Source organism: Ambystoma mexicanum, chromosome 7p (assembly GCF_040938575.1).
Source record: "Ambystoma mexicanum isolate Mex_15411 chromosome 7p, UKY_AmexF1_1, whole genome shotgun sequence".
Lineage (NCBI taxonomy): Eukaryota > Metazoa > Chordata > Amphibia > Caudata > Ambystomatidae > Ambystoma > Ambystoma mexicanum.
The window spans coordinates 625512010-626633937 of NC_090939.1; the positions used below are offsets into that span (position 1 = coordinate 625512010).

The 1121928-nt window shown below is 45.3% G+C and overlaps 1 protein-coding gene across 7 annotated transcripts; it reads left to right on the forward strand.

Annotated features, from left to right (window-relative positions):
- Positions 1 to 415589: 415589 nt before the first annotated feature.
- Positions 415590 to 954667, forward strand: TSGA10 (testis specific 10). Of its 7 annotated transcripts, none has more exons than XM_069636638.1 (20): positions 415590 to 415724; positions 616865 to 617080; positions 625455 to 625520; positions 636854 to 637004; positions 655976 to 656142; positions 677104 to 677259; positions 689848 to 690021; positions 690117 to 690194; positions 693652 to 693803; positions 699689 to 699804; positions 748311 to 748432; positions 758126 to 758181; positions 787571 to 787739; positions 787899 to 788009; positions 805722 to 805907; positions 841623 to 841832; positions 861982 to 862184; positions 878126 to 878236; positions 914027 to 914188; positions 954498 to 954667. In XM_069636638.1, exons 1-20 carry the CDS (start codon positions 415662 to 415664, stop codon positions 954520 to 954522), a joined length of 2694 nt encoding a protein of 897 aa, XP_069492739.1. In that variant the 5' UTR covers positions 415590 to 415661; the 3' UTR covers positions 954523 to 954667. The 7 variants fall into 7 exon arrangements, with proteins under 7 accessions (XP_069492739.1, XP_069492741.1, XP_069492743.1 ...); XM_069636640.1 differs by having other exon boundaries at positions 878126 to 878230; XM_069636642.1 differs by lacking the exon at positions 415590 to 415724 and adding an exon at positions 473893 to 474104.
- The last annotated feature ends 167261 nt before the right edge of the window (positions 954668 to 1121928 follow it).

The following is a 1121928-nucleotide window of genomic DNA, read 5'->3' on the forward strand; positions in this document are numbered from 1 at the left end:
ACAAGGAGGAGTAGATCCAGGTATCAGGTCTATCTGGCAGTCATAAGACCTATGAGGAGGTAGAGAGTTAGCCTGATCCTTCCGGAAAACATCTTGGTATTCTAGGTATTCGGGAGGTAACTGGGGAGTCTCTGAAGAAATTGCGGCCAGTGCAACACCAGGTGGAGGGTGACAAGTAGAGACACATTCTGGAAACTGGACCGTTCTTGCTCGCCAATCGATCAGAGGATTGTGTTTCTCTAACCAAGGTATTCCTAGAATAATCTGAAACTGAGGGGCCTTGATCACATCGAACACGATCTTCTCATGGTGTCCATCTTGACTTACTAGCGTCACCTCTTGAGTGGTATGCGTTACTGGCCCGGAGGCTATCTCCGTACCATCCACCGTAGTAATGACGTCCTTTACAGCCTTGGGACAAAGAGTTAGATTCATCCTCAAAACCATTTCATGATCCACATAATTGCCGATGGCACCGCTGTCGACGTAAGCTTCAATTGCATGTAATCGATCCGGATTATCAGGGATAATGAGGACCATAGGTATCACGAAATGCGAGGTCACGGAACTGGTTTTCACGCTCGGCAAGAGGACCTCTATTCTTGTCGGGCGAGGTCGTTTCCCTGCTCAGAGTTTGTAACTTTGGTAACTGCAGCTCCTACTGCCTTCTTGGCAGGTTTCACCGGACAGTCTCGAAGAAAGTGCCCTGAGTTTCCGCAGTATAGGCATAATTGCAACTGTTTCCTCCTTTCCCGCTCCCTTTGTGTTAGAGGACCTTTCAGACCCCCTATTTGCATGGGCTCCCCGGAGTCTACTCCTTTGGAAGGAGTTGGCGGTTTGGAAAATACTCGAGCATCAAACTTGGAACGATCGGCCTTCCTGTTCTGCAGCCTGTGATCTATTTGAACGACCAAGTCTATATAATCCGAACAGTCTTGTGGGGGATTCACTACTTGGGCTAAAACGTCTTTGAGCTCTCCACGTAGACCTCTATAAAACAGCGTAATCCTTTTGTCCTCAGGCCATTGAGTTTCCACTATTAGTCTATTGAAAGATGCAATATAAGCCAAAAGGTCTTGATTACCCTGTCGCAACGAAAGAAGCTCATTGTCCAAGGCCTGCCCCTGTGAATGTCTTGCGAACAGTTTTTCCATACTAAGCTGAAAGGCTTGAAAATCATGGAGAACCGGATCATCTTGATTAACTAGAGGGATCGACCAGTCTGCCGCATTGCCACTAAGGTACGAAAGTACAAAAGCTACTTTTGCTTGATCAGTTGGAAAGGCTGCTGGCCGGCATAAGAAGTGCAACCGGCACTGATTGATAAATACTGCAAACCTCTTTGGGTCACCAGAAAATCGTTCGGGCGGAGCCAGAGGTACATTCCCAGGTAGGTTGATCTGCACTGGATTCATAGAGGATGTTGAAGGAAGATTTGCCCCTGATGCGGGTAACGGGGTCTGTCCGGCTTGTGACTGTAGCACTTGTCTAGCAAGATTGTCTGTTCTCTCCTTGGAAATAATTAGTTCACTTCTTAGAGCATTCGTTTCCTGACGAGCTGCATGCACTTCTGCCCTTAGTTCCCCAAGTAACCGGGCTAGGGGGTCAGTATCCGAGGTTTCCATAGCGCCTGGGCGAGAGTTTTGCGGTAGGCTTTGCGTTCTGTAACGCTCACCTGATTCTCGCAGAGGCGCCGGTCTTGACTGGGCGACTACCGTATCTTCAAAGGTGATGTGTAGCACCCGGTTGGCTCTTTGGGCTGGACCTCTGTGCACTGTATTCCTGACATGTAGAGTAAGATGTCTGCAGATAGAAAATATGGGGTTAATGAACTGGGGTTATTGGGGTGTCCCTATCTCTTTCCTCTTCTCCTCTCCTGTAGACCCCCAAAGGTTAACGCTCTCACCTTAGGTAAGTGAATGCCGAGCTCTCCATCTGCCTCGGGGCAGGGTGCTGTAACCAGTTTCTTCACTGGATAGGTAGCGCAGGCCTCTTGACTTCAGAGGACTGCTGTCCGTCGTTTACTGCACGAACGGTAAGTTTCGAGTCATTCAAATGTCTTTAAAGTCTTTAGTAATGATGTCTCTTGTTTTGCAGGGTTCCGGCGATGGCGGATGACGGGCTGAAGTGAGTTGAAGATGGAGCCCGTGTGATGAATAGAAGCGCCTGGAAGCACGTAAGTAAGCGCTTGTTGCCTGCTTCACTATGCGCTCTAACTGTCTTTTTATTTTGCAGGTACGAGTTCGGAGCGGCTGCAGGGTGCCGGAATACCCACTGGATTAGATGTGGAAAGGAGTAATGGCACGTGAGTATTAAAGTTCCCCAATGTCTTTAAACGCACCTTGTTTTGTCTTTCAGATGCGGGATGCAGCTTCGAAGGCCTCCGGAGCGTGCGAAGAGTTGGTAAACTTTTGTCTTTCAGATGCCGAAATGCAAACCTGTTCTTTCTTGTCTTTATAGGTGTTGCTGAAGACTGGATTCAGGATGGTAAGCCTTTTCCTTTCAGATGCCAGAATGCTAACCTGTTCTTTCTTGTCTTTATAGGTGTTGCTGAAGACTGGATTCAAGATGGTAAGCCTTTTTCCTTAGGCCCAGGACCGGATGCAGAAGACACGATGAGCGTTCTGCTGCAGAGGTTGCAGAATAACGCAAAGCAAGATTCATCCACCGGGTGTGGTTTGAATAGCCTCCTGTAGTGCTTAGGTGTCTCCTTCCACAGCCACGCCTAAGTAAGAAAAGAGTTCCTGGTAAGAAAAGAGTTCCTGCCTTCCAGAAGAGTTCCAGTGTTCTGAATCTAGGGAGTGGCTCCAGCCCCACCCAACAGGAAAAGTAGTTCCAAACAGAAGAGGATCAGAGGCTCAACTGGCAGGCAAGTAAGCAGCATGGTCTGCTGAAGGTAAGTCCACCCAAGCATTATGAGCCTGGCGCTTCCAGCGCTGGGACTGGGCATATTTATGAGCCTGGTGCCACTGGCGCCAGGACTGGGTCCAAAAGGTCCCAATTGGGACTGGTTGGCACTCGGAACCTGGGTTATGGATCTGCTTCCAAGGGAGTTGGGAAAACCCTGACCTTTTGGAAGCAGAGATCATGACAGTGCTAGATCTCCCAATCATTTATGTTCTTGGGATAAGTAAGGGAGGCTCTTCTGATTGTGAAATCTGTCGGTCAATGTACACCAATCGTATTGGTTTAGGGCTCTCTTTACTTTGTTTGGGGAAATCGCTAGGTCCGAGATTGTAAAACCAATTTCCACCAAAATCATTTCCATCCCAGAAAACAAAATTTGACGGAAGTCCATGTAAAGAGAGTTTAGGCATGGAGTCATTAATTTATGATAGAATGACAGATTTTTCCATTTGACTAATGTCAGTATGCTGCACAAACCCAGATCATACAAAATTGCCATCGTTGGGATGGAGGGTTCTACGCTATTTAATCGCGGGACTTTTCATCGCGGGGTTTTTTACAGCAAATTTTTTTTTGAAAAAACCCCATCAAAGTTTTTTTTTTTGGGGCGGGGGTAACCCCCAAACCCCCCGTTCACTTGATTTATTTTTTTATTCGCTTACACAAATTTTTACATTTTTTAACCCCCCCCCCAAAAAACGAAAATAAATTCGCGGTAAAAAAACCCGCGATGAAAAGTCCCGCGATCAAAGGACGGTATACCAGGATGGAGTTGGCTAATCGAAACACTCTTCTCCACAGCCTACTTTTCATTTTTACCAAGTAGTCGGGAACACAGCTTGGGTAAATCTCGATCCCATACGTCAGCTTGGGAAGTACAGTGCTAACATAGTACTTTATCAGTGGGATAATTGAGTACCTACAGTACCTATTTAACAAAAAGTGAGTAATCAGTAAATCTGTTTTTTGTCTAAAATAGCTCATTATTTTTTCTTTGTTTGGTGATCCAAGTATATAGAAACCCAAGTATATCATATCCAACTCCCACTGTCCCTTTGTTGTCTTAGCTCTTCTCGAGATAGTGAGTACCTTTGTTTTAAACACATTCATTTTTAGGAAGTTTTGTTTTGCGTAACCCTTAAAAGCAGTCAATAAATGCTGTAATTCAACAAAAGAGCCATCCAGCAACAAAAAATCATCATCATAAGCCCACCATGAAGTCCGTAAATTGCCTATTTTAGGTGGAATTTGCTAAATCTATTATAAAACTCACAACTCAAAGCTTCCACTACTCCATCGCTCTTCCACCTCCTTCGAAGGAACAACACTAATGAGCTAACCATACCTCCTCTAACACCTATCCACCTCACCCCTCTTGCTCTAAGCCTCAACTTTTCTACCCTTCCTTACCTCATCAACTGATCATTGCACTCTGGAATGCTCCGTCTGTATGCAATCAAACTTCCTTTGTCACTGACTATTTTCACTCCAATTCTACTCCACCGGACCTTCTTGCTATCACCGAAACCTGGTTTTCCCCATCTGACACTGCCACTCTGGCGGCCCTACACGACTCCAAACTATCCTTCATTCACTCTCCTTGACTGACTGGCAGAGGTAGAGATGTCAGACACCTGCTCTTTTCCTGCCTCAATGCCTCACAGATCTCCAATGCCACATCCTCTCCTACCTCTTTTAAATTCACAATCTCTACTATTGCTCTGCCTCACTCGGTTCACATCATCTCCAGCTATTGCCCTCCTGGTCCCACTGGACCATTTTTTGGTGTTCTTGGGCAACCCCTTGATTCTCTTTCCACTGCACATCACCTCACTCACTTAGGTGCCTTTAACCTTCCCTCTCCAACCACTTCTCAGTAATCTGAATTTCAGTCTTTTCTTAGTGACCACACTCTCCACTTTCTCCAATACTATCTACTTACAGGTTATATAGGTGTTAATATCATAATTGGCTGGCCCATATCTGGTAGGTACACATTGAACTACCTCTAAATACGTATAATACAGAATAAAGTAGCATACCAACAGCAGATTGGCCTCTGCCACAACGTTGGCTCAACATACCATAAGCACTCATGGGTTAGCATTCTCTCCCAAACATGGACGTTCGACTCATTAGCAGCACGTAAGCCAAACAAAACCCAGGTGCAGAGAACAACGTCAGACTACTGCCCACTTAGCCAATTAGTTTACCATCTCTCATCATCCAAACCATCAGCTAAGGCTTCTTCTTTGTACTTGACCTTGCTGAATGTTCTCTTCCCTAGAACCTTAAGAGGAGCTAATGTACATTGTAATCTTCATCTGGGGTTTATGAATAGGCCTTGTTTTCAACTTTTGAACTACGTGTGAGGAGACCACGATTTTGTCCATCTCGCCTTTCTATTTAGTGCTATTTGATTCAATGATGTCAGATGGCATTACCCTCTTCGACCTCTGGAGACTTGGTTGCTCCGTCTCACATATGCTTTTCGCATCCTTGACTGTTCAGTACTTGGCACTTGCAAATGTTTTTGTCTCTACTTAATCTAAGAGAAATGGATCCTTCATTCATAGCTTATCCTCATTGACTCCATTTGTGCCATGCAATTATTTCTTTATATGTCATCCTTAGTTTCAGGTCAATAGACATTTTTTGTTCCTCGCATAAAGCTATTTTCCAGTGCCTCTTAATTATGCAGCCCTGGTCTGTCTCTGAGGTAGCTTAATTGGTTTTAACATGAGTCCGACATCCATATTTTCATCATGGCCACTTCAATCGCGTTATAGTTTCTATTGCAGCAAGCTTCTATATGACTCATCTACCTTGCGTTTCTGCATATGTACATTCACTACTCAACTGTTACCTATCTTTTTTATATATATGGTTTTGTCTCACTTGTATATATGTTCACTTTGCTTCTTCAGTTACATCTTCATTCTTGAAGTATTCTTATATCGTTTCTGTGCGTCATCAGGTCTTCTCCTTATGACATCACTTGTCAGTTTTCCTCTACAGCTCTTCGATGTTCGGTGGTTGCTGAAAATCTCCTGCTACCACTTCAGTTCGAGGGTACATTTGGTACGGTTGTCTGAGTACATACCGTCTCTCATACACTCGATGCTGTATTGGAATGATACCTGGTGTCATGCACAGTGTCTCCTTGTCCTTCATCTAATATGTCGTAAGTGAGTGGGCGGGTTCTATCAATGATGTACATGTCTGCATCTCTACAGTCCCATCCGGAGCATAGCTGGCTGCACCACCTACCTGCACTTGAAAAATGTCCAATGTTCATTGCCCTTAATCTATTTATGTCCACTTATGCATGTCCCTGGTGACTAATCCATTTACTCCCCTCCAGAGCCTAGTCAGAATGTCCTTCAAACTCACCCCATTGGATGACGCTCACTGCTTCCAGTCAAATCAATTTCTTATCTATTGTAGATTCTTTTGTGATCAAAAGAGCATTGTTCCTCCTGTATATGAATAAATAAATAAATTAATTAAATAAAACAGAAACACCATAGTTTCAGAAGGTGGTGGCTGTATTTCAATAGGTGTTTAATTAGACACTATGGATATGTACTCAAAACCATCAATATTTGGCTGTCAGGCAGTCAAAGAACTTTATTCTGAAACAGAATCCAACAAAGTAAATTAACATAAATAGTACCAGAACAGGTGTATAAAACAGAGGTATAAAAGACAGAGATTTCAATAAAAAGGTTACCATAAATCAGTATTTTCTTTATTAAGTGCAATTGGATTAAATAAACCTTTGCACTATAAAACCACACTTAATAACAAAAACAAAAATGAATAACAATTAATTACATAACAGTTAATTACTACAATATTTAAAATATTTCTTATATCTCGTTATCATTTTGCACATAACCGATCAGCAAGACAGTGTACACTTCAGCTATTCAAGAATAAACTTAAGACACATCTATTTAAATAAGGGGTCCATCCGACTCCTACAATCTGACTGCCTGTTTTGTCTGCCTTCGGCGCCCGTATGCCTCCGTGCCACTTTGGTTGCACCTAATAAATAACCTAAAGTAAAATAAAAGTACAAAAGTGCACCAAATAAGAATTTCATTATGTTAGTGGTCCTAGTTTCAGCAGTGCCTCTTTCCATACATATGCTGCTGCACCACTAATTACCACTAAGCTCCAGAATTGATCCGAGGGGAGTTGACCCGAGTGCAAGACAAAGTTTTGATATGCTCTATTATATTGCTTCCTAAATGCAGAACACTCTAGCAGCAAATACCTGCTAGTTTCAACCTTTTGTCTGCACATGCACTGTGCTACTCGTTAGTGGGCATAATATTAAAATGCATTTAAGTCATAAAACACCTAATAAAGGATGTTCAGGCTTTAAAGGGTATTGGCGAGGATATCCAAAGGGGAAGCCAGTTTTGGCAAATTCGGCATACCTCAGTATTAATATCAAAATGAAAATGCAGATATTGAATCACACAAACATTAAAAGAAATTAAATTCAGTCATACCATAGAATTATTAAAATCATTCCTTAGTTTAAGAGCGTGTCGCAAATAGGTGTGTAATGTACATGCCTTCAATTGTGTGTGTACCATCAGTAGGCAAACTAAAGCAGGTCTGCATTGCCTTAGACCCATTTCTTGTATTAATGGTTTAAGTGTTCTGTTCCTAATAAAAGTGTAAATTGGGCAAAGAGTAAGAAATTAATAATGTCCTCGAGGCGGTTAATACTAAACGGACAGTTTCCTCAATTTGGCAGGACATTAAATCTGGTTATAGTTAACAAATCTGAGATTTATTTATTTGTTAGAATAAAATGAATTCGATTGGAAGGTTTGCACAATTCCATCTGCTCACAATTCATCAGCAACCACCTGCTCTTTATGTTCGCTATCAAGCTTAGATGCTCCAAGGCAGAATTGACAGATGAATTAATAAATCAATCAGTGTGATTCATTAAACTCAATTAATCTAATGATGTCTCGAAACTAATTACATCGTTAACGTTTTTTTTTATTACACTTATATGTGTTCTGTGATAGTGGAACTACTGGAGTTACCAAATAATACATTATTCAGAAATGTTCAGACCTTCTCGAACCCACTAAGGACTACAAACCAGTAACTAACACTATGGGCCTCATTACAAGCTTAGAGGCAGCCATGCCCTTAATAAGGGCATGGCTGCCTCCAAACTCGGGTCCGGGTCCATGGTCCCTGAATGGGGAAATACCGGGCCATTCTGACTTTGGAGGGCCCCATATTTCCCCATTCAGGGAACCCGGACCGGGACTATCCCCATTCCCATTCGAGCCCCCATAGGGCTCAATGGGAATGGGGAGGGAGCTAACAACGGGGCCGTCAATAACAGGGCCGTTGTTAGCTCCCTGGTCCCTTGCGGGACCCGCAAGGGGACCTCGTAATAGGGCAGTATGGGTTTAACAGCGACGGCAACTTTACCGGCGCCGTTAAACACATACCGCCCGGGTCGTAATGAGGCCCAATGAGTGCAAAAGAAACTTTTAATTAATGTCATCACTTCTCTTTTGAATACAGCAGTGGAAAAATCAATGTGTTTCACTTGCTTTTGTGACATAACCGATTATTACAAGCTCATCTGTTATTAATCCATCACAGGATGTCACAGAAATCTCCTTTAATATCAATTGTATATAATTAAATGTAATGTAATATTCCTAGGTGCAGGGGGCACCTTTGCACTGGAGTCCAAAATTAGTAGATACAAGACTGAGCACTGTTTATGTAGGTGCAACCAAGAGACTCTCTTTCCATAGGTATTGCCAAGAATATAGGAATTTTACTTAGAAAATTCTGATTCTATGCAGAGCTAGACCCAACAAGTGTCTTTTGTTAAGAAATGTAATTTATGTTTCACTCTTCCCATAACTTTTTCTGCCACCACTGGGTTATCATGTTTGATCTTTTTTAGGACTGTGCACCTACTCTCTTCTTCAGTGTGAGTGTTTTCTCTGAAATGTGCTACTATCATGGCCATATTGACGCCCATTCCTTATGCAAATGTGTACAGTAATTCAGACCGTGACTTTTCTTTTAGTCTTTCCATTGTAAAATCTGTTGCACAGCAGTGTAAGTGATTTCAATCCGGCACACATCCAAGTCAACGCCTAGCATGGAATGTACAACTGAAATCCTTATTTATTTTTGTCTAAATGTTCTTTGTTCTGAACGATATACCACTCATATCACACCCCTCTCCTGGAACCCACCCAGTCACACTGAACCAGGAATCAGGCTGGTTTGCAAAGTTAAAATATTTATTTATGCTTTACTATTTAACCACACTATGTTTTAATGGGTACACAATAATCACCAATGGGGTGATGTAACACAGAATAATTTCTTTAATAGACAAGGAGTAATAGTGAGCAAAACAATTCAGCAAAGAAATAATACTTTTGTGTGTGTGTTCAGATCAGATGGCACTGTGGTTACTAGTTCCCCCTTCACGCCCTTCAAACCCCCAATAGGCAATGTAAAGAGATAGGAGGAGAGAGCAGGTATTCACGAATCTCAGAATCAAACAGAATATCAATCCCACTTTCCCCCTTTCAAACACAAGAGAAAACAGAATGGACTGTCAAGCTGTCAAAATGGCTTTTAAATTTATCTTTAGAATGGACTGGGCAAAAACACCAAATATGGTTTAAATTGCTGAAATTGTTATAATTCTTACGGGAGCCGCTTTGGATAGTTGCACACAAACACTAGCAATGATTTAATAGAAAAAAACAATTTGAAATCTTAAAATTAAGGTCTGGAGCAATCATAAGCTGTTTTACACATGTAAGAATTTCCCAAAAACAAAATGTGTGGCGAACTTTTCATTGCGTGATAATCGCGATAATGGAAGAACCGTATTGGAATGCGGAATGTTAGCTACAAGCAGAAATTGAAATTGTGTTTCTAGCACAAAACTGAGGAAGTTATGGACGTTTTAGAGGAGGTCGTTTTTTCGAGATAGGCGCAAGAATGGAAACAGGAATGCACTTTAAAATGACAAAAGGATGTCTTACACTAGAGGATAACTATGAACAAAAGGAACACCACACAGGAACACAGCCACTTCATCAGAATGACTGCCTGCAGAGGTCCCGCCTTCTTCAGATGAGAAAAGATCAGCGCAAAGATAGTTTTAGCAATACTAGTACAAGAGCAAGATCAGAGGTTTTAGATAGAGGGTTCAGACAATTCAAAAATACTCCTAACAATATCAGGTTCTGAAGACAAGATAGGATGGGTTTTAGATAGGGATTAACTAAGCAAGGTACATAGGCTAGTGGCACAGTTCTATCTATAGATACTCACTAGATATGTTTTTAAACTGAACCATCAGGATTCTGATCCGTCAAGATTCTGGTCAGGGAATGGATCTGGTTCTAAGACAGACGGCTGGGCACATCGGATGGGGCAGCGTCAAGGTGCTCCGGTCACTGCACGGCACTGGACAGGATTGGATCTGCAAGGCACTCTGGTCACAGCACGGCACAGGACTGGTCTGGATCTGCCCTTCTTGGTTATGATGAAATTTATTTTCAGCAGGCAAGCAGTACAGTGCAGTCCGGCTGTCTTTTGATGCTTCCCTTGAGGTTGGTGGGTTTCTGGTTCTGGAATTTGAAGCCCAGCTGAAAATGGTTCAGCTATGCAATGGGTTTTTCTGCTTTGCCAAGTTTCTGGAGTCTGTAGCAAGGAAGATGGAGAATTCAGCCGTAGGGTGCTCTGCCAGCATCAGGATAGTGAGTGAATCTGTCTGTCTTTTTGAGTGGTGAGCTGTCTCTGTTTATGCTATGATAAGGGGGGGGGTGTGCTGGTTTAGCCTAAGCTCTCCCCTTTTGACAGGTAATTGGTCAGGGTCTCCTCTGTGCCTTTATAGGAGGAGAGAAACAGTGTGTCACCTTTATGGTGTGGGTTTATGAGGCTTAGAATACACCCCTAGCCTCTTGAACACAGAATCTAGTTTTGGCACAATCCATATTTATACAGATGCAACCTCTATAACAATCACATATACAGATTACATATTTTGTGTAGCAGCTACTCCTCAAAACCCCGTCGCTGTGGGATCTTGTGTCTGCTTTTCACCGAATTTTGCCCTTTTCATCAGGAACACATTGTCCAACTTATCAGCTAATTTCTACAAGTGTGTGCGTATAACATGGGGATGAGTGTATAAAGTTTCATACTTCTAGCCGAAATACATTTGGAGTAAAAGCACATTTTCTGCCGTTTCTTTCCAGAACATGTCACACGATTTTGCCGCCTCTTGAAATGTGCAGCCAAAATTTAGATTCACAAATCTGTTACTTTTGGATTTTTGACAATTGTAAGTGGCAAGTTATATGTATTTAAACAAAATGTTCTTTGTGAATGTTCAGCCACAGATGGCTGTTTGGGTCTGCCTCTTTTTGTCTCCCTTCAGTCCAGAAGCATCTCCTCCCTGTTTGCTCTTGGCAGAGGCCATTTACGAATGTCGTCACACCTAGCATTTCCTGCTTTGCAGCTGTTCATTGTTTCCTTCCCCACGGCAGACTAGGTTCTTCCCAAAGCCTATAATTATCGCTTTGGTGTGATTTCCTGGTGGAGAGAGAGGCCTTGCCTCTGTGAGGAAAGCTGTTATTCCAGTTTGGTAGCTTTAGCCAGCTTATTTCAACTATTAATTCTGTTGAAGTTTCCCTTAGCATACAACAAACTTGTGGAATCAAATCACATCTAAATACTTATTCAAGATGTTAAACCATGGAATCAAAACAATTACCAGATGGGTTACTCTCAATAACAGGCCTCTTAGATTGCAAACATTTGATTTCAGTTTATACATGTTTATGTTTTATCGGGCAGGCCCCTGATAGCTGTCATTCAGGCGGCCCAGGGTACTGCATCCAGATTTTGACAGATCCACAGACAGGCCACTTTTACTGTGGAAATCCCTTTCTGCTTTCAGCTTTTCAGGACCTTACAAGTTCACAATGGTTTCTTAAACTAAGAGAATTGTAGCACCCAGCAAGAATTTTGGATGTTTAAGGGTGTTTTGTACCGGCGTTCTGCAGTTTCAGCAACAACAAAAAAAGAAGATTTAAAGCAGGGTTTTGGGGTTTCATTTAGCAAAGAACTGCTTTTTCCTTCTGTACTCCATTTTCACTTGTTGTAGAGCCCAGTGAAATGTTTCAGGTGTGAGATCTCTGTTCCACCACTGACAAAATGCATGGCAGATTGGGCATCCATCTTTTTGTGCTTTGCCAAGCGCGATTTTCAGAGGTTTTGGTGCGCACAAGGGTTTTGCGGCCATTTTACTATTTTTGGCACCATCAGAACACAGTGATGCCGCATGGCAGAGCAAAAGTGGGTCAAAACATCCCACAGCAGCTGATCTCATATACCACCATCTGGCTCTTAGAGTTGGGGAATTCTGCCTGTGGCCAAGATCTAGTCATTCCAATATCTGTCTCATGAGTGGCTCTTGTGTATTACACACTTTGTATGAACCACAAGGGTAATGCCCAGTGATTTTAGTTAAACCCCACAAAGTACAGTGTCAGTTCCTGAACAAAGTGTGTTAGGTCTAATGTCCCTGCGCACTCCAGTGATCTGCTATTTATTTCGCTGTGACTCCTTTGCTTGGGCAATTGGGTGAAATCTTGGAGAACCTCTGTGCATTATGGGTTTTGATCTGGATTGATTTGCGGATATTATGATTTTTGGGTTGCTTTCTGATACAGTGCAGCTTTGCATAGATTGCAGACCTTCCTTTCTTCTGTGACAAGTGCATTTTCTGTGGGCTTCACTGACTTTCCTAGATGGGATGTATTAGGAGGATGTGCATTTAACCTTTTGAGTTTCACTTGGTCACCCACCTCAATGTACCTAGGCGTTAAACATGTGCTTTGTTAAATGCCTTCACTTGTTTGTGTGTTATTTCTTTTACTTGTTGCTGTATGTTAGACACGGTAACCAATGAAATCGTAGCTAGAAAACAAAGTGTAAACAAAACTTGCTGAATTAATATCGATTTTCCTTAGGTCATATGTGTTCAAGTCATTTCATACAGGGTTAAGCTTGATATTGGCTGTGCGGCCTCTTGTCAGGGCAAAGGAGGTGACGCCTGTGGTTGAGTTAGTAGTCACTGTGAGGGTGTCCAATACACATTGGATGGAAATAGTCATTTTCCTGCTATGCTCTGGTCCTATGGAAATCCATTCCTTGTAGTAATCTGGACCGTTCCTTACCTCCATCTGTTCTGGAAAGAGTTGAAAACCTGGCTATTTCAGTCACACCTTAATTTTACCTTCGCTCAGAGGCAACACACCAGTCACATTGTGACTATCTGCAACTCAACACAGTACGTATTAATTGTATGTGTACAAACACAGTTCTTTATTACTGGCTGCCCTTCAACACTCTTGCCAGTTATTCTAATCGGGCTGTACAGCGCTCCAGTGCTTTTGAGTTTGGTTCACATTATATAAGTATGCTATAATAATAATAAAAAAAACATTTTGAGTACAATTTGAATTGGAAATTAGTCAGTTGATTATTTATGGCAATGGGGACATTTTGATTTATGACAATACGTTCTGCCACCTGACTACTCAGTACACCATTTTTATAATTGGCCGAGTTTTCAGGCGGTAACATTATTACACCATACAATAATGCTTCATGACATTTTCAGTTATTTGGAAATTAAATCCACCCACATAAATTATCGCCATTCAGTATCCACTATTTCTTCATGCAACTTGTAGGAGAAGCTAGATATGCCTCCAGATTTGTAGTTGTTTTTAAGTCTTCATCTTCTAAACAGCTATCGTCCCTGCAGTCGTACAGGTCGATTAATCCTTGAGCCAAAAGACTTTTTTTAATTTTGCCCACATCTGATCTCTACAGGATAGCCTTGCATCGAAATAATCCAGACAGTGATCACTGAATTAGAGACATTCTGAGTCTGTGCCCAGTTGCTCTGCAAATATTGGAGAGGTTGTTGTGATGTCCCTACTATAATATGTTCGACATAGATCATTGGGTGGTAATTATTCAATGCCCACACTATTTCCAGGTTTGCTTTCTTACATTCACTAGATTGTACCTTGACAGGTGATAATGTCCTAATTGCAATTAAATTGCCAAACTGGTTATGCTTCTCATACAAGATCACTTTGAACAGGTGTTGCAAAAGGATGTCTCCAGGAAAAACAAATTGCTTTTAATCAGTAAGAAACAAGCAAGAAACCTATTTTAAAACATCTTTACAATTAAGTCACAGGTTTGGTTTGTAGATTCCCTCATTCCCACTTCTCCCCCTCTTTCAATAGATGGACTAAGGGCTCTCTGCGTAGTTCTCTATTAATTTGCAACTATAGTTGGGCAATCCTAAGAGACTTTGCAATTGACGTAGATGCATTTAAACTTTAACCTTCTTCTTTCCGAAAATTAAAGTCCTCTGCAGCAATCTCAAGTCCTAGAACGTTTACTTTGGTTCTGCACCATAGAGTGTCGTAGTCTTATAATTTTGCAGCTGCATTCCGTAGTTGTCCGTAATTGTCAGCACATTATGGTGAGTTACCAATGCAGTTGCACTTATTGTACACAGATATTTTTGTATATTTTGAATATAATTTTGAGTGTTTCATTGTTCACATATTACACGAGGCAACATTGTCACATATTTTGTTACATACATACTTTTCCTGGGAGCATTTTTTTGATGTGATATCAATCATTTAAAGAAGACAAGGTAGCTAGATACATTTATTTATATATAGTTTGTGATAATATGATAATGTGCTATTGAATAAGAATTTGTTTCACCATGCACATTGGGGGTCATTAGTGATGTGTTGTGTTCTGTAGGATTTTCCGATGGGGAGCGTTGGCAGTAGTCTTGGCAATGTTAGGCATTCTGCACTGATTTTCCCATGGTGACATGCAGCATTCCTGTGGTTGATCCGGGATATAGGGCACAACGATGTGTGATGATCTTGCTTGCGTCTCTTTCCATCTGCACCTGTTTGTAGTGGTATAGTTTGCAATTGCGGTAAACCAACTCCATAGCATGGAGGCCACCTTTTGTTTCAAGAATCTCCTGGGGAGTCCGTGATAGGGATATGTATTCCATTGTGTGCTTGAGGAGGGCATCCAGCACTTGCCTCAGGATGCAAGTGAATGAGGGTGGTGATATGCCATGCATGTACCACACTGTGTGCTGGTAGGTGGCTGTGGAAAGGAAGTGGAGCACCAACACCACCTTCAGTAAAGGGGGGATGGTGGTGCGTATTTCAATGAGGCTGACAATCGTATATCATGTCCACAATGGTGTTGATGGTGTCCCGGTCCAGACGGTACATAGGTGTGGTTGTGCTGCAGGGTTGGGTTGGAGGGACTGGCTCTGATGTTTGGGATTGGGGGCTGCATGCATGGTTATGCTGGCTGCACTGGTGGGGCATGCTGGGCCTGTCTCACCCTCATTCTCCTGCTGCGTCTCCTATGTGGTGCCTGCTGTTGGTGTTGTTGCTGGTGTTGCAATGCATGCATGTCCTCCAGCTGAAGTGTTGATGCTACTATTGGATTGATCTTGGTGTGGAAAGGTGTGTGGTGTGTGGGTGTGCTCCTTTTGGTCAGGCCCAGATTCCATTGCCTCTACCTGTGCTGATGGTGTGCACCTGTGGCAGTTGGGAACACTGTACATGGCATTTTACGGTTGGTCAGAGATGCTGGTATTTACGGCATGCTGGAAACCACTTTTTATGCCTTCATGATGCCGGTATTTGCATGTCATCTTCACTTGTGATCTCCAGTTTACGGCATGCCGCTATTGCCGGTATGATGGCCCACGTACCCGCGCCCATGCCTCTATTAGAGGCACTGTAATTTACGATGCCGCTAATAGTGGTTTGGTTGGTCGGAATAGCCCATAGCGGTAAGCGATGCCGGTAAGCCTTTACCGGCATCGTTTATCCCTTACCTCCAACCTCGGAATGACCCCCATTGTCTCTGATTGAACATGTGTCATCTTTTCTATATAGGTCTTATGGTTCAAATGTTTGCTTCAATATTATACCGTTATGTATTGCTATCATAAAATTGACTGAGAAGATAGTATTTCACAATCATTTAGTATACACATTTAAATACAATTCTGTGTTATTCCGCCCTGATGATGGACAAGTTGTCCGAAATGCATTGGCCACGTATTCTGCCTCTGAAATTACTAACTATGAAGCACTGTGAATAAAAGTCAAGACCTTTTACTGAAGAAGTCAAGCTGTATTGATGTTTGCTACATCACTACTATCATATAAAAATGCTGGAGTATTTACCACTAAGGTGTTGCCAAACGCTGGAGGGAATCCCCCAATGTTTGCTTGCATTCCGTAATTGTGTCAGCACATGGCGGATCTCCACCATATGTTCTTCCACAGTTTTACTTTTTTACAGTAAATCATCCAAATAGGCCACATTCTCACTTTATTCAAGGTCAGACATAGCTTTATGTAGGACTATATTGAATTAATTACCACTGTTAATGTACCCAAATGGCAAGGGAGTCCATGCATACATCTGCCCCCAAACAAGTTTATATTGGTGTTCACACAGTACTGAGATGGTGTAAAGCTTTTGATTAAAACATGGCTTCCGTATGCAGTGCATTTTGGGTGTGCCCAGAGCCATAATGGACATTTCCTCCCTCAAGGCCTCCATTAAAGCTGCACTTGATATGAACTATTCAGTGGATAAATATATTTTCAGCATTGCTCCTACTATTCCACGGGTAAACATGTCTTCAGCGCTGTCTATTGATTATGTTATTTTGCATTGCTCCAAGGACACGTTGGAGAGAAGATGCACACATAGGCTAGACTGAGCCGGTGCCAGCTTGTACCTGATAATGTTGTCATGGAATCTGCTAAAGCCGAAGAGAAGTTATGTAGTTGGTTGTGCTGCTTTCTTGAGAAAGGGAAGAGTTTTGCCTCTTGTGGTTACCACAGGTCACTACAGCCGGGAGCCCATGGGAACCGTCAACAGGTAGAGACTTGGAAAGCCTGAAGGTTCCAGAAAAAGGATTTGCTAATGGCTTAAAATGAGGGGCACCAGAGCAGTCAGACAGAGAAAGCTTCACTGGAGGATGGATGCATTGCTTCAGCCCCATTGATGCCAAGATCTCTTTGCCTGCCTGTTTGGGGACTTTTCAGTGAAGTTCTTGTGAGAAGAGGGTGTGATTTGCAGTTTTGTCATCGGTGATGTATTTGATTTAATTACTTTTTTTCTTTTATTTACTTATTACTCTTGTTGCATTTATTCATTTATGTTTGCTTTTGGTGCATAAAGGGTTCTTATAAGAGCCATTTTACAGCCTAGCTGAGTGTGTGTGGGTGTGAATAATTGTCTCCCAGTGTTCAAAGCTTTCATTCAGTGTACTGGGGGGAAAACGGAAATATATCCGTGCTTTTTCTGAAAAGCAAAACATTTTGGCACTGTGAGCAGGGTGTCTTGTGATGAAGAATTCAAGGCATCACGGGATCTGTGCTTGAATGCTGGTGGGCAAGATTTATAGTGAAAGTGAGTTTTTTTTCTCTTCCTTCTCTTTGCAGGGGGAGTCAGGCTGTGTTAATTAGTCTTATGTGTGTGCGGTTTGCGTGACTGCATTCCGGTTGCAGTGAATAAGTTATTGTAGGTAGGTCATGTAATTTATTGTGAATATGAATACTTTGTTTAAGAAAAAGTTAAAGGGCCTTCTGCTGGCAGAGCCTGCCTTGGTGTTATGATCTCAGGGTGGGCAAAGAGCCCATATGATAAACTGGCCCAGGAATGGGCATGTGGCACCAGGTTGTGTGAACAGTGGGATGAAAGTTTAGGGGAGGCAGGACCAGTGGAGGTTGTGTTTTGTTTACATCAGGTTTCAGTGCAAAAGGGAAAGGAATTTGCCACACTGGAGAGGAGGGATGGATTCTTTTGCATGCTTACAGAAAAATGCACCCGAGAAATGTTGAGTTGAATGAAGATATTTTGCATTTAGAGAAAGAGAAAAAGCACATCTCACTAATGCAGCAACTACAAATGAAACGTTGGCTTGACAAAGCACATAAATACCAGGCAGTGGCTGAGAGAGCAGCTTTCAAGGTTGCTCAACATAAATATAAAAAATGACGAGGTAATATAAACAAAAGGAAGGTGGCAGCTGTAATTGCCACAACAGGGATGGATTGGGATCCTGATCAGTGAAAGGGTGATATTTGGAATTCCACTGACTCAGAGTGTAGCCCAGAGGTGGAAGCAGAATCTAAATCAAAACTTGACAAAAAGACAGTAACAAGGCGTAGGGCTGGCCCCCATTCCCATAACCCTGGAGGAGGTGTTGCGGATTTGACTACGCTAGAAGATTACACACAACAAGAGGATGGGGAGATTAGTACGCGGTTGAGGCAAAGAACAGACAAGCTCTTGCTTACATGAAGCAACTGGAAAGTGACACGGTCTGCGGTACCTGCAGTTGTGCTACTTTGCTGCTCCTGCTGACCTGCTTTTGCCTGGCTCCTCCTCCATTTTTGGATTACCTCCTCAAATATCGTGGGACCCTGTGAAGTGGCTGTGAAGCAACCAGAAAGTGACACGGTATGTGGTCAGCGGGTCAGTGGTCAGTGGGCCGTTTGAGAATTCTGCCACAAGGACTGTGCTGCTGGTAACAAGTCCTACATATTATTTTCCTTGTTTCACTGCATTATTGAACTACTGCAATGGGTCATACTGGGCTAAGAAGCCAAGAAGGAGATAAGGCCACCAAGAGAATATCCAAATAAGCCATTTTGAACAAACATTTGCAAATTGAAAGAGGCCAGACTACCCTTGACGCCTATTCCAAAGTGGACTCAAATTGTGTCTCTTTTCAAGAAAACGTCATTGTGGCAAAACTCCTAACCAATATAGGCCATGATGCGTTGTCTTAACCTCTGCAAAGGATTTCTCAAAGAAAGCCTCTGCCCCACTGGTACCCATAATTCATTTCACAAAAGGCTTAAAATGCACCCTCGCAACACAAAACCCAATTACATACTTTTTAAACAAATCAGTGTCAAGCACCGAAATCAAATCCTCTGAAAGTCTGAGGATTGCTGAGGCCTCTGAACACTCATGTGAATGACCTCAGATTGATAAATCTTGCTGACTCCATGGCTTTTGATCTACCTGGAACCCAGCTGAATCTTGTCCCATTTCAACCAATGGCAAGCCTCTCTGTTCACCAGTCTTCAGATGCTTCCTCCCCTGATTCTCCTACTGCACTTGCAAACTTACTGGAGGAACATGAAGTTAACCAAGCAGCAGTAGAGACCGATTCTAGCACCTTACATAAAGATAGAGCCTGCTTACACCATACGCTACTGGAACTTGATGACAGGATTTGCATTACTTCTCCAACAATTTCGACGAAGAACATGGTGTTAAGCTCTTTTGTTGCATTATATGACAACATCTATGATGAGGTAAAAGACCACACAAAATTACCTCAACGCAAATGCACGGAAACTAGACCTAATGGGAGAAGTGACATGTCCTCTCCCCCTGCTCTCGCCTGTTTGTTGCACTGAAAAACAGGAGGAGTGTCTGGACTCAATAGTCCTTGATGATTCAGTCATATTGGTGAAACCAATGTCCCAAATGGCAAGCAATGTGCCTCAAAGTGCCTCCTCATTGTCGCAAAGCTCTGCCAAAAGAGCTCCTCCTGTGGAACCAGACACTCAATCAGCTCATACTCGGAAACCATCAGCAAAGGGTCTACGACCCTGACTTTTAAAAAAGACCTTTAAGTCTCCACAATTGTCACTGAAGAAAAGACTACTTCTTAGTAAGTCTACAAAATTCCTTTCATCTGTCAAATCTTTCTTTGAGAAAAAAACTTCAAAAGAACCGCAGACCGAACAAGTGTTGAGTCTGGAAAACACGCCAACTGTGTCGGTGGACATGTCTCCTCTGACTGTACATTTATGTAAGAACAACAGTGCCGACCTTCGAACGCCATCTATAATTTCCCATCCACTGATATAAGTGATGTTAAAGAATCAGACGTTGTGGCTATCGCTACCCCTGTTGTTGTTCAGTCAGAGATTCTCCCTGAACAGACCTGTGGGACCATTTTTTGTTCAATCTTCTCCTCAAACAGGAATAGTATCCTGGAACACAGAAAAGGATTTACCATCTTATTCGCTATCTTGCAAAAAGATCAAACTCTCGGCATCTGCTTCTGTGAGACCCATTTCTCCAACTTCGGTGACCAGGGCTCTTCATTCCTCCAATGTTGATGCCGTAGAAGTGCACAATCTTATTTCCAGCGATCCTTTCATACAGGTCGACAACGAGAGACCTAATTTACCTTCCGCTTTTAACTCTAATGTTGATATGCGGGCCCTTTTAGGCAAACTCTACTGCCTCGCTCAGATCGCCCTCTGCATTCATAGCTCCCCACGAAGGAGGAACCTTTACAGCAACTCAGTCTGATCTCTAAAAATCCTGTGGGTTAAACGATACGGGTAGCGAATCTTCAACATGAAAACGCACCACACAGGAGTGTAGCTGTGGTCAGATGTGTTCTTCGTGGAGTCAAAGGAGCTGCCGACAACAGCAATAATTACGCCGTCAAAGTATCCTCTGAAAAAGATTCCCGTTTGCAGTTCGTCCCGCCTACATGTCAAAATGACAACCTGTTGCCATGAACTAGTGATAAGCTTCCATTCCTGTGTTCTATTCTGCACTCATGTGAGCGAGACCAAAAAGATTCCAAAAAGCTGTTCATGTCCTGTCAGCTTTCTGGTGCAACAAAAGTTTGCCTGAACAGATCCAATGTTCTAACTATATTTGCGGAAATCCACTCACTACAAATTATTTCCTCTTTTGATATCGAAAGAATTCATTTTCCAAATCTCCGTCAAGCAAATATGTGTGTCATCCATTTTGCCTCACGAGTTGCCCTGAGCCAAACCTATTTCATAACGTCTCACGACAGTGTGTGAAGCAAGTAATACCAGGAAACCCAGAATCTTGTTCTGAGGGTGAAAAACCTCCGAGCAATGTGTCAACTGGTGCTGAAAACTATCTGTCTCCCGACTAGTGGGACTGAAACCGTAGTTGATGTAAGCCCAGAATTAGACAAAGTTGTCAGCCTCTGCTTTCAATTTGTTAGCTGGAACACCTGGTACATCTGATTGACAACGCCGAGGCAATACTGTATTGTTTTTTCAGGAAACCTGGCTAATAAAAAACCCATGCCTGGACGGTTATGATCTATTCAATTAACCAGCTATCTCAGGGGTTAATCACAGCAATACTAACTGGGCATTCCCTGACAGGCACGAAGATTGCAAATAACCCGTTTGGCATGCTGGCTGTCAGGATGCACTCTGCAAAATGACTTGCCCCTTTTCTCTTTGTCAACATATACTGCCATAAAGGGATAGCGAACCTTGAAGCCTTTCTATTGACCTTGTAAATCATTGTTGTATATTGGAGAACGTTAAATCGAACTGGCTCTATCCTATTTGCAAGAGATCTTAGTGCGGACTGCCCCTGTACTTTACCTGATGATGGGTTCAACAGAGTGTCTGCTCCTTGCCTTCCTCATGGCCCAAAGGCTACGACTGGACTGGACTGGGCACTTACCATGCGCAGCTTAGATGTTCATGGTAAACAATGTCAATCCACAGTCCAGATTGAGAGCTTCCATGGCACAGAGGGATCAGTCATTCGACCCTTGACTACAAATGTGTTGATCGTTTCCTACTAAACATGTGTTTTGACTTTGCTGTGCTTGAAAATAAATGGAGCGACAACAATATGATAAATATTAACACAAACATGATATATGCCACGGTTGATCAACATGGTCCTACTGACCTTTTGGTCAATAATGGAGGGAACATGTTGCAGTGGACTCATAACACTGCAAATAAACGTAATAGTGCACTTAATGTTTTGATACAAAAAACCTCCTATTATACATAAACTACCTGCTTTGGACTCGAGAACTATAGCAAGACCATATCTCAATCTCTGTCTAGCTGTTTATCACACAGGCCTAGAAAGGCTAATATTAATTCAGGCGCCCACTCACAACAGTGCAATGAATATCTCGCCTTAAAAAAACGTGAGTTCAGAAGAGCGATTAGGTTAGTTATGAACTCTCAGAGTAAACAATCCATCAAGACTGATAAAATAAAAACAATAAAGCTAAAGTACAGAAACCTCTGCAAACAAATCAAAACTAACCTATTACAGAATGACTCTGAATCAATGCTATCAATCCTAAAGGGGAAAGACTCTCACCTCTTTGGGGAGACAGTGAATGCAGCGACTAATCCGAATCTTGTTATCAAGCGAATGCTGTCTCTGAACCCATATGGGTGTCCCACTTTAAGTCTTTGTACGCACATAAGGTTTCTGCAAAAACAGACACCTACAAGATTCCGATCTCCCCGGTCACTGCTCCTTTGCTTTTAAAACCTGATCCCGAGGAGATCTCAATATTGATTAAGAAAGCCAAATCTTCCGGGGCTCCTGGCCCCAGTAGCCTTTCCATGAACTTATTGAAAAAAGACACATACGTTTGGTACGTTATTCTTAGTATACTTTTTGCAAGTATCATTGACATGGCAGCAATTCCTGCTTCTTGGGGCCTATCACATATCATTCCCATTTACAGGAGAGGCGAAAGATCAGACCCGCTTAATTACAGACCTATCGCTCTACTAGATGTCAAAAGTAAGACCTTTGCAGGAGTATTTCTAGGCCATTTGGAAAAATCTGCAAAATTGCCAATTGCTGAGGAGTGTCAGGAGCAGTTTTCATTGTGTTGGAATTGGCATCAGTACACCTTCACGAGGTTGCCAATGGGGCACTTGCGCAGCCCAACAATTTGTCACCGACTGGTGACAAAACATTTCGACAAAATGCCATGCAAACCTGATATACAGACTTCACATTACATTGATGACATTTTGATTCAGGGCAAAGATGAGCAAAGTGTGCAAAATCAGTTAAAAGTAATCATTGATGGGAAGTAGAAGGACGGGTGGGAGATTAACCCTAACCAAATTCAAGGGCCAGTTGAGACCATGGAATTACCAGGATTTCAGTGGCATAATGGGCATCGAGAGATGGTGCCGAACGACTGACAAAAGATACTTGAGCTTACAATGCCTGTGAACAAGAAACAAGCTCAGTAGTTCATAGGACTGTTTGGGTTTTGGTGACAGCATTCACCACAGTTAGGGCAAATATTGGCTCCACTCCACACAGTGACATGAAAGAAGTATGAGTTCGAGTGGGGAGAGGAACAACAGAGAGCGTTTGACTTGGCAAAAGACACTGTGCAGTGTGTACTTGATTTGTGGCCTTTGATGTCAGGAGAAGTGGTGTTGAATGTGTGGGTGCAAACAAATTATGCTAACTGGAGCTTGAGGCAAAAGCAAGCCAAGAAACAGGTTCTACTAGGATTTTGGAGTCACAAATTACCAGAAGCTGGTGATAGAAACACTCAGTTTCAGAAGAAATTGCTAGCATGATGTATTGATCAGGCCTGAAATCCCGATTATGCAATGGGTTTTGAGTTCTCTTAAAACACATAGGATAGAACATGCCCAAGACACAAGTATAATCAAGTGAAAATGGTATATCCAAGACAGAGCAAAATCAGGAAAAGGTGGGGTTTCCAAACTGCAGGAGCAAGTGCTGAGTGTACCACCCGTAGACTATATACTGTGGGACGTGACTGAAGTACATGAGTCTCCAGTTAAATGGGGAGTACTGTGAGAAACCAGAAGGTGTCTCACCCACTAGTCCCTGAGGATCTGTCATCCAGGTGGCTAGGACACAGCCATCACTTTTGGATCCAGTTGCTGGGGGTGGACCAGTGCGGGAGGATCACCTGGATGAGGGTTCTTCTGGGAGTGTGAGTGGGACACCGGATGGTGAGATGCAGTATCCCCTTCCTTTTAACACCTTTACCCCATCCTAACCGGTAGGATATTTAGGAACTCTACCCCCCTGCCGCCTTTACAACACAAACACTTTCTCACTTATAGCCTGCTTTAAGTGAAAACAGACTAATACCCGAGCCTTATACCTGACATGTCCCTATACGATGGTCAGGCGACATCAGGCAATTATCGACAATCACTCACACCTGAATTCGATTAACATTCCCACACGGATAAAAGGCAGAGCACGGGAGCACACTCTGAGCAAGGCAAAACACACAAGGAAACCACAGTTCCAAAATTGCAGTTTAATGAGAGATGAAAGACAGAAAAGCAGAAGGGGGTTGCAAGGAGGGAAGTTCCCTTGACCTTTTCATCAAGGAACTGTTGCCTTCATGAGCCCTCGAGATTGGAAAGTGTAAGACCAGGAAAACAGGCATCGATAATCAAGGTAGGGAGAATCACCAGCTGCCATGGTACTGTCCTTGGCTACTAGAAAAAAGCAGCATCTATGAAATCAACACAGCCGGTGAGTTTGGGAAATCGATACAAGACCAGTTTGTGTTTAGGCCAGGGTTGTAAGCAGCAACATTGTATGGTGAGTGCTGGAACGTACATTGTTTGAAATACATATGATAAAAGACACAAACAAAGTTGAACTGCTGTTGAGTGATTGAACTTTGAAAGCAAGATACAATACCTTTGACAGAGTGATCCGGCAGCAGGTGTGTGCTCAATCGAAAGTCTCTACAAGGCATCCAGCTGAAAATAAAAGAGTTGTAGAGAATTGGGAATGTAAGTGGTCCTGCGACAGGTCAAGCTAAATCCTCCACACAGTCAAAAGTCTTTGATGGTGATACAGTAAAGAATGTTTGTGGCACCGTAGATAAAGTTGGTCCGAGCATGGCCGAGAGAGATCATTTAAAAGCCATGTGTTAAAGTGGGTCTGAGCCCAGCGGAGGGGACCTGGGGTGAACAGGAAATCACTCTAAAATTGGTACACGTGAAATCCTAGGAAGAAAGGAACTTTGAGGTTTTTCGAGTTGCACCAGGCCCCCTGAAAAAGAGACTTTGAATGGCAAAGAGACTTTGGCACAGAAGGCCATGATGTTGAAGTTTTGAACTCCACCCTCGTGCTAGAGAAGCCAGAGACTGTGTTAAACTCAAGTGTGCCGCCTTGTCCCGTGCTGAAAACATGGGCAAGGGAAGCCAAAGGCTTGAATATCCTGACAAATAATTTCTTGAAGACTTTTCTTTTGTCTAACATTGTTTCCCACACTATTTGTATTTAGACGTAAGGTTTGTCATTAGGTTTATTAGTATATGCCCTTTTATTTTGACAAGACACCAGTAGGACTGTGTTGTTATTATTAGTTGATGGTCATAGCTTGTTCCCATCTTTAGATTTAGCATTAGATAGGCATTTTTCATACCCGATTGAAGTTCAATAAACACCCTTGAACTGTGATCACTTGCGTCTGTCTTACTGTTTGATACAAATTGGGAGACCCTAAAATTCCAGAACCTTAGTCATAGAGCCTCAGATCCCTCTATCACCATGAAAGAATCCATAGGCTTTAATATCTGTAGCAGCAGAGAAAGCTACTATCCCTCCAGGGAAAAGAGGAATGATTCCCAAAGTCTTAGTCTTGATACCCCCTCCTGGGTGTTATATAAGGTTGGATCCAAAATATGGCCTGGCCTTGAAGTTCAGTCTGGATGTCTTAGTGGGTGTCATAGATCCCAACTTCCAGGGAGACATAAAGGTTCTCCTGCAGAACCATGGCAAAATTCCATTTGAATTATATCATAGGGACAACATTGCACTGGGAATTCTTGAAAGGGCTCTATTTCCCTGTTTTACAGAGAGTGAACCAGAAGAAACTGAGAGAGGGAAGCTGATGAACCATCTATCACGGAGGCAAAAAACAGAAGAAGAACCTACCATCCATCCCAACCTAGCCTTCGCCCAGCGAAAGGATACGGCACTTGCAGAGGCTTTCTTACATGTGATTCCTTAAGGGCAAGGATTAGAGAAGGGAAGTCCTTTTTCCTTCCTAGGACAAGGATTACTGTACAGAAAAGAAACCTCCACAGAATGCCTAAGTAAAACTCAGATAGCAATCCTCAAAACCCAATGGAAGATTGCGCTAGAGATTGCACATTCTCATTTGACACAGGGAAACTTGGGACAATCTAAGATCCAGGTGCACAACAGTGGGAAGGTTTACTGACCAGGTATCCATGCTAATATAAAGAACTTCATTAAGACATGTGAAATATGTCAGAAAACCAACATGCATATTCCCTTGCCTGCCCCTCTGAACCCTTTACCAATAATAGAAGTCCCTTTCTTAGGGATTGGGATGGATCTCATTGGACCATTGGAAACTTCTAGACAGGGTAACAAATATGTCCTCGTAATTGTTGATTACACTACCCAATACCCAGAGGCATTCCCCATGCCGAATAACACAACCCAACAGATTTTAAAAACATCTATTGCCATATTTTTGCAGGGTTGGTTTCCCCAAGGAAATTCTAATGGATTAGGTGTCCAATTTTATGAGCAAACCCATGGCTGAAGTTAAAGAATTTCTCCATATTGTCATCTTAAGAACCTCAGTTTACCACCCCCAGATGGACGGATTGGTAGAAAGATATAACAAAACACTTACGATGATCCTAAGGAAGTTGGTAGACAACGACGGGAAGAACTGTGATTGCATGATTCCCTGGGCCCTATTTGCAGTAAAGAAAGACCCCTCAGGCATCCACTGGAATCTCTCCTTTTGAACTACTTTATAGTAGAGAACCAAGAGACGTCCTAGAAATGCTGTGGGAGGCCTGCAAAGATCGGGAAGAGGCACCTCTGCCCCACTTACAAACAGCTACCAGATTGAGACAGCATATGGCTCTTGTTCGCAATCTAATCTATACTCACAATAAAAAAGCCCAAGCACAAAAAAAGTCCACTTATGACAAAAGGGTCAACTTAAGATCTTTTTCAATAGGACAAAAGGTATTAGTCCTGTTACCTATCTCTGAGAACAATCTTGTCTCAAAGTGGCATGTGCCATATGAAATATTAGAGCAAACAGGGACCTGTGCCTATAAAATAGCCCAACATGATAGGAAACAAAAGACCCACCTCTTCCATGTAAATCTTTTAAAAGAGTGGTAAGAGAATCCATCTGCAGCCACTGCCACGATACTGTCTTGTTTGGTACCAGAGTAAATAGATCATTCTGAATTAATTCCACAAAAGCTGTCTAGTGAACAACTAGAAGACTTAAAAGATTTGTCACAACATTCCCTGATGCATTCTGTGAGAAACCAGGGAGAGTGCCCCTGAAGAAGAGTGGAAAACTCAAAACGCGTTGGGCATCACCATGTACTTTGTACAATAAAATACTTGTAATTTTGTTTTGTTTTTAAACTTTGATCTATGAAAATGTTTATTTACCACATTAACTATCTACTATAATCACCTTATGAAAATTGTTTCCTAAAACAATGTACAGAACGAGTATTTAAACTCCACTAAGTTATTGATCTGTATTTACAGATATTTGACAGTGTGCAGGGGACGGGAGTTCCCAAACCCTTTGGGAACAACCACTGTTTGTCCATATTTGTATCCAACCTAGATGCCAAGGTTGAGCCTACATCCCCCCACACCTCAAACTCATTTCTAAAACCCCTACTCTCATTTTTTACCTGATCACAAATGATCTTACACAGGTGTGCCTCTGGGTTCTACACACTTTTCTTTATATCAGAACTCCAAAGGGAAAGTGGTCCATTTGAAACCATACAGACTCGCGGAAGCCCGTAGACAGATAGTGGATGAGGAAGTGAACAAAATGCTGAGGACACATTTTATCGAACCTTCTTCAAGCCCATGGTCTTCCCCTATAGTCTTGGTCCCAAAACCTTATAATTGCATAGACTTCCGACATGTCAACGCCATCTCCGCCTTCGATGCCCATTCCATGTCATGCATTGACAAATTGATTGATAAACTCGGAAATGATATGATATTATATATATAGCGTGCCTATGCACAAGTGTTTCAAGGTGCGAAAAGGCAAGGGAGGGGTACAAGGGAGAACAAGACAACAGTCTTACTAGGATCAGTTACATTGAGATCGCACAAGTGCAGGGGAGAGGGAAAGGGGGAAGTGCAAGGGGAAGGGAAGGAGTGTTAAGTGCTGAAACAGGGGAGCAAAACAACAAGTAGTGGGGCAGGCTGGTGGCAAGTGCAGGAGTTAAGCGCAGACAACAGGTGTCAGTAAGTGCAGTTAAGGGGACTGTAGGGTTGCAGATACAGACCAAGTGCAGGGTTTCCAGGGGGAAGTGCATCTATGCAGCTGGGAGGGCAGGGGCCTGGGCCCAATTTTAAAGAGTAGCTAGGTGCCCAGTGCAGTAACAGGCAGAGATCAGCAGGGGCCTGGAAGAGAGAAGGCAGAAGCAAAGAGGAAGGTCTTGAGGTGTTTCAGGAACCGAGGATGGTTCTCCTCAAGTTTGAGAGAGGCATGGAGGCTATTCTAGAGGGAGGCCCCAGCCTAGGAAAGAGATCTACCACCAAACCGTTGCTTGGAGAAGCGACTGACCCGGAGGGAGTTGGAGGTGGAGGAGTGAAGAGCTTGAGTAGGAATGTTTTTTCCGAAGGGAGAGTTGAAGGTATTGCAGGCCCAGACCCCAGAAGGCCTTGTAGACAATGCAGAGGGTCTTGAACTTAATCCTTGCAGCCAGAGGGAGCCAATGAAGAGATTCAGGGCTGGAGAGATACGATCCCTGGACTTGAGGCCAAGGACAAGTCTTGCAGTTCTGTTCTAAATGAGTTGAAGAAGGCAGAGGCTAGAGGCAGGAAGATTTAGAAAGAGGTTGTTGCAGTAGTCCAGCCTAGAGAGAACCAGAACACTGAGACATTGAGCTTCTGGGGGAAGGAGAGGAAAGGAATAATATCTCTGAGGAGGTGCAGTTGGTAGTTTGACTTCTTAGAGATGTCAGAGGTGTGAGGAGAAAAGGAAAGTGTAGAGTAGAAGATGACCCTAAGATTTTTAGCCTCACAAGTTGGAACAGGAGGAGGGCCAAGGGAGGCTGGCCAGAGGGTGACAGGAAAGGAAGGTGCAGGTGTGCCGATGAGGAGGATCTCTGTCTTACTGGCATTAGGGCAGAGGTCATTGGCTGCACACCACTCCTGGATTGCTGACAAACAGTCAAAACTGAGAGAGGGAGAAGAGGTGGCAGAGGAGAGCCTGAAAACAAGCTGAGTTTCATCCGCATAGCACTGAAAGTTGAAGTGGAGAACAGCAATGCGGTGGGCGAGGGGTTCCAGGTATTGGTTGAAAAGCCAGGGTGAGAGGTTAGACCTCAAGGGAACACCACAGGTAGAGAGTGAGATAGAGGAAGGGAAGGACCCAAGTTGGACCTGAGAGGGTCGGTTGGAGAGGAAAGGGGTCAGAACACACCTAGAGCAATAACTTATTGACCTGTGGTCCAAAATTACATTCCTACCATTACAAAGTCAATGTAGTATCACTATAGAACAGTATAGGAGAACAGCATTATCACCATCATGGTTAAACAATGCTCTCATACACACAACAGACTGTCCCTATTAGTTGGAACAATCTTTCCCTGTTTCCAACTCTCTCTCCCTAGGAGGCGAATGATGCACCGCCTAACTAAAAATGGATAGCAGAACTCAACTCCCTATTCTCAAACACTCATACCAAGAACAAGAACTCTACAGTAGCAGGTCACTAATACTCCTGTATCCTCTTACAAGTTTACACACTGGCCCTCATTAGGACTCCGGTGGAAAACCATGGTGCTATTAGCACCATGGTCAATGCCGGAGCCGCCATGGCGGAATGGGGAATTACCACCCCATTCCAAGGTTGGCAGGGGAGTAATTCCCCATGCCACCATGGCCCTTCCCCATTCCCATTTTTGCCCAATAGGGCATAATGGGAATGGGGAAGACGGTAAGTACGGTACCGCAAATTGCCGTACCGTACTTACCTCGAGAGTCCCTTTGCGGGCCCCTACTTTAACGGCTGGTCTAGACCAGCAGTTAAGGTCGGGTCCCGCAAAGGAACCTCGTAGTAAGGCGTTAAGGGTTTAACGGCGCCGACACCTTTTACGGCGCCGTTAACCCCTTAACGCCAGGGTCCTAATGAGGGCCACTGAATTAGATGTGTCTTGTATCCTAGCGACATGGGTATATCCTCTTCCCTGGAATATTTAACTGTATTTTAATCACCAATAATCAGTGGTATAGCCTGTCTGCTGAAAACCTGTTACTGTGATTAAGATCAACTTGACTGGTCCTCAATTGAGGAACTCAACCTCTAGAAGTAAGTCCAACTTTCTAGGGGTCTAAAAACATTTTGTGATGACATGAGAAAAGTCAATTGTTATTGTCATCGTCTTCTGCATGAGACTAGCTCATGCTTGTTGTGGTCGACCGGTTTCGATAATCATCATAGCTGGGATCATCTTCTTCAGGACCTTAGTATTTGTTCTGACAAAGATATTCTTATGTTGGATCTTTATTAATGATACAATCTGCACCTCTGTATCCTAGAAAGGGGACATGGAAAGAGAAAAACTGATGGGCCCTTTACCCTCTGCAATAGCCTGCTATTAACTGAATATTTGCATGCGATTAATGATGTTTGCATTTATCTAGGTAAACACACCATGGTGCAATAAGTGTCCTGGGTTCACTAATTTATGTCCCAATCAAGCACCTCATCCATGCAGGAGGGGGTTGGGTGGGTAGGGTGGGGGAATTCCCAAATCTTCCCTCTATAGTGAAAGGCATGCTTCATGCTGGCAATCGAAATAGAAAACTCCATCTCTGTGTCCACATTAGTCAATTCACTGGGTTAACTGTTACATACCCAAATGGATACTTGGTCATAGGTTAGTATTCTGGCAAAAGTCGCTATTAGCTGAGTTTTCCTGTATAAATGGCAGAACATATATTACTATTCTATTTAAACCATTTCTAAGCGAGCTATCAAAGGGAATAAGCTAAAAAGCTTACCTCATGGATTCAATAACTGGAGACTAATAATTCTTGTTAAGAGACTGGTGTCTAGCAATTCTTATAGAGCTTTCATCAATCATCTGCAGGACCTATGTTATCGTCCTACAATATAATATAGAATAAACCACCTCTTAGCCAAAACGTGTCTCTCTTTAACTGTGTCAAAATATACCAATGTTCTCATTGTTGTCTCTTACCTATAATACTGATTTTAATGACTCCAATGAAGGCAGCGCTGTAATCTGCTGTTTAAATCACTGCGATGAGAGCTCGCCTCTGCAATTATATTCGAATCGTGTTGTCCACTATGTGTACATCGCGGCTAGCAAAATGAAGCAAAATTCACATTATCTATGCAAAAAAGCTGCTTCTAAGTGCACGTACTTGAGGCACCCCCTGTCAAACAATTCATTGTCTCACCTACTAGTATTCACGGCGTTGCTCCAAAACAATCTCCTGTGTTTCTTTTTCAGCTATGAGTGGACCACTGCTGGTCCTACTATTATTTCTACTATGAGCGCCATCTAGTAGCGGAAACGTCGAGTGTGCCTAGTCCTTCTATAGTGTCTATCATCCACATCCCATTCGTTGAGTGGGAGGCATGCACTTAGAATTTTTCTAATCTATCCGTAATTTAAGATGTTGACAATTAAAGAGGCATTCATGTAATAATGTCCTGATGTTATCCTACAAGATTTTTAAATCTATGTAAATAGTTGAAAGTATAGAAACACAGCAAATTCCGTAGTCAACAGTAAGCTAGATAGGTCCACATATTTAACTAAACTGCATGTGTAATTTTACTAGCAAAGAACGGTCATGGAGCACCAAAGGTGCATGTTTAACTCAAAATAAATAATGTAGCTATCACAAGGGGAATATCTTTACAGGGTTTGTTCTTTTCTCTAATTACTGCTAGCCTCCTTGATCTGCTCATTACTGCAAGGTCATTCCATTGGATCTGTACGTTGAGGCCTTTTTTATGGGGCCCCAATCTATAAATCCAATTTTGTTCACGTCTTAGTAACAAATTGTGAAAATTGCCACCCCGTCTTGGTTGGTGTATTTTTCCTATCACTGTCCATCTACCCTGTTCAGGTCCATGTCCTGTATTTACAAATGTGTGAACAAAGGTGCTGTTAATTTTTTTATACGTAAGCAGGATCTATGTTCTATCATCCTTTTTTAAATCTCTCTCGTGGTCATACCAACATAATTGAGGTTACATGGATAGGTAATAAGATAGATAAGACCTTTAGAATTACAATTAGTGAATTTTTTCTGTATCCATGGGGTCCTCAATCCTATGTCGATTTGGGTACCGCGCTGTGTATGTGAGCACATCACGCAATTTCCACATGAAGCATGACCTGTCACCGGGCCACTGTTCCATAGGGTGTGTTGTATACTTTCCTGAATATGTTCTCCTTCTTGCATGGTTTTAACCAATTAGTCTCTGATATTAGATCTGCGTTTAAATGCAAAAGTCGGATCAGAAAGCGAATGTTGACCAGTGTTTAAAATGGGCCACAGTGCCTTTACCTCTTTCTTAATGCTATTCACTAATGGTGAATAGCTCAAAACTGCTGTTATACTATCTCGCTGTGCTTTCTTGGGATGTTGTTGCAATTTTATTTCTCTAGGGATATGCCTAGCTCGCTTATAGGTGGTTTTAATGATTTTCTTTGGGTAACCACGCTGAGCGAGTTGAACTTGTAGTTGTTTATCCTGTGTCTCTTAGTCTCTTGTATTACTGCACAGCCTTCTATAATGCAGAAATTGCCCAAAGGGCAAATTGTCCCTAAGGGCCCTGGGATGCTAACTAGTATACGTCAGGAGTGAGTTCCTGTTGGTTTGTTTTTTGTACATCTTAGAGATAGGCTGCCCGTTATCTGCTGAAATTGCCAAGTCGAGAAAGTAGATTTTTTTTCTTTACTAGGATCCATGGTGAATTTTAGATGCTCATTGCATGTATTCAGCCAGGTATGAAAAGCCTGCAATTCTCTGTGTTCTTAATGATAAGGAACACGTCATCGAGGTATCTTCGCCAGATCGAAATATGAGATAGAAATGGGTTTGACTCATGATAGATAAATTCTCTTTCAAATATGTCCACGTATAAGTTGGCAAGAGTAGGGGCAAATGTTGCCCCCATCACCGTCCCTGATATTTGCTGATAAAATACCTCATTACACAAAAAATCATTCCTGGTAAGAGCTATTTCAGCCAATTCAGTTATGAATGTAGATGGAACATTATATAATTGTATCCCTGATTCAAGAATATGTCTCAACATGACTATAGTTGCCTGATGTGGGATTTTAGTGTACAGTGATTCTATATCCATTGTGACTAACCCTTCTTTATCCTGGTCAAAGCTAAGAGAATTAAGCAACACCAACATGGTGGTAGAATCTTTTATATATGCTTTCATCTTGGGAACCTTGTGTTTCAAAAAGAAATCTACGTATTGTGACAAAGGCTCTAAGACCGATTGTATACCTGAAACAATGGGTCATCCAGGCGGAGGCAGTATCCCCTTATTTATTTTAGGGGTGACGTAAAATGCCGGTATACGTGGGTGTATGGGTGTCAGAAAAGCAGCTTCTTTTGAACTAATAAATCTTTCCACTTCTGCTTCTTCCACTAAATTAACAATCATATTTCTCAAAAGGTTAGTTGGATCCCCTGGGAGTATACGATAACTATTAGTGTCTTGTAATAGTTTCTCAACCATGATGTTATAGTCACTCGTATTCATTATTACTGTCGCCCCACCTTTGTCTGCCGGTTTTATGACAACCTTCACATTGCTAGCTAGGGTTTTTAAGGACGCAAATTGTATTTTTGTGCAGTTAGCATGCATGAAGGCGATATTAGCCTCCATAGCTTCAATCTTCTTCAAAAGGCCTGTTCAAAGGTGATGGACTCCACAGTGTTTTTATGAATAGGTGGAAAGAATTGTGAGGACGGTCTAAAGCCAGTTGTATTTGAACTTGTACTGGATTATCCTGAAAAAAATGTTTCAACTGGATTTTCCTGAGGAGTTGTGATATTTATATTCCTGTCTGAAATGGGTCATACTGTGCTGTGGGCACAAATGATAACCCTTTCTGAAGAATCTCTTCTTCCGGTTCAGTAAGATGATGTGTTTACAAATTTACTATCAAGGACATGTCAGTTGTACCAACCCCGTCCCCTTGCTTCGGGTCACTTGGGATTGTGTCTGCCAGTGTTGTTTGCCTCTGCCTCTTCCTCGCTGGCCTAAAAAAGCCGAATTATTTTCCATTGGTGTGGCACCCTGGTTGAGATTAAACTGTACTCTCTGATTATCTGAACTGTTAGTGGACCCAGATGATGACCCTGAGTTGTTTCTATACCCACCTCTCTGCATGTTCTGGAATCTTAACTGTGCTGCATCTCTTCTGGCCTGTTTAGCTTCTTCCGTGAAATAACCAGTTCCTACATAGGGTATATTTTTTTCATGTGCAAAAGCAGACAGATCTTTCTTCACCTTCGTACGTTTTTTATTTAAGTAGAAATCCTTGAAATCCTTTAAAGTAGCTTCCAATGCTTCCAACTTAATCTTGTAGATGTCTTGTGTGATTTTTTATTTCAGAGCCCCGTAAAAAAGGCCTCAACAAACAGATCCAATGGAATGACCTGGCAATAATGAGCAGATAAAGGATGATAGCAGTAATTAGAGAAAAGAACAAACCCTGTAAAGATATGCCCTTGTGAGAGCTACATCATTTGTTTTGAGTTAAACATGCACCGTTGGTGCTCCATGACCTTTCTTTGCTAGTAAAATTAACATGCAGTTTAGTTAAACATGTTGACCTATATTGCTTACTAATGACTACGGAATTTGCTGTGTTTCTATACTTTCAACTATTTACATAGATTTAAAAATCTTGTAGGATAACATCAAGACATTATTACATGAATGCCTCTTTAGTTGTCAACATCTTAAATTATGGACAGGTTAGAAAACTTCTAAGTACATGCTTCCCACACTACATATGGAATGTGGATGATAGCCACTATAGGAGGACGAGGCACACTCAACGTATCCGCTACATGATGGCGCTCATAGTAGAAATAATAATAGGACCAGCGGAAGTCCACGCATAGCTGAAAAAGAAACACAGGAGATTGTTTTGGAGCAAAGCTGTGAATACTAGTAGGTGAGACAATGAATCATTTGACAAGGGGGTGCCTCAAGTACGTGCACTTAGAAGCTGATTTTTCGAATAGATGATGAGAATTTTGCTTCCTTTTGCTAGCCACGATGTACACGTAGTGGACAACACGATTCGAATATAATTGCAACTGCGAGCTCTCATCGCAGCAATTTAAACAGCAGATTACAGTGCTGCCTTCGTTGGAGTCATTAAAAGCAGTATTATAGGTAAGAGACAACAATGAGAACATTGGTATATTTTGACACAGTGAAAGAGAGAGACACGTTTTGGCTAAGAGGTGGTTTATTCTATATTATATTGCACGACGATGACAGATGTCCTGCAGATGAACGATGAAAGCTCTATAAGAATTGCTAGACACCAGTCTCTTAAAAATAATTGCTAGACTCCAGTTATTGAATCCATGAAGCAAGCTTTTTAGCGTATTCCCTTTGATAGCTCGCTTAGAAATTGTTTAAATAGAATAGTAACATATGTTCTGTCATTTATACAGGCAAATTCATTTTAAGGCATACGTTGTTTTAATCTAAGTGACCATTCCCAGTCTGTTGAAAATAACATTCGAAGTTTAAAATACTTAATGGAACAGGTAGCCCAATATCATACTGGGAATAAGTGGTATTGGTTGTTGTCTTGGATTGCAGATGCTGGAGGAACTCTGTATTTTGTCTTTGCTTATATTTATGTGATTGTTATTATAATTTTTTGTTGAATTAATTAAATGTATTTCTAACTTAGTTATGATGTTTCGTCGGTTTCAGAAGCTGACTTTAATTCCACTCAGTTATGGAATTCAAATGTCCCAGGGTGGATTGCAATGCTTTTGACTAAAACAGGGCTCCTGTGTCTACTGGATTTTGGGTGTGCCCAGAGCCATAATGGACATTTGCTCCAGCCCTCAGTGGAAGCTGCACTTGATATGAACTATTCAGTGGATAAATATATTTTCAGCGTTGCTCATACTATTCCACTGGTAAACATGTCCACCCCCTCTTTCAGTAGATGGATAAGGGTTCTCTGCGTAGTTTTCTATTAATTTGCAACTGTAGTTGGTCAATCTTAAGAGATTTTGTAATTCACATAGATACATTTATACTTTAACCTTCTACTTCCGAAAATGAATGTCCTCTGCAGCAATCTCAAGTCCTAGAAAGTTTACTTTGGTTCTGCACCATTGAGCATCCTAGTCTGATCATTTTGCAGCTGCATTCCATAATTGTCCACAGTTGTCAGCACATTATGGTGAGTTACCAATGCAGGGTAATGCCTTGCACTTATTGTACACATATATTTTTGTATATTTTGAATATCATTGTGAGTGTTTCATTGTTCACTTATTACACAAGGCAACATTGTCACATTTATTTTTTTACATAAATTCTTGACCTGTGAGCATATTTTTTGTGATATCGATCATTTAAAGAAGACAAGGTAGCTAGTTACATTTATTTATATATGGTTTGTGATAATATAATAATGTGTTATTAAATAAGAATTTGTTTCAACATGCACATTGTCTCTGACTGTACATGTATCATCTTTTCTATTTAGGTTTTATGGGTCAAATGTTTGCTTCAATAGTATACAGGTATGTATTGCTATCATAAAATTGGCTGAGAAGATATTTCACAATCATTTAGTATACATATTTACATACAATTCTGTATTATTCAACCCTGATGATGGACACGCTGTCCGAAATGCATTGGCCACATGTTCTGCCTCTGAATTACTAACTATGAAGCACTGTGAATAAAAGTCAAGACCTTTTGCTGAAGAAGTTAAGCTGTATACAAAGCTACATCATTACTATCATATAAACGTTTTGTCGTATTTACTGCTAAGGTGTTGCCAAAGACTAGACGGGATCCCCCAATTTGTTCATGCACTCCGTAATTGTGTCAGCACATGGTGGATCTCCAACATATGTTCTTCCACAGTTAAAGTTTTTTACAGTAAATCATCCAAATACGCCATGTTCTCTCTTGATCAAAGGTCAGACATAGCTTTATATACAGGACTCTATTGAATTAATTACCACTGTTAATGTACGAAAATGGCAAGGGAGTCCATGCACAGCTGCCCCAAACAAGTTTATATTGGTGTTCACAGAGTACTGAGATGGTGTAATGCTTTTGACTAAAACATGGCACCCATGTGCAGTGCATTTTGGGTGTGCTCAGAGCCATAATGGACATTTGCTCCAGGCGTCAGTGGAAGATGCATTTGATATGAACTACTCCGTGGATAAGTATATTTTGAGCATTGCTCCCACTATTCCATGGGTAAACATGTTTTCAGCACTGCCTATTGCTTATGTTATTTTGCATTGCTCCAAGGACACTTTGGTGAGAATATGCATGCATAGGCTAGACTGAGCCGGTGCCAGCTGGTACCTGATAATGTTATTATGGAATTTGCTAAAGCCTAAGAGAAGTTATGTAGTTGGTTGTGCTGCTTTCTTGAGAAAGGGAAGAGTTTTGCCTCTTTTGGTTACCATGGGTCACTGCGGCCAGGGACCCAGGGGAACTGTCAACAGGTAGAGACATGGAAAGCCGGCAAGTTCTAGAAAATGCCATCATGCATTTGCGAAGGGCTTAAAATGAGCGGCGTCAGAGCAGTCAGACATAGAAAGCTTCACCGGAGGATGGACGCATCGCTTCAGGCCTGTTGAAACCAAGATCTCTTTACCTTCCTGTTTGGGAGCTTTTCAGTGAGGTTCTGGCAAGATGAGGGCGTGCTTTGCAGCTGTGTCATCGGTGTTGTATTGTATTTAGATTAATTGTATTCATTTGTGATTAAAGAGGTCTTATAAGAGCCATTTTACAGCCTAGCTGAGTGTGTGGATATGAATAATTATCTCCCAGAGTTCAAAACTTTCATTCAGTGTACTGGGAAGAAAACATAACTATGTCTGTGCACTGAAAAGCAAAACAGGTGGTTCAATATAGATTTGTCAAATCAATAGCAGAGAATACCTTAGAACCTTGGATATGTGCAAGTCCACGATCAATGTAATGATGAGGCTACCTTGACAGTGGTACATTCTTGATCATTTTCCTTAGGCCTGCACTGAGTCTGCATTGCCCATTGGGTTTTAATATTCTCAGTACAGGATTATTAAACATACTATGGTTTGGTTGAATGTTCCCACAGGATTACATGTTTTTGATATCTGTGAGTGATTCCATGGATATCAAATGTAACATGTACTGTCGCAAAAAATAATGACACCATTTCAGGGTCCATAGGTATTGTTTTTTAGTGTAGAGATGCATGTCTAAGGAAATTCTCCCTTTGTCGAATGAACAAGTCTAATGCCATCCATATTTTTATCACAATCTTCAGGAATTTGACCAATGACCGAATTTTTTAGGTCCATTGAAAAAAATGTGGAATCAACTCTAACTCTAATAAGGTATTGTGAGACAGAATTATACTTTGGGAACCATTATTGTCAACCAATATACAGAAAATACCATCTTTGAAATCTACTAATGGAGTTGGATGTAGAGAAAGTCCTTGTTACTGAAGAGTCTTATTTAAATTAATATAAGCTTCTTCATTAAACAATGTTTGCCATTTTTGATCTTTATAGGCAATGCATATTATTGGGTATTTTCAGGATTAAAAGCTTTTTTTACTTGGTCTTCCTTAACATAAGGTAGCAATTGAAAAGACGAAAATACTTTCTCTAGATAATTGAAATCCATTGGGGTTCCCCCAATTCTGGACCAGACGTGTTTATTGATAAACATCCAACTTAATTGCTAATTGATGTAGTATGGCATTAACAATCTAATTACGACAGATAAATTATGATTTATTGTTTTGGTTACAGTGGTGATTTTCAACATTCACTGGCTAGAAATCAGGTATTTTAATAATAGCATCAATAATAGATTCCCATTTATCTAACAGAGTAACTGTGGGAAACCTCTCCCCTTTTGTAATTGTCCATGCAGTTTTGCACTGCTGGAAATTGTTACTTTTTTGAGGGAACCGGATCCTTACCTCCACTAATAATAAGGAAGATAGTAAGCTCTCCTTTCCTTTGTGTAGCAGCTAGACTGCTTATTTTATTTTCTGAGTTATCCAAATGTAGAGGAGCAGGTAGACACATTATCCCTAACTACCACCCTCTGACCGCTGTCAAAGAACAGCAGGAGAATGGCCCTATATGAGACTTCATGCATTATGCCTATACTGCATTGAGTGTATGAGAGACGATATGCAGTCAGACAACTGTATCAAATGTAGCCTCACACTGAAGGAGTGGAAGGATGACGTGTGGGGGGATGTCAGCATGCACCATTGGACATTATGTAATGCTGGGTGAAATCTGACGTGGGCAGAGTGATGTAATAAAGAATATATATGAGGACATACTGAAACAATTTGAACATTGTGAAGAGTAACGATGTAACAGAAGTGATAAGAGTACCATGTATGAAACAATAAAGCAATCATATATACAAAGAAGAAGGAACTACCTTGCTGACCAATAAGTGTAAATGTGCAGCAATGTAAGGTAGATAAGATACATAGAAGCTTGGTATAGAGGAAAATATAATGTGTCAAGGATGGCCATGATAGGAAAGTGGATGTTGGCTTGTGCAAAGATTTAATTCAGCTACCTCAGAAACAGACCAGGGATGCAGAGTCAGGAGATGTTGGAGAATTAGCTTTGTGTGCAAAATGAAGAGAGGTCTATGTTGGCCTGAGATCAAGGATGCTATGTCAAGGAATAGCTGAAAAGCACAGAGGGAGGCAGACAGATACGCCATGGATATGATACATATTTCTCTTAGATTAAAGATGAACGCATTTGCAAGAGCCAAAGTACTGGACAATTAACAATGAATAAGGCTCCTACAAGTTGGAGTGAGCATGTCTCTAGAGGCCAGGATGAGCTATGACACCCAGCATAATTAAACCAAATAGCAGTTAATAGGAGGCTGAAATGTAAATATTTGCAATCTCCTCACAGGTGACCCAGAAGTCAAAAACAAGGACTATTCATTAAGCTGTGGATGAAGATAGTGATGTGCTTACACTCCCTTGAATTTCCCAGAAAGGAGAGCAGGCTACAAGGTCAACTGCAAATTGAAAACTTTGGCTCGGGCCAGACTGATGACAGATGATGGACTAATTGGCAAAGTGGGGAGTAAGATGACGTGACTCAATCACCTGGGTTTCATTTTGCTTATGTGTTGCTAGCTGATCCGAAAGTCCAAGGTTGGGTGGGAATGCCAAACAATCAGTGGGTCTATGGGGCAACCTGCTATGTAATGATGCATAGACCAATCCGCTGCCATTTTGTCCCCTATAATCAGTATCATGCATATTTAGAGATAGTTTGAGGCATGCCTCACAAATAAGAGACAGCATATTTAGTACTAACCCATATGTATTCTATAAGTAGATATGTTCCCCTAACCAATCCCTCCTGTCGATAGGTCTTACAGTTTGCCAAGTAGGATGATGTCATCAATGACGATTATATTGGGGTATAAAATCCTTGTGTAATAAAGTTTGTGTGTGAGTGTGGAAGCATCAGTCTGATGTCTGCCAGTTGACCCTGCTTTATTAAATAGTGAATGAAATAGTACTTTGCCATATTCTTTGAGACTGTACAGTTATTTGGTCTGAGATCTTTATTGGTAATCCAATCTAGCAAAAGAGACGCTTCAAGGTGCTAGAGCACACACATGTTGACCTAGAACCTCACTGGATGTCCGATCTGGATAAACTTTAACAGATTTCCATCCAAAGTGGGGAACCACTCATTATTTGGTGAAGATTTGTTTTTAAAGGTTCTGCAAAATTAATTCTTTTCCTTCACAGATATGATAGTAATGTCAGGGACTAAAGTCTTTTCAACATTATTTTCCACTGGGCCGGGATGCTTTTCTATCAGGTGGCAAGTACAGTTGAACCTGATGTAATTGTAATTTGATCGGGCAGTGTTTTTGGGTCTAAAGGAGCTGATTCGGGCATCTATCAGCATCAGCCTTTGTAATGACTTCAATATATGGAATATATTGCACTTTCTGTTGTAGGCACATTTACAGAGAAATGTCCCTGGTCTAACAACTCCCCATGCCCCACAACAACCCCCACAACAACCCCCACTCAAACATAACATAAATATTCTATTTTATTTAAAAAAAATAAATCAAGAACTTAAAAGTGAAATGGTCCCTTAACTTACAATGCTGGAGAAGTCCCTCAGAATATCCCACATACATAAAGAGAGTTTGTCTACAGAAGAGAAGCTCAACCTGCCTGCTATTATCTTGCTAGTGTTTACATTCACAGTGCACAAAAACATCAATTTGAATAAAACCACATCTGAAGAACTATTCTAGACACAAATATACAATCTTCTCCACTATGAAGAATCAAATTATCACCACTTCGGCATAATAAAAAACAAAAACAAAATTAGTATAATTGTTTGTAACATTAAGTTGATGAGTGTTGGAAGCAGATAAAATAATGGTTTTACATATGACATTTTTATTCCAGGATTGATTCAACTCTAAAATGTTGGACATTTTTGGCGTTTCACTTGGCGATAGATGCAAGCATGGTGGGTAGGGTTAATTTGACTACTTGGAGATAAGTTGGAGATCAGGTTACAAGCTTTTATTTTGAAGAGAAAAATATCTTGATGTAGAAAAGGGTCACACATTTGTGAGATTATATAATTAAAGTAAAAAAGAAATCAGCAAATTAACTTTACTTGGCATTATGAAACCACATAAGACAGAATCATTTGTTTTATGTGTAGTGGTATTTTTTTTACAAATGTTGTTTATTTAAAATGACATTTTCTTGAGAATAAAGAGGATTAAATAAACTTCTTCCTATTCCACTTTGAGAGGTAGAACATTTTCTTCAGGATATTTCCTTTTTTGTAAACTCTGTTTTTTACTGGTCAGGAAGTATCTCAATCATTGAAACTCTGTGAGTCACCTTGTACATCATGCTTACAACCCCACATTTAAATTTCCACTGTGGAAACCCATGGAATTCATTCATATTTTGCCACTCTCAGTGAACAATATGCCATGCATAATTATATATTCTGTGACATTCTATATCAAGTATTCTTCCACAACGTTTAATTTACAGGCATGGTGTCCCTTTAGTGCCATAGCCTCTAAACAGGGATTCGACAAATGATTTAAATTGCCATATTGGATTTCATGAATTCTTGAGACATGTATCTCCATTTTGGTTTAACTTTTAAAAGCATTTGACAGATCCAGATCTCAGGAGCTCTCGGCCACTCTGCCAGGTGACCTCTACCTTTCAGTCTGTCCCCTGCTCCCACATTCCTTTCAGGCAATCTGGTTCTGCCTTGAAGAAAGTCTTCTGCATTTAGCTCCCTCTGAAAAAAAAGTATTCTTAAGGAAGGATATCCATTAGCCATATCCAGACAGAATCCCAATCAGTTATTCTCTTGTCATACAGGGTCTCTTCCTCTGTTACTTTGCAAAGAAATCTCACAACTTCCTAGCTGTTTAACATTATATACTCTGCAAACTCTACCCATTCAGCATCTTTTGATGCAGCAGTATCAGATTGCTCTAAGCCTCTGATAGGTTCCCTTTAACTGCTCACACCCACCAAAGTAATCCTTGCTTCTTTTGATTAGCCTAATGTATTTTGCCATGTCATAAGAGGTGGTATTTCACTGTGGGTTAGTCCTTCACCTCAGACTATTTGATAAGATTGGACTGAAATATGTAATCCGTTATCACTTCTTGAATGGACCTACAGAATCGCTGAGGCCTATACATTGATATTGATTTTGATAATGATATTGATATTTTATTTGTATCGTGTTCATACAAATGTGTTTCAGAGCGCGACGGGGCAAGGACAGGGAACAAGCGAGAACAAAACAATGATCTTACTAGGCCCAGTAACATTGAGAACGTGCCAGTGCGGGGGAGAGGGAAAGGGGAAGTGCAGGGGGGAAGGGGAAAGTGGAAAGTGCTAAGCATAGGAATAAAAAACAATAACAAATGACAAATGGTAGTACAGCCAGCAAGTGGCAAGTGCTAGGTTAAAAGTACAGACCATGGGTGCCTGATAAGTGCAGGGAAAAGGGAGGCTGTAGGGTAACAGATACAGATCCCAAAGTGCAAGGGTTGCCAGGAGGCAGTGCAGGTGCATGGCAGAGTGGGCAAGTAACTGGGCCCAAAATTAGAGGGTGACCAGGTACTCAATGCCTAAGCAGAACAGATCAACAGGGTAGAGCAGGAGAGAAGGCAGAAGCAAATAGGAAGGTCTTGAGGTGCTTCTGGATCCAGAGATGGTTCTCCTCATGTTTCAGAGTGGCAGGAAGGCTATCCTAGAGGGAGGCCCCTGCCAAAGACAGAGATCTACCCCCAGCGTGTTTCTTTGAGAAATGACTGACCCTGAGGGAGTTGGAGGTGGAGGAGCAAAGTGCTCGAGAGGGACGTTATTTGGAGAGGGAGAGTTGAAAGTATTTTGGACCCAGGCCCCAGAAAGCCTTGTGGGCAATGCAAAGGGTCTTGAAATTAATCCTTCCAGCAAGGGGGCGCCAATGGAGATATTTCAGGGCTGTAGAGATATGATCCCAGGGCTTGATGCCCAAGACAAGACTTGCAGTCTTCTTCTGGATGAGTTGCAAGGAGCAGAGAGTAGAAGCAGGTAGATTTAGAAAGAGGCTGTTGCAGTAATCCAGCCTAGAGGGAACCAGGGCTCGAGATACAGTGAACTTCTGGGGGAAGGCGAGGAAAGGAATAATACATCTGAGGAAGTGCAGTAGGAAGTTTGACTTTACAGAGACAACAGAGATGTGGGCAGAAAAGGAGTGTGGAGTCGAAGATGACTCTGGGGTTCTTAGAGTCGCAAGTGGGGGTAGGAGGAGGGCCAAGGGAGGCTGACCATAGAGCAACAGGAAAGGAGGGAGAAGGTGTTCCGATGAGGAGGTTCTCCGTCTTACTGGCATTTAGGCAGAGATCGTTGGCAGTGCACCACTCCCGAATGGCAGACAAGCAATTAGAGATGAGTAAAGGAGAGGAAGTGGCCGAGGGCAGCCTGCAAATGAGTTGAGTTTCATCCTCATAGCACTGAAAATTGAATCATAAAGAGGCAATGCGATGGGCGAGATTTGCCAGGTATTGGTTGAAAATCCAGGGACAGAGGTTAGACCCCTGGGGAACACTGCAGGTAGAGAGGGAGATAGAGGAAAGGAAGGACCCAAGTTGGACCTGGGAGGGTCGATCAGAGAGGATAGAGGTCAGCCAGGCCAGAGCCTGATCAGTCATACCCAGGTTGTCACGAAGACGGTTGAGCAGGATGGCATGGTTGACCGTGTCAAAGGCAGAAGAGAGATCAAGTAGGATGAGGACAGAAGGGATGTTAGAGTCAAGGTTGGAGAGTAGGTCCTCACGGGTGTTCAGGAGAGCAGTTTCTGTTCTTCTGGCAGTTCTAAAGCCAGATTGATGATCATGGAGACAACCAACATAATCGGAGTGGAGGTTAAACTGTGAGATATCCAGCTTTTCCAAAAGTTTGCCAAGAAAAGGTGTGATGGAGATCAGGTGATAGTGATAGTTTGCCGGGCAAGAAGCGTCAGCAGTGGGTTTCTTGAGAAGGTGGTGCGCAAGAGAGTGCTTCAGGGAGAGGGGGAGACTCCTGAGGTGAAGGAGAGGTTGCATAGATCTGCTAGGGCAGGAGCAATGGTGTCAAAGTGGTCTTTGATGGTTTTGGAGGACAGGGAAGAACCTGTTTTGATGAGACTTTCATAGATTGGACTTGTCTGGAAACCTTGTCAGGGAGAAAAGTGGAAAGGAGGAGAAAGAGGGACGGGGCAGCTGGAGGAGGGCCAGAGTTTGCAGAAGGAGAAGGGAGAAGAGGGGGATGGGACTTGAGGGTGGACAAGACGTCCTGGGTTTTAGAGATGAAGTGTGAGGCAAGGGCCGTGCAAAGGGTTGGGAGGCGACAGGAGAGGTAGAGACTGCAGCAGGGTTGGCCAGCTCCTTTCAGGAGAGAGTAGTCAGACGGATGGAGAGGGGGAGGTCAGAGGAGAGCAAAGCATCAAGCATGTGCCCTGCAGAGTGAGTCGGGCCAGAAGGGAGAATAGAAAGGGAGAGGAAATCACAGAGTGCATGTGGGGGTGCAATATCTCCAGTATTACAATTATACAGGCTGCAGGTAGTACCAGCGGCCATGTACAGAGGAGTGATCTGGGGTTTTACCAAAGCAACCACCCTGGGCATCTTTGAAAATAACTGCCTCAAATCCGTGCCAGCCCAACCAAAAAGGTCACCAAATCTAATTCTACATCTAGAGAGTGAACTCTGGCCAATCGAATATCTGATAGCCATCAAACCACTCTTGCTATGGATACCTCTCTGGACCTCCCCAGCACTAGTCAACTACAAAGCTATGATGATAGACTTCATGTCTCTGGAAGGAAGCAGTACCACCCTGTGGTTGAAACACATGGTTCTGGTTGCACAAATGTAATCTTCAGACCTGGTTACGAAGGAAATCCATGGAGGCAGCTTGCCTTATACTTTCATATGTTGTCATGAATGCTTAATTTGTGGTGAATCCAAAGAATCAATTTGCCATTTTTTGCTGCTGTGTTATGGGTATGTTGATCTAAGAGCTAGATATGTGTGACCTATGTTTAGATCAAATGAAATTCAGAGGACAGTAGAAGCACTATATTTTTGTACTACTAATGGCGATTTATCTGTGGACCACGTGGTGGTTACATATCTACACAGGGCATGAATAAGGAGAAAGGGTGTTCTTAATGTAAGTGACAAAGCAATTTTTAGTGATAATTAGATGTTTTTAATCTGTTTTTATCTGATATTTTATGCTCATTTTATTGTTGTCCAATTGTTATTATTATGTGATGAGGTCATTTCATACATGATGTTTGCTTTGATGGCTCAAATAACGAAATAAAGCGTATATGAAGTCATCCGAAAAAATAAGAAGGGCCAAGAGTTCCTTGCACGCACCAAAATGTATCCATAACAGAGGGACTGTAGAAAGAAAGGAAGGAATAACTCCTGCACAGTATCAAGAAAGAATAAAAAGGCCTGTGGGCTGCCATTAGCTCAAGTCAAGGTCAAAATGCCAGATGATATGGCGACCATCACCACTCGAGCATCTCACATACAGCTCCACCTGACTGATCACAAAAGGAATAGAAGGAGTTGTGGTCACTACTCAAGAAGGTACACAAGAAAACAAAAAAGCAGGAGGGAAAACTCTGCTTGCTACAAGGCAAAGTAGTTGAGCTTCAGGAACCTCAGAACTTGCTCAGACATGGGTTGGAATGGAGAGGCAGCATCATGGGCAGCTAGTTAGGAACAAGACATCACCAGAGTGAGAGTTTGTGGGCTTACATGAGGGCAAGGGGAATATGTAAATGATGCTTCAAAGATGAAGACAGACTCTCAGCTGGAATAACAGTGTATGGAAGATGAAACAAGCAAGATTATGCAATTCTGCCAGGAAGGCCTGGAAAAGTTGAAGATGGCTTTTAAATACCACCCAAATCTCAAGTGATTAGGTAACAGATTCCCAAATGTTGCTATTGCCAACTGAGGGAGAGACTTACAGGGAGCATACGTTGAATGCATGTCAGTATGTATATACACATACACAGGTCATCCACGTACATTCCCACATGGAGGCCTGGGAACAGAAGTGGTCCCTTCAACAGAGGATCACCAAATAGTATGGAAAGTTCTCAGATGCTCTGGAAGCCCCAGATGTCAAGAAACCAGTCACTTTGGGGGTTGCAGGAAAGATCTGGACAGCCGAACACACTTCACAAAAAGTATGCTGCTCTAGAAAAGTCCACCACTCCCCCAGCAGAAATCTTATGAAGAACGGATAGATATCAACAGAGACATCAGAATGTAAAAAATATTCTACATATTAGGGTGTTGCAATACCTATGAGCGGTTTTTGATATGAAGAGATCCTATAGTCAAAAAAACATTCCTGACCTTAACACTCACCGTCCCAAGATTGTGATGTTGCAATGGCTGGGTGTACAACCTCCCAGAGTACAACCGGAGATCTCCAGCTGTTTTACAGTAGGAGAAGATTATCAAGAATTACATGGAAGTGGTTGGAGTAGGGTCAGCCAGTCTTGAGTGGCACAGGCCCAATTGATATGTCCAGTGGAAGAAATCCAATGAAATATAGCTTCACCAACTCGACAGAAACTTTGAATGAGATTTGTAGCTGTCACAATCCAGCTTACCCAATGGAGGCCTAAAGGGCTGAGGTTTGCCATGTATTGAAGCTGCCTGCAGTGAGCACGAGAACCATGTCCATCACCAAAGCTGAGAAGTACCAAAAGTGGTCCAGAGGATGTCAAGCTGATCATTGAGCCAAGCCAGAAAAAATCTTTGTCCTGACTTACATATGGGAAGCCCGGAGAAGGCGCGGAATAAGATCAGAGGATCCTGCTAGAGTCCTAAGTGAGCCAGAGAGAGAAGCCCGTGGATATACAACTACATGCAGGAGTAAGGCGAGAGGGCAACACTGATAGGGTAAGTGGGAGAGACGAAGGCCAAGGCATAAAGCTGACAATTTTGATCCGAGGAACATTGGCCCGAAGCAGCTTGGCTATTAACACTTGAAATTACAAAATAGAAAAATGATGCATGTTGAGCAACTAAGACGGGGGGTTTATGTGAATGACAACTTAAACAAGCAGTGGCAATGCCAACAGTTTGGGGTTTTGTTTAAGCATGGGACAGGCAATTGCCAGGCACTGTCGTAGTGGTATTAACTTGCCGTTGATGATAGCAGGTAAAAAATGGTGCGAGTACCTGTGCATCTTATGCCAGAGCCTGGCAAATGTCTAATACTTATACACAAGCCAAAACTGTTGGCTTTGCCAATGTTTGTTTTTAACAAGACTTCAGTGAAGGACACATATTGAGTGACTGAAGACAGACCTGGTGAAGCCATTTTTATTACACCAGTAGTGTGTTTACAACCCCAATTAAGTAATTAACTCTCAGAAGACTGCTTTGAGAAAACACTGCCAGGAACCTCCCGTGCAAAGTTTGATGGTAAGGTTTAAAGAGTTTCAATGAGGAGGTGTTTTGGGTGGGGAGGGGCAGGTACTGGGTGGGAATGGCCATAGGGTTTAGCATGGCCATGGGCAGTCAACACCTAGAATCTTTGTGTCCCTCCTCATATGCCATTTCTCCCCATCTGTTCTCTAATGCAATAGTTTCAGCTTATAGTTGGCGCTAAGGCGCCACCTAATAGCCCAAACTAAAAAGTGCATGTAGGGAAACTGAATCATAAGTCCCTTAACAAACTGAGATTTAATTAGAAAGAAACACTCCATGTTGGGAAACTGAGTCATAAGTGCCATTTTTTTTTATTTGATTAGTTGGTAAAAACATCTTTTCAAATCTTTCACATTTCAACATAAAATAAAACATTATACAAGAATTACATGTGCATGATTAAAATCTCAGTATACAATATACATTCTCTGAGCAAGACATCACGTGAGCAAGCAAAAATTAGCACAAATGAACAGCACAACTAAACCGCAAAATAGATCATATATATTAAATATCAGTGATTGATCATTAAAATAATTCTAATAAGTGCAGTGTTGTATAAAAAAAAATAGCATTTAGGGTACCTCAATCTCTCCATTACAAGCAAATAGAGATCTCTTTCGCTGCATTTCACACTCTCAATTCCCTGATCACAGATTGTCTCCTTTGTGGTTTTGTGATATTATGTAGACTCAAAGTCTGGGACATTTGTTTCAAGAAAATGCACAATCGCAACCGTTACGGCCAATCCTGGGCTTGTAAAAATTAGTCTCCAAATTACACTCTCATCCAAGTCAGAGAACAATATGAAGACATTTTGAAATAGTTTCATACGAAGCGGACGTAAACCAGGGCATGCAAAAATCAGGTGTTGAAGAGATGCTTTTTGTTGTTTGTTTAAACAATATTGGCAGTAATTTTGGTTTGGCATGATTACATTTCTCCTCTTTAGAACTTCTAGACAGATTACAAAACATGATCATATATTGATCATGTCATATACATAAAAACCCTCTAGAAATAGACAGCTAGGGTAAAGTTTGTGAACAAATATATTAAGTCTATTGTAAAGCAATCTCTGTACACATAGCTGTTTTCATTTTTTGTTTTTGTAATGTCTTTGATATTTATTGTTGAATATGATGTGTTGTTTAATTTATTTCTCATTTGTTAGAGGAATGTATTTCTTTCTATGTGTGAACAATTTATCACTAAGCTGTATTTAACTTACTGTTTTGAATTCTTTTATTCTTTCATTAATAACTGGTCAATATTTTTCCAGACATATTTTTGGTGTTTTCCTACCTGTGACTCTATATATCAGCACAATAAAAAAAATTGGTAAAAGTAAGTAAAATAAGGACAGTAATCTTTATGTCTGACCACAGTGTGGATTGCCCTATCTTGTTCAGTCGAACTTCTCGGGTGTGCCATAAATTAAATTGAAACCTCATGTATTGTCGTCGTTTATGAGGCGAGGGACATTTAATTAAGTATTCAGCCATCACTCTGTGTCTTTTCAACCCAAACACTGAGGCATCAAAATCCTTATATGTTTGACAAGCTGCTAAATTCCTTATCCAATCACATTCAAAGATTTTTTTTTTGCTAGTTGTGGATTAGTCACCAACATCTCAATGCTTAAAGCAGCATCAGCCATCCATTATATAGTAGTACACACCACTTGCTGGGGAATCCAGCTGAGGTTGTAAGCAAATACTGTGCTACTGTACTTAATACATTAGGTGCATTAAGGCCCAACAAACACTTCCGCAGGAGCACACACATTTTCCACAAAACCTGCGAATGCAGGGATAATGAGCCCAACTCAACACGTATCATGGGAACCGGGGTACAATTGGGTAGTTGTAACACTTGCCTCCAGTATTTAGACTCTATTTTGTCCTAATATAGTCGATTTCGTGGACTTCCGGCCTCAACTCCATATAGGAGTATTGGCACTACCTTCATATGATAAAAAGAGAGCATGTGCTTAAATGAAAATTTGCCGAATCTAGAGGCAAGAATCTTAGTCTGAGAAGTCAGAGCTTGTAATTTGAATGTCAGTTCCCAATTCTCTACTTTCGGTGTGATGGAGTTTGTGAGGATGAAACCTAGATATTTATATTGTTCCACCACTCCAAGTGCCTTGCCCTGAATTGTGCAAGCGTAACTCTTTTTCCTGTGCTTGAGAGTGTTGTGGCACACTAGCACTTGTGATTTAGTTGGATTTATTATCAAGTGGTTGACTACAGTGTACTGATCCAGCTTGTCTAACATTTGTTGTATGGCGTTTGGGACAGCAGAACCAAATCGTCTGCATAAAGAAGATATCTTATTTTATTTTTTCCCAATTTTGGGGGGTCACAGCAGATATTACTGAAAATCTCTCCCATATCAAATATGAAGATGTTAAATAAACTTGAGGCCAACGGGCACCCCTGTTTCAATCCTCTCATGGTCACTATAGATGCAGAGAGGATGCCCTCAAAGGTTAGGCGAACCTGCATTGTTGTCTTCGAATGCAGTAGCATCAATAAAGTTAGTAGTTAGTTTGGACAATTATGCGTTCTGAGTTTCTTGTGGAGTAATGTGTGATCAATAGAATCGAACATTGCCCGAAAATCAATGAACGCTAAATAAAGTGGCTGTCCTCGGGCAACGTATTGCATTTTAATCAGATTTAAGTATAATATATTTGGTATGTCCCTAACCCAGATACAAAGCCGGATTGATAACTATCTCTTAATTGTTCTTGCATAGTCCATGAATTGAATTTCTTTAAAAGCAATCTGACAAAGATTTTCCCTGGAACGTCAAAAAGGGAGATCGGACGATAGCTACTAGGAGCTTGCTGATCACCCTTCTTGAATATTGGTACAGTAATGGAGTGCGTCCATGTTTTTGGCAGAGCTTGTGCTGCATTGATTGCCGAAAATATGGTGTATAATATAGATGCCCACAGCTCAGGATGCAATTTTAAGGTATAATTTGAAAGACCATCTGGTCCAACGGCTTTGGAATTGGATGCTGTTTTGATTAATGATATGTCTTCTTAGTCAAAATCAAGGTGAAAATGGCCATCCAAATCAGAAGTGTCAAAACTTTTAGAACCCTGGGGAACTGAGTATAAGTCAGAAAAGTGCTGTTTCCAAGATTGTTCAGTAACCGCATTAGATTGTAGCGCGATTAGCGAGGGGCCGGTAGCATAGTTGATAATGTTCCACATTTTGGCAGTATTCTTTGTTGCCAAGGTACTCAACATTACAGCGCCATCATTTTGATACAGCTTTGCGCGATTACTTTTTACCCAGTTTACATACTTCGTTTTGATTTTTCTTACAAGTAAGACCCTGATATCAGGAGGATGCCTAAAAACTTGCCTCAATTCAGCACGATGCTCAGCTTTCCTTAATTTCATCATCTGATCAAAACTGTGCCGATGTTTGGGTTTTATACACGTGTTTAATCTTGGATTCTGGAACAGTTGCATTGTATTACTTTACTGAATTCCCATATTACTCCCATCAGTGGGATTTTGGTGAATCGAATATACCAGATATTGATTAAACTGTTGTAAAGCATCCTCTGACCATCAGAGTCTGTTAAGCCCAGGATTCACAAGAAAACACCCTTCTCGCTGAACATTATCATCAACTTTTTTTAGATCTATGTGCCACCATTTCATTGCCAAGATATTGTGATCACTCTGATTAGCGTCAAGGATCATAACACTCTTAACCACAGGCAACATGGTATTACTCATATAAATATAATCAATAATTGATTCCATTTGACCATTATGCCAGGTTGCCCTTGGAGGTATATCTTCTTTAAACAGACCATTTAGCATACATAGGTTACGAGATTTAGTAAACATGTTCCATCTATATGCTCTTCCCCCAATTGGTAAGTTGTTTTTGCTCAGGACACTAATATTCAAGTCTCCAGATAGTATTAATTGAGAAACTGAATTATCTAGGGCAACCAAATCAAGTAATGTTGTTAGATTCTCAAAAAACACATTATCGACTATAGCGGCCGAATTCCAATATATATTAAGCACAGCATACCCAGTTCCTTCAGCCATTACCTTACCAAAAGCATGTGATTATTTGGACAGGCCCATAGTTCAGATGACATTCCCTTTCAGATTTTTATGGCTGTTAATAAATCGGAATATGGTCTGCCAGAAGATGGTCTATAAGAAGGATTGAGATGAATATCAAAACCATTCTAAACTGGAGGATCTATGAGCCAGGTCTCTTGCAATGAAATTACGTCAAATGCTTTGATCTGATTTGGATCATTGTTGAGAAGGTGAGTGAAACCTCTGGTATTCCAACTCAACAAGGAAATCAGATCCTGCATGTGCATGTGATCTAGTTAGAGTTGTTCCTGGGAGCATTTGCACTGGCATTTGTTGAACTTTGCCTTTGCCACGTTTCCTTCCCGTTTAGATATTCCCCCTATTTGTTTTGCTATTTGTTTGGGACCTATCAGAGGAGGGAGCTGCTGTATGCGACTCTGCTATTAGATCGAAACCCAGATCATATAGATGGGGTTTTGTTGACCAAATGAGATTTTTCACAACTCAAGAGTTCAGCCACAATCTCACTATATTGAGATTATCGCCCCTCATGAACTCCACATACTCAATGTCAGCAGAGTTAATGTCCTCCAGTTGCACAGCTTCAGAAAATATAGCCATAACAGATCTTCTGTTAAGGTCATATTGCGTACATGGTACTGGTCTACAAGCCAAAATTAGGGAATAAGGTGCCACTCTTTTTTTCCCTCTGGCTTTGGCATAGGAACTATAGGGATCTGTTTGTTATTGTCATTATCTCTCGGTAAACCCATTTTTGTTTTCGCCTGTATTTTTCTTAAAGCAGTCTCTACTAAACCCATCATTTCAGATGCTATATCGAAACCTTACAATTGCGAATCTCGAGATTCTGTTTTCTTATGCAAGCCTTCCTTACAGTCTCTATCAACCCCTTCTGGCAAGGAGGTAGGTATTGCAAGAGGTTGAACTTGAGGTGTATTAATTTGTGTACCACCCACTCTATATTGCGGAGATTCCATATTTTTTGCACAATTTTGATGTGACTCCAACCTTGCATCCTGTACCAGAAATCTACTGGCTGCGGATGGCCTTGTCGTGGACACATCACCTGGCCTTAGTGGTGATTGCAAGCGATGGCCAGACATGTATGCGTCAACTGCCATTCTTATTTCATGTCTATGTGCCTCAAGGGCTTCTTGATTTCTCCTAGCTATCAGACTGGATGTGGAAATGTTGGAGGACCCTGATGGAACTGTGAAGATACTGGTGGGGGGTGCCTGTACTTCCACTCTCTATATGGTAGAGGAGAGGCACAGAGGACCCCAGCCAAGCGGTAGCAATGGACGAGCAATCAAGGCAATCAAGGCTTAGCTTCTCAGGAGGTGATGCAGGCTGGTTCTTAAGTACAGTGTAGTCCCCGAACCCCCACAAAGGAATGTCCACACACTGTATTACTGAAAACACAGTCTTTATATAATTAATATTCAAAGGTATGTACACGATCACAATAACGCACTTTGTACTCGGAAATCAACAATGATAAATATATACAATTCGAAAGTGGTACCACCAATGTTATCAAATCTCATTAAAGTGCATCAACTGTACGGTTAAAATGTCACACAGATCAATAACGAGGAAACCAGCAATAGAGATAGGAAGGAATGTAAGATGGTTGAAACAATAGGCAGAATGCTGGCCTATACCGATAGACACAGTTCTGTGTGGAGATCCCCCCACCTGGGCAACCTGTAAAATAAAGGTATATAGCACAAGCCCAGTCCATATATTGTTCAATAGCCTTATTTCCTCCTATTAAGGTTTTACCCCCCCAATTTACCTGGTGGAGTAGAGTTCTTCGAAGACGCGTCGAAGGATCCTTCTTGAGTGACTCCCTTTAAAGCAGGAGCCACGGATCGTCGAGAGGCGTCGAAGATGGTGAACTTGTCGTCGACGGCGGCGATGAGAAGTTCAAGGGTGCCGAGACCCTGATGTCGATCCAGGCGGTGCTCGTCAGCGACGTCCTGCGAGGATGAGGTGTGCGGGGCACCTCGGCGATGGATTGTTCAGGACCGCAAAGAGTTTCAGAAGAACTCTGGCCCGACAAGGGTGTCGAGTCGTCGAAGTCTTTGTGGCCTTCAGGTGGCGGGAAACCCACCGGCGGATTCTCCTCGGCGCGTTGGTCGTCATCGACTTTCTCCGGTGGGACAAAGCGATCGACGTTGCGGACAAGGGAGTCCTTGGATTCAAATGTTCTTAGGCAAAGGGTGCGGGCGGCTCCGGTCATCGGCGGCACGGCATCAAGTGGTCCCCACAGCTGGGCAACACAACTTCGACGGGCCTCCAGTGGTTACACAAACCTGCGAACCCTGGTCGATGGCAATGGACTTCCACAGCGGCAAAGTACGGGTGCTTTTCTTCGTTCTCCTCAGCGGCCCCATCTCAGGTCGGCAGCCTTTCGAGGGTCTGACTTACAGGGAGCTTCGGCGAAGGTTAGCGGTGCTCGATGGTCCCTCGGAGCACAGGAAGAGGGCGCCTTACCAGGTCCTCTCTCGGATCAGTCCTTGACGAATTCGGCAGCTTTCAGATCAGGTCGAAGCAAATGCAAACGCAAGTCTTCGTCTTCCAGCTGGGAGTCGAGGATCAGCAGTTCCAGTTACTCTTAAAGTGTAGACACAGCTTCTGAACAATTTCCAGTGGTGAGAGGTCCCCAGATATACTATCTTGTCTCTCATCCACACTGCTGGGCCACTCTGAGCAGCCAATTATACAGAAGGGCATTCATGCAGTCAGTCAGCCAATCAGGCACACAGTGCATTCAGGCCATCCTCCTCCCTCTCAGACACTCACAACAAGGAATGTGGATTTGGACAAGTACCCAGCCATTCGGCACTACACACTGCATTCAGGCCAGTTTCGGGCAGGGCTGCCTCAGTCTTTGTCTCTCATACCAGAAACCAGACAGCCACAACAAGAAGTGCATATTGGTCACACACTCCATTCACCCAGGTCCCACCCACAGGAGGTACCCACAACATACCGTCACTGGGAAGGCTCCAGTCAGTCTGGACTGGACTTCACAACAACACCATATATGGAACTTCCACCCAACAGCCAGTCAGGGGGAAGGGACAGAGTCAGGGCTTCCCAGGACTTTGGGAAAACAAGGTAATAGGTAATAGAAAGCAAGAGTTCACAGGGGCCATCTTGTTTTCCATCAGGAATCAACTGATTCCAATGGCAGGGCCTGGGGATCCCCAAAATGGAGGATACTCAGCGCACCTGTCAAAGTCAGCATGGAGCTGCCACCAGCCCATACCCTGCTCTCTGGGCCACCCACAGGTGCCCAAAAACATACACTAGGGGCACAGGGTTGTAACCCCACCCATGGGTGCCGTAAGGGTATCCCACGGGTCTGTTCACCAAACCAAAAGAGAGAGAGCTGCACCGCCAGGAGTCCCACATGAACTCTGGCACGGAAAATATGACAGAACACACGATAAAAAGGCAGTAAAGGACAAGGATACGGAGGCCCTGTCCCTTCGATGCATTTCCAGCATCACAGGAACTCCCCCGCATGATTTCTGTTGGTTTAAAGCAGTATGTTGGTTCACTTCCTTTAACAATGCATCCAAGGGTGCATACTCTGTGGTCTGGGCAAGAGTGTTAGACTGAGTATTTTTAGCGTGCATCTGTTGTTTATATTTTTTCTTTATTGCTTGTGATGCTGCTATCATGCTTTTCTTAGGAAGCATAAGTAACTTAAAAAATTGCTTAGAACGCAAATTAGCCACTATTTTAGATGCACTCTGGTTTTTACGTAACTTACCACTGGGAGCATTTTTATTTATTTTCCCAATACCAAGAGTGAAAATGTTGTACACTTTTTTTTTGTAGATGTAGGTAGAGAAGCAGCCAGATGAGCTTCAGAAATGCTGGCAGGTTCAATGCCAGACAAAGCTCTCACATTTGGTAAAGTTTCAACAATAATACCATCAATGTGGGGAATAACAGAGTCTACTTTCTGCATTATTACAGACGTTTGCACAGCAACTGATAAGATGTTTTTTTTTTGTCTCGGTATGCATGACGTGTGTAAATTGGCACCAATTGCCATCCCAATAGTATCTTGCCAATTATGCATGTGATCTAACAAAACAGACTGTTTTGTTAGTTTATTGTGCAGTGTCTCAAACAATTTCCCTAGTGTTTGTATAGCAAAGTTCATGGCTTGCAATGTCGCATCCAGTAACCGCTCATTTTGCAAGCCTGATTGTACTAGACTTCTTTTACTTAACGGAGATGTAGGTCTCCTTGGAGTAGGGTGCATAAGAGAAACACTTATGGGTGAACTTGTGTAATTGACTTCAGGTGTTTCGAAGAGGACAGGTGAAGCTGACAAATTGTCAGGTAAGATGTGGCCAGAAAACCCAGACCCTTCATCCTCAAGATCAATTACCGGTACATCCTGTATAAACTTTTCTTCCAATTCCTTAGTTATATTTACTTTAGCAGTAGGAGGGAGAACTTTTAGCATAATATTATCACTTAATGAGGGGTTGTTAGATGTCATTTTTACATCAGTGGAAGAATGAGACTCACCCATATTACTCACAACAGATATAGAAGAAGAGGGCATCATACACATCTCCGCCCGTTTTGAGCGGTCACTTTTAGTGTCCATAGGAGCCTTTGTTTCCAATGTTGTTGCAATAGTGCTCTTGGAGGAGTCCACCGCCACTTTAGAGAGTTGCATAATTGTCGCTGGTTTGGGGTTTGCCAGGCGCCTCCCCGTGATATCTTTGTAGAACGCACGAATGTCTGCGTCCTTAAGGACTTTGCCATCTGATTGCAGCGATTTCCTGGCTACGCGTGCAGCCGGAGTAGAAGACAAAGGGCTGAGAGCACACATACGCCCACTAGACGCCGGCATGCCTCCCCCTCAAACCAAATAGGGACCGACGAGTGGCTGCAACAGACTATGCTTGGAGGATCGCAATTGTATAACACAGTCAAAACACGAGACGCAGGCACCCAAAGCACCTCAAAGCCGAACCCCTGCGACTCAGCGGCAAAGAGGCAAAGAGGTACTTCAGGTACTTCGCCCGGTGCGCGTGCGATGGTGTGCGTGGGCTGATGAATTTAACTGCTTGCTGGCCAAAGGGGCGGGGCCTTAGCAGATAAAGCCGTATAACGGCTGTTTACACACTACAACAAGAAAGAAACAATACTGTAAATAATTACAGATAAACAGGGGGCAAACAAAAGTCTCCAGCCGTGTAGTTGTCTTGATAAATACCATTCAGTGACTGAAAATATAACACAAATCCAAAGCGTCCAGTGCAGCGTGAGAGGCAAAGAGGTACTTCAGGTACTTCGCCCGGTGCGCGCGCTGGTGCGTGCGGGCTGATGAATTTAACTGCTTGCTGGCCAAAGGGGCAGGGCCTTAGCAGATAAAGCCGTATAATGGCTGTTTACACACGTTCAGTGACTGAACATGTAACACAAATCCAAAGCGTTCAGTGCCGCGTGAGAGGCAAAGAGTTACTAAGTGCCATGTGAAATTGAGATACAGACAGTTAAAAATACTGCAGCATTTTTGGAAAACAGAGTCAATGATAGTAATTGAAGACATGTTTTGTGTAAAGAAATGCTGCATGATGGGAAACTGAGGCACAAGTCCCATAGTACGTTGAAGCGGTTTCCTATGCTCAGAATACAAAGCACTAGCAAATGGGGAACAGGTGGGGCAGGTACGTTGAAAAAGATGTGTGACTGTGGTGTCTGCGTGTGTGTATGCTTTAGCAAAGGTGTGTCAGTTGGTAAACGTGCGTATATTCGTGCATGCATGTGCCTGGAACAAGGCGAACGTAGATTGTGCACTTTCAGCATGAAAACCTGTTTTACAGGGGAATGATGCTTCCATATGTTGTTGATAACTTTCTATATGAAAATGTATTGCTCGGCTCAATAGTTGCATATTGTGGGGCTCTTTCAGCATGATTATATATATTATGGGTAAACGGTCGCACCTATTGCTGTGAAGTACCAGCAGCAGGAAAATGTACTTTGCGGAACAATGCGCACTTTTTTTGGTCAATTTCATTTTGAAAATGCGTTCGACTAGGAAATGCTGCCATGTACATTTGGGCACGTCAGAAGGTTACAGGACAGTGTTGGCCTGTGTAGTAGGACGCCGGCCATGTGTTTCGCAGCGCAATGCTGGTCCATATTGATAAGACCTGCTGCCTCGTGATGTTTTCCTCAGGTGTAGTTAACATGAAGGTGTGTTGTGAAGTGTTCCTGGGATACAGTGGAGGTTTACATATCGTCCTCAATGGAACCTGCTGTCAATGATATGCATCTGAACCAATTTTTCAGAATTGTGTGGAATAAAAGGGTCAATTTCAACACCTTATTTGAAAACATTTCTCTGGGAAGGGTGCCATTTTGAAAAAATCCTACCCAATGTTTAATCGGTTTTCCAATCTATCTGATTTGGCGGTAATTAGCCCATACTTGCCAGCCCTACAGATTTAGGCAGTGGGCTACTGCTTTTGAAGCAGCCCTACCGACTACAGATTTCAGTGACAGATCCTACTGCTTTTTACAGTGGCAAGTAATTTGGGTGATTCTAAGGCAGGCTCCAGGACAGAGCATGCAACACATTAATTAGTTTGTCTATACGGTGGACTGGTAGGGGATTACTTTGATTGCACACAGACCAATCCACTGACCCGACAGCTGCGTGACTCTGTCCTGCACTCTTGCTGGTACAACACACAGGTGAACCAGTAGTGAAAGCAAGTGGCAGAGTGTAACACCATCACACAGCATCTGCTGACAATTTGGTTTTAGCATTCAGAATTATTTTTAACATTTCAACATCTTTCCACGTTGTGCTGTTTGTATGTTTTGTATTTGCCTGTAATGTCATTGTTATGGGAATTATTATTTTTCAAACTTGAAAAATCCTACATCTTTTTGGTCACATGATGTTGGCAAGTATGTTAGCCTGGGGGCAGCACTCCCACCAGGTGGATCCCTTGCAGTACCAGTTGGTCGCTGGTTAGGGGCGGAAATCTCCCTCGCAGGCACCTCTGGCAAAAGAGTAATCTTGGCTGCTCTACAAGACCCCTTTGCCATCAGAGACCCTGGGAGCATGGCGGGAAGGAGGAACCACCAGACTCGAGCTAGCAGGGGAGCACGTTGCTATCGCTACCCGCGAGTACGCAGTGCTTTCCCGTGCAAGGCAACCATGAGCCGAGATGGCGGTAGCTCCACCTTAAGACGGCGGCAATCCAGGCTTGTGATGCTCGTCTAAGGAAAGGAATCGCTGCCGCCAAGATACACGTTGCAGGATTCGTAACACGCGACTGAGAGTGGCCTTCTTAGCACCAGGGCAGTCCATGTGCTACGTCACATTAAAAACCTGAATAATGAATGCCCTTCAAGAATCCAAAAACAGCCTAAAGGCAGGAGTTAGCACACATTAATTACAGGAGTCGTAACATAGAGACAGTGCAGTGTCGGCTGCCTTTAACAGCTGGGTATACAGGAGCAGGGGACACTATATCGGAAATGCCAGTTTAATCACGTGTCCATCTCTGACCACGTTAATAAAAGAAAAGATGTGCAAGGATGCAAATGAGGGCGCCTGCTGATATGACGCTGGAAACAAGGCCCCACAGTACACCGGGCATCCCGTTTGGGGTGTACAGAAAGGGACACTGCGACGTGCGGCCTTTTAATTTGGGGTTGTCTACTACCGTGAGCACACGCAAGACACCGGAAATGGTTCTCGAGGGACACTTCAACGGTGAGGCGCTCAGGATAATTGAGTTCCTGGAGTAATTGAAATACAATATGAAGGGATGCCAGGGAGACGTGGAAGCCTCCTCGCCTCCCGAGGTAACGCGGGGCTTCATTATTATTTAAAGGCCGGCTAAGTAAATATTTTTTTTAAAAAATAGAGAAATGCCACGCAAAGAGGGGTCACGGGGCCGCAGGTCTATCCTCAGATAATGCTAAAGGTTTGTGTTACAGCCAATAAAGTGTGAGCGGAGGTGAGCTGCTCGGTTGCCCCTAGTGACAAAACGCGCCTTTCATCTGATTCCGATCCCGGAAGTGCCAGGCGCAATGCGCGCGCTCGGGTCCAATAGATGTCGCCCATTTGCTTTCCTCTATGTCGACCTAATGCATTTAAGTATCAAGTAGAGCACTGCTTCTTTATTGTAGGGAATGAAACAAAATGCGAGTTTCTATTTGACGATGCTGTTTCTAACAAAGTTCTTACGACGTGTTTTTGTTTACTTGTTGAAAGTGAGATATACGCGTGTGACGCATTTACGATCACTTTACGAACAGACGACTTAAGGGTAGATGCAACCCGAAGGAACAAAAAGAAACGTGTTTCTTGTAACAACAAGAAACATTCATTTACAGTTATGTTTTCCTCGCCGGTGGGGGGTGTTGGGAATATTTCGTTCAGAAATGGAAAAAAAACAATGCGCTGTCCTTTCACTTCACTTCCAACCTTCTTCTGTACTGGTACTATATCATCAAAATAAAACTTTTAGAGCAAGTTCAAGTTATAGTTTTACTTGCAGGAGTTTTTGTTGCAAATTACTCCAGTTCATAGCGAATACTGGTTAGTGAGTGGGCTTTTGCGCCTGATACCAAAGTGAACACATACTTGAACATTATTTTGCGCGTTTGTCGCATTTTGTTCGTGAATCGTGTTCTGTGGCTGCAAAGAACACACTTCGCCATATTTCCGCATTCACTCCAACCGGTCATCATTGATAGATGTGAGGTCTGAATAAGCGCTTCCAGGATTGAAACTTGGATGGAAGCGTGATACCGGTTGAGAGCGCTAAACCTAAAATACTACCTACCCGTCTACACTGCACACCTTTGGCACACAGCTTGGACTTCTACTACAAGTTTCGTATTTCTGAGCACAGATCACAAACTTAATTTTTCGGTCTGTGCCAACAACAAAAAAAACATTCAATAGTGATGCAATCGTTGCTCACAATGTGGGCGCAGCCAAATTATTTGACCAGTCAGATTGAACCCAACCTCCCGTTCACCGGCGGGATTGGCGATTATTGTATGTGTTTGTTTACCCTGGCCTGGTTACTTGTAATATCTGTTGCAATCTTCCCCAGGCTCACAATAACCACAACTACTTTCCCTACGAAATGCAGGGACGTGGAATCAGGCTCGGACTGGCGCATGGGGTAATTGGGTAACGGCCGACGGACTGCCCCAACATGCTAGCGTGGACCCGTTTTTTTGGGGCAATACTGGGCTAGTTTGGCGATACTGCAAATTAACAGTTTAGCAATGTTATGAACCAAATGTGTTTTAAGATGCACGATTTGCACAAAAATATAACCAACCCAACAAATTGCCATTGTGGGCCACTTCCTTATTTGTATCCCAAGCTTATTTTATGTCCCAGTTCGACCATTAGCGAAACTACCAGCAAATGTCTTTTTTTCCCCAAAACTGAAACTTCTCTATGTCACGCAACGCCTGGTCCCGAAAAGGCATGCATGTGGTTATTTAAAGCGGTCTAATGATAGGACACAGTGTCCGCTGTCTTTCTTGCCCCCGCAAACACCTCATTTCTCTTTGTGTGACTTCATTCATGCTGAAGAACACGCTGGTAACTCTTTGCAAGTGAAAGGCTGCCATCTAGCGTACAAAATCGGCAACACGCACTAGGCCTGAAATTAATTTTAAAGGATGCGTGGACAAATGCTAAATTCTGGTTGGTGAACGCGCTGGAAATGCCGACGGTCAGCGCCTTACATTTTAACTTTTACCATTTTGTGTGGACAGTTTCTCCCCGCTTGCCACGTACAAATAGAAGCGACCGTTTCACAAGCAGTATTGCCTTTCTTTAAGCCAGTGGAGGGAACGTATGGACCGAGTACCACCCCGCATCTCCAGTGCCACCGTTAGTGTTGGTATATGTTAATGATTTCTTAGTCAAGCCGCGCGCTGCAGGCATGCTTGTTTAAGACTATTTTGAAGCAAAGCAACACCATTTCAGTAGTATGCCCATGAGGAGCTAGGATTCTGCCACTTGGGTCTCTAGACTGTAGTAACAAGGGCACATAGAAGGGGCGATTTACCGGCGGGATTGACGATTATTGTATGTGTTTGTTTACCCTGGCCTGGTTACTTGTAATATCTTGCAATCTTCCCCAGGCTCCGTGGACTAGTTATATCAGTACTCCGTGACCAAAGACAGGTAGAGTATAAAAAACGTCTATGATTTCACTGGAACCAATGTCCTTTTTGTTGGATAAAAAATCGTCAAACATGTTACTTGATTACGCATAGAAAATCGCTGGAGGCAGACAGGATATGTGATGTAGTCCTGAATCTGGAGCTGAGAGCCGCACGTGTGAGTGTATATTCACATGAACATCTTTGGTCCCCTTTACCGGAATTGTAAAATTAATATTTAATCATAACTTACTTTTCTAGGTAGTTTATGTGTAATATCACTGGGATGTTACGATTTTCTTTCACAAATATTATTTCGTATGTCTCTGGCCTTGAAGTTTTGATTGTTTTCATAAAAACGTATTTGAGATTTGAGTGTATTAATTTGGGAAAATAATATGACTTTATAAAGTTACTGAGTTTGAACTACCCATGGGAACATGGATCTGAAAACTGCAAATACCGCTTTGTATTCACTGGAGCCGATCGATACTCAAAAGAATGCATTTGGCATAACAAATTCCAATATGCGCAAGCGACAGCATTGACAGCGATTCACACACGGTGATGCAAGTTCAGAGCGGAGGTGCTCAATGCGATTACTAAATTGAAATCTGCTGCTCCGTCAGACCCTTCTCCGGTTGCAGTCCTGAAGGAAATCCTCCCTGAGGTTATTACCTTGGTAACTACCACTGTTAATGGTTCTTTTCAGCAGGGTATTATTCCCTCAGAGCTTAGACAGGCCATTGTTATAGCAATCTTAAAAAAGCCTTCACTTGCCCCAGTGGTTCTGACCAACTATCGCCCTATTTCACTACTTCCCTTCTTTATGAAACTGTTAGAAGTGTTGGTATCTCCTCTTCTATCTTCTTTTCTTGAACACTCAAATGCTCTTGATCTGTTTCAATCTGGCTTTCGGCCAGGGCGGGGCACCAAGAGTGTCCTGGTGTCGGTGATGGATGCTCTCCCCATGCTGGCAGTTCAGGATGAAGTAGGTGCTTTGATATTGTTAGATCGTTCGTCAGCTTTCGACCCTGTTGACCACTCCCTCCTGCTGCCTCGTCTAGCGACAGCAGGCCTCTCGGAAACCGTCCTGGCCTGGTTCTCCTCTTTTCTATCAGGCCAGGGTCAATCACTCTCTTCCCTCTACGTTTCAGTGTCTCACGCCCTCTCCTGTGGTGTTCCCCAGGCTCAGTCTTGTCCCCCCTCCTATTTAATATCTATGCTCAGCCGCTGGTTGTCATCATCCGCTCTCACGGCTTCAGAGTCTACGCCTATGCGGATGACACCAAGATTTTGGTGCGGCTAGATCATGACCAATCTGGGGTGTCGTCGAGTCTGTGCGAGTATCTTTCAGCCGCAAAGGGTTGGATGGACGGCAACTTGCTCAAGCTGAACGGGGACAAGACGGAGGGGCTGGTAGTGGGTTCTCCATCTAGGGCTTCTCTCTGGACTTCCTCCTTTTGGCCTCCTGCTTTGGGGGACCCCTCTGCTCCGGTGGCATCAGTTAAGAACCTTGGTGTCTCCCTTTCATCCTCACCATCGATGGCCTTGGAAGTGAGCACCATCTGTGATGTTATTTCATATTTCTCTGTCCTTTCGCGCCTTGAAACACTTGTGTACGGGCGTGTTATAAATGCCATATCATATAATATAATATCTTGCATAAGCTTTTGGTAAGCTTGCATAAGGTTTTGTCTTGCATAAGCTTCTTCGTAAGATACTCCCATTTTTACCGGGGACCTTATGCCCTCAAGTGGTTGCCTCTCTGATCACTAGTCGCATTGACTATTGTAATGCCATCTATCTGACTCAACCGAAAGGCTCAATTCAGCGGCTCCATTGACTACGGAAGCTGGCAGCAATGGTTGCCACAGGGTCTCCGTATGGAGCCCTTATAAGCCCAGTGATCCGAGCTCTTGATTGGCTTCCTGTGGCTCAGAGAGTTAGGTTGAAGACCCTCTGCCTAGTCCATCGTGCATACTACCATCTTGGCGTCGAGTTCCTACAGGATAAAATTAGGCCGTAGATCCTGGCCCGGGCTCTCCACTCCGAAACGGTCAATCTTGTCTACATCCCCAAATTTTGGCGGGCTCAGTTGCGTGGCCGCACCTTTTCGGTTGCAGCAGGAAACCGTTGGAAGGAGCTCCCTACAGCAATGCAGAATTTGAAGACTCATCTTCAATTCCGACATTCTCTTAAAACTCTCCTATTCTAGATAGGCTAAAAATATCATTCACCGTTTAGTCTCCTAGCGCCAAGGTGCCCCTGTGGTGTATGTGCCATGTATACATTTTATTAACATAACAAAACACACATTTCGAACTTAAATGCACCATGATTATGTTAAAACAACTTTGAAAGTCTCAAATTACACAGAGATTCTGGGGCCAGTTCAAACCAGACTCAATAATGGAAATGGACAAAGTGCAAGGCAAAACCCAGCTTTATTATCATCAAAATTAAGCAGGGACGGCATATATGCATTGAAATCTGTGCACTCTCAACATGCTTATCAAAAACTATGGTTTTTATATTCAACATTTTTCATAGCTGGCATCATACTGTAATCTTAGCTGCCAAAACCTATGGGGTTTGGGGAATGGCTAAATAGTGGTGACTACATATACATTCTATAGGGTTTAGGTTTTTAATATGGTAGCGCTTGTGTGATGGCTCCTCCTGCGACCACCTCTAAAATGATAACGGTAAAAATACATCCTTTCTACAATATGTAATTGGCTGGCACCATACTTCATGGACAATGTAACATTGGATATTTCTATTGGTTGTCTTCTTACTAACCAACCTTGGACAACTGACAGGTCTTCAAGACATGAGCCAGGCAGGAGTAGGGGGAGAGAGGTCCACGGACTGCATGGAAGATACCATCCCTCATTTCTAGGCCATGAGGCAGGGGTATATCTTTGCATTTGGCCTTGTGCCTTGTGTCTGGGGATACATGCAAGGAGTAAGGCAGGTGTCCTATCTGTGTTAATTGCTAATGAATAGACAATGTTATTCTATTATGGGTCTCGTGTGATGAGACTGTGTTTGCAATTATTTCAGCCTTCATTTATTGGGCATTTAGCTAATACTAATGCAAGTGTTATGCTTTTTCTTGCCACTGGGGACACTCTTGAATGGAGTCTTCTGGCTTATAGTTGTCCTACACCTGGCTTACAAAGGCTGGTTGTACCCTTATACAAATTTAATTAATCTGAGAGCATCCTTCCTGTGTCCTGGGAATTGCTATATCGTGCTTTCACTGCAACATTCTGACACTCCCTTAATTCACAGTAACCATGGCTGTGGTTGTCAGCTCTGCATGGATCTGTATTTATTTTAAAATCTTTTTATTGATAGTTTCAGAAGCATCACATACTAGGATCTCCAAAGAAAAACAGCTTTACAAATTATCATATAACGAAGGGTTTAGATAGAGGCGCACACCTATAGTAAGTAAGATTAGTAAAGAGATTCGAGGATTATGTTGTATAAACTTTTAGGTGCGGGGGGGAAAACTGAGGTCATGGCACAAGACCCCGACAATAAACAGTAAACAGAAAGAGGATTCAACTTGGGAACCCTCCCGTCCCCTGCACACTTTCAAATGTTTGGATTAATCCAATACAGTTGTTTAAACTGCGTTATATGCATTGTACATACATTTGTTTCTAACACATATGGTCAGACACAGGAGTGTGAGATAAAAAAATATATATCTTTATAGTCAGGCTGTATTATTTTCAGCAAAAATTATAGTTCAGACAAAGATTATTTACAGTGCATAGAAACAATATCAATAGATAAAGCTCAAATTGAAGAAAAATGGAGTCCAAATTGATTAGCGACGCGTTTCGAGGAAGTTCTCCTCTTCTTCATAAGGCCACACTTGGACTCTTAATGTAAAAGGAAAGCATAAATTCAGTAAAGAAAATTTTGTAAGCACAATGCATAGACTGTTCATGTCATATTAAATGTATACAGTTAAAAAATAAACGGCATTAATTTTATTTAGAACATTAATCTGTCCCTAAAAAATACGGAATCGAAACAATGTAACATGTTCTAATATGCATTGTAATTCATGCAACATTATAAGATTAACTAGGTTGCCCCTGCTCGGGAGAGGGGCTGAAGGTCTACTGAAGCATCTTTTACTGCAAAATTAACTGTATAACGTCCATCATGCTGTAATTTAGTAGAGTATTACCTCTAATGGGATCTATCACGTGGATGGTGAAACATAAGCTAAAGAAAATTAAATATGTAGGTAAAACAACACACAGATAATTCTTAGGTTATATCAATCTAATATGGAAGAAATACAAAAGTCGTTACCTCTGTGAGTAGAAAATGCCGGAAACAGAGAACCGGACGGAGCGGTGAAAATAGATAGACAGTCTTCGTACATCAGTTAGTTCCTTAAAACATGGCTAATTCCCAAAAAGATACCAGAAATCTAAAGAAAACAAAGCCTGATCAATGCCAAGCTCAATGTTCAAACGTAACAGTCATAGGTGTGAGATAAAAAAAATTGAGTAACATACCTAACCAAAATATGGAGGGCGGAAAATAATCAATACAGCGGCCCACATAAGGATGTAGAACTTAAGTTTCCCGCCGTCACTACAGAGGTGCCTCAGTATGTGGGAATTCTGTCATACGAATAGCCAAACTGAACAGGAATGAAGTCCTGATTAGTATAATATACCTAGCAATCTAATATGAAGTAATGGAAACATAATATGATGTTTAATCAAGGCAAAAAATGTAAAGAATTACCGTGGTAAGAATGTGCAAATGGCACAATTCTCAAAGCTGATGTGCAACTGATGTCAAGATTGTGTGGCCGGTCAACAGCTGAAGAATCCGGCAGTAATAGGTCAGTTAGAGTATCAACTAAAGACAGTGTAAGGAAAACAGAAAAAAAAGAATCATGAGACTAAGGAACTATTTCCCTGGTCCCTAGATAGATAAATGCACATGCATTCACGCTTACCTGGAGCATAGGGGGGCAATCCTGAACAGAGTCTGTTCAGCCGAGTGGCTTGTTGTTCACAAACCATGGAGACTACATGTGACCATGGAGATAAATAGAGGACTGAAGTAATAGGTAAAGAAAAAGGACTAAGAAGTAAATGGGCCTCAAGGTCGGCCATCTTGGAACGAGGTTATATTGTAATGAAGGTGTAGATCTCTAGGCATTCAATGACAAGAAGTAACTTAAATCGGGAAGCGTAAAGGTGCGTAACTAAATAAATTAAAAGGAAAAGATTCATACAGTACAGAAACCTATTGTGCGATGTAAATCGGACATTACAAATACTAGTCCGCACATCGTAGAACGAGGAGAAGAAAGTTGAGAAAAATAGTGTACCATGTGAAATAGAGTCGAAATTAGCAATGACAAAGGGTCTTGAATCGAACGAAACGCTCGGATCTTAAAAGGGAAAAAAATAGCACGGAAAAAATGAATATAATGTTCAGATTATCTGGCTAAGGTCATTTAATGACCATGTGTAACCTATCAGTTCAAAATAGGTGGATCACATGGATTCACATTATGCAGGAAGAGGGAAAAAAACCTTAAATCTCTCTCTCATTGCATGGACAACCTAGTGCAATATAGCAATCTCAATGGGGTAAATGCATTTATTTTACAAAAGATCAAAATTAAATGTGATAAGTATAACAGAATGACAAAAAATGAAAATTAAGAATAAGAGCAATTTTTACACTGTGTTTACAGGCAATTATTTTTATGGCAACCATCTATTAGTCTCAACAAAGTAGTGCCTTAGATCACAGTCAGACACAGGAATAGCGATGTGACTCTCAATTTTATATTGAAGACCAATCATTCCTTATTGTCAAATTCAAATCACAGAAAACAGTTCAATGTGAAATCTTCATTTAGACCCCAGGGCTGTAAAGAGCTTAACTTATCAATCCAATAAGCTTCTCTTTGTAGTAAGAGTGACTGATAGTCACCTCCTCTTGTAGGTCGTTTAACAACTTCTAGCACCTGGTATTTTAGTTGGGCAATTGTATGTTTTTGCATGTTGAAGTGGCGAGCTACCGGTGAGTATTGATTATTACATCTTATGTTCGACTTGTGTTCAGACAGTCTTGATTTAACAGGTCTTTTGGTCTGTCCTACATACACTTTGCCACAAGGGCACTTCAACATATATATGACACCTGATGTCAGACACGTAGAATAGTCTCTTAATTTGATTTTTTGACCATTCCTGGGGTGAGTCACTACATTACCTTTGATTGTGTTATTACAGTGTATACATCCTAAGCAGGGGAAGGTGCCTAGTTTTTTGGTAGCTAGGAGAAGTTGTTTCTCCTTTGGTACTCTTTCAGCTTTCACCAGCTTGTCTCTTATATTTTTACCCCTTTTAAAACACATCATTGGTGGTGTGGGGAACAATTCCAATAGAGTTTGATCATTATGAAGAATATTCCAATGTTTCTTTATACTTTTTGTGATCTGAAAACTCTGTCTTGAGAATTTTGATATGTATAAAAGTGGGGTGTCTTTAACCTCCAATTTAGGTTTCAGTAAATCTGTACGGGGGATCTCTGAAGCTCTGTCTTTGGCAATTTCCAAAATTTCTGGTGGATAGCCTCTGTTCTGAAATTTACTAACAAGATTTGTGCATTCCTTATCTAGAACTTCTGGGTCCGAAATTATTCTTTTCAGGCGTAATATTTGACTATATGGTAGACTTTGGAGCATCGCCCTCGGGTGGAAGCTGGAATAGTGAAGCAGATTGTTTACATCAGTCGGTTTGTGGTATATAGACGTAGCTATCTTATTGTTAACAATACTTAAGTTAACGTCAAGAAAATGTAAATAAGGGTTACCAATCTCAATAGTAAATTTAATCCTAGGATGCACTAAATTGAGGTATTCAAAAAATTGGTCCAAGTCATCTCGTGTGCCACACCAAATGCAGAAAATGTCATCAATAAACCTCTTCCAGGTTAAAATGTATGCTGCCCATGTGGGATGTTCCAGTACATGCTGACTTTCGAATTGAAACATAAAAGTATTAGCGTACACGGGCGCCATCGATGATCCCATCGAGGTACCCGATGTTTGTAAAAAGTATTCGCCCTGATGTCTAAAATAGCTATTGTAGAGGATTAAGTTTAGTAGCTCCAGAATGAATTGAGGATTACCTTTCACACCTGAATTGTTAAGTAACAACCATTCAACAGAATCTATACCTTCACTATGGGGTATTGAGGTATATAAGCTACATACGTCCAGGCTGAATAGTATGCAGTCTTCACTGATAGCTGAAAAGTCTTTAAGTCCATTAAGGAAGTCTGTTGTATCCTTTAGGTATGTGGATGATGCCTGTATAAGCGGTTGTAGTAATCTGTCAATGTAGACTGCCAGTGGGTCGAAGATACTTTCTGTCCCAGCAACAATCGGTCTGAGGGGTGGATTTTGTTTATCTTTGTGAATCTTAGGGAGCCCATAAAAGACTGGTGTAATCGGATGGGAATTAATGAGATATTGATGTGTTTTATCATTAATCCATTCGTTTTCTTTGGCTTTTAACAGAGTATTGTTAATTAGTTTTCTGATTTCTGGTAGCGGGTCCCTATCTAGTATGGCATAGGTGTCTGTATCGCTAAGGAGTTCAATGCATCTTTTGACATAAAAGGATGTATCCATGATTACGATTGCTCCCCCTTTGTCAGCCGGTTTAATCGTAATATCTTCACTTTTCGCCAATTTATCTATTAGATCTAGTTGGCGGTTTTTGATATTAATGGGTGTTTTTCTTCTATAGTCAATTCTGCTTAAATCTTGTAGGACACTCTTCTCAAATAAATTCAAAATTGAATTTTGTACCTGTGGGTCAAATGTACTCTTGGGACGTATTACCAGTAAATCACTTTCTGGTAGTCTAGATTCCTTTTCAGGTTGCGAGTCAAAGAAAATTTTAAGTCTTAATTTTCGCATCAATCTGTGTAGACAGATTTTTTCTTGAAATAATGAAGTATTACACGTAGGAACAAACGATAATCCTTTGTTCAAAATGTTAAGTTGTTCTATTGAAAGAATCTTGCTGGAGATATTCACCACTAGATTATTGTCCTTTATTTGTTTCTCTTTTTTGTTTGTGGCTTTCTTCCCTCTCCGGGTCTTTCTCTTATGCCTAAAAAAGCCCCCGTTGATGTATAAGGTTCAGCGTCTTTATTAGTTGGAGATGTGGACACCCCTGGTCTATTGGTGTCTTCTGTTTGTTCACGTTCACTAGTGCGGTCTGTGGAAGGCCTCTGGATGGGTTCACCAACACTGCTGTCGCTACTGTTACCTGAGTTTGCGAAGTTAGAGTCTTGTTGGTTATTACGATTAAAATTTCGCTGTCGGTAATATTCTTGCCAATTGTATACTATATCATTGAGATAGTCAAAGGTGTCTCTTTTAAATTTTCTCAATTTCCTCTGTTCAATTTCAGTCTTATAGTTTGCCAATTTCAGGTTGATATCCTCTAGTATCTCAGAGAGATCTTTTGCCGATTTAAATTTAGATATTTGGTCTTGGAGAGTTTTAATTTCAGAATCAATAGTTACAAGGGATTTTGACAGCTCCTCAATAGTTAGTAGTATAAGGTCCAAAGAACACTTATTCAAGATCTGGTCCCATTTTTGTACAAATATCTTATTTTCACTACAAAGTGTTGGTCTTAGGTAAACCCTCAGACCTCTGGGAATTTTCTTAGCTTTATAATATTCCACTAGTGTGCTAGCATGTAATTTTTGGGAGATCTCACGTCTAATGAGTTTTTCTAGTTTCTGAATAGTTTTTTCGGGGTTGTCTTCACTTTGTAAAGTTTTTTCAGTATCTTTGATGAGACCTAAGATACGGGTTGCTTCTTCTGCACTGAAAGCTAGTGTTGTGGCGTGCTTGTCGGTTAGCTCATTTAACCTTGAGAAGGACATTCTAAAGTTAAGTAGTTAGTTGAGTTAAATGTGGGTGCACCCTATGATTTGTGCCACACTAGATGACTAGTGAACAAAATAGCGAAGGGTTTAGATAGAGGCGCACACCTATAGTAAGTAAGATTAGTAAAGAGATTCGAGGATTATGTTGTATAAACTTTTAGGTGCGGGGGGGAAAACTGAGGTCATGGCACAAGACCCCGACAATAAACAGTAAACAGAAAGAGGATTCAACTTGGGAACCCTCCCGTCCCCTGCACACTTTCAAATGTTTGGATTAATCCAATACAGTTGTTTAAACTGCGTTATATGCATTGTACATACATTTGTTTCTAACACATATGGTCAGACACAGGAGTGTGAGATAAAAAAATATATATCTTTATAGTCAGGCTGTATTATTTTCAGCAAAAATTATAGTTCAGACAAAGATTATTTACAGTGCATAGAAACAATATCAATAGATAAAGCTCAAATTGAAGAAAAATGGAGTCCAAATTGATTAGCGACGCGTTTCGAGGAAGTTCTCCTCTTCTTCATAAGGCCACACTTGGACTCTTAATGTAAAAGGAAAGCATAAATTCAGTAAAGAAAATTTTGTAAGCACAATGCATAGACTGTTCATGTCATATTAAATGTATACAGTTAAAAAATAAACGGCATTAATTTTATTTAGAACATTAATCTGTCCCTAAAAAATACGGAATCGAAACAATGTAACATGTTCTAATATGCATTGTAATTCATGCAACATTATAAGATTAACTAGGTTGCCCCTGCTCGGGAGAGGGGCTGAAGGTCTACTGAAGCATCTTTTACTGCAAAATTAACTGTATAACGTCCATCATGCTGTAATTTAGTAGAGTATTACCTCTAATGGGATCTATCACGTGGATGGTGAAACATAAGCTAAAGAAAATTAAATATGTAGGTAAAACAACACACAGATAATTCTTAGGTTATATCAATCTAATATGGAAGAAATACAAAAGTCGTTACCTCTGTGAGTAGAAAATGCCGGAAACAGAGAACCGGACGGAGCGGTGAAAATAGATAGACAGTCTTCGTACATCAGTTAGTTCCTTAAAACATGGCTAATTCCCAAAAAGATACCAGAAATCTAAAGAAAACAAAGCCTGATCAATGCCAAGCTCAATGTTCAAACGTAACAGTCATAGGTGTGAGATAAAAAAAATTGAGTAACATACCTAACCAAAATATGGAGGGCGGAAAATAATCAATACAGCGGCCCACATAAGGATGTAGAACTTAAGTTTCCCGCCGTCACTACAGAGGTGCCTCAGTATGTGGGAATTCTGTCATACGAATAGCCAAACTGAACAGGAATGAAGTCCTGATTAGTATAATATACCTAGCAATCTAATATGAAGTAATGGAAACATAATATGATGTTTAATCAAGGCAAAAAATGTAAAGAATTACCGTGGTAAGAATGTGCAAATGGCACAATTCTCAAAGCTGATGTGCAACTGATGTCAAGATTGTGTGGCCGGTCAACAGCTGAAGAATCCGGCAGTAATAGGTCAGTTAGAGTATCAACTAAAGACAGTGTAAGGAAAACAGAAAAAAAAGAATCATGAGACTAAGGAACTATTTCCCTGGTCCCTAGATAGATAAATGCACATGCATTCACGCTTACCTGGAGCATAGGGGGGCAATCCTGAACAGAGTCTGTTCAGCCGAGTGGCTTGTTGTTCACAAACCATGGAGACTACATGTGACCATGGAGATAAATAGAGGACTGAAGTAATAGGTAAAGAAAAAGGACTAAGAAGTAAATGGGCCTCAAGGTCGGCCATCTTGGAACGAGGTTATATTGTAATGAAGGTGTAGATCTCTAGGCATTCAATGACAAGAAGTAACTTAAATCGGGAAGCGTAAAGGTGCGTAACTAAATAAATTAAAAGGAAAAGATTCATACAGTACAGAAACCTATTGTGCGATGTAAATCGGACATTACAAATACTAGTCCGCACATCGTAGAACGAGGAGAAGAAAGTTGAGAAAAATAGTGTACCATGTGAAATAGAGTCGAAATTAGCAATGACAAAGGGTCTTGAATCGAACGAAACGCTCGGATCTTAAAAGGGAAAAAAATAGCACGGAAAAAATGAATATAATGTTCAGATTATCTGGCTAAGGTCATTTAATGACCATGTGTAACCTATCAGTTCAAAATAGGTGGATCACATGGATTCACATTATGCAGGAAGAGGGAAAAAAACCTTAAATCTCTCTCTCATTGCATGGACAACCTAGTGCAATATAGCAATCTCAATGGGGTAAATGCATTTATTTTACAAAAGATCAAAATTAAATGTGATAAGTATAACAGAATGACAAAAAATGAAAATTAAGAATAAGAGCAATTTTTACACTGTGTTTACAGGCAATTATTTTTATGGCAACCATCTACTAGTCTCAACAAAGTAGTGCCTTAGATCACAGTCAGACACAGGAATAGCGATGTGACTCTCAATTTTATATTGAAGACCAATCATTCCTTATTGTCAAATTCAAATCACAGAAAACAGTTCAATGTGAAATCTTCATTTAGACCCCAGGGCTGTAAAGAGCTTAACTTATCAATCCAATAAGCTTCTCTTTGTAGTAAGAGTGACTGATAGTCACCTCCTCTTGTAGGTCGTTTAACAACTTCTAGCACCTGGTATTTTAGTTGGGCAATTGTATGTTTTTGCATGTTGAAGTGGCGAGCTACCGGTGAGTATTGATTATTACATCTTATGTTCGACTTGTGTTCAGACAGTCTTGATTTAACAGGTCTTTTGGTCTGTCCTACATACACTTTGCCACAAGGGCAAAGTCATTTATCATATAACAACAAAACTTCAGGGCATAAATCACATTAGTAATTCACATTGGGCAATAGGCGTCAATCTTGTCGGATCTCAATATAGTAATGTGGAGTAGCACTTTTTGGGCGTGTCTATGCACAGAATTGAATTAACAAAACAAACAATCTTGGACCCAAATAACCAGACAGACTCAAAGAATAAGGCAAAGTACTTGTAACGCTCACCTTGTAGCCACGGGGGCGCCACCCAGTCCGCACTGCTTCACCCTTGGACCACTTCCTCGGACCCTTGTGCGGCTGATGACCAGGTCTGAAACACAGGGGTTTACACTTTAGCTTGATTGTCTCTTGTGGCCCGGGGCACACCTCCCTTACGACCTCACGAACCCCCCCTGGCGTCTTTCTCATCTTGCTTTTTTGATGAGGCGCGCTCTCTGTCCTGCCACTCAGAGCAGGGGCGCGTTAGGGTTAGGCTTGTCGCTGCCTAGTTACTTCACTGGAGCGACTCTCCGGGGTCCAGACCTGCTGTGACTCCGTTCTTTAGGTAAGTCTGTCTTGACTGTGTGTTCCTTGTTTGGTAATTGTCTCTTTCTCTCTTTCCTTTGGTTTTAGGTGTAGATGTTGTCCCCGTGATGTCGCGCAGTTTTGTGCACAACATGGTAAGAAAGCGCGAAGCGCGGCGCTATATGCTTTTCTTGTGCTAACCTGTTTATTTTGTCCTTCTTGCAGGTTGTGATGTTGTTCTGGAATGCGCATGCCGAAAAGATGAAGAGCGGTAAGTAGCGAGGAGCGAACAGCTTACTGACACTCTGGGTTGGGCCAGACCTTCAGCCCTATTCAGGTAAGAGAGAGTTTCTGAATGTGCAGAAATAACCCTTACTAAAGTTGTTTTCTCTGTTTTCTTTTCCAGGTATCGGTTTTCTCCATGGGACGAGATCCGCCGAGATGTTGACTGTTCGGAATCCTAGAGCGGAGTACAGGAGCTGCTCCCAGGAGGTAAGCGAAGACTAACGATGTCTTCTCTTTATTCTTGCAGGAGATCAGGTCCGGCATACAGATGGAGATGCTGCTGACCACGGTGAACGTCACACTGCCACTGGCAGAGCAACGTGAAGCGCGTATTGGAGTCCGGACGTGGCTTATATAGCCTGCAGGTATCCCAGGTGTCTCTGGGCCTGCCACACCCAAAATGCTAGACCGCATGGTTCAGTTCAGGAACTGAGCCATGTGGAAGCATCCATGTTGTTGCGCAGTGCCCTTATGGGCCCAGATTACTGCTTTAACACATGAGCCTGGCTCCAAAGGCGCCAGGACTGACTCCAAGTGAGTCTGGGGGCAAATGTCAAGGCCCTTGAGGCCCTGATGGGGGTACTAGATGTAGCCCACCTGGCCTGGCGATCCAGGCCAAGGGCAGGGGTTGTGACAGCACTCCCCCCAAGGCCTCTCTCAAGGTGATTCTTGCCTCTGGTCCGGGTTTAGTGGGGTAATCCCGATGAAAACGCCGAATCAGGCGTGGAGCGTGGATGTAATCATGGGGTTCCCATGTCCTGTCCTGTGGGCCATACCCCTTCTAATCTACTAAATAGTATAGTTTCCTTCTGACATACTTTGAGTCCAGGATGTTTTTGACTTCAAACTCTGGTTTCTCATTTACCATTACTGATTCAGGTGGAATGGTTATTCGTGTCTCTGGTTGGACTGGTTTTAAGAGAGACACGTGGAAAACCGGATGGATGTGCATGTTAGCTGGCAAGGCCAGTTTTACTGTGGCTGGATTTATGATAGCCTTGACGGTGAAAGGTCCCAAATACCGCGGGCGAAATGTCAGAGTTCCTTTAATAGGCACATATTTTGAGGCTAACCAAACTTCATCCCCCACCTGGTAGTTTGGGGCTCTTTTACGGTGTTGAACTGCGTATTTCTTCTGGCGATCCTTGGCTTGACGTAGGTGTTTGGCGGCGCTTGTGAAGGTCTGAGAAATTATGGTGTGCAAGGTTTCAACGGCCGGCATCTCCGGTGTTGTTGGAATGTCCAGTTCGGAAGTGCGTGGGTGTCTGTCATAAATTATGAAGAATGGGGTCTGACCCGTACTGCTGTGCAGGGAGTTGTTATACGCATACTCAGCTACCCATAACAAGTCTTTCCAGTTTACTTCGACTTGGTGTAACATGCAGCGTAGGTACTGTTCAAGCATTTGGTTTGTTCTCTTTGTTTGACCATCCGTTTGAGGGTGATGGCTAGTGGATAGTCTGATGTCTATATGAGCCATGGAACAGCATTTTTTCCAGAAGTTAGATACAAATTGGCTACCTCAGTTGGAGATTAGTACTGACGGAAACCTATGAAGGCATGTGATGTGTTCCAGAAAAAACCTTCGCCAGGCTGGATGCGTTTGGGAGACCTTTACATGGTAGAAAGTGGGCCATCTTTGAAAACAAGTCTCTGACCATGAGAATGGTATTGTATCCCTGACTCGGGGGTAATTCGGTGATGAAATCAAGAGACAAGGTATGCCAGGGTGCAGGTGGAATTTCTAATGGTTTGAGGAGCCCAGCGGGTATCTGCTTAGATGATTTGTTCTGTGCACAGACCCCACACAAGGTGACAAATTGAATAACATCCTTATGCCAAGTGGGCCACCAGTAACTTCATTTTACTTTGGCTAAGGTTTTCGCAATTCCAGGGTGACCTTACAGTAAGGAGTCATGATATCCTGAGATTACTTGGACCTGAAGTTCCTTTTTGGGAACAAGCAAACGGTTTCCCGAAGTAAGGTAGTTGGTCCTTGATTATGTAGGGTTCTCCTCGTGAATACCATTCCTGTATCAACTCGGGAGTCATCTCCCTTTGTATCTCACGCCGCAATTCGTCCTGAGTCATTGTGGTTGTAATGCCTAGGACCTTGTCACTCGGAATGATAGCCACAGGATCAGGGGTCGTGTATGCCTGTTCATCCGTACCCATGCGGGAAAGGGCGTCAGCTTTTCCATTCTTGACTCCCGGTCGAAAGGTGATGACATAGTCATATTCTGCAAAGAAAAGGGCCCAGCGTAACTGTCGTGAAGATTGGGCACTGGCAGTTTTTTGGTATTGCAGATTTCGGTGGTCTGTTATCACAGTAATAGTGTGCCTGGCACCGAGAAGATAGTGCCGCCAGGCCTTAAAGGCTGATTTGATAGCTAGGAGCTCCTTGTCAGTGATTGCGTAATTAAGTTCCCGTGGTGAAAACGTACGAGACCAGAAGGCTACTGGGTGCAGCTGGCCAGTTAGTGGATCACTTTGCAAAAGAACTGCATCCATTGCCATACTGGAGGTGTCTGTTTCCACCACGTATGGTAGATCGGGTCGTGGGTGTCGTAAAATTGGGGCGGAGGTAAATTTCACCTTAAGTTCCTGGAAGGCCTTTTCTGCCTCTTCCGTCCACTGGAATTTCTTGTTGCTTTTTCTCAATAAAGATGTGATCGGATGCACTATTTGAGAAAATCGTGGAATGAACCGGCGGTAAAAATTTGCAAAGCCCAACATGCTCTGGATCCCCTTTGATGAATTTGGAGCTGGCCAGTTTCGGATAGCGTCGACCTTATGTGCATCCATTTGGATTCCTCTTGGAGTGAGAATGAAGCCGAGAAATGCCACCTCGGTGACATGAAACAAACACTTCTCGAGTTTGGCATAGAGGTGATGTTGGCAGAGTTTCGTAAAGGACCGAGCAGACATGTTTTACGTGGTCTTGTTTCAAGGCCGAGTATACCAGAATATCGTCTATATAGACCAGGGCACAAATGTCAATCAGTTCCCTCAGGACATCGTTCATAAAATACTGGAATGCAGCAGGGGCATTACAAAGGCCGAAAGGCATTACCTGGTACTTGTACAGGCCATATTTAGTGCGAAACGCAGTCTTCCATTAATCACCTTTTTTAACCCGGATGAGATGGTATGCTCCTCTAAGTTCTAACTTGCTATAGATTTGGGCATCTTTGATTTGGTCCAGCAGTTCCGGAATAAGGGGCAGGGGGTAACGATTCTTTATGGTGATTTGGTTCAGTGCACGAAAGTCAATGTAAGTCCTCAAATCTCCTTCTTTCTTCGGTACAAAGAATCAGGGGGATGCTGCCGGTGACTTTGAAGGGCGAATAAAACCATTAGCCAGGTATTGTTCTAGATAGGTCTTCAAATGTTAGTTTTCAGGTTCCGTAAGTGCATAGGTCCTGCTACAAGGGATTTGAGCTCCTGGTACCAGATTGATTTGGCAATCATAAGGCCTATGTGGCGGTAGAGTGTTAGCTTGTTCTTTTTGAAACACATCCTGGAAGTCCGGATATTCACTTGGTAGGGAGCCAACCACCCCCGGGGTCATTGCTGCGGTTCCATGCGCCAAGGGACTGGTAACCGTTGCCCTAGCCTCCTTGGGGTAGCATGTGCAGAGGCACTCTTTTGAAAACACCAGTTCTCGAGTTCGCCAGTCGATAAGCGGGTTGTGTGCAACCAACCACGGCATCCCAAGGATCAACCGGAACTGAGGTGCCCTGATGAGGTCGAAGGCAATCGATTCCCGGTGGCCATCTTGACGTAGGAGGGATAGAACTCTTGTGCATTGGGATACTGGGCCTGAAACGATTTCTGTACCATCTACTGTGGTCACTGTTTCAGTGGTTGGTTTAGGACAAAGAGATAGCCCCATCTTTGCTGCAAGATCCTGATCCATATAATTCCCATCGGCCCCGCTGTCTATGTATGCCTCTACGGCATGCATCTTAGACGCTTGTTGGTGGTTGATTAGAATCACTGGCAAAGCAAAATGGGAGGTCTGTAATTGACTTTCTTTGCTCGACAAATGGACCCCTACATTTGCCGGGCTTGGTAGTATTCCGACTCATCACTCGCAGCCTCCTTATCCGTGGCACCCACTGTTCTCCTTGGAGGCTTTACTGGAAACTCTTTGAGAAAGTTACCTGCTTTTCCGCAGTATAAACATAACTGCAGTTCCATTCTCTTGTCTCTTTCAGCCTTCGTTAAAGGTGGTCTCACCCCTCCCAGTGGAATTGGTTCCACTGAATTGCCCGTAGTTGGTGGAATCTGGTCTTTAGGCCGCACGAACAGTGGGCGAACGTCAGGCCTGTACCAATCTGCCTTTCAGTCTTGCAACCTGTGATCAAGTTGAACCACAAGATTGATGAACTCTCCAGTCTTTCGTCAGATCCACCACTTGAGCAAGTACATCCTTTAACTCTCCCCGTAGACCCCGATGAAATAACGTGGTCCTTTTTTCTTCCAGCCACCCTGCTTCGACCACGAGTCTGTTGAAGGATGCTATATAGGTTAATAGGTCCTGGTTTCCTTGACGAAGAGACAAAAGTTCATTATCCACTGCCTGACCATGAGCACGGCGGGCGAATAGCTTTTCCATCTCTTGTTGGAAACCCCCAAAATCTCATAACAGAGGATCATCCTGGCTGACAAAAGATACTGACGAAGTCTGCAACACTACCGCTCAAATAAGACAACACGAAGGCAACCCGCGACTGATCATTTGGGAAGGTCCCAGGTCTGCAAAGAAAATGAAGCCGACACTGGTTCATGAAGGCGGCGTATTTTCTAGGGTCCCCCGAAAAACGTTCTGGTGGGGCTAATGGGACTGCTCCTGGAAGAGTGATTTGTACTGGATTGATCGAAGGCGTAGGCATTGATGAAACGCTCCCTGGCAATGGAGCTTGTACGGCCTGTGATTGGAGAAGCTGTCTACTCAGCTTGTCAGTTCGTTCTTTTGCCACTATTAACTCTCTCCGCAATGCATTGGTCTCCTGCCTGGTTGAATGCACTTCCGCGCGTAACTGCCCCAACAGCTGTGCCAGCTGGTCGGTCTCAGAGGTTTCCATGACGCCCATGTGGATTATATAGTGTAGGCTTTACGTTCTGTAACGCTCACCTGGTATCCACGGGGGCGCCACCCAGTCCGGACTACTTCACCCTTGGACCACTTCCTCAGACCCTTGTGCGACTGATGACCAGGTCTGAAACACAGGGGTTTACACTTTAGCTTGATTGTCTCTTGTGGCCCGGGGCCCACCTCCCTTATGGACCCACGAACCCCCCCCTGGCGTCTTTCTCACCTTGCTTTTTTGATGAGGCGCGCTCTCCGTCCTGCCACTCAGAGCAGGGGCGCGTTGGGGTTAGGCTTGTCGCTGCCTAGTTACTTCACTGGAGTGACTCTCCGGGGTCCAGACCTGCTGTGACTCCTTTCTTCGGGTAAGTCTGTCTTGACTGTGTTTTCCTTGTTTGGTAATTGTCTCTTTCTCTCTTTCCTTTTTTTTAGGTGCAGATGTTGTCCTCGTGATGTCCCGCAAGATGGTAAGAAAGCGCGAAGCGCGGCGCTATATGCTTTTCTTGTGCTAACCTGTTTATTTTGTCCTTCTTGCAGGTTGCGATGTTGTTCCAGAATGCGCATGCCGAAAAGATGAAGAGCGGTAAGTAGTGAGGAGCGAACAGCTTGCTGACACTCCGGGTTGGGCCAGACCTTCAGCCCTATTCAGGTAAGAGAGAGTTTTTGAATGTGCAGAAATAACACTTACTAAAGTTGTTTTCTCTGTTTTCTTTTCCAGGTAGAGGATTTCTCCATGGGACGAGATCCGCCGAGATGTTGAGTGTTCGGAATCCTGGAGCGGAGTACAGGAGCTGCTCCCAGAAGGTAAGCGAACACTAACGATGTCTTCTCTTTATTCTTGCAGGAGATCAGATCCGGCGTGCAGATGAAGATGCTGCTGACTGCGGTGAACGTCACGCTGCCACTGGCAGAGCAACGCAAAGCGTGTATTGGAGTCCGGGCATGGCTTATATAGCCTGCAGGTATCCCCAGTGTCTCTGGGCCCGCCACACCCAAAATGCTAGACCGCATGGTTCATTTCAGGAACTGAGCCATGTGGAAGCATCCATGTTGTTGCGCAATGCCCTTCTGGGCCCAGATTACTGCTTTAACACATGACCAAATATGAGGTCAGATTTTAGCCGGGCATAGGAGACCGATTACCAACGTCTCCCCCATCTGCACTTTCATCCTGTGTTTTCTAAATTCACTGGCATGGAACATTTTTTGCTTACAAACAAACTGCTAGTTAAAATGTACAAATGAATGTTTTATTTGCCATGCCGCTTGCATTGATGTCATAGTGAATGTATAACTATGCTTTTGTGTTCCACAATTATAGATTGTCATATATAAAAATCTACTAAAATGCTTTGTATAAATAAAATAAGCATCAGCTAATTAATAAAAAGCTGCAATTTTGTATAAAAGAATTGGAATTTTGTACATGAATATTGTATTGGAGATACCTGTTTAACAGCAGCAAGCATGCTGTTTCTTTCAACGGTTGCCCAAACTACACGGGCACTCGTAAGGGTCTAAAACCAGTGTGCACTGAATTCACCCTGCGCACCCCTAAGATCCATAGAGGGCAGGACAACCCCCCTTGTTATAGTTAACACATGAGCCTGGCACCAAAGGCGCCAGGACTGAATCCAAGTGAGTCTGGGGGCAAATGTCAAGGCTCTTGAGGCCCTAATGGGGGTACTAGATGTAGCCCACCTGGCCTGGCGATCCAGGCCAAGGGCAGGGGTCGTGACAGCACTACTTTATTATCAGTTTAATAAAGTAAGGAAATCTGGTGAACAACAAATTGTAGTTTACACACTCTCGATTACATTTCAGGTACACAAAGACTTTATACCTTGATGTGCATAAGCTATGATTTCACCCTACATGGCAAACAGTAAACCCTTATCATGTGGAGGGGTTGCTTAGGGGAACATATATACCTATAGCTTATTAATGTTTTAGCAATATTATTGGATGCCCCTTATCTGGTAGGCATGCCTTGAACCTCCCTCTAACTACGTATAATACAGATTATAGCAGCATAACAGCAGCGGATTGGCTTCTGCAACAATGTATGCTCACCATTGCATAGGCCCTTTGATTGGTTGGCATTCTCTCCCAAACTTTGACACTTGGCTCGTTAGCAGCACATAAGCAAATTGAAACCCAGGTGCAGAGAGCAATGTCAGACTACTGCCCACTTGCCCAATTAGTCTACCATCTCTACTGGCCAAGTCTCCAGCCAAGGCTTCTCCTTTGTACTTGACCTTGCTGGATGTTTTAATCTCTGGAACGTTAAGTTAGTTAATGTACATCGTTATCTTCACCTGACGCTCATAAATGGACCTTGTTGTCTGGTCTTAAACCGCGTGGGAAGAGAACACGATTCTGTCCATTTCACCTTCTATTTAGAGCTATTTGATTCAATTATCCTGGGTGTCATTACCCACTTCAGTCTCTGGAGACTTGATTGTTCCATCTCACATATGCTTTTCTGCATCTTTAATCATCAATGCTTGGTATTCACAATAGTTTGCTCATTTACTTAATCTAAGAGAAATATATCCTGCATACATTGCTCATCCTCGTTGACTCCCCTTGTACCCTTCAGTAGATTCTCACTGGGGCATACTTGATATCTGGCCAACAGCTATTCTTTGTTCATGCTCAAATTTGTTTTTCCAGCCTCTGTCAGCTCTGAAGCCCTGGTATCTCTCCTTCGAGCTGTTTGCTTACTTCTATTCTTTTCAATATGGTCGCTTCACCCATGTTATATTTTCTACTGCAGCAAACTTCTATGTGACTCATCTCCTTTGTGTTTCTGTGTATATACATTCACTACTCATCTGGTTACTTATATTCTTTGTATATATGTTTTCTTCTCACTTGTATGTGTGCTTACACTTATTTCTTTAGCTACATCTTCATTCTTTAAGTATTCTTATATCGTTTCGGTGCACCATTGTATCTTCTTCTTATGACATCAGTTTGCACCTGTCAGGTTCTCTTTGCAGCTCCTCGATATTCAATGGTGGTTGCAAATCTCCTTCTACCACTTGAGTTCAAGGATACATTTGGTACGGTTGTCTGAGTGCATAACGTCTCTCATACACTTGATGCAGTATTGGAATTATACCAGGTGTCATTTACAGTGTCTTCCTGTTATTCATCCAGTAGGTTGGAGGTGAGGGGGTGGGCTCTATCAGTGGTGTACACGTATGCTCCGCTACAGTAAACAGAGTAAACAGGAGAGTTGGATTTCACGGGGTTAGCATAGGTCAGCACCATATCCACCACATATTGTGCAGCAATCAGACCTACTAATACATCATGTAAAAGATCACAAACAGGTGTACAATCAATGGCATCTCCTCATGGGGGTCTATCATCCGAATGGCAGAACATCGCCCATAAGAGAGCCTTCCTTGCATCTAGATTCTTTGAGGGTTCCCTAATGCCTCTCTTCAAGGCCCTATACTATTCTGTTGTTTCATCAGTGGACCACTTCAACATGTCATCCCACCATATCTAATGCATTGGGCCTGTGTGCAATTTCCAAGACATGGCAATCCTTCTTTTAGCCAGTATACGTGCCAGGTCCATAAGCCTGACTACATGTCTACCCCTGTCTGGGCAAGGGTATATACCACGTAAGCATTCTGTAGGGGTCCATTTGTATTGATGTACATGACTACCTCCAAAGTCTGCTCAATTCAAAGCCAAAAAGGTACGTACTTTTCCAAAACATATGCATACAATTTGCTGGTTCTGAATTACACCATGAACAGCGAGGCAATGCCCGCTCGTTAAATTCCACAAGTTTGTATGGGGTCATATATGTTCAATATAATACATTCAGCTGCAGTAGTCAAAAACGTGCATTTTTAGAGATCCATTTAGCGAACATAAATGTGGTATCCCATTGTTTGTCATTCAATTCATGACCCAAATCCACCTCCCATGCAAATTTAATCTTCAACACTTGTGTGCTCGCTCCAGCTATTAAACATTGATAAATGTGATCTATGTGATCGCTGCAACCGTCATAATTACGATGGCTGAAAAAGCCGACTTTTTTTAGTACTTTTTTTAAAGCCCCTTTACACCACATATATATGCGGGGGAGACCCCCGCAGCGTCCCCCCATATTAATATTATATTTTATACCCCCCCACATATATATGTAGTGTAAGGGGGGTCTAAAAAAAGTCAGCATTTTTCGGGCCTTGTAATTGTGAGGGCGACATTTTGGGCCATTAGCGATAAATACATGACACAGGGTTCCACCCATTATCCAAGTCATACACTCTGAATAACACCTCATCACATTTGGGTTGCTCAGGCCACACAGACCACTTCTCCTTTGCAAATTTAGTACGCCTCATGTACCTCAGGAACCGGCCATAATCATCAACCACATCTGAAAAGTCCCTTAGCATCCCATCCTTAAAAGTATCCCCTATGTAGCCAGACCAAGTTCCTTCCATCTCCTGAACAAACATACGTTGCATATATCCAAACATGTACTACTCGCGGACAGGGGCAAGTGCAAAGAGTACACTTATCTTAAGCCAACTTTCTTCCATATTCTCCCACATGCCATCCTCTCCAACATCAAGAGAGATGGCTTGTCTTCAAAACAGCCCTCAGCGATTCACAGGGCCTCTTTCAGAACAACCGCTGCCATAGTGAGGTGTCTACTGTCGGGTCATCCGCCAGCCATCCAGCCAGGTACTGAGCCTGAGCTGCCAGATAGTACAGCTCAAACCCTGGCACTTGAACCCCCCGCCCATCTTCATATCATAGTCATAATGAGGTCAATGCAATTTTATGTCTCTTTCCACCCCAAAGGAATCCTTTGACGAGAGAGTCCAATGATCTGGAAAATGAACTTGGGATTTGGAACATGACGTTAGCAAAGAAATATAACAGCCAGGGTAGTACCACCATTTTAGTCAACACCACTCTACCCATCACTGAGAGCAGCAGCTGGCTCCAGATTTGTATTGACTTACAAATTCCCTCCAGAGCCCTAGCAGTGTTGTCTGCCTGCGTGTGTTGCTGTTGATGGCAAATATTAACACCCAAATATCTAAATGTCTGCTGTGGTGCGACATGGAAGCTGCCAGTCGCAGTTTGGCAGAAGCCGCTCTGCTTTCTATGTTCCTTTGAAGCTCTTCCAACACTGGCGTCATTGGCTACCCCCGGTTACAGCTGATCTCCATATAAGCTTCAAGCATTGTGCTCGACACACGCACAAGGTGTAAGCCGCAAGGAAGTCACACTTTGGCAGTTCGGCTGCCAAAGCTCTGAGCTCTGGGACCTAGGAGAAGGAACTGTTTTGAACTCATCCTCTCCTCTTACCTGCCCTGCTTCTTTGTACCTTGTAATTTCTTGCAAAGGAGGGTCCTTAAAGAAGACCGTTAATCATGCCTGGCAAAGCGGTGGCCAAAAATAAATATTACAATTTGAGGAAGAACAAACCTTATGTAAAAGCAGCTAAGTCTTTGAAGGTGACCGCCGCTTCCCAAACATCTCTAAATATGTCACATATCATCTTGGAAGAAAGGCCCCCAGAAGATCCAGCTAACAACACCGAGCAAGGAAACATGTCCTGCTTTTTATGCTGGACTAAGTTGCTGTAGAAGTACATGATGCTCCTTTGGCACAAACAGGAGTCGCCCCAAGGCTCAAGGTGGGGGGGGGGAGTTGTAGGGCATAAGGAACACTCACTGCCTACAGACAACAATTCTCTTTTAGAGCTCTGTTACTCTCTACGGAGCTCGACAGCCATCATGGTAAATCACGCTCAAAATATGAATGGTTCACAAGAACAGACAGTGGCTAATGAAATGGTAAAGCCGACGGCTCACTCTAAGGAGCGTCTATCAACCAAACCTGACTTGAATCCTAATTCAGCGCCTTCCAAATGTGCAAATTCGATGTGCAGCAACTCGGTTGACCTGGTCCTGAGCATAGCTACCCCCAAATTTGCAGTGAAGATTATATTTAGTCTGTAGCATTTTCCAATACAGGAACCAATCATGTTTACATTCATAGGTTTTATATCTTACTTTGTATATTCATTGTAGTATTCGTACAAAGTGACTTGTTTATATGTGTGTCCATCGGTTTGATGATTTGGAGTGAATTATTATTTTTGTGAAATAAAAACCTGCATTTGACAAGGTACAAAATATCAAGTTGTGGTTTTGATCATTAGAACATTGGAGTCAATTGATATGGGACTCAACAACATTGAGTGTTTCTGCCACCACCAAGTTCAAAGAATGTATTTCTTAGGATAAAAATTCTTTCTGGCCGGCCATTTCTTTTGTATCCTGCTACTAGGCCTACATGGCAGGACCTTAGGGCAGCAAGGGGTCAGAAGGACTCAGAGATGATTAACCCCCACAGCTCAGGATGCTGGTTGCAATATATTCGTTCTTCTTGTTCTGGTGATGAAGGTCCCATAGGCACGGTAGTCACATCTGATGTGGATTGGGAATTAGACTGGGATCAAGATGATATTGTGATGGCCATCGGAAAGTTCAAAAGTTTAAAGGCTCTGGGACAGAACAGTCTGGAAAATATCGTTTTAAAGAAGGACCCGGAAATATGGGCCTCTATTTTGGAGATCCATTACGATCAGGTTTGTCAGTTCTGAGTTATTCCTAAATCCTGGTGTAATGCAATCTTGATCCCAGTCTACAAGAAAGGCTTGTGGGCTCTACCTTCCAATTATTGCCCCTTTTCCATGTTGGATGTGACGGAAAAGATATTTGCCTCCTTTGTCCTCAGTGAACTCCAGCAAAGGCCCTATGCCTCCCATATCCTGGACGATTTCCAAACTGGTTTTCATCCAGGTTGTTGGACCTCATATTATTTGTGGCTAGTTGATTGTTTAATAAGAAGATCCAAGGATGGAGGCTCCGCGGGTCTCTATGCTACTTACATTGAATTACACGCTGCCTTAGATAAAGTTCATCAGGCCCGTCTCTGGCATAAATTAGAGGGGATGGGCTGCCCCGCCTATCTTTTACAAATCATTATGCTCCTCCATACAGGCACAAAGGTCCAAGTTAAACTAGATGGAATCAGCCATTTTACAGACTTAACCAATACCACTTGGGGGCAGGGGGTTAAACAAAAATGCCTTTTGGCCCCCCTATTGTTCAATCTGTACATGGCCGACCTTCCCCAGAAATTGAGAGCTGCAGCCCACTGTCCTCCCAAGTTGGGTAAGGTCTATGTATCATATATCTTCTTTAATGTATGCAGATGACTTGGTCATATTTGACCATACATTTACAGGTATAAAGTATGAATCTCGAAATTCTGTGCAACATGGGATCAAACGCTCTATCGGTACGAGAGGGATCTAACCCGTTTATTGTGGAGGATTAATTCCAAAAGTAATAGGGGCACTAGAGGAATCCAAGCCCTGATTTGAAAAAGGTCTCAGGGAGACCGAAACATGTGTCATCAATTAAAGGGCACTTTAAAAATAAAGAAACCTCTTTGATAATTGGACGCAGTCTCCTTCCGGTTTATTCATACTTTATACTTATGTTCAAGGGGGTTTTTCCTTGGCTAAACCCACAATCCGGTGAGACGTGACCATTTGCATTAAACTAGTCACGTTTGAAAAACACCTAATCTCAACAAAGCTGATGTCGCCATGTTAGACCAAACCGCTGCAGCCAAGAGTGTCTGAGAAAACATACATTTACAGGTATGCTAAGATCTCTAAAAGCGCTGGGTATGTATGCCAGTGAGAGCTATCTTGACATCAATTATACTAAAACTAAAGCAATGCTGTATTCATCCCGCCAAATATGCAAGCTCCATCTTGTGTTAGACCAGAAAGTTATTGAATTGAATAAGTCTCTAGTTACACCTACCTGTGCCTGGAATTAGGATCTTTAGGTCGCTATGATGAAGTGATTTCTATGAAGTCTAGGAGTGCTGGGCAGCTGACTGGTCTATTCTTCAGCTTTGCAGGGCAGGGCAGACGGCAGGCTATACTTTGGCAGACATTAGGAAACTCTATGGACAGTGCTTCTGTCCAGTCATATTATATGGTTTGGAGCCACTAGAATTGTCACAATATGAATGGCTTAATGTTCAGGAGGGCGGTTTCTGGAAACAACTGTTGAATCTTTCCCAAGCGGTCCCATGTAAATAATGAGGTTGGAACTTGGTTTAACATCATAGAATTCCTCACGCGCAGCCCGCCAGACCTCTTCGGACGAGAGTAGGAGGTCACAGGCCGCTGCACCCTTCCGTGCCCAGAACCGCTGACTACATGGAAAGGGGAGAGGACATGGAATAATGCAGACCACACTGCCATTGTAAATTAGGAGGCACCCAACTTGATGCCCCCTTAAGCCCTGAGGAATGTGGTCTAACTACTTTACACCACAGAAACCGGTCGGCTATCAGAAGACCTAACCTAGTGCCAAAGAAAAGAAGCATAGGCAGAGTCTTCCGTTTTAGGACCCTGGAGAAATTAAAATCAAGGGCCCTACAAGATTTTTCAACGTAAATTTGGAAAAGAGGAACACACTGGAGAATATAATGGACTCCCTCCAGTCTTTTAAGAAATACACTGGTACCTGCCTGACGTAGAAAACCTATTAAAATTTCCAGAATTTCATCCGAACAGTGGCAGACACATAGACAGCCCGGAGTGGCTCAACATGTGTTTTTAGCACGCTAGAGTGCACCCACTAGGAATAGATATGAACTCACCCTAACCCACCCCAATTAAAGAAACTGTGCATTCCTGAGTGTGATCTTAACATCATTGAAGACAATGGCTCTGAAACACAGAAGAGAGATATATTTGAAGTCGTTTACTTCCCTAGTTGTCCTGTTTTCGGTGTTATGGCATGGTGCTATGAGAAGTAACCGAAAATAAAAGGGGTTAATTTTGCACCAGTAAATAAAAGTCTTTTTGAAATGTTCAACTGGACCCGGCTGCTTGTAATAGCAAGGATAGGGAGGACTGTTACAAACTTAAACATTCTTTTAACAATAAAATGTAGTTGTCTCCTTAAAGAAATCTACAGGAATCCCCTGACTTGGAAGTTAGAAGGTTTATACTAAGACTTTGCACCAATCAGCTCCCGGTCCTTTCAATTACAGGACCTAGGCAGGGCTTACAGGCTGAAGATGGATTCTACAGGATCTGTAAATTGCTGCACATATTGGAGACCCGTAGACATCCCGTCCCCCTGCGCACTTTTCCTTTCCCCCCTTCCCATGCACTTGCGCGATCTGAATGACACCGGCCTAGTAGGATCGTTGTTTTGTCCTCCCTTTGTCTCCCCCCCTTGCCTCGTCGCACCTTGAAACACTTGTGTATAGGCACGTTATAAATACCATATCATATCATACCCAGAGGAGGGAGATCATCTGGATTACGATTGTGCATACTAGCCAATGGAAAGAGACAGGATTTCCCCTTACTAAAGGAGATACCAAAATGTTTCACAGAGTTATCTAGTACTTCAAACAACAGGGGGAGGTTATGGGCACAGTCATGGATGTACAGGAGGCAGTTATCAGTATACAGAGCAACCAAATGACGCGACCCGTCCACCAGTATTCCGGCGTCTGCAAATTCTGACCTTAGGTACACCCCCAGTGGCTCCAGTGACAGAATGAATAACAATTGTGACAGAGGGTATCCCTGTCATGTTCCCCGGCTTTTCCTCCATGGGGGTGAGATATGTCTGCCCAAATGCACTCTAGCGAAAGGCTCTGAATAGATCAAATCTGGAGAACCCATCCCCAATACCAAAGGTATCAAGTGCCACATACATCCATCCCCAATAGACAGAGTTAAAGCCTGGTCGTGGTTAATCAGGGAACCTATTATTAATTTCAAACATCCAGCCAGCAGCACAGTAAGGATCTTTACATCCTGGTTCAGCATTGATAATGCTCTATACGACGCACACAGATGGTGCGACTCCCCGGACTTGAGTACCGGGACTATCACGGATTTGCACATGCGAGCAGGCAGCCAACTAGTTTCATAAGCCTCTTTGAACACTTTGGGGAGTGTGGGCACTAACAGATCATTATAAGATTCATATGATTCAGATGGGAGCCCATTCCCCTAGGTGTCCTACCAGTTTATAGCAACATTATAACACCCTGCAGCTCTTCTTCAGTAATGGGAGTGAACACACAGGCCCCTTAAGATGAGGTAACAGTATCTGAGATGGATGGGGATGCAGATCTTACTCATACATCAATAATCAGACCGACTCAGTAAATTGGCAAAAACACAACTGTTTTAATTGCAATTGGTTAAAACAGGGAGTACAAGGGACATCAACGGGCACAGCACAGACATTCTCTCTCTCAAACACGTTGCATAAAAAACACAGCTTTATACAAAAAATGTGTCATCACTGACGTCATACTACATGGCAAAATAAGAAAATCTACTAGGGGGATGTGATAGGCTTAAAGAATACATCTACGTATACTTTCTATGGAGGACTGGACTGTGATTGGGTCTCTATGGTCAGGTGGACAGCTATTCCCACCCCTAGTGCAAGTCATCTTCCGTGACAAACTAATACACAATGTTTTATTGTCTTCTCAAACTATAGGGCTCTTTGCTGCGTGGCCCTCTATGATTGGTTGGCACGCTGTACCCTTCTGGAATATTCCACTCACTAGCAGCATGCAAGCTTGTAACGAAGGTGCTGGAGCAGTTGGCCTGACCAAGCCTCCCCACCCAATTGACCCAACATCCATCATCACTCTTGCGGTCTCCCATTCAATTAATTCTTTGAACTCGGCCTTTCAAAGGCTCACTGTGCCTGAGAATAAAAGGGAGTGAAGGCATGGCCTTAGCTTCTGGTCTCGGTGTAGCTCGCCCCAAAGTCTATTTTCATCTGACCACGTGACAGGAGACCACGTTTTGATCTCCTTCATTGTATTTAATACTATTAAATGAATAAAACCTGGCACTTCTAGTGTTTTTCCATTACGCCTCAAAAAGGAGCTCGACTCGCTTCTCACGTTCATTGTATCTTCTCGAGTAGATAACCAAAGTTCTTGGTGGCCTCAACTCTTGACACTGGGCCAGGCAAGCCTTCTCAAATCTTCCTTCACCGTCAGCTGTTTTATTTTACTGCGCCAAACTTTCAGCCTTTCTATTCATGGGGTCCAAGTTTGCTAAAATGCATTGTGGAACATCCAGATTCTATACACACACACATATATATATATATATATATATATATATATATATATATATATATATATATATATATATATATATATATATATATATATATATAGGCAGCACTGCATGCAGTCTATTCACTACATATAGCCAGCCTTATGGTTACTTGGTCTACTTGCGTTACAGCATCTGTACAATTGTGAAATGGCTTTGCATTTTCTTCAGTGCTTCTCTGCACGTGCAATCTTCATTTTGCTCCTAAAATGTTGCTTGAATCTTTACTTTGCCATCAGATTCTATAAGGTCTATGTACTCTGTTAATTGGCATCTCTTCTGGGTGCGTCACTTCCGCTTCATGTGACGTCACCAGTTTTCTCTTTCACTCATCTACACACTTCTACAAGAACTTCCTCCAGAAGACTGTCATTTCTTTGCGGATACATCATATAGGGTTTTCTCAATGGATACCTTGTTTCAAGGACTTTTCGCGGCTTTGGTATAATTACTGGCATTGCCCATGTCGCAATTTCTGGCTGCCAACATATAGGGATAATGGGGGCAGGACTACCGGTAGAGGGACTTGGTTCCTCCTCGACAGGAGCATCCAGCATAGCGGCTTGCTCCGCAGCCACTTTGGGTAGGTGTATATTAAGGAGCATATACGTAACCTCTTCATGTGCCTTGTATAGCGACTGATAATACCTATGGAAAATATTATTAATTTCAGACTGGGCTTGCCAAGTTTCCCCACACTCATCCTTAATTTCTGTAATAACATGTCGAGATCTTCCATTCTTACACAACCATGCCAATAATCGACTCGACTTGTACCCTTTTCCATGCATTCTGGACACATCAGTAGCATAATCACATTTTCGAAGGCGTTCCCACGCCTCAGTGCACAGAATGCGCAGTGGTAGCAGGACAGCCTCGTCCAGGCCTTCATGAAGGTTCAGCCCTTCAAACTCCTGTATTTATCAAGTCTACCTAATTCTGAGAACAAGGATTTTTCCGACTCCCCACATACCACAACCTTAAGGGCCTCCAAAACAGTACACCACCTTTCCACACTGCCAACATTTATTGTAAGCAACTCCTCAACCACCTCCTCCAGGTGACCCTGGAAGACATCATCAGATAGGGTGTTGACAGGCATGAGCCACGTCAGGATCAGTGTGGTCGTCCTCTTCAATAGCCAAGTCACTATTAACAGGGAATGGTCAGAAATAGCCCCCCCCCCCCCGCATATAGGCAGCATCTAAGAACTCAGCTGCAAATTCCCTTCCCGTGAATTGGTAGTCTATTCCAGTGTGAACTCCATGTGGTGCAGTGTAATAAGAGTAACACCCACTGTTCCCGCTAATAACCGACCAGATATCGACCAAGGAGAGATCCTGTGGGGTATTATGTAGAGCTCTGGCCACCGGAGAGGGCTGTTTAAATTTGTGATCTGACCTGTCCAATTCTGGGTTTAGGCTTCCATTTAAATCACCCCCCATATCCAAAAGGATCCCTTCAGGTTTGCCAATTTATCATATAGAGAGCGGAAAAAGGTAGAAGGTGCCTGGTTCGGGGCATATGTATTCACAATACAGATCTCTCTATGCTCTATGTAGATGTGTAGTATTAACACCCTGCCCTGATCACCCGTTTCAGCTTTGACCACCTTGAAAGGTACAGACCCTGATATCCATACTAGAACTCCCCTCACGTAGGCAGAATATTGGGAGCCTTAGCTTACACCCCCGACTTGGCGATGTATTTATTCCAGTCTTCCCTCAACAAGTGTGTCTTCTGCAACAAGGCCATCGTGATCTGTATTCTCTGCAAAAATTACCCAATTCTGAGTCTTTTCATATTGAATGACATACCCTGTACATTCCACGTGACAAAATTAAGGGTAACCATATTGCAGAAAATCAAAACACCCACCTCCTCCGCTCCTCAATTGTTCGCCCATAAGACAGCATTCTCAAAGAGATTACTCTCGCTCCGGTCTCTCATCTATCCATAAGCAGCAGACTGGCCCTCTATCTCCCACCCAACATCCATAGATGACTATCCCACCCACATTTATTATTATAGATTCCTGTATTGTCCTGCCTGAACCATAGGAAACAGAACAACATACCACAACAACCGTAATAAACAAGTGGCTCAACAGTATATCATCATTCAAGCCTTCCCACTCCCTGAGAGAAATGTTGCTCCAAAGGCCTGCGGGTGTGAGGCCTCCCCCAACAATGGCATCCCTTATTGGTACCATCACCACAGGATTGTGGACTGCACATACCATACTAGAGTCCTTACGTGGAATCCACACCAGGCCCTAAGACTTCATCAGCCATCAGTAATACATTGTCACATGTTTATCGTGTGGGGAAGCAAATGTCTATATCAAGGTAGGTCAATATCTCCAAATGCTGGGTGCACACCAAGTTCTATTCAGCCATTCAGTGACCATCCACCTCGCTCACGGTCCCGGGCACAAGGCCGCACACATCCATCCGTTAGTTAGCTTGACTGGGATGATCAAAGAGCAGGGCATTCCTTTGTATATCACTTTGAGTTTTGCCGGGTACATCAACATATATTGTATTCAATGCCCAAGTATGTTCCTTTTCTTCTAGAGGGGTATAGTCTTTTCATATTGAATGACATACCCTGTACATTCCACGTGACAAAATTAAGGGTAACCATATTGCAGAAAATCAAAACACCCACCTCCTCCGCTCCTCAATTGTTCGCCCATAAGACAGCATTCTCAAAGAGATTACTCTCGCTCCGGTCTCTCATCTATCCATAAGCAGCAGACTGGCCCTCTATCTCCCACCCAACATCCATAGATGACTATCCCACCCACATTTATTATTATAGATTCCTGTATTGTCCTGCCTGAACCATAGGAAACAGAACAACATACCACAACAACCGTAATAAACAAGTGGCTCAACAGTATATCATCATTCAAGCCTTCCCACTCCCTGAGAGAAATGTTGCTCCAAAGGCCTGCGGGTGTGAGGCCTCCCCCAACAATGGCATCCCTTATTGGTACCATCACCACAGGATTGTGGACTGCACATACCATACTAGAGTCCTTACGTGGAATCCACACCAGGCCCTAAGACTTCATCAGCCATCAGTAATACATTGTCACATGTTTATCGTGTGGGGAAGCAAATGTCTATATCAAGGTAGGTCAATATCTCCAAATGCTGGGTGCACACCAAGTTCTATTCAGCCATTCAGTGACCATCCACCTCGCTCACGGTCCCGGGCACAAGGCCGCACACATCCATCCGTTAGTTAGCTTGACTGGGATGATCAAAGAGCAGGGCATTCCTTTGTATATCACTTTGAGTTTTGCCGGGTACATCAACATATATTGTATTCAATGCCCAAGTATGTTCCTTTTCTTCTAGAGGGGTATAGTCTGGGTAAATTGCCAACAGTGACAATCCACGTCTAATGGCACTGAAATCCATGGAGAACTTAAGGATCATCTTGCGGTCCCTAAATTTGAGCACACGTGCTATGATGGGGCAAGTAGGGGCTCCGGGAGGCAGGAATAAAGGAGCGATGTGCCCTTTCAATAGTGAAACTTTGAGACAGCTACCCAGGTCCATTTTCTTGTAGCAATAGATTCTTGATATACAGCATGGGGTAATTTCCTTCCTTGCCTTCTGGTAGACCCAGCACACTGATGTTATTCCAGAGGGATCTACCCTCCGCCTCTTCCGCACGGTGTTCCAGGATCTTTTTCTTTTGCATCAATTCTGCCTCTGTTGATTTTAGGGTGTCTGTAAAAGTAATTGTGGCCAAAAGCTTTTCCTCTTTGTCAGACACACAAGCAAATAATGATTGCACATCTTGTCAAAGGAGGTTCACATTAATCTTTATTTCATCTATTTTAAATTCAATGGTGGTGTGCAAAACTGCAATCTCTGCCAGCCCTTTATCTTCCTGGTCTAGCGAGCATGGGCCACCTTCTGCAGCGTGTCTGCTGTTGGGCAGCAAAGGAGGATCCTTCTGGGTTCCCTTAAGTGTGCATTTCTTTCAATAATAGACCTATTCTGGCCTGCCTTTGTTTTGGAATCCGGCATAGTACGTATCTCCAAAGTAATGCAAGCGCTACAGTAAGCTATCAGTGTGTAGTACCACTTAAATCAAATACTCTTAGTTATGATATGATATGTGTTATTTATAACACACTTAATACCCAAAGGTTTCTAAGGGTGGACCCGGGGATCGAACCTTTGTTGCTCTGTGTCGTCTTGCTTCCAAGGTGAGCACGTTGCCCCCTAGCTATCCTCCCGAGACATTTTGAGTCATTCAAGCATGCAGGTGCACCAATCTACACATTATTCCCAGGTGTGGTGCCTGCAGGTGGCACCAGATCCCCTATCCAGGCCAGGGCACACTCAACAATGCAACCCAGTACACATACGCAATATAGCAGGCCTGCACTCAGTCTATTTTTTTTATTTTTTACTTAAATTATATAGTTTATTTACAAACATTTTAATTATTTGATAATCCTAAGAACACACATATCATAAAACTCAGACATGGGGCGCCTCTGTTAAATTCTGGTCGCTAATAATTTACGTGTGTCCTGTCACTCATTGTTCCATTTTGTGATTTATGGCCATTACACTCTTCCAGAATTGGATAATTCTACAGATGAGAACTTTGTTGCCTCCAAAGAGTATCTGTGCCCATCGTTTTTTTGCATAATACTTGATCCTTGTCTGTGGTAGCGTGGCTCGGAACAAATTTCTTTTTTCTTTGAGAGCTGTGCAGTCCATTATGATGTGCTGTATTGGATTCCCCCTCAGTGGTCCCAGGTTCAGCAACTACTTCACTCCAAATTCTTGTGTTTCCCACGTTCCTCACTGTGAATGGGCAATGTTGCATTCATGTAATTGAGTCTTTTGCTGCAGACCACTGCCAATCTGAGAGGCGGCATATTACAGGAACTGTCCACAGGATCCCGCACATCGTCCCATTCTCGGTGCACAGTGTGCCTCTCCAGTGCAATAATGTGGGAGCGGTGCTCGCCAGCAGGCTCCACTGGCACACACTCAGCCATCTGTATATCACGGCAGGCAGCCCAGGTGTAGCAGTTTCTTGCACGCTCCACACTGTCACCCAGGCGCTCATGTCTGTACACCTCATGGTCCGATACAGTTTGTGTTTGCGTGCAGCTAAACATACATGCCCTCTGCCCCAGAACTGCTCAGTGGTAAGAATATCTGGCTAGATGTGAGGGGTGCACCCCAGTCGGTATCGACGGCGATCCACCCGATTCGACCAGCCACCCTCCTTAGGCTGCCTCTGCAATGCCACTGGTCGCCATCTTGGGCGGTGCCTTAGGGGACCTATTCCCATGAACAACAAGGGAACGGCATCAAATCAGTCCAGGATAAAGGCAGCCTACAGCACGGACCCTCCAAAATACTCAGTGAAAAAAGTTGACCTTGCATGTATTTAGAAAGGATCAAGGACAGGATCAATCTCGAGAGCCAAGGAGAGTTGTTCCCTTACAGCATCGCAGCAAGCCACACCCTCAGGCACAGATCTGTATTTCTATGATTTCTGCATTTTATTTTCTCTTGAAGCCTTGAGACCTTGAGGCCTTTCGTTTACCCAGAAGCATGTTATGACTTCCATTTTGGAAAAGATGGCTGCACATTACGTTTGTGTTTCTATGTTAGTGAGCTATATTCGAGTATTGTTCATGTTGCATTGAGCTTATACCTTATACATTGCTTATGTTAGTGTTCTTCATGTCTTATGGACGCTATGTTAACATTCTACATGTATAAGTGTATGTGTCACCTAGTGTTCGCGTTCATGTTGAGTGCACATTTAGTTTGTGTCTAATGCAGGCACATGTATTGTCATAACGTTAGTTTGGTTACTCTTGCCATCTTCAGTTTAGATCGTGTTCATCTCCTGCTATGCCTGCCTGGGATAAGGGCAGTACGGTTGTCTTAGTGAGTAACGTTTCTCACCGTTATGACATTTGGCCGGGGGAGGAGCAGAATCTATGGATGACGTTTTCATCTGCTTCTCAGCAATTACTTGTGTCTTTGGATGCATAGGTGAATGATATTAATGTGCATTTCTGGTGTTACAAGACCCATGTTTGAGAAGGGTATGCACTGGAAAGTGTGCACATTTGCAGAGTTCGGCAATGTGTGAACTCTTTTCCTGAAAAACTTTTTTTTCTTCAACAAACTGTTCTGTTAAAATCTCACCATATTGCACGCATCATATGACAAAGGAACATTTTGGGACCTGTAGCAAGGTTCCTGCGCTGCTTAGACCACACCATTTAGGTGTTAGGTGGGCAGTGTAGGTGTGATGCATTGCACAATGTTTGTGACTTCCCACCAAATTAAGACTGTGTGCTTGTTCAGCTCATTTGCACTGCATGAGCCTTGGCACATCACTGATGTATCCCCTGGAACATCCACTTATGCATATTTGTTTGGTTTCTGTTTAGGCATCATTCATGAAATGATTGTGTGCATTAACCACACTTATTTTGAAATTATTTGCACAATTTTAACATGTGTTTACTTTTGTAACTTGAACGCATTTAACATGCATAAATTATAACTTGTTCTGGCTTGCGCCTGCAAGAGACCCTGTGAATCAGCTCCAGTGGTGAAACACCACTAGGCTAATTGGGCTCCAGCCCCCTGCCGCTGCCCGCCCCGAATTTATGGTCTGTCTTTAAAGGGACCTGCAGGATTTCAGAGCCCTCTTGAGATGGACAAAAAGCAAAAGATGAACAGTGTTCTGGTCTGCGCAATTACTTTCCACTTGCATCTGAGCAATTACTTTCCACTTGCATCTGTGCAATTACTTTCCACTTGTTATCAGCAGTGCTTTTCTTATGTGTGACTTTTTAGGCAATTGGCACTACAATGGGGCATTTCCAATTGAAATCCCCATAAACCCTCGCTTTACTAGCAAATCGGTGTGTACTTCAAAGACAATTAAAGTGAGATACACACACCAGATCCATGTTAGAGACTATTTTATATCCATGTCTATGGGGGTCATTACGACCTTGGCGGTAAGGGGTTAACCGCGCCTGTAATGGTGCCTGAGCCGTCAACCCCTTACCGCCCCATTACGAGTCTGCTCGCGGGACCCGCAAAGGGCGCCTGGTAAAACCAGGTGCCCTTAGCGTGTCCCGCTAGCAGACCAGGGAGCTAACAACGGGCCCGTTATTAACGGGCCTGTTAGCTCCCTCCTCATTCCCATTGAGCCCTATGGGGCTCGAATGGGAATGGGGATGTACTGGGTCCGGGTTCCTCGAATGAAGAATTACCGGGTCGTCCAAGGTTGGAATGGCCCGGTAATTCCTCATTCTAGGAACCCAGACCCGGTACCCGGTAAGGGGGTAACCATGCCGCAAATTGCGGCATGGTTACCTCCAAGGTCGTAATGACCCCCTATGTCAGATTGGGGGTGTTTGATCGTATGAAAAGTGATCGCGGCAAATTGATCGAAAAAAACACCCCGCATGTGATCACTTTTCATACGATCAAACACACATAAACCACGATATCATGCATGCAATTTATGCTTTAAAATAAATGGATCCCATGTGTTTCTTAAAGTGCTGGTAGCACAGTGTTGTAAAGCAGGAGACTTTTCAGGCTAGCAATGATTTCCATTCTAAGATGTATCGTTTTCAGTTCAGGATGTGGAAAAGTGAAGGTAAAATGATATTCTTTTGCCTTAACATGTTTCTATAAATATCAACAAGTTGTTTTACCATGGGATGTCAGTATTTTTCAAGTACACACTATCAGCAGTGTTATTGTAGTCCTTGAAAGCCAAAACTTAAAGATTTCAAGAAGGGCTCACAGTGTATGTGGTCAAGTGCCTACATTGGAGATTGGGTTAAAACCCCGGGTTCACTGTTTGACACCGTGTGTGATCACAGCCAATTGTTTAATCTCACTCTGATTTGATGCAAAAAGTGGAGTCCTTAGAAGTGATTGTTAACTGTATTTAAAAAAAAGTCTGCCTTACAATGGGTCTGAGGTAATGATTTTAGTGACAAAATGGTGTTTTCACGTGCTCTTCTATTAGCAGCCCCGAACGGCGTCATCTAGAACTGTGTAATTGTCCCTTAGTTCCCATATCACTTAATTTGACAGGGAGTTGCGCAATCTCATGAACCAGTCACTGCATGAGAGATCACTGCACAGCAGACTGACTTTCTGTTTCTGCTCTGTTGCTGCCAGTCACTGAAGTTGCATGGGCTCTTCAGGGTACGACCTGAAATGGGAATGTGTGAAACTCTTTGCTGTGCATGGTTATGTTATGGAGTCCTAAATAGTACACCTTCTTTTTTACGGTTTCCTGGTACTTCAGGATCTGTAAGTGGTGGGGCGGGGGACCAACACAGGGCAGGGCAAGGACGCTTTTTTGCAATGTTGGTGTTTGCATATCTGAAAAGATAAAGCTTGTCTGTAGTGTCTACGTTTTAGATTTACGACTTTTGCATAGAAGTGGTTAAAGTGTGCTCCAGGTTGCTACCGTATGTTGTTTGCATAGTTTTCTGTGTTATCTTTCAGAGTGGTGTTTATGGAGTGTGGAGATTTGTGTTGGTATATCTGTGGAGGGTTGGTGTGGTGTTTAGGAAAATGTATTGTAGACATTTGTCTTCGTGTGGTTTACATTCCATTTTGTAATCTGTATTGTTTTTGTGCTAGAGTTGTGTGTTGGTATATATTGCTATCCTAGGGCATGCTACGTCAAGTGATGTTACGCCATGGTACAAATTCAGTGCCCACAGTATCTAGTCAGTTTACAGGGACCTCCCTTCTAACTGCTCCCTGACACCTCAAGGACACTGCAACTCTGTAGATCCAGCCATTCTTGCATTGGATTAACTAATTCCTTCATATTTTATAACACGTTCAATACCAGAGACCAGTCTCTGAGTGCGGGACCAGGATTTGAACCTGTAATGCACTGTGTCATCTTGCTTCCATGGCAGTCGCGTAGCCCCTGGGCTATCCTCCCGGGCCGTTGTGGTGCAATGCTGCTGGATATGCATCATGAACTAGCAAGTGACAAATCCATCCATGCACCACATCACAGCCACAGCAATACCATGCTGGTGGATGCCAACTAAATGTGCATTTCTGATCTATCATATTTTTGGGCAATGTCCCTGGTCCAATGTATTTTAAATTGCACAATTGACTGCCAATTTGCCACTCGTTCACAAAAACATTTCTTCGGGACTAACAAGAATGGAGTAGTAAATTTGTCCTACCCACACAAAGTTTCGGAAAGGTGGACTCTCCCCTACTATTCAGCACAGTAGGCCTCTGCCCTGATGTTTCAGTCTAGTTGCGCCCCTGTTCAGCCCCGCTGTGGTTTGGTATTCAGCTCGTTTTGGGACACTTGCATCCTTAATGTGTGCCAATCGTCTCAGTTATGTCCCTTTCTCCAATATGGAATAGAAAGACATTTATAAGATCCCCCGCCGTATTTCTGTTCGGTTGTTACCTCTGAAAAGCGCTCCGTTATGCATCTGTACTGTTGTATAACTCTGTAAAGCACTCGGTTGTGTATCTGTATTGTTGTATTCCTCTGTAAAGTGCTCTGTTGCATCCCAAATCGAGGTCCGTGCTCAATAAATACCATAATAATGATAATAAGATGAGCTCCTATGGAGCAAACTGTCTCAAGGATCCTCTTTGAGACATAAAGGAGCCCATTTTGCAAACCCCTGTTTTGCACGAAGGGCAGTGCATCTGTGTGCACTCCCATGAAAGCAGTCCACCCTGTGTAATGAGTATTGCCACCACTAAGTGCCTACAGTGCAAGGACATTTGGGTGGAACACGGTTCCCCTGCCTATTTACACCACTTAGTGCATGCAATAAAAATTGCCTCCCATCAAGGAGTCATTTACATGTCTCCACCCCACATCACAACGTGATCTGGGTGGAGATGATATCAGATGTGTATTGTGGAGCGAATGGGGGTCACGAATTTGTGCGCAGCTTCACCACACAAGTCCAGAAAAATGCATGCATACACATTTTACACTTTCTTTTTATGCATGCTGTTAATGAACCCCTTCCTTTCAAAATGAGTCCCAAAATGTGGTCACAGGGTGTCACACTGGCTGTCGATGTTGTAAATGGAAGGGAGTAGATGCATATATCATGAAAAGCAGAGTGAATAGCTACCCCTCCCTCAGACCTACAGTTCTAGTCAAAGCTATATTTCCAGTGCATATATGTTATTAGAGATGCACTACACCTTCAAAGTCTTCTTGGTGCGTACAAGTTAATTTTATTTCTGCTTGTTAAACACTCTCCCTAATTGGTTACAATTATTCATTGCATACATATCATAAAAAACATAAAAACATGTAACAACATTTTCTCATACAATATGATAGGTGCTTGATCTCTTATAAGTCTCTCATGTGGGGTTGGTATTCAAAAGTGCTTTTTTTGCTAACAAACATCAATATTCAATGTGTTTTGTACAACTGGTTCATGGGTGCCTGCTTAACAACCAACAGAGGTCTTGTATCTAGTGGGAACCAGTTTCGTGTCACTTTTCCCTATCTAGAACACAGTCTGTTTTGTTCAGTTACGGTTGCCTATTCAAGCTTGAAGCACCCTGTGGTTACATGCTAGTGTACACAGTTGCAACTGTTTAGTTTATTTCTCGGATGTTGTTTTCAGTGAAATGCGTCAACACTGAGTGTTTCGGCCTTTTTGGTAATGGTGCGTACATCCAGGCAACCATATCATGTGGTTTTTTAGTAGGCCTTCATCAGGACGGGTATTGTTTGGAGGTGAGATATGAATCAATATTCTAACCCTTTGTTTTGTATGGCAATCTATAGAGAAATGACATAAAACAATTAAAAAGTCATTTAGAGACAGTGGTTTATAAGGGGTGTATATCCATCTGTTAGGTTAGGAGGGTAGCTGGAAATAAAATAACGTGGCTGACCTGGCGGTAATTCAGATCATGGGGACAAAAGAATTTCCGTCTAGTGGATGGGTCCTTCAGACCCTTTTTCTGTGCTATGGTTTCAACTCCAAGAGGTAGTTTCTTTTCCAGAATGCCTTTTTATTAATGGGATGTCTAAACATAGACATCCCTTTAATAAAAACCTACAATTCTGTTAAATATCTCTTAAAACACATTGTTTCACAATAAGTTTGCTCTGATTAAATTTCGGGCATTCTGATTAAATTTCAGGCATTCTGCATGCCTAATTGCTACACCCACACCCTAGTAGCGAGAGCAGAAGGGTTTGTTTTAAGGTCATTCGGGTGACCAAATGGCTCTGTGTTCTGGGGACTGCATGGATGTGATTACTGAAAACAGAAGAAGCGCAGATGCATTTTAGCACCTGTGCAAATGCATGTATGCTTGTGCAAATGAATTGTATATCCTGCAGTAGCACTAATGCATTGTGCTTGAGCAAGAGTTGTTGCATTTTTGCAACATTTTTGCACCAGGCCAAAGTTTGCCCTAGTGCTAATACAGAATGATATTAGCACTAGTGCAAACTTTGCCCTGATGCAAAAATGCATTAAAAATGCATCCTTTTAGCATTAGGGCAATTTTAGCCCTGGTGCTTTTAATATGCAAACTGCACTTGTTGAGGTGCAATGGTTTTTAATGTGTCCCAGATTTTTTTAAAATAGGTAACATTTTGCCCTAGTGCTAATACCGTGCAAACTTTGCACTTGCACCAGTGCACAGTTGCTGTAACCTGGACCCATATGTGTTCCATAAGGAGCATAGCAAGAGAAGGTGGCCAAGCGAATAATAAAGTATAATGACGATTTCCATGGGCATATGAGAAAAATTACTTATGATTTGTTTCTGTGGTTTTTATTGGCATACTCTTTTTGGATCATTATGTAAACCCAAGTGGATTTCATTTTTTATGTATTACCTTTGATTAATTTTAAAGTTTTTTTGACCAGATTTATAATTTCCATATCAATAGGACATTTTATTCAACACGTGGTGTTGTTTTGACATATGTATTTATAACACACAACATAACACCATTCTTCTAAAACAATGCAAACTCCTTCCTTCCAATCAAGCATTCATTTCTTTTACCATTTCGGGCGAGATTATCAAAGTTTTGCACTTGTGCAAAAAAAGTGGAACAAGCGTATTTGGCTCCAATTTTGCTGTTTAGATAAAAAGGAAGGAAGCAAACAGTTTTAGCTCCAATCGATATTATCAACAACAAAAAAATCACCAACGCAAAATTGAAGCAGGTTCTTTTATTAACTACATTTGCTGTATAAGATGAAGAGAAATGTCCCAAACACCTTTTTGTTATGCAACACACCTTGTACAAAAAACAGTCTGACTCATGTTTGGCCTCATGGAAATGTTTGTTAAATAATATGGATCGTGAGAAAATATGTTTGCTCCATTTTGTATTATCAAAGCATTTGCTCACTTTTTTTGCACTAGTGCAAATGTTAGATAATCTGGCCCTTGGTGCCTGTACTTCAGATGCTTGCTAATGCCACTTGAGGGGCCAGATTATCTAAAACGTGCACGAGTTGTAAAACGTGAGCAAATGCTTTGATAATATGAAATGGAGCAAACAGTGTTTGTCACAAACCGTATTATCTAAAAACATTTGCACTAGGGCAAAAATAAATCAGAATGCTGTTTGTACAGTTTTCTGCATTACACAAAAAGAAATCTGTTTACTACATTTCATGTCATGCTACTCCTCAAACATGATAAATGCAATAATCTGTTTTATTCTTGCGCTAGTGAAAATCTTTTTAGATAATACAAATTGGCGCCAAACCCATTGTCTCCATTCCCAATGATCAAAGCAGTAAAATTGGTGATAAAATAATTTGCTCCACTCTTTTTGCACAAGTGCAAAGCTTTGATAATCCTGCCCCGGGTGCAATTAGTGTGATCAAATTAGCTAGTAAAGAGGTTGGTACAATTGTGGTCGCAATCCCAAATTACAATCTAGAGCTTGTTTCACCCTGGGGTATTATTTTATAAGGCTGAGTTTTACTGGGGCCTGTTTCACCTGGAGCATTGTGATAGAGTCTGGGTTTTACTAGCACCATTTCACCTGCAACATTGTTCTGTAAGGCTGGGTTTTAACTAGGGTATTTTTTACCTGGGGCATTGTCCTATAAGTCTGGGGTTTACTGGTGCCATTTCATCTGGGGCATTGTCCTGTGAGGCTGGGGTTTACTGGTGCCATTTCATCTGGGGCATTGTCCTGTGAGGCTGGGTTTCAATAGAGCCCATTCCACCTGGGACATTGTTCTGTAAGGCTGGGTTTTTACTAGGGCATGTTTTACCTGCAGCATTGTTTTATAAGGCTGGGTTTTATTGGGGCCCATATAATCTGGGGCATTGTCCTGTGAGGCTGGGTTTTACTGGAGCCCATTTCATCTGGTGCATTTTCCTGTGAAGCTGGGTTTTACTAGGGCCCCTTTCACCTGGGGCATTGTCCTGTGAGGCTGGGTTTTACTGGGGCCCATTTCATATGGGGTATTGTCCTGTGCGGCTGGGTTTCACTAGGGCCCATTTCATATGGGGTATTGTCCTGTGCGGCTGGGTTTCACTAGGGCACATTTCACCTCGGGCATTGTCTTATAAGGCTGGGTTCTACTGGGGAGCATTTCATCCGGGGCATTGTCCTTTGAGGCTGGGTTTTACTAGGGCCCATTTCACCTGGGGCATTGTCCTGTGAGTCTGAATATTACTGGGGCCCATTTCATCTGGGGCATTGTCCTGTGAGGATGGATTTTACTAGGGCCTAATTCACCTGGGGCATTGTTTTATAAGGCTGGGTTCTACTGGGGCCCATTTCATCTAGGGCATTGTCCTGTGAGACTGGGTTTTACCAGGGCCCATTTCACCTGGGACATTGTCCTGTGAGGCTAGGTTTTACTAGGGCCCCTTTCACCTGGGGCATTGTCCTGTAAGGCTGGGTATTACTAGGGCCCCTTTCACCTGGGGCATTGTCCTGTAAGGCTGGGTTTTACTATGGCTTACTAGAGTTTGAGAGGGCACCGTAGGTGTGTAGTCTATCTATGTAATTTCTATTCTAAATTATTGTAAAATGATTTCGTCCCGTTGACAAAAAAAAAAACACGTGCACAGTGGTGTACAAAGTGTGTGGGAGTGAGAGGTCGTATAGGCCCCCCTCATACATTCAGCACAATGTAAACCACTTGCTCGTACAATAATGGGGGATGCCTCCATTGCTCGCATGCACTCTAACAGTCGCAGATGCGGGGTTGTTGTGCGGGACACTTGTCTTCCATTTTGTGTACCCTTGACTCCATCTTTGGACTAGGCCTCACTGCGACAATACGAAAAGGCTTCTCTCCCCTCTGCAGCGCTGTGCACACCACGCTCATGGCCTCCACCTTTTCTCACTCTGTCTGAAAGCTTCGCAGCTCCATTTCTGAACGGATGAGCCGGAGATAATTGAAACAAATACACCAATGCAACATTTCACTTTTCCTCCGAGATCACTGTCCTGTGTGTTAACCGGCCTGAAACATGACTTTTAGCCCTTCCATCTCCACAAACCTGCCTGTGCCCTCTTACCCCCGCTGTTGGAAAATTACTGCCACTATAACCTGTGCCCTCGTAAGGTATTCTCTTGATGTAACAGACGGGTGACCCTGCTGTGAAGCCCACCCCCAGTGTGCCCCCAACTAACATCAGACCTCTGTCACAGTATATTGCACCCTAGAACTAACAAATGTCAGAATGCCTTATAGCCTTTTTTGATGCGCCTGGACCCACCCCACAATCAATGTTTTCTCACTGACCAAGACCTTAAGCCCAGTACTTCATATAGGTCCCAATGAGTGATGCTGTAATTTTATGTATGCGATTTATAGGTTTATGATAATGTACTCAAAGGATTTGTAGTGACCATTATTTAGTGCATGTCTAATGGTAGTATCTCATGTTAGCTTAGTTAGGCCTCCCCTACCTCACTGCGACCTGAACCTCACCCCGCCTGGACACAGACAGATGGACCCCGTGACGCTCACCCTCCCGCCAACCAAGCAGCCAACCCGAGAGGAGCAGCACCTACAGGCACCTGTACATTGTAGTCTTGTGTCCAATCATAATGAACTTTTGTAACATTCGTATCTGACATCACTGATGATGCTTTTTGCCCATATAATCAATTGTAAGTGTAATGTCTGCAGAGCGCTCTCAGGCAGCAGAGTTCTCTGGATGGCAATTTTACATAAATGAAACTTAACTCTCGCAGCCTGTTCTCTTAGTCTCATTCCCCATTGGGGTGTGTCATAATCATTGGGATTTGCACGTATAAGTCGGGGAGTGAGCCTTTACAAAAGCAAATACCGAACGTTTTGTTTGGGTTGAATGACCCAAACGTCTGGACAGACCTGTGTGAAATATCACTTAGGATTTACAAGACAATGCCCCAGGTGAAATTGGCCCTAATGTAACCCAGCATGACAATGCGCCAGGTGAAATGGGCCCCAGTGAAGATCAGCTCTATAAGACAATGCTGCAGGTAAAACATGCCCCAGTAAAAACCCAGCCTTACAGGACAATGTCCCAGGAGAAATGGGCCCCAGTAAAACCCTGCCTTATAGGACAATTCCGCAGGTAAAGCTTGCCCTAGTAAAAGCTGTCCTATAAAGCTGGATTTTACATGGGATGGTCCACTTGAGCCATTTTCCTACAAGTTTGGGGTTTACCTGGGCTGTTTCACCGGGAGCATTGCCCTATAAGGCTGCGGCTAGTTGGACCTGCAAGAATGGATTTTACTATTTGATTTTTCGACGCCCGCAATCCTATTTGGGTCATACGATATCCACAGCTGTCGCATATTCCACCAGTTTATCCTCACAACCAATTCACGCAAAAGCTTGATAGGTAAAATACTGCACCGGCCCCCTATTAACTCCAATTTTGAAATGTTGTGAGATTTTGAGCATTTCTGGGAATCTGCAAACGTATTAGTGGGTGAGGGAAGTAAAATGTCCCTCCATTATTTACAGTGCCTGAAGACATATTATAATACAGAACTGATGATATAGCCCTTGCCATGTTAAAATAAAATATGAATACAGCAGTGGTGCAATTTATTTTTAGGAATGACAGGCAGTCTTAGCAACTCTCCCCAGTCTAATGTATTGTGGCTGCTGTGGATTTAGGCTGGCTAACCCTAGAACGCTTCCGAGTTTTCAGCTATCGGAACCTGCTGTGCAATCTCCTGCTGCAACCCAGTCTGTCGCTGCTTGCATGGGATTCCTTGTGGCCACAGATCAGGTGCAAAGCTTCTTCCCCATGTCTGTATAGAAAACGTGGAGATTACATATCAACAATCACATTTAACAAATCACATTTGTTAAAGGTTCCATGTGTTTGCATCTACGAAAGTCAGAGCAAGCATTTTCATCTGTGCATTTGCATCTTTTCCTGGAAAAAAACTGGGAGCCACCCCCTTTAACCTCCAAAAAAAATCTAATCCCATTACAATTTGGTGGTGTCTGGTTTGCTTGTTCCCTGAAAAGTTAGCTAAATCGATGTAGATGCAGTAGATGAAATACATGGAGATGTAGAGACATGTCGTTGTAATATACCATGTGAACAGCAAAGAACTGCTGACACACCAGAAAATCATTATTTTCTTGACTAGCATTTCACAAATATATAACCTTTCCCGCTAAACAATTTTAGGTTAACCATGTGTTCTAAGTACAATTTGATCTGCAACATGCTGTAACCTCACTGTGTGTCTTTCTTGATGGTAAAGTGGCTCATATCCTAGAATAACCCCATTGACTTTATTATTTCTGTTTTGACATCTTTTATTTTTAAGATCAATTTTTTTTTTACAAAACTATAGTTTGGAAAAATTACTTAAAACCTTTGACTGATGACACATTCCTACACTGTACACACCCTCCTCCCCTTATATCTGTTTCACAAAATTGATCAACATTTAACCGTCTGCTCCCCTCCCCTTGGCTCAACAAGACAACTGGCTACCCAGACCAGATCATGACCCTACCTCAGTTCTCAATTTCGTTGAACTTTAGCACTGGAACAAGTGCAAAATAGACATATGCCATTAATGAAACAAGTGCAATGGCGTACACTGCATAACGTTGCTAAGAACATAGTTTGTGTTACTACTGCATCATTGTAATGCAATTAAGCCCTGTTGCTGTTAGAACCAGACTATCCCAAACACCGAAGCACCCTGGACGCCTTTGCGCTTGAGCCGTTGGTTTTTCAGTATGTTCTATGTTTTATGTTGGGGCTTTTGTAGAGCGTGACTTACACCAAAAGGCAACTTGGCGCTGGATAGATCCCCAGCAGATACATCTACCAAAGAGTCCCCTAAAATAGATGCGTTTTTAGCAAGCAGTGGAACTGGTGGTGATCCTTCGTGGCCCGAATCACACATGGGAGCTGGCTACGCAGAGAAGCTAGGGCAACCGAAAAAGCACAACGTCCATCCTGACACAGTGAAATCGTGGAACCTGGAGAAGACAGGCATCAAGGGAACGAAGGGTACGAGAGGGAAGCTAGGGGCGGAATTTGAACTGAAGATACTCAGCCGCAGTGGCATTGAACACCCAGTGGACCGTACATAATGCTTTAAATTGAATCCGACTATGCACCAGGAGCCAATGTAACTGGCGTAGAATAGGGGAACGTGAACCCGATAAGGAGACTGCGCCGCAACTCTGGCCACCAGATTTTGAAGAACCTGCACACGCTGGATTAATTAGGCTCTCTGGGTGAGATAGAGAGAGTTGCAGTACTCTATGGCTCCACCAAAAAAAGGAATGTGACCACTGATGCTTGCGTAGCCTCTGGCAGAAACGGTAGGACCATGTGAAGAATTCTCAATTTGTAGTGGCCTGCCTGGCAGACAGTACTAATTTGAGGCTCTGCTGATAGTGACACTGAAATCTTGAAGCCTAGATATTTGACTATACATATGGGATAAGGAAAAGGGACAAGTGACGAGGGGCAGAAGGAAGATGCCCAGCAAGAGGCAGCCGACGGAGGGTCCAACACCTATATCTAATCCCCATTAAGCTTCTGCAGGTTGTTAGTCATCCAGCTGCCAACAGCTTCCAAACACAACCTAAGCCTTGGAGCAGTGTCCTGCCGGGTTAAATCCAGCCGGACAATGATCTGAATATCGTCGGCATAGGAATAGCATTGGAAGCCGTGGGACTGAATTATTTTAGCAAGGGGCTGGATGTAAAAATTAAACAAAATAGGGGACACGGCGGAGCATGGAGGAACCCCACAAGTCATTGCCACTGCGGTTGACTGATAGGGCATGAGGGAGATCAACTGAGCACGATTTGAGATAAAAGATTGAAACCAAGATAACATAGAGCCCGCAATAGCTGCCTGCGCCAACCGATCGAGCAAGACGGAAGGCTTGATAGTGTCAAAGGCCACAGTCAAATCTACTAGGGTCAATGCTCCACCCCCACCATGATCACAGATGTAGGTAAGACCGTCAACTACTGAGAGCGATACTGTTCTGTAACCTGACCCGGACAGAAACCGGCTGGAAGGGGTCAGAGAAAAGTGAGTTCTCAAGAAACCTACTCAATAAAGGAGTAGCCAAAGATTCCAACAGTTTCATCAGAAACCGCAACAATAAAATTGGGCGAAAATTCGCTAGAAGGGCAAGGTCCAAGTTGGATTTCTTTAAGAGCAGATTCACAAAAACGTGTTTCAGAGGGGAGGGAATATGCCCTGAGCAAAATGATTGATTAACCACTTGGGTGACCAGTGGTGCAATAGTGGGTACCACTTTTTTCAAGATCCCACATCGGATAGTATTCAGGGGGAGGCTACTTTCAGCTGGATCGTAGCAGCCATGACATCAATAGGTGAGAAAAGAGCAAAGCTGGAACAGGCGGCAGCATAATTAGCCGTCCCCAGATCCAACACAGTGTCACCTGTCCTAAGACCTGACAACACCATTTTCTTGCAAATGGCAGAGATTTTCTCTGTAATCAGATAAGCAATTGCAGAGAGCATGCGAAGGGGGCACTACCCCAGTATAAGCTGAGTTGTCAGAAAGTGAGTGCACTAGACTGAACAGCTCATATCTATGTTGCTGCATAGAAAGCCGCTTAATCTGTCTCCTTTTTGTTACAATGAACCATGCTTATTCCATGGCTCTCAATGTTTCACGTCCACTTGGAGGGTGGGAGCCAAGCCTGAATAGTGGAAATGACATTGCATGACATTTGATCCCACCATCTCAGGAAGTATTAATAGCCTGCATTGCAAATTGGCCCATGCATAGTGCCCCAGCCCCATACATTTCCTTTGGGGGCTAAGCAAACTTTCTTGGTAATCCTGAGCCTCCCATCTGCCATCCATTGATAACAGGCACTGAGGTTTCCATCAGAAAATGATACCCTATTCACCACCTCTCTATAGATAGGAGCTCCCTGCCTCACATCTATAAGTAATCTTTCTCAATCGGAGCCCAGAAGAGAGGCAAAAAACTGGGGGAAACTAACCAACAAGGGTGGGTGGCAACCAAAAGCAAATATGTGCTACTACTAAACAGTGTGATACATCATTCATTTCACTTTACAATCAGAAGTGGGCCATAGTATTCAAGTGGCATTGCTGTAAACCAAAAGACAAACAACTTTATGGTGTGGAATTTATGAATAGTGACTATATCATTATTATTATTATTATTATTATTATTATTATTATTATTATTATCATCATTATTATCATTCATAATGGTAAGGCACAGTGAAATTAAATAATGCGCAGAGGATCATACACTCTATGTAGGTGGTAAAGCTGTGATTTGAACTCAATCTACAATGTAGGCATTGTACAACATACCTTCTGACCTCTAGTTACTAAAAATATGCGTTAACTGTTGATTTTTGAGAGCTTTAAACATGCTACGCTTTGTAGAGTTTGCTGGCAATGTGTGAAAATCACATAATAAAGTAAACTGGATATATACCAGTCCTTCTAGAAACATGTTAAACAAAAACGTATGACTACAGCTTCATTTTGCACACCCTGAGCTGAAGCCAACAAATACCAAAATACAAAGTAATGTGAGCTTGAAATAGCTCTTCTTTGGTTTACTGCTGTACTTTCAGGAATGTAGGCCTTGCCCACTGTATCCCGTCGTTTTGCCAACAGGAATTCCTTTTAAGTAATTTACTTCAAAGGAATTCCTCTGAAAAAACATATAGAATTATATAGGGGCTTTGGGGCAAGGGGTTAAAAGGGTGGCGAGGGGCTTGGAGTAGGGTGCTAGCATGGTAAAAAGAAATGTTTGGCGGAATTCCTTCGAAGTAAATTACTTCCGAGGAATTCCTGTCAGTAAAACGATATGTTACCCTTGCCCACCTAACGGACTCCAGAGGATGTCCAAGGGGGGCACCAGTATTGTAAACAGTTCCTTATTCTTGTATTTGAGGTTCTCAACAGCATCGAGCCAGGCTTATAATAGCTTCCTAGGGAAGTGATTTGGCGTTGGGTTTGTGAGTTGGTCAACTGGGTCCAACATGTGGTGTGGTCCAAGCAGCAACACTCGTGTCACAAAGAAGCTTGGCACAGGCAGGCGATATTGAGAATGGTTTAGCACACAATCAGTTCAATGCGAGAATCAGGGCCCATAGCTGTTCCTTACTTCTGAGTTGCTATGAAGCCCAATTCAGGGTGTCCGGGGACAAGCTGAGTCCTTCTGTTTTTCAGTCCCACTCCAGGGATCTTAGCTGGAACCTTCGGGGGATCCCTTCAACTCCAGTCAACAGGAGTCCGGTTCCAGTGCATCCAGCAGAGAGAGGACTTGGTCCAGCACCATTGACCTCTACTGCTCCCAGGGGATGTTTAGGAAAAGAGTGCCGAAGAACAGTAGAAAAGATGAGAGAAGATTAGAGAAGATGTCAAGAGTTTAGTGGCCTCAAAAGTCAAGAAGGAACAAGCTTTCCAAATGTTATACAGGTGAAAACGACAGGCACTTAGCCCATAATGTTTCACTTAACAGCGTTTTGACTTCAGACTGTCAATTTGTCCCTGGTTCAGGGTTGCGTTCCTGACATATAAAAAATTGCTCATCTTATGCCAATGCATCAAAAAGCTGCACTGGACCCGTTTGTTTACGTATCTCCCTTTCACAGCCTTATCCTTGTTAGGCACATTTTATACACATTGTTGGAGACAGAGGTCACCTTATAGCGGACCCAATTTAAAACTGACAAAAAACGACTTGGCCTCGTGCCAATCTGTCTTCCACCCTGGATGCAGCACTGACACAGCCAGTTGTAGGTGTTATATGTTGTGTGCAGGGGGATGATAGGTGGTTTTGCTGGAAAGCACAGGGGTATTTAACATGGCCAACCATAGGATTCTCCTTTGTATCCTCTATCCTGGGCAAAAGAGATGTTATGCACAAAAAGATTCAGTCCTTCCTGGTCAGATGGTTTGACTTGGATCAGTACTCTCTGTTCCCCTCCCAATATCATACTGTGTATACTGGGGTTCAGTTTTAAATGGAGACTCTGGGTGATCTGGTTGCCAATTAGGGGTTTCCTCCCCCTCACTAAGAGGATGACATCAAGTTATACCTGCAGGTTTAGCTACAGCCAACATCTCGGGGATCAAGGTCAAATGCTTTCAATGCAAAGTTCCTCTTATTTGCTTACATGCTAATATGAATTTACTTGTGTCTGTATTCTTTTCCAGAGACTTCTAAACCTATTGTTCTTTCTTCTTGTCCTTCAATGTAATGTGTTTGAGGATTGTTAGTTTTAAGCAGGTTAACTCGCTGGCTAAGTCTTATGACTTAGTCAGATATTTAACAGGTGCGCTACTAAAGGCCCATAAAGTCTTGAACCGAGATAAAGTGAATGGGAATGAAGATTTTAAGAAATACATTAATCTTGGAGAGACAAGGCCATGTCCCAGAGTATAATTGCCAACAGCTATGTGACCAGCATCTACACCTGGCAAAGACCCTGAGAGAACGATCATACAGGATCCACAGTGCCCTGGCCAAGTGGATAGATGGAATGATGCTGTAAGAGGTGACCATTGTGGACAAGCAAATTTGTAACTCATTGCCACCCTTCATCGAAGGTGCAGTCCAATAGTTGCACTCACCAGGCTTGGAGGAGGCTGTTTAAATACCAATGGGGGTACCATTCCGGGACCATGACACATGAGGTCCTACCAAAAATCTGAGCCAGTTATGGAATGAAGAAATATAATGGACCACTGTCATGCCAACCACAAATCCTTCTCAACTCAGCAAGTAATATGACAAGAAACAGCTTCTGGTGTTCTTTCTCACATCTTTCTTGTGGCGTCAAAGACTGTGGACAATGACCTCAATCTAGGGTCATAGAAAGACCCATCATTAAGTGCTATGGATGTTCTAAGGCAGGTCGTATTGCCTAACCCAGTCCAGACAAGACCCAGAAGGAGCCCATTGATACAAGTTATTGTTATCCATCCCAGCTCCAGTCGGCCAAGGTGAATAAAGGCTGAAAGAGGAGGAACCTGACAAAGAGCCAGAACAACATCAGCTGATGCTCACACAGGGGCACGAGGCAATGGCTATTACACTGCAGTGTAAGTTGATGGCCAGAGAGTAATTGATATGCTGGATTCCGGGAAAGTCACAGACAGCTATTGAAGCTAACCTTGTCCTTCCAAACCAACTAGTGAAAAAAGAAGTATCCCCATAACCTGTGTATACAGCGACCAAGAGACCTATCCAGTGCTGCTAGAAGTCTACGCGGAGGGCAAGAAAATCCCAGTGGAAGTGGGCATAACCCCTAGCTTGCCAGAAGAGCTCATCTGAGGAACCAAACTTCTACTTTTCTGCAATGAATGGACTAGCCACGGAGGAAAGAACTGAATACTGTGCCTCTCAAAGCAACCCTCAACTTGAACAAGACAACAGCGAGGGCAGGCTGATTTAGCTGGTAGGTGATTGAGTGTCTGGGCATCTGCAAATGTCCCAGGGCTCTTTACACTAGTCCCTGAAAATCTCCCTGTACAGCACAAAAAGAACGGAACCCATTACGAATCTCCCGACCAAGCCAGCACAGAGGGAATGAATCTAATGAATTAATCCAAGATTGTGTATGTTGGGAAAATAACATTGACTAGCAAACCAACAGAGAGGTTTGCTCAGCAATGGCCAGCACATGGAAAAACTGTAATCCACACCGTCAGCAACCAACCGCAAGACACACACATACGTCATGCACACCTAAACGCACTCGAACACGTATACATCCTGGGCCCCATGTTAAACAGGATAAAGGTATAACAGTGCAGAAAGGGTTGTGGAAGTCAGTAGTATGGTTAGTGAGTCAGCGTTTAGAGTATAGTGATGAGGGAAGGAGGAAAGGATGAGAGCAAGTGAAGCATAGGTGACGGAGAAGGGAGGTGAAGCAGGAAGAAAGAGGGAGAAACAGAGAACAAGAGTGGGAGAGAGAGGAGAGAAGAGAAAAGAGGAGGAGCTAAAGCAGAGACACAGGAGAGCGTAGGGAGCAGGGATGAGACAGAAAAGCAGAGGTGGTGGAGAGGGAACAGAATCAAAGGAGGTAAGAGAGAGAGCAAGAAGATCAGAAGTGGGAACGGAAAGCATGAAGAGAGCAGAAGAGGAGGAATGGAAACACTGAGAGTCAGAGAAAGTAGAGAGAAAATAGACAGTTGTTGGAGGACAAAACGAGAGAGAACAGAGCAGATGAGAGGAGGAGGATAAAGAGAAAAAAGAGGAAGTGTTAAGACTAGAAAGAGAAGCAAAGGAGTAATAGAGAGGGAGATAAAAGGAGTATGTTTGAGTAGTGAAGGGGTAAGAAAAAAGAAGGAAGAGAAATGGCCAAGATGGGGACGAGGACAAAAGGGGGACATAGGAACAGAAAGTTGAGCAAAGAAGATGACCAAAAAAGGACAGCAGAAGAATAGAAAGATGAAAAGGGGAATGACCAGATCCTCATTCCTGAATAAAGTTAAAGAGAGGTGGGAATGCCTCATGACACTTAAGGATGCGGGAGACTCACCTGAAGAACAGCCTATTACTGACAAGTGGGAAAATCTGCCTGCTAATCCCAGGGTCCAACCATTGAGAAAGAGTCTTACACCCAACCTCTATATAGATGACCAAAGGCACAAGGAATGGTGGTGTGAGGTAATCAACACATCCAGGATGAACCTTCCACAACATTGTGACAAATCCAAGGCAACCCAAGACAGACCCAATCAACATCCAAAAATGAAGTTCAGACACTAAACCTCAGAGAACTGGAGTGATTGTTTTACACCAAGAAATCCAATATGATTGGGAAGAACTGAAAACTATGGAGCTAAGAGAAGAGTGACTGAGTTGAGTCTACTTCAGAACGCCAATCCGGAGGCCCAGTTAAACCCAGTGAGCCACTTACTTGTGTACTTAATAAATAAATAGTTGTCTTGTAATTTGTTTTCTAGTTGTCTGTCGAACCTTCAGCTCTGACATTCTGGCAACTTCTGTTTAATTGCATTAGTGGCCATTCAACCTTTTATGTCAGCTTTTAATTTTAGTTTTAGGTGGTGCTTTAGCACCTGCTAAAAGTTGAAACTATTACATTGGAAATTAGATAGGAGGGAGATGGGGTGTGAAAAGGGGCACACAACCTGTGTGCTGTGTTTGGTTCACCCATCTATTGACTACCCATGGCTATGATAATTTCTATGACCATTACCTCCCCACTACCTGCCTTCACTAGCTAAAAGCCACCCTCCTTACATCGCTTTAAGCTAGCACTTTCATGCAATAACATCTGGCTCTCTGCAGTATTGTGTGAGCTGTTGTTATTTCTAAGCAGTTTTCTTATGAGGTGTGGCGTAATTGACATTGTAAATAAATGTGCCCCTGGTTTAATAGAAATGTCGTAACCATGTTTGCCTTCAGCCATTGATTTGTAAGCAATATGCCTCCTCGCATCTGTTTTTTCCAATCATGTTAGAAACAAATGTTGGTAAAGCCATCAGTTTTGGGTTCTGTAAAGATATTAGATATGCATTTGCTAGGCCGTGACATCATATCACCAGGTTCTAACACCCTTTTCCACTTGTGGCCATCTTATAATTGAAGGATGGGCATCTTTGCCAATCCTTCAATTATCTCCTACTTGGATGAAGGGAACCCAATCATGTCTGGTCTTCTGAAGGGTGCAGTTGCATCCTTGCAGGTTGTCCTTCATGCTGCATTCCGGCTGGGGGCAAGGGCCATAAAGTTCAAACATATTAGGTTCATACTCAGGCAACTTCAATGGCCCCCACTTATTGGCAGTAGAACAGTATAAATGTGCTTGTCTGACCAATAAGGTGGTGCACGGCAGGGCTATAGTAATTTGGAGAAACAAATGACTATAAAGGGCTGAGTATTTGGGACGTCTTCCTCAATTTCGCCAGCCATGCCCATTTAAACTATCCTTTTCAGGTGCTAACGTTACCTTCTAGAAAGACCTTATAATTGTTCTGTGGCAGTAACAGGGTTTACTGAGTTTTTAGAAGTCTTTTAAGGCCTGCCTTTTTGGGCCAACATCTTGTAGGAACGGGCTTTGGGCATGAATTGCAACACAATTCAATGTTTTTCGTGAAATGAGTTAATTTATATGGGAACTTTTGTTAAAGGGATTTGTCACTTTGCTGATTTTACTGTTCTAAGTGTATATGCTATCATTGCACAGGCCTCCCATTTGCTTTGGTGACTTGTTCGCTCTATACAAAAAATTAGCAAATAAATAGGTTACAAGAGAGAACAGATACATTCTCAATAATTCCCTCTACTTTCATACATGATGGTCTATGTCGTTTTTCTTTTATGGGTTCTTTCAGATTTCCACACTGCTGGGCCAGCACATGCACAGGATGACCAGCATACAATATCACAGCGTGACAATCAAACACTGGAGCCACAGAGGTTCAACTTTCCTTTATTATTTGCGTCAGCAAACTGCCGAGCACAGGATTCCCCCAATGCGCGGATGCACTTTATGGTGGAGTTCCACAGCTCCATTAGGTGCGTCCTCTCCAGGACACGACATCTCCCCCTTTCGGTCAAACAATAATTCACTCACAGTTCTGTGTTCTCATATCTCTTCAATTAGACGCAGAGGCCTTCTAATGCATCTTGTTGACCTTGTCCGATGTTCTTCCTGCTCTTCCTCAGCTTCTTCGCTCGAAGGCTCATTGGGTGTTGCTGCTGTGTTGTCTTCCTCACAACTTCCCTGATCTTCTTCCTTGTACAGCTTGAAATGATAGACATTTCGAGTGACCACCCTCCTGGGAGAGCAAGCAGTTATGTCATGACCACTGTGAGGGGGCACAAGTTGTGCCACAAGCAGGATCCCACCAGAACCCCGAGGGCCTTAAAACCACTGCAAAAGGGCTCCTGGAGCCAGTCCTGGCGCCTTTGGCACCGGGCTCATATGTAGGAAGGAAGGGCTGTTCAAACTAGGTCCCATTTATGTACATGGGCCTTTAAATCCAACATGGAAGCACCCACACAGTCTAGTTCTAAAAACCAAGCCATGCGGTCTAGTGTTTTGGGTGTGGCAGGCCTGGAACTACTTTCCCTGGTACTACTTTACCTGGGCTATATAAACCACACCCTGACTGCAGAACACCATTCGAGTTATTCTGCAACCCGCAGCGTGATGCCCACCGTGTCCACCTCCTGGTCTTCAGCATCTTCCTGTAATCCTGCAGGAACAAGAACAAGATTATTCTGTTTTACCTGAGAAAACACCATCCAGCACTCAGCATCTCAACTGGGCTCCAATCTGTGGAAACCGAGAGAAGAAGAAACATCACTCACTTGTGAGCACTAGCTTAAGGACTTCCGACGCACCGCTACCACAGCTGCTGTTCGAACATTGCGACCTGCAATAACGAGAAAGGGAAAAACAATATTAGAACGCGCGCTTCCAAAACATTGAATTCCATCAGTCTTATCTCAATTCCATTGCGCTACGCCACGCTGCCATCCGGAGCACCACAACAACATCTGCAAAGGAAAAGAGACATATTCAGGTTCGCTTTCAATATTAAACAACCGCACAGCGCTGTACTTACCTTAACGGATTCCGGGGGCCTGTTTTTCATCGCGCTCTCATCCACTCGCAGCACCACGTCAGCCTGTGAGGAGAAGAAGAAGAAAACACAGGTTAGCTTTAAAGGACAATAAAGGCGCTACGCTTCGTGATTTCTATTACCTAGAAAATGTGCCTATCCATCCGGCATGCCAGCATCAGGACCTTCACACCTGAAAAGATGGGAGATAAAGACATTAACGAATTCCCACCATAAACAGAACAAAGACTTACAATTAACAAACCTACCTGCCTACCAGCAGATTCGGGGTCAAAGCAGGCCTGGGCCCAAGGAACGCAAACTGCACCAGTGAAGATCTCAGAGCCTTCCAGACACCACCGGGGATATCAGGTGAGCATAACAGAACTCGAAGCCTTTAAACCTTAACCACCTTGGCGTCATGGAGACATCTGAAACTGATCAGTTAGCCCAGCTTTTGGGACAATTACGCGCCGAGGTACACGCAGCCAGGCAGAAAACCAATGCCTTAAAACGAGTTAATAGTCACAAAAGACCGTACTGATGAACTAAGCAAACAGCTACTACAAACACAGGCAGGGCAGGCTCCATTGCCCGGATTCGCCCCATCTGTCTCTACACCATCATCAGTCAATCCAGTACAGATAACGTTGCCGAGAGCAGTACCCCTTTGGAAAGAAAGGGGTAGCGTCCTGCCACATATATTTTCATACAGTAATTTTTTACTTTTCTGATTACTGTGAGACTTTTCTCATTTCACATAATTGTGTATCCTAGAGACTGTGAAATTGTGCTATTTACAGTACAGAGGTACAAAGGAATAATGCACAAAAACACAGGTGACTCTTAGCTTATTTATTCAGCTAATATCACAAAATAGAAAAAATGGAAATCAATTGCCCGTGATGTTACGGTAGTTTTGTAGAACAACACTTTTCCAGCAGTTTAGTGTACATGTAAAAGTAGGAGTCTGAATACAGTAGAATAAAGCCCCAGTGCAGAACTCTCATGACATGAACTTGAAAATGCCCAAAAAAACCTTGTGCATAAAGTTAGTACAATAAACAAGTACAGTAGGGCACAGACAATATCGCATTTGTAGACATTACTTCTTTACAAACATCATCCTAATACTGGTTTCAAATGGTATATTGGATGTCTTTCAAAGAGGAGAAAACCAAGTCTTTGGTCCACCACCAGAACGGTTTAATGGAGACGCCAGAAGGTACGCAACATTCATGAACCAGTGCCACCTCCATTTTCTTTGTAGGCCTGGGGCTTTTCCAAACAACCAGGTGAGGGTAGCCTTCGTGTTATCATATTTGAGTGGAAGTGCCGCAGACTGGTCGGTACCTTTAGTGAGCTGGGATGACCCATTACTGCAGAACTTCAGGGGTTTTCAACAGGAGATGGAAAAGTTATTTTCTCGACACTTGCATGGACGAGCTCTTGATAATGAACTCCTGTCCCTCTCCCAAGGGAATCAAGATTTGCTGACTTATATTGCCACCTTTAATAGACTGGTTGTAGAAGCGGGGTGGCCAGAAGATAAAAGAACCACGTTGTTTCATCGGGGCCTACGAGGAGTCCTGAAGGATGTCCTTGCTCAAGTGGTAGACCCACCTAAAGACTGTGCAGAGTTTATCAACCTGTTAGTTCACTTGGACCACAGATTACAGGATCGAGGAACAGACTGAAGTAGACTCGAAAATCGTGCCATGTACGTACGTTCAAAAGATAATGTTCAACGTCCATCAGAAAATACCACAGAACCCATGCAGATTGGAGGAGTACGATCCCCTTTAACTAAGGGTGAAAGAGACAAGAGGAGACAGCTACAGTTATGCTTAAGCTGCGGTAGATCGGGTCAATACCCCAAAAAATGCCCAGTGAAACCTCCAAGGAAGGTGGTAGGCGTTCCCACCAGAACCCTGAGGGCCTTAAAACGACTGCAAAAGGGCTCCTGGAGCCAGTCCTGGCACCTTTGGCACCAGGCCCATATGTAGGAAGGAAGGGCTGTTCAAACTAGGTCCCATTTATGTACATGGGCTGTTAAATCCAACATGGAAGCACCCACACAGTCTAGTTCCAAGAACCAAGCCATGCGGTCTAGTGTTTTGGGTGTGGCAGGCCTGGAACTACTTTCCCTGGTACTACTTTGCCTGGGCTATATAAACCACACCCTGACTGAAGAACAAAGATTCGAGTTATTCTGCAACCCGCAGCGTGACGCTCACAGTGTCCAGCTCTTGGTCTTCAGCATCTTCCCGTAATCCTGCAGGAACAAGAACAAGATTATTCTGTCTTACCTGAGAAAACACCATCCAGCACTCAGCATCTCAACTGGGCTGCAATCTGTGGAAACCGAGAGAAGAAGAAACATCACTCACCTGTGAGTACTAGCTTAAGGACTTCTGGCGAACCGCTACCACAGCTGCTGTTCAAACATTGCGACCTGCAATAACAGGAAAGGGAAAAACAATATTAGAAAGCGCGCTTCCAAAACATCGAATTCCATCAGTCTTACCTGAATTCCATCGCGCTATGCCACGCTTCCATCCAGAGCATCACAGCAACATCTGCAAAGGAAAAGAGACATATTCAGGTTCGCTTTCAATATTAAACAACCGCACAGCACTGTACTTACCTTAACGGATTCCGGGGGCCTGTTTTTCATCGTGCTCTCATCCACTCGCAGCACCACAGCGGCCTGTGAGGAGGAGAAGAGGAAAACACATGTTAGCTTTAAAAGACAATAAAGACGCTGCACTGCGTGCTTTCTCTTACCTAGAAAACGTGTCTCTTCATCCGGCATGCCAGCATCAGGACTTTCACACCTGAAAAGAAGGGAGATAAAGACATTAACGAATTCCCACCATAAACAGAACAAATACTTACAATTAACAAACCTACCTGCCTACCAGCAGATTCAAGGTCACAGCAGGCCTGGGCCCAAGGAAGGCGAACTGCACCAGTGAAGCAACTCGGGCAGCTCGCCAACAAACGTCAAGCGCCCCTGCACTAGAAACGCAGGACGGATAGCTCACCCTACAAATAACTAAGATTCATTATTCAGCACTGGGCAACTACCCATCCAGGGTTCAAGATCTCAGAGGCTTCCAGATGCCCCCGGGGATATCAGGTCAGCGTAACAGTTATCATTGTTCCATTCACATGAGATACCGTCTGCTGATCCGGATCAAATTCTGAATCCGCCTTTTTATCTTGCTGTCTGCATACGAGTATCCTGTCACCTACTTGCAAGTCAGAGCTCTTGGCTCATCTTCTGATGTCAGCGCACTCCTTCATGTCTTGTTTCTTGCAGGCATCCACTTCTCAAATCTGTTTCCTGTCCTCGCTCAGGTCACTTGTCAGGTGAGGAAGCCTGGTTCTTATCCTTCTGATGAACAGCAATTCTGAAGGACACTTTCCAAACGTGTCATGTAGCAAGTTTCTGTAATCCCTGAGCATGTTGCGCACAGCTTTGTTGAGTGACATGGACCATAGTTCAGTTTGTTGGAGAAGAATCGCTCCACCATGCCGTTGGCCTGTGGCCATAGTGGGGTGATCTTTCTATGGTGGATGCCCATGTATTACATGAATTTTGTGAACTCCAGGCTGCTGAAGGGTGGCCTGTTGTCCGACCTCAGGACGACTGGAATGCCTCATGCAGAGAAGATGTGTTGTCTAGCACTGGTGTTACGTGCTAGCTGCAGTAGATGATATCATGTGCACCAGAACAAACCGAGAATATTCAGCCATGATGACTATCCAGTATTTATTTTCTCCAATCGTTCCAAAGAAGTCATTTGAGAGGTGACTCCATGGGAGCTCTGGTATGTCAGACATCTTTAAAGGTTCTGGATGATTGGATCTGCAGGTACTTTGACCCAGATGACATGCATAAATCGTGCGTTCCACCATCTGATCTATTCCTGGAAACCACATGGTGTCTCTCACTTGTCTCTTTGTTGCCACCATCCCGCGGTGACCTTGGTGGGCTAGATCTATGACATGTTGTGGCAGGTCCATGGGAATCATTATTCAATGTCCTTGCATGACGAGTCCTTACGCTGATGTCAACAACTCTTTTCGTACATTCATGAATGCATGTAGTTCAGCAGCGAGTGTTCTCCACTTTGTCTACTTATGACGTTTGTGTCTCTCCATCTTCTGGATCTGATCAGATGCTGCACCTTCTTTAGCGTGTCATCTTGCCGGTGTGATCCAGAATAATCTTTGTCGTGATTGCCCTTGGGGGGGCCGTGATTAGTGAGAAAGTTAAAGCTATTCTTCTGCTATTGTCTCATCAGTGGACATGTCCGGGAACGGGTGCGAGACATGAAATATGCTGGGTTGTGTTCCTTTCCCGGTTTGTGAACAGTGGTGAAATCAAAGTCCTGTGGTCGTAAGCCCCACCTTTCGATTTATGGCGGTATCTTGCATTGATAGCTTCCATAGATAGTCACCAGGGCCTGGTGATTTGTCACAATTGTGAATGGCTTTCCCAGGTGGAACATTTGTAAGTGCTTGCATGCCCATACGATGGCGAGACCTTCTTTTTCGTGTTGTGAGTATCTTGTCTCCACCTCTGAAAGGCTCTTACTGGCATAGGCAATCACTGCCCTGCGAGACTTTCGCCTTGGGCGATGCTGTGCCAGGAATTCCCCCAAGCCAACGGGACTGGTGTCAACAGTTATCTCCGTGGTGTCAACAGTTATCTCCGTGCACATGTTCGGATCGAAGTATGCCATGCGTTCTGCTGAGGCAATGTCGCTTTTTTATTTGTACGAATGCCTCTTCACATGGTTGTGACCATTGGAATGTTCTATCTAGCTTAATGAGTTCTCTGAGGGGGGTGTTGGTGGTAGCAAAGTCTCGAAGGTACCGGCCATTCCTAAGAAAGACCAATCTCACTGATATTTTTCGGGGCTGAAATCTCAGAGATGGCGGCAACTTTGCTCAGGTCAGGGCTCATGCCTTCATGTGAGAAAACATGTCCCTAGAACTTGAGATGAGACTTGTGGAAGACACACTTTTCATAGGTTTGGGTCAGACCGGCCTCCAACAGTGCTGTGCACACCTGTTGAAGGGCTTGATCATGCTGTGTGATAGTGGGTCCAACGATTGGGATATCATCACTGTAATTAAAGCAGTTGTTCACTTGACAAATCACTCTCTGTACGCTGTCCGGAAATATTTTGGTTGCTGAGCAGATGCCGAAACAGAGTCTCTAATATCTGAAGAGTCCAATTGGTGTGGCAAAAGTAGTGATGTACCGGGATTGGGTGTCTATTCTGATCTGATGATATCCCATTTTCAGGTCAAGCTTCGAGAATACTTTCGCCCCATTTAGTAGGCTGATCATGTCGTCTAGATGCGTTCCAGGATATCTCTCAAGCCCAGTGGCTTTGTTAGCCTGTCACATGTCCACACACATGCGTATTTTGTCTGGTGACCCTGTCTTGGGAACAGCCACTATTGGGGACGCCCATGGAGTTGGACATTCAGCCGGTTCTATTATACCTTCACTCAGTAAACATTGTATATTCTTTTCTACAAGTGGTTGTAGATGGATCAGTATTCTCCTCGGGTGTTGAGCTACAGGCGGTAGGGTGTCATCAATGCGGAGTGTTGTGGGGTCTCCTTTAAGATGCCTGATGCCCCTGAACAGTGTTGGGAACACCTGCATAACCGACAGTCTGTGTTGCATGGTATATGTCACTGCTGCAATCTCCTTCTTGAGAGCAGTGGGGCGGCCCAGTAGGTTTCTCCCAGGAACCTCTCCTTGTAGTACATTAAATTCAGCGTGTGCGCATTTCGCCCTGTATAGTAATGTTGTGAAGAACTTCCAGTGATTCCACAGTGGCCATTTTGCCGCCCAATGGAAGACCTTCAGGTCAGATGGTCTTAACTGTGGAGGAAACTGTCAGTACTCTCCAAGACTTGGTGTATGGGTTACATGGAACCAGAACTGCTCCATAACTCAGACCAAGGTGGTCCAAGTCTCCTCACAGAGAGTGACCTTCCTAATGATATGCCCCTCTATTCATTGAGGTAAGTACGAATAGAAGAGTAGATCAATTGAAAGAATGAATAGAAACAGACACCACCAGGTGTATGCCAAACTGTAAAGGAAGGGCAGAACTTAGAATTGGTTCACACACTGAATTACTAGGAAGTCGTAATGTAAAAGGGGACTAACCTTGCTAGGCTAAGCACTGGGTCTTCGGCTATCTTCTGTTAGGGCACTTGCCCAAGTTTGTTCCCTTTATTGAATGCAATGCATGGGAAACATGTAAGACTCCAAAAAGAAACTAAGGAAAAGAGGATATGATGTGAAGTCAGGTCTCTTACCTAAGTGGGCTATGTGGATGGCGATAGGTGAAGCAGGTTCCTGAAGAAAGGTCCAAGCATCCAAGGAAAAGACAATTTAAGGCAGAGACGGGGGGCTTAAAGTGGGTTAGTAAGGACCTACGAACCCGGGAGCACGAGGACGCACTAACAACAACATGGTGCACTATTTGACAACAGCAAGGCGTCCTAAGGTCTGTGCACTGTGTGAGTTCCAAAATGTAGGGAGAAGGATTAGCTTCTAAGTATCAAGGTAGTCACCAAATCAGGAAGTTCAGAGTCACTCCACAAGCATCAAAGGCAGTTTGTAGAACGGGGGAAAGGTAAGCAAACAAGAGGGCAGAACCAAAAACAATCTGAAGGACAAACAGTTTGGGTCAGTTACAGTACGGGCAGCATAGGAACCAAATCACAAGGCAAAGGAGTCCGCAGGGGACAGTTCACGTTGATTACCAGGCGGGCAGCGAAGGTACCAATTCAAAAGACAAAAGGCAATCTGAAAACAGTAGAACACAGATTCATAGAACAGGAAACGAGGCAGGTAACAAAACGGCAATAACTTCAATCAGAAGCATGTATGCCTGCATCTGGTTGAACTTTTTGGGGTCGGAGTAGGCGGGCTGTGCGTGTTGGAGTGAATGTGGCCAGTCATATGACCATTGGGAGCCACAGTCAGCACTGAGGTGGAACGCAGAGCTGCAGCGTGACGTCAGCCTATTTTGCAAGCATCCAGTCACCACGGCAAACTCCAACGCTGTGAGAAGGGGGAGGCGCTTAAATGGAAAACATGGGCTGAGCGCCCCCGGGACACTGGACACGATAGCAATCGCACCGTGGTGTGATCATGACAGAGATGTCATCTTGCGATATTCTGACTTGCCCATAATATTTAGGGTGGCACCTGTGCCGATAAGAAATGCTGCCTGTGATCTCCTGCCATCATTTTGATGTTACCCTCAGGTGAGGTCATCACACCATTCATCATATAAGCATAGTTGTGCTGAGTCGTCTCCCTGGAGTGTGAGGGTGATAGAGACCTTCCTGTAATTTGCCTGACATGTCTTACGAGGTCTCTCCTCGTGCCTGCGTCTCTTCTTGGACCTGTGCTGCTCATGCTAGCCCCTTGTTTGGAGGGTGTGGAGGGTGTGAGATTGTACCCTTGTGGCCGTCCAGGTGGAGAGCTGCAGACAACCGCCAAACTCTGCCATATTTAGTGCATGTATTTCCAAATGTGGGACACTTCACACCTTCCTGATGAGGGCATGGAAGTCGCACCGGTAACATCCCTCAGGCAGAGCAGGTCCCCTGGACGTATTGTTACTTGTGTGTCTACTTCGAGTTGCTGGTGGGACTTGATATATTTGTTCTCTTCCAGTGACCTTAGTGGTTTCAATTTCTGGGGCTTGTGTTTCCTCTTTGGATTAGTTCCTGGCCATTTGTGGTATGGTGGGTAGAGGGAGTGATTCTCGGAGCAGTTTCTTTCTAAATGATGACAACAGGCATCCTCCTATGATCCTTAATCTGATAGCCTCCTCATTCGTGAATTTGTAGAACTCACAGTGCACCATTAACTTGCGAAGAGGTGTTGCAAAAGCATCCATGGATTCGCCCGCTATCTGGCATGCCATATTGAAGGTGTGCCTCTCCTGATCAATACTGCGCTGTGCGTGAAAGTATGGGCTTAACGCTTCTTTGAGACCTGTATACATTTGAACCTTTTCTGGCGGGAAAGGGGTATGAGGTGCATTACCTTATCTCCAACCAGAGTCACGAGCAATCTCCTGGCAAATTTGTCAGGTGCATTTTCATTATAGCCATCCAGATAATTTTAAAACCTCCTTATCCATCTCTCCCAGCGTGGACCCAGGGCTGGCTGGTCGCCCATGTCAAATGGCCCAGGTCAGTGAAATGCTGCTGCGCTGCGCATATCTTGCTCGATTCGCTCCCCTCTGACATCTCAGTGATTTGGTGTCCTTTATAGTACCTCGAGATTCAGCTTGCAGTGTAGATTTGAAGTTGGGGCTGTCTTTAGTGAGAAGGAAATCCCATCCTTGCCGCCATTGTCGTGTTTCTTTTATGGGTTATTTCAGATTTACCCACTGCAGGGCAGGCACATGCAGAGAATGACCAGCATACAATATCACAGCTTGGCAATCAAACATGGGAGCCACAGAGAGGTTCAACTTCCCTTTATTATTTACGTCGGCAAACTGTCAAGCGCAGGATTCCCCCGATGCGCATGCACGAGCATCGCGCATTTTCATTGGTGGATGCACTTTATGATGGAGCTCTGCTGCTCCATTAACATTTTTAAAACATTTTTTTATTTATTTAAAAATGTTTGCACATTTTTTTTACAAATTTTTTGCACATTTATTCCTTAGTTCCCCTGTTCGGTTCCGCATTCCTTGATTGTTTTTGATGTTCTTCTTTCTGGTTCAAGGTTTTCCAAAGTCAATGTTGTAGATATTGCGTCACTGCAATTATTTCCTTTGAGCCTTCCCATCCATTAAGCGTTTCCACCAATCCTGTTCTTCGTAGAAACATGAGCCCTCAAACAGACGAAGCATGTGAGTGGTTCTTAATTCTGTCTCACCCTTACAGTTCAGGAGAAGATGTCTTAGTGTTTCTTTAAACACTTTTTCCTCACAAAAACGACAGTTGTTAGTAGATGTGATTCCTCTAATTGATCTTATTTCGTTAGTTGGTAAAATACTGAGCCGTACTCTCATGAATGTTTGTTGATGTTGTCTGCTTGGAAAGATCTTTAGGTAGGGTCTTGTATCGTTTAACTTTCTGCTTATCGGAGTTACGTGCGCAGCTATCCTGTGTCTTTATCCAGTCCAGGTTTTCCAATCTTGTTGTTGCTTTTGTTGGGTTATTCATTAACTCTTTTTCTGAAGATCCTATTTCCTCCAATAACGAAGTTATTTTCTGGTGCCAAGCCTTTAAGGTTTTGGAGTCTGTCTCAAAGACTTCTTTATGGAAGATATCAAAGATGTTGGAAAGCTCCGGAATAATCACTTTCCTATACAACATCAGTTTGTTCCTCGCAACGATGCCTTGTAGGGATAGAATACATAGTTCCCTTCTTATTAAAGGCATTGGTGTGGAGGATGGAAGATTCAGTATCTGTCTCCAGAAGTGCTTTCCAGCTTCATCCATAGTGCTTCCGGTATGTTGAAAAAGGCCACCGCCCCATATGTTACTGATGCAATCACTTTTGTTCGATAAAATTGTATAATCGGTTTAAGTGAGTAACTGCAAAATTTCCTTTAGATGATCTTTGCTTGAGATGTTAAATTCTTTGTTTTTTCCCAAAGGTAGAACTGCATATTTGTTTCTATTACGTTGTTGCCCATGATCACTCCCAGGTATTTGAATTCTGACACCGTTTGAATCTTTACACCTTCCAAGTGCCAGGTAAACAGAATGTTTGGGCTGATGGTTTTTTGGAGCGTCATGGTCTTGGTTTTGCTCTTATTGATTTCTAAGTTATTTTTTCCAATGTATCCGCTCAAGTTATCTAGTTGTCTTTGGAGTCCTATCGGCGTTTGATCTAATAGAATTAGATCGTCCGCATACAATAGGCGAAACACTGTCACCCCACCCACTTTTGGTGGGTATGATCTCACTTCGCTCTCAGAATCTTTGAAATCCCACAAGTAGGCGTTGAATAATGTTGGGGCCAAGGGGCATCCCTGCTTGACCACTCTTGCTGTTTGTATGAGGGTTGACAACGTGCCCTGTTGGTTCAAGCGGATTGATAGAGATGTCTCTGTGTAAAGAGCTTGAATTTGTTCCAATATAATGCCTGGGCACTCTCTGGTTTCTAGTTTCTTCCAGAGACGTTCCCTATTGACCTGGTCAAAAGCTTGAACCAGGTCAATGAAGGCCATATATACGCCAGATTCTCCTTCCTTGGTCCTGCTCTTCAAGATGTTCATCAAAAATATATTGGCCAAAGTTCCTGCGTTCTTTACAAAACCCGATTGGAACGGGGTCCGTTAGATCGTTTTCTGTTGCCCATTCCTGAAACGTCTCCAATAGAATTGAACCGTATACTTTACCAATAACGTCTAACAACGCTATTGGTCTGCAATTCTTTGGGTTTTGCCTTGGTCTGTTTTTGTAGACTGGGACTATTAAAGCTTTTTTCCAGGATCTAGGTATCGATTTTGTTTCTATGATGGTATTGAATACTTTGCTGATAAATAGTGCCCAGTTTTGTGGAGATTCTCTTAGATGGGCATTAGTCAGGCCGTCCGGACTAGGTGCCCTAGGGGTGTTCAACCGTTTAATTTTTGTTACAATTGATGTTATATCAGCAGGAAGGTCCCATTTTGTTTCCGTTCTGTGATTAAAGATCCTCGTCTCTTTGTTGGGGTTTCTGTAGAGGTTAGTGAAATGATCGATCCACTTGTCTTCTCCTACTTTGTTATGGATTACATTTTGAGGAGTGTTGGTTGTTGACTTAACCAGTGACCAAAAGTCCCTTGATTTGCGCCCGTTCATTAGACTCAACATGTGCTCTACATCTGCTTGAAACATAGCAGCTCTGCGTGATCTCAGCCAGTTCTTATAGGCTTTTTTTTGCCTCAAGTGCTGCTTCCGTATCCTTTTTATCCTTAGTCTTGTTTGCTAGTCTCTGTGCTTTTCTTAGCTTTTTCCGTTCATCGACCAAGATTTTATCGTAGATGTGAATATGTTTGCGACCCTTATTTGTAGGAGTGGTGACTCTATGTTTATAGATGTTTAAACATTGGTCGTAGTCAGCCTCTTTCTCTTTTTCGTGAGCGTTTCTTTCCGTATATTTTTTGGTTAGCGTGGTTATATCTTCTGGTTTTACTTTTAATCTTATTCTTCCACTTGATTCTTCAATCTCCATTTCCACTATTTCCCTTATTTCATATTGAGATTTCCATTCGAACTCAAGGAGGTTATGGTCGCTGTTCTTGGTACGGATAACCCGGAAGTTAGTGATGTAAATGAGCAATTCGGGACTAACAAAAATATGGTCTAGGGTGGCTGAGGAGAAGTCCTTTTCCCATGTTGGTATCGGGATTGCATCTTCCTCTGTCAGTTGATGAAGATTTTGTAAGGACCTTGCTTTCATTAATTTGGCCTATTTTGTTCCTCTTTTTATTGCTTGAATTTTTATGGATTTATTTCGGCTGAGCCGTTGTAGTTTTGTATATTCCAAATTCAGATCTCCGCATATAATCAGGTGACTAGGATGATATTCAGAGCCAATCTTATCCAAGATGCTATTCACTTGTTTTAGGAACTGATCATCACTTATTTCTAAGGGATTCCAGTAAGTGTTGATTATTAAGATATCTTCTGATTTCAGTGCTGATGTTTTCTGGTTCTTTCCTTCCCATTTTAATTGTAACACTTGAAAGTATAGTGATGATTCTATTACTTTTGTTACTCGCAGCTCTTTGTTTGAACGCATCATTTTCAAAAGGCCCGATGAGGGTCTACCTGAGGGTCTTTTGCTGCTGGGGAAAGGTATATTTCATAGCCGTCCATTGTTGGTTGATCTCCTAACCATGTTTCTTGGAGACAGAGAACGTCGAAGTCTCCTAAGTATACACCACTTTGTTTTAACAGATGTGTAAAGCCTCTCGTGTTCCAGGAGGCAAACTTCAGGGAGACAACCTTCTTCCTTGTCTCCTTTTTTGAAGTGTCTTCTGGTCCCTTGCTCTTGGTTTGCTAACTGCAGTCACTCTGATTGAGCATCTTGGATATCCACCTCCACTTCTGGCCTTCTTTCAGTTTGCTCCATTCTTTTTCCAGGTTTGCCGGTGATAGTTCTTCTTTTTCGCTTTCTTCCGGGTTGAATGTTATCTTTATTTTAGATAATGGGCCTTTGGAAAAACGACCCGCCCCCGTGGGATCTTTAAGAGTTTCTATTGATTGATTATGCGGTGGTGCAGGTTCCCCCCTGTTTCACTGTATTTTCCCGGTCTGTTCTTTTTCCCTCCTGCATGCGTAGTTTGTGTTGGTTGATTCTGAGATTATTTCCCGGCATAGGCCTCTCGTATTCTTTTTTCTTTTGCTGATGTTTCTGCCGCTCCCCTGTTATGTTTTAAGTACTCATATCCCCTAGGTTCGCCCCTTGTTCAGGTTTGTGATCTTGCTCGTGGTGTTTTCTCCCGATTTATTTTGGCTTTGTTGTAGTTTGTTAGCTCATAGCCCAGGATCAAGAAGTTTTTGATTGCTTGCGCAATCATTGCTCTCACTACGGGCGAAGGGATGTGTAAGTACACACTGTCCAGTTTGCCTCTTGTTGCAAATTCTACGATCTTGATATCCGCTGAGATGATTGTTCTTAAAGCCGGTATACATTGGAACAGTGCATTATGTTCTTTCTGTTCAGTATTGTGTCATCTGATTTTCCTATACTTTCGAGACAAACATTTCTGACACTTTTTATTTTGTCCTTATAAATTACTCTGACAGCCTTTGCAGCGGTGTGGCTCATGTTTCTATTTCTCAAGGGTGATCCCCATGTCCTCTTGGGCTTTGTCTCTGCTTTTCCCTTAATGATCTCCTGTCTATGCTTTCTCTTGAGGGCTTTTTTCTTTTTTTTATCGTCTTGTATTCTTTGGTGTCTGTACGACGTATGGTATTTCTTGACTTTCTTGGACTACATTTTTCCTGTGGTATCGTACTGTCCCGTTTTTTTCTTTTGTCGTTATTGATTTTTTTCCTTTTATCCTCTAATGACATAAACGGTGGCGATTGTCCATTTGTGTTGGAGTTTCTGGGATTGCTCGATGTCTTTTGTAGTTGCTGAGAGTGTTCTTTTATACGTTGTATGTCAGTGTCTGCCTCCTCTGCAGAATATTTAGATACATCCAAGAGGTTCATTGTTTCCTCTAGGTCAATAATCACACTCCACTTAGTCAGTAAATACGTGCTAGGTTCACCCTGTTCCGTTTCAGTTTCGTTGTTTTGGGGAAGGTTGGTTATCGGTGTCCATTGTGCTAGCACGGAAAGTGCCGCTTCTTCCTCCGTTTTTTCCTCGACTACTATAAATGTCTTAGCCTGAGGTACAGATGGTTCAAATATTACTCACCTTCTCTCTGTGGTTTTCTTTCCCTGTAAGAACACAGGGTATGTGTCACCCTTTGAGTTTTGTGATGTCTGCCGAGGTACATCCTGTGCTGTAGAGGATGACCCTATTTCAGGTGACACTTTTGCTTCCCGGACGACACATCCGTGGTGGTTTTCCTGGTTGTTGCTGTTTGATTTTGTTTTCGTTTGGGGTCTTCATTACTTTCTGAGGTTTCAGGTTGGGCCCCATCTTGGTGTGGCCTTTGTAGGGATACTTCTGTTGACCGACTCGCAGCCGGTCTCTTTCCAGCGTTCTGGTCTTCATGTTTTTTTGTGGCACTTGTCTCCCGTTGCGGGCCCTCCAATGTATGGAGTTTGTCGTTTTGTCCTTCTTACCATTGAGTTGTTTGCGTACTTTGGCTCCTTGTTTCTATTATAGTTGTTTCAGTTTTTTGATCTTTTAGATGTTTTTTCTTTTTCTTTCCTTTCCAGGCCTTCACCAGGTTTTTGAGGGACACTAGATTTGTATAGTTCCCTTAAGTTTGGTGCTGCTGTAACAAAGCCTTCTAGAAAGGTCATCTTGGTGTGCATCATAGCTAATAGTGATGTATGATCCTTGAGCGTATCATTGAGCGACTCATACAATTTTGAAAAAGGTGTTAACGCAATTGTGAAAGTAGACATTATTGCCATTAAGTCCGTTTTTTTGTAGGGGTTTCTTTTTGCGGGCATTCCATGAACATTGTAGAGGTTTGCCTTCTTGTCGGTGACTTAAAAGGGGGCTGTGTGAGTTTGCTTCTATTTACGCCCACTATAATAGAGTAATTTGAGTCATGATCTGCGGTTGTGTTCTTGTTCAGGGGCGCTGGTGTCGCTGTTTTTTCACCCATTGGGCTTGTAGATTTCGAGTCTTTCTTCTTTTTCAGAGGTGTTTTGCTCTTTAGGGGGGATTTCCGCTGGAACTATGGGTGCCACTGTTTTTTTCTGGGCCTCGAGTGGTGATAGTGCCAACTCGCCACCCTGGTTTCCTACTGTAGAGGTCGTTTCACCCATTATCGGTCCAGTTTCACCCGTTGTGGCAGTCTCCTTTGGTTGACTTATATGCTTTGATTTATTCGATTTTTCTTTGTCTCGGGCTTCAGGCAGTCTTGCTGGAGTCGGTAAACACTCCTCATGTGGTTTTGTTATGTCAATGGCGGTATCCTCTTGTTGTTGCGGAAAGAGGTCTTCGCCTGTTATCTCCACCACCAGTGGAGGGGGAGGTCCCATTCCTTCAGAGATCATGTGTTCTGTCTGGTTCGTGTGGCCATGTCCGGAGCTTTGTTTTATCAGTTCATTTGACAAACCGGACCATGAGAAAACTTGCAGCCCTGATAATTGTATCCTGGGATCTATATCTGCCCCTTGTAGAATTTCCGCATCTGAAAGTTCACCCAAGTTTTGGTTCTTTTTGTGTTGTTTTTTCAGAAAGAAATGTGAGACTGTAGGTTGACCTGTCATAACTGTTTTTCTCATCGGGTTGATCTTTATAGATGTCCGTTTATCTTTCGTTTCAGATTCCGTTTGGTTCTGTCGTTTCCCTTTTTTCGGATTTGTTATGCTGCTCTTTATCTTAGGTTTTGCCAGTTTCAGCTCCTTGGGGTTCAGCTTTTTCTGATGTTTCTTCAGGGTAGCTTTTTTTTTTACTTCCTTGTGGTCTCTTGCCTCTCCTCGTTGTTCGTAGAGCTTAGGGGGTTTTCTGTTAGTTGTGACAGATCCTGTTCCTCCTCCAAGCTCACAACATTGTCTGTTGTGATCAGTGAATCCGATAAAGCTTGGAGTTTCTCCCACGGCTCTGGTTCCTGGCAGTGGCTCATGTTAACTGCTGCAGGTGGGCTTTGGAGGTTTTCAACCTCGGGTGTTGGGTGAATGGTAATTTCAGTTATATGCTTTTCACCAATAACCCCTCGATCGAGTTCGCCTGATGGTTCAGTGGAGCCATTCCCTTGCATTTTGTCCGGCTGTGGCGTTGCTCCAATCTTTGCAAAGGGAATAGACGCTATGTGGACGTCTCCCTCCTTTTCCCGGTTCTCAGCCGTCTCCCTCTCTAAGTCGGGGACGGTCTCGTTTATCTGGCTCTCCTCTGTGTCCCCTGAGGTGGGGGGTCCGTAATACCCACCCTAGACCCGCTCCCCGAGTCTGGGTCTCCGGGTTGGGGAAACTTCTGACCTTTTTATCCCCCTATGGTTTCCTCCCCTCCCCACTCATCTCCTGGGACAGGCAGTCCACCCCTGCTAAGCACGCCTTACTAGCGCAGTCCGAGTTGGAGGAGCACAAGAAAATGTTTGCTTTAGAATGCGCAGAACATTTTTGAATCTTGCCCGGGGGGAGGATGGCTGCTGCCCTTGTTTACCTTGCTTCGTAGGATTATCCTCAGGTGGGGTCTTACCTCTTTTTGAGGGCCCTGATCTCAAAGGGCTGCGTTGATCCAATTCAGCTTCTTCAGTCCGCTGGTGATAGCTGTGGAGACGTCTTCCGGGTTCTTCTTCGGGATTCTGTCCCTACGCCATCTCCCGCCGCGGACTGCCGCAGACTGCCAAACTCTCCTGCCGAACTCAGCGGCCGCTCCGCGGACAGTGGCAGGTTTTGAAGGCTAACTCCTCCTCAGTTAGTAAACAGTGAAAACAGACCTCAGCAGGATACAAGGTGTTTTCTGCAGCAGACTGCCAAACTCTCCTGCCCAACTCCGCGGCCACTCTGCGGCCGGTGGCAGGTTTTGAAGGCTAACTCCTCCTCAGTTAGTAAACAGTGAAAACAGACCTCAGCAGGATACAAGGTGTTTTCTGCAGCATGGACTGCCGCAGACTCCAGGGCCCCATCAGTGGAGTATTCCATTAACTATGTCCTCTCCAGGACACAACAGTCTCTACACAGAGAGCAAGCTCACTGTGCACCACAAAAGTTTCACAATGTAACTTTTATCGAAAAAGAGGAAATTTGTATCAACTAAAGAAGCGCTGTTGCAGAATGTGTGCTAAGCGGAATGTGGCAGTTTTGTGAAGAAATCACCTACGGGGTCATTTATGTTTAATAGAGAGGACCACTGAACTGTGCTGTTAGGAGCACAGCAGACCCCTCCAGGCACCTTTCCTAATTTGAATTATGAGGTGAAAATAGTGCAAGGAAATCGGAGCAGATAAGGGTTTACATGTATTATGTGCACTTTGTTGTGCAAACAAGCACAAATAACGTCCAACGTGTATGTTATGTTATGTGGCATTTATATAGCACCTAATGCCATCAAAGCACTGGGGGGTGGGGAACACCCTTGGAGGACCGAAGTCCGAGGTATGAGAATTGAGAAGAGAATTTTAGAATGCGTTTATACATTTTAGCCATTATGACGGTAGGTAGGGGTGGCGAAGTCCCTGCTAGCGACCCATGGCGATCTGGCTAGTGGATGGGTGATGTGATAGGCTGTCAGAAGAGTATGCGAGTCAAGGATCCTGATTATCTGCCCAGCTGGACCGAATTCCTTTCCTGGGACTCAGCTGCATTCTGGATGATGGGAGACATTTAACATGGCTTCTTATGGCACCTACCAGCTTTTAGCAGCTACTAAAATCTGTCAGACTCCCTAGAAATCCATTGCATTGATGCCAGCATAAAAATCAGATGCTGGCAAAATGCATTTGTGCTTGGCAAGTAGAGAGAGCAAATGAGGAGGCCGAAACTTACAATTAGACCATGGCCATACTCCACTTGACAATAAATGCAAAGTTCTCCTGAGTGGTAAGCTGGGCCTTAAATCATGCACATCTTTTACGCATGGTTTTAATGTCTGCTTGACATAAAAAGATGAAAGAATCACATGTCAATGAGATCTCCCTTTCACAACCTGTCCCTCTCGAAGAACTATGCTTTACCTAGGGGTGAATGTATTTCCCTGGTAAATGTTGATGTGCCACCTATCTAAAAGTGGACAGAAAGAAAAACTATCTCTTGTGCTCATGATCCAGAAGTACAGTACCCAACTTTATTATTCCCCACTATTCACCCAGTGCTCTGTGTCTGGTTAAAAATAAAATTACAAGTGGAATCAATTATTGATTCCTCACTTTGATAATTCAACAACTGTTGTTAGGTATTAAAAAAAATTGAAATCGGCATTTCCGTCTCTCTTGAGAGGTCACAAGAATGGTCGACCGGTTTCAGCGATGTTTCAGAGTTAAATCGCCTTCCTCAGGACCAGTGCTACACCAGTAAGGGCACACTTTGAAATTCCAAAATATATTCTTATCTCATTATCTCTTTGAGTCAAGGCGCACGGCCGCTATTTTATTTGCAAACCCCAACCTTCTTTATACCGGTGTGTGTTTCATTGTCCCCCAAAGATATTTCGTTCTTCATAATTTGCAGATCCCTCATTGAGCTGCTAATCGCTGCGTGTTCGCTGAGCGGTAGGCTAGTCTAATATCGCTCTGCTTTCTGTCTGCTGCAACGGAGGAAAGGCACGCCACAGTTTCTCCCTCTTAATGCTTGCTTTCCAGGAGATTTAAAAAATGACCCTCTGAGAGCGTGCACGTTAGCTTCTGTATGGTACGATTTGTTTGATAAATAGTCATATTTTCAGTATACCTTTACTTACTTTTGGAATGAGTGCACAATGTAAGTTTCTTTTTTTTGGGATGTGGCCATGGTTGGACTGCCCCTTTTGGGGTGGGACCAAGCCTGATTTGCATATTGTCTTTCTCCTTTCTGTAATGGGTTGGCAGGCGATGAAGGAGGGTCTGGATGGTTGCCTGGAGCGATGACACAGGTGCAGATTCATTCTAAACCTTCCAGCGGCACCTCTTTTGTTTTCCTCAGAGTCACAAAATGCGCACAATGGGGGGTCATTTTCCAAATATCTTGATTGTATGCAGGGAACCACCAACATTAGCACTTACATGCTTTCGGGTCTCCTGCATGCAGTTTTAAATATTTGCATGGAGGAGTGTAAAAGAAAAGAACTAGACCAAATGCAATTGCCTTTACTCTTTTCTTTTAATCTCTGTCTTCTAAAAATGTCACTGCTACCTGCAAATGACACATGGCAGAGAGCATGTTCCAATGGGAACAGGTTCTAAATGGAGGCGGATTCCATGGGAATTCATTAATGTTCCTCCTGCATGAGCATGTCATGCAGGCAAGAAAGGAATAGCACTCTGGCGAGGGAGTAGGGCAGCGTGGAAGCAGAGATCTTAGCTCCACTTTGTAATTATTCACCTTTAAAGCACTGGCAAATGGGGCAGTGCAGGAGACGAAGGTGTAGTCCTCCATTTCCAGCACCGCCCCATCTGAAATGACCCCCAACATGTGTAGGTGACACGTGTAACCTAGCAGGTATTGAAGTCCAATCCCATGCATTTCTTTCAGTTCTCAACTCATTATTATACATCAAAGTGAGCATGTGCCTGAACCTGTAGAGGCAATGATGTTTCAGGTAGATTTTCCTTTTTGCATATTATTTTATACAGTTTTTGATTTTTCTGAAACTAATGACCTGTGTTCACCAGAAGATTAAGAGCTCTTGTTCAATGGGCGTTATAACTCTAACGGAAAGCCTAGGCTTTTACGCCTTCCATTAACGTTAAACACAGTGTTCATTCATTTGTATGGCAGAGAGGAGGGTGAGAACGCAACTTGCGTTTCTGCCACCTCCTTCCTCTCTGTCATACATATGCTCCAGCATTTGCGCCGGCATGCATTTTCATGCCATTTCAAATGCTGGAGATTCCCATGAGTCTGCCTGCTTTATGTAAAAGCATAAAGCAGGTCGGACCCCATAGGGATCCATTCGTTTACAATTACAGTTAAACCCTGCTCGACATGCTTGCATGTCGGGTAGGGTTTAATAGTAATTGTGAACGCTGCTTACCATGCATGCATGGAAAGCAGTAATCACAGTGGAAATTGAACCCTGCCCGACATGCAATCATATCGGTCAGGGTTTAATTGTAAATGTGTTTGCCGCCTGCCATGTTTGGCAAACGGGGCTCACAGTTAAGATAAACACTGTCTGGCATGCACGCATGCTAGGCAGCGTCTACTCAATTTGCCGTCGGAGAGCAAAAGTGCAGGGCAAAAGGCAGCATACACACCACCATGCAAATGATGAAAATTTGATGGCGGGGAGCCACCTACATATATGTCAGCGCATAACAGCTCTCTGTCAACAAATTACGTTAATAATGAACACGAGCTCCAAATAGTTCTGCCCAAGCAGACAGCAAAGCTAATGTGTTCTTCCCTAAATAAGCCAGCATTAGGATTATAATTATTGGTGTTGATATTAATAGCATGATTTATTTATAAAGCATTAAACATGTAGTTTGCATCGCACAATAAGCTAGCCAATGCATGTTCTAGCCCTCCGTGACTGCTCGGGGCGGAATCCTGCATTATTTATCACGGGGAATTATTTCTATTATTTTACATGTATTATGCGCTCTTTCTTGCCGCACATTATTCAGGTGGCCCTCAAGGCGCAGACCAATTTCCCACAGTACTGGAGCGCGAACAACATACCTTTAAGACATGTTACATTTTTCCTCGGAACACAGCGCTTAATTTCAATTTCGGAATTTCGTTTAAAAAAGGGAAGTCAAATAGCACTCGGATTTTCTTTGACTCTGCATTCCTGCAGCAGGTGAAGCACGTCTGGTGCATAATCTAAGACATGCTTATTCAGAGAACGATTTAATCAAGTTGCATTTTTGCAGAGTGAAGAATCATCATTTCACGCGGGTGGCGATTTCTGCATTCAGGCAACATTTAGTAGTAATTATTCTCTGAATAGGAATAACAATACAAATCTTACCAGGCCCAGACCTGGGGAATTTTTACCTTTTTTACTGTTTTTCCTTTCCACAGCAAATGCCTTGAAAAACACTTCTGATGGACATTTTCTCTCACATTCTGCTTCTTTCTGCCTTACCAGTTTGGCTTTCAATTAGATTATGGCACCAAGGTAGGCAACACTGGCAACTGGTGCATAGTAAAGGTGGAGGAGTGTAAATGGTAACTCTGACTTAACCCGAGCACATCGCGCAACCCTGAACTTGGTCATGGGAGTTTGGGGAGTTCTCCCCCAGATAAAGGCATTTAAATAATGGTTTAAAACAGTGTTCCTTTTCACAGCACACAATTGTGTAAAAAGCCATACAAATGGCAATCAGTTCTGAAAACTCGAAAAAAAAGAATAAAGTAGACATGTTGCAACACATTTTCATTCTGGCTAAGCCAAAAGAGAATTCACGAGGCCGCTCTCAGCATTATATGCCGGCGTTGCTGGGTGCGTCCACAGCAGATCATGCAGCTCAATTCACTTTGCCAGAGTTGCTCACTATTATTGTACCAGTGCACAAGTGTATAGCAGCATTGCCACTGCGAAACTGATTTTCTTGTTCTTGCTGCCAGCCTCCCCCACCCATATATTTTTATTCTCATTCTTTTTTTAATTCAGTTGACAACTTAATAACATTGCATTCCATAACCCCAAAGGCAGCCCGACCACCGCCCACCCCAACATTTCCAGGTGCACCAGAAGATGTGATCCAAAACACAACCCATGTCTACTTGCAAGCGTTGAAATAAGTTGACTGTTCGCATGTATCAAAGGCCAGTGGGGGAGGCAACATCACGTACGGTTCAGTTCCTGTACTGGGGAGGGTGGGGGGATGGGGGATACCACAGACCATTCAAGTCATTCTTCAGGCCACTTGTACCCAAAGAAAATATGAAATTGACTATTATTGACTATTAACAATATATGGACATCCTGAACCCCTCCCCCATCCCCTGCCACACGCACACTTTTTTCATATCACCTCTTTGCAACGAAACCACATGGACCGTGACGGGCATCATGCTTTTCTTTGTGGATATGCAAAAACATATATGTTCATGCTCCTACTGCCCAAAGAAAAGACTGTGGCCTGTCTCAACAAAATATAGCGCCATTGTGACGGTAAATCACAAATGCATGCCCTGGGTCCCCTTGCTTTTCTTTAGGCACTGCCCCCCCCCCCAAAAAAAAAACATGAAAGGCGCACAAAGCATGAACATGTATTTTATGTCCCTTCAGTTCTGATATACAGAGATGAGGTTTCCTGGTGAACTCTGGGTATGGTACAATGATTTCATGTATTTTATGTCCCTTCAGTTCTGATATACAGAGATGAGGTTTCCTGGTGAACTCTTGGTATGGTACAATGATTTCATGTATTTTATGTCCCTTCAGTTCTGATATACAGAGATGAGGTTTCCTGGTGAACTCTGGGTATGGTACAATGATTTCATGTATTTTATGTCCCTTCAGTTCTGATATACAGAGATGAGGTTTCCTGGTGAACTCTTGGTATGGTACAATGATTTCATGTATTTTATGTCCCTTCAGTTCTGATATACAGAGATGAGGTTTCCTGGTGAACTCTGGGTATGGTACAATGATTTCATGTATTTTATGTCCCTTCAGTTCTGATATACAGAGATGAGGTTTCCTGGTGAACTCTGGGTATGGTACAATGATTTCATGTATTTTATGTCCCTTCAGTTCTGATATACAGAGATGAGGTTTCCTGGTGAACTCTTGGTATGGTACAATGATTTCATGTATTTTATGTCCCTTCAGTTCTGATATACAGAGATGAGGTTTCCTGGTGAACTCTGGGTATGGTACAATGATTTCATGTATTTTATGTCCCTTCAGTTCTGATATACAGAGATGAGGTTTCCTGGTGAACTCTTGGTATGGTACAATGATTTCATGTATTTTATGTCCCTTCAGTTCTGATATACAGAGATGAGGTTTCCTGGTGAACTCTGGGTATGGTACAATGATTTCATGTATTTTATGTCCCTTCAGTTCTGATATACAGAGATGAGGTTTCCTGGTGAACTCTTGGTATGGTACAATGATTTCATGTATTTTATGTCCCTTCAGTTCTGATATACAGAGATGAGGTTTCCTGGTGAACTCTGGGTATGGTACAATGATTTCATGTATTTTATGTCCCTTCAGTTCTGATATACAGAGATGAGGTTTCCTGGTGAACTCTTGGTATGGTACAATGATTTCATGTATTTTATGTCCCTTCAGTTCTGATATACAGAGATGAGGTTTCCTGGTGAACTCTTGGTATGGTACAATGATTTCATGTATTTTATGTCCCTTCAGTTCTGATATACAGAGATGAGGTTTCCTGGTGAACTCTTGGTATGGTACAATGATTTCATGTATTTTATGTCCCTTCAGTTCTGATATACAGAGATGAGGTTTCCTGGTGAACTCTTGGTATGGTACAATGATTTCATGTATTTTATGTCCCTTCAGTTCTGATATACAGAGATGAGGTTTCCTGGTGAACTCTTGGTATGGTACAATGATTTCATGTATTTTATGTCCCTTCAGTTCTGATATACAGAGATGAGGTTTCCTGGTGAACTCTGGGTATGGTACAATGATTTCATGTATTTTATGTCCCTTCAGTTCTGATATACAGAGATGAGATTTCCTGGTGAACTCTTGGTATGGTACAATGATTTCATGTATTTTATGTCCCTTCAGTTCTGATATACAGAGATGAGGTTTCCTGGTGAACTCTGGGTATGGTACAATGATTTCTCTCAAGATGAATTTTCTCAGCAGATGTCTTTACCTGGTCTTAACTCGCACCCAAAACCGTTAACAGACCCACCAGCACATTTTAAAATATATTTCTTAAGAAAGGAGACCAGGAGAGTGTCCAATACTGTCCTGAGCCATTCAGTGCCAACCTTGGAAAAAATATACATTTGCAGCCTAGCTCAAACCAATTTTTGGATCGAATTCCCATATACACATGAAGTCCTGGTTGGGCGTGGCACATTTAGAATGTATATTATAAGATTCAGCTGTGTAAGTTCATTTGGTTATCAAGAAGGGTAGTAAGTCCCCATTCCTTAAACCTTCTGGTACAAACAAACCAACTATGGGGAACCCTACTTCTCCCACCCTTTGCTTTTAGACCCTGCTGTGAGGGTAGTTTAATTTTTGTTCAATCAAGTCTTTAAAGATTTCACCCCTTTTAATTTTCAAGCATGCAAGACCATGCTTGGGATAGGGGAAGGTGGCCGTGTGCTCAGTTTCAACATTGTTGTAAACAAACCATGATTCAGGATGTAGGGTTCCCGGCCCCTTATTAGGTTTCAAACCCTGTTCTCGTAGGGGATTTCCAAACACCACATTTCTGGAGTGACTAGAAGCCATACCTTCCTTTGTGACAGGGTCAATCCTAGACATCTAGGCCTAGACCTTGGTCTAGAAATATCAGGAGTGCTGTGGGAATATTTGAAGAGTAGCAAACACCTCCTCCACATACCTACAGCTTCTGTCTGGAGAATGCCTTTCAACTTCGTTATAGGTGGTACATGGCCTCTGAGAGGAACTGTGCGATTGTGAATGCAACATTTCATATTGGTTAGTAAGAATGGGGTCGACTCTGTGACTTGTTCCGTATTTGGTGGGTATGTTCTAAACCGAAGACCTTCATTATAAGAGTAATCAGGACTATAGTCAGGTGAGGCCCCCACACTGGAGCAGAGGGTCCTCCTCTTGGTGTGAGACACACAAGATGCTGAGATCAATCGCTTCAGTTCTGATAGGGGTACTTTGATTATGGATTGCTTCTTCAAAGCCCCAGAAAACGGTCAAGTGGATAACAAGGAGGACCTGCAGTCTGCCGAGCTCCCCCAATAGGTGTGCCCTATACATTCAAATATAATAAAAATATACAATGCAGTAGGCTGTATAGCAAAGTGACTTCCCCCTACCCCCCAAGGGCCATGCTGTGGCTGTTCTGAGCCCCCTCATCCTGATTTGATTGAATAACTCTGCAAAGAACATGAAACAATGCAAGTCTAACATCACACCTAATGCCCTGCCCCTCACTGATCTGATATGTTTAATTATTCCTACTTTGGTAGAGTCTGTGGACTCTTTTAATAGCCGAGCTGATCCTACGAGTTTGGGAGTGTCCCAAATATTGCTACAATGTGTTATAGGCCAGCAGAGTGCATCTGGAGTGCTGAATATTGTTTCTAATGTGTCTGTCCTGTGACATCTTGGAGTTTTTTGAGAGGATTATCTTGCTCACATAACAGAAATAGAATGCCTCCATGACATATTCCCTAATTGGTGCCCCTGAACATTTGGTTAGCATATTTTAACATACCAAAACTTCTTTATCTGCCCACTCAGTGCAAGTCATGTACAAGTAAGATGTTTTGTTGTGACTGATATAAGTTTCGGTGCCCCAAGATTCTGAGGCCCATATTCTCATCAAGGTGTTAAGTACCAAAAAGGACATTAAAAGGGTTAACGTCCTTTTCGGTACTTAAGACCTATTCTAAAGGTGGCGCATTGTTCCGAAGTCGGAAGGAATACGCCACTTTCGGAATACATGTGGCAGTTGCTAGGATGGGTTGGAAACCAACCTAGCAACCGCCACATTCGTAAAGTGGCTTTTTGGAATGCTATTCTTGTGGCACTCTGCCAGTTTAATATGTGCCCTAAACTAGCGCACATATACAGTACCATTTTGGTGGCTTTAAACTGGAGGAGTGCCACAAGAATCCTTGTTTAGTGTAAATGAAAGTGTTCATATACACCAGTGTGTTGTATATGAACACTTCCATGTGCACCAAAGCAAGCAGCTTCAACTTTGCATCCTGCAACGTTGAAGCTGCTCGCTTTGGTGTAAATGAAAGTGTTCATATACACTGCATGACGCCAAAAGGTACCAAAACTGCACAATGACCAGAGAAGTTGCTGAAAGCCGTGCCTGAGGTCCTATGTGAGACTGCTGCTGAGATATCCCATCCATTGTGCTGACTTTCATTATTAGACCAAGAAATCCAGAGGTCGGGTCCAGCGCCACCACATCGGGGAGAATCCAGCCACAATCTTTTCTTCTAACCTAAGGTACTGTGGGGAGAAAGGCATTGCTTACCTTGATCTGCAAAGTTGTTCCAGAGCATTGAAGTGCACATAGACTCAACCTCTGACTCACGTTGCTGCTTGTGTCCCTTAGCAAGTCCTTTAACAGGGTCTCCAACATTGATTGTGTCCTCTTGCATCTTCGAGACTAGAGACTGTAAAGTATCCCAGGAACCTTCGTATTCTGCTGCTTGTCAAGACTTTAAGCCCTCTCCGAACTGCCTTTAGCTAGGGTTGCATTTTGGACTCTAAAAGACCTGCTGTGCAAAGCAACTGCCTCTAAAACCTTAAGAGCTGCTAGTGTTGCACTAACCAACAATTTTCCTTCCCAAAAGTCACTATATTATATGTGTCTGCAGAGTAAATGTCTTTACCGAGTGCGGTTTATTAGCGATAATACAATAGAACTGTCATTACTGTCAAATTGTGTAACAAATGTAACCGCAAGCAAGTACAAACTAAGCAGTGGCCTTTAAAAAATATTGTAAAGTATTCCTAAGTGTTTTGGTTTATTGTGCTAAGTGATTTAAAGTGATCATTGTGTACATAGAATACATCTATATTTTAATAGACATGTATGTGTGTGTTTCTTTGATGTGCATTACTAACTAGGTTCAGTGTACTTACCTACAGCTCACATCTTCCTCTTATGATAAGCCTGGCTGCTCTGCCACTCTACCAAGGTTTCAGCAGTAGTGCAGACTGATTCTAAGAGTTGTCGATCTACTAACCACTAGGATATCTTACTAAAGTCTTCCAAGTGGAACTTTAGGAAAACTCCCCTAACTGTATACAGTAGGTATTTTACATGGATTTAATAAAGGAATGGCTGTTGGGCAGCATGGGCTGATGGAAATGGCAGAGGGATGTTTGACTTGTGGATTCTCAATCAGTGAACCCTAGATAAAGTTCAACTCTAAGCAAGCATATAAGAAATCTAAAAGACTGCATGCAGCCTACCACATTATTATGTTCTTTTTTACTGATATGTTGTTTTTATTTTTACTATTATTTATTAGCATTTTATGATGTGTTATGTTGTTGGTATTTTTATTAACACTTCTCACTCTGAAACCTTGCGATTCTCCTGCTTTATGGGTCCACGCTAGTTGCTGCCGGATGCAAATACAAAGGCCAGCCATTATTTTCACCCTCGTGTGGTCACACAAACTTTCTTCTTTGTGAGGTACTTGTCATCCAGTCTCATCCCAACTAATGGCATTCTCCAATAAAATCTTGAAGGCCCGGGAAAATATAAAGGCCTGTATGATAGTCAACCAGCCTCCCCAATTTTTTACTCTATCTGAGCCCGATCTTGCAGAGAAGACGAAATTTCACTTCACTCCAATCTTAATAGACAAAATGTTCAAAACTTTATCATCCACTAGATGTACTTCTTGTTCGGAAAACATTCTACCCCCCAAGCTGATCCTAGACAATGCTGAGTTGTTCGTCCCTTTTCTCTGCAGAATGGTAAACTCCTCATTTAGAGACCATAAGGTGCCCACATCTGTCAAGACCGTTACTGTAACACCCTTAGTTAAAAATCCTGTCTAGACCAACACGACCCTGTTAATCTTCGTTCCATCACAAACTACAACTTCCTGCTCAAAATGTTTGACAAGGTTGCTACAGGCCAACTGCAAAAATACATCGACCAAAATGACCTACTACATACCCAACAATCTGGCTTCAGAGGAGCACATGGAACTGAGTCGGCCCTGCTAGACCATCAGACCAAAATGCTAGGCATAATAGACAAGGGTAAAGCCAAACTGCTGATTTTATTGGACCTCTCGGCAGCATTCTAATTGCTAGATCGTCAGAAACTCTGAGAGGCCGTAGATAAGTCAGGAAATTGCTCCCTGGAAGCCATTGAATGGATCTCCTCATTTCTAGGAAATAGGAGTTCCAAGATCCAATGGGGCGACTATTCATAGGCCTCTCAGCTTGTTGACTGTGGTGTGCATCAAGGAGACAGTTTTTCACCCCTTCTATTTAACATCTACATGTGTTGTCTCTGCACCCTCCTCACCAACTTGGGAATATTTTAAAAAAATGTTGCTGATGACACACAGTTATGGAACTAACTGGCTGTCACACCACAGACAACGACAAGCTTGCTTGCAGTTACAACTCCATTGCGGCATGGATGAAGACCAACTGGATGTGTCTCAATGGAGGCAAGACCGAGCTTATGGTCTTTGGATCCACACAGACCAGAGCAAAACTTGATCCGGCTTACTCAACTTTTAAAATCAAAAGCTCCACAGTTAAGGTTTCAGACAAAGTGAAGATCCTTGGTGTCTGTCTACAAGCTTCTCTGGGAGCAGACGTCCATGTTACAGACCTTAAGCAAACTTGCCAATGCCATCAAAAACTCCTTAGATGAATCAGGCCCCACCTAAGTCTGCAAAACAGCTCCACCATTGCTAGAGCCATAATCCTATCTAGGTTAGATTATGGGAATTCACTGATGCTGGGGGCCATCAGCAAATGCATTAAACAGTGCCAAATCATCCAAAATAACACTGTAGGACAATCACTGGCAAATCAAAAAAGGAACATATCACAAAAGAAAAAAAAGCCCTTCACTGGCTGGTGATTGAAGATCGAATTACTTTCAAAATGTCCCTGGTCCACCACTGCTTACATAGAACTGCCCCTGAATATTTAAAAAAGCAAATCAGCCCATATGTACCTGATCGGGCCTTAAGGTCCAAAAACCAAGGGCTAGTTCAAACTTGGCACACAAAAAAAGCCAATGGACTTGGGTGGCCGTTCCCCACCAGAGCGACTGCCAAATAGAAAGAACTCCCAGCCCACCTAAAACTAGAACCAAACTACCTAAAGTTTTGAAAAAATCTGAAAACGGTGCTGTTCAAATAAGTTAGCAATGACAAGACCTCTCCCTCTTCTTGACTGTTGTATTACTTAGAATGTCCTGTCTCTACTCTGTTGTCATAGTCTTTTTGTGATGCGCCCTGATGCCTGCGGGCTGCGGCGCTAATTAATTAATCAAATAAATAAATAAATAAATAAATAAGGTAATTATCAAAAAGATGGTTCTACAGCTTTAAAACAACTGTTGTGATTCATTACAGAATACTGTTAATAAACAATTAACTTCATTGCTCCATACCAATCCAACAGCCCAGTCTCTAAACTGACCAGAAAAACAAATTTCCTAAATTGGTCTACAGGCCTACCCCAACTTGTTAGCAATATTATCTTGGGTAGCCTCTTGCCTCAGTTTCCTACAGCCTCAATATCATGCTACATGCAGCTCCCAAATGGCCCCTCAAGAAGAAACGTCTTGTATTTTCCCACTTTCCTCACCCTCATGTTGAGTTTATTTTTCGTGACTCTGTCCCAGACCTACTAGGAATGGTTCCAAGACACCATTTGGTCTAGAACTGTGTTGTATCAGATTGCAGATTTCTGTCTCCATTTGTTTTACATGAATTGTATCAATCATCCACTGGCACTGCTTAGGTGGAGGGCGGTGCATACTACACCTTGAGAGAGGCCCTCATTACGAGTTTGGCCGGTAGCCATGCCGCTATTGGCGGCATGGCTGCCGCCGAAATCGCATCCAAGTCCGGGTCCTCAGAATGAGGACTTAATGGGCCATTCCGAGTTCGGATGCCCGGTAATTCCTCCCTCAAGGACCCGGACACGGTCCTTCCCCATTCCCATTTCAGCCCCCATAGGGCTGAATGGGAATGGGAGAGGGAGAAAACAACGGGCCATAACGAGATGGCCCGATGTTTGCTCCCTCTTCCCCTCGCGGTACCCGGTAAGCACGCCTGGTTTTCCCAGGCGTGCTTAACGTGTCCCGTGAGGGGACCTCGTAATGTGGCGGTACGGGTTGAACGGCGCCGTCACCTTTTACGGCGCCGTTTAACCCGTTCCGCCAGTGTCGTAATGAGGCCCTCTGTGTCTAGAAAGCAGCAACGCCAACCTGATAAATCTTGTAATGAATGTATTCTCTTTTACAAAGCCCTGGTGGGCATTCAGATGTCAAAGGGGGAATTGTGTCTCAACTATTTCTGAATAACTTTCTTTTCTGAGTCTTTATCTGTGACTGGTGTGCACAATTAGACATTCAACAAAACGCTATTTAATGCATGAATGATCAGGCGATCGTAGACTTATGGTACTTGTATCTACTGAACATTGCTACTCAAAGAAGATTACACGAGGGACCCTCAGCCTGCCTGAAGGTGGCACTGGTACTGATTAGTTAGTTAACAAACTTCAGAATCTATATTATATAATTGGATAGCACTGGTTGCCTTTTTGGACCCTCAGAACCTTTAGCACAGTGGTAATTATTTGTTTATTACATTTATATAGCGCACCTAACCCTTAGGCATCTGGGCGCTTGACACTTACATTGCTGATTGCAGGTATAGTATCAATACATGTATGTTCAGTTGCATAGTCACACGTGATTAGTTACATATCATGCTTAATCCATTTCAATCTAACATATGCAGAATACGGTATCACAATTTCTAGTTATGCTGTTCTAGCTTACTAAATATTACTAGATATTACTAAAGCACTTTATGAATTTAAGAACTTTAATAATGGGATAGTTTGTCTTTTAATTTATTTCTTTTTTTGATTGTTAGAATTTCCTGCTTGCATATAGTATTGCATATTGATGTAGTGTATTCAAACAGATTATAAGGCATATGTTTTTTTTCCGACACACTAAAATGCCTGAGCGGAAGGTCTTGTCAAAACTATTGAAGGCAATTAAACGATCCTCAAGGAAGCCAGATAAATTAGAACAGTGTCTTCTGCCGATCTCTTAAATTAAAGTTCCTAAAGTCTCAATTGAGAATTATGTAAAGAAATCCCATAAAATATGCATTTTCATTTAGATAAGGCAGAAATGTGTCATAATCCTTGGCTCAACCACTTGAACACTCATATGTTATCATGAGAGATAGTGTGCCACAAAATATTTATTTCTAACAATACAAACCCTTCTTGCACACTTAATGCTGATAGTCCACCAAACCTAGGCAATGACATAAAAAGAAGCAATTCACAGATACAATGAATAGCATCTCTATATCAAATTGCTCATTTTAAAGTAATCAGACACCCAATCCCATGATAGGAAAGGTAACGTCTGAGACGTTATTCACAGCCAATGCCAAAGAATGTACTCAACTAATGTCACACTTTGGAAGAGGCAAGAATGGAAGTTGAGAAGCACAAACCTTGACATAACATATCAACATTTGGGGTAAATGTTAAACCCTGTTATAAAAGATACAAACTCTGGTATAATAAGAGTAAACAAGGTGTAGTAAAATGACTGATTACAGCTGAAAATGGAAACACCTGGAGGGAATTAGAAGAAGAATTGGATCCACCCTGCCTGCAACATGTTCACTTGCCTTAAGGGCAAAAAGGAAACACCTAATACTATCAACAGAAGCCCTCTTCACATAATTGGCTTACAGAGAGGACCTTCATTTTGAGTTTTTTAATAGATTATCAAGGATTCAATTACATTTGCTCAATGGAATTAAGAGTATGATAGCCATGGAAGAAAGGGAGACTAATAACATACAAGCGAAGACACCTGTGATTGAGGGAGTGCAAGACACACATGGTATCAATATTCATAACAGATTAACTGGAAGAAAACAACTCATTAATGAACAGCCTAGGACAATTAGCGTGAATAGCCCTTCTTCCTTAAATATAAGGGATATCATGCAAGTAAAACTACCTTACAATTGGCATCTGAAGCAGTTGAGTTGGTGTTAGTCTTAACATCACTTCCACCGATTGTGGCAATACACCGTGCAAATAAAATGTAATTGATTAATAAGGCCTCACAATGGATAAATACTAGAATCAAGGGCCCTCCAATTGATCCTGCAACAATTCCAATGGCCCACAGAAAACCTTGGGTCATCAGGATGCAAAGGAGCTTAGAAGTAGATTGTATAGTACTTACAAGGAGAAAACCAAGAATGGTAAAAAGAGTACTAGAATTGAATTTGACAAAGTACAAGAGTCTGGGATTAGTTCTGTTCTCCTAACCAGTAAACATGTGTTTGGTTGGAAATTAATGGAGAAATCATCCCTGTTCCATAAATACTTGCCATTATTTACCAAGCTCTAGCTTGGAGCTACCAAAAATGTAAACACTGAATTAGGATGGGAAATATGTCATTATCAAAGTAAGCATGTGCATTTGAAGAACTCAATCCACCAGTCCTTAAAATAAATTTGCAACCTTGCTCACATTAGAGGATAATGTTTAACGTAATGTTATCATACCTCCAAGCAAGGTTCCACAGGTAAAAAATAAGTTTTTGCATCAAACAAATTGTAATAAGTACCAGCAGACACCCACGTTTATCAGAAGGGTCAGTGAGATTAAATAATTCAACAACAGAAGCAAAAGGGACTCTAGAACGCAAACTCTCATAAAGAAAATTGGAATGAAAATAACGTAATGACAATTCAGAATTAAAAATTCTATGGAATGTGTCTGGTTCAAAATTCAAATATGAATCTGTTCATTGGATAGGCTTTGTAAAACTATTTGATGTTCTTATATTTTACGAGACCTGGATGCATAAGCCCCCAAATTACAAGGATTTACACCTATTAAAGTTAATGTGATTGCTAAAAATAAAGGTAGCCATGCAGGTTGCTTAGCAACCTATATCTCAACTACCTTGGGTTATAGATGAGGCGTATGTGCTATAGATTCATCAGAAATGTTAATAATAAGGATGTTGAGATGCAGACAGCCTCCCGTGTACATTGTTCATTTTAATTACTGAGCAGTAAGCTCCATGGGACCAAAACTCTTGACCAGTCTATGGAATATTTATGAGGTTAAATGAACTGCAAATGTGGTGCCAACACATTGCCAATATTAGGGGTTAGAGAAGGAGCCAAGTACCCTACTCCAACCGCCCTGCCCCCATTGCCTATAGAGTGGGAACACAAATATGTCACATATGCAGAACAGTTGAACCAGTTGAACCAACAAAGGGCAAAGCGTGGACTCCCGATAAGAATACCCATACCTAGAATCTGGGAGGCAAGGTACCCATTGAGAAAACCGTACCTGCATACAAGACAATATGATGGCCATTTGAATGAGATTCCTGAAGAAGCGGAGCAGACGAATGGCAACGGTGACTGGTGACGTCACACAGAGAGAGATGACGCACACAGAAGAGATGCCGAGACCAGAGAATGCAGGTATTTTATAAGGCATCAAGAAAGTACCAAGGATAAGTGACATCTGGGAACAAGGGGAAGAAACTTATGCCACCGGAACAGATGAAGATATTACACTAGTTTATAGATGTACAGATGCAAAAGAAACGCAAGCAGCAAAGTAATCTTAAAAGCTAGCCTCACGCTTTATTGTACATAGATTGCGGTAAGCGCCAATATATATATAGATGCATATGAACGAGTAAAGGATGGATGTTTCCACTACACATTATAAGCAGTGCTGAACAATAAGCAAGAAGGCCTCATTTCAGTGTGTCGCAGTTAAAAGCAAATTGAATTACAAATGAATCTCAGCAGAAGGAGTTGGATGAGCCAAGAAGCCAAGGTCTTATCAAACTGGAATTGGCTGGCATTTGATACAAATCGTGTGAAAGAACAGAGACTCCTGTTCAGAAGGATTGAGCAAAACAAAAAAGTCAGATGACAATTAGAAAATAATATTAAATACACTAAAAGGCTCGATTCCATGATCTCCAGTCCCGTGGAAGAATGAAGTTGGACGATCGAGGTGGTCACACCTACGCACGAGGGCAGGCTGTGCCCACACTCCTTACATTTCTCAGAGCACAGTACAAACTCAAAGCCAATCTTCAAAGCACTAATTGACACTGGATCATTGAGGTGTTGATGGATTGATATATTAATTAGTGGTAGGCTGGTGTTAAAACAAGCTCACCATCACCTGGATGTTCAGCCTGCATGCTGCTAGACATAGGTGGAAAAGTACTGACGGGGGTTAGAAGCCAACCAATTGTAGAGGACCGCGTAATTAAGAGTCCTATAGTTTTAGTAGCCAATGGAACATTGTGTATTTAGTGATGTTCATAGTGGCCATTTTGAGGGGAGGGCTTAGTTGCGCCACCTTATGTTAAGAACCCTATCACTTTCCTTCACTGTTATATACTGATATCGAACTTATAATTAGATATTCACCATCACTCCCTTTGTAGTTGCCACGCAGGATGACTTTGGTAAGTGATGCAGGTCAGCACGTCACTAATGACGGTTTTGCATGATATAACCTCAGTTTTTACTCAAAATAAGTGAGTAAGAGGATCGAGCAAGTGCTGATGTTCGTTGTACTCCCTGTTTTAGATATTTGACATTAAAACAGACTCCCTTTTGCCAAACTGCCTGAGTCGTTTTGGTTACTGATGTATGAATAAAATCTGCATCCCCATCCATCTCCAGGGTATTGCTACTCATTTTAAAGGGCTGGGCAACCCAGTTCAAGGGGAAGATATTAATATAAATGAAGGGAATGGTCTTGAGGCTAGATGTCTAGAAGAGGAGGAAGATCAAGCCTAAGCAATTCCTCATTCAAATATGTTCGACACATAAAAAAAAATATTTAAAAAAAATGTTCGACACATATTCTTATTTAATAGGAAATCTGTTTAATATATACTCATTAGAAAATGAAAGCTTAATGGATAAACAAATTCAGATATGGCAGGAAAGGAGAACCCAGAAGATGTTCAACAATTGTTTAAGGCTCAAGATTGCCATTGTGTTAAAGAAATGAGGGTGAACTCACGGGAAAATAGTGATCATTACCAATTTATTTTTACTATTACTTTGGGAAGTAATCAAGAGGGGATCAATCATCATTACCTATAAGGGGCATTAACCACAAATCATAAATAAAAGATTGTGAAACTGGTATTGAGAGCTAAACAAAATGAGGGTTTTAATTGTCTACTATGTACTATTGGTAAAAACATTATAATTAGTAATTACGTAAAATGAGTATGCAAATTAAGCCAACAATTTACTTTGGCTGGTATACAAAATACACTTAACCAAAAACAGAGATGTTCAAAAAACAACATAAAGCATCTATAAAAGCCCTCAGGGACGCTTCAAAAATGACCATTTAAGAGAAGAATTTTGAAGCAGTCAGATTGCTACAGATAACAGAAAACGTGGCCTATCTATAGGCAAATGAGATGAGATAAATGGGGCAGCTGAAAATTAATGATTCTAGAGTAAATTGGTGCTTAATTAGTAAACTAATGGTTCTTTAAATCAAGATATAGAAACCATTATGCCATTGGACATTTAAGTTATTCGTTTTCAAAAAATATTTTATTTAGAACTGAAAGTTACAGTGATGAGCTACACTGATTTGAAAGTTAGTGATTATGTTCTGAACGCTAGGCTTGATTTTACTGTAATTAAAGTAAATATACGGAATTAGTAATACAAAAAGCAAATAAGAGCCTGGTGCTAGACCTAATTCCCTTAGAAGACATTTTAAAATAGAAGTTGATTTATAGATTCCACTTCAGGACAACTTTTTTAAAGCCATTACAGGGGAATTCATCTTACCAAATACATGGAACCGAGCAATTACAATCTCCATTTCAAAGAAAGGAAATGAGTCCTTCTCAACATCATATCATCCTATCTCCCTCTTGGGTGGCTTCTCAAAGATTCATGGCCATTTTGTACAGATAGAAGTCAATGAATAGATAAAAGATAACAATATTCTTGTGGAAATGAAGTATGACTTTAGAGAGATAGTTGAAATGACAGATCAGGCCATTATCTCAACTTGTGACTTTAAGAAAATAATGTTTCATGCCTTTATGGACCTAACAAGATCCTTTCACCTCGATGAATGGAAGTTGTACAAGAGTATTTAAGACCAATCGTGACTTATGACAGGGCTGCATGCTCCCACCAATTGTATTACTTACACTCTAGATACACTTTCAATGATGTCCTCCTCAGAAGTCCCACTCATAGGAACACATAAGGTTCTACTTATATCTAATGCTCGCGATGCAGTGCTATTAGCAAAACCCAAAAGCACTGCAGGTTTTACTTGACACTTATGCAGCCTTCATGAGCAACAGGGACTTAAGATTGAATGCTGCAAAATCTTGTGTAAGATGTAAAAAGGAATTTTGTAATAAAAGAAGATATTTTGTAGAAGGTATCGAGATTTAATTATCTTAGGCTTTGTTTTGCAGACTAAGTCAGAGGGGTCTATCACATAAAAAACAAAGAATTTAAATGACTCAAGCAGTTGCAGTAATTACCAGACTCGCAATTCATCTTCATATTCAACCTGTGGTTATTTGTTAAAAATGCATAAGTCCAGGGCTGTTATCTGGGGCTTTCAAAACTCAAATAAAATCCAGATATTAGAGAATACATTCTATAGAAAATGACAATATTATCTGTCCTTGCTGAATTGGAAGCTGAATAGCTAAAGGATTATTATAAGATTGAACCTACTTTGCTTTGGTTAACAGTATGGGAAAACCCGCAGGCTATCTTCACAAGGAACATTATTGTGGAAATAATGAAATCAGAAAATCCATGTAAACATCTGTGGATCATTCATGTACACAAATAATTAAGCTCAATCATTGTCCTGGGAGGGTTTAATTTACCTGACTTTTGATTCACATGTAGAAACCCTAACTAGGAAATAGCTATGAACTGTCTTCTGGAAAAATACGCATTGGATAGGAAATCACATGAAAAGATGAAGCAAGTAAATATCTCAAATGCAATATTAACACATCCTTTAATTTCAGAGCAATATATACTTTTATGTCTGACTTTAAGAGAGCAAGATTACATTATTTTAACATCACATCACTACAGTTGTGGACATACGGGAAGGAAAAGACATTTCTGAATGTTACTGTCCCTATTGCACGCACGGGATTGAGACAATAATTCATTAAATGTTTTTCTGGCCGACCTCTATATACATTTGTATGTGTCAAAAATTGTATTCCATTGTTAAATAATGGGCAATATAGGCACCTTAAACCTTATGTATTGTGTCTACTAATAGCGGAGGGTAAGTGTGTGAGCTGGCTTATAAATAAATATTTAGCAACGGCTTCCAAAAAAAGATAGACATTTGCAACAGGAATATCTTGAAAATTATTCCTAACCCTATTAGCTCAGTTTTAAGCTTATATGCATGGTGTAATACTTTTAAGAACATGTTTTTATGTATTTGATGTGATGTTTTATGAATGTATTATCAAATGAAATACATTTAATTAGATGATACTAGGTACATTTGTATGGCCCTTTCAATGTCCTCAGCAATGAACATTGCATCAGGCAGTTCTGAAACAGGGGGCACACGTAAAGGCAAACAGATCTCTTCTAGGCAAGACAAAAAAATCTCCTGCCCAAAGACAACACTCCGAGAGCCAGCAACAATACTCTTGAGAGTTATAGAAACTTTGATAACAGGCTTTAAATGTATCTGGGCCTGATCCGTGACATCCATATCTTTTCTCTCTCCCATTGATAAATCTGGCATGCTAACAAAGCCAGTGTTCAAGAGATGTTACTAAACTGCTAAAAATGACTGTTAGACACAAACTGCAAGCTGTTTGTTGGTGTGTATTTTCCTACAGTACAAGTTCCACAGCTACTCTAGATATTTCCAATGGGAAGGAACCAAGGTTTAAAGATCTGATGAAGCAACCACGTGTTCTAATGAATAAAACACCCACTACCATAAGGAAAAAGGATCTTGAAAGTCACCTTGGAGCTCTGTGACCTTATGTCACACACTCCCTTGTACACACACCTGACAATATTGCCACTCCTGCCCGTGCTCACCATGCCCAAAACTCTAGAATCACTATAGCTCGCCCCGCTCCCTCTGTCCCATCTCATTTCGCCTTCACATCTTGGCACTCACGTGGGCCCCCTGATGACTCGCGTGCCTCAACCGCAACAGAACGCTCTCCAGGTTGCGTCCTTTCCTGCATTGGCAGCTTCCTTGGCGCCTAGGTTATCGGCGGAACGCTACTATGCTTCCGTGTCGCGTGACCAGCGCTGTATGCTCACGTGACCCGGAAAACCAGTCACGTGATGCGGCAGCACGTCATGTGATGGGAAGTAATGCCAGAACCGTGAATATTTAAACCCGGCTTTCCATGGACTCGTTGCTTCACAGCTGTTCATTGCAACCTGTTTGGCGTTACGTGTTCCTTTGGATTTCTTGACTTTTTTGGATTTTTGACCTCGGCCTGTTTACTTGGACTTCGCTTAGATTATCTTGCTGGCTTTGTTACTTTGGATTTTCCTTTGCATCGAACTTGGACTGTTCTTTGGACTGCAAAACGGATTTCCCTTTTTGCATCTGGCCTTTTTGGAATTTCTTGCTTCAAGCTTCACAGTTATCAAATCACGTTCTTGTCATCAGGTGGTGCTCACGCCATTTTTGGGACTACAGTCTATCAGCCCACGTGAGTCCCGGACCCCTACCTCATAGGTTCATTGCCTTTCTCCTGATCCCTCTGGTAAGACCTTTTCACATTATTTGGTACTGTCATTTACTGTCATTTGCTTGGTACTTAATCAGTATTTTCTTGCAGCGGATTGGGGTCCCAGAGGTTCGCGGTTCCGGAGTTGACCATCTCCACCTGTGGCCTCAACGGTCGCACAGGGAGTGACTTTGAGTTCTCTCTGTGTGGCATTTGGGGACAGAGGACTCTTCTGCCTACACGACATTGAAGTCTCAACAGACTGTGAAGCCATATTATCGTGTAGGCAATGGAGGGAAACGCTGAAGATCCCATGTCCGCTATAGTTGAAGCCATCACAGTACTACGGGCAAACATGGCTGCCGCTAATACCGTCATCCACCAGCGGCTTCACCACATGCAAAGTATTAGACACCCATTGCCCCCAGACACGGAATTTGGGGATACAACCTCTGTCTCCCAACCCACACCACCTCCGGCTCCAGCGCCCCAAAATCCTGTCCCTGTTGTATTGCCTTCCCCGTTCCCTTTAGCCACCCCTGAAAGATATCATGGAGATCCCAGGACATTTAGAACCTTTCTAAATCAGTGCAAGCTGCATTTTTTGTGTCGACCCCTTGCCTTTCCAGATTCCACTACCAAGGCGGCATTCGTCCTTTCTCATCTAGCAGGTACTGCTGCTGCATGGGCCAACCCTCTTTTGGAAAGTGGTAGCCCCATCCTCTATGATTTTGACCTTCTTGTTACAGAAATGTCCACAGTCTTCGACACCAGACATAAAGTTCAGTCGAGAGACTTGGAGCTCCTGGATTTGAATCAGGATAAGGGTTCCCTTATTGAGTATATAACTCGGTTTAACCAACTGTCCGCGGAAACATCTTGGCCCGAAAGCAAGAAGGCGGTGGTATTCTATAGAGGTCTCAGTAATCCCATGAAAGACGCCTTGTCAGTGGTCCCTTCGCTACCTACTGCATTCCATGATTTGGTTGACCTCGCCCTCCAGGTAGATGCACGAAGATCCGAAAGAAGAGCAGAGGCTGGGTTCTCTCACTCAGTCACCCTCCCTACATCACATTCTGCATCTGACACCTCATCAGAACCCATGCAAATAGGGGGAATTAGAAGCCCGATTTCCCCTCTGGAAAGAGAACGTAGGAGGGTGGACAATGCTTGTTACTATTGTGGTCTAGTTGGTCATTTTGTGAAGGAGTGCCCAGGTCGTCCAAAGACCAAGACTCAGGGTTTTTGGACAGCTCGATCTTAGAACCGAAGACGGGATCGAGCTATTCTCACCATACCCTGAACCCGATTCCTGCTTTTGGCCGCATTAGGCCTGTACAAGTACAGGCCACACTTCACCCCACATCTACTATTACACATCCTGTCACCATTATAATAGACTCAGGGGCAACGGGTAACTACATTGATATTTCCTTGGCTAAATCTTTAAATCTGCCTCTTTTGACCAAGACTAGACCCGAACCCGTACATGCAGTGGATGGTACCTCTCTGGTGTCTGGCCCGATTAAACAACAAACGGCACCCATGTTAATGACAATCCAATCCACACACAAAGAAACTATACGTTTTGACCTCATTGCCATGCCCCAGTTTGGTCTCATATTGGGAATTCCGTGGCGCCAAGAACATAACCCACTCATTGACTGGAAGTTAGTATTGGTTCATTTCCAATCAGAAAGTTGTCAAAATTTCTGCCTACCCACAGACACAAGCACTGACAACCCGGCTCATGCAATTGCTCAGTTAACCATGTCCGACTCGCAAGAGTCTTCCTCAGAACACATAGTGGGGTTAGTACCAATGAGCATTCCCCCCGAATACCAAGATTTTGCAAATGTGTTTGATCGTGGTTCTTCTGAGGTCCTATCACCACATCGCCCATTCGACTGCCCCATCGATCTACTTCCTGACACCACGATACCAACAGGACGGATCTATTCCCTCTCACCGTCAGAGGAGTTAGCTCTAAAAGACTATATCCAAAAGGCCCTGAAGTTGGGGCACATACGACCTTCCATCTCACCTGCAGCGAGTCCCATATTTTTTGTCCCTAAAAAAGAGGGTGACTTACGCCCATGTGTGGATTACCAGTGACTTAATGCTATTACAAGAAAGAACCGTTATCCCATTCCCCTCATTACACCTTTACTTGACCATCTTGCACATGCTACCATTTTCACCAAGTTGGATCTACGTGGGGCCTACAATTTGGTCCGCGTCCATTCCGGCGATGAGTGGAAGACCGCTTTCTGTACCCGATATGGCTTATTCGAATATACAGTCATGCCGTTCGGTCTGTGCAATGCCCCTGCCACGTTCCAAAGGTTCATGAATGACTCCTAAGCGATATCTTGGACGTGTTTGTGGTGGCATATCTTGATGACATTCTAATCTTTTCTCAGTCCCCAGATGAGCATGTACGCCATGTCCTTGAAGTACTTTCATGATTACAGAACACTCTTTGTACGCCAAACCAGAGAAATGCCAATTTCATGTCAGCAGTGTGGATTTTCCTGGGTTCTGCATCACCCCTGCTGGCTTGTCCATGGATCACTCTAAGGTGAAAGCTGTTTTAGACTGGCCCGTCCCTGCGAATTTAAAGGCACTACAATCATTCTTGGGATTCGCAAATTTCTATAGACGTTTCATCTTGGGCTTCTCGTCCATTGTGTCTCCTCTCACTGCCCTGACCAGCCCTCATACACCCTTTTTGTGGACAGATACACACCAAAACGCATTGGAAACTTTGAAGACTGCGTTCACTACGGCTCCTGTCCTTCAGCATCCTGATCCAGATCTCCCTTTTATTGTTGAGGCAGATGCCTCTTCTTTTGCTTTAGGTATAGTTCTTTCACAAACTTGTCGCTCCTCAGGCCGCTTGCACCCGGTGGCTTTCCACTCCTGCAAGTTCACCATCCCTGAAACACATTATACCGTGACCGAGAAGGAACTACTGGCGGTCATGGATGCTTTTCGTGTTTGGTGGCATCATCTCTTGGGTGCCAAGCATCAGGTCACGGTCTTCACAGATCACCAGAATCTGCAGGATCTAGCTTCCTTAAAATGTCTCAGTAGTAGACAAGTGAGGTGGCATCTATTTTTTGCGGCATTTGACTTCCAGATACGTCATCGCTCTGGTTAAGCTCATGGGAAGGCCGATGCCCTGTCACGTTCTCCTGAGGGAATTTCTTTGCCTGTGTACCCTGACACGCTATTAGACCACACCAAGGTAGTCTGTCTGTGCACACCATCAATGCCCTTGTTGGATGCAGTAAGGAATTGGCTATCGCTTCATCCTAACGAGTTGTCAGAATGGAATCCGGTAATTCATGATGGCCTTCCCTTTGTCTTGAATCGCTTGTTTCTGCCCACAGCAGACACTCGGAATATGGCTCTTGAGTGGTCGCATGATGCCCCTGTGAACGGTCACCCAGGTCAACAACGCACGTTAGCCCTCTTGCAGCGTTGGTGCTGGTGGCCGGGCATGAAAAGAGACGTGGACTTCTACGTCAACACGTGCTCCATATGTACTCAATGTAAGCCCCTTAGGGGACGTCCTCTGGGTCTGTTGCTTCCTCTACCGGTACCCCCTAAGCCTTGGCATACCTTGTCCATGGACTTTATTACAGATCTCCCACGAGTGCAAGGTTTTGATACCATATGGACTCCTTTTCCAAGATGGCACGATTCATCCCCTGTAAAGGTATTCCTTCTGCCCCTAACATGGCCAGAATGTTCTTTGACTCTGTGTTTTGCCTATTTGGTCTGCCTTCTGTCCTGGTGTCGGACAGGGGTTCTCAGTTTACCTCACGCTTCTGGCGAGCTTTGACCAAACTGTTGGGTATCGATGTCCGGTATTCCTCTGCCTATCATCCAGAGACTGACGGTCAGACCGAAAGGGTCAATCAGACTTTGGAACAGTACCTACGCTGCCTGATACTTCAACAACAATCCACCTGGTTGCATTCCCTCCGTCACTCTGAATTCGCTTACAACAATGCAGTTCATGCCTCCACTGGTTTTTCCCCCTTTTATGTCTTGTATGGCCAGCATCCCCGTGTTCTGCCTATACCTAACCTTGCGGCCTCATCTAATCCGGCTGCTACTGCTTGTGTCAGGGATATGTCTGATATTCATGCCCGTATCTCAGCACACCTCCGTGAAGCTCAAGCATCCATGAAATCCCAGGCAGACAAGAAGCATATGGTGGCTCCTGTTCTTTCGGTGGGTTCTCGTGTTTGGCTCTCTACTCGTCATTTGCGGTTGGTGGGTTGCAGGAAGCTCTTGCCCCGTTTGTGGGTCCTTATGTAGTGTCTTGGGTGATCAACCCTGTTACTTACCGTCTTGTACCCCTGAGCTCCTGGAGGATTCACACTGTGTTCCACGTCTCCCTCCTCAAGCCTTGTCCGGATCCTTCCCGTCTTCGCGTCCCTGCTGCCCTGGTGTCCCTGTCGGCCCCGGATGTCTACGAGATCTCTGGCATTTTGGACTCTCGTGTCTGTCGGGGACGCTTGCAGTACCTGGTGGATTGGGTTGGATATGGTCCGGAGGAGCGGTCTTGGGTCCCTGCTTGTGATGTCCATGCTCCTCGCTTGGTGGCTCGCTTTCACAGGGATCATCCTTCCTGCCCACAGGGACGTGGGCCTTTGGGGGGGGGGCTCTGTCACACACTCCCTTGTACACACACCTGACAATACTGCCACTCCTGCCCGTGCTCACCATGCCCAAAACTCTAGAATCACTATAGCTCGCCCCGCTCCCTCTGTCCCATCTCATTTCCCCTTCACATCTCGGCACTCACGTGGGCCCCCTGATGACTCGCGTGCACTTGCACGCCTCAACCGCAACAAAACGCTCTCCAGGTTGCGTCCTTTCTTGCATTGGCAGCTTCCTTGGCGCCTAGGTTATCGGCGGAACGCTACTTTGATTCTGCGTCGCGTGACCAGCGCTGTATGCTCACGTGACCCGGAAAACCAATCACGTGATGCGGCAGCACGTCAAGTGACGGGAAGTAATGCCAGAACCGCGAGTATTTAAACGCGGCTTTCCGTGGACTCGTTGCTTCACAGCTGTTCATTGCAACCTGTTTGGCGTTACATGTTCCTTTGGATTTCTTGACTTTTTTGGATTTTTGACCTCGGCCTGTTTACTTGGACTTCGCTTGGATTATATTGCTGGCTTTGTTACTTTGGATTTTCCTGTACATCGAACTTGGACTGTTCTTTGGACTGCAAAACGGATTTCCCTTTTTGCATCTGGCCTTTTTGGAATTTCTTGCTTCAAGCTTCACAGTTATCAAATCACGTTCTTGTCATCAGGTGGTGCTCACGCCATTTTTGGGACTACAGTCTATCATCCCACGTGAGTCCCGGACCCCTGCCTCATAGGTTCATTGCCTTTCTCCTGATCCCTCTGGTAAGACCTTTTCACATTATTTGGTACTGTCATTTACTGTTATTTGCTTGGTACTTAATCAGTGTTTTCTTGCAGCGTATTGGGGTCCCAGAGGTTCGCGGTTCCGGAGTTGACCATCTCCACTGTGACCTCAACGGTCGCACAGGGAGTGACTTTGAGTTCTCTCTGTGTGGCATTTGGGGACAGAGGACTCTTCTGCCTACATGACATTCAAGTCTCAACACCTTATAAAGGACCTTGGCCTCTTTCATTTTTATATAGGGTCATGAACTTCCTCGGTGATTTGTGACTTGTTTCTGGTGTACTTTATTCTATATGTACTGGCCTTTATTTTATCCAGGGCAGAATACAGTGATAAAGAAAAGAACATGTTTGTCATAGCATAGAAAAAAAAACATAACTTGTGCATCAGTCATTGCAAGGAGTCTTTCTTGATGATCTGAAGTTTTTGCATATCATATCCAAATGTTGGCCGAGTTCCAGGGTGAAAAGTGACTTTGATGAAATATCTGAAGGCTGCTCACCTTATAATGTAAAAGAAATTCTAAAGGACGGGCCAGGTGATGAATAGAACACATGTAAACCCAAAACAGTTGATATCAGTGCCAAACCATTGGCTCAACTGTGCAAAGATGTATGAAACACATTCTGTACCAACAGTATTCATGTTAACATGCCTCTTGTCATTCGGCAGGAACTGCATTTTGGAACTTGTAGTTTTGCTGTTACTGTTCTCCGTATAAATCCCGGACAACAAGTCCCAAAATTAAAAAAGAAAACAGGTACAGATAAGTATCTCCTGTATGAGATGGAGCATGTCGCCATTCACCTTGGAATATATACAGCTAAGCCCTCCCAAATTAAGTAAATTCAAAGCTTAAGGCAGCATTCTGGTATGACGTTTAGCCCAAGGCACAATTGGGAAAGGGTCACTAAACGAAGATCCTGTCACATCAATTACACTGATTTCACAGGCTCTTGTTAAGAGTGCAGTGTTTACATTTAAACTACCATTAACAGGCAACAGCAAGCTAAGTTCAGTGGCAGGGAACAGACGCCTACCCTGCGCATATCAATATATCCCCATGAGGAAGACAAAGGCCCCGATTCTTGGAATCGGGCACAGAAATGTTACAAGGGCCTTACGCTGAGAAGGATTTTTGCGCGAGCCGTGGCGCAGAATAAAATTTGCGCGGCACGAGTATTTCATAGATTTCAAGAGGCATTACTAGCCATTGTGCAAGTAACAACAATCTGCGTGACGAACACCCCAAACAAGCCCCCAACACACCCCCAGGCACACCAAAAAGCAAGTTAAAGGACTCACGTCGCAAGCCTCTGCAACATCCCTGGCCCAGCATCCAGCACCCCAATGAAATCACACGACAACACCTCGCAATCCCAGGTCACACACTAGATAAAACACGTGTCTTCCCTCGCGAGCCCAGCCCATACTCCAGCAAAATCACACGACAACCCCTCACATTCCCAGGCCGTACCCCAGAGAAAACACGTGCTCTCCCTCGCAAGCCCAGGCCGTACCCCAGCGAAATTGCGCAACAACACCTCGCAATCCCAGTCCACACCCCAGAGAAATCGCGTGCCCTCCCTCGCAAGCCCAGGCCGTATCCCAGCGAAATCTTGCAACAAGACCTCGTAATCCCAGTCCGTGCCCCAGATAAAATGCGTGCCCTCCCTTGCAAGCCCATTGGTAACCCCAGTGAAATTGCATGACTACACCTCGCAATACCAGGTCGCACCCCAGATAAAATACGTGCTCTCCCTCGCAAGCCCAGGCCGTACTCCAGCGAAATTGCGCAACAACACCTCGCAATCCCAGTCCACACCCCAGAGAAATCGCGTGCCCTCCCTCGCAAGCCCAGGCTGTACCCCAGCAAAATCGCATGACAACACCTCGCATTCCCAGCCCGTACCCCAGCGAAACTGCATGCCCCCTCGTAAGTGTAGGCTACACACCTTACAAAAACCTGAGTACCCCCCTACAACCTCTGCACCCACCCTGTACACATACCCCCTACTGCACATGAACCACTGTAGTCCATACACCACCCCCAAGCCCCCTCACCAGTGACACCCAGCGCAGGCAGCCCCCTCCAGATGGGACACCCCCACAGGCATCCCCCTCCAGAATGGACATCACCCCCCAAGCACCCCTCACCTGTGACACCCCCCGCAGGCACCCCCCTCCAGAAGGGACACCCCCCACTGGCAGCCCCCTCCAGACTGGACATCACCTCCGAAACCCCTTCACCTGTGACACCCCCCCACAAGCAGCCCCCTCCAGAAGGGAAACCCCCTGCAGGCAGCCACCTCCAGACTGGACAACACCCCTCAGCACCCCTAATCTGTGACAACCCCCCTGCAGGCACCCCCTCCAGGAGTGACCCCCCCATAGGCAGCCCCCTCCAGAAGGGACACCCCCACAAGCAGTACCCTGACAGTGTGACACATCAGCACTGCAATGATTGTCTGTTGCTCAACCTAACCTCTGTAGTGTGACCGCACAATGAATTGCAACATGAACATGTATCCTGCAAATTCAAACAACTGCAATTACCGGAGATCAATTCATGAGTGAAGCATCTGCTCATACACCCTTCCTGGCCTTAATCATCCCCCAACATACACATGTGACAAGTGAGTGCAAAAACAGGTTCATGCTGGCCATGCCACATTTCCATGGCATCCAAGCAAAGTGATAGAATGTGTGCCCATGACAGAAGAAAAAATACCAAATCTTGGTGCAAGATCCACAAACAATGACCAGGCATGTCACAGTCTGAGCATGAGCGAGCTGGGTGGCAAAAAACCTGTCAGGGAACTATCACATGACCGGTCCATGCATGGGTGATGGTAGGGAAGTCAGAGAGAGCAGGACTCACAGAGACTGGTGATTTGTGCAGCCAGTCAGGAGTATGAAATATGTGCCACTATTGCATCCCAGTGGTACAGGTTGACCAACACCTGAGAGAAGGCATTGTGTAATTGCACATGCTGCTGAAGGTGTATGCACGACATGTGTTTTACACAACAATAACAAAGTAATGTGCTATGACGGTGACCATGGAACACTCAGACAGTGAGACCACCTCTGTCCACCCCAACTACAGTGATGCCTAACACAGAGTGATGCAGCACAGGTCAATATAAATCCAAATAGACAGTGCACACCCATTCGTCTGATTGACATAACACCACATGACAGGCACATGTGCATCCTGCCATCCGCAACCATCCCAGCAACAACAATAATACACAAGCATGCATGCAACAAGACACATGACTTACAATGGAGAGATGCAGGGGCTCAAAATAGAACTAGCAAACAGGCTGACACACAAATGAAATGCACGAAGCGTGGAATGTTTGAAACACAAAGTCTGGTGAAAATAAAAATGAACTACAGGGAACCTACACCTAAATAACTATATACAAAGGCAGTGGGCTAGTCCATCTCCTCATCCCCAATCTCGCTCAGTCTCTCCACCAGGGGTTCGTCCAGCGGCACGTCCTCTTCCCCCAGGCAGGTCTCTGTTATTGCCTGGAGGGCTTGCAGGGCTTCCAGCATATGTGTCTTTATGTCTCTGTCACCTATGCTTCCCTGCAAATGGCTTCCAGGATCGCAGCCCACCTCCTTGCCTGACGCAGCGCAACCTCAGCCCTGCCCAACAAAACCCTTGCCTCCCAAGCCCGCTGCCTCTATGCTCCAATTTGCTGCCCATAGCACCAGAAGACATCCTTTCCCTGAGGTCCACGTGTTCCTCCCGCCTCACATCGTGCAACTGCCCCCTTTTGATGGACCCTGAGACATGTAGCCTCCTCCTTAATGCCTGTGGCTGCCACAGCACCAGGTGTCTGCTTTGTGTGTACGCCCTCTGGGCAGATGATGATACCCAGGGGCGTACGGTCCATGCGCTGCTTCTGGGTGCCTGCTGTGCCTCTATTGGCGGTGACCCTGTCGGTGCCTGGGTAAGCACAGTGACCACCTCAGCCAGTTGACCTTCGACTCCCAACTCCGGCAGGGATGGTGGCTCCACCAGACTGGGCAATGTGGATGGGACTGGTGCACAAGGGGCCCTGGTGGTATCTGGGATGGAATTTACCCCGGAGGATGACCGGTGCACAGAGGAGGAAGACGAAGAGGGTGTCGCATTACTGAACAGCCCATGCAGCACACCTCAAAACAGGCATGTTGCAAGCCAGCTGATGAGGTGGCATACCTCATTGTGATGACGTGCAAGCAGTCTAAGTGTAGCCTGCACCTCATCACGTATGACGGCTGTACGCCTCACCACACTGGCCTGCATGGGTAGCACAAGGTCCTGAATGGCAACAGAAGATGGTAAGGGGTTGTCGGTCTGTGTGGACACAGCCAACACCAGAGGCTGGGTCTGAGTGGAGGCATCACGGCAGGCGCATAAAGCTGCATCCACTGGCCCAGGGACAAGATTTTTCACATGCACCTCCAGGGTGGCCTGCACAGCCTCATGCCCCTGAGACAGGACTGCAGTAGTCAGGGCCACCTCAACACCCCCGCCTCACCCCATGGGCTGTGCTTCACCGGCCACATCCTCACCCCTGCCAACCTGGATGACTCTGGGGTGTCTTTCGCAGTGGATGGCCCCTGTGTGGTATCACCTGTCCCCTCCCCGCTGCTGAGGAGTCCACTCCCACCTTTGCCCTCTTGGACTTAACCCCAGCAGCATTGCTCGATGAGCCTTGCACCTCTGCCTGGTGGAAGCATCCCTGTGGCCATGCTCCACGGCACTGCTTCCACACTCTTCATCAGATGCAACTGTGAAAAAGGAGACACAGAACAGAAACATCAGTTTACTGCACCAATGTGTGCGTGGCAATACCAACATTCACATGAACTTGACCAGTCAAGGGAACAGCCATCATCCTCCACCCTCACACACATACATGCATGCCCATCACTCCAGACATTCAGATCAGGATATGTCCCACTCTCATGACCAAACAATTGCATATGCTTCACACACATGCATCATGTGTACATACACATGTCATGCACACACATCAACAGAGAGTCCACAAGCAGTCTGATGATCAATCACATCAGAGTCCCATCAACTGTAATCCTGCTACATGACTACGCCAGACATCGAAATGCACACATTGCACCCAGCCGTGAGTGATGGCCAGTCACACATTCCCATCTTTGCCACATACACAAGAACATTATGCATGCACATGACGCGGCAACACTACCTCAACTGTCACACTTGTCACACCGGCACGTCTCAGACACAAGTAACAAAACAATTGCACGGTCTCAAAGGCAGCAGTACAAAACACAATGCAACTGATATCTCATTCAAATTGCATATGGTCCAATTCACGCATGGAGAGCAATGTCTCAGGCATGCATGCATACATCTGTCTCAGAGGCATACTTGCTACAAGTCTAACAAGCTCACTGACAACATGAAGCAACATGACATGCATTGTGAAGCATCACAAGACATGGATACTCATCAGTCGACTCCAGACGTTGATGCAACACGCAGACCTGGGTGTGCAGCACCGGGTAAAATTTCTCCAGGACCTGCATGTTGTTAATCGACAGCCGGCACCTGTGCGCATGGTGCACCTCCATGGATGCACCAACCTCAATGAAGCGCAGGGCCTTGCCGTGAGTCCTGGACTTCAGGTCCTCCCATAGCTTATGCATGTTATTGAAGGTCCGGGATGCCACACGCTCTGTGTTGATGGCATACCTTATCCCGTCCCAGATCTGCTGATATCCTACCTTGCTGACTTGCATCGATTGGCTGAAGAGGGCATCATAATTTTGCAGGACCATCTCCACCAGGATGTCAACTTCCTTTGCAGTGAAGTTGACAGCCCTCTGCCTCGCTGCCATGGGGTTGCCATTCTAGTCAGATAATAATGGTGCTGACATGGCAACCCTGAGGCAGGTGTTGGTGGGCAAGGTGTTCCTGTAGATGGGCTGTGGAGCGGTGGTGGTGGTATGGCATAGTAGGAGTCCGGTGAATCAGCTGAGGTGGTCACAGGGCCAAGGACAGGAGCACTGCCAATGGTTGGACAGCAGGCACTCAAAACACAGGACAGGTGGGTAGCAGGCACTCACACTGGGCAGGCAGCAGCAGATGGCTCTGTAGGAGGTAGCTCAGGGCAGTAGGAAACAGGTTAAATGACTCGGAGGCCGGAGCGTGAGTTTTCTGTGTATAATGCGTGGGCAGCCAGAAACAGAGTGACGGGTACTTTGTGAGTTTAAAATTAGCATGGACACGTGAAATCCGAGGAAAGGCCCTCAGTGCGTAACTTACGTGACACGCGCTGCACGCTGGCATTGAGCATGCCAGATTCGGGGATACATAAGTATGCATAGAAGCAACTCCGATCATACATGCAAAGTGGAGTAGACGGACAAGTGTAATACTGCTATTTTTGTGGTGCCACACAATTCGTTCACTTCTGGGACCGTGCAAACATTTTATTTTGGTGGGGGATTTGCCTCCGCGCATATGTGTCTCTACTTTTGTTTTTTCAGAGCCTAATGGTGAGTCGCGTACGCAATTTTCCTACTCCGGGTGCCCCTGTGTATCGCGTACCTTAATTCTTACCTTAACTGTAGCTTTCTGGGGTTCATGTACGCATTTTCTGTGTTGCTGGGTGCCACTGCGTATCGCGTACCACTTTTTCTTTTTTCGGAAGCTATCCAGGAGGTCTCACGTATGCTATTTCCCTTTTTTTGGGGTGTATTTATGTCACCTGGTGTACATTTGAGCCTTGCTGGACCACAGAAGTACGTTTTCTATCATGTACACTGCCCCCTCACTCTAATTGCCCAGGACGATTGCTTGGTGTGCCTTCCATTGTTCACTTATGCCTAGAACATGAGTCGAAAGGACCCAAGAGGGAAAGATGGCAGAGGTGGCCTGGGTCAGACTCAGGAACATGCAGCGGAAGTGGTTGTACCAGTCCAAAGGATCCCAGGAAGTGCAGTGGAAGGTGCTGTCCCAGTCCCAAGGGTCCTGGGACGTGCAGTGGAAGCTGCTGTACCATCCCCAAGGGTCCCGAGATGTGCAGTGGAAGCTGCTGTCCCAGCCCCAAGGGTACCGGGACATGCAGTGGAAGCTGCTGTCCCAGCCCCAAAGGGTAAGGGTTGTGCAGCTAAAGCAGCTGTCCCAGCCCCAAAGGGTAAGGGATGTGCAGCTAAAGCAGCTGGCCCAGCCCCAGTGGGTGATGCCATGTCCCAGGCCACTAGTGGTCCAGCATGTGGGTCCCAGAGTGGTCCAAGCCACACAGGGCCAACCCCAACATCACGTGCAAACTAGGCAAAGCCTGCACAGCAGGAACAGGCTCAACCCTATGGCACGGCACAGGACATTGCAAAACAAAAGAGGTGATAGCTAGAAGGTTTAGAATGAATCTTAACCTCTGGCATTGCTCTGGGCAACCCTCCGGACCATCGCTTTTCACCTGCCAAGCCATTACATAAGTGGAAAGACCATTTTCATATCAGGCGTGGTACCACCCCACAGGACACTGCCACGTTGCGACAGAGGAACTTCGATGATGAATAACTCCAGATCCTCATGGACGACATGACAGTACACCACCATGACATGTGCCTGCAACCAGGGAGCACACAAACACCGACTCAGCAGATAGTGCATTGGCAAAATGTCACGGATGAGATCAATGCTTAGGGTATGAAAAGCGCACTGCTGCTCAGGTCATGAAACGCTGGAATCACCTCACCCATCGCACCAAGTCCAAGATGGGTGCCAACCTCGCCTCTGCTATGGCAACTGGAGGGGGGCCCCCAGAGGAGGAGGAGCTCTCCCTGCATGAACAGGCTATGAGCCAATTAATTCTACCGGACCAGGTGCAAGGTGTGGGAGGCCTGCCAAATTACGAGAGCACGTCCGATGAGTTACCAAGATTGTGCATCCTGAGTACGTGAAGTGAAAGATAACAAAGATGTTTGATTGTGTTGCGCTTCTGCCAGCATTTGAAAGACTGCCCTGGGTGAAGCATGATGTGGTGAACTGACTTCTGTCCAGTGTACTCAAGAGTGGATACAACCCATGTGTTGTATATCAGTTGCACATGGCCGTGTGACAGTACTCATCCCCCAATAGCATGGCCAGCCAACATCTGCAACATGCAACCACAAGGTGCCATCTTGTTAGTTGCATCAGTGATGTCAGTCACTCTGCCCGGCTAGACATGTGCTTGTGTCTGAAGCACGAGTTACACTTCATGCACTGTATGGTGTAGATTCTATATTCACACATGTATGTAGGTGCTTCCATGCTGCATAGGACTTCCAAGGAGATACCAACACACGTGACTGTACATATTTCTAGTCAAAACATATGCACATCCACGCTGCCGCTATGGCAATGAATGAGTAGATTTGCTGTGAGGCCTGATCCCTGTTACCCTCCCACACTCACCACACACTCCAAGGGTCCATGCCCCTGTCCCTCTTGTGGGTCATTGTACCTTCTTCCTATCTCAAACTGCATTTAATTACTCTCCACTTCACATACCTTAGCTAGGTGTTACTCTTACAGTCATACCTCATCTGGGACTTTTTCCTTTTTTCAGCACTTACGGCATGTTTCCATTGTGTGCAGTGCCTGTGGCAGTACAACACTGCTGTGGCATATGATGGATGCGTGCTTGGGTGTCAATATGTGTGTCTGCCTGTTGACATGTCATCTAATAGCATTTCACCGAGCCACATGACCATGCACTTTTCACAGGTATTCATCAATACTTTTCAGTGGGGTGTGCCATAATGTGCTTGCTAAGAACCATGTTTGTTTCCAAATTGTCCACTGGCTGCATGAGCCTGAGCATGTAATGTTGTTGCCAGTCTGCAAATGCCATGATCAGCAGGCTTCTTGTACATAGTGGGTATATGCTGCTTCTCTCATGCTGACATGCCCGGAATTTTGTTGCATGACATCAGTGCAATACACATTTTAATGTAGACACGTTTCACATGACCCCTCGTGTCTTTTTATGTCCTTGTGCAGGTGAGGAGGCACCAGATGCAGAGGGGAAGGAAGAGGAGGAAGAAGAGTCTGTGCCGGTTCAGACCACCAGTGGAGGACATGGCGTGGGAGGCCAGGAGAATCCACTGGTGCTACAGACCATCCTGGGAATGACGGCATACAACACTGACTCTTTGGACTCCAGTAGCTCTGGTGCTGAATCAGATGTGCAGACCTCAATGCTGGTGGAGGTAAGTGCATCAAGTGTTGGAACAGTTGGGGCCCGTGGGACTGCAGGGGGTCAGATGCCTTCACAAGGCCAGTCAGTGGTGGCAGGGCTGTCTGTGGTGGTTACGGATGGAAGGCCACGCTCCTATGTATTGGTTTCTGGTCCTGGGACAGCTGTCCAAGGGAGGGTTGCAGTCCTGCAGCCAGTGACAGTGGCATCACAGCAACGGCCATGTTCCCTTGGGTCAGGCAGGCATGGGCCCCGCACACGTGGGGGATGTGTGCAGCCTGGGCAGACTGAGTGGGATGAGCATATGTTGCAATCCCCACACTGACAGGGTGCTGCCTCAGAGAGTTTGGCTGAGGGCATGGATAGGATAGCCAGTTCCATGATCCTACCAGCAACACAGATGACGCAACAGCTTCAGGTTATGCGGACCATGCCGCTCCCACAGGCGGCACATGGTGGCCAACAGCAGGAGCTGATGGGCAGATCTGAGGTCCCTGCGGGCAGACCTGCTTGCAGAGGGTCAGGTACATAGGGAAGCCCTGAGGCAAGAGTTGTTGTCCCACAGAGCCGCAGTCTGTGATGAACAGGCAGCCACCAGGAGACTGTTCCAAACAGAGATGCAGACATTGAGACAGGATGTCTTGGAGGGGCTCCGTTCACACCGTGATGTTGTGCATGGTGACCTCCAAGCCTTTGGTGTGCTGGTGCATTCAGCAGTGTCACGCATGGCCGCTGCCACTGAGGACCAAGCTAGGGCACTGCGTGGTCAGCCTCCAGCATCACTTCCACCTTCGGAGTCAACCCAGGATGGTGGTGCCAGCAGAGATATGCCTCCCGGGCAACCATAGCTGGACGGTCTGTGAGCCCATGGAGTTTTTTTTAAATTCCTACATCCACCCATGTGGAAGTTGGTATACACCCTGCCCATCCCCCCTCCTGGGTCGACCACCTCCCCTCCCCCAGTCCATGATGAACAATTTTAATTTTTTTTTATTTAACTGCTTTTTTTGGGGGGGCGTTCTTTAAAGATTCTTTTGTTCACCCCATACCCTTTCCTGGTTTTATTTTTTATTTTTATATTTTGCTTGAGGTGTGCTGTCAACATCTCAAGGCCATGTGTTTTGCAGTGGTGGACATGCAGGCATGCATAGTGAGGTCAATTTGCATGTTTGCATGGTGGTGCACAGGATGGCATGTGCAGGTAAATATGGTTTCTGTGTTCCGTGGCACATGTGTGCTGTGTGAATGGTACTTCACTATGCCTGTTGTAATGTCTTCTCCCATGTTGTTTCAGTAATCCATGTTCTGGCGGTGACTGCTGTCCCGCGGGAGACACCCTGCAGCCTTTGACGTACATACTCTCCATGCCCTCCACCAGGAATTTTCCCTCCTGTACCTGATTAGGAGACACAGTTCCAGATGAAGGTGATGCAGGAATCACACCATGCCAACGCAATCAGCGGGTAAGCATGAGCACTGTCTTGCATGTTGAGCACGCATTATTGGTTTGCATTTTTGATGCATGTCTTACTTAACTTATATGTGATTTGCATGCTGACATGCCAGGGTGGTTATTTAAGTGGTGCTCATGTCACTACCTTGGTGAATTCCTCTCTGGTCGCACCTACTGTGCTGTAGAGCATGTCATTCTCCATCTCCAATATAGGGAGTGTACTCCTTGATGTGGAATTTCCTCGGCCTTCCCTCTCAGTGTCACTCTCTCTCCCTCTCTCTCTTGTGGTACACTGCACTCCTGGGCTGATCACAATCGATGTACTGTCACTCTCTGGCACCCTTTGTTGCTCCGGCAGTGGGTGGTCTCTGCATATTTTCTATAGCAAATCATGTGTTGTCATGGATGTACATGTTGTTTCTGTTGTTACTATGCATCTCCTGATGGTGTGCATCGTATGCAAGACATTTGGGTACCCTGTACAGGTAAGTGAAAGGCATTAGCAGACACATGTGTGGTGTTTGCATGGGAGTCTAGCACTGTGTGTGTTCATTTGGGATTGACTTGTCTTGTGGACCACCAGTACTTCTTAATGGGTGCATGTTTCACAGGGTGTGCCTCTGATGATGGGTGTGGGCATGGTGTTGTTTCGATGGATTGGTGGTGCAGCTGTTTTCACATTGTACATTCTGGGCTTTCTAACTGTGTGTGCCTTTCATGGGTGTTTGGTAGTTGGTAGCATGGCCGGGTGTTTATGGTCTGTGACAGGTGTTTCTGGTGGTGATGATGTATGTCTCATGGCTCATTTATCATGTGTAATGATTGACATTTCACTTCCCTTGCAATGTTTGTGGTTCTATGGATCAATGGCACATTTGGCCTGTCTTGATTGTGGATTGACAATTAAGGCGTGCAGCACAAGTTGAAAGACACAAACATGTGGGTAGTAATGCACATTTTTGGTATGCTATGTTGTGTAGCAGCACATAAGGGTTAGTGGTGTAGGTGTTTTTGCATGCATGTACCATGCATGCTGCACCATGGTATTTGCAGCTTCAAGTTTACCGCAGATGGGTACATGGTACTGCTGCATTCGACTGAATGCAGAATATGACCATTTGAATGCTGTGACAATGAAGTCTGCATTCACCATGCTGTTTTGTTTTGCATCCTACATTTAGCATGCATTTATCCTTGGTTGCTGTATCACATTGCTTCGAGTTGTCTGCTTATGTCTCCCATAGCAGCTCCATCAGTGGCCAGCATTCCATTTGGGCATCGGCCTGTGTGCATTCATGCATCAAGCATGGTCCTGCTGGGAGTGTAAGAGGTCAGTATTTCTGTACTTGCATTCTAGTGGTTTGCATCACGGCTCCACTGTACGAAATGTGCTGCCACCTTGCCAACCCATCCACTGTATCTTCTGCACATACTCCTTCACAGTCCCTTTGTAATGCACTCGCATCTCATTAATTTTCAAAAATTCAGGACATACTAAACCTCCTGTGACAGGCTCTTCCAACACAAACCTCCACCCTCTGACCCCCCTACCACTCACCCTACTCATTCCTCATTCTCCTCCTTCACTCCTGTCTCCCCAGAAGAAGTCACCAGAGTTGAAAGCTCCATGTAGGTCTCATCCAAACAGGTTGGCCTATTCTCATCCAGACTCATCAAGGGCAACATCTCCTCTCTGGCCCCTGCTGATCTCTGCAACCACTCCTTTTCTGCTGTTTCATTTCCATCCTCCCTCAACCACTCCCTTGTGTGCCCCATCCTTACAATACCATCTGCAGAGCCTTCCTGCCCAGCCAACTGCCACCCCATTTCAATCACCACCTTCCTGGGGAAACTGCTTGAGAAGTTTGACCTCACTCTAATGGACTCCCATGATGTACTTGTTGGCGGTGTACATGTTCACCAGTGTGGATTCCAATCTTCCGGAGCCACGGACACTGCTCTGCTCAACACCCATGAAGAACTGGTAGCATCCCTCAATTCATAAACCCCTGCTGTCCTCATCATCCTTGATATCTTGTCTGCATTTGACACAGTGAACCATTACATCCTCATTAAAATGCTCCTTGAGCAGACAGTGGACTGGCTCTGCTCATTCCTAACAAAACATTCATACAAAGCAATTCTGTGCACTTTCTCCTACCCTACTTCCTCCTCCACCTGTGGCATCCCGCAGGTCTCCATTCTTGTGGCATGCATCTTTAACATATGCATTTCCCTGCTGCAACGCTTCATTGCCTCATTCTCCAAGAAATTCAAGTGCTATGCGGACGATACACAACTGTTCAACAAAGTTCCTACTCACACACCTGCACCTTCATTCACCCTGACTGCCTCTCTGCCATCCTGGCCTGGTGCACTGCAAATGACCTCAGCTTGTCCGCCATCCGAAGTTAAAGTCTCCCTATTGGATCACCTGCAGCCTACTTCTTCCAATCACTGTGTCCTGCCTCCATGGGCTCACCCCATGCCCCCTCATGCGAAGCCGGAAATCTTAGAGTCATCTTCGACTCCCCCTTTCATTCATCCCTCATATTCTGCACATTGTCAAGAAGTCCCACTTTCAGCTAATTCTTCTCATAGTAACTGTACCCTTCCACACCTTAGCCAAGAGAATCCTTGTTACCCGAACTCTGGTTCTCGCCAGACTACACTGCTGCAACAGCCTCCTCCTTATTGTTCACTGGTCCACCCTGCAACCCCTCCAGCTTACTCAGATTCGGGCAGCAAGACTTATCATTGGCCTCAGGCACAAGTACCGCATCTCTCATACACTACAATGCCTTCAGTGGCTCACGGTCTCCACACGGATTACATGGTTATACATGTGTATCATCCTCAGGGCTATCTGTGGCTGGGTACCACTCTATCTTCAAAGCTTCCTGATCAAATACTGACCTTCTAGACTCCTGTGTTACTCTGGCTACACCTACCTGCTTGTGAAGCACTTTGGTATAGGAAGGGCTGCTGGTGTATCTGTTTCCTCTGTGTACTGCCTTCTGTGTTATAGCCTTGCTCTCCCTCTATGTCTTGAGCCGGACCTCCTTAAGTTCACAAAAAGCCTCAGGTATTTTCACTTCTCCTCTTCCTTCTCCCCTTTCTTACGTGCTAATCATACAGTAGTGTGCCTGATGTGCAGGGCCCTTATGTGTCCTCGGGTCTTTGACCACCCACATATATCATCAAAGCAACTGTGTGTATACTGCACTTGCTCACGCTCAGCATCACCACAGGAGGTTGCACTTACATTTCTCTTTTAATTTCTTAGCACTTCACTGCAAGCTGTTCTCCATGAACAAAGCTGAGCTTTTTCCCTTGGCAACCTCCCCTGTACACTTGCACGTTGTGAACACTCAGACGGCATAGTGGGTTTGTCTCCCCTCCCATTTATTGACATGATTTGTTTGTAATATTGATTCTATTATTTATCTCTGTTAGTAATTGCTTGCCTAACTTACCATTTGCCCGCCCTGTTGCCCTGTGTGCACTTATTAAGAATGTTGGTAATTGTATGAGTGACTAACCAATGGCATATATATTTGTTTATTAACAATGTGCTCCCATGACTGTGTTCAGTGCAGTGTCCCAATGCTACGCAGGTGATGGCATGCCTTATCATGTCATTGGTAGTGTTACAGGGGTGTATCAGCTTTTTTGTGTGATCAAGTATCAGCATATGTGATGTCTTAACATTTTGATTCAGCCTGTTTGCTGATGTGTGCATTGTGTATGTGACATTGTGTAGTGAATGTGCATTGTGACATGCACATTTTCTGCATGTCATTAGGGTGACAGGCAGTGTGGGGGATGTTGTTGTTTGTCAGTGTGTGTGTTTTGTGTGTTTGATTTGCATGCCGTATGCAGGTGTTTGTGCATGTGTGCTGAGGCACATGTTGCTGGTTTTCTTGTGAGTTGTTGTTTTAATGTGTTGTATTCACTGAGGAGTGCCCATGGGTGTTAAAGGCATGGTCTAGTAAATTTTTTTATTGTCCCTACGGGTCGGCCATGTTTTTTTAAGCCTAAGTGGCTTGATTTTAGAAAACTTTCCTATGGACCTTACCCGAGTTTTCGTCCATTAAACACACGCGAAAACAAGCACCAGGGAGCCGCCATTTTCTGATAATCCTATCTTTTCCCCGATCGCCCTGGCTGACCTGCTTTTGCGGCACTAAATCAATTCCCCCACCCCTGAGCCTGACATTATCAAAACATTCATATTCCCCGCCTCTCCCCGTGACGTTACTGTGCTGCGTAGGCAAACGCGCCCAGTCGTCTTCTGCGCGACTCCACCCAGAACCCGGAAAACAACACAGATCAACTCACAACACAGCGCGCCATAATTCGGAATATGAAACTGTACTTTAAAATGAAACAGCAACACGGTACGTTTGGTAAAGTACATTTATTTGACATTAAATGTTTAGAGAATATTCAGCAATTGACATATGAACTCCGGAAGCCATTTATTTTCTTTTATCTGTATCCGCAATAACTGTTCCGTTTCATCTTGAGTCACGCGCTGTTCCTTTATGGTACACAGGGTGTTCATTTTCGTAAAAAGAATCACTTTGGAAGCACGGTGAACCGCATGGCTGTTCCATCAACTAGGCACTAGTCCAGCCTAAAGGTTGATATGTTGCTTCTAGCCACTAGTACAGCGTAAGGGCATGTGCGCCCTTGGCGATCGTCCCATAATATGGTGATCGTGCTCCAGTTGTTGACACGAAGCTGCAGGTGTCTGCTGAAGAATCCATCCGCCGGTGTCTCAAACAGATGGCAGTGGCAGAAAGGGAACAAATACCTGTTATGAAAACAAAAAAATGATAATTAGTCTCGCTAGCCGAACTTCATTAATATTACTCATTTTATTTACTACGGCCGATCAGAAACTATTTGCTTGCAAGGATAGTTCAATGGAGTATGTTCGTCTCTAAAATCAATGCGAAAAGTAACGAGATAAATCAAGGCCAACACACAATGATAAACGACAGTCTACATGCGTGAGAAATGATATGATATTTGATATGGCATTTGTAACGCGCCTATAGTCAAGTGTTTCTAGGCGTGACGAGGCAGGTGGGGAACAAGGGCAGACAGACAACGATCCTACTAGGCCAGGTGTCTTTCTGATCGCGCATGGGGAAGGGCTGTACATGGTTAGTTGAATACAAATTAAATAATAGGGCCAGTTGGTGGCAAGTGCAAGGTAAATGCCGGGAGAAGGGGCTGAAGGATACAGAGACAGTCCCGTAGTGCAGAGAAAAGTGGCTGGGCCAAGGACCGAGATCGGTGAGACCAGTGGACCTGCATGCCCATGTGCCCACTACGAACAGTTTTACTTGCTTTTCCTAGCTCTTCATTCATTAATTTATTCATGCATCCATTCATTAAATCTTCATTCCGGTATAAAAGCGTGTAAAGATTTACTTACATTATATTTGAAATTTCCATTGTGTCTCTTTGTAATACAGTCTGTAAAACGGACCGTGCTCTTGACAATGATTTTTCGTATACTGACCTAAAACTGAAACTCGGTCTAGTTTCTGAATTTTCTGCCTTATCGTCTCTTACGTTATTGCGCACTCCCTTCAAATGTAGTTCTTTCGGCATGGTCCCTGTCTCAAGGTCAAAAAACAATAGAGCCTTATACTTCCAGTGCGACTTGTGGGCCTCATCTGGGTGCTGTCTTTCGCATTCTTTATTTGCAACATCCCGTAGTATAGGCATCTGTGAGAACTTGAAGTTTAGAATCCGTTTATGTAGTGCGCCTCAATGTGCAAATGCAAACTGGCTTCTCTCCCAAATGCCACGGCCCGCTTGGCTGGCGCGTTCTAAGTGCCCCAATTTTGTCCCCATTGTCTGCGAGCTTTGCAGCCCAAATTGAGACATTTAATTTTTGGCGGAAGGTCAGGGAAAGTATAAAGTACCACAGGAGTTGAGTTAAAAGTGAGATTTATTGTTTGTTTGTTTTATTATTTGCAATACGCAAGCCTCCCCTCCGTTAACAGTGCACAGCATTTACATTTACATGAGATGAGACATGAGAAAAATATATACATACACATAGGTGAGGTGAATAGAGAAAATTCAAAGATGACACCCAGCTTGTTCGCCACCCATGATGGCGAAGGTAGGGGTTAGGTTTACAGGTACATTGTACAATAACATTTATTTACAAAAAGACAATCGTATTGCAATTATTTAAACCGGGATTTGTACTTCACAATCAGCTGTGCTTCGGGTGGGCATGGCACAGTCGCAATGTTCGGTGGCAATGGATCAATGCTCTCCACAGAAACGTCCAAAATTCCATATCTGTGCTTCTCTAACACAGCAACAAAAAGGCCTTTCACAAAGTCGAACTGCATTTCATCATAGACTGGTTTGATCACCCATTGCTTACTTCGTTTTGAAAACACCTTAGTGTAGCGAGGCATCCTTACTTTACCCCTAGTCCTAGATTGTTCACGTCCGACATTGCTGTTATGGGCCAGGACCGCTAGTAGAGTGCGATGTTTCATGCCCCGAAAGCTAAAATGCAAGCGCTTTAGCCTGTACTTTAGGCACATATTGTGGAACACCTTCAAATCTCCTGTGCGACAGAATTCTGTCAGTCCTCTCAAATCTCTTGATAGAGTTTTGTCGAAAACAATCTTCTCAATGGCTTTGTGTGTCGGTGAAGATGGAATCAACCACTTCTTCTTCCGTGCCTCCTCTGGGGACAAAGGGCCATGTTCACATTGGTGGAAATGTTCATTTGCTGTCCAGCGGTGAACGTTGGTACAGTGGTGCATCAGTGACCGCCATTTTTCAAGTAGTATTTCCACTGACCCCTCACAAGTTTTTGAGCTCCACCAAAGATGGTTGGTGATAGAATGTGACCACTGCAAAATACTTTCAAAACCTTTTTTTTTCCCTGCAGCCGAGATTTTCTTATTGATTGATTTAGCAAGATGCCATACGTCAAATTGATGTTTAATATGTGGGAACTGCTCTCTCATTGTCTTGGCAATTGAAACGTGTCTATCCGTGGCTATGAGGTTGATGTGCATTCCCCTCGATTGTAGATATTCCACTGATTTCATAAAACCTAGTTTCTCCATGGTCACTGAGGATGTACATTGTGTTACCTGCACGACCACCGAACTCACAATTTTCTTACTATCCATGTCCTGAAAGTGGTAGGTGCAGTACTTGGCAGAAAATCCAGGGCTGTCGCACTGTCCATCGCCGGCTAGCCTGAATCGTTTGCCTTCAAATGTACTTGCTAGAGACAATTGTTCAATTTTCCAAGCATCACTAATGGCCGGAAACAGATAATCACGTTGGTATGTGTAGTACAGCGCTTTAGAAATGAGTCCCACAAACTGAAAGAAAGCCTCTAACTTTCTAAAACTGTAGCCACTAAAAAGTGATGCAGCTGCACACAGTAGATTGCCTGCTGGCAGTTTCCCCAGCATCGGTTGTGCAGACCATGAGAACCTATGATTTAATCTACAGGCGGCATTTATTTTGACGTTACTGCCTTTTATTTGACGAGTCACATTAATCAATGGCTTCCCACATACTTTCCCTCTAATGGAATGCACACATTTCAGCATACTTATAATTTCCATCAAACAACTGTCGAATACAATGTATTTGCTCTCTTTCATTAGACTGTCATCCTGCGTCAACGTTGTTTCGGCCTTTGACGTTGTGGAGATTTCAACACATTGGAAAGTAATATCGCTGATATCAAGTTCTGATGCGTCTATGGATGCTGCGGCTGGTTCATTCTCTGTCATTTCAACATCTATTACTTCAACATTGATGGGAGAACACAACAATGTTGACAGGTTTTTTGGTGGCAAATTTTTGGCGGGTGTAGATTGTGTAAATTGATCTGCAACTACTTCAGAGCTATCTTCAATACATTCAATAACATCTTCTTGTGGTGGTGCGGTCGCACTGTAGCTATGGTCCAATGCAACTTTGCTGTAGTCTCCAAACACAATCAATTCATGTTCTGGCTATTGGACATGAGCATCTCGAGCCTGAACACGCCTCGCCTCAATTAATAGTTCCTCCATAGTGTACACGGTCTGGCAAGCCACATCTCTCATTCGCTGCACTGTCTGTGTGTGTATAGTTCTGACACCCACGGGTAACTGGAGGAGAGATTGGAAAAGGGATGTTCAGTTTAAACACAAGATGGAGTATAGTAGAATTGACTGGAAAAAAACATAAAATAGTCCCCAGAACAAACATTTTTTTAAAGTTATGAACTGTTTGTAACTAACCTTTTTTTGGTTTTTTTTCTTTGCAACTTTTTTGACTCGACCTTCAACATCTGCACGCTGTAGCTCCGATTCGTTTCCGCATGTCCTCCCTTCCTCTTGCGCTGCAACGACTATATTTTCTGTATCCGCATAGACAGCACGGAATGAGGCTCCACCGTCTCCCTGAAACATAGTACTTTCATTACTATGTATCAAAATATTGTTAGCATAAAACACACGTGAGGACGAACACACAGGTACATCTCAATAGCCAAATATAATTTAAACATTGTGTGCAACAATCAAACGACAAGTATTCGACCAGTGATGATCTATTTCGATGGAACTGTCAGTATCCATACCTCTGGCTCTGCATGGACTGCCATGAATGGTTGTATTGGAGAGGAGGCATCCACATCTCCCTAAAACACAGTACTTGCATTAGTATGCTTTTCAATATTGGAAACACAACACACACTTGGGGTCGACGGCACAGGTACATATAAAGAGATAACCGCGAAAGATGCATTGTCCAAAAGAATCAAGGAAAATCCAAATATGATCACATTTCATCGACTTATTTCTCCGATTCCTTTACATCTTCATCATCTAAATAAGATGTTGTGATTGTGGTGGAAGCTCCGTCGTCTCCCTGAAACACGGTACTTGGATTAGTATGGTTTTCAATATTGGAAACATAACACACACTTGGGGTCGAACGCACAGGTACATATAAAGAGATAACCGTGAAAGATGCATTGTCCAAAAGAATCAAGGAAAATCCAAATATGATCACATTTCATCTACTTATTTCAACAATTCCTTTACATCTGCATCATCTAAATGAGATGTTGTGATTGTGGTGGAAGCTTCGTCGTCTCCCTGAAACACAGCACTTGCATTAATAGGGAAGAAAGTATAGCAAATGGAATCACGTTATATGATCACACATGATGGAGCTGTCATTATCCATACATTGTGCTGCTAGAAGAATATCTATGGATGTTCCAAATGTAGTGCGCACTTCCGAAAGCTGTTGCGCCGATTCGTATACTTGAATGTCAGGCTCTGCATCAAGTGCAGGGGTTGACGCTCCATCAACTGCCTGAAACATAGTACTTGCATTAGTGAGGATTACAATTGTGAAAACATAACACACACCTGGGGTCGACAGCACAGGTACATATCAACGGCTAACCACGAATGAAACATTGTGTAGAACAATCAAACAACAAGAATTCCAGCTCTGATGATGATGCTCGATGGAGCTGTCAGTATCCATACCCCCTGATGTTGAAAAACATCTAGAAATGTTGTAGATGTGGCGGACGCTTCAGCATCTCCCTGAAAGACAGTACTTGCATTAGTATGGATAACACTAATTATAACTGAAAACAAACACCAGTGGATGATAAGTAAGGTGTATGTCAATTGGAAAGCAGTAACCAACCATTCGGTAAAATAATTACACGATAGAATAAAACTATTACTTGACATGCATAAAACAAGTATGTAGCGGATTAGCCTAGTAAGATTACCTGATACGTGCTAGAAGTGGTTGATAACTGCGACCACGTCAAGGATGTAGAATGTTCTTGCTTCAGATTCAAGGGATAGTCAAGAAGTTGTAAAGGTCAATTAATGATTGATAATGAAATGCCAATATTAAAAATAGCCATGTAAGCCGACAGAATACTTGAAAAATGCTCAATACAGCACAGTTCCCTGTCCCCATATATATATACATTGCGTTTGTGGGTTATGAAATCGAAAAAGAATATATTGATAAATGTCATTATTCAAAAAACTATACACTCATATCAATATCGAAATTATTACAAGGGATAGAACACCTACAATATCAATTAATCCATTCGGCTACACACTACCGCAAGGCCGAAAGCTAAATCCGGACACTTCACTCACCGGTGGCTGAATGTGGACAAATAGAGTGGGAATAGCGTTTTCGCGCAATTTCCGTGTCGTTCGCTGTTTATTCTTCTTTGTTACCCAAGAAGTTGTGTACATGTCCAAGGAAAAGTGCCGGCTGCAGATGCGGTATCGATCACCCCTCTTGTCCTCTAAGACTTGTTGGGCTCTACTTTCCAGCTCATCCAGTGGATATCCGCAATGTCTGACCCATTCTCTTATTCGATCAACAGTTTTCGGGAATACATGCATTGTAGTTCCTTCAGATTTCGCATGGGTCTTCGAAGGGCAACCGCTAATCGAACAGGCAGGCATTGTTGATAAATCTGAAAAGTAAATATCGACATTATTATACAATCTTCAAGAGTAAAGATTTGATACAAAAGTACATGAATCATACAATGATCAATGCAAGGTTTGTTTTGGTTGTAGGAACTATACCAGTTCATTATGTGCTGCTTAGTATTTGCATAAGTTGCAGAAATGTATAATTGATGTGACTGAAATCTGAACATGTGACTCGTCCCTTGGATGTTCTGTCTTGCACGAGAAGGAAACATGCTTACATTATTGACTGGACCCCCGAAGGATGCAATTCAATGACAATAGACACAGATGAAAATAAATAGATCTATTGATAGCATAGCAATGGAAACTGAAGTCAATACCAATGAGACCAATGAACATAGCACTATTGTGTACTCTACTCGAAAATAGATAGAAATTTAAAAATCTGCGAAATATGACCAGGATACATGGCCTTACCTTGACCAACAAACAGTTGGATTCAGCAAGCAGAGCAGTATGTTGCGGGAGAATAGGTGTATGGCCACAGGTAGCGCACGGATGGGTATGCTTGAAGCGGTCACAGAAGTTCACGGATAGCACGACGACAAGCAGATTAGCATAGATCTCAGTGGTTCCCAGGTAGCACGTTCGGGAGTTGACTTGCAAAGCACAAAGATGTTCTCATGAGACATATCGAGTGGTTTTTAAAGTATTAGAAACTGGGTGTGTTTGTGAATGAATGACGTATGTATGTCGTGGTATTAGGGGGGCGGCCTGCTTGAAGGGGAGGCCTGCCTGGAGACACGGGGTCTGTGGAGGCCATGTGAACAATGGCCCCTTGGCGTGGGACACCTTTTGAAGTGTACATGTAGTTTGGCACCTTGGCCGTTTGCGCCCGTCACAGCCCCCCATGCCAGCGCACATCCACCGGCGCGAACCGCCTTTGATACAGGGGGGTGGGATGGATGGCCCTGGGGCGTGCAGATAAGGCACAGGAAGACTGCTGAATGGAGACACACTTATGTGGATAGCAGGGGGGCGGCCTGTTTCAAGGGGAGGCCTGGCTGGAGACACGGGGTCTGAGGAGGCCATGTGACCGATGGCCCCTTGGCGTGGGACACCTTTTGAAGTGTACATGTAGTTTGGCACCTTGGCCGTTTGCGCCCGTCACAGCCCCCCATTCCAGCGCGCATCCACCGGCGTGAACCACCTTTGATGCAGGGGGGTGGGATGGATGGCCCTGGGGTGTGCAGATAAGGCACAGGAAGACTGCTGAATGGAGACACACTTATGTGTATTGCAGGGGGGCGGCCTGCCTCAGCGGAGGCCTGCCTGGAGACACGGGGTCTGAGGAGACCATGTGCACAATGGCCCCTTGGCGTGGGACACCTTTTGAAGTGTACATGTAGTTTGGCACCTTGGCCGTTTGCGCCCGTCACAGCCCCCCATGCCAGCGCGCATCCACCGGCGCGAACCGCCTTTGATACAGGGGGGTGGGATGGATGGCCCTGGGGCATGCAGATAAGGCACAGGAAGACTTCTGAATGGAGACACACTTATGTGTATTGCAGGGGGGCGGCCTGCCTCAGCGGAGGCCTGCCTGGAGACACGGGGTCTGAGGAGACCATGTGAACAATGGCCCCTTGGCGTGGGACACCTTTTGAAGTGTACATGTAGTTTGGCACCTTGGCCTTTCGCGTCCCTGACAGCCCCCCATGCCAGCGCGCATCCACCGGCGCGAACCGCCTTTATATCAATATACAGTATATCGCCTTTATATCAATGATAGTATATCGTTGCTTATCAATAACAAATGCCACATACCGGAGATTCTTGTGAGCACAGACCTACACTTCAACCGGTGTATTATAGTGGTCAAGACTGTATAATTCAATGGTAAATGTTAGTATAGATATATGTGTGACTTTTATAGAGACATAACCTACTGAAAGACTTTGAACAAGTGTGTTTTAGTGTATGCATTATCGAGAATATGTTATGTTAGCTTAGATAGATAGTGACCACCCTCCTTCACAGCAATCAGACCTTCACCCATTCTGAGCAGAGATGTCTGACGTCCATCCTTGAATGGAGACACACTTGATTCATTTAAAAAATCGAGACAACAGTTGTTAAAATATATGTGGTGTTTTATTTTGTATCTTATTTTCATGACACAAAAATACAAGACTTTAAAGATTATACAGGTCAGGTTGCAGCACAGCGAGAGAAAATCCCCTGTACTGACCGCTGTCACTCGGGAACGTTTCTCTAATGGCACGAACGGGACAGGCGGGTATCACTCTTCGAACGCGGTGTCCAAGCCTCCCGTGAAGCCACCATGTAAAGGAACGATAGGCCACCAGCCTGTACCACCTGTGAAAAGGAATGAAACAAACTGTTTTTAAATTACCAAGATAAGTTTAATAAACGTTTGTTGTCAATGACAATTCTTGTAACTAATGGCATTTTACACGGACAAATGCTATCTAGACAATGCACACTATTCAACGACTTACATGCGTTACAATGATATGTAGATGTAATTTTGGATATAGTAGAAGACCATGAAATAGGAGTGGCATGACAAGCAGAGTATACTTATTCGTTACTCGGATTACGAGGACGAACAGTTGCTCGAAGTTCGTGCATAAGCACCATCATTATTCTCAACACGGCCCGTGTGAGGCAGGCTGCCCTGAAGTCTGGCAGCTCGGTGATGCATTGCGGTCGTGGCTCGCCTTCCGAAATGTAGGCCAGGCACCCCGAGTTTTCTCAGCAGCAGCAGTTCTCGTCCCCAGTTGGCATTAGCTCGCACCGATTGCATGTGCACCAGGTTGAGACGCCGTCCATTCGACTAGGCCCAGGCTCTTCATCTGTTGATTCGTCCTGCCAACTGCCGTCCGAATCCCCATCGTTTTTGCGTGCTTCCCTTTCCAGTAGTTCCTCCTCGGTATACTCAGGCTCGTACATGTAGGGTATTATTGTAGCCATTGTGTGTTAAACAAACTAAAATAATTTATAGCGGTGGTACTGGTATCTGTTCGCACGGGCTACAAGCGGCGAAGGTAGCTGACCAGAGCACTGAAACGAGTCACAGAATACTCAAAGTAACACAGAGAGAGGAATGGAATCGAAAATCGGCTGCTGTGTGTTGTGAAACGGTCTGTTTATACTTATTGAGGAGAGAGGCGTCCTGCCATTTCCATGGCGACACGTCATTAGCTGAAGCGCAGCGAATGTTGACACGAGACGTGCTTTGGCGTTGGGAAATGGGCGGTACGAGTCTGCTGATGACAGTCTCAGGGGCGAGGGAATTGATTTAGTGCCACAAAAGCAGGTCAGCCAGGGCGATCGGGGAAAAGATAGGATTATCAGAAAATGGCGGCTCCCTGGTGCTTGTTTTCGCGTGCGTTTAATGGACGAAAACTCAGGTAAGGTCCATAGGAAAGTTTTCTAAAATCGAGCCACTTAGGCTTAAAAAAACATGGCCGACCCGTAGGGACAATAAAAATTTTTACTAGACCATGCCTCTAATTTTTCTGAGGCATGTATGTGTTTGCGGCACTATGTTTCAGTTTCTTCTTTGTCTGCAGATCCTTCCATCAGGGAATGTTGGCTATTTTATGCGATGAGTTTTTGACTGTCGACTGCATGCCAGGGTGACAGATAAGATGTTCATTTATATTCATCGTTATGAAAGGTTACCAGACATTTGGTCGAAAAAATGTGGTCGACTGGACAAATGGTCGAACCAATTTGGTCGAAAGCCAAATGGTCGAATTTTTTTTTGTTTTTATTTTCACCCCTTTTTTTTGGGGAGGGGGGAGGTCCCCCCAATTCCCTTTTTTTCTAAAAAACCCTTTTTTTCCCTAAACGAAAACCAAAAAAATACATATATAAATAAAAAAAAGAATTCGACCATTTGGTTTTCGACCAAATTACGTCGACCATTTGTCTTTCGACCAATTTACAGTCGACCACTTGTCTGGACAGCGTGTGTATATATTAACAATTGTGCTTGTTGCAGTTTGAATACATGTGAATGGCTAAGGCCATTTATGGCTTGAACCTCAGACATGTTTCTGTATTTATCGATGCTTACACATTTGACCGGTATGTTACTTACTCAGATCCACCAGAGCAGAAGGAGACCACTACAGTGTGTATGGTGCACAGTATATTTCTCCTTTTACATTACATACGGGATGGTTTTGGTGACACAGAAGTGATTTAATTGAATGGTTGACATGGTGGTAGTGGGGTACTCCACCTTCAATGTGTTTCTTTTGGAAACACAAGATGAAATGTGTTTTAGTTCTAAGGGATGCACACAATGGCACACTTGAGCCATGTGTTGCCATGCTTCCCAGCTTCCAGGGACCGGTCTAAGGGGGACATCCTGAAGATGTAACTGTCATGGGTGCTGCCAGGATAGTTGGCATAGACTGAAGTAATGATGACCTTGGCATCACACACAACCTGAACATTGATGGAGTGCCAGGTTGCAGTAGATGTACTCTGTTGCTCGAGGTGGACATAGAGCAACATGGGTGCACATCAATGGCTCCTAGCACTTTTGGGAAGTGCGCCACACCTTAAAAATTCTGGACCACTGCTTACCTTTCGGCAGATGTTCTGGGAATATAGATATGCCGGCACACAGAAGGATGTGCTGTCATTATTGCCAACACCTGGTGTAGGCAGCGTGACTGCGTGGCCTGTGAAATGCCACTAACTATGGCGGTGGTCCGCTGGAATGAGCCAGTGGCCAGAAATTGCAGTACAGTGAGCACCTTTTGCAAGGGGCTCAGTGCTTGGGAGCACAGTGTGGGTGATGTGAGGTCATCTTTCCACTCTGTGGCCAGGTCTCGGATGATATGGGGGGTGGACCTGTACTTGCGATAGACCTGGTCATCAGGCATCCCAAACAGGATGGTCCTAGGGTGGAAGATATGTGCCCTGGCCATCCTCCTCCTCCTGTGGTGTCCCATGATGAATGTTGCAACAAATGGTGCATTAATCATGCTGTATACGTGCGGTTGTTGATCGTGCGTGCTTTTGATCCATTTGTTTGTGTGCGCCTTGACGTTTACACCTGCTATCGCGTGGTGTATGTGTTTCGGGATTTGTGCATACTTTTTCACGCGCCGGCGATCCCTGTTCAATTCCATGAATACAGTTGTTTTGCGCGCGTATGGGCGCTGCGATTGTTTGACTGTGAAACATCCCTCGTAACGCCCACATTTCCGCTTGTTCTTCCTCATTCCACGTGTTCCACCCCTTTTTAGGTGGTTGCGCAGGCCCGGCCAGCTCTTCGCTTGGAGTGCTCGTGCAAGGCCTTCGTGGTGTCGCAGTGACTTGTTGAACCGGCACGGATTCCTCCAAAGTCCCAGGTAAGCCCTGCGCATTGTGTTCCATGAATCGATGAACAGGAATTTGCGCGTGATTTCGCGCACATGTCCACAATTGTACATGCAAATAATTCCATAAATCGGGCCCTTAAATGCTCTGCTCAGCTTTTTGATAGCTCACACCTCCAGGGGATTAGCATTTCTTTGAGAAACTCAATAGCATCTGAATTTAGATGAAAGTCGAATGTAAAGGGCCAAAAGAAGGTTCCGCAGACATTCGGTCTCCTGCTCTCAGATGAAGCAGAGTGGTCTACAAGGCAATACGTCAATGCACGTACTGCAGCTATGTGTAACCTAAACGCTGCACATCGAGTTCCTGGTGAAATACTTATGAGGGTCTGCTTGCTGTGCTGCGACCTGTAGTCATCTCACATCACCTTAAGAAGGTCCCCGTTAGATTCCAAGCAGAAATGCCTGTATACTGACAACTAAGGGCCAGATTCTTGGAATTTCTTGCACGGTTCAAAGTGACTTTGCACTGCTGAAAAGTGACTTTGCACAGCCGACACAAACCGTGATTCATGGAACTGTGCAAAGTGTATTTTTGCAGTGCAAAGTCTGTGCAGTCAGTGCATAGTTATTTTTGCAGTACAAAAATATGACAAAATACACTTTGCACAGTTCCATGAATCAGGGTTTGTGTCGGCAGTGCAAAGTCATTTTTCAGTAATTCAAAGTAACTTTGAACTGTGCAGAAAATTCCATGAATCGGGCCCTATGTTTCACGTTTTTTCATCAAATGTTTTCGGGTGAGCTGATGAGACAGCTTATGCATGATGGTTAATAAGGCCTGAGAGCACAAATCAATTGCACAACTGAGAGTGGATATTGGGTCATCACTTGCAACTCCCTTTTTAAACTTGTTCTACCGCTCTCCCCACCCCAACATGTTGACTCTTCCTCCATCCCTGCAAGTATGTAAAAGCTGCATATCACTTATGGTGGTAAAAGCATTCCTTTCTGTTGCCTGACTGGCCTTGGTTTAGCGCTCCACTGTTTTCTAAGGGACTGTATTCTCTTCATTCGGCTCCTCTGTGCCTTCATCTCTTTAGCTGGCCATCAATGTAATGGTGCTCCTCTTGTAAAAATACAGAATGGCGAATGCGTTTGAATTCTCACGCCTGTGGGGTGCCAGAATACCACATTCAAAATTACACGTGTTCTATATAGGACTTAGTGGCGTGCCATCTGTGAAACCACTGTACATAGAGGTGAGCTGGCTGATTGTTAGCACAAGTAATGCACGCCAGAGCGCCTGGAGACCAATTCCGTTGGTGACGGTGCACTATATAAGTACCGTTAACATAACATGTCTGCATTATGCCTGCAGTCGGTGTCCTAAAATATGCTCATTAAGTATTTAGCCAACACAGTGTCGCAGCTCACGGTAGTTTCCCCTCACACCTCCTCAGCGCGCACCACGTTCATTTACCCTAATGTGGTCGTCTGCCGGTCAAGCGAGGCGAAAGAAAGCTTCTCTTTCAGAAATAGTCCGCCGTTATGAGGGAAAACAGCCGCAGTCTTATGGCTACCAAGCTTAGCCTTAAAAATGCGCAGAGCGCGTCTTTTTAACGTCCTGTTTTCAGCCACATTATTCGCTGTGAGCCTTTGGGTTACATTCTCGGCGGCTTCTTGTAATAGTACCATTCTGCACAGAGGGCCTCTGTTTTACCACTGAACAGACTATCACAGAAATACGTCTGTCTGCACTCAGTCTACCAAGTTGTCCAGCCACCTTGTGGCACACCCTGTCGGAAGTGAAACCTTGCAACCCCGGAAGAAGAAATAGTGGTAATAGGAGCAAGAGTAAAGTAGCAGTGATACATTTACTTCCCTAACACAAATCCAAAAATATTTCAACCTCAAGGTGCTCATATTCAACACATTCAATGAAAAGTCACACAACATTTAGACTTCAATAAAACACGTATCGCTATTGCCAACGATTCCAAATTGGCAATTGTATTTTCTTAGCATTTTCGATTAATTTTTCACAGCTATGTTCTCAATACTCTTAACACTACTTTTACTCTACACTACTTTTACTCTCCCTGTGACTGCTGTCCCCGTCAGTGGATATACAAAACATTACCAAAAAAACATAACTCGCAATGCTACCTATAAAACAAGTCAGTGAAAGCCGGTGCCCAGAAAACAGATCATGCCAAGACAGAAATTACCACAATACATGGTTAGCAAAGAAATGATGTGTCAGCCTGGCATAGCATTACATAAAATTCGGTCCCTCCCTCCCTTAATTCCCCTACTCATCCTGGAAACCTCTGCCATATCTGCACCATGCATGTAACACTCTGTGTGAGCGTCTTATGTAAAGTGAGCCACTGCTTCTTAGGTAAGTTTGTGTTTTATACATCCCATACATACATACAATACATAATATACAAGCAGAGGCAATTATGGAACCTGCAGGGCAGCGTATTCCAAATTCCACCTACTTTTATATTGAGTGGTTTGCTGCCAATAAGTTATCTACTATATTTCTATGATATTAGCTTCGTTTCACTGCTGGAGCGGAGAGAATGTACTGACACGTAAAAACCCAATAGATACAAGTCACCAAAAGTACACAGGACCATTTTCCAATGCATTTTCACGATGCCTTTGCCCACCACATATGCCAGTAAATCATACCACATAACGTATCAGCAGACTGACACTAGTAGTCCTAGTCTGCATACATTTGCTTAATGCAGCATGGCATTTTTTACTTGATATCAAGGGTAAAGCAAACAAGATAAGAGATGTTATTAGATGGCTAGACTGGACAACATTCAATGTAGGCCATTGAAAATACTGAAAACGACATGGTAAAGCATGCATGGTAAATTATACTTACGATGTTTGCTTTAACCTTGATGCACAGTCGCTGTGCATCAAGGGTAAAGCAAACATCATAAGTTTTATTATGTGGCTAGACTGGACTACATTCAATGTAGTCCAGTCTAGCCACATAATAACACTTCACTTATCATGTTTGCTTTACGCTTAATGCACAGTACTGTATGGCCTTCTTTTCCACAACATAAACACGCTGGCTAGCAGGAGAGGACTCTTCGCCTGTCAGTCAGTGTGTCTACACTGCTATCGCAATACTTAGAGGTGGCGAGCCAAGCTTCAGATGCCCACCGCCTCTCATTATTTTGAGCTATAAGAAGGGCTCCAAAAAACAACTGAAAAATGTAAATTGTGTAGCAGGGAAGCACCCCTGCTCAGAGGCAGACTGCACAGTCCCCCATGTAAATTAAGCATACGGCTGGACTTTGCTGACTACCACTAAGTCTCATAGTGGAAGGCCATCACTGCATATTTCCCAAATGAGAAAACAAAGTGAACAGACTCCTTCCTGCGCAGGCTCCTGGTATCACCAATATCTATAACCTTTCATTTTAGCCAGAGAGACAAAAAGCAGGAAAATTCTATATGCTGTTCACGATCAGGATGAACATTGTCTTGGTAACTGCATCAGAGCTGGATTGATAGCAGGGCCACTGCTACAAAAAGTAAACTCAGGGCAGCTGCCTAGGCCATCAGCAGCAGGTGAGCAGCTGGTTGCTTCATTTTGCCCTAAAAACATCATATTATTTTAAGGAAAGTATGTGGAGCGGGGTGCTCAAATAGTGGCACTTAGCCGCCTAGCCTAGCATTGCACAAATTGATCCAGTATTGGGCGCAAGTGGGATAAACTGTACATCTCAGTGGATCAAACCAACTCCCATAGCAGTATAATCTTTATTCTGAAAATTAACTTCAGCATAAAAATATGCTACAACTGATATAATAAACCATACTGACTCAAAACCATAATTCCACATTTATAATACACAATAAATACTTAAAAACAGTTAATACAGTACATCTAAAATACAGTCAATAACACGGAATGGAAAAAACTTACTGTGCAAATTTGGAAAATGTGAATGTGTCTAAGGAAACTTTGGTATCTAATCCAGCTTCTTTTAAGCATATATTATGGACTCAAGACTGGATAGAGACTCAAGAACAAAGACAGTCTTATAAACTGCATGCACAACTGTTTCCGGAGGTTCGGCGATATAACAATCTGCCTAAATGTTTGGCAACATTTCCAAACAGTTATAATCATGCACAGTATATGCGATTCCGATTGGAGAGGTATTGGCCACACGAAGTAGGAGCAAAAACACTGACGTAACATGCAGACTGTGCAAGCAGGAGGAATCCAAAGAATCGCTGCAACAACTTGTATTGTTCTGTACTGCATTCAGAGAATTAAGGTCGAGAATGTTGTGTACATTTAATATATTAACAATGTTCGTTGTCTGCTGATCAATGGTGGTTGGCGTATATGTACGGAGAACGAACATCGTTGATTTTAGCGTTGGTTCATTTTTTAAAAGAGGTATTTATGTTAATGAAATCATTTTTTTAGAGGCAAGGAATTCGTTTTTTAAAAACTTTTGTTATGGATGAATTTTGGAAAGTGATTTTAATGATGATTATGAATTTGGTGAAGGTAGAAGGGGTAACGTATTGATGGATGATGTGATGATTTCTTTTGTATGTGTTTATCTGTAAATATAAAATGATTGTAATGGTAAAAGGTTGCCAATACAATACAATGTGTTACCAATATAAAAAATAATAAAGATTAAATAACAATGGTGACTTGGCAGACCCCTCTAGTGGTTTTTAAGGTTTATGTCCGTTCCCACCCTTAGCAACCGTGACATAGACTTCAATGTTATTATGCAGCTAGATTATGATATCCAAAAGACCAGTATCTATTCCCAGACTATCAAGACTGACCAGAGTAAGAGACTTTTCATAAAATCAAAGGCCATTGATAGGGCCAAAAAAGGTCAGGTACAATGCGTCACTTTAAGCACAGTGCCGTAGTGCCTAAGAATGCACAACAGCCCATATTAAAGGAGTGACAATCATGGGTGATACCTTTTTTGGTAGGAGAGGGGTGATGTTATACTTCATTTGGTACACACAGAGCCAATTGGACCATGTCCTTGTTCCTTGCACAGTTGTCCTTTTCATTGCATCACAGTAACGTGTCTTTATGTACTGGGGAGTCCTACAACAAGAAGTACATCATCTCAACCAGAGGTCATTGGCCGTTCATCCATTGGGAGGGCCCCCTTACCGTCCTCAGACCGCTTATCACAACATACACTTGCATTTGAGAGAAAGTCTGCTCATGTCGACAACTTGACTGCTCGACTAATGAATTTGGAGAAATGATTGCCTTAAACAACCTGTGGCTCTGTCGATGTTTTGGACTTCCACTCCCATGATCCATTATCATTGATTAAGGCTGGCTAGAGCTCCTGTGAGTTTCAGCGCAAAACATCTAGAAAGTCAAAGGTTGCTGACACATGCCTTTGACAATGAAGGTACATTTGCCCGAAAATAATACAATCAAACTACTAAATCCCCACTGTGCTGTATATAGCGAGGAGAAGGTACCACCACAATCTTTTATTATTATTAGTAGTATTATTTTTAGGATTGCTGATATAGCACAACTCGCCCATAGGTGTCAGTCGCAGGTAGTCCAGAGAGAAGAAGTGGTCAGTCAGTCATAGTGCAGATGGAGAGAACTCAAAAGTCTAGTCGTTGGATTTAAACAGAAAGGTCTTGAGATCTTTCTTAAACGGTGGTAGAGCTGGAACATTACGAAGATAACAGGGCAAGGAATTCCAGCGAGAAGGAGCATAGAAATCAGAAGCAGTACCTCCAGAATTCTCAGAATTCTTCAATTTGCATTTAGGCTGGAAAAGTTTATTAAGCTTGGTGGATCGCAATGAGCGAAGGTTCAAGGGTTTAGACAGTCTATCAACTAAGTACCGAGGAGCTATTTTAGCCACACATTTGTATGTCATGGTAAGAACTTTATAAGAGATACGCTATTTAACCCGTTACCAGTGTAAAGACCGTCGGGCATCCGTTATATGGTCAGAGCTTCTAAGGCCACACACAGTTCCTATGGCATTATTCTGGGAGGTCTGCAATACCTTAAGGTTGGTTTATGATGTACCAGCAAGAAGACTGTTGCAGTAATCTATCCTAGAATTAATAAGGACAGTAGCCAGTGAGGAGACATTTTTCAGAGAGGTATGGTTTTATCTGCCTGTTAAGTTTAGTTGCATATGCACACGAGGTTTTTGTCTGCGTAACATGTTTTTTCATATTTAAGTTAGAGTCTAAGTAATCTTTACCCAAGAGCAGGTTTGAATGACAGAGTCTGCTATTTGAAATTGAGAGTACCTAGAATCCAACCTGGACCAGCTTTGACTAGAGCCAACTAACATCAGATCGGTTTTCCCGTTGTTTAACGCAAGTGAGTTGGCATTCATCCATGTTTTAATAATCTCATAGATGCGACCAATCTCAGCTGAGTCATCATAGTTGCCTGATATATGAAAGACAACCTATGCCTTGTGAGTATTCAGACCATTCAAATGCATAAGGAAGAGGGAATGGGATAGGTGCTGGGGTGCTTATGAGTGAAGAACAGGTGAAGTGCAATGTAAGGTAGGTGCGATCTCCCAGGAGGCAAGTGCTGAGGATAGACAGAAGCTGGGGTGATTTGGTGTAGGAGGACAGGGCCCGAAGATGCATAAGGGCCCTGGACACCAAACAAGCAACTGTGAGATTAGCAGAGGAGAGAGGGAGGGAAGTAGGAGGTAAAAGGGAAGGTCTTGAGGATCTTCCGGAGTTTAAGAAAGTCCTCCTCAAGGCTGTTCCAAAGAAGGGAGCCAGCTGAGGAAAGAGATCGACCTCCTGCCCTCTGTTTAGCGAAATGCTTTACACACAATGAGTTGGTGCCAAATGAGCGCAGAGGTCTAGAGGGGGTATATTTAGTAAGAGAGAGTTGCAGATAGTGTGGTACCCGGCCCCAGACAGCCTTGTGGATGATACAGAGGGATATGAATTTAATCTGTGAAACAACCAGGAGCCAGTGAATACATTTTAGGTAAGGAGAGATGCAGTCCCTGGGCTTGGGTTTAAGGCCAAGGATAAGTCTTGCTGCCCTATTCTGGATTAGGATGAGGGGTCACAGAGTGGACAAAGGTAGATTCAGGAGGAGGCTATTGCAATAGTCAAGCCTAGAGAGAACCAGGGGTCGGGTAACATTGAGCTGCTGGGAGAAGGTGAGAAAGGGTAGAATTCCTTTGAGAAAGGACAGCTGTAAGTGGGACTATTGGCAATGTCCAGAGTGTGAGGGAGGAAGGAGTGAGTGGAGTCAAAGATGACTCAGAGGTTTCTGGGTTCAGAAGAGGGAACAGCGGCAGAGCCCATGGAAGAAAGCCAGAGTGAAGGAAGAAGTCAGGTGCACCAGGCGTGGATGGCAGAAAGGCAGTCCGGGATGACGGAAGGTGTAAGAGGGTCAGCCGGGAGTTTAAAGAAGAGATGTGTGTCATCAGCATAACACTGGAAATTGGGAGAGAAGGAGGAGATGAGGAGTGCCAGCGGAGTAAGGTAGATGTTAAAGAGCCAAGGTGAAAGAATAGAGCCCTGGGGGACACCAAAGGTGTAGAAGGAAGTAGGAGAGGAGAAGGCGCCGAGGATGACTTGGGGGAGCGGTCAGTTAGAAAGGAGGTCAGCCAGACCAGTGCCCTCTCCGAGATACCAAGGGTGTCATGGCGCCTTTGTGTGAGGATGGAGTGGTTGACGATGTCAAATGCAGAGGAGAGATCAGGAAGGATGAGGATAGCAGGAGAGTTGGAATACAGGGATGCAAGCAGTTCTTCATGGGTGTTCAGAAGAGTTGTTTCCATGCCTCTGGATGCTCTGAATTCAGATTGATGGTCACAGAGACCGCTGACAAGTTCAGTGTTAGAGTTGAGTTGGGACAGGGCCAACTTCTCCAACTGTTTCCCCAGAAGGGGGTGATAGAGATTGGGCAGTAGTTGGCTGGACAGGAAGAGTCTGCTTATGTTTTTTTAAGGAGGGGCACACAAGGGAGTGCTTGAGGGAGGATGGGAAAGAACCCGTAGCAAAGGAGTGGTTACAGAGATCAGCGAGTGCAGGGGCGAGACCTAATGTTGTCCTTGATGGTTCTGGATGAGCAAGGGAAACCTCTTTGGAAGAGACCTTCATAGAGCGGACAACTCTGGTGACTTCTTCCGGTGAGACAAGGGAGAAGACGAAGGGAGGAGGGTGAGTGACCAAGGGAGGCAAGGGGGTGAGGGATCGGATTGGAGAGTGAGTGACAAGGCTGTTCAGAGTTTTGGGTGGTAAAGTGAGTGGCGAGTGTGTTTCAGAGGGCCTGAGAAGGTATAGGGGAGGAGGATACTGCAGAAGGGTTGGCAAGTTCCATGGAGATTTAGAAAAGTTCAGCTGTGTTATTGTCAGCGCCAGATACCCGTGCCTGGATGTGGGCCCTTTTCTTGGCATGGATAGAGAGCCTGTATCACTTTTGGAGCAGGCGGCAGGCCAGTTTGTCAGAGAATGAGCCTGAGGTTTGCCACTTCCGTTCTACAGCTCTGCACTTTTGTTTCAGGTCTGCAAGTTCGGAGTCGTACCAAGTGTTGTGCTTAGAGGCAGGTTTCAAGTGGATCCTCATGACTGGGGCAAGAATGTTGAGGGTGTTGGTGATGGACAGGTGGAAGTTGCTGAGAGCAGTGTCAGTGGTAGAGTCTGAGTTGGGAGGGCAAAGGTGGATAAAGGTGGAAGTGAAGGATTACTCGAGAAATAGAAGTAACCCAAGTGAAAATCCACTGAAACAGCAAAAGTGTGATTTAATTATTAAACACCACTCAGGTGTTCTACCTATATTTCCCAGAAAGGGATCATTATTCCTCTTGTAATTCTGTTTAATTTCCGTTTCAACTAAGATATTGTTGATATAGAACATGGGTAGAGGTTGTACTTATTCAAATCACCTCTCAAATTCATAGGAGGAACCTTGATAGGAGGAAGAATTTGAGAATTTGACACAAAACAGAATCATCCAGGTGAATATTAATATAGGACCCATGACAGACAAATTAAATGAGACACATAATAGTGAGATATGTGATGAAATGTGTTTACAACATTATTATTTATTATATGTTGTAGATATGAATGCAGAATACAAAGAATTGAATAGACAGCTCGTGATGAAGGGAATCTTTTGCCAAAACGCGTAGAACAAGCTACAAAGGATAGAATTACCATTGCAACATTGGTCTACTTGTTTAAAAACAATACGTTTCCCAAAAAGTTTTTCTTTGTTTAATTAATGTATATCTGGATGTTGAAGAGTGTAAATATTGAATTTGTTTTGTTGCTTAAAAGCAAGCAGTTCTATACATATTGATTATTGTTTACAACTGACCTATAGAGAAAAAGGAATAAGACCAAGTAAACTTAGCTTTTTAATGAATATTTGGTATTTTTGTGAATTATTGAAAATAACAAAAAGATGAAGAAATTGTTTGGTACACAATACAAATCAGGTGTACAGGGGGTGGGAGTGTTCCACAAGTTTGTGGACGCCTGCTGTTTTTTTAGTGAAGGCAGCACCTGACACTCATTTCATCCGACGGATGTTCTTGAAAGAGGTTGGCAGGGCTTTTGAAGGAGTGGTCACAGAGCCATAGGGATACAGGTGGGAGGAGAGAAGAGTGGTCAGACCAAGAGAGAGGGGTGACAGGGGAGATGAGAGAGGGAGGTTGGAGTGGATGATGGCATCTAGAGTGTGTCCAGCAGAGTGGGTTGAGCCAGAAGGCAGAATGGAATGGGATAGAGAGGTGCAAAGGTCAATGAAAAGAGTAGATGTTGTGCCGGGGAGTCCAATTGGATGTTAAAGTTCCCCAGGAGCAGCAGGTTGGAGAAGGAATAGAGTAAGGAGGAGCAGAAATCAACCAATTCAGAGAGAAACAGGGAGGTAGTGCCTGGAGGCTGGTAAATGGTAGCAATAGCCAGGTTGGAAGAGGGAGCGATAACCAATTTGCATACCAGGCTTTCAAAGAAGGAGTAGAGCTGAGTGGGTAAAATGGATGAAGGAACCCACTTAGGAAAGATTAAGGCAACTCACCTGCCAGCTTGAGGTTCAGGCTTGTAAATAATCTAAAAGCCATCAGGTAGGAGGGAGTCAAAAGCTGTCACTGAGCTGGCATTGAACCAGGTCTCAGTAATAGCGAGAGGTTGCCAGTGAATTCGTCGAAAAAAATTGGTCGACCAGACAAATGGTCGAATCAAATTGGTCGAAAACCATTTCGTCGAATTTTTTTTTTTTTCTATTTTAACCCTTTTTTTTTTTTTTTTGGGGGGGGGGGGGTCCCCCCAACCCCCTTTTTTTCTCTAAAAACCCATTTTTTTAACAAAACGAAAACCCAAAAATAAATATATAAATAAAAAAATTTTTTCGACGAAATGGTTTTCGACCAAATTGCGTCGACCAAATTGCAGTCGACCAGTTTTTTTTCGACGAGTTGACTGGACACCATAGCGAGAATGTCAAGGTCTGTGTCTTGAAGAAGGAAGCAGATGTCAGCAGAGTGTTTGTTGGCGGAGCAAGCGTTAAGAGTCGCCAGGTAGAGGCAATTTCTACCTTTGAAGGTTTTCTGAGGTGGAGTAAAGGGGCATGGTACTTCAGTCAGAGGTGGGGGTACAGAGACAGAAGTAGGGGGAGAGGCAAGAGAAGGAAGGAAGTTAATGAGGGATGGCAGGATCTGGTCAAAGAGAAGGAGGGTCGCCGGAGGAACCTGAACCAGGATAGTGCCAGCGTGGTAGACATTAATGATGCAGCGTGAGGAGAAGAAGCCCGCCAAGAGGACTTCCCACTTTGTGCCACCTTTAATGGGAGAGGGTGATAAAAGGGAGGGAGTAGAGATGAGATGAGCAGTCCATAGGTCTGGAGAAGGGACAGAGAATAGTATATAAGTGAAGCTTTGGCTGGAGGATGCACTGACATATGTGTCTGCAATGGAAAGGCCTGGATTTGTACCCAGGATGTCTATTTTGTGCTTTTTTGTCCAGATTATGTGAGAGCGGGAGGGTAGCTGATAGTGTAGCAGTTAGAAAAAGATTGGAGAGATGGGGAGTGCCATCTCAGTGGCAGAGGAGAGATGTGAAAAAGGGAAAGAAAAGGGGGGTCGCAATGCACAGTCCTGGCCATTACTCACAGACAGCCTGGATGATAAGAGGGGCACAATATAAATGCAGAGCAATAGGTGGGGTGAAGGAATCAACTTTTGTTGGAAAGGAATATAATGCAGTGTAAACAGAGATGCAAGATGTTAAAAACAAAACAGTGCAGCACAAAATGGATGCAAGATGTTAAAAAAGCACACCCACCTAGATTCAATTTTTTGTGAAACAGGAATACAAGTCAGTGCAGCACAAAATGGATGCAGGATGTTAAAAAGCACACCCACCTAGATTTGTTTTTTTGTGAAAAAAAAGGAATACAGCGCACTACAGCACAAAATGGATGCAGGATGTTAACAAGCACACCCACCTAGATTCAGTGTTTGTTAAACAGGACTACAAAGCAGTGAAGCACAAAATTGCTGCAGTATGTTAAAAAGCACACCCACCTAGATTTGGGTTTTGTTAAACAGGAATACAAAGCAGTGCAGCACAAAATGGATGCAGATGTTAAAAACCACACCCACCTAGATGCGAGTTTTAACAGGAGTACAAAGCAGCGTACTCAGGGATGCAAGAGGAAGGAGAAAACACAATTTGAGATGTATATCAATGTAGTACACAGGGAACAGAAACATACAGAAAAAGACCAAGGAGAGGCAGTGTTGGAACAGGACAGTTACTGATTTAGAGAGTTATTTGGAGGAGGCAAACAGACAGTATATCCATCACTCACGTTTTTGGAGATGAAGGTGGGCCATGGTCTGAGTTATGTGCAAGACGTGCCATGGAGGCTGGAGCAAATTAATGTTGGCTGGGAACAAGGAGGAGGCCCATACGAGCCGATTCAGGACCTGACAGGCTGGAACAGGGGCCTTACAAGCGAACCTTGGAGGAGGGCCGGCCCCTTAGATGAAAGAGGGGCCCAATCAGAGCTGAGCTACCCACAGCAGGGCAGGCACTTAGAAACTGCGAACCTGGCTGCAGCCATTATGGAAAGTATGACCCAGGTCCAAAACACAATGAAAGGTAGAGTGCACTCAAATCACACAGCAGCAATTGAATGCTGCAACAAGCATTATTGGCGAACAAAGTCTTTTAAAATAGTGATTTCATATTTCAGATGATCCAGCAATGAATGGATGTGCGCCCAGTGCGCAGGCTCTTCGTAGGGTGCTAAGGCTCCACAAAAGCCCAACAGGGCTTACCTGTCGTGGAGGTGATGGGGGGAGTCCTCCAGGCCTCGTGGTAAACTGACACTCATCAATACCTATTTATGAACGGGTGTATGCATTAAAATAATCTTTTTCTGATAATTGCAGTCCCACCGCCTCTGCCCTCCTTGCGGTCAGTCCTGAATATGGTATTCCCAGGTGGTGTGGCTAGTTGAGCTGAGTGATTTATGGCAGCAGTCAGCTATTTCTCAGTCAGGCAGTTAATCGTTGAACTCAAAGCCAAACCACCAACATTAATCCCTCTACTTGGGGGCTTTCACAATTACTTTGGTTATTCGAACCTTGTTTCTTCTTTTTCCTAGATACCATTGATCAGTTTTCTTGCCCTCCTCTATCATTCCCCAGAATGCATTTAGAAAACAATGCCATGTGTTTTTCTTGCAATTGTAAATCCCACCATAATTCTAATGGTGTTTAGTAGAAACCACAGGCCACCTCAGAAGACTCTTTCGTAATCAAGCATCCAAGGGAACCAGGTATGTTGATTCCAGTCTCACCAGCACACCACCGCATTCCACATTCCCCAAGTGCTTCATTTCATTCATCCCGCGTGTTATTTGCTACAGATTTTCTGCACTCCATTCTCATCATCTCAGTACCCATAAACTGATATAGAGTACACAGAAATAAAAACAATGCACAGAAGACTGTATTATCCACCAGACTCTCTATGGAAAATCCCTTAAAATAACAAATATTTTTGAATGCATGAACTAAAATACATTTCTCTTCGTTGGCGGACAATATTTAGTGTTTGGTTGAGTCCATGTGGGTGCAAATATATGTGTGTTTCCACAGGTTTTAATCTAATCCCCCTAGGATTTGAAACAGGGTTTTGAAGAATTTCCTTGCTTATCTATTGCTCAAATCCCCATATATTATGCTGCTGTCAAAAGGCCTCGCCTGCGAGGTAAGCTTTGCAGAAAACTCATTTATGTTGAGACCGGTTTTAATGCAAACATGCCTGTTGCTTTTAAAGGGGTTCCAAGTGAAAAAAACTCTCAGATTACCATTTCTCCTGACTCTGGGTTTGTTTTATGGAGCAAATTCAATTGTGTATCAAGCAGATTCTATTCTGGGACTGAATACTGTTTAGTACTCAAGAAAGAAAAGGTTTCTCAGTAAAAGAGTTGTTTCCCCATGGTAATTTGGGTTTCTACCTACTGCCACCTGTTAACCTAACTAGGAAACTATAGCTCAGGCAAAGAGTTGGAAAGCGGTGGGTTATATGCAGATTATTCCCTAAGGAGACCAGCAACTGCCTAAAAGGGGTCCTGTCTCTACAACAACCCAGGAAACCTTAAAGATTTGTTGGCATGTCACAATGACTGATTGAGCAGCAGACTCAGGGGTGAATTCCCAGTCAGGAAACTGCCGAATGAAAGCCACCTTAACCTGGAAGTGCCTTCCGGGTCACACACTTATACCTATTAGAGAACTGGCAATGTGTGGCCATTTGGGGCCATTCACTGCTGCTCTTTGGGCACAGTGGTACCCCACATTTCCATTTTGCCTGAACGATTATTTCCCTTCTGCCCTCTGCTGTGATGTGGCCTTACTTTGGAATTAAGTGCTATGAATAACAAAAACATTGTTTACTTTCCATCTAGGACCAGGCATTACATATTTACTTCATTAATTCCATCCATCCCCCTTCCTTGTCTTTTGTTACCAAAAACATTTACCTCTCACACATCATGCTATTAGATTAGGCCACCTCCTGGGTTTGCTGGTAGTACCAAAATTATGATTCAGGAATTTATCTGCAGTACTACAAATAGCCATGGCAGGTATTTTAAGCCTAAATATTTACCAGGATATCACAGGCATACTCAGTGTCTATCTTATTTATGTTCATCACAAGCGGAATGATACCTACTATTCTCTCATCTCTATTATTTCACCTGGGACCTGTCAAGGTGTTCGGGGTAGTTTAGGGTTGCATGAGTTTTGGAGATGGGTTATCTGTGACTGACCCTTAACCGCAACATAAGAGTATCCAAGGATTGATTCTCACCTCTCACCTTCAGGGCAGTGACTAATTTCAGACCATTCTGGGGGATTCTTTTCAGATGCCTGAGCAGCAACCTTCCTCCTCCTCTTATATACCAGAGGACATCAGAACAGATACAATTTAAGGTGACTAGCTGCCATCCATCACTCCCACTCTTCACTTCACCTCAGCCCTATCAAAATTACACTCCTATTTAAACTACTTGGGATGGCCTGGAAACCCTCTTGATTACAGGGTTTTTGTAACCCCTGCATCCCTTTAACTACTCCTTGCTAGCATTTGTTTTGAGCATCTTCACCCTCATTATCAGACAGTTGGTCTTCAGTCCACAATGATGGCCAGTACTTTTCCTGATCTCCTCGCACATGCCTATTAACATGGTCTAGCCCCAATACTGGGGCCTCTGTAATTATGGTTTAACCCATACATTGGTGGTTTTTCTGTCATTATGTGTAAGGATTCTCCTCTAACCCCTAAAGGAGAGGAGAAACTGATTGATTCCTAAGTGAGATCCCCCTCAGTCAGGGACTCTGTTTACAGCACCACTCACCTGAAAACAGTGTTCTCTCTTAAACTATCTCACACTTTCTCCTCACAGACAGTTCCTTCTGCCATATCCTGTTACAGGTCCTCATAACCCACTGTCAGTCATAGAGTCACTATGATACAGTATGGACAGCTGAACATAAAACTACTGCATGCCGAGTCTACAGATGGCATGGGGTTACATGAGCATAATCCTCAAAATCTCTGCTTCTTGAGGAATCACTTCAGTTCTATGAAAAGCAACAGATTGGATCACACATGGCCTCATTATAAGGGTGGCGCTCCCAGACTGAAGGGGGCCGGTACGGGCCCGGCCCCTTCATTCCGGGAGCACCGATTATGAGCTTCACATCGCGGGACCCGGATCGCACGCCTGGTAAAACCAGGTGTGCTTTCCGGATCCCGCGAGGGGAAGAGGGAGGCAATAATGGGCCAGATGTAATCTGCCCGTTATTACCTCCCTCCCCATTCCCATTGAGCCCTATGGGGGCTGAAATGGGAATGGGGATGGGTTCCTGCAAGTACGTATTACCGGGTCCTCCTATGAACCCAGTAAGGGAGCCCGGAACGGAGGCAGCCATGGAGCTAATAGCTCCATGGCTACCTCCATTCTCGTAATGAGGCCCACACTGTCTTTAACACAGGAGCAGGTATCCACAAATTCCAATTAAGAGTGGGTACTGCCATCCAAGCTTTGTTTTACATACTTGCATCTGAGTAGTCCTCGTTCTCTTCATTTTTCTCTTCAGATATTTAAAGCAACTGAAAGCGTGACATCTGCAATCCTCAGTGGTGAAGAGTCAGAACAGAAAGCAGAAAGGTGGCGTACTTCTTCATAAACATTGGAATATGAGTCCTTGCCGTACTCAAAAGGGCAAGCGACAGTGAGAACAGACTGAACATTTCTCATCTAAACCTCGGTTGAGCAAAAATATGCAATTGGTTACCTGGGAACCGAGACCCTAGTTGCATGAGGTCTCCTACACTGTTGCACCTACACCGGGTATTCAGTTCCTCCTGTGCATTTCCTGCAGATCACAACACCCGCAGCATCTATCACTGATCGCTGGCATGAGGCTGAACTACCACAAAGCAGACACCGGTGCACTGACTGAAGAGGAAACTATTAACATTGTCATCGCACCAGTCCTTCGCCATGCCCAGATGAAGGATTACTGAGTGATGAAACAAAACATCCATCTTTACCAGTTGATTTCTACCAAATGGGATTATGTCCACCTTTCTATCAAGCAGAATGTGTCTCGAACTATTCCTGGTGTTATGCCTGGAAATCCTACATTGTTGGACACAAGGGGCCTCCTTACGACCCTGCCGGTCCGGAAAGAACGGTGGTGGTAAATCCGCCACCACCGTTCTTTCCGGACAGGCTGATTAAGAGTCCTGCAGGCGGGAGGCGTCACTCCCGCCAGGTCTGACCTGGCGGGTTTAACACCACGCTCCTGCAGACGGAAATGGAAACACCGGCTCCATCATAGACAGAACCAGTGTTTCCATTGTCCCCCTTCCCATGGAGTCCTATGGGACTCCATGGGAATGGGGACTTACACAATTTCGCCTCCGGAATCCCCGGGTCACCGGGGTCGTAATGCCCCGGTAATTCCGGGAATCACAGAGGCGGAATGGTAATACGAGTCCGGTGGTAACCTGCCAGTTTTCCGGCTCGCTTACCGCCAGACTCATAATGAGGCCTTTTTGACTGCCCTAGAATCTCATGACCGGACAATCATCTAGATTATCTAGACAATAGACTGATGTCATGGTCACAACATGAGTTCTTCTCTTTATCAACTTAAAACGAGGTACTTTGTTAATCTTTCTGTGCAGCGATTCCAAACTAAAGACAGTCCTGCATGGATTCCAGACAAGAGAACCTTCAGCATATATTCTTAGGTAGCTGATGGAAGATCCCCATGCTCAATTACTAAATGGCAGCAGCTGTCTTTTTTCCTCCTTTTCTTTCTACTCTCAAATTTTAAAGACTGAGAACACTCATACCTTTCCTTAGTTGGTTTCCTTATTCATGAAAAGGGAGAGGTTGAATATTCTATGTTAGCCTGTTTTGAATGCCTTGCAAACTCAGGTGCTCAGATAGTCGGAATCTACTTGCTTTTGCATTGAACACATTTTGCAAAAAAACGCACACACAAGTATGTCTGTAGCCAATGAAAAGCCCTGTTTAATTCAAAAACTGTTTATTTGAGAGAGGCTCCACTGATAAAATAGACTGATTCACAAATGTTAATCCTATGAAGCAGGCAGCCAATTGACTAGGCCTTTTTCGGTAGTGTTCATGCGAGGAAACCATAGATTAGCCTGAAATCATCATGCTCGGCATTTGCACTGTTTCTGTTTGCAATCCATTGCAATTCTATGAGAATCAGACCTTTGTGTGGTTTTATATTTTTGATGGTGGGTTGTCTGAGCTTTGCTGTGGGCTGGCTCCATTTTGGGAGGAGATAAATCTGCAGTTCTGGGGAGGAGACTCAGATTACAGAACATGACTGACATTTTATTTTCTAGTTAATTTGTGGAATCAATCGAAAGTCAATGGCAAATGGAGCTGTCGGCCAGTTGCAAAGATCAGAACTAGAGATGAAGGTACTGACGCTGACATGTCAGGATAGGCTGGCAAAGAAATAGGTGGGGTTATGTGTATTTGACTCCAGTCAAGAAAGCAAGCTCCACAGCATAGTTAGCACGCAGGGGGTAATTGTATAAGGGGAAGAATGAAAACATCAGGCATAAAAGCAAGGGGTAAGCTGTATACACCTTACTTTTACACACCTGGGAATTTTCAATGTAGTTGAAGAAGTAGGGGCATAGAACATATTTAGCATTTCGCGTGTGCATTCTTCCCCTTCATTCAAATACCTCCTGTTTTTATCAAATGGATTTCCACTGAATCCAGCTGCAGTTAGCAACTCCTGAAAGAAACATATTCCAGAGGAAGTCATTGTAAGTGCCAATTGCAAAGTGAAATTTGCAGGCAGCATTTATATGTTTTACAAAATAAAGAGTCAAATGAAAGACTAAAGGCAATTTCACCTGCTTGACACTTTAGTTGGGCACTCCATTTTGTAAAAGTAGAAAATTGTCTACAGGGGACCCAACAGAATGTAAGTGCTAATGTTGGTGGTCCCCTGAATGCAATTTCCCCTTTTTTCAAAATGACCCCCACAGAGTTCCGTAAGTTTCCTGGTGAGCGCATTGTATGCGGGGCAGATGTAGCTGGCATGCAGATGCTGGACCAGAATGCTGAATGGGATTCCTGACTGGCTTAGGCAAGAAGAAGCAGGCATCAATTCTAATGCATTTATCTGAGTAGAGTAAATGTGCTTAGGACCTGACATTTTCTCTTTGCCCATTTTTTTAAAATTCAAATTTTTCTGCTTGCTTCTAGCTTTTACGGGCTGAATTAAGCCTTTGTGAGGCCCTCTAAAGACTTGAAAGGGCACATTGTGCACTCTATGCTTTTGGAAAGACACCGGAGATCATGTTGTATTTTTTAGGCTTAACTTCCAGCTCTTCTGTGGAGAATGGGAAAACATTATGTTTGGTGTGTGGCAAGGCTTGACATAGCACAAAATAAAAATGTTTATCTCTTTTGTATCTGCAGTTTACCGGGCAGGATAAGTGAATGAGTGAATAAGTGAAAAGGAGAAATCCATCAGGCGCAGTTCATAATTCAACCTGCAATGTTTAATCCAAGGCTTTCCATTGTTTTAGGTAACTTCCCATAGAACCCATGGGCTTTTGATAGAGTTTTTGATCATTTGCATTTAATGTGCAGTGGTTGGTACAACCTCGCCTGTCTGCTGATCACCAGTCTTGACAGCACGACTGCGAGTGTGCATTTAAGTGTTACAGTGCCATATGTTAGATGGCTATACACATTACTAATTAGTTGCAGGCTTTGGATTTTTAGATCTGAATATCTGAAGAGTAGGATGCTAGAACTATAGCCAGCTACATAGTTGTGATATTGGGAAGTTCCTACTGTTAGACTACGTGATTATTCCAGCTCATATGTTGTGAGTTTCTGTTTATGAGTACAAATAGGCACTATTTTACAAGTGTAAATGCTTGCTATTTCAATGAAAAAACGGTGCAGGAAAGTAATCGATGGCATTTTATGTTAATCATTCACAGAGAAGTCATACATAATTGGTTCAGGGATGTTCTAGGGGATAGACCCAAGACAAGATTGCTGTCACATAGTAAACCCATCAGGTGATACGGGGTAATGGTTTCTCCTGCACTAGGTGCTGATATCCAACTCTCTCCAAGTCATTCTGTCGGCTATAGCTGTATTCTCTGTCACAAAAACAGCCGCGGCCCAAGGTGGGCACTTTGGGTGGAGTTTAAGCTCTGGCAAGTGGGATTTGAGTAAAAATCAGAACATGCCTTTAGATAGAGGTAATTTTGAGGTAATTACAGAATCAGACTATAATTACCTTGCATGTGTTAATACGCCTTGCAATATTTTTCTCATAATCAATCAGTGAATATAATCATATGACAATCGGAATACCTTTTGTTTTTACTACCATCCCACCCACCACCAATCCCACCCAAGTAACAAGGCCCTAATTGTGCTAGACTTCCAATTCAAAATATGGAGGAAGAGGACAGGTCTACATTATGTTTCCTCGGGCAGAGAAGGGATTACACTTCTTTAACGGGGATATATGCAAATGGTTGTAGTGGAAGACAAAATGGAGCCTTGGTAAACCTGTTGGGGAAATTCACTAGGTGCATGTATGTCTATTGTACAATATACCTTGGGATCCTACTCTTCAAAGAACATCTCGCCAGTTGCTAATTACTCCATTCAACTCTACCTCTCAGCCTTCAGCGCTCCCCTGGCCATCTGAGCTCCTCTGCTACCCCCAGCCTACTTGCAACCCTCTCGGTGTGTGCCATCAGAACAGCACTCCCTCGCTCCCCAGTTAGACTCGCTCTTTATAAATCTCATACATAAATACATATATACATATACATACATAAGTTGAATTGTGTTTTCTTTTGGGCACTCAGAGATCATAGTTGTGACATAAATACATTTCAGGGGTTTTCTGTTTCGGGTCAAGGGTTCAGAGATATATCTCCGGCCCACATCTAGGACCTGAGCTACAGCCAGGACAGTATCTAGATGTGAGGGCTTCCCCCTGTAACTATGCTCAACAATAAGGCTAGTGTCTTTCAATCTTTCATCGAATCTGGACATTGGTGTATGTTTTGGATAGCGGCTATCCAATGCGGCATTCCCAGTGCTACCATGCCTTCCACAAGGTTATTACTGTTGCTTCGCATCTGCTGGCATTTAAAAGTTTAAGGTCAGTGCCCAAATATTTTCACTTGACACAATGGGAAAGTGAAGTGCCGTATATTTATAGGTGCTGCAATGCTCTGGAAGATGGGAAACCATTTTGCTCATGCTAACCTGCAGCAAATGAACCCAGTCTGTGGGGAATGTTCAAAGGCCTCTACTTCAGAAAAAAGCTGAACACAAATCAGTTGTCTGTATGCTTTCCGATTGTGTTAGGTAAATACCTCGACCAGTTTTCTATTCTGAGATGTTCGTGCTGTTGTATTTTGGCTAGTGTCTATGCACAATATAAACCTGTCACTTACAGAAGACAGTGAAGGAACGTTGCTGCCATCTAGTGGCAAGATTTAATTCCACAGATAAGCCCTCTTAAGTGTGCACACAATTCTTATTACAAGTAACTGACACGTTATTGTCAGGTATTTTACATTACATACCAAGGTCCTCGCACCATGCCTTAGCCATTGCCATCCTATGCCCAGGATGAACACCATTTGGAAGTTATTGCCAGGATAATCTCAGTTATTCACATCGCACGGCAGGTATAGCCATCATTCACCAGCTACCGACATAATGAAATATGCCTAATAATTCATAAAATGTTTCAGACAATACCAGCACAATGTGCAGGTACTACAACCATATGCCAGATAGTGATAACTAACTCCATGGATTTATTAAAAATAATAATAATGTGTGTTCTTATGGAGATCTTTTTTTTTTACATCTTTATTTACAATTTTCAAACAAATACAACAAGAAAGGATAAAAGTATTATAAAGATGATCACATGAAGTATTTTCCAAAATAATTAATTAAAAATGAGCATCAAATAGGAAATACAATGACAGAGTAAACAAATCAGTAAGAAATAATCATTAAACAAAGATACTCGCATAGTAAAATGACCCAAAATCCATAAAAAACCCACAGATAAAACAAACTAATAGACAACCAAAAAAAACAACAAACAATCCACATCAAACAAACAAACCATCAACCAAATACACTAATACCTCACTTCTATCACCATACAAATCAGTAAAAGGTTTCCACAAAAACCAATATTCTTTTTCTTTACCCTGCTTCTTGGATAGAATCAATTCATATCCGGACAATATAATCAGATCATTAATCCAGTGTTCTATATTTGGCTTTTTTCTAGACTTCCATACTTTCATCTTTCATCAATCTTATGGAGATCTTAATACCATGTTCCCTCCACTTCTATGTGCTGTACTAACAAATCATTTGCACCCAGCGCATGTGGGTGCCAGCCTAATAGACGGCCTGCAACTCCAGTCTTTTTGGGGTGCAGGCTTGTCCAGTAAAGGGCCTAAGCGCTTGCTGGCTCAGGCTAGCGGGCCCTTACCGGCCATCCCCCTCCCCCCACCCTCCGAGCCTCTAAAGCATGTATTGCTACTGCTACCCCATTAATCATTATTCAATGTATCAGCATTGGAAGACTAAAGGGCTGAGACAGCGCTGCAGCTGGATTCAAACTTGCATATACTCACACCATATGCCAGGTACTTGTATCATAGAACTAGATACTCACATCAAATGCCAAACTTTTGCCATTTTTGTGCCAGAATTGGCCTTGGCACTTTATATACAGCAATGCAGTGCTGTTGGTGGAGGGAGAGGAGGGTTTTTATTCGTCCGGCAGGTATTGTTGAAAGATGGCATCATATGCTCAGATGATCACACTGTTTGCAAGGCATTAGCATCTCTGACCATTTGCCAGGGGTCTCCATCTTATCTTATGCTGTTATTAGTATTCTTATAGTTTCACAGGTACCATCTCATACTTAAGATACTAACTCCAGAGGCCAGGTTTTGCCGTCAAATGAATATTAACACACACACAGTTTTGTAATCACTGTGAGTGCATGCCATTTACCAGGGTTTGACATCATTTTCATAGCAGTCACTGACTATGCCAGGTATTCCCATCATTTGCCCTGGGACTCCAATTACATGACAAGTGCTGCCATCACATGGCAGGTACTCATACTGTATGCAAGTTTTACCAAGCTAGGCCCATGCAGTACCCACTTAATATACCAGCTATTGCTGTACTATAAAAGGTGCTCAAACAATTTGCCCAGTGTTGCCATCACATGGACACTCATTAACACAATTTGCTGGCTAATGCCATAATTTGCAAAGTTACTCAATGGGCTAACAAACCAGATGCAATGCAAGACATGAAATGTTGATTTCCCGGTTGTCTTGAGTCCTTGGAGACATTGAAACACTTGATCTTGGAATGTCAACATTTTAAGTCTGCACGCTGAATGTTTTTAATGAAATTTGTAACTGTTGATTTTGATGACTCTTGTGGAAAAGGTTGATGAATTGCAATCACTATCCGATAATATTTGCCTTAGGTCATCTATTAAGGATCATTGAAAAGGACTTAGCCCTGTATGCTTGAAGTCTGTCTATGCTTAAAAGAGGGAATTGGATCTTCTCGAGAGTTTCGATATGAAAGTTAAGACAATGATTGTTTTATTTTTAATGTGATGAAAAAAGATATGAACTGTTTTTATATTGTAAATATATAATTGATTCATTAATGAAAGTACGATTTGTGTAAAGGTTTTATTAGCCAAATACAAATAAAAAAAAAATTAAAAACTAAAAGTGACTCATGTCATTTGCCAAGTATTTCCAGCAAATGCTCCTGCACTCATGCAATTCGCAGTGCAGTGGCATAGAATCGCCAGCAACTCACAGGACATGCAAGTTTGCTTTCAATTGCCCAGTTTCTAGCACAATTTGCCAGGTATTTACATCCTATGTCCAGGTAGTTATGGCATTTGCTAGGTATTGCCATCACATGACCAGGAGCCCACGCCATTTGCAAGGTATTGCCATCATATGCCATGGTACTCATGCTTTTCCCCTTCCTTTATTATCCATTTCGCTTGTACACGCCTCTCATGCCAAGAACATAAAGTATACATTAGAAAAACATAAAGAATAACATAATGAAAGATAGAGAACTATCAAAAGTTGATTGACCTTATCTGCAGAGTTATTAAAAGAAACGATGGATTTTTCAGCTAAACTAACAATATCTCTTCTCCTTGCGTTCTCCAAATTTATGCAGACTTGCCTCAAGTTGTTCTTTCTGAAAGTCCCATTTCCCTGCAAGTATTTTCCTGTTAATAACTGATTGATATGGACCACCTCCACGGGAATGTTCATCTTGGTCAATTTCCTTTTTGAACTCGTGTAACTCTTGATATGGATTTCTCACCTGTACTTCTCTCAAAAAAGGAAATGTCCTTACTGCCGCCTCACTGGCCATGTCACTGAAAAGGTAGACTACGCTCCTAAATTACTCTTTATTGTGGGCCTATAATTAAACAAGCATTGGCAATGCCAACAGTTTGGGCTTTTGTGTAGGCGTTGGAAAGGCATTTGCCAGGCACATGCGTGATGGTATCAACTACCCATGGTTGGTAGGAGGTGCAAAATAGTGAGAGTACCTGGGCATCTAATAGCAGTGACTGGCAAAAGCTTAAAACGTATGCACAAACCAAATATGTTAGCTTTGCCAATGCTAGCTTTCAATAGGACTTCAGTGGTCTTGCCAAGGCTTGTTTTTAACAGGACTTCAATGAATCAGAGGCAGAGTGCTTATAAATCGAGTCGCTGAAGGCAGGCCTGGTAAGACATTTTTATTACACCAATACCGTGTTTACAACTTCAATTAAGTCTTTAACTCTCAGGAAACTGCTTTGAACAAACACTGGCAGGCACTTTGAATGCAAAGCCTGATGGTAAGGCTTAAAGAGTTCCCTTGAGGAGGTGTTTTGGGCGGGCAGAGGCAGGAGTCGGTGGGAATTGCCATAGGTATTAGCATGGCCTTTGGCAGGCAATGGTGGGAAACATAACCAAACAACACCTACAGACTCTGTGTCCCTCCTCAAATGTCATTCCTCCCTATTTCTACTCCCATGCAATATTATCGGCTTATAGGTGTCGCAAGCGACACCTAATAGCCCAAACTAAAAATGTAGCAGTTTATGTTCAGGTTTATTTATTTGTAGGGCATCACCTGCACAATGTAACCACTTCTCAGTACTTTTGCCATATTCCAGTGGTAGTTCCTACAGGGTGGCTTATTGGAAAAGATTGGTCTTGAGTTTTGCCCTGAAAGACATCATGTTGGGGGGTGAGTATTATATCTTCTATAAAGTTATTCTAGGGTGGGGATATGTAGCAGCAAATAATCTGTCTCCTTGGGTCTTTCACAACATTCTGGAATTAGCAAACTGTAGTCCTCTGCAGAAGATGCCTGTATCTGTGTTGTGAGATCTTTTCTTGTCAGTGGTATGGTGCACGCCCCCACCTCACCCCAGGCATTTATCAGTAAGCACCGGATCCTGAAGGAGATCCTAGTGTGCACCAGAAGCCAATGTATACTTTTGAGTTGTTTGGTGATGGGTTGGACTTTCCTTAAACCAGAGATGACCCCACCCAGGGTATTCTGGAATGTTTCTAGCCTTTTTGTGGAGGGCAGGGATTCCTTCATGGTATGTTATGATAGATATAAAACCCAGAGGTTTCTAAGCGCGGACCCGAGGATCAAACCTGTGTCGATCCGTGTTGTCTTGCTTTCAAAGCGAGCATGTTGCCGCTGAGCTATCCTCCCGAGACGGTTCCTTGTGCATGTGAGCATGACCTCTTGGGTCTGCTTCCATCTCGTCAGGATCTCTGCTAGATGCAGCAGATTTTTGTGAGCCAGGCCAGTAATATGTGGCTTGTGCAGGTTGTGGAGAGAGCAGACATGTTTATTTTTATTTTTTCTAGTTGAAGAAATGTTCATTGAAGAAATGTATTGCAATTTGCCTAAGGCTTCTAGCTTTGTTTCAGTTTCTTTCCCTTATATTCGCTTTCATTTAGGAATGGCTTTGCTCTGACTTGCCTGCACTTCAAGGGAATTAACTGGTGGGGGCAGGCTTTCCCTGTTTAGAGGTTTATTTAATGTGTTCCGTTCAGCACATGTCAACCAGATTGATCGTCATGCTTTTATTGTCCTTTCTATTGCTTATAGCGCAAACCTAGCCGAAAGAAGGAAAGCACTTTACAACAGGAGGGTGGGTGCCCCAGCATTGGGCTTGGTAAATCTGCTTCTGTTGTACAGTGGCACTTACATTTTGCTGGTTTCGAAGGCATTTCCAGATTTTTCACTTAAATGATGGAGTGGTGGAGCCTACAACAACTTCTTATGGGAATTCATAGATGGCTTTTGTATATTAGGACAAGAAGGTGAAAGTAGTGAATAAGGAAATGCTGCTGAGAAAATAAATGATGAATTCGCGACGAGATGAAGATGGCGGTAGAGTGACCCCAGTCAAGACTGTGGCCTAAACGTCTAGCAGACAATATGCAGACCAAGATGGTGAATATCAGAGTGTGATATCGCAGCACCAAGCATAATGGAGCAGCAGCTTGTGGGGGCAAATATGTTGTAGAAGATGCTGTGGAAGAAGTCGCTGAGACAGATGTAAAGGACTGTAGAGTGCACGATATTGAACCATGAGAGGCCAGGACGGTGAGCTTTGGCGCACAGAGTTGAAAGGTGAGCTAGCAAAAGCACTGGTAATAAACGCAAGGTGCGTAGCATCTTCAACATCACCAATGGTGGCCATATTAAGGTAAAGCAAGCACAGTGTGTAGCCTCCACAATGTCACCAATGGTCAGCCATATTTTGGTCAGGCGAGCACCGACTAACATAGCGCGTTGGAAGTGTCCCCAAGCGACATATGTAATGTCATCAACAGGGGCCATATTAAAGTCAGGCAAATAAAGGCTAACAGAACACATTGTCATTAAGGAGAAGAGAAGAAGCCAGGCAAGGATTCACCATCTATCATACAAATTAAAGAAATGGGTTTGCCGTGAACGCAGATCTGCAAATGACGTGTATACGTCATGGAGTAAAAGTGGCAGCCATATCAAGGGCAGGAGACAAATAGATGACACAGGGTATCTGAATGAAGGGTAAACATAAGGAGCTCAGGGAAGAAAACATAAATAAATAAATAAATAAGATTGTAAGAGAACAGCAAGTGGCGGACAGCGGATTTAAGTGAGGTATCCTCGATTCAACTAGTACGGCACACCAAGATAAACGGTCACAGTTCGGCGATGTGGAAAAAGTGGAAAAGTAAACGGCGGTGGAATTACAGCATGATAGAGTGAATTTGGAGAACTAGAAAATGCAAAATCTCAAACCCCTGCCGAAAATTTTGGTGACCCAAAGAGAACCACCAGTGCTGTTGGAGGATTGGAAAGCATTGTTTACATTTTACTTCGTAGCCTCTGAGGGAGAAAGAGTTTCAGATGAAAGGACTTTCTGACTTTGATGTGTAGTTTGGGTGCCAAGGCAGTAAGAATTATAAAAAAGTTACCAGACATTGTTGAGGGCAATGAAGGCGGAGAGGATGGCAGGGGTGAAGGTGGAGGGTTGTACAACAAAGCGGTGAAAGACATTGATGCACAATTTGGAAAACAGACAAATGTGGTGTTTGAAAGGTACACATTTTTTATGATGAAGCAAAATATAAATGAATCGGTAGATGTATTGAAAGCTGATCTGAGAGGGCTATTTGCATCATATGAATTCACCGGGAGGAAGGACGAATATATAAGCAACCAGTTGTTTATTCACATGACTAACACTAAGAGACAGGAACCCTTATGGCAAGCTAAAAATCCATCCTTACAGGAAACGTTAATGATAGCAAAGGGGAGGGGATTGACTAGCAAATGTTTAAAGAAAGTAAATGCAAAAGCAGGGAAGGAAAATATTCAAGTGGTGAGTGAAACAAAGAATAGGTATGTAGTAGAATCTGAGGGGAAGATTAAGGTTATCGAAAGAGAGAGAGAACGGGAGAGCCCAGATGTTGCAACAGACAAAGAGAGGCCAATGTACGAGGAGAGGGGTTGAGAAGCATGCTATGAATGCAAAAGAGAAATGAGAGTAACATGTAGGAAGTGCAGTATGACTGGACATTTTGTGAGATTATGCCAGACGAAGAAAGTAAGATATGTGGGTGGAGAGAAGGCTGATGAGTGGTGCAAGAAGGTGCAATGAAGGTGCTGATTCAGCGCCAGGCAGAAGGGCGCACCTACCAACTGCAGGAATAGGGAGGGAAAGGGACCAAGTCTGGAAGGAAACAAGGGGGGACACATTGTATACATCACAATATGAACGCACCAAATCCTGAGTCATATGCGCAAGGAAAGCCAAAGCACAGGTAAGCGCACCCCAGATGGATACCATACATAGACCTTTCAAAGGAAGCCAGATTGAACACACAGCAAACACACCATGGCTGAGGGGTGGGGGAATCTGAACTCTGGTAGTTTTGTCTCCAGCAGACCACTGTTGATGGGAACAGCACCGGACGATACAATCAAGGTCGGCTAGCCAGTCCCACTGTAACTCATGGCAGCTGGGTTAATAGACCTTATGCAGGGAGGCACTTGCATAACACCAAAGGTGGTTTCAAAACGCTCTATGGTTGGTAGGGATGGGAACAAGGACGTGGAGTTAAGGGGCGCTCCAAGAAGAGCCAATCAGACGGTACATTTAGGTGTCCCTGAAAAGAAACAAAGACACAAGTATGTCCGCACCGATGTTTGCAAAGGTTCTCATCGAGCAGGTGTTGTGTGAATGTTCCTCTTCCCGCTATATTGCGGTGTCTCATGTTTCTTCCTTTTTTGGTGCTTGCCAATGGCAAATGAATAAAGATCCGGAGGTTAGCACAGTCATGTTAATACTAATTGCAAGTAGTTTGCGGGGTGGAGGGGGAGGCAATATGACGCCACATGAGTTGGGAACAGCCTGGGAGCGGGCAGATCTCTTTTGCTCCAATCATGGCCAACTAACATATGTTTAGCTTTAGTGGCATGACGTATTCTAACCAGTCAGCTTCGTGAGAGCTGCGATGACTTGGAGTTTGAAATGCAACTGTACACACATTGTATTAGCAGTATGAAAGTATTGTTCACTGTGAGTCAGTTGTCAGCTCTCATCAACCAATTCTGTTCCACTGTGCTGTTTGATTTGTGCTTGCCCAGCTGTAATAAATAGCATTACCTCTTGCATGGTGTACGCACCTTCTTGGACTACTACTGGTAACTCATTGTTCACATGCCATTAGAGGACCCCTAATACAAAGGTGGTGAATATTGTGGGCTTGGTAGATGATGATGGAGCAGGTAGGTAGACCACAAATGGAGGTAGTGATCAGGCTAGTAGGGGAAAAGGTGACAGTATTGGCAGACTCAGAATCACTGTATACCATAATTTGAAGTATAATGAGATGTGGTTTGGGAAGGTGCACACTCTATCAGAGTGATATAAGAATGGGGCCATACGGTGGGGGAAAGACTCAGATAATTGGATTTGTGAAGGATGATATTTCATATGGTAAGAAGAGTGTGAACGGGTAAAATATATATTGCATCTAAAGGAGATTGTCTTCTCGGGTGGTGACATCTACGGAGACTGGAGATGGAGTAGCATCCAGGTAAGAAAGAACAAGTGAGAGTGTTGAAAGAAAGTAAGTCGGACATGTTCACACAAGTGGTAGGATATGCAAGTTCAAGAAAGTTTTTGACAATGTAAGTGAGAAGCTTAAATGAAGCTGCCACCAGATAAAGTTCAGATTGACAGCAATACCATGTATACATAAGGTGAGGCCAGTGTCCTTAGATGTATGGGGAAAAGTGAGGGCAGAATTGAAAAGTCTATGGGAGGCAAGAATAATAGAACTAATAGAGAGTGGTGAGTGGCTTTCCCCAATTGTGGTTACCCAACATCCTGATGGACGTATAGGGTTATGGGCTTCATTACAACGTAAGCGGCCACAGAATGAACAGTGCCGGTAAGGGACCAGCACCATTCATTCCAGGCCGCCACATTACGAGGTCTGCTCCGGGGCCGGCTCTGCACGCCTGGCCAGACCAGACGTGCACAGCAGGACCCGCTAGCAGACCAGGATGCTAACAACGGGCCCTTCATTAACGGGCCCGTTGTTAGCATCCTCTCCATTCCCATTGAGCCCTATGAGGGCTTAAATGGGAATGGGGATGTACCGGGTCCGGGTCCCGTGAAAGGGAATTACCGGGCCCTCCAAGGTCGGAATGGCCCGGTAATTCCCTATTTCTGGGACCTGGTACCCGGTTTGGGGGTAGCCATGCCGCTAAGAACAGCATGGCTACCTCCAAACTCGTAATGAGGCCCTATGTCTCGATCTTAGACACCTCAATAAGGACTACGGGTTGACAGGTATGGCGGGTGGTACAACACATTGCATTTGTTGTCAGCATACCACCAGGTAGAACAACAACTGACATCAACAACTGACATCAGTTGTAATACCTGGCAAATGGTGCAAAAACACATACAATAACCGCATTTATTACCCAACGGAGGTGTACCAATTCAAGAGAATGCCTTTTGGATTTGCATCAGTGTCTGCGGTATTCCAGAGGGAGATGGAAGACTTGTTTAAGTAGATACATGGAGTAAAATGCTTGCAGGATGATATACTAGTGGGGGCAAGAAGCAAGGAGGAAAATGACAAGAGGGTGCATGAGGTGTTACATACATGGGAAGAGGCAGGCATGACAGTATGGAAAGAGAATTGCTGATTGAAAGTAGAGCAAGTGTGCTAGCACTTAAGGGGTTAAAAGTGCCCTCTGCATGTTTTCCCCAACCCCATAGTTCTGTGCCATAACAGTTGCTGCTGCCAACTTCTGTGTATATAGCTTTGTCCTGGTATGCAGAGATATTGTTCCCCAACCACTTTGCAAACATTTCCATGGCATTTGATGCCAATTCAACCCAGTGTATGCTTTGGTCAGAATGGTGCTTGTTTGCTGCTAGTAGCAAGCTCAAGTAAGGGAACTCTTTTACTCTTTCCAGTGCTATTCTCCCTATTCTGAATGTGTGTTGGTTCCTTGCTGTGTGGTGTAGACCTGAAATAATCATCTTTAATTTGCTACGTCTGAATTTCAGCTCATGTTCACTGTAATAAGATGAGACAGTAGCTTCTAGGAGGGATTGTGGTGGCATATGTGGTGTGTACAGATGGAATGAGATGCTCAAACAAAGATATATTGGTAGCTGTGTTCCTTTGGTATGTGTTGTGTTGTTGGGGCTGATAGCAAGGTATTGTAGAGGTAATTAGTAGTGTTGAGATTAAAAAGAAAAGGAGCCAGCAGGGTTCTCTACTTTTGGTGATCATCAGCAGGTCACACCCCAGGGATTCTAGGCTATGTCTAACCACTGTGAAGATCCTTGATTATTTTTAAGAGGTGGGTGTTCAGGCTCTTTCTGCAAGCTCTTACTAGACACATGGCCTCATCAGAGTTGGGCGCTAATCCCGCGGTATTACTGCCGGGGCTATTAGCCCTACCGCCAAACCCCCCCGGCGCTATTAGCACCGGATCACCGGTTTGGCGGAACAGTAAGTCCCCAAACCCCATTGGATCCAATCGGGAATTCGCCATTCCCCATTGGGCCCAATGGGGAATTTTCACACTATTACTGCCAGCGGTTTTCCCGCTGGCGGTAATAGCACCAAAAATCGGCAAAATTGCGGTGGATTTGCCCCTAGCTCAGAGCTGGGGGGAAATCCACCAAGGGCATAATTTGACGGACCCTTAAATGCGGCGCTATTAGCGTTACTGCCACATTTAAGGGTTAGCGCCAAACTCGTGATGAGGCCCACAATGTCAATTTATTGTGCCAAATACTTGACTGAAGACAATGAATGCAACATGCAGTGCAGCCTTCCTCTTCATGCTAAACTTCCCAATAATCAGCAGAGGAATTCATGCCTGATCAGTTGTCTTCAGTCCATTCGTTAATCCCAATTCGTTCCAATTCCTCCTAGCTTTTGTGTGTGGCCTATGCTTCTTTAGCACGCTCTTGAAGCTTCCTTAGAATAAGTTTAATGAATATTTTTGTGCCAATGTAGATGAGGCCGATAGATCTATTAGATGCTGGGCTGTTCCCTGGTACCTTTCTGTATATGAGGACAATGACACCAGTGTGTAATGACTCAAAGAATGTGTCCTCCCTTTCGAAGGAGTCCTTCAGGACCTGCAACCACCATTCTTTCAAGTGTCTAAAGGATTCATGTGGTAGCAGGATAAGACCTAGTGCTTTGACGCTTTTGAGGCTGTCTTTTTCTCTCTTATGTTCTTAATGGAGAAGTCCTTGGAGACTTATCTAACTCCTTCCATTTTATCATGTTCTGGCGGACAATCTTAGGTGTGGTCGCTGCTTTTGGGTTGGCAGCCGATATATCATAGAAGTCTAAATGACTCTGTACACTCTCACTTTAAGATTTTTGCAAACAATATCAGTCATGTCAGTAGAAAAGATAATTCAATGGTCAGGGATCTGGTGCTATAAGTGTATTAAAATTGTTGATCCACTGAAGACAAACAACCTATGATTCATTTATGAAATCACATTTATTGTTTATAAAGCAGTTGACAAAGTTTCTAGGCATTGGGTTAACATGTTTTGCACATCACACAGATTTCTAAGGCCCTGAATGAGGTTTATACTTACCCTGTGTGGTGAACCAGAAGAAGGAGTTGGACTAGGTGGTGACATTTTAAAGGGTCTTTATTTAAATAATAAGAAACCGATCTAGCCCTATCACTAGGTACGTTCCCTGCCAAACAAAACTAAAAGCAAGGGTGCTCATCAAAGTACAAAAGAAATAATAGTCCTTAGTCCAAACCCAATTAGCTAACTGCTCTACCACTTAGGAAATAATAACAAAAAGAAGGCTGGAGCAATAGCCTCTGACCTTGGGCTCTCCCAGGACCAGTCACTTTTATGCCAAGAAGGCTTGTTTTTAAAAGTTCATCAATTTCTCACAATACAGTCCTCAGTCTCGCTGCAGATTCTGTGTGACAAGTTTTAAGTGATTATATATATTCTATACAGTTCCTTTTCCCCAGGAAGTCAAGATTTTCTTAACACAATTCCATGATTTTTTACTTGGTACTTGATAGTGTCCGTGTTTGGCTTTTAAGTACTGGAACCCTCCAAGGTCACTCTCTTCCCAGTTCTGTTCACTATTTCTCATGTTTCCAGGGCTCACCAAAGTCCTCTGGCACTGTGATAGGCTTCCTTTAGAAGGGCCTTGTTGAGGCGTCTGCCCGTTTGGGTTTTCCAGGCTTCCATATCCCTTGTGACTCTCCCAGCCTCAAATATGAATGTCCTTTCAGTTTTTAAGTGCTCTCCAAAGTCCTTTGGCCCTCTGATAGTCTTGCTTTATTGCGGCTTTGGTAGGGCGCTTGCCCGTTTGCATTTTGTTAGCTCCCATAACCCTTGTAGATTTCCAAGCCTCTAATACCACTGTTTGCCCCTCTCAACAGCGTTACCTCTTCGGGAGCGTTTGCTTCCCTTTCACTGCTCAGCTCGGCAGCTAATGCACTTCCCATGCAGAGAACAAAGATCTGATCACTCCCCTGCTGTCTGGTTTGGAATCGGTTAACGAGCCCCCAGCCCACCACGGCTTCCGTGTGGTCGCAGCACCAGGCAAGACGGTCGCTTTACTCTCTCCGTCCCTCTCTCGACCTTGACTTCTTCGCCCGTCAGGACACCAGCCTTCCAACGCCTGATTAGTGACTGGCTAGCTCCCCATGCTCCCCCTTGCTCACTCTTTAGCGTCGCTCCACCCCTCCAGGATGGCCTCCCGTCAGAGGCTCACCTTTGATTGGGATTATCTCTCACTCTTTCAAAGTTCCTCATGGTTTTATGTGCGTCATCACAAACAAAAGGGGTTTATTGTTTCACTTTGACTGTGGCGTTCACGCGAGGACAAGCATTACATGAAGCCTAAGGGACTAGAGAAATGTCGCTATTGGGAGAGTCGAAACTAGAAGTAACAACAGTCTTTCGAATTCCCATGTAGGCAGACAAGGTGTTCTGGACAGGGGTACCTTGTAGGATTGGGAGTCCTTGTACCCAAGAGGGGAGTCACTCCCAGTCAGGTCCCAATTGCCCAGACCCCTGTGGTGGGTTTTGCTGAGCGGCTCACCTCCCTAGCCTCAAAGGGTGTGGCTCCCCTCTTGGGAGAAGGGACAAATAGTCCATATTCACCACACCTGATACTTAAACTGATATGGGTAAGTAACCTATATAAGAATTCCAGGCAACACACCTAAGAATAATACCAGCAAATAAAGTAAACACATTAAAGTTTCCAGATATTGAACATAAATAGACCTCCGAGGGCCTATACCCTTGTTCAGCTATTAGAGCCACTATGTGCCACAACCAAATAACCAGAGCCCAAAGAAGAAATACATAATTCTAGGAATAAAAAGGTTGATGACCACGAAAACATACTTATTAACCACATACTAACAACTCATACACTGTTACTTCCTGAGTGGGTCTCTCAAATAAGACAAATTATATAGACTGTCAAATAATCCTAAGAAAGAAAAGGTATGCCTTCATATAAAATGAAACTCAATGAAAAGATCACTTACCAATCTCACACCTACACACCTATCAAGTCGCTAATCCAAAATCATTAAACAGAATACTGATGGGGGTATTAACTAAACGTTCTTAAATGCTCATTTAAAATACTACCTAATGACTCATCAAACGAATGTCTTCTTGACGTCATTTCTATCTTGAAATCATTTTCTGATTCTACGTCGTTATCTTCAGTTCCATGTGATAATGTCCCTGCAAAAAGGCTGTGTGGCAAAAAAGTCGCTGCAAAAGGCTGTGCTTTGCGGAGACATTATCACTGTGAACCTACTCAACCCCCATTTTTTAAATTCTTTTATTTTGTCCCCAAGGTGAGCCAGGAACAGCTTTGTTTCCCTCACAAATGGTCACCATACATAATGTCGCCAATGCCTTTTCCCGGCGACTATATGTATGGAGACCATTTGTGCGGGGTAATATTACCGGATACCTTTGTCTTCTTGTGTTAAAACTCTTCTCCTTCTCATAGTTTGGTCGCTAATATCTGGCTGTGCAAAAGAATATTTTCTGACAGTGTTTATCTTTCCCCATCTGTATCTTTGCAAAAAAAACAAAATTGGTGTCAACACTCTCACCTTCTTGTTCATTCTCTTACTCTCAAAAACTGACCCCCTCAGTATCTGAAGTGGCGGATGAGGACAGTGGACTTTGGTTAAAAAGTGTTTCTTAATAGGGTCATAACCTTGTTGAAAGATGTACATTCTCCCTTCTTTTTAATCACACTCCTCTTTTAGTTTGCATTGTTTCAGTCGTTTATATCTACTGTAAAATCTTTCATTAGATTATCAAGTCTCTAGTAATTTCTAAAAGTAGATTCTGGGCAATCCCTATACACCACATCTTGTTTGACTTTTTCAAATTAAATTCTGTTTTTTGCTTGACCTTCCTTAGCATAAATACTGAGCCTTTTAAGCATATTCCTTGGTGCTGTGTTGATATTGTCTTTCCATTCTTCAAGTGTGGGCTTCATCTTAGGAACTTTTGCAACCCAAGTTTCCAGTGATGTCATCAGTTCTTGGTACTGCTGCTTGCACCATGTTTGATTGTTATTTCCTTGAATGTTTACATGAGTTGCCATAACTGGTGTTTTAAACCATTCTGCTAGATCATCACTTAAGGCCTGATTCATGGAAGTGATTTATAATGGCGCAATCTAATAGGAAAACGTTCTGTGAATCAGGCCCAAAGTATTCTTGCTCTGTTCAGCAGGATCAGAATTTTTGCATTGCATTGCTCTTGGATTACGAGTGGAGTTTCTGAGCTCATTGTGGTAATCTTACTCTAATGTCATATTTGTCTTGCAATTCCCACTCTTAGAAACTGACTGTAGTAACGTCTAATAAAGGCACAGCTGTTGCATTGTTGACTGCTGGAAAGACACATTTTGGCATTGAATGCCCTGGTATTGGTCCAGTTCATGGTGTTATTCCCCTACGTTGGCTAGATATTCAAAGCTGCTACCTTATCATGTGTACTGGTGCTCGCAGAATTTGTCATGCATTTCACAAACCTGCAGTGTTTGCAATAATTTCCCATCATATAGCTAGGTACTAGCATGATTGGCAGGTTCTGTCAGCAAATAATCAGCTGATCACCCTGTGTGCCAGGTTTTGCCATCATTTGCCCAGCTAGTCACATCATTTTCCAGCTAGTTCCAGAAGATACACAGGTGCAATTGCAAATCTCCAAGAACTGCAGTAAGCTGCCCAACCACTGTTATCATGTGTCTGGTACAGAGATGGGATGTCACAGTATTGCTCGGTGTGTTTCTTTCTTTTCTTAAACACATTTTATTAACAATGAAGGTAAAGGGTACAGCATGGAACCTTAAGAATGGACTTTAAACATTGATAACATACATAACAGTTTAAGTTAGCCCAACATTTGAACAAATATCCCATTTGGGATCTCTGTCACAGAAAAATATATCAGATAACACATTTACCTAAAAAGGAGAGGGTAAGTATTGATGTTTTAACAGGCTCATAACCTATTAGTGAATTGATTGTGCATTGTTCTTATCTCTGTGTGGCTGTTTGGCGCCAGGGACAACCCGATGACCTCCAGAGTGGGGGCCTTGGTAAAAGTATCCTGCTCATCTTGTTGACAGCTTTGCCCATAGCAGTGCAGGAGTGCTGGGGTTTGCAGTATCAAGGCTCATGCGGACTGGCATTTTAGATGCCATCTTTGGTCTAAATCGGGACATTTTGTATTTGTATTTGTGTTTTAGCTGTATTTCTAGAGCACTATACGCCAAAGTGCTTTACACAACAATACAAAAGTTGCAACAAGTGAACAATGAAAGGGGAAATTATTGTAGACATTTTTCTTTAAGAAGAAAGAAGATGGTCTTTGAGCCATGAGCGAAGCATAGGAAAGGAAGAAGGAGAACACATAAAAAGAGAAAGGGCGTTCCAGTGAAGGGGAGCCAGCAGAGAGAAAGACAGAAAACAGGAAGAGGCACAGGGAGGTCGAGGATCAGTGAGAAGAAACAGAGATTCATAACATAAGGAACAAGTAGGGGGATAGAATGATATGAGCGAAGAAAAATGAAGAGGAGCAAGATTGTGAAGAGATTTGAATACAAGACTAAGAAAATTGAAGCGCAAGCGAGAATAAAATGAAAGCCAGTGCAGAGAAGTCAAAGCTGGAGAAATAGTGTCATGAGGAGATAAGGAAAAGAGAAGGTGAATAGAGGAGTTGTAGACAGAACAAAGAGGGGCCAGATGAGTAGCAGGAAGAACAAGAAGAAGACTAGAGGAATAGAAGAGACGAAGAAACAAAAAGCTTAGTCACATGAAAGGAAAGAAGGGGTCTAGCTTTTCGAACATTGATAAGATGGAAGCAACAGGAAATGGAAAGTGCAGAAATCTGCGGAACAAGAATTAAGAGAAGAATCAATAAGTATGCAATGATTCCAGTCAGAAGAAGAGGTTGGTGAGGAATGGAGATAAATAAAGAAGGAGAAGGAGGAGGACTGATAGTGGAAGGGAAGAAAATAACCTCTGTCTTGGATGGGTTAAAATGGAGAAAATGAGCCAACATCCAAGACTGAATATCAAGAAGACAGGAAGTAATAGTGTTATGAATAGCAGGGATAAATGCATAGAAGGAAAGAAAATGGTGAGCGTTCTCAGCGTAGAAGTGATGGGGTAGCCCGAACAAAGTGATTATAGAAGCAAGAGGAATGTTGTAGAGTGAAAAGAGGAGAGGTCCCAGTACCGAACACTGAGGGATACCATCAAGGAGAGGTAGTGTGGGAGAAGATTGGCCAGCCCAAGTGACAGAAGAGGTTTGGTAAGAGAGATAGGAATGGAACCAGTGGAGTAGGGGGTTGTTAAGGCCAAGAGAAGCAAGTGAAACAAACAGAAGAGAGTGGTCGACAGTATCAAATGCTGATGACAGATTCAGAAGTACAATAAGTGAAGAGTGCTTGGCATAATGGGCAGATAAGACTGAATTAGTGAGAGAGAGAAGCCCAGTTTCTGTGAAGTGATAGGGACGGAAAGCAGACTCGAAGAGGGAAGGAGAGAATTACAATTGCAGTGAGAGGAGATTTGAAAATAAACAATACGCTCAAGGAGCTTAGAAAGATAGGGAAGAGGCGCTGTTGCGCACGACCAAGATGGCCGCCTGAAGCGAGAGCTCCGGCCCGACAGAAATCCAAACTATATTTGAATCCTATTTAGGAGCCACCAGCGGACAGCAAAGTCGAGCAGAGGGTGCACCTTCACACGGTCCACACCTGACTGAAATCCTGAGAGCGGCGGACCAAAACTCAAAGAGATATCGGCTTTGGCGGGTTGAGCGGGAGAAGGCCCGGGAGTGTGCCGCGTGGGAAGTCTGGCTGGTCTGCACCCCGTGCCGCTGACGCTCTGGCCAGAGAGGCATAGAGGGGTGGGGCTGCTGTGCTGCGGTCGCAGAGCTGGCCCGTGGGCGCTGATGATCGACTGAGGTGCCTCCCCCTGGGTCCCGTACACAAGGTTGTGCGGGCGAGTGTTGCTGGCTTGTGGGCCCTGCCTTTGCGGTTATTGAGGCAACCCTGTTTGGTGAGAGCTGGTGCTCCCTGCTGTGACGCGGCGGGTGCTGGGAAGTGGGCTGTCGTCAGACAGCGTGATATCCTTTCCCCCGGGCCTGGGCTGTGGCCGGGGGGGCGACTCCATTTCTGGCCTGCAGCCGGGGCACACCACACGTGCTATATTTCCTGCAAGTTGGCGGCGGGAACGGCGCGGGGCGTGGTGCCGCTGAGACGGTGAGTTGTGCGGCATCCAGTGGCCAGGGTGCAGCTCCTTTCTTCATGGGAGGACATAATCCTTTGTAAGTGGGTGAATTAACAAGTTACCACTGGTGCCTGAATATTGGTGGCTCCGTGAGTCACTAGTTTTTTAGTCCCCCGGCCTGAACAAGCCCACTCAACAAATAATATCCTACGCGGCCTGCCCCCGCAATATAGTCCCACAGGATCCGCTGCCCCTGTCGGGCCGAGTTGGCTGGAGTGGTGGACATGGGTAACACGAGGAAACAGGAAAAAGCGGCAGAGGGGGCGACCGGGAAAAAGAAAGGCAAGATGGACTCGTTCACCAGTAGCCAGGAAGTCGGCCACGAGCTAGACCTGTCGACAACATCAACGGCTGAACCTGGCGTGGACAGCGGCAACAGGGTTGATCACCTTACCACGATAGTGCAGAATGGCTTCCTATCCCTAAATGGGAAGCTAGATGACATTGTTAACACCATAGGAGCACTGAAAACCAGAGTCAACAAGGAGAGCCTCAGAATCACTGAGGCTGAAGACAGAATTGGTACAAACGAAGACACCATTGCGCGACACGATCGCGACATAGCACAGCTTAAGGCAGACATGAATGCGTTGCAAAGTAAATGCGAGGACCTAGAATCCAGATCCCGAAGGAACAATATTCAGATTGTGGGGGTTTCTGAAAAGTTCGGGAAAGGCGCAATGAAACAGCAAGTGGAAAACCTTCTTAAGACTCTTTTTGGGACAGAATCCTTTTCGAGCCAATTCCTGGTTGAGCGAGCACATCGCACTCTGGCCCCCGTGCCGAAACCCGGAGCCCCGCCGCGCACCGTCATTGCCAGGCTGTTGAATTACAGAGACAGAGATACAATTCTCAGAAAGGCTAGAGAAATTGGGACACTACAATATGAGGAGAACCGCATACATGTTTATCCGGACTTTGCTGCGGGAGTACAGGCTAGCAGGCGATCATACGAGCTGGTCAAGCGGCTACTGAGGGCACGACAGGTCCCATATGCGCTAATATACCCGGCCAAAATGCGAATCCAGTATGGAGGAAGAACACACTTTTTTGAGACCCCGGCCGCCGCTAAGGCGTATGTGGAAGCAACTATACCCCTACCACCTAGAGGCCGTGGGCCGGACCAGAACGGAAGAGTACCTCCGGGAGGTGGAGACCAGGGCCCTGCTCACTGAACCTGGTTGCGCACATATCCTCTGTTGCTGCTTTAGTGATGTGTAACGGATTTCTGCTCCCGATGGGGGGCTCTGAGTAACCTTCGAAGCGGGTTGTGAGCCCGCTCTGGTTGCCCCGTGATGACAACGCGGCACCCACAGGAAAGTTCCTAAAAGGTTCAAGGGTACATCGTCAAGTTGGGGTGGATGATGTGGGTTGAGGGTGGGGTTGGGGAAATCGGGAAGTTACAGAATGTTATTGCTGCCAGGGCATGTTAGGGACCTGGGACGTGGAGGAGTCTGGAGAGGGAGCATTCACTGTTGGAAGTTGTAGGTTAATTAAAACATGGTCTCGCAGGCACGGGTTCTTCTCTAATGTTAGTCACTTGAGCATTGATGGTCATTACTGTATGGTACAATGGAAAAATGCAAAAAATGCGTGACGGGCTGAAGATAAGATTAATTTCATGGAATGTCCGGGGCCTAAACAATCCAATGAAGGTCAGAAAGGTTGGCAATTATGTCACTAGACAGGGGCCTCACATTTTAATGTTACAGGAAACACATGCACAGGGCTCGGTTAATGAGAAAATAGGGGCAAAATGGGGCAAATGGCGCAACTACACGAACTATTCATCGCAGTCCAGAGGGGTCTGCACCCTCATACATAATTCTCTTAGCTTTGTTGCCAAAGGCCACTTGGCGGACCCGATGGGTAGATACGTTCTGGTCTGGGGGGAAATAGCAGGGAAACAAATAACCTTATTGAACACCTATGGTCCCAATCTGGACAATCCTGATTTTTACCTACACATGCTCGAGATCCTTGCCAAACATGATGTGACCATGGTACTATGGGGAGGGGACTTTAATGTGATATTAGACCAGACCCTGGACAGATCTACTAAGGTAACCATGGCACCCACCAAGGCGGCACAAGTTCTGACGCAAATTATCCCGCAACTGTCTCTGGTGGACGCCTGGAGAGTGCTCCACCCAACCAGCAGACGGTACACGTTCTATTCTTCTGTACATGATAGTGAGTTACGTATAGATTACTGGTTTATATCCACAAACATAGCGCATACCCTACAAAATTGCGAAATCCTTCCTCGTACACTATCGGACCACTCCCCGTGATGTTGGAGATAGTTTTGAAAGATTCCCCCAGACCAACTAGGAGGTGGAGAATGCCAAGAGACATACTAAAAGACCCGAATGTTGTAGAAACCTTACACATTGAAATTGCCAACTTTTTCACAGACAACATTGGTTCTGTAGAACACCTATCGTCAGTGTGGGAGGCTTTCAAAGTCTGGGCGAGGGGTGCCCTAATATCTAAGACCACTGGTCTTTTGAGGGAAGTGCGCCATGGGCTGGAAGGGGTGGAGAAAGAGTTGAACGCACTAGAAGAAAGCTACAGCCGCACGCATGGTGGAGACACCCTGGCTGCAATACATAAGTTACTTAGGGATTTTGACCGACTGGCAATAAGGGAAGTACAATATACAGCAGCCCCTACCAGGGCTCGCAGATACGGAGAAGGAAATAAAGCAGGGAGAACGTTGGCCAACTTGGTTAAGCACGAAAAACATATGACCCCGATTACAGCGATCCAAACGGCACAAAACAAGACAATAACAAGTGAACAGGGAATAAATGAAAAGTTTGTTCACTTTTACAAAAATGTGTATAAGAATAGAGATGGAAAATCCCCCGATGAGATTAAAAGATATCTTGCTATGCTAGATCTCCCTACAATCCCAGAAGAAAGCAAACTAGCACTCGAACAACCTATCACTGCCGAGGAGGTTACTGAGGCGATAAAGGGGATCACGTCTGGCAAGGCACCCGGCTCGGATGGGCTCGGTGCTGAATTCTATAAAGAATTCCGGGAAGAATTGATACCTGTGCTATTAGAGATGTGGGGAGAGGCTCTGGGGAAACAAATACTGCCCCCGACAATGCGTGAGGCCATCATTACAGTGTTGGCCAAACCCAGACGCCCACCACAAGATATGGCATCCTATAGGCCCCTGTCCCTGATAAATGTAGACGCCAAAATGTTCGCAAAGGTGCTAGTGAATCGCGTGTTACCCATAACACCTACGCTGGTTCATGCAGATCAAAGCGGGTTTATTCCCCATAGGTCTACTGCCCTAAATTTGCGTAGGCTATTCGGCATAATGTTGCAAATCAACCCGAGCAAGCAAGCAGTAGCTGTGTCCCTTGACGCCGAGAAGGCGTTTGACTCGGTCTCCTGGGAGTACCTCTTTTTGGTGCTGGAGGCGTTTAGGGTGGGCCCTAACTACATCAAGTAGTTCAGGCTGCTGTACACAGCCCCAGGTTCAATGGTGTGCACGAATAGAACTATATCCGAGCTGTTTGAGCTGGGACGTGGCACCAGACAGGGATGCCCCTTCTCCCCTATCCTCTTTGCTTTGACAATAGAGCCCATGGCGGCTGCGGTTCGTCTGAGACATATTAACAAGGGTGTACCACTGAAAGGTGCCACTCAAATAATATCCCTATACGCGGACGATACCTTGCTGTACGTCCGCGAACCAGACAAAAACATTGTTCCTATTATGGCAGACATCAACGAATTTGCGGAGTACTCTGGGTACACAGTGAACAATGCTAAATCAGAAATGTTCCCGCTCACTCCATCCACAAACCGCCCGGCTCGGATGTGCGGCCTTAAGTGGTCGGAACGACACATCAGATACCTGGGAGTCCTGGTTTCAAGTAATAGACAGACCCTGTATGCTGACAACCATGACCAGGCGCTACAAACACTCCATACCAAACTACAGACCTGGAGACACCTCCCAATCTCACTACACGGTAGAATTGCCATTCTTAAAATGATTGTACTCCCAAAATTGCTATACCTATTCATAAACATACCTATATGGCCGTGTAAGGAATTTTTCTCCAAACATCGATCCATGGCAGTGTCATTCCTTTGGAACGGAAAGGTGGCTAGGATTGGGTGGGAAAAGATGATAGAACCATATCAAAATGGGGGAATAGCAGCACCAGATTTTGAGCTCTATTACATGGCGGCACAGGCGCAGTTCGCAAAACATTGGTATGACGAGGCGGACAATTCACCCCACACGTGGATAGAAGTATAATACTACACCCACAGATGTTAGGTCAGTTATCTTTGATACAAGACACAAGGACTCATGTGAATTTGACCCTGTTAGCTGCACAGTGAGAGCCTGGGGGCCATATACAAGAAACTGGACATTGAGATCCCCTATAACACTGAGGCCCCGTTATGGAAATACCCAAATATTCCCCCCACATTCGACATCAGCATCCATGAAGCCTGGGACCCCGATACAGAGATGAAGGTGAGAGTTATGTACATAGACGGGAAGTTTGTGACCCTTGCAGTATTCTTGAGGGCTGTGGGAGGAGGATCCCTCCGGACATTACAGTACTATCGGATGAGGTCTGCATTTCAAGCACACTGGCCATCCTTCCCTGATGAACCCCCCTCCCACCCGTGCATACAACTGGTTACAACACAAGGTGGGCTGGGAATCTCCAAGTTGTATACGACGATACAGACCCACACTCCTACGACCAACCGAGTGAAAGAGAAATGGGAAGCTGATATGAAAATGCTAATTCCTGAAGAGAAATGGGTAAGATACTGTACGCTTACAAGAAGGGTGTCCCTCAATGCGGGACTGCGCCAAATACAGTTTAAAATCCTTAACCGTCTGCACTATACCCCAGCCAGAATTGCTAAATTCACGCCGGGTGATACAGGTGACTGCCCCAAATGTAAGTCTCCGCAAGCGAGATCCTCTCATATGTACTGGGAGTGCCCGGTTGTGTCTCGATTCTGGGAGAAGGTTGCAGTTACGCTGACAGAATTTACACAAATCTCTCCGTATTTGCCCCCCAAGAATACTTGTTCGGGGATATTGGGAAATGTTCTGAAAAAATCAGAAGGCTGTTTAATGTGTCATGTGCTATCGCCAAAAACTGTATACTGCAATCATGGAAAAGCCCGAACTCCCCTACCATGAATACCTTTTTACGCGAATTAACCTATGCAAATGAATGCGAGGAGCAATATGTGCTAACCCAACCGAGCATGAGCCGACCAAAGGACATCTGGAGCCCCTTCAGGGCGTATCTATGTGACCTGCCCTCGGATAACGAAACAGCTATGTAGACTGTAAATTATTGAACTTTTGGTGAAGACATTGTTGTATGTGAGACCATGTGATGTATTGATTGGGTGCCACTGTAACTGCTGAGACCTTAATAAAAAGTTGTTTAAAAAAAAAAAGATAGGGACGAACTGCAGTGCTTCATTTGTGGGGGTGTTTGCCATGGCTCAGTCTCAGCACTTATTTTTGAGCCCTGACACTTATTGTCTCAGACTCAGTTTGATTATGATGAGGTGGTTTGGCAATTTTATTATTTCAACTGTCAGTCAGTTGTAGTCAAACAGCAAGCAACTACAGTGTGCAATGGCTAGGGCCTCTGCATCCTGGGCCAGCTCATTGTAATTCATTAACTTGATCATTCAGATGGGCGTGGCAATACTAGTTATCTGTTTTCAGGGAGAACCATGAGTTGGAAGGTGGCAGTCAATCCTGCATGCTTGTGCTGGCAATGTTCACAAAGTGCTCCAGTCAACCTGCATGACATTAGTGCAGAACTCTGAACGCAGTTTGGGTTGACAACAACAGGACAGTGACCATGCCACCAGTACCAACATGGGGGACGGAGAGGGAATATATCAATGCTGAAGAACAGTCCCTGTCATGAGTGCAAACCTAAACAAAATGATTGAGCTGCAGGGACGTTCATTAGTTCCATTTGCTCATCAATTTTCTATAGGCAGAAAGCACAGTTGCTCTTTTACTGTGAGTCAATGGTCAACATGTTCTACTTGCCACTTACAGAATCAGAGCCAGATGTTAACAATGATGTGATTTAAAAAGCATTTAAATATTTCCCTTACTTCAATTTTGTGTTAGGTGGATTGATATCTGTAAAACACACATATGCCTTGGATTGTGTATCCATCAACCCTGATCAGCCTGTGGGAATTACAGCTTTACCCCCAGATATCCTGACAATGTGGGCAACAGCCCATGGATGGTGGCAACAGTGGACTGGGAGTTGCATGCCCCAATGTGTAACAGGCTTGCCCGAAAATATTTGGACCCTGGCACTTCTTTTTTTGCGTATTAAGCACTGGGAAAAAGTGATATAGGTCAGAAATTGGAGGAAATGGCAGGATCTAAAGAAGGTTTCTTAAGAATACGAAGAATAGTGGCATGTTTGCGGGATGATGGGAAAGTGGAAGATTGGAGCGATGCATTAGAACGAGAAGTTAGATAAGGAAGAAGAAAAGGATAGACCTCAGGAATTAGCAGTGATGGGAGAGGGTCTGTAGAAGCAGAAGTGGGGTGAGGTTTGACCTGATATGATGTGATATGATATGATATGATATGATATAAGTCATATATAGCACGCCTGTACACAAGTGTTTCTAGGTGTGACAAGACCAGGGAGGGAAGACAGAGGGAGGACAAGACAAACAATCTTACTAGACCAAAGAAAGGTAAATAGCAGTATCATCAATAGTAATAGGAAGAAATGAAGACAAGGAAGAAGAGGCGGTAGTGGAAAAGGGCAAGGTAAAGGACACTGAATAAGAGGTAATAGAAGTGTGCAGAAGAGATACTTTAGAAGAAAAGTAAGAGTACAGATCAGAACCAGAGATAGGAGATGAAGTAGCAGGAAAAGAAAGAATACGAGACAGGGTCTGACACAAGCGATAAGGGTGGGAAGAAAAGGAATCCAGAAGGCCAGTGTAATATTGTTATTTGGCAAAGACTAAGGCAGCATCAAAGTATGGAGGGAAGTGAGGAGACTGAGATTAGCAGGAGAGCACAAGTTCAGCCAGGCACAGCAGAGGGTGCGACATAATGAGTGAAGTGATGGGGTCAGCGAGGGTTAGGGAGACATTGCAGATAGATGGATCATCCTAAAATGACCATATTCAAAGGCTTCGGCAGGGTCCATAGATAACATGGGGCTTGATGACCTCCTTCCTGTCAGTTGGATACATGGAGAAATAAAAGAAACGTTGTCTGGAAGGACTTTGATTCACAACACCTCTCAGTGCCTAAGCTTCATAGTGATGGTGCTCTATTGTACCGAGACTGTGTTAGTGTGGTCCTGGGACCCACAACCAAAAGACTGCTGACAACTCAGGTAGTTTTTTGTTTCTGAGGTCTTGTCTTTGTGGGGTAAAATATAGCGCCTGAATGCCAGAATGCCAGAAATAAAGAGGCCAGAGTGATTTGTGGAGTCCTATTGAAGTCTAAAGCCAGCAAAGAAATGGTGATGTCAGACATGAGGCCCATTGAACCAAAAACAGGCCTAAATCTCAAAGGAAAGAAAGTGGGCCTAAATCTCAAAAGTGAAAAGACATGCGCAATGCATTTCAGCAAGGAAAAGAAAGACATGTGGCTGACAATTCTGTTTTACTAAATCCATGGAAAGCTACACTTTTTACTTAAAGAGACAGATAGCATTGTGCACATTATCTTCAATGTAATATCAGATTGTGATCCCGAAATCTCGGGTGAAACCAAACTTCTTGCATTTATAAGAAATAAAATAACTTCCTTTTTCCTCACCCTAAATGACAGTACGAAGACAGAAGTGCCTACTTGGTTTCAAGGTGAACATGGTTTTCTCATATAACTTCCCTATACATATGGAAAATCCAGATGTGATACTCATGTCTTTTGCAACTGTGAGATTAAAGAAGTACATTACACATGGATATAAGGCCCAGATGCCTTATAAAATGCTTCATGTAAAATGCATTGTGTGTGAGTTAAAAGCCATTTCTTGCAGATTGATAACTACAGCGCAGCAATTCTCCTGAAATTAAATTTTACCCTCAAAGACCTTTCCTCTGCTTGTACTGGAGAAGGAGGTCTGGTTGTCAACAATCAATCAGGTCGATTGCTTAAAAATACAAAGAAATACAGTGCCATTGATGGAAACCACATGGAAATAGATAAAGCCCTGCCTGTCTTTTCAGCAGAAGTGACCTTGAGGTCACAACTCCCATAAAATGTGCATTAAGGCCGCAGCCAGGACCATTACAAGGCCAAGAAGGGGTAGGCTAAGATAAACATGAGCCAGCATCTTGCTGGTCAAATGCTTAAGGGGAAATTAACCTTGAGAGAAAAAACGTGGGGGCCACTGTGAGTGAGGCATGTGAGGCTGGAGTTTAGTTAATAGCAAAATACATTGTATTGCATAAAAAGGGCCGTGTATATGCCATAACGCTCATTGCAGACTGTTATTAAAGGTGACTAAAACCCCCTTTGAACAATGGCAAAATTATTTTTGGGTGATAAACATAACAAGTTATTAAGGAAGGTTTTATTTGGGCCTTTCCATGATTCTGAGAGTTTTGAAAGTTGGTGTGAGTGTGAAGGACAACATTAACATGGGAACTATGGAATGTTATATTTCTCACTGATGTGGCTCCTGAGTAAATGAAAAAACCCTGTATCTCTGCATGGTAAGGGCGTGCCAACTTCAGATTAGCATCATATGATTTGCCTTCAAATGTAGTTCTTAAAAACATATCCATATATGTAAAGATTTGAACAGTTAGGGTACTTGCCATGTTGATATTTTTTCAGAGTTTAAACATGCCAAACCCACATGTCACTTTCAGATGACAAAGCATTCTCCTCCCCAAGCTTTCCTAACTCACACCCCTCATCTCCTTGTCTTATTAGCACACAGGTGGGAGGTGGGTAGAGAAAACCAACCAATTCCTTCCACGGGAATCATGACAAGTTCGTGTTGTCATTTGCCCGATAAGTAGACCAGTTTGCATTATAACTGGGCTTTTCCATTTTATCCCGGGAGGTAACCTGCTGCTGAACTCTTGCGAAAAACACCCAGGCAGAGAGGCCCCAAATCTTGCATTGGAGACAGGGACAAGGAAACATAGAAGCTGACTGGGACCCGTTGGAGGAGCCAGAGAGGACTATGCTTGACTGACACCCTTGCTATCCCAGAGGTGCCCCTCTGTTACCTGGTGCCCACTACAAGGCCTCTCCTGTAAGAAATACTATCCCAAAGCCATAGATTGTGAAGGCCCTGAATTTTTCTCAAGTATTGTTCCAGATATTTCCCCATAGAAAAATATCTTGTTTGTCTGTGTAGATCCTTAGCATATTTTATTAAAGTAAATCAATGAATTCCCCTATAGAAATCACGGAATGTGTTTTGTTAGCATTCAAAACTAACAAGCTCCTCCCAGTGTGTTTTGAGATGGTACAGACAAAGATTTGCTTGACTATTTGTAAGAAAACCCCTGACTTCGGTACAGAAGGGGGTGTCCTGAATCAAAAACAATTATTCCCAAAACCCTGTTTCCAAGTGTGCAAAACTAAATTCCCCATTGATCCCCTTCATTTTAAATCAGAAGTGGGAAGCCTTCTATTTCCTTTGCATGTGTGCTGGAAAAAACAAAATTGCCCCTTTGCTCCAATTGTGCTCTGACCCAAACCACAATGCCCTGCGTGTTCTTTTTAGGTGTGTCAAAATGAATTTTCCCATTGCTTTTCTTTGCAACTGTGGTAATAAGTGAACATTGATGTTTACCTTGAATTGCTTTTCAAAAGAGTGCATTTCTATCAGAACCCAAAACGATTTTCCCATTGTGTTCCCACTCTCTGCCACTGGCCTTCCATTCAGGCGGCTCGAATCTAATTGATGTTTGGAGGGTGGGGGTTGCTGGGAGAAAAAGTATTATAACCAAATCAGCAATCACTGTGTGTCTTGAATTGTTCTTTTTCTGTATTGGTGGGTGATTTTAAAAGAAGGCTGTGGGAAATTGGCACTGCATATCTCAGTATTATCCCTGTGTTGGTGCCAATACAGAAGTTATTTTTTTCTTACGTTGCCACAGCACTGGTGGCTGATGTTAGTCTGTTTGTCAAATTTGGTTTACATAAATTAATACATCTATATTCTTACTGCACACCAGCCTGGTTCCTAGTCCATTGTGGCACCCAGTATTTGTTGGGGTTGGGTGTGAGACAGGTTGGAGGCCTTACCAAATTGAACCTGAATCAAAATAATAGTGCTTTATTGTGTGCCACCTTGATTGGGGGAAAGGAACTCCCTGAGTTGAGTGTGACCGCGTAATAAAACGTGACACCTTGGGCCACCAGGCTTGCCTCTGAGTTTTGGTCAGAAGTTCACTGAGGGCTTCAACAAAGGGTTGTACATTTCTATCCACCATTTTTGGATGGGCCACCTAAGATCCTGAAACAGACCTAACCTTTAAAAATTCCACTTAAAATTCCATACTTCGGTATGAAAATCACTGTAATATTTAACAAATTTAGTAACAAACACAGGGCAACTAGTTGTATTTAACTCACATGCAAGTCAACTAAATTTAATTTGGTATGTTTTACCTATACTAACTCAGACAAAATAATAGGTTGTTTATTTATTTTGAGTGTACCAGATTTTGAAACATAAAATATGATAAATCTACTTATACACTGGAATTGATTCTCACGTTTGTACCTGGCCTTGCCCAAGCACCAGTTTTGTAATGCTATTAGTATTATCATTGGCAAGCATTTATCCATTTCAAAAGAAGGATAGGTTCCCACAAAGTACAGTATCACCTGTTAGAACCAACAAGGAACTATTACTCTCAAAATACCTTGGAGCATGTATGGCAGTGCTTAGACAATCAAGACGCTTGTGGTGCAGCCAGTACCCACCATTAATAGCTTTTTGCTTCAGCTGAGATGTGGTGCAAGGGGTTTGTTGACAATCAACAAAGAAAAAACCATGTTCCACTCCCATGCCTTGGCAATAAAACAAGAATCAATGAGAGCACAAGCATACAAAGGAAAAGATATCAATGCAAAATGTATTCAGCGCATGCAATATTTTCACATCACATAAAAGCGTACTAGCAAGTACCTACAAGACTTTTTATAAACAATTATTACCATGTTATGGGGTAAATACATTTGCCCCATACCAGACCACCCACCAAAACTATTATGTCAAACATCTATCCACATCCTCACTCGAATCACAGGACAAACACCCCGAACATAAGGCTTGTGTGTTCAATTCTGTTAAATGCCCATCAGCCCCATCCTAATACATGCTGTGCGCCACTTCCAACATCTTGTGGCAATGCTCATGTTAGAAACCTACATACACACTAATATAAAAAAAGACAATTTGTAACCAGTAGTTACGGCACATAGCCCAGTTATTGATGCCAGCTATTAATGCCAACTCAAGTTTCAGCCTAACACTAGGGTCATTTCCAAAGCGTCCAGCCTTCTTCAGGGCAAAGAAAATTGTTCGGTGTGGTGTACAAAAATCATTTTCATGGTTACGCCCTCACAGTCAAATAGATGCCACACTTTGTTAGAACTGATATAATATTGTTTCGTCCTCATTGTATATGTTGGCCTATGCCCAGTCGCTTTGCGAGGAAATCCGTATTACAAGGTCGTGACCTCAAGTGAATCAAGCCTCCATTTTAGGTTAGAGCCGCTATTTTAGCTTATTGTACAAAGTCACCCTGTAGTGCAAAATGGCTGTCTCGTGTGCTCTTGTTCTTGCCTTAACCTCTTCAACCTCTGTAGGAGGGTTAATGTCCAACCTGCCTTCAGGCTACATGTTAGGGTCATGTAGACCTTGTCCTTCGTTGACCTCGGGATCATGGGATTACTTGAATTAGCAATGTTAACCTACAAGTATACAAGAACAATAATGCTATCCAAATACGACATGCGAAACATTTGTTTGATCTGTATTAAAGCAATGTGTAAAGAGTGTAACGTTAAATTAGAGAATAATAATGTTTGTTAGTAAATTTAAAAATATACCGCATGCACGAGATATGTAAATTAGGAAATGAACCTGGCGCGACCCTAGCCCAGTGTATAATTAACTTGTAAGAGACTGGACATCATTATAACAAACTGTATAAATACGCTGATGTCCAGCTAGCAAATTCTGCTCACTGCTCACATTGAACCCTGCTGGTGGTCTCTGTGATGTATTGACAGCCAAATAGCTATTTGTGTACTTTTTTCGATACTGTTCAGTTTTTGTAATAAACATTCTGGGAATCTTTACAAGCCCTTGTTGGTGTATTTTCCTTTGCATGGTGTAAAAGCCTTAATAGTGTATTTTTCTGATTCCACAACTTGGCTTAAAAACTATATTTATTTCCGAGTTTCGTGAAGGCCACATAATACCATCCACAATTCTCATGAATGAAGATGAGGAGGGGCTTGCACACGATTTTGGCTCCCTGACAGATTCATACCTCTGCTGCAGAGTTTGCTGCATTGTGCAGATCCACGGGGTCTTGAAGAAGTGCCGCTTTACTACTTGAGTACTTTGTAGTAGCGATTGTCATACTGGTTGTTGCCCGGACTGGGCACCTCAAATGAAGGACAGGACACCAGAGCTGCAAACAAGTTTTAATTATTTAACGTCAAACTCAGAACTGAACTTGTTCCCTTCACACTCCTCCCTTCCTCCCATGTCATCAATCTCCTCCCACCAGAACCACGTCCCTCCCTTAAAGGGGCAGATATGTGCAACATCACCCCTGGACAAATGTTCATACGTCCGGGCTAACACTCTTCAACCCAACGCATGAGTCTCTGAATCACATGCTGGGGCCTGTCGCTTCTGTCACCTGGCCCTTCCAGGCCCGGAGGCCCAGCTTCCTCTGACATCTGAAGGTAGGCCTCGTTCAGAGGGACCCAGAGGTCATCTCGCGACTCCCTGGGCTCCAGGTCAGGCTCTGGAGGGAGCGGTTCACAGCTCTCTCTCTTGACGAGGCGCTTGAACAATGAACTGTTCCTTGTGACTGCAGTGCCCCACGTTCCGCGTGAGTAGGAATGTATCTGCCTCCTGCAGGTGTCAGCACTTCGGATTAGTAGAAAAGAAAAGGCATCGCCTTTTCTCTTTTTTCTAAACCCAAGTGCGGGCACCTGCAAGCAGTAGGTGTAACTGTGCAGTGCAGGCTGCCTGATGGGTCTGTACTCTGAAACAGGAGGAGGGCTGGAATTCCAGCCCTCCTTTTGTTTCTGAGTAAATAGCCATCCCCCAGCATGAAGCCCCTGGGCTCCTCACGCTGGCTGATTACTATTTCTTCGGAAAAAAGGAGAGCTGGGCAGTCTATCCCTCCTCCTGTTTCAGAGTACAGAGCCATCAGCAGCAGGCAGCACTTTCATTCAAGGAGCCTGCGGTTAAAGCGTTGCACTACACGGCTCCTTGAATTAAAAGGCTGTCTGCTGGGGCACACTGGTGTCACACCGTTGTTGCGCCCAGCTCCTTCTTTTGTTTAAAAGCAGGGGCTGGGTGCATCAAAGGTAATAATGACAGTGCGCCCCAGCTCGGATTCTTTTAGCAGCCCCTACCCCTTAGGCGAGGGGGGGCTCTCGATAGGGGGTGTGGCTTAAGAACACCCATACTTAGGCCACACACCCTAACAAGAGCCCCCCCCCCCTCAATTTCTAGTCCCACTTAAAGCACTGGAATGCATTGGCTATACTTGTGGAGGACATTTGTTTTGCTCACATTTTTATAAAAAAGAGAATACAAAAAATACTTGTTTCTTTATGATGCTTGCTGGCAGCCTTGCAATTCGTAGCACTGTAAATAATCAATGCTACTATTACCAAACTTAAGGAAACATATGACAAAATGCCATCTGTGAGGGCGTGCAATCCTAGCTTCTTTTCATTGCAAAATGTTGGTGTTTTTCTCTCTTTGAAAGGGGCCTCTGATAAACAAGCTTCACATTCAGAATTCTCATGCTGAAAAGAATAGCTCATACATGTATACCTTGCTGGACCCTGGCTACACACCCACCAGCAGCTTCAATGTGATTCATCAACATGGCATTTACAGCGTTTGATGTGCCTTTCTTAAATAGCCTGATGAAACAAAATTAATTGCCACAGTCATAGGCTGGCTTTAAAAGTACTCGCACCTTTAACTGTTTTACCTCATTTGTCTGGTGGCAGAACTTTGGTTAACATTAAATATATAGCTATATCTTGTTTGCTAAAGTGGCAGATGATATGATATGATTTGGTGTACATACAAATGACCTTGTGAGATTCAGATTGTGCAAGTGCAACGAGAAGTGTAGGGGAGGGGGTGTGGGGAGAAATGCAGGGAAGGAATACAAGGGGAAGAGCAGTCAGAGCAGCAGGGCTCTGAGTAAGTGTGAGGAATGGCAGAAGACAACACGGGTGCAGTTCCAGACCGGAAGTGCTGGGTAGGCCAAGAGGCAGTGCAGGGTGACTGGACAAGCGGGGTGGGAAGGGTGAGGTACCCAGTGTAACTCTGAGGGCAACCACACCACCAGTCAGGACGAGCAGACAATTGGGTTAGCAGGGGAGAGGGAGAGAGAATGAAGAAGAGATGAGGAAGGTCTTGAGCAGCTTCCAGAACTTCAAGTGATCCAGCTGAAGCCTGAGAGGGGCAGGGAGGCCATTGCAGAGGGAGGCACCTGCAGAGGAGAGAGATCGACCTCCCACTCTCTGTTTGGAGAAGCGTCTGACCTGCAGAGAGTTTGAGGTAGCTGAGGGGAGGGCTCTAGAAGGAAGGTATTTAGGAAGAGAGTGTTGGATATAGAGAGGACCACAGCCCCAGAAAACCTTCATGATGAGGAAATACAGTTAAAATTGCTAAAACCCCATCTCATTTATTATTTCCACTTGGTTTAGAATCATTTATGCATTGCATCTGGCCTGAAAGTTTCACCAGCAACCGTTGGTGGGACTTGCTGGGGATGCTCTTGTTCTCTGCTAGAAAGCTATGACATCTTTCCCAGGAGAACATGACATACCTCTTCTGGGGCTTGGGCAAGGGCTGGGAGCTTCAAAGAAGCCTCTGCAACACAATCACACAGGGAGATAATTACTGGAGTCCATTTGATCTGGGAAAGACGGGATGATAGAACAACAGTGTAGCTGGAAAGGACTGTTGTACTCTCAAAGGGACCAGCCCTCTTGTATTTTCCAGGCTCCCTCTTCCTTCCTTAGATACAGCTTAACTAAACATTTTGCCTATGTTTCTCCTGGGAAATATGAGCAGCTTTCACTACGGGTAGGTGTAACAGACCGGCTATATATACAAGAACCTAGGCCAGTGTACCATGTTATTGCATTTATGTTTGCTTTTACCCTTGATGCCAACTACAAAAATGCCATGGCACACAGAGAATATATGTCCAGACTGGAGCCACCAATGTAAGCCAGTCTGGCTACATTAAACACTTGTCATGCTTGCTTTACCCTTGATGCCAAGTAAAAGGTAACACATTCCATGTCACAGTAAGAAAGTAAATGCACAATGACACCACCAATGTAGGTAATGCTAGCCATATAATCAGGGGCAGCTCATCTATAATGTGCAAGGGAGTGCTGACTTATCCATACACTCGCCCATCATGGAGATACCGCACAAGCCCAGTGGAAAACCCTTCTTAGCCCAGTGTCCATGTGCAATGGGACATGGAAGGCTGGGATGTTTTGCTTCCCAAGCCTTGCATGGCCCATTGGGGTGGCAGGCTGGGGTACTGTATGTATGAATGTGCAAGTTGGTGCTCCTTCGCCTCGCCACACATCCAAAGGGATTAGGGCGCCGCGTCAGAAGTGCTCCAGCTCCTGCGCATATCTGCAGGAACCAGGAAGCACTCTTTGCTTCCTGGTACCTGTCCATACTACAAGGGAAGCCGGAGGCCTTTAGTCAGTGGTGCACCTGAGTCCAGACTGGAGCTCCATGCAGGTAATATTTTAGGTTTTTTTAATTATAAAATGTGTGTGTGAATGAGTGAGTGTATGATGTATTGGTGTGCATGTGAATGAGTTAGTGCATTCTGTGTGTGAATTAGTGAGTGAATGAGTGAGTGAATGTGTGGATGTGTTTGTGCAGGTCTGGGTAGTTGATTTTGGCTGGTGAGGCATGGAGGGTGGGGCCTGTGTTCATCAACAACAGCAATTTCTACTGGGCATCCACCAGAGATACCAGTAACAAATGTGGCTGAGAAAAGAAAGGATGATGTGCTGTTATGTGGCTAAACCAGCATTCTGAGGCAGCTAGCATAGGCCTTTTTTTGCTGTGGCATTACATTTTTTTTTTACTGAGCTTCAATGATAATGTGTGATAATTGTTATTATGTGGCTAGACTAGCTATTTGGTGCAGCCACTCTAGCTATTTCTCACTGTGGCGTCTTCATTTTCACTGGACATCAAGGATAGAGCAAATATGATAAGTGTTATTCCATGTCTGAACTGGCCTACATTGAGCAACCAGTTTGGACATGGTTTCTTATTGTGGTGTCGCATTTTTAAAGGCAAAGCCAACAAAAGTATGTTCTTGCGTAACGATACTGCCACATATGGCAATGCTAGCATGGACATGTTTTGTTATAGTATCACAGTTTCATGGTATGCAAAATTCCCCAGCCGCATCCCGTCTCCACGGCATGTGCTGGCCTGGGGTTCATTTACATGAACAGAATACACTGCAGTCCCAAATTCCAGTACCTTTAATAATCTGGAAGTGAATGCATTAGCGCCTGCCCCTGCTTTATTCATAAGCAACAAGACTTGTAGCACCCAGCCCCCTCTCATTTCCCACATTCCACTCTCGGGTGGCCCTAATGCACATGCACAGCTTCTTCCCTCTCCCAGCTGCAGTGTTTGGGAGCAATCAGGCCCAAGACATTTATCCTTTTTATTGGATTGTTTATTATTCAATTAAACGCGTGCAATTACGCTGTATAAAACGGTTCAATGTTTGAGCATGCCATCCCGTGCGCTTGCCGAACCCCTCGCGGGCCCCTGCTTAGGAAGCCCTGTTTTTCTTTAAAAGTGAGAATGCTATTAGGACCGTCAGGGGCGAGCTGGCACGTTGTATTTCTTCTTTCGCGTGCAGTTAAACATGAGGCGATTTCATTTCCCCTTTTCTTCAGAAGGGAAGTGGCTCATCTGGTAACATTCTGCGGATCAGCATTTCTGTGAAAGAGTTAGGATTAAATCACGATGGTGGAAGTTGTAGTTAAATTAGGCAATGAAAGAGGAACCTGTGTTATGCGCCTCGTCCAGCATCTCGCATAATGCTGCCCTGAGAGCCCGTTTCCGCATTCACTCTGAAGGAGTTAACGGCAGTTATTTTGTTCAAACGTGTTGCCTGTCTGCTAGTTCTTTAACAGGACGTGTACTTTTGTTCTACATTGATTGTTATTTTGAAATGCATCTGACTTATTTTGTGTCATTTTATGAACATTTGCTCACTCAAAAATGTTTTATGTTGATCTTCATGCCAGCTTTCTTCCACTTCTAACTGTTGTAAGAATTATGCACTATTATGATCCTGTTACACTGGACAACACAGGAAGTTATGTGCCAGGAAACCTGACTTGTAGTCCCAAGTGAATTGACAGCACACAAGGAGAATTTAGGGAACATAACTCATGTATTGCCTCTGGGAATAGCCAGTGATTTGATATGATATGGCATTTATAACACGCCTGTACACAAGTATTTCTAGGCACGACAAAACAACGAGGGGAACCAAAGGGAGGGCAAAACAACAATCTTTCTAAGCCTTGTGTCCAGGGGTGGACTGGCCTATAGGGAATTTCCTGGTAAGCCTCTGCACCCTGGGCCTCATTTGTGTGGTATTTCCAAATGTTCCCATAGGAAAAGGGTTGGGCTTACTCAAAATGTGTAATATGGGGCCACTTTGAAATGTATTTCCAGGGATTCTTTTGGTTCCCAGTCCACCCCTGCTTGTGTCATTCAGATCACGCAAGTGCGGGGAAGACGGAAGGGGAGAAGTGCCAGGGGTGAGGGGAACGGAGAAGTGCAGGTAAATCAATAAGTGCAGCCAGCAGGTGGCTCATAAATGCAGAGAGAAGGGACTGCACGGTTGCAGGACCAGACCCTTAAGAGCTGGGGGAGCCCGGAGGGAGTGCAAGGGCAACGAGACATGCCAGATCCTGCCCCGAGTTCAGAGGGTATCCAGGTAACCAGTTTGCAGAGCAGTCAGGTACATCAGCAGGGGAGAGGCAGAGAGAAAGCAGAAGCGAAAAGGAAGGTCTTGAGTTGCTTCCAGAAACTGAGGTGTTTCTGCTCAAGTTTGAGAGAGGCAGGGAGGCTGTTCCAGAGGGAGGCCCAAGCCGAGTAGAGAGATCTGCCCCCAACTCTCTGCTTGGAGAAGCTTCTGACCATCAGAGAGTTTGAGCTGGATGAGCCGAGAGCTTGAGAAAGAAGATATTTTGGGAAGAGAATGTTGGAGGTAGTGCGGTCCCAGGCCCCAGAAAGCCTTGTGGACGATGCAGAGGGTCTTGAACTTGATCCTTGCAGCCACAGGGAGCCAGTGAAGAGATGTCATTGCTGGAGAGATAGGATCCCTGGGCTTGAGGCCAAGGATAAGTCTCACAGTCCTGTTCTGGGTAAGTTGTAAAGGTTGAAGAGTAGAGGCAGGCAGATTTAGAAAGTGGCTGTTGCAGTAGTCCAGCCTAGAGAGGACCAGAGCTCTGGAGATAGTGAGCTTCTGGGGGAAAGTGAGAAAAGGAAAAATACCTCTGAGGTGGTGCAGCTGATAGTTTGACTTCTTGGAGACGTCAGAGATGTGAGGAGAAAAGGAGAGGGTGGAGTCGAAGATGGCACCAAGGTTGTTAGCCACACAGGAAGAAGCAGGAAGAGGGCCCAGAGTGGGCGGCCAGAGAAAGAGAGAGAGGAAAGGATGGAACAGGTGTCCCAATGAGGAGGATCTCAGTCTTACTGGCACTAAGGCAGAGATCTTTGGCAGCACACCATTCCTGAATTGCAGCCAGACTGTCTGGTATGAGAGAAGTAGCAGAGGTGGCTGAGGGAGAGCCTAAAAGAGAGCTGGGTGTCATAAGCATAACATTGAACATTGGATCAGAAAGTAGCAATGCAGTGGGCAAGAGGTGCCAAGTATTAGTTGAACAGCCAGGTAGCGAGGTCAGACCCCTGGGGAACACCAAAAGTAGAGAGAGAGAGATAGAGGAGAGACCCCAGTTGGACCTGAGAGGGTCGGTCAGTGGGAAAGGAGGGCAACCAGTCCAGGGCCTGATCAGTGATACCCAGGCTGTCACAGAGGCATTTGAGCAGGATGGCATGGTTGACTGTGTCAAAAGCAGGGGATAGACCGAGGAGAATGAAGACAGAAGGGAGATTAGAGTCAAGATTGGAACAGGTGTTCAGGAGAGCAGTCTCAGTGCTTCTGGAAGCTCTGAAGCCAGACCAATGGTCGTCGAGGCAACCAACAGATTCAGTATGCAGATTGTGCTGGGAGATGGCCAGCTTTTCCAAGTGTTTGGCCAGGAAAGGAGTGATGGAGATAGCGTGATAGTCGGAGAGGAAGGATCGGCTCAGGGCTTTGTTAAAAGGGGGTGCACAAGGGAGTGCTTAAGGGATGAGGGGAAAGTTCCAGTGGCAAAGGAGTGAGTGCAGAAATGGCCCAAGGCTGGAGCATAGGTGTCGATACAGTCTTTGATGCTTCTTAATGAGCAGGGGAGATCCTGCTTTGAGGAGAGTTTCATAGATCAGACGTGTCTAGAAACATGATTGTGGTGAACAGGGGAAAGGAGGAGAAAGGAGGAGGAGAGACAGCCTCAGACGGGCCAGGAGTGGTAGAGGAGGAGGAAGAAGAGGTAGAGAAAGAGAGGGTGGACAGGATGTCCTGGGTTTTAGTGGTGAAATGAGAAGCCAAGGCTGTGCAGAGGGCCTAGGAGGGAACAGGAGAGGTAGAGACTGCAGCAGGATTGGCCAGCTCTTTGCAGATTTTGAAAAGTTATGCCGAGTTGTTAGATGCCGCAGAGACGCGGGCTTGGATGTAGGTTTGGGTGGCGAGGTCGGAATTTTACCAAGAGTTCCACTTGGGTTTGGGCTTCCAGCGGAGCCTCATGATAGGGATGGAGAGATGAAAGTTAGAGAGGGCTATGACAGGGTGTGAGTCAGCCAAAGGTGCAGAAGGAGGAGAGAAAGTAGCGGCGAAAGCCTCAACTGACACACGCTTCATGAGTCCGATGACCGAGAAGGTAGGTGGCAGGGCTGGAGTTGGCTTGGCCTGAAGGGTAGAGAGATCAGTGGGAGGAAAGGCGAAAGTGATCACTCCAAGAGAGAGGAATGGTGAGAGGGCTAGAGAGGGGGAGGTCTGAGGAGATCACAACATGCAAGGTGTGCCCTGCAGAGTGAATCGGGTCAGAAGGAAGAATATATATAGAGAGAGAGAGTTGCAGAGGTCATGAAAGAGTCCTGAAGAAGGGCTGGTAGCATCCAGGTGGATGTTCAGGTCTCCCAGGGGGAGAAGTTGAGAGGAAGAGGCAAGGAGGGAGGAGGAGAGGTCTGCCCACTCAGGGAGGTAGAGGGTGACCTGGCCTGGCGGCCTGTAGATAGTGGCCACAATGAGAGAGGGGGCAGGAGAGGTAGAGAGCCTGCAGACCAGGCATTCAAAGGGGAAGTAATCTTGGATTGGAATGATAGAATCAGGAATCCACTCTGGGAAAATCAAGGCTACATCCCCACTGGGACGGTTGATTCTGGGTTTGGAAAGGATCTTGTAGCCATCGGGAAGGAGAGTGTCAAGCTTGTGTCAGAGCTGGCCGTGAACCAAGTCTTGGTGAGTCCGAGCAGGGTTGTTGCTAGGTCTGGATAAGACCCGGGGCTACGCTAATGTCGGAACTGTCAGGACTGGGGCTAGCTAGCCTTTTGTTTGTAGCTCCTGAGATTCTATCCGGCGCTACAACCAAAAGACCAGGGTCTATAGCCCCCATACACCTCCCCTAGTAACCCCTCTGAGTCTGAGTACATCAAAATCAAGCTCTTCCAGGAGACGGCAAATGTCAGAGGAATGTTTGACAGCTGAACGAGAGTTGCGACTAGCGATGTGGAGCAAGCTGCCACATTTGAAGGACTTTTGGGGAGGGTTACTGGCCAGACGTGGGCCATGCGAAAGTGTTGGAGGTGCCCAAGAATGGGTAGAGCAGGGTAATGAGAGAAGAAGAAGAATGTGCCAGAGGGGTGGTGGAGTAGGGAGGCAACAGAGTGGCCAGAGAAGCAGCAGGAGGTGCCAGAGAGGTAGCTGAGGAAGGAGGTGGCAGAGGAGCAGGAAAGAAAAGAAAGTGGATGAGGCACGGGAAGCATCTATCGAAAAAGAGGAGATTAGCCTGAGGGCCCTGAACCAAGACGTTGCCATTTAAGTAGACATTAATGATGGTTTTAGAGGAGTGGAAGGGGGCCAGGAGGGCCTCCCACTGGGTGCTACCATTAATGGGAGAAGAGGAAAAAGGAGAGAGAACAGAGACCATATGGAGGGTCCATAGGCCTGTAGAGGTAACAAGAAAGAGTATGTCGGTAAGAGTCTGTCTGGAGGAAGCACTGGTGTAGGTATCAGTGAGAGGGAGGCCTGGGCTGGAGGACAGGATGTCCCTTTTGAGCTTCTTCCTGCCAGACTTAGTGAGAGGGATAGGGTAGTCGATAGAAAAGGAGTTAGAAAAGATAGGTGAGACAGAGAGCGCCATACGGGGTGTGGGAGGAAAGGAGGAGAATGGAAGGCAAACAGGGAGGAGGGGTCACGCAGGAGGTAGGCACAAGGGGGGGACATGAGAGGGGGAGGAGCACAACAAAGAGCAAGAACAACAGGCCTAAACATCATTTGCAATACAGAGCCAAAACAAAAGCACTGATCGCAGCAGGGAACCTAGAAGTAGACAATACAAATGCATTACGGAACCAGAAACAAATCACAGAGCACACCAGGGAACCTAGAAGTAAGAAGCGGGTGTAATACAGACCCAAAAGCAAAACACAGAGGTCACCAGGAACCTAGAAGTGAAGAATACAGGCAAAGCAATCTTTGCCGCTTTTGTCGTATTACCATCGAATCCTTAAAACATTTAATAATTGATTGCGAAACAAACTCGCAATCAACGTTCTCTTCATCTTGGGAAATTTGCACCTCTTGATGACGACATGGCTGCATGGTGGTTGGTGATTATCTCTGGGAACAACATCAAACTCACGTGTGCAATAGTAGATTACATGGACATGCTTTTGAAAACTGATCCTTAAAGAAATCTAAGATACAGAGTTTATGTGGATCTGCGTTGTGTTGACTTGAGATCGCAATCGATTGACCCATTTAGCGATGTCGCAAATGATACATTTTATTTCTGAAAACGGAGCATCGAATGAATTTTTGAGTATGTGAAAATTATTGAAACAAAAGTTTGAACCTTGTGTTTTAAACTGTAGTTATTTTTTTTCAATAAAAAAAAAGAATACAGGCAAAGCAATGTATTGCTACAGACCATGGAGAACAGCACAATATGCACAATATCAAAACCGTAGAGAACAACACAAAGTCAATACCAACAACAAGGTACAGAGCACACCAGGAGCCTAGAAGAAGGAATGCAGTGAAGCAACACAATGTAGAAAACAGTACACAATAGATCGAAGAAGGGACGGGGTAAGATACGGAAGGAAGGGCGCATGGGGGGGATGACACAGGATGCAGGGACCAACGATGCAAGGGAGTGCATATATCTAGAGAAGCAATGGTGCCCAAATGGCCAATTGCGAGGGAGCGCAGGCACGCGAACAGGATGCAGGGACCTATGATGCGAGGGAGCGCATGTGGCTAGAGAAGCAAGGGAGCGCACTCCGCCAGTTGTGAGGGAGGGCACGCACTCAAGTAGGATGCAGGGACCTACAATGCGAGGGGGCACACGCGGATAGAGAAGCAACGGAGCGCACATGGCCTGAAGTTCCGAGGGAGCACCCGCGGCCTGAATTTGCGGGTGACATACTCAGCCTAAGTTGCGAGGGAGCGAACGTAGGGGAGACGAGATCGCGTGGGTGTGGTGCAAGGGTCAGTTGCAGGGGGAGAAGACATACAAGAGTGCAAAGGGGCACAAGGTCAGGGCGGTTGCGTGGAAAGTAACAAAGCTAACTCTCCACTCAGCTTCTTACCTTGTGGCTGCAGACAGGAGGGTAAGGTCCGTGCTCACAATCTGCGCTGCTACCCCATCATCGTAAAAACACCTGCATCACTCAACACCGCAGCCTTGTCCTGTGAGGCCTTAGCCGCAGAGGGTCCAAACCTTGCTTCATATAGGCATGGAAGCATGGACGTAGCAAAGCATGCTAGGTATAATCGGGAAGCATCTCCTACCAACACTGCAGCCTTGTCCTGTGAGGGCTTTGCCACAGAGGGTCTGAGCCTCAGTTTGTAAGGTACTGAAGCGTGGACGTAGCGAAGCGTGCTACGTATATTTGGGCTGCATCTCCTGTGCATCTGTGTCACTCAACACTGTGGCCTTGTCCTATGAGGGCTTTGCTGCAGAGGGTCCAAACCACGGTTCTTATATGCATAGAAGCGGGGACGTAGCAAAGCGTGCTATGTATAATTGGGCAGCGTCTTCTGCGCACCTGCGTCACTCAACACCGCTGCCTTATCCTGAAAGGGATTTTCTGACATGACATATGACATATTAGCACTGGCAATGGGGCCAGGTGCTAAGCTTTGACCCTCATTTTTCCCAAAATGATGACCAAAGCCACAGAAATGTCTTCAAGATGTCCCTTGTGATTATAGTACTTCAGCAATTTCCATGACAGCCAACAAGACTGGTGACACCGTGGAGGGCGGTGAGGTAGTGTGTCCAGTGATAAAGTCACTGAAAAATATCCCATGGCTGAAAATGCCGTTTTAAAAAATTCACTTTTGAACGCATATATATGGATGGTGGGTTAGGGGAAATAATTTATTGTAAGAGGAGTATGGGGGGCTGCATTGGGTCTCCCCCACATATAAATGCATTGAAAAGTGCTGTATTTTCAGCAGCAGGATTTTTCCAGCAACCATATCACATAGAACCGATGATAGGTAGTGGTGGCAAGGATGCAGATGGCTCCTTGTAAAAAACTGAGGAGGACTCAGGTCAGCGAAGTGCTGAAGAAGGGAGCAGGCAAAGCATGAGGTACCGGAGCGACAAGTAAACTCCTGACCATCATCAAGAGTCATGGCCAAACTAGTGATTATTTCCCCAAAGACTTGAACCCTTATTGTCTATCAGGATCCCAAAGTTCTACTCTGGGTGCTAATATTTGTTATATTACCACTCAGCTCAATGGCATCTATTCATTTACCGAAAAAGGATGGAAGGGTGAATCACCTTACTGGTATTCAAACCTGTGTCTGCAGGTTGCACAAAGATCTCCAAAGTGATGGGCTAGCATAGCGGGATACATGTGGGATTGTGAAAGCAGATATTGAAAATATTTTCCAAAATACATTTTTTATTAGTTTTTCTTTTCACTGCGGGGTAACAAAACTCGAGTACAAATATACACACCCAAATCATACAATCAACTTCTACACTAACTTTCTTCGTTGGAACTCCCCCAGTATGTTCCCCAACCTTTGCCCCATATCCCTTCCCCGCCCCCTACCGAGAGAACTCCTTAGTATAGGTCTGTTCAGCCTCTGAACATCTGTTTCAATGGCCGCAATGAAGCTGTGTTATTTAGATCACATAGATGTCCAGGTGCAGGAATCTCTGTGGTTCCTGTGAGATCTTATTTACTGCCGCTCTGTTACATGCTTTGGCCCTCAGTGAGTCACTGTCTATGTTACTATAGTATTTCTGCTTGAAAAGTGACCACTCGGATTCCACGTTGCTTCCTGTTACCTAGAATAGGGCAGTCAGCTGTGGCTACTTAAGTTCATGGCCTATTCCCATTCAGTGGGCATACTCTGTCTTTTCCAAGATGATGCTAAGCAAGCTCTTGCCACCAATAGCAGAAAATGTTCCATGTAAGGCACCCCTATCCATTTTTCATTGTCTTGCTGCAGTCCAAAAAGTTCCAACATAGGACACTCTGTGTATTTTCTCCTCTCCCTTAAGCCACCCTAGACCCTCTTTCCAGAACCTTTTTGGTTTCTCACATGTACACCAGATATGCAGAACGAACCCAATGAAGCACACTCTCTCCAGCACCTGGGACTAGCATGTGGGAACATTGTAGTCAACCTCTGTGGGTCATATTGCCATCTATGCAATGGATGGATTCTGTGCATCTTGTACTGGCACACTATTGAGGTCTTGTGCACTTTGATCCACATTGTTCTCCACAAGGCAGCAGTGATCTCAGGTCCCAGTCTTACTCCCACCTGCTGTGGGACCCACCTTCATTATTGGCCTTAGCCAAGAGAATAGTTGTGTACATCTGTGAGATGAGGCCTGCTGTGCCAACCCATGTGTTTCATAATTTTTCAAAAAGGAGTCTGTTCCTGCTGAAAGTTTGCTCTCCATGTGGGTGCCATCACAACTCCTTTTAGCTGCAGACATTGAATTATCTGGAGCCTTACGATACCTAGGTCATTTTCCAACTGCAGTATCGATTTGAAAGTATCCTCTTTCCATAGCTGCCCCCACTCGCTCCACCCCACTTCAAACCATCTCTAAAACCTCAAAGAGTCTATTATATTGTCTCATAATGATGGCACCCAAATATGACAATGGGGCCAAGGGCATGTAGTAAGTCCCCTTGTGCCTCTGCTTTTCCCAAATCCTCTCGTGCCTCTGCTTTTCCTCCAGAATTCCCATAAAGATCCTAGGATTTTATGATTTTTGATTCTCATGGGGATTTTTCAGTACTCATAGCCGTTCTCCTACTGTAACTGGGGACAGCAAGTGGTTCTCTAAAAAAAGACATTGGGCCTCATTCCGAGTTTGGAGGTAGCCATGGCGCTATTTGCGGCATGGCTGCCTCCAAACCCGGGTCCGTGTCCGGTCTGGGCGAATTGGGACTTACCGGGACATTCCGACCTGTGCGGACCCGGTAAGTCCCCATTCACCCAACCATTCCCCATTCCCATTTGAGCCCCCATAGGGCTCAATGGGAATGGGGAAGGCGCTAATTACGGGCCTGCTAATAGCAGGCCTGTAATTAGAGCCCTGGTCCCTTGGCGGGACCCGTAAAAAACGTGTGGTCCGACCACACATCCTTTGCGGTTCCCGCTAAGGGACCTCAGAATTGGGCGGTAAGGGTTTACCGGCACCGGTCTTCTTACCGGTGCCCGGTATCCCTTACCACCTGTTATGCTTGAGCGAAAACATGGCGCTGGTGCGCAGTGTATTCTGGGAGCACTCAGAGCCATGATGGATATTTACTTCATGCCGCAGTGAAAAGCTGTACTCATTTTGCTGAGAGCTAGATTCACGATGCTGAAGAAAACATGCTTTCCAAACCTGGTATGCAGTCAAGGACATTTCTGCTGGGAAAGCTAGCTTTGTTATGTCTTGTTATGAGTTACTGGACTGTTTTCCGTGGTGCTTGTTTTTAGAGGAGGGAAGCACTTTGCTCCTTGAGGTTACTGTCAGTTGACCCAGGTGGCAACCAACGGCTGCTCATCAATGCGCAAGTGCGTTGCGAGAAGGTTCAAGAAATTGCCACTCCTTTTTGAGGAGTGCATATATGCGGAACCCCTTAGCGGTCAGGTGAGACCTCAGCCGGAGGGAGGACGCTTTCATTCGGCATACCTATGGGCTGTTGTGCTCTCGGCCTGGCTGTCATTGGGGTCTTCCAGCCGCTTCTGGCGAGATGAGGGATCCAGTTACGCCCACGGTGATGTATTTTCTTTTGAACTCTCTGTTTCTTCTGTGATTTATTTCTATGTTATCACTTGTTGCTTCCAAGCTTTGATGAAATAGCCGTATAAGTTTCTAAGAGTGTGTGTGGTTGCAAGTTATTGCGTCTACCTGCGTTTAAAGTATTGGCTCCATAATTGCACTGGTGATTAATGACTATCCATTCACTCTGGGCGAGCAATACACTGCCCAAGTCGGAATGAGGCCCATTGTTTGCTTTTGTTTTATTTTAAATGAGGTATTAGTACTCTCAGTTGCAAAGCCCTATAATAACTTGCTCTGTCTGGGAGTGCCAATCCTCCTAGCTCTTGAGTTAATGTTAGGGTATGTGCACTATCCGTGGTTTCTTCCCATGCCACAGAAAAAGTAATATCTCGGATTTGATCTCCTCTAGGACCCCACCCAGTACCTGGATGGGTACCATTTGGAAGTCAAAGCGAATTCTTGGAAGAAATGTCATCTTGATCGCATTCAGTCATCCCATCCAGGAGGTGATACGTTTTGGCCATGCATCTAGGTCATTGGCCCTCATTACAACTCAGGCGGTAAGGGGTTTACGGCGCCGTAAACAGCGCCGACCCTTACCGCCTGAGTACGAGGTCCCTTAGCGCCATGGCGGACTTAACACCTGCTTTTAGCAGGTGTTAAAATCCATGGCGCTAAGGGACCATGGAGTTAATTACGCCACCGTAATTTACGGTGGCGTAATTAATGCCTTCCCCACTCCCATTATGCCCTATGGGGCAAAAATGGGAATGGGGAAGGGTAAATGGGGATTGGGGACTTACCGCCCCGCCAAGGTCGGAATGGGGCGGTAAGTCCGCCAACCACCATGGCGTAAACGTAGTTTACGCCATGGTGGTAAAGTCACGGCCCAGGCGGTAACTTACCGCCTGGGTCGTAATGAGGGCCATTGTATAGTTTACTGAGCCAAGGCAGGTAGTTCACTTCGTACAGCCCCTACAGTGTTGGAGTCAGGTATACACTTAAGTACTTTAGCTTTGCTGTCTGTAAAATGAAAGGTGATTTCCCTCTCTCTTCAAGGAGTTATCTAGGCCAATTATCAAGTGGGAAAAGGATAGACTTCTGTTTGTTTACTTTAAAACCCGAGAGGGACCCTTATTGTGTTATTTCTCTGATTGCTTCTGGTATTGAAAGCTCAAGTACAGTTAGGTGAAGCAAAATGGCAAGCACAAACATACCTAATTTGAATTCCCTATCACCAACATTGATGCCTTTAATGTTCAGATGTCTACAAATAGATCCCGCTAGTGGCTCAAGAGCTAATGCAAACAGCAATAGTGACAGAGGGCACTCCTGCCTCGTACCGCTTTCCAATATAAAAGATTCTGATTTCTTTCAGTTGACCCATACCTGTGCCTTGGAGCCGGTGCATAATGCTTCAATAGCTTTCAATATGCAAGGTCCAAATCTGAGGAAAGCCATGACCATCCTCAGGAAAAACCAACTGATTTGGTCAAAGCCTTTTTCCACATCGATCAACAGCAGAATAGGGTTCCTAGTCTCTCTATTCGGCATGTCTCTTAAATTACACGTGTTTACAAATCGTGCCTACCTCTCACAATACAAACTTGATATGAATCACATAAATCAGGCAGCACCCTTTGCAGTCTGTAGTTCAGTATCTGAGTGAAGATCTTAGCATGAACGTTTAGAAGAGATAATGGATGGCATGATTCACATTTCTGGGGGTCAGGCCCCTTCTTGGGTATAACTGTAATGAGGGCATACCAAAAGGATGGTCGCACATCTCCCTCCTCCAACATACCTTCAAATAGATTAGCTACATGTGGGGCCAAAACATCTGTGTATTGTGCAATAGTGAAGCCCTTCCAGCTGCCATTCAGCGAATTGCCTCCTTGACCTCATTAATCCCAATCTGTGTGTCTACCATGGCTGAGTCATATTCCGTTAATTTAGGAAGATCTAGGCACTCAACATAGTGGTCTGATTGTTCCCTTGTTACCGTTATGCCCTCTGTATAAAGTTCCCAAAAGAATATTGCAAAGCCCCTCACGATATCCATTGGGAAGTTTAACAACTCGCCCTCCAAACCATTAATTCCCTTACCCTTTCTCTCTGCTCTCCGATGATGGAGCTCTCTTGCCAGAAATGAGTCTGCACTGTCTCCCTTTCATAGTAAAGCTGTTTAAACAATTGTAGTTTCCAAAATGTTTCTTCCAGCACTAGAGATTCCAGTTCTTATCTCTCATTCAGCACAGGGGCTTGCTCTCTATTCTCCCCCCTAATGTCACTTTTTATCTTCAAAGTACTAATTTCCATCAACAGCTTCTGCCTCATCAGGTCGCTCCCTTTTTCCCTTCTGGATCCTTCTCTAATGAGCAGGCCCCTAACTGTTACTTTCACAACGTCCCATACTATGCTTCTCTTAGTGTCCTCCAGACATTGCAAAGAGTGTGCATATCTAAGATGCCTTTGATGGTTTTACCCTCTGAAGTATATCTTGATCGGTCTGACTCACTCAGAAGAAGTCTTTCCATGTCAGGTTCTGACCACATATTAAGGTCTCCCTCTAAAATTAACATTGTCTCAGTCTTCCCAAGAACTTCTTCTAGCACTGATGCACAGAACTTCAATTATTCCTGGTTTGGTCCATATACAGAGCATAATGTCGCCCGTAGGGTTCCAATGAAGCCTTTCACAATTAATAGTCTCCCCTCACAGAGTCTAAGGGCCTCCATCACCTTTAAGTCTAATGTTTCTAATCACCATAGCCACGCCTCCAATCTTGGATGTGCGTGAGACCCAAACAACCCTCCTATGTGGTGCACCGGTATCCTATTCTCTTGATCCCTTATTAGTCTCTTCTCCTGGAGAAAGCGTATCTCTAGGTGTAACCTCTTGAGCTCCTGTGACACAAGAGATCGTTTAGTGGGTGAGTTCAACCCCTTCACATTCAAGGTGTCTACCAAATCAAGGAATCTCCTACACATAGATCAGTCACACTCTTTCCCACCCATCCCCCCATCGAAATACCACCACCCTTGTTGATTTCCTACCAAACCCTTGAAACGCCCATGAGAAACAATGGGTCATATGAGAGTTAAACATCCATCCCACACGCTGCAACTCTATTTCAAGCCCTCTCTCGCTCTCTATATTCAAATCACATAATCTAACAACTAGGTCTAACATAAATAGTTAGTTCCATCTGATTCCCATCCTGTCTAAACCATAGCTGCAGGCCATAGACTTAGTGCAAACAATATGCAAGGTTGTTAATCATTTAGTTGTCCTAGATGGGGGCATATTCATCTTCCTGAATTTTCGAGCTCTGGATACTTTTTTCCGTTGATCAACTCTCCTATCCTCCATTTGTCCCTTGAGATGTGCCTGCCACAAGGTCGCTGCCGATCCTTCCTTTTCCCGTTCCGAGATGTAGGTCAGTGCTTTGGTTGCTTCTTCAGCAGAGGTTATGCGATAGGCTTCACCTCTATATATTAAAAAACTAGAGCAAAGGTTTAGACCCATCTGTATCTTATTTTATTGGTAGTCAGCCATGGTCTTAATGGATGCTACTCGCTTCTCTTCGTAGGTAGTAAGCCAGAGAGGCTTAACTTTGGAGTCGTCAAATTCAATCACATCTATTTGTTGTTTGGTCCAGGAATAAATACCTCCGCCCTCCCCACCTTTCACTGATACCTGATGCACGCAGAGGATGGAAGAAATCACACCACCAAAGCATTGGACCAGTATAATCTCTTATTTATTAGAAGCAAATGCAAGTACAATTATAGCCAGAATTCAACTGGGAGTTAACATAGGATGCCCGTCACAGATGACATCAGTTGTTCGTCTAACATGGTTAGCAAAATGCATAGATATGTGTGGGGTAACTAGAAATTCATAGAGAAAAATTGGATATACATCATAATATTTCTTATCATGTCAAAAGGCGCCATTCAGTACCCGAGGTAAATCGCCCTGTGCTGCACTGTAGCTTACCCTTCCCAGAAGTTGGTACGGTAAACATTTCTTGCCTGCTTTTTCATTAGACAGACGGAATAGCATTCTTTAGAGAAAATGTACTTTAAACACCACCTTCCACATTGCACAGAAAATTACAGTAAATCGTGTGTTCCTTCCCCTATGAGCATATTTTGCAAGGGCAGCAGAGTTCTTTTACATAAACAGAAAGACAGAAAACAGGAATTCTTCCTTGTGAATAAAACAAACGTTTCTTTTGCACAGAAGGCAGTTTAATTATTTAGCTACCTCAGTGTGTGTTTGACTAAAATGGCTGTGCTTTAGAATTGGAACGTAATACCTGGATCTCATCTCTTCCACCTTCTCCTTTTTCATTGTTCATTTCACTGTAACATTCCGACAGTAATGCCCCATCTACTTGAATTGGTGTCCATGCTACAGTTTTGTGCCACTGCCACACTCCAGCAGACTCTTGCCATCCTTCTCTTGCATCCAGACTGCACTTTAAGCTTATCACAGGGGGTGGGAGGCATTGATGCACGGCTACAAGATGGCCACCACCTGAGATAGCTCCGTACCAGCAAACTTAAAGATTCTAAGACATCCTTACAACTTCAGCTTCTGTGGAGCCCAGACACTCTATCCAGATCAGCGCTCCAATGCCACCACGACTGACTCTTCCAACAGCCCTTGGGAGGCTACCATCCCTTCTCTACACCTTTATCAAGGCCACCCTGCTTCTCCGCAGTGTATTCCCCTTCCCGGCTGCGGCGGCACCAGCGACAGAATCCTGCACCAACCCTCAGGGGCCCACCATCCCTCCCTTATACCATCATCTGGTGCTGCCTGGCTTCCCACGTAGTGGAGTGCCTTTCCCTGCTGCAGTGCCAAAGGCGCGGCCCCAGCGGCTGCTCCCGCCATGGCACTCATGACCCGGCCCCTGTTGGAGCATCATCACCACACAACCGGCCATCCTGGAGCTGTAAGTGCTCCCCCATTCGCCCGCACACCAGCCGATGCCCCCCTCCTTATCATCCCACCTGTCCGTGGCCCCGGCCCGCATGGGCCTCTCAGCCCAGGGGGCCCGATGGGGCAGTGCTATATCGTGGCCCACCCCTGCGCCTGGGCCACTTGCCTCTCCCCCCCTATCTTCTCTTCAGTGTGAATCTCCCGGCGTGGAGGCTCTGTGTCAGCCTGCCTGCGTGGTGCCCAGTGGTGACATTCCTTCACCCCTGGAGGGGGAGCGGTCCTCGTCCTGCACCGGGGGAGCGCTTGGGGGTGACATTGTGCCCCTGACGGTGGTGGCTGCTCTTGGAGCTCACATCCTCAGCCCTCCATACTCTATGATAGCTGGAAGCACATACTGGGTCCATCCCTCAGGACCTGGTCGCCAGCCTCTGGGGGGGTGCAGCGACTACAACGGGTACGGGGGCCCGAGGTCCCGATCCCTTACTCCTGGAGGGGGAGTGAACCCTGCTGAATGGCTAGGGAACACGGGGGGGTGAGCACCTCACATCAACCTGTAGCTGTGGCTCCCGCGGGCCCACATCCCTTGCCTGCCGCTCTTCATACTATCTGGGGTCTTTGCTGGGCCTGCACTGCTCTTTCCTCCTGCCCTAAATAGAGAGCCCACTCTTCGGGACATTACCTCAGCCTGCATTGACTCCCCTGTGGTCTTCCCTCTCTCCTTGATCGCTTCCTTGTGGGAAGGGCCCTACACCACATCTAGACAAGGTCGCACAACCTCTCTTGGCCATCTGCAGTGAGACCCCAATAGAGACTTCCTCTCCTCCGACGATCCCTCGCCCGAGGGAAGACCCAGTCGATACAATGGGGAATAACAAAAGGCAGGCTAAAATGGATCAATTTGCAAGTCAAGATTGGGCCTCTTCCCCCTCAGCCGCTGCCTCCTAATCCAATACCATAGACGTCTCCACCCTGAATTAGACTCCTCTAGCCTTGAAAAACAGCAGAGACAGTTTGGGCTCTAAAATAGACATACTCACATGCAAGGCGAAGACCTCTGCAATCCAAATTGACAAGCTGTGTTGCTGCATGACCGAAGCCGAACGCATCGGCGACAACAAGGACAGACTGTCATATCTGCAGAGGCAAGTGACTGCCCTACAGCAGTCAGTGTGACGGGTAGAGGCCACAAATTATGACCTAGAGGGGAGTTCACGTAGGAGCAATGTCCATATTGTAGGGATTCCTGAATCTACTCAGATCGACAACATGGAGAGATTTGTTGATCAACCCTTGCTGTCCAACATGTTCTTGGCCAAGAGGGCCCATCGCTCCTTCATCCCCACACCATCCCCTGGCGCTCCGGACTGGCCCCTCATTGCCAGGATCCTCAATTACAGGGACATAGATCTCCTCTTTCGGAAAGCCAGAGACAAGGGTGAACTAAGATTTGGCTCATCAATTATCAGGCTATTTCCAGACTTCTGCCCAGTGCAGGAACAGCGGAAATCATTTCAAGCTGTTAAAACAAACTCAGACAGAAGAACTGACAATATGCTATGATGTTCCCTGATAAGCTTAGCATCCTTCACAACGGCAAATCTTGGTTCTTCACAAACCCCTCAGCAGTGGATAGATTTGTCTCTCAACTGCCTGACTCACCTGAGGCCCAAACCACCCATAACGGCTGACCCAGGTCTCCTCTCCCCCAACTCACTAGTCAGTACACTGGTTCATTGCCTTCTCTGTTTCATCTCCTATCTGGTGGACCAATTCTTTCTCCTTTAAGTTACACACAGGGGCTGGATATGTAATGAGCTCCTCTCTATTTGAATATGAACCTGTTAGTCCTGCAGTAGTAAAACATAGTGTTATGATTGCTGGTCACCCGAGCTACGCAGCCACGCTCAGTACCCCGTCGATGCAGCCACTGCATCCACAGTTTTATGATGTTTGGGTTAATGCGGGTGGGATGTTTGCCGGCAGGTTGCAGTTTCTGGAGTGGGTGGGGGGTGGTGGGAGTTCTCGGATTTGTACAAGGTGTTCATTCAAACTTGGTTGGCATCAATTGGTCCAATTTTTCAATCTTATTTCTCAACTGGAAGCAGAGCTCTCATGGATATATACAAGAATGGCGCACTGCAATTTATGCCCCAATGCATATTTATGTGGTCCATACACATGTCAGACAATGAGGGGTGAATCCTTCAATATAATGGGCCTCATTACACGGTAGGCACTAAGGGATTACCGGCACCGGTAAGGTCACCGTTGCCGGTAATCCCTTAGCGCCCTACTATGAGGTCCCTCAGCGGGTCCTGTCCTTAATGCCTGGTCAGACCAGGCGTTAAGGATGGGACCCGCTGAGGGACTTCAGAGCTAATAACGGTACCGCAAATTGCAGTACCGTTATTAGCTCCTTCCCCATTCCCATTGAGCCCTATGGGGGCTCAAATGGGAATGGGGAATGATATTTGGAATGGGGACTTACTGGGTCCTCCAGGGTCGGAATGACCCGGTAAGTCCCCATACCGCCTACCCGGACCCGGCATGCGGTAAGGGAGTAGCCATGCCGATAATAGCAGCATGGTTACCTCCTACCGTGTAATGAGGCCCAATGTCTTGTAATATCAGGGCCATCACTAATGCTAGGAAATTCTGCTTGATGGCTAATCACACCAAACTACATGGGGTCAATGTTCTGTGCCTGCAAGAGATGCACCTGTCACCTGATGCCCCACTCCCCCTTGTTAGGGGTTGGGGAGTCCATCGATATGGCTCTTCCTTCTCATCCCCATCAAGAGGTGTTGCAATATACATAAACCATTCAGTTCAGTTCTGCTTACATGAGAAGATATGTGATGTGGAGGGAAAGTATATCATGCTTGCTGGTGACTGTTTTGGCCTTAAAGTAATGCTTATTAATGCCTATGCTCCAAATGTAGACTTCTCTGATTGTTTTCAGAATTGCGCTGCCATGGTCCATAGAATTCCAATATATGAAATTGTGTGAGTGGGTCACTTCAACATGGCGTTATCATTAGATCTTGACTGGCCAACAATGACACAGTCAACACTCCTTAAGGCAGCCACTACCTCGGGCGTCATTGCTGAAACTCATGGGCTAGTGGATACATGGAGAAACTTGTACCCCAACACTAAAGAGTTGTCCTTCTTTTCAGGGGCACATGGCACATCCTCTAGGATAGATTACATCATGCTGTCCGTCCCCCTAGTTGGTGCAACTCAGACCACTAGGCTCTTACTGAGTACACCATCTGATCATTCCCCAATATTGGCAGTGATCCTTTTGCCTGACTCGCTGCTCCACCCTCCTTGCTGGCGTTTCCGCCCAAGAGCCCTGGAAGATGCACTGTTCTGAGATGACATCCTGGAATATTTCCATAATAATGTAGACTCTGTCCCTGACTACAAAAATGTCTGGGAGGCCTTCAAGGTGTATATAAGGGGTAACTGCATCTCCAGGGAGGAGGCGTTCTAAAATCTTTAAGGACTGCGCTCCATCGGCTAGAAGGGGAGATTAAAGACCTGGAACATAGACAGACTCAAGGTAGTTACTCTGAGCTCGAGAAATTCCTCTCTGAGAAGTGGCTCAAATACTCTGAAACCGTGCTCAGGGAAGACAAATACATGGGGGACCCTGTCCATGCAACTAATTACATGGCGGGCGGCAGGCCTAGTCACACCCTGGCCTGGGGGATCCAGAAAGATAGGGGACATGGTAGAATTATGGAGGTAGTGGACCCCGATGGGAACCTGGTCCGGGAACCTGAACAGATCAATAAAGTGTTTCATGACTACTATACTAGACTATACTCATCCCAATCGAACGCCTCCTCTGAAGAAATCAGATCCTACTTAGACCGGGTCACCCTTTGTTGGCTGCATCCCTTGCTTGCGGATCGGATTAACGTCCCCCCTCAATCAAGGAGATCCATAGGGTGATACATGATCTTCCTAGTGGTAAGGCCCCAGGACAAGACGGAATCTAAGCAGAATTTTACAAAGAGTACGCAGAGATCCATAACCTGCATCTGTGCAACATGTACAAATTCTCTATTTTTGTGGGCCTCCTCACTGAGTCAACCAGGACGGCGGTGGTTACACTTCTGCTAAAATCTGGTAAAGATCCCCAAAACTGTGCATCGTAAAGACCCCTATTCCTCATCAATGCCAACAACAAAATCCTGGCTAAACTACTGGCAGATTGTTTCCTTCCACATATGAATGCCCTAGTCCACCCTGACCAGGCCGGATTTATCCCTGGTAGATCCACCCAAAATAATCTAAGACGACTCTTCACTGTGATGCATAACATGAAAGAAGAGCTGCCCATTCTAGTTGCTGCCCTTGATGCCTTTGACTATGTTGAATGGCCCTTCTATATTGAAATACTCCGCAGATCTGGGCTAGGTCTTCATTACATTCAATGGGTCTGACTCCTATACACTTCCCATCACCAACCAATTAACCTCTGACATGATATCCCCTGCCAGGGCAACTAGACAAAGATGCCCTTTCTCTCCTATCCTCTTCGCTCTTACAGTTGAACACCTGGAATGTGCAGTAACGGAGATCCACTCACATAGAGGGGTGTCGATCTATTCCCATATATCTATTAGCTCTCTTTACACGGATGACTTATTGCTGTACGTTAAAAATCCCAAACAAAATCTTCGGCCACTAGTACAGGAAATGTCTGTTTTTGGCAGATTTTCTGGTCTACGCATCAATTGGTCCAAATCTGAGATTCTACCACTTAACCCTGCAGCACTCCCAGCTGAGGTGGGCGATGAATTCCACTGGTGTCCCGGTGGGATGAGATATCTAGGCGTAATGGTCTCCAACTCCCTTCTCAAGCTCGTTGAGGACAATTACTTAACAGTCCTTGAACAAGTGGAGCAGAAAATTTGGATTCGGATCCGTCTCCCTCTGTCCCAGGCGGCACATGTCACGCTGGCCAAGATGGTAGTGGTTCCCAAGCCGCTCTACATCTTTAACAACGTTCCATCGGTACCACCCTCGTGGTTTTGGAAACTGGTCTGGTCACTGATGTCCAGACTTGTATGGGCCTGAGTTATGGCTCCGGTAGCTCTCAACACTTTATCACTACTGTGCACCTCTGGCGGCCTGGACTATCCTGATCTATACATATATTTCCTCGCCGCCCAGATCCAGTATACTATATAGTGGTGGAATCCCTCCCCCGAACACCCGCAGACCAAACTCGAAAGGGCCATCGCCCACCCCTATGACCTGAAAGGCTTCCTTTGGGGCTTGCCCAAAGGGAACCAAGTTGTAGTTGGTTTGTTGTTAAAAATATCTATAAGAAAAACAATTTAAAAACAAGTGTATCACTTTAGCTTGTCTGGAGTCCCGTGATAGGCTAACGGATTGATATCCGGTCCTTGTAAGGTCTCGTCTAACCCTCTTCTGCAAACAGCTCCTGTCAGTTGCCCACAGTAATGGTTTTATAACTACATTCTAGTCTGCCATTAGCTTTTAATCAGTGTTATGCATGCAGAACCTCATCATCCTCTTTGTACACTCAGAACTCTAGCTCATTGTCCATACCCTGATTTAATTCATCTCCTTCCCCTATGCTCTTCAACGTCTGATTGTCTCTACTGTGCCTGTACACTTTTGCGAAATAACTATACATTTAAGGTTTGCTGTCTTTCTGTTGCAAATCTGGGCACGTCTTTGCCTATAATAAATGTTCACTAGATCCACATTGAATACATGTGTTCTTTTCATTCTTGAGTTCCCTTTGTTTTTTCAGTGTTTGTGAATGTGCTGCCTTTGTCTGACTCTTTTGAGATTAGTGTGTTGTACCTTTTTCGCTACACTAATCATCTGTTCATAAGTAATGTTTCCATAAAACATCACTGTATACTTGGCATGCATACTCTGATCAATTCATCTTGGCCAACTCCTCTTAAACGATCGCCAGACAATGGGCCTCATTACGACTTTGGAGGTAGCCACGGTGCTATTGGCGCCATGGCTCCCTCCAAAACCGTGTCTGGGTTCCCTGAATGGAGAAATACTGGGCCATTCCGAGTACGGAGGGCCTGGTATTACCCCATTCAGGGAACCTGGACCCGGAATTTCCCCATTCCCATTCGAGCCCCCATAGGGCTCAATGGGAATGGGGAGGGAGCTAACAAAGGGCCCATTACAAGAGGGCCCGTTGTTAGCTCCCTGGTTCCCTGGCGGGACCCGCTATGAACGTCTGGATAAACCAGACGTCCACATCGGGTCCCGCGAGGGAACCTCATAATAGAGCGGAATGCGTTTAACTACTCGTAATGAGGCCCAATGTCAATGTTTTGGTGTTGAAACATATTCAATTTGTTTTCCTTTCCTTTGTTTCAATGAATACAACAAGAAAGTGTAATGCATTTAATGGGCAAGCCAAGTTTACGAAAATGGTTAAGTACAGGTCCATGTACTGTAAACTCAAGTTCTATGACAATGCCTTAAGCAGAGGGGCAGAATAAATTAGGGGAGAAAATAACACACATAAATAAAAATGGTTTATAGTCATTGCATCGAATGAAATAGCATTGAATGCCTTACCATAGAAAAAAATGCATCGAAAAAATGCATCAAATGCATTTTTTTCCTTTTTTTTTAATGGGGGGTCCGCCAGACCTCTTTTTTTACGGTGTCCAGTCATAATATCGAATACAAAATTTCGAATGTCAAAAATGTCGAATCAAAAATGTCGAAAAAAAAAATGTCGAATTATTTTTTTTTTCGATATTTTTTTTTTGGGCTCTAGTTTATATAAAAAAATAGGTAAAAACAAAAAAAAAAAGAAAAAACGGGGGTTGGGGGGGAACCCCCCCATTTCGAAAAAAAAACGTCATAAAAAATAAATTCGACATTATTTTTTTCGACATTTTTTTTTCGACTTTTTGACTTACGAAATTTTTGATTTCGAAATTATGTCTATAAACCTTTTTTTACATTTAAAACCCATTATAATTAAAATAAAGCCTTTACCTTTAAAGAAAATGCATTTGATGCTTTTCTTTTCGATGCATTTCTTTCTATGGTAAGGCATGCAATGCTATTTCATTCGATGCAATGACTAGACACCATAAAAGTTTTACTTTAGTGAGTGAAACTTAACCAGTGCTAGAGAAAAGAATGGGGAGAACATAAATGTACATTTCAAAGTGTGTGTCTTATGACTGAGACACATAAACAAAACCTACACAAACAAACTCTGCAGCAGTGTACAAGGTCTGTATGGTTCTGATGGATATAGAGGCAATTAGTTGACATTATATTGATTGATTTTTTGTTAGATTTTTTTTTTTAGTCTTTGGTTAAATACAAACCTTTAGCCAATTGTTCATATTTATACACATAATAGAAACCACATCAGAAAATATAAAATCAATCATATCAATGTTAATAATATCACAAAATACATTATACACTTAAAATTAGAATTAAAAGTAAAAAATAAGTTCTCTTCCTTCCCTTTTCTTTCTTTCTTCAAGGTTACATTTTGAATTTTCTGCAAGGCCACCTTGCAAATATAATAAGCAGCACACGTCATAACAACAGACTCAGCACTGAATATCACACTCCAAAATTGATTCCCCGCAAATTGACATAATGTCATGCACAAATTCACTATATCCCGCCCAATATTGTGGCCTCAGCATCTCACACTGAGTCAAAAGATGGTGTGCAGTTTCAATGTGCAAACTACATAGGCGACACAATCTATGTGAACGGGCTACTTTGATCCATTTCCTTGTATGTTCTTGCGTAGGGAGTATATTAAACCGCAAATACATTATGAATCTGCACATCTCAACAGGGCGCATTTTTGTCAAATAACTGCAGAGTCGTCCCTGAGTGAATCCCTGCCTGGCATACATCTAATACATTTTTCTGCTTAAGGACCCGATATTGGCTCTTATAATATGATGTTCTGTATTTTTAAAATAAGAGAGAAACTATGCAATTCCAGTATTTCGAGCGATTGATATCAAGATTACCCAAATGCTCAAGGGCGTCCCTTTCCGGCTGCTCCAAAAATCCATTAGAGAGCTTTCCCTTATATACTTGAGCCATAAAGCCGTAGAGACTCTCAGATTCATTCGATTTACCAATTATCTCTATATACATTTTACACTGCTGACTAAGCCATTGTGATCTAATCGATTAAGTCTCAAGCAAGGGAAAGGGCACATAAGGGGTTGGGGGTTAAGTATAGGTAAAAATAGGTGCAGGAGGGGGGTGTTGGGGGGGGAGGTGAGGGATGCCCTCCCAAAAAAAACATGTTTAAATTGCAGGCTTTGAAATGCCTGACGATGAAATGAAATAGAACCATTGATTTATAGCAACCTTAGTCTTTGCTTGGTAGTATTTGTCTAGTTTCATTGACACGTTGTCATATTCATGTAAACCTTCCCCAGTTCTTGCACATCCATTTGTGGCATTTCTTTTGTCTGGCTTGCTCAAAGAATGTATCAACATCTCCATTTTTGGGTCTGGATAGAGAATGTCAAGTGGGGCTCCTTTGATATGTAATCCAATTAAAGTATAAAAGTGGCCCAAGAGGAGTGTACACAGTGCAAGAAGAAACACTGCTTTTATTTCAAATCACAGCTAGAAGAAGAAATTCAGACAATCCCATAGGACTGAACTAGGTGAAGAAATTCTAGACATTGCCCACTGCTGAGACACTATTTATACAACAAAATATTATTTACGTTTTGGAGCAGGTTGAAATAAATGATTGGCCAGCATCACTGAGCTTCCTAATGGACTCTATACATTACTCAATGCTGATTGGTAGAAACACCTCCTGGATCAAAACCCCCCACCACCCATTCATAACGTCACAACAAAATATGCCGCCCCTTAATTACATCACTTAGGCTGACCAGCAGAAAAACTCTTAGTTGTAATTGGCTGGCACAGCTCGACACACAAATAGATAAACGCTGCAAGCTAATTAAATCCTGTGTTTGAAGATAGCACGAGCAACAGATATTGTTACAGCCCCTGGAACATCATATCTCAGTCTCCTGATTCGTTCTCCTCCCCCTTCCCTTTCCCCTTGCATTGTGCCAGCTTTAGTTAGAAAAAGCTCAACAGGACATCATTGATGGATTTCTATTCCTCCTATTAAATCTGCATTACTATTGCATTTGCGAGGCCCTCAGTACCCAACACCTTGCCCTTAGAACTTATCAAGTGGGAATACACCTGGGGTCGCGCTGAAGCTTTCTTCCTACGAGAAACTTTTCCCTTGGCAACAAATAATTAGCTACTATGTTTCTCATCCTTGGTGAGCTAATCCACTCTTTCTTTGTGTCACCAGATAGTTAGCTTGACTGTTCTGTGGCCTTTCAAACATTTAATAATAAGGGCTTCTGTCAAGTCTGCAATGGGCCTGCTAAAACATGGCCATAGTATAGTTCATTAATATACTCCAATTTTACCCCTAATTCTACCTCCAGCTATTTCAATATATGTATGTTCTTAATACAATCTAGGACCAACAGTTCTGCTCCACCTATGCTTATAAAAGAAAAGACAGACAAAAAAGACCTGTGTGCTCACATAACAAAGCATGCATAAGTGTGCTCTAACATATTTCCATGTGCAGCACCCTGCTCCCAGATGTGTGACATGCGTGCCTGTGTGCATGCCTTGTGATATCACCCTCCAAGTTACTTTTTGGCATTACTATGTTACTTCTTTAGCTTGCAGTGCCCTCCTCCCTCTCTGCACTGTTGAATTTACCCCTGCACATGCTCCCCTTTTGACAGGGTTCACAGCTCTGAGGTGCGGAAGTGGCACAAACCAACCACAACCACTTGTTGGCTGCTGGCTGCTGGGGTGTCTCTTGTTGACTTCTCGCCTGCGTGTTTTCTGGTCTGGACAGCAGGAGCAGTTCAAATGCTCCAAAGAGAGACAATATTAGTTCACACGAATAAGGCCGCACGTGGTTCACTGCGTGCGTGGGTTCAACTGTGGGAAGGCTATGGGCTCTGCGTTAGCAGTACAGGAATTCTAATGGCATGCAGGGTCTGCATGTTGCCTTTGCATGCAGTGTTAGTTAGGAGCCGCATGTGGCTGATTTGCATGCAGTGTGCAGGTCCGTGAACCTGTGGTCCTCAGCATATCAGGCTGAGGTTGTCCATAATCAGAACAGTCTGTACGCTGTCCTAGTAATGCTTGCACTGCCGATGAGGGCCGGTTTAGGTGCGCAGGTTAATGTGGGGTTTCTTGAAGCTTGCAGCAGCCAGCGCGTTACTTAGCTTATGGGGAGCAGGGGCTTCTTTTTGGGTGGGGACGGGCCCCCTTTGCATATCCCCCTGCTTCCCCACTGTCTCTGAGAGCACTGCATCACTTATCTTAGCTATGCGAGGGGCTGGGATCGTGATCCTGTGGGGCGTGGCCTCTTGCGTGTAACCCCGTGGCCAGAGCTGCTCAGCGTGCGTCGTATCTGGGTGGAATCTCGAGCACAAGCCCCGTGCTTTGCTCAGCGCGCATGCGTGCCAACGTGCCACTCCCAACATTGCTTGTTTCTTGAAGTCCATGGCCCTGGGGCTGCTGGAAAGTGTGGTTTTGTAGGCTTTTGTCCTGCAATGAGGGCAGAGAAGCCTTCGATAAGATGTGATCATTTTGTAGCTCTTTTGTCTTTGGTTTGTTTGTCTTTTTTGGCTTTGGTGATTGGCTTCTTGACCCTTCATTCCCACTGCACTCACACCACACACACTCTGCCCCCCAGCCCTGACACCTTTGATTAATATTATTGATCACCACTTCATTCAACGTACTCTGCTTTCACTCTATACACCCCATTCACGCTGCCCCCGCCAACCCAGTGTTCCTTCAAAGGCAGGAGGTGATATGCAGGGCACTCCTGGAGGATGTTAATGTTAATGTTAAAGGACATTTGTACTGCACACTATCACCACCGGAGTGGACCCCTGGCACTCTGGCGGCTCTGAAAGAGGAGGGAAGGGTGAGTTAGTGGAAGGAATCTGGAAAAGTGCAAGAAAGCAGTGATGTGCTGTTGGTGGCTTCAGCCCGGTGGGTCAGTTGGCTGGCCCTGGGGTGTTTACGGCCGGTAGTCATTGTGTACTGTTATGCTAGTCTATGTGTGCTTTTTGTTTTGTTGTTTCAGTGTAGTGAAGTTTGTGTGGTTTGTTGTGCTGTAGGTTTGTGGTTGTGTTTGGTTTGGAGTTTGAGAGGTGTATGCAGAGGGGGAAATTGTTAGTGGAATTGCTTAGTTGGCATCTCTATCCTGAATTGACGTGTTGGGCTGGCGTAATCTCTCCAGATGGGACAGGGGCACCCTGAGCCTCTGTCCTGATCTGGGACCGTCCGGCATTCAAGTTCCCTTTCACATCTCGCTCCCACCTCCACCAGCCTCCCTCACAACCCCGCCTGTCCTCCCTACCCACTTATATGGCCAGTGCACCTGCCAGTGTCCACAACTCAGTTAGTGTGGTGATTGCTAATATCCCGACAATTTCACAACACTGTGGTACCTATTAGAAACTAAGGGGCGAGTGAAGATGTTGGATGGGATTGGCTGGGGTTGGTAACTCCGTCTCTATGGGTGTCGCCTGTGTTCCATTCTACACTGCGTCACCCGTCCAGGTGCCGTGGGTGCTTCTCAGTCGGTTCTGGGAGCTTGTCAGTGTCCTTTCTGGTTTAGTCATTCTTTTTTCCTTTCTGTTGTTTCGGTTTTCAGTTTTAGTCTGTGGTGTTGAAGAGCCAGGTTTTAAGCACTTTTCTGAATTTTAGGTGATCTTTGGTGTTTATTATTTCTTTTGGTATGTTGTTCCAGGTTTTTGCGGCTAAGTGGTAGAAGGAGGTGCCTTCAAGTTCTTTCTTAAGGTATGGTTTTAGTTCCAGGCAGATTTCATTGCTTGACTTGAGGAGTCGCGTTGGCTTGTAGATTGTTATTTTCTTTTGTAGGAATTCTGCTCCTTGTCCAGAAATTGCCTTCTGTGTTATGCACATTGTTTTGAAGGTGATGCAATGTTTTACTGGGAGCCAGTGTAGTGTTTTTAGGGCAGGAGTGATGTGGTCTTTTCTGGACAGTTTGAGGAGATGTCTGGCTGCTGTATTTTGGATCCGTTGTAGTTTCTTCAGGAGGTATTCTGGTATTCCGAGGTAGAGGCTGTTTGCATAGTCGATTCTTGACATGATGAGGGCGACGATAGTGAGTGTTTTGTGCGTGAAGGAGAGGAAAGGTAGGCTTCTTCTTGCTGTGTGGAGGAGGAAGAAACATTTCTTGACTGTTGCATTTATTTGTGGTTCTAAGGTTAGGGTGTTATACTTCAGGACTCCCATATTTTTTACTACCTTAGATGGTGATTGTGTGGTTCCCATTTCCGTTGGACACGGGATGGCGGTTTTGTTCTCTTGGTCATTGGATACGATCATGTTTTCTGTTTTTCCTGGGTTAATTTTCAGGTTGTTGGCATTCATCCAGTTGAAGACTTCTTTTAGGCAGTCAATTAGGGTTGAATGATCAGGCTGGGTGTCTTTGATTTTGTAGATGATTTGAGTATCATCTGCGTAGTTGTAGCATGTAATGTTGTATTTTTTGAAGATTCTGATAACTGGGGTCTGGTAGATGTTGAAGTACAGTGGTGATAGTAAGGATCCTTCTGGCACTCCACAGTCGTTAACTCGTGGGGTGGATTTTAAGGGTTTAATCCATATGGTTTCTGTTCTGTCTGCTAGGAATGATTTAGTCCAGCCTTGTGCTGTGTCTGTTATGCCTATGTCTTCTAGGCTTTTGGTTATGGTGTCATGGCTGCGGAGAGGTCGAGCAGAATAAGGGCTGAGGTTGTGTTTGAGTCTGCGTTAGTTCTTAGGTCGTCCCAGATGGATAGTAGTGCTGTTTCCGTTCCTCCTGCGGGTCTGAAACCGACTTGAGCTTGGTCTAGCAGGTGGTGTTTTTCTAAGTGTTCTTGGGTTAGTTTGTATAAGTAGGTTTCCAGTAGTTTTGCCAGGTAGGGGATGTTTGAGATCGGTCTGTAGTTGGAGAGGTCTTCTACGTCGCCACTTGTGTTTTCAGAAGTGGTTTGATATATGCTGATTTGAAGGTCCTCGGTACAGTTCCTGTTGCTAGTGATAGATTTAGAAGGTTTCTCTAATATTCTGCTGGCGTTCCTTGTGCGAGGATTGATTTGTAGATGTCCGAGGGACAGGGATCCATGGGTGAACCAGCTTTCTTGCTGTGTTTGACCAGCATTGCGAATGCCTCTGCTGATATTTCAGGAAAGTTTTTGAGTTTGTGCTGTGGGTTTGAGTTAGGATCGTTTGGTTGTATGTTGTGGTTGGTTGGTCTCTGTTGAATGGTTTGTCAGATGTCATTGATTTTTTTCTTAAAGTGGTCTGCCAGGATGTTGCATAGTTTCTCTGAGGGGGTTGCTGTGTTATCACAGCCTGGTGGGTTTCTCATTTCTTTAATTATGTTAAACATTTCTTTTTGTGTGCTGATGGCATTGGTGATTCTGTCATCATAATGCCTTCTCTTCGCCTTTTGAATTTCCTGCTTGTATGCGCCGATTTGTTTCTGGAACCGTGTTTTTTTGTCTGGGTTGTATTCTTTCCTCCATTCCAGTTCCATCTTTTTGTTTTCCTTTTTCATAGTGCTTAATAGCGGGGTGAACCATTTTGCCATTGCTCTTTTTTGTGATGGAGTGAATGGTTTTTCTGGGACGATCTTGTCAATGGTATCTGCAATCAATTTGTGTAATAGCTCCGCTTTCCCGTCTAGGTCAGCTAGCTCTAGTTCTGTAGTTGAGGGTTTGGTTAACTCCAGTTGTTCGAATAGGTTGCTTTCTTTGACGTCCTTCCAGTTTCTTTTTGTAGTGGTTGTGAATTTGGGATGTTGGATGCATACTTGAGTAGGCAGAGTGATCACAAATGGGATGATGAGATGGTTTCTCCACAGTATTTGTATCAGCGGTGCCGTGGTGGTGAGTTTTCCTTGGCAAAAATTGCATCCAGGGTGTGTCCTGCCCTGCCGAGAGTGTTGCCCCTTTTACTAGTTGTCGTAGTTTCATGATAGTGAGTTGTTCAATCAGTGAGTTTTGGGAGTTGGCGTGGCTGTCTTCGAACCAGATGTTGAAGTCCCCCAGGATGATTAGGTGTTCGTGGTTAATGGCTATGTTGGTGATGGCTTCTATGAAGTTGTCGACAAAGGCTGCATCATATGTCGGTGGTCTGTACACCAAGATGAATGTGATGTTGCTTTTTGGGCTCGCTGTTAGGTGTAAAACCATGGTTTCGCAGTTGTGGATGTTGAGTGGTTTGTCTGTTTTTATTTTCAGGTGCTCTTTGAATGCTATTGCAATGCCTCCTTTTATTTTGTTTTTCCTGTTTATTTGAAGGCATTGGAAGTTGGTTGGAAGGCAGCTTTGGAGTGTGATCTTGTAATTGTCGTCCAGCCATGTTTCTGTGATGAATAGGATGTCAATGCCGTTGTGATCTAGTAGGTCGAAGATCTCTGTAGAGTGTTTTGACATGGATCTTGCATTTATTAGATTGCAGTGGAGTTTGGAGGTGTAGTTTGCTTTGGCTTTTCTTGTTAGGGTCATCTTCTGATTTTGTGGAGGTGTAGGTTTCGGGGTGTCGGCATCTTCGAATATTTCTTCTAGGTTTTGTCTTGGGTTTTTGTTTTCATCGGGTTTGTCTTCCAGGAGTTGTGGTTGTTGATTGTATGTCCGTCTTGCTTTGGTGATTTAAGGTGTTATCGCATTGTTTGTGTGTTTGTTGTTTCTGGTGTTGTTCATCCTTCTTCTGCGTGCTTTTGTTAGGTTGTTTAATGTTTCTGCTTCTAGAGTTGGGTTGGTTTGGTCTGGTGACCAGTAGTCTGCAAAGTATGGAGTTAAGTAGAGGGATTTGTCTCTTCTCTCAGTGTTGGTTTCATTTTTGTTCCTGTCTGTGGGGTGTGTTCTGTAGTTGTGGTTCTTTGTTGCAGTTCCAGAGTGTTTGTTCTTTCTTCTCTTTTTCTTTCCCTCGGGATGGGTCATTTGCGTGGCACTATAACATTCAGAGTTGTTTAGTCTTCGTTTGTTTGCTGATGTCCAGTTGGTTCTGCTTTGGTCTGGTTGTCTTGTGGTGTACTAGTGGGTGTGGAGGGCTGTCCGCTACCAGTTTTAGGCTCTGTCTGTAGGTGGTATTTCCAGCTGATGTTGCCTACTCGTTATTTCGCTGTCTTGGTAGGGGTATGGGAGGTGGTTAAGGGTTATATAGTTGGGTGTTATCTGTGGCTCTCTTTAGTGTCCATCTCCCTGAATGTGGTTCACTGGTTCACTTCATTTGTCCCCATTTAGGCAAGGAGGAAGACAAAGGGATGTGTAGTTTTGGACTCCTACCTCGCTTCCTGGCCTTACAGGCAGACTGGAGCGTGGGTAGGGAGTCCAGGGGATTCCCGCCGAAGATAAAAATCACACAAAGGAATTTCTCACCCTGGATGTCAGGTGAAGAAACAAGAAAGGACAAGAAACAATAAAATGGAGAAAAAAGAAGACAGGGCCATTTTGGTAAAATGAGCACCCTAAGCTGCCTTTACTGCAGCTGTGAACACAGCCCACGCTAAAGGTGCACTAAATTAATACAAGGTATCTCTGCCACCAGCCATTGAAGGTAAGCTTGTCCCTGTAACAGAATTACTGCCACCAGCCATTGAAGGTAAGCTTGTCCCTGTAACAAAAAGGTGGCATCATATACTTCCCCATTTTCCCAACCCCCTACACAATTGAAACCCCAGTTGACATGCGCAAAGAGTGATCAGTGCCACCACGAGAATCAGGACTGTTTTCAATTACGCCAGACAACCATATGGGGACCCAAGCAAAACAGTATGCAACCTTCTTGTATCGCATTCACATCAATTTTGAAGAGTGGTGAACCTGAAATGAAATACCTGTTGCTCCACCCCAAAACACTTAGCCCCCTCTTGGTCCCATTCACCAGCCGCCTAGTTGCTAGGTGCAAAAAGCTGAGACAAAACCGGAGGCCACCTTGCTGAATCTCTGTTGCAATCACTTCATTTCTGTCAGCCAACTGCGCATTGTTCTCGGCATCTTCATTGCAAGCTCAGGGATCTCTTAGTTCTTGTACGGGCCCCACTTAGAAAAGCTGGATCTCGAAGAGCAGGATGGTAAGCCAAGGGGACAAGGTCAGAGTGGGGGACATGAGGGCGGAGGAGTACAGGGGGCCCAATCTGCCCGATTTCAGTGAGGGTCGGGCAAATACTTGGGCCCCACAGGCCCACTAATACTTTTTTTAGGGCCCTCATCCCTGCTTGGAGGATCAGGTGTGTGATCACTCACTACGCATGCTCTGTTGCTGTCCAAGTTGACAGTCCCCTTCCATCTAAAGCATTAAAAAAACAGGTGAGTATCTTGATGTGTAAGGGTTTCCTTTTATCATCAATCCAGGTTGGGCCTGGACATCATTACTCCACATTGTGGTTGGTCATGAGCACTGCTACCTCCTCAGCAAACCCCACTAGCCCGTCTGCTTTTCACCTAATGGCCCCTTCCACCCACTCGTTAATATAAACCTGGAATGCCATATGGGCAAGCTGAACATTACTTATAAGCCTGCTAAAATATGCTAAAAAATGCTGTGAAGCTAAAACCATATTTCTACACCTCAATACTTTAGCTGTACTTACCTATACCGTCTTCTCTACAATGAAAGGTCAATAGGGGAACTCACACATCCCTTTCGTCTCCACAATTACCTTTTCTTTCTTGTCACTTCCCCTTCTTGTCCAACAACAGTTCTTTCCTTGTGAGGCTTATTTCTACTATGATAATAAGCTATACACTGGTGAGGCCCTATAGGAATCCTTTTGCATCTGAAATAATAATATTTTGGAATCTGCAATACACATCGCTGGTCCTGTTAGTGTCATCTCTATTTCTTATAACCCAGCCCCTTCCCATGCTTCTAAAACCCTAAATACACTATGGATGGGACAGGTGCTCATTCTGCATATGCTCGTATGTTGTGCCCACAAGACATCTGGTTGCTATTGCTGTATTTAGGGCTATGCTTGCATTATAGGGACATTGCCTAATATTGTGGGGGAATATGTAGGCGCAGGATAGGCTGGCCCTCCTCTGTTGCCATAAGGTGACAAAACATAAGATAATACCCCTCTACTTCTGCATGTTTGTGTACAATGCCCTATCTTTTCACATGTCCAAACTGTATCCACATAATCTAGTTCTCTCTTTGTGAAATCCTTCTCCACATTCATGTCCAAATCCAATTCCCTTACCTCCTTGCCAGTTCCCCCTCCCTCTGGGATAATACCCTTACTCCTCTGTGTTGGTATCCTTGTTCTAACTGTTCCTCGCCAGTGTTAATAATAACTGCAATATTTGCTCATTTAATTTGCCACAGTTTGCTTCCTGTCTCTATCTTTCTCTCTCTGTTTGTCTTATCCTCAGGAAGGTTTTGGCATACTATATAATAAAAAAAACAAGGACATTCCCGTTCCGTTCCTCTCTCCTTTCCCAGCATCATTTTTCCTGCATTTCCTTACTGTCTTACTCTCAATATAAAGGCATGTCCTTCCTTTTGGTCCTTACTGCTCTAATAACTATACACAAATGTGCTGGCACTTTCGAGAGCTCTTCTAATTGTTGCCATGTCATTGTGTGTGTTAAAAGACATGGTTCAAGGCAGCTTCCTGTTTTCAATTATTGTCCAACAAGGTACTTGAACTTCAAAAGGTGTTTCTTCTCCTTCATCAGCTATCTCTATGTATCTGCATAAACACCCTATGCACACTGTAGTATGCTCTTCAAAGTCTGTCACCTGTTGCTGACAAATATACATGTTCTGCCTTGGTGATCAATTCTTCAATGTGCACCATTGTAGCCAAACCTGGTACTCTCTCTACTAATAGTGCTATATTCTGCTTTTAACTACTGCGATGAATCTTGAGATGTCAACGATCCTTTACCGGGGAAAGTCTTTCCGCATGTGGCCAGGGAAAGGCAGAAGCTACCTGATCCTGGCCTTGGGGGTGGCTATCTGAGGGAGCATCACATAGGGGATGACGACCCTTATGGGGGTGGAAGGATGTCAACAGATGAGGCATGGTATCCACCTTTCACATTTAACACTGACTACCCCCTGCACAAGCTCTGCCTCCCCTTTTGAAACTCCTAATATGTTTCATTCTGGAGTTAGTGAACTCTATATAGTGAAAGGGAAGAAAAAACACTCATCCACCCCTGAAAATACTAAACTAATGAGATATGAAACTAGTAGAATATATTCATGTGATGTCCTCTCCTCTAAGTATACTAATCATAGTTCTGTTAGGAAGGCTAAACTTAAATTATCGGCTAACTATAGTTTTTTTCCAAACAGTACTGAGACGAGGGGGAGGGATAGGGTAAGGAAGATCGCCAAGACCCGTAAACCAACACAGCGGTCTAGTCTATGGACACTGTTCGGTAAGGCTGGGAAATTTGAATCTGCCACAGCTGACAGACCAGGGTAAGAGAGAGAGGCAGAAACTGAGTGAGCTTGTGACTGGTGCTGCCACTGATGAAAATGCTGAACACAAGCAAAATGAAAGGAGAACAATTGTGGCAGAGACGAGAGGCATGCCGAACAAAGCCCACTGCTCGATTGCAAACAGCAGCGGGAATCGTATGATGTACGCTACAGAAATAGGTAACATGAGTACAGCGTGGCTGACAGGACACACACTGAGTCAGCAAACGAGTCTATAGTACAAGTCTATAACCGATGCCAAACATGCCACTGTGTCCCAGTCTTACTTTTGATCGCTTACACTACTATACAAAAAATATAAAAATATAAAATCGATTATTAAACAAGTCTATCCTAACTAGGGGAGGAAGGATGGCTCAGGAGCGGTGAGTTTGTCTTGGAAGCAAGACAACGCAACGCAACACATGTTCAAATCCCTATCCTGTGCTTGGAAAACACTTGCTGGTAATAAGCGCATTATAAATGAATAATAAAATAAATAAATAATAAAATATATGCCAAACATAAACTAACTCATCTTTATCCTCTACTCCAAAGTCTCATGTTTCCCTAATCTATTTCTGTCATGCACACACTTTGTGCCCAAGATAACACCATTAATAAAAGGGATACATTCTCTTTAATCAACATTCTCCATAATCCTCTTCTCTTCTACATCCATGGGGTACACTTTATAAACAAACATGCCTATGCCAGCTGCTATCTACTTTGTTGAAAACCCACTATAACATGCAAATCTTCCCAAAACCCCACCTCTGTATCCCTGCCACTTCCAAACTGCGACTCCAAACCTGCCGACCCACTTTTAGAACCTATAGCCAATCCCTCATATAATTTAACCTTCCCTGTGTGCCTCCCAAATCAAACTCTCCCATGAATACGCCTTGTGCTCAGGACGACACCAATAAAAAAAACAATTCATCGTCTTCTAAGCGACTCTCCCCATCTTTCTCTTCCCCTGCATCCATATTTACAACTAAAACCTACCCACTAAAATGTAGTCCATCTCTTTCACATTATATTTCAGACTTAATCAATCTATACACTACATATAAACCTCCCTCTTAGTGTGTCAATATGAGTGTGAAGTGTTGTGCTGTTATGTTATGTGTGTCGTGTGCGCATCTTCTCAAATATCCCTGCTGTGCACTATAGGGCAATGGGTCAGTCTACATGTCAGATTTTCTTTGTGTGTTATCTCAGGTTACACTCATTATTTATAGTTATATTTAAAATGGCTAAAAATACTCATTAAGCCATAAACCCCGCCCCCTGTTTAATTTGATTCTACTTTAAATACATCTCACTCCAAACCATGGGAGATCTCAGCCATCATCACGCATTCCCACTAAACTGTATTACTCCATTGCTCGCCCCTCCGATTACCCTAGGAATGCGTCTCCACAAGCTCTCTCTGTCTGTCAGCCACCCACTCCCCCAGGACTGCAGTATCGCAATCAGACGGCTTTTCAATATACAGTTGAGCACTGTATCTTCCCTGTGTCTTTCCCCAAAAAATCTTTTATTTCGAACCACAAATGTAATGCATTCTTTTAATGTTACACCACATAAAACATATAACAGCAATTAAAAATGAGTTAGTCTTTGTAAAAGCAACATCACATATAACAAACAAACTCCTTCTTACCACAATATTCCACTATTATTAAAAAAATTGTCTCAAGTGTGTTTCTAAGACCTGTTCACTCCTAAAATGCTCCGTCTGCCCTTCAGATTTCTTTTTGTTGGAATAATTAGCCTATATATATATATATATATATATATATATATATATATATATATATATATATATATATATATATATATATACACATATATATATATATACATATATATATATATGTATGTATATATATACATATTTATATATATATATTCAGTAAAAAAACTTTGTTAACGGGACGTTATGGTTAAGTTGCGCAACTAAAAACCTATGAAATTCAGTGAAAAAACTTTGTTAAAGGGACGTCATGGTTCCAAGTATAACAGAAAAACCCCTGAAATTCGCCAGTTATGGTAAGCTAAGCAACCATAACTCGCGCCACCACCGTGCACTGCTAAGCCTAACACCCAGGACATCAAAGATGACATCACAAATGTAATTGATGACATCACTGATGACATCACATGTCTGACTCCCCCTTTTTTCCTTTCCTGACATGTCTAGGGCACATGATTTTCTTCAGTAACAGTCAGGAACTAAAAATTGTAAATTACTATATTCGTAGATTTATCCTTCATGTATGGTCTTAGAATAATTCCCTTATGGTCCAGTCATATCATATGAAACATATACATAGGGGAAAACACAACCTTGAAAGACAGCAATCCTTTTTGTGCATTAAAATTATCAGTAGAGTTATCAGCACTTTCTGATACTTTTGATGATTTTTTATTACTGTACTTTCCCTGCATATGCTCATATTTTTATATGTTGTACTCACACTATTTTCCTTAGGGTCCAGACACATCATGTGATATATATAGATAGGGTAAGTAACAGCTTTGAAACAGAGCAATCATTTCTCTGCATAAAGGTAATCAGTTAGGTTATGAACACTTTCTGCTACTATTGCTGTTTCTTTTTCTTACTTCAATTCCCTTGTATATATTCATATTTGTATGTGGTGTTGTCTCTTCGTGATTTGTCTATAATAATGCAATTATGTAGTAAGTGGGTTTTATTACCTACTTATCACAAGTTTCACTGTACACAAAACTTTAATATGAAAACAGTTATCATTTCACTATGCAACATGGCAAGCTTATGAATATTGCACCTCTATCATGTATGCTGCACACAATGCCTGTTTCTACATGAGTACCTTAGTATACTGGATTGAATTTAATAATAGAATGCTATTTATATCAATGCATAGCTTAATACACTGATTAGCATTACACTAAGAATCCCTTGTACAGACTTTTCATGAAAAGTAAATGCACATGTGATGTCATCAGTGATGTCATCAATGACATTTGTGATGTCATCTTTGATGTCCTGGGTGTTAGGCTTACCAGTGCACGGTGGTGGCGCGAGTTATGGTTGCTTAGCCTACCATAACTGGCGAATTTCAGGGTTTTTTTGGTTTTACTTGGAACCATAACGTCCCTTTAACAAAGTTTTTCACTGAATTTCATAGGTTTTTAGTAGCGCAACTTAACCATAACGTCCCGTTAACAAAGTTTTTTACTGAATTTCATAGGTTTTTAGTAGCGCAAGTTAACCATAAACTCCCTTTAACAATTTTTTTCATTAGCACGCAGACAATGTACAAAGATGGAGTGTAAAAAGCAATTTCTCAGGGATGGCTTTACACAGAATGTTGCAAAGTAAGAATTTATGCTCGTTCACAGCGAAGGTCAGCTGCTTCCATTTTTTGCTCGCGGGCCGGAGTGGCCCACGACTCGCACTATAAGGTTCTATTGTTTTTTGACCTTGACAGACAGGGATCGTGCCAAAAGACTTCTTTTGAAGGAGGGGTGCAAAAACGTAAGAGACGATAAGGATGAAATTTCTGAAACGAAACCGCTTTTATATATTATATCATTATGAGAAAGATCGTTGGCACAGACGGAGTCGTATTTAGGGACTGCATTACGCGTAGACAATGGAAAATGCCAATATAATGTAAGTAACCCTTTAGATTATTTTATACCGGAATATAATAACAATAGCGTGGTGTTAAAGCCTGGTTAAGTTGTACTTGTTCGTTCAATGTGGCATATTGTTTTGTACCGCGCACTATCACCGCCGAAGTGGTCCCCCGGCACTCAGACGGCTCTGAAAAAGGCAGAGGAGAGAGGGTGGGTTAGTGAGAATAAGTTAACATACTCTGTTGCACTATCCTCGCTAGCAAATAGTTTCACGCCCTAATAAATAAAATGAATATTTTTAATGAAGATCGGCTCATAAGACTAATTTATGTTTTTAAAACAGGTACATCCTGCCGTACTGTCAATGCCACGATTTTCAGACCCCGGCCGACAGATTTTTTAACTGCCAGGTGCAGCTACTTCTAAACAACTTCATGACCCTCACCATTTTATGGGACAATCGCCAAGGACCAATATGCCCTTACGTGGTACTAGTGGCTAGAAGCAACATACCAACCATTATGGTGGTCTAATGCCTCGTTGTTGGAACAGCCTTCCGATTATCAGTGCGACCATAGGGCTTCTTTTATCATAAACCAACACCCTGTGTAGCGCAAAGGAACAGCGCGTGATTCAAGATGAACTTTTGCGGATCGACAGCAAAGACAAATGCAAATCGCTGAATATTCTCTAAACATTTGATGTCAAATAAAAGTACTTTACGAAATGTACAATCTTGCTGTTTGCTTTTAAATCACAGTTTCATATTCCGAATTGTGGCGCGCTGTGTTGTGAGATGATCTGTGTTGTTTTCCGGGTTCTGTGTAAAGTCGCGTATGACTGGAGACGACTGGGCGCGTTTGGCTACGCACCCTGTAACGTCACAGAGAGAGACGGGGAATATGAATGCTTTGATGATGTCAGGCTTAGGGGCGGGAGATATGATTTAGTGTTGCAAAAGTAGGTCAGCCAGGTCGATGGGGCAAGTGATAGGATTATCACATAATGTCGGCGCACAGCAGCCTGATTTATCGTTTGTTTAGTGGACAAAAAGTCGGATAAGGCCCATAGGAAATGGTAATGTAAACGGACATAAGGAGGGTTCTTAGAACACTTTCAACCTGACAACGAACAATACGAACAGCGTTCTCAAAACACCCCAATTTTGTTTAATTGCAAACATTACCTCCACGTCCACTCTTCCTCGTCCCAGTACTTACTTCATGAGGCCCCTGCCTCCGACACAGGACCTCCTTCTATTTCTTTAAAGTCCCATAACTCCTCCCCCACATCCACATCACTCAGTTTCATATTACCAAGCCGGAGCATGGGACCTTGCCCGCAGGGAGGGTGAGGAGGGTCGTCAGCACTGTGACGAGGAAGAGTAGTACCAGGAGTAATGAAGATTACAGGTAAGTAATCAGAGCATTTCAGGACACCGCGAGTGTTCTTAGAACACATTCAACTTGCCAGAGTACAATACGGACAGCATCCTCAGGACACCCCCATTTTGTTTATATACAAACATTTAAGGACACCGCAGTGTTCTTAGTTCAATTTTAGCTTGCTTGCAAACAAAACGGACACATACTCCGTCCTCAGAACACCCCACCATTTAGTTTATATAGAACATTTCAGAACAGCCGTGTTGTCCGCAGACAAATCGAACACAACAAAAGTGTCTAGCATATAAAAAAAACAGAACATTGGACCTATCCCATACTCCCCCACCCTCCCCAAACACTCTTACACACCAACACACTCCACTAAATACAATTTTTAATCCAAGTTTCACCACGCTGTCCGCAGTCGTCGGCGAATGAAAACCAGATAATCATTAGAGTTATCAGCTCTTTCTCATAGTTTTATTTTTATTATTTGTATACATTGTACTCACACTCCTTTCCTTAGGGTTCACTGACATCATTTGATACACATACATACAGTAAGTAGCACCTTTGAAACAGAGCAATCATTTCTCTGCATAAAGATAATCAGTTAGGTTATGAACTCTTTCTGCTACTACTTCTGCTTTTTTGCTTACTTCTCTGTCCCTGTATATACTCATATTTGTATGTGTTGTTGTCTCTTTGTTTTTTGTCTGTATTAAGTGTAATTATGTATTAAGTGGGTTTTATTAGCTACTTATTACATGTTAGATTATGAATATTGCACCTTCATCATGTATACTGCACGCACTGCCTAAGTTTCTGCATGAGTTGCTTGGTATACTGGATAGAACTTCATAATAGAATGCTATTTATATCAATGCATTGCTTAATGCACTAATTAGCTCATGATATTTATTCAAATGATCCTTGACACTTTTTGGTCAACATTATAAGAATCCCTCCTACAGAGTTTTCATGAAAAGTAAATGACAGTGATGTCATCAATGACATTTGTGATGTCATCTTTGATGTCCTGGGTGTTAGTGTTAGCAGTGCACGGTTCCGCGAGTTATGGTTGCTTATCTTACCATAACTGCCGAATTTCAGGGGTTTTTCAGTTTTACTTTGAACCACAACGTCCCTTTAACAAAGTTTTTTTACTGAATTTGATAGGTTTTTAGTAGCGCAACTTAACCAAAACGTCCCTTTAACAAAGTTTTTTTTAGTGAATTTGGTAGGTTTTTAGTAGCGCAACTTAACCATAACGTCCCTTTAACAAAGTTTTTTTACTGAATTTCATGTTTTTAGTAGCACAACTTAACCATAATATCCCTGACTTTATATACATGTAGCATAGAACATACTGAACCCCTAGCTAGTGATTTCAATGTCCGCGGACTACCGCCATGTCCGCGGACATATCGAAAATCTGAGCATGGTGAATGTAAATTTAAATAGTGTGCCCCATTTCCCCTTTGAGGTTGGCTCTGAAAAGAACCGTTTTTTGGGGTTTTTTGCAGATGCTTGACAGACACATGTTATTTAGTATTTGTTTTTTCTTACTTTACTCCTAAAATCTTCACATAACCTTCTCCAAAGCAACCCTTACATTCCAAAACAGAATGGCATTTTCCATAAAAGATAAGGAAATGCCATCTTCTTTAAAATAAACAGCATTACTGGAATCAATATTCTCATTATTACAGAAGAGCATACCAGCTCTAAGCATGAAGGCACACATGCCTTGGTTGATTACACACCTAGCATTGTTTTGCTGAGGACAAAACACTGAACTATTGTCCCATATTGCCCTAGGTACTAATCCCGAATAAAATACTTTGGCATTTGGAAGGATGTTCATTACTGCTTGGACCAAGTGTTCCAAATCTGCCAACAAAGTAGGGGCACTGACATAGCCCAAATGGAAAGCACCATAGTGCAAAACTACCACATGGGGACTGTTGATCCTGCCCATATCTTCACAAACTTGTACAATTCCCTGTACATTGCAATCAGGCACAGTGCTCCACACCACCTACACTCCTTTAACATCAAAATACTTTGCAACATGCCTGCATTGAGCATACTGTTGTAAACCATGCACAAACATATCTCCGAGCACCAACACCCTGACTTTCTCCACTTCTGCCATCTTCACTACACACAGTCTCTTTGAACACAAATCCACAACCTCAACATCTGATTGGCTGATCCCTACAGTCTTCTTTGCATGCTGGATTTGCTGGAAAACCCCGGATGTAGCACGCCCTGTCCGCAGACCGCATAACTCTTAGACAGCCCTTCTACCATTTCCATTTCATTCTCTGTGCCATTCCCTCATTTGATACAGCTAAGCAGGCACACAATACAGAGAATGTCCTCAGAACACCCCCAGTTTGTTTATTTTCGACCATTTCAGGACACCGCGAGTGTTCTTAGAACACATTCAACTTGCCAGCGAACAATACGGACAACGTCCTCAGAACACCCCCATTTTCTTTATGTACGAACATTTCAGGACACCGCGAGTGTTCTCAGAACACTTTCAGCTTGACAACGAACAATACAGACAACGTCTTCAGGACATCCCCTGCGAACATTCCAGGACCCCACGCGTCTTCTTAGAACACTTTCACTGAATCCATTCTTTTTATTTACGAACATTTCAGAACAGCCGTGTTGTCCGCAGAAAAATCGAACACAACAAAAGTGTCTAGCATATAAAAAAACAGAACATTGAACCTATCTCATACTCCCCCACCCTCCCCAAACACTCTTACACACCAACACACTCCACTAAATACAATTTTTAATCCAAGTTTCACTGCGCTGTCCGCGGTCGTCCGCAAATGCAAGATGGCGGGCGCCACAGAAAATCTGACGCACTTCACGCACCACGCCGTCCAATCAGCGAACACGTCGCATGTCCGCGGACATCGCGCAAGCTGCTCAGCCAATCAGGGCACTGTCCGCGGTGCGAACCGGGAAGTCCGTCCGCGAAGCGAACAGAGATATCACTAATTTCTTTGCCTTACATTTTGGTCATTTTTAAAAAAAACTACTGGATGGATTTACACCAAATTTGCAAAAGCACGCTTTCGGGACCAAGCCCCCGCACCTGCCGCAAATTTGGTGTAAATCCATCCAGCGGTTTGGGATGTAGGCATGCGCAAAGTTTTTTCCCATTATGGCTATGGGAAAAAACAAAGGTTTTGGGACCCCCCATAACTTTGCCCCCCCTGGACCAAGCCTCTCCAAACTTTGCAAAACAATCCAGAGTGGGCCATATACTTTTTTTGCAAAGTTTGGTGAGAATTCGTCCAGAGGGAGCGAAGTTATAAGCCGCCCAAAAAAGGCTCTTCCTATGGAAACACCAACTTATGTAATACATATATATATAGTCAGTGAAAAAACTTTGTTAAAGGGACGTTATGGTTAAGTTGCGCTACTAAAAACCTATGAAATTCAGTGAAAAAAAATTTGTTAAAGGGACGTTATGGTTAAGTTGCGCTACTAAAAACCTATGAAATTCAGTGAAAAAAACTTTGTTAAAGGGACGTTATGGTTCCAAGTAAAACCGAAAAACCCTTGAAATTCGCCAGTTATGGTAAACTAAGCAACCATAACTCGCGCCACCACCGTGCACTGCTAAGACTAACACCCAGGACATCAAAGATGACATCACAAATGTCATTGATGACATCACTGATGACATCACATGTGTATGTACTTCTCATGGAATATGTGTAGAAGGGATTCTTATTATGTTGCAAAAAAAGTGTCAAGAATCATTGCAAGAAATATACCCTAATAAGTGCATTGAACGATGCATTGATATAAATAGCATCCTATTATGGGGTTCTATCTAGTATACTAAGCTACTCATACAGAAACATAACATTGTGTGCAGCGTACAAGTTGAAGGTATGATATTCGTAATGTTAATATGTTGAATAATGAAATGATAATTGTTTTCTTAATAGATTTTTGTGTACTGTGAAATATGTAATAAGTAGCTAATAAAACCCATGTATTACATAATTGCATTACTATAGACAAAACACAAAGACACAAGAACACATACCAATATGGGTATACACAGGGAAAGTGAAGTTAGCAAAAAAGCACAAATAGTAGTAGAAACAATTCATAACTTAACTGATTAGTTTCATGCAAATAAATGATTGCTCTGTTTGAAAGCTGCTATTTACTTATGTATATGTATCACTTAATGTGATTGGACCCTAAGGAAATTAGTGTGAGTACAATGTATACAAATATGACCATATACAGGGAAAGTACAGCCATAAAAAAACAACAGAACTGTCAGAAAGTGCTCATAAGTCTAGTGATTATCTTTATGCACAAAAAGGATTGCTGTCTTTCAAGCTTGTGTTTTCCCATATGTATATGTTTCATATGATGTGACTGTACTCTAAGAGAATTACTGTAAGAACCTATTAGAAGGATACGTCTACAAATAAAATATAATTCTTAGTTTCTGACTGTTACTGAAGAAAACCATGTGGCCTAGATATGTCAGCAAAAGAAAAAATAGTGAGGCAGACATGTGATGTCATCAGTGATGTCATCAATGACATTTGTGATGTCATCTTTGATGTCCTGGGTGTTAGTCTTAGCAGTGCACGGTGGTGGCGCGAGTTATGGTTGCTTAGCTTACCATAACTGCCGAATTTCAAGGGTTTTTCAGTTTTACTTGGAACCATAACGTCCTTTTAACAAAGTTTTTTCACTGAATTTCATAGGTTTTTAGTAGCGCAACTTAACCATAACGTCCCTTTAACAAAGTTTTTTTCACTGAATTTCATAGGATTTTAGTAGCGCAACTTAACCATAACGTCCCTTTAACAAAGTTTTTTCACTGAATTTCATAGTTTTTTAGTAGCACAACTTAACAATAATGACTTTGACTTTATATACATGTCATATGGAACTGACTAGATCTCTTCTTATGAACTTGATGTCCGCAAACTTATTTAATGTTCGCGGACATGTTTGGAGAACAGTACCACCACCTAAAAACTCTGGGGAGGTATTTGGAATAGTTATATCATAACATAGGAACATTTAACAAATTCACAAAGCAGCACACATACAAAGTATATGTAGTAATACTTAAAAAATGTTACCCATATATGTAACACACTAACCATTCATGTAAATACAATATGTTTTAAAATGGAATATACCAAAAGAAGATAAAGTGGCTTCCACCATAATTACCTCACAGACGCTCCACAACCAACAGCAAGACCAGACGTATACACTACTGATTACATATCTCACTAGACAGAGTAAGTGCACTTCTTTTTACTCATATATTTATAAACTTTCTATATTAGAAAAAAAAAAACATATTACTTCTTTGTTTTCTCACAGAAATGTGTAGTACTCTGGACTGGCTAGAGGAGCATTTCCCACGAGACAAAATGTTAGAAGATAGTCCACCTAATGGTACACAATTTACTGTATAAACCAATTGATAAATATTATTTTGTATACATTCAACATATACATTCTTTTTTTACAGACCCTACAAAGATTGCAACTACCAAAGAAAAAGAAGTGGTGGATAACACTCTTGAACACATTACCCACAAAATGGACCAACTTATGGCAAATTTTATGGATTTAAAGAACTTTGTGGAAGATCACCTAAAACCACCAACAACATACCATTGTCCCACCTGTACTTGTCCCCCCTCACCATATCCCATTCATTTATCCCCAAACTCTCTCCATGGACCACAACGTTTTGATGATATTTGCATCCCTTCTTCACCTGATCCCACTAATATTGAAAACCCTAATTCTCCTGTTTTTGTTTCCGTTTCTGCCCCACCTTCTCAGTCATAAATTGTTTATATATGTTAAATAAAGTTACTTTTCTTATATTGTGTTGTAATTACTTTCAGTTCCTTGTAATAAAACCAATTTAGGTGTCCACGGACACCGCAGTTGTTCGGAAATGTTCGTAAAGAAACGAAAATGTAACTGTCCTGAGGACACTACATCTGTCCGTAATGTTCTCATGCAAGTTCAAAATGTTCTAAGAACACTCGTAGTGTCCTGAAATGTTCCTAAAGAAACAAAAATTAAAGTGTTCTAAAGAACACTATATCTGTCCGTAATGTTTGCTATCAACTTAAAACTGTCCGTAGAACACAATTGCTATCCTGAAATGTTCGTAAATAAACGAAAATGATGTGTCCTGAACAACAGTACAAATGTTCGTAGTGTTCGCTACCCTATTGAAAGTGTTCTAAGAACACAATTGGTGTCCTGAAATGTTCGTACATAAACTAAAGTACACGTGTCCTGAAGAACACTATATCTGTCCTTACTGTTCGCTACCAAGTTTAAACTGTTCTAAGAACACACGCGGTGTCCTGAAATGTTTGTTTCACGTGTGACGCACTTTTAATTACTTCAGAACCCGAACAGTGTCCGTAGGACATCAATGCGCATGCGCTAACCAATCTCCGTGCACTTGGTGTCCTGCGGACAGGCGCTTCCTTCACAGACTAGTTCGCAAACAGATCATATGACCGCGCCCACGCTCATTGTGTGTCCTGAAATGCGGACACTGTTCGTGTCCCCGAACAATTTAAAAGTACATTTTCAGTTAATCCATAATATTTTTCAATAAAATCTCACCATGCCACACGTCCCACATAGCAATCTTGAGTTTCTATATACCTTTTGAAACTTTCCGATCCTTTTTTTGTGTTCGATCTGTCCGCGCACAGTGCGCATGTCCGCGGACCGCGCACAAGCACCCCTATAAAAGACCACACCCAAGAGCTTATTCCCATTGTGTTTCTTTATATTCTTCAGAACACAGTGATTTTTGCTGCCACCTGCAGACTACACCATCATCGACATGGCATCCTTGGCTGCTGAAATGCCACTTGGTGCTGCACCTGCTTCAGCACCACCACCACCCCCTCCACCACCACCACCACCCCATGGGCCTGAAGAGGGGAACAGGAATGAGGATGCGGACGAGGAAGAAGAGGATGATGAGAATGAGGTAGAGGAAATCCCTACTACCCGCACTAGGCGTGAGTCTTGGGTGTGGCGGTTATTTACCATTCATGGGAATGGTCCTAAAGCTCGCGCGAACCATGTCACCTGCAATGAGTGCAAAATGATACTCAGTCGCGGGAAGCACGGTAACTACAGCTTTGGGACCACTACTATGAAGCGACACCTGAGGTCATTTCATTCTGGGGCTATTCGCAGGGTTGTATCTTGCGAAGAACGTAGCAGGTTGATTTCCTCTACTTCATCCTCTGTTTCTGATCATGTCACCACAAGGACCACCTCTGTGGGACAGCGTCTTTCTCAAGCTGCCTCACAGGCCATACAGAATGCTGATGACCCTTACCTTTTCGAGGGTCACAGTTGTATGTATGTACTGTGACACAGTACTCTGCAGGGGGGAGCGACTTCGGAGTGCTTTTGAGACTATCGTCTCAGAGCACGAGAAGACCTGCTCACTACCCAAATAAAACCCACTCTACATCTTCCTCTTTCAGCTCGCCCTTTCTTATCCCTGTGGTTGGTGTCCCCCCCTTTACCCTCCTTTACCCTCCTCTCCTAGTGTGTCGTGTCTGAAAAACCAAACAAAATACAAAATTACAAAAATCAAAAAAAAAATAAGGCTCTTTTCAGAGCCGCCTTTCCCAGTTAAAAAATAGAAGTGAAAATAAATGAAGCAGGGCTCTTTGTATTTTTTAGAAGTCCGCGGACAGTTCGCAAACATTAAAAAAATGGGTTACTACTCCATCACAAACATTGTAATTTTCTCTGGAAAGAAGTGGTGGCTCTGAAAAGAGCCTTTGGGTGGTATTTGTAAGTCAAAAATTGTAAATGCTTAACATCTACTTCAAAATCGTTGTTCTAATTCCAAAAAAGGTCGCAATGCATTTTGTACATTTCTCAGAAAAATCTGATTGCCAGCATAAGTAAGATGGACTCCATCTCTGCGAAAAATGTATGTACTACAAAACATAATATTTTCATTGTGAAAAGAAGACATGCCAAAATCTCTTAGAAAGCCACAAACAGCCTTATTTACATTGCGTCTTGCATTTTCCATTTGTGGACCAAATGAAGAAGAACGAAGCCACATTTGTCTCTGCGCAATCCGTGAAAATATCACTTGCGAATTAGGAAACATGTCCATAACCTTCCTCAGTCCTTCTTTCATAGCAAATTGCAAAAGATTTCCAGTCACATGCCCTAAACTGTTCCCTCCACAATGAATTACAATTATGTCTGGATGTTGCTCTGTCTCCAAAGTAGCACAGAGAGGTAGCAAGTCCAACCACTTCATTCCACGTACTCCATGCCAGTGTACTTCCACATGTGGGAATCCAAGATCTACAGCTACTCCACAGCTTTCTGCATGCACCTTCAACCAATGTATCCACGAATCTCCTAAAATCCAAACAATCTGTTTTCTGAAACACACAGCCATAGCTATCTTTTGTTCTCTCAGCAAAAAGGGTATCTCAAAAAATCTCTCCTGGCACAACACACCCACCAAACATTCCTGACCAATCCCTTTCAGTGCTTATTCTCATTTGCATGACTTCTGAACCCAAAAATCCCTGGATGTAACTCCCGATGTCCTGGAACTACCGCCATGTCCGTGGACATATCGTAACATGAACAGCCCTTCTACCATTTCCACTACACTCTCTCTGCCATTCCCTCATTGGATGTACCTCAAAAATCACATGACCATGCACCAATCACATTCAAGACCTCTACATCTAACTGCATCATCATAGATCAGCACTGCAAATGTACTCTGAATCTCTCTGAGTACAAGTGTCATATCATTGGCAAGCAGCATCTACCAGAAATACTGTACAAGTCTTCAAGATTTCTACTTGCAACTCCACGCATATCCATATGCATGAACACAAACTTCAGGTATGCATATTTTCTGTATAGTACATGACATAGCTCTCAACCATTTTTGTTTTACAGGCGGGTGAAATCACCCGATTTTGTTTTTAGCGGGTGAGACGCCCATTGGAATGACTGGGCGTCCAGGAGGCTTGGCGGGTGAGTCTGCCCTTTACAAGGCGTGTGACACCCGCCAAAACCGTGTCACTTGGAGGCTATGGTAGATGAACACGTTTTCAAACAGACTTTTACCTTGTAAAATCTGTTAAATGAATTTACTGTACTTTTTTCAATTTCCTAAAATCAACTACCACTTATACACCTTTATACTTTTTACTTTCTTTAAACACACACACTCAAATCATGTTAAACTAACATTTTTTAAATTAAATATATAGACTACATATATTCAAACAAAATTGCATGAAAACACAATCTATGTTTAAACCTTTATAAAAATACTTATACAATTTCATATTTTTTGTTTTTATTTATTTATTGACTTAATTACTTTAAATTGGACATGACATTGAGGTGCTATTACCTAGAACAGTTTACTTACAGAAATAGTGATATTCACTAATATATTATAAATTTCACAAGACATAGTAAAGATATTTTATGTTTGCTACAGTTAGTCATTCAATACAATTTGTTCATTAAGTACATATCATATACACTGAACTAATGCAATGTATCTTATGTAAATAAATTAGTTTAATGGTTTTACAGAAGGCACTGAGGATTTCAATTAAAAAAATCTATATCTAAATTAAAAACAGTGCTATATACAAACAAAGTTACTAATTTGAAGCTTTTACAGTTGCAGTGAAGACCAGTTTCCTGAAAAGAAGCAGCCGAATTTGAAGAAGAAGGAAAAACTAAGAAGTTACCTGTTAATTAAAAAAAAAAAGTAAGTAAAATATCACCATAATATTTATATTATTAATCGAATATACTATAACATTAATACCAGCTATTTTGGTTTCTTAAAATAGAGATTTAGTACCATTTTGTCCAAAAATTTCCATGTCGTAAACAGCGATTTACAACCAGAATGGCACACAAATTTCTATTTTTGGACACACAAATTAGCCAACTGAACCACTACAATTTTCATATTATAGAACAAACAACTGTTTTAATTGTATACATTAGATTTACTATTTGTACTTTTCCACACCACTAGCTTACTTTTTTTTGTCATCTGAACCCCAGTTTAGTGACACATAAATTCAAGAATACCTATCCCTACTAGTTTTAGTTCCCAATACACAATCACACACCATTACATACATCTTTATCATCTTACTCAAACACTCATGCACACAGCACACATACATTCCAGAACACCCCAACCCATATCTTCCTTATTTTTTTCAACAGACCCTAAAGAATGCCTACCAAAAGACAACTCCGTAGAAAGCAACGCAAAATTAGAGCAAATGAAAATAAAGGAGTCCAACATAAGCATCCATCTCTAGCAGAATTTGTAAAAAAAGTTGAAACAAAACATCTAATACAATCATTTAATGAAACACAAGAAGTTTCAAGTACAACAACTTCGCTTCCTCTATCAAAATGTAAAACAAACCAAAAAACAATTAACAGAAAATCAGCTATCAGTACAGATAAAACTACTTCTTCAAATTTTAATATAGTGCAAAGTAAGCATACCAAGAAAAGTATTTTAGCCAAAATATACCATCACAAAATCCTTCAAAATCTTATAAAAACAGGAGAGAAATCAGGTTCAAAGCTTAAAACCTATCGTAGGAAATTAATCTTAGAAGCATTGATGGACAGTGCAATTCTTCTCAAAAGAAATGTATTTATTTTACTGTTAAACAAAATGAAACCACTTACAAAACTAATAACTAAATTACAAAAAAGACTTCTCAATAAGCGAAATGTCAACAGAAAGAACTTCTTAAGTATCTGCGGAGGTGAATGGAATCACACTACGAGCACAGAACCATATTTTAATGAAGAAGCATACAAACAAAAGCAAACTAATACAATTGCCATAAATAGCAGTGGTCGAGGTTATGAAAAAGTGAATAATACCATAATGGAACAAGAAGTACTCCTTACAAAAATATGCCCTGAAAACTTAGAATTACCCCTTCATTCAACTGAATCAGAACGTCTAGTGTACAAATGGCCATGTACGTCAATGTGTAACATTCCCAAACAATGTGTCAAATCTTTACACCAATTCCTCAATAAATATGTAAAAAGCAAAGACAAAATCAAAATTAAATTACTGCAAAATATAGATACCTGTCCAGTGCGCAAGTACACAGGACTACAAGGACATTCATCGGCCTGCATTACAGGACCTACTTGTAAAACCACTTTCCATGATATCAAAAGTATATCAACACATCATTCAACTATAAGAAATCTAGTCTATAAACTGTACTATGCTAAAAGTCCTACTTTAGCACTAGCAAAGTTAAATAACATACTTCTACATGGTACAGCAAAAGACCTACTTGAAGAAATTCACTATATCCAGAAAACATATTTTGGAAGTGAAAGCCATTTACAGAATGAAATAGCTTTAAACCAATTAAGCAACAATTCTACACATGGCAACCTTTTGCTAAACACATACAAAAAAGAAATACTAAAATTTAAAAGTACATCAGCTGAAGTACCAAACCATGTATGTGTATGTTGCCGTAGAATTTTTCATAAAAGTAACACAAAAACTGTGGACCTATCATACAAAATAGAAGACAATGAAGATTCTTAATGGTTTGAATGAGCTCTCTACCTTCTAGCAGAAAACAAATATGAAATAACTGAGCCCTTAATACTTTGCAGTTATTGCACCACAAAACTTGACAACAACCAAACTCCTTCACGTTCTATCACAAATAATTTGGAATTATACCCAGTACCAAAACCTCTACAACAACTTAATTTATATGAGAACATCATAATTCAAACAGTACACCCATTTCAAGCAATAATACGCCTTCAACCAAAAACAGCAAAATTACCTCCCTCTGAATTGGTAAAAGGCATTCGTGGAAAAGTAGTTTATTTACCATTAAATCGAAAAGAAAATGTGCATACTCTAGGAGTGCAACGTCCAATGCACCAATCTTTAATTATATTAGTAAATGGAGTACCTACAAAAGACAAAAAAATATGGCAACAGCTGGTAGATTTATATAAAGTTAGACAAGCCTTCCAATATCTCAAAGAGAATAATGAATATTACAAAGAAATTAATATTGAAGAAAACTTGAAAGATACAACTGAAATAATTCAAGAAACACAAGAAGCTGGTCAATTTGAGCTACTAGATCCTGCTACAATATCAAATAATTTAGACCACTATACAATTCATCCTTTGCACTGTAATGACACCGTACAAGATGTACTGGAAACTTACCAAATGCGTCAAACAAAAGGATCGGCAATCAGTATATGGGAAAAAAGTATAGAAGCACATGCTTTTCCTCTACTCTTTCCTACTGGCAAAGGAGGAAGGTATGATGATAGACCTATTCATATATCAGCTTCAGAATACCGCTCATTACAGATGTATTCTGAAGATCCCAGATTTAGACAAAATGTGGAATACATATTCCACCTACTCTTTGAAAGTGAACTAGCAACTTTATGTTACGGAGTTGCACACATATTAAAATCAGGATCACACTTTCAAAATATGACAGCTACACAATTATTAGAGAAAGTGCAACAAAAGGATGAGGTTTTACAATCAAATATTACTAATCTATTAGCAAATATGCGTGGTACTAAAGAGTACTGGTTTCGACGTCATGGAGATGTACGTTGTATGATCAGAAACCTTGGCCCACCCACTTGGTTTGTTACATTAAGTTGTGCAGAATATGCGTGGGAAGATTTACATGATTTCCTACGCACATCAAATAAAAACAAAACAAACATAGATATTCTAACACCTGGAGAACTTTGTTCTTTGGATCCTGTTAATGTTTCAAGATATTTTCACCATCGCTTCATTGCTATGCTACATTTTATTTGTAATAAAACTGTTCCTCCCCTTGGAGAAGTGCAACACTTCTTTTGGAGAAAAGAATACCAAGCCAGAGGAGCACCACATATCCACATGCTTTTATGGATTAAAGATGCTCCTAAATTTGGTCAAGACAGTGATGCCACTGTTTTACAGTTTATTGAAAAATATGTCACTTGTGAAATTCCATCAGAAGCCACAAATAGTGATCTTTGTGCACAAATTTTACAATTTCAAAGACACAAATGTGGAAAATATTGTCGTCGCAAATACAAAAACAAAGGCAAATACTACACCAAATGCCGATTTGGTTTCCCTAGACCAGTTACAAATAAAGGTCAAGTAAACAACCTCATGTCTTCAGTTAGACATACTGTTAAAGGAAAGTCACCTAAAAATACATATTACATAAAAAGAAAAGAAGAAGAAAAATATATCAATGATTATAATGCAATCATTGCCCACTTATGGAATGCAAACATAGATGTGCAGTACATTGCTGACAATTCTACTGCAGTTGCACGATATGTCACAGCATACTTAACTAAAGCAGAAAAAACAGAGCTCCAAGACCTCTGGAATGACCTGTCATCCGATAAAACAGTATCTCAGAAATTATACAGCTTGGGCATAAAAATGCTCACACATAGAGAATGTGGATCTTATGAAGCAGCTGATCATCTAACTGGTACTTCATTGTATGGTAAATCTGAAAATATAGTATGGCTAAGTCTTGGTCCAGCTAAATCTAGAAAAAGAGTTCTAAAATCATATGAAGATATAGAAACAATAGCCAAACATGATCCCAACAGCCAAGACATTTTAAAAAACAATTTATTGGACACATACTACCCAAACAGAAGTAATACTTTGGAAAACATGTGTCTATACCAAATAGCCCAAAACTACACATACAAAAATAATATGAAACCCGATGAAAAAAAAGGTAAATATAGAGTGACAAACTGTGAAGGCAGCTTAGTTAAACTCACTAAACCAAATTTAATTAATCATATCAAATTGTCATTGAAGACTCCTCAACATAAAGAAGTATATTACATGTCCCTGCTACAACTCTTCAAACCATGGAGAAAAGAAGAACAATTACTAGATAACTATGACTCATATGAGGATGCTTTCAAAGCAAATGAAAACACTATAACTGATGTAAACTTTACACAGTACAAAACAATGTTGCACAATGAACAGCAACACGAAGAAGAACTCCAAGCCCAACTAGATAAGGATACTCCTGACAGTAGTCAACCTTCTGTAACAGGAAGCCAAGAACCACTGGGAGAACCACTAATAACAAATGAGGCAGAATTAGCTATGATAGAAGTAGAAAACACCATGTGTCAGTATGAAGATAAGGAAGACTTAACTATAATACAATCAAAACTAAACAATGAGCAAAGTAGCATTTTTCAAGAAGTAACAAAACAAATTGCACATGGTGTAAAACATGAAAATAAAGAATGTTCCTGCCATAATTATAAACCTATACTACTGTACGTCAGTGGTGAAGCTGGTTCTGGCAAAACATTCCTAATCAAAATCATTAGTAAGTTCCTTCAACAATTGACAAACAACAAACTGTCAGCTGTTGTCACTGCCCCCACAGATTTAGCTGCCCACAACATAGGTGGTGTTACATTACACCGATTACTACTATTACCAGTAGAACACCAGAACAAATTAGACTATTACAAACTTTCTGCAGAAGCTGCAATGGAATTACGCAGAGTATTGAAACAAATGAAAATGCTACTAATAGATGAAGTGAGCATGGTCTCCAACCTGATGTTAGCTTTGATTCACCTCAGATTACAAGAAGTACTCAAAACAGACTATGAAGAGCTCTTTGCAGGGCAGGAAAACACATTATTGTTGGAGATCTGCTTCAATTAACACCCGTAAAATGTGAACCTATTTTTAAAACATTAGGGCACAAACTCTGCCGTAAAACTGTTGGCAGCATTGGAAATGTCAACCTTTGGCAACATTTCCAATACAGAGAATTAACAGAAAACATGCGCCAATCTGCAAATCTCACTTATGCCAACATTTTAAAAAGTTTGAGAGTTGGTATACTTTCTAAAGAAGCGGAAGCAACATTGAAAACCCGGCACTTTAATGCACTTTATGGCGATAATGCATGTGCTACAGATGTTATGGAACAATTAGCCCACAAAAATGTCAATTGTATGGCCTTAATGCCAACTCTTGCAAGCTGTTTCAAATTCAATGAAATCATGCTAAGTAAAGAAATGCAACCAATAATGGAAATTAGCGCCACAGACAAACTAGATGTACATGGTATGACACTACCCATGTGTGACCAAGCCACAACAAGACTAGATAATTTAGAAAAATCAATCTCAATCACAGCAGGCTTAGAAAAGATGTTAAAATTATCCTTAAATTGCAGAGTAATGCTTAAACGTAACCTTGACGTGGACCAAGGACTAGTTAATGGAGCACTGGGTACAGTTGTGGGCTTTCAAACATACCCACGTGACAACAAAATTCAGTTTGTCAATATACTCTTTGACAAACTTTCAGAAGTAAAACGGATAGGACGCTCAACAGCTAGATTCCTTCTCTTCAAAGATATGTATGTACGCAGAGAACAATTTTCTCTAACTCTTGCATACGCAGTCACGATTCATAAATCACAAGGTCTTACCCTAGACAAAGCAATGATAGATATTGGTAACACAGTCTTTAAAGAAGGCATGAGGTACGTAGCACTATCACGCGTACGTACACTTGACGGTCTGTTTCTAATGAACTTTGATGCAAGTAAAGTAAATGCTGATATTCCTTGCATTTTAGAATATAATAGTCTTTACTCACTATACACTCCCCATCTAAACACATATTCTGTTCCACAAAAACTAAAATGTTGTAAAAGAAAACTAAATCAAACTGAAATACAACAGGACATCACTGGGAATCCTCCAAAGAGAGTAAAAGAAACTAATACACCATCAAGTACCACAAACAAAAAAGAATCAATTAGAGAAAGTAAACCAGGTACTTCTTTAAAGAAGGAAGACAAACTCCAAAAAAAGCAGTTAGATACAGAACTACCTGGACCATTTAAATTCTCAAATATAGTTGGTGTAAGTTGCTATGCAAATGTAGCAACGAATATTCTATTTCAATTACCACCAATTGTTGACAACATTTACTCACACAGTACAAACCCATTGTGTTTGCAAATGTTAGTACTTCACAGAAATGCAGCAAACAATCCTGACAACACATAGGGGTTTTGGAATAAGACGACAATTGGACTACTGTGCTGGAATGGTGAAATTCATTATAAACTCACAGGAAGATCCACAAGAATTTCTAATGTACTTACTACAAGTACTGGAAAACAAAAACATACCTATAAATGAAATCTTTCACATTTCATACATGTGGAAACATACATGCACTCTCTGCAACAATGTGACACAAGAAGAAATCCCCAATGAACGCTTCATATATATATCAATACCATATTGTGAATCCATTCCATTTCAGCAACTTGTTCAAAATGCAAACCATGGTAGATTATGCTCTACCTGCATTTCAGATAATCGCTCCACGTTAGTAATACAAACACATAGTAAATACGTAATACTAATGCTTCTACGTTACAATGCAGAGGGTACCAAAAACAACTGCAAGCTGACAGGATTCACACATGGTCAAATATCACTTGGTAAGAAAACCTTCACAACAATAGGAATAATATACCACGCAGGAGCCACAACCAATTCAGGGCACTACACTGCATACATAATAAAGAAATGTGGATGGTTTGAATGTAATGATAGTACCATTACTCTAAAGCAGAGATTTCCAGCAAATCTTACAAACGCTTATTTGATGTTCTTAAAACCAAAATTTGATAAATAAACTGTATTTAAACCTTTCAGTATATTTGTGTTACAAAAATATAAACTGTTAGAATACTCCAAAACCTATCTAACTGCTCAAAGATTCTACAACAACTAATCAGATAAATGAATACCACTAAATTAGACCAAGAAATACACAGTTAGAATACACCAATTGGTATCTAACTGTCCCAAAATTATAAATGTGTGTTAAAGTAATATAAACTGTTAGAATACTCCAAAACCTATCTAACTGCTCAAAGATTCTACAACAACTAATCAGATAAATGAATACCACTAAATTAGACCAAAAAATACACAGTTAGAATACACCAATTGGTATCTAACTGTCCCAAAATTATAAATGTGTGTTAAAGTAATATAAACTGTTAGAATACTCCAAAAGCTATCTAACACTCAAAGATTCTACAACAACTAATCAGATAAATGAATACCACTAAATTAGGCCAAAAAATACACAGTTAGAATACGCCAATTGGTATCTAACTGTCCCAAAATTTAACAATATCCACATAGGTAAATGAAAACCACTACTATATATTTAAAAAATAGACAGTTAGAATATGCCAATTGGTATCTAACTGCTCCAAAATGTTATAATATCAAAACAAATGAAGAATCTGTTACTGTTCCAAAAGAAATACAACAAAGCAAAGTATAAAGCAAAAGCCAGAAACAACAAGTGAACACCGAAAACAAACAAACAAATAAACTGTAGCATAACAAAAAAAGGTTTTTTTTTAAATCCAACATGGATTTTTTTTTCTCCCACAGACCCAATGATTTTAGCAACAAATACAGAAACTGAGCAAATTGCACAGTACTCTGATTTGTACGCTACTAAATATGAGGGTCGAAAAAAAATCAAAGTATATTGCTTATACAATGTAATACGTCATTACAAAATACTAATACTAACATGCTATTTTCTTTTATCACAGAAATGAAGAAAAAAAACATGGACTCCCATTACTAGACCAAACAGTAAGTATACAATAATAAGGACAACCATAGCAGCACATCACATCCATAGTATCTAATACCTTTGTTCCTTATACATTTGTTTTTCACCCAAACTTATAAACAAATATGAATGTGATATGCTGCGGTGGTTGCTGCCAGGGCATAGAGTCTTGGGTGCATGGCCAAATGGCCATGCACCCAAGACTCTATGCCCTGGCAACAACCACCGCAGCATATCACATCCATAGAGTCAAACATTTCAACTATGATCTATGGGAAACTTTTAATGTCCGCGAACAATGTGAGTGTTCTTAGAACACTTTGAACTTGCCAGCGAACAATACGGACACCGTTTTCAGGACACCCCCTACGAACATTTCAGAACAACGCGATAGTTCTTAGAACACTTTCAACTTAACAACGAACAATACGGACACCGTCCTAAGGACACACCCTACGAACATTCCAGGACACCAGGAGTGTTCTCAAAAACGTCTTCAGAACACCCCCATCTTGTTTTTTTGCGAACAATTCAGGACACCGCAAGTGTTCTTAGGACACATTCAACTTGACAGAGAACAATACGGACAGCGTCCTCAGGACACCCCCTACGAACATTCCAGGACACCGGGAGTGTTCTCAAAAACGTCTTTAGAACACCCCCATCTTGTTTATTTGCGAACATTTCAGGACACCACGAGTGTTCTTAGGACAGACTCAACTTGACAGAGAACAATACGGACAGCCTCCTCGGGACACCCCCTACGAACACTCCCCGGACACCGTGAGTGTTCTTAGAAGCGTCTTCATAACACCCCCATTTTGTTTATTTGCAAACATTTCAGGACACCGCGCGTGTTCTTAGAACACATTCAACTTGACAGAGAACAATACGTACAGCGTCCTCAGTACACCACCTCCGAACACTCCCCGGACACCGCGAGTGTTCTTAGAACAGTTTCACTTTGCTTGCGAACAAAACGGACACATTTTGACTCCTTAGAACACCCCCTAGTCAGTTTATTTAGAAAATTTCAGAACACCCGTGATGTCCGCAAACAAATCGAACACATAAAAAACACAACTTTCATCCTATCTCACACACTCCCACCCTCCCCAAACACTCCTACACACCAACACACTCTACAAAATACACATTTTGAACAAAGTTTCACCGCGCTGTCCGGGACGTCCGCGAATCCAATATGGCGGGCGCTACCGAAAAATCTGACGCGCTTCACGCTCCACGCCGTCCAATCAGCGAACACTTTGCATGTCAGCGAACATCACGCAAGACGATTGGCCAATCAGGACACTTTCTGCGGAGCGAACAGGGAAGTGTATCCGCAAACCGAACACAGATATCACTAATTTTTTTTAACCTACTTTTTACTCATTTAAAAAAAAAACTACTGGACGAATCTTCACCAAATTTGCAAAAGCACGCTTTCGGGACCAAGCCGCTGATCCTGGTCCAAATTTGGTGGAAATCCGTCCAGCGGTTTGGGCTGTAGACGCGAGCAAAAATTTTTTCCCATTCACTCTATGGAGAGTGACTATAATGTATACAAATATGAGCATATAGAGGGAAGGTAGAGTAATAAAAACTAAAACTATGACAAAGTGCTGATACCATAATGATTATCTTCATGCACAGAAAGGATTCCTCTCTTTCAAGCCCGTATCTTCCGCTAGGTACATGTTTCATATATGATGTGACAGGAACCCAATTCTACAAATATAGTACCTTTTCAACTTTTACTTCCTGACTGTTACTGCAGAAAACTATGTGGCTTCGATATGTCAGTAAAGGATAAAAAGGCAAAGCCAGCCATGTGATGTCATCAGTTATGTCATCAATGACATTTGTGATGTCATCTTTGATGTCCTGGGTGTTAGTGGTAGCAGTGCACGGTGGCGTGAGTTATGGTTGCTTATGTTACCATAACTGGCGAATTTCAAGGGTTTTTCGGTTTTACTTGGAACCATAACATCCCTTTAACAAAGTTTTTTCACTGAATTTCATAGGTTTTTAGTAACACAACTTAACCATAATATCCCTGACATGTAACATAGAACATACTAACCCCCTCGTAGTGATTTTCATGTCCGCGGACTACCGCCATGTCCGCGGACACATAGAAAATCTGAGCGTGGTGAATGTAAATTTAAATAGTGTGCCCCATTTCCCCTTTGAAGTTGGCTCTGAAAAGAGCCGTTTTTTTTTTTACAGATGCTTGACAGACACCTGTTATTTTATATTTTTTTTCTTGTTTTTTTTTCTTACTTTACTCCTAAAATCTTCACATAACCTTCTCCAATGCAACCCTTACATTCCAAAATAAAAAGGCATTTCCGGTAAAAGATAAAGAAATGCCATCTTCTTTAAAATTAACAGCATTACTGGCATCAATATTCTCATTGTTACAGAAGAACATGCCAGCTCTAAGCATGAAGGCACACATGCCTTGGTTGATGACACACCTAGCAATGTTTTGCTGAGGACAAAAAACTGAACTATTGTCCCATATTGCCCTAGGTAGTAATCCAGAAAAAAATACTTTCGCATTTGCAAGGATCTTCACTACAGCTTGAACCAAGCATTCCAAATCAGCCAACAAAGTAGGGGCACTGACGTTGCCCAAATGGAAAGCACCATAGTGCAAAACTACCACATGCGGACTGTTCATCGTGGCCATATCCGCACAAACTTGTACAATTCTCTGTACATTGCAGTCAGGCCCAGTGCTCCACACCACCTCCACTCCTTTGACATCAAAGTTCTTTGCAACATGCCTGCATTCATCGTACTGCTGTAAACCATACACAAACATATCTCCGAGCACCAACACCCTGACTTTCTCCACTTCTGCCATCTTCACCACACACAGTCTCTTTCAACACAAATCCACAACCTCGACATCTGATTGGCTGATCCGTACAGTCTTCTTTCCATGTTGGATTTCCTGGAAAAACCCAGATTTACCACGCCCTGTCCACGAACAGCCGCGTTGTCCGCAGACGGCGTCCACTTTACTCTCTGTACCATTCCCTCATTGCATACAGCTAAGCAATCACACAATACGAATAACATCCTCAGAACACCCCCATTTTGTGAATTTTCCAACATTTCAGGACAATTATCATTTCATTATTCTACATATTAACATTACAAATATTATACTTTTATCTTGTACTCTGCACAAAATGCTATCTTTCTCCATTAGCAGCTCAGTATACTACATAGAATCCCATAATACAATGCTATTTATTGATATAAATGCATCGTGCAAAGCACTAATAACGGTATGATATTTATTGCAATATCCTTGACACTTTTTTCAGAACATTATAATGAAAATCCCTAGTACACAAATTCCATGAAAAGTACATACACATGTGATGTCATCAGTGATTTCATCAATGACATTTGCGATGTCACCTTTGATGTCCTGGGTGTTAGTCTTAGCAGTGCTTGGTGTTGGCGCGAGTTATTTTTCATAGCTTACCATAACTTGCTATTTTCAGGGGTCTTTCGGCTGTACTTAGAACCATAATGTCCTTTAAACAAACTTTTTTTAATGTCACGCAAACAATATACAAACATGGCGTGCAAAAACCAACTTCTACAGATGGCTTTACACAGAATGTTGCAAAGTAAGAATTTATGCTTGTTCACAGTGAAGGTCAGCTGCTTCATTTTTTTTCTCGGGCCCCGGAGAGGCTCACGAAGCAGACTATAAGGTTGTATTGTGTTTTGACCTTGACAGACAGAGATTGTGATGAAAGACTTCTCTTGAAGCAGTGTTGCTAAAATGTAAGAGAAGATAAAGATGAAATTTCTGAAACGAAACCACTTTTACATATTATATCACTATGCGAAAGATCGTTGGCACACGCGGAGTCGTATTTTTTCGGACTGCACCACTCGTAGACAATGGAAATTTCAATTGTACTGTAAGTAACCCTTTACATTACTTTATACCAAATATAATTACAATAGCGTAGCATTAAAGACCACTGAAGTTGAACTTGTTCGTTGAAAGTGGCATAATGTTTTCTACTGCTTACTATCACCGCCAAATTGATCCCCTGCCGTTTAGAGGGCTCTGAAAAAGGCAGACAACACAGAGTGGATTAATAGAAATAATTTAACCGGTCTATAGGCGGTCAAACGCTCTACTCGCTGTGCCACTTTACTGTAGCCTGTCAAGTGGCACAGCGAGTACAGCGCTCGCTTTGACATCCGTGCACAGCTTGCTAACGCAAGTTCGAATCCAGGCAAACCCAAACTCAGCCTTTCATCCTTCCGTGGTCGATAAATGAGCACCACACACCGTGGTTAATAATAAGCACCACTTAGATACCTCACATTTCTTAGCGCTATATGAATGGGAAAATATTATTTTTTATTATTAACATACTCTGTTGCACTATCTTTGATAGCAGATAGTTTCACGCCCTAATAAATAAAATGATGATTTTTAATGAAGATCGGCTGGTGAGACTAATTTATGTTTTTTAAAACAGGTACGTGGCCCCGTTTTGTCTATGTCACAATTTACAGACTCCAGCGGATGGGGTCTTCAACTGCCAGGTGCAGGTCCAAATATGCAACTTCATGACCCTCACCATTTTATGGGACAATCGCCAAGGACCAATATGCCCTTATGCAGTACTAGCGGCTACAAACAACATACCAACCAATACGGTGGTCTAATGGCTCGTTGTTGGAGCAACCTTCCGATTATCAGAGAGACCATTTACTGCTTTTATCATAAATCAACAGCCTATCTACCGCAAAGGAACAACGCGCGGCTCCAAATAAACTTTTGCTGATCGACAGCAAAGACAAAAGCAAATCGCTGAATATTCACTAAACATTTCATGTGAAATAAATATACTTTACCAAGTGTACAATCCTGCTGTTTACTTTTAAACCACAGTTTCATATTCCGAATTGTGACGCACTGAGTTGTAACCTGATCTAACACTCTCTCTACCGCAAAGAAACATTGCGTGTCTCAACATGAACTTTTGCGGATCGACAACAAAGACAAATGCAAATTGCTGAATATTCTCTAAACATTTGATGTCAAATAAATGTACTTTACAACATTTACAATCTTGCTCTTTGCTTTTAAATCACAGTTTCATATTCTGAATTGTGGCGCGCTGTGTTGTGACATAATGTGTGTTGTCTTCCGGGTTCTGTGTAAAGTCGCGTAGTACTGGAGACGACTGGGCGCGTTTCATTACGCACCCTGTAACGTCACGGAGAGAGGCGGGGAATATGAATGCTTTGATAATATCAGGCTTAGTGGCAGGAGATATGATTTAGTGTCGCAAAAGCAAGTCAGCCAGGTCAATAGCGGCAGTCATAGGATTATCACATAATGTCGACGCACACCAGCCGGATTTATCGTTTCTTTAGTGGACAAAAAGTCGGTTGACGCCCCTAGGAAATTGTACTATTAGCGGACAAAAGGAGTGCTCTTAAAACACTTTCACCCTCACAACGAACAATACAAACAACGTTCTCAGAACACCCCCATTTTGTGTAATTGCAACCATTTCGGGACACTGCGAGTGTTCTTAGAACACATTCAACTAGACAAATTACAATACAGACAGCGTCCTAAGGACACCCCCAGTTTGTGTATTTACGAACAATTAAGTACACCGCGAGTGTTCATAGCTCATTTTTACCTTCCTTGCGAACAAAAATGACACATACTCCGTCCTCTAAACACCCCACCATTTAGTTTATTTACAAAATGTCAGAACAGCCGTGTTCTCCGCGGACAAATCGAACGCAACAAAAACGTCTAGCACATAAAAAACAAAGCATTGAACCTATCTCATACTCCCCCACCCTCCCCAAACACTCTTACACACCAACATACGGCACTAAATACAATTTTTTCTCCACGTTTCACTGCGCTGTACGCGGTCGACTGCGAATACAAGATGGCGGGCGCCACAGAAAATCTGACACGATCCACGCCCCTCGCCGTCCAATCAGCGAACACGTTGCATGTCCGCGGACATGACGCAAGCCCACGGGCCAATCGGGGTGCTGTCCGCGGAGCGAACAGGGAAGTCCGTCCGCGAAGCGAACGCAGATATCACTAATTTTTTTGCCTTACATTTTAGTCATTTTTAAAAAAACTACTGGACGGATTTACACCAAATTTACAAAAGCACTCTTTTGGGACCAGGCTGCCGCTCCTGCCCCAAATTTGGTGTAAATCCGTCCAGCGGTTCGGGCTGTAGCCGTGCGCAAAGTTTTTTCCCATTCAGTCTATGGGAAAAAAAAAGTTTTGGGACCCCCCCCTATAACTTTGCCCCCCCTGGACGAATCCTCACCAAACTTTGCAAAAGAATTCAGAGTGACCCAACTACTTTTTTTGCAAGGTTTGGTGAGGATCCGTCCAGGGAGAGCGAAGTTATAAGCCGCCCAATAAGTGCTCTTCCTATGGAAACAGCAACCTAACCATAACTACATGGCCACTAATATAATATATTGCACCATCCCCTACAGTCAAACACCTCCACTGACTGATTGGTCCAATAGCAAAAAAATGCCCAAGCACACTAGACCAAACTTGGTGATAAAACGTGTGATTCTTTAATTAATTATAACACAAGCATCATACACTGTAAATTCATTACATAAATCTTCATGCAGACCAGGTCAAACATAAAACTCACCCCACTGGGTGGAGACTGCCACGCGTTCCACTCTGTTAAAGAGCTTTGTCAGGCTTGTTCTTATCCATATTGTTGCTGTCTCACGTTTCTTTTAAAGGAAATGCGTGCAAACGCGCGACCGCTGCCGCCCATTCACTCCATGTGACCCGCTATCGCCTACTCAATCCCTCCCTCTATGATCCTGTGACCTATGAGTTCCACCATCTTTACAGGGTACATTTTGGCATAATGCCTACACGGGGAACATATAAATACAATAAAGTAGTGATTGTGTATATAATATATTCACAAATTTAAATGGTGTAATGGGCCAGTTACGGGTGTGCATTCTGCACCTCCTCCTTAATTTCAAACATTTTATTGCGAGATAATTGCACTAATGTGCAAAATGTAAATCATGCTGGGCTGCATGGAATCGAATTAAAATTTCGATCCATGTGCCAAATCGCTCCCAGATGACACGAGTTCTATACACAATCAAAGAATTACAGCAGTTCCTCCTGAATTGTCATCATACACTCTAAAGCACATCTCTATTATTATTCACGCTGCCAATGCAGTTAGATGCAATAATTGCTCTTTCATCTGATCCACATAAGTGCTGGTGCCTGTTTGATAAGGTTCAAACAATTCCTATGACTATACATGTAAAAAGTGCCAGTGCTCTATACATGTTAAATCTTATGTATCAAATTGTGCAAACTTGCTTCATTTAAAGTGCTAATGCCTGATGTCATATTCTATATGCTTGTTAGATCAGACGATGAGCTAAAACCAATTCAGGACATCACATCCTCTAACATTCAAGACAGGCTTTACCTTGTTGTTTACCTTCTATTGTTTAAGCCAGCATATATACAAATATTCAAAATTCATATTGTTGAGTGTGAAACAAATTCAAAGCGGATAGTAAACCTCTACATATCTTGTATTAAAAGTCATCCAAAAGTTCATGTATATCTTGGTCAAAGATAGTTTCTTCAGTTACTTAAAATTCCAATTCTAAACAATTACTGATTGCATTTTATTCATATTGGAAAACATACATTTCAGAATCAATGTTGAGTCCATCAGGTTTTAGTGAGTCTAATTTGCATATTAATTTAGCCTCTAGTTGACGTAACCTGAGTTCTCTATTGCCTATCGTTTAATGTTGGGGAACATGTGCCAACCCAACAAAGGGTATCTCTTTTATATTGTTCTTGTGTTTTTCTTCAAAATGTGTGGGCAATGACTATGTTTGATCTTTGTTTCATGCTTTATCTCTATATTGTGGCAATTTAATATATAACTACTCCAAAGGTGCTCTCCTGATCCAATTTCATACATATGTGCTCCAGGGTATTCTCTATTATCGCTGTTGAGCCCACCCTTCCATTTCATATCCAATCCTACTTCACCACATTGAATGTCCCACCCCTTTCTTTATTGATTTTAGCCCCCAAATTTGCAAAAAATGCTGATCATAACTGCTTCACTTGTACAAGTCTCAAAAAAGTTGTTAACAAAATATTACATATTAAGCAATACTATACTTTCAACACGTCACTCCTCACTTCTAACACAACATAATCTCTTCACATACACATATCCAGCACAATCTCAATCAAACTCATTATTCTTCACCACAACAACCTATCTGACCCTCTCCACAAGCCCACAAAATTCTTTCACAAGCAAAAACACCTTACCATACAATTACCTGGGCCCTCCTCTTTGGGCCAACAACTATTTCTAAAAGCAATACTATTATTCACAACAAAAACCTTGTGTCAGCCCTTCCACTGGGCCAACACAATATCAGCACTCTACAAATATCTATATTATACAACATTCATCGCAAAATCACACTTATTTACAAATGGTGTACACCGTTCCTCTATCCCCTTACCTCAGGATGAGGGCATTTACCTCCTCAGTCTGCCTTTTACAAAAGCCATTTAAACACACTCTCACTGTTCCTTTCCTTTTCTCACCCCCTCTCACAATTCTTTACAATATCAACACAATGTTCTCCCTAGTTTACATCAGCAATACACAATCTCAATCTATTCCATACTTACCTCCAACAAACAATCGTAACTACTACTCTGCCAATGCACAAAAACACTTCTACCATCCTATTATATACTGTGAGGAATACCATCGTATTGTCACTGCTGTCATAGAGTAAACGCCTTCCCATGAGGCCAGAGAGGTGGGCCTCTACCCCATAGTCCACCTGGGGTGGTACTCAGTGGGTGGATCTCATGGGGAGGAAAGTTCTCCATGGGACCAGTGAGGACTATCCTGGGAGAACATGGTATGCACCCCCTGCTTCACTCTCCCCTCATACCTCTCACCAGACTCCCCCTAACCTCCCCCACAAATCTATGTATTACTGCAAGATAGGAGACACCATCCACTTTGACCATACTGTGATGAGGAAGAGTAAGAATTACCCAGTTGAAGTCCCTCTTGCTACTGACACGAAGGAGGTTGGGCAAGGAGGAAAAAGCCCACTGCAGAAACAACAGACATGTTATAGTCAATCAAATTCAATCTCAAGCATAAAAAGGGAAGAGGGATTGTACACAAAGGCCGATCCTCACTGGAAGAACCGAGAGCTAGCAAATAGCTTACTGCATAGAGCAGGGGACATTGGCAGAGCCATGCGGTACACAGACGATGTTCGGATCTCTCCTGCTGGGAGAATCAGAGGTCCGGGAGCAACCGCGAACCAGACCATGCAAAGAGGCAAGAGACGCAAGCTAAGAGAGACCAGACCTGGAAGCAGGGTGAGGAGATGCTGAGAGAGCCGGAAGGCGTCCGTAAGCCCATAGCAAGTAGAGGCAGTCTCGCAAAGTCACCCAAAGCAGATGGTAATGCCACAAAAGGTACCCAGATTACCGTAGTGGGTGGCAGGGATCACAAAGAGCAAAAGTGGCAGTTGGAAAAAGTCGAGGAACCCCTTCTCCCTCGTCCCAGTCCCTGTGGTGAAATACAAAGCAGACATAGGAGAAACTGTGCCTGGCAGGTTAGTGTACCATGCATGGCCAAAGGTGACAGCAAACACGAGAGAGGGGTCTGGGACCCATATGAAACTAGGGAAGCCATACGAGAATTCAGAAGGGTCAAGGACCAATTTCGATTTAAGGAAGCACACAAACAAGGTGCTGAGGCCCAAGACAAGGCGGTGGAAGCCCTGAGAAGGCATAAAGGGTCAGGGACCCGCAGAAACTAGATGAAAGATGCGCAGCAAATCGGGAAACCCCTAATGTGTCAGAGAAGGGTCTGTGAACCATACAAAGTGAGCAGGAAGAAGTAAAGATAAAGGGGCAAACAACCTCTCTGGGACGACAAAAACTGCAATCATGCTGGCAAGGGAATAAACCTGACTTGATGAAACATTTGGTGAACTTTGCTTTTGATGATTGTTTTTTGTGGGACACAGTTGCAGGTAAAGAAAGAACCACAGTCAAATCTGGAATGAGAGTGAATCAGATTTTCTGGGTAGTGTTTGTTGTATGGAAGTACAACAATCTAGAATAGGAGGATTTGCAAATCAAGTCTGGTAGGACCAGGCTTGATAAGACACATGTAAAGTGAAAGAAGAAGATGGGAAGGAACTCCTGCCCCTACCCCCGATACTTGGAAATTGTGTATTCTTGCCAAGACTTGAACAATAAGAATTAAATATTTCACTTGGAATCCAGAATGGGAGAAGCATTCATCTGGATCTAGAAGGTCACAATTTTCCTTAGTTGATTTAATGTGTAAGGGATGAAAATAGGTTTGGACATAGGACGGTGGTGTGAGAAACCAAAGGGTGTCTCACCTACTAGTCCCCAGGATCTCTCTCTCAGGTGGCCAGGGCACAGCCATCGCCTTTTGATCCAAACCATGGGGGTGGACCAGAGAGGGAGGATCACCTGGGTGAGGGGTCTTCAGTGTTTGGGGGTGTTGCGCTCACCTGGCTCCCACAGAGGCGTTGATCTGGACTGAACTGCTGCGGTCTCCACCAATGTGACACGCAGGGCCGAGATGATGGACTGGACTGGCCCACCTATCTTCGTTTGCTTGGCCCGTAGGAATATTCTTCTGCAAGTGGAGAAAGGGAATTAACCACCCGTGGAGTTGAGCGTAAATCCCCCAAAACCGCTGTTCTCCCCACTGATCACCTTGGATGTCCCCTCTTATAGTCTCACCTGATGATTTGAAAAGATGTGCTCTCCATCCTGCATTGAGCGCAGGGGCGCGTAGATAACCAGTTGCTTCACTGGCTCGAAGGAATTGGTGAGTTCCAGGACAATATTGACTCCGATATTCCCGGCAAGACTCCGTAAGTATGTAGTTCGCAAGAGTTCAAATGCCTGACTGTCACTCTTGTCCGATTCCTTGCAGGTTGCAGCTTGAGCCTACTGAAGAGTTCCTCGTGGCAACCGGTAATGTTCTGGTAAGGATTTGTATTATCCAACACAGTTAGATAAAATAATGTCCATATGTAACCTGTTGCTTTCTCCCCGTATTCAGGCGCTGAGAGAAAGTATGAAGTCTCGGGGAATAATGCCTCCGGCGGTAAAATCAGGTAAGTCTTTTGTGGTGAGGAGAGTTCCCCTTGTTAGTCCCTTGTTTCACCTTGCTCTCCTTTTGTTTCCCCTTAGGGGCCGGGGTTCGGCTAGGATGCAGTGGAAGCTGCGCCGACACGTGACGAAGAATAGTACCCCCGTTGGTAAAATCAGGTAAGTCTATGGGGGGTATTCCTCTGTGTATTCCCTTGGCTCACCTTGCTGTTCTTGTCTTCTCCTTAGGTGTCGGAGTGCGGCGGTAATATGCAGGAGGATGCAGTGAAATGTGAAGATGCTGCGAAGGCCGGTGAGTTCAGTGCGGCGCTGCAGCAGGCGAGGCGACGCGCATAAAACAACTTCTTTCTTCCAGCTCGAAGGCGCGATGGATCGGGAATTCAGGTAAGGATCAAAGGTATTGCTCTTGTTCTAACCTTTTCTCCTTCTTTCTCTCTTTTTCTAGGAGCTCCAAACTCTAGGCGGGCGTGGCAGAAGACTGGATGCAGACTTGCAGGCACGGTGAGCGTTACGCTGCTGGATGCAGAATGACGCGAAGCGTGTGCTGCTCTTTGGGCGTGGTTTAAATAGCCTCCAAAGTAGTCCCAGGTAAGTATTCCTCCCCAGCCTCACCCGAGTAAAAAATGGTCCCTAGGTAAAATAGTCCCTTCCAAGCCTCGTTTGGCTTGGAGCTCTTGCAGCATGGTCTGCATCAGGTAAGTTTTCAGCATGCTCTGCATCAGGTAAGTTTTAATCTATGAGCCTGGCACCTATGGCGCCAGGACTGACTCTCCATATGAGCCTGGCGCCATAGGCGCCTAGACTGCACCCAAATAGCCCCTAGCCGGGGTTGTTGGGCTTGCTTGGGGTAACTTGATGCCTGCTTCTGGGGTTGCTGGACTTGGTCTGGGTCCCCGGGGGTAGGCATCATGACAGCGGGTGAGACAACTGAAGGTGAGACACAGTGTTCCTCCTTTTCCCGTGCCCATGACCAATCCTTTTATAGGATCCTCCAACGTCCCAATTCCCCCCCCCCCTTTTCTACACAACACTGGGCTGAGGAAGAGGGCTATTGAGAGTAAAGAGGCTTATCCTTACATATCTCATTGGACATATCCCGCTAATCGGGACAGGCAATGGCAGGCACATAACTTTAATTACATACATCTGATACCCATTAGCTCTCCCCACACTGATAAAAGGCGGAACATAGAGACACACTCTGAGCAAGGTGGAACACAAGAAGGATCAGAACTTATGAGGCAAAGGCAAATCTACTGGAGCAGAACTACCAATCGAGGGATGAGAACAAAAGGTAGAGTAATGCAGAAGATCCCTGCAGGAGGTTGTTTCCTCCAAAGAGCCGTGAAAGATACATTGAGAAGGCCCAATCCCAGACAAGAAGACTGCATTGTGTTTCAAGGATGCCAGCGACCCTCCTTGGTGAACCGCAGAGTTGGGGACGCGGGGCCAAGGCTGTTGTATTAACCTTGACTCGTGAATTAAAACAGAAAAGACAAGAAAGGAATGCACACAGCCAGTGAGTTGGCAAGTGAAATGAAGGGCCGGTGTGTGTTAAGAAAAGATTGAAAGGGCAACAGTATATCTCACAATTGAAGGCTGCATGCATGTGGATGAGACACGAAGGAAGGCAGATCTGTGGGGAACTTTTTCTAAATTACCGATAACTGTGAAGCCAGTGATACAGAGTTGCGCAGTGGTCCGGTGAAAGGAAGTAGCCCACTCGAAAGTCTCTCCGAAAGGCAAAATATTTTGTTATAAAGCGACAAAGTGAATGAACCCTATAATGCGTAATGACCAAGAGTAACCCTGACAAAAAGGGAAGTGAAAAGGTGAATGTTGAACTTTTGTGCTAGTGATACTGAACTACGCAGACCAAGAGACATTGTGGCAAGTAACACAAGAGTCTGAGCTGAACGGAAAGTCGAAGTGCTCCTGCGGAGGCCCATAGTACAAACCTAGCACATTTGAAAGTCTTCGACATCAGGAAAAGATCAGAGCTTGACTGATGGAGACCGAAAGTGTGATAAATTAGGGGAAGGGAACCCCAAAAGAATGTGAATTAAGCTTAGGGAAGGGAACCCCTACAAGTGCTCTGATTGATCAGCGCCGCCTGAGGGAGACCAACGTGAACGTCTTCCTTTGAGAGGTCCGAGCCCGACGGAGAGAAACCTACGGGAACTTTTTGTTGAACTGTGAAAGAACTGGTGAAAGTTGGAGTAAGTGTCTTTCATGTGGAAGGCTAAGTGGGCCTCAATCCACGTTTTTGAACTGCCTTTGTTTTGAGAACCTGACTCAGAGTATATCGTCCTGTTTAGTCAGAGTATATCGTCCTGTTTACGGGGACAGCCTTACTCCATGCTGTCCAACATTGGAAGGAGAGCTGTCTCAGCCGCATCGATTCTTTATGTTTTGACACTGATTTTCCTTTGCATACATATTCCACTTTACCCACATTTTGTATAGGAAATAGGGCAGGCATTTGGTTTTGTTAGTATAGGCCATCTTTGATTTGACAGAGACTGACTAGAACAGCGTTTCTTTATTATTTGATGGTAGAGACTACTCCCATCCTAGCTATAGGGCAAAGCAGGAGTTTTTCCAAACCCCAAAAATTGAATAAAGGTTTTGAAATTGAATCTATTGTGTCAGTGTCATACGTGTGATTCCATGCCTCACTTACAGTGGACACTTTATGTTTTCAGACTTCTTGACAGAGTCCATAGTACTTTTCTTGAGGTAGGGAAACCCTCTTAGAAATAGGACTAGATAGGTTTTTCCTTATCATTAATAAAAGTATTTGCAAACAAATATGCTACCTCTGTGTCAGATTCGTACTTCTGCACCCTTACATTACCAAAACAATATCAACAACAATCAACATCAAATAAAATCTATTCAACATAGCTGTCTTTCCTTTAAACGGGATGCGTCCTCTTTTATCTCTTTACTGCCCCCCAAAGGAAGCTGCCCTACCGTGCTGCCTTCCCCAACTACTGTCAGAGTTATCTCTTTTTCTCTCTCTCTTTTCAACTTAAAACAATACCCAAATATACCCTCCCTCACAGGTATCTTCGAGCATTGATATACTCACGTAATTCATGAACCACCAATCTTCTGGATGTGGACTCTCCCCCTTTAAAAATGCTTGCATCACACTCTGGGTCACGGAGAAGTCACGAGATCAGAAAGCCTTTCAATAAACAGGTGACTACAAAACCTTTTCATTTAGTGGACCGTCTGGTCCTGAAAGGCCTGCCTTATTCCCCCCAATGTGTGCGGCAGGGAAGCCCCCAGCTGCTATCCAGGTAGACTGGGCTGCCGGTATTCTCCACCAAATGTAAAGCAGGACTCCTTTGATATGTAATCCAAATAAAGTACAAAACATAACTCAAGACGAGTATACACAGTGCAAGAAGAAACGCAGCTTTATTTCAAAACACAGCTGGGTAAAGAAATTCAGACAGTCCAGTGGAACTGAACTGGGTGAAGGAATTCTCCACCCTGCCCACTGCTGAGACACTATTTATACAACAAAACATTAATTATTATTTATTATTATGTTTATAGCTCAAAAATCAGCTTTATTGTAATGTACAAACATATCGATACATATAAAATACAAATATTCAAATTATTCTATTTTCAATTAATCACAAGGTACAAATATTCAATTAATCAAATTACATACCTAAAATGCACACATCACACTTCACTACATCCTAACACATTAAAACATTAAGACACATTAAAACACAATTAAACATATCAAAACAAACAGAGCAAAATGATACACTACAATTCCCAATAAGCCAAAATCGGCTGTCAGCTTAAATTATTACTGCCAAAAAACTTGCTCTTAATACTGTTGTAGTCTGATACGAAAGGAACCAACATCTTTATATATAGGGGACTGTATTCTCTGCACTCCATCAGCACATGTTGGGCTGTCGCAGGTTTTCCTATTAGTCCAAAGGAGCCAGAGCTCCTTCCTTCTTTAAGGATTCCGTGCTCTGGACCGATGGCAGCTAAAACTGGTAATTTGCCAATACGTCATAGCAATACAAACCTACGCAATTCTGGGGAGGGGCATAAATTGATGTAACATGGAGGTACCTTATATTTATGGACAGACTGGTCAATAATAGGGCAATAACTACTAAGTGTGGCAAGATGTGAATAGTTTGCACACCAATCCCATTGCTCCAGTTTAGGGGAAGACTTCTTAATCAGTTCAAGTAAACGGTCTTCCCAACTGGGTTTCCAACCCATATTTCCGAAATTTGCAAGAGTCAATGATATCAACGAATCGGGATGGACAGTAGGTGCTTGCTGGCCAAGTATATAAAGAAATGGACATATTAGAGATGTGCGTGCTTTCAGATAGATTATGTTTCTCCTCTCCAAAGCCATTGTTGATAACGACGTGAGGCCCAGCTCCAAGTGGATCATTTCATCTGGGACTCAGGGGTCCAAGGCCAGCATTTTTTGCCAGAATCTGCCCTCCAACATGTCAAGCCCATAGAAGTATTTCATGCTGATTGCTTCCAGGCCGTATAATACTGAGGTGCAGAAGCACTGCCTATAGAGAGTAAGAATACCCTGGAGGCTAAAAGCTGAAGCCACACTCACACATCTGTGAATCATCTTCAGCTTGGTGATTGCCTTTCGTTTCCTTACATCTGCCAGTTCTCCATAGTCAGCCATAGTGGTAAACTCAACACCCAGATACGTGTACTATGAACTTGCTCAATAATATTTACATCAATGACCAGGGTGGGAACAGAAACATGCTTATGTGTGAAATGCATGACCTTGGTCTTCTCATGGTTCAAAATGAGATCATGGGGTTTGGTGAACTTTTGTAATGCTTCCAATGATCTTTTAAGGCCAGCAAATGTATGGTCAAACAAGACCTAGTAATCTGCATGAGAGTGGCAAGAAATCTTGCCTCCAATTTGCTTAGGTGGACAGCTGTTGGTCAAATCAAGCACATCCGATAGATATGCCAAATATATATTAAATAACAGGGGGGCAAGTGAGCACACGTTTCACCCCTCGGTTTGTTCTAACAGGTGCAGACACGAAGCCCCTATTACCAAGCCTGATTTGCACTGTAGTATACTCATGCAGACCCATGATAGCTAGTAATAAATCTCGCAGGCAGCCCAAACGATTAATTTCTCCCCATAATTTACTTCTGTTAACCGTATCGAAGTCTGCCTGGAAATCGATCATGACTACATAGAGGCCTGGTTGTTCCTTAGTCTTTACCGTTTTAGTTAGGGAGTCAAACAACCCCAGACAGTGGGCAGTTCCTTATGCCAATCAGAAACCCATTTGTAAATTGTTCGGCAGACTTATTGAGTACACCGATTTAGTTAATCTGTCAAGTAGTAATGAAGCAAACATTTTGCCTATTGTATCTAGCATAGCTAGAAGCGTAACATTTTCTGGACGTATTCTGGGCCCTTTCTTGTGTATTGGCACAAGAACAGAACAATGCCATGATTTAGGAATCAGGCCCTGCTGACATACCTTATTCCACAAACGGTATATTAGCTCTCCCCAGAATATCTGATTGTTTTTTAATGATAGAATGGGGAGCCCATTAGGGCATGGGGCTCTGGAATCTTTTAAGGCACCTACTTTCAGCAGGATCTCTTCCCGTGTGAAGCTCAAACTAAACTTGCCTCCAGACCCTATTTGGTTTCCCATGGGGAAGCAGAGTCATAGAAAATCCTACTAATGTGCCCCAGCCACTCCTGCTCACCAATGGCACAGATACCATGGGTTTCTGTTTTGGAATTAAAGGTGCTCAACAATTTCCAGAGTTTTTGAGAGTCCCTAGTCTTTGCAATGGCAACCAAGTATTGCCATTGAGCATTTCTGCCCGGAGCAATCTAGCCATCTACTGTACCTATTTTTTATACTTCATTTTGCGGGCGTTTCCTCTTCAAGTGTGCCACCATTTCTCTTAATGATTTAACAAGGGGGGTCCTGGGAGTCCCTCTGCCAGACATTAGTCCTGGTTACAAGGGACTTACCCAGAGTCTTTAGCTCACTATCTTTCACAGAGAAGAAATATCCCAAACATATCAGTCTTTGTCCTGCCCTGGGGCAGTCCAGCACCGAAATGCGAGGCAATTCTCCTCTGAACAAGAGTACCAACAGAAACCCCAGACACGTGTTTCGGTCTGGTTGGACCTCATCAGTAGGGTGGATCTGTGCCTCTCTAAGAATAGTGAGCAAGGGGTCCACGTCTGGATTCCCCTAGTAACTTAGGGTGAGACCCAAAGTTACTTAAATATGCAGATTTAACAAGGGGGGTCCTGGGAGTCCCTCTGCCAGACATTAGTCCTGGTTACAAGGGACTTACCCAGAGTCTTTAGCTCACTATCTTTCACAGAGAAGAAATATCCCAAACATATCAGTCTTTGTCCTGCCCTGGGGCAGTCCAGCACCGAAATGCGAGGCAATTCTCCTCTGAACAAGAGTACCAACAGAAACCCCAGACACGTGTTTCGGTCTGGTTGGACCTCATCAGTAGGGTGGATCTGTGCCTCTCTAAGAATAGTGAGCAAGGGGTCCACGTCTGGATTCCCCTAGTAACTTAGGGTGAGACCCAAAGTTACTTAAATATGCAGATTTAACAAGGGGGGTCCTGGGAGTCCCTCTGCCAGACATTAGTCCTGGTTACAAGGGACTTACCCAGAGTCTTTAGCTCACTATCTTTCACAGAGAAGAAATATCCCAAACATATCAGTCTTTGTCCTGCCCTGGGGCAGTCCAGCACCGAAATGCGAGGCAATTCTCCTCGCATTTCGGTGCTGGACTGCCCCAGGGCAGGACAAAGACTGATATGTTTGGGATATTTCTTCTCTGTGAAAAGATAGTGAGCTAAAGACTCTGGGTAAGTCTCTCGTAACCAGGACTAATGTCTGGCAGAGAGACTCCCAGGACCCCCCTTGTTAAATCACCATTTCTCTTAATCTCAGATAATTCCCACCTTAGGGTCTTTGCGCCTCTCGTATAGTCTTATCAAATCGGTATTTCTTGGTTGTAAATTTCAACTTTGCGTAATGGCCTTTTTGTACCAGTAGGGTAGAGGTGAAATCCTTAATGAAATCCTGGTTTCCATCGGCTGATAAACAATCCGCCACTGACAACAATTCTTCTGCCCATGAGATGAAATAATTACCAGCATTCTTAATGCTTCTGTCAGTCCAGCGTATCCTGCTACCAGCGGGGTACCTTTCAAGTTCCCTCACCCGCCCTTGGTGTCCCATGTCAGCATTGCATAGAATATCCAAAGTATATATGGCGTGGTCGCTATAGGACGTGTCTGTTGTTTCGAATTTCCTAACGAAAGGTAAAGCCACAGATTTGCAGAATAAATAATCAAGAGCTGAAGTTTTCATCCCAGATCTCCAGGTACTTTTTCCTGGTACATCACCCGCAACACATCCATTCATCATATAACAATCCCATTCAAACAATGTATCGACCCATATATTGCCTTTTGCAGAATGTTTTGCTGGAATACTTGCCATGTTCTTATGCTCAACAAAGTCTGTTTCCCGGATTTCATTTTGACACAGGCATATGGCATTGAAATCAACCCCAACATAAATATGATCATTTCTATCTTAGTTCTTAATGTTACCAATCACTCCAAGTGCAAAATCAGAGATATTGTCTGTTTTTGCGGAACCTGGAGAGTCATATACATTGATAATATTTAAGCCACCACCAGCGGACTCGAGGCTCTCTCTTACAGCAAGTGCATGCGGGTGTTCAGAAGAAGTGTTAATTCTTACCGCTTTTAGTTGGTTTTGTACTCCAATGATGAGGCCACCATAAGGGTGGCCTCTCGGCCCTTTGTTGGCCAGTGTCTGAAAGATTTGGTATCCATCGATTAATAGCTCGGTGAGTAACCAAACGTCCTGTAGCAGGAAGATATCCCTCTGTAGTAGAAATTCCTATGACCCTCCAGACTCAAGCATATGGGAATTCCCACCTATTTGAAGATTATCGTTGTTAAGAACGAGCCAATTCAATATACCCAAGATATTAGTTTGCAGTGCACTATTGGGGTTTGCACTCACCCCATTATTGCCTACATTGTTTATTTTTTCCTTGATCGTACGTAGATCTTGGCGTTGCCTCTAGTCGGGTAGAGTGACCTTCTCCGCAACGTCAAGGTCATACCCACGGTCTGCATACTTGTCTTTAAACGATCTAATCACCTGCGCTGTTTCATTGGTACTACAGTATATTTACTGAACTGGTATTTCTGATCCTTGATAGGTTCTATGAATTGAAAGTCTTTAGTATCAAGGATTCTCAGTGGCAGAATTGTCCATGTCAATTACAGAAAATCTGCATGGTTGATGTGGGGATTTGATCTAAATGTTCCCTGGGTTCTTTTGTTTATAGTAATTGTTTGGGGGGTGTTCATTCAGAACCGCCTCTAAGGTACTATCAGAGACAATATTCTTACCATATTGCTGCCTATCGGGTGGTAAAACTACAGTAGTAGTAGGCTTATGTGGTAATGGTTGAACCATTGAATTGTGAGGCATAGCAGGGAGGGGTAGGGGCGTCACCATACTGATATTCTGCCCCCATTCTCGGCAAATTGGTATCTGTCATTCAGCACCCAAGTAGTAAGCGTGCCCATTTACTTTTCTGCCCTTTATAGTGTTTGGCTCTATTACAGGTGGTAATCTTGGGCCTTCACAATTAATTGAGGCATCTTGACCCCTGTCATTTACTATATATTTATGGTTTTGTCTCTTCTTTTTCCTTTGTTGCTTGCGGGTTAGATACATGGTCGACATCTCACTAGGTAATTCAGCCATCTCATCCACCTAGGAAGCAACGAGTTTAGCATCTATAATGCTAACCGCCACCATCTGTGCTATATCATTATGAGGGTTGAGGTTAGCAGAGGTATACGGTACCGCAGCAGCGATACGCGCATCTAATTCATTATCATCATCTACGTTTTGGATATTACTAGCAAGAGTTCAAACCTCTTCCAAGATCTTACCGCACATTTTAAATACCACCTTCATGCTTGGGTCGCATTCTGTTGCCCTAGATGCTCAATAAAAGAGCTAGTGGTTGCAACGTCATCTTCTAAAGGGTTCATATTAGGAGAAGCCGACATCCTAAACCCATTGTCACTATCTTTATTATGATCAGAGACAATTGTCACTCTATTATAATCAGGGCTAGAGTGTGCCCTTTCGGCAGTTGTATTAGGTCTGGCAGATGGTATAGCCCTATCCTGCAAGACTTGTCCTTGGCCTCAAGCCCAGGGATCGTATCTCTCCAGCACTGAAATCTCTGCACTGACTCCCAGTGGGTGCAAGGATTTAGTTCAAAACCCTCTGCATCGTCCACAAGGCCTACTGGGCTTGGGGCCTCCATACCTTCAACTCTCTCTCCCTAAATATCTTCTTTCTCGAGCTCTCTGCTCATCCACCTCCAATTCCCTCAGAGTCAGTCACTTCTCTAAGCAACGAGTTGGTGATAGATTTCTTTCTTCGGCTGGGGCCTCCGTCTGGAATAGCCTCTCTTGAACTTGAAGCGAGCCATCTCCGGTTCTGGAAGCACCTCAAAACCTTTCTCTTTGCTTCTCCTTTTTCTCATCCTCTCCTCTGCTGACCTCCTGGGTGTTACTGGAACTGCACCGGCTACCTGGACAGCCTCCGATCCCAGACCCAGGTTCCTCCCCCGCCAGCGTCACACACCTGCACTGCCTGGCAACCCCCGCACTTGGGGACTGTTTCATTATCCCTACAGTCCCCCTACCAGCCCTGCACACCTGATGTCTGCACTTACCCATGCACTTGCCACATGATGGCCGTTACTTTACTTATTGATTTATCTATTCCCATGTACTGCACTGTCCCCGCCCATTCCCACGCACTTGCGCGATCTGAATGACACCTGGCCTAGTAGGATCGTTGTCTGTCCTCCCTTTGTTCCCCTCGTCTCGCCTTGAAACACTTGTGTATAGGCGCGTTATAAATGCCATATCATATCATATCCTTCCCCATGAGCTGTCTCTGTGTTTGAGTTTCAGGTGCCAATGAGGCACGCAGCCCATAGCACAAGGCCAGCAGAGAATGGTTATTATCCATTGCTGAAAATGAGACGTCCGAATGAATAGTATTGTTTTCCCTAAGAGGTAGCATATTGCCGGACAGTCCATTTTCTGTTTCCTGGAGGGATGGGGTGGGAGGTGAGATATCGGTTCTAATGGAAAGTAAGAGTCAATAGTGCCAGCCCCGTGCACCTTGCTTTGCTTGTCGCTAGGTGAGCTTGTGGTGTGTGATTTTGAGGAATTTCTGCTGTTCCCTTTCGCTCGTTCGCGTGCACCCAATCCCACCTGTGCTTTAGGATAGGGTGCATTTTTCCTCATTTGTAATTATTTGACCTCAGACTTAGCTTCCCATGCATCTCAATTTGTAATATTCAAAAATGTGTATTCAAAGTGCATTGCAATAGTTCAAGAAAAATAGTATTCAAAGTTCAGTGCAATAGTCCAATACCGATGCCCCAAATCTCTCAAAAAGTTTACAGGGTAGAAATGTCAAGTACTGAATGACTAAAAGCTAATCACTTAAAAACCCAAAACTAAAAAGCTAAAAATGCATTCCTTAAAAACTCACATTATTTAAAGTTTAGCAAGGAAAACTGGTAAAAACGAGCAAAAAATAATAAGTGGGAGTCCGGTAACCATCAAATGTAATACAAGACCAGGAGGAAAGTCAGTAGAAGAAATTAACGCTCCCAAGGTTGTTTTCAGGGCTTCCGGAATTATGCAGGAGTCAGAGTCAGAAAAGAAGGAGGGGGAGCAGAACACGGCAGCGATGCAGCTCTCCAAGACCTCCACACTGGCGGAGCTGTACAAGCAGATGGAAGGATCTACCGCATTCATCTTCAACCGGGCTGCGGCAGGCTATAGTATTCTCCATCTATAACAAAGTTACCACACTCTTGCTCGCTCTCCCATTTAGTTATTCATGGAGCAAATGTACTTACATTTCACTGTGTGCTCTAGCTCGCTCCTTCAGCGTCTCAAAACATAGCTGAGGAGGCACTCTTCCGTTCAGACACCCAGAGCCAGCAGTCTCTGAAGGCTCGACTGCAGTGACTGCAAACAACTCGCCTCCCACTCCGCTCCGCTCCGCTCACAGCAGAGCTTTTATGTGAATGTCTCTTCCTCCACAAAGTAACAGCAAGGGAAAAAACACTCTTCTGAATGCCGTCACTGCAAGCAACTCACCTCCAACTTAATTACATTTTGGGACAGGTCAAAATAAATGATTGGCCAGCGTCACTGAGCTTTCTACGAAACTCTATACAATAGTCAAAGCTAATTGATAGAAAAACTTCCTGGAATAAAACCCTGCCACCACCCATTCATGACGTCATGATATCAAAACATTCACCCCATAATTACATCACTTGACCAGTAGCAAAACTCTTAGCTATAATTGGCTGGCACAATTCAACACACAAATAAATAATAGCTGCAAGCTAATCACATCCTGTGTTTGGAAATAGCACAAGCCACAGACATTGTTACAGCCCCTGGAACACCATATATCAGTCTCCTGATTCATTACTCTCCTCCCTTGTCTTTTCCCTCGCATTTTTCCAGCTTTAGTTAGAAAAACCTTAGTAGGACATTATTTATGGATTTCTATTTCTCCTTTTGAATCCTCTTTTAATATTGTATTTGCGAGGCCCTTAGTACCCAGCACGGTGCCCTTGAAACTTATCATGTGGGACTGCACCTGGGGTTTGGCTGGAGCTTTCTTCCTATGAGGAACATTTCCCTTGGCAACAAATAATTAGCGAGTTTGGGCTTCTTTTTTTCTCAACCTTGGGAGCTAATGCACTCTTTCTTCTTGTCACCAGAAATTCAATTTTACTGTATGTGAGCTTTCAAACACTTAATAATAAACTTGTTATACTGCTATTTCACTCCTAATACTAGATATGGCTATTTCAATATATATGTGTTATTAATACTACCTAGGACCAAAAGTTCTGATTCACCTATGCTGATAAAATAAAATACAAAAAAAACATATGTGCTATATAACAAAGCGTGCATAAGTGTGCTCTAATATACTTCTCTGCACAGTGCCCTGCTCCCTGACGTGTGACACACTAGGTGTATGGTACATGCATCGTGATGTCACTGTTAGGAAAGATTTCCATTTCATGTGTAATTTTCCCTCCAGTTGTGTAGCCCCGACTTTTTGCTGATGTCTAAACATCATACTCTGACTTTACCAGAAGAGCACAGCCTTCTGCTGCACTCTTCTGGGCTTTTCGCTCACTTTTCAAGGGGAAACTAACATGCCCTTAAAGACAGTCAGTACTGGGAGATTTTGTTTCCCTTAGTCCTTGCCCATGTTGCAACTTTTCTGCAACATGTAACAAGTGTTCAATGTACCTTACAATACAGTGCACTTGGGTTTAGTCATTTCCAAAGGCCCTAGCTACTCTTGAAGGATTTTTTAGGAGAAGTGAAGATGTGCCTTGGACAGGGCTGGTGGCAGCTTATCATTTTGCATATTTGTAACCCTTTCCTGCCAGGTAAACCACAATTACTGCATTTGGCACGGTTAGGTGGCCTGGCTTCAAAATGGCCACGCCACAAGGTTCTTTGTCCTGTCCTTTGACCATCTTGCCACTTCACCTCCCCCAGGTCGAGCCGACCCAGGTCAGTCCTTATTTGGGCATGCATTTTCCCGCAAAGCGCCTAGCTTTCGTGGGCTTCTGCATGCCTTGTGTGCACGCCCCCAGGATGTAGGCTGGAACGCCTGGGTCCAATACACATCCTGAGTGCCAGAGAGTTTGGAGTGCTGTGAATGCCTGGGACCTCAGTGGTCCATGATTGGTCCACGTATGGTATGCCTGTATGTGAGCACATCTCCCATTGGGTTCTCTTCGTTTTGGTGTGAAGGAGATTCTGGATAAGAGAAGGCCCCAAACACCCATACCATGTCGATCTCTGGAGTTCTCACTGAAGGAAGGATAGGATCCAAGTATCCTGAAACTAAGAAACCGAGTCGAAGAACCACTGGTGACGCGCTGGAAGGTTTGGCACCCTGAGCCCGCTGTCGTCCCGCTGGACTCCTATGCATCTGGTTTTCCTAGAAGGCCTGCGAAGATGCTTCGACCCATTAGAATAATGGGACCAACTATTCTCGGCAACTTCATCTTAACCTGCAAGTATGCCTTTTCGGAAGTGTCCCTGAGCCAGCCATTGGACTGACCAGCTTGCACAGCCATTTTGCCCTGATACCGCCGCTGTTCCAAGGAGGCCCTTGAAACCTGGCACATTGCAAGCTCTGTGTTCACAGTACTCACCCCAGATTCCGTAAACTTGGTGTTCCCAGGTCTGGAGTAAAGTGAGTGCACCCGAACCGGAGTTTACACAGTTGCCGTGTCGCCCAGCCATGGTGACGAACTTTGCAAGTTCATTGCAGCTGTGGTCCTCTGTGCCCTGAAGCCTGGTACAGTAGAACTGGCCTGATCCATCCATCAGAAGCGGAGGAGAAATTGTCACTGTCCCGTAGGGGAATCAACGCTGTATCTTTGTCACTGTAAGCCGTAGAGCCGCGAGATTGCCATATTTGAAGCTTTTACCGAAGTGGACTCAACTGCAGAAGTTTGGTCTGGAGTGTGCCTGGGGTCGGTGAGTAATTGCAACACTAACCAGTGGCCTCTAGCGGATCCATCCATTTTTATGCACGAGTTGCCCCATAGGGCCCTTCTCCTTTCCACTGCGAGAGCGAACTAGCGAACTATTCCCAACTCTTGGAATTGAGCCCTCAAGTGGGGGCCCTCCTTGAATAGTGGGAACCTATTCTGCATCCCCTCGCCTACCTTCCTGAGCTGCTACAGCCCCTACAAAAGACCCTGTTTTGCCCATTTGAACTACCACATGCTCCAGCTTTTCAAGTACATTTGAGCATTAGGCTCCCCTCATTTTAGGGATTGGACTGCCTTTCAGTTAGGATTGTGCTTGATGCAGAAGGGCCTAAAGACTATTTGCATTGCCTGATTCCTTCCCTATTTAGGTTTTGGACCCATTAGGTGCATTCATCCTTTGGACCCCATTGGTCTTGTATACATATGTATAGATAGGATTGTGTTGGTTTAAAAGTAGTGCTGTGATTTTCTTACTGATTGTTGAATTGCAAAAGCCTTGAAATAAACATATTTGTATTTTTTATGTATATACACCTGACAGGGAGTGATTTGTAAGTGTCCTTTACTCTGTGTGCTCATTGAGGTCTTTCAGTCACCCTCACCTCTCCTGAGACTTAGTCTTGCCCGCCACCATAGCTACCTTGATTGGTCTGGCTTGTCCAGAAGGTTACCCTGTTCCAAGAAACTAGGCTGGCCTTCTTAACCTCTGCCCACCAGGTCAGAGTTCAGAAATCCATCTTAACAGTCACCCTCCAAGTTACTTTTTGGCGTTACTGCATTACTTCTTTAGCTTGCATGTGCACCCTCCCCCACTCTCCCCACTCTGGGTACCGTTGCATTTAGCCCTCCACAAGGGGGTGTTAGCTGTGTGTAGTGTTATCTGTTTTGTAGAAGCTAGTGTAACTGTGTAGGTTGAAGAGACATTGTCAAATGTTTTTTGAAGAGCTTATTTTTCCCATGCTGCTTGACACACTGATTTTCTTTTCACTTTTGTGCTGCCTTATTGTGTGGTTAAAGAATATAATAATGAGGCACACAACAAAATGCACATTTACGGAAGTGCCATGTTGGAATGCAGGAAGTACCTGACAATGATATTGCTTCTTGCGTTTGTCAGATCTGTGATATTGTTTCATGTGTGAGGTTATCTTCTGTGTAATTGCCAACTGCAGAATGTAATGTTACATTATAGTGAATGAATAGCTGCATTATATTAAAGGGGATATTATCACTGTGCGCATTTTAACCTAGAGCATTCTGACATGTAATATAGCAATGCATTATATCATCCATGCATTATATTATAGGAGAATATGTTTTGCTTGCATATTTTCTAACAGGTTAGTGCAATTACAGCAATCGGGGCAGTTGCCACCTTCAGGCCATATTTGCCCTCCAGATTACTCTTTTTTACAGTGAAGTGCAGCTTGAGTTTCATTGTTTAAGTTTCAAACTTTAAAGAGCAAACAAAGAAAGATGAGAATTAAAAAAAGATTTGACCCATCTTCATTATCTACATATTGTGATGGGGGATTGAAAGGGACAGGTGCAGCCCCGAACCAGTGAATGACGAGCTCAGAGGAGGGAATGGAGTGGGTCACCTCTACTTATTAATTTCCAGCAGTCAAGGAACCGTGACTTGTGCACTCCCGACGTTCGAGGTCTATGGTCCTTTAAAAAGAACTGTATGGCAGGGAATCCAAAGACCCCATCTCTGAGGGAATGGACCCTGTGCAGAAACATCCCAGAGAAAAATAAATCTAGAAAAACACCTGTACCTGCTCCAGAGGCCAAATGCTTCACAAGCACTTGCCCAGCCAAAGGGCTCAAATAAAGCTCCGCTCCTGGTTTGAAATCCATCCGCGCATGTGCAGGAAAGCACTCAAGTCAGTCCCGAGATAGTGAAGAGGCTTTTTAAAGCTGCGGTTCAGCCTCCATGCCATAGGTTCACAAGATAATAGAGCAGCAATGACTTATCAAATTGAACCAATACAAAACCCAACAAAATAAGGCACACTTGAAAATCAAGCAAACACGGATAAAAGGGATACAGGATACGGGCATTGTGGGCATTTGGAGCAGGGGAGGAGTGGAGTTTGGGGCAGTTTGCCATTGGGAAAGAGAGCTATATTGAAGAGAGGAGTGAAGAATGAGGAGACGGATTGGAAAGTATTAGGAGTGAGTGGGTGGAGAATGAACAATAGGTGGAGGAAGGTGGAGAACACGGAAGGATGGGAGGAGGCCAACACCAGTTAAAGGAAATGCGAAGAACGTCAAAGTCTGAAATAACAACATGAGAGGGTGGAAGAGAGAACTGCGCAGGTGGAGGAAGGTGGAGAGCAGCAGGTGGTGAAGGCAAAGAAGAGCAAGTGGAGGAAGGAGGAGAACTTCAGAGGGTGAAGGAGAATGTTGTGGGGGGGCTCATTCACACCAACGCACGCTTGCACAATCTCGCAGGCAATGATACGCGGGAGCCGGGTTAACTGCAACCTACTTTATTCGCAAGCCGGCGGGAACTGCCGGACCCTTTTCCCGTCCCGCCCCTTCCCCCGTGACGTCCCATCCGGAACGTCATGTCCTTTGGACCTTAACGAAGGCCCGCCCACATAACGTTGTGGACGATCTGACATCTCCCCCTTTTTTAACAAATGAGCAGCGCGGCTTTCCTTCTTACCCCATTTCCTCGATGAGTCGCATTGGCTTCATGCGGCTCCTCTGGGGTCGTGGCACCCGGCTTGGGGTTGGTCGTTCCCTGTCGGGAGTTGGGAGGTGTGCCTCGCCTCCTGACTCTTCTCCATCTCCTTGGTACGCTTCTTCTTGTGGTCTGTCTTCATCACTGTCTCTGTCCATTGTCCATTGCCTTCCTTGCGTCGGTCTGACACGCTTGAAGTGTGAGCTGTTTCTGGTCACCACGGAGCAGTCGTCCCTCTGTGCTGTGACCATGGTGCCCCGCTTGTGTGTTATGACGAGGGGGGTGGGTGCAAAGGTGGCTTCCTCCTTGCGGTTTTTGGGTTGCCTGAGCCATACTTCGTCTCCTAGCTGCATCACACTTTCCCGAGCTCTTCTCTTCCTGTCCGTGATTTGTTTTGTTTTTGCTTTCCTCGCGGTGTCATTTGCTTTCGCTTCTTGTTCAAACGGCGTCAGTTCTTGTGGTCTGGGGTCCTCCGGCAGTCTCGTGGTGATCGGCCTCCGGAACGCTCGAACGGCTTATTTTGAACATGGGCGATTTGTAGGGTTCTTTTTATGTTGGCCATGAATCTTTCGACCATGCCATTGGCCTGGGGCCATCGGGGTGGTATTCGTCGATGTTGAAATCCCATGTACTTTGCAAATCTCTGGAAGTCCTGGCTTATGAAAGTGGGGCCATTATCTGACTTTATGACTTTGGAGATCCCATATGCAGAAAGCATTCTGTTAAGTGCCGGGATGACGCTCGATGTGGCGCTGCTTTCCACTATCTGCGCGTCCGGATATCTTGAATGTTCATCTATGAGTACGACCACGTGAGTTCCGTTGCTCAGTGGACCAAATAGGTCTACCGCTAGCTCCTCCCATACTTTGTTCGGTAGCGGTGACGACTGTAAGGGATTGGGATGAGGTGGTGGCGCCACTTGTGCACAGATGTGGCAGTGCCCTATGATGGTATCAACCAGGTGGTCAAGGTGTGGGAACCAGGCTTTCTGGCGAAGGAGGCGCTTCGTGGCGATTACTCCTCTATGTCCTTCATGGGCTAGGTGCACTATCCTTCCTCGGAGAGTTCTCGGGATGACTACCTTGCAGCCCTTCAGGATCACATTGTCTTCTACTACCGTTAGTTCCTCCTTTACCTGGTCCAATGACTTGACGTCCTCGCGTGTCGTCTCTGATTCTCCTCTTGCCTGTTGTCTCATGAGGGTTGACTTGTCTGTCACCAGGCAGTGTCTCGCAATTCGAAGTGCTGGGTCTATCTCCGACTGTGCCGACAGTTCAGCCCATCCCACGGGCAGCGGTTGCAGGTGGTGAATTATGTAATTTTTGTATGCGTCCGCTATCGATGGTCGGGATGCGGTGGAGGGCAGAGGGTGCCTAGAGAGATAATCTGCAGGGTTTTCCTCTTTCCCCGGGCGGTGAATTATTTGGAATCTGTAATCCTGCAGTCGCAGGCCCCACCTGGCGATCCTTGGTGGCATCCTAGCCTTTGGGCTCCCATAGATGGTGAGTAGCGCCAGATGGTCGGTGATGACAGTGAACTCCTTGCCAAACAGAAAGAGATGAAAGTACTCACACGCCCAGACTACCGCCAGGCTTTCTTTTTCTGCTTGTGAGTATGCCTGCTCTGTCCTGGTCAGGCTACGGCTGGCGTATGCCACCACGTGGGTGACGTGCGGTTCTCCGGGGTCTCTTTGTGTGAGAATGGCGCCGAGTCACACGGGGCTGGCGTCTACGATCAGTTTGGTGGTACGGTTGGCATCAAAGTATGCCATGTCCTCTGCTTGTGATATGGCTTTCCTTATGTCTTCAAATGAATCGTGGCACTCCTTCGACCATATAAACGGCGTGTCCTTGCGAGTGAGCAAGCGTAAAGGGTTGCTGACGTTGGCATAGTCTTTCAGATATCTGGAGCAGTAGCTGGCTAGGCCAAGAAACGATCTCAGGTCCGTGGTGTTAATTGGGGGCGTGGCCGAGTTGAGAGCTTCCACTTTCTCTGGATCGGGTCTCATGCCCTTGTCCGAGAAGACGTGTCCGAAAAATCGCAGCGATCCTTTCAAGAATTCACACTTCGTTTTATTCAATGTTAATCCTGCCTCAATCGGTGCTTGGCAGACTCTGTGAAGCGCTATATCATGTTCTTCGTGCGATTTGCCGTAGACTAGAACGTCATCCGAATAATTTAGACAGTTAGGGACATGCCTGATTACTTTGTGAATTTCCTCTTGGAATATTTCAGCGGCGGAGGAAATGCTAAAACTGAGTCTTTTGTACTGGAACAAACCGAGATGGGTAACAAATGTAGTAATGTACCGGGATTCAGGCGCGATTTCGATTTGGTGGTAGCCTTTTGTGAGGTCGAGTTTTGAAAAGACCCTTGCACCATGGAGCAAGTGAATCATGTTGGTGATTCGGGGCGCCTGATGCCTTTCTCTTTCGATGGCGGTGTTGGCCCTGCGCATGTCTACACACAGGCGTATGGATCCCTCAGGTGACTTCTTGGGGACGGGGACGATGGGGGAGACCCAAGGTGTGGGCCCTGTTACTGGTTCTATGACATTTAGTTTGATAAGTTTGTCCAGTTCTTCTTCCACCTGCCTTTGAATGTTGAACGGTATCCCTCGGTAGTGTTGGGCTATCGGCTTTACCTGAGGGTTTATGTGCAGGTGCACCTTCCTGTTTTGCAGTTTGCCGAGGCCGGTGAAAATTTTGGGGAATGATTGTTCAATAGTGTCCGGTTTGGCAAAGTACTTGTGCGCCATCAGCTGATATAGGATGTGCACGAGTCCCATGTCTACTGCGGTTCGGAAACTTAGGATGCATCCGCTGTTTGCTTCAGTTTTCAGTATGTATAGTGGGATCTTCGCGGTGTGTTCTTTGTGTGTGCACCAAGCCTTGATCATTCCTTTGCACGGCAGGGGGGTCGTGGACCCGTAGGGGTATGTGTCTACTGTGGCTTTCTTGATTTTTGGTTGAGGAACCAGTGATTGGTATGCTCTTTCGCTGATGATGTTGACCGTTGCTCCGGTGTCTATCAGGAATTTTTGTGGGGTATTGTTTACCTGGAGTGTCAGTATAGGGCTATGTTGGGTGGCGGCCGTGTTGTCTTTCAGCGCCCATACGTATCCTTTCCTTCTTTGATCATCCTCAGATGATGGGGTGTCACTGCTGGTGGGGGAGCGGGTTTCAACGTATCTTACGAATCTTCTTCTGTGCGAGCGTCTTGTGTCTTCCGATGAGCGCTTGTCTTCACGAGTGTATCTGCTTTTGCGGTCACTGTCCTCTTTTCTGTAGTGTCTCCTTTCGCTGTCACCCATGGGTCTGGGTGGGCTCTGGCGAGCGTAGCGACGTCTGTCTTGGTGTCGATGTTTGTTTGGCGTGTGTGTTGGCGCGTTCTTGCACATGGCCCTGTAATGATCCATTCCTCCAAATGCAGCGCATTTTTGCCCTATGGCCGGGCATTCCCCTGTGTGCGGGTATTCGTATCCGCATTTGTAGCACGTGGCCTCTAGTGATTTGTTTCCTTGAAGTGGGTGTGAGTATAATTTGTTGACCGATTCGGTGGTTTCATGGGGTTGTTGTATGGATACCTTCCCCAGGCTGTCTAGTTGTGAGTCGACTGCTGCCTCCATGCGAGCTAGGGCTAGGATTTCTTCAAGGGATCTTTGTTTCTGTAGGAGTTGTTTGCGGAATGGTTGTGAGAGGCACCCTGCGATTACTTGTGACCTGAGTGCCTCTTCATTAGAGTATTTGTGAAATTCACAATGCTTCAGCTTGATGCGGAGGCGCATCACGAAGTTGTCTATTGACTCACCCTTTTCTTGCCTGGTTGTGTGGAACATATGGCGTTCATAGTATACATTAGTATGAGGTGCGAAGTATTCTGAGAGTTTGGCATGTAGTTCTCCGAACGTGACTGTGTCCACATTTAATAGTTCCCCTGCAATGTCTCTTACTGCTGGCCCCACTGCCATGAACAGTGTATTTTTCGGTCTCGTGTCATCTGTTGGCCCTATGGCACCCGTGTAGAACTTAAAGTCCCGGAGCCATATTGCCCATCTGGGTCCAAGGTTTGAGGTATCACGAATTTCAAATGGATTTGGCATGTGAATGACTTGGGATGCACCTCCCGCTGTTTGATTGCTGTCATGGGTTGCATCAATGTCTCTTGCTGCCGCTGGTACCGCCCCTCCCGATGATGAGGCCGTGGTACTCGTCGTCTCCGACATGTTTGTCGATGTCGTGAGTCTGTGCGGTGGCGTGTCCCTGTGACGTTCACGCAGCATGTGCGGGGTGCCTGTTGCTCTGGGTGGATGTTCCTTACTTGATCACCCGTGGTGCAGGATGGCCACGCTTTCCATTTACTGAATGGGGTACAGCTTCTTTACACACTCCAGCTCGCCTGTGGCCCAGCCTTTGTCCCTGGAGGCCCGCACCGTGCCACTGCGTGAGGGAGCAAACGCTGTTTCCTTCAAGTGCAGCGCCGCCCACGCCGTGTGGGGACAGGCGCTGTGTCTTCCGCCTTGAAAAAGGCCCTGACCCTGTGCTTTGTGTGGCTGCTGGTGTCCCTTCTGACGTAAGGGTGTGGGCCCGGTTCCCCCAGTCCCGTTGCCGAGTCCGTTGTTATGCGGGAGGCGGGGCCGCACTCATGCAGCTTTCCGTGACCGAGGTGCGCCGACGCGCTTGACTGCCCGACAGCAGACCTCGTCACGGAGACAGCGGGGGCTCGTGCCCGCTCGTCGCCAGTGTTGTGGGGGGGCTCATTCACACCAACGCACGCTTGCACAATCTCGCAGGCAATGATACGCGGGAGCCGGGTTAGCTGCAACCTACTTTATTCGCAAGCCGGTGGGAACTGCCGGACCCTTTTCCCGTCCCGCCCCTTCCCCCGTGACGTCCCATCCGGAACGTCATGTCCTTTGGGCCTTAACGAAGGCCCGCCCACATAACGTTGTGGACGATCTGACAGAGAACAAGAGAAGTGAGGAAGGAGGAAATCAGCAGAGGGGTAGGGAATGGAGCTGATAAGGGGGTATCCCTAGGTGGTGAGGGGTCTTCCAATGGGAAGTGAGGACACTAGGTTAACGTAGGCCTCACTGAATGTGAGGGTTCTCAACTCCCCTTTTAAAAGATCCCTGTTGAAGAGGGAGTTTAGGAGGCAGGGAGGGACTAATTGCTCTATGTGTCCAGGAGACTCACTTTAGGGCTGGGGAGGAGCTACTCGGGAGAGGGGGCATTGAAGAATCTGTTTACACCTCAGGGAGTTGTGGGAAGTAGTGTGGGGGTTGCCATTTTAGTGGGGTCGGCAAGCAGATTTCAAAAGGTGGATATCGAATGAGATAAGATGGGGCGATTTCTTTTTCTGAAGGGTTTGATTGGGGATACTGCAGTAACGGTAGCATTGATTTACTGTCCAAATACGGGGCAGGTGGTATTCTGGAAATTGGTGGGAGGGCAGACTTCAGCAATTTACGGAAGGTACCCTTATGATAGGAGGCGATTTTAACATGGCCCTCGACCCAGAGACTGACAGGTTGAGAATGAAATGGGTGAGGGAAACAGCGGATAAAAAGGGGGAATATAGGATATTTAAGGAGGTTAATGACTGCCTTGGCCTCATAGATGTTTGGAAAGCACATGCAAAAGGGGAATGGTAGTGAGACGGTCTGGCAACCACCGTTTACATATTTTTCAGTGGGTCTCAAATCCTTTTCCAGGATTGATTGGTTGTTGGTGGATGGGAGTAGGGTGCCGGAGATTCAGAAAACAGCAGCAATACCAATCCGCTGGTCAGACCATCACTTGGTGTTGGTGGATTGGGGATGAGGGGCAGGTGTGCCAGGCAGGGATGTTGGTTTTGTAACAATTTTCTGCCTAAGGAGAAGGGGCAGTTACTGCTCCAAACCATTAAGGAATATTTTCAGTTTAATGATACAGGGGAGGTCTCCACAGATATACTTTAGGAAGGGTTAAAGCCACAATACGGGGTGTACTGATAGGGATGGGTTCAAGAGCTAAAAAGATGCAGGAGGAGCAGGAGAAACATCTGAGGACCCGGATTGATAGCTTATGCCCACTCGGTGGGGTGGACAGGGGGATCAGTAAAACAAGATTACAGGAGCTCAAGAAGTGCAGGACAGAATTACAGGCACTGATTGGGCACTCAAACGCCTCAAACAAAAGTACTAGGAAAGAGGGGAAAGGAGAGATAAACTTCTTGCATGGAGATTGCGTGGTCAAACTAGAGCTAGAATGGTTAACTTAATTAAGGATGCAGACGGGATGGAGACTAGGAGTAACAGGGATATTGCTGGGAGGTTTGCTGCCTTTGATGCAGTCCTTTACTCATCAGAAACTGAAGGCGATCAGGTAGGGTTCCGAACCTACTTGCAGGGAGTGGACTTGCCTTGGCTCTTGGCAGACAACGGACGGCTGCTGGAAGACCCTATTGAGGTGAATGAAATCATATCCGCTATTAAAGGGATGAAGTGTAGGAAATCCCCGGTGGAGGACAGTCTCACGGTGCAAATCTATAAGATGTTCAGGTGAACGCTAGCTTGCATACTCGCCAGGGTGTTAAACGAGGTATGGGGGGCGTTCCCAAAAATTATGCTTAAAGCTCTCATTTCAGTTATCCCTAAGGAGGGGAAAGATCCCAACAGTTGCTCATCATGTAGACCAATAGCTTTACTTAACATGGATGTTAAGATCCTAGTGAAACTTTTAGGAAATAGACTGGATAAGCTCCTACCAGCGTTAATTCACAAAGACCAGGTGGTATTTGTTAAAGGTAGGCAGGTGCCACTTAATGTTCAAAAGAACTTGAATCTTATCTATTGGGCAGGTAAGGGGACTGATCAGGCTTTCCTTGTCTCTTTGTACTCAGAGAAGGCTTTTGACAAGGTAGAGTGGGGCTTCCTTAATGAGTTTATGTGAATGGCTCAATCTCAGAGGAGTTCCTGTTACATTTGGGTATTAGGCAGGAAATTCCCCCTGTGCCCCCTCCTTTTTGCCTTGGTCATGGTACCACTGTCGATAGTCAAAGGGCACAATCCAGGAATGAGAGGTATTGTAGTTGATGGGACGGAATTTAAGGTGTTGCTGTTTACTGACGATGTTCTGTATTATCTTCGGGACGAGGAAAATTCTCTTTCTGGGTTAATGCCGGTCTTGGAGGACTACAGGAGGCTGGCAGGGTTGAAAATTAATTACACTAAATCCTCCCTTCTTTCCTTTGGGGTGGAATCTCGGTGGAATGCAGGTAGGGAACCCTGGGGTAAGCTTACAAGGGCGAGGGAATTGATTACTTATCTGGGGGTCGTAATTCTGAGTAACCTGGAGCACTTCTATAAACTGAATTATGACCCACTGTTGGCGGAAATTAAGGAGTGATTTGAAGAGGTGGTCGAACAAACCTGACACTATCCCTGACAAAGAGACTGACGGTGGTGAAAATTAACGTACTTCCGAGGCTCCTATTTATTTTTCAAATACTTGCAAAGGTTCCCCCTCAGGGGTTTCTGAAGGAGGTTGAAAGCATGTGTCTCAACTTTGTGTGGCAAAGAAAGAGGGGGTGGATAGCAGGGGGGACCCTCTGTTGCCCAAAACGCAAAGGTGGTTTGGATTCCCAGATTTCTCCTTTACTTTAAGGCAGCCCAACTGCGAATCATGGTAGAACAGATTTCTGAAAATCTACGGATGTTTTGGACATACCTGGAAGATTGTGCTACCTCCCGGCAGAAGGTACAAGATTATTTGTGGACTCCCCGCAAATATCACCCTAGGGAGGTGCGCAACCATCCTACATTGGGGATATTGTGGACATTATGGCCAAATTCAAATGTTAATAGGGAATTATCCACTTGGCCCTCGCCATTGGGATCCATATAGGGTTACCCTTTCTGATTGGACAATAGGAACTGTTGAGAGGTACAGAATTGGTCGGACATGTGCTTGGAGAGAGTAGCGCACTTAATGCGGGAAGATACATTTAAATCCAGGAAAGGTGCCATTTCCAAACTGTATCAGGCCCTCATGTCACACTGTGCAAAGATTAAAAGGTACTTTAAGGAGTATTGGGAGAGGCTGACGGACAAAATATACAAGGTGAAATTTCATGACAACCTCGCTACCCATGAAATTGAACACAATTTTAAGATTCGCCACGACTGGCACTTGGACCCTGTTCGGGTCTCTAACATGTTTCCAGGGGTGTTGACGTTGTGCATGAGGGGATGTGGGGAAACAGGAACTCTAGCACACATTTGGTGGGACTGTCCCTGCATTAGGATCTTCTGGATGGAATTGCTCAGTTGGATAAAGGACATAACAGGGATCCCGATACCAAAGAACCCCTCACAATGCTTTTGGGCGCACCTCCTGAGGATATGGCTCTTACAGATTATTGAGGATGTGGGAAACCCTGCTCCGAGCGGGCAGAATACTAGTGCCACAAAATTGGAAGACTTCTTCCCTCCCAGAGAAGGGGGCTGGCTTAGGAAGGTGTGGGGTCTGTTCACATACAAGTATGGTTCAGGGAAGAGGACAAGGCTGAGATCGCCTGTTGTAGCGGGAGAGGATGGTAGCCCTTAGGAAAGAGAGGGGGAGGTTGGTATCAACGGGATAGCTATATAGTATCTCTATGGGATAAATGCTGGTGCGTCTGGGAGGATCCATTTTCTCTCGAGTTGGTGGGCCTTGCAATGAGTAGCAAAGATTCTATGAGTATATAAGTACTGTGGATACATGTAACTGAATATTATGAGGAGCAATCCTAGTGTGCCCTGTTTTGTTAAGTGTTTATTATTTTCTAAATTGTTGGTTCACGTGACAATTCGCACAGGGGATGCCTATCGCCGTTATATTGGTCAGCTGGTAAAGGGTTAGGATGGGGTACACAAGTGGGGAATCATAAGCCTTAGTTACCCCGGTCAGGATACTATAGTATTGTCACCCCTTTCTGTAATCAGGTGATAAGGTAGGATTTTTCGATCATTTTTACTGTGTTATGTCTGATTAGGTTTTATTTGTTTATGAGTAAAACTTTAATAAAAATTGAGTTACAAAAAAAAACAAAAAACTGAGGAGCTGGTCTGCTGGGGCGAAGGCAGGTTGCTGCACTGAATCCGCTGCTTCCTTAACCCCAGTCTGTAACTTACAATGGCCCACAGTGCCTTCTGGTCATACCTGCAAACTTTCTGCTTCCTGAAGACTGACAAAAGCAGATTCTGAAACTAGGGCTACCGTCAATGGTAGATGCTAAGCTTGTGGTTCATGGAAATAGTATTTATCTATGTGTACCGAAGGCCTCAAGTGCTCCTCTGCAACCTTCTTTTGGCAATGTTTGCAGAATAGTTCTATGAAATATTACACATTTTTCTCAGAAATGTTTACATTGGTAATAAAATATAGTACAAACATTACTTTTAAAAATAGAGCATTTTAAGTATACTTCAAAATGACTATTTTTCTAGTGTTTGAGAAAATGTTTCCAGAGCAAAGGCCTGCTGCATCACACCTTGGAGAGTCCATCCCAACACAGAAAGCGTGTAAAGTGCACTGAGTACCCCATTTATACCACTTGTGCGCTGATGGTTTCCGCAAAGTTTTACACAGATGCTCGAGGGTGCCTCACATTTGTTAAAGCAGCATGTGATATTTCTCGGAAGTGTATTGCACTAAATACGTTTTCAGAAACTATAACACATTATCTGTGTATCCTGAGCTATTTCTGAAAAATGTCAAACTTAGGGGGCCATGTTTACTCTCACAACATTGTCCACTGTACTTGGGTGGTACAAATGCCAGAGGCATGGTATGATCCATCAAGGGGATGTATTTGCTGTGTCAGGATGGTACGCACTTTCTCTGGTGTTTTCAAAGTGTTCACCACACTTTAAAATATTCTCTACAAGGTTTGGATGGTCTCCCTTTGATAGTGCGCTTGTTCTCGCCCTGCATTAGGGACTCTGCCTTTTCTTCCGGGTTCTCCTCTCACCTGGTTTGGGTCGTCACCTTTTCTTTGGACAGGGAGTCATCCTTTCACTTCTCTTACTTGTTTCTGGCCAGAGCTTCGGCTTTTCCCTCCTGTGGCTTTTACTTGTCCCGAGCTAGAGCACTTTCTCTCTGTACTTTTTCTCCGGCCAGAGCCTCAGCCTTTTCTCTCTACTTGCTCACTGGCCATGACTTCCCACTGTTCCCCTCTTGTTCTCTCTTCAGCTTGTGGTTCTGCTTTCTTCTGTGGGGATAAAGTGCCCAGCTTTCCTCTTCCACTCTTCCAGTTTTCTCTTCCTCCCATTCTTCTGCAACTCTTGTGTTTTTCCTTTTTCTCTCCCTAGCTTCACATTCCTGGTTTTTCTTTCCACTTCACCTTGCCCCACTGTCCAGGCTTTCTGTTTCACTTCACCTTTCTCCATTTTCGGGCTGTTCTCTTTCACTCTACCTTCCTCCAGCCCCCTGGTATCCTCCTTGGCTCCAGCTTCTTCAACTCTGCAGGTTTTCTCTTTTACTGCACCTTACTCCACTCTGCAGGAGTTACAGGCTGCCCCACCTCACTCCTCTTATTGTCCCTTTCGCCACTCCACATCTTTGGCTTCTTTTCCATCAGTTCTCCAGCCCCCCACTGTTATTACTCGCCATCTCTGTTCTGCAAAACTCCCATTCACTGCTTGCCCATTATGAGGCCTTTACCTATGACTTGGCCTGACTAGCCTCTGCCTCATTCACTGGGCTGGTCAGATGGTCTGTATGAGCATTCACAGTAGCAGAGATGCTGCGCAGTCCTGAATCTGGGATAGAAGCCTGTACGTTTCCCTGATCCCACTCTGTATATCTTTCCTGTGTGGTGCAGCGAGCTGCTCAGATGGTGCTGCTGTGTTGCCTCTCCCCCTTCTGGCTGCAGAATTTCCCTTTCATGGAGTCTGCTGTGGCTATCTGCTGTACCTAGCAGGTGGGATGGTGTTCTGTGAAGTTATTTTATGGGACAGGGTTTAAAACACTGTATCCCGTATTTTCTGTTGTCTAGGTATTATTCCAATTTAAATGTCAAGTGTTGCCTGTAGAAAACTCTATCCATCATGGCTATAGCTGTAGGTAAAACATGAGTTTCACTTTTCTCCTATCAAAATGGTCTGTAAACCTTGCCTTTGTCCTGTGTGTATAAGGCTCCTTCCCGGCCTCAATCATGTACCAACAAAACTCAGAGGTCCTTGTGGCGATGCCTGGGAGGTCACTTAATGATTTATGGAGCATGAATGATAGGTGCTGGTCAGAGAAATTAAAACAAACCCATAGCAAACAAGGAGCTTGGCAAGCTGTGTAAGGGGTCAGAAGCAAGAGACTGACACAAGGCTGGCATTTTGATGATCATAACCATGTATTCAACTTAAGACGGGTTGGGAAAATGCTGCACTATCCCTAATACTAAGAAGGGGGTTTCCCTGCCTCAGCAAAATGTTCTAATGGATCAGTCAGGATGTCCAAAAGCAAATATGTCCACTGTCATGTTAAAACCCTATCTCTAACCTTCACACTAATAACTCAAGTAAAGTGTGGGGAAGAAGGGGGTGGTCTTCTTCTATATAGTTCAATAGTTCCACTGTAGCTCAAAACACTAAATTTCTCAAAAGGTGCAAAACAACTCCAAAAACATAGACACCTTTGGTTCTGCAGGCTGCCGGCTCATGGTATTGTCAAGAGAGGGTTTCCTTCCTCGTGGCGGGTAACAATTCCCACTCTCCTTCAAGAGGCTTTGCTTCTGTATGGGGGTAAAGGTCTTTAGGACCCCCCTCCCCCACATTGCACCCCTACGTAAGGCTCATGACTCGTCAGCAGCCCCTATGGACCTGGGCCCGGGAGGCAGGGTGGCTGTGGATCGGCACGTGGGGCTGCACGGCTCACCTTGTAGCATGACATAAACTCCATTTTGTAATACACTTAGATTCCATTTTGAGCATACTGAACCCAGGCCTCTGTGGAACAGGCTGCCTGCAGAAGCTGCAGCTCACCCCCCCCCCTTGTCCATGCACAGCGGGCCCTGCACTTCCCCCCAGCCTCCTCCCCATGGTGGATCCGTTGAAGGCCCGTTCTCACGAGCAACTAGATGCGAATAAGTAACTGAACAAACACTGTATCATTTACCTTCCACAGTACATCATTGCCCTAGCGGTGACCTGACTTTTAGTGGGGGTCTGGGAAAGAACAAAGTCGTCCCTATCAAGTATACCTCGACCCTGTGCAGACCCCCCACACCCATGATATATGGTACTCATGACCCCCCCAACCCTGTTCCCTCAGATGAAGTGTTAAACCCCTGGGTCTCCCAGCCTTATCCAATGATCGTAAGCCTTTTGCTAAAAGGCTGCAAAACCATAGTGCCAGTTGCTCGCATTAATATGGTACGACCCCCGCCTATCCCAGGACATGTCCGTCTAAGGGTGTCAAGCGTATGGACACTCGAAAGCTCCTTTTACTGACAATGTTTGCTGCTAGTGTAAAATAATTAACAAGAGCGATATATAAAATACTCATGTATAGTATGATTGAGAGTGTTATGATATTTGTGAGTTGTTTGAAGTTCTGAGCCACATCCGCTGTGGTTGAAATGACAGATGAACTTGTTGTATCCCCGACTCAAGTCACAAATCCTAATCACATGTTTAAAGTTGTGATATGTCACTGAGACCCATGCATCCTCCAACCAGGTTCTACCTCACGTTTTGTGTGCATTTTTCCCCCCGTGGGATTAAAGCAACAGAGTAATGAATGTTATATGATGTGATGTTAATGAAAACCTTTCACAGTATTGATTCAGTAAACACGAGTATGTGAATTATAAAAATGTGCCCATTACATAATGCCCACAAACCCCCCAGCCACTCTGCCCCGTAAGCATTCATGCTGTTCCGTGAAGAGAGACCCGCGAAAAGTTACAAGGCCATCTCCCCCTCCTTCTCGAGAGCTGCACATCTAATCCCCCTCCTCCGCTCAAGGCTCGCTGTGGCTTGAAGGTCCCCGGGAATTCTTTTGTTGAAACAGTACAGCTACACCTCCCCGCATTCCTGCTGGACCTGCACCAAGCGTTTACCTTCCCCCATGCCTCCGACGCCAGATGCCACCATGAAATCACTATGTGCCGCCCTGGCCAGGACAAGACGAATTACGACCCACACGACCCCAACTCCCACCATCTTTTGAGGTATTAGCTATGTGCCCCCTCCGACCAACGGTATTTCATTTCATCCTAAGTTTAATGGGCCAGAGAAACAGTTATTCACCCTTGCACTAACATACCGTAAAACTATCACTCACTACATCTAACAGAATAGAATGACGAAGATAGCCTAACCCTTGCCCCCTGACAAGACACCTGGGCCTATGAGATTGGAACCTTTGTTAATGCCAACTTTATGATGATGTATAAAGGAAGCCTTGTATTGCAGACTGTTTTCCTGTGTCCCCTCTCAGGTACTAGATTAATGTGTTGAAGGTTCTACATACCAACGTGACATAGACGGGTGTGATGAATGTGCATGAGTGGCCACAAGGGCAAGTTTTAGTATTGAAGTAGTGAATCTACTTGGAAAGCCTGTGCCCTGGAACCTCAACCCAATGAGCGCGGCTGACCCAAGCACTCTGTGATGCCACCACGTGGATCCCCGCCAATCATGGAGCACCGTGCCTGCAGCCAAAATAGTAGCTAGTCGTCACCATCCAATCCCAAAGACTATGGCCCTCATTACGACCCAGGCGGTAAGTTACCGCCTGGGCCGTGACTTTACCACCATGGCGTAAACTACGTTTACGCCATGGTGGTTGGCAGACTTACCGCCCCATTCCGATCTTGGCGGGGCGGTAAGTCCCCAATCCCCATTTACACTTCCCCATTCCCATTTTTGCCCCATAGGGCATAATGGGAGTGGGGAAGGCGTTAATTACGCCACCGTAAATTACGGTGGCGTAATTAACTCCATGGTCCCTTAGTGCCATGGATTTTAACACCTGCTAAAAGCAGGTGTTAAATCCGCCATGGCGCTAAGGGACCTCGTACTCAGGCGGTAAGGGTCGGCGCTGTTTACGCTGCCGTAAACCCCTTACCGCCTGGGTCGTAATGAGGGCCTATGTGGCCCCTATAGCTTAGCTCATGCGTGACGTGTATTTGTAATATAAATGACTGTCTTTGCTACTGTCAGACAGAGCGCTCTCGGAGTTTGCAGAGTCCTTTGCATGCCCTATATCGATTTAGATAAAAAGACTTTTAATCGCAACCGCACTTGGTCTTGGTCTCATTCCCTCCAGGGGTGTGTCCATCATTGACTCTCATTGGGGAGTGTTATATGCCTTTTGGGGGACGCTCACTTTCAAGTGGTGACCCCTTAGACGCGATTCGGCTTTTTGTCCCCTTTTGGCACGAGACATTCCCGGCCACAGCGGAGACGCATGGCGCGACCCATGAGAGAGCTGCCCGCCTACGCCAACTGGTACGCTTAGATGTGCGCACGCAGTAGGGCGAGAAGTTACGGGTCCCACTTCAAAAAACCCTTAGTACCGCTCGCCAGAGCCGGGGGTGGCCATTGGGTGTGAGGCAGTGCCACCTGAATGGACCGAGTCCGGAGAGTCTCGGATCCAGAGGAGCATGTGAGTATTAAGTGCGAGTGACATTAAAACGAGTCAGATATTGATACAAGTGTACGAGGTTAGGATAATCTAAAGGTGGTTCTCTTAGGGGTAAATTACCTGTTGATTTCATACTCTTTTCTTTCTGTTGCATATGGCCATTAGTATAAGTTAAAAGGATTAGAGGTAAACGAAGACGGGAGCCAAGCTATGCAAGGGGGTAGAAGGCGAAGTTACATCATGCATTGAATATGTTATGCTTTCATTTTACTACAATACTACAAATTTGGTGACAAAGTGATAAATTGATTGTATCAGGATTTGATGAAAAAGTGGTCATGGTAAGTGTGACATTTTGACATAAAGTACCCAAGGTGTGACAGAGATATATAAGTATCTAAGAGCTGTCATCATTGTAAGTGTACGTACAAGGTACCCTGATTAACGTAAGGAGACACAAGTGAGTGGAAGACAGGGGAACAACATGGGGGCCGAACCACCCCTGGCCCATATTTGTAAAAATGTACCGGGTTACGCAGAACGCATAACCGAATACCATGACCAGTGGGTCAGGGAACTAAAGGGGGAGGGGCTACCCCAGGTATGGCCCCAAGGAGGGTCATTCGATAAAAGTGTACTTGACATGGTGGCCACATGTTTGTTTATAAAATACAAAGGAAAACAATTCCACAACAGGAGAGAGATATTAGATCTTTGGAGACTGTTTGAAGAAGTGCCCCCAATTAAAAGGAAGGAATTAGAGCAGGAGCAGGTCACCTCTCCTCTGGCAATAGAAGAAAGTGAAAGGGAAGGCAAAGGGAAGGAAGGGTCAATAGAGGTAACACGGTTGTATCCCCTCCTGAATAAACCAGTACTCGCTGAGGGGTACAGTGACCCTGTGTATGTGTCCACACCCACTCACACAGTGTCCCACAACCCACTGCACCGCCACCATATGATTGTCCCAGAACTAGTGGGAAGGTAAGTACTCCTACAGTAGATATTGAAAAATTAACAGAGACCTAGACTCCTAACTCTAAATGGCCCGGAGTGAGCTATCTAGAATACGAAATATATGTGAGCAAAGTGTGTCAAGCATGCCAAGAACAGAGGAAACACCAAGGGCACAAACACTTCACAGGTCCTCCGAGGAAGGGTGGAAAAAGGGGGAAATACTATTCGAATACAGGAAGAGTCAACTAGGATAATAGAATTGGAATCACACACGCCCGGAGGAAACACAGGAGAGGAGGGAATGGCCCCTGGAGGAGTGGAGGAGTTATGGTGTGACATAGAGGAAGATGAGTTGGAAGCAGGAAGACTGGGGGTAGCAACAGGGGGAATGTCGGAAAGGCTGGATGAAACACCTCTGGGGAGGTCCAAGGAAGAAGAGTAGACGGGAGATTGAGTAATAGAATGGGAAGAATGGCAACAGTGGGGGAAAAAGGGCAAAAGGTGAGTAGCGGGAAAGGAACAAAAAGTAGGTTAAAGCTACCCCTAATACATAGAGGAGGTGGGAGGCCAAACTACATTCCCTGGGCTCAGATGGATAAAGCCAACTTATTGAAATCATTGCTCCTGCTGTCGGGGGGAGCGAGTACATGGATATATGCATTTGAGAAGCACACAGTCCCATTAGCTGTTGGTGATGTTAAAAGTTTGTTAGTGTCTGCAGTGGGTGACCAAGCCGACGGGGTTTGGGCAAAGGCCGGCTTCCCAGGGATAACATTAGATTGTGACCACCATGATGGTGCCTCTTTTAATACAGTACGCGCCAGGATCTGGGATGCATTGAGGGAGACCTTCCTAGATACACCAGATTTGCAATCAGTCATGCAATGTACAATGAATGACGGGGAGGATGCTATGGAATTCATCTTAAGGATGCAGGAGATGTGGAGAGCGGAAACGGGTACGGGCTGGGATCAGTCAACATCTTTGTTTTACTTCATAATAAAGAGAGGGCTCCCAAAAGAAGTTCAGAAGGCACTCGACAAAACAGCAGGGATTGAAACAAAAGGTTGGCCTGAAATTCAAAGCATAATAATACACCACTGCAAGAGAATAAAAGAAAGGGAGAAGGAGATAGCACAGAGAAGGTTGGCAGACGAGGCAAAATGAATACAAACGAAACTGGCGAAGGTTGCAGCAGCTGTAGCCGCACTCCCTCTAGATGGGGATACGGAGGAGGAGGAGGGGCTGGTAGTGATACAAGGGAGAATGGCAGCAAACTGGGCAGGGAATGGGAAGCCACAGTGGAATGGATAGGAAGAGTACAGAGGACAGCAGTGGCAAGTGCGGAGCGCCTGGGGAGGAAGAGGTGAGTACAGAGGGAACCGAGGGAGTGGCCCGGGATATGGAGGGAATGGCAGGTACGGGGGACTACAAGAAACCCGGGGGACAAGGAAGTTGTTGGAATTATGGGAGGTGGGGGCATTTCTCACGTGAGTGTAGAAGCAGGCCAATATACAATTACCAAAACGATCAGCAGTATGGCCACCCCCACCCGGGAAGCCCATACGGCCTACCGATGGGCAATGGAGGGGGACAAGAATAGCAAGATCAAAGATACCCAGAAGGACGTCGGGAGCAAACACACAGTGTCCAGCAACACCTTCAAAGCCGCGAGCACATGCCATACACCCAGTGTAACCCCTTTGCCACAGCTGCAAATGGTGCACCCATACCCTTTGGGGGGGGTGGCTGTGATATCAGGAAATGTTTTCAGCCAACGGGGTACCACGAGACACCCAGCATAGGACAGCCCACAGAGAGCACTTGCATGTCCAGTACTATCGACGACCCTCGATGCAGCAGAGGAACCATTGATAGGGCGGAGATAGGGAACAAACAATTCATCTGTATGGTAGATTCGGAAGCTGAAAAATCATGCCTACGTGAAGGCAGGTTTCTGTTATCTAATTGTAAACTGGAGACGCAGCGGTTCTCTAGGGCGGTGGTCGAAGTTCCTTACACAGAAGATTTGGATGTAACAGTGGGGGCAAAACAGTAAGAGCACCGCTGTTGTATTACGAACAATCCCCAATCAACTTGCTGGGGAGGGACCTCCTCAGCAAGCTCAACATGACTATTTCTTTTACAGAAAGGGGGATAGTTTGCTCGTCCCCCGGGATCTGGCCATTACGAGTGATGTTGGTAGTACACACACGGGCAACCACACCAGAAGTACGCGGTATACCAGAAGACCCAGACATGTTTATCCAGGGGTTAAAAACACTGGCACGGGTGGTCCCAGAATTGAAGCACCTAGAGTGGAGGGTGCCTGCAGAATTTGTTTGGGGATTGTTCGTAATACAACACCGGTGCTCTTACTGTTTTGCCCCCCACTGTTACATCCAAATAGCATGCCCAGAGATAGTGCCAGGAACAGTGATGTCATTAGACTTACATGCAGTTCAAATCTCAGCACAAAGAATAGCGGTCATTGCAATGGACATACATGGCTGCGAGTGGCGCACAGTGTTGTGCATCAATACCGACATTGCGCTGCAAGATTTATCAGATGAAAACCTCTTCACAGATTCAGATAGTGATGAGGAAATAATAATGGAAATAGCAATCCCCTGTGATATCATGATACAGACAAGACAGGTGCCAGTGCAACTGATGGCAGTGGTAGGAGTACCACCTTCATTCTTTGACAATGACATGCAATCAGTGCTGCGGGACCTGTGGACCACCGGCCCACATTATGTGGGACTGTTGCATGAGGTGCCACCAGTTAAGATAAAAACCCAAACAAGGAGCATTATTACCCAGAGTAAAACAGCACCCCCTGTCTCTGGAAGCAGAAGAGGGGATAAAAGAAACAATCACTGCATTGTTATCACAGGGAATAATTGTGCCATCATATTCACCATGCAATACCTGTATCTACCCCATTAAAAAATCAAAAGGTTGGGCTTGGAGGATGATCCAAGATCTACGCCCACTCAATGACATTATTCAAAAAGAGTTCCCATTGGTCCCCAATCCTGCATCAATTCTATGCAGCATCCCGAATGATGCTCCTCACTTCACAGTGGTCGATTTGAAGAACGCATTCTTCTCAGTACCACTCACGGAAGAGTCTCGATATCTAACAGCATTTACACTGGGAGGAAAAAGGTACGAACATTGCAGACTACCCCAGGGGTACTGTGAAAGCCCAAGTATATTCAACAGGATTCTACACAAAGATCTAGGAAATGTGGCCACAGACAGCACAATTATTCAGTATGTGGATGATTTGCTGATTTGCGGAAAAAATGAGGAGGAGTGCAGGAAAGATTCTATTACACTTTGACAGTGTTGGCCCACAAAGGTTACAAAGTGGATAAAGGAAAGTTACAATATTGTCAACAAGAAGTGTTGTACCTGCGACAACTAATTTCAAAAGACGGTAAGAGAATCATACCAGACAGAGTGGCTGCCATTAGAGCAGTAAGCAGGCCGAAAACAGTGAAGGAAATGCAGAAATTTCTCAGCATGTGTAACTACTGCCGAGCATGGATATTAGATTATGCAGCATACACAAGGCCATTACTGCAGGAACTCAAAGAAGCTCAAAGAGAAAACACAGAAATACAATGGTCAGCAGAACTGGTTGATGCCTTCACATCACTTATAGAGATAATTTCAAGCGTGCCAGTACTCGCGAACCCAGACTATGAGCGCAAGTTTTATCTGTTCTCACATTGCAAAAGGGCACTCATGACATCAGTAGTGACACAAAAAACATCTTTGGGACACAAGCCACTGGCCTACTACAGTGGAACACTGGATGCAGCAATGCAAGGACACTTCGCTTGCGAGCAATCTCTCGCAGCTGCAGCATTCGCAATTGAGAAAAGTGCAACAATAGTGATGGGATGTTCCGTGACACTGTTCGTGGAACATTCCCTATTCGCTATATTGGAAAGATCAAAGAGCACACTCACAACGCAGAGAGCCACAGCGTATGAATTAATTCTGTCCAGTGCACACATACACATAGTGAGATGCAAAACAGTGAATCCTGTAAGATTCATCACAGAACCATGCACAATGAAAGACATGCAAGTGCATGACTGTGCAATTTACAGAGGTGAAGAGGGAGACACACCCACAGTAAGTGAAAACGCACTAACTGAAGATGAAATATATTTCATAGATGGATCAGCATCAATAAACTCAGAGACAGGAGAGAAACACGTGGGAATAGCTGTTGTAAGGCTGGAGGAAGAGGAATATGAAGTGCTAATACAGCAGCGAATACCAGCCATTACTCAGCACAGGCTGCCGAACTGGTAGCACTTATTGAAGCCTTACATGCTGCCAAAGGGTGTGCTGTCACAATCTACACAGACTCAGCATACATGACTACCACAGTGCACCGGGGACTGGCCCGATGGGGGAGAAGGGGATTTCACTGGGCAGATGGGTCACCAGTGCAACACACGGAATTGCTCAAGGAGTTGATAGAAGCTTTAAAAAACCCTACAATTGTAGCCATCGTGAAATGCCAGGCCCACACAAACAACACTGATTTTATCTCTTTGGGGAATGCGGCAGCGGATGCTGCTGCCAAGGAGGCATCTTACCTAACAAAAGAAAGAACAGGTGAGTACTTGATACAGAAAACCGTAGAGGAAGATCTCCCAGACGGGTATAACACAATGCCCGTATCACAAATATTAGAACTCCAAGATGGGGCAGCAAATGAGGAAAAAGAGGTGTGGGAGAAGAGATGGTGTAGCCAGTCGCCCACAGACCTCCTATGGCATCAAAACAACACAGGTAAGGTGGCTATGCCTTGCAAGCTACTAGAAATAGCGTTCCAACAACTCCACTTTCCAGCCCACAATGCATAACAGCACATTACAGCAGAGATACAAGAGAATTGGTTTGTCCCAGGGTTACAGGACCAAATTTCCAAACTTGCAATGGAATGTACAACATGCCAAATATATAATTCAGGAATGACATTGAAAACCCTGCGGGGGACACTATCCAAGCCGTCAGACCCTTTCAGAGAACTGCATATTGATTGTGCAGTCATGGGAGAGAGGTGCAATGGGTTGCGCTACATGATCGTGGTAGTGTGCCCATTTTCCAGGTGGGTTGAGGCAGGACTGTGTGCCCATCTGGATGTCAAGTGTGCTGCAAAGTTCTTAGTGCGAGAAGTATTCCCGCGCTGGGGAATTTGTGACACGATTCGCTCCGACAACAGCACACACTTTGTAAACAATCTCTTCAAGGAAGTAACGGCCATGCTATGGATAAAACACAAGTTATGTTCTAGTTATCACCCACAAAATAACGGCGTAGTTGAGAAGAACAACGGTCTCCTCAAGGGAAGATTGTCAAAATGATGTTTTACTCTGAAAAGAAATTGGGTGCATTGTTTGCCCCTGGCTTTGTTTGAGCTGAGAAATCAGCCCAGCAAGGACCACCACCTGTCAACCCATGAAATCGTAACAGGAAGGCGCATGCACACAGCAAATTCTCTGCTCCGTAGGCACTCAGACGCCCACAGAAGTGCTACAGTATTAGGTGAAGAATTCAATGACTATCTGACAGAGCTCACAAAAGCAGCTCGTATGATAGCAAGACAGCTCGCGCCCCTGTTCACAAGTGAAGAAGGAAATGAGGCAACAACCACTACCACAGAAAATTCAACAGGCCAGCTATTGCCAGGGGAGATGGTCTATGCAATAAGTTTCGTACGTAGGTGGAATGCTCCAAGGTTTCATGGCCCATACGGAGTAATGTATTGCACACCAACAGCGGTTGAAGTGAGAAATTGGATACATTTGACAGACGTTCGAAAAGCCTATGATAATGTTACACAAGGACAAGATGAGGGAGTGGAGATAAATGAAAAACGGACATAATAAGTACAGAAAAGAAAGGCACAACGCCCTCCTAACGGTAATGACTGATGTAATATAAAAACTATTCAATGAGTGACTCTTATAACGTGCATACTGTTAATAATGCATTAAAATATGTTTCTCTCTCTCTCTCTCACTCTTTGCTTACCATTAGACAGTGGTGTAAGGTAAATGAAATAACTGAGTAAAATAATTGAGTAACTTTTAAAAGTGTACATATTTTGATAATGCAATACAGAGCTCTCTCTCTCTCTCTCAGACGAAAATGACAAATACTACATATTTTTTGAAGATGCTTAATGCATTTTTATGTTTCAATGTATAGGAGAAACCACAGGGCACAGTTTGTGGTTGTGAAATGAAATTTGATAGTGAATGAAGACAGAATTAATGGAATGTGATTGAGTGAGTTGTGTTTAATGAGGTATGGCCCAGTGTGATTAGTAGCACAACACAAGACACCTTAACGGACAAGTATCCAAACTAACATACCTGTTGAAGGGTGCTAACACATGGAGACAAAATAGTCTACGTGTCTTCTACATCTTGTCGGTAGAAGAAGGTGCAGGCACTTTAGCATTGTGAGTATTTAAAAAAAAATTGCAAATGATAAATATATGTGTATTTTTCTATAAACTTGCTTTCATGCAAGGTTTCTTGCAGTACCATAAATGAATTTCGTTTGGTAAGAGAATCCACCCATATAAGGTAGCAACTTTAGATCACAAGCTTTGTGTTTTGAGTTATTAAGGGTTGATCCCTTCGGTTTAAGGGGATGCTTGTGGTTGATACCCCTTAATCTCTTTATGTTGGATTATGTTATAGGAGAAACCATGGCAACGGCTGGGCCGCCCGCAACGAATAGTATTAGGGCAGACAGGAACAAGAATGTTCATTTTGATTTGCGGAGATATTCGTATGAGTGTGGTTTGTTTGTATGCTCTGTCATATTTTTTACACTAATGTTTGGACTAGTTCTATACTAGGTGGTCACATTCTTACTATCGATATGAATGAGGGGGAAGGGAATGGAACCAACATGGGGAATGGAACCAAGGTGGTCAAAGAAGGAGCTATATAATATGGGACGGCTTTCAGCTTGTATGGGGATATGACACTTACCCTGACTCTGAACAGCACCCAATCCTACTAGTAATAAGCTGACCCCACGTCCCACTTCCCTGTACAATGCCTCAGAATATAGTGTCATGGTTTAAATGATCGTTACTCCTCTGTTTTATCATGGTTATACGACACTACCACCACCCCTGTCATACCAACAGCTCATCCGTCCATAGAATATCAATCGCCCACAAGTATACAGGAAGAAAATGCAGAAATGACTGGAAGGTTTTTTGCCCTATATGATGAGTGGGAAAAGGGGGGGGACGGGTGAACAGAGCACAACACTACAAGCAGAAAGGAATGCGAGAGGTTACCTCAAGAACAACAGAAGGAGGAGGGAGGTCGGGAGGAGGAAATATGACAAGTATTCCAGCCTGGCGCTGGACACAATAGAAGATGCCAGACACCCACATCAGTCAAATAAGTGGCATGCAGACATGAGCTTCACCACCAAGCAAACAACCAACGAGAGCTGTTACGTGTGCTCTCTGATACCCCATGCCTAACGCACACCTAAGGTACTACTGCCCCAAGAATTGCCCCTTGCAGATGCCCAGTGTCTCCATCTCATCTCACCCTATGTAGAATCAAGAAAACCTTCCAGGCACACACAGTATCTTCTGAAATGCTGCAAAACGAGAAGACGTGCTATTCAAGACCCAAAGGAGTGATATGTTTAAAAGAACCGTTCTTAGTGATTAAAGGAACATTATTTTCAGAGAACAAGTGGAAAGAGGAAGTAATAACATGCAAGGAAGCGCTACGAGGATTGTCAGCAGAGAAACTGGAATGGGTCGAGAAAACATGAACACCTGTATGGACCAAGCACATAACAAAGTTAACCTTGGTGACAGCCATAGAAAAACCCTTCAAATTGGAAAAAGAAATCACATATGAACTATGCTTCCTTGGCGAGGGAAAAAACAACATGGGCACAAATAAGAACTGTAACAAAATGCTCATCATCCCTGATATGAAGAAAGGGACAGCTGCCCTCATGGACACCTACTGGGTCTGTGGTAAACAGGCATACCTGCACCTCCCACAATCCTGTAGGGGCACATGTTCTTTGGCGATGCTGCATTCCGCCCTGATGGTGGTTTCCGGAGAGTCATATTGAAGGGGGAAATGGACTGCAAGCCATCCAAGGCCCAGGGCACATGCAACCAACGGAAGAAACGCCAATGTATGCCCTATCCGCGGACAACATTCAAAGCCTGATGTCGAGAAAGCGGAGATCCTCGAACTACATATCCAAAGCTTCCACAGAACTGTTGGCACAAATTCCTGACAGGTTCCGGCTATTCAACTCTGCTGAAACATTCTTTGCCTCCATCATCCCTTGTATCCAAGCACGAGCCAATGCAAAATGGCTGCAAATAATGCGCTGGGAGCTGATCCAACTGGCCAACGACACTGAAGAAGGATTCAACGTAATCAAGGTGGAGCTAAGGGCCCTACGGCTAATGACAATGCAGAACAGGTGTGTGCTAGACCTGTTGACGGCGACGGATGGAGGTGTTTGCCGAAAAATCGAGGGGTGCGTGCTGCACATTCGTGCCTTCTGTGGATGCAGACAATAGACCCTGTCACACGTTATTGCGGCAGTGCACAATTTGGGGGAGCAGATGAAGAAGGAAGGTGGAATTGACCCGAGCTCTTGGTTCGACAACACTTTTTCATGGGTGCTGTCCTGGCTTGGAATGACTGTCAAAATGCTGATACCCATTATCGTGTTTTTGCACAAGTACAAACAGGTGAGGATCCCAAACCCAAAAATAGAATGGTGGCTTTATATTATGACGGGACATAGTGGACAGGTTATACCACACAACAATAAAAGAACCCCTGGAACGAGAATGGTACAAGGAAGTATGGGTAGACTTGGAGGGGGATGGGTAATGTATATATATGACCTGCACTCCGGATGAGTATGCTAGGGCGGGAGAGAGCCTCCGAGGGTTGTGGAGGGCATGGATGTCCATCAAGGGGACACCAGCATGGGATGAAGCAGTAGCTGATGAAAAAGAATGCAAAATGTTGGGTGAGTTACAATATTTGTTACTTAAGTAACGAAAGGGGGGGAATGTATGGGAGGAAAGGTCTTTAGGACCCTCCTCCCCCACATTGCACCCCTACATGAGGCTCATGAGTCATCAGCAGCCCCCATGCACCTTGGCCCGGGAGGCGGGGTGGCTGTGGATCGACACGTGGGGCTGCACGGCTCACCTTGCAGCATAACATAGACTCCATTTTGTAATACACTTAGACTCCATTTTGAGCATACTGAACCCAGGCCTCTGTGGAACAGGTTGCCTGCAGAAGCTGCCCCTCAGCCCCCACTTGTCTGCGCACAGCGAGCCCTGCACTTCCCCCAGCCTCCTCCCCATGGTGGATCCATTGAAGGCCCGTTCTCATGAGCAAGTAGATGTGAACAAGTTACAGAACAAACACTGTATCATTTACCTTCCGCAGTACATTATTGCCCTGGCGGTGACCTGACTTTTAGTTGGGGTCTGGGAAAGAACAAAGTCGTCCCTATCAAGTATACCTCAACCCTGTGCAGACCCCCCACACCCATGATATATGGTGCTCATAACCCCCCAACCCTGTTCCCTCAGCTGAAGTGTTAAACACGAATGTTAAACCCCTGGGTCTCCCAGCCTTATCCAATGCTGCTAAGCCTTTTGCTAAAAGGCTCCAAACCCATAGTGCCAGTTGCTCGCATTAATATGGTACAACCCCCGCCTACCCCAGGACATTTCCATCTAAGGGTATCAAGCATATGAACACTTGATTGCTCCTTTTAATGACCAATGTTTGCTGCTAGTGTAAAATAATTAACAAGAGCAATATATAAAATGCTCGTGTATAGTATGATTAAGAGTGTTATGATATTTGTGAGTTGTTTGAAGTTCTGAGCCACATTCGCTGTGGTTGAAATGACAGATGAACTTGTTGTATCCCCGACTGGAGTCACAAATCCTAATCACATGTTTAAAGTTGTGATATGTCACTGAGACCCATGCATCCTCCAACCAGGTTCTACCTCACGTTTTGTGTTCATTTTTCCCCCTGGGGGATCAAAGCAACAGAGTAATGAATGTTATATGATGTTAATGAAAACCTTTCACAGTATTGATTCAGAAAATGAGAGTATGTGAATTATAAAAATGTGCCCATTACATAATGCCCCCAAGCCCCCCAGCCACTCTGCCCCGTAAGAGCATTCATGCTGTTGCGTGAACAGAGACCCGCGAAAAGTTACAAGGCCATCTCCCCCTCCTTCTCGAGAGCTGCACATCTAACGCCCCTCCCACCCTCAAGGCTCGCCGTGGCTTGGAGGTCCCCAGTATTCTGTTGTTGAAACAGTACAGTTACACCTCCCCGCATTCCGGCTGGACCTGCACCAAGCGTCTATCTTCCCCCATGTCTCTGACACCAGATTCCACCATAAAATCACTATGTGCCGCCCTGGCCAGGCCAAGACGAATTACGACCCACATGACCCCAACTCCCACCACCTTTTGAGGTATTAGCTATGTGCCCCCTCTGACCCAACGGTATTTCAGTTGACCCTAAGTTTAATGGGCCAGAGAAACAGTTATTCACCCTTGCACTAACATACCGTAAAATTATCACTCACTACATCTAACAGAATAGAATGATGAAGATAGCCTAACCCGTGCCCCTGAGAAGACACCTGGGCCCATGAGATTGGATCCTTTGTTAATGCCAACTTTATGATGATGTATAAAGTTAGCCTTGTATTGCATACTGTTTTCCTGTGTCCTCTCCCAGGTACTAGATTGATGTGTTGAAGGTGCTACATACCAACGTTACATAGGCAGGTGTGATGAATGGGTATGAGTGGCCACAAGGGCACATTTTAGTATTGAAGTAGTGAATCTCCTTGGAAAGCCTGCACTCTGGCACCTCGCCCCGATGAGCCCGGCTGACCAAGCACTCCGTGATGCCATCACGTGGATCCCCGCCAATCATGGAGCACTGTGCCTGCAGTCAACATAGTAGCTAGTCATCGCCACCCAATCGCAAAGACTATGTGGCCCCTATGGCTTAGCTCATGCATGATGTGTATTTGTAATATAAATGACTGCCTTTGCTATTGTCAGACAGAGCGCTCTCGGAGTTTGCAGACTCCTTTGCATGCCCTATATCGATTTAGATAAAAAGACTTTTAATCTCAACCGCACTTGGTCTTGGTCTCATTCCCTCCAGGGGTGTGTCCATCATTGACTCTCATTGGGGAGTGTTATATGCCTTTTGGGGGACACTCACTTTCACGTCTCAGCACAGTTCAAGGGGGTATATGCTCCTTCCCTTTCTTCTTCTATTCTCACAGTCAGTCTGCTTCACTAACCTGCTAGACACTGTGGTTTTGAAGATTAGTATGGGTGTGAGTATTATTGCTCAGCTTGCCTTTCCCATGATTGGTTTCAATGGTCTTGGTTTTAATGTTTCTTACAGTCCCAGCCAACCTAGTACACTAACGTGCCAGGTGCTGTGGCTAGGAAGATCCCACTACATGCAATTAGTTTGTGTTTGTGGGCCCCAGACCCTTATTTCTCTTCCTTGTGCCTGCAGCAGACCTGGTGCATTCACCTCCCAGATTCTGCCAGGAGGAAGATTGCCTTGGATGCAATCTTCATGTGGGTACGTGTCCCAGGCTCGCTTTTCTTCTGACTCCCACTTTCTTGGACTTCCTTCTAGTCCACCAGTGTCCTGACCCTTTATTCAGGGTCTCTCCCCTTCAGGCAACTTCTGCTACTACTTCTGAGGGCCCCCGCATCTACCCAATAGCGAGCGTACCTTGTTTTTCGGAACGCTATAGCCATGGGTCTCTCACAACGTCAGCAGTCTGCTGTGGGGGTTGGTCTGCGCTCGATGTTCTCTGTTGCTCCTCTCTGGACAGGCAGAGGTAAGTGACTTGCGCACCACTTGTGACTGTAGTTCCTCCAGGGAGGGCTGGATCCCTGTCACGTCCTTCTTCCATCTTTATGCTTGTAAGTGTTCTCAAAAGTCCATATTGACTAGACCGCGCTGTTAATGCTTGTGCTGTGTTCATCATTCTTCTGTTCTTCTTCTTCCTCCCAGTAGTTTGGGTAGCTCCTGCTCTTCTTCGTCTCAGTACATGGTGTGATATTCATCTAGTCTACCCTACAGCATAGCATTGAGGAGGTAAGGACTATGTTACCCTGTGGGGTGTATAAGGGTATGGTGGTTTCATAAGGTGTTTCTATACACCACATTCTCACCTCCAGGTCGTCCCTCATCCCATGAGGGATATTCCTACCCATGTGATCCTCCCTCTGCGTTCTACCAACAGGGGGATTATTGGACTGTGGCCGCACCACCCTTGCCACATGAGAAGGGTTTGCACCCCTGGGAGAAGGGACGACATCTAGGGATTTGTCACAGCTGGCAGACTTTATGAAGAGGAAGTGTTGTCAAATCTCTTCAGCTTAATAGCTGTCACAAATCTAAGTAGGACTAACATGAACTAGACACTGACTGATATTTTTAAGGAAGAGATGTCCAAATCCAGGCCTCGAGGGCCGCAAACCTGACAGGTTTTAAGGGTATCCCTAATTAATATTCAAGGAGAAAAAGACAAGTATAATCATTGTATGCAAATTTGTTTCTTGAATATTAAATAAGGGTATCCTGAAAATCTGTATCTGGCCCTCGAAGCCTGGAGTTGAAAAACCTGGGTTTAACGTGTATTGGGACTATGCAAAATCTTGGCCATCTAAAAGTATTCAAAGTAAAGTCTCAAAAAATGTAGGTATGCTTCTCCTTTGGGGGAACAGTTTGCAAATCCCCCTAACACAAATGTATTTTAAGGTGGATGATCAATCCACAGCCACTCGCAGTCCTGGGGGTTTAAGTGTTCATGCAGTTCTTTCTTGTCAATACCTTTAGGTCATCTGCTTCTCATTCTGGTTGTTGGTGAGCCTTTAAAATCTGGTTCTTGGATCAACGTGCAGTTTTCCACTAAGCCCTTACAAGGGTTCAAGGTGAAGTGCTATAGTGACTTGAAACAAATCCCCACTTAGAACTACAACTAATGGGTCGGCAGGCTGTGATTGAGAATCGACTTCACTTTAACTTTCTTCCCACCCCTCCCATGGTCCTTATTATCATTTAATGCTTATACCACTCCAGAGGCCCAAAGGCCTCATGGCGCACATAAAACATGTATACAGAGCGGCACAAAACAACACACAAAGGAGAGTTAGAACCAAGAGCCAGGAACCAAGACGCACCCAATCAATCCGTTTTGTTAAATAGATTTGTCTTCACCGCTCTCTTAAAGCAATTCAAGCAGGGAATAGCACGCAAAGCAGAGGGAAGGTTATTGCAGGCCATGGGAGCATACACACCAAACCTTGTCCCCGCAAATGCCTGCAATTTAAAAACGAGGCTGTAAGATCTTTTTTATCATCATTCGACCGGAGATGTCTTCTGCATGGAGCGGCCTTACGTCGGTCAGCAAGAAACCGGGGAGCGTTGCCATTCTGAAAGTTATGAGTCAGAGTAGGAGTTTTTTGCACAATTCTATGCTTGACTGGCAACTAGTGAAAGGATTGTCTGGCTGTGGATAGCAACATGATACCACTGTTGAGACATGATCCTGCCTACCCAGACCCCGGATAACCCTCCCTCCTCCGTTCTTGATGCTCTGAAGTTTTTGTAGATTAGCCAGACAGGTGCATGCCAACAAGCTGTTACAGTAGTCCAGTCTGGAGTTGATAAGGGCAGAAGCCATTAGGGATCTGTTTTCCTCAAATAAGTATGGTTTGATCTGTATCAATAATTTGATGGCATTGGCACATGATGCCCACAGATGAGAAGTATGCTTTTTCATATAGAGCTAGGAGTCCAGGTACTCTCCCAATGTTTTGACAAAAGGGGCCACATCAACAGTACAGCCAGCAATCGTGAACTGAATGTAACAAGGCTCCAGCTTTTGTAGCCGAGCGCCTGATCCTACTATCAAATGTTTGGTTTTATTGTCATTCAAGTTTAAGGAATTTGTAGCCATCTGTGATTTAATCGATAAATAAATATGATTGAAGGCATCTGAGTCCCGGATGTCATCACCCGATTGTTCTAGAAGTATCTGGGTGTCCCCGTATAGTTCATGTAGCTAACGCTGAGGCTATCCAAGAGATCGAAAAGTGGCTTGGTATAGATGTTGTAGAGTCGGCAAGAGACAGGAACCATGTGGTACACCAGGTGTCAGTGCAACAGGGTGAAGTTGAAAATCATGCACAGAGACCCTAGCAGAACAAGGTGCAAAGAAAGACTCTATCCATGCTGCTGCATTACCTGAGCACCTCGCGATTTCCAAAAGCCTATGGTGTGATCAACAATGTGAACGGCTGCTGAAAGATAAAGCAACATTACGACAGCAGTATGACCATAATCAACGATTCCCAAGATGTTAGACTTGAAGTCAAGAAGGGTGGTCTCAGTACAATCCTTGGCGCAAAATCCAGTTGACGAGCTCCAAGTAAGTTGTTTGTCTCAATAAACTTCTGGAACTGGAGGTAAGTTATACTACCACGATCTTTAGTAAGAATTGGACATTTGTAATAGGCCAGCATTTGCTGGCCACAGTGAGGATCCAAATTTTCCTTTTTCAGCAGAGCTGTGATTCATGCCTCCTTCAAGCTTATCTTTAAATGTCGTTGTGTCATTTAATCATCTGTGTGGACAAAAAGCCAGCTACGATTCGTAGACTCTTCTATGCACTATTGGTTGGCTGCCCTCGAGTTTTCTAAGTGCATGCAGGCAATATGGGATCAAGGATATAGGATTCTGAAAGCGTCAGGCAGGCTACCTTGACAGTCTTAGTGGGACTTTCATCCCAGTTCTTATAAGCGCAACTTAAGATCAATCCATCCATGTACAATCCAATTCCCATTCCCCAACGGTCCATCCAAGTTTGACACATTTCCTGCCCTTTGAAAAACATTCCTAGTGTAGTACATTTCATACCCCAAGCAATTCATCTAAGTTTAATATCATTCCAATCCATCACAAACGATTCAAGTGTAACACTTTCCTTACCCATTGACAGTCCATCTAAGTCTAACACATTTCCAATCCCTCCCAAGCCATCTAAGTGCTCCACATTTCCTAGCCTCAACAGTCCATCTCAGTCTAACACGTTTCCAATCCCTCACGGCCCATCTAAGACCAAAATGTTACCTAACCTCAGCAATCCAACTGGTGCATTTCATACCTATAGTAGTTAAGTGTTAACAGTATTGGTTGCAGCCTTGCATGTCTGTAGTCAGCAGAAGATTTAGTAGTGTGAATAGTCGTTTTTTTTGTTGTCAATTTGAATAGGCAGGCCACTGCAATAATGGCCGGCACCTCCTTAGGTTGCCAGTTTGCGAGATGGGCCGTCGTGACAATGGCCAGCTCGGCCTGGTGTGTCAAGTCATGTCCCTGATGAGTTTGCGCAGTTGATGTAGGGGATGGCTGGTCCGTGTGATGCTCCACCTTGCTGAGCGGACTGGTTTGGGAAAGGACGCAGCAGTGGCTGGAACAGTGATGATGTCATGGTAGAGATACGAGAGGGACTCCCTTCCACTACTTGCTTCAGGACACCGCTGGAAATAACCATGTTTTGAGATCCTTTCTGAAGCAGAGGTAGTGTTCGTTATGGCTGATGTGTAGTGGAAGGAAGTTCCTGATGGAGGGGCTGGATAGTGAAAGCGGATCCTCCCAATCTGGTGGAGTTGTGGAGTGGGAGTACGATAAGGGGTGCCGAGCCTGAAACAGAGAGATCTGGTCAGATGGTAGCGAGTGATCTTGTCCTCGAGGAACTTGGTCCAGTGTAATGGGCAGCGCGCTGAGTGACGCACATGGCTTTAAAGGTGACCCGTTGGATGATAGGGAGCCACTGTAGTGCTCTGAGGGTGGGCTAACATGTTCTCTAGCTGAGAGGGCGAGCAAGAGTTTGACCGCAGAGTTTTGGATTCATTTGAGTTTCCTGAGCTGATGCGCTAGGGTGCTTAGATGGAGGGAGATGGCATAATCTAATTGGGAGAGAATAATGGCAAGTATTCAAGAGAGTCTCTGAGGGTAGGATAGGTAAGGGAAAATTCACCTAAGGATGCGTAAGTAAAGGTTGCATGTTCTGGACATGGAGTTGATGTGCTGGGAGAGGGATAGCTTTGGGTCCATTGTGAATGCCAGATTTTTTACAGAAGCAGAAACTGCTGGTAGGGCTTGTAGGGCATCTGGCCATGGTATTGGTTGGGGGATGAGGGCAGTATTGCTTCATAGTAGTATTTCAGTTTTGTAGGGGTTGAGGAGAAGGTGGTTGGCTGTCATCCAGTGATCAATTGCAGAGTGGCAGGAGGAGAGGTCAGGAGGAAGTAGGGGTTTTGGGAATGTTTAAAATGACCTGGGTGTCATCTGCATAGTTGTAGCATGAAAGGTTGTGTGAGAAGCGGTGACAGGGAGGCTCCCTGAGGGGCCCCTATAAAGATAGGGCGAGGGAGGGAAGTGAAAGGTGGAAGGAGCAAGATTTGCAATTGATTAGAGAGGAATGATGGGATCAATTTCTGTGCAGAGTCTCTGATGCCTATTGCGTGAAGCCTATCCATGAGAATTGTGTGGTCAATGGTGTCAAAGCAGCAGATAGATTGAGCAGGATGAGTGCAGGGCATCCTTCCAAGTCAGCTGTTCTTTTTTGATCATCCCAGAAGGGCACAAGAGCAGATTCGATTCCTCAAATGGATCTGAAGCAAGATTGGGCTGGGTCAAGGAGAGTGTTGGCTTCGGAGAAAAGGCAGAGTTGCTTGTAAGCCGCACGGTCATCAAGTTTACAAATGAAGCCTATGTTGGCGATAGGTCTGTAGTTTGAATGAAGGAGGGGTCGAGAGAGGATTCTTTGAGAAGGGGTTTGACATATGAGGTTTTGAAGGCTCCCTGAAAGATAGCAGAGGAGAGAGAGTTGTTAATAAATGCCTGAGCAGAGTTGGCAGCACATGTTGTAGCTAGGATGTTTTGAGAAGTGTAGTGGGACAGGGAGCCCGAGGGATGGCTTAGTGCTAGGAGTTTGAGGAACTCTGAGTTGGAGTGAGAACGAGGGGAGGACTGGCATAGTGTGTTAAAAAAGATAGGACAGAAGGAAGGAGGGGATGCGAGGGAAGGCTGCACGAGGAAGAAGAATATAGCATATAGAATGTAGGCGAGAGGATGGACAGTAGGTCTGATGTGCTGAAAACGGCATCGAGGTTGTGCCCTGCAGTATGAGTGCGGAGGGAGATCATCTGAATCAAACTGAGAGCTTCCAAGTTGTCAGTTAGCGTACAGGTCATTGGGTTGGTTGGGACATCAAACCAGATGCTGAAATCTTCTAATATAGTGAGGGATGGATGAAGGATTAAAGTGGTTGATAGGGAGTCACTGACGGAGTTGGTGGAGTTCCTATTATATCCTGAAGGCCTACGTATGACCAGGAAGCTGTGGGTGAGGGTGGGACAGAGGCGGATCTTTCCTAGTAATGATTTGCAATTAGAGTTACAGGGTAGATTGTCAGTGGATATGACTGAGAGGTGTTGTTTGTGGAGGATGGCTAGTCCTCCTGCCTTGCTGGGCCTATTTTGTATGATCAAGGAGTAGCCCGGGGGGATAGCCTCATGTGTGATGGGTCCATAGGCTCTGGTGAACCATGTTTCTATGATGAATATGATATCAGGATTATCACTGAAGAGGAGATCGAAAATGTATTTATTTTTTAGACCAATCTGGTGTTAATGAGTATGCAGAAAGGCTGGTCTGGCTTCTGGAGTCGGGGTCCGATAGGTATTGGTAGGTGAGGTTTGTGCTGGCGGTGGCGGATAATGGTCATGGGAATATGGCCTGTGGGGGCTCTGAGTGGTGACCAGTTGTGGTGCTGTACGAGGCGAGGTGGGGAAGTTGTTGGAGACACATGGGTGTTTCATGGGGGTTGTTGGCAGGCGAAGGGGGTTTTAGTGGGGAGGTGAAGAGTGTCAGGATGGGGTCGGGAGTGGGAGGAGTGGGAGGAGTAAATAGGCTGAGTAGGGTGGGATCCTTGGCAAAAAGAGGAGAGAATTCGGGGTGTGAAAACCTCTGGTGGATGATGCTGGTGTTTTTAGGGGGTAGTTTGCGGGGAATAGGGGTGTGAGTGAGAGTAGGATGAGAAGTTGAGCAAGGTGAGCTAGCCAGGGTGGTCCTTGCTACACTAGGGAAGATGATATGCAAAGAGGGGGTACTGGGAGTTTGTGTAGGGGAAGAGGGATGTCAGGGAGTTGAGGGAGGTGAGGGTTTGTGAACGCAGGTGCTCTCTGGTGGTAGCTGGTGCTGATGTTCTGGTTGGAGGAACGCCAGTGAGCCGCTCGGTTCCTGGAGGTGTGGAGGAAGCAGCGGCAATGGGTTTTGGTGGATGTCAGAAGAGGGCGGGTGGGGGACGCAGGGTGAGAGAGGATGTCAGTTAGGTTGGTATAAGGGTGAGTGTGGGTGAAGGAGATGGATCAGTGACCGGTGGATGGGGCTGATGTTCTGGGCCAAAGCGTGGCAGCGTGCAGCTCTAATCTGGGAGGTGTGGGGTACGGGGTGGGTTCTGGAGGATGTGAGGTGGAGGCAGGTCAGTGACGGAAGAAAAGGGGGAGGCCAGGTTGGCTGGTAAGGGAAGTAGGGGATGGGGAAGGAGAGGGGGTGTGTGGGCATTCGATTGTGGAGAGGGGAGGTCGGTGAGAGGAGTGTTGTTGGCTAGGTTTTTGGAGTGCCAAGGTGCGAGTCTGATCTGGGCAGGGTAGGGCATGGTGAGGCACCTAGACTCAACACATCCCGTGGGAGAGGATTGTCTAGATTAAAAACGTGCATTGTGTGAAATGTACCTTGAATCAAACCATATACAGTGAGCGAAAAGCACAGAGGTTCAAATACACACTGCAGGTGAGATGCACCTAAATTCAAGCAAACATTGTGGGTGAAATGCACCCAGATTCAAACAGGCACTGCTGGTGGAATGCACCTACATTCAACCATGTACTGTGGGTGTCGTTCACCTAGATTTAAACCATATAGTATGAGTGAAAGACACCTAGATTCAACAGGGAACTGAAGGCAAAAGCCCCTACTTTCAAAATACACCTAGCTTCAAAATGTATAAGGTGAGCGCAATGCACCTACTCAATCAGGCTAAATGCAATAATTAGGCTAAATTTACGCAAATAGGCAGAAGCAATATAAGGCTAACTTCCACAATCAAGGTAAATGCAATATTAGGCTAACTTACGCACTCAGGCTAAAAGTAGTATTAGGCTAATTTAAGCAATCAGGCTAAAAGCAATATTAGGCTAATTTCCACAATCAGTCAAAAAACATGATTAGGCTAATTTACACAATCAGGCTAAAAGCAATATTAGAATAATTTAAACAATCAGGCTAAAAGCAATATTAGACTAACTTACGCAATCAGGCTAAAAGCAATATTAGACTAACTTACACGATCAGGCTAAAGGCAATATTAGGATAACTTATGCAATAAGGTTAAATGTAATATTTGGCTAACTTGCACAATGAGGCTAAATGCATCATTAGGTCAATTTATGCAATCAGGCTAAAAGCAATATTAGGCTGATTTACGGAATCAGGCTAAAAGCAATATTCGGCTAACTTACTCAATCAGGCTAAAAACGGTCTCCAGGAAACAGGAGTATGCGATCAAACGTCATTACAACAGAGCTCAGGGATTGAAACCAACTATTGACAAGAGCCAACTTGACATTACATACGGGGACATGCCTCCATAAGAGCAACAGTAAACAATGCCCTGATTTGAAAAAGGCTGGTTTTAGAGCCGAAACACGTTTTATCAATGAGGGCAACTACAAATTAAACTAACTTTGGTTTTGGAAAGTATCATTTGGCGCTGTCTCCTATCTGAGTATTTCTTGCAACATTTTCAAAAGCAATATTAGGCTAGCTTCAAAAATCAGGCTAAAAGCAATCTTAGGCTAATTTACACAATCGGGCTAATATGAGTGGATGTATAATAACTTGTAATAAGAATGGTGGGGCTTTACTGGAGTACAATAATAGCTGTACTCCCCGCCCACACTACACTTTCCTTATCAGTCCCTGTAGGTTGTCTGCATCAGGTATACCAGGCAACACACAGGCAAACACTGTAACACTTACCTCATGTCCCCTGCAGGAGCATCTGGATCTCTCATTGAATACCTACATCTTTCACTACCCTAATCCCTAGAAGTTTAATGTGGAAGCACGCTGCTGTGTTTAGGACAGGAGTGAATAGGAGAGTATCTTGTGTCTTATTCCCCCTGGTTGACAGTGGTCCCTTTGGGTGATGGGTCTACAGTAATTGCTGTGGTTCTCCCTAGAAAGACAAGGCACTGTTACTCTGGTGTGTGTGTCTGGGTCCATCCCTGCCTCCCTCTTGTCCCTTGTCTCGTGTGTCAGCGGGGTAGGTAGACTCACCTGGGAATACGAGTTCTATAGATCTGGGTGTTTTCTCTTTGGCACCTGTCACCAGTTCCTTCACTGGCTTGTCCAGTCCAGCTGCGACTGCTTGGGTGCCTTGCCCTTTGAGTGGTGTGGGGTTTGTCCTTCTATGTGCTTCTCCTTGTCAGCAAGTCTTTTTGTGCCTCTGCTCCCTTCTCTAATCCTTTGGCTTGTCCCTGTTTTTCCCAGCTCTTGCTGTGGTTGTCCTTGTCCCTACTTTTTCCCTAGCTCTTGCTGCAGTTGCCTGAATGGGTCTCTGCACGATATGCTCTGCGAAGAGTCTTGGTGGCCCGTGATGATGTTCACCAATGTTGTCCATCCTTTTCAGGCTCAAGGTCCGGGGATGCATGAGAGAAGAGGCAAGAGCCAGGTGCGGTCGATAATAGTGGGGCTGCCCTTTGCCTTTTGGCCCTTAGCCAGTGGCTGCCCAGGCAGGGGCTGCCCTTTGTGAGGATGCCTTAAAGGGCCTCATGGCCCAATCAGAGGTTGGTTGGCGGGAGGCTAGGAAGCAGGAATCAGCAAGGCGGGCCAAGGGAGAAAGGGTGTGGAAGCAATAAACAACACATTAAATTTAAAAAACAAACAAAATGGAGGTCAGAGGCATTGGAGGGTACAAACTTAACCCAAAAGGGACACAAAGACCAAGTGGCAGGAGGCTAGTGCGAGGGGCATAGACCCTATCTGCTTTCTCTGGCTTGCCTCGCAGCCCAATAAGAGGCAGGAGGCTGGGAAGCAGGAAGCGGGCAAGGCAGGGAGCGGGAAGTGGAGAAAGGGTGCAGAATTCTAAACAGCACATTGAATAAAACAACAAAGGAAAATGGGTTTGTGGGCACCCAAGGGCACAAACATTCCCCAAAAGGGACACAAAGGCCAAGTGAGAGGAGGATACTGGAAAGGGCTGACACCCGGCCCTTTTTTTATCGAAAAAAAATACTCGTTTTCTTTTTTTTGGGGGGGGGGGTTATAAATGAAATAAATATTTGTTAGTGAAACTGAATAATTTCAAAAAAGGGGGGGTTTGTGGGGATAACCCAAAAAAAAAAAAACATGAGTTTTTTTCAATAAAAAAACGGCGATGAAAAGTCCCGCAACGAAAAATCTTGCGGCAAAATAACGTAGAACCATGTTTTCTCCGGCTGGCCTCACAACCCAATCACAGTTTGGTGGGCGGGATGGGAGGCAGAAGGCTGGGAAGCAGGATGTGTGCAAGGCGGGGAGCAGGGAAGTGGAGAAAGGGCACAGAAGTGCTAAACAATGAAGTACATTTTAAAAAAAATAAAAAAGGGGTTGGAGGCACTGCATGGCACAAACTTACCACAAAAGGGACACAAAGGCCAAAGTGGCACAAGGCTAGTGCGAGGGGTCTAGACCCTTGCTGTTTTCTCCAGCTGGCCTCACTGCCCAATCAGAGGTCGGCAGACAGGATGGGAGGCAGGAGGCTGGGAAGCAGGAAGTGGGTAAGGGGAGAAAGGGCACGGATGTGCTAAATAATTAATTAAATAAGGAACCAAACAAAAAGGGGTCGTGGGCACTGGATGCCACAAACTTGCCCCAAAAGGGACACAAAGCCCAAGTGGCAGCAGGCTAGTGCAAGGGGCCTAGATCCTCGCTGTTTATTCCGACTGGCCTCATGGCCCAATCAGATGTCGCTTGGCGGGATGGGAGGTGGGAGGCTGGGAAGCAAAAAGTGAGCAAGGCATGGAGCGGGGAAGGGTAGAAAGAGTGCAGAAGTGCTAAACAACAAATACAATTTTTAAAAACGTAAAAGGAGGTCACAGGCAGTGCAAGGCACAAACTTACCCTAAAAGGGACACGAAGGCCACGTGGCAGGAGGCTAGTGCGAGGGGCCCAGACTTTCTCTGATTTCTCCTACATGCCTCACGGCCCAATCAGAGGTCGGAGGGTGGAATGGGAGGCCAGAGGCTGGGAAGCAGGAAGCGTGCAAGGCGGGGACAAATTAAATAAAAAAACAAATGAAAATAGGGTTGCAGACACTGGACGGCAAAAACATACCCCAAAAGCGACACGAAGGCCAAGTGGCAGGAGGCTAGTGCGAGGGGCCTAGACCCACACTGTTTTCTCCGGCTGGCCTCATGGCCCAATCAGAGGTTGATGAGTGGCATGGGAGGCGGGAGGCTGGAAAGAGGAAGCAGGCAAGGCGGGAAGCGGGGAAGAGGAGAACAGGCACAAAAGTGCTAAACAACAAATTAAATTAAAAAACAAATGAAAAGGGGTGCCGGGCCTTACCTGTCACAACACTTTCCTGCCACTCCTCAAGACTGGAATATTTGATTTTTATGGGCCATTTCCACTGTTTTGTGCCCCTTGTTTCTATGAATATGGAATATACTATTGTTATCTCACTCATCCTGAAACCTGTTAAGAATAGATTGCTCCCTTCTGTTATTTAAAGAAAGCTCGCAGTCCCATAAGAGTTCTACAATTCTGTCCACATGAATCTTACTTTTTGTTGTGTCCGGGCAAGCAGGTTTTTGGGAGATTGAACCTGGAAGTGGAGACTGTTGGCTGCACGGAGTCTTTTTTGGTGGTAGTTTACTTCTCGGCTGGCCTAAGTGCTTCCTATTTGTTGTTCCTGAAGCATGTAACATTCTTATTTGGATAAATAAGCTAATGTTGAGAACTCCAAATTCCAGTCACAGGATGCCCTATTCATCCCTCTTTGTGACATAGGACAAGGGAAGAAGCAAAGCTTTTGATGGTCACCCAGACTCAAAAGCAGCGTAGAGCAAAACATTCCTGCAAGTGGAATTAGGAAATGGTCCCACTCTGTGAGACCCAATAGTGCTTGTTTGTAATCACTCTCGTTTGTAATTATAGTGGTTCTAATCAGGGGTAGAGCCAGCCTCAAACACTTTGGGGGCGGGGGGCATTTTGAAAGCTGCTCATGAGTGTGGTCATTATCATTCCATTTGTTTAACTTTGAGGGGGGGGCTTTTGAAAGCTGCTCACGAGTGGGGTCATTAACCCACTGCGCTGTTGACCTCCTGTCAACATGAAACATCAAGGAGGATCCTCTCTTTCAGTTCTGGCCACGAAACTGTGGAATACCATACTCAAACTGCTCTGTTTGGAGGAGAACCACAGGATTTTCAGGAAACGGCTCAAGACTTTCCTTTTCAACCAACCGCTTTTAAAGCAATGAAAAATAATAGCAAACAACTAAAATAAAAAATGTACACCAGAAACTTGGGCTAATATACCACTATCTGCAGAAAACCAAGCTGACTCATGAAACTTCTCCTGCTTGGCGCTGGTCCACGCCTTTAATCTCACTACTAAAATCTTGCGTCCTTACACCTCCCACACTCCTACAGATGACCTCCTAGATCTAGAGTACTTAACAGTTCAGACCCTATCCATCTTCGATCAACAACCATGCTGTTCATTTTTGCACTCCACAATCCGGGCTTCCCGTATGGCTAAACTGCCTGGTTGGTGCCAACTACAAACATAGAGATTTTCATAAAGACACACAGGTGACTGGTACTTCCAACCTGCATCCATCAACACCAAAGGTTTCTGAATCTGCCTTCCCGCTATCCGACTCACAAATCCTGGCCTCCTTTATTACAGAAGCACGTGCAGTGAGGCCAACATAATTGGCAGAAGGGTGCTATATAAGACCACTTTACATTACAATACATACAAATACACGGTAAAACAGCTACAAAAGCATATTAAGAAGTCAGAACAAATTTCCATTGCTACTAGCAAACGTTTCTCGACTCCAAAGCATACCAGCAATTAATTAAGTATTAACAAAAATATAAGTGCTGGGCGACAGCTTCTAATGCTATATTTCCTCAAAATGGACAGCAACGTGCATCAACGTATAACAGTGTGCTTCGGAAAGAAAACCATCAAATGTAATCGGTCCTCAGGGACATACAAAGTACAAGTGCATAAGACTCTTTCTGTCGACCACTGCTCCCACGTTGTTCTAACCAAATTTCGATTCAATATATTGCCAATAAATGGCTCTAGAAGTGCATCTGCCTAGTCTAGAGTAAGTATGGCTCAGGACCTGGTGTAGATTTCAGTGTGAGATGTTGGCTTGTTTCTCTAAACAAAGCTCTTGTCTCTCCATTTGTTGTAGTGAGAAAAATGTATGTCTGATCAAAGTTTTATGATTTCTTCGAAAGAAATCTGGGTTTGTGACCCATGCTGTCACACGCATTTTATTTAATTCTTTTTTTTTACTAAGACAGTCAAGGTATGCAATGCTATTCATTGGAGGCGTCGGCCATCTGGAAACTGAGCCAAGCAGTTAAGCCTTTGCCTTCATCATGGGGAGTATATTGAAATCACCTGGGCAGGCCTTTGTCCTGTGTCTCTCTACCTTTGTTGCTGCTTCCACATTAATGATTGTTTATTTTATTTATTAATTTTATTTATTAAGTATTTATAATGCACCTATACAGCAAATGGTGTTTCAAGGTGCAATAAGACCAAAGAGGGGAGGGCGGAACACGGATGAAGAAAACATAAACAGTCTTACTAGGCCTTGTGTCATTCAGATCGTGCAAGTGCAGTAGCAGGAAGTGGGGAGGTAAGAAGTGCTGGTTTGAGCGAAATACGCTAATGCTAAGGAGGGAAAGGAAGTGCAGGTCAGAGTGGCAAGAGCGCAATTGCTGGGTGGGGGTGAGCAAGGGGAGACCAGGTGGACAGGTGCCAGGGGAATGCAGAGAGTGCAGGGAATGAAGGACCACATGCTAAGTACAGGGAGGGGCCGGATGGGCTCAATAGGGGTGCCAGCCCAGCGAGGCTACTGCAGAGGGAGGGAGCACGGTAGGGGCAAGTGCTCCTTATGGTGCACAGAGCACACCATGGGGGCATGATGATAGGGGAGTGTGGAAGACTGGAGAAAACACACACTCCTATGTTGCACTGACTGTACTGTGCGTAGATGCAACAACAGCACAATCCGGCGGGAGGAATCACGGGCCTGCCGTGACTGGGGCAGACGACTGAAACAAATTGCACTGCTGTATCATTGCATACCCCAACGGTGCCCAATAAGCGGCGGGAGCTGCGATTTGTTTACCCGCCTCCCACCCGCTGACTGTCTATCCTCCCTCCGGGGGCATAGAGACCGCCAGCCCTATTGCATGACAACACTGATAATAACGCAAGTGGCAGGGGGGTGAAGTATGGCAGTCCAAGGAGATATCTTGCAACAAACCGGAAGTACGCGGCTGCACGATGGGAGCGATGCTGAACGCGGGTACATACATGACAAAAAAATCACCAGTGTAACAATGTCCTAGCCAGACACAGGCCTACGACATCCGGATGATTGCTCTCGGCCAGTGTGCCCCATCAGTGGTGCCAAAGGTGGGACCTAGCACCTACCACGTTGGTTGATAAGCACAGTTTACACTATAAGGCTACTGCGTCGGGCCTACTTCTTCCTGAAAAATACTGATTGATAGACCACAGGACGGTGACACTGGGACCTTGGAGAATATGAGCAAACTGCACATCAGCTCTACTCGATGAGGACACAGCTCTTTAGAACATCTTGTTAGAAGCAGCTCAGGAGCAAACCACAAAACTGTCAGGGTCTAGATGCTGAAGGGGAGAGTGTATGACCCGGCACACCTCGGCCTCAGCCAACACTGCATAAGCTTGGCAAGGGCAAAAGTAAAGGGCAGAGCACTGACCTCCTCCTCACGAACCCACCAATTCCATAGAACTCACCAACAACACTGTCAAACATTGTCCTAACACCGGCGGGATGGCTGAACTGTCTCCCCCGCCTTGAGGAATGGGCAAAGACAAACTGAAAAAGGGGACGACACAAAGCAGAATGGACCAATACGCGATAGCCAATGCTCCCGTACCAACAGACCACATGCCGCGATCGGCCCCCCCCAACGCCGAGGACACCCTCTCATTGAAAGATGTAATGGCTGCCATAGTCAATTCCCACTCCTCAATGGAAATAAAAATGGACAGCATAGCGGCAGATGTCTCTTTCCTTTGCCACGATCAACAGAAGCTCATCTCCCAAACGGGGGAAGCAGAACAACGCATCTCGGGACAGAGGACAACATCAGGGGCATCAACCAACAACTATCACAAGCATTGAACCGACTAAAGACACTGGAAGCCCTGGTGCATGAGGGAGAGGGTAGATCGCGCCGCAACAATGTGCGCATCCTCGGCCTTCCGGAAGGAGAGGAAGGGCCCAGCATGGAACTATTCCTAGAGCAATGGCTGGTAGACATCTTTGCGCCACATCCCTTTTCCAAATTCTTTTCAGTGGAGAGAGCTGTTATGCTCACCTGGTATCCACAGGGACGCCACCCAGCCGGGTTACTCGCTGGTATGCTTCTCAGCTTTGCCCAGATGTGGTCTGCGGGGAAGGTTCTGCCTGAAAATACAGGAGGACTGTGTTCAAGGCTGACCGACCGGGGTAAATATCCTCCCTCCACCCCGTATGATATCAGCCCCTCTGGGACCCTCTCCTCACCTTGTGGTAGATTTAGGCGTGCTCTCCGTCCTGCCTTCTTTGCAGAGGCGTGTTGTCTTTCATGGGCGTGTGCGGTCCAGTTACTTCACTGACTCCGGGCCATTTGATATTGTTCAGGTAGGTCTTATTGCTGTTCTTTAGTTTTGTTGCTATCCTGCATGCCTTTCTTTGTTTAAAAATTTCTCTTTTTTTCTCCAATAGGTATGCAGAGCTTCAGCGCGGCGAACTGGCTTGGTTGAGCCCCGCTGGTAAATGATGGAGTATTAAGAGCGCTATGATGCGGTAAGTAAGCGCTATGCACAGCGCTGCAAAGTCATGCCTTTGCTAACCTGTGTTTTCCTTTCTTGTGGGTCACAGTGTTCTTCAGCGCGAGTGGAATGTCCGGAGTGGTGCCAGCCGAGAGGCGACCAGCCAGGTAAGCCTTTTGAGCAGTTCGTAACTTGCAAATGTCTCTACTGCTTTCTTTAATGTTGCCTCTAGCTTCCTCTTACAGGTCGTTCTGTCCGGGAGGCGTGCAGATTCGAGGAAGCTGTTCTCAGTAGCTGCGAGTGGCTAAAGATGAAGACTGCAGGTAAGATGCTGCTGCTAATGATGTTCCTTTTGTCTCCTTGCAGGTTCTGCTTCTCCGAGGTTCGAGGGAATAGCTGGACACTGTGAGCGTCACGTTGCAAGCTGCAAAGTAACGCAAAGCGTGTTGTCTTGCTCTGGTGTGGTTTAAATTGCCCCAACAAAATAGTCCAGGTAAAGTAGTCCCTAGGCTGCCACACCCAAAACACTAGACCGCATAGCTTGATTCTTTGGAACCAAGCTATGTGGAAATCTCCATGGTGGCTGATAACACATTAAGTAAGCCCAAGCACATGTTTTTCATGGTGTATGAGCCTGGCACCATAGGCGCCAGGAGTGGCCCCAAGAGGGTTTTGGAAAAGGATGCCAGGTTCTAGAGGCCTGAGTCCTGACTCCACCTGGCCAATGGGTTTGCCAGAGGGGGTTTTGGGTGAGGGTCGTGACAAGAGCCCACAGAATGCCCTTGTGTAGGCCTACTCCAGACGCACCACCCAGAACAGTAATAGCCAAGCTACTCAATTATCAGGACAGGGACGCGCTCCTCCAGTTGGCTTGCACTAAAGGTAAAATCACTCACAATGGCTCCCGAATTGCCTTCTTTCCAAACTACACCCGAGAGGTGCAGCGTGCACGACAGTCCTTTGAACCATTGAACAGGCAACTATCCCATATGAGTGTGAAATACAGACTGTTGTTCCCAGCCCAGCTCAAAATCTACCACAAGAGAACCACGGTTCACTTCATTGATCCAAAAGAAGCCTGGAAATGGGTGGAAATTAACATTGAGGGTGACAGGAGCAAAGGACGAATGGATCAGGGAAGGAGGTCCCGAACTAGGCCGGCCCGCGCCCCTACTGAGAGGCGCCCAGAAGCCCTGGAACCAGCAGTCCGGGAACAAGCGGCAGACCCCGGTGAGTGATAGGCTGCAACCTAACCAGCAAATGTCACGGCAAAAGGCGGCATTGCAAGGGACAGCTAATATCCCAGTTTTTCCTTTGGAATGCTAATGGACACGACCACAGAATTATCAGAGAGGCGGCACAAGCGGCAGATCCAGGGAACTCCCTTTTCTCCCCTCCTCCCGCTCTTTCACTTTTCACTTTTGTCTTGATCCCTCTTCTTCTAGCTTGTCTGGCGCTGTTTTGCTGATAGAGGATCTGGTATTGACTATTAGAGTTTCAAATCCATGCTATAGCCACAGTTAGCGGCTGTCAGCAATGTCCGGGTGACAGGTACTTCATGTTGGGGAGGAGTATGGGGTAGGGAGGACGAGATGTGGGGGGTTTAATTTGTTTTATTTTGTTATACACAGATCCAAAGGTCAGAGCGAGCACTTCCCCGGAAGAAGGCAGTACACCACAGAGAGGACACGTCTCTACCAACCTGGCAGTTACAGCATGGCGTTTAACGATAGACACCCCGCTAATCATGGCCCCACCAAGTAATGACGTCAGAGCCATACGATTTCTGACATGGAACATTAATGGGCTAGGCAGTGGTGTAAAGAGAAGACTAGTCATGCAATTCCTGAATAGACACTCACCAGACATAGTACTTCTTACTGAATCCCACCTGGCAGGTACCACCTGCAATCTCTTTAAGCGCACCAATTACCGAACCGCAGTACATGCTGGATTCACTATGGGCTGGTGAGGGGTTATATACTGATATGCAAATCGCTTCCTTTTACCGATTCCACCGTAATACAAGAGGGGAGATTTTAGACCATTGCTGTACTAGTGATTTATTCACCACCCTCACTAATGTCTGCATTGATAAATGACATTGCACCTGTAATCACCAAAGACACATCAGACATGCTGATCCTAGGGGGTGACTTCAATGAGGTTATGGATGTGAGGATGGACCGCACTCACCTGAGAGGAAGAAACCCTGAAATCCACACTAAACTTGTTACCTTTACCGCTGCATTGGGGCTGAAAGACGTATGGCGGGACCTGCACCCCAACTGCCGAGAGTACTCGTATCACTCTGGAGTTCATGCCTCACTCTCGAGGCTGGACTACTTCTTTCTCCCCTCGACAGACATACATAAAGCAACCCTAGCATTTCTGCTCCCACAAGGGATCTCAGACAACTCCCCACTGCTAATGGAAATAGCGATAATGAGGCCACTACCCCCTCCAACATGGCAGCTTAATAATTACTATTTAGGCTTCCCAGATTTGGTGGAACATATTCAAACAACTACGAAAGGGTACTTTGAATTGAATACTGGGTCAGTGGACAATCCTGGGATGCTATGGGAAGCATATAAACCGCTGCTGCGAGGAGAGATCCTCTCATGGACCGCAGCGCATAAGAAGACGCATCAAAAAACACTGACAGAGGCGGAGATGAAAGTAAAACAGGCGGAAGAGGCCCACCTTGCACTTGACCTACCCGATACGAACAGAGTGCTAATACTAGCTCAGAGAAGTCTCCAAAATACAGCCTTAGACTGTGCCCAACAAGCGCACAGAGTGATGCGTGCCAGGGTATACGAAATGGGCGACAAGGCAGGAAAATTGCTAGCATGGTTAGAACAAAGAGATGAAGGACATAGCCAGATCATTATGATGAAATCAGATGAACCAACCCACTTCTAACTGATAAAGAAATAACAGAGGGCTTTGCAGCCTTTTATGCTGATCGATATAGGGCTCCCACCCCTCCCATAGATACCTCGATACTAGATACAATTAACCTACCCTCGTTAAGTCTCGACCAACAAACTCTTCTGGCGCTGGCTATGTCACAACTTTAGTCGGGGAAAACCCTGGGACCGAATGGCTTCCCAATAGAGTTATGGAAGAGGATAGGGGCAAACGAGGTAGTCCCACACTTGCTAAACATGTTCACACATGCAAAGGAACAAGGCCAACTACCCGCAGATCTAAGGAGGGCCACCATAATTGTGCTACCCAAAGCAAATAAACCCCCAGAGAAATGCAGTTCATATAGCCAAATATCCCTTATAAACAGCGAAACCAAACTCCTAGCCAAAGTATTGGCTAATCGATTACAGGGAGTCATAACGACACTAACACACCCGGATCAATGTGGCTTCATGCCACGAAGGTCCACGTGCATGAACATACACAGACTTCACTTGGCACTTGAAAGAGCCTCTACTCTCCCACGTCCACTAGCTCTACTGGCGTTAGACTTCGAAAAAGCATTTGATTCGATATACTGGGAGGCACTATGGGAGATAATGCGGCCGATGGGCTTTGGTCAACAATATATGGGATGGGTACAGCTCCTTTATAAATCTCCTGAAGCAGAGACCATGGTGAACAGATGGCTACCGAGACCATTCAAGTTAGGAAAGGGAACACGGCAGGGTTATCCCCTATCGGCAATGCTCTTCTTACTAGCAATAGAGACCCTAGCTGCAATATTGAGAGACATACAGACCTGGAGTGGCTTCCTATGAGCAGAGGCCTGGGAAGATAAAATCTCCCTATATGCAGACGACCTGTTGATATACTTGCAAGACCCAGTCACCTCTTGCCACATAGTGAAACGCATACTAGAGAGATATGGAACCTTCAGCGGACTAAGGGTAAACTGGTCCAAGTCTATATTATTCCCGGTTAAAGGTACAGGTGATATCATACCGAATGACTGTCCCTACCACGTGGAAGTGAATCACTTTCGCTACCTAGGAATACAGATCACAACCGATCTAAATGAATATGTAGTTAGAAATCTCTATTCAATTGTGGAAAGATTCCCAGAGGATGTACGCCACTGGGCATCTCTACCACTGAAACTAATGATGAAACCAGCACTTTTCAAGATGTTGGCACTACCTCGCTTTGTATATATCCTGCAAAACGCCCCACTGCATATCCCACCGAGTGAGTTCCATAAAATTTATAGCATACTCAGGAAGCTCCAAAGGTCCATATGGGAAGGAGGAATTGGGCTGCCTCGCTTGCAGACATACTATTGGGAAAGCCAGATGGCAGTAGTGAATGATGCATAACATGGCGACACAACCCTCCCGCATATCAGATTGCAGATCGCAGCAAGACCTAGACTAACCTACCTGGAAAGTCTTTACCAGACAGTGGGTGTCACATCCCCTCAGAAAGTAGCAACATATATAGCACTAATCTGGGCAGAAACCCATAAGCACATTGGCTGGGACAAGAGAATCACCCCCGTGCAACCACTGTGGGGGAATAGAAATCTCCTGGTGGTAAACAAGATCCCTAGGTGGCCAAACTGGACAGCAGCAGGAATCACAAAAGTAGGCGATGTGATAACAGATGGTATCCTTACACCTTTTGAGAACTTAGCTACTCGCTTCAATATCCCCGATACTGAATGGTACCGCCACATGCAGCTACAGCATACACTACAGAAACATTTCCAACATGCCAGAATGCACCCCCTTAGAGAGAAACATTGTCATAGACCGTATTGACAAGAAAATCACCTCGGTAATGTACAGTGTGATAACCTCCTTCGCTACACCGTAATTAACAAGCTTAAGATCGAAATGGGAAAGGGACATGGGTGAGAAGACTGCTAGAAGACTGGATTACAATACTGTTGTATCCTCGGGAAACAGCCATTTCATCTAGACTTTGGCTTATACAGCTTAAAATACTGCATAGAATATACCATCCAAGGGTAGCACTATACCAATGGGACAAAACTGCAGATCCAAATTGCCTGCGCTGCAAGCGGGAGGAGGGTACTTTCTATCATATACTGTGGAACTGCCCCCTAATACAGCAATACTAACAGCAATGTTGTGATACGCTTACGAGAGTCTTGGGGCAGACGGTTCCCAGAGACCCTAAGCTGCTGTTACTGGGAGTGGAGGGCAAAGGACGATGACGCGCTACAAGAAGCTGTTCATAGCTACCACCACTGCATTGATCAAAAGGAATGTAGCAAAACTGTGGGGCTTGGAAATTACCCCGCAGCACGCACAGTGGGACGCATATGTAAACAAGTACATAGTAATGGAACAGAGGGTGTATAGGGCCAGAGGATGCCCGGAGAAACCCGGAAAATATGGCAGAAATGGGAGGATGCTCAATAATCTCCTAATTTTAAAACTGTCAGGTGATCTGAATGTAGGATGTGGCACTGCAGCCAAATATATTGTGTCCATGGTGTGCATTTTCTTTGGATCCAAATGGGACTGTATGTTATAACAAGCAATACAAAAAAAATGTGTTATATAAAAAAAAAAGCCTGCCACTTCCGCTGTGCAGCTCTGCACTTATATTTCAGAAAGGCTAGGTCAGAATTATGCCAGGAGTTTTCTGCTTGGAGGCAGGCTCCATGCAGATCCTCATGACAGAGGGAAGCATGGCCAGAGTGTTAGAGATGGAGAGGTGAAGGTTAGCAAGGGATGTGTCAGTGCGAGGGACAGTGGGCGGCATGTGGGGGGAATGAAAGCGGTGGCAAAAGCAGCAACTGGCACTCACTTCATCGGTCGAATGATGGCAAAGGAGACTGGCAGTGCGGGCGGAGGCTTAGCCAGGGGACTCAAGAGATCCAGGTGAGAGGACAGTAGAGCATGACCAGACCAGGAGCAAGGTGTAGTGAGGGGGATGGGGATGTCTGTTGAGTTGAGAGCACTCAAGGTGTGTCTGGCTGAGTATGTCGGACTGGAGGGAAGAATGGTGTGGAAAAGAGAGTCACAGAGGCTGCAGAAGACTCCAGAGGCAGTATCAGGGGAATCAAGTGGAATATTGAAGTCTCAGTGGAAGAGAAGCTTGGAGATGGAGGCCAGGAGAGAAGAGGTGAGGTCAGACTACTCAGAGATGAAGGGGGAGACCAGACCAGCGGTCCTGTAGATGGTGGCAAGGGACAGCGAGAGGATTGGAGAGACACCAAGCCTGCAGACGAGGCATTCAAAGAAAGAGTAGGACTGAGTGGGTATGATAGTAGCAGGGAACCATTCAGGGAGGATCAGAGCCACCACACCCCCAGAGCGGTTAGGCCTGGGCTTAGAGAGGATCTTTTAGCCCTCAGGGAGGAATGTGTCAAAAGTAGTGGCAGAGCTGGCCGTGAACCACGTCTCGTTGACAGCGTGCACGTCAAGGTCGAAGTCTTCAAGGAGGTGGCAGATGTCAGAGGAGTGTTTAACAGCAGAGCGTGAGTTGAGAGTAGCTAAGTAGAGTGTGCTGCCACCTTTGAAGGTCTTCCGAGGAGGGTTACAGGAATGTGGTATGCCCGTCAGTGATGGTGAAGGGTTCTGAGGGGCGGCAGAAGGGAGGAAGTTGATGAGAGACGGAAGACGCCTATCAAGAAGGAGGAGGTCGGGCTGGGAGCTCTGGACCATGACAGTGCCATTCTGGTAGACATTAATAATGCCCCTAGAGGATGGGAAATATGCCATGAGTGCTTCCCATCGGGTTCCACCATTAATTGGCGAAGAATAGCAAGAGGAGCGCACTGAGACCATATGGGGAATCCAAATGTCCGGAGAGGGAACCACAAAGTGGATGTCGGTGACAGTCTGCTTGTAAGAAGTGTTAACATAGGTGTCAGCGATGTGCAGGCCTGGATTGGAGATCAGGAGATCTTTCTCAAACCTTTTCCTTCTAGACTTTGAAAGAGTGACAGGATAGGTGATAGAGTAGCAGTTACAGAAGATAGGGGAGATGGAAAGCACCATGGAGATAGAGAGAGCAAAGATATGAAAAGGGGAGGAAGAGAGGGAGGAGGAACTGCACAATGCATGACAAACACACCAGCTGGCCTAGCAGGAAGCCAGATGCTGGTGGATCAGGTGTGTAGAGGAGCAGCTGAATGCCTCTGCAGGAAGTCCTGCCCCCTACTGCATGTATGGTGGAAGCCTGAAACTGCACCATGCATGACACCAGTAGTTGTGAACATACCGCGATGAGTATTCAAGAAAAGGTATCCATTAAGAAGGCCATACCAGATGTATCACCATAGAGATGACAATTTCTTGAAAGAGATCCCCGAAGGAATATGAAGACAAAAGAAAGAGAAGCTGGTGACATCACAAAAGATGAGCGTGACGCACTGAGAAGAGTGGCTGAAGAAGAGAATGTATGGACCTTATAAAAACTGATGATGAAATAAGGAATTGAGTGGACAAACTTATGTAGAATTGAAGATTGCACGTGTGAGAAGCACTGCAGAAAATGCAAGCCGTTTAATAACTGTACAGATGCAGCAACGCAAGTTGACTAAGTAATCTTAGAAGCTAGCTATATGTAGTGAATAGACTGTAGGTGAAGCCGCCATTATATAATGTCTGGACATCGGTGTCACACTTTTTAGTACGTTCAAAGCCATGGAGATAGAAAGACAGAGAGCAGCATGCGTCGCAGCAAAGAATTAGCTGGAGATCGCGGATTTCAAAAGTGAAGCTGTTTGGCCTGGTATCAAAGCTGAAGCAGCCAAGAACTGGTTAACTATCCATGAAGAACAGTGAACGTGAGAAGTTGAATTATCAAGGTGCAAGGAAGGAACACCATGAGTGCAAGGTTTATTAATTCAAGAAAATTAACTGCTAGAAATTTAGCCGAATTGCGGTCTCCTGTCACGTGAGCCAAGGATGGAAACAGGAGTTGGGCATGCAGACCAGAACTTTGATAAGCGTCTGCCTGTAGTCCCTTTTATTCTCAAGAGAGGAGCATCTACTGCAAGGACAAGTTCAATGACAGTCTCCAAGGTAGAAGACATGGGCGATGAGAGATGAGGGGCTAATTGGGTGTGAAGCAAAGTCATGTCCACCCCTTAGCACCTGGGTATGAGCTTACATGCTGCTAAGGAGCCGCATATTCCAGACATGGCACAAGCGTGCCATCCAGTTATAGAGGGCCATATAACGGAGAGCCTTATAGTTTGATAGGCTATGTGTCAAATAACGGTTGAAGATGACTTGCACTAGGGCTGGGCATAAGTTGTCACCTGACTGTAGAGACCCAATCACAACCCAGTCCCTTATAGAAAGTATACTTAGATATTCGCTTTGAGACAACCCAACACCCCTTAGGTTTTATAGTTTGCCACGTAGTGTGACGTCACTTATGACACGTTTTTACTATATACATGTAATTTTTTATGAAATTCGTTAAGAGCTCAAGTGAATGTCCATCGATGTCTGTTGTAACTCCCTGATTTAGACAACTGATATTAAAGCAGTCGAATGAGACTTTTGCCAACTTCCTGAGTCGGTTTGATTATTTGGCATAAGAGTTATTCTGCATCCCATCCTTTGCATGACAGGTTACTGATTAAGGGCTATAAGTTCACGTGGTAGCAGAGGATGGTTAAAGACCCGTCGACCTGTTAAGCTCCAGAGTTTCGGACGATCGGACATCCCCTGCCATCTAGCCGGAAGATCGCAGGTTTTCCTGTGGAGAGCGGCCAAATAGAAATCTTGCAAGATGAATCGAGACAGAGGGCAGAGTTCCTCTTTGATGAAATCCCTACCTGGTTTCCACAGACGCTTTGCTGATGGAAGGCGAAAGTGGTTGGTTGGAGGAGGAGATGATACTGAAGGCCTCGAGCCAAACAAGCAAATGGTGAGTAGATTGAGGGGAATGGCAAAATAAGGGAACGGACTTGTGGTAATTTTAAAAGTAATGAGAGTAACGAGATTAACGTGAATAACAGGAAATATTGTATAGAGATAAGAGAGAGATATTGTGCCTGAGAAACCTGAACCAAGGGGTACAGAAGAGGTCATCTCACATCCCAGCCGCGGTCCCTAGGCTATGTGTAAAACAGGTTTTACATAAGAAGACGAGCTAACCTCTATGATCAGAGTATTAATTAGAGGCAAAAAGGAAAAGGGGTGATCACCGAGATTTTTATGTGCAAAGTCGACTAGTCTATCTGTTTGTGTATTTGTGCTGAATTAATGTGGCGAAGAGCGATACAAACAGTTGTGAACTAATTGAGATAAAAGTCAAGGAATTATATTGTTTATCTAGGGAAGTGCGTGGTACCAATCCAGAGATAAAAAGATCTTTGAGCGGCGATTGTTGGAGTGCGCTCATATTTGTTGCTTTTGGTAAAGGTATTTTTATAAAGACTGGTAAGTATTGACAGTCAATTGAGGCTTGTCAGAATGGGAGATTTCACTCCTCTGATGCATTTATGTAAAACATTGCCAAAGCACATGCCCAAGCTCAAGCAGTATAGTGCAGAATGGGTGAAAGGCACAGCAGATAAGATGTGCATACCATGGCCACAAGTGGGATCGCTGTCAAAAGCAGTATTGCAACACATGACCACATACTTGCACGCTGTGTACACAGGGAAGCAATTTGAGAAAAGGCTAGGTTTTTTAGAGCTTTGGAAGATGTACCAGGGAGAGAGGGAAGATTCACAACCGGAGCAGTGGATGCTTAGCTAATGTAAGGAGGAAGGTGTTGATCCTTCGGTTCCCCTTGCCTCCCCTGAAGTGAAAGGCATTGATATGGAAGACGTAGGGTTGTATCCATTAAAGGAACTGAAGGCGACGGCAGGGTATAGTAATCCAACATATGGACCGCCCGCTTATAGCAGTAACGATAGTCCAGAGGAGAGTAAAAGAAAAGAGGACATCTTTAAGATCATACAAGATAAAGAGGAGAAAAGTGAGCGGTCAAATGTATTGACAAAAATAGAACAAGAGATCAAGAGATGGAAAGGAGACAAAGATAAAGCTGACGAGGTAACGCTCATGCAGAACAAATGGATGGGAGGACAGATATTGCTCAACCTCGATGGGAAAAGCATTGAGGAAGTGATGCACAGAGAAGATCAGGACGAACAGGATAGAAAAGACAGGGAACAAGAAAAAAGATTGAAGCAAGACCAACATATGAGAAAGAACAAGGAGCGACGAGAACAGATGTATCAGGAGGAGAAAGAAAAAAAACAAGAATGAGCAGAGGAACAAATGAATTATGAGAACAGGCAAAGAGCAATAGAAGATAGGGACAGACGAGAAAGGAAGAGAGAAGAGGAGGAATCACAGAAATTAAGGAACAAAAGGATCCAGAGACCTACAGAAGAGGAAGAAAGGAGAGCAGGAGTGAGGAGAGACGAGATAAGACAGGAGGAGGAGAGAATTAGAAGGGAGGCAAGAAAACAACGGGAATTAGATGAAGAGTTAGAACGTAAGAGGAGACAACGCAAGCTTGATATTAATCTTTTCAAAAGGAGCTTATGGAACCAAGTCCAGCAATATTATGGAACAGAATAGAAGAGTTTCTTCCATTAAAGGGAGCAACGTCAGGGGCATCTAGAGTAGCATTAGATGAAGAGAACGTTGATATAGGGCATATCAGAGACATGATTGATAATGCCTATCAAGAATTAAATGAAGGTAGCAAATCGGGAAGCAGAGGAAAGGGAGATCAATCCCTAGTATTTCAATTAAGAAACAAAGGAGAAAATCTATTCAGCCTCAAACACAGAGGCTTATACTTAAGCAGATTGAACTTAAATAAGGGCGAAGGGGATGAGAGTCACACTAGTTGGGGACTAGACATGTCAGACGAGGAGAGAGAATCCTTCCGAGGGAAGCCTTCAGAGGGACAAGGAAGTAAGATGATCGGATCAGGAACAATCTAAGGACAGGGCGCCAGATCCCATACCATATCCAGAACATCTCTGAGGACGATCACATAGCGAGAAGGGAGAATCACTGCCATATGTGAGCAGGTTACGGTCGCTATCAGCAAGGAGATGGTCAGGGACCACTGTCCCTGCCATGGATAGGCAGACAATGGAAGCCGATTATGGGTTAGGGTTTACACAGTTTCCCTTACTGGAAAAAGGGGGAACAAGACTGCAGTATATTCCATGGCTGCAGATGGATAAGGATAATTTAAGATGCAAACTCCCAGGTTTGACATCGGGTGCGAGAAAATGGATTTATGAATTAGAAAAAATGACAGGAGGAAATACGTTGGCCATAGGAGACATTAAGGGTCTCTTGGGAGTCATTCTTGGCAAAAGAGCTGATGACATATGAAAGAGAGCAGGTCTATTCAAGTGTGACAGCACAGAACACAGTGCTCAGTGGAGCGCTGTTTAATAATTGTAGAGCAGATGTTTGGAGAGCTCTCAGGCTGCCGTTTCCTGACACGTCAAATATGGCTGCAATTATGACACGTAAGATGAAAGAAGATGAAGACCCTATTGCTTATATTTAGGACATTCAAGATCGTTGGACTCTTGAAATAAGGGAACTGTGGGAAAAAACAATGGCTTTATTCTACCACATTTTATGTCAGGGGTTGCCTGAGCAAGGACAGAGGCAAATGAAGAAGCAAGTGGGGATGGAAGCGAAGCCATGGGCTGAAATACAGCTGAGGATAGTGCATCACTGTCAGCTATTGCAGGAGAAAAACAAGAAGAAAGAGGAGGCGAGGAAAATTGAGGAAACTAAATTAGTTCAGAAGAAATTGTCAAAGTATGCCATAGAAGGAGCGGTATTAACAAGCAAAGAAGGTCTAGGAATGCATCAAGCAGTGGGTACATCTCAAGCAAATAGTCAGTGCCCGATGGACCAAGGATGGAATGGGTTTATGCCACGAGGCAGAGGTATGGAATATAGAGGAAGGGGTGGATTCCAAAGCAATCAAGGGGGGGTTTCAGAATGCATAGAATGAGAATAAGAACATGCAACAAGGATTTAACAAAGGGGGACTAGTCAGGGGGCCTCCCCCTGTATGTTGGACCTGTGGGATGACAGGACACATTGCATGCATATGTGGGAGCCAAGGGAATATACAGAATGGCCAATTCACAAGAGGGGGGACAACTTATCCTCCACCATATAGCACGCAAACAAGGGAAGGGTTTGCCCAAGATCAAACAGGGTATCAGACACAAGCACTGCGAATGCAACAGACACAGCAACCACAGCAAGTGCAAATGAATCCACCGCAAGGGCAGTCACAACACGCCCCCATGCAGACACAACAGTATGCAAGCACGGGACAATTACTGACACCTAGAATAGGAGGTGCCACTGTAGTGGGAGGGAATCCTTTTAAAGTTATGGGGTATGCATATACCCACAACAGGACAGCTCACAGGGTGACTTGATGTGTTCAGTGCTATCTGTGACACCAGACCCCCAGGAGGAAGCAAGGATCGAATTGACAATAGGAGGAAAATCTTTTTCACTTTTAGTAGACAGTAGGGCTACTCATTTGTGTATACGAGAGGGAAAATATCCAATGTCGGGAATTGCCATGAATGCTGAAGGGTTCTCTGGAGCTACAAGTCGAATTCCTTTTACCAGTCTCTATAGGAGAGTGTGGCATATCTGTTCCATTGTTGTATTCACGGCAGACACCAGATAACATTTTGGGAAGAGATTTCATTACATTTACTGACGAAGGGATAGTGTGTTCCACTCCTGGAATACACTACATGAATGTGGGCAAATTTATATTGGCGTGCACATGGCAAGTAGCACTGTGAGGCATTCCAGGTGAGCCAGATGTTTACCTTTATGGGTGAGCATTCTATTAACATTGAACACGTAGGCCCTTTGAGCGAGGTAACGATTTATTGGATGGATGGATGGATGGATGGATGGATGGATGGATGGATGGATGGATGGATGGATGGATGGATGGATGGATGGATGGATGGAGAATTTACTCTTACACCAATAATAAGACCAACTCAGGAAGTTGGCAAAACTTTGTGGTTTTATTTGCAATTATCTAAAACAGGGAGAACAACGGACATCAACGGACATTCGCTGAAGTCTCTCAACGTTTCACATGAACAAATACACCTTTGTAGGAAAAACGTGTCATCATTGATTTCACACTACGTGGCAAAATAAGAAACCTACATAGGGTTGTGGTTGGCTTAAGGGGAACATCTAGGTATATTTTCTATGGGGGATAGAATTGTGATTGGGTCTCTAGAGTCAGGTGGACAACTATTCCCACCCCTAGTGCAAGTCATCTTCACTGTCATCAAACTCACGTTTCATTGGCCTTCAAACTATAGGGCTCTTTGCTACGTGGCCCTCTATAATTGGTTGGCATGCTTGTATCCTTCTGGAATATTCCACTTGATAGCAGCAAGCAAGCTGGTACCACAGGTGCTTGTGGGTGGATTTAACCATGCCTTCACACCTAATTAGCCCATCATCCATCATCACTCCTGCTGTCTGCCATTCAAATTGTCTTTGAACTAGGCCTTGCATAGTATCACTCTGCCAGAGAACAAAGGGGAGTGTGAGCACAGTCTTATCTTCAGCCTCAATGTGGTTTGCCCAAAGTCTATTTTCATCTACATCATGTGACAGGAGACCGTGTTTTAGCTCCTTTCCTACATTTAATACTTAAATGATTAAATTTGTAGTGTTTTTCGTTTGCACGTCAACAGGGACTCGCCTCACTTCTCACGTTCATGATATCTTTTTGAATAGATAACCAGTTTCTTGGTTGCCTCAACCCTTGACACAAGGCTAGACAAGCCTTCTTGATTCTTTCTCCATCGTCAGCTGTCTTTCTTTGCTGCTCCACACTCTCAGCCCTTTTTGCACACAGGGTCTTAGTTTGCTAAAATAAGACGTGGAACATCCATATTCCATACACATATATATATATATTGGCAGCACCACCTGCAGTTTATTCACTACATATAGCCAGCCTTATGATTACTCAGTCTACTTACGTTACAGCATCTGTACAGTTATAAAGCAATTTGCATTCTCTTCAGTGCTCTTCACACGTGCAATCATGATTCACGCACATGAAATTTTACTCAATTCTTTACTTCGTCATCAGATTCGATAAGGTCTATAAACTTTCTTCTTTGACATCTTTTCTTGGTGTGTCATCCCTGCTTCATGCGACGTCACCAGTCTCTTGCCTTTGTCACTTTACACACAATCTCCTTTAAAAGAATGTAATTTCTCTGCGGGTACATCATGTATGGTTTTCTCAATGGATACCTGGTTTTGAGGATTCTTCATGGGATAGGTACCATTATCGGCGTCGTGCATTTCGTAATTTCCGGTTTCCAACATATAGGCAAAATATGGGCGGAACTTCTGGCAGAGGCCTTTGGCTCCTACTCTATAACATGGTTACCTCGCTTAGTGGGGAAGACTGTGAGGATACCTGACGATTTCTTGCTTAGACCACAGATACAAAGAGGGGGGCAGACTATCCCTATAGAGCTAGAAGCAGCCATAGTTCGAAGGGAAATGGCAATGCTCGAAGGAACGGATGATAAGGGTAGACTATGGAGGACACTGATAGCTATTGAAGAAGGGTACAGACTGACTGACATAACTGACAATGACATGTTTAGGGATGACCCAACAGACGATGAAGTGGTGTTCTTTATGAGCATCACATACTGGATAAAAATAGAGAAAAGGGAAATCCCACAACGAATGGCAATAATGTGGCAGCTTCCAGCATTTTGTGAAGAAAACTTGGACAAAGTGCCAAGCATCCTTGGGACAATAGGCCCCTATGACGTAGGGTTATTAAAGGGTATAGGGGAAGTTAAAATAATGCTGAATCCAGGGGCAATTTTACCTCGAGCAAGACAGTACCCCATGTCTCGAGAGGCTGATGAGGGTACATTCAAGACTATTTCAGCGCTGATGAAACAAGGTATTCTGGTGCCATCAGAATCATCATGCAATACTGCAGTGTAGCCTGTGAAGAAATCAAAGGGAGGGTTATGGAGATTCATACAGAAAATAAGAACGATTAACCATATTGTAGAGCCAGAGTTTCCTGTAGTTCCTAACCCAGCGATGATACTATGTAGTATCCTAGTGTAAGCACGATATTTCACTGTGATTGATTTGAAAAATGCATTTTTCTCAATCCCATTGCACAAGGACTCACAAGACTTGACTTAACTTATGTTCTGCAAGATTCATCTTAAACATAACAGAGTCCTCCAGGTGGACCTAGTCCATGATGATTTGAAAAGCATGGTGATACACTACATTGATGACATTTTGATTTGTAGCACTACAGAAGATGAGTGCAGACAAGACTAGATTCAGCTGATGACTATCCTAGTAGACAAGGGATACAAGCTAGACAAGGACAAATTGCAGTATTGTCAAGAAGAAGTGCTATCCATAGGAAAGTTGATCTCACATGAGGGAAAGAAGGTAACACATAAAAGGGCCGAGGCAATTATGAAAAACCGCACACAACAAAACAGATGCAGAGGTTTTTGGGACTATGTAATTATGTTAGAGCCTGGGTGTTTGATATGATATATGATATGATATGATCGTTTATTTATATAGCGCCTATACACAATGTGTTTCAAAGCACTTCAAGGCAAGGCAGGGAACAAGGGAAAATACAACCACATTCTTACAGGCCATGAACAGTAAGGATGTGAAATTAACTATCGTACTCGGCCTGACGACATTTCAGATAGTGCAAGAGCTAAGACATAGATAAGGAAGGGAGGGGGAGAGTGGGAAAGAAATGGAAACAGACAGTCGACTATCATACTAGGCCTGTCGACATTTCAGATAGTGTTTGATTACAGTTCATATACAAGACCCCTTTTGCAGGTTTTAAAAAAGGAACAAGTGGACACAGTTACAATAGAATGGACTGAGGAGATGGAGGAAGGATTTGAAGAGTTGAAAAAAAGCAATTTGTACAGCTCCTGTTTTGGGGATTCCCAATTATGCTGAGGAACTTTATTTATTCTCGCATACAAATGGAACAGTCATGACTGGAGTGCTTGCACAGCGGACCACATTAGGGTACAAGCCTCTAGCGTATTACAGTGGGATTTTAGACCCAGTTATGAAAGGACACTTCTCTATGACTCTTTTTGTGGAGCATGCTCTGTTTGCCATTTTTGAGAAACCCAAAGGTACATTGACATCTCAAAGAGCTTCTGCCTATGAAGTAATCATTTCAAATTCAACGATCAAAATTGTCAGATGTAAAATAGTGAATCATGCCACGTTTATAACTGAGCCAGTGACAGAGGGTGTTCATGTGCATGACTGTGCAAATTCTGTTGAATTTTATGATGATATACCGCACCTAAAAGAGAATACATTGCCAGGAGGGAAATTCTCTTTATCAATGGTTCTTCAAAAATTGATCAAACTAGTGGAGAAGCTGTAATAAGGCATAGACTGAATGGGGAATTTGAAGTGGTAGCAAGTGCAAGACTACGTCTCACTTTTCGGTGCAAGCAGCAGAATTGGTAGCACTCATTGTCATGCTTGAGAATCATGAAGGGTAGGAAGTGATGGTGTACAATGACTGTGCCTATGTGATGTCAACCATACACGCAGGGCTAGCACGTTGGAAAAGAAGGGGCTACCTCCATGCAGACGGCACTCCAGTGCAGCATGCAACTTTATTGGACAGACTTATTGAGGAACTAAAACTCCCACTAGCCATAGCGGTAGTTAAATGTGCAGCCCATACTAAGCAAACATATTTTATTTCTTGCGGGAATGAAGCCGCAGAAGCCAAACGGGTTGCATATTCTCCAGATATTTCAAGTTTTGATACACCAAATGTCAAAGAGAAAGTAGTCTTGGTTATGGTGATGCAAGAAGGGTTTAATAAATTACTGATGGCCCAATTAATGGAGATTCAAGGAAGTGTACCACAGGAAGAGCAGGAATTATGGAAGCGAAGGGGGTGTTCCTTAACCCCCACAGAAGCATTACGGTGTCAGGACAGTACTGAAAAGCCAGTGAGGCCAGTAGCATTATTAAAAGTCACGCTTGAACAGCTGCATTACCCCATGCATGTAATTAGGGAAAGTCTGGTTTATTCCAAACTTGTCAGAACACATTACATTTTATGTACTAAACTGCATTGTGTGTCAAAGGTTTACTGCTGGGCATACACTGAAAACAATTAGAGGAGTAATTCCTCGACTGAATGGTCCTTTTCAGCATTTACATATTGACTATGTTGATATGCTGCAGGTGTGTAGTGGATACAGATATCTGATAGTGGTGGTGTGTCCCTTTTCCAGGTGGATTAAGGCAGGTCTGTGTACACACCCTGATGCCAATTGCGCAGTGAAGTTTCTAGTGCGCAAAGTCTTTCCAAGATGGGGAGTGTGTGAAGTGCTGAGATCCGATAATGGGCCACGTTTTGTCAATGAAGTATTTGAACAGATAGGGCTTTTATTGAATATTAAGCATACAATTTTGTCTGCTTATCACCCACAAGCAAACGGAATATGTGAGAGTCTCAACAGCCTCCTTAAAGTAAGAATAGCCAAGATAAAACTGCCACTTTAAAAGAGATGGCTATATTGCCTGCCCTTAGCTCTATATACCGTATGGAATCAGCCTGGTTCAGACCATCACCTCACCCCCCCATGAACTAGTAAGAGGGAGGCAGATAAGAATGCCTCTTACACCTCCATCGAGGAGTAGAGGTGATGCCCAGAGAACAGCAAAAATGGCAGGAAATGAATTAAATGAATATTTGACATGTATGACGTCTAGCATCTCTCTAATTTCAGATCAACCCAAACACCTAGGGGGACAGTCTCAGAGCACAGATGAAAATAATTCAGCAACTGGATCAACTGAATTATTATCGGCACCTAAACTGTTTATTGGTGACACAATATTAATCAAACATTTTATCCGTAAGTGGCACAAGCCACGGTTTCATGGCCGTTTATCATTGAAAACATAACTCCATCAGCAGTAAAAGTTCAAGGCAGGCGAGCTTGATGTTACTTAAAAGACATTAAACCATACAGAGGCGAGACCGTACATCCCACCGTTGCTGATCCAGAAGCAAGACTAATAAAAGAAGAATTTCAGCGTGTGCAGACTCGATCGATGATGAGCAAGAGGGACCATAAAGTACCAGTTAATAAATACAGATTTGCATTTTCAATATGACTCACCTTTGCCAGTCCTTATAGATATTATAGCAGGTGTGCATCCTGTGCCGAGAGTCACAGGAGTCTTTTGAAAATTAAACTTTAAAAAGTTGTTGACGTGTCACAAATATGCCTAATCTAGAATTTGAATTTGACAATTGGAAACGTGAACACATTCCAGACTTGTTTCTCACTGAGTTTCTATTTGGTTGAATCTATAGTCCAAACAAAGATGCTCACAGACTTCTACTTGCTGTTTTTATATTCATCCTTCAAGCTTATCCTGCTCTTGTCAGAATAGACGTTGCTATTCACACTTTTTTACAGGATTCTAAGAATGGCCCTGTAATCAGAAGGCTGCTCGTAGCAATCGTAGAGGAAATATAGCAGTTGCCAGATTCATTGCAGCTCCAGAGTAAACATGTTTTTTCCTTAAACAATTGAATTCAAAATTAGGAATGTTGAAGCTGGTATGATTTTAGGGAATGAGCAAGCCCAATCAATTCCAGAATGTCACAAGTGGTGGGGATTAATATGCTGATATGCGATATACATATGTACAATTATGCTTTGTGTCTTTCTGTTTCTGCTGATTCACCTTTTTTATTTCATTGATGCAAATAAGGCAGATGTCCCTTTAATCCTCCCAACGCCAGGAACTATTGTTGATTTGTCCATTACCGATTAGCCAAACCCCCCTTGTGCTTCCTTCCCGTAGTAAAGCTGCTTTAGAGTTGTTTCCATGGGCTACAACCATTCTGTTGAGGAGACACAAGAGAAGCGCAGGGGGAGATAATGAGGGTATAAATACATATTTGGATAATGCAGCACACTTGGGTAATAACATGTGGTATCAGCACATGAAAAAGGTAGAAGAGAGAACATCTAGGGAAGGTTGCTACGTGTTTTACCTCATACCTTCTGCTTTAGAGACCTCCAGAATATTCATAGCCACAGAAGTATCAGTGAAAAAAAGCCCATTGCCTGATGCACCTTGCACTTTGCCTGACAAGAGGACAGTTCCAAGGTAGTGTAACACAATGGGTGTTTTCTCTTTTTTAGACCTCTAAAAGGTCAAGCTTACATTCCTACCGTGTATTCAAAATACATATTAACACTCAATCACGGTCTATGGAGAAGTAATTCTATTGTACCTATTACATATGTATACTCAGTACACCATATACTTTTAACAACACTTACTAGGGGGCCATCGCTCAAAGGAGGGATATGGCACCCCTAGTGTAGAGGAAGGAATGACGGTGACTAATTCCAATTCTTACAAAAACAAAACAAAATTATTAAAAATCAAGCTTAGTGTTTTAATAACAACAATTAAAGAGAGCAATTTAGAAAAAATGGGGCATTTTACATTAGATAATGCCCGGTTCTAGATTTTTTTAGGGCTTTCTATGCATAACGTTGTGTACTGTTTTATTTAATTAGACAGCGTGATGCTAGCGCCTAGAAAAATCTCACACCTATTACTGATATAACACACTTAAGGATCCTTAACAATAAGGTCCTTACGTACATATAAACTCGATAAAACAGACCTACAACTCAGGTCACTTTGAATTCTTATTGACTATGTCAGATTGCTTTATAACATAGATCATAAAAAAGCATGAGACCAGCTCATACTATGATAAGGTCGACCGGTTTCATAACCACACTTGTTTAGGTCATCTTCTTCAGGACGTATGTTTCAAGAGGGGGTGACTCCCTGATGGAAAAACTTTTTCCAAATATGTGTGTTCTTACTCCTACAAGGAAGTGAGACAAAAAGGGATATATCACTCCTATAGTCCCTTAATTGCATTTATGTGCTAATTCGCTCTCAATACAGTGCTTGAAAAAAGTATTTCTCAAAATATTAGCTAAAAGATCAATTTATATAGCAAAGCTGCTGTTTAGAATTCAAAACGGCACCTTAAAAGGCACTTGACAAGGACAGGGGTAGGGGAGGGGCGTGCCCTCAATGGAAGAAGCAACTTCCATACAGCACTTTAGCTGACTCGCAAAACGTGTACTTGTCATTAGCACAGACAAATTTAAAGGATATGTTAAGGGTGCTTACCAGTTCTTTTTATGCTTCTAATACGTGTCTCTCATCATGCGGAAAATAGAAGGGTTGAAGGCGCCGTGGGATCGACTAGGGAAGTGGCTGTGTTGCTGCTTTCCTAAAAGGAAGAAAGCCGCAAGTACGCCAGCGTTATATGTAGCTCTCTGTTACAGAAAAGTAGTTCTGTATTAATGCCGATGTGCTGTCTAAATAGGGCAGCAAAAAAAGGTGCAAAGGCTGCTAATTCATACCTTAGATCCTAATGTGTGTGAACACTGTCGGGTCCGCTGCTCTTGTCGCTCTGCAGCTGCTGTTTGTAACGGGCTGCCTAGGAGCGATATCCTATTTTAGTTACTCGAGTCCATAGCCTCTCTATGGTTACGGCGCCATGTTGAACAAGGTGGACTCAGTCGCCATCTTTAGTCAGGCAGCTCAAATGTAACCGGTATGATTGCAAAACTAATTAGAACCTTGTACCCTTATTTTACACAGTGGAATGCAAATACATTTTTATGAAGACTTACTGTCTTTTCTACTCTATTTTCTTGTTTCCAAGCAAATGGTACGTGCACATAAAAATGGGCTCAGGCTTGTGGGCGTATACTGACGACCCTGGCCGGCCCATATCCCAGTGTTCAAAATTGTCTGTACAACAAAAGATGAAGTGATGGCTAGTTCTGTTTGGATAGGCAGTCCCTCATCATTGGACATTTTTAACAACATCTTTAAAGACACTTATTATACATTACCTATTCAATAGTGCTAGATTAACAAAAAATGTAAGTAATACATAGCAAACAAACACGCCCAGGTTCCACATAGAAAGTTAAACATGTTTGGAAGGGAGAGGGGGGGGGGGTTGGGGCATTGATGTATAGGACACCAGTCCTATTTCGTAGGACATTCACTCATCAAATGGTACCATCTCAGTGGCCAAAAATGGATACATTGACACATAAATCCATATTGCAGATATTTTAACAGACAGTGGCCCTCATTACGACCCTTGCGGAATTCGGAAAACGATGGCGGAAATGCAATACCGCCATCGAATAGCGCTCGGTGCGACTATGACCCGTCACCGCAAAGTACGAAGCCATTAGCGACACCGTAGTGAACGCCAACGCTAACTGCACCAAGCACGCGCGTGCGCGCCATGCCAAACCGCAAACACCACCATGGCGCAAGGGTACGCCAATTCCGACCCTAGCGGACATGTACCTAACGCCATCAAGCATGGCGGAATGTACCATTCCGCCATGGTGAGAAGTCTGGCATCGCGAATCAACCGTAAACGGCCCCACTGAGTGCCTGTACACCGCTCCCTGCCCACAAAGTACAACTCCCCGTAGGTGCAATGAAGTCACAATGCAACCATTGAAATGTACAAGTCACCCATGCATGCCAACGAACAAAAGAAACACAACAGGGGCCAATGGGAGCTGCAGGGCACAGATGGCACGAATACAGAAGCCATCCCAATGGACATGACCACAGTCCCCCACCAAGAAACGCACGCAAACACAGGCACCTGTGACCAGCAATATTCCGAGAATCACATCATTCCACCAGTCCACCTGGCTGACCGGCATCTGTCACACAAAACCCAATCCCCCGCCCCTGAGCATGACAACATTCAAACAGTCATATTGGCAGCCCCCATCCCTGACCTCACGGGCTTCGTAGGCAAACGCGCCCAGTACAGTACCACGCAACTAAACTCCGAAGCTGGAACCCAATGCAGATCTCCCCACAATACATCGCCCCCCAAATAGGCATATGCCACATCACTTGCAAAGAAAAACGCTACACGGGCCAAATCAGAATAGAAATTTAATGCACATCAAAATCACCAAGCCCATACAGCCATCAGGCCATGAACTCCAAAACACTTTTCACCATTGTGGGCTGCATCCGCAAGAAATGACCAGCCACTACTTGTGTGACGCCCTGTTCCCTCATGGTACACAGAGCCACATTCACGTACGAAAAGGCAACATGGAAGCGCACAGAACCGCAGTGCCGTCCCAATGGGGAGGCACTAGTCCAGCTGAAAGGCCGAAATGTTGCTCCGAGCCACCAGTACTGCGTAAGGGCATGTGGGCCATTGGCGATCGTCCCATAAGATCGTAATGCTGCTCCACTGATTAACACGAAGCAGCAGGTGTCGGGAGTAAAACCCATCTGCAGGAGTGGCATACAGATGGCAGTGGCAAAAGGGGAGGAGATACCTGTCAACCAAAAGAAAAGAAAAAGAACAGAATGGCCATCAGAACTACATTCGAACAACTCACTTCAATGATCACACTAAATCCACAGCCATATGCATGCTAGCCCACTCCAAAGGATCATCACCACCCCAAAACCACTTGCGACTCATAACCATCTATATCGAGGTGCAAACACCATCACAAACGAGTGTACCTGTGCATGCGTCTGTCAAAACAGAATCCATCAGATGGGAATGTTAACGTGCATGGACACAAGTGTCTGAGGGCGCGTCGAGACAGGGAGGGCTCAACAAGGCCAGATAGACGATGGTCCCACTATGGCAGCCCTGCATCACATAGCGTAGGGGAGGCGGATAGATCCCAAGAAGCCCTGTACATGGCAAACTCTGTATCAAATCACCTGCCCATGCATCCATCCATCATTCCCTCATCCCGGGATCAAAACGCCTGAATAATTACTCACATAACATTAGAAACATCCATTGAGTCTGTGCGTTATGCAGCCTGCAAAATCCACAGTGCCCCAGCCCGTAATTCCAGTGTCGTGAAGTAACATGTATTTGGGAACGGCCGGCCTCATCGCCCACGTAGCTATTGCGCATCCCAAACTATTCATATCAATCATTGCTTCCTCGCCATGGCCCCTGTCTCAAGGACATTGAACAATAGAACGTTATATTTGCAGTCAGACCTGTGGGCATCTCCTCGCCGCTAGCTGGAAACCGAAAGCGCCGCCCTTCGAATTCCTCATTTGCAACATCACGTCGAAAAGGCATCTGTGGCCGTTTGAAATCACTAATTATTCCATCGAGTGCGGCTGTGTGTGAAAATGGCAACTGCCTTCACCCACAAATGGGACGCCCCGCCCGTCGGTGCAACTCGGTACAGTGATGCATGAGGGCCCACCGTTACTCGAGTACTACGTTCCACTGACCCTTCACAAGTCTGTTCGCGACTGCACAGATAGTATGGGAAACAATGGGACCACAGCAGAATGAACATATCAACCAATCTTACACGGCCATCGGGTACAAATACATGATTGCAATAGCAAGATGCCATTCCCTGAATTGCAGCGTTGTGCGCGGGACGTGCCCGGCCAAAGGGGAGAGCAGTTTGCACAGGTGGAATTAATCACCACAGGTGGAGGCCATACAGCCTGAAAACACATAAATTGCACACCCAGTCTCCTCCCACAACCACACCGAAATGCTACTGGCAGGACTCGCGATGTTGGCCCTGGGGGACCTGATAGCACTGCAAGTACTCCAACTCCAAGAAGAAGACGAACACCAACTACAACCGGCCGCACGGAGGAGACGCAGGAGGAGGAGGAGGCCAAGGCAGGGCCAGCAAGGGCCGCCAGCACAGCCACTACCACCACGCAGGCAGCCCGCAATCCCACGCCTCCGAGCACATCCATTCAACCTCACTGATGAGCAGATCCACACCCTCTACCGTCTGGACCGGGACACCATAGCCGCCATTGTGGACATGACACAGGCTGACCTTGTCAGCATGATAGATAGCCCAACCGCCATCCCACCCCTACTGAAGGTGGTGTCTGTACTCCACTTCCTGGCCACAGGCACCTACCAGCACACAGTCGGACAGTTGCATGGCATTTCTCAGCCACTGTTCTCACGGACACTATTGCAAGTGCTCGATGCCCTCCTGCAGCACGCAGACGACTACATCTCTCTACCACGCTCGGAGCAGGAAATTACGAACACAAAAGTGGGATTCCATGCACTTGCCGGCATACCGGGTTGCATTGGTGCCATCGACTGCACCCATGTTGAATTGGTCGTCCCACATGCCATGGAGGCCCAGTACCGCAACCGAAAACAATTTCATTCCCTGAATGTACAAATGGTGTGTGACTCCAACAGGATCATTACACATTGTTGTGCCCGATTCCCTGGATCAACCCATGATTCTATGGTCTTGAGGAACTCTACAATACCACGCTACATGGAGCGACACGCAGGGAACAGATCCTGGCTACTCGGTGAGTCTCATTACATGCATGATTATGTGGGGTATGTGATTTGGCAATGACCTGGCAGGAAGGGGGGGGGGTGTGCGTACGTAGCAATGGCATTCCACATCATGCGTTTCTCGTCCACATACAGGTGATGCTGGATATCCACTGAAGAGATGGCTCCTCACACCAGTCCGGAACCCACGGGACCAGCATGAGGAGGACTACAACCATGCCCACTCACGTACCCGTGTAGTCATTGAACAGGCATTCGGCCTACTGAAGACTCGTTTCCGCTGCCTCAGCAGGTCTGGCGGGGCACTCCTGTACCGCCATGAGAAGGTTGCAAAGATGGTGATGGCATGTGTCATGCTCCACAACATGTGCGTACGTAGAAATGTGCCCATGCCCCCTGACGCAGAACTGCAAGCACCTGATGATGGTCATGATGAGGGTGGGGATGTGGCAGCACCTCATGGAGTCTGCGAGGCACCGGAGGCCCGTGACATTCGTCAGCATCTCATTGATGCATGCTTCTAGCACTCACGCCTGGTGGCTGATACATGGACACGGGACTCGTGGCACTGTGTGTGTCTGGGACATGCACAATATGGACTGTACGCCTATGATGGCCTAGTACACAAAGATCAATGTCCACACATCTCATTGGTTGATCGTGCACTGTTTATGGCATATGTGATATCATGTTGAACACCCTATCGACCCGCCACCCAAGTGAGCCCAACACACCCCCTCCACCCTCCTACCTCCCCCCCGAACACCAGTGTCCAAAGATGCTCATTGTCAGTGGGCAGTCGCTATTGCAAGCCCCCTCTGCGGGTATCAGGGGCACCCCTGCCTGTGGAGCGCAGGTTCCTCCCAGATCTACGTTGGGGGCTGCCCTGGACGGAACTTGCAACGGATGATGTGTCTGCCTGCTCACGTCCATGCATGTCCCTAAGGGTTTGCGAGAGCTCAGTGAGCACACGGCGCACTGCGGCAAGTTCGGCACATACGTCTTTGGACGTCGCATGCAGTTCCCCCCTCAGGCTCTCGGTGCTTCTCTCCATTTGGACACTCAGGCTCTCGGTGCTACTCTCCATTTGGACTCTCAGGCTCTCGGTGCTACTCTCCATTTGTGCCCTTAGCGTCTCTGTACCTCTCTCCATTTCTGCCCTAAGTGTCTCAGTTGATGTTTCTATGTCTGCCTTAGTGCCCCCACATTCATCGGCATGGTCCTTGAGGAGCGTGGCCATTTGCTGCTGTTGCACGATTAACTGGTCGAGGGACTGTTGCCTCTGCTGGGCCATGGCCATTTGCGGGGGTGTCACAGAGGGGCTGTTGTCCTCATGTTGCCTTGCCACAGGGCTTGTGGGGGATGGCCAGTCGTCGTCTTGTGGGTGCCCCTGCGTGGTATCCTCATGTTGTACGGGATGGGACAGACAGGGGGATTGGGACAGGTCATGGATGGATCTGACTTCGACATCCCCGTCTTCGGTGTCCGAGCATGCTGCCATCAATGGGGTGTCACCTATGGTGCTGCTGCCACCAGAGGCAGTGCCTTCTGTGGCATCCATTGGGGGGACCTGTGGTGGTGGTGGTGTGGGCATGCTGGCTGCTGGGGTGCCTGTTGATGTTCCCTCCTCTGTGCTGCCACCTGATTTGTGCTGCTGCCGTGTCTTGATGCGTGCAGCTGAGGTGGAGGGTCTCTGGCCGTTGGTCTTGGCCCTCTTTGCAGGTGTGCTGGTAGGGGTGTCCTGAAGCTCGTCGTTTGGATCGGACCCTGTGGTGGAGTAAAGGAGGGCGAGGGTTATTGATGGGTCTGTGGGAATTGGAATGGCATTGTATCACATGCATTGGAGTGGTACCTGAGGGTGATTTGGGTCGGGGCCTTGGAGGTGCTTTCATTTGTGTGTGGAGTGAGGGTGCAGTTGTTTGGCAGCCTGCAGTTAGGGTGTGCCTGCTGCACGTGTAGTGCGTGTTTTAGGGGTTTTTAATTATTTATGTATTTATTGTGGGTTTTAACGTGCGCTATCAGGCCGATGTGTGTGGACGTTCTCCTGGACATGTGTTTCTGTTGCACTATGTGGACGCATGGTACTTCACATGGATGGACTGTGTGGATTTGGCATTGTTTTATTTGGCCCACCTACCTGAATCTTCGGATGTCTGCACTCCTTTCTCCATCCCTCCGACTCCCTCTATGCTCTCCATTCCGATGGTGGAGGCACAGATTTCTTCCCAGGGGGTCAACTTGATGGGTGATTCAGGGCCTCCCCCGGTGGCTGTGGCAATGTTGCGGTTGGCAGAGAGTATGCTGCGGACACGTATCCGCAGGTCGTCCCATCGCTTGCGGCATTGCTGTGGGGTGCGGGGTGCGGTCCCCACCGCACTTACCCGCTGTGCCACCAGAGCCCATATGGCCTTCTTGTTTGCAAGTGCCGTTCTGGTCATTTGCGTGGAGAAGACGACGGCAGCATTCTCCTGGAGGGTCTCTGTTAGCACGGTGAGTTCCTCACGGGAGAAGTGGACCTGCCGCTTGCGGTCGCACGCTTTCTTCGCTACTTTTCCCATTTTTCTTGGTTTCGCTAGGGTGGATGACGGGTTGGGGTGTGTTTCAGGGTAGTGATTTTAGTGGTCGTGTGGTTTTAGTGGTTTTATAGGTGTACGGCGGGATGTTTCCCGTTCCGGGCCCATGTTTTAACTTCCGTTTCCGTATATTTCCGGTCACCGTACTTTCCGGTAGGCGCACACTGCGGTGACCGCTAAGAGGGGTGGCGGTATTGCACCTAGGGCGCCGTACGGCGGCGGTGTGGGCCGTTTTGGGGTCATTTCCGCCATCGCGGACTTTGCACTTCCGCCATGGCGTGGTGCTCGTGCCCGATGGGTCGGAATGGGCCGCACTTTGCTCCTTCGTGCAATGGCGGAAACGCTATTTACGCTGTGGCGGTCCGGTCAGTCACTTTCCGCCAGGGTCGTAATGAGGGCCAGTATGTTGTTTATTCCTAACAATGTAGTTACTTCCTTGAAGAGCTCATTTACAAAGTGAGTGCGGTTGTCCGAGCGAATCACGTCACAAATTCCCCAGCGCGGGAACACTTCCCTCACTAGGAACTTTGCAGCGCTTTTGGCATCAGGTCGTGCACATGGGCATGCTTCTACCCACCTTGAGAATGGGCATACAACCACGATCATGTAACGTGCCCCATTACACCTTTCTCCCATGTCCGCGTAGTCGATATGTAGCTCTCTGAATGGCCCCATGGGTTTTGGAATTGTTCCCCGGAGCGTACGTAATGTCATTCCTGAATTGTATATCTGACATGTTGTGCATTCCAGTGTTAATCGAGATATGTGCTCCTAGAGACAGTGCACGAACCATTCTTCCTGTATCTCTGCTGCAATGTGTTGTTTCGTATTGTGTGCAGGGAAGTGTAGTTGTTGAAACGCAATTTCCAAACACTTTACTGGCATTACCACTTTTACCGAGTTATTTTGTCGCCACAGTAAGTCTGTCGCCGATTTGCTGCACCCTCGTTTTGTCCATATCAATTTTTCATCTGCACTAGCTCCTTCCTGTAATTCTAGTATTTGTGATATAGGCATCATATTGTAGCCTTCTGGGAGCTCTTTGTTTATCTTGTGCTGCAGCATGTACTCACCTGCTTCATATTTCTGAAAGTAGGAGGCTTCCTTGGAAACAAGACGGACATGAGCTAGCGTAAGATACTAACACTGTAACATTTCACCTTCCGCAGTGTATCACTGCTCCCAGCATGACCCGGCCAGCGAGGCCTGGGTGATGGAGAGAAACGTAAAATGGTCATCGGATGAAAGCAGAAAAATCCCCAAATACTAATACCAAAACTACTTGTAATACGCGCATTCTCTTCACAAAACTTCTTCTATTAAAGAAACCTGTAAAAATGTGTAATTATGGTAGAACGCATGTTCACATGACACCAGCAATGAAGGACCCACACCCCTGCAGTTGTGTGCAAATAATAAAAAGCATTCCGGGGGACTATTCGTTATATGTATCATTGAGAAGCTTACATTCCACGGTCCCGCGCCATAACCGAATTAATGCTGCTAGAGTACAAGGGAAGACAAGTGTAATCATACTGAGGGCTCATGTGAAGGAAGCGCGAGAATGCACCCGTCATGTGTGTATGTCTAAGCCCTTATGTGCCACTGCCGCCACGCACGGTGGCGGGTCTCTTTCTTTGTGCTCCACCAACCACACTACTACCTCACTTACTGCAAATGTATATGCATATAACTAAATGCTGTAGTCGTTAAAACATAGTGTACAAATAAGGTGCTCAGACTGGCTATATTTGAGAGACATTTAGCAAAGTTGAAATATATGCTTTCGAGTGATCCAAATGAGTATTATAGAGTGTTCAAATGTTTTGTACCTAAAAGTCAGCAACACACGAGGAAGATACCTTTGTGAATATGTGCAAGGCCATTCCACCTCCCACCCTGCGAAGACTGCCAAACAAGAGAGCAGAGGCCCGCGCCACGCTGCTCCACCACTCCCAACCAGGCTGGAGCCGCTTCAAAGATTTGTAGTCCCCTCTGCAGCACCCAAGGCCACGGCCCGCCACCTGCATTATTTACAGCATAGCAGTAAACCTCTGCCTGAATACACAAATCCAAAGGCGCCCTCTCTTAAACCCCACAACCCACCGGATCACCTTAGACTTATGACCCTGTGCAATTAGGATACCCAATACTGTGGAAACATACAGCAGCCCATTCATAACTACTTCTAACAAGACAGAGAGGCATGTACCGCCCGTCCCATGCCCTGAGACTTAGCCCCTCGACCTATGGTACCGGTCAACAGGACACTGGTAACCATGCACTGATGAATGACCATCAGACCCCTCACAAGGTGCATTCCTCCTGTGTTGCATTAACCTGTAGAATAACCTATCTAAAGATTTACTAAAGAAGATAATATTGCAATAACTGAATGACTGCGGTGTGCATGGCCTAGGGCAAGTAAGTCAGGAAAAGACATTCATCTCTGACACTGGCCACAATGGCACAACAACACCGCCCGGATGAACCCAGCCGACCCGCCAGGCCCAGCCCAACCCACGAGGCTGACCAGTGACGTCCTCCAGCCAAGGCCAACCACATCGCAGCAGCACCTATAGCTAGTCATCACCACCCAAACCTATTGAACTTGTGCCCCTTATAGAATGTAGGTTCTGATGACGTGTTTTGTAAATATATACGCCTGTCTTTGCTATTGTCAGACAGAGCGCTCTCGGAGTTTGCAGAGTTCTTTGCATGCCCTATTCTGATTGATAAACTCCCATTTAAGCTCACCCGCACTCTGTCTTGGCTTTATTCCCAACTTGGGAGAGTCCTTCATTGTCTCTCATTGCGGGGAGGATCGTGCTGGTTGGGGACGCTTGCCTTCACTATCTACTCAACCATCCAATCCTGGATGGCAGACAACTGGCTTTGCCTTAATAGCGAAAAAACTGAACTCCTACTTATCGGCTCACCCACTACCCTGGGTAACCTCAGTCAGGAATACACTATCCACAATACACCCATCAAGGTGTCTGACAATGTCAAAACACTTCGCATCTACCTAGACTCAAACCTCACCATGGACAGACAAGTGAATTCTATTTCCACCTCCTCAGCCTACTACGCGAAAATCATCAATGCAGCCAGACCATTCCTATCACGACAGAACTGTCTCACCATCGCCAGAGCCATTATTGGCTCCAGACTAGATTATTGTAATGCCCTACTATCTGAGACGTCATGCCAAAACCTTGCTAAACTACAACTGGCTCAAACCAATGCCCTCAGGGCAGCCACTGGGACCTCAAGGAAAGAACACATGGCTCCCTGTTAAACAGAAGATCATTTTCAAAACACTCTCCCTGGCACACAAATGCCTCCATGGTGCTGCCCCTCCATACCTTGTCCAGAGGATTGTCAAACACACCGCCACAAGACCTCTTAGAGAGGGGTACTCTAACCTCAACCTGTGCCTAAAACCAAAAAGGACCATGCATGCGGATCTAGCTTTCCCACGATAGCCGCCACACAATGGAATGCCCTTTCGCCCAACCTAAGAATGATTGAGGTCCACCAAGCCTTCCGCAAAGCAATCAAAACAAAACTCTTCATCTAATACCACTCAATTGCTTTCTTATGTCTGACTAAACTGTGTGTATGTATTACTGCTGAATTTTGTACCTGCAGCTAAGAGACCTCTCGGTCACATGTAAGCTTGCCAACTGAAAATGTGTATACACTTCATGTAACAAGCGCCATGGTGCCTCTGGGCTGCAGGTGCGGTATACAAATTCAAATAAATAAATAAAGGCCAGTATCTTAGCTCCTGAGGGAACGAAGTTCCTGATCCAAGGAACCACAAGAAGTACGTGGGAAAATGGGTCTATTGCAGTCTAAATGGACATTGCAGTCACATGACCTGGAGTGTGGATGAACATGTCAAAACAGCCGGTTGCCTGAAAGGAGTAATGAAGATCCGGACTCCAAAGAAGCACATCTTCAATAAAATGTCCCAGGATATGGAGACTTATGAAGGTGTGGTCGATAAATCAACCAGAGGGGGGAGTGTAGAGGAGCAGTCAAATGCCTCTGCAGGAAGTCCCACACCCCTACTGCCTGTATGTTGGAAGCCTGAAACTGCACCATGCTTGACACCACTAGTTGTGACCATACTGCGACGAGTATCCATTAAAAAGGCCATACCAGATATATCCCCGTAGAGATGACAATCTATTGGAAGAGATCCCCCAAGGAATATAAATACAAAAGAAAAAGAAGCTGGTGATGTCACAAAAGATGAGTGTGATGCACTGAGAAGTGTGGCTGAAAAAGAGAATGTATGGACGTTATAGAAACTGATGAGGAAATAAGGAATCAAGTGGACATCCTTATGCAGAAATGAAGAGTGCATGTGTGAGAAGCACTGCAGAAAATGCAAGCTGTTTAATAACTGTACAGATGCAGCAACGCAAGCAGACTAAGTAATCTTAAAAGCTAGCTATATGTAGTGACTAGACTGCAGGCGAAGCCGCAATTAAATAGTGTCTGGACATCTGTGTCACGATTTCTATTAAGTTCAAACCCTTGGAGAAAGAAGGTTTGAGAGCTGTGTGTCTAGCAGCAAATAATTAGCTGGAGATCACAGACTTGAAGGGTGAAGCTGTTTAGCCTGGTATCAAAGCTAAAGCAGCCAAGAACTGGTTATCTATTCATGAAGAACAGTGAACGTGAGAAGCTGAATTATCCCTCATCAAGGTGCAAGGAAGGTACATCACGAGTGCGAGGTTTATTAATTCAAGTCAATTAAATGCTAGAAAATGAGCCGAATTGCGGTCTCCTGTCACGTGAGCTAAGGATGGAATTAGCAGTTGGGCATGCAAACCAGAACTGAGATAAGTGTGTGTCTGTACTCTCTTTTATTCTCAAGGCCAAGTTCAAAAACAGTCTCCAGGGCAGAAGGCATGGGAGATGAGAGATGATGGGCTAATTGGGCGGGAAGCAAAGTCATATCCAGCCCCTAGCACCTGGGTATGAGCTTACGTGCTGCTAAGGAGACGAATATTCCAGACATGACACGAGCATGCCAACCAGTTATAGAGGGCCATAAAATGGAGAGCCTTATAATTTGATAGCCAATGATGAGCTATGGGTCAAATAACAGTTGGAGATGACTTGCACTAGGGTGGGTATAAGTTGTCCACCTGACTGTAGAGGCCCAATCACAACCAGATCCCTTATAGAAAGTATACTTAGATGTTCCCTTTGAGACAACCACAACACCCAGTAGGTTTTATAGTTTGCCATGTAGTGTGACATCACTTATAAGTTTTTACTATATAAATGTATTTTTTTATGAAATGCATTGAGAGCTCGAGCAAACATCCGTCAGTGTCCCTTGTAACTCCATGTTTTAGACAATTGATATTAAAACAGTTGAATGAGACTTTTGCCAACTTCCTGAGTCGGTCTGTTTATTTGGTGTAGGAGTTATTCTGCATCCCATCCTTTGCATGACCAGTTATTGATTAAGGACTATAAGTTCAGGTGCATGTGAAAGGAAGTCCTGAGAGTACTACGGCAGGCGGAGGGCGAGCTAGGCGAACAGGCCAAGAGACTTGATCCCTTAGCAGCCTAGAGTGGTGGAGCACCTGGAGCTGGGAGCATGGTGCTGATGGAGGGGAGTGTGTCTAGATTTCTCGCAGCCTTGGCTTGCACTGTTGGTATGTCTGCCGCGCCAAATCCTTTCAGAGTATTTGGCGTCCCTCATCCCTTTCTTTCTGCGTGTGTCTAAATGTAAATACTCTGCTCTCCAAGGCAAGAAATTTGACAGGCTCTTGCGGCTTTCCCATTGGATCTCAGGCTGCGCATCATGGCAGAGTGCTGATTTCTGCCTGTAAACTCCACTAACTTGGAGGGCTGAAACCCTTCCAAGCCAAGGGCTGGCGCTGACTCTTCAAATCGACTCAGGGCAGGAATTGTATTCTACTGTAAATAATGGAACTGTCCAAGACTTTTGAATTAAGAATTAAACTGTAGTCTCTTTTTTATTTTGTAAATTTAAATGCATCACAAGTAAGCAAGCTAGCACGTTTCCTGCCTCATCCAGCACTTCTTCTCAACTTGATATGAAACAACGGTGTTTCTCAGCATCACCCTGTTTCCTGAGGTACGCATTTGGAAAGTGTGCAGAATGTGTTGACTTGCTGATTTGTGATGTTTTCAGGGACGTCAATTGGGGGTTGCCAGGGGTCTGCAGAGGCAGTAAGAAACATGGCTCTCATACGAGAACCTTCTTTACATTAATTTCTTTTTGAGGTCAGTCTGACATCAAAAAGAAATGATTTCCGTTATGGTAAACCGTAACAGAAATAATTTATTTTTTAAGTTTGACGGACTTAAAAAAGAACCCTCTCCTCTAAACCCCCACAAGACATGTAAGGCTCTGTCTCCCCTGCTCTGTGCATGACAGGAACTACATCTGGTTCCTTGCATGTGTGGAGCATGGCAGGAAGACCGGCCTACAGAGGAGTTCCTCGGAGCAGCAATGGATTTGGAAAAAGGTAAGAACGTGAGGGGGTTTGTCAATGTGTGTGCATGAAAGGGTGGGTGTGTGTATGTATATGTATTTTATGTAATGTGTGCGAGTGAGTGCATAATACATGGGTGGCTGGGTGTGTGAGTGAATGGTGGATCAGTGCAGTGTAAATGAGCATGTGAATGGTGTGCCAGTGTTCAATGGTGTTGTGGGGCCGGTGCGGTCATGTGGCCGGCCTCACTGTTGCTGGGGGGCCCAACAGCATGCTGGTGTGATATGGGATCACCCACGCTAATAGGTAGGTGTAGGGCAGGGCCCTGTGAGGCTGTGGGGCACAGCCTAGGTGCCGGAGCACCGTGGATGCCGATAGCATCCTGGATGGTGGGTGTCTGGGCAGGTCCCAGTGCACCAGGCTGGTATGGGCGGGGCCAGACAAGCAGGGACCTGCAGGGCTGTGGTCACATGGCGTGGGGCCTGCAGGCCAGGGCGCAAGACCGTGATCACACGGTGTAGGCCTGCAGGCCCACAATGAGAGACGAAGAAAACAGGAGTTCCATAGTTGGAGTCTGCAGCCATTAGTTAAACCAAGGTTCCATATACACACTACTTAACAGGTGGGGCAGGTGGGGGAGCACTATCACATAATGGGCTTCCATGATAAAACAGGCATGATATGTGTTATTAGTGTGTAATCTCATATTTTGGTACAGCAAATCTACTAATTCTTAATGTGGCATGACATTTTTACAAGGCATCTATGAAAAAGTAAGCATGATAAGTGGTATTACCTGTCTAGAGTGGCATTTTGGTTCAGTCAGTCTAGCCATTTCTCACTGTATCATGACATATTGTTCTGGGCATCTATAATGAATTAAGCATCATAATTGTTCTTACGTGTCTAGTCTAGCATTTTGCTGCAGCTACTTTAGCCATTTCTTACTATGGCTTGACATTTTGTACTGGGCATCTCTGATGAAGCAGTCATGATAAGTGTAACTACCTGGCTAGACTGGCATTTCGGTACAGCCAGTCATTAGTATGGCATTGTATATTTTTCTGGGCAGCTATTATAAAGTAAGCATGATAAGAATTATTACATGGTTAGATTGGAATTTTGGTGCTGCTAGTCTAGGTATGTCTTGCTGTGGCATAGCATTTTTTACTTTGCATCATCAAGGCTACACTAAACATGATAAGTGTTATTATGTGTCTGGCCTACATTGTGCAGCCAGTTTTGACATGCTTTCTTATGGTGGCATTGCATTTTTAATAGCAAAGCGGTAAGATAGCTCAGCCGATTGAATGCTCGCTGCTGCGATCTGTGTGTGATCTGAGGTTACAGGATCGAATCCTAGCAAGGCCAACTCAGCCTTTCATTCTTCTGAGATTGATTAAGGAGTACCAACTTCGATTGGGATGATAATTGTATGTAAATAATCAGTATGTACAGTGCCTTGGCGAAAGTGCCATATAAATAACAAATCATTATCATTAAAGCATTAATGATCCTTTGCACTGAAAGTGACTTGCATCTATTGGATTTTTGGATACTGTATTATCGTAGCAACTGTCAATGTAGAGTGAATTTTCATATAATGACAATACCCAACATGCAGCTGTAATTGTCATAGTATGGAAGTAACTGGCCATACAATGCTGAAGTGGTATATTTATGGCAGCGCCTCTGCCTATTTTGTTTTTGTTGTATTTATAGTTTATTAAAAACTTTAACACATTTTTAATCATATACGTCACAACCCTTAGTTCATTAAAATGGCAATACATGACTTCAGGCACAACATTCTGAAACACACATTACAGATATTAATTCAATCAGCACAATACAATATAATATCATGTACTATATTCCTATCAGGGCATCTCTTTCTAACCGCCAAGATTACATTTTCCACCCATCTGAAAAATTACTCCCGTCCCTACTTCATTATGGTGGACTAATCGAGAAAAACATTTTCTTTCAACTTTTTGTGTCTCACTAATAAATTATTCACCAAAGCAATGGTAACTGAGATAGAGTATCCATACTTGACTAGAACTGTTTAAATCCTCTAATCTCCTTATGAACTTTCCCAACCACATTTTCCTTGGCTGTAGTGTTGCGCTATAGCCGATCACCCAATGTTTTAGTGTTTCATCCTCCCTAGCTTTTTACAGAGCCGACCATTTCTTTCTTGCCAAGTAATCCATCATATGAAACCCCATCCTTTGCAGGGAGCGTAGTAAATTAAGACGAAAGCGCATATAAATGTAACAATATTCCGGCAATGGGAATCTTATCACGGAGGACTACATCGCCTTGTGGTTAGCTTCCTTTGTAGTTTATACAATGGCATTCTCTGTATATCTTTCCCTGTTTTACAATTTTCAGTTTGTTGTACATCTTCACCTGGCTTTCCATCAATGTAAGCATGTCCATTTCAGCAAGAATCAGGTCACAGCACTCCCCAAAATTGCTGAATGCTTTGTCATAATTATTGCTTGCAGATATATTCAAATCTTCAAACAGCGAAGCCGATCTTGGAATGAATATTGCCTCAGCCTATGTTGTACTATTGGGTGCACCCTATTATGTCATGACCCCATCCATGGCATATGAAAGCAGCACCCTTTTTAAAATGTGGTTGGTATCTAAACTATTCTTGTCTGCTTCAGTACATATTTGGTATTTTAAAATGTTTATGTTCATGTACTTTTTACTCCCGCAAGTCACATTCGGTAATGTCACCATAGTTAAAGGGGAACTGATGTCATCCGAAACAAAGGTCAAGTGACATCACTTCCTGTGATGTCATCCGCTCTGTGATGTCACTTCTGCTACCTCTGTCATTCTGGTGTATCGACGTCCCCGGATGTTTTCTACATTTACAAAAGAAAAAAGAAAAAAAACAGTTTAATAAACACATTGGTTTAATAAGATTATAAAATCAAAGTGGAGGAAAGAACAGGTGGGTTTAACAGGTAACCTAGCTTTGGAATCAACATTCACTTCACTCGTTACATCCATTATGACCATATGTTTTTTTTTAAAAGCAAGTAACATTGTACCTTGACAGCGTTTTGAACAATTGATATTTAAATAGTTAATTGTTGCCACGGAATTCACTGACAAAATATGTGCTGTGATTTCTTTTGTATGCACCTTTAGAGGCAGCACAAATCTGTGCCAGTTCCAGGGGAAAAGTAGATGGAGGCACATTCGTTGGTAGAAGAGGGAAAGGGGTTGAAGATTAGTAGGAATGCAGTACTAGGAGTGCAACAAGATGTAAACTTTGGTGGCAAGTGAGAGGATGTTGGTTATCTATTTTGAGGGATGGGGACATTATGCGCCATTGCCTATCAATGTTTTGTCGTTAGTTGATTTGATAGCCAAATGAAAGGTGGGTGAGGATCGGTAAGGCAGGAGGCCTTGGGCTACTAGTGAGAGGGAGGTCAAAATATATGGCACAAAATGTAAGGCCAAAACAGCATTACACTGGTGTTGACCAATATGTAATGTGGTTCAGAATGGTGGAAATCCCTTACTGGCTTGTGGGGCAGGTGGCAGTGGCTGTAGTAGGTTCCTACACTAACACTGCCAGCTACCAACAATACTCTGATTCCTTACCCCTAGCATGGACCTGGGCAACTGTATGGTGGATACCACTGAATTTTCTGCCCAGACCTGGACAGACAAACACATTCTTACAAGACATCTGCTCAACCAGAGCCGGCAAAAGAAGATTACGATAAACTGCTCTAAGGCAGCTCTGCACCCAACAGCACTGTCCTCCCTTCTCCCCATAGTATACGCTACCCTTGCTCAAAGGACTGTGCGCCAATCCCCTAGGACTGTTCTTCACAACTGCCAACAGAACTTTGCACTACCCTCATGACTGCTACCCCAGGACAGTGTTACTGGTCCAACCCGGAAATGTGCTCATGCCTTGGCAACACTGTGGTATAAGCCCACCCTCCTATGAATGAGGATGTGCCCAGGACTGTGCTGCCCTACACATATGGATAATAGACACTTCTTGTGCTGAAGCTCAGGATGAAGCTGAGGCCCTATGGGCCTACCCTAGATTCCAGGAGAGGGGGTTGATGTGCCAATGAATGCGATAGAACAATCCTTGCGCTTAACCAGATGTTGTGCAAAATGCTAGAAACGTTACGAACCTGTCCCAAAACTCTGAATGTGATTGTAAACTAGAGGAGTTTGGGAAAGATAAGATCCAATTTAGGTAAACCAATACTGCCCTATGCACCTGCAGTGAGTGTTGTGCTTCCTCCTCAGGAGAGGATCCAGATAGGCATATATCTGGAATAATCAGTTACTCAAAAAGGTATAGTGAAGAAAAGACATTAGGAGTGTAAGAGTAGATTTTCTTTTTGAGTGAAATGTTCTCCACCTGTGTGTCCCCCAGCACTTTTTACTGCACTCTTGTTTTTGTATCTGACTCTACTGAGTGAGTAGGACCCTTTTTCCACACCCACTCAGTCTTTTGCTCTGTACTTGGGAATCCTTGTTATCTCTTTTTGACACTCTTTTATGGGGTTATGCTTTCCTTCATGTTTTGTGGAATCCAACTATTAATATTGCGCCACACAGCACTTTCTGGGCAGTGTTGCTGGAGCTTTCCTGGTACGTAGGCTAACTCCAGTTGCCACGGCAGGGGGGCACCCTATGTCCCACCTGTATTTTATTTTTTTAGATCAGCACACCCCACCTTATGTAGATTGCTGAGGCAAAACATTGTCTCCCTTTTCTCACTATTTCAGTAACTTTTAGTTACTGTTTCAAGGTCATCTAACAGGCTGGTGGCAGTGTACCTTTTTTCATGACTTTTTGTGGACTTCTACCGCAGGCTGTCTTAACAGCAGCAGTAGGGACACAGTAGTCACCATTTGCCTAAAATGGTGAGTGTACTTTTTTAAACCCTGTTCATGATGACTTGTTCTTACTTGAGCCTTCTTCTACCTTCCTGGTCGGGGGAGGTCTTGATGGGTCTTTTGTCTTTGGTGGGCTTCCATTGGAAAGCCCGCCAAGGTGCTCTGAGTGCCTGAAAGTACTGGAAGTAGGGGAGGTAACCGAAACTCCCCTGGTGTACATCCTGCACTGTGCCTGTTTAGAACCAGTTTGAACTGGGAGACTGACTGTCCACCTGGACCGCTGCCCCCAGGATTTGAATGAGGGGCTTGAATGGTGATTGGTGGGCTCAACCAGTTTTCTTGTATAAAAGACGAGGGTCCTGGGGCTGAGCCTCAGAGCCAATAACTGGAATGAAGATCCGAAGATGTCCCAGCAACTATCAAGCGACTGCCAGTGCCATTCAATGACCACTGAAGACCCAAACCTGAATTCTGAGAGACAGGGAAGATCTTTTGAAGATGGCTTCCTCCTGTAGACTGGTGAGAGCAACCAGGCTGATGGCCACAGGCATTTTGCGTGATCTCACAAAGAGCTGTGACCCTGCTGGGCTGCAAACTCCCAACACCCTGGAACCTGCGCCATTTTGTGGTGCAACATGGTGTGCAGCGCGGATTCAGCTGAATCCTTGTGGTCATCCTTCTGGCGCTGCAGTGACACTTTCCCACTCCTTGAAGTCCCTTGAGCTGAGTTGAGGAGCGAGAACTGAAAAAAAGTTTCCCGGATGACAACCGTCGCTGAACAGAAGGCTTTGAGGGTCTACAACGCACAAGTGCCACAAAGGTCTACTGCTGGGCTTCCCATTGCTCGAGTGCATCCATATGTTTCCCTCCAAAGTTCCTTCTTCAGCCATCCAGGCCAAGAAACCAGTAACAGGGACAACTGTTGCCTCACCTTGGTGACCAACCTGCTGCACCAAGTTTTTCATTCATAAGGTACTGTTCCAAGGCTAGGTACTTACCTTGGTCTTGTTGTGTTGCTCAGGTGTTCTTGGAGGGATGCAATTAAGCTGTTACTTTCACCCCCCTCCAAGGCACCCTGAGTCCCATTGGGTTGAACAACCCAGTGGGCTCTAAATTGCTAAAACTATTACCTACCTGTAAACCTGAAGACTCCTCGTAGGCTTTGTTCTGTCTGTTTGCTGTTTACCTACCCCTTTTCTCCTCAGCCCTTGGTCACTGGACCCCCAGACCTCCCCTTGACGCTTTGTGACTCATTTAGTATAGGGCTGGACTTTGGAAGAGTGGTTAAGAAAGAGTTAACTAAAGTTGCAAGATTTCATCGAAGTATGCTTACTAGTATTAATAGTTTTCACTAACGTTTATGTTGCTTTACATTTGTGATTTTAAGGGTGCTACCTTTTATTCTACTGTGATTCTACTGTGTGGATAGTACTTACATGACTTACTTTCTAAAGTGTGAGTGTAAATAAGATAAACAACTATTTTTATATAACTGCTAGTGTGTCAGTGTTTCCTTGTCCCAAATGTATGCTCTAAGAACTATGTGCATCACTGCAGCTCTTATTCCCCCTAGACTAAGCCTGGCTGCTCAGCCATTGCTACCAAACCTTTGGGTAGTTCAGGCTAAACCTAAGGGGTTACAACCCTGACACCTAAGGTGGGCTTTTCCAGGTTCTGTCACAGACAGTAACCTGTGTAAATCTCCCTAACAAGGAGTAAGGAAGGGTCAGATCTTTGAATGATCGCCTCTATCTTTGCAATGATAAAGGGCTCTTCACAAAAGAGTGTCCTGAATTTCCCAATATGCCTCGCTGGCTAATGGCTAACAAGAACCGAACCTTAATGGCAGGAATTTTAGGTCTGCTTTTTCCAGGGGCTCTTAGTGAGAACCTGTTGATTACTGAGTACTGGGAAGATCTCAGGAAGGCAAATATAACTTAGGCTGCGGCTTCTTAGTGAAAAGCTCATAAGAAGCCTACCAGAGGATTTGTTACCTGCTAGTCCACGGATATCTGAACACTTTAATAGTCACCCATTCACTACAAAGTGAAAAAGCAGCAATGAAAACCTGTCCTGCACGCACTGTAATATATTTCACACTGTGCTTTTCAATGGAACCACCCCTCGTCTATAACTCTATTTCTCAAATGTATGTCAATATTTTGTATAGGACATCAGTGACGAAGCTCTGTGAGATTGTTGGGCAATCATGCTATCTGTACTGAAGTCCCCTGCTCTGTGAACTCTTCTGTTAAATTCTCAGACTGCTAGGAAGAAATGGACATTGCACAAGCACAGTGGGGCTTCCATTAGGAGTCCCCCTGAAAGGAGCATCGCTAGCAGGAACCATTCTCAATGGGCCCACATTGTGGCACCAAAATTAGATTCAGACTTTCCCTGCATCCCCTTTCTTATTCTGGAGATTAGATGAAATAGAGGGAATGCATAAGGAACAGTCAGCCATAGGACTGGCAATGCATCTCTCCCCCATGCTTGTAGACCCAGTTCCAGTTAGCAGTATTTCTTAAGGCATACTCCCTGATGCACACAGGTCTATCTTGGAAGAGCCCAACCTTTGGTATATCTTGTGGAGCATACATTAAGGTAAAGTCATAGGAGGTGATGCTGGGAAAAAGTGGATTAGGCTCTGCTCTCGCATTCTCCCTCCACGTAATCTAGGCTGCCAGACGAGACTGGGGCAAGAACCTGGAGCGCATGTGCCTGGTAACATATAACATCCCAACAATATTCCCTCAGCCATCCGGGCGGTTCTCTTTCCATTCTAATTCGAGGAAGGGCTGCCTCCTGGTTCCAAACACGGAAAACGAGGCGCGGGTCAATTCAATTTCCCACCCACCTTCGATCTCAAAAAGGGAACAAAAAGTTAGTCCCATTCTCCTAAACTTTTGATTTGTTTTATATTTTCATTATGTTGTCCTCATACAATTAACGTTGCTTCTTTACATTGATCACAATGTTTTTACCATCAAGTTCCTTTGGCAAGTGGAATCTACAATGAATCAGAAAGTATATGCATTCAAGGTGCACCATCAAGCATACTAAAAGTAAAAACATGATCTTGTATTAAATCAAATCAAACGGCTAACCTCAGCCGAATAAATAACCTGAATTAAAAACTCTGATTTACCAAAGAGTAAAGTCAAATAATGATTGAAGCTGCTTTCAATATCGTGGACGCTGTCATGCCTCCAGACTACTGCTGCTTATGAGGTTGAAATCCATTATTGCTCAAGATTGCACCGCAAAGGTATAATAGCCCCGCCTGCCTTATTTATTTTTATTTATTTATTTATTTATTTATTTGCATTTGTGAAGCGCACTTGCAGCCCAGAGGCATCGAGGCGCTGTTACAAGAATTTGTAAGACGTTTTGATTCAAGTGTTAATGGGCGACCAGAGTTCTCTTAGTTACAGAAACAGACTCAATGAAGTACAACTATAATCAGCGTTCCAAGCATACAGAAGATAACACTAAGGCAGTTATACAGGGAGGTGTACATATATATTTACCCTTCAGACAAAGAGCTTGGTTTTAATGGCTTTGCAGAATGCTTGGTGGGAATCGATCAATCTTAGATGAGTAGGGAGTGCGTTCGAATGGGTAGCGGCCAGTGTAGGAAAACTGGAACCCCCCGCAAAGGCTTTCGTTGTTTTTGGTGTGAGAAACATGTTCGAGTAGGCCATCCTCAAAGGTCTTGTGGCGGTGTGCTTGGTGATTCTCTGGGACAAGTACGGGGGTGCGAGCTCATGGAGGCATTTGTGAGTGAGGGTAAGAGTTTTGAAGACGATTCTCTCTTTAACCGGGAGCCAGTGGGCCTGCCTTCTCACTTCGGAGATATGGTCTTTTCTTGACATACCTGTGGCCGCCCTGAGGGCGTTATTTTGAACCAACTGGAGTTTGGCCAGATTTTTGTGAGAAGTTTCTGTGAGGAGGGTATTGCAGTAATCCAGCCTTGAACCAATTATCGCCCTAGGAATGGTAAGGCAGTTCTGGCGAGATATGAAGGGTCTGGCTGCGTTAAGCACTTTTGAATAATAGGCTGATGAGGAGGAGATGGCATTAACCTGTCTATCCATGGTCAGATCCGAGTCCAAGTAGACTCCAAGTGTTTTGACATAGTTCAAGACCTTTATAGGAATATTATCGATGGTGAAGGATGTGTACTGCTTGTCGAGGTTACCAAGAGTAGTGGGAGACCCTATAAGCAGAAGCTCAGTTTTTTCACTGTTAAGGCAGAGCCAATTGTCTGCCATCCAGGATTAGATAGTGGAGTAGATGGTGGTGAGTGTGTTCATATCTGCATCATAGTGTGATTGCCTTCTGGTTGGGTTACTCTCGGTAACATTAGGTGCTCTAAAGTTTTGGGATGTTGGACACCTGCACAAAGTCCTAGAAGTTAAGAAGTGTGAATCCAAAAGGCTTCTCTTTGGCTCAATAATTCTTTGTGGTAAAAGGTGCATTTTAGTTTCAGTATTAGTTTCACTATTCTAAAACGTAGTTGAGCCACAATGTGTTTGTATGTAGAAAAATGGTGTGCTATTGGAAGCATTGTCAGAATTAAACTGGATATTAGATTTGGGTTCATTCATGTGTAGTCTTACAACTCTCTTACTTTCGCCAATAAAGCAAAGCCCACTGTGCCATCGCAGATGGCAAAAGAATCAATCCAAGTCTAAGGGTGGTTCAAGTGTTTTGATTGGCGTCTTTGTGGGCTGCCCCGCTCTGCCCCCCCCTCTCTCTCTCTCTCTTTCACTCTCTCTTCTCTTATACTGACCCTCCACCCTAACCCAGGCATCCTCTACTCTTACTGCTCCACCGTTACTTCTTGCTACTCCTCCCTTTCTTCTGTCCCTTTGATGTTACACTACTCCCACATCTTGCCTCCACCCTTTGATGTCCCTCCTCCTCCCATAATTACTAATCCATCTTCTCCGCTACCACTTTCCTCCTACTAATCACCTCCTCCACACCACTACTCCCCTCCTCTGCACCACTACTCCCCTCCTCATTGCTACTACACCACTCCTCTCAAAAATATTCAAACACCCTCCTTTCACTCTGTACCATTCACTTCACACCCACTCCTTACACTACCTTTTCTACACACTTGACACACAGACACACCAACTCACACTGCAGCACCACTTCCGCACTCAAGCCAATACCTCAGCTACTCCACTAATTGCCTCCACATTCTGCCACTCCTTCCTCCCCCCATGCCGGGCTCTACCTCTCTTCTCTTTCCTTCCGAGCAGATTTGAGATACCCACCGAAACAGTGAGCGATGAAGAATCGAGCCATGGCCTGCTGCAGCAGAAGGATCTTGCGCCAACCCTGTTCATCGCTCTATACTGTGATGCTTGAATCCTTTCGTGCCAGCTCGTTGTCGTGAACTATGACTCCAAACATAGATATGTGCCAAGCATGCCATTTGTATGCTGTTGAAACATCATAAAGATACCAAGGCAGTATTTGAACAGAGTAGAGGCCATTTCCAAGGCTTGTGTTGGTCCCTTGAGCACCTGGCTTTCATATTGGGCCCTAGAGAACGGTTAGGTCCTCTTTATGAAAGACCTTTTAAAAAAATCACGTTCGTATTGTGTTTTCACAGTGTTAAAAGGGCAATACACAGGGGAGGGACACATTTCCTTAAAGGGGCAACACACTTGGGAGGGTCACACACTACACACTGTACACAATCATGACCATTACATAACAAATGGTCATTGAAGGGACAATTTAAGGTGCCTTTCAGCATATTTTACTGTTGCATCACTCAAAACACATAATGCAAAACAGTTTCAAGCAGCAGTAACCCCCACTCGGCCTGGTTGCACCAAACAGTAATGCAGGCGTATGGTTACTGCCACCTTAGTTCATGTGTTGCTGCCATGGCCAGTGCAATCTCTGCTTGTTAAATCTTCACCCTTGGTGACTTTCGCTTCTATCGTTTGGGATCAATAGTTAAGGCAACGATTCATTGCAATTGCTGGAATCTTGAAGCCGTTTGGAATGTTCAAATCCAGAGTAACCACCACTGCATGTAAATACGTAACCAAACCATGAATGTACACTTGCGGTTGGTGCAATATTTACAAATCATTAAGGCAACACAAGTCATTCACAAAAAACGATCGAAACGTGCCTGGACTTGTAGAGTAAACAGAAACATATGCAACGGTTCAGAGGGCACATTCACCAAAGCACTGCAGAGATCATCACCCCCGCCAAAGAGAACACCCTCGGAATCTTACATTCACCGCCAGATATTAGAACTTCAAAGGTGGCCACCTTTGTGTTCTAAACTGCGCACTTCCTCCTCACTGGAATCTGCCCTGTCTAGAAGATTCCTTACACGAAGAAAATATATAACCTAATACACCATCTCCACCCTTACCTTTCAAGCGAGGGACTGCTCTCTGCAAAGTGAGGTACTTGGGGCGTGCTGATAATAATACCGGCAGTCTTCGATTAACATGGAAAATATCGAAACTTCGATGGCTGACAACCTACCGAGTGAGCCGCCTGCCGAGTTCAAGGTAAGTTTGAACTATTATTATATCTGCATAATTCATTGAGAAGCCTGAAAATAATTGATGAACTTGTCGGACCCCATAGCGTTGTGCATGAACTGTTTAAAACATGTTCTTAAAATATGGAAGTCGATGTGGGGTGGTTTAATGGTGTGGTGGGGGTTCTTTGGTCTAAAGCAACCGTTTTAGAGGCTGTGTAAATTGTTCGATAAGTAAAGAACAGGAGAGGAAAATGCAGTCGACACTTTAGAATGAACTGATCCTTGGTGAGTTTTTATCAACATGTTGTTTTTATGAACAATATCTGTATTTTAAACTATAATGGTCAATGTGTGAGAAGGTTGTATAATACTGGATATTTTGAATTGATTTCCATGGGTCTGTTTTACTTATGGAATGTATCGTTCGAACAAACTACGAAGATGTTTTTCCGACTTGTGCAATATTTTTATTCAGAATGCATTTTCTGTAGGGGGGCGCTCGAGAGCCCAAACAACATGGCCATGTGCTAACTCTGCTCCCTAGTGGATGGGAAGGCACGTCCGAATTATTCCCGCTGCGGATTGTCAGAGTGCAGTATAGATCAAGGAGCGGGATGTGCTGACCCGTGGGGACATTCATAGAGGATATCTGCAATCGAGGTGGAACGTCTAGGTCGCAGCATCGAGCAGAAAGTGATGCCCGCTGAGGACCCGCTCACCATACAACCCTCACTGAGCTCCTGCAAGCCGTGTTGGCAGCTTGGATAACAAGGCTGGGGCGGGGGTGATGAGGACCGGCGAGGACCGCGCTGCACCACTGGCCGGCTGCAGCATGTGTTTGTGCCCCCAGGGGGGCACCAGTATGCTGCTGGTGGGGCTGTTTCTCACATCCCCCCATAAAGAACGCTGCATCCCGACAGCGTATGCGGCAGGAAGCCGCTCCTCCAAATTAGGAGGACAGGAACAACTCCAACGGAGCGCATGCCTGAGCTGTGGCCTGTTGGTGACTCAGTACCCTGCCAAGCACTGTGTAGAGCTTTTCACCGTGGCATGAGAGGAACACCAGCTGGAGCAAACAGAGAAGTCCTGGTACCCGCTGATATCCAGTGTGTGAGTAGGCACTTTCAGCATCAAGCTGCATATGAGCTCCATAGAGTGCCGGCTCTGCACACCAGATCGCCACCAGTGAGATATATGTATGCTGCACCCTTCGCCTCTGGACACATTTTTAAGCACGTCCACACCACTTAGCTACCCCTTTGTCCTGGAACATAGTGCTGGGGACCCTGCTTCGATGCACATGGTTCTGAATGAGGAGACCAACTACAAGGTACTAACTGTTGGGGGTGATCCATAGCTGCAAGGTGGCCCAGAGACACTTTGCACGTTTGTACCCTCTTAAACCGTCATTCATACTGGACTGAGGCAGGACATGCTGGGTGCTAGAGAGTGTGTCCCTCCCTGGCTAGGAGTAAGTGCGGCCGGAGGTTGGGACTGCCGGTGGTGTGGGGGTCGTGCTCTCAGCCTACCTGGAGGACATTTGGCAGAAGGGACAGGCGTATGGACTGGACCGAGGGGGTGATCTTCGGATCTGAAGACCACTATAATCAGATCTGAAACGGCCCTGGTGGGCTATGCCCCGGCCGTCGTTGGATTCGGAGGCCGAGACAACGACATTAAACACCGCCTGTGCCCTTACGTTGGCCCGTGAGGCGCAAGGAGAACATGGACATCCCGGCCTGGCTTCAGTCCATTCTGGCTGAGATGAAGACCATCGGACAACACACCAAAGGGACTCATGGCACTGTACAGGAGGTAATGAAAGAACTGAAGGACATTAGGGGCCAGCTCGATCTGAAGGCCGAACAAGCGGCAGATAAGCAAATCACTGCGCTTGAGGATAACCAGGAATCAACATCCGCAGATGTGACACACTATTAAGAGAGGTTCATCGCCTCAGCGCCAAGGTGGAAGACCAAGAAAACTGGTCACGCTGGAATAACCTACGCCTGTTAGGCATTCCTGAAAACTTGGAAGGCAGGGACATGGACGTCTTTCTCTATGGCCTCTTTGGTGATAAGTTAAGGTATGGTATGGTATGGTAATGCTTATTTGTAAAGGGCCAATACAGAAGGCAAGTGTTTCAAAGCGCTCAAGGAGGGAGGGAACAAAGGGAAAAAAACAACATTCATTCAGAGCCCTTGAATTTCTGAACGATCAAGTCTGCACATGCAGAGTAAGTGCATATAGTACAATTAACAGTGTTGATAACAGCAGAAAGGTCTGACGATCCTGCAGTTTTTCCAAGTGCATTTACCTGCCACCATGCACGGAGGGGAGTCAGGGAGGATAGACAATCTCCAAGGTCATGGTACGTTCAGATTGTGCAAGTGCACAGACGGTACAGGGGACGGAGGAGGGGGAGAACGAGTGCACAACAGGGGGGAAGTGCGCCCATTCAGACAGACACTGGGGTAAGCACTGAGAGATGCCACTCTAATGGGTCATTGACCAAGTGCAGTAGTGATGAGGCAAGTGCAGGCCCTGAGGCAAGTGCGAGAGGACTTTTGAGGGTGCCGGGGACCTGTGAGACTCTGAGGTACACCAGGCGGCCAGTCAGCAGGCTCTATAGAAAAGGAGGGGGCTAGGGATAGAGTGGAGAGAGAGGTTTGCAGCGTAGAGGGAGAGAGAAGGAAGAGGAGAAAAGGAGTGTCTTAAGGAGTTTCCAAACTTAAGGAGATCAGGCTCAAGATGGAGGGCGACAGTGAGGCTGTTCCAGAGGGAGGCCCCTACTGAGGATAAAGATCGCCCTCAAAATCACTGCTTGAGAACCGGCTCACTCGCAGACGTTTGGAGGTAGAAGAGCTGAGGGCTAGGGAAGGTCAGTATTTAAGTAGGCATTGTTGCAGATAGGTAGGTCCCAGGCCCCAGAAAGTTTGTTGACAATGCAGAGGATCTTGAACTTGATACTTGCAACCACGGGGAGCCAATGAAGGGATTTCAGCGCCAGAGAGATGCAGTCCCTGGGCTTGAGGCTAAGGATAAGTCTTGCGGTTCTGTGCTGGGTGAGTTGCAAAGAGCACAAAGCAGAGACAGGGAGGTTGAGAAGAGGCTGTTGCAGTTGTCCATCCTTGAGAGAACCAGGGCTCTGGAGACTGTGAGCCACTGGGGAAATGTGAGAAAAGGAAGAGTACCTCTGAGGAGGTGCAGCTGGTAGTTGGACTCTTTTTAGAAATGTCCGAAAGGTGAGTAGAGAAGGAGAGAGTGGAGTTGAAGATGACCCCAGGGTTTATTGCCTCGCAGGTGAGTGCGGGCGCAGGGCCAAGGCTCACTGACCCACACTAATTCACCATAGAATGCACCCATCAGGCTCCTATCCCTAAGCCGCAGGCTGGGGAGAGACCCCGGGTCATCACAACTGTACTGCTCAATTTCGAGCAGAAGGTGGCCATATTGAGAGCGTATCGAGCAACAGGCACAGTACAAGTCAGTGGTGCCAGAGTACACCTCTTCAACAACTATTCAGTGGAAGCATCGAGGCATTGCAGGGGCTTTAACCCAATATTCACTGCTCTCCATGGTACCGATCATTGACATTACCTCAAATTTCCAGCGATATGGACTATCCATTTTAACAGGCAAAGACACTCTTCCGATGACCTCCAAGGAAGCATGGAAATTCCTAAAAGAACATGACCTGTCCCAGAGGAACCAAAATGTGATGCAGTCTGCACAGGGGCGGCCCCCGACTGGGAGAACCGCGCAGCAAATGCTTGATGGAAAAGGAGCGGTAGGCGCACAAGGGGACTGGGAGGCAGCAGAGGGAATATGGTAAGGGCAGTGACTTGATGGTCTTATGGGCCCCTTCCGCAGTGAGGAATGGGCAGAGACATGCATAGTCCAGAATGTTGGGGCTTGTTGGCCCCTCTGGGCCGGGAAACATATTACACACATCGACTGGCTGATGTGCGGGTCGCACAGGTGCTCTTCTGATATGAAGAGACTCTCAATGGTCATTGGAACACTGTTGATATGCTTTAATTGAAGGAGGGGAGAACTCCAGATGCTACACTCTACCTGTAACTCACACGTGCAAAACGCACCTATAGACGATCGCAAACGCCGTAAACATGGGTGTAGCCCGGGTCATGCCCCTATATTTTGGTCTTCCCCCTGCACACTACTACTTGCACAGGGTGGACTGCTTGTCATGGGCCAGTGCCGAATCCTACTGGCTGCACCCACCACCCATGGAAATGGCTCTCACTATGTTATATTGGGTCCTTGTTTAATGGCCCCAATGTTGCCCACTTATGTCTGTTTTTTGTACTTTCATGTGCATTGTGATTTGGTTTTTTGGGAGTTGTTTGATTCACATGTTCATCACACAGAGGCTAGGTACTTGTCCACAATCAACTTCGCTGACTTACCATTCTTGATACACTACTCCAGAGCAAAAGCAGGGGGTCCCACTAATGTAGCAACTTATACCTGAGCCGTGTAACTGCCTGTCAGTAGGGAAATGGTCTATGTCTGTGCGGTCTGTGCTTTCTGTAGACTGCCCCTGCTGTGTGAGCTCATGCAGAACTGGTGTAGGATGCTTAGAATGTTCTGACGTCAGCTCATTGCACTGAGCCACTTGCCCCAAATTGAGGATGGCGTCTCTCTTATGTATGACACTCAATATTCAAGGGCTTGGGCATCCGATAAAACGGAGAAGGCTTCTCAGTTATGTCAGGGATCTTCTGGGGGACTTCCTATTCCTTCAGGAAAAGCATCTAAATGCTGTTGAATCTGATACGCTCTGCAGGAGGTGGGTGTGGGTGGCGGCCCACTCCGCATACCACAGGAAACTTGAGACATACATATTTGTCCATAAAAGGCTCCCCCTTACCATCATAGATACCAAGACAGACAAGAAAGGTAGATTTGTGCTGATACATGGCACCCTATACCGCCAACGCATTACCTTTATGAACATCTATACCCCAACCACGGACACGCCAGGGTTCTTCACCCACGCATTAGCTGTCTGTGCCCCATTTTTGGGCCACCTAACATTAATCGGGGGAGATCTCAATATTGCCCTCGAGCCAACAATAGACAAACTACAGCAAAAACAGTGCTCCAACCGCTGAAAAAAGTATGCACACTGCTGACGTTGATGGCCCAACTCTGTCTGACGGACGTATGGCGACAAATGCATACTGGGAAAAAGGACTTTACACACTTCTCACACCATCTCTGCAGCTACTCACGACTAGATTACTGGCTCTTGCCCTGCAATGCCATGCATATGGTTGAGACATGCTCTATCCTTCCAACAACCTTGTCCAACCATGCCCCTGTAATCCTGCATATCACACTGGTGGATGAATCGCAGCATATCCCTTCTTGGCGCCTCAACCTAATGACACTAACACATACTGACGTTGTCCAACACATTACGGAAGACGCAGAGGGCTTTTGGAGGGATAACATCTCAAATGAATTCCCCGTAGTAAGATGCTGGGGTGCATTTAAGGCATATCTACAGGGCCAATGTATTTCACGTTGGGCACAAAAACTGCATACATGGCAGGCACAAGAAAAGACACTCACTGAAACCCTAACGATAGATGAGCAACAACACAAGATAACGCAGGACCTGGCTAGCTATGCACGCATTACCAGCACTAGAGCGGAAACTCATGCGACTTTCCACACTGAGAACACAAAAAGCATTCAGTAGGTGGGCTCATACATTATACATGGAAAGGGATAGATCACTCTGGCTTCTAGCACTTGGCCTGACAGGGAAACAGCACGCTGAGATTATTGAGGCCATAAGGGATAATGCAGGAAATATACTGTCCAGTGATAAAACTATAAATAATCGCTTTGCGGAATACTACAGTGAGTAATATGCTGAGCCCCCGGTCCGTCACTTGGAACGGGGACGTGACTTTTTGCAGCCTTTACTCCTCCAGGAATCTATCTCCTAGGGATTTGGTGATGTACATTTCGCCAATTACGGATGAAGAAGTGGCTACCGCCATCAAAGGCCTTTCAGCTGGTAAGGCCTTGGGCCCCAACGGCCTGCCAATTGATATATACAAATGCCTGGGGGACGTCATAGCCCCTAAACTTGGACAGATGTTTCGAGAGGCGACTAAGGTGGGTAAACCTTCCATTATCCTTACTCATGGCCGGCATAATCATCTTTCACAAGAAGGGACGAGACCCACTCCAATGTAGCGCATACAGACCGATCTCTTTAATAAACGCTGATGAAAAAGTGCTTGCTAAATGCCTTGCGCAGCGGCTAGAGAGACTGAGGCCTGCCCTTGCCCATCAGGATCAGACAGGGTTTATACTACATTGACATTCTGCTGATAACCTACGTTGCCTACTGCATATAATCGAAGGCCCCTCAGAACCTTGCAATGTCATTCTGTCACTGGATGCTGAAAAGGCATTCGACAGGGTGCAGTGGGATTATATGTTTGCGGTTCTCCAGGTGTTTGGGTTCTCGAGGCAGTTTCTGCATATCATGAAATTGCATATGACTCACCACATGCTACAGTGATTACCAACGGCTATACATCTGAGCCCTTCCCACTGCACACCAGCACGCGGCAGAGCAGCTCATTGTCCCCCTGTAATATGCACTGGCCATTGAGCCCCTAGCTGTTAGAATCATGAAGGGATTGGCAGAACATAGAGTCTCCCTCTATGCAGATGACATCCTGTTATATATTAGCGACTGCTTGCGCTCCTTTCCCACAATTCAGGCTATTCTATTGGAACATAGGCCTGTGGCAGGCTATTGCATTAATTGGGATAAGTCCGAAGTTATGCTGCTTAGACCAGACATACCCTGGGACTCTGGCAGCACCGCCCCATTTCTACTGCAGACCTAACATATTAAATATCTAGGGATCATTGTAAGCACGGACATCTCTGCTCTGGGTGCCCAAAACTATCCTGATGTAGTGCAGAAAATACAGGCTGACTTGGAGGGTTGGCACGTACTTCCACTCTCCCTTATCGGCAGGATCAATGCGTAAAGATGAGCTCAATACCCAAACTCATTTACTTGACCACTATGATTCCTGCACCCCCTCCGTGTTGCCTGTATACTGCCCTTGATAAAGCAGTAGCAAGATTTATTTGGCAACGCAAGAAGGCTTGATTAAATAAGATTAATTCTCCAGGCCTGTAAAGCTAACGGAGGCCTAGCCCTCCCATCATGGGGTACTTACTATCTAGCTGCACAGGTCACCTGGGCCAAAAGCTGGCTCAATGACACTGACACAACTAGCTGGTGGTAGACGGAGCTGGGAATAATGAGCCCATACACACCACGAGAAATATTAGCCTTCCCACCTGGGCGGCTCCCATGCAGGCTTAAGACCCACCCTACTATAGGCCCCACGCTGGCAGAATGGCACAGATTGCGCTCCCTTACTAGATCATAGATCTGGAAATACCACCATGGATTAGCCTCCGAGCATTGATAACCTTCGAGAATACTACACAAGTACAAATCTGGCAAAACACACATTGGGGTGATTTCAGGGTAAAGAACCTGTATGACGAACACCCTATGTTACCATTCCAGTCCACTTAAAATATATTGGTCCTTATGAACTCAGAGTGGCCAGTATACCCATCTATACACTTGATTATGACTAAATTTAGATTTCTTGGGGTAGGGGGCAAACGACTTGTGGGTCAGATTTTGGGCACGACACATCCGAGTTCCCCAGGATTTGGACTTTCTATGACTTTTGAATAACACAAAACCTTAGCAGAAATGTTACTCTGGTAGAGAGCTGGTCTGACAATACAGCAACACCACTTTGAGTGGAGGACATATATGAGGCATTTGACGCGATCCACACAATGTCCTGTAATTTGCGACACAGAGAAATGCAATATAAACTGCTACACAGAGTATATTATACATAGGATCTATGTGATCACTGCGACTGCCGAAAATGCCGACTTTTTTTTAACCCTTTACACCACATATATATATATATGCGGGGGGAGACCCACCGCAACCCCCCATATTAATATTATACACTTAACCCCCCCACATATATATATGGTGTAAGGGAGGAGTTAAAAAGAAAAAGAAATGTCGGCCGTCGCAGTTCCCAGGTCGACATTTTTGTACGGTTCTTTATACATATACACCCTCCAAACTAACTGCCAGGGGCTTACACCGATCTCCCTGTTGTTGGAGAAACTGTGGGGTTTTGGGTACTATCAGACACATTCTAAGGGCATGCCCTGCTTTCTGGAGCCATGTGATACAGCGCCTGACCAAATTTGATAACCACAATGTCCCTGCAACACCGCTGACAACGCTTTGTGGTCTTCAGGGTGAAGACTGGCACAATGATTCCTTGATGCGCCAGTTTGTGCAAATCAGCCTATTTTCGGCTAGAAAGAGTATATTGATTGTTTGGAAGGCTGCTGTCACGCTGGGCAAGCAGAAGTGGCTGAATCTGTTAGCCGGGATTTGTGATTTGGAAAGGGCTAATATCAGGAAAGCGAAACCTCGAGCAGACAGGTTTAGCATATTAATGGACATCGTGCTCTAGGTATAGCTACGCTCACCCATTGAAGGCCTATGCTGGTGAAAAGCGCGATGCAGGGAGAAATACACGTTTTAATCCTACACAGCAATGCACCGCGATACGTGTGGCACAGACCACCAGCTGCGCACACACCCAGACAGCGAGTGCACCAAGAGGGAATGGATGAAGACCGGTAATTAGCGGACCCTGTTATGTACCTATGTGTATAGATATTAACTTACCCAAATAATGCTACGTGCGATTCACATGTGAAGTTGGGAGATGTGTTGATATGTTGGAGGTGGGGCGGGGACTGTTCTAAGTTGTTGATGGGGTTTCAAAGATAGTGGGATCAACTCTATGCTTATGTGCTTCATTTGTTTTATTGGCAGTTAATATGCTCATGATTTGATTTGTCACGCCAATCCCGAATGTAATATGCTTGATTTCATGCTTCCCACTGTAAATTCCGTAACCTCCAATAAAGAGATTACATGAAAATAATAAATGCATTTTCTGTCCTGATAAGCACCAGATGAACTGATCCTGAAGCGATAAAAAAAAAATCAGATTTTCTTAGCAAGGGAGCCATTGAGTTCATCAGGTACCGTTGAAGTGTTCCCCTGTAGCCAGGAAGCAGCAGCGTTTATGAACCAGTTGCAAGGTGCCGATGATGATTCCAATGTAATTTGGGCACAAGTAAGACTTACCCTCTGTGATGACTCTCGGGTGGAACGGGCTCCATATGCCAACTGATGTCTAATGTTGAGCCGGTTTAGCCCATTGAGATGAAGTGCATGGCTATTTTTATTACTAGGGCAAAAGATTGAAGGTGCTGGACGAGCAACACACTTGATCATGCAATTGAATCCAAATTGAATGATCGCCTTCACTCGAGCATGTGGACCTCATCTTACTCAGCTAGCGCAGGCCAACCCTGCTATCTATTCTAGGCAGATCGCTCTGGCATCAAAAGTCAAGGTTCGATCAGTGATAACGCTTCGGAAAGCATGAATTGGGGGTAGGGGAGTTGTGGGGAGTTCCAAAGTGTGGGGGATCAAGTGAGAGAAGCTATGACTAACTACTTTTGGGTTTTTCTTCCAATAGAAAAAAGGTACTATCATCAAGGTAAGAGTGGAAGAATTAATTGATGGAAAGTGTGTGGGGAATTAGCTTTTCTCTAAACAGAATTAAACTGTATTCCCTTGAAATGCCAGCGAGCAATACACAGTGCTTGAAGGACATCAGATCCTACACACAGGGCCAGTGAAGGGCAATAAGAAGAGGTGGCATGTGGCCACCAGGAGGTGCCCCAGTGGTTAGTGGGGCTACAGTATGTTGAATTAAATAAACATCAGATTAGATTAAAGTGAAGGAGGCGAGCAACCACAATGGCATTATGGAGGGCGCACACGTTTGCAATGGAGCTGCAGAGATGCTAGTTTGTGGCAGATCAGTGCAGAAGTTTGCATAGCTCGAAGTGCATTTGCTATGGCAGGATACTTGCAGAAACTTGTGTTGATATGAACTGTACCACAGTAGCGAAATTTAGCATGAAGATCCAGCATAGGGCACAACCAATGACCACTGCCAAAGCAATGTGGTTTTGAATGCATCATAGCACAAAAGAACAACCAGAAATAAATCTGGTTCCAGGTGCGCTCACACACTGCTCTCCTATAGGAGTTGGAACCTGTAATCAGTAGGAAGGCAGATTACAGTCAGATACGGATGGGATACAGATCTTCCTCCAAGTGACCATGAGACTACCTTTCAGGTTTTCTTGTGGTTTCATGAAGATAAATTATGGTCACACGCAGTGACCTCAGACTGCTGTGCCCTAAAGCCCTGATGATGGATTAAGTCCAAAATGCATTGGCACACTAATTCTGTGGCACTGAAAAGTCAGGCAGTCTTTATGCCTTGTCATTAAAAAATTTAGAAGAAAGAATTCTTATATACCTTGCACAGTCTGTGAGCTAGATTTTCTACATGTGAATATTAACATTGAGAAATTTCCTTCAAGCAACTCCTATAGGAGAGCAGTGTGTGAACGCACCTGGAACCAGATTTGTTTCTGGTTCTTCTTTTGCGCTCTGATTTAGTAACCTTGTGCCAAGGTCTCAAGGTGCGCACCGAAACCTCAAACTGAATTGGGTTTAATTAGTAAATAAAGAAGCAATGCCCGACACCTCAAAAATTGTGAATGCATTATACATATAGAATATTGTCAGAATGTTGAAAAAAGGAATGTATTTCTTATTCAATTTGTATTTCTATTCATTTTATTTACATTGCGCGCCTTGCCCAGAGGCATCTGGGCGCATTTCGTAAGAATACATAGTTACAAGGGATATGATAGTAGTTACACAGTATATGCCAGCATGCATATAAGAAATATTATCTGAAAAATTGGGTAGAAATGCAAGTTAGAACTACTAGCAGATGTTCCGGGTGTTACAATTTGGAGCTGCTAGCGGTTAACAAAGTTACAGGCAAGTAGAGAGAGTAGAGATGGATGGTGTTGCAGGTATGTGCAAGATACAATACAATACAGAGCAGCAAAGCACGTGCACAGTGGGAGAGAAGAGTGACAGGTAGCTTTCAGAAGGGAGTAGAGGGAAGGAGTGGAAGCAATCGACCTGGTAAGTTGAAGTCTAGGTGCGGGCCTGGGCACAGTCTTGAGCAGCGAGCCAAGTTTTTGTTTTTTCTTTTAAAGATGTGGTAAGATGGTTCTGCTCTAAATAGGTTAGGTAATGTATTCCACAGTTTGGCAGCGAGAACTCGGAAACTGGAACTGCCTGATTTTTCAGCTTGAATCTGGGCGTGGGTGGCGTATAGGCTTTGGCAGATCTCAAGGGGCGGGATGAGGAGTGGGGGATGAATCGGGCAGCTAAGTAGGCAGGGGCCGTGTTAGCTTGGCACTAGTGGGTAAGAGGAAACGTCTTGAGGGAAATTCTATGGCCAACCGGGAGCCAGTGTAGGCTGCGTCTAGTGTCCGAGATATGTAATTTCCTAGGGATGTTTAAGGCAGCCCTGATGGCATTGTTCTGTGTAATCTGAAGCTTGTTGATGTTTCTTTGGCTGGTTCCGAGGTAGAGTGCATTACAGTAGTCCATTTTTGCCATAATGAGAGTTCTGGCTAGGATGATACAGCTAGCAGGAGAGAGGAATGGTCTACATGCAGTGATATGTTTTCATGTGTAGGCAGAAGCAGAATCCACTGCGTTAGTTTGTCTATTAAGTGATAAAGGAGAGTCGAGGTAGATACCAAAAGTTTTGGTATCATTGGACACTTTGATTGTGTTACCATCAATGACAAATGATTTAAAGGCAGGATCCAATTTATTGAGTCTACCAGGGGAACATAGGCTGAGTAGCTCCGTTTTGTCGTCGTTTAAGCAAAGCCTGTGATGTGCCATCCAGGCCTGGATGAAAAGATAAACATCATTCAGGGCTTTCGAGTCGGTCACGTAGTCACCAGTGATGGGGATGAGTATCTGAGTGTCATCAGCATAATTTGTATATGTGACACCCAGACGGTCAAGGATATCAAATAATGGCTTTGTGAAGACATTATACAGTGTGGGAGATACAAACGAACGTTGCGGGACCCCACAGAGGACAGGTGAGGGTCCAACAGCAGCTAATGGGGAGAAGACCCTCATGGTTCTGTTTGCCAAAAAGGAGCTAACCCATTAGGTGGCTTCGTCAGAGAACTGTGCCCCCATTTTGAGTTGATGGTTGACCAAATCAAATGCTGCCGATAACTCAAGCAAGATTAAAAGAGCCAATTTGCCCTCGTTGTTTAGGTCTTCAATTTGTGATTTTAAGTCGAAAAGGGCAGTTTCAGTTCTGTGCCTGGAACGGAACCCAGATTGTCGGAGGCCAAGAGGTTTGTGGATTCTAGGTAGTCCTGTATTTGTAGATAAGCAGCTGGTTCCAAGGTTCCAAGATTTTTAGTAGGAAGGGTACCGTTGTATTGGGTGATGGAGGGATTACTAGGATCTAATGTGTTTGTTTTATTTAATAAGTGGGATGACCCAGGCATCCTTGAGATTATCGGGGACTGAGCCTGATTTGAACGAAGTGTTAATAATGACATGGGCAGGGCAAGAGTCCCCTTGGCAGTTCGAGGGTTTGAGTTTTTTAATAGTGTTTTCCACTTCGGGAATACAGAGAGGTGAGAAGCAGGTGAGAAGCAGAAAGGTTTAGAAGAGTGTGTCACTGATAAATTAGTAGTAGGGGACTTTGGTAGTGAGTCCGAGAGAAGGCTGTGTTGTTTTTGCAATGATTTTACTTTGGAGAGTGGAGATTTGATCGAGGAGCACTTTTTGGCTGTTAATACAGCAGGTGGTGTCAGTGTAGCAATTGTCAAAAGGGGCTATTGGGGATTCCAATTCCTTTAGGACCTTGAAGAGCTCTTTGGTGTTGGATTCAGCCTGAATGATACGCTTGTTGTAAGTGTCTTTTTTAGCAAGGAATATGGCTTCCTTGTAGTTAAGAGAGGCTAGGATTAAGGTGCTTTTGTTGACATCCGTCGGAATACTTTTACAACGTGCCTCAGCAGTTCTTTTAGCTTTGCGTAATTCTCGCAGATGTGGGGTGAACCACGAATAAAGTTGAGTACGGGGTTTGGGTTTTCGCGGTTTCAGAGGGGCTATGATGTCAAGTGCTCTTAGGATAGTATGGTTGTAGGTGTCTACTAAAGCTGTGGGGTCAGAACAGGATGTTGATGCTTTGTTGAGTAGAGGAAAGATGGGAGGGGTACATTTCTCTTTGGTAATGTCCTTCTTATTTCTGGTACTGATAGAGGGAGCGATGCTTGGTTTTGGGCTTTGGGGGCTGGATTTGATGACAAAGGTAATCGTATGATGATCTGACCACAGACAAGGTACAATGGATACTGTATTGATGCTACAATTCAGATCAGCAAGCCAGTCAAGGGTTCTCCCTTTGATATGCGTGGGTTTATACATGTGATGGGTAAATCCAATGTCAGTTAGTGTTGGCTAGATCCAGGGCTTTAGAATCATTAGAGTCTTGGAAACCTACGTTAAAGTCCCCTAGTAATATAATTTGGGTCTTAGGTTTGGTGTTGGCTGTGAGGAGAGATGTGATATCGTCAGCAAAGGTGGTGGTGGGTCCTGGTGGTCAGTAAATGAGGTGCATTATGGCAGTTTGATTTGGTGATATTGGCAGTTGGACAGAAAGTAATTCAGCTGACGGGAACGGTTGGTTAGGAATAGGCCTGAGTTCTAGCGATGTTTTGAAGATAAATGCTACGCCACCAACTTTGGATAGGTTAGAATTCCTTTCGCAATGGATAATGGCATATTTATCAGGGACGGCCAGAGTTAGGTAGGGACCAGCTGCAGCGTGTGTTCATGTTTCAGTAATGGCTAGGATGTCTAGGTCTTCGGAGACAATAAAGTCAGCAATGTCAAGCGCATGGGCTCGGAGTGATCTAGCGTTGACAAGGACTGCTTTGATTGTGATGTCTTTAGTGGTAGGATGGATGTTAGGGTGGGATGATGAGTTGTCTTTAGGGTTGGGTGTTGTGGCATCAATGGGTACAAATATCGCTACAGGATTTCCCTGGATGGAAGATAGTTTAGTGGTGGCGTAAGGTTGTGCAGGTTTAGTTATGCAGAATCTTGAGCCTAGTCTCAGGTTCCTGATGAAGAGAGCATGGTTGATTAGGAGTGGGTTTTGTGGCAAAGCGTTCTAAACATAAGGCTGGTGAATTCAAGTACGGGTTTCAGCAAGGCATAGTGCAGTGATGGACTGTGTTATGTGGGTGCAGTGTAGTGAGGGGTGTATCTATCTTGAGATGGTTGTTAAGGGGGGACTTAGGTCTAGGTGTTGGGGCTGATGGCAAGAATAGGATACTGAATGTTAGAAGGATCCAATGCATAGTGAGCTGCTAGTCTAGGGCGCTTATCAGAGTTATCATATGGTGTTTGGGAGTGAAGATGGGACAGAAGCGCAATCAAGTGGGAAGGCAGTCGGTGCGAGGGCCAACATAAAAGTTGAGAGCAGCAATCTCTATGTGAATCAATGATAGCTCAAAGCAGTAGGGTGGTGCGCAGAGATTCTCACACAGTAGGTCGAGGTTGAGGTGCTGGTTAATTACGTTATACACAGAGTGGTAATGCACAGTTTCTGATCACAGTAGACTAGGTAGAGGTCAATTGTGTTGTAAGCAAAAAATGCAGTAAATTATGTTATGCGCCGAGTGTTAATACACAGAGTATACAAAAGTCAGCTGAGTGAGTAGAGGCCAGTACCAGTTAGACATGCTATGCACCGGAGGAATATATATCTAAAATAGGACAAGCTGCATATGCAAGGAGCAATAATATGTGGGCTAGATCAGTCAGCTAAATGCACGGTCGACTACGGTCCAATTAGAGTGTAGGTAAAGACGGGTTGTGAGTAGGCGGAATGGGCTGAAAGTCCGGAAAGGCTATAGACACACGCCACAAGCAGAGTAACCAAGGTTAGAAACAACAATCTAGGACTGAGCAAGAAGGTTTAAATACCTAGAAGGCTGGGAGAGCATAAGGCAGAGGAAATGCCACCTATACATGATATAATATTCTTAATTTTTCTTTATAAATCTTAGGAAAATCTGTCCACCTTTGGTAAACCAAAACAAATGTAACTTGGTACGTATTCCTTGGAAATTTAGTGGACTTGAATATTTTAAATAATCTTTTAACGCTGTATAATTCACAGCAGTGAAACGGTAAACAAAATGATGCTCTGGCTATACGTGTACACTAGCAGACTATTAGATAGCACTGGATGTAATATATAGGTAATGTCAGAAATCCCCAAAATAAGCACTCCACGATCACAGAAATGCCGCTGGTGTTTTGTGAGTACTAAGACTATACACTATTTCCTGATTAGTCTGTAAAGTGGTCAAGAAAGAGCTGAGACTTATTGAAATCACTGGCAAGGAAGGAACTAACAACAGAGGCAGTTAGTAATTTTTTTGAAGGAAGGTGCAGACATAGTTCACAGTAAAGAGATAGAACGATTGAGTGTAGCGAAGGAGGAAAAGCCCAGCCAAAGAAGGTGCATGGCGGGCCTCCAATAGACATTTGTTAAATTTGTGCATTTTCTAGTAAACCTTTCAGAAAAATGTATAAATAGCCATACTATTTACAATTGGTTTTGTAGGAAAAATCATGGAAAAAACTCCAGTAGGTGCCAGGTTATCCACAGTACACAGCAGCGTTTTCAGTGTCCCTGTACCGACAACGTATATTCAAGCACTGCCATTGTACTTGAACTCTCAAGTTGGCTGTGCCCAATATTGGGGGTATTGCTAATTTAAATAGTTGTGCTCATGCTGGTTGGGCAAATACATGCCAGTTTTACCACTGTAAGAACCCAATCATGTTTGTGCCTGACAATGTCAGTTTTGCCCTGGTAATACTGGCATTATTGACCCCTGTCGGATGATTTGGATGACTGCTCATGAAGCGCTTGAACCCATAGACCTAGGGCCCTTTAAGACGAGATAGCAATACTTAGAAATGGATGGGGATGCAGAATTTACTCAAACATCAATAATCAAACTGACTCAGGAAGTTGGCAAAACTTAGTACTGTTTTATTTGCAATTGTCTAAAACAGGGAGTCACAACGCACATCAACGGACGTTCGCTCGATTTCTCTTGATGGTTTTCATAAAAAACATAATTTTTATAGTCAATATTCGTCATCATTGATGTCACACTACATGGTAAACTACAAAAACCTATTTGGGGATGTGGTAGGCTTACAGGGAACATCTAGGTGTACGTTCCATACTAACGGGGGTAGTGATTGGGTCTCTAACATCAGATCAACAACTAAGCCCATCCCAATGGTTGCTGCAAGGCTTTCCCCAGTGACATGCGCAGGGTAGTGTATCTGTTCTAACGCCACCCTTAATAAGGCTACAGGCATCACTGGTTTACTAGTGCTGTCTTGCAGCCACAGTGCTTCGGAAGGGGATAAAGAACACCCTATTCATGTCCACAGGTCTTTCTCTTCCTGCAGAGCTCCACCTTGAACTTCCATTAACTGCGTTTGTGACGAATGATTAAATCTTTTATTCACAACCATCATTACAACCATTTTCTCTTTTACATCAGGAATATCAAAACTAAAAATATAAGAAGAATATGCAACCCTTTTAGCCTCTTTGTCTCGCAGCTTGGTTTCCGCATGAAATAAAGTCAGTTCTCTTAGTGTGCGCTGCGCACTTAACTATTGCGATGGCTACTGGGAGTCGTAGTACTTTAATAAGCCTGTCCAATAATGCTGCGTGCTGCACTGGAGTGCCGTCCGCTCAGAGGTAGCCCCTCCTTTTCCAAAGTGCTAATCCTGCGTGCACGGTTGACATCACGTAGACAGAGTCACTGTAAACTGTTACTGTTATATGTACTGTTAATGATATTTCCAGAACACTGGATAATAAATGCAACTCTAAAAACTACCAATCCGAATATCAAGAGATAAGCACTAACCTGGTCACTGGTCAGACTGCCGGACAGAGAACAGCAACTGCAGAATGTAAGAGCCTCCCGGAGGATCCTGCTCCCCCACTGGGACTGAACGGCCAGCGGGGAAGGAGCATGAATCCCAAGGAAACCCTCTGGGGAATAAAACCCTGGGCGGTGTAGATGGACAGCTCCTCAAGTGTATGGGACTCCTTCAAGCGTAGAATCTCTGGGAGATTGAGGGTCGGATTCTATAGAGTAAAGAAATGACAGGTAAATTACGAGAAAAAACGTATGGAAACAGTAGAAGCAAAGGAAGGGTAAGCTCTGACGGAGGATTCCAATACGGGTTTGGGTTTGGACAGGGTGGCAAAGCACAATCAGTACCGTTATAAGTCTGTAAACTTGACCCCGAAGACTCCGGAGGTTCCTAGAAGACAGTAAGGAGTAAATAATGGAACAAGGAAAGGAAGCTGGAATCCAAATAAAGGGGTAACTCACTGTCTCTAGAAGGACTGGGATCCTGCTATATCCCGATCGTTTGAACGTGAGAGAAGGGTCAGAGAATGTAGAAGGACCCGGATGTATTAACTGGATCAGAAGTGTCACGGAGAGAATGCACGGCAAAGGAATTCTGAGATGGGAGTGAAAGACAAAGGGAGTTAGGACAGAAAAGGATCACAGCAATTTAGAAGGACAGAGGTATGCCCTAGATACAAACTTACGGAGCGCCACTCCAAACAGTAGCGACGCTTCGAGGAGAATGTCTTCGATCCTTTAATGGGATCACGTGACTCGCCGCTGGCGTCTGTTGGAAGCGTGAATAAACTAGACTGCTGATACTCATATAACCAGGACCTGCCGCCATCGGTAATGCATAAAGTTGTATCGATCCACATAGTCTCCTCCTATGTAACAAGGACCAACGTCTGAAAGGTGTAACATAAACTGTAGCCTGTGCCACTTCAAATTCCACATTAGCTCTGTGTCTTACCACAGTTGAGCCTGAATGCCTTTCCCCATCAGTTTGATCGATCTTTGAAGAAACATCAATAAAGAGAATCTTCCCAGCTGCGAGAGCATTTTCCTTCACTCTTGGGATCTCAGTTACATTTTACATTTACATTTACATTTGTAGAGTGCACTGTGGACCCTCAGGCATTAAGGTGCTGACAGTAGGACAAATATTTAACATTTGAGAATCAGTAACCAAGTGGGTGACACAATTATTCAAAGAGATGGGTTTTCAGTGGATTCTTGAAAGCAGGTAAAGTGGACAGTAGTCTTAGCTCTTTTGGTAAATTGTTCCAAAGTTTTGGAGCACAAGAAAAGAAAGTTCCCTTCTCTGCTTTGGCGGTTCTGCATCTTGGCTGGAAGAGCAGATTTTGTCCATTAGACCTAAGACCTCTAACGCTCGGTTTGTCAATGATACAATCCTGCAGGTAAACAGGCATGGTGCCTGTTCAGCACTTGAAAGTAATGGTGAGAAGTCTAAAAGCAACATGAGCTTCAATTGGAATCTAGTGAAGGGATTGCCTGGCCCTCGTAACATGGTCTCTTCTAGTAAGACCCAGGACTACTCTAACTGCTCTATTTTGTATCATTTGGAGCCTGTGCAGATTGTGTTTAATGATAACAGCGAGTAGCCTGCCGCAGTAGTCCATCTTGGCGCCCATAATGGCTATCGCAATAATCTCGGCACTGGCTTGGGAGATAAGTGGTTTGATGTGAGGTGGAAGTTTTATGTAGTATACAGAAGCCGCTATGATGCTTGAAACGTGGGAGTTCATTGTTAAGGATTGATCAAGCGTGACTCCTAAGATTTTAAGTTTAGAAACAGGGGCAATTGAATCCGATCCAAGTCCGAACAGGCCATAGTTATTGTCCAGTTTTTTTAGGGCAGCAGAACTCCCCACTATCATAAGCTCTATTTTGCTTTGTTAAGAGCCAAATTGTTTTTGAGCATCCAGTTCTCAATGATAGTGAAGATTCTGTTGAGTTCTTGTTCATCCTGCATGTGGATACCAGTGAGTGGGACAACACATTGGGTGTTGTCTGCGTAGTTACAAAATATTATGCCATCTGCTTCCAATTCAGAGAAAAACGGTCTCATAAATAGATTGTAGATACAAGGAGACGTACTAGCGCCCTGAGGTACCCCAAAGTGTAAAGGAATTGGCAAGGTTTCTGTTATGTCAGAACTCTGTTTTCCAGAAGAGAGAGAATCCAGGAGACAGCGAGGGGACGAAATCGGCAACGTCTGAGAGTTTATGCTTCAAGCTAGAATGATCAACCAAATCAAATGCAGCCGATTAATCTAGTGAGACTAACTGGGATAGTGAGCCATTATCTAATCTCTTAAGCAAGTTGGATGTAAGTTCGAGAAGAGAGGTTTCTGTACCGGAATCACTTCTGAAGCCTGATTGATGTTTATTGAAAATAGGATGAGATTTCAGATGTTCAGCTATTTCTGCATAAGCAACTCTATCTAGGATCTTCAGTAGGAAGGGAGTGTCAGAAATGGGTCGGTAGTTCAAGGGATTGTCTCTGGCTAGTCCGGTTTTCTTTAGGATTGGTTGTTTTAAGTTGACTGATACTATGCCTTTGTCCAATGATTCATTAACAAATTTACAAATTGTTTTTGTTAGAATGGGGGGCAACTTTTTATAATCACAGAAGCGCAGGAATCAACTTTGCAATGAGAAGGTTTTAGTTTCTCAAAGGTTTCTTGAAGATTCTCATCAGTTATAGGATGGAAATTTAATTTGGGAAGGGTTAGTTGACATCTATGACATTTCTGAGTTTCATTTGGGAGGATAACTGGGAGGTTCTTCTTCCTTTCCCGCATGCTTGCCATGATGCCCAAGAGTTTATTGTGCATGCCCTCTTGAATTTTCTGGCACCAGGTGGCATCCACGAATCTCCATCTTATTCACTGGAGATGGGGCTGACTCTTGTTCTTTTAAAATGTACAAAAATGTCCTTGGTATTAGCAATAGCGTTATCAATTCTTAGATTATGAAAGTTTTGTTTAGCCTCTAAAATTGCTGATGTGTATGTTTTAACTTGGTTCATATAAGATAACAGGAGGAATGGGGATGGCGCAGACTTCCATAAGTAAAACGCTTTTAGAGCTGTAGTCTTTAGCTTCCTTAGGTCTGTCGAAAACCATGATTGAGTTTTTTGCTCTAAGTTCTTCCTTTTTTTGGGTTTCAAGGTGGCTTAAGTTTCAGAAATATTGGCTGTATTAGTGGGCAAGTTGTCTGACATAGTCAGTAGAGTAGAATGTGGCAGAAAGTCTGCTTCAAGGTCGGGTAAAGGTACGATGTTGTCCGCTATGAGATGTTTTTGATTGCGTGACAACACATGTCCGTTGGATAGAGTTTAGTGGGGAAAGGAACTGTAATAGAAAAGTTGATAAGTGCATGGTCTGACCAGGGGCATGGAATGATGTTCAGATCGTGACACACTATGTTGGTGGTCGCTATCCAGTCTAATGTGTGTCCTAGTGTATGTGTGGGTTTTGTCACCAGTTGCTCAAAGCCTAATTCTAAGAGGGTCCTTTGAACCTGTGATGCATACAAATCTGCAGGATCACCCAGCCAGTGGTTGAAGTCAACAATGATTATAAATTGTGAGAGTGGCTTGAGCCGGGGGAGCACAGTATTAATAAATACCTCTATCCAACTGTCCTTCATTGATGGGGGCCAATATAGGAGCATGATATTGATTGTAGCTTCCGCGTTCATATCAATCTTAATGTAGAGCAAATCTATTTCTTTGTTTAACTCTGCTGGGAACTCCCATATAGAGAGGGAGTCTCTTAAAATAAAAGCTACCCGCCCCCCCCGCCAACCTGTCTGTCCTTACGAATCATAGCATATCCCTTGGGTATAGCCAGGTTTAGACTGGGGCTACCGACATCGGAACTCCAAGTTTCTGATACCCCACGATGTCCAATTTGTTGTAATTACAAACCTCAACTGCATGGAGCATCAATCGTCAACCCTAAGGGAACTACTCAGACTGGCCGAACCTCGAATCGCTGCTTCATCAATCCGCACACCCTAACATCAGGATCACAGCTTCGAACCATCAACGAACCTCGATTCAAACCACTAAAGCGTCACTTGGTGACACTAACCAGTGGGTACCGCATGTTTCAAAATGCTGAACCGCGAAGCAACCTCAGTGAGCACCCCTACCTGCATTGCTCGAACGCTTCCTTCAAACTGCTCTGAGCTACTGCATTTAAAGGCATGATCCGGTAAAAAATGTTATTGTCCCTACGGGTCGGCCATGTTTTTTTAAGCCTAAGTGGCTAGATTTTAGAAATATTTCCTATGGACCTTACCCGAATTTTCGTCCATTAAACGCACGCGAAAACAGGCACCTGGGTGCTGCCATTTTGTGATAATCCTATCATTTCCCCCATCGCCCTGGCTGACCTGCTTTTGTGGCATTAAATCAAATCCCCCGCCCCTGAGCCTGTCATCAGCAGACGCGTACCGCCCATTTCCCAACGCCAAAACACATCTCGTGTCAACAATCGCTGCGCCTCAGCTAATGACGTGTCGCCATGAAAATGGCAGGACGCCTCTTTCCTCAATAAGTATAAACAGACCGTTTCACAACACACAGCAGCAGATTTTCGATTCCATTCGTCTCTCTGTGTTACTTTGAGTATTCTGTGACCCGTTTCTGTGCTCTGGTCAGCTACCTTCGCCGCTTGTAGCCCGTGTGAACACCTGTACCATCTCTATAAATTATTGTTCTTTGTTTACCACACAATGGCTACAATAATGCCCTACATGTACGAGCCCGAGTATACCGAGTAGGAACTACTGGAAAGGGAAGCACGCGAAAACGATGGGGATTCGGACAACAGTTGGGAGGACGATTCAACAGATGAAGCGCCTGGGCCTAGTCGCATGGACGTCGTCTCCACCTGGTGCACATGCAATTGGTGCGAGCTAATGCCAACCGAGGACGAGAACTGCTGCTGCCGAGAAAACTCGGGATGCCTGGCCTACATTTCGGAAGGCGAGCCACGACCGCAATGCATCACCGAGCTGCCAGACTTCAGGGCGCCTGCCTCACACGGGCCGTTTTGAGAATAATGATGGTGCTTATGCACGAACTTCGCGCAACTGTTCCTCCTCGTAATCCGAGTAACGAGTAAGTATACTCTGCTTGTCATGCACTCCTATTTCATGGTCTTCTACTATATCCAAAATTATATATTCATCTCATAGTAACGCATGAAAGTCATTCAATAGTGTGCATTGTCTAGATAGCATTTGTCCGTGCTGAATGCCATTATTTACAAGAATTGTCATTGACAACAAACGCTTATTAACCTTTTAAGTGCCAAGGATGAGATATCTCGTCCTTGGGATTACCTCCACAGTGCCAAGGACAAGATAGCTTGTCCTTGGCACTGAAGGGGTTAATTAAGGAGAAAATGTTAGAAAGTATTGAGTGTTGCAATACCGAAATCACCAAAAAGGGCTTGGCACTGGGGGGGAAAAACTTATCTTGGTCATTTAAAAACAGTTTGTTTCATTCCTTTTCACAGGTGGTAGAGGCTGGTGGCCTATCGTTCCTTTACATGGTGGCTCCACGGGAGGCTTGGACACCGCGTTCGAAGAGTGATACCCGCCTGTGCCATTCGTGCCATAAGAGAAACGTTCCCGAGTGACAGCGGTCAGTACAGGGGATTTTCTCTCGCTGTGCTGCAACCTGACCTGTATATTCTTTAAAGTCTTGTATTTTTGTGTTATGAAAATAAGTTACAAAATAAAACACCACATATATTTTAACAACGGAAGTTTCGATTTTTTTAATGAATCAAGTGTGTCTCCATTCAAGGATGGACATCAGACATCTGTGCGCCGAATTTTTGAAGGTTATGGTCGCTGTGTAGCATGGTGGTCACTATCTATCTAAGCTAAAATAAAATATTCTCGATAATGCATGCACTAAATAACACTTGTTCAAAGTCTTTCAGTAGGTTATGTCTCTATAAAAGCCACACATATATCTATAATATCAATTAAGATTGGATTATACAGGGCTTAGGTCAAGGGTCTTGACCACTATAATACACTGGTTGAAGTGTGGGTCTGTGCTCACAAGAATCTCCGGTATATGGCATTTGTTATTGATAGGCAACGATATACTACAGTAGAGGGCAAGAGGTCTCCATTCAGCAGTCTTCCTGTGCCTTATCTGCACGCCCCAGGCCCCTCCATCCCACCCACCCTCTATCAAAGGAGGTGCGCGCCAGTGGATGCGCGCTGTCAGAGGCGCGAAAGGCAAAGGTTCTAAACTACATGTACACTTGAAAAGGTATCCCACGCCAAGGGGCCATCGGTCACATGGCCTCCTCAGACACTGTATCTCCATGCAGGCCTCCCCTTGATGCAGGCCGCCCCCCTGCAATCCACATAAGTGTGTCACCATTCGGCAGTCTTCCTGTGCCTTATCTGCATGCCCCAGGCCCCTCGATCCCACCCACCCTTTATCAAAGGAGGTGCGCGCCAGTGGATGCGCGCTGTCAGGGGCGCGAAAGGCAAAGGTGCTAAACTACATGTACACTTGAAAAGGTATCCCACGCCAAGGGGCCATCGGTCACATGGCCTCCTCAGACACCGTGTCTCCATGCAGGCCTCCCCTTGATGCAGGCCGCCCCCCTGCAATCCACATAAGTGTGTCACCATTCGGCAGTCTTCCTGTGCCTTATCTGCACGCCCCAGGCCCCTCGATCCCACCCACCCTCTATCAAAGGAGGTGCGCGCCAGTGGATGCGCGCTGTCAGGGGCGCGAAAGGCAAAGGTGCTAAACTACATGTACACTTGAAAAGGTATCCCACGCCAAGGGGCCATCGTTCACATGGCCTCCTCAGACACTGTGTCTCCATGCAGGCCTCCCCTTGATGCAGGCCGCCCCCCTGTAATCCACATAAGTGTGTCACCATTCGGCAGTCTTCCTGTGCCTTATCTGCACGCCCCAGGCCCCTCGATCCCACCCACCCTCTATCAAAGGAGGTGCGCACCAGTGGATGCGCACTGTCAGGGGCGCGAAAGGCAAAGGTGCTACACTACATGTACACTTGAAAAGGTATCCCATGCCAAAGGGCCATCGGTCACATGGCCTCCTCAGACAACGTGTCTCCATGCAGGCCTCCCCTTGATGCAGGCCGCCCCGATGCAATCCACATAAGTGTGTCACAATTCGGCAATCTTCCTGTGCCTTATCTGCACGCCCCAGGCCCCTCCATCCCACCCACCCTCTATCAAAGGAGGGGCGCGCCAGTGGATGCACGCTGTCAGGGGCGCGAAAGGCAAAGGTGCTAAACTACATGTACACTTGAAAAGGTATCCCACGCCAAGGGGCCATCGGTCACATGGCCTCCTCAGGCACCGTGTCTCCATGCAGGCCTCCCCTTCAAGCAGGCTGCCCCCCTAAATCCACGACATACATACGTCATTCATTCACAAACACACCCCAGTTTCTAATACTTTAAAAACCACTCGATATGTCTCATGAGAACATCTTTGTGCTTTGCAGGTCAACTCCTGAACGTGCTACCTGGGAACCACTGAGATCTATGCTAATCTGCTCATCGTCGTGCTATCCGTGAACTTCTGTGACCGCTTCGAGCATACCCATCAGTGCGCTACCTGTGGCCATCCACCTATTCTCCCGCAACATACTGCTCTGCTTGCTGAATCCAACTGTTTGTTGGTCAAGGTAAGGCCATGTATCCTGGTCATATTTCGCAGATTTTTAAATGTCTATCTTTTTGCGAGTAGAGTACCCAATAGTGCTATGTTCATTGGTCTCATTGCTATTGACTTGAATTTCCATTGCTATGCTATCAATAGATCTATTTATTTTCATCTGTGTCAATTGTCATCGAATTGCATCCTTCGGGGGTCCAGTCTATAATGTAAGCATGTTTCCTTCTTGTGCAAGACAGAACATCCAAGGGACGAGTCACATGTTCAGAATTTAGTATAGAGTTTTGCATCAAATCTTTATTCATGAATATTGTATAATAATGTCGATATTTACTTTTCAGATTTATCAACAATGCCTGCCTGTTCGATTAGCGGTTGCCCTTCGAAGACCCATGCAAAATCTGAAGGCACTACAATGCATGTATTCCCAAAAACTGTTGATCGAATAAGAGAATGGGTCAGACATTGCGGATATCCACTGGATGAGCTGGAAAGTAGAGTCCAACAAGTCTTACAGGACAAGAGGGGTGATCGATACCGCATCTGCAGCCGGCACTTTTCCTTGGACATGTACACAACATCTTGGGTAACAAAGAAGAATAAACGGCAAACGACATGGAAATTGATCGAAAACGCTATTCCCACTCTATTCGTCCACATTCCGCCACTGGTGAGTCAAGTGTCCGGGTTTAGCTTTAGGCCTTGCGGTAGTGTGTAGGAAGCCGAATGTATTAATTGATATTGTAGGTGTTCTATCCCCTGTAATAATTTCGATATTGATATGAGTGTATAGTTTTTTGAATAATGACATTTATCATATATTCTTTTTCGATTTCATAACCCACAAACGCAATGTATATATGTATGGGAACAGGGAACTGTGCTGTATTGAGCATTTTTCAAGTATTCTGTCGCCTTACATGGCTATTTTTAATATTGACATTTCATTATCAATCATTTATTTACCTTTACAACTTCTTGACTATCCATTGAATCTGAAGCAAGAACATTCTACATCCTTGACGTGGTCGCAGTTATCAACCACTTCTAGCGCGTATCAGGTAATCTTACTAGGCTAATCCACTACATACTTGTTTTATGCATGTCAAGTAATAGTTTTATTCTATTGTGTAATTATTTTACCGAATGTTTGGTTAGTGCTTTCCAATTGATATACACCTTACTTATCATCCACTGGTGTTTGTTTTCAGTTATAATTAGTGTTATCCATGATAATGCAAGTACTGTCTTTCAGGGAGATGCTGAAGCGTCCGCCACATCTACAACATTTCTAGATGTTCCTCACCAGTAGGAGGTATGGATACTGACAGCTCCATCGAGCGTCATCCTCAGAGCTGTAATACTTGTCGTTTGATTGTTCTACGCAATGTTTCATTTGTGGTTAGCCATTGATATGTACCAGTGCTGTCGACCCCAAGTGTGTGTTATGTTTTCAATATTGTAATCCTTACTAATGCGAGTACTATGTTTCAGGCAGTTGATGGAGCGTCAACCCCTGCACTTGATGCAGAGCCTGACATTCAAGTGATTCCAGGGGAAGTGGAAGCGGGACCTTGCGTATACGAATCGGCGCAACAGCTTTCGGAAGTGCGCACTACATTTGCAACATCCATAGATATTCTTCAGCAGTACGAGGTATGGATACTGACAGCTCCATCATGCGTGATCATATAACGTGAATTCATTTGCTAGACTTTCTTCCCTATTAACGCAAGTGCTGTGTTTCAGGGAGACGACGGAGCTTCCACTACAATCACAACATCCCATTTAGATGCAGATGTAAAGGAATCGGTGAAATCAGTCGTTGAAATCTGCATATTTTGAGTTTCCTTTATTGTTTTAGACAATGCATCATTTGTGGTTATCTCTTTATATGTACCTGTACCGTCGACGCCAAGTGTGTGTTATATTGCAAATATTGAAAACCATACTAATGCAAGTACTGTGTTTCAGGGAGATGCTGATGCCTCCGCTCCAATACAACCATTCATGGCAGTCCATGCGGAGCCAGAGGTATGGATACTGACAGTTCCATCGAACTACATCATCACTGGTCGAATACTTGTCGTTTGATTGTTCGAAACAATGTTTAAATCGTGTTTGGCTATTGAGATGTACCTGTGTGTTCGTCCTCACGTGTGTTTTATGCTAACAATATTTTGATACATAGTAATGAAAGTACTATGTTTCAGGGAGTCGATGGAGCCTCATTCCGTGCTGTCTATGCGGATACAGAAAATATAGTCGTTGCAGCGCAAGAGGAAGGTAGGACATGCAGAAACGAATCGGAGCTACAGCATGCAGATGTTGAAGGTCGAGTCAAAAAAGTTGCAAAGAAGAGAAACCAAAAAAAGGTTAGTCACAAACAGTTCATAACTTTTCAAAAATGTTTGTGCTGGGGACTATTATATTTTTTTTTCCAGTCAATTGGACTACACTTTATCTTGTGTTTAAACTGAACATCCCTTTTCCAATCTCTCCTCTAGTTACCCGTGGGTGTCAGAACTATACATACACAGACAGTGAAGCGAATGAGAGATGTTGCTTGCCAGACCATGTACACTATGGAGGAACTATTCATTGGGGCGCAGCGTGTTCAGTCTCGAGATGCTCCTGTCCAATGGCAAGAAACTGAATTTGCTGAGTTTGGAGAATACAGCAAAGTTGCATTGGACCATTGCTACAGTGAGACCGCACCACTGCATATTGAAGATCAATTCACACAATCTACACCCGCCAAAAAATTGCCACCCGAAAACCTGTCGACATTGTTGTGTTCTCCCATTAATGCTGAAGTAACAGATGTTGAAATGACTGAGAATGAACCAGCAGCATCCATCGACGCATCAGAACTTGATATCAGCTATATTACTTTCCAATGTGTTGAAATCTCCACAACGTCACAGGCCGAAACAACGTTGACGCCGGATGACAATCTAATGAAAGAGAGCAAATACATTGTATTCGACAGTTGTTTGATGGGTATTATAAGTATGCTGAAATGTGGGCATTCCGTTAGAGGGAAAGTATGTGGGAAGCCATTGAATAATGTGACTCGTCAAATAAAAGGCAGTAACGTCAAAATAAAGGCCGCCTGTAGATTAAATCAAATGTTCTCATGGTCTGCACAACCGATGCTGGGGAAAATGCCAGCAGGCAATCTACTGTGTGCAGCTGCATCACTTTTTAGTGGCTCCAGTTTTAGGAAGTTAGAGGCTTTCTTTCAGTTTGTGGGACTCCATTTCATTTCTAAAACGCAGTACTACAAATACCAACATGATTATCTGTTTCCAGCCATTAGTGATGCTTGGAAAATTGAACAATTGTCTCTAGCAAGTACTTTCGAAGGGAAACAATTCAGGCTAGCCGGCGATGGACAGTGCGACAGCCCTGGATTTTCTGCCAAGTACTGCACCTACCACTTTCAGGACATGGATAGTAAGAAAATTGTGAGTTTGTTGGTCGTGCAGGTGTCACAATGTACATCCTCAGTGGCCATGGAGAAACTAGGATTTATAAAATCAGTGCAAGATCTACAATCAAGGGGAATGGACATCGAACTCATAGCCACGGACAGACACATTTCAATTGCCAAGAAAATGAGAGAGCAGTTCACCAAATATTAATCATCAATTTGACGTATGGCATCTTGCTAAATCAATCAGTAAGAAAATCTCGGCTGCAGGAAAAAAGAAAGGTTTTGAAAGTATTTTGCAGTGGTCCCAGTCTATCACAAACCATCTTTGGTGGAGCTCAAAAACTTGTGAAGGGTCAGTGGAAATACTACTTGAAAAATGGCGGTCACTGATGCACCACTGTACCAACGTTCACAGCTGTTCAGAAAACCAACATTTCAACCAATGTGAACATGGGCCATTGTCCCCAGAGGAGGCAAGGAAGAAGAAGTGGTTGATTCCATCTTCACCGACACACAAAGCCATTGAGAAGATTGTTTTCGACAAAACTCTATCAAAAGATTTGAGAGGACTGACAGAATTCTGTTACACAGGAGGTTTGGAGGTGTTCCACAATATGTGCCTCAAGTACAAACCAAAGCGCTTGCATTTTAGCTATCGGGGCATGAAACATCGCACTCTACTAACGGTCTTGGCCCATAACAGCAATGTTGGACGTGAACAATCTAGGACTAGGGGTAAAGTAAGGATGCCTCGCTACAATAAGCGCTTTTCAAAACGAACGAAGCAATGGGTGATCCAACCAGTCTATGATGAAATGCAGTTCGACTTTGTGAAAGGCCTTATTGTTGCTGTGTTAGAGAAGCACAGATATGGAATTTTGGACGTTTCTGTGCAGAGCAGTGATGCGTTGCCACCGAACATTGCAACTGTTCCATGTCCACCCAAAGGGGAGCTGGTTGTGAGGTACAAATCCTGGTTTAAATAATTGCAACACGATTGTCTTTTTGTAAATAAATGTTACTGTACAGTGTACCTGGAACCCTAACCCCTACCTTCACCATCATGGGTGGCGAACAAGCTGACCATTATCTGAATATTGCTGACCATGTCTATATGTCTATAATTGCAATACGATTGTCTTTTTGTAAATAAATGTTATTGTACAGTGTACCTGGAACCCTAACCCCTACCTTCACCATCATGGGTGGCGAAATTGCTGGGTGTCATCTTTGAATTCTCTCTCTATTCACCTCATATATGTGTATGTATATATTTTTCTCATGTCTCATCTCATGTAAATGTAAATGCTGCGCACTGTTGCGCACTGTTATTGGAGGGGAGGCTTGCGTATTGCAAACAATAAAACAAACAAACAATAAATCTCACTTTTAACTGAACTCCTCTGGTACTTTATACTTTCCCTGACCTTCATCCAAAAATTAAATGTCTCCATAGTTATGATTCTTTGGGGCTGCAAAGCTCGCAGACAACGGGGACAAAATTGGGGGCCTTAGAACGCGCCAAGCGGGCCGTGGCATTTGAGAGAGAAGCCTGTTGGCATTTTCACATTGAGGCGCACTACATAGATGGATTCGAAACTTCAAGTTCTCACAGATGCCTTTACTACGGGATGTTGCAAATAAAGAATGCGAAGGACAGCGGCTTTGATTTTCAGCTCGCGGCCAGAAGAGGCCCACAAGTCGCACTGGAAGTATAAGGTTGTATTGTTTTTTGACCTTGAGACAGAGACCATGCCGAAAGAACTTCATTTGAATGGGGTGTGCAATAACGTAAGAGACGATAAGGCAGAAAATTCAGAAACTAGACCGAGTTTCATTTTAGTTCAGTATACGAAAAATCGTTGTCAAGAGCACGGTCCGTTTTACAGACTGCATTACGAAGAGACACAATGGAAATTTCAAATATAATGTGAGTAAATCTTAAAACGCTTTTATACCGGAATGAAGAATTAATGAATGGATGCATGAATAAATGAATGAATGAAGAGCTAGGAAAAGAAAGGGAAACGTGTTCGTAGTGGGCACATGGGCATGTAGATCCACAGGTCTCAACTATCTCGTTCCTTGGCCCAGCCACTCTTCCCTGCACTGCCTACCTGCACTATGGGACTGTCTCTGTATCCTTCAGCCCCTTCTCTCGGCACTTACCTTGCACTTGCCACCAGCTGGCCCTATTATTTATCTTGTATTCTACTAACCATGTACAGCACTTTTGCCCCCCTCTCCCCTTCCCCTGGCGCGATCTGAATGACACCAGGCCTAGTAGTATCGTTGTCTGTCTCCCCTTGTTCCCCCCCTGCCTCGTCGCGCCTTGAAACACTTGTATATAGGCGCGTTACACATGCCATATCATATCATTACACAGGCATGTAGACAAACAGTCGTTTCTCATTGTGTGTTGGCCTCGATTTATCTCGTTACTTTTCGCATTGATTTTAGAGACGAACATACTCCATTGAACTATCCTTGCAAGCAAATAGTTTCTGATCGGCCGTAATAAATAAAATGAGTAATATTAATGAAGTTCGGCTAGCGAGACTAATTATAATTTGTTTGTTTTCATAACAGGTATTTGATCCCATTCTGCCACTGCCATCTGTTTGAGGCACCGGCGGATGGATTCTTCAGCAACACCTGCAGCTTCGTGTCAACAACTGGAGCACGATCACCATATTATGGGACGATCGCCAAGGGCCCACATGCCCTTACGCTGTACTAGTGGCTAGAAGCAACATATCAACCTTTACGCTGGACTAGTACCTAGTTGATGGAACAGCCTTGTGGTTCACTGTGCTTCCAAAGTGATTCTTTTTACGAAAATGAACACCCTCTGTCCCATAAAGGAACAGCGCGTGACTCAAGATGAAATGGAACAGTTATTGCGGATACAGATAAAAGAAAATAAATGGCTGTCGGAGTTCATATGGCAATTGCTGAATATTCTCTAAACATTTAATGTCAAATAAATGTGCTTTACCAAATGTACCGTGTTGCTGTTTCATTTTTAAGTACAGTTTCATATTCCGGATTGTGGCGCGCTGTGTTGTGAGTTGATCTGTGGTGGTTTCCGGGTTCTGTGTGAAGTCGCGCAGAAGACGACTGGGCGCGTTTGCCTACGCAGCACAGTAACGTCACAGAGAGAGGCGGGGAATATGAATGTTTTGATAATGTCAGGCTCAAGGGCGGGGGATTTGATTTAGTGCCGCAAAAGCAGGTCAGCCAGGGCGATGGGGGAAATGATAGGATTATCACAAAATGGCAGCGCCCAGGTGCCTGTTTTCGCATGCGTTTAATGGACGAAAACTCGGGTAAGGTCCATAGGAAATTTTTCTCAAATCGAGCCACTTAGGCTTAAAAAAACATGGCCCACCCGTAGGGACAATAAAAATGTTTACCGGATCATGCCTTTAATCTGACTTGTTGCCGACTTGCTGCTTGGACCAACACCAGTTGCCTCACCCAAACCTGGTTCAATCCATTCTCACAACAGCCTGAAGCCCGGTTCAATGCTGTGCAACCGCCAAGAACAGCAATTAGGCATTATTGGCTCCTAATTGTCCATCTGGGCCAGTTTCGGGTCCTAGAGACTGTGCTAAGGTCACTTTTATTCATTCTGTTGCACAGGTTATATCCTTTTTGAACACTGTAGTACTTTATTACCTTTCTCCTCCTTGCTGAATATCCAGAGTGCTTGCATCCCTTACAATCTGCATTTATCTGTCTTTCTTTGCAGGGGTCGATTTTTGAATAATGCTTTTTAATAGTTGTAAATAGATGTGTTTAAATATGGACATTCCTTGATTTTGGACTATTGTGCTTTGCTGTTTGGGTTGCTACTGGATCACATTCACACTCCCTCTGATAGTATAGACTTCTCTCAGTCCACATTGCCACAAAAAGGCAAAGGAGGCATATCTCTTAGCTGCGCCTGTTGTGCCGTTTTAATTGGGATCACTGTTGCTTTGTAGAAGTGTGAGGTTTCTCTATTACTCACCCTTGTACACAAGCAGAGCAGGGGTCATTTGATCACAGTGCAAGGTGCTGGGGGGCCTAGGGCATACAAGAGCATAGACATTTTCGTTAAGTGACATGGTGCGTTTTACCAGCATTTTTGGGAAAAGACAACTTAAGTGTTATTACGTGGAGGAGGGGTAAGGGGTTTCATTGGGGCAGACAACCTGGACATTTTTGTTACTGTGATATGGTTTCATTGTAGTCGTATTAAGCGCAAGGGCTGGCCGTCATGATTTGTTTGTTTTGAGCCAGAAGGAAAATGTTTCCTTAATGAGACATTGCATTTTTACAGGCATTAAGGACAAAGTGATTATGAAGAATGTTTTTTTGTGGTAGGGGGTATATGCTGCTAGCAAGGAGATGTTTCCTTACTGTGGCATACCATTTATTTACTGGCATTCATTCCCAGGGCAAAGTTAACATGATGATTGTTTTTACATGGTTGGGCAGGGGTATCTGTGCAGCCAGCTAGGTGATGATTTCTCCTTAATACAGAATTGCATTTTTACTGCTGTTAAAGGCAAAGACAACATGAAGAGTGGTCTTACATGGTGGGGTCTTCAGTGACAGGCCTTACCTGAACAATACGTTTCAGCCGAGAGTCAGAGATAAGGCATGTCCTTCCCAGAAGCCACCCTGACAGCTATGCAGGGGCCCCCATGAATGACATGCAAAACAGAGGAAATCCTTTGTTAGGATAGAAAAACCTCTGGCAGATGTTGAAGACAGAAGGCATCTGGCAGGAATTCAAAGGCAACTCTGACATATATTGCAGGCGAGTAACTGCTGGCTGATATTACTGAAATGAGGTGCAGCTAAGGATCCCACGGCAGCCCAACCAGAGGGGGGAAGGGAACAGAGGAGAGCAACGAGGAAGGAGGGTTGCAGTACAGGAGGCCTCTAGGTGCTAGTTATAGAAAGTGCATGGTACATTGGTGAAGTGCAAGAGTAAACATATGGTTACAGACATAAAAAGGTGTGTGTATACAGACTGGCAAAGCCTCACCTCGTGTTACAGTGGGCTACATCAGATAGCCTATGAGTCAGATAGGTACAGTTACACAGACTGGCAAAGCGTCACCTCATGTTACAGGGGGCTACATCAGGCAGCATATGTGTCTGATACGTACGTTTACACAGACTGGCAAAGCCCCAACTCATGTCACAGGGGGTTACATCAGGCAGCATATGAGTCAAATAGGTACGATTACACAGACTGGCAAAGCCACACCTCATGCTGCAGGGGATTATATCCAGCAGCATATGAGTCAAATAGGTATGATTACACAGACTGGCATAGCCAGACCTCATGGAGTGAGAGGCAACATCCAACAGGCAGCCTCACAGTAAGGACTATGCAAGTACGTGAAAATAAGCAGTAAGCCTCGGGGGAAGGTCTCACCCACCCGAAGGGCACTTTAAAGGCACTCTAAAGCACAGAAACGAAAAAGGCTGCACAGATTTAGAGTCACCTAAATTCTCAGCCATGCCAACAACTAACCAGAAAGCCAGATGACCACCAAGAACAGACCGACAAAGGTACTGTGAAGGGGTGACTGACTGCGACAGTCACTGCATTGTGACATAGGGCCTCATTACACGGACGGCGGTGAACCAAGGTGCTATTAGCACCTTGGTCCATGCCGGTAAAATACCGGCACCGTCTTGGTGGAAAGGGGAATTACCGCCCTATTCCAAGGTTGGTGGGGCGGTAATTCCCCCTTCCCCCATTGCCCTTCCCCATTCCCATTTTTGCCCCATAGGGTAAAATACCGGTACTGGTAAACCCTTACCGCCTACCGTGTAATGAGGCCCAATGTATATATGTATGTGTAGTTATTACACGGCCACAGTAGTGGCCGTGTAGTTATGGTTAAGTTGCTGTTTCCATAGGAAGAGCACTTTTTGGGCGGCCTATAACTCCGCTCCCCCTGGACGAATCCTCACCAAACTTTCAATGACATTTGTGATGTCATCTTTGATGTCCTGGGTGTTAGTGTTAGCAGTGCACAGTGGTGCGGGCAATTAAGGTTGCTTAGCCTACCATAACTGTCGAATTTCAGGGGTTTTTTCGATTGTGAACCAAAATGTCACGTTTATAAAGCTTCTTTAGTGAATTTCACAGGTTTTTAGTAGTGCAACTTAACCATAACGTCCCTCAAACAAAGTTGTTTATAGTGAATATGTATATGCATGTTAAGTAGGTTAAATGTTTAGTAGGGAGTAGGTATTTTTAAATGGGAATGCTAAACGGTGAAGAATTAAGTAGGGGTAGGATGTTAATTAGTTATAGGAACGTTAAATGACCGTCAAATGGAGAACAGGGGTAGAGGGGACGCACCGTGGCATGAGGTAGCGGAACAGTATGGCATCCTGCTTGAGGCAGCCTAGCGAGATGGGACCACCCACAGAGGCCATTCATCTGAGTGGTACTTGAGTTTAGGTAGGGAGTCTGTTGTGTCAGACTCACCCTAAGGGTCCCTGAGACCCCACCAAGGACAGGTGAGCTGACGCAGCAGGTCCCCAGTCAGTTTGTGCTCACGCCAGGGGAATCCTAGGGACAGTAAACATTTAATGGATAAGTGTGTTTAATAAATAAAGAGGGGATCCCGTTGGGATCCCTATAGAATTCACTCTGGTGTACATGTCCCTTAGTGGTCTAAGAACTCAGGGTGTAGTCCATCTCCTGATAACAGCAATTCTATTTAGCAGGTGCAGCGCCCCTCCCTACGTAGTGGGCTTGGGGTGGTTTTGGTGGTTTCCATGGGAACGCCTCCTGCCCTATGCCAGAAATGGATGCTCCCTGGCTTGGGTTAGTAACAGGAAACAGGGGCTACATTTACATGAACACATCGAGTATTACTCATTCTGTGACATCATTGGACATGCAAATAAGAGATCCCCACATCTTTTGCCACCCAGGGCCCCGCAAATCCTAGGACCAGCCCTGCCAGCACAGCCCTTGGACTGGCATAAGTACAGGATACAAATCAACGCTCTCTATGGCTTTTTATTGATGGTGCTTTCTTACTCCATCTGCAGGCTGCATAGACAGAAGACTTACTGGTCTGCTCTTGGCATTGCTCCTGAATGAGGGTCTGAAAAGTCTTTGTCCCTGTAGACAGCAGGCCAGTATTCTGTCTTGTGCACCGCCCACGCAATGGCGTTTTCTGCATGCCAGAATGGGTGGAAGCTGGTGCATAAAGGGAAGGGCTATACCCCAAAGCCTCTTTATGCAGTAGCCACCATTGCTTTGCAAGGCTCACCTTTTTGTTAATTTAGCCGAACAAGTTTGAGGTTCACACTAGACAGGGCGCTGATTGGAAAGTACACTGCCACCCCGCACCAGACTCTAAAGCATGCCCCACTACTCTGCCTGGCCACAGCAGGGCATTTTAAATGGATTTGTATTTCCACCACTCCTGCACTGGAAATAAAGAGGAACGGGATCTAGTTCCTGCATGTGAGTGCTTGAAAGGTTGGGGATGAGAATGAAATGCTCGCTGGTGGACAGCAGTTCAAAGTGGATTCATGTGGAGTGATTTGAGTCAATGACAAATGAAAAGCTCATTAAGTTTCTGAGAGCAGTATTTGGCCCTAGTGGCGTGCCCAATATGTTCATCAGATAACTGCCTGCACCTGCTTACCCAAGAGCTGCATGAATCGTGACAACATGGGCATAGGCCATTATCTGACTTCTCTGACAGTCAGAGGAGCGGTGAATTAGTAGACATGGTCAGTTGTTTTGCCAGAGTGGTATTCATTTAGCTGTTGCTTAAAACTTTGACTGGAAATTAACCCGAAGGCATGCTGGAAGCACATACAGACTGATGGTGAACTCAGTGACCAAGCATTCTCCCTTTGAGATTACAAGAGGTAGGGTAAGTGTGTCCAGCTTGGTTGACAGGAAATGGTGAAGCTGTTGTTGATATGCAGAATATGTGTATTAATGTGGCAGAGAAACTGTTAGGAAAGATTTCGTAATTGTAGGTAATTTTCCTTCCATGTGGCAACCCCTAAAACTTTTTGCTATTGTTTTTAACCTTGTTCTTGACTTTGCCAGAGAGTTGCAGCCTTCTGCCGCACTCCTCTGGGCTTTCGCTCCTTTTCTTACGGGGAAACTGACATGCCCTTAAGACAGTCAGTACCGGGGAACGCTGTTTCCCGTAGTTTCTTTTATCATGTTGCGGCTTTAGTGCAACATGACACAAGAGGGCACTGCAAGCTAAGTTACAGCTCTCTTGGGTCACTAGCCTTCTACAGGCCCTAGATACTCTTTTAGGATGGTATTTTGATCGGTGCAAGTCATTCAGGGACTGGAATGGTGGCAGCGATCGTTTTGTTTATTTTGAGCTCCTTTTGGCGTTCTGAGCACGTTTTTCGCACTGAACCCAAAATGGTGGCCTGGCTCCCAAAATGGCCAGACCACGAGGCTCCTTTGTCTTGTCCACTGACCGTCTTGCTCCCTTCACCTTCCCCAGGTCGGGCGACCCGGGGCCTTCCTTATTTGGGCATGTACTTTCCCGCGAAACGTGGTTGCTTTCGCGGGCTTCTACATGTCGTTTGTGTGCCTCCAGGGTGTGGGCTGGGATGTCTGGTCCCAATACACATCCTGGGTGCCAGAGAGTCTGGGGTGGTGTGAATGCCTGGGACCACCGTGGTCCGTGATTGGTCCACGTATGGTATGTGTGTTGATGAGCGGATCTCCCATTGGCTCCCCTCCGTTTTGGCGCGAAGGGAACCGTGGATAAGAGGGAGCTGGAAACACCACTACCATGTCGATCTCCTGAGTTCTCACGAACGAAGGAATACAGGAGCCAAGTATCCTGCAACCAAGAGGCTGGACCGAGGAATCGCTGGTGACCCGCTGAAGGAATCCTCCTTTGCACTGCTGTCGTCCTGTGAAACCCTTTCCTCCTTGGATCGAACCAGAAGGCCTGTACTGGTGCTTCGACCTTTGGAATAGCAGGAACAGCTATTCCCGGCGACTTCATCCTCTCCTGCCAAGTAAGCCTTCGGAAGTGTCTCTGGGCCATCCAGTTGACTGACCAGCTTACAAGGGAGTCCTGCTCTGTAACCGCCGCCAGGTTGTGTTGTATTTCGAGTCCTTGTCACTCGCCCACGCTTCGTACGCTTGGCGTTCCCAAGTCTGAAGGGAGGAGTGTACATTTGGCTTGAATACACACGGCCGCTCCGTTGTCCTGCTGCGGCAACAAAACTGTGCTGGTTTCGTCGATTGGGACGTCTTTTTGCTCTACATGACTACGAGGCGTTCCCTGCTCTTCTGAACCTGCCAGCTGCTGAAACTAACGTGGAGAAGCCTGGGTCTGCTTGCTTCGGGGACCGGTGAGTAGTTTAGCTAGGATCTGGTCGCCCTCCTGCAGTATCCCATTGCTTTTCCCTGCTGTGTAAAAACAGCACCCTTTTGGCCGTACTCGCGCTCTGCTTCTGCCCGCTGTGGAGGCTGCGCTTGAGTTGCGGAACCTGTTCTCCTTCTGCTGTGCACTAACCCGAACTGCCTGACTCCCTCCGAAGAGCTTCCCCTTTTGCCCGTTGGCACCGGCGTGGCAGGTACTTTGAGCACAAGGCTCCACTCTTCGCAGGGCTCGGACTTCCATCTAGTTAGGTGCCTCTGAAGGCGAACTGAGTCTAAAGCGTTATCGCACTGCCTGTTTTCCTTTCCTTTTAGGTGGACTACATATTTCGTGCTTTAAACGCTTGCGACTGTGTATTTGTATATATATTGTGTTGATATGGTATGTATTGGTTTAATATTGTGATATTGTGATTTTCTCGCTGCGGTCATTATTTTAAAGGCCTTAAAATAAATGTGTATATATTTTTGATATAACAACTGTTTGGAGTAGTTTGTAAGCGCTCTTGCTTTGTGTGCTCATTGCGGGCTTTCAGTCACCCTCACCCCTCTTGAGACCTAGTCTTGACCGCCGCGATCGCTACCTTGATTGGTCTGGCTTGTCCAGAGGTTACCCTGTTCCAAGTAATTAGGTTGGCCTTCTGAACTTCTGCGCCACCAGGACAGAGTTCAGAAATCCGTCTTAACAGAAACATTGAAGGTATAGGTTATCTCATGGCACGAAAAAATGTGTGAAAAAACTAGAGGTAGTTATGGGTGTTTTTTTGAGGATTACAAATTCTTGGTTTGCGGAAAGGGGCTCACCAGTGTCCAGGACTTCTAAGAGTATGGTTAAGGCAGGAGAGGATTATGTGCTGTTAGAGAGTGGCGAAAGAGGTAGTACGGGTACAGAGTGGTTAAGGGTTTGTTGACAATGTGAAAATGCAGGATCTAAAAGTTGCTAAAAAGATGAGGAGTGTGGTGGGAGGGAGTCTTTTTGCCTAGACTTGGAGAAATGAAAGAGATGAACATCATGCGTCCAAAATGGCAATCTGTGGCAAGTCGGGGTTCTGAGGTCACCTTGCAGGTCGAGTGGAGGCACTTGGCGAAGCTCTGCAATGTCTTCCAGCACCAGAGAACCAACTACTGTGTTCAAAGATTATATATAGAGATGAGTAGATAATATGTTGTCTTGGTTTTACCAGTGGAGAAATTTTATTAAGTCACTGTGTGAATGTTTCTGGTGTTCTGTACTTCATCTCACTTCCAGGATCTCTAGGTGGGCACTCCACTAGCGGTTCAGTGAGTGGCAGCCTGACCACGGAGCTGGCAGAAGCGTGTGGTGCCTTTGCTGAATAAACATCTTCTGCAATAACTGCTCGAGGAGGGTCACTTCAGTTTGCCTTTAGATGATGCCACATTTAAAATCCATAGGTGAATTGAGGCCAAACAGCTGTGATGGAGACTGAGACTCAAAGTCATAATGTGTCATGTGAATGTCAGCCTCCACATCAATAAAAACAGGTGGCCTTTGTCCTTGCATAACGATCCAGGGTCTTAAGACATTTGTCCTTAAAAAGGCTTAGAACCGTGTAGCATTTTGTTAAAATCATTATAGATGGAATATCATATGCACCGAGTGGTCATTTCATCACAGTAAATTGATCAAGAGTGGTCTTTATCGCTCCAAAAACAGCGTGGCAACAATTCCCAAACAATTAATGGAGAAAAAAGGTGACTACTGCAATACTTTTATGCAGGCCTTTCTAAAAACGACCATGTACTTTGACCCCAGCCTTTTAAAAGACAACAACCAAAAACCTGAAAGTATTACTTAGTCAGCTGCATTGCTTTCCGGTCAAATGTTATATCTCGTGTGTACATCTCGTTTTTTTTTAATCTCTTTATTTAACATTGAAAGCAATAGCAGAACAAGTAGATGTTAAAAAAGAAATAATTCAAGCACCATAATAAAGTATGTAAATAGTTTACATGCAATACTGCATCTGCCACTTCACAGGGTTAGGATGAAAAGCAATCATTGTTAAGTATTTGATCTGGTTATTCATCTTATTTCACAAACAATTAGACAATTCATTTGTTTAAGAAATTGTTACCAAGGTGTAGAATATGTGAGAGGTCAAAATAACAACTTTAGGACTTATAAGAAGTTTTGTAGTGTTACCTCATGTATCTCTGATAATACTTCCATGCTTGCATGCAGTAATGACAAGGTCACTTTGTTGGGTGTCCTAACCCACGTTTGAGCTACCATGCTGCAACATTTGGTGCTGTGGGCTTAGAAAATCCAAGATGGCCAAAAAGCCCACATGTGCGCCAGAATCCAGGAGAACCACGCAGTTTGTGCACACTAAAATGGTTGCCTAACTTGCCACCCACCAGTACGAGCAGGATGGGCCGGGGTGCCATGAGTGAAATGTGTGCCAAAGGAAAAACCGCACTTTAAAATCACCTTTTGTTTCCCTGAATGCCAGCTCAAAATGCCTATTTTCGAACATTGCAACATATCCAAAAATCTCACTGAACACCAGCGGACATCTGGCAGAATGAAGTATGTGTGCATACTAAATCTGGGAATTTGAAGAGCCCCAAAACAATATTCATAACAAGACTGGCTGAGCTCTGCAGGTCTGCAGCAGCCTAACTGAAACTGGATTAAAACCACCAAAATCGAAAATGTTTAAATTAACTGAGTGACCTACTTTTGAGCGTCACATAGTTTGTAACTGTTAAAATATCATAGTTTTGAACTTAGAATTAGCATTCTAGCTGTGTATGTAAAAATTGTCTTGACTTAAACTGGGGAACAAAAAGTGACATTTTACCTGAAACCTGGCTTAAGGAAACTGGAATTCTGCCAGACAGCTACCCCCGACAGGAGTGGGGGCTTGCCCAACAAATGCATTCCCAGGCCTGGCTGCATTCTGTTGCTCCTGCCAAAAGGAGGTCACACACTCTCTGATTGAATTACCAGGGATTTGCAAGAAACTAAAGAAAGGGCCCAGGCAGATGGTTTATTGGGGTGATCGTAAATGGCTTCAGTTTGAACAAAGCCCTGCCTTGACTCAGGCAGATGGTTTATTGGGGGGACCGTAAAATAGCTTCCTCTTGGCAGAAACTGGGAGGAGCAGGGTCCCTGAGCTTGGCAGAAACTGGATAAAATGGTTTCTACACCATGTGACCTGAAAAGACACACCCCTGTTGGCCAGAATATGATTCTAAGAAAGATGTATAACTCACAGTGCGGACTTGTCAAAATTATTTAAATGATACCATCATTCTTGTGATTTTTCTGTGCACGTTTTAAGACACGTTGGGAATTTGTGTGATGTTCTGGGGCAAAACCCCGCTATTTATTGACACCACAGACTCTGTGTTTAAGCTAGAGACATGGGAATTTACTGGAGTATGTATGGACAGGCCGTGTATATGTGTATAATTTTTAATGAAAAACCAATATTGCAAAACCAGTTAAAAAACGCAAAATGTTGCCAGTTCTGAATGCGAGCTCTTAGAAACATCAGAGTTTGAACAGAGTATACCTCATGTGATACGTGATGGGTGCATGTAATTTCAAACCACTGTGTATCTATGAAATATGTCTTTAGGTCAAATATAGATTTGTGTGCAATTTGACAGGGGAGTATCCTTTCTGCAGACCATAAAACAGCATCACCATGACACACATTTCCTTCCCCCAATCAAAGCAGTGCGGAAAGCTTGACCAATGGGCAGTTGAGAGAGGGGCTGGCTAGTGATGCTGCACACACACCCACTTTCAAAAGACATAAAAAGAGCCACTGGAAGCTAGAGAGGACATTCAAATCCATTTGCTGCAACGCGCTCTGCCGGACCACACAACATCCAGAAGATACCAGATCCAACACTTAGACTTTAAAACTCCAAAGAACTTGATTCAGAACTCAAATCAGAGGCCTAAACCCACAAACTGAGGACTCTTTTCAGCAGGCCTCAGCATCCAGCAAACCTAACAGCGGTAGCAGCATCCAGGAGCCGTGCAGATCAGCGCTGTGTCCAGAGAAAGCTGTGCAGAAAGATCCAGGAGCTGTGCAGAGACACTGTACCCTGAGACCAGACTGTGCCAGAACCGGGGCTGGACAGAACCAGAGACCAGATCACTGTGAAGTGCTGTGCGCAGAGACCGTCCGGGGCGAAACCAGAACCAAAGCCATCTTGACCCGATCCGTGAGACCTAGACCTTCCAAAACACATTGTGAGTACAGCTAGGATGGGGTGAAACCAAATCTCTTAGTTTCAAGTGATATAATTCAATCTATTTAACCTAAGTAGAACTGCCTCCTAACTGTCACTTGTCAATTCTGAAGCTGCATATCTGTCACTTGTCATTTTCAAAAACTGTCACCTGTCATTTTCTAGCTGCAAGCTGTAACCTGTCGCTTTGAACTTTTAAAATTTCAAATCCGAAAAACAACCTTCACAAAATCGTTCATAACTCCGTAACCGTTTGTGCGAGGAACTTGGTTTAACAAGAGACTGTCCGGGGCGAAACCAGAACCGAAGCCATCTTGACCCGATCCGTGAACCTAGACCTTCCAAAACACATTGGGCCTCATTACACGGTAGGCGGTGAGCCATGGCGCTATTAGCGCCATGGCTCATGCCGGTAAAATACCGGCACCGCCTTGGCGGAAAGGGGATTTACCGCCCCATCCCAAGGTTGGAGGGGCGGTAAATCCCCCTTCCGCCATTGCCCTTCCCCATTCCCATTTCTGCCCCATAGGGCTCAATGGGAATGGGGAAGGCGCTAATTACGGCACCGCAATTTAGCAGTGCCGTAATTAGCTCCGAGGTCCCTTAGCGGGTTGGTATTTAACGCCTGCAAAAAGCAGGCGTTAAAACTCCAACCCGCTAAGGGACCTCGTAGTAAGGCGGCAGGGATTTACAATACCGGTACCGGTAAATCCCTACCGCCTACCGTGTAATGAGGCCCATTGTGAGTACAGCTAGGACGGGGTGAAACCAAATCTCTTAGTTTCAAGTGATATAATTCAATCTATTTAACCTAAGTAGAACTGCCTCCTAACTGTCACTTGTCAATTCTGAAGCTGCATAGCTGTCACTTGTCATTTTCAAAAACTGTCACCTGTCATTTTCTAGCTGCAAGCTGTAACCTGTCGCCTTGAACTTTTAAAATTTGAAATCCGAAAAACAACCTTCACAAAATCGTTCATAACTCCGTAACCGTTTGTGCTAGGAACTTGGTTTAACTTTCCGCTGAAAGCTTAGAATATTTCCTTTCCAACAAGCCTAGAACCGACTTCCTACTCCTACGCCACCTGTAAAAATCAGCAGCTTTTGCCTGAACTGCTAAATTTCGTTTGCCTCTTAAGAACCATCCCTGAATCATTGCTGGAGTAAGCCTGAACTAATATTAACTAGATACCACTCACCCTGAACCTCCTGAAGGGAATTAAAAGCATTTTCAGCATATTTCTCACTTCATTGTCCCCATATTCAAAGCATTTTGCCTGTGTTTCAAAACTCCTATCTGTTGTATAAGCTGCTGGGGGGAATTGAACTGAATTCTATTTGATTGCATTCCTAAGAACTGTGTGCTCTCATCTTCATCTCCTTACATTGCATAAAGGGGGGGGGGTGAATTGTCCAAGAAAGTGATTACAGTGTCTTTTGCTGAAATCCTATCAAGTTATTTTCTGTACTGCATTTTCATTCCACATTGTATCTATTTGAAACCATAAAAGTATTGTTGCTATCTTATCCATCATAAAGAAGTGTGCTAGTGCCAGACTATCCATTATTGATTACTGCTCAGATTAAGTGTGATATTCAATTATTATTGTTTAAATTCTCAAATAAACATTTTAAACTTGCAAAACAGAACTACTTCTTGGCTCAGTGGGGTCAGGGGGATTCCAAGAGAGGGGTGTTATATAGGGGTAGTCATCCAGAACTCATGAACTGGACACAAAGATATATCAATAAGGGTTTCCATTCAGTATCCCAGACTAGGCATTGACTTAGCTGTAGTGTTGAATTGAATCCTCTTACAAATTGGGGGCTCGAGCCAGACGTCTGGGTTAGATCTATCACTTGTGCAGATTAATACAGTGTGCCAGCTGACCAGATACACATATCCGGTCGGATCACCACGCTGTGTTACGCTGTAAAGCACTCCTCAAAGGAAGGCTCTAAGGAAAAGGTCTGTTTTGCAAAAATAAAATACAAACTTGTGTAAGTCAGGATGGAACTCAAATTCCAGAATGACGACCTGGGTAGATATGAAAATAGCCAGAGAACACTTCTTACATAAGCTATTTGTGAGAGGTGAGTGGACTCATCAGGACCAAACGGTTTGGTTGCAGGCAATCGCGCAACAGGTCACTGAAACAGGGTCAGAAAAATGGGGAGATCAGGGTCCCCTACATGTGGCCCTGAGTGAACTATATATGGCCCCTAAGGCCAAGGATGAGCACCACAAGATTGCCAGGGTAGCGGCATATTTATATTTACATATGGGAGCCATGCAGGACAAATGTGCTGAAGGCCAAGATCTGGCGAGTAGGCAACTGCTGGCATTACAGAAGGCCCAATCTGATCTGGACTCTTCTGAGCAGAGGCTGCACAGAAGCCAGGAGTCCGAAAATGAGAGTAGACAGTACATCATTAAAATAAAGAAGGATATGGATATCCTGCAACAGGAAAAGACAGACCAGGATACCAGAATTCTGGCTTTGCAGAAGGAACGCCAAGACAGTTTGGACTCCCTACTGCAGAGCCAGAAAAAGCTGGAGCAACAGATCAATTTCAACAGGGCATGCACAGAGCAGGTAGCCACCCTGCAAAACCAACTAGACAGAGAGAATGAGGAGAGCAATAAACTGATCCTGAAAGACCTGGATACCCAGGCAGAGTTTGATCAGGAGCGCCAGAAAGCAGGTGCCTTCCAAAGGCAAAGGGACGACTTGGCGTCACAAATTCAAGCTCTTGGTCAGGAAAGGGACACCTTAGGCCAGGAAGTCTGCGACTTAAGAAGAAAAATGGAAGAAAATCACCTGGCCCACCAGGGACTGGGTGACCTCCAAAAAGAACACCAGGACTTGCTAGAGCACACCAGGAGGGTGGAGGAGGCTCTGGCAAGACAGGAGCAGGCCAATAGGGACACAGCTCAGGAGGTAACCCTCCTGCAGCAAGGACTGGCCCAGTGCTCCAGGACCAATCAGGAAACGCAGAGAGAGAATGAGGCTCTCTGCCAGCACAATGATAGGCTCCAACAACAGGTAGCGATGCAGGAGAGACTGATAGAGTCTAGTAAGGCCTTAACTGAGGAACTGAAGGTGCAGGCTCTTGCATTGCAACAGGGAGTAGGGGCGGATAGAGACCAGGTTCGCTGGGAAAGGGAAACTCCTGAGCATAACCTCAGGAGCCCTAGTACCAGAGGCCTTTATCTCTCTCATTCCCTGGACTCTGCCACCCCCATGTTCCCTGGCGCACATGAGCACCGGGCCACAGGGATAGCAGATTACTATCCAGCCAGAAGCATGGGGCTCATAGGCCAGTACCTCCCAGGAATGGATGGGCGGGCATCTGGGTATGGGCACCCAAGCACAGTGCAATTTAGTGGGGAACCCCAGGAGAGTAGGCCCATTAAGGGCATCCTGAAAACCTCTGCCCAGTTAGGTCAGTAGGGGGGGTACCACCAAATCCTGGCAGCAAAGAGGAATCTGAGGACTCCTCTGAACGGTACAGGACACAGGAGACCAGGTCCCCACATTCTGCCAGCCACTCCCAGGCTCACAGAATCCAGGAAAACCTGGAAGATCAGACAGGAACCTCTGGGAGCAGTGCCTCTGAGTCAGAGGATGAATGGACCAGGGTTACCCGAACCGAAAAGGCCAATAAGGCAAAAAGGGCCTTGCTTAAGGACCCATTGAAACAGATTAAGGCAATCAGGAGTGTCATCACGCCTTATCATAAGAACGCCAAGTATTCTGTTTGGGAACACTTGGAGCTCTATGAGCAAATGATGGAGACCTTTCATTTGAAGGACAGCCAAAGCTGTATTCAGTATGTAAAGTGGACATTCTCCCCAGAGTACTCCAGTTTCTTTGCGGGGCTCGAGGACCAAAATCATTCAAGGTGGTCCACCTATAGGGCGGCCATCTTGAAACATTTTTCTATGCACAGAAATCCCCAAGAGGCTCGCAAGGCAGCCTACAATTTGCAATGTGGGGAGGATCAGGCCCCACAAGAATTTGTGCAAGAACTGAAACGTGCCTTTGCGCAGACCACCAGAAGGGTGCGCACAGACAGCAGAGAATTTGTCAATACATTTTTCCATGCCTTGCCCAAATACATAATGACCCAGCTCGTGAGAGATTTTCATGAGAAAAGATCTTTAGACTGGGTCATTGAACAGGCTACCCAGATCTATGAGGTGCAGAAGCCTATCGAAAATAAAAATAACGCGCCGAAAAACCCCAAAACCAACAGCACCCCTGCTGCTGCCAAGGTGGCAGAGGTAAAGGCTACCCCCGTTTTAAATTTGGAGATGGGGGGCCTAAAAACCTGCCTGCACCAAATAATTCACAGCCCAGAAGGCCCTCGGGCCAGTCACAGACAGGGAGTCGAGGAGGTAGTCCCACAAATGGGGTCCCCCGCTCCCCTGGCTATGTAAGTCCCCGCTATAAGGGAAACCGACCAATCCTGGTTTATGTGTGGACTCCTCCAGCCCAAGGGGGGGATCCGGCCAAGCACCTAAACCAGGGAACTTCCCTCCCAACTTCCCACAGGAGGGCAGAAATTCTCCAAATCCTGGGCAGAACTTTTTCCCCAGGTATCCACCCAATTTCCAGCCCCAAAATCATCCATCCTTCTTTCCCCAATTCCCTGAGCCCAGACAACCTAATCCGGAAGAGGGGAGGCCAAGGGTGGAGGGGTACCAAAATCTTCCCAACCAGGGGTACTACCAGAGAAGGGATAGCTACCCTTCCCGGGATCAGCCCAGGGGGAAAAATAGAGCCCCGTATCAGCCTGAGCGGGTTTCACAACTTGAGCGCCAGGTCCAAAATATGGCACGAGATCTGGGTCACATACTGAGGGCTCAACAGAACCCTCAGATGAGCATGCCACCGCAGAATGCCCCAAACTCGGGACCTGGTGCTCCAGAACAATGACGGGGGCAGCACCCCGATAACCCACCGGTTCACAGGGAGGAGGCACATGGGGAAGGGGGGTGTAAAGCCTTGGAGGAAGCTTCCTTCCCAACTTGTAAGCAGCCCCTGGAAAACCAGGAACCGGAAAAAAAATCTACTGCCCCTGAATGCCTGCCTCCCAAGGAGCAGAGGGGGGGTAGGAGAAACAAAGGACCCAAACAGACCCCCTTTGTGGAGGAAGTACAGGTCTTCCAATTTGAGGAAGAGGGATCCTCAGAAGATCCTGGGAAAAGGATCTTCTCCTTCAGAGATGGGGGAACTCTTCCCAAGGAAAAATGGGTCCCAAGGGATGTCAATTCAGACTGGGGAGATATGGAGACTGAGCAACCGCCGCCCATCATCTCATCCCAGAACCCACAATACCGAAATCCCCTGGTTTAAACCCATCCTGGTGACTGCCTCCAAGAAGGGGGGGTGGCCCAGAACCGGAACCAGGGGAACCCACAATGGCTCTGATCTCCAGTTGTCAACTTTTTCTTTCAGATTCCCAAGGCTCTCCACAGAAATCTGCCCAAATCTCTTTGCTAGCAATGTCCAAAACCAGAAAGTTAGCCCACCATTTGTCCAAAAATGTGCATTATCTGTGCCCCCTTGAGGAGAAGGAAGGAAGATACTATGCCCCGGTACAAGTACAGGGGCAGGGTACAATTTTGGCACTGGTGGACACTGGATCCCAAGCTACCCTTCTGTCCAAAAGGGCCTTTGAGGAACTAAATGCCGGAAGGGGGGAGAATTACCGTATTCCTCTCACCTCTCTTCCTGGACAACTGCAGATTTTTGACGGGAAGGAAATTCTCGTTGAGGGGACTGCAGACTTGGACATTAAAATTGGGCGACACAAGGTGAAACACCCGGTCATAGTAGTGACTCCAGAGGGCACCCCTTGTTTACTAGGAAATGACCTCCTGAGAAGGTTGTCACCCCTAATAGATTGTGTAAACAAGGTCCTCTGGACCCACACTAGCCGACCAATAAAATTAAAACAGAGTGTCAACCATGTTAGTTTAAACGGCACCTGCCACATGGTTGAACAAAAATCTGACCAAGTAGAATTTCACTTCCAGAACAACCAAAATCCAGACGTGACAGTAATAGCAGTAGGACAACAGACTGGTGATGGGGGGTCCTCTCTATTTATGAAAATCAACCTTCCTTCCAGTTTAAAGTGGTACTCCACGCTGGAAGGAAACCCTTTGAAATTATATACTAATTCACAATCAGACATTCCCATTCCTATAGTCCAGGAAGATGTGAAATCAGCTCAGAGCCTGGCTGATATTCAGCAAATTGGAGAGCAGTTGTTCATCCCTGTTCAGTTAAATGATGGGAAGGACTCTGTTCTCGCTCGAGTGTGTGTGAATGATGGTAAGAGCTTCATCAGCGAAGCCATGTTCCGCCAACTCCCAAAAGATCCAGCCATTCCCACATTCAAACTGATAGATAAATGGGAAATTGACCTGGAAGCACCCAATTCCAAACATCTCCTGGTAAGCAGGTGTATGCTCAAAATCTCCATTGGCAACAAGAGCATAGTTCATAATTGTTGGGTCGTGCGAGACATCACTGCCGCCTTTTACTTAGGCAGTGACATTCTCAATCGCTTTGCCATTAGTTTGGACCTAATAAACTTCAAAGCTTGGTCCCGATTAGCGGATAATCCCATGGGCTTTGATGATCCAGAAAAAGCATTTAGGTCAGCTCAATTGCTACCTTATGCAGTTGAAATTCAGATCAAAGAGGAAGTCACCATCCCAGAAAGGACCCGACAATTCTCCCTGGAAGTGAAAGTTAAAAGAGGACAAAAATTGCAAAACCCTGATGCTTATATTCATCTAAATGCTTCTCTCCAACAGCAAGGGTTGGGGGTAAACCCAACACCATTAGTCAACATAGAACATGACACCATTCCAATAGAGGTGGATAACAGCGACTTAAAGAGTATTACTCTAGCCGCAGGCACCATTATTGGAATGGCGGTTGATGACCGACATTTCTCCTTTGATTTAGGAAATGAACTGTTAGGACCGATCCCCAAGGACTGTTTTGACAGTGACAGTGAGGACAATACAACACCAGACAGGATTTTCTCCCGGCATGGGGGGAACTTCCTGGTGTACACTTCTTGCCCTTATGGTAAGGAAGATGTGACTTGTGACTTCAGGAGGGATGAGGTGATTTTCCAAGTCCATGAGGGCTGCCTTTCCCACCTGAAGCCCCCAGTCCAAATCAGCACTCTGACCAGGGACTTCTCCACCCAGCTGGAGGAGGCTGCTGAGATAGCCAAACCAGAAGTCTTTCCAGGCTTCAGGCAGATGGTGGAAGAGAGGGTCAACCTAGCTGATGCATGTGTGACTCTGGAACAGAAGCAAAAGTTGAAACAAGTTTTCTTGGATTTCCAAGATCTCTTTGCGATAGACTCATATGACTGTGGTTGCACCGACATCCACACCACAACAATTCCCATGGACCCTGGAATGACTCCAGTGTTTGTGAAGCAATATTGTTTGCCTCTCGCATCCATGGAGTCCCTTACTGAAATAATTAAGAACCTGGAGTCCCGGGGAATAATCCGTCCAGTTCACAGCACCTTCAATAACCCGGTGCTGGGAATATTGAAGCCAAACGGCCAGTGGAGACTCTGCTGACCTTAGGGAGCTCAACAAACGGGTCCATACTTCCCGATGGGCTCTGCCCTACATTGACCAAGGGCTGGCCCAGATTCAAGGGTCACAAGTATTCACTGCAATAGACCTGACCAATGGATACTGGACCGTGCCTGTCAGTAGGGAGGACCAATACAAACTGGCTTTTACCTTTGGGGCCAGCAATACACCTGGACCCGGACTCCCTTCGGATACCTCAACTCCGGCAATGAATTCAAAATTTTCCTACACAAGGCCATGCCCGACCTAGGTGCAAGGGGTAACCTGGCTTATGTAGATGATGTCCTCATCAAAAGTTCATCTGTGGAGGAACACATAGCGGAGATCCGTTATGTTCTGACGCAGTTGAGGGCCGACGGAGCAAAACTTTCCTTTCAGAAAGCACAGTGGTGTAGAACCCGTGTTAATTTCTTAGGGCATGAGATTACTCATCAGGGTCTCTGTCCCCAAGAAAAGAAAGTGGAAGCACTCCAGAAACTGAAAGACCCCACAACTCTGCGGGAACTGAGAAGCCTCCTTGGACTGACTAATTACAGCAGGAAGTTCATTGAAGGCTACGCAGAGATCACTAGACCCCTGATTCATCTCTTGAAGGGGGGGTCAAGTGGGAATGGGGTCCAGAACAAGCCGAGACAGTAAGACAACTCAAAAGAAGCCTCTCACAAGCGCCTTGCCTAGCTTACCCTGTCAGAAACAAGGAGTTCTTCCTGGAGACGTGGTTCTCTAATACGTGCTTGATGGCAGTATTATACCAAAAGCATGACAAGGTCAATAAAGTAATCTCCTATGCGAGCAAAACTTTATCCTCTGTGGAGGAAAAATTCAACGATTGTGAGAAGGCACTCCTGGCAACGGTGTGGGCATTGAAGAATTACCACCCGTTTATCCATGGGGAACACATCATAGTGGAGACTCCACACCAGCCTCTGCAATATCTCCAAAGTGACATATTCCGGGCCGGAAATGTGAGTAATTCCCGAATTACTTCCTGGATTCTGTCAATGCAAGGCTTTCCTGTGGAGGTCAGATATGGCCAAAACAAGAAGAGTCCCCTCGCGCAAGGTCTGGCTGACTTGCATGATTGTGCCAGAGAAAACTGTCTCGAGGACGAAAGTCTAAAAATCAAGGACAACATGGAGGCATACCTTAATTCCCCACACAAAGTCTTTGAAGAAGACAAGTGTGAGGGAATGCCCACTGTCTATGTGGATGGATGCTCTTACCATGTTGACAACGGCGGGGAGAAAGAACTGATGGCTGGCATAGGGAATGCATGGGTGAAGGAGTTCCCAGAACCCTCCGCTGGATACAAAATTGGTCCCCGAAGTAGTCAGGTGGAAGAATTGATGGCTGTGCATCAGGCCATCCTCACTGCTGTCCAACATCAACTCCACGAACTGGTCATAATCACCGATTTGGATTATGTACGGAACGGGTTCGTGGAGCACCTGGTTAATTGGAAAACCAGAGGCATGTTATGTGCTCACAACAAACCCTTGAAACATGGGAAGTTGATCCAAAACATTGATGATCTGGTCACCTCGAATGAGATGACCATCTATTGGAAAAAGATCAAGGGTCATTCCAAAGTAGAGGGACCAGACAAAACTGGAAATGACTTAGCTGATCAGCTGGCCAAAACCGGGGCCATCCAAGGAGATCTAATTATGATTGAGTCCCTGTTGGGGGAAATCCAGGTAACTGCTTTCACTAGGTCCGAGACAAATGCTCACAATGATCTTTCAACTGCCCAATGGAGCAAGGAGACCCCTGATGCTGATTTGATTACAGCTCAGAAGGGGGATCCAATAATTGGTAAATTTTACCAACACATTGAGGACCCTGAGAACTTCCCCTGACGGATACCGATTACAACGGGAAAGAGGACCTTAGAGTGTTGATGAAATGTCCAAAAATGTTCCGGATCCAAGATGGTTTGCTGGTAAGGAAATCCAAAGCTGGCCATGATCAGTGGGTGGTTCCTACCTCATTCCGAAGCCTGATGTTCAGTCACGCCCATGATGCGGCCACCGCCGGTCATAGGGGGTTTCACACAACACTGGAAATCTTAAGAGAGGTTGCATACTGGTCACACATGGGGCAGGACCTTGACCAATACTTGAAGGGGTGTCTTGTGTTCCACAATTTCAGCCATCATCCCTCACGCACCGTGCACCCCTCCAAAAGAGGGGGATGACACTGCCATGGTCAGATTTGCAAATCGACTTTGTAGGCCCTGTAATCCGCTCGTCTAGAGGAAACAAGTACATGTTGACCATTACATGCTTGTTTACCAAGTGGGTGGAATGTCTCCCAGCCCCAAACTGTAAGGCAGAAACAGCAGCTGCCCTGATGATTAACCACATCTTTTCCCGTTTTGGTCTACCTCAAAGGATTGAGTCAGACAGGGGTAGCCACTTCACCAGTGAAGTAATGACAAAGATGTGGGAGATACTGGGGGTCAAAAGGAAGTTACATATTGCTTACCAGCCAGCTTCTTCTGGGGCAGTAGAGAGATATAACCGAACCATTGTGAGCATATTAAAGAGGTTTGTGGCAGATTCTGGGCCAAGTTGGGATATTCGATTGCCTCTGGTCCTAATGGCCATTAGATCTACCCCTTCATCTGCAACCAAAATGTCACCATTTGATTTGATGACTGGACGCAAGATGGTGCTTCTGCAGCATTTGCTCTACAGGACCCAAGAGCAGACACTAATAAATGCCTCCACAACTCATGAGTATGTGGAGAATTTAAGGAAACACCTTCAACATGCTTTTGCCTATGCTCAGCGGAATCTAGAAAGATCAGCTGAGAGTATGAAGACCCACTATGACCTGAAAACTTCCAGGAAGGAATATCAGGTGGGGGACCGGGTCTATTTATACAATTTACAAAGGAACCAGGCCAAACAGCAAAAATGTTTGCCTACATGGAAGGGACCGTTTGAAATTATAGACAAAATCTCCCCTGTGGCCTACAAGATCCGCATCCCCAAAGGCGGTTTGGCAGAGGGGGAAGACAAGTGGGTCCACATTAACCAGTTGAAGTGTTGCCATCCCAGGCACACTCTGCAACAACTGGAGGAATCCTCTGGAATCCTAGAGGGTACTGTCTCAGATTAATTCAGTTCTAACTTAAAATATCCTACATATCGCCTATCAAATTCTGAGTTTCTCAATGTGGGTGTTTTCGTTTTTGAATGCAAAAAGAAATGTGCATGTTCATATGTTTTGACTATAAATTTATATGCCACCACACTATATCAATGGTGGGGGAAAAATGCTATGAATAGGTATTGTTGCTCTTCCTTTGTCGTCCTAGGAGAAAGAAAACCTTGAGACTGGCCAGGGAGGACGATCCGGAGACCGGGAGAAAAGACCCAAGGGGCCCGGGGTACCGCCCAATATTCCCATCAGGACCGGCGAGGAGAACCGATCGATCAGTACCGGATGGAGGAAAAGATGCTGAACTGTGCCATTTGCAGAATTGGAAGAAGATTATGCGGACATACCAGTGCGTGGGTCAAAACCCTTGTGCACACGACTCCCCATCGACTCAAATTCAAAGTGCAGTCGCGTGGGGGGGCTTTGTTGGGTGTCCTGACCCATGTTTGAGCTATCATGCTGCAACATTTGGTGCTGTGGGCTTAGAAAATCCAAGATGGACAAAAAGCCCACATGTGCGCCAGAATCCAGGAGAACCACGCAGTTTGTGCACACTAAAATGGTTGCCTAACTTGCCACCCACCAGTGCAAACAGGATGGGCCGGGGTGCCATGAGTGAAATGTGTGCCAAAGGAAAAACCGCACTTTAAAATCACCTTTTGTTTCCCTGAATGCCAGCTCAAAATGCCTATTTTCAAACATTGCAACATATCCAAAAATCTCACTGAACACCAGCGGACATCTGGCAGAATGAAGTATGTGTGCATACTAAATCTGGGAAGTTGAAGAGCCCCAAAACAATGTTCATAACAAGACTGGCTGAGCTCTGCAGGTCTGCAGCAGCCTAACTGAAACTGGATTAAAACCACCAAAATCGAAAATGTTTAAATTAACTGAGTGACCTACTTTTGAGCATCACATAGTTTGTAACTGTTAAAATGTCATAGTTTTGAACTTAGAATCAGCATTCTAGCTGCATATGTAAAAATTGTCTTGACTTCAACTGGGGAACAAAAAGTGACATTTTACCTGAAACCTGGCTTAAGGAAACTGGAATTCTGCCAGACAGCTACCCCCGACAGGAGTGGGGGCTTGCCCAACAAATGCATTCCCAGGCCTGGCTGCATTCTGTTGCTCCTGCCAAAACTGAGGTCACACACTCTCTGATTGAATTACCAGGGGATTGCAAGCAACTAAAGAAAGGGCCCAGGCAGATGGTTTATTGGGGTGATCGTAAATGGCTTCCTTTTGAACAAAGCCCTACCTTGACTCAGGCAGATGGTTTATTGGGGGGACCGTAAAATAGCTTCCTCTTGGCAGAAGCTGGGAGGGGCAGGGTCCCTGAGCTTGGCAGAAACTGGATAAGCTGGTTTCTACACCATGTGACCTGAAAAGACACACCCCTGTTGGCCAGAATATGATTCTAAGAAAGATGATTAACTCACAGTGCGGACTTGTCAAAATTATTTAAATGATACCATAATTCTTGTGATTTTTCTGTGCACGTTTTAAGACGCGGTGGGAATTTGTGTGATGTTCTGGGGCAAAACCCCGCTATTTATTGACACCACTGACTCTGTGTTTAAGCTAGAGACATGGGAATTTACTGGAGTATGTATGGACAGGACGTGTACATGTGTATAATTTTTAATGAAAAACCAATATTGCAAAACCAGTTAAAAAACGCAAAATGTTCCCAGTTCTGAATGCGAGCTCTTAGAATCATCAGAGTTTGAACAGAGTATACCTCATGTGATACGTGATGGGTGCATGTAATTTCAAACCACTGTGTATCTATGAAATATGTCCTTAGGTCAAATATAGATTTGTGTGCAATTTGACAGGGGAGTATCCTTTCTGCAGACCATAAAACAGCATCACCATGACACACATTTCCTTCCCCCAATCAAAGCAGTGCGGAAAGCTTGACCAATGGGCAGTTGAGAGAGGGGCTGGCTAGTGATGCTGCACACACACTCACTTTCAAAAGACATAAAAAGAGCCACTGGAAGCTAGAGAGGACATTCAAATCCATTTGCTGCAACGCGCTCTGCCGGACCACACAACATCCAGAAGATACCAGATCCAACACTTAGACTTTAAAACTCCAAAGAACTTGATTCAGAACTCAAATCAGAGGCCTAAACCCACAAACTGAGGACTCTTTTCAGCAGGCCTCAGCATCCAGCAAACCTAACAGCGGTAGCAGCATCCAGGAGCCGTGCAGATCAGCGCTGTGTCCAGAGAAAGCTGGGCAGAAAGATCCAGGAGCTGTGCAGAGACGCTGTACCCAGAGACCAGACTGTGCAAGAACCGGTGCCGCACAGAACCAGAGACCAGATCGCTGTGAAGTGCTGTGCGCAGAGACCGTCCGGGGCGAAACCAGAACCGAAGCCATCTTGACCCGATCCGTGAGATCTAGACCTTCCAAAACACATTGGCCCTCATTACGACCCTGGCGGAGGACCATGGTGCAATTTGCACCATGGTCCATGGCGCAAAGCTGCCAACTCCGCCATGGGGGTTGGCGGACTTACCGCCCCATTCCGACCTTGGCGGGGCGGTAAATCCCCAATCCCCATTTACCCTTCCCCATTCCCATTTTTGCCCCATAGGGTATAATGGGAGTGGGGAAGGCGTTAATTATGCCACCGTAAATTACGGTGGCGTAATTAACAACAGGTCCCGTAGCGCCATGGATTTTTCCGCCCGGAAAAACCAGGCGAAAAAAGCACCATGGCGCTACGGGAACTCGTAGTAAGGCTGAAAGGTACGCCATGCATTACGCTGGCGTAAACCCCTTTCCGCCAGGGTCGTAATGAGGCCCATTGTGAGTACAGCTAGGACGGGGTGAAACCAAATCTCTTAGTTTCAAGTGATATAATTCAATCTATTTAACCTAAGTAGAACTGCCTCCTAACTGTCACTTGTCAATTCTGAAGCTGCATAGCTGTAACTTGTCATTTTCAAAAACTGTCACCTGTCATTTTCTAGCTGCAAGCTGTAACCTGTCGCTTTGAACTTTTAAAATTTCAAATCCGAAAAACAACCTTCACAAAATCTTTCATAACTCCATAACGGTTTGTGCTAGGAACTTGGTTTAACTTTCCTCTGAGAGCTTAGAATCGTACCTTTCCAACAAGCCTAGAACCGACTTCCTACTCCTTACACTTTCTCCGTAATCGTGATTCACGCATTCGCGAATTTTGCCGCGATTTGCGATTTGGCCTGATTTCAGCCACCTGTAAAAATCAGCAGCTTTTGCCTGAACTGCTAAATTTCGTTTGCCTCTTAAGAACCATCCCTGAATCATTGCTGGAGTAAGCCTGAACTAATATTAACTAGATACCACTCACCCTGAACCTCCTGAAGGGAATTAAAAGCATTTTCAGCATATTTCTCACTTCATTGTCACCATATTCAAAGCATTTTGCCTGTGTTTCAAAACTCCTATCTGTTGTATAAGCTGCTGGGGGGAATTGAACTGAATTCTATTTGATTGCATTCCTAAGAACTGTGTGCTCTCATCTTCATCTCCTTACATTCCATAAAGGGGGGGTGAATTGTCCAAGAAAGTGATTACATTGTCTTTTGCTGAAATCCTATCAAGTTATTTTCTGTACTGCATTTTCATTCTACATTGTATCTATTTGAAACCATAAAAGTATTGTTGCTCTTATCCATCCTATAACCACTCATCATTGATTATAAAGAAGTGTGCTAGTGCCAGACTATCCATTATTGATTACTGCTCAGATTAAGTGTGATATTCAATTATTAATGTATTATAAAGTGTGATATATATATATATATATTGTTTAAATTCTCAAATAAACCTTTTAAACTTGCAAAACAGAACTACTTCTTGGCTCAGTGGGGTCAGGGGGATTCCAAGAGAGGGGTGTTATATAGGGGTAGTCATCCAGAACTCATGAACTGGACGTAAAGATATATCAATAAGGGTTTCCATTCAGTATCCCAGACTAGGCATTGACTTAGCTGTAGTGTTGAATTGAATCCTCTTACAGGTAGCAATAGAGCGCAGTATAAAAAAACCTAGGACATAGCATTTTCTGCACTAACAAAATTGCCATAAGGGAAACAACAATGCACTTTTTACATGCACTACAATTGCCGAATCCAGAGTGACTTGACCTTGAAAAGCTCTTGGCCTAGAAGTGCTTTGCCAAAAAAAGAAAAAGAAAAAAAGGAAGAACTTGTACAAATGTTCTTTTTAAATCATATGGTAATCCCAGCTAATGGTTTATGCATCGGTTTCACTGATACGTTCACTTGTGCCGAAGTCTTAGCTGTCTGTTATTAACAGTGTTGTACACCATCATTAGGCAGTTGTTTTACTTCTGATCTTACTAAGTAATAATACAAATAATAATAATAATAATAAATTGACAAGTAGTAAATCTATGAACAAGTATGCTTTATCAGACCCACCTGCACAGCTTATTGAGAATGTCGAAGTTTCAAGGTTTACATGAATATGAATTCATGTAAACCTTGTAGCTATCGAACGGTTCAAGGTTTGTCAATTAAATTGTGTTTTAATGTTTAACAAAAATGTAAAAGTTGATAGAAATCAGCTAAATAAAAAAATAGCATAACATTTATTCCCGTGTTGTCTGCTTTGGGTCAGGTGAAAGAACAGGCTGAGCAAAGAAAATTACTGTAAAAACGTGGTAGCCAGCTGGCAACGTAACACATGCTAAAAAGTGTCCCTCTTGGGGAGGATGGGGTAGATCTCCAACTAGGGGGAAGGGGGCATACCAGCAATTGGGGAGGGCAATTGCCTCACCTTGCCCCTCCCGCTCCTCCCCCACACACCTATGACTTTTACAGGATGTTTACGTATGAGGCTAATACCCGGGTAATGGTGTAACATGGGCATGCTACAGCAGTAGCTGGAAAGTGTGAGTACCTGCGCATTTGGTGACACTGCAACGCAATGCCTCGCAACGCAGAGAGCGTTTACTTAATCTAAAAGCCACAACTGTGTGTATGTTGTCAATGCCTGTTTATTGCGTGCAAACTGGAGTGCACCCGAGAGTACATCTTCTGGAAGGGCATAGCTCAAAAGCCTAATTGTAAACTGAATATGTACCATAGGCGGTGGTTCTGAATATGAAAGGCGTGTTGACCTCTTTCTAACTGCACGGAATTTGGCGGCCCGTGAGATACTCACAGTTTAGGTTTAGGGCAGCGTTTCAAGTTGGCAGGCTTGCTGCGTACGGCTCTATTAAGGGGGTAAATGGTGAGATACATAGCTGGTATAGCATTCACACCATCGCAGGACTGGTAGTGCTGTACAATCCTGCCCAAAAGCTGTGTGTGTATCTCTTCCTTAGAGGCCGCGTTGCCAGGCAAGCTTCAGTCGCCCAGCAACCGAAGGACGCCCGCTGGGGGAGAAACGGAGGTTCTCCATAGTGACGTCTGCTAGCTACGGGGGTAGCTAGCTATCTGCCTGTGACTCTCTGTCGTGCCAGCGCGCCACGCCTCTCCCTACCACTCGGTGGCGCTGCCGATATCGTGCGGTCGGTCTTCCGAGCTAGCCCGGGGGCGGGGAGAAGGGGCACCCAAGACTTGCCCGGGCGGAGATGGTAAGACGCGAAGCGAAACCTTCGGTGCTTTACACTCTTTAATGAAACCAAGAAGCGGCTCCATCGACACAACACGAAGACCATGTGAGTAAAAGCAGAGATAAACATAATAGCGATTCATTATGCTGAGCAAGTCGTGTAGGGTCCAAGTCTTAACACAAAATCTACCTCGCAGCATAGGTGCAGTAACATCTCTCACTACAGCACTGTTGCCGGAAATCGTTGTAAAGAGCATGTCATGGGAGTGTGGGGGCAAGGAGGAGTGTAGCCCTTCACATTTTGGGGGCGGGGCTAACTTGAGAGACCGTGTAGGAGGGGGCAAACTTACTTGTGTGCTGGCATCTAACTTCTTTACACAGTCTAATGAGACTATTTTGGTTCAGCTTCAATGTTACAAGCAGTTAACTCTCTCCTTTAAGTCTGAAAGCACCCACAGAAGGACTGCTGTGTGAATGAGCTGTGTCCTGCCCCCCCTTCCAATCATTCCCTTGACATGTTAGTTCTAACACCCCATCACGATTTCAGCTGCCTAAACATGTATGCATTCAATGCAGTTTCCAACAATGAAATGCTTTACATTACTAATTGCAGGCCTTTGTTAACTGTGCAGCTGCAGGCGTTGTCTGTGTCTTGTCCTGCCAAGGCTGTGTAGATTAGCCACGACAAATCAACTTAACCCAAATTTTAGGGGGCAACTAAACCCCAATCTGCACAATGGTCGTTGCACCACTCGAGCATGTTGTGTCTTTGCTGCATGTCCACCACATACATGCCAAAATGTAGGACCCATTCCATTTATGAGTTGGTAGTGCATTCCTGTTTTTATCTTTGCCTTCTGTTCCTTGTAGTCTTGGAGTCATAAGGGGCAATCCTAGACTACAAGTCACAGAACGCTAAGAAACAAGCAGCACCGGACTACCATCTTCTGAATGGAATGGGGCATGTTGACATGTATGACCATACCCTGTCTTTGGGATAGCCTTGCAGTCCCAACGCCTAGATTGCAGTGGATATTGTTAGGTTATTAGTCCATGTATTAAGCACCCATTTATCTGGGGTTTGTAATATTTTCCTAATAAAAAAGATACTTATTCATCCCGCGTATGCCAGTTAAATTGGGTAAGATTAGCGCAGATTGCAGTTTTAAAAAAAAACACAAAACAGAGGTTAATGCTCTGTTCTTTTTGGTTTTTTAAGAACACCCTGTTCTGTTTGGTCTCCTACCTCTCTTTGTAACAATTGAGAAATGTCATTGCAGTCACCTGTCAATCCTGCATATGTCTGTGCACATTTTAGCGCAGTGGCAAGCGCACAGCGCCAGTTGTGCACTACTCTGTGCTCACTGCATCACATACAGTGGCAGCTCGTGAATCATTTAATTGGAAGGGCGCACATATTTCTCACATATTGGCAGAGGGACCAAGCATAGCGAGAGAGCCTGTATAATGCAATAGGAGTTCGGGGCGGGGCGCCGCATATCCCCAACTAGATTTAAAAAAAAATTGAATAATTGATTAAAATTGTATATTGTACAGCGCCCTTTCTGTGAAAAATTTGACAAAAAGCCTAACAGTTTGCAATTGGTTTTGTAGGGTAACTCCAATCCACAAATGAAACATATGCAAGTCACCAACAGTGCACAGGAGCATTTCCTAATGTATTTTCATGACACCTTTGCCTACAGGATATACCAGTTTAGAAAAATGTTCACCCTGGCTGTGCTCTGTTCCCCAGCCTGCATCCCCAATGGGCCACGCAAGGCTAGGGAAGCAAAACACCCCAAGGCCTAGCATGCTCCATTGTACATGTGCTCTGCGGAACTAATCTTTCAAATGCAAACCACATTTCCCTTTGACAGTCTAAGCCAGCCCAGCCGCACTCCCTTAGCTGCAAAAAGCAGCATTTTAGGGAGCGCTCTGTTTTTCCACTGCGCTGGCATGGCTCCTCCATTATGGGCGAGGGTTCTGCTGGGTCGGCCCCCTCTCGTCCATTATGTACGAGTCGCCCCTGTACAAATATAGGCCATCCTCACACAAGGCAAATGCCACCTGAGCTCTGCAGCGAATGCAAGTTGGACAAGTATACAGCACTACGAAACAATACCAGTGCCATACGCTATACAAACTACCTATTGATATTCAGCAAATATGGGTTTTGTATCATATTACGCCTAGTTGTGGCATGCTGTTGCAAGTGCATGTTGGTCATGCTTCCTGTCGCAATTGTGCCGCATCACAAAGGAGCAGGGCTGCTTGGGGACTATAACTTAATGTGACTATTTTGTGGACTGAGCAGGTCATTAGCATATTTTTGGGGGGGTTCCAAGTCTCAACAACCTGGATGGTAGCATGAGTCCCCCCTTAAGTTTGTAATTATGCTGCCACTTATGCCTTTTTAAAACACATTTCCCAGTTACTTTGGCTAAAAAGCCCTAAGTCTTAGAGGTGGGTCTGATCTGGAGATCTTAAAGCAATTCGATACTTTACAATCTATCACTGCTGTAGCACAGAGTGTATTCCACAGCAGCAGAAAATAGGTATGCCGCCAACAGACATAACCTTGCTCAGTATAACGCCCCTTGGAGTCTGTGTGCCAGATAAATGTGTACATCTGAAGTCACATGACACAATGTATGGCATTGGGAATGCCCGAACCGCTGCAATGCACTTCTGAGTTATTGTGCCCAAGAACAATCTAGTGGCATCATCTACTGGTATTAACATGAAGTCAGCATGTCTAAATAAATAAACATGCACAGAATGCCTGCCCATCTAATAGGGTACCACAATATGCAAGCCAATCTGTTGCTCTGCCATAAAATTCCCAACCCGAATTTCTGTGCCAAAGATGACCCTGATGAAAAAAAATACATGAACATTTCGCAAATTAATTCTGACAATTGTGAAATATGTATCCTTTTTTCCCTTTACATAATACATTTCATAATCCTTGAATGTCTCAGATAACTTCCTCAGTCTTAAACCCTTCCTCCCATACTCCTCATTCTGGTCAAAAACTATTCCTTGCGAGTAGTGTCCTTCAAACTCTCTTCCAATCTCGCTCCTCTCCCAAAAACTCCAAAGCGCATATCACTAGCGTAATACCACTCCCTTTGCTCATCCCATCTCTCATTTGTTCACACACAACTTGATTCAAGTTCCATACCTTATGGCAGTCTTCAAACGTTTGACCACCTTCACACGGTTAGAGTACTTGTACATGCCTTTCTTTCATTTTCTACCCCAATTCACTATGGCATCCCCAATCTTGATCTTATTAACATCCCTTCTATTAGTAGGAAGGAATATTTTGACATGGTACTCCTTGTATTTTATCTGAGCTGCATATATATTGCCCACCACAATGCCTTCATCAATTTCATTGATCTACACCTTTTCAGTCAACCATGATAGTGAGAATTTACAATTCAGTTCTCTGCCCCTCATCAACATGAAGGGTGAAACCCATATCGTTCTGTGTGGTGTTACTTGCATGTTCCATACCATGTCACTCAGTGCTTTGTCCAATTTAAGCCATTCAGCAACGTTTGTGGAATGCAACCTCCCACTGTCAGATTGACTCTCTCCACCATTTCATTGGACTTCAGATGATATACACTAGTAAACCTCCAATTACACCCTACTTGACTACATCATTGTCTCACCTCCTAGGCTTCAAATTGAGGTCTGTTGTCACGTACAATCTATTCTGGACTCGCTTCTCTCTAAATATCTTATCCAAAAACACCATATTATTTGTTAATATATCCATGACAGCTGCTTCTAGCCACTTGGAAAACCGGTCTACACGTACTACTAAATATTTGTTTCCTTGCTCTAAATGCCGAAATGGTCCCAAAATCTCGATTACTAGATTAATCAAAGGTCCTTTTGGCACATGAAGTGGACTCACTGGTAATCTGTAAGTGGCGAGACAATTGGCACACAGTTCACATTTCCTTACCATTGTTTGTGCCCTCCCTGGCTTACACGTGTGAAATGAATAAAACAGACACTACCTGGGCAGGGAATAAGGCACGAAAGAGCAGGCTGCGAGAGTTCAAGGAAAAGTTTATCTAGATCTCTGAGAGCGCTCTGACCACATCAAGGTTACAACACATTTATATAGTACATCTACATCTTTAACATATGATGCTACGTTGGACCTGGATTGGTCAGCCGTGGTGGTGTTTTAGGTGTGGGCATCATCTCTTCCTCCGGGTTGGTTGCTTGGTTGGTGGGAGGATTGACGTCAGACATTTGTGCTCCGGATGGGTGAAGGTCAGGTCTCTGTGAAACACGGTGGTAACTATCTAAGCTAAGACAATACATTCTGAGTAATGCATGCACTAAATAATAGTTGATCAAAAGACTCTCAGTAGTGTATCATGTCGTTATACAAATCACTCAAGAGTTTATATCATCTACACACTTCGGTTATACAGGTCACAGGTTTATGGGCCTTGACCACTATAATACTGTCATTGAACTATAGGGTTAGTCTCACAAGAATCTCAGGTATGTGGCACTTGTTAGTATTGGGCACGATATACTGCACAGGGGACTAATGTTAGTTGGGGGGTCTGTTGGGTGGGCTTCATAGCAAGGTTGGCAGTCTGGCACATGAAAGAGATGCCGTGCAAGGACACAGGGTTAGAATGGCAATAAGCTTCATTTGACGAGGGTAAAAGAGCAAGGACACTTTTGTGGAGATGGACGATCTCTGTGCTTGGCTCATGTTGGTTCACATGCAGGGCAGTGATCTCAGAGGAAAAGGGATGTGTTACATTTATTATTTGTTGCAAGAGGCTCCGGCTTCTGCGTGAGAATAGAGTTGTGGAGTTTTCCAGTTGGAGTGGGGATGAGGGTGGGGGCCATGTGCTCCGAGCTACTGCGGCAGGCAAAAGGGACAGATGCATTTTGTACTATCGCAGTGAGGCCTGGCTACCAAGATGGAGTCGAAAAGGGGGTACAAAAAATGGATGCCCTGTGTCCTGCTCGGTGGTCCCATCTACACAAATGTAACCAAAGGTTAGCATCGCATAAGGGCGTGGGGCGTACCCACCACTAGAGGCGCTTGGTCCAAGTTTGTACTGAGAAGTGATGGTAGAGAGGGGCCCATTGGCCCCTCGCTCCCACACATTCCCCCCTTTCGTTACATCTAAAGTAACAAATACTTCTACTTTTTATTCTTTTCGCTCTCCCTTCGATAGTACTCCGCCTCTGCCACCTCCTCGTCCCATGCGGGGGTGCCTTTTATGGGCATCCATGCTCTACAAACGCTTCTAAGGCTGTTTCCTCTTCTGGCAAATTCATCTGGTGTACACATTAAGTAAATACCTCCATCCCCATCTAGATCTACCCATACTTCTTGGTACCATTGCAACTCTCTTGGTTCTTTATCGTTGTATGATGCAAATTATCCACTATATCCCCATATTGCCTGTAAATTGCTGTCATCCTGTATTGTGGTGTAGTGTATTCCCCTGTTTGCATTTGGGCATCTATCTTGGTAGCTACCGTTGTCGGTCGTCCCATTGTTACCATCATCATAGCCGAGGTTGGCATGCTTTTCTCACAACACCGTAGTCCCAGCTGGCACACACAAAAGAACAGGAGCACAAAAACGATGATGGGGATCAGTATTTTCATTGCCACATTTACCCATGATGGTATTCAGCTGAACAAACTGTCGAACCATGTGCTTTCTTCTGCTCCTCCTTCCGCTCTCATTCTCTCCCCTAAGTTGTGCACTGCGTTTATCACATGGGAGAGTGTCCCGTTATCAGCATCTTCAGTTGGCACGAATGTGCAACACGCCCCGCCAATTTTCCAGCAAACACCACCGTCCATCGCCGTGAGGAGATCTAGGACATATCTGTTTTGCATTGTCATTAGGCGCAGCGCGCGGAGCTCTATCTTTATCACGTTGAACCCCTCTTCAGTGTCGTTAGCAAGTTGAATGAGCTCCCAGCGCACTATCTGCAACCATTTGGCGTTCGCTCGTTCTTGCAGTCCTGGGGCAAGAAGTGAGGCGAAGAATGTCTCTGCTGATGAAAAGAGCTTGTATTTCTGTGGGATCTCTGCAAGGAGCTTCGATGATTCGGATGAGATGTAGTTGGAGGACCTTTTATTCCACGTCAATCTTTTCTTTAGTTCATATTCTGACAATAGTTCATATGCTGGAGCTTCTGTTCTTATTAGTTGGGGCGCTGTCGATGGTTCAGCCGATTGCCCTGCTGCCGATATGCCAGCCGATTGCACTGCTGCCGATAATCCAGCTGATTGCCCTGCTGCCGATATGCCAGCCGATTGCCCTGCTGCCCCCTGGATATGGCTTTCTGGTATTACCATCAGGGCTGTGTGGAGGGTTGCTAGAGCACACGTTCCTTTCCATGATGCGGGGAGGTGCAGGTAAGCTTGTTTGCCGCAAACCCAATACATGTCCATTAGTGCAGCTGTGCCTTTCTTCATGTCAGGTATTATTACCGTTTTGTTACATCTCCTTGCTTCCCCCATGTTCACTTTCCCTTCCCCATGGAAACACAGTTCATGAGGTACTTCCTTTTGTATTTTGATAGGTTTCTCTAATGCTGTGACCCAAGTTAGCTTTGCGACATGTTGCGACCAGATGGGGTCACATACCTCTTTTATCCATTGGAAAGTGTCATTTGGTAGGCCTCGAAGTGCTTCGGCTTTGCATTGGATTGTTTCTTCATGCCATTTATTTTCTGCATATCGGTTCCCCTTGATGACAAGAAATGGTTCCTCGAGGCAAATTACTCCTTGGCGCCGGCTTGTGCATGTTTTCTCATTCTCCAGCTTTTCCAATGTGACAGTGTGTGCCTGGAACGTGTTCTTTATTCTGCATAAAACCAGATGAATTAAACATTGGGCCTCCGACAAGGGCACTTCCTGTAGTACTAACATTTTCGGTGTTCCTGATGCGTGCAGAATGAGTGAACAGACGTAGCAGCTTTCATTTGTTGCTTGCTTCGCTGTGGGCCTCATGTCAGAATACTATTCATTTGATTGATCAGAGTGGCGGGCATCTTCTATTTCATCTAACCCCAGGTTGTGATAAATGTTGTATCTTTTCCCTCCCGCCCCCCTTTTTCTCCTCCTCCTCCCTTCCTGGTTATTGTTTTTCACCCTTTTGTAATGTATTGGAAACATCCCGGCCCAGGTTGTATCATTACTATTCGATAAGGCAAATGTATCGTCATCGGTAGCAGCACTATTGGATGAGGTAGGTTGTATGGTTGTCCGTTTATTAACGCTACTGTTAATTAAATCATTTGTCCAATAATAATCTTCATCATATTCGTTATATCCATAAGCATTACTCATATTTACATTGAAATGTAACACTGACACACTTGTTGATCCTACAGTGATGTATTCTGAGGGTTGCATTCCATCTGTTTTGTTGACATTAATTTCATGTGACTCCTGCCATATAGTCTTCACCCCAGTCCATATCATTTGCGATCCCTCTTTTATCATGTAAGCCCCGCTTCCCCCCCTTTGCATGTAATTAACAAGAGATAAAAGGGTATAGTACCAAGCTGCAAAAACAACATTACTGACATCAAAATTGCAGCACATTTCAAAACGCATTCAACATCACTGAACCTTTTAGCCCTAATGGTGACCCTATCACTATCTAGCATTAATTTGTTCTCTCCTATCGTAGGTCGTTAGGCCATTGTTCACCTGGAGGGGCGATATAAATTCGTTAAGTCACCACAATATATACATATATTTACATTCTTGTTCAACTTCATGTTTAATCTTCATTTTCAGCCAGGCTTGTTCTTTTACCCTATTGCTCATGTACTTTTGCTATAGAGATAATAATCAGAACGAAGGGGGGAGATAGAGAGGGAGAGATAGTTGAGGTGTATAGACAATATGTCGGCCAATTAAAGAGGAGAGGAAGAGACAGAAAAGAAGGAAGGGGGAGATAAGCTGTGCAGAACAAAATACATATCATCACTTTTATCTCTGCATATCTTTTTTATTGGCTATTTTGTTATTTGCTCTCAACCTCATTTGTTGTCCCAGTGGCACTGTCTTGCTCCTCCTGGGGGATTGTATTATTGTGTGCCCTCCTTACATCGGATAAGTGCACCCAATACTTCAATCCCTTTACCTTCACAGCTGTGGGTGTACTATAAATGACCTCGTAGGGGCCATGAAACCTGGGTGAATTCCACCTTCTCACAAAGCTGCGGACATACACATGTGCCCCTGGCATCAGTGGCCCGCTTGAACTGTCAGTGGCCGGTGTGGTAGTATCAGTCATCACATTTTCAGTAAAAGGCGGTGCTATTTGTTGTGCTATGCTGCGTACTGCGCGTGTTAGCTGGGTTAAGATTTCCTTGAAATCTTCCCCCAGCACTGTGGCAGCCCTGTGTGCATCTGAGGCTCTTCTAATCAGGGATACTGGCGTGTGTATTCTGCTCCCAGTTACAATTTAGTGGGGGCTCAGATGGTGGTCTTTACATGGTTGTGTCCTGAGTTGTAACAGTGCTAGGGGCAAGCAATACACCCAATTTTTCTTTAATGTGTTACACAACTTAGACAACTTACTCTTTAATAATCCGTTGATCTTTTCTACCATCCCATTTGCCACTGGGTGGTAAATTGAGCATAATTTATGTTTTACCCCCAAGAGTGATGTCACTTCCTTAAAGAGGTCATTCACAAAGTGCGTACCGTTGTCTGATCTAATCACATCGCATATCCCCCACCGTAAAAACACCTCCCGCACGAGGAATTGGCTGCAACTTTTCGCGTCTCGGTGGGGACATGGGCCTGCTTCCACCCACCTTGAAAAGGGGCACACCACCACAATCAAATATGTTGCTCCATTACACCGCTCTCCCATATCAGCATAGTCTATGTGAAGCTCTCTAAATGGTCCTGTTGGCCGGGGCAGGGTACCACGCAGTGTTCTTAATGTCATTCCTGAATTATATGTTTGGCATGTTATACATTCTACAATGAATTTTGACAGGTGCTCTTGCAAATTGGGGACGAACCAGTGTTCCTGGATGTCTGCGGCAATGTGTTGTTTTGCTACATGGCCGGGGAAATGCAGCTGTTGGAATGCTATTTCTAGTAATTCTATGGGCATTATAACCTTTCCTGTTGTCTCTTGTCTCCAAATGAGGTCTGTGGCTGATTGTTTACATCCCCGTTTGCTCCACAGTTCTTGCTCCTCTTGGGACGCTCTTCTGTGTAACTCTATTATCTGCGCTATTGGGGTATTGTTGTATGCTTCCTCTTGTGCACCTGTGGTGGTTGTTTTTGCGATGCATTCGAGTGTTGGTGTCACATTGAAATACGATGCCTCCTTCGCTGCTGCGTCGGCTGCCACGTCGGCTGCCACGTTTCCCAATGAGATTGCGTCTGTGTTGTTGGTATGGGCTTGGCATTTCACCACTGCCACTACCGATGGTACTGCTAATGCATCTATCAGCTCATTCAACAATGTTGCATGCTGTACTGGAGAACCGTCTGCCCTCCTGAATCTTCGTCTACGCCACCGTGACAATCCTGAGTGCACCGTGGTAGTTGCATAGGCTGAGTCTGAGTATATTGTCACCGCACAGCCTTTGGCTGTGCGCAGGTCTTCAATTAGGGCAGTTAATTCTGCTGCCTGTGCTGAATAATGGGATGGGAGGCACTTTTGTACAATTGTCTCATATTCATCTTCTTCCATGCGTACTACCGCCATTCCAACGTGTTTTTCCCCTGTTTCGGGGTCTATTGATGCTGACCCATCTATGAAATAGATTTCTCCCTCATGTAGGGCATTCTCACTTGCTTTCGGGATGTCGTCACCGTCCCCCTCATATGTGGCACAATCGTGTTCCTGTATGTCCTCTGTTGTGCATGGTTCTGTAATAAATGTTGCTGGGTTCACTGTCTTGCACCTCACAACGTGTACGTTGGGGCTTGAAATTATTACTTCATATGCTGTTGCTCTTTGTGTCTTGTGTCGTTAGTATTGATTTTGATCGCTCAAGGATGGCGAACAGGGAATGCTCCGCATATAGCGTTACCGAACATCCCATGACAATGGTGGTGCTTTTTTCAATCGCAAAGGCTGCAGCTGCGAGAGCCTGTTCACACGCGAAATGACCATGCATTACTGGATCTAGTGTCCCATTGAAGTAAGCCAATGGTTTGTGACCTAGTGATGTCTTCTGTGTCAGTACTGCTGTCATCAGTGTCCCGTTGCAGTGTGAAAACAAGAAAAATTCCCTCTCATAATCTGGGTTCGCGAGGACTGGGGTGTCAGCGATGAGGTCTTTTAATTTCCAATACTGTGTTATCATTTCCTGCGTCCATTTTATTGCCGCTCTATTTTTCTGCGCCTCTTTTAATGCTTGTAGTAGGGGGCGTGTATATGCCGCGTCATCAAGGATCCATGCTCGGCAATAATTACAAATCCCAAGAAATGTTTTCATGTCTTTCACAGTTTTTGGTATTATTATGTTGCGTATAGCAGCAGCTCTGTCTGGGAGTATTCGCTTCCCATCTTTTGATATTAACTGTCCGAGGTATACAACCTCGGCGAGACAGTATTGCAACTTCCCTTTATCTACCTTGTATCCTTTGGTAGCTAGCACATTCAGTAGTGCTATCGAGTCTTCTCAGCACTTTTCTTCTATATGGCTACAGACGAGCAAATCGTCTACGTATTGAATGATGGTGCTCTCTACATCTATGTTTCCAATGTCTTCCCGCAACACCCTGTTAAAAATGCTGGGGCTTTCACAATACCCTTGCGGGAGTCGGCGGTGTTCGTACCTGTTGTTCCCTAATATGAACGCTGTCCGGTACTGGGATCCTGGGTCGAGTGGTATGGAGAAGAAAGCATTCTTCAAGTCAATTACGGTGAAACATGTTGATTCTTTTGGCACACTGCACAATATTGATGCCAAGTTAGGCACTAATGGGAACTCTTTTTGAATGACGTCATTGAGTGGGCGGAGATCTTGGATCATCCTCCATGCCCCTCCCTTTGCTTTTTTGATCGGGAAAATCACTGTATTACATGAGGAGTTTGATGGCACTATGATGCCTTGTTTCAGGAGTGCATTTATGGTTTCCCTAATTCCCTCCTCTGCTTCTCTTGATATGGGATATTGTTTTACCTTCGGCAGTATTGCACCTGGTTTGAGTTTTATTTTTATTGGTGTCACCTCATGCAGCAGCCCTACATCATGGGGCCCGGTGGTCCAAATTTCAGGTGCTACTTTTGCCATATCTTCCTCAAATATAGTCAGTGGGGCCTTAATGCTAGCCATCAATGGGTTATGTACCTCTCTGTACTGGACCATAATGTCACATGGTATGCTTATCTCCATTATTATTTCTCCATCATCCTCACCATCGGTGAATAATTCCTCATCTGTTATGTCTCGTAGCATTATGTTTGGGTCCTTGCGCGTCCAGTCCTATGACCACAATACGTTTGCTAGATACTTGAACTTCCTCAATGTCTATGGACATTATCGTGCCTGGCACAATGTCTGTGTGTGCAATTGGGCGGAATATAAAATCTGATGGTGTTCTCCATTCTTTTCTCGTTATCTCTGGCACCACTCGTGCTAACACCTTGATACCATATACAAACATGCTTATATCAATGGGTATTCCACGCACCACAACTTCGTTCATTACTGTGCTGATCATCAACATGGCTCGTACTGGGCATACTCCTGGTGTTGAGCATACTATTCCTCGTTCTGTAAACGAGATCATCATATTTAACTTGCTTAACAAATCTCTCCCTAGCATATTGATTGGCACGTCTTCGTGATACAGTAAGGGTGCGCGCACTGTTTTTCCCCCCACCGTTATATCAAGATCTTTAGTGTAAGGAACTTTTAAAATAGCCCCAGGGAACCACAGCGTCTCTAACTTCCTGCCTGAGAGCAGAAACCGCCCCTCCATAAGACATGATTTCAACGCTCCAGAGTCTACCATAAAGATAAACTGCTTATTTCCTATCTCTGCCCCCACTAGTGGTTCCTCTTCTGCACATAGGGTGGTGGATAGGGCTGGACACGCAAGTGTTCCCTGTGGGCTGTCCTAATCTGAATGTCTTTCTTGCCCTGGCACTGAGAAGACATTATCTCCGATCACGGTCACGCCACAGTACAGTGCGGGCGCACCGTTTGTAGATGTTGCATAACAATTAGGGGTTGCACTTCCCACTGCGTTTTGTCTTGCCATTGGTGTTAGTTAGACAGTGGTGGTAGTTGTTATCCTTGCTGTACCTTAGATTCGTTACAGCATGGGTCTTGCTGTCTCCCGCTTCCCATCGGTAGCCCATAGGGGCTACCTGGGTGTGGACACCCCCAACCTTGTTCGATCTCCATGGGCTGTTGCCCCTGGAAATACCCTGAAGGCCGCATTCTACAATCTCTAGAGTAATGTCCCCATCTCCCACAGTTCCAGCATGACCCTTGTGGTCCGCCTCTCATTCCTTGGCCGCCAAATCCCCTATTTCCCATACCTCCAAACCCCCCTCTCTGGCCACGGTACCCACCTCTTCCTCTTGCTGGTCTTTCTTGCCACTGCTGCCCACCGTATTGCTCTTCTCCGTTCCACTGCCCTTGTCCTCCTGTGGCCCGCAGCGCTGCTATTGTTGTTGGGCTGTTTCCCGCTCCTTCGTCCCCCTCGTTTTCTCGGTCTGAGGTTGCGCTGGAGTTGACAGCGGCGACCTTCACTAATTTGTTCTGCACCAGCTTCGCTTCGTCTGCCAGCCTGTTTTGTGCTATCTCCTTTTCTCTTTCTTTGATCCTCCTGCAGTGGTGCACAATTATACTCTGTATTTCAGGCCAGCCCTTGGCTTCTATCCCAGCTATTTTATCCAAGGCCTTCTGCACCTCCTTCGGGAGCCCCTTTTTGATGATAAAATAAAACAAGGCGGTGGTCTGGTTCCACGCGTGCCAGTTTTGCTTCTCAATAAATCCTGCACCCGCAGTATGAATTGCGTGGGATCCTCATTCTCCTCCATTGTGCACTGCATCACTAAATGCAAATCTGGAAACGTGCGCCTCAATGCATCCCATACTTGTGCTCGAACGTTATTGAATGCCGATCCATCGTGGCGGTCACAACTCATCGTTACTCCGGGGAATCCAGCCTTTTCCCACACTGTGTCTGCTTGGTCGCCAATTGCTGACACTAATAAGCTCTTCACATCCCCTATCGCTAGCGGCACTCCTGCTGTGTTTTTCTCAAAGGCGTGTATCCATTTCCCAGCCCCTCCCGATAGTGGGGGGGGGGACCTTTAGCAAATTGTTTTTATCCATTTGAGCCCATGGAATGTAATGTGGCCTTCCTGCTCCTTTATGTATCAAGGGCATTTGTAACTTGTATTTCTTCCCCACCTTACTTACCGCACCTTTCTTTATTTTACTTACCATCATATTTCCCCCTTGCTGTCTTAGTCCACCCTGCCATAGTGGTGGTGATGGTGTGTCTGGGTACAGGCGGTTTGGCAGTGAGGACCCTGTCTCGGCAGCTGCCTCTTCATATTCGTCTAAGTCGCTCCACACCTCTTCTATTTCTGATTCTTGCTCATTGTTCCCTTCACATCCTTCACCTCTCTCACTTTCTGGGGTGGGTGGGCGTATAATCCTCACGGGTTTGTCATTTAGATGGAATAGGAACTCCCCTGATCGCCACTCTTTCTCTTGCCATTGTGGTATGCGTGTTCCTTGTGATGATACTGACCGCGCTGGTTCTCAGATCGCTTGCGCCACTTCCCCTGCTGTGCTCAATGTTGGCGTTAGATCCGCCATGGATAATGGTGGCACCTCTCCTCCCCCTGGCAGCATTTGGCTCCTGTCGCACAACGCTCGTAGCCGCGTTATCTCCATCTGTGCATGCGCTAGCTGGCGGTCTAATTCTCCAGTGATATGTGCCAAATTCACAGGGGGCGTGAGTGTGGGACATGCTGGTACGTACAGGGGCTCACTATGTCCTACTGCTGGTCTTGACATTAAAGGATATATTTTAGTTGTATCACCTTCTGCTGTAGTGGTTGTGCACTCGCCCTTTGGCGTTCACTTACCTCTTCCTGCGTTTTCTGTTCATTCACTTTCTCTTTATTTACCTCTGCTGTAGGCGTAACTTCTTCAAACATTCGCCATAGGTCTAGTACTTCCCTTCTGTTTTGCAGTTATTTCCCCTTGTACCTTGCTAACAAGTGTGTAGATACTAAATCCAATACTCTCTTGTCGAATGACCCACCCTCTGGCCAGATTGGCGTCACACTGTCCCCTTTTATCTCCGTCAACCATTGATCGTGGTATTTTTGTATTTTCTCACTGTATAACGGAAGGTGCTGACAGATATGTGCTAGTGGTGTTATTCCTCCCATGACGATGTATGTCCTTCCCTCTCTTGTCTGTACTTACCTTTCGACCTCCCTTATTCCTTAACCGCTTCTCCACTAGCCTTTTTCCCTTCTAGTCGGATTATATATCACGGGTCTTCTCAGTTACATGTAATTAGTATGCACATATAAGTATCAAGATATATATATATCAATCACTTGTCAATGTTAACCCTATAGTTGTTGCATGTTCAAATTCAACAGTTCATTATTGCATGCTTTGCCACTTTAACCACAATTAATCACAATACTTGGATATCCTTGACGAAACAATGAACAGAACACAAAGCACATACAACACTTATCATGCACATGCACTACCTGTGTGCGTTTTTTCCCCATTTTGCTCTTTTGTCTTTCCACGCTTCTCCCGTTTCGCCTACTCTTCTCAATCACTCCCCACCTCTTACCCCCTTTTACTCTTTTCCAAGAATCCTTTCGTACCCAGAAAAAGAATATTCTAAATAACTACTCCGAGTCTACTCAATATACGAGACTCCTACTATTTTCTCTGTATCTTCACTTATTTATTCTGCACTGGACGAGACAATGCTACGCGGCACAGCCTTCTACCCCGTTCGGGCGAGGATACCACTTCTCCTTTTCTCTTCACCTCTTACAAAAACCTAATGGCCATATAAAGGACAGATCAGAAAAGCCTCATCATCACTCACACAGGCCCTACTCTTGCCTATCACCCGTTACCACCTGTCTCCCCTATTTCCCCCTTACCTTTCCTTCGTAACCTTCGCAACCGGCACTCACGTGTTCAGTCAGGTGACTAGAGGGTCACCGCTCGCAGTCCGACCCCAGTCAGGCTCGCACCCCAACGAAGCCGTGGCCCGCCTCGGCGAGCAGCTTTTCAGTCGGGTATTCGTCAACAGGGAACCCTAGACCCTTCTTTGTAGTGCGCACAGGCTGGTCAGCCGTGGAGGCGATGGTTTCGCTGGGGGGCGTCCCGGATCTTGCCGCTCGGCGCCGGCCTAGAGGCACCTCTCCGATCATGTCGCAGGGGGTCATCAAATGTTTGTGCCCTCCCTGGCTTACACGTGTGAAATGAATAAAACAGACACTCCCTGGGCAGGGAATAAGGCACAAAAGAGCAGGCTGCGAGAGTTCAAGGAAAAGTTTATCTAGATCTCTGAGAGCGCTCTGACCACATCAAGGTTAAAACACATTTATATAGTACATCTACATCTTTAACATATGATGTTACGTTGGACCTGGATTGGTCAGCCGTGGTGGTGTCTTAGGTGTGGGCATCATCTCTTCCTCCGGGTTGGTTGCTTGGTTGGCGGGAGGATTGACGTCAGACATTTGTGCTCCGGATGGGTGAAGGTCAGATCGCTGTGAAACACAGTGGTCACTATCTAAGCTAAGACAATACATTCTGAGTAATGCATGCACTAAATAATAGTTGATCAAAAGACTCTCAGTAGTGTATCACGTTGTTATACAAATCACTCAAGAATGTATATCATCTACACACTTGGGTTATATGGGTCACAGGTTTATGGGCCTTGACCACTATAATACTGTCATTGAACTATAGGGTTAGTCTCACAAGAATCTCAGGCATGTGGCACTTGTTAGTATTGGGTATGATATACTGCACAGAGGTCTAATGTTAGTTGGGGGTCTGTTGGGTGGGCTTCATAGCAAGTATGGCAGTCTGGCACATGAAGGGGATGCCTTGCAAGGACACAGGATTAGAATGGCAATAAGTTTCAATTGGCGAGGGTAAAAGGGCAAGGACACTTTTGTGGAGATGGACGAGCTCTGTGCTTGGCTCATGTTAGTTCACATGCAGGACAGTGATCTCAGAGGAAAAGGGATGTGTTACATTTATTATTTGTTGCAAGCAGCTCCGGCTTCAGCGTGAGAATAGAGTTGTGGAGTTTTCCAGTTGGAGTGGGGACGAGGGTGGGGGCCATGTGCTGCGAGCTACTGCGGCAGGTAAAAGGGAGAGATGTATTTTGTACTATCGCAGTGAGGCCTGGCTACCAAGATGGAGTCGAAAAGGGGGTACAAAAAATTGTTGCCCTGTGTCCTGCTCGGTGGTCCCATCTACGCGAATGTAACCAAAGGTTAGCATCGCATAAGGGCGAGGGGCGTACCCACCACTAGAGGCACTTGGTCCAAGTTTGTACTGAGAAGTGATGGTAGAGAGGGGCCCATTGGCCCCTCGCTCCCACACACTATCCGCTCCACTTGAGAATCCATCCCAGGCCGGCAGTACATTTCACTTGCCTTCCTTTTGATTATAGTAATTCACGGGTGTCCCTCATGAGCCAGCTGAATAATTTGACCCCTGGGCCCCAGAGGAGGTATAGAGGAGGTATAACCTTATGTCCCCTGATCAACAAGTTTCCTTCCACCGTCAGTTCTTCAATATCTATGTAATATCCTTTTATATGCTTCATCCAATATGCTTGTATCAAGCCATCCCTCCTTAACCTGACCAGTTTTACATTAAGGGTGAGATCATTCCTCCTCTGCTCCTCCCAGTCTTTATTGCCCCAAGCATTAAAAGATCACACCTGTCTTATTTGTGTTATTTTTTCTTCCACTTGAGTGTCCTCCCTATTTGACCCATGATCAATAGCTGTCATGATGCCTACCCCCGGAGCGCCAGGCCCAGCACCCCCGGAAGCAGGCATCATGCCCTCGGGTAAAAGCCCAGCGGCCCCTTATAGGGGCTCTTTGGACTCAGTCCTGGCGCCTTTGGCACCAGGCTCATGTTGGACATCAGTCCTGGCGCCATAGGCGCCAGGCTCATAAAGGGAGGTGTTTTGTGCACTTACCTGATGCAGACCATGCTGCACGCTTCAGGCCTCCCTGAGACCTGAAAGGGACTATTTTTTCACTCGGGCGTGGCCAGGGAAGGATACATACCTAGTTGGGGAAGGATACATACCTGGGACTTCTTTGGAGGTTATTTAAGCCACGCCCAGACAGCAGCTCATGCTTCGCGTTGTTCTGCTTCCTGCAGCTTAACGCTCACCGTGTCTGCTCCTGCTCCTGGACTCCAGCCACGCCCGCCTCGAACCTGGAAGACCTGCAAGGAAGAAAGAGAAGAGAAAGGTGAAAACCAAGGACTATTTCAAACTTCTTACCTGCATCCGGAATCTTCTCGCCAGCATCCCTGAAGAAAGACTTTCATTTAAAAGCATTGCGTTGCTCGCTGCAGCGCCACGCTTCACTCACCTGTCCTCGAGACATCTCCCGGCTCCATCGCGGCTGTCAGCATCGGACGCCACATCTCTGCACCTAGGGGAGAGAGGAAGAAACAAAAGGTGAGCAGAAGGAACACAGAAGGAAAGCCTGATTAACAGCCATAATACTTACCGGCTTTTCTTCCACATTTCGAGTCGGCGCCGCCCCGTTGGCAGGTACCGTACCCCGGCCCCTATGGGGAAAGGACAAGAGACATTTCTGGGGAATGATAAGGACATTTAGAGGGATCGCCCTCATCACTACTCACCTCGGCAGTTTAACCCCTCGACGCATCGCCTTCATTCTGCACCTGAAATAAAGGACAGATCACAGGTTAGAAAGACAACATAAAGGGGGCCCAACTTGAACTTTGAACTTTCATACTTACGGCGCATCGCTCAGGAAAGTCAAGTGGATTTTGCCAGCGCCATTCTGAAAACCAGTGAAGTAACTGGACGAACACGCGCCCCTGCACCAGAAGCAGGATGGAGAGTTCATCCTTCCAAACCAGAAGGTGAGCTTAAACCGGGGTTTGGAGGAAGTTAGAGAGGAACGAAGGGGGAGGGTGGGAAGAGGGGACCTAGCACACTATTCTGCAGACTGTTAATCCCCTTTCTCATCTGCAGAAGGATATTCCTACGGGCCAGGCAAGCACGATTTGGAGGTCCTGTCCAATCGGCGTTCCGGGTCCTGCGCATCACGCTAGAAGAGGCCACAGCAATCCAGACTAGACCAGCGCCCCCGTGGGAACCAGGTGAGCGTTACAATAGCACATGCAGGAATTGGCAGTCTTGGCAGAAAATCCACCACAGTTCCTTTTTCCAAGTAGGTAAACCACTTGACATTTAAATAATAATAATCTGAAACGTAACTTTGCTGGTTCTGAGCAAGGTGAGCCCACTTGCGTGTAACTCTGCTGCTACTTTGTAGAAAGGTAGTAAGTTTGCAACTGAATCCCCCTCCCCCACCACGGCCATCCCTTTTTTTTGTTCTTTATTACTTTATCCAGGATGCTATTTTCTGGCATGTAGCTTCTCCGCCGTTCTTAGATGATGTTTTTTGGCGCGAGAGGCCGTTTTTCCAACCAATTTACTGGTTAATAAAAGGTTATAACCAAAACTATGTCACCTTTGTATCCGAGCCTTACTTCTGCACCCTTACAGTGCACATATTTAACACAATGCATTCAAAACATAAGGTAAAAATACCTTTACATATCAACTTCGTTACTATATTCTTCCCAAAGTGTATCCATATATCTTTAAATTTGCAAGGAGGAATATAGACAGAAAAGAACCGGTGGAGTAAGTAGTGAAGGGTGAAGGCGCCTGGTCCCAACACAATACCATATGAGCCAAATAAAGGACACACCCTACTAGGGAATGAGACCAGGAGATGGATTGCAAGTTGAACAAAGTTTTATATAATATAAATATGCATACAGAGAACTCTGCTGCCCTGAGAGCGCTCTGCCGAACAATACATGGACAGCACGTTATGAACCCAAAAAGCGTCATGAGTGATGTAATGACATAAAGTACAAAATAGCAGTTTCAATTGGTTAGTTCACATAGCACAGTATACTTGTGTAGGTACTGTCAGACTCCAATTGGTTGCTGGGGCGGTCAGTTTCCACGTGGGTCAGCTGGCCTCGTCTTCGCAGAGTGAAGGTCAGGCTTAGTTCACAAAGTGTTACAATTCTAACTAATCTAAACTACACAATGATCATTGACATGCAAAGAATAATGTGAGGCATAAAACCAGTACTTGGATGGAGGTCGCTATAAAATGTGGACAGATATATGTACATTCTAACCCATGCCTTTATGAGGGCAAGGCTACATTGGGCCCTTCTCTCAGGTGCCTTATCTGTGGGGTTTGATCTGTGATTTATTCTCCCTGATGCCTCACGATTCAAACAAATAGATGGATAGATGTTATTTTAAAAGAGGATATATGCTCACAGGGGCTTAGGTATATGGCGGGCAATTTAAGGTGGTCCAGGGGGAGAGTCTTCCAGAAGTTGCATTCAAAGCGAGTGGAGGGGCAAAGGCTGTGTAAGCTGTAACTTCTAAAGATGGGGGTCGAGGTGGCACAAGCAGGTTTGTGGAGACGGATGGGCATGCAGGCCAGGATTTGCTCTGGTCACATGCAGGGCAATGAGCTCAGAGAAGCATACTGAATATTTGCAACAATGCATGGCCAAGTGCTTCCGTGAGAAATGGGTGCATGCAGAGCTGCCAGAAGGTGGAGGGGGATGTTGGGTTTTCTGTGCATGGTGCTAGACAGAGGGCGAGATGGCTTTGTTTACCGTCTTTTTTGTGGTTACCTTAAGGCTAAATTATTAGTACAGACAAACAAACGTGGGAACGTCTCCTGCTATTTGGGTAAACACAAGATCCATTTCACGTGGGAATGTCAGGGGCGTCTGAGAAGACCTTTCCTCCCTTACATTGGCTAATCTATGAGAGTTGAGCACTATACATGGATGTTAATATGCTAGATAGTTGGGCCCCTCATAACCAGAAATTCAAAACACCTACGAGCAATCTAAAATCAAGATGAAAAACAATCCTTGGCCTTACACTGGCACACATGAAAACCATCCTCTGAATAACGTCTGATCTTAAATTTGCAGCCATTCAACACATAACAGGTGCACCAAGAAGATAAGGCAGAACATGGTCACTTGATCAGTTTAAAGCACGCTGGATTTATGACTTTGCTGCCACTGCTGATGGTTTTAACCTGGACCATGAGTAATGGAACTTACTGAAAAAATAGTAACCATTAATTATGGCTGAAATGAGCCCATTTACTATCCCAAGCATAGTGTAAACATGTTCTTCTTAGATTGCTTTTATGAACTCAAACATTTTTTTACCTTTGCCCCCATTACTTTTCTGGGATCTACGTGATTTATCCACGGTTGATTTTCCTGCGACAGAAATGTTTGCATAGGAAATGTACGCATTACAAAATGTTCATACATTTCCCATGCGAAAAATTCCATTACAAATCATGCAGATTTCCTCACTCACACTCCCACTCACACCCCCACCCCCTACTACCCTTTCCTTTAGACGCACTGTGTCCCTGCAGCGCCGGTTCCCTTTCACTTCTGTGATCAGGAACTGGCACAGCAGGGTCCTTTTTTATTTTTATTTTTTTTTAAATTTTGCTCAGGTGAGCTGCGGGGTTGTCCCCCGCAACCCCCACCCACTATACTGTATACTATAGTGAGCGGGGTGTTGCGGGGGACAACCTGCAGCCCCCGGCTTTTTTTTTTTGTTTTATTTTTTATTTTTTGTTGTTCGGGTGAGCTGCATATAGTAACGGTGTAGTATATAGTATATATATATATATGTAACGGTGTGTTGCGGGGGACACCCCTGCAGCCCCCGGCTTTTTTTTTTGTTTTGTCCTGGTGGGCGATGGGGTGGGGTGTCCCCGGCAAACCCCGCTCACTGTAGTAAGCGGATTGTTGCGGGGGACACCCCCCCAGCCCCATACTGACCCCACCTAAACACATACCACAAAAAGTTAGAACTTTTGGTAGTTCGAATTTTTCGCGGTGTGTGTTTTAGGTCTTTTGGTGGGGTCGGTCATTTTTTTTTCTCCACTTTTTCTTTATTAAGCTTTTCAAAAAGTAACAAAGAGATCAGAAAACATCAAATTGCGAAACAAAACGGGAACATACCCAACCAATAACCCAATTTATACCCCATCTCCCTCTGCCCCTCCCTCCCTAAACCCCCGACTGTCAAACAAGGAGCTACACAGGAAAAACAGTCAAAACGTGCACTAGGGTTTGAGCAAAGGCCATATAGACGAGGAAACTCTTTCCTAATCCTTCCATACCCCCTCTCTGGCGGCGGGGACCCCAAGATTCGCCCCAGTTCAACCAGCCCCATCTTCAAGTCCCAACATAGGCCCAGTTAGTTTAAAGCTTAATGGCCTCACAGTCCGCATTAAACAACACGATTGACCATTCCTGTAGAAAAGAAGACATGTTATCATTAGCTATAGCCGCTAGTTTCTCATAGGTGAAGATTGCTAACAGTTTTTTCAACCATTCCACTTTCGTTGGGGATTGGGGGCTTTTCCATTTCTGGGCTAGGGCCATTCTCCCGGCCCTCAACATAGCCCTCGTCACCTTAGAGAAGAACAGCGACTCAGAATCAGGGTTAGGAGCACCCAACAGAATCTCTATAGGGTGAAGGGAGAAGCACATTCCCAGGATGTCTCTGATCCAGCTGTGCAACTCCGCCCAGTAGACCTGAATGACCGGGCATTCCCACCACATGTGGAACCACGTTCCTCTGCCAGCACATGCCCTGGGACATAGGGGGGATACACCGGGGAACATCTTGGAAAGGGCGGCAGGGGTCGATGCCAGGAGTGTAAAACCTTAAAGTTATGTTCCATGGCTGCAGTGTACAGCTTCCCCTCAAAAATTGACTTAAATACGGATTCCCACGCTCGATCGTCCAAGGCCACCCCCATCCTCTCCTCCCACACACCCCGAAACCTTCGGATCGTCCAAGGCCACCCCATCCTCTCCTCCCACACACCCCGAAACCTTCGCCTACCCTCTAGATTGGCTGACACCAGCACTCTGTAAAGTTTAGAAAGTGTGCCCTTCCTGGACTTAGCCTCCATAAAAACTCTTTCGAAGGAAGTCAAAGGACGGGAGAGGGGGGCTGCCCAGTCCAGCCGCGTGAGAATACCCTTGAGCCGCAGATAATCGAAGATAGAAATTGGTCTTTCCGGAAGTGCTTCTGACAACTGGACGAAGTCAATAAAGCAACCCTAACTAAACAACTGTGACACCCTCTCAAGCCCCTGTTCCGACCACGACTGCGTCCCATGGAATTCCCTGGTCCCTAAATTGATCGGCGGGCCCCACAAAGACGACAGGGGGGCCAAGTTGAAAGGAGCCCATTGTCTCTACTCGGCCACCACAGTGCCCAAAGAACCGAAAGAATTGGATGGGATCTAGCAACCACTGGTAAAGAGCGCCAGGGAGTCAAAAGTAAATCCCTGACCTTATATGGGTGGACCTGCACGTCCTCAATATATGTCCTGTATGTCCTCAAGTCGTCACGAAGATGCTCTAGCATCACTCGTAATTGAGCTGCTTTGTAATAGAGTTTAATATCCAGAAGGCCAAACCCACCTTGCGTCTTAGGAAGGGTCAGGATATCAAATTTCACTCTAGCCCTCTTACCAGCCCAAATAAAACAAAGAAGGCGAAATCGCAGTGAATTGAAAAAGGAGTCCGGAATGTTACATGGGAGAGCCGAAAAGAGATAAAGAAGACGGGGGAGAATATTCATTTGCACAGTGACCATAAGCCCAAACCAGGACAATGTGAGAGGAGCCCACCTAATCAGGTCATTGAAAATCTTGGCCTGCAGGGGTGGGAAATTCAACTCATAAATCTCACCCAACTCCCTAGGTATATTGGTACCCAAATATCTAATGCAGGAGTTCTCTACCCTCATTCCCAACACCTCTGTTCTACCATTTATCGCCTGGTCGAGCTTGCTCATAGACATAATGCAGGATTTAGATACATTAATTTTAAGCCCAGAAAATGCCCCAAAGCAATGAATTAAGTCCAGCAACCTCGGGAGAGAGTCATGAATCTCAGATAGATACAGTAAGATATCGTCCGCAAAAAGAGACTGTTTAAATTCACAGTCCCCACACCGTACCCCCGCAATCTCTCCATTGCGTCTAACAGCTATGGCAAACTGCTCCATTGCCAGGGCATACAAAAGGGGAGAAAGGGTACATCCCTGGCGAGTCCCTCTTGAAAGCGAGAAAGCTGAAGAGGTGGCACCGTTAACAAGCACCCGCGCCGAGGGACTGTTGTACAGGGCTGAGACCCAACCACAAAATCTAACACCAAGACCCATCTTTTGGAGCACCTTCCTCATGAAAGGCCACTCAAATCGATCAAAGGCCTTTTCAGAATCCAACGAGAGGAGATAGGCCTCTAACTCCCGCTTGGACACCTCAAACATAAGACCCAGCGTTTTCCGAATGTTATCCGAGCCTTGACGCCCAGGAATAAACCCCACTTGATCCCCATGGACCAAAGAGAGGAGAAACTTAGACAACCTATTCGCTAAGAGTTTGGGCAAAATGTTTACATCTTCATTAAGAAGGGAAATGGGTCTGTACGACTGACAGAGTGAGGGATCCTTTCCCTCCTTCGGGATAACTACAATGAGAGCTGACATCATGGTAGGGGGGAGAGAACCAGATTCCAAGGAGTCATTGTATACCCTATCCATGAAGGGGGCCAATGCGGATCGGAACGTTTTATAAAACCGGACAGTGAATCCATCATCGCCCGGAGCAGTGCCGCTCTTCAGCGAAGAAATGGCATCATGTACCTCTTGGGGCGAGATGGGAAGCTCTAAGGAGGCAGAGCTCTCCCGAGCGAGGCATGGGATTGGAAGAGAATCCAGAAACTGGTCCACCTCAACATCGTCCCTGGAGTATTCGGAAGAGTAAAGCTGTTCATAATAGTACTTAAACAGTTCTACAATTTGGGTATCACATAACAGCCTTCCACCCTGCTGATTGGAGATACAGTTAATGCGCCTACTTTGCCGTTGCTCCCTCAGTCGCCAGGCCAAGATCTTATCCGCCCTCTCCCCCTTCTCCACATAGCGCTGTTTAAGAAGTCCAAGCTTCCTCTCCGTCTGCCCCACAAGGAGGGCATACAGCTGCACCCTAAGATGTTGCAATCTCCCACGCTCGTCAGGGCCCATCTGTGTTTTCAACGTACCTCCTGGCTGAATAGCCGAAATCTGCTCCCTTAACTTAGCTCCTCTCTAACGCTGATCTTCTTCCTCCTAGCTCCCATCTCCATCAGGATACCTCTGACTGTGACCTTAAATGCATCGCACACGCTTCTAACTCCCACTTCCCCAGAGTCATTCAAGAGAAAAAATTCCATAATAGAGGTCAAAAGGGACTGCCTGAGTTCCCTATCTAGTAACAATGAGTCGTTGCATATCCACCTCGGTTTGCGCTGTACCACCTGTGGTAAGCCCAACTTGACTCTAACTAGGTCATGGTCGGCTTAGGGGATAGTCTCTACACCAAAATCCGCAATACATTCCCGGATCGAGGAGTCTACAAACACATAATCTATTCTAGAGAAAGTTTGGTGCACTGCAGAGAAACAGGTATAAAAAGGGTCTCGACTATCGTCGACTGGGTGTGCATCAACCAGACCCAGCTCTTCATTCACACGGCGGAAGGAGTCTGCTATCTTCATCTGGGGCTTAAGACCAGGACCGGGCTTGGAGGGTTTTCTGTCCCTATCTGGGTGTAACACCATGTTAAAGTCTCCCTGACTATCAACGCCCCCTCTGCAAATTCCCTAATCTTTCCCCTCATCCCCTGCCAAAAAACATCCTGCCCTTCATTCGGGGCATACACTCCCACAAAAGTGCAAAGCCGACCCTTCACCTCCCCCTTAACCATTATATAGCACCCTTCCGGGTCAGCTCCATGGGCCCTGGGAGTGAAGTGGGAATTTGGGGAGACCAAGAGCACATCCCCTCGCTTCTTCGCCCCACAGGAAGACCAAAACATCTGCTGAATAGCCTTGGACTTGAAATTGGGCTCCCCCCCTTAATCCAATGGGACTCCTGCACAAAAAGAAAATTAAGTTTCAATCACACAAACTCCCTCAACACTAGGGACCTTTTAGTCGGGGGATTCAAACCACGCCCATTGAGGGACCCCACCGACATAGGCAGAACAGAGTCACCCATTAGTGAAGCCAGAGAGCACACTCGCCTTTCGCCGGAGACCCCCATGCGGACCCAGCCCCAAACCCCAAGTGCACGTGCCAAATACCCCCTCAACTTGTAAGATCTTGAAAAACAAGCAGTTCCAACCTTCCCTCCCCTCCCAGCCCCAACTCCCTCACACCCACCCCCCCAACATTTGAGCGTCTGAAAGGACTGCATCAACAAACTGCCGAGCCCGCAGACCACCACGGATCGCCTCCACCAGGGCGATGGACCCCAAATGACACTGCAAAATTCTGAGCCCCCCAACTACAAGCAAGAGAAACAAAAACATTGTCAACAGCGTCAACATTTAATTTGTGCATGCAAATAAAAACACACCAATAATCCAGAGTTCCAACCCAGCCAGACATCCACAGAGACACTTTATAACAATCACAAAAAAAACTGGCAATAGGAACTCTGCTTCTCATTCAAGGTGGCGAGGTCCCGGGGACGGCAGGGTAATCTTTCTGTATTTCCTATGCCCTCGGACTCGCCGCCGCCCAAGGAACCCCAAAGGCTCCTTTTGACGATCCCTCACCAGGCCGACATTCGCCCCACCTTGCCCCGAAGAAGGATCTTCCAGCAGCTCATCCATCGCTCTTCGAATGTCGGCTTCCGAGGTGAGGGAGTACTTATCTCCATTGAGTTCAAATAGGAGCGAGAACGGGTGACCCCCACCTGTTACAAACTCCCCTGGCCTGGAGCCATTTTGTCAAGGGTCCACGCAGCCGTCGGCGCGCAAGAGTAAGCGCTGAAAGGTCTTGGTAAATAGAAATCTTGACGCTGCTCCAATCGATCTGACCCCTCTTACGCGCTAACTCAAGAATCTTGTTTTTTTTCACAAAGTAATGAAATTTCACCAGGAAAGAGCGAGGGCCGCCTGGGCGACCTCCCGCCCTGTGGGCCCTATCAATCGTAGGGACATTGGTATTCTCACCACCAAAAGGATATTTATAATTTCCTCAACCTTTCATACAATATCCGCCTGTGTCTCTCCTTCCTGCTCCGGAACACCAAGAAATCTTAGGTTCGAGCGGCGCTCCGGATTTTCCAGGTCGTCCAGCCTCAGCGTGATCCTTTCCTCTCTCCTCTCCAACTCCGCCAGCCGCAAGTCAAACTGGGTTTCAAAGAGGTCGGCAGAAGTCTGGTTAGCCTCAAGGGCCTGGACACGCTCTTCAACATCATCCACTTTCTTATCCAGAGAGTCTAATCTCTTACTAATGTCCGCCCTGAAACCCCGGATCTCCTCAAGCAGGGCTACCATATTACGACTCATAGCCTGAGTTTCAGAATCTTCCTTCTGGACGGAATCCTGCATGACTAGTTCTGTCTCAGGCCGTCGGGGTGACCACCGAAACCTCTGCAGTGCCCTCACTCCATCCATACAAGATCAGGCGGAACCGGTGACCAGGGAGACAGCAAATTTCCAGGGGGGGGGGCAAGCAGTACAATTCTCCCCTTTTGCCAACAGCCCTCGCCGATGGCCTCACAGTCCCAACCTGACTCAGCGTGTGCACCATGAATGTCAGTGCAGTCCCCCCGTTCAGGCTACACAGTGGTGGGAGAAACCACACGAAGGGGGAGATCCAGGAAACGCAGAAACAAGCAGGCTATCCCCCCCAAACACACAAAGACCATGGGAGAGAGGCAAAGGCTGGCAGAGAAAAAGCCACAGCCGGGGGGGTCCCACGCTCTACCAACGGCGCCAAAGGGCATAGTCCTCAGAAAGTCCATCAAAGGCAGGCTACACAGCGCTGAGCCCCCTGGCCCTCCGCAGTCCCTCAGATCGGGGGCTCAATACGCAGTCCCTCTAACACTTACACAGCGGTAGTTGCTCAGTGCCCCTTTTATCCAACCTCGCCGAGGAGCGCTCGCGCATTAGTTTCGGTGCCCCCTGAAACACTTGCTTAATCACTGAGGCCCATTAGCCCTCCTAGCTGGAAAGCCACAGCCACGCACCATCAGCAGCGCACTTTTTTCGTCGGGGAACAGTCTTAATGTAGCGGGGTGCCTGGTATTCAGATAATGAGGGAGGCTGATGTCTGCCTTCCCAATGTTCTGTTTGAAAGCACTAGAAGCTTTTCCTCAGTAGCTTGGGTTTGTGGTAATTGTCAATATTGCTCTCCACACTGGTTTCATTAAGTGGGCTGCTATGTAAGCTGTGCTGTTGTCTTTACTAATGCTGCTCTCGATTTTTCAACGCTTTCATTAGGGGTCACGTGTCTGAGCAGTAGCTGTTCCAAGCACTCCCCACGAGGAATTTAATTAGAATATCTCGCCGCGCTCCCACCCTCCCGGGCACCAGGAAAGCATCCACCCCTTGCCGCTCAGCCACTGTCTCCGGGCCACTCCGCCAGCACCCAATGCACAGGCCGGAGATTGACAGAGCCCCCACTCCTTCTCCACAGGGACTCCGCCTCCCCCGCCCACGGGAGCCTCTCCTCACCTTTTTGCTGAGACCCCCACCAACACCTTGGCTGTGGGGGGAACTCAGAGACAGGCCCCCCCGTCTGTGCCTCCAGGGGACTGTCACTCCTTTGCCACAGGGACTTTACCTCCCCGTCCCTCTGGAGCCGCTCCTCGCCTTCCTCCAGTACACTGGGGCGTTCGTCCACGGCTCCGCGAGCCGTCGCCTCCCGCAGAGCCTCCCAGATCAACAGCACCGCAGCTACGAGGAGGGCACAAGCACAGGCCGTGACGCCGTTCAGCAGGCCGCCGCCCCTCCCCACCGACTGCTGGCCCAGTAGCGCACGGTCTGCACAGCAGGTACACGCTCCAGGGCCTGGCCGCTCGCCCTTTGGAAAGCTGCGATCTCAGGATTCCCAGCACCTCCAGATACCGGGGTTCCGCTCCTCCAACGCACCAACTAGTTAGACAGCACCAGGTGGGGTCAGGACTCGACCCCAACCAGGCCGGGGGGGCTCAGAACCGACAAAAGACGCCCTGGTGAGGAGATCGGCTGAGAAGCGTCAGCACATCTCAGCACCCCCTGGTGGCTCCGGGGTCGGTAATTTTAACTCAGACATTTCGTCCTATTCCCTTTTCTGTGGATTTTATACAATGTTTGTGCAATTATTTTATTGCTGTTTTCAATTGCGATTATTTTTTAGACATGCAGCTTACTTGTTTATGCATTTCTTGCCATCACCTATGTGAAGAGGAAAGTACTTTTCAAAGAGTTATAAAAGCCCCTCTTGGTCAGGGTCCAGAGTTCCTGAACCAGTCCTAAGCTTGAGGACAAGAGCAGTTGAGCGGGCCCATTATTACATCCAGTGCCAGCATGTTTCTCAGCAGGAGATCTCCGTCTCAAGCCATGCCTCTGATACAAGATGTTTGCCAGTGTTTCTCTGTTTATTATTTTTGTGACACATCTTCCAAGTAAGAAACCAAGAAGCATCAGAATGAGAATCATGTCCAGCTTTCTGAATCTGTGACAAAAAAAAAAGTTGGGATCCCCACCAACAACCTGCAGCACGGTATTCCATGATCAATAGCTGGGAGAGAGAAACTAGCACAGAAAGAAGAAAGGTACATCACCAATGCCAACCTGCGGCACAGGGTCGGTGATCTGCAGTAGAGAGAAAGGGACCAGCAGAGTGACACTGTGGTGTCCTTGCGCTGCAGACAGAAGGGCCGTACAGTGCTCTAGATGAAAAAGGGCGAGCAGTGCAATGGCCAGCAAGCTTCCTAGACCACTAGGGACTAAGGTGGAGGACCCCCAACACCTGCCCCACGGAACTTACCTCAGGGGCACCCGAAACCGGTCCTCGGATCTCGAGTCGTCTTGGGCCGCCATTGTTGTTCCATGTTGGACCTGCGTGGAAAAAAGTGGGGGAAGACAAGGCAGATTGGCCTGGACAGAGAACCAATTCTAGCAGAGGGAGGGGGATAGAAGGAGGCAACAGGAAGTCTGGGTTATTCAGGCGAGGTTGAAGGAGGAGGTGGATGGACAATAGACCAGCAGAAGGGAGGAAGGAGCAGTGAAGTGTGACGGCCATTTTTGTAGGTGAGGTACTGGCTTGTGAGTGAAAGTTGTAATGCAGTGTGGGCGCGTGATACGGTTGGGAGTGAGGTTGGGTGAGTGAGTGTAGGAATATGATATGATATCTTATTTATATCGCGCTCAATACACAAGTGTGAAGCGTATGATACAGGGTGGAAGGAAGGTGACTGAGTAGGAGTTTGAGTGAGGAGGGAGTAGTAGTAGTATAATGTGGAGGAGGGAGAAACCCTAGAACCACCTCTGAGCCTTGGAGTGTTTTGTTGTGCCAACTGTGACACCTATAAAAGGTGACTTTGGGAATTAATAAAGCCAGCTCCTTACCAGCACCACGTTCGCGTGTGCTCAACGAACTGTGGCTTGCTGTCTCAGGCTGCGCTAGTGAGAAGGAGTGAGGACGTTAGCTACAACATTCACAGGGCCTTTACCATCAATGACTACCTGCTACTGAATGCTTTGCACTAAAGGAAGAATGTGCCAGGTATACCTGCTCACCTTCCTGCTGCTCTGGCAAACACGGATGTGCCTACATGCATTATCATGGACTGCTGTCCTGCCCCTTTCCATTGGTGGGCAGCAGTGAAATGATGACGTAGTCTAAACTACCTCATACACCCCAGGGGCAAATGGCAAATGTTTGGGGCTGAATCATCAGACCTTGTACAGAGCCAATGTATTTTCCCCTCTGCAAAGGGAAACCGACACTCTGAACTGTATGGTGGCGGAATTGTGAAGGAGCGCATTTGTTGTCCAAAATGACTGCCCCCTGTGATGCTGCCCCTTTAAGGGTTCCACGCACACGGCGGAGTGACGTTGCACTCTGCCGCGTGCAGTACAAAGGAAGTGGGTGTTCCCAGCCGCGCATACCGACCGGGGAGCCTAAACCAAGCGGACGTGTCGGTGTGCAGTCTGTGGCAGGTGGGGGCTCACAGACATCCGCAAGGGCGTGGGACAAACCACAACAGTGACAACGAAGGAGGATTGCATCCCGGACCGGGCGGTGACATCGGCAGTGATTATTTTTTTTTCCTTTTTGACAGTTTCACCGTCTGCTAATGCCAAAGGGGAGGATGCAAACCACGCGGTCAGCAACCATTTTGTGAACCGGGCCTAGCAAGGTCGCGGCTTAATTTCTGAAGTGTTGGTGAGCCATCTAGGGCCAATTTTTGGAACATTTAGCAGCTGAGGGCTGCTTCTACCACATGATGTGGTTTTGATGAGGATTCTGATCATTTTCATCGTGTTTTCACTGAGTGTAACGTGAGGATCCAGGGGATGCCTGCTATGTTAATAGGGTAAGGCCTGGGCCCACCTGGCTCAATTTTTGGGGCTTCCACCCTCATGGGTGTACAAACAACTAACTGTGCATATGGTGGTGATTCCTCCTGGTGGTGGATTGGACATTGTCACTGCATCAGCTGGTCATGGGGATGGTGATCCACATCTAGCCTGCAAGGAAGGTGGTGTGAGTTGCGGCCTTTGTGTGTTCTTACAAGGGTGATTGTGCGCTCAGTGCCATGGATGGTGACGGACAAGCGGTGCCCCAACAACAAGTGGACCAACAACAACCTCCTGCACAAGGTCAGCCTCAGGCACAAGCCCCGGTATTACCAGGTCAACCTCCAGCGCAGCCCCCCTGCATTGTCTGTTCAACCTCCAGCGCAGCCTCCTGTGCCACCTGTTCAACCTCCAGCGCAGCCCCCTGCAAAGGCTGCACAACAACATACAACCTGGGATAAGACCTCCAGGTGCCCTCCCACCAATGCCTGAGTTTGATATCTCAGGTGCACCATCTAGCTTGGGGCCACGTTGGAAGATGTGGATGGACAGACTTGAAATGTATTTCAGGGCCACGATGGAGACAAATGATGACAGCAAGGTGGCCACCTTGTTGTACTGCACAGGGCTGGCAGTGCATGAGGTGTTTTTGTCTCTTCAACCCCATGATGTCTCCTATGATGCGGGAAAAGATGCCCTCCATGACTACTTTCTCCCCATTGCAAACGCGGACTATGAGAAGTTCCTCATGGGTGCAGCCCACCAGAAAAATGATGAAATCTTAGACACTTTCAATGGAAGACTGCAGAGGCTGGCGGTGCCCTGCGCATGGGTTGATCCAGAGACTATGATCAGGAACCAACTGATCCAGGGGTGTGCATCTGGAAAACTGCACAGACAAGTCCTGAGGGAGCCGGGCATCACCCTTCCCCATATCCTGGAACTGGGGCGATGCCAGGAGGTATCTGAACTACGTGCGTCCCACATGGAGGCTGGGGTACTCCCTAGTAAAATGGAAGACATCTGTGCGGTAGGCCGTGGCAGAGGAGCCAGACACTCGGGGATGAATCCACAGAAGAGAGGGTCAGCCCCAGTCAACTTGTGCTCTAAGTGTGGGTATGACCTGCCTCACCCTGCGGAGTGCCCAGAAAGACCTGTGGCAGGTGTGGGGGTGCTAACCATTATGTACAAATGTGCAGAGCCATTACTCCAGTGGTAGTCCCCCGAGGCCCGGTGAGGGTGGGGTTCTACCAGCGCCCATCAAATGTTGCCCAGGTTGATCAAGCCGAAGATAACGCAGCTCCAGATGAGGAAGAGGAGAAAGAAAATGGCTTCTTTGTCTCCAGCGTGGGAGTTCTAAAAGCAAAAACAAGGAGACAACCTCGATGTCAAGTATTCGTGAACCATTCCTCAGTCCCTGTCCTGGTGGACACTGGTGCATCGGTGAACATTATGGCCCGAGAGCACTACGACGCCATGGTGTGTCCACCCACTCTGACCACGCCCAAGGTGCGTATATTCACCTTCGGGGGCGCAGACCCAATCCTGCTGGACGGTGCATTCATTGCAGATGTGAAACATGGTGGGTCAGTGATAAGAGCCTGGTTCTACGTCACGCCAGTCAGCAGCAACACCTTTCTGAGTTGTGCAGAGGCGTTGGGCATTGTCACATTCGCATATTCAGTCTACGTCGAAGACATTCAGGCACTTCTGGAGAAGCATGCAGCTCTCTTTGAGGGGATTGGGCGAATGTCTGGTGAGCCGGTGAAGTGGCACATTGATTATTCGGTTCAGCCCATTGCCCTCAAACACAGACTGGTCCCATTTCACCTCAAGGAATTGGTGGACCAGGAGTTGGACAATCTGGTTAGACCGGACATAATCGAGAAGGTGGAGGGCCCGACACTGTGGGTGTCCCCAGTCGTTGTTGCCCGAAAGCCAAAACAACCTGACTCTGTTCGAATCTGTGTCGACAAGCGACTAGCTAACAAGGCCATTATGAGGGAGCGACACCGGACACCCACAATTGACAACATCATTACACAACTCCAGGTTGCCTGTTTCTTCTTGAAGCTTGACCTCCGTGCCAGATATCATCAGGTGGTGCTGTAGCCCGAATCCAGGTATATAACCACTTTCACCACTCATCGTGGCCTGTACCGATATAAAAGACTGAGCTTCGGGGTGTCATCGGCGGCAGAGGTGTTTCAGAACATCATTCGAGGGGCGTTGGCTGACCTGGACGGCGTACTAAATATCAGCGATGAAATCCTCATGTTTGCCAAGTCGGAAACGGAACACCCGGTCAAGTTGGCAAAGACTTTTAAACGCTTCCGGTCATTGGATCTTACTCTACACTGCGACAAGTGTGAGTTCCTGAGGACAACCATTGAGTTCTTTGGGTTCGTCTTCAGGGAGTGTCCCCAGACCCGCGCAAGGTGAAAGACATCGTTGAAGCCCAGCCCCCTGAGAATGTTTCAGAAGTGAGAAGCTTCCTGGGGATGGTCATGTATTGTGTCCGTTTTATTAAGAACTTGGCATCACGATCTGAGCCCCTCAGGGCCCTCAATAAGAAGGACATGACCTGGTAGTGGGGACCGCTGGAGCAGGCGGCCTTTGATGACATTAAGGGAGCCCTAACTGCGGAAGACATAATGGCGTTTTTTGATCCGGCCCTCCAGTCAGAAATCGTGGTAGACGCCAGTCCGTTTGGCCTGGGGGCGGTACTGATGCAGATTGACGCGAATCGGGAGGTCTGCCCCGTCGCATATGCCAGTAAAGCACTGTCGGAGACGGAACAACGATACTCCCAAATCGAGCGGGAGGATCTGGCTGTGCTGTGGGGTTGCCGCCATTTTAGACTATATGTGCTGGGACGACCAGTGATGGTGGTTACAGATCACAAACCACTGTTTCCCATGCTGGCGAGGTCATCCTCCAAACCTCTGGCAAGAATAGAACGCTGGATGTTGGCCCTGTTGGAGTATGGGGTGTCGCTGGTGTACAGGCCGGGCAGTAACAATGCCGCAGACTATCTCTCAAGACACCCTCGAGAGGACACTGGCGGGGCACAGTCCAGGTGTGCAGAGGAGGCTGATGCACATGTGCAGCTTGTGGTAGAGAGAGCTACGCCCAATTCTGTGCTAGTGAAGGAACTAGAGCAAGCTTCGGCAGAGGATGACTGCTTCCGGATCCTAAAAGCAGCCATCCAGCGGGACTCATGGTGGATGGTGATAGACTCTCTGGCAGCGAGAACCCAAGAGGCCAAGTCAGCACTGGAACAACTGTGGAGGGTGCAGGGTGAATTGACCTTCGCAGAGACTGGCCTATTGTTGAGAGGAGACCGCATTGTCATCCCACAGAGCAGGACGCAGCAGATGATTGTGCTGGCCCATCAGGGACACCAAGGCGTGGCCAAGACCAAAGCGCACCTACGCCAGAAGGTCTGGGTCCCGGAACTTGAGCGGAGAGTAGAAGAATTTGTGCCATCATCCGTCTGGTGCCAGGCGGTGTCCCCTGCCCTGAGGGAGCCTAAATTGAGACCATGCTGTGAGGAACAAAGCCGTGGGAAGTGGTCCATGCCGATTTTGGCTCCACATCAAGGGGCACGCACTTCCTTGTGGTGGTGGACAAATGGTCCCGCTATCCGGAAGTGGAATTCATCAAATCTGTGGCCTTTGACAAGGTGGTGGTGGCGATTGAGAAAATGTTTGCCACTCCCGGACTGCCCAGGGTATTGTGCTCTAATGACGGCCCACCCTTGCAGGGCGAAAGCTTTGCTGGATTGATTGAGGAGTACGGCGTGCACCACCGCAAGGTAACACCACTGTGGTCCAGGGCCAATGGTGAGGCGGAAAGTATGATGTAGACTCTAAACAAGGTGTTTCGCATTGCCCAAGGGGAGGGCAAGGGCCTGGAGAGGGCTCTGTACAAGTTCCTGTGGGGGTACAGAACCACCCCTCACACATCCACAGGGATGACCCAGGCATAAGCCATATTCCAGCGGTGCCCAGGAGATCTGCTGCCAGAAATTGGGCCGCGGGAGCGCCGTGAAAGGACTACGCAGGAGAACATCAGGAGAGGACTGAGACCCAGAGACTGGCGCCAGGGGATGAGGTGCTAGTGAGGAACCAGCACCTTCAAGGCAAACTGTCCCTGACCTACGAGGCGGAGCCCCTGGATGTGGTGCCGGTGACGGGGTCAATGGTGACCGCCTCCGACGGAACGGTGTCAGTGACCAGGAACGCCAGTTTCTTCAAATGGCTGGGAGAATCAAGGACTGAAACGGCGCCCAGTGGGCAAGTGGTGGAGGTACCGGACGAGGGCGGTGGCCCCATGTGCCTGCCAGGATACCCAGCCCATGAGCTGGCGGGTGAAGGGACTCCAACCCGAGACATTGGCAGTAGGCACCTCCAGAGGACTGGGCGAGGGAAAGTTATTTGTGTGGTAGATAGTAATCCTTTGTTCATCTGTTCTGTTTGTTATGAAAAAGGAGGAGTGTGATGCTGCCCCTTTAAGGGTTGCACGCACACGGCGGAGTGACGTTGCACTATACCACGTGCAGTACAAATAAAGGGGGGCGTTCCCGGCCACGCAGAGCGACCAGGGAGCCTGAACCGAGCGGACGTGTCGTGTGCAGTCTGTGGCGGGTGGGTGCTCACGGACACCAGCAAGGGCGCGGGCCAAACCACAACACTCACACCTTTGTTTAGACAATAACCATGTGTGGCCAGGGCCTATGCAAACACTGGGCAAGGTTAGGCGTTTACCTATAGTGTGACAATTTTAGGGCATCAATAAGGACTTTTTACATATGCCCATCACTTTAATAAAATCATTTATTTCTCTCCCACTACTGTTTTGAGTCTGCTGCAGTGATGTGTATGGCCCGGGCAGGCGCCTGCCCACCAGTTGGAAGATTTAACTATTACTGTAGTTCATCTGCAAATTAGGCTACAGTTTATTTTTTCTTTAATAAAAATGATGGTCCCTGGCTGAGTCACTTTATTTATTTGCCACCTGCAGAGCATGGAGAAACTTTAGCCAAGCACCCATCACAGGGTGACTGCAGTCATACGGACGCTCTGGGAGAGGGGAACACTAATAAATCAATAAATGTAGCTGTCAGGAGAGTGCGAACCGTGTAAGAAAGAAGCGTGCAAACAAAACGAAAAAGGAAACGACAAGCGCGCCTTTGCCGGGGGCGAATCCATTTCGCAGGGGGCGCGAAAGTATTCCCCCACTCCGGAGATTCTATTTCAGAATAAAGTCTCCGGGAGGAGATTTCATTCTGAAATAAAATCTCAGCGGGGAGACTTTATTCGGGGGAGGGTTTATTTTGTGACACCGGCCCTGTGGCCCCACATCAGAGACACGCAGTTGACGATAATGTTGCTGGTCAATCAGCAACTGCGCAGAGCGCTCCTTAGGCAACTTGTGAAGGTGTGTGCTGGCTGCACACTGCACTGTGCGTATAGTCTTTGCCATCCTTCATGTTCCCAGGAGGTGACAGGCCTCAGTGATAGCCATTGTGGCGCTGCCCGATGACAGGGCACGCACGCGGCGGCGTGACGTTGCACGCCGCTGCGTGCAACATAAATAAACGGGGCGTTCCCGGCTGCGTAAGAGCGACCGGGAAGCCCGAACCGAGAGGACGTGTCGGAGTGAGTCCTTCGGGGTCTGGGGCTTACGGAAGGCACCAGGGGTCGCAAACAACCCCCGACAGTGGCGACGAGTGGGGGAAACGATGCCTGGGCCCGGTGGTGACTTGACCGGCACATTTTTTCTTGTTGCAGCGAGGTCGTCTTGAGACTTCGCTCCAGCCCGCAGGCCGCGCGTTACCCATGCGGCTGGTGGCCATTTTGTCGATCAGGCCGTGAAATTTCTCTGTGTTCCGGTTAGAGCAGAGAAGTGCATCCAGGCCTAATTTTTGGCAATCCTGTCAGCAGGCAGTGATACCTGCATGTGATTATGCCCAGTTGGTGATTTTTCATTTTCCTGGGTCTCCTACGTCGAGTGCAAGCAAGGAGGAGGGCTACAATGGCTGGGCCTGCATAGCCCACATGTCTTTCTTGTCCTAATTTTTGGAGCAGTTGGAAGCTGAGGCTTCTCTTCATCTTCTTCATCATCAGACTGGTGGCCCTACTCATCTTCATTCTCTTCATCATCACAGAGGTGTGTTGCAGCAGCTTCCAATGGTGCATGCTGGAGCTATTTGGACTTGGTGTTTGAGTTGCGGCCCCTGTCTTCCACGCTGGGGGTGCCTGTGCGCTCGAACTGATGAGTGGTACTGAGGACCAGGACGGAGCGGCGGTGCAGCAGCCTCCACATGCGCCAGCAGCACTTCAAGGTTTGCTGCCTCCAGTGCAGCCGGCACAGCAGCCTCCAAGTGGTCAGGCAGGTCTTCTGCAATACTTCCAGCACAGCCTGTGGCAGCACCTGTTGTTCAGCAGATTCCCCCGCCATGGCTCAGGTACGTGCACAGGTGGCTCTGCAGCCCATCCCGGAGTTTGATGTATTGGGCAACCATGCTGTACTCGGCAGGTCCCTCTGTCCAAGAGACTTTTGAATCGCTTCTGCCAGGGGATGGATCCTATGATCAGGCGAAGGCCGCTCTGCAGGCTTACTTTCTGCCTCTCGCCAACACAGATTATGAAAGTTTTGTCATGCTCTCTGCCAAACAGAAAGACGATGAGACTCTGGACACTTTCTATGGGCGCCTAAGGCGTCTCTCACTGGCCTGTGCTTGGGGTGATGCTGAGGACATGATCAAGACAATGGTTATCCAGGCGTGTTCATCAGGCAAGTTAAGGCGCCAGGTTTTAGGGAGCCTGGAATCACGCTACAGCAAATCCTTGAACTGGGGAGGTGCCATGAGGTGTCGGAGGCGAGGGCAGCTAGTATGGAGGCCGGGTCGCGCCCCATCAAGACCGAAGAGGTATGTGCAATGTGGCGAGGTGGCAGGGGCACCCGAAGACCTGGCAGCGGCCCCCGGGATCGAGCCAGGAGGGCAGGAGAAATCTGCCAAAAATGTGGGTATGACCTGCCCCACCCAGCGGAATGTCCTGTGGCTGGAAAGACCTGTGGAGGGTGTGGGCTACCGGATCATTTCTTGAGGGTGTGCAAAGCAGCAATGCCGGTGTTGGTACCGAGGGGCCCAGGGTGGTCCAGTCTCAATCGCCAGGGTCGACCATCCAACGTCGCTCAGGTGGATCAGACTGAGGAGGACGCCCAGGTGGAGGAAGCGGAAGAAGAGGAGGAAGAGAACATCTTCTTTATCTCGAGTGTGGGTATCCTGAAAAGTAAGAACAGGAGACAGCCAAGGTGCGTGATCGAGGTGAACCGATCTCCAGTCCCAGTCCTCGTGGACACTGGGGCGTCAGTGAATGTAATGGCCCGTGGACACTATGATGCCATGGACCAGCCCCCCAAGCTGGCTGCTCCCAAGGCCCGCATCTTTGCCTTTGGTGGTGTTGACCCTATCCCCCTGGACGGTGTGTTTGTGGCAAAAGTAGAACATGAGGGCTCCCAAATCACAGCACGATTCTACGTGACACCGGTGAGCACCAATACGTTGCTAAGTTGTGCTGCAGCAGAGGCCCTCAGCATCGTCAGATTCGCATACTCTGTCTATTTAGAGGACATTAAAGACTTGCTCAAGAAGTATGCCGCACTATTCAAGGGGATCGGGCAGATGGCCGGTGACCCAGTGAGGTTACACATTGATGAATCGGTGCAGCCCATTGCCCAGAAACATCGAAGGGTACCGTTTCACCTCCGTGAACATGTCGACAAGGAGCTGGACAATTTGGTCAATCTTGACATTATAGAAAAGGTTGAGGGCCTGACGCCCTGGGTGTCCCTGATAGTAGTGGCACGGAAACCTAAACAACCCGATGCTGTTAGAATCTGCGTCGACATGAGGCTCCCGAACAAGGCCATTAAGAGAGAGAGACACCTCACCCCGACGATCGATGACATAATTGCGGAGGTACAGGGTGCTCGCTTCTTTTCGAAACTGGACCTCCGAGCGGGCTATCACCAGGTTGTCCTCCACCCCGAGTCGAGGTATATTACCACCTTCATGACGCACCGAGGGCTATACCGCTATAAGAGACTGAGTTTTGGTGTGTCCTCAGCGGTTGAGGTATTCCAGAATATTATTTGGGGCACCCTGGCTGATCTACCAGGGCGTTTTGAACATAAGCGACAACATCCTGGTGTTTGCAAGAACGGAGGTAGACCATCTGAGGCGGTTTGCGAAAACTTTCGGACGACTACAATCCTTGGGACTCACCCTCCACAAAGAAAAGTGTGAATTTCTGCGACCATCGATAGAATTGTTTGGCTTTGTATTCAAGGAGGGGGGGGTGTCTCCTGATCCCCGGAAGGTGCAGGACATAAAGAAGGCGCAGCCTCCGGAGTCCGTGTCTGAGGTGCGAAGTTTCCTGGGCATGGTTACATGCTGTGGATGATTTATTAAAAATCTGGCCTCCAGATCGGAGACGTTCAGGGCACGGGAGGGTGCCATCTGGAACTGGGGCCCGCTAGAACAGGCGGCTTTTGATGACATAAAGGGTGCCCTGGCAGCTGAAGACACCATATCGTTTTTCGATCCTGCGTTACCGTCAGAAATCATCGTTGACACCAGCCCATTCAGGCTGGGCGCTGTGCTAACGCAAATTGACAGTAATGGGGGTGTCCGCCCGGTGGCGTATGCCAGCAAGGCCCTGTCCGATGCGGAGCAGTGGTTCTCGCAGATCGAACGCGAGGCGCTGGCAGTACTTTGGGGATGCCGGCACTTCCGTCTCTACGTCCTTGGACGCCCGGTGACAGTGGTGACAGACCACAAGCCGCTGCTTCCCATCCTAGCAGGGTCGTCATCCAAGCCACCGGCACACATTGAGAGGTGGATGCTCGCCCTTTTGGAATATGGAGTCACCTTGGTATACTGGCCAGGGGCGAACAACGCTGCAGACTATCTCTCCAGACACCGTGGGGCGTCCGCAGGAGAAGATCATGACGCCTGTGCAGAGGAGGCAGAGGAGCACGCCCGGGTGGTGGTGGAGGTGGCCACGCCGAATGCCATGCCTCTCTAGGAGCTGGAGGCAGGTGCAGCGGAGGATGAGTGCTTCAAAATCCTAAGACACTCTATGCAACAGGGCTCCTGGAAGTCGGTGCTGGAGGCTCTGGCAGGGCGCACTCAGGAGGCCAGGACCGGATTTGAACAACTATGGAAGGTCCGGGAGGAGTTATCATTCTCAACATCCGGCCTTCTACTCCACGGAGATCAGATTGTGGTGCCCCAATCGAAGGTGAACGAGGTGATCGCCCTGGCACACCGTGGTCATCAGGGCGCCGCCAAGACCAAAGCACGCCTACGGCTGAAGGTGTGGTTCCCTGAGCTGGAACGCAAGGTAGATGACTTCGTGGTGGCCTGTGTTTGGTGCCAGGCGGCATCTCCCCAGCAGCGTGAACCTGCCATAGAGACAATGCCTAGGGGGACGCGCCCTTGGGAAATTGTTCATGCAGACTTTGGGTCCACCACTATGGGCACCCACTTCCTAGTTCTGGTCGACGAGTACTCTAGGTACCCCGAGGTGGAGTTTGTGGACTCTGTGGCGTTTGAGCACGTCATGGTGGCCGTGGAAAAGGTGTTTGCGGCCCATGTTTTCCCACGCATGCTGTGCTCAGACAACGGGGCGCCCTTCCAGAGTGAACACTTCTCGGAGCTGATGGAGAGCTATGGGGTGATGCACAGGAAGATCATGACTCTCTGGCCCTGGGCCAATGGCAAAGCAGAACGGCTCATGAGGACTCTAAATAAGACCTTTAGAATTGCTCAGGGGCAGGGGGCAGTCACTCCAGAGAGCCCTGTACCAGTTTCTGAGGGTGTACCGCACCACGCCACATGCATCCACTGGAGTGGCTCCGACAGAGGCATTCTTCAAGCGGTGTCCTCGGGGCCTGCTGCCGGAGGTAGGAGAGAAAGAACCTGGGGTGATCAATGACCAACAGGTCAAGATGGACCGGCGGCTGAGGATCGAGCAAGAGAACATTCGGAGAGCGCTTCGCCCGCAGTGGCTGGAGCCAGGTGATGAGGTCCTCATTCGAAATAGGCATCCCCATGGAAAACTCTCCCTACCGTATGAGCCGGAACCGCTGGATATCGTCGCAGTCCGGGGATCCATGGTGACTGCATCGGACAGCCGGTCTGCGGTAACTCGCAACGTGAGTTTCTTCAAGAAGCTGCGGGATCCAAGAACTGATCCACCTCCTGATCCAGACACAGGAGAGGTCCCTGAGGACGAAGGGGAAACACCCTGTCTGCCTGAGTCCCCGGCCCGGGGCATACCCGTGGACAGATCACCCGTGCCGGAGGTGAGCAGGAGGTACCCCCAGAGGGCTGGGCGAGGGAAACCTGCTCACCTCAGCGATTACGTGTTGGGTCACCTGGCTGATTGTCCTAATGATGAGAACTGTTAAGTAAGGGGACCTGGGTGGATGTCAATAAAGGGGTGTTTTTGAACATGGGGTTTCGTCGTGAGATGTTATGCATACATTCTGGTTTGGTTTGCAGTGTCTAGTACTAGTATTGTTACTGTTCTCCCGGAAAAAGGAGAAGTGTGGCGCTGCCCGATGACAGGGCATGCACGCGGCGGCGTGACGTTGCACGCCGCCGCGTGCAACATAACCAGGGCGTTCCCGGCCGCGTAAGAGCGACTGGCAAGCCCGAACCGAGAGGACGTGTCGGAGTGAGTCCTTTGGGGTCTGGGGCTTACAGAAGGCGCTGGGGGTCGCAAACAACCCCCAACAGCCATCACTGTCTTTACCTGCTGATCTGTTTGTGTCTTCCTCTCATCGCCCCTCAGTGGGCCTCATTCACAGAAGCATTTTATAATGGTGCAGTCCCATTGGAAAATACTCTCTGAATCAGGAACAGTGTATCAGTGTGTTGTTTTATTTCCTATCTGTAATTTCCTTCTGTTTTTCTTGCAATCTCTCTTGCCTTCTGTTGTGGGGTGCTCTGGGGCACCCAATCCATTCAGTGTCCCAGGATCACCTGGGTGTACCACGGACACGCAGTACAAAACAGAAGATGGCACACTGGGGGCACCCAGCACTCAATACCCAGACCATGTGGTCACATAGGCCGAGGACAGACACAGGGCCGTAAGCACACGGCAGACAGAGGCTCGGACAATAAAGACAAGAGCCAGGAGTTTCCACTGACTGGGTCTTCACTGCTGTGCCGCACGTGCCTGCAGTGGCCCCTTTTATTAACATAGTGATGCAGTGATGATCCGTGTCTCCTTAGGACTCACCACGCCACTCTTAAAGGTGCACTACATTACACCTACCACACTTCGCATTCTCCATTCTCTGGATGTGAGTCTCTAACTCTTTCCCTATTCTTCCCCACTTATCTCTTTGTTCATTTCTCAGCCATTCCTACACGTGTGACAGAGTGTAGACTAATTCAAATACATTATTAGAATTTGCTCGAACTGAAAGGTGTCGTGGCCAGGATTCGAATCCAGGTTTCAAGGCAGGCACTTACCCACATACTCAAAACACCAAACAAAGCTTTGGTTGTGAATGTGTAAAAAGCTGTATATTGCACAAGACCAGGGATGTCATTTGGGGGTCGCCAGAGGTCGCAACTGCGACCTCTGAGGTATCCCTTGCGACCTCTGTGGTCTCCCTTGCGACCTCTACTAAAAAAATATATATATTTTTTTTTTAATTTTCTTTAGTAATGCAAGCTCCTGGGCTGTGGCTCTTTACTTCTGGGGTGGCTGGCTTTCTTGTTCAGGACCCTTAAAAAAAGACTTGTGGCACTCCTGTTCTTATTTTTCTTTTAACACTTTCCGCACTGAAAGTGAAAGAATAGGAATACCAAAAAATGTGTCTTTCTGGAATTCTATACAATAATTGCTGTCCTCCTTAAATGCTTATTTCAGGCACACTTCGGGGATGAGTCACTGATTTAGTCTGTTCTTAAACGCCTCACTCAGCTGTTCACCCTTCTGAGGTCGATAAATGAGTACCAACACAGGTTGGGTGATATTGGGTGTATATTTTTTCTATATAAAGCGCTTAATGAAGTGTTATTATATAGCACTTATGCTTATCATTTGGTCATAGACGTCTGCTTGCATACACAGTAATTTGGTAATATGGGCCACTACACACTGAACTTAATGATACATATGGCATCCATTCTTGTATGAATGTACATGACATAGTGATATCGTAACTATATTTTTCGTAGTGTACAATGCTATGTGATGCCACTTCCTGTTTTGTCAATGGGTGAAATGTCATGTTCCATCGCTACCCGCGATACCACTTTGGGGTGGGGTCAAATGACATCACTTCCTGTGATGTCATCAGGGGGTCAAGGGTCGTGTGATGTCACTTCCGCTACCCCTGGCCTTTTGGTGAAATGACGTCCCTGAACAAGACATGTTTTCACATAGATTCTTAAGTCTAAAATGTGCACACCTTTTATGCTTACTTGCTTTGTTGTAAGAAAATCGGGCTCTGTTGGCTTATTAAAGGCAATTGCTAATTTTTCCGGGGCACTTTTTTTTCCAATTGGCAATGAAAAATGTAATTCAATTTGCATTTTTTCACTTTTCGATGTGTTCCCTCCTTTAACACCACATCACAGGCCTCCCACTTTTACTTTGAAGCTTGAGCCCTGAATGCCACATGGTTCAGCAATATGTAGAAATATATAGTACAGTACCTAATTGGCATCTCAAATTGAGCAGTTTTTTCAAATATATATGTATACATATCTGTCCCTCAATTTAAAATTTTTATACATTATAGCTTATTTTGCTCCTGCGCATATTTGGTGGCAGGGAGCCATTAAGTGTAGACATACACATAGGCAGCTCGCCATGCCACACTTTGGTCACTTGCAAGGCAGAGTGCAAATGTGCAGGGCAAAAGGTAGCACAGGCAGCGTTTACAACACATCCCTATAGAGCCCGTCAGCTTTATGCTAGTGCATAAAGCCTGTGGGCTTCACAGGGGTCTCCAGCATGAAAATGCATGCCGCCACAAATGCTGGGGCATTTGTATGTTTGTATGACGGAGAGGAAGGGAGGCGGCGGAAACGCATGTTGCTTTCCACTCCTCCTTTCCGCCATACAAAGGAATGAAAATGTGCCGTTCCATAAAGAAAATGCGTAAAAGGCTTACGCAAGCCTTTATGCATTTTCTTCATGGTTCAGCTTGTGGAAATGAGCCCCATTGTCTTTGCAGGTTGCTTCTTACCCTGTGTTTCATTTTCTTTCCATGACCTACTTGTATTGTAGCCTATGGGATGAGATGGGCACAGAGAGGAAGATGTCTGCTTTGTCACAGCGACCTCCTTTGTGTATTGCAGCAACAGGATGGATGGGATCCCATCCCACACAGACACATATTTTGGCGTAGCTAAGGGGCTCTCTGCCCCAGGGTCAGAAACAGCTGTGCCTCAGTGCCCTCACAAATGGGGCAGTGCTCTCCAGCCCAAGAGCAGGAAGGGTGCGTGGACCATTTGGTGCATGAATGAAGTTGGTTCGAGAAAGGAAAACGAGGTGTTCATTATTTGTGATCCGTAATGCTTTCACCGTCTTCTAGCCGTGGATCAGACTGACTGGGCTCCCTTCACATATGTCCCTCATTTTAGCTACCCTGCATTAAATGGGGTGCACAACGTCTGAGGGGCTTTGGGGTCAAACCAAGAAGTCCCGAAAAATATGAGTGGGGTTGTTTTCAGGATGGATGCGGAAAGAGAGAGGTACTTTTCTGTTTCTTCACAACAAAACAGCATGAAAAAATGTTTATTTGCCTGAATTGAGCAAGGAAGCTGCTCAGTTAGATTTGGAAAATTTGAACAAAGCAGTGTATTTATTCATTCAGTTAGATGAACTGACATACACTATTTTGGGAAATCTGTAGGCGAAGAACAACAAGGGGGAATTTAAAATAAGATAACTTGTATTTTATATAGCGCCTCCTGCCATACACCTGCTGCTTCAGAACACTGTAACATCCAGTGTTATGTTCTGAAATCAGTGATCCTCATTTTATTGATCAGGACAGGATGAAAGGCCCACGCATACCCACAGATTTTATAATCTGTGATGGACAGTTTGCCCAGATGAATGTCATAGCAGACACATTAAATCACTGTGCTGTTGTTCCTCGAATTCTCTGGAACCCAATAAAAATATATTCGTCAAAGTAATACAATTGCAGGAGACAATATCGTAGCGCATTACACCACTATTAGCAAGCACTATATATAAGAATATGGTTTATTTCCCGGGGTGGGGTGGCCCATATTAAAACCTCCTTCATCCACTGCACAGGTCTGTCAGCTCCACCAGCTTCCTTGCCAGCTACCGAAGAAGTCTGACAGTGTGTACATACACTGCTTCCTTGCCAGGTACTGCAGTGGTCTGACTAGTGCTTCCTTGCAATATACTGCATGGACCTGACAGTGTGTACATACACTGCTTCCATGCAGGTACTGCAGTAGTCTGACTTTGTGTGCACACAGTGCTTCCTTGCAAGATACTGCATGGGCCTGACAGTGTGTAAATACACTGCTTTCTAGCCAGGTACTGCAGGAGTCTGATAGTGTGTTATTGTTCTGTCCTGTAGGAATTTGGTATGCAGATAAGGCAGCTGCGTGGGTTTAAGTGCATGTTACAGAGATGTGTGTGTAATCAGAAGATGTAAGGCTTGTATTCTGGTAAGGCCGACCCAGCATTTCATCATTCAGCAGTGACAAAGGGAGTCCCATTATGCTGGTCACTAATACAATCAATTAGTTAAGCACAACAAACAGTTTAATATGCTCTCATAGTGGCACATTTTTATCATGGTGTATTATCAACCACCACTCAGATGCAAGTATGTTGCTTAAAACATAGTACAGCCACGCCTTGTCTTGTCTGGAACTATGCTTCAGGAGAATATTTTAAGTGTTTGTAATATACCTACAATGGATCAATGTGGTTAATGGGGGTGCACAAATGTGAGGGGCTGGCTATTAACAGAGCTGGCTTAACACAGTGTTTAAACCTTGTATGTGACAGCAGTTGCTGTCCTTTGTTTCCCACATGGGCACTTAGGCACACACAGGACTTAAAGACATCCTATAGACTGAGAAGCGATACTGAAACCTTTCCAATCACCCAGATGTTTAGACTCTTTAACCAGTTGGAAATCAGTGACTGAGCCAACAGTCCACGCCCACGTCCACCAGAGCTCTTGGGTTTGGGACAGACAGGAGTGGAGGGTTTCTCCACAAATTCCCAGATCTGGGCAGATGTGATCTGGAACGGCCAATTGAGTTATTACATGAACCATTTGCATTCCTTCGATCCTCTCCTCAAAGCCTGGGTACGCCTCCTGACTCCTCCCACATGGAAAACGACTGCAGTGCCTGTGGCAGGTAGCCATGAGTCCACCAGGGTGCCCTGCACAGCATAAATCAGATATCCCTTATCTTACCTATGCTCTACAATGGAGGTTTAATGGAGGTTTAATGACTGGCATTTCCTTCCCTTCCTTGCTGCCCAGCTCTAATGTATTTTAGCTTTCCCCAACCCTGCTACTTGCCGCTTGGTGGGCCCCTCACCATACTGAGTGACTTCTAAATGATGACGTGTTCGTTGCTAGCTGCTGGGCACATCAACGCTTCAATGTGCAGCATATCTGTATTACAGCAGAGCAGTGACGCATCCTAGACCCTTGCCCATCTCTCCTGCCCATCTTGTTATGTTGTAATGTATTAGAAGAACATATATAAACTTTAGCATATCTCATAAAGCCACTTAATTTCCACTAGTGCAGCATTCTGCTAGCATATCCCACTTCACTTTCATGCATACCTTGAAAGCAATTGTAATCATTTCACTAGCACGAGAGAGAGAGAGACTTATGTCAGCATATGAGGTATATAGCTGTTATAGTGTTATAGCTCTACATGCGTAATTGTATTAATGTTTGTGTACGTTTGTAAAGTGCTATATGTAAATAAAAGCATGTGATATGGTGTGTGATGACTTTCTGATTTAATATGTCACCAGTGGGGTATCACATGATGATGTAGATAACGGTCTCCTTTATTATTCTTGTTTTTCCAATGGAAGTAAATCTAGGGAGAGCAGGAGGAAAGTGTTAACCGGGGGTTGAAGGAGAGCTTATTATATCAAGTGTGACAGTGTTTACGTACTTGTAATAGACTAGTGCAATGTGCCCTCCTAGTTTTGTTCACACCATTTCTGTAAGCACACTGCCATGTTACATTGCCTCCTATATAATTATTGCCAAGAGATTATGTGGCTGCCCAAAGCAGAAATGGAAGGGTGTCCAAAGATGATGGTACTTGGATGGAGGATGTGGCATAGGGCATGCCAGATGATGGAGAACCCATTCCCGTGTTCCCCTCAAGTACCACTGGTTGCACTGGCAGGTGGAGAAAAGCAATTAAGGTTGATAATCAGAAACCACTCGGTACCGGTTGGGATAGCGACAATGGGAGATATTTGGCAAGAGGGGGCCATAATAGATTTTGAGGGGTTGGGGGAGGAAACCGGGTTACATACAGGCCAGTAAATCACGTATCATAGACTGGTGCAGAGAATTAAGAGAACGTGGCCTGAACTGGTACTGGAGGAAGAACCAGATGCTACTATAGATATAATATATGACATAGCAGAGGGGGGACATGAGATATCTAGAATATACGAGATGATGATGTCTAAAGTGGGAAAGGAGCTAGTACAATTGAGACAAGACTGGGAGGGGGAAGTGGGAGCCCCAATGGATGATGGGATCTGGGAACGAGCCTAAGGGTATCATAAGAAGGTGTCGAGGAAGACTAAAGCAGATGCAACTGTATGTTACGCATAGGGCGTATCTGACACCCCAGAGAATAGCTAGGTTAAAAAATGTAGGACGGCAAGCATGCCCTAAATGTGATGAAGAGAATGCGGGTATGGTGCATATGTTTTGGTCATGCCCAGTTATCGAGCGCTTCTGGAGCGAAGTGGCACACAAACTAGCAGAAAGAGGTATTAAGATCGTGGTGCATACAGTGTGGGCCTGCTTGTTAAGGGGGTTCCCTAGGCCACGGAAACCTAAGCATGTGAGCAAACTAAAGGATCTCGCATATGCGCTTGCAAAGAGGAGAATTGCTATGGGATGGAAGACATATCATAGACCACGACTGGAGGTATGGTGGAAGGATTTGCAGAAATGGGCGGAGGCAGAGACCATGGTATGACAAGAAGCTAGCAGTGCTGGGGGGGAGGAGGAGACAGAGACCCTGATGGCCTGGAAATTATTAATAGCAGAGTTATTTGGGTCAATGCGAGACCCAACGGAACCCATGGAAAGGAATACCCTGTCCCAAGATGCAGGAACAGAACATTAGAAGAAGTAGGCTCGTAACGGGGGGTGGGATAAGGGACGCAGTGAACACAATTAAGGGATGTATAATTGAAATATTATCGTATGCACTGCAAGTTTGGTTTGTATTGTTTGTTTACATAAACTAATAAAAATGTTTTTTTTAAAAAAACATTGTTATGTCCGTGCCATCAGCAATGGCATTCTAACTTGTATGCAGTTCTGTTACGGAAATAGGTATTCAAGTAAGGTTATAGATTGCCTGCAGATTATTGTCATCATGCCCCAAGGATAAAGGGCTAAGTCAGCTTTGATGAGAATGACACTTGTAAAGCATGGTGTACTTGGCCTCATATCCGAGGCACTTATAGCTGAACAGGATACTCAATGCATGCCAGTAAACAAAATTGCTTGAAGGTATTTAGCTCCTACTTCTTGCGTAGAAGGGCCTGGCTAGCTTAATACTATACAACAATATCACAAGCTACTTGTATGGCCCAAGGCTGTCTGGTGTCATTCAAGTATAACAATGTGATGTTAATTCTGGGGGGATGAGTGTAAAGAAGCATTAGGACATATCTAGAAGACAAATTAAACATAATGGGTAAAAAAATGGACCAGCAATCTTTAGTTTGCTACTGATCTGAGAATTTGATTTGTGGCCCACTGTCTGCTAACTCCTCATTCCCTTGAGGTCGCTGATAGCTTCTGCTTACTATGTGATGCATTTATCTTCTGCTGATGAAATCATTTGTTCGATCCCTGTATCTGAGTAAAAAATCCCTGGTATTCAGGAAACACCTGAAAACACTACTGTTTGAATTAAGTCTCTCCCTGGTCATTGATGTTTTTTTCCTGTTAGCTCTGAAATGTCTCCATTTAAATGTGCACCCTGATGCCCGCGGGCTATAGCGCATTACAAATAAATAGGTAAATAAAAAGAAAATGTGCACTTCTGGCCACAAGTTTACAGATAGATGGCTGCAGAGGTGGGGGAGCATTGTACACCTTTACTAGGGCAATTTGTGTTGTGAAGCTACTTGTAAAGCAGAGAGTTCATAGCAGTAGCAGCTGTAGGAGTCAGCAGAAACCGAACCCAAGTGAGAAGGTCCACAGGCAAGGAGCCGTGCTGCCCCAAATGCCTCTCCACAGCCTGGAAAGAAGACCATGATTTTGCTGATGAACTGTGCTGCCCCAAGGACAGTCAGTGCAGCCCACTGTCCACCGACTCTCATCCCCATGTGCCAGATTGTGGTCACAGCCCACCAGGAGATGTGGACATCCCCCTACAAATCTGACGATTTCAGTGCGAATAGGTAAGTCTAAAAGGAAAAACAGTAAGGAATAGAGGACGCCTTTTACAAACTGTGCTGTCAGACTAATGGCTGCCACTGTAAGGTCTTGTTGGGCTTACTGGTATTATATGGACTTACTGGTAACTACAGTATTGCAGTCTGCACTGGCTTTAATGAGATACCTTGCAAGAGGATATAAATGTTGTTTTGCTTTAAGGATATCTAGAATTCCTATTCAGGCTGCTGCCTGTTGCCTTTCCGGGTACAGGAACTTGAAGGACGCAGGGAGACCCTACACTCTGCACCAGAGTATTACTGTACCAAGAAATGCTGAAAAAATTTCCAGAGGATGTATTTGTTTTACAAATGTGGTATCAAAATGTATTTACCATGATACAAAATTTCAAAAAAGTGAATTAATCACATATTACTATACACTTCATAGTTAAATTGCATAGCAGGGAAACAAAGGACTACCTAAAAAGCTGTAAAAGTCATACCAATCATTTTCATTCACAGTGATACATTCATACCTTAATCTACACTCAGTGTCAATCATACATCCAACAAATACTAAAATGCATACCAACACAGTAAAACATTAAATGGTGGGACATACAACTTGTCACCACAAACAAGCTTATTGGTTTTGTATTAGAAAAATGCAATAGAATTACTACATATGATCTATCACACCGGTGGATCCAAACACAATAATTCAAAAAGATCACATCCCCTTTTAGGTTTCCAGGTACATCCATGGTCTTTTAAAGCTCCATTAAAAAAAATGTGAGTACTTGCCCTCCAAAGGTAGATCCTTGCCCATACATAGGTTCATTCAGTGCCCTCAAAAATCTTTTAACGATATGTGTGTATGTTCTCTTCGAAACCTGGGCAGAACACTGGATTGTTAACTTTCATTTAAGAAGCATGAGTAATCCATTGGGTGAATCTTTTTTTTCAGCTGGTGTACATCATGCCAAATAGAAAGAAATTGTCTGTGTCACAGTTTTGTAAACTCAGAACAAAAAGGGAAAAGCAAAACAAGAGATTTTTAAAGTATTTTTTCGAGGTGACCCACTGCAAGGTCGAGATGAGTATTGTTCAAAGGATCCCCCTGATCCTGAATTTGAGATGGCAGATATAGCTACTGCCTCATAAGTGTAAGAAGAATTGGAAGTGCAAACTCTCAATGTAGAAAATAAACTGAATGAACAATTGCAAGTTCAAGATTTGAGAAGACATGAAAGTGCTGCTGGCGCCATCAGCATGAGCTATGGTGTTCCTGCTACCTGGGACAATTTTCCCTCCAAAAGCGGTGATCATGTCTGACAGATCCAGGAAGAACATGGGTCAGAACAAGTTATGCAGTTTCTTTTCCCTAAAGATAGCAACAAAAGAAACATTTCCACAAGTCTTTACAAAAGGAGGCTTCCCAATGGAGATGATGTACGCCGTCAGTGGCTAAAGTATTCCACATCAAAGGGCACTGTGTTTTGCTTCTCTTGTAAGCTGTTTAGCAGTAATCTAACCAGTGCATCATCTCTTGCTGATAAAGGTTCAAAGGACTGGAAAACATGTCTGCAATTTTAGCAGCACATGAAAAAAGCATGGAGCATTTGGAAAATATTCAAAAGTGGAAGGAACTGGCTCTGCGAATGAAAAAGAAGGAAACAATTGATAAAGAAAATGTGCGCCTCATTAAGAAAGGTGAGAAGCATTGGCAGCAAATCGTAGAATGTCTGATTGCTTTAATAAGTGTTCTCAGTGTGAAAAATCTGGCCATTCATGGAACGCATGAAAAATGCATACATTTGGTAATGGAAACTTTCTGAAATGTGTTGAGTATCTAGCTTTGTTTGACCCACTCATGAATAAGCATTTTCGTAAAAAGGAACAGACGAAAAGATACATATGGACTACCTCGGGAACGATCTTCAAAATGAACTAATTCAGCTTTTAGCCACAGCCATTAAAGAGGAAATGATAACCTCAGTTTGGGATGCCAAGTGCATTTCAATAATTCTAGATTGCACACCAGATTACAGCCATGTTGAACAAAGGGCAATGATTGTTAGCTATGTGACCACCATCAGTGTGAGCCTGTGTGCAAAAAAACATTTCTTAGGATGGGTGCCACTAAAGAGATAACTGGAGCTAGTATGACAGACAGTATCCTCAACCAATTACAAGAAAAGTTATTGCCCATTGACAACTTGCATGGGCAAGGCTATGATAATGGAAGCAATATGAAAGAGAAATAAAATGGTGTACAATGAAGAACTTTGAATGTAAATCCATGTGCTTTGTTCCTTGCAGTGCTCATTCTTTAAATTTGGATGTAAATGACGCAGCTAATTGTTGCTTGGAGGCAACTGCTTTCTTTGACATGGTATAAAGTATTATGTGTATTTCTCTGGTCCGACAGGCTGTTGGGAAGTTCTAATGCTACATGTTAAAATTCATGCATTGAAACCACTCAGTAATACAAGATGGGAAAGTGTACCTCATGCCTTGAATCTTCTCTGCTATCAGCTGGGCGATCTGTATGGTGCATTAGTTGAAATATCAAATGACACTATGCAAACAGGATCACCTGGTAATACCTCTTACATAGATGACCAAGGTCTTGCAAGTGGTATTTCTAGCTTCAGGTTTGTAGTTTCCCTTGCTTGTTGTGTGGCATAACATTCTCTTTAAGATAAATGTGACAAGTAAACCATTTCAGGCAAAAACATTTGATTTTTGTGATTCCATGAAACAACTGGTAGAAACCAAGAAGTTTCTTGGATTTTGCAGGAGTGATGAAGGGTTTGACAAAGCACTTGTCGATGGGCGTCAACTTGCAAAAGAATTGGAAATTCCTGCATGCTTTGAACCTGATCATTATATCTGTGCCTGAAGAAAATGCCATTTGCCTCTGAAGCAGATGATGAGCCCATTGCAAGCCCCAAGGAAAAATTCAAAGTGAACTTTTTCTTTGCGATCACTGACACAGCATTTCAATCTGTAGAAGAGAGCTTTACTCAAATGCATCAAATTAGGTCTGTGTTTGGTTTCTTCTATAACATACACAGTTTGAATAGAATGGCAGCACATCAAATTGTTTACCACTGTTTGAGGCTAGCAAAAGTTATACAAAATTGAGCTTCTAAAGACATTGGTGATTTGTGCAATGAATTGCAAGTCATTCAAGAAGAGTGCCACATTGTTCATCACCACAAGATGTAGTGAAATGTGTATACAATACTAATTTGGCAGAGAGTATCCCCAATACATGTATAGCTTTCCGAATTCTCTTGACCCTTCCTGTTTCAGTGGGAAGTGGCGAAAGCAGCTTTTCAAAGCTAAAGTTGATCAAAAGTTATATTCGATCTTCCATGATGCAAGAAAGACTTGTTAGGCTAGCAGCCCTGTCAATAGAGCATGGCATTACTCAAAATATTGAAATCAAGAACCGTGTGTCTACATTTGTGAAAATGAAAGCATGGAAAGTTAATTTCTAATGTACATTTCCACTTGTTTCAATACACATCTGGTACAAAATACCACGCAGGCCTAGATATTTGTGTGTTTTATATGTCTGGGTCACAAAAGCCATCATTTACCTTCCATGGTTTATGTCAAGGGTGACCCACCACGTCTGCTCCAGTGTTCCTTGGGTTTTTGGGTGGTTTTGGAGAATCACTCACTGCTTTTCCTGTGACTTCTAAGCCAATTTCATGTAGGTGTTTTAAGACCATTAATAAAAGACACATTGCAAATTATTGCTGCATGTATAAATATAAAATGTACCTAGTATTATGACCGGTTTAGTATTTTGTGCCAGGTAGGGATGCTTATATGCATACATGTGTCTAGTATTTATTACCATAATAGTTTTAATAATAATAATAATTTGGCATTTATATAGCGATTACCCACGTTGTGTGGTGCTCATTTATCGACCTCGGAAGGATGAAAGGCTGAGTTTGGCCCCGCCGGGATTCGAACCTGCGGATGTCAAAGCGAGCGCTCTACTCGCTGTGCCACTTGACCGGCTTTTTCTACTGAATGTATTGTATGTCTGTATATAATTTACAGAAAGGATTCAATGCACCTATCTCAGTATTACATTTGGAGTTGCTATAATATCATTGACTGGTTTAATAAATCTGCACTTATGAAACACAGAAGATTTAATATGACTTCTGAAACTTAACACTGTGAGAGGGCGTGAGGGTGAGGAATGTGCAATGTGATCCATCCAGAGCAGAAGACGTGAGCAATGTGTTTGGTACAGGTAATGGGTTGCAGCAATCAGCAACAAAATGGGGATTGGTTGGTTGAGAAGGGTTAGGACCAAGAGTGGAGGCACTAATCTGACAGTTTGCCTTTAGCGTCAAAATTCCTTGCACTGGCCCTGTGGGTGGCACTTACAAACCTGCGCACATGAACAGAGTCTGCTTCCGGTCAGAACCAGAGATTGGATGGCAAGTGGGCCCTGAGAGCTGATGGCCCCGAAATGGTACTGTGCAGTACTTGGCTCTCATTCATTCCTGCTTAGTGGACTTAATGCATGGGATCTTCTTGCACAGAGATAGCACTTCCCTTTGTCTCGAGATGCTGTGTGTGGTTTTGTGAGAACTAAATGGATGTCTTTACCAATTAGTACATTACACATTGTACTGTACTCCAAACTATGTACAATGAATGACATAGGGATGTTTTAAGGTGATTTTGAGACTTTCCTGTTCTTGTTTGAATGTGCTCTTGGCAAAGCGGACGTCATGGCTCCCGCTGAGGGTTCCTTATGGTTTTAAGTGTTTTGCAAACTAGAAACACTTCCTAGTAGTTCAGACTGTTGTCTCTGTTGCGTGCACGACTAGGTAACATTGCCCTCCTTCAACTACTGATTTCACTGCTATTTTCTAAATGTATATTTACCATGTTTGGTTGCTCATTGGTAATCTGCCAATCTGCTATTTATGTAAGGAGAGTAAGTTACCTCTAGAAACATTCGAATGGTGTTGCAAAGTGATTTACACTTGACAAAAAAGTGCATGCATCGAACTGCACATATTTCCTATTGTTGAGAAGGTATAGAGTTGTCAGCTGTTTTGTGTTTTATGTTTAAAAAGTGTGTGTGTGTGTGTGTATATATATATATATATATATATATAAATATATATATATATATATATACATACACAAATCAGAATTAGCCACGGCCCAGTCCACAAAGCACAGTGCCACCCAGTAGCCATCATCAGAAATTCACCTCTAGTTGAAAACCAGATGAATAGAATGCATTGTGGATATGAAAATTATCTCAAAAGACTCTGCTCCAGGAAAATGTCTTCATCTATAAGGCAATATCCTTTTATACATCAGGGATCATAAGTCCAGTATAGTGTGAATCCTTGTGTTGGAGAATTGGGGCAGTTGAACAAACACCTGCAGAATTTATGGTGGGTTTAAAAGACTGCAAATAAAAAAAAAACTTCCACCTAAAATGTGGAAAAAGAATTGACAATGTCAGCCAAATCGCAGACAGCACAGTGCCACCTAGTAGCCATCACCAGACGTTCACCTCCAGTTGAGAGCCAAATGGGCAATGCATTGTGAGTATGTAAATTAGCTCAAATGTCAAGTCTTTGTTGCAGGAAAACGTCTCTGTTTATAGGTCAGCGCTATTTTTTTAAATACCATTTTTCAACCCAAGACAGGCGGCTCCGAAGTATTCAGACAAATGCAAACATTTTTCACAAGTGTTCACACTATACTGCACTGATGAACCGTCTTGAACACTAGACTCCCTTTCTTTACAATGCCTACTTTCACTTTTATTTTTCTGTTTTTGAACAGTATTTCACACCTGATTTACCCTTCAATCTGATTATGTCTCCTTGGTGAATGTCTGTGACCAATTCACTTTGTGCAATTAATACTGGTTGTTTGACCATAACTCCTTAGGTATTTCTTTGGAAATTATCATACGGTTTGTGCCCAGGTTTGCTTGTGTGAGGGAAAAACACAATAAATGTGAGTACTTATGGACTGGTCCTGAAAAGCACAATTCCCAATTAAGATGTATTTCATCTTGAACCGATGTATGTAAAAGCAAGGAGAAAGGATAAGAAATGCATTCATTGCATGTTTTTATACTCTGCAAGAATGTAGACTTCTTCATGACAAAAACCTAGGGAGGATGCATACTGATCATGCCTATTTGCTTTGCTTGTTTTGCAAGCATGGGCTTCAAAGCCATTGGTTTACATCCATTGCCCATGTGCCAGCGCTATCTATCCACTAACTAGGTAACACACCTTAGTGCCTGTGTCTGAATGGAGCACACAATGCAGTGATTGGAACACTGAGCTTTGATAAGATCAAGTTCCATTGATTATCTATTGAAACCTATACATCCATAAAAGATACTGGGCCTCATTCTGAGTCTGGCGGCAGGGATACCGGGCACCGGTAAGGAGACCGGTGCCGGTATTCCTGTACCGCCCGATTCCGAGGTCCCCTAACGGAATCCGTAAGGTAGATTTGGTTGGACCAAATCTACCTTACCGGTCCTGTTAGGGACCAGGGCGCAAATAACGGGCTTGCCATTCGCGAGCCTGTTATTTGCGCCCTCCCCATTCACATTGAGCCCTATGGGGGCTCAAATGGGAATGGGGAATGGTTTTTCCAATGGAGACTTACCGGTCCCTCCAGGGTCGGAATGAACCGGTAAGTCCCCATTGGACAGCACCGGAGGCGGTACCGGTATTGGAGGCAGCCATGGAGCTAATTGCTCCATGGCTACCACCATACTCGGAATGAGGGCCACTGACTTGTGAGAGAGGGGAATACTCTTTTTCTGTTACAGGAGGGGTCTCTCTGTTTGTTGCGCTTGTCTCCTGCAGGGCCATGTAATAAAGATTTCTTATTGAGGGGTTCTGACCCAAGCGAGTCCCTGTGTTTGGTTTACGTGTCACTAGTAGACTGAGCTTATGTCCACCTACAATCACCTTGCAGTGCAGCCTCCTAGTTTTCTGGGCCTGTGTCTGACTTGCAATGCACAGTACCATCTGCCTGCAGAGAGTTTCTTGCAATCCAGAGCTCTTATATTTCACCAGTGTTGTGTCTCTGTCAATGCACCACTTCCTGATCTCACTTGAGATTTGCAAGAATACGAATGGATGTCAGTCCTGTCAGTTTGGGAGCAATCCTAGTGTAACATAAGCCTGGGGTCGACACCCCTAGACAAATGGTCTCGTATGCCAGCCACAGCCTCATTGAAACAGAGTGTGCTTACTTACAGGCAGAGAAGGGAGTCTGGAAGAGGGATGGGCCTGTGAACGCCATCATTTCTTTCTTTATGACAAGCCTTTACCATCAGGAATCATTCTAAAACCATATGTCAACCTCCAGAGCTAAAATGCATCCTTGCATTGAGAGCTGGTGTTTTCGTTTCAAGGACACTTGCTTCAAAATAACTCACAAGCCTGACAAAGATCGTAACCTTGATGACTTTGACTGGCATTCCGTGTCCATAAACTAGTTAGATGCCCTTTGAGACCTATGCATGAAGCTACTGCGTATGGCAATCCATCCTTCATCTTGATTAGTATAATCTAAAGAATGGTCATCTCCACCTCAAGGTAAACAAAAACAGGGAACCTATTCAATATGTAATTAACCTCTTATTCACCAGAATCGTATGGTTTACAACACACAAGGGTGAACCAAAAGAGCACCGAAAAATGTTTAGGCTAGGACTTAATCACAAAACTTTTTCTAAAACTGTCAAATCCACCTCAAAACTCACTTGATGCGAGATTAATTGACATACTCTCCCTATTGAAGAGATGGACCAAGTGCACATTTTCTGTTTGTTACATGGGGTGTTATGTCGCTGTCCTTGTGCAACCCCTCCTTCACATGACATCATGAGACTTTCGGTCTCAAGACCTTTAGGAAGGGCTGGACGAGAGGATGCGGGACAACTTAAAAGAAGTGTAGGGGAGCAGCTGCATGCCTCTGCAGGAAAGTCTTCCCCCCTACCTCCCATATGTTGGAGACATGAGATTGTGCTGTGATTGACACCTGCAGTTGTGCCAATACTGCAGCGTGTGTTTGAAAGAAGATACCCGTTGAGACAACCCTTTCCGGATGTATCCCCGAAAAGGATGACAACTTGAGGGTGGAACTCCCTGAAGGAATATGAGAAGGAGCAAAGAAAAGAAGCCAGTGACATCACAAAAAGTATGCACAACGTCTCAGGGATACTGACTGAAGAGAATGTATGGATCCTAAAGAAACTAATGACAAAGTAATGGATCAAGTGAACTCCCAAAACATAAAGGAAGAACATTACGTGTGCGCAAAGTGCTGTAGAAAATCAACCATTCAATAAATGTACAGATGCTGAAACGCAAGATAGACTAAGTCAACACATATGCTGGCTATATGTAGTGAATAGAACGCAGGCGACGCCGCCATTGTATAGAAGCTGGAAATCGGTATTGTGAATTTAGTAAGCCAGGACCCATGAAGCGGGAAGGGTGAACTGTGTCACAGCAAGAATAAGCAGAATCGTGGAGCTGCAAGACAAGGCTGGCTAGCCTGGAGTCAAGACTGAAGCAGCCAATGTCAGCTATGTATTCTGGAAATGAGCGAATGTGCGAAGGATGAATCATCCCTTGGTATGGTTACAAAGAAGGAATACCAAGAGTGTCAAGTTTACTTCATTTAAAGCATTAAAGCTGCAAAGTGGACCAAATTGTGGTCTACTGTGAGCCAAGGATGAAAACAGAGTTCGAACTTGGAGTCCCAGAACACGATAGTGAGAGCTCTCACTCCCATGTATTCTGAAAGACAAGGATACTTGCAAGGCCAAGTTCAAAGGCAATCTTCATGGCAGAAGGCATGGGTGATGAGAGATGCTGGGCTAATTGGGTGGGGAGATAGTGTCACGTCCCATCTCCTTGGACCTGGGTCTGGCCTTACGTGTTGCTAAGTGAACTGAATGTTCCATACTGGCACAAGCGTGCCAACCAATGGAAGTGGACCATATAACGAAGGACCTTATAGTTTGAAAACCAATGGGAAACTGTGAATCTAATGTTTCTGAAGCTGACATGATTTAGATGTAGGCATATGTTGTCCACCTGATAGCGGGCAGCCAATCACAATCCTAGTACCTATAGAAAGTATACTTATATGTTCCCCTTAAGCCAATCCCAACCCTTGGTAGGTTTTTCATTATTGTCACATAGTATGACATCACCTTTCATGTATTTTTGATATTAAAGCTATGATTTGCGTGAAGATCGCTGAGAGAAATTGAGCGTACCTCCGTTGATGTTCGTTGTAACTCTGTTTTAGATAATTGTTAATAAAACAGTACTTGTCGTAAAATTCATCCAATATCTTAAAAATTCACTGTTTCAAAAAGAAAAAATAGTAAAATACTAAAAAAAGAAAAATAAGAGGGAAAGGTAAAGAAGAGAAGAGGAGGAAGAAGGCTAAGACTTGACCTTGCTCAAAGACATATGTTATACAGATCATACAATGAAACCTAATACCAGAAAGATGTCAATGTAGTCAATAGCCACATGTAACATGGTCATCTCACTTATTTTCTTCTTTCACTTCTACCTTTATTACAATGTTACACATTGCTTGAGCTATTTCGCATTCTTATACATTCTTACAGGGTATCGCTATGCCGCCACTAGAGTCATTATGTTTGCTGGATGATTGTCAGTCATTTATTTGCCCACACCTCAGCAGAGCCTGAACCGCCACTATTGTTATGGCTGTATTCTGGCCTGAGATCGTATTATTCCAGAAATCTTCAGAGAGAAGCCATACCTCTCTCTCCACGAATCTGGAGAAGTGTGATGAAGTGAAGGATCTGACCCTTGGGAGCTCTGGGGTGGCCCAGCATCACAGCAAACATAGAACAATAGGATGATGTCATCAGTGTCACCAGGGAGTGAATGAGTTTGACTGACAGAGGTTTCAAGCCAATAGGATGAGGGGAGGAAGAAAAGGTGTCTTTCTCTAATACTGGCGTTGATGGTTTTGTTTTTGAACAGGGGCCGGTGTTGGAGGAGGAAGAACCGTCGTATGAATGGGCATATTGAAATATCCCCTGAGAAAATACTGAAGAAACTGAGTTGATTGGCACCCGTTGTGCCATTAGAGTTGAAGAAGATAGCCTGGTGGCTAAAACCCGCAATCTGGGAAGACACAGAGTTCGTGTCATGTTACAAGAAGTGTGAGCGTCTGAGACAAGAGACGCTATCCCATGTGAGAGAAGAGAGGGAGATCCGCGGCTCGTCCTGACCCCCTCCGTTGTGTGGGAGGAGTTCGGAGCAGAAACCCCGATGACGAGCGGTTATATGGGGAAGACCTGAGAATACGCGTCGCTACGCGTATGAGGACAGCTGATGTGCCGGCCGAAGAGAAACTGACGGAGAAAGCGGAGCGACAATATTCTGAGGTATGCAGCGCTGAGATCGAGCGAAGAAGTGAGAGAAGGGAATTACCGAAGCTGCCGAGGTACCCGGACGAACAGAAGCGCAGCTGATTGATGGACGGTAAGCAGCGAAATTGCACAGGGGAGGCCTGCAAAGAAATAAAAGCAAATGTTACCAGGCCCAGAGGCCAATCGAGGAACTGCAGCTATATATATTTATAGACTGAAGTCAGCTGAGAAACTAGGATCCCGTGTGAGGCATCCTGCAATACGTGGGAGATACCATAGGGAAAGAACAGTTTCCTCTCCCCATATCTCATCTGTGCAAAGTCTCACTATATCATCAAGTGGGGAGAGAGCAAAGACCCTGTCTGATAAAACTGAGTTCAGAGACTTGAAAAGAACGTATATTAGCAAAAAGGAGGGGATCTAAAGTACTGTGGGCTGGAAGTGGGGACAGAGTGCCTTCTTTTAAATCCGTAAGCTGGAATAGCTATCAAACAAGCCCAACGACAAGATACCTCGCCACATACAACAGCTACCTACGCAGAATCCTTACAATTAATGGGACATTATTCTCTTCAAGTTTGAAGTTGACTGAATAAAGCCTGTTTTGTTAACCAAACTGCCTCATGAGTGTTTGTCCCACCCGCTCAATTGTAACATTTGGTGGCAGCGGTAGGAAAAACAAGGACACCATGGAGGAGCTATTAAAATCATTGGCCGAAGGACAACAATTGTTACAACAAGCGCTCCAAATGCAGGGACAACAGGCGCAGGCCGACCGACAGGCGTTCCAGCAAGCCTTGCAACTACATCAAGCCCAATTGATGTAAACAACCAGTTTGAGGAGCCATACACAGGTGCCTACCTCTGTTTTACAGAAATTTACGACGGGAGAAGATCCAGCTCACTTTTTTGTGAACTTCGAGAGAGTAGCTCGGAACGCCCAGTGGCCTGCAGACAGGTGGTGTCATTATGTCGCTCCCCTAATGACGGGGGAGATGCAAAGTGCCTACCAGGCAGCTAACCCCACAGGAGACACCCCCTATGGAGATATGAAGCGGGCTGTCCTTGAGAGGTTAGGAATATGATGAGGAGGCATACCGAATTGAGTTCCGAGAGATCTGACTGCTCTCCGATGAGACTCCCAGACAATGGTATTACCGAGTGAAAGAGATAGGGGACAAATGGTTGCAGACAACAACCTCCACCGCCCATGAGATGTCGGAGATTAATAGTGTTGGAGCAATTCCTCGAGACATTACCCCTACCGATACAAAGATGGGTCCGGCAACATCATCGACCATCTCCGGTCGAAGCTGTAAATATCGCCTCTGCCTATCAGAAGGCGGGCCAGGGGAAGATGTTAACCTATCCGGCAGTACAGAAGGGGATGTCGGGACCCTCCAGTACTGGCCCAAAATGTTCTGGTAGTTCAAGGTGGCCGAACTCATTGATACGAAAACCAGATTTGGAGGGACCAAAGGCCCGACCTCCCAGCGAAGGTTTGCCGACCTCATTTGTTCCCAGACCCCATAGCCTCAGCGCCCGGGGCCCACAATGTTTCGAGTGCGCAGAATGGGGTCATCTGGCCCGACTTTGTCTCAAGAGAAGAAAGGCGGAACCTATGGATGTGGGGTTACTGGAGGTCACAAAGGAAAGCAATCAAGCTGAGATGGGAGCTGGAACAAAGTCTTCATATCCCTATGTGTGCGATGCGGAAGTGGACGGCCGTCCCACCAGGGCCATGATTGATTCGGGAAGCATGCAGACGGCTGTCAACCCAGAACTGGTAGGTGGTATGCCAGAGACGAGTGAGACTACCAATACGCTGTGTGCATGGGGATGTCAAAAGATACCCAATTAAAGAGATTCACTTAAGGCTTGTCGGGTAAGAGATGGGGGTACGAGCAGCTGTGATGCCGGTGCTTCCAGAGCCCCTGCTAGTCGGATCCGACGTACCAGACCTACCACGTCTTATTCAGAAAATTGAGAAAGGATGGTTGAAAGAGGCACCCTTCCACCATCAAGATATTATGTCGAAATCCAATAAACAGAAGAAGAGTCGCTTGGAAAAACAGAGGGAGAAACGGGAATGGATTGCAAGAAACATGTGTCCCGTGACAGTTGATTGGAGTATTGAGGATCAGGGGGACAGTTTTCGTACCGCACAGGAACTTGATCCTCTATTAAGAAATGCTAGAGCTTCGGTAGGAGAGAAAACAAGTGGGAAGGGACCATACTTCATTAAAGATCAAGGATTATACTATAGGGTGGTCACCGACCCCGCCGAAGGAGAAATTCGACAACTGCTAGTTCCCAACAAATACACCAGGTCCGTGCTGGAAGTTGCACATGTCCAGTTAGGAGAAGGTCATCTAGGATTGGAAAAAACTACCCTGTAGATACTCGCTAGGTTTTTTTGGCCAGGGGTATATGGGCAAGTGGCACGCTTCTGTCAACAATGCCCTGAGTGTAAAAAAAAAGAATAAAGCCAATGTTAAGAAGGTACCTTTGCAAACTATGCCCCTAATATTGGAACCTTTTCATAGGATCGGAATGGACATAGTCGGACCGCTAGACCCTACAAGCCGGGGTCATAAATCCCTACTGGTGATCGTAGATTATGCAACCCGATACCCAGAGGCATTTCCCTTACGATCTATTAATGCGCAACAAGTCTGTGACGTATTGGTCCCATTTATTGCAAGAGTCAGCATCCCTAAGGAGATCATAACGGACAGAGGCACCAATTTTATGTCTGCCGTATTGAAACAGGTTTGTGACACCCTCCACATAGAACAGATTAAAACAGCAGTGTACCACCCCCAAACAGATGGGCTGGTAGAGAGATATAACCAGACCATAAAACAAATGCTAAGAAAAACAATGTTACCCGGAGAACGTAATTGGGATAGGCTAATTCCTTGGATTCTGATGGCGTTAAGGAATACACCACAATCTTCTACAGGATTTGCGCCGTTCGAACACTTGTTTGGCAGACCGGTAAGAACTCTATTAGATATCTTAAGAGAAAACTGGGAAGAACAACCCAACTCAGAAGTCACAATTACAGAATATGCTATGCAATTGAAGGAGAGGGTGGAGAAACTTCAAGCGGTTGCACAAAGTCATCTCCCTCAAGCTCAAGTTAACCAAGAGCATTACTATAACCAAAAGACTCGCATGAGGAGTTTCCAAGTAGGAGACCGAGTTCTAGTTCTCCTACCTACCACAGAGAATAAAATGTTGGCTTCCTGGAGAGCACCCTATACCATTGAAGAAGTTTTGGGTCCCGTAATGTATCGGGTTTGTCAACCCAGAAGGAAGATACAGCTCCAGACTTACCACATCAATATGTTAAAAAAAATGGGTTGATCCTGTGCCAACAATAGCTATGATCAATGTGGATGAAATGACGGAAGAGTGTACACCTAACATCGGAGAGGAAGTAGGAAAAGATGCATTGAATATTAATCCAGAATTGAGTACTAGTCAAAAGGATGAGCTGTCAACTTTGGTGGAAGAGTATGCAGAGATATTTTCATCACTCCCCGGAAGAACAACATTAACCTGTCATCATATCCAAACAAACCCGGGAGTCAAGGTGCGACTTCGTCCATATAGAATTCCCGAAGCAAAGGTCCAGGCTGTTAATCAAGAAGTCCAGGAAATGCTCAAATTGGGAGTAATTGAGCCGTCTTATAGTGAGTGGTGTTCTTCCCTAGTCCTCGTACCCAAATCGGATGGGACATCAAGGTTCTGTATGGACTTCCGAAAGCTGAACGAAGTATCAAAATTCGACGCATATCCCATACCACGTATTGAAGAACTTTTGGAGAAGTTGGGGAAAGCAGAATACCTAACAACGATAGACTTAACCAAAGGATATTGGCAGATCCCTTTGAATCCAGCAGATAAAGAGAAAACTGCTTTTGCTTCTCCCACCGGCTTATATCAGTTTACTGTGCTACCATTTGGCCTTCATGGAGCTCCGGCAACGTTCCAAAGGCTGATGAACTTTCTAATAAAGGGACATGAAGGCTATGTGGGAGCATACTTGGATGACATTATTGTCTACAGTCAGAGTTGGACGGAACATTTGTCATTTGAATGCCATACTGTGTACACTACAAAATGCAGGATTACACATTAATCCAAAGAAGTCCCACCTAGCCAATTTCCATACTAAATATTTGGGTTATCTGGTGGATCAAGGACTAATTAAGCCCCAGAGAGAAAAAGTAGAGGCAATTCAGCGTTTGCAATTGCCAGTCAATGCTAGGCAAGTGAGCGCGTTTCTGGGTTTCGTGGGTTATTACAGACGGTTTATCCCACACTTTTCAAAGATTGCTGCTCCATTAACTGATCTATTGAAGTCGACGGCTCCACGTCAAAGGGATTGGAGAAATGAAAAAACTGAGAAAGCGTTTGAAGGTCTAAAAAATGCTCTCTCGAACGAGGCAGTGTTAAAAATGTCCTGATTTCAAGATGCCCTTCTTCCTACATACGGATGCCTCAGGTTATGGTCTGGGGGCCGTCCTATTTCAGAATGATGGAGATAAAGAAAGACCAGTTTTGTTTATAAGTCGTAAACTGTTACCTAACGGGATGGAGTATGCCACCATCGAGAAGGAGTGTCTGGCTGTAAAATGGGCAATAGAAGCCCTAAAATACTATTTGCTAGGGAGACCATTCACTTTGGTTACAGATCATGCTCCCCTAGTGTGGCTATCTAGAAACAAGGATACAAATCCTAGAGTGTTAAGGTGGTTTCTATCCCTTCAGCCATATTCATTTAAAACTGTACATCGGCCTGGTCGTGGAATGGCACAAGTGGATTTTCTATCTAGGATGCATGCTCTTCCCGAACGTAAGAGCTCGGAAGGAAGGGTCTGTGATGAAGTGAAGGATCTGACCCTTGGGAGCTCTGGGGTGGCCCAGCATCACAGCAAGCATAGAACAATAGGATGATGTCATCAGTGTCACCAGGGAGTGAACAGGTTTGACTGACAGTGGTTTCAAGCCAATAGGATGAGGGGAGGAAGAAAAGGTGTCTTTCTCTAATACTGGCGTTGATGGTTTTGTTTTTGAACAGGGGCCGGTGTTGGAGGAGGAAGAACCGTCGTATGAATGGGCATATTGAAATATCCCCTGAGAAAATACTGAAGAAACTGAGTTGATTGGCACCCGTTGTGCCATTAGAGTTGAAGAAGATAGCCCGTTGGCTAAAACCCGCAATCTGGGAAGACACAGAGTTTGTGTCATGTTACAAGAAGTGTGAGCGTCTGTGTCGTAAATCTCCCCCGTCTCACCTGTGATCGGGATCTCCCTTGTTCGGCCGCAGGACTCTTCCTGTGGATCGTTCGGGTCTTGAATAGGCTCGCCCGAGCCTCGTCAGGTTGCAGGACGCGTTCAGAATTCCGGGAAGTTCGTGGTTACAGGGTATCCAGGATAGCGATGAACGAGTAAGTAGGGGGGGAAATCCAGGAACAGGATAAAAGGCAAGGAAGGAAGTAAGAGGATCAAAGGAAACTAATGTAGAGAGTAAGCACACGTCGGGTCACTACCGAAGATATCGTTGAGACGCGCGGACCCACAGGGGCGTGACCAATTTATAGTACGTGCCACGACGTGAAAGCTAGTGCGTAGCACGGAGCTTGGTACGGCCATGTTGGGAGGAACAAGGAGTACAAGCCCTTCGTGACAATGACCATGAGGTCCAGAAGGGGCAATTTCGCCGGGTCATGACAGCATGCCCCCTCCGAAGACTGGTTCCTCCAGGCTTGCCTGGGTGAATAAGATGGAATCTTCTGAGCAAACGAGGGGTCTTTAAATTAGAAACTGGTTCCCATGTTCTCTCGCTAGGGGGGTAGCCTTTCCACTCGACCAGATATTGTAGTCGACCCCTCCTATACCTGGAATCACATATCCTGGACACCTCATATTCCAACTGGTCGTCCACAACAACAGGTGTGGGTTTGAAGGGTTTTCGAGTAGAACTAACGTAGAGTTTCAACAGGGAAGTATGGAAGACTGGATGTATCTTCGTCCAGGAATCCGGGAGCTTAAGTCGGAAGGAGACAGGATTGATGATCTCCTTTATAGAAAATGGACCAAAATAGCAAGGAGCTAATTTGTTTGGTCGTAGATGTCGAGGTAACATTTTCGAGGCTAACCAGACTTGATCGCCAACTGAATAGGAAGGTGATGGTCTTCTCTTAGAGTCCGCATATCTTTTGGTTCGAGTCTGGGCCTGTTCTAACTGATCCTTTGCCTCTCTTTGTAAGTCGATCAGAGTCTGAATCCAAGAGTCAAGGGTAGGTACCGAAGTAGATTCTGGAAGAACTGATGGTAAAACAGACGGGTGATAACCTTGACTGCAATAGAAAGGGCTGATCTTGAGAGCTGAATGATCTGAGTTATTGTAGGAGAATTCGGCTAAAGGTATAAGGAGAGACCAATCGTCTTGAACCTTGGTGGCAAAACAACGTAGATATTGTTCCAGGGTTTGATTTACCCGTTCCGTTGCCCCATTGGTTTGTGGATGATAGCCTGAAGAAAGGGCACATTGGATTCCTAGAACACGAAAGAGATGTTTCCAGAATTGTGAAATATACTGAGGTCCCCGATCCGAAATAATCTTGGAAGGAAGGCCATGAAGACGAAAAATATGTTCCAGGAAAATTCCAGCAAGTTCTGAGGAAGATGGTAGTTTATACAATGGTGTAAAATGAGCTAGATGAGTGAACAAGTCAATGGTTACCATGATGGTTGTATATCCTCTGGAAGGTGGTAATTCAACAATGAAGTCAGTGGCAATAACTTCCCAGGGTCTGGTTGGCAACGTAGGTTGTAGAAGCAGACCTGCCGGCCTCTGATTATCGTATTTGTTCTGACTACAAATAGCACAGGTCTTGATGTATTGAACTACACTGGACTTCATCCCTGGCCACCAGAACTGTCTTTGTATAAGACGGAAGGTGTTGGTTACTCCTCGATGGCCTGAGTGAAGAGTATCATGGCATAGATTCATTACCTTCTGTTGAAGTTCTTTTGTCGGAATGACCACTGAATTGTTCTTGAATAAATATCCTTCCTTGATTGTCAGAGGCCAGGGATTTTTCTTCGATATGTCCTTCCAGAGTTCAGATAATTGAGTCTGTGCTCTGATTTCTTCCAGGAGATTGATCGCTTGAGCTACAAAGATTGTGGGTGGAAACATTTTAGGATAGATCTTATCCTCCAAGGGAACGTAGTCGGGACGCCGAGAAAGGGCATCGGCAATCAAGTTTTGCGATCCAGGAACATGTGAAATTTGAAATTGATATTGAGCAAAGAAGTAGGCCCATCGAGCTTGTCTACTGTTCCTGCACTCCATGGATTGTAGGACCTGAAGATTTCGATGATCAGTACGGACTTGAACTGGATATTTAGCACCCAGGAGTAAATGTCTCCATTCAGTGAAGGCATGACGAATAGCCAATAACTCCTTCTCCAGAACTGAGTAGTGAGTCTCGCTGGTGGTCAGGGTCCGTGACAGATAAGCAATGGGATGTTCCAACTTATCATCGGATTCTTGTTTTAAAACTGCTCCTATGGCGTGATTGGAGGCATCAGTTTCACTAGAAAAGGACGATTTATGTCAGGTTGTGCCAGGATGGGGGCCTGAGTGAATTCTTCTTTCAAGCTTTGGAATGCCTTGTCTTGTGGTATAGACCAGTTAAATGGAACGTCTTTCTTCAGGAGATTAACAATGGGTTGAACAATCTCGGAAAAGGTGGGAATGAATTTCCGGTAGAAGTTGGCAAGCCCCAGGAAGGATTGTATTTGCTTAACAGATGTTGGGGCGGGCCAAGACAGTATGGCCTTCACCTTTGAAGGGTCCATACTAATTCCTTCTGACCTAAGGACAAATCCCAGATAGTGAACTGATGTAACATGAAACAAACATTTTTCTGGTTTGGCTAAGAGTTGATTTTCACGGAGACGTTGAAGTACTGCTTTTACATGTTCTTCATGTTTCAAGGAGTCCTTGGAGAAGATCAATATGTCATCCAAGTAGACGATAACATTGAGAAATAACATGTCAGAGAACACCCTATCCATAAAATGCTGGAAGACTGCGGGAGCATTAGTCAGACCAAAGGGCATGACTAGGTATTCAAAGTGACCAAAGGGTGTTCTAAAGGCTGTTTTCCATTCATCTCCTTCCTGGATACGGATCAAATGGTAAGCACCTCGGAGATCCAGTTTCGTGAATATCATTGCACCTCTCACAGCTTCAAGGATATCCGAGATCAGGGGTAGTGGGTATCTGTCTTTCAGGGTGTATTGATTTAGGCCCCGATAGTCCAGATAAGGTCTGAGCTCTTTGGTATCCTTTTTTGGAACGAAGAACAATGAAGCACCAGCTGGTGATTTTGAAGGTTTTATGGTGCCGTTCTCAAGATTAGGGTCTAGGTATTCCCGGAGGGCTCTCTTTTCGGGTTCTGAAAGGATAAACATCCTGCCAAAGGGAATCACTGCTGAGGGTTCAGTATCTATGGCACAGTCTTTGGGTCTGTGGAGGTAAGGCTTGAACAATGGCAGTAGAGAATACATCAGCATACCCTTGATAGATCTCTGGAACTTGTATAATATTGGAAACCATGAGTGGTGTCTCTGGACACCTTGGTAGACTTATAGGAGCTGTGACTGAGGTATCCAGGTTTAAACAATGGTTCATGCAAAACTCCGAGCCCAGGAATAAGGATCGGGCCGTCAAGTTAATATATGGGTTGTGCCTTTGTAACCAGGACCTGCCCAGAACCAAGGGGTAATGGGCTGATTTTATAATGTCAAACACAATCCTTTCTTGATGATGATTTATGGAAAGATGGATCTCCCTTGTTTGCAGACTTATGGGTCCTGAGGAAAGAGGTCTTCCGTCAATTGCTTCCACTGGCTGTGAAAAACTTCTTGCTTCATATGGAATGTTATGACTTCTGACCCAATCTTGATCAATGAAGACTCCCATTGCTCCGCAATCCACCAAGGCCAGTATGGGGTAGACCTTGTCCTTGGATGGCGATAAAAAGGCCTGTAATATCACCAATTTGTTTTGTCCAGGAGAGTTCAAGGATGGAATTGATGTGAAGCAAACATCGATCTCCCGAAACCTTGCTCCATTTAGGATCGGGAGCTGGCGTTTCCCGAGCGTCGGGGAGGAGCCAGAGGACACTCTTTAACTAGATGTTTATCTGAGGCACAATACATGCATACGCCTGTGTGTATCCTTCTTAACCTTTCCTGCGGGGAAATTGGTCCACGAAAGGCTCCAAGTTGCATGGGTTCAGAATCCCAATTAAAGAGATTCACTTAAGGCTTGTCGGGTAAGAGATGGGGGTACGAGCAGCTGTGATGCCGGTGCTTCCAGAGCCCCTGCTAGTCGGATCCGACGTACCAGACCTACCACGTCTTATTCAGAAAATTGAGAAAGGATGGTTGAAAGAGGCACCCTTCCACCATCAAGATATTATGTCGAAATCCAATAAACAGAAGAAGAGTCGCTTGGAAAAACAGAGGGAGAAACGGGAATGGATTGCAAGAAACATGTGTCCCGTGACAGTTGATTGGAGTATTGAGGATCAGGGGGACAGTTTTCGTACCGCACAGGAACTTGATCCTCTATTAAGAAATGCTAGAGCTTCGGTAGGAGAGAAAACAAGTGGGAAGGGACCATACTTCATTAAAGATCAAGGATTATACTATAGGGTGGTCACCGACCCCGCCGAAGGAGAAATTCGACAACTGCTAGTTCCCAACAAATACACCAGGTCCGTGCTGGAAGTTGCACATGTCCAGTTAGGAGAAGGTCATCTAGGATTGGAAAAAACTACCCTGTAGATACTCGCTAGGTTTTTTTGGCCAGGGGTATATGGGCAAGTGGCACGCTTCTGTCAACAATGCCCTGAGTGTAAAAAAAAAGAATAAAGCCAATGTTAAGAAGGTACCTTTGCAAACTATGCCCCTAATATTGGAACCTTTTCATAGGATCGGAATGGACATAGTCGGACCGCTAGACCCTACAAGCCGGGGTCATAAATCCCTACTGGTGATCGTAGATTATGCAACCCGATACCCAGAGGCATTTCCCTTACGATCTATTAATGCGCAACAAGTCTGTGACGTATTGGTCCCATTTATTGCAAGAGTCAGCATCCCTAAGGAGATCATAACGGACAGAGGCACCAATTTTATGTCTGCCGTATTGAAACAGGTTTGTGACACCCTCCACATAGAACAGATTAAAACAGCAGTGTACCACCCCCAAACAGATGGGCTGGTAGAGAGATATAACCAGACCATAAAACAAATGCTAAGAAAAACAATGTTACCCGGAGAACGTAATTGGGATAGGCTAATTCCTTGGATTCTGATGGCGTTAAGGAATACACCACAATCTTCTACAGGATTTGCGCCGTTCGAACACTTGTTTGGCAGACCGGTAAGAACTCTATTAGATATCTTAAGAGAAAACTGGGAAGAACAACCCAACTCAGAAGTCACAATTACAGAATATGCTATGCAATTGAAGGAGAGGGTGGAGAAACTTCAAGCGGTTGCACAAAGTCATCTCCCTCAAGCTCAAGTTAACCAAGAGCATTACTATAACCAAAAGACTCGCATGAGGAGTTTCCAAGTAGGAGACCGAGTTCTAGTTCTCCTACCTACCACAGAGAATAAAATGTTGGCTTCCTGGAGAGCACCCTATACCATTGAAGAAGTTTTGGGTCCCGTAATGTATCGGGTTTGTCAACCCAGAAGGAAGATACAGCTCCAGACTTACCACATCAATATGTTAAAAAAAATGGGTTGATCCTGTGCCAACAATAGCTATGATCAATGTGGATGAAATGACGGAAGAGTGTACACCTAACATCGGAGAGGAAGTAGGAAAAGATGCATTGAATATTAATCCAGAATTGAGTACTAGTCAAAAGGATGAGCTGTCAACTTTGGTGGAAGAGTATGCAGAGATATTTTCATCACTCCCCGGAAGAACAACATTAACCTGTCATCATATCCAAACAAACCCGGGAGTCAAGGTGCGACTTCGTCCATATAGAATTCCCGAAGCAAAGGTCCAGGCTGTTAATCAAGAAGTCCAGGAAATGCTCAAATTGGGAGTAATTGAGCCGTCTTATAGTGAGTGGTGTTCTTCCCTAGTCCTCGTACCCAAATCGGATGGGACATCAAGGTTCTGTATGGACTTCCGAAAGCTGAACGAAGTATCAAAATTCGACGCATATCCCATACCACGTATTGAAGAACTTTTGGAGAAGTTGGGGAAAGCAGAATACCTAACAACGATAGACTTAACCAAAGGATATTGGCAGATCCCTTTGAATCCAGCAGATAAAGAGAAAACTGCTTTTGCTTCTCCCACCGGCTTATATCAGTTTACTGTGCTACCATTTGGCCTTCATGGAGCTCCGGCAACGTTCCAAAGGCTGATGAACTTTCTAATAAAGGGACATGAAGGCTATGTGGGAGCATACTTGGATGACATTATTGTCTACAGTCAGAGTTGGACGGAACATTTGTCATTTGAATGCCATACTGTGTACACTACAAAATGCAGGATTACACATTAATCCAAAGAAGTCCCACCTAGCCAATTTCCATACTAAATATTTGGGTTATCTGGTGGATCAAGGACTAATTAAGCCCCAGAGAGAAAAAGTAGAGGCAATTCAGCGTTTGCAATTGCCAGTCAATGCTAGGCAAGTGAGCGCGTTTCTGGGTTTCGTGGGTTATTACAGACGGTTTATCCCACACTTTTCAAAGATTGCTGCTCCATTAACTGATCTATTGAAGTCGACGGCTCCACGTCAAAGGGATTGGAGAAATGAAAAAACTGAGAAAGCGTTTGAAGGTCTAAAAAATGCTCTCTCGAACGAGGCAGTGTTAAAAATGTCCTGATTTCAAGATGCCCTTCTTCCTACATACGGATGCCTCAGGTTATGGTCTGGGGGCCGTCCTATTTCAGAATGATGGAGATAAAGAAAGACCAGTTTTGTTTATAAGTCGTAAACTGTTACCTAACGGGATGGAGTATGCCACCATCGAGAAGGAGTGTCTGGCTGTAAAATGGGCAATAGAAGCCCTAAAATACTATTTGCTAGGGAGACCATTCACTTTGGTTACAGATCATGCTCCCCTAGTGTGGCTATCTAGAAACAAGGATACAAATCCTAGAGTGTTAAGGTGGTTTCTATCCCTTCAGCCATATTCATTTAAAACTGTACATCGGCCTGGTCGTGGAATGGCACAAGTGGATTTTCTATCTAGGATGCATGCTCTTCCCGAACGTAAGAGCTCGGAAGGAAGGGTCTGTGATGAAGTGAAGGATCTGACCCTTGGGAGCTCTGGGGTGGCCCAGCATCACAGCAAGCATAGAACAATAGGATGATGTCATCAGTGTCACCAGGGAGTGAACAGGTTTGACTGACAGTGGTTTCAAGCCAATAGGATGAGGGGAGGAAGAAAAGGTGTCTTTCTCTAATACTGGCGTTGATGGTTTTGTTTTTGAACAGGGGCCGGTGTTGGAGGAGGAAGAACCGTCGTATGAATGGGCATATTGAAATATCCCCTGAGAAAATACTGAAGAAACTGAGTTGATTGGCACCCGTTGTGCCATTAGAGTTGAAGAAGATAGCCCGTTGGCTAAAACCCGCAATCTGGGAAGACACAGAGTTTGTGTCATGTTACAAGAAGTGTGAGCGTCTGTGTCGTAAATCTCCCCCGTCTCACCTGTGATCGGGATCTCCCTTGTTCGGCCGCAGGACTCTTCCTGTGGATCGTTCGGGTCTTGAATAGGCTCGCCCGAGCCTCGTCAGGTTGCAGGACGCGTTCAGAATTCCGGGAAGTTCGTGGTTACAGGGTATCCAGGATAGCGATGAACGAGTAAGTAGGGGGGGAAATCCAGGAACAGGATAAAAGGCAAGGAAGGAAGTAAGAGGATCAAAGGAAACCAATGTAGAGAGTAAGCACACGTCGGGTCACTACCGAAGATATCGTTGAGACGCGCGGACCCACAGGGGCGTGACCAATTTATAGTACGTGCCACGACGTGAAAGCTAGTGCGTAGCACGGAGCTTGGTACGGCCATGTTGGGAGGAACAAGGAGTACAAGCCCTTCGTGACAATGACCATGAGGTCCAGAAGGGGCAATTTCGCCGGGTCATGACAGCATGCCCCCTCCGAAGACTGGTTCCTCCAGGCTTGCCTGGGTGAATAAGATGGAATCTTCTGAGCAAACGAGGGGTCTTTAAATTAGAAACTGGTTCCCATGTTCTCTCGCTAGGGGGGTAGCCTTTCCACTCGACCAGATATTGTAGTCGACCCCTCCTATACCTGGAATCACATATCCTGGACACCTCATATTCCAACTGGTCGTCCACAACAACAGGTGTGGGTTTGAAGGGTTTTCGAGTAGAACTAACGTAGAGTTTCAACAGGGAAGTATGGAAGACTGGATGTATCTTCGTCCAGGAATCCGGGAGCTTAAGTCGGAAGGAGACAGGATTGATGATCTCCTTTATAGAAAATGGACCAAAATAGCAAGGAGCTAATTTGTTTGGTCGTAGATGTCGAGGTAACATTTTCGAGGCTAACCAGACTTGATCGCCAACTGAATAGGAAGGTGATGGTCTTCTCTTAGAGTCCGCATATCTTTTGGTTCGAGTCTGGGCCTGTTCTAACTGATCCTTTGCCTCTCTTTGTAAGTCGATCAGAGTCTGAATCCAAGAGTCAAGGGTAGGTACCGAAGTAGATTCTGGAAGAACTGATGGTAAAACAGACGGGTGATAACCTTGACTGCAATAGAAAGGGCTGATCTTGAGAGCTGAATGATCTGAGTTATTGTAGGAGAATTCGGCTAAAGGTATAAGGAGAGACCAATCGTCTTGAACCTTGGTGGCAAAACAACGTAGATATTGTTCCAGGGTTTGATTTACCCGTTCCGTTGCCCCATTGGTTTGTGGATGATAGCCTGAAGAAAGGGCACATTGGATTCCTAGAACACGAAAGAGATGTTTCCAGAATTGTGAAATATACTGAGGTCCCCGATCCGAAATAATCTTGGAAGGAAGGCCATGAAGACGAAAAATATGTTCCAGGAAAATTCCAGCAAGTTCTGAGGAAGATGGTAGTTTATACAATGGTGTAAAATGAGCTAGATGAGTGAACAAGTCAATGGTTACCATGATGGTTGTATATCCTCTGGAAGGTGGTAATTCAACAATGAAGTCAGTGGCAATAACTTCCCAGGGTCTGGTTGGCAACGTAGGTTGTAGAAGCAGACCTGCCGGCCTCTGATTATCGTATTTGTTCTGACTACAAATAGCACAGGTCTTGATGTATTGAACTACACTGGACTTCATCCCTGGCCACCAGAACTGTCTTTGTATAAGACGGAAGGTGTTGGTTACTCCTCGATGGCCTGAGTGAAGAGTATCATGGCATAGATTCATTACCTTCTGTTGAAGTTCTTTTGTCGGAATGACCACTGAATTGTTCTTGAATAAATATCCTTCCTTGATTGTCAGAGGCCAGGGATTTTTCTTCGATATGTCCTTCCAGAGTTCAGATAATTGAGTCTGTGCTCTGATTTCTTCCAGGAGATTGATCGCTTGAGCTACAAAGATTGTGGGTGGAAACATTTTAGGATAGATCTTATCCTCCAAGGGAACGTAGTCGGGACGCCGAGAAAGGGCATCGGCAATCAAGTTTTGCGATCCAGGAACATGTGAAATTTGAAATTGATATTGAGCAAAGAAGTAGGCCCATCGAGCTTGTCTACTGTTCCTGCACTCCATGGATTGTAGGACCTGAAGATTTCGATGATCAGTACGGACTTGAACTGGATATTTAGCACCCAGGAGTAAATGTCTCCATTCAGTGAAGGCATGACGAATAGCCAATAACTCCTTCTCCAGAACTGAGTAGTGAGTCTCGCTGGTGGTCAGGGTCCGTGAGAGATAAGCAATGGGATGTTCCAACTTATCATCGGATTCTTGTTTTAAAACTGCTCCTATGGCGTGATTGGAGGCATCAGTTTCACTAGAAAAGGACGATTTATGTCAGGTTGTGCCAGGATGGGGGCCTGAGTGAATTCTTCTTTCAAGCTTTGGAATGCCTTGTCTTGTGGTATAGACCAGTTAAATGGAACGTCTTTCTTCAGGAGATTAACAATGGGTTGAACAATCTCGGAAAAGGTGGGAATGAATTTCCGGTAGAAGTTGGCAAGCCCCAGGAAGGATTGTATTTGCTTAACAGATGTTGGGGCGGGCCAAGACAGTATGGCCTTCACCTTTGAAGGGTCCATACTAATTCCTTCTGACCTAAGGACAAATCCCAGATAGTGAACTGATGTAACATGAAACAAACATTTTTCTGGTTTGGCTAAGAGTTGATTTTCACGGAGACGTTGAAGTACTGCTTTTACATGTTCTTCATGTTTCAAGGAGTCCTTGGAGAAGATCAATATGTCATCCAAGTAGACGATAACATTGAGAAATAACATGTCAGAGAACACCCTATCCATAAAATGCTGGAAGACTGCGGGAGCATTAGTCAGACCAAAGGGCATGACTAGGTATTCAAAGTGACCAAAGGGTGTTCTAAAGGCTGTTTTCCATTCATCTCCTTCCTGGATACGGATCAAATGGTAAGCACCTCGGAGATCCAGTTTCGTGAATATCATTGCACCTCTCACAGCTTCAAGGATATCCGAGATCAGGGGTAGTGGGTATCTGTCTTTCAGGGTGTATTGATTTAGGCCCCGATAGTCCAGATAAGGTCTGAGCTCTTTGGTATCCTTTTTTGGAACGAAGAACAATGAAGCACCAGCTGGTGATTTTGAAGGTTTTATGGTGCCGTTCTCAAGATTAGGGTCTAGGTATTCCCGGAGGGCTCTCTTTTCGGGTTCTGAAAGGATAAACATCCTGCCAAAGGGAATCACTGCTGAGGGTTCAGTATCTATGGCACAGTCTTTGGGTCTGTGGAGGTAAGGCTTGAACAATGGCAGTAGAGAATACATCAGCATACCCTTGATAGATCTCTGGAACTTGTATAATATTGGAAACCATGAGTGGTGTCTCTGGACACCTTGGTAGACTTATAGGAGCTGTGACTGAGGTATCCAGGTTTAAACAATGGTTCATGCAAAACTCCGAGCCCAGGAATAAGGATCGGGCCGTCAAGTTAATATATGGGTTGTGCCTTTGTAACCAGGACCTGCCCAGAACCAAGGGGTAATGGGCTGATTTTATAATGTCAAACACAATCCTTTCTTGATGATGATTTATGGAAAGATGGATCTCCCTTGTTTGCAGACTTATGGGTCCTGAGGAAAGAGGTCTTCCGTCAATTGCTTCCACTGGCTGTGAAAAACTTCTTGCTTCATATGGAATGTTATGACTTCTGACCCAATCTTGATCAATGAAGACTCCCATTGCTCCGCAATCCACCAAGGCCAGTATGGGGTAGACCTTGTCCTTGGATGGCGATAAAAAGGCCTGTAATATCACCAATTTGTTTTGTCCAGGAGAGTTCAAGGATGGAATTGATGTGAAGCAAACATCGATCTCCCGAAACCTTGCTCCATTTAGGATCGGGAGCTGGCGTTTCCCGAGCGTCGGGGAGGAGCCAGAGGACACTCTTTAACTAGATGTTTATCTGAGGCACAATACATGCATACGCCTGTGTGTATCCTTCTTAACCTTTCCTGCGGGGAAATTGGTCCACGAAAGGCTCCAAGTTGCATGGGTTCAGAATCAGTGCTCAGATTCTTGGCAGATTCTGTCCTTGTAGTGTTCTCTGGGGAGTTTCTTTGAATTGAGACTTTATTCTTTTTCTTTTCGGCCTTTCTTTCTTGGATTCTGAAGTCTATTTGCATAGACAAGTCCAGGAGGGCCTGGAATGAACTAGGACGTGCCACCCTGGCTAATTCGTCCTTAATCTCTTCATTTAGACCTCTGCGAAACAAGGTAAAACTGGCTTCCAGGGGCCAGTCCGCCTCTTTGGCTAGCTGTTTGAATCTGGTAACATAGGTCAACATGTCTTGGGATCCTTGTTGGAAGTCAAGTAACTTCTCTTGAGCACCGTGGATCAGCTCTGGACGTTCGAACATGGTCTTGAGTTCCGCGATGAACCCTTCATAATCATCCAGGAGAGCATCCCCTGAATTGAGTGAAGGAGTGGCCCATGTAAAGGCATTACCGGAAAGATGCGATATTATGAAGCCCACCTTAGCCCTAGGAGTTGAGAAATAGTAGGGCTTGAAGGTAAAAGGTACCAAACAAGAATCCAGGTATCCACGTAAGTTCTTTGTTGAACCGTCGTATTTATCAACCACTCCTCCCAATAATACGCTATCTTTGTTCGCGGAGTTACGTGACAAGACAAGCTGTCTTAGCGCCGCATTCTCGGCTTTTAAATTCTGCATCTCTGTGGAAAGTTCTTGCATTCCACGCATCAGGTCCTAAATAGCATTCTCCATGGTAGAATCCGTATTGATCGTTTGGCGTCTCAAACTGTCGTAAATCTCCCCCCGTCCCACCTGTGATCGGGATCTCGCTTGTTCAGCCGCAGGACTCTTCCTGTGGATCATTCGGGTCTTGAATAGGCTCGCCCGAGCCTCGTCAGGTTGCAGGACGCGTTCAGAGTTCCGGGAAGTTTGTGGTTCCAGGGTATCCAGGATAGCGATCAACGAGTAAATAGGGGGGGAAATCCAGGAACAGGATAAAAGGCAAGGAAGGAAGTAAGAGGATCAAAGGAAACCAATGTAGAGAGTAAGCACACGTCGGGTCACTACCGAAGATAGCGTTGAGACGCGCGGACCCGCAGCGGCGTGACCAATTTATAGTACGTGCCACGACGTGAAAGCTAGTGCATAGCACGGAGCTTGGTACGGCCATGTTGGGAGGAACAAGGAGTGACAATGACCATGAGGTCCAGAAGGGGCAATTTCGCCGGGTCATGACAGTCTGAGACAAGAGACGCTATCCCGTGTGAGAGAAGAGAGGGAGATCCGCGGCTCGTCCTGACCCCCTCCGTTGTGTGGGAGGAGTTCGGAGCAGAAACCCCAATGACGAGCGGTTATATGGGGAAGACCTGAGAATACGCGTCGCTACGCGTATGAGGACAGCTGATGTGCCGGCCGAAGAGAATCTGACGGAGAAGGCGGAGCGACGATCTTCTGAGGTATGCAGCGCTGAGATCGAGCGAAGAAGTGAGAGAAGGGAATTACCGAAGCTGCCGAGGTACCCGGACAAACAGAAGCGCAGCTGATTGATGGACGATAAGCAGCGAAATTGCACAGGGGAGGCCTGTAAAGAAATAAAAGCAAACGTTACCGGGCCCAGAGGCCAATCGAGGAACTGCAGCTATATATATGTATAGACTGAAGTCAGCTGGGAAACTAGGATCCCGTGTGAGGCATCCTGTAATACGTGGGAGATACCATAGGGAAAGAACAGTTTCCCCTCCCCATATCTCATCTGTGCAAAGTCTCACTATATCATCAAGTGGGGAGAGAGCAAAGACCCTGTCTGATAAAACTGAGTTCAGAGACTTGAAAAGAACGTATATTAGCAAAAAGGAGGGAATCTAAAGTACTGTGGGCTGGAAGTGGGGACAGACTGCCTTCTTTTAAATCCGTAAGCTGGAATAGCTATCAAACAAGCCCAACGACAAGATAACTCGCCACATACAACAGCTACCTACGCAGAATCCTTAGAATTAATGGGACATTATTCCTCTTCAACTTTGAAGTTGACTGAATAAAGCCTGTTTTGTTAACCAAACTGCCTCATGAGTGTTTGTCCCACCCGCTAAATTGTAACAAGAAGTAATTTAATATTATTTCCCATGTGCCCTAGCACTCCATCAAAAGGTGCCTCAGACAGTGCCTGGCTGGATTCTTGCAGACATTGCATAGTGTGATTGCTGTGTCCCCCTGTCCTCTTATACTCAATATTTCCCCATTATGAAGGACATTGAGGCAGGCTCTCAGGAAATTACCTCTGATTTCCTAATCTGGGAATTTCACCAAGTAATTTGGTAAAGAGCCCAGGTTCTTATCCACCACCAGGAAGCTGTTCCATGGCTTGATCAGGCGCAGACTTTCAGTGGTTACAATCCAGTCCATGGTTTCGATCTCTTTTTTGACTTTCAATGGGTTGGTTATTAACTTTTCAGTGGTAGCATCTGCTTTTTCCAAAATGGCTTTGGCCTTTTGTTCTAAATAGAGCAGCAGCTTCGATTTATGCACATTCCTAAAGGGCCCTAAACTCAGAAAGTAGAGGCAGTTTCTGCCAAGTATTAGGCAGGGAAGACTAGTGTAGAGAAATAAACATGCTACTACAAATCAGTTATCACGTGAGAGACCCCCAATACTGCTGGCAAATCACCCAACAGAGTCAATAAAGGAGGGAATAAGACCAAGACCAAGTGAGAGTGCGATTCAAGGCTTTATCTAAATTAGGGCAAACAGAATCTACTCTGCTCACGCCGAGTGCTTTGCAGTAAACATGTTACAACTCATTTTTATACAGTTCTTGTCATCCAAGAGAGGGGAGGCCTAAGAGGCACAGAATGAATCGGGATTGGTCACTAAGAGTAGACACCTATAGGTGCTATAGGGTCGGTGATGGCTGATTGGTCCACTTGCATGTGACGAGATGACATGGTGCTTGGGGTCAAACATTCAGCTGGGCTCATCAGCCTGGTAATCCATGTTGATTCTTTGACATCCTATCTTTGCAACATTTTGCCCTAGTGGCCACACATTCTCATCCATTCAGAACTCTGACCTGTTCGCCCGGCGGCAAGGCCTGTATCTTAACACTTGTGAAAACAGTGTTCTAAGGCAGTCTTATTTATTGCTGGTCGTGAATTATTTGCCTCTATCAAAAGTATTACTCCCCTGTCCAAACGTATTCGGAATATAATAGGCAAGGGGTGGAGGTTAAGGGGTCATTGTATGGTCGGGGGTGTCCATTCAGTATCTTCAAGGAGCACTTCATTGTGGGGGTCCAGTGTCTGAATGTCCAAACATCACTAACTTTCTGTCGACATCAAAAATTATCTGGGCGAGTTGAGGCCCCCTTTGCTGTTTGATCTCATGCTATATTATGGCTCAAGGCCTTTTAGAATACATTTAACATACAGCTTTTTACATGTGGCTGGCTGTTTTGCACTTGAGTTACATAGATTCGAAGCATGCTTTCATCTTTAAATGACTAAATGTTTTTACTATAAAAAAGAGACAAAGAATTTGTCAATGAATAACTGAGTGTTAAAACATTTCTTTGAGATTCACTTATTCATAAAACGTGCAGGTTGTGGCTAAGGATCTATGAGGGTACCAGCTAGGAGTGACTAACTTCTGCATTATACTTATGCAGCATAATACGTGCATTACATTCAGCTTTGTCAAATATGAGCTAGCGTGTGCTAGTATGTAAAGATTTATATTTCGTTAGACATTGTGATGTTGCCATTCATTGTTACGAGCATTTCAGAGTCATAGGTAGACGTACATTGCACTTTCACATAACAGGTTATCATAAGAGCTTCAGTTACACACGTACATGTATTTACATTGCATTTACATTGTTTACTCATAGGCCTCTTAATTCTACTATCAGGTTTGTACGTGTTTGCTTTGATTGAGGGAGAAGAAGGCTCACAGGTTTAAGGGGTCTTCCAGCTGTTGACTTTGCCCTAGAGTGCACGGGGGATTATGTTTTTATGGCCAGGGTCTGTGGGGTGTGGGGCAGGTTTACAGAGACAGATAGCCCTTGCTTTGGCCCTTGCTCTGGGCTGTATCTGAGTCAGTGAAGGGAGTCGGAAGGCGAGTGATACAGTGTAGATTTTGTTATGTTCTCGCAGTCAGCCTTCTCATGGGAACCAAGCAGCTGTGTGGACGGCAGAGGGGAGGAGGTGGGGGGAGGCTCTCTCTTACTGTGTGCGCTCGTCAGGGAGGGCTGCAGGCTGGAGTGAACCCCTAATAGCCAGTTACTATTACAAAATGGAGTCTGTGATTCACAAAATTGAGTCTTAATCACCCCTGGTTTTGCTATGCAGGGTGTGTACGAGGGTATCGCGGCACCCAGAGATAGTCCCGTACGAAAGGGTTCACAGTTCCTGGAGGTGCTCCCGCACAGGTGCCCCGGGGCAGGGGCCCTGGACCCAAAGCAGCCGTGACTGGGCCTACCCAGGAAGTGTAGGAATAAGGGAGCAGGGGGTCTCAGGTACCCTCTCCTTCCACTCAACGTCTGCCTGATTCTATACATCCGCAGACAGAATACAACACTACTCAAACCTGGGACAGATTAATTTTGTGTTCCGTCACGTGGTCAGTACTTGACTAGTAGCTGGTGCTGTTCATTGTTTTAAAGCGGCCCCCTGTGTGCCGTGTGGGTCTGCTGGCATGCACCTACGAATCATTGCACACAGAGTTGTAGTTCGGGTGCCTCTTACTGCCACACCCCGGCACGGGTGGGCTCCTTTATTCACTGTGCACATTGATACCTTTTGCATCATCGCACTTACACCCGTCATTGATTCTGGTGATGTCATAACATCCCTACTTTATCATACCAATAATGTAAACAACAAACTACTGAAGCATGTCACACAACCCGTCATGTAGGGTGAGTTCTGAGTGTCCCATAGGCATCTCTACAGGAGGGCCCCCCTTGACCACACGCTCATGGATGTGTCTGGAGTCCATCAATACTCCTGGAGGAACAAGACATCTCTTGTCTGTGCTGATGCTTGGACACCATTCAGACCTGGATGTCATCCATCCACCTACCTAAAACTCAACCCCACCAAAACTGAGTGTGTGCTTACCCCACACTCCTCACAACAACAGATCGTCCAAAATTGGCTCAACAACATAAAACTAGAGGGATTCACTCCCATGCTGACCAACTCAGCCAAATCCCTAGACTTCATTGTCAATAGAGGTCTCTCCCTCCAAAAACATGAGGCCAAAAAAGCCCAAACCGCCTGGCTGCATATCTCCACACTTTGGAAAATCAAACCCTTCATCCGCCCTCCTAACTTCTGTACAGTAGTCCAGGCACTGGTCGTCTCACACATTGAATGGGGTAATGCCCTCCTTGCTGGGCTCCCAGCCACGTACCTTGCTCCCATCAAAGCTGCCCACCATGGCGCAGCCCGTCTTATCGTGGGTGCCCGCAGATTCAACCACATCACCCCCATCCTATGTGGTCTCCATTGGCTCCCCCTCTCTGCAACAATTCTCTTTAAAACCATGTGCATCACATGCAAAGCAGTCTCCAACGGAACCCCACCTAACCTGGCAGCCAAACTCCCTATCTCAGGAGGTTCCTGCACCTCCTGTAGTTCGACCATCAAAAGGTGAGTCCATGCTTACCCATAACGAAAGGACCAGAAAGCGGTCCGTCTGCTATGCCTCACCACTCTGGAACTCACTCCCCCTGGAGGCTCGTACTGCCCCTTCCATCATGCAGTTCCGCAAAATAATGAAGACATGGCTTTTTCATCGCTTCCTCTCCCAGGAAACCCTGACAATCCCCCACAGTACTGCATTACTGTTAAAAAGGCTAGCTCGACGCTAGCCTCTGTCTTCTCCTGAACTCTGTGAAGCGCTCCGCTGCCTACAGGCCATGATCGCGCTATAAACAATAAAAATTCAAGAAAATAAAAATACAACTGATATAAAGGCGTGTGGATACAGTTTCCTTGTCCCTGGGTGATTCTGAACACTGTATTGAGGGTAATCATAAGGTGTTCCGCCTCTCCATTAGCCCTAGGCCACACTGGTGTTATACGCCTGTTCTTGATGTTCAACGATGACAAAAGCTCCTGGAAGTCTCCCCTGTGAGAAGAGGATCCGTTGTTGATATCTCCTCTGCTAGACTGTGTGGCAAACACCTTCTCCAGAGCAGGAATAGTGTCACTTGCCACTGTGCAGCAAACAAAGTCCACTTCCCGATAGCAAGCACATTGATCACTGATAACGACAAAGGGCTGTTCAGTGCTGATTGTACCAAAATCCATGCTTACATTTGTCAAGGGCCTACATTTTGGACAGGGAGTTCAATGGGTGGAGGGTGAACGACCAGTGCTGAGTCCTGACCCCAGACTTACCTCTGTATTAGGTTTTCTACCTGATTTTCAAGGTTGCGAAACCATGCCTTTTCCTTCAGTCTCGCTTTGGTCTTTGCAGAGCCTTGATGGTCTTTATGTCCAACACCTTGGGCAGCAGAGCAGAGATACCACTTTGTGTACATTTCGCAGAAGCAGCCTTTCAGGTGCTATTGATAACTTGTGACAGATCATCAGCAACCGTGGGAATCTCGCCCCTGGGATGTGAATACAGGATCAGTACCTCCATACAGCAGAGCTAAGCTATTTATTAAATTTATAATAATAATACAATCTTCCCTTGAAACTGAGAGAGGAGAATTCTATTTGAGTTTTGAGAAAAGGACTGAAGACACACTTGTTTAATTAAACTCCTGGTGGCTCCCGCTCTTCTCTTGTGGTTTGTTAACCTGTGTATGCCTCATGTCTGTCAGCGCCCTTAAGCCTTAGGGTCAGTGGTCTCTTGTGCTATACAAATTTAGAATAATAATTATACGGTTTCCTGTGGCACTGACTTATACAGTGGGGGGAGGTCATTGATGGAGTCACCTTGTTGTGATTTCAGAAAATTCTTGGATTTTTTTTTAAATTGTTTATATATCACGCAGAGCGTACGGCGTCCACCCCCGTGTTCCCTCGACTTGACCTGCCTGTCACTGACGGTGACATCATAACATTGCTTGGTCAGGATTGAGGCGCACTGCAGACCTGCGAGTGGGTGCCAGCAAATCAATGACAGTGGTTGCTAGTGGTTGTGATTGCAGTCTTTTGAATTGACAGAGCTGGGTGCCAGGCATGAAACTGAAATAGGAAGGGGCGCTGGAATGGGGTGCATTGGAGCTGTGTATGGACGCCACTACTCGAATGGCATGTTATCTCTCCCCCAATCCTGCGATGTCACGTCACACGTGCAGGTGTGCTGTCCCTTCCCTAACCCTGCAGTCACAGGACACACATGCATGCTACTACAGTCAATGGCCAGCATTTTACAGTTCTATTGTGTTGCTTCAGTAACCCCGCACTGGCACTGTCATAGCTCACGCGGTGTTGCTATTCATTCTACTGCCCTGGGAACTCAGATGAAACATATAATATCACAGATTGGATGCTCCTCCTGGGTCACCTTTGCAGTTTCTTGCCAGACAGGAACTGCGTGGCGGCTGTCCCTTCCCCAGCCCCGCGAGCTTTGGGCATACATGACAAGTAGTTTTGCCGGTGAGCCCAGACTGGGCAGCATTGGGGGAGGGACTCCGGGCCAGCACCCTTCTTGTGTTTGGAACTAAAGTGTGGGCGGGGAACTGAAGGGACAATGCATCCCAGGTCAAAGGGGTGCACAGAGTAGGAGGGGGAGGGAGAGCTATTCTGCCAACGGTGTCCAGGCGCCACAAGGAGGGAAATGTTGGAAAAGAGCGGGCAGAAACCCCGGGCGCAGCGGGGGAAGCGGGCGTTTCAGGTGGATAAGGCGGCACTGGGACAGGGAGCATAGAGTGGCTGGATCACACACGCCCGCACGCACGCACAGAGCAAGCACCATGAACTCCAGGTTCACCGGCAGCCGCGGCAGGAGGAAGACAGGACTGCACTCCCAGGTACCGAGCCGAACGTCTTTAGTGGTACGGGCGCATAGGAAATTCGTCCAGCTGCACGTTTACGGGCTCATGCGAATCTGCTTTCTGCAGCAATAGTGATATGTGGAGGGGTTGGGGGGTTTGCATAAGCACGTGGATGTGGTTTGGAGTTTCTCCCCGTGAAACAGCGAGAAAGAAACGACGAGGCAGTGGAAGGAGGGGTGGCGAGGCTACCTCCGAGCCCGGTGTAGTTTGCTCGGGGTGTATGCTATCGGGCATCCCGTGGCAGATCGTGAATTTAAAGAGCTGCACTTTATGGGATATGGGAGGATACGCCTCTCCTTTGAGCACAACAAACTTTGGCCTGTCTTTTAGCAGTCCGAAGAGATGTGGCCTGGGTGGGTGGCTCGCTGTGGTAGCCCGGTTCTAGTAAATAGTGCCATTCAGCATGTGCTGCTACTGCCAACCTGACACTAACACCAGCACAACGAGAAAGAAGTAGACAGGAGCAGCGCGCAGGCGTACTAAAGTGCACGCGAGTTCACGTAGCCATCATCCAGTTGCCTTGCCGACGGCGTCGCGTTGCCACCTTCTTCCAGGAAGCGGCTGTTCACTGCGAATCCAACAGTTGTCTGCTGACGCTGAGCCACTGTCTCATCCCTCCAGTGGTGCCAACTTTTAAATGTACCGTGGGCGGGAGAGGAGGTTGGGGTAGTGGATGCTTCATCACACAGACATCAGCTGTCCAAAGCCTTTCCTGAACGGTGTAAACTGTCAAGCTGCAGGAAAGCACAGATGTTTGTCCTGAAGTTTTAATTTGTGGCAGCAAAGCATTACAATAAGGGCAGATAACGGTTATTAGCCTAGGCACAGCGGTGCCTGGGGAATAACTATTGCCCATTAAGAGGTGTGCATGGGGGCGATAATTAATGGGCGGGGAAGCATGACGTTACATGGTGTATGAAGACTCTAGCATATGACGTTACATTTTCTTTCACTGGGAATACAGTTTTAAAAACGCACGCTTTTAGGCTTTTGCTGTGATCTTGTCGGGATATTTAGAATAAAGGATATAATCCTATTTTTGCTCGACATGTTTCTAAAATTATTTATATAATGTCAGGTTGGTGTTTTATCTAATTTGTGTACTGTACAACTACTATTTAATCTTTCCAAACCCTAACACATTATTTAACAATGCAGGGTAAAATATGTGGCCAAGTGCTCAAATCACTAACTGAGACCAAATCTTGGGTTCACCCCTTGAGCAAATCATTTATTGTAACTGCCTTATCTGCAAAAATTGGGAGCCATGAGAAAAAAATCCTCCCTAACATTGGGACAGATTTAGGGGTAATTTTCCAATCCCCCAGGTTGATACATTAAGAGTAAAAACCGCATGTAAAGGGATCATTTTCCAATCCCCCAGGGTGCTAAATGAAGATGAAAAACCACATGTAAAAGATTTACTTTTTGTTTTACCTCATTTGTCACTCCAAGGGATTTTTAAGATTTTGACTGGCTCAGGTGGGTACCCAGGACCAAACTTACATGCCCATTCCCCATCCACTACATCATTCAAAAACAAATGCATATCCGTCATCATCTTATTCTGATGATGGCAGATATGCATTAGATGCCTATGGATAGATGCCTATGGATGCCTATGGACTCCGCCAGCTTTTATCAGCTGGTACAAACTGGCAGATTCACGTTGTAATTCATGGAAATGCCTGATGCCATGCACACTAAACACATCTGTTGGGAGACCCCAGGGTTTAGATAAATTAGAGTGGGTTACCCCTGGAAAAGCAAACCACTAGACAAACAAACCCTCCCTAATTAATATAGTTCAAATAGTTAAAACATGTTTATTTGCGCTAATAAAACACATAGGCATAAGGCTGACTTTCACCTAGCTAGATCTCTTTTTCCCTAAACTCAATTTATACAATATATATGCACAACATTAAAGGAATACATTGCATAATATTACATTATACAGTCCAATATCTTAATACTTTAACATTCACTCTACACAACCATTCCTAAAGTGATCTATTCCTCAGTTACCTAAAGTGCACTAGTGCTATACTGTATCCACAAAAACTCAATGGTCCTCATCAGGAGATAGGTGGTAGCCCTTAAATGCGGCGGCAATGCGATTACCGCCGCACTTAAGGGCTGGCCCAATCACGAGTTGGGCGGAATGTTAGGAGTTTTACCTCCAGCTTCTTACTAGGGATAAGAATCTCCACATTCTGCCTGTTTTCGGCGCTATTAGCAAGGCGCTGATAGCACCGAAAAAACTCATTGTGTCCAACGGACCCAATGGGGAATGGTAACTTACTGCTGCACTGCAACTCGTGATCGAGTAGCAGTAACCCTATTTGTGCCGGGATACAGCCTATGCCCTGATGAGATCCAATAACATATGCAAACATATCCTTGTACAATTTATGAAATGCACAGTTTGGTCACACGGCCCAAAATGTTTCGTTCACCGCAATCATAGAATGAATCATCAGAACAGGGGTAGCACCCAATAACTCATAATTCTGCCAGGAGATCTTGGCCCAGTTTCAATGATATATGCCAGTCATGCCAATAATGAACACATTAACCTCTTTATGAATCTAGTAAACATTTACAACATCAAAACTGTTCTTGCACAATCACATACTGATGTTGGTTCAATTCTCTAATACCTGGAGCATTTTTCATTATTCTGAACTGAGCGGTAAGGCTGCCTCCATTCTTTACATTTCTCATTATGTTTCTGTAAACAACCAATATGCCCAAAGTCATTCATTTATCTTTAATGATAAAAAAACAATGTGTGTGATTATGTCTTAAATGAATAAAACACACCCTTGCATTATCTTCTCTATGAATGAGAAAACTTTCAAGTCTGTCTCAAGGCTGAAAAAGAGACCAGAATATTGTTCTTCTGGCCTCTCTCATGAGATCATCCCTATCATACTTGTTATTGTTATTGTTATTTTGCATTTATATAGCACCTTATATACCATTGGTATGGTCTGAAGGCGCTGGTAGGTTGAACGCCCTTGGGAACCGAAGTTCAGGTCAGTAGAGAGAGTAGAGGGAGTCCAAAAGTGCGTGTGCGCACCAGGTATGTGTGCAGCTGGTGCGGAAATCGAGTGGTAGCTGCTTCTTAGCTGTAGGTGTGGTGGTTGAGCGGTCAGGAGTATGTGTTCGTTCTGGTCGGTTTTACCCAGAACGAGTGTGGCTGCGTTAGGCCTGAGGAGAACGCCTGGCTGGGGGGTGTGAAACCAGCAATGATTACTTAGAGTGATGTGGAGTAAGCGGGAGAATGTAGATATGAGAACAGTTATACCGAATGGTGTCATAGTATCCCTGTGTTCTAGATGAGTGGTGGTGTAAGGGGGAGAGTAAGCGTGGGGTGTGGTATGATGTATGTTATCAAGTGTTTCCTTCATTCCAAAGCATATTAAGTATCGTCCGTTGCACATATTCGTCCGTTCCTCATACTCGTCCGCTCCACACATTCGTCCAGTCATTATCATCGTCTAGTTCACACCCTCGTCCAGTCGGCACACTCGTCCAGTCCGCGCGCTTTCTTTGCTGCGATTGGTGTGAGAGAGGGTAGGGGGGTCAGAGGTGGAGACAAAGGCAGCTTTGGTTCTCGCTAGGGCTAGGCGCGCAGTTTTTAGGGAGTTTTTGCTATAGGTGCTTTGCTGGGTCGGTGTTATTTTGGTGATGCTAGAACGGAACCGGTTGGTTTTAGGGAAAGAGCCAGGTTTTCAGTAGTTTGCGGAAAGCTGTTAGCTCCTCGGTTAGCCTGATGTGGGGTGGGAGAGAGTTCCATAGGGTTGGGGCTAGGGCTGAGAATGATGCTCCGCCCAACCTGACTGAGTTTGTCTTAGGAATTACTAGGAGGCCGGCTGTGCTTGATCTAAGGGTGCGAGTGGGGTGATAAGCTATTAGTTTTTCTTGAAGATATTGCGGTCCAGTTTTATGTACTGCTCGATGGGTGAGGCATAAGGTTTTGAAAGCTCCCCTACGGGCTACTGGAAGCCAGTGCAGTGTCTTGAGGGCTGGGGATACGTGGTCTCTTGGACCAAGCGCAAGTAACGCTTTGGCCGCCGCGTTTTGTGCTCTTTGAAGTTTGTTCATTTGGTAGGCATGGATTCCGAGGTATAGGGGGTTGCCGTAGTCCAGCCGAGCGATGACGATTGATTGTACCGCAGAGAGACTGTTAGGAAATGATAGATATGGAAAGATGCGCCTAAGGTTTTTGAGGTGGTAGTGGCAGGACTTTGAGACGTTGTTGACTTGGCGCGAGAGTGTTAGGTCAGAGTCTAGGGTGCATCCAAGATTTTTCACTGTCTTGGAGGGTATCGGCGAGTTGCCCATGGCGGTTGGCCAGGGCAGTGGGTGCGGGAGAAGATCTGGGTTGCCGCACACCATGATTTCTGTTTTGGAGGGGTTTAACAGGAGGTGGTTTTGGGTCATCCAGCGTTCAATGTTAAGGAGGCAGGCTGCCAGGTCAGGTCGTGAGTTAGGATTCGTGTTCAAGAATTTTAGAATTAGTTGTGTGTCATCGGCGTAATTGTAACATAGGATGTTGTGTGCACGAATTATCGGTGGGAGGGTGATCAGGTAGAGATTGAAAAGGAGAGCAGATAGACACGCTCCTTGTGGGACTCCTGTGTCGACTGGTCGGGCTTGGGAGGTAAAGTTGGAGAGTGTCGTTATTTGGTGCTTGCCCTTGAGGAATGAGGCTATCCATTTGAGGGCGGTTCCACGTATTCCTAGGGAGTGGAGGCGATCAAGGAGTATTGAGTGATTGATCGTGTCAAAGGCGGCTGATAGGTCGAGAAGGATTAGTGCGGCGCATCCCGCGGAGTCAGCAGTCATTTTAAGGTCGTCCAAGATAGAGGTTAGGGTGGTTTCAGTTCCGTGACAAGTTCTGAAGCCTGATTGGGCGGGGTCTAGGAGTTTGTTGGCTTCAACAAAGGCGTTAAGTTGAGAGCAGGCGGTTCGATCAATGAGTTTGGCGAGGAACCTGGTGTTTGATATGGGGCGGTAGTTTTTGGGCTCGAGCGGATCGAGCAAGGGTTTTTTAATCAGGGGTTTGACGTGCACCAATTTGAATGCGTCTGGAAAGGTACCGGAAGAGAGGGAAGCATTTATGATGGATCTTGCGTGTTCTCCTGCGCAGGTGGAGGCAAAGATTTCTTTAAGGGTAGTGGCTGGGCATGGATCTAATGGAGATCCGGACGGTTTGCGGGCAGATAGGAGTTTGAGAAACTGTTCTGTTGTTAATGGACTGAAAGAGTCGAACGTTGGTTGCGTGGAGGTTGCGGCTGATGGGTTCGGTGGTACGGGCTGAGGATTGTCTAGTGGCTGTAGGAGTGCTAGTTTGGAGGTTAGAGTATTTGTCCTTTCTATAGCTGTGGAGTGGAAGTGGAGGGAGAGTGAGTCACAGAGTGATTGCGATGCGGTCGGGATGGTTGTGTTACAAGCTGGATTGGTGAATTCGGAGATAATTTTGTGGAGTTCTTTACTTGGGTTTTTGCAGTTTAGGATTCGGGAGTTGTAGTGTGCCTTTTTTGTTTTCCGGATTTCGGCTTTGTACCGATACATCCCCCAAAATGGAGCACCTAATGCAGATCTTACTTGTGTTTTCATGGCTAACACCGTCTCTTCATTTGGCATGCCTTGCCTTTCAATCCACTCTCATGTATGGGATTTACTTAGTCCCTGTAAGATATGAAAGAACTGTTGTCACTGGCTGCCAACACTGAAACGTTCCGTTGTTACCGGAACTTGAATCAAGCACATCTACGTACATCAGAACAGGATGTAACTGCAGCGTCTTGTAGCCTCAACACCAGCCTCCTTTGATGGTCTATGCTGGGTTCTAGTTCAACCTAGTTTCCTTGTTCGGTGTCTACATGATTACGTAGCGTTGTGCAGAGGTACTTTCTTCGAATACATAAGAAAGTATCAGTTAGGTGCGCTATTCCAACAAACAACTCGTCACCTACTCATAACTATGATAACGTCTTGTTGCTGTTCAATCGCGGTGCTACCATTTTAGGTGCAAAACATGACTCCTTCATTGTGTCATAAACTATGATTTAACATTTGATTTTTGACTATTCAATATTTTCATTCAATCCTCCCATGCCACTTTTTTACAAGAAAATAATGTCCTGCTCCTTTCTCAATAATCTTTCTTTATCCATTGGTAAATCCTTTCCTTTTATCTGTTTATAAACAATCGTCCAGCGCAGATCATCAGCATTATGTTTCAATGCCACAAAGTGATTAGTTAGGGGTGCCGTGAGGATTTCGTTTTTAATACAGCTTTTATGTTCTGTAATCCTAGTCTTGATTTTTCTCTCGGTCTTTCCGATATTTAATAAATCACACAGACACCAGATGGTGTAGACGGCCATGTCTGGGTTACAGTAGGTGAAAACATGTTGCCGTCATGGGGTGGTAAACCCCAAATGACACTCAACACTTCTTTGTATGGAGTCAAAAAATGTACATGTACCGCACGGGGCATGACCCTCAATTTTATTCATATCCCATAATTCAGGTAGAAACTTTTCTTTGTCTTTTGGGATTCGGATATCGTTTCTCATAAGTAGTTCTTTAAGGTTCCTACTTTTCTCTAAGGCACAAATTGGTGCATGTTTCATCTTAATAGTGCCCTGGAAAACCTTCCCATTTTTGTTAACAGCTTTCTTTATGACGTTAGATAAGCATGAAAATGTGCTCACAAAAACAAGTCTCTCAGAATCTTGTTGATTTTTTTGGGACATATTCCAAAACAGCTTCTCTATTATTATTCATTGCTCTGCATTGTTCACTAGTCTTCTGGGATATCCACGCTAGATCAACTTCTTTTTTAAAGCATTAGCCTTAATTCGTTCATGTAACAAAAGCTTCTGCTTCTTTCGTGTGTCCTCCCCAAATTAGCAGTACAATATCGATGTAGCGTTCCCAAAGTCTGATCTTCTGATTGAACGGGTTACTAGTAGGATAGTTCACTGTCTCTTCCAATTTTTCGTCATATAGGTTAGTGAGTGCTACAGCAGAACCCATCACTGTGCCATGAATCTGTGTGTAGTAATCATCCTGGAACATAAAGCAGTTTTCCATTAAGAACATCTCTGTACACCACATAACAAATGAATTGGTTGTTGTGACATTCTGGCGTTTAACATACAGTAGTTCTAACCTATTTAAAATGGTCTCTTGCGGAATCATTGTATAGAGTGACGTGATATCCAAGCCTATTAGTACATCTTTCTTGAGATCAAATGCATATCCCTCCACTAGTTTAATTACCACTGTAGTGGCTTGAACATAAGACTTCATATCTTTAACCTCTTAAGTGCCATTGAGGTTCCCCCCCAGTGCCAATGGTTTTTTTTTCAAATCGCGGTATTCACCGCCCAAACCCGCCAGCATTTCTCCCCTCATTAACCCCTTAAGTGCCACCGACGAGCCGGCTCGTCGGTGGCAACCTGGAGCGGTTTTTACCGACGAGCCGGCTCGTCGCTGGCATTTAAAGGGTTAATATAGGGGATAAAGTAAGCATCAGCAAACTTTGATAACGGTTCTAAAACTGAGTCAATCCCTGAAACTATAGCTCTCCCCAGTAGTTTAACTAAACACTTATGAATTTCGGGCAGTATATAAAATTTAGGGACGATAGGATTTTCATTAACGAGGAACTGAGCTTCCTGTTTACAAAGCCACCCCCTATGTCAAGCTTTCTCTACCTTCGGTTTAATGATGCTTTTGCGTTTAGCTCACGGGTCTCCTTCTAACTTAACATAACACATTGTATCTTGTAGTTGTTGCAGACATTCCTCAATATAATCTGTTCTTTTCAGGAGTACAATTGCACCTCCTTTGTCGGCTGTACAGATGATAATGTCTCCATTTTGGGCTAACGTTTTGACTGTCTCTTGTTCACCCTTTCCTGCACTCTATATCTGGCATGAACAGCCCAATGATTGTCCCTAAACTGTGTATGTAAGGTTTTTCAAAGTATATTTAAAATTACAAAATAGTCATTTAGATTCTTCTTTCAGAGACAGTATTTGTTTAAAAAAATCCAACTCAACTCGTTTCAAGACCTTAGTCCCTTCTTCAGGAGCGAAATAAGAGTCAATCCTTAGAATTAACAAAAACAAGGAACCATCAGTAGTGTTTTTATTAGAATAACTTGATTATCAAATAGGTGAAAGGTTTGGTCATTTACATCATGTCATGTAGGAGATTCGAATTAAAGGGATACTTTTAAGTATTTCACTTGAAGGATCAAGGGAATTATCCCAACATTTTCAATGAAGCTATCTCACTACGACATCATCTAGAGCATTAAGAAAATAAGCGCAATTTTGAAAAAGACTTAAATGAGGCAGAAACACGTGTCAACATATGGGCAATTTTGTCAATAGGAATTGTGTTAAATAAAATGTCCATTTGCTACTGAGCTTTGGAATATGGCGCATTTAATCCAATTGATCTTTGATAGTCTTGGAATGTCTGGATCACCATTGGGGTACACCATTGCAATTAGTAGCTATTCTAAGGACTGGGCATACCTTAAGGCACCCACAAGGGGTGACAGACAACTTTAATAACCTAGGGGTATGGTGGCGCAGAGTGACAAGTTATACCCGCCCAAAACAATATTGACAGAAAAAAGGGTCTTGCACAGAGTGAAATAGGATTGGAGCAGGCTAGTGGGGAGAGCAACAAATAGAAAGAGATCAACATAAAAAGTGTGACACACAGAACAAGACACACATAGAAAGTGAGAAAAATAGAGTACTATGTGACTGGGTGGGTGGACGGGTGAATTTCATAGAACTGGGTCGGGGGCATCCAGCATGGCCCTCTCACAAGAGCAATTTTTGGACCTTACTGGGTGTGAGTCCTGGCTCACTTAAAGCCCAGATTGCGGAGTTTCTGCAGTTATTTTTTGCATTTTGTGACCGGGCCCCTGCCCTCCAGTCTTGTAAGGGACATGCAAGCAGTAAACCAAGCTTCTAGCTAAACTCACCTTTCGTGGTCTATTGGCTGGGTACCAAAAAGCTATTATAGCTGCAAAAACATCTTACTTTAGTAAGAAGGTGGAAAACGCTATTGATAAACCCAAGGCCCTGTTTGAATTGGTCCAATCTCTTTCCTGCCCGACAAAAGCGGGCTCTCTGGTAACTCCCTCGCAGGATCTCTGTGACTCAGCCTCCTCTTTCTTTTTTTCTAAGATCGAGGCTATTCGTAATGATATTGGTGATGTGGCTGCTCGCTCCCCTGGTGCTCCCGTACTGCCTGCGCCTAGTGCCTAATGGTCCTCGTTTACCGTGTTTTCTGACCTGGACATTCTTAAAGCTATTCACAGCCTTAAATCTGCCTCCCCGGCTGATGCTATTCCTTTATCTCCGCTTAAAGACATTTCTGGTGAGCTGATGCCTCATATTACTGCTGTTATTAATGTGTCCTTTCAATAAGGACTTATCCCTAGCCCTCTGAAACATGCACTTGTGCTTCCCTTATTGAAAAAGCCATCCCTTGATCCTGGGGTGTTGGCCAAATTTCTTCCCAGTTCCCTTCTGCCCTTCTCGATGAAGGTTTTAGAGTCTCTGGTGTCCCCCCTCCTTTCGTCCTTCCTGGAATCGTCTGGATTTGTTGATCCCTTTCAGTCTGGTTTCTGTCCAGGGAGGGGGACTGAATTGGTTCACAATTCAGTAATGGACGATATTGCCCGTTTGGTTGATCGGGTGGGAGCAGTATTACTGTTAGGCCTGTCTGCTGCGTTTGACACGGTCGACAACCCCACCCTGCTGTCCCGCCTCTCAGCCGCTGGTAATTCTGGTCAGGTGTTGGACTGGTTCTCTGCCTTTCTTGCAGACCATTCCCAGTCGGTATCTCTCCCCCCTTTTTTCTCTCAATCTGTGCTACTGTCGTGTGGGGTTTCCCAGGGATCTGCACTTTCCCCAATCTTGTTCAAAATCTACATTAGACCGCTTCTTCTTCTTATTCTATCTCACGGCTTTAGATATTATTCCTACGCCGACGACACGCAGATTCTGGTCCATTTGGACCTTACCTGTGCGGATACTGCAAGTCGGCTGACGAGATGAATGGAGGACCCGGGCTCATGGATGGCGGCCAATTGGCTTAAACTCAATGGTAATAAGACAGAGGTGCTTGTTGTCGGAAAAAACCCAGCCCTCTTTCTTTCTGGACATCTGAGTTCTGGCCTGTCTCACTGGGCCCTTGCCCACTGCCTTCTGCCTCAGTAAAAAATCTGGGGGTAACAATGTCATCATCTCTATCTATGGCGGAACAAGTGGCAGCTGTCTGCAAATCTGGACACTTTAAATTACGCATATTGCGTAAAGTGCTTCCTTTTGTTCCAGCCAAATTTCATGCACCGGTGGTGGACGCTCTGGTCTTTAGTACAACCGATTATTGCAACTCGCTTTATCTGGAGCAACCACGCTATCTTACCAATCAGCTTCAGCTGCTTCAAAATGCTGCTGCCAGGCCAGTGTTGCATCCTCCTTTTCGAGCACACATGTCTCCACTCCTTAGGCAGCTTCACTGGCTTCCCATCGAGAAGAGGATTCTGTTCAAGTCTATGTGTATCGTTCACCAGGCTTTTTATTAGCTTGGGGCAGAATATATCAAGGAAAAGTTCCCACGCTATGTTCCGTCCCACCCTCTGCGGCCTCAGTCCTTTTAGTGATGGCTGCAAAGGCCTGGAACGATCTTCCACTGGCCCTTCGAGCTTTGGATGACCATCTTGTCTTTCGCCGATCTTTGGAAACGTACCTGTTCTAGGTCCCTTATCGGCGCCACCCCTCCGCTCTATCTAGCACCATGATGCCTTTGGGCGTACGAGAGCTTTAGAAATGCACATAACATAACATAGTGGCTCTAAGCCTTAGAGGAATTTCCCTAGATTCCCCCATGAGGCAAGATTGGGAGCAGCAGGCTGCTCCCACATCTTATAGGTGGCAAGAGAAATGGGAGAAAAACAAGTGATGTGTGGAAGGTAGCACGTCTCAGGATTAGGCAAGCAGACCGTATGCCTAAAAAGAGTTTCTTCTCTTCCACCACCACACTTAGAAACTGTGTAACAGAAGGAGAATCCATGCCCACTGTCCCTTGGCTAATGGGGCAGGGGGCACTGAAAATAAAGCCAGGTAGGCAGACTCCATACACTGTTAAGGCCGACGGGACCACTTTGGCCAACCAAGCATTGTAGTACTTAATTTATTTCACATTTCTGTTGAAGGGTACTATGGCTCACAAGTTTGTGTCATGAGCAACAGTCAAGCCAAGGATCAATTCAGCATTATGTAAATTAAAAATATTGTTTTACATGGAGCAGACAACATTGTCTGTTAAACCATGTGTCAGTGAGGCCTTTTTGTGTAGTTAACATTTCACAGAATCACTTCTAGGTCATCCCAATTGTGACAACCAAAGAAAAGATCAGTTTAAGTCGAACGATTTGCCTAAGATCACCCGTTGGTCAGAAGGGGGAGCCTTTCCTTGAGACCAGTCTTTATGATTGCACAGTTTACAAACTTGTGCATTTCCCATTGTACATTTTCCTGGGTAAATGATAGATGGTTACAGAGTTCTGTTATTTAGCTCACATTCTGTATTCTTCTGCAACCCCTGGATGGCACTACCTTATGAATACAGTCGATCAGGGTTTTGGCTGAGCCCATGATCCAGTCCCCCTACGAGATGCCAACGCCCAGGCCATGTATCCAACTCAAGGTGATATTATTTAAAAGCGCCTCCACTTATTGGCTAGAGGGCAGTAGGACCCTAATGTTATACTTTAACAAAGAACAATGTGGTACTCCTCTCTCAATAATGACTACTAAGGGTGAATATGGTGCATGTTATTTTCTCTCATTTCTAAACATTTAAAACGCTTATGAATAATGCTGGTGACATATTTACAAAGACAGGACGTGTCCATAGTGATATATATAATAATGTACTGCTATACATTGCTGATGATCTATTCTATTTCAAACTCCAGCCCTTCACATTTCAATTCATAGGACTACATTACCACTACCCTAAAGGCGCCAGCCACACGGGGTGGCCAAGCTTTGTAATAACTCTTCCTTCCTTATATATACACTGGAAGACACGCCACTCTATTTTGTGTTCATATTTGTGCCCAAATATCAAAACCCACATATTTGACCCCGCGGTGGCAAAACAGTTCATGAGATTGAAATTCAACATAAGTGATGCCCTAATTACCCGAGGAGTTAGAAGTGGCATTGTCAGGCATGCTAGATTGTGTCGTCTATGTGGCACAAACGCAATAGAAACTATTGAACCCATTCTAATGTCTTGCGAAAGTCTCCACATGATGCACTTATTTAAAATCTTATCAATGGTTTCAATGACAATAACGTGAGTTTATTATGGGCTGATTTCATTAATGATCACAACTTGATTTTTTACCTGGTAATATTTTACTGGCAGTGGGTAGAGATAATCAAGCTTTTAAAATCCTAAAAGTAATTCAATGACAACTTATTTTAGAATGTTAAGGAATTGTTGTTATTCTTAACGGTTGCTGAGTTACTCAAATTTTTATTTCAAAAGTTGTATTATAACTAAGGTTTTAACTCGTTGTATTGTAATGTCTACTGATACTAAGAGCGAGATGTGTCTTTAATTGTTAGATCTCAACGAGATGATGGTTCCCAACCCATGTTATCCTGTTTTTAATTGTTGATTGTTTTATATATTTATAGTTATTGTAATTGTAATGTTTTTTTACTGTTGTATGTACAAAGCCTAGTGCTGAATGTATATTAATCAATAAATAAATAAATAAATAAATAGCAAATTGGATCCTCACTACAACAGACGCCCTGGAATTGGTAGTGGGCTACCTGTAGGGTAATCCTGTTTTATGACATATTTTTGGTCCCCAGCAAAGACTCCTGTCCTGACACTCACCTGTTAGGTTGAGGGGCTAATCAAAGACATTAGTCACTTTCCACATTTGCTGCCCGTGGGGCAACACAGCTTTCACTCACATAGAAACACCAGTAAAGCTGCACATTGGAACAAGTGACCAGCTGCCACTAACTATTCCTATACTTTACCTTTCCATACTACTTGCGGCATAATTTACAGCAGGAGACACTGGAACTCCCCTAGATACAGGGTTGCTACCACACCCTACTACCTCTCCTTACTATCTCCACACACCATACATGTCAGTCAGTATGTCATCAATACATAGTGATGTCCAAATCCTTTCCTGAGTACCCCACCTATAAGCACATTAGCTATCCCGTCTCCAGGCGCCCCTCTCATTATGGCTTAATCCATATAATGGCAGTTTTCCTGAAATGGAGGGGATAATCTAGGGAAATCCTAAATGGTACTTTTCTCAGTACGGGGCTCCTTACCAAACCATTCACCTGAGAAAAGTATGTTTCCTTTCTCTGCCTCACACAGTCTCCTTACAGCCAGCTCTTGATTCCTTTCCTGACCTCAGCCCTACAGTCATAGGCTCCGGTGTCAGTCAGTCATGCAGTCACTGGAGAACAGCTGCTCTATTCCAGCCTCCTTAGCAACACGATGCTGCCACCTACTGCAAAGCCCCGACCACTGTAGTTCAGAGCCACCAAATCAACAAGCAGCACAGCATCACACCAGGAGCTACGGATTTTAAAGCTTAACTGCATAGGCCTCAGATTTGACCCATTTACTGGCCATGTAAATAGGAAAACAGAATGTTTAACCTACTAAATGACATGTGGGTACACTTGTTCAGTATTTTTTTGTTTGAATTTGCCAATATGAAACACAGGTCTGCCCATACCGGAATATAATCTGATTGTATGATAAAAACCACGACTCACAGAGCACCTCACATGGGTGAATTTAGATTAATTCCAGACACTCGAGATGTAGGTGAGAAACTCCAGATTTTTCTATCAGAAATGTTGCTATTTTTATTTTCGCCCTCCTAATATAATTCTAACCCCAATGCAATCCTATGGTCAAATTCAGTTCTCCCGTTTTCTGTGACAAAATCTCCCTCCCAGGTGCTCCAAAATGTTGGGATGTTTGCAAATTGAGACGTCTTTTATATGCACGTGTGATAAAATAATTTGCTCTTGGTCTATATTGCAAACAGCAATCTATCTTATTGATATGGATGATGTGTATGCAAGTTGCATTCCCACAAAAGCCAAACATCCAGTAATTTACATCAATGGGTAGTTTTCAGTTTTAGAAAATAGTTTTACGTTGTACCTTCTCTATTTCATTTAAAAAAGTTGGAATAATGTGTTTAAAGCAAACACAAATAGCGTCTTTAGAGCACCTCATGTACTTGCTCAGCTTGAGGTAACTCTCACACTAGGTGGGAATGTCACACTGATGCATACTGTGCTGGGACAGAAGAAGGGCACAGACTCAGTGGGGCCATTATGTTCAATATTTTATTAAAATAAAAAGGATAAGGCCTATCTACCCCTATCACTAAGGTATTCCCTGCCTAATTTATTAACAAATAATATCTGTTATGATTCTCCTCATCCCAGTATGGGCGACCCATAGTTTCTGGTATTATGGCTTCCTCATCCCATCATAGGTGATTCACAGTTCCTGGTATTATGGTTTCCTCGTCACATTAAGGATATTTCCCAGGGTTTATTATTGTAACTTCTTCGTCCCAGTCTTGATAGTTTATGGAATCTGGTGTTCTGAAGCAGCACATGTAGGCCATAGAATGTTCCTCTTGAGGGAATTCCTCACGGGAATGGGAGTCCTTGTCCCATAAGGGGGATTCTCTCCGGGTGAGGTTCCACTTGCCTCTACCCCCAGAGAGGGTATTGCAGAGAAAGGTCACCTCCCTGTCCTCACAGGAAGGGGCTCCCCCTTGGGCAGAAGTGATGAGTTCCCTTGATTGATCACATACCCTTCCCATTAGCTCTGTGGCTTCCCCTTCTTGATGCATAGGGAACCGGCTTTGCCTTATTCGGTGCTCTGCTGAGAAACAAAAAGGTTGCAAATCCAGAAACCTTCTCATTACTCTAGTATTGGTGTCATTCAGTAAATGCAACCAGGTCAGAGGAGAGTAGCCAGTGATTACCTGAAAATTTCGACTGGTTAGATAGTTTCGTAAATGGATGACAGCCCATTTTATGGCCAAAGCTTTCAGTTCTACTGTGGCGTTAGATTGCTCCCTGGGGAAAAGCTTCCAACTGGTGTATAAGATGGGGTGTTTAATTCTATCATGTTCTTGTGAAAGGACCGCTCTTATGCCCATTTTAGAGGCATTTGTCTGTAACAAAAACTCTTTGTTAAAGTCTGGCATTATAAGAATGGGTTTGTTACAAAGGATGGTTTTCAGACTTTGGAAACTTTCCTGATCTTCTTTGTTCCAAATCAAGTTCTGTGGTTGGTCTTTTTTTTTAATTTGTCCGTTAGGTTGGCAGAAATGCTTGAATAATTTGGGATAAATCGCCTATAGTATCCTGTAAAGCCTAAGAAGGCTTGGAGTTCCAGGGCAGGAGTGTTTGAAATGAATCCGCCTTCATTCAATTTGTGGTTGGGCCAAACAATTTCGAACAAAATAACCCAGGTATTTCACAGCAGATTGGCCTAGATGGCTGGCTTTTCTCGGGCTGGGGTGATCTCATATAGATGGAAAAGATGTTCTGGCCAGCTGTTACTATGCACCACAATATAATCGAGGTATGCTCAACAATAAGCAGAATAAGGTTTGAGTACTCAGTCCATCAATCGCTGAAATGTGCTGGAGCTCTATGAAGATCAAAGGGTAGTACTTTGAAGTGAAACAGGCCCTGCAGTGTGGGAAAGGCTGTTTTCTCTCAGTCAGCAGGATTCAAAGGCTCTTGTCAAAATCTTTAGTTAGGTCTACTGTCGATATGTACTTAGATGAGCCCAATTTTTCAATGAGCTTGGCATGGGATGATTGTCAAACAGTGAAATGGAGTTCAGTTTCCTGAAGTCAATACAAAAATGCAAAGATTTTATCGGGTTTAGCCACTAAAACTATAGGGGAACACCAAGAAGTTTCAGAGATTGGACATGTAGCTCGGTGCAAGGTTTGCGAGGCACTTGTGCGTGAGTGACAGTGATTTGAGGGCGATTCTTTGGTTGACAGATTGCCACTGTAAACTACGTCTGGTATCCGAGATATGATGGGTTCTGGGAATATTCAATGCTGCCCTAATGGCATTGTTTTGAATTACTTGTAGTTTGTTTGTATTCCGTTGGCATGTCCCTAAATAAAGCGCGTTGCAGTAGTCGAGTTTCGACAGGACCAGTGTTCTGGCTAAAGTTGTGCAATTGATGGTGGTTAGAAAAGGTCGACAAGCCATGATAAGTTTACATGTATAGGCCGCTGAGGAGATCATTGCGTTAGTTTGTCTGGCTAATGAGAGGGTAGAGTCTAAGTAGCTACCAAGGGTTTTTGCATCCTTAGAGACCTTGATGGAATTACCGTCAATGGTGAAGGAGTCAAAATTGGGATCTAACGTATTGAGTCTATGTTGTGAGCCAAGGAGGAGCTCTGTCTTATCGTCGTTTAGACAGAGCCCGTGTTGTGCCATCCAGGCCTGAATAACAAGGTTAATGTCATTGGGTGCTTTGAAATCTGCTTTGTGGTCTCCAGTGATGGGGATGAGTATTTGGATGTCAACTGCATAATTAGTGTAGGTGACACCCAAACGATCAAGGATATCGAAGAGGGGCTTCGTAAACACATTGGGCCTCATTACGACCCTGACGCTAATGGGTTAATGGCGCGTAAAAGGCTGCAGTGCCGTTAACCCATTAGCGCCTGATTACGAGGTCCCTTTGCGGGACCCAACCTTAACGGCTGATCTAGACCAGCAGTTAAAGTAGGAACCCGCAAAGGGACCTTGGTGCTAAGTACGGTACCGCAGTTTGCGGTACCGTACTTAGCGCCTTCCCCATTCCCATAGAGCCCTATGGGGCGAAAATGGGGAAGGGACATGGTTCAATGGGGAATTACCACCCCGCCAACCTTGGAATGGGGTGGTAATTCCCCATTGAACCATGGCGGACCCTTTACAACACCGGCACCAACCATGGTGCTAATAGCGCCATGGTTTAGCGCCGGTGTTGTAATGACGGCCATTGTGAAGTGTTGGAGATACGCATGAGCCTTGGGAGACTCCATACAGGACTGGGGCAGGTTCGGCGGAGGCTGACGGAGAGAAGACCCTCATTGATCTGTTCTCTAGGAATTATCTAATCCAGGTGGTAGCTTTGTCTGAGAAATGAGCTGCGGAAGTAAGATGGTTGCATAGTACTTGGTGATTAATCAAGTCAAATGCAGCCGACCAATCAATAGGAGGAGGGCCAGCTTGCCATCATCTTTTAAGTCTTCAATTTGTGTCTTCAAATCAATCAAGGCCGTTTCAGTCCCATGCCTTGGTCTGAAGCCTGATTGCCTGAGGCCAAGGAGGTTATTAGATTCTAAGTGATCCTGGATCTGCAGGTATGCTGCTCTATCCAGGATTTTCAATAGAAGGGGGACAGTGGTGATAGGCCTATAGTTTGTGGGGATGCTCTGGTCTAATGATGGCTTCTTAAGTACCCAAGCGTCTTTGAGGTTATTGGGGACGATGCCAGTGTTGACTGATGCGTTTATTAGGGAGGTGATGAATGGCGCTAGTTCTTTCATTGCCTCCTTAATGATGTGGGCTGGACAGGTGTCTCCCTGACAATTGCATGGTTTGAGTTTAAGGATTATGTTTTCTACATCTTTGGTGGAGAGTGGTGAGAAATTGAATGGCTTGTGCGCATGCGATGAAGGGACTGAGGAGGTGCATTGATGTGTGTCGAGTGATAGACTGCTTTTTTCGGATTCAATTTCATTTTGGAGCATAGTGATTTTATCTAATAATGCTTTTTGAATGTTGGAGCACCATGTGATGCCTTTAACGCAAGTGTCGGGGGGAGCTGCTGGGGATTCTAATTCTCTGAGTACCTTAAAGAGTTCTTTAGTACTCGATTTGGCTAGGGTGATCCGGTTGTTATACGTGTCTTTTTTAGCTTGGAAGATCGCCTCTTTATAGTTGAGGGATGCCAACATGAGGTTGTTATTATTGGATTCAGTGGGTAGGCTTTTCCAGAGGGCCTCTTCATTTCTTTTTTTCTTGCGTCAGGCTCTGAGAAGCTGTGTAAACCACGAGTTTAGGTGTGCGCGTTGTTTAGACTTCCTTAATTTTTCATCACATCACAATTCTTCACGTCAGTTTCAAGCAATTTCTTTAAGATTTTCATCAGACTTTGGTTAAAACATTCTATGAGACCATCAGTTTGGGGGTGATACACAGAGGTTTTTAGGGTCTGGATGTTTAGAATCTCTTTCATCTCTTGCATTAGTCGGGACATGAAAGTGGTGTCTTGATTTGTAAGGATTTATTTTGGGAACCCTACTCGGGAGAGAAAAGGTAGCTGATGTTTTAAGATTTGTTGTGTAGTATTATTATGCAAAAGAAAGGCGTCTGTATAATGCGTGGCATAATCGAGAATTACCAGGATAAAGCGATTCCCTAGTTTGGAGGTTTCAAGGGGTCCTATTATAACCACAGCAAACCTGGAAAAGGTAATATCAATAATTGGCAGTGGTTCTAAAGGGGCTGGTGGTACTGGTGTGCTGCTGGTCTTCTGACAAATTTCACATGTTGAAATTAAATTCTTGACATCAGCAAAGACACCCAACCAATGGAATCTTGGTACTATCATGTTCTACATCTTCCCTATATCTTTTATGCTGCTGTGAGCTCCGAGTGGGCTAACTCCTACACCGTCCTTCTATCGACTTTTCGGTATCACCAGCTGGGTTCAGCTTGTCCCCTCGGGAGTTGCATCACCCCTATACAAGAGTCCTTTTTTTAAGACGAAGAACGGATTTGCTTGATTGATAACAGCTTCTTTGGAAATCACCTTGCTAAAGGCCTCCGTAAGGATAGGATAATTCCTTTGGGCAAAGGCCAAGTCAGGTAAGGGAATGCCTTCCTCCTGTTCTTCAGGTTTATTTTCTATAATGGGTAACTCTGCTTCCCTGAACCCTTTTGAGCCTCTTTCGGTCTCTTCTTGTTCTGCCACTTTAAAGCTTTATTTATTTATATACAGGAGGAACAATGCTCTTTTGATCACAAAAGAACATACAATAGATAAGATAACCGATTTGACAGGAAGCAGTAAGCTTCTTACAATGGGGTGAGTTTGAGGGACATTCTGATCAGGTTCCGGAGGGGAGTAAATGGAACAGTCATCAGGGACAATACATAAGTGGAAATTCATAGATTAGGGACAACCAACATTGGACATTTTGAAGTGCAAGTAGGCGGTACGGCCAGCTGTGCTAGGGACATGACCATGATGGGTGAAGTGGTAGAATGGAGGCAGAGGAAGTGAGAGACAGAGGCAGGTAAGAGGCGAGGGAAAATGATAGCTAGCAGGTAGGTGAGAGGTACATTAAGAGTGTAACTCAGAGGCGAGGAGGTGGGATTTTAGGTTGGTTTTGAAAAAATCCATGTGGATTGTTTTTCGGATGTCCGGGGGAAGAGAATTCCATGCAAGTGGAGCAAGAAGAGAGAAAGAGCGGAAGCGAGAGGAAGCACAGGGAGGGCGAGGAGCCCCAAGGGTAGTTGAGGAGGCAGAGCAGAGATTACAAGAAGGCTTATAGAGTTGGATAGAAGAGGATAGATACAGTGGTGTCTTACCGTGGATAGATTTGTGAACTAAGAGAAGACATTTAAATCTGGCCCTGTTTTCCATCATTAGCCATCCAGCCTGGTGACGGTATGAGGAAGTAGGTGTGAAGTGAGGGAGTTCACAGAGAGTCTGGTAGCAAAGTTAATGATCTTGTCGAGAGGACAGAAAGCATAGTTGGGGAGACCAAAGAGGATACTGGCACAGAAGTCAAGTTTAGAGAAGACAAGTGTGGTTAAGAGATGCCTGGCTGTTTTGAAAGGAAGGAGGTGCCTGATTTTTCCAATATTTAGGAAGTTGAGGCGAGCTGCTGTTCCAGTTTTGGAGATGAAAGTAGTGAAGGTGTGAGAATGGTCATAGATGACGCTAAGGTTTCTAGCTGAAGAAGAGTAACAAAGAGTGTCAGGTGGGAACTGGATAGGCAGAGGAAGAGATGAAAGAGAGCTTTTGGCAGGGAAGAAGAGTACCTCTGTTTTGGTAGAGTTTAACATCAGAAAGTGTGAAGCCATCCAATATTTGATGGCAGAGAGACAGTTGGAAATTTTGATAGAGAGCTCAGAGGAAAGTTCAGGAAAAGAGAAGAAGATTTGGGTGTTGTCCGCGAAGAGTTGGCATGAGAACCCAAAGGACGAGATTAGTGCCCCAAGAGCAGACGTGTAGAGCGTACAGAGGAGCTGATCCAAGACAGAACCTTGTGGAACACCAACAGTTAGAGGAGTGAGTTGAGAGGTGTTGTTGCTCCAGTAGACAGCGAATTGGTGAGGTGCAAGGTAGGATTCAATCCAGGCAAGGGCTTGATCGCAAATCCCAAGAAGAAAGTGAGTACTAAGGAGATCAGAGTGATTGGCAGGGTCAAAGGCAGCAGACAGGTCAAGGAGAATTAGGATAGAGTATAGGTTTGAGTGCTTAGCAGAGGCAATGAAGTTGGACACATTCATGAGAGCAGTTTCCATGGAGTGACAGAAACGAAAACCTGCTTAGAGGGGTCTTGAAGGTTTTGGATATCTAAGCAACTGGTAAGATGGTTGAACACAACCCCTTCAAGCACTTTAGAGCGGTGCAGAGGAGAGACACCGGGCAAACATTAGCCGGTAGGTTTGGGTTAGCCCGTTGCTTTTTTTTAGGAGTGGGTTGACCGTGGCTGTTTTGAAAACAGAGGGAACGGCGAGGTTGAAGAGTTCAGCGAGGTGAGAGGCCACTATAGGGGCAATAGGCCTGACTAGCTTTGGAGCAATAGGGTCTGATGGGCACAGGAGGGGTTATCCTTCATCAATAGAGATAGCACTTCATCAGTATTAGTATGACTAAAGTGGGAGATGGAGGCAGAGGATGATGGTAGAGTAGGCTGAGTGTAAAATGTAGGAGGAGGAGGGAGTATGAGGAAGGTCGGGAGAGAGCCTCTAATTTTGTTAATTTTTGCAGCGAAGTGTTTAGCTAGGCCATTAGCTGTGAGAGTGGAATTGATAGTCATAGACTTAGGAGGACTGAGGAGTCAGTTTAGGGTGCCCTGAAGCTAGCGAGGATGGTTGGAGTGAGAGTCAATGAGCGTTGGGTAGAATTACCTTTTCGCTCTATCAAGAGTGGACTTGAGAGAGATCAGGGCAGAGAAGTAGAGTTCAATGTCCTCATATGAGTGGGTACGCCTCCATTTATGCAGCAGCCGACCCATGTCTTTGCAGAGAGAGTCTATGAATGGAGTGACCAATGGTTGAGGATACTGAGACCTGGGGGTACAAGTAAGCAGTGGGAAGTGAGAGAAGAATGAGTCATATAGTAGGGATTGGAAGCTGGAGAAGGCAGTGTTGGTGGAAGAGGTATCATGTGTGAAGGAAGAGAGTGAGAACGTTAAGCCGGAGAGAAAGGGGGGGGGTGGCAGAATGTTAGCATTTCCTTTGAGTAATAGGTGAAGCAAGTGGTGAGGAAAGGTCAGAGGGTGGAAAGGAGATGGTGGTGGAAACAATTGAGTGATCAGATATGGATGGTGTGACAGTAGTATTAGTGGCTGAGAGAGAGGTGGAGATGAATAAGAGATCCTCCTGTGTGGGTAGGTAGCTTATGGATAGAGTGAAGAGCGTGGTCCTAAGAAAACACTAAAGTTCAGATTTCTGAGACATGGTTGGAAAGGGAAGGTTAAAGTCACCTACGAGAATGAGCTGATGTTTAGTGGAAAGAGAATCGAGGAGTTGCCTAAGGTCATCAAAGTATGGTCCAGTGGGACCAGGAGGGTGATGGATGGAGATGATGTGAACCGAGTGAGGCAGAGCAATAGTAGAGATGGTGAATTCAAAAGAGGTAGGAGAGGATGTGGCATTGGGGATTTGTGAGGCATTGAAGTGGGACGAGAGTAGGTGTCAGACGCCTCCACGTCTGCCAGTCAGTCGTGGAGAGTGAACGCAGGATAGTTTGGAGTCGTGTAGGGCTGCCAGAATGGCAGTGTCAGATGGAGAAATCCAGGTTTCAGTGATAGCAAGAAGGTCTAGGGGAAGAGAGCTTGAGTCTAAGTAGTCAGTGATAAAGGAACTTTTGGTGCATACAGACTGAGCATTCCAGAGTGCAATGTTCATTTGATGAGGTAAGAAAGAGAAGAGAAGTTGAGTCTCAGAGAAAGAGAGGCGAGGTGGATTTGTGTTAGAGGACGTATGGTTGGCTTGTTGGTTTTGTTTGTTGGAAGGAGGTGGAAGAGAAATTGAGTAATTGGAGATTTGAGTTCTGTTTTTTTCAATAGGGCTTGGAAAGGAGGACGTTGTAGCATGTTTGGAGAAAACGTAGGGACAGGTAAGTATGAGCAGCAGGAGGAGCAGGAGTGAATGCATTATAGGTTAGCAGCATAGTGTGGAGGGACTGCACGGTAATTGGGAAGCTGTGGGTACTCACAGGTGCAACAGAGAGAAAGGCAAAAGCAAAGGCGCATAGGCTAAAGGCAAAGAGGCTGGTCAGGGGCTGGTCTTCACCCTTCACTGGTCTGCTCTTAACATGGACACCCCTGGCCGTACGCCCCTCGGAAGTTCAGAAGGGATGACAAACGCTCTGGTCAACTGATAGCCCAGTCCATCAGTGGTTGGTCACTCTGTTGTCCCTGCTGTTGCTGGCATGAGGCGATTTCTTCCTGATTGCTGTTACAAGAGGAGCCTTTGTGGCTTTCAGCCAGAGATGGGGTTGGTTTGAAATGGCCGCAGGAAGTGAGGTCAAGGATCCAAGATGGCCACAGGAAGCGATGTCATGGATCCAAGATGGCCACTGGAAGTGATGTCAGTGACCAATCCAAGATGACCACTGGCAGTCAAGTTCCAGACAGAATGCGAAGCCAAAAGCCAGAAGGAATGACACATGCTCTTCTCACCTACGAGCCAGTCCATCAGGTGAAAAGCTCTGTTTCCAGTACCCCACATTTTGGAGTACTGACAACAGAGCTTTCTTTAGAAGGCCTGAATCCCTTTATCCCCTTCTCTCACGGTCTAAGGGTTTTTATCTGTGATAATGCAAAATAATTTTAACATCCCCTTTAATGTCGGGGTCTATGACTCCCGCTACGACATTTAGCGCATATTTCCAAGCTAGTCCTGATTTAGAGGTGAGCCTGATATAAGTTCCTTTGGGGGGGCAGGGTTAGTATTAGACCTGTGGGTATCAGACGTCTTTCACCCAGTGATATTTCTATTTCTGTTGTACCCTATGGATGTAATCCTATGGATGTGGTTGTGGCTATAGTAGGACTTCTGACCTTGGAACATACTTTTGTGAATTTTATGGGTCCCCAGTTTTTACCAGCTGGTGTAAATCTCACTCCTGACAGCATTTGTGGCAGTCAGAAGAAGGACACGAGCTCGGTGGTGCCATTATGTTCAGTATTGTATTCAAACTAAAAAGTATTAGGCCTATCTCTCCCTATCACTATGTGTGTTCCCTGCCTAATTTATTAACTAGGGTGCTCGTCAATCAGCCGGGATGATTCAAGCAAATAAGTCTGCTGTCCAAAAACAAACTTCTCTGACCGTACCACTGTACAAAAACCTTCTCCTGAAAGTACTTCTCATACCAACGTTTCAGTAGGTGATTCAAAAATAGTCTCTTGAAAAGGGTTCTTGAAACTGATGTCACTCAGGATACCTAGTAACAGTCTTTCCATATCTGGCTTGTGAATAGTCTCTTATGACTGTTTCCATTTAGGGATTCTCCTTATTAATTGTTGTTTCTTGTCTGTGGTTCTTGAGGTGTACTTTTATAGGCTCTTGATATACTTGATGTACTGTGTGCTTCAATTGCCCATTTTCTCGAGGCTCTTTTCTACGTTTTGCTTTCGCTTCAGACTTATTATAACTTTGTACAGGATTCAACAGTTTGTTTTCACAATTATTATGCTATGGTTCTCTTTTTCTCCAATTGAATTCTGTTTTAGACTTTGTAGTGGGACGAGTTAACTGGCTGCAATAATGATTTCTTGCGGTCTTCCACAGCCCCCATTCTCCTTGTTACCTTCCTGGTGATAGGAGAATGTCGGTTAGAGCCTCCTTCGTTGTGGACCCTCATCTGATACATAGATTGCCAGTGTTTCTCTTCCTTCGGCGTCTCTTTTCTTGGGGTTTTCCGTTTCTTCACGGTAATGTGGCCGTTCAGCATTCAACAGTTCCTTCTGTATATTCCAGTTGTCTGTGCTTTCAGCGATGTTGAGGGGACACTCAGCCCACCAAGGATTCCTATCCCTGGTTTCTGCACCACCTTCAAAATGGCACCTGCCCTCGGGTTTTCTCTTGCTCTGAGCTTGCCCTTGCTTCGGCATAATGCTTTTCAAAGTTGCATGAGTTTGAAACTCGTGGGCTCTGGTGTCTCTTTTGTTCGGTGTACGCGGCTAGGGGAACTCCCCAGCTGATGTATGGCTCTCTCTTTCTCTCTTGTTCACCTCACACTGCCCAGGGTGCTTCCCAGCTGACGTGAGGATGTGTATCTCTCTCCGTCTCTCTCCATCTCGTTTCTCAACAGAGCTATGTCTATTCACCTCTTCTGGGATTGGCTCTTGGACTTTAAAGTGATATGTCCTTTTTCTTTTGGATACTACAATCCATTATGATTCTCCTTGTTCCAGTATGCGTGACCCATAGTTTCTGGTATTATTGCTTCCTCGTCCCAGTAGGGATCGTTTCCAGGATTTATTATTGTAGCTTCTTCGTCCCAGTCTTGAAAGTTTATGGAATCTGGTGTTCTGAAGCATCCCAGGTAGGCAGTCATATGTGCCTCGTGAGGAAGTTCCTCACAGGAACGGAAGTCATTGTCCCCAAAGGGGGAGTCTCTTCCGGTGAGGTGCCACTTGCCTCTACCCCTAGGAAGGGTATTGCGGGGCGGGCTCATCTCCCTAGCCTCACAGAAAGTAAAAAAAGAGAGACATTTTTGATTGAAAAATCAGGAGTCTCCTGCCTACATTGGGAGGGTTGGTATGTATGCTGATGTGCAGGAATCGAAATTAACATTTGATCAGGAGCTAAACACAGCTGGGTATTCAGCATTAACCAGTGACCAGGAGCTGCCACCTAGGAATTAGGAGCTTGTACAGAGTGTTCTGCAAATCTAACTTCCACATAAGATACCAACATATCGCTATGTCCATTATTTATGACCCCTTATGATTTAAAGGTCGTATAGATGTGTACTAATGCTTATTTATAGATTTGCCATAAACACACAAAGTTAAATACACAAAGGTGTGTTTTGCTCAGCATCAGTTGGCCTGGGGAGCCAGTTATCAAGCTAGCCAGGCTCGTCTAGGCCACAAGCAGGAGCTAAATAGTTCCAAGCTTCCCTCAATTTCGATCCCTGGATGTGTTAATGGCCCTCCATCACACAGCTGATGACCCTGCTCTGTTTGCTTGCGGCCAAAAGTACGTACTGTGGACTGTGGCTAGAGCAAACAAAGAAAACATTAGTATTGGCGTGGAGTTCGGTGCTGAGTTCCAGTCAGCCCAGTCAGAGAGTCAGTGCGGACCCGTTTATCCTTCCTTCCTGAGAGGAGCTGCAGCGACGGATTTTGGACACTGTGCCTTTAACTCTCCAATTTGCCTACAAAAAAGTACTTCCAGCGCGGAGTTCGGTGCTGAGTTCCAGTCAGCCCAGTCCACCTCCGACCACCGCAGAAGGTGCAATGGAACCAGTTCCCAATGACTGTGAAGTGTCACCCACGGGGGTCGGTCCACACACGCGAAACCGTTTGTTGCAGTTGCAGCGGCTGCAATCTAAAACTTCAACTAAAACGAAGGTAAGCATTTTGTGTGTACCGTCCGGTGCCCCCCGTGTAGCACTAAGCTCCTGAAGATTGTGATAAATCATGATAGTTTGTCTGGCGTCGCGAGTATTGCCGCTGTTGCACAACAGACCCCCGTTGCGAAAGTGTGTATTTCTACCTCAACCTCAACACCAAACACACTAATTACATCAAATGAGTCGTGGTCGACGTTGAGGTCGAAAAGCGAAAGTGAAAATCACAGGAATGGAATAGACTCAGCATTAGTCCCAGTTCTGCCAGGTACAGAATCATTGACCCTGACTTCTTTACCTGAATCAAGTAACCATCTGTCGAGGCAAGGCGAAACTCAAGATGTAAGCGTATTAAAGCTTGATAAGCAAGCATTTCAGTTGGAAAGAAGTACACCACCTCCAGCTATGGTGTACCTTGACGCCTCAGAGACAACCTTCTCTTTCGACATAACAGACGCAGACATTTTACCGATAAGGTCACCCCCTGATGAGAGGACGTACCCATTAATCCCTCATGTGAATCTCGTGCAGCAACAGATTCAGTTGTGCTCAGTAGAAGAGCCTTTGAGAAATCGCAAAACACCAGAGAGATGGAAAGCAGCAGAAGCTGCCCCCACTGTCCAAGTTGTGAGGAAAGAAATGCATTTGCAACAGCACTCACAAATCTACCAGGAAGAGAAAGATGGCTCTAATAGCAAGGAGCTTGCCGGCGACTTAAGAGCAATCACTACAGATAGTGAAATTTTACCAGTAGAAGAAAGGACAAAAACCGGACATGCAGAACTTGCAAATACTCCCCAATAAAGGACCAAGTCGAGTACGGCGATAAATACTGCGGCAAACTTTGAAGTGGCGACACGTGAAGCACGCCTCACAGAAAGGCTGACTTCATTCAAATGAGAGAGCGACTAAATGAAAGTTTTGTCAATAAAAAAGATCTGAAACTCACGAACAGACGAAATGTGAGTACATTGACAAAAGAATTAACACATGGTAACAGGAAAGCTGTCTCACTACAAAACCCATCGATAACATTGCGTCCTATCAACCTTGACATTTCAGATTGAGGTCAAGAAATAAGTGGCAGTAATTTTGTAACGACCTCTGAACACGGCGCCGAAGAACCAAGGGCATGGGGAAAACCGCAAATGCAAAGTTCCATTGAAGCTCAGCAAACTGCAACTAACCATCCGGAAGACACACCAATCTCTAAAGGGAATATTTCCATAGCTGCAGGCATACAGATACACAACAATGTTTTAGCGGCCACTTCCATTTCTTTGATGCCGTTTATGAAACTGTACGAATCATTAAATGACGCATTGCGAGACCAGACCTCTGTTCTAGGAACTTTGAATAATAAAGTCTCAGCGATGGAAAAATTAAACGAACATCTAATTTCCCGACTTGACTTGGAAGCAGCAACGTCACGATAATGGCTATCGCGGCTTAACGAAATAACTATGCGTGAGGCCCATGAAAAACGTGATCTAGCAGAAGCCATTGTAGAATGTACTAAGTGGATCAGGCACAATGTGGCGTTACAGCCGTTAGGTTGCAACGAGAGAACCAGCTGCATTTGTCAGCAACACTGCAACAACCCAGGATTAATCATCCGACCAACTAACTCAACGACACAATCTACAAGTGATGCACCTTCAAATGAATCAACAACTCTAAAAGAGACTCAGAGATTGGCGAATCAATAGCAATAACCAACAAAGAAAGACCCATGGTGAAGATTCCAAAAACTAAAGGGTGTGCAGCCGCTGCAGTTGAGAGTGGCAACACCCCACTTAAGGAACATGCGGCCATGAAGACGACATCAGTCACGCAGGATGTCAGATCTTCAAATGAAGTAGATGTTACTGTCAGGTTTCCTTCTCTTATTCAAGTTTCCTTTTCATTATTTATCCTTTTCAGATTAGCTTTGTGTGGGTGGGAAGTTTTCCATTATAGTTGGTTAGGCCTTAACTTAATGATTCAGAATCCTGGTTCTGACCCAAGGCAAGATGGAGCCTCACAGTGACAGCTCTGATTGGCTAGAAGACAATGCTGAACAACAATGAACATTCTAAACTGTCACTCTGTGCCTTTCATCATCAAAACCCCATCTGAGAGGACGTGTTCAGTGGCTGCTCCTGCTTTAGTATTAGGCCTGGTGGATTTTATCCTTCAGATCTCAGCAGTTGAGCGGCTACTTTCTTGGGGGTTCAGGAGAAGTCTTCAGCTGGCAGGAATTCGTTTTGGAAGATTGGAAAAGCAGGAAATCTTTGTGAATTCGCTAAGGAGATAAGTGACTTTATTTCTACTGTAAATCTGTTCATCTTAAATACAGTCTCCTTGAAAATTCGTTAAAAGTAGTGTTTCAACTAAAACAATTGAACTATCGGAGTACGCTTGTGTTTCCAGTGCGGTGTTCCTTAGCGCGAGATTTTGACTGTAACGTGCGTATTCAAGTGAGCGCGTGCTTTCTAGCGTTTGTATTCCGAGCGCGAGCAGAGGTTGGTCTCGTGCCATTTTAAAAGCGCGTGTGTTTTATTGCGCGAGAGATCCTTTTCGCCAAAAGCTATACGCAGCGTGAAAACTACAAAGCGCGTGTGAAATACAAAGCGCGTGTGAAATATAAAGCGCGTGTGAAATACAATGCGCGTGTGATTTTTAGCGCGAGTATACAAAGCGCGTGTGAAGTATAAAGCGCGTGTGAAATACAATGCGCGTGTGATTTTTAGCGCGAGTATACAAAGCGCGTGTGAAATACAATTCGCGTGTGAAATATAAAGCGCGTGTGATTTTTATCGCGTGTGTACAAAGCGCGTGTGAAATACAAAGCGCGTGTGATTTTAAGCGCGAGAATCTGTTCGTCGCGTGCCTTGTGAGTGCGCGTGTGTTTTTTCCATCGCGAGTAATTTTGCGCGTGCCAATCACTTCGTTGCTTTTGAACTCAATAGCGCGGGTGTTCTTATTTCGCGTGTTTCGCAGGAGAATATTATTGCGCGTGTGGACCATTGCGCGTGTGAATTGTTGCGCGTGTGGATTTTTGCGCGTGTGGATTACTTGGATCGCGCGTCTTCATCCGTTTGCGCGTGTTCTTCAACCAGGAAGATTTCTATGTGAAGTTCAACGATTAATGGAAATAACCTGCGTGTGCAGTTAGCACGTTTTTTCCTCTTTCTTCAAGGATTCAAAGACTCAAGATATTATAAATAGTTTGAAAAGTTTTGATATTACAAGAAAGAACATTTTAAAGACAATCTAATTGAACTACCAGTGCAAGTTGGAAAAAGACAAACAAAGAACTAAAACTTCCAGTTTTGCCTAATGTAAGAAGTTGCTGGGAATTTCTAGTATCGCAAGTAAGAGAGATTTTCAGCTTCTTATCCGCTTCTCTAAGAAATTTCAAGAGAAGAACCAGGTAGGATTCTCAATTATTAGTTAAGGATTAATTACTTCCCATTCATAAGGTTAAGTAAGTGAATTAAGAAAGTGTATATGTTATTCTTTATCCTCTGCAGGTTCAGCACTGATTAGCCTTGACGCAGTCTGCCTGGTGTTGTTTTGTTGTCCCATTCCCCCTTTCCCTTTGGGGTGTAGTTTACAGAGCTGTATTGAAAACTAGTTCTGGGAAATACATCTCAGGGGGATTGTCGGGGGTTCAGCAGCTTCCGCGGATACAGGACCTCTCAGCCTGACAGAATGAAAGGCCAATAATTTAGTCCGCCCGAGCTGTCATGAACCCCGACGAATCCATGGAGATGTTAGGATCTTTGATTAGGGAGTTACGGGAGGAGTTGAAAATTTCTCGGGATGAGAATGCTTTACTTAGTCAAAAGGTGGATGACTTAAGTGTTAAAGTTACACAAATTCAACAGAGGGGAGAAAGGAGAGAGAATGAGGTTTCAGGGGGCGCAGGTTCTCCACCAGAGTTAGAAAGAGAAGATCAGTTACCACACATACAACGGGCGCCTACAGTGGCAGAAGGGGTAAGGAGTATAATTATGCCAGTGCCTTTGGCGTCCCCAGAACGTTATCATGGGGATTCCAAGAGATTTAGGGTGTTTTTAACACAATGTGAATTACATTTTATGAGTAGACCAGAATTATTTCCATCGGATGCTTCTAAGATAACATTTATGTTGTCATATCTTTCTGGGGAAGCATCTGCTTGGGCTGGGTTGTTGGTGAGTCAAAAGAGTGCGGTTTTAGAAAATTATACCAACTTTTTAGAGATATTCCGAAAAATGTTTGATAGAAGACAGCTATCTCTGGAAGTGGATGGTGAACTTTTAGAATTAAAACAAGGTAATAGAGACTTGATTGCTTATATAACACAATTTAAGTCCCTTGTGTTAGAAAGCAAGTGGCCCGAGGCTAAACAAGCCTCGTTGTTTTATCGGGGCCTTAGAGATGAGTTAAAGGATGCCTTGTCTGGAGTAGTTGAACGCCCTCCTACTTGTGAAGGTCTGATTGATTTGGCTATTCAATTGGATTTCCGTTTGAGTGAAAGGAAGGCAGAGAGACGTCATGGTCAGAGTGATGTAAAGTCTATACTTAGAGTAGATAGACCCAAAATAGAGAGTAGACTCAAAGGGAATAATTCATCTCCAAGAATCAGAGGCCCGTTAACAGTGGAGGAAAAGACTAGGAGGAGAGATAATAATTTGTGTTTATACTGTGGAAGAGGTGGGCATTTTTTAGGAAACTGTCCTTACACTCCCAAGAAGACTTCTTCCTCAGCAGTCAAGGTACAACAGATCGCCAATACGGTGCAGACAGCGGTTCCTCATATAACCATAAATGTATCCTTATTTTTTGATTTGGAGTGTAAGGGAAATGGTCCTGTAATGATTGACTCTGGTGCGACTGGGAATTTCATGGATTGGGGTCTGGCCAAATCGTTGGGAATTCCAATTATTCTGAAGGAGGTTGTAGAGCAGGCTAGGGCTGTTGATGGTACATGTTTATCTTCTGGTCCTATTACTCATAGAACTGGTTCTTTAACTTTGGAGTTATCAGGAGGTCACAGAGAGATAATTTCATTTGAGTTAATTGATGCCCCTTTGTTGAAGATTATCTTAGGCATGCCTTGGCTTACTCTTCATAATCCCCTAATTGATTGGAGTGCTAGGACAATTGACATGCAATCCGATTTTTGTAAAGAGAATTGCTTTTCAGGAAGTCTCTTAGAGGAAGAGGTAAAACAAAGTAATTCCGTATCTAGTTTTCTGGCTGAGACTGGAATTGGAGGTCATGATGTGGGAGCTGTAGTGGGTCAACTTCCCCAGTGTTACAAAGATTTCTGGGACGTATTTGATGAGAAAGTGGCAGGAGAATTACCACCCCATAGATCCTTTGATTGTAAAATTGAACTGGAGCCAGGAACAATTTTGCCTAGTAGTAGGGTATATGCTCTTACTGAGAAAGAGAATGATTATTTAAAAGAATATTTGTCGGAAAATTTGGCCAAAGGATTTATTCGTCATTCTAAGTCACCTGCGGCCTCTCCTTTATTTTTTGTACCAAAACCGGATGGCTCGCTTAGAACTTGCATAGATTATCGAGCAGTTAATAAAGTCACTATTAAGAACCGGTATCCTCTTCCTCTCATCTCAGAAATGCTTAATCAAATACAAGGAGCAAATATTTTCTCTAAATTAGATCTGAGAGGAGCTTACCATCTTGTACGTGTGCAGGAAGGGGACGAATGGAAGACAGCGTTTAAGACCAGATTTGGGCTGTTTGAATATCAAGTTATGCCATTCGGTCTATGTAATGCTCCAGCGGCTTTCCAATTTTTCATTGATGAGGTTTTTAGAGAATTCTTGGATATTTTTGTTGTCGTTTATATCGATGATATTTTGATTTTCTCTTCTGACCTAGATCAACATCAGAAACATGTGCGCTTGGTGTTACAAAAATTGCGAGAAAATCATTTGTTTGCCAAATTGGAAAAAAGTCAATTCCATACCGATTCTGTGGAGTTTTTAGGTTTTATAATTTCACCTAAGGGTTTAGAAATGAATCCTAAAAAGGTGCAAGCCGTTCTTGAATGGCCCCCTCCTACTAAGGTTAAGGAAATACAAAGTTTCTTAGGGTTTGCCAATTTTTATAGGAGATTTATAGAAGGTTTTTCTCGACTGGTTGCTCCTATAACGAGACTCTTGAAAAAAGGAGTGAAATTTGACTGGGACCTTGAAGCAGAAAAGGCTTTTCAAGAGTTAAAACAAAGATTTACTTCTAGTCCAATTCTAATTCATCCAGATCTTTCTAAACCTTTTTTTGTGGAGGCGGATGCTTCAAATTTAGCGTTGGGGGCGGTGCTTTCTCAAAGGAATGAAACTACTGGTCAAATACATCCAGTTGCATTCTTTTCTAGAAAGTTTTCTGCTGCTGAAGTGAACTACACAATTGCTGATCGGGAACTGTTAGCAATAAAGTCCGCTTTTGAAGAATGGAGACATTTTCTTAAAGGAGCAAGACATACAGTAACGGTCCTTAATGATCACAGAAATTTATTGTTTTTAAAATCTGCAAGAACTTTGTCTCCACGACAACTTCGTTGGTCTTTGTTCTTTGCAGATTATGATTTCATTGTGACTTTTAAACCTGGAAGTCAGAACAAAAAAGCTGATGCGTTATCTCGCCAATTTCCTGGAAGTGAAGACAAAGAGATTATAGAACCAGAACCTATAATTGCCCCAGAACGTTTTTTGTTAGCTGGAGCCATTAAAGAAATGGATTTTTTGAATGAAGTTCGTCAAAATATGTCCTTGCAGAAGATGGAGGAGTGGGTGAGACTGGATCCAGCTAGAAAGTTGAAAGACAATCTTCCTTTTTTTGATAATAAGCTTTATGTACCTACTGATGAGTTGAGAGAAAAGGTTTTGAGAAATTGTCATGAATCCATTTTAGCAGGACATCCTGGGTTCAGAAAAACTCTGGAACTGGTTCGAAGAAATTTTTGGTGGGAAAAAATTCGCCAAGACACATTGAATTTTGTTAAAACTTGTGTAGTCTGTGCACAAGCGAAAAGTCAAGTTGGGAAGCCGCATGGTTTATTGGAGCCGTTACCTGTTCCTCCTCGTCCTTGGCACACAATTTCTATGGATTTCATAGTAGATCTCCCTCAAGATAAGGGTTGTACTACCATTCTTGTTGTGGTCGATCTTCTTACTAAAGAAGCACATTTTTTACCAATAGAGGGAGAGGTTACCGCGGAAAAACTGGCTCATAGTTTTTTGCAAGGTGTAGTTCGACTACATGGACTCCCAAGTCAAGTTATCTCTGACAGGGGATCTCAATTTATTTCAAAATTCTGGAGGGCCTTCTGTAAGAAACTTGGAGTGGAAGTTAGTTTGACTTCTGGGTATCATCCGGAAAGTAATGGACAAGTGGAGAGAGTAAATCAAGAATTGGAGAAGTTTTTAAGGTGTTATTTACAAGCTAGAGAGGAATGGGTGGATTTGGTGTGGTTGGCAGAATTCTCTTACAATAATTGTGGAAAAGATGCTACTTCTATGTCCCCTTTCTTGTTGAGTCGTGGGTTTCATCCTCGCTTTCTGAGTTTTGAGGTGTTGGAGGAGGATTCAGGGAATCCTAGAGTGGAAGATCGCTTGTTGATAATGAAAAATAACTTGGATAGAGCAAAAAAGGTTCTGGGAGAAAATAAGTTGAAATATAAGAGATATGCCGATTTGAGAAGAAAAACTGGTCCTGAATATAAGGTGGGAGACTTAGTTTGGCTTTCTACCCGATACCTGAAAATTAAGGGGAAGAATAAGTTCAGTCCAAGATTTGTAGGCCCTTTTGAGGTAGAGAAAATCATCAACCCTGTGGCAGTACGATTGAAATTACCCAAGCAGTTGAAGGTACATCCTACCTTTCATGTTAGTCTTTTAAAACCAGTTTGTTCAGGAGCTAGATTCAGAACACCACCTTCCCCTGTGATTTTGGAGGATTCATCTGAGGAATTTGTGGTTAAACAAATTTTGGATTCTAGGAAAGTGAGGGGAAGATTGCAGTATTTGATTGATTGGGAGGGATATGGACCGGAGGAACGATCTTGGGAAGATTCAGTTGATGTACATGCCCCCCGTTTAGTTGCTAAGTTTCACGCTAAATACCCACACAAGATAGGCCCAGAGACTGGGCATTAGGAGGGGGGTACTGTCAGGTTTCCTTCTCTTATTCAAGTTTCCTTTTCATTATTTATGCTTTTCAGATTAGCTTTGTGTGGGTGGGAAGTTTTCCATTATAGTTGGTTAGGCCTTAACTTAATGATTCAGAATCCTGGTTCTGACCCAAGGCAAGATGGAGCCTCACAGTGACAGCTCTGATTGGCTAGAAGACAATGCTGAACAACAATGAACATTCTAAACTGTCACTCTGTGCCTTTCATCATCAAAACCCCATCTGAGAGGACGTGTTCAGTGGCTGCTCCTGCTTTAGTATTAGGCCTGGTGGATTTTATCCTTCAGATCTCAGCAGTTGAGCGGCTACTTTCTTGGGGGTTCAGGAGAAGTCTTCAGCTGGCAGGAATTCGTTTTGGAAGATAGGAAAAGCAGGAAATCTTTGTGAATTCGCTAAGGAGATAAGTGACTTTATTTCTACTGTAAATCTGTTCATCTTAAATACAGTCTCCTTGAAAATTCGTTAAAAGTAGTGTTTCAACTAAAACAATTGAACTATCGGAGTACGCTTGTGTTTCCAGTGCGGTGTTCCTTAGCGCGAGATTTTGACTGTAACGTGCGTATTCAAGTGAGCGCGTGCTTTCTAGCATTTGTATTCCGAGCGCGAGCAGAGGTTGGTCTCGTGCCATTTTAAAAGCGCGTGTGTTTTATTGCGCGAGAGATCCTTTTCGCCAAAAGCTATACGCAGCGTGAAAACTACAAAGCGCGTGTGAAATACAAAGCGCGTGTGAAATATAAAGCGCGTGTGAAATACAATGCGCGTGTGATTTTTAGCGCGAGTATACAAAGCGCGTGTGAAGTATAAAGCGCGTGTGAAATACAATGCGCGTGTGATTTTTAGCGCGAGTATACAAAGCGCGTGTGAAATACAATTCGCGTGTGAAATATAAAGCGCGTGTGATTTTTATCGCGTGTGTACAAAGCGCGTGTGAAATACAAAGCGCGTGTGATTTTAAGCGCAAGAATCTGTTCGTCGCGTGCCTTGTGAGTGCGCGTGTGTTTTTTCCATCGCGAGTAATTTTGCGCGTGCCAATCACTTCGTTGCTTTTGAACTCAATAGCGCGGGTGTTCTTATTTCGCGTGTTTCGCAGGAGAATATTATTGCGCGTGTGGACCATTGCGCGTGTGAATTGTTGCGCGTGTGGATTTTTGCGCGTGTGGATTACTTGGATCGCGCGTCTTCATCCGTTTGCGCGTGTTCTTCAACCAGGAAGATTTCTATGTGAAGTTCAACGATTAATGGAAATAACCTGCGTGTGCAGTTAGCACGTTTTTTCCTCTTTCTTCAAGGATTCAAAGACTCAAGATATTATAAATAGTTTGAAAAGTTTTGATATTACAAGAAAGAACATTTTAAAGACAATCTAATTGAACTACCAGTGCAAGTTGGAAAAAGACAAACAAAGAACTAAAACTTCCAGTTTTGCCTAATGTAAGAAGTTGCTGGGAATTTCTAGTATCGCAAGTAAGAGAGATTTTCAGCTTCTTATCCGCTTCTCTAAGAAATTTCAAGAGAAGAACCAGGTAGGATTCTAAATTATTAGTTAAGGATTAATTACTTCCCATTCATAAGGTTAAGTAAGTGAATTAAGAAAGTGTATATGTTATTCTTTATCCTCTGCAGGTTCAGCACTGATTAGCCTTGACGCAGTCTGCCTGGTGTTGTTTTGTTGTCCCATTCCCCCTTTCCCTTTGGGGTGTAGTTTACAGAGCTGTATTGAAAACTAGTTCTGGGAAATACATCTCAGGGGGATTGTCGGGGGTTCAGCAGCTTCCGCGGATACAGGACCTCTCAGCCTGACAGATACACCTCAGTTAAAACAAAAGAGATCTGCCACAACAGAGGAACAAATTGCTTCTTTTGGGATTTTTTCTGGCTTAGCCAAATCAATAAATGCAGCAACCCTCAAGACAATGCCGCAAAAATGCAAACCACCAAAAATAGCGCAAACGAAGGGCAAGGGACCTGCCTCCAAACGCCCTCGTACAAATGGAGCAAAAAAGTTTATACGAAACTTGACGACTCCCCCTCGACCAGAAAGTATGAGAGGTATTAAAGCGGCCTTGCAAATTGAGAAACCAGGTAACGAGACAAATCCTTTTAATCCTCTCGAAGGAAACAGTGGAAACTCAACATCCAGCCTTAAAACGTGCTCGTAAAGAGACTATGTCCTCAGACGACGCTGACACTAATAAATCAATAGATCTATGCGATCTATCAACTTATACAATTGATGAAGAAGCTGAGCCCGAAAATATGTCAGCAGTGGGGGAAGATCTTGAAACACCTAGTGAAGAAGAGATCATAAATGACTCTAAAAGAAAAATTATTTGGCGCAGGCGCCATGTGCAGATGCTCCCAAAATTGCGGCCAGCGAATAGTAACAAGAGTCACTCCACCACTGCCGATGCTCGACAAAATACAAACAACAAATTGCAAGAAGCGTCGGTAAATGCGCCTCTAAAGTGTAACCCAAAATGCACTACTGCACAATCACAAAAGCAAAAAAGATTGAGTGAACAAATGGCTTCGGAAAAGCCAGATGGTGGAAACTAGAATTGGAAAATATATTGGAAGACAACAGCGACCTAAACTTAAACAGAGCCAATGTAATGAGGCTATTACATTATGTCCCTGCATTAGGCAACATAAAATCGGACAACATTGCAATTGTCAAATATAAATCAGAAGCAAGATCAGATTGGGTTGTTCTACACATGAAATCTAAGAATCTAGCCAGACCACTCTTAGAAGCAAAAGAAGACCTGCTGTTCTTTGGGTTCGATTTTACAGTATGTGATGCTCAACAACCTGTTACTGATGGTTCAAACAAGCATAAGCAGAACGGATCCTCAAACAACATCAAAAGAGATGTCCTATGGAAACAGATGAAACATCAATCTGCCTACTCAACGGGAACACAAGAGTCCAAGACCCATGCTTAGGATCATGCAGTGTCAAGAGGTATGACCCAACTTCTAACACCCTGGAACACCCGCGGATTTGCTCACCTATTTCAAGATGGTGACATACTAGATTTAAAAAGTACCTTTATCTGTTTACAAGAAACGTGGTTACGGGAGCTACCATCAAGTGACGGATATACGGTATTCTTAAATGCGGCAGGCAAAAATATATTTGTACGTCCCTTTTCTGGCCTGTTAACTATGGTAAAGAATTTCTGCGGGTTGGGAACTATTACACATTCAAAACCCGAACTTGTCCAGGCTCTAATTTTGCAAACAGTAGTTGCAGCCCAGGATGAAAAATCAATTAAACAACAACTACTGTTAATGAACTTATATTGGAATCCTGCGATGATTTCGGAAACTGTATTTCTAGACGCTGTAACAATGGAAATAGACAAATGTCACGCATCTTTTGTCAATCCATTCATAATAGTGTGTGGAGATCTAAACTACACATGGTTCGACAAATTAAAAAGACGAAATCCATGTGAGATACTAAAATGTCCATCAGAGTTTGCTGACCGAGGAGCCAAATGGGAATATCAACTGATGTTGCGACATTGTGTAATGTTGAACGGCTTAATGCGTGGTGATATCCCCGCAGCATATACGTGGCATCGAGGAGACACGTCAAAAACCCTTGATTATATATGGGCTTCTGAAAATCTTCATTCCCATATGACAAACCTCTCGATATTGAAGTCAACTAAAAGTGACCACGATCCGCTAGTGCTATCATGGGAGAATCCACACAAAAAGCAGCTGCGAACATATACATTTCCATTAAGCATTAACAGTGCCCAAAATCGACTGCGAATAAACAGCGAGCAGATTGACAATCTAACAACTGGCTATATTCAAACACGGAAACAGAACAACCAAGCATAATAAATATCCTCACTAAAGAAATACACTTACACAAACAAACCCAAGGCAAGAATAGTCTCTAACATGCACCAATTCAGTCCAGTATTATACGATGCAAAGAAACAGCTACAAAAGGATCTGAAGCAATTAAAGAAAGTAGGCGGATTTAACCTAAAGTCGTTGCTGATGGAAGACGACAGCGATACCGCAACTGGCTGAAGTCATTCAATAATATACGAACACAAGAACAAGCTGAATTGATGCTTCGACTACTTATCCAAAAAGACAGCCGTAACATCTGGCAAATTATAAATTCTGGCAAGTTAAACCAGATGAGTGCACTATCAAACGGAGTGAACGCTGCCAGTTGGGTAAAGCATTTCACAACAGTATTTAACAACCATGAAGACAATAAGTCATCTAACCCGTTGGTAGTAGCAAACAGTTGGAATGTGATCGAAACAGTTGAAGACATTGAATTAGCTATTCAGAAATTGACGACTTCACAAGCCGCTGGACCTGATGGCATCTCAAGTCAAATGCTTAAAGCAAACAAAGAAAATTGGGCACAATTCATTAAAGTATTGTTTGAGCATATAGCCATGACAAAAAAGATCCCAGTCTCCTGGACTAGCGCTGTGGTGGTACCAATTTTCAAAAAGGGCTCCCGTGATGATCCAGTGAACTATCGTCCCATTGCGCTGTTAGACACCATGGGGAACATTTTTGCCACCTTTCTCCAAAAGAAAATTGCATTATGGGCGGAAGGCGCACTGATATCTGATAACAGACAAACAGGCTTTACCAAAGGTGTTGTGGTGGAACTAAACTTAGTGCTATTGAACTTGGCCAAACTGAATGCTTTAAAACAGAAGAAGAAACTGTTTTTGGCATTTGTCGACCTAAAACAAGCATTCAACAGTATCAACCGCCAGCTCCTCTGGAATAAATTGAAAAACTGGGGTTGTCCCAACCAGCTTTTGGCTCCACTATTGGCACTCTATGCAAATAACAGCATTCAAGTATGTTTAAACACGGAAGGGGATCTAACAGAGGAAATACAAACAACAAAGGGGGTGAAGCAAGGCTGTCCCCTAGCTGCCCTATTATTCAAACTGTTTATAGCCGATCTTCCAGCAGCTTTAATGCAAACAAGGTCCTTCCTCCCCGAAAATAAACGGAAATCAGTTAAGCCACGTAATATATGCTGATGATGTGGTACTATTAGACAGCACGGAAATTGGCCTCCAAAGACTGTTGTCTGCTCTTCAAACATATCTATCAGCCAATCAGATGACTATAAATGTGAAGAAATCGCAAGTCATTGCATTGGGTCCAAAAACAAACGCCAAGAACAAAATATTCACGTGGAAAGTAAACAACGAAGCTCTGTTCAAAGCAGATACAATCCGTTATCTGGGGGTTGTATTTAATATCTCGATAAGAGAGTGGAGCTGGATAAATGAACTGTCTTCACGAATGAAAATCCTAGCACTACAAGGAGCAAAACTACATGCAACATACGGGAAGTTTTCATTACAACCAGTAATCACTTTCTATTCCCAAAAAGTGATTCCAATAGTATGTTTTGGCAGTGAAACAAGTTGGTATATTGATGCCAAATTTTGGTCTCAATTAGAAGGCAAATTTTGGCACAAAGTTCTTAAATTACCACAGTATGTCTCAATGGTAGCAATTCATCACGAGCTGGGACTCAATTCTTTACCTTCCGTAGTACTGTGGAAATCAATACGTTTGCTCCGTAAAATGAGAGTAACACCTGATGCAAAAACTTATCTGATTTTAAACAACAAATGTTCAGACCCATCAGCTTACTTGCTAAATAGCTGGGAAGAGAAACTGTTGATAATTCTAGCAGCAGCGGATGTAAATATGTCATTGGTGTTGCATATTCCACAACTAGCGCAAGTTAAGTTTAGTCAATGGAATTGGATCATAAACACTAATACAAGAGCTTCATTGTCGACAGCTATTGACTTGGGAATGTCTTCTTAAAAAGCAGGAGAGTTACCTAAGTACCTCACCAAATTTCCATCTCAATATCATAGAAATCAGTTCCTGAGACTCTTTACCATACACGTGAGATATTGATGAAAAGAAAAGACCCGGCGACAAAGAGCGAAATCTGTCATTTCTGTCTGACAGAGATTGAATCAATAAAACATTTGATAATTGAATGCTCTAATATCACCAACCAGCGTGCATTGCACTTAGCGCGCTTTGCTCCAAAGAACAGAAACATGGCTGAATGGTGGAGCTATGTAATATCGGGGATAAATACCAACTTAACCTGTTCAATCATTAACTTCGTTGATATGATCCTTCCACGTGCAGCGGAGCTGAGTAAAACTTGTCCGTGAGGTTATAAATTCAAATCAGTGGCTCAGGTGAAGGGAAAAGAATAGGGAATTTGAGAATCAAGAACTAAACGCTTGTGTCGTTATGGATGACTGGAAACGACAAATAGCGACAAATATTGTCAGTAAACCTCCAAGAGGAGATGGGAGAAAGCGATTGCATATCGCGTTAAGCCTTATTTGGTTCTTTCTTCTTTCTCTCCCCGTTTCCACTCCTACTTTTTATCTCGATGTTTCTTCTTTTCTCTTTCCCGTTTTCTTTTCCTGGAAGTTGGAATGTAATGTATTGACGTAAATTCATGACAAAAAGTTTGTTTGTATTTTCAAACTAAAGTCAATAAAAATAATAATAATAGTATTGACAACCACTATTCAGCACATTTAATCCACGGTCCATAGGTTGCAGTCTTCAGTGGGGGTTCTGCCCCCCTGATTTTTGCAGGGGGTCTAAACACATCAAGCACCCAACATAGTTGGAACTACTGCACCCAGCCTGTCGTTTTTTAGCAGGATTTTCCCGCAAATGCCATTTTAAAAAATAAATCTGTCACAAATCTATACTTCGAAAGAGCAGCAGGAGTGACGGGATGAAGGGGGAAACTCAGAGAAGAAAGACTGGGAGATGAGAGTAGAAGGGGGAGGTGGTGACAAGCAAAGTGGAGAAAAAACCTGGAGTGGGGAGCTGAAGGAGGAGGCGGTGACATGAAAAGTGGAAGAAGGGAAGACTTAGAAAGGAATAGGAGTAGGAGGTGGTGGCAAGGGAAGTGGAGAGAGGAAAGACCTGAAGGGGACTAGAAGGAGGAGGTAGTGAAAAGCAAAGTGGTGTGAAAAACCTGAGGGTATTCTCACTCCTACTCCCCTGGGATCCTCTACACAGGTGGCCAGGGAAAGGCCATCGCTTTTGTATCCTGACCCTGGGGGTGGAAATGCGAGGGAGGATCACCTGGGTGGAGGGTGCTAGGGGATTGGGAGTGGGAGACCTTCAGGTGAGACATGGTATCCCTGTTATCCTAATGTCAACCAATCTAGTCCTCCCCCGACATTTATGGGTTATCGTAGGTCAACTCCCTTTCTTTCCTCTTTTGGACATTCTCTCCCCACTCCGGTACTGAGATGAAGAAGAGACAGCCACAAGTAATGAACACCACACATTCTCCCCATTATGGTACTGGGACGAGGAATAAGCAACTAAGAGTAATGAACACCATTCACTTTCACCACTTAGGTACTGGGACGAAGAAGATGCATGAAAGGTATGAAAGTCAGGCAGGGCCTCTTAATCAGAGTCAGGCACAATTGACTGATTGAATACACTTGCAGCCCATAAGGACCACAGCTTGAAGGCCATTGAAGGCCAAGACATACAAGAGAAACACAGGGAACCCAGAGGCAGCCGTGGTGGAACACAAGACGAGAAGCTGGCAGACATTCCCAAACTAAAGAACGCCTCCCTTACGAAGAAGAAAACCTCCTGCATGAAGTGGGAGCAAAAGGAGCTGTGGCAAGGCATAAATGCCAGGAATGTTGCACCCGGCCTCACAGAGGCACTGAGCCTGCCAACGCCGACCAAACTCCTTTCCCTACGCGAGCGGGGCTCGCAGAAGCAGTGACAAGAAGGAACCACCGGAGGCAGATGCTGACAACAGGTGAGTGTTGGGAAAACTACCTATAGACCGGGGCACATCGGGTGGGCTACATAGGTTTTTCAAACAGCGCAGAGGGAATGAATACTGGCATTACAAGTAGAATGGTGAAGTTAAATGAAGGCGCGAAAGGCGGCTGGCGCAGAAACGCATTGAATACCAAAATTGAATGAAAAGCAGACGTGCTAATATTGAATGAAACTAACAAAGCTATTAATATTGGATACCGAACTGAATGAAAATAGCAAAACTGCTAATATCTAACACAGAATTGAATGAAAACAGCAAACTGTTAATATTGAATACCAAATTTAATGAAAGCAGAACATCTGCTAATCTAATAAAACAAACTGGATGAAAAAGCAAACGTGCCAATGTTGAGCTGATGTTTAATCATGTATTGAAAGAAAGCAAGAAACTAAAATTGAATGAAGAACTCTAGCTGCAGAATTGAAATCAAGTCTGGGAAACTGTTTGTCTTTGAAGCTGCCTTTGAGAAACCACTTGTTTATTGAATGTTTAAAATGTTCAGAGGGAAATCAAGATTCCTGGTTGCGTGACCTGTAATGGGTGGACCGTGTGGTCCAACAACTGTGCCAATACCAAAGAACCCCTATATGCTAACAAGGAAATCTGCTATTGTGTCAAGAGGAAGACTACTATTGATGCATAAAAGGCTTAGGGAAGAGATCCCTAAATTATGAAGAATAGTTGGAATTGAGTTAAAAGTCAAAGCTTCAAGATACTTCTTTTTGTGACATCTTTTGACATTGAACCTAGGGAGTAGAACCCTGAGACCTGCTACCAAGAAACTGTAGTGAACCTGGGGAAAGGTATCCTAACATTTGAAAAGGTATGGAACGTTATAAACCCAAATCCCAGAGAACGTGAACATTGTGGTGAACATTTTGGTATTTGAGGAGACCAAGTTGAAGATTGAGGTTGAGCTAGATATAGACCAGAACTTTGCTTTTGGAACACTGTTTAATTTATAGTTGACATCCCTCTACATTGTTTTGATGTTAGTTGTGAGTGCCAGGATAGGGTTTTGACACAGACAGACTTAAGTTGAACTTACTGACACACACTATAGGTAGGGAAATCCCACCTTAGCATAGGGCAAGTTAGGCCTTACACCATCCTGACATTTAAGTTAATAAAAGTATTTTCATTACATTGAATCTTTTGTCTGTGTTTCCTTCCATAATGCCAACCTCACAGTGGACAGTTGAAAGACATACAAAGGAAAGAGGAGGCAGTTAAGCCAAGCTAAGAAAGATTCTGAGCTCTGTGAAAAATTAGAAAAGTGTCATGTTGCGATGCAACACTTTTATTTGCACCATATTCTGTATCTATGTAAATATAGGCACTTAATGTGGAGCAAATGGGAAAAATGTCATTCCATCATGGATTGATGCTTTTCAAATTTTACATGGGACTTCAAATCGGGCCCTGTGTGGTTTCTGTTTTAAAACAGAAAGTTAGCTCAGGGTTCGGAATTGAGGGAACTGAGGGCTATTTAGCTCCGGTTAGTAGCCTAGAAGTGCCTAGTTAACTTGACACCAACAGCTACCAAGAGCCACTGTTATCCCTAGACCAACTGATGCTAAACGCACACACCTATGAATTTAACTCTGTGCGTTTGGGACAATCTATAAATAAACACAAGGAGACACCTTTACCACATTTAAAGCATAAGACGTCATCATAAATAATGGACAAAATGATAAGTTTGCACTTTATGTGGAAGTTAGATTTGCGTAATGATATGTACTAGCTCCTTGTACTCCAGTGGGAGCTCCTGGTTAATGTTGGATACCCAGGAGCTGCTTTTAGCTCCTTCTTATCCAGTCCTAAATTTGATCCCTGAAGCTACAAAGAATGCTGTAATAAAGCCAGATTTAATTTTAATTTTAATTTGCTTTAAGGTACCTTATTTGAACATTAAGAAATTAGAGATGTCGTAATGTTCATGAAAGTGCATGCACATACAAGTAATAATCCAGTAAGTAAACAATAAGTGAGGGTCATTACAGAAATCAAGCTAATGTAGACGATTGTTTTTTGCTCTACACATAAACTAATTGGCATACAAATAGAAATGTTTTCTATCTTATCATTGGTGGTAATATCCATTACCATAAATGCTCATCAGGGTAGGGGTTAATACTAAACTGGGAAGAAAAGGAGGGTGGAGGTAGTGGGAGAAAGAGAGAGGGAGGCTGTTGAGGTGAGTACCGGGTTAAGTTGCACAGAAAGCTCAAAGCTGGAGTATTTTATATGGCTTGTGGGAAGACACATAGTTAGTCACATACGTCCCGATATCATTTTTAACGGTCATCAACCACCTCTGTTTTTCCATCAAGTTTCCACTACATTTTGTCATATTTCATCTATCCAAAGTTCAACTTGCAGCGGGTTTTGTTATTCCATTTCTTAAACGTCAGCTACCTTCCCACCAAGAAGCCTGTGACCATCCATAACTTCAGTGTTTCGTGTATGGAGGACAGCAACAAGGTGTCATTGAACAGTACCTTTGTCTGGTTAAAGGTGAAGTTGCAATTTGTCTGCCACTGCTATCTTTCCAGATGTTTTTTCACTTTTGGACAATTCATACATATGTCAGAGGTTGACGTTCTCTATCATACATTGTATTTATGTAGCAGACCCAGTCTTGTCATATTTATTGATAACCATTAAAGACTATATAACCATTTGTGCTGCAAATAAATATACAACTTGCAAGCTCTGATTAGTCTGGCAGACTGAGGAAATCATGTTTTACCAATTTTACTTAGATATCTATATTAATTTCAATTTTTCAGTCTCATGTTCTTGTCAAATAGTGAATTTTTCCTTTATAAGCAGTTCATACAGAGATGATGCAGATGATTTTGTCCTATCAAATAATTGCGAGCAATGCATTAAACCCTAACACACGTGTTGGTGAAATATGTTTTCAGTCCATGTACAATGTAACAATGTAATGTGAACCTTTTGTCAGATTTCTGCCATTTTGGTGCCACTTGATACATAGTTCTAGAATAAAGCAGAAGGGGTCAGGGGTTAGTGTGTGGAGAGGTAGAGGCCGGTGCAAATCCTGAAGTGTTGATAAGTGCAGATTGAAAGAACACAATTTCGGTGTGGTAGTATGTTTTTACTTGTTTCCTGTTGAGGACAGGAGAGGTGTGTGCACCTGTAGGGGAGCCCTAGGATGTATTAACCTGCTTGACTTGCTGCCATCACCGACTGCCAGAACAAAACAAAGAGGTGATGGCTGGAAGGTTTATAATTCATCTGAAACCTCTGGCAATTGCTCAGGACAACCCTTAAGACCATCGTTCTTCACCTGCCAAGCCATTACATAAAGGGGAAAGACCATATGCAAATCAGGCTGGGTCCCACCCTCAAAGGGGCAGTCCAGCCCGAACTGCTCGGTCACATCCCTTCTGCACGAGACCACAAGCATTCCCAGACATGTTTCAGCCTCATTAGGCATAATCATTGAGGAGTAGCATGGGTCTCTAGGCCCAGCAGTGCTTGAACTACTGTGGCTACTCTGGAGTAATATATACCTGGTGTGCAGCACACTATACGTTTATCTGTGAATGAGACTGTCATGTTTAGTTTTCAAAGTAAATCCCTACCTAGCAAGTTTACTGGTGTCTCAGTGCTGTATCGTAATGGTGCTAACATCTCTTTTTGTCCCTGTAGTGAGGGGTCAATCTTCTGTAAAAGGAACCTTTATTAAAGCACCAGAGAATCCTTGCGTGTCCATGTATCTGCTGTCCAATGGGAACCTTCCCTCCTTTATACAGGACATTGTAGCTCCCGTATCCACCATGAAGGTAAACGTTGTGTCTCCTATATTCACTCCCATTTTATGCTCCTTTTTTGGGTGCAGGGTTATAGATAGGAATGGACATGTCAGGGCTCATTGTGGGCTGTCCTATTGTGAATACATGTTCTTCCCTGGGTGCGGGAATGTGTTATCACCCATGACACTTACTCCTGTTTATTGTGTCAATCTCCCTCGCGGCAGTGCGTTCTTCTCCTAGGGCGGTGGGACTGATTGGTATAGGGCCTGCTGTTTGGTGTTCTGTGCAATGTTTGGGGTTGGGTACTGTTTGGTCCGTCCTGTGTAGGGGGCCCCATTTGCTGTTGGCCTGGATATTGTGGCTGCACTGACTCTGGGACGTATACCCCAGGCTGGTGCCCTATATGTTGAGTCGAAGATTGGGTACTGATGAGGGCACACCTGGATGATATTGCATTGGTTGCCTGTTTCTACAACCTCGCACCTACTTTTACTGCATTTCCAACATGCCCCTCTGAACCTTGGTCTGAAACCTCCAAAACCTCCTCCTCTCCCTCTTTGAGAGTTGTTTCGTGCTCCTTGTACCCCACCCAAGTTTCTTCTATCATTTCCCATATTATCTGCCCTACCTTGCTGAGGCTCCTGGTCCAGTCACCCATCGTTAGCATTTGTGACCATTGCACCTTCCATACTGTGGCTAGCTTTTTCTGCACTCATTTTGCTTCTGCTCGCTGCACTTGCTCTTCCTTCTCTGTCTCTTTCTCTTTCTCACGCTTTTAATAATGTACTGCGCTTGGATTCCTCCCCATGTTTTAGCCTCAATGCCCACTATTTTGTCTAACTCTGTTTGTACCTCTGTTGAAAGACACCTGCGCAATACATGATAAAATATTGGTATGGTTTTATTGCATGCTTCGCCTATCTCTTCCCTCCACATCTCCTGAAATGAATTGATGTATAAAGCTGGGTCATCATCGGCTTGCATTGTGCGTGCCATGAAAAATCCTATGTCAGGTTTGTCTGGGTATGCCCTTCTCAACATGTCCCATACATGGGCTCTACAGTTGTTAAACGAAGCCCCATCGTGTGCGTCATTCTCTAATCTGACTCCAGGATACCCTGCTTTCTCCCAAATGGTGTCTGTCTGTTCCCCATATATGCTGGCGAGTAAACTTTTCATGTCCCCTACTGCTAATGTGACACCCTCTGTTTGCTTTTCAAGTGTGTATATCCACTTACCCGCTCCCGCTGTAAGAGTGGGACGCGTCTTTATCATATTCTTTTGTCCATATGTGGCCAGTGCACATATTGTGATCTCCATATCTTCTTCTGTATTAATGGAAATTTAGTCACTTTCTTCCCTGTGTTGTGCATTCTAGCTCGTTTTCCCTCTTGCTACTGCAATTGTTATTGGGTTGGGCCTAAGCCACTCCCCCGTGGAGTTCTCTCCCCCTGTTCTCCCTGTTTCCCAGTCTTCCTCATCGTCCTTCTGATCCTTCTTTCTGTTACTGCTGAATCATAGTCGAAAGTTTATCTAGTCTGTTCTAGAGTTTCCCTCACCTCTCCCTTCTGACTGTATGTCATCCTCCATCTCTATTTTGACATTCTTAATCACTGCTCTGTTCATCTTTAACAATACCTCCCCTGCTGTCCATGTGTCAGCGTTAACTACAGGACATGATCCCTCTCACTCCCTTCTCTTTGTCAACCTCTAGCTCTTCCTCTGTCTTCTGGATTGCTGCGTGCAGATCCCTACACAATTTGTTTTCTAGCTTTGTTATGATAGGATCTCTGTTTTTAGTGTCCCCATGGGCTTCCCAGGATGTAAATGATCCTGCTTCGGTTCGGGGCTTCGATCAGGGATTTGTATATCCCATGGCAGGTTTTACTGGATAGGTTCCAGCTAAGGGTGGATATATCGGCTGCGCAGGCTCTGAAGCCAGTGCCGATTTTGTGTTTTCTTGATCTGGTGGCAGGTCAGCGACTGTGCAGGCATCACAGCTTCTCTCATGCTTGTGCTGTCACTTTATAATAGAGGGGCAGAGGCTACAATGGATGTTTCCCTTTGGCTTCATCCCCTCCCTCTGACTCCTCTAGAGCTTCCAGAGCTCTAATATACTCTGCCTCCTTTTCAGCTTTCAACCTTTGTAAATCGATAACAAGTGCGTGTACATATGCTCAATGATATTCTTATTATGTGTGCCTTCTGCTGGCCATAATGTAAACATTTTCCCTTCAGTCCCTTCAGACTTTTCTAAATTATATTTCAAGATCTTATCCCTATATGTCGCGAGCTCCCTACATATGTGGTCAATTGGGGTACACATTGTTGACATGATCAATGTCACAATGCAATACTGAACAAAAACTAATAACCACAATGAACAAAGCACCAACAATTAACAAAACCAATCTCCTGAGGTCGCCCCCTGTGGCGTACCCCCGAGCTAGCACAAAAATACGAAACTAAAACAAAATTAAATTCACTGTGTGTCTTTGCACCAGTGCAAAATTCAATAAAACTTTTCCCAATACAATCTTCTCCATGCTCTATGCCCACTCTCCACACTCACAGCAATCTTCTCTCGTCTCTGATCAAATACACCTGTTATATTTACACTTTATACAACAAATTAAAATTCACCACTTATATACATCATTTTTTGATTTTTCCTCCTCTGGTTCCCTTGCCCATGGAAAGGAGGGTTACAGTCCTCACTAGTGCGGGACTTCCCACTCTTAGTTAAACAGCGCGACCCCCTCTCCTCACAGAGAGACGTTAAAACTGTAATAACCATAATGATTACTACTACTTGCTGTGACTTCACTGCTTCCCCTCACGGAAGCCCTCTTCTCTTTCAACTAAAATAAAAACATACGCAAAAGTTGATACCACGTGGTTCACTCTTCACGCACTCCACTTTCACACATATACTCACTGCCGTGTTCAAAATTGCCAGGAGCTGGGAGCTATTTAGCTCCTGATTATAGCCAAGGGGATCACGGTTATCTTGAAGCCAACAGCTACCAGGAGCTACTTTTGACTCCTGCAGCAAGTGGTGCCATACAAACCTAACTATGTGATATTAACTGGGCATGCTTGGGAATGTATATAAAGGAGAATAAAGCACACACCTAAGGGTCATTTAGAGCATATTAGATCATATGAAATGGACACAAAGTTAGAGTTGGCATTGTGCGCAAAGTTAGATTTTCTGTGCGCTTTGTACTAGCTTCTGGTTCCCTAGTGGTAGCTCCTGCCTAACTAGTTATGCCTGATACCCAGGAGCTGCTTTTTGCTCCTGGTCAACAAATCCCAATTTCGATCTCTGTACTCTCTCGGTCGTCGTTCTTGTGTCAGGTGCACTTCGCTCTCTATGTTCTCCTGAGGCCCTCTGATGGCGTCTCTGCCCTCAGGAAGGCCTGCACACCTGGGGGTGGTGCCACAGTCTTCAGCGATCAGGCAAGCCGATGGATAACTCCAGCGCTTGCTGGCCTCCTCGTGGTGCACACAGTTTTGCCTCCCTGCAGGCAGGTGCTGCATACCCAGGGAATGCAGCAGAGGGGCTTTTGGGCCAGAGAATCCTTAGGATCACGAATCTGGGTCACAAAATGTAGGGTAAGACCCAAAAATCAATAATAAAAGTAATCCAAATGAGTTCTGATTTATTCAAAACCTTCCAGCCATCAACATTTGGTTTTTCTTTAATCACTGACTGCCGGGACAGCAACAGGGTCTGAACATTGTGGGGTGTTTTGTGTTGGAATGATAAAAGTGGTACAGGTTGTGCTACTGTCGTGGAAAAACACTAGCACAGACTCTTCAGGTGGATTGGTGAACGTCTTTAATAGCAGTCAGCAAAGCCAGCATGTACAGGACAAACAGCAACTGACGGCAGAACGATACTTGGCGCAGCAACCCCCCTTCCTTGGTTCACTGGGCTTTTATACAGAAGAGTTCATATGCATTTCAATGGCAGGGGTGGTTCAGGTATTGTATGGGATCTATTAAGTTGTTACATTTAAAATTATAAGTTGATTCAGTATCTATGAATTTCTGAGTCAGAATTTGATATTATACCATGCACTGGCAGCAAAGGTGTAGGGTAATACGGGAGCAAGAAAACCGCAATCAGGAATAATTGAAAAATCTTTCAATGAGCAATACAAAATGGTGGTGTTTTATATTAGAAAGTAGCGTGACATTGCAAAACATTGTTTCAGAATACTTTAAAATGCTGTTTGCTGATTGGTAAATCATGATTGCTCCATGGGGTAATCTATACAATACCTTATATAAAAGGGGACCCCCAAATTAACTCACAACAAGTGGGCACTCTACCTTATTTTGGGGTAAGTAGACATTCAGTATAACATGAGGTAGTTAGAAGGTTTTTCAACAGTTAGACCAAGGAATTATATTAATCTACTTGAAATCACGGTAAAAAATCTTAATTTATTCAAGAATTCATAGTTATAAAAGACAATTCAGCTTGTCAGTATTGTTATAAAACACAATCCTTATTGTGACAAAGTGTCCTCTAGAGTGAGAACTAGTGTTGAATTAATAAACACAATTAGTTATCGACAACGTTCTAAGCGGTTGTTTGTGTACAGTTGTCTTACTCTTAGAAGGAGTCAAGTTTTCTTATTCTAGTATATCTATAAACTAGAGCTTGGGACTCAACATGTTTCTGTTCTCTTTTGTCAGTATCGGAACATTCGTCAGGAGAATAGTCACTTAGGTTGTGGTAACGCTAAAACATACAGTTTGCCTTGATTATATCAAACATTTTGCTTGTGGCAGAGATTTGTTGATTTTCTCTGTATGGTGTAACTGTTTGAGCGTGAAGTTAGTCTCTGGTGGATGATGTCCCCTGTAACGTTAGGACTATTCATCGGCGGTCTGGTTCAGCCTTTAGTGCTGTGGTACCGACCTGTTGTTTCTTCAATCAGTGGTTTCTTCAAAATGTAATTTGGGATCAGATACTTCTTTAATTAGTTAGTGCGGTTAGATTCCCCGTAATTTGAGTCTGCAGGGTAGATATTGGCTTGCAAGGTCTTTGTTTCCTTGATGGTTATTGGGAGCTCACTTCTGGTGACTTTCAGTGTCCCGATTCAAATTGGGAATCTTTAAGGGTCATAGGCCATTGGACCATATTGATCCTTTTTAACTCCGTCTGTCTCTCGGTTTCTCCCTGAGTCTATGATCCAGAGGTCTAGGCATAGACTAACTCCTGGTGGGGTTGGCTTCTCGCTGGTACGGTACTCAATACCGGTATTGTGTGACTAGTTTGGTTAATTTCCGGGCTACGGTCCTCGATGTGTCCGGGGTCTATTAGGTATCTGGCAATCCGGGGTGTAGTACACCGCGCTCGCGCTATCTTTCTGATTAAAAGAAATCTGTACAATGCCTAACCCTATTCGCCTATCCTATCCCTTATGACCGTTCTGTTAGCTACATCCTAATAATGACTTCACGGTGGTGCCATTTAGTTTCCCAGACTTGTGATTGGGCAATGAACATTTTATTGTGTTTCATTCAGTCCTTAATATTTGATTGGTGGAGCTCCTTAGGTCGTCCTGGTGTGGGTCGCTTTGGTCTTTGCTGACCAATGAAATTGTGAGGTGTGAACAGTGTGGCAGCAATAGTATTTTTCACATCCTGTTCTCATGAGAATTAAATATTGGCACCTTCTTACCGTTCTCACCCTTCGAGCTGCATCAATAGGCAGCATATTATTGCAACTTCTGATTGGAAACATGTAACTTCCCCCTTTCCTTTCCCATGGTTTGTGGGCATGACCTCATGTAATGATCCCAAGCCCTTTGATCTGGGGCCATGCATCTGTTGGAATTATGTGTGCTTTTACCTTTGAGTTGACATGTAGTCTGGTGGCTAAAATCATTTCTGTAGCTCATTGAGGTGTCCTAATCGTACAATATTTATTTCATCTTCTGTGTTGAACTCCGGCCTTTGGACCTTTCTTAGCATTGCATACTGAGTTCTCTCTGGGCTGAGAGCTTATGCACCCCTAGTACCACAAGCATACTCCCTCCCACCAACCCCTTTTTACCTTTTCCATTTGTTAACCTGTCTTGTTTCTTTTTTTTTTGGGCTGTTGTGAAGATTTTATTCTTAAGGATACCCAGTATTCACAGGGTGTGGGTAAGCAAGCGCCCAGCTTCCCCGTCGTCCTCACTCTCTCTTCTCCCTTCTCCGAATTTCTGTGTCTTGTTTCTATCCCACTCCTTCTTCCCATGTCCTCTCATCCTTTTTCTCTATTCCTTTTCCACCAGAGACCATGGTCTAGTTTACCCCAGGCGGGGCACGGTATGCCAGTATCCAGCCTCTTCCCCGTAAAACCACTATGGGCAGACTGATGGGCCCAGTATAAAAGCTTTTAACTTAACATATAGACACTCATTCAACACAGTCCCATTTATTACCAAATACATTCTGCTTCTGGCTGTTCCTTTTAGTCCTGCAGTGTGTGATCATGAGCAAAACGGTCGGGCTGCCTTCTCCTTTGTTCTTGTAGAAGGGACTGCTGATCTGTATAGCAACTGTATTTTATTTAGAACTGGAGGGATGCTTGAAAGGGGGGGGGATGCGTGCCCGCGCGCGTGCGTGCGTGCGTGTGTGTGTGTGTGTGGGTGTGAGACACTGTGGTAGGGACGCGCCACTCTTTAAATTACGAAATGAGATAGGCGGATTAAGGTTACTGTTTTCTCCAACAGGAAAGCCATGTTTTGGCATTTCCCCTTTAATTAAGATTACCTGAGCTGTACATTATGACAAAACAATGGCTTGGAACACTGACACACATACAGGATAACAACTCCATTACAAGAGCCTCTTTGCGTAGCTGCTGGCCGAACAGATAAGTAATGCAGACTCCTTGCTCTCTTGTGTTTTCTGTACATTATCCGTCCCTTTTTTATGTCCATTTGTGTCATTCTATAGTGTGGTAGGTTTAACTCCAATTTACATGTGTGTATCGTTTCTGCTTATCTCTAGTATTCTAGTTTAATGCATCTGTGTTGTTAAATATACTCACATGTGCGGAAAATGTGCTCTTTGACGCACCAGTCTGTCTGTTAATTGTACGAAACACAAAGCTCCTGGTCTCCTTAATCTAATCCTTTCTGCTCGGTCTATCTACTAAGTGCGAGTTTGGTTAGACGTTTGTGTTAAACCTTGCAGGCCCCACTCCCAGAACCCTACAGCAGTAGTAGCTCTGGACAACTCACTTAAAAACTTGACATGTTTGTTACTGAATGAATGTTTGGTTGGCAACGCGCCACCCCATTAAACGGCAGTGGGTAAAACGTTATGGCATAGGGCCACAGGAGCCTCTGAGTAAGAGCCCTGTACCCTACAATGGCCCTTGTATTTTTTTAATGAGTAGTTAAGAAGGCAGCTAAAGGAATAAACGTATCAACACGGAAATCAGTGCTGGACACGAATGGGTGGCACGCTCACCAGTGTCAAATGTAGGACTTTTGAATAAATAGTCTATTTCATATAACACTTGTTGAGGGCTATACATAGGCAATAGAGGGCTTTCCCATATGTCCCTGCCACCTGTAGGGTATTGCTCTGTCTCATCAAGCGAAGTGATCTGGCAGGCTGGAGGGGACTCCATTAGCCATTGCCTGAAGCTCAGCCATACAATTAACTGAAATGCTCAACGTGCTTGATCGTAGATTTTGCAGCCTATATGTCAGATACTCTGATACAGACAGCATGTTTATATATCAGTAGCTTCTCAGAGTACTAGATATACATTTGTCAGTGGGCCTTTCTACAGTGGAAATACGAAACCCTCGGGGATTAAAAAGGATACAGACCTATCTGACAAATTCAATTGTTGTGGAAACTTGAGGCCTATTTCTTAGTTATAGCCTAATGGTGTTGCTTCAGTGCGACCTCTGCGAGACAAAACTAATGGTATAGGATATTGTACAGTAAGGTGGTGCTCATTAAGGACATTTGTTTGCAGAGGGATACAGTACCTGGCTATAACCCTTGGGGTATGCCAATCACCTTTTACATTATATTGAAGTCTTGTAATTGGACATCTTTAAGCATACACCGTTTTCTGGAACCATCGTTATATTAGCTGGCAATGGACTTCCTCATTTCTTTCTGCAAAGAAAGTTCTCTACTTAGATAATGGGTTAGTGAGAGCCAGCCACGTTATCTATATCTACATTGGTGTCACATAAACGTGATTTAAATGGTTGTTTCTGCCTGCAAATTCAGTGTTTGAATGGCAGTGGATTGAATGCAGCTATCAAGCAAACTCTGGTGTAAAACCTTTGAAGCAAAAATGTGTTTAGCCACTTGCTTTTAAAGCAGTGCAGAATCCCAGCACAAGACCATGGTTCAAGTGTTCTGAAAAAGTTTAACAAGCTTGTTCCCATTGTAAAAGGCCAATTTAACATTCATTCTCCGCAGAGTGCAAGCAATGGAGCAAAGATCTCTAATGTGTTCTAGACCTTTTGAAGTGGGGCGCAGGAACGGCTTGAAAATCTGTGAATGGGATTTATTGGGGGGGCATTTAAGTGCTGGGAAAAGGACGTAAACAACTTGGGCATCTGTCGAAATGGATGTAATTGAGATAATATACATAAGCAACACTGTTGACCAATAGATCACCATATGTGGGCCCATGAATCTTGGGAGGTCTGTGAGCAGAAGTCAGTTTAGCCACAATTTATTTGAAATAGATTGATTTCTTGCAACTATTCCTAAAGATTACAAGTTTCTAGACACCAAGCGCCGTAGTATAGAAAGGGCAAGATCGTTAATGCCAGGTTAGTGGCATGTACAGCCAGGGTAACAACTCAATACTGCTAGTCATAAAATCACTGCCATTGGTAAATGCATTACCAATGTAGGGGAGGACTGGTCCAAGAGACCCCTCTCGCCTGCGTTTCTTCCCCAGGTGAGGGCTATGGCCCATTGGGCGCTCCCTCATGCCACCCGGGCCCAGGTGGTGGAGGGTTCACCCACTGGAGACATCGCCCACTCGTATCGAATGCCCACATCTATTGATCACAACACAAATTTAGTTAGGCCCAAAACCCATTCTCTGCCCAGTAAAGATGGTGTGAGCTCAGCGCACTGTAGCGCGGCCCCCACCCTTGGAGAACATCCCTGTTGCCGCAGCACCCTGGCAGATCCGCTGCGAGCACGTTCCCACGAACAAAACGGACATGAGCTAGCGCAATACGCTAACATTGTAACAGTTCACCTCCCGCAGTGTACCATCACTATCAGCATGACCCGGCCAGCAGGCCTGAACAATGGGAAGAACAGTAAAATAGTCCTCTGATGGCAGACAGTCGTTATATATATGTATATATTAATGTCAAGACCTCTTGCATTATTTCTTTCTTCCACAAAATACAAACACCTGTAGAATGTATTAAAATGAGAGAGTATGCTCCCATGATATAAGCTATGGCGAGCTCGCACCCTTGCAGGTGGATGCTAACGATAAAGGGACGCTCCAGGGGTCTGTTCGTTGCGTGTATCACTGGGCAGCCTACCTCACATGGTTTCGCGCCATAAATAAAACTAATGCTGCTAGAAGTACGCGAGAACTCAGATGCAACTATAATATGAACTCATGTCAAGAATGCGCAAGAGTGCACTTATCATGTGTGAATGTCTGAGCCCCCCATATGCTACCACCGTCACGTACAGGGGCGGATCGTTTTCTATGTACTCCACTGATCTAACCACTACCTCATTTACTGCAAATATATATGCATGTAACTAAAACACTGTAGCAGCTAGAATGTAATGTACAAAAATGGTGCTCGGACTGGGTATAATGGAAACACACCCAGCCAAGGTTAAATGCATGTTTTGAAGTGATTTTAAATAAGTATTATAGAAAGTATTCAAATGTTTGCGATGTCTTTACTTATATTCAGCAACACACAAGGGAGATACCTTTGTGAAAGCGTACAAGGTCTCGATGTATCCCCCTCCCTCCCTCAGAAGACTGCCAAGACATGAGAACAGAGCCCCGCTCTGTGCTATCACGCCTCCCCCGACCTGACTGGAGCTGCTTCAAAGACTTGTAACCCCACTGCAGCACCCAAGGCCGCGGCCAGCCACCTGCATTATTTACAGCACAGCAGTAAACCTTAGTTTAAACTCAAGCGCCCCCTCGTAAACCCCACAACCCACCGGACTGTCCCAGACTTATGGCCCTGCGCAATCAGGACACCCAACACTTTGACGACACACAGCGAAACATCTATAACCACTTCTAACAAGACAGAAAGACCTGTACCACCCGCTCCAGTCCCCGAAGCTTAGCCCCGCGACCCACGGTCCCGGTCAACAGATCACAAGTAACCAGGCTTCGATATATTATCTCCGGACCCCTCACAAGGTGCATTCCTCCTGTGTTGCATTAACCTATTGAAAGATTTACTAAAGAGAATAGAACTGTAAATGACTGAATGACTGCGGGGTGCATGGCAGAGGGCAAGCAAGTCAGGAAAGGCATTCATCTCTGCCACAGGCCGCCACAGCACGCCAACACCGCCCGGATGAACTCAAGCCGACCTGCCAGGCCCAGCCCAACCCACGAGGGTGACCAGTGACGTCCTCCAGCCAAGACCAACCACACCGCAGCAGCACCTATAGTTAGTCGTCGCCACCCAATCCCAATGAACTTGTGCCCCCTATAGTATGTAGGTTTTGATGACGTTTTTTGTAAATATATACGCCTGTCTTTGCTATTGTCAGACAGAGCGCTCTCGGAGTTTGCAGAGTTCTTTGCATGCCCAATTCTGATTGATAAACTCCCATTTACGCTCACCCGCACTCTGTCTTGGCTTTATTCCCATTTTGGGAGAGTCCTTCATTGTCTCTCATTGCGGGAAGGATCGTGCTGTTTGGGGACGCTTGCTTTCACCAACAATGTTAATTCCATTAGAATCGGTAATCCTCATTACAGAAATAAAATATTGCCTAAAAAATAGTGATGAGTACAACAGAAATAAGATCAGCTCTAGAATGTTCTTAAACAACGCCAAGCTCAGAACAGCTGCTGCTACCTGAAAGTGCTTGTATTATTTACCACCATTGTTCTTTGCCACTGGTGAAAATGTCATACGGGTGGCAGCAATCCCTAACTTCAGCACCGCCTGGATTACTTGCTGGATAGTTTGTTAATCCCAGCAGAGCAGTAATTTACCACTGACTGTTTTTTCTTGCATAAGAGGCCCCCAAGTGAAGACAATGTCATAAGAACTTGCCAGACAATTCTGGATACAATTCCTAAATCTCTTTCAAAATTTTCGAATAGCTACTGGGCAAGATAGTGTCTCAGATTTTGGCTAAATCTGCCACCCACTGGTAAAATTTGCCACATTAGATCTTTGGGTGCAGAAATCGGTAAAGGTTGCTCATTATTCAAAAATTAGGATATGATCCTGAATCGAGAGCACATCACGTTGTCCTGTCCAGCACTGAAAATAGTCAGAACACAGTGGTTGGCACGGTTTATACATAATTTCGTTTTTGCTGAAATCTGGGTATTTCTTCACAAGAATTTCAAGTGGTGAGGAAACTATCGCCACTATTGGTGTTATCAGAATCCTCAAGGAGTCTGGTTTGATTAGGTTGTGATGGCAATGTGCCCTCTTGCCTTCCTTTGTTTTTTCTTAGGGTCATATTGTGATGAGCTAAATATGGTATCATGTTGAACTATCTATGTTGGAAATGGTTGAACATGGTCATTCTTTGCTCTATTTTTATCTTTTACATTAGTCTATTTTATGAATTTGATTTTCTTTTTTAAAGAAATATGTCTGTATGATTGTAAACGAAATATTTCCTTTTTGAACTTGTGCAAGGTTGAGTACGAACAACCAAAATGAAAACCAAAATCAAACCCAAATAAAAAATAATTCAGAAAATATGGGCATATAGAACAGTTATCTTTTTTTATTTCTTGATAGCAATACATTTACACAAAAATTCTAATTAATAGACATTTTAAACCAGATATTAAATATTAGTTTGTTGTGTGCATTGTATTTGACATTGTGTATCAATTGTGTATGATTGTGTGTGGTAAATTCAAATTTGACTTATTTGTCTGGTTAAAAATTAAAATTATTTCCGTACATTATACTGCTTATATATGAATTTAGTTTCAACTTGAAGAGACTGTAAAGCTATTCCTTGTTTCTTCTTGAATGTTCCTTAGATTGACGAGCTTCAGCAAACAAATCAGGACTTGGAGTTCTGCATCTTGCACCTGCAGGAGAGCAAGCAGGCAGCAAGCAACCAGGTGAAGGATTTGACTCGCAAGAATGAGCAGCTGTGTAAGGAACTGACTGAAATTGACAAACTAGCCGAGCAACTGGAACGAGATAAAGAACTGGCGATAGATACAGCAGAGCACGAAATTAAAGAAACACAGGTATCCTGCTTAAAAGTGAATTAGAGAGCAATGTCACTGTGTCAACCAGATCATGCCATTGCACCTGCAATCATTTGGTCCGTGCTTGTGCAGTTTACGGTCCAAGCGGCTTTTCCATCTTTCACTTCCGCTCTATCCTTTACAAAGACTGTCCGGGAATCCCATTTGGAAGCGTAGTCTGTACCTTCAATGGTTATGTACCTTTTATAAATCTCGGTTGTCCCAGCACGCTTTTTCAGAGTCTCAACATCTCAGCAGCCTTCCATGGGTCTCACTAGCATTCACACTTGTGTGGCTGCAATTTAGCTTAAACTCGGTTTTGTTAACGCTGGTGAAAATGCTAAGTACGCATAAGACATTTTTCTGAAAAAGAGAGGGAGGGCACTTCCAATGCTCTATCAATCCACGAGGTTAAGTTGTCAGTTGCCACCTGCCTGATCTCAATGCCCTCCTTGAGCTAAGTTCCTTCCTCCTGTTAACATTCTATGGCTGAGTCATATTAAATAAAAAGATAAGAAGACAACATAAATGAGTGAGCAACCTGCATATGACAACACCATGAACTGATTATCTATAAACATATATATATATAAACACTCCTTGCTATAGAGGTAGTGTATCAGTCCTATGCTACATGGCATTTGTATAGATCAAACCTGCCTTTGTTGTATCTGAAAAACTACGAGCTGTCTGAAAATGTATTGATTCATGGATTTGGGTTTCCACTAGATCATAGTCTGAATGCTGTGTTACATGATTATAAATCTCAAAATAGAATAAAGTTGCCTTGGCAGAGAAGACCGGAAAAGTTCACGTTTGGGTGTATGTGCATGTTGGGTTATGCCTTTGCTTGTACGAGAAGTTAAAATGATGCTTATCTCCTAATCTCCTATCAGTAGCTACACAGAGTTGCGTTTAAGCAGTGGTGCATGTAGTTCGGTTGCTATTGTGTCTTGGTATCTTAGCACCATAGACTGCATATTCCGGCTTGGAGGTCACGGCTCAGGGTTTGGTTTTCTCGGTTTCCGGTAGTTCAAATATTGCATGATCAGAATATAGTAAATTGCATAATAGAGTACAGTGATTCCCATAGACCCTAACTATTGTCATTAATTGAACATCATGTGGTATTGGTGGAGTTGGAACGTGCTGTGATTTGGCTACAGTAGTTGGTAGCATGGCAAAATGTATTACTCATGGCGGCTCATTTACCTAGCTGTGGATGACAGTACGTTTGTATTACAATTATGGCGTCTGTGATTCTCATCGATTAGAATGATTTCAAAACGTGTTATGTACATTTGGAGGCAGAATACTTCCATTGATGCTGGATATATATTTTATTCTATGCCTTTACATGTTCTATGTCTCTTCCTCCTTGATACCCACTGGTTACAAATTCACCCGAGGCAATGCAAATAAACAATCCTAGCATCCATCTTGGGTGTCATCCTAATGAGCGCAGATTAGGCATTGCTTACCATGTGAGTCCTCTTTGCCCTGCATTTAGCATGTTCACACACAACCTTCTGTAGCACTTTGCCGAGACCTAAGTCCACTATGGGATTAAGCTCCAGTGGATCAGGTCCTTCCTGTCTAAGAGAATTCAATGAGTGAAACAAGACACCTGTCTTTTTGGAGCCTACTCATGCCACCTATTGGGTCCTTCCATGGGACCTCTCTCTTCATTGACCTGCACATGCTCTCTTTCCTGGAGTTCTTCAGAGGCTTTAGGCTCATCTTCCGATCTTGGGTAAATGACATGCATATCCTCCTCCAAGCCCGCGGGCAACAAGAAATAGTCTACTTTGTGGAGGAGGGCTTAGACCCCCAGGAATTGATGGGATAGTGGTGCCCTTAACTGGTACCAAAATACAATTATTACTTCTGGGGCTCGCAGACAGTGAAATCATCTTCTCCATCCTGCCAGACCTTCATTGTGCACCAGGTATTCTTCACCATGGCCAAAAATCTGGGCTTTGCCTACAGCATGCAATGACCCGTCACTATGTTGACAAAAGATGCTTTGTTCCAAAGAAGGCAGCCTTGAGGGCATTTGCCCTGCCATTGTGGGCTTACTTGTAAAATGAATATGGACTACAACAAGTCAGTCTAGGGGTCTCTGTCCAAATACCAGCTTGATAGACTCTACACTCTGCACCTTGAACCACTTGTGTTTAAGCAAATTATTAAAACCCAATAAATAAATATAAGGTACAAAGCTTTGCTGTCTGATACATGGCAGGCTTCCATTGGTTCCTGGGGGATCCAACATACACTTTATGGTTGTCTTACCAGGCCAACACAGTGCCACGAATCCTTCCCCTGCACACATGGAGACTGCTAGCATTCGCGTCCTCACCAGCCCCACAGTGCAGTCATGCCATAAGACTGTGAAACCACCTGTCGTTTCACATAGGAAATCATGAGCTTTAGGAAAGCACTGAAGACCCTCCTCTTGGTTTAGCACACTATAGCTGCAAGGGCCCTTGACCGAACTGTATGCCCACTGCAGAGCTGCAACTTGAGCTGGTTAGCTTTTCAACCCGTGGAGGGAGGGAGGGAGGGAGGGAGTGAGGGAGGGAGGGAGGGAGAGAGCGAGGGAGGGAGGGAGGGAGGGAGCAAGAGGGAGCAAGGGGGTGTTATGTCCCAGCCCTCGGCGTGCGCGCACGAGGGCTGGAGGAGTAAGCTAGGCCGCACGGCCTGTGGCGCAGCGCCAGCGGGAGCTCCAATAACTCGCACGCACACACGGGTGGATGGTCTGCCCCGGAACTGCCTCCCGAGCGTGGGGGCGGGGCTTTTATTCAGCACGCCCTGCGTCACCGCGTAGCGGGACGCAGGGCGGAACATAACATTCCTCCTTTACTATAAAACAAACAAACATAACACTAACTTGCATCAACTGTGAGTGCAAACATCTGCTCACGCTCTTAACCAATAATCGTCCGGCCATAGGGTCCGTGGTCCAGGCACCTCACACTACCACACAGTCATTTAGCTTGGCTGGCGGTCTCGTGGCCGCTCTCAGACCGTACCGCCCTTCTCGGGGCCTGCACCCCCCCGGCTCCTGATCTGGCTCACCGCTTTTGGTCTCATTGCACGAACCACTTGGCATATATGTTCCTCTGTCTCTTCGGCCACTTGGATCTCGTGTTGGGTTGCCGCTCGCGGGTGCCTCGAAAGGAAATCCGCAGGGTTTCCACTGCCTGGTTGGTAGATGAGATCAAAGTCGTATTGCTGGAGATGTAGTAGCCATTTGGTGATCCGTGCCGGAGGGTGTGACGACGTTTCCATGAAGATGGGTAGTAGGGGTTTGTGTTCGGTGACTGCTGTGAACCGCCGCCCATATAGGTACAGATGAAAGTGCCTGCACCCCCACAGCACTGCGATGGCCTCTTTCTCGATGTGGGAGTACCTCTGTTCGGTTTCCGTGAGGGCTCTCGAGGCGTATGCTATCGGTCGTTTCTCCCCTTCTCTCGTCACCTGCATCAGGATGGCACCAAGCCCAACGGGGCTTGCATCCACGAATAGTTCTGTGGGCAGCTCGGTGTTGTAATACGCCATCTTGGTGTCGACGGACAGGGACTCTTTAATACTTTCAAACGAGTCTTGGCTCTTCTGCCCCCAGTCCCACTTGGTGTTTGCTTTCGTCAGCTCCCGTAGTGGCTCAGATAGGGTGGCCAGGTTTCGAATGAACCTCCCGCAGTAGGTTGCCATCCCTAGGAAACTGCGTACTTCTGTAGGGGTCATCGGTGGGCTTGCCGCCTGGATGTCTTCGACCTTCTGGGGATCAGGGGAGATGCCCGTGCTGCCAAACTTGTAACCAAAGAAAGTGATTTCCGATCTGAGGAACTCGCACTTCTCCCTGTGTATGGTCAGTCCAGCCTCTTGTAGTCTGCCCAGTAGGGTATGAAGCCTTTTGAGGTGCTCCTTCTTGTCGGGGGCGTGAATCAGAATGTCGTTGCTCACGTTGAGGACCCCAGGGATGCCCCTGATGACCTCCTGGATAGTTTGCTGGAATACTTCAGCCGCAGACGAGATCCCGAAGCTCAGGCGTTTGTATCTCCTTAGCCCCAGATGCGTCGAGAATGTTGTAATGTAGCGCGAGTCTCTGTGGAGTTTGAGTTGATGATACCCTGCTTTCAAGTCAACTTTCGAGAAAACACAAGACCCTGTGAGGTCCGCCACGATTTCGTCGATCGTTGGGGTGATGTGGCGTTCTCGTTTGATGGCAGTGTTAGGTAGACGCATATCAATACAAATCCGGACCTTTCCAGGCTATTTAGGCTTTCGCGTGACAACCATCGGGGAGACCCATGGTGTGGGCCCAGTAACCGCCTCTATGATGCCAGCTTCCTCCAGAGCCTTGAGTTTCTGCTCCACTTGTTCTCTCATGTGGAAAGGTGTCCTCCGATGCCGTACGGCCTTCGGCTGTACTGTTTCGTCGATGTGCAGCCGGATGGTTTTGCCCTTCAAGCAGCCTATTCCATCTGTGCAGATCATCGGGCGCCTCCACGCAGCCCCCACAGAACATTTCAGACAAAAACGCGACCAAGAAAAAGAAGCAGGCCAGTGCAAGGAGGGTCGCAGTGGCCAACTCTTCCACGGAGGAAGAAGGGGATGACATCTCGACAGGGCAGCAAGATCCCGGCAAGGACAACGAGAAGAAAGGAAGAAAGATATACCTCGTGTCCGCATTAAGCCAAGGCCAAGAAACACAAAGAAAATCTGTCCGAAGGCGCAAGTGCATGGTCACTGTCCAAAACCAGCGCATTCTCATGACCATTGACACCGGCGCTTCGGTGAACGTGATGCCCACAAGCATATTTCAGACTCTGAAGCCTCAACCAGTCCTGAAAAGCACGGATACGCTGTTGTATGCCTACGGCAGCCGAAAGCCCCTACCAGTCATGGGCAGGTTCCGCACCACGCTGGAGCACGGCGAAAACAGACTGTGGTCGAAAGTATATGTCGTAAAGGCAGGAATCGAAAGCCTCCTGAGTGGAGACGCCGCAGAAGATCTGGGAGTGGTCCACTGCCAGGAGGCTTTCGATTCCTGCCTTTACGACATATACTTTCGACCACAGTCTGTTTTCGCCGTGCTCCAGCGTGGTGCGGAACCTGCCCATGACTGGTAGGGGCTTTCGGCTGCCGTAGGCATACAACAGCGTATCCGTGCTTTTCAGGACTGGTTGAGGCTTCAGAGTCTGAAATATGCTTGTGGGCATCACGTTCACCGAAGCGCCGGTGTCAATGGTCATGAGAATGCGCTGGTTTTGGACAGTGACCATGCACTTACGCCTTCAGACAGATTTTCTTTGTGTTTCTTGGCCTTGGCTTAATGCGGACACGAGGTATATCTTTCTTCCTTTCTTCTCGTTGTCCTTGCCGGGATCTTGCTGCCCTGTCGAGATGTCATCCCCTTCTTCCTCCGTGGAAGAGTTGGCCACTGCGACCCTCCTTGCACTGGCCTGCTTCTTTTTCTTGGTCGCGTTTTTGTCTGAAATGTTCTGTGGGGGCTGCGTGGAGGCGCCCGATGATCTGCACACCTTTGCATAATGATCCTTCCTGCCGCAGGCACCGCAGGTGGTGCCTTGCGCAGGACAGTTGCGGCGGCCATGTCGTGGGCCACCACACCAGCCACACTCTGTGGGCCCAGGAATGCGCGGTTGCCACCTGTTCTGGCCATAGCCCCCACTGTATTCATCCCTCGAGGATTGTTTGTTGGTGATCTGGGCCACCATGGCTGTGTTGAGGACCGGTTGCAGTCTGTGCAGAGTGGCCTCCATGTTGGCCGCTCTGGTGTGGGCTAGTTCCCTTTGTCGTCCTAATTCAAGGATTCGTTGCAGGGGGATGCCTCTCTCGCTGAGAATTAGGCGCCTTAGTTTTTCTGAGTGTACGCCGTTAATGATTTGCCTCCTGATCTCCCTCTCAACATTTGTGAACTCGCAGGACATGGCCAATTTTCTTAACCGAGTGTGGTAGGCATCCAGGGTCTCCTCTGCTGCCTGTATGGTGGTGCAGAAGATGAATGTCTCATAGTCCGGGTTCAGTTGGGGGAGAAAATGAGCCGTTAGGGCATCTTTTGCGTTTTGGTACGCATCTTGGCCATCGGCCACATCCAAGGAGTTGAAAATGCGCAGTACCTCGTCACCCACACTGAGGAGTAGGTGCGCCTTCATTTTCCTGGCCGACGTCACATCTTTGTACTCCATCGCCATCTCGAATTTCTGGATCCACAGCTGCCATCTGGGTCCACTCGAAGATGGGTCGGTAAAGGTGTCAAATGGCTGGACCAGTGTCGATGAGCCTCCTTGTGTGCGAGGCTGTGGGGACGTCAGCGATAGGTTTGCCGCAATTCTGGACGGCGTGGTGGGCCCAGGGGTGGACGTGCCAGCCGCCATGTCGACGTGTACCTGTTCAGTGCTGTCGTGATCTCTTCAGGCAACCACTAGCGCGGTGAAGTTGGGCCTTCCCTGGAGGTGCCTTGGTGTCCAAACGCTGTATCGAAGAGTTCAGGTGCTGGTTTTTCCATGTGGTTCCGATGCCACGTCGTGATGGGGCCCCTGGTGTGCGATACCAGATGTGAGATGGCTTCACACCGCCCAGTCATCACTTGTAGGGCGAGTGATGATGAGAAGATAGAAGGAGAGAGAAAACATTTTTTTTATTTTTTTGGGGTGGGGTGGGTCACGTGTGCGATCCCCCCCCCACTGAGTGTCCAAAAATGTGGCCGCGATGGCTGCAGGCCATCTAGGCACCGTGAACGTCGAGCGCGTGTTTGTCCTCGTTTCACCTCGTCGCCATTGTTATGTCCCAGCCCTCGGCGTGCACGCACGAGGGCTGGAGGAGTAAGCTAGGCCGCACGGCCTGTGGCGCAGCGCCAGCGGGAGCTCCAATAACTCGCACGCACACACGGGTGGATGGTCAGCCCCGGAACTGCCTCCCGAGCGCGGGGGCGGGGCTTTTATTGAGCACGCCCTGCGTCACCGCGTAGCGAGACGCAGGGCGGAACATAACAGGGGGCAAGGGGAAGGAGGGAGAGGGGGTAGAAGAAGGAAAAGAGGAGAGGGACAGAGAGAGAAGGAGAGGGACAGAGAGAGAAGGAGAGGGACAGAGAGAGGAGAGGGACAGCGGAGGAGGAGGGACAGAGAGGGAGAAGGACAGAGAGGGACAGAGAAGGAGAGGGACTGGGAGAGGTAGAGGGAGAGAAAGGGACAGAGACAGAGGGAGAGGGACAGCGAGGGAGTGGGGCATCGAGAGGGACATCGAGAGGGAGAGGGACACATTGAGAGAGACAGACTGGGGGAGACCACGTTAAATGTGTCACTGTGTATGAGAGGTGACCATATATACTGAAGGACACTAGGAAGGAATCGTGTCTGGCTAGTTGAGGATCCCCATCCTTGTTATTGAGACGCCTGCTGTTGCCTGCCTGCACTCCATATTATTTTTCATGGCAGACTGCACTTTACTTTACATTATTTGTAAAGTGTTGGTCACTGCATGCACTTGCATGCAGTGACCGACACTCCTGGCAGTCCTTCCGGGAAAGCATGCTCCTGCAAGTGCATGCAATGCCTGACACGCCTGGCAGTGCTTTCTGGAAAGCATGCTCCTGCAAGTGCATGCAATGACTGACGGCCCTGGCAGTCCTTCCTGGAAAGCATGCTCTTGCAGGTGCATGCAATGACCGACACGCCTGGAAGTCCTTCCTGGAAAGCATGCTCCTGCAAGTGCATGCAATGCCTGACGCGCCTGGCAGTGCTTTCTGGAAAGCATGCTCCTGCAAGTGCATGCAATGCCTGACACGCCTAGCAGTGCTTCCTGGAAAGCATGCTCCTGCAAGTGCATGCAATGCCTGACACGCCTGGCAGTGCTTCCTGGAAAGCATGCTCTTGCAAGGGCATGCAATGACCGACACGCCTGGCAGTCCTTCCTGGAAAGCATGCTCCTGCAAGTGCATGCAATGACTGACACCCCTCGCAGTCTTGCAACTGAATAACGTGGGTGACTGGAACACCCTTAACTTGGATTTTGGAACACAAATAAACCGTAAAAACCAAAACGAACACAGCAAATCTTTTTTTGCCAAGGTTTCAAGTAATCTGTCCTATCACAAATCACAGCACTAGCCTGGCCTGTCCATTAATGTAACAACTGGTAAGCCATTCTTTTGTTTTAACTGCTAGCCGCTTACTAAAGTGGCGTTTGAATGGCCCATTGCGCCCCACAAACCACCCAAATAGATCAATGATCGTGCCCTCTCCCTGGCACTCGTAGAAAGAACGCCCTTGATAACGCAACTGCAAAGGTGGCATTGAGCTGAGCTGAGCAATCGGGAAACTAATTCTGTTTATGTTGTGTTTTTCAGTTTGAAATTGAACACCAGCAAAGAACTATTGAAAAGCTTACGAGCGAGAACCAAAGTTTGCGATCTGTAAGTAAAATATGAACACTTTTATGCGAATGTATGATTTTCAACATTAAAATGATCTGTTAAACTGCCTTTCTGCACAGAAGACAGTTTCTTGGGCTAGCTAATTAATGAGGACTGCAAAATTGCAATGTCCTGACATATAATTATATACAATTCCATGGCTTTTTCGGACGTCCGCGAGGGACATTTCATGGCCATTGTAATTTTCAGGTGTACCTGTTATTGCGAAACTGCAGCTTACTGCAGGCTGCCATGAACTGGAAGCAAGGGCACACACTGTAAAGGCATTGAACTGGAAACAAGGGTGCAAACTGTAAAGGCCTTGAACTGGAAACAAGGGCACACACTGTAAAGGCCTTGAACTGGAAACAAGGGCACACACTGTAAAGGCCTTGAACTGGAAACAAGGGCACACACTGTAAAGGCATTGAACTGGAAACAAGGGCACACACTGTAAAGGCATTGAACTGGAAACAAGGGCACACACTGTAAAGGCATTGAACTGGAAACAAGGGCACACACTGTAAAGGCCTTGAACTGGAAACAAGGGTGCAAACTGTAAAGGCCTTGAACTGGAAACAAGGGCACACACTGTAAAGGCCTTGAACTGGAAACAAGGGTGCAAACTGTGAAGGCCTTGAACTGGAAACAAGGGCACACACTGTAAAGGCCTTGAACTGGAAACAAGGGTGCAAACTGTAAAAGCCTTGAACTGGAAACAAGGGTGCACACTGTGAAGGCCTTGAACTGGAAACAAGGGTGCACACTGTAAAGGCCTTGAACTGGAAACAAGGGTGCACATTGTAAAGGCCTTGAACTGGAAACAAGGTGCACATTGTAAAGGGCTTGAACTGGAAACAAGGGTGCACACTGTAAAGGCCTTGAAATGGAAACAAGGTGCACACTGTAAAGGCCTTGAACAGGAAACAAGGGTGCACACTGTAAAAGTCATTGTATTTTTCCTAGATTCCCACTAAATAAAGAGTAGGTCATACAGATGCTTCCATTTTCTCTTGGACTAAACCTGAAGCAGCATCTGTAATATATTTTGCATTTAGAATGAAGGAAGAATTTTAGGGGGTCATATCGAGATTGCTGTTTCTGCTGCCCGATATCCCGCTATTACCGGGATATTACGGGCAGGGGAGTAACGGTAAGTTCCCATCCTGATAGGACTGCATTGAATGGGAACCACTGAAGCACCAGCAGTGTTAACAATGGTGCCGGTGCTTCAGTGAATTATCTGCCGGTAGGAGCCTGCACAACCGGAAGGTCAGACCTGCCGCAGTTCACTTCCCCTACCCACAAACTCAACAGTATGCTGATCCGGAAAAGGTGCCGGGACACGCTACTGGCACATTATTTCGGGACCGGCATACTCGTAATGACCTCCCTAAAGTCACTGTATCCTCCATGGTATAAGCTACCAGGACGGTCAATGTAAAACGATCAGTCTACCATGATGCAAATGGCACAACAACTTGGTGCCTTTGTTCGACTACCCATCCTCCCTGAAATACTAATCCACCACGCCATTACATTGACCTGCACCGGAAAGATCATATTAAGCCGGTGCTGGGGGCCCTTTACTGGCTTCTGAAGAACAAGTAATGTGATTGTAAAGTATGGTGGTCTATTCATCGTGTTACACAAGAGAGGTATTTCTGATCTTAAAAGAATATCTTAACAAATGTCCTGAAGTCACTTGGATCTTCACAAGGATTCCAGCCTGTGCCACACGTCTTCGGGGATAGGTCCTGCAGAGTTTGTACCCATGGAGCTATGGGAATGCATATGGGTAATCAAGCTCTGGTCACACTCCTGAACGCCCTTGTTCTAGTCGGACAAGCGTCCTTTTATACTATCATCATTAACCACAACACTCACCATTTTTCTCCTTATTTTCTTCCACCCTTGTGTTTCCAGGTGCCCCCATATAGGTCATGTTAGTACTATATTAAAACAGAATTAGTATAAGATAGTGTCATGTAACAAAAGATGGCATTTTCAGATTATTTTTCACAACTGCATGCCTTCCAACCATGGTCCCTGGGGTTGCAGTGCACATGGGGATGTCATGCAGAGTCTATTCACACCCAATTAACCTGTATTTTATTTTTATGAAGTAGTGCCATCTTGGTAAAGGAGCGAGTTTATTCTTAGTATTACAATACTGCATTCTGGTTCATGGTCCCTTCCCCTTGATATAACGTCTAGCAAGCCAAGAGTTCCTCTTCCCTGGCACAATGCACCCCCATGCAGCAATCAGGAGATGCATACGCTGAAGGCTGAGGCACGGTTCTTGGTGTCTGGCGGCACTGTCAATTGTCCTGCATATTCCCTCATGGCCTGTCCAGGAAAATGTTCCTGTCAATGTCATCCCTTACCTTCGACGTTTTCTCTCCCTTGGAACCGAGGTAATGGTGACTGTTCCCCTCCAATTTCCTAACAATGCATAACAGGAAGAAACAGGAAGCAAATAGCAATACCGGATACAGCAGAAGAAAAATAAGACTGGGGCCTAGAAGACAACTCTTCAGAGTGAACTCAGGAATGCAATAGGACAGAACTAAGAGAGCCTGAGTACAGTTAATTCAATTTGCCAAAGAAATGGAGAACGAAGGACAAGCTGTTCAGAGGAGAATGATGGTCAGGGAACATGCAGGCTTCAGACACAAGTGGGATGAGCTGAAAGCCCCTATTTGTAGGTTGGGACCTCAGTGCAACCTGAAATTGAAACCATTTTGCTTTGGTGAGCTACCCAATTAGGGGTTAGAAGAGCGTCCATATTGAAATTAGAAAGATCATATATTAGTAAGAAAGAAACCAGTGGGGAAGGTCTAGCTGGAATGGGAAGGCAGGAATCCAGGGAATGGATTGCGCCTAGAAACACATGTTTACAGGTGTGTTATAAATGACTTATCATATAGCATCTCATTATTCTTATGAACATAACCAGTCTTTGTCTCAGGAGGATAGACTGCACAGGAGCATAGCTGACCATGCCGCAACAGTGTTGAGAGAAAAGAACACTGCAGGCCCTGTCGAGAACACTGCCACAGCCATCAGCGGACCAGGGCCATTTATTTTCTATTTTGTTCCACTCTTAAAGTACCACATTCACCCAACCCCACCCTGAACCCATCAGACCAGAGAAATTCAGCATCCGCCAGCCACAACCAACACACCTACCAATGTGAACCCGACGCCTCCAAGTCACAAGAGCAATTGCCACCAGGACTGTGGTGATGACCTTGAACATGGCAATTAGCGGTGTGGCTGCAGCTTGAGTTCAGGGGCAAGTTATTTCCTCTTACCCATAAAACCCCTAGATGAGTGATGCCTGGCAATCGCCTGTTGCTGCTGCAATAATATTCAACACTTTAAAAAGCTGGGGTGTCTTGACAAACTATTTCAGAATACTAAAAATGTGCCTTTCCTAAATCCTGCATCTTTATAGGCAAATGGAAATTAAGCTCCTAAACCCATCAAGTAACTTGCCTTTCTTCCTGAGTAAAATCGTTTGGAAGGTGAGAAGTGTGGACAAAAAGGCCATAGAGTAGGGGTGCGTCTATTTGGTTTCTCGTAGCACATTCCTGCCATTTCATGTGATCCATACACATCAATCTGGGACAAAGGTAAGCCGGCCCTCCTGCTCCTCCTAGACCTTTCAGCGGCTTTTGATTTAGTCGATCATGCCATTCTCACAAACCACCTAACTCAGGCCGCTCATTTCTCCAAACAAGCCACAAATTGGATTACCTCTTTCCTCAAAGGTAGAGTGATGAAAGTGTTCTCCAATATAGCCAACGCAGAGCCTACCACCATCAGGTATGGAGTCCCTCAGGGTTCATGTACAGCTCCCACTCTCTATAATCTTTTCACCAAACCTCTCTTTGACAAATTGGACGCACTTGGGATCACATACACCAACTACGCTGACGATACCTAAGTACTCCTCCCGCTCACAGGACACTACCTCCAGGACGCAACCACCCTCCAGAATATATACGCCACCATCCAAGCACCTGACAAGACCGAAATTCTCATCCTTGGCCAAAAATCCACTCTCAAGAATCTCGACCCTCTCTACACAAACTTCTGCATAGACAATTGTGTCATCCCAGTTCTACCTTCTGTAAAAACACTAGGAGTCCACATTGACGCATCACTATCCATGGACAAGCAAGTCAACTCCATTGTCTCTGCCTCCGCTCTGAGCACTAAGCTCATTAATGCCATTAAACCATTCCTAACCAAAGATAATTGCTTATCTATTGCAAGAGCCACCATAGGAGCCAAGATAGATTATTGTAATGCACTACTGGCTGGAACTTCCATCACTAATCTCAATAAACTCCAAACAACACAAAATAATGCACTAAGAGCAGCCCTCAATATACCTAAACGGGACCACATCGCGCAAGCCAGAAAGGCAGCACACTGGCTACCTGTCAAAGAGCGCATCACATTCAAAATACTTACCACTGCACATAAATGTATTCACCTATCTGCACCTTCCTACCTGTCTGACACGCTAGTCAGATCGCACTCCACTAGACCAACCAGACAATGCCACACCAACCAGCTTAGGGTCCCACGCATCAAACGAGCCAGAGCAGGTGGAATAAGCTTCCCTTACATTGCACCGAAGCTATGGAACGCACTACCTAGCACACTCAGAGCAGAAACATCTCTCATTGCCTTCCGAAAAAAACTGAAAACCACCTTGTTCAACTAGCTCGTCGTACAACATCATCTCCTCTTCCTTTCCTATCTTCTCCTTACTACTCTCTTGTAACTAAGTAATGACTTCTTTGTATGTATAACAAGTCATCTCTGTAACAAGCGCCACGATGCCCTATGGGCTGTATGTGCGCTTAACAAATGCGAATAAATAAATAAATAAATAAAAGGGCATAAGGGCCACAATTGTTCACTTCCCCAACCTAACAATAAACAAAGGTGTCTGGGCATGGGGGGGTAGGAAGAGCAGGATTGTGCCTACATTCTCAAGGCCTGGTCTCTGCAACATAATCCTTTCCGACATCCTCTCTAATCCAGCTCAGGATAAGTGATCGTTTTTGAATAAAGAGAAGAACATTGACAACTCTATGATCATTTGCTGTCTTCTTCCACCAGTCACAATAAAAACTACGCCTGGCTAAGAACATCAACGAGTGACTTACTTCAAACCTTCTGGGTATTACTGAAATTAGAATACATATTAATACCAAAAGCATAAAATGAGAAATACTTTTAAAGCAATTCTCACCTTTTCAAATTGAGAAGGTCCATGGCAAAACACTATACAAAAGGTGAAGGCACCTATACCATTTACCAAATGAAGTGCCACCATGAATGTCAAAACATGGTCAATACAATTGATAAGAAGAGCAAGGCTTTCTGCAGAAGCAATTATCTTTCTTCAATGCATGATTTATTGGCTAATAAACATGTGGCTGCTACTACTGCTGGTTGCTCAAGAAATCAACAGAAGATTTTGCCTGCAATGCCAACATACTTTGAGCCACTATTCACTTTACTCTTCTTGGTGCACCAGCAATTGAATGCTTCATTGAAGGTGTAGAGACCTGCCAGACTTCACCAAATAATCCAATAGGAAACCCGGCTGCAAAAGCACAGACCAGGTTTATTTCCAGAAATGGACAGAGAAACTGGCATAGTATCCCTGTCCCAAAAATGAGGCTTGCGAGCACAGAAATCGTAGGGGTTTAATAGGATTTTACACAAAAGTATTGTACAGTATGATACTTTATTTTACTCCTCTGACCTCCCCCTCTCCATCCCTCTGACCACTCCTCTCTTCTGGAGCGATCACTTCTCCCTCTCCTCTCATCTCTCCCTCTCTTTCCCCCAATCCAAGCCTACCCCAACACTGCCATCTACCTTCTCGGACATCCGGCCCATGAAGCGTGTGTCAGTTGAGGCTTTTGCTGCCACTTTCTCCCCCCCTCCACCTCTGGCTGTCTCACATCCTGACACAGCCTTGTCTCTGCTCTATTCTTCAATTTCTGATACTCTTGATGCTCTTGCCCCTGTCGTGAGGATCCATTTGAAGTCCAAAACCAAGTGCAATTCCTGGTATGACTCTGACCTAGCTACACTTAAACGTAAGTGTAGGGTGACTGAGAGGAAATGGAGGGCTTCCTGTTCATCCTCTGACAAACTGGCCTGTCGCCTGCTACAAAGGTAATACCGCCTCTCTGTCCTCACCAAGAAGAGAGTCCACATTCAAGCTTGTGTCTCTGCGGCATCTAACAACTCGGCCGAACTCTTTAAAATCTGCTAGGAGTTGGCCAACCTTGCTGCAGTCACTACCCCTCCTGTTGCCTCCCAGTCCCTTTGCAATGCCCTTGCCTCTCACTTCATTTAGAAAACCCAGGACATCATGTCCACCCTCTCCACGCTGACCCCTCCTCTCCCCTCTCCATCTGTGCTTGCTGACCCTCCTTTAGCCACCCCCCACCAACCTTCTCGTCCTTTCCTCTTTTCTCCCCTGACGAGGTTGCTAGACAAGTCCGATCTATGAAAGCCTTGTCAAAACAGGTTAATCCCTGTTCCTCTAAAACCATCAAGGACCACATTGACACCCTCTCTCCGGCACTTGCTGATTTTTGCAACTACTCCTTTGCCACAGAATCCTTCCCCTCCCCTCTGAAGCCCTCTCTTGTGCATCCTCTTCTCAAGAAACCCACAGCTGATCCTTCTTGTCCAGTGAACTATCGCCCAATTTCCATTACTCCCTTTCCGGGCAAACTCCTGGAAAAGTTGGCCATCTCTCAGCTTTACCTTTATTCCAATTCTGTTGGCTGGCTCCATGACCACCAGTCTGGCTTCAGAGCTACCACAAGCACTTGACTCTAACATTCCCTCTGTCCTCATCCTCCTCGATCTCTCTTCTGCCTTCGACACGGTCAACCATACCATCCTGCTCAACCGTCTCTGTGAAAACCTGGGTATCACTGATCAGGCTCTGGCCTGGCTGACCTCTTTCCTCTCTGATCGACCCTCCCAGGTCCAACTTGGATCCTTCCTATCATCTATCTTCCTCTCTACCTGTGGTGTTCCCCAGGGGTCCAACCTCTCGCCCTGGCTTTTCAACCAATCCTTGCCAACTCTTGCACACTGCATTGCCATATTCTGCTCAAATTTCCAGTGCTACGCTGACGACACTCAACTCATTTTCAGGCTGCCCTCGGCCACCTCCTCTCCCTCTCACATCTCTGATTGCCTAACTGTCATTCAAGATTGGTGTGCCGACAATGATCTTTGTCTGAATGCCAGCAAGACGGAGATCCTCCTCATTGGCACACCTTCACCATCCTTTCCCCTCACTCTCTGGCCCGCTTCCCTTGGCCCTCCTCCTACCCCCACCTGCGAGCCTAAGAACCTCAGGGTCATCTTTGACTCCACCCTTTCCTTCTCCGCCCACATCTCTGAGGTCTCTAAAAAGTCAAACTTCCTACTGCATCTCCTCAGAGGTACTCTGCCTTTCCTCTCCTTCCCCCAGAAGCTCATGGTATCCCAAGCTCTGGTTCTCTCTAGGTTGGACTATTGTAACAGTCTCTTTCTAAATCTACCTGCCTCTACTCTTCGCCCTCTGCAACTAATCCAGAACAGGACTGTGAGACTTGTCCTTGGCCTCAAGCCCTGGGATTGTATCTCTCCAGCTCTGAAATCTCTCCATTGGCTCCCAGTGGATCCAAGGATTAAATTCAAAACCCTCTGCATTGTCCACAAGGCTTTCTGGGCCCTGGGTCCAAAATACCTTCAGCTATCCCTCCGCAAATACCTCCCCTCTCAAGCTCTTTGCTCCTCTACCTCTAACTTCCTCAGGGTCAGTCGTTTTTCAAAGAAACGAGCTGGGGGTAGATCTCGGCTGGGGTCTCCCTCTGGAACAGCCTCCCTGCCACTCTAAAACTTGAGGAAAACCATCTCTGGTTCCGGAAGAACCTCAAGACCTTCCTCTTTTCTTCTGCCTTCGCTCCCCCTCTCCCCTGCTGATCTGTTCTCTCTTGGCACCGTGCACCTGGCCACCCTCTGTTCTCCGGGCCCAGATACCTGCTCACCCTGCCACCCTCCCGCTCTGCCTCCGGGCCACCCCTTGCACTGGGGTCTGTATCTGCACCCATACAGCACCCTCCATGTTCTTCCTGTACTTATCAGACCTACCCTATCTGCTGCCTTAAACCTAGCACTTGCAAATGGCTGGCTACACTACCACTGTTTGCTGCCTTTATTATTTATGTATTTATTATTATTTATCTGTTTCTCCTCTGCTTCTCAATTTCCACTTCTCCCCCCTTCCATGCACTTTTCCCCCTCCCACTCTCCCATGAACTTACGCGTTCTCAATGTCACTGGGCCTAGTAAGATCGCTGTTTTGTTCTCCCCTGTTCTCCTCCCTTGCCTTGTCACGCTCTGAAACACTTGTGTACAAGTGCGATAGAAATACAATCTCAATGCCAATATCAATACATGAATAATCATCCACCCTTGGAGAGCATGAGTTGACAGCACCATTCAAGACCTGTAGAATTCCTCTTCGCCTACGTAGGTGATATAACCAGCATCTCTAACTGCTCCCTTCCATTACATGTAATAAAGCCTGACCTGGCACCTCGTGCCCAAATGATTCTCATTCCGGTTCTCAGGCGGCATGGGCAACCTTCAATGAGGGCCCTTGGCATGGAATTGTTTGTACTTGCATCCTGGTCTGAACCTGACATAAAATGTGCATGGCCTTTTGAGCTCTTGTTTGCCTGCCAACCAATCTGCTTCCTAGCCCTGCCACCTCCCTAAACATGGCTGTTGATGCTGCATACTCGTATAATGGCTACGACTTTGCTCTGTCAATGGCTCATGTGTGTGCAGGGCTCATGCAGAAATAAAATGTGGTCAGCATCGACAAGAGGCATTTAGAACCCAGTGGAGGGCCTAGAAATATATTGCTTGGATTATAATTGACTACCACCGCCTTTGCCTGGCCTTATCACTGTCTCTGCCTGACCTTATACGCCCCCAGGACATAACCTTAAAGTAAAAAGTGAATGCTAGCTGCTACCTCTTGTTAAATAAAATCGGCATCATTTATCAACTGGCTAGACACAGCAAGGCAAAGATTCAGTACAGTGAATCGGGCAGATGTGGTGTTACACCAAATACACCTGTAATGAGTGTACCAACCAGCTTGTGCATTGAGACACATATGGTTCTAAGCCCCCCTACTTGCCATGTTCAGGTTCATGGGGTGCCCCTGCATTGCATCATACAGTGCCTCTGTATGTCCAATCCCTCCTAAAAGACCACTGCCAGAAATCAAAATCTTAGACCACTTGAGAAATATTTTTAAAAATGGCTCACCCTCTTGCTACCGAGCCATGCATACATTTTTCACAACAGGAAATGAGCCAGTACAATTGGAAAAAAGGAGCTTATTTGCCTGGGGCCTAGATGAAGCCTCTTGTGTAGTAACTATATATATTTGACTAAAAAGAAGAATAGAGCTTCTGATCATTCAGCTCCAATCTGACTTTCTGCTTGAACATTGAATAGAAACTAAATAGTTTGGAGTCTTTGATAAACCAGTAACGCAAGTGTGACCAATCCAATAAACACTTGACACAAAAGTACATTTGTAGACCTTTATTTACATGGTTAGGATGGGTCTGGAGTGAACTCCTTTGAATAAAATAGGTATTTTTGTAAAATGACATGATCATGTTATATGAGAACAATCTAAGAAATGAGTGTTGGGATAAACGTGTTAAAGTTCCTTATCTAATAGTGACATCAATCTCTCCCAGGGTCTGTACTCTGTTTGCAAGTCTCTGGGATGTAACACCTAGTATGCCTTTGGCTTCAGTTCACATATAGGATGCACCTGGGATACATGCTGGTAGCGTAAATAGGTTTTTAAACAATTTAAAAAGGATTCACTCTGTTGGATTGGTCTCTTACAACTGTGTCAGTGTCAGGATACAGTCTCAAGTGTGCCACAGGAACTGACGCCGGCCTCACAGACCCCTGTGAGCGTCTCATGTGCTACGGAAGGAAATACACCTTTATCACTCTAAATTCCCCTGGGAGGAAAGGGGATTTGGATAAAATAATAAACTCAGACATTCTCGAGTTCACAAACAACAACACAAGGAAAGGGGGAAAATAAAGATTTTGATTAATTTCTTTATCTACCTGTTCTTTATTTATATATGTATATTAGTGCAGACGGTGGAATATATTCTCTCTCTCTCTCTCTCTCTCTCTCTCTCTCTCTCTCTCTCTCTCTCTCTCGCTCTCTCTCTCTCTCTCTCTCTCTCGTTTCCACAACCCTATTTCCCCAATTACCTGACATGTCTCTAGTAGACGGGGGACCTTTGCAGAAATGTTTTTCTTGTGAATTGCTCCTGCAAACCCTTTATTAAAGCACGTGGCAAATATCAATTTTCTCAGCAATACTGAAACGTAGCACCAAACCTGACTCCAGTATGTCTCTTACTAAAATAGTTCAACTCCTTGGCTGCTTAACATCTTCATTGTCTCTTCTCTCTTCCTCAATTCAGAATAGTAGATATGTTTTCTTTGTATATTGCAACCAATGAACCACTTGTTTATGTTAAATATCCTCTTTATCGTGCAATTTGTATTTTTGTAACTTTTTAAAATAATAAATATATTCAAAACACATACTTCCACAGACGCTCTACAGTAAAGACAATACTCATCTTGCTGAAGAGCAGCAAGCAAAAAAAGAGGAGGTGTTATGGACAGGAAGTAGCTAGAGGGCTACAGGGGCAGGAAGTGTGAAGGACTACAAGAAAGAGATTAAAGTTTGGGAAATGTAGTTTTCAGAAGAAAAAACAAAAGAAAAAGAAAAAAAGTTGTTTATTTTTCTGTTAAGTTGAAACTGCTTAAGAGTTAAGTAAAAGAAGTTGAAGCATAATGCTCGCCTCAGGTCTTGACATAGAATCAGTTTCCCCTTGCAAACAAAGCCTTAACCTCAGCTTGCCATTTGAACTTGGAGATGACTGATAAAGACAAGTAATGACACATTTTCCTACCCCACAGGTTTCCCCGACCAGAAAAAGTCAAGTAATTTGATAATGCATTTTTCTTCAGTTGCAAGTACTTGCGTGCATATAGAATAATTATGTTTAACTGGGCTGCATATATTAAGGCCAAACCTGAGAATTCTGCACAATAGGCCCTTTTCCAGGAATGATACACAGAAGCACACACACACTCCTGTCTGCATCCTTTTACTGCATTAGACCAAAGAATGGATTTTTGTTTTTGTTTTTATTACATAGGATGCTGAAACAATTAGACAACACCTGGAAAAATCTGAAACAGAAATAGAAGAAAAAAACGAAGAAAACAAAGCCCTGAGCATCTTATTAGACCAGCTCCAGGAGGAGAAGAACCGGCTCAGCAAGAAGGTTGAAAAGCTTGAAAAAACAGGTACAGGTGCAGTATTTTAAATCAGTTGTGGACTTTTGTAGGTAGCAGGCACACAGAATGAAAGTCGCTAGCACAGTTGCAGTCGAAAAAACCAGGAGACCCATTTAAAAGTTAAAAGCCTGAGCTTCACTTCGCTCGGGCCTAATCTTGGGCGGCGGTGCTGCTCAACAAGGTCGGCCCGCCAGCAAGGGTAATATCACCAGTAGCACTGTGTAGTTGATGCTGGTGCTAATGGTGTGTATTATAACAAAAAACGTGCCCTTTCTGCGCTACATGACGCCACGTCCTGGTTCACAGTTCACAGGGGGCTTGTACCATACAATACAGCCCACGTTCCAAGCATCATGATTGGCCAGCTCCCCCTTGCAGGGTGCTAACGTAAAATATACGCAAATCTCCATTTCGTTATTGCTATACACCCCATCACACACTGGTTAATTGGTGGCATTGCTCATGTCATCAAACATGAGAAAAGAAAAGCTGATGGTCATATATGATGGCTGGAAGGTTTGGAATTAATCATATCCGCTGGTATTGCTCTGGGCAACTCTCCAGACTATTGCTTTTCAGCTTGCCTTGCCATTACTGAAGGAGACCATAGGCAAATCAGGTGTTGTTCCACTCCAAAGGGGACATCTAGCCAGAACTGCTACGTCACATCCCTTCAGCTTGAGACCACACCACGCCTTCTTTGGCGCCATTACTGCATTTTTAAAGCACCTATTAATCAAGTGTCATGAGAGAGCTTTTTAAGCAAAACCTTTAAAAGGAAGGTGACAAGGAAAAAGGGAGAGAGGCACGTAACATTGATGTCTAGAGACAATACAAATACAGAGAGTTACCTTTATTGGAGTTAAGTTAAACGAATAATGTTGCTGCTTTACATGGTTAGCTGGTGTGATGCCCGTATGGTAGGGACTTGAAACATGACTGTTGTCTGTACAGTGTATTGAAAGACATATTAACATCCAAAAACAGATCAGAATATCAATTCCCTTTTCTAAGTCTCCACTCAATTGCAGGACCATATATTAATTCTTTAAAGAAACATAAATGCTCTTCACTTACATTTTGTTATTTACACCCTTCATATCATTCATGTCAATAAGCTGATTGTTTTATATGTATTGATAAATGTTTTGGGAGCCCTTATCCATGTAATATTTCATAATATATTTCAGTGGTTTAGTAATTGATCAACAACTATCACTGATATGCTCCTTCGTTTACGTTATCGAATGTATTCGAAAGAATGCAGGCTACGCTTGACACTTATAGAGCTGTATTAAAACAGATGTATAAAGAATACTGATGTTTGTCGAAATATTGACCACAAAAATCTAATTAATAGGAACTTTCGTTCCAAAAGGATATATTTTGACACAAGCAGATTTTTTCACAAGCATAATTAGCTTTTTAAAACCGTAAATAACCTTTGTACGTTATAACAATTGTTTCCAGCTTTTTTCAGTTATACTTGACTTTTAGATTTTTCCAGAGAAGCCCATAGAAAGTGTGAATATGATAATGAATGTCAAATGGATGTAACTGTAACAGTTGCAAACCCTCTTTCATGTTTAGTAAAGTTGTAATTGTTAATTTAAGTTAATATCTTCTTAGTATTATGCCCTATGCAGTACAAACAAGACATGGAGCAGGCCTTTGCCCTTGGGGACTTTGGGCTGAGGTCCCATTTATTTATTTAATTTTCATAGCAATTTCACCAAGGGGCTGCACATTTCTAAGAAACAGAGGAGAACAACAGGATGTCAGAATAAAATGAAGCCGACCTACGAGTGAAATCCCTTTGTGGGATTATTCTTTTAGGATGTATTAGCTCTGCTCCTCTGTGGTGGGAGTAGCGTGAGGGAAGGGCTACTTCCCAGGACCAATTACCTAATGAAAACATGCCTCTGTTCAGTTATTGTTTTTAATTGGTTGAATGATTCCCTCAGAATGCTGGAAGCACTGTGGCCCTGCTCCCAGAGTGCACTCTGTAGCAACCTACGCAAGCAGTAGTTGAGACGCGGAGCATACACCGAATATGATGGCTTTTGGTAATTCTGGGGTGAGCAGCTGTTGTGCGTCGCTATGAGATGCTAACCCCTCACCCAGTATTATTATTTCAAACCAATCGTGCAAACGGGCGAACACCAAGTGGAGACACTGATTCTTTAAGGGAGAAGCATCTGTATAATACGAGCGCACAGATCACAATTCAATTATCTAAGTCTCCTCTTGCATACATTCCAAGAAAGCACAAAACACCCCGCCATCTTGCGGAAAGCAGGAGCTCTGCTACGGGGTGAAACCTATGGCACTCACTTTCAGGAAAAGTCTGTAGGCTTGTTGCTGTCTTTGCTTCAAAGATTTAACTCAAAGTTTCTAAACGCTACACTCCCCCCCTGCTTGAGAAGTGAAAATGTCCCAGGGTGAATTCAATAGCTCTAGTCAAGTTCAGAGTCCCTACTCCTTCCAGGTTTTGGCACTTCTCAAAGGAAGCCCTTCAATAAAGGACCTGCTCTCTGGATTCCCCCTGATGAACATCTGAGCTGCCTGAAACTTGGAATCCTCCCTCCATCTTACTTGGGAATGTGGACAATTCCTGTGAAGTATTCAAGAAAAGTGCCCACTCAGATGAATCAAGAGTATTTGCACCTTCTTCCCAAGTGGGAGCCACCCCCTTTGAGGCTGGGGAGGTGAGCCCGCTCTGCAAGACCCCTTCTCACTTCTCCAAGTTACCTCCTCCTCCTTATTTCTCTCCTCCCATCTTGCCTCTTCCAAACCAGCTTCTCCTCCTTTGCTCCTCTCTCTTTCACCACTCTCCTTCTCTGCACCTATACTTTCTCCAGACACCAACACAAGTCTGTAAAACCTGGCCTCTCGTATAAGGGCCTTGCACATCCCTTGTTTCAGAATAGTGTAACTCATTGAATTGGTGGTCTTGAATTTGCAGTTGATGGGTTGGATCAGGGGTTACTCCCCATGCTTATCCCGTAGCCTGCATCACTTAGTGGGTTGGGGTGCCCATCCCCCATGGTCCCTCCACCACTAACCCTCAAAGCAAGGTAGGGGACTTAATCATAGATGAGTATGAGATGTGAGTGAGGGGCAGAGCCTGAAGCGGAGTCAAGACTGTTCCAGAATTTAGGGGGCAGAAGTAAGAATAAAGGGGACAGGCAACAGAAAGAAGAATTTGGGAAGAAGAGCAATCGATTTGGAGAATGTACAGAATAATAAAGGTTGATCGATAAAACAGATCCAGATCATTAATACACTTGTAGATGATAAGAGTGTCAGGTGCTGTCTTCAAGGTCCCCAGGAGCTGCTGAACCCCACAGATCCACACAGATGTTGCGCTCTAAACTTTTCAGCTGAGTTCAAAACAACCCTGGGGGGAAGGGGAAGTGGATAAAAAAACCTCAGACACTGGATCCTTCTTTCGAAAGGAAATCTGCATGAAAGGAAAGAAACAAACAAAGGTAAATGTACTGGTCAAAACCGTAACCTTGGTCTTTTCCTCCCAAATCCCTTAGCTGTGAAACAGTACCTGAGGTTCCTCTTTGGGAAGCCCAGAGGAAATATGTATCTTAAGTAATTCAGTTAATTAAAACAACTTCATAACAGAATTGCTTCTTTCTGTACTTGACTGTTGAGACTTCTTCAAAACATTGTTTCTTGACAAATGTCCATCTGACTACGTGGCAGTTGCAGCTAAGAAAATTGTATTTCTAGTCTCAGTCTCTAACCTTCACCTTAAGTTTAGAGGCTTGTTGTACTCACACAGATTTCAAAGACGTTCTTTCAAACGTGAAAAGCTAAAGAGTCGTGTACTAATGAATCTCGGATTTCAGAGTAGTTTCTAGTTCAAGCTTTCATTGAAATGCCTATTTATCGATACAGTGCATATCATATTCTTTTTACGGAAGTCAATGAAGATGACCCCTTGTTTATCCAAGCTAGCACCTTCTCCAGAAAATGGTGCTAAATATGCCTTGTGCATTAGCCTAGTCAAAACAAAGAAATTCAATACACTACTGTCGACGTGCCTGGAGCGTAGAGCGCGCCACACCTCTCACCTCAAAGGCTGGAACTATCCAATACACAACTGTCGCCTCGCCTGGAACACTGAGTGCATCACGCCCCTCACCTCCACTGTGGGATCTGCTCCAATGACCAACTTCCACTCACCGATGATGCACCCGACGTTGAACTTCTCTGAAAACTGCTTCTGAACTGCAATGATGAATGACCGATAAGATCAGGCTCACGAATACTGCCGCACTTCTAACTTTACGGCTGGCATAGCTCAATGCAGAGAAAATGTCAGGAAAACAAATCAGTTTACTACCAATTTTGGCCCTAAGTGATTATATCACCCTACATTGGTGATAGGGAGTGGGCTGGTGGCGACTGTTATTTAGTTTTGGCTTCCGCATGAGTGTTAGCCGATGTACCACATTGGTAGACCAATGTAACCTTTTAGTAGCTAGTGTGGTAACAATTTACTATTTAAGTCCTGCTCTTGGCCATTTTGCTTTAGGGGTTCCTTTTTTCACAGAAACCATGAGGTATACCAGTTCCATGCTGTTGGCCAGCTATATCACATCCTGTGGGGGTGATCAAGAGTGATTGGCAGATTTAGGGCCCAGCCAGATTGGCTGGCTGCCTAACCCTTTCTTCTTAGACCCTGCTCTGAATGGGGGCTGGCTTAGGCCAGCCCCTGTGTGCAAGTGGGTATAATTAGGAGATAATCTATTTCTACCATCAGTTGTTGTCTGATTTTCGCTGATGACAGGTAGTTGCTTTCCTGGTGGAGATGTCCTGCTGTTTTTGGACTGTTGCTGCATTGTAAGGCATATTAGTCTACACTTGTAGGCTTCTTGAGCACCTTCTAGGGCCTCCACTGTTCTCCTGTTTGCTCCCCTAATTGGCTGGGTCTGTCCTACCGTGCTGGGAACATCGATAGGCCATTTTACTGCAAGCACCCCTTTCTACCACCATTTTCATCCCGCCGTGATGTTGCTCACTGTCCTCAACTGGAAGGGTGGTGAGACCCTGACAGCGCACCTCATCTGCTCTTCAGAACGGTCATAGCTCACCCCCATTGTAGTCGTTGACTTGGAACAGTTTTCTGTGGCTGGTGGTTCATCAAGCTGCCTGAAACCTGCTTTTATGGGTTACCCCAACTTTTTAGAGTCATCCTTTCTGCACTTTTGGTCTGACTTGATGGTCCCACTTCTCAGAAGGGCGATTGTTCTTCTTTTCCGTCATCTGGGTTGTCTTTGGTCTAGGGTTGAAATCCCGGGCTGTTTGTATCCAGTAAACCTTCCTGGAACTATCTTTTCAGCACCCAACACTGTGAGTGCTTTCCTTTGGGCCCTGGGGTAGTGGTCCATGGTCAAGACTTCTCGCAGGCGGGTCTCAACCACATTTCACCTTTGACTTCCACTGGGGTTTGTCATGATGTACTGCTTCTTCTCCTCTTGGGGCTGCTTGTGCTCGAGCCTGCCTCTGGGACTCTTATTCTGGGCCTCCTCTGGTCCACCCTGGTGTATTTTGCTGCCTCATTCCCACCTGTGATGTAGAACTTTGACTTATCTCCTTTTCTTCAAACATCCAGATTTGTCTATTATCTTTGTCCTATTGGCTTATTTGGGGAACATAATACTCACATCAAGCTCTTCTAAAGTGACTTTCTGGGTACATACCTGCCCTAAAACACATCGCCTGCATCCAGTTTGGGTCCAGTGAATTTTAGTGGCTGTAGAGCTCTCAGCAGCAGGCAGTACAAAATAACGCCTCAACCGTGGCCATGGCCATAGCATACACACCACATGGCCACTTGCTGTCTTCTTTAGTTACAATGTGCAAGGTTACTCTGCAGTGGGCATGGTCAGCACAGTATCAAGAGCACTTGGCTCCATGTCATGACTGCAGGTACTTGGGGAAGGGTACTGAACAAAGAGCGCTGATCATGAACTATATGCAGAACCCCAAAATCATGGCCTTGTGGGTACTCTGGTCTGGGGGTCCACACAGACATCTATGCACAGTACCTACAGTCATCACTTTAGTCTATGTGAAGTGTGCACATGGCATGGCTATGAAAACATTGTGAAAGTATGTGATGTCCGAAAAGGATGTTCACAAGGTCTGACAGTGCTCCAGCACTTCGGATTTGACCTGCTTTGTGCCCACAGGCGTGGTAGGAGAGGGGGATTGGGGCAACATAAAACTCAGCCTCTTTTGGATACATTTTCAGGGGTAAAAGAGACAACTGGGAAAAGGTAAATTAATTCCTTGACGGAATGTGGGACGTTCTAACCCCTTCCCATGTATGGTAGTCCCCAGTCAACAGATGCGAGATTGGAATGGTTGATAATCTCCCTTTTGACTGGACACTCCTTTGGGATATTATGTACTTGCTTTTCCCACATTTTAGCTGAGTAGCTCCATTTCATTAAGGACTTTTGCACCCCTCTCTGCGTATCTTTCTTATTTGAATTTCTTCTTAGAATATATGTAACTATAAAATGATTTTAAGTTGCTTGCCCATATGACTACGTTGACTGAGCTACCAAAGTAACATCCTAACTCCCTTTCTAAAACTGGAACCTCCTCAGTCCCTGCTCTGCACTCACACGATGCTGAATCAGGAAACACTTACATGAAATGGTTCTAAATTGTGACCCATTGTTGTTTGAGTCTATTTTTCACTTATGGCTGGTTAAGAAGTGAGAGTAGCCTAGGACCTTGATCTCTATCGCACACTTTCAGCTCCCAAGAAACCCTTCTCTCAAATCCTTTCTGTCGCGAAGATCAGCATCTCTGCTGCTTCAGAGGCACTGGCCGCAGGATTAGTGGCACTCCTGAGCCGAACTCTGCAGCGGTATGGGGAACTAATGTCTTGGCAAGCAGTGGCTCTCTCCAACTCTGTGGCGATGCAGCAAACTAAAGTCTTGTTTGCTTGCGGCGTGCAGATCAGAAGCACTGAGCAAAGCTCAGCTGGGAAGGAGGCTGCCACAGTTGAACACAGGGATAATGTCTCTGGTGAATAAGAAGTTGCAAGGCAGAACGAGCTAGTGGCGCGTGGCAAAGGGATACCCAAATGGCAATTTCTCAAACACACTTCCGTGCCACCAATTAGCACGGGTAGTGCTACTCCAGCGCGATCTAGAAAAACAAGTTAAGCTAAACCAGTACTCTTGTTTTCAAGCACTTGCACACCCAAAACTTCTCTTTACATTTGACCAAAAGAGACAACCTCACCACTCATATTGCTGCCCAGTTAGTTAGTAGAGGACATACAGAAAAGGGCTCTTTGGTAGACTTCCTACCCACCAATAACACTGAAATTCAGACCCAGCCACTGTTGAGACATTTTTTGTACAACCTTCTGAGGGATCCACAACTAAACATAATGAGGGGTTAACACACCTGGCACTAAATGGACGCCAAACCTCTCTTAAATGTAGGTAAATGTGGACATCTTGACATGGCTTATCTCTCAGGTAGCCGTAGCAGGCTGACTGAAACGCACAATTAGTCCATCTTTAGAAAATTCACCACCCTGATGCAAATAGTAATACGAATGCACTTACTAACAGAGGTGACTCATTTAAAATATAAAAATGGGTATCTGCCCTTTACTTCACCTAGAAAAGGTCCCCAGCACTTTTGAATCTACCTTCACTTCACCAGACATTTACTTCGTCTTGCATTTACTTCTCCATGCCTTTACTTCGTCTGCACCTTCAGAGGGAATGCATGTGGTTAAGGTGGGCTAATGATTGGGGCTGGAGGTTCAAAGGGTTGCAGGGGGGTAGGATATTGGGTAAGAAATGAGTGTACAGAGGCTCTCCCCTGTAATGACGAAGTGAATGCTAGGGGAAGTGAAAGACAGGAGAAGTAAAAGGAATGGAGAAACAGATGTGGCTAAGTGAATGAATGGCAAAGTGAAGACAAACCTACATACAAATCATGCAGAGCTTTGTGTTCAGGTGCAGAGATGACTGCTATGTCGGTTACTATGTGATAACTGGAGCAAACTTTTCGTGGGACTCAGCTGTATTCTATGGTGTGCAGTGCAAGGGTGGGGATGGGTATTATAAATAGTCTATGAACCCCTACGACAACTGTTTACAGTTGAGGGCTCTGCAATATTTTACATGCAGAACACAGGCACACGGAATAACATGTAGTCAAGGCAAAACAACTTGCAACCCTGCATTCCCACCACTGGCTTCTTGCAAACAGGTCCTATTTCACTAGCTCACATTACCCCTGCATTCTTTCTTTCTCATTGATACATTGTATCGCCCCATGTGCAGACAAACAAGCATCTGTGAGTTGGCAGATGATGTTGGTAGATGAGCGGGGAGGGCTGGACAGTTTGTAAACTCCATTCAATTGCCATATTCAACAGCTAAGGGTTATGGGAGGCAAGAGCCTTTGGTTCAGATAAATGGCTACTTGAAATTTAGGGTAGCAGTCACCCATTTTGCCTTGCTTAGCATGCTGCTTCGCAGGCTAAGAGATGCCTCAAAGCTCACTCTCTCATGCTCAGGTGCTGTGCTCAGTGGCCTGCTGGGAATTCTACCCATCATGGGAAGGGCTGTCATAGGCAGGGCAATAAAAGTGTTTGTCGGGAGTTTGTCGCGCCAGGGGCTAAAATCCCTGGTCATTTTGCCCATAGACCTACCTTGCTGTCTCTCTCAAGCCCCAAACTCTTCTTGCACAGTCTGCATTGAAAATCCCACCTCCACCGCCACTAACAGACAGAAACTAACCAGGTTTTGACGTGACACCAGGCGTTCAGTTTCAGTGATGCTGCAACGCTGCATTCTTCATGATGAAACACAGAGCAGAAAAGATGGTGGGAGTGGTGGGGGTTCCTCAAAACACTCACTTTAAAAATGCATGTAAAATCAATGGTAATTACTCAAATTCGTTGCCTAGAACTCAATGAACCCCTTGTGGGCTCAGGAAAACTGTCCAGGGGCAGGTAAGTACCCAGAAAGGCATGTTAGGGTGTTGCAGATTAGGTAGAAAGTGCCATATAAGTCGTAGGACAAAGTCAATGCTCCATCCACTTGTATAGTGAAAAAGAAGGTAAGTCTATTTTACTTCACAGGTGTGTATTATGCAGAAAACAATGATATGATATGGTATTTGTAACTGTAACGCGCCTATACACAAGTGTTTCAATGGTGGGGAGGACCAGAACAGACCCAAATAAAGTGATAAAAAAGACTGGTTGAAGAACCAGAAGTCCCAGAGAAGTTGCAGCAGAGCAGGAGTAGCTCCAATGTCAGTCAATGGGCAGTGTGGTTAAGACTTGCCTCCAAAGAATCTGAACCCCAGACCAGAGAGAACCCTGAAGGTGAGTATCTCGGTAATCATTCACCACAGGACCCAGACCCAGAAGTAAGTACTCACAGTGGCAGTTTCAGTGAAAGCGGCTCCAGCATTGTGAAACAACCGTGTAAGTACAGGCTTCTTTCCTCAGTGTGGTTTACAGGATCTAGCGCACAGAGACTTGAACCCTGAGCCGGCGAAGACCCCCATGATGGAAAAGAAGAACAAAAGGCCTTCCCACAACAACAACCTTCACGTAAGGAGTCAAGAATGCATTAAGAAAAACTGTGGGTAGATGAGGGAACCCATGGAGATGGATCCTGGCGGGTCAGTGGACATGAAAGAGTGTCAGACCAAGAGAAAATTATCCAAGCAGGGGGTAATAGCTGAGGATGACCCAGGACATCCCCTGGAGCAGATGAGACAGGGCGTTGGTGTACCAACACCTTTCCAGGCTTCACCAGCTTAAAGCACCAAGTGGGGGAGATCCTGGTGGTAAAAAGCAGAAAGCATCAGTAAACAAGCCGAGAAATAGTTACAGCACAGAATTCTTTACCAGCACACGCGAGGAGGCAGCAGGAGAATTCAGGAGGCCCAAACGGGACCTCCATTTGCAGGTAACCCTGATGAGGATATGCCCAAACCACTACACCCAGTAATTATGGGCAGTTGCGGGTTAAAAATGGGAACAACAGTGGGAATCGCAGGAAAACCCTTTCAGGAGATCAGCAGTTTCAGAGACGAGAAGCAAGTGAGAAAGTCAGGGACCAGGTAGAGCCTTAACTGCCACTCCAATAGCTGCTGGGCAAAAGCCTGGCCACCAATCACTAGCATCGGCCGGGGGCAAAGGGTCAGATGATCACCAATACTGTTTTTTTTAATAAACCAATTTTATTGACATTTTGCATAACATCAGATCAGACATCATCAATAAAAAGACGAAACAGGAGGTACACAGAACAAACGGGTTCTCGAAGCCAGCCCCACCCAACTCCCCCTGAACCCTTCTCCCCACCCTAGTCCCCTCAGACCACGAATACTGGTTAGTTGGTAGAACTGGCACTCACCCTAGAGCCTAGGGACCTACACAGGTCTAAACTATTTATATCCAAGGTTCCATCTGCCATGTGGTCTCACAAAGGTCCAACATGGTCAGAACAGCCATTTTGAGCCTATCTCACGGTGCCAGTAAGATAGCTCAGCGGGTTGAGCGCTCCCTGTTGTGATCTTAGTGTGATCTGCAGGTCACAGGTTCGAATCCCGGCAAGGCCAACTCAGCCTTTCATCCTTCGGAGGTCAATAAATGAGTACCAATTTCAGTTGGGTGATAATGTATGCAAATATGTGCTCTTTGGATTAAGGCCCTATATAAATAAATACATCTTATCATTACCACAGAACAAAGTCAGCTTAGAGAAGGATTTACAAAACACATTGGTGCCCCAATGGCTACTGAAAAGGTATATTGGGCTATCAAATCTGTAAAATAGCTAGCACCACTGGTGAAGCCACAACTAAAGTATAGTTGCCACCAACCGAATCCCTAAAACCAATGTAGGGTGATATAACCACATTAGGGAAAAATGGGTTGCCTCAGGCACCCCGGGACTGGGCAATACCATGTACCTAAAACTTGTTGCAATGGCAGGGGGACGTTAAGGGTAGTCCGCTCTGGTGACTGAAAATAAGTTAGTGATCCAAAGAAAGAGGGTAAAAAGCAAAGGTTGAGAGGTCCTAGAAAGTGGTCCCAGAATTTCCAAAATACGAATTCTGTCATAACACCAAATTGGCAACATTATGGTTCCCCACTAAGATCACTTACTTGAATATAAAAACGTTCCTACTTCCCTGAAATGTTGGTAAGGTTAGCTAATAATCCTAACTCAACTGTGCATTGCACCACTGACCTCAAACATAACATCTTGACATCGCGCTCAGAAACACTTGTGTATGATCGTGACATAAATAAAATATATCATATCATTCAAGGACAGCCCTCGCCATTATTCTTCATCATTTGGTTTGTAAGATAGTGGCTTAAATTGATTGTTCTGGAGATGTTAAAATACTTTGTGAGGTGGCCACCAGGGGGTGTGTGAATGCTGGCAGCATAATCAATGCGCTCCTCATCTACCAGGAGTATCTAGGGAGCTGAGCCCCCCCCCCCTAAAACCATGAGAGTTGTGCCTTGACTTTATCCACAGTCCGCTTCAGTTCAGACAGGGAGAACGTGCAGTGAAAGTTTGAAGGGGTTCTGAACCCCCTGCCTCTGTTATCTCCCTCCAAGTTCCTGATGGGGAAAAGAAAAGCTGGAAGGCCCTGCCGCGAGAATCAGGGCATAGATAACTATACCCGGAGGCTATGCGGCCGGCCACAAAGAAGAGCTGGTTGAAAGGGAGAATAGAAGGCAGGTGGCAGATCCTCAACGGATACCCCCGTGGGGCCAACAGCCGTCCAGTGTATCGACTGGAAATTTGAGTGGGCGTACAGGCCCAATGCGAGGAGAGGCTCGAAAGACCCTCTGAAACATTATGATTGGCGATCTCGATTCCAGGGGTGATCACCCCCACACCTTGTGCGAGGACTGGGTGGAAAGTCAACTGCCCGTGGGCCCGGCATGGACAAAAAAGTGATTTCCATACTTCCTGGGATGGCTTACCGGTAGACCCAGCGCTGCACTTCCTGAACTGGTGGGAGAGGCTTCAATGCACACGAATTCTGTAGAAAGACATGGCAATCTCAGTACATTAACTACCCTAGGATAATGGGCAAGCTAGAGTGCGGCTCCCCTCCACTGCTCTGCGACAGGGACGAATGACCCCCAGAAGTGGATCCCATATCAGAGGCAGCAGGGGTGAAGACTTGTGCCACCCAGTTGTCTCTTGTGGGGGCCAAGGTGAGGACTCCAATATCCAGGCGGAAGGCCCCCAGTCACAGAGCTCCCAGGAAGCAGACACAGACCAGTAGACAACCCTTTTCGAATAGCTCAGAGAAGTAAGGCCTGCCAATACAACTATGGGATACGTGACAAGGGTGGAAAAATACAACATGTGGTAGTTCAGACAGAGACTCGTGGAAACCCCTGAGGGAAAACATACATTTAAACAATGTCAGATGCTACTTCTAGTCCAGTTCTGGGGGAGCCAGGACTGCTGCTTCCACTCTAGAGGCTCCATAACATATTGCGAGGCTCCCACCCCAAATTACCCTCAGACTCGTCTGCTGCCTGCCGGTCCCCCTGCCCATATCCAACCTCATCACGAGGATCTGACCAGCCCTAAATTTATCACAGCTCCTGCCTTAATTTTATTCCATCTTGATGGACTGGAAGGCTTCACCTCAGAGGATTTCCTTTGCTAGCCCCAACCAACCCAGAGAAGAGCAAGAGCTAGGCCACCCAATCATGGTTGAGGCGTCAACCAATGCGATTTCAACAAAGAAGGATATAGCAGCCCTGCTGGAGGAAATCCGGGCCATCTGCGCTGCCATCAGTGTCAGGCTGGACACGCTGGACAAACGGGTTGATAAAATCAACGGCAGACTGTTGAATCTTGAAATTAATCTATCCTCTCTTGACAAGGTGGAGCTACAAATTGAAATGCGGCTGTCCGAACTTGAAAGAATGGAGGCTGAAATGCTGGGTGACTTTGAAAATCGTGAGAGGAGAAATAACCTTTGGTTTTTCGGCTTCCCTGAGAAGGAGGGGGGAAACGGAAAGGGACATTAAGAGGTCCATTCACAAGGTGGTCAAGCTCCTGTTTTGTAGTAACATGACCACCAATTCCACAATAGACAGGGCTCACCATGCTGGAGGTGGGTGCCGGGGCCCTGAGGTCTGTGCTGGCACACTTCCACTATTATGAGGAGAGGATTACAATACTTTGCAAGGTCAGGAAAGAAGGCCCGGTGTCTCTCGGCTCTGCAAATATATCTGTTTTTCAGCACCACTCAGCCTTTATGCTGGCAAGAAGACAAATGTGTGCCGCCTCACTCAATGGCTCAATGAGAAGGGAGTCCGATATTGGTTGGGTTTCCCCTTCACTATTTCATATGAGCGTGAGGGCCACAATTATAAGCTGATAACTGAAGATGACACCCAGAGGTTCAAAAGTGTACTCGAGGGACCTACCAATTACCAAGCTCCGCATGAAGAGGGAGCCGTCAGTGATGGCTTTCAAAGGGTAAAAGGGAGTAGAAGATGCAGAGTTCCTGGATCAAGGAAGTTCAAACAGCTAAACACACACCAACGTTATCCAATTCAGAACTCGCTTTGACTACACCTAATTCCACAGTTTGTTTGTTTTCTTATGCCACTGTGGATTGATGCAGTACCCATGCGGGTAAAGGGTGGCACCTTGGGGCTGGGTAGTAGGATGCTTAGCGGGGTATGAGTCTGGGAATTTCATCTGTTGGTCGAGGAGGGGAGCAGGAGACATTGTTCCCCAGGGGTCTAACCTCTCTCCCTGGCTGTTCAACCAATACTTGGCACTTCTCGCCCACTGCATTGCCGCTCTCTGCCCCAACTTTCAGTGCTATGCTGATGACGCTCAGCTCATTTTCAGGCTCCCTTCAGCCACCTCTTGTCTTTCTCTCATCTCTGACTGTCTGTCCGCCATCCAGGAGTGGTGTGCCACCAATTATCTCTGCCTTAATGCCAGTAAAACTGAGATTCTCCTCCTTTCCTGTCACTCTCTAGCCGGCCGCTCTTGGTCCTCTACCTGCTCCCACCTGTGAGGCCAAAAACCTCAGGGTCATCTTCGGCTCCACACTTTGCTTCTCTCCTCAAATCTCTAACGTCTCTAAGAAGTCACACTACCAGCTGCACCACCTCAGAGGTATTGTTCCTTTCCTCTCCTTCCCCCAGAAGCTCGCTGTCTGCAGAGCTCTAGTTCTCTCCAGGCTGGATTACCGCAACAGCCTCTTTCTTAATCTGCCTGCCTCTAACCTCCGCCCTCTGCAACTCATCCAAAACAGGACTGCAAGACTTGTCCTTGGCTTCAAGCCCAGGGATCATATCTCTCCAGGACTGAAATCTCTGCACTGGCTCCCAGTGGCAGCAATGATTAAGTTCAAAACCCTCTGCATTGTCCACAAGGCCTTCTGGGGCATGGGACCTCAATACCTTTAACTCTCTCTTCCTAAATATCTTCCTTCTCGAGCTCTTCGCTCATCCGCCTCCAACTGCCTCAGGGTTAGTTGCTTCTCCAAGCAGCGAGTTGGTGGTAGATCTCTTTCTTCTGCTGGGGCCTCCCTCTGGAACAGCCTCTATGAAACATGAGGAGAACCATCTCCGGTTCCGGAAGCACCTCAAGACCTTCCTCTTTGCTTCTGCTTTCTCTCCCCCTCTCCCCTGCTGATCTCCTGGCTGAATCTGAAACTGCACTGGTTACCTGGCTACCCTCTGATCTCGGTCCCAGGTCCGCCCGCCCCCACCAGTTTCACACCTGCACTGCCCCCCTGGCAACCCTTGCACCCGGGGACTGTTTCTGTATCCCTACAGCCTCTACGAGCACTTGACACCTGATGTCTGCACTTACCCTTGCACTAGCCACCAGCTGGCTGTACTTTTATTTATTGTCTTTATTTATTTTACTCTTATCCTATGTACTGCACTTTTCACCTTTCCCCGTCCCCTGCACTTGTGCAATCTCAATGTCACCTGGCCTAGTAGGATCACTGTCTCTGTCTTCCCTCTGTCCCATATACTCTTATCCTATGTACTGCACTTTTCACCTTTCCCCGTCCCCTGCACTTGCGCAATCTCAATGTCACCTGGCCTAGTAGGATCACTGTCTCTGTCTTCCCTCTGTCCCCCCTTGCCACGTCACGCCTTGAAACACTTGTGTACAGGCGCGTTATAAATGCCATATCATATCATTGGATGCCGAGAGTCGGGAAAACAAATGATATTTGTGCTGGACCCAGACAGTGGGGGTGGAGGATTCATGTAGAGTGTTGTTGATTATTTGGTTGTGGGGGGGAGGCTCTTACAGGAGTGGGACATTTTGCGAGTTCAGTCCTAGACCAGTGATGTTAACTGGTAAAGACTGAATGCCACAGGGGAGCGGGGGTGGGGGTAGGTTGGATTATGGGGGCTTTAGGAGGCAAGGGGGATGTTGGGAACTGGTGCAGGGGACTTGTTTCATGAGGCTTTTGGGACCTGTATAGTTGATTTTGTTGAAGATGCAGTGTTTTGCGGACATGACTCTTTGGTACTATGGCGATGCAGGATGTGAATGAGGGGGCGGGCGGGCCGCCTGCCGGATTGTATATTGAATGTGAAGGGATTAAACTCACTGCCCAAACAGTCATTGGTGGCTAGAGAATTTGAAAGGGTGGGGATGGATTTCCTCTTTTTGCAGGAGGCAAGGTTTTTAAAGGGGAAGGAACAGAGTGTCCCATGTGGACTTATTGGACAGGTATACTGGGCATCAGACAATTACAAGAAGGATGGGGTGGGGATCCTTTTCCACAAGAGACTAAGTATGGAAAAGTTGATGACATGGAACAGCGAAGATGGTAGAGGGCTTATGGTCTCAGAACTCTGGGGATATGGCTTACGTTTGCGATGATATAATCCCCTAGTCAGGGACAATTGAGATTCTTGATGGCAGCAATAGCAAAAGTTGTGAGAGATTGTAAGGGGCATCCGATAGTGGGGAGAAATCTGAATATGTGGGCTGACCCAACCCTTGATAGACGGGTCCAGGGTGAGGGTGGTGGCAGGGCTTCCCTGGTTGGTTTTAGAGGATTACAGGCCTGCTTTGACTCTCGCGATATGTGTGACGTGTGGCGACTATTTCATCCTCAGGATAGAGGTTTCACTTTTTACTCTCTGCCACATGGGACGCGTACTTGCATCGGTTATGTTTGCATGTCAAGAGAATTATGGGGCAGCATATTTGTTTGTGTGATATTCCCGATTAGATGGTTACTCGTCAGGGTTTGTTAAATAGTTCTCTGCTTTACTTGTCCCTTATTTGGTGAAATGATATAATCATATGTTATCGTTGGGGCACGCCTCGGGATCTTTTATGAGGGCTCTCATCTCAGTGATACCTAAGGTAAAGATCCAATTTTTTGCAGTTCGTATAGGCCCATCTCCCTTCTTAACGTAGATGCAAACATATTTACGCGAGTCCTTGCCTCTAGGTTGTATGCATATATGCCTAGACTCGTCCACTCGGACCTGGTGAGATTTATAAGAGGGTGTCACTGGGCGGACATGATGTTAAAGACTTTGCACCTAATTGAATGTGCTTAGGGGAAGGGGCTGAATCTTGCGTTGCTGTCTATAGATGCGGAGAAGACTTTCGACAGGGTTGACTGGGCATTTCTTGAGGTGGTTTTGCTCAAGTTTGAATATAGGCATAAGGTGTTGAATGGAATTATGGCCTTGTATTCGAGTCCCACAGCATGCGTTGCAGTGAATGGGAGATTGTCCTGGTGGTTTGTTTTTAGCTAGGGATACAAGACAAGGATGTCCCCTTTCGCTGCTTCTTTTTGAGCTTTCTATGGAAACACTGGCCCAAAGGTTAAGGGAGGATCCGTAAGTGGAAGGTATACAGGTGGGGAGCTTGGAAAATAAATTTGGGTTATATGCGGATGACATCCTGTTGCATCTTCGGAACCCATTAGGACCGGCCTTGGCGGCAGTGGACTTGATTGAACAATATGGGACGTTCTCAGGGTTTAAAATTAACAGAGGAACATCTATTTTATTTCCCTTTGACCAGGAGGGGGATCAGGATGCACAGGGTTTAGGCCGTTTGGGAATAGAAGTGAGGAAGGATCAATTGCGCTATCTTGGGGTCCTTATTACAAGGGACTTGCATGGGTTGTATGAGGTAAACTATTCTCCTCTGCTGCAGAGGCTATATAATGACATGGTGAAATGGGATAGACTTGGGCCGTCTTAATGAAATACCAAAAAACACTGAGTAAGGCTGCCCTACCCTCATAATGCTCAGATGGCCACCTAAATCAATATTGATTACTTCATGCTGGATAATAAATCCCGTAGTTTATTCTGCAATTGATGAACAACAAGAATGTATAGTACTAACAAATCTCTCACCAAACATCCAAATGTTACAAAATTATTCCAAATTTGATTATTATTGTTAATATACATAAAAATCTTTAACAATACACGTACAAACAATGTCTGGACAAATTGTCTCTGTGCAAAAGTTACAAAATAGTGCAAATATTTGTTTTGGGTTACATGTCTTTAAAATGAATTATTGAATAACAAAAGCATATATAACGAAAAAATATAATGACAGAACATAATCCATTTTATTTTTTAGTACTTTTGTGGGGTCCCTAAACCCCCATTTCCCCCAGGTAAAAACCCACCTCAAACGTTTCCCCACAAGATTTAACCCTTTACCCCACCCACATACATTTTTGTTATTTTTTTCATGATATAATTTTCGTTATATATTCATTCGTTATCCATTTTTCGTTATAAAGACTGTATACCTTTTTTTTGTTTTAAACCACAATAAAGTGTATCATGCAAAAAATTGCTAACTCGAATACAGCCATACTAAATAAAACTGTGTACAGGGTTTGTATGCAGGTATCCAACACAACAGCAATCAAAACATGTTTACGAAATGATCACCCTCTTCTACAACATATTTACTTTACAGATGTTGGAGTTTACAGAAACCACTGGGAACTGAAGTTCCCTTTAGGGTGACAGAAAGGCAAAGGCGTCACATAAATGACGTCAATCCATAATGTTTCCTCTGATTATTCAAAATGCCTTCTCAGGACATAAACAAACTTTCAATATTGAAACAAATTCAAGCACAATTTGTAAATGAGACTTTGGATCCAAAGGAATATCTGTAAAAAACATAGATTTATATGAGAACTAAAGCCTGCAAAGGGGTCTTTTTAGTAGTCTTTTGGCAGGGGAGTTAGCCAAATAATATAGCTGACTAACCTTAATCTGTGTTCCACTTGAGCATAGGGCTGTTTTTCTTATTATGTTTCAAGCCATGGAGCGGCCTCAATTTCTTTTAAAGTAGTCCGTCACTACTTCAAAGCTTGCAAGATAGGGCAACTTCCTATACTGGGCACTGTATGTATAAATCGAAGCAGTGTCACAGAATTATTTTGTGCGAAACCAGTTCTACCCTATCGGTACCCCCAGTATAGGAAGTTGCCCTATCTTGCAAGCCTTGAAGTAGTGATGGCATAGGGGAGCAGTATGGGCTGGGTTGTGGAAAAAGATGGGAGTTGGAATTTTGCTTTAATTCATTGTATTGGTGTGGTCTTGTTTGTTCTTTCTCTTTTGGTGTTGTGCAAATCAAAATAAAATTATAAATTTAAGAAAAAAACATTCTTCTTTTTGCCATATGTAAACAATACTTGACCTTTTACCAAAAATAATAAATAATGTCCATTCTAGTGTACTCTGGTATGGTGAAACAATGCATATCCTGCAACATTTTTCACTATGTAGATTTCTAGAATCGTAAACCACAGGGACCTATAAAATATCAACTGATCTTAAATATTTCACTATATGCTATTGTCTGTATTTATAATATATTTACACATCTGTTTTTTTCTCTTCATATATTAATCTCCAGATAAAAACATCATATTAGCCGAAAAACCACGAGCAATGAGTCCTTCAAAGCTGGATTGTTTTGTTAAATCGCTCGAGGAGGAGAAAGACCACTACAAAAGGGAATGTGAGAAGCTGAGAAAGTTGTTACGGAGCAGAAGCGGCAGTCCAAAACGTAGCTCTTCCCAGGTGAGCTCTGACAATGGAATAGAATTGAGGAATCCTTGTGCTCTGCCCATCAGCATAGTAACTCTGACATTCATCACCTCTTGAAATGTGTGTGCATGAGGCACTACCCTGCAACAAATATATATTCCTCTCAATGAATAGAAAAAGAAGCAGCCGGTTTAGGGGCCCTCACATTGCTACACTACTGCATTGATAATGTGACTACTTTTCTATAACACGTAATGATGTTCCCAGACACTCTTAATGGTGTCAAATAAGGGAATTGGGGTTGTCCCAAATCTGAGTGAGACACAGAGGCGGACAGTGGAATTTCAGTTCTCTTGTACTTTATTTTCACCAAATCGAATATACAGTTCTCCAAAAGGGGGAGAGTAAGATCTACCAACAGAAAGTCTCAGGCCTTTCTTCTCTCCATGTTGTAAACTACCTGAGACTTTCCAGGTTCATGTACCCTACAATGATCTAACAGCATAATAATCCATGCCAGGCCTTCTAGCCCAAGAAGCTCACTTCCACATGACACTGGGCTTTTCATTGCAGGGTGCAGTGTTTCAGCTTTTTGCTCAGCGTCCACATTTTTAACAAGACTTTGGGCTTTTCTGAGGTTCTGGACCTGACGCTCTCTTTCTAGCGTCCTGATTCCTGTGTCACTCACAACCTTTTAGAACCCAGAATAAGCTCCCTCACCCTCAGTGAGAGAACACTTATTCATAGCTCCTCTCACTTCTATGTCCTGTCTAGGACCAACCTGGTCTTCCAGAACCTTCCATGGCTGACAAACAGTCTCTCTGTCTCTCAACCACGTCCTCTTCTACTGAGTGTCAGGGAACCTCCTTTTCGCCCTCAAACCTCCAATACTTCTTCAACACCTCCTCCTTCTCTTGATGTTCACCCTCCAACCTCTATTTCTGCACCACCTCTCTTCTACTGATGCTTACTCTCCAGCCTCCAACCACCCAGTGCCTCCTTGTCTCCATCTCCCCTCGATGCTCCTTCAGAATCTCCTTCTCCAAAAACCTGCCCTGTCAGACTGATGATCTCCTAGGTGGGATTTTAGGTGTGTGAGCCTGGGCTTGGCTGGCCACAATAGGGCCTGCTGCCATTTCAGATTTCATTTTCCCCTGTGTAATTCTCTCTGAGGCAAGGAGCAGGAGTCACCTGTTTTCTCAGCGTATGAATTGAAAATCAAGAAAACTTTTTGGAAGTTTGAAAAACTCTTTCCCTTTAAAAAGTTTCTCTGAGCAAGGAGTAATAAAAACATTGAATCTCCTTTTGTATACATTCCTTGATGGGGTACAATACTTCAATAGATTTGTTTCACGTGTCTTGCATTCTTCGTTCAGGGAGTTGACAATCTGAGATGTTGTAAGTGTGGTGCTCCCTTCTCATCGGATTCATAGGAAATGACTTTGCTTTCAACTTTGTCAAATTTCCAACTGCATCAAGTCTCTTCTTACCTTTGCGGAGCATCTGGAAAATGTCTCCCTTAAAGGGAACCGTATCAATTTTCTTGATGATAGTTTTGGTTCTCCAGCTAGGAAATAACCCAAAAAACCCTCTAGCCCCTGATTACATCAGTCTCATATTTATATTAGTTAAAGTAACTCTAACAAAAAATGCTAAATGGACCCGATTGGCCAGGCGGTGTGGTGCTGTAGGTGTGGGTGGCATCTCTTCCTCCTGGTTGGCGGAGTGGCTGACGAGATGACGGACGTCAAACGTCTTGCGCTCCACGCAGGTCAGGGTCCGGTCACTGTGGTCACTACCTAAGCTAATATGTTACACACTAAATAACAAATTATTTAAAACATTTTATGCTACTTGTCACATATCTACATAAATCACACACAATGATTATTGTCAGTACAATTGGGTCATTCGTGGCTTTAATTGGAGGCCTTGACCTTATTGTGTATGTAGAAGAATCAGGCTGTGTTTCACATCTTTTCCTAGGTTTCAAACTCATTAGTACAAATAAAAACATATATAGTAGTAAAAATGCTTAAGGTTAGTAAGGAGTGTATTGGGTGGGTTTCGCAGCACAGGCGAGGGTCTGGCACTTGAAAGATTTACCTTACAGGGGGTGCAGGGTCAGAATGGCAATAAATTGTTCTAATGGGGGTGGGTGGCTTGCACGTTTATGAGGACGAATCGAGCAGAAAGTGCTTAGCTCATCCTGGTTCACATGCCGGTTCTCAGACGAACAGTGATCTCAGAGGAAGAAAACTAGCATATTGATTGTTGCAACTTTCTCCAGCTTCAGCGTGAGAATGGAAGCGCAGAGCTTTCCTTCGCAGGGGGAGTGCAAGGGTGGGGGCCAGCCAGCTGCCTGCGCGCCTTGTGTGTGTGTCTCTGTCCTTGGCTGCTGCGGTGGAAGGGGAGCTGAGCATTGCTGTACTATCGCAGTGAGGCCTGTTTACCCAAGATGGAGTCGAAAGGGGGCACAAAAGACGGATGCCCCATGTCCTGCTCAGTAGTCCCATCTATGTAGCAGTCAACCGTGGTTAACTTTACATAAGGGCAAGGGGCAATCCCACTACCGGAGGCACGCGGTCCAAGCCTTGTACTGAGGAGCGTACGACGCGAGGGGGCCTGAGGACCCCTCGCTCCCATACACTGTCCTTGTGTCCAAAACATACTAATTTGACTCTCACACTAAAAATGATCAACTAAGAGTGCGAGGAAATATTTCTAACTTATGCTTGGTAAAAAGTGTTCATAATCAAAATAAATAAATAAATCCAACAGAAGCAGTTTTCTCCAAGGAGAAATTCTTGGATCCAGAGGGTGTTTTCCTTCCCCTGGATATTTTGGTAGAATGGCGAAAGTGTCTCTTTCAAGCAACAATTTCTTGAGCATGGCAAACGTCTCTTTCAAACAACAGTTCCTCTACGATGGCAAAAATGTCTCTTTCATACAATAGCTCTTTAAGGATAGAAAACGTGTCTTTGGTATACTTCACCATTTGCTTTGTAAACTAAGTACGTTTCTTTATACAATTTTGATGGACCTCCTGCTATACTCCCCTGCCTGGAGTCCTCTAGTTTACTCTTCAGATCCCCTGGTATATTTCTCTGTCAAGTGTCTTCCCCCTCAAATGTTCACTGCATGGTGTGTTCCTTCTACCAGGACATCTTCTCAGATTCAATGTCTTTTAACACAACACAGTTTTATCACTTCACTGTGTTTCTTTTTTTTTTTTAAACTTTGTTTATTAGATTTTCAAAAAAATGCAAACGGCAATAGAAGAACACCAAACAAGCAAGTAAAAATATAACAAGAGAATATCGTCAACAGTACACAATGTCTATATTTAAAGAGGGGGAAAAAATGGGGTATGGGAAGTATGCGGGTGTAAAGAGGGTGGGGGAGGAGGGAAAGGGGGAAATTAGCATTAATTTCATAATTGAAATTATGAAATAGCATAATTAAAAGCGTCCCAAATGTCAGAACACTTAGCAAACATTTTCTTAGCCTGACAGGATACCCTCTCTCTGCCTGAAAGAATTGACACATCATGATCCATTCATCCACAAAGGAACACTTTACCAAAATAAAAAAATGTGTTTCTTGGCCATCAAAAGGGCTCTATAGGCCCAAAAGAGTAGACCAACGGACAGCTTAAGCCCAATCGGGAACAAGCCCAACACACATATCAAGGGACTTCGAGGAAGAAAAAGGGCCAACACAAGATCCACGCGTTGGATGGACTGGACTCTCGGAAACAACCAAAACATATGCAGAAAGGTGCCCACTTCCGGTTTACAATTTCAACAAGTATCATCTTGACTAAGTCTTCACTGCTTCATCCTCAAATGGGAACAATAAATACAATGAGAAATCCACTGTTGGGTACATCTCAAATCCAAGTCAAGCTTAAACCTAGAAGGAACCACACATATAGGGCCCAATTCACCATGAGAGAGCACATATCACAAATCTGAGCATCATATGGCACTACCATGTTCGGACGCAGTACTAAACTCCACTGGTGCGAATAACTTGTACAAGAATGAAGCCGAAAGCACCATGCTTTTGGCCAAGTGTAAAACCGTAGGGACCCTTTGCAGGGAGGCATTCAGGGATGAAAACAAAATCCCCAAAAGATCACACAGCATATTATAACGCTTACACCGCAAAAATGAATGTGGTTGGAATGGAAACGCCACTATGAACTTTCCCCAACTTCCAAATACCTGCTGATTGCCATGAAGACCAGGAGAGAGAGTATGATTGTCAATCCGTAAAGCCGGATTCTTCCACAGAGAAGAATCCAAACTCAACAGGCATTTCACATCACAACTCTCATGACTCCTCTTCCACCCCTTCAAGACGTGTTTAATACACAGCATGGTCTGACCAATGGCCAATTTCTTATCCATAAAAAGCAGGCAATCCAGGGGGACAGGGTGAACAGACTCTCTCTTGATTGTAACCCAGTTATGGCAATCAGCATAATCATCCCTGAGCCCGAAATGCAAGGTACGTAATGAAAAAGCAGTATGTTATAGACTAATATTCGGGAAACCAAAACCACCCAGCTGTACAGGCCTCATAAGAATATCTTTTGGGATCCTGAACTTCCCAGCCTCTCCTCATAAGAATGTGTGGAAAACCCTGTCTATTGGCCTGTTCACGAGATGGGCGGTATCCCAGCTGGGATACCGCCCAACTTTATTAGCATTAGCGCCCACCTGTCCGGCGGTATAACCGCCGGATCACGGGTTGGGCACTGTTAGTCCCCATTTCCCATTGGGTCCATTCGGTAATTGCGCTGAAAAAGGGTATTTTTCTGGCGTGTTTACCCTAGCTATAAGCTGGGGGAAAACATGCCAGACACGAGATTGGGTGGACCCTTGAATGCAGCAGTAACAGCCTTACCACCGCATTTAAGGGCTTCCGCTCAACTCGTGATCAGGCCCTATATCACACAGCAGTTCACTCGAGAGAGAGGAAGGGGAAGCACACTAAATATATACTGAAATTTAGGAAGCAGGGACATCTTAATTACATTAATTTTCCCCCATAATGTCAGATTCAACCTTTCCCACTAAGACATATTGTATTCATCGCAGTGATTTTAAGCTGAATATTGAAAGCAAATAATGAGCCAACTTGTCTGGTAACATGAATATCCAAATACTTGAATCCACCATCCTCCGAGGCCTCCCGTTCCTCACCAAGGAGTCCCCTGTGGCATAATGTCAAGATCGGAAAGACCAGAAATGTTTCTTACTGTAATTTCTTGCTGACTGTGAAAATTGGAAATAAAGAGTTTTAAAAAAAAGAAACATTAACCTTTTGGTCAGAAACCTAGCCAAACAATTGCAAAGTCAAGAGTAATTCCTTAAATGAAGACTCGGGGTCTGAAAGCAAAACCAGGAGATCATCTGCATATAAAAGCACCTTAGAAACCCAGTCCCTAATTGAAATTCCCTTATTACCCACATTCTCCCAGATTATAATGGGCAATGATTTTATGAAAAGATGAAATAACAAGGGCAGCAGAGGACAACCCTGACGTGTACTCCTTCGTACAGAAAAGTGCTTGGATATGCAACCATTAACCGTAACCACAGCCTCAGCAGCATTATATAGGGCAGTGAAAAGCTGCAAAAACCATGGTCCAAAATGTACCCGGATCAAAACCTGACCGATGAATGTCCAACTAACCCTATCAAATGCTTTCTCTGCATCAATACTAACCGCAGCATAGGCCTCAGACGAGTTTCCCCTGAGGTGGACAACATCCAGAGGTTCTCTTAAATTGTCATAACTGTTCTTGCCATAGACAATCGCTGTCTGATTTTGGGGAACCAGTTTGCGTAACAATCAATTAAGTCACATAGCATAAACCTTAGCCAACAGTTTGACATCTGCATTCAGTTATGATGAAAGACGCTAATTTCCACAGACAGAAAGATCCTTCCCAGGTTTGGGGATCACATTGATCACAGCAGTCCTCATAGAGTCAGCCACCAACTCACAGCAAACAATCTCCGTAAATAGTTTTACCAGGAAGCGGGCGAAAGAGTGACTTAAAGCAGCATAAAATTCAATAGGGAACCCGTCCAGCCCGGGACACTTTCCAGATGACATCAAACACATTGAATCCACAATCTCCTGAATAGTAATGTCCCTATCCAGACAAGGACGATCACATTCATCTAATCGAGGAGTATTAACCCAGTCCAAAAAATCAGATACCCCTTCCTCCATAATGTGCCCATCATCACTATACAACAACTTGTAAAACCTTTGAAAAGCGCCACAAATATCCTCATTCCGCCTCAAGATTGATCCATCATCATCAGCAATAAAAAGCACTTGTCTCCCGTTCTCCCTCCTCTTCAACCAATTAGCCAATAACACCCCAGATCTCTCACCCCGTTCCCAGAATGCCTGCCGGGTGTAGAACTGATCCTTCTCCACCGCAACATCCTATGCAAACACCTCACGGATGCCGCTCACTTCTACCAAGAAGCGACCACATGGATAACCTCCTTCCTGGAGGGCCAGGCCATGAGGGTCTGTTCTGACCAGGCATCAGCCACTCCATCCCCCATTGGTTGTGGAGTCCTCCAAGGATCATGCACATCACCTACCCTCTATAATCTCTCCACCATACCTCTATTTAATGATTCAGAAGAATTTGGCATTGCATTCACCAACTATGCCGATGATACACAAATTCTTCTCCCGCTATCCGGTGACTATGAGCAAGATCTTAAAACTCTACAGAAGACATATGCACTCATCCAGGCTTGGATGGCAGCTAACGGCCTTTGTCTCAATGGGGAAAAAAATGAAATCCTATTGGTAGGTCCAAAAGAGATCCTGAACAAACTAGACAGCAAATACGGCACCTTCAGCATTGTGAACACTGTAATCACAGTCTCTGCTGCATTAAAAGCCCTGTGTGTATACCTTGACTCCATTGCCTGTCAATGGAAAGGCAAGTTAGTGCCATCTCATTATCAGCAGTGCTCACAACGAAAATTATGAATGCAGTAAAACCTCACCTATCGGCCAAAAACGGTCTCAACATTAGTAGCGCCACCGTTGGTGCAAAGTTGGATTACTGTAATGTCCTTCTCTTAGGTACATCCTCCAAAAACCTTAACAGATTGCAGATCACGCAAAACAATGCTCATAGAGCTGCTCTAAGTATCCCTAGGAGGGAGCATATCTCTCAGGCTAGACGTGACGCCCACTGGCTCTCGATCAAAGAGCACATACTGTTCAAGACCCTTACCATCACACACAGATGCCTATCTCAGTCTGCCCCCTCCTACCTAGTAGAACGAATACATCAAGCGCCATCTCACAGACCAAGACATGACCAATACTCACACCAACTCTCAGTCCCTGCCTTCAATAGAGCCAAAGCCGGCGGTGCTAACTTTGAGATGTTAGCTCCAAAAACCTGGAACTCATTACCACTTAAACTCAGAAAGGAAGCCTCTCTCATGCCTTTAGAAAGGTGCTGAAAACCAAGCTATTCAACTAGACTGTACTTGAAGGTGTTCCCCTGTAAAGCATGGAACAGGCATACTGTATTGTTTGTTGTTATCCTCTGTAACGCCCTCCGACGAGTCTGTTTTATGTAATCTGTATCTAAGTGAATATCCTGTAACAGCGCTGCAATGCCTAAGGGCCGCTGTGCATACATTTATATAAATAAATAAATAAAATAAATATTGGAAGCAGATGGGGAGCAACTATACCGTCCCTCAGAATGTTTACAAACAGATTCTAACTGCACGATCTCAGCCTCAACTCTCCTCTTTATACAGGGTGCATTACTAATAATTTTACCTCTCAATCAGGCTTTCAAAGCATCCCAGACAATGGACAGTCTGCCGACAGAATCACATTCTCAGTGAGAAACAATGAGATCTCGCTTTCAATATGTTTCACAAAATTAGAATCCGACAACAAACATGTATTGAACCTCCACTATCCACCATTCCTCTTTCCGTCCAACAACCTATCCACAGCCAAATCCACACAAGACCCCTACTTATCAAGAAAAAATAAATACGAGAGGAAGTCCAGTGAGGTACCAAATGAAAACTGTATTGCCTATTCTTTGGGCTCAGATCACGCCAAACTTCCTGTAGGTCCCGCATCCACATGAATCTCAGAAGACCTTTCCTTGACCTGGCTTCCACATAAGATCGGGACACTTCCATAACAACATCCATTACATTATTAAAATCACAGCCAATTAGAATCTCTGCATCACACATATTCTTTAGAACACCCTCCAGCTTTAAAAAAAATCAGCTTGTGCCACATTATGGGCTGTGAGAAACCTGAGGGTATCCTCACTGCTACTCCCCCTGGATCCTCTGCTCAGGTGGCCAGGGAAAGGCCATTGCTTTTGGATCCCGAGCTCTTGGGGGTGGAGAACCAAGGGAGGATCACCTGGGTGGAGGGTCCTTAGGGATTGGGAACGATGTAACCCCGGATGAGACATGGTATCCTGCTTTCCCTGTTGAGGACCAACCTATCCCTCCCTCTGCCTTTGTAGGCTATTGTAGAGCAGCTCTCCTCATTCCCCCACTTTTAACCTCTGACAGTACTGAGACGAGGAAGAGGCGAATAAGAGTAATGAACACTCTAACTTTATTTCACCACTTTGGTACTGGGACAAGGAAGATGCCCGCAGAGTACTGTGAGGGTCAGGCATGTCCCTTTAACTATGGTCAGGCAAATTGTGAGTCCCCACCTGCAACCTGTTGAGTGGTTTCAGGTGTATCAAAGGAGACCAGTGAAACAACAAAGAGAGCAACAAGGAGACCTGGGTCGAAGTGACCAATAGGAGACCCGTGTCGTGAGGAGGCAGCCATGGTGGGGTCTGCAAGGAAGCCAGAATGCCAGCCAATGCCCAGAGGACCTGTGAATCCCCAAGGCCAGGTGGGCCATTAGGCTGCCACAGGAGTGGCAGCTTCTTTGTTGGAAGTGAGTAGCAGCACCTGCGAGTGAGCAGGAAGACAGGGGCACCGTCTGCGTCCGTGCTGAGGAGGCAAGATGCCGGGGTGTGCAGGAGAGCACCAGTAGTGTGAGTGGAGCTCGCAGAGGCCGGCCCGCCGACTAGACAAGCCGAAGAGGACCCTGAGAACCGGCGATTGTTGGGGAAGCCACTCAGAGCCAGGGAGCTTCTATACGGTTGCGTGTAAGAAACGAAGTGCTGTGTCAGGCTTATTGAATGACGAACGGAATGAAAACTTGAAACTACGCCAAAGTCTGCATATTGAATATGGAACTGAATAAATCTTTATGGGAAAAGCCAATAACGGATAAGAGCCAAGAGGGAAAATGGCCATTTAAAAACAACCTGTAAAAAAGAGGCAAGTGTGAAATAGTGGTATCTACATGATTTCACTGCATCTCAAAATTTCGAATTCGAAAAAGCTGAATTCGAAATGCACACTGCAGTGAAATCATGCATGGTTTCAGCCACCTACTCCTACCGCACTATCCACCGACCCCCCTACTTACCTGTTGGTGGCACACCTCGTTGTGTGCCGCCGACTCCCCCATCTCCATGCAGCGCTGGTTCCCTTCACTTAACGTGGTTGGGAACCGGCGCTGCAGGGGCCTCTATTTTTATTTTTTGTACACCTTTATTGTACATGAAGCAGGGGACACCCCTGCAACCCCAGGTACAATTGTAGTGAACAAGGGTGCGGGGAATACCCCGCAACCCCTGCTGCCCTTGTTCACTACAATGGTCCCGTATGGTGAATATGATTGACATTTTCGGCTGTACGCAAGTCAGACAGCCGAAATTCAATGAAATCTACCAATACGTTTTTTTTGTGTGATTTTTGGGTAATAACAAAAAGTGTAAAAAAAAAAGTGGGGTATGAACCAGACCACCACAAAGTGAACTTTATGACTGGATACAATGTGGTAAAGCAAGAGACTCGCAAGAGATGTGTGACACATTGGGGCAAATCCAAAAGGCTAACTAGGAGAACCCATGAAAGTTTGAAACTGCCCATAAACTCAACAGGCTGAGACTTTGCAAATGAATGGTAATCTGTAGACAGGGCAAGTACAGATTAATCTGTGTAAACTGGAGAGCCTAGGGATCCTGGTTGCGCGACCTGTGATGGATGGACTTTGTGGTCTGACAACTGCGCCTAGACCAGTGAGTCCTAAATGATGACAGCAAAAAGACATCGTGAAATAAACCAAGGCGAAGCACTGTAAGCGAACTGGTGAAGGAATATCCAGGCTATCCAGAAGGAGGGTCAGGTTGACCAAGAGTTGTGTGGAACTTTGACAAATACCAGGTGTTACATTGAAGTCCTGGGGAAAGAAACGCTGAGACTTGATGAACTGCAAATGCTGTCTTGAGAATGGAACCTCAAGACCCCTCTTCTTTTTGAACTGTGTTACTTGGAACTTTGTCATGAACCACCGATTCCGGCCCTTCTGGACTTCGTGGTCCATGATGCACCACGGCATGAGGTCAGTGATTCTTCCAAAACGGCAGACGGGCCAGAATCGCTGCGCTCTAGTCTTTACACGCGACGCTCTGCTTCCTAGAAAACAGGCACGCCCCCGCGGCTCTGCGCATCTCAACGCAACTGCTTGGAGTTGTTAGGCGTGTGTTTCGAGTCCTTGAACTGTACTAGTTCCCAGTTCCTTACCCCCTTTCTCCTTCCTGGAACCCCCTCCTGATTCCTGCATTTCTTCTGCTAGCCTTCTCTCCCATCATCCCGGATCCCATCTTGTGCTCGGTGCCGCGGTCTTCCGGGCCCTCTCTGAGCATAGGATGCCTGCCCCTCCTCCTTCCTGGATCCCGTCGCTGAACATTCCTGGATACTGAACGCTATCCTGCTGAAGGCAGCCGGCTTACCTCGTGCTGGAATCCGAAGACTCGCGCCTCTACCTGTACAAGTCTCGAACAGTGAGGAAGAAGGAAAGTGTTCCCAAGAAGGCCACAAGCAAGGGAAAACAGGTGAGAAAGAAAGACGCTTGTGACAAACTTGGGGAAGGGAACCCCAAGGATTTGTGGAACTGGTTTGAACTTGAGAAAGGTAATTTTGAGACTGTTGTGTAACTTTAGTGAACATGGGGAAGAGGAGCTGAAAAAGAAGCCACGAGCTGGACAAAACTCAGAACTTTGTGTTGATCATCATTTCTTTCATTATTGACATTCCTACATTGGTTAGCTTTAGTTGTGAGGGCAAAGATAGGTTTTGGACACAGGCAGACTTTTAAGTTGAACTCTTTGACTCCGACTTTTCTTAGTTTTGTTCAGGTAGGGAAATCCCACCTTAGCATTGGGCAAGTTAGACCTTCTACCATCCTGACATTTCATTTAATAAACTATTTTACTTTGAACGTTGAATCCGTTGGCTGTGTCTTGATTCATGATGCTTTCACAGGGCATAAACATTCAAGAGATTCAGACACCTATTTTCAACCCGCAACTTGACCACCACATACCTCCCTTCAGAATTAAGCTCCACTCTGTCCACAGCAAATTGCATATCTATCTTCAACAGAATGGCTACCAACCCCCCCGCCCCCCAGAATTACTGACAAATGTACTGGAGATCTCTTTTACATACAATGTATTCAAAACATAGTCTGCCTTTTCCAGTTCCAGATGCGTCTCTTGAATTAAGACAATGTCAGGCTTCTTATTCAGAAAGTTAAACACTTTCCACCTTTTAATTGAGCTATTCGCCCCCCTCACATTCCAACTTAGCAGTTAGACATTGTGACAAACACACATCCAACCTTTCTCTACCAGTCAAATACAAGCCAAACTGCACACGGCTCCCAGTGACATACAGAGATCCATCACAGTACCAACCCACCCCAAACAAGTCAATTGGGGCAAACATAGAGAAGGCAACAGAAAAAGGAAAAGAAGACATACAGGGACAAATGAAAACAGGAACAAAAATGAGGAAAAAAGAAAAATAAACTCAACCCAAAGCCAGAACATGGCAGAAGATTGGCCAGCGAGTAGCTTGGAAAATTGCTCTGTACCTATATTGGATCTGACGGAGAAGAACATTAAGTTACAGTAAAACATGAAAGAAAGAGAACTGTACAATATTGAGCACAAAGTACTCTTGTACCACAACACTTAAGTTACTTAACCCACACCACTCACTTCAAAGAGGTGCAGTAGTGTACAAAACAGCAGCATACCATATGTATTAGTGGATTGCCACTAGAAGCATGTATACTCACAATAAAGGCACAACAAGATCAAACAACCAAACACAATCCCTAACCCACCCACTCCCAAACAGTTACCTCATACAGCATATTGATCAACACAGCCACTGAGCATCTATATGTCCTTGCAAGGAAATAAAGTACTGCTCAGCCTGGAAATGATTGAAAATGCAAAAGCCTGCAATGTGTACAATCCATTAAAATGATGTCCACAACATCTCCATTGAGCCCCCCCGCCCACCACAATAAATTACCTTTACCAGTTTGATCCATGGAGAGGGCAATGAGACCAAACCCAAACCACAAATAAAAATATGCAAACAAGCGCTACGTGAGTAAAGAACACTTAGAGTAAGCATATGCTGATATATAAAGACATTCATACGAACAGTCCGATCCTAAAATAGAAACGACTCTTACATTCACATAACAAGCACTATTTGCTTAGTATACATGGGGCAACATGAGAATAGCAGCATTCAGAGTCAGTGTGGGCTTTATGGATTAGTGAACACAAGCATGCTATTGCGCTGCCCACCGGCTATACAAAGGCCATATCAAGATACCTTAAAAGTTCACAAAAGGAAGTGATCCAGAGTATTGTACTTTGGTAGCATGGGATCACTGAATGCGAGTTAATGACATGAAAAGGGGCAACAAGCCACGTGCAAACGGGGCTATACTCTGCATCAGACAGAGTTGCCCACTGGCCGGGGACTAAACACTCTATTGCAGCTCAGCCCAGGTATGGGACATATCATATAACGGTGGCACTTGAAACTCACAATGTTAAGGAGTACCAGCGCACCGCTCATTGGATATCACACAAGCAGCTGAGACCTTCTCTCAATCTCCAGCACTGCAGACGATAACGTTCCACAGCAAAGTGGACAGGCATAGGCAGAGCCGGATAACAAAACCAGGGAGAGGGCAGCTCCACAAGATTCTACAGCATACCGCGGCATGCGCGCACGATCCCGGCATGCCTCAAGTCTCACCAGGGACCTGACAAGCTGTTTCCTCAGTTCCCAACGGCCATGACTGTGTTTCAATTTGCTTGAGGTATGACTTGTTCCAACCTTCCCCACATTGACATCCCATATATGGAGATGTGTTCAAGTTCTACTTTTGTACTTCATTTGGTCGATAATCAATATTTGTATTGGGTGGCGGGAAGTGAGTTAGAAAGTTTCGGTGCAATGTAGGAAAAGCCTAGTCTAGTCTCTTGATGCGTCTCTTGATGCGTGGTATGTGTAGCTGGTTGGTGTACTGTGCTCTGGTGGGGCGAATGCAAGTGGTCCTTGATATTGCTTCAGATAGGTATGTGGGAGCAGTGTTGTTGATGCATCTGTGTGTGATGATGAGGATTTTCAGAGTAATGTGGTCTTTGACCTGTAGCCATCGTGCTGCACGCCTGGCATGGGATATATGGTCTCTTCTAGGGATGCTCATGGCGGCTCCTAGGGCATTGTTTTGTGTGGTTTGTAGTCTGTGAATATTCTTGGTGGCGGTGCCAGCTAAGAGAGCGTTGCAATAATTGAGTTATAGTTGCTCTAGCTATGGCTAGGCGGTTGGGGGCGGATAGGAATGGTTTAATGGCATTGATAAGTTTGGTGCTGAATGCTGATGCAGAGGCTACGGCGCTGACTTGTTTGTTCATCGATAGATTCGTGTCAACGTGAACACCTAGGGTCTTGACGGAGGATGATACTGAGATAGTTGAGTTGTCTATGTTGAAGTTGGCGTATTGGGGGCATAGCTTTGTTATTGTGTTTTTCTGCCCAAGGATGAGAATTTCAGTCTTCTCCCCATTAAGACAGAGTCCATTGATTGCCATCCAAGCTTGGATGGTAGGATTGATGTTGTGAAGAGCCGTGGAGTCTTGGTGATAGAGTCCAGATAGAGGTATTAGTACTTGAGTGTCGTCTGCATAGTTGCTATATGCAATGCTCATGGAATCAAGTAGGTCGAAGAGGGGTTTTGTGAAGAGGTTATAGAGGGTGGGGGCTGTACATGATCCTTGGGGGACACCGCAGTTTATGGTGGTAGGATCCGCGTTAGCTGAGTCGGAGTAGACCTTCATGGCTCTTCCTTCTAGGAAGGATGTGATCCAGGATGCTGCTTGTTTAGAGAAATGGGCTGCATGAGTGAGGTGGGTGGTGAGCGTCTGATGATCAACCAGGTCAAAAGCTGCTGATAGGTCGAGCAGGAGGAGCAGGGCAGGTTTGCCTTTATCTATAGATTTTTTAGATCTAATAAGGCGGATTCTGTTCCATGCCCGACACGGAAACCAGATTGTGTTTTGCCTAGTATGGAATTAGCTTCTATGTATGATTGGATCTGGTTGTGAGCTGCTTTGTCCAGGATTTTAAAGAGGAATGGGACTGTCTTTATCGGTCTGTAGTTGTTGAGTTGTGCTGGGTCAAGTGTGGCCTTTTTTAGAAGTGGCCGAACCCAGGCTTCCTTGAGATTGTTTGGGACAGTTCCTTTTTGGAATGATGCATTAATGAAGGCAGTAATCAGGGGTGCTAGCGCATTCCTTGATGAATTTGGGAGGGCAGATGTCTGCTTTGCAGAGAGATGGTTTCAGGTTTTTGATGGGATTAAGGGCCTCTGGTTCAGTGATGTCTCTGAAGGTAAATTGAGCGTAATTGAAAATGCTACACTTGTCTTGTGTAGGGCGGTTGGCTTTTTGGTTTGGGAGGGCTATGCAGTGGTTTTGGATTTTATTCTGGAGGAGTTTTATTTTGTTGAGCATAGCAGATTGAATGCTCGCACACCAGGCTTTGTCTTTAGTTATCTCGTCTGTAGTAGCCGGGGGGGTGACTAGTTCATTAAAGATTGAGAATAATTCTTTAGCCTGGGAGTTGACCTTTGATATCCTATTGTTGAAGGAGTTGGATTTTGCTGCTAAGATGGCTTTTTTTTTATATTGGAGGGCTATCTGTTTGAACAGGCTCTTATTTAGGTCACAAGGATCATTTTGCCCATTTTTTTGTGACTGATGCTTTTGTGCTCGGAGGGTTTGAAGTTCCTCTGAGAACCAGGAGTTGCAGTGAAATCTTTTTTTTTCTTTTTTACTTTCAAGTGGGGCTATAGAATTTATGGCATTGGTGAGAGTATCATTGAAGGTAGCTGATAATATATTAGGGTCCTGAGAGAAAGGTGGTGCTAGGGAAGGGTTTTTGAGGTAGGGTCACAAGTTGTCTGCGTTGAGTTTTTTTAGAGCTTCTTGTCATGGCAGGTGGTGCGTGTGTGAGAGTCTTGGGTCTAGGGTTGGTGGGGATAAGGAATTCAATGCACCTGTGGTTCGTCCGTGGAAAGGCAGTGTTTGAGGTAATGTTGGATGCACAGTTGTGATCCATGACCCAGTCAAGGGTGCGGCCTTTGGAGTGAGTGGGGTGAGGACTTTTTGGGAGAATCCTAGGTCTGCGAGTTCTTTTGCTAAGATTTCAGGGTTTATCCTTAGGATCATGGAAGCCTAAGTTTAGATCTCCTAATAGGAGGATTTTGGAGGATTTTTTAATGTTATTACTGAGCCGGTGGGATAGGTGCTCTTGGAAGTCTGCAGGGAGTCCGGGAGGTCTATATAGGATGTGGATATTGATTAGATTATTGGGGGAGAGCTTAAGCTTGGCTGATAGGATATCGGCATTTCCACCACAAGTACTATGGTCTAATGGTCTAACGGACAGTGAGTCTTTGTGGATGAGGGCGACTCCCCCTCCAATCTTATCAGGTCTATATTGCCTAAGGATGGTGTAGCCTGGGGGTAGGGCTAGTGCTATGGCTGTGCAGGAGGCATCATTGAGCCAGGTTTCGATGATGCATAGAAGATCCAGATTCTGTGTGGATAGTAGATCATTTATCTCTAAGGCATGTGCAGGTAGGGAGCGTATGTTCAGTAGTGCACAGTGAGAGTTGGGTATTGTGTGCCTTTGATATTTTTGTTTATACTAGTATGCGGTGAGGTGTGCTTGTTGTGGTGTGTGGTAGTGATGGGCTTAGTGCAAGGTAGTGTTGAGGTGGTGGGGAGATAGTGGTGCAATGCAGGTGCCTAGTCTGGTATTTCTGGTCGTGAGAGGTGTGGATGAGCATAGTAAGTACCTCGACAGTGATCGATTTCTGAGATTGTGGAGCCTGATAGCTAGGCTAGGAGGCTGAGACTGAGTGATGTTATAGTCTGGTGCCGTGGCATGTGCATTTAGTGCCGGGTGCTGAGAGAGGTGTGCTGGGTGTAAGTGGTGAGGCCTGGAGGCCATTGCTGTGAGGACTATGAGGAGGGCTGTTAGGCTGGCTGGGCAGAGGGTGGCAGGGAGAGTGCGGGAGTGTAAGACTATGCTGTGAATGCGAGGTGAGCTCTTGGGCACCATGATAGTGGGCAATGGCGAGTCACAAGTGGGTAACAGTTCAACAGAGAATACAGTGCCTGGAATCGATTTTCCAAGTAAGGCAGGAAATGTCTAGAATGGTTGCAGGACACCGATAGGTAGTAGGGCCATTGGGGCCACGTGCTGATAAACTGAGGGATAGCTTAAAAAGCGTGGACGGGGTCATATTTAGAATAGGCTTAGTAGTAATACTAGAGTCACTTTCAAGAATGGCAAGGCTGGCAATGAAATGGGCTAGCAGTGCAGAAACACGGCTGGCAATAACAAATTGGCTAACAGTGCAGAAAGACGGGTGTCAATAACAAATGGGCTAACAGTGCAGAAACACGGCTGGCAATAACAAATAGGCTAACAGTGCAGAAATACGGTTTCGAATTACATTATGTCGAAAGTCATAATGTGGAAGAAAAAAAAGTCTACATTTTTTTTTTCAAATGTCTATTTTTGTTTGTTATTTTGTTTGAAATGGGGGGGTTCCCCCCCTTTGTGTATTTTTTTTTTAAATCCCTTTTCTTTACTTGCGGAACCCAAAAAAAAACATGTAAATAAAAAATGAGAGAAAAAAAAATTCTACATTTTTTTTGTTGACATTATGACTTTTGACATAATGTTTTCGACTTTTTCACTGCACACCCAGAAATACGGCTGGCAATGAAATGGACTGATAATGCAGGAGTTTGGAACTTGCTAGACACGTGAGCGCTAGAGAGTATTGTTTTAGGTGCGCATTGGGCTTTTGGCACACAGTAGTAACACAGTAAACAGTGCGAATTAGTGAATAAATCCAATTATGGACACAATGCAGTGTGGGACGTTCGGCTAGTAACACAATGCAGGAGAGAAAATCGAGGGTGGTGCCGCTCTAAATTAACCATGAGTCAAGAGGGCACACGGTGGAGCAGCTTGTGGTCAATGTTATACGGCACAATTGGGAGGACATTTGGTGTAGGTGCAGTGGCGGTGCACAGAGGAGCTTGTTTGTGGCTCAGAAGGTCAATTAGTAATGGAGCCAAGGGGCGCACATTGGGAAAGCAGATATATGTACAGCTGTTAAAGATACCAATGCATCGGCAAGGATAAGGTCTCTGCCTTCAGAGGGACAAGTGATTTAGCTGTTGAGGCAGTGCCCTTAGCCAGAGTATGTAGTTGTTTTAGGAGGTCAGTAGATGTGCCGTTGCGGCGCGTACGCAGAGAATCAGTATACGAGCACAGTGGGCACAGAACGGCGTGAGCCTCCGAGAAAGATTGGGACAGTATTTACACACTGCTGTGGGGAGCAGAGGGCTCAGCAAACACTGAGTATTGGAAACATAGCAATATAATGGGAATATATAATGCAGTTGTGTTATCTTACTCACGCTTAGGCAAGAAATGCAGTGTAGAGATCAGTACAATATGTTCCTTCATTCCTATCGGCTCCGAGGGGCTCGGGACAGGAGCCTTTTTTCTCCTGCATTCTTTCGCGGGCCGGCATTCGCCTGCCGGCGGAATATGATTGGCTTAGGTAAAAGCGAACACAGCCAATCCGGTTGCATCTATCTAAGGGGCTCAGGGTGCTGCTGGTCAGATTTCGAGGGCGGCCATGATGGAGTAGACGAACCTCATGGTTATTAATGGCGGATGGTGCTGGATTCGGCGAAAGTGCGCGATTCAGACACTTTTTCGGGGATGTTGCAATTTTCTTGATGCAGGTGCACAAAGACAAATTTAGCTGCCAGTTGATCACGGGTTTAGCGCATCCGCAAATAAAGCTCAGGGTGCTGGTGGTAATTACCCCAGAGCTACCTTAACACCCAAGGAGGGTGAAGGTGATGTGGATGCTGCTCCTGCAGCTCCAGCGAATGCAACCCTATATATATATATATATATATATATATATATATATATATATATATATATATATATATATATATATATATATATAAATATTATAAGGTCTTTCTCTCTGGAAAGTGGAGAATACTGTATCTCTCCTGATGGTATCACCACTTTCCCCGATAGCCATCTCCTCCCATGTGATCCTCCCTCAAAATACCAGCGCCAAGGTCAGGATCAGGTAGTGACTACCGTCCCCTGGCCACATAAGAGAAGATCTTTGTCAGGAAATCCGTGATGACTCCACAGGATTCATCACAATGCACTCAGTTGCACTATGAATAAAACTCACATACTATGCCACGCCACATTCTCAAGATGACGTTCTGCATTTCCCTCCCTGCCAAACTACTATCCTTCTTTTCTTCCACAAAAGCCAGTTTCTCATTTCTGCTGTAATTTTTTGCTGAAAGAAAGTGCTTTGCAAAGTGCCTCTCTCCTGAGCCCCAATGCAGTAGGAAAGCATCAGCTCTACTAAATAGCTGTTGACAACATGATTCTCAGACAGTGCATTGATCAGCACCATTGTTTGTCAACAGAAGCTTGTAGTGGTCTCCTTTTCTCTAACTACCAAAACTACAAATAGCCTGACCACCTTGCTGACTGTAATCCTTCTTCTGGCAGGTTTTCACATAAACCCTGCTTCTGGGTTGGGAAGGATGATTGTAGCTCTTTCTGGAGCACATACTTGATGATGAATAAATGTTACAACTTTGACCAGTTCTTGGCAATGTTGTAATGCAGCCTTATCCATCAAGTGGACACTATCTCAGCTGAGAGACAATGGGAGAACCTCTGGTAAACACATCTTCCTACCAGTGAGAATTGCATACAGGTTAACTCTGTAACCTGATTTGCAGTTCCTCGTAAGCTCGTCTAAGCAAGTGGCAGTGCACCTGGCCACTACAAACCAGTTTCTATGCATATCTTTCACATCTTATTTTCGGGATTCCATTTTGTCTTTCCCATGAGTGTGGGTAATATGTCGAAATTATGCTTTGGCTGTATATTTCATACCTTACAAAGCTCCTTTATCAATTTCCCCATGAAGTGTGGTCCTCGATCAATGTTAATATGCACGGGCACAACGAAACAGGGATAAAGTTGTGTATCAGAGGGCTTAGCAAACTCTGTGTATCGGCTTTGTGGTTTGGATACGCTAATCTTGCTACCTCAGCAGCTGAATGAAATCGCACTGTAATTGAGCAAAGGGAGTCCATGGGACAGGTTGTGCTTCCCACTCCACATTTACGTGTTTGTCTACATTCTGTTGTTGCCGGATTAAACACTGGTGGCATACTGCCCTGCCACTTCTGAAAAACCTGGGCACACCGCTCTTTCTGTAGCTGGGTCGCCATCCTCTTTCCCAATATGCACCTGATTGAGGAGCATGGATGCAAAATATTTGTAAAAAGCACTTTGGGAGCCTCTAAATGGCCTTCTCATGATTGGCAGAGCTTATTGCTGCGAGGTTAACATCATGCTTTGCTTCATGTATTTTTCTTGATATCTTGAGTACATTCTTGTATTTCTGCTAATTTATCAAGTGTGCAATAAATTAGAACAATAGACTTTACTTGTCTTTGTAGCATGAAATGGGTCGTTGTTAATCGCATGCTTTTGCGGGTATGCTGCTGGAGTGTATCCCTCTCACTTGCACAATACAAATAAAATGCTTTTGATAATACGACAATCAACGTGCAGGTGCACTGGCTAAGGTTTGCTTTATTTCCACAAAGGTTTCCTCTGATTACTCTGATCACTGTAGTGGTTGGGGGTTTATGTAAATAAATCATAGCGTATCCTGGAATCCACTCACTGCACTTCCCTGTTTCCCCCCAAAAAGCATCTTATTTGACTAATTGTGGTTGATTGGGGCAATTTCCGAATGGCCTCCCTTCAGGAGTATGCAATAGTCCTACTTCCTGCTTATATATCACATAATAATGGAGCTTTTACTTGCACAAGTATCATTTCTGTTTGGGTGCTTTTTGCCTCTCTTGTCCTGGTTAAATTCCTTGTTGGAAGGCAATGCTATTAATAGATAGTCCACATATTGTGCTAGAACTGAATACTCTCTGGAAGGACATTCTTCAATATTTGGTGCCTGCCCTGTGAGAGGCGGCACACCACGTACACTGGAGCCCAGAGTGCGTAAAGGCAAAGCTATCTGGTTGTATAGGGATAGAAAAGAATGCAAAACATAAATCAACTACCATAAAATATGGGACAGATGGTGAGATACATGACTTTATGGCAGCTTGATATCGCCACTTCACAACGATCTAGAGGAATTTAACTGTTGTGACCTATCCTGATTTTATTCTTATATTATTTGCTGTACAACATCTGTATTTGCTGTCATGATAAGTTGAACACATAAACATGTTATCTGTACTAGTGACTGTTATTGACCAGATCAATAATTTTGCTTATATTGTGTTTGATTGCTTATACAGTGTGTGATTTTTAATTTCAGATAGCAAACTTGGATTTTGACTTCACAAAAGTCCTCAGGGAACGTGATGAACTTCAGGCTCTGCTTCAGAAGTATGAGCGCCACATGTCTGAAATTCAGGCCAACGTCAAGGTCCTGACAGGAGAGAGGGACAAGACCAACATCCTTTACAATCGGGTAATTTTACTCCCAGAATGGTGGATGCATTGAGCAATGAGATGCTGTAGATCATTGTAAGGACTCTGTCATACACAGGGGTCTTGTGCGGACCTTCCACCAAGTGGAGCATTAGAAACGGCCCTGCTTGAGGTTTTCAAAAAAGGATCTCAAGATGCTCCTAATTGGCAGCTCTCCAAAAAGGTTACCCTCTTAGATTTCTCAACCAGAATGTCCTTTATATATTCTTATTCAAATTGGGCTACTTTGAGATCTTTTTTCTCATTTTTTTCCAGTGTCTGCATGTAGACACACATACATCTACTAGTCTAAAGCATACACATTGAAGTGCCTAAAATTATTATGAATTGAGTATCATACTGCTGCTAGGAGTATTATGCATGATGCAGAAGAAATTCAAGCTAAGATTGAGACCTAAGAGTTTAACCTGAGTATGTTGCGTCCTTTAATCGCTCCAAGGAACCTTCCCCTGGGAATTCCCACACAATACATGTGAATTGCATATGCTAGACACAGCCCCCACTTCAATCACAGGATCTACATCTATGCAACATAGGGAACCACCCGGGATTACCCTGGCCTGAAAAACATCTATGCTGTTTCTCACTGGCCTTCCTGGTTATCGATATTAGTCACCACTGAACCCAGGCAATAGAAGCATCTATAGGTCTCCAGCACAGAGATGCCAGACCTCAAGTACACATACCAAAACACAGATGGTCGGTTTTCTAATGCAACCTAGTTGATGGCCCGATTTACAAAATAATTGGTCTAGTTATGTAAGTTTTTTAATATTAGGTGCCCATAGGCTTTCACAGTGGTTCAATGGATCGTGCACGACCAATATGCGCTGTAGAGCTCTTCATTGTTATTTGTGTCCTCTGACCTCAGGAATTCACCCTTGACTACTCAGATGCATGCACCACATACAATATTTTGAAAAGCTAACGTTTATGTCATGTTTTGGGGTAGACCTTTTTCTTCAGGAGCAACTCTGTGAAAGGAAGTGAAAAGAAACCATGTATTGCCTAATTAATGCGTGCTGTTATGAGGCGAACAGGCTCCTTTAGTAATAGATTGTCTGCTCATAATGCATATGTCAGTGGAGCATGCAAACATATTAAATATCATTAAAATATGTTTTGCAATTTAATTTACATTTTCCAATGTATATCTTGCACAACAGTAGCAATGTAACTAGTCTGTATGGTTTATGAAGGCATTTAAGGTAAAAGGTTAGCTGATCCATGTTTACCTGTACCTATCAGACAGATAATCAAGTACAAAACCATATCCTGGGTTTGCCGAGCCAATAGGAGCATTTGTTTTTGTCTGTGTTTTCCTGATTTGTCATCAGTCCCTAGTTGTCTCTCAGGTATCTTTAATGTCTAAAACCTATCACAAATTGCACAAATGTGCCCAGCGGACAGAGCTTACAAGCATGGTGCAAACTGCTGAATTGCCCTAGTACCAGAGCCATTTCCAGGTACTCTGAAAGTCTAGCACCAAACAAATGGTTGCGCTTCATAAGCCAGGGGGCGTTGACTCAGGTTCAGAAACTGATTCATGCATGATTAGTCAAAACCTGCAAACCCCTGTGACTATCTAGCTTACAACCATTCAGATACCAGTTGCACCCAGGAAACCACTGGGGGAAAGGGGAATCAAACAAAATAACAAAGCCAGGCTCCTGACGTCTAAATATTGTCACAGATGGCTTATACATCAGTAATTGGACATGGATCAAGGTTTTTTATTTTTTTATTTGTGGGACCTAGGGCTGGCCTCCTCTAATCTCAGTTTGACCCTCGTCCCTAACACAGGTGTCCATAGCACCTGGTTAGTGTTGGTGCATGTTGACCCCCTACTGTCTATCTGCGGACTTCTTATTCTGCAGATGGTGAAAGATGCTGGCAGACTAATCCCCCTTGTGAATCATGAACTGCCGAACTGTCCGTACTGTATCCATTGGTAGTGTTCTAATGGGAATGTGGATAGTGCCCTCCGCATACTCTTGTTGGACTCCCACTGTCCTTGCGCATCCAAACTCACCTCTCCCTCTGTAGGCTTTCTACTTCCCGCTCACTCATCTCTCCTTCATGACATCCCTACAGTCTTTTAATCCCCTGATCTTACCTCCACCCCTTGATGCTACTTTTCTTCTCACTGCACTCCACTAGCCCTCATCTCTACTCTGCTCCCCACACCACACTACTACCCCCTCCTCCCACTACTATTCTCCTCCTCCTACTACTCGCCTCCCACTACTATTCTTTACCTCCTAAAATTATTCTCCACCTCTCACTACTACTCTACTTCCACCACTACTCAAACACCCTCCTTTCACTCTGTACCAATCAATTTCACATTCACTCCTTACACTAACCTCTCTACTCACTCACCATACAAACACGCACACTCTCACTGCTGAACCACTTGCACTCTTAAATCAATACCTCACCTGCTCCTTGAATCTCTAACACAAGCCATTGCTCCCTCCTTCCTCCTGCTGGTCTCTTTGCCATCCTTCTCCTCTGACCTCACTTGAAATACCCACACTTCACGGTTCCTGTTCCATGCTTATATGACCCTATCTTTCCCAGGATTGGCTAACTTCCCCTGGCCAATCCTGCTCTGTATTCCCATCCCATTGTGTATATGTGCACGGCAGAGTGAGTCATTAAAAGGAGACTAAGCCCCACCCAATGTTCTCCACGCAGCCCCACCACATATTTTTGGTGCTGTCCAGGAGGGCTCAGGTTCATGATTCCAGACCCCTATCTGCTGGAACCACAGCTAAATGCATCTGGGGAGGGTTGGGGTAGTTATCCGTTAGGTCCCTGGTGGTCGAGGGGTCTACAAGATCCTGGGTGCATGCTTCTGTGTTCCCTGGTGGCGCTGTGTGGCTCCTCTGCTGGCCGCATGCTGCTGGAGCTTCATCTGGTGGCTCTCTCTCTCTCTCTCTCTCTCTCTCTTTCTCTCTCTCTCTCTCTCTCTCTCTCTCTCTCTCTCTCTCTCTCTGACGAGGTTCCTCGCAACAGGAGGTGCTAGAGTACTTGCATGGCCTGACCTCCCTTCTTGTTCTACTCTCCTGTCGCTGCTAGGCCCTTTGGTCCCTTTGCTCAGGCCTGCAGCCCCTGCAGTGAATAAAAGACAGTCAAGTTTCCAATGCTCTGCAAATGCACAAATACATAGTGACATAATAGGGGGTGACTGGAATAGGGGTAATTTCCACTAATCCTGCTCTCAGAATTAGGATTGGCTCTGGATTACTCCTTAATCCTCCCACCCCCATATGAAAGGGGCACTCTCTCCTTCTTGACAAGGCCAGGGTTCTGGGTACAGGGAACTGGTCTTGTCACGTCACAATCTCTTGTGGTCTTCTGTAGATCTATCAGAAACACAAACAGATTTGCTAGTCATTAGGGTCAGCAATTCATTCTCTTTTAATTTGTTGACACCTCTCCCTCCCCTCTATTCGCCCCGTGCCAGATCACCTCTGCTGAGAGCTAAGAAATTGTCTTCTGTGCTAAATTCTGCTTAAGCAGGTCCTGGCTCCTTTTTCTCTCAGTAGTCCCTAAATGTTGAGTTTCTGTGCTTTTCAACTATGTGGAAATGCCCTCCTTGCTTATTTTGGAAGGCTTCTTACTAATCACACACTCTTATAGTTTACATTCTTATGTATTTTTTTAAATGACTGAATGGCCTTTTCCGTTTTCTTTCTGGCTGCTCATCTGAACTCTATGGTGACTGAAGATTGTCTTTATTTCCTGAGCGGTCTTGCAGTTGAACTGCTTAAACGGCACAAACCCTTAGATTTTAAAGAGTCTTTTCTGAACTGAGGTGGGGCCATCTCTATACATAGTGTGCCATCCCAAAGGAGATCATGACACGCTCCCTCACCACAGACAGAAATGTGACAGAGGATTCCTGCATGCGCCATGTAGAGTTTTTGTGACCATTGATCGAAGTTCATGCAACCGCAGAAGGGAAGCCATGAGCACTTATGAACATGCAGAAAAGTTGCCAAGCTAAAGGGTGATATGGCGCTGCTCATGCTAGACTTGAGATCTGTGCTAGCTTGCATTAACCTGTCCAAAATTCCACTATTTCTTTCAGAGTCAAATATTCGCTTCTGTAGTTCTGTAACGCCTACGCTGATACATATTTCTTGCTGCGCAGACATGAACCACATGTGCATAGGAAAACCTTCTCTTCTACGTTTTTATCTCCCAACAATAGTTATTACATAGTCTCCCATGAGAATTAGTCAAATTGGATTTCAGGCCCCCCTGGAGAGCCCAGAGTGTCGGGACCTGCTTGGTTGGCAGATATAACTGAAAGGCAGTTATAGAATGCTTTAGAGGGTTCCATATAGACTGCTTGGGTGGCCATCTACCAATCATCTTCAACATTAGTTTCCTCCATCTTGAAATGGAATAGCTTATTTGCCCCGAATAGAGCAATCTGTGGGAAGGAATACAAGAACACACTCACACCTCACACAGCTCTCACATCTCCCCCCTATAAATCCCAAAGGTTAAATTTGGCTTACCAGAACGTCTTCCTACTTCTAACTGTAAAACAGCCATTCACTAATGTGGGCCTCACCAGTGTCCTCTTCCTATTTCCAAGGGGCCCAATAAAGTCATTTGTTTCTGACACCCTTATCATGCCTGAATATGCTTAAGTTACATGCTGCATTGGATGCAGTGGTATCTTGCACCACCATAGTTCCTGATACACTCCCATGTATTATCTACTAGGTTGATTTCACCTGGGCTTTCGAATATAGATGCTGAGGATGAGGTTCTGGAACTTTAAAGTGTTATCCCAGAGGCTTTATGTGATGAATTGACTAAAAACAATGACATCAATACAGACAATTGCGATGTTTAGACAAAGACCAAGTGCATTCAATAACAATGAAATGCTGAAAAAAGGATATTTAATATTAGGTATTTTTTCTTAAAAGAAAAGGAAGGCAAACATCAAATTTTAATACATAACAGAATAGCATTATTTTAAAGGGGCCTTAAAGAGTCTACTATCACCACCAATGTGGTCTCATGGCACTAATGACTTGACAGCAGACAGAGATGGGGCTGACAGGCTGTAATATTTAACGTGGATTCAGAATTGCATAATTAGGATTTTTTTTAAAGGTATTTTGTGAAAGCAAGGTGACCAGAAAAGCTTGTACGGTATTGAATTCCAAAGTTGTGCTGATTAGTATTTTAAGGTGTTGCTCCCGGCTTGATTTTTCTGATCGCTGGTAGAATGAGATTAGAATTTTCTGAATGTAGAGAGTAGGAAGGTTGGAAATGGCAGAATGTATGTGCTATCAAAATTGGTTTCTTGTACTCACGACACAGTGAACCATGCAGGTTCTGACTTGTGCCACAATGGGCAGCAAATTTAGGGACATGAGGGCCGGAGTAGCATGCTTAAATTTTACAAGTTGAAAGCTGGCATTCCCCACTCATACAATGAAATAACCAAATAATAGGACACTAATGGACACACCTAAGTAGGGAATGAGACCAGGACCAATTGTGAGTGAGGTAAAAGACAAGCCTTTATATAAAGTTAAAATGGGGCACGCAGAGGACTCTCCTACTCCGAGCGCGCTCTGCCCAAGATACAGAAAATTCAGGTTATATTACAAAAACACGTCATTGATGACATGTGTTATAGGGGATACAGTGAATGTTGCTCATTGGGCAGAGGGACACACTACATAGATGCATTGCTCCGGGATTGGTCAGCGCCGATCTTGTAACTTCTTGGAGCACACAGGTCAGCTGGGCTCATCAGGGAGGGGTGCAGGGTCAGGCGGTGTCCGTGCAGTAATATGTCTTGCTCTTTCTCTAATCTAGCTCATCTCATCAATTCTAATCATACAAAATTTTGTACAATACATAAAACGTAGACATAGCATATATATATCACATAAGCCTTTGACCTGGGCCACAGGGAAAGCGAAGATACATGGGTCCAGGTGCCTTATCTAACACAGTATTTCAGAATACATGGGTTAAGTGTCTCTTGAATCAAACACAAGTTTTTTACTTTTTGTTAGTACAAGAAGTATATATGGCCTCACAGTAACATACATCCAATTGCACAACGTATTGGTATGTATACCTCATTGCAACGTTGCAACCCACCATCGACTAGATGTATGCCACTTTACACCTCACTGCACCATCCTGGCTCCGAAGTAAGATGATTGCACGTCACCTAAACTTTACAGCCCACTGTAAACTCACTGCACCTATCAGTACAACTTGACACGACAATGCAACCTGGCAACGCAACTTACTGCACATGTGAACTCGACTGTAAACTGGCTGCATACTCCACAGCAACACATACTCTGCAACAATGCATATTTGACTGCAGCGCCGCAGCCGACAGTATTGTAGCCATATATCCCAATGCAAGATTACATCCAGCTGTGACTGAACTATGCACCTGTCTGCAACCTCTACCGCCAATGTAAACACAATGCACATGCCGCTGCAACTATACGCACAATAACGAGGGAGCATGTTAATGCAATGTCAGACTTTAACTGGGGTGGCACATGGGCAGGGGTCTTACAACTGTCACATCAAAGAAATGTAAAGTTAGGGGGCTTGAGGTCTATATTTCTCTGAGAGTGGTCTGCTAGTGCAGAGGCAGGCTTGTGGAGACGGATGTTTTTTTCCAAGACCAGGCTCCGGCCCGGTCACACACAGGGCAGTGATCTCAGTTGAAGAAGAGAGATACAATGTTCGCTCGCAACAGTTTGTGCCCAGGCTTTCGTGGGAATAGGATAGCCGTGGAGCCGGCAGAGGGGAGGAGGTGGGGAGAGACAGGTTGACTGTGAGCAGAGAGGGAATGGGAGAGGTGCAGGCTCGCGTTCAGTGTGTATGTGCGGCCTAGTAGAAAATGGAGTCCGCGGTTGACACAAAATGGAGTCTTGCGGCTCATAGGCCGTGCACAGTTATGTATCATTGAATGGCTACCTCACACCTTGGCCAGAGGTGCGCTGTTACCCGTGAAATGAGCATAACGTGTGCATCATCAGGAATGAAGGGGGGCCTAGGAGACCCTTCCTCCCTTACATTCCCCCCTTTCGTTACTTAAGTAACGAATAGTCTAAGTCTTCCAAACTTTTCGTTTGTTTTCTTCTGCCACCGCTTCATCCCAGGCTGGAGTTCCCTTTATTGGCATTCAGACTCGACACACTGACCTAAGGCTTTCCCCCCTCCGTGCATATTCATCTGGGGTACAGGTCATGTATATACAGCCCCCATCCCCTGCCAGATCTACCCATACCTCATTGTACCATTCTAATTCAGGGGATGCTTTTATTGTGGTGTAATAGAGAGGGTCCACAATGTTACCAGTGTTGTATATAGCAGTCATCCTATATTTTGGTTCTGATTCTTCTCCTGTTTGGACCTGCGCCTCATGTGTCACCTGAATCACCTTTCCATTGTTGCCCCTTTGTCACCATCATCATTGCACTGTTAGGAATGGATTTGGCACAGCACCTAATTCCCAATTGGTACACACAAATAATTAGCAGAAAAAAGACGATGATAGGTATCAGCAGTTTCACGCCCATCCCATGCCATGATGGCACCCACTCGAAAAGGTTATCAAACCATGTGCTGGACTGCACTCCTCCTTCTTCCTCCATTCTTTCCCCGAGATTATGCACTGCTGCCATCACATGTGACAGAGTTCCATTGTCCGCATCGGCAGAAGGTACGAACGTGCAACATGCACTCCCTATTTTTTGGGCAAACACTGCCGTCCATTGCTGTTAAAAGGTCCAGGACGTAGCGATTCTGCATGGTCATCAGCCGCAGGGCTCTCAGTTCCACCTTGATGACATTGAATCCTTCTTCTGTGTTGTTGGCCAGCTGGATGAGCCCCTTTTTTCAAGATGCTGGACAGTAAAATCTCTGAGTTCCTATGAGCGGGGGGCAGACGTAGGGTGGCCCTAAGCAAATTGCACACAAGATATCAGGAGGAAGGATTAACCCTCCCTGACTTTGAACTACATTATTTGGCATCCCAACTGCAAAACGCAGCTAGATGGGATATTGAGGACGCAGGTACTGATTTATTATTAGGGAAGCCCCTGTGAGATTATACAGGTGTGGAGTTGTTGTGGAAGGACATAGAAAGGTTGGCTACATCATGTCTCACTAAAGTGGTCCAACAGGTGTGAAAAAGAACAGTAACTAGAGTATGTGTAGAGGAGGGATACAGTCCCGACATACCTTTAAGGGCAAATACCAAGACAGCAGCAGTGATAAAGGACATCGGGTACAGTAGATGTATTAACATGGGCTGCCTCACGGTAGGAGATCTATTTAAGGAAGGACATCTGTTTCCCTATGCAGAATGGGTGGCCAAATGTGGGCTAATGCAGGCGCAGTATTTGAACTATGCAAGACTGATGAAGACCCTAGCGACCAAATGGGATACCTGCTGGAGGAACAGTCGACCTCTCCAGTCCTTCATACATTACTGGCCATAGGCACTGGGAGGCATGCAATATCAGAGCTTTATAGGGCACTACTGGACAGTGTAACAGATAAACAAAATATCTGGGAATGCTCGCTTTAAGTTGGTACAATTCAACATCATCAACATCATACATAGGGTTTACATGACTCTACATATACACATGATAAATCTGGACATCTCTCACACCTGTCCTAGGTGCAGTCAGGATTAGGCAGGATTCTGGCATATGGTGTGGGGGTGCCAGAGAATGCAGGAATACCGGAATTAGGTGATTGCTAAGATAAATACTTTAGTATTGGGGGGGGCAGTTTGAGTGCTCTCTCAAGGTGTGCCTGCTGGGGGTCTTACCAGGGAGCAAGAGTAAAAGCCAGAAAAAGAAAATGGCTGCCTTCTTGTTAGTACTAGCTAGATGCTGAAGGTTTGCCTGCTGTGGGTTTTACCAGGGAACAAGAGGAAAATCAGAAAAAAGAAAATGTCTGCTTCTTTTTAGTACTAGCCAGGCACTGAATGGCTATTTCATGGAAAAGTCTGAGAGGGCCCTTAGTCTGCCAGTGGTTACAGGACGCACAGAGATGGGTAGCAGCAGAGAAATTAATAACACACCATCTACGAAGGGGTGAGGAGGCTAGTGAATTGGAACGTGACAGGGGTACGCTTCTCTGGATGATGTGGCGCCTTAAGATGGAAGGGCGAGACAACTGTGAAAGCTACAACAGAGGAAAGGGTGGGATAATGCTACTTGAGGAATTGGATCGGGACAAGGGTACCGGAAAGACAGATGTAAGTGTTGTCAAGCATGCAGGAGAGCTGGGAAGGGGAGAGTGGGTGGGGGAGGGAGGTTGATTGTTCATTTCTATGTGCTTGGTTTGGTTTTTCTAAAGGTCAATAAAGGCATTTAAAAACAAAAAGCAGGATTTTCAGAACTGGCCCTGGGGAAGGGTTCTAAAAGGCCACCTTAGTTATTGAATAGGGTATTTAACATTAAGGTCTAGCCAAACTCGATCAATGTAGTATAGCAGAGCAGTAAGACCTGTAATTCGTGAGAAATGTGGTTGGTGTAGTGGTACAGTTACACACAACACTCAAATCAACGCAGCCAATACTTGTAACAATACTCTATTTAATATGCCTTTACAAACGTTGGTTTAATTCAATCACAGGTAAGTAGTATTACTAAAGCAAAACCATATACTTATCTACATCCATAGTTGGTGATCTAACTAGAGGTCACCCACACTTTTCTTTTAAAACAGTTAGAAATATTTCAGCAATGAAACAAGAAACTGTAGAAAGTAAAGTGAATAAGAATCAGTTCAAAAGCAATGATAGAGCAATGGAATCGTTAGCCTACATAATGCAATGAGGTCCCTATCAGTTGAGAGGTTCTTCCCTACTAAAAGTAAGCAGGCTTAGTGCCACTAAGGCGAGTACCTGTTACAGGGAGATGGAAGATGTGCAAAACAAGTATTTGCAAAGCCATCAGGTAAGTAAATGCTCCAGTATGATGAAACCAAAGGTAAGTTCAAAAGATCGTGGGGGTGGAGGGTCCTTGGCTAGAAGTCCACCGATTGTGAAAAGTCAAGGGAGAAGTAAAGTGACGTCTTTGCTCCCATACAATCCTATGGCGAGGGTTGAAAAAGAAATGCAAACCCCTCCCCTTACTCCAATTCAACTAGAAACCACCCTGGCTATCCTATATTCCCCAGGTCCACTTGCAATGGTTCTGTTGCACGGAGTCCAAGGGTCCTCTTGCAGTGGAGGTTCTCAGGTTCCGGATTTAGGTTCGGCTGGGTGGCGGTTCTCCGCTCTGACCAGATGGTTTCTGATACCTCGTAGCTGGACTACACAGGCACCTTTAGAGAATGACCACTGCAGGTCCCACATCAACAGACCCCAGGACCCGACTGAGGCTGGTAGCAGCGAAGAACGCTGCAATCGGGCAGCGGCAGGTGAATCATGTGACATGGACATAAACTCTGCTCTAGCAAGGCCCCTCTTCCTGGTGGAGGGCAGCGGCTGCCGGAGTAGATGCCTTGGGACACAAAATGGCGACCTGCAAAGTTCAAAGCTGAATCTCAGAATGTTGAACTATGCGCCAAAGATACCCTGGATGAAGTTGGCCAGCCCACAAGATGGTTTCAGGATACATCCAAAAGCTTCTTGGGGCAGGATCTTCATGCTGGTGTATGGATTGATTGGTCCCTCCAGCTGAATGGTAAACTGTGCCTAGTTTGTATGCTATCACATGTCTTGGTAGTGGGTGTACATCAGACTTTGTGACTGCATATAGAGCTCTCTAATCCACACATAACCATCAAGATTTAGTTCCTGCCATGACCACGAGCCCTGGGAGATACCATGCTCCCAGGAGGGGTGACACACCATAACACCCATTCCATCCACCAAGTGGCTTCTGCTTACATTTTGTGTGATTGTACTCAGATGTGTGAGAGTGGTGAGTGTGCATTCCGCTTGGTTCACAGCTGCCAAAGCTGCACAAAGTTTAATCCTGGAAAGAGCAGCAATCCTGGCTCTGACAACCTGTGCCGAACAACGCCTTGATTTCCTCCTCATAACTGCAAAGGTTAGGGGGTGGGGGGAGGAGTCTGTGAACGGGTGTGACCCGAGTCTGGGTCATGCTCAGTGATCAATGATCATAAAAAGTTTCTCCCAATTTGACAACAGAAAGGAACTCACTAGCGGATTATCACCACTCACGGATGTTAGCAGGTCCTCGAGTGGCTTGCATTATTATCATTGCATTGGCTACTATACAATATTGATATGGGTTGCATAACATGGGACTTTTTATAGACACAAAACTAGGATTGGGATGGGGATGAGTGGGAGCGCCCTTGTACTTCCTGCTGGTTCTGCATCATGGGGCAGGTGGTTGTCCCCTGCCCTCAGGCTCAACCCATCCTTCCCCTAGCCTTATGCATGTATGTGACTTCATACCAGCCACTAGGGTGGGGTATTAAAAAGCTTAAACAGCACAAAGTAGTCTTTTAATACCGCACAAAAGGCACATTTTAGGCAAATCATTTCAGCTCTTTACTCAGCAATTTCGTAGGTTAGGTTTTTAGAGATTTTATGTGTATGACCAGCCCATGTTACAGTTGGAGAACTCAAGGCGAAGCCATGTCGGTCACATTAAGTTATTATGTTTATAAGAAATGAATGGACATTGTGATGATTTGTCTTTCACGTTCAAGGACCTGAAATTATCTAAGACCACAGTGAATTTACAGGCGCAATAGGATTTAGGGCTTTATTGAAAGTAAGTTGATGCACTAAAAATACGCGGGAGACGCGGAGGTTATTTTATTACTAGCGCACCCGCCACACGCCCCTACTGCAGGTTTGGCGGTGAGGTGGCGGATTTCCTCCAGCAAAAAGCTGGTGGAAATTCACCACCTTGCTGCCAAAAAAATCAGCGGATTCTCCGCCGGTGTTAATTCTGCCGAAATTCCAATGGAGTCCAAAAAATAGTGATTAACACTGCCTACCACCACTTGGAATCCAGCGATAAATCCATAGGACCAAGTGGCGGTAGCAGTAAATCTTGTTTGGTGGTATTTCAGTGGATTTGCCGCCGTAATATCACCAAACTCGTAATGAGGGCCCTATACCTCTGATTCCTAAACTTCCTGAAGAGTAAAGGTGATTTCACCTGGTTTCACTCTTCACTTTAGCACTTCGCCTTGCAAAATTTGAAAAATGCATGCAGGGGTCCCAACAGCATGTAAGTGCTAATTTTGGCATGTAATTAAAAAAAATTATGAAAATGACCCTCCTAGGTTGCCAACAGTATTAGATGTTCATTGATTTACTGAAACAATAAGGTGTCATTCACTTACCCAATTTCACCAACACTATAACTTTATTTGGGACTCTTCCCTAAAACTATCCCACCTCACCACCGCCCCCTCTCATGCAACAATGGAAAATATGTGATACAATGTAATCAGTGCACGAAATGCTAATTGCTGCTTATGTCCATTTGTGGCTGTTTCTCATCCCTGTTTCTAATGTACTGTGCTATGCATTTCATAGTCACAGGAAGAGGTAGCCCGACTCCGGCGAGAAGTTATAAAATGTCCAAAAGCACCTAAGTCCAGCCTGACGGCTCAAAACATCTTGCGACGGGTGGAGGCAGAAAGAGACACATCGATTTCGGACTTGAGACGGATGACCACAGAACGAGACAGCCTGAGAGAGAGGTTGAAGGTTCGAGTGAAAAATCTCTTTCGAAAACTAAATCAAGGAAGCTGATTTGTGTGTTCTTAAAAAGGTTGTGACTTGTGCTTCTTTTCCGCAATCAGATTTCACAAGAGACTGCGATTAACGAGAGAGCTCACCTGGAGCAGCAGATAGAGGAGTTCAGAGCATCAGTTAGATTGGTAAGGGAGAATAGCTAATGGACAACTGTCAATCATAGGAAACATTACATTCTTTTATTTGATATTTTAGGAATTATTTTGTATGATCTTGTACTGTTAAAAATGCCTTTTACTTTTGACTTCTATATGTTTGATGGATTTTATACGAATACGCTTGGATGATGTTATATAATTTGATTAACTTTCCTTTAAAGTTCTACCTTGGTTTTCAGTTGTTTCCAAAGGATGGATAGTTTCACTGTATACATTAATTTGGGGCTGAGGCAAGCCATCAGTCAAAGCATTTATTTACCTAGACGATGAAAGAAATTATTTGGAAAAACTACTCACATGAACTTTGGAAATTAAGTTAGAGCTTTGCAAATGGTGCCAGGCAACTCCAATTCCCGTCCTCGAGAGCCCTACCAGATTTTAAGAATAACCACTATCCATCTAAACTGCTCCCATTTGAATTGACTTTATTTGAATGCAATATGGCTTCTTTGCAAAACAATGTATAGCCAAATAATACACGTCTGTTCTTAATTACCATGCTTTCCTTTTCCGAGAACAGATCACAACAATACTGAGTTGCTAAATGTTTCTCCTGGAAATAAGGAATTCCTAAAACCTCATTTTGAGAGGGAACCTGTTCTGTTCAAAAGCATGAATGTGCAACATAGCATTGCAATTCGCAGCCAAAAAATGTAGTCGAATCAATGGTACACACATTCACCAATTGTGAAGGACGAATCCTGGTGCAACTCCATTCAATCTGCCATGCTAAAAAAACTTGAAACCCTACAGGCCAAAATCCTTGCCCATCAAAATGAGATCACCAAACTGATCACCAGCTCTGAAAGCTCCCATGCCCGCATTACCCACTCCAATTCCACCCCTCTATTCAACTTCAAAGATATGAGTGAATCAGAGGTCACCTCACTCCTCCAAACCATCAAACCTTCCAACTGCAAAGGTGATGTCTGCCCATCACAAGTCATCAAGGACTATGCCCCATCCCTAGCCCCGATCATAACAGCATTCATTAATGCCTCTTTTCGTACCGGCTCCGTCCCACTGGGACTAAAGGAAGTGTGGGTTTGTCCGCTCCTCAAGAAGCCTTCCCTTGACCCTGCCTGCCCAGGCAACTACAGGCCCATTACCACGGTACCCTTTCTTCTGAAAATACTGGATAAAGCAGCCTACCTGCAAATTCAGAAATTCCTAGAAGACAGCCACATCCTTGGACTCAGACAATCAGGGTTCAGGCCTCGTCATGGGACAGAAACGGCTTGACCTAAAAATCCAAATCGATGACCTCAGAGACGCAGGCAAACCTGCGCTCCTCCTGCTCCTCAACCTGTCAGCCGCCTTTGACCTGGTCGATCACAAAACATTATGCCAGCACTTATCCTCTGTGGCTAACTTCTCTGACAAGGCCTGCAAATGGATAGACTCATTTCTAAAAGACAGAGCTGTGAAAGTATTTTATGACTCCTCCTGTGCTGACCCGAGTACTATCAAATGCAGAGTTCCGCAAGGTTCCTGCATGGCCCCTACCCTTTACAACCTCTTCACGAGGCCCCTGTTTCAAATCCTGGACTCTCTGGGCATCTCATACACAAACTATGCAGATGACACCCAGATACTGATCCCCCTCTCGGGAGATTACCTCTCCGACCAGAATACCTTGAACTCCGTTTACTCAACAATTCAATCCTGGATGGCAGAAAACTGGCTGTGCCTCAACAGTGAGAAGACCGAGCTTCTGCTGGTGGGTTCACCCTCCACCCTGAGTAAACTGGGCACTCAATACTCCTTCTTTTTTTGTTTTTTATTTAGTTGTTGTGGTCACAAAAAAAATATCGAGACCTTTCAACTTATTATAACAAATGAAAAATCATAAATCAATTTTACATACATGACACATTAATTGCAAAAATAAACTCCATAAGTAAAATACATCAAATGTCTGATATAAAATTGCAACATTATACCTAAGAAAATATTTGTAAAAACCACATTAAAAGATAATCATAATGCTTAACACCGAATGAATACTGAGAATGAAAAGAAAAAAAAAATAATTAATGATGAAAATTCACAACACTTGAATTGGATCACATTAAATCTCAGTACACACATTCTCAGTTTTTATACAACAGTTCCATTGTTAACTGCTAAAAAGGATCATTTTGTTTTTTAATCTTGCAGCCCAAGTTGGTGAAGATAATTTACTACAGCATATCTCACCGACTTCCTATTTGTGTGGAATAGTAAATCCCACAATTTAACGCCTGTCATGTTACGATACTCGGCAAATAAGTGCTTGTAGTGTACACATATATACATCACCAGTTGAATACATTCTGTGCACAAATGTTTCAAGGTTTCCGCATGCTGATTACAAAATCGACATTTATCTTTCACACTCCCAACAATGCTGCGACTATTTAACACATCTTTGGTTAGCCATAAATTTAAGCGAAACCGCATGAAACTGTCCCGATGTGACGGGCTTGGAGATTTCACCATATAATTTGCAACCTCATTATAACATTTCATCTCAAATACTCCTCCTTCACCATTGACAACATTCCCATTTCCATCTCACCATCCATCAAAACCCTGGGTGTCTTCTTAGAACCTGACGTGACCATGAACAGGCAGGGTTAATGCCATAGCCTCCACGTCAGCCTACCACTCCAAACTCATCAATGCAGCCCGACCCTTCCTCTCCCAACAAAATTGCCTAACCATCGCCAGGCCCATCATTGGATCAAGGCTCGATTACTGCAATGCCCTATTCATAGGCACCTCTGCCAAGAATGTGGCCAAACTACAAATTGTTCAAAACAACGTGCTCAGAGCCGCCACGAGTCTCTTGCTTAAAGAACACAATTCAGAACTCAGGAGACAGGTCCATTGGCTTCCAGTTAAGCAAAGGATCATCTTCAAAGCCCTAGCTCTGACTCACAAGTGTCTCCATGACCTCGCCCCTCCCTATCTAGCACAGAGAATCACCAAACCCTCTACCTACAAACCATCCAGATATCAGTACTCTAACCTGCTATCCATCCCTAGATCACGCAAAGCCCGTGCAGGCGGCTGTAGCTTCCCTTCATTTGCACCCACTCTGTGGAATGCCCTCCCACCACACCTCAGGCTCATTGACTCTCACTCAACGTTTCACAAAGCAGTCAAAACAAACCTCTTTGTCTGATGTATCCTGTGATGTAAATTATTATGTTCTAAAACATGTGACCCCGTGATATGAACAAGTTCTCTCATGGGCGGCTTCATTGTAACCTTCAAGTAAGTCTCCTTTAGCTCTGTTACAGCGCCTCGATGCCTTCGGGCTGCTAGTGCGCTCTACATATACAAATAAATAAATAGCTAAGTTTCGCCTAAAGCCATTTAGTGAAGAGTCTGAAAACAGTGGTGTTGTAACTGTGAGAAATATTTCATCTTTCTATAGAGTGAAAAGGAAAGTTTGGAGAGCAAATCTAAGCTTACGCTAATGCGTGAGACCATAGCGGCAATGGAGGAAGACATGAAGCTTCTCACCCGAAGGGCCATGGAGACAGAAAATGAATTTAGCCGGCAGAAGATAGCATGTGAAGCTCTCAGGTAAATTATCAAAATGCTCAGATATATTGTGAACTTCTCCACTAGACAGTAGCTAGTCAGTCCCCCAAAATATAATGTAGACATACTGCAAAACATTATAATACTAGTTTTAATAATATTCCAAATGTGTGTTTCATGATAGGTACTTGTCAGGCTGAGAGGTCCTGTATCCGCGGAAGCTGCTGAACCCCCGACAATCCCCCTGAGATGTATTTCCCAGAACTAGTTTTCAATTCATCTCTGTAAACTACACCCCAAAGGGAAAGGGGGAATGGGATAACAAAACAACACCAGGCAGACTGCGTCAAGGCTAATCAGTGCTGAACCTGCAGAGGATAAAGAATAGCATATACACTTCCTTAATTCACTTACTTAACCTTATGAATGGGAAGACATTAATCCTTAACTAATAATTAAGAATCATACCTGGTTCTTCTCTTGAAATTTCTTGAGAAGCGGATAAGAAGCTGAAAATCTCTCTTACTTGAGATACTTGAAATTCACAGCAACTTCTTACATTAGGCAAACTGGAAGTCTTAGTTCTTTGTTTGTCTTTTTTCCAACATACAATGGTAGTACAATTAGATTGTCTTTAAAATATTCTTTCTTGTCATTTCAAAACTTTTCAAACTATTTATAATTATCTTGAGTCTTTGAATCCTTGAAGAAAGAGGAAACACGTGCCTAATGCACACGCAGGTTATTTCCATTTAAATTATCGATGAACTTCACATAGAAATCTTCCTGGTTGAAGAACACGCGCAAACGGATGAAGACGCGCGATCAAAATAATCCACACGCGCAAAAATCCACACGCGCAAAAATCCACACGCGCAATAGTCCACACGCGCAATTATATTCTCCTGCGAGACACGCGAAATAAAAACACCCGCGCTATTGAGTTCAAACGCGACAAAGTGATTCTCACGCGCAAAATCACTCGCGCTGGAAAAAACACACGCGATCCTTGTTCCATACGCGACGAATTGATACTCACACGAAGAAACACTCGCGCTAGGAAATACACGCGCACTCACATGGCACGCGACGAACAGATACTTGCGCTTTGAACACCCGCGCTAAAAATCACATGCGCTTTGTATTTCACACGCGCTTTGTAGTTCTCACGCAGCGTATAGTTTCTCGCGCTAAGGATCACCCGCGCTATGAAATCGCACGCGCTCTTTAGTTCACACGCAGCGTATAGCTTTTCGCGCAAAGGATCACCCGCGCTCTAAAACACACGCGCGTTTAAAATTGCACGAGACCAACATCTACTCGCGCTCGGAATACACACGCGAGAAAGCACGCGCTCACTTGAATTCGCACGCGACAGTCAAAATCTCGCGCTAAGGAACACCGCACTGGAAACACAAGCGCACTCCGGGAGTTCAATAGTTTTAGTAGAAACACTACTTTTAACGAATTTTCAAGGAGAATGTTATTAAGATGAACAGATTTACAGTAAAAATAAAGTCACTTATCTCCTGAGCGAATTCACAAAGATTTCCTGCTTTTCCTATCTTCAAAAACGAATTCCTGCCAGCTGATGACTTCTCCTGTAACCCCCAAGAAAGTAGCCGCTCAACTGCTGAGATCTGAAGGATAAAATCCACCAGGCCTAAGACTAAAGCAGGAGCAGCCACTAAACACGTCCTCTCAGATGGGGTTTTGATGATGAAAGGCACAGAGTGACAGTTTAGAATGTTCATTGTTGTTCAGCATTGTCTTCTAGCCAATCAGAGCTGTCACTGTGAGGCTCCATCTTGCCCTGGGTCAGAACCAGGATTCTGAATCAGCAAGTTAAGGCCTAACCAACTATAATGGAAAACTTCCCACCCACACAAAGCTAATCTGAAAAGGATAAATAATAAAAAGGAAACTTAAATAAGAGAAGGAAACCTGACAGTACTGTAGGCAACATTTCTTGTTGATGTCTCAGTAACCAAGGTAAATCCTTAGTGAATGAATGATTGGTGGTTCAAAGTACCGAACATGTCACAGTCTTGGCACTTTTAATCTGCACCTTACGATTAGGTCTGGCAAATTGAATTCCACAGGAACTGCTGGTCCGATAGACCCCTGTGAAAGTCTTCTTTGCAACTAGCTTTATTTTTCTCTTTTGCATTCACAACTTCCCAGAGGGGAAAGGGGAATTGAAGAAAATGACACATGGCCAGACGCTTGCTCTTCGTCTTGAGTGTTCTGGACTACCCTTGCAAAATGTCCATGGCTGAAGGACCAAATTGCTTGTAGATCTCTTCCTCAGGAAGCAGCTGGATGCCTCCTGCTCTCACCCAGAACAAGGTTTGGTTAAGTGTTAGGTGAGATGGACTGTGTATTGACATTAGTGCTAGAGTCTGATTCTGAAGACTTTAAACCTGACAAACCTTAACACTTGAAGAACAACCTCTAACTTCGTAATAACCAAAACCAACTTGCACCTGCTAACTCAAATATGAAAACTATGTACAAAATTCTTGAGGGTCTTTTTCCTTCATTGGTTTGTTCCCAGCCTGCCGTTGATGGTGTCCTGTAGTTCCAAAGTCCAGGAGCTGACTTTAAGTGAGCCGCAGAGAAAATTAAGCATCTAAGAAAATGAAACCGCAGACTGGAGCAAACATCCATGCGTGCTTCAGAGAAAATTCTGATAGACACTATAAAGCAAACATGCTCAGCAGTCCACTAAGGGGTCCTTTCCTCTAATTGGTACACAAAGCATGTTTACTTTCGTCAGAAACTTGTGCACTATCTATATGCTGATTTACTCTCTTTCTGTCCCCGAATCATGTCATGCTCTCTCCCAAAGATTGGCTTTATCTGGATATATATTACAATGTCTTAACCCTGTAACTCACTCTTATTGGTCAGTCCAATGGTTCTCAGGGTAAGTGCTAGCTACATTCTTCAAGAGCACCATGTCCAGTTGTCTGGACATGATAAAGTAAACGACAAATGTCTCATCGTGTTGTCTGGAACTTGTCTGACAAAGGCAAGAACTTGAATTCTTCTTTTGTTCCACCAAATTTGCACTCCTTCGGGTCTGTCAAGGAGATGGAACCTGCTGCCTGTACTGTTGTTGAAAAAATCAAGTTGCAGAACCCTCACCAGGGTTCCAAACTGCCGTTCTCCAATGATATCACAGAATTACCCAAATTGACCGAAAAGAATTAACCCAATGGGATATTTGGTTGAATTTCGGCTGTACGAAAATTTTGTGCGGCTGAAAATGTCGACCAAATCCCCCATTCGGTAGCATTATAGTGAACAAGGGCAGCGGGGCCTGTGGGGGTATCCCCTCCACCCTTGTTCACTATAATGCCAGTGGGGGTTGCAGATGTGTGGCCCGCAACCAACCGCATAAACATTTTTAAAAAAGGATCTTGCGTCGCCGGTTTCCAATCACGGAAGTGAATGGGAACAGGCATCGCAGGGGCACAGCGAGCCGGCGGCACACAGCGAAGTGTGCCGCCGCAAAGTGAGTAAGAGGGGATAGGAGCAGGTAATGTATATGTTTTGGGTTGCTTTACCATAATGGCTAAACCGTATTTTCGGCCAAAACCGATATGGGTTTTTCAGCCAACTTTTTTTCCATTACAGTAAAACAACCCAAATCCGACATCCCAACCTTTTTATGCCCTCCTGACTCTTCCCTTCATCTTGAAATGGGAAGAGGCCTGTTTCCTGAAACCAATCTGATTGAGGAAAATTCCCTTGTAAATTAATTCCCACCAGTTTCCAAGAACAATGCTCAATTCTAAGAATCCCAGACTCAAGGACCTCAATCCCCTAATGCACTGTGCCTGAGAAGCAACATGTCAGCGTGTTCACTACCGCTGCATGTTCTACGCCCCCTTTGAGTTTGGGGAACCTGTCACTAACTGATGGTAGATTAGGAGGAAGCGTATAGCGGAATGAAAAAAAAGATACAATGTCGGTACAGAGATGGGTAATTAATGAAAGACCATATCATAGATGGTGTAATGAAATGACTACTGCTCTGCAGGAGTAAAGGGATTAATAGTCACTGAAGCGCCTCCTCAGCCCTACACTACTAGAAAAGGAGCAGTGATTCCCTGACATAAAGATGAAAACAAAAAACAACATGAATGATATATACCCCCTGTGCCTCTTAAGGTAGCGCAGGGTTAGAGCAGACGATACTCTTCAGAAAGGATGTGAGCTGGCACAGTATCAATGTAAACAACAACTATACACTGGTACCAAAATAAAAGAAATGTCCAATCTATGTTCTACAAAAATACAGAACTTGAATTAAATTAAAAATACACACAACTAATAAAAACACTAATAAGTCACCATTGCACAGAAAAACACAGAGAAGGCAGACTTTGGAATAAAGGGGCACTCAGGGTTTAAAGACAGGAGGGCAGACAGACCACGAATTTCAGTAGCACAAAAGAGGAAGAAAGAAACCTCGGCACATGACCTACAAGGCGAAGAGCTCTGCAGCATCTGCGGCAGGAGAAATCTGCAGGACCCAAGCAAGGTCCCAGAACAGCCCAGGAAGCGTGAGGGTCCATCAAGCCAGTAAGGAAACAGTCCCATAGGAAAGGCAATAGCTGAAGTGACGTAGGATGTCCAACAATGGAGCTAAGACAGACCAGCTAGCAACCACTCAGATTTCCTGGTTAGGACAACAAGGAGAGATCCCTTACCTTTAGGTACTTGAACCAGAAGGATGTTGTGATGGGCACAGCAACTGCAGGCGAACAAGAGTCCAGCAACTGCAGTCAGATAAACCAAGAAAGGAAGACGGGAAGAAGTAAAGGAATAGCCCAGCAAGGAATTCCACCATCTTAGTAAAGCAGGGATGAAAGGGCTAAGACCAAGGGCATAGCCAGTATGGCCACACCAGACCCCTCGGCAGCTAGCCATCTGAGTAGCAATCTCCAGGTGAGGTTAGTAACAGATCTGAGGAATACACAGAGTCTCTCACTGATATTCACATTCACTCAAGGGCTGGCCTAACCAACCCTACAATCCTACTTTAGCACTTTTGATGATGCCATGCCAGATGGTACAGAGATCAGAAGCATATTATGTGCCCTTGTAGCAGGAAGTATAAGCTACAGACTTCCTGTCTCAACTGCCCATGTAAAATGTTAGAAATATATACCCATCCGCCCGTCTAACAGCTCACATAATTATAGCAATGTGATGTCCTTTCCCTTCAGCATGCACATTCTTTGAGCTGGGACGGATCTCGTAAATGTAAAATACAATAAAGGAATGCAAACACCAAACATAATGTCTGGCCAATGCTGGTTTTATTAGTGTTCTGTCAAATAATGTAGTGATGAATCTGAGGTTCTGGACCAAAAACTAAGAGCATGAATTATGTTGATGTGTAATAAATATTCGTCTGCACTAAAATGTCCTGGAAAGTGAGCGCCCATAGGTCTAGTTCTGAGTAAGTGACATTCCAAAAGGCACAAAAATGTAAAGTCGCCAACATCTAGGCACTCCTCCTGCTCACACTGCATCCACTATTCAGCAAAGAGACCAGCACAGGCACAGCTGGTTTCCCATAAAAAAAGAACTGTACTATTAACGCCCAGGACATCGTCCAGAGGTGCTAATAGTCTTAACGGCCAATGTTTGGAGTGGGCTTCAGTGGTAATGGCCCTAGACCCTCGCAAAGCTGCGGCTGCCGGGCTGTTACCACCGAAGCCTGCCCCAGACGTCTGTAGTTAATGCCTCTGTATACACCTCTGCCTGCATTTTCACTATCAATTCCCAAAAGGACGTCTCTTTGGGGGACCTGTGCATAAGCAATAAGACTCCTGCAACATGGTAAAAAAAAAGGCATATGGTTTTGTTTTTTCTGTCAAATAACTTTTTAATATTAAATATTTCTACAGGTCATTAAGTGATGAGACAGAGCACACGCTTGAGGAAACTCGATCGCGTCTCACAATGAAGCAAAATGAATTACAAATGGCGCAGGATAAAATTGGACGGCTGGAAGAAAAGATTGGTAAGAACTGGTCACACTCCTCAAGATGAGGCCTTCACAATTATTTATACAGTTTCTGGTCATATATCTTTGTTCGAATTAACTTTAACTTTTCCAATCCTACTTAACGCCCCCCTCCCTCTCTGAAAGTAAGTAACTGAACAGAATTATTCAGTATCCCCCTGATAGGGCTTGTCCTGGAGTACTCACTTTCCTGTTTGCCACCGGTCCCCCATGGTTCTATGTGCCACATGAATGATTTTGCTCTTGGCTTTATTTCAGGTTACCTTTCAACTTTCCCACCGCTATTCTTAAGTCTCTCTTTATTTTTACCACTACTACAAGGGTATTATCTCTATGGAAAAGGCATTGAAAGAAACAGATGTGGTAGAGCACTCTCCCATCCCTGTGTTCCATTTGGGGGTGACCATCCACAAGCGTGCCAAATAGATTATCTTTAAACTACTTGTATCACCTAGTGGTAGCGGTGGTTAAGCAGACAAGACAGCGTAGATAAGGATACAAGCTAGCATAGTCTCATTTTGAATGAAGAAATGTCTACACAGAGGTATTGTGAAAATATACTGTATCTTATAAACTGTAAGAGAAGATTTCAGGCAAAAAATGCAGATTCAGTAAATCTCAAATAGTGTTCTTAGGGCTTGTGCCTACATGTTGGGGTCAAATGCAAAATAGAAGACCAACTGGGACCTTTGGGGACAAAGTTTGGTATCAGGTAATATTATCCCTAGGAATAATATCGCTATATATATGGTCTTCGGGAAACGGCATAGGCAATATTATTAATGGGGATAATGTATGGGGTAAATGAGAGCAGGGTTGTGGGGGTGTCTCCCGCTCCATTAAAAAAAGAAAATATGGCGGTTGCAGGGGTGTCCCCCGCAGGTTCCATGGGTTAATATTGCCACAAAAAAAAGCGCCAGTCTTATATGGCCATATGTTTGTGGGGATATTAACACATGGAACCCAAAGTTTGACTGTTCAAACCCCAGGAGTAGCCTTGGTGTGGTATAGGCTCAACCAGGATTAATTCTCCCATAGGAATAGATGGAGGAGACATATTGACTTCTTATTGGCTGTGGGGTGTACTAGTTCTGACGATGAGCAGTCCCAAGTGGTAATACGAGAGCCCAATGTGAAACATAGGACTTCACTGCAGAGTCACTTAAGTGCAAGTGCAAGTACAAGGACCCGTGTGGCCAGGTTTCTTCTACAAATTCCAACCGTTGGCACTCAATGCCTCGGTCATCGCAAGGGGAGAGGTCAACTGTGTAGCAGCTCCTCTGTCGACCCTTAGGGTATTCAAGAAGGACTGCTGTGGAGCAACTGGTAATGCTGCTGTGCAGAAGCTAGATCTGTGGTTCAGTGCAGCTGTCAGACTTTCTGAAAGGCCTCCTCCAGTGTTGCAAATGTTGTGCAGCAGAGTCAGTTCAGGTAGGAGATGGACTACTCTGCGTTCAGACATTCATTTTGGGTTAATCCATCTTTGTCGCAAATAGGCAGAGCCTCTAGCCCAAGAGACTTAAGGTCTCACAGCAGCATAACCAGTATTTGCATTCCTGATGAGGCTTCGATGACGGCTCACCTGAGACATGCCATGTAAACCATGTGTCGGAAAATCAAAAATACTTTGCCTCGTGCCAGACAGACATTTCTGTATCACAGTGAGTCTATTAGCCCACCTCTCTTCTCCCTCCTCTCCTCAAAGTGAACTTGATTTTATAGCGCACATTGTCACTTCTCACTCAGCTGGTTCCTGATCCAGATACATTAACAAAGACACACTTGTGTGTATTCATCTCTTTCTTGTAGTTTCTGTCTTTTTATTCTGGTAACAACTAATAATGCATGAGATCCGGTGTATAAATATGCATGCATCTCAATGAGTATCTATATCCATTGCACTTCTTGACTGCGGCGCAATCTAAATGTATGGAACAAGGCAGGCAGTTTGTACTAGTGCACTTCTACAGAGCAGCAGGCCACTTAATGCTGTTTGTAAGAATGTGTTCATCAGTGTGTTTAGCAGGAGACAAGAGGGCATGCACAATGGGGATGCAGTCATCGAAAACACTGTGTGGCTTAATGTTAAGCCCCTTGCTCCACATTTTGAGATAGTGGGCAAGATGAATGGTGCACAATTGCTAGAGAGATCCGCACTATTGAGACATTGGACATCATTACATGTTAGCCGTTCCGGATTTAAAGATGCCGGTAAAACCGTACCGGCACTGTTTTCCAGACCGGCTAACTACAAGTTTTGTGGCCGTGTGGTGTTACGCCTGCCAGGTCTGACCTGGCGGGCGTAACGCCACCAGACGGACATGGAACATTACCGCATGGTGCCAGTGTTTCCACAGCCCCCATTCCAGACTCCACGGGAATGGAGAGTAACGGAATGCCGGCTCTGGAATTACTGGACCACTGGGCCTGCAATGCCCTGGTAATTCCGGCAAGTCCGGAGCCGATAAATCCCCATGAGTCCGGCGGCAGCCTGCTGATTTTACCGGCACGGCTACCGCCGGACTCGTAATGAGGTCTATTGTGTCAATTCCGTAATGCTCTTAAGACGTTTCTGTTCAGATAATATACAATTTTATAGTCTGACCCTTACCTTTGATCTGAAATTATTGGTGGTTCATGCTCTATTCTGTTTACCCAAAAATCCAAAAATCAAATCAAACAAGATGTTGTCTTGTGAACATTTCATACTATGTTCCCACATTGTGCATATGCTCGTAAGCATGAACTCCATCCTATTTTCATTTGTCTGTCCATTTGTAAATATGTACACACCACGCCACCCCCGAGAGATTGAACGGACAACTTGAAACAACATAGATGTGTTCACTAGTTCCTTCATTTTTTGTTGTAGAGGTTTTCTCGGTCGCAGGAAGACCTACCCTTAGTGAAATAGCAGGGTGTCCATACATTCAGTCTTAACTCGCACCTCTGTTGGTCAGATTTTACTCCTCGGAGGTGCATGTGCTGGTATAAAAGTATAATTATGCCAGGAAACATACGTGATAAAGTCCACTGCTAAGTCTCTTCTCTCTATATATAAAGCAGAACATTGTCTTAATGTGTTCCTTATACAATTCCACTCCATTCCACACCATATTTTGCATAGTTACCTGTTAGGGCCCAACCGGACATTACTGGCTACATGACATTTGGACACCTCACCTCTTTCCCCAGATTTCAGCCCCTTCACACATGAGACAGTTGCCTGAAATCGGTAAAACATCAATGTGGTCATAGAAGGACCGGACATAGCTCATTTTAAGTGTCTCGATGTGAGGAACAAAACTCAGTCCTTATGGGACTTTGAAAACCAAGTATCAAGGCCCTAGAATGCACCGTTTCTGAGATATTTGCACCACAACGCACTGCACTGCACCAGCGGGAGGCGACAGGTGAGGACAGTGCACAGAAGGTTCCAGTATACTGTAACTCTCGCCTCCCCTCCACGTCTCCTCTGGAGTATGTCAGTCAGCCACATACACCTATTCTCAGTGCAGTTTACTTCAGAGAGCAAAGCACATCAATCGATAAGCAACTCGGAACAGCGACCTACAGGATCATTGATTTTCAACAATTGATTAGTGTTATCATGTCTGCCTACAGAACCCGTGAGGATTATGGGTACTTTCTGCTAGTTTACTATAACATATATATATATATATATATATATATATATATATTCAGTAAAAAAAAAACTTTGTTAAAGGACGTTATGGTTAAGTTGCACTAATAAAAACCTATGAAATTCAGTCAAAAAACGTTGTTAAAAGGACGTTATGGTTACAAGTAAAATCTAAAAACCCCTGAAATTCGCCAGTTATGGTAAACTAAGCAACCATAACTCGCGCCACCACCGTGCCCTGCTAAGACTAACACCCAGGACATCAATGATGACATGACAAATATCATTGATGACATCACTGATGGCATCACATATGCAATTACTTTTCATACAAGAGGTTGTGAATGTAATCTTGACAAAAAAGTATCAGGGATTATCGGGAGATGTGTAATAAATTACATTCTTCATCACGCAATGTAGTGTCCTAAAGAACATTCCATTGCAGTGTTCTTTCTAGTACAGGAACCTACTCATACAGAAATGTAGATATTGGCTGCAGCATACACCACAGAGGTGCTATATTTGTAATTTTCCAAAGTTATATAATAAAACGGTGAATGCTTCTGTATTAGACTTTTTTGTACTTTGAAACATGTACTAAATAGCTAATAATGCATCACTTAATACATATTTCTACTAATACACGCAAAACATAAATAGACTACAATGCATACAAATATGGGGCTTATGTATGGAGAGTTAAGTAAGCAAACAAGAGGCAGTATCATTAGCAACTGTGTATAATGTACATAATTGTATGCATGCACAAAAATGATTGCAGTGTTTTAGTCCTGCTTCTTCCTCTATATTTGTACATCATAAGATGCGATTAACTTCTAAGGAAACTAGTTTAAGAACATGTGAGAATAGCAATATCTATAAATGTAATTAATACCTTTTGAAAGTTAAGTTTCTGACTGTCAGTAAATAAACCCACCTGGCCTAGATATGGCAGTGAACAAAAAGAAGACGTTAGACATGTGATGTCATCAGTGATGTCATCAATGATATTTGTGATGTCATCATTGATGTCCTGGGTGATAGTCTTAGCCGGGCACGGTGGTGGCGCGAGTTATGGTTGCTTAGCTTACCATAACTGGCGAATTTCAGGGGATTTTAGATTTTACTTGTAACCATAACGTCCTTTTAACAACATTTATTGATTGAATTTCATAGGTTTTTATTAGTGCAACTTAACCATAACGTCCCTTTAACAAAGTTTTTTTTAATGAATTTCACAGGTTTTTTGTAGGGCAAATTAACCATACCGTCCCTTTAAGAACGTTTTTTTGCTAAAGGTAATCGGTTTTTAGTAGTGGCACGTAACCACAATGTAAAGTAACTTCTGACTTAATTACACACCTTGCGGAGAATGCCACATGACCATATTCTGGCGCACAGCTCAGTGACGTGTCCAAGAATCCGTACACACTTAACAATAAGAAGTATACCTCGTGGGCAGTGTGGAAATACATTTTATATTGATGTAGGAATGTCCACCTTCAACATTTCCCTTGCACAGCTCCAACATGTATTGGTAGTTAGCCATTACCAGTGCAGTACACATTACATACTTTTATCAAAAGGTCTAGTTATTTGAAAACGACATCAGCTAAGGCCATCCCTCCTTCCCAAAGAAACAGCACCACTGCTGTAATGGAGCATGAGAAATAGTGCCCCTACCTTACAAATAACCAACAGACATTTTTAGCAGTCCACCTACCACCCCATATAACTGTTTGGTGCCTCTTTCCTCATTTCCGTTCGCAAATTTCCTTATTAGCTGTCCCACCAAAAAAAAAAAAACGCCATCCGTAAACAAAGTAAGTGTTCCTTTAAGAACCACCTTTCACAGTGTAAACTTATTTTTCAAAAATGGCATACACTCCATCTATTTTATATTTCTCACTAAAGGACATAGACGTAATAACATTTGCCATTAACAATCTAAATTTGCAAAGCAGTAATGTGTGCTACTAAAAAAAAGGATTCCTGGTTATAATCCGGATTATATTTCCACAGTGTGGAAATACATTTTATATTGATGTAGGAATGTCCACCTTCAACATTTCCCTTGCACAGCTCCAACATGTATTGGTAGTTAGCCATTACCAGTGCAGTACACATTACATACTTTTATCAAAAGGTCTAGTTATTTGAAAACGACATCAGCTAAGGCCATCCCTCCTTCCCAAAGAAACAGCACCACTGCTGTAATGGAGCATGAGAAATAGTGCCCCTACCTTACAAATAACCAACAGACATTTTTAGCAGTCCACCTACCACCCCATATAACTGTTTGGTGCCTCTTTCCTCATTTCCGTTCGCAAATTTCCTTATTAGCTGTCCCACCAAAAAAAAAAAAACGCCATCCGTAAACAAAGTAAGTGTTCCTTTAAGAACCACCTTTCACAGTGTAAACTTATTTTTCAAAAATGGCATACACTCCATCTATTTTATATTTCTCACTAAAGGACATAGACGTAATAACATTTGCCATTAACAATCTAAATTTGCAAAGCAGTAATGTGTGCTACTAAAAAAAAGGATTCCTGGTTATAATCCGGCCTGCCTATGGCGGGCCGGATTAAAAAACAAAATCCTTTTCCAAGATGGCCACCATAGAAAGCGAAGGCGGTTGCTCCATACATGGGCCCTGTTCGCTTTCCATGGCAGCCTGCAAAAAGCAAAACTATGTGCCGTGACGCAAAACCTGAAAATGAACATACAGCGACGTATAACATAGCACGTTGCATTTTGAAATAATACACTGGTTTTTAAAAGAAAACAACATTTTAGAATTTGTAAAGTAGTATTATTTCACAAGAAACTGTCCGAGACCATCGGACTATGCCCATTTTGAATGAAATTGTAACATTGTTTCTATGTGCGTCATCGAAAATGTTAATGGTGAGTCACACGTTGTTCTTTTCCCATACACAAAGTATGCGTTTTCAATAAAGCAACTGCTTTGTTCGCATAGTGATTTCCACGACATCGCCATGTCCTTTGGCCTACACCACCATAAAACATGTTATGTTACTCCTAATGGCCACTTCAGCGTACAGACAAAAGGGGCCGGCGCGATCACCCCACAAAATTGTGACCGACAGGCAGCCCGGTCACGATCAGTTGCATCTCGCGTCCAAAGAAGCCATCACTCGGCATCTGGAATCCATGACACGCACAGTGAGGCAGGATGTAGCTGGTCGGAAAACGTAAGAGAAAGTACATATCAATACCCAGCCTTCAGCAAACAATTTCAAAACAGAACAAAAGAACGTGGAAACTAATACACAAATCGAAGTGGTCATACATGAAATTTTAAGGAAATATTAGCATTGAACATGGGTAAATCTAGTGACAGGCTACAAACGCCGAGAATCTGCACTCTCCATAAGTTTTAAAAAAATGACACCTACACAGAAAGATGTTACTTCAGTTACAAAGCCAAAATTAACGTTCAAGTAACAAAAATACATCTTGTCATTTCAAAAAAGATCAAAATAACGTGCAAAGTGATACACAAAGCGATGTGGTAAAACATGACATTTTAAAGAAGAAATAGTAGCGTTGAACAAGTGTAAGTCTAGTCATAGCCCGCAAACGCGGAGAATGTGCACTCTTTGTAAGTGAAAAAAAAATGACAACTGCACAGAGAGATAATACTTCAGTTATATTGTCAAAATTATTTGTCTGGTAATGACCAATTTATCTCGGTCCGGTGTAGAGTCGTCAAAATTAAACTTACATGATATTTACCGCCTCCATTGGTTTTAGATAAAGTCAGACAGCAATGTATTTGCACCAAAGATTCTGCGTGAACTGATATTTCATGTGCCTTACAAACGCTTTTAAAACACAACCTTATCAAATGGTATTTTTTTGCAAACTTTCACTCTGTATTGTGGCTTAATTTTCCCTTTTGCTCAAGGTCAAAAAACAATTGACCCTTATGGGTTTACTGGAATGCATGGGCCTACCGAGCTCGCAACCAAAAAAGCACATCAAGTGACCTTCACTCAGAATGCAAATACATTCTCACTTTGCAACAAGATATGATAATCAATTCATGAGAACCGCTACTCCCATACACGTGCAGAACCCCTGTGTGATATTCTACATGTGTTGTGTTAAAAAAAACGAGATCTTAGCCAATAAGTAGTTTGTTTGGACTAAAGTAGAGTCCAATTATTTTATTGTTCATAAATATGGGGGGGGGGGAAGATTCTGTTTCTTTAGGTAACTTAGAAAAAAGGATACGTCTTCTTCAGCTTTCCCGGAATTTCAGGACATAACTCGTCAGCGTGGTATCAAGCTTGTTGCAAACAGTTAAGTCCTTAGGGTAAGACTGTTCCTTTAAATTATGCTCTCTCTTTCTCTCTTTTGACTCTTTTGTCGTATTTCTTCTCAATGAATAGTTCTAGTTCTTCACTTGCTTGATATTTGGTTCCCAGCTGTCTTTACTGTCTTTAAAGTATATTTGGTACTTCACTTGTCTTTACCTTTCTTTCTTCTCTTAATCTTTCTTAATACAGAAATCTAACCTTTCTACTCTTTTCTACTATGACCAAGAAAATGTTCAGGTTTTAAGATGTTTGGTCGCTCTTATCCTCATCATCTAGATGTTGTTGTTTATTTCTACACTTTGTTCTTAGTTAACAGTATATCTGGGACCACCTCTTTGGCTTGGCACTCCTCCTGTCAAGTCTTTCACTCCGTTAGTATTACTTCTCACTTCCACCTTTCTCTAAAAACGTCTCTCTCTGGCTGTGCTCTCAGCCTTTCTCTCCACAGGTGCTAAATTCAAACTATCTCATTCAGGCACGTACCTCCACTCCGCCGGGGCCCACTCAGCATCTCTATTTCGCCTCTAGGTAGCGTTGGAAGGAAATACTTTACTGTTCTCTGTGGCGCGGCAGCTGGCTCATTTCCCTTCTTACGTCCGACGACTGCCAATGCTTCTATCTGCCTCTCCTGAGATCGCGTTTTCCCTTTTTACAGCACACCTCGTTCTTACGTCGGATGTCGTCTCCGTTCTCGGGTTTCACTCGCTCACCTCGATAACAGCCTCCGTACTAGTCAGGTGTGTATCTCGCTCCCCTTCGGTACTCGCGACAACGGTCGCCTTCTCCTCAGCACCTCTTGGAGCGTAACGGCGCTGTTTGCTTCGTTCCTTTCATCAGCTTCACCCGACTGCTAATATTAACTCTTTTAAACACGAACTTCAGTGTTAACGGATGTGCAACGGCACAACAACAGCCCAACAGCGGCCTTCGTTTCTCAGCTGCTCAGTATGCCCAGCTGTAACCGTTGGGTTCCCCCTCCTCGTCATCACCCTTCGTTTCCTAGGAAACCAAAAACATCGACCTCGTTAGAGGAAAGTACATACACGAACAACTTCCTGGTTCCATCTGAGATTTGCTATCGTGCTCCCCTATCATACAGTAAAGGTATGATTTACATGTAATAATCAACCCAGCATTGTCACACCCCCTCTACTAAGCCCTTACGCTCGGGAAGGGTTTCTGCTCGAGACAGGTAATCCGCTTGGGTTAATAACTTCCCAGGTTTATGTATGGTTTTAAAAGAGAAGGGCTGGAGAGAAAGAAACCACCTAAGTATTCTCTGATTTGAATCTTTGTTGCGAGCCAGCCAAACTAACGGAGCATGGTCGGTCACTAAGGTGAATTCTCGCCCCAACAGATAATATCTTAAAGCATCAATGGCCCATTTTACTGCCAAACATTCCTTCTCTATTGTTGGATAACTCAGTTCGTGGGGTAGTAATTTCCGACTGATGAATAGTATTGGTCTCTCCTCCTCTCCTTGATTCTGGAATAGCACTGCTCCTATACCTGTACCTGAGGCATCCGTGTGAAGGTAAAATGGAGCGCTAAAGTCAGGGCAGTGTAACACGGCCCTATCGGTTAACGCCTCTTTTAGAGATTCGAAGGCCTGCAATGTTTCTGTAGTCTTCCAAATTTTCTTCACTGATGAACTCTTTCTTAACAGATCTGTTAATGGAGCCGCTAATGTGGAAAAATGTGGTATAAATCTTCTGTAATATCCGACGAATCCCAAAAAAGCTCTTACTTGCTTTGGTGTTTCTGGGAACTTTAACTGTCTGATTGCCTTGATCTTTTCCTCCTGGGGTCTGATGATCCCTTGTCCCACATAGTACCCCAAATACTTTGTATGAAAGGTTGCCACATGAGTTTTCTTGGGATTTATATGTAATCCTGCCTCTTCCAAGGTTTCCAGTATTTTACCAATATGTTGTAGGTGTTCTGTCCAGGTATTGCTATAGACTATGATGTCATCAAGGTATGCGCCTATATACTGTTCATGACCCTTTATAACATGGTTCATTAGCCGCTGAAAGGTTGCAGGCGCCCCATGTAACCCAAAGGGCAGCACGGTAAACTGATACAAACCAGTAGGTGTGGCAAACGCTGTCTTCTCCTTATCTGAGAGTCGCAAGGGAATCTGCCAGTAACCTTTAGTTAAGTCAATGGTGGTCAAAAATCTTGCCTTCCCTAAATTATTCAGTAGATCCTCGATTCTTGGCATGGGGTACGCGTCGAACTTAGAAACTTCGTTCAGCTTCCGGAAATCCATGCAGAACCTTACACTTCCATCCGGTTTCGGCACCAGGACCACGGGAGAACACCATTCACTGTGTGATGGTTCTATAATTCCCAACTCCAACATCTCCTGTACCTCTTGGTTGAAGGCCTTGATTTTTGATTCAGGAATCCGATAGGGTCGTAGTCTTACAGTTGTTCCAGGTTTAGAGACTATACGATGGTCAGTCAAGTGGGTTTTCCCTGGTAAGGAGGAGAATATATGTGAGAACTTTTGTAACAACTTTGACAACTCACTCAGTTGGAGAGGCGTCAAATTTGAGTTGATGTTTAAGCCTTCTAGACCTGATTTCTCCTGTAACTGTGGAAAATGTTCTTCTGAAGTTGTACCTAGGCTTATCATAGCCACACTTCGGTCTGGCGGTACCCACTTTTTAAGTAAATTGGCATGGTACGTTTGAAAAGGAACTTTACTGCCTGTCTGTTTTACTCTGTATGTTAATGGACCCAATACTTCTTGAATCTCATACGGGCCTTTCCAGGTAGCTAACATTTTATTGTCCGATGTAGGAACCAGAACTAACACTTGATCTCCTTTCTTGAAAGTTCGTAACTGAGCTTTCTGATTGTAGTATCTTTCTTGTCTTATTTGAGCTTCGAGGAGATTATTCCGAGCAACACTGTGTAGTTTTTCCACTCTTTCTCGTAGCTGAGAGGCATACTCTGTTAAGGTTACTTCATGATCTGGTTGCTCCTCCCAATTTTCTTTTAGAATATCTAACAGAGTACGAACGGGTCGTCCAAACAATAGTTCAAAGGGCGAAAATCCTGTTGACGACTGAGGAGTGTTCCGGAGGGTCATTAAGATCCATGGTAAGATTCTATCCCAATCTTTATTCTCTGGGGAAGTTGTTTTCTTCAACATTTGCTTGATGGTTTGATTATAGCGTTCTACTAACCCATCGGTTTGGGGGTGGTATACAGCTGTTTTTAGATGTTCTATTTTTAACATTTCACAAACCTGTTGGAGAACTTTGGACATGAAATTTGACCCACGGTCAGTGACAATCTCTCTGGGTATCCCCACTCGTCCAATAAACGGTATTAGAACGTCACAAATCTGTTGTGTATTGGTTGCTTTTAATGGGAAGGCCTCTGGATATCTAGTGGCATAGTCTACCACTACCAGAATGTACTTGTGACCCCTCCTGGTTGGCTCCAAGGGCCCAACCATATCAATTCCTATTCTGCTAAACGGTTCCAAGACTAGAGGCATAGGCTGGAGGGGTGCTTTTCTTACGTTGGCTCGGTTCTTTAACTGACAGTCCTCACATGATTGACAGAATTGCACCACTTGTTGGTATATTCCTGGCCAGTAGAACCTGTCTAGAATCTTTTTAGTTGTCTTCTCGGTTCCCAAGTGACCTTCACCTACTTGAAGGTGAGCAATTTCTAATACAGTCTTATAGTATTTCTTGGGTATCAGTAATTGTCTCAGATCTTCTCCACTCCTGGACTTGCTTATTCTGTAGTATAATCGATTCTCTTTTACGAAGCGTGGTCCCTGTCCTGTCGTCTGTTCTAAGGCACGTTCTCTGGCATATTGTAGCAAGGGATCTAATTCTTGAGCCGACCTAAAGCTATCTCCGCCTTCCTCCAACCTCCAATCGACTGCTACAGGGAAAACGTTTTTAGCTCTCCATTCTTTCTTCAATGCTCGCTTGAACTTTCTACTTTTCCGTGTTTTAGGGATCGGGCTTTGTATTTCTTCTCTATGAAAAGGGGCCGTTTCTAACCAGCTCTTCTCAATTTTATGAACTATTTCAGAGAATTTTGGTATGTCTGACCCAATTAGAAGTGGTTTAGGTAAACGGGGTAAGACTGCTGCTGTCACTCCCATTGTCTCCCCGACTATCTTAATTTGTACTTCCTTCGAGGGATAAACCCTTACATCCCCATGGACGCATCGGATAGGAATTTCCCTTGGAGAATCATAATCTTCACCTACCAGTTCCGATGTCACTGCCGTCTGTAGGCTTCCGGAGTCTATCAACGCCGTAGTGGGTTTTCCATCCACCTCTGCCTCACATGTATATAGGTATTGCGACGGTCTCCCCGACATTTGTTCAGGGATCTCAATTTCTTTAGGGGATTCGAAAATTCCCACATCCATTGGTTCAGCTTTTGGTTTCTTCGGACAAAACCTCGCGAGATGGCCCCAATCGCCACAGTCGAAACATTGCGGACCTCTCATCGCCGGTGACGTTTGTCGGTAATTCATAGGACCCTCACTGTTGGGTCGGGAACGTATGTTTTCCCCTTCTGTCTTCCTTAACATTGAATGTGGCCATCTAGACTGATTTGTCGACTTGTTCAACAAGAGAGGTGGTTTATAACTCATAGAATAGTTCAACAGCTTGCCTTGTCCAGCTTTCTGATAAGCTGATGCTACTTCGATAGCCTCGCTCAGAGACAGTTTGGGATGTTGTTTGACCCATCTCTGTATGGGCCCAGGGAGAGCTTCGATGAATTGTTCCAAAATGACCTTTTCTGTTATCTCTGCAGGGTTGGACGTACTAGGTTGTAACCATTTCTCCGCCAACTCCTTTACTCTATAAAATAACTGCCTCGGTGTCTCTTCTCCCTTCAATTTGACTTCTCTAAACTTGACTCGGTATGTTTCCTCGTCATGTCCCATTCTCTCCAACACTACCTTCTTCATGTCCCCATAGTTGGTATCGCCTGCCGGGTTTGCAGCCTGATATGCACATTGCATTTCACCGGTCATCAATGGTGCGATGTAATGACACCATCTCTCGGCGGGCCACTGTGCATTCCGAGCGACTCTTTCGAAATTCACGAAAAAGTGTCCTGGGTCCTCGTCGGCTGAATACTTTTGTAACACCGAGGTAGGTACCTGAGGATTATTCCGTACATTCGTCACTTCAAGTAATTGAGCCTGCTGCATTTGTAACGCCTGTTGAAAGGCTAACCTGTCAGCTTGAGCTTGCTGTGACTGCATTTGCAACGCTTGTTGTAGAAGTTGTTGTCCTTCGCTCAGGGTCTTAATGAGGTCCTCCATGGCGTTCTCACTATCCCACTTCTGACACCAAACTGTGATATTCTACACGTGTTGTGTTAAAAAAAACGAGATCTTAGCCAATAAGTAGTTTGTTTGGACTAAAGTAGAGTCCAATTATTTTATTGTTCATAAATATGGGGGGGGGGAGATTCTGTTTCTTTAGGTAACTTAGAAAAAAGGATACGTCTTCTTCAGCTTTCCCGGAATTTCAGGACATAACTCGTCAGCGTGGTATCAAGCTTGTTGCAAACAGTTAAGTCCTTAGGGTAAGACTGTTCCTTTAAATTATGCTCTCTCTCTCTCTTTTGACTCTTTTGTCGTATTTCTTCTCAATGAATAGTTCTAGTTCTTCACTTGCTTGATATTTGGTTCCCAGCTGTCTTTACTGTCTTTAAAGTATATTTGGTACTTCACTTGTCTTTACCTTTCTTTCTTCTCTTAATCTTTCTTAATACAGAAATCTAACCTTTCTACTCTTTTCTACTATGACCAAGAAAATGTTCAGGTTTTAAGATGTTTGGTCGCTCTTATCCTCATCATCTAGATGTTGTTGTTTATTTCTACACTTTCTTCTTAGTTAACAGTATATCTGGGACCACCTCTTTGGCTTGGCACTCCTCCTGTCAAGTCTTTCACTCCGTTAGTATTACTTCTCACTTCCACCTTTCTCTAAAAACGTCTCTCTCTGGCTGTGCTCTCAGCCTTTCTCTCCACAGGTGCTAAATTCAAACTATCTCATTCAGGCACGTACCTCCACTCCGCCGGGGCCCACTCAGCATCTCTATTTCGCCTCTAGGTAGCGTTGGAAGGAAATACTTTACTGTTCTCTGTGGCGCGGCAGCTGGCTCATTTCCCTTCTTACGTCCGACGACTGCCAATGCTTCTATCTGCCTCTCCTGAGATCGCGTTTTCCCTTTTTACAGCACACCTCGTTCTTACGTCGGATGTCGTCTCCGTTCTCGGGTTTCACTCGCTCACCTCGATAACAGCCTCCGTACTAGTCAGGTGTGTATCTCGCTCCCCTTCGGTACTCGCGACAACGGTCGCCTTCTCCTAAGCACCTCTTGGAGCGTAACGGCGCTGTTTGCTTCGTTCCTTTCATCAGCTTCACCCGACTGCTAATATTAACTCTTTTAAACACGAACTTCAGTGTTAACGGATGTGCAACGGCACAACAACAGCCCAACAGCGGCCTTCGTTTCTCAGCTGCTCAGTATGCCCAGCTGTAACCGTTGGGTTCCCCCTCCTCGTCATCACCCTTCGTTTCCTAGGAAACCAAAAACATCGACCTCGTTAGAGGAAAGTACATACACGAACAACTTCCTGGTTCCATCTGAGATTTGCTATCGTGCTCCCCTATCATACAGTAAAGGTATGATTTACATGTAATAATCATACAGAAAAAAAAATGACAACTGCACAGAGAGATAATACTTCAGTTATATTGTCAAAATTATTTGTCTGGTAATGACCAATTTATCTCGGTCCGGTGTAGAGTCGTCAAAATTAAACTTACATGATATTTACCGCCTCCATTGGTTTTAGATAAAGTCAGACAGCAATGTATTTGCACCAAAGATTCTGCGTGAACTGATATTTCATGTGCCTTACAAACGCTTTTAAAACACAACCTTATCAAATGGTATTTTTTTGCAAACTTTCACTCTGTATTGTGGCTTAATTTTCCCTTTTGCTCAAGGTCAAAAAACAATTGACCCTTATGGGTTTACTGGAATGCATGGGCCTACCGAGCTCGCAACCAAAAAGCACATCAAGTGACCTTCACTCAGAATGCAAATACATTCTCACTTTGCAACAAGATATGATAATCAATTCATGAGAACCGCTACTCCCATACACGTGCAGAACCCCTGTTTCCATCAAACAGTGCAGGTGGCTGCCTCAGATTTCAAACTGTAGGACGCCAGTATGATTGCAATAATATTCTAAATACATTTTAACACAGACGCAGTAATTCTTTGCCGTATATTGAGCATCAACTTCCAATTTACTGTATGGCTTTGGTGACAATAAAACACCACTTTTTGACTTCCTGCTTCCGCATCCCATCCCAGCCTCATTAACGCTCACCTTCTGAAACAGTATTTCATAGGTGAAAGAAGTGTAATGGCGTCTTGTTTTATATCTGTTACCGCCGATATCGGCGTACACCAAAACACGAACAAAAAATGGCGGGCGCAGCAAATGAATCTGACGCACTTCACGCTGTCCCACAACCAATCAGTGAATGCGTCACATGTCCGCGGACATGACGCTACAGATTAGCCAATCGATTTCTTGTCCGCAGAGCGAACAGGGAAGTGTGACTGCGGAGCGGACATAGATATCACTAATTTTTTCAGACATACTTTTTGGTTGTTTTAAAGGAAACTACTGGACGGATTGTCACCAAATTTACAAAAGCACGCTTTCGAGACCAAGCTCCTGCGCCTGCCGCAAATTTGGTGAAAATCCGTCCAGCGGTTTGGCCTGTTGGCGTGCGCCAAGCTTTTTCCCCCATTCAGTCTGAGAAAAAAAGATGTTTTGGGACCCCCCTATAACTTTCCCCCCCTGGACCAAACATCACCAAACTTTGCAAAAAAATTTAGAGTGGCCCATATACTTTTTTTGCAAAGTTTGGTGAGGATTCGTCCAGGGAGACCGGAGTTATAAGCCGCCCAAAAAGTGCTCTTCCTATGGAAACAGCAACTTAACCATAACTACACAGCCACGGGTTAAAAACAATGTCAAGTACTTTGGGAAAATGTAACGACAATTGCAATAGAACAAAATTGTAATGGGTTACAGTGGTCCCAATTCACATCATAACGGTACATTGGACAAATCCCGGGACGGGAATTTCTAGACTTATAAGGAATGAAAAGGATGGAGAAAGAGGGTTAAACAATTGGGAAACAGATTAAAGGGAGCACATATTAGCAAATTAAAACATCAGTACAGTTTTTTACCCTGTGGGTTCCCAATTCACCCAGTAAAAAACAAATAAAACATGTAACCAAAATTGCAAGCAATATTACTGTTAAAGGTGTTGAATCCCACAGCCTTTTGCCAAATAATCCAAATATGAAATAAGCCAGCAAGGGTAGAGACGTGCTTGGGGCCCCTCAGGGTTTTATAAGGTTTGCACAATGAGCCTCAAACGGTAAGTTTATAGTGTACATTTAGTCAATTTCATTAACAATGAACTTCCTAACGGTATGTTAAATAGTGTACATAGTTAAAGTACTTACAATGTATATAGTTGTTTGCTGCGTGTCTAGAACGTTGCACTAGCTCTGGACGCCACAGAGAACTCCAGACTGTTAGCAGCCTTGAAGAATCTTATGCTTCAAAGAGATCAATTCGGAGCTGCTCATTGACAATGCAGCCTTGTCAAGCTATTATCAAATAAAGCCTGTTCTGTTATCCTGAACATGAGTCGTGACTTACTTCACTGTACATCCTCCGAACTTGGGGCATGTTTTTACTGGATAATTCGGGATCTGTTCATTTCCACAGAACCCCCATTTTAGAAGATCTTTTCGTCACACGTACCAGTATTTGACTCAGCAAATAGCATCCGTGTGATTCTTTATTCTTGTTCTCAGGCAGTAAAACGTGCCTTCAATTAGGATGCAGAGATAATAACTGGACACATCTGCTCCCGGGACAGAGCCTGATGTATCATGCACATTGCCGTGTGAATGCTTATGTGTGTGTGTCGACCAATCAACTTTCTTTCCACACCGCCACCCTAACATGGCTGCGGCTCACAGTGTCATTTATAAATATGGCTGCTGCTCGGCTCGGTTCAGGGCTCATGTACGTCCAGGACTCCAGTACAAAATAAAATACAGTTGGCTTTCACATAAGCAAGGTTTAAAGAGTGAGAGTGATTTATCATAGTAAAAAGCAGTGACTGCTGGTGAATTTCTTAACAGGAGGGGTGTAAGCATTTGCGCCAAATATACCTCAGCAAGGGGAGATATGAGCGTGTGGCCCAGTAGATGCAGACTGGCACCTTTAGTAGAGCCAGTAGTAGTGCTACTAGTAATGCCAGTCTGCATACTATATGGCACTATTAGTAGTGCCAGTCTGCATATACTTTCTTAATGTGGCATGACATTATTTTTCTTGCCATCAAGTTGAAAGCAAACATTTGTGTTATTACATGACTAGACTGGCCTACATTGGTAGTGCCAGTCTGCACTTCCTTAATGTGTCATGCCATTTATTCCTTGGTTGGCATCAAGGGTAAAGCAAGCATGACAAGTTATTACTTGGCTAGAATGTCCTACATTAGTGGTGCCAGTCTCCAATACTTATTTTGTCATGGCATTTTGCACTTGGCTTCAAGGATAAAACAAACATGATGAGCGTTGCTAGGTGGTTAGATTCGCTTACATTGGTGGCTCCACGCTTATCTCACCTGCTTGCAACCTGAATACATGCCAAGCAGGACCAGATGGTCCTCCCCTCCACAACGTGAACATGTGAATAACTCTGACCGACTGTGTTAGCGCAATAATGGGAGGTAGTGGGGCCGGACTTCTGGCACCTCACCACCTCTCATTACTATACATTAGGTTTGTTGCAGAGCCTAAGGGGGCTTCTCATGCAAACAAAACAAAAATATATCATACCAGGGTTATGCGCCTCTGCCCAGAGACAGGCAGCACAGTCCCCCATGCAAATAAAGCACTCGGGTGGACTGTGCTGTCTGCCAATCGGGCAAGGAGGGGCCGAGCCCTACCCCCACCGCCCTGCCGATAGCAACGAGCTGCCACTGGTACCTTCAAAAATAAGCCATTTGCCCAGGAAACACCAGGCACCAATAGGGAGACTAGGGAAATATGTCACAGTCTAGGTACGCACCTTTCTGAGTCACTTTTTAGCAGAGTTTCCAAAAGTGCTCCAATGGAGATCAACGGGACAATGCCATGGTTATGGGTAAAAGTTAGATAAGTATTATTTCTTACTAACAAGTGCAGCAGTAGAGGCAACTAGCTGGCTAGGGAGTGTATGGGACCCCACAAGGTTCCAGTTCCAGGAGGCTGGTTAAGGGATGGCTGAACAGGGAGACCAGGCGAACGATTGCACTGTCTGGTCATGGTAGCAGGACAGAGAAGTACCTCTGCACCCAGAGCAAGGACACCTTGGAGGGGGTGTCCAATCGTGGATTTGGGGCTCTATGAGTTGGGGATGAGTACTCATGGTGCTTGCTGCTGAATACATGAATCCAGAACATTGAGTGCACAGGTGAGTTGGGTGTGGGGTTTAGGGCTGGCTATCATCTGTTGGGGTCTCTGGTTAGTGTAACTTGAACCCACAGTGCAGCAAGCACCCAGACGAGGCAGTCGCACTGAAGAAGATCCCTATATAATGACCTACAAGAGGAAGAGCACAGCAGCTGCAACAGTAGCAGGAGGAATACTCAGGAGAACCTAGCAAGCAGTCCAATCTAGGTTAGCTCAAGGGAGTAAAAGTATCAAACTGTTGAAAAGGAGTGTTACGCACACCTCTTAGGAATAGATAATGGAGTAGCTGTCAGGACTGGCTGGAGTAGGAATCAGGAAGAGTTTGGCTGGAGTAGTATTCAGGAAGAGTTTGTACATAGAATTAACATTGTGGTTGCCCAAGTCAAGATGGAGAGAAAGAAACTTAATCTGATTGGGATAAGGAACAATAGTATGTTTGGTTTGTCTGATTGGTGGATAGGATAATGGGTTGGATTCTTGGGAGGTGAGCAAGATTCTAAACTGCCTTTCATCCATAGTAATTCAGTGGCTGGTTGTGTATTAGTTAAGCTCCTTTAGTAAGGCCTTTCAGAGTTCAGAAGATTTACCAAAGAAGTAAGAAAGTCGTTTGCTGAGCCAGAGTGAACTAGAAGACATCAGGTGGGATCGTTCTTTTTAAAAGCTAAAAGACTTTCACAGTGAACTTTCATCTTTCATAAGAAAAACTTAAAGAGTTTACGAGTTTTAAAGTTTACTGAGTGAAAAGACATTTTACAGTTCTATTACTATAAGAAAACACGTGTAAAGACTGTGCGCTCAAGTTTTAAAGTTGTTTACTGCATGAAAAGTGTTTCAAGACTGTTCAAACGCGTGCGCGAGTCCGCTTGACGTCAGTAACGTTGTTATGGGACCGGGCGGGTATTCTGAGCGATAGAGCGCGTGTCCAAATGAATAGCGCGAGTGTTTTTTGAGCGTGTGCACATTTTTAACGTGAGAGACTTTGCGTAAGAAAGCGCGTGTTGGGTTGCGATAGAGCGCGAGTCCATTTTTAACTAAGCGCGAGTTGTTTTGAATGCGTGTACAATTTTTAAGTGAGTGACGTTGCGTATAACCGCGTGTTTTCTGTAGCGATAGAGCGCAAGTCCATTTACTTAGCGCAAGTTGTTTTTTAGCGCGTGTAGACTTGTTTTCACGCGTGCGTGTATTTGTTAATATGCGCGTGTGAATTTTATACGCGAGGACAATTTTTCACGTCTTGTGATTTCGCGTGTTTATTGCAAACGCGTGTCAAGAAAGAAACTATGCGTTCGTATGTGTAAAAAGAAAAGGTTCACACGCAGAAGGAGAGCAGCATTCAAGAAAGTTTATGAGTTTCTATTTAATGTAATTTTATGCAAAAGGAATTCAATTCTTCAAAGAAAGACTGCATTTTACAAAAGCATTTAAAACTCGAACTTTATAGAGTTAAAAGAACTTAAAAAGCAAAGACGAATATCTGAATCTGTAAGGTGCTTGCAAGGGTCATTAATTTAGGATTCCAAAGAGACTTGAATGGCTTGAGACTATATGCACTAAGCATTATAACTGTTTACAAGATATTCCATACAGATAAATAACCTCTCAGTCTTATACAGAGGTTTAAGAGGTAATAAAGTTAGAGTTTATTTTAAAATAATTTTAGAAAAGAAGTTTATATTAATATATAAGTAACCAAGTGTATTTGTTTACTACAGATACCAGAGCCTACCAGACGGTTGCAGGGCTGCAGTGTCTCAGTTATTTTCTCCAAATTCCCCTTTCCCTTTCTTGGGATTCTCAGCTCAGCTTATACTTAAGGGTTGAGAGGTGAACTCCTGGTTGAGGGTCTGTGGAGCCAGCATCAGCTCCTGTGGAATTCAGTCAAGCCGGACCCTGACAGGATGAAAGGCCCACGATAATTTATCCACCTGAGCTGATATGGATCCCACAGAAGCATTAGCAAGTTCCATTAGGGACATGTTTTCAGAGTTAAGGGAGGAGATGAGGTCTGTGCGAAAAGAGAACCAAGAATTACAAGTTAAGTTTGAAGAATTAAACTCTAAGGTTACCCGGAGGGATGAGGACATTTCTTTGGAGTCAAGAGTTTCAGAGAATCCTAGTAGAGAATTACCAGTGTTAATTAGAGAGGATTTGGGTGAAGGAACGAGTTCTCAGGGGATAAGTAGGGGAAGTTTGAATATACCTATAGGTCCAGTCCCTTTAGCACCTCCAGAACGTTTTGGGGGAGATGCCGAGAAATGCCAAATTTTCCTTACACAGTGTGAACTTCATTTCCTTTGTAGACCTGAAGCTTTTAATACAGATGCTACTAAAATAGCTTTTATGCTGTCTTACTTTACTGGTGAGGCGGCAACTTGGGCAGTGTTATTAGTTGGTCAAGAGAATCCTATACTAAAGAACTTGTTAGCCTTCAAGTTAGAATTTAAAAAAATGTTTGACAGACGACAATTATCTCAAGAAGTTGATGGAGAATTATTAGAGTTAAAACAGGGAACCAAAGATTTAACCTCTGATTCATGGAATTATTTGCGTGAAAAACGCAGATTCGCGTGTCTTTCTGCCAAAAAAATCCCGGTTTAAAGTATAGGGATTTTCGGGCAGAAAGCCGTGCAAATCTGCGTTTTTCACGCAAATAATTCCATGAATCAGGCTATTAGTGTCTTACATCACACAGTTTAGATCTTTAGTATTAGAGAGCAATTGGCCAGAAGAGAAGCAATCATCTTTGTTTTATAGAGGCTTGAGAGAGGAGTTAAAAGATGCTTTATCTACAATTGTTAATATACCCACTTCATGTGAAGATTTAATTAATCTAGTCATACAAATTGATTATAGATTAGGGGAGCGCAAGGCTGAGCGCAGAAGAGGAGGAGTTGAGCAACCCAGAGTTTTCCCTAGAGTTGATAAGGGAAGATTAGAATTTGTAAATAAAGAATTGAGAACTGGGAATGCAGAGAGAGTAAATAAAGTGAGAGGTCCATTAACTAAGGATGAGAAGGATAGGCGAAGGCAGAATAATTTATGTTTATATTGTGGTAGATCAGGACATTTTGTTGGAAATTGCCCTTGGTGTCCAAAAACCTCTTCGTCTACAAACAGTTCCAGAAATCAACAAGTGGCAAATACAATCCAAGCTGCGGTACCACATATTACATTGAATGTATCCTTGTATACAAAAGAGGATTTAAAGGGAAGTGGTCCAGTAGTAATTGATTCTGGAGCCACTGGTAACTTTATGGATTGGAATGTGGTTAAAGATATGAATGTGCCTTACATTGTAAAAAATATACCAGAGAATGTGAGAGCGGTGGATGGGTCTCAACTGACTTCAGGTTTAATTACACATGAAACAAATCCATTAGGGATGAAAATTGGAGGACACTGGGAGAAAATTGTGTTTGAGTTAATAGATACTCCACAGTTGAAAATAATTTTGGGAATGCCCTGGTTGACGTATCATAACCCTCAGATTGATTGGGGAAGAAGAGTGGTGAAATTGGATTCTTCGTTTTGTGTTACAAATTGCTGTAAGGAAAAAGTTCAGGAGGATGTTTACGGTAGTTGTTCAGAAGTAGTGGAAGGTTTGGTGGAATTGGGAACCATAGTACATTCTATTGGGGAAGTAATCAGAGAATTACCAAAGTGTTATCAAGATTTTAATGATGTGTTTAGTGAAAAGGAAGCTAACGAATTACCTCCTCATCGAGAATACGATTGTAAAATTGATTTAGAACCAGGAGCCCACATTCCTTGCAGTTGCATCTATGCCCTGACTGAGAAAGAGAATCAACATTTAAAAGATTACATTCAAGAAAATCTGGCTAAAGGGTTAATCAGGCACTCTGAGTCGCCAGCAGCTTCTCCACTATTTTTTGTTCCAAAAAAGGAAGGTACTTTACGGACATGTATCGATTATAGGGCATTGAATGAAATTACAGTTAAAAATAGATATCCTCTGCCCTTAATCTCTGTGATGTTGGACCAGATTCAAGGAGCTTCAGTGTTTACCAAATTAGATCTTCGTGGTGCATACCATTTGGTGCGGGTACATCAAGGTGATGAATGGAAAACAGCATTTAGAACAAAATTTGGTCTTTTTGAATACCAAGTAATGCCATTCGGACTGTGCAACGCCCCGGCGGCTTTTCAATTTTTTATAAATGAAGTGTTGAGAGATTTTATTGACATTTTTGTAGTAGTATACATTGATGACATTCTCATTTTTTCTAAGGATCTACTGCAACATGAAGAACATGTTAAGAAAGTTCTACAGTGACTAAGGGAAAATAAATAATTTGCTAAGTTAGAAAAGAGCCAATTCCATACCCAAGAAGTGGAATTTTTGGGTTTCATTATTTCACCCAAAGGTTTAGAAATGGACATGAAGAAAATTAAAGCAGTAGAACAGTGGCCCATTCCAACTTGTGTAAAAGATATTCAAAGCTTTCTGGGTTTCGCAAATTTTTACAGGAGATTCATAAAAGATTTCTCTCAAACTGTTTATCCCATCACCAAATTATTGAAGAAAGGAATGAAATTTGAGTGGAAAGATGAAGCGGATCAGGCCTTTAAAAAATTGAAGAACTGTTTTACATCTGGACCAATTTTATTACATCCCGATCCTTCCCAACCATTTTTTGTTGAAGCAGATGCTTCCAATACTGCAATTGGAGCAGTACTTTCTCAAAGGCATCCTGAAACTGGGCAACTGCATCCTGTGGCCTATCTATCCAAGAAGTTGCTTCCTGCCGAGGTAAACTACACGATTACTGATAGAGAACTCCTTGCAATCAAGAAGACATTTCAAGAATGGAGACATTATCTGTTAGGAGCAAGATTCACAATAACAGTTTTAACTGATCATAGGAATCTTCCGTTTTTGAAATCTGCTCGAACATTATCACCAAGACAACTTAGATGGTCACTTTTCTTTTCAGAATATTATTTTGTTATAACATTCAAACCAGGGCGGCTAAACGGTAAAGCGGACGCTTTATCTCGACAAAGTTCTTCAGATGAGGTAGAAAATCAGTTATTACCTGAGCCAGTGATTGCAGAAGATAGATTTATTCTAAGTACTACGAAAGAAGAGAATATACTTCTTGAAAAGATTCGAAGGGAATTACCGGAAAAGGCGATTCAATCTTGGCATGCGGAAGATTCTGGAAGACATTTAATTGATGGATTTCCATGTGTCCATTCTAAAATTTACCTTCCAAGTAAAGAACTGCAAAAGGAAATTATGCAAGAATGTCATGAATCAGAGTTGGTGGGTCATCCTGGTATTCGTAAGACAATTGAATTGGTGGAAAGAAAGTTCTGGTGGAAAGAGATGAAAAAAGATATTGAAGACTATGTGAAAACTTATGAAGTCTGTGCTCGAGTGAAATCAGGAGGAGGAAAACCATCTGGATTACTTAATCCGTTACCAGTACCCCCTAGTCCATGGTTTACAATATCTATGGATTATATTGTAGATCTTCCTAAAGATCAAGGTTACACTACAGTATTAGTAGTTGTGGATTTACTGACCAAAGCTGGGCATTTCATTCCCATGAAAGAAGAGGCCTCTGCAAGGAATCTGGCAAAGAGTTTTTTGCAAGAAGTGGTGCGACTCCATGGATTACCAACACAAATTATATCAGATCGAGGGTCTCAATTCATTTCGGCGAGCTTTCTGTAAGGAGTTGGGGATTGAGATAAAGCTTTCTTCAGGTTATCATCCACAAACCAATGGCCAAACAGAACGAGTAAATCAGGAGTTAGAAAAATATATCAGAACTTATTGGCAGGAGAAAGGGAGCTGGGTGGATCTTCTTTGGTTGGCAGAGTTTAGCTATAATAATTATGTCAAAGACTCTACTAATCATTCTCCTTTTTTCAGTAATTACGGTTTTCATCCACGATTTTTGAAAGAAGTGTTAGCATCTGAGTATTCCAATCCAGAGGTTGAACATGACTAGTATTAGGGATGGTTTAGAAAAAGTAAAGAAAACTTTGGAGAAAAGTAAATTAAGGTTTAAGGCTTTTGCTGATAGAAAACATCAAAATGCACCACATTATCAGGTGGGTCAAAAAGTTTGGTTGTCCACAAAAACTCTACGCTTAAAGGGAAGAACTAAATTTAGCCCGAAATTTATTGGTCCATTTGAAATTGGAAAGATAATAAATCCAGTGGCAATCAGGCTGAAATTGCCCCAGTATAAAAAGTCATCCTACATTTCATGTCAGTTTAGTTAAACCTTGTGTGTGAGGGACTAGATTGGGAAAACCACCACCAACAGTTTTTACAGAGGAGAATGAAGAAGAATTTGAAGTTAAGAACATTTTAGATTCCAGGTTTGTTAGAGGTACTTTGCAGTATCTTATATCTATAGGGGATTTGGGCCTGAAGAAAGATCTTGGGAGGATCAGATTGATGTACATGCCCCTCAATTAATAAGACAGTTTCATAGAAAGTTCCCTGCTAAGCCAGGCCCTGGGACAGGGTGTCAGGCTGAGAGTTCCTGTGTCCGCGGAAGTTGCTGAACCCCCAACAATCCCCCTGAAGTGTAATTCTCAGACCCAGAAATACTACTCAGCTCTGCTAACTACACCCCTAAGGGAAAGGGGGAAGTGGATAACATAAAAACACCAGGCTGACTGCGTCAAGACTAACCGAAACTGGACCTGCAGAGAATACAAGAAAACAGATGCAAATCCTCTCATTACTTACTTAACTTCACTGATTAGAATTGACTTTAAAATCCATAACTAATAAGTTAAGAATCATACCTGATTCTTCTACTAAAACTTCTTAGAGAAGTTTGCAGAAGTAGCTGAAAATCTTTCTTACTTGAGTCTCTTGAAATTTACAGCAACTTCTTATTCATGGCAAACCTGAGAAGTCTTGCTCTTGCCTTTTCAAAGTAGACAAATTGTTCCAGTAAGATTGTCTTTAGTAATGTCTTTGTTTTATTCTTTTCTGAAGTTCCAAACTATTTACAAAACAATTGAGTACGTAGATTCTTGAAGAAACGCGCGCAAAGATGCACACACGCTAAAATCACACGCAATGAAAAGTCCACGTGTTGAGGCACACCCGCGCTGAAGAATACCCACGCTAAAATCACACGCGCTGGAAAGTCCACGTGTTGAAGCGCACCCGCGCTGAAGAATACCCGCGCTAAAATCACATGCGCTGAAAAGTCCACGCACTGCAGAGTTCACGCGCTAAAACACACGCGCTTGAAAACGCACGCACAGCAGAGTTCATGCGCAGAAGGATTCTCACGCTAGGAAACACACGTGCTGGTAAACACACGCGCAGCAGAGTTCTCGCGCACCGAGGAATTCTCACGATAGGAATCTCACACGCATAACACACTCGTGCTTTCTATGTACACACACAGACGAATTCTCGCGCTAAGAAAAACACGCGCTGGTTACACACGAGCAGTAGAGTTCTCGCGCAGACAAGTTCTCGTGCCGAGGAATTCTCGTGATAGAAAGCCCACGCGCATAACACACGTTAAACCTCGCACTTACTTTCAAACGAACACCAAAGTTCACGCTCTTAAACAATTCAAAGTTAAAGGCTCCAAGAAAACATTTTACAAATTCTCTCTCAAACGACTTCAAGATGAAGGTAAAGCAGTAGAATTAAAATCTCAAAAGATAGTCACTTATCTCCAAAATGATTTCTAAATATCTTCAGGGTTTCCTGTCTTCAGACCACTTTCCTGGTTAACAAAGATCTTCTCCTGACACCCTCTAGAGAGTAGCTGCTCAACTGCTAGAGCCTTAAGGATAAAATCCACTAGGCCCAAGACTAAAGCAGGAGCAGTCACTACACACGTCCTCTCAGCTGGGTGTTAGATGATGAAAGACAAAGAGTGACAGTTTAGAATGTTCATTGTTGTTCTGCAGGGTTCTGTAGCCAATCAGAGCAGTCACTGAGAAACTCCATCTTGCCTTGGGTCAGAATCAGGATTCTGTATTAAGAAGTTAAGGCCAAACCAACTACAATAGAAAACTTCCCACCCACATAAGGCAATAAAAAAGGGATAATAATAATAATAATAATAAAGAGATAAAGGAAAAGAAACCTGACACAGGGCTTTGAAGAGGGGGTAATGTCAGGGCTGGGTGGAGTAGGAATCAGGAAGAGTTTGGCTGGAGTAGTATTCAGGAAGGGTTTGTACATAGAATTAACATTGTGATTGCCCAAGTCACGATGGAGAGAAAGAAACTTAATCTGATTGGGTTAAGGAACAATAGTATGTTTAGTTTGTCTAATTGGTGGATAGGATAATGGGTTGGATTCTTCGGAGGTGAGCAAGATTCTAAACTGCCTTTCATCCATAGTAATTCAGTGGCTGTTTGTGTATTAGTTAAGCTCCTTTAGTAAGGCCTTTCAGAGTTCAGAAGATTTACCAAAGAAGTAAGAAAATCGTTTGCTGAGCCAGAGTGAACTAGAAGACATCAGGTGGGATTGTTCTTTTTAAAAGCTAAAAGACTTTCACAGTGAACTTTCATCTTTCATAAGAAAAACTTAAAGAGTTTACAAGTTTTAAAGTTTACTGAGTGAAAAGACGTTTTACAGTTCTATTACTATAAGAAAACACGTGTAAAGACTGTGCGCTCAAGTTTTAAAGTTGTTTACTGCATGAAAAGTGTTTCAAGTCTGTTTAAACGCGTGCGCGAGTCCGCTTGACGTCAGTAACGTTGTTATGGGAGCGCACGGGTATTCTGAGCGATAGAGCGCATGTCCAAATGAATAGCGCAAGTGTTTTTTGAGCGCGTGCACATTTATAACGTGAGAGACTTTGCGTAAGAAAGCGCGTGTTGGGTTGCGATAGAGCGCAAGTCCATTTTTAACTAAGCGCGAGTTGTTTTGAACGCGTGTACAATTTTTAAGTGAGTGACGTTGCGTATAACCGCGTGTGTTCGGTAGCGATAGAGCGCGAGTCCATTAACTTAGCGCGAGTCGTTTTTTAGTGCGTGTACACTTGTTTTCATGCGTGCGTGTATTTGTTAAAATGCGCGTGTGAATTTTATACGCGAGGACAATTTTTCACGTCTTGTGATTTCGCGTGTTTATCGCAAACGCATGTCGAGAAAGAAACTATGCGTTCGTATGTGTAAAAAGAAAAGGTTCACACGCAGAAGGAGAGCAGCACTCAAGAAAGTTTATGAGTTTCTATTTAATGTAATTTTATGCAAAAGGAATTCAATTCTTCAAAGAAAGACTGCATTTCACAAAAGCATTTAAAACTCGAACTTTATAGAGTTAAAAGAACTTAAAAAGCAAAGGAGAATATTTAAATCTGTAAGGTGCTTGCAAGGGTCATTACTTTAGGATTCTAAAGAGACTTGAATGGCTTGAGACTATATGCACTAAGCATTATAACTGTTTACAAAATATTCCATACAGATAAATAACCTCTCAGTCTTATACAGAGGTTTAAGAGGTAATGAAGTTAGAGTTTATTTTAAAATAATTTTAGAAAAGAAGTTTATATTAATATATAAGTAACCAAGTGTATTTGTTTACTACAGATACCAGAGCCTACCAGACGGTTGCAGGGCTGCAGTGTCTCAGTTGTTATTTTCTCCAAATTCCCCTTTCCCTTTCTTGGGGTTCTCAGCTCAGTTTATACTTAAGGGTTGAGAGGTGAACTTCTGGTGAGGGTCTGTGGGGCCAGCATCAGCTCCTGTGGAATTCAGTCAAGCCGGACCCTGACAGTAGCATAGTACTAAGTGATAGTAATGGAGTTATGGGTGCGGAGGAGAATAAGCGGCTCTGGCACAGCAAACCGCTACTGTGATTTGAGAGAAAAGTAGTGTCTTTGTTGGTGGAAACCCCCGTTCCCTGCACACCAGAAGTACTGAGATAATCTCAGACAAAGTTTATGAATCATTAAATGTGATTAAATCCACAACAGGGCTTCTTCTTTTCCAATCTGACAAGAGTCATGATTCAAATGAAGATACAAAAAGTAATAATTAGGAGCCATAATAACAAACATAAAACTAAAGAGGTCTACACGTTTCGGGTTTTAGATCCCTTTATCATGAGCAGTGGATTCATTCAAGGTGGCTATCTCCACTGTGAGGTTCCCATTGTCCTCATCGTGGGCAGGTTTGTACATGCAGCAAGACAGACACATTTCTGTGCAAACACCACCTTCCATGGCCGTAATAAGGTCAAGGACATGCCTGTTTTGGAGCGTCATGAGCCTGACTGCTCTTAGCTCTTCCCTTATGGCATTAAAGCCTTTCACAGTTGTATTTATGGTTTGCAGCAGTTCCCATCGGATTACTTGCAACCATTTGGCATTCCAATATGACTGCAACCCGGGAGTAAAGAAGTATGTAAAGAATGTTTCTGTTCTACTGAACAGTTTATTCTTGTCTGGTATGTCGTCATGAGCCTTTGATGCTTTTACCGGAGAATAGTTATCCCTCTTTGTGTGTTTAAGAGTGAGGGACCTCTTATTTCGTAGGTGTGCGTTCATCCAGGGGAAATCGCCAATCTGCACCTCACTCTGGGGCACTAATAGGGATGGTGCACTTATTAGCACTACAGAGCAAAGGCCTCACCAATTTGGACTTAGCTGATTGTAGATTCTGGAACCACAAGCTCAATAATGGTCCAATAATACCGCCATGCCCACTTTCATTCCAGGGACATCGAAAAATGCGTTTGCACCATTTGTTCTCTCCTATGTTTACTTTGCCTGTATTTCCTATCCATAGGGTGGCATCCTTGAAGGGTACTATGTGTAGTGGGCCTGCTTCATCCTCTACCCAAGTTAGAATTTTAGTGTATTTTGTCAATTCTGTGAGGCACTCCTTATTTACTTTTTGCACAACCACTCGCGGTTGCTCTACAGACACCTCTGCTTTACAGCCAATCAGTCCTTCGACAAAGCCGTCTGTGGTAAATACCTCTCTTTCTATTTGTAGCTGGCCTCTCTCCCAACATCCAGGAATTTCTTTTCCGCGTTTGTCCGTGTATTGCAGAAATTGGCTGTCTTCTGTTATTGTTTCCCCATATTACCTCATGTTGTGTTTCAACATCGCTCATCACTGACACTTTTATGAAATTATCATCACAAGGAGAATCTCTATTTGTTACCCAGTGCATGGAGGCACTTCTTTCCTGAAATTGCCCTTTGGTCATAGATGCTGCGGTGTGTGTCAGGCAGTGTGCTACCATCGCGGGTACTTCAGTGGCTATGAATATTCTGCAGGCACTCATGGCTTAGGGGATGAGGGAACACACAAAACAGCTCTCATAAGCCCTCGTCAGACATCTCTCTTCCCACTCAGCTCATATGTCTATACGACATATTATTTGAGATATGAGCAATATTATCAAAAGGTTGTCGCATAAAGCGTTGATCATCAATCATCAATTACATTTCGTTTTGCCCTCCTCCCTGGAGTGCTATGCTTAGGATATTTCCTAGGGGTTGTTTCATTTAGCATTAGTACACATATTGTACTGGTGTTAACAGCATGGAGAAAACAAAAGGCTGGTCCTACCTTGTTGTACGTGCTATACTGTTGCTCTGTGAACCAGTAAATAAAGTACAGACACAAAAAAGGAAGAAAATGCTGCTCCTATCATGATTGCTAGGGTATCTACCATTTGCATATACCTATGAGAATACGTTCTTCTAGGTACTTTTAATAAGCATTTTTAAAGGATTTTGGAACAGCTGTTCTTGTATACAAAAAAACGATGTGTCTTTATTGCTCTTGTTGCTGATCGATCTTGTCTGGGGTCTTCACACATTTTCTTCACTTTCGGGCTCAGTATTCGCTGACTGGGGGGTCTCACCTCTATATAGTTTGATGTCACTGAGATGGATCCACACTCGTCTGCCTTCAACTTTGACCGCAAATGGAGTGACAGCTTCTATCTGGGATACAACAAAAGGGGTTTCAACAAATTATCTGGGTACGTTTGTTCATGTGCTTCTTCTGTTGTCTTCAAGCCCCCTTGCGCATCTGCAACTGTTGAGACATAAATTGACATAAATTGAAGAGATTCCGTCATAGCTGTCAAATAATCATGCATTTCCTGTCCAAGCACAGTGGCAACATTTTATTTGTCAGAACGTAGCACTGTGTGCAACAGTGCCGGTGCATCCGTCAAAGTCTGCGGGCGGGTCAGACCTCGCAGACGGGAGGGCATCCCGCCTGCAAACTTGTACTTTGCCAGTCCACTGTCTCTGGCCTATGTGTTTTGATGATTGCTTCTGCTATTTTAGGTGTCACATTCCTCCTTTCTTTTGAAATTAGCTGGACTATGTATAGGACCTCTTCCTGACAATATTGAAGTTTCTCTTTGTCCACTTTGTACCTTTTTCCTGCCAATACTGTCAATAGTTTCACTGAGTCTTCCTGTACTCTTCCTCTGTGGTGCTGCAGACTAAGATGTCATGTCATCCACATATTGGATGACCGCACTGTCAAGTTGTACATTTCCTAGGTCCATTTGTCGCACCCTGTCTAACACTGAGGGCGATTCACAGTACCCCTCGGGTAGACAGGAATGTTGCAATCAGATTCCGCGATAAGTGAACATGGTCAAATATTGAGACTCTTCAAATAATGGAATTGAAAAGAAGGCATTCTTTAAATCAATCACTGTAAAATATTTAGTTGTAGATGGGATGTTACATAATATTGTGGCTGGATTTGGCACTAACGGGAATTATGCCTCAACAATATTATTCGGGGGGCGTAAATCCTGTATACATCTCCACAACCCCCATGTCGCCTTTTAATTCGGTACACTGCCATGTTACATGGTGACTCTGAAGGCACTAATATTCCCTGTCACACTAAGGCAACAATAGTTTCATACATACCCATGTCAGCTTCCTTTGGCATGTGATACTGTTTTGTATGTGGTAAAATGGCTCCCTTGTTCAGTTTCATTTTGACTTCTCCTCCTTTTAATAGACCAACATCATATGGACTACAGGTTCATAGTGAGCTTGGTACGTGTGCCAGATCTTCTTGAATAAAGGATGGTACTTTCCTCACTAATGACATTATCTGAGGAATCTCCCTGTCCTCAATTTACAACTGATATGTGAGACTGATGCTAAATAACACTACGTCATCTGAGTCCTCATCAGGAAACAATTCTTCATGTGACAGTCAGTCAGTCTATGTACCGTGTCAAGCGTTATTACTGTGTGCAAATGTTCCCCTTCGTTGTTTACTCCATGTAATATTACCCGGTCCTCTCTTACTATTGCTGTTTATAGCTCAAATTATCTGCCCTTCCAGCATGCCCATGGGTACTTTCTGGTCTAAACAAATACTTCATGAAGGAAAACGTCTGGGTGTAGTGGCACCCCTCTTTGTACCTTTTGGCCATAAAATGCTGTTATAAATTCTTGTGCATTCACATAATGGATCCCTGGGTTATCCCCTTTTCAGTAAATGAGATTATCATGTTTAGGTTACTCATCAAGTCTCTCTCCAATATGTTAACTGGCGTCTTGCAGGAATAGAACAACTGCATAGCCATGTTGTGTTCTCCTATAGTTATCTGTAAAAGCAAACGCTGTTGTTGCCCCATGGCAATACCTGACATCTGGAGTTTTCCCTCTCTAACACAGGATCCAGTCGCCCCCATATCTACCAAAAAGGAAAATGTATTCACACCAACCCTTGGTTCCTCTTGTGGGTCCGGTGTAATTGATAGGATGAAACATATCAAGTTATTCTGTGAGCTGTCCTATTGTGGGTCATTATTCAGTCCTGCACCAGTGAAAAATTCCCTCCCACTACTGTCATACGCCCTATTCTAAGTAAAGGTACCTGCGGCAATAAGTTCATGTTCCATGTCGTCACTGTGTTTTGTTGTACTGGTGACTGCATTGGTGCTTGCTGTGTCTGAGGCTGAACCTCCTGCTGCGTCTGCTGTATTTATGGCAGTTGTGTCTGATACTGCGTGTGATCTTGCGCATAACATTCCTGTGGTTCTGCACTGTATCGTGGGGGTCTACTGGCCCCTTCTTGACATTGTACTGTAGCATTCTCTGAGTGAAATAACCTTCAACCCCATGCACAGTAGTGCCTGCAGAACTTCACAGATGTATTCTTAACTTTCTATGGAGTTTCCAAGGTTATACAGTATGATTTATACCCATAGCGTGTGCTTGCACGTTTAATTGTTTCTGTCCTATATGCCTTTATGTGAAAATAAATGGCTGACACGCTGCAAGCATCCCCCAGGCACAGCAGGAGAATGTCCATGAAAGCTCCCAGGCATTTGTCTCAATCCTTGCAACGGCCCTGAAACCCAATGCTTCACCTGAAAAATTCCCATATCGCTGTTGTACACAATACACAATGTATCTCAGAGAGAGGGAGAGAGACAGACAGACAGACAGCCATTGGTAAAGTTAGATAGTGAATGGCAGCTGTCTGCAGAGGCCAGTAGTGTCAGTGTGGGGAAGAGATCAGGCTCTTTTGCCATGTTAGAAATGTGCATTGTTTGCTAAATCTTGAATGCTTTGTGATGCCGTGTCGTGCTCTTATGATGCTTTGCTAGGTCATGTTATGCCTGCTATCTGGGGCATGATTGTTTGCTCCCCTCGCTAACTTGCTGAACTACTTTCTAAAGTACTGCTCCCCGTCGCCACACAGTGATGCCGCCCACTGGGATTTGCTCCCATTTGTCCCACATTAATTGTGCTCCTGTGTGTCCCAGGGCAATGTTCCCTCTCTGATGTTTTGCTACCATTGTGCACCTGGTCCCCAGTGGTATGCAGTCATATTTTCGTTTCGAAAACGCTGGTTTTGAAAAACAAAGAGCAACAAATATTGCTTGATTTTTAAATTTCGTTTAGAAAAAAAGTCGCACTGTTGTGTTTGGATACACTTCTGAAGTAAAAGCACAGATGGCAACTTGGGGGGAAGAAAGGGGCAGTAACAAAAAGAAATAATGTAGATTTAATATCAATACGTTTGGCAAATGAGATACTTCAAATGTAACGGTATTGAAATGCCACAACAGTCCACTAGATGGCAAAAATGGGCAGAGAAACAATGTGATACAAGATTAGTATCGTTAAAAATGCGTAATCGTTATTTATATAAACTATAATAAAGTTGTATTTATTTAAAACAGTATTTTCCCAGTGAGTTAAATACCTATAACCGTACCCTGTGCCATTAGTGTCCTACTGTATTTTTTATCTACAATGCTTAATGTAATGGGCGTGACTGGCTCCTAGATTTCATGCCTTGCCCTCATAGCATGCTGAATTGTTCCTATGTCGCCACCAGTCTCTGCCCTCTCTGGAATACCTACACTGAACTTCACTCAGAAACTATTCTTCCCCACTGTTGGAGTTGATACCCACTGCATGCTTTTTAGTGCGTCCACGCCTCCCCGTCTACTTGGTACCCACTGCTGTATGCTGCTGCCTATGGCTTCCTCTCCTTCCGGGTTCTCCCACTCTCTTCCAGGCCTAGTTGCTGCCCACTTCCAGGGACATCAGCCCACTCAATGGTGCCTCAGTACACATCCCCACAAGTATCTTACTCGTAAGGCGATACTACCAAGACGTTCCCCAAGGGGAACCACTACCTAGACATTGCGATGTCCACACTGGGTGGACGGTTGAGTTCCCACCCTGGGCCCTTCACTTACTACCCTGAACTTACATTCTCAAACTCTAAGCTCAAACACTCGATACATGCATGTCAACTAATCTCCTCACACACAGCAATGGAATGATATATATTTTCTGTATATTTATAAGGCACCACCTCTAAATCGCAGTCATTCGAGGTGCTAAGAATGCTACGCTTGTCCAGGCAATGTATGCTTCACAGCAGCGGCCAATGCAGCCTAGGACCACAGGACACACGGCTCCCAACAGGACACAAACGCCTCTAGAAACTTAGAAACAGATCTGCCCACAGAGCTCATGGGCTGTCCAGTCAAATGGTCGAATATATTTGATCGAATGACAAATTGGTCGAATCAATTTGGTCGAAAAAAAAAGGTCGAATTTTTTTTTTAAAGTATTTTTTTTTTTTTTGCTCTAGTATATGTAAAAAAAGGCAAAAAAATAATTCGACCATTTTTTCGACCAAATTGACTCGACCATATTGTAATTCGATCAAATGCATTCGACCAAATGTCTGGTAACCAGCTCATGGTACTTCCGGTATGCATGTGTCAACACAACAGCAAAGCTATCTTAAATGTTCCCTCTCTCCCCACTAACCTAACCCCCTCCCTTCTTCTTCTGATCAACCAAAGCATGTGACATCCATGCAAATGGACGCAGTGTGCGGTATAAATCCCTATAACACACCAATAACATATATGCACCAAACCAGTCGCATACTAAGGGCCCACCAAGAGAAACGTGAAGATGAAGGCTTGCAGTAATTGCATTGTATAAATGATTTCAGTGTTTAAAATATTCAGTGCATTTCCCAACAAATGGTTTTGAGATCATACCAAAATAGAGAATGGCAAAAAAATGAAAGCCCAAAATACCGAAAATCGAGAGCCACATTTTACCACATATATAGGTGGGTGGGTGAGTTAAGTAAATAAAAAAGGTTGAGGGCTATTGGGGCTATTATCAGGGCTGTGGGGGTTCTTCCCCCACATATATATGTAGCAAAAAGTGGTAAATAAAATTGGTGTTTTGGGCTTCGATTTTATTTCTTTCGCAGTATTCATATAGATCTATGGTTTTCACCCTACAAAATAAACAAGGCTCGGCAATACAGCCAGAAATTCAAATGTAACCAATAGGTACCTAGTAACATCCAAAAGGAAACTAGGGGGTGTGGTATTACACTAGCACTTCACAACTGTTTCTCGTGTCTGCCGATAACTGCATTCAAGACCAATTTGAAAGGCACTCTATTGAAGTTTACCTCATACCACCATGTTTCTGGCCCTTATAATTCTGAAGGAATATGCCCTTCTAGCATTACTAGAAATATAAACACTGTTGCCTCTCTAGTCCCTTATAAATAAATGTGTCTTGCAAAATTGATGAAATCAAAGTTTCCATCGCTGTTTGTTTCTCATTTCCAAAATTATTGACGGCAGCAGCCTCTAGGCTCCACCACGAAAGCTATGGACCCGACAGCCTCCTCGAACAGTCGGCTAATCAGTTGGTATTCAGGGATTTATTTAAATAAGATCAAGTTACTGAATAGTCACTTCGGTGTGCTGTCAACATGTGCCCGACATCAGAAAGGCGCAGCCTCCAGAATCCGTATCGGATGTGCGGAGTTTTCTGGGCATGTTTACTTACTGTGGACGATTCATCCAGAATCTTGCCTCCAGGTCGGAACCGCTCAGGGCGCTGACAAGAAAAGACACCATCTGGAACTGGGGCCCGCTTGAACAAGCGGCCTTTGACGACATCCGGGGCGCCCTGGCAGCAGAGGACACCATGGTCTTCTTTGATCCTGTGTTACCATCGGAGATCATTGTTGACGCCAGTCCGTTTGGTTTGGGCGCCGTGCTGACACAGATCGACCATGATGGGGGTGTCCGCCCGGTGGCCTACGCCAGCAAGGCGCTATCAGAGGCGGAGCAACAGTACTCGCAGATTGAGCGCGGGGCGCTGGCCGTACTCTGGGGCTGCAGGCACTTCCGGCTCTACGTTCTTGGACGCCCGGTGACGGTGGTGACAGACCACAAACCATTGATTCCTATCCTGGCGGGGTCATCCTCCAAGCCACCAGCACGAATTGAGAGATGGATGATCGCCCTCTTGGAATATGGAGTCACCCTGGTGTATCGGCCGGGGGCGAACAATGCGGCAGACTATCTCTCTAGACACCCGGGGGCGCCTGGGGCGGAGGACTATGACACCTGTGCGGAGGAGGCCGAAGAGCATGTCCATGTGGTGGTGGAGGCGGCCACCCCGAATGCCATGCCCTTAAAGGAACTTGAGACAGCTGCAGCAGATGACGAGTGTTTCAGGATACTAAGGCAATCCATGCAACAGGGATCCTGTAAGTTGGTGCTGGAGGCCCTAGCGGGGCGCACCCAGGAGGCCAGAACTGGGCTGGAGCAGTTATGGAAGGTCCGGGAGGAGCTATCGTTCTCAACATCCGGCCTTTTACTCCGGGGAGATCGAATTGGGGTGCCCCAGTCAAAGGTGGGGGACGTGATTGCCCTTGCACAAGACTAAAGCACGCTTAAGGCTGAAAGTGTGGTTCCCGGAACTGGAGCGGAAGGTGGACGATTTCGTGGCAGCCTGTGTTTGGTGTCAGGCGGCGTCACCCCTGCAGCGTGAACCTGTCATAGAGGCGATGCCTCGAGGGACGCATCCGTGGGAAGTCGTTCATGCAGACTTTGGCTCCACCACGATGGGCACCCACTTCCTCGTGCTGGTTGAAGAATACTCGAGGTACCCCGAGGTGGAGTTCGTAGAGTCAGTGGCGTTTGAGCATGTCGTGGTGGCCGTGGAAAAGGTGTTTGCGGCTGTCAAGCTGAGAGGTCCTGTGTCCGCGGAAGCTGCTGAACCCCCGACAATCCCCCTGAAATGTAATTCCCAGAACTAGATTTCAATTCAGCTCTGCAAACTACACCCCAAAGGGAAAGGGGGAAGTGGATAACAAAACAACACCAGGCTGACTGCGTCAAGGCTAACCAAAGCTGAACCTGCAGAGGATATAAGAAAAGCAGATACAAATCCTTTTATTACTTACTTAATCTTAAGAGTGGGAAAGACTTTAAATCCTTAACTAATAATTAAGAATCATACCTGGTTCTTCTCTTGAAATTTCTTAGAGAAGCTTGTAAAGAAGCTGAAAATCTCTCTTACTTGAGACTCTTGAAATTCACAGCAACTTCTTAATTTGGGCAAATCTGGAAAGTTTTGTTCTTTGCCTTTTTTCCAAAATTCACTAGTTGTCCAGTTAAATTGTCTTTATTTTTTCTTTCTTTTTCTTTCAAACTTTTCTTTTGTTTTCAAACTTTTTACAATTCAATAAAGTTTGTGAATTCTTGAAGAAACGCGTGCTAAACACACACGCGGATTATTTCAATACAGAAGATTTGCACGTTGAAAACTTCCTGCGTTGAACAACACGCGCACTGTAAGAAAAGTCCACGCGCAGAAAACACACGCGCTTGCAAAAACACGGCAAGCAGAATTCACGCGCAAACGAGATCACGCGCAGAAAACACACGCACTAATAAATTCCCGCGCTGATGAATTACCGCGCCTATTCACACGCGCCTTGCGCCTTATAACCCACGCGCAAAAGAGTTCACACGCGATCGAGTACACGCGTTAAAAAGGACAAGCGCAGGAAACCACACGCGCAGTTGAGTTCTCGCGCTGAAGCACACGCGCTTGAAAACACACGCGCAATAGAGTTCTCACGCGGCAAACAGATTATCGCGCCAGGAAGCACACGCGCTGGAAACACACACGCTTTAGAGTTCTCACGCGACGAACGATTCTCGCGCTAAGAAGCACCCGCACTGGAAAACACATGCGCTATAGAGTTCTCGCGCGGCGAGCCGATTCTCGCGCTAGGAATCACCCGCGCTGGAAAACACACGCGCTATAGAGTTCTCACGCGACGAACAGATTCTCGCGCTAGGAAGAACACGCGCTGGAAAACACGCGCAGTTGAATACTCTCGCACGCGCAAAGGTTCAACGATTAGTTTCAGATTACACGTAGTACGTGTTTTACAAATAGCGTTCAAGCGCACTCAGAGAGTTCAATAATATAAATTCAAAGGTAACATTTCACGATTTCTCAAGTAAATGTCATTAAGATAAACAGAGCTGCAGTTAAAACAAAGTCACTTATCTCCAGAACGATTTCTTAAAGATCTTCAGAGTTTCCTGTCTTCAAAACGAATTCCTGACAGCTGATAGCTTCTCCTGAAACCCCCAAGAAAGTAGCCGCTCAACTGCTAACGCCTGAAGGATAAAATCCACCAGGCCCAAGTCTAAAGCAGGAGCAGCCACTAAACACGTCCTCTCAGCTGGGGTTTAGATGATGAAAGGCAAAGAGTGACAGTTTAGAATGTTCATTGTTGTTCAGCAGTGTTTTCTAACCAATCAGAGCTGTCACTGTGAAACTCCATTTTGCCTTGGGTCAGAACCAGGATTCTGAATCAGCAAGTTAAGGCCAAACCAACTACAATAGAAAACTTCCCACCCACACAAGGCTAATCTAAAAAGGATAATAAAAGAGAAAAAATGGGAAAGAAACTTGAATAAGGGAAAATAGCCTGAATAGGGGAAGGAAACCTGACAGCGGCCCATGGCTTCCCACATACGGTGTGCTCAGACAATGGGGCGCTGTTCCAGAGTGAACGGTTCTCGGAACTGATGGAGGGCTATGGGGTGGTGCACAGGAAGATCATGCCTCTCTGGCCAAGGGCAAATGGTGAAGCCAAACGGCTAATGAGAACCTTAAATAAGACCTTTCGGATCGCCCAGGGCCAAGGGCTGTCCCTCCAAAGAGCCCTCTACCAGTTTCTGAGGGTGTACCGTACCACGCCGCATGCATCCACTGGAGTGTCCCCGGCAGAGGCGTTGTTCAAGCGGTGTCCTCGGGGGCTGTTACCTGAGGTCGGAGAGAAAGAACCAGGGGTGATTGACAATCAACAGGTCGAGGCGGACCGGCGAATAAGGATTGAACAGGAGAACCTTCAGAGGGGGCTTCGCCCACAGCGGCTGGAGCCGGGTGATGAGGTCCTCATTCGAAATAGACATCCCCATGGGGAGCTCTCCCTACCGTACGAGCCGGAGCCGCTGGACGTTGTTGCGGTCAAGGGGTCCATGGTGACTGCATCGGATGGCCGGTCTGAGGTTACTCGCAACATGAGCTTCTTTAAGAAGTTACGGGATCCCAGGACTGATCCACCTGCTGATCCGACGATGAGGAGAACCACCAGGTCTGCCTGAGTCCCTGGCCCGGGGAATGCCTATGGACCGAACACCCGTGCCGGAGGTGAGTAGGAGGTACCCCAAGAGGACTGGGCGAGGGAAACCTGCTCACCTCAGCGACTACGTTCTGGGACAGGTGTCTGATCATCCTGACAATGGGAACGGTTAAGTAAGGGGACCCGGGTGGATGTTAATAAAGGGGTTTTTCAGAACGGGACATGTGAATTGTTATAGACATATAGTGTTTTGGTTTGCAGTGTATAGTTCTTTAATGTTTGTTGTTTGTCCTCCCGAAAAAGGAGGAGTGTGGCGCTGCCCGATGACGGGGCGTGCACGCGGCGGCGTGACGTTGCACGCCGCCGTGTGAAGCATAAATAAACGGGGCGTTTCCCGGCCGTGCAGAGCGACCGGGAAGCTCGAACCGCAAGGACGTGTGAGGCTGTGTCCTTGGGGATCCGGGGCTTGCAGGCAGCGCTGGGGGGGCGCCAATAACCCCCAACAATGGACTGTCCTGCCCTTTTCCATTTCCAACACATGAGTTGATTGGCTGCAGGTTCAGTGCCACCTGTTCAAACAGGGAATATGTCGGGTGTGCATTTGAGCTTTGGAATGTTTTCGTCGAATAGCTTGTATAACTTATACTGTAGCTTTATTTCAGGAAAATATCCATAAAAGCAAATGCAAAACATGATAAACATATTACATCAATCAAGTGTACAACTATAAATGGCAATCAAACATGAGTGTTAAGCCCCACTAAAATGAGCATCAGCTGGCGTAGGATTGCATCATTTCATCGATATTATCTAGAGCCTTAATCTCATCTGGTCATATGATCTTTCCTAGGGTGACCTAATGGCCAATCTCCTTATCAGTGTCCTTTCCATAAATCAATGTTGAACCTCGGTAATCGACTAGTGAGCATCAAAGTGCAACAGGAAACAAAGGAACAGATGTAAAGACTTAAACATGTACTGAGTTCTTCCCAGTTTAACAAATGCCCCAGGATGTCGCTTGAAACTCTTTTGTGTGTTCTGGGCCACTTCTACATTCCAGAAGTGGAGAAATGAACTGTGGCCAGTGAGGTGGAAGGCGGAAAAATAATTGTGAAACATTTTCTTGAGCAGAGCATTTGGGAAGATGCAGAAAATATTGTTTGGAAGGCCTTTTTTCGAATGGATTGTGTCCTCCCACGTATTCCTCATCTTTGATATATTTAATATCCAGCTTCAGCTGCGTCAGAATTTTTTTTTTTCAGCAGAGGGCGCTGTGCGTCGATGCAGTCAACTCAATGTCCCTTAAGGGCCTCCATCTCGTGGGTGATGTCAGTGAATGTCTATATAGCATGCACAGCGCCCTTTGGCTCCAGTTACTTTTTTCCAAGTAAGCGTATGCTTCGAGAACAACTGCGCGCTTCCATTGTTCATTTAGTGAAATTGTCTTCATCTTTGACACCTACTAACCCTAAGACCGGGGTTGAGACGCGTCAGGACTGCAGTTCCAAGATGTCGATAACCGACCCACATCAAGTATCCTTGTGGCGTCTCGGTGTGGAACACAGGACCTCTGTCTGCTCCAAATGCCAGTCGATGACCAGAAAAGCTCTGAAGTAGTGAAAGGGAAAATTGGCGGTAGGTAGGAACCCCAAAATATCCCCATCGACTACCCCGTCGAAGAAACCTTCCTCAGATGATGCGAGAGGCGACTCTCCTCAAAGGAAGAAGGTGAAAAGGTCCAGGACGAGGAGTGGCTCACTCCACTCCTCATCGTCGGTGAGGAAGTCAAACAAAAGGCACCACAAATTGCCTACTTTGACTTCTTTGTCAGACTTCTCTCCTGAGAGAGCTATATCCTGACCCACAAAGGTCTCAACTGCTGCTGAATGAGAAGCATTTAGGTTAGCAATGCTAAAAATATTTGAGAAATAAAAACCCTCGACAAGCCATGCTCCTACCGTGCCTTCTAAAGCCGGTAAGGAAAGAGCTCGAGCCAAATCCCATTCATCCTCGAGCCTGGGACGAAGGCCAGATCCACATTGAGAGATCGTCGACACCATTGAGGCCTTCGATGGCAGCTGTGCCCTCAACGCCAGCTGCGCCATTGACACCAGCTGTGCAATCCACGCCAGCTGCGCCATCGATGCCGGCTACCAATGGAAACTTCGACACCACCAAAGCCTTTCGGTGTCATCAAAGCCCAAAACGAATTCAGTAACATCAACGGCTCCTCGAGTGTCGAGTTCAACATTTTTGAAGCCTTTGATGCCCATCGCAGATAAGAATTATACTCCTTTTCCAAGATATGATTATTTTAAATCACAAACCTTGATGTATGTGGAAAATTAGCTATCGGATAACGATGCGCCATTTGGGCTACAATATGGCCTACAATATGGTACACCAAATGTCCCTGATAGTTTTATATCAGAGGAGCCAAGGCTAAAAGATCTTTATGACAAGATGCATCATATAGACAGTTAATGTCTAAGGTTGATTACTTGGGATGGAGTAGACCTCCCCTCCCTTTCGAGCAGGATGATCTAACAGACATCCTTGATAAGGGTCTGCAAATGGATCCCATTTTACCTTTCCATACTGCACTTCAAAAAAGGGTGTTTGCCAATTGGGAGACGCCAGAGTCAAGTCCGACAGTAAACAAAAGCTTGACAATAAAATACCGCCCATCTAGCAGTGCCCTCAACTACTTGACAAAACTCCTCACCCCAGAAAGTCTGATGGTGCAGGCAGCTATGGCAACCTCAAAACAGGCAGCTTACCCAACCATCCCTCCAGATAAGGATGACAAGAGAGTAGATGCATGGGCAAGGAAGTAACTTCTGCGGGGAGCATGGCTCTTAAGTCAGCCAACTTCACATGTGCCTTAGCAAAGTTTTCATTCACTCTATGGGACTGTAGTTTCATTGCGGCTGATCATATTCCTGAGGGGGAGGAAAGAGACGGGTTCATGGCTATTGTTAGAGATGGCAAAGAAGCCATGTGTGAGTCTCTTCAATCGGGTCTGGATTCTGCTGACAGCATCAGCAGAGCCATGGCAACAAGCACCGTAATACACAGATTTGCGTGGTTGAGGAAGTCTTGATTTGCGCCGGATGTGCAATCCAGAGTCTTTAGCATGCCTTTTGACGGGTCTCATCTTTTTGGCAATAAGGCTGACAAAAGCCTTGAGAAGTTTCATACCTTGAAAGGCAACAGCCAGAACCTTAGGTGCCACTATTAGGCAGCCTCAGCTATTTCGCCCCAGTGGACAGGTTTGGAGGGGTAGATCTTTTCGCTACTACTCCTCAGTTGGACGAGCGAGAGGAATGGCTGGTCAAAGAGGCCAAAGAAGAATCCCTCAGGGTGGACGAGGGAGAGGTGCAAAGCCCGCTCAAGCAGGGGCATCCTTACCAACAGCTACTGCTTGTCAGGTTTCCTTAATTACTGTCATCAGGTTTCCTTTAATTACTGTTAGGTTCCCTTTAATTATTTTCTTTTATTTCTGTGTGGGTTTGGCCTTGACCTTTCTATACAGAATCCTGGCTCTGGCCCAAGGCAAGGTGGAGTTTTACAATAGAAGCCTTGATTGGCTAGAGAGAACTGCAGGACAACAATGAACGTTCTAAACTGTCACTCTCTGCCTTTCATCGTCGTAACCCCATCTGAGAGGACGTGTCTGTAGCTGCTCCTGCTGAACTCTTGGGCCTAGTGGATTTGAACTTTCAAATCCTGGCAGTCGAGTGGCTACTTATGCGGGGTTGTTCAGGAGAAGAATTCAGGTTCGCAGGAGAGTTTCTGGAAGTTCTTTTGGAGAAGAAAAAATTATTAAGCAAAGTGACTTTATTTGGATATGTAAATCTTTGCTCAGATTCATTAGAAACTTTAGGAGATTGTAAATGAAAATTCAAAAGAAGAACTGATGTTACTCTGTTTATAGTTCAACGTTTAATTTTGAAACGCGCGCGAGTAGTGTTAGACTGTTAGGTGGGATCGTAGCGCGAGTGCGCAAGCGTGAGAAACGACTGCTACGTGAAAACTACAGCGCGTGAATTCATTGCGCGTGTACGCATCCGCGAGAAAATACTGCTACGTGAAAACTACAGCACGTGAATTCATTGCGCGTGTACGCGTGCGCACAAAAAGACTGCTACGTGATTTCTATAGCGCGTGTTCCAGCGTGAGTGTTCAAAGCGCGTGTGTTCATTGCGTGTGTAGTCATAGCGCGAGCACGCGTGCGCGAGAAAAGACTGCTACGTGATTTCTATAGCCCGTGTGTTCCAGCGCGAGTGTTCAAAGCGCTTGCGTTCATTGTGTGTGTAGTCATAGCACGAGCACGCGAGTGCGAGAAAAGACAGCTACGTGATTTCTATAGCGCGTGTGTTCATAGCGCGGGTGTTTATAGCGCATGTACGCGAGAGTAAGAAAAGACTGCTACGTGACTTTTTCAGCACGTGTGTTCTTAGCGCGTGTGTTCCTCAGCGCGTGTTTTTTCTCCGGCGTGTGTTTTCTTCAATGCATGTTTTGCACGGGTACATTTTTGCACGTGTGCGCGAAAAGGTTTCAACGGACTTTGGAAAAGTTTGCAAGTTCTTCAAGAGACTATGAACTTTATTTATTAAGAAGAAAGAACAGGATTCATCGAAGTCTTCTTAACTGGAATATTTAACAGTTTATAAGGCAAGAATCAAGGTTCTTAAGAGTTCAATAATCAAAGGAGTTGCTGTTATTTTTCAAGACTTTCAAAGCAACAAGAAAGGTATAAAGATTTTATCAGCTATTACTCCAATCTCCTCTAAGATCTTAAAAGAGAAGAACCAGGTATGATTCTTTACATTTTAGTTAAGGATATAAAGTTTTCATAATTTAAAGGTAGTAAAGTAATTTGAGGATTCTGTATGTTCTTATGTATTCACTGCAGGTTCCGGATCAGCTAGTCAGAACGTCGCCAGCCTGGTGTTTCTTATGTTATCCACTTCCCCCTTTCCCTTTGGGGTGTAGTTAACAGAGCCGAGAATTATCGGGTTCTGAGGATTACACTTCAGGGGCATCGTCGGGGGTTCAGCAGCTTCCGCGGACACAGGATAACTCTCAGCCTGACACTGCTTCAGCTGCCTCAAAACATCTCTGAGGTCTTGAGTCATGAAACGCCAGTGGGAAGCAGACTGTCTCGCCATCTGAAAGAATGGCGAGACATTACTTCGGATGCTTGGGCATCGGAAACCATAGCCCAGGATGACTCCCTTCCCTTCCTTCAGACACCTCGAACCATCCACCGGGGAGCCATTCTTTGAGGGTTCCAGATCCGCTTCTTGTGCAGGAAATTGTGAACCTGCCAGAGAAAGGCACTATAGAACCAGTACCTGTAGCGGAGAGGAACAAAGGATGCTACTCTCCATATTTCCTAATACCCAAGAAAGACGGAGGACTGAGACCCATCTTGGACTTGAGATACTCGAACAAGTTCCTCAGGAAGCACAAGTTCAAGATGGTCACACTTTCTCAGATCCTTCAGACCCTCCAACCAGGATTGGATGGTGTCATTAGACCTTCAGGATGCTTATTTTCACGTGCCTATACATTTCAAGCAGAGAAAGTACCTGAGGTTCACTGTTGGAGGTTCTCATTATCAGTTTTGAGTTCTGCCTTTCGGGCTGACGCCCGCCCCAATGGTTTTCACCAAACTGATGGCAGTGGTGTTAGCGAGTCTCAGGAAACGGGGGATTCACATCTACCACTACCTGGGGGATTGTCTGATTAGGGCGCTTTCTCCCGACCAGAGACTGGATAATCTCAACGTCACCTGCCACTCTCTTCACAGACTGGGCTTCTCCCTAAATTACAAGAAGTCCCATATGACACCATCTCAAAAGCTCCACTTCATCGGGCCGTACTGGATACATCCTTGGGAAACAGCTCGCAACCCGAGGTGAGGGCTCAAGACATTCTGAAGATGGTTTCCAAGTTTCAGAGTGCCCAGCGTCTTCCAGACTTTGACTTTTTGAGGTTGCTCGGCCTCATGGCATCCTGCATTTTTATGGTGCCAGAGGCTCACCAGAGGATGAGATCCCTTGAATGTGCTCTCAGAACTCAATGGTCTCAATTCTCAGGCAACATGTCAGACCTACTTAAGGTTCCAAGCAGGGTCGCACAGGATCTCCTGTGGTGGGCCTGCAAGGACAACATTCTGAAGGGAGAACTTTTTTGGCAACCATGGCTGAAAATAACTGTAGTGACGGATGCCTCACGGGCTGTCGAGCCCACACCAATAATCTGACAATCAGCAGTCATTGGAGTCCAAACTACACATCAATCTTTTGGAGCTGAGGGCAATCAGACTTGCGCTGAAGGCTTTTCTGCCATCTGTACGGGGAAAGAATGTCCTGATAATTACGGACAACACAATGGCCATGTACTATCTCAACAAGAGAGGAGGTGTAGCATCACTACCACTGTGCAGAGAGGCAATGCAGCTCTGGTACTGGACAATTCAAGAAGGAATCTCTGTATCGGCAGATCACCTAGCCAGAAAAGATAACACAGCTGTGGATGGTCTGAGCAGGCAGAGCACAGTCTCCCACGAGTAGGAACTAGCTCAGGAAGTCCTTCAAGAGATCTTCACCCTTTGGGGAGCCCCTCGAGTGGATCTGTTTGTGACCAGTGTCAACTGGAAGTGCGAGCTGTACTGCTCCAGGGAATTTCCTCCAAGAGGAGCTCTAGGAGACGCGTTCATGGTGGACTCAGAGTTTCCACTCCTGTATGCATTTCCTACAGTCCCCGTCATTCCTCACGTGATCAGGAGGTTGAGAAAGTTTGGAAAACTCATGATCTTAGTTTCCCCGGATTGGGCCAGGAGGACGTGGTATCCGGACCTTCTGGACTTCCATCTGCCCTCCAATATGTCTTCCGCAAAGAGAGGACCTTCTCTTGGGAGAGGAGGGTCAGGTTCTCCACTCAGAGGTCAAGACTCTCAGCCTTCATGCATGGTTTCTGAGAGGCTGAGATACAAGGATTGGGACCTCCCGGATGACGTAATGGAGATTTTGCTTTCTCCAAGGTCAGCAACGAAATTCTTGTACCGTTGCCGTTGGAACAAATCCTGTAGCATGTGCAAGGACAAAAATATTGACCCTTTACTATGCAAAACACCAAAGGTGTTATCTTTTCTACTATACGTAGCCAATCTGGGTCTCCAGGTTGGAACAATTAAAGGCTATTTGGCAGTGCTGTCCATCTTTAAGCGCTCGTCTGAGGAATCTTCATATTTTGAGATCCCACTGGTAACACATTTTCTGAAGGGACTCACCAATGTGTTCCCCCCACCATCTCCTTTCCAGGTTCCAGTTTGGGATCTTAATCTGGTGTTAACATTTCTTATGTGTGCCTCATTTGAACCTCTACATTAATGTTCATTAAGGTTGCTAACGTTTAAAACCATTTTCTTGGTAGCACTAACTTCAGCCCGTAGAGTGAGTGAATTGCAGGCACTATCATCTAAACCACCCTTCACAATTGTCCACAAGGACAAGGTCATGCTGAGGGTTAAGCCTACATTTTTGCCTAAATGATCATTTCAGATTATCATGTAGGACAGAACATTGTATTGCCCACTTTCTACCCTCCACCTCATCCTGGCAAGGAGGAAGAGAGGTTACACAGATTAGATCCAGGTAGAGCTCTAAGCTTCTACATCTCTAGATTATCCAAACTTTGTATAGATGATCAGGTTTTTATAGGCTATACAGGTCACAAACTGGGTCAGGCTGTGACAAAGCAGACCTTAACCAGATGGATCATTCTAGCAATTTCAGAATGCTAAAGGCTGGTGGGGAAAGATCCTCCAGAAGGCTTGCAAAGAGGTGTTCCTATCAAAACAATGTGTGAGGCAGCTGCGTGGTCTACTATACACATGTTCAACAAGCATTACTGCCTTGATTCTTCCCTCAGTCAGGATGGTAGCTTTGGAAAAGCTGTCCTCCATTCGGTTCATGGAAACCATTGAGAACATTCTTAGTCCCTCCACCAACACAAACACTGCTTTAGGGGTCTATCAAAGATGAGGAATACGTGGGAGGACACTATTCATTTGAAGAACAAGTTGCTTACCTCTGGTACCGTTCTTTCAACTGGATGTTCTTCCCAAATATTCCTCATCGCCCTCCCAGCCTACCCCAAAGTAGAATTTCCCATGCTATTACAGCTTTCGATCCTTCAAAGTTTAGTACGGTCAAACCTGTGGTTATGCGTGTAGTACTACTAAAAGAAAAAACAGAACTGAAGCCAACGGACGCTGCGTGTGCTATATATACCTTTGATGACATCACCCTCGAGACGGAGGCCTTCGAGGGACATTGTGTCGACTGCATTGACACACAGCGCCCTCTGCCAAAAAAAAGATTCTGAAGCTGGATATCGAATATATCAAAGATGAGGAATACGTGGGAGGAAAATCCAGTCAAAAGAACGTTACCAGGGGTAAGTAACTTGTTCTTCTGTGTTAGTCAAGGACAACCCTTGGTGATGGCACTTGGGCACAGCATTCTGAGCTATGTGGAGAGTAACAGACTGGTAGGACCGTTGCAGAGAGTACCGAACATTGCTTTCGGATGAGCTAAAAACTAATCACAGACAGATTTTCAGAATTATCACAATTATCACAATGAGGACCATTTACACATAATGAATTGCAGTGGTAATTCCTGGTTGGTTATTTTGAAAACCCAAGCATATTTTACTGTCCAGTATAACAAGGGGCACGCCCCTAGGGAAAACCTTTAAGTGCACCCATTTATCAGTAGCTAAACAATGCAAATCTCTCTCTGGTGTTCGGTGAAACTATATAATCTTCATACTTTTGGCATGTGCTTATTTGTTGAGAAGCTTTTCCTGGTGCGCAGAAGCAGGTGACTGAGTTAATCTCACCTATGTGAAATAGTACTTTTGTTTTTCATTGATACACATGCATGTTTGCTTTTACTAAAACCTTGATTTTATGTGTGCAGGTGAGCTCCCAGGCCTTAAGGCAACCATCTCCGAGCTGCACAATGAAAGGGACTCGTTACTCTACAGCGTGGATAACAAAACTGAGAAGATTGCTGCCCTCGAAGAAACTCTTACGATGAAAGTAAGTGTTGGTATATAAAGCAAAATAAGTATTCTCTGACATCTAGGCCTTACATTGTATTAAGAAGGATTTTCAGAACCAGATCTGTGGGGGCGTTCTCCGAGGTCACCATATTTGGTGAACCGGTTAAAAACAAATTCGGTCTAGCCAAACTCAATCAAGATAGTATAGCTGAGCATTAAAGCTTAGAATTCAGGAGATAAGGGGCAGTTAGTGATAGTGAGACACAGACTGCTCACATAAATCAAATTAGGCATTATGAATAAAAATAATATGTTTAGTAGGCCTTAACACACTCTAAGCGTATAAAATCACAGGTAAGTAGTATTACTAAAACAAATATATGTAGGATAATCCATTTGAGCCAAGTCACACATTCCACAACGCCACCTGGTAGCCATCACTGGAAGTTCACCTACAGTTATCCACTAGTTGGTGTCTGTATATTTTGCAATAACACCTTCATAAATAATTACAAAAAAAACTCAACACATGATGCTTACAGATTGACTTTAATCAAACAGACATGATATGATTATATTGTAGATTTAGGTTTTCATATTTTTTGTTATGAATATTTGGTGTTTAAACAGTCTGATTTGGGGTATTATTACGTATGAGTGAGTGCCTATTACTGTGCATTTATGTCAGGAGTATCACAAAGTGGTGGCCCATCTCACAAGATGCATGCCTTCTAGTGTGCTGGAAACTGATTGGTTATATTTCATGTGGATTCCATGATGTACCTCCTGCAAACCTGCTAGCTAAGAGGAATACCATGGTCTTGCTTGATGTAAGTAATCAGACCCAAGGGATATGGTGTTGTATATATTACTCATCCACTCAGTCACTGGCCCTCTTCTTAGAGAACTCCATATTTAGGCCTCCAATTGGTGGATTACCCAGAGTTGAAGCCTGAAGCTGTGGAAGATACAAATGAGTACAGAGAAAGGCAGTTTAGGGGTAACAGATTGTATAATCTATCACCTGGTATTTGGAGCAAGACATGTACTCCCTTTTATTGAGAATTCACCAGATGTTTGAACGCAGGCAGAAACAAGCAGATGTACTCCACTGTCACCAAGGGCACTGCTATCATCAGAGGATGCAATTGGGTGCAAATCGTACGCACCAACATAATTCTTGAGAGAATGCTGGCAAAGCCTCTTGAAGCTCACCACAGAAGATGACTCCTGCTCAAATAACTCTTCACTGTGGCTAAACCCTGCGATTAAGTTGGAAGGAAAAACAATATTCTGGCCAAATTGATTTCTGAGCGGTATCTAATGGCTAGGCGATATTTCCGAAGATGGAAAATGGATCACTTTTAACAGACTAACTTCTGAAAGAGGTCTAGAAGGTTGCACTTATGGAGAATATTGAAGGCTGTCGGTGAAAGAATCCCTGGATAGCACACAGACTAGTCTGAGTTGTTGCAAGAATTCAAGTTGGAAGGACACTTCACTTCCAAGGTCTACAAACATCTTGGAAAATACAAAGAGACTAATGAGATATGACTAGATAAATGATCTGAGGTATTGGATTCAGAAATGAGTGTGAGCAGATGGAACAACTATCTAGCAGTTTATAGAACTTCTAGAAAGAAGTCACAATGACTATGAACAAAGTACTGATGCTTGATGTGGATTATGATTATGCTAGCATTGTCTTGGGGGAGGAGGATTTGATAGTGGATCTGTCATTCCTGCAGCGATGCTGGTTCTTCAGAGCATCGTTATCGTCAGAGAAAATTATATTGTGGGTTTGGAAGAGTGAGCAGGTGTCTTCTGCCTCTTTTTGGATGAAAGATGTACAGCAAATAGCTGCACTGGAGAGGGTGATCTTGTTTAAGAATAAGAAATTCAAATTCAACCTTTATGAACAAATCTCAGAAAGATTCTTGGAGCTGTAATCTGTGTTACCACTATACCTTTATATTCAAGAGTCAAAATATGTTGAAATGGCTAAAGTGATGTTGCTATTGTTTGCTGATCATTACTGTGAGGAAGGGTTGGGATGGAGGGTCTATGTATATTGAAAACATTTTGAATTTTTTCTTGTCATTTTAATATGCTTAATAAATATGTGAAAACAAAAAAAAAGAATTGTATAGGCAATGTAGCCCAGGCAGTAAGTGGGATGCCTTACCCTGGCTCTGTTGGGAAAGCACATAGGGCAATAGGGTGGGGCTTTTCAAGCTAATGCGGTTTGCTTCCTGAAACCAGACCCCTGGCATCCAGTGGAGTCTATTTCCTCAGACTGCATACCTTGTGGAATAGTCTCTCTGCTTAGGAGGACAGAGAAAGAATAAAGTCCTGTGAGTGAGGCACACATGTTTACCACAAGTAGTGGGTGCTTGAAACAGGGCATGTTTCGATGTGATGTAGGATGTTCAATAAATAAATGAACAAGTTATCTTTATGTAGGGGTGGTAGGTCTGGGGCATTAACACTCTAATAGATGTATTTAGTATGGACCTTAGGTAAGAATTCCCTATACTCAGAAAGTGTGATTCCAAATTAGTTGGGCAGAGTGTGAGTAAATGGATTGCTCCCTTTATATGATCTCAGAGTTTCCGTCCTGGGAACAAGAAGGTGATACAGGTGGGAACCACCTAGATGGCCGTGTGCATGTAACATTGCCCAGGGTTCATGTGCCTGCTAAGATGAAGTCACGTTTTGCAACCATCTTCTTTTTGACTACAAGCAGTGATCTGGGAACCGAGGATGCCCACATATTGTTAGGAGCTACTCAGAGGTGGAGGACTTCCTGGAGCCCATCCAATTTCCTCAAAGTATGGCACACCCCAGGAACAGGAACAATTCCTGCTCCAGCCCTCCAGCCCTCCAGCTATTTGGGGAGGAGTGTTAGAGCAGGGTGTTCCTTTAGGCCATTACTAAGGCCTTCCCAAGCCCATTCAGTTGGCAGGGAAAAAAACCCTCCACAAAGCCCTGAAATCCAGCCGATGCCCACGGTATTGAGTTAAAGGAAACACTGGCCCTACCCTCTGGAGACAAGAGGCTAGATATGGTGAGCACCAAACCGAGGGGAAAGGAAACACAACTCACTACTTTACTCTTGCACTAATAGTACCTGCCCTCACTTAGCCAGAATAACACAGTGGAAAACCTCCCCTTCACCGTTCAGCAGCAGAATATGTGTACACAAAGCATTGGTTTGGCCCTAAAATGACACTGGAAAAATAAACGTGAAATTCTCAGTGAAAAGGGAAGCAAGCAGGCCCCACAAATTCAAAGGACTAGAACCTCTGGGAAGACGGCTGTGGGAGCACCTTTAAACCTGGCTTTGAAACCCAAAGCAAGAAGACTGTGAGAAGATAAGATTCAAAGGATTTGGGAACTCATTTACATCCAGGACTGAGACCAAAAACTAAACGAGAAGATCATGTGAAGAACAAAGAAGAATGGTGCCGGGCGTGTCTAGCAGCCATGCAGTGAGGACGCACAGCCAACGAGCTCCTGCCTGGACGAGCTCCTGCCTGATACATTAAATGATTTAAGCTGCTGGATGCGTTTAAGTTCCTTTCTGGCAATGAATCCCCTGTGCATTGTGCCTCAGATGAAGGGGGACCACTGGTGAGGCACTGAGAGACAGTCTGTGCCAAGGAGTGATGGCGGGAGAGGGAAGCCACTGACTGGCTGCAAGGGGGAAATGGTGCCCGCGGCCTGAGTGAGCGGCCGGGGCAGCAGGGCCTGGGTGCGTGGACTGAGGTTCAGAGAGGAAGAGCCTCCGGCGCCTGAACACCGGCACTAAGGTGTGGAGCAGCTGCTGGGAGTGTGCTGCACGCAGCAACAGCAGCAAGATCCGTGTGGTGGGGGTACAGTGACTGCCCCCCCCCCCATCGCAGGTGGGTGCCTTATCGGGCCAACCGGACGAGCTGAGGTCTGTGAAGCAGCCCACGGGAGCCAGAAGGTTGAACAGATGCTGATCGACCCACAACAAATGGGCCTGCACACTGGCTGTGGTGCATAACAGACACCATGCACTGGGCGGATGGCGTCAGCACGATATACTACTTGCTGAAAGAAGACCCCAGGGAGGACGACAGGACCGCGTGGCATGGTACGAACAGAGGTGAGGCGGACTGGCTTGCCCCACACGCACTGTCCGCAGAGAGAGGCACTTCGAGAGGAGGGATAATCAAGTGCCTGGCATTACCATAATAAAAGTTAAGTCACAGGGCCTGCAGCCAACCCACCTACCCTCTTACACTTGGGCCCAGAGCGCCCTGCATCGCAGCTTGGTGTGCCTATCCAAGACGGGCCTGCAGAGGTAACACATCCTGGTTTGCGACCTGGCTCTTTAGCAGCACTGACCCTCAAGCAGAGCCTGCACATCCTGTGCCATTCAAGAGCAGTGTGAGATTGGTGATCATTGGGGGGAGTGCCAGACTCTTCGTGAGAACACACAGAAGGCAGCGGCAGCTCGCAGTGAAGGTGGTCCTGGGGGGCCGGGCGACAATTGGACAGAGGGCCACAGCAGCTGCACAAGTGAGTGTGGAAAACGGCAAGAGGCGGTGGTGTGCCACTGAGGACCCCCTGACATCAGATCGTGGGAAGAGGCCTACGGTGGCACACCCCAGTGTCTCACAAACACATAGTGGATGACATTGCTTGTAGCTGCGAGAGTAAAGATCTGGTCATTGCTGGAAACTACCGGAGGCGACAGACAGCACTGGGCTTTGGACTGCATGGAACAGGCCTAAACAAGGAGAGCATCACCCAGCGAGGAGGTGCATGATTGACAGTTGCCAAAGGGCTATGAGGGAGGTATCTTGCACACATGCCGGACAAGCAGCACATGAGTAAATCCAGGCAAACTAAGATGGAAGCATTTGCGTGCAAACAGAAAGGGGGCAACGAGACAGGCAGCGACACTAAGCAGCAGAACCAGATCCTGAGAAATATTGTGATGCTGCAGTCCACCTTGGAAAGCGGAATAGATGAGGTCAGGATAGATGTAGGGTTGCTGTGGCAGAACGTCTGGGCATTGCCGGACAGAGTACAGACAATGGAGGCGCTGTCATGATGCCTACCCCCGGGGACCCAGACCAAGTCTAGCAACCCCGGAAGCAGGCATCAAGTTATCCCAAGCAAGCCCAACAACCCCTGCTAGGTGCTATTTGGGTGCAGTCCTGGCGTCATAGGCGCCAGGCTCATAGATTAAAACTTACCTGATGCAGACCATGCTGCAAACTTACCTGATGCAGACCATGCTGCAAGAGCTCCAAGCCAAAAAAGGCTTGGAAGGGACTACTTTACCTAGGGACTATTTTTTTACTCAGGTGGGGCTGGGGAGGAATACTTACCTGGGACTACTTTGGAGGCTATTTAAACCACGCCCGAAGAGCAGCACACGCTTCGCGTTATTCTGCATCCAGCAGCGTAATGCTCACGGTGCCTGCAAGTCTGCATCCAGTCTTCTGCCACGCCGGCCTCGAGTCTGGAGCTCCTAGAAAAAGGGAGAAAAAAGGAGAAAAGGTTAGAACAAGAGCAATACCTTTGATCCTTACCTGAATTCCCGATCCATCCCGCCTTTGAGCTGGAAGAAAGAAGTTATTTTATGCGCGTCGCCTCGCCTGCTGCAGTGCCGCGCTGAACTCACCGGCCTTCGCAGCAGCTTCACATTCCACCGCATCCTTCTGCATGTTCCCGCCACACTCCTGCACCTAAGGGGAAGACAAGAACAGCAAGGTGTGCCAAGGGAATACACAGAGGCAATATTAGTTACCGCCCATAGACTTACCTGATTTTACCACCGGGGGTACTTTTCCTCTTCACGGGTCGGCGCAGCTTCCACTGCATCTTCGCCGAACCCCGGCCCATAAGGGGAAACAAAAGGACAGCAAGGTGAAACAAAGGGGCAAACAAGGGGAAACCTCCTCACCACAATAGACTTACCTGATTTTACCGCCGGAGGCATTATTCCCTGAGACTTCATACTTTCCCTCAGTGCCTGAAGAAGGGAGAAAGCAACAGGTTACATATTGACATTATTATATCGAACTGTGTTGGATAATACAAATCCTTACCTGAATATTACCGGTTGCCACGAGGAACTCTTCGCTAGGGTCAAGCTGCAACCTGCAAGGAATCGGACAAGAGTGAAAGTCAGACATTTGAACTCTTACGAACTACATACTTACAGCGTCTTGCCGGGAATCTCAGAGTCAATATTGTTCTGGAACTCACCAATTCCTTCGAGCCAGTGAAGCAACTGGTTATCTACGCGCCCCTGCGCTCAATGCTGGATGGAGAGTTCATCTTTCCAAACCATCAGGTGAGACTATAAGAGGGGACATCAAAGGTGATCAGTGGGGAGAACAGAGGGAGTGGGGGGGTTAACGATCAACTCGACGGGTGGTTAATTCCCTTTCTCCATTTGCAGAAGAATATTCCTACGGGCCAAGCAAACAAAGCTAGGTGGGCCAGTCCAGTCCGTCATCTCGGCACTACGCGTCACATTGGTGGAGACCGCAGCTGTCCAGTTCAGATCGACGCCCCTGTGGGAGCCAGGTGAGCGTAACAGGCACAGGATGACGAAAATAGGCAGAACATAGTCAGAATACAGTCTGAAGTGCAGGAACTCAAATTAAAAGTAGCCGCACTGGAGAGCAGGGCAGAGGAAGCAGAGGGCAGAGCATGGTGGAACTATATAAGGATACTGGGCCTGCCGGAGGAGACGGAAGGTAGAGACCCCACCACATGCATGGAAAATATGCTACTACAGGAGGTCGTCAGGAGGTAGGAATCCTATCCCAAGGGTTAACAGTGGAACATGTCCAGAGGTCCTTGGCCAGACGACCCCGCCGGGAGCACCTCCGAGACCGCTGATAGTGAAACTTCTAAATTACAGAGGAAGAAGCAGTCCTGGCATTCTCCAGATAAGGAGGGACTATCGAAAGGGGATCTGCTAGTATCACAGTGTATCCTGATTACACGCTCAGGGTACAAAAACAAAGAGCAGCCTTCGGACTCATGAAAGAAACGAGGCGACAGGCACGCTTGAAATACATGTTAATATATCCTGCCAAGCTCAAAGTTCTGCACAACGGCACCTCACACTTCTTTGAAAGTACGGAAGGGGCATAGGCATGGATGGACGTGACAGGCCTGGCCCCACTCTGGAGGAGGCAAGATGCTGCCACATAACGATCCGATGTCGGGTGGGCAAGCCTGACCTCTGGGAATAGGCAGTAGGACATCAGTTCACATACAAATGGCGCGAGAGGAAGACGGAGTACCTCACTGGTGGAATCGGACAGGGACATGCTGACACCTGGACTGCTGGTTAGCGGTTTGTGGGCAGGCACCTTTGGCTCTGTCATTTACCCTTGTTTTAGTTAGGGGTGCCTAGTAGAGGCACCCTGCTGCTATATGCGAGACCAGAGGTTCAGTGTGAGAAGCAGCTGAACCTGAACGGCCTAAGAGCTGTTGGGCACTTGTTGGGGATGGTTGAGGTTTGGGGGATGTTATATGTTGGGTTCAATTGCATGCTAACCACTCCCGTGACCTGCCTACCGGCACGGACGCTATCAGCATGCAACTGCAGTACATTACAACTGCAACTGGGTCAGGCAAGTGTGGACTGGGAGGAACCTGAGTTCCCTCATAATGAGACCCGGGAAACCCAACAGTACTGCCTCAAGGAAGGTGGATGGCAGAGTGCATTGCTAGGATCAAGACAAGTGGGACGTCAAGGGGAGGGAGGGAGGATCGCGCAAGCGCATTGAGTAATATCAGAATCGCTTCCTGGAACTGCAGGGTTTAAATAGCTATCTCAAGCGTAACACACATACTTGATTAGCAAAGGGGTGAACATAGCTCTACTGCACGAGACGCACCTTCTGGCGGCCAAGCAGGCTATGATAGGGAAGAAGTGGAGGGGGGGCTGGTATATGGATCACCGTACTCGACATATGCCAGGGACTCCCTAGTGTGGGTGGCTCCCTCGTGCCTTTTAGACCACTGGAATGTAAATGCGACAATGAGGGAAGGCTGACCATTGTGTATGGGTTCCTGGAACAGAGGGACATCTGCATAATCAACACGAACGCCCCCAATCATGATGCACTGGCTTTTTTAGATCATTAGGCCCCCGGCTGGTGCCATACAGAGGAGCCCTGTGGCTCGGGGTGGGGAGGATTGGAATTTTATCTGCATCCTACATCCAACATTAGACAGGTTGAATGATAAATGTTAGAAGGAGACTCTGCCAGCGAATGCACTGGCAGCGTTACTGCGGGAGTTGGGGATGGGAGACATCTGGAGGCAACTAACGGAGAAAGAAGGGACTACTCTTATCACTCTAGCCTGCATGGGGTGCACACACGCATAGATTATATGTTTACGGGCACTGAAACCCTGGGAAAATTTGTGGCCGCTGAATAGAGAGCAAGAGTCCTTTCAGACCATGCGCCTCTCGCAGTGACGTGGAAGAGGATGGCGGGTATGCCCCCGATTTTGACATGGAGACTGAGGGTAGAGGCATTACTCGACAAACCATTTCGGGCCCACATGCGTTACAGGATTGAGGAATTTTTTAGACTTAATGCGGAAAGTGTGGACAGGTCAGGGACTCTGTGGAATCCTTTAAGGTGGTAATGAGAGGGGAAGCCATTGGAAAGATGGGAGGCATAGGGAAAGACTTGTTACAGGACATCTCTAACATAAGAGTTGCAAATGGAAGCATTGGCAGGGAGAGGTAAACTAACAGTGGGGTGCAAGGGGAAGTTAGTTAAGCTCACACAAGCCTGTATTGCAGCTTGGGAGCGCCTGGGTAAGCATAATACACAGAGAGACTCCACAAAACGGGGGATAAACCCAGGAGGCTGCTTGCATGGCCGTGCCGCACAGAGGACAGGAGGAGTATGATCAGTTATGTTATGTTATAGAGACTTGAAAAAGCGCACGTACGCCCGAGGGCATCTTGGCGCTGTTGAGTGAGTGAAGAACAGTTCAACATAACAGAAGACAGAACCATACTAAAACAGAGTAGATTTCAGTAGTCTGCGGAAGGTAAGATGATTCGCAGTAACACGGATGGGGTGGGTGAATGAAGACCGGGGGTGGGTGAATGTAGAGTGGTAAATGCACCAGGTGCATTGATACCATGGTTGGGAAGAAGCGGCAGGGTCGGGTGAAGGCAGAGAGAAGAAAAGCAGAAGTGTGCAATTGATAACAGGGGAGTTGTCCGCTTGCTTGGACACTGTGGAGATATACTGGCCGTTAGACTGCATTCCAAGCAGCAGGCTGGGCTAGGCACACCCCAGGATTTGCTCCTTGGTGCTACCATGTGCTGAAACTTAAGAAGCACGAATGGGAGTTTTTATGTTAATCACACACCATCACCTCTGACAGTAAGAGCATGTTCAATACCTCTGTGATTCCTTGTGCCCAATAAATAATGTCATTCTAAATCTCTATTGCCCTTATTACAGTAACCCTGCACTGTTGCACTGCATTTGTGCAGTGGGAATTGCAACCGAGCAAACACGTACTGTTTCAATGCATTCTTTGCTATGTTGCAACTGTTCTGAAAAATTGGCTCCACCAGTGTGAAGCTTCTGTAACTCAAGCCCGGGTTTCTGCTATATCCATGTCTACATGTATTTCTTGCCAGGAATGGAAAACACGTTTTAATGGCTTTTTATCTCATAACTATTTTTTCAAGGAAAAGACTGTTTCACATTTAAAGGATATGATAGCGGAGCTGGAAGGTGCTTCAAGGTAAGTTTCACTTTCTACTATTTACCAAATATGTATTTTTGTTCATTTAAAATTGTGTAAGAAAAAATAAACAGTAAAGTTGAAGACACCCGCTTTTTTTTTTGTTTAAAGCATGTATTGTGATGACAATTGTGCAAATCCATCTGCCCGCCCCAAACCTCGCACACCTCCTCCAAAATCTGCAAATGTACGCCTTCCCAAAACTACAACACATACCTCCCCCTCCACAAACACATTCCCACTGGGCCCTACTAACCAGCTAACCTTTCCCGTCCCTTAGACGCCAACCATGTGAAGGGGGAGGGGCTGGCCTGCAGTACGAGAGGACCTATGGCAGTGGTTGGTGGGACTAGAGTCATCCCTGTTGGAGCCTAAGCGAATCATTATAGAGCAATCCCAGGCAGCCAGCTTTGCTACGGTGTACGCCGCCCTCCCCAGGAGGCCATAGCAGATGGTGCATCCATGGATCATGAGCTCTGTGCTCTTCCCTCCACCGCTGGCTATGGAGAGTGTTTCATGCCACCTTTGCTTCCTGCACCACGCGCCGCATAGAGTGGTACGTCGACACCTTCTTCTCCGTCCAGCCCTTACCTTCCCAGTGTTCTGCATTTCCCCACTCTACAAGTGGTTAGGTGATGCAGCTTGGCCGTCCTCTGTGCTGTCACCTGCCAGGGATGGTAATGAGCTGTTAGGTCCCCAGCTCTCTTTGGCACTGTCCCCACCGCCCCTGCAGGTGATGGTATTGAGCCATTGGAAGGGATGGAGGGCCACTCCAGCAGCAGCTCCTAAATAATCCCCTTTCTCGTTCTCATTGGTTTGTGGGGTCCCATCCTCATAATGAGGATAGGTAGGTTCCTGGGTGTCTTCCCCTCCCAGAACATGCCACAAACCTGTTCCGGCTTCCTTCTCCACCTCCTTCACCACTGGCACTGCCCAGAGTCCTGATTTCTAAAAAGGGCAGTGTCATTATGCTCTATGTGAATGAGGGAATGTTTGCCAAAGTGAAACTAAGACTATTGGTTCTGGGCGGGTTGGTAACTTTGTTTGGGCCAACGTGCACTTTTCATGGGTTTTAAATGGACCTGTGTCCTTGCCAAGTTCGACTGCACCCTGCATTGTGCGGGGACTACCTGTGAGTGACAAGGGATTCTCCCCATACAACCCCAAGCCCATCGACCTCTCATTAGAAGTCACGAGAATAATGCAGGGAACTTTAGCACAGTTTCTATACCGCCTGCTCTTATGCCCCCTGAATGCCCAGAAAGCCCAAACACTGCACTGACTGCTAGCAATGGCCTGACAATCACCTGATTGGATACAATAATTTGGGTTGTGGCTTATAGCTGTTTGGCATAGCGGCCATTAGGCTTTCCAGATGTCATGCGGTTCGATGCAATACCCCCCTGTCCATTGTCATGGCTAATATGGGCACCACATATTGGAGTTTGGCATGTGGTCAGCGCTGACTGTGAATGTTCTAGCTCCATGCTCCTGGCTACTAATCCCCCCCCCTTGCCCAGTTCTCTCCAGCGATGGAGCACTTCCCCCTCCAGTGGTCATGGACTTCTGGCGATGTTGGGCCACAAGAGTCAGTAGATCGTTCCATTCCTTCTTGCTTGCACCAGTGGTACAGGGGTGGTATTGAGAGAGAGAACTGTGCCTCAAATATTCCCACAGGCTGGTACACTTCCAGGAAGGGGTTTGGCTGAGGAGGAGCCGCTTCCTCCACAAGGAACTCAAGCTCCTGCTCAGAGAATTTCACTTTTCTCTTGAGTTCATTGCCTTAGGCAGCTCCAACAACACAAAAGGTTTAAGCAATGGTGGACATTTTAGCTGGATGACTGATGCAGCAGTCCAATTTTGAACGGTTTAGGGTTTACAAAATGGCTTTTGCACTGCTTCCTATTTTTCCATACATGCAGTAACTTTATATTCATATGTGGTAAGAGTCTTTTCCCATCACCACATCTGTTTCTTCTTGTCCTCATGAGGAAATTGTTGTTCTCATGTTTAGTGATAAAGACCTAATTGGGTTTAAAGATCATCTGTTGTCCGCATGCAGCAGCAGTAATGACTACATGCAGATTTTTCAAGTACAAATGTACCAGACCTATAGTGAGCACGTTCGATTGATGTCTAAATAGTACTGTGCTATACAGGGCGGAATAATGACAGCAACACCACTTACACCAGAGAAGAAGCAGCAAATGTGATCCTGTGAAAGGAAAGGGAAATATAAATGTGGGAACGCCCAGGTGAATCTCCTAAAGCTGCATTCTCCTCAAGCATGTTCACAGTGCATGTAAAAAAACACAACCAGCACACAATATCCTAATGGAACATGTCAAAGATGAGAGATGAGACCGTGTAAAGTGATCGGGAACAAGTATGTTTTTGGAAGCATGTTGATTGCATAAAAGTTAATCATTCACACTCTCCACAAAAAAGGAACCACATCAATAGAAGGACCGCATGAACCACAAACATTAAATACATTTTCTATTTTCACTTGTTAATGATACCTTATTCTTTGCAGATGCTTCTGGCTATCTGTTGAGGTGTTTTTTGCACAGGCAAGCAAAACAAACAGCATAAAAATATCTAGCGTATCATACGAAAACACAGGTCCTAAAGACACATCACGTCCAATTTTATATTGTAAGCAAAATGGGCCTCATTCTGAGTCGGGCCGGCTGGTTAAAAAAAGTACCAGTATCCATGGATACCAGCATTTTACCGGACCACCCGACTAGGGGTTTGCCGGTGGGGCATCTGGGTTACTGCCAGCTAAAGCTAAATGCTGGAGGTAAGCCAGGTACCCTACCAGCCAAAAAAAGTGTCTTTACCGCCACCGGCATTGCCGTGGTGGTAATGACAGAAAATCCCCTCATGGAGTTCTACGGGACTCCATGAATGGGGATTTACTCTGTAACGCCGGCACTCGTAATCCGATGGCAATGCCAGCAGACCGAGTGCCGGTAAAGGTAAGTACCAAATACTAGTATCCTGGTGGCTCTACTGCCAGGATACTGGCATGCTCAGAATGAGGCCCAATATCTGGTGATAGGGATAGTCCTCATGAAGGCACGGGGTGGACAGAGAAGGGAGCCAGTCCTTAAAACACACAGTTAAACAGTCATTTCAAGATCCCAGTACCTACACTGACCAAGCCCCAATAGTTCTAGACCTCCAATACAAATGTGCCTATAAGTAATTGGGCTGTGTTTCAATGTTTTCACACCTATAGGATCTTCAGAGGCCACCAAAGAGCAGTGTACCTTTTAACTAAGAGTACCAAGTAATTACACTTTAGGTAAAAATAGTTATTCTCACCTGAAAGAGTTGCAGTGTATGTATCTAGCCACATGTGGCAGAAGTAGTAGACATAACTTTACAAATCACAGGTGAGAGCTACAATTCTAGCCTTTGGCCTAAACCTTCCTGCAATCCAACTAGATGCAGGAAGACTCTCAAGGGGCAGGTAAATACCCACACAGACTATTTAGAAGAATTCCACACGAGTAAAATGTTCCCATAAAAATCAAGGGGAATTGTCAATAGGCAATTCCTGTGTATGGAAAAATTAGAGTTAAGTCCCAGTTCTATTTCAAAGATGCGGATTTGGTGGCAAACACCCCCAGACAGGTTTAAAGGAGACCCCAATGAAAAGTATCAGTGCTCAGTTTGAGAACCAGGAGCCCTGGAAAAAGATGCAGCACAGTAGGAAAAGCCCACTGAAATCCAGTAGGAAAATACATTAAAGACCTGCTTGCAAAAGGTCTCGGCCCTGGACAACAGAGGCCACTGAGAGGGTAATGATTGTGAACAACCCACCTCCCCAGGGCCTAGGGGTATGTACTCACAGTATTGGTTCCCAAAAAGTAATGCCCAGGAAGGTCAAATGAAGCAGTAAGTTAAAGTCTTCTTTTCTATGTTTGGTTTACAAGATTCAACTTTCCAGGGACTTGTACTGTGAGCCAATGATGACCCCAACAACAGAAAAGATCAAACACCCTTCCTTGAAGGGAGCCCCTCAAGCCAGAAGCAAAAACAATGTCAAGGAAGACTCCAGAAAGTTGGGTGAACCCGGCAAAGGAAGTTCCAGCAACTCCGCGAACAAAGAAGGGCAGTCCAATGTGTCGGGTTAGAAGAAGGACAGAGTGTCTTCCATTTCAAGAGTTTTATTTATTAAAAATGAAAAGACGTAAACTCGTAAATGTCCCTAATCTATGGGGTTTCCCTGCCCTAACAAAAAACTAACTAGGGTGCTCGCCAGTCGTCGTTGAGTCCAAAAGGAAGAACTGTCCCCTGTCCAAACCTAATCTACTCTATCCCTGCTACTATTAAAAAAGAACCGAGGTACAGGAGAATGACTCCCTTCTCCTGTATTCTGCTTCTCAGCAAAGTCACTTTAGAAGTGTATTTACAGGTAGTCCTTAGCAATGACTTTTATGGAATCATACAGTTTAGAAATAGGATTCTTCAGCTTTTCCAATGTATCTTTGACACCTTTCCTTTCTCTTCTGAGTTTGCTTCCCTTTCTTTCTTGATTTAATATGTTTATTGCTCTTTCTTGACTCAATGCCCGCTCTCTTCTCTGGCTGGGCCAGTTAACAATGGATTTACCCCAAAATATTGGAGACAAAAAGACTGAATGCACAATTAGTGTGCAATCGGCTTAGTACAAAACATCAAATCCCATAATACCGAACAAGGGGAGCAGGGGCGTTGCTAGGGGGGGCTAAGAGGGCTATAGCCCCTGATCTTTTGGTTGTAGCCCCGGATAGAATCTCAGGAGCTCCAGCCAAAAGACGAGCTAGCCCCCAGTCCCAACAGTTCCGACATCAGCGTAGCCCGGGTCTTTTCCAGACCTAGCAACTCTCCTGAGCAGGGGTGTCCCACGCTCCCCTAGTTTGGTATTATGGGCTGCTGGGGTGTCCCCTGCATACATTAGTGCCCAGCACGGGGACAAACAACCGAAATCCGAAAAGCTTGAATTACGAAACGTGAACAAGTGGGCTTTGTAATTTTGTAATTCAAGCTTTTTTGTTCGTTTTTTTGGCATAGATCCTTAACAGGTTTCCCACTTTTTTTCCACTCTCTTCTTTTACTCGGACGAGTTGGAAGTTCCAATAATGATTATGATTTGTTTCCCACTATGCACCTTTACTGCGACGAATAGGATTGCTGCAATAATGATTGTCACTTGATTACTTGATTTTCACTCTTCACTCTTACTGGGATGAGTATTATTGTGCCAGTAATGGTTATTACTTGATTTCCACTCCTCACTCTTACTGGGGTGAGTATTATTGTGCCAGTAATGATTATCACTTAATTTCCACTCTTCACTCTCAATGGGACGAGTATGATTCATATACTCATTATATTCGTTACCTCTCCCAGGTCTCCCGCTGTCTCCGTTAACTCCTTTCCTTCGGGTTAGCGTCACCGGACCTGTCTGCAGGACAGGAAATTCTTCTTGCGCTGTCAAGGTGGCTTCAGTTTTCTCTCCTGTTCGCTCCCTCCCTGTGCATCCGTTCCGCAATGTGGGAGGGTCTGTGGTATCGGCGTTGTTACTGGACCGGACAGTCCACCGCATCTCATTCATGCCACCACTCATTGTTCAGTTTTTTCTTTGGGGTTCCCTTTCCCTAGTTTCTCCGACTTCCAGCTTCTCTTGCATCAGTTTCATACACCAACTGTCTTTCAGATTTACACGCTGCACTTTCAGGTTTCTCTCAGCTTTTGCAGCAACGCTGGATTGAAACTCCTGGGCTTCTCTACTTCCTAGAGCTAATCCTTTGTTTTTTATGACGTGTTGCTGGGCCTTCCCCAGCTAACATTATAGTCCTTCTCAGTATTGGCAAATATGTTTCTGCACAGTGAACCACTGGGGGAGGAAGGATTGCTCAGGGGCAACGTGCTTGTGTTGGAAGCAAGACAACGCGACGCAGGTTCGAATTCCAATCCCTCACTTAGAAACCACTTGTTGGTATTAAGCATGTTATAAATGAACAATTATAAATTATATCACAATAAGAAACAGTAGCTTTTTCTTGGCTGTTATTGGTGGGCTGTGGATGAGTAACTTAGGGAGTTCCTCTTCAGAGCGGGAGTCCTTGACCCCAAGAGGGGGGAGTCTCTCCCAGTGAGGTCCCACTTGCCTTTACCGCTAGGGAGGGTATTGCGTAGCAGATTCACCTCCCTAGCCTCACAGGCAAAGGCTCCCCCGCCCCATGCAGATAAGTGACTGAATCCCGCGATTCGTCACACCAGCCACAGAAAACACTTCTAGGGTACAGCAGCAGGATATAACCACAGCGTATGATAGGATACTGGTGGCAAAATGGCATAGAGCCTGTCCCAGCATGAAAAGCCTGCCCCCATCACACAAATGGAGCCAGCAGTAGGACTGATGAGGCCCAGGAAGGAAGGATGACGAGGTGCCAAAATTACAAACCGTAGATCAGCCCAGGGCACAGCTTTGAGCAACTGTGGGAGACACGACACGGGAATTCTTCTAGCACATTAGTAATCCTGCTTCTGCCAAAAATTCCAATAGCACCTCTGAGTTTAGGTAGAGGGTTTCCCCTTAAATACCACCACTCAAAGGGAATGGCCTAAGCAAAGCCCTTTGATAAGATAGGAGGCAAGAGACAGTGTTAGAACGACAGACTATCTGTTTTGCCCCTTAATCTAAGAGTCATCCCAGACCACCTCCACAGGATGTGATATGGTCAGCCCATTGAGGGAGACTGATCTAAATCACAAAGAGCCCATGTTGGCACAATAATAATTTTAGGCCTGCCTCATGGTTCCCATTAACAAAGAAGCCTGTAAAACCAAATGGCAGAAAGCAGGACTTTAAAAAAAGCATTGGAGACCACCAGTGGACACAGGCAAGATGGCTGCATGAAAGCATCACTCTTCAGGAAAGGCCAAAACCAACGAATCAGCTAGAAATAAATTAGAAAAAAAAGCGATATAAACAGACTAGCGAGTTTGACCATGACATCAGGCGTCAAGTAATCCACTTTGGACAGCTGGCGGCATACTAGGAGCTGAAATTGCCAGGCGTGAGAAGAGGGCCTTAAGCTTGCAAAAAGGGTGATGAGTAAAAGGCGGCAGCATGACGAGTAACAAGCCACAGAGAGTGCATGCAGCAACGTGGCTGTGGCAGAGGCGGACCGATCAGAGGGACCTCTGCAGGAGCTGGTGGAAAGAAGCTAACTGACGCAGGATGGAGAGCAAAGGCCTGAGGGAATCCGAGAGCAGAGACCAGGACACAAAGCGAGTAAAACAGGCGAAGGGAGAGAGGCCATAGGCGCGCCCTGTAACGTGTGTGAGGAGGCACAGCAAGGTGACTGTGTGCCGTGAGGATACCGGGTGAGTCATTGCAGGCCCGGCAATGACTGGCAGGGATTGCAAGATCACACAGAGTGGAGGAGGCAGAAGGCCTTCTGTGGCAAGACTACAGAGAGCGTGAATTGGAGAGGCGGTGTGGGGGCCAGGGAGGTGCCCGGCGAGCCCCAATTAGAGGTGGAGATGGCACAGGGACAGGGAGACATTGATGAGACCTGTCTACAAAGCGACAGAAAATAGACCGCAGCGGAGGTACGGGAGGCCAGAGGAAACGCTGGTGAGGGCGCTGGCAGTGAAGGTGGGGGGGATAGGCACTTCTTGGATGCCCAAAAGTGAGCTCAGACGTATCACCCGGACAGGAACTTGAAAACTGAGAAAGGGTCCTGTACACACTTAACAGGGCCAGCAACTGCAAGTGAGCACAGAGGATTGGGAAGAGAGCTGGGTAGAAACACCTCAACACCAGAAGGCAGAGTCCCCTGAAGGGGTGAGAAACCAGACTGATGGGCCTACTCCTTGAAGTCAGCACCTGGTTGGGCCTGCCGAGAAGATGATTGTGAAAACGTGTAGGGATAAAGAGAGGCAAAGCCCCAGCTCACAACAAAGAAAGAAGTGAGGGGATAGCTAGGCGCACAGTGATACAGCAAGAGCCCAATGACATCAGCAGCTGTGGCGGTACAACTCCAAGGGCTTAAGAGGAGCCCTGAGAGACAAGGCCCTAAAAATATGGCTAATAAATCAGGAACCGGAGACCCACTGAGAGATAAGGTGTCGAATAAAGCTGACATTGCCTCGCTCTTGGAAGAAATCTGATCCATGCGGAACGACATTCAAATGTCCCTATAAGCACTTAGTAGAAGAATGGAAAAAGTGGAAGAAAGGGTGGAAGCACTTGAAAATAATCATTTGTCCGCAGACATTGTGGAAATGAAGCTGAATGCCAGGATTAAGGACTTGGAGGTCAAGAAACAGGAACTCTCACTGAAACTGGACGATCTGGAAAATATAGAAAGACGATGTAACCTGTGCATATTTGCGAACAAAGAAGGAGATGGTGAAAACCCCTTGACCCGGGACCAGAAGGTCTAGTCAATCATCTGCTCCCTTTTCTTAAATAATGACAAACCAAGCAGTGACTTTATATTTGACCAAATTTACTATGCAGGAGGTTTGCCCAGAGGGCCGCGCTCAGTGTTGGTGAAAATGTCAATAATACAGACACAAAGAGTTCATCCTAGACAAATCCAGAAACCATAAAGATCTTCACTTCGAGGGATCTGGGATAACTATCTATCAGGATCTCTCAGCATTCATTCTGGCCAGAAGAAAAGACTGCAAGGCCCTGACTCAATGGCTAAGGGACAAATATGTGAAATATAGATGGGGTATCCCTTTTCACTCACTTTCAAGAGAGAAGCTGAGGCGGAAGGCACACTGAGTTATCTTAAAGAAGCCGACCAGGAAATCGGGCTAATTAAAGACAGACTGGAGGGAAATATTGGGGGACGTGGCCAGCTGCAATGTGAATCAGATGTGTTCTCTCTGAGCAACTCCAATGATCCTGGACTGATGTGCTTTCCGTGCATCGGATAGATTACTAATCGCCCTGCAGAGGACCGCTGTGTTGTAGACGAGAAAGACAGGCTCTCTGACGGTGCAGCGATCGACTGAGACCGCGGGAGAGCCAGGGCGTAACAAAGTGACAGTGCCGGGACAGTGGGACACGCTGCAGAGGAGCAGGAGCGAGCCCAGAAGCCCAGGTCTGCCCCGCGCCTCTGATATAGAGTGGCAGGTGTTTGGGAGACAGACCCAACGACGCACAGCCAGCGCAACCGAAACCAGGAAGTACTGCAGGGGCAGGTGAGCGGTGCACAGCGTTCTGCAGATGAAAAGGGCTGCTTGATCACTGTTTGGACGGAGAGCCGGGCAGGTCATTGGGGCAATACCGGAGCGTGCTGATGGTCGTGTGATGGTGCACATCACTGCAAGCAGCCCGTAGATTAGGAGCCAGAGCGAGTGAAGTGATCTAAGGGCAGCCATCTCCCACTTCTCTCTCCAATGGCGGCACTGTCACTGAGCCCCATATATCCTGGACACACTTCTGAGAAAAAAAAAACCACCTAATCCCCCCCCCCAAACCTTGGGAGATAGAAATTGAGGGCAATCAGCGCTGGGATAATCCTGGCAGTTCATCTGAGCCACTGGCAAATAGCGAGCCAAGCAGTGGATTGGGGGCATATGGGCCACAGTCTGGGCTGAAGTAGAGGTACTTGCATGCACGGCGCAGTGGCAGAAGCTAAGACCCAGAGCCCCCCGAGATCGGACTGAAACTGGGAGCTGCATTCCTACAAAACTGTGGTGTATGCTGGATCGGTATAATAGGGGCTGTGCTAACAATACACCGGTAGGGGCCGCAGTGAGGGGCAGGGTGCGGATCATTGCCTTCGGTGAGGGTTTCGAGAGCGCACAACAAAGAAATGTTGGAGGGAAGAAGGAGGAAAACCCCAGCAGAGCCAAGGCAATTGAAGATGGTTGCGTTTGCAAAAAAGGGGAGCAAAAGCAGGGTCCTAAGGATACCGAGGCACAGCTGGTAGCAGGAAGCCTGGGGCAGCTGGCAAGAGGAACTGACGCAAGAATATTGGAGGCAATTGTGGTCCTCCAGGCGTCAATGGAGTCCCGCATTGATGAAATCAAATGTGATGTTGGCCTCCTAGAGCAAGATGTGCGTAACCTGGCAAGCAGGGTGAGTGATACAGAGGAGAGAATGGAGATGTCCGCCACCATGAAGGAGCTGCAAGAGAAGGTCCAAGATCTAACAAGAAAGGTGCGGATGTTGCAGGACCGGGCGGAGGACACAGAAGGGAAAGGGAGGAGGAGCAACATTCAGATCCTGGGGCTGCCGGAAGGAGAAGAAGGCAGGGACCCCACCACATATGTAGAAAACATGTTGCTGCATTAGATTGGTCCGGGAGCACCGTCACAGGGGTTTACGGTGCAGAGAGCCCATAGAGCTCGAGTGATAAGGCCCTATTTTTGGCTACTACAGAGGAGGTGAATGCCTGAATGGAGGCTAACCAGATGAAACATATGTCGGGGAAAAAAAATAACACTTGACACACTGTCAGGGGGAGAAACGTCGCCCACACAAGAAGCTACGGATTCACAGACACCAGAGGATATTATGGTTAAGGAGCTCAGGGTGGCGTCCTATTTATGTCGCAAAGGAATCAAGATAGCGCTATTACAAGTGCCGCATCTCACAACTCAGAAACAGGACCAGGTCTTGCAAAAATGGGGTGGGAAGGGTTTTGGGTCCGCCTTTTCTACTTATGTGAGAGGGGTGCTTATCTGGATAGCCCCAACGGTCCCCTTCCGGAAGGTAGAAGTTTGTACAGATAACGAGGGAGGATGGTGTTAGTACATAAGTTCTTAAACAGAAAGGAGATCTACCTTATAAATACCTTTACTCCTAACCATGACGCGTCCACCTTCTTCTGCTCCCTATACACAAGATTAGCCCTTTTAGGAGGAATGACATGGATCTGGGGAGGGATTTCAATTGTGCTTTGGACCCAGCATTAGACCGATCAGATAGCAAGCACAGGACACCATCCCCACCAGCGAAAGTCTTGAAGACACTATTAGAGGAGATGGAGCTGCGAGACATCTGGAAGTGGCTGATGGGAGTTAAGAGGGAATTCTTATTTTACTCAAGCGTACATAGAGTTTACACATGTATTGATTATTTCTTAACGGGGCTAGATCAGCTTAGGGAGTTTGTGGGTGCCTTCTACAGGGTTAGGACCGTTTCTGCTCATCTCCCCCAGAAAATCGAATGGGTGATAAGCAACCAGCTTGCCCCGGTACCCACGTGGAGATTGGGAGCAGAGGCCTTGCGGGATAGGCCCTTCCGGATGCAATGGTACACCAAATAGAGGGGTATTTCCGCATCAATGAAGGCAGTGACAGTAGTGGAGAGACTTTATGGGATGCTTTTAAGTTGGTAATATGATGGTTGCCCTGGCAAAAGCCAGAGGGATCCAGAAGGATCTAGAGCGGCAGTTGGGGAAGGTAGAGGCAGCAAATAAACATAAAGAGAGAGCCAGTCCAAGGGCGGAGAAGGGGGAAGGGACCTCATTAGGCTTTGACAGGAATGTCTGGAACATTCGGAAAGTATGAGCAGATAAAGTTTTGCAAGATACTCGGAGAAGCTAAAAGGGCAAGGGGACAAACCTGGCAGATTATTAGCGTGGCTGTGCCTTGGAGCCGATGGTCGGCATAGGATCACTGATGTAGAGGAAGAGTATGGGGAATTATGGAGGTTACGAGGAGCAATTAATGATGTCTTCCAGAGATTCTATCAAGACTTATACGAAGAACTGGCGGGGGGTGAAAGCGCTAGAGATTGTAGAAACATTGTCAGAGATTGGATTACCAACTCTGAGTGAAGAACGGGCAGACGCGCTGGGAGCACCATTTATGATAGAGGAGCTGAAGGTGGTGATCTGTGCATTGCCTACGGACAAGACGCCGGTGGGCGATGGCATTCCGGCTGAGTTTTATAAGGTATTTGTAGACGAGGTAGCCCTGAGACTGTTACAGACCCTTGAGGAGGCATACAAGGTAGGACGACTACCCTGTAGCTTAGAAGAATCTTTTATTATCCCAATCTTGAAGCCAGGGAAGGAGGAGCAGTATTGCAAATCGTATTGCCCAATATCCCTTATTAATCGGGACTGTAAGATACTCACGGCGGTCCTGGTGGAGAGATTGAAGAGGGTAATAGGGGCACTGATCCGCCCGGACCAGACGGGATATGTCCCGTGCAGGGCGACGTCCGAGAACCTGAGAAGGCTACACGCAATAATAGATGGGACGCAGAGCTGGGTGGAAGGATGTGTAGTGGTGGCATTGGACGCAGTTAAAGCATTTGATTCAGTTAGATGGGAGTGGTTGCAGGCCACCCTGCAAGGCTTCGGGGTAGGAGAGAGGTTCATGAGGTGGTTCCGGATGCTCTACTCCACGTCGGTAGCAAGGGTGTGGACAGGCAAATATACATCAGGGCAGTTCTCTATACGAAGATGCATGAAACAAGGATGCCCACTGTCCCCCATGCTGTATGTCTTGGCCCTAGAGCCACTAGCAGTGTTTCTGAGGAGGGAGTTCAGGGACACAGGGCTTCTAGTGGATGGGGTACACCATGTGGTCTTGTTATATGCAGACGACATGCTGCTATATGTATGTAGCCCAGAAGATAACCTTGCATCTTACCTGAAAGTGTTAGATAACTTTGCAACACTGTCAGGAATATCAACAAGCAGGACGAAACCCTGCACATTTCCATTTGCGGGATTGGACGGGGTGTAGGAATCACGGCTTCCAAAGCTGGGGCTGCAGTGGAGGACACAGACATTCAGATACCTAGTGGTTAATATCTACCATGACACGGCGAGGGCCCATCAGGAAAACATGCTACGGGCCAAAACCATGTTAGTGAGTTCTATCAGGTTCTGGGAGAGGTTACCCCTCTCGGTGAGGGGCAGGATAGCGCTACTGAAAATGGTGGCCCTCCCACATCTATTGTATAATTTCCTGAACGTTCCACATCTCATACTGAAGTCCTTCTTCAATGAGTTGGCCACAGTAATAGGGGGCTTTATATGGGGATCTGGTAGGCATAGGCTGGCCCTGGACACATTATGCTGGGACTACTAAGCAACAGGGGTACAGCTCCCGCACTCTGAGCTATATTATTTTGCGTGAGAGCTACAACACGTAGTGGGGTGGTTGGCGGATATAGAAACAGTGGAGCATACACTTCTGAGAGCGGGAGTTGCAGTCTGCTTATTGAGGGAGGTGTTGTGGTTGTGGAAGGACAGAATCCGAAGCCCACCCTGCCTCTTATAGTTGGGTAGAAAGATTTGGGCCAGGACCAAGGCGCTATTGAAGTTGTATTGAAGTTGGGGGAACCCTACTCTCCTCACATACACCTGGCAGCACTTTACGGTGGAGACACTTAGGACCTTGTGTTGATCAGGTCACAATGGGTAGATAAAGGGCTAGTGACGGAGGGGATCTGCTTTCCCCAGAGGGGCTGCTAGAGTTTTGAGAGTTAGAAGAAGAGTTTGGAGTGTGATTGGAACGTTTTTGAGAAATTTCAAAATAGTACATGAAGTACGGAGTAGATGGCAGGGTTTCCAAGTCCTCTGGAGGAGGACATGGAGTGTCCAGACTGTACCAGAGGCTGCTAGCCAAATTATAAAAGAATAAGATCAAAAGAAAGCATCAATGGGAATCGGATATAGGTAGAGAGCTCACAGAAAATGAATGGTCTAGGGCGCTGTTGTATCCGAAAACGATCTCAAGGAATCCTAGGCTGAAACTGACCCAGCTCTATGTGCTTCATAGGGCCTACATGACTCCACACCTTATCTCACAATTTCCGATCTCAATGGTTAGGGGGTGCCAAAGATGTGGCGAGAGCAGGGCAGACATGAGGCATATGTTTTGGATGTGGCGGTTGATTTGAGGGCTCTAGCGAGAGATCAAACTAAGGATTATGAAAGGAAGGTTAACAAGGTATGTCTGTTTGCTTGTGGTGTTTACGTTCCCTAAGGGTGCCAAACTAGAGACGAGATTGATGGACCTAGCCTGGGTGTTAGCAAAACAGAGGATCGCCATGGCATGGAAATCGCAGGGCGATCCATGCATGGAAAGGTGGTGGCAAGATGTGCAGCGTTCATCTGCGGCCTAAGCGGCAGTGTGGTTTTTTAAAAACAAATAAAAAGACAGAATGGAGGACGGATCAGGACGACCAGGGAAACGATGCATAGGGTGGAGGGAGAAGGCACCTGGCAGAGGGAAATTCAGAAGATTGAATATGCCATTGCATAAGTCACGAGGAGGGTTCTAGCAGTGCAGGTTGAGACACCTAGAAAATGAAGAGATGGGGGGTCATTACAAGTTTGAACCATTACCTATCATCGAGGTCCCATTCGCCAGAATACTTATGGACATAGCAGGGCCCATTGGAAAGCTTAAAATTGGTGAATAGCTTTATTTGAGTGATTCTGGATTATGCCACTCGATATGCAAAAGCCTTTCCCCTGTGTAATAATACTATCTAGCAGATATTAAAAACATCTGTTAAGAAGATGGCCGCCGGAGCGAGAAGACGCGAGTGAGTCTCGCTCCCGCCGGGCCACTCATTAGCACCTTAGAAGCTGCGAGCCGGAGGGCGGCTGTACCGCACACATAGCTCCGGGTACGGCTCCTGCCACGGGCTGCAGGAGGAGGTCACATCGGCCCCCTCCCGCGCCGAGGAATGGTGCTCCCCCTCCCCCATCGGGACAAGGAGCGGCCCGCGCACCAAGAACCACCATCACAGGCCCCCCCAGAAGACACGAGGCGGGGGCCATCGGCGGGGGAGGCGAGGATCGGGGAGGCCCCTCGGAACGGAGCCCCAGCATTGCGGCGCCCGGGGGTCGGGCAGACATCCGGCAGCTCCGAAGAACGGGCTCGGCGACCCTCGGCAGCAGCGGACCCCGCAGGAAGAGCGGGACGGAGCCGGGTGCGGCGCAGATCTCCCACAACCGCCCCGGGACGTCGGTCTCCAGCGGCGGTCCCCAGTCCGGTGGACCACAAGGTGAGGTGCCCCCCCTGGTGCACCCTGCGCCCCCCTGGGGCCCCGTGAATTTGGAGGGCCCCCCCCCGCGCCGGCGGCGGAACCGCACGAAGGCCCACCAGGCCGAAGCGGGGAGGGATCATCCCCCCCCACCCCACAGCTGAGAGATAAGTGGAGGTGGCCACAAACCGGAGCACCGTAGACAGACCCACCCAGGGTAACAGAGCGGCGCAATCTCCGAGGGCTGCACTAACCGGAGCCCCAACTCTGCAGCACACGTGGGCTCTTTACAACAGGCGCCACACCTAAGTGGACTATACGCCCCCCTTCCCCTCTAGTAGCCCCCCGAAGCCACCCCCTACAACGATAAACAACCCAAGAAGGGACACGAAATCAGCAGGACGCGCCAAGGCCCACCTAACAAGAGGCTTCCCCCCGGCCAAAGAAATAGGAGAGGGGACAGGCTCGTCCGGGGGGACTCCAAGACAAGAACATTTAAAGGAAGACATGTCTAAAGCGAAGGGGAGAGGGGGGGATCCCTACAGACACAGCAGCCCCCCAAACAAGACTCCAACCTGATACAAATGTGGGCAGGGGACACCCCAGTGTCGACCAGGAGCAGGATACAGGAGGACTCTTCTCAACAGGCCGCAAACTCGTCCGAGACGAGGGACTTGGCCCCCGGCTCCCAACCTCCGACAAAAGACGATATGCACTCCTGGTTTAAAGAACTACAAGATAAATTAATGTCAACGGTCCAAGACCAGTTTGCAGCTATTAAACAGGATATGCAACAGGCAATTCAAGGAGTTCAACATGACATTGTCAACCTGGAGGAAAGGACTGACACCCTAGAAAAAACGCAGAAGAAGAGGCCCTTCAGCGCGCCGAAACACAAGAACACCTGGTGCGCCTGACCCATAATCTAGAAATTCAGTGCGAAGACCTCGAGAATAGGTCCCGCAGATCGAATATATACGCATCAAAAATATGCCAGAATCGGTCCTGGACGGGGACCTAAAGAAGGCTGTTCAGGAGGTTTTCGGGGATATCATCGAAGCTCAGGACCCGGAGTCAGTGGGGATCGATCGCATACATCGAGTAGGCCCGAGACGCACGGGGGCACCGGGAGAGAGACCCAGAGACGTCCTGGCGGCTTTGTCCTCCTATCCACAAAAAGAGCTTATTCTACGAAGAGCAAGGCAGCTGGATCAAATCAGGATGAATGGGGCAGACATTCAGCTGTTTCAGGACTTATCAGCTGTTACACTCCTAAAAAGAAGAGAGATGGCCCCCTCTCACGAAGGAACTGGTCACAAGAGAGATAAAATATAAATGGACATTCCCTTTCGGTCTGCTGTTCGACTGGGAAGGGAAACAAAGGAGGGTGACCACCATGGAAGAGGGGCTATCCATTTTGGACATCCAGCCAAGGGAATCCTTGGCCAGAAAAGACAGGAAAATGGGGGAACCACACAACAGGCCGGGGGGATGGGAAATGGTCCGACAGAAAAGAAAACGGCGCGGAGGTGGTAGGGATGGGACTACCGTAACAAATTAGTGGATGCAAAGATGAAAGCACAAAAGACCCGGGGCCCAATAACTGAAGACAGCACATGGAACGGCCCCCAATGATGGAAGTCGCAAACGACAGACTTAGTTGGCCCGGCTCGGAGCTGGAACAACCCACATAAAGATCAAGGAACAATGAGGGGTTTAGGACTCCCCAATAAGTTAACCTCGAGCCTACAGAGGGCTGGGAGCGACAGGCGGAACGCCAGAGCTACCTTAGGTACCCGTGCCCTCCTCGGGTGTAAAGTTGCAACAAAGTTTTTGGTTGGGGGAATTGTTTATTGTTTGGGAGGGGAGGGCAGATCTTCCGGAAGCGAGAAGGGGAAGCACAACTCGAGCTCTACACTTGTACAATCAGACTATTTGAAATGGGGAAGATTCGACTTGTAACATTAAATGTAAGGGGCCTGAACTCCCCAGTGAAGCGGAAAAAAGTGGAGATCATGTTAAGAAGAGAAAAGGCGGATGTGCTATTGTTCCAGGAGACCCACATAAAAGCTCAAGATAGGGGGAAAATTCGCCTGAGAGGATACGAGATAATTGCACAATCCAACGCAGCCGAAAAAAAGGCGGGAGTGTTGATCGCTGTGAAAGGAAATATAGAAGTAAAGGTGATCGACAAAACCTCAGATAAGGACGGAAGGTATGTCTTTGCCAATATCAAACTACACAACGCCCTTATGACACTGGCATCCATTTACGCCCCAAACTCGGGCCAAGATGGCTTTCTGAGGGACACAATGGGGAAGCTGGAGGGGTTCGCGAAGGGGGAAATGATAATAGGTGGAGATCTAAATATGGCCTGGCACCCCCAATCAGACCGTAGTGCGAGCGGACCCCTCCACCAGAGCGCCCCCTCTCAGCGTCTGAGGAAACAGATGGAAGGCATGGCCCTGTGGGACGCTTGGAGGGAACATAAAGGCCAAACCAAGGGTTACACCTACTTTTCACACGTTCACAACACAATGTCTAGAATAGACTACTTCTGGGTGTCAGTGGGGATCCTGGGTAAAATACAGGATCTGGAGCTGGGCCCCATTTCACTGTCGGACCATGCACCTATCTGGCTGGAACTGTCGGCTCCGGGGAACGAAAGGAGAATATGGAGGTGGACACTCCCACAAGAAATACTATCCGACCCAGTGATGGGAGAATCCATAAGGGAAAAAATGGAAGAATTCTTTGAGCATAACGACACGGGGGAGGTCCCCTTGAGCACCGTATGGGAGGCGTCCAAAGCTGTAATCAGAGGCCATCTAATAGCCCTCAAAGCGACCAGGGATAAACAAATACGGCAGTGGGAATCAGAACTGGAAAAGAAGCTGTCGGATATCCGGGAAGAATTAATGTCAAGCCCCACAAGAGACCTAAAACGGACACTCAAACACACAGAGGGTCAACTCGAACATCTCCGAAGCAAACAAGCCCAGAGATCTCTCCTATACCTCAAACAGAAATACTACATCAAAGCCAACAAGGCAGACCGACTTCTTGCCCGACTGCTCTCGTCGAAGCGGAACGCAACGACCATCAAGAAAGTCAAAAATGCACACGGGGATACGCTAACGAGCTCAGAGGATATAGGGAACACATTCAGGGAATTCTATCAGAACCTGTACTCCACAGAGAACCCAAATGAAGCTGATCAAAACAGTTTCCTGGCATCGATCCCCTTTCAGAAAATATCAGAAGAAACCGGAGCAGACCTAGAGGCCCAGATAACCGAAAGTGAAGTGAAGAAGGCGATAATGAGCCTCCCGCTCAACAAAGCACCCGGCCCGGATGGTTTCACAGCCACATTCTATAAAAAATATGTAGACATCCTCGCCCCATTCCTCACTAGACTTCTAAACACCTTCAAAGATAGTGGGAATGTCACTCCATCTATGAACGAGGCAAAAATTCTGGTTTTTTATAAACAAGGGAAGGATCCCTCCCTCCCGGGCTCATACAGACCTATAGCCCTAATTAACCTAGACTCAAAAATCTACACCAAAATCCTGGCGGCCAGGCTCTCCCCACTGCTCCCCTCCTTAATCAACCCAGATCAATCGGGTTTCATTCCGGGAAGACAGACACATGACAACACCAGAAGACTAGTCCACCTTATAGAGAAAATAAAATTCTCCCGCACCCCAGCAGTACTACTTTCTCTAGATGCAGAAAAGGCGTTCGACCGTGTAGAATGGTCAATGCTCTTTAAAACTCTGGCGCACATGGGATTTGGGAATCAATATATTAACATGATCAAAGCCAATTACTCCTCCCCCTCAGCCAGGATAGCGGTAAACGGAGAAATTACAGAGAGGGTGGAAATATCCAGGGGAACGAAACAGGGCTGCCCACTTTCGCCACTCTTGTATGCGCTATTCCTAGAACCCCTACTCATTAAAATTAGGGAAACAGATCAAATTAGAGGGATTGAGATGGCGGGGAAACAACACAAGGTTATAGCCTATGCGGATGACATGCTTTTGGCACTGGAGGACCCTACCCACTCAGCCCTAGCGGCGTTCCACCTGCTGGAGCTATTTTGGAGCATTTCTGGCTTAAGAATAAATAAAAAAAAATCAGAAATGCTTATATTGGCAGGGTGCAGCGTAACACTGGGTAGAGAGGCAGACCACTTGGACATAAAGGTCGCGGAAGAGGGCATATAATACTTGGGTATAACACTGACTCACAAGGTAGAGACTTTGTACACCAAGAACTATCCCCCACTCCTAGCCAAGATTCAAAGAGATCTAGAGAGGTGGAATCCCCTAAATATTTCCTGGTGGGGGAGAATACAGTCGACAAAAATGAACATTCTCCCTAAAGCACTGTACTACTTCCAGTCCCTACCGGTTGGGGTCCCAGACTCCTTTTTCAGAGCCCTAGCCAAGTCGGTCTCATCCTTCATTTGGAGCAGGAAACCCCCCAGAGTATCCAGAACAATCCTCACATCCAACATCAGGGAAGGTGGCCTAGCACTCCCACACTTTAAGAACTACTACCAAGCGGCCCAGCTCAGGATTCTCAGAGAATGGCTAGGAGATAATCAACGAACGATATGGGTGACACAGGACCGGGCGGTCGCCAGAACGCCACTAGAAGACTTATTATGGACACCTAAGCAGCACAGGCACCCGAATCTTCGCATTAGTGAGATCATGAAGACCAAGCTGAACGCATGGGACGAGCAGACACGGAGAGAGAACATTACCACGACTACGGCCCCGTTCACCCCAATCTGTAGAAACCGGCAGTTCCCCCCGGGGACTGAGCAAGGGGCTTATGGGAACTGGGAGGAAGCTGGTTGCAGGAAAATAGGGGAGATGTTCGTGGACGGGGAGCTGAGATCTTTTGCCAACTGCAAATCAATTTGGAACCTCACTAATGCGGACAGGTACAAATATGAGCAGCTTAGACACTGGCTGATCACGCCTGAGATCACCCATGCGGCGACAAGAGAACTTACCGCCTTTGAAAAGTTTCTCCTCACAAACTCAGGAGACAGAAAACTAGTCTCCAATCTCTATAGGTTCATGAATACCCAGGGAGAAGACATCAAGTGGGCATACATGAAAAGATGGGAAAAAACGCTGGGGATAGTCATCACCGCACAGCAGTGGCAGTCGTTGTGGTCCGATATCCACAAACTGACCAGAGCAGTTCAAACCAAAGAAATGTGGATTAAGATCGTCACGCAATGGCACTACACCCCGGAGAGGCTAAATAGTATGTACCCACTTACACCTAACCACTGCTGGAGAGGCTGTGCTGATGCAGGCTCGTGGAGACACATTTGGTGGGACTGCCCCAAGGTTAAACTCTTCTGGACAGGAGTAATAGCCGAACTGAAGAAGATCTTCCCAGAAGTGGACCGGTACACGGAGAAAACCTGGCTCTGTGGATTCACGGACCACAATGTCAACACACTCACCAAGGCGCAGCGAAAAAGCTTCATGAGCCTACTCATTGCGGCCTGGGCAACAATCGCACAGGGATGGAAAAATAGAGACCCACCGATGCTGTTCACCTGGCTACACAAGGTCTGGTCCCAAATGACCATGGAAAAAATCACACACGATCTCCATGGAACACATGGCTCCTTCATAAAAGAATGGGGTGGAGTGCTAGAATATCTCCAGTCAGACTACATGGCACAGTGGTGCCCGCACTCTATAAAAATCTCTGATTTATTCACCTAGTAACTAGCCGCGAGTACTTTGGATCAATGACTATGCTTCCGGAAGAGGGTGGGCGGGGGAGGTGGGATGGGGAGCTGAGGGATTGTTTACCTTTTGTATCACTTACAAAATAATAAAAACATGTTTTAAAAAAAAAAAACATCTGTTAACTTTTTGTCTAGAGTAGGATTTCCAAAGAATATCTTAACTGACCAAGGCACTACTTTCATGTCCCGCTTAATGCAAGAGGTAGCAGAGATCCTGAATATCAAAACCCTCAGAACATCAGTCTACCATCTCCAGACAGATGGTTTGGTAGAACGTTTCAACCAAACATTAAATGGAATCTTGCAAAAGATGGTGGAAACCGATGAGGAAAACTGGGACGTCATGATACGAAGGGCATTGTTTGCAATCCAGAAGACCCCTCAAGCATCCCTCGGATATTCCCTGTTTGAGCTGCTCTCCTGGAGAGAACCCCAGGATGTGTTGGACATGCTAAAAGAAACTTGGGAAGAAGAGAGGAGGCCATTTTTACCAATTTCCCAAACAGCTCTAAAGTTAAAAATACTTATGGCAGCAGTATGAGAAATTGTAAAGAAACATATGGGACAAGCCCAAGAGGAACAACAATAAATAAACATGCTGTGCCCCAATCATTTTCAGTCAGACAGTCAGTCTTAGTTCTCCTCCCAACATCGCAGAGTATGATGATCTCCAATAGTATGGACCCTAGAAAAAAATTACTATTGAATTATCTTATATCCCAATCCAATAGATGTCAGAAAACACAAGTCTATCATGTGAACCTCCTCACGGAGTAGAAAATAGACCATAGCGTGGAAGCCACTGTTAATATGGCAACTCGCCTTACTGATTCTGATACAGGAAGTTAATTGATTCTCCGGATCTGTCACTTTCACAACAGGGAGACATTAGCAACTTGCTGTCTCAGTTTCCTGGGGTATTCTCGGAACAACCTGGTAGAGTTGCTAATTTCTTGCACTACATCCGAACACTGGCAGGAAAGACCATTAATCTAAAACCATATGTGACATTCATGCCTTTCTCAGGTTAAGTGGTTATTATAGGAGATTTATCCTGAATGATTCCACCCTGGCCACTAACCGAACGGATAAGCTAAAGAATTCCCACCCCCAGAAATTGCCTTGGGAACAAAAATATAAAGCAAGCTTCGACAGACTGAAAAGCATATTTTGTAACGAGCCTATCCTCAAGATGCCGGACTTTAATAAAGAGTTCCTATTACAGACAGATGAATCAAAGCAGGGTTTGGGGGCAGTGCTCTCTCAGGAGTATGATGGAATCAAGCACCCCGTGTTATATACCAGAAGGAAGCTTTTTCCATCAATTATCAATCCATTCGACAATCAATTTACCTTAATCTATACAGGGCTAAATAAATGAATTCTTCCTTCTAATTAACATACATATTGAATCTTTCATATCAGCACAGTTACTCAACGTTTTCTCCTTCCATACCATTTTGAATACCTAATTTTTGCAGATACTGTATAGGAGCTAAATTTAATTAGATGTTCTGTGCATTAAATATCAATTTCCACATATATTCTTTATTTAGTGTCCTATATACACCAAAGAATTAAAACATATATTCTCCTCTTAGTACTTTTAAGTATTCACATTCACCTAAAAAATGTTTCAATGTTTCTGATAGATCAGGGTTTTTACAAAATCAGCACGTGGAATCTGTTGCTAATTTAGTTCTTCTGGCGATATTATTTTTGTGGGCCACAAATCAAAACAGAGTCTCATGATGTTCGCCCTGTATTGTGGACCTGAACATTTCATCAGGTATACAGGGACTGTTTCGTTTTTTTTTCTAAAAAAGCACCAGTTGTAAAGGACTTGTACCTGTTGCACTCTGTCCATGTGTTGTTCTAATCTTAGTACCATCATTTTAATTTTACTTTCATCGGATTATTGATTAGGTCTATGTCAATGTCAGCATTGCTCATTATATCCTGGCATAAATCATGCCATGGTGTCGAGCGGGTTATTTATTTTCATACTGCTTTCTAATGTCACCAGTAGTGAGGGAGAGTAATTACTAGCTGATTTACATTTTGTATACAGCATTAGCCCTTGCACACTCTACTATGGCTTTACGTGATATCAGACCCAGCTCAAGTCGTACAAGCTGTATGGGGAATGATTTAGGGATTGGCAATAGAGTTTTCCAAAATGCACCCTCTAATAGATTCCAGCCCACCTGCATGCCTGGCAGTTTGTATGAGCCCCATAAGCAACTATGGGAACTACTTTCCCCTTATAGAATTTCAAGATTGGAAGAATTGAAAATGTACCGTATTTTGTCCCGGTAGCTTTTTCGCTTGAGACGCTAATGAGCTGATTTTATTTCTTAGATCTGCTTTGTATGGAGCCTCATTTTTGGAATCATTAATCATAATTCCCAAGTATTTATATTGGTTTATCGTTTCAATTTTCCACCCATCGATACTCCACTTAAAATTTGCAACAACTTTTTTTGTATCCATATCCATTTCATGATATTCGATTTGTTTACGTTTATCAAAAGTTTATTTTCCTTTGCATACTCATGAAATTTTAGCAGTTGCCTTTGGAGTCCAATTGGAGTGCGGTCAATGATGACGAGATCATCAGCATAAAATAAGTGGGGTATTGGTTTGGTTCCTAATTTTGGCGGGAATGCCTGCAAATTTTTGAACAGCAGATGCATGCTTGTATGGAAAAGCACTGGCATATCTAAAGTCAAAGATTGTCCGATATATACCAGCACGGGTGCTTAGATCAGAAAATTTGGGACAGATTGTGGTCAGACCACACAAGAAAGCAAACGGCTTAGGTCGAGCCTTTCAAACGCGTGCAGCCCTCACATGGAACAGTCTACCATTAAACCTTAGACTTGAGCCTAATCATTTATCTTTCAGAAATAGTCTGAAAACTCATCTGTTTAAATAAACTTAATCACTTGATGGCTAGTTAGGCTTACCTGTTCTCTCCTGTTGCTTAGCTTGCCAAGTGTCCTGTCTGATACGTAACTCCATGTTTGTCCCTTGTCTTTATGTTGCGCGCCGATGCCTGCGGGCTGCCCGCGCCATATAAATAAATAAATAAATGTCTTTTATATAGAAGTTTAATAGCGTAGCTGCCAATATACAGCCTTGTTTTAACCCTCTATTAGTGGATATATTTATTTATTTATTTTTATATTTGTATAGCGCGCAAACAGCCATTGGGCTTCGAGGCGCTGTTACTTGTGAGGAGCTTAGTTACATGCGAGCTGGTTAACAGGTTATACATTTATACTTTCTGAGCAACGGGTTGGTTTGTATACATTTATACATTCTGGATAAGCAAGCTAGGTATCCTGCGGCCTAGGTGGACGTACAGGAGGATGTGGAGGAAGAGGTGATTAGGTGAAGAGCAATATTTTCACTGCTTTGCGGAATGCCATATGTAAATTTTTTCTGCTCGTAGTGGTGGTGGTAGGGCATTCCATTGCTGGGCTGCAAGGTATGGAAAGATGGCACCTCCTGCTCTCTTGATTTTGGGCACTGTAATCAGGTTTGTGTAGAGTGTTCTAGTCGGTCTTGTGGAGGCAGTGAGGTATAGGCTGTGACAGTAACCCATTCTGTGTTAGTTTAACCTGTATCATAGTGTTTGTGTAGAGTTGTTGAAGAGACTGCAATATATGTGAAGGACATCCATCATTTATACATTTTTGCCACAGTATTTTTCTTGAAATTGAGTCGAACACGACTTTAAAATCAATGTATGCCAAGTACATGGCGTGATTGTTGCTTAGGGCTTGTCTTTTCAATGCAGACAAGGTTATAAGATTGATTGAAGTGCCTAGACCAGAGACAACCCCAGATTGATGTGAGTCAATCATGTCTTCTGCTAGTATCCATTCATTTAATTCTCTTAAATTCAATCGTGCATATATTTTCCCAGATATATCTAAAAGTGCTAATGGGCAGTAGTTTGCAGGTGACTTCCTTTCTCCCTTTTTAAAAATTGGCACCAATTGGCCTTATCCTTATTTCAATAAATATCCTGAAAAATGTCCAGCTAGTGTCTGCCTCCTTCCGACCCACCACACTACCCTTCACCACTTAATGCCGGTGGCTCGATGTGCACCTGCCATGCTTCCAACGGTTCTCTAAACCGCTTGAACCTGCTGTCCTTTCTCTCCCCCTACAAATACCTTGTGTTTCAACCCACAAACTGGGCAGGCCTATTTTCCCACTTCCCAATTACCTTTCCCTGCTGCCATTCTGACCCGTCCCTGCCACAATATCTGCGCGCCGATACATCACTCTGGTATTTCACTTCCAGGACCTCTCTCCTTCTGGTGTGTAATATGCATAACATGCTGCTATTGTTTCCCCACCAACATATTCAATCGAAAAAGTAAGCAACCACCTACCACCATGATGCGTTTTAGTGACCATGGAGGCAATGACCCAGACACAAGCAAATAATTTAGACAACGCCAAGTATTGGAGTTAAAATTGGCCACAGATTTATTTTAAATGGGCCCAAACACTGCTTGTGGCGAACCAAAGGGGCAAATGACAGAGAAGAGAAGTTCCAAGAAACATTGGACATGACCAATCACATTTTGGGGCATATGCCCCTTCTAGACCTTTTCGCACCAGAGTGTAGTAGTGACAATGCTGGATAGTAAAATACACCAAAACTGCTTGTTTGCTTTTTTAGGAACCTCTCTAGGCGAGCTGTCAGATCTTTGCAAAGTAACAGTGTCCAAGGTTCCAATGCCAGACCAATTGCCCCCTGAAACAGAGATTACTTGCACCCTAAAAAGCGAACTAGTCATTGGCATAGTCAGTTTCTCCTTCATATGTAAGTTTGTAAGTAGCTAGATCACCTATGGCCCAACATCCTGATTCTACCTGTGCCCACCGTTGCTGCTGGTGCAGTCGTAGCTGGTTCTAAACCGCCATAATTTTTATGATCATTGACAAGCCATTTTTCTATGGTTTTTCCATGGTGGACCAAGTAGGACCATGGTTTGGTCATGATAGTTGACATTGCTTTCTCATCTCTACTGTTGTATGCAGTACCGTGAAGTCACCTATGCCTGTTTAGATTACCTAGGACATTAAGACCAGAAAGCACAAGGGAGGTTTCCTGATAGCACCGTTTGCATTTAGTTTCCTTAAGAGACCTCAAATGTACCTGCTTTGCCTGCATTACTAAGTACCTTGATGCTTTTAGCAACCACAAAAAGCCAAGTAAAATGAGTATTTGATAAGTAAGTGTACCTTGGTATACTAAGTATCCCAAGAGTAAGGATGCCTTGAATGTTAATGTGCAGATGCCCTGTAGAACCAGTCCATACGATCACACAGAACAGGGTGGCATTTCTCTTCTGCTTTTAAATGGATATGACACATATTTCACCCATTTCTTCAAGAGGAATTATTTGCTGTTAATAAGATTGTTTTATTACCCTCTACAAACGAAAGAACCATTAGCCTCACTGGTTCCCAGGAAGGAGACTGCCCAGTGTTCAGATTAGGAAGGCATTTTGCACACTGCTCTCAATAGCCAATGGCTTTGTCACCATCATTCTTGAGAACATAGTCATGAAAACGGGCCATAGCTCTGTTCGCTCTTTGGACACGCTCTATGGAAATAAATGGGACATGCAAAAGGGGGAAGCACACCAAGCCACAAAGATCATTTTCCTCCACATGAGGTGCTTTTCATTGCCACATTATGCTGACATCATTTCAAAACCAGAAAATGTGGCAGGTCCTTCATAAAGGGGTTTTTGACTTACTATGTATTACTTGAGCAAGCTCCATGTTATCAGGCCAGAAGGTCACACCTCTGTTCTACAGGAGGTCAGAAAAGGTGTACAAAGTAACCACAACCACTCGAAAATACATTTCAGGTTAAGTACTTCATCAGTCTTTATTGAGCCAACTGTCCAGTTTTGGGCACAGAAGAGCCCCTTTGAATGACCTCAGTGCAACAACTACCAGGGGACTTACTCAGCAAATAGGGTGTTGCAAAACGGGGCAGCAGAATGTTGGTTCAGTTCTGCTGAGTGGCCAGGATATGTTTGTATGTTGTCCCGGTCCATTCTGTCAACTCTCCTTTACTTGCCCGTAGAATCTTATTCCAAGAGGAGCTGCAAGGTGGCATGATGAAGGTTTGGGAGCAGGTTCCAGGGAGTCCTTACCCATTAACATGTAAATATTACCTGGGAAAGTTGGGATAGCTCCCTTGAGGAACCTGGGCTAGGGGTGTAAGCAGGTGCAAGGATCTGAAAGGTGGTGAATGCTGGGGAACGCATGCCAACGCCAGGAGCGTGTACCAGTAGCTCCACACTGGCCTTTGTGGCTTGATAGGTTTATTTCCAGCAAGACTTTGCTGACTTGGGCACTGACAAGCCCTTGAGGATTAGAAAATGTCATCTCAGTGGTGTCTTTTACTGAATCCACTCTTATTATATTGTTGGTCTTGTGAAAATCTATTGACAATTTATTCTAAAAACACCTATTCGTACCAATTTATAAAAAGGGGGACAAATTGGTCTTGTCTAATTATCGACCCATTGCATTGACTGATGATTCCAGCAAGGTTTTTTCAATTCTTCTATTAAGGGACCTTAACTATGCAATCATAGAACACAATCTTTTCAGTCGCTTCCAGGTGGGGTTTCGAGAAGAGTTGGGTACTTCCCTCAATGCTTCCATCTTGTCACATCTGAGAGACTATGTTCACCACTCACAGTTGGAGGAAGTTTTTATAGCCTCCCTGGATATGACTAGCGTTTTTGATGTTGTTATTAGGTCCAGGCTCTGGAAAAAAAATGCTTTCTTTAAATATCCCCCGTAAATTGGTGCAATTGATTGCCCTAATGCACACACATACTACTGTATGTGTCACCCTATCCAAGGATGGTGTCTTGTCGCTAGAGATTAATACCGTTACGGGAGTCAAACAGGGGTGTACTTTGGCTCTGACGCTCTTCAACCTATACGTTTGCGATGTTGAGGGACTGTGGCAGGGTCCTTCCATCGCACCGGCTAGGTTGGGGAGTGTGAGTTTGGAGTGGATAGCCTTTGCGGACGATTTTATAATCTTCGATAGAACTCTGCGGGGTCTTATAGTGAAGATCCAGCTCTTTTTCAAATACGCCCAGGATAGCAACCTCTTCCCTAATGCTGCAAAGTCAAAGGTTTTGGTTCTAACTCACAGAATTAAGGGACAACATCTGGTCTGGACTATGGGAACCGATGGTGTGGAGCAGGTTAAGTCTGTTATTTATTTGGGTTACCATTTGGCGAATAGGGTTAGTATTGTTTATTGGCAAACCATCTTGGCTAATAAAGCTCAAAAACCTTGTGCTCAGATAAAGTTTTTAAAGCAGAAGGTCTGTACATTCTACTTACTGCCCTTGAGGTGTTATTATCTGGCCAAATTTGAGTTGATTATTCTATACAGACTCGACCTTTTCTCCCACAATATGGGGGATATTCTAAACATTCTTCAGGGAAGGACTTGGAAGGACGTCTTGGGCCTTCCGATGGGTATACCTAATGCTATCATTAGACATGAGTTGTGTCTAGTGTCATTGAAGGCTAGATATGTCTGGAGACAGCTCTCATTTTTTCGAAGAATGATTGTCCCTCCGAAGAACTCCGTTCATGAGAACTTGAATTCTGCTATTCTTGACAGTACTGTTCCATCCATTGCAGAGTTTATAGATCGGATGCTTGCAGTATTGTTGTGTTTTAACGGTTCTTGGGATGATCTGGTATTAAGACCTGGGCACATTGAAAAGATCCTGTTTAGGTTTGACTGGTCTGAGACAGTTGACTTCATTTCAACCTACGTCAGCTATGAGGAATATTCTCAGTTTGTGCATGCAAGGGAATGCTTACCGATGTATCTTCAGCAATTTCCTTGTTCAAACGTACCTATGAATTATATGCGTTTTAGGTTAAATCAGCTTCCTGCCTATGAGAAGATCAGACATTGGAGCAAGACGCATAATATAGCTATTTTGAAAGCATTTGAGAGAAACTGTAGGTTTTGTGGAGCTATCGACTCATGAGAGACCCTGAAGCACTTGGTTGTTGTCTGTTCGTTTTTCGATAAGGAACGTGCCAAGATCTTCAGGGAAAAGATCCCTGACTCTCCAGAAGTGTCCAGTAACTTATGTATGTGGGGCACTAGCATTTCCTTGGTCCTAGCTTTGAATTCTTTTCTTATTTTTTTGAGCTTTGAGCTGGATAAGACAAATCTAGAAATGGGTACTTTGATCTGAATGGATTTTATTGATAAGTTTGTATTCGATTGATAATTTGATGTCTTCATTTAAAATGTTCTTTTTTTATTTATTTTATTTGGAGAGATTATATTTGTTTTGTAAAAATTCGGTATATATTGAATTTGTTTTTTCATGTATTTTATGAAATATGTTGTGTAAGGTTTTTTTTAAAACTATATATGCAACAATAAAACATAAAAATAAAAACACCTATTTTCAATTGCTCATGTGTTGGTTGCATTTATTGTCGGCATCTTGGATTTGGCTGGTTATTTTATCAGCATTTTAATAAGTGAACCTTTTATCCCTTGTAAAAAGGCAAGCTCAGGATTCTGTCAGTGTAAGGGAGCAAGATATTGCCAGGCTGTGCCGCCAGCTCGACGACACCAATGACGAGCTTTCTCGGACCGGCAGGGACAGGGAGTCGGTGGTACAGGAGAACTCTCGATTACAGGATCAACTATCAAAGACAAAGCAAGAAAACCAGGTACGTTCTGCGCATCATTGTCCGATATCTATATGAAGAACATTTTGTCGTCATGTAATCAAACATAGAATTATTGGCATTTTTGTTACTTTATTGTTCAGTGCATGCTAATACTAGAAGAATGTTGCACTTAAATATTTTTTAACTGTCTCTTTTCAGACACTTAACCACAGACTGAAAGACTCTCAAAAGGAACTTGAGGAGGTTAAACTGAAGGTGCAGGATACCATTGCAGATGTTTCCAGGCTCGAAAGTCAGATACATGCTAAAGTATGATTCTCACATTTTCCCATTTCTATTTAAAGTAGTGCTTATTAAATCAAATACAATATGATATAATGTAATATAGTAGCAAGTGGACAACTTGTAGAGAACAATTCAGCCTTTAAAAGCTAATATAAAATTATGAACTATTTGAATACATTTCTGTTATAACTGCAATAGATTGGCCAGCAGAAACTTCATATGCTCTACTGTTAAGAAAGGATTTTCTTTTTGTAACTTTCCTTCCATTAACATCAATGGAACCCCCAGCTATTTTGCTATATGCCTTGCACCCTGACCTGACTATGAATGTAAGTAAATACTTTTTACTTCATGTACATTGCTGAACTCATTTATTTTGGGAGCACTGGTCCGCCCTTAGGGTTGCCAGTGCAGGTGGACTGTTGCCTTTCCTTACTTACTGTGTTGTTTACTTCTGACGGGAGATGAGCTCAGCACAAGCCCATCTCCTATCAAATAAAAAAGAATGTTAACAAAATGGCCACTGCCACTGAATTGGAAAAGAGACTCAGTCCCTTTTCAGATGACGGCGGCCATGGAAAACATGTTCCAAAATGGCTGCTGTCATCCAAAAAGGAACCCTTTTCTATTTCAATGGTGGCCAGACGGGAGAAGATCGAGGACTGGAGTGCAAGGCTCCGGTCCCGCAGGTAAGTTGAAGAGGCTGGGAAGGGGAATTGGGTGATTTGAAAGGGTGGGGAGCAACAGGGAGAGTCTCCCTGTTGCCTTCCCAATTTAAGAAAAAAAAGGAAAGGGGGAAAAAAGCACCACCCAGGGAAGGGCCTCAGATGGCTGAAACAGCGGGTGGGGATTGTGTATTCTCGCCTGCTGTTCCAGCCACCTGATTGGTTGGCTCACCCTCCCCGGGGTGAATAGAGCAATGTAGGGTGTCCTTAATGGTTTTCTGTATCAACTTTTTGTTTATCTCAAGCACCATACTTCTGATTCACAAATCTGGTTAGTCACTCTGAAAAATGCACCAGAGCTCCGTGTACAGTCATTTCATTAGCTGTCCGTTGCTTAAAATATTCCAAGTTCATGGGTCCACTACCATTTCCCGCTTTCCCTAAATTTAGCCTTTGAAAGGAAAAGTATTGGCACTCAAAATTAAAATAAAGTCTGATCACTATGTCGTGTAGTAGACCACAGTCTACATAGGACCAATCCAAGGGGATGCTGATGCTGCAGCAGTTCAATGTCGTTTTGAGACTCCGACGTTCCTCTCAGGTTGATGGCAGCCTCGCTGTTAAACGCAAAGAGCAGTACAGTACGCTTCTCCTCAAGTCTCATGGATAGAAATGTCAAACTGCAAAAGGAAGAGCACACCTGCTACATGTAAAGACAGCAAAGCAGTTCCTTTTTTCCAGTCCAGTTGGATAAAGGTTGTCTTCAAGGAGGAATATACCTAGGGCGTCAGAGATTTTATGTGGGAAAATTACTGTGCAAAATGTGTGAGGCTATTGACAGTTGTACCATAGTCAGAGTGTCCAGCCTTCAAGAAGGCATGATGCAGGATATGTCATTCAAGACATTGGGCCTCATTATGACGCTGCCGGTCATGAAACAACGGTGGCGGTAAACCCGCTGCCACCGTTGTTTCCAGATTGGAACACTACGGGTTCTGCAGGCATGTGGCCTTACCCCCGCCAGGTCTGAGCTGGCGAGAGTAGCGCCACCCGCCTGCAGACGGAAATGGAAACACTGGCACCGTTATTTACGGTGCCAGTGTTTCCATGGTCCCCATCCCCATGGAGTCCTATGGGACTGCATGGGAATGGGGATTACTGGGTCACCGGGGTTGTAATGCCCCAGTGATTCCGGCAATCACAGAGGCAGTAATTTGCTACGAGTCTGGCGGCAGCCTGCCGGTTTTTCCGGCATAGCTACTGCCGGACTCGTAATGAGGACCATTGTTTGCCAAGTTGTTAATCTGCCACATCAGCCTTGACTGTAAGGTTTATCTTTTTATCTAGTTCTTTGTTTTATTAATATTGCTGACTTCTCACTGCTCACTGTTGCATGACATAGAGCACTTTTGGCACAGATCCTTGTACACCTTGACACCTGAAGGACATTGTCACAAGAATCTGTTCTGGTCAGATGTACAAGAGGCAGCAAATTCTTATATGCACTTATTAAGAAGGGGTTTAGGAATCAGCCATTAGGACAGATTCTAAGATGGCATCCTATTCTGGTGAATGGGGAAAGAAACTCTAGCCAAACTCTATCAAGGTACTATAACTGAGCGTAAGGCTAAGACTTAGCAGAGTAACAGAGTGTTGAAGGGTTCAGTCAAACGTACACAGAGCACTCTTAATGGCACAAGTTAGGCAGAATGTACAAAAATTCTATTATTTACTTAGACCTTGGAGAAACTGTTAGTAATTAAGAACCACGGGTATGTATTACACTAAACATTCACTACTATTATATACAAATTCACTTTTGGTGTACAATGGCCACAGAGCACTAACACTTTACTCTTGAACACAGTTAAAACAATCTGAGCAACTGTAGTGTAGCAAAGAAAGTGAAGAAAGGGCAATGTAAGTAAGAACCAAATTAGAGAACTAATATATGTAGGAAAGAAATTAGTTAGAAACATCATTCACAGCCTTACAAAATAAGTCACTACATCTTAAAAAGTCCTTCCCTATCTATAAAAGATGAGGCCTAGTGCCCGTAGAGTCACAGGTCCTAAGGCAGTTTTTTTTTTCAGAAGGAGGGGTCTTTAAATGGAATCTGAACAAGTGTGGCAAAGCCAACAGGAAAATTCTAGTTTCTCAAAGTTGAAGGACAATGGGCCTCATTACACGGAACGCGGTAGGGGATTACCGGCACCGGTAAGGGCACTGGTGCCGGTAATCCCCTACCGCCTTACTACGAGGTCCCTTTGCGGGACCCGACCTCAACGGCTGGTTTTACCAGCCGTTAAGGAATGGGCCAACAAAGGGACCTTGGAGTCAATTACGGTACTGCAATTTGCGGTACCGTAATTGCCGCCTTCCCCATTCCCATTGAGCCTTGTGGGGGCTCAAATGGGAATGGGGAAGTGCCATGGTGAATGGGGAATTACCGCCCCCACTCACCTTGGAATTTGGTGGTAATTCCGCCATTCACCATGGCGGACTCGGTACGGTACCGGCAGCAACCATGGCGCTAATAGCGCCATGGTTACCGCCTACCGTGTAATGAGGCCCAATGAAAGTAAAGTTCTAGGGAGACCCTCTCCCAATCCAACCACCAGGTGAGAATTCAGTTCTATGTGATATGTCTGCATTTTAAAAGCCGAAAACACAAAAAACACGAATTATTTTGAGCCCTTTTTGTGTGGCCAAAATATCACATATTCTACCCCCCTGCCCCCACATCCCAGAAGGCGATCCGGTCCCCACCCTCTCCTGTTGGTTTTCCTGTTAAGAATCTCCCATTTCCTCACCCACCACCCCCTTCCCAGCCCAACATACACTTTCTCCCCAAACACAGGGCCACACTCAAACACACAACACACTTACCTCACTCGATGCTCCTTTCCTCTCCTGCCCGTGCTTGCCAGCCCTTGCATGCACTCGTGTGCAGCAGGGGCATGACAGTTCGATTTAGAAAGACCGCTCTGTGCCGTCACCGAGCGGTCTTTCTAAATCTATCATTTTTTTTCTTGATTGTAATAAAACTACTTTTTCACTTGATACAGAGGATTCTTGATCAGAACTTCATCGATCACAGTCAGGTAAACGGCCAGTAGGACAAGGATCTCATGCCATTTAAATCCTATGGAGATGGGGGAGCGGGATCAGGTATGTTTACTTACACCCTAATCTCCAATTCACTTAGGAGCCACTTCGACAGCTCCCCCATGCTCTGTGTCTTGGCTCCAGTGAAGGAGGTCCAGGCCACGGGTTGCGGGCGCAGAGGATACATTCAGTGCCAGGATTTTAAGTACAGCCAGTCAGCGGTTCTGTGCTCTGGCGAGATGGTTCCTGGGACTGGACAGCTGGATGACCCTGGCACAATGAAGAAAGGATCACTACGTTGTTGACTGCCCCTGAGGACCCCCTGGGCATTATAGCAGGTGGGGATCAGCAATAGCCACTTCGAAGAAATGACAGCAGACCACCCTTGTGGCGGAAACAAAGAAGTTGGTCCTGCAATGCCCCTCTTTGTGCTGGAGAGCTGCAACTGCAGGGGGAGGCCACTTGCTTCACAAGTCGAGGGTCTGTGGAGTCTCAGGTCTTAACTCTGGAAGGTGACCGATACAGCGAGGTAGCCTATGAAGAAGCTGGTCAGCCCTCAGGGTGGTTCCTGGGACACGTCCAAAGTCTTCCAAGAACAGGATCCTCGAGCAGGGGTTGAGATCGGGGTTTTCCTAGCAGTCCAGGGGTGGAAGCACTGATGTAGGCCTTCTGGAGATCAGCAAAGCAGCAGGGCTTCACCCGCATGGTTGACTAACACAATGCAGGAAGGCTGCACCACTGACTTTCGGGACTTAAGCAGGATGCTCCACTTCGTAGGGGTCTTGGTTGCAAAAGTCCTCCTTTTATCCAGGATTCAAGAGGGAGTAGCCCCAATCCCACCAATGGTAAGGATTTGCACCGTTCAAACTGGTAGGGGGTGTCTAAATCAAGGACAGGCTCCGACCACCACATCTGCTCAGCAACAGATACACTTTGGCAAGGATGTGGACTGGGACCAGACAGTCCACATCCGGCCATAAACACACACCGCCGCTTTCCACAGTCAAGAGGGAGCTTTCCCTGGCAAAGGGCTTACCATATATGAAAAATCTGCCTCTCAGATGGCAGGAAGAAGGAGAAAATACAAAAAGGCCAAAGGACAGGCAGAAATTTTTATTTTAGGGTGTGAGGTACTCTAAAAGTCATAAAGTGCTCAAATGTAAAATAAACACAGTAGAAAAAGATCCGCTGCCATTTTGGATACATCATGCAAGTAACCACAAAGTTGTGATTAACAAAGTAAAAGGGATACAAAGTATCTCTACTGCACCTCACTGTAAGGCAGAGGTCTTCAAACTGTGGGGCGCACCCCCCCAGGGGGCGCAGCCACATTCCCAGGGGGCGCGAGACCCCAGACTGAATTTTTTAAAAAAACATATATACATTTTTTAATGGAGGAAATGGGTCACGGCGGCTCACAGGGGCGGTCTGTAGCATAAAACTGTCTCGGGCACCAATGTAAAAGTGGCCCACAGTTGCAAATGGCAATGAATTCCTTTAGTGACAGACTGTTTGAATAGTACCCAAGAGGGTTCTTTTTGTTAGAATGTAAGCAAAGTGTGATATTAAAAGAAAATGCAGCAACAATGGTCAAAACTACTAGCTGCATATTGAAGAAACTCATCAAACTGTCCCACATTGGCCCAAAAACTGTCCCATTTTGACCCAAAAAACTGTCCCACACTAGCATTTTGCATTTTTGGTTTGGGCATTGCCCTGTTGCCCTATAGGCCAGTCCGAGCATGGTTGCTCATACATAATGGGTAAGGGTGCGCTGACCTAGTGGCCCCCTCACCCATTATTTAGGAGCCGAGGAGCCAGCCTAGTGAAACACTGAGCTCTCCCTCAGCTGCTTTTTCCAGCTGAGGAAGTGCTCCTGGGCTGGCTGAACTGTCAAATGAAAACACTGTTTCCCGTTGACAGTTCAGTTTCCGAGCCGCACATGCTCACTGAGCCATGCAAGACTGGGGGTGTTTTGCTTTGCAAGCCTTGCATTGGAAATGCTGGTTGGGGAACAGCATGTCTGTATGTGCGAGAGTGAGCTCCTGCGCCACCTCGCACATATGGACAGAGCAGCCTAGAGTGGGGCGTGTCTGCACCCACGCGCAGGACCCTGCATGAATGTGCAGGAAGCTCTTGCTTCCCGATTCCTGTTCATGATGCAGGGGCGCTCGGGAGGAAATTTCAGGAACGGGGCAGAAGGTAAGTTTATGTTCATTTTTTATTTTTTTAAATATGTGTATGGATGCGTGTATGCTTGTGTTGTGTTATGAGTGAGTGTATGGTGATGGGTGCTCGCGTGAATGATTGATGATTGCTGTTTGAATGTGTGTGTGTTTGTTTTGGTCCTTTGAGGTGATTTTGGTGGGGGTTGGAGGGGAGAAGGGTTGTACAACAAAGGCACCCCCACTCACCAAAAATGCCTTTGTTGCACAATCCCCCTGCCAAAATCAGCTCTCCTTCTGAGACGCTGTGGAGCCCAGGGAACAGGGATGGTATTTTTTACTGGACATGTATCATAGATGTCCAGTCAAAAATACCATGCTTTCTCCCTGGGCCCCCCAGCGCCTTGCATTCACACATAATCAATTTGGGGGACAGGGGTGGTATCGTTTTACTGGACATCTATCATAGATACCACTCCTCATTTCATGTACAACCAACTAGCTCAGCTCCAATCACATATAGCCAAGTGTTAATCATTTTAAACATGAGACTGCCCTTGGCCATAACTTGTATTCTGTTTATACCACAGCAAAATACTTTGTAGATAAGATGGTTTATGTTTAAGTCTGCTTAACATCCAGAAAATCTTATGGCAAGGTGCTTCTAGGTATTACAGAATATAAAGATGCCAGTGGCATTTTACCATGGGGCTTTATTTCAGAAAATAAACCCCATTCTCCAGATGTCTGGTTAAATCCAGAAATTATGCACCCGTGTATCAGACAGCACACGAAGGAAGCATTTGATGGATGGGTCATAGGAATTATTTGGACAAATACTCAAGCAGCCTGCTTGCAGATCAGTACCTACTGAGCAAAATCCTTCCAGGGTTCAAAACATATTTAGATTGGATTGAAGCACCCCTTGGCTATAGTTTGTCCCTACAACATTAAGCCTTTCAACAAGCGACCATTGCCCCTTTTGTATTTTAGCAGTTGATTTTTTACAGTATTTTCTTTTTTATATGTCTTCCTTAATTAGCCTGAAACCTTGTTTGAATCATTATGCTGTTTCAACTTTAAATGAGGCTAGAATGTATTGTAAATGCGGAACAAATCCTTCAGTGATTTTCTCACTTGCATCATACCTGCACAGGGCATGGATGAAGAGAAAAACATTTTTTAAATTACAAATTGAAATGTAGTAAGACAAGTTTAATTGATGTTATCGAATCATATATTTAGTTGTTTTTTGAGATTATAACTACTATCAGTCTTTATGGATTACTTTATTAAATGATTTGCATATCGAGCTCTGTATTTATGGTTACAAGGGATTTGTTTACTTTTATGACAATCGGTCCAATAACGTTTAATTGGTTGATTTAATATTATATTGTCTGAGACTAATAGCTTTGCTGCCAATAAGGTCAGGGCAGCACAGTGACTGCTCTATATTTTTAAGTAGCTTTCCCAATACCAATAAGCTTTTAACGAAAAGTACATGGACACTGTTAATTAGTTTTCCATGCACCCATTTCTCTGGTGCATTAACTTTATCCCTGAACGGTGGCTATGCCACCTATGCCACTTTTCAGCTATGGTTGCCTATATATGGCAGAGATCCCCTTGCTCACCCCATTGCCGGTAAGGCCCTCCCTGTTAGAAACCACTAATGCCACTTTTTAGGCATGAAGCGTTTCATGAACATGAGGTTGTTGTGCAAACCTAACTTTAATACAGAATCCATTCAGCTGGAGTCCCTAGAATTTGAAAATAAACTGAAGTTTCACCCAGCCAATGTAAAATCCTACACAGAGATAGTGGGAGGGTTGTTCTTGTGAATCTACACTATTGAACTCCTCCGTTTCACCGTCATGGTTGGCTTAGGGCCATTGAAAAATGGCCCTGCATGGTTGGCAAGGGGCTGGATGTGTAGACCCTATCTTTCGTCCGTTGGTATTCCTGATGCCTGCCGTGGCATCTGAGTGAGTGATGGAACGCTGGGGGTACCAGAATTAAGTTTCCCAATATGCATCATCATCGTTTAACACGTGGTCCCCAGAAAGAAACAACAAGTAAGCGAAGGAGCCGCCGCACCTCGATGCAGAAGCAGCTCCAGCTAGTAGAAACCTCAGCTCCTTGCGCTGTGTGTGTGTCACCACTCTGTTGATCTCCTGTTTTGGACCCCGGACTGCCTGACGTTTCTCTTGACTTCTCCTCTGCTTCTGTCTGCTACTCTATGTATCTGCACTTGGTCTGCCTTTAGACTTCTCTACACTTTGTGCCAGGTATTTTCTCACACCTTCTTGTATACGGGACTTTGGCAGTTTTCTGATCTGCCTCTGGCCTTTCTGTGTTTGTTGACAGTATAACCATGACCCAGATTTGCCTTTCCTTCTATCGTTCTAGGGTTAGGCCATTTTTGCTGTCTGCTGATGATGTGTGCTGTTTTGCCTTTTTCTGTTATCCTCTGATGCACCCCCATATAGCTTTTCTACATCTTACATGTTAGGCCCTCAGGATAGAGTTGCTTTGTTCTCCTAGTCCAGTACCGTATTTCCACTCTCCTGGGCGTGTTTTGCCTGCCCTTTCAGTTTCCCCTAGTGGACCTTCTGAATCTATCACTGTAACTGTATCTGTGGACTTGGGCTTTGTCTTCTGCTTCTAGTGTTGTCTTTGGCCTGCACAGTCAGCCACATTCGCAATACTATAGCCTTTTCTCACGCCTTGTGCCATCCTGCAGGTTGTCTGATCTATGAACTTAGGCCTGGTGGATTGGCTTGGTGGCACTTAGGTTCTGGACTGCTTTCTGTCTTTCCTAAGCTATGTGGGTTTCATTCGGGGTCTGGCTATTGGAGGAGGTGTGGTTTCTCACCAGCTCCACGCAGCTTGTTTTCTTTGTTTCTCTCTACAGCTTGGGGGAAGTTGCGTGTGCATGGTTTCCTCTCACCTTTATTTTAGTCCTGAGCCTGTGCAACTGTGCAGTTCTGGGGGTGGATTGAGATGTTTGGTGGCAGTCCTTGCAGGTCCACCCTAATTGCAACAGTCGCGATGTGGTTCTACCGACAATATCCATAGTTGTGTATTCTTAACAGGGTTTATTTTCCCTATTGCTTACAAATCTGAAAGTAAACTACCTGCAGCGCCCCTCTCTCTCGAAGGTGTGTCGGTACACGTAAAGCGCGCTGCCCATGCCTAACCTTAACCATATACAACATGTGCTGTCTACTTCCTTGCAGGATAAGCACTCAATTCCTTTCCTGAGATGGCGCTGAACACACAGTGAAATGCTGCGCTCAACTTCAGTTTATATGTTTGTAAGCACTTCATGAGCACAGCATTGATAGTGCAGTGAGGTATGAGCATTCGGCTTGAAGAAGGCGTGGCCATGGGAGCTGCGTTCGAACTTCAGTCAGTGCTTTTTTAATGTGAAATGTTATGATCTAAAATGGCCTATGATAGTCTACTGTTAAAACAAAATAATGAAAAGATCAGATGTACAACCTGTTAGCTCAGATCTTAACCAAGGACCGCTCAACTTTTTATCATTTATTACTGTACAATGGCATACAATTAAAAACACTTTATTTAATTGAAATGTGCACAACTGTTTGTGAACAGATTGGGTGAGGACTGAATATAACAACATATATAAATGACCCTTCAATGCAGGATCTAAAAGGGAGGACCACGTCTAGAGGGTGGCCATGCTTCGGCAGTGAGACTGGTTGGAAGTGTATGACAGGTTCTTCAGGCTTTAGACCCCCCCTTGCCCCCTTGGTTACAAAAACATTGTTGTATCTTGTTAAATGCATGACCTCCCCTCACCCCCTGTCTGAGAAGCAAAGAGACCTTCATAGCTCTACCCCCCCAAAGCAACTCACCTACAGTTAAACAGATATGGGATGGTCGAGAGCTTGGAGGAAGGGCAGACCCCTGCGCTATCACTTTATCTGGTCGAGTGATTAGTTGATTCCCGCAGCCTGGCACATGGTTTGCTTGGAAAAAAACTCTGAAGTTCCCAATGGTAGAGTATTCCAGTGGGTGGGCAAACCTTGTTGTTATTGGTGCTGGATTATGTTGACATCCTGGTTTAGGGTTACTGGTTGAAGAACCTCAGTACACCTGGCTAATCTCACATGCACTTAGCACTCTACGTTCCAGGACAGTGATTACAGAAATCAACAATAAGAAATCAAAGTGTGAACCACAACAAGGTGCACTGACGCTCTTCAACCAGTAACCCTAACCAGGAAGTCAACATAATCCAGCACCAATAACAACAAGGTTTTCCCACCCACTACTACAATTAAAACACCCTTGACTTCAGAAAAGGCCTCTGGTGTAAGGGAAAGGCCAAGGGAACTCAAGGCAGAGTAAAGCAGTAATTATGCAAGACGCCCCTACATTGGGGGCATGCTGTGGGAGGCGTTCACCTTGGAGGTGTGGATTTGCACACCTTTTGTGCAGTGATGATACGCTTCAACAGGGCAAGCCTCATTACAGCATTTGGCATTTAGAAGGGATGGCTCCCCAGGGCCAATTATGCCCTGTCAATATGCACGCCAGTTTTTAAGTACATATCGTATACTGTGGGCCATAGAAATCAATACAATTTATTTTTGCAGTTCAGTACTGCCATAAAAGTATTCAAAGAAAAACTTCCTAATAAATACATTATTCATATGGAGTATAAAAAAATAACAAAAGATGCAAGTACAAAAACCAAAACATACAATGCATTAACTTGCTCCAAGTTAACATTTCCTTTGATTACATTTACTAAGAGCAAACAAACATATTGTAACAAGGAGTTGATGCAAGCAATAAGAATGCCAAGGCTGGGCGAAATTCAGTCAATCTAAGTGCTTTTAGAATAGGAATCAAGATTCTCTTTCTAAGATCTTTTTATATTGCAGGCAAAACAAGAGAAAATGCATATCATATTCAATAGCAGTGGGACACAAATACAAAAGCCCCCCAGAATCCTGACCACCATACCATTTTATTAAGACTGCATTAAGCCGCTAAATGTTAAAACAGAGCCGCGTTATTAAAATCTAGTGGATGGCTGGAGGGGAATGGTTCAGATAGTCTGGGCAGCCAGCTGAATTTATAATCAGTGCATGTGACCTGTTGGTCCTTTTCATCATTTCTGGGTCCTCACGACATTCGGAAATGTATTTAGAATTGCCCACTTGGTTTTCAACAGGTTTACTTTATCTAAAGTGCTTAGAGCAATTATTAAGTTATCCGTAGAGCAATCCATATTCACAGAGACTAATTCCTTTTTAGTAGACATTAGTCGTGGCATTGTATGGGCCCTTTCACTGTTCCCTAATGTCCATAATGCTAATAATAAAAATTGGATGAGCTTAGCCTGTTCATTCCATACTCACCACAGACTTTAAAAACAAATAATGAGGTGCAATAAGAAAACAGTCTTCTAAACACGGAGGTTGTGGCAAGCTAACAATCGTTGTCAGATATTATTCTGTTATTTTTGTAAAATTTGACCATAACAACATATGCAGACCAATGCACCATATAGGTCAACAAAACAGTCTTTCGTTTCATACATCTTTGGCAAATATTCATTTGGTTGTGCTTTCATTGGGCCTCATTACGAGTTTGGAGGTAGCCATGGTTTGCCTCCAAACCCGTGTCCAGGTCTGGATAGTCGGAATGGGGATTTACCGGGTCATTCCAACCTTGGAGGACCCGGTAAGTACCCATTCTGAAAACCATTCCCCATTCCCATTCGAACCCCCGGGGCCGCAAATAGCGGGCCCGTTATTAGCTCCTTGGTCCCTTAGCAGGTCCCGCTAAGGGCGGCTGGTAAAACTAGCCGTCCCTAGTGGGACCCGCTAAGGGACCTCGGAATGCAGCGGTAGGGGATTAACGGCACCGGCATCCTTACCGGTGCCGTTAACCCCCTACCGCCATACTTGTAATGAGGCCCATTGTCTTGCAGAAGGTCAACATAGCCCCAAATACTTGTTGCATTCTAAGGCATTGTTTAGAAAGCTGACCATGATTAGAGAAATTATGATTAAAGGTCAGTCCTGAACTAGGAATAACACACCCACTTGCCCCAAAGTTCCCTGGTAACATATGGCCTCATTCCGAGTTTGGAGGTAGCCATGGCGCTATTTGCTCCATGGCTGCCACCAAAACCGGGTCAGACTCCGGTTTGGTGAGATGGGGACTTACCGGTCCATTCCGACCTTGGATGGACGGGTAAGTCCCCATTTAGCAAACCATTCCCCATTCCCATTTGAGCCACCATAGGGCTCAATGGGAATGGGGGGGGCGCAAATAATGCCGGCGCATGCCAAGGCCGTTATTTGCGCCCTGGTCCCCTAATGGGAACTGTAAGGTACGTTTGGTCCGACCAAACGTACCTTACGGGTCCCGTTGGGGGACCTCGTAATAAGGCGCAAAGGGATTACCGGCACCGGTGTCCTTACCGGTGCCCCGTATCCCTTTTCGCCCGGGTCGGAATGAGGCCCATAGTCCTTTGTTTACTTGCAAATGTCCTTACAACAGGTTCAGCCCCAAATTATTCAAACACATCATATAACTATATCAAAGAATGTACAATGATTTAGGAGTGCTGGCCATAAGGACACAATCATCACCCTACACTATTAAAGGACTCTGAAAGCACCCAACTTTAGACACTTCAGCTCTAGCATCAAGCAAAACTCTACTGATGCAAAGTATGTTATTGATACTGATATGACTGTGTGCGGGCAGAACCGATAATTTGACCCGACCAAAAAACAGGGCACTAATAGGAATTAAATAGAGAAACCCCTGCTATATACATACATTAGTGTTTATACTTGGGCGATGGGGGGAATTTGTGGGGAGGATCAAACCCACAGCTTGCGTAGGTAACCTCTGGTTCACCAATGCTGTGGCAACGATTCATGTCTGAATGCTTATGTGACAGAGCCCCCCTCAACTTAGAGTCCTCACTGATCCAATCTGTGAATGCAAATAGACCTTCATGGGTTTTACTGAGGTTTTTCAGAGTGGTGATCAGCACTTGTCACCCACTGGAAATACAATAGCGGGCCGGGCAGTGTGGGTTAGGTGACAGATTGGCAGCGATTAGCACATTTTCATAGATTATATCCAAGAAACTTGGTGGGCTTCAGTGAACCATAAAATAAAATCCACATCTACTGGAGAAGTTTGTGCATGATTAAACGAGATCATTTATTGCATTATCTTGCATGATTAAACGAGATCATGTATTGCATTATCTTGCATGATTAAACGAGATCATTTATTGCATTATCTTGCATGATTAAACGAGGTCATTTATTGCATTATCTTGCATGATTAAACGAGATCATTTATTGCATTATCTTGCATGATTAAACGAGATCATTTATTGCATTATCTTGCATGATTAAACGAGATCATTTATTGCATTATCTTGCATGATTAAATGAGATTGTGTATTGCTTTATTTTGGGGAAAGAACATTTTGATTCCTGTCTAATGAGTTGTATTATTAATGATAAACAGAGTAAAATAAATATCCTGCTAGTTATTAATGCTAAATCATAATATGGGGTTATACGTAATGTTTTTTTTGTTAGGCTCGAATTGTATTTCACTTATGCTCGCCTTCATTATATTTTGTATGATCTGATCAATTAACTTGTTGAGCCTCCGTAAGGTCATGTCTTCATCATTTAACTGGCGCCTTTGTTAAATGGCTGGAAACAAAGGGGGGATCATTGGTGACTTTTCGGGGGCAACTGGTTGTTTAGACCATCCATGCTCTGGCTATGACACACACCAGAATGCTTATGAGCCTGAGAAGGTAACATTGTTGATGGGCGGGGCTGCATGAGCAGGCACTTTGACCCCTTATAATGAGAGAGAAACAGCATCTCCCACTGATGTATATGCTGTGTATCAGGGATGTGTGAGGCCAACATCCTAGAGAGAAGTATCAATGAAAGAGCAATATGTCTAACTGGGGCCCTTGGGTTCAGTTCTGGGCTAGCAGGAATGACATTGGTGTGTGTTGTGGACAGCATTCTGTAGTGGAGTGAATGAGGAGCGTGCAGCGTTGAGTTAGTGTGTGCCTGGGATGGTTTGGAGCAAGGAAAACCACGTTTAGTGTGGAAATTGTTGAGCAGGAAGGAGGCCAGACGCATGTGTTAGGCCGAAAGCCTTCCGGTGTTGCCAGTGACGGCAGACGGGGCAACAGATTGGCACAGAAGGAGTGCATTGGATTACGATACCTTCTGTATAGTTAAAATGTACAACTATTGCCACTGCTCGGTTTGGTATTCGCTTTGCTTTTTCCAGTGCAGCACCCTTTGTTTTTTGTACGGGATGCAGCCAGTCTAATGGTGTCTGGCACTTTCCACTGCCCCCGCCCATGCACTTTGCCATGCACTTGCGCTTTCTTAAATGTCACTGGGCCTAGTAAGATCGCTGTTTTCTTTTTTTGTTCTCCCTTGTTCCCCTCTCTTTTTGCCTGGTCGCGCTCGTACGAGCACGATATGAATAACATATCATTTCATTTTCTCCCAGACTCACTCTCTAGAGAGCACCTCATTTTTAAGACCTAGAGTTCGATGGAAAAGTGTGTTCAATTTTCTTAAGGACATTGTGGCATGAACCGCTTGCAACCTGAAGAAAATAAGAGATTCCCTGATTAACTGATCAGGCAAGAAGTAGTTGTACCCGTTGGTAACCTCTCAGGTGAGAGGTGGGTCTGGCTCCAGCCTTAAGCTCTCCAGGCTGCCCTGACAGGGAGGGTGACCACATGCCAGGTTGCAGAAGCATTTGCTGATCTAGTGGAGGGCAGTGGGAACGGTGACTGGCAGCCATGTGCACAGATGGCATCTGACTCTGGCATGCAGGAGCTCGGTTTCATTCATTTCTGGTCATGCTGAAACGTTGTACACGTCGACCTACATCTAAAGATTTGTGACTAATGCACTTTATAATGAAATGTTTGAAATTCACTATTAGAATTTATGGATGTGACTGGTTTATGTAAATCTTGATTTAATTCGGGGTAACTGTTTCCTGCTGTCTTGGTTTTTCTTTTTCTATTATTGAGTTTCTTTTGTATAAAAAATTTAGCAAAATGTATGGTCACACTCACTGTATTCGATGCAAATATGTTCACTTTGAAGCGAGTCATTGTGGTGTATGGTTTGGTGATTGAACGTTTTCTTTTTTCGTATTAATTTATCCTTTTGTGTTCTGTACAATTGTTCTTTTACAGATGGGGCCTCTGAATTAGGTTCATATGTTTGGTTGTGTAAGTGTAGATTGAAATAATTAGCCTGTGTCTGGGAAGCAGCGCTCTCAGTTTTTTCCATTTAAAGTTCCAGCTATTGTTCCCCAGTAGCAACATACCCTTTTCATGTGACGCAAGTGAAGCCTAAGTGCTTCCCTGCCCCTAGGGAGGTGACCAAATAAGAGGATTATGGGAAAGCATTTGCTTATCTAGTGGAGAGCAGTGGGAGCAGTGATGGGGAGTCATGCGTAAAGATGGCATCTGACTCTGGCTCCCCAGAGCTGCCTCGATTTCATGTGTGGCATGGGGGCAACAGAAGACGAGGAATGAGGGCAGTGTGAGTCCAAGTGTTCCATCCTCGTATGAGGCCCTGAGCGTGTTTGATGGTCCCTGACTTCCCAGTGAAGGCTTCCTGAGGCATGTGCCTTCTGAGAAACCTTAATTCCGCCAGGTACAGAATGCGCCAAAAGTATCCTTTCTTCCGGTCTGAGCTTCCTTGCACAGCTGAATGTGTGGACTGCAGTGGTTGCGCAGCCTCTCAGTGATTTTGATGGAATACATCACTAGTTGAATGTAGCAACCACCAGTGGGTGGGTGTCTGCCAAAACTTTAAATGAATGCAACTCTGTTATTGGGAGCTTAGTTACACACTCATGCTCAATTCTGTATTTAACCCAAGGGTCTGCATCCCTACCTCGTTAAATCTGGGAAGCAATCGCTGAACACAAAAGAAGTTTACAGCCCGAAAAGAAATCCCAAGGAAGCACTACTTGTGCACACAATCTTTCGCAGACTGCTTTTATGGTTAAGCACTGCCTGGTGTTTGCACACATCAGACTTCTACTAAACAGAGGGAACCAAACTCCAATGATCCATTCCCTCTACTGGGCCACGTCACAAGCCCCCTTGGATCCCCTTTTGGTAGAAACCCTTGCTAGCCCTTCCCTGAGAGGACCCAAAGCAAAGTGCAGGAATCACCGAGCTCACTTGAAAGCAACAGACCTGAAGACCTGTGATTGCTAACCCAAGTAAGAGGAAGAAACTACAAACCCAAAGAAACCCCAAAGAAACGGTGGGGCTCTAAGTAGTCTATCTCCTGCCTCGGCTGCCTTGGCTGCAGTATGCATTCGTGGCACTGCAGTTGCATCACCACAAACCGTACATTTGCACTGCTCCACCACTCCATTAGTAGTTCTCTTAGGCAAAGCGGCACCCCCATTCGGTCCTCAGCATTTCATCTTGCTTGAATATCTTCTAAATCACTGACCCACCGCTTGGCTTCCAGAACATAGGGACGGCAGCTGTTGACCTTCCACCGTGAGAGAAACCCGAACATTGTGTATCACCTGGCGAATATTTCGGAAGATACTGGAGCATGAGATTCCCACTGGGTGGCTGACTATTGGAAGGCTACCTGAGCAAACTCGAAGCAAAGTCCCATCTATAACAATGGCTCTCTCTTTAACATTGGGTCCATGACTTACCATTGGGGACCACTCAGTAAGAGGAGGCTATCAATCGGAAGCCTATCCCTCTCTCTTCCTGCTTCCTTTGTGATAAGCAAGCCCAGATGAGCCAATACACGTCTTATGGTACGCTTGTGCAATAACTTATCATACTTTGTACCTATGGTCCAAGTGGACTTTTGACTTTGTGGGTGAATCTAACAGCTGGGGCAAGCCCAGAGAATGCCTCTGTAGACTTTCCCAACCCAATGTATGTATCCATAATCTGTATCAATAGCTACTAACCCAATGCAAGATATGAAGCCAATTTTCATTACACCACTGTGTGAAAATTATGTATTCAAAGCAGTAGGGTTACCATGTGTTCTTGTCTACCCCGCTACCCTCATTAGGGTGGCTTTGACTGCTCGACCAACCACAGCTACCACTAGGGAGGTGAGGAAAGTGTAAGGGTTGCATGTGCCTAGGTTTCGGGAGGTAGGCACACCCCCTAATCAGAGAGCTCGGATAATCTTCCTGGTAGGCAGATGTACTTGCATGCAGGGGAGTAAACAGCCTTCCGGTGCCAAGGACTGTCTCGGGCACAGTAGGCACCACAGACACAGTACCGAAGCCTGAAGCACTAGGTTTGGTGCAACCGCACTTCCAGTACTTCCCAAACTGGATTGTTTTGATTATCAGCGCAACGTACAAGCCAGAATTGGGCAGGATTAACAGCTCCTGCACACCTACCGAGTGCAAGTCCATCTTTCTGTCTTCATAGCTTCAACAATGAGCAAGATTTAAGCAGGAGGAATAAAAATGTCACACTACAGCTTCTGGGGAAGATGTGGAGAGTAGTTGTGGGTCAGCTGTGCAATAATAGAGGCGTGCACATCTGCAGCCGCCATTTCCTAAGCTGCGTTGCATCTGACTGGTCACCTCTAGTTTGCAACTGCGACTCCGGCATGAGAAAAATACACTGTTTCCAAGAAATGTGTTATTGTTGCCGCTTTGTGAAAAAAAGAAAACTGTCTCAATAAGAAACCCCTTTCTTGTGCTCTCAGGAGAAGGAGAACCGGGAACACTTGGAGAACTACCGGAGAGCTTGTTCGGATGGGGATTCCTGGCAGACGAAGTGCCACCAGGCCGAAGGAGAGTGCAGCTCCATGAGACTTGAACTCCTAAACTCTGAATCTGAGCGCCGAAGGCTCAAGGAACGACTGGATTCCCTGGAGTTGGAGATTGAGCAAGTAAGATGTCTGCAATGGCCATGGCGTGAAATGGGTGTGTCTATTAAATATAAAAAGCATGAGCTGGCCTGATATGCTCTTGATCTTCATTTACTTTGCTTTTTATAAAAATATGATTCTATTGTATTCTGGTTTAAATAATTCTAATATTATTGATAAACCAAACGTGTCTTAGCTTACTAATATCAGTGTGTATTTTCTGATTTGTACCCTGGAATCTGGGTTCTGCTCTTAATGTCTCTTCTGAGAGTCCAGCATTGTTTGTGGCATGGCTTACATTCTGCAGAATCGCTCTTGGGAGCCCCTTAGCAGTTGGTTCTAATGGTCATAATGACACTCGGGTGGTTCCGCTCAGGTGATGACAGTGCCTCCAAGCCTGAGTTGGGAGCCGTTGCTTCCACTCGGCTTTAACTTTGGTACTGGGTTCCTACCAACAGGCCGGCCCACCCATATAGTGCTTATCCCTACACAGTTGTCTGCGCTATTCGCAAATACTACAGTGATTTCTAGGTCTCGTCGCTGAGAGCCACTGGAGATTTCATCACTTCAGTGACATGCTAGCTCATCCCCACTAAAACAAGGCTTAAGCCCCAAGCAAACAACCGCAGCCCTGTTCACCTACCTAGACTAAGATGGTCCCCATACCGGCAAAAAATATAGAGGACATTGCAATGTTAAGAGCTGCAGCCGCAATCTACAGTAACGAACAATCATATTGTGTATCTATGTATCAGACTTCTTAAGGCCGGATTGCTTCTGTTTCTAAGCATTGTTGTAATCAGTGTTGTCACCTATCTAAATGGTAATCGCTTTAGCAGCCTATGTAGTATGAAAGGCTGAATGCCACAGAACTCAAGTATTTCATAGATGTATTAATAATTGGGTCTAAATTAAAGGTTATACAAAATGGACACAAATCTGTGGTGCACACATACCTCTAGAGTGTACATAAGAAAGAACAGCATAATGCTTGCACTATTGAACAAGCATTGGCAAAGCCAATAGTTACGCCCTTTGGACAGCTAAAAGTGTTTTATGGATGAATGAGTGATTGTGTGGATAGAGGATGGGTGCTATTGTGTGGACAGATGTGATTGAATGAACGTGTTGGTGTGCCTTTAGGGATGGGCTGGAGGATTGTTGCCTATGATTGGAAGGATGCTTGTGATTGTGTGGACTGATGAATTGGTGAAATTGCATGGAAATTGTGGGAATTTGGTGTGTTTGGTTCAGTGTATGAAAGTTGATGGATGAGAGGTGGGTGATGGATTGGATAAATGAATGGGTGTGATTAGGTTGATGGATGTATGGGTGTCATTATGTAGATGTAATGTAAAGTAATATGGCCTTTGTATAGCACCTCTTCCCATTGGTATGGCCTCAAAGCGCTGTAGGTGAATGCCATCGGGGACCAAAGTCTGTGGTATGGGAGATACATCAGAGGAGTTTAGAATGCATGTGTGCATTTTAGCCAATTCGAAGGTAGATAGGGGTGGCCAAGTGCCTGCTAGCGATCTATGTAGAGCTGGCTTGTGGATTAGTGCTGTGAGGCTGTCGGGAGAGTATGCAAGTCCAGGAGACTGATTATGTTTCCAGCTAGACCACATTTTTATTGTGGGGCTTAGCTGCATTCTAATGGTAGAGGTGTTGTGCGATGTGTCTTCAAGTAGCGTATGATTGCAAATGAGTGCGGGTGGGTGGCCGAGCCTATGGCTTTCTTCCATCGAGTTGGAGTGTGATACGTGCCCGTGAGTCCTGGCTGGCTTCCTGTTTCAATGACATGGCGCAAATCCTGTCCTGCGATCTGGATTCCATTATCTGCGTCTATCTGGCAGGGGGTTAAATTAACTCAAAGGGTGGGATGGGGTGATTGAAATAGTATGAGTGTGTGTAATTAAGTAGGTATTATTGGGTGAATGGGTTTTTCGATACATGATGTCTATTGAATTACTGGCATATCTCTTGATGAAAACAGGGAAATAGGTTTCCATTTACTGTGAATCTCAGTATTACATGCAATATATATATATATAAAGATGCAGTAGGTATGGTTCTTCGAGAGAGCAAGTTTGCACTAGTGTTCTTCATCTTTTAAACTAAACACAATGAGCAGCATTCATTAAGTAGCCTTTTCACAAATCATGGGACCAAGATGTGAAATTGCCAACCGAGGCAGAAAGAGATGTGGTCTAAATTGCATACATTTTTAGAACTCTTTATTAAATAGTATGCAGAATAATTCACAGAAAGTGAGATATTAATCATGGAATCAAGCACATCAGTAGTATCAACATGCATTAAGGAAAATGAGTGCCGACTGAAAATGACAAGCTTTACAAAGCAAAGTATTGTTGAAAGCCAGACATGGGGGTAAGGAGGGGAAATGATGAAAGGGTAAGTAAGTCATGAGTATTTGCCCACAATGTGGCAAGAGAGTTTGTAAACCTGGACACTGGTGCAGTTATTTTCCCCTGATTGTGGCTGATTTTCAGGGCACAAGTTAAGGACACATGTGGGTGGACAGCGTAACTCTTTTTCAGAGGGCAGACGCAACGCCTTGGGGTTTTTTGAGGTTGGCAAGCTTGCTCAAGTATTTGGCTACCAGGATTTTACTCTGGTTGTCATGTTCCTGCTTACTTACAAGACCACACGCACTTGTTTCGTATTGGGATTTTGTTTTCCAGGGAATATTTCACGCCCGGTTACTGGGTTTAAAAGGTGAGCACCTTTTATACTCTGCCAGCATATGTATTGAACATTTCCTCTCTCAGGTTATTTTACTGGTGTTCATTACCTTGTCCAATGCTTTGTTGTCTTGCGCACTTTTTTCTAAGGAGAACGTCTAATGAACTACAGTTGTATATTCCACTTTAAGATATATGTTCACTTAATGTCAGGTTTTGATTTTCGCTATGGGGACAAAAGTACCTGGGCATGTGGAATTCTTGCAGCCGTCCTTTTTAACCTTTTCAGTGCTGCCTAAATGCAGTTAGTTGGGGTCGTGCAATCTATTACAACAGTCACCAAGAGACGGACATAAAACTAGGGGGTTGTATCACGCTGCTTAACCAAAGTGTGAGATCCTCAGGAAATAATTCTATCTCACTGCGCATTGCCTAAAATCATTGTGTGTTCTCAAATATTTGATACATAACAATACCACTGTCACAACATGTCAAAATCAGTTTGTGATTGATGAACATCTTTGAGTGTTGGGTTTCAAGTGTTTTAAGATATAGAGTAGCTGTGCCAGCCGGACATGGACGAAGGCCATGGTTATTTGGTCCGGTAGTGTTTTAAAATGGACATTTCCCGTAGTCTGGTAGTGTTCTAACATATACAGTGGGCACGGCCGTAGGCCATGTGCAGAAAAAAATCTATGGAATAACAAAACCCTTGAAATTCAAGGAAAAAACTTCAGTTGCTTGGACGTTAAGGTGAGAACTTTATGCAACAAGACCCCTGAAATTCAGCAAAAGCCACCTTAACTTTGCGCCCCCTGTTGCGCAGCCTATAACCACAATGATGAGATCACTGATGACATCACCGGTGACATCATCTATGTCATACACACAGGTCAATGTATTACAAATTTAATACTATTTAAAGATTACTTTTACTTCGTACAGTATGTGTTTTATTTCAATTTTAACATGTTAATAACTTACAAAAGACACACAGAAAGAAATAAACATCTATGTACATGTTTTCAAGCAAATGTTTTATTTAAAAACTTCTTTTCTTTTCATATATACATTTAGAGTAATAATCACTTTCTTTTCTATGCCCATGTATGAAAATTCTTAAAATATATCCTAATACTTTGGTGTTTCTTTGTTTAAAGCACTTCCCATATCATTTAGAAAATGTTACGTGTACATATTTTTCTTACAATTAAACAATTGAGTATTTACATATGTTTATTTTAAATAGTAAATAATAACATGTGTCAGTTTGCACAAACAGGAACATTCTAAGCAGTGAACTATTTATAATTCAGATATCATCTTTTACCAACGTACTGCACAGTAAGGTTTCACAAGTAGTGATATGATGCATGTGTAGCTGTTTACTATTTTAAACAATGTACTCATTGTTATGAACTATTCTAAAATGCTAATCTCACATATGTAGAAACGTAAGGGTGGTCTAAATATGCACAAATATGTAGAGCAATCTTATGTACGATGCCATTAGTTAAATAATCACTGATGTCATCTATGATGCTATTAGTAATGTCACCAGTTATGGCATAGACAATGTCATTAGTGATGGCATCTGTGATGTCATAATTGTGGACATAGACTGCGCAACAGGAGGCACAAAGTTAAGGTTGCTTTAGCTAAAATTCAGAGGTTTTGTTGTGTTAAGTTCTCACCTTAACGTCCCTCCAAGTGAAGTTTTTTCCTTGAATATATAAATATATATACCTGCCAAATTAAGGTATGCAGCGTTTCCAAAGAAAAAAAGTTAATTGAATGTATATTTCTGTGTGGTAAAGGGTTAATTTTGTTTGGGGTGGGTTTTTAAGGTTTAAAAATAAAAAAACGGGGTTGGGGGGAACCCCCATAAAAAAAGAAATGCATTTGATGAACTTTTTTTCATTGGAAGAAATTTGATGCAAAAATATCTTGATGGAATATTTTCGATGGAAAAATTAGTAACTCAAATTAAGTGGTATGGGAACTGAGAGAGGATCACTGAAACATGAATGCAATTCTAGGTGGCACCCTCGGGGGCCACTAATGGCGGAGCACAAGGAGACAACCTTGTATAACCTAAAATAATGAAGTCTGCCCCATTGTAAGACAGTATTTTTTTTCAAATAGTGTGAATTTAATCACTTTCAATGACTCCCCATTCAGAACAGTAAATCACAGTGAAATTACATAATTTGGTTGCGCAGTGGACCCGGGGTTTTGATCCCCTCTGCATTTTAGGCACTTGACCACATACCTTCTGAGCTCTATACTTAAGTGTTGGCTTTCAAGGGCTATAATAATACTTTCTTGAAGTGTTTACTTGAAAAATATGCAAATCCCATAGTAAAGCAACCTGATAACATGTAAGTACTAATAGAAACATGTTATGCCAAAAGAATATCATTGTACCTTATTTTCTGCATCCTGAATGGAAAACTACAACTCCTAGAATGCAAAATAATATTTAACAACATACATTGCAAGGAGGGGACCTGGTACATTTGTCCGTAAATGAAAACAGGGCCTCTGCATGCAATGTTTGTCCTATGCACTTTGAAGTAAAAAACAAAGGTGTTTAAAGTAGGCGTAATCCCCTCTACGCCGTAGTTTTTTCACTTTGTTATGCAAATTGAGAAAATGCTGCTTGCCATTTTTGCATGGTATGCTGTGTTTACGTTGGATTTCTTTTGAATTTGCCTGCTTCTAGCTGATGTAAAAAGCATTTAAATTCCATGCGAATCCAAAGAATTTCTGCCAGCATGAAATTCTTATACTGCTGTAAATGATTGTGCCTTTGTATGACAAAGAGGATGGCGGAAAAGGGAATTCTGTTCTGTCATATCCGTCATAAAAAGGAATGAAAATATAGCGCAGCTCAAAAAGCATGTGTAAAACCTTTATGAATCCATTTATACATACTTTGTTTGCTACATCATAATAAACATGATCACCACTCTAAAGGAAATTGTGTAAACAGGTCCCCTGGTATAGGTTGTTTGTCACAAACTTCCAGTCTGCTGTAATGCATGCTGTTAGGAACATTTGTTATCTACATGAAAGCAACCCCTTTTTTTATGTCAAGGTAGTGAACAACATGCGTACATTCTAATCTGTAAAAGGGAGCTTTATTGTGTTACTTTGTCTTGTAAGTGTTAGGCAGAATCCTATGCAGTGCCCTTAGGGACCACTGCACAGAGTTAAGACTAGAAGTGGTAATACAAGTTCACCTTTGGTACAAGCCTGTACTACACAGAAGGAGTGGTAGCAGTGACTGAGCAGCCAGACTTATCTCAAGAGCAAATGTGCAGTAGTAGAGATTACACAAAGGACTACAATTACTGTGACTCAAGCAAACACTGACCCAAGGTTTCTGGTAAAGAAATATATGTACATTTATTTTTAAACCATTTGTTCACAAAACACTTCATTTCTAGTAAAATAAAACCACACTTCAAATACACTACACACAACCAATTCCCCTTGGGCAGAACAATTCAAGGTAAGTACCTTAGGATTTGACAGACCGGTATTATGAAACAAAGACATTACCGGGAGTACATATGCGATCACTTTTTGACAGTAATGACAGTTCGGTCTTACTAAAGATAAGCGTGCCCGTGGGAAGAAATGTAACCGTAGTCAAACAAACTTAGCACCTGAATTAACACAAGAGAGTTGGGGATACAAATCATAGGCAATACTTTTGTCAAGGCAGAGAGAATCAGAGGGCACCTTCTAACACGAAGACAAAAGTTAATAGGCCTGCGCTAGTGTCAACTGGAACAGGGTCCCTGTTGCCGAGGATCACACAGTTAGAACAGTTCACGATTCAAGCTTGCCAGGAGTACTTAGATATTGTCAGAAGAGGAGGCAAAGGTTATAAGAGGGAAGGAAGAAAAGGACAAGCCTTTGGTGAGGAAGAAGGGTTCACCCCAATTCCTCCAAGTTGGACACAGTACCTTATTCGTTGAAGAACGCTGGTGCCACGGCAGTTGTTCCTGGTAGTTTCCTGCAGACTCACGGTTCCTGGAGCTTCAGTCGTGGCGACAAGAAGGAGGATGTCTGGAGTGATCTGCACTACCCAGGGATGAGCCTACTCCTGAAGTCGACCAGAAGGACAGTCTCCAATTTTTCCAGCTACAAGAACCAGACCAAGAATGGTCTGGCCAACAATGTGATTTTTAAGAGTAACCTCAATACTGCAAAGCCTAGCGACATCGCAGCTATAAGGTTTTTTTTTTATGGATACACCCTACAATGCCAAGAGACTAACTTTAGGTCTCGTTTCTCTCTCCCTCCTCCCCCTTTTTCCCTCCCTCTCCACCCTCTCTGTTTTTCTATTAGAGAAACAAACCCAGAGGCCCAGACGAAGGCTTTTGAAGAAAGAAGCCGAAACGCCTGTGGTTCAAGCACAAGAAAGTGCTAATATACTCCACCTGAACTTATTAGGGGGCTCCTCCCCGTGGCGTAGACCAGCAGTTTGGCACTCTGTGGAAATCATTTTAAACCCACACAAGAGTTGACCACGTCAACTGGTTTCAGCTCCACAATCAATCTAGAAACATTAGACTAGTTTGAATTTCTTTCCAAAGAAAAATTGTACAGATATGAACACATTCGAATTTCAGATTAATATTAGGGGATATGTGTATTACAATACAAATCATGTTTCTATTTTGTGCAATTTTTGTCTCTTTAGATATCACTCTGTAACAATGTAATATTTACTTCAAAAAGCAATACTAACACACTGTTGCTGCATACTTTGTGATGTACCTTAACTCTATGTAAAAAAAATCACAATATTCATATTCTGTTAGTTGATTGTACCATGAATATGTGTAAAATAAACCCAGCATTAGAGACTGGTATTGCTGAATAAAAGCAACCTGTTTTGAGCACCAAAGAAATGGCTCAGGGTAAATCCTGTGGAATTTATATCCAGAATAGAATAACCCCCGCATTTGAATACTCAGCTTACTTTTGAAGCATTACAAGAAGAATAATAACTTGACATAGTACAGTAAAACACTCTAAGCAACACTAGAGTGAAAAAGTTTGTATACGAATTGTTTGTTTTACAACTGTTCGAATTACAATTGACCTTTTCACAATTGACCGAATTGTGAAGGTCAATTGTAACATATATGTGGGGGGAAACCCCCCACAACCCCCCACCCAACGCCAAAACCCCTATATATATATATATATATATATATATATATATATATATATATATATATATATATATATATACGGTCAATTGTGAAAAGGTCAATTGTGACCCTTTAAATTCGGTCAATTGTTCATTCGAACAATTGTAAACGAACAATTTGGGTAATACCGTGAAAAACATTCTCCATGTGGTAGGAGCCCCTTTGTTACCAGTTCTGTTCCAGCTCTATTTCCTGCCACTTAACCAGGGCTATCCCTTCAGTTACTGACTACCCAGGGATGAGGCCAGCAGCAGCGACAGTGAATAAAAGGTGCGCTCCTTTAAAACAGGAGAGGCTCTTCAGATGGCTATCCGGACCACTACAGCAGTGTACAGCGATTTCGACCACGAAGAGGATCCTCTGGCCGTGGAAGATGAGCTGGTTGACCCCACCAGGCTCAAGGGAAGAAGGCTCCAGACTGGATCTTCTCTGGTCGTTGAAGGGTAGATAGCTCAGGACTGCAGCAGGGCTTCACTGGGACTCGGGGGTGCAGCAGCCATCTTCTTCTCCGCTTCTCTTCAGTTCTTTGCGGTTTCAGTGGCGACTCTGACTTCCAGCCCAAAAGTCCTGCCTTTTATGCGAAAATCCCCCATTCACACAGCCTGGCTGTCAATCACTCAGCAGGGGGGTTGTCCGGCCCGGACAACCACCTCAGCCTATCAATACAAACTGCAACTTGGGTCTCCAAGGAGACCCTGTGCAGGGGGTGACTACACCCCTCCCTCACATTCAGCCCACCTAGAAACCCAGGCGCCAAAGGAGGGCTTTTCCGTAGAAGCCCGCCAAAAGACGGTGAACAAAGAAGGCAAACCTGGTGTGCCGCGCAAAGTAAAACACAAGAAGGACTTTAACAAAAAGAAATGGCGACTAAACCCGACCGGAGCTGAAATAAAAAGTATTTGGGCAAGCGGGTTTATGTTTGAGGCTAATACAATAGCCTGGAACAGTACCACGTTTATATACTATAATCGCGGTAGAAAAGTTAGGGTAGAAACCACTGCCACCAGCCAAGTCTAAATGTTAAAAGAGCAAAACAAAGCTCAGAGAGGCACAGACAAAAAGGGGTAGGAATTAACCCTTTCCAATACTCCACGTAAGATGGGATGTACTGAGTCTGTAGTTTTAAAGTGACTATATAAAGTTAATGGCAACTTTACATGTTTCTGAGGGGACAGTAGTCGGACCCAGAAAAATGGAGTCAGTGGGAAGATTAAAAGACAACCCTGTGTCACTGCAATGAAGATGCTGTGTAACACACACAAAAAGTGGGGCTCATGGAGTGTTGTGCTCCAGAGCCCAAGATCACACAAACAGTAGAAATACACATGGCAAAACACATGCAAGAGCGAGGAAAAAGGCTCACACTCTTTCCAGGTGGAAAGAATAAACCCCAGAAATCCAGCAAAGCTGCTAAGGGACTCACTAGGTGAGGGAAATTAGCCGTAAATGAGAATTCTCCCTAACAGTAAGTAGACACAGGTTTTGCTAGTTACCCGACGCCGACTGCGTTTTGTCCTGTACTTGACTGCACTGATGCTCAGCAGGTCCCTTCCGGAATGGCCCATAATTTCAGGGAGTGGGCTGACTGGCACCCAATGCAGTTGCACCCACGATGGAAGCGATAGATATACTGGTGTGCCCGTCATTGATTTTACCCCTGTGCGCCTTTGAAGGTGGAGGCAACATGTCAGGCATGCAAGTGCTCGGCCTCCCAACGCTGCGGTGCTGCAATGTGCAACCATTACAATAGCATTCAAACAGGCTCGGGCTGGACCAAAAATGCAAAATGCTAATGTGTGTCTGTTTTTTTGGTCAAAGTGGGCCACTTTTTTGGCCCGTGTGGGCCAGTTTTATAGTTGCTTAACCATGCGACTAGTAGTTTCCACCAGCGTTACTGAATGAGTATTCTTTAAAATGCACAATTTGCATCACATTTGATCAAAAACCTCCACGTTGGGTACTACTCAAACAATCTGTCACAAAAGCAATGAATTGCCATTTGCAAGTGTGAGACGCTATTTCATTGATGCCCGAGACAATTGTATGCCCCATTCCGACACTGCATGTAAACACTGCGAAGCGAACAAGCACCTAATACAATAATAAACAGCATGACAACAGTCACTGAAGATAAAGAAGGACTGCATTAAGGTTCAAGGTACCATATACGAATAAAGTTTCTCCTTTTGCAAATCAAATGTTTAATAAACAGGAACGGTTTCTGTGTCACTTACATACAGCGGGATCTTGTGTTGCGAAACAAAGTGTGAAATAGGTTTTACTAAAAGAACGGACTAAAAGTTCCAGAAATGCTGTCAATTTAAGTGTCCAGTAGATGGCAGTATACCCCCTCGAGAAACCTGGCTTCCCATGAATCGCATAAACTTGGCTTCCGCGACGCAGATCACGTTAGGAAAGAAAAGAGAGGGACCTTTCGCCTCAGGAGCCGGTTTGGACCTACCTGTTCACCGCAGCCAGTTGGTCGCAATTCTAGTTCTTTTAACATTACAATTTCAATACAATTAAAACAAATAATAAAGATACAATTAAGGCCGTCTTGAACCCTGGCCTATAGTGCAGCGTGGCTACACAGTTAACCGATCTTATTTATTTTTATATCCACCAGTTACATATACTAAGCCTCAAGTGCAACTTGTTCTTCATGACTGATAGGGGCCTGCCCCAGGATCACCAGGGCGGGCCCCACAGGTTTTGGGGTCACCCGACAGATACATTCGGGGCTGCGCTCACGCAGCCAAACATTCAGCAGGGCGCGCCCTGCACGTCCCGGTTCACTGGAGCATATCAGAGCGACTGAGGGCACCCAGCACACCTTGGCACCAGCTCCGGGAGCACCTAGACCGGGACCCTCCCAGCGGCCGTGATTTCCCCAGCAGGGGAAACCGTCCTGATGCCGGGCGACGTGGCAGGCCTTGGGCATTCTGAATGGCACCCAACTGGTGCTCCACACACGACACAGGAGTCAGATCTTGGCTTGACTGAAACGGCTCGTCCCTTTTATTGTCTTGGTCACATGGGTACCACTATGTGACCAAGATACAGTTCCTGGAAGCTACCATGCTCCCCAGGAGAGGTGACATACAACAATGACCTATGTTAATATAAGTAACTGGTGCCTTTCAATGTAATAACATCTTGATAGCCTAGTGATTAGTGTTGCGCTCTCGCGTCTCAGCAGTCCAAGATCCGAAACAGTATTCTTTTTTTTAAAACATTTCAAATAATGCCCAGCCGCGTCGAAGCATGCTGCGGCCGAAACACCCCTGCGCCGGACTGGTCACGCTAATCAGGCCGCGCTGAACTAGCCGCGTTGAAATGGGGTGTACCGAATAAAGTAGCCGCTATGGTAGGAACTGCATATCATGTAGGCGGAATGCCTCTGAATTCTCATTGGCTCTCCTCCAGCAGCGTTCCCCGCAGGCTATCTAAGCATGTACACTGTGCAGCAGTGATACGAGAGACAAACATAAATTAGGCGTAGGTTTAGTACATCAGCTGCACACTGGAAGCCATATTAGACTTGTGCAGCTTTGCTCACATCTACGAAACGTTGCTACTGAAATGCAACAGCAATGTATTGAAATACAAAACAAATTAACGCTGTTAACGTTTTAAAGTATTTGCATATGACATATATAAAGGTGAGTCGGCCACCCATAGGAACCCCTTAAAATTCTATTGTGAATAACTTTTGATTTGAGTAATGGATTTGACCGAAATTTCGAATGTGATTAGGGACCCACGGGCCCTCCCAGACTGCAGAGTTTTGTAAAGATCAGTTAAAAAATAAAAACTTTATTAAGAAGACAAAAGATTAGTTTTTTCTAAAGTTGCGCCCTACTTCCCTTTCATTTTCCCATAGACAAATAAGGTCCATTTTTGCCAAAGCGCACAGCCCAAGCCACTGGACGGATTTGGAGCAGGTACAAAACAACTTGGGCACGAAGCGTTAACTCGTGATACATGCTTTGTTTGGGGTTATTCCATGCAGTAGTTTTTTTAATATTTCACGGAGAATGGGATTCCCCCTTCTCAAAAATAGCTGTATCTCAGGGAATTACCCCAAACTGGGTGTTTTTAGAAATGAAACAGCCACCATCTTGTTTTTCTCTCGATGTCAGATGCATTCGACGTTACAGCCGAGGTTATGGGAAAATGAAACGTACGTTGCAGGTCAAAAAAGATGCAAATGCCATCAGGCTAGAGGTGGGGTAGCTAGGGCACCAAGTGAAATGTGGGATTTGGAAAAGGTCTAGGAACTCAGTTTGCAACACAAATCTGTCTGTAGCCACGGCTATAGCCTCGAATAGCCAACATCTCTAAGCAAACTGCGTCACAGAAATAGCATGTGTTGTGGGGGAAAGGGAGAGGGCAGGGGAAGTGAGGAGGCCATCTGGGAAATACGGAAGCTGGCACAGATGAGGGGGACACTTGTGGGCCTGGGGGGGCAGGAAAGTAGTTTCTTTTGAACCGTTTTTCCAATATTCGCAGCTGTAAAGGACTACAGATAGCAAGGGTATGTACAGTTCACTAACCACTGTTAGAGATTTTTTTGTAAAGATATTTTTACAGCTATAGTGACATCAGGTGTGAAAAATAAAACTGCACACGGCCAGTGATACGAGGAAGGGGCCCCCTCAGGCCATGGTGCCTGATAAAGTAGCCAAAGTTACAAGACCACTTAGAGAAATAGGCCGTCCCTTTCCTTGCTTTGAAGCTAAGCAGGGTCAGTCCTGGTTTGAAGCTAAGCAGGGTCAGTCCTAGTTACTGCATAGATGGGCGACCGAATGGGCATCCAAATTATAATTTTTTAAAACAGTGCTACTGTCAGTCTTTTAAGGTTTTGCACTGACACATTGTTTACTATTGCTGAATTGCATTCTGGTATTTGCAGTCTCCCAGTCAATAATCATTTAAAAAAATGAATGTTTACAGCTACAGTGGGTTTTCCATCCATGCAGTAACTGCGATAAACTCTGCTTAATTCAAAGCGAGGAACGGGTCAGCCCCCTAAGGCCTTGCTGCCTAATAAATAAGCCCACATTCCAAGACCACTTATAGCACGTTAAGGTGAGAACTTAATGCAACAAAACACCTGAAATTCAGATAAAACCACCATAACTTTGCGCCCCCTGTTGCGCAACCTATGACCACAATGGTATCACAGTTCACATCACTGGTGACAACACTAATTACATTATATATAACAGATTACATCAATAATGGCATTAGACATAGCATGATTGCTATGTTAGCTCATAAAACCTTTGATTTTCTTAACAATTTAGGCCATGGACTTGGCCACGACGAAGGCTGTGGTCACTAGCTATCACCACACACTATAGCTAGTGGTCAGTTAGTGTTGCAAAATACCAATTTGTATGGTTAAAAGCCATGCCTATTTGCCTGTCACTGTTTTAAAATATACATTGGGCAACGGTGAAAGCTGTAGTCAGTGGCCATAGCTAAAAGCCTTAGCTAGTGCCTATTAATATGTTACAATGCTGTGGCCATTGCCTAGTATTGTGTTGAAGACCTTGGCTAGTGGCTGGTTAATGTATCTAATATACAGTGGGCATGGCCGAAGGCCATAGATAGGTGCTGGTTAGTGTTGTATAATACACAGTGGGCACGTCCGAAGTCCATTGCTTATGGCATGTTAGTATTTTAAAATATACAGTGGACATGGCCAAAAGATGTACAAACTGCTCATGGTCAAAGGTCATAGCTAGTGGCCCATTTATATATAATAATATATAGTGGGCATAGACAAAGATTGTGGCCACTGGCCAGTATTGTGCTAAAGTCCATGGCTAGTGCCTGATTAGTGTATATAATATACAGTGGACACAGCTGGAAGCTGTGACCACTGGTGAAGGGCAAGGTCTATGTTTGGTGGCCTGTTAGTGTTTTAAAATATACAATGCACATGAGTGAAGACTGTGGCCAGTGTCCATGACTGAAGGCCATGATTAGTACCCATTAATGTGTTAAAATATATTTGGCCATGCACACTCACCATGGCTGAAGGCCATCCTTAATGCCGGTTACTGTTGTAATGTAATTAGTGATGGTATCAGTGATGTGATCTATGATGTCATCATTATGGTCATAGGCTGTACAACAGTGGGCGCGCAGTTAAGGTGGCTTTAGCTGAATTTCAGGGGTTTCGTTTTGTTAAGTTCTCACCTTAACATCCATGCAACTAAAGTTTTTCCCTTGAGTTTCAAGGTGTTTTATTACAATGTATTTCTCACCTTAACGTCCCTGCAACTAAACTTTTTTCCTTCAATTACATATGTAGATGAGATGGATATAAAATGTATATAAATCACATATATTTTTAATACTTGGAGTACACACAAAATGCAACCAAATTGAGATACTCGTACTTGTTTTGTAACCATACCAAAGCAGTAAAAAAAAACCTTGCTGTATTCCTGCTACTACTTCAACGTAAGTGGATACAGATTTGGCCTTGATGACGGACTATGTCCCAAATGTGTTGGCCTTGGTATGTTTATGAACATGTGGATCTGGTTTTCTCATTTATTCGCACAATTTTAGTATATTGTCAAAAATACAAATTGAATCACCAAATAATTTTTAATTATGAATTGTTTCGACTCACTTGAGTTAAAAGATTAAGTAATCTTTATTGAATGCCTCACAACCTTGTGATGAGCACACAACACCTAGCGGTATCTTTAGGTTTATCGAATGTTCTATGATTGTACCATCCTAGCGCCTTGGATTGGTCCTTACTGCAGCGTTCCTTACACTGTAGCGTAAAAACTCTTCACACCTGTGTAACATTACTAATTGTCAAGTGGTACCCACTTAATTTGGACTGATCAAAATATACAGCACGCCCATCACACTTTTCATTCTCTAGTGCCATTTAATTGTAATCTGCCTCCACCCTTAAAACCTGCATACCGCGCCCTCTGCAGCAGAGCCTGCACAGGAAAAGTGCGCAATGTTGAGCGCTGCAGGTGCGCAGGAGACGCTGCTCAACCATCCTTCGAATCTACACTACGCAACGCAATACTACTTATCCACTTCCACCCTTAAAACCTGCCTACCAAGCCTCCTGCGATGAAGTTTGTGCAGGCAAAGTGTGCAGTGTTACGCGCCTCATGTGTGCAGGAGACGCTGCTCAAGCGTCCGTCGAATCTCTGCTACGCACTACGCAATGCAACGTCACTTGATCCAGCTTCACCCTTAAAACCTACCTACCGAGCCCTCTGCAACAAAGTCCACGCAGGCGAAGGTTGCAGTGTTGAGCGCCACATGTACGCCGGAGGTGCTGCTCGACCATCCGTTGAATCTCTGCTAGGCACTACGCAATGCAACATCACTTGATCCGCCTCCACCCTTAAACCCTTCCTACTGAGCCCTCTGCAGCGAAGCCCGCACAGGCAAAGGGAGCGATGTTGAGCACCGCAGGTGCACAGGAGAGGCTGCTCGACTGTCCATCGAATCTCAGCTACGCACTACGCAACACAACATTGCCTGATCTGCCTCCACCCTTAAAACCTGCCTACGGAGCACCCTCTGGCGAAGCCCATGCAGGCAAAGAGTGCTGTGTTGAGCACTGCATGTGTTGGGTGCTGAGGGTGTAAGGCCCAACCTTGCACGGATATTCCCGAAATGTCTGTCCTGACCTCAGACCAGCCTCTTCCTGCATGGCCACCCAGCACAGGCTCCTGGCCCAAATCGCAACTGCCTGCCGCTCACTTCTCGCCAAGTAGCAAAGGTAAGCGACTGCATGATGACATGAGTCGCCCACTCTACCTCTGCTGCGCCCCTCACATCCCTACCCCCAACACATTGCTTGCCCCCACTCACACTCGCTGCATTTCATGTAATAGTGCCTTGCAATCTGCACTACCTTCATCTTTGCCTAGCACCATGTACCCTGCCCAAATCCTCACGGCGTTCCATGCTAAGTCAACTCTAAAGTCATTGCTATAGGGGACTTCAATGTCGGCTATGCCGACCCCCTAGACAGAGACAACACATCCCTGGATAGCACCACCTCCGCCTTCAACCTTTCCCAGAATGTTCTGGAGACCACATATGCCCTTGGGCACACACTGGATTGGGTACTAGACCACAATTGCAACACCACCATCCTCGCCAACACCCCCTACGCATGGTCAGATCACCACCTCATAACGTTCTCCACCCCCCCCCCACCATGAACAACATCTCCCTGGCATGAACCACCTGCACCGCCCCACCCCGGTCACCTCATGTTGCACCCGTAACCTCTGCAGCAAAATCCTCCGGTTCACATCTCGGAAACCCACCCCTCCTTCCCCAACAGATTTGATGTTGACAGGCTAGTCGACCACTACAACGCAGCCCTCAACTCAGCCATTGACATACTGGCCCCCCCTCAAAACACACACCCCCGAACGGACTACATGCACCAACTCCTGGTTGACCCCAGAGCTTCTCTCCCTGCATGCCAAAAAGAGTACTTGCGAACGCACCTTACAACATAATAGAGCATCCATGCAAATATGACATTAGGGTCTGAACTATCAGGTCTGAGTAAGATACGCATTTATAGAGGGGGTGAGTTCATATTGTTCTCTAGTGGTGGGGGTTCAGTATCAGGGGTACAGTTTACATCGGTTGGGGTGACATGGGTGTTTCCGGTCTTGTTGTGCGCCAAAGGTACAGTTTAAGTGGCTGCCAAATGTCTCATGGTCGGGATTCAGGTGGTTTCATGTGGGCCCACTGGTCTTCCATATTATTGGCCCATATTACATCCTTTAACTAGTGGTTTTTGTTGGGAGGATGCACATTCGTCCAGCGCAGGAGAACACAGCGCTTGCTAAAAGGAGGAACAGGCATACAAATTTACACATATTACCCAGTGGTGGGTCAGAGATATGAAACAAACAGAGTAGTGGTAGAGGGGTAACATCCTTGCCAATCATTTCCGAGAGTGAAGTGCATACATCACCCCAGGAGGTCATGAGTTGTGGGCAGTCCCACAGCATATGACTGTATTTGGCATGGGTGAAATTTCAGTGTGGGCATGCCCCAGACCCTTCATTGGAAAACATATGCAATCTGTCCGGAGTGTAGTGGTACTGGTGCAACACTTTTAGTTGTATCAGTTGAAATCGGGAGTTATATGACACTTTGCGTGTCTGTGCACACATGTCAGACCAGAGGTCGTCTGTGACATCTAGATGGAGATCATGGCCCATTTAGCTCTTACGTTGTAGTGTATTATACCCGAGTGCATTTGAATTAAGTGCTATAGTGACGATACTCGACTAAGGCTGTCACCAACCATCCAAACAAAGCCTAACAGGGCATCGTTAGCATGCTTGACCGGGAAGCAATTCCATAACTTTTTGCAGGCTTTGCACAGGCCCGCGTATTGCAACCACTGCAAGGACGTTGTGCACGCAAGCACTGGGACATCAGTGATTTGGATGAAGTTGTTCTCGATATATAGTGACCCCAATGTGTGAAACACGTGGCGCAGCTAGGCTCCGCACAAGCCGGCGCCGACTCACGGTACGGCTGGAGCACAGTTCCAAAGAGGAAAGTCTTCATGATATGCGACGTGTACACCTGTCTCCCTCCATATTTTGTGCCAGGCTAGCGCTGCAACGATTGCAGGGCCGAATCTGGAGTCATCAGCAAAAGTAGCAGGTCTCTATCCCCCGCAGAGTATTTTTCTAGTAATATGTGGGGAATACGCGAGTAATCACTGAACCAGGGGACCGCAAATTGTGCCTGTGCAGCTATCCAGTAGAGTCGAATATTGGGGGCTGCAAACTCACCCCTGTCATATAGCAGTATCAGTGTGTCCCATTTCACTCGTACTGCCCTGGAGTGCCAGACAAATTGGCTAGTTTCGCCTCCCAACTCCGCCCAGGCCACAGCGGCATGTTGAGGAAGAGATACAAGAGTTTAGGGAGAACGGTCATCTTGAGGAGTGCTATCTGGACCCTGTCCACTGGTGCTGCATAAAGGAGGCGTATAGCATCGAGGAACCCATGGCCAAATCCACACTTGGACAACACAGCGTACATAAAACACCATGATACAGAGTTGAACGCCTTTTGAATGTCTAGTGTAGCAGCTACCGCTTGAACCTCAAGATCTATTGTTGAAGAGGTGGCGTAGATTTAGCGCTATGGACCTGCCCAGGATAAACCCTGACTGATCAGGGTGAATAATGTACAGCATGACTGGGCATCAGCCAAGTGGCCAGGATCTTCGCAAAAACTTTTACATCCATGTTAATTAAGGACATAGGTCGATAGGAGCCACAAATGGTCTGCAGGTTTCTCAGGCTTTAACAAAACCGTGATGACTGCCTCGCGCATGGTGGCCCCATATTTTCTAGCAGACATTGGGGTATCAAAGAATATAACTTGGAGCTCAGCGCAGGTCATAAAGGTGTTGATGGCTTCTTTGATCTGTGCCAATGTGGCCGTAGGGGGGTCATTAGCTAGCTGCCGCTCTAATGTCTGCAGTTCGTCCTCGCATTGTACTATGCTACGCTGGATTGCTTTGAGGACGCTGAACTCCACTGACATCGCAATCCCTCGAATGTAAACCTTGAAGGCTTCCCAAAGTAGATTGGTTGACAGCGCAGAGCCTAAATTCTGTTCGAAAAACAACTGCACATGCTCTTCAATAGTGGATGTGAATGCTGTGTCTTGTAGCACCAGCGGTTTAAATCGCCAGTTGTTGCAAGGCCTAGAGAGTGCTGGCAGTGCTATGGAGATGCTGATTGGGGAATGATCGAAGTAGGTGCGAGGTAGCATACAGATGTCGCTAACCCCTCTGAATAGTTTGTTGGAGATGAGCCACATGTCTATATGAGAGAAAGATTCATGGACCGAGGAATAGAAAGAGTAGGAGCATCTCCCAGTATGTAATGTTCTCCAGGCATCTGCTAGCCCAAGGGAGTGCATACCTTCCTTAATAGTAGAGGCAGCCCATGTGAGGGTTCTCTGGGTGTGGGTGGATCTGGCCAGTTTCAAATCTAGGCTAGTATCCCCTCCCCACAATATACGGATGAGCGTTTGTTGTGCTAATTCAACCAGAATGTCTGTGTAAAATTGAGGGTCATCCACATTGGGGCCGTAAACATTCAGCACCAGCATCTCCCTTCCTGCAAGGGTCCCATACACCAAGACTTATCTACCTAAAGGGTCTACCTTTGTGTGTTTGCACTGGAATGGGAGAGATTTGTGTACGTAGTGTAGAAGCGGTTTCGACCCCAGTTCCTAGCAAACCCGTCGCAGACTGCTGAAAGAGCATGGGTCTGATGTAAGTTCTGAATTTGGACTTTGTGCCTTTCAAGATACAGCTGTATTTTCTGTTGCTTAGTCGGATTCCCCAGGCCCACAGACTTTCCAGCTAAGACAGGTTATGTCCCCCATTTAGGTATAGAGCGACTAGTACTGTCCCCATAGTATATAGATCCAATCGTTCTAGTATCTTTAAGTTCTCTTCCGTGCCCATCATTTTTCTAACTGTAAGTATAGTGCATACCCAGTGTTGTTTTAATAACCCCAGCAGTCCCCTCCCGACCAGGTAGTTAATGATACAAGCAATGATGGGCCATGGAGGTGCTCCAGGTCTAGGTTTGGGGGCCAAGGATCTATGTGCGTGTTCAACAGCAAACTGTGGTGACAACGTTGGGTTCCCCAGGAGTGGCAGTAGGGTGGTCTCTATCCATGGTTCCAAGGATGTTTCATTGTTGCTATCCGGAACTCCTATGACGCAAATATTATTGCAACGGGATCGTGATTCCAAGTCGTCGTTCTTCTTTTCCATCTGGAGCACTCGCCTGTAGAGTATAGCAAGTTAATTTCTCATGGTGAACATGTTATCCTCCACTGTGCCCACTCGTGTTTCAGCCTCCACTAGACGTTGATCGGCGTTATCCATGCGAGTTTTGATTCAATCTATGGATCTGATCATGTGATCGAGTTTGGTGTGTACTTTAGCAAATCCCCCTTGCATGCATGCCATCGTACACTGAGTTTCGATGACTTCCCACGGTGTCGCCTCTGGTTCCACGCTAGTGGTCGCCCCACTGGTAGTTGATGGCTTAGGACTGGATTTGGCGTATTGGAGCATTGTTTTTTTGCACTCCCTTTTGTCATACTGTTTAAGGTAAGGGGATGCAGAGGAAGTGCTCCAAAGAGTGTTGAGCACCTAAATCCAGTGGGCCACTATGTGGCAACGGTAATAGGTTAATGTCTTCCCGCCTACAGTGGGAGCATGGGTAGTGTGGCTAAACGCGCTGTTCCTTGGGCATTGGGGCACGTCAACGTGGTCACCCCTAGTCTCAACCAGGCCTTCCCGCAAGGCAAAACGTGCCAAGTGCAGAGCAGTACCAAATGTCACATGTAGGCCTGGCAGTTCGTTATATTGCGCGTCTTAAGCAATCACTCGCAGCCACGGTCATCAATGGACCAGCTCTGATGGGTAGCCACTCCGCTATCTTCAAGCTGGTCGCCAATGTACATCCGGGGCCTGCAGAGCCAGCTAGAAAGGTGCGTGGGGTTGATCCTGCAGTCACTGCCCGCTGGATACTATACAGGATGGTGGGAAATAGCATTGTTAGGCATCCAGGGTGCTCAGTAGAAGGACTCCTGAGGCTGGTACGTAGGGCCACCCCCTCAATGCAGGGTGCTCCCAGCCACAGCGTCCGTGCTCCGACCTCCACAGCTTACAGCAGAAATATTCCTAGCCGAAGGCTGGGAGGTGTTCCAAAGGGAGTCGGGCACCTGATTTCAGTGATTTGCTATGCGGTAGGGGCAATAGGCTGGTGTCTTTCTGCCTGCCGTGAGGGCGTTGGTGATTAGGATATGTGCGCTGGGCAGTGGGTTGAGTCGACATGGTCATCCTGTGCCTCAATCAGGCCCTCCTGCAAAGCAAAGCATGCCAAGTGCAGAGCAGTATCAAGATTACATGTGGACCTGGCCACCAAGTAATGTTTGAGTGTTTGTTTTGTTTGTTTGTTTTATTCACTTTTTATGCACGCCAGACCCAGGGGTAGCAGGGCGCGATGGCAAGAAAATGCAAATCTTACAGGTTACATCAAAGCGTAGCGTACAATATAAAATACAGTGATTACAAAGTATACAAGATTCGAGAAAGGTCAATCCAGTTACAGGTTACATCCTGGCAGAATGTACAGTAGAAAATAACGTGAGGTCATGGGACACAGATACTTACAAAATATACATGGGACACAGATAATACAAAATATACAAGGTTCGAATGCGGGCAATCGGGTTGAAGGTGACATAGGTCATGTGAGATCAGCTGAGGTTAGTCGAAGTGAGGAGTTGGATGACATTTTTTCTAAAGCGAGAGTAGGGTAAGTCCACTCTCAAGTCTTGTGGTAGTGAGTTCCAGGTCTTTGCAGCCTTTACCTGAAAGCTATTACCACCGATCGTCTTAAGTCTAAAGTTCGGTATTGTCAGGCAATTGGAATTGACAGCTCTAGTCGGTCTGTGGGATGTGGGGGCAGAGTTATTGAGGGCTTTATGGGTATGGGATAACATCTTAAGTGTTATTTTGTTCTCAGTGGTCAGCCAGTTCTGATGGCGTCTGGCGGCAGAGATGTGGGATCTTTTGTTTATGCCTAGTCCTGCTTTCAGGGCATTATTTTGTGATATTTGTAGTCTTTGCGTTATAGTTTTATTCGCTCCTGAGTAGAGAGCGTTGCAGTAGTCAATCCTATAGAGTTTTAAGGCTCTAGCCAGGATTAAGCAGCTCTTGTTGGAAAGGAACGGTTTACCGGCTCTTATCAATTTGCACGTGTAAGCCGTGGAGGAGGCAAGGGATTTTAGCTGTTTGTCAAGAGATAGGGTGGAATCAAGATAGAATCCCAGGGTTTTTACGTCCTTGGACACTTGGATGATATTCCCATCTATGTTAAATGAGGAGAATTCCTGACCTCATTTTTTGATATTAGTTTGAGTGCCCAGGATAATCAACTCTGTCTTATCATCGTTCAGACAGAGGCCATGAGTGGCCATCCAAGCCTGGATGATAAGATATACCCTGTTCACCAATTCCGTGTCTTTCACATGATCCCCAGAAAGCAGGCGGAGGATCTGTGTATCATCTGCATAATAAGTGTAGGTGATACTTGGTGAAGATGTTATATTGAGTTGGGGAGACGCAGGAGCCCTGGGGGACACCGCATAAGATAGGGGTGGGATCTGCCGCTGCCGGGGGGTCGAAGACTCTCATCGTTCTTTCACTCAGAAATGACTCAATCCATCTGATGGCTTCCGGGGAGAAATGGGCAGAGGAATCCAGGTGACTACAGAGGACTTTGTGATCCACCAAATCAAAGGCAGCTGAGAGGTCAAGGAGTAGCAGAAGTACTGTTCTCCCTTTGTCTCGTATCTCGTCAATTTGGGATTTCAAGTCAATAAGGGCAGTTTCAGTTCCATGTAAGGGACGGAAGCCCGATTGTCTCTCGCCTAGGAGGTTGTGTAGTTCTAGATGCTTTTGAATTTGGTTATAAGCAGCTTTGTCCAGAATCTTGAGAAGAAACGGTACCGTAGTAATAGGGCGGTAATAGTAGGGATGAGGGGGTCTAATGTCTGCTTTTTAAGTAGGGGGAGTACCCAGGACTGTTTAAGGTTGGCAGGGATGGTGGCTGAGGCAAAGGAGGCGTTAATCAGTTTGTGATAAAGGGCGATAATTCTCTGGCAGCGTCTTTTATTAACTGTGCTGGGCAGAGGTCACCTTTACAGTTAGATGGTTTAAGCGACAGGATAATTTTTTCTACTTCCAAGGTGGTCAATTTAGAGAAGTGGAAGGAATCACTGTGCGCCAATAGATTATTGGTGTTGGGCATTTTAGGCGAATCCTGAATTTTAAGTACTTCTTTTTTTTGCTGGATTTTATTTTGGAGAGTAATAATTTATGTGTTAGGGTTTGCTGGATGTCTGTGCACCAAGGTTTGTCCTTGGTACAGGCGTCCGGTGTGGCGATCGGCGACTCAAGTTCCTTTAGAATAGAAAAGAGCTCTTTCATGCTGGAATTAGAGTTGGCTATACGGTCATCATACGAGTTAAGTTTTTCCTAGCAAACTTCTTTTTTGTAAAGTGAGGAGACAGAGGTTAGTTTGGCTTTGTTGTCGACTGAAGGACAGAGCCTCCAGGTGGTTTCACTTTTTCTTTTCAAGATGCGCAAGTCTCTTAATTGTGGAGTAAACCATTTGTTTAGGTGTGCTTTTGGTTTGCTTGGTCTGAGTTTGAGAGGTGCCAGTTTATCTAGGGTAACGAGCATGATATTATTGAATTCTTGTACTAGGGTGCTGGGGCTTAGATTAGCTGATTATGCATTGAGGGTCGGTAATATAGCTGGGATCACTTTCTCTACCGTAATGCATTTTTTATTTCTGGTTAAGCAAGGCGGTGCTATTGGAAGGATTGTGGGGTTAGGTCTAGACGTGGCTAGGTTAAAGGACACTAAATAATGGTCTGTCCAAGGTAGGGGTTTTATGGATAGGATAGTGGCTGAGCAGTTACAGTCGGCTATCCAATCTAGCGTTCTTCCCTTCAGATGCGTAGGCGTGTCAACTCTTTGAGATAGGCCTAGTGCGTGAATAGTGTTGGCTACCGCTGTAGCATTAGTATCCGTGGTGTCATGGGAATCTAAGTTAAAGTCCCCAAGGAGGATTATTTGAGAACAAGGATTGAGGTTATTAGTGAGAAGGTTGTGGAGATCCTCATCAAAGGTGCCTAAGGGGCCTGGTGGTCTATATAAAAAGTGGATGGTGAGAGTTTGTTTATTATTTATCTGGAGTTTAGCAGATAAAGTGTCGCAGGATTGGATCGATTGGGTACGTACTAGTCTGAGTGAGAGGCTTGTTTTGGAGATTATGGCGATGCCACCGCCTCTTGCACCTTCTCGGTCATTTCTGATTATCGTGTGGCCATCCGGGATGGCTAGCATGAGCGAAGGTCCGGCTGCATTGTGTAGCCAAGTCTCTGTGATAGCGAGAAAGTCAAGGTTGCATTCTGAGATTAGGTCGGCAATGTCTAGGGCATGGGCGACAAGCAATCTCACGTTCAGGAGTGCTCCAACGATAGTTGGGGTCTTGGAGACCTCTGTGGCTTGGGGGGATGGAGTAGTAGGTGTATTAGATGTAGTGAGCTTATTGTTCTGAGTAGGGCAAGTATTGGAATTGGGTGAAGGCGGTAGTCTAAAATAGCGAGGATTGCAGATCTGCTGGAAGTTAGTTTTGATGTTGGTAGGGGGAAGAGACCTACGGGGAGGTTCATGCAGTTTGGTTAGCCTGGCACGGAGTCTAAGGTTTCTACTAAGTGTATCACATGGACGTGATGCAGACGTGGATGTTTCAAGGGATCCATGGCTAGGATATAGGTATTGGCCTGGAGAATTACAGGTCAGATGTATTACCGATGTCAGAGGAGGCAGGGTGTTAGGTAGGTTAACATCTAGCATGATGAGTAGATGTAGGATAGTCCTCAGTAGGACTGTGTAAATAGCTAGATACATAGTTATATAAGGAGGCCTATCTAAGATACCACATGAGTAGTTGGTGGGAGCAGTTGGTAGCAGGTATGAAACACAATGTATGCTAGAGGTATTAGCATGTAGGAGCAATCTGGTAATAAGAGTCACCTAGATACTAAGTGCTAATATGATATATGTAGTCAATGACTCAGTAGCAATGATTCAGCTATACCGGCTAGGTAGGTGCAAGAGCAAATGCAATCAAGATCGCAGAGGCAGAAGTTTAACTAAGCTGGCTAAGAAAGTACATGTGCAAGTGCAATCAATGACTCAGAGGCTGGGCCGACTAGGTAAGTACAGAATCAAATGCAAGCAGGTCTCAGCAACAAAGGTTCAGCTATGCTGACTAGGAGGGTGCAGGACCAAAGATACAATCAATAATTCTAGGCAATAGTTTGGCTAGGTCGAGTGGATGAGTGCAGCCGGTTGCAGGTTAAAGTGGTCTGTTAGTGACCATGCGGCACAACACCATTGTAGTGATCTAATAGCGACCATAGGGCACAACACAAATTAGGGTGGTCTGTTAGCGACCATAAAGCTCAACACAATTGTAGTGGTCTGATAGCGACCATAGGGCACAACACAATTGTAGTGGTCTGATAGCGACCCTAAGGCACAACACAATTTAGAGTGGTCTGTTAGTGACCATGAGGCACATCACCATTGTAGTGGTCTGATAGCGACCATAAGGCACAACACAATTTAGGGTGGTCTGTTAGCGACCATAAGGCATGACCATACTAAATGCAAATATGGGCGCAGGGTATCCCTGGGCAAATCAGAGCAAAACACAGATGCTCAATGCAGATTAGGGTCAGAGCAAAACACATAGAACACAGAAGCTAAATGCAAATAGGGGCGCAAGGCACCACTGGGTAAGGCAATGTAGAGCACAAAGAGGTTAAATGCAGTAGTAGAGGCATAGTACAAGTAGGCGTATCTATACAGAGCATATTGGACTGAATGCAGATGTGGCGTGAGGCCCCTTCCGACGAGGAGATTCAGGGGAGGCCGTGCAAGAGATGCTGTACAATGGCAGACAGATATTATGAGTCAATAAGTTTCTTGCGGGTGAAGGGTGGTTGTGACTGACCAGGCGCAGGGGACACCAGCGATGTAGAGTACTTTAAGGCTGGAGGGAGGGTGTTAGGTGTTACCTTAGCTCCGGGAGAGTTCGTTGCCGGGCATCGCTGGTCAGGTAGGCATGAAGAGACCACGGGCGTCGTAGCAATCAGCGGCAAAAAGGGCATAGGAACATCGCCGGGCGCTGATTGCGCTCGGTCAGCTCAGTCAGAGCCTGAAGCCTTTTTTCTTCGCCTTGCTTCTGCGACCCGGCTTCCGCCTGCCGGCGAATCGCGTTGAGTTAAGGAGAAGTGAGGTAGCCAATCAGGACACGGCTAAAGGCCTGGTGGGGACAGGCAGAGGAGAGGACACGGCAAATCAAGGACGGCGGCCATTTTAGAATGATAAAGCACCTTGGGTGCATATGGTGGATGATGGCAACAAATGGGCTGATAAGCCCACTCTCTGTGTAGGAGCATCATGCTGATGAGGGATTGCAGGATGCGTTGTGTGCATTCCGAGCACAAAATTGGAATCAAATTTTGGTGGGACACGGAGGGGCTTGGGGGACAGCTGATCTTGAGCCCCAAGCTTACCTTAGATCCTGGGTGGGTCGGTGGGGTGCTGCTCCTGCAGTGCGCCCGCGCATTGGAGAGCTCCTGCTCCCGGAATGCAGGAAGGCTAATGCTAGTGTGTTAGGTGATCGCTCACCGCCGCGGCCACCAATGTTCATCCAGGGAGGCTGCAGGTTCAAATCAATGGTGTTGGCTGGGGGTTTGTGGCGTTGGTCCTGCTGAGTACTGCGCCTAATGGTGAGGAATAACGTTGTTGGGCATCTAGGGTGCTCCGCAGAGGGATTCCAGTAGCTGATGGGTAGGAGGCACCCCCAAGGTGCAGGGCACTCACAGCCGCAGCGTCCATGGTCTGGCATCCACAGCGGAGTGTATAGATATTCCCAGCCGTTGACGGGGGAGGAGTCCCTGCACGTCACTGCCGGTAGCCACTGCTAGTGCACTCAGTGGGAGGCAGGGATATACTGAGGTTCACAACCTGGTTCCAACGTTCTCTGTGCTCTGGCCAATGTAGAGCCGGCCCTTGTGCCACGGCAGGAGGTGCCTGTCTCGCCATGCTTCTTATCCCTCACTGTCGCCCAGAGCGGGCTGCCCATTTCCTGCTCCCCGGTCGCCGATCAAGACAGGGGTGGGATCTGTGTGCTGCCAAGGAGGTCTGGGGGCCAGCTGCCCTTTCGGGGATATTGCAGGATGAGTGGAAAGAGACGAAGTCTGTCCTGGTCGGCCACGGGTGCAGGAGCTCTAAATGAGAGCCGCCATCTTAGACGCTGCGCAACAGCGCCACCCTATCTTGCTACCTTCTTAAATGGCCAGCCTCATCTAGGGCCCACATGTGAAAATCCCATGTCTCTTTCCCATAGCTCTGTGGGGGTGACCAAGGGATCCTTCCCATAACACACCCATGCCCCACACCATGTACGTGATGGTGCCTGCACCTTGGGTATTTCCACAAACACCCCCAAGATCAGGCAGGGGGCATCATCAAAACCCCTTCGTAGCCCAGCACTCCTGAAAACAGGCATCTGTCCTTGGTGAAAAATCCTACCCCTGCCTAGTCCAACACCCCAGGAAACAGAACCCTGGCCCTAGTGGCATGCCCTAACTCCCAAACCTCTCTCCAATTTCACCACCCCAGAAAACACACCCCTGGCTCTAGTGGCTCATCCTACCACCCCACACCAGCATCACAACTCAGAAAAAACACGGGTGAGCCCCTTTGACCATCATGTATTTTGATCCTTCTTGGCATCATCCCCAGAAGGTATAGAAAGCCAGCAGCCCTAGCTGAGCGGTGCCATGGCCAGAGGTTGAAGGCATGTTGTTGGCGATTGAGGCCGAGGACTCCTCCTGCCCTTGCTTCTGCCTCAATGTCAATAAGCATACCAGACAGTCTAGAATGGCAGAGAGCACACTGAACCCATGCACCATGGCGGTTGCCTCCCTGGTCCACTTGGCATGGACCGTTAAGGCTGCAAAGTAACAGGCAAGCCTATTTCATTCCTCATGTGTTTGCTGGAGTCTGAAAAGTACCCACGCCTTTCTGGCTGCTATTTCCTTTTGGACCACTTTCTGCCACTCCATGTCCCGCAGGCAGGCCAGAGCACATGCTGAGTGGAGGAGGCATTGGCATAAAATAGCTAGAGATCCACATGTGCATCTCATTGGTCACCATCAGTACCACTGTATGTGTTATTCTGATTCTGACCAGGGTGTCACAGGGGTCGGCAACGTCAGCCACTGTAATGTCTTGCTCCTCATGCAAACTGCAAATCATGACGCAACCAGATCAAGGGGGTCCATAAACCCATGAGTCACTGGGCGGCTGCTGGAGCAGCTGCAGCATCTGTTGGTTGGGATGTGAGGGCCACTCTTAGTGGCATATTCGGCACGGCAAATGGCTATATTTGCACTTCTGCCAGCTGTAGGGGTGGTGGTTTTAGATGTGGTGGTGGTTGTGGCAGTAGTAGCCCGGTGATGGCAGTGGCAGGTGTGACCTGGGATCTGGAGGAAGGCTGGGTGGGCACCCTGTCATTGCCAGGATCTTTGGCTGGAGGCGCTCTTCTATCGTGATTTGATCTCTGGTTCTTCTGTTGGAGAGGTATTCAAAATAGAGCCACACAACAGAGCAAATGGGGAATGTGCCAGGAAATCATGCCATTTGGGGCATGCGTGCACATCTGCACATCCTGTATCCGGGATGCAAGGCCCCGATAGGTCTATCATGCCACAAAGTAATGCAGTGCCGTTGGATTGGAGCATGGATACAATTGTGTTGACTTACAGATGTTGAGCCATGCTGACACCCCACAATGACCTAGTGGCATATTCTATTACCATATGCCTGTTGCATGCCATTCCAAAAAGGGTGTATATGTTGATTAGCGACCCCTATCTTAAGCAAGCAAGCCCCTCGGGTGCATTTTGCCTTTCTGGTCTGCCAGTGCCATCGAGGCTGTGTAGGTGGGCAGTCACACTCGCCTGCACTCCCGGACTTATGACTACGTTCCGACTGTCTGCATGTGATTAACCTACAGCCAGTGTATACACATTGAGTTGAATGATGCCCACAGTATGTGTGACTGTTTCTCACCTCGGAGCTGTTGGCATACGTTTGTGACTGCATTTGCAGTATTGTCATGGGTACATGAATAATAGCAATACCCCTTTCTAGCACCCAGAGGTTCCCTACACATTTCTATCAGATGCATTTGGTTTGAACCATTGAAACACTGCATGCCATTGTATATTCACAGTACACTTCTACCTCTGCTGATGTCACACTGTCCTACCACGCGTTGCATGAGACTTTGGCCTGGGTGCCACCAGTCTGTGCAATGTCAAACAGCGTTTGCTCTGCACTTCATTGAGCTAAGTGCACAGTTGCACAGGTTATACTTCTGACCTGTGCACATTGACAATACAGGCTTCCTAGCTGCCTTTTACTCCACCCACCACCACATTGCTCCCTTACCCACTGTTACAAACAGTTCCATGTGGCATGAGATGTGTCCCATACGACAGACTTGCACTTTTCCTCTGCAATGACCCAACAGTGGCACAGACTGGCATACTTTGTTTTGAGCATAATCCTTGCACACTGTGACATATAACTATGCTTTGGGCCATAAGGTGTTGTGAGGTGAAGTGAAGTACACGTTAGATTGTGTTGTTAAGGACTTCTGAATGGGTCACAAAATGGGATTTTTCAACAAGCACAATCCTTGCACACTGTGACATATAACTATGCTTTGGGCTATAAGGTGTTGTGAGGTGAAGTGAAGTACACGTTAGATTGTGTTGTTAAGGACTTCTGAATGGGTCACAAAATGGGATTTTTCAACAAGCACAATTGTCTTTGTATTGTTGTGTGGCAAGGTTGAGGACACATGGCAGGGTGCAGCGGATTGTGGCAAATCCTGACATCCTGTGACCATTCTGGAATGGCTAATGCTGCTTTGGATCTGTGTTTCTCCACCTGTGCCAGTCAATTTATGACAGATTCATAGCGGCAATTCTGTATGCTAAGGGACACACTAGCAAGTACGTACATGGTGTGTGTGTGTGCTCACAGAGACTTTCAAGGGATCCCGTATCAACCTCCATTTCCCAGTGCTACATTTGGAGACTGGGTCCAGGATCCCAGCATTGTTCCCCTCCTAAGGCCTCAGTACCAGATGTTTTGTCACTCTGTGCCGTAAACAGTCAGGGGGCACACTGTGAGTTCCTTGTCTGAGAATGTTATCTTACTCTGACAACCCTTACCAACAGAATCACTCTTGGAACTCATGATTGGTGGATGGCTGCTCTGAAGGCAGAATTGCTATGGATGGTATTTTTCAAAATGGCTGCCATAGCAGATATTTTCCTAGGACACCAGAGACTCTTTTTTCATTAAAGGCTGCCAGTGATAACAGACATTTGGGGTTGTCCTCCAGCAGTAACAGTATTTTGAATAAAGTTACTGCCATCATGGCAGGGAAGTCATAATCGACTTGGTGGACTGCAAATAACACTGGTGGAGGTGTTTTTTGTGAGGAGGACTTTTTAAGAGAAGTACCATTGGACTCATCATAATGTCCCCCACAATAAGCCAAGTACAAAAGTATCATTCTAATGGTTCTCAAAAGACATATGAGTGGCTAAGACAGATACGATTGTTTCACAGAAGGACAGCCACATTGGAAACATCTCAACAGTTTGACGAGGTCCTCTTCCTGAGTCTGGGGATCAACAGGAAGGTGACTCATGGCACTGGGTAACCCCTCCAAACCCCCAAGCAAGTGATTGTTGAAGTTGCTTATTTATTTTATTCATTGGACATTTGTATCGCGCCCATGCAAAGGTGTTTCCAGGCACCACAAGACAAGATGGAGGGATTGGGGGGGGACATGGGAAATCAAAGAATACAACAAATACATGAAATATTGGCCTTGTGACAATCCTACGTGTTCAACCAGCACTCAGAATAATTTCATGTGGGGGTTTGCAGATCCTGCAGTCCTGCAACACACAATCTTTCAAACCTGTGACTTCCTGAACATTGGGAGACTGATGTAGGATACACATGTACATTGGTTGTCATCTTATGAGAAAGTCACATGCCAGAGAAAACCCGAGTTCACTTGCCTGTTCATCCTGCATTATATTACAGGTAGGAAGTTGTTAAACTTAGTGTTTCATGCCCCGATTGTCCACCCTGGAAACACCATCATTCCAAACACTTGCAGGCATCCCGAGAGGGTCAGAGGAGCTAGTATAAAATCCAAAATGGCTACCCTGACAGATATAGGTTTGATCCCACACCATGAGCCAGAATCAGTACCAGATGTTTCTACATAGCCTAGCCAATCTCATCCTTCACTCCGTTTCCATCGACACGTGCAGACCCTCAGTAAAAGTCCACCTGGGGGCAAGAGGGAACAGAGTATGAACACACCCAGCACCACTTAGTAGGTATAAGTTACGGGGGCAGGACGCCTGCATTTGGTAAAGGTTGGAGGCTGGAAGACCAGCATGTGACAGAAATGGAAGAGATTGGAGACAGGGCAGAGGAGAGCTGGAGGATATGGTACGCTGAAGGGAAGAAGCAGGAAGTATTAAATCAGGAGTGGAGAAGGAGGTGTTTATCAGTAGTTGAGTAGAAGCAGAAGTACCATCGGGAGCAGAGAGTAGGTGGTGACATCAGCAGTGAAGAAGGAGATGGTTATTCATGGAGTGGAGAGGAAGGAGGAGGTGACATCAGGAGTGGCAAAGGAGGAGGTGATAACTGCTGGAGAACAACAGGAGCAGGGACATCCAAGGTGGCACGGAAGGGTGTTGATAACATCAAGAGTAAGACAGAGGCAGTACCGACCAAGGCACGAACTTTGGAGGAGAGGGAGCGGAAGAAGGGGGTGGCTGTCAAAGAGGTGGTATGACCAGAGACTAAAGATTTGCAAGAGGAAGACCTTGCAGAGGAAACAGGACTCCCGGGAATGTAAAGGAAGAGAACCTCAGAGGCTGGGAGTGAGGTAAAAGCAAGCTCTCCTAACCGTTGATGACAGTGATACAGAAAGTGGGAGGAGAAAGCAAAGACGATTTAAGAATTGGCGATAGATGTAAGGAATACCAAGGGATAGTCAGCTACCATAGGCAGGACCCATTGTGCTAGGTTTGCCCTATATGGGTCCAGACAGTGGGAGGACACATGAGATGGGACCATGAATGGTATTGTTAGTACAGAGCAGGAAAGGGGCATAGGGCCAGGGGTCTTCCACCAAAATACCCCTCCCCACCTCTCTCTGCCTATTACAACCAATGAAGCGACCTCTCCAACAACCTGATGACTGTCTTCGTCCAAGGGTTTAGAAAATCCACAAGCCAGCAACACCAAGAAAGGGGAATGTTACACAACCTACCTGGGAGTTGAAACACCTGGAAAGGAAGAGGGTTCTGGAACCCAGTGAGCCTGCACCACCAGGGAAGCGGGAAGTACAGCAACCTTTTGAGATCTCTGAGGACAGGGACTCTGACGCCATATTAATAATTTGAAAGAAAAATCGCCATTTGAACAAAATATTTGTTAATGCTGTTTTTTCATTCAAGTTATTAATATTGCTAATTTGTCCTCTTGCCCTCCCTTTCATCCAATAATGATACTACTGACATTATTCTACACGTTTTTTCTTTTTCCACCATTGCATGTAATAATTGTTATAGTTTGATTTATATTGGAATAAAAAGAATAATTTGTTCATGAAGCAATGTACTTTAATACACAGGAATATTGTGCTCAAAGATATTATGCTACTGCCCTGAGGAAGCTCCAGTTGAGTGAAACACGTGTAGGCAGTTAGTTAATCTGCCTTTGGCAGAAAGGCTGAGAAATTAAAAAGTGTAAATTCGTTATTCACAGTTGATAGATGGGGAACTGGTTTAAAGAACAGTATTTTGCATGCTGATATAATTCTTCAAACTCTAGCAGAATAAAAACAACTCAACTGACATAATCGAGAGGCACACTGTCGTTTTGCGGTTTTGTGATATTTTGACTTAGTTTAATGGACACATGGGCTAGGTGTTAACGCTGCATCAAGTACAGCGTCTCAAACAATATCATTTCCAAAATAGAAGTCACACAATTTGGTGCAAGATTGATCACCATTAACCCAAATTGTTCCATTTCGATCAAGTGTCATGCCTGTACCTGGCAATTTGAATTGCCAAGTACATACTGCTGACAACCCAATAGGATGTAAGCAACATTATTGTGCACTGGTTCCCAAAGCTGCTGGACACACATGCAGAAGAATAGCTTTCACAGGCTGGTTCCCCAAAGTTGCAACTTGTTCAGGACAACCTGTTCTCTGAAACATGCTAATAAATTATGGCACTCAGTAGCCTACCCGATGGAAAGCCAACAGGGCCTTAAGTGGCCAAATAAAATGAGCCTGGGCGCACCAAGGGGGCGTGGTCTAAGGAGGGGGGTCACCCGCCCCTGTTAAGCCACTCCCCCTTAACAGGCCGCGCCTCAATGGGTTGCAGACATCCCCCCTTGCCTGCCAAGCAGCCCTTTGCAGAGATCAGCACAGGCGAGGGTGCTGACCTATGCATCTATTAAAGGGATGGTCTAGTAAAAATTTTATTTAAAAAATAGATAGGCAACATAAAAAAAAAATACTAGCATTCTCCGTTTTAAAACTTCCTATGTAAAATTTTGAGCTATTCAAGCTCAAAATTTGCAAAAGCAAGCACATGGGCGCATCCATTTTGTGAAATGGAGGCCCTCCTGTGCTGGCTTTTGCTTTTGCGGCACTAATGAAGGAAAAGCCAGCCAGCTGTAGTAAACAAAGGCTACCGCTGGGTGGCTTTCCCTTCATTAGTGCTGTAGGCGGAGGACGGGGATTGGAGACCAGAGCAGGAAACCTGCAGCTGAATCTCGGTAAGTGCTATTTATTTTTGTTTTAAAAATAAACACTAGCTGCGTTTTTTTTCTAAGTTTTCCGGGCTGGAGGAGCCCGGAAAACTTAGAAATAAAACCGCAGCTTTAAAAACGTTGTATTTATGTTTGCGGTCGCTTTTGAAGCGACCGCAAACATAAATACAATGTTATTGTGTTGGAAAACGCTGCGGTTTTTCTTTCCAAGCTTCTCAGGCTCCTCCGACTCGGAGGAGCCTGAGAAACTTGGAAAGAAAACCGCAGCGTTTTCCAACACAACCGCGTGTGTTTCTGCCTGCCTTGGCTTTCACTTTGGGTCTCCGGTGCTCCCCTGGGGGAGCACCGGAGACCCAAAGTGAATGCCACAGCAGGCAGAAACACACGCGGTTATGTTTACATGCCGCGTAGTGTTTCTACCTGCAGCTGATTTCCCATTTGGGGCTCTCGGGCTCGAGCCCGAGAGACCCAAATGGGAAATGCTAAATGCTGCGTTGTCTGCCTAAATCTGCTTTCCCATTTGGGGTTCTCGGGCTCGCCGTGGGGAGCCTGAGAGCCCCAAATGGGAAAGCAGATTCAGGCAGAAACAACGCGGTTGTTTTCCGCAATGCCGCGTTGTTTCTGCCTGAATCTGCTTTACCATTTGGGGCTCTCGGGCTCCCCGTGGAGAGCCCGAGAGCCCCAAATGGGAAAGCAGATTCAGGTAGAAACAACGCGGTTGTGTTGGAAAACGCTGCAGTTTTCTTTCCGAGTTTCTCAGGCTCCTCCGAGCCGGAGGAGCCTGAGAAACTTGGAAAGAAAAACCGCACCGTTTTCCAACACAACGTTGTATTTATGTTTGCGGTCGCTTCAAAAGCGACCGCAAACATAAATACAACGTTTTTAAAGCTGCGGTTTTATTTCTAATTTTTCCGGGCTCCTCCAGCCCGGAAAACTTAGAAAAAAAACTGCAGCTAGTGCTTATTTTTTAAAAAAAAATAAATAGCACTTACCGAGATTCAGCTGCAGCTTTCCTGCTCTGGTCTCCGGTCCCCGTCCTCTGCCTACAGCACTAATGAAGGGAAAGCCACCCAGCAGTAGCCTTTGTTTACTACAGCTGGCTGGCTTTTCCTTCATTAGTGCCGCAAAAGCAAAAGCCAGCACAGGAGGGCCTCCATTTACAAAATGGATGCGCCCATGTGCTTGCTTTTGCAAATTTTGAGCTTGAATAGCTCAAAATTTTACATAGGAAGTTTTAAAACGGAGAATGCTAGTATTTTTTTTTTATGTTGCCTATCTATTTTTTAAATAAAAATGTTTACTAGACCATCCCTTTAACAAAAGGGATGCATAGCGGGGAACAGGGCCTCACCTTTTCAGCCTTAATGGTGGCGCTGTCCTTCACCAGTCTTTTCTTTAGCTAAGAGATCGCTGCATCTCTTAGCTAAAGAAACGCCTAGAGTGGGACAGCACCAGCATTACAGCTGAAAAGCTGAGGCCGCTGGAAACCAAGGCCTTTTTTCCTAAAACCTGAAGCTCCCACGAATGAGAGGGAGCTTCAGGCTTTAGTAAAAAGGCCTCGGTTTCCACCAGTCTCACCCTTTCTTCATAATGGTGGTGCCAGCACAAGGGCATCTCTGGTGCCATCGCCACCATTATGAAAAAAGTAATTTTATTCTAAAGCCTGAAGTGCTTGCGCAATGAACGAGAGCATCAGGCTTTATATAAAAATCCTTGGGCTCTAGATGGCGCGGGCGCCTACAGACAAGAGCGAGCCCTGGCAGGGCCCCATCTCAGAACCATATGTCTGAGCCGGCTCTGGCTATCCCCGACCTGTTAAACCTGCTGTCCTGCAACAGGAGGAGATAACTGCCACTGGAGTGAATGTGACTTTAATAGGCAGATTACCACCATACTCAGGATAAAACTACTAGATGGATGCTTCCAACAAGGTGGATGTTTTCCATCTCGGCGCTCTGAGTCACATCAAGACAAGTCGCGCGCCATCTCCGTCTCTGATGTCACTCTGAACCTCTCAGTGGAAATGTTCCCCACCCTTAATACCTACCAACCTGTAATTCTAAATGTGATGTGTTTTTAAATTTGCTTTCATTTGTTTAGTTTTGTGTTGCACAATTCACGGGGTGGTTTCATGTCTTCACACCTTTGCTTCCCCTGTGTAGCATTTATCAACAGAACAATCCTACAAGGCCCAAGTGTGCTGCGTAAACAAGACCAATGCAAAGATTGAAGAGGAGCTCCTGAAGGCGAAGTCCGAGAAGGCTGCTGTGCTAAATGACCTGGCCTCGACGCGCGAGCTCTGCATTAAACTGGACTCCAGCAAAGAGGTGGTCACGCGGCAACTGAACGCCAAAGCGCAGGAGGTGGAACGGGTATGTGAAGGCCTGACTTATACGGCAAGAGACTGGGCAGTATGTTCAGTGCTGGTCATTGGGCCGGCTCTCAGCGGATCTGAGATCTGGCACCAGATATGGGCCGGATCTCGGGATCCGGCCAGAGTCAGCCACCTATGCCCATGAACCACGCTGGAAAACTTAAAAAAGAAGAAAAAAAAGCGCCCGTAACGGCAGCATTGTCTTTTACCGTGGCTTTGGCACTTGTGTGTAATGCACAATGCTCACTACATGTACAACTGATTCCTTGCAGTTGTACATGTAGCAAGCATTGTGGATTACAGAGCTGGCGGTAAAAGATGTTCCAGCATTGCTGGATGTCCACTATGAGCCCCGCCCCCTCTAGACCATGCCCCTTGGGCACCGCCCCCCTACTCCTCCCCCACCCCGGCCCTTATGTTGTGAGATCCCCCACCACATTTTTTCCATTTCCACCACTGAGTATGTTAAAATGAAAGAGGTTTATTTTTTTCTTTAACTACCCAAATCCTCTGTAGATGAAGGATTATTTCTGTTATGGGAATACTCAATTTCAGAACTGCTCCTAACACTATTTAAGCAGAGGTTACCTTGCACACAGCAGGGGGCAGTGACGTGGGGTGGCCCAAGTGTGGCACTGATTATGTAGGGGTGGCATGAAGTACAGCGCACAGGCACGCGCACACACACACACCCTCTCTCTCTCTTAATGGAGTGACACCTGGGGTGGCTAATCAGTTTCCAGTGGTAGCACGTGCCAGCCCAGGCCACTCCCTGGACACGCCTATGGCAGGGAGTATGAATATGTGGCTTTGATTGTTAGCTGGCTGTTTGAGAAAACATTTTCCCATCGCTATTGACAGTAATGTTTCATGATAATGTATTGAGAAATAGTGTACTAGTGTTTATGCTAGTTAGACCACTGCTGGTCAATAAACGTTAGTGCCAAATATCACAAGCTGCATTTTCACAGAGGCCTTGTAGGGCTAATGGGATCACGAGAGTCTCCCATAACTTTGATATAGATATATTTATATATTTATATATATTTCTGAGGCTTGTGGAATCTGCTTAGATCACATGCTATGTATAGGCCGACATCTAGTGGAAGCTGCAGAGTATTACAGTTGTTATTTTCGAAATTCGAAAAGGGACGTAGACAGGGCGTGCGAGTAATACTATCCCTAATGTGACATCCACTGTCCTTTCGGCTTACCGCCATTGATTTATATAAATTACTGATAGTTTTTCTTACTGTCCTTTATATTCTATACCACCGGCTATCGAGATCATCTGACAGCGATGAAGAGACGACCGTCGAAGACTCCCGGCAACTGATCCGTCCGGCCTGGAAGTCCGCTTCGGGTTTCGGCCCTCACAGTAGGGAGACAGGGGGGAGGACATTCAAGAATGTATTTGCCCCTTTTCGTACATTACACTCGCCTAGCTGCCGTGTCATTCCGTTATGGATTGGAGCCCTTTTAAACTTTGTCCGAAGTGCAACAAAAATTTCCTGTGGGTCGCCAAGCACCTTGTATGCAACCTTTGTCTCCCTCGGGATCACGTCGAAGGGACCTATCGAGCGTGTAAGCTCTTTAAACCCAAGACGCCAAAGGACCGCTTAACCAAACGCCTGGCCCACCACGCCATGCAGGTCGAGGCCACCATGGACGTGGCGGGGACTTTCAGCGACGGCAGCAACGCAGCGGTATCCGATGGCGAAGGCGACAGGGATGCTCCAGTTTCCCAAGCGCAGGCCCCCAAACCCATCAAACAGTCCAGCAGTGGCACACTCACAGCCCCTTCCACTAAGCACACAACCCACGGCCGAGACTCGACACGTGTGTTGGACAAAGGCCAACGCACAACGTCTAGGGAGAGGTCTGTAGAATCACTGTCCTCTGGGCACTCGAGGTCCTGATCGCCGCATGACAGGCCCGACTGTCGAAAAACAGAACAGACGTCGTGAGCAAAACCATTCCCGAACGTCACACGTCAGTAGGCGAGACCTCGGATCAGTCTGTAGCCGAAATTCAACATTCTTCGTCAAAAACAGTAAAAACCAGCAAGTCTCAGAAGGCCTAGTGAAGGCCAGGGAGTACAAGAAGAGTTCTTCTAAGACCCCTCATAGGGAAAGGTCCCAGAAGGATAGGTCCCCTCACAAGAGTAAGGACCCACAAGAACAAGATCCCCTGTCTTTAGCCCTAAAGAAAAAGGCTCAGCCTACAACTGTAGTCCCGTCCACTCCTAAAGATCAGGGACTCCCATCTCACCCTCTGTCCATTCCTAACTCTGCCCAATGGTCAGCTGAGGATATTGATAGGGTCAGGAGGAGGATGTCCTTCGTGGCACACTTTTATGAGAAAGGCCCTGATTACTTCACAAGTTTTCAGTCCACCCCTCCCACAACAGCGGCCTCTGGTTCTCAGATCCCTGCTCAACCCCCTTCAAAAAGGTCTTGCCCCAATAATCTAGCGCAATACCCCACAGTCATTAACCTGTATGACCCGGACACCGACCATGAGGACCTCTTTGTTCAAGAGGCAGCAGATCCTTACTACAGGGAAAATGATGATGATGAGGTTGACCCAGATCCAGACATGTATAACATGGACTCTCTGTCAATCAGGATCCTCCTGTGATGGATTCACCCATAGATAATCAGCCACTAGTAAATTAAGTGCTCATCAAGGCAGCTGAGCATTTACAAATAGCAACACAGGAAACTCAACAGGACAAAGATTTTGTTGATGAAATTTTGGGGGATAAGAAGGCTGTGACTCAGTTTATTCCCCTCCTGCAGTCTGTTCAGCGAAAGATACAACCCTCGCTGGAAAAACCCAATCAGATGCAGGCGGTGAACCCCTTCGTAGAAAAGCTTTTCAGACCTGCCCCATCAGAGCCTCTATACATCAGGGGGCAGCTCAAGCCTGACTCTCTCATTGTTACAACAACAAGGAAAAGAGCTGGTCACCCCTAGCCTCCTCTGAAGCACCTCCGGACGGGGAGAGTAAGAAGCGGTATATGATGGGGAGGAATGTGGCCTCTTCCACTGCCTTTCAGGCCAGGATAGCTAGTAACTCCACTCTCTTAGCTAGTTATAACTGCCATAAATGGGATGAGGTCTCACCTTTGTTGTCATCAGCCCCTTTACCCCTCAAGACTCAATTGGCCCTTGGGGCTGCAAAAGGCAGGGAAGTTTCAAGCTGCTTGTTAAAAAGTAATCTTGACGCCGCAGACAACGCTGGCAGAATCATCGCAGAGGGAACCATTATTAAGCGTCACGCTTGGTTACGCCAATCCGGTTTCAAACCAGAGATGCAAGCAACTCTTATCAATATGTCCGTTGAGCCCAATGTACTCTTTGGTAAGGCCGTTGAGGATGCCTTGAAAACTCCTAAAGAAGAATATGATACACCAAAGTCATTGGGCCAGCTAACCAATAATCCCACGGGCCACAGGGGTAACAGTAATTTTCGTCGCTCACGCGGACAAAGTTCCCAGAGGGGTTTAAGCTACAATCAATATCAGGGAACATCCTCGGGGAACAATCAAGGCCATGCCTCTCAAAGTTACCAGAGAGAACTGCGCAGATCCCACAGTCGGGGGATGGGCTCCTCCTCTAGAGGCGGTACCCCACCACCGAAACAGTGTCTACCCAATTCAGGTGCCCTCCCATGCCTCTCCAGTAGGAGGGTGCATTTCAAACTTCACCCAAGCGTGGGAGGGAATCACCTCAGACAGATGGGTGCTGTCCACCGTGGCGGGCGGGCATTGTGTGGAGCTCCTCGAGCGACCCCAGAACCATCCCCTGCGCCAGAAAACACACTCCAAAGAAGACCAACGTATCCTCCTCAAGGAAATCGCCACGCTGCTCTAAAAGGACGCTATAGAAATCGTCCCGGCCAACCAGGTTAACAAGGGTATTTATTCAACCTACTTCCTTGTGCCAAAGAAAGATCTAACAATGCGCCAAGTATTAGATTTACGCATTACGCCCTGCAAACAAATATATCAAGCCACAAAAGTTCTGCATGACTACGCTACAAGAAGTAATCCCTCTGCTAAAGCGGGGGGGGGACTACAAGGCAACACTGGATATGAAAGATACCTATTTTCATATTTCAATAGCATCTGCTCCCAGGGTATTCACAAAGGTACTGGAGGTGGTGGCAGCACACCTGCGCAGGGAGGCAATCCCAGTGTACCCTTATTTGGACGACTGGCTGATTACAGGGGAGGCTCCCCTACTTTGCAGGCAAAACATTCAAAGAACTATCAACCTTCTCTTTCAACTGGGCTTCTCCATAAACAAGAAAAAATCAAGCCTAGTGCCGAGCACAACCAAACAGTTCCTAGTAGCTGTTATACACTCAAAAGAGGGGTTGGTCTTTCCATCCGAGGAAAGAGTCCAAAACATGTTACTGTAAATACCTCATTATTAAGCCGGCTGCCAGATATGCGTACGCAAAGCTATGTGTTTGCTAGGCATGATGGGATCCTGCATTTACCTGGTACCACACACGCACCTGCGCGTGCGACCCATGCAGGAGTGGTTGGCGAAACAGTGGTCTCAGGCAAGCGGTCAGTGGGACGATATAGTGGTTGTTTCGCCAACACTAGTACAAAACCGTCGTTGGTGGACAAGAGAAAACCTGTTGAAGGGAAGACCCTTCCACGATCCGGAAGCGCAAGCGATTGTCACAACAAAGGCCTCACTTGTCGGGTGGTGGGCTCGTTACCTTCATCACACAGCACAAGGTCTGTGGACTCATGCTACAGCATAGAACCACATAAATCTGCTGCAACTACTGGCGGTGTTCAAGGCCCTTCAGGCATTCCAGATACACCTAGCAAACCAGTCAGTGCAAGTCCTCACCGACAGCACTACAGCAATGTTTTACATCAGCAAACAGGGGGTACGCATTCTCCAAATCTGTCCAAGCTAGCACAACAAATTTGGAAATGGGCACTCAAACGGAAGATATTCCTATCGTCACAGCACGTTCCAGGGGAACTCAACTCGCCGGCAGACTCGTTGAGCAGAGATCCCCTACCAGAGGAACACGAGTGGCAACTAGACACAGGGGTCGTAGAACACCTCTTCTCTCTATGGGGTTTCCACACAACAGACTTGTTCGCTACAAGCGAAAACAGACAATGCCCAGACTTCGCTTCCAGGTTCCCCCAGCCAGGTTCCAAGAGCAACGCCCTATGGATGAACTGGCCAGGGAAATTTGCTTACGCTTTCCTCCCCCCGACTCGACTCATGACGAAGGTGGTGAACAAGATCCACAAGGATCAAGTGACGCTCATCCTAGTTGCTCCTATGTGGGCAAGACAACCTTGGTATCCACATCTGCGCAAACTGGCGATGTGCGATCCCATCAAGCTCCTGTACATGTCCAAGCTACTCACTTAGCATGGGGGTGTTAACAGTGCACACTCAGCCTCAATCTATAAACTTGGCAGCATGGCTCCTGAAGTCATAGAGTTCGGACATCTCAACCTACCACAGAGGTGTATGGATATCGTTAAGGAGGCATGAAAACCTAACACTAGACACTGTTATTTCGACAAAGGGGAAGAGATTTGTAATTTGGTGCCAGTCTAAACAGATTAACCCCATAGAATGTACCCCAAACCACATTCTAAGTTATATGCTCCACTTGCTATACTCAGGGTTAGTATTCAACTCTATTAAAGTCCACCTGGCGGCCTTGCCGGTTTACACCACCTCCCACAATAAAGTATCATGGTGGAAAGTGCCGGTAATCAAGGCATTCATGGAGGGAGTAAAGAAACTCCATCCTCCAATTTCAAACCCACCACCAGGTTGGGATCTCCATGTAGTACTCGCTAAGCTCATGGGACCCCCTTTCGAGCCAATGCACAAGTCAAGTCTTAAGCACCCAACTTACAAGACTGCCTTCTTAGTGGCTATTACTTCCATAAGAAGAGTTAGTGAAATACAAGCATTGTCAGTGCATGATCCTTTCTTTGTCATACACAAGGACAAACTGGTTTTACTGACACATCCTAGGTTCTCCCCTAAATTCATCTCAACATTTCATGTGAACCAGTCCATTGAGCTTCCAGCTTTCTTCCAGAACCCCCAAAGCTCAGCCGAGGTAAAATTCCACACACTAGATGTAAGGAGAGCGGTACTTTACTATGTAAACAAGACCAGACCACTAAGAAAAACAGACCAACTGTTTGTCGCCGTAGTCCCAGGCAGAGAAGGGGATCGCATTTCGAAGAATACCATCTCCAGATTAATAGTCAGGTGCATACAACTGTGCTATTCCCTGCCTGTCAGACAAGACACTGCCTTTCATGCCAAGAGCTCACTCCACAAGGAGCACAGGAGCTACTCTGGCATTTATTGCAAATGTCCCCTTAGACAGCATTTGCAAAGCAGCTTCATGGAGCTCAGTACACACTTTCACTCAGCACTACTGCATTGACATACATTCCAAGACAGATACACAGGTGGTACAAGCAGTTCTAAGACATCTGTTCGCCCACGAACCTTCTCAAAACCCACCACCTTATCCTAACACTGCTCGCTAATCTATGCACAACATGTGATCTAAACAGATCCCACAAGCCTCAGAAGGTATACCTTACTCACCGTAATCGTATTTCTGATGCTTGTATCTGCTTAGATTCACATGGGCCCACCCTTCCTCCCCTCAGAGAGAAGGTGCATGGATGCTTATGAGCTTGTCTAATACATATCTGCTTGAATACATCTGTACTCAGGCTACACTTCATGCCAGAAAGATAACAATCTGAGGGGCCTCGACGCGTGAAGGACCAGGGGTACAGTGGACGTCACACTAGGGATAGTATTACTGGGACGCCCTGTCGATGTCGCTTTTCGAATTTCGAAAATAACAACTGTATTTTCCACAGCTTCCACTAAATGGCGGCCTATGCACAGCATGTGAATCTAAGCAGATACACGCATCAGAAATACAATTACGGTGAGTAATGTATCATATATTACACAGCCTGCAGTAGAGGCCGTGTAGTTATGGTTAAGTTGCTCAAACCATAAGTAGAACCCTTTTTGTGCTGCGTATAGCTTCCGCAGCTTCCACTAGATGTCGGCCTATGCATAGCATGTGATCTAAGCAGATTCCACAAGCCTCAGAAGGGATACATTACGCACTGTATTTTTGATGCTTGTATCTGCTTAGATTCACATGCGCCCACCCTTCCTCCCCTTGGAGAGAAGGTGCATGGATGTTTATATGAGCTTATCTGATACATATCAGCTTTGATACACCTGTACTCATGCTACACTTCATGCTACCTCATGTCACGAACAAAACAATCTGAGGGACCTCGACGCGTGAAGGACCATGGGTACTGGGGACGTCACACTAGGGATAGTATTACTGGCACGCCCGGTCGACATCCCTTTTTAAGTTTCGAAAACAACAGCTGTAATACTGTGCAGCTTCCACTAGATGTCGGCCTAGGCATAGCTTGTCTTGTCATATCCAAGCAGATACAAGCATCAGAAATATGATTACGGTGAGTAATGTATCATATATATATATATATATATATACATATATATATATATATTTATATATATATTATAATTTTCTTTTTATTTATTGATTATTTTTTTTTTCACAGCCTTCGGTAGAAGCCGTGTAGTTATGGTTAAGTTGATAAGTTGCTCAACCCATAAGTAGAGCACTTTTTGTGCTGCTTATAACTTCGTCCCCACTGGACGAATCCTTACCAAACTTTGCAAAAAAAGTATATGGCCCCCACAGATTGATTTTGCAAAGTTTGGTGTGGTTTCGTCCCAGGCGGGGGTGGGGGCACAGTTACAGGGAGGGTCCCTAAAGGTGTGGTTTTCCTCACAGATGCAATGGGAAAAAATGATGCTCAAGACTACAGACCAAACCGCTGAACAGATTTTCACATGCTTTTGTAAATTTGGTGTAAATGCGTCCAGTAGTTTTTGGAAAAATGCCAACAAAGTATGTCAAAAATAAATTAGTGATATCTGGGTTCGGTCCGCTGACACACTTCCGTATTCAGTCTGCAGACACCTCCCTGGGCCAATCAGGGGCCGACGTGATGTCCTCTGCGTCAGATATTTTGAAACAGTCACCATGTAGGATTCGGGAACAGCACCTGTAGTCCGCAGACATTGCAGTAAAAACATATTAAAAAACACAACATTGCACTTGTCAAACTAGTGAAACAATGTCTGGGGGTGGGGGCTGATGAGGATGGGAAGGGATATGTCCATAAAAAGCCAAATAAACAGGTAGTTTTCCGCCTTCAAAGTCCCCAAACAGCTCGGGACAGCCCTGTGATGTTTGCGAACATCTCAGATGTTCAGGGGCATCCATACATATTTTTGCATTAGAGGGTTGATGAAAAGCAGTTTTTGGATAGCTTATAACTTTGGCTTCACTGAATGAAACTGCATGACATTTTGTCATATTGTTCTAGATCTGGCCTTGAAATGGTTATACAAAATCTGGTGCTGTTTTGCCTAGAGGCAAAGTATTTGAAAGGCATATACATTTGGTGCCGTTTCACAAATCTGCACAAAAGTTTGCAAACAGATTTAAGACCCAGATTTGAATGGTTTTGCAAAGTTTAGTGGGATTTTGTGGTTGAACATTTTTGCTGGCTTATAACTTTGTTGTTGTTTGACGAATGTGTACAAAAGATTTTAGAAAGATTATAGACCCAACCTGGAATGTTTGTGCAAACTCTGAATAGATTTTGTCAAGTGGGAGCTAAGTTATGACTGTTTTATGTACGTACATTTTTATACTTTTCAAGAAATAAAACATGGATAGATTTGCAGAAAAGTCGTGCAAGGAGCATTGGCAAGTACCTGAAAGCACGGTTTTGCAAATGTGTCCGTTTTGTATTTGTTGAAAAGTGTCATAATGTAGGTATAAAAAATAGTGATATACTTTTGGTGACTGAGGTATAGCCTGTGGCCATGGGCAGTGGCCAGATTGTATGAGTCATGAACTGTGGTCATGGGAAGTGGCCAGATTGTATAAATCATGGCAATCTGGCTACTGGCCATGTCCACGAGGGACTGGCAATGGGTTTAAAGTGGGCATGGCCAGCATGGAATGGCTATATGGTCACATTTTTGAAATTCGGGATATGTTTGAATGGGAAAAAGTTCTGCCTGTGGATTAAATTCTGCCCATGGCTACAACTGGAAGTGCTGCACAGGATTGCATCAACAGATCACTGTGACTACTGCTGCATACACTCTGAGACCATGCTAATCAGCAGATAATTATTGAGGACGCTAAACCAGGGGCCCACGTGGTCACCAGGCTTCCCCTCTAAGTCATTTACCACCTTTATTTGCGACCATACCGGGACAGGATATTGGGATTGCATGCCAGACTAATGTCACAACCTTGCAGCAATGACTGTCCCACAATCCACACGCATTGAGAAACACCCTAGAGACTAGAAACACATGTCAGCTGACTTCTGACAATAAATATAGCACCAACAATGGTTTTCAAGACTGCTTTATTATGACAATAGTTACTTATTGAATAACCCAGTGGCAGGGTGAACAGTGCTTACTCTCCTATTCGAAACCTAACACTTAAAGAAGGAAGGGCGCCTTTACAAAATAATCCCATTGCTGGCAGCAGTGTAATCCATTTAAAGTACTAGATGAAGCGCAGTGATGTACCCATTCTACCGACCTGCAATTACTTGATAATCGTGTACTCTGATTATTGGGGCATGCAGCATGGCCGAAGCCCTAGGTTTGAATGGGAAAACATTTTTTTGCTTGCTGCTACAGCCTGAAGTGCTGTACTAAATTACAACAAACCTGCATGAGCAGCATTAGTAAGGACTTGAATGCATGCTTTTGCATATTTCTGTTTTGTGCGGTATTTTTCCAAAGTGTGCAAATGTAAGCACAAAAAACACTGATATAATTTTATGTGCATGGACAATGGGCCTAGCCCTCAGCAAAGACGAATGCCTACTCTGCTTTACTTATTGGGGCATGCAGCATTTTCAGCCAAACTAGGGGGTTTCAAGCCTCCCACCTTGGCATCCCTTGGCACTTTCCTCCTTGGCTCCCATGAGCACTTGTCCATCCATACTGCCCCTTGTATTTATGGAGTTTTCTCACTGCATATGTGCATTTATAGGAGCACTATGTATAATTTGTTGTTATAAGTATGGGAAATACAGAAGCAAATGATTTGTAGAACATTAGTAGGTGGAAGTTTAATATGTTGATTGGCTATATGTAGAGTTTTTTAAGTGATTGGTGGATATATGTGTGAATGGTGTATTGCAGGCAATGAGGTAGTGTTACAAACATAACAGTAAAAAGAGTAGAAGTGCTGTCTTGTGTGATAGTGTGCATGTGCAATCTGGGTTTTGTAATAAGGCACGGGCTAGACAGGAGAATGCAGAGACTGTGGCTAGTCATAAAAGTCAATGGATTATGGTGTTTATTGTATACTAGAAAGAAGAATTTCAGACAGAAAACTGTTTATGTGCTTTTTTCTTTTTCTCTATTATACAATTGTCCATTATTTTCATTAGCATTGTAGAAAATCTAGGAAAAAGATGTTTGGGCGATGTCACTAATTTATGGAGTCGGGAGTTAAAGGGGCTGTGTCCCTGATTCGTGTCCTTGTCCCCAGGAGGGAAGATCCTCTCTTTGAGGTGCTTCCGCATTTTACTACCCCTAGAAGGTCTGTTGGTTAGCGGCCGCACCTCGCTAGTCTCATGGAAAGCAGTTCCCCGCTGGGGAAAAGTGACCCTATCTGAAGGATCATCACCGGACCCAGAAAGGCTATGACAGCAATGGAAGGCTAACTTGATACATAAAACCCTTGACAAGGGGGACATGGAAGAATAGTATACCTAACAATCAATAGGGACAAAGACATCTAGCTAGAAGGTTGAGCACTGTACAGGTTGTTTAGTAGGAGGAGGGAGATCTGCACATCATAGACAGTTTCCATTCGTCATTGATTAAAGCAGTGCTGGGCTGCAGGCTTAGTAATAAGTGGCCCTTCCCCAAGAAGTGGGGAATTGGGCTAGTGGGTGCACCACCAAAATCAGAGGGAAAGTAGGAAGGCACTTCCTCACCATCACTAATATCCTGTGGTACAGTTTAGGTGCAGGTGTCTTGGTGTCTTGGCACTCTTTATCCTCAGATCTATGTGATTACTGCACATTTTTTATTGTGAATCCCGAAAATGTTGAATTTATTTTCTTAGACTATTTGTATTTTTTCTTGCAAATAAATGTGACGGGAGACCCACCTCAGCCCACTACCACATCCCCCATACGTAGTTATTATCCCTACCCCACTTACCATCTATATTTGTGAGGAAAAGCACACAAATCTGATTAAATAAACGCTACATTTCCCAGTTTGCAGTGATGGGATTCAACATTTTCTTGCCACACCACTGGTATGACGAAATGCATATAGTAGCAACGATATACCCATCCAGGTCACATTGTCAGTGCACTGGCTTCTGGCTCTCCCTCTCATTTTCAATTCTAAGAAAGAAAAGCTGATGGAGGAAGCACAGAAGGATCTGCAACTTTCAGCCAGCATGGCTGATGGCCCTACTCTTGGAGTACACCAGGTGCCTCCCCGTTCCTCTTCCCTGCATTGCAGATCATGCCTGGGGTCAGTGGAGTTATGAGCCTGAGACAGTAGAAGTCTGCACTGAGATCATAGAGCTCTGTGTGAGAGATTACCAAAAGCTCACACTACTGTGATGTTATGAAGCTGTGAGGGGGGCGTCACCTGACAGGGGAGGTAGCTGGAAGGCACAGGGAGTGGGGCAGGCAGAAAGGGAGAAGCTGGGAAATGTTACAGTCAGTTAGAAGCCGCACTTGACGAATTAAGAAGTGTGTAACCGATTTACTTGTGTCCGCAACTGATTGAGTGAAAGCAGTCAGATAGCCGTGTGGGTGCTTGGTTCCTGATAGGGCCAACCCCTATCTGGGACACGACACTGGCGACAAGGTAGTCGACTCGCTCATGCCGCTGCTCAATGAATCCAGTGATAGTCTCTGTAGCAGTGATCACACGCACTGCATGCGGTGGTGACAGAGCAGTACTAGGCAAAGCTCCGTCTGTGTTTGCTATTTGCTATTGAGAGGCCTGCCACGATGGACCCTGTTCCTGGAGCGCACTGACTATGCTGATAAGGAGGTGGAGGTGGCAGTATCCGGCGGCCAGAAGGGAAGTCCCTCTTTGCTGGCGCGCAACGTCCTGTAGCGATCAAGGCCCACTCGGGAAAATGATGGCTGAGCTGACGTGCTGGGAAGACATCCTGTGGGTAGTACAAGCACGCACAGAGGACTGAAAGGTCTGGGAGGCCTGCAGAACGGGGCTAAGAGTAAGGAAAGGGGTGCTGGCAAAGAGGAGGCCCATAGTCTCCGCCATCCAATCAGTCATTCCCTTAGTGCATAACACGACCGCCAGCAGTTGCGCCTTTCTTTCAGGAGAGAAACCAAGTGGGACATAGCACCAAATACAGAGGGCCACACCCCATACATGTGCGGGCTGGTGCACGTGGCCCCCCCTAGGCTCTGCAGCTGTGGACATAAGGACCACGCTGAGGGGCCAAGCCAGCCATACAGTTAACCAAAGGCCATATTCAGGACAGCCTTTAACACCAGAGTGCCCTGTCCGACACAGAGAATCTCACTGTGCCCATATCGCCACAAGGCACTTTACCCCCAAAACTACAAGACAATCTGGCCATGCAGCTACGCAACCATTTTGAACTCTCCAATACCAGCAGTTTGGGGCCCAGGTGGACCCCATAGGTGAGAGACTTTGTTGTATACATCAGGGCCATAGGTCCTCTTGACGATGACAAACAACACAGCCTCCTGACACTGGCCATAGGCCCCAACGTGCGTGACATTGTGGATGAATTTCCAGCCAGCTCAACACATGACTTATATGAAGGCCCGAGAGCTGCGCTAACAGAGTATTTCACACTGCACAGCAATGTGGACTACGAACGCCATGTGCTCCACACAACCAAACAAATCAAAGGTGAATCGATAGACGCCTTTGTGATGCGCCTCTGCATTTATTTATTGGAAAATCGCATTCGCATTCACCTAAAATGCTGTGACTTTAATAACTACTCTAACGAGGAGGCCCTACGATTCCAAATCATTGCGAGGTGTGAGTGTACTGATTTTTGGAAGAGACTGTTCCACAAGCCTTGTTCGCTATGCCTCGTTCACTAGAGGAGAAACTGTGATTGGCCGGGTCTGACGTGGCGCTAGCACTGCATGTAGAGGCCATGAGCAACGTCAAGATCTCGGGTGGGCAGTCGAAAGCAGTCAACAAGATGGAAACGGCTCATCACACAGAGGCAATTGAGAACTCTTTTGCTATCGATGTGGGTACGAGTTCCCACATGAGGGTGCATGCCCCGCCCTTGGACAACAGTGTTCGGCGTGTGAAGAGCAATCATTTTAAAGCAGTCTGCCAAATGAGAAGCTCAGTGGGTCCCAAGCAGGGACGGTTCAACTATACGAGCCAACGTCACGAAGACACAAGGACCGGAAGGGAGAAGGGAGAGCCTATGAAAGAGGACCTCCAGAATGGCCGTCACACTGTTCGTCAACATTGTGACCCAAGTGGAGATGCAAGAGATACATACTATACCAGGTCAAGAAGTCCCAATCTGATAGTGGATCCAGGCAGTCAGCGCTGGAATGATTAAGGAGGAAAGGCTATCTCTACGCTCTAGGGAAGCCCACTGCCAAGGAACAAAGCCCCATGCTATTCCTACAGGTGAATGACCTGCCGGCTGAATTTCTAGTTGATACGGGGGCACCCGTAAACGTCACCAGTGAGAAGGTCTATGGCAACATTCCAAATGCCACAAAACTCGGACCAGTGGAGGTGAACATTTACCCCTATGGATCGAAGACCCTGCTACCATGTAAAAGGTACTTCATGACAGAGTGCAAATACAAAACTCAATCAAAAAGGCTAACCATTCACATGCTGGAGACAGCCACGGACAGTAGGTGCATACTGAATTTCAAGGAAGCTCTAGACATGGGGTTCAAACACGTGCTATAACAACTCATGGCCCAGAAGTATATTGACTCATGGGCGAAAATTGAACCGTTATTCCACACGCTATTTAAAGGCCTTGGGAAACTAAAGAACCAACAGATCACCTTACACACAGACCTTGAGGTATGCCCGTGGCACAACACTACAGAGGGATCCCTATGAACATTCAGAGACAAGTAGAAGAAGAGTTGCACAAGCTGCTGGAGCAGGCCATCATCGAGCCAGCGGTAGGGCCAACCCGTGGGTCTCACTGTTAGTCCATGTCCCCAAAAAGGGCTCAGACACCATTAGACTATGTGGGGACATACACCGCCCAAACAAGGCCATAATTAGGCAACGGCACCAAGCCTCGAGGATCACAGACATGGTTCACTTACTCAACGGTTCCAAGCTGGACCTAAATAAAGGTTACCACCAACTGGATTTCAGTGAAGAGTCCAGGTACAAAACAACCTTCATCACACATCTGGAGGTTTAAACACCTCCGTTTTGGGGTGTCCTCGGCCAGTGAGATCTTCCAGGCTGAGATGCACAATGTCATTAAGCACATCCCCAACTGCCTCAATTAAAGTGATGAAATCCTGGTATTTGGAAAGGACCAGGATCAGCACAACAACACGCTGGCGAGGGTGTGCATGGCGTTGGAAGCAGCCCATCTCACCCTTATCAGGGAGAAGTGTGAATTCAGGAAAGACACCATCTGATTCTTTGCACACGCGTTCTCGGCTCAGGGCCTGACACCGGACCCTGAGAAGGTAACAGCCCTCAACAGCACAGAGCCACCCTCTAACCTGTCGGACCTGCGTTCATTCATGGGGCTCACCAGATACTGCACTTGTTACATTCAAGATTTTGCATCGGTGAGTGAGCCGCTGAGGACTCTCATGAAGAAACAGGCTCTGTTTGCATGGTCCGAGGCCTGCCAGCCAGTGTTTGAGACCATCGCCAGCGCATCACTGCCAAGAAGAACATGGCGTACTTCAACACCGCAAGGAAGCTGGAGCTCATTGTAGACGCCAGTCCGGTGGGACTCAGCACAATCTTAGCACAGGTGTAACAAGAAGAAGAAGCGAAGTGATATATCGTCTCATACGCTAGCAGGAGTCTTTCCAAAACAGAGCAAGCCTACTCGCAGGCCGGGAAAGAAGGCCTGGCCATAGCATGGGCCTGCAAACACTTTCATTTTTTGCTGTATGGCAAGCCTTTCACGGTTGTCACTGAGCACCAGGCATTGTTGTTCATCGATGGGAACACGCAAGCGAAAATGCCCCCCAGGATCCCAAGATGGGGCCTGTGGCTTCAAGACTACTGTATTCGGATTGTCCACCGGCCGGGAAAGGAGGAAATCCCGGCAGACTTTTTGTCCTGCCATCCCACTGCTTCAGCCACTATGAGCCAGTCGATCACTGACCAGTACATAAACTACATAGTGCAAGCGGTGGCCCCGATGGGGGTTGACATTCCACACATTGTGCAGGAGACAGAAATAAGACCAGGCGATTCAGATAATGATCCGAGGTTTTGAGTCGGGCCGCTGGAAACAGGCTCGACAGGCGGGAGAGTGTGCCAGGCCACAGGTACGAAGAGACATTGGAAGCGTGACTCTGGTCAAAGAGGAACTGACCCATTCTGAGGACAGACTGTTATTGAAGGGAACCAAGATTATCATTCCCGAACGCTAGAAAGAAGGACACTGGAGCTGGCCCATGAAGGACACAGACTGATAGTGTCCACGAAACAACTGTTGCAACAAAAGGTGTGGTTTCCCCAACTAGATGTTCAAGTGGAAATTCTCCTCAAGAACTGCCCCACATGTGCCGTCATCGACCCTCACACTAAGCCTGAAACTCTGCAGATGACCGAACAGCCAGAGAAAGTGTGGGATGAGATAGCCATTGTTAACTTCTCCGGTCCCATCGATGGGGGTGAATATTGTAAGGAACTCATGCTGACAACAGTAAATACAAACACAGGTGATCACAGTTCAAGGGTGTTTATTAAACTGTAAGTGAAGGGTGGAAAAATGCCTAAGCTAAACCTAAATCTAAGATGGGAGCAAGCGTCAACCATGAAATGAAAAATAAGGCAGTCATTGTGGCGTCTTGTCAAAATAAAAAGGCCGTGACAAAAAAGAAACTACTGCCAATTCCTTACAACTAATTACAGAAAGAGTGTGGGATAGGGTTTTCAAATAAAGGAAAAGGTGTTCACAAATAATATGTCAGGATGTGATTGCCTTGAGGTCTCCCTTCTGCACACTTTTAGCATGGGACAAGTTGGGACTTTGGAGCACAGCACATGCTCGAACTTTCCCAGCACGAGCTAACTGTTCTGTATCAGCTATCCGGTTCTTCGATGGTTATGTCTCTTTTCAATAAAAGTCTCTTGCCTTCGAGGCCTGATGCTCTCAAAAAACGAACACAAAGTTCTGTTCTACAAACACTTTGGGTGATGACTTCACCGCTGGGTCCCCCTCTTTTGGGCTCAGACCCCTCAGAAGTCGTATTCAACAAATTAACAAGACAGTTCCTTTCTCAGTGAACTTTGGGTATTACCTTTCCACCTCTGGATCTCCCTCGGCTGGGTTCGGACCCCAAATGACAGGGGGGACGCTTCCCTTCCCCTTGTCTTGCAATGCTTCTTGCTTTCACAAATCTTAATGTCTTTTCAAACAATGTAGTGTGAACTTCCTTCGATTGGGTTCATTCTTGCCAACATTCGTAACACACAATTCACACACTCATTTCACCAAGCGGGATTAATTTCTCTCCGCTTTCACAATTCTCTGTCGGTCAAAGATTTGACAGTACAGAGGATTTTACAAGGCCCCTCTATGATCACTTTGACCTTTCTTCGCCTCTTCCCAAGGCCTTCTGGTTACGGTAGTCTTTACTGTTGGATAATCGCCCAGAGTTTCCTGTGTGAGCACCCACGTGGTGCCGGACTCCTCTGTATCTGGTTTTCCCTCTCCTTCGTTAATAGTATCGTTTTACCTTTCAAAGTTCCACTTAGCCGTTTGCTACTTTTCATTCAATACAGTTTGGTTTCTTGTTGGCACTCCCCTTGACTTACCAGCGTTGATGAATGGCGTGTCTTTCTTTCGCCTCGGAGTCAATGTTGGTACCACAGAGACAAGCGTCACTCCCCGGCTTGGCAATCAGCGGAGGAGGGTCTAGTGTACCGTTGACATCTGGTGCAATGCATGCTGGCTATTGTTTGCAGACTTATCGTTCCCTGAGTGGAGGCTTCACAGGCCTTGGTCGGAAAGGGTAAGGTCGATTCGCTGCTTGTCACCCTCTTGGTCTGCTCTGTCTTTCTCCTCTTGAACTGCCAAACTGAGTTAGCTCTTACGTTGTGCTATCTGCCTTGCTCATAATGTGCTGTTGTGCTCCACCTTTTATTCCTCTGAGGAAGGGAAGGGCTGTCAGGTGTGTGTGATCCTGATCAATTGCCTGACTTTGCCTGAACTTTGTATTGGGACATGTCGGGTAAACGGCGCTGGTGTTAGTCTGTTGTCTTTCGTGTTGTGCTGAAGTGTTTGTCCCCAATGCCCCCCCATCCAAGTGATCCTCCCTCACTGGTCCACCCCCAGGAACTGGATCCAATAGCAATGGCCTTGTCCTGGCCACCTGGATGACAGATCCCCGGGGACAAGCTAGAGAGACACCTTCATGTTTCTCACGATACATGCTAGTGGCCATGGATGAATATTTGCACTTTCCAAGTGGTGAGCTCAACGGCTGCTTATCACAACATCCTGGCGATTGACAGGATGTTCACCAAATATGGGGTACCAAGAGCAGTAAAAACGGACAAAGGACCCCCTTTTACAGGGCAGGACTTCAAAACATTTGCGGAGTACATGGGGTTCAAACATAGGAGTTCACGCCCCTGTGGCTGCAGACAAATGGGAAGGTGGAACGTTTCACGAGCAACATCAAAAGAAATGTCTAGACCGCCCATTTAACTGGAGAGCCTATAGAAAAAATATTGCATCAACTACTTCGAGATTACCGGAACACCCCTCACAGCACAACAGGCAAGGCCCCATCAGAAGTCATGTTTGGACGGAACATCAGGACTCGACTACCCCATGTCACCCTCCTCGAGGAAACCTATGCGGGTGATCGGGGCATGCAAGAGCAGGATGCTCAGGCCAAAGAGATCATGAACCGTTGCGCCGATGTGCCAATGCAAGAATGCAAAGGCAACCTACCGCCAGGAGACAAAGTGATAGTACGTCAACCCACAGCAGCTTTCTACAGCGCTCTGTTGACAGTTACCAAGGTGAAGCGGTCCCTAATCACTGCAGAGGGCGAAAGGAGGAAAGTGACCCGAAATTCCTTGCACTTTGGTGTGTTGTTCTGAGACGATCAGCTGGGGAAGAGATGGATCCTGAGTCCTGGGATTCCCCGTATGAAGGAGATGGGGTGGCATCTGGTGATGACCTGACAAACCCTCTGGACGGACCGAGCTTGGACAGAGGCCAGGTAAGTGGCACTGGCAGGCCTCGGAGAGCGAGAAACAAACCTTGTAGACTAATCGAGGAGATGGACTAAGTGTTGACATTATGTTTAAAAAAAGGGGAGGTTGTGATGTCGTGAAGCTATGACCGGGGTTCACCTGACAGGGAAGGGAGACGGAAGGCATGGGGAGCAGGACAGACGGACAGAAAGGGAGAAGCTGAGGAATATTACAGTCAGTTAGAAGTTGGCACTTGACGAATAAAGAAGCGTGTAACTGGTTTACTTGTGTCCGCGCCTGATTGAGTGGAAGCAGTCAGGGAGCCGTGTGGGTGCTTGGTTCCTGACAGGGCAGACCCCTATCTGGGACCCAACAACTACCAGAATATTCTGGCCACCTCGCAGTTAAAACTACAAATGTATTGATTTGAATTTGTGGATTGAGGATGAAAAATGTGTGAATGTGTTTTCTTTTACGAGAGAGAAAGAGAGATATTGCTTGCTTGCTTGCTTGCCACACTGACACCTCTCCAGAACCCTCTTTCCTTACCAAAGTATAACAAGGCGCATTTAACAGAGGGTCACACCTTATTTCACAGGTGAAAGGTTTTCTTCTGTGGCAGGAATAACGTCTCCTACAAAGCTCTGAAAGTTTACAGCCAATCGGAGGCTTCTTCAACTGGTGATTCCAGTTGTGACTCATCCTCATCATGTCATGAGACAAAAATATATATTTTTTGCCCTTAAAATACATTTACACCGACTTCAAATGAACAAGATTATGCTAAAACTCCTGGATTTAGTAACCTCATTAGTTTATTTCATCTGTGTGTCTGCCAGTTTATGGATTTGCATCTGTCTATTGCAAATAGTGCTGAATTTAAATTAGCACCTGGGTGATGACAACCGGCCAAAATCAGCTTACTGGTAACAGCCCACGTTCCAAGCTGCCAGCCCGCTATCTTCCTAGGGCTTTCTGGAGTCTGGCCTCACACTGGTTCGCTCGTTACCACTGCTTAATCCCTCCCTCCTTCTGCCCACACCGCCCCCTCCTTAGCTTTTCAAGAGATGTCCTTTCCACAACAACACCCTTCTTTGCATAAGTGGCTCTGCTCTCCCAGGCTCGCTAACAAACTTATTTCATGGAATGGAATGGAATGGAAGAGGGACGGCAAACAGAGCCCCACATTCCATCTCCTTGGCAGCTATTTTCGTCCACACTCTTAGTCCACCACGGGCCTCGCTGTTGCCGTACCCGCTTCTTTTTTCATATTCGAATTGCTGTTAGCACCAATGGGGTTGAGCCCAGGCTGCTAAAAGCAACAATCACCCATTCCACACTCGATGTCACCCTGTACAGCCTGTGGAATGGGTGATGATTGTTCAGCAAATATCTTGCATTGACAATACAGCACTGTATGCAGTGATATGAATATATGTATATATGTACATGTATGTATAGATTTTAAAAACGTGTAACCCTTTTAAACAACACTTAAGATGAGGCGCTAGACTTTTTTACTAACATAAATCGGATTTTTACTTTTGTGTCGCGCAGTTGCAGAAAGAGCTCACTTCTGCACATTCGGAAACTGAGCTCCTCCGGAAACAGCTGGGAAGTGAAAGAATCTCCCTGAAAAACCTGGAGTCCCTACTTGTTTCAAACCAAGAGAAGGAATTTCACTCACAGGTGATTACCCAGGAAATGGATTCAGAAATTGAACTTCTAAGAGAGAAACTGACCCTAACGGAAAACAAACTGTGAGTATTGTGAAAGTCATTGCATACGTTTTTTTTCCTGTGCCTGCCCCCATTTGCAAATGTTTCCTTGTTTCACCCATTGGGATATTTAATTTCTCATTTTGTGGCAAGCATATGCATTCGAGTGGCACACAGGAGATATTTTAGAAATGGGTGACTTGACTGAAGCTATATAGATTCACTAGTCACTTGGATCACATTGTTCGCGTTTTTCCCAAAGCCCAAAACTGTACATGTTATTCGGACTGCAGTATTTTGGTCACACCCTACATCTTTCTTGGTCTTTGCATTCACCAATTTTTTTCGAATACACGGTTAAAGCGGCTTCTGTTTATTTCAAAGGAACCCGTTTTGATTCCGTGAATGTTCATCTTAACTTAGGAATCCAGATCCCAGCAGAAAAGACTATAAGACCAAATGGAAAAAAGTGCATCTCGGTGGAAAGTCGGGGGAAGAGAATAATAGGAGAGGATCTTGAGGGATATACACAGTGTGCAGCGTGGGAGACCTACAAAGGAGTAGGGGCGCACGTAGAGAGTGGCAGTGGGGTTGGGTGACACGTTTACATTTTTAAGTAGTTGCCCATTACTGCAGTAATCGAAAATAAAACTGCATTACCACGGGAATGATTATCATGGCAATACAAGGCGGTGTCATTGTGATCGTGGGTATGTTTCTGCAGGACATTTCTGGGAATCATTTGCGGAAATGGAAGAAGGGGGACTGAAATGGGATTGGGCATGGGCCAAAGGCTGGACTGGCATCTCGGCAGTGGACAGTGCCCAGTAACCAGTACTGGGTGAGAGTGGAGAACACAGGGAGACGTGGAAGACCTAGGGAGCATGCAGCGGTGGCTACCATGTAGACAGGGAATGAGAATAATTCCCAAGGAGGGTTCAGGGTAGGGATCCCATAGAAAGCAAAGTCCTGGTAAGGTTTGTGGGAACAACTCGGCATGCTACGAGGTCAAGGCGTGATATCTAGGAACCACTCAATCAAATTACGTTGGGCATCGGGTTGAAAAATCACAGTAGGGCACAACTTGCATTGAGCACCAGGATGCACACAACCACAGATGGGCAAACCTAAAGTGGAGCACCCAGGAGCAATATTACAGCAGGGTACATTTACATTGAGTCACACAAAAGCAAAACTGTACTAGCACCCCATCAGGCAGTATCCCAGGGGGCACCTGTGGAGAAGTATAATATTAGGTAGAAAGTAAAATAGTGATTAGGTTAGTAAGGGGTGCAAACCAACACGCCTCATCATATAGCATGACATAACATGACCTGGCAAGGTATTAAAAAACATTGAAGGCATATCAAAACATATGGTGTCCAGTCAACTCGTCGAAAAAAAACTGGTCGACTGCAATTTGGTCGACGCAATTTGGTCGAAAACCAAATGGTCGAATTTTTTTTTATTATTTATATATTTATTTTTCGGGTTTTCGTTTAGTTAAAAAAGGGGTGTTTAGAGAAAAAAAGGGGGTGGGGGGGACCCCCCCAAAAAAAAAAAAAAGGTTAAAATAAAAAAAATAAAAAATTCGACCATTTGGTTTTCGACCAAATTGGTTCGACCATTTGTCTGGTCGACCAATTTTTTTCGACCAAATGTCTGGCAACCAAAACATATAGCAAAGCATGCAAAGGTCTAACAATGCAAAACCACCTGGCCTCTTCCATGCGGCTCAAGCCTACAGCGTATAGTCTGGGCGTAAGTGCAGAACTAAACGAGGCATACAAAAAATGACAACCTTATATTTCAGCAGAATAGCTTCATACTAAACTCTGACCTGGCTCAGCCAGAAAAGTGCCGGTATTTTATGATATGTATACAGATCTCTTAACAGCTTGGTGGACTCCACAAGGAGTGATTAAAATACTTAACAAAATGCTTGCTACCAGCATTATGCAAATAACAGGGAATCAATGTAAAATAAAATAACTCCTGATCAGGAATTGAAATATATGAGGCCGTTCCTTTTTCATGAGGTCCCATGGCTGGACTGCTTTAACATAACCTTTTACAAGCCTTTTTAAAAAGCAATAGCAGCTCATACAACAACGTGTGTAGCTCTCTTTAAGGAATCGTGAACTATTTCTTAGTCTTTGATGGGGATACTCATTTGTGCCTTCATCAAACCACTGCCCTTGTGAACGTATTATCAAAAAAGTATACAAAAATATTGGCCAGTTGTTTCAACGCGTCCTTGCCTCACTTAACACACCCGAGCACATGGCATTTAGAATGAGATGGTGGACCGTCAATGATATAAAAAAACAAAAGATAGTGTATCTTTCACCAAAATATGTGGATCTAGGCAGCTGACTTTCTTCTGTGTGCTGAGAGCGTTTTAAAAATATTACATGATTTTTCTCATCATTTCACCTCCATAATGTGTATTTTGACCCAAATTTGCTAAATCAATATTGGCCCACTTATGACTGAAAAAATCGGCATTAGTGCCAATTGGAAGAATTTGTTATGTCTTACTTTACAAAAAGTCCCTACACTGAGCTATTCTCTCTGCCTAATTCCCACTACTGTCATGGAGCCCTTAGTACAGAAGACTAGTAAAAGCGGCAACAGGGAAGAGGTTAAATGTTCTCTTTTTTAACAACAGGAGATTCTGTAAGCACCTTCCCTGGAGTGATGGTTGAAAGTGAAGAATTTGGAAAGTGTCAGGGTTTCAAATAATCCTGTCCTAAACATAGGCACTTGGGTATAACGCTGGAAATAGCAAGCAAGATAATGCAGCAGTATCCATTCAAGTAAAATAATGCTAACCCTCCAGGTTTTGGACCAAACATTTTGGGTGTTCTGCATGCTCAGGCAACGATAACAATATGAATGAAATGGACAAATAAGTATAGATCTTGGGACAATTTGCCGGGGTAGAATGAAGGCCTTCAAAATAGAGTTATTAAGATTTGAGCCAAAGTAGGCATACACCCTCGGATATAGTTCTATCTCAAGCTAATCACATGACCTCCAGTTGCGACCTGCCACATTATGCTAATTAATAGGTGAACACAGAACAATGACTCACTGCAGCCACATATTCGATTGATGTAGCCACTTGATCCAGCTCGCAGAGTAGGCAACTAGGTAAAGAGAGCAGGAATAATGAAGTTTTAACTTTAATCTAAAGAGGAGGTCTCATTCCTAACACTGTTTCTTGTGATGGTTTGTAGATCCAACCTGGGCCAAAGCCTATAAATTCCTGAGGGCAGTGAGCTGAGATCTGGTAGTTTGTTTTGTTGTCCACTTCCGTTTCCCCCCAGAAGTATCAAGTCTGCAGTTAATATTCTGAATCTGCAGATTGGACAGTTCATATGGGGTTAGTGGGGCTCATCGTCAACCTCTGCAGGACTGGTAAGATGCAACCCCATACACATGCAGCAGGGGCAGCTATATGAGTACATCGCTGCCCACCTAACAAACAGCCCAGACCCTACACTTGAGTGGGAGAAGGTGCAGGGAACAGGCAGATATCAAACCCTAGTATGAGTGTTTTCCTGTACTCATTCAAATATGCACATCATGATGGTAAGGCAGAAGCTAGCCCTACATCTAGAACACCTTAACTGGTGATGAGGTGCCTCACGTGATGCCCACTGCCCTGTTTCCCAGGATGCTGTGCTTTCCTGCAGATGCTGGAATGCAAGGCCATTACATCCCGATGTCCCCCTCCACGTGTGCCAGCTTGGCAGATTCAGACTTGCTCTGCCTCTCCCTTTGGACATTGTGGTTAATGCTTCCTTGCTAGGGCCCTGCTGCGTTTTGTGGTTGGTCCACCTGGAGAACCTCGTCAAGGCTTCCAGATAGTGTGATCCCGAGTAAAAGCGCTCCATGTTCCTGCATTGGACAGGAACTTTGCAAAGCCCTACCAAACATTGGAGAGGATAATGATTAAGCAGTGACATCCGCAGCTCTCAGCTTACTTTCACCATCAGGTTAACCCTACTTCAGAGCCACCACTTTTGATAGGCAAAACTGCATGCTGGGCAATCCATGCATGCTTTCCATGTTAGAGCAACGCACCCTGCAAAGTTGTGCAAACCTCTATATGTGGAGGATAAAATTGGAGCACCGGTCAACCAAGGGTCCACGTCAACAAAGTTAGCATCCATATAGGAACCACCCATTTCCCTTCCCACTTCCCTTCTTAAACTCCCAGAAATGGACAAACCTGACGGTGCAGGCTCCCATGCTTCTGTGATGGAGAAGGCGATGGGCAGAGCCAGAAGTGAGAGAGCGCATGCAGCTCGGAGAACTCCCTCCACCAAGTAACAAAAACAGCACAGACCAGTTCAAGGGCAGCTGTAAGATAAAAGCTCTGAGAAATCTTGGAACTGATATTAATTTGTACCCAAACTGTGAAGGTGACTTCAGTGACTTAAGAACTGCCCAGACAGGGCTTTCATTTGCAAAAACTGCAACCAGCATAATCACTATGCCAACATATGCGGTTCCAAGTCCAAAGGACACAGGCTAGGACCTTGAAAAGTGATAACATGACAAATGGTACCAGATGAAGATCATGACATGCCTGGTAGAGCTGAAATCTCAAGCGAAAAAAAAGGTGTACTTCATGTATGAAATCCATCAAGACTCCCAGCATAGGATCACAAAGCTGCCCAGGTCAAAATTCACATCAGTGGCAGGTAGCAGGCATAATTGACACTGATATCTTAGTCATCATAATCCCAGCATTCAAGTTTCAATGTATTGTTCCAACGCCCCCATTTGACAAATTAACATGAAGATTCTTGCAGACGGCATCAGCATACAAATTCCTGTCATGGGGGTTTTCACTCTGACAATCACCCTTGTCTCTTATGCGGCCACTGGAAGACTATTCAGAGATATTGAATCCAACGTACTGCTAAGTTACAAGGTGGCAGAAGTTCTTGACCAAATATGGGCCTCCCTTTGCTACATGCATCAGAACCTGAGGACATACTAGGGTAATTAGAATCCCTCTTTCATGACACTGAGTGCCTCAAAGGAAACCGGTCAAACTGCACATCGACCACTCAGTCCAACCAGTCAGCAGGCACCACAGAAGAGTCCCTTTTCCCATGCGTCAGAAAATGGAAGAGGAGCTTGACAAGCTTGAGAACACAGGCATCATGTAATAAGCTTTAGGGCCCACACTGTAGGTGTCGGTGATGGTACTTGCTCACAATGAAACAGTCTGGAAGAGTTCACATTTCTATAACATGCATTTGCAGAGCAAAGTTATTCAAATGGGAGCACCGTGACATTGCGACGATAGATGACATTGCTGCACATCTCACTAGCTCTCTTTGCTTTTCCAAACTGGACTTCAAATCTGGTTACAATCAGTTGACGGTGCATTAACATTCCCAGGGGTTCACCACCTTCTCTACCCATGTAGGACTACGCAGGAACAAATGCATGAACTTAGATATCTCCTCGGCTGCCAAAGTATTCTTAAAAGCCATCAGTGTAAGGATTTCTGAATGTCAGCAATAACATCCTAGTTTTCTCCAAGTTAGAGGATAACTGTGTTTACAAAATGTGTTCTGTATTTTAAAGGAAATATCTTTGGATACATTTTCATCCAAGAAGTTGACATCAAAGCCATGCCCATTGTTCAAGCCGGGTCTCAATTTCAGACTAACCTTGCTATGGCTATCTTCTGCAGCCTGCAGCCTTTCATTCTGTGCCTAGCCATGACCACAGCACCTCTGCGAAACGTAACACAATCACAAGTCAAATGCTCATCAGCAACACTACCACAACATATTTCAACATGAACAAAGACTGAGAGATCCTAGAAGATACAAGTAGTCATGGCTTACGCACCGTCCTTAAAATGTAGTCAAAGACGTGCTCACCAGGGAGTCGCATAAGTCAGTAGGTCACTGAACAGTTCTAAATCTTAGAATAGTCTCGAGTCTCACACGTTATCAGGGGGAATGGGTCCCTTAGCTTGATAGTAAAGTTCCACACAATGCTTTCTTGGTGGGCCAGGAGAATACCTTTCTTCTCCTGACGTCAGTCCCAGGCGTGTAAAGCTCCACACAATACTTTCTTGGCAGGCCAGGAGAATGTCTCCCTTCTCCTGATGTCCAGTCTCAGATAGCCCGGGGGGAATGACTCCCTTCCCCAGGTCTGTTGGAGCTTACTGCTGGTCCGGGTTACCAGGATAATGGTTCCCTTCTCCTGGTATCTTGTTATCAGTTCCTTCAACTAGGGGGAATGACTCCCTTCCCTTGGTCTTCTTTTCATTAGGCTTCATAGCTTCTTTGACCTGTCCCACGTGGTTCAGTTCCCTGCCAAGTACTGCCACGAGGAAGATGTCTCGTATGACTTTCTTGCTTTGGGTCCCAGATCCTGGTTACTCTTCTTCTTTGAACTGGCCCACTTGGTCGACTCTCTTGCCAAGTACTGCCACAAGTAAAATGACTCGTATCTTGTTTATGGTCCCTGAACCTCCTTTGGCTGTCCGTGGGTTAATCCCTGCCACTGTTAAGAGGGACTCTCCCTCTAGAGTTCTCATTAAGGTACTTCGGGTTCTCAAGGCTTTGTTTCATCACTGCAATGAGGAGGTTTGTAGGATTTCTGCCCCTGCCCTGCCACCCAAGCGCTATGGTTGCAAAGGGGCCTAGGGACAACTGCATGTGCCTTCTGGGTAAGTCTGCCCATGTCCCCTCTGGGTCCTCCATGGCACTCTCTACCTTGCTAAGGGTTTTGTCACATTGCCGGGGCTTCGTGGGATGGCAGGCATTCCGTTCGGCTTTTCTGGCATCTTGCTTTCCGTACGGCTGCGCAACAGCGTTCCGGGCTGCCTTCTGTGTTCCTTCCTCCTCTCAACGCTGCTGGGCACCCATCTGCTCTTGTAGTCCTCCCAAACATCAGATGCAGGGGACTGCTGGCGTCTTTGGAGTTCTTTCCCTCTGGATCAGTGATGCAGCTTTGTATCTCTCGCGTTCGGTATGCCGCACAGCAGCCGTCTTTCGCGGCTGGCCAAGAGCAATTGTTTAGTCAATTGTCGATTTTTATACAATGTTGCCAGCAGTTTCTGGGTCCATTGTATAAGTCCTTGTTCTCTTTCACAGGTTTCATCTTTTTTGCTTCGGGGGAGCCAACTCGTCCCAGTACTTGGATTACCTAGGTTCCTGATGTTCTTCGTCTCAATACTTGCCAGAACCTTCAGGTATTCTGCCTTATAATAGTGAATAGGTCTACTGTTTACAAAGAGGGAACCAGAGGAAGGAGAAGTTAGAGTATATGGGTGTGTGATGTTCTCATAAGGGCTGTACTCTAGATGGTCGTCCTCATGCCCAGAGGGGGAGTTCTTTGCCATGAAATCCTCCCGCATTATACCACCCCCAGGGGGTCTACAGGGAAGCAGCCTCACCTCCCTGGCCTCATGGGAAAGGGCTCATCCCCGGGGAGCAGTGACGACATCTAGTGAATCATCACAGTGCACTCAATTGTATTTCATTTAAGGGGGCATCTAGGACTGTGGCACACATGTGGCTATTCCGTGTCCCATGCCTGTAGTGTCACAAGGGCATTTAAAGGAAATGGGTAAATCTGACTGCTGGATTTATTGTCCGATGATTTTAGTGAAGGACATACTCCTGGACATGGGAGTAAAAAAAACAGTACTAAAGTGCGCCAATTCAAATTTCATTGCCTTTCCTGCACAGAAGTTCAATAAAAAAAGCAACAATTGTTCATAGTTTTAAACAGTTGTAATGCTACTTGAAGTTGTAAACTTATGACCAGAATTTCAGTATTGCATACGCTGTTTCGGAACGTAATAAAATCCCTGTATCAAGTGCGTAATGAAGAAAACAATGCACTTAAATATATTTAAAAAGGGAGGTTATTGCGGCAACTGACAGAAAACCATTTCCATGAATTAAACAAGGTAATGCGAATCACTTACATGTGAAATCTGGAGTAAATCACTACTGTGTGCCCCCAGAAAAGAGCAGCACAACCAGCAGCTTGCAGCGTGCTGAATGAATTTGTGTATGAACTGTGGGAAACACCATTCAAGAAAAAGAAAAAAACATCAAAGAAAGACTCAACCAACAGGCATTATGGTCATTGTAGTGCACAAGGCTAGCTATAAGCACAAGATGGTAAACCAGAAAATGTACTCACCTCTATTAACAATATGTAACATTTAAATAGAATTGTCAGCATGTAACACAACTTTAAAACGGTGTAATAAAATATATGTCACAGTACTAATTGTTAAATTTAAAAACAAGACATGGCAAGTCGCTCTATCCCTCCTCTCTCTCTGGTTTCCTTCCTAGATCCGCTGTTGCTAACAGCAGCACACGAGGGGAAAAAAACATGGATCATGGAAGTGGGTGCAGGTGCAGCATTGTAGTTTTTATTTTTACATAAAAAGCTACCAAAAAAGGAAGTTATTTGATTGTACTAGCATTGTAAAGTGTTCCCTTCTAATGTTATCTTTCATTATATATTATAGTCATAATAAGAAAGTTACACTTGTGTTACTGAGCCAAGCCAGAATAGCAATATATGGTATTGCCTGATAGGTTGTCATTCCAAGTGGAAAGTCTGGTACAGTCCTAGCTTTGAAAATGACCCTGTAAGAAAGGGTAGGGGACAAAGAACCAATGAGGGTTCCTGGCTGCTTTGCATACTGTCACGACCCTCTCCCAAAACCCCCTCTGGCAAACCCATTGGCCAGGTGGAGTCAGGACTCGGGCCTCTAGTGCCTGGCATCCTCTTCAAAAGCCCTCATGGGGCCATCCATGTGCTTGGGAACTACGTTATTGTATTGTCAGCCAACATGGAGGCATCCACATAGCTTGGTTCCTAAGAACCAAGCTATGCGTTCTAGTGTTTTCGGTGTGGTAGCTTAGGGACTACTTTACCTGGACTATTTTGTTGGGGCTATTTAAACCACACCCGAGCAAGACAACACGCTTTGCGTTACTTTGCAGCTTGCAACGTGACGCTCACCGTGTCCATCTATTCCCTCGAACCTCGGAGAAGCAGAACCTGCAAGGAGACAAAAGGAACATCATTAGCAGCAACATCTTACCTGCAGTCTTCATCTTTAAACACTTGCAGCTACGGAGAACAGCTTCCTCGAATCTGCACGCCTCCCGGACAGAACGACCTGAAAGAGGAAGATAGAGACAACATTAAAGAAAGCAATAGAGACATTTACAAATTACAAACTGCTCAAAAGGCTTACCTGGCTGGTCGCCTCTCGGCTGGCACCACTCCAGACATTCCACTCGTGCTGAAGAACACCGCGACCTACAAGGAAAGAAAACACAGGTTAGCAAAGGCAAGACTTTGCAGCGCTGCGCATAGCGCTTACTTACTGCGCTGAAGCTCCGCATACATAAGGGAGAAAAAAGAGACATTTTAAACAAAGAAAGGCACGCAGGATAGCAACAAAACTAAAGAACAGCAATAAGACCTACCTGAACAATATCAAACGGGCCGGCTTCAGTGAAGTAATGGGTCGCACTCGTCCAGGAAAGACAACGCGCCCCTGCAAAGAAGGCAGGATGGAGAGCACACCTAATTCTACCACAAGGTGAGGAGAGGGCCCCAGAGGGACTGAAATCATACGGGGTGGAGGGAGGATACTTACCCCAGTCGGTCAGTCTTGAACACAGTCCTCCTGTATTTTCCGGCAGAACCTTCCCCGTAGACCACATCAGGGCAAAGCTGAGAAGATTACCAGCGAGTAACCCGGCTGGGTGGCGTCCCTGTGGATACCAGGTGAGCGTAACAGAATGCGAAGACTACCATAACAAATCCACCTGGGCGCCATGGAGACATCAGAAATGGACCAATTGGCCCAATTACTGGGAGAGCTTCGTGCTGAGGTTCATTCTGCCCGACAAGAGACTAATGCCCTCCGGAGAGACCTAATAGTGACCAAAGAACGCACTGAAGAGATTAGCAGGCAATACTTGCAATCACAGGCAGGACAGACGCCTATACATGGAAGCAATCCAACGATGCAAAACCCTGCCATACCACCCACTCCGGTACAGATCACGTTACCTGGAACAGTGCCCCTGGCACCACCAGAAAGGTTCTCAGGCGACCCACAGAAGTATGCGGCATTCATCAATCAGTGCCGCCTTCATTTTCTTTGTAGGCCTGGAACATTTCCAGACGACCAAGCTCGGGTAGCTTTTGTCTTATCATACCAGAGTGGTAGTGCAGCAGATTGGTCGGTGCCGTTGGTAACCCATGACGATCCTCTATTGCATAACTTTGGGGGGTTCCAGAGAGAAATGGAAAAACGTTTTGCTCGCCATAACCAGGAACAAGCAGTGGACAATGAACTCTTGTCCCTCCGACAGGGGAATCAGGACTTGTTAACGTACATTTCTACCTTCAACAGACTGGTTGCCGAAGCTAGGTGGCCAGAAAAAAAAGAACCACGTTATTCCATCGAGGCTTACGAGGCGAATTAAAGGACTTCTTAGCCCAGGTCGTTGATCCACCCAGAGACTGTGCAGAATTCATAAATCTGGTCGTGCAGCTAGACCACCGGTTGCAGGACCGAAAGGCAGACCGGTCAAAGACAGACCCTCGGACCGTGTATGTTCGACCAAGGGAAAACACACCCCGTGTACCTGAAAATGCTGTAGAACCCATGCAGATTGGAGGGATACGGCCCCCATTAACAAAACAAGAGCGGGACAAAAGAAGACAATAACAGCTTTGTTTGTATTGTGGGAAACCAGGACATTTCCTGAAGGACTGTCCAGTAAAACCCCCAAGAAGAACAGTCGGGGCCACAGAGAAGGATGAAGCTAAGGAATCGGAAAACTACCAAGCTCGACAAACGTAGAGGTCAGTTTGTCGAGTGAGAAGAAAGAGTTGATGACCTCGTACTTTGCAATACCAGTGATCTTAGTTAACCACCAACAGTCGTCAAGAATGCATGCCGTTGAAGCATATATCGATAGCGGAGCAGTTGGAAATTCTATTGATCCAGAACTGGCAGCAGAGATGGGGCTTCCTTTGTGTTCTAAGCCAACTATGGGCAAGGTAACCACCGTGGATGGGACAGAAATTGCTTCCGGACCAGTAACCCAGTGCACAGCCAGGGTAACCTTGCTGTGCCAGGACGGACATTGGGAGTCTATTTCATTCGATCTCATCAAGGCACCTCAGTTCAGGTTAATACTAGGGATGCCATGGTTGGTTGCTCACAAACCTTTGATAGACTGGTGGGCACAAAAATTAACCTTCCCCGGTGACGGCTCCCCTACCTGCTATTACCAAGAGGAGAAACCCGATGTCTGTATCCCCATGACTCCCGGAGCGACAGTATCAACCCTGGGAGCAACTAATACCTTGCCAAGTGAATGCCATGATTTCCAGGATGTTTTCCGAAAGGACCAAGCCAATACATTGCCGCCGCACAGGCCCTATGACTGTCAGATCGACCTTGTTCCTGGTGCACAAATCCCCTGCGGCAGGATCTACGCTCTCACAGAACCAGAAAACCTTCATTTGAAATCCTATTTAGACCAGTACCTTGCAAACGGATTTATCCGTCCTTCGAAGTCCCCCGCAGCCAGTCCTTTGTTCTACGTACCGAAAAAGGAAGGAGACTTGATAACCTGTATTGACTACCGCGCATTGAACCAGACCACTGTGAAGAACTGCTACCCCTTGCCACTTATCCCTGAGATGCTAGACCAAGTTAAAGATGCCCAGATTTATACCAAATTGGACCTTCGAGGAGCGTGCCACCGGGTCCGGGTCAGAAAAGGAGATGAATGGAAAACCGCCTTCTGTACTAAGTACGGCTTGTTTGAATATCAAGTCATGCCCTTCGGGTTATGCAACGCTCCTGCGGCATTCCAGTATTTCAAAAATGATGTCTTAGGGGAGTTAATTGATGTGTGCGCCTTAGTGTACATAAACAACCTCTTAGTATTCTCAGCCTCGGAACAAGATCATATCAGGCATGTTCGTTCAGTCCTCACCAAGCTCCGTCAACATCGCTTGTTTGCAAAGCTTGAAAAATGCTTTTTTCACGTCACCGAAGTAGAATTTCTTACTTTTATCCTTACTCCAGGAGGCATCAGAATGGACGTACACAAGGTAGATGCCATTCTGAAATGGCCTTCACCGACGTCTCTGAAAGGGGTACAAAGCATGCTGGGCTTTGCAAACTTCTACCGCCGGTTCATCCCACACTTCTCTCAGGTTGTGCACCCAATCACCGTACTATTACGAAAAAACAATAAAAAGTTTGCTTGGACCGAAGAAGCAGAAGAAGACTTTCAGGAACTTAAACAAAGGTTTACCTCCGCTCCAATCCTGCGACATCCTCGTCCAGACCTCCCTTATGTCGTTGAAACTGATGCGTCCAGTCGCGCAATGGGGGCTGTCCTTTCACAGAGAGACCTGGAAACCGGTCAGCTACATCCTGTGGCCTTCTGGTGGAAAAAGTTCTCACCTCCAAAGATTAATTATGCCATCACGGACAAGGAACCCCTGGCTATCAAATCCGCCTTTAAAGCCTGGAGGCACTACCTTCTGGGGGCCAGACACACCATTACAGTCATCACAGACCACCGAAACCTGTAATATCTCAAAACAGCCAAGGCCCAGTCCTCGCGCAAATTACGGTGGGCCCTTTTCTTTGCCGAATATGATTATGTAATCACATTTCGACCAGGAGTCAGAAACGGAAAGGCGGATGCCTTATCTTGCATGGGCATAGATGAAATAGTATATACAACTCCAGACCCAGTACCTATTATACCTGAAGACAAACTCTTGGGTATCATGACAGCCTTAACACAAGCAGAACTACAAAAAGAAATCCAACGGACAATGAATCCTGATGCCTATCTCCCATGGCAAACTCAAGGAGAACAATATACCATCAAGGACCATCTACCCTTTTTTAGGGATCGCCTATATGTACCCAAGAAGGAATTACAACAGCATATTATTTCAAACTATCATGATTCACTGATCGAAGGGCATCCTGGGATCGCCAAAACCCTAGCTAAGGTGAAAGAGAACCTTTGGTGGCCTACCTGGCGTAAGGACATCATTCAGTATATTCAGTCCTGCGGTGTCTGCGCACAAAATAAATCACAGAAACAAAAATCATCTGGTCTCCTACAACCATTGGACATTCCTCCAGTTCCATGGCACACTCTTTCCCTTGACTTCTTCACTGATCTACCTCCAAGCCAAGGGTTCAACACCATCCTTGTAGTTGTGTACTTATTCTCGAAGATGGCCCATTTTATTCCTCTCAAAGGCCTCCCAGACACAGCCACTTTAGCAAAAGTGTTCCTGGAGGGTGTGGTAAAGCTACATGGCTTCCCTTCGGTTCTGGTCTCTGATCGAGGCAGCCAGTTTGTTTCCAACTTCAGGAAAAAATGTTGTGCAATGGTGCAGATCGACGTTCGGCTATCTACCAGTCACCATCCCCAAACGGACAGCCAAACCGAGAGAACCAATCAGACACTCGAGCAATATTTACGGTGCATGCTGCACCACGAACAAAGGAATTGGAAAGACCTACTATGGATAGCCGAATATGCATATAACAATTCTTTGCATTCAAGCACAGGACAAACGCACTTCTATACCCTTTATGGCAGACATCCACGTACTTCTGAACTAGACCTTCCAGCCAGCTTGGAAATGCCAGCAGTAAAGACTCTACACACAACCATCACTCAGGCTTTCAAAAGGGCAAAGGAACACCTTATTCATGCCAAAGAAAAACAAAAGAGATTTGCCGACCAACACCGGAAAAAGGCCCCTGATTATCAAGTAGGAGACAAAGTTTGGTTAGCCGCTAAATTCGTACCCATCAAGGGAACCCGGACCTTTCATCCCAGATTCTTTGGACCCTATACCATTAAGGCAATTATCAACCCAGCAGCCGTGAAACTGGATTTACCACCTAACCTACACATCCACGCGGTATTCCATGTGTCCCTCCTGAAACAAATGCAACCCGGCACACGGATTGGGACACCACCTAAGCCCATACTTGTTGACGGAGAACCAGAATTCCAAGTCACAGATATCTTGGACTCTAAATACTCTAGGACCAAGCTATATTATCTAGTTGATTGGAAAGGATTTGGACCACAAGATAGCTCCTGGGAGCCCAATGGGAATATCCATGCACCACGTCTAATCAGGAAATTCCATTGGAACTTTCCAACCAAACCTGGGCCAGACAGAAGGAACACCATGGGAGGGGCCTTAGGGGGGAGTGCTGTCACGACCCTCGCCCAAAACCGCCTCTGGCAAACCCATTGGCCAGGTGGAGTCAGGACTCGGGCCTCTAGAGCCTGGCATCCTCTTCAAAAGCCCTCATGGGGCCAGTCCTGGCGCCTATGGCGCCAGGCTAATACACCATGAAAAACAATGTGTTTGGGAACTACTTTATTGTATTGTCAGCCAACATGGAGGCATCCACATAGCTTGGTTCTTAAAAACCAAAACGGTCTAGTGTTTTGGGTGTGGTAGCCTAGGGACTACTTTACCTGGACTATTTTGTTGGGGCTATTTAAACCACACCCGAGCAAGACAACACGCTTCGCGTTACTTTGCAGCTTGCAACGTGACGCTCACCGTGTCCAGCTATTCCCTCGAACCTCGGAGAAGCAGAACCTGCCAGGAGACAAAAGGAACATCATTAGCAGCAGCATCTTACCTGCAGTCTTCATCTTTAAACACTCACAGCTACTGAGAACAGCTTCCTCGAATCTGCACACCTCCCGGACAGAACGACCTGAAAGAGGAAGATAGAGGCAACATTAAAGAAAGCAGTAGAGACATTTATAAATTACGAACTGCTCAAAAGGCTTACCTGGCTGGTCGCCTCTCGGCTGGCACCACTCCGGACATTCCACTAGCGCTGAAGAACACCGCGACCTACAAGGAAGGAAAACACAGATTAGCAAAGGCAAGACTTTGCAGCGCTGCGCATAGCGCTTACTTACCGCATCACAGCGCTCTTAATGCGCCATCATTTACCAGCAGGGCTCAACCAAGCCAGTTCGCCGCTCTGAAGCTCTGCATACCCAAGGGAGAAAAAAAGAGACATTTTAAACAAAGAAAGGCATGCAGGATAGCAACAAAACTAAAGAACAGCAATAAGACCTACCTGAACAATATCAAAAGGGCCGGCTTCAGTGAAGTAACTGGACCGCACTCGCCCATGAAAGACAACGTGCCCCTGCAAAGAAGGCAGGATGGCGAGCAGGCCTAATTCTACCACAAGGTGAGGAGAGGGCCCCAGAGGGACTGAAATCATACTGGGGTGGAGGGAGGATACTTACCCCAGTCGGTCAGTCTTGAACACAGTCCTCCTGTATTTTCCGGCAGAACCTTCCCCGCAGACCACATCAGGGCAAAGCTGAGAAGATTACCAGCGAGTAACCCGGCTGGGTGGCGTCCTTGTGGATACCAGGTGAGCGTAACACATACAATCAAAGAGCATTAAAAGAGAACATAAGAGTGACCACAGATCTTTGTTTTAACAAATATGTCTTTGATGAAAGGGTTTTATGCTTGAATTACTAAGTACCTAATGCACAATGGCCTTGGTGCTCATTTAGATTTTCACATGGCTCGCCCTAACATTATAATGTTTGTATTCATAAGCAATATACACTAGTTTGGCCCTGGGGCTAAAAAGGCTTTGACATTTGACATGCTACTGAGCTCCTAGGCCTGTCTTTTGTCTTGTTCCCAGAGGATCTTAGAAGAGGTGGTACAGATCTCAGTTTGAGCATGCTCAGTCCCCAATGCACAGATAGCCTTAGAGAATTATAAATAAAGGATACCTGAACCTGGCAAATATTTGCAATTTATTAAAGGATGCATTTTTCTCTTGATTAATCTAATCACAAAATGCTTTTCATTTTCTTTTTCAGGCTAAGCCAAACCCGGGAGACGGCTCAGCTGAAAAACAAACTTACTCAACAAGAGGCTGAGCAGGACATGATCAAAAGGCAACTTGGAACTGAGCGCTTTGAAAGGCAAGTGTATGTTTATTTATTCATACAATTCTTATTATTAATTCATATCATTCTTTTATTTTTTATTTTTATTTATTTATTTACAATATATACAAAATACATATAATATACAGAAATATATAACCAATCAATAAGCAAAACTGCAGTAATTCATGTAATTCTGATAGGATCACTGATATGTTGAGTCACAGAACAGATCTTTTCCTGAAATGGGAGTGATGCATTACATTTTGAATCCTTCCTAGCCACTGTGGAGAGAGCCAAGAACAAAGCTCACAATGTCTGCTGTGTCACATGTGGCATATGAGTTCCCCAGGGAATAGAGCTCATCTGCGCAACCTCAGATATATTGTTAACAAGAAGAGAGGTTTTCATATATGAGGCTAGTGGGATTCAACTACGCTCTTGAGTTTTTCCTCTGCATACATTTGGAAATACAAATAATGTAATTTGATATATGGGATAAAGTACCCCCTACCATACCTGAAAAGAATATTGAAAGGCACCAAGGAGTTGTGTGACCAAGTAAAGGAGCAAGGCCGAAGGCTGAGTTCTTTCATAAAGTCACGGAACTCTGATGTATGGGGTATTTTATTACTTATAATACATGGCCAATAATACATGGCCACACACTGTCATCCCCTTTAAGCGCCTAGATGCCTTTGGGTTTTGAGCGCTATATAAATGTTCAAATAAATAAAATAAATGTAATACCTGACCTCTTGCTAAATCTAATGTAAGAGAACTTCCATTTGCTTATCCACATAATCAATGTAGAATCTGTTTGGATTTTAAAAAAAACAATATGTAGCTTATATTTTTTTATTAATTTAAGCAGTTCAATGCAATGCATCAAAGGTTTTTATGTTAAGCTTTAAAATAAGTAATAACATGCAGACTCTTACTCAAATGTTTTAAACTCTAGCAATGAACAAATTAAACACTCTATCATAAACAATTCCTTGTCAATTAATGACTGTAAAGTCTCACAGAAAACAATTTTACAAACAAGACATTTGAACTGTTTGTCACATTTTTAGGTAAGTGCTGCAGTGACAGCTGGATTTCTGCGCTGTGCTGGCTCAAGCAACATGCACTGTGACGTCACAACCAAAGCGTAATGACTGATTACAGAGGAGTTGTGATGTCAAGTGTTATAGTGGGATTTTGATGTAGCCATTTCTTACTGTGGCATGACATTTTTTACTGGGCATCTATGATGAAGCAAACACGATTAGTGTTATTACGTGTCTAGACTGACCTACATTGGAGCACCCAGTTTGAACATGTTTTCCTATTGTAGCATGGCATTTATAATGGCAAAGCCAACAGGAGTATGTTCTTACTTGCAAGTACTGGCATATACTGGGAGAGGCACCTTTGAAAGGGTTTCTTATAGTATCATTACTGGCATTATGTGCAAAGCAAATATCAGTATGTTCCTATATGGGAATACTTGTATATTTATATATATAGAGGTTCAAAACAAAAGAGATAATGGCTGGAAGGTTTTGAATTAATCATAATCTCTGGGATTGCTCTAGGCAACCCTTCAGACCCTTGTTCTTCACCTGCCAAACCAATACAAAAGGGGAAAAACCATATGCAAATCCTGGAGGGAGGACTTTGAAAGTGGACCAGTGATCCTGCAAAGAGTGCAGTTAGCGACAGTTAACGGCATAAGCGAGGTAAGTTTTACTATTCATATCCAGTGTTGAATACATGGATACATGCACATATAACCTTTGAAGTAAATCAACTCACGTTGCAAGCTTAGATAGTTTTGCTGAACTTGCCCTGATGTCAAAGCTCAGAATATCCCCCTCTTTACCGTCAGCAAAGGACATGAGCCTCACAAGAACATGTCCAGTAAACCTCCATCGCCAATTTAGCAGTGCAGTATCCTCTCCGCCTCCAGGTGAGTGCATTCCATCCCCAATGTCAGGCAGCAGCGTTACTGTGCCACAAAGCACATAGTTGGGTGATTTTCCGCAACTTGCAGTCTACTGCCCTGGACATGCGGCAACGGGTTACCAGCTACAGATCTCCAGCAGATGAATTAAGGTGTATCACAGCCTGCAGTTATGTGATCCCCTTCATAACAAATATTATCATGCAATGAGATGTGAATATATCATCCGTTGTAGTAAGGGGATCTGAGGTGGACAAATACCAAGCCCACATAGTTGGTAGCACCATTAGACCCTTCAGTCAGATGGAAACAAGTTTGTGAGAGTAAAAAGCAAAACCCCATTGGCAGCGCAGTTACACCAGTCAGTTAAATAACTGACTAGTATTTACTTAACAGGACGAGTACCTTTCAGCAAAAAGAGAAATCCCATAGCAGAGAGAAGGAAGCCGTCCTGACCGCCGACCCAAACTTTATAAATAATCTGAGAATTCTTGAGATAGACAACGTTGATGGAAGCCTACTTCTAAACTAACGTCATTCAAAAGGAAATAAGATCTCTTTGAATGATAACTTTCAAAATGTATCCTTTCGTTCTAACAGAGCAGGAGACTGGTCATAATCATCAATTTGACATGTCCTCATATCTATAAAGCTCTCCAGGTTCTCCCCATCTCCATCACACGTTAAGGGATTTAAACGATAAAATAAAGCTATCCTCTCCCTCTATTTCAGCATTCAACATGGTTATTAGTAAATTAGTTCAGTTATATGACAATATCCATATGGAAGTCAAAGCTCATACACTCACCCTTAGCGAAATTAGGCTGAAATTAGAGGAAAAACACACCATAATAAGAGGAAACATACCAACTACTGGGGAATCAAGCCAAGTGACTAAAAACGAAATATCCCACGTGCAAGAGGTTACTGAGACATTAGACACACAGAAGGGGCCTGCCAGAAAGAAGAAAAAAGAGCAGGGTCCATAACAGTTAAATCCCTTTTTCGTCCCACAAACGAAGACATCGAAAAATCAAAAAAGAAAGGGAGTGAATAGAAGGAATTCAAGAAAATTCTTGAGAGGTCTACACCTGACTTAAGCTGAATCATATGAAGCTCGAATAAGGAACTCTGAAGCACCAGAGAAGGAAGGGATTGTGCACATTGAAGAAGAACCTACCCCACCTAAAAAAGGTGGAGAAATAAAATTAAATAAGAAGATGGCCCAGTGTAACGATGCAACTAATTCGTAAGTCATAACCAATGTTCAATCTGGCATACAATGTGAACTTGATCAGTTTTACAAAGCATACATCAAGGAGCTACTTACAAGTTCCATCCAAACCCAAATGGACAGGGAAGCTATCAACATGAAGGCCATTCATAAGGTTAGCCACCAAGAATCGGATTGGTAAAGGTCTTGCGATATGACAATTAATGCCACAGAGCTGGCATATCCCCAAACAAATAAAACTGGTCACACAAAACAACTATTGGTTGAATTTATGTTTAGGAGTGAAAATCAAATCACATTTAATTAATCTAACATTCTGAAGTTACTATTCGAGATCCCTAAACTACATTTGATCTCTTCTAGCGCCATAGACATGATGGACTTCGTTGACAGTGAAAGAACAGATATTGTTGTGATTACTATGCACTCAGCCATCACCTTTGAAATGTTAGTCATGGAAGGTCAGACTTTACGGCAGATGTGTTACGACATATCTCCCTATTAATGTCATTGGTTGCAGGAAGGGTCTATAAATAGAACCATCTCCATAGCACAATCCTACCAAAAGAATCAAAATGGATTAAATTAAAGCTTCTCGGCACCTTCCAGCTTCCCCAGCTCGCTCCAAATGCTGTTTCTGGCTGCTGTTTTTATACTCCCAACTAGAGTTGATTGGAGTCAGGTGTGAGTAGTTGTCCCTCCCTGCCTGATTCTGCCTGACCTCATTTTTGGGACAGCATGGAGACTGCTCATAGGAATCCATTGCCCATGGATTCCTATGGGTAATTCTCATGACTCCCATTTGCCTCTTCTTCGTCCCAGTCCTTGGGTATTTCAATAGGGGAATGGGATTATGGGAATTGTGATGTTCTACAAAGAAGGGATAAAGATGTGGATTTTTTTCAGGAAAAGGGGTTTGAATTAGGGTTGTTGAAAAGTGGGGTTTGACAAAGAGGTGTAAAACTCATGTTGGAATTTAGAGATGGTCTTTGTTTTCCTTGATGGTTTTGCCTTTTCCTCACAGAAAGGTACTGGGGTATGATGGGACTCTATTTACAATATCCCATGACAACTGAGGGGATGTCGGGTAGGAGTGTATCGGAACGGGAGGAATACCATGTCACGCCTGAGGGCATGTCTCCCATAGTCCCCAAGGATCCCCTGCCCAGGTGATCCTCCCTCACTCGTCCGCCTCCAAGGTTGGGATCCAAGAGCGATGGCCCTCCCCTGGCCACCCGAACAAAGGATCCCTGCGAATAACCTGGGAGAAACGCCACAGGTTTCTCACAACTCTCAACTGACTATATTCCACAATAACGCCACAGCGGAGAAAAAGAGCCAAATAATACTGGTGGATTCATTTACTTCCTTCATTAGAAAACAATTGAACAACCTACCCGCTACAAAAAATAGGGCAACACCTAAAAGACATATCTACGACCCTAAGGTAGCTAAAAAGAAAAGAGAACTAAAACAAAATCTCAAGTCAGTTAAAAATACAAAGCTTTCCGAGGACAGTAAAGCAGTGAAAGTGCGTAAACTGTGACAAGGCTATAATAATTGGATCAAATCACATTTTCACCTATTAGCTGAAAAAGATAGTGAAGCCATGCTCGAGACTATATAAAAAAGAGTTCATGTAGTTTTCGGACATTAATCAGAAAGTTAAACTGTCCTCAAGCTACTTTTCAGGCTAACCAAATTCCTGCAAACATTTGGGGAAATGATTATGCCGATTTGCACAAATGCTCCTCCGAATACAGAATCTACAGTAATTGGTAAGGAGCCATGGACACTTAATCATGACATACAAATCGTCACACCACTTACCAGTAAAGCTTCCTCGTCAAGATCGCCTGGCGTTTAAGAACACACCAGACATTTGGGCCGTTATTTTATTCACGGTATTTAATGACATAGGGCCTCATCACATGTCTGGCGTCAAATTGGCACAATTACCGTTGGTCACAGATAGCATTACCACTGGTCATGCAGCGGTATCTGTGCCGCATCACAACCTGACGTGCATGTGCCCCCGACTCTGATGGTAACGCTATTAGTGCCTGACGGTAATTGTGCCAAAATAAGGGCTACTGCTGGAAAACCAGCACTTATAGTGCTATCCCGGCAATCCCGGGTGCTATTAGTGTCGGTGGAAATTGTGTCACCGCCAGAACGGGAAGCATTGCGACGGCCATTTTGAAAAACACAATCCAAAAACATCAAAAATGTCTCAGAAGAGGCAAGGGGGCAGAAAATCACCTCAGAAAGCCCACATTTTGCAAGGGTGAGCTTGTGGCCCTCACAGATGAGGCAGTTGCCCACTGTGAGTAGTTGCATGGACCAACTGCAAAGAAAGACCAGTGGGCAGCGGAGGACAGCAATATGGCACTACATCGCCCAGAAGGTCACAGCAGTTGCCACTGTACCCCGTGATGATGAGGACTGCCGGATAAGGTGGAACGGCCTGAGGGTAAGGGTGCGGGGACTGCTGTCCCAACACCACTGGGAGTCCCTGGCGACAGGAGGAGGCACTGCCGAGCCACTGGCCCTCACTGCATTGGAGGAAAAATGCAGTACAGTGCTCCACCTCGAGCAGATAGAGGGAGTCGGCAGTGCAGAGGCGGGAGCCAGTAGCCAGGAGGTAACCTCCCCCGCCCAATGCACGCACAGATGACAACCCAGTATAAGAAGCCCCAGTGGACAGGATCACAAGTCGGCAGACCCCGAAGCCATAGCTCTCAACCTTTCATGGCCCTTTGGAGGGTGAAACCCCCCGATTTTGTATTTGGCAGGTGAAAGCCCATTGATTCCTATGGTCGTGTAGGTAGCTTGGCGGGTGAGAGAGCTGCCTGAGTGGTGAGTGACACCCGCCAAAAGCATGTGAATTGAGTGGTATGCAAAGCTGGGCATGCCGACTGGGTAGAGTGACGGGGTGGTACATTAGCCACCCCCAGATTAGTCATGGGGCAGGGCGCCAAGGGCGTTCGTGAGCGTCACAGCAACGGGAAGGGCAGGCAAGTGAACCAAACAAATGCATGCGCACCTCAACCTTACCGGCACACCCAGTGCCAGTGGGATTGAGGTGCATGAGCAACCATGGCACTGTGCAGCAGTCATTCCAGTATGTCACGGACCCAGTAGGCCTACCCCATGATGGCATGGCAGTCAAGCCACAGAGAAGCACACGTCCCATACAGAGACATGTTCCCAGCCCGCCAATCATTGTGCACCACAGAACTGCCCTGTTGGCTGCGCATCAGGTCCCCATAAGGCCATGACGGTGCCATGGAACTAGCAAACCCCACCCCCAACTGCACCATGTCACTGCCACCCGGGGAGGGGATAATGGGCCATGAAGGACGCCACGCATGTATGTCTGACAACATCCGTCCCAGCATGGACACCCTGACCACCCAAACACAAGTCAATGACCAACAGGTCATGGGCCACACACCCATTGCCTCATGCTACACCCTGACAGTGGTCGCACATGCATCCTTCCATGGCCAACCATGCCCATTTTCCCAAATGTGTTTCTTCACACTCTGTACCATAGCAATTGTGTCTTACATGCCAAAACACTTGGGGGGACCATACCTGACAACATCCCCTATGTCCCCTACAGGCACTAATGCTTCGCCAGTGGCTACGGAGGAGCAGGAGTCTGCCGGCACATCAGGCAGTGGCGCTTCAAGACCCTCAAGGTCTGCCACAACCACCCCACATAGGTTCACACAAACCACGCCACGGCGCACGGAACGCTGTGCAACGGCTGCACCCAGCAAGGCCAGGCCTGCAGGTCGGCCCGCAAGCCCTACCCCAACACCAGCAACCATAGCCACAGAGACAGAGGCAATACCTGCTGCCACAGACACTGAGGAGTCACAGTGGGACAGCAGCCCAGAGTCACCACTTGTTGAAGGCCATCAATCCCCAAGGAGCAGTCCGCGCCACCAGCACCATCAATCCCCAGGGAGCAGTCTGCGCTGCCAGCATGTGATAACACCTGAGCCGGACGTGGACACCCCAAGCTATGGCTAACCTACCCGCAGCCCTGGTGGACACCCCTCCCAGACACTGTAGGCCATCTTGCAGCGGGCTGCTGCACAGGCTGGGTGTGATGGAGCGCAGGCAGTGCCAGATGGAAGCAATCGGGCGCACTCACTTTGCACACCTGCAGGCCATCAGAGACTGTATTCATGGGGCCACTCGCAGGGTAGTGTGTCAGATGGTGCGGAACAGGACCAAGATCAGTGCAAACATGTCTGTCCTGACACACTATGTGCAACGTGTCTGTGAGATGACAGAGGGAGTCTCTGCCCTAGCGGAAGCCATACGGCAGGAAATTAATTGCAGCGGAACGTTGTGGCAGAGTCCGTCACATCCACCTCCACCACGCCCACAGAGGGTTCACAGCAGGGAACGCCATGACGATAGTCGTAGCGACAACTGCGCCCAAGATCACCTGGGTCTGGCAGGGGGGAGGGGAGAGGCCTCAACAATGAATGACACTGGGACACCGGCCGCCATGAGTGGCCATGCCAGGAAGTTGGCAGTCGGAGGAGGGATAATGTGCTGAGGAATTGGTGGTGGGAGGGGGGTTTGGATAGTGTGCTGGGGAGTTGGTGGTGGGAGGGGGAAGTGGGATAGTCGGGGCACATAGTTAGAATAAATAGTTGAACTACATCAATGCCAGGACTTTCCTGATTGTGTCATTGTGGAGTTTATTTACAGAAGTGACATTCACACAGTGGTGCATGGCTTGTGCCAGGGAAATGACTTAGAAGAAATTGTCAATCAGTGCCTGGCCAGCCAGTCTCTCCTCCCTCACGTCATGTTTGACATTGCCTGCTGTGCCCCTGCCTCAGGCACTTCGTCATCATATTCTGGGCGTGGCATGTCCACGTCAGGGGCTAGGGGCACAATCATCCTCAGGCAGATATTGTGTAGCATGGCACACACAAGGATTATTTTTCCTATTTTCTCTGGATCGTACATAAGGGCTCTGCCTGTACGATCTAGGCAGTGAAAACGTGCCTTCAGGAGTCCAAAGGTGCGCTCAATGCACACACGGGTCCTGCTGTGTGCGTGGTTGTATGCTACGTGGTGCAGTGTTCATGGATCACCCATGGGGTCATTAACCAAGGCAGCTGCAGGTATCCAGAGCAGCATTCCCTACACTTCTGGGGCCAGTAGGTCAGCATTGCGGGGTGGGTATACATGGGTAGATGGATGCAGCGCTGGCAGTGCTGCTGTTGTGTGCTGCAATACGGAACTTTGTTTGTTCTTGCTTTTGATCATGCTTGATGCATCGTGCTCCTGTAGTCATGTGTGTCGAATGAATTGCTGCTGTATGTGTTCATCTGCATGTCCGTCCAGAGGTGTTCAACATGTGCATGCTCCCTGGGCTGTACCCTGTCATTGTTGTGAGAGCTAGCCGGATACTGGTTTTGTATTTACTTGTCATGCCATGCTTTGTGTCATTATTCACAGCCGGCCTCCTAACCCCCAATTTGGACAGGTGCTTCACAGTGCATAGGTGCTGGCAGTTTCACTCACCCACTATCCAGGTCTGTTGTTCTTTGTGCCTCTCCATGTATCCTGGCAGTGCTCTTCCGTAAGACCATGGAGTCGTGGGTGGAACCTGGATGGCGGACACGGCAGTGGGTGATGATGAGGTTGGGGTTGCAGGTCACCTGCACATTCAGTGATTGGTAGTGCTTGCGATTTTGGTACACTACTACATGGACCTGGGGGCCACCAACACAACATGAGTGCAGTCCAGGGATGCAATCACATTAGGCAATTGGGCTACGCCATAGGACTTTGCCTTCATGGCATTGACCTGGGCTGGGGTGGTGGGCAGTGCAATGTGGTGTTGCACATGCAGCAGGAGGGCGTCCAGCAACTGAGCAGGAACTGCACAGAATGTGGGCTGTGTCATGCCGTGCATCATGGCCACAGGGTGCTGGAAGGTGCCAGTACCTAGGAATTGTAATACTGACACCAGCCTGAGCAGCGGGGCAAAGCTGTACGAATGTTTATCCTGCTCCCTATGTCCTCACGTATTGTACTGAACAACTCAGTAATGGTCTCTCTGTTGAGGCAGTACGGGGTCAACAACTGGGTGTCAGTGAGGGTCCAGGGTGAGGGCCTGGCCCTGGGGATGGGTGCCTAGCTTGCTTGTGCTCTTCTCATTCTCCTCCTACTCCTCCTCTTCCCCCCTCCTGTGCTCCCTGTGCGCTAACCTGCTCCTCCTGCCTCTCTGCTTCCAGATGCAGCATGAGCAACTTCCTGTCCCAGCTCACAGTGGCTAATGGCAGCATGGGGTGGGAAACTGTGTTTGGTGTAGGCCTTATGTAGCCACTTGGGAGTGCATTGGTTGCACCTGTACCTTGATTTCTGCATCCTGTGTCCATTCACTTCCAGCTGGATGCTAGAGGTAATTGCACCATGTTTTCGGCTGTATTTGCGCCGGTTTTCGGTGCTAATACCGCAGAGAATGGACTTGTGCTGCGGCTGTCTTTGCGCCTCATGTGGGTTGGTGTAATCGTGCAGGCTGTAATAGCGCTGGGTGTAATAGGGCTGGCTGTAATAGCGCTGCCTGCTTTTACAGTCAGGGGTATTTGCGCCGGCTCATGATCCGGCGGAGCGGTATTGGCAGTGCTATTACAGTTACCGCTGCTTTTTCACCAGACTTGCAATGAGGCCCATAATCTTAATGCGAAAAAAACACCAGAGACATGAACATTATCCAACATTATTTCAATGTATAAGAAAGGGAATAAAGACTGCCCATCAAAATTATAGACCAATTGCGATATTAGATGCGAACAGCAAACTGTTTGTTGTCCCCGTCTTAAAAGAACTGGAAGAATGGGCGATTAATGCCAGTTGTCTGGCTAAAAATCAAACCGGATTCAGAAAGGGCTTAAATACTTCACTGAACAGATTTTTTATTAACATCGTGTCCCATGCAGCTTCATCTAAAAATGGCATACCTCTTTATGTAGCTTGAATTGATATGTCTCTGGTGTTTGGCATGGTAAATAGGGCAAAAATTAAAGCACTGGGGTCTACAAGTAAACCTTTAGAATGTTCTTATTCGCATCCACTCATGGACGAAGTTAAGAATTAGGTTGAACTTCATGGGGCAATGTCAAATGAAGTAGACACATGCAATGGTCTGCGACAAGGATGTGTATTGGACCGCTGCTTGAACATCCTTTACGTCTTGGGCATGGGAGAATGTCTTTCAAAAGTAGCTTTTGTTCCCCCTAGTGTAGGATCGAGAAGAATTAGTTGGCTCAAGTATGCCGGCAAAGTTTTGTTGTTGGTTTACACCCCGATTGGTCTTCAGCGCTTGATAAACTCCTTTGTGCAATACATCATCAGTATTAACCTTAAGTTAAATACATCAATAACTAAAATCATAAGACTTAAAAAAACACCTCCAAGAAATATGGTTTCACATGGAGAACAGAAGAACATACATTACAAATTACCAATGAGCTGACATATTTAGGTTTCACTTGAGATCTAACCCGTCTAAGGAAGCACTAATGTTGGATTTGGTTGAGAAAGTAAAAGGTTTCTTATCACAAGTGAAAAAGATTAATCATCGGTATGGTTGTTTTTCTGTTCAACCTCTAATAGACTTTTACAAAGGGCAAGTGGTGCCCTCTATTATGTACAGGATTGAAATCCATTCCTTCTCAGAATGGATAGATTTCAAGAAAATAGAGGGTACGTTGTGGAAAAGGGTTCTGTCGTTAACTGTATACCAACCATACCATAGTTGTAAGACACAAACTGGGGCTGACTTCCCTAAAAGGTTGGTAACAATGGAAATTCTTACAATTTTATTGAAATCTACTAGTCCCCTAAGAAACTCATTCTACGAAGATGTTAGCCTCCAAATGAAGGGGAATAAGAAAAAGTCACCTATGTATAATTTGACATCGAGAACATCCTAAACGCGAATGCCCTAACTACATCCCTATTGACTGATTACCCCATTGAGGCGAAAAAGAGGCTTTTTAGTAAGGATTGGTCAGACACCAGGGAGGGAATGTCAAATTATATATTATATAAACCTCTTTTTTGGGCATTCAAGGCACCAGCATATCATTCTAAAGTACCAGCACAGTATTCCAAACTTACACTGGCAAACACAGTCCTTCAGATTCAGAATGAATGTGCTGCCAACAGGTTAAATAAACCATATAAGGAGCAGTGGCCTCACCGCTAAGAATTACTGAAGATTTTGCAAGGAGTTGGGAGTCGCAGACAATGTGGTTCTCTTGGTCCATGAATGCCCCTCTCTGTAGTCCCTAAGGTGTAAGACCTTTCTTTTTTCTTTTTTTGTATTGTGTTTCAGCCTATAAAAAGAGTTTTTCACAAAACAGTAAAAATAAGAAATAGAAATACAGTTAAAAGAAACAGTTACAAAAGGAAGTTAACAATTTCAAACAGTTCCAGTCTTTGCATGAATTCAATTATTTATAAAAACAAACAGTCATTTCCAGTCCTAACCTAGTTCTCGTTAGTTGGAAAGGAAACCTTTATCAGTCAGCAACCCTGTGCTTGCTACCAGCTAAGAATCTTCTTGCTTTTTGATAATAACATACAGCAATGCATAAAGGGAGAGAATCAATCCCTCCCCATTGCCCCACATTAGTCTAACCCAAAGCATTTCGGAAGGCTCAAACAAGCCCAAGTAATTGAACCTTGCCTTCCCCATTGCCGCGCATCTCAGAACAAGATGCTTTAATGTTTCTTTCACTGAGTGCTCCCTGCATAGTCTACAGTTGGAATTAGTAATGGAGTTGTCCCATTTGCTCCTCCGCTGAAGCGTTACCAGTTGGTTCAGATGGAAGCGCATATACACTTTGCTATCTTCGGATTTCCGATCTAGACAAACTGCCAACCCGCTTTGGCAAACCTACCCTGCTATGGTTTCTTCCATGTTTACCATAATTGTAACACTATATGTTGTACCAAATCTTATGTAAGGTATTCCAGCTGTATTATTTTTTAGCAGACTTATTATTTTTTTATTGTAACCTGTTTATTCTATGTAGATACCCAACTGTAACATGTAAACTTGCGCCCAGATACCTTTGGGTTGGGAGCGCTATATAAATAAAACAAACAAACAAAAAACCCCACATACTTTTGGACAGGGGAATAAAAGCACGTATTGTAGGGTTTCCCCTCTGTTTCTTCTGAATTTAGCATACTCTGTGTAGAGGGAATACACAGCCAACAAATCACAAGTTTCACACCATTCTGTCTCGAATAACTGTTTCTTCACCAATTTGGAAGTGATCTTCAGTTCCTCAATGGAGGAACCTATTAAGTGCAAGATTTTGTGTATTTCTTCCCTGTAGTGGTTAATAGAGTTTGCCGACTGCAGGGCAGACTTCTCCCCCAGGTTTTAGTAAAGTGAGTTATTAGGCGGGTTTAGGAATTTAGCGTACTCTGTCGGTTCCCTCCACACAGCTCTTCCTGCAAGAGATGTCAATCCCACCTCATGCCTTAGTACCACGTTTGGTAAAGAATTAGCCAAACCCAGGGTTTTCTTCCATAAATGACCCTGCAATGTGTTAAGGCATGGCCCCATGTCAAATGGCACAATAGCTAACCCATACAGAATGGTTGGCCCAACCTTCTGCAGGTAGAACCAAACCAAGGGGAGAAGGAATTAACGGTACAACTGAGAGTAGACTCTTTTAATTTGCACAAGCAATGGGGTGAAACCTCCTTCAAGAATGTTTTCCAGGCTTCCCTGGAATAACTATTGGTCAGGCTGAAGCCCAGTTATCTAATGGACTGTACTTGTTCCAATGGCTGCTCGCCCACTTTCCAGGTGAATCCCTTCAAACACCTTTTCATTGAAAAATTGATGATTTATGATTTTTCCCCATTTACCTTCAAGGTGTTAGTAACTGCGTATTGATGGAAAAGAGTCAGCTTCCTTTGGAGACCTACATTTGCTAGCCAGTTTAACAACATATTGCCGATTTTCACAGGAAAGGTAACACCAGACTCCCACAATGTGTTCAGATCCACCATGTATAAGTTGAAAAGGGTAGGGGCCACGACACAACGCTGCCTGAGACCCACAAATGTAGTAACTGGTCAAGAGACGCCCCCACCCACTAGTCAACCTTACCCTCAGCATTGTATCGGTATACAACAGCGCCAAATGTTGTATCATTTTTTGAAGGTTGTTCCACCCAAGGAGTTTCCTCCACAGTGTATTTCAGCTCACAGTGTCAAATGCACTGGACATGTCTAATGATCCAATGTACACTGGACCCATCGCCCCTTTTTTTGCTGCTGCAAGGACGTGCGAGAAATGGCCAGATCTTTGAGAAATGTGTTGACCTCATAGCTTGGGTGAACACGCAGGCCTTTTGGCAACGTATAGTAGCGGGGAATGAACTATCACTATACATATCGTTATTGAGGTTTTTAAATGCTATTATTTGATCACTATAGAGTAAGGTGGTGGATGATTTACTAAAGATGTCCGTAGAAGAACAGGCACTTTATAAATGAAACTGATATGATTTTAGGTATTTGGTTGACAGTGGTTCTATACCTTTACTGCTTATGTATTGTATCTGTACTTTGCATTTTCTTGTCTTTTAACTATGTGTGAAAAGTTTTGTTGTAAACTGTAACACACTGATAAAAAAAAAATGCGTTAAGTCTTTCTGAATCTCGTCCTTAGAAGTAGTGGTGTTAACCGGTTAGTGTCTTCACTCAGTCGTTGTAAAAGTACTGCTTAGGAAAGAATTTAAAAGGATAGGTTTGTGCAGGTTTCAGATGAGTAGCTATACTTTGCAAGTGAGCCAGAGTGTAGGAATGAGTCTTAGCTGAAATCTCTCTGTCTTTGTCTAAGGGTGTGGTGTTAGGAAGAATTCTCCAGAATGGCTAATTTCCCTTACCTAGTGATTCCCTCAGCAGCTTTGCTGGATTTTTAGGATTTATTTTTTTCACCTGGTAAGAGTCAGAGCCCTTTTTCCCACTCTTACATGTGTTTTGCTGTGTGTGTTTTAACATTTTTGTGTTCATGGACTGTGGAGCCTCACCTACTACTCAGGCATCATCTTTTTACTGTGTGTTAGTGCACCTTCAGTGCAGTGACACAGGGTTGTCTTTTAGACTTCCCAACTCAGACTTCATTTTCTGGGGCTGACTACTGTCCCCCAGAACATGTAAAGTTGCCATTAACTTTACTAGTCTCTTTTAAAACCACAGATGCAGTACAAACCATCTTACATGGAGTACTGAAAAGGGTTACTACTTATCCCTTTTTGTCTGTTTCTCTTGGAGCATTGTTTTGCTCCCTTTCCATTAAGACTTGGCTGGTGGCAGTGGTGGCAGTGGTAACTACCCTATTTCTTCTACTGCGGTTATCTTAAATAACCATGGTATTGTTTTAGGCTATCTTGGTAGCCTCGAACTTAAATCTGCTCGACCATATTATTTTTAATATTGCTCTGGCTGGGTTTAGTCGCCATTTCTTTTTGGAAAAGTCTTTCTCGTGTCCGTCTCTACGCGCCAAACCAAGTTTGGTTCCTTTGTTCACCATCTTTTCGCATGCTTTTGCACAGAAGCCCTCCTTTAGGCGCCTGAAAGTCTAGGTAGACAGGATGTGAGGAAGGGGTTTTAGGACCCCTGCCATGGGTTCCCTTGGTAACCCAAGTCGCACTCCTGTTTGATTAGCTGGGTGACTGTCCCCGCCAGGACAGCCACCTTGCTGTGTGATTGACAGCCAGGCTGTGTGGATGGGGGAAAACTGCATAAAAAGCAGGTCTCTGGGTCTGGAAGAGCAGAGTCGCCACTGGAACGAGACAACCGAAGAGGAGCTGACAGAAGAGTACCCCTACAACGACTGAACCACCCGGTGAAGCCCTGCTGCAGGTCTGAATCTTCAGACTCCAACGACAGAGCGGATCTTCGCAGAATCTTCTTCCCTTGAGCTGGTGGGACCAACCAGTTCACCCAAACTCCAAGCCAGGACCCCCCTCTTGTGGTCGTATTCGCTGTACAGAGCTACAGTGGGGTGGATAGCCAGAAACGTCAGACCTTGCTTGGGTTTTAAGGAGCGCACCTTTTATTCGTTGCTTTGCTCTGCTGCTGGTTTCTTCCCTGGGTAGTGCAGGACCCTCCAGTCTTCCTACTTCGTGTCAGTCCGACAGTCGCTTCAGGAACCGTGAGCCTGCAGCCACAGCTTTTTCTCCATTTAAAGGAGAGTTCCGGGACTTTTTTTTTATTGTCCCTACGGGTCGGCCATGTGTTTGTAAGCATAAATCGGTAGATCGTAGGAAACTTTCCTATGGACCTTACCCGACTTTTCGCCCATTATCGCACTCGAAATCAGCCTCCATTTTGTGATAATCCTATCATTCCGCCGCATCGACCTGGCTCACCTGCCTTTGCGGCACTAAATCAAATCCCCCGCCCCTGAAACAGACTTTATCAAAACATTCATATTCCCCGCCTCTATCCGTGACGTGACTGAGCTGCGTAGGCAAACGCGCCCAGGCGTCTTCTACGCGACTCCACACAGACCCCGGAAATCAACACAGATCAGCTCACAATACAGCGCGCCACAATTCGGAATATGAAACTGTACTTTGAAATCAAACCGCAAGATTGTAAATGTGGTAAAGTACATTTATTTGACATCAAATGTTTAGAGAATATTCAGCGATTTACATTTTTATTTGCTCACGTTCCAAAAAGTTCGTATTGAGGAACGCGATGGTCCTTTGCTGTACACAGGGTCTTAGAGCATCTCACAATACAGCGCCACAATTCGGAATGTGAAACCGTGGTTTAAAAGCAAACGGCAAGATTGTACATTTGGCAAAGTACGTTTATTGGACATCAAATGTTTAGAGAATATTCAGCGATTTGCATTTTTCTTTGCTCTCGATCCAAATTAGTTCGTCTTGAGGGAAGCGATGTTCGTGTGCAGTACACAGGGTGTTGGTTTACGATAAAAATAAGCTCTTCGGTCGCACTGATAATCGCATGGCTGTTCCAACAACCAGGCACTAGGCCACCACAACGGTAGGTATGTTGCATCTAACCGTTAGTACCGCGTAAGGGCATACTTGTACTTGGCGATCGTCCCATAAAATGGTCAGGGTGGTAACGTTGTTCACGCGGAGAAGCAACTGGCGGCTGTAGAACCCGTCCGCAGGTGTCTGGTACTCGTGACACAGACAGTAGTGAATGATGTACCTAAAAACATAAAAAATGAAATTAGTCTCACCATCAGATCCTTATTAAAATTATTCATTTCATAGCGAGGACAGCGCTACTGGGTGTACACAAGTGTTTAAAGGCGTGGCGAGGCATGGAGGGGGGGGGAGTGGAGTACAAGGTAAGTAGCATAAAATAATAAATAAATAGGGCCAGCTGGTGGCAAGTGCAAGGTAAGTGCAGAACAAGTGCTGGGAAGGGGGGGCTGTAGGATACTGAGACAGTCCCCCAGTGCAGGGGTTGACAGGGAGGCAGTGCAGGTGGAGAGTGGAAGGGCCCAGGACCGAGGTCGCAGACAGTGGACCAGTTGTAGCAGGGGAGAGGGAGAGAGAAAGCAGAAGCAAAGAGGAAGGTTTTGAGGTGCTTCAGTAAAAGCAGATGTTTCTCCTCAAGATAGTGCGCGGTAGAAAACAATATGCCACATAGAACGAACAAGTACAACTGAACCCGTCTTTAAAGCCACTGTATAGTAATGAAATTGCGGTATAAACTCATCAAAAGTTACTTACATTATATTTGCATTTTCCATTGTGTCTCTGTGTAGGGCAGACCCGAAACACCACTCCTTCTTTGCCGACGTTACTTCTTCTAATTAACGTGGCTCATCGTTTCGTTTCTGAATTTTTATTCATTATCTTTTCTTAGTCTTTCAGGATGGTCCCGGCCTGTCAAGGTCAAATCACAATAGAACCTTATATTGGGTCGTGGGCCGTTCCGCCACCCGAGCAAAACATCAAAGCAGCTGACCTTCACTTTGAGCGAGCACACATTTCTAGTTAGCTGCAGTTAGTTTTAGGGACATCTTGTCTGCGTGCCTTTTTTTTTATTGTCCCTATGGGTCGGCCATGTTTTTGCAATACGGAAACATTCTATAATTTTTGTAAAAATGATTTATATTACTGTTTGGTTTAATTGCAATGGGCCTGCAACATGAGGAGACTCGAGAGAACAGACAATCAAATTACAATCATTTAAACCGTGATGTGTATTTCTCAATGAGCTCTGCTTTAGGTGGACATGGAACAGAGGCAATGTTGGGTGGCAATGCAGTTGTCCCCTGCATAGGTTCGTTCACCACTCCATGTATGTGCCTATCGAGGACATCTACGATAAGTCTCTCAATAAACTCATATTGCATATCCTCAAACACTGGTTTGATCACCCATTGTTTACTTCTTTTAGTGAAGGCCTTATTGTAGCGAAGCGTCCCTAAAGTTCCGGTCGTCCTACTTTGTTGACGGCCAACATTATGGTTATGTGCCAAGACCGCTAAAAGAGTCCGATTTATCATGCCTTCCATGCCAAAATGCAATCTTTTGGGCCTGTACTTGAGGCACATATTGTGGAACACCTCCAAATCTCCTGTGTGGCAGAATTCCGTGAGTCCCCTCAAAGCTTTTGTTATAGTTTTATCAAATACAATCTTTTCAATGGCTTTGTGAGTGGGTGATGAAGGAATCAACCACTTCTTCTTCCGTGCCTCCTCTGTGGACAAATGGCCATGTTCACATTTGTGGAAATGCTCATTTGTCGACCATCGATGTACGTTGCTACAGTGCAACATTACTGACCGCCATTTTTCCAGTAGAATTTCCAACGACCCTTCACATGTTTTTGAGCTCCACCAAAGATGGTTGCTGATTGACTTGGACCACTGTGAAATACCTTGCAATTCTTTTTTTTTACCTGCAGCAGACAATTTTTTATTGATTGATTTTGCAAGATGCCAAACGTCAAATTGGTGATTTATATTTTTGTACTGTTCTCTCATTGTCTTGGCAATTGAAACGTGTCTGTCCGTGGCTATCAGGTCGATCACCATTCCCCGCGATTGTAGTTCTTGCAATGATGCTACAAAGCCAACTTTCTCCATGGCCACTGAGGATGTACTTTGTGACACCTGCACGACCACCGAACTCACAATTTTCTTACTTTCCATGTCCTGAAAGTGGTAGGTGCAGTACTTGGCTGAAAATCCTGGGCTGTCGCACTGTCCATCACCGGCTAGCCTGAAGCGTTTGCCCGCGAATGTACTTTCCATTGACATTTTTTCCATTCTCCAAGCTTCGCTGATGGCTGGAAATAGATAATCGGTTTGGTATTTGTAGAACTGACTTTTCGCAATGAAATGGATTCCCACAAACTGAAAGAAATACTGTAACTTTTTAAAACTTGAACCACTAAAAAGTGCGGCCGCTGCACAAAGTAGATTGCCTGCTGGCAGTTGCCCCAGCATGGGTTGTGCAGACCATGCGAACGGATGATATTGTGTACAGGTGGCATGTATTTTAAGGTTAGTGCCTCGAATTGCACGAGTCACATTAATCAATGGCTCCCCACATACTTCCCCACCAACCGAATGCCCACATTTCATCATCATAATAATATCCATCAAACAGCTATCGAATACAATGAATTTGGCCTCTTTCCTTATACTGTCACTCTGCATCCCAGCTGGTTCGGCCTGTAACGTTGAGGACATGTCACTCGCATGAAAGGTACAATCTCTGATATCGTCTTCCGCTATGCTGAGTGATATTGATGGTGTTTCATTGTCGTCCACGTCATTCTCTTCCATTGCAACATCTGTTCCTTGTCCGGAGATGGGAGAAAAAAACAATGTCTTCAACTTTCGCGCGCTCTTATTTTTTGCGGGTGTGGATTCTGTGAATTGATCTCCGACTGCATCCAAACTACCAGGAGGACATTCACTATCAATGGCTGGTGGTGGTATAGCTCCGTTGTCAATCACTTCATATTCTTCCCATTGGCACGATGCATCTCCAGTCTCAAGTCCCTGCCAAAAGGTTTGACAAGCAACATCTCTCGTTCGCTTCACTGTCTGTGTAGATCTAGTTCTTACACCCACTCGCAACTAGAGGACAGATTAGAAAAGGGATGTTCAGTTTAAACACAACTTACAGTATTGAACTATTGACAGTGAAAGACAACATAATATAGTGAACAGGACACTAACCTTCTTTTGCTTTCTTTTCTTTGAAACTTTCTTGCCTCGAACTTCAACATCTGGACGCTGTTGCTCCGACTCGTGTGTGCATGTCTCCACTTCCTCTCGCGCTGCAACGACTATATTTTCATGATAAGCACATCCATCACTCACTGAGGCTCCATCGACTCCCTGAAACATAGAACTTTCATTAGTATGTATAATAATATTGAAAACACAAAATGTACTTGGGGACCAATACCCATACGTACATCTCAATAGCAAAACACGAATGAACGCATTGTGTAGAACATTCAAACGACAATAGTTCACGCATTGTTGATCTAGTTAGATTGAACTGTCAAGATCCATACCTCGGGCTCCGCATAGACTTCCATTGATGATATTATTGAAGATGACGCTTCAGCAACTCCCTGAAACACAGTAATTGCATTAGTATGCTTTTCTATTTTGTTAAAAAGAACATAAACTTTGAGCAGGCGTCAACGGCTCATCTAAATAGACCTGCACAAATGATCAGTTGTCTAAAATAAATAATGGATATGTAAATATGATTCGATTTGCTCGATCGTTGGAAGTGTCACCACCCAGAGATCTGCATCAACTACTAGGGGTGATGTTCTTGTAGAAGAAGCTCCGTCATCTCCCTGAAACATAGTACTTGCGTTAATAAAGAAGGAAGTATAGCGGATGTAATCACGTCATATGATTTCGCTTGATCGAACTGTCAGTATCCATACCTCGAAATGCATAAGAACATCAAGGGACGATGTAACTGCGGTGCACACTTCTGCAAGCTGTTGCGCCGACCCGTAACTGCATGCTCCCCCTTCTACTTGGACTAATGCTCCATCGACTCCCTGAAACATAGGACTTTCATTAGTAATGAACACAATATTGAAAAAAGAAGACAAATAGGAGGGCGACGACAGAAGGACATATCAATGGCTAAAAACGAAAGAAACATTGTGTGTAACAATCACGCTACAAGAATGCAAGATCTGATGATCTCCATCGATGGAACTGTCCGGAAACGTACCTCGAGCATCTGAGTGACATCTACGGTTGTCGTCAATGCGTTGGACTCCTCAGCATCTCCCTGAAAGACAGTACTTGCATTATTTTGGATAACAATAATTATAACTGAAAACAAAGACTAGAGGACGAGTACAAGGGTGTACCATTAGGTAAAATAATTACACGATCAATTAAAACTATTGATTTACATGCCTAAAACAAGTCAGTGTCAGAATAGCTAAGTAAGATTACCCGATAGGCGCTTGAAGTGGCTGATGACTGCAATAACGACACGGATGGAGAATCTTCCGCCTTCATATTGAGTGGATACATAAATGGGGAAATTATTGTTAGCTAATGCTACACACTACCGCAAGGCCGAGAGATAAATACGTAAACTTGACTCACCAGTGGAGGGATGTGGACGAATAGAGTGGGAATAGCGGTTGAGAGCAATTTTCGCCTCGCTCGCGGTGTTTTCTTCTTTATTAGCAATGATGTGGAGTACATGTCTGGGCTAAAGTGCCTGCTGCAGATGCGGTATCGATCACCCCTCTTGTCCGCAAAGACTTCTAGGACTCTACTTTCTAGCTCAGAGGCTGGATATCCGCAATATCGGACCCATTCTCTTATCTGATCTATTGTCTTAGGGAAAACATGCATTATAGTACCTTCAGATTTGTTATGGGTCTTCGAAGGGCAACCGCCAATGGAACAGGCAGGCATTATGGAAAGTTCTGAAAAGTAAAGATCAACAATTCTCTATGAATACCAATGTGTTAAAACAGTAAATGACACATAAAAGGTTCAATGCAAGGTCCGTTTTGGTTCTTGGAACTATACACGTTATTCACATGCGGATAAGTATTTCAATAACTTTCAAAAAATAGAAAAAGTAATTTGACTAAACTCAGAACATGTGACTAGTTCCTTGCATGTACTGTCGTGAACGAAAAGAAAACATGGATGCAATTTGATGACTACTAGCAAATAGATATAAATTAAAAAATTGGACGCAAAATGATTATGGTACATGGACTTACCTTGACGAACAAACAGTTAGATGCAGGGATCAGAGTAGTTTCTTGTCGTAGAACAGGGAGCAGTTCACAGGTTGCAAACTGACGAGTTTGCTCAAAGTGGTCACGGAAGTTCACAGAGACGAAGAGCAGATAACCAGCACCTTCACGGGTTGACTAGCAAAGCGCAAAGAAGTTCTCATTAGAAATATGAAGTGGGTTATAAAGAATTCGAACCAGGGGTGTGTTTGTGAATGAATGACGTGTATATGTCGTGGCATTATGTGGATTGCAGGGGGCCGTCCAGCGTGAGGGGGATGCTTGGCAGGAGACACGGGGTCTGGAGGTAGACATGGGAACAACAAACCCATGCTCTATAGACCACTTTGAAGTGTACATGGTCTTTGGCACCTCTTGGCCTTTATCGCTCCCTGACAGCTCCACTTGCCAGCAGCGCAAGTACCCCGGTGCGAACTGCCTTTGATAGGGCGGGGGGTGGATCGGGGCGGTGGTCGTGCAGACAAGACACAGGAAGACTCGTGAATGGAGACACACTTATGTGGATTGCAGGGGGCCGTCCAGCGTGAGGGGGATGCTTGGCAGGAGACACGGGGTCTGGAGGTAGACATGGGAACAACAAACCCATGCTCTATAGACCACTTTGAAGTGTACATGGTCTTTGGCACCTCTTGGCCTTTATCGCTCCCTGACAGCTCCACTTGCCAGCAGCGCAAGTACCCCGGTGCGAACTGCCTTTGATAGGGCGGGGGGTGGATCGGGGCGGTGGTCGTGCAGACAAGACACAGGAAGACTCGTGAATGGAGACACACTTATGTGGATTGCAGGGGGCCGTCCAGCGTGAGGGGGATGCTTGGCAGGAGACACGGGGTCTGGAGGTAGACATGGGAACAACAAACCCATGCTCTATAGACCACTTTGAAGTGTACATGGTCTTTGGCACCTCTTGGCCTTTATCGCTCCCTGACAGCTCCACTTGCCAGCAGCGCAAGTACCCCGGTGCGAACTGCCTTTGATAGGGCGGGGGGTGGATCGGGGCGGTGGTCGTGCAGACAAGACACAGGAAGACTCGTGAATGGAGACACACTTATGTGGATTGCAGGGGGCCGTCCAGCGTGAGGGGGATGCTTGGCAGGAGACACGGGGTCTGGAGGTAGACATGGGAACAACAAACCCATGCTCTATAGACCACTTTGAAGTGTACATGGTCTTTGGCACCTCTTGGCCTTTATCGCTGCCTGACAGCTCCACTTGCCAGCAGCGCAAGTACCCCGGTGCGAACTGCCTTTGATAGGGCGGGGGGTGGATCGGGGCGGTGGTCGTGCAGACAAGACACAGGAAGACTCGTGAATGGAGACACACTTATGTGGATTGCAGGGGGCCGTCCAGCGTGAGGGGGATGCTTGGCAGGAGACACGGGGTCTGGAGGTAGACATGGGAACAACAAACCCATGCTCTATAGACCACTTTGAAGTGTACATGGTCTTTGGCACCTCTTGGCCTTTATCGCTCCCTGACAGCTCCACTTGCCAGCAGCGCAAGTACCCCGGTGCAAACTGCCTTTGATAGGGCGGGGGGTGGATCGGGGCGGTGGTCGTGCAGACAAGACACAGGAAGACTCGTGAATGGAGACACACTTATGTGGATTGCAGGGGGCCGTCCAGCGTGAGGGGGATGCTTGGCAGGAGACACGGGGTCTGGAGGTAGACATGGGAACAACAAACCCATGCTCTATAGACCACTTTGAAGTGTACATGGTCTTTGGCACCTCTTGGCCTTTATCGCTCCCTGACAGCTCCACTTGCCAGCAGCTCAAGTACCCCGGTGCGAACTGCCTTTGATAAGGCGGGGGGTGGATCGGGGCGGTGGTCGTGCAGACAAGACCCGTTTGCCGCAGGGCCTCACCAAGGAGAGGCCATCTAACTGAATGTAAGAGGATGGCTGCAGGATCTACTACATGGAAGGCAGGGGGGTGAGTTTATAAATACCTCACCCTCCCAGGAGAATATACACTAGATTCATTTAAAAAATCAAAACAACCATTGTTAAAATATATGTTGGGCTTTATTTTAGATTTTAATTAAACATAAATAATAAACATTACACATTGTAAAGTTGAGGTTGCAGCACATCGAGGGAAAATCCGCGGTATTGTCCACTGTCACTGGGGAAATGTTGTCTAATGGCAAGTACCGCACAGGCAGGTATTACTCTCCGAACGCGGTGTCCGAGCCTCCCGTGAAGCCACCAAGTGAAGCAACGATAGGCCACCAGCCTGTACCACCTGTGAAAAAAAAAGATGCAAACTGTATTAAACTGACCAAACTTTCTTATCAATGTCGATTCAGGTAACACATGTCATTTTCCTTAGAAAAAAATTATATCTAGAAAATGCACTATATGGAACCAATTTACATGCGTTCCAATGATATGTAAATGTAATTTTATATGTGGGAGACGACCATGAAATAGTGGTGGCATCACTGACATCACAAACAGAGTATACTTACTCGTTACTCGGATTACGCGGACGAACAGTGCCACGAAGTTCGTGCATAAGCACCATCATCATCCTCAACACTGTCCGTGAGAGGCAGGCTTCCCTGAACTCTGGCAGCTCGGTGATGCATTGCGGACTTTGCTCGCCTTCCTGCTGACTTTGCTCGCTTTCCGAAATGTAGGCCAAGCACCCGGAATTTTCACGGCAGCAGCAGTTCTCCTCCTCAGTTGGCATTAGCTCGCACCGATTGCACGTGCACCAGGTGGAGACGCCGTCCATGCGACATGGTCCAGGCTCTTCATCCGTTGACTGGTCCTCCCAACTGCCGTCCGAATCCCCATCGTTTTCGCGTGCTTGCCTTTCCAGTAGTTCTTCCTCGGTGTACTCGGGCTCGTACATATACGGCATTATTGTGGCCATTGTGCGGTAAAGATAGTAAAATAATTTATAGCGGTGGTACTGGTATCTGTTCACACGGGCTACAAGCGGCGAAGGTAGCTGACCAGAGCACTGAAACGAGTCACAGAATACTCAAAGTAACACAGAGAGAGGAATGGAATCGAAAATCTGCTGCTGTATGTTGTGAAACGGTCTGTTTATACTTATTGGGGAAAGAGGCGTCCTGCCATTTCCATGGCAACACGTCAATAGCTGAGGCGCAGCGATTGTTGACACGAGACGTGCTTGAAATGGGCAGTACGCGTCTGCTGATGTCAGGCTCAGGGGCGGGGGATTTGATTTAGTGCCGCAAAGGCAGGTGAGCCAGGTCGATGCGGCGGAATGATAGGATTATCACAAAATGGAGGCTGATTTCGAGTGCGATAAGGGGCGAAAAGTCGGGTAAGGTCCATAGGAAAGTTTCCTACGATCTACCGATTTATGCTTACAAACACATGGCCGACCCGTAGGGACAATAAAAAAAAAGTCCCGGAACTCTCCTTTAAGGTACTGTTCAACGTCCCGTTGTTCGTTTCGTCCAGCTGCGGTGAAGGGTCTCTTTAAGCTAACTTTTCTGCCGACCAACTTCGTTCTGAACTCTTGGCAAAGACTTAACCGCGAACTACCCTGAACTATGTGATCTTGAGCAAAAGACTTTTGTCCTATTGGCTTTGGCCCTAAGCCTATTTTACTTGATCCCATCACTGTAGTCCCACTTTCTAGATTGCCTTGTCCACTTACCTGCTAATACTGCTTCTTTCTGCCTAACTTTGTCTTTCCCTCCCTTTTTAATTAACGGAGTGCCATTTTGCTCCCTCTTCATTTGTGTGAGCTTAACTTGTCTGCCAACTATTGGGAGTGGTGTGGTGTATTAAGAGTGTGATTTTGAACTGCTTCCCTTTAGGGAAATGTTATACAACTAAAAAGTAAATAAATGTATATTCTTTTACTTGGAAACCTTGAGTCAGTGTTTGCTTGAATCATAGTAACTGCTGTCCTTTGTGTAACTATTTGCTACTGCTCACTTACTCTTGAGATAAGTCTGGCTGCTCAGCCACTGCTACGACTTTACTGAGTAGTACAGGCTTGTACCAAATGTGAATTTGTGCTGCCACTTGTAGTCCTAATTGTGTGTAGTGTTCCCAAAGGGTACTGCATATAATTCTGCCTAACATGTGGCATGTGACTTAGCTTGGCCAGGATGTGGTGAAGATCCTGCCTGGTGCATCAATGCGCAGGCAAGGGCCGCAGCTGAGAACTGTGCTGAGTTTTGTAGAGGAAGGGGGCAAAGGCAAAACTCTGAACTCTCTGCACAGTGGTCGAAGTGTACGAAAAGACAGTAGTGGAACTATTTTTCCCTGCTGGCCTGCCCCGCTCCCCTCAAAACCCCATCGCCACACCCCCTCCGACACACAATCCAAACCCCCAAATAAACGTACCTATTATTTATGGGAATGTTTTGTGCTGTGCACTGTAGTGCAAGCTTCAACTTCTTCCTACACTTTTATTTTAAAACTAAACAATTCCAGAATGGTTTATTTTTAAAATAAAAGTATAGGAACAGTGAAACTTAAAAATAAAAAGTAAAGGAGCACCGCTCCCAACTGCTCCCGCCCACTTTGCCCTCTGTCCCTGCATGCGTTACGGGTCCCAAAAGATGAGGGTTTGAGGGTTGGAACTGGGGGTCCAGCTCCCTCCCTCCAAGCAGGTACACCTCGGTAGGAGTGGATAGTGAGGGGGGTTCATAATTTAAGATTCCCACTACTCCCCATTCCCACCCCTAGGGGAGAGAAAAGTGTGCTAATCCATGAATGCACTTGCAACCAGCCTGGAGAAATGTTCACATTTTCAGAAACCTAGTAAGCAAGTGCAAACAGTTCTGAGAGGGGGGGTGGGGATATCTGGAGAACGTGTCAGATTACTGCAAAATGTGGCAATTAGTGGTAGTAGCAGCTTGTGGCCTGCTGACTGGCAGCGGTATTCTACTAGTCCAGATACCCCTGGCAGCTGAGATCTTGCCCGTCCAGTCATTCAGTTAGTATACATACAACTAAATATCCCATGCACTGCAGTCTGTCCTATGATTTACGAAAAATAGGTAATGTGTGCGCTAGGCACATGACAGTGACCAAAGAAAGAAAAAGGGGAATTTGATTTTGTGTACACTGCTTCTCTAGCATGGGGTCTTACATGGATTCACATGTTCATGAATATTCCCCATTGTCAGGCTGGGAATCCTCTGTAAATATTAAAGCAGTTTTTCTTTTAAGCTAAAGCTGCTCGTCGCTTCTACAGCCTATTGCTGTCACTTTGGGTCATACTGCCCCAGCCAATGACATTCATCCTCCTAAGCTCCAACTCTTGTGGCCAGCTTCAGATTTTTACTGCACGTTTTCGTGTTGGGAGTCCTTGTGTTTCAATACCTTTTTGGCCATTTTTTCTTCATCTTCAGTCACGTTTTGACTACGTTTTGACTACTGTCGGCAGGGTCCATTGCCGGATGAGATCCTTCCATTGCTGGATCTCTGGGCCGTGGGCCGACGCAGGCCCAGGCTTGGGCCTTCTTTATGACATGGCAGACGCCAGGAGAAAAAGCCTCTTCAAAGCCTGTGCAAATTGCGGCCTGAAAAAACATCTTTATTGAAGATCGGCATCTCAAGTGCATCTACTGCTTACATCCCGACCACAATGCGGATAATTTTCCATTTGCCAGGCCTACTCCTCCAATACTCGGAAGGCCAGCCATCGAAGGTTAGTGGGGTAAATTGAGGAAGGGAAACCCTCTGACTTGGCCTCCGTGTACAGTCATGCCTCTTACAGGGTCAGTAGGCCCAAAGAGTGTGCCTCTGACAAGAAGAGTTTGAGATCCTTTGAGGACACTTCCCAGGGGAAGATACCAAAAAAGACTAAGTCATCTCATGCTCTGACTTCTTCGTCGACAGTCACTGCGGCTGTAGAGACACCGGTCATCGTCACCCTACCCGTCGATGATTAGTTTACGGTCGAGTAGCCATTAGTCTGCAAGGAAATCGCTGACACCAGCTGCTAAGCATAAGACCCCGTTGACATGGAACCCGTCAAGGGACCCGTGAGCCGCTTCACTGTCAACAACCTTGTCGTTCTCACGGCCCTCATCGAGGGACCAGTCGACAGCTCCACCATAGATGACCTCAACTGCGAAGTCTGTTCCCCTGTCACTGACTACCCTGTCGATGACTTTGTCCACGAAGACTAGTCTTCCGTCGACAACTACAATCCCATTGATGGGCTCATCCACTACAGTGACTGCTGCACAAAGAGGATTGCCACTCCCAGAGTGACCTTGCCACCTAGGCCTCCGTTGGCGGTACCGACAACAGCCCGGTCAACAACGGCACCATTACCTGCTCTGCAGGCCTGGGTTATATCCTCCTTTTTTAGGGGCTTGAATGTGGAGGGAGAGATGCCTCCAGCACTCGTTTTTCTCCCTAGACCCACCAAGGCAGCACCACTCTTCACCCAGTCTCCTTTGGGGCCTCCAAGAGTGTCATCCCCAGTTCCAGTAATGTACTCCTCCAGGCCTTCTGAAGAGGACCTAACAGGGTTTTTACTCCGACCAAGAGGGCAGTCAGGGGGTGCCTGATCCTGTTTTGGAAGTGCCTTGGCAAAGGGATCAACCATCTCGCCAACCATCTCGGCCTCCTAGCCCTTTGTTTCATGGACAAACAGGGGCTCCTGCAGTGCCAAGGGACATGTCAATGGACTTATTGACTACTCGCCACACGTTGGTGTCAGAAATCCAGCAGCATCTACCGACTGCGCCCATACCTGCTCCATCCAACAGCCCTCCAAGGCCTTCCCAAACCCAGCTTTCACCATCTCATCCAGGCCCCGTCTACCCCTCTGCAATTGCTAGTGCACCTCCTCCTGTGATGGAAGAGGCAGCTCAGACAGACACTCATACTGATACTGTCATGACCCAGGATAGACAGGGGACTGATGAATTTGACAACTACTTTCCCACAGATGGGGAACCTCCTGACGCTGAGGTGCACCCCAGGGATTCTCTCACAGAGGAGATCGGTTTGTTCCATTCAATGATCTCATGGGTCGGCGAAGCTGTATAACCTCACTCATGTAGAGAAGAAAAAGGAAGGTTACCTTTTCAAGCAGCGGGAGTTTCATTTTTTTCATTTATTGTTTCAGGCACCCTTCTGGATGACATCTAGGAGTATGGCCTGTTGGTCATGAAGACCCCTGGCACGACCCCAGCGAAAACGTGATCATTTGGAGGAGAAGTACCATGTCCGGGACACAGCCCTGAAGTGCCTCAGATCTCAACCATCACCAGACTTGGTGGTCTCTCCTGCGGCTAGGAAAAGGTCCTCTAAACCATCTTCCTCTCCTATGCTTCCTCCTGATCAAGAGGGTAAGAAGCTGGATGCACTTGGAAAGCGCATCATCAAGGCGGCGGCATCTACTATCAAGGCCGACAACGCCTTAGCCATTCTCTTGAGGTATGACAGAGAGTTTTGGTATAAATTGGGACTCACCCTCGACTTCCTCCCCGAGGACAAGAAGGCTGAGCCCCTAGTGTTGTTCCAGGAGCCTCCGGGCATGCGATTACCATCGCCCTGGACATTGCAGATTCAGGATTCCGGCAGATGGGCAATGGAGCGGCCCTCCATTGACAAGGTTGGCTCAAGGCCACAAAATTTCACGCAGTTGTACAGATAAAAGTGGTAGAAATGCCATTTGTTGATGACAACCTGTTCAGGAAGGCAGTCCACAACACCCTACAGGCCATAAAAACGCACACCGAAACGGCACGTTCATTGGGCACTCTCCAACAGAGGAGGCTGCCCTTTCACTCCTCAAAAGGGAAAGTTTCGATGTCCTCTAAAGGGTTCACCTCACCCTATTGCCAGCCCTCACGTTCAACCAACCTGGAGGCATATAGGGGATGTTCGCAGGCCTACATATGTGACATCCGTGTTGTCGTTCTCCAGGATCCAGAACACAGACACCATAATAAGCCTGGCGCAGGCCAGAGCCCGTGCCCTCAATTTCGCACCCCAGCGGGTGGCCGGTTATCACAATTTGACGACCAGTGGCGCAACATCTCCACAGAGAAATGGGTGCTCGATATCCTTCAACATGGTCACCCTCTGGAATTCCAGGACAAATGCCCTCACATTTCTCCTGTCCCCAGACAAGAACAGCACGTAGCTCAGCTATTAAGCGAGGTTCAAGGCATGCTAAACAAAGGGGAAATAGAGCCAGTCCTTCAGCATCTCCGGGGCTCTGATACATTTTAGATACATTTTGATACGAAATAATTCAGGAGGGTGGGTCCCATTCTAGATTTGCGATGCCTCAACAAATTCCTCAAGTCCCAAATATTCAGGATGGCCATGTTGCAACATGTACTCAACCAACTGGAGGAAGGAGATTTTCTGGCGAGCCTCAACTTGGAGGATGCTTACTTCCACATCTGCATTCATCGCAAACACCAGAAGTTCCTGTTCCAGATGAAAGTCCTGCCATTCTGCCTGAAATTGGCCCTGAGGGTGTTCACCAAGTGCTTGGCTCTGGTGGCAGCACACCTCCATTGCAAGGGAATCTATGTCTATCCTTAACTAGACGATTGGCTGATTCCATCCCGCTCTCACATGCTGGCAATCCAGCACGCCGCAGAGACCATCCAGACCCTAACTTACTCTGGAATTCTCAATACATTATCAGAAATCCTGCGTAGCGCCATCTCCTAACAAGCTATTCCTGGGATCCCTCCTCAACACACTCTCGTGTCTAGCAGCTCCTTCGGAAGAGAGAGTGATGTCATCCTGGGAAAGATCCAACAGCTATTGAAGCTTCCGTTGCAACAGTTCGATCCATCGAGTCCCTGCTGGAGATGATGTACTGCTGCCTCCATCTAGTTCCCCTTTGCAGACTACGGATGAGATCCCTTCAAGAGTTTCTGCATGCATCATAGCAGCAAGTCACTGGCGCATGTAACAACAAAATCACCCTCAATCAGGCATTCCGTCAGGACCTGCAATGGTGGTCCCTTTGCCCGCATCTCTCACAGGGTGGTCCCTTTCAGATCCCCACGAATCTGGCGACAGTCACAATCGACGCCTCGCTAGAGGGTTGGGGAGCCCACACAGGAAATTCATCCGCCTGAAACTATGGGCGGTTTTCTGGTCTATCAAGTCTTGTGGATGGAGAGCCAACCAGCATGTTTTCGGTACGTGTTTTAAAAAAAATGTATTGTGCATTAACTTAATTACAAATGAACTTTATGCACATTACAAGTTAAAATGACAGTAAAACTTGGTTTTAAAATCCGGTTTTCGGTAATAGAAGTGAGGGGGTGTGGGGAGGTTGTAGAGAGTGCAGGCAGCAAAGTTGGGAACTTTAGAGAGAGGAAGGAGTAGAAACGAAGGCCACAGATTAGGCTTGATCAGTAGCCAAGTTTCCTGAGCATAAAAGTGGAGATTACAGTTTTTGTAGTGGGGTTAGTAAGAAAAGGATGAATTTGTTGAATGTTGGGAATGGTAATACGAGCAGCAGTGGTAATGATTAATTGTTACAGTCGTAGGTCATTATTGAAGAGGACCCCAAGATTGTGAGCCTTGAATAAGGAAGCAAGAAGGTCCGGCAGTTAGGAGATAAATTGACTTCAGTTTTTGAGGAGTTCAGCATGAGGCAGCAGAGAGCCATTCAGGGACGAATTGCAATGAGACGGTTTTGAATCCATTCCAGGTTGGCTGGGGTGAGGGAGGGAAATGAGAAAAAGAGTGTCATCAGCAAAAAGGTGATATGAAAGTTGTGACAAATCATAGGATTCAGTCACTTCTCCCCAGAAGGGATCCTTTCCTTGTGAGGCTAGTGAGCCTGCTATGTAATATTCGCCCTAGAGGTGGCAGTAAGTAGGACCTCACTGTGAGAGACTCCCCTCTTGGGGACAAGGACTCCCGTTAGGCAGAAGAACTCGCTAAGGCCCTTTCTCTTGTACCAACAGTAGCATCAAGGCTTAAGAAAGACTCAGCAGAACAAGCCGCTGTTTGCTACTTTAACATAAGTTCCAAGATTCAATATGAAGAAAGGTCTAGTAGAACCACTGAGAAGAAGAATGAGCAAGCAATAACGATTGCTCCGTGGTTGGAAACCAACAGTACTGTGACAAGGAGGAATAAGAGAGTAATGAAGAGTGCTTAACTAGAAATAAAAGAGGACTGTAGTTCTCTGCTGGGGAGGAGCCAGCAATGTAACATAAAAAGGAAAGAAGAACTACTATCAGAGAGATGTGAAACCCAGGGGTTTCGAATCAGCAGTGTGGTGAAAGCTGAGAGAGACCATGAGATCCTCCATGGGATGAAAGCAACCAGTTGGCACGTGCGAGGGGCACCAAAGAAGATGAAGGAAGAAGAAAGTAGGTGAAGAGAACCACAAGAGACCACAGTTGTGACTGGTGATGTGACCCAGGAGAGGTGGACTATGCAGTCCAGCAATGACGCTGAGACCGCTGTAACGATGGCCCCGTGGGAACGCGGACAAGAAGCAGAAAGACACAAAGTACAAGCGGAAATCGTCCTGAACAACTGAAGCAAGATCCCTATCCTGAAGGCAGACCCAGTGATGCCGACCGATGAGAAGCAAGGTAACAGCGAAGGCGGAAGAACCGGGATGGAAAATGAGAATAACGAGTACCTGCATCATACTAATCCTAGAAAAGAGAGTGAAATATATCACTGGACCCATTCCAAACTTCCCAGTGGTATGAGAAGGAAGCAAAATATATCACGGGACCCATTACAACCATCCCAGTGATACGAGAAAGAAACAAGAAAGTAAAACACAACCCGGGACTTATCATACTCGTCCCAGTGATACGGAAAAGAACTGAGAGTGTGAACTACACCACAGGACTCATTCTACAGGTCACAGTGATACGAGAAAGAACCAAGAGAGTGAAATACATCATGGGGCTCAGCCTACTAGTCCTAGTGATAGGAGAAAGAACAAAGAGGGTGACATATATTACGGGACTAATCCTCGTACCAGTGATACAGAAACAAAGCAAAAGACAAACTCATTTAGGGATGCATCCTATTAGTCCCAGTAATATAAGAAAAGGTGAAGAGAGTGAGACTTATTATAAAACCTATCCTACTCGTCTCAGTGATACGAGACAGAATCAAAATGGTGAGAAGATAATGGGATTAAGAAGAACAGGAATCACATAAAGAGGTACTCTACTTCCTCAGGGAAATCAGAAAAGGAGATCCTTTCAGAGACACACTCGAGAAAAGCCTAAAAAGAGAAGATCTAAGGCCAATAGTGCCAAGGAGTAGAAGGCTACAAAGCCTACAAAGAGGGGAACCAAACAAGTGGTCAAATTCCCTAAAAGAACTAAATAAGCTAATACAAGAAATAGCCAAAAACTATTTAAGAATCATATATTGAGGCTGGGGAAGCCTATCCAGGAGAAGGGAATCATTCTGTTATTTTGTCTTTAGTGGTACGGTCAGTTTAGCTTAGCTTCCGACGGAGGACAGATATAGTGCTTTGAATAAAACGTCAGCGAAAATAACAAAATTGGTCTGTCTCCGTCTTCTGAAATACCACAAAGCAAAAAGATGAGATGTCTTCCTAGTGCAAAGGTATAGAATATGAAAATGCATGCTGGCGCAAATGCTGGTGCATTTGTATGGCAGAGAGGAAGGGAGGCGGCAGAAATGCAAGTTTGCGTTCCGCCCCTCCTCTCCGCCATACAAATGGTTGAAAATGGGGTGTGACGTTAATGAAAGCCTTATGCAAGGATTTTACACCTTCCATTAACATTACGACCCTGATAATGAGCTCCATGGTGTGTTAGTATTGCATATACTTTTAAATTGGGTAGTAAGAACGACTGTCATTACAGCATTTAGAAGCAGGAGGAATCAATCATGAAGCCATATATAAAAACCTATTATTTAAATATGTAGGCTAATGATGATCACATGGGGTGGGTGGGATCAGCCTGGCGATATAGTGGTATTTTGTACTCTGTGAGCTCTGGTGCATGCTCTATCCTCGAGACTTCATGTCTCTGATGCAGCTCGATGACCAGCTCAGTGGTGGGTTCTGAAGACGGGGGAAGCCGCCTTCTCCCATACAGTTCCACCATAAACATTTGATATGATCTGCTGAGCGCAAATTGATGAGAACCGTGTGCCTTGCTTCGGTGAGGTAACATCTAAGATGGCACCACCCGCTGACTTGTGTAGACAGTCCTTATCCGCAAAGTTGGTGGCAACACACTTCAGGTTGGTTCATGTGTGAGAGTAGAGACATCTCAGAGGAGGGGTAGAGAGCCTGATCAGATGGGGAACAGGATGAGGGGTGGAGACCTCAGGCGAGGTGCTTGTGAGGGTGATGGTCCACATGAGGGGGCACCACACCTTACAAGGTCCAAGTCTCTCCTAATAGCAGCTATCAGCAAACATCAGAAGTACAATCAATTGTGGAGAATAAAATTGCTCTCTTGGATTTGGGGCTTAAATCTATGGAGGCTCAAATTGCATGTAAATAGAAGCAGGTTCATAATCTCAGGGGGAAGGTGGAACACTTGAAGGCTACTGTGGAAGTTCATGCCACAGAATTGGACTCTTTCAAGGAAATCCAGAACTGTGGCTGCACATCTGTGATGAACCCATGTGATGCAACTGAAGAACTCACAGGAACATCTGAAAAATTGATTGAGGAACACCACTCTCGAGATTCTGGAATTTCCTGTAACAGAGGCAATGAAATACTGTGCTAGGTAACCCAATAATCTTAGGGAGTGACCGTACTGAAGGATGACCACCATGTGTCACTTTGAGTCCTGAAGATGATGGAAAGAGGAATTTGGGTACAGTCTTGGCAGACATCCATCATCCATGTGACAGGAAGCTGGTCCTTTGCTACTTGGCAGTGCACAAAGAAGTTACTTTTAGAGGGTCAAGATGCAGGATCTTCCTCGACCACCTCCAAAGAGTCCCAAATGATATAAACAATGGGTGGCGATCCCAAAAATGTTTGGACTGCTTGAACATGAGGCTTCCTTGAGGTTCCAGTTCAAATTGTAGGTAGTGTATGGGGGAAATGCGTACATGTGTATAGGCCAAAGCCACAGAAGCCTTTCTTGGATAAGTGCTTCCTGGTGATAGACAATTTGCTTGAGATAGGTGTTGTCTTCTAATAGTATTGCGTCCTCTTCTGATACAGGTGGAAGTGGATACTCCTTTTAAGAGTCGTATTGATGAGGATGAGGTAGAACCTCTTATTATTTTGCACCACACTTTTCCGTTGCATTAAGCCAGCCTCTGGGTTTTAGGGGTTAGGTGTTTTTTGTTCAAACTGGTGTTTTCCTCTTTTGTGATGTGCTCAAAACCAACATTTGTAGAATGTTGTAATGCAGGTTTTGGACTGGCATCTGATTTTTGAGTTTTGGTAACATATGTTCTCCTGCATATTTTCAGTGATTTTATAAACATAACTTGGATACAAATATATCATACATCTATTTGCATTAGTTCTCTTTGTAGCCATGTGCCTTTTTTGTAAGATGTTTCATCATTCATTTTTATTTCCTTAATTTCCAAATAGTTAACAGTGGTCTTGGCTGCACCTCCTGTAATGTACATTGCCTTATTGTACAACCGGATGTCTAAGTGTTCTTAACAAGTGTCTTATAGTCAGGCACCTATTCTATGCAGAACTGTGCTCAACAAATGAATAAATAAGAAACCCTTGCAATATCTGTCTTAGGCCGCCGAGCAGACTCTGGGCCTCATTGCGAGTTTGGCGATAAATCCACCAAAATCATTTACTGTTGCCACCACTCAGTCCTGTGACATTACCTCAAGATTAAGACTGGTGGTATGGCAGTGTACATCCCCATTTTTGGAGTCCAGAGGGTGTATTTACTGCAAGCGGTAGTCCTGCGCAATAACTCTGCAGATTTTTGGCCTTAAGGTGGGAGGATTTACCTCCAGAAGTATGATGGAGATAACTCTTCAACTTCAAGGTCAAACTTGGAATTCGGCAGTGCAGGAAAAGTGGCAAAAAAACACCAGTAATGGAATTACCACCACGTTTTACCGCACAGCTAGCCTAGTAAAAAGGCCTCTTGAGCTAAAAGGTCTCCCACCAAACACCATACTTTTGGCGTGTTTAATCCAGAGGGATCTTGTACTTGTGTTGTTTTGTTTTTTATGGAAGATTTTAATGTATCGCTTGATTATTCTGACTCTTCTGTGTGCAACCTTCTTTGATTTTGAGCGTTTCCTTGGCCACGAGAGCAAACTTGAGAAATCTGTGGGATTGCGCCTGATATGTTTTTCCATTGTTTTTGCTTAATTTAATATTTGTTTTAATGTGTTTTAGGGAACGTGCTGTAAAAGAACTTCGACGCCAGAGTTGTGCCGTCCCATTCCAGTCCAGCTTGTCATTAAATAGATCCATGAGCCCTGCCAGCCGTTCGCCTGAACGCAGCCACCGATTGCCAGAGAATCGTACCAGGTCTCCAGAGAGATCATCATTGGACAGGTGAGTGATATTTGGAGATCCTATTGGGCGATGGTATTTTAAAGATCTGAATACCAATAAACCTCCAGTAGCAAATTATGAAAAAAATATTCCATTCGCTCTATGATGCCTGTTGACTTCCATCATCATGACAGGAGTATGACCACTAGTAAGAAATATGTAACACTACGACTGAAACCTATCTATATCGCCTTATTTTAAGCTATGGAATCCCTACTTCCAGCTGTCTTCTGCTGCATCACAAAACTAGCACCATATATTGTCCACACTTTGGGGTGGTTGGGCTTGGATACCACATGCAGTTACCCCCGCCCCCATACAATGTACCCCTTTTACACCATCTAATAAAAACCATTGTAAAAATGAGTATATTTTGACCTTGTTCTTCTGGCTGCCTAATATCAAACTGAGCTGGTGGTGTCAGCCACATTAGCCCTTTGGCTAATTTAGCCCTTACCTGTTAAGCCATCTGTTGCCATGTTCGGCTGCGGTTCTCCGAATCATGTTCTTTTGCTCGCTAGTAATGCGCAATGAAGGCCCTGGACTTTTCTTAGTGCCACAGATTGAGTCCCACTAAATGTGTTGGCATTCAGTGGTGCTATGCAAAGCAACCATGCAACTTCACATCATTTTCAAAAAGTGACCCTCTGTTTTTGTCATGCTACCTTAATGCTGAATTATAGAGCACCACATACAGCCCAAAGGCTGCTTCAGTAACGATGCAACCACCAATTCAGAGGCGATTGACGATAAAGGAACACTGTTCAAAAGAATTCTATGTGAAAGAGATGATGGTTTTGGCTGCTTTCCTTGATTCAAGATGATCTTTCTGGGTGTGTCCAGTCAATCCTTGCACAGTGTCTTCCAGAGTTGCTTCATCAGCTCTTAATTTTCGATTTACAAATTAGGTCCAGTATCAATCTTGCTTGTGAGTTTTGCACAAGCAGAAGGGGATTAAGGCTTTCCAGAATGGGCTTGGCATAAACAGCAAAGTAACAGTTAGCTGTGAGATGGTATAGCGCAGAATTATGCAAATGTGTGTGGGTGCAAAAGTGGAAGTAGAATTTTGTAATATGATAAACAGGATCCCCTCTTTAGCAGAGTGAGGCATGGATGAGCATTAGTGTCAAAACACAGTTTCTTGGCAGACTGAGTGAGCTCTGTAATATTTCATGGTGTGTCAGACGACTACTTAAATCCAACTCAGAGTCTCTTTTTGGGTCCTTGTCACTACACAAGTCTTTGATTGTCTTGTGCCATTCAGACAGAGGCAGTTGTGTTTTATCCAGTGCTTTCTGCCACTAAAACAGTCCCTAACATTCGTGCAATACGTTACTTGTAGGTGTATGTTGGTGTTGTCACCAACATTTGCCACTTTATCTCATGTTAAAGGTACACAATGGTGCTTTTTCAAATTCAGTATGGAAATGGCAACGTTTCTTTCTTATGAAGGATGCTAAACTGGCTCTCTGTTGTTCAAGCTACTCGGTCACTTTTGGCAAAACGCTGGTATTAGGAGTGCCAATAGAAGAGGTCATATAGTCCTAATTTCTTTATAATAATTCAATACATTATATACATTGTACTCTTATGAATTGTTTGCGCTTCTTTTGGTTTGGCTAACAAGCAATATCCAACAGTGTACTATCTGCAGTATACTGTAGAGGGAACTGTGTTTCCGGAGCGTTTTCTTTGCAAATACCTCAAATTCCAAGCATGCATTTCATATTCCTCGCCTGCCTACTAACCTGAAATCAGTAGGAATCTCCTGAGACCTGTGTTCAATCCCTAAGGTCTTTCAAGTCCTGACCGTAGAAATACGCAGAAACCACTGAACCCCACAGACCCACAAAAATGTTTCATCTGCAGCTAGTTGAACAGCTACATCCGAAACATCTCCAAGGGACAGGGGAATCGGGTAAAAAAAACACATCCCTCTTTTCTAGATACTGCTTGAATCTATAGATCGATAGGGGCATTTGGACACAAAAATAACAAGTACAGATTAGACAACTCACACTAGTTTTCCACTCTAACCTCCCCTCCAACATACTCCCTTTGTCTTCTGATTTACTTGTTTCCATGAACTGGAATGGATTTCTCCTTAACTGTGTTATGTACCTTTAATACTGACACATGTGGTATCAACCTTGAATTCCTTTTGTTGGGACCCTCAATTCCTCAACATGCAATTTTTCTCTCTTTGGATTCTCAGAAGAATTTGTCTTACTTTTTGAAAACTATATACAGTTTATTAAACTAATATATATCTAGATCCTTTCTAGTTTTCCTTTTGTCAGTATTTCAGATTCTTATTCCAGGTAGTTTTCCTTTTTTTGTTAGGTTCTTTTTTTTCATGCGCAGGACAGATCACTTGTAAATGGTGCTTTAATTTGATGTTCGCTGCAGACACTAGTCTTTGGTGAATGCGAAAGGAGGGATTCTCCTAACTCCGCCCTCTTTCACTCGCAGTGATCTTCATGAGCACATTGAAGCAGGAAGGCGAGAGACATCTTGCAAAGTGTAGGCATGCTCGGATATTCTGCGCTTCACAGCCTGGTTGAAGTTCATGCATTGCCTGCTCCGTGGATCAGAGTACAAACACCACCCCCGCTTAATCTCTTCCGGCATACAGTTTTCAGAGATTTTGATCTGTATTCACTTTACCAGATATACCGCACACAGTAAATTCACTAGTCTTCTTACGCGCTCCACATGTCCTTACATGTATGCACCAAGCAGCGCTCCCACCATAATAAATGAGTTGATGTCCCTCAGAGTCATTCTCTGTGTGTGATCCACATCTTCTGATTGATTTTCTGGATACAACATTCATTTTTTCAGTTTCTTTTCTCTTTTCTAATTCAAGTAAGACACCTAGTGGAGCCTCCAAGAAAGTGGACCTGTTAGTGAAAGAGTTGGGGTAAAAAAGCAGTTTATATTGCATTCTACATTCTAATTCTAGCATCCGCCCAATCAGAATTTATGTTCTCCTTCCTCCGGGTGCGTTGCAGAGACCGAATGGCATGACTTGATATCCAAAGAGTCCAAATTTCGTTCAAACACAGTCTTCCATTCGTCTCCTTCACGCACCTGCACCAGATGGTGAGCCCCATGTAAGTCCAGCTTAGTGTATATTGTGGCTCCCCGTACTTGATCCAGAAACACTGGAATAAGGAGTAATGGATGTTGATTATTTACTGTGATGTGGTTTACCGCTCAATAGTCAATGCAAGTGTAGGGATCCCCGGTCTCCTTTGGCACAAAGAACAATGGTGATGACACGGGTGAGGTAGAGTGTCGGATGAAGCTGCTCTGCAGGTTCGCTTCAATGTAGACCTTCCGATATTTGTTCTCCGCCTCCATTACGGCGTAGATTCCACTACATGGCAGAATTGCACAGGGGTCTAAATCGATTCTACAATCGAAATGAGCAGTGAAGTGGTAGGGTCTCTGCGGCAGCTTTACTGAAAATGTCTCTGTATTCTTTGTATTCTGGTGGTAGGGTAACAATGAGTCCTCTGGTTTCTTGTGGAGGTGTTGGGCCTACCTGAAGTACCTGAGGAGCTTCTGGGACTACCTCGGCGTCCATGGTGGCGCTATTATGATGTGATTACCTCAAATCAGAAGATTGTAATTGTATAGACAGCTTTTTGTCAATACTTATTTTATTCACCATTGTCTGCATTAGCATGCTTATAACAAAATGTTAACAGAAGAATTTTGTATTTATTGTATCTGATTACCCCATCAAGAGGATTGCAATTGTATCAACAGTATTTTCCAGCATTTATCCTATTTACCATTTACTGTAGCAGTATTAGAAGAATGAAATGTAAACAGAATAATTGAGTGTTCATCCCATACAAGATCATTATTTTACCACAAGCTATGAATGAGCTTTCGTGTTTGAGCTTTCCTGTTCTTAAAATATAATTAAGTAAACAACATCAGAATTATGGCTGTGGGTCGGATGCAAAGAGGTCATCATGTTGATCATGCCATCACATTTTTGCGGCTGCAGCCATCATAGAATTAAAAAAACGACTCCCTCAATCAGATTGGTTTCTACAACCGATCACAACAGACGGACCAAGGACTTGGGGAAAGAAATGATTTGAAAACAAATAATGGATCAACAACATGTTGCTAACATTTATAGTACCACCTATATTAAAATGTGCTTTTCACGTAAATCCTCTACTAGTAGAGAAACCATCACTTTCAGTATCATGATGATGCATATGATACTACAGGTAGGATTTTCTAACACACCTACCTCCATTACTTTTATTGCTTATATTTTGTGCACCAATTGAAAACGAATTACTCAACAAGCAAAGTTAATTTATTGTTTTATAGATATGAATACAGAAAAACAGGCAGGTAGGGACACACCATCCTTATCATCAACTTGTTTCTATTACAATTTTCATTGCATCAACAACTACATTTTATGTGTCAGGGTCCGGCTTGACTGAATTCCACAGGAGCTGATGCTGGCCCCACAGACCCTCACCAGGAGTTCACCTCTCAACCCTTAAACATAAGCTGAGCTGAAAACCCCAAGAAAGGGAAAGGGGAATTTGGAGAAAATAACAACGGAGACACAGCTGCCCTTCAACCGTCTGGTAGGCTCTGGTATCTGTGATAAACAAATACACCTGGTTACTAATATAATAAGAAAACTTCTTTTCTAAATTATGCTAAATAAATTCTAAACTCTTTACCTCTTAAACCTCAGTAAAAGACTTAGAGGTTAGTAACCTTTGTGGAATATCTTGTAAATATATCTTGTATTGTGCAAATAGTTCAAGCCAACCTAGTCTCTTTAGAATCCTAAAGTGATGGCCTTTGCAACATCTTTTCAGAATTAGATATTCTTCTTACTTCAAAGTTCTTCTGATCTTATGTAGTTTTCAATGCTTACATAAATTGCAGTCTTTCTCTGAAAGCATTGAGTTCTATTTGCATAAATTACTTTAAATTATATTCTTTCACTTCCTGGAATACTGCTTTCTTTCTGCGTGTGAATTGTTTTCCTTATTTACACATTTACACAAAGAACGTATAGTTTCTTCCTTTACTAGCGTGTGCGATAAACACGTGAAATCAGAAGACGTGAAGAATTGTCCTCGCGTGTAAAATACACACGCGATTATCTTAAAAAACCCGCGCGCGTAAAAAGATACGTAAACGCGATAAAAAATAACACGCACTGATAAAAATGGACTCGCGCTCTATCGCAGCCCGACACGCGCTTTCTCTTGAAACGACTTTCACGTGAAAAAATGTACACGCGCTAAAATTCACACGCGCAATTCTTTTTGGCACGCGCTCTATCGCAAACCACACGCGCTTTCTCAGGAAACGACTTTCACGTGAAAAATGTACACGCGCTAAAATTCACATGCGCAATTCTTTTTGGCACACGCTCTATCGCAAACCACACGCGCTTTCTCGGGAAACGACTTTCACGTGAAAAATGTACATGCGCTTTAAAAAAGAACACGCAACGGCAACTTGCGAGCTCGCGCACACATTAAACAGTCTTGAAGAACATTTCACACAGTTAATCAACTTTAAAATCCTACGCACAATCTTCAAGCTTGTTTTCCTTATAATAACTTTAACTGTAAAGTCTCTTTTCTCAAATGAACTTGAAACTTGTTTACTCTTTAAGTTTTCTTAATAAAAGAAAATGAAAGTTCACTGTGACAATCTCAAAATCTTTAAAAGAACGATCCCACCTGATGACTTCTTGTTCAAATTGGATCAGCAAACGATATTCTTACTTTGGTAGATTTTCTGAGCTCTGGAAAGGCCTTACTTAAGGAGCTTAACTAATACACAACCAGCCACTGAATTTCTCTGGATGAAAGGCAGTTTAGAATCTTGCTCATCTCCCAAGAATCAAACCCATTGTCCTCTCCACCAATCAGGCAACCAAACATATCATTGTTTCTTTAACCAATCAGAGTGAGTTTCTTTCACTCCATCTTGACTTGGGCAAGCACAATGTTAATTCTATGAACAAACACTTCCTGTTACTAAACCAGCCAGTTCTAAAAGCACAACTAACCCAGCCAGCTCTAAAGGCACAATGTTAATCTTGTTACTCTTCCTGTTATGAAACTAGTCAGTCCTGACATTATGGAGATCAGCATTAAGTAGAAGAATGACCATTATGTTTATTTACTTTTGTAGTGCATGATCCCTGAGGATGGTCAAAACAACCAAAATGCATTGGATCTTTATTTGCCTGTGCCATTTTGAAAAAAAGAAATGTCCCTTCCACAACCCTGGTTGGAATATAACAAAGAGGAAATCTCTCCTAGTCTTTCAGGATGGCAAAACAAAATGTCCTTTCCACAACATTTGTTGGAATATGGCAAAGGAAAGTCTTCCTACTTTTCAGGATGGTTAAACAAATGTCCTTTCTTCATTAGTGATTAAAGTATGGCAAAAGGCAAGTCTTTCCAAATTCTCCGGTTGACAACATGTTCAAGTGAAAAAACAACCTAATATGACAAAGTTTCTCTTCAACATGGCAGTTCAAAGTGGGTTACCTGGTACACTCTCCTGCCAGGAATATTCTCAACTGAAACTCTTGATATCCTGGTTTACTCTCCTGCCAGGAATATCTCCCCTTTTGGCTCACACATTCTCCTTAGGTATAACAACATTTTACTTCTTCAATAGCACAACTTTGTTGACTTATTAAGTTATTACTTGTACTCATTTCCTTAATACTGATATCCCAAATATGAGGGTTTGTTCAAGCTCTGTCTGTCAACCTTTCTTCCAATCTCTCTTGGCTCTTGGCAATGCTTGTTCCAGGTTCCCCCCAACTGACATCTTATGTCAGGAGAATTGTACAACTTTTGCCACTTTGTTTCTCTTTCAATGTCTTTTTGCTTATTGCAATGCTGGTTCCAGGTTTCCCCCAACTGACATCTCATATTAGGAGAATTGTACCATATTTGCCCTTTTGTTATCTTTTGGTAATGTATTTTGGTTTAGGCAATGCTGTTTCCAGGTTTACCCCAACTGACATCTCATATCAGGAGAATTGTACCATATTTACCTTTTCTTTTCAATTCTATTTGGTCTGAATTCAAATTGTCCACCCAAATATTCTTTAACATGTTTGCACGTCCCGGGGTCCCCTAGTCGTCTAAGCTGGCTCACTGGTTTACTGTGCAGCTGTTGTGAGGAGCTTTTGCAGGGCCAGTTTCCCCTTCTTGGCAGAGTTTTGTTTGGTTCCAGGGTAGGATTGTGAGTCCTCCTCCACCTGAACCAGCACAGCTCTGCAGTACAGCGTCTCTCTTGGCCCTGCTGAGCACTGTTCATCTTAACTTCACCAGCGTTCCTCTTCTCCGTTCCCGAATGCCACTAGTCTGCTATGGGCAGATGTTTCCTGTTCTCCTCACTGCTCTTCTCCGTGGGTTTGCCTCTGAACTCGCTTCGTACTCTGTGTACTCTGCAGCCTTTCTCCTCTCTCCTTCTCCGATCCGTCATCTGCAGGTGATCGCCAGGTTTAAATGTCCCACGCAGCTGACTTGGATCCTGACAACTAGACTGCACATTACACTTGGTGCCAAATTCCCTCCACATGGACTCTCCGCTCCTCTTCCTCATCTCAGTACTTGAGGCTTTCTGGAACTTGGAGTCCAAGGAAGTTGCAAATGATTTCAAGTTACATGGTTGGACAGTTTTATGCATACAACAATCACCATAAACATTAGGTGTTAGATATGTTCTAGGCTTATCATGCACACATGAAGACTGAATAACGTTTTGTTTGACCAAAGTCTTTTTCAGAGTCATATAATTAAATGGTTCTAAATAATGACAACATGCCATTAAAAACTGTGGAATTACAGGATCTTCCTTGTAAGAAAGAAAAGAATACTGCTTCTCTCCTACTGGAGTCAACACTCTCCCCTGACAGCCATCTCCTCCCATGTGATACACCCTCAGAATACCCCCCCCCCATGGTCAAGATCAGGTAGCAGCTGGCCTCTCCTGGCCACATGGGAGAAAACTTTAGCCTGTGGCTCAGTGATGACTCCACAGGATTCATCACACTAGCCAATCGGTTGAGTATAACTATACCAGATATTGTAAAAGAGGACCAGTGTGGTTTCATCCCGAACAGATCAACTAGGCTAAACATTAGATGCATACATTTGATCCTGGGGGAGCAAAGAAAATGCAGTGTCCGCTGGACGTTCTTGCATTGAATCCCCAAAAATCCTTCAACTCAATTGAATGGGCATATCTAATCGTGGTACTGCACCGGATGGACTTCGAAGAGGGCTTTAGAGGGTGGGTCCAGGTGTTGTACAATCGCTTAACGGCTCGGGTGCGGGTCAACGACATGGTCTCTGAGAGTTTCTCACTGGGCCGAGGCACCAGACAAGGGTGTCCACTCTAATCCATGCTGTTTGGCCTAGCATTTGAACCCCTGTTGGACTGGATCAGAGGGACCCAGGGGTGTCAGAATTTGCATGGGAGGAGCAGATATCATTTTACGCAGATGATATTCTGCTCTTTGTAACTAATCCGGAAAGATCAGTGCCGAGAATTATGACCATCCTTGAGGAGTTTGGCTCATACTTCGGCTTGGCAATCAACTGGGATAAATCCATTTACTGCCAGGGGGTATGGGGGGAGGAAAGCCGGAGGTGATATCCACGACTGAGGACTAAGATAGGAGGCTTTCGGTACTTAGGGATACATGTTTGCAAGGATGAGACGTACTTTGTTGAACTGAATCTTGCTCCAGTGATTAAAAGGTTTGAGCAGAACACCAACCAGTGGATGACTCTTCCGATCTCCCTTAACGGCAGAGTGGCACTATATAAAATTGTGACTTTGTCCAGATTTCTATATGTTATTCGGCATGCACCGTGTGGACTACAGGTAAAAGACGTTGACAGGATTAACAGGATTCTGAGGGGATTCCTATAGGAACGCAAGACACCCAGGGTGAAATTGGAGATTCTATATAACTCTTATTGGGAAGGGGGCTTGGGCCTCCTCAACCTGCAACTTTACTACTGGCCAACGCAGCTGGCCATAGCAAAGGGATGGGCATATCAGGGAGGAAGAGACACCCTGGTAGACACAGAATTAGGATGGATGAGTAGGGAAAGATGGGGGGGGGGGCCCGATATGGGTCCACACTGGGAAAAGGGGGCCTCCTCCTTACAGCAGCGGTGGGCTGAGTCTGAATGTAAGCCCACAAGCATTATGGGTGGGGGACAAGGCTTACGCTGGCAGCCAAAATCTGGGGGAATAGGCTCATCAAGGGAATTCAAAACCTGAGATGGGGAGGGGAGTGGAGGAACAGGGGGATTGGGATGGTAGGGTACGTAATCTCATCAGAGGGGATTAGGAATTTCCAGGAATTGAGGGACACCTGGGGATTGTACATACAAGATCACTATAAATATCTGCAATTTAGGCATGCTTTAGAGACGCACCTGGACAAGCCCGGTGAGATCCCATAGGCTTCCCAATTTAATGGAATGTACTCGACAGAGAGATAGAGGGGAAACAGATATCATCCCACCATAGGGCTTTAAACTCTCACTCGACAGTACGGCTGAATGACCTGAGGGAGAGATGGGTTAAGGAGTTAGGGGACATAGATGAGGAAGACTGGAGGGAAGCACTCAGTACCCCAGTACAATTAAAATACATGCACACAATGTATTACTCGAAGGATAAGTTGAGAAGGATGGGCAAAGGGGATGATGACTCTTGCCCTTAATGTAAAACCTATAGAGTGATCTTCATTCATATGATATGGCAATGCCTGAAGCTGCAGCGATACTGGGGGAAGGTGCAACTGGAGGTAGAAGAGGCCTGGGACAGACCACTATACTTAGACCACAGGGAAGCAATACTTGGGATCTGGGGTGAGGAGGAAACGGATGGATCTGATAGAAACAATTAATGCATTTTGGCTAAAAGGGCTATACCAGAGAAGTGGATGAGCCTGGATCCCCGGACAATCACAACATGGAGATCAGGGATAGATGCGGTAGAGAGATGGGACCAGGTTGTGTACAGGAACAGATGCTACCCACGGAAATACAGAACAATTTGGGGAAAATGAGAATGAGCGACGCCCGGGTAGGGAGGGATACGGTAAGGGGTAGAGGTGGAGAAAAGATAAACCCTGGACAGTGGAAAATGCAGAATCTATGGAAAAGAATGGGAAGGGGTGGGCAAAAGAGGGGACATAGCAGTGGGGCTGAGTGTCCCATTTTCCGATACTGTAATGTTATACAGTTTTTTGATGTTTTTGTGAACCCACCTGTGCTTAAACCCTTAATAAAAAGTTGTTTTAAAAAAAAAGAGGAAAAAGACTCCTCGCTATGTAGAAAATAAATATCAAAGAGTAAAACCTTATGAAACAAAACTATCACAAGCATTCTTGACGAAACCCCTTACCAGCATGGCTGCTGTGCTACTAAGCTTACGCACTATGGGGGAGGGGTGGTTGCCCAGAAATCGAGAGAGAACAAGGGTATATACCAAAGAGTACCCAAAGGATTGCTGCCCTCGCACTATTCCTGGACCCACATGGGGACCCTATTTCTTACTGATCCAAAGATTATTATTGGGTTAGTGTCACAGTGCATGGCTTATAAATAAAAGGCTAAAATATGAGTAATTTGACAGATCTTCCCATTCACCATAGCAAACGTTTGAAAAGAATGCTAATAGGAGCGGAATAAATACAGTCACAGCTGTGTTCCCACAAAGATTTATTTTCTTTGTCTAAACTGCCTATATTGTAATAACATCATTCAAAGAAACACCATCAATCACCCAGACACTAGCAAAAAGGACTTTTCAACATATGATGCTGCACATCAACTGCTGTGTATGTCATGCAGTGACCATGTGAAAAAGACTTATGACATTTCAAGAATGGTTTTCAAACGATGTTATGATGACCCTATAGCTGAGAGGATTTAATGACTACATATATGCACAATGTTTGTTACAATCCACTATTCACATTTAGTATCACTGTGCTAATCCTTAAAGCAGCAGGCGTTATGTGTTATTTTGAAAAGTTACTTGTTTTTTATGAAAATATCAAACAATTAGGATTTTTTGTTTGAAAAAGATAGGGAATAAAGTTGGAGAGAATGGTGCTGAGCTAAAGGACAACCTTCTCCTTTACCATGGTGTTGCATTCAGTGTAGTGTAAGCATCCTGGCAAATATAGTCATATCCCCCTTACCATAGATTTAGAGTGAGGGCCAAGGGAAGTACAGGACCATTAGAATTCCCTTAGAGTAAACCTTAAAGTTTAAATTTAACAACCTAGGTATAATTATTATTGGATTTCTGGTGCAGAGTTTGCACCTTTGTTTGGCATGTTCACCATTTTTTGGATAGTGACTGAGATTTCAAAAGATGCAGGTACACATGAATAAAATATCATGTTATTTTTGGTATCTGTAATAGCATATTACACTAATTAATTATTCATACATTTTCTTTCACTGATGAATAAACGTTATGATTTGCAACGCATTGGGTTTATTACACAAATATGTGATAAAATGTTTCCATTGTGTAATATAGTCCCAATCTAATTACCTTTGGGTTATTAATTGAACATAAATCTAAAGGCACGTTGCGCAATAAACAAAGAATTATCAGTTTTTCTATCAAAAGCGTGCAGGGTAGGAGAGGTTGTCTGGGGTCCTATACAGCATTTTCTTGTATCCTCTAACTCACGCTCATCCCCTCCAAGACTCTGCAGAGTACAACGTGAGTCTCAGCTACGAGAGAATAGGCATATAGATCTTTGCAACCTTTCTACCTGATTCAAGGTTACTTCTAAATCTACCCAAGCCTAATCAACATCGACCGTAGCCTGAGGAGAAATTCTTATGAAAGGGCCTTTATTGAAGGAGAAGGGCCAATGGCTCTAACAGCAATGCAAAAAGCATGAGAGACAGCAGGCACATCTGCCTGATGCCCTCCTCCAGGGCAATAAGAAATGCACTGCTCATTAAGACCAGAGCTTTATGTAACGTATGCTGAGCCTGATCGAGTTTATCAATTTAGACTAAGGCCAATCCTATACACAATTGGCCAAAGAAAGTGCCGGTTCAGAAAGCCAAATGCATCCTCAATCTCTTAAATTGCAACAATAAGCATTATTGTCAGGTTCAGTTGTTGGGAGCACTAAGGTGCAAACCCAAATCAGTCTGGATGGACTAAGGAACGGACATGGGGCAACGGACTCCATGTAGCAAACTTCTACAGGATTTTGTTTTAGCGTTTTCAAAGTTATGTAAAAGTCACACATATCAACAGTTTTATTGTGCATTAATAGGATAGTGATGGTCGCTTCCCTCAATAGTGGGGCTGGTATGCCACAATTTAACAATCCATTAAAAAATAGTAATTTAGGGCCATGTAGATTCTTTATAAACCTCCCAAATACAAAGTATAACCCCAGGGCTCCTGCAATGTCAGAGATCTCCTTGATTTCATCCAGACCACTCAGTTCAGCCAACGTAATAATGAGTATATCCTGTAGTAGGCAGACACCAATCTCCTTCTGCTTAGGGGCACAACCCTGGTGTTAAGCCCCTCTCTAATTTCCAAGATCGAATTATCCCCTCTTTATTATTATTATTATTATTATTATTATTATAGGTTATTTATAACACGCTTACTACCCAGAGGTTTCTAAGCACAGACCCGGGGATCGAGCCTGTGTTGCTCACGTCGTCTTGTTTCCAAGGCGAGCGTGTTGCCCCTAAGCTATCCTACCTTTGCCTATTTACCAAGTGAGTGACCTACCAGGTCCTTCAGCTAACCCAAATCCGCATGCAGCATGTTTAAAGATATATTTAAAAGAGGGGAATTATGGGGGGCGCTGTTGTGCGATCGCAAAAATGGCCGCAGCCTGAGAGAGCTCCAGCGAGGGCTCCAACATCCTCATAAATATCCTGGTCCTCCCGGAGCATCTACATAATTCGTGGTGCCAGAGTCGCTTCTAATACTTTGCCGACACGTTCCGCCATGCTGCCTGCCTTGCTGGACCTGGAGGATTGTGCGGCAAGTCCCTGTGATGCAGCCGGCGGGAGACTGTCCTCCACTGTGCCATGCAGCCCGAGCCCTGTTGTCGGGGGACACTCCACACCTGTTCCTGTACCGCGGCGCTGTCCCCGGTGTGCAGCCTTCCCAAGGTGCTGGTATCCCTCCTGCTGGCTCCCGATGGTGCCCCTGGCATGCCCCATGGTCCCGGCGCCGACCCGACCGAGACACTGCTCTACGTAAGTAAGCCATCTGTTACTGCTAGATTCCGAGACTTTCTGACACCTCTTGGCCTCATTTCCAGCTCGCCCTAGTACTTTAGCATGCCAACCATAACTATAGGACACTTATACAGTGTGCGCACGGTACTGTGACTTTTTCTATGCCTTCCATCACAGTACCAGTCCTTCACCTCCTGCATACTTCTTAATCAGTTGTGTTAATTTCACCTTCACCCGTCACCCACTGCTTTGTACTGGCCTGTGTAATCTTGCATTGCTCTGCTTTCTATGAGCGATTACCTTACCGTAAAGGCTGATCTCAAGCGTTACTTGCATCATGTGCTATAGCAACTGGAGCGCTCTAGCCCTATGACGTCTAACTACTGCTATGTACAATCTAAGCACTGTACTATGTATACCAGAACGGAATGACTGTTGACTGTGATGTTATACACTATTTTCAACTAAGATTGCCGTACCTACTCTATCTACACATCAGGTGCACCTTCTTCTCTGTTTTTACTAGCCCTTATTCAGACAGTGCATCAACGCCCTTACATGCCGTTCTGCAATTATCATGCCTGCTACTTCCTCATGCCATTTTATGCTATGCAAATATTACTAATTGATTTATTGCGAACAGCCGCCCGTTGCATATTTTGACACTACCCCACGCCACCTAACTATCTGCTGAACCTAGTATGGTTCGCCTTAGGCAATTCATTAATAGTCTCCTGGCCCTCGCTACACTGCATCTATACTTCGCCAGTGAGCTGACCGATCACCTTCCGGCCCAGAAAATGTCCTGGCTTAGCCAGATCAAACCTACACCTTTCTTCCCTCAGTACTAGCAACCTGTATGATTGCCCCGATCAATCTGCCTCCATGCTTACCTACCCATACCACCATCTGTAATAATAACCGGACTTGCCCGAATGCTCCTAATGACCTACCCCAGCTCACGCCTGGCCAATGGATCGAGAGATTTACAGCCAAACCAACCCCCAACCAACCGTGCCGTGGGCTTACCAGAAATTCTAGACTTGGGACCAGACTCTTGATCGATACTAACCCAGTTAACCCTTACCTGGAAACAGCAGCACTGCCACCTCCACCTCTATTCACACCTTGCCAACTATCCCAGCCCACCACTCGCATAGATAAAAAACCTAAGCTAAAACGGGATAGACAGCACACCCCATCGCCTACTAAGCGTACTGACACCCTACTCCCTACCATTAAAGGAGCAATTATAAACGCAAGATCGCTAGTTGCACATGCAATAGACATAGCCGACCTAATTACCAACAATGAACATGATTTCCTAGCAGTATCTGAAACCTGGCTCCACACTGTGGCAGGGCCTGCCCTAATGATCGCCATTCCCGACTCCTACACCATTATCCGAGCCGATAGGCAGACATCCAAAGGAGGAGGAGTTGCCTTCATAGCTCGAACCAACCTGGCACTCAGACTCTGCCCATCGCCCACCTTCAAGTCCTGTGAACTTATAACAGCCAAATTAACTACCTCCCACTCCAGTACCATCACAATCCACCTCATCTACAGACCTCCTGGACCGATAAAAGAATTCGAGGAGGATATTACTACACTGCTCTCGAATAACATTAAACCCTCTTCACAAATTATAGTCCTAGGCGACTTTAATCTAGGCCTCTCCGACCCTAATGACCAGGATGCTAAATCCCTCGAAGACGCCTTGGGCGCACTCAACTTCGCACAAAGAATCAAAGAACCCACTCATGTGAAAGGTCGAACACTGAATTGGCTTGCGGACCACAACTGTGACACCTCCATAGCCGCCATTGAACCTATGTCTTGGACTGACCACTCCCTGATTACTTTCAATACTAAGGCTACCCGTCCAAACACTAAAACCAGGAGCATGGCTCCTCCATCACTGACTAGAAACAAGCGTAATATAACAGCTGAGAACTTGTCCCCCATCCTGATCCCTATTTTGATCTCCTCTACCACCGGAGACCCAGAAAAGCTAATCAACCTATTTAATAACACACTAACCAACGCCCTCAACACCATTGCCCCTCTGAAACTCTGTAAAGGTAAACCTAAAGCATATCTTAACTCGTGCTTTACCCCACATTTAAAAACTCTTAGAGCTGAAAAAAGGAAATGCGAGACCACCTGGAAAAACGTACCCACCAAAGAGAATAAAAATAGAATTACTGAAATCTCTGCTATCTACAAAGCTGAGATCATTAGAAATAAACACACATTTTATAATGACAGGATCTTAAACGCAACCTCTAACATTAAAGAACTATTCGGAATTCTCAAAGAGCTAGAATCTCCCACTACCCCGGATGACTCTCACCCTAAAAACAAAGATTGGTGCACTTGCATACAAAATGCTTTATCCAACAAAATCACCACACTGCACAACAAAATTGCCACCAGACGACTAAACATCAACGGCCCAGAGACCAACAACAATCCCGAAAAACACACAGCATGTAACGGTTTAGACAAATTAAAATTCGCCCAAGTCACCATTCCTGAGGTCGCTAAAATTATAGCCTCCCTTTAACCTTCGCGCTGCCAAGGAGACATCTGCCCATCTCAAATCATAATAGATATGGCTAGGGATCTTGCCTCCTTCATCACAAGGCTCATAAACGCCTCCTTCAAAACATGTCAGGTTCCTACCAACCTGAAAAATGCTTTGGTGCTGCCCTTACTCAAAAAAGCCTCACTAGACCCTACCATTCCGACTAACTACAGACCTATAACGATGGTCCCCTTTCTCCTGAAAATTATTGACAAGGCAGCCTATCTCCAAATACAGACCTACCTTGAAACAAACAATCTCCGAGGACTTAGACAGTCAGGCTTCAGACTCCTCCGCGGAACAGAGACAGCCTTAATTGACTTGAAAACACAAATCGACCTCCTGAATGACAACAATGTGCCCTTCTCCTCCTGCTTGACCTCTCCGCTGCTTTTGACCTGGTAGACTACAACATTCTCTGCGAACACCTCACTTCAGCGGCCAACTTCTCTCAAGAAGCTTCCAGTTCTAATAAATCTTTCCTCAACAACAGAACCATGAGGGTTTTCTCTCCCACGGACTCGGCTGACCCTATCCGCATCACATGTGGAGTACCACAAGGCTCCTGCATCTCCCCTACTCTTTACAACATCTTCACCAAACCCTTATTTGACATACTGGACCGTCTGGGCGTCATCTACACTAATTATGCAGATGACACCCAGATACTGGTTCCTCTCTCTGGTGACTATGACTCTGAGAACGCCCGACTTAACCAAATCTACCTTGTCATTCAAGTATGGATGGCCAGCGATAGTCTCTGTTTAAACAATGAAAAGACTGAAATTCTTATCCTAGGTGCCCCCCTTTTACCTTAACAAACTGAATAATAAATATGCTTCCTTCAACATAGACGGCAACACAATCAAAACATCCAAGGAAACTAAGACACTAGGCTGCTATATCGACTCTACGTTGAGCCTGAGGAAACAAGTTAACGCCACCGCTTCAGCAACAGCCTACAATTGTAAGATGATTAATGCCTGCAAAGCATACCTATCGTAAACAGCTGCATCATACTAGCTCGCGCTCTAATCTTGTCCAAACTGGATTATTGCAACGCACTATATGCAGGAGCTAATAAACAAGTTTTAAATAAACTACAAACCCTACAAAATAATGCGCTGAGAACAGCTCTTAGTATTCTCAGGAATGCACACATTTCTGAATTAAGACGGAACCACAAATGGCTCTCAATTCGAGACAGAATATTCTTCAAACGTGTCTCCACTACCTATAAATGCCTCAATAATGCTGCTCCCCAATATCTTAAAGAGAAAATCACTAGGAGAACCTCTTCCAGACCTACCAGATCAGTCAACTCCTGCTACATTATCTTACCTCCTCACCAGGCTCACCTTAGGCGAACAGATTGCGCAGCACTGCTTGGCCGACCCTGGACTCCTCCCTGGAGTCCCGATCGACGCAGTAGAATCTTGTGAAGGTGTGCGTCCAGCAGGGGCACACCAGACAGGAACGCCGTGGTAGCAGCGATCGCTCTGGTCGAATGGGCTCTCGGACGGCCGGGCAGCGGTGGTTTGCCAACCGGTGACAGTGCATGATGCAGCCGGAGAGCCATTTGGAAATGGAAGTCTTCGAGAGAGCCTTCCCTTGATTCACAGACCCAAAGTTCACAAACAGTTCTGACGTCTTCCGAAAACTCTTTGTGCGGTCCACGTAGAACTTCAGTGCTCTAGCTACATCCAGCGAGTGCAAAGTCCTCTCGGCCGGCGTCGAAGGCGACGGGAAGAAAAATGATAACACCAAGTGCTTGTTGAGGTGGAAGTCCGACGGCACCTTGGGCATGAAGGTTGGGTGCGTCCTCAGCACCACCCTCGTGTCATGAAAAGTCAAGTATGGAGGCTTGCAAGATAGGGCCTGGATCTCTCCCACTCGTCGTGCGGAGGTGATGGCCATGAGGAACACTGTCTTCCATGACAGGAACTTCAAAGGCGCCGAATGCAGAGGCTCGAATGGGGCCCCCATGAGCCTGGTCAGCACCACATTAAGCTCCCACGCCGGGGCAGGAGCCTTCACCGGCGGGAATGATCGGAATAGTCCCTTCATAAATTCCTTCACCAGGCGATGAGACCACAAGGACGCCCGTCCCGTAGTCCTGGTATATTGAGAGATGGCAGCCAGATGTTTTTTGATGGAGGCGTGAGCCAGTCCAGCTTTGGCCAGCGACAGTAGGTACGGCAGTACTTGAGGGGCCGTAATCCGCAGAGGGTTAATCTTCTGTGCACGGCACCAGACAGAGAACCTCTTCCATTTATAACCGTAACACTTGAGAGTTGAGGACGCCCTGGCCTTTGCAAGAACCTCTCTGCAATCAGCCGGTATATCGTACCCTCCGAATTCTAGTGCTGCAGGAGCCAGGCCTGCAAGTTCAGCGACTGTGGGTCGTCATGGAGAATGGCGCCTCCTTCTCTGGAGAGAAGATCCGCGTCCGCCGGCAGCTTGACTGATGGGGACATTGACAAGTCCAGAAGGTCCGGGAACCAGATCTGCCTCGGCCACGCCGGTGCGACGAGGATCATCCTGCACCTGGACTTCTTGAGCTGGTTGATGAGGCGGAGCAGCAACGGCAACGGAGGGAATGCATATAGAAACAGGCCGTTCCAGGGGAACGAGAAAGCATCGCCCATGCTCCTCGGCTGTGGGCACCTGCAGGCGAACCTCTGGCACTTGGAGTTGGTCGTCGTCGCGAACAGGTCGATCTGGGGTTTGCCCCATCGTTGGAAGAGCCGATCCACTTGATCCTGGCGCAGTTCCCACTCGTGACACAAGCGCAGCTCCCTGCTGAGTGAGTCGGCGATGGTGTTTTTTATTCCTGCCAAGTGGAAGGGAACCAGGAACATCCCCTGGGCGACAGCCCAGTGCCACAGATCCTGGGTCTCCTTGGATAGAGCTGGGGATCTGGTGCCCCCTTGCTTCCATATATAGAACATCGTGGTGGTGTTGTCGGTGAAGATCCTCACCACTTTGTCCTTGAGGGACGGAAGGAACGACTTGAGAGCCCAGAACAGTGCTCGGAGCTCCAGAATGTTGATGTGGAGAGACCTCTCCTCGGGGAGCCAAAGGCCACTTGCGTGGAGATCTCCGGTGTGGGCCCCCCAACCCTCCAGAGAGGCGTCCGTCATCAGCATCTCCTGAAACGCCGGGGTTTGAAAGTCCGTGCCTGTAGTGAGGTGAGCACAGGTGCCCCGCCATAGGATCACCCGACGAAACTCCTCGTCGAGAGGGATCCTGTCCTTGAAGCAGCCCGTCGCCTGAAACCAGCGGGCGTCGATCAACTCCTGTAGCGGACGCATCCGAAGTCTGCAAAGGGATACAAGATAGATACATGAGGACATCATCCCGAGAAGGGACTTGATGGACCTCACCCTGGCCACGTCCGTGGCTAACAGGCGCCGCACCTTGCCCAGGATGGTCTTGGTCCTCTCCTCTGAAGGGGAGGCCAATTGGCCCACTGTATCGAGCTTCGCTCCCAGAAACAGTGCTACTTGCGATGGAACCAGGTGGGATTTGGGGTAGTTGATGGTGAACCCCAGCTCCGGTAGCAACCGGACGGTCCTCGCCGTGTGTTCGACGGCGAGTTCCCTTGTCCTTGCCCGGATTAGCCAGTCGTCCAGGTAGGGGTAGACGTGGATCCCCTGCAGGCGCAGCCGCGCCGCCACTGCTGCCAGGCACTTGGTGAAAACCCTGGGTGCCAACTTTAATCCGAACGGTAGGGTCCTGAATTGGTAGTGGCGTCCCTGAACCACAAACCTGAGGAACTTCCTGTGCCTTTTGAGAATGGGGATGTGGAAGTAAGCATCCTCTAGGTCCAACGACGATAGGAAGTCGCCTTCCTCCAGCTGTCCCAGCACGTGCTGGAGGGTGACCATCCTGAATTTCTGCACCTTGATGTATTTGTTTAACCGATGCAGGTCCAGGATGGGGCGCCAACCGCCTGTCTTCTTTCTGACGAGGAAGTACCTTGAGTACACTCGGGAGCCCCGGAGCCTCGTGGGGATGAGCTTGATGGCACCTTTCTTGAGCATGGCCCTTACCTCCAACAGCAGTTGAGGGACGTGATTCTCCTTCCTGGCCACGGGAGGAATGTGAGGGCACTTCTTTTGGAATTCCAGCGAGTGCCCGTTGGCCAGGGTGTCCAACACCCAACGGTCGGTGGAGATGGACTCCCACACACTGATGAACTTTGTCAGCCGGCCTCCCACTGGGGTGCTTCGGTGGGGGCCCGACAACACGGCCGGGTCAGTCTTGCTTGGAGGCGGCCTTGCCGCCTTGGCCTCCTTGGTGACGATGGCGGGATCCCCCTTGCTTGTCGCGACCTCTGTAGGCCTCCTGGGAAGAGAAGCGGGCCGTCTGGCGGTAAGTGGAGGAGCCACCGCTGGATCCTTTGGAAGCACCCTGCCTGCCTCCGGAGCCCCGAAAGGGCCGTTGCTGTTGAAGCACCCCTAGGGCCCGGGCCGTCTCCGAGTCAGTCTTGATGGCCTGTAGAGACTCGTCCAGCTCCTTACCAAAAAGGTTGTTGCCGTCGAACGGCATGTCCAACACTCTGGTCTGGACGTCCTGGCGAAAGTCTGTCGCCTTGAGCCATCCTCGTCGTCGGAGGCAAACTCCGTTGCCCAGTTGGCAAAATCCGGTATCGGCAATGTCCGTTGCCACCGTTATGGCGTGATCCGATGCCACCTCGCCTTCCTGCAGAATTTCTAGGGCCTCCGCCCTCTTGTCGTCAGGTAGGAAGTCTAGCAGGGGAGCTATCTTGAACCAGAGCTCCCTGTCGTAGCGGGCCACGATCGCTAAGGCATTGGCCGCCTTAATCGTCGTTGCCGCCGACGAGATGACTCGTCGTCCCATGGAATCCAACTTCTTGCCCTCGCTGCCTTCTTCTTAGCGCTGCCGAGACGACAGAGTCCGGCGTGGGCTGGGCCCTGAGGCACAAGGGGGTGGCATCGGGAACTCGGTACTTCTTCTCGTACCTGTCCCTCTTGGCGTGTGTCGTGGAAGGGTTCTTGAGGACAGCAAGCCCCTCGTCCCAGATGTCATCGAGCAAAGGCACCGCGAGGACCGTCTTCCGCTTGGCCTCTCGTCGTTGGTAGAGAAACCCTTCCTTTTTTTGTTCTTCAGGGCAGAGCTGGAAGAGCTCGGATGCCCTGGTTATCATGGCATGGAAAATTTCATCGGCTAGAGAAGCCCGCGGGGGGGGGGGGTGATGACGGGATGTCTGCTGTGTCATCGTCATCGTCCGTCCCTGTCGCTGTATCCGTCACTGTATCCTCTCTAGGGTCCGGCGAGGGGGATGAGGAGTCCACAGGTCTTGCAGGCACGAAGGGCAGAGCAGGGTGGACTCTCCTCTGCTTGTTCGGAGGGCTTCCTGACGGGCCTGATTCTGGATCCTCCATCAGGGTCCGTGGTAATCTCGTCCTTATCTCGGTACATAAGGATTGGATTGCCAACAAAATGGCTGCCAAGCTATCCTGTGGCTCGGGTAATGGGTGCGACGGATGGGATGGCCACTCCACTGGGCCCTCTTCGTCGCCATCGTAGCTGTCTTCAATCTCGTCAGCAGGGACCGCCCCCTGGGATCGAACCTTCTCGAACCTCTCGTTGAGGCCTATGAACCTCTCGTTGGGGCCTATGTACCTCTCGTTGAGGCCCTTCTCGGTTTCCACCAGCTCCTCCTCAGAGGCTGATTCCGAGTCTGTAATGGCCACCGGCCCTCCACCCCTCTTTTTCCACCGGGGACTTCACGGGGGTCTTAACGATGGGCTGGAAAGAGGATTCCCTCCGCGGTGGCAGGGATACCCTGGGCCCAGAGGCCGTTTCCACTGCCGTAGTCTCAGGCAGCTTCGCCAGGGTCGCAGCGACCACTTCGATAGAGGCCTTTGCCAGCTGGATCAAAGCCCTCACCACCTTAAGTGCGTCCTGGGCCTTCGCCTTGGGGGGGAGGGTCAGCGTCTCGCTCCCCCTTCGAGATCAACCGGGTCCGCTCCAGCAGCTTACCCGGGTTCTCGGACTTCCTCTTCCCCGAACCAGAGCGCTGGCTCGTGGTCGAACGTGCCGGGGAAGTAGCGCCCTGCCTGGCAACCGAAGAGCCCGACCTTTCGGCGCTCCCGGTGCCCGCGGACTCGCGGTGCTTGGCCTTCTGTTGGGCCCCCGTCGCCGGGGCGCCCTCACAGGACTTAGAAGCCCGCTCAGACTTTTTCTTCGCCTTCTCACCTGCTGTGCCCTTCTCCTGCCAGGCGGCGAGGCAGGAACAACGATTTTGTTTGGTCCGTTCCGAAAGGTTCTTGCAGAACGCACAGTCTTTCTCCACATGCGTCTTGTCCTCATGAAGGCAGTAGAGACATCGCAAATGCTCGTCGTCCTTGAAAACGTTTTGCAATCCGCATCCAGGGCAGCACCTGAACGGCTTGGATCCGGGCGTCGAGCTTCCCTTGTCCTGGGCCATGTCCATTGAGGTAGGCCGCAGATCTTCCGGAATCCTCCAAGAAGTGTAAACTCGACGAAAACTTCACCCATGAGGGGCGTAGAAGAATTCCGAAACGGGTCCCCATTGTCGGAAGTAGAAACGGTGGAGCTTAAGGCTCGATTAAACCGAAAAAATGAGAAAATCTCCTGAAAAAGCGCGAAAACACAGCAAAAAACTCGAGAGCTAAAGCACGAGGACTCCCAACACTTAAGCGTGCAGTAAAAATCTGAGGATGGCTGCCAGAGGCGGGGCTTAGGGAGAGGGCAGTCATTGGCTGGGGGCAGTATGACCCAGAGATCAGTGATTGGTTACTACTAAGAAAGACAGATCACAAACGAAACTGATACTGATGTTTTCTGGACTGACAACGGGGAATATTCATGAGCATGTGAATCCATGCCAGACCCCATGCTGGAGAAGGAGCTCAATCTACCTCCCTCAGAGGAGGAAATACGCAGAATGATCCTGTCCCTTCCCAACAGTAAAGCCCCTGGCTTTCGGTGGGATCACAGTGGAGCTATATAAAGAGTATGTGAATATCATAGTCCCACACCTCCGCGGCATGTACGAGACCGCCATGGCATCCCATGTTTTATCCGATTCCACCAGAACGCCCTGGTGACAATACTACTGAAACCAAATAAAGACCCCCTAAAGTGCTCCTCCTACAGACCCCTGTCTTTAATTAATACAGACAATAAAATGAACTGACCGTCTCCTCCCTCATATGCCGACATTGGTCCTCCCTGACCAAGCAGGCTTCATTCCAGGCAGATCCACACAGAATAATCTGAGACGTTATTCACATTAATGCATAATGTCAACCGCACAATTCCCATAGTTGTGGCCGCTCTAGATGCAGAAAAAGCCTTCGACTCTGTCGAGTGGCCTTTCCTTTTTGAAGTCCTTCAGCGCTCAGGTCTCGGACTCACCTACCTTTGATGATTTTGTCTATTATACACTACGCCAAGAGTCGCAATATATTTTATGTTATTTGGCATTTATATAGCGTCCTAAATATCATTGGTATGACGTCAAATCGCTGGTAGGTTGAACGCCCTCGGTAACCGTAGTCCAGGTCAGTTGAGAGAGTAGGGTGTTGTAGGGTGCTTGGGTGCACCAGTTATGTGTGCAGCTGATGTGATTGCCTGATGGTAGCTGCATCCTAGCATTAGGTGTGGTGGTATTGATATCGGTTGAATGTGTGCAGTCTGGCGGGTGGACACCAAGACTGGGTTCTGGCTGCGTTAAGCCTGTAGGACCTTTATGTGTGCAGCTAGGCCGGTTTGTCATGGGAAATAGCTGTGTTTTATTAGAATGATGAGGTGTTCATGGGGTAATGTTCGTATGTGAGCAGCTATGCCGAATTGATCGAGGGGTGTAGCTGCACTCTAGTTGTGTGATGATGGGAAGTAGAGATTAAGCATAGTGATATGGGAGGTGAGTGTTTGCGATTTATGATGTAAGGACATCGATATTCTGCATTTCAGGCTTAATAGCGGTTGCTTAATAGCGAATTAATAACTGTATTCAGTGATGACATTGTTCGGGATCTCAGTGAGCATTAGTCATCGGGTTGCTAGGGTTCAATCGCTTCAGATGGTTGTGGTTGGTATTACAGAAAAAGCCACATTATTAGAACTTACGTCATATAGTCTTGGGTGTGTTGAATATGAGGGGGAATCGAGTTCCACAGAGTTGGGGCCAAGGTTGAGAAGGAGGATCCTCCAATCTTGACAGATCCTCTGATCCTGACATATACACAAACCGTATGCTGTCTGAATGCATCAATGTGTCACAGTGCATGACTTATAAATAAAAGGATAAAATATGAGTAATTTGACAGATCTTCCCATCCACCATAGCAAACGTTTGAAAAGAATGCTAATAGGAGCAGAATAAATTCACAGTCACAACTGTGTTCCCACAAAGATTTATTTTCTTTGCCTATATTGTAATAACATCATTCAAAGAAACACCATCAATCACCCAGACACTAGCAAAACAGACCTTTCAACATACGATGCTGCACATCAAATGCTGTGTATGTCATGCAGTGACCATGTGAAAAAGACTGATGACATAACAAGAATGGTTTTCAAACGATGTTCTGATGACCCTATAGCTGAGAGGATTTAATGACTACATATATGCACAATGTTTGTTACAATCGATCATTCACATTTAGTATCACTGTGCCAATCCTTAAAGCAGCACGCGTTATGTTTTATTTTGAAAAGTTACTTGTTTTTTATGAAAATATCTGACAATTAGGATTTTTTGCTTGAAAAAGATAGGGAATAAAGTTGGAGAGAATGGTGCTGAGCTAAAGGACAACCTTCTCCTTTACCATGGTGTTGCATTCAGTGTAGTCTAAGCATCCTGGCAAATATAGTCATATCCCCCTTACCATAGATTTAGAGTGAGGGCCAAGGGAAGTACAGGACCATTAGAATTCCCTTAGAGTAAACCTTAAAGTTTAAATTTAACAACCTAGGTATAAATATGATTGGATTTCTGGTGCAGAGTCTGCACCTTTGTTTGGCATGTTCACCATTTTTTGGATAGTGGCTGAGTTTTCAAAAGATGCAGGTACGCATGAATAAAATCTGTAATAGCATATTACACTTATTAATTATTCATACATTTTCTTCCACTGATGAATAAACGTTAGGATTTGCAACTCATTGGGCTTACTACCCAAATATGTGATAAAATGTTTCCATTGTGTAATATAGTCCCAATCTAATTACCTTGGGGTTATTAATTGAACATAAATATAAAGGCACTTTGCGCAATAAACAAAGAATTATCAGTTTTTCTATCAAAAGCGTGCAGGGTAGGAGAGGTTGTCTGGGGTCCTATACAGCATTTTCTTGTATCCTCTAACTCACGCTCATCCCCTCCAACGTGAGCCTCAGCTACGAGAGAATAGGCATATAAATCTTTGCAAAAAAAACTTTGGTGGAATCTTTTTTACCTGATTCAAGGTTACTTCTAAATCTACCCAAGCCTAATCAACATCGATTGTAGCCTGAGGAGAAATTCTTATTAAAGGGCCTTTATTGAAGGAGAAGGGCCAATGGCTCTAACAGCAATTTAAAAAACATGAGAGACAGCAGGCACATCGGCCTGATGCCATCCTCCGTGGCAATAAGTAATGCACTGCTCATTAAGACAATCCTCTACACAATTGGCCAAAGAAAGTGCCGGTCCAGAAAGCCAAATGCATCCTTAATCTTTTAAATTGCAACAATAAGCATTATTGTTAGGTTCAGTTGTTGGGAGCACTAAGGTGCAAACCCAAATCAGTCTGGATGGACTAAGGAACGGACATGGGGCAACAGACTCCATGTAGCAAACTTCTACAGGATTTTGTTTTAGCGATTTCAAAGTTATGTAATAGTCACACATATCAGCAGTTTTATTGTGCATTAATAGGTGTCATGCTGAGAACCTGGTGTCTGCAGAAGCTGCTGAACCCCCGACAATCCACCCAAAATGTGGCACTCTGAGCTGACATAAATATAACTGCTCAGTTTACCTCACTTTCAGGGGAAAGGGGGAAGGGACAAAGAAACAAACACCAGGCTGGAAGCTATCAACTCGCTGGTTCTTCACCTGTAGTTAAAACATAAACATGCAATATACCTCATTACTCATGGGTTACTTTACTAACCTTAAACTCTAAATCCTTAACCAAAATAGTTTAAAAACCATACCTGGTTCTTCTCTTCAGAATGCCCAGAGAAGTGAAAAGCAGACAAGACTTCCTTAATTGTGGACCAGATTCTTATGGATAAATCAGCCTTCTCAGTAGGTCCATGAATGTAATTTAACTTTGTAGTTAGTCTGCTCAAATCTAAGATTCTTGAACAAGTCTTCAAGTAAGATTTATGAAGTTCTTTTAAGTTCTTGTATTTGTTTTTAATATTTTCTTTGTAGAGAGTCTTTTTCTCAGGAACGAATTTAACTTGCGCTGGAATCTTCACGTGGAAAGCCAGAAACCGCGGGAAGAAAAAATCACGCGCTTTTTCTCCAAATCGCGGAAAATACGCACACGCGTTAAAACACACTCGCGCTAAAGTCCAAGACGCGATAAAAATTTCATGCGCTTTCCTCCAAGTCGCGGGAAATACGCACACGCGCTGACGATTCAATTCGCGGGTAAAACGCACTTGCGCTAAAATCCAAGACGCGATAAAAATTACACACGCTTTCCTCCAAGTCGCGGGAAATACGCACACGCGCTGACGATTCAATTCGCGGGTAAAACGCTCTTGCGCTAAAGTCCAAGACGCAATAAAAATTACACGCGCTTCCCTCCAAGTCGCGGAAAATACGCTCACGCGCTGACAATTCAATTGCGGGTAAAACGCACTTGCGCTAATGTCCAACTCACGAATAAATACGTACACGCGCAAAATACACACGCGCTTATTTCATCACGCAGAAAAAACCCTTGCGTAAACGAACAGTAAACGCGAGTCCAAAGTACACGCTCGCACTTCACTCTCACGCGCAGAGACACACGCGCGGGCGAAAAGTAACGGACAAAAAAACTCTCGCGCTAGTTTGATTTGACATGTAGCGATAAAAACAAACGTACGCGCTTCAATCTTTTTAGATACAGATTTGATTTCAATCCCTTAGATAAATATAACCTTTTTACAAAGTTCAACAAATCTGGAAAGTCACTTATCTTGAATAAGACTTGAAAACTTCTTTTCTCAGAAAAAATGGAAGTTTCTGACTCCTGTCCTGTGTCTCCACCAAACTCCAAACACGACTCCTGTTATACTTTCAGATCTTCCGCTCAACTGCTAGAAACTTGTCACCCTTGACAAAGTTAAGCAGGAGCAACAAGGCACACAACCTCTCAGCTGGGCAAGGACGATGAAAGGCAGCTTAGAATGTTCATTGTCCTCCCTATAAACAATCTCCAGCCAATCAGAATTTAGACTGAGAACCTCCATCTTGGCTTGGGGCAATCTCCATAGACTGCAATGAAGGTTAAGGGCAAAATTGGCTGTTTAAAAATATAACCCATCATAACTTCCTAAAACCTTTCTATACTAAATATGTGCCTCCCCTGACCCAATGTAAATGAGTATATGATACTGTATGTAAAGAATATGTCACTCCAACCTGACGGTACCTGACAATAGGATAGTGATGGTTGCTTCCCTCAATAGTGGGGCTGGTATGCCACAATTTAACAATCCATTAAAAAATAGTAATTTAGGGGCATGTAGATTCTTTATAAACCTCCCAAATACAAAGTATAACCCAGGGGCTTTGCTTCCTGCAATGTCAGAGATCTCCTTCTTGATTTCATTCAGACCACTCAGTTCAGCCAACGTAATAATGAGTATGTCCTGTAGTTGGCAGAGACCAATCTCCTTCTGCTTAGGGGCACAACCCTGGTGTTAAGCCCCTCTCTAATTTCCAAGATCGAATTGTCCCCTCTTTATTATTATTATTGTTGTTGCACCTGTGCCTATGCCCATTGACCTGCCTTCACCCACTGTTGTTGCCACTGTGCCTATGCCCACTGAACTGCCTGCACCTCGCACCTCACCACAACCCACCCTACAGCATTCTGCCCATACGCTAAAGTGTGCATTAGTTAATGCTCGCTTTATTCCTGCGCATCCCCTCGACATCCACGATCTGATCACCAAAGACAATCTAGACATACTTGCCATCACGGAAACCTGGTTAAATGATAGCTCAGGACCTGCCCTCTCCCTAGCCATCCCCGCAGACTATACTACCTTCAGGAAAGACCGTACTAACCAGAGAGGAGGGGGTGTCGCCCTCATAGCCAAGAACTCCCTTAGCATTAGGGAATCACCAGCACACCAGGGACTATATTGACTCAACTGTGACTACCTCCCACTTAAAATCAATGTGTCACACACCTGCACCATTAATATGCATATTGTATACCGACCACCTAGCCCCTGCACTGACTTCCAAGATTCCATTGTCCATGCTCTATCGGACAATATAAAAAAAACATCCCAAACCATCCTCCTGGGTGACCTCAACCTAGGCCTCAATGACCCTAAAGACCAGCACGCCAAAGCGCTTAACAAAGCCCTTACCAATCTCGGCTTCACCCCCACCATTACTGAACCTACCCACATCAAAGGACGCACCCTGGACTGGATTAGCCAACACAACGGCTCCATCCTGGTCACCGCCAATACCCACATCCCATGGTCCGACCACCACTACATCCAATTCAACCTCACCACTAAAAAAGACTCCGTACCCACTCAGACCCTCTGCCGAGCAGCATACGCCAGGAATTCACGTAAACTTACAGTAGAAAATCTGGCACCATTCCTAATGGTCCCCACGCTACAAACGCCCACCTCCAACAACCCAGAAACTCTTGCAAGCACCTTCAAACGTATCATCACCAAAGCTATGGACGCAATTGCTCCCTAACCCTCAAGAAAGCCAAGAAAATAAAGCACTCCAATTCCTGGTTCTCCAATGAGCTACTCAAGCAACGCTCAGAAAAAAGATCTGCCCTCTCCACCTGGAAAGCCAACCCCTCAGAAACAAATAGGGAGGCCTTCAAAATCATCTCCAGGTCATATAAAAACAATGTCATCAAAGCCAAAGCCCTTTCATTTAACACTAGAATCAATTACGCCAAATCCAACTCCAAGGAAATATTCTCCATCTTCAGAGAATTGGAAAAACCCTCTACTCCTCCTCCCACGCTTATCAAGGATGCCAACTGGTGTTAACAGCATTCAATCTGCAATGCTAGACAAACTCGACACCCTGCAGGCCAAAATCATTGGCCACCAAAAAATGCTAGAAAAGCTAATAGCTAGCCAGCATAGTAAAGTCCCTGTCTCACCAGCACCTAAATCCTCCCCCCCATTTGAATTTAGAGACATCACTGAATTAGAGACCATCACCCTGCTTAAGTCTATTAAACCCTCCAATTGCAAAGGTGATGCCTGCCCTGCCCAACTTATCAAAGACTCCTCTCACGCCCTTGCTCCCTTTATCACGGCCTTTATCAATGCCTCCTTCAGATCAGGCCTTGTCCCTAAAGATCTCAAAGAAGCTTGGGTACGCCCATTAATCAAAAAGCCAACACTCGACCCCACTGTCCCCGGTAACTACAGACCAATCACCATAGTCCCAGTCCTGCTAAAAATTCTTGAAAAAGCAGCCTATATGCAAGTCCAAAAACACCTCGAGGAAAACCAACCCCTAGGCCTGCGCCAATCAGGTTTCCGCCCAAGACATGGCACGGAATCAGCCCTCCTCGACCTAAACAACCAAATGGACGACTTGAGGGACTTAGGCAAACCTGCACTTCTCCTACTCCTTGACTTATCTGCTGCGTTTGACCTGGTCGACCACAACACGCTGTGCCTTCACCTTGCCTCTGCAGCTAACTTCTCACACAAAGCACGCAACCTTTCTCCAAGGCAGGGCTATGAAAGTCTTCTCGGACTCGCCCACTGCTGCCCAAACCTACTTACATGTGGAGTCCCACAAGGGTCCTGCATAGCATCTACACTCTATAACCTGTTCACTAGGCCACTGTTCAGCATCTTGGATGCCATGGGCATTTCATACACATATTATGTGGATGATACGCAGGTGTTAATCCCTCTCTCAGGTGACTACAAGACTGACATGGCCAATCTTACGGACATATACTCAACCATCCAATCCTGGATGGCTGACAACTGGCTCTGTTTAAATAGTGAAAAAACAGAACTCCTACTCATCGGCTCACCTACCACCCTGGGTAACCTCAGTCGGGAATACTCATCCTTCACCATCGACAATACACCTATCAAAGTGTCTGACCACGTCAAAACACTGGGCGTCTACCTAGACTCAAACCTCACCATGGATAGACAAGTAAATGCCATCTCCACCTCATCAGCCTACTACGCCAAAATCATTAATGCAGCCAGACCATTCCTCTCACAACATAACTGCCTCACCATAGCTAGAGCCATCATTGGCTCTAGACTAGATTACTGCAACGCCCTACTTTCCGGGACGTCATGCAAAAACCTTTCTAAACTGCAAATAGCGCAAAACAATGCCCTCAGAGCAGCCACTGGGACTTCAAGGAAAGAACACATCTCAGAAATCAGGAGACAAGTCCATTGGCTCCCAGTCAAACAGAGAATCATGTTTAAAACTCTTTCACTGGCACACAAATGCCTCCATGACACTGCCCCTCCATACCTTGTACAGAGGATTGTCAAACACACTGCCACTAGACCCCTTAGGGAGGGTTACTCTAACCTTATCCAGATGCCCAAAACCAAAAAGGCCCGCGCAGGAGGATCCAGCTTCCCTACGATAGCTGCCTCACAGTGGAATGCCCTCCCGCCTAGCCTCAGAATGATTCAATCCCACCTTGCGTTCCGCAAAGCACTCAAAACACTACTCTTCATTTAACCAACATAACCTGCTGTGTTTTGTGTTTTTGTCTGCTCAAAGAAAAATGTTGACTACTATATCCTGTAACTAAGAGACCTTTTGGTCAGATGTAACCTCCCCAATGAAAATTCTTTGCAATCTCCTGTAACAAGCGCCACAATGCCCCTGGGCTGTACATGCGCTTTACAAATGCGAATAAAATAAAATTAAAATAAATTATTATTATTATTATAGGTTATTTATAACACGCTTACTACCCAGAGGTTTCTAAGCACAGACCCGGGGATCGAGCCTGTGTTGCTTGCATCGTCTTGTTTCCAAGGCGAGCGCGTTGCCCCTAAGCTATCCTCCCTTTGCCTATTCACCAGCCAAGTGAGCGACCTACTAGGTCCTTCAGCTACCCCAAATCTGCATGCAGCACGTTTAAAGATATATTTAAAAGAGGGGAATTATGGGGGGCGCTGTTGCGCGATCGCAAAATGGCCGCAGCCTGGGAGAGCTCCAGCGAGGGCTCCAACATCCTCATAAATATCTTGGTCCTCCCGGAGCATCTACATAATTTGTGGTGCCAGAGCGCTTCTAATACTTTGCCGACACTTTCCGACACGCTGCCTGCCTTGCTGAACCTAAAGGATTGTGCGACCCGGCAAGTCCCTGTGATGCAGCCTTCGGGAGACTGTCCTTCACTGCGCCATACAGCCCAAGCCCTGTTGTCGGGGGACACTCCACAACTGTTCCTGTACCGCGACGCTGTCCCCGGTGTGCAGCCTTCCCGAGGCGCTGGTATCCCTCCTGCTGGCTCCCGACGGTGCCCCTGGCTTGCCCCATGGTCCCGGCGCCGACTGCTCAGGGATCCGACGCACAGCTTGGGCTGGAGCCCCACAAGGGGAGGGAAGCAGCAGATCCTGCTGTGCCGAGGCTGGCTGACCGTCGGGTGCCACTACCCCACACATACAGACTGTGACTTTGCCTGTATATTACTTTTGACCCAGGTCTCCTGATATGGGGAAGGGTGGTACATTGGGGGCCCTCTATTGGACACAGCCCTTCTTGCTGCCCACACTGATGTTGCCTGTGTTGTGGACCCTCAGCTATGCACGGCAGGGGGTGATCACTGCAGCTCTACATCCACCAACACCCCTGCTCTTTGCAAGCGCTACAACTGCTGGTCCCTTTATGGGGAGGAGGGGACTCTCAGACCCACCATCAAGGGATAGTGGCGTGCCTTAGTTGAACTCACCGCGTTCATTGTGCATCGAAACCTGGGTTACCTGTACACGCAGTGTCCACCAGATTATGCCACCTACTTTAGAAACTAAAGACCCAACACCAATGAACACGGCACCCCCAGGCTAGGATAAGGTGCATCAAACATTTGCCATCGCTGCACTCTAGCAGCGCATTACTCTGAACCCATGATAACGCCTGACACCATGGTGAATGCTAAGAAGCAGGCCAAGATGGACCAATGTGCCAGACCTGATGCAGCATCGGCTTCCCAGCCCACCACCTCGGTTTTAACCCCAGTGGACACTGCAGTACTCATTCAGACACTGCTCGCCATCAAAAGTAGCAAAGAGAATCTGGGAACGAAAATCGATGCTCTCACAAGCAAGGTGGACATTTGTGCTGTGCAAATAGACAAACTTTGTGGCCGCATGACTGAGGCTGAACAGAGAATAGGGGAGGGAGAAAATAAGGTGGCTACTTTACAACGTGAGGTCAGCCTCCTCCAGCAAAAATTGAAGAAAATTGCAGTAAAGAATGGCGATCCGGAGGGGAGATCGAGACGGATTAATATGCGCATCCTGGGCGTCCCGGAGTGCACCCATCTCGACAACATGGAAACTTTTGTAGAGAAACTCCTTTAGGAGACCCTACCCAACCCAGCACTATCAAATATGTTTCTGGTGGAGCGCGGTCGCACCGCTCGCTCACCGCTAGACCGCATCCCGGATCCTCAGAACGTCCTATTTTTGCTCACATCTTCAACTCTCATGATAGAGATGTCCTGCTCAGAACAGCGAGGAAGAAAGGAGAAATAAGATGGGTTGTAGCCTCGATCCACCTGTTTCCAGACTTCAGCCCCTAGGTCCAAGAGCAGAGGAAGACCAGGCGGTTAAAACTATACTGAGGAGGAAAGAGATCCGCTACTTGATGATGTATGCGGCCAAACTCTGGGTGGTGTACGAGGGCAAGACTTTATTTTTCACATCCCCAGAAGCAGCAGACCGATTTGCACAAGGACAGCCCGAGCTGCTGGGTTCCCCTCGGCGTTCACCTTGAAGATGCTGGCTGCCGACACTGTGGGAAACACTCCTTGGTCGTAGTAACCTGACAATACAGTCAATATTGCATGATGCCCAGCAACCTCTGAATCCGGCCATGTGTAACCCCGGAAGGTCCACATCACTCTTGTAATCGAGCACTGCCATAAGAGCCAGGCGACTGCCAATGACTCCCTGTTCCACTGCCACCGCGGGTGTGGTCACTTGTTGTTTTGTTTTTGTTTCCTAAGTTTGGTTACTCATTAGGTGTTTTGTTTTTTCTGGGTGGGGATAGCCGGTATGTTAGTGTTTCTGGCGTGGGTGGGTTGTGGGTGTTGGGGGTGTTTTGGGGTCAGCATCAGAACCTATGACAACATGTATTACACTGGTAGCACATTATATACTACTGATTGAACTCATACCAGCTCAGACCATCCCAGGCATGGAGCCAAATGCTGCTACCATTTTCTTAATGCATTATGCCAAAAACTGTTGCAACTGTGGGAAACAATATCTCGGTACTGACGTGGAACATAGAGGGATTCATGAATCAGAAAAAAGCCTGTCTGATCGCTAATTATGCCAGGAATCACAATATAAATATCATGTGCTTGCAGGAGACGCATCTAGCACAGGAAAGTAAGTTACCTAGTATGTCTGGATGGGGCATACACCGATATTGCTCTTCCTTCACCTCCCACTCACGCGGTGTTGCCACGTACATGCACCGCTCCTTAGAATTTAAACTTCTTAAACACGTGGGTCGTGCAGATGGGTGATTCTTACCTGTAGCAGGGGAGGCTTTTGGGTTACGGATCCTCATTATAAATGTATATTCCCCAAACATGGACTCCCCTGAGTTCTTCCAAAGATGCCCAAATTATTTACATATGTTTCAGAATTATCAAATTGTGGGGTCTGGTGATTTCAATGTAGCGCTGTCTCTAACCATGGACAGATCCTCGACAACACAGTCCTCCCTACCTAGGTCTGCTCTGAAATGGCTTGACATAGCAGAATATCATGATCTGCACGATGCATGGCGGGTGGTACACCCTACAGCTAGGGAATACTCCTATTATTCCTGTGTGATGGGAGCTCCTCTAGGATAAACTATGTCATGGCATCCTCAGAATTGGTGCATAGACTAGGCGAAGCCACAATCCTTCCCCGAACGCTATCGGACCATTCCCCGGTTCAGATCCAACTGACCTGCCCTCCACAACCACCTGGGCTACTTTGATGGCGCTTTAGAGCCTGGGCATTGGACAAGGCAGTCTTCCGTGAGAATATCGCTCAGGATATCCAAACCTTCTTCCAAACATGTTGGCTCTGTCCATGACAGTAGAGTGCTGTGGGAGGCCTTCAAGGTGTACGTCAGGGAATGTTGTATATTAAGGAAAGGGGTGTCCTAAAAGCACTCTGTGAGTCCATAGATAGATTGAAAAAGGAAGTTAGGGAGCTGGAGATACAACAAGGCACCCGTGACACACCCACGATAGGTCGCATCCTGAGAGAGAAGAGAGAAGAGTTGCACCTGACTATGTGCAGGGAATAATGCTTCCCTGGAGACCCCATCCTGACCACTTCATACGATGATGGTGACCTCCCAAGTCGCACTTTGGCCTGAGCAATAAAACGGGAGTGCCATTCTGAGAACATAGTTGAAATTGGCGGCCCTGATGGGATAACCAGCAGGGACCCAAGGGAGATTAACAACATATTTTGGAAGTATTATGAGCACACACATCGCGGTCTCAGGCGGGACGTGACTCCATTGCCCAATACCTGGACGTTGTCGCCCTGGGGTGGCTCGACCTGGCTCTGGGTGAGGAGCTCAATCTACCTCCCTCAGAGGAGGAAATATGCAGAACGATCCTGTCCCTTCACAACAGTAAAGCCCCCGGCTTGGATGGGATCACAGTGGAGCTATATAAAGAGTATGTGAATATCATAGTACCACATCTCCGCAGCATGTATGAGACCGCCCTGGCATCCCATGTTTTACCCGAGTCCACCAGAACACCCTTATGACAATACTACTGAAACCCAATAAAGACCCCCTAAAGTGCTCCTCCTACAGACCCGTCTTTAATTAATACAGACAATAAAATGAACTGACCGTCTCCTCCCTCATATGCCGGCATTGGTCCTCCCTGACCGAGCAGGCTTCGTTCCGGGCAGATCCACACAGAATAATCTGAGACATTATTCACATTAATGCATAATGTCAACCGCACAATTCCCACAGTTGTGGCCGCTTTAGATGCAGAAAAGGCCTCTGACTCTTGAGTGGCCTTTCCTTTTTGAAGTCCTTCAGCGCTCTGGTCTCGGACTCACCTACCTTCGATGGTTTTGTCTATTATACACTGCGCCAAGAGCCGCAATATATTTTGTTATTTGGCATTTATATAGCATTCTATATATCATTGGTATTACCTCAAATCGCTGGTAGGTTGAACGCCCTCGGTGGCCGTAGTCCAGGTCAGTTGAGAGAGTAGGGTGTCGTAGGGTGCTTGGGTGCACCAGTTATGTGTGCAGCTGATGTGATTGTCTGATGGTAGCTGTATCCTAGCATTAGGTGTGGTGGTATTGATATCGGTTGAATGTGTGCAGTCTGGCGGGTGGACACCAAGACTGGGTTCTGGCTGCGTTAAGCCTGTAGGACGCTTATGTGTGCAGCTAGGCCGGTTTGTCATGGTAAATAGCTGTGTTTTATTAGAATGATGAGGTGTTCATGGGGTAATGTTCATATATGAGCAGCTATGCCGAATTGATCGAGGGGTGTAGCTGCACTCTAGTTGTGTGATGATGTAGAGTAGAGATTAGGCATAGTGATATGGGAGGTGAGTGTGCGTGAAGTTATGATGTAAGGACATCGATATTCCACATTTCAGGCATGCGGTTGCTTAATAGCGAATTAATAAGGGTATTCAGTGATGACATTGTTCAGGCTCTCATTGAGCATTAGTCATCAGGTTGCTAGGGTTCAATCGCTTCAGATGGTCGTAGTTGGTATTACGGAAAGAGACACATTATTAGAACTTACATCATATAGTCTTGGGTGTGTTGAATATGAGGGGGAAGCGAGTTCCACAGAGTTGGGGCCAAGGTTGAGAAGGCGGATCCTCCGATCCTGACATATACACAAACCGTATGCTGTCTGAATGCATCACACCATCCCGGATAACGAGACAAGGGTGCCCCTTTTCAGCTATCCTCTTCGCCCTTGCTATCGAACCCCTGGCTTGTTATCTTAGGGATAAACATGCACATAACGGGGACCACATCCACTCCCATGTTTCCATCTTCTCTCTATATGCAGACGATATCATCAGTAGTCCAGTCGATTTTCTGCTTTGGGACCTGTCCAGGCTGAGGAACAACTGGGCCAAATCGGAGGTGCTCCCGCTGACACCGGCAGTGCGGCAGGAGGATATAGGAACTGAATTTAGGTGGTGCCCCTACGGTATGGCATACAGATCACAACCTCTCTGGCTGACCTTTAAAGGAAAAACACAGGGTCGATGCCTGGATTCTTTTACCCCTGTCACAGGCGGTTCAGTTATCCTTGGCCAAGATGGTAACTCTCCCAAATCTGCTATGTCTAATTCACAACGCTCCGACCTGGCCTCCTGCCAGCTTCTGGTCTCGCCTATGGAAATTAATGGTCTGTTTTGTTTGGGCCGGCAAGCAGGCCAGGATATCATACGATATCCTAACGTTACCATACGATAGAGGTGGCCTGGAATACCAGGATTTATATATGTATTTCCCTGCTGCTCAACTACAGTACTCGGTGTGGTGGTGGTGGCCTTCCTCAGAGCTCAGATTTTCTGCTTTGGGACCTGTCCAGGCTGAGGAACAACTGGGCCAAATCGGAGGTGCTCCCGCTGACACCGGCAGTGCGGCAGGAGGATATAGGAACTGAATTTAGGTGGTGCCCCTACGGTATGGCATACAGATCACAACCTCTCTGGCTGACCTTTAAAGGAAAAACACAGGGTCGATGCCTGGATTCTTTTACCCCTGTCACAGGCGGTTCAGTTATCCTTGGCCAAGATGGTAACTCTCCCAAATCTGCTATGTCTAATTCACAACGCTCCGACCTGGCCTCCTGCCAGCTTCTGGTCTCGCCTATGGAAATTAATGGTCTGTTTTGTTTGGGCCGGCAAGCAGGCCAGGATATCATACGATATCCTAACGTTACCATACGATAGAGGTGGCCTGGAATACCAGGATTTATATATGTATTTCCCTGCTGCTCAACTACAGTACTCGGTGTGGTGGTGGTGGCCTTCCTCAGAGCTCCTGCATATTGGGTTGGAAAAAACGATCGCCTCTCCAGATAACCTAAAAGGATTACTGTGGGGGGCTCCAATTGTGGGCGGATGCGGGGATACAACCTCTGGAACTCACCTGTAGGGCATGGAAGTGAGTGGCAGCCATTTTGGGTGAGGATACTCTCTATTATTCAGATTTCACTATATACAGGGTTCGCAGCATTCCAATCATCCATGAAAAGATATTCTGCACCCATTTTGATAGGCTGGGGATTCACTCATTGGGGGATCTCATTGTGGACGGTGGGTTGATCTCCTGGGAGGCCCTGAAGAGTCGGGTGGAGTGGAACACTGTGACAAGGGCCCTCATTACAACCTTGGCGGAGGACCATGGTGCTATTAGCACCATGGCCCATGCCGCTAAGGTTACGATTCTGCCATGGTGGATGGCGGAATTACCGCCCCATTACAAGGTGAGTGGGGCGGTAATTCCCCATTCACCAATGGCCCCTTCCCCATTCCCATTTTTGCCCCATAGGGCATAATGGGAATGGGGAAGGCGATAATTACGGCACCGTAAATTACGGTTGCTGTAATTATCGCCAAGGTCCCTTAGCGGGTTGGTTTTTAATGCCTGCAAAAAGCAGGCGTTAAAGTCACCATCCCGCTAAGGGACCTTGTAATCAGGCGGTAAGTGTTTAACGGCGCCGACGCTCTTTACAGCGCCGTTAAACACTTAACGCCTGGGTTGTAATGAGGGCCAATGTTTTTGTATTTCTGACAAAGGGAGGTACTTAAATCCAAATGGTAGCATTACCCTCTGGCCCTGGGTACCCCTCCCCCCATTTGTTACAATATACTACTACATCCATAGCCCCTAAGAGAATAGTCTCCACCACATATAAGTACATCAGAACACAGATGCCCACCCAGTTTGGTAGCTTTACACCTCAATGGGCATTAGCACTGGGTACGCCCATATCCGACGCGCACTGGAAGGTAATATGCATGCAGACTCGTCATATATCCTTACGTTCTCGCCTACGTGTGATCCACTATAAGTTTCTCCATCAAGCATGCTTATCTCCAGTAAAATGACATTGTTTCTATCTTGATAGGTCTTCTGGTTGTACCAGGTGCTCCCAGGACATGGCAAATTTCCTTCATATTGTCTGGTCCTGTCCAATGATCCTTCAGTTCTGGTTAGATATTGAATCTGAAATGTCTAGTATGTTACACTCCTCATGGCAATACTCACCTGCTCTATGGTTGCTAGCACTGATAGAGGGCGGATCAAGGGGTTGCCAGGACGGTTATCACCAAAACATGGGTGAAACGGTGAATCTCAACCTTTCGGGAATGGTTGAACTATATGTGTGAAAGGAGGGAAACCTTGTATACAGCTACGCTACCAGCATGTAGCAGGCCACTGGACTAAAGAATATCAGTTAGGTCATGCATGTCCGCTGATTCGTAGGATCCGGCCCCTTCCCAGCTAAGGGACCTTGTAATCAGGCGGTAAGTGTTTAACGGCGCCGACGCTCTTTACAGCGCCGTTAAACACTTAACGCCTGGGTTGTAATGAGGGCCAATGTTTTTGTATTTCTGACAAAGGGAGGTACTTAAATCCAAATGGTAGCATTACCCTCTGGCCCTGGGTACCCCTCCCCCCATTTGTTACAATATACTACTACATCCATAGCCCCTAAGAGAATAGTCTCCACCACATATAAGTACATCAGAACACAGATGCCCACCCAGTTTGGTAGCTTTACACCTCAATGGGCATTAGCACTGGGTACGCCCATATCCGACGCGCACTGGAAGGTAATATGCATGCAGACTCGTCATATATCCTTACGTTCTCGCCTACGTGTGATCCACTATAAGTTTCTCCATCAAGCATGCTTATCTCCAGTAAAATTACATTGTTTCTATCTTGATAGGTCTTCTGGTTGTACCAGGTGCTCCCAGGACATGGCAGATTTCCTTCATATTGTCTGGTCCTGTCCAATGATCCTTCAGTTCTGGTTAGATATTGAATCTGAAATGTCTAGTATGTTACACTCCTCATGGCAATACTCACCTGCTCTATGGTTGCTAGCACTGATAGAGGGCGGATCAAGGGGTTGCCAGGACGGTTATCACCAAAACATGGGTGAAACGGTGAATCTCAACCTTTCGGGAATGGTTGAACTACATGAGCATGTGTGAAAGGAGGGAAACCTTGTATACAGCTATGCTACCAGCATGTAGCAGGCCACTGGACTAAAGAATATCAGTTAGGTCATGCATGTCCGCTGATTCGTAGGATCCGGCCCCTTCTCAGCAAACTGATACACCAGCTGACTGATGAACTTACTATTTCCACGATATAGACTGGAAAAATGTGATGCCATCCGTAGGACTGCTAGATACGGCATGCATTCAGAAAAAGGTGTACTTAATCACTGCCCTCAGCTAGAATATGTCTCCCAGTATATGTTCTCGTTTTACTTAGCCCGAAGATGCCATGAATCTTGTTATGTTATTGTTGTTGGCCTGGGTGGGGAGAGCGGGATGGGATGTATGTGTTGTCACTTTTTATAAATTAAAAAGAAATAAAATAAAAAGAGGGGAATTATAATTGAAAACCATCAAAATTAAAAAAAAATTGTGTAAGGAATGTAATGCAATAATTTGTAAAGAAGCAGTATCTCCCTCTTAAATATAGCAAGCTCGAAATAATATGTTTTTTGTTTACCTTCCTGGCTCTGATTTGATGTCTTTTGTCATGTCACTGTTTTTGATTATCCTCATCAGTTTCTCTCATACCTCCTGTGCTGATTGGGTCACAGGAAACTGATGAGGTGTTTATGACTGTCAGTGTGTTTAGCACCTGAATGACAACCTAATGGTAAAATAGCCCCACTTTATTTTGCCTTTCCTTTTTTTTACAGGAGCATTCTCTACAGGAATTACTAGCTGCTTCCAAGAGGACTCAAAGATTATCCACATCCTGTTAACTTTTCCAGGTCCAATCTGCATCTGTGCTTTTGTTTCTCACATTTTGTGTATTCATAGTATTGAGTGTAAGAACCAATAGAAATTTCACATTATTTATTTTGAATTTGTGTTTTTGTATTTTTAATGTGATACCAAAGTTATGCCACAATTCAGTTGTCTTAATGCAATTTTAGAAAATGCTGGAGAGTGATTCATGACCCTTAAGGGAAGAACTGTGAAAAGCCATTGGGACCACTCCAGCGATGTGTGCAAGAGAAATAGCCATGTCTTTGTAAAGCAACATTTCTTAGTTTATCAATGTCACCTGCTATGTTTGCAAAGTGGGGCACCTTAGTTTGTGGGATACGTGTACTGTGGTAGCAATGCTTGGTCTAAGAACCTAACTTTATACTGAATCCAAAATGGAAATAAGCACTTACTAATTTGTCTCTAAATGCTCCTCCCTGCATGAAAACTCTATAGTAGTGAGTATAAGGACCGGACATTTAAAATGCTGTTTGTATCACATATTGGGACAAAAATTCTATGACTGTTCCTTGTAGTACCTGCTTTTGATTACATTTTTTATTTGTTTGTACTTGAAAATGTACAGTTACGAATTATGTGTTTTTTATAAAGAGATTACATTTCAGAATTTAAATAAATACATTTATTTCTTTGGAACATTATGTGTACTTCCTTCAGGTGTTTGGCGATTCCGAACTGTAATCTGATCATTATAGCAAAGCTTTTTTGCTCTTTTGAATATTAAGTAGGTGGAAGCGCCTCTCCAATTGTACAAAGTTCTATTGAGCGTTTGGAGTTTCTTTTCTGATCCATAAATTAGTGGATGCATGTATAATATTGCAAGGGCTGACTAAATATGTTTGATTGATAGCAGATATGTTTAGTATTGCCTGTGAGGTATATACAGTATTATTGTTGATTCTGACCCAAAGGTTTTTTATGAGGGGTCCTAATACAAAAGACAGAGCTGATGCATTATTGAAGCTGCTCACACCCCAGATCCTGATTCTCCCTAACCAGGATCTAGCTTTTATTGGTGAGCATACTGGTGAAGAGTGACCTGGGAGTCTGCTGTACTCAACCTTAAGGATTTCGTATTTTAATCAGCTCTCCATATTTCCTATCTAGGAATTAGTTCCTGTTTTGAGTACCACAATAGCGACTATTGTGTTTTAAAACATGCACAACTTTGGGTTGACTTTGACATTGTTGACAGGTGAGCCACTCAGCCTAGTAGGCTGTATAATTGAAATCTAGTAGGTTTCAGTTACTGATGTTTTAGGAACCCTCTAACCCAGTGGCGGCTGGTAAATGTTCTTAATTGGTGGGGTGTAAACATTCACCATGAATATGCAGGAGTGACCGAGCATAGCAAGGTAGCCCGATTCAACAAAGGGACTTTCTCCTCCTGAGAACGTTTTTTAAATAATGGGGTAAAATGGTGCATTTTACAGCAGGCTTTCTGTAAATAATTGGGTAACGTGCCACACAGTTGACAACTGATTGTATATGGAAGCACATGAACAAATCCATTCAATGCCAGGGCTCCAACTGTGCACAGGAGCATTTTCTACATTTTCATTATGTCTTCGCCCACTATAGTCCATTTTTCTGACAGTTTAAAATAATGTTTATGCTGGCTGTGCTCATACATGTCCATGCTGGCTGCACCAATCTATGCCAGTGTTCCCACATAACAACATACTCCTGTTGGCTTTAGCCATAATGCCAGTAAAACAGTCAAAATAATGCCTTGCCACAGTACGAAAACATGTCCTTGCAGGCTGCACAAATGTGTGTAGGACCACTCATGTTGGCTTTGTTTTATATGGATGTAAAATTCCCATGCCAAAGTAAGAAAACATACAATTGCTGGCTGCAAAGATGGACAACACCCCAGTGTAAGAACACCCTCAATGGCATGTCCATACTGCACTAATATAGGCTCATATGGCAATATGGCCACTTAAGAACCCTCATCATGTTGGCCATGTCTTTCATGGCTGTAAAAATAATGACATGCCGCATTAAGCAATAACTCCCTTGGTAGCTGCACAAATGTACACCCCAAATGTATGAACACTCATGTTGGCTTTGCCCTAAATGTCAGTAGAAATGCCATGCCACACTAAGAAAGCATGCCCTTGCTGACTGCACAAATGTATGCCCTCCACCCCAATGTAAGTACACTCATGTTGTCTTTTCCCTAAATGGCAGTACAAAATTGCCAGGCCAAGATAAGAAAACATGCGCTTGCTGGCTGCTCAAATATACCCACACAATGTAAGAACAATCATGTTGGCATTGCCATACATTCCAATAAAACGCTATGCCTCACCCTTCCCTTTTAGCTCACCGCCCCCTTCTGGCTCTGCTTCCCTCACCATGTTCTTCCCCTATGATTGTAAAGTGCTCCATTGCTCCCCAGAGCTACGTCCACGCTCAATAAATATCCTAATAATAATAATAATACCTCAGTAGGAAAACATGCCCTATCTGGCTGCACAAACATACCTTGCCCTGTCTCAATGTACGAATGCTCATCTTCCTGTCTTTGCTCTAAATGCCAGTAAATATTCCTGAGCACAGTAAGAAAACATGCTCTTTCTAACTGCATGAATGAACCCCCATGCGCCCTTCCCACTTGGACCCAATGTAAGAACACTCATGTTGGCTTTTCCCTTAATGCCATTAAAAATACCATGCTACAGTACAAAAATATGCTTTTGATGGCTGCACAGAAATGCCCTGCCCACAACACTCATGTTGGTGTTGCCCAAAACGCAAGTAAAATATCATTCCACAGTATTGTGCCTTGAAACACCTGTGTATATGTGCTTTATAAATGCCATATCATATCATATCAAGAAAACATGCACTTGACAGCTGCACAAATATATCAAAACCAATGAAAGAACACTCCTGTTGGCATTGTCATAAATGACAGGAAAATTGTCATGCAACAGTAAAGAAATGCCCTTTCTGGCTGCACAAATTTACACCAACGCCCCAATGTAAAGATACTTCATCATATTGTCTTTGCCTGCAATACAAGCAAGAAATGTCCTGCCACAGTAAGAAAACATGCTGGCAGCACCAATAGCTCCCCCATCACTCGACCAATCAGAGGCCCGCTCCCCACGTTGCGTACATGCAAGTAGACATATTCATACAGTATACACTCCCTCATTCACACACACATCTAAAGAGCATACAGTCCACCTCATTCAGGCACCCACTTGTAAACACAAACCCTTGCATGCACAAAGTAAAACATACACACATACAGAATGTTTTTTCTACAGCCCCGGGCGGGACTCCAGAGGCCCCTTGCCTCATGCCACCTCTCATGATTTTCATGCAGCTTTTAGCCAGCACAAACCATGAAGCAGGGAGAGGTTTCTGCACATGGATGGTGGAGCTGGAGTCCCTCCAGTTCACAGCCCCAGGGCAACTGTATGTGCAAAAAGCCATGGGTGCACCCCTACACACATTTGGCTCTGCAGTCCCCAAGGCTGGGGAATCAAAACACATCCTCAGCGGCAACAAGCAGCAGAGGGCAGACTCCGTGTTTACACTGGGCTGGCTGGCTTGGCTGATGGCTGGCTTTTCCATAATGGGTGGCGGATCAGCGCCCTGTCTTCCATTTTGGATGGGCCACCCCTGCTCTGACCAAACTAGCAATTGGCTACTTTGATCTGAAGAAGACTTGCCATATAGCAAATTCATCCACTGACTATGGATTATCACAGGCCAAGTTGTTGAATAGAGAAGCTTTGAAATGGTTGGGAGAGGTTATCACCAACAACGTTTGAATTAGGCATTTACAGGCATTAGACACCATGCCAGAGCCAACCAAAATTAAGATCCTTTAGTGTTTGTAAGTCAAAGCCCCTTACAAAGTCAAGCTCTCAACAAAATAGTCTACATTGTCAAAAACTGTTCGCATCAAAGATCTTTGCATATCAAATGCAAAGAAATTTCAAAGACACTTAAAAAGTATAACAACAACATGATTGACAGGCTTTTCCCTCCCTACATGCAAGCTTGCACTGTAGCATTGTGATTAAAGAAGACTACACCACACCCCATTACATTAAGACATTATCCCATTAAAAGACTTTGCCACATGTGAAACTGATTCTCTGTCATTTAGGTAAAAAATGCCCCGACTGGCCGTGTTCCAGGTGGTAACAGGCTCCCACCCAAATTCATAGGCCCAAGCAAAACGCAAACCATTTTTTTCAACAAAAAAGAACTACAAAGAGGATGGGCGACATTGGACTAGCAAAGAAAGCTCAAGAAAAAGGTCCCTTTTCTATTTCCTTGGTGACCTGAGAGATATAGCTGAGGTGTAGATTGGGCAAATAACTGCCAGATGAAGGTAAGTCTAAGGGCCTCATTACATGTTTCCTGGTATCCTGGTGGGTTATAACCCCAGGATACGGGCAAACGGTATTACCAGTGACTGATCTGCCGGCAACAGTAAGTAATTGCCCATTCCATGGAGTCAACAGGACTCCATGGAGGGAATACCTGTATTACTGGCACCGGTAATACCGGTGTCCGTACTACTGGCTGTTTTTTGCCAGTGGGTGGCCTCATATACCTCCAGCTTTTAGCTGGCATAGTGCTGGTAAACGTTATAACCGGCACTTTAATTCCAGACGGGAAAATGTATAATGAGGCTGTAAGAAGTGTTATTATTATTTTTTTTATTGTGGTAGGATGGGGAATGACTTACAGCAGCCTACCGATTCCTTGAAACATGTTCTTATACTGTTACATTATACTGTGCTTTCCAAGCAGCCTCATTGGTGTTAATTGAAAAACATATCCATGTTGAATGTCAACATTAGAGAAACCACATAAGTTATACAAATGAAGATAAATGAAAAACATGACATCCCTGCGGCCCTTCTTGCTTTCTGCCAGGGGAGGCGGCGAGGAGAGGTGCTGCATGGCCCTCCTGATCATCTGGGGCGGCGCTGCCCTTCCCCGCTTCCCAGCCCCTGCCGGGGGACCGAGGCACCGGCCTGGGCCGACGCGGGAGCGCGCCCGGGCCCTCCGTGGGGCTGCATTGTGGGGTACCAAGGAGGAAACCAAGTAGCATCGCCCCTGAATACTTCAGCTCCTTACAGGGTGGCCCCCCCTCTAACCTGAGCCGACGCAGGATCATGCCCGGGGCCCTCCCTCTCCCTCCTTTTCAAGCCTCATATTGTGGACTGCCCGGGGAGGGGACCGCCTCTGCAGTGGAGAGGACCCGGGACCCGGGTTTTGCCTCTGGACCACACAGGAGATCTTGTACTGGGGGTCCCGGCTCCCCTGCTCTCCGGGGTCACCGGGGACCGCCTCTGACTGCCCACGCATGCTGCTGTGACCAGGTGGGCGCCCAGGAGACCACCTGCCAGACCGACCCCCACCTGGTCCCCCACCCACCGGGGCCTAATACATAGGAGCTACGAGCAACAGGAAGGGGGCCACAGGCAACCCCCTGTAGATACTGATCCCCCTCACCACACGGGGGAGACACATAGGAGCAAAACGAGGAGGTGACTGAAGAAGCAGAGAACTCTTGACCCTGGAACCCGAGGACCCGCCAGGGATCCCAAGTGGCGAGTTAAAGAGGGCACCAGATCGGCCCCAGAGTATCAACCTGAACCCGTTACACCACCGGTGATCGTACCTCGACAGCCAGAAAGGTCGTGAACAGGAGAAGTGGCGAAATAAGGTCCGAGGGCGAGCGTGGACCCTGACCTCCCGAGGGTGTACGCAGAGGCGCACCTGCCGCACGACGGTGTGGACGGCCCGCGGAGGCGGGCGGGGAAGCAGCCCTTGGTGGTGGGAAGATATCATGAGACACATGAGGAAGCCACGGCAGCTTAGGGTGAACGGTGCCCCATGAGTTGGAAGGAGACTCTAGCAAAATATCAATTTACACAAGGAGACCCAGATATGGAAACTGGATCCTCCTCCATTCCGACCCCAGACATGAACGCTATACAGGGCAGCATACAAACAATTCTCGACAAAATAAGAGGGATGAGGTCCGACATGGGGGCTAAACTGGCCGACCTCACCGCAAAGGTTTCTACGTTGGAGGACCGAAAGGAGGGGGTCGAAAATAACCAAGCTTCCCCCGACCTCCTTGAAACACAGACAGAGGCTAGATTTAAGGAGATGCGACGCCGCGAGGAGGACCTCTGCCTGAGGGTCGACGGCATGGAAAATCGTGAGAGGAGGAATAACCTGAGGATCTTCGGCCTGGTGGAGGAGGAAGGGATACACAAGAAGGCCTGGAAGGCAAAGTACAGGATATCATCAGGATTTTCCTGGGAATTGACTCTGGGGAAACGGTCTTGATTGACAGGACCCAACGGGCGGGTGGAGGCGGAAGAGGCCCGCGCTCGGTATTGGCAAGATTCCATTACTAGAGGGACAAAGCCAGGATCTTGGAAAGGGCAAAGAACCTGAAAGATATTCAATATGGGAAGTCTAGAGTGACAATTTTCCAGGACCTCTTGGCACTCACACTTCAGAGGAGGAAAAAATGTGGGGCCATCACCCTATGGCTGCAGGGGAAGGGAGTCCGCTATCGCTGGGGGCACCCATTCCACCTGGCTTTTGAGTGGCAGGGAGAGAGGTATCAACTTGTAACGGTGGAGGACATCCAGAGAGCCACTGAGGACTTAGTGGGAGATCCCCCAAGCACATCCCTAGATCAGAGCAGAGGTGATAGGGACCTCAGCCGTGCTCCGCAGGTTCTCGACCTAACTCAGGGGAAGCTCAAGGTGAAGAGTGCGCGGAAATTCCAGAAAACTCGGCACCCTCCCACGGACCACGGTGGACCCACATGAACACACTCAGAATGTTACGAGAAGAATCACTAACAAAGTTGCTTCTGTGACTTCTCTAGGGTCCTAGTGACCGTGGGGGATAAATGAAGGTTATTTCGCATGTTGCCACGGTTGGTGGGTTTTTTGGTCTAAAAGGGTAAGATACAAAAGTGTAGAGTTACTTGATGGGAGGTACGAGAAGTTATGCAACTTGAAGTTTTTATATTCTACCCCCAAGTTCAAAGGGTGTTTCTGGGTCCATATGGAATGCAGCCCCCACCAAGCAACCCTGGTGGCTCGTTGACTAACTCCAACGCGAGTTGGATGAAGGAGACCAACACTTGATGCCGCAACGCTGACTAAATGTAAAGAGCTGAATTTTACTAAAGATACACTGCGCATACGAGTGATTCCACTTTATCACTGCGGCGGGTGAAAACAATCACACGGCACAGTTTCCTTAGGTTCAATGAAACTATGCAGCTAAAATAATATATGACACGTCCTCTCTGCGCATGCTCGAATTACTGTTCTCTTCCGAGCATGCGCTAATGAGCAGTTTCAAAACAAAAAGGGAGCGACATGCGTATTTAAAGGAAATAATGTTAACTGATTCACATTAACTATGCATTTTAACTTCTGAGTTCACAAGATAATCGTGCATGTTTAAAATACACTTTTCCTTATCTAAGCATACGCGAACGATTAGCATTTAAACATTGAATACATTTAAACAGTGTGAAATATTTCACTTGAAGACTTTAACAAGAAATCTCATTAAAACGGTAAGGAACTGTCTTTCACATATATTAATCACAAATCAGATTTCAGTTGCTTAAACTTTGTGTAAAACCAAAACTGAAATTACTTTCCATAGAAGAAAACCGGAATTCAAAGTCTTTTTCAGGAATCTAATTACCTAGCTAAATACCTAAAGTTGTGCCAAACTGAAAGCGCTTAAAAGTTTTATCCTTAACTTGACTTGAGGTCAATGAAATTTTCAATTGACTGAAATACTGTCTTTTTAAATTGACTTGAACGCTGCGCTCCCACTAAAACTCTGCATGTCTTGTCCCTCGCAGATCAAACACCAAATGAGCTTCTTAAGAAGATTTAAGTTCTTTAAATAATTAAAACTTTAACCAAAACTCAGAATAGCAAAATACAGGACCTTCCTCATGAAGGCTGGACAATGAAAGGCAGTTTAGAACCTTGAAACTGCTTCCAGGTCTCATTAGCTTCCAATCACAATGTATCATCTTGACTACCAATCAGATCCCTGATTGATTCCCTCCTTCCTTCCCACCATGCTGGATTGGGACACTCTCCCTCTGATTAAAAGATAGTTAAGGAATATGAGGGGAATAATAAGCATAAACATCAATAAACATTAAAAGCAGTTTACAATTTAAAGGGAACTCAAGTAAGTGTAGACTGGCAGTGAATTATAGATGTAGACTGACTGTGAATTATAGACTGGCAGAGAATTGAAACCTGACAGTACCCCCTTCTCAAGCCCTGACCACAGGGCCTACCTTGGTCGGGAATTTCCGATGAAACTTTTTAATCAACTCAGGTGCATGAACATGTTCTGCCACCTCCCAGGATCTCTCTTCTGGACCATAACCTTCCCAGTCTATTAAATATTGCAACCTCCCTCTACTTTTTCTGGAATCTAGAATTGCTTTAACTTCAAATTCCACTGAATCATCTTCCAACACAATCCCTTGAGGAACAGAACTCAACCTAGTTCCCTTTACCACTGGTTTAAGTAAACTGACGTGAAACGTTGGATGAACCTTTAAGCCAGCAGGCAAACGTAACCTAATAGATACTGGATTGATAATTTTTTCAATTTCAAAAGGACCTACAAATCGTGAACTGAATTTATTTCGTCCTTTTAACCTCAAATACTTTGTAGAAAGCCAAACTAAATCCCCAACTTCATACTCAGGACAAGGATTACGTTTTCTATCAGCACATTTCTTGTACTTTTCTTTGCTAGACAATAAGATCCTAGTTGCCTTCTCCAATCCATCTCACATGGTTTGCAATCTCTCCTCCACAGCCAGACTGGATGACTCAACTTTTGTCAATTCACGTAAAAATCGTGGATCAAGGGGGGCGTGGCTAGGCAGCACACTATGCAGACGTGCCTGCTGTGAGCTCCGCCGGCGGGCGCCCGAAATAATGAAATCCTGGCGCTCCTGTGATTAAGCTTCGGTCTCGGGGAAGCAGAACTGCGGGCGGAACCTCTGCTGGTTCTCTGGGTTGCCGCGTTAGTAGGATTGGATGCCGCATTTTTCAAGAAATTAGGGGAGAGTGCTGGTTCCCCCCTCGCGACCGTTGGCAACAAGATGGTGGTTCACGCCTTTTCTCTCACCCACTCTGTGGCTCCCCGCTGGACCTAGGCTGCAGTGAGGGCCCTCTCCCTGCACTGGTTCGGCGTTGGGCTTGGGCGCTAGGCCCCCACCACTTGGGCTCATGAAGCGAGCGATTGGTGGTTGTGCAGGCGGCGTGTGGAGGAGACGCTGCTGAAGTGGACGCGGATGCCCTGGGAGCCGGGGGGAGCCCTACCGCTCGGAGCGACGTGGGCGGTTGACACCGCAGAATGAGGTGCCAGACCTGGGGGCTGGTGGAGGCCCTGTCTCTGGAGGTGGAGCGGGCGGCAGAGAGGGGGAATCCGGAGAGGAGCTGGCCTTCGCTGCAGAGGACTGAGCGACGTTGGTGCTGATGCTGCTGCGGGGGGACGCGGTGGTGGACCAGCTGGCTACCCGGCCACTTGGAGGAGAGGCCCACCGCCGCGGGAACTGGCCTGCCCTGCCCCGGCTCTGGCGTAGTGCCTGCAGGGACGGGGTGATAGCTGGAGCCCTGCGGGGGAGCGGCTGGGTGCCTTCCTCTGTCGGGGCACGCTGAAGCGCAGCTTTGGCCAGAACCGTGAGTACAGTGGGAATTTGGTCGCCGTGCTGGTGGTGGCGAGGCTCCTTGGCCCTAGAGCGCAACTTTGTGGGGGACTAAGCCTGCTGCGTGCATACCTCTCCAGCATCCGCCCATTGAGCAGGGCTTTTTGGCTTGAGGCCAGGTGGCTTGGCTGGGGAACATAGCTTCTCTTGGCTATCTGGATCGTCTGCAGGGCCTTGATATTTACCACATACTCCTGGTTTACCGATGAGGTTCCCTGCAGCCCATTGCTCTGTCCTCCTGGCGATGCCCAAAGTTGGGTCGAAGAAAAAAATACAAGCACATGATATTAAGACCTTCCTATCGCCCAGGGGTCCCCACTCCCCGAGCCCATACTGTATCTGTGGACATCTATCCGCCTCCGGCTGCCAACCCCATTCCAGATATGGCTCTCTCTAGGTCTGACTTGGAAGACTTGTTTAAGGCTTTTAAGCAGGAAATCACCAACGATATTAAAGCAGAAATAAAGACCTCGAGAGATGCCCTGGCCAAGTCACTGGTTGATCTAACCACCAACTTAGGGGGTCTTGAGGCAAGGGTAGAGGAATTGGAGAACGCCACATGTGAACAAACGCATTACACGGAAATACTCATGGAGCGGGTGCGGACAATTGAAGAGCATCTGGACGACATCTGGGCTAAGCAGGCAGACATAGAAAATAGATCTCGGTGCAATAATGTGCGGAAATTCGTGGTATTCCGCGACAGATTCTAGACCAGGATTTGTCCGCCTATGTGAAGGATCTGTTTCGAGAGTTGTTGGGCCTCCCGCCTACTGCAGATATGGTCCTAGATAGGACACATCGAGTATATTCCTCCATTCAGCAGAAGAGAAATTTTCTCCCGGATGTTCTTACTAGAATGCACTTATTCCACCCGAAGGAGGAAATTATGTCGGCTGTCAGGGGGTTGGAGGTGGTGCACTTTCGCGGAGCCTCTTTATGCCTGTTCCAGGATCTCTCTTCATATACTTTAACCTGCCGACGTCAGCTGCGTAGGGTGACGGCATGGCTGCAGTCTCAGAAGCTCCGCTACCTGTGGGGGTTTCCCTGCAAACTGATTTTTGACTTTTGCAACCAGCATTACGTTGTATCCTCAGAAGCTGAGGTTGGGGAGCTGCTGGATGAAGGATCCACCGGAGCCACGTTTGATCGGGACCCCCACTCGGAGGGGGACCTTGGCTCTCAACCCAATCCAAAAGACAGAAGAAGGAGACCCAGGGGCTGGTGGTGGGTGGGTGGCCCTGTGCATCGGGAAGGAGGATCTCCTGGCAGCGGACATGCACGCCTTTCCATAGAGCCACCAGATGGCCAACAGGTGCTGGCGGTCACCCCTCTGGCTGACACTTGATGTTACTATATAGGGTCCAAGCCTCGGCTTATATGGACAGGTCGTCCCCGTGCATGGAAATGTATTATATCCTACAGACACTACAGGGGGCAAAATTGACTTCCTAATCAAATTCCTACTTAAACTATGTTGTACCCCCAGGAAATGCTTGAAGTTGCTGAGCAAAAGTCTTAACAAGGTCTATGAAGATTTCAGAAATGTGGTTTTGCTATGAATCGTGCGGCCAGCGAATGACCAGTATGGATCGCTAGGTTTATTTTAGCGTTTGGCATGGGGCGCCCCAGACGGATTGCGCCCATTGTTATTGAAAGTTTGTGGTTACTGAACTTACTGATGAGGCTAATGGTAGCCTCAAGAGTTTTGCACGTTACTAGCTTACAAGCTTTCGCACTCCTTTTTCTGGAAATGTTTATTTGTGTTTCCCTAATGTGGATTGCTTTTCTTATTTTGTCTTGTCTTTTGTATTTTAAACTTGGGTCTGTCTGGACAGAACAAAATAGAGGTTGTCAAATAGTCTATGCCTGTAATGTCCCTACTGATTTAGAAAGCACTGCGCGTTATGATATATGCAGGGTCTTCCGAAGTGGGTTGTATGCTTTGCTGGAGGTTGGGTACTGTTCTTTATGGCTTGGGCTGTGAGGATGGGGATCCTGGGGGGGAGTAGAGGACCCTATGGGGGCGCCCAATTGGGTGATGATGGTAAGAAAATGGAGCGAATACTGGAATGACTGCCCCGAATGTGATCTGTCTAACCCTTAATGTCCAGGGTCTCAACTCCCCATTTAAGCAGAAGGCCTTATTCCAGCGCTTAGCGACATATAACCCCACTATTCTATTCTTGCAGGAAACTCATTTAATGGCATCAGATGAATCCCAATTGAACGATAAGTGTTACCCAACCAAATTCTGCGCCTCTTTGGGTGTGAAACGTTGTGGGGTGGCCATTCTAATTCAGAGGGGGACGCCACTAAAAGTCCATAGGACGTTCCGTGACAGGGAGGGGAGGTATGTTCTGGTAGTGGCTACACTATACGGGAAGAAGGTGTCCCTCTTATCGTTGTATGCTCCCAATGTCGGTCAAGACTCATTCTTTGCCTCTATATCTAAAATCTTGGGTGAACAGGGTGAGGGAGATCTTATAATTGGGGGAGATTTTAATGCTGTGATTAATCCATTGGAGGATAAATCCCTCCCTCCGACCCCGTCTGATAAAAAACACTTCATGGCACTCACTACTCTCCTCCGAGAGAATTCCTTGATAGAGGCCTGGCGATTTTTCCACCAGGGGGAACGGGAATATACCTTTTATTCTGCTGTGCATAGGGGGATTTCTAGGCTAGACATGTTCCTCCTCTCAGACAATCTAATCTCCCAGACCATAGAAATTGAGATCCTCCCGAAAGCCTTGTCCGATCACGCCCTGGTGTTGACAGTTGTGTCCCCATTCACTGAATCCCCAGTCGCTCCCCGGCCAGGGCGCTTAAATGACTTTGTTCTGATGAATCCACAAGCCCGCTCCAGTATCTCAAACTGTATAAATCAATACTTCCTGCTTAATGATACTGGGGACGTGGATTTTGGTGTGGTGTGGGATGCAGCGAAGGCTGTTATTAGGGGTCAAGTCATTGCACAGGCCACGGAACGCAGGAAGGCTCAGAGTCAGGTTCAGGCCCACTTGGAAGCGCAGCTTCGGACTACGGAAGAGGCGCATAGAAGAAAGGCTTGTAGGAGAGCCCTTAGAGATGTGCGCATTGCACAAAAAGCACTTGAAGCCCACCACATCGGTCGGGCGGCTTATGGCATTATGCACGCCAAACAGTATTATTATTCTAAAGGGAATAAAGCAAAACGGCTTCTAGCAGCTAAACTCCAAAAAAAGGCTAAACATATCCATATAGCCTCTTTGCGGGGGGAAGATGGGAGACAGGTTTTTGCTGAATCCGGGCAACTTCAGATCATAGAATGGTTCTTTAAAATCCATGCGGCCCCGCATATGACAGATCCGCTGTTGGCGGGAGCGTTTCTTAGAGAGGCGGATCTCCCACAGATTCCGGTGGGACTCCGTGAGAGTTTAGAGGACCCAATAACTCTGGAGGAAACAGAAGCGGCAGTTCGTTCTCTCCCAGTGGGTAAGGGCCCCGGGGCCTGATGGTTTCACTAATAAATTTTATAAAACTTTCCAGGCAGAGCTCTCCCCTCATTTAACAACACTTTTCAATACCGTGTGGAGAAACGGGGTGGTGACTGGGTCAATGGCAGAGTCGGCAACGACATTGGTCTTGAAGCCTGGGAAAGATCCTACAGATTGTGCCTCTTATAGGCCGATTGCGCTATTGAATACGGATGCTAAACTACTTGGGAACATAATTGCAGGTCGCTTGAAGGCAATTCTCCCATCCCTGATAGCCAATGACCAAACAGGGTTTATACATAACCGGTCTACCTATGATAATGTGCGTCGTGCCCTCGACTTGATCGCTCTTGCCCCGAATATCACAGGGAGACTCTCACTACTGTCCTTGGATGCCCATAGGGCATTTGAGAGCATGTCGTGGGGATATTTAGAGTTGGTTCTGAAGGGGTTTGGCTTTGGCTTGGGGTTTATCAAATTAATACTCTCTAATTACCAGATACCTTCCACCAAGGTGAAAATGAATAAGGATTGGACCCCATTATTTCAGCTAGCCATGGGCACCAGGCAAGGCTGTCCCTTGTCGCCACTAATTTTTGCCCTTGCAATGGAGCCCTTGGCGTAACATGTTAGATTGCACCCTAATAGTTTAGGTTTTGACTGGCAGGGTCAGTGCCATAAAATTGCATTGCATGTTGATGACTTGCTTTGCTTTTTGAACGATGCCCAGCATTCGCTCCCTCCCCTTCTAGATCTCTTGGATAGGTTTGGGTCGATTTCAGGTTTTAAGGTTAACCCGGCCAAATCGAAGGGAATGATACTAACTGAAAGTCCCAAGACGCTAGTAGTATTACAGGGGTTGTCACAGAGACCCTAGTCGACAACGGAGATTCCTTATTTGGGTATTAAACTGACTCCTACGTTTGCAGATCTTTATAGAGCGAACATTCCCCCCTTGTTTAGGGAGGTGAGTGGTTGCAGCGTTGGGACTCCCAGGAGATCTCCTGGTTGGGCCGTGTTACAGCGGTCAAGGTGTTGCTGCTCCCGAAACTGCTATATGTATTCCATTCCTTGCCGGTCCTTATTCCGGAGCTTGAACTTCTGAATATTCAAAAAGAGATATACAGATTTATCTGGCATGGGAAAAGACCCTGGGTTGCTGGGAGGATCTTGACAAGGAGTAGAATGATGGGGGGCCTGAGTCTTCCTTCGATCCCACATTATTATCGGGCAGCTCAAGTAGCCGTAATGCTCTCCTGGGGGAATTCCCCGGACCCTCCAAGGTGGTTGGGGAGTGAACAAGCTGTAGCCCCACTCCCTCTAGCTCATTATCCATTCCTGGCTAGGGAGGCTCGAAATTATGGAGCGGGACTGTTGTCTTCTACTATGTGTACCCTTAAATGTTAGTATAAGCGCGCTCACAGAGAGGGATCCCTTTGGGCCTGGGCCCGCTGTCTCCCGTTACTCTTAACCCAGCCTTCACACCGAGTCTTGCAGCCGCAGCTTATTGTAGTTGGTGCCAGGAAGCCCCGTTACGACTGAGAGATCTATATGTTAATCAGAAGCCTCTGACCTTTCAAGAATGTAAGGAGAGGTTTGGTCTCCCGGAGTCTGAACGCTTCCGCTATATACAATTGCGGCATTGGCTCACTAACAAGGGGACCCGACAGGCAAATGGGAGGGCTCCACTGGGCATCGAACTTAGAATACTCGAGGGCCAACAGTCACACAGAATACCCACGTGCTATCAGTTACTGGAGAGAGCCTCAACAGATGAGAAACTCCCCTACATGAAAGCTTGGGAGGGGGAGCTGGGGTTAGACGTCACAGATGACTCCTGCCAACAAATTTGGCGCAGAGCCCACGCTAATTCCCGCTGTACGCTTGTAAAAGAAGGCGCTATTGAAATTTGGTTTAGGTGGTACTTGCCTCCAAGTAGACTCCACTCAATTAATTTGGAATTCCCAGATTCGTGTTGGCATGGTTGTGGGGAGCTGGGTGACTCAGCTCACATGTGGTGGCATTGCCCGGGCATACAAACGTTTTGGTTGGAGATTAGATCAAAAATCAAAGACATCACAGGTTCTCTACTTCCTATGGACCCAAGAGTGATCTTGTTGGGGGATGTATCGAATGATGGGACCTTTCCTATGTCGGGGCAGAGGGCAACTTTGATCACGCATCTGCTCAACGCTGCCCGCATCACGAGAGCCCGATTCTGGAAATCGATTGAGGGCCCACAGCCTGCCTATTGGTGGATTAAAGTATGGGAACTATTCGAGATTCTGGAGGACCTGGGACCCTTTCCTAGAATATGTTTCTGATAGAGAGCAGATGTTTTTTCAACCGCAGTTACTAAAGCACTTTATGAACCCATAGTAGGGCTGCAGATGTTGTGTTTACGACCCCTTAGGGTGCAAGGATGACCCAATGAAATTATCATTATGAACTATTGACATGTGATGTTACTTTAAGGACTTTAGATTTATGTATTTAATATAAATGATGAACCCAATGAATTCAATTTTTTTTTCTTTTTTTCTCTTTTCCTTTTTTCTTCTCGTCTTCCTCTTTCCATTCATCTCTCCCCTTGCCCCCTTTCTTACCATCTTCTTACCTGCTTTCCCGCAGCTTTCCCCTACAACCCTCGGATAATTAAGTGAATTGTTTAATGAATTTAGCATTGTAGAGGGTTTGATTTAGTTGCTATCATTGTAAACCAATGAGTCGAAATTATTAATGAATTGTTGTGGGAATGTAGGGGGATTTGTATTTTAGAAAGTTCTACTGTTTATGCTCCTGTTGATTTTGTATTCGTCAGTTGAAATCAAATAAAAATATAAAATGTTTAAAAAAAATCGTGGATGAAACCCTCTGCTACAAAAGAAAGGGGACATTGAAGTCGAATCTTTAGAAGTATTGTTGTAAGCAAACTCTGCCATCCAAAGAAGATCCACCCAACTTTGGTTTTCATGCCAGAAACACCTCAAGTACTTCTCCAACTCTTGATTCACGCGCTCCACCTGACCATTGGATTCTGGATGATATCCAGATGTTAAATGAATCTTCATCCCTAAATCTTTACAAAATGCATTCCAAAACTTGGAAATTAATTGTGAACCTCGATCAGAGATACTACTGGGTAGCCCGTGCAAGCAAACAATTTCCTGAAGAAATTTCTGAGCAAGAACTGGAGCTGTAGCTTGACCCTTAACAGGAATAAAATGAGCTTCTTTCGTCAAACAATCTACAACTACCAAGATGACAGAACAACCATGATCTACTGGTAGCTCAACAATGATATCAACTGAAATAGTGTGCCAAGGATGTGAAGGAACAGGTAAAGGTTCTAACAAACCAGCCGGTTTGTTGCAAGATACTTTAGCTTTAGCACAGACTTCACAAGTTTTGACATAATTTAAGTATCAACTCTCATAGTTTTCCACCAAAATTGTCTCTGAAAAACCTGGATGTCGCACCAAACTTAAATCATGACATTCATGTAAAATCTTTTCTCTTAACTTTTCACTGGGTAAGTACAATCTATCACCCACAAATGGTAAATCTTCATGAATTGATCTTGCTGAGTCTTGACAAACCCAACTTTCCCTTTCTTGTTCATCCAAAGCATTTTGAATTTCCTGTTTTAACTCATTACTAATGGAAATGCTTGCATAGATAAAAATGATCCTTGGATATTATAGGCTTAACTATATTTTCCGTCTCTTGCTCACTACGTGGAAATTGCCTAGACAAGGCATCCGCCTTACCGTTCAACTTTCCAGGTCTGAATGTCACAATAAAATCAAAATCTGCAAAAAACAGGGATCAACGTAACTGCCTAGGTGTCAAAATTTTAGCAGACTTCAAGAAAAGAAGGTTTCTATGATCTGTAAGAACTGTAACTTCATGTCTTGCACCCATTAAGTAGTTTCTCCACTCAACAAATCCAGCCTTAATAGATAATAACTCACGGTCCATAATAGTATAGTTCTTTTCAGCTTCAGAAAATTTTCTAGAAAAGGAAGCCACAGGATGTAACTGCCCTGTGCTTTCATGTCTCTGAGATAAGATTGCTCCCATGGCTAAATTGGAGGCATCGGCTTCCACAAAGAATGTCTTGGACGGATCTGGATGCAATAATATAGGACCTGATATGAATCTTTCTTTTAACTCATGAAAAGCCTTCTCAGCTTCTTCGCTCCAAGAAAATGTTACTCCTTTCTTAAGCAAATTTGTGATTGGCGGAATTATCTGAGAAAAACCCTCGATAAATCTTCTATAAAAATTGACGAAACCTAGAAAGCTTTGAACCTCCTTTACTCGAGTGGGGGTTAGCCATTTTTTAACTGCCTGAACCTTCTTGTCGTCGATTTCCAGACCTGAAGGAGAGATTACAAACCCGAAAAATTCTATCACCTCAGAATGAAATTGGCTTTAAAATGTCCCCGATGTTGTTCTAAATTAGAAGAAAATGTCAAGATATCATCTATATAAATAATCACAAAGATGTCCAAAAATTCTCTTAAAATATCATTAATAAAAAATTGGAAAGCTGCAGGGGCGTTACATAACCCAAAAGGCATGACCACATATTCATATAAGCCAAATCGTGTCTTGAAGGCTGTCTTCCATTCATCACCTTGTCTTACTCTAACTAAATGGTACGCTCCTCTAAGATCCAATTTAGAAAAAACTTTAGCTCCTTGAATACGATCTAACATTTCCGAAATCAGTGGCAAGGGATATTTATTCTTTACAGTTACTCTATTCAAGGAGCGATAATCAATACAAGTTCTCAAATCCCCATTTTTTTTAGGAACAAAAAATAGAGGAGATGCAGCAGGAGATTGAGAATTTCTGATGAAACCTTTCGCAAGAGTTTCCTGTGAATACTCTTTCAAAAACTAATTTTCATTCTCTGTTAGAGCATATACTCTACTGTTAAGTAATAATGCTCCATCTTCTAAATCAGTCTTGCAGTCGTAAAACCTGTGAGGCGGTAACTCACCAGCCTCTTTCTCATCAAAAACATCTTTAAAATCAGAATAACACTCAGGTAGAATTCCCATAACAGCTCCAATAGAATGACTCACTCCACCATTATTTTCCAAACTCAACATTTTCAAACTATTAACACTTTCTTCAAAATCAACTCTTTCAAATTTTTGACAATAGTCTTGACAATAATCTGAGTTAAATTTCACTACTCTCCTTCCCCAATCAATTAATGGATTGTGTGAAGTCAGCCATGGCATACCCAAAATTATTTTTCATTGAGGAGCATCGATAAGTTCAAAAATAATCTCCTCTCCATGATTTTCCTTAATAACCATATGTAAGGTAACAGTATCCTGTGTAATTGGACCTGATGTCAAATACGACCCATCAACCGTTCTAACCTGTTCCAATTTCTCTTTCACCACCAAAGGAATATCTAAAGATTTAGCCAAACCTTTGTCCATAAAATTACCTGTTGCCCCTGAGTCAATCATGGCTGGACCTGAACCCTTTAGAATTCCCTCAAAAGACAAGAATACGTTAATGGTAATGTGGGGTACTGCAGCTTAGAGAGTATTTGCAGCTACTTGAGGGCTAAATCCTGACGACCTTGATTTCTTGGGAGTATAAGGACAATTACTCAAAAAATGTCTGCTTCTACCACAAAATAAGCATACATTATTTAAGCTCCTTCTTTCCTTTTCCTCTTTAGTCAACAGACCTCTCTTACTAACTCCTGAAATTGATGTCTTGTCTCTTTCCTCCCAACCCGACAATTCCTTATTTTTCTCAACTCTTTGAACTATCTTTCCATCTCCAAAACCCTTCCTTTTTTCACTCCTTCTTTCACTTAATCTGAAATCCACTTGTAAAACTAAATCTATTAAAACCTCACAAGAAGTAGGTCTATCTACAATAGTAGCCAGTGCGTCTTTTAAATCATCCCTTAAACCTCGATAAAAGAGTGTAGCTCGCTTTTCTTCAGGCCATCTGCTTTCCAAAACCAAGGATTTGAAATGAGTAATATAACTAGATAAATCTCTATTCCCTTGTCTTAGCTCCAACAATTCCCCTTCTATCTCCATGGAAAGCTTTCTTCTTCCAAACATCTTTTTAAACTCATCTTGAAACTGAGCAAATCTTTTCAGAATAGGATTTCTTTGACTAACTAACAAAATTGACCATGTTGCTGCCTCTCCAGTAAGATATGACAGCACAAAAGCTACTCTAGCTTTTTCAGTTGGGAAACTCCCAGGTCTACTTAAAAAGTGAAGTTCGCATTGTGTTAAAAATGTTTGAAATTATTTAGGATCTCCACCAAACCGCTCCGGTGGAGCCAAAGGTACTGGCATCCCCAAGTTCTCAATTCCTCCCATCACATGCTGACTACTACCGGAATCTTCTCTAATCAAAATTGGAGGTTGACCCCTTAGTTCCTCTGTCTCTCCTCTTTGCTGCCTAAGAGTTCCTTCGATTTGAGAAACAGCTTCCCCCAACTCCTCAACCTTTTTAGTAATCTTTGCATTCTCTTAATGAGAGATACGAAGCTCATCCCTCAATTCCTTAATTAAATCCCCTATCTCAGCCATAATTTCCAATGGACTCAGCAGCTCAGGCGGCCTCACTTTATTGACCTTTCATTCTGCCCGGTCCTGTACCTGTGTCCTCAGAAGCTGCTGAGCCCCCACAATCCCGCCGAGCTGTGTAGTCAACTACTGAAATAAAACAGCAGAAATCTCAACAACTCAAAGGGAAAGGGGGAAGTGGAGAAAATAACTAAAGACACAGGTAACTCTTTTTGATGTCGAGAACCTGCAAAGTATAAAGAACATACATTAAATTCTCATAAACTAATACTGTTCTCTCTCAACCCCCTTAAAGATATTAATACACCTGTATTGCCTCCCTGAGGAGCTGGAAGGCTTGAACGATTATAATCTCAGAATGATATGTTGAAAACTGAAGTAATTTCTGAATGCATGTATTCTGATATTTTACTATTCATGACTTTTTAACTAAAAGTTCATGAGATTTCTCTTTAATAATTCAAGTTGCAGTTCTTCCTTTAAACCTTTGAGTGTATAACTTGAAATAGATGCAGCATTCTTTAAACAAGTTACTTAAGGTATCTTTTTCTCAAATTATAGTTTTGAAAAGTTGAAACAATGCTGGTTTAGGAAAGTAGATTTAAAGATAATGTTGTTCTTTGAATTAAAGTCTTCAGCAAGTTTCCTTCACTTTCACTTTGCTTACAAATAACTGCGCATGTGTATGAACGTCTACAGCACTGAACATACGCTTGCGTATTGAACGTTTTGTTTTCTGGACTGACTGCGCATGCGTGCAAGACCAGCGTAATGTTCACGGCGAGTGACAACCAACACTTGATGCCGCAACTCTGACTAAATGTAAAGAGCTGAATTTTACTAAATATACACTGCGCATACGAGTGATTCCACTTTATCCCTGCGGCGGATTAAAACAATCACACGGCACAGTTTCCTTAGGTTCAATGAAACTACGCAGCTAAAATAATATATGACACTTCCTCTCTGCGCATGCTCGAATTACTGTTCTCTTCCGAGCATGCGCTAATGAGCAGTTTCAAAACAAAAAGGTAGCGACATGCGTATTTCGCATAAATAATGTTAACTGATTCACATTAACAATGCATTTTAACTTCTGAGTTCACAAGATAATCGCGCATGTTTAAAATACACTTTTCCTTAAGCATGCGCGAAAGATTAGCATTTAAACATTGAATACGTTTAAACAGTGTGAAATATTTCACTTGAAGACTTTAACGAGAAATCTCATTAAAAAAGTAAGGAACTGTCTTTCACATATTTAATCACGAATCAGATTTCAGTTGCTTAAACTTTGTGTAAAACCAAAACTGAAATTACTTTCCATAGAAGAAAACCAGAATTCAAAGTCTTTTTCAGGAATCTAATTACCTATCTAAATACCTAAAGTTGTGCCAAACTGAAAGCGCTTAAAAGTTTTATCCTTAACTTTACTTGAGGTCAATGAAATTTTCAATTGACTGAATTACTGTCTTTTTAAATTGACTTGAATGCTACACTCCCACCAAAACTCTGCATGTCTTGTCCCTCACAGATCAAACACCAAACCAGCTTCTTAAGAAGAGTTAGGTTCTTTAAATAATTAAAACTTTAACCGAAACTCAGAATAGCAAAATACAGGACCTTCCTCATGAAAGCTGGACAATGAAAGGCAGTTTAGAACCTTGAAACTGCTTCCAAGTCTCGTTAGCTTTCAATCACAATGTATTGTATTGTTTATTTATTTATAGAGCGCGCCTGGCCGTTAAGCAAATGGGCGCTTACAGAGAAATAAATCTTGGGTTACAGGTACATGAATACGTTACATTTCTTAGGTTACAGGATCATATATTACAGTTACAATACATTTCTTAGGTTACAGGATCATATATCACAGGCTCATATATTGAGCATTGCTTACAAGGCATTTTTACTTACAAGAGAGATATGTTACATTTATCAGAATCTTTTGTGTAGCACTGTCGGATGACTTACAGTATAGATAAGTTCCAGTTACAGTGTTTGCAGTGGATATACAGAGTATTTGGTATAGTTGGGGCATTTAGCGGTCGTTATTTTTAAGCCAGAGTTTAGCGTTGGCTTTGAACACATGGAAGGAGGGGGTATCATCTTGACTACCAATCAGATCCCTGATTGATTCCCTCCTTCCTTCCCACCATGCTGGAATGGGACACTCTCCCTCTAATTAAAAGATAGTTAAGAAATATCAGGGGAATAATAAGCATAAACATCAATAAACATTAAAAGCAGTTTACAACTTAAAGGGAACTCAAATAAGTGTAGACTGGCAGTGAATTATAGATGTATATATATCGAATTATAGACTGGCAGAGGATTGAAACCTGACAGAGACCCCCCAAGCACATCCTGAGATCAGAAAAGAGGTGATAGGGACCTCAGCCGTGCTCTGCAGGGTCCCGACCTAACTCAGGGGAAGCTCAAGGTGAAGGGTGCGCAGAAATTCCAGAAAACTCGGCACCCTCCCACGGACCACGGTGGACCCACATGAACACACTCAGAATGTTACGAGAAGAATCACTGTAACAAAGTTGCTTCTGTGACTTCTCTAGGGTCCTAGTGACCGGGGGGGGGGGATAAATGAAGGTTATTTCGCATGTTGCCAGGGTTGGTGGGTTTTTTGGTCTAAAAGGGTAATATACAAAAGTGTAGAGTTACTTGATGGGAGGTACGAGAAGTTATGCAACTTGAAGTTTTTATATTCTACCCCCAAGTTCAAAGGGTGTTTCTGGGTCCATATGGAATGCGGCCCCCACCAAGCAACCCTGGTGGTTCGTTGACTAACTCCAACGCGAGTTGGATGAAGGAGACAAACGCCTTGCAAAATGGGTAAGGAGGGGGCTAGGGGGGTGGAAAAAGGGGAGGGAAAAGGGCAACGGGAACAACACGTCATGGATCAGCAAGTTACGTGAGGAGATTGATCAGGGGGACCACACTGGTACTCTAATGGGCATGGGTAGCGACGACCATGGTTGAAGGTCGAATCGGCATGCTCAACGTAAAGGGCCTCAATTCTCAGAACAAACGCTCCCTTACAACCAATATGTTTCGCAAGCAAAAACTGCTAGTCCTCTTCTTGCAGGAAAAACACTACACGAGGGGAGCCGAGTCGGCAATAAAAGGTAAGGAGATAGGCAGGAACTTCTGGGCCTCCCATAAGTCTTCCAAAAAGGAGGGGTGGGCATTCTCTTGGGTAAATCAATGCACCTCACCGAGGTGGAGACAAAATGGGGCCTCGGGGGCAGATTTCTTGGGATAAAGGGGTTTTCTCAGGGCAGGCGAATCACTCTGGCCACTTTGTATGCGCCCAATGCCGGTCAGGTCAAATTTATCCACAAGGTACTTAAGGTTATGGATGAATGGGTGGAGGGGGCAATGATTCTGGGCGCATATTTTGTTCAGTAGCCCATCAGTTGAGTCAGTCACCTGGTCGGAGCACAAGCTACTTGTTATGGACTGGCGACTACAGGATGCCACAAAATCATACAGGTGGCGCTGTAATGATACTCTCCTGAGAGACCAGGTATTTAAAGAATTCTTACAACAAGAGATTGAAGCCTACTTTGTAACAAACGATACGGGAGAAACACCTATGGTCGCAGTCTGGGAGGCAGCAAAGGCCACTTTACGGGGTCTCCTTATAGCAGAGAGTTCGAGGAGGAAGCGGGAGAGGGGTCTAATGCAATCTAAACTTCGGGGAGACCTATGAGCCATGAGGACACAGCTCACCAAGGGAAATATAGAACGTCAAACCCTATTGGGGGAAATGAGAGAAAAGAGACAAGCCCTACACAGAGTCCTAATTGGGGAAGTGGTTAAAAAAATTAGATATACAAAGCAGAGATACTACTAGAAGGGAGATAAGGTTGGGACCCTTCTGGCACATAGGTTGAGGGGAAACAGGGCGGTCGAGGGTATCAGAGAGGGGGGAGGTAACATCCAAACCAAAAGTGAACAGATAATACACTCTTTTGCGCGGTTCTACAAAGAACTGTACGCCAAACAGGAGGGTGGGTCCGGGGAGGAGCTCCAGAGGTACCTTGAGGTTCACCCTCTTCCCAGACTCACAGAGCCAGAGAGGGAGGCCCTGGAGGGGGAAATAGCAGAAGAAGAGGTAGAGCAAGCCATCAAGCCACTAAAGGTGGGCAAGGCCCCAGGGGGGATGGATATACAGCTGACTTTAAAAAAAAATATCAATCGGTTTTGATACAACCACTTACCAAGTTATTCAACCAGATTAGGACCCCAGAGACCATCCCGCCAACATTCCTGCAGGCCTTGATCATAGTCATACCAAAACCTGGTAAGGACCTGACGGAGTGTGGGTCTTACAGACCCATTTCACTTTGAACGTGCATGCATAGATATTCACCAGGATCTTTGTCACGTGTCTGTAGAGGTGCCTCCCCCGAATGATCCATCGGACCAAGGGGGCTTTGTGCTCAACAGGCAGGGAGCCAACAGTGTGCGCAAAACCTTGCACAGACTGAGCTCGAGGGAGGTCAGAACGGAGGGCGCCCTTCTCCTATCCTTGGATGCGGAGAAGGCGTTCGACAGGGTGAGCTGGTCCTTCATGGAGGGGGTTTTGTCGTCTCTGGGGATGGGGCCAAGATGACGGGGGTGGCTTTCCGCTCTCTACTCCAACCCCTCAGCGAGAGTAGTGGTCAATAGTGGTGAATCAGCAACATTTCCACTGGAGAGGGGCACCAGGCAGGAGTGCCCTCTATCCCCCCTCATATATGCACTAGTGATGGAACCGTGGGCCATAGCAATTAGAGGGAATGTGATTGGGGAAATTAATTGCAAAATGAGTCTATTTGCGGACGATGTGCTGCTCTATCTCTCCAACCCATCCCAATCGGTTCCCGAGGTGTTGAACAGCTTAGAACAATGCGGGGCCCTCGCGGTTTACAAGGTAAACTTGGGGAAGTCGTTGCATTCGTGGCAGGGCAGCTTAATGAGGTGGAGAGGCAATACATTGCGGACCTCCTGTTTTGTAGTCGGGCAGGGGGCCTTTGTCATCTAAGGATCCACATACTGCCAAACATAACTGACCTTTTCACAGCCAATTACCAACCCCTGTGGTCAGCAATCAAACAAGACATGGAAAGATGGGCAAAATCCAGCTTATCCTGGATGGCTCGCCTCAATTCGATTAAAATGGTGATCCTTCCTAAATTCCTCTACCTATTCCAAATGCTCCTGACCCAGATACCTAAGCCATTTCTCCTTGAGATCAGAGGCGCCCTCCTGCGCTACCTTTGGTCAGGGAAGACCCATAGAATCGCCTACGATGTACTTACAAGGCCCAAAGACGAGGGAGGGGTGAACTTCCCAGACTTAGACACATACTACAAGGCCGCCCAAATGCAAATCCTAGTCAACCACTTTGTACAGGGCACAAAGAAACAATGGGTAGCATTGGACAACAAACCTTTCTCCCCGGTTACCCTCGATGAATGGCTATGGGTCCCCAAGGAACGCATCCCGAGGAGTATCCTGAATCACCCAGTCTTGGGGGTACTGTGGTCCATATGGAAAGAGGGAGGCTACTTTAGATGGCTCACGACGTGACCCTCGCATCTGAGTTGTATTTAGGCTCCTCCACTTATGGATGGGATCGATGAACTACTGGCTTTCCAAGAATGGTATGAAGCGGGCTTGAGCAGGGCAGGGCAGCTTTGGGTAGACAGAGCGTTCATATCCCTCGGAGATCTTAAAAAGATTCGGGGCCTGAGCAACCTCTCCCCATTTCGATACTTGCAACTGAAAGGTACCCTTACCATAAATAGATGAGGAGGCCCTCTTAGGAGGGACCTAACGGATTTCGAGAGACTCCTGATTACACATAAGGGAACCAAAGGGGTAATATCCAGGCTCTATGGCCTCTTGTTGTTGTCCACCCCACGGGATCCCCCTCCTGCCCAGGTACAGTGGGGAAAAGACCTAGGTACACCCATCACCGACAGGAGGTGGACCAAAATGTGCAGGCAAGCCAATCGCTCTACAGCTGCATCCCAATATCGCCACCAGACCTTGAAACTGATCCACAGATGGCATTACCCCCCACAGACGATAGCCAGGATGAGGAAGGGCTACGACCCACATTGTTGGAAGCGCCACACTAAACGGGGGGACTATGTACACATGTTGTGAAAATGTCACGTGGTACAAACCTACTGGAGTGAAGTCCTGTCCTGGATAAAAGAGGTGGACGGAATTGAACGACCTCTATCCCCATGATTGGTCTTGTTCGGTATGGAAGTTGAGGGAGGCCCTAAAGTAACGCATGATCACATGCTACAGGTCATGCTGGTGGCGGCTAGGTGTTGTTGAGCCCAAAGGTGGAAGGCTGCCCAACCTCCGGGGGAAAGGGAATGGGTTGTTAAACTTCGCGCTATATACGACATGGAATTCCTTACCCATTTAATTGATGAATTTAAAACCAATATTGAGGGCCTAGGTCTCTCTTTCTTCGACAAATATGGGAGGGCGGCCTGAGTACTATAAAACATTGCAGAGCGTCCGCTTGACTTGGTTGCCGGCCTCACCGGACCCCGCCACAAGGATTGGGGGGGCCTGATGAGGTGGAGGACCCAATCTTGGTGCTTTGGGCCCTGTGTTTTGAGCGCCTACATGAGGACTATCCATTATTTGTAATATATCATATTATACTGCATTGGACCATTGTCATAATTGTTATCTTATGAACCATGACGGGGAGAGGAAGGGGAGAGGAGGAGGGGGGGAGGGAGGGAAGGGGGAAAGGATGTGAATGTATTTGAGCCTATTCTTGTGGTTGTATGGTCGTTTTACCAATGTCATAACCCAAATATTTCAATAAAACTGAATTTTCAAAAAAAAAGTAATTTTATTTGTTCCTGTCTGGATCCCACCCCATTAACCCAATTAAATGAAAACATACCATACACAAAAGGCGAATTTGGCCACCACGAGAATTTCTTGAGGGAATCCACCAGCCCATTTTCTCTTATTTTGTCCATGTGCAACTTTTACTGTACATTCTTTCCTTCCTCCCACCCCACCCCACGACATTTCTTTATTTCCTGCTCTCTCCCATGCACACTTTAATGTTTGGATGTTTTTCATTTTTCTTCCATTGACACATATTCCACCTGATTCATCTTATTTTTGCTCATTCCGCATCCAAGGACCTTCATAATTTTTACTCCCATTTATTTTTATTTGTCCTTTGAGCTGCTTTGCAGCGGTAAGAAAAGTGGGGGGAGGGCATTTGATTGTTCCTGGGGAACACAAGGATGGGGGAGTCTCACAGGGACAAACTTTCAAGCACAAAGTGACTGCAACTGGGCATCTGGCTGGGTCCCTCAACCTTTTCTTTCTGCTCGCAGGTTCGATTGCCGTCAATCACCTGGTGGGTAGGTATCTCTCGTCCATCTGTAATATAAATCTCAATGAGTTTCTTGAAAAATAAGTGTATGTTTATCATCAGTACTGCCTCCTCAAACCCAACCCTTAAAATACCTATCTGTTTCCTTTAAACACTCCTGCCTCCTAAACAATTTCTACTGCATTTTCTATTTTTCTAATACAATAGGATGGCTGCTTCTTTCTCTCTTTTCGCACATCTTGGTGTCACTTTATACTTAATACATACTAGCTGATACCGGGACTTGGCTATGATCCAAGGTCATATAATACACACATTTTCTTTATTGCTTTTTCTGGCATTTCCCCATTTTTCATAGGCCTTCTTTTTTCCAACAACTGCATAGTGCACAAAAGGAAACATTTCCTCTGTGGTTGACATTCTCAAACCAAACCAAAGAGTCATGCAGTCACCTTCTTTATGATAAAATAATAAACAACAAAAACAGACAACATAATAAATTTAAAAAAACATTTTGTATGAAAAAGGATGTGTTCTCTTCAATCGCTCCCCTTCTTTTTTCTTGGTGCATCCGTAGCTGAAGAAGAAGAGGCTGGTGTGGGTTCTTGCTCTCTGTAGAAAACTGAAAATAGACGCGCAGTCATGTTTTAGCTGACAAAGCGATAAATTATTTCCTCAGGGTAAACCTTTACTTCCTTTTCTTGAAATAATATTACTGAGATCATCTCTTGGGCATTCTCAGCCCACTGAACTGCAAGCTGTTCTTCTGTAAGGTCAACATTTTTTTGGTGCACTTTTTAAACGATCTGTCATTAATGTAGCAATCAGGCCTGTCTTTCTTTAGTTTTTTTCTACCATGCTGAAAATGTTCTCCTTACTTTTGAAGTCATCCTCCTGACAGCGTGGAACCATGGTATCTTTGTTCTTTGCTGTGTTTATTCTCATGAGACATAATTGACATTTGTCATCGCCTGCCAATGTTATTTGGAACCCAGCATTGACTCTACTAACTGCATGCGAGTGCAACATATAGGCATACATCGTTTTGCCTATTCTCAACACGTTATGCATCTGCCAAATACACCTATTCACATTTCTCTGTTACCAGAATTTCAAAAAGGTTACTCCACATTGTATCCAAAGTTGTCTTTATTCTGGGTGTTAGGTATGGCCATACTTGTGTATCTTATACTATTCTGTGCTCACACCTGTTTGCACCTTTCCTGGGAGAAATGCTATCAATTTGAAAGACTGTATCCCTTACTGCCTTTCTTCTGTACTCACCTGGGTCCTCTTACTCCTAATAATGATCAATAGTTTGTTCACACACTTGCTGTGTCAACTGGTACTCACCTTTTCCTACTCTACTTGCCCACTTAATACTTACCTTCATCATAATATAATGTTTCTTCCCATTATGTTGCTATACTCTGCTAAAGCCATGTAGACATTCCTCCCGTGCTCAAAAAATGACAATGTTCATCTGTAAAACATAAATCAACATCATCATGTACATACAATGTTTTTGTTACTTACTCTCATATGTTCTTTTGTATAGTTCTATTAAATGTTTTCTCTTATATTATCAGATCACTCTTGGCCGTCCATACCCTTTTGGCCTTTCATTGATCCTATTGTATTTCTATCAAAATACACTACAATACTCAATTATATACAACACCATCCATTGTGCTCATTGTTTACAAATCTGGATATCTTATCCACATGTGTTTTTCGCTGCTTTAATATCATTCATTCATTCATTTTGTATTTTTTTGTAATTTATTTATTTCACCCCTGAATTGTCGTCAATCTGTTAGTTTTGAGCTTCTTACTCCTGCGCTTTTATCCCTATCTATTTACAATTATCTTACATTAATTAGCCTAATTAAAATTCAAACCTCTAATTTTTTACATTTTTATAATCCCTTTCATATGTGTACTTTTATTTTGTTCCCCGATTTGTTTCAATAGACCTATGTCATAAAGGCCTGTGGTTGACAGGACACTTGGCACTCTCTCCAAGTCTTCCTGAAAATATGCAGAGTGCTGCAGGATTTCTATCATTCGCTGTAGGATTTCTCCTTCTCTCTCTTTTTATCCAGTACGTGGTGCTCATAAAAAACACCACTTCATCATTTGTTTAGTTTTCTCTAAATATGTCATCATCTGTGACGTCAATCCAGCTAGACCCTTCGTCAAGCGCTGGCACTGTCCTCCAAGGTCCTCTCTCATTGTCCATTCCTTCAAGCATTTCTATTTTCTTTCTATTATGGCTGCTTTCTAATTCTTCAAGGATTGTCTGTCCCCCCTCTTTGTCCATAGGGATCCGAGATTCTAAGCACAAATTCATCAGGTATTCTCACAATTTTTCCCCACTAGGCCAGAGAGCCATGTTAATAGACTGTTCACCTCATAAATAGAAAAACCTTCAACTCAACTGGAACATCTTACCGAGCCATTTGGCCTGTGAGCGGCAGTATACATTTGCTGCATTTAAATAGTGTATTCCAAGAGTGGAACACACGATCCTTGGTCAATAAATAAAATCATCATGTTAAGTTTTATCGTTAAATCCCTTCCCAAAATATTAACTGGTGTCTATCACAAATATAACAAAGGATCAGTCATGCCACACTTTCCCACAGAGACTGATAATTCATCAACAAAAATAACAACCCGTAGCTCCAAAAAACCCTAATCACCCATGGAAATTCCCACCATTGCACACCTTTCCTCCTTTGTTCATAGACTTACAGTCCCAGTGTCTACTAATAAAGCAAAGGTTTCACCTCCTACCGTCACATTAACCTTTGACTCCTATTGGGGGTCTAATATTACTGATAATTCTGAACACATCAAGTCAGCCTGTGAGCTATCCTTGTGTGGGTGCATGCGTACCCCTGTTCCTGCAAAAGGATTTCCTCTTACCACAGTGGCACCTCCTATTCTGGGTGTCAATACCTGTTCTGTATTTACATATCGCTAAATCTAAGTGGGGACTTGTTACAACTGCCCCTGCAGTGAATTCATTTGCTCTTACTCTAGCTGCTGTACCTGTTGCACTCTCAGCGCTTTTGTCTGATACAATGTCTGATCCTGGGCGAACCCTTCCCTAGTTTGTGAGCTATATGCTGGAGGATAAGCTGTCCCCCCTCTTGAGAATTGTCCATTTTGTAAATACCCTTGGCTCCAGTATGTGCGCACAATGTGCCTTGTCATCCCACATATCCAATACACAGGAGGACCTAGTCTAACTACTCCCCCTCTGGTTAAACCCTCCTTTCATATTCTAACTCTTATTCTATATATTTTGAAAACTGCTTTGATTATTCTGAAAAACCACCTCTTCCTCTATTTTCCATTCCTCTGCTTTGTGGCACAAATCCATTCCCTTCTTGGTCCATCTGGCACTGATTATTCGACTGTAATGTACCCACTGCTTGCTGTATTCCCAGTTATTTTCCACTTGTCAATACCACCCCTTCTATGGCATATTTTGACAATTCCTTCTGAACTAACTTGGTTTCCTCAATTTTCCCAGCATTTTTTTTTATCCTTCTCCTGTAACTGCCAACAGTAATCTACTATAGTCCACTGTATCTGGGGTTAGGGTTTTGCTTCCATTGCTACTTGCTTCTTAAGCACCTCTGTACCTGCCCAGACAATCCCTGACAGAAAATACGATAAAATACTGCCACTGATTTTCACCTCAGCTCGCTCTCTTCAAGAGTTCAGTGCTCCTAAATATAAGCAAGCGGATCCTCATCCATAAAAAAGGAAATCTAACTTTTCTTTTTTACATCATATTTTTTGCAAAACATAATATCCCTAACTGGCGTTCCTAATATAAAGCAAAAGCATCCTGTATATATGTGTCGGTGTCATTATTGCAGTATTGAATTCCTTTTTCTGACTACCTGTGTGTGTGTTTTTGTGAGCATTGAGCCCATAATCCATTGAATGCCTGTACTTCCACAAGATCATGTGTGTGCATGTGTGTGTGTATACATGTACATGTGTGTATGAATGTGCATTTGTGTGTGTGCTTGTGTCACTCCCCCTCTTCTTGTAAGCATATCATGACAGAGATTCTAACCTTAATCATCTCCATGGGCCTCATTACAAGGTTGCCGGTCCAGTAAGAATGGTACCGGTAAGCTTGCTGGTACCGTTGTTACCGGACTGGCAAACTATGAGTTCTGCTCGCAGGTGTCTTTCAGCCCGCTATGTATGACCTGGCAGGCGGACCGGCACCCGCGAGCAGACTTTGACGGATGCACCGTCGCCATTCATGATTGGTGCCAGTGCATTTGCCCTCCCTATTCCCATTGAGTCCAATGGGACTCGAACGGGAATACGAAGTAATTATTAATGGCACCCGGCAATGGGGATTTACTGGGTCTGCCGGGGGTGGAATGCCCTGGTAATTCCCCATTGCTGGATGCCGGTAAATTCATGACTCCAGGGCATGGCTACCGCCGGAGTCATAATGAGGCCCCATGTCTTTCCCCAATAAATCAATTAATCACATATAATAATAATCCATGTCATGCTTCAATAAATGTGCCAAGCCTCCCTCATTCTTCTTTATCAGTAATTCAGCCTGATGGTGCTTATCCATAAATACATCTTCATTTAACAAACCCTGCAAAACCCCTAAATAGTGGACTCCCTATTCTTAGAAGTCAGGCCACTTAGGGTGTGTGCTTCTATAAAAATATGTTTTTGACCTAATGTTTTCTCAATACAATTGTTTAAATATATCATGTCCCTTGTCCATATTGTGTGACCTTAGTCCCAGTGCGCCTTGCAAGCACTTCCCCTCATTACCCACTGCTTCCTTATTCTAAACACACATTCTTGTATGAATGCATATTTTTCCAATATTCTTCCCAAAAAGGTGGTTTTGTTTAATTTATTCTTGCTATTCCCCATAAATACTCACTGTGCTTAGTTTAATGTCATTCATTACTGCATTCATATACATTTTACTGTAATTTGCACTCATAATTAAATTTCTATTCTCAGGGACACCTTTTCACAATTTGTGTGATTCTAGAGACATTCATAATTTTTCTTCTTCAAATGCCCCTTTATTGTATGGGTATGCTTTTATAGTGGGGGAAACACTGCCCTCCACTCTTGAAACCTATCCAATCTGCTCTAACCCTGGTTTAAATGCCTAAAATGTGCATGTTATAAAATCTCCATGATTCTACATTGTATTGTGGTGCATATCCTATGTCTTCTCTCTGTCCCCAACTACCAATATTCTCACCATTCTGATTACCCACATCACTATCGTGTGCTTTCATTTGCAATCTGTTTTTCTTTTCATAGCGCACTGAAAACCGCTTAGCGAATAATTTTTCCTCTTTTTCTCCTCTGTGCAATTGGCCCAAGCATGCCTTATGAACTATACTCTTTCAAAAATGTCCCATCAATCACCAACATAAAATCAACAATTCAGGTGTGCTCTAGTGTGTGCCCAACAAAGACGGCATCCAACACTAACCCCAAAAAATGGGAAGGTACCTGTGTTACCTTAAATAGTGACTCAATGGGGTCTCCCCATCTTCATTCATCTTTCTGTTTTATTGTTTTCCTCTTTCGATATAAATACACATACACATGTTTTCCTAATTCGCCCACAGCTTTGCTTTAGCATTTTATAAAAATGTTGTCAACAACACATTGCTGCTTCTTCTACGTAAGCTGTTTTAACTGCATTAACTCTCAGTATTATCCCTGTTTCTAACTATAAAACAACTTTGTTTTTTCCCACAAGTTGTCTGCGTCACTTTTATCTGTAACTTTGAAAGGAAATTATGGCTGCTCCCAGCAGCGCAGATTTTAACATATTTCACTCGTGTATGTCAGCGCTGGCTTTCTGCCAACTGCACACATTGCATACAAAATGCTTGTTCTTGCCTATCTCTCTGCCTTAATACATTTTTTTAACATGTTATACATTACATTTCCTTCACTTTTTGCTGGAGAAAAGGAATCTGGTGTCGGTTTTTGCCTTAAGAACTAATTTTAATGACTTTTTCTTGTTTTAACTATGTAGTTGTTAATCAGCAAAAAATGCCTAAAGTGCACTTTTTCTTTTTGTCTTCAGTTCTATGATGCCCGTGACTATCGTGCACAACCTTTTGGTTTGCTAAGACTGTTATCTATACAGATATATATAATTTAACCCCCTACCTGCCTTCTCTTGCCTACCTCAAAAGGTACAAAAATTGTCACAATTTTGACTGTATTTTTACCTGGTTTTTCCTCTATAACATTTCAGATAGTGCATTTGAGCGCGTCCATCAATGGTTTTCTCAAACCTCTACCTTTTCCTCTGATCCCTGGCCATTTCTAAATAATGTAATTTCTTGACTTCATCTCAACTTTGTACAAGTAATTGTCGCTTTTGGACACCTTAATTTTAAAACAAACATATAGACAGACAGACAGATTAGTCGACTCTTCACATTAATCCTCAGGGCTCTTCGCTTTATCCCTGCCCCTAATAGTACCTTGATCACAAGGTGTAAGTCTAGTTTACTCCGACTGTAGCGTAAAATGACTTCTACTGGTCCCTCGGACCAGGTTTTTTCAGGCTGCTTATCGCTTAAACGCTCTTCATTTGCACTTTAAAATCAACCCTGTTACTTTCCCCATTAATATATACATAACATGTCATTTTTTCCTTTAACCCTGTCCCCTTTCAATAAATACCATAATCCACAGATGTCAAAGTGTGCCACGCCATGCTGACAGCCATAGGGAGACTTCCCCTGACAAAATGAGGGCACACTGCAGATTCACTTACCCTGTCTCTACTCCTGTGCATCTCCTCATCTCTTTCAGCATAAGTCTGAGTTCTTGTCCCTGAAAGATCTTTTGGGTCCCTTCATATGTTGCCATGTGTAAAGGGGGACCTTCTGCACTTCATCAGCTTTTGACATCTGTAGACTCTGGCACAGGAGACTGGACAAAGAAACAGACGCCCGGGTACAAGTTCATTGCCATCTATAATAAAAGTTCACAAAGATACATCTCTTCCCCTGTACGAAGACCCGCAATATCTTCCTCAGAATGCGGCTCAATCTGCTCCCAACAAGTGAAGTTCTACTACATTCTAGATATTTGGGGGATCATTGCAGTGGATGTTGGTTTTGTAAAGAGCAAGATCAACCAGAATCTTTACCTCATTTTATAATGGTATGCAAAGCTTTATCAGCCATCAGAAAAAAGTATTCTGCCATGCTGCCGCCTGAAAAATCATTGCTTTCCCCAGAAGATCAATGGGAGACATTGATGAGTGGAACTCATAAAAGACTCATTTTTAGAGTTGCCCAATTCTGGTTTGAAATGATGTCACTGACACCTTGATAAACTCTTATTAGACTGGCCTTGTGACAGAAGTAATTTGGCTTCTTAGCATTATGAGAAGTCCAAGACCACAGAGCTGATTCTCTTGCTTTGCTATTTTGTAAGGATGATGTTCTGTTTTCTGCGCTCAGTTTGAGGGAGTAGGGAGTCCGGTACCCCTCTACAATTAATTTTACATATTACAGAAAAAAGGTTATCCAATTCATCATGGAGGTGGTGAGACTGAACACTGATTGGTTGAGAGGTGCTTTTCAAGATTCTACAGGTATTCTAAACTGCCTTTCATTGCCCAATTCAGTCAGGAAGGTCCTGTTTAGGTTAAGCACCTAGTTAGGCCCTTTTAGGGAGAATCCTGTTTGAGAAAAAACTGCAAAATCTCTTCAAGAAATTCAGCATGCCATGGGACACGCAAACCAGACTATTTGGTGGAAGGGCACCGTATTTTTGGGGAAATACAAAGCTCCTTCTAGGAGATTATAAGTGAATTTCAATTTGAAGTATTCTATTTAAAGTTTTAGTTATTTAGCTAGGTATTTAGGTTATATTGTTGATTGCTTTCTAAGGTTCCATAGAAGCGCTCCAAGCAGCTGTTAAATTTCACCAAAGACTTTAAGAATGTCAATGTGCTGGTGTGCGCCAAAATACTGTTGAAGCTACATCTAAATTCTGTTTCCAGTAATCTGTCTAAAGAAACCATAGAAGCGTATTTGCTTTGTGTTCTGTTTGAAAAAAGATTAATTGAACCTTAAAACTTTTGTTTGTTGAGTATGAAGAGGAGTTCATCTTCAAGCGTAATGTCATTTATTTTATCCTGTGGAGCAGCATGCACATGACAATAACTCTGAATGCTGACACCTGGCAGTTGCGCAGAGCAGCGCCTGGCCGTGCCTAGTGTTCCTTAAAGGACATTTATTTCATCCTATGGAGCATGCGCATGACAATAACTCTGAACGCTGTCACTCAGTGATTGCTCAGAGCTGCGCCTGGCCATACCTTAAAAGACATTTAACACTTTTCAGGGCAGCATTTCAGATTTCACATGCGCAATAAGTGGATTGTGTAGACTGGCATTCTGAACTTTACTGAAAGGAGACTAGCTAGGCTGGAGCAGAGTTAAGTAATACTGATGAGACTCTTTCAGGAAAGAGAAAGATGAACAGCATCAAAGTCTTACAAAAGAATGTTTTACTTAAGTTAAGAAAGACATTTCATTTTACAATCTGCCAAATGCAAAGCTGTAATCCATTGTGATCTTTTTTCCTCTCAGCTCTTTGAAGAGGATTAACAGGTAAACTCACATTCTTGGAGGATGGTGGGAAGAATTTAATGGGAATCAAGTGAACAATTAGATGTAATTATGCTTGTTCTTTATTTCCCTCTGCAGATGTCCATTTTGTGACAAGAAGGGATCCGTTTGTTATTTTCTCCACTTCTCCTTTCCCCTGGGAATGTTTGAACTTCTGCTGTGAATAATTCAGTTGTTGATTGGACATTCAGAGGGGTCTGTGGGGTTCAGCAGGTCCTGCAGACAGAATCTTCAGGACCGGACAGTTGCCATTCAACTCATATGGTCTTTCAGAGGTAAGACGTTCATTCTTACCATTAAAAGAATTCTCCTGTGTTCCGGGAACTCAATTTAATTATGTCACTTTCTACTGTGGCTGTACGGCGTGATTACACAAAAAATGTCAACAAGCTCAAATTATAAATACACCCCAGGAGCTTGAGCCGAGGTTGAGGAAGTCTTCGGCAGTCTTTCTACCGTGTCTTTTCTGTGGGAGGACCCACTTATACTCAGCACACACCGAGGAGCGGTGAGCGGAGCTTGAGCCGAGGTTGAGGCAGTCTTCGGCAGTCCGCGGCTGGTTCCGGATGGAGCCCGCCGATATCGCAACAGCTTTGCCCTGTCCCTCCAAATCGCCTTCTGAACCACTCACTGAGGCACGGAGATTAAGGAGCAACCACAAGCTATCAGAAGCTATCAAAACTGCACCAGAACTGCATCTTCAGAAACCTCCACCCAAAAAGGCAAAGGAGGTAAGGATTAGCACAAATACAACCTTCATCGCAACCATTTCCGCAAAACAAACAGCCAAAACACTGTTTGACTTTGACAATCTGTTTGATGTCACTCGGCGGTCTCCTTTTCTCTTTCCAACAAACCCATTTACGGAAACCATGAACGCCAATACTGAACTCGAACTTGCAGATTCTAACACTCATGCACCAGCACCTCGTACCCTCCTAATCACCTTCTCTGCTGCAACTTTAACAAACGGTCGGACTACGCCACCTGCTTTCCCCGTCTCACCTGTTTCGCGGGTCCCTGACCCGGTGGAGCGCCTCTCTTCCTTTGTGCCACCTTCGCCGGGAGCCGCTCTCACATCGGCAATCCTTTCCTCCTCCCCGTGTGGTCTCCAGCCCGCCAGCCTTCCCGCCAGACCCTCACGGTGGCGAGGGGAGCGGAGGCCTTGGCTGTTGGAGGATGGTCTGTCTGCGCCAAGCTGACTGGTGAGGAGGTGGCATTCTTGGCTGCGAGTGTGCAGCTGGCCATAGGAGATCGCGACCCAGAACGAGAAACAGTGAAGGAGCGACGCAGACGAGACCCGCCTCTGGAGGTGGATTCCTCCCCCCACCCTGCTGACGAGCTCAACCCCTTCCATCAGCCGTTTCTGTCTGCAGAACTGACAGCAAGCTTGCTGTGGTGCCCGCAAGGAGGTACTACAACAAACGGTACAAACGAGAGTTCAGTGCCCACGATGGTGCTGGCTCAAATCCATGCCGTAATGGAACCACAATGGAACTCCAACAGTCGAGCAGCATTGGTCTGTCCTCTGAAACTCTTCATAAAAAAACAACTAATAGGCTTTCTTTAGGAAAACTCAAAGCCTCTGAGTCTGCATTACCAAGAAACGCAGAAACAAGCGCTGCAAGTCGCTTAACACCCAAAGAGCCTCTTTTTTCTACCACAAGCAATCCCTATACATCTCCTTCAAAACAGCGGCATCCAGGACCAGACTTTCTAGATCTTGCAGTAATAGAGCCTTGTGCCTTAGAAAAAGTCAATAAATCGAACACCCAAATCAAAAAACATTAAATCCAAAAAAGTCAACACACCTTGAAAAAGAATTAAAAAAACCTCTGCAAAAATCACCAAAGGAGTTAAGACCTTCTCTACGAAATACTCAAACGTTGAAACATTAAAAAAAAGACAAAGTGAAAAAATCCCTCCCTCATCCACTTTTATCCTGAGCTCTAAAAGACATTTTAAAGAAACAGTGCTAAAGAAAGCTGGACCAGGACCAAGAACTCTCGGACGCCGAAATCCTGGAGGCAATTCAAGATCTCCCCCCAGTGAGCAAAGCAAGCAAAAAAGCTACCTTCGCTATCTATCGCTGACAAATCCACACCAAAAAAAACATTGCCATCCAAGGCACCCCGCCAACTAAGGAGAACCAAAATGTGACCTCCATAAACGCTCTTGAGGTGTCCACAGACAACCACCCTACAGTCAAAGCATCCCTAGTTGAGCTCCATAAAACAAGCCCGATCCGACAAGCAAAGAAAGCTGATGTGGTCAACTTCAACAAATCCCCGCTTTCTAATGAACAAGGGGCGAGTGGGCGTCCACCACTACGGGATAGCGAGACCATCCAAAAAGAAAAGTCACCTATCAGAAAAAACCCATCACTTTCTCCAACTTCAAAACAGCACCATATTCAAGATCGCTTGTCGACGAGCCAACCCGAACCTGACTACTTTTTAACCCAACCATAAAATTTTGACCGACCCACTCAAACATTGGAAAGCTTGTCCCTCACAGCACCATCGCCTCTGTTTACACCAAGAGGTCGATCTCCTCCAAAAAATAGGACGCTAAGCGAAATAGCCACACCAAGTACTAAGGAAACACCGGCAAAAAAAACAGATCTCACAACCATCATGTCGGCTATAACAATAGCCTTAGCACCCTTTGGAAAACTATACGAAAGCATCAACGACTCCTTAAAAGACAGGTTAGCAGCAATGATGCATACTAAGTTGATCTTTGTCGAAGGATTCATTACAGCGCTGGATCAAACAAACAAGAATCATAGAGACTCTTGGGACTCAAAATTGACCCTACTAGAAGAAAAACTCAAGCTTCTCAAACCAACTAATCTTGATAAACCTACCTCTGCTGACAAAGAAACCCAGACACTGCTACCATCTCAACCTGCAGAACTGGCCCCTGTGTTTTCAAGAGCAAAAGATAAACATCCTCGTCTAGCAACTATGGCGCCCAAACCCACACTACCAAGCAACATTACTCAAAAATCTACCCTTGCCACGAAAAAAGCAACCTCTATTGAAACTTGCTGCTGGCGCCCAACAAGACTCCATCTACCCAGAAACAGTGACCGTGCTCGACCCATTGCTGTCTTCAACAAAAAAAAAAAACTCCAAAAAAAACCACGGGAGAGATTCATGGTGTTTTACCCCAAAGCCAAAACACTGATAACACAGAGACAGATTGTACCCCCTCGCCCAAGACCGCGGAGGAATTTATGACCCGAAGCTCTTTGATTGATTTAACACAACACTGGGACATAACAGAAATCCCGGAACCACAGGAGGAAATCGCAAATAAAACCAAGAGTCAAATCTCAAGTTCACCTCCTTGTCGCCAAAGGGACAAAACTAAACCTGTATCACCAAATTGTCATCCAGAGTACAATGAGAGAATACCAACAACGAAGAACTTGGAAACCGAAAAACTTCATCCAAACGAGAAGACAAACACCTCGACCATTCCATCCAGGCATAGTCATGTCAAACAACGAGAAACCTCGTCAGCACATTTGAAAGAGTAGCTACTAAGACCAAAAGACTCAATTACAAGATCCATCCGTCTCTTCAAAATAGAGCAAAAACCCACTGATGACCACTACGTGATCTATCTTAAATAGAAGAACAGTCCTCAAGATATTAAAACAAGTGGACATGCTTCAGGCCTTAAAGTCAGACGACTTCACCCTGATCGAGCCTTATCACAGGAACAAACAAGCCAAGGCCTACCTCCACATTAAAAACATGGCACTTCGTGAGATCCCTCAAAATGTCTTTGCGGAACCAGCACATTTGGGCTTCTTCCTCAATGAGATACCTGTCGCAAGCGCGACCATTAAACATATAGAAAACTACAAGAAATCTCCCATCAAAAACTACAGATACAAATCGCAAACGGAGGACCTATATAGATTGTCAAGAAGGAGAAGATCCCCACCTCCACAGAGAAAAAACGAATATAACTACAGCAGATCAACCTGGGAACGGGCAAATATATCTGACCAACTGAAATATGCTCCAACCGATAACGGACGAATCCCAACAAGAAGAGATGCTAGAAACTACATTGAGTACGGGAGACATCAAACCCGCCTAAGCCCTCCAAGAACCCGGCATCAAGAGCAAAGAACCTCACCGCAGCACATAACTGAAAGTAAAAAAAAACATCAGATCCCTCTATTATCTCCCAAGAAGAAGTGCCAAAAAAGGGCAGCTGGTCCTGGATAAGGGACGCACTGACTCCAGGCCTCAAAAGATAGCAGCAAACAAGGGGTGCCTGCCTACCAACACAGACACCCCATCTGAACCACGATGACCTCCCAAAACCAACGCTGTCTATTGCTTCATGGAACACTAGAGGTCATACGCATCTAACTAAACCTGACAGCCAAAACCTGGGAGCTCACGACATTTTATGCCTCCAGGAAACCTGGCTGCTGGACAAACCGGCACTGGATGGTTACATGATGGAGATCTCACCCGGCACCCAAGGTCCTCTAGGCGGACCATCATTAGGCCAACTGATAGCTATTCGCATGGGATCAGGCATAGCTATCACCCAAAAAATAGCAGCCAGCTACGGATTCTTGGCAGTCCTTGCTACATGGTCCCACGAAACCTCAGTTGGGAAAGAATCTTTTCACAAGTCTCTTGCCATCATCAACGCTTACTGGAACCTGCAAAAAACAACTTCAGCAGACTTCTGTGATGCCGCAGCCAATATTCTTGATGAAATCGTGATCAATCACCAGACCTCGAACATCCTCATCTGCGGAGACCTTAACGCAAACTGTGCTGTTTCTAACTTGCCAAAGACGAATCCATCTGCTCTAACTGCGACGGAGGCAAGGAGAAAATCATGGCTAACACTAATGAAGTCTAGGAACCTCCGCAATGCTGCAAAAGCAAGCTGCGACCAAAACCTGATACCTGCGTGGGAGCGCGACAGGTCAACAGCCACTCTTGATTACATTTTTGTCTCAGAAAAGATCTACCTGCCTATAATCTCTTTCGAAGTAATCAGAACTGAGGCAAGTGACCACAATTTATTGAACCTTACCTGCAATACCAGTGCCCGAGATCACCAATTTTACAAACCATCGATTGAGACAAATTCCCAATCAATCCGCTTGCGCATGACCACTAAAGACATCAAAATGCTGTCAGACAATTACCAAACCTTAACCTCTGACATCAAAGTTGATGATTCAACATTCAGAGACAGCTACATCCCTCTGTTGCTAGCCTTTAAAAAACCTCAGACACATCATCATAACCCTACTTCTAACCACAACCACATGTACAATCGGGACTTAGTAATCAAACGAAGATGCCTAAGGAAACTGAAGAAAGAAGCAGTTGCTTTGAACACAACAACGCTGTGGGAATCTTACCATAATCAGATGAGAAACTACAAACAGTGGCTCAGAAACACCAGATCTGCCCTCTATCAATCAGACGCAGAAAACATGCTAAACCTCGAGAATTCTGGACACTCATCAATAAAACAAATCACCATTCCAACTCTCAAATGATTAACTCAGGCTCAGAAGCCAACTGGCCCAAGCATTTTTTTCAACTCTTTGACTCTCCCACAACGACCACTGATCTAACTCACCGACAAGCAGACGGAAGCTGGGTCGACCTTTCAGACAAAGAAGCAATAAAGGAAGTCATCGCAAGGCTGAAACTATCGCGAGCCCCTGGACCAGATGGTCTAGCTAACTCTGACCTAAAACAACATCCGGAAGACTGGTCAGCGGTAATGAGTATGATCTTTAAAGACTGCAAAGAACAGAAGATACTCCCCAATTCCTGGACCCAAGCAGTCATCGTCCCGATTTTCAAAAAAGTTATTAGAGAGGATCCTTCCAACTACCGCCCTATAGCCCTGCTCGATGTTATCGGCAAGGTTTCGAAACAATTCTTCTGAGCCACTTCCAGAAATGGGCACGATTATCACCATGCGCTGACCCACTGCAAACGGGATTCCAGAAGAACGCCAGCACAGGAGCCAACATAATGATCCTGCGCATTATCAAGGCAAAAGTTCTGTCAGGAGCCCCCCAAGTTTTCCAAGCCTTCGTCGACCTATCCCAGGCCTTCGACAGAGTCGATAGGCCGAAACTATGGGACAAACTAAAGGCATGGAATTGTCCTGGAGAAATTCTCGACCCAAAAATCACCCTCCACTCCAATACTAGCGTCTCTGTTCGACTGAACCATCAAGGTCTACTTTCTGACCATATATCTTCCCACCGTGGAGTGAAGCAGGGATGCCCATTGGCTCTGGCTCTATTCATATCCTTCCTTGGCGATTTTAAAGACTCCCAAGACACAATCAGGTCCTTTCCACCTAAAGTCGGTAATCTAAGGGTCACCAGACTTCTATACGCAGACGACCTGATAATATTGGACCATACTCAGGTGGGCCTCCAATGCCAACTCGATAACCTTGCGCACTATACTGAAGAAAACAATCTGGAGATCAACAAATCGAAAACAAAAATCTTGATTCTGAAGGCGAGCGTCCCCAGCTAGCACGATCCTCCCCACAATGAGAGACAATAATGGACTCTCCCAGGATGGGAATAAGGCCAAGACAAAGTGCGGATGAGCGTAAATGGGAGTTTATCAATCAAAATAGGGCATGCAAAGGACTCTGCAAACTCTGAGAGCGCTCTGTCTGACAATACCAAAGACAGGCGTATATATTTACAAAAAACGTCATAAAAACCTACACACTATAGGGGGCACAAATTCGTGGGGATTGGGTGGCAACGACTAGCTATAGGTGCTGCTGCAATGTGGTTTGCCGTGGCTGGAGGACGTCACTGGTTGCCCTCGTGGGTTGGGCTGGGCCTGGCAGGTCCGCTGGGTTCATCCGGGCGGTGTTGTTGTGCCAACTGTGGCCAGTGTCAGAGATGAATGTCTTTCCTGACTTTTTGCCCTAAGGCCACGCACACCACAGTCATTAAACCAATGCAATATTATCTTCTCTGGTAAATCTTCCAATAGGTTATTCTACAGGTTAATGCAACACAGGAGGAATGCACCTAGTGTGGGGCTTGCTGGCGATTCATGAATACATGGTTACCATCGTCCTGTTGACCGGGTATCGTAGGTCATGGGGTTGGGTCTCAGGGCATGGGACAGGCGGTCCATGTCATCATGTCTTGTTAGGAGCCATTATGGATGTGTTCCTGTGATGTTGCCATAATATTAGGTGTCCTAATTTTACAAGGGGCCATTAACCTAAGGTGAGCCCGTGGGTCATGGAGCCTAAGAAAGGGCGCCTCTGGATCTGTGTTTTCAGGCCGGGGTTTACTGCTGGGTTGTAAATAATTCAGGTGGCAGGCCGTGGCCTTGGGTGCTGCGGGGGGGGGAACTACAAATCTTTGAAGTGGCTCCAGCCGAGTTGGGGGAGGTGGAGCAGCGCGGCACAGGCCTCTGCTTTTTCGTCTGGCAGGCTTCACTGGGAGGAAGGGGGAATGGCCTTGCATGTGCTCACAAAGGTATTTTCCTCGTGTGTTGCCGACTTTAGATGGAAAAAGCATAAACATTCAAATAATATACAATACTCATTGAGTATTTCAAAAGCTCACGTTTTAACATTGCTAGTGCCATCCATATGGCCAATTCGAGCACATCACTTGTAAACTATGTTTTTAACAACAACAACATTTTGTTATATGCTTATACATGTGTGATAAGTAAGGTAGTAGTAAGGATGGTGGAGCACGCAGAAACAACCCGCCAATGAGACTGACGGCAGCGGCACATAGTGGGGCTGGACACACACACACATATGGTGCATTTGTCTTTCTTTGCACTCTAGCAGCATTAGTTCGGTTATGGCGCGGGACCGTGGGGTGCAATCTTTTCAACGAAACACATAACACAAAAACCCCCGGGACGCTTTTACTATTTGCGCATAACTGCAGGGATGTGGGTGCTTCATTCCTAATGTCATATGAGCACACATTCTGCCATGTTTATACATTTTACAGGTTTTTTAGTCAGAGAGGTTGTGGAGAGAACGCTTTCATCACAAGTGGTCTTCTCATTAGTATTTGGGAACTTTGCTTTTGTCAGAGAACCATTTTACAGTTCTTTTTCCACCCAGGCCCTGCTGGCCGGGTCATGCTGGGAACAGCGATACACTGCGGAAGGTGAAATGTTACAGTGTTGGTATCTAACACTAGCTCATGTCCGTCTTGTTCGTGGGAACAGGCTTTCAGCGGATCTGCCAGGGAGCTGTGGCCACAGGAATAATTGAAAGTCTCCAAAGGTGGGGGCCGTGCTGCGGTTCACAGGGCTCAAACCATCTTTATTAGACAAAATGGTTTCCGAGGCCTAGCTAAATTCAGCAGGTTTGGTCAATGTCTTCGGCCAGTGACCCATCCACCACCTGGGCCCTGGTGGTAGGGAGGGGACCCCTGATGAGCCATGGGTCTCACCGGGGGAGAAGATGCAGGGGAGGGGGTCTTTTGGACCAATCCTCCCCTACATTTCCCCCCTTTCGTTACTTAAGTAACAAATTCTTTAAATCCTCCAATCTCCTGCACTCTTCCTCGTCAATTATTGCGTCATCCCATGCAGGTGTGCCTTTTATGGGCATCCATGCTCTGCACACCCCTCTCAGGCTCCCACCTCTCCTAGCATATTCATCTGGGGTACAAGTCAGGTATATACATCAGCTCTCCCCTTCCAAGTCCACCCACACCTCCTCGTACCATTCCAGTATCCGGGGCTCTTTAATGGTAGTATGCCACAATTTATCTACTATATCCCTGTCGTGGTACCTAGGCACTGGCTGATATCTCGGCGTGTCATCCGTTCCTGTTTGTACCTGTACTTCCTGCATAGCTTGTATTGTACCGCGGGCGTTGCCCATTGTCACCATCATCATTGCACCATTCGGCACTGCGTTAGCACAACATCGAACACCCACCTGGCACAGGCAAAAAATAAAAAGGAGGAACACTACAGCCGGCATCAAGAATTTCACAGTCACTCCCAGCCACAATGGAACCCAGGAGAAGATATTGTCGAACCACGTGCTTTCTTTTGCTCCACCTTCCATTCTCATTCTTTCTCCTAGGTTATGTACTGCTTCGATCACATGGGACAGGGAGCCGTTGTCTGCGTCTTCGGAAGGTACGAAAGTGCAGCAGGCACTTCCGATTTTTCGGCAAACACCTCCGTCCATCGCTGTCAACAGGTCCAAGACATACCTGTTTTGCATGGTCATTAGCCGTAGCGCTCTCAGTTCCACTTTTATTACGTTAAACCCTTCTTCAGTGTCATTTGCCAGCTGGATCAGCTCCCAACGTGTGATTTGGAGCCATTTTGCATTTGCTCGTGCCTGGATGCTTGCGATGAGTGAGGCGAAGAACGTTTCTGCAGAGCTGAATAATCGATATCTATCCAGGATCTGTGCCAGCAATTCCGATGATGCCTTTGATATATAGTTCGATAATCGTTTGTTTCGGGACAGCACCCCTTCCTTCTTCCCGGAAGACAGGATATATACTTGTGACTCTGCAGTTGGCTGGGCCGCACTCTGTTGGGTGTTTCCTCGTGTCTTCTTGCTCCCATCAATGTGGCTTTCCGGGATTACCATTAGTGCGGAGTGTAGGGTGGCCAATGAGCAGCTGCACCCCATGATTGTGGGAGGAGTAGGTATGCCTGGTTGCCACATACCCAATAGGTGTCCATTAGGGCCGCTGTCCCTTTTCTCAGATCTGGGATGGTGAGGGTCTTGTTACAGTTCTTGTTTGCCCCCATGGAGGTTTTCCCGTCTCCCTTAAAACACAGTTCATAGTTTATTTCCTTCTGCAGCTTGAAGGGTTTTTCAATGGCCGTTACCCAAGTCAGTTTTGAGATCTGTTCCTTCCATTCTGGTGTGCATGTTTCTTCTATCCATTGCAGTTTCTCTGGTGCCACACCCCTCAGTGCTTCAGCCTTGCACATTATCTCTTCGTCCTTCCACTTGTTGTCTGAAAAAAGTGTCCCTTGTATTATAAAAAATGGCTCTTCCAGACATACCACTCCTACTGTCTTTGGATAACAGGTTTTCTCGTTCTGCAGCACTTCATGTGCCTGGAAGGTGTTCTTAATTCTGCACAACGTAAGATGAAGGAGACACTGGGCATCGACAATAGGCAACTCTTTGGGTAACAATACTTTGGGTGTACCTGAAGCATGGGGAATAAGGGAGCAGACATAACAGCTCTCATTTGTTGTTTGCTTAGCCGTTGCACTCATGTCCGCATACCATTTATTTGTCTGGTGGGGGTGTCTTGGGTCTTCCATTTTGTCTAATCCTAACGCATAATACTCATCATACTTCCTCCTCCCCACCTCCCTTTTCCGTCTGTTATTTTTTTTTCTAAGGGATTTCCCAGCTTCATGGGCGATGGACAATGTGGGCCCCCCTTTCTCCTTCTCGCCCCCCTTTGCCCAATCATCATACAATATTTCATATCTCGCTGTCATTTCTTCATTTTCTTCCTTTATGCTATCTAGCAGTGTGTTTTTGGTTACGGGAGCGGGTCGGCTGGTGGGGGTGTTATATAACCAGGATATAGCAGAGGGGTTGCGATCATTTAGACTGCGGGCATTGTAATTGGATACTTTTGGCGGGGAAATTGTGCTGTTTTGCATTTTTCCCTGCAGACGTTCATTTTTCGAACTAGCAACATTGGATGGTGTTGTGTAATATCCCCATACCAGTTTAGTTCCATCCCATACCAAAAAATCACCTTCTTTAGTATTTACAACTGCTGTTTCATTTGTCACATTAGTCCCATTACTCCCTCCCCCCTCGTTCATCTCGATATAGATGAACGCTATGAACCAATACTTAACCAGGCCAAACATAATTGTAAAAAATAATTTAATGCATACAGACAATCCACACTCATACGAATATCTACATCTCTCAGCTAAAAAGTCTCTATATCTAATAAATCTATCCGTTGCAGGCTGCCCGTTAGTTGCCATGGTAGCTCCTGTTTGAGATATAAAAGTTCATTAAGTGCATGCATGTAAACATTTTGTTGGCACTACCAGTGCCAAGATATCATGGAAGGGGAATGGAATTGGGTAGGTGAGTGGGGTTGGGATGTACAGAGAAGGGAGCAGACACTATACATTTTCATAACATTATTATTTACACATAAATCCTTTATAGATAACCTCAAATATAATTGTTCTAGTTAACAATTTTATCAGTCAGGTACATTTCGTCCACACACATGTTCACATTCATTCATTATTTTCATTAGTATTGTTTGCTGTTGTCTGTGCCCCCTCATCCACCTCTTCCTGCACACTATTATATGCCTTTCGCACATCCGTAAAATGTACCCAATATTTGAGTCCCCTTACTTTTACAGCCGTAGGCGTACAAAATACCACTTCATATGGTCCATGGAACCGTGGTGCATTCCACCGGCGCACAAAGCTCCGGACATAAATGAACTCTCCCGGCATCAGCTGTACCGGTGTTTCATGTTCCGTAAGGGACTCTGTAGTGTTCCCTTCTTTCCTTGTGAATGGTGGTGAGAGCTGCTTTGATATTGCACGTGCTGCCCTAGTTAGCTTTTTCAAGTATTCTGTGAACTCATCTCCCAATATTGCGGCGCTTCTGTGTGTGTCTGAGTGTTGGCACAGTGGGGAATGTGCTGTGTGCATTCGCCTCCCTGTCACGATTTCGTGCGGGGACAAATGGTGGTCCTTGCTTGGCTGATTTCTCAGCTCAAACAGCGCAAGGGGCAAACAGTAAATCCAGTTCTTCTTTAATGAGAAGCAAAATTTCGACAATCTCCCTTTTACAGTCCGTTCATCTTTTCTACCACGCCATTACTTTGAGGATGATAAATCGAGCACAATTTATGTTTTATTCCAAATAATGTCGTCACTTCTTTGAAGAGTTCGTTCACGAAGTGAGTGCCGTTGTCTGAGCGAATTACGTCACAAATTCCCCAGCGCGGAAATACTTCCCTTACTAGGAACTTTGCAGCGCTTTTAGCATCAGGTCGTGCACATGGGCCTGCTTCCACCCATCTCGAAAATGGGCATACAACCACAATCATGTAGCGTGCCCCATTACACCTTTCCCCCATATCGGCGTAGTCAATGTGTAGTTCTCTGAATGTCCCTATCGGTTTTGGAATTGTTCCCCTGAGTGTACGTAATGTCATTCCAGAGTTGTATATCTGGCACGTTGTGCACTCCATTGTCAACCTTGATATGTGCTCCTGGAGACAGGGCACAAACCACTCTTCTTGTATCTCTGCTGCAATGTGTTGTTTTGTGTTGTGTGCTGGAAAGTGTAATTGCTGGAATGCTATTTCTAATAGTTTGACTGGCATTACTACCTTCCCTGAGTTGTTCTGCCACCATAACAAGTCTGTTGATGATTGGCTGCACCCTCGTTTTTCCCACATCATTTTTTCATCACCACTTGCTCCTTCCTGCAGCTCTAGTATTTGTGATATGGGCATCGCATTGTATCCTTCTGGGAGCTCTTCGTTTGTCTTGTGCTGTAGCACGTACTCACTTGTTTCATGTTTCTCAAAGTATGAGGCTTCCTTGGCAGCAGTGTCCGCTGCCGCGTTCCCCAAAGACACAACGTCTGTGTTGGACGTATGTGCTTGGCACTTCACTATTGCTACCACTGTTGGACCTTTTAGGGCCTCAATTAATTCCTTCAGCAACTCTGCATGTTGCACTGGTGTCCCATCTGCTCTCCGAAACCCCCTCCGCCCCCATCTTGCTAGACCTCCATGTACTGTTGTCGTCATGTATGCTGAATCTGTGTATATTGTTACTGCACAACCTTTAGCTGCATGTAATGCTTCTATTAGGGCCATGAGTTCTGCTGCTTGTGCTCAGAAATGTGATGGGAGGTGGTACTGCACTAGTGTCTCATACTCACCTTCTTCTAATCTCACCACTGCCAATCCCACATGTTTCTCTCCCGTGTCCATGTCAATCGATGCTGACCCGTCTACAAAGTACACCTCCCCCTCGCTCAGGGCATTCTCGCACACCACTGTGTCCTCCCCTCTTTCCCCTGTGTAAGTCGCACAATCGTGTTCCTGCATGTCCTCCAGTGTGCATGCTTCTGCAATGAATGTTGCCGGATTCACTGTCCTGCATCGTACCACATGGATATTGGCGCTGGACAATATTATTTCATAGGCAGTTACTCGCTGTGTGGTCAGTGTACTTTTTGATCTCTCAAGTATTGCAAATAATGAATGCTCCACAAACAATGTGACAGGGCATCCCATTACTATTGTTGCGCTTTTCTCAATTGCGAACGCGGCTGCAGCGAGCGATTGCTCGCACGCGAAATGTCCTTGCATCACCGCATCCAAAGTGCCACTTTAGTAAGCCAACGGTTTGTGTCCTAGGAAAGTCTTTTGTGTCAGTACAGCTGTCATGAGTGTCCCCTTGCAGTGTGAGAACAGGTAAAATTCGCGTTCATAATCAGGATTGGCGAGTACTGGAGCACTCGAAATCAACTCTTTTAGCGACTTGAATGAGGCGCTCATTTCCTCTGACCATTCTATTTTCCTGTTCTCTTGTTGCGCCTCCTTGAGTGCTTGCAGTAAGGGTCTGGTGTAGGCTGCATAATCTAATATCCATGCTCTACAGTAGTTACACATTCCCAAGAATTTCTGCAACCCCTTCACTGTTGTGGGTTCTCTTACTGATCTTATTGCTTCTACCCTGTCAGGGATTATTCTTTTTCCGTCTTTTGATATTAGCTGTCCCAAGTACAGGACTTCTTTCTGACAGTACTGTAGCTTTTCCTTGTCCACTTTGTACCCCTTATTTGCCAGCAGTGACAGGAGTGTTGCCGAATCTTTTCTGCATGTTTCTTCATTCTGTGCGCAGACGAGCAAATCGTCTATGTACTGAATGATTGTGCTTTCAACTGATAAATTACCCAAGTCTTCGTGTAGTATGCGGTTGAATATGCTTGGGCTCTCACAGTATCCCTGTGGTAATCTGCAATGTTCATATCTCTTTCCCCCTAGTGTAAATGCTGTCAAGTATCTGCTTTCTTCTGCCAAGGGGATGGAGAAGAATGCGTTTTTCAAATCGACCACTGTGAAATGTGATGCCATTTTTGGGATACTGCATAAAATTGACGCAGGGTTCGGGACCAAAGGGAACTCTTTCTGTATGACGTCATTTAGGGGGCGTAAATCCTGGATCATCCTCCAAGCCCCTCCCTTTGCTTTTTTGATCGGGTAGATACATGTGTTACATGGGGAGTTTGAAGGCACTATTATCCCTTGTGCTAGCAATGCAGTTATTGTCTCTTTTATCCCTTCCTCAGCTTCGCGGGACAATGGATATTGTTTCATTCGGGGTAGAATCGCCCCTTGTTTAAGCTTTATTATCACTGGTGTTACTCCATGCAACAACCCTACATCATGGGGGCCTGTTGCCCACAGATTGTTTGGCACCAGTCGCATGTCATCATCAAAAAATTACGGTGGTGTTCCCACCACTGCCATCAACTGGACGGGAATTTGTCTAGCCTGAATCAAAATCTCACAAGGGATTGCTATTTCCATTATTATTTCGCCATCACTTTCTAAATCGGAAAAGAGATCTTCATCAGTTAAGTCTCGCAGGGCAATGTTGGCATTGATGCACGGTACTGTGCGCCATTCACACCCGTCTATTTCCATTCCAATCACAGCGATCCTTTTCGCTGATACCTGTACAGCATGCAAGTCTAAGGATACCACTGATCCTGGTGCTATGTCTGGGTGCACTATTGGGCGGAAGAGGAACTCCGCGGGTATTCTCCACTCCAGCTTTTTTAGCTCAGGAACTACTTGGGCCAGTGTTTTTAAACCTACAATGAACATTCTTTCGTCCACTGGCAGGCCACATATTTCCGGTGCAGTTGTTTGAGCCTGTACTACCAGCATTACACGTAATGGGCATATTCCTGCTGTCGAACACACTATACCTCTTTCCGTGAATGATATTGTCATGTTGAGTTTGCTAAGAAGGTCCCTCCCTAGCAAGTTTATTGGCGAATGTTCATAATACAGTAAGGGTGTTTTTACAGTTTTACCCCCCACTGTCACATCCAAAGCTTCTGTGTAAGGAACTTCAATTACAGCCCCAGAGAACCCCTGCATCTCTAACTTCCGGTTAGATAACGGAAACCGGCCCTCCCTAATACATGATTTCTCCGCTCCCGAATCCAACATGAATATGAACTGCTTGTCTCCTATCTGCGCCCCTACCAATGGTTCCTCTGCTGCATCGTAGGTGGTAGATAGAACAGGACACGGAAGTGTTCTCTGTGGGCTGTCCTATGCGGGGTGTCTCATTGCCCCCCCCTGGTTGAACACACTCCCTGAAACCACTGATACGCCACTATAGGGGGCTGGTGCTGGGGCTCCATTTGCTGTTGTCGTGAAAGGGTTGCCTGGGGTGTAGTGAATAGTGTCATTGTTCTGTGGGTGATTCTGTGTTCTGTATTGGTGTCCCTGCCGTTGCTCAGGGTACCCCTGCCCTGGGTCCCTTTGTTGTTGTCCCATTGGGAGACCATATGGGCTCCCCGGATGAGGACGGCCATAATGTTCTACCTCTGGAAATCCGTTGTTTGGTCTACTTCTGCACTCCCTGGAATAGTGTCCCCACCTCCCGCAGTTCCCATTCCCCCATACCCTTGTCCACCTCCTCTTCGGCCCCTGTACCCACCTCGTCCCCCTCGAGGGGCCCACTCCTGCCACTGCAGACCTCCACTCTGCTCCTGCTCGTTCCATAGCCGCTGCCCTGCTCCTGCCCAATTAGTTGCCATCCTCCCTTGTATTGCTACCAGCCCCTCCTCCTCCTCATCTCCCTCCCTGCTGTGTGGGCGCGCGGCCACTGCTGCAGCGACCTTCACCAGCTTTGTTTGTACTAGTTTCGCTTCGTCTGCCAATCTTCTCTGCGCCACCTCCTTTTCCCTCTCTTTTATTCGTTTGCAGTGGTGAACTATTATGCTCTGAATTTCGGGCCATCCTTTTGCTTCAATACCTGCTATTTTGTCAAGTGCTTTTTGCACATCTTTTGGAAGCCCCCTCTTTATTATGAAGTAGAATAATGATGTTGATTGATACCAGGGCGTGCCCGTTTCTGCTCTCCACATCTCTTGGACCCGAAAAATGTAATCCATAGCATCTTCCCCGTCATTCATTGTACATTGCATTACTGACTGCAAATCTGGGGTATCTGGAAACGTTTCCCGCAAGGCATCCCACACCCTGGCACGTACTGTGTTGAAAGAGGCACCATCATAGCGATCGCAGTCTAACGTTACTCCCGGGAAGCCAGCTTTTACCCATACTCTGTCAGCCTGATCCACAACTGCTGATACTAGCAAAGTTTTCACGTCGCCTATTGCTAGAGGTACCTCGGCTGTGTGTTTCTCAAAGGCATATATCCACTTGCTTGCCCCTCCTGATAACGGGGGCAATAACTTTAACAAATTGGCCTTATCCATCTGAGCCCAGGGTATATAATTCGTCCTCCCTCCTCCCCTGTGTATTAGTGGGAGCTGCAACTTTCCCTTTGTCATTGTATCTGTACTCACCTTCATTCCTGATTTTCCTAACGATGCCATTTTTCCCAACCTGTTCCTTAGTCGCCCTGTCCACTCATCATCCATCGTTCTCATTGAGCATGCGCCATCCAACCCTTCGCTTCCCCCTCCCATTGCCATACTTAGCCTTTCACTTTCTTCTGACTCATCCCCTATATAGCATAGTAGCTCCTCTCTGCCTCCTGTGGGCCTCTCTTCGTCATCAGTACACCCCTCTCTTCCCTCTAGTTCAATTATTCGTGTCGGTTCTTCCTGTATCCTAAACAGTATCTCTCCTTTTTTCCACCCTTCTTCAAATGTTCTATTCTCACTCTGCGCTCTGGATGCAGGCTCTGATCTAGCTGTATTAAGTGCAGTCCGCTCACATATGCTTTTTATCCTCGAGAGCTCATCTTTGGCTATAGAGAGCCTGGATTCTAAATCTCCTGTTAATTTCTCTATGTCCACCCTTGGTGTACTTACCTGCTCTCGTTCCCTATGACTCTCATATGGTGGGGGTGCTGTTGGCCCTTGAGTGGTAGTAGTTGTCGTTGGAGGTACATAAGTTGGGTCACTGTATCCCTCTGCGGGCACTGGCTTATTTAGTATTGGATACAACCTAGTTACCTCTATCGGTGGCTCCTCTTCTGGCAATACCTTATCATCCTTTAGTATCATTAGTGGATTGTCAGTGGTAGATGGTAGGTCAGGATCTAATTCCCTTGTCTTAGGCAGGGGTATCTCTTCAAACAGTCTCGATAGGTCTAATATTTCTCTCCTATTAGGCAGCTGCTTCCCCTTGTATTTCAAACAAATGCATGTGGCTACCATATCTAGGACACTCTTGTCAAACGATCCCCCTTCGGGCCATATCTGAGGTAATCCCTCCCCCTTCAACTCTGTGATCCACTGATCATGATATTTCTTAATCCGTTCCGCGTACCCGGGTAGGTTCTTACAAATATGTGATAAGGGTGTTTCTGCCCCCATACTTCGTACTCGCTCGATACTGATGTATCTCTATATATCTCGATATCTCAATATAAACGTATCACCATGTAAGTTCACGTATTTATGTCTTACTGAATCGTGGGGACCTGCGTATTTTCCCTCCCCCTGTACACTATGAGAATGGCTGTGCACAGCCTCTATTCTATCCTCTTTGGGGGCACGTACAAGAGCAAACCATCAGTAATTTTGACAATGTTACCCAACAAATCAAAAAAGTAAACACTCACTTCACCACTTTACTCTCTTCTTTGTGATATTTCTTCTGGTCACACTTACCATGGCCATACCATAACTATGCATTTCTGACCACTTTTACACACTCATTATAACAAATATGTTCTGACACATACGATGCTTACACACCCATAGGCAGCATTCTATTCACAGCTCAGTTTGTCCTCCCTTTCCTCCCTTGCCAGCTGTCCCTGTCCGTCTTACTCTGATATATATTTGTTTCCTAATTTTAATGTAAAATTGTCTTTCTACTTAGATTATATCTTTGTTTGTACTAACCCACTTTATTTTCCTGTAAACCTAAAGAAAAGAATAGAAAGAATAGCAGTCACTAATGTATTCTCTGTGTCTTCCTTTACCAGACACCTTTATCTCATTTTCCACTTCTTCATATATTCCCAGTACTAGTCAAGATAGCACTATGCGGCGCCGCCTTCCACCCCCTCGCGGAGCTAGGTTCCCGTCTCTTTATCTCTGTTCACTTCTTAATCCTAATGGCCATATGCAAAGAAAAAGCAAAGAAAGTTTAGGATGGTCCTTAGTAGACCCAAAGTGCCCCCCTTTCAACCAGCCTCGTTCCCTATCCTATATTTCCTCCCCTACTCCCTTTATGGTCGCTCGCACTTAATACTCACGTGCCCGTCTTGAACCGAGAGTCTCCGAAACTGGGTCCGTCCAGGCAGTGTTGCCGTACGCTCAACGGTCAGCCCCGGCTCCGGCGAGCGGTACTCAAAGGGGATTTTTCAACCGGGATCCCGTACCCTCTCTCTGTTGAGTGCGCACTTCTGAGCGTACCGGTCGCCGTTGGCGGGCAGCCTCCCGGAGCCGGCGCACCGTGCGTATCCCTTTTCGACCGGAGATTTTCATGCCAACGGGGACGGTAGGGATATATATATATATGTTAGGAGAAAAATAATAATCACGCTTTCGGGGTCACCACTGAAGGCGAGCGTCCCCAGCTAGCATGATCCTCCCCACAATGAGAGACAATAATGGACTCTCCCAGGATGGGAATAAGGCCAAGACAAAGTGCGGTTGAGCGTAAATGGGAGTTTATCAATCAAAATAGGGCATGCAAAGGACTCTGCAAACTCCGAGAGCGCTCTGTCTGACAATAGCAAAGACAGGCGTATATATTTACAAAAAACTTCATAAGAACCTACACACTATAGGGGGCACAAGTTCGTGGGGATTGGGTGGCGACGACTAGCTATAGGTGCTGCTGCAATGTGGTTTGCCGTGGCTGGAGGACGTCACTGGTTACCCTCGTGGGTTGGGCTGGGCTGGCAGGTCCGCTGGGTTCATCCGGGCGGTGTTGTTGTGCCAACTGTGGCCAGTGTCAGAGATGAATGTCTTTCCTGACTTTTTGCCCTAGGGCCACGCACACCGCAGTCATTCAACCATTGCAATATTATCTTCTCTGGTAAATCTTCCAATAGGTTATTCTACAGGTTAATGCAACACAGGAGGAATGCACCTAATGTGGGGTTTGCTGGCAATTCATCAATACATGGTTACCATCGTCCTGTTGACCGGGTATCGTAGGTCGTGGGGTTGGGTCTCAGGGTATGGGACAGGCGGTCCATGTCATCATGTCTTGTTAGGAGCCATTATGGATGTGTTCCTGTGATGTTGCCATAATATTAGGTGTCCTAATTTTACAAGGGGCCATTAACCTAAGGTGAGCCCGTGGGTCATGGAGCCTAAGAAAGGGCGCCTCTGGGATCTGTGTTTTCAGGCCGGGGTTTACTGCTGGGTTGTAAATAATTCAGGTGGCAGGCCGTGGCCTTGGGTGCTGCGGGGGGGGGAACTACAAATCTTTGAAATGGCTCCAGTCGAGTTGGGGGAGGTGGAGCAGCACGGCACAGGCCTCTGCTTTTTCGTCTGGCAGGCTTCACTGGGAGGAAGGGGGAATGGCCTTGCATGTGCTCACAAAGGTATTTTCCTCGTGTGTTGCCGACTTTAGGTGGAAAAAGCATAAACATTCAAATAATATACAATACTCATTGAGTCTTTCAAAAGCTCACGTTTTAACATTGCTAGTGCCATCCATTTGGCTAATTCGAGCACATCACTTGTACACTATGTTTTTAACAACTACAACATTTTGTTATATGCTTATACATGTGCGGTAAGTGAGGTAGTAGTAAGGTTGGTGGAGCACGCAGAAACAACCCGCCAATGAGACTGACGGCAGCGGCACATAGTGGGGCTGGACACACACACACATATGGTGCATTTGTCTTTCTTTGCACTCTAGCAGCATTAGTTCGGTTATGGCGCGGGACCGTGGGGTGCAATCTTTTCAACGAAACACATAACACAAAAACCCCCGGGACGCTTTTACTATTTGCGCATAACTGCAGGGATGTGGGTGCTTCATTCCTAATGTCATATGAGCACACATTCTGCCATGTTTATACATTTTACAGGTTTTTTAGTCAGAGAGGTTGTGGAGAGAACGCTTTCATCACAAGTGGTCTTCTCATTAGTATTTGGGAACTTTGCTTTTGTCAGAGGACCATTTTACAGTTCTTTTTCCACCCAGGCCCTGCTGGCCGGGTCATGCTGGGAACAGCGATACACTGCGGAAGGTGAAATGTTACAGTGTTGGTATGTAACACTAGCTCATGTCCGTCTTGTTCGAGGGAACGGGCTCTCAGCGGATTTGCCAGAGAGCTGTGGCCACAGGAATAATTGAAAGTCTCCAAAGGTGGGGGCCGTGCTGCGGTGCACAGGGCTCAAACCATCTTTATTAGACAAAATGGTTTCCGAGGCCTAGCTAAATTCAGCAGGTTTGGTCAATGTCTTCGGCCAGTGACCCATCCACCACCTGGGCCCTGGTGGTAGGGAGGGGACCCCTGACGAGCCATGGGCCTCACCGGGGGAGAAGATGCAGGTGAGGGGGGTCTTTTGGACCAATCCTCCCCTACAATTCTCCAGAAACAAGGGAACAAAAAAAAAAAAAAGAAAGCTTACAGTGGTTCCTGCATCAGTTAAAAATTGAAATCGTCTTAACATTCAAGTACTTGGGAGTCGAAATCGATAGCTCTAAGAAAGCACTGAGTATGCAGCAAACATTGTGGACAAAGACCAAGAACCTAACTGCCCAATTACGAGCAGTTGACAGGAAATATGGTAAATTTAGCCTATTACCAGCCATCCAGTTCTATAAGGCAAAGGTAATTCCGTCATTAACCGATGGCATGGAAGCAACACCTGCAATTCCGACCACGATGTAGACTAAATTGGAAGGTTACATCTGGAGAGCAGTATTAGGACTCCCTAAATCTACATCTTCTGCAGCAATAAGACATGAATTAGGGCTACTGTCCCTAAATGCAGTTGTGGCCCAAAGTACAATGCAACTCTTCAGAAAAATCCAACATCCCAAGAGCCTCCAAATTTATCGTATGATTGCTGAGGAAATTGCCAAAGAAAACAACCAATTCCTAAACGACTGGGTCAGCATTCAAAAACAAACACTGCAGGAGATAGCCTGTTCAGAAGAATAACTACTCCAAAACCCATTAAGAATTAAATCAAAAATGGAATGGTTAGACTGGATAAACACCAACGAGAAAGCAGTGTGCAACAAATTGCTAAGCCATCTGCCTCCGGTCTTCAATAAGCTCAAAGAGCCCATGGGGTATTGTACAAAATACCCTAGCAAACTTTCAATGAAAACCCTCTTGAAAGCACACCTTACCTACTCAGGAAATTCTAGCAATCAGAACAGCTTCCAAAGAGAAAGCGTGCAGACATTGAAAAGATCCGCAAACCATAGAATCAATTAGGCACCTACTGACGGTCTGCCCGGCAATAGAACAAGAAAGAAATGCTTTTTTCGGTCCTTTGCTCATAAAATCTTTTGTTGACGAAGACACATAGTGGAACCGTCTTATTACAGGAGCCCAAACTAGATGCCTAGTAGCAATGGTAAAACCTCTATCGCCATGGAGAAGGCCAACCTATCTCAACAGGAAGACACATCAAGTTAGAAGAAGAATATTTCGGGACCTTTTCCGCTGTACAGCACCCTTGTCACTCCTACTGGAAACAAACAGTAAAAGTAGACAATACTTCTTAGCCGTATGAACTTCAAACTTCACAAACTTGTCTTTTCTTCATCTACAAAAACGTCTTTGTAAAAATCTAAAAAGATTATATACAAATAAAATAAATTAAAAAAATACACCCCAGGGCATAGTTACAATCTTTCAATTTGGCTTAATTTTTCAGGTCCTTCTTATTCATACAGTTCTTGAACACCAGGGAAAAATAAAGGGGTAGACGGGGAGACTGCGTCTCACTTCAAACACTTCTGTTTCTCGCCAAACACACTGAGTTTCTCGCCGATTGGGAAGTGTTTGAAGTCAGACGCGGCTGCCGTGCTGGATAGACCATTGATGCACATTTTACAAACGGTGTGAATGCGACATCAAGCGCGCTATTTCTACGCTGCATTGTGCAGTGGTGAAAGTACGACGATTTGTCTCAAGCTGTACCATGGGCGCACATTCAGTATTTGCACTGAGTCCAGTGGAGGATTAATATCCTGTATTCCGTTCACCTTTCCTCGAATTGGAACTTGGGGATTGGTCACGGGCCCTTACTTACTAAGAACCTGGGCGAAGAACTTTTGCTTTGCCTCACGTCCTGAGGAAGGTCTCCGCCCGAAACACATGTCGACGCTTTTCTGTGTGACAAATACCTGACCCAAAAATCTGGTGTTAGACACACCACGACACCTAATTTTAGGGACTGGGTCTATTGTACAACATATGAAATAAAGTTGTATTCTTAAAACCCAATGATAAATGAAGTATCACGGGTGCTTGTGTTCTGTGCGAATGTATGAATGAGCTTTGTATGTGGCTATGAATGTTGATATGAAAAGTTTTTTATGAATTTTTTTATATTGTGAAAAATGTTGGTATGACCCCCAAATTTCACTGCCATAAAGCACAGAGGAGAATACTTTAGCCTCCAGCCTGTAAAGCATGACTCTAAGATGTGGTTAAGCACTTATGAAAGGTTAAATATTCTTCCTGATTTTCAGTGGTAGAACAGGTTTTAGTTCATTCAGAGCTGTTTAAAATAGTAAACAAGCAATAAAGTAGTGGAATTCTTTGACATATAGCATCCATTTTGTTCATTGCGTCTGTGCCACCGTTGCTAATGCAGACCTCTGCTGGTAACAAGGACAAGGTGACAAGGACATAATCCCCAGGTTGCAGCGAGTGACAGGCTTCTGTAAGCTCCTTAGGTAATCTTGTCTGCCCCTGCTTATAGAGGGAGCTGACAAAGAGGATTAACAATCTCACATACTCAAGTATGTTCTCATCAGAAAGATGCAGGCATGTATCAATAGTTTTCACAGGAGGAGATGAGGGCAGGTTCATGGGGCACCCATACAGGATCTTGTGAGGGTTTACTCCTGTTCTCCCATTGGAAGTGCTCAGCATATTCAGCAATACTAGAGGGTGTGCCCCAGGCCAAATCAGTTTTGTCTCCTGGCATAGTTTATTCAGCTTATTTTTGATAATACCATTTTGTTGTTGCGCTGCGCCTGCGTACTGGGGATGGTGCAGGCAGTGGAAATTATTTTGTACATTCAGAGCTGTTTAAAGTTCCTTTATAACTTTTTTGACAATATTTGTAACTTGAACACTGCTTATGTTAATGGGTATGCTAAACCTTGGCACAACATCCCTGACCAGAGTCTTGGCCACTGTAATCGCAGCTGCTCTCCTGCAGGGGTATGCCTCTACCCACCCAGAGAAAATCTCTAAGACTACCAAAATATATTGTAGATTTTTACTGCATTGGAGGTGAAAATAAGTTGATCTGCAAATTGGCAAATGGACCATAAGGAGGTGGGTGTGCTCCTTGAGGGACGGGGACTGTTCTTTCTGCATTGTTCTGAAGGCATATAGCACATCTCCTACAATACTCTTATGCCATAGCTGCAGATAGATTCAGGGCTGTATCAGCTCTTGTTTAACATCTTGAGCATCACCCCTTTTCCCACATGTGTTTGTTCAAGATATAGCCTGACTAGATTGGTATATATTATGTTCAGGATGGCCAAGAGGTCTTGTCCACCTCTCCACAGAAATACCTCATGTAATTAGCACCCTTTGAGTACCCAGCTGTCTTTTTCAATAGATGGATCATTTTCCTGTATGTGTGCCAATTCTACAAGAGTCCTAATGGGAGAGGGTTCAGAAACTCTTCGTACTGGAAGGATGTACTCATCCTAAATCTCTGTAGCTACTGCTAGATTTGCAATAGAGTCTGCAAAGTCGTTTTCACAACTTCTCATTTTCCAATGGTTGCTGTGCTACACACTCAATTATGGCTACTTACCTAGGAAGCATAATGGCATCCACAAGTGCCTTCACATAGTGATGGTTCCTTTTTTTTAAACATCTTTTTATTAAGGTCTCATCAGTTACAACAGCACCCAGTTAATACATTCTGTGGTAAATTTACAGCAATGGCATCATCACATGGTAAGCAGTACATAGTTCACATATCTGTTTCGCTGCCCGTAAGCATGTCACATAGATATGTCCTAAAGGGGCCCCAGATGTCCTTCGATCGACTTGTGCTGGGTTGGGTGAGCATGTATTGTTCCTCACACTCATTGATGTATGTTAGTTCTCGCAAGAAAGTGTCGTGGTAGGGGGTTTCGAGCTTTTCCATACTTGCAAAATACATTTCTTGGCAATAATACATGATACATTAAACAGTCTTCTGACTTTCTCCGAACATTTACCGATGTCCCCAAACAGATATTTTTGGGGAGACGAATGCAGAGGAATCTGTGTGACATCAGTCAACATAGCAGCCACCTTCACCCAGAACCGTGCCACTTCCGGGCACTCCCAATACATGTGATAGGATCCCGCTTGCGGAGTCCCACATTTGGGGCAATTGCCTGAATAGTCTAGTGTGAATTTAGCAACCTTAGCAGGCGTGTAGTGTAACCTGTTAAGAATTTTGAATTGTATCTCGCGTAGTCCCGCATTGAGGGATACCTTTTTCGTGAGTGCACAATATCTGCCCCATTTGTCATCAGATATTTGCATTTTCATATCTGTTTCCCATTTCTCTTTCACCCGGTTGGCCGTGGGAGTGTGGGTCTGTATTACCTTATACAATTTGGAGAAACCCAGCCCGTCCTGTCTTGTGACCAGTTGTGTGCAAGGGTGAGAGGTGGGTTCATCAGAGAATGACGGCCAGCATGCTTGATATGCAGATCTCATTCTATAATACTGTAATATGTGGAGCGGGCCTCCTCCCATGCCTCTTGTGAATACATCAAGGGTTATGAGCTTCCTCTCTATATACATATCTCCCACTTTCATCTCTCTGTCGGGGTCCCAGGCCTCCTTTATATTGGTGTCAAATGTAGCGGGGATGTTTGGATAGTTCCAAAGGGGGGTCTCGGGGTTATATGGCACTTCTATATTCAGTCTTTTAAATATCGCCCCCCAGGACCTCACGGTGCTGCTCACAGGGTCAAATTCACATGCATCTCTGTGTCTTGTATCATAAATGACTGATCTGACATCTGTGGGTGCAGTGGTGTACTCCTCTATCCAGGTGTGTGGCAAATTATCTACATCATCATACCAGTGCCTTGCGAACTGCGCCTGCGCCACTAAGTAGTAGAGCTCGAAATCTGGCGCCGCTATCCCCCCTGTTTTATATGGTTCTGTCATCTTTTCCCAACTAAACCTGGCCACCCCCCCGTTCCAGAGAAATGACACCGCCATGGACCTAAGCCTGGAGAAGAATTCCTTTCCCGGCCATATGGGGATATTTACAAATAGGTATAGCAGTTTCGGGAGCACAATCATTTTAAGGATTGCGATTCTGCCGTGCAATGAAATTGGAAGGTGTCTCCAGACCTGTAGTTTGGTATTGATTGTTTGCAGTGTCAGATCATGGTTATCCGTATAAAGGGTCTGCTTATTGCCCAAAACCAACACCCCCAAGTATCTAATGTTTCGGTCTGCCCACTTGAGACCGCATGTCAGAGCGGGGCTTTCCGTGGTAGGGGTGAGCAGAAATATTTCTGACTTGGAGTTATTTATCGTGTAGCCGGAATACTGTGCAAATTCATTAATGTCTGCCATGATAGGGTCAATGTTTTTTTCCGGTTCACGGATATATAGCAGCGTGTCGTCCGCGTACAGTGATATTATTTGGGTGGCTCCATTCAGTGTTATGCACCTGTTGTTATGTATCAACCGAACTGCAGCTGCCGTGGGTTCTATTGTTAAAGCGAAAAGAATGGGGGAGAAGGGACACCTCTGTCTGGTTCCCCTGCCCAGTTCGAACAGCTCAGATATGGTTCTATTTGTGCATACTTTCGCCCCAGGGGCAGTATATAGCAATCTGACATACTTGATAAAGTGGGGGCCCACTCCGAATGCCTCAAGCACCAAGAAGAGGTATTCCCAGGAGTCAAACGCTTTCTCGGCTTCAAGAGACACCGCCACAGCTTGCTTGTTTGGGTTTATTTGTGCCATTATGCCAAATAACCTATGCAGGTTTAAGGCAGTGGACCTTCGGGGAATAAACCAACTTTGGTCTGCATGTACCAGCGTGGGTGTAAAGGGTAGCATGCAGTTCGCTAGTACCTTCGCAAAGATCTTAGCGTCCACATTTATCAGGGATAAGGGTCTATACGATGCCATATCTTGTGGCGGGCGTCTCGGTTTAGGCAATACCGTAATTATAGCCTCTCGCATTGTGGGGGGCAGTATTAGCTTACCCAGGGCCTCCTCCCATAGTTCCAACATTACCGGGACCAGTTCCTCCCGAAACTCTTTATAAAATTCAGCGCTCAGTCCATCTGAGCCCGGCGCTTTACCAGATGTGAGCTCCTTGATTGCCTTGGTAAGCTCCTCCGCTGTAACGGGCTGCTCTAGTATCAATTTGCTCTCCTCTGGGAGCTTGGGGAGGTCTAGCGCAGCGAGGTAGTGCCTAATCTCAGAATGGGATTTCCTATCTCTATTCGTATAGAGATTTTTGTAATATTTAACAAATTCGTCATTAATTCCTTGTTCGCTCGTGATTATTTTATTCTGCGCCGTTTGGATCGCGACGATCGGGGTTGCTTGTTTCTCTTGTTTGACCAAGTTGGCCAACATTTTCCCTGCTTTATTACCCTCACCATATCTGCGCGTCCGGGTCAGGGCTGCCATGTATTGTATTTCCCGCACTGCTAGCTTGTCGAAATCTCTAAGGAGTTTGTGTATTTTGGCCAGTGTGTCTCCACTATGTGTGTGGCTATAAGTTCCTTCCAATTCGTTCAATTCCCTCTCCACCCCCTCCAGTTCTGTGCGTATGCTCTTCAGTAGACCAGTGGTTTTGGATATCAAGGCCCCTCTTGCCCAGACTTTAAAGGCTTCCCATACTGTTGATATTTGGGCTACCGACCCAACGTTGTCTGTAAATAAGTTAGCAATTTCCTCGTGTAAGGCTTCGACAACATTTGGGTCCCTAAGTATACCTATAGGCATCCTCCATCTTCGCGCCGGTCTAGGGGCCTCTTTCAGTATAATCTCCACCTTAACCAGGGAGTGGTCTGATAGCGTACGGGGTAAGATATCACAATTTTACAGCGCTGGTGCCATGTCTGAGGACACGAACCAATAATCTATACGTGACTCACTGTCATGCACAGAGGAGTAGAATGTATACCGTTTTCTGGTTGGATGAAGTACCCTCCAGGCATCAATCAGGGACAATTGCGAAAGGATTTGTTTCAAGGTCAATGCTACTCTGGGAGGTGGCCTGTTCCCTTTGGAAGATCTATCCAGGGCCTGGTCTAGCGCAACGTTGAAGTCTCCCGCCCATATAACAGTGGTTGCATCATGATTAGTAAGGATCTCAAGCATTTGTAGGTAAAAATCAGGGTCGTCTAAGTTTGGACAGTTCCAAAACCAGAAGGATACTTGCATGTGTTGGGTTACGTAGCTAGGTCTCAGTCTGCATCTGCAGGTGGGTGTCTCCCATTCTGGTCTGGTCCGCCACCTTTAGGAGGCAGCGGAATGGTGACCTCCACATAGGCCTGGGCTGAAGCAGGCGTCATGAAGAAGAGTGCCCTTCCTCCGTATTGGATTCGTAACTTGGCTGGAAATATTAGTGCATATGGGACTTGCCTCATCCTTAAACGTTTTTTAACTGGCTCATATGACCTTCGACTCGCCTGGACTCCGGTGGCAAAATCCAGGTAAATGTGTATACGGTTTTCTTCGTAGTGTAGTGTCCCATGTTCCCGTGCCAGTCGAAGGATCGTGTCTCTGTCCCTATAATTGAGCATTCTTGCAATTATCGTGCGGGGCGGCGCCCCAGGTTTCGGCACCGGGCCAGTGTGCGGTGTGCAGGTTCAACTAAGAAGTGATCGGAGAGGGAGTCTGCTCCAAAAAGAGTTTTGAGGAGTGCCTCAACTCGTGTTTCCATTTTGTCTTTGCCGAATGACTCCGGAACCCCAACTATGCGTACGTTGTTCCTTCTTGAGCGTGATTCCAAATCCTCGCATTTGTTCTGCAGCCTATTCAGGTTCTCTCTGAGCTGGGCAATGTCTTGGTCATGTCGTGCGACCGAGTCTTCCGTTGTTCCAATTCTATTCTCTGTTAGTCTCAGGTCTTGTTTGTCAACTCTGGTTTTCAGAGTCCCTATGGTCGTTACGATGTCATTCAGTTTCACATTCAGGGATAGAAAACCACTTTGGACTACATTGGTCAGGTATTCAACCCTCTCTCCCCTCTCCGCACTCGTCACAGGATTGGTTGTCGGCGGCGGTTCCATCTCGCTGCCCCCCGCCTGGCCGCTAGTATATGAATCCATTGGCCCTTTCTTCTTAGTTCCTGCTCCCTCGGCCATCTTGTCTTGCTTCCTCGTGTTCCCCATACCCCTGTAGTCGTCAGGTAGTTAGCCCCATGCAGTTCAGGGGATCGGCGACTGTTGCCTTGGGTCCGCCTGGGTTATTGGGAAGCTAGGGTGTCTGGAACCCTGGGGTATCACCAGGCCCCTGCGCCCGGTTAGCTGCTGGTTAGCTGCTGTCACGCCAAATGCAGTGCAGGCGACACCCGGCTAAGAAGAAGTGCACAGCTCGCCCAGCTTGCCAGTGGAATGCGCTCTCCCACGTGTCCAGAATTCAGGGTGTCAAGGCTTATCCACTTTATTCAGCCCCTCCAGTGGCCGCCAAGGGTGTCAGCCCGCCAGCCACCCCACTGCTTGCCTCAACGGATAGCAGAAGCTTACAATATGAGCGGCACCAGGTATCCCAGACTTCACTGACCTGTGGTTTTGGGTGTTCAGGCAGCTCGGGTATTTCGAGGTCCACATGTGTAGCTTCAAATGTAGCCAAATTGCAGCCAAATCTCAATGACCCATACACTGAGGTCGCTGGAGGAGTTAGTCAGGGATATATACCCACCGCCTCACCTTGTCTCATCAATGTGTCTGCCTCACAGGCCAACCCTCTGCGTAAAGTTCGCAGGGATCTCTACACCCCCTGCTACCTTGTCTCACTCCCGCAGGGAGTCAAGCTGCCCAGCTGTCACTCGGCTTGCCGTACAGCTCCAGCAGGCAAGCGGGGGCTGTAGGGGGCTGCGCGGGATGCCTGCGTAGGGGCCAGCCTTGCCTGAGTTGTGTGCCGTGAGGGCAGGGTCTGACTCGTCTCTAGCCGCAGGTTTCCAGCAGTGCGGTGTGGGAGCCGCCGCTCATCGGATGGTCGCAGCGTCAAATCTTTTCTCCGTGGCTGGGTCTGGTTCAGGTATGAGAGGGAGAGGGGAGCTGGCCGCTCAAGTCGGGTTGCTCCGCCGCAGCTCCTGTCGTTTTTCGCGGGCTTCGCTCTCTATGGCCGTTTGGCTAGAGTGTCAGTGGCTCCCAGTGGTATTCCTCTGGTTCCCGGGGTCGGCGTGTGCCACAGCTCTGCCCCGCTGGAACCGCCGAGCCATGTATCTCCGCAGCCAAGGCTTTGCTCGTTCCAGGATTTTCAGTGCAGATGCTGCTACACTTGACACACGTTCCGGTGTGCTCAGCTCCCCGTTGCGGGCTCCGAAACAGGATCAATTTAGCCAACGGATGATTCTCGGGCCGGAGCGTTCTGATCAGGCAGCCATGTCTGATCGTGCACAACAGCGCCCCCTACATAGTGATGGTTCTTAATAGGAGAACTTGAGGAGGTCAGAAGTTCTTGTTGATGCCAACATTGTCCGAAATTATGAGCAACTCCAAATACATACCTTGAGTCAGTGTCAGTGTTCCCTCTAAGCTGTGCACATGTGCACTTGCCCAGCTTCCTTCTGGATGCCGCTGAGAAGAATTTTATCAGCGCACACAGGCAATTCTCACCTATGCAAAAAAATGTAATGAGGCTAAAGGCACAGCAATTACCTGACATTTGCTTTCTCTTAAAATAAATAACTAGTCATGATATTCTGGTATAGCTCATTTACATTACCCTACTATGCAAGCGTGACCTTAAAAACCTAAAAACAAAATGCAGCCACAAGAGGTAAACACTGATATGAAAAAGTGGCTCTGTGAACATAAGAAATCTAACTAATATATGCATGTACACATTAAACAACTAATGTTCTCTCCCCATCCATGACTCTTATGCTTTAGTCTACCACACGCTTACTCTAACCTCGTCCCCAAAACATATTTAGATATTACCAGACAACCCTGACTCTTCCTCTCTTGGCTCGGCGAAAGGTTACCAGACACGTACCTACATCAACTAATTTTATGTTTTTGGAATTTGAATAACATTCAAATACCAGAACTTCTTTTATTCATTGTCCCTTATAAAAGTTCCTTCCAGCGATTACCTGGGCACCCCTGAGATGTGCCCTGCATGCTGCAGCAAAACTCATGAAAGTACTCTGGAAATTCAACCCTGACCATCCTCAAACTGCACTGGCTCCCGTTGCAAGCCTGTATCATCTTAAAATCCTGTTGTATCATCTACAAGGCTGTCACCCAAGTCCCCAGGCTACCTCACTAAGAATCCCGGCATCTCCAGAGGACTGAAATCCACCCAAAGAGAGGAAATGTGATGGCTTGAACTCCAAAAGTGCAGGAAGGAAAAAAGGAGAGGAACATCCTTCTCTGTCTATACTCCAATACTCTGAACATCCTACCGTCAACATCAGACTTACCCCATTGCTGCTACAGTTCAGGAAAGAGCTGAAGACCTTCCTCTTCAAGGAATGGCTCCTCCATAACACATAGGTCCACAAACCCTTCACTCCCCACTACACCCAAGACTCTGATCTGTCCCACATTGTCTCCTGCCCTGGTTGCTTGTAGATCCTTTGCTGCAAATTGCCCACCATTGCCCTCTCATGTTAGTTCCCACTCCCTTTTTCTCTGCTTCTGCTTCCCTCACTGTGTGCATTATTCCCCCTACGATTGCAAAGTACCCTGTTGTTTCCTGAAGCCAGGTCCACGCTCAATAAATGCACTAATAATATTAATAATAAAATCATCACCCACACTATCTAACCTAATTATCATCTCAAATATTGGATACTGACCGTAGGTAAACGGGCTACTTAAATGTATAACCTGACCCCATGCTCCCTATTCTTAGTACATATATCACACAAGCGCTTTAAAGTGGTCCCTTGCATGTTAACACATTATAAAACTCAAATAATAATTTGCCCTCTAAGGAATTTGAGAAGACCAATTTCATACTCAGTCTCCTACTTTAGCATTGCTAACATAACTCTATAAGTGGAGAGCAACATTGCAATATCATTTACCTGCAAGGGATAATGGGCATGGGCTATGTCAGGTATTACTTGTCAATAGTATCAGGGCAATGGATATTCAGACAGTAGAATTGTTTCACACAATCTGCATCCTTTGTAAGTGTTCAGAGTTGCATTGGGCATAAACCTTAACATTATATTGTAACCCAATGCCATACAACAATGATTTCACTTATCAGTTGTATAATCCCAACCAACAATATAAGGGTAGAATAAATTGGAAACGGTCTTGTGTGCACTGCAAAATAATTGTTTACCTGCAGATTCATGACATTTTCATAAATTGCATATAAAATCATGGAGAGGCACGAAATATGTTTTGCTTGCAAGGTATTATGAGTATGCAAATAGCCCAATGAGTGTTTCACTGCTACAATCTCTTACGTTGTATAGTGCCCTGTCAACTAGTATTGGAGGAGAACACAGGAGCTGGGGAAGGGGATGGGTGAAAGGGCAGAGGAGAACACCCCTTGCAGGTGATGAATAAATCAGTAACTTTGAAAAACCAAGTCAGTTGGTTTGGCAGTACAGTACAGTGTAGAACATGGGCCTCATTACGACCCTGGCGTTGGACCATGGTGCTAATAGCACCAAGGTCCATGCTGGTAACTTACCGACTCCGCCATGGAGGAATGGGGAATTACCGCCCCATTCCGAGGTTGGCGGGGCGGTAATTCCCCATGCCGCCATGGCCCTTCCCCATTCCCATTTTTGCCCCATAAGGCTCAATGGGAATGGGGAAGGCGCTCCCTTTGCGGGTTGGTTTTTAACGCCTGCAAAAAGCAGGCGTTAAAGTCTCCAACCCGCAAAGGGACCTCGTAATCAGGTGCTAAGGGATTACCGGTACGGGTACCCTTACCGGTACCGGTAATCCCTGAGCGCCAGGGTCGTAATGAGGCCCCATGTGTTTGTTTGCTAAATGAAAGTAAACTCTAGTAACAGTCTAGAGAACTGCACTTTGTTTGTTTCTATGCTCAGCTGCTGAGGGCATTTCAATAAAAACATGTGTTCTGTGTTTACTGACTGTAGCATCCCCCTGCATCTTGTTTAACTGATAACAATGAATTACAGAGGGAAACCTAATTACAGAAGAAGTCTCTCAAGATGTTGTACCTCTGAGCATTGATGCTACTAACCTAAACGGCATACATTATATGGTTCACTTCAACAGGGCTCTATAAGAAACCTCAGTAAATCCCTGGTTGAATTTGGTCTAGGCTGTGCTGAGGAAAGGTGGGCAAAACTATAGGCTGTATTATGTCCCCTGTCATTTTACCTCCTGTGTGAGGGTTGCACGCAAAGCTCTGGTAAGAATTTGCTTCCTACTTAGGGTGAAATGATTTTTCAGGGAGTAAAAAAGGTGATTAGCTTAGCCAACAGGGATACTTCATGCTTATTAAAAGATGTTCTTTGCCCTTAAAATTCATCTTGAGACCGGTCAGAAATATTATTAGCGCTCCTTCCAATGCCACTGGGCACGGATTAGAAAAAATATCAATGGAGCTTTTAGGGCAGAAGCCAGGGATTGGTTCCTATGTGTTCAATGTTTCCCATTTTTATTGGGCACATTTTTCTGTTTTTAGGGATTAAAAATGGATGGTGTATATGTCTCTTAGCTGTAAGGCTGGTTTTGAGTAACTCATAGGACAACATAATGTGAATAGTAAGCAGAAGGCAGGGAATTTTGATCATCATTTTCTGTGGTGCAGTTATTCTGATGCAATTATCATCCTTACACAAATTATTAGAGGCATGTTCTGTTTTCTGACACATTCCTTTTAGTTGCCTTTATTCCATCTGCAAATATTGGATCGAGTCTGATTTTTGATAGCCACATCAGTTATGAAAATCAATATTCGTTTTTTTGTGATACACATGAGTGTTTTTCCAGTGGCATAAAGCACACTTTTTTCTCTGCACAGGAGCACTTTTGCTAGCTACTGTGGCATATCTTGAGGTCTTGAACTGGTTGATGCGTTCTCTTTATAATCACATATAAAATATTTATTTTTGTGTTTAGAAAAAGTGTTGTAAGATGCACCTTTTATGCAGATTAGTAAAGAATTGCAGTGGTTTTGAAGTGGCAATTCCTTTCCAAACTCACAAAATGGCTTACCATCTGAGTCAGGTGCGCACATGTAAAGAAATGTGCGCACGAAAGGCAACCAGTTCCGCACTTCGTGAAAAATAATTAGAGGGAACATTGGACGTGATTACTTCTTGGGTGATGGGGTCAGCTAGGTAAGATGGGGCAGTCCGATTGATGCTTTTGTGCATTAGGGTGAGTATTTTGAAGTTAATTCTTTCCTTAACTGGAAGCCAGTGGGCGGCTCGCCTGGTTTCAGGTGATGTGTTACCTTCTGGGGATGCTGAGGGCTGCGCGAAGCGCGGTGTTTTGTACTATCTGCAGTCTGTGGAGGTTTTGGTTTGAGGTGCCTGCAAGGAGAGCATTACAATAGTGTAGTCTGGGGGGCCAATTTTTGTTTTGATTGGTCAGAAACGGTTTTATGGCATTTATGAGTTGTGGTGTGAGCAGATGCCGAGGCAATGGCGCTCACCTGACGGGTCACCGAGAGGGTTGAGTCCAGGTAGACTCCAAGGGCTTTTAGGGTAGTGGAGACAAGTATGATGGAATTGTCAATGTTGAAGTTGTATTTGTGATCAAGTTTGGGTAGTATCTCTTTGGGGCCAAGGTGGATGATCTCGATGTTATCCCCATTTAGGCAGAGTCCATTGGTTGCCATCCAGGTTTGGATGGAAGTGTAGATTTGGAGGAGGGCTGCTGCATCCTGGTCGTATGAACCAGTAAGAGGGAGTAGTACTTGCGGATCGTCGGCATAGTTTGTGTAGGCTATGCCAAGCAAGTCCAGTTTTTCGAAGAGAGGCTCCATGAATGGGTTGTATAGGGTGGGAGCGGTACATGACCCCTGAGGTACTCCGCAGTGGATAGTGGTAGGAGGTGCATTAGCTTGGTCGAAGTAGACCTTCATGGTTCTGCCCTTTAGAAAGGAGATTATCCATGAGGAGGCTTTTGTGGAGAAGTGGGCTGCATTGGTTTAGACAGCCTCGAAATATAGCTTGAGGTTCTCCACCCACGCCATCCACCGGGTTCCTAGACTGGCAGGTTCTCCTACCGCATTGAAGGGATGCAGGGGCGCAAGCTGTCCATTCTGTCGATACGCCCCTTCAGTTTCCTCGTCCCCCAAGATGAGTACTTGATGTGGCCCAGTTCCTTACCACTAGGGCGCATAAGCACTCCCTTGGAGCCGCTACCCTGTGGTGCCAGCTCTTGTGGACATTGTTGTTTGTTACGGAGTGCTGCCCTCCACAGCTTGTGGGTACTCTTCTGCTGCACCCCTCCCCGGAAAACCTAGTATTCGCCCTCCCTTTCAGATCAGGGCAGAAAGGGTAAGCTCATCTCTTTGAGGCGGTTGATGACCTTCCAGGGGCAGTCCTTGCACCCCCCCCACTTGGCGGATGCTGACCCTCACGTGGTGCCTACTCTGTGTGCAGGCGAAGGATATAGGCCTTCTTATGACTCCTTTGTGCACATGTGTACCACGCTAGAAATGTATGCTATCCGCCATATGTGGTGCCTCCACCTTCCCCTTCACACTTGCGTTGATGTAGTGCTGGACTGGGAAACAGGAATGCCCCCTCAGCCTCACTCGTTCAGTCCTGGTGGGCTAACAGATTGCGTGCCAATCAACTCTGAGTACCCTCTATCAAAAGAGCCAACCCTGGTGGCATCAGCTTCCCTCACATAGCGCCAAAGCTATGGAATGCCCTACCCAATGTACTTAGAACTGAACCTGCACTCTCCACCTTCCGCAAAACCCTCAAAACCACCCTGTTCATTTAGCCCCTCTCCCCACCCCCCTCGCCATCCTTATCCCTATCCTCCCCCCCACCTTGCCTCCTACTATAACTAAGCTAGGTCTATGCATACTTTGTGAAACAGCAGGTGCATGCATCTAGGTGTTGTACTTTTGCATACCCTGCTAACAATAAGTGACATGTCTGTTCCTATGTAACCAGCAAGTATTTCTGTAACAGTGCCATGATGCCCAAGGGCTGATGCACGCTCTATAAATGCTAATAAATAAATAAATAAATAAATAAATAAATAAAGGACAGGGTGAAACGCCCAATCCTCCTGTATTCAGCCCGCTCGGCTGTCCAGAGACTGTTCAAGACCTTGCAACCCAAAGACCAATCATATGACGCAGGCATTGCAGCACTGAACGAATACTTTATGTCCATGATCAACTGGGATTATAAACGGTTCATGATGAGCTGTGCGATACAAGAGGAAGGGGAGAGCCTTGATGCATTTCATGGCAATCCTTGTGGCATTTCCTTGTCCTGCGCTCTGGGCAACTTCGAGTACAACGAGATCAGGGCTCAGATATTTATGACTGTAGCTCTGCTAAACTGTGGAAACAGGTCCTCAGGGAGCCCGGGCTGGGCCTCGACCCGATCCTAGAACTGGGCCACGGCCAGGGGGCAAATGGCAGGGAGGTAGGCAAATAAGAAAAGGGGAGAGCCCACGGAGGGAGTCAGGTGTCACACTATGCCCTCAGTGTGGATGAAGCCTCCCGCTCGCACATGAGTGCCCAGCTAAAGGACATACATGCGGGAGGAGGACCATTTCACACAGGTGTGCCCAGCCCCAACACCTGCCAGCATGGTTGGGCCAGCAGCAGGGAGTGCGTCAAAGGAGGCAACATGGAGGAGGCACCCCAAAACAGCGGCGGTCCAGGTGCCGGAGGACCTCGGGAGGCCATATGACTATGCAGAGGATGATGAGGACGAGAATGTGTTCTTGCTGTCCTGCAGCGGCACCAGTGGTCACGAGTGCCTTCAGCGGAAGCCAGGGGACCCGAGTGGAAATGCCCAGGGAGGACAGTTTGATCCGGGCATATTTTGATCTCAAAATGGTCACTGGACCGCAAGTGGTCTGCGGACTGGAATGCACCATAGTTTGCTGTGATTTAGTAGGTTATAGGAGTGGTGTGTGCACTGGAATGCACCATAGTTGTGGGCCCGGTTAGAGGGTTGTTATTTTCATGTTTTGTTTGGTTTTGTCATAATAAAGGAGGAGTGTTGTGTGTTGCCCATTTAACCATGGGTGTATTGCCCTTTTAAGAAAACGAGTCATGGCCTTGTCATGACTCGTCCTAATAAAAGGGGCTCTACTGGCACATGAGGGGCACTGCAGCAGAGCCCCAGGAAGTGGCAACTCTGAGTCTGCATGTTCTTTTGTCTGTTTACTGCCGTGTAACCACGGCCTGATGTCGCAGCCCCAGCCTGGGTGCCCCCATAGCCGAGGCTGCTGTTAGCTGGGTGCCCCCAGCGCATGTGACCGAGCCCCGTGATCCAGACTTTACAGGGTGCCCCCTCGCAGCTGTAAGCTGCATGATCGCAGCTCCATTTTCACACTGGGTGAGCCTGGTGTCTGGCGGGACCCGCTCCAGTGAACTGGGAGCAGGCCTCCACAGTGTGGATGACTGGGGGGCCAAAACCCTGGACAATGTGAATGGGGAACATCATTAAATTGATGGAAGCAGCGGACCGCCTACTTTCAATTTCGAGCACCAGGAGGGAGTTCATTCTGTATATATTGCCTCAGCTGACACCACAAAGACAAAGATTGAGGGCTTGCCCCAGGGTCTGATCATTGCCTCAACTGGTCACAATCCTGGTAGTCCCAGCCCTTCCAAATGTTAAGGCTTCGGCTACCAATAAGCAACAAGCTGTAAGCCCCATTACCCTGGAAATTCCCGCAATTGAGACTGGGGTGGTTATCGTTAAATCATTGCGTGAGCCTAAGGGGGTGTTGGCAGACCATAAATGCACCATAAATGAACCGTCAAACAGGCAACTAGGTGGGGGAGACTTGCTGACCAGGGCCAATCTCAAGAGAGTCAGCAAGGACAATGAGACTGCTTTATTACAGGATTCACAACCTGACCTTAAAATGCCGGCACCATTCCAGGGCCAAAATAGTTCCAAAGTATCCATGGAATCAATGAAAGCCAAGGCTGCTGAAAACCAAGAAAGTGTTCCCTCCAATTTTAGCCCCATCCCTATTTCTCTAAGCCCAGCCACAAATGAAACTGAGACTGAGTCGGGCAAGTGTGATAGAAGTGACCCATATATGAGCCCCTTGTTGTGCCCAAGTCCCACTGGTGAGGCCACCCCAGTGGGCCCCAACAGCCCTCCCACTTTATGCACCACGAACTGCGCTGATAACAGGGCACCCATGGCCAATGAATGTAAATGCAGCCTTATTATGTTAGAACTAGCAGACTTGAAGAGGCTGATTCTGGTCCTTGTGGAAGCCCATGGTAGAGGGGTAGGTACAGGAGGGTCACCAACTAATTTGATGGATACTATGGGGGCTCTTAAGACAGCCCAACACAACTCTGTTGCCATCACAAATAGGAGGTGCGATAGTAAGCATGGGCTAGAGTCTACCCGTGCAACAGGAGAGAGGAGTTACCCCAATACAGCTTGGGCTAAGAGGTCATCTCAAGTCTCATCTTACTCTGAACCACATGTCTCTAATCCAGGAGCAGGGTCTCAAGAAGCCCAAACAATTGTAACTTCCCATAGTTAGGAGCCCAGTAAGAGTGGGTAGTACTAATCTGTGATCATACAGCACAAATTCTTGTCCCTCATGGTGTATACCTAACAGTGCGCAGCCAATGTCCTGGGCATAGTGTCAAATATAATAAGACGAGGGGGTGAAATGGGGGCACAGCATTTCTTCATAAGGTGCCCAAATTGGCCCCAAACCACCGGGAAACTAGGGTAGCACTTATAAATAAGTGTACACATTGGTTCTGCACTGTATGTGGCTGTCAATCCATTATCACTTGCACCAGAATGTATTATGAGGGAGAGAGTACTTTTGATTTTGTGATGATAGAATTCAGAGAACAGAGAATCGCCAAAGGAATCCTGGGCATTAAAGTGAGACGATGGCCTAGACCAAATAGCACGATTGAAATTGGCCCTTACCCCAGCATAACAATGTGTACATTTCTGAACCCAGGTCCCAGTTACAGTGTCCTATGCTATCTGGTGCCAACACGGAGCCAATGGGCAAAAGGTTTGTGGCGAGCACAAATGGCTAGGGGATTTCGGGCCCTTAGTAGGCCCAAAGGTAATCTAATCAAGCTACAAGGACAGGGGACGTTGAGCCCTCGGTAGATCAGAACAAAATCAAACTGAAATATATGCATGTTCGTGCTGCTCATACCTGGTCTTTAAGGTCGTAATTGTTATATCATCCTGTCATATCATCATATGGATGGAAGTATTGTTATTATAACTGTTTTGAATACAATTTTATGTGTTTGGATGAACTTTTATGGCCTCAAGGCCGAAATTAAGTTGTTGACTGACTGATAAAGGGGAGCGCCACCTGGGAGGCTGCAAACACTAGAATCAGGGGGATACTCCCGAGAGAGGGGGCAAGGAAGAAAAAAACTTTATTGTATTGAAATTAAAGAAGGAATTAAAGGAACTAGAGCAGGTGGTAGTGTGAGGAATAGGTAGAGAGGGTGGCATGTTTTCATCCATAAAGATGAAAAAGTGGAATCTAGAAGTGCTGGCCTTAGGGGAAGTTTTTCACAAGCTTTGCTTCCTGAAACAAAACTACTACTAGAAAGGAGATAAAGCAGACTCTGTGTTGGCGGGCATAAGTAGAAAAGATGGGTGGAGAGAATAAGAGATGGGAAGGAGAGGATAGTACCCAATGTGAATGAATGGAGTGTTTTGTGATATTATCAAATCTATACAGTTGGGAAGGGAAGACCACGATTGTCGGGTCTCTGGAGTGCATCGCAGGCCTAAATTTCCCCTTGCTAGAATATGATAAGACCATAAAATTTGATGAAACAGCAGCCACCAAAGAGGTGATACCAGTGATAAATGGGACGCCACAGGGGAAAGCCCCAGGGGTTGATGGATTCATGGTAACATGTTATAAACAATTCGTAAATGCCTTTGCTTCACAATTAACCAAGTTCATATATGGTATTCTGGCGAACTGAGATGTACTGCAGTCTTTCTGGAACGCTATTACTATAATCCTTAAGGAAGGGAAAGATCACCTAAAATGTGGCCTGTGTCGCCCAATATCCCTTTTCAATGTGGGCACAAAAATCTTCACAGGGACATTAGCCCATAGAGTTGAAACTGTACTCCCTAAGTTGATAGATATGGATCATGGGGTTCGACGGGGGGAGGTAGGAAGTGTATGCATTCTGGAAAACTCTGAACTAGAGAGATGAATCCGATGTTTGTGCTTTTCGTTCTACATAGAAGTTAGGAGAAGTGGGCACATCTTTGACATATGACACACTTGTTGCTGGCAGCTAGAGCATGACTAGAAGCTTAGTGGAAAGAGAAGGTCTACTGAATGAAAAAGAGCGGCCATTAAAGGAGAAAGATATCTCGGAAATAGAGAAACTCACAACCAAGTTACATGACAAAGAAAATGACTTTAAATATAAATGGAAAGCCATTAGGGAATGAGATCTAGAATGAAAGCTGGGAATAGGATGCTGATCTTGGTAGATGTGAAAGAGAATTGCTCTGTATGCACAAGCATACAGGAATTCCTAGTTAGGGGGTGGGATGGGTAGGGGGAACAGTTGGAATTTGAATTAGACAATTGTACAGACCCAATGGGGTGTAGTGTTTGAATAAATATAATAAGTACATGTTATTCAAACAAGAGAGAAATCTTCCCTTCCCCCTCCCCAAATGAAAATAGATTTTTGCTCAGGTGGGAACAATTTAGCAGAAGTTTATGGCTCATTGTAATGGCCTTGTAACATCGGAAGCTCACAAAAATAACTTCTGTGCCAGGAGGCAAGGCAAGAGCAAAGCAGCAGACAAACACCAGCTTCTGGACTTGGAAGCAAACTGAAAGAAATCTGAGATGGCTGCAGGCTGTTTAAAGACTTCTTTACCTTCGCATGGAATACAAACTCAATTAACAAATGAATTTGAAAGTTTGCCTCAGCCAATGAGGCATGACGAGGGCTTTATAACTGAGGATTAGAAACACAGACAGTGGCCCTCATTACGACCCTGGCGGAAATCGAAAAACGATGGCGGAAATGCAATACCGCCATCGAATAGCGCTCGGTGCGACTATGACCCGTCACCGCAAAGTACGAAGCCATTAGCGACACCTTAGTGAACGCCAACGCTAACTGCACCAAGCACGCGCGCGCGCGCCATGCCAAACCGCAAACACCACCATGGTGCAACGGTACGCCAATTCCGACCCTAGCGGACATGTACCTAACGCCATCAGGCATGGCGGAATGTACCATTCCGCCATGGCGAGAAGTACGGCATCGCGAATCAACCGTAAACGGCCCCACTGAGTGCCTGTACACCGCTCCCTGCCCACAAAGTACAACTCCCTGTAGGTGCAATGAAGTCACAATGCAACCATTGAAATGTACAAAGCACCCATGCATGCCAACGAACAAAAGCAACACAAGAGGGGCCAATGGGAGCTGCAGGTCACAGATGGCACGAATACAGAAGCCATCCCAATGGACATGACCACAGTCCCCCACCAAGAAACGCACGCAAACACAGGCACCTGTGCCCAGCAACATTCCGAAAATCACATCATTCCACCAGTCCACCTGGCTGACCGGCATCTGTTACACAAAACCCAATCCCCCGCCCCTGAGCATGACAACATTCACACTGTCATATAGGCAGCCCCCATCCCTGACCTCACGGGCTCAGTAGGCAAACGCGCCCAGTACAGTACCACGCAACTAAACCCCGAAGCTGGAACCCAATGCAGATCTCCTCACAATACATCGCCCCCCAAATAGGCATATGCCACATCACTTGCAAAGAAAAACGCTACACGGGCCAAATCAGAATAGCAATTTATGCACATCAAAGACACCAAGGCCATACAGCCATCAGGCCATGAACTCCAAAACACTAATCACCATTGTGGGCTGCATCCGCAAGAAATGACCAGCCACTACTTGTGTGTCGCCCTGTACGCCCATGGTACACAGAGCCACATTCACGTACGAAAAGGCAACATGGAAGCGCACAGAACCGCAGGGCTGTCCCAATGGGGAGGCACTAGTCCAGCTGAAAGGCCGAAATGTTGCTCCGAGACACCAGTACTGCGTAAGGGCATGTGGGCCATTGGCGATCGTCCCATAAGATCGTAATGCTGCTCCACCGATTAACACGAAGCAGCAGGTGTCGGGAGTAAAATCCATCTGCAGGAGTGGCATACAGATGGCAGTGGCAAAAGGGGAGGAGATACCTGTCAACCAGAAGAAAAGAAAAAGAACAGAATGGCCATCAGAACTACAATCGAACAACTCACTTCAATGATCACACGAAATCCACAGCTATATGCATGCTAGCCCACTCAAAAGGATCATCACCACCCCAAAACCACTTGCGACTCATAACCATCTATATCGAGGTGCAAACACCATCACTAACGAGTGTACCTGTGCATGCGTCTGTCAAAACAGAATCCATCAGATGGGAATGTCAACGTGCATGGACACAAGTGTCTGAGGGCGCCTCGAGACAGGGAGGGCTCAACAAGGCCAGATAGACGATGGTCCCACTATGGCAGGCCTGCATCACATAGCGTAGGGGAGGCGGATAGATCCCAAGAAGCCCTGTACATGGCAAACTCTGTATCAAATCACCTGCCCATGCATCCATTCATCATTCCCTCATCCCGGGATCAAAACGCCTGAATAATTACTCACATGACATTAGAAACATCCATTGAGTCTGTGCGTTATGCAGCCTGCAAAATCCACAGTGCCCCAGCCCGTATTTCCAGTGTTGTGAAGTAACATGTATTTTGGAACGGCCGGCCTCATCGCCCACGTAGCTAATGCGCATCCCAAACTATTCATATCAATCATTGCTCCCTCGCCATGGGCCCTGTCTCAAGGACATTGAACAATAGAACGTTATATTTGCAGTCAGACCTGTGGGCATCTCCTCGCCGCCAGCTGATAACCGAAAGCGCCGCCCTTCGAATTCCTCATTTGCAACATCACGTCGAAAAGGCATCTGTGGCCGTTTGAAATCCCTAATTATTCCATCGAGTGCGGCTGTGTGTGAAAATGGCAACTGCCTTCACCCACGAATGGGACGCCCCGCCCGTCGTTGCAACTCGGTACAGTGATGCATGAGGGCCCACCGTTACTCGAGTACTACGTTCCACTGACCCTTCACAAGTCTGTTCGCGACTGCACAGATGGAATGGGAAACAATGGGACCATAGCCGAATGAACATAACAACCAATCCAACACGCCCATCGGGTACAAATACATGATAGCAATAGCAAGATACCATTCCCCGATTTGCAGCGTTGTGCGCGTGACGTGCTCGGCCAAAGGGGAGAGCAGTTTGCACAGGTGGAATGAATCACCACAGGTGGAGGCCATACAGCCTGAAAACACATGAATTGCACAGCCAGTCTCCTCCCACAACCACACCGAAATGCTACCGGCAGGACTCGCGATGTTGGCCCTGGGGGACCTGATAGCGCTGCAAGTGCTCCAACTCCAAGAGGAAGACGAACACCAACTACAACCGGCCGCACGGAGGAGACGCAGGAGGAGGAGGAGGGCAAGGCAGGGCCAGCAAGGCCCACCAGCACAGCCACTACCACCACGCAGGCAGCCCGCAATCCCACGCCTCCGAGCACATCCGTTCAACCTCACTGATGAGCAGATCCACACCCTCTACCGTTTGGACCGGGACACCATAGCCGCCATTGTGGACATGACACAGGCTGACCTTGTCAGCATGATAGATAGCCCAACCGCCATCCCACCCCTACTGAAGGTGGTGTCTGTACTCCACTTCCTGGCCACAGGCACCTACCAGCACACAGTCGGACAGTTGCATGGCATTTCTCAGCCACTGTTCTCACGGACACTATTGCAAGTGCTCGATGCCCTCCTGCAGCACGCAGACGACTACATCTGCCTACCACGCTCGGAGCAGGAAATTACAAACACGAAAGTGGGATTCCATGCACTTGGCGGCATACCGGGTTGCATTGGTGCCATCGACTGCACCCATGTGGAATTGGTCGTCCCACATGCCATGGAGGCCCAGTACCGCAACCGAAAACAATTTCATTCCCTGAATGTACAAATGGTGTGTGACTCCAACAGGATCATTACACATTGTTGTGCCCGATTCCCTGGATCAACCCATGATTCTATGGTCTTGAGGAACTCTACAATACCACGCTACATGGAGCGACACGCAGGGAACAGATCCTGGCTACTCGGTGAGTCTCATTACATGCATGATGATGTGGGGTATGTGAATTGGCAATGACCTGGCAGGAAGGGGGGGGGGGTGTGCGTACGTATCAATGGCATTCCACATCATACGTTTCTCGTCCACATACAGGTGATGCTGGATATCCACTGAAGAGATGGCTCCTCACACCAGTCCGGAACCCACGGGACCAGCATGAGGAGGACTACAACCATGCCCACTCACGTACCCGTGTAGTCATAGAACAGGCATTCGGCCTACTGAAGGGCCGTTTCCGCTGCCTCAGCAGGTCTGGCGGGGCACTCCTGTACCGCCATGAGAAGGTTGCAAAGATGGTGATGGCATGTGTCATGCTCCACAACATGTGCGTACGTAGAAATGTGCCCATGCCCCCTGACGCAGAACTGCAAGCACCTGATGATGGTCATGATGAGGGTGGGGATGTGGCAGCACCTCATGGAGTCTGCGAGGCACCGGAGGCCCGTGACATTCGTCAGCATCTCATTGATGTATGCTTCTAGCACTCACGCCTGGTGGCTGATACATGGACACGGGACTCGTGGCACTGCGTGTGTCTGGGACATGCACAATATGGACTGTACGCCTATGATGGCCTAGTACACAAAGATCAATGTCCACACATCTCATTGGTTGATCGTGCACTTTTTATGGCATATGTGATGTCATGTTGAACACCCTATCGACCCGCCACCAAAGTGAGCCCAACACACCCCCTCCACCCCCCTACCTCCCCCCCGAACACCAGTGTCCAAAGATGCTCATTGTCAGTGGGCTGTCGCTATTGCAGGCCCCCTCTGCGGGCATCAGGGGCACCCCTGCCTGTGGAGCGCAGGTTCCTTCCAGATCTACGTTGGGGGCTGCCCTGGACGGAGCTTGCAACGGATGATGTGTCTGCCTGCTCACGTCCATGCATGTCCCTAAGGGTTTGCGAGAGCTCAGTGAGCACACGGCGCACTGCGGCAAGTTCGGCACATACGTCCTTGGCCGTCGCATGCAGTTCCCCCCTGAGGCTCTCGGTGCTTCTCTCCATTTGGACTCTCAGGCTCTCGGTGCTACTCTCGATTTGTGCCCTAAGTGTCTCAGTTGATGTTTCTATGTCTGCCTTAGTGCCCCCACATTCATCAGCATGGTCCTTGAGGAGCGTGGCCAGTTGCTGCTGTTGTTCGATCAACTGGTCGAGGGACTGTTGCCTCTGCTGGGCCAAGGCCATTTGCGGGGGTGTCACGGAGGGGCTGTTGTCCTCATGTTGCATTGCCACAGGGCTTGTGGGGGATGGCCAGTCGTCGTCTTGTGGGTGCCCCTGCGTGGTATCCTCATGTTGTACGGGATGGGACAGACAGGGGGATTGGGACAGGTCATGGATGGATCTGACTTCGGCATCCCCGTTTTCTGTGTCGGAGCATGCTGCCATCAATGGGGTGTCACCTATGGTGCTGCTGCCACCGGAGGCAGTGCCTTCTGTGGCATCCATTGGGGGGACCTGTGGTGGTGGTGTCGTGGGCATGCTGGCTGCTGGGGTGCCTGTTGATGTTCCCTCCTCTGTGATGCCACCTGATTTGTGCTGCTGCCGTGTCTTGATGCGTGCAGCTGAGGTGGAGGGTCTCTGGCCGTTGGTCTTGGCCCTCTTTGCAGGTGTGCTGGTAGGGGTGTCCTGTAGCTCGTCGTTTGGATCGGACCCTGTGGTGGAGTAGAGGAGGGCGAGGGTTATTGGTGGGTCTGTGGGAATTGGAATTGCATTGTGTCACATGCATTGGGGTGGTACCTGAGGGTGATTTGGGCCGGGCCCTTGGAGGTGCTTTGATTTGTGTGTGGAGTGAGGGTGCAGTTGTTTGGCAGCCTGCAGTTAGGGTGTGCCTGCTGCACGTGTAGTGCGTGTATTAGGGGTTTTTAATTATTTATGTATTTATTGTGGGTTTTAACGTGCGCTATCAGGCCGATGTGTGTGGACGTTCTCCTGGACATGTGTTTCTGTTGCACTATGTGGACGCATGGTACTTCACATGGATGGACTGTGTGGATTTGGCATAGTTTTTCCTGGCCCACCTACCTGTATCTTCGGATGTCTGCACTCCTTTCTCCATCCCTCCGACTCCCTCTATGCTCTCCATTCCGATGGTGGAGGCACAGATTTCTTCCCAGGGGGTCAACTTGATGGGTGATTCAGGACCTCCCCCGGTGGCTGTGGCAATGTTGCGGTTGGCAGAGAGTATGCTGCGGACGCGTATCCGCAGGTCGTCCCATCGCTTGCGGCATTGCTGTGGGGTGCGGGGTGCGGTCCCCACCGCACTTACCCGCTGTGCCACCAGGGCCCATATGGCCTTCTTGTTTGCAAGTGCCGTCCTGGTCATTTGCGTGGAGAAGACGACGGCAGCATTCTCCTGGAGGGTCTCTGTTAGCACGGTGAGTTCCTCACGGGAGAAGTGGACCTGCCGCTTGCGGTCGCACGCTTTCTTCGCTACTTTTCCCATTTTTCTTGGTTTCGCTAGGGTGGTTGACGGGTTGGGGTGTGTTTCAGGGTAGTGATTTTAGTGGTTGTGTGGTTTTAGTGTATTTATAGGTGTACGCCGGGATGTTTCCCGTTCCGGGCCCATGTTTTAACTTCCGTTTCCGTATATTTCCGGCCACCGTACTTTCCGGTAGGCGCACACTGCGGTGACCGCTAAGAGGGGTGGCGGTATTGCACCTGGGGCGCCGTACGGCGGCGGTGTGGGCCGTTTTGGGGTCATTTCCGCCATCGCGGACTTTGCACTTCCGCCATGCCGTGGTGCTCGTGCCCGATGGGTCGGAATGGGCCGCACTTTGCTCCTTCGTGCAATGGCGGAAACGCTATTTACGCTGTGGCGCTCCGGTCAGTCGCTTTCCGCCAGGGTCGTAATGAGGGCCAGTGTCTTTTGGGCTAGAAGCTGAGGAGAGGAATTTGCTGATGAAGCCGGAGAGCACCACTGCATGGGACGCCCTTGAGGGCAGAGGGGGTATGGAGGTGCTCCAGTGAAGGAGAGACAATCTCCCTGTACCCCAGATGAGGGGTGTGATCCTGTGAGGGGGGAAAGAGCCTCCTGAACCCCAGAAGAAGGGTGCGCTACAGTGAGGAGAGCTCATCGAAACCAAAAGAAAGAGAGCCCTGTCCCAAGAGAAGGGAGGGGTATGAAGCAGCAAGAGAGAGAGAGAGAGTGACTTTGACCTGATAAGCAGGGATGTGTAACAGAAGAGGAGAGCTCCTGGAATCCAGAAGAGGGGTGTGGAGAGAAAAAGAGGGGGAAAGAGGGAGAGAGAGAGAGACTATATCCCTGAGTAAAAGAACAAAAGGGGAGAACCTCTTAGCTCTTAAAGAGGGGAATACATAACATAGAAAAGGAGAGCCCCAGTGAGTGGGGGGGACCTTTGGGACCCTTGGCAAAGGGAGAAAGCCCTAAACCCCAAGAGAGGTGAAGAGACCTTGTGGTCCCCAGAATAAGTGATAAAGACAGAATGCTAGAGCAACCTAAACAGGCAACCTTCCTGTCTGGACCTTTTTGAATGCCCTTTTGTTTGCTGTCCGTAGTTTATAATCCTGAGTTCATGAATTATGTGTACCAAGAATCTTTGTTATAGCTATCCTGAACCAATTTCCATGCAATAGTCTTACATTTTACATTTGTTAAATAGAGCCCTTTAACCGTATTGTGGTGTCAGTAGATGTGTCATCCCTCAGTCATGTGACAACTTCAAAAGGAACCCCATTCCTTTCATGACAGTATAGTATGAATTTCTTCTTGTAGTTGGGTAGGCCTAAAGTGGCTGTTTCAACCAGTTTCTGCTTTACATTTGTGAATGCTCTTTGGGCTTCAGTTGACCATTGTATTGTATTGATATTGATATTGATATTGATATTTTGTGTTTCTATCGCGCTCGTACACAAGTGTAAAGGTTCTGTAATGGTGACCTTGTATAGTGTTGTAAGGGCATCTCTAAGTAACCCAAGATCTACTGCATGCAGTACCCCGCCATCTCAAGAAATACTCCCATCTGTGTGTATTTGCCTGTGGTCTTGGAATTATGTGTACCGCCCCTTTTCGGGAAGAAGCTATGACTCGATAACACACTGCAATATCATGTCCCAAATAGTGTCACTTTTTTCTACACAATTGGAATTTCTGCTTTAAAGCCTTTTGACCTTTATTAGCCAGTGAGGCGAGTACCACCTCGGTATCCATTTTGAAAGCCTCATATAAAGGGGAAACTAACAACAGATCATCTATTAACTGCACCAGCACTTACTATTTCGGGAAACTTGATAGCGTCCAAATCAATTTTAAATTGTTGGAGAAACAGGGTGGAAGACTCACTCGGTGTACCCTTGGGGCAACCTAGTCCATTCGTAAGTGGTGCGTTTGCGTGAAAGTGTGCTGAGAGTTTTCCAAGATTGTTAAAGAAGATGTTAATTTCTTTTAGAGTTATTTGAATATGGGATGGGAATTTGTGATTCCATGCTTTGCCATTGTGCCCAATCCCACTGCTATTTTAGCTCTGACAGCAACTAATTTCACAGTAATAGTTAAATGGCCTGCTGTCTTCTCTGTTCCTATATATAAGGATAGTATTCATTTGCATTTTCTCACAGAAGAATTCCGTACATAGGGACTAGGCATTTTCTGGTGTATTGCCAGTTAAAGGTCTGCGGGTTCCAAACATTTTCTGTTATTCTGGTATTCGGGTTTACTTAACTAGCAAAGAAATAAAACTATGAAACCAGAAGTCCTAACCTCTTCTCTCACTCGTGCATTGGGTCATTCGAGAGGAGGATGACCTCAAGCTCGGTGATGCACCCACATATCCCAACAGGTCTGAGTTGCGGTCACGAACTGTTGGAGAAACAAGGCTCATACGTCAGTTTCAGGTGATGGTAAACAGATGTGATTTATTAATTGGCTTGCACGTCCAAGAAATTTAGAATCCTGCCTCTAACAGAAACCCACCTAACTGACTTGACCCACGCTGCAGACCCGTTATCTTTATAGGTCATTGGTCATCCCAGCAAGGAAGATTCAAGAATGCTATCACAAGGCCTTCCGGAAGACTTATCCCGTCTAAACAATAGCCCTATTCATACAATCACCATGTCTGTCATTAGTGTTCATGGACAAAATTGATGTGCGGCGATATATTTCTGATCTAGCATCACCTGACAGGGAGGGGGAGACTCTTCCTCTGGGGTTGCTTCCAACCTCGCCCATTAGCCGAGGGGCGCAAGTTCTCCAACCCCATGACAACATCCTGGTTTACTCAACAGACTATTGGTCTATCCAGTTTATGTCGGAGTGTTCTGCTGGGCTTGCTCCAGTAACCCAGAGGGGTCCAGAGTCCACAGTTTTCAGTCCTTATTCAAGTATGTCACCCAATTCATGATGAACAAGCAAAGGCGTCAGCCAACATAGGGAAGTGTGGCTAATAAATGTCCGCTATAGATAGAAACTGAGGGGCATGTGAGTGACATGATATCATAGGGACAGAATGATTCGGTCCTATGTCATAAAGTTTTTCCCAAGAGTCCTCCTGTAAATAATTCCCTCTCCTATTTGTGTCTCCCTGATATGTATTTAATTAATTGAAACAATATACTCCCACGCAAGGCATACTTTATTGAGTGAGCATTTTATTTATTTTTATATTTATAATGCGCCGGTAGCCTGCAGGCCTCAGGGCGCAGAGACAAGGACACGTTGCAAATGGACGGGTGCTTTGCAAAAAACGGGACAGACAAACAAGTGAGCAGTGTGCCTAGTAGTGGGTTTCACAAAAGATTATTTAAAGATAAGAGTTTTCACTTGCTTGCGGAAACTCATGTAGTTGGTTTGCAGTCTAATGCGGGTGGGAAGATTATTCCAAAGACCAGCTGCCAGTATGGGGAAAGATCTGCCAAGACCGCATTTGAGTTTATGCGGTGCAACTGTGATTTTGCAGAGATGGGTTGATCTTAGTGTTCTGCCTGGAACATAGGGATGAATCTTGGATTTCAAGTAAGCCGGGGCTTTTCCATGGATACATTTATGTACGATAGTTAAGGCCTTGAAGAGCACCCTATCTTCAATTTTCAACCAGTGTAGCTCTCTTCTGGAGTCACTGATGTGTTGTGATCCGGTTTTATGCATCACAATCCTTATCGCGTTATTCTGGACAACTTGGTAGCTGTGTAAGCATTTTTTAGAGGCCCCATTGCCACAGTCCAAGCGAGACATTATGATGGCTCTAGCATGAAAGCAAACTTGACATTCTAGTATCCCTGCTCCAATCCGGGACAGGAAAAGTCCTTCCCCGTGGTGCCACACATGAGTCGTACATGTAATAAAGGCCATACACATGAAGGGGTGAGTTTTTAACTCTTTGCAGAATTTAGTGAGGTTGTGTTCTGTTCACAGGCAGGATGGTTGTTTATTCGTTTGGCCCACGTTTTGGTTGACACGATGGAGCTAATAACGGAGAGTTTTGAGACATAGGTTTGTAGTACAGTGTTAACGCAAAGAAAGAAACAGCACAAGGGCATTTTAAACTTTCCAGCTGAAATGGGCCTCGAGCCTAACGGGGGCCCCGAGCTGCTACACCCATGTTGGCAGTTTCATCACAAAGCAAAATACTTCTTTAATTATGTACAATAAATGTGCACTTTGCAGCATGCACTTTACAGGCTGCCTTTGCTGGCATGGCATCCTCTCTCTCTGTCATATTTCAGTATCCAGCAGCGTCCTTCTCACTGAGTTCCCATTTCCCCCCAGTTTTGACTGCATTAGCACCTTGACTAGGACAGCTTGTTTCATATCCCATTGGCTGCCTTTCTTTGTTCTGTGCATAGGCAAATAAACCTGTCCAGTGAAGGCAAACAAACTGGTCCAGCGATAATCTGCATCTACTCACCCCCCACCCCTTCCTTTATCACTCGATTAAAATCTATGCACCTCACATATGACTCATGCTAGTTTTACCAGCTGTAGGCAAGGAGACATCTCCCAAAACTCCCAAAAGCCCTGATACATCTTCAGCCAGCCCTGGCTTCTGGCCTAGACAAATGGGACTGTATTGCATCGAGGCCCGAGGCCCTTCAATGAACAACATATCTGTTTTATTTTTATTTTATTTATTTTATTTGGTCTTTTATAACGCTCCTAATTCCGTACCTGAGTTAGGTTTCTAAGTGTGCATCTGGGATTCGAACCTCTGTTGCTCTACGTGGCCTTGCTCCAAGACCAGTGCAAGAGATTAGGCGACTTCCCAGCAGAAGCTCTCTGAGATCATTACATGGTTGCACTTGTGGAAGAGACCGGCTTGGTGAAAGACTCGGGATCAGACTGCTATTACTTTCTGCCCCCCTTTTGGCACTCTTGATTCCCCCTTGAAATAAGTCATCAGCATAGGTCATAGGTGCCGAGTACATGGGAGCAAAGAATGCAAATGCAACGAGTGCCAGAATGTCACTTTGCTCCCATGGAGAGTGTGACATTTGAGAATAGAAATACTACAGCCTTGCAGGTGTTAGAAAGTACCAGAGCCACTATTGCCACAAGCCTATTGGCCATCAAATCCCTTATTATTCACACTGCCTTTGTTTCTCTGAATGCACCTCTAGTGGGCAGAGGTTTAATTTATGGCTGCAGAAGACATCTTGAATGGCATGGACAGTGTGAGAGTGACCCGTTCCTCTAAAATTCCCAGCTATGCTAAGGTGTTAATGTGGATTGTTTGAGTTGCAAATGGTGTACACATTATAAATCACACCAAGACAACAAGATGGACGCCTTTGTCTAACAGGGAATACAAGCACATTAGTTTACCATGTTCTGGGGGCAGAGGGGCTTTTTACTTAACCAAGTAATGCCAATATGGCAGTTATGGCGATCGCAAGTTGTCCAATGACAGGTGTGAAAAACATCAAGCATTCCTTGCCTGTAGCCTGTAATGTTGCCTTCTGGTACTTGTAGTCAAGAATGTATTATGTTAACAGGAATGCAAAAAGACGGCTTCAGAGCTTGGTGGTGAGTTTTTCTGGGAGCCTTGGGTACATTAGATTATTTCCCTGCAGAAAGAGTCTATGCATGCCATCACTAGGGTTCTCATCAGTATTAGAATGGATTTCTAAACTCTGCCCTGGTGGACAGATGTTTTCGAGGCCACACTTGTTAGATGAACAGGGGAACACTTCTGGGAAGATAGCCAGACCAATTCACGATAGCGTGGAGAGCAGTCAAGCATAATTCTCAGGATGAGTGAAGGTGGTCAGGGGACTCCAATGAGCACATGCAGTGAAACACCAAGAATTACAATTAGACAGTAGTATAAGAAAATATTCTATTTATTAGAGGCCCAATAACAACACAAATGAAACAGGAAATGCAATAGTAAAACACCACACCAGCAACACACTACGTAAAATATATACTGTCACTGCGAGAAAGTTAATAACTCCACCAATACCTGTAAATGAAAAGGGTGAATACCTTTAGTAGCACCAGCAGTCTTCAGAGATGGCAACCATAACTTTATATGTGCAGCCCTAAGATGAATGGACCAATAGGGTAAAGATAACAGGATTCTGTTATTATTTAGCAAAATCTCAATAAGATATGATATTTACTTCACATAACATAAACAATGAATATTTATTTATACATTCTTGACATACTACCTACAGAATGACAAAATCACAATACATATCCAATCACAGAGTGTTGATATGTTATGTTCTTTTTGGAATCCTTCTTTTTCATATGTAGTGAATTCATTCACATCTATATATAGATAAGTAGAGCCACTCACTAGTAATTCAACCTGCGCCAAGTCAAACTTGCATCGTTAGCATGGTCTGTTGTGAGGGCCTCATTCTGGTAGGGCGCAAAGGGATCCCGGGCACCGTTAAGGACATTGGTGCCGGTAATCCCTTTGCGCCCTATTCCGAGGTCCCTTAACTGGTCCCTTCCTTAACGCCTGTTCTGACCAGGTGTTAGGACAGGACCCGTTAAGGGACTTCAGAGCTCGTTATTAGCTACTTCCGCATTCCCATTGAGCCCTATGGGGGCTCAATTGGGAAATTGATTTTTCAATGGGGACTTACCGGTCCCTCCAGGGTCGGAATGGACCGGTAAGTCCCCATTGAACCAGGTCGGACCCGGACCCGGTATGGGAGGTAGTCATGGCACAAATACCGCCATGACTACCTCCATACTCGGAATGAGGCCCTGTGTGTTGTTTTTAGACTTTATATTGATTTAGGGCCGTAAAGACTGATGGAATCCTGAAGTGTGTATAACCCTGCAAAGGAAGAGACAGAGACACAAATGCCTAGATAAGGGGCTCCTTATTGCTTTCTCATTGTTGTATGGATTAAGGAAACTGCCATAATACTCACAGGTTCACTCCTCTCATGTACGTCGTAGAAAATCGACACACACAGTAGACCCAGTCACTCCCAATAGCAATGGATGGCTTGGTCTGCAAGGAGAGTACAGAGGGAAAACAGAAACGCCCATGAGTAACAGCGTTCCCTACAGGCTCCTGTACTGACAGCATGCAAACTATAATTGATGTATAGTGTCACACAAGACAAGGGGGCCGCCTGATCTATTCTCCACTTACCTCTTGATTCGAGTAGATGCCATTTAAGTCTAGCCTCGGATGCCGTGACTGTCCGTTAGTTTGTAGCACCATTATCACGGTGGATTTAATGGAAGTAAAAAGAGGACTAAAGTCTTGTGAACCCAGTGTATAGTGGGAGTAACTAAAGGGGTGACTTAGCAGGGTACAGCGCACGGATTAAACATGTGCAAAAGGTATATATATATAAATTGCCACTCATGATGTACAAATAATGTGCGTCGACCCCTAATATCCGTCTACAACACCCATGCAGCAATGGATTCTGAGGCACGTAGTATTATATTCCTCAAAGTCATCTATATGGAGGACTGAACAATACTGCACCTCCTTATATCTCGGCCAGACTGACCAGAAAATCCTCCAGTCACCACACCAGAGCCTCTAACCATTTCCTACTAGAAACTCCTAGATTTAGGTGAACAAAAGCGGGTGGAGCTAGCTTCCCTGTTAGAGCTGCCCAAGCTTGGAATGCACTTCCTATTGCATTGAGAGCTAATCTACCCTACTCCAGATTTAGATGTAAGGTGAAAAGTTGAAACTGGACCAACGACAACTAACAAACTGAACCCTTGCACTAGGCCCTGGATCACTGCGTACAACTGCCTTGATACTTCTGAAATCTGGACTGCAGACCATCTCACTGCCCTCTGTGGGTTGTGAGGTACCACTATCTTGTGCTTTTGTATATATGTACTGTAAATATGGTAACATGACTTGTATTGCATCAGCTATTTGTATCCTCTGTATGTAACCTAAGCTTAAGTAATCTTGTACCTGCTGCGCCCGGCTACACCTGGGTTTGGAGCGCATTATCAAATAATAAACATAAACATAAACATAAACATATATATTGGCTATAACAGACACTGCACACATAGTGCATGGCCGTAATTGGTAAAAGCTAAGTCGGCTCATCCTGATACATTAAGGGACACATAGTTTCTCAACGGTGGGAACAGGGTTCTAACGCCAACCATCAAAACGAAAGACTGTATCAAGGCTATATGAGGGCGAAAAGGGCTCTATGCTGTACTTACCCTTGTGACCAACCCGGTGTCTTCTAGTTAGAATTGGTCTCCCGGTGCACAAAATGAGTGGTTCCACAGGCTGCTGTCATGTGACTGTACACATAGTGCATGGCATGGCCGTAATTGCTAAAAGCTGAGTCGGCTCATCCCAATGCATTATGGGACATGTAGTTTCTCAACGGTGGGAACAGGATTCTACTGCCAACCATCAAATCAAAGGACTGTATCAAGGCTATATGAGGGCGGAAGGGCTCTATGTTGTATTTAGCCTTATGACCTACCCAGTGTCTTCTGGATCAAATTGGCCGCCCGGTGCACAAAATAAGTGATTCCGCAGGCTACAGTCAGGGAGCATATCCATGTTACTCTTAGTGTCTATTGACGGCATTCCATTCCACAGAAATGTTAAGTCTGTGGTGTACTGTGCCTAGAAGGTAAATCCACTGTTGTTCCAACCTATGTAAACCCAATGACATATCTCCGCCCCGGGTTCTCGGTCTAATAGTTTGTAGCACAAACCACTTAATATCAGTGTCTTTATGGTTTAGTTTGATAAAATGATCAACTAGTGACTTGTCTGGGACCCGATTGCGGATACAGGAGCGATGTTCACCTATCCTTACTCTCACTTCTCTTGTAGTCTTCCCCACATAAAGTAAATTGCTGGGACAGGAAATAATGTAGATAGCATTTTTGGTGCGGCAGTTAGTATGGCTTTTTAGTGTCCACGTGATGGTACTGTGTTGGAATATATGTTTTGTCTCAATCATTGGGCACACAGTGCAATTCCCGCACTTATAGGGGCTGATAACAGGGGGTAGGCCCCATTGACTCATAAGTGTAGGTTCTTCGGGTTTCACCCGGTAGGTATGGACTAACCTCTGGCGCAAGTTACTATTGCGCTTAAATGCAAACATAGGTTTTTTAGAGAGTGTGCCTGGATTTTTTATGAGATCCCAGTTGCGGTTGATAATTCGCTTGATATCATTACTGACTGGATTATATGTGTTCACGCAGACTAACCTATCACTGTGTTGTTTCTCGTTGCTTGTCAGGCATGTTTCTCTTTCAGTGTTTGATGCTCTCTTTTGATTGTTTTTTATCAGTTTTTTGGGATATCCCCGTGTCCGTAGTCGTTCTTTCAATTGTGTGGCATGTTCATTATAGTCTGTCCTTGTTGTGCAGTTACGTCGTATGCGTAAAAATTGCCCATAAAGCAGATTATATTTTAGGCCATCTGGGTGAAAACTAGAGTAATGTAGCAGTGTGTTTTTATCTGTTTTTTACCTGTACAGTGTGGTTGTAAGGGTTTAGGTCGATTTGACCGAAAACAAATGGTCGAAACGACCAAATGTTCTAAAAATGCTACCACCAAAGGATCGAACACCAAAAGTTCGATCCTTTGGTGGTAGCATTGGGAAAAAAAGGGGGCTGCGGGGGTGTCCCCCGCATTCCCCCGCTCACTATACTTTATGGTATAGTGAGCGGGGGCTGCGGGGGGTGCGGGGGACACCCCTGCAGCCGTCCGTGGTAAAAAAAAAAAAAAATGAAACGGGGGCATCCCCCGCTTTGCCCTGCTCACTATACTTTATGGTATAGTGAGCGGGGGCTGTGGGGGACACCCCTGCAGCCGTCCGTGGTAAAAAAAAAATGAAACGGGGGCTGCGGGGGTGTCCCCCGCTTTGCCCCGGTCACTATACTTTATGGTATAGTGAGCGGGGACTGCGGGGACACCCCCGCAGCCTTCCGTGTTAAAAAAAAAATATAAGAAAAGGACCCTGCAGCGCTGGTTCCCTTTCACAGAAGTGAAAGGGAACTGGCGCTGCAGGAACCCAGCGTGAAGACAAGGTAAGTGGGGTTTGTGTATGTTGGGGGTGTGGGTGGGGGTGTGCTGAGGGTGTGGGGGGGGTGTGTGTGTGTGTGTGTGTCCTTATTTTTATGCATTTTGGGTAATATATAAAAGGCCGCCTTTTTGGGATGTTGTTTGTTCAAGAAACGTGTTTCGTCCGTGCATATCCATTGTTCTTGGAGAGCATGATCCGTGGCATCCGTGGATCTTAGGCTCACCAATCCTATCAAGATGCAACACATATTGGACAGTTGCATTCCGTCCTGATGAAGGTTGCCTAAAATATCGGGGAAACGCAGTGTCAGCCCACAGTGAACTACAACCGAAACACGTGTAGACAACAACAAAAAACCTGCAATAACACAGAGGGGCACATCTACAAGACACAAGAGTGTTGGACTTGATATTTCAAACTATTGTTTGTCTGGGTACAACTATTACCCATTTTTTGAATTTGTGTTAGCATGAACATGATATGTATGAGTGAAGTATGAATGAAGAATGATGCGAGAAGTTGTTTAAAGGTTGAGCCTATATATTGTTTAGTATGTCAAGAATGTATAAATAAATATTCATTGTTAATGTTATGTGAAATAAATACCATATCTTATTGAGATTTTGCTAAATTATAACAGAATCCTGTTATCTTTACCCTATTGGTCCATTTTGCTTTTGCTCATATATACTCACCTGAAGGACCATAGATAGTGACCAGGTACCCTTATATTTTTGAAACTAAGATGAATGGAGCCTTGTGCTCAAATTACAATGTGCGTGTAAAAGCGTACACTTGTGCGTAAACTTCACAAAGTACTTCTTAGAGAGCAGGAAAAAGTTAAGGGAATAACTCTGAGGGGGTAAAACAGATTCCAAAAGTCAGGTGAGGACCTGCTACGGTGAACAAAGCTGTTCCTATCAGAGTGAATACTACCCAAGCCAACAGGAAGGCCAAAAAGAACCTTAAATGCTTAAAGGAGTTTGTACGAACAAAGGGTCACTGGCCCTTATCTCGGTTCTGGTCCAGACTTTGCACGTCTAGAGGTGGTCATCAGAGGCACGATTTCCCACATCGGTTCGGTTTTCCATGTGCACAGGTCCTGAGGGTGCAGACACAGGTCCGGTATGGGACAGGAGATGCTACTCTTGATTCAGATGAAGAACGAACAAAATACAGATGCAACAGGCCTCAGAGCACTGGAAGGAATGCAGGCAAATCGCCTTCAGAGACCGTCACTGTCGCACAGTAATGCAGGGGAGCCCAACACTCGTGGTATGACGCAGCCTCCAATCTCTTGGCCCAAAGGTGCGGGGACGATGAAATTCAACAGATGGGTGCTTTTTTGGCTTTAAGCTGAGATTCTCCAAAGTCTCGGCTCACAACCAAGGATTAAGCTGGACAACCCACTGGATGGCCCAGGCACACTTCCCAACAGGCTTACTTGCAGCGTTACCAGGAGATGACTAGAGTGATTGGTCCCACCACTCCAAGGGTTCAAAGCACCTTCACAAGTCTTCTGAGATCAGGTGCAAAGCAGGGCTCGACCGGGACAACAGCGGGATTCGGGTGCCATCCCCCTTCAAGTGCGTCTCAGGATGATCATTTGTTCTGCGTGGCTCTTCAGAATGCTTGGTTCCTTTGTTAGATCCATTTGAATCTTTTGCTGATCTCCTGGAATTAATACAGGACCACTCCTCTTAACCACAGTCAGGTGAGTTCTCATACCCAGCCCACCTATGACGAGATCTGCTCCATAACAATGGCAAGATCTGCTCCATGCATGCACACCAGCAGTAGTCCAATCAGGGACCACTGGGGTTCTCATGCTCTCATGCACACACCCTGGCACCAGTAGTGTGGATTGGGAGCAGACAGTTCCAATCCACTTCCTGAGTACCTACACACGTGACCTGCAGGGACCTGTGAATGTTGCATGCCCAAATAAGGAAATCCTGGCCCTGGATGGGCAGAAGGGAGGTCAAGGGACAAAATGACCAAAGGAACAGACAAAAGACCTTGTGGCACAGACATTCTGGACACAGTCATGTGCCAAATGTGGTAAATGTGGTAGGGCTCGGTAAAAAGTTACTAAAATACAAGAAAAAGGTACTGCTGCCACCCGTCTGTTTTAAGCCACATTGTGCAATCACCAACAACTCCTCAGAGGGTTTCTAGGGCCATAAAACACAATTACCCCATTGCCCGGTACTGTAAGATACTTTGCGCAATGTTAAAAAGTTCCGAACAAGTGGCAACAAAGTCTCTCAGTACTGACAGCCTGAAGGACGTGTCAGTTTCCCGATAACAATTGGCTAAAGCCCAGTGGAGGGGAGCTGAAGGCTGTGCTCAGCTGTAAAAAGTTAGGTTAGGATACAGAAACAAATGCAAAATGTTTAGGGGTCCATGGACTATGGTGGAAAAGTTGCTTTTAGAGAAATCTTTACTAACACTCGCCCCCTTGCCCCCAGACCAAGGACAGGGGGAACTAATACACCCCTGGATGGGTCTCATGTTCAGATTGGTTAAACATTCTGGACAACCTATCAGCATGGCAACATTGGGTACCTGGCCTGAGCTCAATAATGAAGTCAAAACCTTGCAGGCTAATGGACCACCTGAGCAATTTAGGATTCTCACCCTTCATATTCATAAGCCACTTTAAGGGCCTATGGTCAGTCTGCACAGTGAAGTGGGTCTCATAGAGGTAGGGCTTCAGCTTCCGAAACTATGGAAAAACATTCCTTTTCCACAGTGTACTACTCGAGCTCTCTGTCCTTAAGCTGGCAGCTTATAACACTGAGAGAGTGTTCCCTGCCTTTCTCTTCTAGCTGTGATAGAACTGCACCTATCCCAGTGTCAGAGGCATCTGTCCGTTCAATAAAAGGTTTTGGATAGTTAGGTGTCATGGGGACTGGGGCCTGGAACTGGGAGTCCTTTAAGCTTTGGAAGGTCTTCTCACACTCCTCAGTCCAAGGGATCTGTAACGCTCACCTGATTCCCACGGAGGCGCGGGTCTTGGCAGGAGGGTGTCTGTGACTCGAAAAGTGATGTGCAGGACTCGATTGGCTTCTGGGGTCGAACCTCTTCGCACTGTGTGTCGAACTCGAAGAGTGAGGTTTCTGCAGGTGAAAGAATATGGGGGTTAATGGCCTGGGTTGTTGAATGTCCCTCTCTCTCTCTCTCTCTCTCTTCCCAGCTTTTCTGTAGAGTCCCCCCAGGTCAACGTGCTCACCTTATATAGGTGAATGCTGGGCTCTCCATCTGCGTCTGGTGCAGGGTGCCGTTGCCAGTTCCTTCACTGGTGAAACATTGGCCTCTTGAATTCAGAGGATGGTTACCGTCGTTATCTGCACGAGCGGTGAGTTTCTGGACACCTTTTGTCTTTATAGTCTTTAAATGCGTGGCACGTTAATATTGAAGACTCTGTATAATGCTTTTCCCTTATGTATTGCAGGACTCTTGGGATGGAAGATGGAGTGAAGCGCCTGGAAATTCGTAAGTATGGCAAGCGCTCTAACTGTCTCTTTCCTTGCAGCTTAGTTCGTGTTAAAGAGACGCCGGAGGCCGCAGGCGTTTTATTGCGACGAGCGCGATGGGCGTGAGTAAATACCTGCTTAATGTCTTTTTCTTTTGTCTTTCAGATGTTGGTTTGCAGCGCCGGAGTCAGCGGAATGCTAGTAAGTTTTAACTAAACTTTGTCTTCACAGGCGGCGATGCAGAATGAAGAAATCCGGAATTCACGGCGTGCCGGTAAGTATAACAATGCTTTTGTCTTTGCAGGCGAAGGTGCAGCGTGAAGACACGGCCGCTGCTGATGGATCAGGTGAGAAAGCACTGTGTGTAAAGTTTGTCTTGCTAACCTGTTGTTTCTTGTCTTTTGCAGGTGCTGATGTTGACTGGATACAGGAATGGTAAGTATAATTCTTGCAGGTTCAGGATCGAAAGAGGAAAGGCTGGAACAGACTCGGTGAGCGTCCTGCTGCAGATGCAGAATAACGCGAAGCACGTTTCATCTATCGGGTGTGGTTTAAATAGCCTTGGAGTGATGAGGCGTCTTCTTCCACGGCCCCGCCTAGGTAAGAAAAGAGTTCCAGTTTCCAGAAGAGTTCCAGTGCTGTATCCAGGGAGTGGAGCTGCCCCACCCAGGTAAGAAAGTAGTTCCTGTTCACAGAGGGCTTCTAAGTGGCTGGTAAGTAAGCAGCATGGTCTGCCGCAGGTAAGTCCACCCAAGCACTTTCACACCAATTATGAGCCCGGCGCTTCCAGTGCCGGGACCGATGGTTTTGATGAGCCTGGTGCCACCGGCGCCAGGACAGGGTCCAAAAGGTCCCAGTAGGGACCGGCTGGTGCCTAGGATTAGGGTTAGGGGCCTGCTTCCAAGGACGTTGGGCTGGTCCTGGCTCCTTGGAAACAGTGATCATGACAGGATCTTTGTGGGTTTCTTTGGAGTTGTTAGGGCAGTCAGAGGAGCATCTATGGTGCCATGGTCTGCCATAAAGTAATACTAAGTAAGGCCCAGGAAAGCTCACAGTTGGGTTTGGGTTGTGGTGGTGATCCAGTCTTGTACTGCTTGTACCTTCCTGGTAAGAGGCTGAATTTAACCTCCACCAAACTCATCCCCAAGGTAGACTACTGAACCCTGACCAATTTGACTTTTGCTGGCCTTTTTATGGTCAGGTGGGCCTTCTAAAGGGCCTGCAACCCTATTTCCGGTGTCTTACATGTTTCTCCCAGGTGGGGCTTAAGACTGCTATATCATCCAGATATGCAATGCTGAATTCATACACTCCATTCAGAACATGGTTGACTAGCCTTTGGAAAGTGGCAGGAGGTGCATTTTTTAGTCCAAATGGCATTACCCTGAATTGGTAAAGCTCTTCTGGGGTGGATAATGCAGTCTTCACTTTGGCATTTTCTGACAGGGCAATTTACCAATATCCTGCAGTGAGATCAAAGGTGCTGAGCTACTTGGAAGCACACAGCAAGTCTACCAATTTGTCATTTCTTGGTAGGGGTGAGCATCTGTCTTTGTGACAGAATTTAGAGCCCTGTAATCCACACAGAACAACTCAGAGGTACCTTCCTTTGGTACCAGAACCACTGGACTGGGCCATGGACTACTAGAGGGTTCAATCACCCGTAGATTTAACATCTTGTTGACCTCCGACTTGATGTGGGATCTTACCTTGTCTAACATCCTATAACTCCTACATTTGGTAGGCAAACTATGCCCAGTGCCAATTCCATATTTGCACCAATGTGTCAAAACTGGAGTAAGTGAAAACTAGGGAGAGAACTGCCTCAGCAAAGTTCTCACCTCACCTTGTTGCTTGAGAGTCATTTTGACACTCTTCAATGGAGCTATCTAAAGGACTGGAAGGGGTTCAGATTCATCTTTCTCCCTGTAGGAAGCCGAGAGCAGAGCAGCCATATCAATCCTAGCAATGAATGCCTTCAGTCTATTTATGTGAAATACCCTTGGGACAGGCTTGACCAGGTCTACCAAGATCCACCAAATAATTTACCTCGCCAAGCTGCTCAACAGCTTTGTAAGGACCTGATCATTTATCATGTAAAGCTCTAAGCCTTATGGGATTCATAATGAGGACTTCTTGGCCTGGGGGAAAATGAACAATTGAAGCATTCTGGTCATACCAGTGTTTAACCAAAGCCTGACCAGCCTTCAACTTGTCACTGGCCTGAGCCATCAGTAAGGCCATCCTCTTTCTCAAACCTAGCACATAGTCCACCTCGTTAGTAGTGACAGGAGGAGTGGGGTGCTCCCATCTTTCCTTGACTCTAGCTAGTGGTCCCCTCGCAGGGTGACCAAAGAGAAGTTCAAAGTGACTATAGCCAACCCGTTCTTGAGGGACCTCTCTGTAGGCGAAGAGTAAGCATGGTAAAAGGAGATCCCAGTTTCTCCTCTGGGGCTCCTCAAGACTTCCAGTCATACTTTTGAGAGTTCTGTTGAATCTCAACTAAGCCATTTGTCTGTGGATGATAAGCAGATGAAAACGTACAGGAGACTCCACACTCCTTCCACGTGGTTTGCATGTACTTAGACATAAGGTTGCTGCCTCTGTCAGACACAACTTGTTTAGGGAATCAAGCCCTATTGAATATGGCATGTAATGCTTTAGCAACTGACCTGGCAGTTACTGTCTTGAGTGGGATGGCTTCAGGATACCTAGTGGCATGGTCAACCAACACCAGAATAAACCTGCTGCAGAGGACGTTGGAGGGTCAAAAGGACCAACAATGTCAAACTCTACCCTCTCAAATGGTACACCCACTAGAGGGAGTGGTACTAGTGGGCCTGAATTGTTGTACAACGTTTAGCAGAGATCTGGCAAGTGACACAACTCCTGCAATGACTTTCTAACTGGACCACCATCTTGGGCCAGTAGAAATGCACGGATAGCCTCTCTTTGGTCGTCTTTATCCCAAGATGACCTGCAAGGGGGACTTCATGCGCCAACAACAGGAGGAAAAGTCTCACTTGAAGAGGAACCACCAACCTCCTATGGTCTACTTCAGTGGACTCTGTGGGCTCACTATACAGTAGCCCACCTTCCCAATACATTCTATGTTTTCCAGGGAATTCACCATCCAGCTGGGAACAGGTCTGTCTCCTGAGGCCTTCTAAAGATGGGCACTCACATTTGCCCTTTCTAAACTCATCCCTATCAGCACCTCCTCTGCAAGTAAACTCTGCAATTCATGGTGGCCATGTGGGTTAGGAATTCCAGGCAGCCCCTCTTCCTCATCAGGTTCTGGGGCTTGGCCAGCTACCTCCACCTCTGTAGTAGGTGGGTGAGGGGGAATGTTTTCGTTCCTGATTTTTTGCTTTTAGACTCCCTTAGCCTTTGGCTTTAAATCAGCCCTGGACTTGGCCAGAGCAGCCTTGATCGGTGACCTAGTGTGGGGTTGTTCTGCTGTATCCTCCATAAGACCTAAGTCTCTGAGGTCATTTCCCAGCAGAGCCTTCCCAGGGACTTGCCTCTGTACACTCACAGGTATCCTAGCTACTCCACAATTCATAGTTAGAGTTACAGGCATAACTGGGAACTTGAGAGGGGGTCCATCAGCCAACTTGGTGGGCATCGGAAGAGCTCTGGCCACTTCCTCTGGATTTACCAATGTGGAATCCACCACAGAACTCCTGGCCTCAGTGTCCCTAATGGCAGGGATGTCTATACCATCTACTACTACACTATCCTTAAAGTAATGCTTTGCATTATATGGGATGGAGGCATATGCCACCGCTACTCTAGGTTCCCAGGATCCCTGGGAAACTAAGACTACTTCAGAACCTATCACACTGGAGAAGGAGTCTGAAGAAGAGAAGGATACCCCTGTATGTCTTTCTCATCATGAGAGAAGGCCATATTCTCAGAGTGGACCCCAAAGTTTTTGACCTTACATCTGGGGTCCCATTTCACATGGCCACTTGTTCCACTAGCCAAACAAGATCCACTGGGTCTTGAGACACAGGGAGGCTTAGAGTAACCAGAATTGTGCTTGGGATGATTAGTCCTACTACCCTGTACATGGTCTGGTGACTTAGCCTTCTTGAATTGTTTGTGGCCCTTCTGTGGGAAGGGGGGATACTAACAGGTCAGCTGCAATGGCTACCTTCTTAAGATCTAACTCCTTAGCGTCAGCCAAATGCTGCTTTAGCTGAGGGGAACATGAGGCAAACATTTGCTCAAGCATTAAAAAATGGGTCATACTCTCAAAGGTCGTTACCTTACAACCTTCCACCCAACCAGTCAGGTTTTTCAAGGATTTGTTTACATATGTGATCCAAGTACTACTTTCTTTCTTTTTGTATGGAACTTCTTCAAGTATTGGGCAGGAGTCTTCCCAAACTTTAAGTTAAGAGTTTGCCTTAATTTTACAGTCTTTTCTGGCAGCCTTTGACATTTCCTCAATAGCACTGCAGCCAGAGTGGGGTAGTCGACTGAGCAACCATGCAATCTTATCAGCATCCACTACTTCTTGTACTTTACAAGCATCGTCAAATGCAGTCAGCCGGTCCATGATGTAATTCCTTTCATCATCTCATCTTCATCCCTACCACTCATGCAAACCAGACAATGATTACCCACCATGACTACCAACTCCCACTCGAGCAGGGCTCACCTGCAACCTAGACCACCACCACCCTCTCAAAACCCACATCCTTCACAATCACACTCACCCAGAGCCCTTCACCCCAGCATGACCCCACACCACGCAACCTTCCAACTCCCATACCAGAGGAGCTCACTGGCACCCCAGAAAACACTGCATTCCTGCCCCCAACATAACCCTCACACCTACCTTCAGGAATACCCCTTCCTCATCTCTACACCCCATCACCTCTCATCTTTCCAGGCCCAGAGACAGACACCCCGCCATGTCCGCACACCACATATCTTCCAACTCTCATACCAGGGGAGCTCTCTGGCACGCGAAAAGACATGCCTTTCCGGCCCCCCACCTACCCCTCGCACCTACATTCGGGAACACTTCCACCTCATTGCTTACCCCCTCCACTTCCAACCCTTCCCTTTCACACCTTCCCAGAGCCACTCACCCCTCCTCACCCCACACATCATCCAATGCTCAATCCAGGGGAGCTCTTTGGCAACCCAAAAGTCACCCCATTCCTGCCCCCTCAGTACCCTCACACCCTCTTTCCTGACTAATCCCACCTCATCCATACCCATTCCAACCCCCACCCAGGAGACCCAGTGGTTCTCTAATAGTCAAGGCCCATTCCAAACCACCCTACCACCAGCCCCACCAGGAGGACCAATTGTGGCTTTACCCCATTACCTCTCCGATATCTACCTCGCTAAGCATGGCTCCCCCCGAACCCAACAAACCCTCTCAACCCACTCAACCCCTGCAACCATCCCTCCCAGACCTCCATTGTCTACACCTTTCCCAGCCCTCAGCATGGCGCGTCTCACCTTTTCCCGAACCATTGTTTCAACCCCCTTCCCTGCTAACCCACCCACTCTATTGCACACACATACACCTCCGGATCCCAAGCTCACAAACTACAGAGGCAGGGACCGGCCCTCCCCCTCAGCTCTGCATGCTTCTGCAGCCCTACATCAGTCAATGGGCCAAACCTTTCCTGCCCTCTCTACCACGCCCCCTCAAATGCCTACACCAGTCAAATCCCGTTTTGAACATGGTCAAGACTCCACCTCCTCGTCAACCAATCCCATTACCCACCCTTGACACCCCCACTCAACTGCAGACCACCCACACCAAGTACCCACCAGCCCCCAACCATGCAACGCTCCCATCTCCACTCGACACACCCCCTCTTGCTTCCAAGCCAATCACTATCAACTTAACACCCCCTGCCCAAATCACACCCCTCCTCACTTGAAGACCTATCACTGCCCACTACCTCTTCCTTTTCTCACCACACCTCCCCACGCCCCAATCCTACCCCAAGTGACCCCCAATCACCAACGCACTCCCATCAGTCAGACTGACCACCCCTAACCCACCTGCCCCTGACACTGGGAGAAGCACCAACCCCACCCCACCACACAAACTCTCCTGCCTTCTAATCAATGGTCGCTGAAAGGCCAAGAACACCCTGATCTCATATCTTTCACTGAAACATGGTTCTCGGGCGACTTCAAACCAATCGCACACAAAGCACTGCCACCTGACTACTCACTCATCACCCACAAAAGACTGTCTAGAGGAGGCAGAGTAGCCTTCCTACGCAAACCACACATAACCATCACACTCTTCAAAACACAGCCCAGCGCATCTTACCAGCTAACTGCTAGTCCCTACTTGTCAAATTCTCCTTCCCACCCTCTCTCTCCCACAGCTTCCTACTCATTTAGAGACCCGACGGATATGACAGACACTTTGCCAACTCCCTATGCGACTTGCTAGCAGCCACAATGGTTACCCACCCGGCACTCACCCTGCTGGGGGATTTCAACATCTGTTTTGACGCCCCTAACAACCTCATGACTCAACCGCTGGTCGATAGTCTGGAGGCACTGAACCTTACCCAGCAGATAACAGGACCCACCCACTCTGCCATCTTTAGCTCAACTGACCTCTTTACCACTTCCACCCCTAGACCCCTCATCTGGACAGACCACTCAGCCATCCCCTTCTCTCTCTTTACCTCTTCTCTCTCTGTACACTCCCACCAGCTCAGAAGGCTTGCTCCATCCCTCTCTCACAGTTCAAGAGCTGGAAGAAGGTCAAAGTAATTTCCATAGTGCACTTGTTCCTCTCACCACCACTAGCTCCACTGCAGCCCGCCAAGGCCCGACCCTCAAGTGATTTACCCCAAACCTCAAGGCATTCAAAACCCGAAACCATTCCCTAGGACGCAAATGGCGAGCCACCTGAACCCCACAAATGAAATCAGCATATCACTGTAACTACAAATCGGAGATATGCAAGGCCAAGCAATCCTATTACAATAACAGAATCTTGAACTGCAATAGCATCAGCAAAGACCTCAAATGGATGATCTCTAAATTCCTGAACCCACCCTGCACCGCCACCCCCAGCACTTCTTCCCAAACTCTCTGCAGTTCCCTCTCTGAACACTTCCACAAAACAGCCCTAGACAGGACAGCCATCATCAAAGCCAAACTAACCTATCTCACCGCCATCTAATGGCCAATGTCAAAGAACTTAACCCCTGTCCCGCCTCACTCCTCAAACAATTCTTCACCTCAACATGTCCAGGGGAACTGGCAAGGTCCATCCTAAATGACTCCCTCACATCTGGCATTTTTCCAGAAACTTTCAAAGTCTCACACGTCAAACCCCTTCTAAAGAAGCCATCCCTTGACCAACTGGAACCAACTACAGACCTATCTCCAACACCCGATTCTTGGACACCACGCAATCAGGCTTCTACCCTCTTCACATAACTGAAACCACACTAGTCTCTATCTGGTATGACCTTAAAGTCACCACAGTCTCAGATGGCTGTGCCGCACGCTTTCTTCTTGCCCTCTCAACGGGTTTTGACACTGTCAATCACACCATCCTCCTTAACAGACTACATTCCCTCAGAATCTGAGACACAGCGCTCTACTGGATTGAATCATTCCTCACTAACAGACACCAAATCACTTATTCCCCCCCTTTCTCTTCCACTACACGCCCTGTGATCAGTGGCGACCCCCAAGGCATCTACCTATCCCCCCTTCTTTTTAACCTCTACATGACCCATCTGCCTGCGCTCATCCGCTCCCACAACCTCACTTGCTTTAACTACGCAGTTGACAAACAGAAATCATCCTGACAATTCTCAAATCACCCTCCGCCCCTCGCCGGTCTTGGCAGCCTGCCTGACAGGCATTGATCGCTGGATGATGAGTAACATCTCCTTCTCAACCCAAGGAAAACAGATCATGGTGTGTGGAAAAACAGCCCTATTCCCGCAACCATCTCCCTGGCCACCCACCCTTGGTCCTCCCCCTTCTACCTTTGCCTCAGTCAAAAACTTTGGCTGCACAATGGACTCTAGCCTAACCCTGTCCCACCACATTAACAATGTATTGAAATCCTGCCACTTCCACCTCAAACTAATGATGCGCATCTTCCCTTATCTCACCTACCCCAACAGACTGACAGCAATTATGTCCATTGTCATGTCTATAGTTGACTATGCAAACCCCCTATAACTGGGTGCATCTGCCTACCAACTAAACAAATTCCAAAGAGTCCAGAACTCTATAGCTAGGTTCTTCTTTGCCCTCTGCCGAAGGGATCACATTACATCTGCACTCTGCACACCACACTGGCTCCCAATAGGGTGACGAGTCACTTTCAAAATCTTGTGCATTACTCACCGACCTCTTGTGCATTCACACTTCATCTGTGGTTCTCCTTAGAGCACGGACACCCCATCACCTACCCTACTGCCCTCTTCCTTGCTGCACTTGCACATTCTAAATACTCACAAGGCATAGTAGGTTCAGCCGTCCCCTCCCCCACTGTATTTTTTGTATATTTAATTGTTCTTCAATCCCATGTTCCCTCCCTGTTTCCCTGTGGGCGATTTGAAACAGAATTTGCTCGCTGTATAAGCACCTAACAAGCAAAAAATAAAATAAAATAACCCAAGCTATGCACAAAACTGGACCCAAATACTTACTAGAGAAGATTACTGCCTACCTTCCAACCCACAACCTGAGGTCAAGCACTGCCCTCCTCCTAGTGCCCCCACCCCTTCAAATCAGCCAGTAACGCCGGGTCTGCCTTTTCAACCCTGATGCCAACAATCTGGACACATGCAAGACTACATGAAGTTCTGAAAAGCACTCAAGACCTGGCTCTTCCCCTAAATCGTGCTAAATGAGTCACCTGGCTTTGACTCTCTGCAAAATGTGAGAAACCTAATGGTGTTCTCACTGGTAGACACCGGTGATCCTTTATTTAGGTGGCCAGGGGAGGGCCATCATGCTTGGATCCTGACAAGCGAGGGAGGATCACCTGGGCAAGGGGCCCTTGCGGACCGCGGAAGGACGCACTTGGACGAGACACGGTATCCCATTTGCTGCGATACACCTTTACCCGGCAACCCCTCCATCTTTATGGGATATTGCCACCACAGTCCCATCCCACACCTGTACTTCCCTTTAAGAAAAGATAGGAGAAAACACATGCATCTACAATGACCCATCTTTTCCCCCCCTTCTGTCAATAATCTTCCCTCCTCTTCAGTGGAACACTTCGAACCCCATAATCCTTGCTTTCTTGTTGACAAACCTTTCAATAATTATTCAGCCGAATTGCTCCCAAAATCTGAAACTCACTACATTTCCCAGAATTCCCTTAATTTGGCTTCAAATACTGTGAAGAAGAGGAAGCAACAAGCATGGATGGGTATTTCCCAATAGAAATCCCTGGACCTTTGACTCCTATGTATGACCATCATTTTATTCAGCTAATGAGTACAGGAAAAGTTAGGCATTCCCTTAAAACCATGCACACCTGAACGAAATCACCACTGCCAGGAAGTATAAAAAGCGGGGCAGGAAAACACACTTTGAGCGAGTTGGGGGATGCTGGAGGTGCATGAAGCCAGAGGAAGACCAGAAGCGCTGCAGAGACCATGGGAGACCTGGAGGAGGAGAAAACCGCCCTGACACTGGCCCTGTGAGTCCAGGAGAGACTGCACTGTGGAGATGGAGCTGTACCTCAATAAGGCAAGACCAGGGGCAGCTGGGGTTGCCTGGCAGTACCCATAGCATTACAGCAAGACTCCTCCCCTGGGCCAGTCAGGCGAATCCAGGTCTCTGAGAGTCAGCAGAAGAGACCCTGACCTCAGAACATTATCACTTTTTGGCTCCTGCAGCTCCCAATGCCAGGAAATGCTGTTTTGGGGAGCTGAGAAGTGGGAGCAAAATCCTGACAGTGCATTCTGGGACCAGAAGTCCCAAAACCCTTTTTGTGAATTATGAGAGGAGACTCGAGCCCGGTGGAGGGAAGTCTTCTTTGTGCACTTTGAAGTCTTGGAGAAGGGTCCAAGCCCGGAAAAGGGAGGCCCTTTTTGAACTTTGGCAGAAGGTTCCGAGCCTGGCAGAGGGAGACCCTTGTGAGCTTTGTGAGAGGGGTCCGAGCCCGGAAGAGGGAAGCCCTTTGTGAACACTAAGAGGGGTCAGAGCCCAGCAGGGGGAGACCCTTGTGAACTTTGTGAACAAACTTGGTACCAGAGATAGAATGGTCCAGCGCCACGTGGGCGCTCATTTGAAGGTCTCTAGATGGTACCCCTCTCCTGAACGAAGAGAATGTGGAATTACAAAAGTATTGACACTACAAGTACCAAGAGGCCATAGGGAAGGCTTGTGTGTGAGGGGTCAAGGTGGTCACAAAAGGGTCAAGCCAAACCCCTTGTACAATCGAAAGTCCTTGACACATTGCAGAAGTTTTGACGATTGTGAAATTGTGAACCTGACTGAGGAAATTGTGAAACAGGCGTTTGCGCCCAGCTCATTGGAACACTGTGCAAACTGTTTTGTGAAGCCTGCACTTACCATAGGCTAACAGAGTGACCCAGTGAGATGAGATTGCCTCCGGAAGTCTCTGTTTAAATTGGCAAATGCTTTGGGAGGCTGATGTTGAAAGAAGGATTGGACCCCCACTGAGGGGATAATAGGGTGAAGAGTAATCGCCCAATGTGAAGGTTGGCAGAAGGAACGTTTGTTTTGGTGATTTTGGCATAACAGGCCCTCAGAAACTTTGCATCAGAAGAGACTTGGGCACAGAAGGCCCTGATATAGAGAAAAGGATCTGTGAACTCGTACCAGGAGTGTGCTGTGCTCAAGAGTCCCGCCTTGTCCCGCGCTAAAAACTTGGGGAAGGGAGACCCCGGCCATAATATCCTGACTTATCATTTTGTAACTACTTCTTTCTTATCTTGTGAACATTATCCCACAATATGTTGTAGCATAGCAGTAAGGATTGGCAATTTTATTGTTTTAGTATAGGCCCTTTTTATTTAACTAGACTCCACTAGGACTGTATTATTATTATTATTTGATGGTCGTAGCTTGCTCCCATCTTAGATTTAGGTTTAGATTATGTGTTTACTCACCCATTTTACAGTTTAATAAACACCTTTCAACTGTGATCACTTGTGTCTGTCTTGCTTTGATACCATGCCTTCCTTACAGAAACCATGCCTCTGGGCCAACTACTCACGGCAGTGGTGTAGCGGGGGCCACCACATGTCCTAGAAGGGGGGGCCCCTCGGACATCAAAAATAAATATTTTCTTTTTGAAGTGCTCTTGCTTCATAAAGAAATGATTTCCGTTACAAGACTGTAACATAAATAATTTCTTTATGAAGGCAGATTGACTTCAAAAATAAACTATTTCTTTTTGATTTCATAGGGCTCCCACCCTATGACATGGAGGCCGCTAGGAGAGGGAGAGCCCTATGAATTCAATGAATTCAATAAGAAATAGTTTATTTTTGAAATCACTCTGCCTTCATAAAGAAATTATTTCAATTGTGGTTCGATCCCTTCATGGATATAATTTCTTTATGAAGGAAGAGTGACTTCAAAAAGAAACAATTTATTTTTGAAGTTATAGGGCTTCCTCTCACCCCATGACATGGATGCCTCCAGCTGCGGCATGACAAGGGTGTCTGCTGCTGGGTGCTGGATGCCTTGTTCCCTGCACCAGCGGATTCAAAAGGTAAGAGAATGTATTTTGTTTTAATCTGTGTGCATGCATGTAAGTGTGTGTGTGTATGTATATAATATTATGTGTGTGAATGAGTGAGTGCATGATGTATGGGTGGCTGCCTGGGTGTGCGTGTGTTAGTGTATGGTGAAAGGATGCATGTAAGTGTGTATGAGTGTATGGTTAATGGTGTGTCAATGTGTGTGTGCTTTTGTTTAATGCCTGGATTACTTATTGGTAATCTTCATTACTCCTATCCCTACTCTTCCACGTCCCAGTACTTATGTATGAGGCATGAGGTATAAAGCATACACAAGTACTGGGATGAGGTAGAGGGACATGGAGGTAGTGCCTGGCTTAGTTACCTGTAATTTTCTTTACTCCTAGTCTGCAAGGTGCCTCATACATAAGTACTGGGACAAGGAAGAGCGATGTGGAGGTAATCCTGGGTCGAGGATCAGATTTTGGGCTAGGTGGTGGGAGGGAGAAGGGGCATGTGGGGGGTGTGGAGGGACGGGGGTTGCGTGCTGAATCATGATGGTCGTCCATGTCCAGGCTCAGCAGGCATGATATGTGTTATTAGTGGCTAGACTGGCATTTTAGTGCAGTCAGTTTAGTCATTTCTTACTGTGGGATGACTTTTTTTTACTGGGCATCTCTGATAAGGTAGTCCTGCTAGGTGTAATTACATGGATAGACAGGCATTTAGGTGCAACCTGTCTAGCCGTTTCTCAGTGGTGGCTCGCCTATAATGGGGAAGGGCATCGACCCACACTGAGCACTCCCTCAGCTGATTTTTCCATCTAAGCGAGCGCTCCTGGGCTGGCTGAATTGTCAAAGGGAAATGTGGTTTTCGTTTGAGAGTTCTGTTCCACAGCTGCGCATGCTCAATGAACCATGCAAGGCCAGAGGCGTTTTTCTTCCCCATACTTGCAAAGCCCATTGGAAATGCTGCCTAGGGAACTGCATGTCTGTATCTGTGAGGGGGCACACCTGTGCCTGCTCGCACATACAAACAGAGCAGACTGGAGCTGGGCATTTCATCACCCACGCTCAGGCCCCTCGCCAATGTGCAGGGACCAGGAAGCTCTGGCTTCCTGATTCCTGGTGATGCTACGCGGGAGCTGGAGCGCTTGGAGGAAACTTCAGGATTGGGGCAGATGGTACATTTATGTTCATTCATTTATTGTTTAAATATGTGTATGGATGTGTGTATGCTTGTGTTATGAGTGAGTGTATGATAATGGGTGCTTGTGTGAATGAGCAAGTGCATGCTGTGTGAATGTTGTGTGAATGGGTGGGCTTGTGCTGGTCTTTGGGGCTGATTTTGGCGAGTGGGGGAGGAAGGTTGTACAATAAAGGCATTTTTGCACAATCCCCTCACATCCTCAATGGGCAACATCAGCTCTCCTTCTGAGGCGCTGTGGGGCCCAGGGGACAACGATGGTATTTTTTTAACTGTATATCTATCATAGATGTCTATTAACAAAATACCATGCTTGCCCCCTGAACCTCCCAGCGCCTCGCATGCACCCATAATCACATTGATTGTGTGTTAGATGCTGTGGGACCCAGGGACAGCGATGGCATTTTTTACTGGACATCTATGATAGATGTCTAGCAAAAAATACCATGCCTGTCCCCTCGACCCCCCAGCGCCTTGAATACACACATAATCACATTGATTGAGTGCATGTGTGAGGAGCTGTGGAGCAAAGGAAGCAGGCATGGGATGTTTTACTGAACATCTGTGATAAAGCAAACATGACAAGTGTTACTATGTGGCTGGACTGGCATTTTGGTGCAGCCAGTCTAGCCATTTCTTACTGTGGCATGAAATGTTGTATTGGGCATCTTTGATAAAGCAAGCATGATGCGTGTTATGACGTGGCTGGACTGGCATTTTGGTGCAGCTAGTCTTGCCAATTCTTACTGTGGCCTGATATTTTGTATTGGCATCTTCAGTAAAGCAAGCATGATAAGTGTTATTATATAGCTAAACTGGCATTTTGGTGCAGCCAGTTTGGATATATTTTCACACTGTGGCATGCATTTTGGGTATGTTCTTATATTGGAATAGTGGCATATATTGGTGCAGCAGATATGGAAATGTATGGATACAGGCAGCGTTTTTATACTTGCACATATTATGGGCAAATGCATCATGAAAATATGTTTCATGAGTTACCGAACAAAACCAATTGCAAATTGTTTGCCTTTTTACTACATTTTTCCAAAAAGTGTGCTGTGAAATGCACAATTTTAACCAAATAATTCAGCGGGGGGAGAACTAACACATATTTGGGGAAAATATTTACGCCCTCCACTTTTTCTGGGCATCTGTGATGAAATAACCATGATAATTGTTATTGCTTCGACTGGCATTTTGGAGCAACCAGTCTAAGTAGGTCTTAATGTGATATGGCATGTTTTACTGTAATGTGTTTATTACGTGTCTAGACTGGTCTACATTGTGCAGCCAGCTGGGCATGATTTCATTGTGGAATGGTATTTTTAATAGCAAACCATTCAATTAATTAAAGCATTCATGTTTCTGTGCACTGTTGGTGACTTGCATGAATTGGATTTTTGGATTGGCGTTACCCTACAAAACAATTGCAAATGCTCTGGCTTATTAGCCAATTACTCTCAGAAAGTGTGCTGTATAATGCATTAAAACACATTTATTTTTTATTATTATTATTCTTTATGTGTGTAGTTTATGAACCTTAACAAAATATTCATAAAACAACAAATTAGATTACATTTTTAGACACCACATCCACATAATAATACTATGGGCCTCATTACGACCCTGGCGTTAAGGGTTTAACGGCGCCGTAAAAGGTGTCGGCGCCGTTAAACCCTTAACGCCTGATTACGAGTTCCCTTTGCAGGACCCGACCTTAACGCCTGCTTTTAACAAGCGTTAAAGTAGAGTGCTGCAAAGGGACCTTGGTGCTAAGTACGGTGCCGCACTTAGCGGCTTCCCCATTCCCATTGAGCCCTATGGGGCAAAAATGGGAATGGGGAAGGGACCATGGTGAATGGGGAATTACCGCCCCGCCAACCTTGGAATGGGGCGGTAATTCCGCCATTCACCATGGCGGACCCTGCATGGACCATGGTGCTAATAGCACCATGGTTTAGCGCCGGGGTCATAATGAGGCCCTATAAGTCCAATTATTTAACCAAAAATTCCTTACTATTTTACAAAGTGTGCAATTTCAACAAAATAGCTTCTTATTCCTTTAAGATAATTATATTCAGTATACCTATGCTCCTGTCCTCGCATGTCTTAAAAACACAATGGGCCTCATTACAAGTCAGATGGTAAGGGGTTAACGGTGCCGGTAAAGGTGCCGGTGCCGTCAACCCCGTACCGCCTGATTACGAGGTCCCCTGATTACGAGGTCCCCTCGCAGGACCCGCTCTGCACGTCTGGTAAAACCAGACGTGCAGAGCGGGTCCCGCGAGGGGACCTCGTAATCAGGCGGCACGGGGTTGACGGCACCGCTTGTAATCGGCCCGTTGTTTGCTCCCTCTCCCATTCCCATTCAGCCCTAGGGGGCTGAAATGGAAATGGAAAAGGTCCGGGCCCGGGTTCCTGAAGGGAGGAATTACCAGGCCCTCCAAACTCGGAATGGGCCGGTAATTCCCCATTTCGGGAACCCGGACCCGAATTTGGAGGCAGAAGTCGTAATGACGGCCAATATAAATTTCCTAGAAAAATATAAAATGTAATATGGGAATGAGGATGGGTCCCTTCAAGGAGGAATTACTGGGTCCTCCAAAGTCGGAATGACCCGGTTATTCCTCATTGAAGGAACCCGGTACTGGGACCCGGTATGGAGGCAGCCATGCCCTTATTAAGGGCATGGCTGCCTCCATACTCGTAATGAGGCCCAAACACTCTTAGATAATACTTTACCATTAAAATACTTCACAAGTGTAATTCTGACTACTATTTGATTCTATTAAGTTTAAATGTGGGTGTTATTGCATCTGCTAATAATCTCAAGTCTCTTTTTAACAATTTCCCACACCTGATGAAATTCGATGTAAACCTTTTACTGTATTCAGACAATTTTTCCAAAAATCTACACTCTTGATATAATTGTAGTTACACACAAAAGGTCAGAGTAAGGTCATATATACGTTTCCCATGCTTCTACATTCTGTCAGGATATGCCTTACTGTCTCCATATATTCAGGTAATTTGCATGCCGGCAATATCTCTCCCTGCAGTGAAGTCCCAATTGTGGGCTCACTAATGCCAATACTTCAAGCTGATTTGTCTACAACCTCATCCTTAAGGCACAAACCTTCAAACATTGGCAATGTCTAATATATAGTTGCGGTTCAAGATAGCTATACAATACACCCTCTATAAAAATATAGCTACTCAGGGTCTCCACATGTGAGTAATTAGCCACCCAATCCCATTGCTTTATTTTTCTTGTAGACACGCTGCAATGTTTCATAGGAAGAGTCCCTGGAGAAGTCTGGGTTCCAACCTATGTGATCAAAAAGGTCATTGACCAAACATTCAAAACTGTCTTTTCCGTGTCTGTGGGCAGCCAGTAAACCAAGTAACTCACATTTAGGGCCTGCATGAATGTTCATATATAGGAAGCCCCGTTTTCTCAGGTGCTCACCTCTTAATGATATCAAGCCCAGTTCTAGTCTAATGTATGTATTGAGGCCCCAGCTTTAAATCTCAACATATTTATATATTTCTCCTGATGCAGTGTGTGCCGCACTCCTGCAGCAGCATGATCATCGTGTGTATTGCGGAAGCATGGTAGTCTAGGCCGGGCCAGAATGTGGCATGTCCTGTGATTTGTTGCCAAGCTTGGGAGTGGGAGGCCCCATCAGAATGACTCGCAGGTTGGGCCCCGAATTTTGTGCTACGCCACTGACTAATGGCTAGGGAAAGGCCAAGAACCCACTAGAATGGACAGGTAAGAATGCCAGGACATGGAACCCTGGCCCTAGTAGCACTTAATCATGCATGGCTCTCTACCACACTTAGAAGTTTGACAATGTACTATGCTCTGTAGATAAGTGTTGTTCTGGCGAGTTCAGCTCTTGTAAGGGACAGCGTCGCACTGCCCCTAGCAACCTCTAGCCAGGCACTGCACTTAGAATACTCAGGCATCCTCTGCACCTGGAAGTCTCAGACATGCATAGCAATTCAGAGAATGGTCTGGGTTTCAACGCTTGAGTCTCTGGGTTCTTGGAGGATCCATCCACGTATTGCAGGAAGTATCCAAAATGTGCATTTGACCTGGTCGTCTTCTGCCTACCCAGAAGTGTATAATCCGCAAGCAACAACCAATCAGGCTGATGGGTTTCTAGCTAAGTATTAAGTAGGAGAACTGCTCCTCGCCATCCAGCAGGTTCCAAAAGGTGTCCGACACCACTCTGTAACTACTTGCCAAAAGAGCCCAGAGTCTCCAGGAAGTAAGGGAGTAGTTAGAGCTTCCAGTGTCTGTCTGTCTGTTGTACCGACCATCTCCTTGATTTAGCATCCTTTGTGCCACTGTGATATTTTACCACATTGATAATTTGCCACATGAGTAGCCTACCTCTGTGAGATTATGCCTCTGAGATAATTTGCATACGTAATATTTTGGACACAGCCATAGTTAGTCACACTGACAGCAGCCCTCTGTGAGACTGTGCCTCAGTGATATTTTGCCAGGCTGACAGTTTGCCACATGGATAGCCTGCCACTCTGATATCCTTCCACACTGACAGCTTACCACTGTTATAGTCTATCACTGTGATATTTTGCTCCTATGTTATTCTACTTCTGGAGTATCTTGCATCTCATACTGTAGTTCTGTGATATGTTCCCACTTTAATATTCCACTGTTCATCACTGATAGCTTCCCACATTGATAGCGCTGTCTTGTGGATATTATACTCCAGTAATATTGGCCTTTGGTGATACTGTACCCATGCGATATTGAACCCCTTGATATTGTGACCAGATGGCACTGTGCCCGGCTGATATCCTACCCAGGTGACATTGTACCCCTGTGATATTGTGCACCAAGACACTGTAACCCTGTGATATTGTGCCCCCACCACATCATTCCTCTGTAATATCTCACCCCTATGATATTGTGCCTCGCTCATTTTATGCCCATGGGGTACCTGTGACATTGATATTACCCTCCCAAAAACAAAATATAAACATTAAGACTGGACTGTACCAACAAACTACCACTCGAACTGTACTGGCCACTGGGATACCAGCCAAGCAAAACAGTCGATCAAGGAACAATGTTACCACTCACAATCTTGCCAACCAAAGTAAATGTGATTGGGTCTCAGCCAATCCATATAACCAACTAGAAAAACCATGATAATTAATCTAAATAAATGTATGACAAATCCAAACAAGGCACAGACAGCCAATGATCAAACCCACGATCCAACAGCGCAAACCTCAACAAAATGCCCCTATCTCAGAAAGACTGCCATACAAGAAATTCCCATAAAAGAGCAAGTTGAACATCACAACCTACCACCTCAGGAACCAACAAATACTGAAGAACCCTACACTAAACCTCTTCATGAAAGAGAGCCCCTTTGCAAGAACACAACCAAACTCACTCTATGTGCTGTGCTACCTATCTACCTACAATCCCCCTTAATCAGGCATGCAAAAACACTTGTGTATAGGCGCGTTACAAATGCCATATCATATCATATCATAACCACACAGGGAGGGACGATGCAAACACCACAGACGGACCCAAGAAGAATCAAAGAAATATAATAGAACCAACAGACTTTAACACACTGTTCGCCACCAAAAACTGGAGAGTACAGGATTCATCATTATGACACAGCAGACAATCCCAAAGGGAACATCGCCCAGAAATACAACCTACTTGAATTGCGCAACGAAGAAATGGAAACCAATAACGTACACTACACAACCCACACACCAACGCCCACTGCGGAACCAAAACAAATGAACCAATCCCATATCAACTTACTGACACTAGGCTCGAAGGATAATCCAGCCCCTGAAATTAGAAAGATTCAGTGCAACCTTGTCAACACCAGATAGGTCTATGTCAAAACAAAGCATAGAGATATACGATCTCCTCAGTGAAGGTGGAACTGACATCCTATTAATCAGAAACCTGGCTAGTGGAAGACTTCGAGGTAGTTATAGAACGAATCCTACCTAAACAACTTTAAACTGAGGCAAACTAACAGAGGAGAAAAGAGGGGTTGGCCTTATCTTCACATTGTGCTAAGTCAGAAGAAGTGGTGGCCTTTTTGACTCAAAGATGTATTTAAAAAAAGAGAAAAGAGCCGAATGGTGGAGAGAATTTATACACAGGAAAAACATAAGCTTAACCTGTGCAGGAATAAACCTGATCGAAAAAATAATGACTAAACTTGGGTAAGAACGAAAGAATATTGGATGGAACACAGAGAACTAATAAAAATGGGTTTTGATGAATTTAAATGGAACCAGTTAACAAACAGTGAACAAAGTTTTATTGTATTAAACTAACTCAGGATAAACATTTTTTTTTTAAAAAAGAACCTAACTCTCCATATCACTAGAGGGTTTGCCGTACCTAGATGAATAATACCTCTGGTGCTCATCGTCAGGTGAATGTCAAAGTGGAAAGTCCATCCTCTGCCCAACTCTGTCCTATTATGACCCTACTACTAATCAAAAAGGTTTTGACAAACAGAAATAACGCCAGGAGAATGACTCCCTTCTCCTGGTTCAAGAGGATCAACCTCAGGGCTGATTTCAAACAGTCTTGTGCAAATGTTTGTGACAAAAATGGTGCAGCCAGGTGAATGACTCCCTTCTCCTGGTCAACTGGGTCAGCCTTTGGGCTGACTTTTGACAATCTTTTGAAATAGCCTCTGATTCAGCAAACGTGAAACATCCAGGAAAATGACTCCCTTCTCCCAGTTAAATTTCATCTGCCGTAGAGGCTGTTTTCAGACGGTCTCTAAGAGCAACCTTTAAAAGTCTTTGTAGCTCCTCCCAGGGACTTTCGCTGGTTTGACCATCTGTCCAACATTTCTACCTTTTTAACACCATATAAACTCCCAAGCTTCCCTAGTCTTCTTTTTGAGGAACAAAATAAGGGAGGTCACTCCTGAAGTTTCCTTGGTTTCTTTCAGTATCCTTTATAGCACTGTTGGCAGAGAGACTACGCTTGTTGCTTCCTTGATTCTGAATGCCTCTGTTCTGATTATTGTGCTGAGAGAGATTACTCCCAAGGCACTTTTCACTATTGAGGTATTTCTTTGGATTCTTCTGAGGACGACGATTATTGATACTTTCCTCACTTTTGGTAACTTTGGCACTATTACTGGGACGAGGGACATTACTCCCAATCCACTCTTTACTCCTGGTGTCTTTAATACAGTGAGTATGATTAGGGAGATTACTCCCGATGCAATCCTCACTCTAGGTATCTTTAACAGTGTTACTGTGACCAGGGAGATTACTCCGGATACACTCTTTAGCACTGCACTCTTCAGCACTGTGACTGTGACGAGAGAAATTACTCCTGATGCAATCTTCACTTGGGGTGTTTACCAGTGTTAATGTGATGAGAAAGATTCCTCTTGATACAATCGTCAACCTCTTCCAAGCCCCTAACGTGTCTTCCGTAGCTCCCGTTACCTTCTTTATGCTGGGTTGGCTTGTTCCGTTCAGCCATTTGTCATAACTCTCTCTTCACTCATGCTGTGCTGCTGCGCTGCTGTTGCCATGCAGGTTCTCCGACCTCTCGGTATCTGCGTCGTTGCAGGATCACACAGTCCACCTCCCTGAGGTCATGTCACTGTCGGCCTTTCTCCTGCTTCTGCCCAGGTCCGACCTACCTCTGACTTTGGATGATTCTTCTGACCTTTCTGCGGCATCCTCTCGACTGCTGACTTGCTTTTCCTTCAGACTTCTCCGTTCCCAGGTTCGAACTTCCCGGGGGTTGACACACTTCACGTCGGCTTCCCCTTTCAAGGATTGCTTCCTTGCTTTTTATGTCCTGAAGCTGGACCATCCCCAGTGGAGAGCAACATTCTTTCCTTTGGGTCTCTGAAGTAGTCTTCATGCCTCCCTGGGACGACCTCTTCTCAGTACTGTCTCGAGCTGTAAAAGGAGTAGTTTGCATAACTCCTTCAATCTTCTTCCTCATCTTGGTGGAGTCAAATCCTATATAAAGGAAAGGAGGAGGGAGTATTGCAATAACAGAAAGTAGTCTTCTCAGGTTGATTTTTCGAACATCTAGAGGATGGCATGGTCTGAAATGTAAGGGGGTTTAGGGAGGTCCCTCATGGAATGAAAGTCCTTATCCTCATGAGGGGAGGCTCTACCTGTGAGTTCCTGAATTCCGCTTCCCCTAGGGGGATTATTGTGTAGCAGGCTCACCTCCCTAGCCTCACAGGGAAGAGCTCCCCTCTGGGGAGAATCGACGAGATACTGTGAATCGTCACAACATACGAAGACTCCCAAAAAATCTGAACAGTTCCATTATTAAATATCCCAAACTGTGAATCGCTCCTCCTACGCGTAACCCTGGACCACCAAACCAATCTTGCATTCATACTCATCCAAAGACCACCCACATACATTTCATCTTTCATCTAAGCATGTGTAAACGCCATAACCAACATCACTATACAATACGACCACCTAATCATACAAGAGACTTCAGTAACTGGTTTGAAGAAGAAAGCACCAACTCTGCCAAATCACTAACCTCACAACTAACAACATTGCATCTACAACAATTAGTGAAGGAGGCACCCCACTTAGCTGGGCAGATCCTACATGCAATTTTCTGAAAAAGACACCTACTAAACCCCCAATTCACATTTCCTGGAGCAACTGCCTTATGATACCTTTTGTGAGCCACAATCCAACACGAATAGAAACTACCCACCGAAAACTATCAAATAAAAAAAGAACGGGAATCCCTAAACCACCATACACCCTTTTGGACGCACTCCCTATGGGAGAAATGATTGAGACTCATTTAAAATAGATCACATAAGCTCTAGAAATCTGTTGCACCGAGGAAAAACGTTCACCCCATCACCAAAGAAAATGGTTCATGCCCAACCTTAGAGCCCTGAAGAAAGCAAATAGGAAACTGGAACCAACAAGATAGAATCACATATCAGGAGCAGGTGCGACTGCATAAAGCTGAAATCTTGAAAGTAAAAAACAACACTATGCCGAACATACTTCAAAAGCAAAAGTGTGAATGACCTGCAAACAATCGTGCTCTCCCTTAAATTAACACATCTGAACTATATTCTGAAAACCACATCGAACTTCTAGACTGAAAGCATACTGTGAGTGTCCAAAGTACTTTGATAATGGATATTGCAATACAACGGTTAGAGCTGTCATCCTTGGATAAAGGTATTTATTATGTGAAAATCTCAGCCGACACGTGTTTCGATAATCATGTCGTTCTCAAGGCTGACATATTAAACAATAAAGATAAATGTAAACAACGTAATGGCGCACAGCAAATAAAGAATCCATGTCACATAATAGTAACACATATAACAGTAAATAGTAGTAAAGCATAATATGGTTAACATACCCAGTTGAATGGAGAGTGATATAGATTTGCACGAAGGGAGCAAGAGAAAAGAAAATAACAAGACATTGTAAATGTATGATGAATCATACCATGCAGATAATAAGTAAATAAAGTCATTTGGCATGTGTGTCCAACATCACCCGTGCATGAACTTCACCCCCAACCTTCACCACAAAGATGTATCCCACATGTATGTGTGGATGAAGTGGTCAGAAGGAGCAAGCTATATTACTGGGTGACTGTTGAATGGAATACTGTCTCACCTCACATCCTATTTGCGAATTGGTGTGTGCATTCAATTGCAGTATGAGTTACTATTGTAATATGGAACAATAGATTTTGTCATCAGCGAAAGACATACTGTGAAAAAGGAAGAACTATGGAGCTTGAATTGAACAGCGTATATATACATTTGAGAGTAATGGGGTTATACAGTGATGTTAGTGCAATGAGAGATATACATTAACAGGGTAATTCATAGAATTTCGCAGAAAAGTGTCGCAAGCGGCTGGCGCAGAGTGTCCGCGTGCGATTGACTGCGCCAGGCACGTGCGCTAAAACCGATTTCCGCGCACAGTGTATTCATGGATTTCAGGCTTCCAAACCAGCCGTGGCGCAGAGAATCGCAGCGACCCTGCAGCAGCGCCAGTAACGCCCCCAAGCACGCCCTCGCGCAAGGAAAAGCCATCAAAATCGCTAAATCATCGCAAAGGGCTGCGCTAACCCTGGACCAGTTCACCGGGCTGGCAAACAGCAAACGCCAAGCGGGGAACGTGTATTGCAGGGGTGCGCGGGAAGTTCCACACGCGACTGGCCCCGTGTAAGCAGGGTACGTGAATTTCAGGGGTGCGCGGGAAGTTGCACACGCGATTTCAGCAGGGTACGTGTATTTCAGGGGTGCGCGGCAAGTTCCACACACGATTTCTGCAGGGTACGTGCATTTCAGGGGTGCGCGGGAAGTTCCACACGCGATTTCTGCAGGGTACGTGCATTTCAGGGGTGCGCGGGAAGTTCCACACGCGATTTCTGCAGGGTACGTGTATTTCAGGGGTGCGCGGGAAGTTCCACACGCGATTGGCCCAGTGCGAGCAGGGTATGTGTATTTCAGGGGTGCGCGGGAAGTTCCACACGCGATAGTCCCAGTGCGAGCAGGGTACGTTTATTTCAGGGGTGCGCGGGAAGTTCCACACGCGATTTCAGCAGGGTACGTGTATTTCAGGGGTGCGTGGCAAGTTCCACACGCGATTTCTGCAGGGTACGTGCATTTCAGGGGTGCGCGGGAAGTTCCACACGCGAATGGGCCAGTGCGAGCATGGTACGTGTATGACATGGGTGCGCGGGAAGTTCCACACGCGATTCCATCAGGGTACGTGTATTTCAGGGGTGCGCGGGAAGTTACACACGCGATAGTCCCAGTGCGAGCAGGGTACGTGTATTTCAGGGGTGCGCGGGAAGTTCCACACGCGATACCAGCAGGGAATGTGTATTTCAGGGGTTCTGGGGAGTACTACACGTGAATTGGCCGTGTGGGTCCTCCCAGGTGTACGCTCCAAAACCTCCACGGCCCCTGCAGGCAGCCCACACCACGGGGGATTACCCTGCACCCCTGCTCATGTCCCGCAGGCAGCCCATCCACCATGGGCATGCCCCCCAGCCAACCCACATGTCACCTTGCACTACTGATCAACAATGCATGTCTCCCACCACCTCCACCCCCCAGCACTGTGGGGCACCTGCCAGCAGGCCCCCACCCATGTCTCCCACCACCCCCACCCCCCAGCAACCAGGGGCAGCCTCCACCAGGCCCCCACTCATGTCTCCCACCACCCCCACCCCCCAGCATCCAGGGTCACCCTCCACCAGGCCCCCACTCATGTCTCCCACCACCCCCACCCCCCAGCATCCAGGGTCACCCTCCACCAGGCCCCCACTCATGTCTCCCACCACCCCCACCCCCCAGCAGTGCAGGGGCAGCCTCCACCAGGCCCCCACCCATGTCTCCCACCACCCCCACCCCCCAGCAGTGCAGGGGCAGCCTCCACCAGGCCCCCACTCATGTCTGCCACCACCCCCACCCCCCAGCAGTGCAGGGACAGCAGGCAGTCAGGCAGCAGCAGATGGCAGGTGGGAGCGTGCTCGGGGCTCTGGGGGGCAGTAGTTCGGCCTTCTGGGCAGGAGCGTGGTCTTCCGTGTGCTTACGCGTGGCCAGCTTGGTACGGAGTGATTTGGCACGTGAAAATCCTGCACGTCAGCGTGAAAACCGAGGAAAGGCCCTTAGCGCGTAAGCGCATCAGCACGCATACGCGATTCTATTGGACCAAAGGCCCTCAGCGCGTAAGCGCGTCTGTGACGTGACCCGCACGGGTGTTTCCCACACAGCACGTGATGACAGAGCACACGTGGAAAGACTGCACGTCAGAGTGTCATCGCGTGTGATTGGTGGAAATGGCCCTACACTCAGAAGTGACAAAGCGTGTAATTGGTGGAAATGGCTCTACACGCAGAAGTGACAAAGCGTGTAATTGGTGGAAATGGCCCTACACGCAGAAGTGACAAAGCGTGTAATTGGTGGAAATGGCCCTACACGCATAAGTGACAAAGCGTGTAATTGGTGGAAATGGCCGTAGCGTGTATACGCCGCGTAAGTGACGCTGGACGTGTGGGCCTGTATAAAAGGTACGCGTAGAACACCATTTCCTTGTACGTGCTTTTCGTGGAGAGCGAGTGGGTGAATTCTGTACTTCTTGTCGTTTCACACGCGATTTACTTCACGGCGTTTCAAGTTCGTATTCCCTGTTACCTCTGACAGCTTTTTCTCTTTTTTCTCTTTTACTGGTTTACCTGGGCCTGTTCCCTCAAACAGTGTTCCCTTCTACTGTTGTCCTGTCTCCTCAGACAGCGTACAAATCTTCTTTTGGCGGGGGTGTTGCCAACCAAACGCCCTCCTTTTTCACGCTCTTTTACCTGGCAGACGGTGAGTCACGCACGTATCTAACATCTGTGCTTGCCCCGTGTGTAGCCTACCCCTTCAGAGGTCATTCTAGGCTGCGTGTGACACGCATACGTTCATTCTTGTGTTACTGGGTGCCACAGCGTAGTGCAGGTTTTTCTTTCTGCACACGTGGTCTAGGAAGGGTTGCGTGCACGTCATCTCCCTTTTTTGGGGCTCCTGTGCGTAGCGTGACCCGTCATCTTTCCCCAGGGGTTACAATCAGCCTTGCAAGAGCACTGGGGTACAATTACCATCTGGTACCCAACCCCTTTGACCCCCAATTGCCCAGGACAATAGTTTACAGCCACTCCCATACGCACATTAACATCAGTGCCATGGCTGGGAGGCGAGGATTCCGTAAGGGTGGCAAAGGTGGAAGAGCCACAAGTGGTGGCCGTGGTGGATCCGGTAGGGGACGTGGTCGTTACTTGCAGGGTGAGCCTGTCCCCCCATGTGTGGAGGACCAGTCAAGGGCACCCATAATCCCCCCACCCCCCCCCCTCCCGTTGAGGCTGATGTGGCTGACACCATCCATGCTCAGCCCTTGTTGGACCAGCCCATTGTGGCACCAGACCTGGCTGACTCCATGGCTGAATTCCAGGTCAGCAGGCCTATGACACGTGCGCTGGTGCACGTTGATGTCACCATGCCACGTGCATCTGGGGCAGCAAGGTCATCTGCTGCACCAAGTAGGCAGGGCGGAGAGGCTGCAGGGGCAGCTGCGGCTCCATCCACCCCAGCCCTCACACACCCAGCCCGGACAGTGTCGGTCCTAGTCCATGCTGCTGACATTCCCCCTGACACCATCACACTAGAGCCAATGCCTGCACCAACTCCCATGCTGAGTGTGCAATCCCACACTCCTGATACAGAGTCCACCAGGGCTCCTGCCCCTAGTGTCCAGAGCGGCGCAGGACACTCAGGATCACCACCACCTTCCAAGCGGAAGAGGAAGAGTGCTCGTCCGGCACAGGCTGATGCCCCAGACACGGCTACACAGTCCGGCCCATCCAGGAAGCCCAGCTTCACGGATGACGAACTGAATGCACTTGTCGAGTATGTGTCCGCACATGACAACGAGATGGTCATTGTTGCAGGATCCAAGACCACACCTGCACAACGCCAGGCACACTGGCAGACCGTTGCGGACATCGTAAGTGCCCTTGGAATCGTGAGGCGCACAGCCAATGATTGCTATAAGCGCTGGAATGACCTAAAGCGCAGGGCAAAGAGTAAGCTGGCCTCAAGTCATGCCGCAACTCTAGTGACTGGAGGTGGGTCTCCAGTAGTAGACATGGAACTCACTCCACATGAGTCAGTCGCTGGGACCTACGTCACGGAGGAACAGATCCAAGGCGTGGGAGATTTGGCTGATTATGAGGCATTGTCCGGTGAGTGCACATGCATGTGTGTGTCATCCATGTGCATGGTGTGTGTGAGGGCTTCTGTTTGTGTGACAGGTGAGAGTGTGTGCGCCTGAGTCGTATGGGTCAGCCATGTGCTTCATGCAATACATCCTGCGCAGCTGCATTTGGCCATAGCAGTATCCCTTCTGCCAACAGTAGACATCTAGCCCAACTGCACGCCAGTTGCCCTTGAAGTGTCACCTTGCCACAACATTGTTGCTTAATTTTTCACTGTTCATTTAGTCAGATTGTTTGCATTCCACCACTTTTACTAGGCATGTCGCAGTCCTCTAGTCACATGTCTGACATGGCTATGGTAAAGTGGAGTGACTTTGTTACCTGGATATCATTTGTTCAAACATGTCCCTGTGCAATTGCACCATTTCGGACTGGCAGCTCCAGGTGAAGAATCTGACCTGTTTGGATTAGAAAAGCTATTACATGCGGGAACTGGACTGAATGAATAGGTGCTGCCCTCCTCTCCATCTTCACTCAATAGCAATGGTACATGCCATCTGTGTGATGGCATGTGTGTTTCACCTGCCAATCACAGGCCAATGTGTGATGCCACTGCCAGGCAGCATGCAGAAAATGTGTTCATCTTCCATCTTGGTGTCATCAGTGTGTGCCATTTGCCTGCCCTTCATACGCAGTGAGGGTGCATGCATGGGAGGGTTTTAGTCATGTGGGACATGTGTCAAACAAGTACTGGTTCTCTTGCTTCTCAGCCCTCATTGTGTGCCATGGTGCTAATGCCTGTTTCCATTTCTTTGTTTTTATGTCTTTGCAGGGGAAGACGCACCTGATACTGCTGGGGTTGTGGAGATGGTGCAGACCCAGGAGGGGTCCGAGGGCCGACCAACCACCAGTGAGGGACGTGGTGTGGTGGTGGGTGAGAACCCACAAGTGCTGCAGGTCCTGCTCTCAAGGGGTGTCTCTGGCTGCACCTCCCCCGAGCTGTACTCAGGTGTTGATTCGGATGAGACCTACGTGCCGTCGCAGGTGAGTGTTCCAGGGAGGGATTCTGCTCTGTCTCACCCACCTGCACCAGGGTCAGAACCCTCAATGGGGATGTCAGTGTTGGCAGCTACGCCTTTGGTGGTTACGGATGCAGGGTCACACTCCGCGACATCTGATCCTGTTCCTGGGCCAGCAGATCAGAGGGGGAATGCAGTCCTGCAGCCTCAGGCAGTGCCGGCACAGCAAGGCGCAGTTCGCCTTGCCCCAGACAGGTGTGGTGCCCGCCGACGTGGTGGCCGTACGCCACCTGGCAATACCGCATGGGAGCAATCCATTTACGGTATGGCAACCCAACAGGCAGCATCATCCGAGATGATGGCTCAGGCCATGGATAGGGTGGCCACTTCCATTGTCCCCCCTGAAAGGCTGATGGAGCGACTAGAGCAGGCAACCGACTCCATCTGCCAGTCACACAGGGAGGACATGTTGGGGTCCAACAGGGACAGGCGGGCGGCACTGGCGACTCTGCAGGAGGCCATCTCCATTGAGTCCCAGGGCCACAGGGAAGCCCTGAGGCAGGAGCTCCTTCACCTCAGGATGACTCTTGTTGAGCTTGAGGCTTCAACACACCAAAGGACAGAACAGCAGCTGGAGCGTCTCACCCGTACGCTCTCAGCTGAGATGCAGGCAGCGAGGGCGGAGGTCCGGGCATCCCGTGAGTTGTTGCATGGGGACCTCCGCACACTCATCCTCCAGAACCAGACCTACCACACCCGCATGCTTGCAGCCATGGAGGAGCAGACTAGGGCCTTGCGTGGGCTGCCTCCCATAGTGCAACCACCTCCGGATGCAGCTGCACAGGGTGATAATAGCGACAGCAGTGATACTCCCACAATAGGGTAGCCGTGTGGGCCATGAGCCCATGGAGGTGTTTTTTTTTCCCAGGATCCACGCACGTGGGTTCTGGTGTGCATCCTGTCCTCGGACCTCCTGGGTGGCCTCCCCAACCCCCCCGGGCCCTTCAATGGCCATTTTTTATATTTTTTTATTTTTATTTTTATTTTTATTTATTTTATTCCCAATTTTTTTGGGACGATTTGTTGGCTTCCGTGGTTCCTGTGGGCATACGCTGCATTGTGGCTGGGCACATGCAGGCTTGTAATGTATTTGGTTCAGATGCTTGGGTTTGAGTCACACACACCCCTCCTGCTTCCCGTTTCCATGGGCTTGCAAAGGGTGTGCCCAAGTGACAGTGAATTACACAGTGACGTTGGACTCCCATGAGCTGTGTGGGCAGTCTGTAGTCAATACTGTGTATACATTCCTAGTGCATATTGCTGTTGTGTTGTACACTGCATGTTGCATTGATGTGTAACTCATCTTCTGTGTCTACCTCCCAATTTGCAGGTCCCTTCCTCATGTCTACACAAGGACCTCTAGTCTGGAGATGTGGTCCATGTTGGCAGCAGTGCACCTACAACTCTACATGGCGCCAACACTGCACAGTTGGTAGTGGTGGGAGTGCAGGCATTTCCAGGTGGTGAGACTACTAATATTTAACATTAGTGATGTCATGTTAATGGTAGTACGTGCTCAAGTTTGTTGTTGGTCCGGCATTACTGTGAGCATTTCAGGTGTTGCAAGTTTCTAATAGGGACACTGTACATTGTGACACTAGTGTCATGTTGTGGGGATTACTTTGTTTACCTGCAAATAGCATGACATGGCACAGTGTGTGGTGTGGCGGTGCTGGGGTTGGGTTGGCTGACATGGCACTGTCCTCTTGTTGCATTTTGCAAGTGGGTATTCATTTTAGCTGCTTGAATGTGTAACTTCACAAAACTGCATTGGTGGTGTCTGTGTGGGTAGGGATGCACACATTGTGACACTTCCAGGTGAACAATCTCAGGCTGATATGGTTTTCACGGTTCTTTCTCCAGACATTCAGGATCAGTGTCAGGTTGAGTGATCATTGATTGTCACATGGAATGTGCCAGGGCAGTGTGCACTCCACAGGGGTGTGATTTCTATGTGAAGTAATTAGCCACTAGCTGTGTACGGGCTGCCTCCCCCCGTGCAGCGGCTGTGCATGTGGTTGGGATGGGGGGGCACCACCATGTCCACGGCCAGGCCACGGCGTGTTGCAACGTTGTGCAGGACACATGCTGCCACTATGATCCTGCACACTACTGGGGGAGCGTACAACAGCTGCCCGCCAGAACGGTCAAGGGAGCGAAAGCGTGACTTCAGCACTCCGAATGTGCGCTCCACTATGCCCCGAGTTGTAATGTGGGCTGCGTTATATCTTACCTGGGGTGACGTGGTGGGGTTCCGAATTGGCGTCATCATGTGGGGGCTGAGAGGGTAGGCACTGTCCCCTGTGGAGGTGGTGATTGGTATCATTGGTGGGGTTGTGACCTTGCTCAGTACCTGACATGCATGCATGTGCAGTGGCATTCATACTCACCAAGCAGCCATGTATCGCCATGCCGCCCAGCTTCTAGGTCCCGGCTTAGGGTGGACATTCGGTAAATGAAGCTGTCGTGGGTTGACCCGGGATAGTTGGCATATACTGAGGTGATGATTCCCTTGGCATTACATACTACCTGCACGTTGATGGAATGCCAGTGCTTGCGGTTCCTATAGATGTGCTCAGATGCCCTGGGGGGACGTAGAGCCACATGGGTGCAGTCGATGGCACCTCGCACTTTGGGGAATCGTGCCACAGCGTAGAAATCCAGGGCGGCAGCATGCCTTTCTGCAGGGGTTCTGGGCAGGTATATGTGCCTGCGGACTGATGGGCGTGCAGTGATGATGTTCAAGACCTGGTGTAGGCAGCGTGACTGGGTGGCCTGTGATACACCACCCACAATGGCACTTGTCCGCTGAAATGATCCAGTGGCTAAGAAGTGCAGTACATTGAGGACCTTCTCCAGGGGGCTGAGTGCTTGGGAGCACAGGGTGGGTGATGTGAGGTCATTCTCCCACTCACTCACCAGGTCCAGTATGATGTGTGGTGGAAACCTGTACCTCCCATGCACCTGGTCATCAGGCATCCCAAAAAGGCTGGTTCTGGGTGTGAATATTCTGGCCCTGACTATCCTCCTCCTCCTCCTTTGGTAGGCCACGCCCACCTCTGCTAGGAATGGTATGTTCATCCTGGGTCTGAGCTTGTTATTTTTTTAGCGCGCAAATTAATGCGTTGCGCGTGTTGTAGGCGAGCGTGTGACCCGCGCACCCCTGAAATCCAGTACCCAGTCCAATAGCGTGTGGAAATTCCCGCGCACACCAGGATACAGGTGCGCTGACGTACTTGCGTGTGTAAGTGTCCGCGCACACCTGATATACACGTACATAGGCCAATCGCGTGTACGCGCACTTTTGTCCAATTACACGCGATGACACCCTGACGTGCTGTCCAATTACACGCGATGACACTCTGACGTGCAGTCTTTCCACGTGTGCTCTGTCATCACGTGCTGTGTGGGAAACACCCGTGCGTGTCATGTCACAGACGCGCTTACGCGCTGAGGGCCTTTGGTCCAATAGAATCGCGTATGCGTGCTGACGCGCTTACGCGCTAAGGGCCTTTCCTCGGTTTTCACGCTGACGTGCAGGATTTTCACGTGCCAAATCACTCCGTACCAAGCTGGCCACGCGTAAGCACACGGAAGACCACGCTCCTGCCCAGAAGGCCGAACTACTGCCCCCCAGAGCCCCGAGCACGCTCCCACCTGCCATCTGCTGCAGCCTGACTGCCTGCTGCCCACGTGCACTGCCATTTGCTGCCTGCACATCAGCCAGGGGTGCTGTTGCTGTGACCACCCCTGCTGGAACCGAAGACTCCCGACTGGAATTCCATCGCTCCACAGCCCAGCCCCAGGACCCAGTTGCCCACCCACTCCTGCCTCTGGGGTTGTCATGTCGGGGCAAACACCATCTGTGACCACTGACAACCCCCGGCCAGAGAGGCAGAGGGGCACCAGCTTCAGTGCCACCGAAGTTGGTGTCCTGGTGGAGCAAGTCCTGGGGCAGTATGATGCCCTCTTCGGAAGTTCCCGCGCCGACAAGGAAGGACGGACTCGGATCTGGACTGACATCGTGACTGCCATCAACGCGGAGGGGGTGGCAGTCCGGGACTTACAACATGTCAGGAAGCGCTGGGAGGACTTCAGGTCCAGGACCCTGAACAAGGCCCGGCGCCTCTTGAAGGCAGCGGATGCCAAGGGGCGCCGGGGCCACTTGTCGGAAGAACAGATGGGGGTCCTGGAACGCATATCGCCAGCGCTCCACGTCCAGGTCCTAGAGAAGCAGACCCGTATGGAGTCGAGCGGTGAGTGTACATGCATCCTGATTGTGAGCAGTGCGTGTGGTGATTATTCGGCATTGTGCCGGTTGCACATCTGTTTGTATGGGGTCGAGTATGGGTGGGGGTGTACAGGGCCGTGGGTCTGACACATGCGAGGGCTGTAATGTGTGAGACATGGATGGTGCTTGTGTGTGTGGGCTTGCATGGCAAATGCAGTTGTGCGTGCACGCATGTTTGTATGAATGTGTATGTAGTAGACATGTCTGTGATGTCAGGCATGTATGTTGTTTTCGGCTGCATGTATGAGCACTGTGTACATGTGCATGTGTGTGTATTTGTCAAGGGTGCAACAGTGATGCAACATGGATGCATGTGACAGCGGTATGTGGAAGCCTGATTGGCAGATGTGACATGGATGCCCGTCTGAACAGTGCGACACTTGGCAGAGGTGTAGACATGCATGCAAGTGTGGTGGTGTGTGTACATGTGTGGTGCACTTCCTGTGTTGCATGTGATGTCTGGCTCCCCTTTGGCTGCTGATGCTGTTGTATGTGTAGGGATGGTGGTGGCAGTTGCGATATGGCTGTGGTATGGCTCATGTGTGCGAGTTGCAATGACATGTGTGTTGGGGATTGTGATGACATGTCTGAGGTTTGCCAATGCCACTCATGTGCAACTGTCATGCGTGTATGTGTCCATTGTACAGTGCCCTGATGCCTGTGTTTTGTTTCTCCCTGTCTGCAGCGTCAACTGATGAATAGGGCGGAGAAGGTGCTGTGGAGCACAGCGGCGGGGATCCGACCGCCAGCCGGAGACGCAAGGCCCGGCTCCCCTCCCGTGTTGTCATCTCGTCGGGGAGTGAGGAGTCCGGTGCCGCGTCCCAGGCCGCAGCTGCCGGGAGGAGGTCCAAGAGGCGGAGGTTGCAGTTGGACTCCTCGGCAGCAGAAGGGGCAGCTGGGACCCCACAGGGCCCAACAGGGGAAGATGGCACGGAGTCATCCAGGTTGGTGGGGGGTTTGGTGGAGGAGGGGGCCGTGCAAGCACCAGAGACGGGGTCTGGAGGTGGGGATCCCACTGGTGCTAGTGGTGCAGTCCAGGACCAGGGACAGGAGGCAGCACAGGCGGCCGCGGAGGTGCCTGTGTCCAATCCTGTCCCCGATCCTGTCCCTGCATCATCTTGCACCAGCAGGGATGCCTACGTCCAGACCCGTTTTCAGGCAGGGGATGAGCTGACGTCAACTGGCCTTCCTCTGCCTGCGGACGTGGCCATCCAGGTCCGGGTTGAGCCTGTCCTGGCTGGTGTGGCGTTGCGTCAACGGGCCATGCGAGGTGACCTGCAGTCTTTTCATGGAGAGACTGCACGTCATCTCGAATGGCTCGTTGACCACGTCAGCCTGCTGGGACAGGTCACCCAGGCCGGATTCCTCCGTCTGATGGGGCTTGCTCCGACCCCCTCCTCAACTGGACCCCCTACGCGCCAGTCGTCCTCTGTGCCATCTTCCCACCCATCAGTCACCTGGGTGCCCTGTGGAGCTGCCTCTGACGGTGTGGCCAGGCTGGTGGAGGAGGCATCCCTGCCACAGTCGGGAGTCGGAGGTCCAGCAGGGGTGGCCACATCAACAAGTGCACCCCAGCCGGCGGAGGATGTGCAGGCAGCAGGAGGCAGTGCACGGGCAGAGGCAGAGCAGCAGCAGCAGCAACATGGTGGGAGACATGAAGGCTCGGGGCTTTCGACATCGGAGGGGCAGGCATCGGCCGGAGGGCAGGGGGACCCAGGACAGAGAGTGTCTTCCGTGTGGCAGCGGTTGGGCCACGCCATAGGTGCGGAGCGGCGGCGGGCGGAAGAGGCGCGGCTCACAATGGTCAGGGCGGAGAACTCCATGCGGAGGGCCCTGAGGCGGGCCGAGTGCCTCGAGGCAATCCGCAGGGGGTTGGAGGAGGACACGGCGTCGTCCCTGCGGACCCTCGGGGCCATGGAACTGGACCGCCTCCGGGAGATCGAACAGGAGTTCGATGATGCCCTGGCCCGGGACACCACGGAGTGAGCCGCTGGACTTGCCCGCCGCCTTTGTATATAGTTCTTTAGTTTTAGGTTTCCTTTCTTTCTTATTATGATTTGGAGTCGACGGACACTGCTCCACTTTTTGTATATAGTTGATTTTTAGGTAGGTTTTTTAGTAGGTTTCCTTTGTTCAGTTGGGCACATGGACCCTTGGTAGTTTTTTACATAGTCCTTTATTGCATGGAGATTTTTTTACTTTTGACTTTGGCCAAATATTTTTTGGATTCTGATTTGCAGTTTTGTGTTTTTATACGGACATGCAGCTTTTTTTTTCTCATTCACATTGTAGTTTGTTTTCTTTCTTTAGCATTCTTTATTTTTTTCAATACAATTTTGTTTCCATACTTCACTGTGTGGTATCATCTCATTGGTTTCATGCATGTCATGTTGTGTGTTTTCCCATTCAACTGCAACCATTGTGTGTGACGGACATGGGTTCATTAGCTTCATGAACATTGGGGGTGTAACATGTGATTTCCATTTCCATGTGGGTGAATGGGTTACTTGGTAGGGCTTTTTGGCTGTGGAAGCTGTCCATTACGCACATGATTGGGGATTGTGAGGACCTGGTGGGGGCTGCCCATGGTGGCAGGGGGGTGGGGGTGCAGGGGGACATGAATGGGGGCCTGGTGGAGGGTGCCCCTGGTGGCTGGGGGGTGGGGGTGGTGGGAGACATGAGTGGGGGCCTGGTGGAGGGTGACCCTGGATGCTGGGGGGTGGGGGTGCAGGGGGACATGAGTGGGGGCCTGGTGGAGGCTGCCCCTGCACTGCTGGGGGGTGGGGGTGGTGGGAGACATGAGTGGGGGCCTGGTGGGGGCTGCCCCTGCACTGCTGGGGGGTGGGGGTGGTGGGAGACATGAGTGGGTGCCTGGTGGAGGCTGCCCATGGTGGCAGGGGGGTGGGGGTGGTGGGAGACATGAGTGGGGGCCTGGTGGAGGGTGACCCTGGATGCTGGGGGGTGGGGGTGGTGGTAGACATGAGTGGGGGCCTGGTGGAGGCTGCCCCTGCACTGCTGGGGGGTGGGGGTGGTGGAAGACATGAGTGGGGGCCTGGTGGAGGGTGACCCTGGATGCTGGGGGTGGGGGTGGTGGGAGACATGTGTGGGGGCCTGGTGGTGGCTGACCATGGTGGCAGGGGGGTGGGGGTGGTGGGAGACATGAGTGGGGGCCTGGTGGAGGGTGACCCTGGATGCTGGGGGTGGGGGTGGTGGTAGACATGAGTGGGGGCCTGGTGGAGGCTGCCCCTGCACTGCTGGGGGGTGGGGGTGGTGGAAGACATGAATGGGGCCTGGTGGAGGGTGACCCTGGATGCTGGGGGGTGGGGGTGGTGGGAGACATGAGTGGGGGCCTGGTGGTGGCTGACCATGGTGGCAGGGGGTTGGGGGTGGTGGGAGACATGAGTGGGGGCCTGGTGGAGGGTGACCCTGGATGCTGAGGGGTGGGGGTGGTGGTAGACATGAGTGGGGGCCTGGTGGAGGCTGCCCCTGCACTGCTGGGGGGTGGGGGTGGTGGGAGACATGAGTGGGTGCCTGGTGGAGGCTGCCCATGGTGGCAGGGGGGTGGGGGGTGGTGGGAGACATGAGTGGGGGCCTGGTGGAGGCTGCCCCTGCACTGCTGGGGGGTGGGGGTGGTGGGAGACATGAGTGGGGGCCTGGTGGAGGGTGACCCTGGATGCTGGGGGGTGGGGGTGCAGGGGGACATGAGTGGGGGCCTGGTGGAGGCTGCCCCTGGTGGATGGGGGGTGGGGGTGGTGGGAGACATGAGTGGGGGCCTGGTGGTGGCTGACCATGGTGGCAGGGGGGTGGGGGTGGTGGGAGACATGAGTGGGGGCCTGGTGGAGGCTGCCCCTGCACTGCTGGGGGTTGGGGGTGGTGGGAGACATGAGTGGGGGCCTGGTGGGGGCTGCCCCTGCACTGCTGGGGGGTGGGGGTGGTGGGAGACATGAGTGGGGGCCTGGAGGAGGGTGACCCTGGATGCTGGGGGGTGGGGGTACAGGGGGACATGAGTGGGGGCCTGGTGGAGGCTGCCCCTGCACTGCTGGGGGGTGGGGGGGTGGGAGACATGAGTGGGGGCCTGGTGGGGGCTGCCCCTGCACTGCTGGGGGGTGGGGGTGGTGGGAGACATGAGTGGGTGCCTGGTGGAGGCTGCCCATGGTGGCAGGGGGGTGGGGGTGGTGGGAGACATGAGTGGGGGCCTGGTGGAGGGTGACCCTGGATGCTGGGGGGTGGGGGTGGTGGTAGACATGAGTGGGGGCCTGGTGGAGGCTGCCCCTGCACTGCTGGGGGGTGGGGGTGGTGGGAGACATGAGTGGGGGCCTGGTGGAGGGTGACCCTGGATGCTGGGGGGTGGGGGTGGTGGGAGACATGAGTGGGGGCCTGGTGGTGGCTGACCATGGTGGCAGGGGGGGTGGGGGTGGTGGGGGACATGAGTGGGGGCCTGGTGGAGGCTGCCCCTGCACTGCTGGGGGGTGGGGGTGGTGGGAGACATGAGTGGGGCCTGGTGGGGGCTGCCCCTGCACTGCTGGGGGGTGGGGGTGGTGGGAGACATGAGTGGGGGCCTGGTGGGGGCTGCCCCTGCACTGCTGGGGGGTGGGGGTGGTGGGAGACATGAGTGGGTGCCTGGTGGAGGCTGCCCATGGTGGCAGGGGGGTGGGGGTGGTGGGAGACATGAGTGGGGGCCTGGTGGAGGGTGACCCTGGATGCTGGGGGGTGGGGGTGCAGGGGGACATGAGTGGGGGCCTGGTGGAGGCTGCCCCTGCACTGCTGGGGGGTGGGGGTGGTGGGAGACATGAGTGGGGGCCTGGTGGGGGCTGCCCCTGCACTGCTGGGGGGTGGGGGGGGTGGGAGACATGAGTGGGTGCCTGGTGGAGGCTGCCCATGGTGGCAGGGGGGTGGGGGTGGTGGGAGACATGAGTGGGGGCCTGGTGGAGGGTGACCCTGGATGCTGGGGGGTGGGGGTGGTGGTAGACATGAGTGGGGGCCTGGTGGAGGCTGCCCCTGTACTGCTGGGGGGTGGGGGTGGTGGAAGACATGAGTGGGGGCCTGGTGGAGGGTGACCCTGGATGCTGGGGGGTGGGGGTGGTGGGAGACATGAGTGGGGGCCTGGTGGTGGCTGACCATGATGGCAGGGGGGTGGGGGTGGTGGGAGACATGAGTGGGGGCCTGGTGGAGGGTGACCCTGGCTGCTGGGGGGTGGGGGTGGTGGTAGACATGAGTGGGGGCCTGGTGGAGGCTGCCCCTGCACTGCTGGGGGGTGGGGGTGGTGGGAGACATGAGTGGGTGCCTGGTGGAGGCTGCCCATGGTGGCAGGGGGTGGGGGTGGTGGGAGACATGAGTGGGGGCCTGGTGGAGGCTGCCCCTGCACTGCTGGGGGGTGGGGGTGGTGGTAGACATGAGTGGGGGCCTGGTGGAGGGTGACCCTGGATGCTGGGGGCTGGGGGTGGTGGGAGACATGAGTGGGGGCCTGGTGGAGGCTGCCCCTGCACTGCTGGGGGGTGGGGGTGGTGGGAGACATGAGTGGGGGCCTGGTGGGGGCTGCCCCTGGTGGCTGGGGGGTGGGGGTGGTGGGAGACATGAGTGGGGGCCTGGTGGAGGGTGACCCTGGAAGCTGGGGGGTGGGGGTGCAGGGGGAAATGAGTGGGGGCCTGGTGGAGGCTGCCCCTGGTGGCTGGGGGGTGGGGGTGGTGGGAGACATGAGTGGGGGCCTGGTGGTGGCTGACCATGGTGGCAGGGGGGTGGGGGTGGTGGGAGACATGAGTGGGGGCCTGGTGGAGGCTGCCCCTGCACTGCTGGGGGTTGGGGGTGGTGGGAGTCATGAGTGGGGGCCTGGTGGGGGCTGCCCCTGCACTGCTGGGGGGTGGGGGTGGTGGGAGACATGAGTGGGGGCCTGGTGGAGGGTGACCCTGGATGCTGGGGGGTGGGGGTGCAGGGGGACATGAGTGGGGGCCTGGTGGAGGCTGCCCCTGCACTGCTGGGGGGTGGGGGTGGTGGGAGACATGAGTGGGGGCCTGGTGGGGGCTGCCCCTGCACTGCTGGGGGGTGGGGGTGGTGGGAGACATGAGTGGGGGCCTGGTGGGGGCTGCCCCTGGTGGCTGGGGGGTGGGGGTGGTGGGAGACATGAGTGGGGGCCTGGTGGAGGGTGACCCTGGAAGCTGGGGGGTGGGGGTGCAGGGGGAAATGAGTGGGGGCCTGGTGGAGGCTGCCCCTGGTGGCTGGGGGGTGGGGGTGGTGGGAGACATGAGTGGGGGCCTGGTGGTGGCTGACCATGGTGGCAGGGGGGTGGGGGTGGTGGGAGACATGAGTGGGGGCCTGGTGGAGGCTGCCCCTGCACTGCTGGGGGTTGGGGGTGGTGGGAGTCATGAGTGGGGGCCTGGTGGGGGCTGCCCCTGCACTGCTGGGGGGTGGGGGTGGTGGGAGACATGAGTGGGGGCCTGGTGGAGGGTGACCCTGGATGCTGGGGGGTGGGGGTGCAGGGGGACATGAGTGGGGGCCTGGTGGAGGCTGCCCCTGCACTGCTGGGGGTGGGGCTGGTGGGAGACATGAGTGGGGGCCTGGTGGGGGCTGCCCCTGCACTGCTGGGGGGTGGGGGTGGTGGGAGACATGAGTGGGGGCCTGGTGGAGGGTGACCCTGGATGCTGGGGGGTGGGGGTGCAGGGGGACATGAGTGGGGGCCTGGTGGAGGCTGCCCCTGCACTGCTGGGGGGTGGGGGTGGTGGGAGACATGAGTGGGGGCCTGGTGGGGGCTGCCCCTGCACTGCTGGGGGGTGGGGGTGGTGGGAGACATGAGTGGGGGCCTGGTGGAGGGTGACCCTGGATGCTGGGGGGTGGGGGTGGTGGTAGACATGAGTGGGGGCCTGGTGGAGGCTGCCCCTGCACTGCTGGGGGGTGGGGGTGGTGGGAGACATGAGTGGGGGCCTGGTGGAGGGTGACCCTGGATGCTGGGGGGTGGGGGTGGTGGGAGACATGAGTGGGGGCCTGGTGGTGGCTGACCATGGTGGCAGGGGGGTGGGGGTGGTGGGAGACATGAGTGGGGGCCTGGTGGAGGCTGCCCCTGCACTGCTGCGGGGTGGGGTGGTGGGAGACATGAGTGGGGGCCTGGTGGGGGCTGCCCCTGCACTGCTGGGGGGTGGGGGTGGTGGGAGACATGAGGGGGGGCCTGGTGGAGGGTGACCCTGGATGCTGGGGGGTGGGGGTGCAGGGGGACATGAGTGGGGGCCTGGTGGAGGCTGCCCCTGCACTGCTGGGGGGTGGGGGTGGTGGGAGACATGAGTGGGGGCCTGGTGGGGGCTGCCCCTGCACTGCTGGGGGGTGGGGGTGGTGGGAGACATGAGTGGGTGCCTGGTGGAGGCTGCCCATGGTGGCAGGGGGGTGGGGGTGGTGGGAGACATGAGTGGGGGCCTGGTGGAGGGTGACCCTGGATGCTGGGGGGTGGGGGTGGTGGTAGACATGAGTGGGGGCCCGGTGGAGGCTGCCCCTGCACTGCTGGGGGGTGGGGGTGGTGGGAGACATGAGTGGGGGCCTGGTGGAGGGTGACCCTGGATGCTGGGGGGTGGGGGTGGTGGGAGACATGAGTGGGGGCCTGGTGGAGGGTGACCCTGGATGCTGGGGGGTGGGGTGCAGGGGGACATGAGTGGGGGCCTGGTGGAGGCTGCCCCTGCACTGCTGGGGGGTGGGGGTGGTGGGAGACATGAGTGGGGGCCTGGTGGGGGCTGCCCCTGCACTGCTGGGGGGTGGGGGTGGTGGGAGACATGAGTGGGTGCCTGGTGGAGGCTGCCCATGGTGGCAGGGGGGTGGGGGTGGTGGGAGACATGAGTGGGGGCCTGGTGGAGGGTGACCCTGGATGCTGGGGGGTGGGGGTGGTGGTAGACATGAGTGGGGGCCTGGTGGAGGCTGCCCCTGCACTGCTGGGGGGTGGGGGTGGTGGGAGACATGAGTGGGGGCCTGGTGGAGGGTGACCCTGGATGCTGGGGGGTGGGGGTGGTGGGAGACATGAGTGGGGGCCTGGTGGAGGGTGACCCTGGATGCTGGGGGGTGGGGGTGGTGGGAGACATGAGTGGGGGCCTGGTGGAGGGTGACCCTGGATGCTGGGGGGTGGGGGTGGTGGGAGACATGAGTGGGGGCCTGGTGGAGGATGCCCATGGTGGCAGGGGGGTGGGGGTGGTGGTAGACATGCATTGTTGATCAGTAGTGCAAGGTGACATGTGGGTTGGCTGGGGGGCATGCCCATGGTGGATGGGCTGCCTGCGGGACATGAGCATGGGTGCAGGGTAGTCCCCCATGGTGTGGGCTGCCTGCAGGGTCCGTGGAGGTTGTGGAGCGTACACCTGGGAGGGCCCACACGGCCAATTCACGCGTGGTACTCCCCAGAACCCCTGAAATACACGTACCCTGCTGAAATCGCGTGTGGAACTTCCCGCGCACCCCTGAAATACACGTACCCTGCTCGCACTGGGCCAATCGCGTGTGGAACTTCCCGCGCACCCCTGAAATACACGTACCCTGCTGAAATCGCGTGTGGAACTTCCCGTGCACCCCTGCAATACACGTACCCTGATGAAATCGCATGTGGAACTTCCCGCGCACCCCTGAAATACACATACCTTGCTCGCACTGGGCCAATCGCGTGTGGAACTTCCCGCGCACCCATGAAATACACATACCTTGCTCGCACTGGGCCAATCGCGTGTGGAACTTCCCGCGCACCCCTGAAATACACGTACCCTGCTGAAATCGCGTGTGGAAATTCCCGCGCACCCCTGAAATACACGTAGCCTGCTCGCACTGGGCCAATCGCGTGTGGAACTTCCCGCGCACCCCTGAAATACACGTACCCTGCTGAAATCGCGTGTGGAACTTCCTGCGCACCCCTGCAATACACGTACCCTGATGAAATCGCGTCTGGAACTTCCCGCGCACCCCTGAAATACACATACCTTGCTCGCACTGGGCCAATCGCGTGTGGAACTTCCCGCGCACCCCTGAAATACACATACCTTGCTGAAATCGCGTGTGGAACTTCCCGCGCACCCCTGAAATACACATACCTTGCTCGCAATGGGCCAATCACGTGTGGAACTTCCCGCGCACCCCTGAAATACACATACCTTGCTCGCACTTGGCCAATCGCGTGTGGAACTTCCCGCGCACCCCTGAAATACACGTAACCTGCTGAAATCGCGTGTGGAAATTCCTGCGCACCCCTGAAATACACGTAGCCTGCTCGCACTGGGCCAATCGCGTGTGGAACTTCCCGCGCACCCCTGAAATACACGTACCCTGCTGAAATCGCGTGTGGAACTTCCCGCGCACCCCTGCAATACACGTACCCTGATGAAATCGCGTGTGGAACTTCCCGCGCACCCCTGAAATACACATACCTTGCTCGCACTGGGCCAATCGCGTGTGGAACTTCCCGCGCACCCCTGAAATACACATACCTTACTGAAATCGCGTGTGGAACTTCCCACGCACCCCTGAAATACACGTACCCTGCTGAAATCGCGTGTGGAACTTCCCGCGCACCCCTGCAATACACGTACCCTGCTGAAATCGCGTGTGGAACTTCCCGCGCACTCCTGAAATACACATACCTTGCTCGCACTGGGCCAATCGCGTGTGGAAATTCCCGCGCACCCCTGAAATGCACGTACCCTGCTCGCACTGGGCCAATCGCGTGTGGAACTTCCCGCGCACCCCTGAAATACACATACCTTGCTGAAATCGTGTGTGGAACTTCCCGCGCACCCCTGAAGTACACGTACCCTGCTGAAATCGCGTGTGGAAATTCCCGCGCACCCCTGAAATACACGTACCCTGCTCGCACTGGGCCAATCGCGTGTGGAACTCCCCGCGCACCCCTGAAATACACATACCTTGCTGAAATCGCGTGTGGAAATTCCCGCGCACCCCTGAAATACACGTACCCTGCTCGCACTGGGCCAATCGTGTGTGGAACTTCCCGCGCACCCCTGAAATACACGTACCCTGATGAAATCGCGTGTGGAACTTCCCGCGCACCCCTGAAATCGACGTACCCGGCCAAATCGCGTGTGAGACTTCCCGCGCACCCCGGTATACATGCACACGTATTTTTTGTCAGCGGGTGTCCGTGTTTGTGGGTACCCCTTTGCACGTCATTTGTCCTGGAGGGCCACAGTATAGGACATTCATCATGGCAGTATATAGGTGCTATTTGTTGGCGCACCTTTTGGCGCACATTTCTTACAGCCGCAGAGACGCTACCGCCTGCTTTCTTGTGGCGGTCATGTTTGTGCCTGTGCGCTGGTTTGAGCGTGCGCTTTTTTGCCCTATTCTATTCCATGAATACGTGTTGTAGGCGAGCGTGTGGGCGTTCCGCGCACTTGTGCCCTGTACTTCCCCCGTGACGCCCACGTTTTGGCAAGTTGTTCCCCATTCCGAGTGTTACACCCGTGTTTCACCTACTTTTGTTGCGTGCGCCGCGCTATGTGCGAATTTCGCTGTGGCCTGTGCGATTTTCGCTGTGACCTGGCGCACGCTGTTAGATGGCCTGTGCGCCAACCGCACTTTTTTATCGCACGTCCGCTGGTTTTCTCGCGCACGGACGTCCATGAATCGATGTGCGCTGCTTTTCGTGCGATTTTCGCACTTGCACTGCGATTTTCGCTATTCCACTGCGATTCGCACGTTTTTGCCCACTTGCGCCGCGCTAATTATTCCATGAATCGGCCTGTGAGACTCACCACCCAGTTGTAATGGAGCGTGCTATCACGCAAATTTGATATTGGCTTAGGAATCTTTAGTGGTAAGCGCCGTTCGCTTGATATTTGTAATAGGAGCAATCTGCCAAACAATTAGAACATACAGAGTTTGCTGACATGACTGTCGAAAAATTGAATGTTTTAGTAAAAGAATTTATAAATGGTGTGTCATAATTCTCTTGCGCGTACCTATATAACTGGGTAAATCCCGAATCAAGTAAATCTCATGGAAAGAAGCGAGTCCGCCGAAGGCAGTGGGTTAAATACCGTTCGACATAGACAGACGGTAGGAAGCTAATGAAAACTAATGCGCATGTCCAGAAGTGAATGCGCTCGTCTAATACACATGCTCAATAGCCTAGCTGTGTCTTAGAAGTGCGTATGCGTACTTGCTGTAGTTGACTATACTGGTTGTCAGTCAAAAAAGGGAGACTAGTGTCTCAAATGAGCATATATGCATTACGTTACTGTCATTGAATAAGTATATGTGAAGAACAAAGAAAATTCTGCGTTTATGTAGCATTGAGAGCGACAAAAAAATGTTGCATACACCAATTATCCGAAATTGTAAAAGGGGCTATCCTTTTAAACATCATGGTACAAGCAGATACACAAAATACTTTGGTGTACACCCTTAACGAGTAATCATAAAGTTCTATCAACGACCATACCAGCTTCCCTAAGGGATGTGGTAGACTATGTATACTTCGTTAACACTACCTCTGGATTATTTGTGGTGAAATGGGACGAGCACACAGTCCCAAACATGCTAGTATTGGAAATGTATACTAAAATATCTATATGCAGTCTAAACCTCACAGATAGTAGTGTACAAAAATAGTGTACCAAGGAATTGTGAAAATGTTGTAAGCTGGCAGTCTCCAAATATTCATGGCAGCTACCATGTGAGGAAAAAGCACTTTGATCATAGCATGAATTAAGCATTCTATAGCAAAGATAAGAGATAAAAGCAATGTCTGACTGCAGAATAACGAAAATTGTGCACCCTTGAGAGAGTCATAAGAAAACATGCATCTCATTATCGGTGTTGAGACCCATTTGGGTGCATCGGAGAAAACAAATAAGTTTAGCTTCCATTTGCCTCACCTTAAGGGTGATGTCACCCCCTCTTTTGCCCAACTTGGCCTTTTTTAAACCCACAAAGTGAATATCTTCCTTATTGTCGATTTCGTGCTTGGTTTGCCAATGGACTGCTAAGGGCAGTCTAGCATCCTGACTACCCAAACTAGCCAAGTGTTCTCGAATTCTAAAGCGTACCTGTCTAATGGTGGAACCAATGTAGATTTTGGTACAAACGCATATCAAAGCATATACTAAATGGGTAGTTCTGCAGTTAATAAAATCATGTATCTGTACTTTTTGACCGTTGATATCAAGCTGCTGAATCACATTACTGTCCACATGTTTACACATCGCGCAGTTACCACATTTGTGAAAACCAGAGATTGGGGACAGCCACGTTCTGCTTCCATTGGAGTGTGTGGGCCTGATCTGTAAAAATGAGGGACTGATTCTGTCCCGCATTGTCTCTGATCTGGTAAATATGAGCTTTGGTTTATCTGCTAAATAGGACCTAATATCTTGATCAAGTAATAAGATGTCCCAGTGTCTGTATAATAACCGGTAAAGATGTTTGGAGTCCTTAGAGAAATTGGTGATCACATCGACAGTAGGTTGGTGGCAAGATGCATGTTTTATAGGCTACAAAGTAGAGGATCTATCCATGGTACGGTACCTGTTGAGACATTTACTGATGTTTTCTCTAGAATAACCACGTTGATTGAATCTTGTAGAAAGAAGTGTACATTCGCGCTCAAAGTCTAGATCTCTATTACAATTCCTACGAGCTCTATAGAATTCACCCCTTGGGATATTCTGTATGGTCGATGACCAATGGCAACTGGTAGAGAACAAGGTAGAATTGGCCTCAGAGGGCTTGCGAAATGTCTTGGTATTAATACGCCCTTCTTCAATAAAAATAGTGAGATCAAGAAAATCAATGTTAGCGTTGCTGTGTTGTGCAGTAAATTTAATGCCAAACTTGTTATTGTTGATATGAGAAAAAAAGGCTTGTAATTCAGTAGTAGAGCCTGACCATATCATAAGAACATCATCAATAAATCTTTTCCAAATAACAATATTGGACTTGTACTGCCTGTTATTGAGAATATGCATGTCTTCCATTTGAGCCATAAACAAGTTAGCCAAGGACGTGGCATACTTAGCCCCCATGGCTACCCCCTTAACCTGTGCATAATATTGCTCATTAAATAAGAACACATTGTTTTCAAGAGTAAATTGAAGGAACATCTTGAGCATAGTGATGTGAGTTCTACATGAAGCATATTCTCTGCAGTAAGTGTAGTCCAAGCATGCAATTGCTAGTTGATGATCAATACTAGTATAGAGAGCTGATACATCCAAAGTTACCAAAATAAAATGAGATTGCCATTCTATCTGTGCAAGGATTTGTAACACATGTGTTGTATGTCTTATATATGAAGGTATCTGAAGTACATGCTGTTTAAGTGCATTGTCTAAATACTTAGACAGACCTTCGGTTGCCCAACCAATTCCACTTAAAATGGGTCTGACTTCAGGTAAGTGATCATAGGGTTTGTGAATTTTAGGTTAAAAAATAGATGGTAGGCATAATAGGCTCCGTGATACTCAAGAACTTTTTTTCATCATCTGTTAGGTACCCCTGGGAGAACCAGTCATTGATCATGATCAACATTTTTGTAACTATCTCCTTAGTTGGGTTGGCTCTTAATTGCTGATAGCAATTCGGAGTATCTAAATGTTGTTTGGCCATATGGAGTGTTGAGAATCACAATATTGCCTCCCTTATCAGCTTATTTTATGATAATAGTTTGATCTTTGGATAGCCTGTTCAAAGCCTTTATCTCACCTGGGGTCAAATTGGAAAATGTATTCCTAGTACGGAGAGTTTATCTATCCATGTGTCTATGGATGTCTTTTGATAACAGCTCGGTGAAAAGTATCTATGACATTGTCAGTTGCTAGATGAGGAGTTAATTTGGATTTTGATTTCAATTCATGAAGTTTTAATACCTTATCTTGTATTCCCAGATCTCTACAGATAAGTGAGCTGTCTAATGTGCTGTCAGCATTAAGTGATAATAACGTGTGTGTGTCTTCAATATGTTGAATAGTAAGTGAACTGGTTGGGGTCTCTGGTGGTTTGGAAGAGAAGGTATGTACCTGTGTGGCAATAGAACAAAGTCAGTGATGAAGTGCGAGCATAGGATAGTCCCTTGTTGAGAACCGAAGTCTCAGTCGGAGTAAGTGTTCTATTGGATAGATTCACAACTAGATTAGGAAGATTCGTCTCCCCTGTTGTTTGCATGCTACGGATCTGGTTAGTATACCTCTTGGTCTTATTTCTTCTTCTAGATTGTCTTCCTCCCCTCTTGCTCCGGATATGGTGGTTGTGGTTGTAGTATTTAGTGATGGGTCTATCCGAAATCTGACTTGTTTGGGTGATCTTTGGGCTCCCTTTTTGTACCTTCTTATCTGACCTAAAAAACCTACTTTGTTAGTGGGAGAGGTGTCTGTTGATGTAGTAGCTTCTTCTTCCGATTCAGGATCAGAACTAACTGGGGATGAGATGGGAGTATTATCACACAATCTACCTGACACTTCATCATATTTGGTCTGAAACGTATATACTGTGTCCTGTCTATAGTCTTTGTCATCCCTAAAGAACTTGCAACATTTTCTGAGTTTAATTTCATCTTGGTACTCCTCCAATATTTCATGCATTTTTTCAAAATCTTTCTTTTTTGTGGCTTCTGGATTGGGCATTTTGGCTATTACTTCTTTCAGTGTATTGATTTGTTCAATTACTCTTTTGTGTTCCCTCTCAGCATGTGTGGTTAAAAGTTGTAATATGTTTTTAGAACTAAGATTCAAATTGGCTTCCCATTGGTCTGCTAAATCTTTGTCACCCTCTTTTTCAAAATTGGGAAAAATGAGAATTCTCAAACCTCTCGGAAACCTTAGAGTTCTCTAAGTAATTTGTAAGGGGAACAATCTCCCAGTATGTATTAATCTCTTTTCTGGAGAGCCTCTCCAGTCTAATGAATTCTTGCCTTAAAGTTTCAGACGTACACAGGGTATTCCTAAATGCATTCTAGGTGCTACCTCGTGGTGCAAAAAGGGCTGCCCTATCTTCTTTGTGATTAAGAAGGTAGTTAGCCATATTAATGTTACAAGATTGTGTAACAATCGCACGCTATGGGTCCTATTAGTAAGACATAAAGAAATAAAAGTGGCAGACCAAAACCCGATGCGTGCGCTAAACACAGACCAACTTAGAATTGATAGGGTTCCAGCTGCGTTACCAGGTCACTGTCTGGGCAGGCCTGCTCGCACCCAGAATATAGTGAAGATCAAATGTGTGAATGACCTGTAAACAAGCACGCTCTCCCTTAAATTAACACATCTGAACTATATTCCAATGGGAATTCAATTTGAATCTTAGTTCTAAAAACATGTTACAACCTCATACTTCAAAAGCAAGCAACACCCAGAAAGAGATGTTCAGCATCATCAATGAGATAAGAAACCAGACAGCTTGCAATAAAACCCCCACTCTCTCACAGAAACGATGCGATGACCTGTCAAATTACTTCCAAAACAAAATCATATCCATCCAACAAGTCAATGACACTATGCCCAGGGATCCAAGAAACAATTCTCCCAATGACCCGACTGCAGAAGCAAACACAAGACTAAACTACTTCACACCTATTTCGGCAGAAGACTTCACTAAACTAGTGAAGGAAAACAACAAAGCGGGCTCACTAGAACAACCTTGCCCACCAGAAATCTACAAGATCATCGTCAGCAGAGAGACGCCTGCATAATATTTCTGCAACCTCATGAACATCTCTCTGGCAACAGGAACCACACAGAGAAGCCTCAAACCAGCACACATTAAACCACTTCTCAGAGATCCTTCAGGAAACTCAGACAACCTAACCAACTACCAGCCGATTTCAAATATCTCCTGCCTGTCAGAACTCTGAGAAACCTTTGTGTATGGGCACATCCTGGCACATGTAGGAAAAAAAACACATACTACAACGGCCACAAGTCAGTTTCAGAATCAATAAAGGAACAGCGAATCAGCACTGCTATCCATCTCGGACGACCTAAAAACAAACTCTGACTAAACTTCACCTCAGCACTAATACTAAACCTTTCTGCAGCCTTCAACACAGTCCACCACGAAACCCTCATCAAAATAATACAAGATATAAGGATTGGCAAAACCGCGCTGCTATGGATAAAGAATTTCCTGACAGAAAGAACAGAAATGATAGGGACAGAGTAAGTTCCTAATGGAGGAACTCCCGTCCCCTTCACACTTTCACAAGCTCAATAATAGAGCCAAACAATCAAGGTTGAATTTTGTTGACACACCATGTGTTCTATATATAACTCTTCAATGATTTCAATTTGCAATCAAGCAAACAGTTTTTCTATTCAATGACAACAATAATTCATAATTCTTTATATTCTTCATACGTAGTTTAATTTTTCAAAAAGGGCCCAACACGTTTCGAGAACACATCTCTTCTTCAGTGGCATATTCTCTATTTTAATCATATCTAAAGAAAGATTCCAAAAAATATATAATTACTATTTTAAAGAATAATTAATACATTCATAATTATTAGTTTGGTATACAAGACATTTGTTCCAACAATAAAACTTCTGTACAATCATATGAAGAGTAGATGTACATTCATTCATGTGTAATACTCATAATACAATAGGTAGTTTGTAAACTTTGTAGAAACTGAACCAATTATTGACCACATTCAAAACATCCACTTTAAAATGATCCCCCTCTCCATAAATGTCTAATTCAGAGTAATGCATCACATGTTGCTGGTTGTAGAAGAACGATTTTCTAAATTGTGTTTGTTAGATGCTAAGTCAATGGTCTATGGTATAGTAGGAAGGGCTAAACCAGTTCATCAATTATAGTAAGTTTGGTGTCTTACCCAGTCAAATACTGGAAAAGGGCCATCAATGGTAGTTTGTTAAATTGACCTCAATGGTTCTCAGAAAATGTTCAAATCAACTTCCTGTTAAGGTCCTGTAAAAAAGATCCAACATGAAATATCCTAGTATGTTGGAAAATCCAAGAAATGGTAAGTTTAAACATGAGGGAGGTTCCTTACCCCTTTTTTTCCTTTTAAAATGAAGCTGAGCGGACCATCAGAGATGAAGGGTTGTTCAGGATGTTATTAAGGGTATCCTAGTCGTTATTCATTTCCTGAGTAAACACTGCTGCGGGTTTCTAAAAAGTACAAAGCGTTTTAAGTAAATATTCTGTGTTTATAAAGTATCCTATTCCTAAAGTCCCTCCAACTTACCCATCTCATTCAGAAGGGAAGATAGTGTTCTTCTCGTTGCTGACGCTGTCTTTAGAGTGGTTTACAAAATGGCCGACTTATAAAGCGGCGCTTTTTGGTGACGTCATCACGTTATAACATGTCATGTTGTCACCATTGTAAACAAACGTACGTTCCTTTGCGGATTTATGGAAAGGTATACTGACTCGAGAGTAATGCTGCAGAAGAGAAAGAACAGAAACAACATGGCTACCACCCTTCAGCTCAGCACCACGCACACCAACCTGTGGGGTTCCAGAAGGCACGTCCCTCTCCCCACTACTTTTCAACATTTACATGACCCCATTAATGAAACTTATCAAAAGACAAGGACTTGCGTGCTACAACTATAATAATAATAATAATTTAGCATTTATATAGTGCTATGAACCCTCAGGTATCTGAGAGTAGCTTATTATTACCCACAGTGTTTGGTGCTCATTTATCGACCTCGGAAGGATGAAAGGCGGAGTTTGGCCTTGCCAGGATTCAAACCTGCGTCAGCAGGCTCTGCACAGATGTCAAAGCGAGCGCTCTACTAGCTGTGCTATCGGACCGGACTATGTAGATCACACGCAAATCATCTAAAAAATCAACACCACCGGGGACGCAGACCAGACCCTGATCAACTGCCTCACACAAATAAACAGATGGATGAGCAACAACAGTTAAACTCAACCCAGATAAAACAGAAATCATGATCATGCCCAACAGCCCATCAAATCAACATCACGTTCCATGGCCTACCGAAAAGGGAAACAGAATGGAAGCAAAAAAATAATATTAATGGACAATGACCTAACACTAGAACCCCAAGTCAATTCAGTAGGGAAAAAGGGTTTCTTCAATCCACGCACAATAAAACAGACTCTACCCTTCCTCACCTTCCCACACAGAACACTTGCCATCATCTCCCTCGTCATGTCAAGAATAGACTACACTAACAGCATCTACCTTGGAATGTCGGACTAACTTATTATAGAACTACTTTGTTGCTGTGGCACGCTGAAGGATCCTGACAGTCTTTTTTCTGTGGCTGGGGCAGTGACTGCAAGAAGCAGGAAGTCCACAAAACCTCCCCCACTATGCTTAGCGTAGCAGAGTGTACCGGAGTGTTTGCCATGTTGCTGCAGAACGCTGAAGGATCCTGACAGTCTTTCATCTGGTACTGTGGCTGGTGGCAGTGACTGCAACAAGCAGAAAGTCCACAAAACCTCCCCCGCTACACAGAGTATAGCGGAGTGTACAGGAGTGTTTGCTGTGTTTCCTGTGGACCCCGTGAAGACACTGAAGAATGCTGAATCTGTTCCCGGACCTTCAATTGATCGAGTGGTGGACCCAGAGTACTCCTTGTGACCCCTGGGTCTCTGCTTATTGTACTTGGTGCTTTGTGGTGCTTTTTGGACCTTGGATAAGCAACAACTGAAGACTACAGCGTGCGAGACGCATCTCACGGGTGAGAGGAGCTAATAAGCTTGGCCATTCCAGACCACTGAAAACACAGAATACATACCTATTAATTCATATTTCAGCATGGGAAGAAATAGGAACAACTGGGGACTGAGAGCCAAAGAGTAAATAACATTGAGCAGTGGGGACCAGAATAGAGCACTAAGCGTGGAAATGGAACACAACATAGCAAATACCTGCGAGTGGAAAAGTGCACAGTAGGAGAAGGAGAGAAGGGAAACAAAGGGAGCGAGGACACTGATATATATTTTTAAAAAATCAAAACAAAAATGAAAAGTGAAAGGAAAGCTTCATGTCGAAGAACAAGGCAGCAAACTCGATTAATGGAAGAAGTTAGCAACCCATCTGCTGAAAGCTCCACAATGTTCCCCAGAGGGAAACTCCAGAAACTGGCAAATGTGCCTTCAGCAGCCCCCCCCTCCCTCTGCTCAGAAGAGCAACCTATGAATAATTTTGGTATGAGAGATGCTGACACGTGGGTAGGCAATTCAACAGGGGTATGGTCTGTGGAGGGTTAACGAAAGCATTGAAAGCAAAAAAACACCCTCAGCAATGATGGAACCTCTGATGCCTACTCCTACAAGTAACTCGACACCAGCATCACAAATAATTAACAAAGGTCTTTTCTCTTCCGCAGCCCTGAAGGTCTTAAAAGTAAGGTCAAACATAAATGAGCTGACGGATGCGAAAATACTGGAGGAAACCTTAGAAATCAATCTTTCACCAATTTACAAAAACAATGGCCCTTAGTCCTTTTTTGAAACATTTTGACACAGTGAATGAGTCGTTTAAAGATCAAGCAACACTCTTAGCGATGATTCACACCAAGATGCTATATCTGGAATCCTTCATAACATTTCTCCAATCCAGAGTCGAAAATGAAGCGGCAACCTCCTCCTATGTATAGATCAAACTCCAAGATATATATACTAAGCTGTGAACGCGTGGATAAAAGAGAGACTTTAAAGATGCTTTTAGAACTCTCTAACGAGAATAGGGAGTGAAATGATGAAGCACCAGGATTGAGTAAATCAATTGGTAAGGAGAATAGTGGCAAACAGAAAACAATGGAGGACCTAGGTATCAAACAGCAAGGAGTTGAGGAAGAGAAGCCAAGCAGTAGAAACAAATCGAAGAACAACGTGGAGCAACTCAACCCTAATGTTGAGAATTCAATATCCTGACAGACAATTCTAGATGATATCAAGTCCAACCGGGACAAGGTCCAACATGACACAGAACAGAAGAGAAGGAAGAACACTGAAGCTCGGTTTTTATTGGAAAGCGGCCCAAAGGGAAAAATTGGAAAATGAGAAGGACCAAGAGACATCATTCCCAATATTCCAAAGAGGGAGAAAAAGGAAAATTGGGAATATGGACTAGAATGAGAAATTACAACAACCAAAAAAAACAAAGAACTTGCCATCACAGAAACACAGAAAAACAAATGACACTAAAAACGTCTTCTGCAATTTCGTCTTCTCCACCAACTATTCAGAAAAGAAACGTGGAGGAAAGAGACAGTAATAATATCTGGAAACAATCTACAGTGGTAAGAGAACAAACAGCAACTGAAGTAATTACAGTAATGGACAATACGCAGTTCTCACCATCGTATGAAAGCATAGACTGCTTGGATTTGTCAACTTACTTCGTGGAACAAGAGTAATATGGGGAAATTGCCAACAATAGCCCATGCACAACCCAATTATGACATAAAACATCAAAGGAGTTAGGTTCTGGCAATCAAGCGAGGGGAAAAAGCAAGATCAATCTTGAAAATCCTCAGGAGGATAGTATGCAGGCTAAACCGAAAGGTTACTCACAAAGAGAACTCCAATGCGAAAATGGAAGGCCACCAAAATTATCCACTGAAATACAAAGAACGACCTTCCAAACCTTAGCAGAAAAACACCTGATGGCAGATCTGAAATTTCATTCAATACACCGAAAAGATAACATGGGAAATTGGAAGGCACCTGTACATATAGGGGGGATAACCTCGACTCAAGATGATAGTAGCTGGAAGGAATTGGAAACACAAGAGTCAAAAAACAAAGAAAGAATATTGGAGGCAAGAGAAAAGTTATGGATCTTCTCTACAACTAGAGCGTATCCTAAAAGCCGAAGATGGTCTAGTACTAAATTGGGCAAATGTCATGAGATTGCTCCACCATGTACCACTGTTGAGATTGTTTACCACAGAAGATATAAAGATCATTGAATTCTCCAGAGAAAGTATATTGGAGAAGGTCATTATACGCATGATCACAATGACGATCACAATATTTCTATTAGAAGCAGTACACAGTAAACAGCTCACATGGTTTGTTTAAGAGGACCCCAGAACAAGAATTCTGGAAGAGAAAGTACAGTGGAAAACAAAGGTGATATGACCGACAAAATGAAGACCAGGATAAAAGTCCCATTTTGATTGCCAACAGGAGTCACCGCAACGAAGCATAGTAGATCTGTACAACCGCACCACAGAATGGCAGCACTGTAAGAAACAAGCACAAGCCTGGGCAAACTCTATCAAAGCCAAAAACAAGTAACCATGAAGCAAACAGAAAAGAGAGGATTAGACTATTGGATCATGGAACACCAGAGGCTTCAAACATCTGTTCAGAAATGGAGGGTTGTGTAAAGAAGAGTTTGCCATATTATGTCTTCAGGAAACGTGGTTGCGATCTAACCCATTGGTGGAAGGTTATACTAGCTTCCTGAATCCAGTATACATGGGTCATAGAGGTAGGCCGGCCTCGGGCCTCCTGAGATTAGTAAAAATATTAGGTGAGGGTCTGCCAGTGGTGGAGAAAGGAAATCCAATTCTTGAGGCTACAAAAGAAAACAATGAACTCCAAACCTGATTCCCTACTGTTAATCATAGATTTGTACCGGAACTCGCTGGCCATCGATATAGATAGCTTTATTGACTCTGTTACAGACACAACAGACCAGGCTTGTGCCAACTGTGAGGACAGAACAATTATTCTATGTGGAGATTTGAATATCTCATACGATGCAATGATGACGGTAAGCAAGCATATTGATGAGAGATCTCTGCCTAAAGAATGTGAAAAAATCAGAAAGTGGGTCAACGTTATGCATCTCAGAGACCTTTGCATGCTCAATGGACAAACATTAGGTGACATTCCACCAACTCCAACTTGGACGAACGGGAAATACCTACGAGTCCTGGATTACATATATGTATCCCGCACATTATTAAATGAAGTAGAATCAATGAAGGTGACAAAGAGATCTTGTAGTGACCATTCACTGTTAACAGTTAAATGCGGATGGGGATTGAAACAGCATTCAGGCAACTGGGCTTTTCAACCAGGGATCACACAAGGCAGAAATCGCCTACGGATAGATGCAGAAGCGATAACACTTTTCGCCAAGAAGTTTAGAAATAACATGAGAACCTTGGTTACCAACTATGCTCCCATAGTTCTGAAATTCTCCACCAAAACAATTAAAAAGAACAAGCCAAATTTCCTCCGACAAGCATGGTTTTGAGCATGAAATCAATTTAGAGAAAAAAAAACTAAGACAGATGCTCAACAAAAGGGGTCGAGAGCGGTTTATAGTCATAATGTCGAAACAAAAATGTCGACAAACAAAAATGTCGAAAAAAAAATGTCGAAAACAATAATGTCGACATCCTATACATATAATGTAAAGTCATTTTTTAGAAAAAAAAATGTCGACAAAAAAATGTCAATTAGAACTATCAACACCTCACCCAACACCCCCCTGCCACACCCCCCCCCAAACCCCCCCACCACCCTCTCACCCCTCATACTCAACACATTCTAATTATATATTTATTTATTTATTTATTTTTTCACTAAATAATTAAACAAAAAGAGTATCATTTACTATGGGGGGGGTCCCCCCCAACCCCCGCTCACCCAACACCCCCCTGCCACCCCCCCACATCCCCCCACCAACCTCTCACCCCTCATTCTCAACACATAGTAATTATATATTTATTTATTTATTTATTCAATAATTAAATAAATAAAAACAGTATCATTTACTATGGGGGTGTCCCCCCAACCCCCCTCACCCAACAGCCCCTGCCACCCCCAAACCCCCACCACCCTCTCACCCCTCATACTCAACACATTTTAGTTATATATTTATTTATTTATCTATTTATACAATAAATAGAACATTTCGAAAACATATCGAAAAAATGTCGACATTATTGTTTGTCGACATTATTTTTTTCGACATTTATTTTTCGAAATTTTGACTGTCGACATTTTTACTATCGACATTATGACTGCCCACCGTCGAGAGCAGAGAAACCTGAGTGTGACCAAATGAAAACAGATATATAAAAACAGAGTAAAACTGTTGCCAATACACTCAGAGAATATGCTAAATTCAATCAAGAATAAGGACTCCAGACTGATCTGGTCATTAATTAATATGCGAATATCTCCGCAGACTGCAGTATTGATCAATGGGGTAGCTGAACAAGATTGGGCTGCCTACTATGATGACCTATTTAGCCGAGATAAATCTAACTCTGATAAAATCATAGAGGAGAATGATACCCTGTGGAAGATCCCATTTCATCGGAAGGTCCTGATGTGGCTAATTAAAAATGCATATTCGGCAGGTGCACCAGGCCCAGATGGGCTAACTTATAGAACAATAAAAGAGAATCTTGAAAAATGGTTGCCCTTTACGATGGACCTATTTGGCCAGATCAATAAAACTTTCACAATCCCTGACACCTGGAAAACTCCTCTAGTGGTACCAATATTTAAAAAGGGTGACAGGTCGGACCCTTCAAATTACCGACTTATCGCCCTTCTGGACACTCATTCATCTACAAACCTGGATAGACCTATCAGGGAGAAAGGACCCTCGGCAAGCAAGGGTAGTAGAAGGAGTGGGGACAGACCTCAATTTGTATCTACTGAATCTGTTAAAGTGCAAAGGGACGAAAGAGCGTACACAATTATATCTAGCCTTCATAGATTTGAGAAAGGAGTTCAACAGTATAAACAGAGAAAGACTATGGTCACAAAGTTGTAAACTTGGGGCTGCCCAACGCATCTGATCTCATCTATGAGGGTATTATATACTTCCACCAAGGTCTGTATTAGACTGAATGCGCAGGGCAGATTGACCAGAGACATTCAAACGTGTAATGGACTAAAACAGGGGTGTCCATTAGCACCAACTTTCTTTAAACTGTTTTTGAGCGACCTACCAGATGCACTGAAGTAATCAAGATCATTTCCTCCGAAGATCAGCGATCAGGACTTGGGCTGGATGCTATATACAGACAACCTAGTCCTGATCGACCAGACTCCAACTGGACTACAGCGCAGATTGTCAGTTCTGCACAACTATATGGTAGAAAATAACTGGAGATCAAAACCATCAAATCCAATATCTTGACCTTGTGTGGAGGCAGAGCCAGTGCTAAAAAGGGCTTGAGGTGGTATGCAGCAGGAACAGATATTACCTACCTAGGCATGTGTGTATCCCCCAGCATCTGTGATGCACCGCATGTACTGGAGTTAAAAATGAAATGCAAAAATATGACATATCAAGGGCACCTCATGTGCATGAAAAATGGGAAATTCTCTATAAAACCAGTGCGTACATTTTACAATCAAAAAGTAGTACCAACAGTGGTTTACGCAGCAGAGACGTTCTTTTGCACACCAGCAGGAATATGGCCAACAATGGAAGGTGCATTTTGGAGAACAATCTTGTGACTACATTATAAAAGAGGCGTCTCTAAAGGGGAACAAAGGTATGGTCTCCCACTGGAACTCAAAATGCCTAGCAGTTATCCAACAGCTAGATGTCAATCTGGAAACGTTTGTGATCAACCCACAGGGAGTGAAACGGAAGCTTCAGGAACAAGATTGGATAAAGACTCTGGACGCAAAAGGCAAATACGCTTTATATGATGCCCTGAAGTTCAAAACCAAGAGGCTCAACTCTGTGCCAAAATACCTCAAGAGATTCCCCTCTCCAAAGCTAAGACATGGGATCTCATTACGAGTTTGGCGGTAGCCATGGAGCTCGTTTACCGGGTTCCCTGAATGGGGAATTACCGGGCCATTCCGAGTTCGGAGGGCCCGGTAATTCCTCCCTCAGGGAACCTGGGCCCGGACCTTCCCCATTCCCATTTGAGCCCATATAGGGCTCAATGGGAATGGGAGAGGGAGCTAACAATGGGCCGATTACGACCGGCCCGTTGTTAGCTCCCTGGTCCCCTCGCGGGACCCGGTAACGACGCCTGGTTTTGCCAGGCGTCCTTACCGGGCCCCGCGAGGGGACATCGTAATTTTGCGGAATGGGATTAATGGGTCTGCCTCCATTAGCGGAGTCCGTTAACCCATTCCGCAAAACTTGTAATGAGGCCCATGGCTTCCTAAAATTCAGACTGAACCTCTATCCCACAAAACAGGTCACAGCGTGCCATAAGTTACTAACTGATGATAAAAGCTGTAGATTCTGCCATGTAGAGAAAGAGATAGCATCCTAGAAGTGCATTAGCCTCTACTGCACATTCCTCACGACTCTTACGACTAGACATTTGGGAGAAATTATAGAAAGGAGGGGAAGCAATAAAGCAGAAGATTGGTGGCTTAATTTCATGTCGGGCCAACAGTTCTCAATGATTTTTGCGCTGGTGAAATTTTTTAGATGTGTTTTCGAAGGTGTAATGAGGGATGGGAATAGGCTATTGACTGTAATTCTTTTTCTTTTTTGGGGGGCTATTCGTCATTGTGGCATTCACTGATTTGCGCAGTTCAGAGATGATGAAATTGTTTAAAATATGGGATAGGAGGAAAATATTTATCTCACTGCTTTTTTCTTTTTAGTGAAATGGTGTATGGAAATGAGACAACAGTTAGTAATAAACTAAATGTCCAATAATAAAACATTTAAAAAAAATAACTACTGCAGATACAGGGTGGATGCAGGGATGCCCATGTTAAGGCCATAATTTCCTCTTCTGCACATTATTTAAGGTTGTTAAGACGGATTCTACCACATATTTCTGATGCTAAATGTGCCACGTTGGCTAGGACAATAATTAGTGGCAAATGAACTATTGTGGAAACCTGCAGGTGGGCACAGCACAGAATAATTTGGCCGAACTACAATTGTTGCATAACAATGCCATTAGGATTGTGGCATGTATTAAGCGTGGAGCACATGTTAACTCTGCTCGCATAGCTCCACACTGGTTGCCAGGGCAGACAAACGCCTGTTTGATTTTATTGCCCATTTCCTCTGGAATGGTTTGCCTCTGTTTTGAAGACTGGATACATCTCTTTTCTCACTCAAAAAAGCCTTGAAGACGTTTTCTGTGTATTGGTCCGCTGATTGGTTTTATCTGCTTGTATTTCTTGTGATCTTATTTGAGCTTTTGTAATCCTCTTTCATCTTGTTTGTGTTTTTAAAGGGTTGCATTTCTTCTGTATTTTATGATGTCTGTCTTTTGTTCAATGTCTGTTTCATTTGTTTGTAATGGCACCTGTTTGCCTACAGGCCTAAGGCGCTTTAAATGAATACATCTAAACAGAACGTAGCAGCAAGACTACGCCTCAGACTCACTAAGAGAGAACACATCACACCAGCACCAAGATCCCTACGAACTACCAGTCAAACAAGCATTGGCAAAGCCAATATTTTTGGCGTTTGCCCTTGTTAACTGCAGTTCACGTTTCTAGGCAAGAACGGAGGACTTATTGATGCTCTAAATGCCCATAGAAAAAAAAAAGTTCCATTCACCATGGTGTATGCAAGTCTTTTCTTTCTATGTCTATGAGCACTAGTGCACTTTGGGCTGGGGGTTGTGGGAGCATTCAAGAAGTTCTGACAGCAACACAGGGGATATATATGCAGTTATGGTCTGTTGTGCAGCAGTTCACTCGGTCTGGGAGTGCTAGTGGCAGCAGAGGGGGCACAGAACGAAATCAGGGTTTGAGGGACAGGTCAACGAATCAATTCAGCACACAGATGGTCTATAAGTTTGATCAGGGCTGCTGAAGCTGTGGACTAGTGATGCAGGCTGTGCTTCTGCAGGTGCTGTGTCAGGGACCAGAAAGCACTGCTGCTTAGTTCTCAGGCTTGGTACACCTTTACAGGTTATGGGAGGGTGCGTGAAGACTCCTCTCTAGGGCTCAGGGAGTGACATTGCCAGCGTGGAGGGCAAAGGAAGTAAGTCTAATCACTGTAGACCCCGGACAAAAAACCGTCTGGGCACCTACATTCCAGATTGGCACAAAAAAAAGCTCTCATTGGTTGCTATTTTTCCCCATCTCCCTTGCTATTTGGCAGTCACTCATCTGTGTCCCTCACTCTCTGTCTTTCTAGCTCTCTTTGTGCCCTTCCTTATGACTTTAATTTATCTGCCATGCTTTGCACCTGTCTCACTCTTGATGCACCTGTTGTGTTCTATGCATGTCCCTATTGTACTCTGTCTTGCTTTAGTCTTACTCTGTGTGTGTCTCACTTTATTAGTGTTTCTCCCTATATAAACCCCCTCTATAGTTGCCCCTCGATTTTCTTCCTTTCTATTTTCTCTCTGCATTTCCTCGAATCTATGTCATTTCAGCGACCCCCCAGAAGTCGACAGTCGAAAAAGCCAACGTTTTTTTTTTCAAACCCCCTTTATACCAAATACATATGCGCGGGGAGACCCCCAGAGCCCCCCATAGTTGTATTATATTCCATACCCCTCTCCCAAATATATATGTGGTGTAAAAGGGGTAGAAAAAAGAAAAGTCGGAATTTTCGGCAATCGAAGTTCTGGAGCCAACATGGATATTTCCCCTTTGCTCCTTGCCTCGCTTTCATTCACCTTTCTTTCTTTTTTCTGAACCCAACCCTCCCTTTCTCTCTTTTCCTTCCACCAGTCATCTCCTTGATGTTCTCTTTCTGTATAATTCCCGCTTTTTACAAGGTACACAAACATTCTCTGTTCAGTGGCAGAAGACTTGGCGTACACACAGATGTATAACTTGGCTGCAAGTGTGCTCACCCTAATTAGTAACAGCATAGCATTGCAATAGTTATAATAAAAATCCTTCCCGAGCAAGTACAAGCAACATTACTTTGAGTACGAAAGTGGAGCTTGGGGGTGGGAGACGGGAGGCAGAGTGGCCTCTCCCTTTTGTTTTGCTCTGTAGGTCGAGGACGATAATGGAAGAAAAAGGCGAAGCGACTGGGGGCAAGGGAAGAGGGGTTTCTAGTTCATACAGAGAATTCGGGCTTACTGCACAAACATACCCAGACTCGCTTGGTGGTGGAAAAGGTCGCTTTAATGTGACAGGCCACAGCTCACAAAGAAACGCTAACCTGGCCTTACAGACTAACATATCTGTTTTAACAAATTTCCAAACAATTTAATAATGAAACAATTTTCAGTCCCCCACAATTAAATAATCAAAGCATTTCAAATTCCACCCTTCCTATTCCTCACTCCCTTACGTCTCCTTACAATCTTTTCAAACCTTCCTTCCCGCTTTCTCCCATCTTCTCCCTGAGGCCACGCCCCTCCTGCTTCAATACCTGTTCCCCCTAATTGTACCCACGGGGTAGCCCGTTCGTGCAAACAGCACCACCCCCTTCCTTAACCGCGCTTTTACCCCATTGTGCTCCCCCCCTCCTCCAAAGGGCCATGTCCTCGGCACCAGAAAAACCCTCCCCTGAGGTGTTCTTTCTGCTCCACACCTAGAACTAGGTTTCCTTCTAATTCCAACTTTTTATTATGTCTTGCACTTGTAATGTCACATCCACCAAGTAATAGCTGTTCCCGAATAATTATAGATGCACTCCATCCTCCCGGAAAACCGAAAAATCCTCATGAACTATTTCTCTATGCTCCAGCACTTTCCCCCCCACCGAACTACAAAATGTTTCCATCTCCCTGTTAATTTTCTTCCTTGTTCTTTCCACTGCCCCTTCATTCACGGCCCCCCTCCAAACTCTCCTCGGCAGTAACTTTGTCCAAACCAAACTTACCTTGGGCCATATTTCCCGTAACAATGCAAGGTCCCTTTTCAATATCCAAACACAGAGCCACACCTGTGTCTCGCACCAAGGCATTCTCCCCTGCATGTACTATTATCCCCTCCGGGACCCCATTCTCCTCTTTCAATCCCGCTAACATGGGCAGCAGTTAATCCCACCTAAGTCCCCCTACCCCTGACCATCTCACTAGCGCCACGTTGTAACTGCAACCCAGTTGTGCACCAAAAATTCTTTTTTTGGCCTCCTTCCCCACCCATTTCACTATCGAATGTCCACAAATCCATATCTGCGGCAACTCACCCCTACTCCGAGCCGTATCTGCAAAAGAAACATTTTGTTGTGAGTTTCTTCTCAGTGACCTCCAATAACCCCCAACCCTCACCCCGCCCCCTGCGCTAGTCACGCTCTTAACCTGTCCCTTTTCCAAAATTCATGACATACCCTTTGTACTTACCCTATGTCCACCGACCCAGGCTTTTAACCTTATTCTCCGGTAGCCCCAGCCTGCTCCCTTCCAATGCCACCCTCATCCTGAAAGAATGAGTTCCAAAAACCTCTGCTTTTTCCCCCACGGCCACCAAGGCCTTCCTCATAATTCCCAGCACCTGTTCTGCCGATACTGCCGCCCCGTCCTCATGCTAAAAGACCAACCCTTCTTTTCCCCCACATGTCTCCTTCCACGTTAACCTATCCTCACCGGGCACAACTCCTTACTAACCCAACCCAGAAGCACCCAACATTCCCTTCCTTTCTGGTCCGTCTTTGATCTCCTAAGTTTAATATTCACTCCTAACTCTGAGAAATAGATTTCCCCCTACCGTAGACATCCTTCACCCTCTCCCCCCCCCACCAGCTCGGACACCCTAAATGCCCTGAAAAATAACAAAGTGAAACATGTTGAAAACATGTCCCCCTCCCAAGCTGACCAGCACATCCCATCTAAAGCCTTATATAACCTAAACAACAATGCCGCTGAGATCGGCCTCCTGCTATCATTTTCCCTCTTATTCTGCCTCGCCCAACCTTCTAACATTCTGCTTGCCATCTCGCCGCCACTCCGTTGAAAGCCATTTCCCATAAAAAGCAATGCCAGCCAGTTTCCCCGATATCGTTGCTTTTGACCATCCCTTGTCCATACACTCCAGTAGGAAGTTAATCACATCCCTTCTCCTCTCCTCTACATCCTCCCTGCCCTTCCAGCTGCGCGCTACCCCTTGAATAAACTCTGCCCATGCCCTTTTGTATGCTGTCCTAAACGCTAGCGAACCCTCCACTAAGCACAGCGCTCTCATTTTCCTATCCTCCACAGCTCCTCTGGGATCCGATGCCTGCTCCAGTCCTCTCCTGGTGCCATCCCACAGAATCTCTGCCACTGAAAACGAGATAATGCATCAGCGATGCCATTATCCTTCCATGGCACGTGCGTTGCTCTAAACACCACATTCCATGTCATACAATGCAGTACAAACTCTCTCATTAGTTTCACCACCCTCTGGTCTTTTGCCAACTGCCTGTTAACCACGTTAACCACTGCCTCATTATTGATATTGAAATTTACTTTCTTGTTCTTCAATTCTCCTCCCCACAACTCCACTGCCACCAACAAAGGAAAATATTCCAGAAAGGCTATGCTTCTACCTCTCCTCTTCCATTGCTCTGGCCACCTTTCCGCGCACCACCTCGCCCCCCTGAAAACTCCAAACCCTCCTGCGCCTGCCGCGTCTCAAAATATTTGCACTTCCCATGAGACTGGGTCACTTTGGAGCCACATGCACACCCCGTTGAACCCTGCCAGAAATCGCAGCCAAATCCTGCAATCCTCCCTAACCGCTCCCGACAACCTTACCCTGTGATGTGGCCACTTAGCTCCCACCATAGACTGCGTCATGTTCCTACAGAAAGTGCGCCCGGGGGCCACTACCCCACATGCAAAATTGAGAGGCCCCATTAGCCTCTGCATATCCACCAGTGTCATTTTACGCGCTACTATTGCCTTCTCCAGCAAATCTACCAGCCTGCTCACCTTGTCATACGGCAAGCGTGAGGTCATGACCACTGAATCCAATTTGAGCTCTAAAAATGTCAACACCACTGCCGGTCCATCAGTTTTGTCCTTCGCCAATGGCACTCCCAACTCCTGCATCAGTGTCTGAAAGGTCCCTAGCATCCTCCGACATTCTTGTTCTTTACGCGCTCCGCTAATGAATAAAAAATTGTCCAGGTAATGTCACACACCCTCTGATCCTGAACTATATGTAAAAACCCACTGTAGAAAGGAAATAAAATGCTCGAACAAGGCACATGAAATTGTGCAACCCATAGTTAAAGCTTTGTCTATATAAATGTGTTCTTCAAACTGCATCCCCAGCAGCCAAAAATCCTCTGGATGCACTGGTAGCAATCAAAATGCTGCCTTGATGTCGCACTTGGCCATGAACGCCCCACAACCTGCCTTCCTCACCAGCCCCACCGCCTGGTCAACACTTGCATATGACACCCCACAATCCTCTGGAGCAATAAAATCATTGACTGACATGCCCTCTGGCCAAGATAAATGGTGTATTAATCTAAATTCCCCTGGCACTTTGTTGGGGACGACCCCCAGTGGGGACACTACCAAGTCTCCCGACAAGTCTGTAAATGGCCCTACTACTCTCCTTGCTGGCACCACGTTGCACAATTTTGCCCTTACCATTTCAACATTCTCCCTCGCCGACTTCAAACGCAGACCCTGATAACCCACTCTAAAACCCACACGAAAACCCTCTCCCAAAATCTTGGCCCCTTCCTTGTCCGGGTAAAAGCTGAGCCACTTCTCCAAAACCTCCACTGGAACTGGTGTATAGGCCTTTTCCCACAATGCCCCACCCTGCATCACGCCCTCTCCCCCTGTCCCCTGATTGGAAACATTGCATAATCGGGTGCCGTCCCGCGCATTTGCTGCACTCGTGCTTGAATCTGCACGCCGTCCTCGTGCAGCCTTTTTTGTTGAAGGCCCAACATGCTGCTGAGGGCTGACCCCTGCCTCCTCTCCCCGATCCCTCCAGGGTGGAGCAACCATGAAAGGGCCGGTAAGGCACAGGCAAACCGCTCGCCATATGCAATGTTGGTGCTGGCCTCGTAGGTGCCATCCATTACAGCCAGAGATCCATGTTGATCTCCCCCACACCGCCTGGCAATCCTCTGCCATCCTTGCCCTAAACTCCTCGTCATATCTCACCCATACAAAACCCCCAAAACTCGTGAACGCCTTCCTTATCACATCCATGTATTTCAACAGCGCTACAAGCCTCTCTGGAAACTTCTCACAGTAAACGCTTGCGTAAATGATAAAAGCAGATGTCCAACTTTCACTCGTGACTGGCACCTTTGGACACAAGGCCAACTCCCTCTCCTCTTCTTTCGACCCCTCCTTCACTCTCACTTTCCTGTCCAGGAGCTTAAAAGCATCCACAAATGCCCCTGCCCATATCTTATCCTTTGTTGCCCCCATCAAATGCACGCCCAATGGCTTCGTAACTCCCAAATAGGGCATACTTTTGTCCTTCCCGGTACCTTCCGCAGCTTTCTCCTTAGGGGCCTGTACTACCTTCGGGAGCCACGGGCTGATCCACCATGTCCGTCTGTACCTCCACCAAGGATATTCTCCTCTCCATCTCCACGGCCCCCGTGGCCCGTAAGCGCTGTTCTCCCCTGTCCCCTGTGCTTCAACCCCTTCCCTTCCTGTCCCCCTCCTCGTGCACGACCTGTGCCAAGCCGCTAACCACTCCCCTTCCCGCTCACCTCTTTCTGCCCGCCGTCGTCCCAGCCGCAGCAACCTGGTCTCCACTCCGACACTCCTCATCTCTTTCTCACCAGGCTCCTGCTACAGGGACAAAAAAAATCTGCAGTCTCCCCTAACCAATTTCCCCGCTGTCCTCTTGCACGCCTGCCCCCCATGCCTGACCTTCCCCATCGCACCTTAAACCCCCTCTCACAATTTCCCTCCGCCTCACACCACTGTGCCCCTCGTCCTCCCACTGTCCCACATACTCCTCCTCCCGTTCATCATCCCCGATGCAATACTGTGGTTGTTGCGAGCGCATGCTCGGGCCTGGCAGCTCCTCCTCGGGTGAGCCCGGGGCGTCCACCCCGCCGCTCCATCGATTTCTTCTCGGCGGGGCCGTACAAACCCCTGCCTGCTCCTCCCTTCTTGGGCGAGGGGTCCTCTCCTCCACCCTTTGGTCTTCCGTGCTAGGGGCCGTGTTGCGTCCTCTAATCTGTCCTCGTACATCCTCCAGAGGGGCTGTTCTCAAGCCCTCTCCTGCCTCCTCCTCAGGCACCGCGGGGGCCATACTATGCCCTCCATTCAAAGTCCTCATAGGCGGGAGGCCATTCCGCACCTCTCCCTTTCCTCACTACTCGATGGGAACCGCTCCCACCTGCACTCTTTTGCATGTATTTTCCCCCTCTGCCCGTCCGCACTGACGCCCCCTACTGGTCCGCAACACCCCTAGCCTCGCCCCTAGCCTCCTTCGTGCCCACTACTGGCCCCAACCCTTTAGAGAACTCCAAAGTATCTTTGGCTCTCAACCCGCTACCCAACCCATCACCTACCTGCCCCCCGCTCCTGGACGCCCTCCTGGGTACATCCCTCCTGCTCCTTCTGACCCCTTTGTCCCATACCCCCCCTGCCTGCTGCCAGGCTGCAAGCTACCACTGCATCGAGGGCCCCATCTGCTGCCGCTCTGCACTGTGGTCTACTCTCTCCCGCCCCCTTCTCCCCGGTAACTTTCCCCACTGCCCCCTCCAGCTGTGCTTTCGTTGGCCTACTAATGATACTCAGGGCCTCCCTCAATGCTTGAGTGTTCACCAAGCATTTACTTCCAGGTCCCTTTCCAGCCATCTTAGTATAAATTTAATTCCACTTAGTGCTACTACCTCTTGCCACCTACCCCACTAAATTGGAACCCCCGAGCCTTTCTGTTAAATCCCTATGCGGCCTTCGTGGAAATATCTGGTGAAGCAATACCTGCCCACCTAAACTCCCAGGCCTGTGACACTGGCCCCTAAAAGGATAATGCTCTTAGGGCAAGGAGAGGCGTGGTAACTTAGCCTCCCCGCACCTTATATAAAAAACCCTTGACCAGGGAATTTGAAAAGAATGATTAGAATTTTCTTTTTTTATATATACTCTCACCCACCTACCAATATCACATAAAGGGTAAAAATACACTGTACCCTAATGCGTAGCCGGGGCTGAAGCTACTCAGCCCACACCTCCATCACTGGAAAACGCATGCGGCCCCTTTAAGGGCCCAGCACTGCCCTCTGGTGGCCACGAGACGGCACCGCGCTAGCACTCACACACGCTGGCGGCCGCCGAACGAAAAGAAGGCTGCCGGCGGTGAGGCGCTACCCAAACACAACTTTTTCACCTGCAAACTGGGCAAAATTATGCCCAATCCTTCTCCCCTCCTCCCCAGCTGCACAGCGACCACCCGGCCCCCAAAGCCAACGGAACCCGCCAGCGCTGCACGGCAACCGAGGACCCGGCTGCGGATAAGGCACTCCTGCACGAGTGCGCAGCGACAAAATCCGAGAAGCCGCACCTTCAAAGCGGTTAGGGGGGAGTACTTTATCTATAGTACTCCACGAATATAACTATGTAAAATGTTGTTAAATGCCTAAATCTATGCCTAAATCTATGCCTACATGCCCGCCACTAATACTACCTAAGCACCACCAAAACCCTACCTCACCGTCGCTAACACCCGCTGCAAAATGGCAGGCTCACGACAGGGAAGGCTCGGAAGCAGCGACCTGAAACAAACACTTGTCCCCAACTGTCGCTTGCTCCCGAACCTTCTTTCCCCCTCTTTATTCCTCAGAGAGGCTCTCTGGCCTGTGCAGCGCCCAAAATCACCCCGGGGGGAAACGCTTTGTGTTCCCCCCTGGTATCCCTCTTCTTAGGGAGGTTTGTTCAACATTACAGCCGTATTTTACTATATTGATCAGTGCCGCACACAGGAGTACTGGAACCCTCTTGAGAGTAGTGCTGGTACACCATATTGGTATTAGAACTGATGGATAATCAGCCAGAATAGTACTAGACCATTTTTAAATGCTCACAAGTCTTTTTCTGTCACCTCCCACAACCTTATCCGTGCCCAGTTCCTCATCAAAGGAGCGCTATATACAAACTCGGGCGGTGTGTGTACTTGGTAGCAGGAGCTTTTAATGTGGGATAAGCAGCTCACCAAGCTTGTGTGTGTAGGGGTGGGGGCATAGAGGGCATTCGATCTGTGCACGTTTTGTTTTGTAATACATTGTAAAAGGAAGTAATGTGTCACTGGCAGCCGTGGAATACATCTGCAGACTGAAAGTTTTACAAAACTCTGCAGAGAAGTGCACTATACAAGGGGGTCAACTAGCCAACTTGGGCTGGTGCCGGGGTGGACCAGAGTGGAGGGGATGGTGACCCCTGCCAGCAGGGACGTCATTTCACCAAAATGCCAGGGGTAGCGGCCTACAGTCAACAATGCAATTTGAATACCAGACATTGCAATTTGAAATAGGGTACAGCTAGATTTGAGAGTACTGTATGTCGCTAGAGAGGCCTACAGTCAACAATGCAATTTGAATACCAGACAATGCAATATGAAATAGGGTACAGCTAGATTTGAGAGTCCTGTATAGTGAGAGAGAGGCCTACAATCACCAATGCAATTTGAATACCAGACAATGAAATTTAAAATAGGGCACACAGGGATGTCATGCTAGATTCATAAAGGTTTAGTTCCAGGCACACTTCAGGGGGCGAACCACTCATTTAGCCTGTTCTTAAACACCTCAACTGAGCCTTTCACCTGTCTGAGGTTGATAAATGAGTACCAACACAGGTTGGCCGATATTGTATGTATATGTGTTCTATATAAAGTGCTTAAGTGTAAGTGCTATATAATAACATATAATTATCATTTGGCCTTGGACGTCTGCTTGCATTCACATTAATTTGGTAATATGGGCCTATACACACTGATATTAATGATACATATGGTGATCCATTCTTGTATGAAATGTACATAACAGTATAGTGATATCTAAACCATATTTTTAATAGTATAGTATACTTAGGAACAATATGTGATGTCACTTCCTGTTTTGTCAAGGGGTGAAAGGTCGTGTTCCATCGCTTCCCGTAATGTCACTTCGAGGTGGGGCGTGAAATGACGTCACTTCATGTGATGTCATCAGAGGTCAAAGGACATGTGATGTCCCTTCCGCTACCCCTGGCATTTTGGTGAAATGACGTCCCTGAGGGCACAACTAGATTGAGAGTCCTGTATAGTGGGAGAGAAGTCTACAGCTAACAATGCAATTTGAAATAGGGCACAGCTAGATTTGAGGGTCCTGTGAGGTGGTAGGATCGTGAAGGTGCAATTAATCGCAGTATTATTATAATGGTGTAGGTACGTTTTGGCAGTGGATGGGCTTCTAGGCCACTCCTACCGTACTGGTCCTAGTAGATGCTGGTTGATGGCTGGCCGCTGGCTTCCCCTGCTGACACCTGTAGACACGATCTGGAGCCGCCTCTGTTGGAGCCCCCCTTTGCCTTAGACCCTTCGCCGCAGGGGCTGCACGGGCAGAGGGCTGCCCTAGGGGATTCACCTATGACTTTGGTGGGGACCCAATCAAATCACGGGCGGTGGGGGGGTTGGTAGGCGGGAGGAAGCAGGGAGGAACTTGGCAAGGATGCGTGCCTGGGGGCTGGGGGAGCACATTTTAAATAACACTATGGGCCGAAATGGAGGTAGGGGATACAACACTCACCTTCCTGGGATGTTCAGAGGCAGTCAGAGGAATAATGTATTGCTAATCTTTCTTATTTAGGGTCACTGCTCAAAGTGTTACGCTAGAGCAACCGCCCCCTATTTTTTTTTTTAAAGTGGCCTGATCAAGAAAGCCATGCACTCCAGAAACATAGAGCCACATGGCACTGGCTACAGCCAGGCCAGGAGCTTACATTTTAAAACATTTTTATTTTATTTTCAGGGGTAGCAAGGGAGACCCCAGGGTGAACCCCAAATGACGTCCCTGGCTGCCAACTGCAGCACCATAGAGGGCCATAGAGGGCCGCATGGCTGAAAACCTGTCAGCCAGGGTGATAGGACGGTGAAGCTCTGCTGAACTGGTTAATGGCCAAGCATCTGTAAATGACAGAGGTCAATGGCCAAGCGTCATGCAAATGAAAGAGTGCCGGGTCATGAAAACCAAGATGAAGGTCGGCACTGCTGATCGGCTGATATTATACCTAAGATTTGATATCTTACCAGTGCTGGGGAACACAGGTGCATGGAGAGATATCCCCAGGGAGCAGCGACTATGTAGATACTGCTTAAAAGAATAGAAACAGCACGCCACGTTCTCACTTAATGTACCTCTTGTCACCTAATGTATAATAAGGGATACTCTAAATTCTGTAACATTGAATCTGACCAATTTTGGAGCGCTTTAGTTGCTGCTGAATCGTTGGTCATAGTTGCTGCAGCATTCCACATCTGGCTGATTGCGAAAGTTAAATTGATTGCTACCCACTAAGTACAATTTTAACTAATTCTCCTTTAGCGTGGTCAGCAGATCACAAGTATTGACACCGTACCATTTTCTTTTTATTCGAAGAACAATTCATTCTTTTATTAACTGTTTTAGCTTTCTTAGGTACTGTACAGCCTTTTATTCATCATGTAATTAACGTGATGTTATTTATGTCATTAATATGATGCTATTAATGTACAGTCAATTCATTTTTAATCACATTGTTCCTTTTAATTGTGTAGTGTGAAGGGTTGTTTTATTGACCATATGCACTTAAATAAAAATAAAACGATTTACTTAAAAACACTCTGCATAACCCACATAGCAATGTCATGGCCAAGGAGCAGAATTCAAGCAAGAATAAATCTCCATCTACAAACCGAACCGAACCCTAAGATCCAGCAATGCCATACATGTTGAGCACAAGCAATATTTTAAATTGAAATATGGTGGATCAGTCTTCTCATACATCTCAACAAAACTCTGGAACTCACTCAGCAAGGAAATACGCACAACAGAAGAACGTCTGCCCTTCATCATACAACTAAAAACCTGGCTCTTTAATTTGCCAAAGCATGCTCTAAGCCAAACACCCAAGCTAGATATTTTGCAGTCGTTTGGCCTCCCGGATAAACTCAACCATACTGGCAGGCCCAAAAGAAGAAAAAGGAAAAGGTAATATAGCCACCACGTAAAGAAATGTCAGTCTAAATCGAACAATATATGCAACAACCACAAAAGAACCTACCATTATCTCTACTAAAGCTCTCCATGTTACTGAAAACACACTGCACAACTTCCAAATACAACACCCACACACGACCACCACAACACAAACTTTAAAATCATACAGCAAATGGCACACGTCCTTCAAGAACTCACTCAATCACCACACACTCAACTTCCACAACTATTCAACAGGCACGCAAAATAACGGATACAGACTCAAACACCAATGTAAACCAAACCCATACCACCTAAAAGAAAACCCAGCACACAGTGACAGCTTTTTTCTGAACTGAAATTACCAACAGAATAACAGAAACATTCTTGTGCTCTCCGTCTCCTCCCACTAACAAACTCTCCCCCCCACTTCCTTTTCAAATCTGGCAGAGCGCCTGAGACCATGAAAATGGCAGTGGTGCACGGTATAAATCACATTATCATAAATAACATCCTGGCACTAATGCCCACATCCCACGGTATCTCCTCCTCAAACCTCTCTAATGTGCTCATACCTGAGGTGACCGGCTCTGATTCCTATTCTGCTTCCTCCCAGTCTTCTCTTGCAATCTCTGCCACATGCTTATTCCTCAACCTGTCCCAAGCTCACCTCTAGCTAGCACATTGTCCACCTCTATCTCCCCTTCCCTCGCACCGGGTTCTACCTGATCCACTTTCCAACCTCCTCTCCTAATCTTTTGCCTCTGATGTTCCTCCATCTTTACTCACTACTTCTCCCAACCACCTTTATGCAGTCTCTCCTCGCCTCCCTTTGCATGCTCTGCACCTCCTCAGCCCCATTTACTTATGGTCCGCCTCTTCTCCTCTGTCCTCTCTTGCACCTCCCTCTTGATGTTCTCCCTCTTGTTCTCTAAAGCCCTCTTCCCAAACTACTCCATCTCTCCTCTGTATTCTTCCACTACTCCTCTGTGCGTCTCTTCCCAAGCTCTCTCGTCCCTCTCCTCAGCCTGCTTTTCCACTCCGTAATCTGCGCTCCAACCTTCCCCAAACACTCTTCTGCTCTGTCTCTAACACCACTACATTCCTGGCATCTGCTTTTATACCCTCAGAGTTCCTCTCCCTCGGCTGGACTTCTCTCAAGAATTTGCACCAGTTTGTGATTATGTTTGCCATTGGGGATTGGGTATCTCTTAAGTGTTTCTCTATTCCACATGTTTGTGATTCAGTTTTGTGTTTTACTCTCATTCTGAACAACTAAAGTACTGGATCACAATGTTGCATTGGTAGAATTCACACTTGCACACCTGGGTGTGAGTTCCAGCCTCTGCAATCAGAGCCACATCTGGGTCTATGCTTGCCACATCTCTCACAG

Excerpts from the sequence above, each read along its gene's own strand:
- TSGA10 (XM_069636638.1), top strand. The coding sequence starts at position 415,662 with ATGGAAAATATCGAAACTTCGATGGCTGACAACCTACCGAGTGAGCCG. Across the intron at positions 788,010-805,721 it reads AAAGTCAGATACATGCTAAA|GAGAAGGAGAACCGGGAACA; the intron begins GTATGATTCTCA and ends TTGTGCTCTCAG. Across the intron at positions 862,185-878,125 it reads ACCCTAACGGAAAACAAACT|GCTAAGCCAAACCCGGGAGA; the intron begins GTGAGTATTGTG and ends TTTCTTTTTCAG.